Genomic DNA, 1,153,433 nt, shown 5'->3' on the forward strand with positions numbered 1-1,153,433 from the left:
ACATGAAGAAGAGAAGATAGTGGCGGTAAAACGTAGACGAAAACATCTCCCTGGTCCCTTCCCCATCTAGCTTACCTTATCTTCGCAGCATCCGTAGGTTCGTCATCAGGGGTTACAGGGCAGTGCGAGTGAGTCTATTGGTCGCCTGCAGGGACCTCCTCTGGCATCAACCAGTTGACGACCAATAGAGTTGCTCATACGGACATTTAAACTCCTGTTGCCAGAGCTGCTGCGGTACGCGTTAACCCCGTATTAACCCCTTATACAAAACTGGAAAAAACGAAGAAAAAACTAACACGCAGAATGTCCACGAATATTCGCCCGAAGAGAAGACAGGAACGGGCGAAAAACGAGGACAAAGACGAACACAAAGACTTCCCTGGTGCCCAAGTCTAATTTTTGTGAACAAGTCCTAAAATTGATGTTGTAGCTTCCCAAAAAAGCTAGAATTGAAAGTGTTAACCACCATTTGAAATAGTCTAGCTTTCAAAAATATATGTTTGATGGGGAAAATTGAAACGGCTGGATTCAAAGATGTACCAAATAGAACATAGGTGCAGGATGCACAAATGTAAAAATCCCAGGTTTAAAAATGTACACCTCCCAAATGTAACCTTTTAAACCCCAAACAATGCAACACAGGTGCTTAGGTGGTATCACTGTACTCAGGAGATGTTGCTTTACACATATTAGGGTTTCTCCGGTAGGTTTTTCTTGTGTTTAGTGACTAAAATGCCATGTTTGGGACATAACTTGGAATATTGTCATCTGTTCATCCTACCCCAGGTCCTATTTTGGCATCTTTGAAGCCGACCAATATTATTTACCTACATCCAACCACATATTTTTTAAAATTAGACACCCCAGGGTATTTTTAAAATTTTCCATGCATTAATTCTACCACTTTTTTCTAAGTCTGTGGTAGCCATTGTTCTGGTGTTTTTTTCAAAAGCTAGTGGTATAATCAGTGCATGGAACGTGTTAAAATATCGGCATTTAAAATACCCTGGAGTGTCTAGTTTTCAAAAATATATGGTTTGGTAAGGGTAAATTGAATTAGCTCGCTTCAAATGTGGCCTTTTTAGGCCCCAAACAACCCGACAATTTTTTTGCCATTTTGTATTATTTTGTATAGATGTAAAATAGTAGTAGCCCTTCTTGTCTTGAAAAAAATATATAATTTGTGTTGGTACAGTAAATGAAAAGAAAATTAAAGCTAAACACAAACACTGCATAAAAGTTACACCAGCCCTTAAGGGGTTAATTAGTTAGTTATCGACAATTACCATATTTGCTTGATTATAAAATGACCCTGATTATAAGACGACCCCCCAAAATTTGAATATTAATTTAGGAAAAAAAGAAAAAGCCTGGAATATAAGACTACCCTATAGGAAAAAATGTTTTACTAGTAAATATTAAAACATGTAAAATATTTCATATTTAATAAAAACTATGATTAAGAAAAAATGCATTATTTCCTTTTATTTGCCAACCTCTCCCCCAGTTATGCACATCTGCCCTACGGCTTGCTACTCTGCCCCCCAGATATGCCTTATACCCCCATATATGCCACTCTGCCCCCTTATATGCCTTATACCCCCTATATGCCAATCTGCCCCCAGATATGCCTTATACCCCCTATATGCCCTGATATGCCACTCTGCCCACCAGATTTGCCTTATACCCTATATGCTACTCTGCCCTGCAGATATGCCTTACACCCCCTATTTGCCACTCTGCCCCCCCAGATATGTCTTATTCCTCCCTATTTGCCAATCTGCACCCAGATATGCCTTATAAATGCCCCCCCCCCCGACTTACCGATACATCCCTAGACTTGTCCCTAGTGCTCCAGACTCCCTGCTGTCTAGTGGGGGCAGCTGGTTGACATCTGCGCAATGAGCACAGACAACCTTCGCTGCTACCTGGGACTTCCGCCGGGGCTTCTATGACGGAGCACTGGAAGATCACGTTAGAGAAGCCCCGGTGGAAGTGTCGGGTAGCAGCGGAGGTTGTCTGCGCACATCGTGCAGATGTTCACCGGCTGCCATTGAGGAGGATCCAGGTCCCCTGCAGTGCTGTGCGGGATCTGGATCTTAGTCTTGTAGTCAGACCTCTATTTGCTCTGGAAAAAACCTTGTCTTATAATCGAGCAAATACGATAGTTATACGATGTTTATGGTGCTAAGGTCATGTTAAAAAATTTAATTTACTGTTCATTTGTATATTTCTACAAATATTCCAATCTACTTCACTGTCACCTGTCAGTGAATGACATGGGTATTACTATGATGCATGACCTGGAAATATGTTATGGGATATATCCCTATTCTCATGGACCCAGGGATGCAGGGCAGGGGCCCTGCATTGTTTGAGTGGGAGTTTTACAGGGCATTTGTTATGTCATTATAAAGTGTGTATTCTGAGTTGTATGTGATAACTCTTTCCAGGATGATTGCTCAAGGCCCCGTGAAGCTAGGACAGTGCATTTTGGTGCATAGATAGCTTGAGTGTTGAGCTGTTCGGCGACACCATGGGTTTGGGGGGAACTGGTCAAGGTGAGGAGATCGAGCCTATTTTTCCATAGTTTTGGAGGGGTCACCAAGGAGGGGCAGAGGTGGCATTGGTGTGGAGAAGTTTGAGTGGCTTGTTTGTTTTGGAGGGGCTGAGGGCTGTTTCAGCAGAAATGCGTGGTGTTATGAGAGCAGTAATAAGGTATTCTTGTTTTTCTAGTTTGGACCCCCTACATGTAGTCTCAGCTCATGCTGTGGGGTGACAGCTATAATCATTTGTTATGATCACTGACTATAAATCAACTTCAAATACTGATCAGATTGTCTCAAGGAGGGCATCTAAACATCTTGGACGACTGAGTAGTTCGACCTGGTGCAGTGATAGCAGATGGCCCAAAAATAGCAGAGGAAGCAAAAAATAACTCCAATAAGTCCATTACACCTATCTATTTTGAAGCAGTTCTCTAACTTCATGTTTGGCCAAATGTATTTCTGCGTGCTAAATATTTATAACATAAGGATGGTGTTTTGTGGGAAAAAGGTTTAAAATATCAGATTTTATTACGATGCTGGGAAGACTAACTGATGTGATGCAAGTTATCTCAATAGGTTTCTCAAGCCACCAGAAGTTGATCAAATAAAAAAGGATGAATGGCCCGCACAAAAATAAAAACAGAAATATGTGAATCTGAAATGCCAAGAAGCTTTTTGTCTAGCTCCAATGTCAATAAGGAGTACTGCCATGAGAAAACAAACGATAGAAGAGTATTGCATTCTAGTAACAACAGTACAGTTTGTAACATTGACAATCCCCTGGAAGTAAACCCATGTTGTTTTTGATCCTGAAATCCATATGATTTTAGATGTTCAACAATCATATCCTTTAACATAGTTTCCATTAATAACTTTGCTTTTCTGACTACCTGTTCAGTGAACTAACCCGATGTAGCAACACAGAGACCAGCATCAGTGGCCAAGTGTGACCCCTCCACGTGGATGCCTATTTTAAAAGAGTTTAGGAGGCGATCAACAATCACTTTAATGGTGGTTGAAAATCCTCGATAGCGACCAAAATAAAAAAAAAAGTGCACTTTACAAATGTAGCCTTTTGGCCCAAACAACTCAGAGAACATATGCATGGGGATATCACTGTACTTGGGAGATGTTGCTGAACACATATTGGGATGTTGTTTGACAGTGACGTTATAAAGGAGTTATAAATTCACACCTGAATTACAATTAATGTAAAACATTTTTTTTAAAGAATTACTACCTCAAACCCTGGCAAAGGCTGGTGGTAGAATCTTGTGGATGTAAAGGGTTAAAATACCAGCATTTGAAATACCCTGGGGTGTCTAGTTTTCAAAAATATATGGATTAATGGAGTAAATTGAAATTTAAATAACCATGCCTGGTGGTATAATTGTACTCGAGAGGTGTTGCTGAACATATATTAGGATGTTGTTTGACAGTGATGTATACCTGATTTACACCTGAAGTACAATGTATATGAAAAAAAACACACACAAAATAGCACCACAAATTTTGACAAATTGGTGGTAAAATTAGCGCATGGAAAGGGTTAAAATACATCCATTTGAAATACCATGGGGTGTCCAGTTTTCAATAATATATGGTTTGATGGGAGTAAATAGCACTGGTCGGCTTCAGAAATGTCCCAAATAGCACATGGAGCAGAATGACCAGATTTGGAAAAAATGCAAGTGCATTCTATTCTCTTGTGTTTGATTATGTGTGCATGACCTGGCTTTCTTTTACATTCCTTCTGGCTCCTGATTCCCGACTTGTTCCTGACATCGCTGATCTGCATATTCCTGACTCAGGCTTGTCTTATGGTGTACGCTCCTGGATCATGATTCTGCTTTATTTGCTTGGTTATTTCAATAAAGTGTTTTGCACTTTACGTTTTGTGTCCATCTGGTTCCTGATCCCCAACATCCACTCACCTGATCTAGAAACCCATGGGAGGAACATGTGTTTAGTCCCCCAGTGCTTACGATAGAATTGTGTCAATTTGTGGTTCCTCGCATTTCCTTCCTAGGATACATTATATTGTCCTCTTTTGGACCCTACAAAACTCTCTGCCATTTCAGAATGGCCTCAATTCTCAATTCTGGGCAGGGCACTGGACTCACAGCAGGGCACACACCAGGGAGCCCTCAGGCAGGGCACATGTATTCAGGCAAGCCGGGTCAATACCAGGAGATCACAGGAACAAAAGCCAAGATCAAGTTCAGGACAAGCCGGGCCAAAACAGGTACAATTCAAAAGAGAACTGCTATGAACAGCACAGGGACAGGTAGCAGCAAAACAGCAAAGCTGAACAAATCACGATGCAAAGGTCCAGACTAAAGGGCACAGCAGGTATATAAGGGCCAGAGACGTATCTACTGAAAATAGCGCCTATGGCAAGCACTGAAATTGCGCCCCTGTCCAAATATCTAAAACCCATTTACTAGCCCCTGCTGCCCATATATATATAAATATTAGTCCCTGCTGCCGATAGCAGGTATAGATCAACACACAAACCCAGATCAATTGAAATTCACTTGTGATCTCAGCACTGAAGGTATCTATCAAATAAACAGAATCAGACATACAAATCCTGTATTTGCAGGTATACAATGATATATGAAACTTAGCATCGCAGGTATAGATCAGATACATACATGGAAACAGCATTGCAGGTATTAATCAACTGAATAAGACATATTAACCCTGTATTTGCTGGTACCCATAAATAATGTATGGAAACATAGCATAGCACATATGGATCTACAGAATAACACAAAAACCCAGCTTTGCAGTTAAAGATCAATTGGGATTCACATAAAAACACGGCATTAAAGGTATATTTAAAAACCCCTAAATTACAGGCATAGATCACAGGTTGCACACCCCAAAGTCAGCCCTGGCATCCACACTGCCCACATAGAACCCGGCCAGCACCCAGATCACACACATAAGATTTGCAATCTTTGTCCCCAAATAGCCCAGCACAAGTCAACTTTGTCCCCAAACAGTCCTGCCTGTGCCATCTTTGTCTCCAAGGCTTAAACCTCCTCCTAGTGCCATCTTTGCCCTTCCACAATTATACATCTATGATACACAAACACTCTTACAGTCACTCACTAATTCACACAACTCATCCACACATTAACTCATGCTCTCTCTCATTCAGACAACTCATCCACACATTAACTCATGCTCTCCCTCATTCAGACAATTCATCCACATATTAACTCACGCTCTCCCTCATTCAGACAACTCATCCACATATTAACTCATGCTCTCTCTCATTCACTCAATCCATCCACACATTATTTCACACTCTTTACTTATATCTACCCCCTCTCCTTCTCTTATCACTTTCTAACCCCTCTCCTTCCCTTATCACTTTCTAACCCCTCTCCCTCCCTTATCACTTTCTAACCTCCTCCCTCCCTTGCCACGGTCTAACCCCTCTCCCTCCCTTATCACTGCTTCCCCCCCCCCATTTGTAGTTCTCTCACCTTGAGGTCCAGCGAAGGGAGCACTAGGCTTCTGTCTTCTTGCACTGCCTGCTGCTTCACTGCTGCTGAGCGCCGTAATATGACATCATATTACGGTGCTCAGCATGAATGTCATATTTCGGTGCTCAGCAGTGAAGCAGCGGGCACCAGCGAGCGGCTTTTAAACACTGTCTTTTTTTTGTTTGATGCGGGGGAGAACGAGGTGCACCCCTCTCTCTCCTCATCAAAAAAAAGCGTTTAAAAGCCGCTCGCTGGTGCCCGCTGCTTCACTGCTGAGCGCCGAAATATGACATCATATTACGGTGCTCAGCATGAAATGCCGGCGCCAACACCGGCACCGGGAAGGAGGTAGAGGCCTCTCCTCTGCATCAAAAAAAAAGACGGTGTTTGAAAGCCGCTCACTGGCGTCCCCCTTCAAATGGCGCCTATGGCAGGAGCCATAGGTGCCATACCCTAGATACGCCTCTGATAAGGGCAGAGCGACACCCAGGTAATGTGGCACAGCTGATCAGAAATTAGTAATGGGAAGGGTGGCCACTAGTGGCTGCAGAAATGCATGGCAGTAGGTGTAGATATTACATAGTCCAGGCCGGCAGAGTGAAATCCTGACAATTATAGAAAATGTTTCAAGAACTTTTCTAAGATCACCGCTCTTCTTACTGCCATGACAAAGAAGATTGCCAATTGCAAAAACTGGTAAAGATGCAGTTCAGGCCTTTATTTAGTTTAAATGATTCTTTGCCACAGCTCCAGTGTTAATTTATCTAGACGTATCCAAACTCTTTGTGGATGAGGTGGAGGCTTCTGGGCTTCATGGAGGCCCATGAAGTTTGCTCCTCTTTATAACCCCCCCCTGTAGACCTGATATTGCGTTTGCTGATTTGGATTCATGTTTTCTGTTTTTGATCATAGTCTGACTAGTCTCTTGCCTAGTTATTTAGCTACAGATACATCAACCCGTGTACCTTACTGGGCATGGCTGACTACCTGCTCTGTGAACTGACCTCTGGCTTGCATGACTACTAATTTTGTGTATTGAGCCTGGCTGCGTGTGAGGATTAAAATATACGAGGAGTCCGGTATACAGGGAGACGCACCAAAGAAGGTTCTGGGAGCACTGCATATATGATCGTGCCCTAAACTGAAGCAAGCAGAGGTCAGGGGTATCAGAGAATCAGCAATCCGTTAAGCAAGCCAGGGTCAGGGCATCAAGAAATTTATCAGAGTCTGTTACGCAAGTCAGGGTCACGGTATACAGAAATATAGCAGAGTCCGTTAAGCAAGCCAGGGATCAATAACAATAAGAAGAACTATAACACAGGAACACTCAGAGAAAATAAACCCAGGCTGGATGATGTCCCCAGGAGTGCGCACAGCTGACGCCTCCAGACAGCAGAGAAAAAGGGGGCAGGGATTCTGGTGAGTGGCTGCAGGTCGGTTGCTGACACTGTGTTTGACCATCTGTCTTGCACTAACCCCTGGTACCTTGTATTACCTGCCTAGGACTACCACCAATACAGTATGTGACCAGATTTTTTAAATGAAATACAGGGACATTTTTTTTAAAATTTGCAAATGGTGAAAAACTAGTTCATAAGCATATTTTCTTCCAATTATAAATGCAGTGTATTTGGTATGTGTTTATGAAGTGATTGTATGATATTTTCGTTATATATACGGTAATACTTTTGGGATATGACTACAAATGTTTAAAAGAAAAAAACCATTTCAATGCATATTTGGCATTTTATTCTTACCAAAGAATTGTGGTTCAACAACAACAATATAAATTAACAATTCAGAACAGTAAAATATTGCATGGTAACAACTAGACTAGCACCAGGGGGCTCTTTGTCTTCGGCAAAAATAAATCTTTGTATTCCGCGAACATTTGCCCGTTCCTGTCTTCTCTTCGGGCGAATATTCGTGGACATTCTTCGTGTTCGTTTTTTCTGGTTAAGGGGTTAATACGGGGTTAACGCGTACCGCAGCAGTTCTGGCGCCAGGAGTTTAAATGTCCCTATGAGCAACTCTATTGGTCACCAGCAAGGGGCCATTGGTTGATGGCAGACGAGCCCCCTGCTGGTGACCAATAGAGTCGCTCATACGCACATTTAAACTCCTAATGCAGCAACTTATCCGGCAGGGACAGATATTTTGAAAGAATAGATAGGTATTCATTTCATGTTTTACTCTAGAATTCCTATGAACATGATTTTTTTTTCAGGGAAAAATAAGTATATTAATAGTAAATGATTGTCAATGACATTAATTCTGTCGAACTTGCAAACTTTTTTTTTCTATTTATTTTGGGGGGTTTTGTATTAAACCTCTGCGAGGCTTCTGTCTTCAGTGTCTTCGTCGCATTTGTGTAAATGAGTTAGAGAATAAATGAATTAATGTGTGGAAGAATTGTGTGAATGAGTGAAAGAATTAATGAATTTGTGAGAATGCATTAATACATATGTGTAACTAAATTGTGTGGAAGAGGGAGAGAATTAATGATTGTGTGAATTAGTGAGTGACTGTAAAAGCATCTGTGTGTATTATAGATGTAATAATAAGTAAAGTAAAGGAGAGGTATGGCTTAGTGAATGAGGGACAAAGGGACTCTGGGGATGAGTACAGTGGAGAGGACCTCTCAATGTCATAGTAGGGTCAGGAAGAGGGAAGACCACAGTCAGGGTGGGAAATATTTATTTTTTTGGTGATAGCAGAGGGAGTCATTGCATGCTAGGGCGCATGGAGCTGGACCCAAAGAAATGCCTTCCTGGGGTTCAATCTTTTTCAATATTAAATATATTGGCAACAGGGTCTAATATATATATTTATATATATTGGCAGCAGAGGCCAATATTAAAATATATCGACAGCAGTGTCTAATATTAAAGAATGAAAAACAACTGCCAGTTTAGCTGTTAATTTGAAATCATATTTTAATCACTGTCTTTACTTCACAGATTATGTAGTTAAAAATGCATGTCTAACACATATCTAACGTATATATATATATATATATATACACACACACACATATATATAAATATATAGTGTATATGTAGCATTTTAAAATTGCCCCCCCACTTTGGTCCCTGTCCCCCCATGTGCCCCCCCTATATATATGAAAGCTGGAGACGCCACTGATCAATGCCCCCAAACAGCCTGCCTGTGACTCAATTTTACTGGCCTGGTCCAGCCCTTTGTGAATAAACTTGGACTGGTACTGGCGAAGCAGAAACGCAGTGGGTTGAGGTTATGTGATAAAAATTAGGCCGCTCACACAGCCTCAAGACTATCCTACAGGAAAAAAGTTTTACTAGTAAATATTAATTCACATGTTTACTATTTTTTCATACATAATTGAGAAAAATGCATTTCTTGATTTCATTTCATCTGCCCCCGGGCTTGCCACTCTGCCCCCAGATTTGCCTTATACCCCCCCTATTTCCCACTCTGCCTCCCAGATATGCCTTATACCCCTATATGGCACTCTACCCCCCCCCCCCCGACTTACCAATGCATCCCTGGACTCAGGGATGTCTATATGGTGGGCAGATGATGAATGTCTGCATGATGTGCGTAGACAACCTCTGCTGCTACCCGTCATTTCCACCGGGGCTTCTATGACTGAGCACCGGAAGGTCATGTCACGCTGGTGCTCTGTCATAGAAGCCCTAGCGGAAGTGCCAAGTAGCAGCACAGAGAGGAGGATCCAGGTCTCCTGCAGCGTTGCGGGGGATCCTCCTCTCTGGCAGTCGGTGAACATCTGCACGATACACGCATACAACCTCCGCTGCTGCCCAGTACTTCCGCTGGAGCTTCTATGGTGGAGCACCGGAGTTCTCTGTCATAGAAGCTCCAGCGGAGGTTGTCTGTGCATATCGTGCTAGAGAGGATTATCCAGGTCCCCTGCATTTGCTCTGAAAAAAAACCTTGTCCTATATTCGAGCAAATACGGTACTATTTTTGAGCTGGTGGGCTGCTAAACAGTCCCACATGACACATAGGTCCTCTCAAAATAACAATAGAACATTTCAAGTTTGGAAAAGTGAATGGGCATGTTCTATTTTGTGCCTCATAACTTCCAAAAAACCATAAAAATCTACATGGTTGGTATTTTCAGAATCAAGACACTTGCATGAATTGTGGCATTTTGAGCAACTAAACTAGTGTAGGAACAATTATCAATTGACTGTCTGGGCACGTCATACACAAACATCTAGTTAGCGACAATTAACGTGCCAGGACCGTCATGGCTTTAAATAGTTCGCTTTTTGCAACCAAATGGTGTTGCTGTAATGCCTTGATGTCGAGGCATTCAGAAACACGAGATCAGGGGCCATGTCTGGCCCTTCCCCGGGGTGTCAATGTCAGCCATACACTGTATGGCGGTGGATGCCTGTTTTAAAAGAGTTTAATGGTGTTGCTGAAATGCCTTGATAGCGAGACATTTAGCGACACCGAACACCCACCCCAAGACGAGCTGTGATCGATCCGAAGAGCGCCACTGTGAGATTGGCAAAGTTTTCAAGAGGGTCTCTCCAGACCTTCCTGAGAGCTCTGGCTTTCTGGTTGAATACAGGCACTGCATTCACCCATGCAAGTAAATGGAGCCCAGCTTTCTAATCACAACGTGATTAGTAAAATAAATGTAAAAAATAAGAAAATAATAAGGAAAAAAAATAGTAACATGTAAAAATAATTTCCCTGGGAACCTTCCAAAAAATTGAATTGGCCGAGTTCAACAATGTCCCAATTAACACAAGGGGAAGGATGACCACATCTCAAATTTCTAATTTGAAAAATGCACACATCCCAAATGTGGCCTTTTAGCCCACAAACAACCCGACAAAACCATGCATGTGGGGGTATCACTGTACTCGGGAGATGTTGCTAAACACATATAGGGTTGTGTGACAGTGACATATACCAGGAGCTATACATTTATATCTAAAGTATAACATGTGTGGGAAAAATACACAAAAAATTCTACCACAAAGTTTGACAATGACTGGTGAGAGAATTAGTGCATGGAAAGAGTTAAAATACTAGACATACTTGGGGTGTCTAGTTTTTAAAAAAATATATGGTTTGATGGGATAGATTGCATTTACCAGCTTCAAAGATACCCGAAATTGCATATGGGGGAAGAATTACCAGATTTGGAAAAAAAGTTTTTAAATAGCAAAACGCTAGTTATTGCCCCATAACGTGCAGAAAAAAGCAAAAAAAAAAACCATTGGATATTTCTAAACTCATGACAAATAGTAGAATCTATTTAGCAGTTTTTTTCGTTAGCTTTTATAGATGAGTAAAAGATTTTTCAAGTAGAAGTCAGAAAAAATCATTTTTTTCTCCATATTTCACCATATTTTATGCTTTTTTTTATAGTAAATGATATTATACAATCCAAATATTGACATCTAAAGAAAACCCTTCTTGTCCTGAAAAAGAAAACAATATATAACTTGTGCGGGTTCAGTAAATGGGAAAGAAGAAAATTACAGCTAAACACGGGCACTGCAGAAATGTTAAAAGCCATTTTCACGAAGGGTCCAAAAATAAAATCAGCCATTGTAACGAAGGGGTTAATGTATTGTTCATACTGAAAGTGGGACTATAATCTAAAAATTGAATAAAAGGAAAGCAAAATAAAAAATAATAAAAAGGAAAATAATGTAAAAATGCAAGAAATGAACAGGTTTGTAAAACACCATTAGTAAAGAAAGGGTTAATATTGCTTCTTTTCGTAAAGGATTACCATTTAGAATTATTACTTCTCTCTGCGTTTACCATGTGATGTGGGGGAGGAGAATTGACTGCTTGCAAAAAATGACTCAAATGTTGTCAGTTCAATGTTTTCTGGTTGTCAATCTGCTCGGATTACAGAGACGTGCCTGGTTTTGCAAACACCTAGTGCGCAGTCGCCTATTTATAATCAGTAGATAGAGGAATGGCTTCAGCGGTGTAGCGGCGATTGTGTTTGCACTCTCCCAACTATTTTTCGTTTTCAGTTTAGGATTTACAAATGTGTTAATCTCACGTGTTTAATTGTATTTCCATTTATAATAACATTGCTTGCATTTTACTGTGGCATCTCGATAGGACTATAAACCATTTAACCGGCCTTGAAGTATAATCTATTCTGTCGATTTATACCTTATTAAGGTTTGGGCGACCGCTTAAATGTGATTCAATTATTGCCCTCCGAGCACCATTATTAGACTTACACGGCTGGTAGTTTTTAGATACAACCCGCAATTATTGTAGGATCGTTATTATTCGCATATCGTCCGTATGTTTTAGCGTGCTTGCTGACAGTTTATAGCAAGGGGATGCATTTATTGCGGATTTATGAATGGCACTGATATGGAGGAAATACCGTTTCAGAAAGTCAAAACCAGACGGAAGAAATGCCGTTGTTCCCCAATTTCCCGTTTGGATACAATCGCATGCGAAGACGAGTTCGACTGCAAAGAGCTGGAGTCCCTGTTTCAAAATTACAACCTGAAATTGGAACAGACTTCGACCTTGAAAGCACTCGTAATTTTGATCATCACGACAGCGAGTTTGGCGATGGTAGAATTGATGTTTGCGCCTAGCTTGACCATATCCAAAGGCTCGAATCCAGCGCACTGTCTAATATTCATTTCCCTCTTTGTAGTCACCAATGTCAAGTATCTGCAGGTTACCCAACTCAAGCAGATCGTTAAACTCACCTTACTCTTTAGTTTTACTTTCGCTTTTCTCTGCTGTCCTTTCTCTTTGGGAGCCTACGGCTTGGAATCCCCTACTTCTTCAGAACACGGAATGTGGCAACTTATGTTGGTGATATTTGTTTGTTATGCCCTACTCCCCGTTAGGACGTTATTGGCCATTGTATTTGGTTCTATGGTCTCCGTTTCACATATCATCGTTACGGCCACTTCTATAACCCTTGGAAGGCAGATGCTTTGGAAAACGGTAAGATGGATTTAATTACGTAATGTTTTATTTTATAATCAGCACAGGTTTTTTATATATAGGATAGACCAAGAAGTTTGCAAACCACTTTTTTATGTTATTGAATATTTCAATTTAGCACCACAGCACAAAAGAAATACAGTTGTACGTGGTGGTTTTGTAGCTTTTGTTGTGAAACCCGATGTTAATGTCCTTCTCATCAGTACACAACGCTCCTGGGACTTTTTCCCCCATTTACTTCAGTTTAGCCACTATAGCCTGTACTACTACTTTGTTGTTCTAATAAACTGTTTCATTCAAGCCTTAGGGGAATACCCTTTGCCCCTCATCCATCCAGTTTTACCCTTTTTCAGTCTACTATTGTCCTCACCGTTTTCCTCCATCCCCACTAATCTCCCTCAGGGTTATTAAATATTTTTTTTTAAAACGCCCTCCCCCCAATAAACTGTATGGCATTCCTCATTCTAATTCATTGATAACACATGGTCACATAATTATACATTTAGTTACAACAATACACAATGTACACTGAGTTTGTATGGCACAGTACTCCATATTGAATCCACTCGCTCCTCCACTTTGCCCTTGCTTAATCTGTAACCCATTCCATGCAGCCCAGGTGGTTTATAAAAAAAGCCCCCTGCTTGCGACCAATAGAGTCTCTCGAACTTTGAAAATCCTGGTGCCGAAACTTGGCCTGGGGAGACCACTGGTTTCCCCGCTCCAGAAGTTAAAGGTCCGCACGGGCGACAATTAGAGTCGCTCGTACGGACCTTTAACTCTTGGAGTTCCGCCTTTTAGATGTTAAAGGTCCTTAACAACTGACGGCGAAACTACGGATTTCTGCCTCTGTTAACCCCTGAGATGCTGCGTACATAAGGTAGGCTAGATGAGGAAGGGACCAGGGAGATTACTAAACGAAGATGAATTAAATGCAGGGTTGTATACAGCAATGTAGTTTAGCATTAAAAAAACTTGGGTTTATTTAATACTAGATAATAAAGCCTGCGGTACTGCAGACACAGTGGATGGGATGAGAATCCTTAAATATCAAAAAATGTTCATGATTAAATACGTATTGGGACAAATATATTCCAACCTTACTTAACCTCTTCATAACAATGGACGTGCAGGGCATGTCAAGGAAAAACATCCCGTTGGCGACAATTGACATGCTTGGCAGAAAACTTACACCCAAACAGTGTTGCTGTAATGCCTCGATGTCGAGGATCTGCAGCCAGGGCCTTGTGTGGCCTGTCCCCTGACCATCAACGTCTGCCATATATAATGGTGAAATGCCTTGAGGCATTCAGCAACACCGAAAACCTACCCCAGGACACACTGCGCCTCGGGCAATATGGTGGTGTCCTTTAACCAGGGCCGGACTGGGACTGAAAAGCAGCCCTGGAAAAATTTGGAGACCAGCCCCATATAGTTTATCTCACGGTGAAGCTCTTATACCCACACGCACCCCTTATACACATCCGAGTCACACTATTCGCCATTCTTTTTATCTCATTATTTGTATTAAAATGCCAGAAAGCAAAAGTGTTAAAAGGCCCTAATAAATGAAATACATTACACAGAATGCGAACATTTTTAGATGAAAGAGTTCCATTTTATTCAGTGGAACAAAACACTGATCACATTATTCTTCACGATATTCTGGTAAGAAACTTTTATTTCTTTATTAATTCATGTAGACTATTTTTTTCCATATTTAATAAAAGCTATGATTGAGACATGTTTGGTTTTTATTTCCTTTCATTTGACAACGAGTTGTGCACCTCTGCCCCCAGGCTTGCCACTCTGCCCCCCTGATATGCCTTCTAACCCCCTATATGCCACTCTGCCTCCAGAAATGCCTTATACCCCCTATATGCCACTCTGTCCCATGATATGCCTTCTAACCCCCTATATGCCACTCTGCCATATAGGGGGTTAAAAGGCATATCATGGGACAGAATGGCATATAGTGGGTATAAGGCATTCCTGGAGGCAGAGTGGCATGAAGGGGGTTAAAAGGCATATCATGGGGCACTCTGCCTCCAGAAAAGCCTTATGCCCCCCTATATGCCACTCTGCCTCCCTGATATGCTTTATACCCTCCTATATGCCACTCTGCCCCATAATATGCCTTTTAATCCCCGATATGCCACTCTGCCTCCAGAAATGCCTTTTACTCCCCATATGCCACTCTGCCTCCCTGATATGCCTCAACCCTCCTATATGCCCCTCTGCCCCATGATATGCCTTTTAACCCCCTTTTTGCCACTCCACCTCCAGATATGCCTTTTGACCCCCTATATGTCACTGCATCCAGAAATGCCTTATACCCCTATATGCCACTCTGTCCCATGATATGCCTTCTAACCCCCTATATGCCACTCTGCCATATAGGGGGTTAAAAGGCATATCATGGGACAGAGTGGCATATAGGGGGTATAAGGCATTTCTGGAGGCAGAGTGGCATAAAGGGGGTGAAAAGGCATATCATGGGGCACTCTGCCTCCAGAAAAGCCTTATACCCCCCTATATGCCACTCTGCCTCCCTGATATGCCTCAACCCTCCTATATGCCACTCTGTCCCATGATATGCCTTCTAACCCCCTATATGCCACTCTGCCATATAGGAGGTTAAAAGGCATATCATGGGACATTTTTGTTTACTTTATATGGGAAGCCGATCCAGCTTGCCATATTAAATAAAAAATAATATATGCCACTCTGCCCCATGATATGCCTTCTAACCCCCTATATGCCACTCTGTCATATAGGGGGTTAAAAGGCATATCATGGGACAGAGTGGCATATAGGGGGGTATAAGGCATTTCTGGAGGCAGAGTGGCATAAAGGGGGTTAAAAGGCATATCATGGGGCACTCTGCCTACAGAAAAGCCTTATGCCCCCTATATGCCACTCCGCCTCCCCAATATGCTTTATACCCTCCTATATGCCCCTCTGCCCCATGACATCCCTTTTAACTCCCTTTATGCCACTCTGCCTCCAGATATGCCGTTGACCCCCTATATGTCACTCTGCATCCAGAAATGCCTTATACCCCTATATGCCACTCTGGCATATAGGGGGTTAAAAGGCATATCATGGGACAGAGTGGCATATAGGGGGGTATAAGGCATTTCTGGAGGCAGAGTGGCATGAAGGGGGTGAAAAGGCATATCATGGGGCACTCTGCCTCCAGAAAAGCCTCATACCCCCCTATATGCCACTCTGCCTCCCTGATATGCCTCAACCCTCCTATATGCCACTCTGTCCCATGATATGCCTTCTAACCCCCTATATGCCACTCTGCCATATAGGAGGTTAAAAGGCATATCATGGGACATTTTTGTTTACTTTATATGGCAAGCCGATCCAGCTTGCCATATTAAATAAAAAATAATATATGCCACTCTGCCCCATGATATGCCTTCTAACCCCCTATATGCCACTCTGTCATATAGGGGGTTAAAAGGCATATCATGGGACAGAGTGGCATATAGGGGGTATAAGGCATTTCTGGAGGCAGAGTGGCATGAAGGGGGTTAAAAGGCATATCATGGGGCACTCTGCCTCCAGAAAAGCCTTATGCCCCCTATATGCCACTCTGCCTCCCCGATATGCTTTATACCCTCCTATATGCTCCTCTGCCCCATGATATACCTTTTAACCCCCTTTATGCCACTCTGCCTCCAGATATGCCTTTTGACCCCCTATATGTCACTCTGCATCCAGGGGCGTAGGAACCGGGGGGGACGGGGGGGACAGATCCCCCCCAGGAAATCATGCGGGGGGGACCGATAATAGAGAAATCCCCCCCAGGGCTGTGTGAGGTAAGTGCCCTCGGTGCACAGCTGCCCGATCAGCAGCTGCAGCGTGCAGGACTGGTTGGGGAGATCACGGATTTCCCTAACCAGTCCAACATTAAGGGCACACTTACCGGTGTGATCTCTGTCACTGAGCACCGGGCGATGGGATATGACGTTTATATCCCAGCCCCGGCGCTCAACATAAACAGCTGTGCGCAGCAGCACTGCACTAGAGCGGCAAACCACCAGAAGGGAAGGAGGAAGAGAAAGCAGAAAGGAAGAAGAGAAAGGTAAGAGATGTGCAAAACGAGGGGGGGGGTCTGATGTGCAAAACGAGGGGGGGTCTGATGTGCAAAACGAGGGGGGGTCTGATGTGCAAAACGAGGGGGGGTCTGATGTGCAAAACGAGGGGGGGGTCTGATGTGCAAAACGAGGGGGGGGGGTCTGATGTGCAAAACGGGGGGGGGTCTGATGTGCAAAACGAGGGGGGGTCTGATGTGCAAAACGAGGGGGGGCTGATGTGCAAAACGAGGGGGGGCTGATGTGCAAAACGAGGGGGGGGCTGATGTGCAAAACGAGGGGGGGTCTGGTGGTAGATATGTGTGTGTGCATATATATATGGTGAGGCATGTATACGGGCAATGTCTATGAATGTGTATGGGCACTTGGGCAGGCATATGTGTGTGTGTGTATAGGGCAGGTGTGTATATGTGTGTATATGTGTGTGTATGGGCACGCGCATATAAGGGCAGTGTATGTGCATATGTGTGTATGGGCAGTGTATATGTGTACGTCTGTATGGGCAGTGTATATGTGTACGTGTGTATGGGCAGTGTATATGTGTACGTCTGTATAGGCAGTGTATATGTGTACGTGTGTATGGGCAGTGTATATGTGTACGTGTGTATGGGCAGTGTGTATGGGCAGTGTATATTTGTATGTGTGTATGGGCAGTGTATATGTGTATGTGTGCATGGGCAGTGTATATGTGTACGTGTGTATGGGCAGTGTATATGTTTACGTGTGTACGGGCAGTGTATATGTGTACGTGTGTATGGGCAGTGTATGTGTGTATGGGCAGTGTATATGGGTACGTCTGTATGGGCAGTGTATATGGGTACGTGTGTATGGGCAGTGTATATGTGTACGTCTGTATGGGCAGTGTGTATATGTGTATGGGCAGTGTATATGTGTACGTCTGTATGGGCAGTGTATATGTGTGTATATTAGGAGTGTATTTGTCTTATAGTGTATACGTCTGTGTAAGTATGTTCAAGGGCAGTGTATATTTATGGGGAGGCATGTGTGTGTGAGCAGTTTATGTATGCTTGGGCAGGCGTGTAAAAGGGTAGTGCATATGTGTGAGTACTGGCAAGTGTGTATGTGCAGGCAACTGCAGCGTATATGTGTGTTTTTGTGGGCAGGCATGCGTAAGAGCAGTGCATATGTGTGTGTGTATGAGCAGGCATGTCGTACCTAAAGGGAAGAGAATGATTCCCTGTAACACATGTTTAACTCAGGGGTGCCTAGGGTTAAATCCAGGCCTATTTCTGGTTAAAATGAGTGTGTGTGTCACTGTATGTAGCATTTGGACACAAGAGAATATTGCGGGGTGCTACTTGGTCTAGGGCATCATTAATACAAAGCGCCACGTGTTAAATCTAGGGGTAGGCAGAGTAAGTGAAGGATGTGTTTGAATGTGTGTCTGGGTGTGATAGCGTATGTTTGTGGGTATGTTATTGTGCACATCTGTTTTCAGGTGTGTTATGGTGGGCATGTGTCTAGGTATATTAGGGTGGGAATCTTTTTGGGTGTATTATTGTGTGTGTGTGTATGTTAGTGTGTGCATGTGTGTGTATGTTATTCAAGTGTTTAAGTGTATGGATATGTTCCTGTGTGCATGACGTGTTAGGAGTCTTAGATGGTTCCTTCAATACATCATAGTAGTCTCTGTGGCCGTGTCCAGTGCGGTCCATCTGTGGTTGTAAGATTTTTCTGTTTCTGTGGGAATTTTCTCCCATTCATCTAGTAGAACGTTTTATGAGCTGAAGGTGATAAACCAAGACATTTTGGACAGCACTATGCTTCTAACTTTCTGGGAACAGTTTTGGGGAAGGTCTGTGCCCCAGTCTACAAAACAAGGTCCATAAATGCATGGTTACAAAAATTCCCCACAGAAACTCTCCAAAATCTTGTGGAAATCGTTCCCAGAAGAGCGGAAGCCGTTATAGCGCCAAAGGGGGACCAACTACATATTTATCTCTATGTATTTATAATGCAATGTCATAAAAGTCCCTGTTGGTGAAATGGTCAGGTATACCCTACCAGTAAAAATGCTATCCCCCCCAGATTTTTAGGGGTTCCTACGCCCATGTCTGCATCCAGAAATGCCTTATACCCCTATATGCAACTCTGGCATTTAGGGGGTTAAAAGGCATATCATGGGACAGAGTGGCATATAGGGGGATATAAGGCATTTCTGGAGGCAGAGTGGCATATAGGGGGGCACACTTACATACACACACATGCCGATTTTTTTTTTTGTTTTTAACAAATACAAAAAACATTATACAGTACAAAAAATACATTATTTTACTCACCTTCTACTTCTCTTGACTTCCTGGTAGCTGCACACCGTTCTCCTCTATGCTGACAGCCAGGATGCCACTGACCTGACATCCGGTGCTGCAGCAGTCTGAGTGCGAGGGGGCGGAGCTTCCACCTCACGCTGCTCCCATCACTATGCAGCCATCAGACTGCTGGGAATGTAATCTAAACGGCCGGTGCGTGCTGATGCCACCGGCCGGAGCTACTTTAACACTTTTTTTTATTATTTATATGGTAAACTGGATCGGCTTGCCATATAAAGTAAAAAAAAAAAGTATTAAAGCAGAGGCGGCCGGCGGCATCAGCACGCATCGGCCGTTCAGATTACATTCCCAGCAATCTGATGGCCGCATAGTGATGGGAGCAGCGTGAGGGGTGAAAGGTCAGTGCGAGGGGGCGGAGCTTTCACCCCTCACACTGCTCCCATCACTAGACGGCCATCGCACACGGCTGCTGGGTGCTGATGCCGGCCGGCCGCATCAGCACCCAGCGGCCGCTTTGATTAGATTTCGGGCAGCCTGGGGGGCAGCTCAGCGGCTGTCTATATGGTAAGTCTGCCGGCCGCCCAGCCCACGTACCTTCCGGCCCACCGGGAAATTTCCCGGTATCCCGGTGGACCAGTCCGGCCCTGCCTTTAACCCCTTAGTGACAATGGCTGTTTTAACATTTCTGCAATGCTTGTATTTATGTATAATTTTCTTCTTTCTCATTTACTGTACCCGCACAAGTTATTTATAGTTGCAATGCCTGCCAACAATTGCAACAGCGTTGCTACGGACACCCTTTGCCCCACCACGTCGCTCTTTTGAGGGTACATTAAGCACGTGAAGTTACAGAGAGGGAGTTCGTTCGGGAACCCTGGTCTGATCTGTAGGACCAGGGTTTACCCAGCCGTGTCTCTGGAGATCTGGCCCGGCTACAGTGCGGACTGTTCTTGGGGATGTTTCTGAGACAGGGTCCTGACATCGTATCCCGTCACTTTTGGAACGTAACATCTTCAGACCCTGAGTTCTCCATTGGTACCCTGGGATTGACGTCGCTCCCTTGCATAACCCCCCCCCCGAGATAGTGACTCTTTGGCCATTGCTGGCCATACAACTGTATGGCAGCACTGGTCTGTCTGGTGGTTGATGGGATTATACTGTGCTGTAGAAGTCTGCATTGGGAGGCGGGTCCCACGGGACCCGCCAAAAAACTTGCGGGCGCGGGCGGTCTTTCTGGGGCTGTGGGTGGGAGCGGGCAGGATTGGCCACAAATGTGGCGGGAGCAGAACACCCACATTGCGGGAGCGGGATTCAATACAGCGGGAGCGGGATTAAAAAAGCAGTCCCGCGCAGGGCTCTACTGTGCTGTCCCCTATAGAGAGTTCTGTTTTACCCCTACACTAAATCTCGGCTAGTGCTTGGGGGAATATCAAGAATTAATCCCTTGAGCAATTAAGCTTTCAGCGGCAAGAAAGATCTCTATGGCGGAGCTACTCAGTCCATCACAAAGGGCTTTCTTTAGATGCCATTATTTTGAAAGTATAAAATATAGTGCCAAATTTAGAAAAAATGACTTTTTCTCACTTTTCTTTGGAAAATCTTTTACTCATCTACAAAAGCTAATGAAAAAACCTGCTAAATAGAGTCTACTATTTGCCCTGAGATTAGACATGCTCAATGTTTTTATGGTGTTTTTTTTATTTTTTTATTTTTTTTAGGGCAATAAGTATAGTAGCGTTTTGCCTTTTTTAAAATCATTATTTTCTCCAAATCTGGTCATTCTATTTGGGACATCTTTGAAGCCAGCCATTTCAATTTACCCCATCAAACCATATATGTTTGAAAACCAGACACCGCAGGATATTTAAAATGCTGGTGGTATTTTTTTGTGTGCTTTTTGTTTCACACACATTCAGGTATGCATTTACTGCTCCTGATATACAGTATCTCACAAAAGTGAGTACACCCCTCACATTTTTGTAAATATTTTATTATATCTTTTCATGTAACAACACTGAAGAAATAACACTCTGCTACAATGTAAAGTAGTGAATGTAGTGAGCGTATAACAGTGTACATTTGCTGTTCCCTTAACAATAACTCAACACACAGCCATTAACGTCTAAACCTTGGCAACAAAAGTGAGTACACCCCCAAGTGGAAATGCCCAAATTGGGCCCAATTAGCAATTTTCCCTCCCCAGTGTCCTATGACTCGTTACTGTTACAAGGTCTCGGGTGTAAATGGGGAGCTGGTGTGTAAAATGTGGTGTTATCGTTCTCACACTCTCTCATACTGGTCACTGGACGTTGAACATGGCACCTCTTGGCAAAGATCTCTCTGAGGATCTGAATAAAATACTTGTTGCTCTACATAAAGATGGCCTAGGCTATAAGAAGATTGCCAAGACCCTGAAACTGAGCTGCAGCACAGTGGGCAAGACCATACAGCGGTTTCACAGGACAGGTTCCACTCAGAACAGTGCATGTGGTCAGCATCATATCCAGAGGTTGTCTTTGGTAAATAGATGTATGAGTGCTGCCAGCATTGCATTGAGGTTGAAGAGGTGGGGGGGGGGCAAGCCTGTCAGTACTCAGACCATAATATCAGAAAGAGGGGCGCATAAACGTGGAAAAAAATAAAAACACAATAGTGTAGTACAATCAAATATAGTGATGTGATGAATAATATATTGCACTCACAAAGGTGATAAGTAAAGAAGGCCCATCAGATGGAAGATAATCTTCTTGAAGTCTGGAAAGCAAAAAAGGAAACCAATGGTGCAGTATTACAAAGCTTATGTTTAATATAAAGAAGCTCGTAAACTCACAAGAATGTTGGCATAACCGATAATGTTATGCTAAAAGGCTCAATATAAAATGTCTAACGAAAGAAAGTGGTAGTCCAAATCTCCAACGAAAGATAATAGTAGCAGCAGTCTCAACGCGTTTCGTAGCGATACGACCTCTACTTCCGGCATTTATAGGTGTCTCATTAACGTCCTCACGGATGCTTGCGTTGTAATCGCGTCATCACGCAGTGCCATGTTAGCATGATCGCCTTCGTATCATCGGGAATCGCGGCTGCATCCACCCGGTCGCATACATAAAGATCGCGTCATCGCGTATGCTGACGCGAATACGTACGCGTCATCCCGTCGTCCGTACTGGTCTCTGCGTCCAATGATGCGTTAAATAAAGTTCATTCAAATGAAGGTAGGGGGATAATCAAATAAATTATATGTTCTTCTCTCCCCACAAATAGGACTCGGACATGAAAAAAGAACAGCCCCCGGACATGAAAAAAGAACAGCCCCCCGGACAAGGGCAAATATAATCAATAAAAATATATATACAACCTAAATATATATGTCTAGACTATTATTGGAATAGATGTATATACCAATGTATAAATAATATAAGGAAGGAAAAAAGAGGTATCTATAAAAAAATACCATAGAAAGAATACCATAAAGAGTTATCCCTAGAAGGAAGAAGAAAGAAGGTCTAACATACTGTGGTGAATTGAAAATATAAATAGATATAAATAAATATCAAAAATAATAGATATATATAAAAAATGATAATATACACTATTTATACATATTATATTATCCATACATTTATATACACTGTACTTATACACACATTTATATATTTACACTTAATTTTCAATACATTTTTTTTTATTTTGTATATATTTATATATTCATATCTATATATCTACATATCTCTTATCATTTTTTATTTATATCTATTATTTTTGATATTTATTTATATCTATTTATATTTCCAATTCACCACAGTATGTTAGACCTTCTTTCTCCTTCCTTCTACCTTCATTTGAATGAACTTTATTTAACACATCATTGGACGCAGAGACCAGTACGGACGACGGGATGACGCGTACGTATTCGCGAAAGCCGAAAGCCTCCCGGGAGCTCTTGAGTAAATCTGCAGAACTAACAGAGTGGCAAGAGCAGATCTGGGAGAAGTAAATAATTCAGACACACACAAGGTGTTCATTTTCAGTAACTTCTCAATTTATTCATTGTTGCGAGCAGGTTTAAATACTGTTTCAGGGAGACTGATAAATTTTTCTTTGTGAATGATTTTGTAACAATCCGCATATAGTGCAGGGGCGTCCAACCTGCGGCCCTCCAGCTGCTGCAGAACTACATCTCCCATACTACTCAGCCAGCCCCTTAGCTGAAAGAGAATTGTGGGAGATGTAGTCCTGCAGCAGCTGGAGGACCGCAGGTTGGACAGCCCTGATATAGTGGGTACAACTAATCCACATCAAATATAGACTAAGGTCAAAAGTTCTTATTTACATAAGAGTGAATATCATCCTAGCATACGGACAAGTAAACATGTTATCTCGTTACTTAAGGATGAGAAAGAAATCATTAACAAGACTTGTCTACGTTGGCAAAAGATGTATATTTAATACAAAATGGTGTTCATCTAAATACCATATTTACAATCCCTCCTTTTATCACAACGTGATAACTTTACTTGCTTTCATCATATTGAATGCATAATATCATCAAATTTAACTTTGGTCGATCCACGCTTGACTTGAAATGTGTTACTATTGCTGTATATTTCAGTCCAGGTGGTAAGGCCAAATACCTGTGTGGCCATAACAATAGCCACAACTATGATAGCCGTCCCACTGATTGTTCAAGAGTCTCTTATCCCTTTCTGTCATGGTTTGACATGGTTCGAGAAGCATGAATCCATGATGATGACTCTTCTGTAAGGACAGCAGTTCTTGTTACAGCCAATATGGTGGTCCAGAGACTTGTTGGTTTTCGTCAACTGCTTTACGACCACTCTGTCTCCAGGCTTGTGTGTCGGTTGACCTGAAGGTAAAGGAAGAGACAGAGAAACATCACCATAGACACCATTCAATTTCTCTATCAAAAGTGTAAACAGAATAGGTAGCTCAACAATATAGAGGGTAGGACCAAATGAGAACTGGTATTGAGATAAGGTTGTGTACCTTCCTTTACAACCTAAAGCAAATGAGTGTAGTGTTTTCTGTATGTAGTATTTAACATGGAGAGCAGGAGCCAGCACTACTTGATAGTAGTTATACAGAGCAGTTCTTTATTCAGCTCAGATCCAAAACATAACATTCAAACTGTCAACTGAACTCAAACTTAAAATGGCCACTGACCATAGAGTTCCCCACAAACCGTCCAGAGTGTCCTTTCTTAAAGCAACAGTAGACTACATCTCCCAAACTATTTTCAAATCCCCCCTTTTAAACATACATTACTGAACAGTAAAGAAACTATAAAAATGAAGCTAAATATACTTTATCCTATAACATAATCTTTCAGTCTCTCGGGAGGGCGTATTACTCTTCCAGATCGGGATGTTTTGCAAGCAGCTTCTGTAGACTCTAGAGGGACTTGGTCTCCATCTGAACCTGGCACTTCAGCCTCCAAGTCTGTATCGTGTGTGATTGTCGACTCTGCTCTACAAGTACCTGTGGCTCTGAGTGGTCTTGATCATATGTATTATCCATCCTGAGATGACGCCGGTTTCTCCTGTACTTTCTGCCATCCGGTGTTTCAATTACATAAGATCTTGGCTCAGGACCAACAAATAATATCTTTGCAGGCTGCCAACCAACTGATGTCTCCATACGCACTGCATCCCCTTTTTGGAAGGCTGGTAGTAACTTGGCGCCATGATCATACTAAACTTTCTGCCTGCGCTGAATGTCTCTCGATCCCCGGTGTGCATTCTTTGGAATCTGGGGCTTTAATGCAGCAGCCACAACAGGTAACTTGGTTCGAAGAGTCCGACCCATTAAGAGCTGTGCGGGGGAATAGGCCATTCCAGTGATTGGAGTGTTGCCTAGCTCTAAAAGCCCAATATGAGGATCCACCCCCGATTCCCATGTCTTTTGGAGCATGAGTTTAATAGTTTTTACTGTCCTTTCTGCTAGTCCATTAGATTGTGGGTACCCAGGACTAGAGTGAGTAAACTTTATCCCCCATGCTGCAGCAAATGCCTTCATCTCGGCACTGGCAAAGGGTACATGATCACTGATTACTTCTGTTGGGATGCCATGTCTAGCAAAGGTGGCTTTCAGTTTGCCAATAACGGTTGATGACTTATCAGACATCTTTAACACTTCAGGGTATTTGGAAAAATAGTCCAGTATCACAAGGAAAGAGCACCCTTTCCAATCAAAAATGTCTATTGCCAGTTTTTGCCAAGGAAGATGAGGAATTTTGTGCGAGAGTAATAGCTCTTTTTGGTTCCCAGGTAGATAACTAGCACAAATCTTGCAGGTCTCTACCATTTGATGAATGTCCTTGGACATGCTGGGCCAGAATAGGATCATCTGAGCCCGCATTTTGGTTTTCTGTATACCTTGATGGCACTCGTGCAGACTCTGCGAGCATTCTGAGGAACCACAATCTTTTCACCAAGCAAAAGGAGATCATCCTCCTTGCGCAGCAAGTGCTTAAATTGCGAAAATGGCTGCAGACTTGGATGAAGTTGCCTTTTTCTTTGTGGCCAACCATGATATAGAAGATGTTTAATTTCCGATAAGCATTTATCTTCTGCTGTGGCCTTCTGTAAATAAGATAACATCTCAGTCCCAATAGTTTCTGATGCTGAAAGTGTATAAATTACCTTTTCTTCAGATAACATATCCTTTGGTGTCAGCAATAAGCATGTCACGCCCAGCAGTGTAAGAAATCACCAGGTCATATCTCTGCAGTTGTAAGAGCGTTCTTTGGAGTCTTGCTGGCGCTTTGCTTAGTGGTTTAGTAAGTATAGCTTCAAGAGGCTTATGGTCAGACTGCACTGTAATAGTTTTGCCAAATATGAACTGATTGAACTTTTTAGTAGCGTAAACAATTGTCCTTTTCCTTGGTTAAATGTCTTATCTCTCAGTATTGCCCCAATAAATAAAGTCTCAACTGTTTTTACTATCTCACCCTTCTGGCTCCTGGATTTACAGCATTTTGCAAAGTGATTATTTTTGTTGCATGTGTAACAAACACACCCAAATGCTGGGCATCTTTGAGGTGGGTGAACCCTGCCACACTTAGGGCACACATTCTGTTGATGCTCAGCCCTTGTAGCACAGTGAGGTTTGTACTTGCTGCCTCTAGTAGCCTCTGCTGGCTTAGAGAGAGTAGATTTGTACTCCAATGAGTGAATAGGCTGGTAAGCGCATGCTGACATGTTTGCAGCCATAACTTGAACCTGGGCTTTTGTGGCTTCAGCAGCCTGACACATCTCTACTGCCTTTTGAAGTGTGAGGTCAGTCTCTCTGAGCAGACATTCTTTAAGTCTGGCATCAGTAACACTAAAAACCAATTTGTCTCTTAACATGTCATCAAGTATAGTCCCAAATTCACAGTCTCTTGCCTTCACTCTTAGTTCTGTCATATATCTTTCAATACCTTGCCCCTCCAGATGTGGATGTGTCCAAAATTGGTGTCGCTCAAACACAACATTTTTCTTTGGATTACAGTGGTCCCTGAACAACTTCAGCACTGAATTTAAGGTTCTTTCAACAGGCAAGGCTGATTCCAGTGTGTTGTAAACCTCTTGTCCTTCCCCACCCACAACATGTAGGGCTATGGCAATCTGAGTCTTCTGCTCCTTCTTATAAAGTTCAACTGCCTCAGCATAAATTAAAAATCTCTGCTCCCATCTCCTCCAGTTTTCACTCACATTTCCTGTGAACTGCAGAGGGTCTGGTGGTTTGAAAAACTCCATGCTGATGCTGTATAAGCTATAAATAAAGTCCTTGTAGCAATATCCTCAGGCAAGTGACTTTTTCACTTCTGACACCATGTAGTGTTTTCTGTATGTAGTATTTAACATGGAGAGCAGGAGCCAGCACTACTTGATAGTAGTTATACAGAGCAGTTCTTTATTCAGCTCAGATCCAAAACATAACATTCAAACTGTCAACTGAACTCAAACTTAAAATGGCCACTGACCATAGAGTTCCTCACAAACAGTCCAGAGTGTCCTTTCTTAAAGCAACAGTATACCACAATGAGTATTAAAACTATTACTATTCTCTAATAAGGTCCCTGAATGGTATGTTAGAATACAGCTGGTGTTGTGTGTGTTTGTGTGGTGATATAGAATGTTTAAAAGTATCCAATCAGTAAAACTGTGTGTAGTGGTTTAGAAATATTAAAACAAATACAAAAAATGGGGCGTGTTCTCGATGGCGATCTGAGCGGACGCAAGGTGAAGGAGCTCCGCGCTTACCCAGCCTAATAGCATTCCATCCACATCCATCAGTGGCTGTTTTAGCAGTGTTGCCTCACCCAGACTGCTACACGCACATGTCGGGTCACCGCACGAAAAAATCTGTGAAAATGCCGAACTTTTTTGAGCCGAAACTCCGCAAGAAACATTCCTCTCGCACGTCGGGCCTACCTCGGAGGACTCTGACGCTTCCACAGGCCCAGCCTTATCCTCCCGCTCCAGGCCTCCAACACCATCGGATACCCAACAGGACAACTTGGATCAAGACATACACGCACTCACCTCACACATGATGAAATCGCTCCTCCGTGAAATGCGGGAGCAGCTCCGCCAAGACTTCCAAGACATTGCTAACTCCATCCGCCGTGACCTGGATGGCCTGGGGGATCGCACAGACCACCTGGAGAGGCGCATGGAAGAATTCGCGGATGCCCACAACCCCTCGTGGATGACCATACAGCTCTTAAATCGGAGCTCGCACACCTCCAGACGAAGGTGATGGACCTGGAGGACCGTTCCCGACGGAACAATATACGCCTGCGGAGCATTCCAGAGGAGATAGGCCAAGAGGCCTTACAAGATTTCGTCACAGACCTCTTCAAACATCTCCTGGGTGAAGGTAATAACGCCGACATACGCCTAGACAGACTGTATCGCGCCGCTAGGCCCAAAGCACTTTCACTGAAATCCCCCAGGGACGTTCTGACTAGGGTGCATTTCTATGATACCAAAGAAAAGATTATGCAAGCAGCCAGACGTAAACCTGACCTGCCTCCTCGCTTTCAGAACATCATGTTACTTACCGACCTCTCCCAACTTACCCTCCAGCGACGCCGCTCCTTTGCACCGTTGACGAGCCTCTTGCGATCCCACCAGATCTCCTACAGATGGGGTTACCCCATCCGCCTCATCGTCGTCAGAGATGGCAACACGTCTATCCTACACACCCTGGAGGACGGCACCGCCAGATGCCGTGAAGGACAAAGCCTCCCCGCAGAAAAAACTGAAAAGGGACTGGTCCACAAAAACCTGATGGACTGCACTGCTCTCCAGGACGGTAACCCATTGACTCACACATGTTGGGCTACCCACTGTTGCCTAGGCCTAGAACGGTTCGGCTGCAATTTGGGACCTTTTTTTTTTTTTTTCTGTTTGATCTCTGATATGTTTATTTTTTCTGCACCACATACACACTTTTGCCTTTCTCGGGCACCCCCGAGTTATACCCGTCTTATTATGTGCACTCAGCGCTTCTATGCTTTAGCTCTGGCCCACAGAGGTCCGTGACCTTTCTCGCCCCACTCAGGGGCTCTAGTTTATTTCCCTTAACGGGGCATTACTCACTGGCACTACAAACGCCAACACATACTCTTCCCTCTCCACGACATTCACTCACACATGCTCTCTACTCATACTTCCACCTTGCCTCCACATACAGCCAAGCTCAGTTTATTTCTGGCTGCGCGGACTCCCCCTAAACGAGTCTCTACCACCTACACCTCTCCACCCCCCGGTGCTATCTACCTCTTTAGCGCACTTTCTCAATCCCATGTTTGGGCAATATGTCCTAGTTCTCCATTTTTCTTGTTTTATACACTTTTTCTTTATGTTTTTCGTCAGTGATGTATTTATTTGGATTGTTTTACATTATTACGCTGCCGTGCCTTGTCTGGTCGGGTGTGGTCGCCCATGCGGTGCTCCCTTGCATTCCATGTTGGAGGCTTAGCCCCCCTTCGGGTCCTTCCTCCTATATAATTTTCCACGCCACATTCCCATGGCTGAATTAATCATACTTTCCATCAACGCCAAGGGTCTTAATACGCCCCAGAAGAGGCACTCTCTAGGGACTGAAGCCAAGTCCCATAAAGCTAATATCGTTTGTGTTCAAGAGACACACTTTAAAAAGTCTAGCACGATTAACTTGTTTTCCAAGCGTTTCACCTGGCAGTATCACTCCATGGCTGCTACCAAAAGGGCGGGTGTCTCGCTCCTCTTTTCCAATGCCTTGTCATTTTCTCTGATACGTAAATGCCCCGACCCGCAGGGACGCTACCTCATATTGGTGTGTGACATTAATTCCATCCGCTATACCGTAGCCTCCTTTTATGCTCCCAATACCTCCCAAACACAATTTTTTGGCTCGTTTTTGTCAAAATTAGATGCCCTAAAGCAAGGCCAGGTAATCTTATGTGGGGACTTGAACGCCGCCCTACACTCCCAACTGGACAGCTCCACCTACAGAGACTCCACACACGCCTCCCGAACCCACACACTCGCCTCCACTATGTCCTCTTTATTACACTCTCACCAACTATTTGATGCCTGGAGGGTCCTACATCCCTCTGAACGCGACTACACGTTTCAGAACGCGTACTACCGCACCTTCTTACCTATTTTAGGGCCTCATCTCCTATCACTCTTCCGTTCCTTTATGTCGTCAGGTACCATCCCTCCCGAGAATCTCAGGGCTCACGTCGTCACCTTAGCTAAGCCGGGTAAACCACCCACTATATGCCCCAATTTTCACCCCATCTCGCTCCTCAATACCGACCTCAAAATCTATGCGAAAATATTGGGCGAACAGGCTGGCCCCCCTACTGCCTTCCCTTCTTCACCCAGACCAGGTCGGCTTTGTTTTAGGTCGCCAACCCTCCGACAACACCCGCAAATTTATAAATTCCCTTTGGGACGCAGCCAAACATAAACGCCCCAGCCTCTTTATCTCCTTCGATGCCGAAAAGGCGTTCGACAGGCTCCACTGGAGGTTCTTGTCGCGCGTTCTTCATAAATTTAATTTCCCCCCTCTATTTATACAGGCGATCCTGGCACTCTACACGTTTCCCACAGCTCCTCCCCGTTCCCCATCACTAACGCCACGCGTCAGGGTTGCCCCTTATCCCCTTACTATAGCCTTACTATACACGCTTGCACTTGAAGCATTAGCGGCAAACATACGTTCGGATCCCTTAATATCTGGCTTCCCTTTACCCAACGGCAACACTAGCAAGCTCGGGTTATTCGCGGATGACATCCTGGCATCGGTTACTTCCCCGGAACGGTCCTCTTCTCCCAACTCTCCCGCTATTCCAAGGTCTCCTTTCACACCATCAACATATCCAAAACGCAGGCAATGTGTCTCCATCTGGACCCGGGTTGCAAGGCCAGTCTATCCTCCGCTTACAAGTTCGTGTGGAGGTCTTCCTACCTCTCCTATCTGGGCATTCGATTGCCCAAATCACTACACGACCTGAACGCCTTTAATATAGTGCGGGTGTGGGACTCTGTGAGACGTGATATTGTCAGGTGGAGGGGTTTTGAACTCTCTTGGCTGGGCAGGGTGAATGCCTTGAAAATGACAGCTCTCCCTAAATTGCTATATGTGTTTCGGACGATTCTAGTTAAACCCCCTCGTGGCCTCTTACACTCTATTCAAAAATTATTTGTTTCTTTCACGTGTGTCAGAAGTAGATCCAGAGTAGCGAACAGTTCCCGCTTTGTGCCTCGTTTACAAGGTGGCCTGGGTGTACCCCACATAGAATACTACCACGAAGCTTGCATACTAGCGCAGACACTCCCGTTTCTCTCGCCCCCCGACTTGGACGTCTCAGGAAAATAGCGTTATTTCCCTCTCACGATTGACCAACTTTTGTGGCTACGCCGCAATAAGCGCCCGCACCTCCCACCCCTGCCCCCTGACGACTAGGCACGCCATTGACACATGGGATAGGGCAGCTAAGCATTTTCCCTCCCTACACCGCCTTACTCACATCTCCCCTTTACGGATTTTGGAAGTACTCATTCCGGATCTAACAATCTCCCATTGGGTTCGCCCTGGCCTCTACATGTTAGGCGACCTCTTTATGAACGGGGTATTGCTCCCCTTTTCGTATCTCATTTCCACGCACGACATTCCAAGACATGATTTTTTTAAATACCTCCAAATCCGCCATCTGCTCAGCTCGCTGCCTTCTCCTGTGTGTCACTCCTCCCCGTTCCTCCACCAACTGACTGCCCTACACGAGTCGGCTCCCAGGTTCCAGGGAGTTACTTCCATCTGGTACTCCCTGTTGATTGCCCGCTTCTCTGCCCGCAAACTGCCTCATATGCTAGCCTGAGAAAGGGAGCTGCACACAGAGTTTCCATTGGAATCCTGGTTGGAGGTGGAGGAGGCGATGCGGGGGGTCACCCACTGCACTAACCATATAGAGCTCCAGAAGAAGCTCAGCTGTCTCTGGTACCTCACCCCGGTTCGTCTCTGCCACATGTGGCCCAATCAATCTAGACTCTGCTGGAGGGGTTGCGGGCACACGGGCTCCATTCTTCACATATGGTGGAGCTGTCCAGTACTGACACCGCTTTGGAGGGAAATATTTGCTCTGTTACGCCGCATTTTTCACTGCCCTTTTGACTTTCTTCCGGAATTAGCCCTGCTCCACAAATTCCCCGACCCCTTTCTCCACCCGACTCGCAAACTCCTCATACATATTCTCTTAGCCACTAAATTTTGCATTGCCAAACAATGTTTCTCCTGCCCACGGGTTATTTCACGGTCCTACCTGGGTAAATGCCTCGTGTACAAACTCGATGTGTAACGGCTTTCTTTCTTTAAACCATGTTGCTCACAGTGCCATAGTACTGTCCTGCGTGACGGTTGTTATTTGCTAACTGTGCTAATCTGTTGTCATCTTCCTGTACCACGGCTCCGACGAATAAAAAACTTTTAAATAAAAAAAAAAAAAAAAATACAAAAAATAGGGTCAGCTGCAGGGCCCTTGCAGCTAGACTCTAAAATAAATTGCATAAAATAACTTTCCTATAAGATCTATAAGGGTATCTCGTTATGATAAAATAGGTATAAAATGGGGAGGAAAAAAACAAAACAAAAAAAATGGTTATTAAAATAACACAATATGCTCAAGGCAGTTGATTATAACATCAAGAAATAATGTCTCTCGTGTGAAATATGTACAAATTGTTGGTTTCTATAAATATATCAAAGACCGAGTGGATGACAACAGGCCCGGACTGGCCATCGGGCACACCGGGCATTTGCCCGGTGGGCCGGGCCACGGCAGGGCCGCACTGACTTAGGGGCTGATGGAGCTACAGCTCCAGGCCCCTACCCTACCTACGGCCGCATTAACGCAGGGCATAAGGGGCACCTGCCCCTTAAGCCCGCCGCAACTGCGACCGGGTCCGCCACTCTAAGGGGCCGGGAAGTCCCCACCAAGGCCGGCCTTACGGGTCTGCGGCCGCACAGGGTTTAAATTAAAACATCGTAGTTTTTTTTTTTCAACTTTATTTAACATCCTACATGTTAAATAAAGTTAAAAAAAACTTTATTTAACATGGAGGATGTTAAATAAAGTTGAAAAAAACCCCCCGATGTTTCAATTTAAACCCTGTGCGGCCGCAGACCTCTAAGGCCGGCACTGGTGGGGGCTTCCCGGCCCCTTAGGGCAGGGCCGACCTTTGGGGTGTGCGACCGCATAGGGCGCCACACTCCAGGGGGGGGGCGGCGGCGGTGGTGGGGGGCGGTCCGCACCGGGTGCCGCTCATCAGGGGGTGCCAACTTGCGGCACCCGGCACTCCTCCAGAGACGGACAGTAATGTCCGCCGCTGGAGGAGCAGGCTCGCAAGGGAGCGGTATCGGAGGTCTTTAACAGACCTCCGGTTCCCTTGAGTGATTTTAAGCCGGGTTCAACCCGGCTTAAAATCACTCAAGGGAGCCGGGGGTCTGTTAAAGACCTCCGATACCGCTCCCTTGTGATCCGTGCGGCAACAGCTGCTGTGCGCCGGGGTTTGCTGTCAGATCCCGGCGCACAGCACTGAAGCCGCGCCCACCGCTGTCCGTGCCCTCTGACCCGGAAGAAGACAGAGAAGACAGAAGAACTGAAGAAGTAGAAAAGAAGCTGAAAGAAGAAAAGAAAGGTAGGCAACCATTAAGTGAGAGTGGATTGGTGTATATGTGTGGATTGGTGTATATGTGTGGATTGGTGTATGTGTGTGGATTGGTATGTGTGTGGATTGGTATGTGTGTGTGGATTGGTATGTGTGTGTGGATTGGTATGTGTGTGTGGATTGGTATGTGTGTGTGGATTGGTATGTGTGTGTGGATTGGTATGTGTGTGGATTGGTGTATGTGTGGATTGGTATGTGTGTGGATTGGTGTATGTGTGGATTAGTGTATGTGTGGATTGGTATGTGTGTGGATTGGTGTATGTGTGTGGATTGGTATGTGTGTGGCTTAGTATATATGTGTGGATTGGTATATATGTGTGGATTGGTATATATGTGTGGATTGGTATATATGTGTGGATTGGTGTATGTGTCTGGATGAGTATGTGTCTGGATGAGTATGTGTCTGGATGAGTATGTGTCTGGATGAGTATGTGTGTGAGAGTGATGGGTGTTATGCTGTACCATTTCCAATGTCTTTTTCATGATCTAATTATGCTCTAAAAGTACATCATAACTCCCATCACTCTATACTGTTCCATACAGTGGCAGAGCTGGGAGGCAGAGGCCTTGCACCCCCACCGCAGGACTCCTGAAAGGTAAGTGAACTTCAAAGAGGGAGAGGGTAGATAGTTAGGAGGGGGTAGTTGCGGCGGGCTTAAGGGGCTCTGCGTTAATGCGGCCATATAGGACCAGTCAGTCCGGTCCTGACTGGGCCTATTTTAAGGTGGGGGCCTGGAGCTGCAGCTCCATCAGCCCCTAATTCAATCCTGCCCTGTCACAGGCGCGGTCGCAGTTGCTGCTTGCTCCGGCAACAAGGTAAGTAGGGTGAGGGAGGGGGGTGCAGTGAGAAGGGGCAGAGGGGGGTTAGATAGTGAGAAAGGGGGAGAGGGGATAGATAGAGGTGGTACATATTGAGAAGTGGGGAAGGGGGTTACATAGTGAAAAGGGGCAGATAAGATGAAGAGAGGGGGTAGTGTGAATGCGTATGAGAATGAATGAATAAATGTGTGGATGAATTGTGTGAATGCGTATGACAATTAATGAATTCATGTGAGGATGAATTGTGTGAATGATTTGTGAGACTGCATTAATGAATGTGTTAATGATTTGTGTGAATTATTAAATGCAAAGATGGTACATGAAGGGTGGGCTTTAACAAGAAATAAATAAATATGGGCTGCTCAGGCTTAAATGCCCGGGCCTATTTTTTGTCCCAGTCCGGGCCTGGATGACAATAATATTGCTGTTTGTTATGTAAAGTACTTCAAATATTATGATTTTTCGGGAGATTTTTCCCGCGGAGCTCTCACACTTACCCTGTAGGCTTCATCGACCGTGCCTAGCCGCTGCCGAGTTAACGGATTGCTGGCAGTTGTGGACGCAGGGAGGGAGAGGTCTGCTGAGTAGGTTAATGGAGGTCCTTGGTGTCAGCAGTGTTATCCTCGTGCATGATGGGCACAGCATTAGAAGATCGGTGAGAGGTGCACAGCACCGTATTTAATTCTCCCGAAAAATCATAATAAAGACAAACAGTATCTAAAAACATTTTCATAGAAAGGATCGCTAAGGAAGTCTTCACAGAAGACACACCGAACACTGATAAGTGTTATCACCTACAAACTGTGAATAATATGAAATACTCTTTTTCCACAGAGGACTATATTTGAAGTACTTTACATACAAACAGCAATATTATTGTGTCATCCACTCGGTCTTTGATATATTTATAGAGACCAACAATTTGTACATATTTCACACGAGATACATTATCTCTTGATGTTATAATCAACTGCCTTGAGCATATTGTGTTATTTTAATAACCATTTTTTTTTGTTTTGTTGTTTTTTTCCCTCCCCATTTTATACCTATTTTATCATAACGAGATACCCTTATAGATCTTATAGGAAAGTTATTTTATGCAATTTATTTTAGAGTCTAGCGGCAAGGGCCCTGCAGCTGACCCTATTTTTTGTATTTATTTTTTGTATTTGTTTTAATAAATGTATCTGTTTCTAAACCACTACACACAGTTTTTTTTTTTTTACTGATTTTACTGATTGGATACTTTTAAACATTCTATATCATCACACACACAACACCAGCTGTATTCTAACATACCATTCAGGGACCTTATTAGAGAACAGTAATAGATTTTATACTCAATTTCTCTATCAAATGTTGTACATAACCTTCCTGCATCTGTCCTATGTCCCCAGACTCCACTGGGCAATACTTACCATTAGCCCAGGGTGTTGGGAACGGCCTCCCCATTAACACTTCATAAGGTGCTAGTTTGGTGGTGCTGATCTCTTTACATAATATTTTAGCTACTGTTTTCGCATTCTCATTGGTGGTAGGGAACGCTTCCACCCATTTACTGAATTGATCCACAATTACCAGAAGGTACTTAAAACTCCCTGCTGCAGTGGGCATATGTGTAAAATCAATCTGTAGTTGTTTCATAGGACCTGTAGGTGGGAACAAGTACTCATGCTTAGCTCAGGGCTTGACAAATTTGTTGTGAATCTAGGCGCCAGGTAAAAAAGTTAGGAGCCAGGATTTTTTTAAACTAACAGTTCGTCAGGAGGGATCTGATCATCATCAGCCCACTTACTAAACTCACAGCGTTTGACCTGGAAGCACCCTGGACTTTCAGGTCAGTGCTGTTTGTTTTTTTTTTTTAATACATTTTTTTTCATTTTTTAACTCTTTCGATGCTGATGTTCCATTGGAATTGGCATATCTGGAATTGGATGTACCCCTGCAATGCCACAAATGTGTCATACACAATTGTGGCATTGAAGGGGTTAACGCTGCACTGTCGCTCTCATGGAGTGATCAGGCAGCAGGGGGGTGTTGGGGCTGGTCTCCACACTCATGGCGAGACCAAAGAACCCTCTCACCCTGTCCCTGAAGCTGCCTCTGGCAGCTGGGAAGCAATTGCTGGTCTATAGACCAGCCACTACAGGGGGGAGTCTATGATGACTGCTGTAGGCTTCTATGCCTACAGGAATCATCAAAGGGCTTGTGGGGGCTCGTTTTTTGCTGTTGCTGGTCTGCCTGGGCTTCCAGGCAGACCACCGGCAGCAGAGCCCCTTACAAAACGGGAGTTAACCGCTAAAACGCCGCGATCGCGGCATTGAAGGGGTTAACGCTGCACTGTCGCTCTCAGGGAGCGTTCAGGCAGCGGGGGGGGGGGGGTTGGGTCTGGTCTCCACACTCATGTGGAGACCGAAGAACCCTCTCCCCTGTCCCTGAAGCTGCCTCTGGCAGCTGGGACTCAATTGCTGGTCTATGGACCAGCCATTGCAGAGGGAGTCTCTTTGATGACTGCTGTAGGCTTCCATACCTACAGGAGTCATCAAAGGGCTTGTGGTGGCTCGTTTTTGCTGTTGCTGGTCTGCCTGGGCTTCCAGGCAGACCACCAGCAGCAAAGCCCCCAAAACGGGAATTAACCCCTAAATGCCACGATCACGGCATTGAAGGGGTTAACGCTGCGCTGTCGCTCCCATGGAGCGATCACGCAGCTGGGGGGGGGTTGGGTGAGGTCCCCAGACTTGTGTGGGGACCCAATCAACACACAAACCCCTTCACTGAGGCTGTCTGTGGCAGCTGAAAACACGAGTGCTGCTTTTCCAGCAACCGCGTTTTCAGCCTACAGGATCACTCCGTGGGAGTGATCTCAGGCTCAGGGGCGGGCTCGGAGTGGCTGTGCTGTCTGCCCAGACTTCTGGGCAGACAGCAGCAGCGCCCCCATGTGGTGACTCAGCCTCTTACATCCACAATTTTTTCTGGATGTAAGAGGCTGACAAAACCTAGGCGCCAGGACAAAATTCTCTGTCGCCATGGCGACCTGGCGCCTGGGATTTGTCGAGCCCTGGCTTAGCTGGTCTAATGCCTTGTGTATTATTCCTAATACATATAAGACATCAAGATAGTTGCTGTTATATTACTTGAGATAAATCTCTTATTACAAAAAATTTTTCAATCGATTCTTGTGTTGCTTTTTTTCCTCTGTGGCCAAACCCGTGAAAGTGTGATATTAATATATCTACTTCTACTTTCTTTTCTCCACAAATTCTTATCATCTTGACTCAATCCTTGTTCGTGCCAGTATTGTATATCCTGTGGATCAGCTATTTTCTGTAAGATTTTAACGTCATAGTCTGGAGTGAAGAATGTCATAACCATTTGTAATTGCGTGTCTATCGTTGTGTGATAGTCGGGGAACATTATCTGTTGTGCTGCTTGCTTTACACATTAATCTGCAAAATTATTACCCTGTGCTTCTTCCGTATTAGTTACTGCACGACCTTTACATTTTACCACGGCTATTTTTCGAAGCAGCATCAGGGCTTCAAGTAAATCATTAACAAAGTCAGCATGCAAAATCCTCTTTCCATCTGCACTCACAAACCCTCTGTTCTTCCAAATTACACCAAAATCATGTTGTACTCCAAATGCATATCTGGAATCTGTATAAATAGTGACATCCTGCCCTTTAAATATTCTGCACACCTGTGTTAGGGCCACAAGTTCTGTGGCCTGTGCACACACAAAAGGTAGTGCACCTGAGCACCATATCTTGTCTAGGGGTGAAACAACTGAAAATCCTATAAATACACACCATCTGCAGGTTTGTAGCATGACCCATCCACAAACACTACATTCCCCTCCTTAAGGGGTTTACTTGACAAGTCAGCCCTTACTGATGTGGCTGTCTGTATGTTCTGTAAACAATCCTGTTCAAAGTCGTTATCCTCAGCTTTATATAGCAACATTTTACTAAGGGCCTGGGCAGGGCCCGTGTGTGGTGAGTGATATTTGATAGTGAGATTGTCAGTAGAATATTCTCATAGCCTGTTCATCTTTGCGCTGTCATATGTTGAGTGGTAAGATTCTTTAACACGCGTATAACTTGGTGTGATGTATGTAAAATGAGAGCAACGATAGGTTGTACTCCCTCAACCATCATTACGCATGCAGCCACTTGTCTTAAACATGCCGGAAAACCTTGCACAATCTCTGGTAGCTTTTTGCTAGATGGACTCCAGACCCTTTAGAGAACTCTGGCTCCACTTGCAGGTTGAATACAGGTACTGCATTCAACCATGCAAGTCAATGGAGCCCAGCTTTCTTATCACAGTGTTACTATCCCGGCTCCGGACGCCGCCGGGAGTGTCACCATCCCGGCTCTGGACGCCGCCGGGAGGAGGACTGGCCGCGGTTCCCGAACGCCGGCCGTTCGGGACGGCGGGCGGTCCTCCGCTCGCGGCACAGGGATTAGTAGCGGGCGAAGGGTTGTCCGCGGGTCTCGGGAGAACATCTCCCCGTGCAGCGGACGATCCTGCGCCCGAGGTATAGTGACACAGGGAAGATTCTGCTTGTGTACTTACCCGTCCTCCGGTCGTCGGTCCGCCTCCCGGGCACGCTGCACGTTGCAGGAGAAGTGATGGACGGCTGGGGGGCGTGGTTTTGGTTCTGGTCCGGGAGGAGCTTGTGGAATGGCGCCAGTTTTAATAGCCGGCTGTGCCTTTCACAAGCACCCTGTTGTGGTCTTACAGTTTCGGATACTTCCGATACTTTGAGACTTTAATTCAAGAGCACATTGCACTTTATTGCTGCAAATAAATCTTTTTGCAATACATATCCTGTCTCCCCATCTGCATTTCGCTATTTGTATGGATCAGAAAACGGTTCAAACGTAAACAACGGAGGAGATACAACTTGGGAGAGAAATCCCACAACGCTTGTCTAGTTTGAGCAAGCTGTTTTGCTCAACCTTACCCTCCATTTGAAAACGGTTGGATGCCAATTCCACTTAATTGAGGATATAAGTATTGTTTTCAATTATATTTCTGGTGGATTATACACTGTGTGTCACAATTTTGGTGAATTTTATATCTTTAAATTGTGTTTTTTTTTTTTCCTTTTTTGCGCGACACTTTATATATTTATTTATTTTTTGGGTATTATTTTTTGGGGTTTAGTGCTCGCAGCATCCACTTATTCTTTTGAGTAGTATTTACATTTTTTTTAGCTATATATACTTGTATACTTTAGCGCTTGATCACTATATAAATTATCTGTAGTTTAGTTTTATTCCCTCACTAGTGAAAGCTGCTTTGTTAAATTAACACTTTAAAATGTCCATCTACCGCAACAGTTTGAACTTTAATTGGGACTCCACAACAATTAACTCTACCTCAGGAGAATATAGACCCGCCTCTGAAGATATAGAGGGGATTTTTAGGGATTTAGACAGGCTATTCATTAAGGAAATTAAATATAAATGGGAAATTGCCACCCTTGAGAAATATCTACAAGAGAAAATCACTCCAAGAGGATTACGTATTATGAAACTCCCAACTATGGAATTGGACAATATAAATTTCCTAAATGAGTGGCATTCAATTGCAGATAGGTGCACAATGGATTGGATGAAATTAGTAATTTGTTTACGTAAGGAAACCTTAATTAAAATAGACCAAGAAATATCTAGTATTAGGGAGAAACTACAACCTTTCTTTAATTCTAATGACTATAAAGAATTGTCTGATAAGTGCACCAGAGACCTAGATAAAATAGATAAAGAAGTCAAGAGCATGAAACATAAAAAATATATGAGAGATAAGGAAGACTATGACAACAATAGGATTAGGACCTATGCTAAAAAGAACAGTTCCAGACCACCCAGAGATTATCAATCTGATTGGAGAAGAAAAAATAGATCATATATAGAGAGAACAGATAATCAAGATCAATTTACCCTGGTGACTAGGAATAAAAGGAATTATAATAATCGGGACAATGGTAGAAATTTACATAAAACTGGAGAGCAGAGGACACCGAACCATTATAGTAACCCTAAAAACCATACTAAGAATTACAATAAGAATTACACTACTCACAGACCAGATAATCCAAACACAATCCCAATCACAAATCGCTTTGAAGCCCTGGCCAATTATGGCGAAAATAAAAAAGATAACGGAGACAACTCCGTTCCTTTTTTAGGAGTTGCACCAGAAAGAGGCCAATGGTGGAATACCACCCCGACACCACTCTCAAAAAGGGGGAGAACACCAGAGGACGAGGGTGCCATGGGGGGAAGAAGTTATGGAGAAGGAAAAAGAGGACGCCTGTGGAACCAATAGGTTTATTTAACCTATCCACATATGTCCTCTCACAAGATGAGATCCAGACTTTTGAACAGAGGTCTGAAGTTTGCCCCAAATAGGTGATTTAACCCCTTCAATACATACAGAAATTCTCAAGACGTTTAACCTTAAAAAAATACTTCTTGAACAATCCCATAGTACACATGAATACACCAATTTATGAAGAAATTAAACATACAACATTAACTAAGAAATCTAATTTTTATCCAGTGTACTATAAATCATCAGCGATAGACATATTTGAAAAGTCAGTTATGGAGGAGATTGAGAATTTATCTAAAAAGAAATATCATTATTCCACTAACAATTTAACTCCAGGTGAAACCCTTGCGCTAAAAAATCTTAGACTAAATAGAGAATTAGTGATTAAACCGGCCGACAAAGGAGGGGGTTTGGTATTACTGGATAAAGAAAAATATTTTGCTGAATGTTACAAACAGCTAAATGACACCTCGGTTTATAAGAGACTTAATAAGAACCCCACTATCGAAATGAAAAAAAGCTTAACTCATATCTTGGACCAAGGAAAAATGCAAGGCATCTTAACGAATAAGGAATATAATTTTTTAAATGTAACATATCCTCGTATTCCAACTTTGTATGTATTACCCAAAATACATAAAGATTTAATAAATCCCCCTGGTCGACCGATAGTGTCTGGAATAGGCTCACTTTCTGCAAATTTATCCAAATATATAGACATATGCTTACAACCCATGGTGATAAAAACAAAGTCCTATTTGAAAGACACCATGAGTTTATTGAATTTATTAAGGGAGATAGAATGGAAAGACAATTATTTATTGGTCGCTTGTGATGTATCTTCTCTATATACGAATATTGACCATAACAAAGGGTGTGAGGCAGTGGAATTTTTCTTGAATTTGGAAATGTCTATTCCAAAAATTCAGGGAGAATTCATAATTTCAGCAATAAAATGGATACTTCATAACAATTATTTTATATTTGAAGAAGTTTTCTTTTTGCAACAACGTGGGACGGCGATGGGCACTCGCTTTGCCCCCAGTTATGCAAATTTATTTATGGCTTTTTGGGAAGAACATTTTGTTTTCTCACCACAAAACTGGAAGACAAACCTGATTGCCTATCGCCGCTATATAGACGATATGTTTTTTATCTGGTCAGGGACAACTGAGGACCTGAATTTATTTTTGACTCACCTCAACAATAACAATTGGGGGATTAACCTTACTACCGAATATAGCGCCTCTGAAATCTCTTTTTTAGACCTTTCAATCTACATCCATAATCTACAACTCTACACTAAAACGCACTTTAAAAAAGTGGATGTTAATAGTTATGTGTTATACAACAGTGGACACTACAGTCCCTGGTTAACCGGTATCCCAAAAGGAGAATTTACAAGAGTTAGACGCAATTGTACAGATGAGGAAGTCTTTCAAGAGCAGGCCAATAAAATAAAAAGTGATTGGAAACGAGCAAATGGACCCCGGTGGGAGGGTGATGATGTAAGACGCCAGAGGGGCGGTGTCCGGAGTTCGCGGGCAAACTGAGAGAGGTCTTGCTTGCTGGGATGGTGCTGGGATTAGACAGGCTATTCATTAAGGAAATTAAATATAAATGGGAAATTGCCACCCTTGAGAAATATCTACAAGAGAAAATCACTCCAAGAGGATTACGTATTATGAAACTCCCAACTATGGAATTGGACAATATAAATTTCCTAAATGCATTCAATTGCAGATAGGTGCACAATGGATTGGATGAAATTAATAATTTGTTTACGTAAGGAAACCTTAATTAAAATAGACCAAGAAATATCTAGTATTAGGGAGAAACTACAACCTTTCTTTAATTCTAATGACTATAAAGAATTGTCTGATAAGTGCACCAGAGACCTAGATAAAATAGATAAAGAAGTCAAGAGCATGAAACATAAAAAATATATGAGAGATAAGGAAGACTATGACAACAATAGGATTAGGACCTATGCTAAAAAGAACAGAGGGGCGGTGTCCGGAGTTCGCGGGCAAACTGAGAGAGGTCTTGCTTGCTGGGATGGTGTCCGACGCCAGAGGTTGGCGTTTACCGTACGGTGCCGAGGTGCTGTTGTGCTGACGCCCCGTTGCGGTGATATGTCGGCCGGAGTTCTGAGCTGGTGCGGTGGTGCGGTAATGCGGTAGTGCTGCTGTGTGGTCTCCGGTTTGGTGCTTTTCGGTCCGGTGCTGTTGCCTGGGGTTTTCCTGCTGACTTGCTTCTTCCCGCGTCAGAACTTCAATCAAATTCAATATTCTTTTTATTCGACGAGACGGAATGTAAAAGCAATACGCAGTGAGTCTATTCAAACCTGTTGGTTTTGGAGGTGGATTTATTATTTTCGGCTGCATTTAATCTCTCGCACTATTGCACTTTATGTGCTCGAAGATTTACAGAACATATATAATCGGACATTTTAAAAAATTGAGAGGCAGCTAGGGAAGAATATAAATGATGCACCTTATATTTCAGTATTAGCACTTGCACTTTATCCGGCCAAAGAATGTTTGGAAAGCACTATAGTTTGCACTTTATCAACTGGAAGAGTGCAATATATATATGAATGGACACTTCAAAGATCGAGAGGCAGCTAAAGTAAAACTGTGATAAGAACAGAAGAATACAAATGACGCACTTTTTTTTTTTTTCTTTTCTTCTCTTCTCTGCACTATAGCCAGCACTTTATCTTCTATGAAGATCACAATATATATATGAACTGACATTGTGAAGGCTGTGTGGCAGTTAAAGCAAAAACTCATTTTGAAATTATGGCGCCAATATAAATTTCCATGGAAAAACATATCTGTTGCACTTCATCTCCATGCACTATAAATTGTACTTTACTTGTTTGAAGTCTATAGTTGCTAATCTGAATTCTCAAGGAATAATATATATGCAGCACTTTATAATTTTGCACCATAATCTGCACCTTACTTATTGGAAGACCACAGAATATAGAAAACCGGTCATTTTTAAGATCAAAAGGCAGCTAAAGAAGAATATACATATTGCACTTTACTTTTTTTTTTTATTTTTTTTTTTCCGCACCATAATTCGCACTTTAACTTTTTGAAGAGTATTCCTAGAGTACTACAGTTGGTACTTTATCAGTTTGAAACGTATAATATATATATAATTGGACATTTTTAAAATAAATATATAACAAGACACAGAAGAATATATATGATGCACTATATTTTTTCCCTGCACTTTACTGTCTGAAGTTTACAGTACATATAGAAATTGCTACGTTGAAGACTGAGTGGCAGATAAAGCAAATTCATTAAAATTAAGAAGTTAAGATAAATTTCAGGAAAAATACGTCGGACACTTAAACTTGAATAAGGAGGAGGAGCGAGGAGAAGGAAAGGAAAGAATCATGTCTCAAAAAAAAAACAGCTGAAGAAAAGAGGAGAGAGAGGAATGTGGAAGCTAAAAAAGATAGAAAAACAGCATCCATATTTTCCCCCAATCTTGGCAAGAAATCACAGCAAAACACAAATACAGATGATTCAATTTCAGCTACTTCTATTTCATTATTGGAAGATTCAGCAGACTATTCAGAAATATCTTCCCAGGAAAAATCTACTAAAATTACGAAAAAACAAGAAGTATTTTCACACTCTAAAATGCAGCAATGTATACAACTATGTGCTGATCAACAATTAATTCTAATCAAACAAGAATTACAGAATCACTATGAAGATATATCAAAAAAGATTACCCTTATTGGGGATAGAATGAACTCAATAGAAAATAAAGTCGAAACGATGGATTTGATATTAAATGATACGATCAAAAAGCTAAGAAATTCAGAAGAAAAAATATCAAAATTGGAATCATATATAACAACGATGGAAGATATGAATCGACACAAAAATATTCGTTTTAGGGGACTAATGGATCAATCTACTTCTCCTGATCCGATGCCTCAGCTAAAATTATTGTTTCAAGATATGGGCATTGACAACCTTCAGGAAATATCTTTAATAAAAAGAGCATACAGAGTTGCTAAACCACCACAAATTGCTCCAGAATCCCCACGAGATGTAATAATTCGGTTCTCTACAATAGACGCACGACAGAAAATACTTCAAGAAGCAAGAAAATATAAGACCGAGGATCCCAGATATAAAAAATTAATCTTTTTACAAGATATATCACGACATACGAGACAAATTCGCTCTCAATACAGCTCTATTACTCAAAATCTACGTGAGAAACAATTAAGATATAAATGGGACCAATTATCCAATTTAGTAGTAACTTATGAAAATCGAGCAATAATATTTAAATCTTCAGAAGATGCTCAAAAGTGGTGGGACTCTGTAAAGAAGAATTACTGAATGATCTGTTAATATCCAATGTTTAATAGAGGAGTAAAATACATACATAGTTACCTATGCACTTACCTATGCACTTATTCAGCACTTTAGTAATTTAAGGTTTGACGCCCGTATAGAACTGTGTAAGCACAAGCACTTTACTGCATTACAGATATATAGAGGTCAATTAGAGTTATAATAGATATTGGTTGTAAGCACTTTTAGCATTGTTAGTTTATCCTATTGATAAAATAGGTAATGCACTTTTATAGCACTTTATCAAATATAGTCGGGCGTCTAAAATAGAATTTGGTAAAACAGAATTTGGTATATATATATGCTGAGATTATATTCTATAAAGCACTTTACTAGAAACTTATTATAACGTATTCTAACTTTTTGGGAATTTTTTTTTTTTTTGTCCCTTTTGATTAAATTAGAAATGCACTTACTCAGCACTTTAGTAATTTATGGTGTGTCGTCCGTATAGAACTGTACAAGCACAAGTACTTTATTGCATAACAGATATATAGAAGTCAATTAGAGCTATAATAGATATCGGTTGTAAGCACTTTTAGCACTGTTAGTTTATTCTATTGACAAAATTGATGATGCACTTTTATAGTACTTTATCAAATATAGTAGGCCGTCTAAAATAGAATTTGGTAAAATAGAATTTGGTATATATATATGCTGAGATTATACTTTTTAAAGCATTTTATTAGAAATGTATTATAATGTATTTCAACTTTTTGGGATGTACTTCTTTTTTTTTCTTTTTTTTTTCTCTCCCCCCTCTCTCTTGCTTTCCTTTCATAATTCTTCTATGTTCTTTCTTTCTTCTTCTAAATTTACTTAATATAAATAGCAAGATATAAAGTTAGATATAATTCCCCCGAACTCCTTAAGGGGCCCTTCCTAATGTAAACCTCAAGAAGTGAGACTTCACGTTATGAGGTACAGTTTGTTTGGTCCTGGTAGAGGGGATGGACCACACCAACTCCTTACAAATTTGGAGTTGGGTATCAACAGAAAGAGGTTATGTATCTTCCTCTTTCCTTTTAATCTTTTTTCTTTTTTGTCTGTTTTTTCTATTTTCATTTTTTATTTGTATCTATTTTTAATTTATATGAGCCGAGGGTATAAGAATATAATGCTAAAAAAATGGTACGATTTTTTTCCTTAAACACTCAAGGTTTAAATAGTCCTCAAAAAAGATCTACATTATTAAAAATTCTAAAAAAAGAAAAAATTTATCTATGTTTCGTACAGGAGACACATTGATTAAGCATACTAGATGTTCCTATCAAGAGTAAACAGATTTCTAAAATTATCGCCTCTTCTCTTCAACATAAAAAGAAAAGAGGAGTTGCCATAATTGTTACTTCCAATATAAGTTTTGAAATCTTGTACCAAGATATTGACTCCGAAGCTAGATATATAATTATTGTATGTAAAATAGAAGATCAGGTATACACTTTAATTAATTTATATGCTCCAAATACAGGCACTATTAAATTCATTGAAGAAGTATTTTCAAAAGCCGAAAAATATATACAAGGTACTCTTATTATGGCAAGAGATTTCAATGGAATTCCAAATATGGAAATGGATAAGATTACAAGAAAAGATGCAATGCAAGATCAGAGATTAGAAAGATCGGCAAACAGATTAACAAATTTTTTTTTAAAAAATAATCTCTATGATATTTGGAGGGTATTACACCCAACTCAAAAAGAATATACGCATTTTTCCATACCACATGCCTCATATGCGCGTATAGACTTGCTGATAGGAAACTGCCCTCTAATATATAACACAAAAAAGGTCCTGATTAAAGATATTATTTGGTCAGACCATAATGCGATCATATGTGAAATTAATTCTACTCGTTCAGAGAAAATTCTTAAAGATTGGCGAATTAATAACTCTATTTTGGAACAACAACAACATATACAAGCGTCACAGAAATTAATAAAACTTTATTTTCTGGAAAATGATGACAGATTGATATCTCGTTCTACCTTATGGTGTGCTTTCAAAAGTGTAATCCGTGGATACCTTATTAAAATAGCTAAATTAGAAAATAAAAGAAGAGGTCCAGATCTATCTACATTATATATAAATTTCTACGATCTCACTAAATTAAATCAACTATCTCCAACTAAAATTCGATCTATTAAAATTCAGCAATTAAAAGGAAAAATAAGAGATCTTGAATTTGAAGAAATCGGGAAAAATCTTGAGAAATTAAAACAGCGTTGGTATTTCAAAAATAATAGAGTAGATAAAGCAATGACAAATAGGCTTAAAAAAAAACAATCTAATAATCGTATTTATAAAATTATAGTAGGAAATGAAATATTTACATCTCCGAAAGAGATCGGACAGGCTTTTAATAAATATTATTCGGCTTTATATAACTTGAATAATAATTCTAGTTTGGGACAAATTAAAAAATATTTGGCTACTGTACTTACTCCAAAGTTGACAAAAGAACAACTAATAAAATTAAATAAACCTATAGTGGAGTCAGAAGTTATTAAAATTATATATAAGATTAAGAATAATAAAAGTCCTGGTGCAGATGGATTTAGCGGCCTTTTCTATAAAAAATTTAAGGGAGAGATAGGAGTATACTTATCAGCTTTATTCAATGAGTTAATGAAAGAAGAAAATGCGTCGGCAGAACTATTGAGAGCCAATATTATACCTATACATAAACAAAATAAAAGACCTGAAGATATCACTAATTATAGACCTATCTCCTTGATCAATGAAGATATGAAAATATTTGCAGGTATATTGGCAGAAAGACTAAAACAGGTTATCACATTTTTAATATATTCTGATCAGATAGGATTTGTTCCTAATAGAATTATGTATGACAATGTGAGACGTATTATTGATATTATAGATCTGGCAAATATTGAACAAAGACAAATGGGAATAGTAGCATTAGACGCAGAGAAAGCGTTTGACCGCATTAATTGGAAATTTATGTTTCAATCCTTACATACTTTTGGGTTTGAGGGCAGTTTCCTATCGGCAATTAAAGCACTTTATTCTAACCCCACAGCCAGAATAGTTGGTCAAGACATTAAGTCTGATTGGTTTCATATTAACAATGGCACCCGACAAGGTTGCCCTTTATCTCCAATGCTCTATATTTTAACGATAGAGATCTTGGCAATTATAATAAGATCTAATGAAAAAATAAAGGGCCCAATGATGAAACAAGATGACTTTAAAATCTGTCTTTATGCGGACGACATCTTATTAACATTAGAGGATGTGGAACCTTCTATAAGAGAATTGATGAAAATTATAAATAAATATGCAGAATTTACTAACTATAAATTAAATATAGAAAAATCAGAAATTCTTTATCTAAATGTTACAAGATCTGTTAAACAAACAATCCATAGGGAATTCAAATTTAAAGAGGTAACACAAGAACTGAAATATCTAGGTTTAAAACTGACCTCTAATGTCCAGAACATGATGGAAAGGAACTCTCTTTCCTGTATCAAAGAAACTAACTCTTTATTGAAGACCTGGAAGAATACAATGTATTCTTGGGTTGGAAAGATAAATATAATAAATGCTTATATCCTTCCTAAATGGAAAAATGGTACAGGATGGAGCAATTTTTATTTGGTTTTGATAATTTAGACACGATTATATGGGACTCTCAATCTAAATTAAAAATGAGGACCTCAATAGGCCATAGTACAGTTTGCAAAGAAATCATACAAGAATGGTATAAAATTAAGAAAAATTTTGGCTTAAAAGATAAAATTCTAGATGTTGTTAGATTAGAGGTTATGGAGCTTAATTTACAAGATATATCTTTATCAAGATGGAAAAAAGCGGGGATTAGAAATATCAAGGATATTCTGTTTAACAACCATATTAAAAATTTTTCTCAAATTACTCAACAATTTCATTTACCCTCTATTGAGATTTTTACTTACTTAAGAATAAAAAATTTTCTGAGACATACTCTTTATAATGCAGATCCAGAAATTCATCTAAAATTAGGTCGCATATTTAATGGAACAGAATGTAAGAAAATACTAACTAAAACTTATGAAGTATTACAGAAATTAGACGAAATAGATAGCGAAAATATTATCTCTAGATGGGCAAAAGATCTACAAATACCGATCTTAAAATAAAATTGGCATAATGCAATCTCTGTTACACATAATATCATCCATTCAATATCGATAAGAGAGCATTATTTTAAGTTGTTATACTATTGGTATCTTCGGTAAGATTAAGTTCAATGTTTCCTGGGACATCTAATATCTGTTGGAGATGCACTAAAGATAAAGGCAGCTATATACATATTTGGTGGTCTTGTAATATAGTAAGCCAGCTGTGGGATATGATTTTTGATTTACTTACAGAATTAACCAATCGTAAAATAACGAAATCCTCTGATTATGCACTTCTCTATATATTTCCTGTAGAAACATCTTTGGAATTGAAAATCCTTCTAACTCATGCTATGGCGGCAGCTAAAGTAATAATTGCTAGGAATTGGAAAAGTAATCAAACTTTTTCTATTACTCAATATAAAAATCAATTATTATTCCAATTACAAATGGAAAAAAGTTTAGGTTGGTTGGGTCAGAATTATCACAGAAGAAAATCAATATATGAGGACTGGATTTCAAAAATCAACCAAATCTACAATATATTATAAATAGTATACCCTCGGCTCTCTTCTCTCTTTCTTTTTTTTTTTTTTTTTTTTTTTATGTGATATTGGACGATCAAAGAGAATGTAAAAAAAATGTGATATATTTAATGTATTATATGATTGTGCAATATCCCCTATTTCCCTTTTTCCTTTTTGTATCCTTTTATTCCTTTAAAAACAAAATAAATAAATATTTGAATAAAAAAAAAAATAAAAAGTGATTTTTTACAAAAAGGTTACCCAAACGATTTATTAGAAAAAACTCTGGAAGAGATATTCAAAATAGAACAAAAGGACCTATTGCAACCAAGAACAGGACAGGCGAACAATAGGGAGGATATACCTCTAGTCTTGAATTATGACAAATGTCATCAGGACCTTAAAAGAATAATTATACGACATTGGCCTCTTTTATTAAAAGATGAGGATTTACGACAACTACTCCCAGAAAAACCTAAAGTAACCTTCAGAGGTGCACCCAATCTAGGTTGCGAATTAACATCTAGTTACACACGGGCAGAGAATAAAAACAACAAAGACAATCAACATTTTTTAAATGATAAAAAATGCTTTTTTAGATGTGGCCACTGTACAACCTGCAAAAGTACCGGTACTAGAAGCAATGCTGCAGTCAGTAGTTTTAAATCTAACATTACTGGAAAAGAATACGATATTAAACACAAGATAACATGCCATACAAAATGAGTCATCTATCTATTACAGTGCCCCTGCAATCTACAATATATAGGAAGAACTATTCGTCCATTACATAAGAGATTGGACGAGCATGTTAGGGCGATTAAAACAGGAAAAGATAATCACTCCGTACCGTCACACTTTAGAGAGTTCCATGGTAGTGATCCAAAATGCTTAACCTTTATGGGGATTCAAATAGTTAGAAGGGACTGGAGAGGGGGTGATTACGAGAAGAAAATAGGCCAGATAGAAATGCAATGGGTCTATAACCTTAAAACCCTAGCCCCAAAAGGTTTGAATCAGGATTTTGATTTGTTTAATTTTTTCAGTTGATTTAGGATTTTTAACATCATAAATATTAATATTAGTGTTATATTTAATAAAACTAATTATTTCATAATTAATTTAATATACTTTTATATATTTTTTAAAATGTTAATAAAATGTTTTTATCTACTTTTCTATATATTTTTATTGGTGGCAACAATGATGGGTATCTATTTGTGCATTTTAAGATTATTTAAAATTATTTAAAATATTTATAATACTTTAAATTAATCTGAAATACTCTATCTGCTATACAATTGTTATCTGTATGATAGTATTTAATATGCACTTTAGATTTAACTCTATGCTCTTTGAACAAATTTTATTTAAACTCTTTTAAAACCAGTCTTCTAAAATCATTATATATGAATTAATATGATTACGTTTTTAATATTTATATTTATATTATATATGATGTACTTGATATCGGATTCCCGTGTCTTTTTTGGAACAAACTACCGTATTTGCTCGATTATAAGACGACCCCGATTATAAGACGACCCCCCAAAATCAAAATATTAATTTAGGAAAAAAACAAAAAGCCTGAATATAAGACGACCCTATAGGAAAAAAGTTTTACCAGTAAATATTAATTCATGTAAATATATTTTTTAAATTTCCTTTTATTTGCCAACCTGCCCCCCCCCAGTTATGCCACTCTGCCCCCAGAAATGCTTTATACCCCCCCTATTTGCCACTCTGCCCCATGATATGCCTTATACCCCTATATGCCACTCTGGCATATAGGGGGTTAAAAGGCATATCATGGGGCTGAGTGGCATATAGGGGGTTAAAATGCATTTCTGGAGGTATATATATGCATATCATGGGGCTGAGTGGCATATAGGGGGTTAAAATGCATTTCTGGAGGTCCAGAAATGCATTTTAACCCCCTATATGCCACTCAGCCCATGATATGCCTTTTAACCCAGCATGTACTGGCTGCCTTGGCTTGATAGGAGTGTGATTGCTGCTAACAGCAATCACACTCCTATCAAGCCAAGGCAGCCAGTACATGCTGGAACCTGGGGATGATAGTAGTGGGATTACAGCCTCCCTATGCCATGCTACAACCCCCACCCCCCTTACACATCCATGCTATCACACACAAACACACATTCACAAACATTTAAATACTCATTCATTCCATTAATCACACATACTTCACACATTAATCACACATACTTACCCAAAAACCCTCCCCCACCCCCTTACCTGAACTGCAGATCTCTCACTCGAAGACTTCTGCAGGGGACCGGCTGTACCAGCAACTTCTCTGGCCCCGCCCCCAGAGGAGGGAGGGGGAGATAGAGTTCTGTGAGGAAGCTACAAGCTTCCTGTCCTCCTGCTTCTAACGGAAGAGACGCTGCTCGCGACCGGTAAGCAGCATGGCCCCAGCCATTTTTTTTGGGTCTGATTAGAAGACGACCCCGATTATAGGACGAGGGGTATTTTTCAGAGCATTTGCTCTGGAAAAAACCTCGTCTTATAATCGAGCAAATACGGTACTTTCTAATTGTTGTTTCACTTAAGAGTCTGTGATATGGACTTGGCTACACCTGTGATACATCCTAACGAGTTGCAGGAATGGACACAATTTGAATGGAATCAGTTATTTAAGGGAGGTGGAGTTTGAGCAACATCACACTACTGAAGAAGCCTGCTGATAGGGCGAAACGCGTTTAGGTGTTTGACGTTATACCCGGGAGCTGTTTCTCGCCGGTTGGAGCTACAAAGAGGACTCCGATACTTTGAGACTTTAATTCAAGAGCACATTGCACTTTATTGCTGCAAATAAATCTTTTTGCAATACATATCCTGTCTCCCCATCTGCATTTCGCTATTTGTATGGATCAGAAAACGGTTCAAACGTAAACAACGGAGGAGATACAACTTGGGAGAGAAATCCCACAACGCTTGTATAGTTTGAGCAAGCTGTTTTGCTCAACCTTACCCTCCATTTGAAAACGGTTGGATGCCAATTCCACTTAATTGAGGATATAAGTATTGTTTTCAATTATATTTCTGGTGGATTATACACTGTGTGTGTCACAATTTTGGTGAATTTTATATCTTTAAATTGTGTTTTTTTTTTGTTTTGGTTTTTTTTTTTTTTTGCGCGACCCTTTATATATTTACAGTTTTGTGTATACGGCTCGTGCTATCTAGTTTCCTGGTTTGACCTTTGGCTTGCCTGATTCTCCCTTGCACTACGATTTGGTACCTTCGCTTGTGACTTCTGGTTTTGACCCCTGGCTCGTCCGACTATCCGCTCCGTGCATCTGACCACTGGCTTGGCTGACTACCCGCTCTGTGTATCTGACCCCTGGCTCTGCTGACTACCCGCATTGTGCTCCTGTCTCGTGCTGCGCCTTGCCGCGGCTGCTGCCGCTCAGAACCTCCTCAGAATCTCCAGCTGGTGGGAGGTTGTCCACTGTTGGGATCGTCTAAGTCCTGGACTGCTGCTGCCGGGAACTCCCCTCTCAGTAGCGGTAGTTTGGGCAGAAGAACTTCTGCGGGGACGACCTTCCTTAATAGTCCAGCGAAACAGTGACACACAGTGTGATTAGAAAAAATAAGTTAAAAAATAAAATTAATAATAATTTGAAAAAATAGTTAAAAAAAAACAGTAAAATGTAAAAATAATTTCCCACTGATGTCACTATCAGGGGAACCTTCAAGTTAAAAAAAAAATAATTTTTTTTTTCAAAAAGGCAAAAATATATAAAATACATATTTAAAAAATATATTTTTGTGTGCAAGTCCTAAAATTAGCACATTAGCTTAAATCAATTCTCGCATGGAAAGAGTTAAAATACTGGCATATTAAATGTCCATGGGGTGTCTACTTTTAAAAAATGTATGATTTGATGGGGTAAATTGAATTGGCCGGGTTCAACAATGTCCCAATTAACACGGGGGGGGGGGGAAGGATGGCCACACATCTAATTTCCAATTAAAAAAATGCACACGTCCCAAAGGTGGCCTTTTAGTTCCCCCAAAAAATTACAAACCCATGCATGTGGGGTATCACTGTACTCAGGAGATGTTGCTGAACACATATTGGGGTGTCGTGTGACAGTAGCATATACCAGGAGCTGTCAATTCATACATAAAATAGGTGTGTGGGGGAAAAATACACACAAAAAAATACTACTGCAAACTTGAAAAAATGCTGGTGGTAAAATACCCTGGGGTGTCTAGTTTTCAAAAATATATGGTTTTATTGGGCACACTGAAATGGCCTGGCTCAAAGATGTACCAAATAGGGCATGGGCAGTGGATCCCCAAATGCCAAAGTTCAACATTGAAAAATGTGGCCCTTATCCCCCAAACATCCAGGCAAAATCATTCATGTGAGGTATCGCTGTACTCAGGAGATGTTGCTGAACAAATATTGCGGTGTTTTATGACGGTGACATATACCAGAACATGTTTATTCCCACCTGAAGTAAAATGTGTGTGAAAAAACAAATGCAAAAAAATTACTACCACAAAGCATGGAAAGAGTTAGAATACTAGCATTTGAAATACTCTGGGGTGTCTAGTTTTCAAAAATATATCATTTGTTGGTTTAAATGACATTGGCCGGCATCAAAGATACCCGAAATGGCACATGGGGGGAAGAATTACCAGATTTGGAAAAAATGGCTTTGAAATAGCAAAACGCTACCTGTACTTATTGCCCCATAATGTGTAGAAAAAAGCAAAAAAACATGAAAACATTGGGTATTTCTAAACTCAGGACAACTAGTAGAATCTATTGAGCGGGTTTTTTCATTGCCTTTTATAGATGAGTAAAAGATTTTTCAACTAAAAGTTAGAAAAGTTTTTCTAAATTTTTTACCATATTTTATACTTTTTTTTTTTGAAATTAAAAGTTTTTATTATTCATCGGAAAACGGGTTACAAAGAAGGAGTCGCGCAGGACCCAAGACAAATAACATCCGACACACAGCACGGAACTTGTAACAGTCGGACCGCACGGCGATCTACAAGACAGATCATAAAATAGCAAGTAAAATAATGCGCAAAGGAACGACAGTTCACATCAGTCGGACTCATAACAGAAACCGATACCGATGAAGATTTTTCAGTTTTACTCAAAACATACAAGAACCATAACGTGGAAGCAACAAGACCACCTGCAATACAGTGTGACATAAATGGCGTATGATGAGTGGAGATGTATAGCGCAAGTGATCACAAAAGCAAAATAAATATAACATAAATAAACCAAAACAAAAACGAATCAGTGATACATCAGACGGCCGAGGCCGCAGAACAGCGGGCACAAAAATAGCATGCGACATCCTACCAAAACAACAGAGTGCCGGCCGGGTGTGGTCGAAGGCAAGCGATTAACAATAATCAGAGAGGACCTGGCTAGCAAGCCAGGGAGTCCAGACTTTCAAGTATAGATGAGACGTGCAAGACGAGTCATGGGACATTTTCTCCAAGACCCTATGCCTCTCAGTGGTGGAAACTATTTCATCGACGGTAGGAGGGAGAGGCGCTTTCCAGTGTCTGGCAATGCATAATTTAGTGGCAAGGAGAATGTGTATGAGAAGCTTACGTGTCGAGGAGGGGATAGGGTCGGGGAACACATGTAGTAAAGCAAATTCCGGAGAAAAATCAAAAGGGCAGTGAAAAATGCGGCGGAGCAGGGCAAATATCTCCAACCAAAGCGGCTTCAGAACTGGACAGCTCCACCATATATGGAGCATAGAACCAGATTGGCCACAGCCCCTCCAGCAAAGTTTGGATTGGGTTGGCCACATGCGAGAAAGACGAGCCGGGGTGAGATACCAGCGACAACTGAGCTTCTTTTGGAGCTCTATGTGATTGGTGCAATGGGTGACCCCCCGCATCGCCTCCTCCGCCTCCAGCCATGTATCTAGTGGGAATTCCTTTCCCAGCTCCCTCTCCCAGGCAAGCATATGAGGCAGCTTATGGGCAGAGAAACGGGACAGCAACACCGAGTACCAAATAGAGATACCCCCTGGAAACCTGGGAGCTGAGCCGCATAAGGAGGCCACCTGGCGGAGGAGCGGGGTAGAGTGACACACCGGCGAGGGCAAGGAGCCCAGGAGATGACGGACCTGAAGGTAGCGAAAGAAGTCGTGATGTGGAATATTGTGTGTAGATGTGAAGTGTGAAAAAGGGCGCAGAGTCCCGTCCTCGAAGAGATCCCCCAGTAAGGAGAGACCTGGGCGAACCCAATGGGAAATAGAAAAATCAGGAATGAGCAACTCCAAAACCCGTAAGGGAGCAATACGTGTAAGGCGATGTAGAGTAGGGAAACGTTTGGCCACCTTATCCCATATGTCAATAGTGTGCCTAGTAGTCGGGGGCAGAGGCAGAAGGCGCGGGCGTCTAGAGCGGGGCAGCCACAGGAGCTGGTCAACAGTAAGAGGAGAAATAACATTATTTTCTTGAGCCGTCCAAATAGGAGGGCGGATGGGCGAAAGAAAAGGGAGAGTTTGCGCCAGAACGCAAGCCTCATGATAAGATTCTATATGGGGAACACCCAAACCCCCCTGCAGCCGAGGCACAAACCGGGTACGATTCGCCACTCTAGACCTGCTTCTGATACACGTGAAGGAAACAAAAAATTTCTGAATAGAACCTAAGAGCCCCCGCGGGGGTCTAACCGGGACCGTCCGAAACACATATAACAGTTTCGGGAGGGCTGTCATTTTTAAGGCGTTAACCCTACCCAACCAAGAGAGCTCATAGCCCCGCCACCTAACGATGTCTCGCCTCACCGAGTCCCATACCCTCACAATGTTTAAGGTGTTTATATCGTGAAGTGACTTGGGCAATCGAATACCCAAGTAGGAGAGATGGGACGTCCTCCACTCAAATTTATAGATAGAGGAGAGACGAGCCCTACAACCCGGGTCCAGATGGAGACACATCGCCTGCGTTTTAGAGATGTTAATAGAATGATAAGAAACAGCAGAATAGCGAGAGAATTGAGCGAAAAGAGCAGGGAGAGAGCGCTCCGGGGAGGTAACCGACGCCAGAATGTCATCCGCGAATAGTCCAAGCTTGCTCTCATTTCCGTTGGGCAAGGGAAACCCAGAAATCATAGGATCCGCGCGTATGTTAGCCGCTAAGGGTTCAAGCGCGAGCGTATAGAGTAAGGGGGAAAGGGGGCAACCCTGACGGGTGCCATTCGCGATGGAAAACGGGGAGGAAAGAAAACCCATCATGGAAATGCAAGCAGTGGGAGACGCATAGAGCGCCAGGACCCCCTGTATAAAGGGGGGGGGGAAATTAAATTTATGAAGAACTCTCGACAAAAACACCCAGTGAAGTCTGTCGAACGCCTTTTCGGCGTCGAAAGAAATAAAAAGGCTGGGGCATTTACGCTTAGCTGCGTCCCAAAGGGAATTCAGAAACTTGCGAGTATTGTCGGAGGGCTGACGGCCCAAAACAAAGCCTACCTGATCAGGGTGGAGAAGGGAGGGTAGGAGCGGGGCAAGTCTATTCGCCAATATTTTCGCATAAATTTTCAGGTCGGTATTAAGAAGAGAAATGGGACGAAAGTTAGGACATACCGTGGGCGGCTTACCGGGTTTGGGCAAAGTGACTACATGCGCTCTAAGATTCTCAGAGGGGACGACGCCAGATGACATAAAGGAGCGGAAAAGAGAAAGCAGATGAGGTCCTAAAGTAGGTAAGAAAGAACGATAATATGCTGCAGTGAATCCATCCGGACCCGGGGCCGAGCCCTTTTTAAGATGACAGATGGCCCTCTCAATCTCCCTCAACTCTATTGGCGCGGCAAGTGACTCAGAAAGTTCAGGCGCGAGGGTAGGTAAGTGTGTAGACTCCAGATAGGTGGTAATGTCTGTGAGTGAGGGTTGAGAAATGGTGGTGTCGCGATGCAAGTTGTATAATTTGGAGTAATAAGCAGCGAAAACCTCTACCATCTGCGAAGGATTACGAATCTCACGACCCCCACTATCAATAATGTGAGAGGGACGGGATAGAGACACAGTTTGTTTAAGTTTTCTGGCCAGAAGGGAGTCAGCTTTATTGCCTTTCGCGTAGAACTTTTGTTTTAATTTCAACAGCATGTATGCTGTGGAACGGGCATTGATTTCCGCTAATTGGGATTTAATGTGTTTGATTTTGCGCAACAGGGAGTCAGATGGATGGCGTTTGTGGAGAGTTTCCGAGTCATAAAGTTGCAACAGCAGGGAGGATTTATCCGCCAAGTGTTGCTTCTTAAGGTGAGAAGCCAAACTGATAAGCCTGCCACGTATAACCGCCTTATGAGCGTTCCACACTGTCTCTGCAGAGAGATCAGGGGAAGAGTTGTCGTGAAAGTAATCAGTGAGATGCGCTTGAATTTGCTCTCTATGTGCGGGAGTCAACAACAAACTGTCGTTAAGGCGCCAACTGCCTCTGCCCGAGACCGGATAGGAGAGTGCAAGGGTAAGTATAACCGGGGCATGGTCGGACCAAGAGATGGACCCTATGGAGCACGATTTGGCCGATTGCAAAGTAAATTTGTCCAGAAAAAAGTAGTCTATACGGGAGTATGAAGTGTGTGGTGCAGAAAAATATGTGTAATCTCGCTCGGAAGGGTGTAGGACCCTCCAAGCGTCGAACAGTTGATTGGAGTGTAGCAAAGAGGACAACGTGGAGCCAAGCGTGCGTGTGCGAGAAGTGTGTGTGGAGGACCTATGAGTGGAGCTGTCCAGCTCGGGGTATAAAGTCGCGTTCAAATCACCACATAAGATGACCTGACCCTGCCGTAGGGTATCCAATTTAGATAAAAACGAACTAAAAAATTGAGTGTGGGAGGTGTTGGGGGCATAAAAAGAGGCTATAGTGTAGCGAACGGAATTAATGTCGCAAACCAAAATGAGGAAGCGTCCCTGCGGGTCAGGGCATTTACGTATCAAAGAAAATGAAAGGGCATTAGAAAAGAGGAGCGAGACTCCCGCCTTTTTAGAGGTGGCCGTGGAGTGATACTGCCATGGAAAGCGTTTGGAAAATAAATTAATCTTGCTGGACTTTTTAAAGTGGGTTTCTTGAATACAAACAATATTGGCTCTGTGTGACTTGACCTCAGACCACAAGGAGTTGCGTTTCTGAGGAGTATTAAGGCCCTTGGCGTTAATGGACAGGAGAACTAGATCAGCCATTTATATAACAATAAATAAAAAAAAAAGGGAAAAGAAAAGGGAAGAAGGACCCGCAGGGGAGCCAGTCCCCAAAGTGGAGTGAGTGGAGACAACGCATGAGCAACCACACCCGACCCGGCAGGACACGAGAATAAAAAGACATAATAAAATGTATCGGAGGAGCATCACTGATTACAAACAAAAAGAAAAGTACATATAAGGAACACAAACAATGGAGAACCAGGGCGGAATGCCCAAACATACTACGCAAAGAGCGTGCTAAAGATGTAAATAGCACTTGGGGGGCGAGAAAGAGTGAGTGAGAAGGACTCATCCGGCGGGAGACCGCGCAGCCTAAAAAAATGCGTGACAGCATCACGCGGCTGTAGATGAGGGCCCGAGAAAAATGTGTGTGTAAATAAAGAAAATAGAAAAGATAAATAACGTATGAAAATAAAAGTAATGTATGAAATAAGGTGTATGGTGCAGTGCAACGTATCCCTAGCGAGGGACAATATCTAAAGCCCGCGAATGGGCTAAGCCAAAACTTGTGAGGGGCTCTGACCCAAATGCAGCCGGCGTAGCCGAAGTCATGGGAGAAAATGGAGTGCAATTATGTAATGCGCTCTTGGTGTGTAAACAATAAAACTTAAATAAGGCGTAAATAAAAACGACGGCGGAAATAAAAACGACGGCGGAAAAAGGCGGCGAGACATAAGTAGAAAAATGAAAAAAAAAAAAAAAAAAAATAAATAGAAAGTCCCTGTGTAGCATGCAAAATGTAGGCGACAGTCAAAGGCCCAATAGGCAAAAATGTACTGGTTACCATCCTGCAGACAAATGAAGGTCGTCAAGTCTTCGTGGACCAGTCCCTCTTCAATTTCTTCTGCGGGGAGACCTTGTCTTTCGTAGCGGAAGAAGGCAGCGGCGCAGGATCAGCAGCCGAGTCGAGACCCCATTTATGCAGGAGAGCCATGCCGTCCTCCGGGGTGAGGATAGAAGATGCGGAGCCATCCCTGATAACAATAAGCCTTATGGGGTAGCCCCATCTATAGGGGATATTGTGCGATCTCAGGAGGCTCGTCACCGGAGCGAAGGAACGACGTCGCTGGAGGGTAAGTTGAGAGAGGTCGGTTAAAAGCATGATGTTCTGGAAACGAGGAGGGAGATCAGGCTTGCGCCTGGCCGCTTGCATGATTTTTTCCTTGATGTCGTAAAAATGCACCCTAGTCAGAACGTCCCTAGGGGATTTTAAGGATAGGGCCTTGGGCCGCGCGGTACGATGTAATCGGTCGAGACGTATGTCAACGTTGTTACCTTCCCCCAGGAGATGCTTGAAAAGGTCAATCACGAAATCTTGCAGGGCCTCCTGGCCCATATCCTCCGGAATGCCCCGCAGGCGTATGTTGTTGCGCCGGGAGCGATCCTCCAGGTCCATCACTTTCTCCCTGAGATGCATCACCTCAGATTTGAGTGCAGTATGGTCATCCGCGAGGGTGTTGTGTGCGTCAGCGAACTCCTCCATGCGCCTCTCTAGATGATCTGTGCGATCCCCCAGGCCATCCAGGTCGCGACGGATAGAATTAGCGATATCTTGAAAGTCTTGGCGGAGCTGTTCCCGCATTTCGCGTAACAGAGACTTCATAGTGTGTGAGGTGAGTGCGTGCGTGTCTTGACCCGGGTCATCTCTTTGAATGTCGGATGGGGAGGGAGGCCGAGAGCGGGAAGACAAGGCAGGGCCTGTAGAAGTATCAGAGTCTTCCTCCTGGTCACGTGGTAGGCCCGACGTGCGAGATGAGTGCTTTTTCCGGCCCTTCGGCTCAAAAAAGTTTGGCATTTTCGCAGATTTCTTCGTGCGAGGACCCGACATAGACAATAAGCAGACGGGAGGAGGCAAAACGGCGAAAACAGCCACCGATGGATGCGGATAAAATGCTGGTAAGGCTAGTTAAACGCGGAGCTCCCGCACCCTGCGTCCGTTCAGTTCGCCATCCAGACCACGCCCCCATTTTATACTTTTTTAACAGTAAATAATATGATACAATCAAAACAATGTCATTTAAAGAAAGCCCTTCTTGTCCTGGAAAAAAACAATATATAACTTGTGTGGGTTCAGTAAACGGGAAAGAAGAAAATTACAGCTAAACACGAGCAGCGTAGAAATGTTAAAACAGCCATTGTCCTGAAGGGTACAAAAAGTAAAATCAGCTTTTGTCACGAAGGGGTTAAAAGCTTGTTCAGCATGCAGAGTCCATTGCAGCATATCTGGCTGTGCATGTAATGTCATTTGTCGAAGGATATTATCCCAGTGTGAACAATTCGGGATTCATTGGCGACAGTACGTGACTATCCCTAGGAATGAAAGCAAGGCTGCTTTGGTCTTCAGGTTTAGGGTAATTGACAATCACTTTTACCCTTTCTGGTGACAACAATCTTTCACGTGGCCGAAGAAGGAATCCTAGATACTTGACAGACTGCTGCGCAATCTGAATCTTGTGAGGTGAGACTTTATGTCCTGTAGCAGCAAGATAATTCAATAAGTCTTTGGTATCTGTGATACAATTGGATTCTGTAGTACTGCAAAGCAACAAATCGTCCTCATACTGTAGCAAAACAGAGCCACGGGGCGGGTGCCAGGCCATCCGGGTTTGTCTGACTACTGTGGAATAGGCGGTAGGGGAGTCACAATAACCTTGTAGTAATCTAGTCCACGTATACTGACTCCCTTTATACGTGAACGGAAACAGAGGCCTTGTGTTCGGGTGTACCGGTATGCTAAAGAATACGTGGTTTAGATCAATAACCTTGTGGAGTTAACTGTGGCATTTGTCTAGATCGCATGTGTGTTGCAACTGGTGTATCCTGTGAGGTGACTAAGGCAGGTATTTTCCCTCCACCAACACTTACATCTACATCTAACAATGATTTTGAGGAATCAAAGTCAGATTGTGGTGCTTCTGAACCCTGTGGTTCAGGCACCAATGGAATAGGTTGTATGATTACGGGTGTTCCTGGTGAACCAATTACTGGGGTCTGGACATGTGTTTGGGGACATATGATAAGCCACTGCTGAAAGAATTTGTGGGTCTAAACTTGGATACAAATTAGTGGACTGTTTGTATGGGGGTGAGAATACCTCATTATCGGGAATATTAAATACAGTACACTCGTTATTTTTAGGTTGATCAGATTCCTTATGCTTAAATTCTATTGGACAAATTTTGAGCCATACAGAAGCACACTTGGACATATAATCCATGTCCCAAATAGGATCTGGTCCATAACCGGTCCATTCAGGGTCTCCTAAACACAATCCTCTCATAAACATCATATGCTGTGGTTTAAAAGAACCCTCATTCGGAAAAGGGCTGTCAGAATTCATTGCCCTAGTCCACTGTGCCAGCAAATCAGTAAATGGAACAACATCATAATCCTCTGTGCATTTTAAAACATAACTTTGGGGTGTGTTTGCTATAGGATCAAATTTACGTTTTACCACCAACAAATTAGATTTGGTAACTATGACAGTCATACTTTTGCACTTTTTTCCATCCCTTTTTAAATCCTTACTTAATGACGTACCCATAACAAAATATAACAAATAATACACACAAACAAAAAGCGAGAAAAATGCTGCAGCAAGCAAAAAGGTTAAGGAAGCAAAGAAGCAATTGTTTTAAGCTTTTCATCCTGCAAATCAATACCGTTAGTTATTGACCTCGTTCGGTTCCGCAGATTTATGTTTATACTTATAATATACTTTAACCCTATATATGCCAGGGACTCTAACCCTGTATAACACCAGGGACTCTAACCCTGTATACACCAGTGAGACTCTAACTCAGTGCCACAATACTTTCTTCTCAGAGGAAAACAAAACTATAATTTGAGAATAGATACAGAGATACCAGGAGTCATATGGACAAAATATCACGTACTCACCCTTCTGACACCAGTTGAAAATGTTTAGCCCCTCCTCTTATGGGGGACACCTCTCTTGAGCCTCCCAGGAGCTCTTGAGTAAATCTGCAGAACCTTCAGAGTGGCAAGAGCAGATCTGGGAGAAGTAAATACTGTATTTGCTCAAATAGGTCTGACTATGAGAAGACTAATAGTGTAGCCGGGGCAGCATGTAGACAATTTACGCTGCAGCCAGAAGGAGGTGTGGCTAGCAGCGGGGGTTGTCTGCGTCCATCGCGCAGACCTTCCCCGGCTGTCAGAGATCAGAGTGCGGGGAATTCTTTCTGACAGTCGGGGAAGGTCTGCATCTACACGCTGCCCTGGCTACAAGACAGGGGACTCAGAAGCACCGGTAAGGGGGGGGGTGGGGGAGTGTTAAATGGGGGGAATAAGGCATTTCTGCAGGCAGAGTGCTCTATGAAATGCCTTTTAACCCCCTTAATGCCACTTTGCCTCCAGAAATGCCTTTTTAACTCTCTAAACGCCACTCTGCCTCCTGAAATGCCCTATACCTCCCTATATGTCACTCTGCCCCATAATATGCCTTTAAACCCCCTAAATGCCAGAGTGGCATATAGGGGTATAAGGTATTTCTGGAGGCAGAGTGGCACATAGGGGGTCAAAAGGCCTATCATGAATTACATGAATTAACATTTACTGGTAAAACTTTTTTCCTATAGGGTCGTCTTATATTCAGGCTTTTTTTTTTCCCTAAATTAATATTCAGATTTGGAGGGTCGTCTTATAATCAGGGTCATCTTATAATCGAGCAAATACGGTGATTCAGACACACACAAGGTGTTTGTTCTCAGTCACTTCTCAATTTATTCATTGTTGCGCGCAGGTTTAAATACTGTTTCAAGGAGACTGCTACAAAACCATTCACAAAGAAAAATGTAACACTCAGCATATAGTGGGTACAACTAATCCACATCATATATAGACTAAGGTCAAAGGTTCTTATTTACACAAGAGTAAATATCGTCCTAGCATACGGACAAGTAAACATGTTATCTCGTTACTTAAGGATGAGAACGAAATCATTAACAAGACTTGTCTAGTTGGCAAAAGTGTATATAACAAGATGTATATGTAACCCTTTTTCCTTTCCCTTGGAAAATAGGGTCAGGATCAGCAACAATCCCTGTTGCTTCTTGGCGCTGATATGGCTCCAGAGCCTCCGCAATGAGTGAGGGAGATTGGGACATATTTGAATTCTGCATTCAGTGCCTCCACTCAGTGATTTATTTAGATACAGGAAATAACTGATAAACAAATTAAACCTATTTTACTGTAGTATAGGGGAACAGATGCATACAATAAGTGTTCACAGGAAATAAAGATTTGTCCTGAGAGTGGCAGTTCACACTAACTGTGTGTTCAACCCAGTGCCAAAATACACACACATTATATATATATATATATATATATATATATATATATATATATATACTGAAAAAATACAGAAACCCAATAGCCCACCCAAAGCTGGATAATTGCCCACCCAGGAGCTACCAGGGCACATTGGGGCCCTGGTAGATATACAGCAATATCCTTGTGTAATGAGGATGTTACTTCCCTGGTCTGATGTCCTCAGATGGAGCCTGGATACAGTCCTTGCTAACTGCAGGAAGGCTTGAGAGCAGATTCTCTGTAGAGATGAATTTGCTGGAAGACCTTAAGCTGCAGCTCTGGTTTGTATCAAGCAACCTCTTGGCAAAACAGATCAGGATTTGGTCCTGCACTTGCTAGCAATGTTCCATCTAATTTTTCTTAGTTGGCGTGCGCAGAAAATTTCTCTTGTGCAAAAATTTTCACAGAGCAAAAATTTTGTGCGCACAATATCCGCGCCACATAAAGTTTTCAAATTTTTTTATTTTTTTTGGGAAAAACTGTTGTGCGCAGAATTTTTGGACGTGTGCGCTCTCTAAAAAAGCTATGTGCGCGCGCACAAGTGCACAGCTTAGAGGGAACACTGCTTGCTAGTTAGTCACTCGGTCTTGCTGGATGGGGAATAGGCCTTAACTCATCCCAAATTGGCGTCTCTTCTTCCCCGTCAGGTTCTGCTCCTTCTGGATAGTTCTCAGAGGCTAGAGCCACACCCACAAAAAGTGAAGTATAGTGTCCTCAGAAGTCCAATTATTGTAAATAGCATTCACATATTATAAAAGGGAAAAAAAAACAATAAAAATAATGGGCTACATATATTTAATACAAAATGGTGTTCATCTAAATTCCATATTTACACTTACCTACAGTCAAGCATGGTGGTGGGAGTGTCATGGTCTGGGCCTGCATGAGTGCTGCCGGCACCGGGGATCTACAGTTCATTGAGGGAACCATGAATGCCATCATGCAGTGTGACATACTAAAGCAGAGCATGATCCCCTTCCTTTCAGGGACTGGGCCACAGGGCAGTATTCCACCATAACGACCACAAACACACAATTGGCGTCTCTTCTTCCTTCCAAGACTACTACTGCCTTGCTAAAGAAGCTGAGGGTAAAGGTGATGGACTGGCCAATCACGTCTCCAAACCTAAACCCTATTGAGCATCCGCGGGGCATCCTCAAACGGAAGGTGGGGGGAGTCCAAGGTCTCTAACATCCACCTGCTCCCTGATGTCGTCATGGAGGAGTGGAAGAGGACTCCAGTGGCAACCTGTGAAGCTCTGGTGAACTCCATGCCCAAGAGGGTTAAGGCAGTGCTGGAAAATAATGGTTGCCATACAAAATATTGACACTTTGCGCCCAATTTGGACATTTCCACTTAGGGGAGTACTCCCTTTTGTTGCCAAGGTTTAGACATTAATGGCTGTGTGTTGAGTTATTTTAAGTCTGTGCCCATGTCCTATTTTGGCCAATTCGATTTACCCCATGGGCATATAACATGCTGGTGTTATAACTTTTTAATTTTAGGACTTGCTTGTGAGGCTTCCTTGGATCCTGCAAAGCTGCAGATATTAAACAGCAACCCGTACATGTACAGGTTTTGTCACCAATGCAGTGCATCATGACCCCGTACATGTACGTGCTTTTTCGTGAAGGGGTTAAGGTACGAACAAGAGAGGGTAAGATTTGAACCACGGATGCCATGAGCATGAAAGGTTTGTAGAAGGAGAGGGTCGTCCGCTCTATCAAAGGTGATAGGAGATGTGGAAATACAGGTTCGAAGGGGCAGATGTTGAGGTGGGAGGACGGGATAACTTCAGAAATTTAGGGGTGACTGGACTGAAGCAGTTGAGGGTGGCTTGTGACACCAGGTACCCTACGATAGACATCATGGGGAAGGATGTTATCCCTGATGGTGTCAATTTTGTTTTCAAAGTAGGTGGCAATCTCTTGGACAGATACGTTGGAAGGTGATGAAGCTGCTGGGGGACAGAGAAGGGAGTTGAATGTGAGAGCACAGACTTTTAGGTTTATGGGAAAGGGAGGAGGTTGGAGCTGGAGGGCCGATGTATAAGTTTGTAATGTGCAAAGTCTTCAGGTGAGCGGGACCTCCTCCATAGTTTCACATTTTTCCTTTTTTTCCCCTTACCAATGAATTAATTATATTATTGGTTGATGTGAAAGTGTTTGTGTAATTATTACCATGTTAATTTATGTTTTTTGGGCTCCCTTCACAACCACTGCTGACAGGAGCTCCATTGTGCATTTGCAGGGTGTGATGGGAAATATTCATCATAAAATAAATCTGCCAAAAAATGCAACCACAATTGTGATTAAAGGGGCCTGTTTAGTGCAGTTACTGTAATTAAATATTTTCAACTCTTGTTAGGGCAATGTGTCAGGGTTGCTTGCTGGGCGTAGCACAGGAAGCAGATAGGAAAGTCCAGGCAACAGTACAAAGGGGCAAATCCAAAGAGAGAAGTCGGGGTCACGGGTCAAAGGTCGAGGCAGGTGGCTAACGTTCAGAGACAGGTTAACAATGCAAGGGTCAGGATACAGGTACTCAGAGCAGGTAACACACAGGTACGCATCTTAACAAGTAAGCACTGTGTGTGGGGACTGCTGGGATCATATAGGGTTAGTGGTAATATGTCCCACGCCCCAATCTAACATCCCTCCAATCCCCTATAGCAAGAAGCAAGGTAGAGGCAGAGTAATCCACCTCCCCTCATTCCCCCTAGCGTCTTCTATGGAGCCGCCACAGTCACTGATGTGAGGCCACACCTCCTCCCCATGCGGCGGTGGCCTGCCACTCTGCGCTCGTGCCGTGAAGGAGACGCTGCCTTCTTTGCGGCGGAGTGGATGCCGGCGGTCCCGGACATCAGGACGGCACAGAGGAACTCTGGACCGGGTAGGAGGAGGCCCCTGTGCCTGACACAATGTTATATGTTGTGCCTATGACTCCATTTTTGCTTTCAGAAAAAAAAAAAACGGGCTTTTTAAATTTTGAAACAAAATGCGTTGTCCATGGCCACATAAGGATTGTGTTCCTTACCTTCTCTGCTGACTTGGACCGCTTCTGCATCTCACGGCTTTTCTTCTCTAGCATCCTCTTTATCTCCTCCTGTCTTCTGTCTTTGTCCAAAGACATAACCTCCTAGTAAACTTCCACAAAAGTGTCAGCGATTCATCTGGAAGCTCTGCCATTTCGTGGAAGTACACAGGAGATTTTCTTCTTGATAAATGGCAGAGCTTCCGGAGCTACTCTAATCTGGAAAGAGTATGTCACTGGTGGCTCTGCCATTTTTTAAGAAGATCACTGGAGGTCATCTTAGGGCACAATGGTGGCTCTCTAGAGCGCACCCTCCCTTCATCAGTTCACCTGGAGGTCATGGCCACGGACATGAGGTCAAAGAAAGAAGATAAAAGACAGAAAAAAAATGAAGATGAAAAAGATGCTAGAGAAGAAGCGGAGCTTCAAGACACGGAAGCAGTCAGTGAAGGTAGGGAGACATTCAGAGGGGGAGAAAGTGAAAGAGTGTTCAAGAACATAAATGAGAGTGTGGGTGTGAATGAGCTCATGGAATTTGAACAAAAAATCTGTTTTTTTTTAATGCTTTTCGTTCGATTCGTGAGGGCCTTGCCTTATTTTCGGGGATTCATACGAATTGACTAAATATGCAAATATCTTTACCGATCGTAATGCACAAGTCCCATTCACTTCCAATCCTCACCCGCTGGGGTCATTTCTCAGGCTCCTTGTTTAAGTGTCAGGGGTTTGCATGTTTGTACAACATTCTTCCAATTAATCAAGCCAAAAATGCAATGCAGAGGATGGCGGTGCATGATGTGAGACGCGCACGGTGGGAGGTGCGTTAGAGGACGGCACGTAACGGCGAGGAGACGTGACTACGTGACTACGCAGCGGCTACGGCTACCGCACCACGAGGAGGAGATGGAGTGACCGCAAACGGCTGTCTTGCGGCATGGGTTCACCGCTTTACTCCTGGTTCCCCGGTGCCCCGATCTATAGAGGTTGGTGGAAGTTGGCGGAGGTTGGTGGTGGTTGGCGGAGGTCGGTGGAAGCTGGCGGAAGTTGGTGGAAGCTGGCGGAGGTCGGTGGAGGTTGGCGGAGGTCAGTGGAGATACCCTGTCAGTTAAAATGATACTGCTGGTGATATTATCGCGGGAAACCGTGTATTAAATGCTCAAGCCGCCTCAGTGATTCCAGCCAATCTTTACGGCATTATATTTTATCATTGGCAAAGACTACCATGCCACGGAGCTTTTGAGAGGGGAAAGAAAAGAGGAAAAGCAGTACTACACAAATTGATAATAACAACTACTAAGAAACTGACAACAACGGTATTTGGACACTTGAAAACGCAAGCATTAGCTTCTATTTGGGGTTTCTCCCTTTTTTATGGGACTGAGTCTCTCCATATGCATACCTAACATTTCGTTGTTAAGCATTCAATGATTGTAATATGAAAATGCTTTAATATATCTCTCTTCTCAACATAAAGCTGAAGAAAATTGATTTTTATAATATGGACGATATAAAGCTTTCAGTTATTGCTCTATGAATGATACCATATTAGTATTGCGTTGATATAATTCTCCCATAAACATCCTCAGTATAAAAATGGGAATCCTGATTTAACATAATACAATTAGGACGAGAGAATTAAGCAAATCAAGATTATCCCTGTTTCTTTTTTTTTTTTTTTTTTTTTTTTTTTTTGAGAACTTTTAGCATAACAAATTAATGTTGGGAAAACTTTGCATATTTCAATTTTAAGGGCATATAATACTTTGTCCTCTTGTGTTAATAATCATCATGGCCTCCAAAAGGGAAGAATCAAAATATAAGAAAAGGGAAAAACGTGAACTGGATCAAACGAAAGAAAAAAAGATCTCTACATTATTTTCTCCTCAGTGTCAAAAAAAAAAACGGAGGAATCTTTATATTTCTCAGATGTAAAAATAGACGAATCAGGAAGACAATCCATAAGTCCTAGCACTCAGATGACGCAACACATCACTAAAGACTACCTCCAACAATGTATGGAGAAACAGCTTAATCAATTTAAAGAGGAATTAATAAAAATAAATAATGAATGGAAAATTGAATTTAGAAAAATGGAAGAAAGCCTTAAGTTAAACGAGCAAAAATATGAATTTTTAGAATTTGAGATAAAATCTATAAAAGAGGACTGTATCCTGAAAGAAAGTAAAATACGGACACTAGAGCAAAAAATAATAGACTTTGAAGACAGATCACGGAGGAAAAACCTCAGAGTCAGAGGTATATCTGAAGAAATAAAACTAGATGACATGAGACCATTCTTGAAAGATCTTTTTAGGGATATGGGCATTTTTGATGTAGAAAAAGAAGATATAATTGAAAATGTTCATAGAATCACTAAACCAAAATCTATTGTGGATACAAAACCAAGAGACATAATTATCCGTTTCTCCTCCTTTTATACACGACAGAGAATTTTGAGGGCCTCAAATGCGTATACACCCAAAATAGATAAGTTTCAACATCTCATTTTTTTCCAAGATCTTTCATCTGACACTAGACAGAGGAGAAGAGGATTTAAGGATATAACCAAGACTCTGCGGGACAGGAACAAAAATTATTCATGGGGATTCCCAGTTAAGCTGATAATAAGAACTGGCAAACAAGTGACTATTCTATCTACAGTTGAAGAGGCCAGAAAATGGCTAAATGAGAACCCTCCCTCTTGAGCAATATGATGGAAATAGAATTTGCGATAGCCGAATTGTAACTTTGAAAATTTTTTTTTTTTTTTTTTTCAAATGGTGCACACACTATATACACATAATAAATATATAATATATATATATCACATATAACACGCATACTATGTTATATAATATTGATTTTACTAGTCAATTTTGAGAATTACTTTCACAATTCACAATACATGATCTAAGTTATAAGGCACTCTTAAAGCGTATAAGAAAAGGCATCATATGAAGCCCTTTCACTATCAAGACACTTGACACTTTCTAATATCTACACAGGGCTAAATTTATCTATTCTTACATATACATTTTTTTTTTTATTTAATAAATATCTAACATATACATCACATACAACATGTATACACGTATATTATGTTATAATATATCGATTTTACTAGATTTTGAGAATTTTTCTACAAAACATGATATATGTTATAAGACACTTAAAGCACTACACAACGTTTTTCTACTAAGACACTAGATATATTTTAATATTTACACATAGGGTTATTATCTATCTATTTATTTATCTATTTTTTTTTTTTTCTCTCGCCGTCACGTGCCGATCCTCGCTCTTCTTATGGTGATACTGTGATGACAGAGTTACAAGGGAGTTTTCTCTGTTTAATGAACAGTATTTTGGGATCCATAACTATTGTTGAAAGAATGGAATTGAATGTGTGTGCTAGGAAACTCTTCTATGTGAGCTCGAATATTTTACAACGAAAATATTACATAGCTAATGAAAGAATCAATTAGATTTGCTACATTAAATGTTCAGGGTTTGAATTTACCACAAAAAAGACTCCTCCTATTTGATTATATGAATAAGCAGCACATTGATGTGTGTGCAATTCAAGAAACTCACTTGCTGAATGGGGACATTAATAGACTGAATAATAAAAAATATACAGTAAAAGAATATTCCTCATTATTAGATAAAAAGAAACGAGGCGTGGCTATTATAATTTCTAATAAAATTAGAACAGAGATATTATATGTACAGAAAGATAATAGTGCTAGATATGTTTTTTTTGTGGGTAAATTGGAGGATAAATTATACTCTATATTAAACATATATGCCCCTAATTCAAAGCAAATTCATTTTGTTAATAGCATTCTACAAAAGGTTGAAAAATATATTCAGGGAACTTTTATATGCATGGGAGATTTTAATTGTGTTATTGATCCAGATATGGATAAAAAAATGATTACAAAATCTAGTCAGAATAATAATCAGTCTGCCCTCTCGAAAGCATTTAGAGAGACCCTGGGAAAATATAAATTATATGATACATGGAGAACCCTAAGGCCAGCTGAAATAGATTATACCTTTTTCTCGCATCGACACAAATCTTTTTCAAGAATAGACTTAATATTGACTAAAGCAGAGACCGTGAAAGAATGTAAAAATATTCTAATTAATAATGTAGCTTGGTCAGATCATGATTCAGTCACTCTTGAAATGATAAAGAAATATAAATATGAGCCTAGACCTTGGAGATTGGATAACTCTCTATTGGCAAGAAAATATATTTGTGAACATCTCTTTTTAAAGACTGAACAATTTTTTCAAGAAAATCTGACAGACGATATAACTTTAGGAAATGTATGGGGTGCATATAAGTGTGTCATGAGAGGTTTATTAATTGGAAAAGCTACTTCTATTAGAAACAATGGTAAAAGAAAAAACTTGTCAGAATTATATATTTCATTGAGCAACTTGAAAAGTAAGTGCATAGAACAACCCAATGATATATTAGTTGCAAATATGCTACAAATTAAAAAAGATATTGAAGAAATTCTTGTTTCTAAAGCAAATTATAACCTAATTAAAATGAAACAAAAATTTTACTATGTTGGTAATAGAGCTGATAAACTACTTTCTAACCAATTAAAAAACGAAATTTAAAAGCTCGTATATTTAAAATCAAAGCCGGAAATAATTATCTGTATAATCCGAAAGAGATAGGAAAGGCTTTTGGTGAATTCTACTCAACATTATATAACATTCCTGATCAAGAGCAAGATAAGGAAATTATTAAGAAATATTTATCAGATTACCTAAAATTTCAAAAGAACAGGCGATACAGCTGGATAAGCCATTTACAGAGGACGAGGTCTGGAAGGCAATAAAAGTATCAAAATTAAATAAAGCCCCCGGACCAGACGGCTTTACAGCATTATTCTATAAAAAACTTATTAAACTACTATCACCCCAACTAACAAATATATATAATTATATTAAAAACACTAAGAATTTCCCTAATGGAATGCTAGAGGCCTTTATCCTTCCAATACCAAAACCTGGTAAAGATGGCACAGAAGTGGCTAATTATAGACCGATCTCATTAATTAATGTGGATACTAAAATATACTCAGCCATTTTAGCTGATCGACTAAAGGTAATTTGCCCCCAATTAATTCATAAAGACCAGACAGGTTTTATTAAAGGAAGACAGTCTAACGATAACACTCGCAAAATAATCGATTTAGTGGAATATGTATCCTCATACAATATTCCCTCTCTATTCTTGGCCCTTGATGCCGAAAAGGCATTTGATAGAGTAAATTGGATTTTTCTTGAAGAATCTCTGCGAAGCTATGGACTAGGAGAAGGGTTTATTGACTCTGTATTAACACTATATACAAACCCGACCGCAAGGGTAATAGGCCAGGGTTTCGGCTCAGAATGGTTCAACATAAGTAATGGTACTAGACAAGGCTGCCCGCTAGCACCACTATTATATATACTAACTATAGAATCATTGGCATCCAGGATCAGGAATAATGTTAATATAAAGGGAATTAAGATAGGAGACTTAGAAAATAAGATGAGTCTATATGCAGATGACGTTATGATATATTTATACGATCCAGTTCAGTCTTTAAACGCATTAACTAAAGAAATATCCTATTTTAGCAAACTATCTAACTATAAGTTAAATACAAGGAAGTCACAAGCTGTGACAGTATGCATCTCAGATTCGATAAGAGAAAATTTGGAAAAAGCCTATGATTTTCTATGGGATAAGGATAAGATTGACTATTTAGGCATCACTATACCACTCAAGATATCAAATATAATTGAAACTAATTACAACAAATTGCGAGTGGAATTGTCAAAACAAATGTTAGCATGGAAGGGACTTTTTGTGTCTTGGCTAGGCAGAATAAATATCGTAAAATCATATATAATCCCCAAATGGCTCTATATGTTAAGAATGATCCCTATTAAGCTCCCTGAACATTGGATACAAGCATTTCAAAAAAATATAGAGAAATTTATTTGGGTAGATAAGAAACCTAGAATTCCCAGGAAAATCTTATATGCAAATAAAATCAAGGGGGGTCTAAATGTGCCCTCCTTAGGGAGATATGCACAGGCTAGCTTACTTATGCATACATTAAAGATTCAATATAAACATAGTACCAACGAAGACTGGTTTCGCATTGAGCAGGAATTAATAGGAATGCCTAATTTAGAATGTCTATTATGGATGCACCACGACAGATTTCATAAAATCTTAGAAATTCTTCCCATTTCTCTTAAAAGTTCAATGATATTTTGGTATTCTTTAAAACATCGAATAGGGCTGAGAAATAGAATAATTTCATCAGCACCGTTAGAGACACTACAGAATAACATCCCATCTTTGAATTTAAAGAAATAGTATAATTTTAGAAATAAAAGAATTAAAGATATATTGAATGTTAATGAGATGCAACCATTTAATCAAATCATAGAGGAGTTTAACTTAACAAATACTGAGTCCTTTACATTAGTAAGGATTAAGTATTATTTAAATAAACATTTATACGTAGAGGACCCAATTATACAGATTAATGATATGTTTTCGCGTGAGATTGTTAAGAAATGTTTGAAGAGATGTTATGTCATAATAGAAGAATTGAATACTCCACTATGTACCGTATTGGCTCGGATATAGGCCGCCCCCGTATATAAGTTTTTTTTCTTTAAAAAAGCACCAAAAAAAACATGCTGCCACTCTGTCCCCCCCCCGAGATATGCTGCCACTGTCCTCCCTCCCCGATATACGCTGCCACTGTCCTCCCTCCCCGAGATATGCTACCACTGTCCTCCCTCCCCGAGATAGGCTGCCACTGTCCTCCCTCCCCGAGATATGCTGTCACTGTCCTCCCTCCCCGAGATACGCTGCCACTGTCCTCCCTCCCCGAGATACGCTGCCGCTGTCCTCCCTCCCCGCGATACGCTGCCGCTGTCCTCCCTCCCCGCGATACGCTGCCGCTGTCCTCCCTCCCCGCGATACGCTGCCGCTGTCCTCCCTCCCCGCGATACGCTGCCGCTGTCCTCCCTCCCCGCGATACGCTGCCGCTGTCCTCCTCTGCCCCCCCTCCTCGACTTACCGGAGCAGACTCCCGGGTGTCTTGCGGGGCCGGCGAGGGACATCTACGCAATACGCGTATGCAACTTCCGGTACCGGTACCGGAAGTTGCATGCGCGTATTGCGTAGATGTCTCCCACCGGCCCCGCAAGACACCCGGGAGTCTGCTCCGGTAAGTCGGGGGTGGGCAGAGGTAAAACGCTTAAACAACCTCCCGTGCCGGCACCCCCCCCGTGGGAAGTGCTGGCAGGGGAGGCTGTCTGAGCGTATCGGGGAGAAGGATGCAGGTCCCCTGCACCGCTGCGGGGGATCTGTATCTTAACCCCGCTGCCTGCCCGGCGCCCGGGACTGCATGTCCCGGGCGTCGGGCGCTAGACCCCGAATATAGGCCGCACCCCCACTTTCAAAACTTAAAGTGGGGGAAAAAAGTGCGGCCTATATTCGAGCCAATACGGTATTAAAGCATGGAATTCCTGGCAAACTGATCTGAATATACAGGTAGATCAAAAACAATTGATAAATAGTGCAATAGAAATAAACAAAGTCTCTCATTGTCTTAATATGTCAGAATTACATCTTAAAATTATGCTTCGATGGTATCTGATTCCAGCTAGATTAGACAAAGATTAAACAATACTCATCTCCAATATGTTGGCGACGTAATTTAGTACATGGAACATTCAGATATATTTGGTGGGACTGTGAAAAAATCATACAAACTTGGTATGAATTGTTTATGCTAATCTCTGATCTTATTAAAAAAGACATTCCACCTTCACCAGAAAAAGCATTACTCCATTTGAATTTGACTAACATATCCTTTAACCAAAGAGCATTAGTTATACAGGGCTGTTTAGCTATGAAGATAATCATAGCAAGAAACTGGCAACAAACAACAAATATTACTGTAAAACAGGTGGTTAATCAATTAAAATTCCAATGCTTAATGGAACATGGATATCATCAAGCGCACCAGAGCTTATATAAATTCAATCTAATTTGGAAACCCTGGATAGATATATATCCAATCAGCTATAGTAATAACTTATAACAAACTAACTTGAGATTTGAGCTCTTTAGTATGTGTGGATGAGGTATGAATGAATTGTTTATGTTATGTTGTGCTAGATTATGAGATAATAAGTGAGGTATCTCGATCTAGCTAAATTATGTATTATTCAATGCTAATGCTGTCTAAAGTATCTTACTATTTGTATTACTGTTTTGTATGTATGTTTTAGCAATAAATAAAAAAAAAAAAAAAATGCAATGCAGAAATGTATAGCTCATTCTATGTAACTATATTGTAGGATACTAACTAAGTACCTGGATTCAACCAGCAAGTGGAGCCAGAGTTCTCTAGAGGGTCTGGAGACCATCTAGCGAACTTTTTCAACGTAAGATTTTTTTTTAACAGGGCGCCCGTCATCCGGAGTGGTCACAGCCCGTACTGGGGTGAGTGTTTGGTTTTGCTAAATGCCTCGTGATCGTTTTTATGGCGGATGTTGACTCCCGGGGAGGGGCCAGACACGGCCCCTAGTGCCGATCGCGGTGTTGCTGAATGCCTCGAGGTTGATATAGGCTGCACCCTTAAAGTTTGGTGCCGTTTTAAAGAAAAAAATATTTTTAACCCTTTCGCCGCTAAGCCATTTCCCACCCTGGTGCTAAGGCCATTTTGAGCATTTTGCTGCAGCTCACATTTAGAAGTAAATTTCTTGGGAATAAACTATACAAACCATTTTTTTTTCAGCACACCCAGCAGATTCCAAATATACCATTTTTATATGTGTATGTCTCATTAGGTTTGCAAAATAATGCCAAAAATGGGAAAAAAGTGTATTTTTTCACTTCCGGCTCAATAAAAACTAGTTTGTAATTTTATTTTTCTAAACTCTAATATCAAAACCTGTGTTGCTAAATATTTGTAATTTGTAACCGGTCTAAAATAAACAAATTGAGAACAGTAGACTTTAGCTTTAGCTGCCTGAGATGTTAAAATATACCAACAAAACTATATATTTTTAGAAACTACACCCCCAGCTGCAGCAAATGAGGTCTTATTTGTCTTTGTATCACAAATCTGACATGCACAACAAAAAAGTGAATACCACACTTTAAAGATTGAAAGCGACAAGTTCATTTATGTCTTGCGCACTCCAGTCTTGTGCTACTAATACTTGCAGCCCCTCATTTGATGCGCCAAGGGATGTAGTTTCTGGGAAGTTAAATTAGGGTGCATAAAGTACACATTTCAAGAAACTACACCCCATGTAGCTTCAAATGAGGGGCTACATGTATTTCTAAGACAAAAGTTGAGTGTACAAATAATGATGGAATATGTCGCTTTGGCTAGAAAATGTTTTTTCTAACCATAGCGACATGTTCATTTGTGTCTTGAATATTCCAGGTTTGTACTAGAAACACATGCAGCCCCTCATTTGATGCGCCAAGGGGTGTAGTTTTTGCAAATGTGTACTTTTTGTGCCATAATGTAACTTCCTGCGTGAGCAGTAATTCCACATCAAGGCTTCAACCCTAATTACTGACCATTCACTCGCAGAAGCAGACATCATACTTTCCATACATTCACTCACAGAGCAAACACCATTCTTTCCCTTTACAATCCCAAAGAAATTATGGTAAAGGGAGAAAAAAAAAATCACTTTTACAGCAAAAATACGTTTTGCAGTAAATATGCAAGGAGCTCCAGGGATGAGATGGTTACTCATCTACCACACAGGCTAAATGGCTGATTTTAATAATATTTGCAGTTCGTTTACAGTTAATTAGGATTTCAAAAATTGCCTCCCTCTACCATTGGCTAAATTTAACCCCATGATCAAAGGGATCATGGGATTAAAATGTAGTATCGGCCATTTTTAAAAAGGGAATGTGACTTTTCATAGCTATATATATGATCACTGTGGTAACATTTGGCTACCACAGTGATCATTTAGCTAGAATACATGAAACTAGTTTAATTTTACATAATTTAATTTGGGGGCGTCTCTAGGCAATTTTGATCTGCCTTTAGAGACCCCCAAATCATTTTTTTACTTTTTTTTTTTTTTTTTTTTTTTACATTTTTACCTTTTTAACTTAATATTTTGTATTCGTCTTTTACAAGCCTTGTGGAAAGGTGAGGCGATTACCTTTCCAACGGTATATGTTGGGGTGTGTAACTGCTTAGATGCCTGAGATACAGGCATCTAAGCAGCATGCCCCCATACCTCTTTAACTGACAAATGTCAGTTGTTAATAAAGTTGTCAGATGACATCATCGCGTCATTGCGCGATGACGTCATCGCTGGAGGACAAAGTCCCAGCGATGCCTGTGAGGATATAGGACAGATCGAGGCAGTCACTGCTGAGGACGTAGTGGTTACGTCCTTAGCACCTGAAGCCCACTTGTGAGGACGTAACCATTACGTCCTTAGCAGTGAAAGGGTTAAAGAAAAAATACATTAGTAGAATGCTAAAACATTATTTTATCTAATAAACAGACCTTTCAGTTTGTTACAGTTGCTCTGTTTTTTACATAGTTTTTGAAAGGTTGTGTTTTATGAGGTTATATATGGGGTTTCTCGATTTTTCTTCCAAGGGTCCTTTAGTGTTCATCATACATTCAAGGTTACCATATCCAAAATTGATAACAAGGTGAACCCCCACCGCTGGGACAGGGGGTCGCCCTTACTGATAACAGGTGCAGCTCAACATATAAATCCATTATCTCTATATACGTTTCTTTTGTTGCACAGCAATACTAAACGTATACAAAAGCTCCCTGGATTAAGGAATGTATTTATACCTTCTATACCTCAAAATCCAGGGGCGTAGCAATTATTTTGAGTAATTCCCTCCACTATGCATTTCACTCACAATTTGTTGACTCAAAGGCATATATATATATATATATATACCGTATTTGCTCGATTATAAAACGACCCTAATTATTAGACGACCGCCCAAAATTTGAATATTAATTTAGGAAAAAAAGAAAAGACTACCCAATAAGAAAAGTTTAACTAGTAAATATTAATTCACCTGTAAACTATTTTTTCATATTTAATAAAGACTATGATGCAATTTTTGTTTTCTTTCCTTTTATTTTCCAACCTGCCCCCAGTTATGCGCATATGCCCCCCAAAAATGGCTTATACCCCCATATATGCCAGTCTGCCTCCCTGATATTCCTTTTAACCCCCCATATGCAACTCTTACCCTCCCCTGACTTACCAGTACATCCCTAGACTTGCCCCCCATGCTTCAGGTTCCTTGGTGTCTAGTGGGGGGAGCCGGTGGAGGTCTGCGCGATGCGCGGGCTTCTATGAATGAGCACTGGAGGGTCATGTGACACCGGGACTCCATCATAGAAGCCACGGCAGAAGTGCCGGCAGCAGCGGAGGTTGTCTGCGTGCATCATACAGACGTTCCACCGGCTGCCAGAGAGGCGGATCCAGGTCACCTGGTGTCTAGTGGGGGCAGCCGGTGGAGGTCTGCGTGATGCGCGCAGACAACCTCCGTTGCTACTGCCGGCACTTCCGCCGGGGCTTCTGTGAATGAGCACTGGAAGGTCATGTGACACCGAGACTCCATCAGAAGTACCGGCAGTAGCGGAGGTTGTCTGCGTGCATCACTGAGCGGAGGTTGTCTGGGGATCACTTAGACATAGGTTTAGACCTTTTGCGCAGTGCTGAGATGCCAGAATTGACACCCTTACAGAGGGAAACCCTTAACAGATAAGTAAGTCCCCTGGCCCAGATGTTTATAAAACAGAGTTCTTTAAAATCATCTTACATTACGCCCCATTTGGTAGACCAATTTAATGTTGTATTATTAGGGTATACACAATTTGGTTCTATGACACAAGGCTAAAGCCTTGTGTCATAGAACCAAATTGTTCTTGTTCTTGTTCTATTAAACCATGAGCTAGTTACTTCTTAAAGATCCATTACCTTACTTAACCAGGATCTTAAGATCTTGGCAACACTTATGGCAAATAGGTTACAGTCTTTTATGGCTAGTGTTGTACACCTGGCCCAGAGGGGGTTTCTCCTGATGTACGGGCTACTATTGCGCCAACATGTCTACTGAGGCCTTCCTTATTAATGCAATGTGAAAAGGAAAGAGTGATGCTCAGCGCTTAAAATGAAAATGCCAGATATCTGGTGTAATGACACAACTTAAACAAGTATAATACCTTGGTGCTGCAGAACCAACACACTGACCACAAGCGTGTAAAGGATAATACACAAAACAAAGAAATAAAGTGCTGCGCAAAATTTACAAACGACACCACAATATGTGCGGAAATTAAATAATACTTAAATTCATTAAAATGGATTCTTCAATAGGTTCCTCTGTTGGGAACCCCATAGAGCCCCTTCTGGGGAATGGAGTTTCTTCTTTGTACCGGTATACCAGAAAAGACCGGAGGAGAAAGAGTTAAACAAGTAGTAGCTTTAATATAAATAAAAAAATATAGTATCTTACATATAAGAATACTTTAATGCTCCCGTGGGAAGGACCGGAATAATGCTGTGTTGTAGCAGAAACAGCTTGGTTCTCTCAGGATTCCTCTGTGTCCACTTCCTCAATGGGCGTATTCAGCACAACGCGTTTCACCAATCGGCTTCCTCAGGTGCATAGTCTCTCCACCTCCAGTCTTCCCATTTATAGAGCCATTAACCTCTTATCTACCAATCACTTGATTAATTGAGTCCATTAACCCCTTCTTTACAAAATCACTCAATTACCATAAAAATATAGTTAATAGATAAAACACATAAAAACACATAAAAAATACCAGTGTTCTAAATGAGGTAATCACATATGAAATAGCCACAAATATATCATACAGATCTTTTGACGCAAATAATTACATATGTTCATAAAGTGCTGCATAACGTGCAAAAGGTTAATTATAGCAGAATACTGGTGTTGCAATGGTAAATTTAAAGTGCAAACTGCTTCAAAGTCTGTCTGTTTATACACATCACCTGCATACACATAGCAGCATAAAACTTTGCTCCTCGTTTTATCACAATAAAATACTGAGTCACGAATAAACACATCTAACTAATACAGCATTGGTGACTAACTAAAAATACTGTGTAATTGAGTATATCAAAGAATATGTAAATATTCTGGGATAAAATTCCTGCAGAAAAAGGAAAGAATGGAGAAGGCAGTATCAGAGCTCAAAAAATCATAAAAAATTAAACAAATCAAAATCTTGGTTGAGTCCAAATGGATGTAATGTTTTTAATTGGTAGACCCACCTCATCTCCTCCTGACCTATCCTTCTAATAAAATCACCTCCCCTCCAGTTTCTAGTGACGGCATAGATTCCCATGAAATTTAGGTCTCTAGGATTGCGTTGATGGTAGCTGCCAAAGTGAGCAGACACACTGTGTTCACCAATTCGAACATGTAATGGTCTAATGGTGCGGCCTACATACTGTAGTCCACACTTACAACTCAATGTGTAAATAACATTTTTCGTATGGCAGGTAATAATTGTTTTTATAGAGAATTCTTTATTGGTTCTAAAGGATTTGACCAGGAATTCTGGTTTATTATATTGTAAGCTGGTGCTAGTGCATGCTAAGCATGTACCACACCTATATTAATTATATATTAATTTTATATTAATGCAATGTAGATCACTTCTTGGGCTTGATGTGGCGAATGTATTTGATAAAGTGGCTTGGCTGCACTTGATAAGCGTAAATGGTTTGGATTCGAAAACCCTTAGGATGGAAAGGGGACTGTGACAGGGGTGCCTGCTGTCTCCTCTGCTCCTTAACATTTTGAATGGACCCTCTGATACGGGCATTGTATACCAGTATGGCTTTCGAAAGTTGGCCCTAAGGTTATTAAGATCTCGGCTTCTGATGATGATCTGTTGCTTCGTATAACCAACCGTTCAACCAGCCCTTTATCCTCACAACTATACTATAAAAATACTAGAAAATACTATAAAAAAAATAAAAATCCCTCTCCCTGAATTTCACGGGTCCAGTAGCCCTCCTAAAAATAATAAGCTTTTAAGATTGTTATAGCAGTTGCATGGATTGCCTCTTCTGTATTCTCTAAATGTATGTGGAGAAATAAAAATGCATTGGACTGTCAAAATTACAGTACTCAATCTCTCCTAGGCCTAAATTTGCCTAATATCAAATATTATAACATCGCAGCATTACAGGCCAGTAAGTCTTACATCTGTAGTGGGGAAGTTAATGGAAACTATGTTAAAGGATATGATTGTTGAACATCCTAAGTCACATTGGTTTCAAAATCAAAACCAACACGTTTTTGCCTTAGAAAGATTTTTTGATTGGGTGACTATAATAACTGGTGGTGCAGTTGACATTGCGTATCTAGATTTCAGTAAGGCTTTTGACACTGTCCCACAGCTAGGACGTCTAGTCATGTGTATAGCTCCTCCTCCAGTAGCATCAGCTCGCACATTCACACTATGCGTTTCGCCATGTGGCTTCTTCCAGGTGCTTGGCAAACGCCTCCATCCCAAAGGGTCCACACACGATTTAAAAGATCAGTGGTCTGTTCTGAAAAGTGTGAGTGTATAGTATCTGGATTTTAATATACACATACTGTATATTTGATACTCTTATTGTTTGTATTTTTTTATATGCTATATGCACTGCTGAACTACAACTGAATTCCTTTTACTGCATTTTATTTATGCGTCCATAAGGTGCAATTTTCTAGCTCACTCCACCACTTTGTTCTATGCTTGTTACTTTCTCTAGACTGAGACACTGGAGGTATGTGGTGCTGCTCAGTTAAGACTTGTCATTGTGTGGATATTCTTTTGAAATTAAATAATTACTGGAATTTCTCCTCTTTTCTCCATGTTGGTCGCTTTGGGAAACCTGCACACAGTAACACATTTGAGAAACTTATATACAATTGGAGACAGGTCATCACAGTATATCGGTAAATCGCGTAGAGCTCTACACACTGCCCAGACTAAGCACCGGGGACTCTGAAGTACCGGTAAGTGTCTAGGGGGGTGAGACAGGAGGATCCAGGTCCCCTGCATTGCTGTGGGGGATCTGGATCTTAGTCTCATAGCAACGGATCAAGAAAGTTTGAGAACTCAAGAATCCAATATTTAAAGGAAAAATATTCCCGCTAATCTTTATTGGATACATTCACTTATTTTTTAGTGTACAGAACAAGACCTTGGTGTTTTTCAGCATGTTTAAAATATTTTGGTTGATTCCGATAATTTAAAAGTTATTTGTTCTTAAGTACACCCTTTTTCTGTTATATTTATGTTAAAGTGGGGATGTGACTGACCAATGACCTTACATAGTTGATGTGGGTTAAGAATGACCTGACCAATCCTTTCTCATTGTAACAGGAACTATTATGTCTACCAGGATCTTTCTTGGCTGCCGTTGTCGCCTCTCTGGGGAAAAAGAGTACTACCGGTAACTGCACACCAGTCTGGGTGTAAGGGAACATACTTTGTTGGTACTGGGCATGGTTTATATAACCACTTTATCAAGGGAAGGAAAATTGACATACATGAGAAACAGGAAAAGGATTAACATAACTATCACACAACATGCCGTATTTGCTCGATTATAAGACGAGGTTTTTTTCAGAGCAAATGCTCTGAAAAATACCCCTCGTCTTATAATCGGGGTCGTCTTATAATCAGACCTCAACTAGTTCTGACTATGAGACGACTAAGATCCAGATCCCCCGCAGCTGCAGGGGACCTGGATCCTCCTGTCTCCCCCGCCCCAATTACCGGTACTTCTGAGTCCCCGGTGTGTAGCTGGGGCAGCGTGTAGATGTCTACGCGATTCGCGTAGACAACTTCCGCTGCATCAGGAAGGAGGTGTGGCTAGCAGCGGGGGTTGTCTGCATCGATTGCGCTAGACCTTCCCCCGGCTGTCAGAGATCAGAGTTCCCCGCGCCGGTCCAGGTGCCGGTGCCTCCTTCCGGCTGCAGCGTAAGTGCGTGGGATCTACACGCTGCCCCGGCTACATGACAGGGAAGTCAGAAGCACCGGTAAGTTTGGGGGGGGGCGGGGGAGTGTTAAATGGCGGGCATAAGGCATTTCTGGAGGCAGAGTGCTCTGTGAAATGCCTTTTAACCCCCTTAATGCCACTCTGCCTCCAGAAATGCCTTTTTAACCCTCTATACGCCACTCTGCCTCCTGAATGCCTTATACTTCCCTATATGCCACTCTTCCCCATAATATGCCTTTTAACCCTCAAAATGGCAGAGTGGCATATAGGGGTATAAGGCATTTCTGGAGGCAGAGTGGCACATAGGGTTAAAAGGCATATCATGGGGCACAGTGGCATATAGGGGGTATAAGGCATTTCTGGGGCAGATGTGCATAACTGGGGGGCAGGTTGGAAAATGGAAGGAAATAAAACCAAAATATTTTTCTCAATCATAGCTTTTATTAAAAAAATAGTTTAGATGAATTAACATTTACTGGTAAAGCAAATACGGTAATAGCAAGGGATTACACAGACAGCATAGGCACCAGACATATCTCACCCCACATACAACAAATGCAAATGTACAATAGAGGTTACAGAATTAGGGAAGTGACAGTTAAACAGAGACTAGAGGGTGATGCTTTCTTAACCCACATAGAAATGGAAACAAGGGTATATATACAAAATGTTACAATGCAAATGAATGTAAAATTACAGTCCCCAAAATCTTCCCCAAATCAGGGTCCAACATACATTACATTTCTCCCTCCCAAAAATACCATACAAAACAAGTTTAAGAGTGAACTATGAAGTGGCTGTCCTTTCTTGTACCCTTCTGGGATATCTTGGGGACTACCCCAAGTAAAGGGTGAGTCCACATGTGGACCTCCTTGCTCTCTCTGGAATACTAACCAGGACCATCATGCAGGGGAAATTTGTCTCAGTTCTGGACTGCCTCCCGGGCACAATCAGGCAGGTATAATGATGGAGAGCTAAAACATGAGACCCTCCTGAGCAGTGACACACCATAGTGAAATGCTGATTCCAGACACGGACCTCCTTGCTCTCTTGTGTCTAGTGGGATACCATCCGGACCCCACTGACGAATCTCATGAAGGTCGAAACGTACATCTGCAGCTGTTGGTTCCCTCATGCAGGGAGAATTTGCCTCACATTTCAGTTCTAGACTACCCTTGAGGGAGAATTGTAAATGAGTTTTTATTAATTTTATAAGATAGAAATACACACGAGAGATGGGGAGGGGAACAAAGGGAAGGAAGGAATTGGCCAAGAAAACAAAAGGATGGGGGGGGCGATATACAGAAAACATACAGTAAACAGTAAATTCCTGTCGCAGCAGGATAATACTTGTTACAGAAAATATGGACAATAATACAGCAAAATTCCCAGTCAACTTAACTCATCAGGGCCTGTGGCAAAGGGTCTGCCAAGTAGCGCAACCAGTAAAACCAAGTCGGTCTATGCTTGTCATCCTGGTTAGTAGACCTGGCCACCAAATCCTCTAGACAATGCACATTTTCCACTCTCATGACCCATTCTCGCAGCGAAGGTGGGGTTGCTGTACCCCAGTGAAGGGGAATTAATGCTTTGGCATCATTTAACAGATGCTGAACCACCGATTTCTTATAGGTGAATACCGATAGAGAAGTGTGAAAAGGAGGAGGAGAATCCGTGATATGTCGCAAAGTATCATGTACAGCCTTCCAAAACGGGACAATATGTAGACAGTTCGACCAGATATGAAGACTGGACCCTCCTGCAACCCACACCTCCAACAGACATCAGGGCACATGGCATGAAGACGCGAAGGAGTGCAATACCACATTGAGAGGAACTTGTATGACAACTCCTGAGTTTTAGTGCTAATGGAGCACCCATGTGTCAGCAAAAAGATCTTTTCCCAGTCTGCTCTAGACAACGACACATTAAGTACCTGTTTCCACTTACCCACATATGCGGGCAGGGGATCTTCTGAATCATGAATAAGGACCTGGTACAACAGAGAAATACCATGTGACGGGAGAACATCTCTCAGATGTAACAATTCAAAAGAAGGCCCCCGGAGAAGATTATGTCATTGTGGAATGGATCTAATGCACCCCTCAACTGCAGATACTGAAGAGTCAGAAGCGCCGACGGGGTGGCAGTGCCAAAAAGGACAGACGAAGGGAGGATCTTAGATCAAGCCCTAAAATCTTTTTGAATTGCAGCAAGAATGGGGGGGAGTTGAATCGATACAAAAGCGCCACATCCTCTGTTAGCCAAATACCTAAATGTTTCAACTTTTGCGCACACCACCTAAAAGGAAACGAGAATGCTAATGAATCAGCCTCAGCGCGGGAGAGTAATATTTAAAATTTCTGATTTCCCGAAATCTTCATATTAGAATGTCGGCCATGCACATGAAACTCCCAAAGAAGTACTGGCAATAACACCCTAGGGCTAGTGAGAGTAAATAACTATTGTTTTATGATGCAAGGCTCCACTCACTACCCCCTTGATATCTGGATTCGCCCTAACAGCTCCCAAGAAATGCTCTAGAGATCAAAAAAGCAGGGGAGATAAGGGACAACCCTACCTAGTGCCATTTGTTATGGGGAATGAATACACAAGCACATCATTAATCCGAATCCTGAGAACAGCGAACGTCCGATCAAATAGCCCCGGAACACGTCCGCTTGATCAGATGGATGAGGTTAATTGCACGAATGGTCCCATCCCTGCACCCTCGACCCGGTACAAACCCCGACTGATCCGGATGTATCAAGTCAAGAAGCAACTGACCCATCCGCAAAGTGAGGATTTTGGAAAAAAATTCAGATCAACGTTTAACAACGAGATGGGCCTATAGTTCCTGCAAAGCTCCACATCCCTCCCTTTGGGATCACAGAGATTATGGCAGCTAACGTGTGTGGGTGGGAGACAGCCCCCTCCAAAATGGAGTTAAGGACCCAGGACGTCGAAAAACTTTTATAGTAGGCCGGGGATAAACCGTCAGGCACTTCCCAGTCTTAGTGTAAGGCACTTATCTCGGAACCCAAGTCCCCCGGCGACATCCTCCTTTTCTCTCCTGCAGGGATGCCGCTGCCGCCGCAGCTCGCCTCATGAATATTTAAAAGGCGGACCGCCTCCTGGATTCTGCCGCGTCGCTATGGTGACGGAAGACGCGGTTACGCTGATTGATGCTCGGGAAAGCCCCCCCGGGATATTTAAAGCTGTCTCATCCCTATACCTGTACTCAGTTGTATTGTGACTTTCTTTGTGAATGTTCCTGCTCCTTAGCGTTCCTCTGAGTCTCTCCTGTGTTTCTTATATTTTCCGTTACCTGACCCCGGCCTATTCTACGGCTACTCATGATCTCTGGCACCCTGACCTGGCTTATACGACCACCCGTGACTTCTGGCTTCCTGACCCCGGCTTGGCTTATACGACCACCCGTGACCTCTGGCTTCCTGACCCCGGCTTGCTCATACGACCACCCGTGACCTCTGCCTTCCCTACCCCGGCTTGCTCATACGACTACCCGTGCTTACTGTTACCCCACAAGAGTGTCCTGTTATCATCCCTAGGCCTCCCGGTGTGTGTTCCGTGTCAAGCAAGTGTGTTCATTCCTGCAACTTGGATTCCTTCCGGTAAGACATACTGTCACTGATCGCCGCTCGCGGACGTGGGGTTCTCAATCTCTCGGTTCCCGGTACCGGAGGACGGGCTACCGTCCGCGGTAACCGGGAGTTCGAGATCCCTCCCCGGAGCTCCGTTGCCGGCGGCCGTAATATCCGCCGTCGGCACGGAACTCGAGGGATTGAGTCTGAGATCCCCCCGGCCTCCATACTTACCTACTCCTCTGGCGGCTACCGCAGGAACTCTGGGGGCGCGGCTATGCCGCGTGGCTGGCATCGGAGTGGTGACGGACGGCTGGTGCTGAGGGCTCGGCCATGACGTCAGCTTGGAGGCGGGGTTTGAGGTTGGCGCCGGCTTTAAAAAGCCAGAAATCCGTTTCTCCTGCACCCTGTTGTGGTCCTAAACCTCGTATATTGCTGTACTCCAGACCTTCGTTATTTTGACCCTCGGCCTGCCTGTTTACACTTTTGGATTGCGTTTCTGTACCTCTGCTCGGTGACTTGTGTACCAGTTTGGCTCGTCTGACTACCCGCTCCGTGTCTCGACTCCTGGCTTGTGTGACTTCCAGCTCTGTGTACCAGTTTGGCTCGTCCGGAGATTCCTTCACCTGTTTACTCAGTACCTATATCTACCTGCCCGTACTAGGCCTCCTTACTGTTGGGATCCTCTAAGTCCTGGTTCTCTGTCACTTGGGGCTTCTCCCTTTGTATCAGGGGACTGGGCAGAATAACTCCTGCGGTAAGTGCCATTGTGCCAACAGTAGACTCCTCATAATTGCTAAGGGTCGATTTTCTAGGGGGGCGTTGCTGGCGCTTGCCGAACATGGCCGCATGAGCTTTTAACCGCCATTTGGGTGCTTCAACCAATAATGGGCAAGACACACAAGTCGTCCTCGACGCCTAAACCTTCTGGGCACCGGGAGAAACCTCTGTCGAGAGACGGAGACGCCACATGCTAAAATGGCGTCGCCGCCACCGAGCCCTCACAGTGTCTGCTCGGATTCACCCTTTTTAGCGGGCTCCATCGCACCATCACTACCACATGATCAAGCCTGGCAGGATGCCATCAAAGACTTGCCTATTAAGAAAGAAATGGCAGGACTTATCCACACGGCCTTGTCTGGCCTTCGAGAAGACCTGAAAGACATAAAGCACAACATCACACACCTGGGTGACCGCGTGGTCTCCCTTGAAGATGAACACACAAAGATCTCCTCTACGGTGGATGGCCTGGCTGACCAATGTGCATCTCAACAAGGTATGATCACTCGCCTTCTCCGTCAGGTTGAGGATCTCGACAACCGAGGCCGTAGGTCCAATCTGAGGATCCGAGGCCTACCTGAAACCATCCTTGCCGCCGACTTACCCTCCACTCTCCAGGCTTTGTTCAATACAGTCCTCGACATGCTGGAAGATACCCCCATCATTTTCGATAGAGCGCTGCGCCCACGGGGCCCTGAAGATATGCCGCCGAGGGGTGTCATTTGTTGTCTCCACGAGTAGCGGGTGAAGGACCAGATCATGCGGCAGTGCCGCACTAAAAAAAGGACATTGTCTTCCAAGGTGAGAAAATTTATGTTTTCCAGGACCTCTCACCGATCACCCTACAGACCAGACGGCTTCTCCGTCCTCTCACCACAGCCTTACGAGAAGCGGGAATCCCATACCAGTGGGGGTTCCCATTTTCTTTAATTGCTCGGTAAGGTACCGGCACCACTATACTACGACAACCCACTGACCTTCAGGAGTTTCCGACTGAGCTTAATCTGCCACCGGCCTCCTTCCCGGACTGGGCAAGCTCTTTAACTTCTACGGTACGGTTGACCAATTCCCCTGGCATTTGGTCCCAACTGCCTCAACACAAGCTCCACTCTAAGCGCCCAACTAAGGTGCCTTCGCAATGAGGTGTCCTGTGATAGCCTTCCACGGAGATGACTGCGATCTGTTCACTTGTCGAAGACCTGATGCACCCCCCGGGGACCCTGTGACCCCACTTTCCCGGTATGAAACGGTACCTTCAGATGATGTTCTCCGCCCGCATCCCGTGGACCTGGCTCGTACTTCATGTTTGTTATTCCGGCGTTATCGACAATTCTCCGGTATACGTCTCCTGGGTTCGTGCCTCGCCTTTCCTGTGACTGCCTCTCTCCGGTGCACAACACACACCTTCCCCGTGCGGGACCCTTGTCAGCCTTATTTTCGCCGCCCGCAGCTTCCAGACAACGGGACTTACGTGAGCTACATTTACTCGGTGTATCTGATTTTTTTCCTTTTTATTTCTTTTACACCTTACTTTCAATGTAGTTTTACTATATATATATATATATATGTTTTGACTCATATTTTGGGAGCCGCAACATGATGCCACGTCTGCGCCAACACGCTATTGCGGCCTATGCTTCTCCCTGAGGCTGTTATCCGTATTATCTACGGGTTTGACCTGGAGGAGGTGTTATGTTGTGTTTTGTGCTGCCTTATTTTATCTCACCTCCCTTTGTTCTATTGTGGTTTTTTTTTGGTCCCCCGGGCCTTCGATTGTGACCTGTACACAATGCATGCTTAGCTACATCTCCTGGTTCTCCGTACGTTTGTTCCCCCGGATCCTACCAGATGGAGCCCTGAGGGCTTCTCCTATTTGGTAAATGTCCAGTTCCCTGGTTGATGCTTTGGCATCTTGTTCTCAATTGTTTTCTGAGATTTTACGTTTGTTTTTTTCATTTTGTACTTGATTTCCTATGTATACCCAGGGAATGTATTTCTGTACCTGCCATGCCATTCACTGCAGCAATTTTCTCTATTGCTTTAATACATGACACTTGAACCTATTAAGTTGATCTCATTGAATGCCAGGGGGCTGAACATATCGCATATACTAAAATAAATCGAGTAAAACGACTCCTTCACGTAGCTCAACTCATTGATGTTTGGAGGACGCTCCACCCTGGTGACAGGGATTATACTCACCATTCGCCTTTGCACAACAGCTACACGCGTATCGACAGCTTCTTTATTTCGCACCACCACGTTCCCACACTTCACTCTTCTTCAATTGGCCCTTCCATATTCAGTGACCACTCTCCGGTCTATATGTCCTTGAAACTTACCTCTTTCCCACTTCGGCCCTGGATATGGCGACTTAACGAAAACATCCTGTCTAACCCTACTTATGCCTTGGATATTTCTGAACTTCTCGACAACTATTTCAAAGATAATTACACCCCAGATGTTCCGGTCCCGACGGTGTGGGAAGCCCATAAGGCTGTGGTTAGGGGGAAATTTATCCAAATTGGCTCCCTCATTAAAAAGCTTGCGCTGGCTGAAACGCTGGACCTGATTAAACAAATATCAGCCCTTGAACGCTCACATAAACTCACTAGAGACCCGGCAGTTCTGTCCCAATTGGAGGCTCTTCTAACCTCTTTGGCGACATGGACGAACGCCCGACAAACCGGGGAGACTGTTGGCTAGAGCCCGCCGATCCCAAAAGGCTGCTAACTTTATCCCCCGTATTATCAATGCTAAGGGCAAACCCTTGTGTTCCACCCCTCATATTGCGGAATGTTTCCGCGCTTTCTACCAAAAGCTTTATGCCCTGCCCTCTGTCCGGGACACATGCCCTGATTACACTCACACGCTGGATTCCTACCTTGATAAATTCTTGCCAAAAACCTTGACGCCATCAGATATAGGCTCCTTAAACTCCCCTATCCTCTTAGAGGAAATCGTGGAAGCGGTCAAGACAACCCAACAAGGCAAAAGCCCTGGCCCGGATGGTCTCACAATCGCATACTATAAGAAATGTCTCCCCTTACTAGGCCCACAACTCGTTAAGGTGTTCAATGCACTGACGTCCGGAGCGCACTTTACCTCACAAACTAACATGGCCCACATTTCTGTAATTTTGAAACCAGGAAAGGATCCCGAGTCCTGTGGTAGTTATCGCCCCATCTCCCTCCTCAATTCGGATGTAAAGCTGTTGGCAAAAATTCTCGCAAATAGACTAAAACCCTTAATCCCCCATCTTATCCATGTGGACCAAGTGGGCTTCATCCCGGGCAGGGAGGCTAGGGACAATACTATTAGGGTCCTTGATCTTTTGGACTTCGTTAACCGTTCCTCCCTGCTGATGGCACTGGTCTCCTAGGATGCGGAGAAGGCGTTTGATAGGGTGGCCTGGCCCTATGTATTCCGTCTCTTGGAGAAATTGGGTCTTGGACATCATTTTCTGACATGGATCAGGGCCATGTACCACGAACCAAAGGCCTATATTAAGGTTAACGGACTTCTTTCGGGTCCGGTCACCCTGTCGAACGGGACTCGGCAGGGCTGTCCCCACTCCTGTTTATTTTGGGCTTGGAGCCGCTAGCAGCTGCGCTCCGTGCTAACCCACTGGTGACTGGGATCTCTGTAGCTAACGTCCATCACAAAGTAGCCCTCTATGCTGATGATATGCTATGTTTTGTCACCAAGCCCATGTCCTCCCTGCCCAATTTGTTGTCGGAACTTGCTGTGTTTGGCCGCCTGTCGAATTATAAAATTAATGTTCAAAAGTCGGAAGTTTTATGTACTAATATGCTACCGGCTGAGGTAACGGAACTTGGCCGTAAATTCCCGTTTTGTATCTGTGACAAATCCTTAACTTACCTGGGCCTTAAAATATCTTCTGGCCCCTCCAAGCTGCTCTCCCTTAACCACCTCCCCCTCCTCGCTTCTGTTTCGGTGGACCTCCTCAGGTGGGCGTATATTCATATTTCCTGGTTTGGCAGGATCGCGCTTTTGAAGATGAACATCCTTCTGCGGTTCTTGTACATATTTCAGTTCTTGCCGATCTTTGTTCCTAAGCTATTTTTTAGAAAATGCCATCGGGTTTTTGCGTCCTATGTACGGTCTGCGAGGGTGCCGAGGCTAGCACGATCCCACCTCATTTGCCCTAAGCTAATGGGTGTTTCTGACCTGGAGCTCTATTGGAAGGCCGGCCACCTGCGGAGGATCGTGGAATGGACTATTGGAGTCCCGAAGCAGTGGTTGGCGATAGAAGAAGTCCTTTTAGATTGGCCCCTCAATATCTTCCCTTGGGTATCCACCCCGAGACTTCGCACACACCTGGGGAAACTCACTACGGTATCACCTATGTACGGTGTTAGCAGACACGTTATGAAAGGGGGTGTTGTATCCTCTGCCCCTTGTCCCCTGCTTCCCCTCGTCCCCAACCTGGACTTCCCTCCGGGCTGGACATCACAGCGCTCGCTGCCCCTTCGATCCCTCTCGCGAGCGCCTCTACGCTTCCATCATGTGTTCTCAGGTACCCTTACCATCACTCCAGAGGTTGTTTTTTCCTCTACTACTATTACTCAGGCCCAGCGCTTCTTTCTGCACCAGCTGAAACATTTTGCCTCCTCTATCACCCAGACTCCCCTTTTGACTAGACAGCTCTCTGCCTTTGAATCTTTGTGCACTCTACCGACCGAACCCTCACATCTCCTCTCGACGCTGTACCCTCTGTTGCTGGACTCTGTCTCCACTACTAAACCCTTTTTCATTGGTTTGTGGGAGAGGGATCTTGGTATTTCCCCATCTCCGCAGGAATGGGATAAGGTGTTCCTGGCCATCGACAAGGGATCTCTCTCAAGCAAACTGCAAGAATGCTCGTATAAGATCCTAACGCGCTAGGACAAGGTTCCCGCAGATCTACATAGATTTATCCCCTCTATCCCAGATACTTGCTGGCGATGTGGGGCCAGTGGGGGCACCCTGTACCACCTGTGGTGGGCGTGCCCTACGATTCAAACCTTTTGGAGTACTGTCTGAAGGGTCTTAGAGTTAGTCTGTGCTCCCGATATTCAATTCACTCCTGCGACAATGCTATTACACATGAACCCCCTCCTCCATGCAGCCTATAAACGATCTCTGACGATCCATTTAATTAATGCTGCGAAATCGAATATCCCCCGGTTTTGGAAGTCTCTTGCAGGCCTGGCTCCAGAAAATTATGTTCACAGCCCAAATGGAAGATTTAATCTGGTCCGCTAGAGGCAAGGGTCATCAGAACGATCTCCGCTGGTTTTGGTGGCATTCGTTTGTTGCGTCTCCTGACTTCCGACTAATTTTTGGGACTCCCAACAGCTCACCCTAGATGAAACTCTCTCCCCTTTGTCTCATTGCGATGGGTTCATCATGCATTCTAACGCTTCACACACGCATACACACGAAAGATGATGGCATGGTACTTCCACATTTATGTCTTACTCTCTTATTTTATTATGTTTTCCTCCATTAGCGTATATTCTCTGTGGGTAGTTTTCTTTGTTAGTTTTCCATTACTGTCGATGGAGCGTTTCTGTTTCTCCGTTGATCTCCGTGATACACCGACCCAGCTTTGATTCATGAGCTGTTTGATGTAAACTAATTGTTAAGAGCTGTCAGCGCTCTATGTCATTACTGTACTTCGGCTCTTGCCATGTAATGCTTGTACCATCTCATCTTATTTATATTGTCACATTTGGATGTACTCTGTATGTGTCCTTGCTCATGTAGAGTCACATACTGAGCCAAAAAACGGCATATATCCAACCCGCGAACATCAGCAGGACCAGGTTGGTCCTGAGTGGGGGAACGGTTATACAGATCTGAGTAAAAGGTGACAAATTCCGTGGCAATGTCCAAAGGAAAATGTTATGTGACACCATCCGAACGACGTATTTTAGGGATATAATGACTGTTACCATGTTCATGATCAATGGCTTTAAGCCTGTCATAGTGCCTCTGGGCTTGATCATGAAGGATAGCAGCAAGTTCCCCACGAAGCGCAGTAAGGCGAACAAAGTCGCTATCTTGTTGGGTATCTTTGTGGACCCACTCCAGACCCACTATTTGTGTGTATCCTCTCTTTCTATCAGTGCCCAATTTAATTTAATAAGCTGACCCCTTACCACACACTTAAGAGCATCCCAAACCGTGGGAATGGGGATATTGGGCAACAAGTTGGCCAAGATGTAATCACGGAGGGTGTCCGCCACTGCATACGATACAAGGGCATATACAAGGGCTCATAATAGACACTCATTTAACCATCATGCACTTTGAGTGGGGTGAGTGAGAGGAGATGTGAACGACAATGTAAGGGGAGCATGATCAGACCACGTTATGGGACTATACTTGGCATCCACCAAGGACGACGATAATGCAGAACAAAGAGGCAATCTATGCGGGAGTACCGCTTGTAAGGAGAAAAAACTAAAATCCCTGTCCGTAGGTTGTAAGGCTCTTGAACAATCTACTAACTGCTCTGTCGCCAGTAGGGCCTGCACTCTCTTCAAGACCGACAAGGGGATCTGGGAAGAACCCATGGACGAGTCCAATCCTGGATTAAGCGCAACATTTAGGTCTCCCCCAAAAATCAAAAAGCCCTCCTGAAACTCCTGCAGCTTCCGTAACGTTTTTGTCAGCCGTACATGCTGTTTGAGATTGGGAACATACACGTTGCCTGGCAGTACCTACACGTTTGCTATCTTCCCCTTCACAAAAAGGAATCTGCCCTCAGGGTCAACTAGTTGAGCAACATCACTGAGAGGAAAGTATCTAGAGAACAGCACTGCAACTCCCCTTGACTTAGACTCCGGATTGTTACCTCACTAAGAGTCTGGAAAATCTTGATGGAGAATTGGATATTTTTCCTCTGTAATTGCACAGAGAGGCTCAAGAGTGAGGACTCACTGAAGCGGCTGTCTGTTCTTGTTGATCATCTCAAACTTGTTTTGTTATTCCCCATCAAAATAGACCTGATGACAGATCATCTTAATGTACATCTGGTCTGTTGATGTCCTCAGTGTAAATTTACTTTCTGTGAACTATAAATTCTTAGAAAGGCATTATCTTAGAGCTGAGACAAATCTCGTAGATACAAAGGAACAGCCCTCACATCAAATTATATCTCTATCCATGCAGATACATGTTTGACTAAATTGTAACACAGGCTTGCATGGAAGAATTACTAAAAGGCAGTTTCACCTTTGAGCAGTGGCCCAGTGCAAGGAACACGAGAGATGTTTCACAATGTACTAACCATTTGGAGACCCAAAAGAATTACTTGTCGCTGGTATCAAACTCCAGCAAGACTATTTAAAATCCCTACTACTTTGAAACTGTTTTCAATGTTTTTTAACCTAATAAATTGCATTTTTTTTGCTCACTGATTAATAGCAATAATCTTATTTGATCATCATCCATATCACTAACACCATACACTAACTGGAACCTAGCTCTAACATATAACCTCACCTAACAATATAACTACTCTACTGTAACCTCACCTTACAATATCCCCCAACCCCCAATCTAACCACTAGATATAATCACTTATATAATTAATTATTTGCATGCTAGTTCATTTTGAGACACCAAAAAACATTGCTTCCAAAAAATGAGAGATACCAAAAAATATTTAAAACATTTTATCAGGTACTGGTCTGGGAGCGTAAGGCAGGGGCGCATGGGAACAAGACTTAACAAAACGCAAAACTTGTGGCCAACAGTAGAGCCCTGCGCGGGATTACTTTTTTAATCCCGCTCCCGCGGTTTTTAATCCAGCTCCCGCCCGCTCCCGCAATGTGGGTGTTCCGCTCCCGCCCGCTCTCGCCACTTTTGTGGCTAATCCCGCCCTCTCCCGCCACATTTGTGGCCAATCAGTCCCGCGCGGCTGCCCTCGAGTTGTTCCCTCACGGCGTCTCTTCTCTTGCTCCGCCCAGGAACAAGGCAGAGTCACAGGAAGTGACGTCACATCACGTGACTCCGTTTTGTTCCTGGGCGGGGCAAGCTAGGAGACACTGTAAGGGAGCAGCAAGAAGGCAGCCTTGCGGGACTGCGCGGGATTACCGGGACCCGCAGGTACAGTGCCTGACCGCCCGCTCCCGCCCGCAGCCCCAGCAAGACCGCCCGCGCCCAGGATCCAAACATAGTGTAACAACTTGTGAGAGAAACAAAGTTGTCTTATAGGGAATTTCATGCAAAGTTAAAAAGACAGAGCAATGAGTTATGATGTTGTGATGTAATAGAAGGGAAAACAAAGGTTTGTTTTCAATCTTTAGGTTTTCAGTTTGAAGGGGCATTTTATTTGGATAAATGCCTTACAGTGTGTTGTGCTATTTCTTGTTTTTATTTTGAAGCTTTTCCATCTTTCTTACACTGGTCAGTTCATTATTTTAATGTTTTTATATTCATTGGTAAAACAGATAGTAGTGATTGCTTGACATTGCTCAATTAATATTTTTAGGTTATCAATATAGTTTGGGATTCCATTAACGTGTGAAAAAACAGTATCAATATCATAACAATTACTAGGTGATACAATTCAAATGATGTTTAACCCCTTCACCTCTGGAGAGCATGATAATGGGGAAATGAAATGATGTGTAGAATAACAGTAAAACAAAGCCATTTGTTACTACACCATAAGTTGTTTTTGGGCAAGATTAGCACATTCTATTTGTCTACTCCAGAGAGTTCATACATGGAAGGGAAGAAAATTCAACACAGGCCATTTGGGAGTACCAGTATTACACCATTATGAGAAATAAAGTATGTGAATGCTTATTACGTGAAATAGGTTGTGTTTCACCTCCTCTTTACAAAGCCAATAGAAATATTGTGCTTATGATGTATTATCAAGTATATACATAACATTTACAAGCTTTAATTTCATTATAAACATTTAAAGCTTTAGAAGGTAACAAAAATTGATGTTTCTCTTATATGCAACAGTACCAAATTCATACATTGCATTACATTTTTAAATATTTTCTTTGTTTACAGCTGCTGGCAAATGCAATCCTTTTTGTTAGTGTAAATTTGTCTGGGGTTTTTGTGCGGATTTTAACTGAAAGAGCGCAAAGAAAGGCCTTCCTTCAGGCTAGAAATTGCATAGAGGAAAGACTCAGGTTGGAAGATGAAAACGAAAAACAGGTCAGTTTTGCTTTATTGTTCAATTAAAAATATTTATATAACTGGCTTGGTATTTAACTTTAATGTACTGTGCAATAGGGAAACTGCATGCTCAAATAATATTGCGGCCTTCCACAAACAAGAAAGGCAGCTAAAAGAAGTGTAGCCACTCTGGTTCATGAAGTACTCCCCTGGGTAAAACAAGTCTCAAGAGAACTGTACTACAATGAAGCAACACACCAGTGAGGATCCAAAGGAACAAAAATTTTATTGAAATTGGGCAGGGTTTATAAATCCACATTGCCTGGAGAATTGGAGTTAAAAATACGATACAGGAATGTTGAATACCTACCAGTGGTAAGATTGGTAAAGAAGTCTACAATTAAATGTAGAATAGACAGTGAGACATTATTATAACACATGCAAATTGAAACAAGGCAGTGAAAAATAAAATACTACAATTTAATCCTTCCAGGTGAATGTTAATTTGAAGTCCCAATAATATTCTTACAATGGGGGTCCTGCATGTGTTACATGGTTTTATCAGGGGGAGAGACACTCATTAACGGGGCTATGGTATAAAATAACCAACACGGTGATAACTTTTTTCTTTGGCGTTCTTCATCAACATCATCCACAGTCTTGCATTCCCGAGTTGGTTCAGGTGTGTCAGAATCTCTCTGCAAAAGATGAGTCATTTGTTAGTTTCATATTAGTACAGGAGATGCTAGGCATCCATCCTGTCAGTGCTCCAGTTCGTGGCTTGGCCTGTCTATGAGGTATCGTCTACCAGTGTAGCAGGAACCAGGGTCTATTGCAGGGGCGTCCAACCGGCGGCCCTCCAGCTGCTGCAGGACTACATCTCCCGTCCTCCTCAGCCAGCGCCTTAGCTGAAATAGCATTATGGGAGATGTAGTCCTGCAACAGCTGGAGGGCCGCAGGTTGGACGCCCCTGGTCTATTGGGATGTTCCTGGCCATTGTTGCAGCCTTCCTCAATTGCCAGCTACAAGATGGATAGCCTCTCTGGTTCTCTTGTTACAAGGGTCCGATTTGCTTAATAGCTTTTTTTTAGAGCTACTTTGATATACTACACCATAATTTTTTTTTCCTTTTCTTTTATATATGAGCCTTTTGGATACTTTGTGTGGAAGGGTATCTTTGTACATATTATTTTTGTGTTGCATATATAATTTTATTCACTTATTATTTGGGTACGCAGACACTTGTGGGGTTTTGATTATATTTTCATGCCAGCTCACTCAGACATATAGCTTGCAAGTGCAACCACACATCACATCCCCACATGAACAGAGACCCCAAGTCTCCTGGAAATGCAGTTTAATCCTGCCTCCCTGATGTATGCAACAAACAAACATAAAAAACAATTTGACAGAACATGAACCATTTGGCCCATCTAGTATGGGCATTTTTCTTTATGAAAGGGATTCAAACCCCTATCAGTACTTCATCTGTTCCCATAGTTATAATACCTCTATGTTTATCCCACGCCTGTTTTAAATGTCCTTACTGTATTAGCATCCACCACTTCTGCTGGGAGCCTGTTCTATTTATATACCATCCACTCAGTAAAGTAGAACATCCTTACATTAGCTCTAAGACCTCTAGGTTTAGACTATGAACTCTTGTTCTTACATTGCGTTTCCTTTCAAATAGGCTTGCCTATTTCCCTTTAACCCCTTAACGCCCAATGACAGCCCTGGCCCGCCATTTCATTAAATAAGCTTAGAAAGTGATCTACGATTACTTTCTTCTCTTAAATGGTTTTGTTGCTGATCAGCATCAGGCGCCATGTGTGGCCCCTCCCCGGGGAGTCAACATGCGCCATACACTGTATGGCGACGGACACCCGTTTTAAAAGAGTTTAGGAGCAGATCAACGATAGCAAGGCATTCAGGGACACCAAAAACTCACCCCAGGACGTGCTGTGACCGTAACCGGCACTGCAAGTGATTTTGCCACTCGCAAGATAGCGGCGCGTCCATTAAAAAAATAACAATGCTGGAAAAGTTCACTACAGGGACTCCAGGCCCTCTTGAGAACTCTGGCTCCACTTGCAGGTTGAATACAGGTACTGCATTCAACCATGCAAGTCAATGGAACCCAGCTTTCTACTCAATTTCTAAAAAAATAAAATAATAAAATGGAAAAAATAGCTAAAAAAAGTGGTAACATTTAAAAATAGTCATGCAGTGATGTCACCATCAGAGAAACCATCCAGTTCCAGCAAAATATAAAAAAAAGGTTTATTATTATGAGGAAGTGCTAATATTAGCGCTGTATTTTTCCAAAAATCTTGACATGGAACAGTAAAAGTATTTCAAATACCCAAGGGGTGTCTAATTTAAAAAAAGAATGGGTTGCTGGGGTAAATTGGAGTGGCCGGGTCCAAAGATAGGGCATAGGCACAAACTGACCAAAATGTGGAAAAATAGCACACTTCACAAATGTGGCCTTTTAGCCCGCAAACATCAGACACTCGTGAGATGTTGCTGAACACATATTGGGGTGTTGTTTGATATTGACTTATACCTAGAGCTATAAATTTATACCTGAAGTACAATTACAAAAAAATACAAAAAAACATTACCACCACAAACTTTGGAAAAAGATGGTGTTAGAGTCTCATGCATGGAAAGGGTTAAAATACCAGCATTTGACATACATTGGGGTGTCTACTTTTCAAAAATATATGGTTTGATGGGGTAAATTGCATTGGCCGGCATAGATACCCGAAATAGCACATGGGGCGGAATGACCAGATTTATACCAGGGTATTTCTAAACTCAGGACAAATAGTAGAATCTATTTAGCAGTTTTTTTCATTAGCTTTTTTGGATGAGTAAAATATTTTTCAAATAAAAGTGAGAAAAAGGTTTTTTTTTTTGTAATTTTTCATCATATTTTATTATTTGTTGTAGGAAATTAGATGATATGAAGAAAGCCCTTCTTGTCTTGAAAAAAAACAATATAAAACTTGTGTGGGTAGACTACATGGGTGAGGAGAAAATGTCATCTAAACTCGATCACCGCAAAAGTTGTAAAATAGCCTTGGTCCCAAGGGGTACAAAAAGTAAAAAACAGCCTGGTCATTAAGGGGTTAAGCATTTAAATGTTTATATTGCATCTCCCCTCCCTCTTTTTTCCTCCAAGCTATACATTAGTCTTTCTTGTTATTTTCTATCTTGCAAATCACCTACCATGTCTTAGCCCTCCTCTTCAATGTGTCAATACATTTCTTGACATGGGAGCTCCAGAACTGCATGCAATACTCTAGGTGAGGCCTGACCAGAGATCTATAAAGTGGCAGAACCCACCTCTGTCTTCTCAACACTAGTTCCTCTCGGAATACACCCAACACCTTGCTTCCTTTTTCCAACACTTAATGACATTTTCTGCTTCAGAAATAAGTACTTAACTACCGTATTTGCTCGATTATAAGACGACCCTGATTATAAGACGACCCCCCCAATCTGAATATTAATTTAGGAAAAAAAGAAAAAGCCTTAATATAAGACGACCCTATAGGAAAAAAGTTTTACCAGTAAATGTTAATTCATGTAAATGATTTTTTTAAATAAAAGCTATGATTGAGAAAAATATTTTGGTTTTATTTCCTTCTATTTTCCAACCTGCCCCCCCCAGTTATGCACATCTGCCCCAGAAATGCCTTATACCCCCTATATGCCACTGTGCCCCATGATATGCCTTCCCCCCCTATGTGCCACTCTGCCTCCAGAAATGCCTTATACCCCTATATGCCACTCTGGCATTAAGGGGGTTAAAAGGCATATTATGGGGCAAAGTGGCATATAGGGAGGTTTAAGGCATTTCAGGAGGCAGAGTGGCGTATAGAGCGTTAAAAAGGCATTTCTGGAGGCAGAGTGGCATTAAGGGGGTTAAAAGGCATTTCATAGAACACTCTGCCTCCAGAAATGCCTTATGCCCCCATTTAACACTCCCTTGCCCCCTCAAAACTTACCGGTGCTTCTGACTCCCCTGTCATGCAACCGGGGCAGCGTGTAGATGTCTACGCGATTCGCGTAGACAACTTACGCTGCAGCCGGAAGGAGGTGTGGCTAGCAGCAGGGGTTGTCTGCGTCCATCGCGCAGACCTTCCCCGACTGCTGGTGCGGGGAACTCTGATCTCTGACAGCCGGGGAAGGTCTGCGCGATGGACGCAGACAACCCCTGCTGCTAGCCACACCTAGTTGCGAATTGCGTAGACATTTACAGGCTGCCCCGGCTGCACACCGGTAAGTGGGGGGGGGGGGGAGACAGGAGGATCCAGGTCCCCTCCAGCTGTGGGGGATCTGGATCTTAGTTGTCTCATAGTTAGACCTATTTGAGGTCTGATTATAAGACGACCCCGAGCAAATACGGTACTTATTCTTTGTCACTGGCAGAACAGTGTCCCCAGTGCTATATTCTGCCTTGGGTTTTTTTTTACCTCTCAAGTACCTTTTTTTACATTTATCAAAATTAAACTGCAGCTGCCTTTTCTTTAGAAACCATTATTTTTATTATATCATCTAATTTAATATAAAAATGTTTTATATAATATTTTTTTTTTAAAAAAAGGTACTTTTTCTCACTTTTATTTAAAAAATCCTTTACGCATCTTCAAAAACTAATGAAAAAACCTGCTAAATAGATTCTAATATGTATCCTGAGTTTAGAAATATCTGTTTTTAATTTGTTTTTTGCACTGTATATGGTACTAGGTACAAGTAGGATAGTGCTAATTCAAAACTATTTTTTTCAAATATGATCATAGTGCCCCCTGTCCTATTTGGGACTTATTTGAAGACAGCCACTTCAATTTACCCCATCAAACCATATATGTTTGAAAACTAGACCACCCAGTGTATTTCAAATGCTAGTATTTTAACTCTTTCCATGCACTAATTATACCTAGTGGGGGGGGCGATCCGCACCGGGTGCCGCTCATCAGGGGGGTGCCAACTTGCCGGCACCCGGCACCCCTCAAGAGACGGACAGTAATGTCCGCCGCTGGAGGAGCAGGTTCGCAAGGGAGCGGTATCGGAGGTCTTTAACAGACCTCCGGCTCCCTTGAGTGATCTTAAGCCGGTTCAAGGGAACCGGCTTAAAATCACTCAAGGGAGCCGGAGGTCTGTTAAAGACCTCCGATACTGCTCCCTTGCGATCCGCGCGGCAACTGCTGCTGTGCGCCGGGGTTTGTTGTCAGATCCCGGCGCACAACACTGAAGCCGCGCCCAACGCTGTCCGTGCCCTCTGAACACGGAAGAAGACAGAAGAAGCGGAGCGAAGAGGAAGAAAAGTAGCTGACTGCTGTAAGAAGAAAAGAGGAAAGGTAGAAAATCATTCAGTGAGAGTGACAGTGAGAGTGGATTGGTATGTGTGGATTGGTAAGTGTGGATTGGTATGTGTGGAATCTGTGGATTGGTAAGTGTGGATTGGTAAGTGTGGAATCTGTGAATTGGTATGTGTGGATTGGTATGTGTGGATTGGTAAGTGTGGATTGGTAAGTGTGGATTGGTAAATGTGTGAGAGTGATGGGTGTTATGCTGTACCATTTCCAATGTCTTTTTCATTATATAATTATGCTCTAAGGTACATGATAACTCCCATCACTCTATACTGTTCCATACAGTGGCAGAGCTGGGAGACAGAGGCCTTGCACCCCCACCACAGGACTCCTGAAAGGTAAGTGAACTTTAAAGGGGGAAAGGGTAGATAGTTAGGAGGGGGTAGATAGGGAGAAGGGAGTGAGACGGGGGGGATAGGGGGTAGAGGGGGAGAAGGGAGTGAGAAGGGGTAGATAGGGCAGAAGGGGGTGAGAATGGGTAGATAAGGAGAAAGGAGGGTAGCAAGAATATTGAAATAAAGAGTCAGAATGAGAGAGAGAAAATTAATGGATTAATGTGTGGATGAATTGTGTGAATGAGTGAGAGAATTAATGAATTTGTGAGAATGCATCAATGAATATGTGTAAATATTTGTGTGAAAGAATAAATGATTGTGTGAATTAATTGTGTGAATGAAAGTGAATTAGTGAGTGACTGTAAAAGTGTTTGTGTTAATCATAGGTGTATAGTTGATTTGTCAAAAAGGCAAAGATGGTATAAGCAGGGTGTTTATGGGACAAAAATGGCACAGTCAGGGTGTTTATGGGACAAAGATGGCACAGGTAGCGTGTTTATGGGAAGATGGCGTACACTCGGCTGTTTGGGAACAATGCTGACTCATGCTGGGCTGTTTGGGGGCAAAGATGGCACGTGCAATCTGTGATATATGCCTGTAATTTAGGGGGTTTTATCTATACCTTTTATTGCTGAGTTTTTTGTGATTTCTAGTTGATCTATACCTGCAATGCTGTTTCCGTACATTATTATTGTATATCTGCAAATACGGGATTTGTACGTCTGATTCTATGCCTCCAGTGCTGAGTTCACATGTGAACAATGATAATAACAATATTAATATATATATATATATATGATTGCTAACAGCAGTCACACTCCTATCATGCCCAGGCAACCAGTACATGCTAGAACCTGGGTATGCATGAGCATGATAGCTGTTAACAATTATATATATATATATATATATATATATATATATATATATATATTATTGCTATTTTGTTTTTTTGTCCAATTTTGATGTGTTACTTACTTTTAATAAAAGTGTGAGATTTTTTTTATGGTGTGGGGGGGTCATTTTCGGTTTTGGCCAAGTAAATGCTGAATTTTTGGTTTTGGTCCAGAATTTTCATTTTGGTACATCCCTACTAAGCCAGACACTGAAGTGGTAGGCCTATACCACATCAATGTTTGGCTTAGTATATAGTGATAGGGGTTATGCTGCACTATTGTCAATGTCTGGCTCAGTGTATAGTGATGGGGATTACACTGTACCACTGTCAATGTCTGCCTCAGTATAAAGTGATAGGTGATATGATGAACCACTGTCATTGTCTGCCTCAGTATATAGTGATAGGTGTTATGCTCTACCCCGTGAATGTCTGCCTCAGTATATAGTGATAGGTGTAATGCTGTACCCGTCAATGTCTGCCTCAGTATATAGTGATAGGGGTTATGCTGTACCCTCGTCAATGTCTGCCTCAGTATATAATGATAGGTGTAATGCTGTACCCCCGTCAATGTCTGCCTCAGTATATAGTGATAGGTGTTATGCTGTACCACCTTCAATGTCTGTGCCAGTATATAACGATAGCAGCTATGCAGTTTTAAAGTGTGTGTGTGTGTGGGGGTGCCACATACAGGATCCGCCCCAGGTGCCAAATACTCTAGGTACGCCCTTGATACCACCTTCTTTTGTCAGACTTTATAGTCATTTTTTGCATTTGTTTTCACACACATTTTACTTTAGGTATGAATTTACAGCTCCTGGTATATGTCACCATCAAACAACACCGTTCTAAGCCATGATACCTGCCTCTTATCCTTATCCAGATGGCATGTCATGGAAAAAAGTTCAGTTTACAACCAATGACATGCCTGGCACATCATGGCATTAAATAAGTTTAGAAAACGATCAACGGTCACTTTCTTCACTCAAATGTTTTTTCAGCAACATCAAAATCTGCTCCAGGAACCCTGTGTGGCCCCTCTTCAACGTCTGCCATTTTCATTATAAAAGAGCTTGTAAGAGCAACATAAAAGAGTTAAAGTACTAGCATTTTAAATACCTTGGGGTGTCTAGTCTTCAAAAAATATATGGTTTGAATTAGGCAGCTTCAAAGATTTCCCAAATAGGACATGGAGGCAGGGTTACTACATGTCAAAGTTCCAAGCTGAAAAATGCGCACTTCCCAAACAACCTGACAAACCCCAAAACGCACGCATGGGTGGTATCACTGTATTTGGGAGATGATACTGAAAACATATTGGGTGTTTGGAAATGACATATACCAGGAGCTGCAAATCTTTCTGCTCACCACCACACTCTTAGGAGTGTCAATCCGAACACAACCCCGGAGACGGGTGCTAGGGACCCACGGTGCCTTTCCAAAGTACACAAAAAATCTGTATAGAATCTATTTTTCCTTTTTCATTGTTATTCACTTCACCTATCAGTGGTCATAATGTTATGGCTGATCGGTGTATATACATTGTACCTCATTAAAGCCTGAGGGCTAGATGGTAGATATTAGCAAATGTGAAATGTATTACTATGTGTTACTGTTTTTTTTTTATCCTGTATCATGTATTTGAATCTACTTTACTTTTTCTTTTTTTTACCTCTTTTTAAGGAGCGGCTTCTAATGAGCCTTTTACCACGAAATGTTGCTATGGAGATGAAAGAAGATTTCTTAAAACCACCAGAAAGAATTTTTCATAAGATTTACATACAGAGGCATGACAATGTGAGGTATGTTTTTATGTTTTAATGCAACGGTAACACTTAAATTTGATTTGAGTATATAAGTTACAGCATTTTTGTTTCATTTTTTCTCTAATTCAAGAGTTCCTTAAATATTCTGGCACACCTGTCATTAAGTTTTTTTTATTTGTTTTTTTTATTACAATGTACAATACAGTTTATTTTTAATTGTAAATTGTAGTCAGTTGTAACCCCTTACTCGACTGACAACTCAACTTGTGAATAGACCCAATGGACTCGTTACCATAGTCCAGCAGGCCACACTGCCCAAATTTTTCAGGACCTGAAAGTGTCATTATGCAATTCCATAAGTTTAGTATACCGAACGACCTTAATCGTATGAGCTTTTGTTGGCACCACTGAATGTTTTCAGGACCATGCAATTGTAAGCTTGTAACGGCTAAAAAAACATCCTCCTGAATTTTACAAATCAAAAGGATATTTTTTAGTCGTTAAGCTTACAATTGCATGGTCGTGGAAACATGCAGAGGCGCCGACAAAAGCTCATATTGATTAAGGTGGGTCAAGATAATAAAGTAATGGTATTAATTTCATAATAACATGGTTAAACCTAACAGTGCCATCACCAGAGAGAGAGCTATACCTCGTTCTATGGCAAATCTCTCAGATATATTATTTCTTCCTCACAGCAGTCGTTTTTTTTATACCAACCTTACCAAATGTGTAGCGTTGTTAGTTGACACAGAGCGTCCAACAAAGCAGGTAGATAACTGGTTACATCTTATCAGGTTTAGTGGGATAATGGTACCATAATAATAGGGCCAGCTTATTTCCACATCACTCACATCTGGAAACCTTAGCTAATTTAAATGCAGCCTTGTCCCATTATTTTAGAGATATTCTTGGGTATTCTTCCCATTCGACCATATACGGTTGTTCAGGAGGTATCCACTATATATCCCAGAATAAAAAGTTGTGATCGCTCAAAATGAGCTTGCACATAGCAGTTCCCCTTGTTACTGTATTACCTGGAACACTGCATTTTCTTTTATGGCTTCAAAAGACATGAACTGAGATTCCAAAAGTCAAAATATATCTTTATTGATGGCAGGCCAAAGTAAGGCCTTTTTAATGTATATCAGCAAAAGAGGTGCTAGAAAAGTATGTATATTTTTAGCGACGGGGAGGTATAATTACTGTAGAAAATCCTTTTCGCCCCTGAAAGGCTGGGATATTTTCAACAATTTTTGCATCCTTTTGTTTCAGTGGAAAACTATACATTGTTTCGTTGTTTTTTTTAAACAATTCAGTCTAAAGCTGATTTCAGGAGAATTTTGCATCAAGATAATTTAGTAGAAAATTGCATGGTAACACTGGTGTAAAGTGTCAAAATACATAAAATACAACAAAATGATGGATTTCCTGAGAGCTCACATCAAGGGCAGTAACACAAGTATAGGTTTGTCTTTTTATTAACACAAGTCACAAACAAAAGTGTTCAACTATAGGCCACACAAGATTATAGGTCGCACCCTAAAAGTTTGGTGCTATTTTAAAGAAAAAATATTTTTTAAGAAAAAATACACATTAGTGGAATGGTAAAACAGTATTTTATCTAATGAACAGGAATATATGTATTTTAACATTTATGGTATTTATTATGCAGTCAGTATAGGTTATATACAAACAGAAATTTGGAAAACAATAGACATGTTAAGGTCCCCCCTTAATTCATAATGCACCTCCCCCCTTAATTCATATGCCCCTCTGCCCCCCTGAAATGCCCCCCCAGATATGCCACTCTGCCCCCATATATGCCACTCTGCCTCCCTAGATATGCCGGGGCTTCGCAACGCTTCAAAGGTGTAGCACCGGAAGGTTATGTCACGCAGGTGCTCCGTTATAGAAGCCCCAGTGGCAGCAGCGGCTGTTGTCTACACGAATCGTGCAGATGTCCACTGTCTGCCGGAGAGGAAGATCCAGGTCCCCTGGTTTATGATTTATGGCAGATTTTTTAAAATGTTTTGTGGGATTCCATTTGGGCTGAACTTCCCCAGACTATACCCTTCAAAGACAAAAAAATTATTTGATCTGCTGCTGATTTTGTACATTTGCCCACTGACAAAGACATGATCAGTCTATAATTTTAATGGTAGGTTTATTTGAACAGTGAGAGACGGAATAACAACAAAAAAAAATCAATTTCAAATAAGTTATAAATCGATCCACTATCAATCAGCAAGATGTCTGGCTGAAATTAGGAGCACTCTCTTAACCCCTTAACGCCCAATGACGGCATGTCATTTCATTAAACGGTGTTGCTGTAATGCCTCGCAAGATGGCGGCGCGTCCTTTAAAAAAAAAAAAAAAAAAGTTGAGAAGACCATCTCCAGACCATCTTGAGAACTCTGGCTCAACTTGCAGGTGGAATACAGGTACTGCATTCAATAATGCAAGTCAATGGAGCCCAGCTTTCTAATCACAATGTGATTAGTAAAATATTTAAATATGGAAAATACCACAAAAAATGTGGTAATATTTTAAAATAATTATGCAGTGATGTCCTCATCAGAAGAACCATCCAGTTCCAGTAAAATGTAAAAATAACATCCAAAAAGAATAAATAAAATAAATGCTAAAATTAGCGCTGTATCTTCCCAAAAATCTGTAAAAGCATTTCAAATACCTAAGGGGTGTCTAATTTTAAAAAAATGAATGGGTTGACGGGGTAAATTGGACTGGCTGGGTTCAAAGATAGGGCATAGGGACAGACTGACCAAAATGGGGGGGGGGGCGCACTACCCAATTGTGGCACACCCATGCATGGGTGGTATCACTGTACTCGGGAGATGTTGCTGAACACTTATTGGGGTGTTGTTTGATAGTGACCTATACCTAGAGCTATAAATTTATACCTGAAGTACACTTTGTGTGAAAAAAATTTGGCGAAGGCTGGTAGTAGAACTAGTGCATGGAAAGGGTTAAAATACCAGCATTTGAAATACCTTGAGGTGTCTAGTTTTCAAAAATATATGGTTTGATGGGGTGAACTGTATTTACCGGCTTCAAAGATACCCAAAATAGCACATGGGGCGGAATGACAAGATTTGAAATAAAATTGGTTTTGAAATAGCAAAACACTACTTGTACTTATTGCCCAATAACTTGTAGAAAAAAAATAATTGGGTATTTCTAAACTCAGGACAAATAGTAGAATCTATTTAGCAGGTTTTTTTCATTAGCTTTGTTGGATGAGTAAAAGATTTTTCAAATAAAAGTGAGGAAAAGTTTCTTTTTTTTAATTTTCCATCATATTTTATTTTTTTTTATAGGAAATTAGATGATATGCTCAAAATAATGGTATATGAAGAAAGTCCTTCTTATCCTGAAAAAACCCAATATATAACTTGTGTGGGTATACTAAATGGGTGAGGAGAAAATGACATCTAAACACGAGCACCGCAAAAGTGTTAAAACGGCCTTGGTCGCAAAGGGTACAAAAAGTAAAAAACAGACTGGTCCTTAAGAGGGAGTGCTCCTAATCTCAGCTTGTTAACTGTATAAAAGACACCTGTTGACAGAAGCAATCAATCAGATTCCAAACTCTCCACCATGGACAAGACCAAAGAGCTGTCCAAGGATGTCAGAGACAAGATTGTAGACCTACACAAGGCTGGAATGGGCTATAAGACCATCGCCAAGCAGCTTGGTGAGAAGGTGACAACACTTGGTGCGATTATTCGCAAATGGAAGAAACACAACATAACTGTTAATTTCCCTTGGTCAGGGGCTCCATGCAAGATCTCACCTCATGGAGTTACAATAATCATGAGAACGGTGAGGAATAAGCCCAGAACTACACGGGAGGATCTTGTCAATGATCTCAAGGCAGCTGGGACCATAGTCACCAAGAAAACAATTGGTAACACACTACGCTGTGAAGGACTGAAATCTTGCAGCGCACGCAATGTTCCCCTGCTCAAGAAAGCACATGCACAGGCCCGTCTGAAGTTTGTCAATGAACATCTAAATGATTCAGAGGAGAACTAGGTGAAAATGTTGTGGTCAGATGAGACCAAAATCGAGCTATTTGGTATCAACTCAATTCGCCGTGTTTGAAGGTGGAGGAATGCTGCCTATGACCCCAAGAACACCATCCGCACTGTCAAGCATGGAGGTGAAAACATTATGCTTTGGGGGTGTTTTTTTAGGACAATTTTACCCCATCAAAGGGATGATGGATGGGGCCATGTAATCTTGGGTGAAGACCTCCTTCCCTCAGCCATTGCATTGCAAATGGGTCGTGGACAGGTATTCCAGCATGACAATGACCCAAAACACATGGCCAAGGCAACAGGAAGAAGCACATTAAGGTCCTGGAGTGGCTTCATATGATCACTAGATTTAAATAAAAGACATATTTTCAAAATCAGTGCCAATATTTCACAATCTCTGCCAGCATATGCAAACTTTTGAGCACAACCGTATAATACTGAGTTATATTTTACATCACGTTTATAGATATAGCAGGGATTTTTTACCACCCCGAGCCCGCCCCTGAGCCTTTGCTCACTCCCACGGAGCGATTCTGTAGGCTCAAAATGCAATCGCCAGGCAAGCGGCAATCGTGTTTTCAGCTGCCAGGCAGCTTCAGGGAAGGGGGTTGATTTGTTGATTGGGTCCCCACACAAGGCGGCCTGATTGCTCCATAAGAGCGTCAGTGCAGCGTTAACCCCTTCCATGGTGCATTTTAGGGGTTAATACCAATTTTGTACGGGGCTCTGCAGCCAAAAAGAGCTCCCACAAACCCTTTTGATCACTCCTACAGGAGTGATCAAAGAGACTCCTCCCTGCAATCGCCGGTTTACTGGCGATTGTGTCCCAGCTGCCAGAGGCAGCTTCAGGGACAGGGAGAAAGGATTCTTCAGTCTCCAACCCTCCCCTTCAATTAAGAGCGATCATGGAGTGTTAACCCCCTCAATGCCACGGTTTTGTATGACCCCATTGCAGCATTGCAGGGGTTAATATCAGTCCCCACAAGCTTGTGGGGACTAAATATCAGTCAATGCTATGCTCCAATGGAGCATCAGCATTAAAAGAGTTTAAAAAAAAATAATTAAAAAAATAGCCTGGAAGTCCAGGGTGCTTCAAGGTCAAATGCTGTGAGTTTAGTAACTTTAGCAGTTAAAAACTGGTGCAGAACCAAAGTGGGCTGATGATGATGATCAGATCACTCCTGGCCAATAGGAGTGATCTGATCATTATGGCAGCCCCTGGATGACCCTGCCTTCGAAAGAGAGAGCAGTCATCTAGGGTAATTATGAAAAACCCAACAAATTATTAATAAAAAAAATACATAATTATTAACTGATCACTTGTCAGTGACATTTTAAGTCACTGATTATTGATCGGTCTCCCTGATCAATGTCAGTGGCCTAAACTTGTCTGATAAAAAAAATATTTACAAAAAGTTTAAAAATTGAAATGCACACGTTCCAGTTTTGACTCCACAATGTCTGAGAAACATGACTTATCTATGCATGTGGGGTATCGCTGTACTCGGGGGTTGTTACTGAACAGGCATCAAGACCTATTTTGTTCTTTCACACATCCACTCAGAAAAATAAACATGGTGAAACCGCAAAGTGGATGTGAAAAAATGTTTTCTTTTTTTGTTTGAAAGGCGGTGGAAGGCGGTGTGGAATCAGCTGCATGGGACAGGCCAATTTGCCCCTAACTAGATTCCCTGAGCTGTCTAGGTTTGGGAAATATATAGTTTTAAGGGTTTAAAATGAAATATGGGATCTCTACGTGTCTCAGACGAGACCTGGACCCGACAAACTGATCTGCCAAAATTCCATGTTTGAAATCTGAAATGCGCATGTTCCAATTTTGAACCTGTAGTGCCAAAGAGACATAGCCTACTTATGCATATGGGGTATTCCAGTACTCGGGGGGGTGTTTCTAACTACAAATCACAAGTTGTTTCAGTAATTTCATGTACCTAGAAAAAAAATACTGAAATACTGCTTGGATAGTATTTTGTTAAAAATGGGAAAAAAAAGAAAATATATACTTTTGTTTAGCAGATTTTCTTTTTCTGGCCGCTATTGGGGCGCAACTCCCCGCATACCACATTTAAAAAAAATCTTGTTTAGAAACAGCGATGCGCGTCATTCATATTTAACCCTGTAAGTGCCAAAATAAATGAAAATACCAGGCATATGAGGTGTTTCCAAAAACAATACAAATACCTTAATACACTTTTGGGGCTTTTTTTCCATTTGCACTGGTTATATATAGTTTTTATAGGTAAAACTGTGAAAATATTTCCTTTTTTGTACCTTTCCCCACATTTTTAGATATTTTTCATACTAAATGATGATTTATATCTAAAATTATTATTTCAAAAGAAAGCCCTACTTGTGCTGAAAAAAAACAATATATAATGTGTGGGGGTGCACTTAATGAGTTAGTGGGCAAATTAGAGTTGAATAAAGTCATAGCAAAAGCACAAACACACTCTGATCCTTTTAGTGCAAGCATGGTAAAAAATTTTTTTTAAAAAATGGTCCTGAATGGGTTAAAGACTGAAGATAAAACTGAAAGGGAAGATAATAATAAAGAGATAGAAAATAAAGAGTAAGAAGTGGTCAGCATAGAAGGTAGGGAATCATTTAGAGAGCATGAACAAGAGTGTGAAAGAGTGAGTGACAGTGTGAAAGTGAGTGTGCTGAATTAAAAATGGCCCCGAAATTTCAGCCAAACCCAATGGGCAGGGAACATAATTCGTTGTCAGAAAACCTTTTCCTACAGTAACCCCTTCAGTTACTTATAAACAAATTCACTTCTTGAATTCTTGATTGTACTGTACATATCAGGACATAATAACAATCATCTGTTCCTTAGCAGGTATACAAATTGGTTAAATGCAACCTCTGATGCACAGCAAAACACATCGAGAAGCCACGTGCTTTCATTGAAATTAAGATGCTAAGTAGCAGACATGTGCTGCTAATCAGGTGTGTGTAAACACAGTGCCAAGAAAAGACATCAGCAGTGATCAGCAATTGTTGCTGCCCTTAATCTAGGAAGGGTTATAAGGCAATTTCCAAATAATTTAACCCCTTCGCGACCTTTGCCGGTTCAGGACCGTCATGACATGAAGGTCGCTAAATGACCTTTGACGGTCCTGAACCGTCATAAAATTAAATAAGCTTAGAAAGTGATCAACGATCACTTTCTTCGCTTAAACGGCGTTACTGTAATGCCTCGATGTCGAGGCATTCAGTAACGCCGAGATCGGCATCGGGGGCCATGTCTGGCCCCTCCCCGGGGCGTCAACGGCCGCCATACATTGTATGGCGGCGGACGCCCGTTTTAAAAGCGTTTAGGAGGCGATCGTCTTAAACTTAAATGGTGTCGCTGGAATGCCTCGATCAGGAGGCATCCAGTGACACCAAACACTTACCTTTGGATGGGCTGTGACCGCTCCGGAGAGCGGTCACAGCCGCCGCTGCCGGTGACCTTCGCCATCAAGCAAGATGGCGGCGGCCCGGGAAAATAAACAATAAAGATGAAAGAGTTAGCTAGACGGTCTCCAGACCCTCTAGAGAACTCTGGCTCCACTTGCAGGTTGAATACAGGTACTGCATTCAACCATGCAAGTCAATGGAACCCAGCTTTCTAATCACTATGTGATTAGTAAAATATTCAAAAAAAAATAAAAAATAATAAAAAATGGAAAAAAAAAGTGCTAACATTTAAAAATAATTATGCAGTGATGTCACTAGATGAACCATCCAGTACATTGCAAAATGTGTAAAAAAAATATAAAAAAAGTATTAAAAAAATAAAATAAAATAAAAAAATAAAGTTTATTATTTTGAGCAAGTGCTAAAATTTCTCAAAAATCTCAACAAAGAGTTAAAATAAAAGCACTTCAAATACCCAAGGGGTGTCTAATATATAAAAAAAATGGCTGATGGGGTAAATTGGAGTGGCCAAGCTCAAAGATAGGGCATAGGTACAGACTGACCAAAATGGAGAAAAAAAGCGCACTTCCCAAATGTGGCATTTTAAATCTCAAACAACCCGACAAACCCATGCATGTCGGGTATCACTGCACTCAGGAGATGTTCCTGAACACATATTGGGGGGGTGGTTTGACAGTGACATATACCAGAACCTGTATATCTATAACTAAAGTACAATTTGTGTGAAAAAAAAATAAAAAAAAAATACTATTACAAAGTTTGACAAAGTGTAGTTGTATAATTGGTGCATGGAAAGGGTTAAAATAACAGCATTTGGAATACCCTGGGGTGTCTAGTTTTCAAAAATATATGGTTTGAATGGGTTAAATTGAGTTAACCCGCTTCAAAGATATTCCAAAGAGGAGATGGAGGCAGAATGACCAAATGACCACCTGGATTACGCATGCCCCAAAAGTAGCCTTTTACCAGCCAAACAATCTGACAAACCCATGCATGTGGGGTATCGCTGTACTCAGGAGATGTTCCTGAACACATATTGGGGGGTTGTTTGACAGTGACATATACCAGAACCTGTATATCTATAACTAAAGTACAATTTGTGTGAAAAAAAAATAAAAAAAAATACTATTACAAAGTTTGACAAAGTGTAGTTCTATAATTGGTGCATGGAAAGGGTTAAAATAACAGCATTTGGAATACCCTGGGGTGTCTAGTTTTCAAAAATATATGGTTTGAATGGGTTAAATTGAGTTAACCCGCTTCAAAGATATTCCAAAGAGGAGATGGAGGCAGAATGACCAAATGACCACTTGGATTACGCATGCCCCAAAAGTAGCCTTTTACCAGCCAAACAATCTGACAAACCCATGCATGTGGTGTATCGCTGTACTCAGGAGATGTTCCTGAACACATATTGGGGGGTTGTTTTACAGTGACATATACCAGAACCTGTATATCTATAACTAAAGTACAATTTGTGTGAAAAAAAAATAAAAAAATTACTATTACAAAGTTTGACAAAGTGTAGTTCTATAATTGGTGCATGGAAAGGGTTAAAATAACAGCATTTGGAATAAATTGAGTTAACTGGCTTCAAAGATCTTCCAAAGAGGAGATGGAGGCAGACTGACCAGATTTGTTAAAAAAGATTTGGAAATCATAAAACGCTGCTTGTACTTATTGCCCTATAACTTACAAAAAACAGCAAAAAAAACATAAAAACATTGGGTATTTCTAAACTCAGGACAAGTAGTAGAATCTATTTAGCTAGTTTTTTTACTTGCTTTTTTAGGTGAGTAAAAGATTTTTCAAATAAAAGTCATAAAATGTGTTTTTTTCAATTTTTCACCATGTTTTTTTTATTTTTTTTATAGTAAATAAGATGATACGATCAAAATAATGGTATCCGAAGAAAGCCCATCTTGTCCTGAAAAAAACAATATATAACTTATGTGGGTACACTAAATGGGTGAGGAGAAAATTACAGCTGAACACAAGCACCACAAAAGTGTCAAAACAGCTGCGGTCCCACAGGGTACAAAACGAAAAATGAGCCCGGTCCTTAAGGGGTTAAAGTCTATCATTCTACAGCAAGAAAGGTTTTTCAAAAGTGGAAAACATTCAAAACCGTTGCAAATCTTCCCTGGAGTAGACATTTCAGCAAATTCACCCTAAGGTCAGATTGTGCAAAGCTCAGAGAAACTGCAAAACAATCAAGAGTTGCATCTCAGTCCTCAGTTAGCATGTTACATGTTAAAGTAACAGTTTGTTTGGAACGGTTGCCAGGAGAAAGCATCTTCTCTCTAAAAAGAACATGGCAGCACGGCTTATGTTTGCAAAGCTGCATGTAAACAAGACTTCGGGAACAATGTCCCTGAATGAAATGCTGTGGCAGGACCTGAAAGGAGCTGTGTATAAACAAATGCCTGCAAACCTCAAGGCAACGTTGTAAAAAAGAGTTGGCCAAAATTCTCCACAATGAGAATAATAAAGTGATACAGAAAACGATTATTTCAAGTTATTGCTGTGGAGGTTTCCACAAGCTATTGAATCATAATGTACTTAGTTTTTCACACATGGCATCTCCATTTTGGCTTTATTTTTGTTGAATACATCATGGCACAATGTAATATGTCATGTGTTTAGACCTGCTAAGGAACAGATGATTCTTATTATTTCCTGATAATATGCTGTTAAAGCATAGAATTAAAATCTATGGTGTCCCAAGGCAATGCACACAAAAAACCCTCAATAATATGGGAAACATTGGAAACTTTCTACAAACTTAACCCCTTAAGGACAATACTGTTTCTTACTCGTAGTATATTGTGGGACAATGGCTCTTTTAACATTTTTCAGTGTTGCTGTTTAGCTGTGATTTTCTTCTTTCTCATTTCATGCTCCCACACATATTATATATTGTTTTTTTCAAGACAAACAGGGCTTTAGATACCATTATTTTTATCATATCATCTAATTAACTATACATTTTTTTATAAAATATGGTGATTTTTTTGTTAAAAATTACTTTTTCTCACTTTTTAAACAAACTTTTACTCATCTGCAAAAACTAAAGAAAAAACCTGCTAAATAGATTTTACTACTTGTCCTGAGTTTAGAAATACCCAATGTTTTTATGTTTTTTTTTTTTTTGCTTTTTTCTGCACGTTATGGGGCAATAAGTACCAGGAGTGTTTTGCTATTTCAAAACCATTTTTCCCCCAAAGCTGGTCATTCTGCCCCATGTGCTATTTCGGGTATCTTTGAAGCCGGCCAATGAAATTTACCCCATCAAACCATATATTGTTAAAAACTAGACACCCCAAGGTATTTCAAATGCTGGTATTTTAACCATTTCCATGCTCTAGTTCTACCATCAGCCTTTGTCAAACTTTATGGTAGTAACTTTTTTTTGTATACTGAGAGAAAAAGCGTTCCAAACAAGCCCTTCTATTATAAAATTTCTTTATTATACAAAAATATAAAAACACATACAGCACTCAAATATTGAACAAGAAAGTCTCATGGAAACAAATCCGAGCATGTGAAGGTACTGTAATTGCATATATAAAGTGACCTATGTGCATACCTACAATAGTATAAATAAGAATAAGGTGCTATCACATCAATTACTCACTATGGAGTGCACCTGTATCCATTATAACATGTTATTACTTTGCAAAATCACATATATACACGAGTAATCAAATAATCATTATTAGATATGACCATAAAATGCTCTAGTGCTTACCCATATTGTAAATATGACCTCCACTTCCCCTACGCCGTTTCGGTTCTCCTTTATCAAGGGGAAGTTTTTATATTTTTGTATAATAAAGAAATATATTTTATAATAGAAGGGCTTGTTTGGAACTCTTTTTCTCTCAGTATACAATTTAAGATGAGTTTCCCTAGATTTAAGATATGATCCTAATACACACCAAGGAGTTTATATGATGAAATTATATATGAGAGGTGTTTTGGGATTCTTTTGTGTTATAGTAACTTTTTTTGTATTTTTTTCACACACGTTGTACTTTAGGTATAAATATACCGCTCCTGGCATATGTCCGTGGCAAACACCCCAATATGTGTTCTGTAACATCTCCTGAGCGCAGTGATTGCCCACATGCATGGGTTTGTTGGCTTATTTGGAGGTAAAAGGCCATCTTTGCGAGGTGTGTATTTTTTGCCCATTTAGACATCTGGTCCTACTTCCCCCATGTCTGTGAACTCATTTTTTTCTATTGTTGATGCCATCCTGTGAATGACGGCAACGTCATTTACACGATGGCACTTGTGGTTGCTCTTCAGAGCAATCACAAGGCTATCGGGGTAGGGGGGTTGTGTTGCTACATGCCTCGATATCTACGCATGTCAGCAACACAGTTTATGCTTAGGACGTGATTCTGATCGCTTCCTAAGCTGTTTTAGCCAGACATCGCCGCGATCACAGCGGCGGCGGCCATTTTTCTTGCAGGGCTTTCCTTCCCGGATGCACGGTCAGCCTCACTTGTGAGGCTTCCGTGGATGCTGCAAAGCCACCGATCGTGGCGATGCCGCTATTTAACGCTTTGTCGTTAAGGGGTTAATATACACTATATGCCAAGTTGGGAAACATGACATAAACAGGACATCCACTTCACATTCTGCATTACTGAATTTGTATATAAGAAAGGACATACTATAGAAGGTTTCTCATATGAGAGAATTTTGAGGTAATACCGTTAAGGTCATCAGAAGGCACACTACAATACACCATAGAACCAATAAATGGTTAATTGCAACATTATTTACAACCAATAGGTGGTGCTTTAGCAAACAGCAGTAAAAGTGAATTCTGCATTGTCACAAGGTTGAAACACAATCATTAACTGAAACAGAAACAGATGGTTGAGGATCAGTCAAACTGGGTGAAAAACAGCCAAACTCCCTAACAAGGCGAGGTTGCTGAAGTCATCGCTTCTCTGCCTTTTGGCTAAGATCAAGCGAGTACCTGTGAGAGAGGGAAAGCTTGGTCCTCTGGCCTTAAGGCTGGGTATGGCATTAGAGAGAGTGTCCCCTAGCATGGATCCGCTGAGGCACTCGGCATTCAGATGTGTGTGTGGGGGGTACACTTTTTTATCACTTTGCATGGGTTGATAAGCATGTTGTCTTCACCTTGGATCCCCTCATGATGCACCTTTTATACACCCACTCTTGAATCGCCCCGGCCACTGGCTGGTGATGAAGGGTAAATTTTTTGACTTACCAGCCATTGGCTGGGGCCTGTGATACCTTAACTGGCACTTATTTTGGCACCGACGCTTTTCAGTTTTTTTCGGATTCAGAGCACGTTTGAGTCAGGTCAAAGCTGAGCCCCTGAAGACTCAGTCCAGTTTTGGTGGGGGGAGTGGTGTGTGCCTTCTGGCCTTAGAAAGTTTTTTTCATATGGCAGTACGAGAAGACTTCAGTGGATCTCCTCTCGGGGAGACCCTAGAAGATCCGGCTCACCCAAGGCTTCTACCTGGGTAGGAAGGAAGGGCCTGCATACCCCTTCAGAATATCCCGACGGGGCTGCATATCCCTTTGAAGATTGGGGACCGGCTCCACTGTGTATCACCGTATCACCTTCTTCACATTTGATCAACGCACGGTAGTGGAAGACGGAAGATCATGACCTCGGGCTCTCAAAAAAAAACAAAAAATCAACCCCCCCCCAAAAAAAACAGTCATGCACCATGGCACGACTGAGGACAGCATCTAGACAGAAGGTCTCTCACAGTCAGCCAGGGGTTTAAAGATGTTCTGTCTAAGGTCTTTTGAAGAAACATAAAGAAATGTTAAGGACCCTATACTTGATGACCAAACATATTCATGCTAAAACACTTGCTAACACACTTATAGGTACACATATATGCCAATACACACTTTCAGATACACACTCATGGTAACACATTCACCTTCACATACACACTCATGGTAACACACTCACCTACACATGCACATTCATGCTAACACACACTTAGAGGAATTGTATGTGTAAGTGTGTGTTAGCAGGAGTGTGTTCCTATAACACACTTACACCTACATATTCCTGCTATCACGTATATTTACACAAACATACTCATGCTAACACTCACACATTCACACTCATGCTAACATACATACCCACTCCCTACCTAATTCACCAACTTTGGAGTTTCAAATGTTTTTGCACAAAACTAGCTATAAACAACATGCCTTTCTATTATTCCTTACACCAACATGTCTTCATCACACTAGTAACCTTTTCACATCTCTTTCATCCACTCCACCCCATATGTATGTTGGTGTGAAAGCTGTGATGAGCATGCCTTGTACCCCGGCTGGGTATGCCCGTCGGTTCTGTGATGCTTCCTGCCGGGATCGAAAGGGTTATACCGCCGCCAGCTCTATACTAGCGAGGCAGCGTTCAGGAACTGGCCCGGTGTTCCTCCAATCGTAGCCCCGCAGCTCGACAAGGCGCAGCTACAGGCAGTGCAGAGATTGTCCTGAGAAGACATGTCCAGGGAAAGAACACACTTTATTGGGGAAACACCTGCTTATATACAGGTTAGGTGTGAGAAAGACCATAAATCATGTCCACATCTTCCCGCCCTACCCAGACAGTCCGGCACCACATTCAGGCCACCGGGCCCCGCAATGCCTGTACCACCTTAAACCGACATTTTCAGGGTGATCCCGAAGGAGAGGCGGCAATTCCGGGTACCGATGGACAGCTCGAGGTCCTGATGATATCTTGTCTAAAAAGTGAAGTGATTGGTCGAAGAGACCCGGAGCGGCAGCAGTTCAATGTTTCCCCTGGACGGACCGCGAGGTAGCCAGAGTGTGTGCGATAACTGGGCTGGCTGCTCTCTACTCTCATGGCAGCCTCAGCGGCCGGAAATCTGCAGGAGGCTCCTTCTCAGAACCACCCCTGGTCGCACCCCCACCACCCGTGGGGTATCTCTATATGATAGTGCTGTGGTCGGGCCGATGGTGTCTATACAGGGTTAAACGTCAGTGGGCAGGGCATGTGGCACATGGATAGGGTAGGATATGAGGGAGAACAAAGGACACACAAACGCCACATATATGGGGAAAATACATAAGTCAACAATAACTAATATATGAGCACGTTTTAACCCTGGGTGGTCACAATAACTACTACAGACTGCACCGATTAACCCGGGGCTGTCACAAAAGCCTGCCGCTAAAGGTAATATCTTAGATATATGAATGTAGACATACACCATACCATACATTGATATAAACAAATCATGAACAGGTTCAAGCCACTAAAACATATAAATATCTAAATCAATGCGTGCAAAACAATGTTAACAACCTAATGGAAGGTGGATAGCAATTTGTAAACATATTCTACCAATGATGTGCACATAAGGCAATGCTTAAGCTGTGAAGCATTTACGGTATAAAACAACATTACCCAATGTTAGACCTTAAAATCTAAAAAAATATTATCTTTATATATATTAACCATTGTGCCTTTGGAGGGTGGCGGCACGGTCACATAGTAGCGGTCCCCGGTGGCGTCTCCAGCTTTCCTATTTATGGGGGCACATAGGGGGAACGGGGACCAAAGTAGGAGGGGCAATTATAAAACGCTATATATATATATATATATATATATATATTTATATATATATATATATATATATATATATGCGTTAGAAATCTATTTTTAACTACATAATATGTACTTATCTCTTTGAAGTAAAGGCCTTGATTGAAATATGATTTCAAAATAGCTGAACCGACAGTTATTTTTCATTCTTTTATATTAGACCCTACTGCTAATATATACTAATATTATAGCCTGTTGCCGATACATATAAGCATTAGACCCTACTGCTAAAATATATAAATATTAGACCCTCCTGCCGATATATACAAATATTAGACCCTGCTTCCGATATATATAAATATTAGACCCTGCTGCCGATATATATAAATATTAGACCCTGCTGCCAATATATATTACTATTACATCATGCTGACAATATATATAAATATGAGACCCTGCTTCCGATATATATTAATATTAGACCCCGCTGCCATTATATATTAATATTATACCCTGCTGCCGATATAAATATATAAATATTAGCGCCTGCAGCCAATATATATAAATATTAGCCCCTGTTGCCAATATATATAAATATTAGCCCCTGTTGCAAATATATATAATTATTAGCCCCTGCAGCCAATATATATTAATATTAGCCCCTGCTGCCGATATATATAAATATTAGCCCCTGCTGCCGATATACCGTATTTGCTCGATTATAAGACGACCCCCCCAAATCTGAATATTAACTTAGGAAAAAAAAGAAAAAGCCTGAATAAAAGACGACCCTAAAGGAAAAAAAGTTTTACCAGTAAATGTTAATTCATGTAAACTATTTTTTTTTAATAAAAGCTATGATTGAGAAAAATATTTTTTTTGTTTTTATTTCCTTGTATTTTCCAACCTGTCCCCCAGTTACGAACATCTGCCCCCAGGCTTGCCACACCAATATGGCACTGTGGCCCATGATATGCCTTTTAACCCTCTATATGCCACTGTGCTCCATGGTATGCCTTTTGACCCCCTATGTGCTACTCTGCCTCCAGAAATGCCTTATACCCCTATATGCCACTCTGGCAATTAGGGGGTCAAAAGGCATATTATGGGGCAGAGTGGCATATAGGGAGGTATAAGGCATTTCAGGAGGCAGAGTGCTCTATTAAATGCCCCCTTAACGCCACTCTGCCTCCTGAAATGCCTTATAGCTCCCTATATGCCACTCTGACCCATAATATGCCTTTTAACCCCCTAAGTGCCAGAGTGGCATATAGGGGTATAAGGCATTCCAGAAATGCCCTATGCCCCCATTTAACACACACACACACACTTACCGGTGCTTCCAATTTCCTACTGTATTGCCGGGGCAGCGGGTTGACGTCTCCTTCCGCTGCAGCCGGAAGGAGGTGGAGTTGGCAGCGGGGGTTTGTCTGTGTCCATCGCGCATACCTTCCCCGGCTGTCAGCGATCAGAGTTCCCCGCACCGGTCAACCCGCTGCCCCGGCAATACAGCAGGAAGCACCGGTAAATGTGTGTGTGTGGGGGGGGTGTTAAATGGGGGGGGGACAGGAGGATCCAGGTACCCTGCAGCGGTGCGGGGGATCTGGATCTTAGTCTCATAATCAGACCTCTATTTTAGGTCTGATTAGAAGACGACCCCGATTAGAAGACGAGGGGTATTTTTCAGAGCATTTGCTCTGAAAAAAACCTCATCTTATAATCGAGCAAATACGGTATATCAACATTAGACCCTGCTGCCAATATATATTATTAGTCCCTGCTGACCATATATATTAATATTATCCCCTGCTGACAATATGTATTAATATTAGACCCTGCTGCCAATATATATATATATATAAATATTAGACCCTGCTGCCAATATAAATTAATAGTAGCCCCTGCTGCCAATATATATATTATTAGCCCCTGCTGCCAGTATATATAAATATTTGCCCCTGCTGCCAATATATATATAAATATTAGACCCTGTTGCCAATATGTTTTATAGTAAAAAAAATTGGACCTTACCTAAGCATTTCCTTGATTTCCTAAGTATTTCCAGCAATACGCTCCCTAGCATGCAATCACTCCCTCTGCTACCACACCAAAGCCAAAAAATATTTGCCACACTGCAGATCAGGAGAAGACTGTGAGAGTCAGTAGTCTTCCCTCCTGACCGCACCGTGACATTGAGAGGTCCTCTCCCCCGTAATCGTCCCCAGAGTCCCTTTGTCCCCTCATTTACTAAACTTTACCTCTCTTTTACTTACTCCCTGTAGCTCAGGTATAGATCAAATAAACAACACGTGCAACTAAACCCTGTATTTGCAGGTATACATAAATAATGTATGGAAACATAGCATAGCAGGTAAAGATTAACAGAATAAGACAAAAACCTAGTTTTGCAGTTATAGATCAATTGGAATTCACATAAAAACTCAGCATTAAAGGTTTAGAAAACCCCCCTAAATTACAGGCATAGATCACAAGTCGCACACTCCAAAGCCAGCCTGGCATCCACATTGGCCACATAGAACCTGACCAGCATCCAAATTACACACACATAGGACGTGCCATCTTTGTCCCCATACAGCCCAGCATGAGTCAACATTGTCCCCAAACAGCCGAGCGTACGCCATCTTTGTCCCATAAACACTTTGATTCACCTATGATTCACACAAACACTTTTACAATCACTCACTAATTCATTTTCATTCACACAATCATTTATTCTTTCACTCTTTCACACAAATTATTTACACATATTCATTAATGCATTCTCACAAATTCATTACTTCTCTCACTCATTCACACAATTCATCCGCACAATTTATTCTCTCACTCATTCACACAATTCATCCACACATTAATTCATTTATTCTTTCACTCATTCACACAATGCATCCACACATTAATCCATTCACTCTCTCTCATTCTGACTCTTTATTTCAATATTCTTGCTACACTCCCTTCTCACTATCTACCCCCCCATCCCTCCCTTCTCACTATCTACCCCCCCATCCCTCCCTTCTCACTATCTACCCCCCCATCCCTCCCTTCTCACTATCTACCCCCATCCCTCCCTTCTCACTATCTACCCCCCCTATCCCTCCCTTTTCACTATCTACCCCCCCTATCCCTCCCTTCTCACTATCTACCCCCCTCTCTCTGCATAATGTACCAGATCTTGGACAGAATCTGAAACTGTGTGGGGATCAAGATGTTCCAATTTTTAGCCACAGAAAGACGTGCAGCAGCACATATCCTGTGAATGAGTTTATTTATAGAAGAATAAAATTGTGGGTTAGGGTGGTTCTTACTAAGCAGTGCAGTCCATGGACACAGTTCCACCCGCGTTTCTAATATCTCACTTAGCAGATGGAAAACCCAATTCCACATCTCCACTCCAGGGGGCATGTCCACCACATGTGGATATAAGTGCCTCGGCCCCCACATCCTCTTGTGCATCTATCACTCGCCCCAAGAAAAATCTTGGCCACTCTAGAGGGGTGTAGGTACCACCTGCCTATGACCTTATAAGCCCCCTCCTTAACAAGTGTGTTTGCTGGTAGTTTGAAAGTGTTAGTGTAAATCTCTGACCAGTGTTCCGAAAGGGTGTCTCCCAAGTCCGTCAACTGACGGTGTGGAGGGACACAGGGAAAAGCATAGCTGATAAGGTATGAGTAAAGCAGTGAGATAGCGCCCGACCTTTTGTGGCCAGCACAACAAAGGCACTCAAAGGGGGTCATTTTCACCATCGAGTGAGTATGTTTATGTGTGGACAAAAGCGACTTAAATTGCATAAAATGGAAAACTTCCTCTTGTGGCATCTGTAAAGTGTCTGTAAGAGTGCGTAATGTGTGCATTTGACCCCTAAGATATTAATGTCCAACTTTTGTTATTCCCCGCGCCCTCCACCACCTGAATGCAGTTCGGTCTAAGCAGGCCGGGAAGTCCGGATTACGAATTAGTGGTGAGAGGGTGAAAGGCGTATTTTGTAGCCTAGGCTTCAGTCTGAGGTGCTCCCAGATAAATAAGGAAAAGGACAGGGTAGGATTCTTCTTACATGATGGCCGCGCGCTCCTCCCCAATCAGCATATATCAGAGATATCTGGCTACAATCACACCCCCCCTCAAATGACACCCATGGCGGCACCAACGCACCCAGGTGCACCTGTGCCAGCTGGGCCAATTGAGCTGCATGAAAATATGTAAGTAAATGTGGCACCCCCAACCCCTCGGAAAAGGTAAAGAATCTTTGGTAAGAAAGTCATTTTAACGCTGTACATCCTACCTAACATATATAAATTATAGAACATCCACCTGTGCAGGCCCCCCTTTAACTGTTGTATCATTGGTTGATAATTAGCCCTAAAAGGTCCGACAATTGGGCCGTGATAAACACCCCCAGTTATTGGAGCCGAAAGGTTTGCCATTTGAAATCAAAGTTAAGCTCGATCAATTTAACCGTGTGATGGGGTAAGGAAAGGTTAAGGGCCTCGCACTTAGAACTGTTAATTTTATAACCTGAGAAAGACGAAAATTGGGACAGGAGAGCGTACAAATTTGGAATAGACACCAGGGGGGATGTGAGAGGCAGAAGGATATCATCAGCAAAGAGGCTTGCCTTATATTGAGACCCCCCCTAACCTCTATCCCCCCTAATTTCCGTGTTGAGTTGCATGGCAGCCGCCAAGGTTTCTATGTGTCGATATTGTCAATGTGTCGATATTGTTTATAGTAAAGTGCTGTAAACTCATCATGGCCTTGGGCCTTGGCACACTTTAAGGAGCTGATTGCTAAACCAATCTCCTCCTGAGTAATTTCCGCAGACAATGCTGACACTGTCTCAATTGGGAGAACCGGTAAATTAGAGTCCCTTAGAAATGTATGTGTACGCGTATTGTGGGATGTGTGGGAAACTTTGTGACCATCATAGAGGTCAGTGTAATAAGCCGCAAATTGTGCACAGATAGCGCCAGGATGTGAGGTCACCTTCCATTGAAAGGTATGTATCTGTTATATGAAATGTGACTGTGTGGAATGTCTATGTTGTCTAGCTAACATCGTATCAGGCTTATTGCCCTTTAAAAAAAAAATTTTGGTTTGTCCAATGAATAGCTTTCAGGACCTAACTGGAGAGAAACAGGTTAAACTCCCCCATTTTTAGTGACTTTTTAACAGAATTTGCCAATTTTGTGAGATCATAAGAATCTAACAAAGGAAAACAGACAGATTAATTTTGCCATTACAACCCAGTTTGGCCCTCTTTAGTGAAGTAAAGAGGTAAGAGATTGCATGTAGGAGGATACATATAAATAATTATTAAGCAGAAGTAGCCAAATAAACTCTGGGTGATGGTGTCATTGATGGTTATGGATGTGATTCATGGGTCCGACAGCCTGTGGGTTTTTTCATTACTTTTTTTACTCTGGCTGATCATTATTTACAAGAGGATGGGACAACAAAGAAACAAAGAATCTGTCAGCAAATAAGAACCATGCACCTATCTAGTCTGCCCAATTTCTTAATACTTTCCTTAGCTCCTAGACTTATATTATATCTAGGATAGCCTTATGTCTATCCCATGCATTAACTGGATTAACATCCATCACTTCTGCTGGAAGGCTATTCCATGCATCCACCACCCTATTAGTAAAGTAATATTTCCCGATATTGCTTTTAAACCTTTGCTCCTCTAATTTAAGACATATGTTTTTACTAATGTTGTGGTTGTTTTTCTTCTTTCAAATATACTGTTCTCCTTTATCGTGTTGATTCCTTTTATGTATTTAAATGTTTGTGTCACAAACTCCTTGTAACGTCTTTCCTCCAAACTATATATGTTAAGATCACTTAACCTTTCCTGCTAAGTTTATCCTGCAACCCATGAACCAGTTTAGTAGCCCTTCTCTGAACCGTCTCCTAAGTATTAATATCCTTTTGGAGATATGGTCTCCCGTACTGTATACAATACTCCAAGTGAGGTCTCACCATTGCTATTTACAGTGGCATGAGTGTTTCCCTCTTTCTAGTGCTAATACCTCTCCCTATATAACCAAGCATTCTGCTACCATTTCCTGCTGCTATTTTACATTTTCTACCTATCTTTGTATCTTCTGAAATAATTACCCCTAAAAGTGCATTAGCTTGCCACAGCTCTGTCCATTTTTATAGTTTACATAAATAATTTGCTTATCCCTCCAGGAACACCAACCTTTTTTAAAACCTGTGTCATTATGGCAAAAGACATACCTTATCACCAAGACCTTCTGCAGTGACATTAATAAAAATATTAAAGATAATGAGTCCAAGTACAGCTCTATTAGGTATCCTACTGACCTACAAGATCCTACATGACCTTGGTTAATCAATAAGATTACGATATTTTTATGTAGTAATTAATAGAATGGTGGTGGCGCCAAAACGTACACGAAGACGCACAAAACATCGTTGTGTTCGTCTTCGCTTTCGCCTGCCAATTTTTCAAAGAAGAGGAAGACAAAGATTGAGTGAGCTGATCTTCATTTGTCCAATCAGCTCATTCTTGTGACATCATGCCGAGGGCTCGTCCAAAGTCTGTGCTGCTTTTTAAAAAAATAAGAAACCGCCTTTATAAGAGCAGAGCTTGCATGAGATCAATTCATTTTCGTTTTGACTGCTTCTGCAACAATGCTGTGCTGCATCCGAGCGTTACAGAGAGAAATTGTTCTGTGTGCGACTGGTAATCCTCAGCCTGCCATTTCTCACATTGTACTCTTACTGAAGTAGGTTTTTTTTCAGTGCTTCTGGGTCAGTTGTTTAATGCTGTTGAACTGACAGTTTGCAGCCCAGGTCAAGGTGCCCTTGACCTGGGCTGGCAGTGCCTACTGCCTGCCGTGTCTTCCCTTAGTTTTTAAAAAAGCATTTTTAACTAGATTTTGTAATTTCAGGACAGTCAGTCAATAATTTAGTTATTTAAGCTGAACTGTTTGAATTATTAATTAAATAATATAATTTATAAATTTAATAGCACTACTACTATAATATAATATATAATAATAATATTGTCATATAGTATATTAGTGTAGGCAACTACAAGTGTGTAATATAAAATCATTAATATTTAATAATATTATTATAATTTATTTTAGCTAGCTAAATTAGCTATATTATTGTCACCAACCTGGATCAGCGGAGGAGAGGGAGACCACCCCCTGCCAGCCTGCAGCCACAGCAGCCTCCACGGAGGAGAGGGAGACCGCCCTCTGCCAGCCTGCAGTCACAGCAGCCTCCACGGAGGAGAGGGAGACCTCCCTCTGTTAGCCAGCAGCCACAGCAGCCTCCAAGGAGGAGAGGGAGACCCCCTTCTGCTAGCTACCAGCCACAGCAACCTCCACGGAGCAGAGGAAGACCTCCATCTACCTCCACACGCCCTCTGGTGGTTAGACCCAGAACCGCAGGCACCTATACTTATAGGCTACGGTCTAGCCACACTCAAGATGGCTGCCGGATTCCACCAATCAGGAAGTGACATCAGCCTGTTCAAATTTTGGTGCCAATTGCTCCAATTGGTGCCTAGTCACTTCCTCTTCCTTTATAAACTCCCAGTGGACATTCAGACCTTGCCCTCTGGTGGTCATACCTATTCCTATAGTGTTACTCCTCAGTGCGCATTCTGGTTCATGTTTTCTGTTATTGACCCTGGCTTGTTATTCGTTTCTCCTGACCTCTGGATTCCTGGCCTCGGCTTGTCATTCGTATTTTGTGATCTCTGGTACCCCGACCTCGGCTTGAACCTGACATTATCCGTACCTTGTGTCCTACCTGCAACACTGTCTCCTACCTCGCTGTGCGAGGGGCCATAATGAGACGGGCATCAGTAGGACAGCAGGGTTCCTGCGAGGGTTGCCTAGATGAGATGGACCAACGTTTGGATCAGTTCGCCCAAGCGCTCCAGACCCTGTTACAGCGCTCTGATCCAGCTCTCTAAGTGACACAATCCTCCACAGCCTCAGCTCCTGTGCAGACGGTTCATGTACCTCTACATCTACCTCCACCAGCTCGTTACGGAGGTGATCCTGCCGCTTGTCGTGGGTTCTTGAACCAATGCGAGATCCACTTCGAACTGTCTCCTTATGCATTCCCTACCAACCGGGCCAAGGTGTGATATGTTATCTCTTTACTCTCGGACAAAGCCTTTGCTTGGGTAGTTCATTCCTACACTGAATTTGTGGTCTCACTACGCTCAGTATTTGATCTTCCTGGGAGGCTTTCTGAGACTCTAAAAGATGAAATCGCGGCTAGAGACTTACCTGTCGAGTTGGAGAATATGATAGCGTATGTTTCCCAAATCGATCTCCGACTGCGCGACAGACAAGCATAGAGGGAGGAGATGAGGAACAGAGAGAGACCCAGGCGACCCAATATAAGTCTAGCTCCACATTTCATTCCCCCGGCTGTTTTAACTATGAGCCCTGAAGAACCTATGCAAGTGGGGGCTACCAGACTTTCTGAGCAAGAAAGAAACCGTAGGAGACAGGAGGGTCTCTGTATGTATTGTGGCCAGACTGGACATCTTGTGAGAAATTGCCCCAAGAAGCCGGAAAACGCCCGCACCTAAGCAAGCTGAGGGGACCAGTTTCCCGCATGACAGTTCCTGTTCGTCTATCCTGGTCCTCCGGTCACATCTCTACTGAGGCCTTTCTAGATTCCGGAGTGGCGGGTAACTTCATAGACGCTACCTTTTGCCAACAAGCCGGCATTCCTACTGAACCACAAGCGGTTCCCCTCATCGTAGAAGCCATTGATGGGAGACTCCTTCAACCGTCTACTGTGACCCATTCTACGTCACCACTAACGCTAACTGTCGGGCTCCTACACGAGGAAAAGCTGTCTTTCCACGTCATCCATTCCCACACAATATCACTCCTTCTGGGGTTTTCGTGGTTACAGTCTCATAACCCCACCATAGACATGGAGTTCCAGACAGATCACAGCATGGGATAAGGATTGTGTCAAGCATTGCCACAGACCGATCCGCCTCGCCTCCAGTGTTGCTGCCTGAACAATTCCAACAGTTCGCAGACGTCTTCGACAAGAAGGAGGAGAGATTACCACCACACAGGCCATATGATTGTCCTTTCGACTTATTACCCGGCACTATGCCTCCTCGTGGGTGTGTCTACCCACTATCCATTCCTGAGACACGAGCTATGGAGTCTTATATCGAGGAGAACCTTAAACGAGGCTTTATTCAGCGATCTACATCACCTGCAGGGGCAGGCTTCTTCTTCGTACAGAAAAAGGATTGGGACCTACGCCCCTGTATATATTATCGAGGTCTCAACAAGATCACTCAACGTAATACATACCCGATACCTCTGATCACCGAACTTTTTACCAAGTTGGACCTGCGAAGGGGCGTACAACCTCGTCAGGATTCGACCCGGTGATGAGTGGAAGACCGCCTTCAACACTCGGTCCGGCCTTTACAAGTATACCGTTATGCCCTTCCGACTATGTAATGCCCCGGCAGTCTTCCAGGAGTTCATTAATGATTGTCTTCGAGATTTCCTTCCACAGTTCATAGTGGTATACCTGATATACTCGATTGCGACTTCATGGACTTTACGCTAAGTTAGAAAAATGCTCCTTCGAGGTATGCAAAGTGACGTTCCTAGGGTATGTCATAACCCCAGAGGGGTTCGAGATGGACCCGACTAAGGTCTAAGTGATCAAGGAATGGCCTCAACCGATAGGGCTGAAACCTCTTCAACGCTTCCTGGGGTTTGCCAACTACTATCGGAAATTAATTCGAGATTACTCTAAGATCGTTGCACCGCTCACGGCCCTTACCAAGAAGGGTTCCAACACACAATCTTGGACACTTGAGGCGATTCAAGCCTTCACTCGCCTTAAAGACAAGTTCATCACTGCTCCAGTACTCAGACATCCCGACCCACAGCAACCCTTCGTGTTGGAGGTTGGCGCATCTGAGATTGGGGTAGGAGCAGTACTATCCCAAAGAGCCTCCTACAGTGGCCCGTTGCACCCTTGCGGGTACTTTTCTAAACGATTCACACCAGCTGAAAGGAACTATGCCGTGGGTAACAAGGAACTACTAGCAGTTATTTTCACCTTGGAGGAGTGGCGTCATCTGCTCGAGGGGGTTCATGTGCCCACTACGATATTGACTGATCATAAGAACTTACAATATATCGGGTCCGCTAAGTGCCTTAACCCTCGTCAAGCTAGATGGGCGCTTTTTCTGTCTCGATTCCCTTTCGTAATTACTTACAGACCTGGGACAAAGAACGTCAAAGCTGACGCTTTGCAGGGGATCCTTCTCTCTGGCAGCCGGTGAACATTTGCGTAACCTCTGCTGCTGCTGGCTGGGGCTTCTATGGTGGAGCACCAGAAGGTCATGTCACGCCATGTCAGATGTCCACCGGCTGCCAGAGAGGAGGATCCAGGTCTCCTGCAACACTATGGGGGATCTGGAACTTAGTCTTGTAGTCAGGCCTCTATTTGAGAACCGGGTTCCAGAATCTATCGTTCCATCAGGCAAACCCGTGGCACCTGTACAGCTCCGCTGTATAACTCCCCAGATTGACCAACTCTCAGGCATGCAGAATGGAGCTCCTTCAGCCTTACCTGCGGGCAAACTATATGTACAGTTAGAGCTGAGAACGGAGGTTCTGAGTCTTTGCCATGGTTCTAAGACGTCTGGTCATCCCGGAACAGCCCGTACGAAAGAGCTGGTCTCCCAAACCTTCTGGTGGCCAGATTGGAGCAAGTGCACCACAGAATACGTCAAAGCGTGTACAGCTTGTGCTGCTAATAAGGCTTGCAGACGACCACCTGCCGGTCTGCTTCAACCTCTTCCTCGTCCCTCTGCTCCATGGACTCATCTGGCAATGGACTTTATTGTTGATTTACCCAGTTCCCGGGGTCACACCATGATCCTTATGATTATGGACCGCTTCTCCAAGATGGGCCACATGGTACCACTGAGGAAACTCCCTAATGCTGCAGTCCTATCCAAGTTTTTTATTCGGGAGGTGATACGCTTACATGGGTTACCTACAGAGATTGTGTCTGACCGTGGAACGCAATTTGTGGCACGTTTTTGGCAGGAGTTTACCAGGGCTCTCGGTATCAACCTTGCTTTCTCCTCCGTATATCATCCCCAGACTAATGGGGCTGCTGAGCAAGCTAATCAGCACCTCGAACAGTTCCTACGTTTATTCGTGAACGATCATCAGGATGACTGGGTTGATCTGCATGTAATAATAGGAGTCCACTGGGGTTTCTCCCTTCTACTGCTTCTACGGTCTGCATCCATAGGTGTTTCCTAGCTCTCTCCCTACATCCTCGGTTCCAGCCCTCGATGCACGTCTTGCCTCTCTCCACTCCACCTGGTTATCTGTTCAAGCTGCACTGGAACGTGCTGCTCTGCGCCAGAAGCGCTATGCTGACAGAAGACGCTCGCCACACCCTACCTACTCTCCAGGCGACAGGGTGTGGTTGTCCACTAGGTACCTGAGGCTTAGAGTTCCTACCATGAAGTTGGCGCCGCGCTTCATCGGTCATTTTTCAATTGTCCGACGTGTCAATGCTGTGGCTGAAAGGGTCTTCCACATCTCCCTACTCAAACCACTCGTGTGTAATCGATACACCGTGCGTCATCCCGCTTTCCCCATGACCCCAGTGGAGCAGGAGGGGGAACGCGTTGCCCAGGCCACCCTTGACTCCAGGAGACAACAAGGGATTCTCCAGTACCTTGTCCATTGGAGGGGAAATGGGCCTGAAGAACTCTCCCGGGTTCCTGCAGCACGGCTCAATGCACCTTATTTGATTCGGTACTTCCACTCACGGAGGCCAGCATGTCCTGGCGAAGGTCACCCTGGGGTCGCCCCTTTAAGGGGGGGTACTGTCACCAACCTGGATCAGCGGCCGCTGGTACGAAGGAGAGGGAGACCACCTTCTGCCAGTCTCCAGCCACAGCGGCCTCCACTGAGAAGAGGGAGACCACTCTCTGCCAGCCTGCAGCCACAGCAGCTTCCACGAAGGAGAGGGAGACCGCCCTCTGCCAGCCTGCAGCCACAGCAGCCTCCACAGAGGAGAGGGAGAACGCCCTCTGCCAGCCTGCAGCCACAGCAGCCTCCACGGAGGAGAGGGAGACCTCCCTCTGTCAGCCAGCAGCCACAGCAGCCTCCAAGGTAGAGAGGGAGACCCCCTTCTGCTAGCTACAAGCCACAGCAACTTCCACGGAGGAGAGTAAGACCTCCATCTACCTCCGCACGCCCTCTGGTGGTTAGACCCAGAACCGCAGGCACCTATACTTATAGGCTACGGTCTAGCCACACTCAAGATGGCTGCCGGATTCCACCAAACAGGAAGTGACATCAGCCTGTTCAAATTTTGGCGCCAATTGCTCCAATTGGTGCCTAGTCACTTCCTCTTCCTTTATAAACTCCCAGTGGACATTCAGACCTTGGCCTCTGATGGTCGTAACCTATTCCTATAGTGTTACTCCTCAGTGCGCATTCTGGTTCTTGTTTTCTGTTATTGACCCTGGCTTGTTATTCGTTTCTCCTGACCTCTGGATTCCTGACCTCGGCTTGTCATTCGTATTTCGTGATCTCTGGTACCCCGACCTCGGCTTGAATCTGACCTTGTACTTATCCGTACCTTGTGTCCTACCTGCACCACTGTCTCCTACCTCGCTGTGCGTGACAATTATATTAGCTTATTGTGCTTGAGATATTCTGTCAGGTAGAAGAATTAATTTATCCCACATAAAGATTAACCACTCCACTACTACCCTTAAGCTTAAGCTAAAAGTTAATAATTCATTTGATTATTAATTATATTAATATAATAAATCCCTAATAATTAATTAATTACTTAGTTAATAATTTAGTTAATACATTTTAATTTTAAAGTTAAGCTAATTTTACTAGTACTGGTGCTGTAGTGCTTTAGATTGTGCTTTGTGTTAGCAACAGCAAGGGACAAAGTAATTTTTTCTTCTTAATATTATTAATGAATAGTTTTATTAATTTTAATTTCATTTGTTTTGCTCACCTCAGTCCATCAGTGAAGTGAACTTGTTGGGCTAGTGAGTCCAGCTGCATAAGTGCTGTGTGTTTTTTTTGTTCAGCAAGCAGTGAAGTAGGGCTGCAACTAACGATTATTTTGATAATCGATTAGTTGGCCGATTATTTTTTTGATTAATCGGATAAAAAATGCAATTTTTTTTAAATTTAAAATCATGTAATAAAAAACGTACAATTTACACTTTCATCTCTTTATTGCAATGGCCTCTCTCTATTCACCTTCTTATTTTACTGACATAATAATAAAAGCTACAAGAACCCAAACACACGGTTTCTCAAACTAGGTTTTAATACAAAGTTATTAGTAAATATTAATTCATATGCTAACTATTTTTCATATTTAATAAAAACTATGAGAAAAAAGCCTTGTTTATATTTTCTTTTATTTACCAAACTGCCTCCAGTTATGCACATCTGACCCCCAGCTTGCCACTCTGCCCCCATATATGCCTTATACCTCTTATATGCCAGATGCCACTGTGCCCTCGATATGCCTTATACTCCTTATATGCCAGTGATATGCAACTGAGACCCCTGATATACCTTTTACCCCCAGACATGTTTTATGCCTCCCTGATATGCCTAATATCGATATGCCTTATACCCCCTATATGCCCTGAAATTCATAATACCCCCCATACACCACTATAACTCACCCATACACCACTCTGGCTCCTCCCCCTCCCATACACAACTCTGGCTCCTCCCCCTCTCATACTCCACTCTGGCCCCTTCACCTCCCATACTCCACTCTGGCTCCTCCCCTCTCCCATACTCCACTCTGCCTCCTCCCCCTCCCATACACCACTTTGGCTCCTCCCCCTCCCATACTCCACTCTGCCTCCTCCCCCCTCCCATACTCCACTCTGCCTCCTGTCAGCAACGGAGGTTCAGAGGACACCAGGGAGCCGGGTAGAGAGGCAGAGTGGCGTATGGGAGGGGGAGGAGCCAGAGTGGTGTATGGGAGGGTGGCTCCCATACACCCCTCTGACTCCCCCCCCCTCCCATACACCGCTCTGCCTCTCTACCCGGCTCCGTTGCTGACAAGCACTTTCACTGCAGCTTCATAGAAGCCTCAGCGTAAGTGAAGGGCAGTAACGGAGGCTGTCTGTGCAATGCAGACCCCCACCAGCTGACAGAGAGGATGATTATCTGTCAGCCGGTGGGGGTCCGCGATGCGCACAGACAGCCTCCGTTACTGCCCTTCACTTATGCTGAGGCTTCTATGAAGCTGCAGTGAAAGTGCCTGTCAGTAACGGAGGTTCAAAGCACCAGGGAGTCGGGAGAGAGGCAGAGGGGTGTATGGGAGGGGGAGGAGGCAGAGCAGTGTATGGGAGGGGGAGGAGGCAGAGCAGTGTATGGGAGGGGGAGGAGGCAGAGCAGTGTATGGGAGGGGGGAGAGAGACGGAAGTGAGAGACCGGCCGACAGTGAGGGGAATCCAGGTCCCCTGCAGCATTGCGGGGGATCTGGATTCTGGTGTTATAATCCGATCTCTGTTTGAGGTCGGATTATAGAAGGAGAGGATTTGACTAATCGATAATGAAAATCGTAGATATCGATTTTCATTATCGATTATTATCGGTTTTATCGATTAGTTGTTTCAGCCCTACAGTGAAGCTAACTGTTTTGCTGTTAAATTTTATTTTCTTATTTTTTTTCAAGAAAGATTGACTGTGTGACGACAACTGTAGTAAGCAAAACTTCAAGGTAGCTGTTTTACTAGTAAAAAAGAAAATAATTATTGCAAATTTTTGCCCCCCAGTTATGCACATCTGCCCCAGAAATGCCTTATACCCCCTATATGCCACTGTGCCCCATGATATGCCTTTTAACCCTCTAAATGCCACTGTGCCCCATGATATGCCTTTTAACCCTATATGCCACTGTGCCCCATGATATGCCTTTTGACCCCCTATGTGCCACTCTGCCTCCAGAAATGCCTTATACCCCTATATGCCACTCTGGCATTTAGAGGGTTAAAAGGCATATTATGGGGAAGAGTGGCATATAGGGAGGATTAAGGCATGCAGGAGGCAGAGTGGCGTATAGAGGGTTAAAAAGGCATTTCTGGAGGCAGAGTGGCATTAAGGGGGTTAAAAGGCATTTCACAGAGCACTCTGCCTTCAGAAATGCCTTATGCTCCCCATTTAACACTCCCCCGCCCCCCCAAACTTACCGGTGCTTCTGACTTCCCTGTCATGTAGCCGGGGCAGCGTGTAGATCCCACGCACTTCTGCAGCAGCCGGAAGCAGGCGTGGCTAGCAGCGGGGGTTGTCTGCGTCCATCGCGCAGACCTTCCCCGACTGTCAGAGACCAGAGTTCCCCGCACCGGTGCGGGGAACTCTGATCTTTGATAGCCGGGGAAGGTATGCGCGATGGACGCAGACAACCCCCGGTACTAGCCACACCTCCTTCCTGCTGCAGCGGAGGTTGTCTACGCGAATCACGTAGACATCTACCATGCTGCCCCAGCTACAGCTCAGAAGTACCGGTAAGTGGGGCGGGGGGGGGACAGGAGGATCCAGGTCCCCTGCAGCTGCGGGGGATCTGGATCTTAGTCGTCTCATAGTCAGACCTATTTGAGGTCTGATTATAAGACGACCCCGAATATAAGACGAGGGGTAGTTTTCAGAGCATTTGCTCTGAAAAAAACCTTGTCTTAAAATCGAGCAAATACAGTAATATACTGATATAAACTCCCTTTAGCTTAGTGGGCTCGAGAGTGTCTGCCCTTGCCTAGACCATAATGCCCTCCCTTTACGGGTAGCAACCACTTTGCCTCCAACATATGGAGCCTCATTAGCACACAGCATGCACATTACTGCTTGCGCACATTTTTGGAGGATAATACCACTGTAGGCACATGGAGCGATAGTAAGGGTGGAGCTGGGGCAGAAAGGCACAGGTTTATACATCCTTTCTACTCCATCCTCAGGTTATGGATGAGCAGCACACATTTAGACAGCACTTAGGATGATACTGGTGCAGCGGTGGCAATGGGAGTGGTGGTGGTGACTGACGCGGCAGCAAATACGCTGTAAGCAGTTAGAGATGGCGAGTTTGTGTTGCACTGCCAGTGTAGGCTGTCGAAACTAATCAAAAAGTGCCAAAGGTTCATGGGCATGTTCCCACATTGTGAAGGCAAGCCTGCAACCGAGGGAGATGCAGGGTAAGCCGGGTCTACTCCAACAACATCTTCATTCGGACCTAGTCACCAGCTGGAATGCACCCTGGACATGATGGAGCAGTAGCGGGTGTCCAGCCCATTGGGCAGAAGGCAATGGGCAGTAATAGGGCAGGTGGTTGTGGTCCTGATGTCATTCAGGGATGTGACTGAGAATTTAAACCAGGGCACTGCTGCTATGGGCCAGGTCACCCCCCTACTAACTTATAATATACAAAAAATGCATGATTTCCTGAAACAAAATTAGGTGTTTCCAGGCGACAGATCACATGTGGATCAGAAGGCTGACAGGTTGCATGTAATCCATCATGGACACCTAGAGTATATACTGACCCTTAAAAATATTTTAAAACTTGTCTGTAGGGTATGTAAGATGTACCACAAAAGGGAAATGCTAAGAGAAGGAGGGACGCAGGAGTCGGAAATGAAAATTCTCAGCAGCAGTGACAGTACTGTAGTGGAGTCCACATGTCCAATTCCCAATCCTTTGCACCAATGCAGAGCAGCAGCACTAGATCACCTGAAACAGCAGCATATCTGGCCTTTGCTTAGTGGTCCAGCAGTTGATTTCATCCCCAGGCAACCTACATAATCTCCAAAGAACACAGCTGCCCCTGTACCTGCTGGAGCAGATGGTTTTAGTGAAAGTTAATCTCCCCAAATTAGGTTACCCAATTTTCAGATTGAGTGAGGTTCTAGTGTTCCTGTTGTGTCTCCTTGCATAGTCTGGGGGATCAGTTTTTTTAATTTTGTATATACTGGGGAAATTCAGTCCTGCACCAAGTGGCTGGATTTGTCTTTCTAACAGTGCCAGCCCAGGCCCAGTGTCCTACTTCTGCTCCTCTATCTTCTTCCTTACTCTTTTTTTTCTATATTGTGAAATACAGTCTATATGGGCTAATGTGTATCTGTCTTCCAGTGTCTACCATGTACCTTGCTGTACTTCTGTGGCTCCATCGCATTGCCTTCTTCTTATTTTTCATTTGTAATACGATATTTGCTCGATTATAAGACGACCCCCCCAAAATCTGAATATTAATTTAGGAAAAAGAGAAAAAGCCCGAATATAAGACAACCCTATAGGAAATAGGTTTTACTAGTAAATATTAATTCATGTAAACTATTTTTTCATATTTAATAAAAGCTATGACTGAGAATTTTTTTGTTTTGTTTTTATTTCCTTTTATTTGCCAACCTGCCCCCCAGTTATGCACATCTGCCCCCAGGCTTGCCACTCTGCCTCCCTGAGATGCCTTTACCCCCCTATATGCCACTCTGCCTCCCTGATATGCCTTATACCCCCTTTATGCCACTTTGCCTCCAGAAATGCCTTTTAACCCCTTATATGTCCCTTATATAGGTTAAAAGGCTTATCATGGGGCACTCTGCCTCCAGAAAAGCCTTATGCCACCCATACAACCCCCCCCCCCCGATTTACCAGTGCTTCTGACTCCCTGGTGTCTGGTGGGGGCAGCAGGTGTTCGCCGGTGCTGCGTCATAGAAGCTACGGCGGAAGTACAAGCAGTAGAGGGGGTTGTCTGCGTTCATCGAGCGGACGTTCGCCGGCTGGCAACCGGGGAAGGTATGCGCGATGCATGTAGACAACCTCCGCTGCTGCCGATTCATTTGATCCCCTATCAATCAGCAAGATGTTTGGCTCCCAGGTGTCTTTTATACAGGTAACGAGCTGAGATTAGGAGCACACTCTTAAAGGGAGTGCCCTAATCTCAGTTTGTTATCTGTATTAAAGACACCTGTCCACAGAAGCAATCAGATTCCAAACTCTCCACCATGCCAAAGATTAAAGAGCTGTCCAAGGATGTTAGGGACAAGATTGTAGACCTACACAATCCTGGAATGGGCTACAAGACCATTGCCATGCAGCTTGGTGAAAAGGTGACCACAGTTGGTGCTATTATTCGCAAATGGAAGAAACACAAAATTACCGTATATTCCGGCGTATAAGACGACTGGGCGTATAAGACGACCCCCAACTTTTCCAGTTCAAATATAGAGTTTGGACTATACTCGCCGTATAAGACTACCCCTCTACCCAGCATACAACAACCAGCCAATCACGGCAAGCGATGTACCTTACCGGTGATTGGCTGGTTGTTATACAGACATATACATACATACACTGCCCTTACACACACACACACACACATATATATATATCTACACATACTAACATACACCTGTCAATACATACACATTTATACACTGCCCTCACCACACACCCCTGCCTTTACACACACACGTGTATATATATATATATATATATATACAGACACACACACACACATGTATATATACATACACACACACACACATATGTGTATATATATATATATATATATATATATATATATTGTGGCAAAGTAATGGACTCTGTGTACATAAGTGGCAGATTGGAACGCTCATTATTCCCAGCATGGGGAGGGTTAATTGCTGGAGGTCAGCAAGGTGGAGCCAATTAACCTGAACTCAGGTGCTTAAAGGGGCGGCCGTTAGAGGCATTAGATGTCTGGGAGTAGGGTGAGAGGCAGGCAAGCCAGAGGCCCTCAGACTGTATCAAAAGGATTTGTTTTTGCTTTGGTTTATTTACACTATGAAGTGCATTGCTGTGGACTGTACAATTCTGCAATAAACCACATCTTGCTTTTATTCTGCTGGTGTTCGGAGTTTCTTGTTTTGATCGAGCCATCCTGCCACAAGTGGTGTCAGAAGTGGGATATTGCTGTTTGAACCCTGTATCAACATGGAGGATGTTTTAAAGGCCCTCCTGCATGCTACTACAGTGCAACAGGAAACCAACCGGCTGATAACTGCTCAGATGGGAGCTATGATGGAAGCACAGCAAGAGGACAGGATTGTCCTAAAAGAGATTGTACAGCAACTCTCAAAAACTACCACAGATGAACAGAGCAGCAGTCCAAAACCTATCCATGCAAGTCAGTATCTGCAAAAGATGACGCCGCAAGATGATGTGGAGGCCTATCTAACAGCTTTTGAGCGGACTGCCATCAGAGAGCAATGGCCTCGCACTCAATGGGCTGGTATAGTTGCACCTTTTTTGCTTGGTGAAGCTCAAAAAGCCTATTTTGACCTAGAGGAAGAGGCGGCTGCTAGTTATGATATTCTTAAAGCAGAGATTCTTGCAAGGACTGGCGTGACTCCAGTGATCCGTGCCCAACGGTTCTATAATTGGAAATACCAGGAACAGAAGGCACCAAGATCACAAATGTTTGATTTGATTCATCTGGCCAGGAGATGGTTAAAACCAGAGAGTTCAACGCCTGCTCAAATAATTGAGACCTTGGTTTTGGATCGTTTTTTGCGAGGATTACCCCAAGGCCTACGAGAGTGGGCAGGGCAGGGAAGCCCTACCACTTATGATGCAATGGTGGCACTGGTTGAACAATATACAGCAGTGAGAGAGTTAAAATCTACATCACAGACTAAAATGCAACACAACCAAAGACTGCTCACAAGCTCAAGGCCCTGGAACTATGGGAAAAATCAAGTTGTGATCCGAACTGGAGGCCCTGAAGTTTCTCCGGATGGAAACCAGGACTATAAACTAGACTTGTGCATTCGTCTTCGGGCGAACATGAAAACGAGCACGAAGAGGCCGTTTTTTTGTTCGTTCCGAAGGAACGTAGAACAGAATACAGTGCCGGCAAACCGTAGGCGAAGACGAAGACTCACAATCACGAAGAATCGAAGATTCTTCGTGATCGTCTTCGTTTTTGCCGCGCAACCGCCAAAATTTCAAACAGGAGTGAGCTGATCCTCGTCTGTCCAATCAGCTCACTCTTGTGACGTAACGCTAAGGGTCTCGTCCAATGCCTGTGCTGCTGTTTTTTGAATTCTGAAGGCGCCTTTATAAGACCAGAGCTTGCCTGAGAGATCCATTCATTTTTCGCTGTGACTGCTTTGGCAACACTGCTGTGCTGCATCCGAGCGTTACAGAGAGAGATTGTTCTGTTCTGTGTGAGACTGGTAAGCCTTTCTCACAGTGTACTTCATCCTCACTTCAGTGCTACTTAATATAATTAATTTAATAATAATAATTTGATTAATTTAATTTTTTTAAAATTAATTTGTCATCAACTTTAGTGTAAGTGCTGTTGAGTTGACAGTGCACCCAGTGCCTCAGTGGCACTGGGGTGCCCTTGCCCTGGGCTGGCACTAGTGCCTATTGCCTGTCCTGCTTAAATAAATTAAATAGAATTTATAAATTACAATTTAATAGAATCTATAATTTAATAGTTCATTATAATATTATATATATATATATATTTGTCAGTCATATATATATATATACTATAGTATACTAGTGTAGAGTGTACTGTAGACATTCATCTACTAGTGTCTAATTTAAAATCAGTAATATTAATTAATATAATTAATAATTGAATTCATTATAAAATATATATATTTGTCAGTTATAGTTAGTAATAGTATACTAGTGTAGAGTGTACTGTAGACATTCAGAACATCTACTAGTGTCTAATCTAAAATCAGTAATATCAATAATTCTCTAATTCTTTCTTATCTTAATAGTTAATTAAATTAGCTATAAATAAAAGTAATAATATTAATTAATTACTACTAGCGTATAGTTCAGCTAATCTTATTAGTACTGGTGCTGCAGCTCTATAGTTTGTGCTTTGTTTTAGCAACAGTAAGAGACCAAGTCAATTTTTCTTAATTAATCTTTCATTTTATTTCATTTGTTTTGCTCACCTCAGTCCATCAGTGAAGTGAACTTGTTGGGCTAGTGAGTGCAGCCGCATAAGTGCTGTGTTTTTTTTTGATCAGCAAGCAGTGACGTTAACTGTTTTGCAAAGATTTTCTCATTTATTTTACATTTTATTTCAATTTTATTAAAAGTACCCTTAGTGTTTTGCTCACCTCAGTCCATCAGTGAAGTGAACTTGTTGGGCTAGTGAGTGCAGCAAGCAGTGAAGATAACTGTTTTGCTGTGACATTTTATTTTATTTCTAATTCTTTTCAAGAAAAATTGACTGTGACGAGCTGTACTAAGCAAAGCTTCAAGCTACTAGCTGTAGTACTAAAATAATTCTAATCTTCTTTAATCTTAATCTATAATATATTATAAATAATAATATTCTAATTCATAATCTATAATATAAGTAATTCTAATTCTAAATTCTAATTCATAATCTATATTCTTCTATCTATAATACATAATATATAAGTAAATTAGTTCTAATCTATTAATATTATATAACTTAATATTAATTAATAAATCATATACTGAATCTGATTTAACCTCACTTTAGCTTAGTGGGTTTGAGAGCGTCTGCCTAGAGGTAGACTTATAGTAAGGAAATATAGCTTTAGGCTAGCATAGTGGTAGGCTAAGCTCTTAGGCCCGTGTAAATTCAAATTAAAAATAAAATACTGCTAGTTATTAAATAGTTAATCTTGAGTTAATAATTTAAATAACTTTAGGATTTTGGCAGATTGCACACAGCACAGTGCAGTAGTGCATAGTTTTACTTTTTAAGCAGTAGCACTGAAGAGAACTTCCTCTAATTTTTTTGTCTTTAATTCGTTTTTCCTTTTTTTTATTTTTATTTTTTTATTTTTTTTTTATAGTTTTTTAAACACTACACTACACTACACTACACTACACACACAACACAAAATTTGAAATGGATCCTCCTTTTGGGACTAAGGAGGGACAAGCTCCATCTACCACCACCACCACCACCACCACCACCACCACCAGCACCACCACCAGCACCACCACCAGCTCTAAGATGCAGCCTTTGCGTCAGTCTAGTCGGCCAAGTAGGCCAAGCTCTCGCTTATCATTTGGGGAAGCATTGCTTGAAGGATCATCAAGTAAAGGAAAGGCACCAAAAGCAGGCAGTAGTAGTGCGGCTAGGCCCACAAGCTCTATGGTTTTTTACGGAAAGCCTAAAGCACCAGAAGCACGTTCAAAGTTAAAGGGTAGCACAAGTAGTACCAGCCCAGTGACTAAAAAGAAGTGCCTTTTGCCCCAAGCAGCATCTTCCCCATCCACCAGCAGCATGCAAGGTACCAAGCAGAGCCAAATTAGCAGCAAGACTCAGAGGGGTCCCAAACCAAAGCGATCTCATTCCTTTGTAGGGAAAACCACCACCACCACCCCCACCTCTACCGCCTCTACCACCACTAGTGCTGCGCCTACTGTTCCCACTGGTACCGCCACGCCATGTCCTCCTAGTACCTCTAGCAAGCCACCAAGTCCTTACAAAATTTTTGTAAAGACAGTTAGAGAGAGGGCTACACATAGTGGAACTCCACCTAGCGAGGTAGCAGAGGAGCCTGAGACTGAGAGGCCAAGTGCAGAGTCTATTCTTCCTGCTCGCACTACTACTAGTCACGAGTCTCACGACGATATCAGTCTTAGCTCCAGCCTAGCAGGAATTCCATTCGATCTGGCTAATGAAGAGCTAGACTATGAGCCAGAGGAAGTAGAGGAGATGAGTGGTCAGGAATCAGATTCCTCAGGGAGCAGTGTCCAAATGACTAGTGCACAATTTTCCCCTGAGCCTCCACCTTCTCCGCTACGATCATCACCATCACCACCACCAGCAGCAGCAGCAAAACCTAGCAAATCTAAAGCAATTAGCAGTCCCACTATGGCCAGTACTGTTACCACCAGTCCCACCACCACTAGTTCTGCCTCTGTTCATCCACCCCGAGCAGTAAGAGCAGCACCCAAGGCACACTCCAAGGCTATGCGCGCCCCAATTTGGGAGCACTTTGAAAATGTTGAAGAAGGGCGCTATGGAAAGTGCAAACATTGTGGGAAGCTAATAAGCAGAGGGAAAGTGTCTGGCCATTTTACCAGTGCTAGCATGAAGCATCACCTCAGCACTCAACACAACGCTGTGCTATTGGGGAAAGATGCAGAGGTAAAACTTAGTGCAGGCAGCATAGCTGGTGGCCGTGGAAAAACCCCAACAGCTTCTTCTTCTGAGCCAATAGCAGCAGCAGCAGCAGCAGCAACTAGTGCTGGCAGCCAGAGACCAAGGCAGGTTGGAGCACTGCATGTCCAGCCCACCCTGGAACAATTTGTGGCATTCCAATCCAAAAGGTCAATGCCCAAACAGCAGGCCAATAAAGTAACGCGACTGATTGGTCAGTTCATTGCTGTTGGAGGGGCATCCTTCTCTATGATCGAAGGGGAGCCTTTCAAACAATTGATGGCGGCTGTGGCTCCACAATATACAGTTCCGTCACGTTCCACTTTCAGCAGGAACATTGTCCCCTCATTGTATCGGTCCTGTGTTGCAGCAGTGAAAGAGGAGCTTTCCAAGGCTGCTGGTCAGTCTGTTCATTTCACTACAGATTTGTGGAGTGCACCTAGCGGCCAGCATGCCTTTCTTTCTTTGACAGCACACTGGTGGCAGCCCGGTGTGTCTAAGGAAGCTGCTGCAGCAGGCTACCGATCTTTCCTTCTCCATGCAGAAGTGATGGATGAAAAGCACACTTCCCAAAACATTCTGCATGCGATGAGGAAAATGTTTAGCCTTTGGGTGGGAGCAGAGGCGGGCACCAATGTTGAAGTTGGTTTTGTGGTAACTGACGGAGGTGCCAATATGGTGAAAGCGCTGCGAGATGGTCATATTGTTGGTGTGCGCTGTGCAGCCCACATCATCCATCTTGTAGTGAAGGCAGCAATGTCAGAAGGAACTAATGTGGCAGCAGTAGTTCTGTCCCGCTGCAGAAAGATCGCTGGGCACTTTCACCATAGTGTTAAGGCTAGCCAACTTTTGAGGGAAGAGCAAGAGAGGTCAGGTCTTCCCGTACACTGCCTACGTCAGGATGTCAGTACACGGTGGAACTCCACGTTAGACATGCTAGAGAGGATTTTGGAGCAGCAGAGGGCAATCCATAATCTTGCCTCAGAGCACAATATTGGGATTACCTCTCCATTGAATAGGGAGGATTGGACAGTGATCGCCCAGCTAGTGGCAGTCCTTAAACCATTCAGGGATGCCACAGAAAATTTAAGCTCAAACACTGCCAGTCTGGCCCAGGTAATCCCAGTGTTCTCCCATCTAGGCAGCAAGATGGATGTGTTCCTTGGAAACCGTGAGGCTGTTCAAGGTGGCACTCTACATCCTGACGTAGCAGCCATAGTCAGGAAGCTGAAGGATCTGCTAAAAGTACACCTTCGCAAGCGAATGGAAGAGAGTCCCGAAATGATGCTAGCGTGCCTTTGTGATCCAAGAATTAAGGGAAAGCTAGCTTTGAAATTCAATGTTCTCAGTAGCTACCGGGAGCAATTGGTCAACAAGGTGCGTGACTGGCAGCGTAAAATGGGAATGCTGTCCGAGGAGGGTGAGGTGCAGGAGGAGGAAGAGATGATGTGGTCTGCTACCCCTAGCAGCAGCATCAGCAGCAGTGCCACAAGCAGCACAACACAGCTGAGTGGAGCAGCTGCGTTTTGGGAAGAGGCACTTGGCAGTATAGTTGGACCATCTGACAGAGCTAGCAGCAGAAAGGAGAGTAGTGCTGCTGAAATGGTCAAACTTTACCTCTGTGAAGTTCCTTCTGCTCCTAATGTTGATCCTCTTAGCTACTGGGATGAAAAGAAGAGTGTGTGGCCTGCACTCTCATGGGTTGCGCAGCAGCTTCTATCATGTCCGCCAACCACTGTTCAAAGTGAGCGCGTGTTTTCTATGACTGGAAACATACTGAGTCCACAGCGCTCACGCATGGCACCTCATCTGATGGAGCAGATTGCCTTTCTTAAATTCAATCTGCCCAAATTGGGTTACCCAGCTCTTAGCTTGGAAAGTTAAATTTTTTCTCTCTAATGTTTAAGGTAGTTTCTCCCCCTGGTTGCACTTGCTGCGGTGTGGCAATGCCTGCTACCTCCGCTGGTGTAGCCAATTTACGCTAGGGCCTAGTGTCTGAGCTCTGTAAGTCCGCTCCCAAACGCCTAGGACTGACAGTCTTTGGATGCTTTGCCCTGGGGTGAAACAGGTGAGTGGGTCGTCAATTGCCCACTCATTCACCTTTTTCCGTTTCCAACGCTGCTGCTGGTGGTGGTGCCAGTATCTTTTGCCAGTTCGCTTCCTGGCTGAAATCATGCCTCAGATGTCCCTAATGGAAAGGGTAGTTTCTCCCCCCTGGTTGCACTTGCTGCGGTGTGGCAACGCCTGCTACCTCCGCCGGTGTAGCCAGCTTACGCTAGGGCCTTGTGTCTGAGTTCTGTAGGTCTGCTCCCAAACGCCAAGGACTGACAGTGCTTGGATGCTTTGCCCTGGGGTGAAACAGGTGAGCGGGTCGTCAATTGCCCACTCATTCGCCTTTCCCAATTCTGCTGCTGCTGCTGGTGGTGCCAGTGTCTCTCTTCAATGCCAGTTCGCTTCCTGGCTAGTGTCATGCCTCGAATGTCCCTGATGGTAAGGGTAGTTTCTCCCCCCTGGTTGCACTTGCTGCGGTGTGGCAACGCCTGCTACCTCCGCCGGTGTAGCCAGCTTACGCTAGGGCCTTGTGTCTGAGTTCTGTAGGTCTGCTCCCAAATGCCAAGGACTGACAGTGCTTGGATGCTTTGCCCTGGGGTGAAACAGGTGAGCGGGTCGTCAATTGCCCACTCATTCGCCTTTCCCAATTCTGCTGCTGCTGCTGGTGGTGCCAGTGTCTCTCTTCAATGCCAGTTCGCTTCCTGGCTAGTGTCATGCCTCGAATGTCCCTGATGGTAAGGGTAGTTTCTCCCCCCTGGTTGCACTTGCTGCGGTGTGGCAACGCCTGCTACCTCCGCCGGTGTAGCCAGCTTACGCTAGGGCCTTGTGTCTGAGTTCTGTAGGTCTGCTCCCAAACGCCAAGGACTGACAGTGCTTGGATGCTTTGCCCTGGGGTGAAACAGGTGAGCGGGTCGTCAATTGCCCACTCATTCGCCTTTTCCAATGCTGCTGCTGCTGGTGGTGGTGCCAGTGTCTCTCTTCAATGCCAGTTCGCTTCCTGGCTAGTGTCATGCCTTAAATGTCCCTAATGGAGAGGGTAGTTTCTCCCCCCTGGTTGCACTTGCTGCGGTGTGGCAACGCCTGCTACCTCCGCCAATGTAGCCAGCTTACGCTAGGGCCTTGTGTCTGAGTTCTGGAAGTCCGCTCCCAAACGCCAAGGACTGACAGTTTTTGGATGCTTTGCCCTGGGGTGAAACAGGTGAGCGGGTCGTCAATTGCCCACTCATTCGCCTTTTCCAATGCTGCTGCTGCTGCTGCTGGTGGTGGTGCCAGTGTCTCTTCTCTGCCAGTTCGCTTCCTGGCTAGTGTCATGCCTCAAATGTCCCTTATGGTAAGGGCAGTTTCTCCCCCCTGGTTGCACTTGCTGCGGTGTGGCAACGCCTGCTACCTCCGCCAATGTAGCCAGCTTACGCTAGGGCCTTGTGTCTGAGTTCTGGAAGTCCGCTCCCAAACGCCAAGGACTGACAGTTTTTGGATGCTTTGCCCTGGGGTGAAACAGGTGAGCGGGTCGTCAATTGCCCACTCATTCGCCTTTTCCAATGCTGCTGCTGCTGCTGCTGGTGGTGGTGCCAGTGTCTCTTCTCTGCCAGTTCGCTTCCTGGCTAGTGTCATGCCTCAAATGTCCCTTATGGTAAGGGCAGTTTCTCCCCCCTGGTTGCACTTGCTGCGGTGTGGCAACGCCTGCTACCTCCGCCAATGTAGCCAGCTTACGCTAGGGCCTTGTGTCTGAGTTCTGGAAGTCCGCTCCCAAACGCCAAGGACTGACAGTCTTTGGATGCTTTGCCCTGGGGTGAAACAGGTGAGCGGGTCGTCAATTGCCCACTCATTTGCCTTTTCCAATGCTGCTGCTGCTGCTGCTGCTGCTGGTGGTGCCAGCATCTCTTCTCTGCCAGTTCGCTTCCTGGCTAGTGTCATGCCTTAAATGTCCCTTATGGTAAGGGCAGTTTCTCCCCCCTGGTTGCACTTGCTGCGGTGTGGCAACGCCTGCTACCTCCGCCAATGTAGCCAGCTTACGCTAGGGCCTTGTGTCTGAGTTCTGGAAGTCCGCTCCCAAACGCCAAGGACTGACAGTCTTTGGATGCTTTGCCCTGGGGTGAAACAGGTGAGCGGGTCGTCAATTGCCCACTCATTTGCCTTTTCCAATGCTGCTGCTGCTGCTGCTGCTGCTGGTGGTGCCAGCATCTCTTCTCTGCCAGTTCGCTTCCTGGCTAGTGTCATGCCTTAAATGTCCCTTATGGTAAGGGCAGTTTCTCCCCCCTGGTTGCACTTGCTGCGGTGTGGCAACGCCTGCTACCTCCGCCAATGTAGCCAGCTTACGCTAGGGCCTTGTGTCTGAGCTCTGGAAGTCCGCTCCCAAACGCCAAGGACTGACAGTGTTTGGATGCTTTGCTCTGGGGTGAAACAGGTGAGTGGGTCGCCAATTGCCCACTCATTCGCCTTTCCCAATTCTGCTGCTGCTGCTGGTGGTGGTGCCAGTGTCTCTTCGATGCCAGTTCGCTTCCTGGCTAGTGTCATGAATCAAATGTCCCTAATGGTAAGGGCAGTTTCTCCCCCCTGGCTGCCTCTGTCTGCGGTGTGGCAACGCCTGCTACCTCCGCCGGAGTGGCCAGCTTACGCTAGGGCCTAGTGTCTGAGCTCTGGAAGTCTGCTGCCAAACGTCTAAGACTGACAGTGTTTGGGTGCTTTGCCCTGGGGTGAAACAGGTGAGTGGGTCGCCAATTGCCCACTCATTCGCCTTTCCCATTTTTCAATGCTGCTGCTGGTGGTGGTGGTGGTGCCAGCATCTCTTCTCTGCCAGTTCGCTTCCTGGCTAGAGTCATGCCCAAAATGTCCCTAGTGGTAAGGGCAGTTTCTCCCCTCTGGCTGCGTCTGTTTGCGGTGTGGCAACGCCTGCTACCTCCGCCGGAGTGGCCAGCTTACGCTAGGGCCTTGTGTCTGAGCTCTGGAAGTCTGCTGCCAAACGTCTAAGACTGACAGTGTTTGGATGCTTTGCTCTGGGGTGAAACAGGTGAGTGGGTCGCCAATTGCCCACTCATTCGCCTTTCCCAATTCTGCTGCTGCTGCTGGTGGTGGTGCCAGTGTCTCTTCGATGCCAGTTCGCTTCCTGGCTAGTGTCATGAATCAAATGTCCCTAATGGTAAGGGCAGTTTCTCCCCCCTGGCTGCCTCTGTCTGCGGTGTGGCAACGCCTGCTACCTCCGCCGGAGTGGCCAGCTTACGCTAGGGCCTAGTGTCTGAGCTCTGGAAGTCTGCTGCCAAACGTCTAAGACTGACAGTGTTTGGGTGCTTTGCCCTGGGGTGAAACAGGTGAGTGGGTCGCCAATTGCCCACTCATTCGCCTTTCCCATTTTTCAATGCTGCTGCTGGTGGTGGTGGTGGTGCCAGCATCTCTTCTCTGCCAGTTCGCTTCCTGGCTAGAGTCATGCCCAAAATGTCCCTAGTGGTAAGGGCAGTTTCTCCCCTCTGGCTGCGTCTGTTTGCGGTGTGGCAACGCCTGCTACCTCCGCCGGAGTGGCCAGCTTACGCTAGGGCCTTGTGTCTGAGCTCTGGAAGTCTGCTGCCAAACGTCTAAGACTGACAGTGTTTGGGTGCTTTGCCCTGGGGTGAAACAGGTGAGTGGGTCGCCAATTGCCCACTCATTCGCCTTTCCCAATTCTGCTGCTGCTGCTGGTGGTGGTGCCAGTGTCTCTTCGATGCCAGTTCGCTTCCTGGCTAGTGTCATGAATCAAATGTCCCTAATGGTAAGGGCAGTTTCTCCCCCCTGGCTGCCTCTGTCTGCGGTGTGGCAACGCCTGCTACCTCCGCCGGAGTGGCCAGCCTTCGCTAGGGCCTTGTGTCTGAGCTCTGGAAGTCTGCTGCCAAACGTTTAAGACTGACAGTGTTTGGGTGCTTTGCCCTGGGGTGAAACAGGTGAGTGGGTCGCCAATTGCCCACTCATTCGCCTTTTCAATGCTGCTGCTGGTGGTGGTGCCAGCATCTCTTCTCTGCCAGTTCGCTTCCTGGCTAGAGTCATGCCCAAAATGTCCCTAGTGGTAAGGGCAGTTTCTCCCCTCTGGCTGCGTCTGTTTGCGGTGTGGCAACGCCTGCTACCTCCGCCGGAGTGGCCAGCTTACGCTAGGGCCTTGTGTCTGAGCTCTGGAAGTCTGCTGCCAAACGTCTAAGACTGACAGTGTTTGGGTGCTTTGCCCTGGGGTGAAACAGGTGAGTGGGTCGCCAATTGCCCACTCATTCGCCTTTCCCAATTCTGCTGCTGCTGCTGGTGGTGGTGCCAGTGTCTCTTCGATGCCAGTTCGCTTCCTGGCTAGTGTCATGAATCAAATGTCCCTAATGGTAAGGGCAGTTTCTCCCCCCTGGCTGCCTCTGTCTGCGGTGTGGCAACGCCTGCTACCTCCGCCGGAGTGGCCAGCTTACGCTAGGGCCTTGTGTCTGAGCTCTGGAAGTCTGCTGCCAAACGTTTAAGACTGACAGTGTTTGGGTGCTTTGCCCTGGGGTGAAACAGGTGAGTGGGTCGCCAATTGCCCACTCATTCGCCTTTTCAATGCTGCTGCTGGTGGTGGTGCCAGCATCTCTTCTCTGCCAGTTCGCTTCCTGGCTAGAGTCATGCCCAAAATGTCCCTAATGGTAAGGGCAGTTTCTCCCCCCTGGCTGCCTCTGTTTGCGGTGTGGCAACGCCTGCTACCTCCGCCGGAGTGGCCAGCTTACGCTAGGGCCTTGTGTCTGAGCTCTGGAAGTCTGCTGCCAAACGTCTAAGACTGACAGTGTTTGGGTGCTTTGCCCTGGGGTGAAACAGGTGAGTGGGTCGCCAATTGCCCACTCATTCGCCTTTTCAATGCTGCTGCTGGTGGTGGTGCCAGCATCTCTTCTCTGCCAGTTCGCTTCCTGGCTAGTGTCATGCCTCAAATGTCCCTAATTGTAAGGGCAGTTTCTCCCCCCTGGCTGCCTCTGTCTGCGGTGTGGCAACGCCTGCTACCTCCGCCGGAGTGGCCAGCTTACGCTAGGGCCTTGTGTCTGAGCTCTGGAAGTCTGCTGCCAAACGTCTAAGACTGACAGTGTTTGGGTGCTTTGCCCTGGGGTGAAACAGGTGAGCGGGTCGCCAATTGCCCTCTCATTCGCCTTTCCAATTTATCAATGCTGCTGGTGGTGGTGGTGGTGGTGGTGGTGCCAGCATCTCTTCTCTGCCAGTTCGCTTCCTGGCTAGAGTCATGCCCAAAATGTCCCTAATTGTAAGGGCAGTTTCTCCCCCCTGGCTGCCTCTGTCTGCGGTGTGGCAACGCCTGCTACCTCCGCCGGAGTGGCCAGCTTACGCTAGGGCCTTGTGTCTGAGCTCTGGAAGTCTGCTGCCAAACGTCTAAGACTGACAGTGTTTGGGTGCTTTGCCCTGGGGTGAAACAGGTGAGCGGGTCGCCAATTGCCCTCTCATTCGCCTTTCCAATTTTTCAATGCTGCTGGTGGTGGTGGTGGTGGTGGTGGTGCCAGCATCTCTTCTCTGCCAGTTCGCTTCCTGGCTAGAGTCATGCCCAAAATGTCCCTAATTGTAAGGGCAGTTTCTCCCCCCTGGCTGCCTCTGTCTGCGGTGTGGCAACGCCTGCTACCTCCGCCGGAGTGGCCAGCTTACGCTAGGGCCTTGTGTCTGAGCTCTGGAAGTCTGCTGCCAAACGTCTAAGACTGACAGTGTTTGGGTGCTTTGCCCTGGGGTGAAACAGGTGAGCGGGTCGCCAATTGCCCTCTCATTCGCCTTTCCAATTTTTCAATGCTGCTGGTGGTGGTGGTGGTGGTGGTGGTGCCAGCATCTCTTCTCTGCCAGTTCGCTTCCTGGCTAGAGTCATGCCCAAAATGTCCCTAATTGTAAGGGCAGTTTCTCCCCCCTGGCTGCCTCTGTCTGTGGTGTGGCAACGCCTGCTACCTCCGCCGGAGTGGCCAGCTTACGCTAGGGCCTTGTGTCTGAGCTCTGGAAGTCTGCTGCCAAACGTCTAAGACTGACAGTGTTTGGGTGCTTTGCCCTGGGGTGAAACAGGTGAGTGGGTCGCCAATTGCCCACTCATTCGCCTTTTCAATGCTGCTGCTGGTGGTGGTGCCAGCATCTCTTCTCTGCCAGTTCGCTTCCTGGCTAGAGTCATGCCCAAAATGTCCCTAATGGTAAGGGCAGTTTCTCCCCCCTGGCTGCCTCTGTTTGCGGTGTGGCAACGCCTGCTACCTCCGCCGGAGTGGCCAGCTTACGCTAGGGCCTTGTGTCTGAGCTCTGGAAGTCTGCTGCCAAACGTCTAAGACTGACAGTGTTTGGGTGCTTTGCCCTGGGGTGAAACAGGTGAGTGGGTCGCCAATTGCCCACTCATTCGCCTTTTCAATGCTGCTGCTGGTGGTGGTGCCAGCATCTCTTCTCTGCCAGTTCGCTTCCTGGCTAGAGTCATGCCCAAAATGTCCCTAATGGTAAGGGCAGTTTCTCCCCCCTGGCTGCCTCTGTTTGCGGTGTGGCAACGCCTGCTACCTCCGCCGGAGTGGCCAGCTTACGCTAGGGCCTTGTGTCTGAGCTCTGGAAGTCTGCTGCCAAACGTCTAAGACTGACAGTGTTTGGGTGCTTTGCCCTGGGGTGAAACAGGTGAGCGGGTCGCCAATTGCCCACTCATTTGCCTTTCCCATTTCCTTTTCCATTTCATTATTTTCCTTCTGATACACAACCAACCAAACATAACACACACAATAACACATATAACACATATAACACACAGTGACATCACACATAACACACATACACACACACTTACAATGCACAAAACACAAGGACCTTTTCCTTGTTATTTGCCCTGGCCTTCACTCACTAATAGCATTACATTAACACTATAACTCACACTTCACCCTATAACATTTTTCCATCCACATACCTGCCAACAGACCCAACTTTTTCAGGGACAGTCCTGCTTTTTTCCAGTCCTGTCCCATCTAATTTAGCTAAACTAGGTATGCAAAATGCAAATACACATAGGTAGTTATAGCTCGGTAGGTAACGCTACTATAAACATTTAATAAATATAATCAAGTACTAAATAATAAATCTAACTTTAAAATACATTTAAATAAACCCCTATTTTTTTTTTTAAAAAAAAACATTAAAATTAAATTATTATTATTTAGACATAATCCATCTTTAACCAAACCAGTGCACTGCTACTAATCTTAAACATAACCGTACATTAACCCTAAGCTATTTTTTAGTTCTTGTCCAACATTTTTCCATCAGCATACCTGCCAACACACCCAAGATTTTGGTGGACAGTCCTGCTATTTTCCAGTCCTGTCCAATAAGTAAGTTGGGTTGTTGCAAAGTATGCCATTGTAAATAGGTAGCAAATGTTAGGCATGTAAAGTGGTCCAAAATCAATTTAAAAATGTAAAATATTCCCTATTCTTTTATTAAACATCTATGGACAGTACACCTCGGTATGTGTGTGCAACTCTATTGGTCGTTTCGGCAGGGGGCTCGCCTGCCATCAACGAATGAAGTGCATTCTGCAGTTCTGCAATTCACTCGTTGATGCCAGACCAGCCCCCTGCCGAAACGACCAATAGAGCTGCACACACGTACCTTCACGGCAGCTGCTGCTGCTGTGATGTGTTATTAACCCCGTATTAACCCCTGCTAGGCAACCAGGAGGAAAACGAAGATTAAACGAGCACGAAGAATGTCCGCGAATATTCGCCCGAAGAGAAGACAGGAACGGGCGAATATTCGCGGAATACGAAGATTTTTTTTTCCCCGAAGACGAGCACGAAGACGAACACGAAGAGCCCCCTGGTGCCCAAGTCTACTATAAACCCTCAAAGGGATGGCAAACCAGGAAACCTCCAGTTACTTGCTTTGAGTGTGGGGAGCTAGGTCACATAAAAGCTATGTGTCCTCATTTGCAGGAACCTATGGAATGTGGGTATAATGCTATAAATGACTTTTGTGGACTAATCTGTTTGGTTGGGAAACAGACCGAAAAATGTGTGTTTGATAAATCTGTTTTGTTAAATGGGAAGGAAACCGTAGCGCTTGTGGACTCTGGGAGCGATATTTCCTTAGTGACAAGCAGTCTCATTCAACCGTCTCAGTTGCTCCCAGGTAAGAAGGTTGGGATACTCTGTGTACATGGCTGTACTGTATCATACCCTACTACCTCTGTAAACATAGGCTATGGGGGCCAAACATTTTCAGTAGTGGCTGCAGTGGTACCTAAATTACCCCATCCCCTTATTCTTGGACGTAATTTCCCGGCGTTTCAAAGCCTGATTCAAAACCCGTGGGAGTCTGTAGAGGAGAACCCGTTTTGTGTTTTCCCATTGGTACACCCAGATTTGTTTTGTAAAAGGCGCAAGACAAGACGTGAGAGAAGGGAAGATAAGCATAGGGGTACTGGGGACTTACAAATGGCTTTGATAAATGAAGGTGTGACCTTACAAGATCCGAGCACTAGTTCCAACCCTTCAACCGAAATACTGGTTGAACCCCAGGGCCAAACCCGAGAACAGCCTACTATTGTGGATTTGGACATTGGTTTAAATCAGTTTAGAAGGGAACAAGTCAATGATTTAACATTGCAAAATGCCCGTAACCAAATTGTAGAAGTTAATGGGACCATGGTCGATGGACAATCCAGAGACAGGTATCCTCATTTCATTCTTAGAAATGACCTACTTTATAGAGTGATCAGAGAGGAGGGGCAAGAACTTGAACAGCTCTTAGTACCAAGGTCCTTCAGGAGAAAGGTGTTGGAATTGGCCCATTCTCATTTGTTTGGGGGACATTTGGGGGTAGAAAAAACTCAGGAAAGGGTTTTAAGGCGATTTTTTTGGCCTGGGGTATATGAAGAGGTAAAGCGGTACTGTGCCTCATGCCCAGACTGCCAGCTAGCGACCCCAAAACCTCGTCTAAGAGCACCCCTAATCCCATTGCCAATTATTGAAACCCCTTTTGAGCGAATTGCTATGGATTTGGTGGGACCAATAGAAAAATCGGCTAAGGGTAATCAATATATTCTGGTCATATTGGATTATGCTACACGCTACCCAGAAGCTATTCCCCTCCGCAATACTGCCTCCAAAACCATAGCGAAAGAATTGCTTCAAGTATTTTCTCGGGTAGGGTTACCAAAAGAAATTTTAACTGACCAAGGTACCCCTTTTATGTCCCGACTAATGAAGGAGTTGTGTCATTTGCTACAAATAAAAGCTTTGAGGACATCTGTGTACCATCCTCAAACAGATGGGTTAGTTGAAAGATTCAATAGAAGATAATAATAGTGATCAGGCGTAATAAAAGATAATAATAGTGATCAGGCGAATAGATGTGGTTATTGTACCACATGTAAAGACACACACTCTAGAAATGGGGAGGTAACTACCAATTTTATATCTAGTGTTACAAATAAACAATATAAAATTAAACATTTAATAACATGCCATACCAAGGGGGTTATATATTTATTGCAATGCCCATGCGGCTTACAATACATTGGTAGAACGATTCGCCCGCTACACAAAAGATTAGATGAACACGTAAGAGGAATAAAAACAAATAAAACTAATCATCCTGTGCCAGTACATTTCTCCAGATATCACAATAGTGATCCAAAATGCCTTACATATATAGGAATAGAAATTGTCAAAAAAGACTGGAGAGGGGGTGATTACGTGAAAAAAATAGGACAGATAGAAATGAAGTGGGTTTTTGATCTTAAAACCTTAAACCCTAAAGGTTTAAATCAGGATTTTGATTTATTTAATTTTTTAGATTAAAATATAACACAATATTTCTTGCTTTTTCTAATTTATATATATCTTCTTCTTCTTCTGTAGGATCCGTATTGATACATTTATACTTTTATAATTATATTTATATTTTTGTAACTGTATTTATATATTTTATATCCATAGTTATAAAAATCTTTTATGGATACATGTTGTGGAATATGATTCCTATATGATATACAGTGGATGGTTTATATTTTATATTTAATATTGTTCTATTTATCCATATATATGTATATTTGTATTTTATGTTGTATTTTTGTATTTTGATATTATAGATATTTATATTTATATATTTAATTGTATTACTATCGACCTTATGTACATATATATACTATATATGCACATACTATGAAATAGGGGTCTAAAGAAATTATAATATTGCACTTTAAGATCAGTAAATATCTAAATTTTAATTATTTAAGAAGTTAGCAAGGTGGAATTAATTCCACATCATATATATGTTTTTTGTATCAATATATGGATGTATTTTTGACTGACTGTCTAATTCATCACATATTATATAAATTCACTATGTACATTATTCTTATCTGGTCCAATTTAACCTGGTATAACACAATAAGAGCCAATTAACACGTCACAGAGAGATAGCTAATGCTTGATACAATGTAACAAGAACCAATTAACACGTCACAGAGACTGGAAACAAAGTAACGAGAGACAATCAATACACCGTACGAGAGATCGAGTATTTAAGGAGGGAGGAGAGAACCAACCAACACGTCACTGAGGAAGCCCGATTGGGTGAAACGCGTTTGCGTGTTGGATTGCGTTGGATTACGCTGGATTACGTCATTGCGCTAAACCTGAAAACTGTTTGTTTTGGAAAGGAACGGAGAACTTCAGACGCGCTACAGACTGTTATTTTAAATGTGAGCATGCTGCACTTTTTTTAATATTAAATATATATTTATACTTCACCTCCCTGCCTGCTCTATCTCCCGTATCGACCCGACCCGCATTTGCTGCCGTGTGGACGGTATAACACCCGAAACGATAATTCGGAGAGGGCGTCCCGGAACAACTTGTTCGGCGGGAACGGAGTCGAAGCTCCTTTACTAGAGAACCTGATAAGTCAGAGCAAACTCATTGCTCATTTTCATGTGAGTGAAAGATCATACGAAAGATTCACTTGATTTTTATATATTTACGGAAAGCACTATGATTTTTTCTTTTCTCTTTATTTTCACATACTGCAACATACTCTGATACCACGGATGGAAACTGGAAAACTAATATAAGTATTGTTTTTCGTTTATTTGATACTATATTATTTATATATTTATATTGTCACAATTGTAATAAGCGCAACACTTTACTATATTTTGAAAGATTCAATAGGACCCTGAAACACATGTTAAGTAAAGTGGTTGATAGAGATGGGAAAAATTGGGACACTCTCCTACCGTACTTACTATTTGCTATTCGGGAGGTTCCCCAATCTTCTGTAGGGTTTTCACCTTTTGAGCTCCTTTATGGTAGGCATCCAAGAGGTTTATTAGATATAGCGAAGGAGGAGTGGGAAGAACAAACGGTACCAGGACAGAATGTCATTCAGTATGTGGAGCAACTCAAGGGGCGCATTACACAAATTTCTCCTATAGTCAGACAATATCTGGAGGAAGCTCAAAGAAGCCAACAGGTTATTTACAACCGCCAGGCTGCAGTACGTTCTTTCCAACCTGGGGACCGAGTTATGGTCCTTGTTCCCACTGCCGAAAGCAAACTCTTGTCTCATTGGCAGGGCCCATATGAGATTATTGAACAAGTAGGCCCTGTAAACTATAAAGTTCGACAGCCTGATCGCAGGAAAGTCGAACAGATTTACCATATAAACCTGCTAAAACCCTGGAAGGATAGAGAAAGTAGTTTGGTTGCTATAGATAAATCCCCAGACCCAGATGTTAAAATATCTGCTGATCTCACCCCTGAACAGCAGAAGGAAGTTAAAGAAATGATATCAAGACATAAAGATGTCTTTTCTAGTATTCCTGGCAGAACTAGTGAAATCTGCCATGATATTATCACAGAACCAGGAGTTACAGTAAAAGTAAAGCCCTATAGAGTTCCCGAGGCAAAAAGGAGTGCAATACAAACAGAAGTAGCAAAAATGTTAGAACTGGGAGTCATTGAGGAATCACATAGCCAATGGTCTAGCCCCATAGTTCTAGTACCTAAGCCAGATGGGGCAGTTCGTTTTTGCAATGATTTTAGAAAACTTAATGAATGCTCTAAATTTGATGCCTATCCTATGCCTCGGGTTGATGAACTCATTGAGAAACTGGCACAGGCCAGATTCCTAAGTGTATTAGACCTTACAAAGGGTTATTGGCAGATCCCATTGACAGAAACTGCTAAAGAGAAAACTGCATTTGTGACCCCTGAAGGCCTGTACCAATATACAGTTTTGCCATTTGGGCTTCATGGAGCCCCAGCAACCTTTCAGAGGTTAATGAATAAACTTCTAAGACCTCACTCCAATTATGCTTCTGCATACTTAGATGATGTAGTCGTCTATAGCCGAGACTGGGACTCCCATTTGGGAAAGGTAGAAGCGGTTTTAAATAGTATTCGGAAAGCTGGTCTTACTGCTAATCCTGCCAAATGTTCTATTGGCTGTATGGAAGCCAAATATCTTGGTTATACTGTAGGGAGAGGACTGGTAAAACCTCAATTCACTAAGGCTGAGGCTATTGAACATTGGCCACGCCCTCTAAGAAAGAAACAGGTCAAAGCTTTCCTAGGAATAGTTGGCTATTATAGACGCTTCATACCCCACTTTGCCACTCGAGCTGCACCTCTCACTGATTTGATTAAAGCAAAGGCACCAGATACAGTGAGATGGAATGATGATGCAGAAAAAGCTTTTGCAGACTTGCGTACAGCTTTATGCAGGCACCCTGTTTTAGTAGCCCCGGATTTTAAGGAACATTTCTTTTTGCAAACGGATGCTTCTGATGTGGGCCTGGGGGCGGTATTATCTCAAATGATAGCAGAGGAAGAACATCCTGTGTTGTTTTTAAGTCGTAAGTTGTTGCCAAGGGAGCAGAAGTATGCTTCTGTAGAGAAGGAATGTTTGGCCATTAAGTGGGCAACTGAAACATTAAAATATTATTTGTTGGGCAGATCTTTTACCCTCATCACTGACCATGCTCCACTACAATGGATGCAGAACAACAAAGACAAGAATACTAAAGTCACACGTTGGTTCCTCTCTATGCAACAGTTCAAATTTGTTGTGAAGCATAGGGCTGGGCTATTGCATGCCAACGCAGATGCATTGTCTAGGGTGCACAGTTTCTTGTCGAAGGCCGCTTCACACACCTGTGTTAAGCTGAGGGGGAGGGTATGTGGCAAAGTAATGGACTCTGTGTACATAAGTGGCAGATTGGAACGCTCATTATTCCCAGCATGGGGAGGGTTAATTGCTGGAGGTCAGCAAGGTGGAGCCAATTAACCTGAACTCAGGTGCTTAAAGGGGCGGCCGTTAGAGGCATTAGATGTCTGGGAGTAGGGTGAGAGGCAGGCAAGCCAGAGGCCCTCAGACTGTATCAAAAGGATTTGTTTTTGCTTTGGTTTATTTACACTATGAAGTGCATTGCTGTGGACTGTACAATTCTGCAATAAACCACATCTTGCTTTTATTCTGCTGGTGTTCGGAGTTTCTTGTTTTGATCGAGCCATCCTGCCACAATATATACACACACACATGTATATATATACACATACACACACACGTATATATATATATATATATATATATATATATATATATATATATATATATATACACACACACACATGTATATACCGTATATATACACACATGTATGTATGTATATATATATATATATATATATATATATATATATATACATATATATATATACACCAGCTTACAAACACACAAACACACTGACCATCTCACACCAACATACATGCACTGCACTCACACCCCTTTCTCCCCATCTCTTACCTTTCTCATCTTCTATCTTCTTTCTTCCATCCAGTCGTGGGAGCGCGAGGTCTGTTTACTGCTCCCTCATCACTACGCGCCGGCAATTGATGCCGTTGCCGGGACATGACGTCATCACCGCGCTCGGCATCAATAGCCGGCGCGTAGTGATTAGGGAGCAGGGAAGCCGAGGTCTGAAGTGCCAGACCTCGAGCTCCCTAATGTTGGTTTAGTTAGAGGGAGGTCGTGATCTCCCCAACCAGCCCTGCTGATCAGGGCTAGTTGGGGAGATCACGATCTTGCACCTACCTCGGCGTGGCCCTGAAGACCGGCCCAGGGGAGGCGGCTTCTCCACTCGCCCCTCCCCTAGAGATTTGTGGCTTCGTGGGACTCTCCAGCTGGGTAAGTATTCGGTACTCGGTTAGTACCCGGCGTATAAGACGACCCCCCACTTTTAAGAAGATTTTCTGGGGTTAAAAAGTCGTCTTATCGCCGGAATATACGGTACTGTCAATCTCCCTCGGTCTGGGGCTCCATGCAAGATCTCATCTCGTGGAGTTTTAATGATCATGAGAACGGTGAGGAATCAGCCCAGAACTACACAAGCGGTTCTTGTCAATGATCACAAGGCAGTTGGGACCATAATACAGGAGGGTTTAAAAAGCTTGGTGCACCCAGCTTGGTGCAATTCACTCTCCTTCTTATTGCAGTCAAGAAAACTGCTGGACATCTATTTTGTTAGGTTGGAGGAAACAAAACCCTGTGTTTAGTTAGTGCGCAGAGGAGCAAGGATTTATTTTTGTTTATATTGTATTTTGGTCTTGCTTCTGATTTGAAGAAAATACATATTTCAGTTTTATCTGGATATGGAATTGGCTTTTATATTACCCTAGAAGACAAGTGGTTCTGAAAGATCTCTAACTCCTTGTGCTTTAAAGGATATTTAACATGGAGGATGTTAAATAAAGTTAAAAAAAAACAAAACCCAAAAAACCCCAGATGTTTTAATTTAAGCCCTGTGCGGCCGCACATCCCTAAGGCCGGCCCTGGTGGGGGCTGCCCGGCCCCCTAGAGTGGCGGACCCGGTCGCAGTTGCTGCTTACTCCGGCAACAAGGTAAGTAGGGTGAGGGAAGGGGGTGCAGTGAGAAGGGGCAGAGGGGAGAGAGAGGTTAGATAGTGAGAGGGGGTACATATTGAGAAGTGGGGAAGGGGGTACATAGTGATAAGGGGGAACATAGGGAGAAGGGGCAGATAAGAAGGGGATGGGTAGACGGGGTAGTGTGAATGCGTACGAGAATGAAGGAATAAATGTGTGGATGAATTGTGTGAATGCGTATGAGAATTAATGAATTCATGTGGATGAATTGTTTGAATGATTTGTGAGACTGCATTAATGAATATGTGTTAATGATTTGTGTGAATGAGTGAGTAAGTGTTTGTGTCTATCATGAATGTTTAAGTGATTTGGGGAAATGCGAAGATGGTACATGAAGGGTGGGCTTTAACAATAAATAAATAAAAATGGGCTGCTCAGTCTTAAATGCCCGGACCTATTTTTTGTCCCAGTCTGGGCCTGATGTTCAGTCACAATATCTATTATGTTTTCATTGTTCTGATGTTTTGTAGATGTGTAATTAAAACAATGTAAATGTGTACCATTGTAATATCTCTCTTTTTGTGTTCTGTTTTAGCATTTTATTTGCTGATATTGTTGGATTTACAAGTCTGGCATCCCAGTGTACTGCACAAGAGCTTGTTAAGCTGCTCAATGAATTGTTTGGAAAATTTGATGAACTGGCCACAGTAAGATTATTTCATGTTTTATAGTATCATGTATGTTTTTTTTTTTTTTTTAAAAAAGTGAATATAAAAAGTTTTATATTAATATCAAACCTGGATAACAAATTGATTAATACAAAATATTAGGTTTCTAAGCACTAGATATTTTTTGTAGGAAGGCAGCATGGACAAACCAAACCAAACCAGAGTTTCTATTTTTAGGTCATGAATAGTGGTAGAAATTCTCAAATCTTGGTAGTAGTGGATAAATATGTAATGATAAGAGGAAATAGGAACACGATTTAGTGTAGTATGTTCGTGATTTCTTAAAAATAACAAAAATAAATGCACTTACAATATTTGGAGCTCATAAATCTGCTCCAGTTTGATGTGCTTTGGTAGTATGATCCCCACTGATGGATATGCACTAGTTGGCTTGGTCTGCTATGGAAGAGTCCGGCAATATATGATAAAGCCTATTTCTGGCTCAAAATAGACATTGGAATAACACTTTTAAAAAGGCTGTTATTTTAAGGTGAAGACTTGAGTCATCAGACACTGGGAGGAAACAAAAAAAAACTACATAACAGGAAAAAGGTATGGCATCTTTACTGTTTGAACTTAAGTGCTGCCACATGTAACCCTAGCATTAGAGGTAGGAATTAATAAAACATAATTACAAAATTGCTAGCCCCAAACCCCACAGTTACACTGTTTTAGGTCTTTCTGTAATTGCAAAAGATGGCCCTACTTGGAAAAAAACTACTTGTATGGGTACACCAAAAATTGAAAAGGGTTCAACAAGTACCATATTGGCTCGAATATAAGCTGCATCCGATTATAGGCCGCACCCTAGCTTCAGTCTCTCAATCTGCCCCAACATTGTAAATGAAAATAGCTATATATATATATATATATATATATATTTTTTTTTTCCTCTCTTTACTTTTTTCTGATATGCAGTGATAGGTCTAGATATATATATATATATATATATCTAGACCTATCACTGCATATCAGAAAAAAGTAAAGAGAGGAAAATTACCACCAAGGCCAAGTTGCTGAATTGTTTTCACAGAATAACCAAAATATTCTAATCTTATGCCACAATAATAAAAAACAAAATAATAAAAAACAAAAAACATCTTATGTGTCACTTACCTGAGAAGAAGGGGGGGACTCAAAGCAGCAGACGCTGTGAAGAAGCGGGGGACCGTAAGAAATTATGACAGGGTTATTCTTTTAGGGAATGTGTGAAGAATAAAGCACAAATGCAAGCGTATAGAAAAATGGATATTTATATTGAATTAGGTCATTGTTACAGGTTATAAAACATATACGTACAGAAAACATTTGATAATAATACAAAACAAAAGGGATTCTCAAGCACATTCTTAGGAAACCGCTCTCATCTCACAGACTTCTTCTAGACGCCATCTTGCGCAGCTTCGTTCTGAGTCTCCTGACCCAGAACACTTCTGTTCACTGCGCTCTCTTTTCTAAGACTCTTCTGACTATTGCAGCCCCTAACTAGTCATCAGGGCCGGACTGGCCCACCGGGATACCGGGAAATTTCCCGGTGGGCCGGCAGGTCCGTGGGCTGGGACCAGGGGCGGGCTGGGACCTGAGCGGCCGCTGGGTGCTGATGCGGCCGGCCGGCGCTACTATAATACTTTTTTCTTAATTTAATATGGCAAGCTGGTCCGGCTTGCCATATTAAATTTTAAAAATGTATTACAGCATCACCGGCCGGCCGCATCGGCACCCAGCAGCCGTGTGCGATGGCCGCTTAGTGATGGGAGCAGCGTGAGGGGTGAAAGCTCCGCCCCCTCGCACTGACCTTTCACCCCTCACGCTGCTCCCATCACTATGCAGCCATCAGACTGCTGGGAATGTAATCTGAACGGCCGATGCGTGCTGATGCCGCCGGCCGGCGCTGCTTTAATACTTTTTTTTTTTTACTTTATATGGCAAGCCGATCCAGCTTACCATATAAATAAAAAAAAAGTGTTAAAGTAGCTCCGGCCGGGGGCATCAGCACGCATCGGCCGTTCAGATTACATTCCCAGCAGTCTAATGGCTGCATAGTGATGGGAGCAGCGTGAGGGGTGGAAGCTCCGCCCCCTCGCACTCAGACTGGATGTCAGGTCAGTGACATCCTGTCATTAGAGAGAAGAGATCAGAGGACGGAAGTCAAGAGAAGTAGAAGGTGAGTAAAGTAATGTATTTTTTTGTACAAAATGTATAATATTTTTTTGAATGTGTTAAAAACAAAATAAATCGGCATGTGTGTGTATGTAAGTGTGTCCCCCTATATGCCACTCTGCCTCCAGAAATGCCTTTTACCCCCCTATATGCCACTCTGTCCCATGATATGCCTTTTAACCCCCTATATGCCAGAGTGGCATATATGGGTATAAGACATTTCTGGATGCAGAGTGACATATAGGGGATTAAAAGGCATATGATGGGACAGAGTGGCATATAGGGGAACATAAGGCTTTTTTGGAGGCAGAGTGCCCCATGATATGCCTTTTAACCCCCTTTATGCCACTCTGCCTCCAGAAATGCCTTATACCCATATATGCCACTCTGTCCCATGATATGCCTTCTAACCCCCTATATGCCACTCTGCCATATAGGGGGTTAAAAGGCATATCATGGGACAGAGTGGCATATAGGGGTATAAGGCATTTCTGGATGCAGAGTGACATATAGGAGGTCAAAAGGCATATCTGGAGGTATAGTGGCAAAAAGGGGGTTAAAGGCATATCACGGGGCAGAGGGGCATATAGGAGGGTTGAGGCATATCAGGGAGGCAGAGTGGCATATGGGGGTTAAAAGGCATATCATGGGACAGAGTGGCATATAGGGGGGCATAAGGCTTTTCTGGAGGCAGAGTGCCCCATGATATGCCTTTTAACCCCCTTTATGCCACTCTGCCTCCAGAAATGCCTTATACCCCCTATATGCCACTCTGTCCCATGATATGCCTTTTAACCCCCTATATGGCAGAGTGGCATATAGGAGGTTAGAAGGCATATTATGAGACAGAGTGGCATATAGGGGTATAAGGCATTTCTGGATGCAGAGTGACATAGAGGAGGTCAAAAGGCATATCTGGAGGTATAGTGGCAAAAGGGGGGTTAAAAGGCATATCACGGGGCAGAGTGGCATATAGGAGGGTATAAAGCATATTGGGGAGGCAGAGTGGCATATAGGAGGGCATAAGGCTTTTCAGGAGGCAGAGTGCCCCATGATATGCCTTTTAACCCCCTTTATGCCACTCTGCCTCCAGGAATGCCTTATACCCCCTATATGCCGCTCTGTCCCATGATATGCCTTTTGACCCCTATATGGCAGAGTGGCATACAGGGGGTTAAAAGGCATATCATGGGACAGAGTGGCATATAGGGGGTATAAGGCATTTCTGGAGGCAGAGTGGCATATAGGGGGTTAGAAGGCATATCAGGGGGCAGAGTGGCAAGCCTGGGGGCAGATGTGCATAACTCGGGGGTAGGTTGGCAAATAAAAGGAAAAAAAAAAAAAACATGTCTCAATCATAGCTTTTATTAAATATGAAAAAAATAGTCTACATGAATTAATAAAGAAACAAAAGTTTCTTACCAGAATATCGTGAAGAATAATGTGATCAGTGTTTTGTTCCACTGAACTTTTTCATCTAAAATGTTCGCAGTAGTAAATGTTTTGATCCCATTATGTGTAATGTATTTCATTTATTAGGGTCTTTTAACACTTTTGCTTTCTGGCATTTTAATACAAATAATGAGATAAAAAGAATGGCGAATAGTGTGACTCGGGTGTGTATAAGGGGTGCGTGTGGTTAAAGAGCGCGACCGTGAGATAAACTATATGGGGCTGGTCTCCAAATTTTTCCAGGGCTGCTTTCCAGTCCCAGTCCGGCCCTGCTAGTCATTCCAGAAATCCTTGTACCTCCCAGAAAGTGGTTCACCCGACCCCTCTTTCCAAAGATTTCCTGTATGACCCAATTAGAGATAAACAGTCTATGTGAAAATACACACATCTATGTTAAAAAAACATCTTCTACTTCAGCTGTCTGACCCCCTGGCTGGTATCCCATCTCTGTTGGAGCCTTTGTTCCAAACCCTTTGTAGTGCAAATGACCTTACACATGTGTGTGTTGAAACATAGTATGTTTTCACTGAGACACAAGTGACCTGACAACCACAGATATTTAACATTTAGGGTACTGTGAGGCATAATTTAGACGAATCATAGAGGCACTCACAGTTATAATATTTCAACAATAGTTTGAATTCCTTCAGCCATATCTTTACCCTTCCATTAACCTCACAGAATTGGCAACCATTTGCTTCCACTCCGATCACTCAGGTACCTGTGCCACAACACTGCTCCCACCATAGGTTCCTTTAACCTTCAAATCGCATGCCTTGTTTTAGGCCTCTGCCCACCTTGACATCTGGTGTATTTTTAAACCAACAGCATTCCCTTTGCTGTTCGCTTACACAGTGTATTGAAGAGACCACACAAGAGAGAAACTTGGTTTATTGATGGTGTGTAGTGGTGATGCTAGTGTTTGTGCATGTTTATTGAAACCTGTATAGCTGGAGTGGGTTTGTGTTTCAGCCCTTGAGGGAGTTTGATAATTTGTTAATAGGCCCATGGCTTCTGAAAAATAAAAGATACTCTACACAGAAAGTGTGTATAGTTATCTTGCCCAAATTACTAGTGGTTCTCTTATCATTCTTGTCTCAGCATTAATATCCGGCTTTACAAATGGTCATCTAAAACATTGTAAACATATAAAATACACAAAACATACATAACAGATACTAAAATATTAAGAACATTAATTTTCAACAATCTCTATCAAGATGGAGAGAGAACAAAAAGGAGATTGAATGCTACCATTACATTCACAATGTCAGACTATATGACTTGGCAGCATGCAATCTATATAAAATAAAATCTGAAAAGTGTGTTGCCATTCAGAAATATGAATAAAAATCAGATTGAGGCTATATTAAGTTTGTAACAAAACATTAAAACAAAACAAAAATATATACTGCTGAAGACCAACAATAATGTTACACAATCACATCTCTCCACTGTGATCAAAATATAAATCTCATATTGGCAACAATTCATCTAATCTATGACTTTACAATTATTTAACCCCTTAACGTCCATTGCCGGGTCAGGAACGTCATGCAAAACGGTCACTTAACGACCTATGACGTACCTGACACGTCATCAGACTTAAACAAGCTTAGAAAGTGATCAACGATCACTTTCTAAGCTTAAACGGTGTTGCTGTAATGCCTCGATGTCGAGGCATTCAGCAACACCGAGATCGGCATGATGGGCCATGTCTGGCCCCTCCCCGGGGCGTCAACAGCCGCCATACATTGTATGGCGGCGGACGCCCGTTTTAAAAGCGTTTAGGAGGCGATCAACGATCACCTCCTAAACTTCAATGGTGTCGCTGGAATGCCTCGATCAGGAGGCATCCAGCGACACCAAACACTTACCTCTTGATGGACTGTGACCGCTCCGGAGAGCGGTCACAGCCGCAGCTGCACGCAGTCTTCACCATCCGTAAGATGGCGGCGGCCCGGGAAAAAAAATAATAAAGGTTTAAAAGTTGGCTAGACGGTCTCCAGACCCTCTAGAGAACTCTGGCTCCACTTGCAGGTTGAATACAGGTACTGCATTCAACCATACAAGTCAATGGAGCCCAGCTTTCTAATCACTATGTGATTAGTAAAATATTAAAAAAATAAATAAAAAAATTAAAAAAAAAAAAGGAAAAAAAGAAAAAGCTTAAAAAAACATGGTAACATTTAAAAATTATTATGCTTTAGAGGAACTATCCAGTTCCAGCAAAATGTAAAAAAAAAAGTCCAAAAAGAGTAAAATAAATAAAATAAAAAAATAAAGTTTATTATTATGAGCAAGTGCTAAAATTAGCGCTGTATCTTCCCAAAAATCCTGACGTGGAAAAATTTAAATAAAAAGCATTTCAAATACCCAAGGGGTGTCTACTTTAAAAAAATGAATGGTTTGATGGGGTAAATTGGAGTGGCCGGGCTCAAAGATAGGGCATAGGCACAGACTGACCGAAATGGGGGAAAAAAAAGCGCACTTCCAAAATGTGGCATTTTAACCTCAAACACCAGACAAACCCATACATGTGGGGTATGACTGAACTCGGGAGATGTTCCTGAACACATATTAGGGTGTTGTTTGATAGTGACGTATACCTGGAGCTATAAATTTATACCCAAAGTACAATTTGTGTGAAAAAAATACAAAAAAAAATACTACCACAAAGTGTGGCAAAGGCTGGTGGTAGAATCTGATGCATGGAAAGGGTTAAATACTACCATTTTAAGTACCTTGGGGTGTCTAGTTTTTAAAAATATATGGTTTTATGAGGTAAATTGTAGTGGCCAGGCTCAAAGATAGGGCATAGGCACAGACTGACCAAAATAGGGGAAAAAAAGCGCACTTCCCAAATGTGGCCTTTTATCCCCAAACAGCAGTCAAACCCATGCATGGGTGGTATCACTGTACTCGAGAGATGTTATTGAACACATATTAGGGTGTTGTTTGATAGTGACGTACACCTGGAGCTATAAATGTATACCCAAAGTACAATTTGTGTAAAAAAAAATACCAAAAAAATACTAACACAAAGTGTGGCTGAGGCTGGTGGTAGAATCTCATGCATGGAAAGGGTTAAAATACTAGCATTTGAAATACCTTGGGGTGTCTAGTTTTCAAAGATATATGATTTGATGGGGTAAATTGCATTGGCCGGCTTCAAAGATACCCGAAATGGCACATGGGGGGAGGAATTACCAGATTTGGAAAAAATGGTTTTGAAATAGCAAAACGCTACCTGTACTTAATGCTCCATAACGTGCAGAAAAAAGCAAAAAAACATAAAAACATTGGGTATTTCTAAACTCAGGACAAATAGTAGAATATATTTAGTAGTTTTTTTCATTAGCTTTTTTGGATGAGTAAAAGATTTTTGGGGTAAAAGTCAGAAAATGTGTTTTTTTTTACATTTTTCATCATATTTTATTATTTTTTTTATGGGAAATTAGATAATATGATTAAAACAATGGTATCTGGTAAGAAAGCCCTCCTTGTCCTGAAAAAAACAACATATAATTTGTGTGGGTTCACTAAATGAGTGAAGAGAAAATTACATCTAAACACGAACACCGCAAAAGTGTTAAAACAGCCTCGGTCCCAATGGTACAAAAGGTAAAACACAGCCTGGTCCTTAAGGGGTTAATCCAGCAACAAACATAAAAAATAACAACATATCTGTAGCTGGCAGTGCAGGCGTCCTAAACTAATAAAACAAAAATAATAGGAAATTTGGCCCACCTGACTGTACTAAACGAATTTAGAGGATTAACCTTAAGAAAAATAGATATTAAGGTCCTTTATTAACCCCTTCAGGACCGGGATTTTGATACTAAGGTGGCGCTAAAAGACCGGAGCCGTTTTTGTGTTTTTGCTATGTCTTTCTTCAACTGTAATTTCTCTCTTATCAATTAGTGCATCCACACAAATCCTATATTGTTTTTTTCAGCACAAGTAGGACTTTCATTTGAAATCATATTAAGCTGGGTAGTACATTGTTTTGTTTGAAATAAACTGGAAAAAGTGGGGAAAATGAAAAAAACACATTTTTGTACAGTTTTGTATACATACAAATTGTACACACATTGAAAAATTATCCAAAATATATTCATTAACTTGTCCTGATTTGGAAACCACCCAATATGGCCAGGATTTTCATCTATTTTGACCAGTATAGGGCAAATATTGCAAGGCATACATCATGTTTTTAAAATGTAATTTCAAATTTAAAATTTGGCTTGATAGGCTAATAACTGCAATAGTTGTCACAGATACTGATTATCCCCCCAAAACTATATGTTTATGAACGGTAGAAAAGTCAAGGTGTACAGCTAGGGTCATTTTGACACTTTTCAAACAGGGATTTTATCGCCAATTGCTGCCAAATTCTGAGGTATTATATATATATATATATATATATATATATATATATATATATATATTGCATATGTTGCAATGTTGCTTTAGATTTCATATTATATTTTGTATAGAATATGTGCAACTGCAGAAAAATACACCAAGTTGTGTTCACCAACATCCCCCGGTTCCAACAAGGCCTCACATGTATGGGTCATGCATTTTTTGAGGTAGCTATGAGGGCACAACTGGAACATGCGCATTTTAGTTTTCAAATTTGGAATTTTCAGAAATTGGTTTACTGGGCCCATATCCCACTTAGAACATTTTGGAAGCCCCCCAATTTAAATTACCCCATAAAAGTATATGTTTATGAACAGTAGACAAGTCAAGGTGCTCAACTAGGGTAATTTTGACAGTTTTCAGGCTTGTTAGTGCCACAATAATAGTTTAGGCCACTGACATTGACCAGGGAGACCGATCAATAATCAGTGACTTAAAATGTCACCGACAAGTGATCAGGTAATAATGATGTATTTTTTTTTATTAATATTTTTTTTCCACAATTACCCTAGATGACCCCCCTCTCTTTCTAAGGGTCATCCAGGGGCTGCCATAATGATCAGATCACCCCTATTGGCCAAGAGTGATCTGATCATCATCAGGCGACTTACTAAACTCACAGCATTTGACCTGGAAGCGCCCTGGACTTTCAGGTGAGTGCTGTTATTTTTTTTTGATAATTTTTTTAACTCCATTGGAGCACAGCATTGACTGATATTTAGTCCCCACAAGCTTGTTGTGACAAATGTTAACCCCTGCAATGCCGCAATTGTGTCATACACATTGCGGCATTGAAGGAGTTAGCGCTGCACTGTCGCTCTCATTAAGCGATCAGGCAGCAGGGGAGGGTTGGGGCTGGTCTCCACACTCATGTGGAGACCGAAGAACCCTCTTGCCCGTCCCTGAAGCTGCCTCTGGCAGCTGGGACGCAATTGATGGTCTATAGACCAGCGATTGCACGGAGTCTCTTTGATCACTCCTGTAGGCTTCCATGCCTACAGGAGTGATCAAAGGGCTTGTGGGGGCTCGTTTTTGCTGTTGCTGTTCTGTCTGGGCTTCCAGGCAGACCACCAGCAGCAGAGCCCTGCACAAAACGGGAATTAACCCCTAAAATGCCACAATCGCAGCATTGAAGAGGTTAATGCTGCACTGTCGCTCTCATGGAGCGATCAGGCAGTAGGTGGAAGTTGTGTCAGGTCCCCACACTTGTATGGGGACCCAATCAACACTCAACCTCCTTTCCTGAAGCTGCCTATGGCAGCTGAAAACGCGATTGCAGGTTTTCCTGCAATCGCATTTTCAGCCTACAGAATCACTCCTGGGCAGACAGCAGCGCCCCCGTGATCACCACGATTGTGGCGATGTGGGGGGGGGGTTTTGGGATGATGGTTTTTTGGGGTGACATGTGACCAGGAAGTACCAGGTAGGTCCCGGTCTGGAAGGGGTTAATATTTTGGAAAATGTAAATTTCCTGCAAGAAATCGCACATGTTAATCTCCCGATCTTCTCACAGGTTTGTCTCCTTTCTTTTTTCATTTAGTATCATCTCTTATTTTTCTGAAAACCAAATACTTTAACCCCTTGATGACAATTGCCGGTCCGGACACGTCACTGAAAATCGTGACGATTATGACAATTGACGTGCCAGGACCGGCACGTCTTTAAACGGGTGAAAAAATCGATCCGTGATCGATTTTTTCACTCAAACGGGGTTGCTCTAATGCCTCGACATCGAGGCATTGAGCAACACCAAAAAAACATTCCCGCCCCCCCCGATCGCTCCTAGGAGCAAAAAAAAACATGTTTGAAAGACTGCACGTCTTTCAAACATGGCGGCGCCCGCCGCCGAAAAACGGGTTTAGGAAGCGATCGCGAGTCGCTTCTGTCACACCAACTTGTGTAGTGCATACATGGACTTGATACCTGGTAGAGATGGTATGGCCAATTTCAGTATAAGAGGGGTTAATTTGATTGTACAGGCATGTGGTGCCAAAAGGTCTTGTGAGATAAATTTGTCCTTTGAAGCTCGGACTCCAACCGGGGCCTTCTACGGGGTGTTAGGTCCTGCAGTGGAGCTGCCGTTTTGTCTAGGTTCAAATGTAGACGACCATATGCCTGTATCCCCTCATAGATACTGGATTCTTTGATATGCTAAGTGACCACTAGCAGTCAGGAAAACCATCTCATATCCAGGTCATATCCAACACATATCAATAATAACTCATAGATTCACTATCATACCTCCTTGTGTGCACACCTAGAACGGGGAAAGCGCACCCTACAAAAAGTGTACAAACATGGCGGCGCAACATAAACGGTTTGGAAGGAATTGTGAGGTCTATGATGTTCAGTCATATGTAGCAAGTGTGACATATCTATGGACTTCACAATTTACAATAAATTCATAAATGCATGAATTATTGCTGTGGCGAGCACAGGAGGGACAATAAAATAAAAATTAGTTATGCTGACAGATATGTTTCCACCACACAAGGGGGAGGTCACTTATGGTACACCTTCCCTCCGCTTATACCACCTCTGGGCCGGCTTGGAAACTCGAGATGAACTGGGAAAGAGTATAAAATTAACAAGAGAAGATGGGTCATTGTGCTTACTAGGGGCCAAGATCTAATTTTGAGTAAGTCGCCATCTTTCCTTGCCGGAGCCCTACGGACAGAAAAACTGTTACTTGACCATTCAGTGAGTAGTTAGGTTTTCTGTAATTTTCTCATTTTTATTTTATCTGTTTGGTGTAAATCTGTTTATCATCTTTTTTTGTATGCACTGTGATTTTTTGTATTCATAATAAATATTCCTTTATTAAGTTCTGCCTTTGTCTGGTAAAGACTCACGTTACCTGAGTAGACCGTTTTATTGGTAATTTTAAATCACATAATTATTGTGTTAAAATATACTGTGTGGGTTTTTATAGTCTGATTCATTTGGGGTACCAAGACACTCCATTTCTAAATTGTCTTGGTGGTGGCAGCGTTATTTTGATATTTGTTATATCATTATAGTTAAGTGCGGGTGGTAGTAAGGGTGGATATTTGTATTTTTATCGCTATTTTCGGTCTAGTGCAGACAGATAGTGAATTTTAACCCTTTTACCACCAGAACCAAGTCACGCGCACGCTTGGAGTAGAGTGCGTTCGTGACAAATTGGTGGCAGCGGTGGGATAGTTAAAAAGATTTTCCATCTTTTTCGGTACCAGATTTCAGTGTTGCTGGATTTGCTAGTTAATCCAGACACTAAAAAGAAATTGTCTCTCAATTTCCAAAGGCTGAACTCAGTGCATACTTAGTATATTTACACCTCAACAGTCCCCCCCCCCCTCTTTGTTTTCTTTTCTTTTGCTATCATTTGTTTGGGCCGGTGTGATAAATGGAATACCAAACACAGTCCAAGAGTGCTCTGGAGCAACGTTGTCGTGAACAATGTATTCCCATCCGGGGAAAATCAAAGGACGAATTTATTCAAGCGCTTGTGGACTATGATATGCAACAAGCAGCGCAAAGTGATGCTGCAAACACTCCTGAGGGAGGCATGGTCACACGGGAGATACCTGCAGCTGATGTCGGTGACGTGCCAAGATCTGGAGGTCCCTTGGACTCTTATCTACAAACTGTTTTCAAATACGTGGACTCAACAGATGCAAACCTCAGACTGCAGCTTATCCTTAAATATCAAGAGAGAGAAGCTGCAGAGCGCCAGGCCGAGAGAGAGAGGGAAGCTGCAGAGCGCCAGGCGGCAAGAGAGCATGAACTAAAACTGGCAGAGTTGGAGAGGTTAAGTGCCTCACCTATCAGTGTGGTTTCAAGAGACTATTATGCACCCAAACCACGTGCAGAGAATTTTCCCACGTTGGACAAAGATGGGGATCTGGATGTCTTTCTGCGCAGTTTTGAAAAGGTTTGCCGGCAGTACCAATTACCAAAGGACCAGTGGGCAAAGTACCTCACCCCTGGTCTCAGAGGTCCTGCGCTGGAAGCATTTGCAGAGCTACCAGCAGAATCTGACCAGGACTATGAGGCAATTAAGGCTGCACTGCAGAGACGGTACAACCTTACCCCTGAGGTGTACCGAAAGAAATTCCGGACTTTGCAGAAGCATTCCACCGAGAGCTACACTGCAGTTGTGGGACACCTGACGACGGCGTTCCGGCAGTGGATTAGAGGGCTGGAGATTACAACCTTAGAAAGCTTGGAAGATCTGATCATCAAGGAACAGTTTTTGCAGCTGTGCCCAGCCAATGTACAAGAATGGCTGCTGGACCGGGAGCCCAAAACAGCATGGAAAGCGGGTGAGCTGGCGGATTTCTACACTGCTAACCGAGCACAATCGGACCGGAGCAGAGGTTTTTCTACGGGAGTTAGTGCCATTTCTACGTATCGGGATAGCCGCAGGTGTTTTATTTGTAATAAAGTGGGGCACATTAGCGCAACTTGCCCGGAAAAAAGAAATCCTACGCCATCCACAGGAGCGGGTCACCCGTCAGAATCGCCATCTTCGGTGTTGTTCGTCTCCAGCGCTGAGAACACCCCCAATGTGAATATGCAACCTGTCACTGTGGGAAACAAGGTAACTGTGGGGCTCAGAGACACGGGGGCAGAAGTGACTCTTGTGCGTCCAGAGCTAGTGAGCTCTGAGGACTTTATTCCTGGCAAGACCTTAACAGTGCGGGGAATTGGGGGAGTACGTCATGCAGTGCCAATGGCACGAGTATTTTTGGATTGGGGAGCAGGGAAGGGTGTAAGAGATGTGGGGGTATCAGATAACATTCCTACTAATGTGTTACTGGGTACTGATTTGGGTAGGCTGTTGTCAAAATATATGCCGGAGGATGATACTTTTGATTTATCCAGGTCTTCTAGGGGCCCTACCATAGAAAGGGCAGTGTATAAAAATGTACCAGGGCAGCCTCATGGGGAGAGTGGGCAGAAAGGTTGTGCATGTCTGCCTGTGCTAGAACCCAGAATGTCTGAGGTACCGTGTGGAAGTGTGGAGGTTCTGCATCACTGGGAGGGAGGGCAGAGCGAATCTGTGCCAGAACCAGGGATATATGAGGTGGCGTGTAAGAGTGTGGAGGTTTTGCATCACTGGGAGGGAGGGCAGAGCGAATCTGTGCCAGAACCAGGGGTGTCTGAGGTGCCGTGTAAGAATGTGGAGGTCTTGCATCACTGGGAGGGAGGGCAGAGCAAATCTGTGCCAGAACCAGGGGTGTCTGAGGTGCCAAGTGAGAATGTGGAGGTTTCGCATCACTGGGAGGGAGGGCAGATTGAATCTGTGCCAGAACCAGGAATGTCTGAGGTGTTTTGTGAAAGTGTGAGAGGACCACCCGACTGTGAAGAAGGGCAGAGAACGAGTGAATGTCCGTCTGTGCCAGATCCCAGAATGTTTGAGGTGCTGTTTGAGAATTTGAAGGTTTTGCATCACTGGGAGGGAGGGCAGAGTGACTCTGTGCCAGAACCAGGGATGTTTGAGGTGCTGTGTGAAAATGTGAGGGGGCCACCCTGTGAAGAAGGGCAGAGGGTGAGTGAATGTCCCTCTGTGTCAGGATTAGCTGGTTCCCAGGGTCCTGTATGAATGCATCCTTGGAGTGGAACAGGTGGAGTGACAGATGTTTCAACCATAGCTGTGGTAACCTGGCAGCAGAATAGGGGACAAAGAGAGGGCTTTTGTGCACCTGTGCCTGTATTCTGTGGGACTACGAAGTCAGGACACAAGGGAGAGGGTGAAACTGGTGACCATTCTGTTATCCCTTACGAAGGGCCTTCATGGTTTGGGAAGCCAGGGCGAGACACCCTAGCCACCCATCAAGTAGATTTGTTGGGGCTTGTAGCTATACCGAGCTGCATGGAGAACCAATCTGTTACTAAGGGGATGGACTATGCCCCTGGGTACCCTGAGACCATGGCCTTATCCTGTAACAGAGCAGACAACGTAGCCGATGCTTTGAAAAGTACCTTCTGTAGGGTGGGTTTTCCCAAAGAAATACTTTATCTTAGCCGGAAACTGTTACACAGGGAAAGAGTAGGTAGGCGCAGAGATAAGCTTGTGGCTTAATCTCTGGGCCACCATCTTATTTGGGGGAGGTGTCACACCAACTTGTGTAGTGCATACATGGACTTGATACCTGGTAGAGATGGTATGGCCAATCTCAGTATAAGAGGGGTTAATTTGATTGTACAGGCATGTGGTGCCAAAAGGTCTTGTGAGATAAATTTGTCCTTTGAAGCTCGGACTCCAACCGGGGCCTTCTACGGGGTGTTAGGTCCTGCAGTGGAGCTGCCGTTTTGTCTAGGTTCAAATGTAGACGACCATATGCCTGTATCCCCTCATAGATACTGGATTCTTTGATATGCTAAGTGACCACTAGCAGTCAGGAAAACCATCTCATATCCAGGTCATATCCAACACATATCAATAATAACTCATAGATTCACTATCATACCTCCTTGTGTGCACACCTAGAACGGGGAAAGCGCACCCTACAAAAAGTGTACAAACATGGCGGCGCAACATAAACGGTTTGGAAGGAATTGTGAGGTCTATGATGTTCAGTCATATGTAGCAAGTGTGACATATCTATGGACTTCACAATTTACAATAAATTCATAAATGCATGAATTATTGCTGTGGCGAGCACAGGAGGGACAATAAAATAAAAATTAGTTATGCTGACGGATATGTTTCCACCACACAAGGGGGAGGTCACTTATGGTACACCTTCCCTCCGCTTATACCACCTCTGGGCCGGCTTGGAAACTCGAGATGAACTGGGAAAGAGTATAAAATTAACAAGAGAAGATGGGTCATTGTGCTTACTAGGGGCCAAGATCTAATTTTGAGTAAGTCGCCATCTTTCCTTGCCGGAGCCCTACGGACAGAAAAACTGTTACTTGACCATTCAGTGAGTAGTTAGGTTTTCTGTAATTTTCTCATTTTTATTTTATCTGTTTGGTGTAAATCTGTTTATCATCTTTTTTTGTATGCACTGTGATTTTTTGTATTCATAATAAATATTCCTTTATTAAGTTCTGCCTTTGTCTGGTAAAGACTCACGTTACCTGAGTAGACCGTTTTATTGGTAATTTTAAATCACATAATTATTGTGTTAAAATATACTGTGTGGGTTTTTATAGTCTGATTCATTTGGGGTACCAAGACACTCCATTTCTAAATTGTCTTGGTGGTGGCAGCGTTATTTTGATATTTGTTATATCATTATAGTTAAGTGCGGGTGGTAGTAAGGGTGGATATTTGTATTTTTATCGCTATTTTCGGTCTAGTGCAGACAGATAGTGAATTTTAACCCTTTTACCACCATAACCAAGTCACGCGCACGCTTGGAGTAGAGTGCGTTCGTGACAGCTTCCTTTGCTTAGCTGGTGTTGCTAAGATGCCTCAGTATCGAGGCATCTTTGCAACACCTGTTTAGCAAAGGAAGCGACTCGCGATCGCTTCCTAAATGCTCAACTTACCTTCCCGGTGCCGGTGTCTTCGAAACACACGCGGTGTTTCAAGATGGCGGCGCCCATCAAGCCGGGGGGCGGAGCCTGCTGACATCATCGGGGGGGGGTGTTGCTGGATGTCATGGACATCCAGTGAATAACACCCCTAGTGGTCAGATCACTCATAAGAGTGATCATGATTTGATAAATCAAAGGCAATGTTTTCTAAACATTGCCTTTGATCAGTATTGGATCTGCCCCCCTCCTTCACTTGCTTCTAGTGAGGGAGAGAGACAGATCGGTGTGTTCTGGTATTTCAGGTATTCCCTAATAAAAATATATATATATTGATCCAAAGGCTCTTATAAGAGCCACCCATATAATATTAACCCCTTCATTGCCATTGATCACTGCATAAACAGTGATCTTGCATAGTGGCAATTGTTTTTGGGTTTTTTTTTTTTTTTTACATTTTTTTTCTTTTTTTAGGTTTTTTTACTTTTTTTTAGTTTTTTTTTTATTTTTTATTATAGCCATTAACCCTTTCCTTCCCCACTATTTTTGCTGCAATTCTTACCATGCAGCGGTATACGGCTGAGGAGGCGTATGCCTTTTTGGCCACAGATTCTGAGGCCACTGATACAGCGTCAGATTTTGACGTTGGTCAGTTCACAGATACATCTAGTGATGTATCTGTGGCTGTTAGGACGCCTGCCACACGTAGTCGTGGCAGTGCACCAGAGGCATGGGTAGCGCCTAATAGGTACAAGCCAGCTATCCCTCCTTTTTCTGGAATTCCTGGCATCAATATTGATGTTACAGGATTCACTCCACTGCAATTTGTTTTTTTCTTTGTTCTTGGGAGACATTGTCACACAAACAAACATTTATGCCCAGCAGCACCGTGCTGCTAGCCCTAATTCTTTTTGGGCAAAACAGCCATGGACTCCCATTGACGTGCCAGAATTTCTTAAATTCTGGGCACTCACAATGTTAATGGGCATTATAAAAAAGCCCTCCATCCACTCCTACTGGAGCACCAGCCCCATCTTTAGTACCCCCATTTTTGCCCAAACTATAACTAGGCAAAGGTATGAAATGATTCTTCGTTTCATGCATTTTAGCGACAACAGCCTGTGCCCCCCTAAGGAGGACCCCCAGTTTGATAGGCTGTACAAAATCCGCCCCCTGATTACCCATCTCGCTGCCAGGTTTCCAGAGGTTTATACACCTGGAAAGAATATCTGCGTGGATGAATCCCTAATGAAATATAAAGGAAGGTTGGGATTCAAGCAGTATATTCCTTCCAAGCGCTCCAGGTATGGAGTGAAGGTGTATAAGCTCTGCGAGAGCGAGACAGGATATACTCATGCCTTCCGGGTATACGAGGGTAAGGATAGCTACCTTGACCCTCCAGGTTGCCCAGATCATCTGGGCACCAGTGCCAAGATTGTTTGGGACCTAATATTCCCCCTTATGAACAAAGGCTACCACTTGTATGTAGATAACTTCTATAAAAGCGTCCCTTTGTTCAAGCTGCTGTATTGTTTCGATACGGTAGCTTGCGGTTCTATAAAAAAGAACCGCTTGGGTTTCCCACAACGCCTGGTACGAACCCGGCTAGGAAAGGGGGAGACCTCAGCTCTACGCCAAGAGGAGCTTTTGGCATTGAAGTTCAAGGACAGAAAAGAGGTGTGCATGCTGAGCACCATCCATGATGAAAGAACCGTGGAGGTTTCTGTCCGTGGCAGAGCTGGGGTCACTAGAAAGCCAGTGTGCATCAGGGCCTATAACAAGCACATGGGTGGAGTTGATCTGTCAGATCAACTCCTACAGCCCTACCTCATTATGAGGAAGACAAAGGCCTGGTACAAGAAGGTTGCAATTTATCTAATGCAAATTGCAACCTATAACGCTTTTTTTGCTGCACAAAAAAGCAGACACTGGGCTGAAGCTGTCTTTTTTGCAGTTTCAGCTCGAAGTAATTTCAGGTATCTTGTACCGTGATGCACCTAGTCCCCAAGTAGTGATGGGAACCAACAGAATTGGGGCTACCCATTTTATTTTTAAAATCCCCCCTACAGCAAAGAAGCAGAATCCCCAAAAGAGATGCAGGGTATGCTACAGCAGGGGGCAAAGAAAGGACACCACATTTTACTGTCCAGATTGCCCTGGAAAACCTGCACTCTGTGTCGGTGACTGCTTCAAGCTGTATCACACAGTTTCCTATTTTTAATTTTTTTTTGTTCCTGCTCCATTTTTGTATTTTTTTTTTAATTTTTTGTTGCATTTACTGTTTTTTAGCTTTTATTTGCTCCACCATTTTCAAGCGTTTTTATTTGCACTGTCAAGTGAACCCTGTGTCCATTCCGTGGCATGAGGGACCACTTAAGGTGCTAGATCAAATCCCTTCTTGGAGATAGGCCAGGCTTTCTTGTAACCTGTCCCTACTGATAGTTGGGTACAAGCATTTTTCTTTACCCAGCTGTAAAATTCCTACTGAATTTGAATTGCTCATGTTCCAAATGTGGCCCTTTTGCCCCCAAACAATCTGACAAACCCATTCATGTGGGGTATCAATGTACTCAGGAGATGTTGCTGGAGCTGTAATTTCACACCTGAAGTACAAAGTATGTGAAAAAAACACCAAAAACAATTACTATCCCAAACCTTGACAAAGGTTGGTGGTAGGATTAGTGCATGGAAAGGGTTAAACTATCAGCATCTAAAATACCCTGGGGTGTCTAGTTTTCAAAAATATATGGTTTGGTGGGGTAAATTTAATTTGCTGGCATCAAAGATGCCCCAAATACCACATAGAGACAGAATTACCAGATTCAGAGAAAAATGGTTTTGAATTAGCAAAACGCTACTTGTACTTATTGCCCCATAACGTGTAGAAGAAAGCAAAAAAACATAAAAACATTGGGTATTTCTAAACTCGGGTCAAATAGTAGAATCTATTTAGCAGGTTTTTTCAGTAGTTTTTTATGATGAATAAAAGATTTTTCAAATAAAAGTGAGAAAATGTGTTTTTTTTTTCAATTTTTTCGTCATATTTTATTATTTTTATTATAGGAAATTACATCATATGAAAAAAATTTTGGTGTCTGAAGAAAGCCCTTCTTGTCCTGAAAAAAACAATATATAACTTGTGTGGGTTTAGTAAATGGATTAAGAGAAAATTACAGCTAAACACAAACACCGCAGAAACGATAAAACAGCCATTGTCACGAAGGGTACAAAAAGTAAAATCAGCCTTTGTCACGAAGGGGTTAAACAAATAGATTAGCACCATATTTACAACAACAAATGAACACAAATCTAGAAGAGCACACTAGTTTTCTTCTGATTTAGCTATCTTTTTGTTTCCTAACATTATTTTTATTCTGGACACTTCTGTCTTTATAATGTCCAGTTCCTTCATATATACTGTTACTCAGGGGAGGGCTGGCCGCCTAAGGCCTGGGGGGCAAGTCTAGTCAAGAGGCCCGTTGCGCCACTGAATCAGCCCACTATACATGCCCATCTTTTCCTGATTTTCTAACGCATATTGATATAATGTGATGGGACTGGGAGTAAAAAAAAAAATGATGTTTAATACATTGAAAAACAGCTAATCTTTTTATTATTATTATTATTATTATCTTTTATTTATATAGCGCCAACAGTTTACGCAGCGCTTAATACAATACATAAATTCAAGGGATATGACAAGACAAGAATTGACAGACTAAGACAAACCGATACATTTGGTGGAGAGAGCCCTGCTCGCAAGCTTACAATCTAATCTTTGTAACAAAATAAAATTTAAATATGGAAAAATTGGACCCTTGGGCCCCTGCCTGTAATTATCCCCAGAGTCCCTTTGTCCCTCATTCACTAAGCCACACCTCTGTTTACTTACTCCCGGTAGTTCAGGTATAGATCAAATAAACAACACATGTGAACAGCACGTGCATGTATAGATCAACTGAATAAGAAATACAAACTCTGTATTTGCAGGTATACATAAATAATGTATGCAAACATAGCATAGCAGAATAACACACAAACCCAGCTTTGCAGGTACAGATCAACTGGAAATCACATAACAACTAAGCATTAAAGGTATAGATAGAACCCCCTAAATTACAGGTGTAGATCACAGGATGCACACCCCCAAAGCTAGCCCTGGTGTCCACACTGCCCACATAGAACCTGACCAGCACCAAGATAACATTAACAAATTACAGTCCAGAGTGAGCCAACTTGGTCCCCAAACAGCCCAGGGTGAGCCAATTTTGTCCCCAAACAGCCTGCCCTGACACCAGTACAAGCTCTGCAACACCGACATCCAAACACACACACCAGGACAGGCTCTGCCACACCGACAAACACACCCTTTGGTTTTAATGTATTCCCCCCCCACACCCTTGTGTATTGCCCCATGTGGCTTTGTGCCCACAGCCAGCCCCCTTTGTACATTATGCCCCAACACCCTTGTGTATTGATTTATGTGATGTCCCCAGCCAGCCCCCTCCCTTGTGTATTGATGCCCCCCTTTGCATTGTTAATGACTGACCCATGTAATTTGAACCCAGCCCCCCACCCCCCACCTTTGTGTATTGATTTATGTGGTGCCTCAACCACCCTGTTGTGTACTTATACCCCCTAGCCACCCCCATTTTGCATTTAATTGTTGTCCCAATGCAGTCCCCCCCTTTGAATATGGCTCCCCTTCCGCCTATTACCCCAACTATTTTTTTTATATTTTTAATACTTACGTTTTTGCTGCCATCCTTCACTGCTGCTGTGCTCCAGTGTGCTCTTCTAGCTGTCACGAGGAGCTGTTCCGTGTGACTCCGCCCCCTTGAGCGGCCCATCACATTGATGATGTGACGTGCCGCTCAAGGGGGCGGAGTCACACAGGACACTGGGCGGCACTGTGCAGGCACGCTGGCCGCTTAATGATTTTAAAGCCAGCGTGTCTTACGGCCGCTTAATGATTAACCATTGCAGCCGATGTGGCTGTGACTCTTAAAGCGGTCGTAAGACACGCTGGCCGCTTTAAGAGTCACAGCCACATCGGCTGCAATGGCATTTCGGTGTGCCGGCCAATTCGGCCGGCCTAGCGGGGATGCTGCTGGCGCTGGTGTGGCTGAATCGGCCGCTTAAATGGGCTGCGGCGCGGCCGTTTAATGTAGATTCAGGGCGGCCTGGGGGGCAATTGCCCCCCTGCCCCCCGGCCCAGCCCGCTGCTACTGCTGCTACTTTACACTGAAGCCTATTATTCTCTTTTTCAACTCTTTCTTTCTGTGCCTTAATAACATGGTAGGGAATGCAAAGCTTGATGCAGTCTTCCCTAACACCATTACCTCTTCCCTGAGATCCTCACCTAGTATAATAAAACAACTTTTATCTCCTTGCCTCCAGCTATCAACTATGGGTCTTTCCTGAACATGGTGTCCTTTAGCAGAGCGAGAGTGGCAATTTTTGACAAAATGTCCTACTTTAACACATGCAAAACATCTAACGGCTTCCCTTTTGCCTATGGGTCCTTGACATTTCTGTGGGAGCCTGCTCTGATACAACTGTCTCTGATGCGGGGGGGTTTAATACAGACACAGGCTTTGCAATCATTTTGCAGTGATTTCAGATCATTTTATGATTAGCATTACTTCTCATCTAAACCTTGCCCATCTATTTCATTCACATCATTTTCTAACAGTTTAACTGCAGCCACAACACCATTTCTTTTATGTAGCTGTACATTTAACTTGTTACTTATAGCTGTGCAATGCATATAACCAGCCTCCCTCTTACTGCAAATTGCAAGAGTCCTAATCTCCCCCTCTGCATCCTTCAGCCTCTGAGTAAGCCGCTCATTTGCACTACGTAATTCCTAATTTTCCTGCAAAGTCTGCTGGCTGCTTACACATAAAGCTGCAGCATTCTGTGCAGAAATCTTACACTTCTCAACTTCAATGTTTAAACTTACAACTTTTGGGGTTCCTGTATCCTTGAATCAGACAAGCGTGACCATTTATTTTTCCCTCCTTGTTCTGTCTAGTAGTGGATGCCCCTTCACTAGTTAAATCCTTGCCTGAAAGAGTATGTATATATATATGTGACGGAACCCTTCATCACTGGGACCACTGGAGAGGTTTGACAGCCAGCCTCCTCCCCATTGACTATGGGCCCTGGGCTTGTAACGACTTCTGTGGCTACCCCCAGCAGTATATCATCCCATCACTGGCTGAAGGGATTATCTCTGTCAGACAGACAGGATCTGCAACCAGGGAGTGACCGCCATTGTTTTAATTTAATATCAGCCCCCCCACCCCATGGTGCATTAATGTGTTGTCCCCTTCCCCCAGTTCCACTACTACAGACATTTACCCCGGCCATCCCTGGAACTGGTTTTGGCCAGCAATAGATAGTGGAGGTTGGGACCCTATTGTATTGTTTATCCCGTTACTGCCGCTGTTGTCTCTGGGAGGCAGATTAAGGGGGCGGTTTGTATGCCAATATCTTGTTTTATGTTAATGTGTGTTTTGCTGGATAGAAATAAATCTGTCCTTGTTTGGTTTTACCCTACACTGAGTCTCAGCTAGTGACTGGGGAACCAGGGAAAGGTTGGTGTCCCGGGCTAAGGGAGCACAAGTCAGCGGAGGTAGTCGGTCGGACTAGCCAGCTCCGTGACAATATATTTTTCATTTCTGGGACCTTTTCACAACATTCCTCAATAGGACATTGTTAGATATATTCGTTTGTCTTAAAAATCTAAACTTTTTCAGAACCAAAGAGCACTCAAGACCACAGCTTCTAAGTCTTCTTAAGTAGGTTTATTTGGTAGAAAAAAGTAGTTTTTCGTTGTTAAGCCAGAATACGGAACATACGAACATGTAGGCGGCAAAACGTAGACGAAGACACACAACACCAAAAATCTTCGTGTTCGTCTTAGTCTACTAATCTCCCTGGTCCCTTCCCCATCTAGCCTACCGTATATATGCAGAGTCGCAGGGGTCAACAGAAGCGGAAATCCGTAAGTTTGCTGTCAGGGGTTAAAAGGCCGTGCAAGCGACTCTATTGGTCGCCTGCAGGGGCCTCCTCTGGCATCAACCAATTGGTTGATGCCAGAGGAGGCCCCTGCAGGCGACCAATAGGCTCACTCGCACAACCTTTTTAACTCCTGCTGGCGAACCTACGGATTTCCGCTTCCGTTAACCCCTGCGATGCTGCGTAGATAACGGGAGGTTCGCCGTCAGGGGTTAAAGGGCCGTGGAAGCAACTCTATTGGTCACCTGCAGGGGCCTCCTCTGGCATTAAGAGCCATGATATTGACATGTAAGAGGACCGCGGTATAAATATATCTGGGTAATATAAAAAAATTGAATTCCATGCCCCACGTTAGGTGCCAATTGTGATAGGTTCACACCTTTCCTCCCATGTAATGTCTTAAGAAGAGGTTATTCTCCACCCTAAGTGATAAGTTACCTAATCTCAATTTTATACGTGTGGATAGGGCTCACATTCAATAAATGAAGTCGTGATCACAATTTTAAGAAAGGACTGAGAGTTCAATTATAGTTACTTATTTATTAAAGATCAAGAAATTAAATAAATCCAAAATTAAGCAAAGTGTAACATAGAATGGCTATTAAAGCTTATATGCATGAAAAAAATAAACATACCAGTCAATCTCGATATGAAGTCTAGCTTCAGTCTCTCGATCTCCCCCGACATTGTAAACAAATATATATTATATTATATATATATATATATTATTTCTAGACCTGCGTAACACTAGCTCATAAAACACCTGGACAACCCCAGACAACACTGAGGATCTGTACGGGAAGCCCTGCTCATGGCATAAAGAGGAATGCTTATAGAATTTGCTCGTGGAGACCCTTAACCCCTTCAGGACCGGGTATTTGTCCTGTTTTTGGAAACACCTCATATGCCTGGTATTTTCATTTATTTCGGCACTTGGAAATATGAATGATGTGCATCTCTGTTTCTAAACAAGATTTTTTTTAAATGTGGTATCCTGGAAGTTGCGCCCCAATAGCGGCCAGAAAAAGAAAAACTGCTAAGCAAAAGTATATATTTTTTGAAAGATGACATCCCAAAGTGTTTTACTTGGGGCATTTTAACACTTTTTATTTAACCATTTTAGTGCCAGTCTGCCCTAAGCATTGCACTAAAATTTTATTTTTTTAGTTTTTAACAAACCCATTCAATCCGAACACGGTATTTTTTTTCCCTGGGTATATAAAATGACTGAAACAACTTGTGATTTGTATTTAGAAACACCCCCTGAGTACAGGAATACCCCATATACATGGGTAGAGCATGTCTCTCTGGCACTGCGGGTTCAAAATTGGAACATGCGCATTTCAGTTTTCAAACATGGAATTTTGACATATCAGTTTGTTGGGTCCAGGTCTCATCTGAGGCACGTAGACGTCCCATATTTCATTTTAACCCCCTAAAACTAGACGGCTCAGGGAATCTATTTAGGGGCATATTGGCCTGTCCCATGCAGCTGATTCCACACCGGCACCTTCCAAATTTAGTCTAACAAAAAAAGAAAAACATTTTCACGTCCACTTTGCGGTTTCACCATGATTATTTTTCTGAGTAGATGTGTGAAAAAACAAAATAGGTCTTGATTTGTGTTCAGTAACACCCCCCGAGTACAGCGATACCCCACATGAATAGATAAGTCATGTTTCTCAGACATTGTGGAGACAAAACTGGAACTTGCGCATTTCAATTTTTAAACTTTTTAAAATATTTTTTATCAGATTACTTGTTAGTAGACTTGGGCACCAGGGGGCTCTTCGTGTTCGTCTTCGTGCTCGTCTAAGGCAAAAAGAAAAAACTTTGTATTCCGCGAATATTCGCCTGGTCCTGTCTTCTCTTCGGGCGAATATTCGCGGACATTCTTCGTGTTCGGGTTTTCTTCGTTTTCCCCGGTTAAGGGGTTAAAACGGGGTTAAAGCCGCTCTGGCGCCAGGAGTTTAAATGTCTGTATGAGCAACTCTATTGGTCGTCAGCAGGGGGCTCATCTGCCATTGGTTGATGGCAGACGAGCCCCCTGCTGGCGACCAATAGGGTCGCTCGTACAGACTGTTAAACTCCTGGTGCCGTAATTGTCCGGCAGATCCCGCTGGTCTCCCTGTTCTATCATTTATTAACTGATAGAACAGGGAGACCAGTGGGATCTGCTGGGTAAGTTGCAGCATTGGGATTTTAAAAGTCGGTACGAGCAAGTCTGTTGGTCGCTCGTACAGACTTTTAGGCTCCTGGTGCTGTAACTTACCCGGCACATCCCACTGGTCTCCCTGTTCTATCAGTTAAATGTCCGTACGAGCAACCAATAAAGTCGCTCGTACGGACATTTAACTGATAGAACAGGGAGACCAGTGGGATGTGCCGGGTAAGTTGCAGCATTGGGGTTTTAAAAGTCTGCACGAGCGACTCTGTTGGTCGCTCGTGCAGACTTTTAAAACCCCAATGCTGCAACTTACCCGGCACATCCCACTGGTCTCCCTCCCTGTTCAATTAATTAAATGTCCGTGCGAGCGAACAATAAAGTCGCTCGTACGGACATTTAACTAATTGAACAGGGAGGGACATCAGTGGCATCGGCAGGGTAAGTTGCAGCATTGGGGTTTTAAAACCCCAATGCTGCAACTTACCCTGCAGATGCCACTGGTCTCCCTCCCTGTTCAATTAGTTAGTATGCGCCGGGTTAAATGTCCGTACAAACGACCAATAAAGTCGCTCGTACGGACATTTAACTAATTGAACAGGGAGGGAGATCAGTGGCATCGGCAGGGTAAATTGCAGCATTGGGGTTTTAAAACCCCAATGCTGCAACTTGCCCTGCAGATGCCACTGGTCTTTAACTAATTGAACAGGGAGGGAGACCAGTGGGATCTGCAGGGTAAGTTGCAGCATTGGGGTTTTAAAACCCCAATGCTGCAACTTACCCGGCACATCCCACTGGTCTCCCTCCCTGTTCAATTAATTAAATGTCCGTACGAGCGAACAATAAAGTCGCTCATACGGACATTTAACTAATTGAACAGGGAGGGAGATCAGTGGCATCGGCAGGATAAATTGCAGCATTGGGGTTTTAAAACCCCAATGCTGCAACTTACCCTGCCGATGCCACTAGTCTCCCTCCCTGGTCAATTAGTTAGTATGTGCCGGGTTAAATGTCCGTACGAGCGACTAATAAAGTCGCTCGTACGGACATTTAACTAATTGAACAGGGAGGGAGATCAGTGGCATCGGCAGGGTAAGTTGCAGCATTGGGGTTTTAAAACCTCAATGCTGCAACTTACCCGGCAGATCCCACTGGTCTCCCTCCCTGTTCAATTAGTTAGGGGTTAACTTTGTTTTTTAAAGGGTTAAGGGGCCGTGCAAGTGAGCCTATTGGTCGCTTGCACGGCCCTTTAACCTATGGATTTCCGCTCCCGTTAACCCCTTCGATGCTGTGTTAGATAACGCAGCATCGAAGGGGTTAACGGGAGTGGAACTCCATAGGTTCGCTGTCAGGGGTTACAAAGACCGTGCGAGTGAGCCTATTGGTCACCTGCAGGGTCTTCCTCTGGCATCAACCAATTGGTCCCTGTTGGCGACCAATAGGCTCATTCGCACTGCCCTGTAACCCGTGACGGCGAACTTCCGGGAACTGCCGCGATGCCGCGAAGCCGCGAAGACAAGGTAAGTTAGAAGAGGGGGGGAAGAATGGTAGACGAAGACGAAGACAATCACGAACCTTCGTGGTGTGTGTCTTCATCTTCGCCTACGTTTTACCGCCGCCGTCTTCTCTTCGGCGTGTCTTCAGAACGAACACGAAAACGCACTCTTCGTGTTCGTTTCCATGTTTGCCCGAAGACGAATGCACAAGTCTACTTGTAAGTGACAAGTAGACTTGCGCATTCGTCTTCGGGCGAACATGTAAACGAGCACGAAGAGGCCGTTTTTTTGTTCGTTCCGAAGACACGCCGAAGAGAATACAGTGCTGGCAAAACGTAGGAGAAAACGAAGACTCGCAACCACGAAGAATTCTTCGTGATCGTCTTCGTTTTTGCCGCGCAGCCGCCAAAATTTCAAACAGGAGTGAGCTGATCCTCATATCTCCAATCAGCTCACTCTTGTGACGTCACGCTAAGGGTCTCGTCCAATGCCTGTGCTGCTGTTTTTTGAATTTCTGAAACCGCCTTTATAAGACCAGAGCTTGCCTGAGAAATCCATTCATTTTTCGCTTTGGCAACACTGCTGTGCTGCATCCGAGCGTTACAGAGAGATTGTTCTGTTCTGTGTTAGACTGGTAAGCCTCAGCCTGCCATTTCTCACAGTGTTCTCTTCCTCACTTCAGTTCAACTGAATTAATAATATTTAATAATAATAATTTTATTAATTTAATCATTTTTTTATTTAATTTGTCTGTCATCAACTGTGTAGTGCTGTTGAGTTGACAGTGCACTCAGTGCCTCACTGGCACTGGGGTGCCCTTGCCCTGGGCTGGCACTAGTGCCTACTGCCTGTCCTGCTTAAATAATAGAATTTATAAATAATTTAATAGAATATATTATTAATAATTGAATACATATAAAATTATATATATATATTTGTCAGTTGTATATACTATAGTTAGTATAGTATTAGTAATAGTATACTAGTGTAGAGTGTACTGTAGACATTCAAGACATCTACTAGAGTCTAATCTAAAATCAGTAATATTAATAATTGAATACATTATAAAATTATATATATATTTGTCAGTTATATATACTATAGTTAGTAATAGTATACTAGTGTAGAGTGTACTGTAGACATTCAAGACATCTACTAGTGTCTAATCTAAAATCATTAATATCAATAATTCTATAATTCTTATCTTAATAGTTAATTCAATTAGCTATAAATAAAATTAATAATTACTACTAGTTTATAGTTCAGCTAATCTTATTAGTACTGGTGCTGCAGGTCTATAGTTTGTGCTTTGTTTTAGCAACAGCAAGAGACCAAGTCAATTTTTCTTAATTAATAATATTTCATTTTATTTCATTTGTTTTGCTCACCTCAGTCCATCAGTGAAGTGAACTTGTTGGGCTAGTGAGTGCAGCCGCATAAGTGCTGTGTGTTTCAGCAAGCAGTGAAGCTAACTGTTTTGCTGTGACATTTTATTTTATTTCTAACTTCTTTTCAAGACAAATAGACTGTGTGACGACAACAACTGTACTAAGCAAAGCTTCAAGCTACTAGCTGTAGTACTAAATAATTCTAATCTTTAATCTTCTTAATCTATAATATATTATAATATAAATTCTAATTCATAATCTAAAATATATATAAGTAATTCTTTCTAATTCATAATCTATATTCTATCTATAATCCATAATATAAGTAATTCTAATCTATTAATAATGTAATATTATATATTACTTAACCTCACTTTCGCTTAGTGGGCTTGAGAGCTTCTGCCTAGAGTTAGACTAGAATACTAATATAGCTTTAGGTTTAGCATAGTAGTAGGATAGGCCTGTGTAAATTCAAAGTTTCTTTGACAGCACACTGGTGGCAGCCTGGTGTGCCCAAGGAAGCTGCTGCAGCAGGCTACCGATCATTCCTTCTCCATGCAGAAGTGATGGATGAAAAGCACACTTCCCAAAATATTCTGCATGCGATGAGGAAAATGTTTAGCCTTTGGGTGGGAGCAGAGGCAGGCACCAATGTTGAAGTTGGTTTTGTGGTAACTGACGGAGGTGCCAATATGGTGAAAGCGCTGCAAGATGGTCATATTGTTGGTGTGCGCTGTGCAGCCCACATCATCCATTTTGTAGTGAAGGCAGCAATGTTAGAAGGAACTAATGTGGCAGCAGTAGTTCTGTCCCGTTGCAGAAAGATCGCTGGGCACTTTCACCATAGTGTTAAGGGTAGCCAACTTTTGAGGGAAGAGCAAGAGAGGTCAAGTCTTCCCGTACACTGCCTACCTCAGGATGTCAGTACACGGTGGAACTCCACGTTAGACATGCTGGAGAGGATTTTGGAGCAGCAGAGGGCAATCCATAATCTTGCCTCAGAGCATAATATTGGGATTACATCTCCATTGAATAGGGAGGATTGGACAGTGATCGCCCAGCTAGTGGCAGTCCTTAAACCATTCAGGGATGCCACTGAAAATTTAAGCTCAAACACTGCCAGTTTGGCCCAGGTAATCCCAGTGTTCTCCCATCTAGGCAGCAAGATGGATGTGTTCCTTGAAAACCGTGAGGCTGTTCAAGGTGGCACTCTACATCCTGACGTAGCAGCCATAGTCAGGAAGCTGAAGGATCTGCTAAAAGTACACCTTCGCAAACGCATTGAACAGAGTCCTGAAATGATGCTAGCGTGCCTTTGCGACCCAAGAATTAAGGGAAAGCTAGCTTTGAAATTCAATGTTCTCAGTAGCTACCGGGAGCAATTGGTCAACAAGGTGCGTGACTGGCAGCGTAAAATGGGAATGCTGCCCGAGGAGGGAGAGGTGCAGGAGGAGGAAGAGATTATGTGGTCTGCTACTCCTAGCAGCAGCATCAGCAGCAGTGCCACAAGCATCACAACAACACAGCTGAGTGGAGCAAACTTTACCTCTGTGAAGTTCCTTCTGCACCTAATGTTGATCCTCTTAGCTACTGGGATGAAAAGAAGAGTGTGTGGCCTGCACTCTCATGGGTTGCGCAGCAGCTTCTATCATGTCCGTCAACCACTGTTCAAAGTGAGCGCATGTTTTCTATGACTGGAAACATACTGAGTCCACAGCGCTCACGCATGGCACCTCATCTGATGGAGCAGATTGCCTTTCTTAAATTCAATCTGCCCAAGTTGGGTTACCCAGCTCTTAGCTTGGAAAGTTAATTTTCTTTCTCTAATGTTTAAGGTAGTTTCTCCCCCTGGTTGCACGTGTTTGTGGTGTGGCAACGTCTGCTACCTCCGCCGTTGTAGCCAATTTGCGCAAGGGCCTAGTGTCTGAGTTCTGGAAGTCTGCTCCCAAACGCCATGGACTGACAGACTTTGATGCTTTGCCCTGGGGTGAAAAAGGTGAGCGGGTCGTCAATTGCCCACTCATTCAACTTTCCCAATGCTGCTGCTGGTGGTCGTGGTGCCAGCGTCTCTTCTCTGCCAGTTCGCTTCCTGGCTAGTGTCATGCCTCAAATGTCCAAAATGTTCAAGGTAGTTTCTCCCCCTGGCTGCGTCTGTTTGCGGTGTGGCAACGCCTGCTACCTCCGCCGGTGTAGCCAATTTACGCTAGGGCCTTGTGTCTGAGCTCTGGAAGTCCGCTCCCAAACGCCAAGGACTGACAGTGTTTGGATGCTTTGCCCTGGGGTGAAACAGGTGAGCGGGTCGCCAATTGCCCACTCATTCGCCTTTCCCAATGCTGCTGCTGCTGGTGGTGGTGGTGCCAGCGTCTCTTTTCTCCCAGTTCCCTTCCTGGCTAGTGTCATGCCTCAAATGTCCCTAATGGTAAGGGCAGTTTCTCCCCCCTGGCTGCATCTGTTTGCGGTGTGGCAACGCCTGCTACCTCCGCCGGTGTAGCCAATTTACGCTAGGGCCTTGTGTCTGAGTTCTGGAAGTCCGCTCCCAAACGCCAAGGACTGACAGTGTTTGGATGCTTTGCTCTGGGGTGGAACAGGTGAGCGGGTCGCCAATTGCCCACTCATTCGCCTTTCACAATGCTGCTGCTGGTAGTGGTGGTGCCAGCGTCTCTTTTCTGCCAGTTCGCTTCCTGGCTAGAGTCATGCCCAAAATGTCCCTAATGGTAAGGGCAGTTTCTCCCCCCTGGCTGCGTCTGTATGCGTTGTGGCAACGCCTGCTACCTCCGCCGATGTAGCCAGCTTACGCTAGGGCCTTATGTCTGAGCTCTGGAAGTCCGCTCCCAAACGCCATGGACTGACAGACTTTGATGCTTTGCCCTGGGGTGAAAAAGGTGAGCGGGTCGTCAATTGCCCACTCATTCAACTTTCCCAATGCTGCTGCTGCTGGTGGTGCCAGCGTCTCTTCTCTGCCAGTTCGCTTCCTGGCTAGAGTCATGCCCAAAATGTCCCTAATGGTAAGGGCAGTTTCTCCCCCCTGGCTGCGTCTGTATGCGGTGTGGCAACGCCTGCTACCTCCACCGGTGTAGCCAGCTTACGCTAGGGCCTTGTGTCGGAGCTCTGGAAGTCCGCAGCCAAACGTCTAGGACTGACAGTGTTTGGATGCTTTGCTCTGGGGTGGAACAGGTGAGCGGGTCGGCAATTGCCCACTCATTCGTCTTTTCAATTTTTCAATGCTGGTGGTGGTGGTGGTGCCAGCGTCTCTTCTTTGCCAGTTCGCTTCCTGGCTAGAGCCATGCCCAAAATGTCCCTAATGGTAAGGGTAGTTTCTCCCCCCTGGCTGCGTCTGTTTGCAGTGTGGCAACGCCTGCTACCTCCGCCGGAGTAGCCAGCTTACGCTAGGGCCTAGTGTCTGAGCTCTGGAAGTCCGCTGCCAAACGTCTAGGACTGACAGTTGTTTGGATGCTTTGCCCTGGGGTGAAACAGGTGAGTGGGTCGCCAATTGCCCACTCATTCGCCTTTTCCATTTTTCAATGCTGCTGCTGCTGGTGGTGGTGCCAGCGTCTCTTCTTTGCCAGTTCGCTTCCTGGCTAGAGTCATGCCCAAAATGTCCCTAATGGTAAGGGTAGTTTCTCCCTCCCTGGCTGCGTCTATTTGCGGTGTGGCAACGCCTGCTACCTCCGCCAGAGTAGCCAGTTTACGCTAGGGCCTAGTGTCTGAGCTCTGGAAGTCCGCTGCCAAACGTCTAGGACTGACAGTTGTTTGGATGCTTTGCCCTGGGGTGAAACAGGTGAGCGGGTCGCCAATTGCCCACTCATTCGCCTTTTCCATTTTTCAATGCTGGTGGTGGTGGTGGTGCCAGCGTCTCTTCTTTGCCAGTTCGCTTCCTGGCTAGAGCCATGCCCAAAATGTCCCTAACGGTAAGGGTAGTTTCTCCCCCCTGGCTGCGTCTGTTTGCAGTGTGGCAATGCCTGCTACCTCCACTGGAGTAGCCAGCTTACGCTAGGGCCTAGTGTCTGAGCTCTGGAAGTCCGCTGCCAAACGTCTAGGACTGACAGTTGTTTGGATGCTTTGCCCTGGGGTGAAACAGGTGAGTGGGTCGCCAATTGCCCACTCATTCGCCTTTTCCATTTTTCAATGCTGCTGCTGCTGGTGGTGGTGCCAGCGTCTCTTCTTTGCCAGTTCGCTTCCTGGCTAGAGTCACTCCCAAAATGTCCCTAATGGTAAGGGTAGTTTCTCCCTCCCTGGCTGCGTCTATTTGCGGTGTGGCAACGCCTGCTACCTCCGCCGGAGTAGCCAGTTTACGCTAGGGCCTAGTGTCTGAGCTCTGGAAGTCCGCTGCCAAACGTCTAGGACTGACAGTTGTTTGGATGCTTTGCCCTGGGGTGAAACAGGTGAGTGGGTCGCCAATTACCCACTCATTTGCCTTTTCCATTTCCTTTTCCATTTCCATTTCATTTTTTTCCGTCTGATACACAACCTACCAAACATAACACATACAATAAACCTTACCCGGACAGGTTAAAGGATCTTAACCTATATAGCCTGGAAAAAAGACGGGACAGGGGGGATATGATAGAAACATTTAAATACTTAAAGGGAATCAACAAAGTAAAGGAAGAAAGTTTATTTAAAAGAAGAAATAAAACCACAACAAGAGGACACAAGCATAAACTAGAGGGGCAAAGGTTTAATGGTAACATCAGAAAATATTACTTTACGGAAAGGGCAGTGGACGCATGGAATAGCCTCCCAGTGGAAGTGGTAGATGTTAATACAGTAAAGTCATTTAAGCAAGCATGGGATAGGCATAATGCCAAGCTAGATATAGGATAAGGGCAAGTACTAAAGGAGAGTACTCAGAGGTTGGGCAGACTGGATGGGCCTTCTGGCTCTTATCTGCCGTCACTTTCTATGTTTCTATGTTTCTAATAACACATATAACACAGTGACATAACACATAACACATATAACACATATAACACAGTGACATAACACACACATGTACAATTCACAAATCACAAGGACCTTTCCTCCTGTTGGGGTATAGGGTCATTGACCTTAAATCTATCCCTATATGTATTTGTTCCAATAATGCCATCATACCTAAAGGACAGCACAGAACTTATAGGGATTCTTAAGGACCTTGTATGGACAGAAGATGTGATTTTAGTCACTGCAGATATTGATATTTGATTGATATTTTTCTATTTATATTCTGTTTGTAGTTTTTTTTACATTTTTAATTATGTTGATTCTTTTTGTATTCTTGTACTTTATTTATAATTGTTTCATCATTTTTTTGCTCATAATAAATTATTTAATATTTACATGTCTTTTAGCGCTGTCTTCTTTTTAAAATAATTCATGTCAATATATACAATTAGTGTTACTAATAATAATCAAAATATTACTTACACTATATAACAAAGAGAATATACTGTATATACTGAGTGCCGGAACATATAGACCAGACAAAATTAAGATGTTACCTACTGGATCTATTCGCATTGCTGGGGTTAAAAGAGATCTGAAAAGAGGAGTCAATAGAAAGAGCCCATAGGACCGCTATTCCACCTAACCTTGCTGGTAAACATCCGAGGGACGTGATCTTCAGATTTACGACTTTTTATGTGAAGCAAAAAATTGTTGAGATGTTTAGGAAGACTGAACCAAAGGAGGAGAAATTCTTAAATATTGTACTTCTCCAGGACTTATCATACAATACAAGACAAAAAAGACAAGCCTTTAGAGCAATAACAGACCAGCTGAGGGCAAAAACTATCAAATACACCTGGGGATACCAGGTGATACCCGGTGATCATTAAGATTGCGTGGTCAATATCTTGCCAACGTTGGAAACATCACCAGCATGCGACATTAGACAATAGAAAGAGGATAATGAACTTTAAACGAAAAAGATGGCTTGGATTTAGGCTAGAATGGAGGGAAAGTGAACCAGTGGATGGGGGGGGGATTATACACACATATAGCAGGAGAGGGGCTTTTTTTTTTTTTTCTTGTCTTTCCCTTTAAGGTAGGATTCCACTAATCTGAATGCCACAAAGAGAAGCACATACACTAGACCCCATACACTGGGGTCGTTTTTCTTTTTTATTTATTTATTATTTTTTATATTTATTTTCGTCTTTCCTTTTTTAGGTAGGATTTCACCTACTCGAACATCATAAAGAAATTATACAAATCACAAATGATACACTCAATACACGATTTGGATTTATTCACATATTTATTTTTTATTTATTTTTTTAAATTTATTTTCTTTTTAATTTGTTTTTATTTTATTTTTTTAGGTAGGATTTTACTTTGAACGTTACAAGAAATAAACACAATTGGTGTTCTTCCTGTCTTTCCCCATTTAGGCAGGATTTCACTTGTTTGAACATCACTTTTTTTTATATTCATTTATTTATTCATTCATTTATTTATTTATTTTTCTCCTTTCTTCCCTTTCCTTTCTTAGGTAGGATTTCCCTTGCTTGAATACCATAAGGAAAATTACACACATATTAGCCACAACGCACACTGGATTTTTTTTCCCCCTATGGACAAGATTCACTCGGTCGATAGCCACTAAAGAAAATGTTGCTCTAGATATAAAGATATGATAAAAGGAAAAGAGACATAGCATTTTAACTATAATCCTAACTTATTTATTTATTTATTTTCTTCTTTCTCCCTTCTTATTATTATTCTTCTTAGTCTTCTTATTATCAATTTCATTGATCACAAAGGGTATAGGGAATACTATACAATTTGGATATCTTGATAAGATAATGGAGTTGATTAAAATGGAGGGAATATAAGTCACATTCCTGCAAGAAACACACTGGAGGGAATGAGAATTAAGATATTCTCTAATATTGCTGTGGCCTCCATGAAAGGAAAAAAACATATAGATAAAAATGCTAGATATATTATCCTAATTTGCGAATTAAATAACATACGATACACTTTGGTGAATATATATGCCCCAAATGAAAGGCAGATACGCTTTCTAAAGAAGGTATTAGATAAAATAGAGAAAATAAAACAAGACATGGCAGGAGATTTTAATGGGGTTATGGACAGTGCAATAGACGAGAAATTAAACAGGAGAAGTAGTCAAAAAGAAAACCCTTTATGACTTCCGGGAGGCAGGCCCTTGAGATGGCCGCTTTTTAATCACACTCCTCATCTTCAGCTTAGATCCCTATCCATCTAACCATCTAGACGTGAACTTCCAGTCAATACTCACCGTTTTCTAGACGGCTACTTATCTACTACATGACCTGGCTGTTATTTTTTTATTTTTTTATTTGGAGCTGCAAATTCCACACATTGTGTTGTGGCCCGGGAGTTGAGGCCTCTTTTGACGCTGTAGGCCTGCTGTGGGGATTGCCCTGTCTCGCCCCCACGTTTCCACTGGCACATCTGCCTCATCTATGCGCCGGCACTCACTTACCTGCCTGCTCCGGTCTGTTATAGACTGGCGACACTTGATACCTACCCCACTTCTTTCCGCTGTGCTGCCTGGCTGCCGTGCGCTAGGGGGACTTGGAGCACAAGCGGCGCTCTTGGTTGGAGGTCAACGATCTGGTGCCTTGTTACCTTACCGGCGGTTCCTGTGTTGCCTCGAGCAGGGGAGCCGAGACGCAGCCCGCGCGTTCAGCCCCCTGCTCGTTCCGTTCGCTGGAAGACGCGGTGAGGTCCGTCCGGCCGCTAGACGCGCGCCCCCGTGTGCATCAGAGGATCTAGACGGGACGCGCGTCTCAACGTCATGAGACGTATTCATGCCGCGTCTTAAAGGGGTATTTCTTTTTTCCTCCTCCCCTAATTTAGGGGGTAGGAGGATCCTGGAGGAAGAGGGATATTTAAACCCTCAGTCTGCAAGTACCCCTTGCCTGTGATAGTGCCTTTATTGCCTTCACTAGCGTTCCTGAACCTTATTTGCCTTTTCGTTGCCTGAACTCTGCTTGAACCTGACCACCCGTTGTTTGCCGCCTGCCTTTACCTGAACTCAGCTTGTACTTGACTATCCGTTGACTAATCCGTTGCATTGCTCGTCATCACCGCTTGGGGGCGCCTTTCCTTGTACTGCAGCGTGGATCCACAGCCTGAACCGCCGTTAGTGACAGTATCACAGGCCTGCAATATGGATCCCGCAGACTTGGCAAGGATGTCTAACCGACAAGACAGACAGGATCAAGTTCTAGCCGCTCACGCTTCTCAACTCCAATCCTTGGAACGGAAGTTAGACGATGTTGCAGACCTTCTAAGATCTATGGCCACGAATTTGTCTCCGTCCATCTCGCAAGGGGCATCATCTGATTCTGCTCCTCCTGTTACGGGGCCAAATACTATTGTTCCAGCACCCAAGATGCCACTACCTGACAAATTTTCTGGTGATCCTCAAGAGTGTCGTGGGTTCCTAAATCAGTGCGCCTTACATTTCCGGGCACATCCTCATACTTTCTCCTCTCATTGCAACAGAGTGACTTTTATTATAAACTTATTAAAAGGAGAAGCATTGGCGTGGGCATCACCTCTACTAGAACAGAGCTCACCCATTTTGGAAGACGCGGACGCCTTCATCGCATCATTTCGTGCTGTGTTTGATGCTCCTGGGAGACGTGAAGCTGCTGAATCCAACCTAATGGAACTTCAACAGGGCAGGAGAACTGTGGCCCAGTACGCCGTTGAATTTCGTACTTTAGCGTATGAGACAGACTGGAATGTCAGCGCCCTGAAATCTGCCTTTCGCAGGGGTTTGAACGAATCAATAAAGGATGCACTCACCTACCGTGAAATACCCCACGATCTAGAGAATCTGATCGCTCTATGTCTACGGTTGGAGGCCAGAGGTCAGGAGAGAAAATTTGAACATGAGAGAGAACGCGACCGTAGGCCACGTCAATTTAGGCCTTGGACGCGACATCCCACTCCTGCACCTACGGAACCTGCGGCTGCTGTGGCTGAGCCTATGGAGATCTGTCCTGTGCTTCATTTATCCGTGGAAGAGAAACAACGCCGCAGATCTTTGGGACTATGTTTATATTGCGGACAAAAAGGACATTTGATTTATGCTTGCCCTAGAAAATCGGGAAATGCCAGAACTTAGTGGAGGCCGGAGGTGCTTCACTAAGTGCTACTGTTGCTTCACCTCCTCAGTCACCAAGACTTTTGGTTCCCATCAAGCTGCAGTGGACAGGCCACCAAATGGCCACCCAAGCTTTCATTGATTCGGGTGCGGCTGGAAATTTTATAGACAAGGGTTGGGCCCTGGAACATAGAATTCCCTTACAGCCCAGGACTTAGAAAACCTCTATCACTGCATTAGACGGCTCTCCTCTAGGAACCGGGATTGTGTCCCTCCAAACCGAGGCTATTGGTGCCATCATTGGGATACTCCATTCTGAAGAAATACGATTTGATGTGTTATCCAGTCCTCATATTCCAATCATCCTAGGAATGTCGTGGTTACAACAACATAATCCCAGCATAGACTGGAGAGAAGGACAGATTCTGGCGTGGAGTAAAGAATGTTTAAAGAACTGTTGTAGCACTCCTACTAAATTAAATCTAATGGTCGAAGTACCTGCTCAGGATCCACGCCATCTTGTACCCCCTCAGTATTGGGAGTATTTAGATGTTTTTTCAAAAAGAAAAGCAGAAACCTTACCTCCTCATCGGGCGTATGACTGTACGATACAATTGCTACCTGGCACCAATCCACCTAAGGGACATACATATCCATTATCCCACCCGGAGAATCAAGCCTTGGCCCAGTACATAGAAGAAAGTTTACAGAAAGGGTTCATCAGACCTTCCGCGTCACCAGCAGGAGCAGGCTTCTTTTTTATTTCCAAGAAAGATGGATCCTTGCGTCCATGCATCGATTACAGGGGTTTGAATAAGATAACCATAAAAAATAAGTATCCGCTTCCCCTCATTACAGAACTTTATGATCAGCTGAAAGACGCCACTATTTTCACTAAACTTGATCTGTGAGGGGCCTACAATCTGATTAGAATCCAAGAGGAGGACGAATGGAAGACGGCGTTCAATACGAGATACGGACATTATGAATATCTTGTGATGCCTTTTGGGCTATGCAATGCCTCGGCCGTGTTCCAGAGCTTCGTGAACGATATTTTCCGCGACATGTTGTTATCACATGTTATGGTCTACCTCGATGACATTCTAATTTATTCTAAAGATTTGGAAGAGCATCGGCAACATGTTAGCCAGGTGCTACAAAGATTAAGAGAACATTCCCTATTTGCCAAAGTCGAAAAGTGCAAGTTTGAGTGCGACAAGGTGAAATTTTTGGGATATATTATTTCTGCTGGGCAGCTGGAGATGAATCCTGGCAAGATATTGGCCATCCAAGATTGGGAGGAACCTTCTGACATTAAGGGCATTCAACATTTCGTAGGGTTCGCCAATTATTATCGTCGCTTTATTCAGAATTTTTCCCAGATCATCGCTCCCATAATTGCACTCACTCGGAAGGGGTCGAATCCAAAGTCTTGGACCCCTGAAGCTCGAAATGCTTTTGAAAGATTAAAGTTGGCCTTCACAACAGCCCCTATCCTACAACGTCCCAATCCAGACTTACCGTTTACCCTGTAAGTTGATGCGTCAGAGACTGGGGCTGGGGCCATTCTATCTCAGAGAGACCAAATTTCTAATCGTCTACATCCCTGTTCCTATTTTTCTAAGGCTTTCTCTTCAGCTGAGCAAAATTACGATATAGGGAACCGGGAGTTGCTGGCTATTAAATTAGCGTTAGAGGAATGGCGACATCTGCTTGAGGGGACCGAAATTCCCATTACCATTCTTTTTTTGTCAATTCTCCGTTTATTGAAACATGCACAACAATAAAACACAAGGAGAAAACAGACACATGGAACATTGTGCAAAGATATACAAGATAAGTGTAAAAAATAACACGGCCTAGACGATCCGCAGGCACATACATAGGATACAAATACAGAAGCCTTGAAGGATCGCTTGAGCATCGCATACCGGAGTCGCGCAGGGACCAACAGTACACACGAGGCACAGGAGAGAATCGGGAGAATAAGGTGCGACAATAGAAAACGTTACAATGTATGGAACGTCCAACACATAACAGTAAACAGAAGAAAAAAAACCCCTGGATCTCACCGCTCATAAAAACTGCAAGGAAAAGTCTATCATCACATAGCCCAGCCAAGCAAGGATAACAAAGGCCTCGAGGCAAGAGGGAACAGCGCATTCGTGGAGGCTACACAAAGACAATGGCCAACAGACGTGACGAGGACATAAAGGATAACCAAGAATACCATTTGAGGCCATTTTTGTACTCCCTCCCCTGAGAAGCCGCTACCAGTTCCTCCATCTGATATATAAAATTAACCCTGGAAATCCAGGCCTCAATGGGAGGGGAACCCGGTCTCTTCCAAAACCTGGGGATTACAGATTTTGCAGCCTGAATCAGGTGAATAGTGAGAGACCTTTTATAGGAGCCAAAAGAAACCTGGGTATGGAGGAATAACAGGGATTGGGGCGACGCAACAAAATCTGGGTCAGACACCTCAACAATCACCCTAGCGACAGTCTCCCAGAACGGACGAATGTCCCTACACTCCCACCACAAGTGAAAAAAGGAACCCTCCGCCTCCGCACACCTCCAACACAGGGGAGAGACCTGAGGAAGGTAATGGTGTAGTTCTAGGGGCACTTTGTACCAACGTGACAATAGTTTAAAGGCAGTTTCCTGGATCCTGGAGGAGAGAACACCCTTATGGAGAAGCAGTAAGATCTTATCCCATTCATCATCAGCAAACTGTATAGAGAGGTCCCTCTCCCAGAGGCAGAGGTAGTACGGTTTCGAGGCGCAATGTGCGTCCACCACCAGTGCATACAGGTGGGAAAGCAGATGCGCCGGCTCTTTGGGGAGAACGCATAGCTGCTCAAAATTGGACAAGTCCCTGGTAAGTGAGGCATTAGGGAGGAGAGAGGAGATAAAACGTTTCAAGCGGTGGTGCAGGAAAACTGACCGGAAGGGCCTGATCCACCAAAGCCGTGAGGGGTTTAAACTCAGAACCCTGTAGGAGATGACAGATTCGAACAAGGTCCGTCACCAGTCGAGGGAAAGAACCAACCAAACTACCACGGAGGTCGAGGGGGAGAAGCGGATTGTGTGAAGGGGCAGGAGGGGGCAAGGAGCAGAGGTGAGTAAGCGACGGCACGAAAGGCGACCTATAACGCGCAACGTGGCCGAAATCGTGGGGTGTGGTTGTATCAATAGACGACTTAAACGGTCCGGTAACCATGGAAATATGATGCACTAGGAACGAGTCCTCCAAAGGTATCCACAGCTTCGGAACCCCCAAGGACCACTCCACAACACGGCGAAGGTGGGACGCCAACCAATACCACTCCACGTTAGGGACCCCCAAACCACCCCGGAGCTTGGGCCGGACCAGATACAGAAACGAGAGTCGAGGAGAACGGTCCTCCCAAATGAATTTGCGGAACACTCTATGGCAGGCCTTGAAATACGCTTTGGGGAGGAAAATGGGCAAACACTGCAGAAGGTATAAGAACCTTGGGAGGATATTCATTTTAATTACTCCTATGCGACCAAACCAGGATATATGCGGGACAGCCCACCTGCGAAGGTCGTCACGCACCACCGAGAGTAGGGGGTCGAAATTCAAAGACTTAAGCTGCGAGAGGTCCGCCGAGATCCAGAGACCCAAGTACTTTATGGCCTTATACTGCCAACGAAAGGGAAAGGACCTCGCCAGAGTATCCCGAATAGACGGGGGCAAGTTAATCCCTAAAAGTTCCGATTTTCGCAAGTTAACATAGTTAACATAATTAGAAAGGCCCGAGAAAACCTGGAGCTCCTCAATAACGTGCGGGAGGGAGGTGGAGGGCTGCGTGACCAGCATAAATGGCGAGCTTATGCGTATGGTCAGCAATGCGGATGCCAGAGATGTCATTGTGACCCCGCAGCGCAGAGGCGAGGGGCTCCATAACCAGGACGAACAGCAACGGGGAGAGAGGACAGCCCTGACGGGTACCATTGTGTATGTGGAAACATGAGGACAGGATGCCATTCACTTTAACTTGCGCAGAGGGATTGGAATATAGGGCACTGACAAGGTTGAAAAATTGACCCCGAAGACCAATCGAGGACAGCGTCTGAAACAGAAAGGGCCAGGCCACCCTGTCAAACGCCTTCTCGGCGTCAAGGGACAACAAAACCAGCGGAATGTCGTGGTGGGTTGCATGTCCAATCAGATTAAGTACCCTAATAGTGTTGTCCCTGGCCTCCCTCCCAGGAACAAACCCAACCTGGTCCCTATGGACCAGGGTAGGGACGTATGGGCATAAACGCAACGCCATCACCTTAGCCAGGAGTTTAAGATCTGTATTGATCAGGCAAATGGGACGATAGTTAGAACAGAGATCCGCATCCCTCCCAGGTTTGGGAATAACCACTTTATGAGCCAAATTGGTCTGGGGATCCAGCGGCTGACCCTCCGCTAGAGAGTTCAAGAATTTGGTCATGTGAGGGCCCAACACTGTAAAGAAACGACTGTAATAACCAGTGGTCAGGCCATCTGGACTCGGGCTCTTACCCTTTGGAGAAGCCTTCAGAGAGAAGCTAATCTCCTCACTAGAAATCGGAGAGTTCAGGGACTCAATGACAGAGTCCTCCAAACGTTGAGGGAAATGTTTAGCCAAGTAATCCTGAATAGAGGGGCGGGAGTGCGGATCGGAGGGGGTTGCGGAGGGCAAATTGTAAAGAGCCGAATAAAACTCATGAAAACACTGAGCAATCTCAGAAGACTCATAACACAGGGTGCCCCTACCATTATATAAGAAGGGTATATAAGAAGCGGAAGACTGCGCCCGAAGGGCCCGAGCCAAAAGCTTCCCCGGCTTGTCACCCAATTCATAGAAGTGCTTTCTGGCCAGCAGGAAAGAACGTTTCGTTCTAACATCCAGGAGGGAGGCCAGTTGTGAGCGAAGAGTATGAAGTTGTGGAAGAAGGTCAGGGGACATAGAGGCCTTGTGAGATTGCTCCAACCTATGTATCTGTTTGGTCAATGACAGAACCTCAGCCAACCGCAACTTCTTGAGGGTGGCCCCCAACTGTATAAGATGGCCCCTCATGAGGGCCTTATGTCCCTCCCAAACGGTAGGAAAGGGAATACTATCCGTAACATTATCGGCAAAATAGTGTGTAAGATGGTCGGAGAGGTCCGATAAATGCGTGGGGTTATCTAAGAGATTTTCATTTCAGAGTCCGACGAGAAAAACAATAAAAAATGTCAAAAAGGAAGAATAAAACAAAGTATAAGTTCAGTCACCGTGTGTGTCCTGTGAAAGCGCGTCGTCTCTGCCTCGGTGTCTCTTCTTACGCTGGCGTCGAGGAGACCACGCTTTGGTCGGATCCGAGAGACTCGCCGGCGGTTGGAAAGAGAATTCCTACGCAGGGACATCACATGGTGGGAGGCCAAGCGAATCAGTGAAGTGTGATGTGGGTAGTGCTGCCCCGCCTGACAATGAGGGCGAACGGGAAGCCCCATTGATAGGGGATATTCGCCTCGCGGAGAGCCCGGGTGATCGGCTGCAACGACCGCCGGATTTGAAGAGTCGCAGGAGACAGGTCTTGAAACACCGCAATGGTGCAGGAGTCCCACGTGAAGGTAGGCCGAGAGCGAAAGGCCCGCATGACTTCCTCCTTGAGAGGATAATCCTGGACGCTGCAAATCACATCCCTCGGGGGAAGAGAGCCGGATGGCTTTTGGCGCAGAGCCCTATGGACTCTGTCAAAGCGTACAGGAGAGTCGGCGGCCCTGTTGAGGACTTTGTTAAAAATAGCTGTGAGCGTGGCCGGTAGTTCCTCATGGGCAATCGTCTCCGGGAGGCCGCGAATCCTGAGGTTGTTGCGCCGTCTTCTGTTATCGAGGTCATCAATCTTCCTCGTGAGCTGCTGGATGACCCTCGATTGCTCCCGAAGTTGAGAGGACAACGAGTCCACCGTGTCGAAAACACGAGGTTGGTCCGCTTCCAAGGCCGCAACCCTGTCGCCAACGTGGCGGATGTCCGCCTGTATGGCGGTTAAACTGGAACGGATGCCTTGGGTAGCACGGTCCACGATATCGGCAATGTCTTGCTTGGTGGGTAGTAAGTCAAATTTATCCTGCCAGGTGCTGAGCTGCGGGTCTGGAGAGGACTGTCGAGGGACCGAGACGGCCTCGTCCGCCACATCACTGGCTGTAGAAGATGGCGGCCTAGAACAGGAGTCGTGGGAGTCCTGGTCAGGAGGAGGACGAAAAAAGGAACGCATCGAGGTAAGCGACCCCTTTTCTTTAGACCCCGACGGTTTCGGGGTGCCCGGGACCCTGCCATGCTTGCCCATGCCGGACGAAAACGCGGAAAAAAAGCTAAATTTGGGCCAGGTGCGACGGAGCTCCGAACTCAAGCGTCTATGTTGGTAGCCAGTCAGCCCCCATTACCATTCTTACAGACCATAAAAACTTGGTGTACATAGAAAAGGCCAAAAGACTCAAGCCACGTCAGGCTCGTTGGGCATTATTCCTCACACGGTTTGATTTCACCATTTCCTTTTGGCCGGGTTAAAAAAATACGGAGGCTGATGCGCTGTCCAGAAGACATGAAGCGCCTAATGTGGAAACTTCGGTCGAACCGATAATCCCTCCTACGAAAATAATTGCCACGATACACAGCACTCTCATGTGGCACATCTCTAAATCACAGACACCCCGTCCCAGAGGACATATTCCTCCGCCTGGGAGACTTTATGTGCAACCCCGTTTCCGTAAAGCCGTTTTGTCCTGGGGTCATGCCTCTCCGGTAGCGGGTCACCGAGGAACTCGGAACGTTATATTTCTTCTGCAGAAGAATTTCTGGTGGCCTACTATGATACGTGACATATATGAATTTGTGCAAGCATGTACTATATACGGTCATAATAAAACCCCTCATACCAGACAGGCAGGGTTATTATGTCCGTTGCCTGTTCCAGATCGGCCATGGATTTTGTCACAGACCTTCCTCCTTCTCAAGGCCATACAACTATTTAAGTAGTGGTTGATTTATTCAGCAAACAAGCACATTTTATCGCTTTAGCTAAACTTCCATCTGCTAGTACCTTAGCAGACACCTTCATGAGAGAGATCATAAGACTACATGGAGTTCCGCAAATAATCATTTCGGACAGAGGTTCACAATTTATCTCGAAATTCTGGAGAGTGATGTGTAAACTTATGGGAATCGAGTTGCACTTTTCATCATCCCATCATCCACAATCTAATGGGCAAGCTGAGAGAACTAATCAAGTACTTAAGCAATATCTTAGAATGTACGTCTCTGAGGATCAGTCCGATTGGTCTATACTTTTGCATCTTGCGGAATGGTCCTACAACTGCTCTTCTCACGAATCACTACAGATGTCCCCATTCAAGGCGGTTCACGGTTATGAACCGGCACTCTGGCCTGAAGAAACCAGTACTACGGGGGTACCTGCAGCTGAAGCTCAATTTCAAGTTACGTGACCATTGGGCACTTATTTCGGAACAGTTAAAGCAGACTAAGATTTTGCAGAAGAAAACCGCTGATAAGTCTCGATCCAAAGGGCCGGTGCTCAACCCGGGAGACTTTCCACGAAATATCTTCACCTCCAGCAAGCCGCCAGAACCTTAGGACCTAAATATATTGGTCCATATAAAATTAAAACAAAGATTAATGAAGTTACTTATTCACTAGTTCTACCTAAAACACTGCGCATTAATAATGCGTTTCATATTTCTTTATTAAAACCAGTGATTAGAAATCAATTTTCCTCCACGGTTCATACTCCTGATCCTGTAGTTGTCCAAGGTGAAGAAGAACATGAAGTACAAACCATCTTAGACTCTAGAAAGAAACAGGGGAGACTGCAATACTTTATTAGATGGAAGGGATACGGTCCTGAGGAGAGTTCCTGGGTCCCGTCCTCTGATGTCCATGCTCCAGCCAAGATTCCTTCCTTTCATAGGAAATTCCCACAGAAACCGGCTCCTGGTCGCCAGGATGGCTCTTGTAGACAGGGGGGGTACTGTTACCTTACCGGCGCTTCCTGTGTTGCCTCGAGCAGGGGAGCCGAGACGCAGCCCGCGCGTTCAGCCCCCTGCTCCTTCCGTTCGCGGGAAGACGCGGTGAGGTCCGTCCGGCCGCTAGACGCGCACCCCCGTGTGGATCAGAGGATCTGGACGGGACGCGCGTCTCAACGTCATGAGACGTATTCATGCCGCGTCTTAAAGGGGTATTTCTTTTTTCCTCCTCCCCCTAATTTAGGGGGTAGGAGGATCCTGGAGGTAGAGGGATATTTAAACCCTCAGTCTACAAGTATCCCTTGCCTGTGATAGTGCCTTTTATTGCCTTCACTAGCGTTCCTGAACCTTATTTGCCTTTTCGTTGCCTGAACTCTGCTTGAACCTGACCACCCGTTGTTTGCCGCCTGCCTTTACCTGAACTCAGCTTGTACTTGACTATCCGTTGTTTGCTGCCTGCCCTGACCTCTGCTCATGACCCCGACTATCCGTTGTTTGCTGCCTGTCCTGTCTTTTGCTCGTGACCCCGACTATCAGATTTAACCCTTCCATTCGTCCTCTGCCCGGGTAGGGACTGACCTCCGGCATTAAGTAGTTAAAGGGTTTTAGATAGGTTGGGTGGTTGGGTCTGGGTTTTGGGTCCTTATCGTTTAGTGTTTTTTTTGTTTGCTCTCTAGTTAGTTAGGTACGGGTTCAGGGTGGGTTGTAGTTAGGTTGGGTGGTTGGGCTGGGATTTGCTATCCTGTTGAACACTTCACTTGTTCCTTGATGTTCCTGGGGAGCCTTGCTGCCAAACAATGTAATTTTCCAGACGTGGGACTCCATCTTTAAGGCACAAGATCAGTTTGTTTGCCCACCTCTTCCTGCTTTACTGACTACAGGCTCACGTCTTATGTGGTGTTCTTTGCTGTGACTTTACATTAGTTAGGTAAGGGTTAAGAGTGGGATGAAGTTGGGTGCTTGGGCTGAGATTGGGATTTGATTTTCTTTATCTGTATTATTGTTTTTTGGGGTTTTTTTGGGTTATTATCTGGGAACTAATTTGCTGCATTACCTGATTTTTCAAATATCTGTGCATTTAGGTGTAGAGATATATATGTAGATTTCTCTGCTAGCACACATACCGTTTTCTGTCTCTTCTCTCTGCCTTCTCTTGGTGTCCTTTTCTTTAACTGGCTGGGGACGGGTCATCCTATCCACTGCTCCTCTACCCATGGATAAATTCATGGATCCCCCAACCAAGTCATCCACTAGGCAGGATTAGAGACAAATCTAACACAACCACGAAGATAATTGCTTCATCAGTAGCGCCGGATGTCAGCTCTGTTTCGGAACTTCCGTCCAAAGATCCTTTGACAGCTCAGGATCTCATCACTATAATCTCCCCGCTACTGGATTCCAAATTAGATAAATTGTCAACGTCTATTAATTCTGTTTTAGCAGAACTGGTTTCGCAAAGTCAAAGCGTTACAGCTCTGGAGTCAAGGGATATCGAAGATGAAAGGCTGTCACTGGCCGCCTCAGGAGGCCTTGATCACTACTCTCCAGGAGCAATAAGATGACCTGGAAAACCACAGCCGCTGCAATAATCTCTGGGCTGCCAGAAGAGGTCAAAACTCCAGCACTGCATAATTTGGTTACGGATTGGCTCCCTTAAACCCTGCGGATTGTGTGTTCTCAGGGCCAGCTGGTGATTGAACGAGTCCACCGTGTGGGGCGAGAATCAGCCTCTTCCACCACACACCCTAGGGCTGTGATTTTTCTTGTGCTTAATCTTGGAAAAGCAGAAGTTTATGGTTGTTATATTGGAGGTCTTTCTGTACGCCTCTAATATTTTCACCTTGTCAGTATACTGACAAGGTGAAAATATTAGAGGCGTACAGAAAGACCTCCAATATAACAACCATAAACTTCTGCTTTTCCAAGATTTTTCGGCTGCAGTATCGGCCAAGAGATGTCAATACTCTAGAATCTGCTCTGAGCTACACAACAAAAGGGTAAAGTTTGCTCTCCTTTATCCGGCAAGGCTCAAGATTTTTCACAAAGGAAAGCCTTATTTTTTTGACAATCCAACAGAGGCGTCTGATTTTCTGCGTGGCACTGCTGTACTTTCTACCTCCCAGGTTGGGGATTCTGCAAAGTTTGGGAGCCCCTCCCCTGCCTCTCCCCGCTCTTTGTCTCGCTCATCTGATTTTCTTCTTTCTCATTTCATGCTCCCACACATATTATAAATTGTTTTTTCAGGACAAACAGGGTTTTCTTTAGATACCATTATTTTTATCATATCATCTAATTTACTATAAAACAAATGATAAAATATGGTGATTTTTTTGTTAAAAAATGACCTTTTCTCACTTTTTTTTTAAAAAAAACTTTTACTCATCAGCAAAAACTAAAGAAAAAACCTGCTAAATACATTCTACTATTTGTCCTGAGTTTAGAAATACCCAATGTTTTTATGTTTTTTTGCTTTTTTGTGCACGTTATGGGGCAATAAGTACCAGTAGCATTTTGATATTTCAAAGCCAATTCTTCCCCAAAGCTGGTCATTCTACCCCATGTGCTATTTCGAGTATCTTTAAAGCCGCCAATGCAATTTACCCCATCAAACCATATATTTTTAAGAACTAGACACCCCAAGGTATTTCAAATGCTGGTATTTTAACCATTGCCATGCACTAGTTCTACCATCAGCCTTTCTCAAACTTTGTGGTAGTAAAAACATTTTGTATTTTTTTCACACACATTGTACTTCAGGTATGAATTTACCGCTCCTGGAATATGTCCGTGTCAAACAACACCACAATATGTATTCAGTAATATCTCCTGGGCGCAGTGATACCCCACATGCATGGGTTTGTTGGGAGGTAAAAGGCCACCTTTGTGAGGTGTGTATTTTTTTGCCATTTAGACATCTGGTCAGTCTGTGCCCACGTCCCATATTTGGGAAATCTTTGAAGCCGGCCAATTCAATTTACCCCATCAAATCATACATTTTTGAAAACTAGACACCCTATGGGCAGTTATAATGCCGATATTTTAACTCTTTCCATGCGGGAATTTTTGTGAAGATATAGAAGTGTAGGACTTGCTCATAAAAAAATTATTTTTGTTTATTTTTTTGGTGACAGTGATGAATTTTTACATGTTACCATATTTTTTTAAAAACATTTTTAAACATTTAAAAAAAATTATTGTTATTTTATTTATTTTTTTTACTAATCACACTGATTAGTGAGCTGGGCTCATTCAACCTGCAGGAGGAGCTTGAGAGTTCTCAAGAGGGTCTGGATTGACCATCTGTGAACTCATTCAGTTTTCTAATGTTGACGCCATCTTGAATTAGTAGCAAATTCCACCTTGGATGTCTCTGGGACATCTGCTCGTTCAACTGAGCTGTCCTCCCTGCCTATGTTGGAACACTTTTCTGGAGATGGGTGGAGATATCTCAAATCTCAATCCGATTGACAGACAGTATACCTTCTATTCTCACCCACATGACTCGTTTTCCAGAGTTGGCAAAGTGGGCCAAATAGTGGTTTCAGATCATGCTCCCATTAGGATGGATGTTCGGTTGCACATTTCCTATCAGACTTCTCGTAATTGGCAGTTTCCTAGCTATCTCTACCATTCAGAGGCTTCCAAATCCTTTTTGATTGCGAAGTGGAATGATTTTGTGGATGATAATCATGTCCATTTGGACAACCCAGATTTGTTCTTGGGGGCATCTAAACCTGTCATGAGGGGCCACATTATTGCTTATGTAACAAGGCGCAGGAGGGAGGCTGAGGCACAGTTCACTCAACTAACTAATGACCTTTCCTAGGCGTACGTTGCTCATAAAACTTACGGCAAAGGTTTACAAGGACACTAAATCACTTTACAAGGCTTGGGCTACCGGAAAATGCCTTCTTTTGATGGGGTAACTGATCTGGTAAATTACTGGCAAATCTGGTCAGACACTCTAAATCGGCCCGTCGCCCTATTGTCCAAATTTCCAACGCTGCCCAGGCGGTGGTTTCGGACCCTTACAGTATCACGCAATTATTTGCAGACTATTTTGAGAATTTCTATAAGACATACCCTGCCTATTTGGATATGACCTCTCATATTTTTCAGAGGGTTAACATTCCTAAACTATCTGCAGACGAGAAAAACTTGCTGTACCAATCATGCCCCTGGAAATTTCTGCTGTTTATAAAACTCTCCCTAATGGTAAAACCCCAGGCCCTGATGGCCTTAGTGCTGAATATTATAAACTCTTAATCACATATTTACCAGCGCATCTTGCCGAGATTTATAATTGTTTTCTATCAGGGGGTACCCCCCTACAGAGTTTCTAGAATTATTGTCCTTCCCAAGCCAAATAGAGATCCTGCATTGTTGTCCTCCTATAGGCCTATTTCCTTACTAAATCAAGATTTGAAACTCTTATGGTTAATTATGGCTGCTCGATTACAGCTTATCCTGATGAAGATTATTTCTCCTTCTCAGACAGGCTTTGTGAAGGGTCGTCATTCTACACAGAACGTCAGGAATGTAATTGCGGCGATTACGGCCCCAAATGAATGAATAATAGAAGGTCTATAGTAATTAGTTGTGATGCAGATAAGGCCTTTGATAGGATCTCCTGGTCTTATCTTGTCCATTTTTTAAAATTTCACCATTTTGGTCTTCCATTTATTCAAGCCTTTAGGGCTTTATATCACTCCCCCATGGCACAAGTAACAGTTAATAATATAAATTCCTGTTGGTTTCCTTTGGGAAAGGGTACATAACAGGGTTGTCCGTTGTCCCCACTCTTCATTGATCTGGCAATAGAACCCCAAATACGCATATTTGAGAGTTCTCTGGACTTTAAGGGTATTTCGGTTGGGTCTACTACCTTGAAGATCTGATCCCAGAGCAATATTGCCTCATCTCCTTCGTTTGTTGGAGCAATTTCATAAAGCCTCTGGGTTCCTGGCTAACCAACAAAAAACCGAAGCGCTCCCAATATTTTAGCAGGCTAGGCAGAACTGGGGTAATGACTTCCCATTTCAGTGGACTCCCATTTTCACTTTGAAATATCTGGGCCTTTATATCCCCACCGATCTATCATACCTTTATAAGTTAAACTTTGTCCCACTGCTGCGCCAAATGGAGCACTCCCTTATAACTTGGTTTAAATTCCCTCTTCATTTCTGGGGCGTTGTCGCTTATATAAGATGATTTTGTTCCCAAAACTACTTTATCCGATTCAGATGTTACCCATCTAATTTAATTATGTTACCATAATAAGCTGCTGCGGAAATTTTTGTGGCAAAACAAAAAGGCCAGGATTGCAATGATTAAACTTCAGCAACCAGTTCATACGGGTGGCGTGAACCTGCCAAACCATCTTGATTATAAATTAGGGGATTTGTGAACTTTCCCCTGGAGCAGCAGCTGTCTCCCGATGTGTCCCTGGCCTCCCTCCTGCATCTTCCAAGGTCATCTTCTGTTCTACCACACGTCACAGGCATGGGAGCGTTTATGGGGCCACGTGGGTTTGGAATCTCGATCTTATAGGTTTCTCTCCTTGGTGAGTAATCCCCAGTTCAAGCATGGCAGGGAGGACGCCAGTTTTCGGTGTCTAGCTAGAAGTGGTGGTCGCTTGGTGAACGATTTTTTTAGGTCAAAAAACGGGTAAACTACTTACATTTGAGCAATTATGGTCCAAATTGTCCCCATAGTGTTGCATCCTCTACATTATTTACAGCTCTGTAATTATGTCCATACAATCTCTCATAGTTTATCGTGTAAAAACCTTACTAATGTATTGGATCATTTTACGTTACTATCCTCTCTCCGGGAACTTCATATGGCGACAATCTACAACATTCTTAGGCCCACAATGACATGGGACATACAGGGGGCTGGTGTAGTTTCTTGGAATAATGAATTCCCAGACTGAGATTTAGTCTTTCGAGCATATGTTAGGAATTCCCAGATTTTAGTTTCCAGGAATTATAGTGAAATGTTTCTGAAATTGGCCCTACATAAGACCTATGTCACCCCCAAACTTTGGTTTTCTATAGGCCTTGCTGACAACTCCCGGTGCCCGAAATGTCACTCATCGGGTGCTGATCTTATACATGGCCTATGGTCGTGTGGGTCTATTGCCCCTTCTGGGAAGAGCTGCAGGCTTATATTACTGTTGCCCTGGGTATAAGTTTTCAAAATACGACGGAATGGGATATTCCCATGAAATCTACGCCATAGTTGCCAGTAATTTACCAGGTTGACCTAAAACAGTTCTTTAAGGAAGAGTTATGTAGATAAAAGCCAACATCATTCTGTAGTCTCTGTACCACCCAAAGACACAACCTGCGTTCTGGGTGAGGGTGTCCACTCTGGCCAACACAACAGCAGCTGAAGTGAGTGTTCTTAGGTCATAACCCTCCATTCCTGGTTCATCCATCAACCTGAGACGGTGTCATCAGATGCTGTCCAATGTTTTGGTGTAACTTTGATGCCTTCCTGGTTGTGTTTTTGTATCTACATAGTTACATAGGCTGAAAAAAGACATGCGTCCATCAAGTTCAGCCTTTCCTATATCTGTTAATTTGTTGCTGTTGATCCAAAAGAAGGCAAAAAAACCCGGCTTCGCTCTTTCCAATTTTGCACTAACCAGGGAAAAAAATTCCTTCTTGACCCCAAAATGGCAGTCATATTTCTCCTTGGATCAATAAGCTGTTTCCCCATAATTAAAGATTATATCCCCGAACATTATGTTTTTCCAGGTATCCATCCAGTTGCAGTTTAAACGTCTGTACAGACTCTGATAAAACTACCTCTGCAGGCAGAGAATTCCACATCCTTATTGTCCTTACTGTAAAAAACCCTTTCCTCTGCTTTAGTCTAAATCTCCTTTCTTCCAGTCTAAATGCATGACCACGTGTCCTATGCATAGTCCTGTTTATGAACAGATTTCCACACAATGGTTTGTATTGGCCCCGAATATATTTATATAACGTTATCATATCCCCTCTGAGGCGACGTTTTTCTAAACTAAACAGATTTAAATTAGTTAACCTTTCTTCATAACCATACAGAGGCAAAATTATATCTTTATTCCGCGACTTGATGCCCCTTTTTATACACGACAATAACTTACTGGCCTTAGCAACCGCAGACTGACACTGCACATTGTTGCCTAGTTTGTTGTCTATAACAATTCCCAAATCCTTCTCATTTGTCATTACCCCTAATTCACTACCGTTTAGGGTGTAGGTTGCTTGTGCATTCGCTACCCCGAAGTGCATAACTTTACATTTATCTACATTGAATTTCATCTGCCATTTGAGTGCCCAGTCCCCCAGTCTATCTAGATCCCTCTGCAGCACTGTAATATCCTGCTCGCCCTGTATAACTTTACCTAGTTTTGTGTCATCTGCAAACACAGAAACATGACTTTCAATGCCTACTGCCAGGTCATTTATAAATATGTTGAATATTTTCAACACTTTTGACCAGCTTGAAAAGTTACCATTTATAACAACTCTCTGTTCTCTACCTCTAAGCCAATGTTCTACCCAAGAACAAGAATTTGCATCTAGGCCAATTTCTTTCAGTTTGAATACTAACCTATTGTGTGGAACTGTGTCAAACGCCTTGGCAAAATCCAAGTAGATTACATCCACTGCAACACCCTGATCGACACTTCTACTTACTTCTTCGTAGAATGCAATTAAATTAGTTTGACAGGACCTATGTTTCATAAAACCATGCTGATTTATGCTAATAATACTATTCTTCCCAAGGAATTCTTGAATATTATCCCTAAACAGCCCTTCAAATACTTTCCCAGCAACGGAAGTTAGGCTCACAGGTCTATAATTTCAGGGCACAGAGTTGGAACCCTTTTTGAAAATAGGAACCACATCTGCCTTCCTCCAATCCTTTGGTACAATTCCTGAAAGAAAAGAATCCCGAAAGATTAGAAACAGAGGTTCACTTATTTCCTGACACAGCTCCTTAAGTACTCGTGGGTGAATACCGTCAGGCCCCGGAGCCTTGTTAACATTAATTTTCTTTAGTTGCTGCAGCACCTTGCCCTGGGCCATCCACTCACAGTTTGACTGAAAATTTTGCTCAGTGGTCCTATGTACATCCATTGCCATAGGTTCCTCCATAACATATACTGAGGAAAAATAATTATTTAAAGTTTCTGCTTTTTCTTGGTCCTCCTTAACCAACACTCCCCCTCTCTGTTATTAATGAACCTAAGTTTTCATTGTTTGTTTTTTTAGAATTTATGTACTTTTTTGGGGTTAGTTTTGCTCTCTTTCGCAATCACCCTCTCATTTTCTAGTTTAGCCCATCTAATCACTTTTTTGCATGCTTTATTGGCTTCCTTATATCTTATATAGGATGCCTCTGATTCGTCTGATTTAAATGCTGTAAAAGCCATTTTCTTATTTTTAATTTCCTGCTTAACAACCCCACTAAGCCACATCGGTTTCAATTTGTTTCTTTTATATTTGTTTCCTAGTGGTACATACTGAGAAGTGTACCCTGCTAATATTTGTTTGAAAATACTCAATTTTTCCTCAGTATTTTTATTCCCGAAGAGTTTTTGCCAGTCAATAAGTTGTAAAGCTGCCCTTATCTTATTGAAATTGGCCTTCTTAAAATTATACGTTTTAGTATTCCCCATGGGCAATTTCTTTTTTGAGTTTATTTCAAAAGAGACCATATTGTGATCACTATTACCCAAGTGCTCCCCCACTTGAATGTTAGACACAAGATCAACACTGTTTGTTATCACCAGATCCAAACAAGTATCCTTTCTAGTTGGTGCTTGTACCAGTTGTGACATGAAGGTGTCATTTAACAGGTTCAAAAACCTGGATCCCCTTGCAGAACTACTAGTCTCTCTATCCCAATTTATGTCCGGGTAATTGAAATCTCCAATAACTAACGCGTTACCCAGATGTGCAGCTTTCTCAATTTGTTCTAACAGCTGCTCTTCCTCCTCATTATTAACATTAGGTGGTTTATAACATATCTCAACCAGTAGTTCTTTTCCTTTTTTTTGCCCCAAGTTGATATCTACCCATAAAGCTTTCACAAATCCCTTGTCGCCTTCAAGATGCTTAATATTTGACTTTAGCTCGTTGCTAACATACAAGCATACTCCTCCTCCCTTCCTGCTTTTTCTGTCCTTCCTATATAATGTATAACCTTTTAAGTTATCTGTTTCTTGCCTTGGGTGCATTTTATGGCACCTTATCGGCTCTTTTCTGTGTGAGGTCTGGTATTGAGACACCATGTAGTGAACCTAGTAAGTGATATTTTTTGTGGAGCATGCTCTATCGCTGTTTGTATCACCAGTTTTGTAATACAGTTTTTTTTTATCTCATGTAAGTTTTTAGCCTTCCTCGGTCATATGACTTGTTAGTTGTCTTTGCATTTAGGTTTTGTTCACTGAGGAGAAGTGGTGTCAGGTCTGTGGATCCCCAGTCTCAGTGCAGTACCAAAGGATTACATAAACAGAAGTCAGAACAAAAACATACATGTGATGAATTAATAAAAACACAAAAAATTAAACTCTATGCAGACGATGTATTATTGACTGTTAAAGACCCATTAAACTCATTAAAATAGATCATGGTGCTGATCCATCAATATAGCTCTATCGCCAATTATTAAATATAAATAAATCAACGGCATTATCATTCTGCCTTAATGTAACACAAGAAAGAGAAATTGAGAAAATAGGCTTCGGATGGACTAATGAATCACTTGTTTATCTTGGTGTTAAAATTACAACTACACCAAGTTCATGGATGGAACATAACCTTCTCCCACTGATCAAAGAAATGAATATATCCTTTAAAAAATGGCAAGGTCTTTTTATCTCTAAGTGGGGAAGGATAAATTTAGTGAAAGCATACGCATAAATTAGTGAAATTTACTTATTTTTTCAGGATGATCCCACTGAATATACCTTTATAGTTGGTTGGATTTAATCCAACGTTCTATAAATAGATTCATATGGGGAGCCAGGAAACCTAGATTAAAAACTCAATTTATTACAAAAAAATAAATCCCAAGGCGGACTAAGTGTGCCCTTGATCCAAGAATATTCACAAGCAGCCCTATTAGTATAAGCCTGCATTACACAGAGAAATGAAGCTATACAAGAGCCATGGTATAGGGGAGCGATCCCAAAAAATTATCCTTATAAAGATCTACAAACTCTTTTTTGGATTTCTCCCAAGAGAGTGGCGGAAATAATGGCAACAATAAATAGCTCAGTTTTAAAAGTTTTTTTTAAAAAAAGGCAGGCCTTAAAGATAAGATAACAGGTTTACCGCTTTACATTATAGAAAATGTATTAGATAACATAAATCTAAAAATCTGGAAACAAGGAGGCGTACATAAAATTAAGGATCTGATTGATGGAATTAATATCAAAACTTTTACACTCCCACTTGATGAATCTTATAATTACCTAAGGGTTAAGAGTTTTTTATTAAAATCGATAAATTGGAACCAAAATTCTAAAGTTCAAAAACTCTTATGTGACTTAGTGGAAGGGGAAACATAGAGAAAATTGCTTTCAAAATCTTTAAATCTGATAATGCTACTTAAAAAGGAATACCGTATATTCCGGCGTATAAGACAACTTTTTAACCCCAGAAAATCTTCCCAAAAGACGGGGGTCGTCTTATACGCCGGGTACTAACCGAGTACCGGGTACTTACCGAGCCGGAGAGTCCCACGAAGCCATGAATCTCTAGGGAAGGGGCGAGTACTTTTGTACTTTTGTATAAAATAAAAAAAATAAAATATGAAGCCTATTTTACTAAAATAGCAGGCAACAAATGACATACCGAACATTAAGTATCCGGAAGATACCAGGACATCATATAGATAAGCACCAAACAACAGAATGAACCAGGGGTCGGATAACTCACTTAGACGCTATAGCCTCGGGAAGGGGTGTGACGTAGTTATGTGCACACATACAATCTGGTATTACATTTTAAACAAAATTCGTTGGCTATAAATATGCCAAATTTCGACGCTATGAACCAGGACCAGGCTGTTTTTTTTACTTTTTGTACCCTTTGGGACTGAGATTGTTTTAACACTTTTGCGGGGCTTGTGTTTAGATGTAATTTTCTCCTCATCCATTAAGTGTACCCACACAAGTTATATATTGTTTTTTTCAGGACAAGACGGGCTTTCTTCTATCATATTATCTAATCTCCTATAAAAAAATAAAATATGATGAAAAATCGAAAAAAAAACCCCACTGTTTCTCACTTTTATAAAAAAAAAGATCATCCAAAAGCCCTAACGGAAAAACCTGCTAAATAGATTCTACTATTTGTCCTGAATTTAGAAATACCCAATGTTATGTTTTTTTGCTATTCTCTGCAAGTTATTGGGCAATAAGTACAAGTAGCATTTTGCTATTTTTTCCCAAATTTGGTCATTCTGCCCCATGTGCTATTTCGGGTATCTCAATTCGGGTATCGCAATTTACCCCATCAAACCATATATTTTTGAAAACTAGAAACCTCAAGGTCTTTCAAGTGCTGGTATTTTAACCCTTTGGAGGCTAAAAGGCGACATTTGGGAAGTGGGCTTGTTTTCCCGATTTTGGTCAGTCTGTGCTATGCCCTATCTACATTGTGATTAGAAAGCTGGGTAGAATATGCCATCCAAACCCAGTCTTATTGACTTGTTTCATCTCATGTTCCAACAACGGGACACAGAGGAATGGGTAGCTTCTTTTGTCACTCACAGAAATAGCGCTGCATACCCAAAAATCAGAGGCGTTGGTCATCTCTGCGTAGTGAGCCAGGATGCTCATGAATGAGTTGGAGGCCCATGGATTCAGCAGGGCTACACTGCCACTAACCTGTTGGAAAATAAACAGGTTTAGAGTCACCTTCCAACAATACAATTTTAGTATCACCAGGCCCATCAGAGATTATCTCTCCCTTCTGCCTGTGCTGATCAGTGGACCTTGGTAAAACCCGCACCTTAGACCCTACTTGTATTTCTGGACTTTCATCCCAGGTAACTACAATTTTGTGGGGAACCCAGATTGCAACCTCTCCTAGAACGGTGCCAACAGTCATCCTGCTTTCATCAGTTCTAGTCAATGCTGAACTCCAACATTGTCCATCCATACTCACATTCCCAGTTGTATTCCAACCCTCGCTAGTTTGTCAGTGAGTGTGAGTGTTTTCTCTCTCCCTCTAGGCATACTGTCGGGATCCCCATCCTAACCTTCGCAGAGTAACTCACCTGAGTAACCGCTAGCAGTGGGTACAGGATCCAGCGCCACTTCCCCTGCTTCTTTGATTGTGTCCCGCACAAAGGCGGGACGACCTCTAGCAGCAAGTTTAAAAACTGGCACTGAGTATCACTCAGTACTCAGTTATTGTGCTGTATAAAGCTCTATACCTTATCATGATTTATTCCTGTTGCTGACCTCGGATTTACTTTGGATTTGCTGTCTTCTCCTACCCTGACCCGGGCTAACCCGTATACTGCACTATGCTGATTTCTGTGACCCTGACCCCTGCTAAACGTATACTAGACTACGCTGATTTCTGTGACCCTGACCCCGGCTAATGTGTTCTGGGCTACGCTGTGTTTGGTGAGCCTGACCCTGCCTATACTTCCTTGTCTGGGGTTTATCCTGCATACCAGACTCATTCCCCACACATATTGCCTCCTATTGGAAGGGTTAACTTTTGCCATCCCTCCCTACCACCCGAAAAATCAAAATGGTTGGTTAGTTTGATCAGAAATTAGTTTTTCCCACTGCTTCAGGGAGGCTATCTGTAAATGTCAACCTTAAACTAAAAAATGGATTGTCATTTTTACAAGTAAGCCTATCGTATGGAGATGTATGCTTTAGTGGCTTATTGTTCAGAATCAGTACAGCCTGCGTAATAACTTTATCCCACCCTTTAAATGACATACTTGGGGATAGCCTTCAAATTTATAAAGACACGGAGGCTCATATTATGCATAACTCTTTTTTTTAACCCCTTCATTCCCCTATAGACGTTCCGGGACGTCCAAAAAACGCCCACTAAGAAACCCCTATGGACGTCCCGGTACGTCCAGCCCTTCGTGCAGCGTCAGGGACACATCGTTTGACAGCCTGGACTCCCCCCTGGCAGCAGAAGCCGGCATCTCCGGCTTTCTGCTGGCCGATCTCCTGTAACAGCTTCCGGCATGAAAGCCGGTAAACTGTTACATATGAAAGTGCGCGATCGCGCAGTTGCAAACGCGCGATGGGGCATTCCCTTCCGGGTTGCGTCACTGCTGACGTAACCCGGAAGGTCATCTGAGGACAGGATATCCCCTGCGGGGATATCCTGCCCTCCGATGTAGGGGGATTGCGGGGAGGGGAGTGAGAAACCATCTCTCTCACTCCCCCTCCCGTCCTGAAAGAGAAAAGCAGAAAAAAAAACCGTTAGTCCATTTTAAAAAATATTTAAAAAATCATTAAAATAATAATATAAATAATACTAAAAAAAATTATAATGTGAGCTGTGATGTCATTGTGACATCACTGGCATGTTCAGGAGGTCCCTAGGAGGACCTCTAACCATTACTGTGTAAAAAAAATATATAAAAAATAGAAAAAAAAATTAAAAAAATTAAAATAATTTTTTTTTGTAAAAATATATAAAAAAAGATAAAAAAATTCTTAAAAAAACCTTACTTCCCATTGCCCTAGCATAACATCTAGCCAGTATAACCCTCCTGCCCCCGTTCACAACCCCCAAACCCGTTAAGCCATAGGCATAAAAATTATACAAAATTGTACACCTAATAGTATGCTCCCTGGTGCTGGGAAAGTCCAGAAAATCTATATAAATTAGGTATTTCTGAAATCAGGACACCTGAATTGATAAACTTGGAGGGGATTTTCCATCACTTTACCTAATTTTGTGAGGATTCAGAGGGAAAATGTAAAAAAAAAGTTTATTTTTCTAATCTTCGTTAGTTTTTACTAAATTTCTCATTCTAAATTTTCAGCTAATCATCCAACTATGGTATCAAACGAAAGCTCTATCTCTCCTTGAAAAAACAATATATAGATTACATGGGTACACTATTCACAGGAAAAGAGAATAATCGCTAAACCGACATACCCCAAAAATGACAAAATTGCTCTGGGCTTTAAGGTACCAAAAACCCCTGGGATTGAAGGGGTTAATCCCTCAGCAACAAAGAGAGAAAAATAAAACAGATACAAATAGTAAACTCCTCCCTTCTCCATATCACAGTGTACATCCCAAAACTCCTCCTCTTTTCTTTGCTGCTTCCCTCAGATAAGTACATGTTTTATTTGTGCTCCTCACCATAGAGCATAGTTATTACTTGTTTACACTGTATGTTAAGCACTTTATTTAGTGAATTATTATTTGTACGTTGATGTATTAATTTACTGCTGAAGTTTTCTTTATACATTCTCTATACCCTTTTTCCCTCCTGGGTTGGTTGTGTCCCTTGGAGTTTTTCCTCCCCTTCACCTGGTCACCCTTTTTGGGCCCCAGGCCCCCCTTTTTATTACTAAGCTACCGTTTTTTCTCTATTGCTATTATTTTCCCCGTTTTCAGCCGTCGCGCATGCACAGTTTTTGCCACGGGGGCCATTTTGTTGTAGCCTTCTAGGCATTTTTGAAGTTGTTCCCGCCCCCTATGCCCTCGTTTTGACGCCAAAATGTATCATTTTTACTTGGAACATCTCCCTCTATCACACCAAACTGTACATTTACCTGCCATTTCGGTTTTTCTCTGGCTTGGTGAGTTACTTGCATCACTGACTCCCCACTACTCCCACTAGTTTATACTTCTGTAGCATGTCTCACAGAGATGGTGACCAGACTGGAGCTGCTGCTCCTTCTGATTTTAGCAGCTCTTTGTCCCACAGACTGGACTGTCAGGATGCCCCTACTGACATGAATTCAGAGGAATTTCGTTCCTTGTTTGACAGCACTATGCATGGTTCTGTCTCCCTTGCTGTCCAGTCAGCCATGGGCCGCATGTCCACTAGCCTAGCAGATTCTATAACTTCTGCCATTAGAGCTACCCAGGGACCCAAGCCCGGGATACTACACCAACTGGTGGCCCTCTGGCCCCGAAGTCTGGACCCCCTAAAATGGCTAGTGTTAAATCCAGGTACATGATAACCCCGGCCTCATTAATCCCTGACACGGGCATGGCACGTCATGCATAGGATGGCACGGTCGCACTGCGCAAAAGAGCCCAGTACCGGGCAAAAATGGTACGCACCTGGAAAAAGGCAAGAGCCGAGGCTTTGAATTCGCATTCTGATTCCGACTAAGAGGAGGCTTCTGAAGGGAAAGAGGGCATCGATCAGTCCACCACTGACGATGAACCTATATTTGAAGTCCCACCTATCGGTGAAGGACCTGACCTGGATGCAGACGCTAATGCCCTGTTCGACCCTGATAATCTAATCCACCCCGGAACACGTTGCAAAAAATATAGCTGCCAGGGTTCGCCATCCCCTAGATAACGCAACCCGCAATAAGCTAAAAGCCGAATGCCCCAGACCCACGGTCCCTGCCCTGGCATGCAATACACCTGACGTGGATCCTAAAATGGCCCAATTCCTGACCGGCTGGAGGCCAAAGAAGGGCCTGGAGTTTTCCCTAAGGAATTGCCAGGATAAAGTTCTAGATGTACTGGGCCCTTGTGCCTGTATCTTTGAGATGGTGGAGGAGGCAATTTCTGGAGTGACCCCCCTGGACCTTATGTCCATAAGAGGGTGGATACAGCGGGCCATATGCTTAATAGGCAATGCCAATACGGCCCTAGCCAGTGAAAGGCACAGGGCAATCTGCCTAAGATCGAGCCTAAGCTTGTTAACATGGCCACTTCTGAACCTGGTACCTCAGCTAAAGGCATGCTATTTGGGGACAAGTTCATAAAGGACTTGGGCTCCTTCGTCCAGACATTCACTGCACTGGATAAAGCCCAGGCTAACATGAAGAGTGTGTTTAGCCCGAAGGTTTTTGGAGGGGCCGGCAGAGGTCGGGCCGTCTGGCCGGCCGCTATCACAGGGGTCCAAACCACGGCTCCCAAGGTCCCAATACATCCAGGCAGACCCACCAGGAATACAGGCCCGCAGCTGCCCCATTCTTCCCGCAGAGGAGCCGCCCTTGGCAAAATCGCGGCGCAAGAGGATCATACCAATCCAGACGCCCTTATGGTGAGTACCCATGCACCCCTCTCCCCTCCCAGGGTCGGGGGCAGACTGCGTCACTTTACTCACAATTGGCACAGATTGACTACAGACCCTTGGGTTCTGCAGACTGTAAGGGGATACCAGATAAACTTCTTTACTTCCCCTGTTCAGTCCATATTTCCTCACGCGATTAATTTTTCCCCGTCAGACAGACTGCTAGTCACTCAAGAGGTTCAATCCCTCTTCAACAAAGGGGCGATCGCTCCCATTCCCGTGAAGTCCCCGGTTTCGTAAGCAACCTTTTCATGGTTCCCAAGAAGGGTGGAGGCATCTGGCCCGTCATAAATCTCCGACCCCTGAATGCCTTCATCTCTTACCAACGCTTCAAAATGGAAGGTATTCATTCCCTGAGGGATCTACTACGCACAGGGGATTGGATGGCGAAGTTAGATTTACAGGACGCTTACCTCACCGTCCCAGTGGCTCACTCCAACTGAGAATACCTTCAATTTGTATGGGATAATCGGAAATGGCACTTCACATGCCTGCCATTCGGCCTATCTTCCGCCCCTTGGTGTTTCACCAAACTGTTAAAACCCGTAATCGGCCGTCTGCGTTGGAAAGGAGTGCGTCTAATTATATATTTAGACGACTTATTAATTATGTCTCAGGACAAACACTCCCTAGAACACCACTTATATTGGACCACGAGTCTCCTTCAGGATCTGGGTTTCCTTATGAACTGGGACAAGTCTATCCTGATCCCGTCTCAAAAGATGGAATTCCTAGGCTTCATGATAGACTCGGTGCAAACATCCCTTCACCTCCCGGTAGCCAAGGTCAGGACGATCAAAAAAGAAATCAGGAAGGTCCTCCGTCGACCACTGATTACGATTCGTCATCTTGCACGGGTCATAGGACTTCTGTCCGCCTCCATTCAGGCGATCTTTCCCGGCCCACTTCATTACCGTGCTCTTCAACACATAGATGGCTGGAATGGCAGGGCAATTTTCGGGATGGCCCCAGATTTAGTGATAGACTTGATGCCAGCCTCCTGGGTTGGGGGGCTCAATGCGGAGACCACTCCACGGGAGGGAAATGGTCCAGACAGGAACAGGACCTCCACATAAACTGCTTGGAACTGCTACGGGCGCATTCGCCATTCGCAGTTTCGCACAACATTACTCAAAATGTTCCGTATTGCTACGTATGGACAACGTGTCCGCAGTCAGGTACATCAATCACCTGGGCGGCACAAAGTCTCAAGACCTGACCCACCTCGCGTCAGAGTTCTGGCGTTTCTGTCTGGCCTCCAATATATCGGTACAGAGGCGGATTGGAACTCCCGTTTTCTGCAGGACCCGAGCGATTGGCGCTTACGTCAAGACATTTTTCAATGTCTCTTCACTCTCTGGGGCCCACTAGATCTGGACCTCTTTGCGTCCCGTCTGAACACACAGCGTCCGCATTTCTTCAGTTGGAAGCCGGACCCAGACGCAATAGGCACGGATGCCTTCCTGCAATCTTGGCCAATGGGCAGACACTACGCCTTCCCACCATTCTGCCTCATTCCCCGCACACTGCTGCACCTCTGCAGACACGGATTGGAACTAGTCTTGATCACACCTTGGTGGGATACGCAGCCTTGATTCCCGCCTCTATTGGAAATGGCCATAGATTCCCCACGGTTACTTCCTCACTACCCGGACCTTCTAACGAACATAGACGGACAACCTCATCCGTTGTTAGCTCAGAAGCACCTTTCCCTAATAGCCTGGCTACTCTCCAGGGACCTCGGGTTGTCGCAGACGTTCCGCAGGCAACTCTTGATCTCCTTGAAGGAGCGTGGGTACCTGGTACCAGACAAGTTTATAGAGGTGCCTGTGCCGCGTCTCATGTCTAAAAGAATATGAATCTAGGACTAAAGATTTTCGAGACATCTCTCGTCCTGATCTATTTCTGGCATTACGCAGTCCGCATTTACCTGTTCGACCACCTTCACTAGCTAGATGGGTTAAATGGGTTTTAACTGAGGCAGGGGTTGATACTTCGATATTTGGGCCCCACTCTATCAGGAGTGCTATGGCCTCTAAGGCGTTTACCTCTGGTTGCAGACTTGAAGATTTACTTAAAGCGGCTGACTGGTCTAGGGATTCTACTTTTAAGGAATTTTATTTTAGACCTACTATTCATTTTACATTTTGTTATTGCTCAGCTTTGAAGATGCATAATATGAGCCTCCGTGTCTTTATAAATTCTAAGATTTTACTAGTTACATGACGTAAGGTCATGATTTATAAAGACACGGAGGCGAGTATTATTCCCACCCGATGCCTTAGGGCTTGATTATGATGTATTCTTTTATTTACCCTCCCTTTGGTTAAAGGAGTGTTTATGACTAATAATTTATTATGTTTTACAAGACAGAGGTCGTTTCGTATCCTGTGGTGATACATTTCTGAAGACATAATTTTACCATGTGGTTTTTTCCTTTTTTAGCTTGACAAGTATACATCTAAGAGAATGTTTGGATAAAGTCTCGTTGGGCTTTTTTGTTCGTGGATGATCACGTGGCGGTACTCTGTGTTCCGTTGGAGTTCCTTGGACGAAACTTCTGCTGCTGGATCTATGTTAATGACTGTTGGATATGTTATCTGAGCCATGTCAAAGAAAAGAGGAGGAGTTTTGGGATGTACACTGTGATATGAAGAAGGGAGGAGTTTACTATTTGTATCTGTTTTATTTTTCTCTCTTTGCTGCTGAGGGATTGACCCCTTAAGGACCGGGCTCATTTTTCGTTTTGTACCCTGTGGGACCGAGGCTGTTTTGACACTTTTGTGGTGCTTGTGTTCAGCTGTAATTTTCTCCTCACCCATTTAGTGTAACCACATAAGTTATATATTGTTTTTTTCAGGACAAGATGGGCTTTCTTCAGATACCATTATTTTGATCGTATCATCTTATTTACTATAAAAAAATAAAAAAAACATGGTGAAAAATTGAAAAAAAACACATTTTATGACTTTTATTTGAAAAATCTTTTACTCACCTAAAAAAGCAAGTAAAAAAACTAGCTAAATAGATTCTACTACTTGTCCTGAGTTTAGAAATACCCAATGTTTTTATGTTTTTTTGCTGTTTTTTGTAAGTTATAGGGCAATAAGTACAAGCAGCGTTTTATGATTTCCAAATCTTTTTTAACAAATCTGCTCAGTCTGCCTCCATCTCCTCTTTGGAACATCTTTGAAGCCGGTTAAATCAATTTAACCCCCTCAAACCATATATTTTTGAAAACTAGACACCCCAGGGTATTCCAAATGCTGTTATTTTAACCCTTTCCATGCACCAATTATACAACTACACTTTGTCAAACTTTGTAATAGTAATTTTTTTTATTTTTTTTTCCACACAAATTGTATTTTAGTTATAGATATACAGGTTCTGGTATATGTCACTGTCAAACAACACCCCAATATGTGTTCAGCAACATCTCCTGAGTACAGCGATACCCCACATGCATGGGTTTGTCAGATTGTTTGGCTGGTAAAAGGCTACTTTTGGGGCATGCGTAATTCAGGTGGTCATTTGGTCATTGTGCCTCCCTCTCCTCTTTGGAATATCTTTGAAGCCTGTTAACTCAATTTAACCCATTCAAACCATATATTTTTGAAAACTAGACACCCCAGGGTATTCCAAATGCTGTTATTTTAACCCTTTCCATGCACCAATTATAGAACAAAACTTTGTAATAGTAATTTTTTTTATTTTTTTTTCACACAAATTGTACTTTAGTTATAGATATACAGGTTCTGGTATATGCCACTGTCAAACACCCCCCAATGTGTGTTCAGGAACATCTCCTGAGTGCAGTGATACCTGACATGCATGGGTTTGTCGGGTTGTTTCAGATTTAAAATGCCACATTTGGGAAGTGCGCTTTTTTTCTCCATTTTGGTCAGTCTGTACCTATGCCCTATCTTTGAGCTAGGCCACTCCAATTTACCCCATCAGCCATTTTTTTTATATATTAGACACCCCTTGGGTATTTGAAGTGCTTTTATTTTAAATCTTTGTTGAGATTTTTGAGAAATTTTAGCACTTGCTCAAAATAATAAACTTTATTTTTTTATTTTATTTTTTTAATACTTTTTTTATATTTTTTTTATATTTTTTTACACATTTTGCTGGTACTGGATGGTTCATCTAGTGACATCACTGCATAATTATTTTTAAATGTTAGCACATTTTTTTTATTTTTTTTTCCATTTTTTATTTTTTTTTTTGAATATTTTACTAATCACATAGTGATTAGAAAGCTGGGCTCCATTGACTTGCATGGTTGAATGCAGTACCTGCATTCAACCAGCAAGTGGAGCCAGTTCTCTAGAGGGTCTGGAGACCCTCTAGCGAACTTTTTCGTCTCTATTGTTTTATTTCCCGGGCCGCCGCCATCTTGCTTGATGGCGAAGATCACCGGCAGCGGCGGCTGTGACCGCTCTCCGGAGCGGTCACAGCCCACCTAGAGGTAAGTGTTTGGTGTCGCTGGATGCCTCCTGATCGAGGCATTCCAGCGACACCATTTAAGTTTAGGAGGCGATCGTTGATCGCCTCCTAAACGCTTTTAAAACGGGCGTCCGCCGCCATACAATGTATGGCGGCTGTTGACGCCCCGGGGAGGGGCCAGACATGGCCCCCGATGCCGATCTCGGCCTTGCTGAATGCCTCGACATCGAGGCATTGCAGCAAGGCTGTTTAAGCGAAGAAAGTGATCCTTGATCACTTTCTAAGCTTATTTAATTTTTTGACGGTTCAGGACCGTCAAAGGTCATTTAGTGACCTTCTTGTTATGACGGTCCTGAACCGCCAAAGGTCGCGAAGGGGTTAAAGAAAAGAGTTATGCATAATACTCGCCTCCGTGTCTTTATAAATCATGACCTTATGTCATGTAACTAGTAAAATCTTAGAATTTGCTCTTTTAAAAGCCCATTGCACCTTTCAATCAACACAGAGGCTTGGGGTTGTTAGGGGATGTGGAACATCCAAAAGATAAAAAAAGTGCAGCGCTCCATTTGTAATAACTCTATTAGTAGAGTTAGCAGTTTTGAACATGTCCATTCTTACAAAATAACACCCATCGTGCATAAAGAAAAAAAAAACAGGTATACTTAGATTTAGATCACAAATCACAGGTGATGTCTTAATCTTTTGAGCAACAGCAGCTTGTGGTATTCCACTCAATGTTGTTACATCAGCTCAAGATATACAGGAGGTCAAATGAGGAGGAGGATTTTAAAAGCAAAAATAACAATTTATTAATAGTAAAAGTAAAAAAACGATATGCTTGCAACAAGCAGAGTTCCATGCTTTGCCTGTGTAGTTTGTGCTACTTCTGGGTGGGCGTGTTGCAAATTTGCATAACGTGTTTCACCCAATCAGGCTTCCTCAGATGCATACCAGTCCCTCCTCTTCATTATCCTTATATGCTCTGCTGCATTAGATCTACCAGGTGGAATTCCTTTATGTGCAGCTGATGTTTAAATCCAATATTAGAACACTTTATATAGAAAAGTTTGTTCATATTCAACACTCATATTTAAGTGTCCATAACAATGTCCATATTGCACAGAGAATCAATTAAAAACACACTTAACTATAAAACATTTAAATCATATTATAAGTTAGAAATTGGTTCAGAGACCTATCAAGCACATCCATATAGGGCATGTAGTATTTCTCACATAATAGTAGAATATTTATAAAGATCATGTATAAATAGATATACACTACATAATTTAAAACATATAAAAACATATATAAAAAATATATATATATATAAAATCACATATACATATGTATTAATAATAAATTAGTTTCATATCATGAGGGAATAATTAGTCTAAAAAATTAAATAGATCAAAATCCTGATTCATAGGATGTAGTGTTTGCAATACATAGACCCACTTCATCTCAATCTGACCAACTTTTTTAATAAAATTTCCTCCTTTCCAATTTCTCTGGACTACCTGTATACCCAGTAGCGTACCTAGCGGGGGGCGGGGGGGGCGGTCCGCACCGGGTGCCGCTCATCAGGGGGGTGCCAACTTGCCGGCACCCGGCACCCCTCCAGAGACGGACAGTAATGTCCGCCGCTGGAGGAGCAGGCTCGCAAGAGAGCGGTATCGGAGGTCTTTAACAGACCTCCGGCTCCCTTGAGTGATTTTAAGCCAGTTCCCTTGAACCGGCTTAAAATCACTCAAGGGAGCCGGAGGTCTGTTAAAGACCTCCGATTCTGCTCCCTTGCGATCCGCGCGGCAACTGCTGCTGTGCAGAGGGCACTGTGGGCGCGGCTTCAGTGCCGCCGGGATCTGACAACAAACCCCGGCGGCACTGAAGCCGCGCCCACAGTGCCCTCTGACCCGGAAGAAGACAGAAGAAGAGGAGCGAAGAGGAAGACTGCTGTAAAAAGAAAAGACTGCTGTAAGAAGAAAAGAAGTAGAAAAGAAGGTAGGAAATCATTCATTAAGACTGAGTGACAGTGAGAGTGGATTGGTATGTGTGGAATCTGTGGATTGGTATATGTGTGGATTGGTATATGTGTGGATTAGTATGTGTGGAATCTGTGGATTGGTATGTGTGGAATCTGTGGATTGGTATGTGTGGAATCTGTGGATTGGTATGTGTGGAATCTGTGGATTGGTATGTGTGGTATGTGTGGAATCTGTGGATTGGTATGTGTGGAATCTGTGGATTGGTAAGTGTTGATTGGTAAATGTGTGAGAGTGATGGGTGTTATGCTGTACCATTTCCAATGTCATTATAATTATGCTCTAAAGTACATCATAACTCCCATCACTCTATACTGTTCCGTACAGTGGCAGAGCTGGGAGACAGAGGCCTTGCACCCCCACCGCAGGGTGCTGGTCAGGTTCTATGTGGGCAATGTGGACGCTGGCTTTGAGGTGTGCAATCTGTGATCTATGCCTGTAATTTAGGGTGTTTTATCTATAACTTTAATGCTGAGTTTTTATGTGAATTCCAATTGATCAATACCTGAAAAGCTGGGTTTGTGTGTTAATGTGTTGGTCTATATCTGCTATGCTATGTTTCTATACATTATTTATGTTTACCAGCAAATACAGGATTTGTATGTCTTATTCAGTTGATCAATACCTGGGGTGCTGTTTCCATGTGTTGTTTATTTGATCTATACCTTCAGTGCTGAGTGATTTCCAGTTGATCTATACCTGCAATGCTGGGTTTGTGTGTTCTGTTGATTTATACCTGCAATGCTATGTTTCCATACATTATTTATGTATACCTGTAAATACAGGATATTTATGTCTTATTCAGTTGCGTGTGCTGTTTCCATGTGTTGTTTATTTGATCTATACCTGAACTACAGGGAGTAATTAAAAGAGAGTTGTGGTTTAGTGACGTAGGGGACAAATGGACTTTGGGGATGATTACGGGGAGAGGACCTCCCAATGTCACGGTGCAGTCAGAAGAAGGGAAGGCTGTACTGACTCTCACAGTCTTCCCCTGATCTGCAGTTGAGGGCAGTACAACATAATCCCTATCACTATACATCGATCTAGACATTTACAATAATGCAGCATAACCCCTACCACTATATACTAAGCCAGACACTGAAGTGGTAGGCCTACACCACATCAATGGCTTTGTATATAGTGATATGGGTTATGCTGCATTATTGTAAATGTCAGGCTCAATGTATAGTGATATGGATTACGCTGCCCCACCGTCAATGTGTGCTCAGTATAAAGTGATAGGTGTTATCCTGTATCACCGGCAATGTGGGCCTCAGTATATATTAACAGTTATGTTGTACCACCGTCAGCGCGTGCCTCAGTATATAATGGAAGCAGTTATGTTGTACTACTGTCAGCGCGTGTCTCAGTATATAATGATAGCAGTTGTGCTGCCTCAGTGTATAATGATAGTTATGTTGTACTACTATAAGTGTCTAGCTCAGTATATAAAGATAGCGGTTATGCTGTACCACCATCAATATCTGGCTCAGTTATAGTGATAGGTGTTATGCTGTTCCACTGTAGTATCTGGCTCAGTGTATAGTGATAGGAGTTATGCTGTTTCACTGTAATGTTTGCCTCAATATATAATGAAATTACTTAAGCTGCACCACTGTCAATGTCTGTCTCAGTATAGAGTGATAGGCATTATGCTGTACCACCGTCACTGCCTGGCTCAGTATATAGTGATAGGTGTCATGCTATACCACAGTCAGTGTCTGGTTCATATGGTATATATAATCATGAGTCGACATGGCAACACCACTATATATGCAAATGCTTAAATAAAAAGAGAACAATGTTATGGTGACTCCTGATTATAATATCAGAATTTTTTTTTAGTTTATAGTGTCTTTAGCTGCTTAGCCAGTACTTAATTTGTAATGTTTGTCACTCATTTGTTAGGTCTTCTTAGAAACTTGTTGTGTTTGTTGTTTTTTTTTGGGGGGGGTATTAAAGAAAGCACTATTATATGTTCAGTAAATGTTATTTAAACATATTTATTTTACTTATAAGTTATTAATTTTTTTTTTCAGATTTCTTGTTGTTTACAGTTGACATACAGTTTACAAATTGGTGCAATAAATATTCTTGCCAACATAATTTTGTAGATGTCTTTACATTTGGGGGGGGTGCCACTTACAGGATCCGCCCCGGGTGCCAAATATTCTAGGTACGCCCCTGTGTATACCTATATATTTAAGGTGCTTAGGGTCACTATGGTGACATTCTTTAAAGTGCAGAGTTACAGTGTGATTTGTTTGAGCCCCCCCTTATTGCTCTGACATGTTCATCGATTCTTTTGTGGAGTCGTCTCACCGTTCTTCCAACATATTGGAGTCCACATGGGCACTCCAATAGATAGATAACATTTTTAGTATGGCATGTTATAAAAATTTTTTTTACATCCATCTAATCCCAGAGTCGTGTGCCAATTGTTAGACTAACTGACCAGTGAAATGAGTTCCATTGTCTGTTTGGATTTCCGTTGGCATCCCACATGCAGTGATTAAGAGTTGAAGCATTTTCAGAAATCGAAGCTTGATTAGCACTTTTACAAGGGAGAACTCTCCTCAGCCCAGTATATGTGTCTACCGCAGTACAACAGTACATCAAACCTCCTGTTCCTTTGGGCAGAGGACAGATGTAGTCCATTTGCCAAATTACGTCTGCAGAATTGCCTTTCTTTAAATGACCCCTTAATTGTATGGAAAGGGGCCAGTTTTTTATTTTACTGAGAACAGGGCATGCTTGCTTAGCAGTAGTTACGAGTTGCAAAGTGACAGGAAATCCTCTGGGTCTAGCCCACTCCAGGGTGGCCTTTCCTCGATGTCCTCCAGCTGCATGTGCCCATGTAGCCATTCAAAGTAAGACTGGATCAACAGGTTCACGATTTTGGGTCTTCAGGTTTCTTACTCGAGTCGATTCATCTGCTATCTTATTAGGGTTTTCTTTCCCCAAGTATTTGGTTATATGAGCATCAACATGTCCAAATTGGATTTGTCTTGCCTGTGAGGCTGCCCAGATCTTTTCCCCAAGTTCTACACTTCCCCATACTGGTTTGCCGTGAATAAGCCAATGGTTTTCTCTCCATGTAGTCATCCATGTAGTACATGCTTTGTAAACGACCCAACTGTCGGTGTAAATGAAAAGTTCCTGGGAATCAGTTTCTTCAAGCAAGATGGTTAAAGCAACACACATATTGACTTGAGCCACCTTTACCTTGTTCCTGAATCACCACTTCTCCATCTGGATTGTAATCTACAGTTGTCCAGTGTCTTCCTTTGCGGGTCATCACAGTTGATCCATCTGTAAACCATGCATTTGGTTTCTGACAGTCTTGTAATTCCTCATAATGTAAGGCAGTCTTCATGGGATAAGACTGAAGCACAGGTATCTTGCAGGTATTTGGATGTGACAAGGTTTCGTATGTCACAAGACCATTGAGCATCCTAGTTAAATCCTTCACTTCACCTGCTTGAACTCCACCTCATTCTTGTAGGTACCATTTACACTTCAGAGTTTGACTTTGGCCCATGTCTGCACGTATGGGCACGCACCCAACCTGCAATTGGTAAGTCTGTCTTCACGCAAACTGGGGCCTTTTGGGTTAAAGTCTCTAAATGCTGCAAGGCTGTATAGGCAGCTAATAAGTTCTTCTCCAGGGGCGAGTACCGTTGCTGAGCTCCAGTTAGTTGCTTGGACCAGAACCCAATTGGTACCGCTCGTTCATTTGGCTGCCACAACCCCCATGACATTAAGTTGTTGGTCACCATCACATCAAGTTGAAAAGGGAATCCGGCTTTGATTGGACCAAGACCTTGGTGCTGTAAAACGGCTTCCTTGGCTGCTTTAACGGTGTTTCTTGGTCTATGCCCCAAACAAATGTAGCTTTTTTTGCGTGTAACATTGTATATGGGATGTAGCAAAAGTCCAAGATGAGGTATAAATGACCTCCAATATCCAATGGCACCGAGAAACTTTTGTGCATCTTTCAAAGTCTTTGGCGATGGAGTGTTTTGTATTGTATCCAGTACTGGATCAATCAAAACAGTCAATGCTTGCTCCACTTCCTCTTTATTTCCGGTAACCGTGAGGTCATTGATGTAGTGATTTAGTTGGTTTAAATCTCTGGCAATCAGTCCATGGCATATGGTGGGGGAGTGTAAGTATCCTTGGCGCACCACCTGAAAAGTATATTGACGTCCTTCCCAAGCAAATGCAAATTGGTCTTATGACTCTGGTGCAATGGAAATTGAAAAGAGGGCATTCGCTAGATCAATCACTGCATACCAGTCCCTGGCCTGTTTGGCTATGTTCTCAATAACTGAGACGATATTGGGGACTGTAGCACTCAAGGGCGGTGCCACCCTATAATCTATTGTCATACGCCAAGAACCATCAGTTTTTGTAACAGGAGCATTGAAGGGGCTTATTGCAGGCCGTACTACACCTGTTCTCAACAATTCAGCAATTGTTTCACTGATTTCCTTCTGTCCTCCCAGCAGCCGGTACTGCTTCAGTCTTACCCGGCTACTGGGAGGAGGAATGACCACAGGTGTCCGATTTGCATTTCCTCTCACCACCTCTTATGGCATTGACATAAGAGGGTTTGTGGGGAAAGCCAAACTTAAACACCCCCCCCCCCAATGTGTCTCTATACAGAGCCCTAACAATGTATCTATCCCCAGAATATTGTCAGGTAAATATTAGCCTCAAATCTGGGACCATTGTTACTGGCTAACATGACTGTTTGGATAGCTTTAGTTATTCTACACCCCAGACCCTCTATGCGGACTATGGGGCCTACGAAATGTGAAGGGTTACCCTGAAGCACTGTTACCTCAGCTCTAGTATCAACTAAAGCTAGAACCTTGGCGTGGTATTTTCCCTTTCCCCACCAAACCGTTAAAGGAACATGGGGTCGTCGATCCCCAGCCATAATTGGTAACGTGTTCCATTCCAGGGATTGGCTATCCCATCAGTCCATTACATTTTGTTTTGCAATGGCCTTCAACTCAGCAGTCAAGTACAAGGACTTTGTTTCCCTAGGAGTGGGAACAGGAGGACAAGAATTAGTATCAGGATATTTAACTTTAAATTTAATTGCATAAATTTAAGACTTGTTTCAGTGGGTTGAGCCTTAGAAATAGGAACATCATAGGATCATCAAAAGTAATTAACTTCTCAACTGGTATGGGACCCGTGGATGCAGTGTGTACCTGTATCCTTTTCTTTTTCTTTTCTTAAATGAGTCATTTACAAATGTTCGTACTGGTGCCTTGTTTAGAAAAGCAAGGCACCAGTACGAACATTTGTAAATGACTCATTTATACCAGCCTTCTCAAGATCAGCAATCATCTCTTTCCTAGATATTCTAGTACGTTGCAAAACATTTTTATTCTATTTATGTTTCCCCTTGGAGATTTTACAGGATCCCTTCTGTCTGACTTACTGGCCATAGAGATAACCCTTCTCTGGTTAACATTTTCCTCCGTTTCATATTCCCCCAATTCCGCTAACCTTTGTGTGATCACAAACATCTGCCCATTTTCTACTGTGCCATTTAGCATAGACAATAGGGACCCTCTTTTAGCACTGGGGGCTGTCCTTCGGAACCTAGACCCCATGCTTGCAGTGAACCCCTCTGCATCAGGCCCCTCCCAGTGATCCTTCTCTAAACCTGCTACACAACCCATAATACAGACTTTGGTTTTAACATCTTTGATGGAATTTGGAAAAGGCGTCTCCTAGCGGAAATGGAGAGCTCAGCAACCAGCGCAACAGAGACGTACAGCAGAATCAGGAACATAGAGATGCTCAGAGAATACAGGAACAAAAAGTAGTCGGGGTCACAAGCAGAGGTAAGGGCAGGCAGCAAACGACGTAGGTCAGGAACAAGCCGGAGACAATAAACAAATAGAAATCAGCAAGTGAAAAGCTAGTGAAGGCTTTAAGAAGCGACATGAATATTCATGAGTTTGCCGTCCGCCCATGTGCGAACGGCACTCTTGACGTCGAGACGTGCGCCCCGTCAAGATCCCTTGATCTCTGCGGGGACGCGCGTCAACCAGCAGGACGGACGGAACAAGCAGGGGGCTGGACTGCGTCTCGGCTCTCTTGCCCGCGGGACAACGAAGGAGGTAACAGTGCCACTGTGTATGTGGTTCAATGTCAGTGTGGTGTGGGAAAACTTTTAGTAATGCATGTTTAATGATATCAATTAAACTGAAATTACCTTGAATGTTCCTCACTAACCTCAACACCTGTGTTACCTGTGGATTACTAGTGAGTTGACCAATGCTTACGGCTTTATCAGCATTAAGAATGATCTTATCTGCCCCAGTATCCCACGCACGCAACAACCATTCAGGAATGGTTTCACCATGAGTCTGCTTAAATTTTTGTAATCTCAGTTAGCTCTAGTTGTGAATAACCTTGCACTACCTCATTAATTTCCTCCCGTGCACGTTCATGCATTTCTTCATTACCATCACGGTCCCAGTGTACCCTGCGTTTTCTCTGTTGGGTGATAAGGGGGCGAGCATTGTAGCTATCCACCCTCTCATCATCATCATCATCATCAGAGGAGACATAATAGAATGAATAATCATCAGAGGAGAAGGAAGAAAAGAAAAATTACTTGTGGTCCTCCTGGTATTGTTTAGCAGGGCCGGACTGGCCCACCGGGATACCGGGAAATTTCCTGGTGGGCCGGCCGGTCCGCATGGTCGACCAACATTCAAAGCGGCCGTAAGTGTTGTAAATACACAACACATGGGGCTGCAACGTAAGAGCAAGATTCAAAGCGGCCATTGCGCGGCCGTCAGTCCGCCTCCACCGGCCACTAATGAAATTAAAGCGGCTGGTATGCACGCAACGCGCTGCCCAATAGCCTTGCCGCTGTTCTTCGTCCCATTTCTCCTTGGATCAAGAAGCTCTCAAATATGAATGTTATTCTATTTATATACCTGTATGTCATGACTTTCTCAGAAAGAGTTTTCCTTTATTTAGATCATGCGCATAATCGAGACAAGGCACACAACAAACAAAAGTTGAAGCATTGTCTGATTATATGTTTAGATTACATGGTTTATATAGCATCTTATCTACTTCTAATAGCATGCATCATTCTGATTGGTTACTTTTCAAGCAGGTTACGCCTGTTCAGCTGAATAATTAAGAATGGCCTAGACTTGACCCTTTGCACATATAATAACAGAGTAGACATGTTGGCGCGAACTCGTGCATATATCATAGACTAGACATTTTCTACTTTCTTGTGTCTTTGTCAGCAATAATATTTACGATAACATAAGCATTTTTCTTACATTTCCTTCCTGTTTATCAAAATATTCAATATCAGACTCTTTATCTTCAGTATCGGTCATTAACACTGATAATTCATCTTTCATGTCAATAACGTCATTAATATGTAGAGTCTCAGATACTTTTAATAATTGATCATATTCTTCTTTGTCGATCAGGGAGTACATAGTCTGATTTACAGCTTTATCAATTGTCTTGTTCAAAAGTTCTCGGCAACATGGAATAAAACAGCATCCTTCAAATATCAATACTGCGGCTACTATAGTGATAGTAATTATTCCGGACATTATCATTCCTGACCATCGCCCAAACAATCCTTCTAACCAAGAGGTGAACACATTATGTATTCCTGCATTCTCGGCAAGTTCATTTGATAAGGCTGTCAGTCCTTCAAGGGCTTTGGTGATGCTCCCATCAGGGGCAGTGTTATTTGATATGAAGGTGCAGCATTGGTTCACAAACATCTTGCACACTCCCCCCTGTCCAAGGCCATTCGATTCTGCCAGGCCATAAGGGAGGTCGCTTCCAGTTGCTCATGTATTCCTTTAATAGCATCTCGAGTATAGTTCACAAACCGCTGTTCATTATAATAGATGTAGTTTATCCAGTCCACATTTTTCGCTATTGTACTCCACCAGAAAAGGATTGATTCGAAACCTGCGGCAATTTGGTTTTGGGCTTTGAACTCATTCGGAACTCCTTGTGGTACTCCAATTTCATCATTTGCCTCTTTTACCTTTATTTGTGGCAAACTATAGGGTCTCCCATACATTACTTCAAATGGGGTGAGGCCTTGCTTATTGGGTGTAATACGCATACTCAATTTTACTATTGGTAGGCAAGAAACCCAATTCTTTCCGGTTTCTGCCATGGTCTTTTTTAATTTATTCTTTTGTTCCATTGTTTCTTTCCACCAGCCCTGCTGACTGAGGATGATAGGCGCAATGATTCTTTAATTGTATACCAAATACCTGTGCAAATCTGGAGATTAGTTGATTGATGAAATGAGGCCCATTGTCACTTTATATTATATATGGTATTCCAGATCTAGGAATGATTTCTTTTATCATGACCTTAGCTACTGTATCATCTGCGTGGGCTGTTGGGAATATTTCTACCCATTTAGTTAATGCTTCAATAACTAGACAATATCTCATATTTTCACATTTGTTTAGTTCAATATAATCCATACAAATATGTTGAAACAGATACTCAGGGTTGGGGAACTTCCCAATAGCAGGTTTGAGATTTCCCTGTGGATTATATCGAGCACAGATAAGACAATTAGCACAAAATTTTTTTGAGTAATTTTGGAATCCGAATGTTGTTACATAGAGTAGACATGTTGGCGCGAACTCGTGCATATATCATAGACTAGACATTTTCTACTTCCTTATGTCTTTGTCTATGAAACCTGCGCTCTTCCAGTCTCAGAGGGCGACCTCTTGTTCTTTGGCATATTTCTGTTAATGAACAGGTCACTGAAGAGCTGTCAGGAACCACTTTTTTGCTGCCTGAACCATGGCTTTTTCATACCTGTGGCATTTAAGTCTGCTACCACTAGTGGCCACCCTCCGCCCTCTGGAGCACTCAGAACTCAATTACTGGGATCAGGTGTGCCTTGTTACCTGGGTTGAGCCCTAGCAATACATCCAGCTGGGCCTTGTTACCTGGATTGCCCTGCCTTTATGAACCTGCCCTGCCCTTCAGTCAGGGCCTTTGTATTGAAGTCTATGGACCTTCCTGCTGTGGCTCTGCACCTGTACTGTTCCTGACTCCCTGCTATTGTGTCCTTCCAAGTGGACTCCCTGCTATTGTGTCCTTCCAAGTGGACTCCCTGCTATTGTGTCCTTCCAAGTGGACTCCCTGCTATTGTGTCCTTCCAAGTGGACTCCCTGCTATTGTGTCCTTCCAAGTGGACTCCCTGCTATTGTGTCCTTCCAAGTGGACTCCCTGCTATTGTGTCCTTCCAAGTGGACTCCCTGCTATTGTGTCCTTCCAAGTGGACTCCCTGCTATTGTGTCCTTCCAAGTGGACTCCCTGCTATTGTGTCCTTCCAAGTGGACTCCCTGCTATTGTGTCCTTCCAAGTGGACTCCCTGCTTTTGTGTCCTTCCAAGTGGACTCCCTGCTTTTGTGTCCTTCCAAGTGGACTCCCTGCTTTTGTGTCCTTCCAAGTGGACTCCCTGCTTTTGTGCATTTTGTGTCCTTCCAAGTGGACTCCCTGCTTTTGTGCATTTTGTACCCTTCCAAGCGGGCTCTCTGTCTGTCGTGCCCTTCCAAGCGGGCTCCCTGCCAAAGACTTATTACCTGTATTTATTTTGCCATACATCCGGTTGCTTGCTTAGACTATATTACCCTTATTTGCTGGTCCTGTTATATACATAATATACACTGCTTTACCTGGATTTCTGTTTGTGGTATCTTTGTTTGCATAATCATGCACCGTGGGTTACATACTGAACCCCAAGTTTCCCCTGTGCATGGGCTCCTACCCGATCTGATCACCCGAGTCCTGACAGAATACAAAGGCCATTACAAGGAGTCTGCGGGGGTTACTTTCAGTCATCAAAGTGATAGGAGAATGTTTGCTTGAACTGTGCAAATCATTAATGCAAATCTGGGACTCCAACTCCAATCACTCTCATGAAGACCATTCACCTACATCTGTTACATCACCTGAGAAATCCAACAAGCCTGTTACCAGTTTGAAAAAGGAATCTTCTAGGAAACGTGAACCCCACAACCGAATTGCAACAAAGGCGTGATGATGAGGCTTGCTTTTACTGTGGCAAAAAGGGACACTGGATCACCCAATGTCCTCTGAAACCTCCTAAACCCTCTGTACCAATTGAACAGTCTTTGTCACAATTACAGAGCTCTCCTAAAAGGGGAAGTAGCTTTATTCCCCAGGACAGTGAACCCATGGAGTATATACCGCCCCTGGTGATTCCTAATGCTGATCAAACTCCTGTGGATATCCAGCTGAAGCCTGATGATGATTGTTCTGTGATGGAATGCAGCTTCTGTGATTCTACAGTCTGTGGCAGTGTGGGTTGCTCCCATATGGATGAACTTCCTATTGCTTTCTGTTCAGCCATGATTGCAACTCCTATCACTACTGCCTCAGCAAAGTTTGATACACCAGAGACTACCATAGCCCCTAATATCTCCTCTGGACTGATGGCAAAGATACATGACCCTATTCCATCTCTGAGGAAGAAGGGGCCTTCCATCAGTGCTTCCCATACCACGTCTGCCACTCCAGTTTTGAACCAGTGCAGTTTTGGTACTGCCCCCAGTAGCGCCCTGGGTACAGGGCAGGTATGTGACCCCTGGTACATGGAAAGAGAAAGCACTGAATCATACCTTCTCATCAACTTCTTCAACGTCCAGTCCTACTTTGACCTACGATTGCACCACAGATAACCATTCTTTTGATTGTGTTATTACCTCTAATGGCAATATAATCAGAAATGAAGACCTGGAGATCTGTGAACAAGCTTTACCAAAAAAGAAGAAGAAGAAATCACGTTAAGTACACCCTTCTGCTCAGTTTATTAAAGCATACAGATTTTGTTTAGACTGTTCGCGTTCAGTGACCGCTCCTTGGAGAGGGGGTACTGTCAGGAACCACTTTTTCGCTGCCTGAACCATGGCTTTTTCATACCTGTGGCATTTAAGTCTGCTACCACTAGTGGCCACCCTCCGCCCTCTGGAGCACTCAGAACTCAATTACTGGGATCAGGTGTGCCTTGTTACCTGGGTTGAGCACTAGCAATACATCCAGCTGGGCCTTGTTACCTGGATTGCGCTGCCTTTGTGAACCTGCCCTGCCCTTCAGTCAGGGCCTTTGTATTGAAGTCTATGGACCTTCCTGCTGTGGCTCTGCACCTGTACTGTTCCCGACTCCCTGCTATTGTGTCCTTCCAAGTGGACTCCCTGCTTTTGTGGACTCCCTGCTTTTGTGTCCTTCCAAGTGGACTCCCTGCTTTTGTGCGTTTTGTACCCTTCCAAGCGGGCTCTCTGTCTGTCGTGCCCTTCCAAGCGGGCTCCCTGCCAAAAGACTTATTACCTGTATTTATTTGGCCATACGTCCGGTTACTTGCTTAGACTATATTACCCTTATTTGCTGGTCCTGTTATATACATAATATACACTGCTTTACCTGGATTTCTGTTTGTGGTATCTTTGTTTGCATAATCATGCACCATGGGTTACATACTGAACCCCAAGTATCCCCTGCGCATGGGCCACTACCTGACCTGATCACCCGAGTCCTGACAAGAGCTCTTTATATTGGCCCTGCATATATTTATATAATGTTATCATATCCCCTCTCAGACGCTGTTTTTCTAGCGTATATAATTTTAACTTTTTTAGTCACTCTTCATAACTAGTAGCACCCAATCCCCTTATTAATTTCGTAACCCTCACCATTAAATTAACCCTAAACACCCCATTAAGCATAACTGCCCCCAAATTAACCCTAAACACCTCATTAAGCATAACTGCCCCCAAATTAACCCTAAACACCTCATTAAGCATAACTGCCCCTAAATTAACACTAAAGACCCCATTAAGCATAACTGCCCCTAAAATTATCCCTAAACACCCCACTAAGCATAACTGCCCCTGAATTAACACTAAAGACCCCATCAACCATAAAAATTTATTAGGTAATTTATCTGGAGTACATGCAATTAAATTAGGGGCAGTTATGGTTAATGGAGTATTAAGGGTTAATTTCAGGGGCCGTTATGGTTAATGGGGTCTTTAGGGTTAATTTCAGGGGCCGTTATGGTTAATGGGATCTTTACGGTTAATTTCAGGGGCAGTTATGGTTGATGGGGTATAAGGGTTAATTTTATGCTGATGACTGAGGGTTAATTTAATTAATTTAATAAAGTTAACTGTAGGTGCAGTTATAGGTAAAGGGGGGGGCAAACTCAGGGGAATCTAAATCCTGGGGGCAGTGTGAACATTATTAATGTATTTATTTATAAAAGTATGATATCAGTAATATTCTCTGAATGATTCGAATCTCTGTAAGATTCAGATCCCTGTAAGATTTGAATCATTCGACTCTTCGGATCATTCGACTCTTTGAACGACTCTCTGACTCTATGAGTCATCGTTCCTGTGTGAATTAATGAGCTGTAACCTGACCCCAGAGTCTGTGTCTGAGTGCTCTGCAGATGACTCACAGCTCTAGGATCAGGTTACAGCTGCATGATTCACAGACTGAACCGCTACAAATGAATCGTTCAGTCTAGTGAACCGATTCATCCGGATCACTAAAAAGAACCGGATCAAATGAACGATTCGTTCATGATCCGGACATCACTAGTTTAACCCAGAGAACAATCCATCCCAGTCTATACATTCCACGGTTGACCTTAGCCTGTCAAAGTTTGCCCTTCTGAAATTAAATGTTTTGGTAGAGCAATGACCCATTTGCTTTTTGGAATTAATCTCAAATGAAACCATGTTATGGTCACTATTTCCCAAGTGTTCTCTTACTTAATATTTGAGATAAGTTCCTCATTGTTAGTTATTACCAGATCCAGACAGGCATCCATTCTGGTTGGGGTCTCTACTAATTGCAAGATAAATCGGTCATTAAGCAGGTTCAGAACCTTGCTGCCCTTAGTGGAACAAGTTCCACTATTCCAATCTATATCTGGGTAATTAAAATCTCCCATGATTAAAACTTCATCCCTATTTGCAGCCTTTTCAATTTGAAATAGCAGCTGATCTTCCTCCTCCTTACTAATGTTGGGTGGCTTGTAGCATACACCCACAAATAGTGTGTGACTCTTACTATCTAGGTTAATCTCCCCCCCCACAGCGTCTCCACAGTACTGTCATCATGCACATCTTCCTTAATACTGGGCTTAAGTTAAGGGTTTGCATATAAACAAATCCCTCCCCCTTTTCTATTTACTCTGTCCCTTCTAAAAAGTGAATATCCTTGTAAGTTTACTGACCAGTCATGTGTATCATCCCACCACGTTTCCGTGATACCGATTTAAGTCATTCGTTACTTACCAATATTTCCAGCTTACCCATTTAGCTTGCCAAGCTTCTCACATTTGCCAAGACATTTAAGATACTACCCATTTCTGGTGTAACAGTTGAGAAATAATTCTTGACAGCAGGTTTTGTACTATGCAACACCATATTGTCTGTGCTAACCCCACCAGTGCTCTCACCCCCTTTTCCCAGAGCTAGACCCCCTTCCCAGTCTACTCTAGCTAGCACTTCATTTCTATCTTTATCCTCCCCCCCAGAACCTAGTTTAAAAGATCCTCAATTCCCCTAGCCATCTTCCCCCCTAGTAATAATTATAATAATGATCAGGCGCTAAATATCATACAATATTGTGTGAAAATTATAAATAATGCTGCAAACACTTGAAGTACAACCCCAAAATACCACCAATAACCATAAAAGATAGAAAAGTGTTGCGCCAAAAAACTAGTAAATATTGATAAATATAAATGTGAAAGTGACTATTCATATTTCACCAAAAAAGTGTGGAATAGAGATATAAAACAATACTTATATTTGCTTTTCAATTGCCAGATTAGGTCTCCATCCGTTGTATCAAGGTAATGTGTCAATGTATAAGAACAAAAAACGAAAAACAAGAAATCATAGCGCTTTCCATAAATGTATACAAATCAAACGTTTCCCCTAAGTGATATTGCTCAGTTACATGTGAGTGAGATAAGTTTGCTCTGAGTGGCATATAGGGGTATAAGGCATTTCTGGAGGCAGAGTAGCACATAGGGGGTCAAAAGGCATTTCATGGGGCACAGTGGCATATAGGGTTAAAAGGCATATCATGGTGCACAGTGGCATTTAGAAGGTTAAAAGGCATATCATGGGGCACAGTGGCATATAGGGGGTATAAGGCATTTCTGGGGTAGAGTGGCAAGCCTGGGGGCAGATGTGCATAACTGGGGGGGGTATGTTGGAAAATAAAAGGAAATAAAAACAAAATATTTTTCTCAATCATAGCTTTTATTTAAAAAAAATAGTTTACATGAATTAACATTTACTGGTAAAACTTTTTTCCTATAGGGTCGTCTTATATTCAGGCTTTCTTTTCTTCCTAACTTAATATTCAGGTTTTTTCCTATATGGTCGTCTTATAATCGGGCAAATTCAGTAATACAAAAGGAGGGGGTGGCTGGGGGTAATACACATGGCAGTGGGGGGCATCAACAATAGACAAGTGTGCTTCACATTAACCAATACAAAAGTGTTAGGGGCATCAAGGGGGGGGTAGCTGAGGCATCACATAAATCAATGCTTGGGGGCATTACACAATGGTGTGGGGGAATAAGTGCACAAAGTGGGCAATACACAAGGTTGTGTTGTGAGGGGAAGACAGTAATCAATACTAAAGGGGGCCTGGCTGGGGCATCAATACACAAGGGGATTAACGACAGGGGGAGTTAATGACAAAGCAGTGTAGAACATACATGTTTTATGCTTCAGTGTGGCAGAGGCTCTCCTGGTGTGTGTGTGTCTGGGTGTCGGTGTGCACTGTACTTACTGTAGTAATAAATTGATTTATTTAATGTTTACTTATCCAGAGATAAAATGCCCTCCTGAATTTGTAGTCAATTCAGAGGACAAAACTTTCTAGGCCCAGAAATCAGTGAGAGGAAAAGTAAAGGTATTGTGTTATTTACTCTTCGTTTAATCTGCATATTTTATCACAAAGGATTAATCGCAGAAACTTGAATGGTGGTTGGGCAGGGCCGGACTGGGACTGAAAAGCAGCCCTGGAAAAATCTGGAGACCAGCCCCATATAGTTTATCTCACGGTGAAGCTCTTATACCCACACGCACCCCTTATACACACCCGAATCACACTATGTGCCATTCTTTTTATCTCATTATTTGTATTAAAATGCCAGAAAGCAAAAGTGTTAAAAGGCCCTAATAAATGAAATACATTACACATAATGGGATCAAAACATTTACTACTGCGAACATTTTTAGATGTAAGAGTTCCATTTTATTCAGTGGAACAAAACACTGATCACATTATTCTTCACGATATTCTGGTAAGAAACTTTTATTTCTTTATTAATTCATGTAGACTATTTTTTTCCATATTTAATAAAAGCTTTAATTGAGACATGTTTGGTTTTTATTTCCTTTCATTTGACAACCTACCCCCGAGTTATGCCACTCTGCCTCCAGAAATGCCTTATACCCCCTATATGCCACTCTGTCCCATGATATGCCTTCTAACCCCCTATATGCCACTCTGCAATATAGGGGGTTAAAAGGCATTTCATGGGACAGAGTGGCATATAGTGGGTATAAGGCATTCCTGGAGGCAGAGTGGCATGAAGGGGGTTAAAAGACATATCATGGGGCACTCTGCCTCCAGAAAAGCCTTATGCCCCCCTATATGAAGGATATCATAGCACTAGAAAGGGTGCAGAGGCGGGCTACAAAATTAATAAAAGGAATGGAGCACTATAGTTATGAAGAAAGGTTAACTAATTTAAATCTGTTTAGTTTAGAAAAACGTCGCCTCAGGGGGGATATGATAACGTTATATAAATATATTCGGGGCCAATACAAACCATTGTGTGGAAATCTGTTCATAAACAGGACTATGCATAGGACACGTGGTCATGCATTTAGACTGGAAGAAAGGAGATTTAGACTAAAGCAGAGGAAAGGGTTTTTTACAGTAAGGACAATAAGGATGTGGAATTCTCTGCCTGCAGAGGTAGTTTTATATTAATATTCGGGGATATAATCTTTAATTATGGGGAAACAGCTTATTGATCCAAGGAAAAATCTGACTGCCATTTTGGGGTCAAGAAGGAATTTTTTTCCCTGGTTAGTGCAAAATTGGAAAGAGCGAAGCCGGGGTTTTTTGCCTTCTTTTGGATCAAACAGCAACAAATTAACAGATATAGGAAAGGCTGAACTTGATGGACGCATGTCTTTTTTCAGCCTATGTAACTATGTAACTAAATATGCCACTCTGCCTCCCTAATATGCTTTATACCCTCCTATATGCCACTCTGCCCCATAATATGCCTTTTAATCCCCTATATGCCACTCTGCCTCCAGAAATGCCTTTTACTCCCTATGTCACTCTGCCTCCAGAAATGCCTTATACCCCCCATATGCAACTCTGCCTCCCTGATTTGCCTCAACCCTCCTATATGCCCCTCTGCCACGTGATATGCCTTTTAACCCCCTTTTTGCCACTCCACCTCCAGATATGCCTTTTGACCCCCTATATGTCACTCTGCACCCAGAAATGCCTTATACCCCTATATGCCACTCTGTCGCATGATATGCCTTCTAACCCCCTATATGCCACTCTGCCATATAGGGGGTTAAAAGGCATATCATGGGACAGAGTGGCATATAGGGGGGTATAAGGCATTTCTGGAGGCAGAGTGGCATAAAGGGGGTTAAAAGGCATATCATGGGGCACTCTGCCTACAGAAAAGCCTTATGCCCCCCTATATGCCACTCTGCCTCCCAAATATGCTTTATACCCTCCTATATGCCCCTCTGCCCCATGACATCCCTTTTAACTCCCTTTATGCCACTTTGCCTCCAGATATGCCGTTGACCCCCTATATGTCACTCTGCATCCAGAAATGCCTTATACCCCTATATGCCACTCTGGCATATAGGGGGTAAAAAGGCATATCATGGGACAGAGTGGCACATAGTGGGGTATAAGGCATTTCTGGAGACAGAGTGGCATAAATGGGGTTAAAAGGCATATCATGGGGCACTCTGCCTCCAGAAAAGCCTTATACCCCCTATATGCCACTCTGCCTCCCTGATATGCCTCAACCCTCCTATATGCCACTCTGTCCCATGATATGCCTTCTAACCCCCTATATGCCACTCTGCCATATAGGAGGTTAAAAGGCATATCATGGGACATTTTTGTTTACTTTATATGGCAAGCTGATCCAGGTTGCCATATTAAATAAAAAATAATATATGCCACTCTGTCCCATGATATGCCTTCTAACCCCCTATATGCCACTCTGCCATATATGGGGTTAAAGGCATATCATGGGACAGAGTGGCATATAGTGGGTATAAGGCATTTCTGGAGGCAGAGTGGCATGAAGGGGGTTAAAAGGCATATCATGGGGCACTCTGCCTCCAGAAAAGCCTTATGCCCCCTATATGCCACTCTGCCCCCCCGATATGCTTTATACCCTCCAATATGCTCCTTTGCCCCATGATATACCTTTTAACCCCCTTTATGCCACTCTGCCTCCAGATATGCCTTTTGACCCCCTATATGTCACTCTGCATCCAGAAATGCCTTATACCCCTATATGCAACTCTGGCATATAGGGGGTTAAAAGGCATATCATGGGACAGAGTGGCATATAGGGGGGTATAAGGCATTTCTGGAGGCAGAGTGGCATATAGGGGGACACACACATGCCGATTTTTTTTGTTTTTAACAAATACAAAAAAACATTATACAGTACAAAAATTTATTTTTATTATTTTACTCACCTTCTACTTCTCTTGACTTCCTGGTAGCTGCACACTGTTCTCCTCTATGCTGACAGGATGCCACTGACCTGACATCCGGTGCTGCAGCAGTCTGAGTGCGAGGGGGCAGAGCTTCCACCTCACGCTGCTCCAATCACTATGCAGCCATCAGACTGCTGGGAATGTAATCTAAACGGCCGATGCCGTTAAAAGGCATATCATGGGACAGAGTGGCATATAGGGGGGTATAAGGCATTTCTGGAGGCAGAGTGGCATAAAGGGGGTTAAAAGGCATATCATGGGGCACTCTGCCTACAGAAAAGCCTTATGCCCCCCTATATGCCACTCTGCCTCCCAAATATGCTTTATACCCTCCTATATGCCCCTCTGCCCCATGACATCCCTTTTAACTCCCTTTATGCCACTTTGCCTCCAGATATGCCGTTGACCCCCTATATGTCACTCTGCATCCAGAAATGCCTTATACCCCTATATGCCACTCTGGCATATAGGGGGTAAAAAGGCATATCATGGGACAGAGTGGCACATAGTGGGGTATAAGGCATTTCTGGAGACAGAGTGGCATAAATGGGGTTAAAAGGCATATCATGGGGCACTCTGCCTCCAGAAAAGCCTTATACCCCCTATATGCCACTCTGCCTCCCTGATATGCCTCAACCCTCCTATATGCCACTCTGTCCCATGATATGCCTTCTAACCCCCTATATGCCACTCTGCCATATAGGAGGTTAAAAGGCATATCATGGGACATTTTTGTTTACTTTATATGGCAAGCTGATCCAGGTTGCCATATTAAATAAAAAATAATATATGCCACTCTGTCCCATGATATGCCTTCTAACCCCCTATATGCCACTCTGCCATATATGGGGTTAAAGGCATATCATGGGACAGAGTGGCATATAGTGGGTATAAGGCATTTCTGGAGGCAGAGTGGCATGAAGGGGGTTAAAAGGCATATCATGGGGCACTCTGCCTCCAGAAAAGCCTTATGCCCCCTATATGCCACTCTGCCCCCCCGATATGCTTTATACCCTCCAATATGCTCCTTTGCCCCATGATATACCTTTTAACCCCCTTTATGCCACTCTGCCTCCAGATATGCCTTTTGACCCCCTATATGTCACTCTGCATCCAGAAATGCCTTATACCCCTATATGCAACTCTGGCATATAGGGGGTTAAAAGGCATATCATGGGACAGAGTGGCATATAGGGGGGTATAAGGCATTTCTGGAGGCAGAGTGGCATATAGGGGGACACACACATGCCGATTTTTTTTGTTTTTAACAAATACAAAAAAACATTATACAGTACAAAAATTTATTTTTATTATTTTACTCACCTTCTACTTCTCTTGACTTCCTGGTAGCTGCACACTGTTCTCCTCTATGCTGACAGGATGCCACTGACCTGACATCCGGTGCTGCAGCAGTCTGAGTGCGAGGGGGCAGAGCTTCCACCTCACGCTGCTCCAATCACTATGCAGCCATCAGACTGCTGGGAATGTAATCTAAACGGCCGATGCGTGCTGATGCCGCCGGCTGGAGCTACTTTAACACTTTTTTTTTATTTATATGGTAAGCTGGATTGGCTTGCCATATAAAGTAAAAAAAAAAAAGTATTAAAGCAGAGGCGGCCGGCGGCATCAGCACGCACCGGCCGTTTAGATTACATTCTCGGCAGTCTGATGGCTGCATAGTGATGGGAGCAGCGTGAGGGGTGAAAGGTCAGTGCGAGGGGGCGGAGCTTTCACCCCTCACGCTGCTCCCATCACTAGACGACCATCGCACACGGTTGCTGGGTGCTGATGCCGGCCGGCCGCATCAGCACCCAGCGGCCGCTTTGATTAGATTTCGGGCAGCCTGGGGGTGCCCCTGGCACCGAGGGAGGCGTTCAATGCCATTTGCAGCCGCTCAGCGGCTGTCTTCATGGTTAGTCTGCCGGCCGCCCAGCCCACGGACCTTCCGGCCCACTGGGAAATTTCCCGGTATCCCTGTGGGCCAGTCCGGCCCTGTGGTTGGGATCTTCAGAGTGAAACCCAATTTAGTTGTAAGGACTAATTTATTTGTAGGGCAAATAGTGTGACTCGGGTATGTATAAGGGGTGTATGTGGGTACAAGAGCGCAACCGCGAGATAAACTGTATGGGGCTGGTCTCCAAATGTTTCCAGGGCTGCTTTTCATTCCCAGTCCGGCCCTGTAACAAAGTCATTGTTCTCACCTTTCTGGTAAACCCTTTTAAAGCGACTTTAGTTTGATGATTAGCAGAGTATTAGTTTTGTGTAATTCCTCCTTACGGCATTGTTTCCTTTCCAAACATTCATTTGACCATAACAACTTTTGTTTTACCTCAGCTAATTCATTTTCTTGGGCCTGTCTCTGTACTACCTCATTTTTTAAAGCATGTAAAATAATCCAACCCACTTGTACCGCAGCTCTGCTCTCATGTTTGGGATAGACCTCTAAATCAAGCTTTAGTACCATACCTCCTATCTCTTCCCTAACCTCTCGGTACACAGGTGCACCGTAACAGACTATCTCATCCGCTATAGCATTCCATCTGCCCATAGTGGTAGCTCAATGTGGAACAGTCCCAAATGTGGGTCTTTTATCCCCGATCAATGCACTCAACTTCATCTTAATGAAACTCAGATATACTTAAAATGCAATCAGACAGCAGAATCTCAAGTACAATCAGACGGCAGGACAATCACGCGTGTTTGAAGCGGGCATTATTACTACTAGTATGTATTGTACCACTAACACACACACGGGCTGCACTTATATGTTTTGTGGTACCTTCAAAGTAGGCACATGTATGTGTTTTCACTCATTAGAAAACAATGCAAACTAAAAGTGAAAGTCACAGCACAAATAACTGTTATATTATGTCAAATAACTAACATCTATGCAACACAATTAAATCAGTGTTGCATAGATGTAATAATAACAGATTAATTTGTATGCTTTAAGTTTAGTACTTTTAATACATGAGCAGGCCCGGGCTGGCCATCGGGCACACCAGGCATTTGCCCGGTGGGCCGGGCTGTGGCAGGGCCGGATTGACTTAGGGGCTGATGGAGCATCAGCTTTAGGCCCCTACATTAAAATAGGCCCAGTCAGGAGCGGACTGACTGGGCCTATGCAGCCTCTGACTGGGCCTATGCGGCCTCTAGGGGCACCTGCCCCCTTAGGCCCGCCACTCTAAGGGGCCGGCCTTACGGGTGTGCTGCCCCACCGGGTTTAAATTAAAACATCGGGGTTTTTTTTTTTTTTTTACTTTAACATCCTCCATGTTAAATAAAGTGTTTGTTAACTTTATTTAACATGGAGGATGCTAAATAAAGTAAAATAAAACCCCCGATGTTTTAATTTAAGCCCTGTGCGGCCGCAGACCCCTAAGGCCGGCCCTGGTGGGGGCTTCCCGGCCCCTTAAAGTGGCGGACCCGGTCGCAGTTGCGGCGGGCCTAAGGGGCCCTGCGTCAATGCGGCCGTAGAGGCCGCATAGGCCCAGTCAGTCCGGTCCTGACTGGGCCTTTTTTAAGGTAGGGGCCTGGAGCTGCAGTTCCATCAGCCCCTAAGTCAATCCGGCCCTGCCGCAGTTGCTGCTTGCTCCGGCAACAAGGTAAGTAGGGTGAGGGAGGGGGGTGCAGTGAGAAGGGGCAGAGGGGGTTAGATAGTGAGAAATGGGGAGAGGGGATAGATAGTGAGAGGGGGTACATATTGAGAAGGGGGAACATAGTGAGAAGGGCCAGATAAGATGGGGAGAGGGGGTAGTGTGAATGCGTATGAGAATGAATGAGTAAATGTGTGGATGAATTGTGTGAATGCGCATGACAATTAATGAATTCATGTGTGGATGAATTGCTTGAATGATTTGTGAGACTGCATTAATGAATGTGTTAATGGTTTGTGTGAATGAGTGAGTAAATGCAAAGATAGTACATGAAGGGTGGGCTTTAACAATAAATAAATAAATAAAAATGGGCTGCTCATGCTTAAATGCCCAGGCCTATTTTTTGTCCCAGTCCGGGCCTGTATATGAGTGTATACTCAGGCATGCAAGAAAATCTGTAAGTGCTTACTCTTGTCTAATATAATAATCCTCAATCCGAAGCCTATACTATATTATTATTAATATGACTCCCCCCACAGGATTAACATAACCAAGATTAATGATTTCAAGATCACCGTTAAATCAATAAGTCTCTTGCAGTTGTAAAAAATAACTTGGGAGGCTTACTAAATCATACTGGAAAAAAGTAGTAATTTTATAAAAGAGTTTTTACAAAAAAATAATAAAAGATTACTATTTGTAAATATGGTTATCAGTACTCAATTTCTGGCAAAGTCCTGCCAAGTACGCCAATTGTTGTGGTATAAGATAAAATTGTGCAATGCCGGGTGCAAAAGGGTTACAATAACAAAGATGGCCACTGAAAATGTGCTCTTTTGTTCAGAGTGCCAAGATGACTGCCGAGCAGACGGCACAAGCTAAGATAATAGGACCAAAATGCGTTTGTAAAACACCCTGAAACACTGATTAATTTTGTACAACTATGAAATTAATACTATAAGATGTACCAGGTATTTGGGCAGCAAATATCTTGTATTAACAGTTGACCATTGCCAACTTAACAATCACTCGGTAACCAGCACAGTTAATATTTAATAAGTAATGTTAGTTAATGTAACAAAATATTAATCATTCATATTGTAGCTAAAAAAACATACATGTAAACATTAAATACAATAGTACATGCTCTGTTTAGTAGACTAGCATGGATCTACCTGAGTGATATGAAGTTAAAGTATAAAATATGAGAATTGATCCAATTTCAAATACTTATCCAATCCCAGGCCATCTTATGGTCATGATACTAGAACACGTGAGAAGCAGGAGCGAAAAGCCTGTCATACTTCCTGCAGCTCTAAATTTGGGTCATCCTCTCTCCTCTCCAAAGATGCTATCACTATATACCGTATTTGCTCGATTATAAGACGAGGTTTTTTTCAGAGCAAATGCTCTGAAAAATACCCCTCGTCTTCTAATCGGGGTCGTCTTCTAATCAGACCTCAAATAGAGGTCTGATTAGGAGACTAAAATCCAGATCCCCCGCACCGCTGCAGGGGACCTGGATCCTCCTGTCTCACCCCCCCCCCATCATACAAACACTTACCGGTGCTTCCTGCTGTGTTGCCGGGGCAGCGGGTTGACGTCTATGCGATCCGCGTAGACAACGTCCGCTGCAGCCGGAAGGAGGTGTGGCTAGCAGCGGGGGTTGTCTGCGTCCGTCGCGTAGACCTTCCCCGACTCTCAGAGACCAGAGTTCCCCGCACCGGTGCGGGGAACTCTGATCTCTGACAGCCGGGGAAAGTATACGCGACGGACGCATACAAACCCCCGCTGCCAACTCCACCTCCTTGCGGCTGCAGCGGAAGGCGACGTCAACCCGCTGCCCCGGCTGGAAGCACCGGTAAGAGGGGGGTGAGAGAGGGGGGGGAGAGAGGGGGAGGGGGGGAGAGAGAGAGTGTGTGTGTGTGTGTGTGTGTTAGTTAAATGGGGGTATAGGGTGTGTGTGTGTGTGTGTGTTAAATGGGGGCATAGGGCATTTCTGGAGTGGCGTTAAGGGGGCATTTAATAGAGCACTCTGCCTCCTGAAATGCCTTATACCTCCCTATATGCCATTCTGCCCCATAATATGCCTTTTAACCCCCTAAATGCCAGAGTGGCATATAGGGGTATAAGGCATTTCTGGAGGCAGAGTGCTCTATACAATGCCTTTTAACTCCCTTAATGCCACTCTGCCTCCTGAAATGCCTTATACCTCCCTATATGCCACTCTGTCCCATAATATGCATTTTAACCCCCTAAATGCCAGAATGGGATATAGGGGTATAAGGCATTTCTGGAGGCAGAGTGGCACATAGGGGGTCAAAAGGCATACCATGGGGCACAGTGGCATATAGAGGGTTAAAAGGCATATCATGGGCCACAGTGCCATATTGGGGTGGCAAGCCTGGGGGCAGATGTGCGTAACTGGGGGACAGGATGGAAAATACAAGAAATAAAAACAAAAAAAATATTTTTCTCAATCATAGCTTTTATTAAAAAAATAGTTTACATGAATTAACATTTACTGGTAAAACTTTTTTCCTTTGGGGTCGTCTTATATTCAGGCTTTTTCTTTTTTTCCTAAGTTAATATTCAGATTTTGGGGGGTCGTCTTATAATCAGGGTCGTCTTATAATCGAGCAAATACGGTATCACCTTTTACTTTGCCTATTCTCCCCCTACATTCCTCCCATTCCCTGCCTCCGACCATGCTTTCCCAGAAAAACTGGTTTTGGCCATGCTTACAGGAGTGACCAGATAGAACTGGTCACTACCAGTTTCCAGGACTGTAAAATACAGGAAGTAAGTAAAAGAGTTATGGCTTAGGGAATGAGGGGACAAAGTCATGGTAGGGTCAGAAAGAGGGAAGACTGCACTGACTCTCACAGTCTTCCCCTAATCTGCAGTCATTGTGGCACATATTGTTTTTGGTGCGGGAGCGGAGGGAGTGATTGCATGCTAGGGAGTGTGGAGTGGGGCCCAAGGAAATGCTTTCCTGGGGTCAATTTTTTTTCAATTATATATATATATATGTACACCGTATTGGCTCGAATATAGGCCGCACTCCCCCCCCCCCCACTTTAAGTCTTTAAAATGGGGGTGCGGCCTATATACGGGGTCTGACGCCCGGGACATGCAGTTGTCTAAGCGCATAGCCCGGACAGTCACCGGCTGCGGCGATGCGGGTAAACAGCCTCTGGGTTGTTTACCCGCATCGCCGCAGCCAGTGACCGTCCGCACGATGCGTTTTACCTCTGCCCCCAAGACTTACCGGAGCAGACTCCCGGGTGTCTTGCAGGGCCGGCGGGGGACATCTACGCAATAAGCGTATACAACTTCCGCCGGCCCCGCAAGACACCCGGGAGTCTGCTCCGGTAAGTCGGGGGGGGGCAGAATGGCAGCATATCTCGGGGGGGAGGACAGTGGCAGCATATCTCGGGGGGGGAGACAGAGTAGCAGCATGTTTTTTTTTTTTTTTTGGTGCTTTTTTTAAGAAAAATATTTTTTCTTTAAAAAAAAAAAACACCAAACTTTTATGGTGCGGCCTATATCCGAGCCAATACGGTATGTGTATATATATATATATATATATATATATATATATATATAGGTTGGCAGCAGGGTCTAATATTTATTTATATTGGCAGCAGGGTCTAATATATATACTTTATATATTGGCAGCAAGGTCTAATATTTATATACCCTACGTATATACCCTACGTTATATCCAGGCAACAGTACGAAGGGGCAAATCCAAAGAGAGATGTCTGGGTAACGGTCCAAAGGTAAATCTAGATCCTCCTCCACACTGAGAGTGGAGAGAAGGGAATAATATACACTTACCACAAATAGTTTAGTTTAATCGTTAAGCATTAGTAAGGGTATCCGCTTTTCTCCCCTTTCTTGAAGAGAATGGAAATGAGGAGTGAATAGAGTCACCTATGCAGAGGCGTATCTACTGAAAATAGCGCCTATGGCAAGCACTGAAATTGCGCCCCTGTCCAAATATCTAAAACCCATTTATTAGCCCCTGCTGCCCATATATATATAAATATTAGACCCTGCTGCCGATAGCAGGTATAGCTCAACACATTAACACACAAACCCAGCTTTGCATGTATAGATCAATTGAAATTCACTTGTGATCTCAGCACTTAAGGTATATATCAAATAAACAGAATCAGACATTCAAATCTTGTATTTGCAGGTATACAATAATATATAACACGTAGCATTGCAGGTATAGATCAAATAAAAACATGGAAACAGCATTGCAGATATTAATCAACTGAATATGACATAAAAACCCTGTACTTGCAGGTATTAATAAATAATGTATGGAAACATAGCATAGCAGATATGGATCTACAGAATAACACAAAAACTCAACTTTGCAGGTATAGATCAATTGGAATTCACATAAAAACACGGCATTAAAGGTATATTTAAAAACCCCTAAATTACAGGCATAGATCACAAGTTGCACATCCCAAAGCCAGCCCTGGCGTCCACACTGCCCACATAAAACCTGGCCAGCACCCAGATAACACACATAAGATATACCATCTTTGTCCCCAAATAACCCAGCACAAGTCAACTTTATCCCCAAACAGTCCGGCCTGTGCCATCTTTGTCCCATATACACCCTGCCTGTGCCATCTTGGTCTCCAAGGCTCAAACATTCTGCTAGTGCCATCTTTGCCCTTCCACAATTATACATCTATGATACACACAAACACTTTTACAGTCACTCACTAATTCACACTTTCATTCAGACAATTCATCCACACATTAACTCATGCTCTCCCTCATTCAGACAACTCATCCACATATTAACTCATGCTCTCCCTCATTCAGACAACTCATCCACATATTAACTCATGCTCTCCCTCATTCAGAAAATTCATCCACATATTAAATTGAAAAAACAATAGGTAAAAGTGTACATGCACTACAACACTCTGTGGGAATCCCACTCTCCCACACTTCAACAAGATAAAAGACAGGTATTGGTGGGGCAACCCGGGACATACTAAAACGAATGACAAAATGGAATGCCCATAGACTTTAATGGGGAGGAATGCCCATAGACTATAATGGGGAGGAATGCCCATAGACTATAATGGAAAGGAAAAGAATCATTGATTTTAAAATAAAAGCTTAAGAAATAGCATTTAGATCTTTGGCACACATACTCCCCTAGCACACACATGTGATCTAAAACTCAGATTACGTTGGATTATAGCTGTTTTCTATGGAATGACAGGTGAATGACAGTATTGATGGAATGCCCATAGGATATAATGGGAGAAAAATCAAACCTTTTTTTTAGACAAAACCCTCAGAAAAGTCATATAGATCTTTGGCACATATACTCTCCTAGTACAGATACATGATCTAAAACTCATATTAAGTGGTATTATAGCTGTTTTCTATGGAATGACAGGTGAATGACAGTATTGATGGAATGCCCATAGGATATAATAGGAGAAAAATCAAACCTGTTTTTCAGACAAAACCCTCAGACATATCATATAGATCTTTGTCATGTATACTCCCCTAGTACAGTTATAGGTTACAAACATCATATTAAGTGGAATTATAGCTGTTTTCTATGGAATGACAGGTGAATGACAGTATTGATGGAATGCCCATAGAATATAATAGGAGAAAAATCAAACCTGTTTTTCAGACAAAACCCTCTGAAATATCATATAGATCTTTGGCAAATATATTCCCCTAGTACAGAGACAGGATCTAAAACTCATATTATGTGGGATTACAGCTGTTTTCTATGGAATGACAGGTGAATGACAGTTTTGCGTGAATGTCCATAGGATATAATGGGAGAAAAATCCTTACTTGTTTTTTAGAGAAAACCCTCTGACATATCATATAGATCTTTGGCACATATACTCCCCTTGTACAGAGACAGGATATAAAACTCATATTATGTGGGATTATAGCTGTTTTCTATGGAATGACAGGTGAATGACAGTTTTGATGGAATGCCCATAGGATATAATGGGAGAAAAATGAAACTTGTTTTTTTAGAGAAAACCCTCTGACATATCATATAGATCTTTGTCATGTATACTCCCCTAGTACAGTTATAAGTTCCAAACCTCATATTAAGTGGAATTATAGCTGTTTTCTATGGAATGACAGGTGAATCACAGTATTGATGGATTGCCCATAGGATATAATGGGAGAAAAATCAAACCTGTTTTTCAGACAAAACCCTCAGACATATCATATAGATCTTTGTCATATATACTTCCCTAGTACAGAGACAGGATCTAAAACTCATATTACGTGGGATTATAGCTGTTTTCTATGGAATGACAGGTGAATGACAGTATTGATGGAATGCCCATAGGATATAATGGGAGAAAAATCAAACCTGTTTTTCAGACAAAACCCTCTGAAATATCATATTGATCTTTGGCACATATACTCCCCTAGTACAGAGACAGGATCTAAAACTCATATTATGTGGGATTATAGCTGTTTTCTATGGAATGACAGGTGAATGACAGTTTTGAGTGAATGCCCATAGGATATAATGGGATAAAAATTAAACTTGTTTTTTAGAGAAAACCCGCTGACATATCATATAGATCTTTGGCACGTATACTCCCCTAGTACAGAGACAGGATCTAAAACTCATATTATGTGGGATTATAGCTGTTTTCTATGGAATGACAGGTGAATGACGGTATTGATGGAATGCCCATAGGATATAATGGGAGAAAAATCAAACCTGTTTTTCAGACAAAACCCTCAGACATATCATATAGATCTTTGTCATGTATACTCCCCTAGTACAGTTTTAGGTTCCAAACCTCATATTAAGTGGAATTATAGCTGTTTTCTATGGAATGACAGGTGAATGACAGTATTGATGGAATGCCCATAGAATATTATGGGAGAAAAATCAAACCTGTTTTTCAGACAAAACCCTCTGACATATCATATAGATCTGTGGCACATATACTCCCCTAGTACAGAGACAGGATCTAAAACTCATATTATGTGGGATTATAGCTGTTTTCTATGGAATGACGGGTGAATGACAGTTTTGAGGGAATGCCCATAGGATATAATGGGAGAAAAATGAAACTTGTTTTTTTAGAGAAAACCCTCTGACATATCATATAGATCTTTGTCATGTATACTCCCCTAGTACAGTTATAGGTTCTAAACCTCATATTAAGTGGAATTATAGCTGTGTTCTATGGAATGACAGGTGAATGACAGTATTGATGGAATGCCCATAGGATATAATGGGAGAAAAATCAAACCTGTTTTTCAGACAAAACACTCTGAAATATCATATATATATTTTACAAATATACTCCACTAGTACAGAGACAGGATCTAAAACTCATATCATGTGGGATTATAGCTGTTTTCTATGGAATGACAGGTGAATGACGGTATTGATGGAATGCCCATAGGATATAATGGGAGGAAAATCAAACTTGTTTTTCAGAGAAATCCATCTGACATATCATATAGATTTTTGTCATTTTGAACACTGGTGACACTTGTAATATGTTGGTCACCAGAATGAGGAATCTGCACACACACCAAAGGAACTCTGGTTCTTAACTGTGCCAGGAAGGGCCAGCTCCCCAGTAGATCAAAATAAATAAAGGCTCCTGGCACTCAAGGGTTCCAGCTCAGGCCGATTTATTAAAGGAAGACAGCAACAACGTTTCAACCTTGAGGTTGAACCAATGAGGTCTTTATCAAGTTGATAAAACTGTTATTTTGTTGTATTGAGTCCTCACACAAGTATGCCTTCCACTCTTCTCTGATAAAACATAAGTTTGCCAGTTGGTAACAAGCAGCTGCAATAGACAATATGTCACAATTTTCCTTTGCTCTTTCTTTTTCCTTCATTGAATCTTTTTTTTTAAATTTTATTATAAAGACGTACAAAATACATACATACATACATATAAATATTCCATACAAAGTATAAAATATAAAACTTAATACATTATATTAATAATGCTCCTTATTTCATTTATATTATATCATTACTTTAGAGCATATTATACTTTCAAAGATGTTAAGTTCATTAAGTTATCAATATTTTCCACATCACATTTATTACCATTCAACTCAAATAATTAGAATTGGTATCGTTTATAGTTTTTAAGACATCTACTTATTTTTAAATATAAATATTATTTTTACCGTGAATGTGCATATTTCATCCATGGAGACCAAATTTTTAAAAATTTCTTATATTTAAATATGCTTGTATAAAAACCCTCTTCCATTTTGCACTGATATTGGATCTGGCCAAATACCTCATCACATGATATCATTCCAAACGTCTTCCAATTTCTTGCTATAATTAGCTTGCAAGCTAATAAAAGTTGTATAATCAAATTTTTCTGTACATTATTAAAATTGGACAGTCTCATATGGAGGATGAAATTTATCTGGTAGTTTTTTGGAATTTGGAAATGTTTTAACAGCCGAATAAGCCTAGTTTGGTCCAGCTTAACACATGTCTAAATCAGCATATTGAAATATCCAGCTCTATTCAGAGGCTTAAATTAATCTATCTCAGCTCATTGAATACCATAGACGGAAATACAACCTATTTAGTAAAAAAAACAATAACTGATTTATCTCACATAATTGGATAGAACCCACTATCTCAGTTTATTTTAATTAATAAATATCACTTTAAGCCTCATTAAAACATTTAAACCATTTATCTAATTTACTAGGGCAATGTTTACTTTATTCGGAGTTGCTTCCTATTGCCTGTAAGTATGAGATGGTTTACTTTAGTTAGTGGTGAGAAATGCAGAATTTGCTTTTGCAGCTCAGTTATACTGGTCATATAGCCATATAGCCATAATTGAGTTTGTTATTTCCATCAAATCCTTGGGCCAACTGCCTAAACACTCAACGCCAAAGAAGGATGGGCATGAAATGAATGAACTTGTTGCATGGGATGACTTAACCCCCTGGAACCTGCCACCAACAGATTCAGATAACAAATTGCTAGAAACAGTAAAAGAACAGATTTTGAAAACACTGGATCCCGGACAATGGCTTTGTGATGAAGCTATTGAAGAAGCCATAAGCAACTTCATCTGCCAGAGAAATCTTACAGAAAAGATTTTGATGTGCCCCACCTACATTTACCAAAGTTTGGTGCGAGGAAGAGCAGACATTTTCTACAGCTTCTTGGGGGGAAATGTCGCCTTAAACAAAGACATTTTGTTGGTTCCTTTTAACACGGATTCCTGGGGCTCCGGACAGCACTGGTGTCTTGGTGTTGTCCTTTTTAATACTAAGGAAGTGATAGTCATAGATTCCATGAAGGAAAAAGAAAGAGCAAAAGAAAATTGTGACATATTATTGTCTATTGCAGCTGCTTGTTACCAACTGGCAAACTTATGTTTTATCAGAGAAGAGTGGAAGGCATACTTGTGTGAGGACTCAATTCAACAAAATAACAGTTTTATCAACTTGATAAAGACCTCATTGTAAGGTTGAAACGTTGTTGCTGTCTTCCTTTAATAAATCGGCCTGAGCTGGAACCCTTGAGTGCCTGGAGCCTTTATTTATTTTGATCTACTGGGGAGCTGGCCCTTCCTGGCACAGTTAAGCACCAGAGTTCTTTGGTGTGTGTGCAGATTCCTCATTCTGGTGACCAACATATTACAAGTTTCACCAGTGTTCAAAATGACAAAAATCTATATGATATGTCAGATGGATTTCTCTGAAAAACAAGTTTGATTTTCCTCCCATTATATCCTATGTGCATTCCATCAATACCGTCATTCACCTGTCATTCCATAGAAAACAGCTATAATCCCACATAATATGAGTTCTAGATCCTGTCTCTGTACAAGGGGGGTATATATGCCAAAGATCTATATGATATGTCAGAGGGTTTTCTCTAAAAAACAGGTTTGATTTTTCTCCCATTATATCCTATGGGCATTCCATCAATACCATCATTCACCTGTCATTCCATAGAAAACAGCTATAATTCCACTTAATATGAGGTTTAGAACCTATAACTGTACTAGGGGAGTATACATGACAAAGATCTATATGATATGTCAGAGGGTTTTCTCTAAAAAACAAGTTTGATTTTTCTCCCATTATATGCTATGGGCATTCCCTCAAAACTGTCATTCACCTGTCATTCCATAGAAAACAGCTATAATCCCACATGATATGAGTTTTAGATCCTGTCTCTGTACTAGTGGAGTATATGTGTCAAATATATATATGATATTTCAGAGGGTTTTGTCTGAAAACAGGTTTGATTTTTCTCCCATTATATCCTATGGGCATTCCATCAATACTGTCATTCACCTGTCATTCCATAGAACACAACTATAATTCCACTTAATATGAGGTTTAGAACCTATAACTGTACTAGGGGAGTATACATGACAAAGATCTATATGATATGTCAGAGGGTTTTCTCTAAAAAACAGGTAAGGATTTTTCTCCCATTATATCCTATGGGCATTCACTCAAAACTGTCATTCACCTGTCATTCCATAGAAAACAGCTGTAATCCCACATAATATGAGTTTTAGATCCTGTCTCTGTACTAGGGGAGTATATTTGCCAAAGATCTATATGATATTTAAGACGGTTTTGTCTGAAAAACAGGTTTGATTTTTCTCCCATTATATCCTATGGGCATTCCATCAATACTGTCATTCACCTGTCATTCCATAGAAAACAGCTATAATTCCACTTAATATGAGGTTTGGAACCTATAACTGTACTAGGGGAGTATACATGACAAAGATCTATATGATATGTCTGAGGGTTTTGTCTGAAAAACAGGTTTGATTTTTCTCCCATTATATCCTATGGGCATTCCATCAATACCGTCATTCACCTGTCATTCCATAGAAAACAGCTATAATTCCACTTAATATGAAGTTTGGAACCTATAACTGTACTAGGGGAGTATACATGACAAAGATCTATATGATATGTCAGAGGGTTTTCTCTAAAAAACAAGTTTGATTTTTCTCCCATTATATCCTATGGGCATTCCATCAATACCGTCATTCACCTGTCATTCAATAGAAAACAGCTATAATCCCACATAATATGAGTTTTAGATCCTGTCTCTGTACTAGGGGAGTATATGTGCCAAAGATCTATATGATATTTCAGAGGGTTTTGTCTGAAAAACAGGTTTGATTTTTCTCCCATTATATCCTATGGGCATTCCATCAATACTGCCATTCACCTGTCATTCCATAGAAAACAGCTATAATTCCACTTAATATGAGGTTTGGAACCTATAACTGTACTAGGGGAGTATACATGACAAAGATCTATATGATATGTCAGAGGGTTTTCTCTAAAAAACAAGTTACATTTTTCTCCCATTATATCCTATGGGCATTCCATCAATACTGTCATTCACCTGTCATTCCATAGAAAACCGCTATAATTCCACTTAATATGAGGTTTAGAACCTATAACTGTACTAGGGGAGTATACATGACAAAGATCTATATGATATGTCAGAGGGTTTTCCCTAAAAAAAACAAGTTTCATTTTTCTCCCATTATAGCCTATGGGCATTCCCTCAAAACTGTCATTCACCTGTCATTCCATAGAAAACAGCTATAATCCCACATAATATGAGTTTTAGATCCTGTCTCTGTACTAGGGAAGTATATATGACAAAGATCTATATGATATGTCTGAGGGTTTTGTCTGAAAAACAGGTTTGATTTTTCTCCCATTATATCCTATGGGCATGCCATCAATACTGTGATTCACCTGTCATTCCATAGAAAACAGCTATAATCCCACATAATATGAGTTTTAGATCCTGTCTCTGTACTAGGGGAGTATATGTGCCAAAGATCTATATGATATAACAGAGGGTTTTCTCTAAAAAAACAAGTTTGATTTTTCTCCTATTACATCCTATGGGCATTCCCTCAAAACTGTCATTCACCTGTCATTCCATAGAAAAAAGATATAATCCCACATAATATGAGTTTTTGATCCTGTCTCTGTACTAGGGGAGTATATGTGCCAAAGATCGATATGATATTTCAGAGGGTTTTGTCTGAAAAACAGGTTTGATTTTTCTCCCATTATATCCTATGGGCATTCCATCAATACTGCCATTCACCTGTCATTCCATAGAACACAGCTATAATTCCACTTAATATGAGGTTTGGAACCTATAACTGTACTAGGGGAGTATACATGACAAAGATTTATATGATATGTCAGAGGGTTTTCTCTAAAAAAACAAGTTTAATTTTTCTACCATTATATCCTATGGGCATTCCCTCAAAACTGTCATTCTCCTGTCATTCCATAGAAAACAGCTATTATCCCAAATAATATGAGTTTTAGATCCTGTCTCTGTACTAAGGGAGTATATGTGCCAAAGATCTATATGATATTTCAGAGGGTTTTGTCTGAAAAACAGGTTTGATTTTTCTCCCATTATAGCCTATGGGCATTCCATCAATACTGCCATTCACCTGTCATTCCATAGAACACAGCTATAATTCCACTTAATATGAGGTTTAGAACCTATACCTGTACTAGGGGAGTATACATGACAAAGATCTATATGATATTTCAGAGGGTTTTGTCTGAAAAACAGGTTTGATTTTTCTCCCATTATATCCTATGGGCATTCCATCAATACTGTCATTCACCTGTCATTCCATAGAATACAGCTATAATTCCACTTAATATGAGGTTTGGAACCTATAACTGTACTAGGGGAGTATACATGACAAAGATATATATGATATTTCAGAGGGTTTTGTCTGAAAAACAGGTTTGATTTTTCTCCCATTATATCCATCAATACTGTCATTCACCTGTCATTCCATAGAAAACCACTATAATTCCACTTAATATGAGGTTTAGAACCTATACCTGTACTAAAGGAGTATGTGTGCCAAAGATCTATATGATATGCCAGAGGGTTTTCTCTAAAAAACAAGTTTGATTTTTCTCCCATTATATCCTATGGGCATTCCCTCAAAACTGTCATTCACCTGACATTCCATAGAAAACAGCTATAATTCCACTTAATATGAGGTTTGGAACCTATAACTGTACTAGGGGAGTATACATGACAAAGATCTATATGATATGTCAGAGGGTTTTCTCTAAAAAACAAGTTTGATTTTTCTCCCATTATATCCTATGGGCATTCCCTCAAAACTGTCATTCACCTGTCATTCCATAGAAAACAGCTATAATCACACATAATATGAGTTTTAGATCCTGTCTCTGTACTAGGGGAGTATATGTGCCAAAGATCGATATGATATTTCAGACGGTTTTGTCTGAAAAACAGGTTTGATTTTTCTCCCATTATATCCTATGGGCATTCCATCAATACTGTCATTCACCTGTCATTCCATAGAAAACAGCTATAATTCCACTTAATATGAGGTTTGGAACTTATAACTGTACTAGGGGAGTATACATGACAAAGATCTATATGATATGTCAGAGGGTTTTCTCTAAAAAACAAGTTTGATTTTTCTCCCATTATATCCTATGGCAGGGGTGTCCAAGTTTTTTCTGCAGTGGGCCACTTCATCAGAATTGTATACGTTCGCGGGCCGCACTCATTTTTCACTGTGAGAAAATATGGCCTTTAATAAAATATGCAGATTAAAATAAAGTAAATGACACAAAACCTTTACTTTTCCTCTCACTGATTTCTGGGCCTAGAAAGTTTTGTGACTACAAATTCAGTGACTACAAGTTTTGTGACTACACTCAGGATAATTAAAAATGAAATAGTTCTATTTATTCTAGGGATGCACCAAAATGAAAATTCTGGACCAAAACATTCACGGTTCACTTAGCCAAAACCGAAAATGACCCCCCACCTTTAAAAATAATAATAAAAACAAACATTTTTTATAAAAGTAGGTAACACACCACAATTGGACAAAAAAAATGACCAATATGACTTGGCATGATAGGAGTGTGATTGCTAACAGTAATCACAGTCCCATCATGCCTATTTTCCAGCACTTACACATCCAACCAGTAAATGCTGGAACCTAGGCATGATGGGACTGTGATTTCTGTTAGCAATCACACTCCTATCATGCCAAGTCAGCCAGTACATGCTAGCATAGGGTGGCTGTAAGTGATGTGCAGACCCCATACTGCTGGCAGCATCAATACACAAGGGGGGCAGCTTACTAGGTTTCCTCATGTACTTGCTGACTTGGCATGATAGGAGTGCGATTGCTAACAGCAATCACAGTCCCATCATGCCTAGGTTCCAGCACTTACACATCCATGCTATCACACACACACACTCATTCATATACTCATTCATTCACAGATTCATTCCCTCAATCACGCATACTGATTCAAACACCCTCCCCACCCCCTTACCTGCACTGCAGCTCCTCGATGCCGCTCGCAGACTTCAGCAGGGGGCGCGGCCTCCCTCTGCGTTTTCTGGTAATGCACAGAGGAAGCAGGATGTGATGTGATCTCTGCTGGGTTCCGCTTCCTCTGTGCAGTCCAGAAGACCCTCCCACAGGTAAGTAACAGGGCTCTTGTTGTAGCAGGGCTCGAGGTGCGGACCGCGTAAGATCGGTTGCCCTGGCTGCCGATCTTACGTGGGCCGCACCTCGAGGTCTTTCTATTGGGGGGGTTCCTATGGCCCTGGGGGGGGATTTCTTCATTATCGGTCCCCCCCGCATGAGTTACTGGGGGGGATCTGTCCCCCCCGGTTCCTACGCCCATGGCTATGTACCAAGGTATCCCGTAGGTTTAATGCTCTCTTATATGTAATAGATGGATGATTATGGAGGTAGAGGCGTAATATAGGATCAATTAATAGAACATCCCAATGTTTCATGAGTACTTGCCATACGTCATTAGAGTGTGCGTGAAATTTCGTAATGAATCTCACCTGGTTGTCATTACCACGAGATGGTTTGCTTCTCAGAAGGGAATCTCTATTGGTATGTGTAGCCCTTAGATATGCTCGCTGGATACACTGTTCCTCATATCCCCGTTCACGAAATCTGTTGCTAAGTTCCTGGGCACGCTGTTCAAACATCTCTATGGATCCGACGAATCCGTAAAAATTGACCCGTGGGTATACTTCTAATTAAACTTGTCACTTACAAGTGATCTAAAAAATATGAAAAAAAAAAATAATGTAATTGCGCATGTTCCTTTTTGACTCCACGATATCTGAGAAACAGATATCTGAGAAACATGACTTATCTATGCATGTGGGGTATTGCTGTACTCGGGGGGGGGGGGTGACTGAACACAAATCAAGACCTATTTTGTTCTTACATCCACTCAAAAAAATAAACAAGGTGAAACTGCAAAGTGGATGTGACATTTTTTTTCTTTTTTTTGTTTGGAAGGTGCTAGTGTGGAATCAGCTGCATGGGATAGGCCAATATGCCCCTAACTAGATTCCCTGAGCGTTCTAGTTTTTGGGGTTAAAATGAAATATGGGACATCTACTGTGTCTCAAATGAGACCTGGACCCAACAAACTGATCTGTCAAAATTCTATGTTTGAAAACTGTAATGCGCATGTTCCAATTTTGAACCCGCAGTGCCAAAGAGACATGCCCTACCCCTGCATGGAGTGTTCCTGGACTCGGGGGTTGTTTCTGAATACAAATAACAAGTTAATTTAGTCATTTCACATACTTAGGGAAAAAAATTACTGAAATACTGTGTTTGAATAAAATGGGTTTGTTAAAAAACTGAAAAAAAATGAAATTTTACTGCAACGTTCGGTACAAACTGGCACTGTAATGATTAAATCAAAGGTATTAAAATGCCCCTAGTAAAATACTTTGGGTCGTCAACTTTCAAAAAAATATATATACCTTTGTTTAGTAGTTTTTCTGGCCGCTATTTGGGCGCAATTCCCAGCATACCACATTTTTTACATTTTTTGTTTAGGAACAGCGTTGCGCGTCATTAATATTCAACTTTGTAAGAACCAAAATAAATGTAAATACTAGGAATATGTTGTGTTTCCAAAAACAGGACAAATACCAAAATACACTTTTGGAGTTTTTTCCCCCCATTTGCACTAGTTATATATAGTTTTTATAGGTGAAACTGTGAAAATATATATTTTTTTTCCTAATTTTAGATATTTTCCATACTAAATGATGGTTTATATATATAATATTTCAAAAGAAAGCCCTACTTGTACTGAAAAAAACAATATACAATGTGTGGGAGTGCATTAAATGAGTTAGTGGGCAATCAGAGTTAAATAAAGTCATAGCAAAAGCACACAAACTGTTCTGGTCCTTTAGTGCAAAAATGGTTAAAAAAACTGTCCTGAAGGGGTTAATAATAATAAACATTATGTTCTGTCACCTTCTAATACACATTTTTTGTTCAAGGAAAATCACTGCAGGAGAATAAAGATTCTTGGAGACTGTTATTATTGCGTATCAGGATTAACCCAACCCAAAACAGATCACGCACATTGCTGTGTTGAGATGGGACTTGATATGATTGACACCATAACGTAAGTACCTCCTATGGTTTTTACTGTTTCTTGAATGGTATAGACATATGTTTGTGCATTTAGTATTCTTGTCAAGGTAAATAATTAAATATAATAGTAATGCTTACATTACTACACATACAGTCGTGGCCAAAAGTTTTGAGAATAACAGAAATATTAATTTTCACAAAGTCTGTTGCCTCAGTTTAGGTGATGGCAATTTGCATATGCTCCAGAACGTTATGAAAAGACCTCCTCCGGGTTAGCCCCCACATATTAAGAATTTAAATGTTTTTTTCCATTAGATCTACTCTAAAATAGGCAATATTAACAATCTTTTTCAGGGGGGCTAACCCATAGCCAGCCCCCCTCAACAAAAATTTCAACACAATGTTACTGATTATTAGACTTGTGCATTCGTATTTGGGCGAACATGAAAACGAACACGAAGAGTCCGTTTTTTTGTTCGTTCCGAAGAAACGTAGAACAGTATATAGTGCCGGTAAAACGTAGACGAAGACGCACAAACACGAAGAATCGTAGATTCTTCATGATCGCATTTGTTTTTGAGGAGCAACCGCCAAATTTTCAAACAGGAGTGAGCTGATCCTCGTCAGTCCAATCAGCTCACCCTTGTGACGTCACGCTAAGGGTCTCGTCCAATGCCTGTGCTGCTGTTTTTTTCATTCTGAAACCGCCTTCATAAGACCAGAGCTTGCCTTCATTCATTTTCTCTGTGACTGCTTTGGCAACACTGCTGTGCTGCATCCGAGCATTACAGAGAGAGATTGTTCTGTGTGAGACTGGTAAGCCTCAGCCTGCCATTTCTCACAGTGTACTCTTCTTCACTTCAGTTCTACTGAATTAATAATTTAGTAATTTTTTTTCCCCAATGCTTCTGTCTGTCATCAACTGGGCAGTGCTGTTGAGTTGACATTGGCTCATTGGCACTGGGGTGCCCTTGCCCTGGGCTGACAGTGCCTACTGCCTGCCCTGTCTTTACTTAGATAAATTAAATAATAGAATTTATAAATAATAATTGAATATAATATATAATAATTTAATACATTAATATTATTATATATCTTGTCATATACTATAGTATACAACTACTAGTGTCTAATCTAAAATCATTAATATTTAGTAATATTATAATTCACTTTAGCTAGCTTAATAATTAATTGGCTATAATATATATCTAGCTTAATTTGCTTGAGACAGGCTGTCAGGTAGAAGGGTTAATAATTTATCCCACATAAAGATTAACCAGTCCACTACAACCTTTAAGCTCAATCTAGAATTTGATAATTCATTATTTATTAATTAATAATTAATAACCCCTAATTATTAATAACTTACTTAGTTAATAATTTTATAATTTTATAGTTAAGCTAATCATATTAGTACTGGTGCTGCAGCTCTTTAGTTTGTGCTTTGTTTTAGCAACAGCAAGAGACCAAGTCAATTTTTCTTAATTAATATTTAATTTAATTTCATTTGTTTAGCTCACCTCAGTCCATCAGTGAAGTGAACTTGTTGGGCTAGTGAGTGCAGCCGCATAAGTGCTGTGTTCTTTTTTGTTCAGCAAGCAGTGACGGTAACTGTTTTGCTAAAGATTAATATTTTCTCATTTTACATTTTATTTTTATTAAAAGTACCCTTAGTGTTTCGCTCCATCAGTGAAGTGAACTTGTTGGGCTTGTTGGGCTAGTGAGTGCAGCCGCATAAGTGCTGTGTGTTTTTGTTCAGCAAGCAGTGAAGCTAACTGTTTTGCAGTTACATTTTATTTTCTAATTTATTTTTAAGAAAGATTGACTGTATGTTGACAACTGTACTAAGCAAAGCTTCAAGGTGCTAGCTGTAGTACTATTAAAAAACAAAATAGTTTAGCACATTTTTGTAGAGTAAGCAGAAGTAGGACAACTATATCTGTCTGCTTCTGTATCTGATTTAAACTAAAAGTTGTTTAGCCACATAATATAATTTAATAAATAATTCTAATCTATAATCTATTCTATAACATAATATAATAATTCTAATTCATAATCTATAATATAAGTAATTCTAGTTCATAACCTATATCCCATAATCTATAACATAAGTAATTCTAATTTATAATCTATTAATATTATATAACTTAATATTAATTAATAAATCATATACTGATCTAACCTCACTTAAATTTAGTGGGCTTGAGAGTGTCTGCGTTTGCCTAGAGGTAGACTTGGAATAGTAAGGAAATATAGCTTTAGCATAGTAGTAGGCTAGGCTCTTAGGCCCGTGTAAATTTAAAATAAAAATAAAATACTGGTAGTTAATAGATAATCTTGATTTAGTAATTTAAATAATTTGAGCACTTTGGCAGATTGCACACAACAGCACAGTGCAGTTGTGCATAGTGTTACTTTTTAAGCAGTAGCACTGAAGAGAAATTTCCTCTTTTTTTTCGTCTTTAATTTTTTTTTTTACTTTTTTTTTAAATCCTATTTTTCCTTAATAAATTTATTTTCCCTGTCCCCCTAGTTTTAAACACTACACTACACACACACACAACACAAAATTTGAAATGGATCCGCCTTTTGGGACTAAGGAGGGACAAGCTCCATCTACCACCACCACTTCCACCACCACCACCACCAGTTCTACGATGCAGCCTTTGCGTCAGTCTAGTCGGCCAAGTAGGCCAAGCTTTCGCTTATCGTTTGGGGAAGCATTGTTTGAAGAATCATCAAGTAAAGGAAAGGCACCAAAAGCAGGCAGTAGCGGTGCTGCTAGGCCCACAATCTCTGTTTTTTTTATGGAAAGCCTAAAGTACCAGAAGCAAGTTGAAAGTTAAAGGGTAGCGCAACTAGTACTTCCACTAGCCCAGTGAGTAAAAAAAAAGTGCCTTTTTGCCCCAAGCAGCATCTTCCCCATTCACGAGCAGCATGCAAGGTACCAAGCAGACCAAAATTAGCAGCAAGACTCAGAGGGGTTTTCCCAAAATCTCATTCCTTTGTAGGGAAAACCATCACCACCTCTACCACCACTAGTGCTGCGCCTACTGTTCCCACCGGTACCGCCACGCCATGTCCTCCTAGCACCTCTAGCAAGCCACCAAGTCCTTACAATATTTTTGTAAAGACAGTTAGAGAGAGGGCTACACATAGTGGAATTCCACCTAGCGAGGTACCAGAGGAGACTGAGAGGCCAAGTGCAGAGTTAGGGTCTGTTCTTCCTGCTCGCACTACTAGTCATGATATCAGTCTTAGCTCCAGCCCAGCAGGAATTCCATTTGATCTGGCTAATTGTCACGGACTGGGTCCAAGCAGATGACTGAAAGGGCCCAGCGCGCCCAAAGACTGTGTGCAGGAGTCACAATGCAGTAGTGGAGTTGGACAGGGCTTGGTTGCAGGGTGACCACACTCACCCAGGTGATGAGCACCTAGGGATGTGCAGCCAAACACCAGCGCCCTGATATGGCAGCAGATGAAGTCCAGAACAAAGCGAAATCCTGTAGGCACCCTGGAGCAGGCATGAAACATATCACTAGAATACGTGCAGGATGCTGCAGGCAGGGAGTATGAAAGCTAAGCAAAGGGTATTGCAGAAACATAACAAGCAAGGGACAGGGAGACCAGGCATGAAACATAACCAGACAAGACATACATGTTACAGGGCACTACAGTGAACCAGACAAGGAATAAACATTACTAGACAAGATATACATGATACAGGGCACAACAAAGGACAGGGAACAAGGCAAGGAACACAGAGGAAGGAGTGAAGAGCCGGAACCCTCGGACGCTTCTCCTTTAAGCAAGGATAGGACATATTAACTGGGACATGGGGAGAGGAGAGAGGAACCGGAAAACTCAGATGATTCAAGGAAGAAGGGCAAAGGTACATAAAAGACAAACAAACATAAATACAGGAACTAGCCCAAGACTGATTGATAACAATTGGAGATTCCGTCACATGATATGGCCATAGTATGCTTAACCCACCACTACGCCAAAGTACTCCAATGACGGTGGGTCCTAACGCTAATCCCTGCTGACAGTGGTACGAAACAAACCAAACATGTAAACCAAACATGTAAGCCAAACATGTAAGCCAAACATGTAAGCCAAACATGTAAGCCAAACATGTAAACCAAACACATAGCACTGAGACATACCTCAGACTGAAGACTGAAACAAACAGAACACATAGGTGGGGCACACCTTATAAAGGAAACAGAGCTGAAGCAAAGAGCTGAAACAGAAGCAAGGAATGGAAGAGCAGAACAGAGCAAAAGGAAACCCAGGAATGGATCTAAGCAAAACAGAGAAACTAAAGCAAGACAGATATGCAGCTCCGCAGCCTGGGCAGAACGTGACACTAATGAAGAACTTGACTATGAGCCAGAGGAAGTAGAGGAGATGAGTGGTCAGGAATCAGATTCCTCAGGGAGCAGTGTACAAATGACTAGTGCACAATTTTCCCCTGAGCCTCCAACTTCTCAGCTACGATCATCACCACCAGCAGCAGCAAAACCTACCAAATCTGCTAGAGTTAAAGCAATTAGCAGTCACACTATGGCCAGTACTGGTACCACCCGTGCCACCACCGCTAGTTCTGCCGCTGTTCATCCACCCCGAGCAGTAGAAGCAGCACCCAAGGCATAGTCTAAGGCTCCCCGTGCCCCAATTTGGGAGCACTTTTAAACAGGTCAAACAGCAGGCCAATAAAGTAACCCGACTTATTGGTCAGTTTATTGCTGTTGGAGGGGCATCCTTCTCCATGATTGAAGGGGAGCCTTTCAAACAATTGATGGCGGCTGTGGCTCCACAATACACAGTTCCGTCATTGTATCAGTCCTGTGTTTCAGCAGTGAAAGCGGAGCTTTCCAAGGCTGCTGGTCAGTGTGTTCATTTCACAACAGACTTGTGGAGTGCACCTAGCAGGCAGCATGCCTTTCTTTCTTTGACAGCACACTGGTGGAAGCCCGGTGTGTCTAAGGAAGCTGCTGCAGCAGGCTACCGATCATTCCTTCTCCATGCAGAAGTGATGGATGAAAAGCATACTTCCGAAAATATTCTGCATGCAATGAGGAAAATGTTTAGCCTTTGGGTGGGTGCAGAGGCGGGCACCAATTTTGAAGTTGGTTTTGTGGTAACTGACGGAGGTGCCAATATGGTGAAAGCGCTGCGGGATGATCATATTGTTGGTGTGCGCTGTGCAGCCCACATCATCCATCTTGTAGTCAAGGCAGCAATGTTAGAAGGAACTAATGTAGCAGCAGTAGTTCTGTCACGCTGCAGAAAGATCGCTAGGCACTTTCACCATAGTGTTTAGGCTAACCAACTTTTGAGGGAAGAGCATGAGAGGGCAGGTCTTCCTGTACACTGCCTATGACAGGATGTCATTACGCGGTGGAACTCCACTTTAGAGATGCTGGAGAGGAGCAGCAGAGGGCAATCCATAATATTGGGATTACATCTCCATTGAATAGGGAGGATTGGACAGTGATCGCCCAGCTAGTGGCAGTCCTTAAACCATTCAGGGATGCCACAGAAAATTTAAGCTCAAACATAGAGCCGGCCTTAGGCGTTGTGGCGCCCTGTGCGGACTACTCATCTCTAACCAAACCCGTGCACTGCTACCACTCTTAAACATAACCGTACATTAACCCTAAGCTATTTTTAGTTCCTGTCCCACATTTTTCCATCCGCATACCTGCCAACAGAGCCAACTTTTTCAGGGACAGTCCTGCTTTTTTCCAGTCCTGCCCCGTAAAAGTTAGGTTGTTGAAAAGTATGCCATTGTAAATAGGTAGCAAATGTTAGGCATGTATTTAAAAGTGGTCTAAAATCGATTTTAAGTAAAATCCCTATTCTTCTATGGATGTGTGTGTATGATAAATAAGGCCGAGTTCCTCGGAACGTTTGTCTAGGCCTCAGACAAGACAACTGCTCGGAGGAACTTGGCCCTCAGTTTAGGGCAATGTGTATTATGTACACCTCGGATAGCACCATGAAGGTACGTGTGTGCGACTGTATTGGTCGTTTCGGCAGGGGGCTCGCCTGCCATCAACGAATGAAGTGCATTCTGCAGTTCTGCAATTCATTTGTTGATGCCAGATGAGCCCCCTCCCGGCGACCAATAGAGTCGCACACACGTACCTTCACGGCGCCAAAGCATCTGCTGCTCTGATGTGTCCTTAACCCCCTATTAACCCCTGCTAGGCAACCGGGATAAAACGAGCATGAAGAATGTCCACGAATATTCGCCGGTTCCTGTCTTCTCTTGGGGCGAAAATAGGGTTGTGAATACCGCCTCCTGCCCGATAGATCTAACGAAAAAAACTGTTGATTTTACGGGATCTAATGAATATCTACCAAAAGCCATTTAAAAAAATCCAAATTTCAGTTGAGGGGGGCCAACCCGTATGTTTACCCATCCCCCACACACAAAATAGGATTGTGAATACCGCCTCCTGCGTGATAGATCTATCGAAAAAAAACAGTTGATCTAACGAATATCTACCAAAATCCATTAAAAAAATCCAAATTTCAGTTGAGAGAGGCAGCAATATCTCAGTAATTAGACTAGATCTAACAAAAATGTTGTCTGATCAAACCTGATCTCACATGGAGATAACATAATCAGTAACATTTTGTTGACATTTTTGTTGAGGGGGGGGCTGGCTGCGGGTTAGCCCCCCTCAAAAAGATTGTTAATATTGCCTATTTTAGAGTAGATCTAATGAAAAAAAAACAGTTGATCAAACCTGATCTAACAAATGCAACGATCTTTTGTTAAAATTCTTAATATGGGGGGGGCTAACATGGGGGAGGTTATGAAAAGTGATGAGATGAATTGATCAGTTTCAAAGTCACACTTTGCCATGTAAATGAACTTAATCTCCCCCCCCCAAAAAAAAATTCCATTGCATTTCAGCCCTGCCCTAAAAGAAACAGCTAACATCATGTGAGTGATTCTGTTATGCTGATTGAGTTAGAATAACAGACTGGAATCTTTAACCCCTTAAGGACCAGGCTGTGTTTTACCTTTTGTACCATTGGGACTGAGGCTGTTTTAACACTTTTGCGGCACTTGTGTTTAGATGTAATTTTCTCCTCACTCATTTAGTGAACCCACACAAATTATATATTGTTTTTTTCAGGACAAGAAGGGCTTTCTTCCATAGTTTTGATCATATTATCTAATTTTCCATAAGAAAATAATAAAATATGATGAAAAATGTAAAAAAACCCCCACATTTTCTGACTTTTACCCAAAAACCTACTAAATAGATTCTACTGTTGGTCCTGAGTTACCCAATACCCAATGTTTTTATGTTTTTTTGCTTTTTTCTGCACGTTATGGAGCAATAAGTACAAGTAGCGTTTTGCTATTTCAAAACCATTTTTTCCAAATCTGGTAATTCTTCCCCCCATGTGCCATTTCGGGTAATTTTGATGCCGGCCAACGCAGTTTACCCCATCAAATCATATATTTTTGAAAACTAGACACTCCAGGGTATTTCAAATGCTAGAATTTTAACTCTTTCCATGCACAAATTCTACCACCAGTCTTTGTCAAACTTTGTGGTAGTAATTTATTTTGTGTTTTATTTCAATAAAATTGCGCTTCAGGTATGGATTTACAGCTCTTGATATACGTCACTATCAAACAACACCTCAGTATGTGTTCAGCAACATCTCCCGAGTACAGTGATACCCCCATGCGTGGGTTTGTCGGGTTGTATGGGAGGCAAAATTCCACATTTAGGAAGTGCACATTTTTTTACTTGGACCTTTTCAGGGGCGGGCTGGGCCGGGGGGCAATTGCCCCCCAGGCCACCCGAAATCTAATCTAAACGGCCGCTGGGTGCTGATGCCGGCAGCCGGCGCTACTTTAATACTTTTTTAAAATTTAATATGGCAAGCCAGATCGTCTATTAAATTTTAAAAAAAAGTATTAAAGTAGCGCCGGCCACCGGCATCAGTACCGAGCGGCCGTATGCGAAGGCCGCCAAGTGATGGGAGCAGCGTGAGGGGTGAAAGGTGAGTGCAAGGGGGCGGAGCGTGAGGGGTGAAAGGTGAGTGCAAGGGGGCGGAGCTTTCACCCCTCACGCTGCTCCCATCACTATGCGGCCATCAGACTGCTGGAAAACGAATCTAAACGGCCGTTGCGTGCTGATGCCGCGGGCCGGAGCTACTTTAATACTTTTTTTTTTTCATTTAATAGCCGATTTGGCTTGCCATATTAATTTTTTAAAAAAGTAGCTCCGGCCGGCGGCATCAGCACCCAGCCGCCGCTTAGATCAGTTTTCCAGCAATCTGATGGCCGCATAGTGATGGGAGCAGCGTGAGGGGTGAAAGCTCCGCCCCCTCGCACTCAGACTGCTGGAGCACCGGATGTCGTGTCACTGACATCCTGTATACATAGAAACCAGTCTGTTGCTACCAGGGGATGGAGGTCTAGACGAACCCCCCAAAAGTGGAAGTAGGAGGTTAGTAAACCAACTTATTTTTGTACAAGCTATATAATATTTTTTTTGTATTCGTTAAAATCAAAAAAATAGTTATGTGTGTGTAAGTGTGTCCCCAGTGTCACTTCTGTCCTCAATCAGCCCCCCATGTCATTGCTGTCCCCATTCAGCTCCCCAGTGTCGCCTCTGTCCCCAATCAGCTCCTCCCAGTGTTACCTCTGTCCCCTTTTGACCCCCCATGTCATTGCTGTCCCCATTCAGCTCCCCAGTGTCACCTCTGTTCCCAATCAGCCCCTCCCATTGTCATCTCTGCCCCCAATCAGACCCTCCCAGTGTCACCTCTGTCCCCAATTAGACCCTCCCAGTGTCACCTCTGTCCCCAATTAGACCCTCCCAGTGTCACCTCTGTCCCCCTTCAGCCCCCGTGTCATTGCTGTCCCCATTCAGCTCTTCAGTGTCAGCTCTGTCCCCAATCAGCCCACTTTATGGTATGATCCTGGTAGGGTACTCATATTAGCTTTTGCAATTTTCCTGCTGCTGTGTTCTATACTTCCCATAATCCTCAGCCAGTATCATGGGGGCATTTAACTGGCTGAGCATCAGGGGGACATTAGGTTTTGCTTTTTTTTTAACCATCCTTTGTTGCTATGTATTTACACATTTGAATCATATTTGTATTTTTTAATGAATATGCGTTCAGGAAAAGATGGGCATGTATGGTGGGCTGATTCATGGCACAACGGGCCACTTCACTTGACTTGCCCCCCAGGCCTTAGGCTGCCAGCCCTCCCCTGAACATTGCACACATTGAGACAGGTGTACTTACTTCTCCCATTGGCAAGCATTTTGCCTTGTGTAATTTACAATACTTTACCTTTATGGGAATTGAATGGCTTGTTGGTCCCCCTAGAGGTGGAGATGTTATTACTTACCTTAATCAATGGGAGGTGCACTGGATCTTTAGTTTAGCCACAAGAAAACCCTTGGGGTTAAACTCTTGCTATGTTGTGTTTTGCTTCTTTGATTAAGATGTTTTTTCACCTGTTGCTTTTCTTTTTATGTATTTCTTATTTCTTGTATATATTTTATATTTAGTATATTTTTTCTCTTATTGTGATGGTATTTTATTTATTTCATTTAATATGGGCATATATTTGATATTTTTGTTTCATCTTGAGCTAACGCCTGTTTTATCTAGACTGAAAGGTAAGGGGTGACTTTGAGGTTCTTGCACATTGTGCTTTCAGCTAATATACACTCACTGGCCACTGTATGAGGTACACCTTGCTAGTACTGGGTTACATGATGGCATCACACAGTTACTGCAGATTTGTCGGCTGTACATCCATGATGCGAATCTCCCGTTCCACCACATCCTAAAGGTGCTGTTTTGGATTGAGGTCTGGTGACTATGGGAGTCATTGGAGTACAGTGAACTCATTGTCATGTTCAAGAAACCAGTTTGAGATGATGTGAGCTTTATGACATGGTACATTATCCTGCTGGAAGTAGCCATCAGAAGATGGGTACACTGTGGTCATAAAGGACGTGGTCCGCAACAATACTCAGATAGGCTGTCGCGTATAAACAATGTCCCCCACACCATTACACCACCACACCACCAGCCTGAATTGTTGATACAAGGCAGGATGGATCCATGCTTTTGTGTTGTTTATGCCAAATTTGGACCCTGTCATCTGAATGTCGCAGCTGGAATCGAGACTCATCAGACCAGGCAATGTTCTTCCGATCTTCAATTGTCCAATTTTGGTGAGGCTATGCGAATTGTAGCCTCAGTTTCCTGTTCTTAGCTGACAGGAGTGGCACCCGGTGTGGTCTTCTGCTGCTGTAGCCCATCTGCTTCAAGGTTCGACGTGTTGTGCGTTCAGAGATGGTATTCTGCATACCTTGGTTGTAATGAGTGGTTATTTGAGTTACTGTTGCCTTTCTGTCATCTTGAAACAGCATGCCCTTTCTTCTCATCAACAAGGCTTGTTTGTCCTCACAACTGCCGCTCACTGGATATTTTCTCTTTTTTGGACCATTCTCTGTAAACCCTAGAGATGGTTGTGCGTAAAAATCCCAGTAGATCAGCAGTTTCTGAAATACTCAGACCAGCCTGTCTAGCAACAAAAACCATGCCACGTTCAAAGTCACTTAAATACCCTTTCTTCCCCATTCTGATGCTCGGTTTGAACTTCAGCAAGTTGTCTTGACCATGTCTACATACCTAAATGCATTGAGATGCTGCCATGTGATTGGCTGATTAGCTATTTGTGTTAACAAGCAATTGAACAGGTGTACCTAATAAAGTGGCCAGTGAGTGTATAGTTTTATGAGGTTAAATTGATATTTGGGACCTTTAATGGGCCCAATAAAGTGATCTGTCAAAATTCCAAGTTTGAAAACTGGAGAAAAGTATAGTTAAAATGATACCATTTATTGGCTAACAGAGAGTTTAATTGCGAGCTTTCGAGACCAAGTTGTTAGGTCTCTTCCTAACAACTTGGTCTCGAAAGCTCGCAATTAAACTCTCAGCCAATAAACGGTATCATTTTAACTATACTTTTCTCCTGTTTTCTCAACGGCTAACACGGTACAAAACCTTTTTATAAGTTTGAAAACTGAAACACGTGTTGGGTATTGCTGTACTTGGGGGATTTTACTGAACACAAACGAAGACCTTTTTTGTTCTTTCACATATCCAATTAGAAAAATAAACATGGTGAAACTGCAAAGTGGATGTGAAAAATGTTTTCTTTTTAGACTAACTTTGGAAGACGGTGGTGTGGGATCAGCTGCATTGGACAGGCCAATACGTCCCTAACTAGATTCCCTAGGCTGTATAGTTTTTGGAAATATATATCGTATTTGCTTGATTATAGGACAACCCCCCCAAATTTGAATATTAATTTAGAAAAAAAAGAAAAAGCCTGAAGATAAGACTACCCTCTCCTCTCCAACCTCATTGCATACGCTTGCAAATTTGCTGCAGTAGACAAGGTTTGGACTGACCCATTTGACATTAAAACTATTTCTTTAGTGGAAGCATAGGCAGGGGAGGCCCATTGCACCACTGAATCAGCCCACCGTCCATGCCTAGCTTTTCCCGATTTTCTAACGCATATTGATGTAATGTTATTGGGAGTACACACAAAAAAAAGTCATCATACACAGGAAGCCTGAAGCCACAATTTAGTGCCACTAATCCTTTAAATAAGATTTTCGGATTGAAGCAGAGTAAATAACACGATACCTTTAACTTTTTCTCACTGATTTCTGGGCCTAGAAAGTTTTGTCCTCTCAAGTGACTATAAATTCTGGAGGGTGTTTTATCTCTGGATAAGTAAAAAATATATAGTTACATTTATTCCTACAGTAAATAAAGTGCCAGGAAACAGATGACCAAACACACATACCAGGACAGGCTCTATCACATGGACATCCAAACACATGCACCAGGACAGGCTCTGCCACACCTACACACAAACACACACACACCAGGACAGGCTCCGCCATACACATGCACTAGGACAGGATCTGCCACACTAACGCACAAACAAACACACACCAGAGCAGCCTCTGCCCCACCGACACCCAAACACACACACCAGGACAGGCTTTGCTACACCGACGCCCAAACACACACACACCAGGACAAGTTCTGCCACACCAGCGCCCAAACACACACACCAGGACAGGCTCTGCCACACCGACACCCACACACACACATACCAGGACAGGCTCTGCCACACTGTCAACCAAACACACACACACCAGGACAGGCTCTGCCACACTGACACCTACATCCAGACGGGCTAAGCTACAACAATAAAAAAGTATTTTCCACACTGCTTTGTCATGACCCCCACCCCTTTTGTGTTTTTGCCCCAGCCAGCACTATGTGTATTTATGCCCCCAGCCTGCTGCTCTCTTTAGTATTGATTTATGTAATGGCCCCAGCTGCCCCCCTTGTGTATTGATGCCACCTTCACAGATAAAATGCTGCCCTGCAGTATGGGGATGTGTTTCTCACTATTTGGTTCCGTCTATGAGTATATGCATCCCCCATACTGCAGGGCAGCATTGTATCTGGACTGGTCGGCAATATGTAAAGGTTATATGTGTCCTGGAAAACATAGCCAATGTGGTCACCCTAATGCCCCCACACCCCTGTCTATTGCCCCCAGCTAGCCCCACATTATATATTTATCCCCTTTAGTATTGATTTATATGATGCCCCCAGTCAGCACCCCTTTGGGAATTAATGCCCCCTCCTTTAGTATCATGTCAGCCCTGGCATTTAAGGCGGCCCTGGCGGTAATGTGGCCTCACACTAAAGTGGCTGATGCGACTGCACTACCGATAGGGCTGTCTTAAATGCGGGGCTAAAACCCGCAGCAACCGGGATCGCGGGGGTCGTGATCACTTCCTCAGGGGCCCTGCTGCTTACATGTGTCTCTTGTTTTGGCCGTTTTGTTTAGATTTACCTGATTTTGCCCCTGAGCACAGGCATTGTCATAGGGCAACTCAAGTGCACTCCTCACCTTGTGGTGCTGGCGGGAGCTGCTCTCCTTGCCTCTTGGGAGATACTGCACTGAGGGTCTATCCCAAGTTTGTGTCTTTCCTCTAGATTTAAAAGTTTAAGAAAAAGTACCTTTCTATGGCTGAATTAATATATAAACTTAATTACCTTTATCACTGAACTTAGTGTGTAAAATACATTGCATTTAGAAAATACAAAGTCAATAAACCATGTGTAGAACAAACATGCTTCAGCAATTGCAAATAAATTATAGTGATGACATAGGTTGTGCTATTGCTGGTCACAATTGAGGTACCTGTCCAGTAAAGGGAAAAACCTGCCTTGGGTTATTCGGGTTATGTTTGTCTAATATAAAAATTAGTTTGCTGAAGCATTTAAGTCTGACACACGGTTTTCCACACAATTTTTTCCCTATGCATGTGGCATGTATATGGTTGTTTCTTGATGAAGGTCCAGAATTATGAGATAAAAACATTGCAAGACCTTGTTACCACTTGAATAAAATAAGCTTCTAAACAGATAAGACAATTATTTAAATACATTGAATTTATAAAAAACAGTTATATAGGTTAAACTTATGTTTATTTGTTTTAGGTCTGTGGCAGAAGCAACTGAAGTTGATCTTAATATGAGAGTTGGGTTGCACACTGGCCGTGTTCTTTGTGGTGTTCTGGGACTTCGAAAATGGCAGTATGATGTCTGGTCTAATGACGTCACGTTAGCAAATGTAATGGAAGCTGGTGGATTGCCAGGGTATGTTTAAAATGACTTTTTATATGCAGATATAATACATACTCAGATGCTTGTACTGTATGAGGGCCAGCCTTTATATGACCTATCAAGGAAGTTAGTAAAAGGGTCATTTGGCTATCTTTAAGTGCAGATGAAATACTACATGGTGCCAGAAAGACATCTTCGTCAAAAACAAGATGTCAAATAGATAAATAGAAAAGCGAATATGTACAGTGCTATAACATACACCGAACACTTAAATATTGGAATTAATCTGAATATTCATGTGATTTTAACTGTAAACAAACAATCTATAATGATCTTAGGTAGGATATAGCTAAATAATCATACCTGGGAACTTCTGAGCACCAGCTACCCGGAGCCTTCCCTTGCGGGACGCGGCCAGGACTGCCCACTGACGTCTGCGGGCAGTCCTGTGACATCAGTGGGCGGTCCCGCTGATGTTAGTGGGCTTTCCTAATTATGTTGGGGGCGTTCCCGCTAACATCGCAGGAAATGCCCCCATTTCTTCACCTGGAGTTCCCAGGTATGTAAATAATGCACAAGATATCCAATATTATGATGTATTTTATCTCTTTACTCAAGCAGTAACATATAAGTGAAGATGCAGAATCCATAGCATGATGCTGCCCTGTTCAGACTCCAAACAAATAGCCATCTTACCCCTAGAGCCAGCATCTTGGAGTCAAAAGAGATGAAAGCTCCAACAACAGACTGTGATAGAATAGTATACAAGGAAAATGAGGTATAAGATACAATCCTGTTTATTAATTGCTTTGCAACTAGTCTGGATCCCATCTTGTTGTGGGAGAACAGTAATAAGCAGCACTCATCGTAGAATGAGAGTAAAATACCAAAAAGATCAGGTGAAGGATTAATCATGAGTAGGAGTTTTAGAAAAGTTTTACATTTTAAATCCCAGTGTATTTATGAAATAGTTATTATTGCCCCTTTAGAGACGCTCTAACATTTATGATAATAGAACTTTTACTTGTATAAATTACCACTTACTTACCAGAATTTGGAATGTCTAGAATAATATTTTGAGTAATGTTACCTTGAATAAGTGACAAAAACACCCATTATATTTTTAGAAAGTTCATTCATTTCAGTCAATTGTTAAACTATATACAGTATCTCACAAAAGTGAGTACACCCCTCACATTTTTGTAAATATTTTATTGTATCCTTTCATGTGACAACACTGAAGAAATGACACTCTGCTACAATGTAACGTAGTGAGTGTACAGCCTGTATAACGGTGTAAATTTGCTGCCCCCTCAAAATAACTCAACACACAGCCATTAATGTCTAAACCTTGGCAACAAAAGTGAGTACACCCCTAAGTGGAAATGTCCAAATTGGGCCCAATTAGCCATTTCTCCTCCCCGGTGTCATGTGAATCATTAGTGTTACAAGGTCTCAGGGAGCAGGTGTGTTAAATTTGGTGTTATCGCTCTCACACTGGTAACTGGAAGTTCAACATGGCACCTCATGGCAAAGAACTCTCTGAGGATCTAAAAAAAAGAATTGTTGCTCTTCATAAAGATTGCCAAGACTCTGAAACTGAGCTGCAGCATGGTGGGCAGGACCATACAGCGGTTTCACAGGACAGGTTCCACTCAGAACAGGCCTCGCCATGGTTGACCAAAGAAGTTGAGTGCACATGCTCAGCATCATCCAGAGGTTGTCTTTGGGAAATAGACATATGAGTGCTGCCAGCATTGCTGCAGAGGTTGAAGGGGTGGGGGGGTCAGCCTGTCAGTGCTCAGACCATATGCAGCACACTACATGAAATTGGTCTGCAGGGCTGTTGTCCCAGAAGGAAGCCTCTTCTAAAGATGATGCACAAGAAAGCCCGGAAAGAGTTTGCTGAAGACAAGCAGGCCAAGGACATGGATTACTTGAACCATGTCCTGTGGCCTGATGAGACCAAAATAAACTTATTTGGTTCAGATGGTGTCAAGCGTGGGTGGCGACAACCAGGTGAAGAGTACAAAGACAAGTGTGTCTTGCCTACAATCAAGCATGGTGGTGGGAGTGTCATGGTCTGGGCCTGCATGAGTGCTGCCAGCACTGGGGAGCTACAGTTCATTGAGTGAACCATGAATGCCAACATGTACTGTGACATACTGAAGCAGTAGAGCATTTGTGAGATCAGGCACTGATTTTGGACGAGAAGGTCTGGCTCGTAATCTCCGTTCCAGTTCATCGCAAAGGTGTTCATTGAGGTTGAGGTCAGGGCTGTACGCAGTCCAGTCAAGTTCTTCTACACTAAGCTCATCCAACCATGTCTTTATGGACCTTGATTTATGTACTCAGCCACAGTCAAGCTAAATTAGAAAAGGGCCACCACTCTTAAAGAAGGCAAACAAGGTCTGGTAAGTCTCAAAGCCAGAGTCCTCGATTAAACCAAGGGCACAGTGGCATATAGGGGTATAAGGCATTTCTGGGGCAGAGTGGCAAGCCTGGGAGCAGATGTGCATAACTGGGGGTCAGGTTGGAAAATAAAAGGAAATAAAAACAAAATATTTTTCTCAATCATAGCTTTTATTAAAAAAAATAGTTTACATAGTTTACATGAATTAACCTTTACTAGTAAAACTTTTTTCCTATAGGGTGGTCTTATATTCAGACTTTTTCTTTTTTTCCTAAATTAATATTCAGATTTTGGGGGGTCGTTTTATAATCAGAGTCGTCTTATAATCGAGCAAATACGGTACTATTCATATTTATCAAATATAAATAAATTAGTTTAATATAAATGGAAGTGTCATTCACTTAACTTGTCAAAACATCAAACATTTAACCATAGTAATACTGACCGTTTATATGTCACTTGAACATCTGCACATCAATACTTCACCTCAGTACTTCACTTGAATATCATAGGTAAAAATACTTGAATGGAACATCAATATTGGTTTATTATTTCTAAAAGATATAAGTACACCAGTGGCCAGTGTTCTCATAAACATGAGATTGCTCACACACAATGTTTAACCTCTTCACAACATGTACGGGGTCACGATGTACTGCATTGGTGACAAAGCCCACTGCTATTAATTATCTGCATTGCCACAATTGGCAGCTTTTCAGGATCCACGGAAGCCTCAAAAGTGAATCATAGGAGGAAAGCCCTCCCCCGAAAAAAAAAATGTTGAGGCGGCCGGCTAAATCAGTGCTTAGGAAGTGATCGGTATTCGCTTCCTAAGCATAATATGTTTTGCTCACATGCCTTGATATCGAGGCATGTCAGTAACACAGACATGTACCCCAATCGCCTTGTGATTGCTCCGAAGAGCAACCACAAGCGCCGTCAGTGAATGGCGTTGACGCCATTCACAAGATGGCCGGCGCCAACTGTTAGATCAATGAGTTCACAGAGGGTCTATCTTGCAGGTTGAATGCAGGTACTGCATTCATCCACACAGGTCAATGAAGCCCAGCTCACTAATCACAAATGTGATTAGTAAAATAAAATATTAATAAAAAAATTATAAAAAATATTAAAGAAATTTAAAAAGAAATGGTAACATGTCTAACATAACTGTAAGGGCCGCTCTAAGTCAGGCCCCATTCAGGCTCTGGAGCTGCTCATCTCTGGTTCCCTTGCCTTGCCTCAGTTTCCTTGCCTTGCCTCAGTTCCCATGTTTTGCTGTAATGCGTTCCTGCATTTCCATGTGATCTATCCTGAACCTCTGATTCCTGGATTCCAGTCCTGCTCTTGGCTTCAGCTTATGTTTCCTTTATAAGTTGTGCCCTACCCGTTATGTTTGTCTCAGTCTGCAGTCTCAGGTATGGTTTGATCTCTGTTCTGTGTTTATTTAATGTTTAGTAATTCTGTAGACAGGGTTTAGTGCTAGGACCCACCGGATATTGGAGTACTTTGGCGTAGTGGTGGGCTAAGCATACTATGGCCATATGTCCTAAAGTCCTAGGCTAGACCTGTGTCCATGTGTGTCTGTATTTTGTGTTCCTTTGCCCTCTTTTCCCTGAATCATCTGAGGATTTCGGTTCCTCTCTCCTCTCCCCATGTCCCAGTTAAGATGTCCTATCCTTGCTTAAAGGAGAAGCGTCTGAGGATTCCGGCTCCTCACTCCATCCCTTGTGTTCTTGTTCCCTGTACTTTGTTGTGTCCTGTATCATGTATGTCTTGTTTGGCTATGTTTCTTGCTTGGTCTCCCTGTCACTTGCTTGCTATGTCCCTGCTGTTACTCTGCTTAGCTTCCATACTCCCAGCCTGCAGCACCCTGCACATGATTCTGCACATAGTGCTATGTCTCATGCCTGCTTCAGGGTGCCTACAGGATATCACTTTGTTTTGTTCTGGACAACATCTGTCAGGGCCCTGGTATGTGGCTGCACAACCCTAGGTGCTCAACACCCGGGTGAGTGCAGTCGCCCTGCACCAGGCCCTGTCCATCTCTGCTACTGCGCAATAACTCCTGAACACTATCTTCGGGCGCTCTGGGTCATTACAGTTGTCTTTATGGACTCAGTCCCTGACCATGACTAATATAAATGGGAATGGCATACTCACAATAACCTTAGCTGTGAACCTTGGCTAGGAATTGGAAAAGCAGCTGCTAAATCTGTATTCTTTGTTGACTCTTAGCAGTGAATACTGACTCTGATGCTGGTAGACTTTCACAGTGATCAAGAGTAGGAATTGGAAAAGGAGCTGCTGATTTTTCTTCTATTCTTTGTTCGTCGTTAGAAGTGGATATTGCATCCTCTCTTGGTGGTACATGTTGAGTGGAATTTTCATTTCAAATATCTTTTGAATTTCTTCCAATATTGTAATAAAAGCTGCTGTTTCTTCATTATTGAGGTGGAGCCTGAAAATGTAAATTTTGCTTGGCCAACCATCTGGTTGGCTGAGTGCTGTACGTACCGCAGTCCATAACAGCTGGTGTGCCAAGGTTAGCTTTTAATGAGCTGCTTCCCTCCCTGGCTAGCCCCTTGATTAAAATTCCCTGTTTCCCCTCCCATGTCAGTGTCCCTGCCTCCCCCTGTGTGGATTGCACTTCTAATGATTCCTAGCCAGCAATTTAGCTGGTTGAGCATCATTGTTACTGTAGTCCACTCTAGCTGGTGTGCCAAGGATTAGCTATCATTATGCAGTGTGTGAGTGTATCAAAGTGCTCTATGACAATAAAAGTCAAAGTAATGTATGATGTGTGAGTGTATCACAGACTCCACAGCAATAAATCTTACAATAATGATCAATGTGTAGGGATGTATCACAGACTCCACAGTTGTACATCCAGGGTGGAGCCCCCAGAGCACAAATTATATGAGGGGATGCAATTTAGTTTTTTTTTAAAATACACAGAAGCACTGAACATTTTATGTAAGATGCTGCTTTTTTACCTTTGTTTGTATTAAATAATTTTGCTTACATATTATTGCAACATCATCTTTCTGAGTGACATAGTCCCCGTTCTTCTGTGGAGATGTACAGCTACACTAAGGGTTTCAAGCTGGAGATTATTAAATTAACAGTCAGCTTGCTCATGAAGAAGTGAGTGGCCATTTTCACACATTCACTGAAGCACTGATAGTTTAGATTATATACTACACTATTGTTTTTATTTCGTTTTATTGAGCGCACAACCCACTTTTATCTTGTCATAGTGTGATGGCTGATTGGTGCAATGAAATTGCGTACACACAATGTTTAAACACATTTTCTCTTACTTGTCTTCACTTGAAGAAACTCTAAACTTTAAAACACTTTTGTGTGCAATTTTCCCTTACTCAAGGCTGGACAGGCTGTCACCCTATAAAAAGAAATAGCCAGTCATTACATAAATCCAAAATTATGTAATTTGACTGTTGCAGATTTTTGTGTCATCAGCAAAGAGACATACCTTTCCATCAAGACTTTCTGCAATATCACTAATAAAAATATTAAAGAGAATGGGTCCAAGTACAGATCCCTGAGGTACCCCACTGGTAACAAAACCTTGCTCTGAATATACGCCATTGACTACAACCCTCTGTTTTCTGCCACTCAGCCATTCTCTAATCCAATCAACAACATTGTGATCTAAACTCCTTACTGAAATCCAGATATGCAATGTCTACTGCTCCACCTTGATCAATTACTTCAGTCACCCAATCAAAAAAATCAATAAGATTCATTTGGTAAGATCTTCCCCACTAGATGCAAGACTTACATTTTTGTGAATGGGCACAACAATCGCTAATTTCCAATCCCCAGGGACGACTCCCGTGACCAATGATTCGTTAAATAAATTAGTTAACGGTTTTGCTAGTACACCACCAAGCTCTTTTAATAACTTAGGGTGTATCCCATCAGGCCCCATCGACTTATTTGCCTTTACCTTAGACAACTGAAGTAGAACCTCCGCCTCGGTAAACTCACACATTTCAAATGTCTTTTTTCCTAACTGAGGTCCCATTCCCTCATTTTCATTTGTAAAAACTGAACCTAAATAGTAATTGAGGCAGTCAGCTAGACCTTTATCCTCTTCTACCTATATCCCTTCTTTTGTTTTTAATCTGACTAATCCTTGTTTTACTTTCCCTTTCTCATTTATATATCTAAAAAATGTTTTATCTCCCTTTTTTACTGACAGGGCGATTCTCTCTTCTGCGTGTGATTTGGCAGCTCTTATAACTTTATTTGCTTCTTTCTGCCTAATCTTATAGATCTGTCTGTCTTCCTCACTTTGGGTATTTTTGTTTTTACTAAAGGCTAACTTCTTGTCTTTTATGATTTTGGCCACTTCTGTGTACCACAGCGGTTTCTTTAATTTTATACTCTTACTGACAAGCCTAATACAATTTTCTGTTATCTTCAATAATACAATGTTTAAATATTCCCATTTCTCCTGGACTCCATTCAAATTGCCCCAGTCTGATAATGACTCCTCTACACATTCTCCTTTTAGAAAAGTCAGCTTTTCTAAAATCTAAAACTTTTGTTTTTGTGTGGTGTGACTTAGTCACTGTTCGTATATTAAACCACAAAGACTGATGATCACTAGATCCCAAACTTTCACCTACAGAAATATCTGTTAACAAATCTCCATTGTGAACACTAAATCCAATATGGCCTCCTTTACGTGCTGGCTCCTCAACTACTTGTTTTAAAGATAATCCCAGTAGGGAGCTCAGCATATGTACACTCCGGGCACAACCAGCTACTTTGGTTTTCCAGTTCACATCAGGGAGATTAACCCTTTCAGTCCCAGAGGTTTTTGGTACCTCAAAGCCCGGAGCAATTTTGCCATTTTTGCAGTACGTCGGTGCAGCGATTATTCTCCTTTCCTGCGAATAGTGTACCCATGTAAACTATATATTGTTTTTTCAAGGCGAGATAGAGCTTTCTTTTGATACCATAGTTGGATGATTAGCTGAAAATTTAGGATGAGAAATTTATTAAAAACTAGTGAAAATTAGAAAAAAAACTAATTTTTTAAAATATTTTCCCTCTGAATCCTAACAAAATTAGGTAAAGTGATGAAAAATCCCCTCCAAGTTTATCAATTCAGGTGTCCTGATTTCAGAAATACCTTATTTATATAGATTTTCCAGTGCAGTATGGTTAGAGGTCCTCATAGGGATCTCTTAAACAGGTTATTAACGCCAGTGATACCACAATGACATCACTTAGCTGAAGTTATTGTTTTTTTTAAATTATTTATTGTATTAGTGATTTTTTCACCAACATTTTTTTCAGCATGAGAGAAGAGTGAGAAACATGGTTTCTCACTCTCCTCCCTGCGATCCGCCTGCACCGATCACACTGGACAGACCCTGCAGGGGATATCCTGTCCTCCGATGACCTTCCGGGTGACGTCAGCAATTAAAAAATGTAACAGTTTTCCGGTGTTCGTGCTGGAAGCTGCTACATGGGATCAGGCAGCAGAAAGCCAGCAATGCTGGCTTCTGCTGTCAGGGGGGAGTCCAGACTGTCATTGTGTCCCTGCCGCTGTAAGAAGGGCAGGATGCACCGGTACGTCCATAGGGGGTTCTTGGGATGCGTTTTTTTTTTTGATGTACCGGTACATCCATAGGGGACCGAAGGGGTTAAAGTCACCCATGATTATAACCTCCCCCTTCACTGTCATTTTTAGTAGATTATCTAGTTCTTCTACTTGTCCTGGGGGTCTATAAATCACACCTACAGGAGTTACTTTATGTTCTCCTCCCAACTTGTGTTAAGTTAGATTTTATGTTATTTTTCACATTTGGGGCCACTTTCTTGCCCTTTCTGTTTTTTCTATTTAAAGAGTACCCCGGTATTGATATGTCCCAGTCATTTTTCTCATTATACCATGTCTCAGTAACAGCCACTATATCAACATTCTCAATTACCAGTACTGTTACAACTTTGTGGATCTTATTCACTAAACTGCGAGCTTTTGTAGGCATGACCCTTAACTTGTCATTTAACAATAATGCTGCAATCGCTTTCTGTCCTTGTTTTAGGTGGCAAAATATATGCTTTTCCCTATTAATGTATAGACCCAGCCCCCAGATCCACCCACCTGGTTACTAAGTAAATCGCCTTCCCTTTTTATACTGTCTAGCCCGGTACTTCTTTTTACTCACTGGGCTAGTAGTAGTACTAGTTGTGCTACCTTTTAACTTTGATGGTGGGACTTGTGCTTTCGGCTTTCCGTAAGAAAACATAGCAGCACTACTACTGCCTGCTATTGGTGCATTTCTTTTATTGGATGACATAGATCCTTCAAGCAATGATTCCCCAAATAACAACCAAGTGTCAGGACCCAGGCCAGCAGGTCGGGTAGGAGCCCAATTGCAGGGGATATCTGGTGCTCTTTCTGTACTCTGAGATGCATATCGACAGACAGGTAAGTACAGACGAGATAAGTATCACACCAGGCTGATATATAAGAATATATTTGTATTGCTGAACAGGAACAGTGGAGTAGAAAGTCTTGCTGGACAGACCTGGAACTGAAGGCCCACTGGCATGGCAGATGGCAGGAGCCCCACTGACAGGGAACTGTAGCAAGGACAGGGGGACTGTAGCAAGGACAGGGGAACTGTAGCAAGGACAGGGGAAGTGTAGCAAGGACAGGGGAACTGTAGCAAGGACAGTGGAACTGTAGCAAGGACAGTGGAACTGTAGCAAAGGCAGGGGAACTGTAGCAAAGGCAGGGCACATGGCTTGGAAGCCCTCAGGCAGGGCACACTGCTTGGAAGCCCTCAGGCAGGGCACACAGCTTGGAAGCCCTCAGACAGGGCATACAGCTTGGAAGCCCTCAGGCAGGGCACACAGCTTGAAAGCCCTCAGGCAGGGCACACAGCTTGGAAGAAAATTGGGTAAATCTGGGACACGCCGGGGTCTGGTACACTAATCAGGATCAAGATTAAAGCCAAAGTCATACACGGGAAATTAGAAGAAAGGAGCTATAGCTGCAAATTTTATTAACTATATGCTACAGTACAATAAATACATACTTTAAAATAGGTTAAAGGATATAATGGAACATTTAAAACGATAAAATGAATTAACACATTTTACATAAAATTACAATAGATACATAAAACAGTCTTTGGGACGTTCATGCAAGTAAAATGTTCCACATATAAAGGCACCAAAGTCTCTTTGCGTTCATTTAACCCATGCCTTTACAATCCTTTAAAAAGTGTGTGTACATACCACTTAAAGCCATTTTAAGACGAATGGAAGGGTCTATATAGTCTTTATTAAGCAATAAAATATTCCTTGTCTTCCAAATTGCTTCTTTTACACAATTTATCCTAATCCATAAAACACAGGACTGGTCAGCTGTCGGACAGGTAAAAAGGCCATGTAAAACAACTGTATAGCTTAAAAACCAAAGGCCACAAATCCATTTTAAAAGTGGGCCTGCCTTTTCCCCAAATGTCTTGTGCATAAAAGCAGTTCCAAAATATATGCAACACTGTCTCATCTTGGGTACACTGATCTCTGGGGGAACTTGGCGGTGGCACCAAGACCTCTCCTGTGCTGAAATTTCCTAGTTGGCCAACATCGAGCACTACCTGCCATTCACGATGTCTTTAAGAGTTGGCTACAAAGTGGCGACATACATTCTGCCAAACTCTTCTGGACTCTATTGTGCCACTTGTTCAGTTTGTGCCTTTGATAATATAGCAGCAGTCAACTTCTTTGGATTTGATAAAATATCCGGGCTAAAATCTTGGATGTGATATAATTGTATTGTTTTTTTTCTAAAATTACAGGATTTAAAAAGCACAGGAGAGTTAAGAGACAGCGAGTAAAAGTTATGTTTCCTAAAAATATGACCAGCCGCGTAGCGTAAAAAAGAAGCAAAGGTACATTCTTTTTAAAAGTTTTTAAAACACATAGTAAAAAACTTTATATATAAAATAAGTTTCACATCAGGCATCCCCTTACCACCATTCATGTTTTGTTTGCACACTTTCTCCCTTTTTAGTTTCTCACTTCTGGAGTTCCAGAAAAACATAAAACAAACACGCATACATTTCTTTGCATACAAGTCAGAAGGGGGAAATACCATTCCTAAATACATCATTATTGGTAAGAGTATTGCCTTGATGATTAAAATTCTCCCTTCCATTGTCAGGTTTTGGGTTTCTATAAATCTATTTTGCGGTTAAATTTTTCTAAAACAATATCCCATGATCTTCCGCCATTATTTACATAATCAAAAACCACTCCCAGAATTTCAATATTGGCACCTTGGGTCTGCACAGCAGGAGTCTGATGCCCATCACAATCGGCAAGTCACATTTGTTAAGATTCAAATTAAAACCAGAGGCACATGTAAAATACTCAGTTGTTCTAATAGCTCTTTTCAAGGACTCTGGGGTTGTGCAATATACACTAACGTCATCCATGTAGCCCATAGCCGTCACCTGTACCCCCCCCCGGGATGGGGGCACCCGGATAAACTTTTCCTTTCGTAGAAGGGCTAAAAGGGGTTCAATGGCACAGACAAAAAGAAGGGGGTGAAAGCGGGCATCCCTGCTTCACCCCAGATTTAAGAGAGACTTTGAGTTAAAAAAAGCCTTGATTAAAATTTCGCAAAAAAAAAATAAAAACTTATATAAAACATTAATAAGCTGAATAAAATCATCTGGGAATGCCATTTTCTTTAAAACCATAAAGAGATATTCATGGGATACATGATCAAAAGCTTTTTTTAAATCAAGAGATAAAACGGCCAGTTTTTGTTTACAGTCTTTCTGATACCAGATCAGATCACATATTACATTAAGGTGTTCCCAAATAGCACGTCTTGGGATACCACAGATCTGATCTGGGTGAATAACCGTATCTATTACAGCTTTTGTTCTGTTAGCTAAAAGCTTGGCCATAATTTTATAGTCTGCGTTCAGTAGGGTGATAGGCCTCCAGTTCTCTAAAACTTCTTAAAGCCTTCTTAAAAATTAGAGTAATGATGCCTCTTCTCCAGGCTTCTATAAAGCTTCTATAAAAATATTAATAATATCATCCTTCAAAAGTTCCCAAAAACATGTAAAAAATTTGATAGGGATTCCATCTGCTCCTGGGGACTTACCAGCATAAAAGCTTTTAATTGCATCATGCAATTCGGTTAACGACAGCTTTATGCTGAAACCCGCTTGATCATCAGATCCTAAAACAATAGTTATGGCCCCCAGAGTATCTTTTAAAAAGGAACGATCTATAACGTTCTCATTAAAAAAAGTTTTGGTAAAATTCTTGTGACACTTTTAAAATGCCCGCAATGGAGGGCTGGCCTTCCATCTCTAAAATTAGGTCTCTCTTTTGAGATATTTGTGTAAAAATATCCCCCTTCCTCCGGGCATTAAAAATAATATGTTTACCTTCAAAATCTAAAACCTTTTTAATCTCCTTCTTTAAATTAAAAATCAGTTTGTCAGTACTGCTTACACCAGCCTCTTTCAACTTAAAAAGAGTTTGCAAACGCACATTAAGATCTTTAAAAACTTGTTTGCTCTCTTTTTTCTTCCTCTCGCCAGCAACAATAAAAAAGTTCTTCATCTTGGACTTGATGGTTTCCCACCAGTCCAAAAAATTCTGACTTTGGTCTTTCTGGCGTCGCCACCACCCCAATGAGACCTTTAAAATTATTCTGGATTTGTTCTTCCTCTAGTAATAATAAATTGAGTTTCCACAGACCATTCCTAGATTTATTAGGAATTAAAAAGCTAATTTTTAAAAAAGCTTATAGTCTGAGAATACATTATCTTCTAAAAACATGTCCTGGAGATTAAAACCAGCAGAGGACAACATAAAGTCTATGGGGGAGCTGACCATGTAGATCAAGGGTCAGAGGGTTTTAAATGCCTCCACGCATCTTTTAATTTTAAATTGATAACATTTCTAATCTGGCAAGAAGTTTTCACCCAGTAGGATATAAAATCACCTTCAACTATTAGAGGGGAAGAACCTGTGGCAAAGAAGGAGATATGCTCTAAAATTTCTATTCTTTCATTCTTAACTGGTGAAGCATATACTTTCAAAAGACGCACATTAAAACCTTTAAAAACAACAACATCAATTAAAATTGCTCTCCCGGGAGCAATTTCAATAAAATAATTTAAATGTCATTTGACCCAGACCAGTAAGAGGGCCCCCAAGGTCCAGTCCTTCTTCAAATGTCCATAAAACAGTCCATGATTGCACATTTAGAGTCTGTAAATATGCAAAGCAGCCCTCCTGACAGAGTTCCTCAGCCTCCTCACATTAAGTGAGGCAACAGTGAGATCCAGTGTGAGGTCAAGTGTATTTTATCAGCGGCCCTCTCACCTTCAGAGTCTGAAACTTCTGATATGCTGCTGTAATCCATGATGAAAAAATGATCAGACAGAGAAAGTCCCAGCAACGCCTGCACAGCTCTGTATGCTTCGAGCCACCTTTATATGGAGGTCACGTTCCTCCAAGGTCCAGGAACCCCCCGTAGCCACATCTCCGCAAACCGCCCCCCAACCACACAGGCTTGCGTCTGAATCTAAGACAAAATCTGGGCTTGACCTGAAAATGGCACGGCCGTTCCAGGCCTCCATGTGCATCAACCACCAATGAAGTTCTAACCGAGTCTCGTCTGACAAGGAGATCATTGAGTTGTAGGAGGGCGACACACGGAGGTGCTGCGTCTTCAGACGCTGCAGGGCCCTGTAGTGGAGAGGGCCTGAAAAGATAGCCTGAATGGACGCGGAGAAAAGGCCTATCACTCGGGCAAGACTTCTAAGAGAGACCAGGCCACAGCAAAGTCATTTTTGAATTTCCTTTTTGATGATCAGAACTTTCTCACGCGGCAATCTGAGGAACCAAAACCGACTTGGCCTCGTTTATGACGAAGCCCAAATCCTGAAGGAGACGAACCGTGAGGTAGGTATTGTGACTTAGGGTCTCGATATCCTGAGCCACAAGGAGGATGTCGTCCAAGTAGATAATGGAGCGGATACCGCGCGCCCTTAGGAACTCAATGACCGGCTTCATCAGTTTGGTGAAGCACCATGGAGCGGAACTGAGGCCAAAATGGAGGCAAGTGAATTGCCAGAGATGGCCTTGCCAGCGAAATTGCAGAAACCCCCGATCGTCACAATGAACAGGAACCGCCCTGAGGTCGAGACACGAGAACCAATCGTTCTCCCGGAGAAGGTCTCGGAGGAGATGGATACCTTCCATCTTGAAATGTCGGTACACGACCTACCGATTGAGCGCCGGAGGTTGATGACGGGGCGGAACTCCAACGATTTCTTGAGCACCAAGAAAATGTTGCTGAGAAACTGAGGAGGGGATTCTATGGCACCCTTTTCTAACAGAGAAGAGAGCTCGGAATGAACTAGGGACACTGCGTCACAAGATAACCTGGGAAGTGGCAGGGGAGAGGAAAGTGGGAAGTGGTGGGGGGAGCGTTAACAGTAAGAAGGTTTATGCAAAATACGAAGCCTCCTTTCTTGCCATAAAATTTTGATTATATATGCACCAAGGCTATTATAATCTCTAATTTTATAGCAAGACAGGAGGCTTCATAATTTGCATTTTTAACGCTAAGTCAAGCAAAGGTAGCATGGGGAGCAGGGAGAAAATAAAAGGTATGGAAAGTAGAAGTCCTGAACCTGTCCGCGGAGTGCAGGACGCCCGACTGAGAGGTGCCTAGAGACACAGCACCAGAGACCGCCGCCCCTCTGAACAAATGAGCCCTGAAATTGGGACAATCCCGGCCAGACACAAATGCCAGCGCACCCATCTAGCAATGGTAGGAAAAGATACCAGACGAAAAGGAGAAACATAAGAGAGAAGCAGCTAATGGGAACCCCTCAGATGATGAGAGTCCGTGGACAGAAGATACTGCTGAGAGAAGCGAGCCACACACAAAAGCGGCTGCTCTGGAAAGTATGGGTAGGAGACAGCCAAAGAAATTGATTTGGTGCGACAAGAAAGCGAGAAAACCACCCTCTGCGGAGAGAAAGGAATGACATCAGCATCGAAAGCCTGGGCATCAGAATGCGGCAAAAGCAAACTAAAGCCAGAAGCAAAGCAAGTTTGGCCAAAAGCTGTTTAAGAAAGAGAAGTATTGTTAGGCCAGGATTTCAGAAAATCCAATACCTTCTGGATGTCCCAGAGAGACGAATACCTCGGACCCAGGGGACGAGATAACTGGGCCCTGTGCAAAAGACGGCAGACCAGAGGATGCCTACCCAGGGGAGCACCTGAGACCAGAGCATGAGAAGTGGCGATGGCTGATCTAAGGCATTCAGGATACGGTAACACTTCCCATGGGAGAAAAAGTGAGAGAGAAAGTTAACAGCGATTACAGGGGCCTAGAACGGATCATACTGCCATTCCAGACACCAAGACACCCAGGACCTCCAAGCATAAGCTCATCCGGTGCCTGGTGCAAGGGCGTCTCAGATAAGCATATGAGCATCCTCTGAAAGTTGGAACAAATCTCCAGGTTGCTGGAGAGGCTCCACGCTATTAAGGATGAGGGGGTGAAACTGATGGTCCGGATCCTGAAGAAGGTGCAGGACTGACAGAAGGAGAAGCGGTGTCCTTGAAGGCAGTTCCAGGAGTGACTGGACCCAGGGTAGAGGCAGACAGAGGGGTGTGATGAGAAACACAGATCCGATCATGCAAAGCGCCTGAGGAATCAGAGCGAAGGGGGAAAAGCATAAGCCCCGGATGGAGGCCAAGTCTGTAGGAAGGAGTGCACTGTGGCGCAGTCTGGATCTGGAAGCCAGCTGAAGAAAGTCGCCAGTTGAGTATTCAATCTGGATGCAAAGAGATCAATAGAAAATTGATCCCACCGAGAGTCCAGAAGCTGGAAGAGTCCAGCTTCTAATCACTGGCATCCCTCAAGTGACAGGAAAACCAGTCTGCCACCGTGTTATCAGAGCCCGGAACATATTCTGCTTTCAGTGTGATGTGGTCGGCCAGGCAGAAATCATAGTGATCCTTGGCAAGGACCCTTAGCATACGTGACCGCGTGTCCCCCAGACGGTTGATGTACTGGACCGCCGAGATGTTGCCCATCCAAAGGAGAAGGCAAAAGTTGGAGCAATCCTTGGCCAAGCTCCGAATGGCAAAGGAGGCCGCAATCAGTTCCAGACAATTGATGTGCAATTGTCTCTTCTCCGCTTACCATCGACCACCGGTCACTCCAGAAGGTCTGGAACCCCACAACAGTAAAAGTTGGCCTCATATTCCAGGACTAAGTCGGGAAGGGAGATGAAGATAGCTCGATCATTCCATGCCTCCATGTATTGTAGCCACCCCATGAGCTTTAGCCTCACCTCCGTCGAGAGGGTGATCTGTTGATCATAGGATGGAAACCTGCAAAGGTGGGTCGCTGAAGAGCTCGGTAGTGGAGCGGAGCAGGAATGATTGCTTGGACGGACGAGGAGAGAAGGCCCACAATGTGAGCTAGAATCTGAAGTGGAATCGTCTTGGAGCATAGCACCCTGCGGATCTCCTTCTTGATCGCCTGGGTCTGAAAGAAAGCCATGACAGATTTCATCACCTTGGTAAAGCACCAAGGGGCCGAGCTGAGTCCAAAAGGAAGTGAACTACCGAAGCTGGTTGTGCCAGAAGAATTGAAGAAACCGGCGGAGATCCTGGTGGACAGGGACTGCGAGATAGGCGTCCTTGAGATCCAGACATAAGCGAGTTGCCCTCTAGTAGAAGATGGATGCCTGAGGAGATGGATGCCTTCCACCTGAAGTGACGGCAGGTGACAAAGATGTTGAGGCTTCTGAGATTTATAACGGGTCAAGATTTCCCTGACTTCTTGTGAACCAGGAAGATGTTGCTGACGAAGTGAGGAGGACCCATGACATGGGTTCTATGGCACCCTTTTGGTCCACTATCTCCTGTTGGGGAAGAGAAGCCAGGGGAGAAAAGGAAGGGCACGTTGAACGTGGGAATAGAAACCCAAGGGTCCAGAGACATGAGGGACCAATTGTGGGAAAAGAGAGATAGCCTGCCCGTAACCCGAAGGGGAGAAGAGATTTGAAAACTGGTAACTTATGGTTAGGGGAAACAGAGGGAAACAGAGCCCGGAAGCGGTACCCTGCCTGACGACTGGTAGCCTCTGGTGGCTGAATGGCTGGCGGTCGCTCGGTTAAGAGGGTAAGTTAGCGTTACCCAGCATGATGCTGCAATGCTGAATCCATTCCCTGGCAGGGGAGGCATCCATTTGGGGTATCAGACATGATCGCTTGTTCGGCCATCAGGAACAATTGGGACAATGGCCCAACAATGTCCAGAAGCTTATCCTGGGCTCTTTTGATACCACCTTTGGCCCCTCTCCTGGGGTTCCTGCAGGTTTTGGATTATGTCACCATCGTGGGGTCAAAGTTGGGGGTCTTAACACCTTGTGTGGCAGCTTAGGACCCGGGCATTCTGCCCGAAGTTTGTTCCAGACCTCCCTCTTTACTGGTTTCTAGATCCATTTGACCAGGGAGTTTGAAATCTGGTCGGGCGGAGTCCACTCAGCCTAGCATGGATTCCTTATATTCTCAGGGTCAAAACAGGGTTCACCTATGGCATTGAGGGCACCAGAATCCTCTGGTATTGCAGCAGCTCCGGATGGAGTCATCATATAGAAGCCTGTAGCCTGGGTATTCAAGGCTGTCTCGCCCATCCCGCGAGAGGCAAGGATGTTCGGATTGTCCGAATCTAGGTCAGAGTCAGGAGAATTGCCTCGCCACTCATCTAGGAGTGCGTTGTAGGCGCCTCATCATCCTTCAAAATAGGCAGAGTCACTTAGATGCAAACAAAGGTAAAACATTTAATACGAACAAAAATAGAACAAAAATATTAAAAGTAGATAACAAAAATATAAAATAAGTCTTACAAAACCTTGGAGAGGAATTTAGTTCATGACATCTGTCCTATGCATTCCTGAGGATGGAGGGAGTGTTCGGGACGTGAAGAGTCCGTGGATGGCAAGTACATCTTCCCTCAACCTCTCTTCCCATGCCTCTCCCATGTCTTACAAATGCCTAGCTTATATATGGTTTGGATAATGATGTCAGTCAATTGGTCTTCACCTAATTGGGTGTTCAAACATGCTCACTGTACGTGGTCACTGTACGCATATTGTAATGCCCTTTTACAGTCACAACTATACCATGCATTAACAAGTTACTATCCTATCTATAGAATGCCTGTTCAGCAAATCCTTCATTCCATATTTAACCCCTTGACTGCAACGACGGCATGGTGCCGTCGCTAGCAGTCCCAGTCAGGTGCTAACGACAGCACCATGCCGTCGCTAGCACTATCTTACCTTGATGGAGGTCTGTGGACCCCCATCACCACCTACCCCGGCGATCTGCCCCTCATATTGAAGGGCATTACTGGGACCACCCGATCCGGCCGGTAATGACGCGATGACGTCACCGCGCAACTTTATTGAAAACTGACAATTGTCAGTTAAAGAGGTATGGGGGCATGCTGCTTAGATGCCTGTATCTCAGGCATCTAAGCAGCTACAGACCCTCAACATATACTGTTGCAAAGGTAATCGCCTCACCTTTCCAACGGTATAATGCTTGTGAAAAAAGAATAAAAAATATTAAGTTAAAAAAAAAATGTACAAAAAAAGTAAAAAAAATGATTTGGGGGTCTCTAAAGGCAGATAAATAAAGATCAAAATTGCCTAGAGACCCCCAAATTAAATTATCTAAACATAAACTAGTTTAACTTTAAAAAAAAAAAAAAAAGTATTCTAGCTAAATGATCACTGTGGTAGCCAATGTTACCACAGTGATCATATAGCTATGATAAGTCACATTCCCTTTTTAAAAATGGCCGATACAAAATTTTAACCCCATGATCCCTTTGATCATGGGGTTTGTCACGAACGCACTCTACTCCAAGCGTGCGCGTGACTTGGTTCTGGTTGTAAAAGGGTTAAAATTCACTATCTGTCTGCACTAGACCGAAAATAGTGATAAAAATACAAAGATCCACCCTTACTACCACCCGCACTTAACTATAATGATATAACAAATATCAAAATAATGCTGCCACCACCAAGACAATTTAGAAATGGGGTGCCTTGGTACCCCAAACAGATCAGACTAAAAAAAAACCCACACAATATATTTTCACACAATAATTATGTGATTTCAAATTACCGATAAAATGGTCTAATCAGGTAACGTGAGTCTTTACCAGACAAAGGCAGAACTTAATAAAGGAATATTTATTATGAACAAAAAAATCACAGTGCATACAAAAAAGATGATAAACAGATTTACACCAAACAGATAAAATAAAAAGGAGAAAATTACAGAAAACCTAACTACTCACTGAATGGTCAAGTAACAGTTTTTCTGTCCGTAGGGCTCCGGCAAGGAAAGATGGCAACTTACTCAAAATTAGATCTTGGCCCCTAGTAAGCAGAATGACCAATCTTCTCTGGTTAATTTTATACACTTTCCCAGTTCATCTCGAGTTTCCAAGCCGGCCCAGAGGTGGTAAAAGCGGAGGGAAGGTGTACCATAAGTGACCTCCCCCTTGTGTGGTGGAAACATATCTAATTTTCATTTTATTGTCCCTCCTGTGCTCGCCACAGCAATAATTCATGCATTTATGAATTTATTGTAAATTGTGAAGTCCATATATATGTCACACTTGCTACATATGACTGAACATCATAGACCTCACAATTCCTTCCAAACCGTTTATGTTGCGCCGCCATGTTTGTACTCTTTTTGTAGGGTGCGCTTTCCCCGTTCTAGGTATGCATTTTTTTCTCCCTTTACAATCATTTCTTTGAGATTGTAAGGGGAAAGAATGGTGTGTGCTTCTGTGAGTGAATGTATGGAAAGTATGGTGTGTGCTTCTGCGAGTGAATGGAGAAATGAAAGGCGTGTGAATGGTCAGCAATTAGGGTTGAAGCCTTGACGTGGCATTACTGCTCACGTAAGAAGTTAAATTATGGCACAAAAAGTACATATTTGCAAAAACTACACCCCTTGGTGCATCAAATGAGGAGCTGCATGTGTTTCTAGTACAAACCTGGAGTGCGCAAAACATATTTTCTAGCCAAAGCGACATATTCCATCATTATTTGTGCACTCAACTTTTGTCCTAGAAATACATGTTGCCCCTCATTTGAACCTCCAAGGGGTGTAGTTTCTTGAAATATGTACTTTATGTACCCTAATTTAACTTCCCAGATGTCTAGACCACTTTAACTTCAGATATGGCAGATTGGAGAATCTTGTTAAAAAAATTGTCTTAAAACATTTAGGGGTGATGCCTGCATTTAGACAGCTCTAGACAGCTGGAAAGTTAAATTATGGTACATAAAGTATATATTTTCAGAAACTACACCCCTTGGCGCATCAAATGAGGGGATGCATGTATTCATAGCACAAGACTGTAGTGCGCAAGACATAAATGAACTTGTCGCTTTTAATTAATTTTTTTTTATTTTTAGAAGTGTGATATTCACTTATTTGTTGCGCACGTCAGATTTGTGATACAAATACAACTAAGACCTCATTTGCTGCAGCTGGGGGTGTAGTTTCTAAAAATATACAGTTTTGTTGGCATATTTTAACATCCCGGGCAGCTAGAGCTGTTTAATTGAAGGCAGCCATGCATTAAATTTAAAGATGTCTTTTGTGATAGTCTAATAAATTTAACTTTTAGCTATAAAATATTAGAAAAACACAGTCTACTGTTCTCAATTTCTGTTTATTTTAGACCGGTTACCTACTACAAATATTTAGCAACACAGCTTTTGATATTAGAGTTTAGATAAATAACATTACGAACTAGTTTTTATTGAGTCGGAAGTGAAAAATTACACTTAATTCCCATTTTTGGCTTTGATTTGCAAACCTAATGAGACATGGTATATTTGGAATCTGCTGGGTGTGCTGAAAAAACAATATATGGTTTGTATAGTTTATTCCCAAGAAATTTACTTCTAAACGCGTTTAAACGTGAGATGCACCAAAATGCCGAAAACCAGCTTAGCACCAGGGTGGGAAATGGCTTAGCAGCCAAGGGGTTAAGGTCAAGGAAACCCTTTTCCCTATTATTGAAGCCTATTAATATATCTTAATGATCATTTATTTATGAACAATGATTACATATCTTTGACTATTGCCTATACCAATAATTACATATGGTCCTTTTATATTATTGGGGTTAGAAGAGATGTTAAATGTGTTAGAATCTTTTACTGAAAGCGATGCTAGGGCTTGTTGGAGGGGCAAATCAAAGGAGGCCCTGGCTACATAGAACCATGATGACAGGACTGCCGTTGAAGGCTTGTGGGTCTCGTCTGCCATAGTTAAGCACTACTCGTGGTGGTATTCACAGCAAGAGAGTATGAGCAGAAACCATTTGAAGATGTTGGCACCAGAGATCTGTGAGAGATCAGCAATAAATGTGCAAGGCATGGTATATAAAACCACAAGGTGGTATAGTAGTCCCAGATGTAGTAAAAGTACCACCCAGATGGGGACAGGGACCAACCTTAAGGGAGGGCCACATGTGATAGGCAAAATGTGCCAGCAAGCACCACATGTCTGAAAAAATTTAATATATCGTTGAAATAAATACCGTATTTATCGGCCTATAACTAAAATACGAAGTAGAAATCCTACCAGCGTGATGAATCCTAGAGCTGCACGATTTGCAGCCACGTCTCCCTTACTTCCGGTCCTGGTAATCTAAAAACACTGACAAAAAGAGGCAAGATTCCTGAAAACAAAAATTAGGCCTAAGGAGACCACCTAGAAACTTTAAGAAACAAGGAAAAACAGCCTGAAACGACTGCAAAAAAAGCCAAAAACTGAACAGCAATAGAAAACGAAAGTGAAAGTAAAAACATAATTGCTTAAGAGAGAGACAGAACCTAATGGTTCCATGAGGCACCATGAGGGAGGAGGGCAGAGAAATGGAACGTGGAAAAAATAAAAGGGAAAATAAAGTGGGAGAAGCACAAGAAGAGGGTTTAGGGCCTATAGAGAGGGTCCTAAAAGCAGAGTCTTTGCAGGGAGCAGAGATAAGGAAGTATAGGGAACAAATAGAGGTTATGTAATTCCAATAATAATAATATCAGAAAAATAAAGATAACGAAAATCAATAATAGAAACAATCAATATAGGAAAATTGAATGGACAATTGATCTGACCTGTTGGTGGTAGCAGCAAAGAAGAGGAAGAGGAGTGGCTGTCTTAAGTCCCTGTTTTATGTTGATTGGTTATATATTTTAATTTTCATGTTTGTCTCTTTGCTGCTATTGGTGGTAGAGTAAAGATGTTATGCAAATTATGAAGCCTACTGTCTTGCTATAAAATTAACTCTTTTACCTCAAGCACACTAGGCTAATAAAATACAGCAAATTTAGCTAGCTAAAATGCAACAAATTTAGCTAGCTAAAATGAAGGGAAGATAGTAGGCAAGCAGTAGGCACTAGACTTGGGCCCCGGGGGGGGGGTCTTCATCTTCAGAAAAAAAAAAAAATCTTGGTATTCGCCCGGTCCTGTCTTCTCTTCGGACGAATATTCGTGGACATTTTTCGTGCTTGTTTTGTCTTCGTTTTTCTCCCGGTTTCCTAGCAGGGGTTAAGAAACACAGGGCCGGCCTTTGGGGTGTGCCACACTCCAGGGGGCGCCGCCGCGGGGTCCGCCGCCGCCACGCGGTCCAACGCCACCGTAGCGTACCGCTGCCGCCGCTGGAGAAGCAGGCTCGCAAGGGAGCGGCATCGGAGGTCTTTAACAGACCTCCGGCTCCCTTGAGTGATTTTAAGCCGGTTAAAGGATCCCGGCGCACAACACTGAAGCCGTGCCCACCGCTGTCCGTGCCCTCTGACCCGGAAGAAGACAGAAGAACTGAAGAAGAGGGGTGAAGAGAAGGAAAAGGAGCTGTAAGGAGAAAAGAGGAAAGGTAGGAAAGCATTCAGTGAGAGTGAGAGTGGATTGGTATATGTGTGGATTGGTGTATGTGTGAATTAGTGTATGTGTGGATTAGTGTATGTGTGGATTGGTATATGTGTGGATTAGTATGTGTGGATTAGTATGTGTGGATTAGTATGTGTGTGGATTGGTATATGTGTGGATTGGTATATGTGTGGATTGGTATGTGTGTGGATTGGTATGTGTGTGGATTGGTATGTGTGTGGATTGGTATGTGTGTGGATTGGTAAATGTGGATTGGTATATATGTGTGGATTAGTGTATATGTGTGGATTGGTAACTGTGGATTGGTATATATGTGTGGATTAGTGTATACGTGTGGATTGGTATATGTGTGGATTGGTATACATGTGGATTGGTATACGTGTGGATTGGTATATATGTGTGGATTAGTGTATATGTGTGGATTGGTATGCGTGTGGATTGGTATGCGTGTGGATTGGTATGCGTGTGGATTGGTAAGTGTGTGAGAGTGATGGGTGTTATGCTGTACCATTTCCAATGTCTTTTTCATGATCTAATTATGCTCTAAAAGTACATCATAACTCCCATCATTCTATACTGTTCCATACAGTGGCAGAGCTGGGAGGCAGAGGCCTTGCACTCCCACCGCAGGACTCCTGAAGGGTAAGTGAACTTCAAAGAGGGAAAGGGTAGATAGTTAGGAGGGGGTTGATAGGGAGAAGGGAGTGAGAAGGGGTAGATAGGGCAGAAGAGAGTGAGAAGGGGTAGATAGGGCAATCATACTCCTATCATGCCAAGTCTGCGAGTACATCCTGGAATCTGGGTAGGCCTGGGCATGATAGGAATGTGATTGCTGTTAATTATATATATATATATATATATATATATATATATATATATATATATATATATAATATTGTTATTTAATTGTTTTGTCCTATTTTGGTGTGTTACTTACTTTAAATAAAAGTGTTAGATTTTTTTATGGTGTGTGGGGGGGGTCATATTCGGTTTTGGCCAGGTAAATGCTGCACTTTCGGTTTCAGTCCAGAATTCGTTTCTACTAAGCCAGACAATGAAGTGGTAGGCCTACACCACATCAATGTTTGGCGTAGTATATAGTGATTGGGGTTTTGTTACAAGTTTTGTTACAAGTTTTTATTCCTTTCTTTTTTTGGGATGGGGGGGCGCCAGAGGAGTAGTCCGCACAGGGCGCCAGAACACCTAAGGCCGGCTCTGAAGAAACACATTGGAGCAGCAGCAGCAGACGCTTTGGCGCCATGAAGGTACGTGTGTGCGACTGTATTGGTTGCCAGCAGGGGGCTTGTCAGACGAGCCCCCTGCCGACAACCAATACAGTCGCACACACATACCTTCATGGTGCAATCCGAGGTGTACACAAATACACATTGCCCTAAACTGAGGGCCAAGTTGCTTAGAGCAGTTGTCTGAGACTTAGACAAACGCTCTGAGCAACTTGGCCTTGGAGAAACGGGGCTTATTTATTTATTTATCATACACACATCCATAGATGTTTAATAAAAGAATAGGGATTTTATGTTTTTAATTCGATTTTAGACCACTTTTAAATACATGCCTAACATTTACTACTTATTTACAATGGCATACTTTCCAACAACCCAACTTTTACGGGACAGGACTGGAAAAAAGCTGGGTCTGTTGGCAGGTATGCGGATTGGAAAAACGTGGGAAATGAGCTAAAAAAAGCTTAGGGTTAATGTACGGGTATGTTTAAGAGTAGTAGTAGTGCGCTGGTTTGGTTAAAGATGTATTATGTCTAAATAATAATTTAATTTTAAATTTAATGGGTGTTAAAAAAAAATAAGGGGTTTAATTAATTTTATTATATTTTTAAAGTTATATTTATTTACTTTATTATATTTATTTAATGTTTATAGTTCTACCTACCTAGCTACCTGCATTTGCATACCTAGTTTAGCTAAACCTGATGGGACAGGACTGGAAAAAAGCAGTACTGTCCCAAAAAAGTTGGGTCTGTTGGCAGGTATGCGGATGGAAAAATGTGGTTCTAGGGTGAAGTGTGAGTTATAGCGTTAATTGTAGGCTAGTGTAGAAGTGAAAGCCAGGGCAAATAACAGGAAAGGTCCTTGTGACTTGTGAATTGTACATGTGTGTGTGCGTGTTATGTTTGGTTGGTTGTGTATCAGACGGAAAAAAATGAAATGAAAGATTTGCTGAGAAAAGGTAGATGATTGAAAAATGGAAAAGGTAAATGAGTGGGCAATTGGCGACCCACTCACCTGTTTCACCCTAAAGCAAAGCATCCAAACACTGTCAGTCTATGACGTTTGGCAGCGGACTTCCAGAGCTCAGACACTAGGCCCTAGCGTAAGCTGGTGTTAGAATATTCTTTGTCCTGAATATCTAAACTTCTTATGTGACCAAACAACGATCAAGACCACAGCTATAAAGTCTTCTTAAGCAGGTTTATTCTATAACAAAGTATCAATATACATACAGTACTGGTTGCTTGAAATGGTGGTAACAGGTACTGTAGGCTCAGTATTCTTGGTGAGATGAAGGTGAAAGAGCGTAGAAAGAGACCTTGCCCTTGTAACCATGCATATTTATACCCCTTTACATTTGGTTAGGGTATACATTAAGGAATCCTATTGGAGCAGTCATAGGATACACTGGCATTCTTCCACAGAAGACCCTCTAAGCTACGTCACCTAATTGATAGCATATGTTCCTAACACTCAAGTTGCATTCAGGCCTAAAGTGTGCAGAACAAAATAAAAGTATAAAATGATTTCTTACACTTCCCACTGTTTATGGTTATGTACCATAAATAAATATGTTTGCAGTCTATTCATACAACATTCGTATCACATTCAGTGAGTGCAGGAAGATATGTACACGATAAGAATATTATAAAAAAAAATCTGTAGAAGACTGATGCATCCTATGTCTTAAAGTTTCCCTTAATATGATCTCTCCCTGCTTTATCTTTTCTTGAATACCTAAATACGCTTTGGGTAAATGGGTGTAATAAAACATTGGTGACAGCAGAGCCAACAGAGGATGTTGCCATTATTTCTGTTGATTTAGCAAAGTTTTTCCACCAAGATGTACCTGAAACTATTGACCTAAACACACGACCATTAAAATCATCCACTTCTCTTTTCTGTCCTGATTATGTCTGGGAATCCTTGAGTATCATTAAGTTGGATATGAGTTGGTCGTAGTATCTGTAAATCTTCTTGAATTTGTAAATCATCCTTAGAACAGTCAATCATCAGTATTGTCGCTGTCAGAACTGCTAGAAACAAAAAGGGTTGTCTCTTCTTGAATGTCAGATGTCTTTGCTTTTGTTGGAGTCTGTATCACCCATAGATCTGTTTTGCACACACTAGGGAAAACAAAATATACAATATCAATATTTAGTTATATACAATTTACATTGATCAGAATGAACCCAAAAACATTTTTGTCTGCGTTTGTTACTCATATTATCCAATGGTCGTTGAACTTTTAACATTATCTTGCCCATTGTATCTATGTTATACTGGCCTTCCCAATTTGCCTCCCATGGACCAGTTTCCCTAAACGTTTTTATCATGACCAAAGCCCCCCTTTGAAAAATCTGGAGGTGCCATTTTCTGCATATGGGTTGCTGCAAATGGAAGAAGCTCTGCTAAGTTATCTTGCAGCAATTGTAACCATTTTGTTTTAGTTATAGCATCTTTTTGTGGCGTAGACAAATATGGTTCATGAGGGAAAGCAAGTGGCATTTTTCTACCAGTCATAAGTTCAAATGGTGTTTACTGTGTAGCTGATGATGTTGTACCTCTAATACCCATAAGAACAGCTGGGAGGGCTTCTACCTTTGTCAAGTAACGTCTTTGCAAGTCTTGATTTCAATGTTCTGTTCATATGTTCCACAATACCAGATGATTGTGGGTGATATGGAACATTAAATTGTTGGTCTATTCCCAAAATTGCGCATAAAGACTGCATAACCTTACCAGTGAAATGAGTACCTCGATCAGACTTGAGTATTCTAGGAAAACTCCATCTGCTGAAGATATGAAACCACAAAGCTTGTGCTGTACAAAAAGCATCATCTTTCCTTAATGGTATACATTCTACCCATTTATAAAATACATCTTCTACCACTAAGGCATTTTTTCCTGATGGTAATGGACCTATGAAATCTATTTGCAATGTAGACCATGGACCATCTGCTGGTGCTATGCGTTGCATTGGTGTTTTTTGTCCTTTGGGCCGAGGATTTACCTGTGCACAAATGAGACATGATTGCACTACTTGCTGTACTGTCTCCTTTAGTACTTCTAATAACCTCTTTTGTCCTATATGACCTAGGTTTTCATGATTATGCTGTGTAAAGAAAGTCTTCAAATGTTCAGGTATAACAGGACGTAATTCTCCATTGTGGTCATGACACAAAACCCTGTTCTCATGAACAAATGGAGGTTTCGGATCAACCCGAGAGGCAGCAAGGGATGGATCCTTTGCTTGTTCCTCTGCAAATGAGGGAGACTGCGTACTTGCCTTTTTTACCAATGCTATGACTAGAGGTTCAGTTTGGTATACGGGTTCACCTGTTAAAGCTGCCCGTTTGGCTAACATGTCAGCTGTTTCATTCCCTACACTGTGAAAATCTTTGTCCTTTCTATGTGCTGGCACTTTAACTATGGCATGAAATCCTGGAACTTGATAAGCAAGTTCAAATATAGCTTCAAGTGAATCTTTGTGTGAAGCATCTACAAAGCCTATCGCTATAGATCACTAGGGGGCCTGTACTTTCCTTCTCCTCAATCTCCAATGCAGTATTTAGAGCTTCCACTTCTGTGCGTTGTGCTGAGAAGTGTCCTGGCAATTTATGTTCAATTGAATACCCTCTTTCTGGATACCAAATGGAATATCCTGTGTAATACTTTCCACCTGAACAAAATCTGGACCCATCAACAAATACCTCTGTGACAGAATGACCTGTCATACAAGGCCCAAGGTACTCAGAGATGGCTCCAGTCTGGCTGCCAAACAGGCAGGAACTCCATTGTGTTGACTAATCCCATTAACAGGATTGCTGCCAGGGGAGATTCAGTAGCTAAAGGGGATTAAAGGTTGGGTTGTCTACATGTACCTGTTTATCAATGTTAATTTATGTTAATAAGGTTCTGTGGCTATATCAGTCTATGTTTTACAACAATAAACTGTTCATTCCTGCTGTACTCAATTCAAGGTAGTTGTGTCTACTTATTGGGTACACATAGCAGGGTTCCAAGGTGTGCATGCTGGCTGGTGCTGGAAGTGATTCCGGGGACAACAGGAGGATACATGTGGGTGATCTCTGGGAGTTACTACAGCTCTCTTGGTGAACCCGTTACAACCTCCTTTCTGAAAGTGGAAGGAAGATCATCTTCCAAGTTTACAATACACTCATGTGGTTTACCTTCATATTACATAAGTTGTGGAAGCACATACTTAGCCTTATGATCAACGGTGATTCTTTTAGAAGACAATGCCAACAACCACTGTGAAAGTCTCTGATTTGAAACACCTGGTATTCCCTTTTCAAGTAGAAGTTTCAAAGGTGTATATGGTGTTTGGAGAATGATATCTTTGAACCCCACTATGTGCTCAGATGGCATTACAGCGAAATGCACTCCAACCAAATGCCTTGTACAAACATACAATCCTCTTTCCACTGGGGAAAGAACATTGGAGAAGTACCCTACAATTTTCCATGTTTCTTGTTGCAATTGTAAAAGTACTGCTGAAACAGCCGTCTCAGACGTATGTACTTGAATAGCAAAAGGTGCAGTAGGATGTATGGTAGCTAAAGTAGGTGCCCTTTGCAGATCTTTTTAAGAACTTCAAAAGAATTTTGATGCTCTTCCTGCCCTGGACCAAAACAAGATTCATTATCCTTTAACAGGTCATATAAAGGTTTTGCTTTTTCAGCAAATCCTTCAATGAATTCCCTGGAAAAATTAATCAATCCCAATAACTGTCTTAATGCCTTTAGTGATGTTGGTACTGGAAGTGAAGCAATTGTTTGAATTCTTTCCTGTATTGGCTTTCTATGTCCGGGACCAATATGAACCCCTAAGTATTGTACTTCTGGTTGCATCGGTTTCACCTCACGTGTGTTCAATTTTATCCCAGATTCCTGCAACAGAGAAAATAATTCAGTCAAAAGAATCAAATGTTCTTCTTCAGTTTCAGTTTGCAGAAGCATGTCATCAACATATTGTAGCAAGCATTCTGGTTTAGAAAATTTAGACAAAACATTTGCCAATGCCTGATGAAAAAAGTTGGTGAACTGTGAAATCCTTGGGGTAAAACAGTAAACACGTATTGCTGATTCTGAAAGGTAAAAGCACATTTATACTGACAGCTCTGTGTGAGAGGTACTGAAAAGAAACCATTACTCACATCTAACACAGTAAAGACTTTAGCATTTGCCAGTAGTCGTGACATCATATCTGGAGTATCTGCTACATGTGCTGAAGGTGGTGTGTATTTGTTTAATACTCTCAAATCAATAGTTAATCTCCATGAGTCATCAGTTTTTTTTTGGTTTTTTTTTTAACAGGCCACAAAGGGTTGTTGCATGGACTGTTTGATTTCCTTACCACCCCTCTTTGTTCCAGATCACACTTGCAATTGAATTTATTGCTTCTGGTGGAAACCCTCCAGGTTAGCGACAATACAGATCAGGTCCCTGTATATCAATCATCACATCTTTAAATCTCCCACATTCATTTTTACTTCGCGGCCAAAGTAAAGGACATTTTTGTACTCTCTCTTTAAGACATTGGTTATTACCAGTATCTGGCCATTGTATTTCTGTAGAAATTGCCTCTACTGGACAAACAAATCCCAAATCACTGTATTCTGAAGGATCTATCAACACTGGTTTTCTACCCTTAGCATCTTTCCAAATTGCCTTATTTCCAAGATCAACAATCCAGCCTCTTTTCTGCATTACATCAGTACCAGTAATATTATCAACATCCTTGCAATACCAAATATCAATTTTCGTTTTTATATATCCTGGTATTTCTAAAGGAATATCTGATATTAATGTTGCAGTAGAACCACCTGTTTTGTCAAATCCTATAACAGTACATTTAGGTGCCTCGTGTGATAACGGTAACTTAGCTGTGCTCCTGTGTCAATTAAGAATTCAGTATCATGACCCTTTAGAAGACCACAACCATCTAAATAAACCGGAGCCAAAAATTCAAGTGGACGCGGCGGCAGGGTCGTAGACCGTTATTGTGGAACAAGTAATTTATCCTTACCACTGCATGTGTTATCAACATAACTTTGTCTGTTTTCTAATGTAGCAGCATTATTTGCATTAGCTACAATTTCCCTGACTTCTCTGATGAGCAGTGCATATGGAGATTCTCTCTGTGATGTAGTGCGTACTGGATTACTTCTATCTTTATGACATTGTTTTTTAACCCCTTGATGACAATTGCCAGTCTGGGCACGTCACGGAAAAACATGTCGTTTACGACAATTGACGTGCCAGGACGTGCCAGGACGTGCCGTCTTTAAACGGCGTTGCTGTAATGCCTCGACCTCGAGGCATTCAGCAACGTCACGATCGGCACTAGGGGCCATCTCTGGCCCCTCCCCGGGGCGCCCGTTTTAAAAGCGTTTAGGAGGCGATCAACGATCACCTCCTAAACTTAAATGGTGTCACTGGAATGCCTCGATCAGGAGGCGTCCAGCGACACCAAACACTTACCCCAGGGTGGACTGTGACCGCTCCGGAGAGTGGTCACAGCCGCCACTGCCGGTGATCTTCACCATCGGCAAGATAGCGACCGTCCTGAAAAAAATTAATAAAGACGAAAAAGGTCTCCAGACCCTCTAGAGAACTCTGGCTCCACTTGCAGGTTGAATACAGGTACTGCATTCAACCATGCAAGCCAATGGAGCGCAGCTTTCTAATCACAGTGTGATTAGTAAAAATAAATGAAAAAATTAAATAAAATTAATAATAATTAGAAAAAAATAGTAAAAAGTAAAAATAATCAGGGGAACCTTCAAGTTGAAAAAAAAATGTAAATTTTTTTTTTAAAAAAGGCAAAAAAAAAATATATATATTTTTGTGAGCAAGTCCTAAAATTAGCATATTAGCTTAAAACAATTCTCGCATGGAAAGAGTTAAAATACTGGCATATTAAATGCCCATGGGGTGTCTACTTTAAAAAAATGATTTGATGAGGTGAATTGAATTGGCCGGGTTCAACAATGTCCCAATTAACACGGGGGGGGGGGGACGGCCACACATCTAATTTCCAATTAGAAAAATGCACACGTACCAAATGTAGCCTTTTAGTTCCCCCAAAAAATGACAAACCCATGCATGTGGGGTATCACTGTACTCAGGAGATGTTGCTGAACACATATTGGGGTGTCGTGTGACAGCGGCATTTACCAGGAGCTGTAAATTCATACATAACATAGGTGTGTGGGGGGAAAACACACACAAAAGAATATTACTGCAAACTTTGAAAAAATACTGGTGGTAAAATGTGTGCATGCATAGAGTTAAAATACCAGCATTTAAAATACCCTGGGGTGTCTAGTTTTCAAAAATATATGGTTTTGTTGGGCACACTGAAATGGCCCGGCTCAAAGATGTACCAAATAGGGCATGGGCAGTGGATCTCCAAATGCCAAAGTTCAACATTGAAAAATGCGCATGCCCCAAATGTGGCCCTTTTGCCCCCAAACAGCCAGGCAAAATCATTCATGTGAGGTATCGCTGTACTCAGGAGATGTTGCTTAACACATATTGGGGTGTTTTATGATAGTGACATATACCAGAACCTGTTTATTCATACCTGAAGTAAAATGTGTGTGAAAAAACAAATGCAAAAACAATTTACTTCCATAAAGTTTGACAAAGGCTGATGGTAGAATAAGTGCTTGGAATGGGTTAAAATACTAGCATTTGGAATACCCTGGGCTGTCTAGTTTTCAAAAATATATGACTTGATGGGGTAAATTGCATTGGCCGGCTTCAAATATACCCGAAATAGCACATGGGGGAAGAATTACCAGATTTGGAAAAAATGGCTTTGAAATAGCAAAACGCTACCTGTACTTATTGCCCCATAATGTGTAAAAAAAAAAGCAAAAAAACATAAAAACATAAAAACATTGGGTATTTCTAAGCTCAGGACAAATATTAGAATCTATTTAGCAGGTTTTTTCATTACCTTTTATAGATGAGTAAAAGATTTTTCAACTAAAAGTTAGAAACAGTCATTTTTTTCTAAATCTTTCACCATATTTTATACTTTTTTTAATAGTAAATAATATGATACAATCAAAACAATGTCATCTAAAGAAAGCCCTTCTTGTCCTGAAAAAAAAATATCTAATGCGTGTGGGTTCAGTAAACGGGAAAGAAGAAAATTACAGCTAAACACGAGCAGCGCAGAAGCAATTGCTATACTAGTAGGGTCTAAATATTTAAACTTTTTAACAAACACTTGTATCATAGAAGCAGGACATTCCTCATCAGAAATTTTAAAAACTATTCTATATGCCTGCTCAAATCTTAACAAGAAAGAAAATGGATCTTCTGAAATTGTAGGTTTCAGATTTTCTAGTATGTCAAGTGTTGGATTTGCATTTTCAGTTGTAAATTTAATCAACTGCTGAAGTCTCTTTATGTGTTCCCTGAATGATTTCATCATCCTCCACTATAGGATAACTAATTGGAGCTATCAATCTTCTTCTCATGTATGTTGGTAACCAGATCTTAAACAATTGATTTTTCTGTTCATTAGACAAGTTATGCTTGTCTGTATTGGATTCAAATACATTTGCATTACCAAATGCATCCAAATTAGAGTTATACCGTGGTATTTCTTTAAGTAGTTTCATTAATTCACTTTGTATTTGTAATTTTAATTTTGCTGCTTTATTTCTAAGTTTCTTTCTTTGCAGTTCCTGTTCTGAACTGACCTCTGGTTCGTCCTCTATATTTTCTGGTATTAAGCTATGTCTTTGCTTATCTTTCCTTCTGCAAATTTGTAATTAAATTCTTAATTTCTAAACAATCCGACAAATCAGAAATCTCTTCTGTTAATAAGTCACATTTAGGACATTCCTTTTCTATTGCACTACTCTGTGAATTACTTTGACTAACATTATTAGTCAGATCATCACCACCATCAAGTAATGTATTAAAAATCTTAATTTTCATTTTTCAACTTTTGTTTCTCCTTATTCACAGAAAATATCATTTTGTCTATCTTATTATTTGCATCTTCACACTGAAGCCATAAATCATGCCACAAAGTTGAATCACTAGCCGTATAAGGAACAAACGTATATTCAAGTTTTGGTAGGCCTCGTATTACACATTTGTATTATTTGAGCCTGTGACTAGCTTAGCGCACCGACATTTTTTCTTTTCCCTGTTTGCACATATTTGAGGTTGTTGGCTCCTCATCAGTCTGGTTGCAGCTTGCTGTCCAGGGGTTAATAGGGAGGAGGTTTAATTGCACCTCCCCCAACACATTAATAAGGTTTTGGTAGCAGTATAAACTGCTTTGTGTGCCCAATATGTAGGAGGTGAGAGTAGGTTCTCACCCTATTGAGAGTGTGCCTTGACGTGGCGGGTGAGCTTAATTATGCTTTGGCCAATTCATATAACCAAAACCTCTCATTTATATTATGTTTATATATTTGTTGCCAACTTTATTAGGGTAAGAAGCGCAGACAGTTTTTGTTTCTTGTATACATTGTACAGCCAATACACTGTTTCTTGCAGCATGCTTACACCTGTTTGGTAGGCCTCGTATTACACATTTGTATTATTTGAGCCTGTGACTAGCATAGCGCACCGACATTTTTTCTTTTCCCTGTATATTCAAGTTTACTTGCAGAAGACAAAGTATAAATAAAATCCATACTTACCGTAGATCAGTTGCATGCTCAATCTGCTCTCAGTACGATACACGGTTCTGGAATGATCTTTCCTTCTCACCACGTGGTCTGGTAATGGTCTGGTAGTGTCGAAGTACACTTTCTTCTGATCACTGATCTTTTTAGTCAGAGGATTTGATCTCTTCAGACAACTTCAGATCTGCACACCATCCCCCCCTTTGTCAGAAGAGGCAAATTAAAGAAACGTGCAGTAAAGGCTCGCCGTAGAAAACTGACTGGCTCGTCAATTTGTTTATTTGAATTTGAATATTCTTTGTCTTGAATGTCTAAATTTATCCAGTGACCAAACAGCGATCAAGACCACAGCTATAAAGTCTTCTTAAGCAGGTTTATTCTATAACAAAGTATCAATATACATACAGTACTGGTTGCTGGAAATGGTGGTAACAGGTACTGTAGGCTCAGTATTCTTGGTGAGATGAAGGTGAAAGAGCGTAGAAAGAGACCTTGCCCTTGTAACCATGCATATTTATACCCCTTTACATTTGGTTAGGGTATACATTAAGAAATCCTATTGGAGCAGTCATAGGATACACTGGCATTCCACAGAAGACCCTCTAAGCTACGTCACCTAATTGATAACATATGTTCCTAACACTCAAGTTGCATTCAGGCCTAAAATGTGCAGAACAAAATAAAAGTATAAAATGATTTCTTACAGCTGGCTACTCTGGCAGAGGCAGCAGGTGTTTCCACACCGCAAACAGATGCAGCCAGGGGTAAAAAACTACCCTTACCATTAGGGACATTTTGGGCTTGACTCTAGCCAGGAAGCGGACTGGCAGAGCACCACCAGTAGCATTGGAAAAGGTGAATGAGTGAGCAATTGGCGACCCACTCACCTGTTTCACCCCAGGGCAAAGCATCCAAACACTGTCAGCCCTTGACATTTGGGAGCAGACTTCCAGAGCTCAGACACTAGGCCCTGGCGGAAGTAGCAGACGTTGCCCCACCACAAACAGACGCAGCCAGGGGGAGAAACTACCCTTACCATTAGGGACATTTGTGGCATTATTTTAGCCAGGAAGTGAACTGGCAAAAGATGCTGGCACCACCACCAGCAGCATTGGAAAAGGAAAAGGCCGATGAGTAGGCAATTGGCTACCCACTCACCTGTTTCACCCCAGAGCAAAGCATCCAAACACTGTCAGCCCTTGACGTTTGGGAGCGAACTTTCAGAGCTCAGACACAAGGCCCTAGCGTAAGTTGGCTACACTGGCGGAAGAAGCAGACGTTGCCACACCGCAAACAAGCGCAACCAGGGGGAGAAACTACCTTGACCATTAGGGACATTTGATGCATGACTTTAGCCAGGAAGCCAGGACAGACAACATCATCTCTTCCTCCTCCTGCACCTCTCCCTCTTCGGACAGCATTCCCATTTTACGCTGCCAGTCACGCACCTTTTGAAGCAGATTGCCCTCTGCTGCTCCAAAATCCTGTCCAGCATCTCTAAAGTGGAGTTTCACCACGTACTGACATCCTGTCGTATGCAGTGTAAGGGAAGACCTGACCTCTCTTGCTCTTCCCTCAAAAGTTGGCTAGCCTTAACACTATGGTGGAAGTGCCCAGCGATCTTTCTGCAGCATGACAGAACTACTGCTGCTACATTATTTCCTTCTGACATTGCTGCCTTGACTACAAGATGGATGATGTGAGCTGCACAGCGCACACCAACAATATGACCATCTCGCAGCGCTTTCACCATATTTCACCGTCAGTTACCACAAAATCAACTTCAACATTGGTGCCCGCCTCCGCTCCCACCCAAAGGCAAAACATTTTCTTCATTGCATGCAGAATATTTTCAGAAGTGTGCTTTTCATCCATCACGTCTGCATGGAGAAGGAATAATCGGTAGCCTGCTGCAGCAGCTTCCTTAGACACACCGGGCTGCCACCAGTGTGCTGTCAATGAAAGGCATGCTGCCCACTAGGTGCACTCCACAAATCTGTTGTGAAATAAACACACTGACCAGCAGCCTTGGAAAGCTCTGCTTGGTACCTTGCATGCTGCTCGTGCATGTGGAAGATGCTGCTTGGGGCAAAAGGCACTTTTTACTCACTGGGCTAGTAGAATAACTAGTTGTGATACCCTTTAACTTTGAACGTGCTTCTGGTGTTTTAGGCTTTCCGTAAAAAACGATAGCGCTTCTGGGCCTAGCAGCACTACTACTGCCTGCTTTTGGTGCCTTTACTTGATGCTTCAAGCAATGCTTCCCCAAACGATAAGCGAGTGCTTGGCCTACTTGGCCGACTAGACTGATGCATAGGCTGCATCGTAGAAGAACTGGTGGTTGTGGTGGTAGATGGAGCTTGTCCCTCCTTAGTCCCAAAAGGAGGATCTATTTCAAATGTTGTGTTGTGTGTGTAGTGTAGTGTTTAAAACTAGGGGTACAGGAAAAATTTATTAAGAAAAATAGGATTTTAAAAAATAAAATTAAAAATTAAAAGGAAACAAAATAAAAAAAATAAAACAAAACAATTAGAGGAAGTTTCTCTTCAGTGCTACTGCTGAAAAACTATGCACAACTGCACTGTGCTGTTGTGTGCAATCTGCCAAAGTGCTTAAATTATTTTAATTATTAACTAAATATTAACTATTAACTAGCAGTTTTTTATTTTAAATTTACACGGGCCTAAGAGCCTACTACTATGCTAAAGATATATTTCCTTACTAGTCTAAGTCTACCTCTAGGCAAATGCAGACACTCTCAAGCCCACTAAGCTAATGTGAGTATATGATTTATTATTAATTTATATAATATTAATAGATTACAAATTACAATTACTTATTATATTATGGGGTTAAACAACTTTTAGTTTAAATCAGATACAGAAGCAGACAGATATAGTTGTCCTACTTCTGCTTACTCTACAAAAATGTGCTAAATTTTCATTTTTAATAGTACTACAGCTACTTTGAAGCTTTGCTTAGTACAGTTGTCACACAGTCAATCTTTCTTGAAAATAAATTAGAAAAAAGAAAAAAAAACAGTTAGCTTCACTGCTTGCTGAACAAAAACTAGACTTGCGCATTCGTCTTCGGGCGAACATGAAAACGAGCACGAAGAGGCCGTTTTTTTGTTCGTTCCGAAGACACGCCGAAGAGAATACAGTGCCGGCAAAACGTAGGAGAAGACGAAGACTCACAACCACGAAGAATCGAAGATTCTTCGTGATCGTCTTCCTTTTTGCTGCGCAGCCGCCAAAATTTCAAACAGGAGTGAGCTGATCTCGTCTGTCCAATCAGCTCACTCTTGTGACGTCACGCTAAGGGTCTCGTCCAATGCCTGTGCTGCTGATTTTTGAATTCTGAAGGCGCCTTTATAAGACCAGAGCTTGCCTGAGAGATCCATTCATTTTTCGCTGTGACTGCTTTGGCAACACTGCTGTGCTGCATCCGAGCGTTACAGAGAGAGATTGTTCTGTTCTGTGTGAGACTGGTAAGCCTTTCTCACAGTGTACTTCATCCTCACTTCAGTGCTACTTAATATAATTAATAATAATAATTTGATTAATTAAATTTTTTTTATTTAATTTGTCATCAACTGTAGTGTAAGTGCTGTTGAGTTGACAGTGCACCCAGTGCCTTAGTGGCACTGGGGTGCCCTTGCCCTGGGCTGGCACTAGTGCCTATTGCCTGTCCTGCTTAAATAAATTAAATAGAATTTATAAATAATAATTTAATAGAATCTATAATTTAATAGTTCATTATTATATATATATATATTTGTCAGTCATATATATATATATTCTATAGTATACTAGTGTAGCGTGTACTGTAGACATTCATCTACTAGTGTCTAATTTAAAATCAGTAATATTAATTAATATAATTAATAATTGAATTCATTATAAACTTATATATATATTTGTCAGTTATAGTTAGTAATAGTATACTAGTGTAGAGTGTACTGTAGACATTCAAGACATCTACTAGTGTCTAATCTAAAATCAGTAATATCAATAATTCTATAATTCTTTCTTGTCTTAATAGTTAATTAAATTAGCTATAAATAAAAGTAATAATATTAATTAATTACTACTAGCGTATAGTTCAGCTAATCTTATTAGTACTGGTGCTGCAGCTCTATAGTTTGTGCTTTGTTTTAGCAACAGTAAGAGACCAAGTCAATTTTTCTTAATTAATCTTTCATTTTATTTCATTTGTTTTGCTCACCTCAGTCCATCAGTGAAGTGAACTTGTTGGGCTAGTGAGTGCAGCCGCATAAGTGCTGTGTTTTTTTTTGATCAGCAAGCAGTGACGTTAACTGTTTTGCAAAGATTTTCTCATTTATTTTACATTTTATTTCAATTTTATTAAAAGTACCCTTAGTGTTTTGCTCACCTCAGTCCATCAGTGAAGTGAACTTGTTGGGCTAGTGAGTGCAGCAAGCAGTGAAGCTAACTGTTTTGCTGTGACATTTTATTTTATTTCTAATTCTTTTCAAGAAAAATTGACTGTGACGAGCTGTACTAAGCAAAGCTTCAAGCTACTAGCTGTAGTACTAAAATAATTCTAATCTTCTTTAATCTTAATCTATAATATATTATAAATAATAATATTCTAATTCATAATCTATAATATAAGTAATTCTAATTCTAAATTCTAATTCATAATCTATATTCTTCTATCTATAATACATAATATATAAGTAAATTAGTTCTAATCTATTAATATTATATAACTTAATATTAATTAATAAATCATATACTGAATCTGATTTAACCTCACTTTAGCTTAGTGGGTTTGAGAGCGTCTGCCTAGAGGTAGACTTATAGTAAGGAAATATAGCTTTAGGCTAGCATAGTGGTAGGCTAAGCTCTTAGGCCCGTGTAAATTCAAATTAAAAATAAAATACTGCTAGTTATTAAATAGTTAATCTTGAGTTAATAATTTAAATAACTTTAGGATTTTGGCAGATTGCACACAGCACAGTGCAGTAGTGCATAGTTTTACTTTTTAAGCAGTAGCACTGAAGAGAACTTCCTCTAATTTTTTTGTCTTTAATTCGTTTTTCCTTTTTTTTATTTTTATTTTTTTATTTTTTTTTTATAGTTTTTTAAACACTACACTACACTACACTACACTACACTACACACACAACACAAAATTTGAAATGGATCCTCCTTTTGGGACTAAGGAGGGACAAGCTCCATCTACCACCACCACCACCACCACCACCAGCACCACCACCAGCACCACCACCAGCTCTAAGATGCAGCCTTTGCGTCAGTCTAGTCGGCCAAGTAGGCCAAGCTCTCGCTTATCATTTGGGGAAGCATTGCTTGAAGGATCATCAAGTAAAGGAAAGGCACCAAAAGCAGGCAGTAGTAGTGCGGCTAGGCCCACAAGCTCTATGGTTTTTTACGGAAAGCCTAAAGCACCAGAAGCACGTTCAAAGTTAAAGGGTAGCACAAGTAGTACCAGCCCAGTGACTAAAAAGAAGTGCCTTTTGCCCCAAGCAGCATCTTCCCAATCCACCAGCAGCATGCAAGGTACCAAGCAGAGCCAAATTAGCAGCAAGACTCAGAGGGGTCCCAAACCAAAGCGATCTCATTCCTTTGTAGGGAAAACCACCACCACCCCCGCCTCTACCACCACTAGTGCTGCGCCTACTGTTCCCACTGGTACCGCCACGCCATGTCCTCCTAGTACCTCTAGCAAGCCACCAAGTCCTTACAAAATTTTTGTAAAGACAGTTAGAGAGAGGGCTACACATAGTGGAACTCCACCTAGCGAGGTAGCAGAGGAGCCTGAGACTGAGAGGCCAAGTGCAGAGTCTATTCTTCCTGCTCGCACTACTACTAGTCACGAGTCTCACGACGATATCAGTCTTAGCTCCAGCCTAGCAGGAATTCCATTCGATCTGGCTAATGAAGAGCTAGACTATGAGCCAGAGGAAGTAGAGGAGATGAGTGGTCAGGAATCAGATTCCTCAGGGAGCAGTGTCCAAATGACTAGTGCACAATTTTCCCCTGAGCCTCCACCTTCTCCGCTACGATCATCACCATCACCACCACCAGCAGCAGCAGCAAAACCTAGCAAATCTAAAGCAATTAGCAGTCCCACTATGGCCAGTACTGTTACCACCAGTCCCACCACCACTAGTTCTGCCTCTGTTCATCCACCCCGAGCAGTAAGAGCAGCACCCAAGGCACACTCCAAGGCTATGCGCGCCCCAATTTGGGAGCACTTTGAAAATGTTGAAGAAGGGCGCTATGGAAAGTGCAAACATTGTGGGAAGCTAATAAGCAGAGGGAAAGTGTCTGGCCATTTTACCAGTGCTAGCATGAAGCATCACCTCAGCACTCAACACAACGCTGTGCTATTGGGGAAAGATGCAGAGGTAAAACTTAGTGCAGGCAGCATAGCTGGTGGCCGTGGAAAAACCCCAACAGCTTCTTCTTCTGAGCCAATAGCAGCAGCAGCAGCAACTAGTGCTGGCAGCCAGAGACCAAGGCAGGTTGGAGCACTGCATGTCCAGCCCACCCTGGAACAATTTGTGGCATTCCAATCCAAAAGGTCAATGCCCAAACAGCAGGCCAATAAAGTAACGCGACTGATTGGTCAGTTCATTGCTGTTGGAGGGGCATCCTTCTCTATGATCGAAGGGGAGCCTTTCAAACAATTGATGGCGGCTGTGGCTCCACAATATACAGTTCCGTCACGTTCCACTTTCAGCAGGAACATTGTCCCCTCATTGTATCGGTCCTGTGTTGCAGCAGTGAAAGAGGAGCTTTCCAAGGCTGCTGGTCAGTCTGTTCATTTCACTACAGATTTGTGGAGTGCACCTAGCGGCCAGCATGCCTTTCTTTCTTTGACAGCACACTGGTGGCAGCCCGGTGTGTCTAAGGAAGCTGCTGCAGCAGGCTACCGATCTTTCCTTCTCCATGCAGAAGTGATGGATGAAAAGCACACTTCCCAAAACATTCTGCATGCGATGAGGAAAATGTTTAGCCTTTGGGTGGGAGCAGAGGCGGGCACCAATGTTGAAGTTGGTTTTGTGGTAACTGACGGAGGTGCCAATATGGTGAAAGCGCTGCGAGATGGTCATATTGTTGGTGTGCGCTGTGCAGCCCACATCATCCATCTTGTAGTGAAGGCAGCAATGTCAGAAGAAACTAATGTGGCAGCAGTAGTTCTGTCCCGCTGCAGAAAGATCGCTGGGCACTTTCACCATAGTGCTAAGGCTAGCCAACTTTTGAGGGAAGAGCAAGAGAGGTCAGGTCTTCCCGTACACTGCCTACGTCAGGATGTCAGTACACGGTGGAACTCCACGTTAGACATGCTCGAGAGGATTTTGGAGCAGCAGAGGGCAATCCATAATCTTGCCTCAGAGCACAATATTGGGATTACCTCTCCATTGAATAGGGAGGATTGGACAGTGATCGCCCAGCTAGTGGCAGTCCTTAAACCATTCAGGGATGCCACAGAAAATTTAAGCTCAAACACTGCCAGTCTGGCCCAGGTAATCCCAGTGTTCTCCCATCTAGGCAGCAAGATGGATGTGTTCCTTGGAAACCGTGAGGCTGTTCAAGGTGGCACTCTACATCCTGACGTAGCAGCCATAGTCAGGAAGCTGAAGGATCTGCTAAAAGTACACCTTCGCAAACGAATGGAAGAGAGTCCCGAAATGATGCTAGCGTGCCTTTGCGATCCAAGAATTAAGGGAAAGCTGGCTTTGAAATTTAATGTTCTCAGTAGCTACCGGGAGCAATTGGTCAACAAGGTGCGTGACTGGCAGCGTAAAATGGGAATGCTGTCCGAGGAGGGAGAGGTGCAGGAGGAGGAAGAGATGATGTGGTCTGCTACTCCTAGCAGCAGCATCAGCAGCAGTGCCACAAGCAGTACAACACAGCTGAGTGGAGCAGCTGCGTTTTGGGAAGAGGCACTTGGGAGTATAGTTGGACCATCTGACAGAGCTAGCAGCAGAAAGGAGAGTAGTGCTGCTGAAATGGTCAAACTTTACCTCTGTGAAGTTCCTTCTGCGCCTAATGTTGATCCTCTTAGCTACTGGGATGAAAAGAAGAGTGTGTGGCCTGCACTCTCATGGGTTGCGCAGCAGCTACTATCATGTCCGCCAACCACTGTTCAAAGTGAGCGCGTGTTTTCTATGACTGGAAACATACTGAGTCCACAGCGCTCACGCATGGCACCTCATCTGATGGAGCAGATTGCCTTCCTTAAATTCAATCTGCCCAAGTTGGGTTACCCAGCTCTTAGCTTGGAAAGTTAATTTTTGTTATCTGTAATGTTTAAGGTAGTTTCTCCCCCTGGTTGCACGTGTTTGCGGTGTGGCAACGTCTGCTACCTCCGCCGGTGTAGCCAATTTACGCTAGGGCCTAGTGTCTGAGTTCTGGAAGTCCGCTCCCAAACGCCATGGACTGACAGACTTTCATGCTTTGCCCTGGGGTGAAACAGGTGAGCGGGTCGTCAATTGCCCACTCATTCACCTTTTTCCTTTTCCAACGGTGCTGCTGGTGGTGGTGCCAGCATCTTTTGCCAGTTCGCTTCCTGGCTGAAATCATGCCTCAAATGTCCCTAATGGAGAGGGTAGTTTCTCCCCCTGGTTGCACTTGCTGCGGTGTGGCAATGCCTGCTACCTCCGCCGGTGTAGCCAATTTACGCTAGGGCCTAGTGTCTGAGTTCTGGAAGTCTTCTCCCAAACGCCAAGGACTGACAGTCTTTGGATGCTTTGCCCTGGGGTGAAACAGGTGAGCGGGTCGTCAATTGCCCACTCATTTGCCTTTTCCAATGCTGCTGCTGCTGCTGCTGGTGGTGGTGGTGCCAGCGTCTCTTCTCTGCCAGTTCGCTTCCTGGCTAGTGTCATGCCTTAAATGTCCCTAATGGAGAGGGTAGTTTCTCCCCCCTGGTTGCACTTGCTGCGGTGTGGCAATGCCTGCTACCTCCGCCGGTGTAGCCAATTTACGCTAGGGCCTAGTGTCTGAGTTCTGGAAGTCTGCTCCCAAACGCCAAGGACTGACAGTCTTTGGATGCTTTGCCCTGGGGTGAAACAGGTGAGCGGGTCGTCAATTGCCCACTCATTTGCCTTTTCCAATGCTGCTGCTGCTGCTGCTGGTGGTGCCAGCATCTCTTCTCTGCCAGTTCGCTTCCTGGCTAGTGTCATGCCTTAAATGTCCCTAATGGAGAGGGTAGTTTCTCCCCCCTGGTTGCACTTGCTGCGGTGTGGCAACGCCTGCTACCTCCGCCAATGTAGCCAGCTTACGCTAGGGCCTTGTGTCTGAGTTCTGGAAGTCCGCTCCCAAACGCCAAGGACTGACAGTTTTTGGATGCTTTGCCCTGGGGTGAAACAGGTGAGCGGGTCGTCAATTGCCCACTCATTCGCCTTTTCCAATGCTGCTGCTGCTGCTGGTGGTGGTGCCAGTGTCTCTTCTCTGCCAGTTCGCTTCCTGGCTAGTGTCATGCCTTAAATGTCCCTAATGGAGAGGGTAGTTTCTCCCCCCTGGTTGCACTTGCTGCGGTGTGGCAACGCCTGCTACCTCCGCCAATGTAGCCAGCTTACGCTAGGGCCTTGTGTCTGAGTTCTGGAAGTCCGCTCCCAAACGCCAAGGACTGACAGTTTTTGGATGCTTTGCCCTGGGGTGAAACAGGTGAGCGGGTCGTCAATTGCCCACTCATTCGCCTTTTCCAATGCTGCTGCTGCTGCTGCTGGTGGTGGTGCCAGTGTCTCTTCTCTGCCAGTTCGCTTCCTGGCTAGTGTCATGCCTTAAATGTCCCTTATGGTAAGGGCAGTTTCTCCCCCCTGGTTGCACTTGCTGCGGTGTGGCAACGCCTGCTACCTCCGCCAATGTAGCCAGCTTACGCTAGGGCCTTGTGTCTGAGTTCTGGAAGTCCGCTCCCAAACGCCAAGGACTGACAGTGTTTGGATGCTTTGCCCTGGGGTGAAACAGGTGAGCGGGTCGTCAATTGCCCACTCATTTGCCTTTTCCAATGCTGCTGCTGCTGCTGCTGCTGGTGGTGCCAGCATCTCTTCTCTGCCAGTTCGCTTCCTGGCTAGTGTCATGCCTTAAATGTCCCTTATGGTAAGGGCAGTTTCTCCCCCCTGGTTGCACTTGCTGCGGTGTGGCAACGCCTGCTACCTCCGCCAATGTAGCCAGCTTACGCTAGGGCCTTGTGTCTGAGTTCTGGAAGTCCGCTCCCAAACGCCAAGGACTGACAGTGTTTGGATGCTTTGCCCTGGGGTGAAACAGGTGAGCGGGTCGTCAATTGCCCACTCATTTGCCTTTTCCAATGCTGCTGCTGCTGCTGCTGGTGGTGCCAGCATCTCTTCTCTGCCAGTTCGCTTCCTGGCTAGTGTCATGCCTTAAATGTCCCTTATGGTAAGGGCAGTTTCTCCCCCCAGGTTGCACTTGCTGCGGTGTGGCAACGCCTGCTACCTCCGCCAATGTAGCCAGCTTACGCTAGGGCCTTGTGTCTGAGTTCTGGAAGTCGGCCCCCAACGCCAAGGACTGACAGTGTTTGGATGCTTTGCCCTGGGGTGAAACAGGTGAGCGGGTCGTCAATTGCCCACTCATTTGCCTTTTCCAATGCTGCTGCTGCTGCTGCTGCTGTCATGCCTTAAATGTCCCTAATGGAGAGGGTAGTTTCTCCCCCCTGGTTGCACTTGCTGCGGTGTGGCAACGCCTGCTACCTCCGCCAATGTAGCCAGCTTACGCTAGGGCCTTGTGTCTGAGTTCTGGAAGTCCGCTCCCAAACGCCAAGGACTGACAGTTTTTGGATGCTTTGCCCTGGGGTGAAACAGGTGAGCGGGTCGTCAATTGCCCACTCATTCGCCTTTTCCAATGCTGCTGCTGCTGCTGCTGCTGGTGGTGGTGCCAGTGTCTCTTCTCTGCCAGTTCGCTTCCTGGCTAGTGTCATGCCTTAAATGTCCCTAATGGAGAGGGTAGTTTCTCCCCCCTGGTTGCACTTGCTGTGGTGTGGCAACGCCTGCTACCTCCGCCAATGTAGCCAGCTTACGCTAGGGCCTTGTGTCTGAGTTCTGGAAGTCCGCTCCCAAACGCCAAGGACTGACAGTTTTTGGATGCTTTGCCTTGGGGTGAAACAGGTGAGCGGGTCGTCAATTGCCCACTCATTCGCCTTTTCCAATGCTGCTGCTGCTGCTGCTGCTGCTGGTGGTGGTGCCAGTGTCTCTTCTCTGCCAGTTCGCTTCCTGGCTAGTGTCATGCCTTAAATGTCCCTAATGGAGAGGGTAGTTTCTCCCCCCTGGTTGCACTTGCTGCGGTGTGGCAACGCCTGCTACCTCCGCCAATGTAGCCAGCTTACGCTAGGGCCTTGTGTCTGAGTTCTGGAAGTCCGCTCCCAAACGCCAAGGACTGACAGTTTTTGGATGCTTTGCCCTGGGGTGAAACAGGTGAGCGGGTCGTCAATTGCCCACTCATTCGCCTTTTCCAATGCTGCTGCTGCTGCTGCTGCTGCTGGTGGTGGTGCCAGTGTCTCTTCTCTGCCAGTTCGCTTCCTGGCTAGTGTCATGCCTTAAATGTCCCTTATGGTAAGGGCAGTTTCTCCCCCCTGGTTGCACTTGCTGCGGTGTGGCAACGCCTGCTACCTCCGCCAATGTAGCCAGCTTACGCTAGGGCCTTGTGTCTGAGTTCTGGAAGTCCGCTCCCAAACGCCAAGGACTGACAGTGTTTGGATGCTTTGCCCTGGGGTGAAACAGGTGAGCGGGTCGTCAATTGCCCACTCATTTGCCTTTTCCAATGCTGCTGCTGCTGCTGCTGCTGGTGGTGCCAGCATCTCTTCTCTGCCAGTTCGCTTCCTGGCTAGTGTCATGCCTTAAATGTCCCTTATGGTAAGGGCAGTTTCTCCCCCCTGGTTGCACTTGCTGCGGTGTGGCAACGCCTGCTACCTCCGCCAATGTAGCCAGCTTACGCTAGGGCCTTGTGTCTGAGTTCTGGAAGTCGGCCCCCAACGCCAAGGACTGACAGTGTTTGGATGCTTTGCCCTGGGGTGAAACAGGTGAGCGGGTCGTCAATTGCCCACTCATTTGCCTTTTCCAATGCTGCTGCTGCTGCTGCTGGTGGTGCCAGCATCTCTTCTCTGCCAGTTCGCTTCCTGGCTAGTGTCATGCCTTAAATGTCCCTTATGGTAAGGGCAGTTTCTCCCCCCTGGTTGCACTTGCTGCGGTGTGGCAACGCCTGCTACCTCCGCCAATGTAGCCAGCTTACGCTAGGGCCTTGTGTCTGAGTTCTGGAAGTCCGCTCCCAAACGCCAAGGACTGACAGTGTTTGGATGCTTTGCCCTGGGGTGAAACAGGTGAGCGGGTCGTCAATTGCCCACTCATTTGCCTTTTCCAATGCTGCTGCTGCTGCTGCTGGTGGTGCCAGTGTCTCTTCTCTGCCAGTTCGCTTCCTGGCTAGTGTCATGCCTCAAATGTCCCTAATGGTAAGGGCAGTTTCTCCCCCCTGGCTGCCTCTGTCTGCGGTGTGGCAACGCCTGCTACCTCCGCCGGAGTGGCCAGCTTACACTAGGGCCTAGTGTCTGAGCTCTGGAAGTCTGCTGCCAAACGTCTAAGACTGACAGTGTTTGGGTGCTTTGCCCTGGGGTGAAACAGGTGAGTGGGTCGCCAATTGCCCACTCATTCGCCTTTCCCAATTTTGCTGCTGCTGGTGGTGGTGGTGCCAGCATCTCTTCTCTGCCAGTTCACTTCCTGGCTAGTGTCATGCCCAAAATGTCCCTAGTGGTAAGGGCAGTTTCTCCCCTCTGGCTGCGTCTGTTTGCGGTGTGGCAACGCCTGCTACCTCCGCCGGAGTGGCCAGCTTACGCTAGGGCCTAGTGTCTGAGCTCTGGAAGTCTGCTGCCAAACGTCTAAGACTGACAGTGTTTGGGTGCTTTGCCCTGGGGTGAAACAGGTGAGTGGGTCGCCAATTGCCCACTCATTCGCCTTTCCCAATTTTGCTGCTGCTGGTGGTGGTGGTGCCAGCATCTCTTCTCTGCCAGTTCGCTTCCTGGCTAGTGTCATGCCCAAAATGTCCCTAGTGGTAAGGGCAGTTTCTCCCCTCTGGCTGCGTCTGTTTGCGGTGTGGCAACGCCTGCTACCTCCGCCGGAGTGGCCAGCTTACGCTAAGGCCTTGTGTCTGAGCTCTGGAAGTCCGCTGCCAAACGTCTAGGACTGACAGTGTTTGGGTGCTTTGCCCTGGGGTGAAACAGGTGAGTGGGTCCCAATTGCCCACTCATTCGCCTTTCCCAATTCTGCTGCTGCTGCTGCTGCTGGTGGTGCCAGTGTCTCTTCTCTGCCAGTTCGCTTCCTGGCTAGTGTCATGAATCAAATGTCCCTAGTGGTAAGGGCAGTTTCTCCCCCCTGGCTGCCTCTGTCTGCGGTGTGGCAACGCCTGCTACCTCCGCCGGAGTGGCCAGCTTACGCTAGGGCCTTGTGTCTGAGCTCTGGAAGTCCGCTGCCAAACGTCTAGGACTGACAGTGTTTGGGTGCTTTGCCCTGGGGTGAAACAGGTGAGTGGGTCGCCAATTGCCCACTCATTCGCCTTTCCCAATTCTGCTGCTGCTGCTGCTGCTGGTGGTGCCAGTGTCTCTTCTCTGCCAGTTCGCTTCCTGGCTAGTGTCATGAATCAAATGTCCCTAGTGGTAAGGGCAGTTTCTCCCCCCTGGCTGCCTCTGTCTGCGGTGTGGCAACGCCTGCTACCTCCGCCGGAGTGGCCAGCTTACGCTAGGGCCTTGTGTCTGAGCTCTGGAAGTCCGCTGCCAAACGTCTAGGACTGACAGTGTTTGGGTGCTTTGCCCTGGGGTGAAACAGGTGAGTGGGTCGCCAATTGCCCACTCATTCGCCTTTCCCAATTCTGCTGCTGCTGCTGGTGGTGGTGGTGCCAGTGTCTCTTCTCTGCCAGTTCGCTTCCTGGCTAGTGTCATGAATCAAATGTCCCTAATGGTAAGGGCAGTTTCTCCCCCCTGGCTGCCTCTGTCTGCGGTGTGGCAACGCCTGCTACCTCCGCCGGAGTGGCCAGCTTACTCTAGGGCCTTGTGTCTGAGCTCTGGAAGTCCGCTGCCAAACGTCTAGGACTGACAGTGTTTGGGTGCTTTGCCCTGGGGTGAAACAGGTGAGTGGGTCGCCAATTGCCCACTCATTCGCCTTTCCCAATTCTGCTGCTGCTGCTGCTGGTGGTGGTGCCAGTGTCTCTTCTCTGCCAGTTCGCTTCCTGGCTAGTGTCATGAATCAAATGTCCCTAATGGTAAGGGCAGTTTCTCCCCCCTGGCTGCCTCTGTCTGCGGTGTGGCAACGCCTGCTACCTCCGCCGGAGTGGCCAGCTTACGCTAGGGCCTTGTGTCTGAGCTCTGGAAGTCTGCTGCCAAACGTCTAAGACTGACAGTGTTTGGGTGCTTTGCCCTGGGGTGAAACAGGTGAGTGGGTCGCCAATTGCCCACTCATTCGCCTTTCCCATTTTTCAATGCTGCTGCTGGTGGTGGTGGTGGTGCCAGCATCTCTTCTCTGCCATTTCGCTTCCTGGCTAGAGTCATGCCCAAAATGTCCCTAGTGGTAAGGGCAGTTTCTCCCCTCTGGCTGCGTCTGTTTGCGGTGTGGCAACGCCTGCTACCTCCGCCGGAGTGGCCAGCTTACGCTAGGGCCTTGTGTCTGAGCTCTGGAAGTCTGCTGCCAAACGTCTAAGACTGACAGTGTTTGGGTGCTTTGCCCTGGGGTGAAACAGGTGAGTGGGTCGCCAATTGCCCACTCATTCGCCTTTCCCATTTTTCAATGCTGCTGCTGGTGGTGGTGGTGGTGCCAGCATCTCTTCTCTGCCAGTTCGCTTCCTGGCTAGAGTCATGCCCAAAATGTCCCTAGTGGTAAGGGCAGTTTCTCCCCTCTGGCTGCGTCTGTTTGCGGTGTGGCAACGCCTGCTACCTCCGCCGGAGTGGCCAGCTTACGCTAGGGCCTTGAGTCTGAGCTCTGGAAGTCTGCTGCCAAACGTCTAGGACTGACAGTGTTTGGATGCTTTGCTCTGGGGTGAAACAGGTGAGTGGGTCGCCAATTGCCCACTCATTCGCCTTTTCCATTTCCTTTTCCATTTCCATTTCATTATTTTCCTTCTGATACACAACCAACCAACCAAACATAACACACACAATAACACAAATAACACAGTGACATAACACATAACACACATAACACATATAACCCAGTGACAAGTGACAACACACATAACACACATAACACATTCACGTACAATGCACAAATCACAAGGACCTTTCCTCTTGTTATTTGTCCTGGCCTTCATTTCTACACTCACTAGCATTAACGCTATAACTCACACTTCATACTATAACATTTTTCCATCCACATACCTGCCAACAGACCCAACTTTTTCAGGGACAGTCCTGCTTTTTTCCAGTCCTAGCTAAACTAGGTATGCAAATACACGTTGGTAGTTATAGCTCGGTAGGTAGCACTAGTATAAACATTAAATAAATATAATAAAGTACTAAATAATAAATCTAACTTTAAAATACATTTAAATAAACCCCTAATTTTTTTTTAAAAAACCATTAAAATTAAAATTAAATTATTATTTAGACATAATACATCTTTAACCAAAGCAGTGCACTGCTACTAATCTTAAACATAACCGTATATTAACCCTAAGCTATTTTTTAGTTCTTGTCCAACATTTTTCCATCCGCATACCTGCCAACACACCCAAGATTTTGGTGGACAGTCCTGCTTTTTTCCAGTCCTGTCCAGTAAAAGTTGGGTTGTTGCAAAGTATGCCATTGTAAATAGGTAGCAAATGTTAGGCATGTATTACAAGTGGTCCAAAATCAATTTAAAAATGTAAAATAATCCCTATTCTTTTATTAAACATCTATGGATGTGTGATTGTGTATGATAAACGGAGGCCAAGTTCCTTGGAGCATTTGTCTCTAGGTAATTTTGTGTACAGTACACCTCAGTACGTGTGTGCAACTCTATTGGTCGTTTCGGCAGGGGGCTGGCCTGCCATCAACAAATGAAGTGCGTTCTGCAATTCACTAGTTGATGCCAGACCAGCCCCCTGCCGAAACGACCAATAGAGTTGCACACACGTTCCTTCACGGCAGCTGCTGCTGCTGCTCCGATGTGTTGTTAACCCCGTATTAACCCCTGCTAGGCAACCGGGAAGAAAACGAAGATTAAACGAGCACGAAGAATGTCCGCGAATATTCGCCCGAAGAGAAGACAGGAACGGGCGAATATTCGCAGAATACGAAGGTTTTTTTTCCCCCGAAGACGAGCACGAAGACGAACACGAAGAGCCCCCTGGTGCCCAAGTCTAACAAAAACACACAGCGCTTATGCGGCTGCACTCACTAGCCCAACAAGTTCACTTCACTGTCGGACTGAGGTGAGCAAAACACTAGGGTACTTTTAATAAAATAAAATTTAAAATGAGAACATAATCTTTAGCAAAACAGTTACCGCCACTGCTTGCTGAACCAAAAAAAAAAAAAACACAGCACTTATGCGGCTGCACTCACTATCTCAACAAGTTCACTTCACTGATGGACTGAGGTGAGCAAAACATATGCTAGAAGAAAGCACAAACTAAAGAGCTGCAGCACCAGTAGCTTAACTATAACATTAACTAAATTATTAACTAAGTAATTAATAATTAGGGTTTAGGGAGTTCTTATATTAATATAATTAATAAAATTAATTATCAAAGTCTAGATTGAGTTTAAGGGTAGTAGTTTACTGGTTAATCTTTATGTGGGATAAATTATTATTAACCCTTCTACCTGACAGACTGTCTCAAGCAAAATAAGCCAATATATTAATCTAGCTAATTATTAAGCTAGCTAAAATGAATTATAATAATATTATTAAATATTAATGATTTTAGATTACACACTAGTAGTTGTCTACACTAGTATACTATATGGCAATATTATTAATTTATAATTTATTATATATTTATGATTACATTTAAAAATTCTATTTAATTAATAATTCTAACAGTTCAGCTTAAAAACTAAGTGAAGACAGGGCAGGCAGTAGGTCAACTCAACAGCACTACACAGTTGATGACTGAAGCACTGAAGGAAAAAAAAAATACTAAAATTATTAATCCAGTAGAACTGAAGAAGAGTACACTGTGAGAAATGGCAGGCTGTAAACGCTCAGATACAGCACAGCAGTGTTGCCAAAGCAGTCACAGCGAAAATGAGTAGATCTCTCAGGCAAGCTCTGGTCTTATAAAGGTGGTTTCTGAATTCAAAACATTCAAAACAGCAGCACAGACATTGGACGAGACCCTTAGCGTGACGTCACAAGAACGAGCTGATTGGACAGAAGAGGATCAGCTCAATCACTCTGTCTCCTCCTGTTTGAAAATTTGGCGGTTGCGCTGCAAAACCGAACAGTTGTAGTGATGGGAAGTTTGGATCATTAAAGTGAATCGGATCATTTCGATTCGTTCACTGAAATGATCCGATTCATGATCCGGATCTTCGGATCACTCAGTGTGCCTGCACGGAGTTACTGTTTTCCAGTAACTCCGTGCAGGCACACTAACGATTGGCCCCGCCCCTTTTATTATGAATCCTTCCCCCTGCCTCCAGTGATGTCAATGAAGGCAGAGAGTCGTTCAAAGATTCGGATCTTACAGGGATCCGAATCTTACAGGGATCCGGATCACTGTAAGATCCGGATCATTGTAAGATCCGGATCATTGTAAGATCCGGATCTTTGAACGACTCTCTGCCTTCATTGGCATTCTAATCATTAAGAGAATGTCACCATACTGTTATAAATAAATATATTAATAATCACTGCCCCCAGGATTTACATTCCCCTTTACCTGCAACTGCACCTTAAGCTAACTTTATTAAATTAATTAAATTAACCCTCACCATTAAATTAACCCTAATCACCCCATCAACCATGACTGCCCTAAAATTAACCCTTAACACACCATCAACCATGACTGCCCCTAAAATTAACCCTTAATACCCCATTAAGCAGAACTGCCCCAAATTAACCCTAAACACCCCACTAAGCATAACTGCCCCTAAATTAACCCTAAACACCCCGTTAAGCATAACTGCCCCCAAATTAACCCTAAACACCCCATTAAGCATAACTGCCCCCAAATTAACCCTAAACACCCCATTAAGCATAACTGCCCCCAAATTAACACTAAAGACCCCATTAAGCATAACTGCCCCTAAATTATCCTTAAACACCCCATTAAGCATAACTGCCCCCAAATTAACACTAAAGACCCCATCAACCATACCAATTTATTAGGTAATTTATCTGGAGTACATGCAATTAATTTAGGGGTAGTTATGGTTAATGGAGTATTTAGGGTTAATTTCAGGGGCCGTTATGGTTAATGGGGTCTTTAGGGTTAATTTCAGGGGCCGTTATGGTTAATGGGATCTTTACGGTTAATTTCAGGGGCAGTTATGGTTGATGGGGTATAAGGGTTAATTTTATGCTGATGACTGAGGGTTAATTTAATTAATTTAATAAAGTTAACTGTAGGTGCAGTTATAGGTAAAGGGGGGCAAACTCAGGGGAATCTAAATCCTGGGGGCAGTGTGAACATTATTAATGTATTTATTTATAAAAGTATGGTATCAGTAATATTCTCTGAATGATTCGAATCTCTGTAAGATTCGGATCCTTGTAAGATCCGGATCCCTGTAAGATTCGAATCATTCGACTCTTCGGTTCATTCGACTCTTCGGTTCATTCGACTCTTCGGTTCATTCGACTCTTCGGTTCATTCGACTCTTCGGATCATTCGACTCTTTGAACGACTCTCTGACTCTATGAGTCATCGTTCCTATGAGAATTAATGAGCTGTAACCTGACCCCAGAGTGCTCTGCAGATGACTCACAGCTCTAGGATCAGGTTACAGCTGCATGATGATTCACAGACTGAACCGCTACAAACGAATCGTTCAGTCTAGTGAACCGACTCATCCGGATCACTAAAAAGAACCGGATCAAATGAACGATTCGTTCATGATCCGGACATCACTAAACAGTTGACAGTGTGACAGAATGACCTGTCATACAGGGCCCCAAGGTACTCAGAGATGGCTCCAGCCTGGCTGCCAAACAGGCAGGAACTCTATTGTGTAAACTAATCCCATAACAGGATTGCTACCAGGGGGAGATTCAGTAGCTAAAGGGGATTAAAGATTGGGTTGTCTACATGTACCTGTTTATAAATGTTAATTTTTGTTAATAAGGTTCTGTGGCTATATCAGTCTATGTTTTACAATAATAAACTGTTCATTTCTGCTGTACTCAGTTCAAGGTAGTTGTGTCTACTTATTGGGTACACATAGTAGGGTTCCAAGGTGCGCATGCTGGCTGGTGCTGGAAGTGATTCCGGGACAACAGGAGGATACATGTGAGTGATCTCTGGGAGTTACTACAGCTCTCTTGGTGAACCCATTACATTGGCGGCAGTGGCGGGAACCTCCTTGCAAACGTCCCAGCGGAGTACCAGCGGGTATACCAGCAGCAAGCCAAAGATGGTTCCAGCACTACAGGACGTGTTGGTGCACAGCAGAGTCGCGAGTTACATAGGCTCTCAGAGTGGACCAGGGGAATAGTCCTCCCATCCTCCAAGGAATGGTACGTGCTACAACTAGATTGGCGAATGCAGTACCTTGCAGGACTTGGTGGCTGAGTTGGAGAAGTTGCTTTCACTAGAAATGACTGTGCATTGTGGATACCGGGCCCTGTATTGGCAGGCCGCACAGTGGTGTCCAGACCTGAAGGATGACTACCTGCCAGAGGGCGATGACTTTGGCGGCCCAGGATTGATAATGGAAAGCCTACAGGAGGACCAGGAATTTGGGAGCCCATCGAAATATTGGTGCGAGGAGATACGGGAGTTCAGGGAAGGGATTCTCGCAGATGTGCCCCGTGACCTGCCTGACTTGTGGGCTGATTTCAATTATTTGGTTTACCAAGAATGGATCCTGGAGCAGTCCTACCGAGAACTCTTTGACCGTGCTCAGCAGTCTGCCCCAGAGGAGGTGGATCCTGTGAGTATTGTGCCCCCACCAGAAGCACAAACAGCCGAGCAGAGAGCAGCTGGCCTCTGCCCACTCCCTTCCCTCACCCCAGACACTTTGCCCTATTCCCTGCTATATGGCACAGAAACTGACCGAGACCCCCCCTGCATGTCCCAGCCAGATCCCCCAGCTGAACTGCTGGCATCGAGGCAGAGTGCTGCTGGCCTCTGCCCACCCCTTCCACTTGTTCCCAAGCCTGACCGCAGCAACCAAGGAGGGTCCGGTCAGCCAGCCCCAGAGTTAGTGGTGCCCCTAGATTTTACAAATGCAGCTGAAGTGCTACCCTCGGGGCAGAGTGCTGCCAGCCTCTGCCTGCTCCCCTTTGTGACCCCAGCTCCATTGGCTTTACCCCCGCGATATTGCCCAGAGGTGGTGATTTCTATGGATCCTGTATCCCCGGCAGAAGTGTTGGCAATGGGAGAGAAGCAGATCGACATCTCTCCCCAGCAGATGGAGTATACAGAACGGGATGCATGTGGCTTCCCTCCCCTCGCAGTGGATCATACAAACACTTGTACCATGCAGGTGGATTGGACTACGGTCGCCACCTGCAGTCCCCAGTGAGCCCAGAACCCCATATGGAAACGACCCCAGCCTCTCTGTTTTCTCCCCAGCGGCAGAGAGGACTCCAGGGAGAAGGCACATTTGGCCCTTCTTCCCAGCGGCGGTTGCGTTGTTTGGGAGAAGCAGAGTGTGGCTGGGTGAGTACTGCTCTTTTGTTGGATTGTTTTGGGGAGTGCCAATTTGTGGCTGGCAGTGGTGGTCCAGATCTGCAAACTAACTTTGGAGCCAAACCGTGTGGGGTCTTGTCAGACATCGGTCTCCCCCAGAAAAAGGAGATATGTGATGGAGTGAGTGACGGAACTGTCCATCACTGGGGCCCTTGGAGAGGACTGAAAGCAAGCCTGCTACCCACAGATTATGGACCCTGTCTCCCTGCCCTGGCGAGTGGGACTGTTGTCCTCATCTGGGACCCGAACTCTCTAGTCCCTAGATGCACCCCAGTGCTGGTTGGTGGGACAGGTGCCTTTTGCCAGCCCCCTGCATCCACGACTCTAGGAGCGACAGAGCTGTGCTCTCCGACTGAACTTTATGCAGACCCGGTTGGGGTCTGGCCCCAGTTCAGTCCTCTTTTTAAAAGGGGAGATATTTGACAGAATGACCTGTCATACAGGGCCTCAAGGTACTCAGAGATGGCTCCAGCCTGGCTGCCAAACAGGCAGGAACTCTATTGTGTAAACTAATCCCATAACAGGATTGCTACCAGGGGGAGATTCAGTAGCTAAAGGGGATTAAAGGTCGGGTTGTCTACATGTACCTGTTTATCAATGTTAATTTATGTTAATTAAGTTCTGTGGCTATGTGAGTCCATGTTTTACATCAATAAACTGTTCATTCCTGCTGTACTCGGTTCAAAGTAGTTGTGTCTACTTATTGGGTACTGTATTGATTATGGACTGTCCCCATGCATGCGAAATAACATATGACCTACAGGGAGCCTAGTGAGCTCAGTGATGTCGAGTGAGTAAAGATGGCTGCCGCATACTCAATGAGACATGTGCTTTTGAGAAAGGAAGTTGCCTAGTGAGAACTGTGACGTCGAGTGAGTAAAGATGGCTGCCGCATACTCAATGAGACATGTGCTTTTGAGAAAGGAAGTTGCCTAGTGAGAACTGTGACGTCGAGTGAGTAAAGATGGCTGCCGCATACTCAATGAGACATGTGCTTTTAGGAGGAAGTGAGGATCTGTGGGTCACTTCCTTACACAAATAACCACCTGTAGTGACCGCCTCCTAGAAATGACCATTCGGTATTGGCTGGGTTACTCCCGTGGGTGGATACTGGATTTAAGGCTATTTAAGGTTCTACCAGTTAGTTTAGAGGTAGTTTCATGACTGGGTCGGAAGAAGCCAGGTGTCTTATTTGAGGAGCCCATGTACTTCAATTGAATATGCGGCAAGGAACTCTCCTCATTGTTTCAACTTTTATGCTGAGCCATTTATCCCGTGTAAGCTGCTGAGTCTACTAATAGAGCTAAGTATATTTGTATTGTTATTTTTTGTGTGTATAGCTATTATACTGTTTAGTTTTGGTTGTTTCTTATACATGATATATATATATATATATATATATATATATATATATATATATATATATATATATATAGATAGATATGTATATATAGGGTTTCTTCAGCAATGTATGTCTAAAACATTTGATTGATGTTTGTTTATTTTTAGTAAAGGTTTGTTTATACTTTCATTGAGATTTTGCCTTGTCTGTTTATTCAAGATATTCACTGATATTTATGTGATTGACCAGTATACTTATCTATATTTAAATTTGGGTATTTGCATAACTGTATAAATTCACATATTCCCATAACAGGTACACATAGCAGGGTTCCAAGGTGTGCATGCTGGCTGGTGTTGGAAGTGATTCCGGGGACAACAGAAGGATACATGTGGGGGATCTCTGGGAGTTACTACAGCTCTCTTGGTGAACCCATTACAGACAGTTTCACAGAAGCACTGAAAAAAATCCTACTTCAGTAAGAGTACACTGTGAGAAATGGCAGGCTGAGGCTATTACCAGTCTCACACAGAACAATCTCTCTTCTCTGTAATGCTCTGATGCAGCACAGCAGTGTTGCAAAAGCAGTCACAGTGAAAATGAATAGATCTCATGCAAGCTCTGCTCTTATTTAAAAAAATGCAGCACAGACATTGGACAAGCCCTCAGCATGATGTCACAAGAGTGAGCTGATTGGACAAATGAAGATCAGCTCACTTAATCAATGTCCCTCCTCTTTGAAAAATTGGCGGGCATGTCACGAAAACAACGATGAACACGAAGAAACGAAGAATCTTTGTTTTGTGCATTTTCATCTTCGTGTACGTTTGTGTGAACTGGCAAGAACCGGCTGAATCATAAAACTGGATGTGTGTTATAGTGAGTATGAGTGAGTCTGTGTAATTTTGGGTATTTACATATGTTGTATGTTGGAGGGGGGGTTAAGGGGGCAAAGGCGGCACAGACCAGTTGTGTGTGTGTGTGGGGGGGTATTTTCGCACCAGGGCCCCGTGCTTTCTAGTTATGCCCCCTACCGTTCCCACTTGTGTCTGGGAACCAGTCACCATGCTCTTTGCTCCGGTTGCTGTTTCTGGCGGTTGCTGTTGTGGCTTTGTTGTTAATGCACACTTCCCAAATGTCCCTTTGCCCCTGAAGCAAAGTTGCACTGTGGTCTCTATGTAGGTGGTGATTCATACCAGAATTGGTATGATGTCCTAGCACCTTAATTACTTATGCAAGGTAATATTGGTACTTTTTTTTCTCATAACAGTACTTGTGAAGCTGGCAGTGGTGATGTGCCAGTGCATGTAGGGCAGCCAGTGGCACAGACCCGCTGCTTCGTCAGAGTGGAAAGGGTAACATATATAACAGAGAAATTGTTGGAAGATGTGTCGCTTGACTCCTCCTCTGGCACAATAATCCAGATGATCAACATTGTCCACCTCCACTTCTGCAGAAGGCTGAGTAAGACCCAATTCTGCTGCTCAGGTTGACTTTTACCTTTTCTTACTCGTTTTCTTGAAGCCCAAACAGAGATCTGCTGCTATCATGTGACAGTGACTTGTCCATCTTTGGTCTGGGGTGTTAGAAACATTCCAGTGGTTGTGGCGGTACTGGTATTTGTTTTAGTCTGTGCTTAACCCCTTAATGACCAATGGCGGGCCAGGCATGTCACGCAAAAACTGTCAGTTAATGACCAATGATGTACCCGGCAGGTCATTGTATTAAACAATGTCGAGGCATTAAGCAACACAGAGCATTCGGCATCAGGGGCCATGTCTGGTCCCTCCTCAGGGCGTCAACGTATGCCATACACTGTATAACAGCAGACGCCAATTTTTAGAAGATTTTAACGATCGCCTCCTAAGCTTCAATGGTGTCACTGAAATGCCTCGATAGCGAGGCGTTCAATGACACTGAACACCATCACAGGAAGCACTGTGACCACTCTGGAGAGGCATTCAGCCATGTCTGGCCCCTCCAGAGAACGCCACAACTGCCACTGAGAGATTTTGCCACTTGCAAGATGGAGGTGCATCCAAGTTTCCAAGAGGGTCTCTCCAAACCCTCTTGAGAACCCTGGCTCCCCTTTCAAGTTGAATACAGGTACTGTATTTAACCATGCAAGTCAGTGAAGCCCAGCTTTCTAATCACAATGTGATTAGCAAAATATAAAAAATATGAAAAAAAATGAATAGCTAAAAAAAATAACTAAATATAATAACATTAACAATAATAATGCAGTAATGTCACCATCAGAGGAACCATTCTGTTTCAGCAAAATGTAAAAAAAAAACCTCCAAAAAAAATACAAAATAAAGTTTATTATTATGAGCAAGTGCTAAAAATTAGCACTGTATCTTCCCAAAAATTATATCATGGAAAGAGTTAATAAAAGCATTTCAAATACCCAAGGGGTGTCTACTAAAAAAAAAAAAAAAAAAAAAAAAAGGAATGGTTTAATGGGGTAAATTGGAGCAGTCTAGTTCAAAGAAAGCACACTTCCTAAATGTGGCCTTTTAGCCCCCAAGCAACCAGACAAACCCATGCATGTGTGGTATCACTGTACGCAAGAGATGTTGCTGAACACATTTTGGGGTGTTTGACAGTGACATATACCCGGAGCTGTAAATTAACACCTGAATTACAATTTGTGCAAAATATACAAAAAAATGGAAAAAAGTTACTACCACAAATTTTGACAAAGGCTTGTGGTAAAATTAGTGCATGGAAAGGGTTAAAATACCACTATTTTAAATACCTTGGGGTGTCTAGTTTTCAAAAATATATGGTTTGATGGGGTAAATTGAACTAGCCGGCTTCAAAGATGGCCCACTTGGGACATGGGGGCAGTAGGACCAGATGTTAAAGTTCCACTTAAAAAAAATGCACACTTACCAAATGTGTCATTTTACCTCCCAAACAACCCAACAAACCACATGTACTCGGGAGATGCTGCTGAACACATACTGGGGTGTTTTTTTAATTTTCAAAAATACATGGTTTGGTGAAGTAAATTGCATTGGCCAGCTTCAAAGATACCTTAAATAACACATGGGGCATAATGACCAGATTTGGGAAAAAATTGTTTTGAAATAGCATAACGCTACTTGTACTTATTGCCCAATAACATGCATAAAAAAACAAGCAAATAAAAACACAGAAAAACATTGTTTTTTTTTTATAGTAAATTAGATGATATGATATATAATATCATATAATAGTATCGCAAGAAAAATTACTGCTAAACTCCGGAAGTACCGGCACCGGGAGTCTTCTCTGGTGGGTCTTGGGGGCAGAGATAAAACGCATCATGCGGACGTTCACCGGCTGCGGCGATGCGCGTAAACAACTTCCGCTGCCGGCACATCTGCACGATGTGCTTTAACAATCTCCTTTGCGGGGACTCCCCTCGTGGGAATTCCCGGCAAGGGAGATTGTTAAAGCACATGTTGTTTACACACGCATCGATGCAGCCGGTGAACATCTGCGCGATACGCTTAGATAATCTCCCGTGTCGGCACTCCCCCCGTGGAAAGCGCCGGCAGGGGAGGCTGTCTGAGTGTATCAGAGAGTAGGATACGGGTCCCCTGCACCGCTGCGGGGGATCTGTATCCTAACCCTGCTGCCTGCCCGACGCCTGGAACTGCATGTCCCGGCCGTCGGGCGCTAGATCCCGAATATAGGCCACACCCCCACTTAAAGTGTTGGGGGGGTGCGGCCTATATTCGGGGCAATACGGTATATAACTGGAAACAATGGAAACAATAATATACATTTAATACAAGTAAAAAACAGGTAATCTGCTTTAACAAAAACATTTTTTTAAATATTGAAAAAATAGGACCCCAGAAAGCATTTCCTTGGGCCCCACTCCACGCTCCCTAGCATGCAATCACTGACTGTGAGAGTTAGTGCAGTTTTCTCACCCTGACCATGACTTTGAGAGGTCCTCTCCCCTGCAATCATTCCCAGTCCCTTTGTCCCTCATTCACTAAGCCATACCTCTCCTTTCCTTCCTCCCTGTGAACTATAGATCAAACACATATCAACAGCACTTGCATGTATAGATCACATACAAACCCTATATTTGCAGGTAAGGAAACATAGCATAGCAGGTATAGATCAACAGAATCAGAATCAAGATGATATCACATGAAATGCTGCAGCCAGAAGAAGGTGCGGTCAGCAGCGGGGGTTGTCTGCGTCTAAGGCGCAGACCTTTTCCCGGCTGTCAGGAGAGTTCCCTGCACCGCTGCGGGGAATTCTCTGACAGTCGGAGGGTGTATGCGGGATGGACACAGACAACCTCCGCTGCTAACTGCACCTCCTTCCGGCTGCAGCGGAAGTTGTCTACGCGAATCGCGTAGACGTCTACCCGCTGCCCGGACAACACACCGGGGAGTCAGAAGCACTGGTAAGTTTTGGGGGGGTTGTTAAGTGGGGGGCATAAGGCATTTCTGTAGGCAGAGATATTCATTTTAACCCCCTTTATGCCACTCTGCCTCCAGAAATGCCTTATACCTCCCTATATGCCACTCTGCCCCATAATATGCCTTTTAACCCCCTAAATACCAGAGTGGCATATAGGGGTATAAGGCATTTCTGGAGGCAGGGTGGCACATAAGGGGTCAAAAGGCATATCATGGGGCACAGTGGCATTTAGAGGGTTAAAAGGCATATCATGGGGCACAGTATCATATAGGGGGCATAAGGCATTTCTAGGGCAGAGTGGCAAGCCTGGGGGCAGATGTGCATAACTGGGGGGCAGGTTGGAAAATAAAAGGAAATAAAAACAAAAAAATATATTTTTCTCAATCATAGCTTTTATTTAAAAAAAATAGTTTACATGAATTAACATTTACTAGTAAAACCTTTTTTTCCTATATGTTCGTCTTATATTCAGGGTTTTTCTTTTTTCCTAAATTAATTTTCAGATTTTGGGGGGTCGTCTTAGAATTGAGCAGATACCGTAATTAACCTTTCTTCATAACTAAAGTGTTCCATTCCTTGTATTAATTTTATAGCCCGCCTCTCCACTTTTTCCAGTGCTATAATATCCTTCTTTAGAATAGGTGCCCAAAATTGCACAGCATATTCAAGGTGTGGTCTTACCATTGGTTTATAATGGGGAAAAATTATATTTTTATTCCGCGAATTGATGCCCCTTTTTATACATAACAAAAGGGCCTTAGCAACTGCTGACTGACATTGCACATTGTTTCCTAGATTGTTGTCTATAACAATTCCCAATTCTTTCTCATTTGTTATCTCTTATTCAATACCATAACAGATATGGTACAGCATGGTACAGCCCAAAGAACGAGTTCAGGCGTACGGTATGCAGTAGCGGAGTCACAGGATAGGGCCTGGTGCAGAGCGACTGCACTCACCCGGGTGTCGAGCATTGTGCAGCGGTTGCAGGGTTGTGCAGCCACATACCAGCGCCCTGATATAGCAGCGGATGTTGTCCAGAACGAAGATAAATCCTGCAGGCACCCTGGAACAAGCATGAGACATAGCACTAGACTCATGTGTGGGATGCTGCAGGCTGGGAGTGTAGAAGCTAAGCAGAGTAATAGCTGAAACATAGCGAGCAAGAGATAGGGAGACCAGGCAAGAAACATAACAGACAAGGTATACCTGATACAGGGCACTACGTGGAACAAGACAAGGAATACTCAAGATCATACATGGACAGGACACCCCACAGGTTACATCACAGCCTGACACACATTCAAACAAGAACTAGCCTAGGACTATATGATAACTATTGGCGATTCCACCACATTTTATGTCCATATCCAATGACAGTGGGTCCTAACGCTAATCCCTGATTAGAGGTACGAAACAAACCAAACAAGAAAACACATAGCAATGAGACATACCTTTAGACTGCAGACTGAGACAAACAGAACACATGGATGGGGCACACCTTATAAAGGAAACAGAACTGAAGCAAAGAGCAGAACTAGAAGCAAGGAATGGCAGATCAGAGCAGAGCATAAGGAAATCCAGGAACAGATTGAAGCAAAACAGACAAACTATAGCAAGATTGAGATATGCAGCTCCACAGCCTGGGTAGAACGTGACAGTCCTCTATAATATCTTACAATATTTTTACTGTATTTTTACTGTGGAAATTTAAAGATATAGCACCCCAAAAATCAGCCTGGTACTTAGCAACTGGTATTTTTCAACATTCTACATTGGATTAAAAAAATTCTCCCATTGGACCAACACAGTTACACTGCACATATCTCACACACACAACCCTCTATTATATCTTACAATATGGTGTAATTGTACTGTGGAAATGTAAAGATATATTGTCCCAAATATCAGCCCAGTAGTTAGAAACAGGATTTTCAACATTCTGCATGGGTTTAACAAATATTCCCCGATTGGACCAATACAGTTAAACTGCACATATCTCATGCACACCCCCTGTATAATATCTTACATCTTAATATCATAGGGTTTAAAAAAAAGTCCCCCTTTGGACCAATACAGTTACACTGCACATATCTCACACACACAACCCTCTATTATATCTTACAATATGGTGTAATTTTACTGTGGACATTTAAAGATATAGCACCCAAAATATCAGTCGACCAGTTAGCAACTGGCATTTTACAGCATTCTACATGGGATTAAAAAAATCCCCCCATTGGACTAATACAGTTACACTGCACATATCTCACACACACACACAGACACACACACACCCCTCTCTATAATATCTTACAATATGGTGGAATTTTACTGTGGAAATTGAAAGATATATCACGCCAAATATCAGCCCAGTATTTAGCAACTGGCATTTTTCAACATTCTACATAGGGTTAATAAAAATTCCCCCATCGTACCAATATATTTACACTGCACATATCTCACGCACACATCCCTCTATAATATCTTACAATATAGTGTGATTTAAAGATATAGTGCCTCAAATATCAGCCTCATACTTAGCAACTGGCATTTTTCAATATTCTACATGGGGTTACAAGTTCTTCCATAGGACCAATATATATATACGCTGCACATATCTCACACAATATAATATCTTACAATATAGTGTGATTTTACTGTGAAAATTTCATGATATAGTGCCCCAAATATCAGCTCAGTAGTTAGCATCTGACATTTTTCAACATTCTATATGGGGTTACAAAAAACTGCTCCATTGGACCAATATATTTCTACTGCACATATCTCACATACAACTCCCTCTATAATCTCATACAATATGGTGTGATTTTACTGTGGAAATTTACCGATATAGCACCGCAAATATCAGCTCAGTAGTTAGTAGTTGAATTTTTCAACATTCTACATGGGGTCAAGAAATTCCCCCATTCGACCAATATATTTACACTGCACTATGTCACAAACACACCCCTCTATAATATCTTACAATATGGTGAGGTTTTAGTGTGGAAATGTTAAGGCCCCAAATATCAGGCCAGAAGTTAGTAATTGGCATTTTTCAACACTCTAAATGGGATATAAAAAATTCCCCCATTTGACCAATATGGTTACGGTTACCCTGCACATATCTCACACCCCTCCCCCTCTATAATATCTTAGAATATGGTGTGGAAATTTAAAGATATAGCGCCCCAAATATGTGCAGTGTAACTGTATTGGTCCAGTGGGGGGAATTTTGTTTAACCCCTGGGCTGATATTTGGGGCACTATATCTTTAAATTTCCACAGTAAAATCACCCCATATTGTAGGATATTATAGAGGGGGCTGTGTGTGAGAAACGTGCAGTGTAAAAATATTGGTCCAATGGGGGAATTCCGCTTAACCCCATATAGAATGTTGAAAAATGCCAGTTGCCATCTACTGGGCTGATATTTTTTATTTTTATTTTTTATTTTATTTAAATATTTTGTACTTTATGTTCTCAGATTTAGAATACATCGGTAGGGTATTACAATGTCAAAAAAAGGAAGAAAATAAATTCTTGAATGGAATTATAAGCAATTAAACACTTATTCAAAACGAACAACGCGTCCATTCATTATTATGTTCCGTTCTACCGTAAGATATATAATTATTTAAGAATTTTATAAACAGAAAACAGTAGACTGCTACCTGAACCGAATAAGAGAAAAAAAAGCAGAGAATGAATTACAGTGTATTATCTAATATAAGCTGTAAATGTGGCATAGCATTCATCCAACAGGCAGTCATACATGGGAGACAATGAGAAGCATCTAGGAGCTAGCTAAAGTAGATCATAGTATAGTATAGTATAATGTCCGCCCAGGGGGAAAAAAAAAAAAAAAAGGGAAGGGAAGTAAAAAATTAAACCTCAGGTAGAGAATTTCAAATATTTTCTGGATCAGTGTCTCGAAAGTGTTTCCAGGGTAGCCAGATATTGTCGAATTTAGAAAGCTTGTTGATTTTAATATAGTATCCTCTTTCCATTAAGTACTGATGATTAGTTTGGTTAATAACTGATCCCCAGTCAAATAGGCCTGCCTGTCTCCAGTTTCTAGCTATGCATATTTTTGCGGCCATAAGTACATGGATAATTAAAATTCTATGGTTTAAATGATATTTCTCAAGTCCCAAATGGAAAAGAAACATCTGTGGGTCTAGTTGGTCCTGAAAGTGGAGAAGTGAGCCAAGTAGTTGCAAAAGGTTATATCTTAAATTTAGTAGTTGCGGGCACTCCCACCAGATATGGGCAAATGTGCCCATATGGGAGAGACAACGAAACATCTGTTTGAATGTGTACTACTGATTTTATTGAGTCTAGTTGGAACCAGGTACCATCTATAAATTGTCTTAATATAAGTCTCTATTAAATTTATTGAGTGAACGTGCTTTCTTGTGAGAACCAAGGCCTGATGCCATTGATCCAAGGAAAACTCGAAACCTAGCTCACTTTGCCACATCAGGATTGGTGAGTCTTTCTCATCTTTTTGCATAATTAATAAAAGTTTAGATGAACTTGAGATTTGTTTCTTTTTTTTGTGAGTTGTTAGCCAATGTTCTACTTCCAGATTCCTATCAATTCCCACCTGATTAATAAGATTTTTAATCCTCAAAAAAGAGAATAATTCAGATGGTGGTAGAGAAAAAGATTTGCATATCTGGGGAAAGGGCACAATGGTATCTTGGTTTAACAAGTTACCAATGCAGGAAATACCGCATCCTTGCCATCTGGTCAGGTCTATATCTCTAATAAAGTAACGAATAGCCTCAATTGGGGTAGAGGGCATAAGAGATCTTTTTATCCCCATACTTCGTTTGAGTTTAAGCAATGTTTTAAGTGTGTCATATATTATGGGATTCAAGATTTTTATGTCTTTCAATCGAAGTGTGTCAGCCCAGAAGAGAAGATATAGTTCCTCGTGGCCCATGTCTAATTCCTCTATGTATAACCATCTTGGGGAATTATTAGATTTTTTTATCCCAAGCCAAATAATGGGTCAACATTGTAGCATCATGAAGTTTGTTAATACTCGGGTAGGATATTCCCCCTTTGGTTTCTTAGTTAAGATGTTATTTGTTATCCTTGGTCTTTTCTGCTGCCAAATAAAAATGGTCGATGGTTTGCTGAATACATTTCAAGATAGAGGGGTGAACTCTCAAAGGGATTGTTCTAAAAAAATAGAGAATTTTAGGAATTAAGTATCCATTTATTATATGAGTTCGGCCAAGCCAAGAGATTTCTAGATTTTTCCACCTTGAGAGCTGTGCTTTTATTTTATCAATTAGTTTTTTGTAATTACAATTAATAAGCAAAGGAAGTTCCTTTGTAATATAAATTCCGAGATAGTCTATAGTTTGGGAATTCCAATCGAGTGAACACAGAGACCCAAGCTCAATTATTTCGTCTTGCGTAAAACAAGTCGTGATGAGTTGCGTTTTGCCAAGATTAATTTTGTAGTTAGAAATTAAACCATATTTATCTAATATTTTAAAAAGTGCAGGAAGAGAAGAATCTAAGTTTGTCATTGACAAAATAACGTCATCTGCATAAAGAGAGATTTTAAAAGACTCTGAGTTAATTTGTATGCCAAATATATCGGACGATTGTCTCACTAATTCCGCAAGAGGCTCTATACTAAGGATCTAAAGTAAAGGGGCTAGTGGGCATCCTTGGCGGGTTCCGTTCCTTATAGGGAACCAATCTGAGTCCAGTAAGTGACCGACCACTTTAGCAGTTGGATTAGTGTAGAGGTTCATGATGTAATTTTTTAATGTTCCTACGATACCATAGTTTATGAGCACCGCTTCTAAGTATCTCCAGTTAACCCGATCAAAGGCTTTTTCGGCGTCAAGCGCCAAAAAAGCGGGTTTCATTCGAAGAGTATTAGCCTTATGTATAAGGTTTAAAATCTTACAGGTATTGTCCGTAGGACTTCTGCCTTCCACAAATCCTGTCTGATCCTTATTAATGATATGTGGTATCACTTGTTTTAGTCTCTGAGCTCAAATTTTAGAATAAATCTTGATATCTAAATTAATTAGAGAGATAGGTCTATAGTTAAGTGTTGAGCTTGGGTCCTTGCCTTCCTTGGGGATTGGGGTTATTGCCGCTTGAAGAAGTTCTGCCGGTAGTTGTGCCTTTAAAGAAAAAGAGGAAAATACTCGCAGTAATAGCGGGGCAATCATATGCTGTAGTGATGTATAAAAAAGAGAAGAAAATCAGTCTGGGCCAGGAGCCCTGCCTAATTTCATTTCTTTTATAGACTTATTGATTTCTAATAATGAAAAGGGTTGGTTTACAAATTGTGTTTGTGAAGTCGAAATTTTTGGAAGCTTTAAATTCTGTAAAAATTTGTTTATTTCCAGGTCCGACTGTGAGACCTCAGGAAGATTATATAAGGTTTTATAATAATTAGCAAAAGCATTAGATATAGCTTTAGGGGTAAGAAAATGATTATTTCCAACTATAATTTTTTTTTATAGTTTCAGTTTTTTGTTTAGCTTTAAGTTTGTTAGATAATATTTTTCCTACCCTATTGCTAGAATAGTACCATTTCTGGCGTAGTTGTAAAAGCATCCAGTTGATTTTTTCCTGTTCTTTAGTTTTCCTTTAATTTCCCTGTCCCTGATATTTTTATTAATTCTCTCTAACTCGGCTAATTTTATGTGAAGTTCTGTCAACGTAGAGCCCCTCCATTTCTTCTCTCTAGAGCCTATTCTTATCAATACGCCTCTCATGTATGCCTTAAAAGCGCACCAAAGAGTAGGATCTGATACTTCCCCATTTGTCATTTGTCATTTGTCTGACAAAATTGTTTAGCCTCCTGTAACAATTCATCTGAAATTGTTGTATTTCTAAGTAAGGATTCGTTTAGTCTCCATTTATTTCTTGTTTTATAGTCGGGATTGTTAGTTATATCTAATAAAACTGGCGCGTGGTCCGACCAAGTAATATTTCCTATCTTGGAGTCCTTCACCATTTTCAGAGAATTTGCTTTTGTCAAAAAAAAGTCAATTCGCGAATACGTTTGGTGCATATTTGAAAAAAAGGTGTAATCTCTCTCTAATGGGTGAATAGTACGCCAGCAATCAAACAAAGAATTTCTTAATAAAAAATCTTGAACCCCATAAGATGTATTTGTATGTTTATTAATGTGATGCTTAAAATGACTACGGTCTAACTTGGGATCCTGAACAGAATTGAAATCCCCACCTAATAAGAGGGTACCTATCTGAAGGGAGTCTATTTTAGTAATAAGATTGTCCAAGAAACAAACCGAAATCCTGTTTGGGGCATAGACATTAACTAGTGTAAACGTAATGTCGTTAATTTTAACTATTAATATCAGGAAACGTCCATTGGGATCTGCCTCCTCATTTAAAAAGTCTATTTTAAGTTGTTTGGAAAAAATTATTGCCACTCTCCTTTTCTTTTTTACACCTATTAAATTGGCCGCATAAATATAGGGGTATTTTTTAAATTTCCATAAGGAGGTAGGTGGTTTAATCCAGTGGGTTTCTTGGATAAAAGCAAGATAATTATTATTATCTTGTAACGATTTAAATAAAGCACTTCTTTTTTGCGTAGAATTCAGTCACTGGGCGTTTAGGGTAAAGACCCTAATGGTCATAGAAAGTGGTATGTTGCCCCTGATGTTTCTCTCCTCCCTCTTTCATATTTCAATTTTACAAAACAATAATCGCATAAATTCATCTTCTCTAGAGTTCAAGCGAACTAATTATGTTGCTGACCCTAAAAGTTCCTGTTTCCACCACAGGAGTTATGTAGGGAGGAAGGGAGAGAGAGGAGGTAATTAAATATTAAGGAGAGAAAAAAAAAAAAATTGGTCTACCTAAATTCAGACTATATAGACAAGTAAAGCATAATATTCAAGTTACATCATAGCATCTCCTCAGTATAACATTCTGAATGCACGTAAGGTCCGGTCAAGACTTAATATTCAGATTGTATCGTGAAGCACCTCACAGTGTACCATTCAAAGAACTCAATACATAACATACGGTTTCTTAATGACGTGCTAAGTTCACACTATGTAATCAAGTCAAGGCGTGATATTCAAATTGCGTCATAGCATCACCACAATATAACATTCTAGATGAACACATGGTCAAGTCGGGACATAATATTCAGATTGTATCATACCACATCTCACAGTATGCCATTCAGTAAGGACAACCCCTTGAGCTTTGTATTCAATAGTAATAGTCGAAACTGACCTGACGTGATGACGTGACGGACGGACGTCCACACGCTCTGGTGTGAGTAGGGAGGGGGGAGAGGAGGAGGAGGACGCTGGCTGCAACTTTAGCAGCTTCCCCGCGTCTTTGAAGTTTGAAGTTTGAAGCTCCCATCCTCCGCCGGCATTGCTGAGCATTACTGAGCCGGAACAGCGAACGAGCGGCTGCATCACACGCATAAGCTGTAAGCTGTAAGCTGCAAGCTGCCGTACGAGACCGGGTAAGGCTCCTGAAACGTGTAGCCTAACCACTTTACGACGCCTGAACTGAACCGGCCAAATTGCTCGGGAATACCCACAGAATCTTGTGGAATGTTCGCTCTGCCTGAAGAGCTTCCGGAGGAGAGAACAAACTCTCTTTTTACAGAAAGCTTACTAGACCAGTTTTGATGTGACACGCTGTGGTGAGCTTTAGTTCTTCTTCCTTAAAGCTGTTAATGCTTATGAATTTCAAGTTTTGTGCTCATAAATAAGGTATCTTGGAAACTCAAATATAAACTCAAATATAAATATATTCTACACAAACTTAAGCCTTAAAACAAGGACACGTGAGGACTTATGATTCGCAGATTTATTTAAGTAGCAGCCTATACATTATATTATATATATACATATTTTTTTTTTTTTGAAGAATCTATCCTAAAGAAAATGCCTCCCAAAAAGGATAAAGACAAAGAAAAAGAGAAACTAGAAAGGAGCAAACCAATAAATATTTTTTGCTCTCCCAAATTACTTCCATACTCTACTGACCATAGACGATCAATATCAGGCGCCTGTAAGTAATATGGAGCTAACACATTCAGACTCACCTATTCCCCCCCCACACTGAGACACAGCAGCAGATTTCACAGGATTTTATTAGAGACTTGATGGAGGGGTTCTATAAAAAAATTAAACAGGATCTGGTGGATAACCTTGCCCAGATCAGAACCGAGGTCTCTCAAGCTGCTGAAGTCCTAGTGAAGCATGACAAAATCATTACAAGCTTACAAGATGATAACAAAACTTTACATAACATAAATGCGGTCCTTACAAAAAAAAGTTAAGGAACTTGAAGTAAAAATTTCAGATATAGAAGACAGGTCTCGAAGAAAAAATATGAGGCTAAGAGGCATTCCGGATGCATTACAAAATCAGGCTCTGGAACACTTTTTGCAAAAAAATTTTTTGACCTTTATTTCATCAGAGGAATTGGGCCTACATCCATTCGAACGATTCCATAGGCTGCGTAAACCTAAAGCCCAAGCCCAAGAAGCCTCCTATCCAGCAGATGTTATTGTAAGGTTTTCAAGTTTCTATCTTAAAAATCGCATCACACAGGAACTCAGAAAAGATAAACCAAGAATGGATCAATTTAAAGAAATTCAAGTTTTTCAAGATCTCTCTGTCACGGGGTCAGGGAGAGAGGAAGGATCCTACTATGCAGATAAGCACTGTAGAGAAGTCCAGTATACAGTCCGTAATCAAAAGGGCAAAGGCAGGCAGCGAGGTCAAACGTGTCCAAGGTCGAGGCAGGCAGAATAGGAGCAAAACGGGTAAACAGATCCGAGGTCGTAGGCAGGTAGCGAGAATCGTAGTCAAAAACAGGCAAAGGTCGGTACACAAGGAATTCAAGATAATATAACGCAATCAGCACACCCAAAAAGTATTACACTTTGAACGGGTGAAGACAGGAGAGAAAAGTGGCGTTTAAATAGGTGAGTGATTGCAAACAGCTGTGTAGCGTACGCTACGTACGTTGCGTACGTCGCGTACGCTGCACAGGCTGAGTACACTGCATAGATTGCGTACGTTGCGTAGATTGCGTACGCTGCGTAGATTGCGTACGCCGCGTACGCAGTGTACGCAGCGGTACGCCCGATGCGGACCTGCGCCGCGTCATAACCGCGTCCCCTTCGGTACGCGAGGGAGACGCACCGACGCGCCCACGGCAAGCAGACGCGGTCCCAGCAGAGGTGGAAGATGCGGGACCGCGACACCGCCGTGTGCGCACGGCGGGAACCGCAGCGATGGAGGAGTCGGGACCAGGCGAGGCAGCCCTGGCGTCAGAGGTAGGTACAGCGGCGCGCGTGACAGTACCCCCCCCTCCAGGAGCGCGTCCCGAGCGAGACGGAGCCGGACGAAGAGGGTGGAGCGCATGAAACCGAGCGACACGAAGGGGAGCATGAACGAAGCGAGCGGGCACCCACGTCCGTTCCTCAGGGCCGTACCCCTTCCAAGCCACGAGATACTGAAGGCCGTTACGAACCCTACGTGAATCAAGGATTCTGTCGACGACGTATTCCTCATGACCATGGACGGCAAGCGGGGCTGGAGGCTTGAATGGAACGGTAAACTGATTGGATACATAGGGTTTCAGCAGGGAGACGTGGAAGGACCGCGGAATCCGCATGGTAGGTGGCAAGGCAAGGGACACCGTCACGTCGTTGAGCTTGGCACGAACGCGGAAAGGCCCAATAAAACGAGGCCCCAAGGTCCGGGAAGGTTGCCGCAAACGGATGTGTCGCGTAGATAACCAGACACGGTCGCCCACTTGATAGTCCGGAGGTGGAGTCCTCTTCGCATCAGCAAAGCGTTTATAGCGAAGTTGGGCTTTCAGGAGAACCTCCCGGAGTTTCTTCCAGTGAGCGTCCATGTCAGATACACGTTTGTCTACCGCCGGTACCATGGAGGAGGAACGAGAAGACGGAGGAGGCAGTATGACAGGGTGATAGCCCAGGGCAGCAAAAAACGGGGTACATCCAATGGACTCATGCAGAGAGCCATTATAGGTCATCTCTGCGAGTGGCAGGAGAGACGACCAATTGTCCTGACTGTCGTTGCTGAACATTCGTAGGTATTGTTTGAGTGTTTGGTTAGTCTTTTCGGTTTGTCCATTGGTCTGCGGATGATATGCAGTCGATAAGTGGAGCTGTATTCCGAGCCTTTGGCAGAGGTGTCTCCAATAGCAGGATATGAATTGTGTACCGCGATCGGACACCATGTGGAGCGGAAGACCGTGAAGACGGACGATGTGATTGAGAAAAACATCGGCAAGTTGTGAAGAGGATGGCAGGCGTGGTAAGGCGACGAAATGAGCTTGCTTAGAAAAACGGTCGACGACCACCAAGACAGTCGTGTTACCCTGTGATTTGGGGAGATCCACGATGAAGTCCATTGATACATGTGTCCAGGGAGCCGTGGGAACGGGAAGAGGATGCAGGAGACCTTGAGGTTGACTCCGAGAGGTCTTCTGGCATGCACAGGTGTGACAGGCGGCCAGATATGTTCGGACGTCTCTGGTGAGTGATGGCCACCAGAATGACCTGCGGATGCGGTATTCTGTCTTCCGGGACCCAGAATGACCAGCGAGGAAGGACTTATGTCCCCAGTGAAGAACATCCGTACGAAGACCGGGAGGAACGTAGAGACGCCCCGGAGGAGGACGTTCAGAAGACGGGATGGCCCTTTGGGACATACGGATCCTGCTCATCGTGCGTATGGACAGACTGGCAACAAGACGTGTGGATGGAATGATGGGTTCGTTGATGTGCTGATCCCTGTGGTTATCGTGTTGTCTAGAGAGGGCATCAGCTTTGATGTTTTTGGAGCCTGGTCTGTAGGTGATATAGTAATTGAACCGGTTGAAAAATAGCGACCACCGTGCTTGTCGAGGGCTTAATCTCTTGGCGTTCTCGATATACAGCAGGTTCTTGTGGTCTGTTAGGATAATCACGGGTTGTTCTGTACCCTCTAGAAGGTGGCGCCACTCCTCAAGTGCCATTTTGATGGCTAGGAGTTCACGGTTACCAACGTCGTAATTCCGTTCGGCTGCGGAGAAACCCTTAGAAAAGAAGGCACAGGGATGATATTTTGTGGTTAGATCATGACGTTGCGATAGGACAGCCCCTGCTCCGGTTTCGGATGCATCTACTTCCAGGAGAAACTGTTTGGTAGGATCCGGCCGACGTAACAGGGGAGCTGAGACAAAGGCTTGTTTTAGCCGTTCGAACGCCTGTCGGGCGTGTGTGGACCACTGAGACGGATCGGCTCCTTTTTTCGTCAAGGCGGTAATAGGCGCTGCTATGGTAGCGTAGTTTCTGATGAATCGCCTGTAATAATTTGCAAAGCCCAGGAACCTTTGGACGGCTTTGAGTGTTCTAGGGAGGGGCCAGGCTGTGATGGCCTCGAGTTTGGCAGGATCCATGTGAAGCCCTTCGGAGGAGACGATATAGCCAAGGAAGGGCAGACGTGTCTTCTCGAATATGCATTTTTCAGCCTTGGCATACAACCCGTTCTCCCTTAGCCTTTGTAGAACAGCTCGTAGGTGGTGTCGATGTTTCTCGAGTGTTGGAGAATAAATGAGAATTTCGTCCAAGTACACGATGACATGAGATAAGAGCATGTCCCTGAAGACGTCATTTATGAAGGACTGAAATACTGCAGGAGCGTTGCATAACCCGAAGGGCATGACTTTATATTCATAGTGCCCGAAGCGGGTGTTGAAGGCCGTCTTCCATTCATCCCCGGACTTGATACGGATCAGATTGTAAGCACCCCTGAGGTCTAGCTTAGTGAAGTATTTGGCTCCTTTCAGGAGGTCGTAGATCTCCGTGATGAGAGGAAGCGGGTACCGGTTCTTTATGGTGATACGGTTTAACCCCCTATAATCGATGCATGGCCGTAGGGAACCTTCTTTCTTGGCCACGAAGAAAAATCCAGCTCCAGCAGGAGAAGAGGATGGGCGGATGAAGCCTTTGTCCAGGCTTTCTTGGATATATCGTTCCAGAGCTTTGTTCTCCGGTTCGGAGAGGGGATAAGTACGTCCCCGTGGCGGATCGGTTCCAGGCAACAGATCGATAGCACAATCGTAGGAACGGTGTGGTGGTAGCCTCTCCGCATCTTTTTTGGAGAATACATCCAGATAATCCCAGTAGTGTTTAGGTACTATGGTCTTGGGATCTGTGGGTGTGATCTCGAGAACGAGATTGAGTCGTCGACAAGGCATGACACAGGACTCTTGACAGTAGTTGCTCCACGCTAGTATGTCTCCTTTTACCCAATCGATGTGTGGGTTGTGCTGTCGCAGCCAGGGATGTCCCAAGATTAGAGGGGCATGAGGAGACTTGATTATCTCAAACGTGAGCTGTTCCTGGTGGGTTACCCCTACCAGTAGGGTCAGAGGTACGGTTTCCTGTGTCACGAGTCCTGATCCCAGAAGTGAGCCATCAACGGAATCTATGAATGCGCGGGTGGCTACAACGTGTTCCTCCCAACGGATGGAGACGGGCACCGTCAGGCGTGTAGTGGGAGGAGAAGAAAAAGGACGTGTGCTTAGGTTGCCTTCTCCGGTGCAACCTAAGCGTTGTCTTTTACTGGTTTGCTGGGACAGGAGGACAACAGGTGATCAGCTCGGCCGCAGTATAGACAGAGCCCCTGTGTCCGTCTGTGTTTCTTTTCGGCCTCAGTGAGGTGGCGCACTGTCCCTATTTCCATGGGTTCGTCGACCACGAAGGAGGAAGATGTGGCAGCCGAAGGCCTTGTGTAGCCGGAGGCGAGCGGTACTGGTCTTTTCCCACGGGAGTGTTCGTTCGCCCTTTCTTGGATACGTTTATCCACTCTGAGACATAGGGCTATGAGATCCTCAAGATCCGCAGGGGTATCATGGAAGACGAGGGCGTCTTTGATCTTCTCATTGAGGCCTCGTCGGAAGGCTGCTTTGAGAGCGCCCTCTTCCCAGTTGGTTTCATGGGCCAGGGTGCGGAATTCCACCGTATACTGAGCCAAGGTTTTGCGGCCTTGTTGGATGTCAAGCAGTGAAGACTCCGCTGTTTCTTTACGACCTGGCGCATCGAAAACAGTCCGTACGGCTTCCATGAAAGCGGGGCAGTCCTCGAGGAGATAGGAATCTTGCTCCACGAGAGGAGAAGCCCACAGTAAGGCATCACCTTTGAGCAGCGAAATGATGAACGAGACCCTCTTGGAGGATGTCTGGAACGCCTGGGGGTGATTTCGGAAGTGGAGCATGCATTGATTAAGGAAGCCACGGCATTCCTTCGGATCTCCAGAATATTTGTCTGGCAGAGGGAGCCTGGCAACAGCACCTGTGTCCTCGTGATGAGCGTCTCTGTGATGGGGTGTTCCCACAGTTGGGAGAGACGTCAAAGAACGCAACAAGTCCGTCATGGCATCCACCTTCTGTTCCAGGGACTGTAGCTGGGTGGCCTGCGCCGCCAGACGCTGGTCCTGTAGGTCTTGGCGGGCTTGCAACCGCGCCATATCCGCGGGATCCATGTTATGACCCGTTCAAAACTGTCACGGGGTCAGGGAGAGAGGAAGGATCCTACTATGCAGATAAGCACTGTAGAGAAGTCCAGTATACAGTCCGTAATCAAAAGGGCAAAGGCAGGCAGCGAGGTCAAACGTGTCCGAGGTCGAGGCAGGCAGAATAGGAGCAAAACGGGTAAACAGATCCGAGGTCGTAGGCAGGTAGCGAGAATCGTAGTCAAAAACAGGCAAAGGTCGGTACACAAGGAATTCAAGATAATATAACGCAATCAGCACACCCAAAAAGTATTACACTTTGAACGGGTGAAGACAGGAGAGAAAAGTGGCGTTTAAATAGGTGAGTGATTGCAAACAGCTGTGTAGCGTACGCTACGTACGTTGCGTACGTCGCGTACGCTGCACAGGCTGAGTACACTGCATAGATTGCGTACGTTGTGTAGATTGCGTACGCTGCGTAGATTGCGTACGCCGCGTACGCAGTGTACGCAGCGGTACGCCCGATGCGGACCTGCGCCGCGTCATAACCGCGTCCCCTTCGGTACGCGAGGGAGACGCACCGACGCGCCCACGGCAAGCAGACGCGGTCCCAGCAGAGGTGGAAGATGCGGGACTGCGACACCGCCGTGTGCGCACGGCGGGAACCGCAGCGATGGAGGAGTCGGGACCAGGCGAGGCAGCCCTGGCGTCAGAGGTAGGTACAGCGGCGCGCGTGACACTCTCTCAAGCGACAAGAACTGCCAGGAAATCCTTCCAAGAACTCACACAAATTCTTAGGAAAAAATCAATACGCTACAGATGGGGATTTCCAATAGCATTAAATATTTATTATGAAGATAATGTATACCAACTCAAGGATCAGGCTTCCCTCAGAGAAAAGATGCTCCACTGGGGATTATTAGAAAGCTAAACAGAGATCATTTAATTTTTTATTTTACTACACATATCTATTACATACAGCTTTTGTTTTGTTTGTCTTTTTTTTTGTTTTTTTTTGTTTTATCTACTTAACTCTTAACATTTTCAACTAATTTTTATAATCTTTATACCTCACAATTTAGACCTTGAGTCGTTATATCTGAGTAAGGGACTCACTTATAATCCTTTTTTTTTTTTTTTCTTCTTCTCTATATATCTATACATGTCTTGTTTCCCACATAATACACGACTGTGAATGTTCAAATGATTTTTTACACTTCATTTATTTTTACACACATTTAACTAAATAGGTAACTATCTAACGTCTCACTATGGCATATATATATTATATTACATTTAAAGTTTTTTTTTATACACCTATAAGGGGAGCAACAAATATACACTTATAAACCTCCACACCCACACTCATCTCTTATTTCACATAATTCATGACACTTAATTATTATTATTATATAAATATTTTTATTTTTTTATTACACATTTTTTACATAATTTCAACTAGTTTTTCACTTCACTTAGTTAACACATATATACATTTATACTTACATAATAATAATTTTTTTTTTTTTTTTTTTTTACACTTTTCAATTGTCTGTTATTCTATGTGTCCTCTCTTCCTTCTAGAATATTGGTATACCTACGTTACGCTGAGTTGAGGAGTCATGTGATATTTCGAACTTCTTTATCGTTACAAACGTATTAATGTGTGATTTTTTTCAAGCATTGATGCATTAAGTACCTGATTGCCTGTTATTACCTAAACTGAAAAATACAACATTAAGCTTTGACTTGTTTAGATACAGGCCACCAGGCATATTTTGTCACACATATTATTGTTAAATCAAATTTTCTTTTTTTTTTAAAAAAATATCTATATATATACTCTTTGTTTAGTATAACTTGAGTATACAGATTGGATCTAAGCATCCCACTATGAGCTTCTGTAAGACAGTAGTAGGATCTTACTCTTGTACAACCGTATATGGGTAATCGTCCCCAGCACAGAATATATTGATAGAAATTAGTTAATTTTGGGTAGATTAAAGGGGTCCCAAAAGCTATACTTAGAGACGATTCGGAACGTATTATGTTGAAACTTACGAATCTGGTTAGCTCTCGATATGCGTGATTTTTTATAAATATTTTTTTTTTCTACTATTACTGGGCTGATATTTGGGGCGCTTTATCTTTAAATTTCCACAGTAAAAACACACCATATTGTAAGATAGTATAAAGGGGGATGTGTGTATGAGATATGTGCAGTGTAACTGTATTGGTCCAATGTGGGAATTTTTTTTTAACCTTGTGTAGAATGTTGAAAAATGCCAGTTGCTGATATTTGGGGCACTATATCTTTAAATTTTCACAGTAAAATCACACCACATTGTATTATGCTATAGAGAGGTATGTGCGTGAGATATGTGCAGTGTAACTATAGTGGTCCAATGGGGGAATTTTGATTAACCTCATGTAGAATGTTGAAAAATGTCAGTTGCCAACTACTGGACTGAAATTTGGGCTGCTAAAGCTTTAAATTTCCACAGTAAAAACACACCATATTGTAAGATATTATAGAGGGGTGCATGTGAGAGATATGTGCAGTTTAAATATATTGGTCGAATGTAGGAATGAACCCCATGTAGAATTTTTAAAAATGCCAGTGTAATGGTATGGTGAGGTAGGACCCCAGATGGCGGAGTGGGCCAGGCCAAACAGGAACCAGAAAGTCAGAGAACCAACCGGGTCAGACAGGTAATCAGGATAAGCCAAATCAGAATCCAGAGACGAGGTCAACAAGCCGAATCAATACCAGACGAGCAGGAATCAGGACCCGAATCAGGATACAGGAACGAGATCAACAAGCCAAGTCAAACCGGAGCAGTCAGTCACAATCTAATGCGCAAGCAAATAGCAAAAATACACCAACCAAGGGTGATCCAGAAGAGGAATTCTGGGTTAAATAGGGAGAGGAGGAGGCGTGTCCTGCATGAAGAGGTCATCCGAGGTTATAAAGGCATGTTACAAATGTAACGTGCAATATTAAGCGCTGTGGTACCTGTTTGCCGCGTGGTCGGCCATGCAGTGAAGACGCTGACCGGGTAGCGGTGGTACTCGCTGCCCGGGAAGCCGCCTGAGGAGGATGCGTCGCGGGAGCAGCCATGGAGCGGGACCGGAGAGGCAGGTAAGCCCTTACAGCCAGTTGCTATTTGGGGCGTTATATATTTACATTTCCACAGTGAAATCTTTCCATATTGTAAAATATTACAAAGAGGGGTATATGTGACACTACTGCATGTTTAACCCCTTAACGACCTTTGCCGACTCAGGACCGTCACAGAAAAACGGTCACTTAACGACCTTTGACGGTCCTGAACCATCAAAAAAATTAAATAAGCTTAGAAAGTGATCAACGATCACTTTCTTCGCTTAAACGGCGTTGCTGTAATGCCTTGACATCGAGGCATTCAGTAACACCGAGATCGGCATCAGGGGCCATGTCTGGCCCCTCCCCGGGGCGTCAACATCCGCAGACACCAAACACTTACCCCAGGGCGGGCTGTGACCACTCCGGAAAGCGGTCACAGCCGCCACTACCGGTGATCTTCACCATCCGGTAAAAAAAATAATGAAGTTGAAAAAGTTTGCTAGACAGTCTCCAAACCCTCTAGAGAACTCTGGCTCCACTTGCAGGTTGAATACAGGTACTGCTACCAAATGTGCTAACATTTAAAAATAATTATGCAGTGATGTCACCAGAGGAACCATCCAGTACCAGCAAAATGTGTAAAAAAAATAAATAAATAAAAAAAAAAAAAAAAAAAAAATAAAGTTTATTATTTTGAGCAAGTGCTAAAATTTCTAAAAAAAATCTCAACATACAAAGAGTTAAAATAAAAGCACTTCAAATAACCAAGGGGTGTCTAAAAAATGGCTTGATGGGGTAAATTGGAGTGGCCGGGCTCAAAGATAGGGCATAGGTACAGATTGACCAAAATAGAGAAAAAAAGCGCACTTCCCAAATGTGGAATTTTAAATCTCAAACAACCCGACAAACCCATGCATGTGGGGTATCACTGCACTCGGGAGATGTTGCTGAACACACATTGGGGGGTTGTTTGATAGTGACGCATACCAAGAGCTATGAATTCATTCCTGAAGTACAATTTGTGTGGAAAAAAAGCCAGGTGGTAGAATCTCATGCATAAAAGGGTTAAAATACCAGCATTGGAAATACTTTGTGGTGTCTAGTTTTCAAAAATATATGGTTTGATGGGGTAAATTGAAGTAGTCGGCTTCAAATATGTTCCAAAGAGGATATAGAGGCAGAAAGACCAAATGACTACCTGAATTACGCATGTCCCCAAAGTAGCCTTTTGCCAGCCAAACAATCTGACAAACCTATGCATGTGGGGTATCACCATACTCAGGAGATGTTGCTGAACACATATTGGAGTGTTGTTTGACAGTGACATATACCAGGACCTTTATATTTATAACTAAATTACAATTTGTGTGAAAAAAATAAATAATTACTATTACAAAGTTTGACAAAGTGTGGTTGTATAATAAGTGCATGGAAAGGGTTAAAATACCAGCATTTGAAATACCCTGGGGTGTTCCAAAGAGGAGATTTAGGCAGAAGATGTTCCAAAGAGAAGATGGAGGCAGAATTACCAGATTTGGAAAAAAAGTTTGGAAATCATAAAAAGCTACTTATACTTATTGCCCAATAACGTACAAAAAACAGCAAAAAGCATAAAAACATTGGGTATTTCTAAACTCAGGACAAATAGTAGAATCTATTTAGCTAGTCTTTTTACTTCCTTTTGTAGGTGAGTAAAAGATTTTTCAAAGAAAAGTCATAAAAGGCGGTTTTTTTTCAAATTTTCACCATGTTTTATTATTTTTTTTATAGTAAATAAGGTGATATGATCAAAACATATGGTATCTGAAGAAAGCCCATCTTGCCCTGAAAAAAATAATATATAACATGTGTGGGTACACTAAATGGATGAGGAGAAAATTACAGCTGAACACAAGCACCGCAAAAGTGTTAAAGCATCCTCGGTCCCACAGGGTACTAAAAGAAAAAATGAGCCCGGGCCTTAAGGGGTTAATATATTGGTCCAATGTGGGATTTTTGGTATGTATGAAGAAATGTTAGAATAGCATATCTATTTAATACCTCCCCCGGGTTAGCCCCCCATATTAAAAATGTTAACAAAAGATCATTCCATTTGTTAGATCTTTGTTAGATCAGGTTAGATCAACAGGTTTTTTTTGTTAGATCTACTATAAAATATATCTACTCAAAAAACATTTCAACAAGCTTTGAATTTTGTCTGATCAAAGCTGATCTAACTCGGAGCTATCATAATCAATAGATTATGATAGCTCTGAGTTAGATCAGCTTTGATCAGACAACATTTTTTTTAGATCTAGTCTAATTACTGAGATATGGCATATTTAATGAGAAGGGGCTGGGCCCCCCCCCCTCAACTGAAATTTTAACTTTTTTATTGATTTTGGTAGTTATTCGTTAGATCCGGTAAGATGAACAGTTTATTTTATTAGATCTATCACGCAGGAGGCGGTATTCACAATCCTATTTTGTATGTGGAGTATGAGAATACATACGGGTTGGCTCCCCTCAACTGAAATTTAGATTTTTTTAAATGGATTTTGGTAGATATTCATGAGATCCGGTAAAATCAACTGTTTTTTTCGTTAGATCTATCATGCAGGAAGTGGTATTCACATTCCTATTTTGTGTGTGAGGGATGGGAATACATACGGGTTGGCCTCCCTCAACTGAAATTTGGAATTTTATTTTCTTTTTTTTCTTTTAATTTTTGTTTTTATTGTTTTCATAATACATAAAGACAAATTAGATAACAAGTGAATAAAAACAACAACAACAAAAAAAGAATCACAAATAAGGGGTCATAATGTCATCCTTAAATATTAGGTATGTAATGCATAATTTAATATAACTTCTTGATTTTATATTTCATTTAAAGTTTTACATACATGAATTTCTATACTTCAGATATCTAAATTTGTACATGTATCAAACCAAATCATCCCAGATAAATAATAAAGTTAAGTACATAATTAGACAGATTAAGACGGAAATATGTGTTGATTGTTATTTTAATCATATATTCTTTACTTTAATAATCCAGTCCTCGTATATAATTGTTTTTCTTTTCTGTTGTGGACTAATCCAGTAAAAACCACTCTCCATCTGTAATTGAAATAACACCTGATTTTTTAATTGTGAATATGAGAATGGTTTACTTTCTTTCCAATTTCTTGCAATCAACAATTTCGTAGCTGCAAATATATGAATAATTATTGTTTTTTTTTAAATGGTAATTCAGATGGGAATATGTGGAGAGGAGCAATTTATAATGTTTTATTGATCTTAATGTTACCTATATTTTCTAGGAGCTCAAAGGCAGACCTCCAAAGAGGCCTTACTTCTGTACACGTCCACCATATATGTTTGTAGTCTCCCTTTTCCTGATTGCATCGCCAACATCTGTCTGAAGAATTTGAAAACATAGATTTTATTTTTGTCGGAGTTAGATACCATTGATTAATTAGTTTGAAGTAGTTCTCTCTAATTGTTATGGAATTAATTAAATTATATGTAGTATTTATTGCTTTTTACCAATCTGTCTCTGTTATTTGTCTCGTTCAGTGGCGTCTCCAGCTTTCATATTTAGGGGGGGGCACATTATAAAAAGTAGGGGCGCCAATTATAAAACGGTACATATACACTATATATATTAGGGCTGCAACTAACGATTATTTTAATAATCGATTAGTTGGCCGATTATTTTGTCGATTAATCGATTAATCGGATAAAAAAATACATTATTTTAAATTGAAGAAAAATTGCAATAAAAAACATACAATTTACACTTTCATCTCTTTATTGCAATGGCCTCTCTCTATTCACCTTCTTATTTTACTGACATAATAATAAAAGCTACAAGAACCCAAACACGGTGTTTCTCAAACTAGGTTTTAATACAAAGTTATTAGTAAATATTAATTCATATGTTAACTATTTTTCATATTTAATAAAAACTGAGAAAAAAGCCTTGTTTAAATTTTTTTATTTACCAAACTGCCCCCAGTTATGCACATCTGACCCCCAGCTTGCCACTCTGCCCCATATATGCCTTATACCTCTTATATGCCAGATTCCACTGTGCCCCCTGATATGCCACTGTGCCCCCTGATATGCCTTATACTCCTTATATGCCAGTGATATGCAACTGAGCCCCCTGATATACCTTTTACCCCCAGATTTGTTTTATGCCCCCCTGATATGCCTAATATCGATATGTCTTATACCCCCTATATGCCCTAAAAATTCATAATACCCCCCATACACCACTATAACTCACCCATACACCACTCTGGCTCCTCCCCCTCCCATACAGCACTCTGGCTCCTCCCCCTCCCATACACCACTCTGCCTCCTCCCCCGCCCACACATCACTTTGGCTCCTCCCCTCCCATACATCACTTTGCCTCCTCCCCCTCCCATATACCAATCTGCCTCCTCCCCTCCCATACATCACTTTGGCTCCTCCCCCTCCCATACACCACTCTGGCTCCTCCCCCCTCTCATACTCCACTCTGGCTCCTCCCATACTCCACTCTGCCTCTTCCCCCTCCCATACATCACGTTGGCTCCTCCCCCTCCCATACATCACTTTGCCTCCTCCCCCCTCCCATACTCCACTCTGGCTCCTCCCCCCTCCCATACTCCACCCTGGCTCCTCCCATACTCCACTCTGCCTCCTCCCCTCCCATACATCACGTTGGCTCCTCCCCCTCCCATACATCACTTTGCCTCCTGTGAACCTCCGTTTCTGACAAGACACCAGGGAGCCGGGTAGAGAGGCAGTGGCGTATGAGAGGGGGAGGAGCCAGAGTGGTGTATTGGAGGGTGGCTCCCATACACCCCTCTGACTCCTCCCTCCTCCCATACACCGCTCTGCCTCTCTACCCGGCTCCGTTACTGAAGGCACTTTCACTGCAGCTTCATAGAAGCCACAGTGTAAGTGAAGGGCAGTAACGGAGTCTGTCTGTGCGATGCAGACCCTCACCGGCTGTCAGAGAGGATGATTCTCTGTCAGCCGGTGGGGGTCTGCATCGCACAGACAGACTCCGTTACTCACCTTCACTTACACTGAGGCTTCTATGAAGCTGCAGGGAAAGTGCCTGTCAGTAACGGTGCCGGGTAGAGAGGCAGAGTGATGTATGGGAGGGGGGAGGAGGCAGATGGGAGGGGGAGAGAGAAGGAAGTGAGAGACCGGCCGACAGTGAGGGGAATCCAGGTCCCTTGCAGCGTAGCGGGGGATCTGGATTCCGGTGTTATAATCCGATCTCTGTTTGAGGTCAGATTATATAAGGAGAGGAGTTTTTCAGAGCATTTGCTCTGAAAAAAACCTCTTTTTATAATCGATAAAAATCGATTATTATCGATTTTATCGATTAGTTGTTTCAGCCCTAATATATATATATATATATATATATATATATATATATATATATATATACACACACATTAGACGTGCATTTTTAACTGCATAATATGCACTTATCTCTTTGAAGTTAGCCCCTGCTGACAATATATATAAATATTAGACCCTGCTGCCGATATATAGAAATATTACACCCTGCTTCTGATATATATTAATTTTTTTTTATTATTATTTATTTTTTTTTATTTTTTTTTCTCTTCTTTGGAAGCCCGAGGTGCGTGCTCCTTTGGTGCCGCATTCTGTGCACAAGGCAGCAGAAGCCAGACTACGATACCGAGTTCCCTCACGGAGAACTCGGACAAATTCCAACCCCCCCCATGGGAGGGTCGGATCTTGAGTCTCACCCCGAAGAGTGAGACTCCTTGCTGGCCTTCTTGAAGAGAGGAAGGGGCCAGAAGGCTCCCAATCCTCCTCCAGCAAAGTCCAGACTTCACTGCCTCCTAAAAAGAAAAACAGTGTCCAAAAACGTGGTTACAAAACGTGTGCCATAGAGTAGTGGGGGCCAAGCCGTGAATTTCAAAACCGTGAATCAAAAGGGGAGTAAATTAATTGGCACTCGTGTAAAACGAAGTGAATTATATAAATTAAAGAAAAATAATTTAAGGACAAGCCATTTCTGGCCTGCCGGATTCAAAAATAATTCTCAACCCCAAGACCTGATGGTACATGGGGACGAGTAGTGCTGGAAGGCCGCCAGTGAAAACGTGCGCTCACCGTGTGCAGTGGCGTGCAATACCACACACAGTGACTCCGGCATTTCTGCCGGGGCAATTTCACCTCGTGTTCCATTGCTTTCCCGAACCCTAAGGCCAGAGGATCAGTGCCATCCCTCCCCACCACAAGAGAGACTACACTTGATCTTAGCCAAAAGGCCGAGAAGCGATATATATTAATATTAACCCCTGCTGGGGATATATGTTGATATTAGCCCCTGCTGCGGATATATACTTATATTATACCCTGCTGCTGATATACATAAAAATTATACCCTGCTGCTGATATATATAAATATTTGACCCTGCTACCAGTATATATTAATATTAGCCCCTACTGCCAATATATATTTTTAGTCCCTGCAGCCAATATATATAATTAGCCCCTGCAGCCAATACCCCTACTGCCGATATATATATAAATACTAGACCCTGCTGCCAATATGAATATAAATACTAGACCCTGCTGCCAATATATGTTAAAATTAGCTCCTGCTGCCAATATATATTAATATTAGCCCCTGCTGCTGGTATATATTAATATTGGACCCTGCTGCCGATATATATTAATATTAGACCCTGCTGCCGATATATATAGTATTCGTCCCTGCTTCCTATATATATTAATATTAGCCCCTGCAGCCAATATATATATTAATATTAGACCCTGTTGCCAATATATAAATATTAGCCCCTGCTGCCAAAACATATATAAATATTCGCCCCTGCTGCCAATATATTTTATAGTGAAAAAATTGGACCCTATCCAAGCATTTCCTTGGGCCTCGCTCAACGCTTCCTTGCATGCAATCACTCCCTCCGCTACCACAACAAAAAAAAGAAATATTTCCCACACTGACTGCAGATCAGGGAAAGACCGTGAGAGTCAGTCCTGCACCGTGACATTGAGAGGTCCTCTCCCCTGTAATCATCCCCAGAGTCCCTTTATCCCCTCATTCACTAAACCATACCGCTCTTTTACTTACACCCTGTAGTTCAGGTATAGATCAAATAAACAACACATGGAAACAGCACATGCAACTAAATGAGATATAAAAAAACAACTTGTATTTGCAGGTATACATAAATAATGTATGGAAACATAGCATTGCAGTTATAAACCAACAGAAAACACAAACCCAGCATTGCAGGTATAGATCAACTGGAAATCACATGTACACTCAGCACTGAAGGTATAGATCAAATAAACAACACATGGAAACAGCACTCCAGGTATTGATCAACTGAATAAGACATACAAATCCTATATTTGCAGGTAAACATAAATAATGTATGGAAATATAGCCGATACAGATGAACAGAATGACACAAAACCCAGCTTTGCAGGTATATATCAATTGGAAATTACATATAAACTCTGCATTAAAGGTATAGATAAAACACCCTAAATTACAGGCATAGATCACTGGTCACACACCCCAAAGCCAGCCCTGGTGTCCACACTGCCCACATAAAACCCGACCAGCACCCAAATTACATATTGTGTCAACTTTGTCCCCAAACAGCTGAACGTACACCAAGTTTGTTCCATAAACACCTCTCCCTCCTAATCTATCCTATCTACCCCCTCTCCCTCCCAATCTATCCTATCTACCCCCTCTCCCTCCCAATCTATCATATCTACCCCCTCTCCCTCCCTATCTACCACCTCTGCCTCCCTATATACCTATTCTCCCTCCCAATCTATCCTATGTACCCCCCCTCTCCCTCCCAATCTATCCTATCTACCCCCTCTCCCTCCCAATCTATCCCATCTACCCCCTCTCCCTCCCTATCTATTCCATATACCCCCTCTCCCTCCCAATCTATCCCATCTACCCCCATCTCCCTCCCTATCTATCATATCTATCCCATCTACCCCCTCTCCCTCCCAATCTATCCTATCTATCCCCTCTCCCTCCCAATCTATACCTATCAACCCCTTCTCACTTCCTATCTACCTCTTCTGAATCTCTAACCCCCTCCTAACTTTCTACCCCCCCTTTGAAGTTCACTTACCTTGGGCTTGTCCAGCCGTGAGATCGCGAGGTCTCTGTATCCCTGGTTCTGCAGTGTGCGCGGCTTCACTGCCGGGCGCCGGATATGACGACATATACCGGCGCTCGGCTTGAAATGCCGGCACTGCGACCAAGGCAGAGGCCTCGCGGTCACGGAGAAGAGTGAGAGGCGCCGAACGGTTGCTGAGAACTTAATCCTCAGCGACCGCTCGGCGCCTCCCTTTCTCTCCTCCAGGTCTATTAAAAAAAAAGCCGGCGTTTCAATTGGGGGGCACACCGGGGGGCACAGCATGATGTTGGGGGGGCCATGGCCCCCTCTGGTCAGTGGTATCGGCAGGGGGGGGCCAGAGGGGGCCATGGCCCCCCCAACATCATGCGTAGAACGTTAGGAGGGGGTTAGAGAGTCAGAAGAGGTAGATAGGAAGTGAGAAGGGGTAGATAGGTATAGATTGGCAGGGAGAGGGGATACATAGGATAGATTGGGAGGGAGAGGGGGTAGATGGGATAGATATGATAGATAGGGAGGGAGATGGGGGTAGATGGGATAGATTGGGAGGGAGAGGGGGTAGATGGGATAGATAGGGAGGGAGAGGGGGTAGATGGGATAGATTGGGAGGGAGAGGGGGTAGATAGGATAGATTGGGAGGGAGAGGGGGGTACATAGGATAGATTGGGAGGGAGAGTAGGTATATAGGGAGGCAGAGGTGGTAGATAGGGAGGGAGAGGCGGTAGATAGAATAGATTGAGAGGGAGAGGGGGTAGATAGGATAGATTGGGAGGGAGAGGGGGTAGATAGGATAGATTAGGAGGGAGAGGTGTTTATGGGACAAACTTGGCGTACGTTCAGCTGTTTGGGGACAAAGTTGACACAATATGTAATTTGGGTGCTGGTCGGGTTTTATGTGGGCAGTGTGGACACCAGGGCTGGCTTTGGGGTGTGTGACCAGTGATCTATGCCTGTAATTTAGGTATTTTTATCTATACCTTTAATGCAGAGTTTATATGTAATTTCCAATTGATATATACCTGCAAAGCTGGGTTTTGTGTCATTCTGTTCATCTGTACTGGCCATATTTCCATACATTATTTATGTTTACCTGCAAATTTGCATGTCTTATTCAGTTGATCAATACCTGGAGTGCTGTTTCCATGTGTTGTTTATTTGATCTATACCTTCAGTGCTGAGTGTGCATGTGATTTCCAGTTGATCTATACCTGCAATGCTGGGTTTGTGTGTTCTGTTGGTTTATAACTGCAATGCTATGTTTCCATACATTATTTATGTATACCTGCAAATACAAGTTTTTTTTTATATCTCATTTAGTTGCATGTGCTGTTTCCATGTGTTGTTTATTTGATCTACACCTGAACTACAGGGTGTAAGTAAAAGAGCGGTATGGTTTAGTGAATGAGGGGATAAAGGGACTCTGGGGATGATTACAGGGGAGAGGACCTCTCAATGTCACGGTGCAGAACTGACTCTCACGGTCTTTCCCTGATCTGCAGTCAGTGTGGGAAATATTTCTTTTTTTTTGTTGTGGTAGCGGAGGGAGTGATTGCATGCAAGGAAGCGTTGAGCGGGGCCCAAGGAAATGCTTGGATAGGGTCCAATTTTTTCACTATAAAATATATTGGCAGCAGGGGCAAATATTTATATATGTTTTGGCAGCAGGGGCTAATATTTATATATTGGCAACAGGGTCTAATATTAATATATATATTGGCTGCAGGGGCTAATATTAATATATATAGGAAGCAGGGACCAATACTATATATATCGGCAGCAGGGTCTAATATTAATATATATCGGCAGCAGGGTCCAATATTAATATATACCAGCACCAGGGGCTAATATTAATATATATCGGCAGCAGGGGCTAATATATATTGGCAGCAGGAGCTAATATTAACATATATTGGCAGCAGGAGCTAATATTAACATATATTGGCAGCAGGGTCTAGTATTTATATTCATATTGGCAGCAGGGTCTAGTATTTATATATATATCGGCAGCAGGGGTTAATATTAATATATATTGGCTGCAGGGGCTAATTATATATATTGGCTGCAGGGACTAATAATATATATTGGCAGTAGGGGCTAATATTAATATATACTGGTAGCAGGGTCAAATATTTATATATATCAGCAGCAGGGTATAATTTTTATGTATATCAGCAGCAGGGTATAATACAGTGATGGGCAACCTTTTTGGCGCGGTGTGTCAAAAATCGGCAAAAAATCGAGCATAACTCACGTGGTGTGTCACTTCGACAAAAAAACATAATTTTGCGCAATTTATAGTTTAAACTACAAAAATGTATAATTGCAATATATAATTGTATTTAATAAACCAAAAACAAATTATTTAACATACCTGCTTAGTAACTACTTACCTTTCAGGAGTCCTGCGGTGGGGGTGCAAGGCCTCTGTCTCCCAGCTCTGCCACTGTATGGAACAGTATAGCGTGATGGGAGTTATGATGTACTTTAGAGCATAATTATATAATGAAAAATACATTGGAAATGGTACAGCATAACACCCATCACTCTCACACACTTACCAATCCGCATTTACCAATCCACACATACCAATCCACACGCATAACAATCCACACGCATACCAATCCACACATATATACCAATCCACACACATACCAATCCACACACATACCAATCCACACACATACACCAATCCACACACATACACCAATCCACACACATACCAATCCACACACATACACCAATCCACACACATACCAATCCACACACATACACCAATCCACACACATACCAATCCACACACATACCAATCCACACACATACACCAATCCACACACATACACCAATCCACACACATACCAATCCACACACACATACCAATCCACACACACATACCAATCCACACACACATACCAATCCACACATATACCAATCCACACACATACACCAATCCACACACATACACCAATCCACACACATACCAATCCACACACATACACCAATCCACACACATACACCAATCCACACACATACACCAATCCACACACACATACCAATCCACACACACATACCAATCCACACACATACACCAATCCACACACACATACCAATACACACACACATACCAATCCACACACATACCAATCCACACACATACCAATCCACACACATACCAATCCACACACATACACCAATCCACACACATACACCAATCCACACACACATACCAATCCACACATATACCAATCTACACATATACCAATCCACACATATACCAATCCACACACATACACCAATCCACACACATACCAATCCACACACATACACCAATCCACACACATACCAATCCACACACATACACCAATCCACACACATACCAATCCACACACATACACCAATCCACACACATACACCAATCCACACACATACACCAATCCACACACACATACCAATCCACACACACATACCAATCCACACACATACCAATCCACACATATACCAATCCACACATATACACCAATCCACACACATACACCAATCCACACACATACCAATCCACACACATACCAATCCACACACATAGACCAATCCACACACATACCAATCCAAACACATACACCAATCCAAACACATACACCAATCCACACACATACCAATCCACACACATACCAATCCACACACATACCAATCCACACACATACACCAATCCACACACATACCAATCCACACACATACACCAATCCACACATATACACCAATCCACTCTCACTGTATGCTTTCCTACCTTTCCTCTTTTCTCCTTACAGCTCCTTTTCCTGCTCTTCGCTCCTCTTCTTCTTCAGTTCTTCTGTCTTCTTCCGAGGGCACGGGGTTCAGAGGGCACGGACAGCGGTGGGCGCGGCTTCAGTGTTGTGCGCCGGGATCTGACAACAAACCCCGGCGCACAACAGCTGTTGCCGCGCGGATCGCAAGGGAGCGGTATCGGAGGTCTTTAACAGACCTCCGGCTCCCTTGAGTCATTTTAAGGCGGGTTCAAGGGAGATCCTTGAACCGGCTTAAAATCACTCAAGGGAGCCGGTGGTCTGTTAAAGACCTCCGATACCGCTCCCTTGCGAGCCTGCTCCTCCAGCGGCGGACATTACTGTCCGTCTCTGGAGGGGTGCCGGCAAGTTGGCACCCCCCTGATGAGCGGCACCGGGTGCGGACCGCTCCCCCCCCGCTAGGTACGCTACTGCACGTCCTGCCCCCCCCCGTTCCTCCAGCACAGATTCTTTCATCCTCGGCGGCCGTGCAGGAGCCGAGGATGAATCGCAGGAAATCCTGCGCGTGTCACCACAAATGGCTACGCGTGTCATAGGTTCGCCATCACTGGTATAATATAAGTATATATCCACAGCAGGGGCTAATATCAACATATATCCCCAGCAGGGGTTAATATTAATATATATCAGAAGCAGGGTGTAATATTTCTATATATCGGCAGCAGGGTCTAATATTTATATATATTATCAGCAGGGGCTAACTTCAAAGAGATAAGTGCATATTATGTAGTTAAAAATGCACGTCTAACGTGTGTGTGTGTGTGTGTGTGTATATATATATATATATATATATATGTATATGTACCGTTTTATAATTGGCCCCCCTACTTTGGTCCCTGGCCCCCCATGTGCCCCCCCTAAATATGAAAGCTGGAGACGCCACTGCCTCTGGCCCCCCCCTGCCGACGCCACTGGTCTCGTTGTATCTCTATTCCATTTGGTTAGAATTAAAGTTGATGGGCTCTCGTCCATTTTATTAATTACTTCAAACGATTTAGACATTACTTTTTTTATGTCTTCATTATTAAATACATTTTGAAGTTTACAATGGAGTTCTTTGTCCACTTTGTATCTTGCTTGTATTATAAAAGATTTTACTCTCAGATAATTAAATATTTCTGAACTGGGTAGATTAAACTCCCTAGACATCTGGTCAAAAAATTTTATATTATCTTCGAGTAAAATATCATTTAATTCTATAATTCCCGCAGTTTTCCATGTTCTTAACTTTATATTAGAGATAATGAGTTCTATAGTATCCAATTTCGTATTGTCTATGACCTTATTAGTTAAATTCAATTTTTTTCTTAATCTTTTTCCATTCTCGTAAAGTATCCTTTATTATATTATGTATATCTTTATATTTTGCTTCTAATTTTATCTGAGGTTGCCACATACATGTTGTTAAATTAATCTTAGCCATAGATCTTTCTATTTTAAACCATGGTTGATTAATGTTCATTTGACATTGTAAATTATATAGATGTAATAGTATACACGGGTCTTATACACTTTTGGCTCTAGGATAATTCAATCCACCTCAATTTATTTTTTTTGCCAGATTTTTTATACTGATTCTCATTTTCCTTCCATTATTAATAAATTTATTAAAACTAGCTTGTAACATGTGGATCCAAGAGCTTGGTATTTTTAGTGGAATATGTCTAAAGAAATACGTCCATTTAGGAAGTATATATGCATTGATCGCATTAATTCTACCTATTCAAGATAATTGTATATTTTGCCATTCTTTTAATAGATAATTTGTTTCTTTTAGTAGAGGCAAAAAATTCTGTTCAACTATATCTTCTACTTTTGGTGCTATTTTTAGACCCAAGTAATTGAGATCTTGCTGTTTCCAACTAAATTTATATTCTTGTTGAATTATTTGTTTAGTTTGTATTGATACATTTAATGGAAGAATTTAGATTTTTCTATATTTAAATTTGAAATATTTGAGTATTTATTAATCGTTTCCATCAGGGCCCTAATTGATTTTTCAGGTTCTTCTATAGTTAAAAGAATGTCATCTGCATATAGACATATTTTAAGTTCTTCCTGTAGAAAATGGAAGCCTTTTATCTTATCATTTTTTCGTATAGCAATTGCTAAAATCTCCATAGTTATTATATATAATAGAGGAGAAAGGGGGCAGCCCTGCCGAGTTCCATTTGTCAAATGAAACCAATCTGCTTTAATATTTTGTCCAATTGTCCTCGCCGTAGAATTTAAGTATAAAGATTTAATTGCTGAAGTAAATAAGCCATCAATTCCAAAGGCCCGAATAGAATGGAACATAAAATCCCAATTCACCCGGTCAATAATACGTCTAAAATTATTATATGTTTGTCTATTCGGAATAAAACCTATTTGATCTAAATGAATTATACCCGTTATTACTTGCTTCAGCCTATTCGCTAATGTTGTCGCGTACATTTTCATATCTTCATTAATAAGAGAAATAGGTCTATAATTTCTTATATCTTCTGAACTTTTCTTAGGTTTAAGTATGGGTAATATATTTGCTCTTAATAGTTCTTCTGGAGCTTCTCCCTTTCTGCCTATTTCATTAAACATTGCTGTTAAAAGCTTAGTTATATTCTTTTTAAATATTTTATAAAATTCTCCACTGAAACCGTTGGGACTCGGACTTTTTTGATTTTTAAGATTTTCAATAGCCTTTATTTCCACTTTTTCCTCTATTGGTTTATTTAGTTCTGTGGATTTCCTAGGAATAGGTAAATCAATTAGAATTTTTTTAATTTCTTCTGGATGTATATCAGTCTTTAAATTATAGAGAGATGCATAATATTGGTTAAACATACTTCCAATTCCTTCTGGAGTCATATATACTTTATTATCTTCCACTATTTTATAAATACGGTCAGTTAATATTTTATCAACTCTATTATTTTTATGATACCAATACTGTTTTAATCTTTCTAAATTTTTATTTATTTTTTTCTGTTTCTAATTAATTTATTCTTTTTTTGAGTAGAGTTATTTTGTTAGATCTGAATTTAGTCGGAGATTTTTTATTTATCATGTCAAGTTCATATAAATTTATATATAAAGTAAAAAGATCAGAGCCTCTTCTTCTATTCTCCAGACTGCCTAATTTGATCAAATGGCCTCGAATTACACTCTTATAGACACACCACAATGTAGAGATACATTTTCATTGTCATTTTCTTGAAAATATAAATTAGTATTAGTTTCTAAATTTTCTAAGTGTGTTTGTTGTTTCAATAAATTAAGATTTAATCTCCATTCTCTTTGTATAATTTGATTATTTTTTGAAAAGGTTTCCCAAATGATAGCATTGTGATTTAACCATATTATATTTTTAATTAGGACTATCTTAACACGGTCCACTAAAAATGTATTTCCCAGCGTCTATCCGTGCATATGACGCATGCGGTGCAGAGAAGTGTGTAAACTCCCTGAGACAGGAATTAAAGACTCTCCAAATATCAAAAAGTTGATTTTTTTTTATAAAATTTGTCAATAGTCTAGCAGATCTAATTATTTCTTTCCCAGCTAATTCCCCTCTTTTTAGCATCTTATCCATTGAAATATCAGGAATGCAATTGAAGTCTCCCGCCATTACCAAATTTGCCCTTAGCAAATCGTTCAATTCTGTTAAAAAAATTTTCTAGAAAGTTTACTGAGTTAGCATTTGGAGCATATAAATTAACTATATTATATATTTCATTTTGTATCTTACAAATTACTATTATAAATCTAGCTTCTGGATCCATCTCTTGATATATTATGTCAACTTTTATTCTATTAGTAAATATCACGGCTACTCCTCTTTTTTTTCCCTGTCATAGAGGAAAATAAAACTTTAATTACCATATTTGCTCGATTATAAAACGAGGTTTTTTTCAGAGCAAATGCTCGGAAAAATACCCCTCATCTTCTAATCGGGGTCGTCTTATAATCAGACCTGGATCCTTCTGGAGACACCCTCCCATTTAACACTCCCCCACCCCACACACACTTACCGGTGCTTCCAATTTCCTGCTGTATACCGGGGCAGCGGGTTGACGTCCACGCGATCCGCGTAGACAATTTACGCTGCAGCCGGAACGAGGTGTGGCTAGCAGCGGGGGTTGTCTGCGTCCATCGCGCAGACCTTCCCCGGCTGTCAGAGATCAGAGTTCTCTTGTGGTCCGTCCGATATACTGGATGCCACAACTACATTCCAAGAGGTAGATAACATTCTTAGATCCACAGAATGTTATCTACCTCTTGGAATGTAGTTGTGGCATCCAGTATATCGGACGGACCACAAGAGAACTGAAAGTTAGAGGCCTCGAACACCTTGGGGGTATACGCAATAACAGCTTGAAACACAGTGTTCCCAAACACTGTAACACCTGTAAGGATTTTTCCTTGGCTGATTTCAGGGTGATTGGAATAGATCTAGTGGCACCCCGTTGGAGAGGTGGAGATTTGAAACAGGTGCTGGCAAAGAAAGAGACGGAATGGATCTTCAAAGTTCAGACACATAAAAGAGGGGGTCTAAATATTGATCTTGATATTCTTGCGTTTATTAATGAATAAAAAAAAAATTCATATTGTGGCACTTTAACATATGAATTTATAAGCTTTGAATTTGCACGTTGCACCTTTGGTTTTGGTTTTTTCACATTTATTCATTTGAAATCAAATATGGACTATTAATTTTTGATAATGAACTGTCCAGTGTACAAAAAAATAATGCACCTTATATGAGAAAATAATGCACTTTAAATTGATTGCACTTTATAAACAAAATAAATATAATGCACTTTATAAATATGTATTGTTGAATCTCTACACTTATTACTTACCTGAATCTCTACATTTATTACTTACCTGGTACTTGTATCGATCATCCTCCCCCTTTTAATGTTAATATTGTCTATAATATATTAATCCTCCTTTTTACTCTTGATTTTAGGTATGTATATTTAAAATGACAAATGAAGCATGTTTCTGATTTTAATCTTTTTTATTCTGAATATCACATATGTGGGATGCTAAAGGGAAATATGTCCGTGTTTGTGCCTTGGGAGCGTTCCGTGTCGGGACCTGTGAGCAAGCCGCTGTGTCCTTCTTCATTCAACTCGAAAGTGTATTTTGTTTGTTTGCCGTGCACGGCAACCGCAACGGCGAATGAAGGCATCCACGGACATCTACAGGGATTGACGTGATGACGCGCATCAACGTGATGACGCCGCCAGGACTCGCGCATTGACGTGATGACGCCGCCAGGACTCGTTCCTCTACGCACACAACGTCGTGACGTACTCGGAAGCACCCATATAATACGGACTACGGACTTTTTGAACGGTTAATTCATTTTGTTTTTCAGTTGATTTTATTTCGTTTGGTTTATTGTCTCCTGAAGAAGCCGACGTACTATCGGGGAAACGCGTCGAGACCAATAAAATTTGATACTTTACAGCTGTCTACCGGAGTATCCTATGTATCTGGCATATATCTTTGAGTTGTGCCATTTCTTTTATGTAAGTGCAATTTTGATTTATTCCATTGCGGCTTAAAGATACTGCACCATTGTGGTTCTCCTTGGTTTTACAGCTTCCAAGATTTTAATATTCAAGTATATCCAGTCCGCTTTGATGAGCTTCATATATCCAGCCCTTTTGTGAGTGGATCTTACACTTCATTTAATTATTATTTGATTTACATATTACACTATTGGTATTTATTTTTGTTCCCCCATGTATATGCGCTCCATTGTTTGCTGATATGCAAATATGGTATATATTTATTCTTAATTTGACTATCCATAAATTTAAGCCAATGGGTCTCTGGAAGTAAACAAATATCAATTTCATCTTTTTTTAAGAGTTTAACTAATGTAAATCGCTTTTGAGGACTGTTTAATCCTTGTACGTTTAATGATAGAAAACGTACCATCTTAATCTGAATCTTATTTTCATCAACATGAAATTTTGATTTTTTTTTAATTTATTTTAGTATATATTCGTTAGATCCGGTAAGATCAACTGTTTATTTCGTTAGATCTATCACGCGGGAGTGGATATTCACAATCCCATTTTGTGTGTGGGGGGGGATAGGTTTTATTTCTCTATATGCTGTATTTCCTATCTTTTAGCTATGTATATCGTTTCCAGGGCCGGCCTTAGGTGTTCAGGCGCCCTGTGCAGGCCACCCCCGAATTCCATGGAACAGAGGTAGAGCTCAGCAGGGCAAAAATTCCAAATTTCATGGGGGGGGCAACCCATATGTATGCCCATTCCTGCACACAAAATAGAATTGTGGATACCACCTCCTGCATGATATATCTAATGAAAAAAACTGTTGATTTTACTGGATTATTATTATTTATTGTTTTATATAGCGCCATCAAATTCCATGGCGCTGTACAATGGGTAGACAGGACATAACAAGTAGCATGTAATATAACAAGTTGACTAACAGGTGAGGAGTGCCCTGCTCAAACGAGTTTACAATCTAGAGGTAATTGTCATGATCCTACCCAGGCTGTGGAGCTGCATATCTCTCTTGTTTCAGTTTCCCTGTTTTGCTTCGATCCATTCCTGGATTTCCTTTTGCTCTGTTCTGATCTTCCATTCCTTGCTTCTGCTTCAGCTCTGTTTCCTTTATAAGGTGTGCCCCTCCCGTGTGTTCTGTTTGTCTCAGTCTACAGTCTAAGGTATGTCTCAGTGCTATGTGTTTGGATTACATGTTTGGTTTGTTTCGTACCACTGTCAGCAGGGATTAGCGTTAGGACCCACCGTCATTGGAGTACTTTGGCGTAGTGGTGGGCTAAGCATACTATGGCCATATGATGTGACGGAATCTCCAATTGTTATCTCATAGTTCTAGGCTAGTTCCTGTGTTCATGTTTGTCTGTCTCTTATGTTTCTTGCCTGGTCTCCCTATCCCTTGCTTGTCATGTTTCAGCCATATTCTCTGCTTAGCTTCCACACTCCCAGCCTGCAGCATCCCGCACATGAGTCTTGTGCTATGTCTCATGCCTGTTCCAGGGTGCCTGCAGGATTTACCTTCATTCTGGTCTATATCCGCTGCTATATTAGGGCGCTGGTATCTGGCTGCACAACCCTAGATGCTCAACACCTGGGTGAGCGCCGTTTGTCCCGCACCAGGCCCTGTCCTGAGACTCCGCTACTGCATACTGAACTCCTGAACTCCATCTTCGGGCGCGGTGGGTCATTACAGTCGTCCGTATGGACCCAGTTCCCTGACAGTAATTTTCTTCTTTCCTGTTTACTGAACCGACACAAGTTATATGTTCGTTTTTTTCAGGACAAAAAGGGTTTTCTTTAGATGTAGTTATTTTGATTGTATAATATAATTTGCTATAAAAAAAAGTATAAAATACGGTGAAAAAAGACTTTTCTGAAGAATATCTACCAAAATCAATAAAAAAAAAAATCAAAATTCCAGTTATTCGATTAGATCTAACAAAAATGTTGTCTGATCAAACCTAACGTGGAGCTATCATAATCAATAACAGTTTGTTGAAATTTTTGTTGGGGGGGGCAGGTTATGGGTTAGCCCCCCCTGAAAAAGATTGTTAATATTGCATATTTTATAGTAGATCTAACGAAAAAAAACAGTTGATCTAATCTGATCTAACAAAGATCTAACAAATGGAATGATCTTTTGTTAAAATTCTTAATATGGGGGGCTTACCCTGGGGAGGTCTATTTAATTCCTCTTTCATTGGTGATTATTATGCATGTATTTTGGTTTATAAACTATATGCATGGTCTCATCCATTGAGTGAAAGTGTCATCTTCGGACCTGTTAACTCCTGCCTGTCCACACAGGGGCACGCAGTCATGCGTTACAACACCTGTGGAGCAATGTTACCACAATGTAAAACTGCACAGCACTGGTATTTCTCAACTTCTTAGAACAGGGCATTGCTAAAACTTAATGTCCTCAATGCGATGCTTAGTTCTCCTTTTATATAGATTGACATTCATACACACATATTCAGATCACACAAAATGGAATGTGCTTGCAAAATGGCATCCATTGGCCCCTACAGTCCTTAACCCCTTCATGACAATGGCTGATTTTATTTTTTGTACCCTTTGTGACAATCGCTGTTTTAACATTTCTGGGGTGCTCATGTTTAGCTGTAATTTTCTTCTTTCCTGTTTACTGAACCCACAAAAGTTATATATTGTTTTTTTTTCAGGACAAGAAGGGTTTTCTTTAGATGTAGTTATTTTGATTGTATCATATAATTTGCTATAAAAAAAAAAGTATAAAATACGGTAAAAAAGGACTTTTTCTGACTTTTACTTGAAAAATCTTTTACTCATCTATAAAAGCTATTTATCCTAAGTTTAGAAATACCCAATGTTTTTATCTTTTTTTCTGCACATTATGGGGCAAAAACTACAAGTAGCGTTTTGCTATTTCAAAACCATTTTTTTTCCAAATCTGGTAATTCTTCCCCCATGTGCCATTTCGGGTATCTTTGAAGCTGGCCAATGCAATTTACCCCATCAAACCATATATTTTTAAAGACTAGACACCCCAGGGTATTTCAGATGCTAGTATTTTAACTCTTTTTTAATTCTACCACCTGCCTTTGTCAAAGTTTGCAGTAGTATTTTTGATGTGTATTTTTCCCACACACGTTGTACTTTAGGTATGAATTTACAGGTCCTAATATATGCCACTTTCACACAACACCCCAATATGTATTCAGCAACATCTCCCGAGTACAGTGATACCACCCATGCATGGGGCATAAGGGCTGTATTTGGGGCATGTGCATTTTTCAATGTTGAACTTTGACCTTTAGCGATCCACTGCCCATGGTACAGCTTTGAGCCTGGCCAATTCGGTGTGGCCTTTAAAACCATATATTTTTGAAAACTCCACCCCAGGGTATTTAAAATGCTGGTACTTTAACTCTTTGCATGCTCACATTTTACCAACAGCCTTTGTCAAGTTTACAGTAGTATTTTTTTGTGTGTATTTTTCCCACACACGTTGTACTTTAGGTATCAATTTACAGGTCCAAGTATATGTCAGTGTCATACAACACCCCAATATGTGTTCAGCAATATCTACCAGTGATACCCCAGATTATAGGCCGCACTACCACTTTAAGTGGGGGGGAAAGTGCGGCCTATAATAGGGTAATTAAGAAACGGTTTGCGCAAACTGGCAATAACTGGCTGAATCCCACAACTGCTAAAAAGCCACATTTGAGACATGTGCATTTTTCAAATTGGAAATTTGACATCCTTCCCTGTGTGTTAATTGGGACATTATTGAACCCAGCCAATTCAATTTACCCAATCAAATTATTCATTTGACGACCCATGGGCATTTAATATGCCAGTGTTTTAACTCTTTCCATGTGAGAAAATAAAGCACTAATTTTAGGACTTGCTCATAAAAATATTTATATATATACCGTATTTGCTTGATTATAAGACAAGGTTTTTTTATAATCAGACCTCAAATAGAAGTCTGACTAAAAGACTAAGATCCTGATCCCCCGCAGCGCTGCGGGAGACTCGGATCCTCCTCTCTGACAGGCGGTGGAGGTCTGCGTGAGGTGCGCAGACAATCTCCGCTGCTGCCGTCACTTCTGCAGTGGTTTCTATGACAGACCGTCTGTCACATGGACGGAAGTAATACAGCAAAAAGTCCACTAGGGGGCGCTCGTGTGTTCCATTCAATGAAAAATAAAACAGAGAAAAAATATATAGTGTAGGAGTAAAACAGTGTGTTATGCCCTGCGTATCACAGATTTCCCACTCACAGTGTGTTGATGGGGTTCAGTACGTCATAGAGATGGCCTTGGGGTCCATATACAGGGATATATACTGAGGAAACAAACCAGAAAAGAATCCAATAGTGTATTATGTATATAGCGCTAGATACGCAACAAGTGGAGATATACTTACACTTAAATAAGTGTCAAGATGCCCTTAATTTCTGGCGATGATCTGGTCACATCCGTATTTAAGTCATTAAGGTTGATTATTCCTACCATTCACTATCCTATTCCCTATACTGGTTTTTCTCACCTTTTTTACACATATCTCTTTACCTCTCCACGAGACCTCCAGTTATAGTGGAATAGATACACTACAGTTAGGTGCTTTCATCACATTATACCCAATTATCACCCATAGGATGGATTCTTTCCTCACATCAAGAGAAGAAAGGAATAGAAAATTAGATAATATTTTCTCGCAAGAACGCAAAGACACTATCCCTGACACTAATCTCTTCATCAATCTAGAAAGACTCATGGAAAAAGAGATCAAAACGTGGTGGGAAATCACGTTCATTAAGCAATATATTAAAAATAAAACCATACCGAGAGGCTTGAGAATTCAAAAAACTCCAGCCTTTGGTCATGATGACCAAGAGTTTATGCACAAATGGCACGACACGTTAGATGAGTGTTCTTATAAATTGATGGAACTTATTGTAGCACAGCAAAAAGAACAACTAAAACATATAGAGCAAGACATACGTACACTTGAAGACGACATAAGAATTAAGGTTGACTCAACCAATGCCAAGTCTCACAGGGCTAATATAGAAAGAAAACTAAATAGAATAGAAGAAGAGATCATTTATAACAAAAAGAGAAAGTTCTTCAGAGACAAGAACGACATGCAGAATGGAATTCACCCACCCAGGACCATTAATAATCAACACTACTTGCCCCATAGGAACCAATGGGGTAGACCTATACACAATCACACTCACCCACATAATAGGAACACCCGACATGAATACATCAGAACGCATTCTAATTCATCTACACATCCCAGATCACAACAAGAATATAGCTATATTGGTCCCACTTCACCTTCACGACCTAGGTTACCACATACGGACTATAAGTCCGCTCCTACCACTTCTGCACCCTTACCACAAGACGACACCTTTAAAAGAATAAATAGGAATATTGAACAAGAGCAGACTTTTTTAGACAGGGAGCCATCCCGAAAGGGTGGCACAAAGAGGAAAGAAACCCCCCCACGAAGGGAAGAGATAGAATTAAGAAATCGGTACATCCCTCTAGAGCAGAGTCCATGGAAGAAAAGAAAATACCAAAAAGAACAAGAGGTCAGAGGGGCAGAGGAAAGGAGAGTGAACACCAGCAGATACTAATACCTGAGGAGGAAGGGATCATAAACATATCCCAGATACAATTAAAACAAAACGAAATTCGTCTCCTCAGAAAAGGTTTAAAATTTGCCCGGCAAAAGGACCCAACCAGTTTGAACTTTTTTTAGACACGCAGAAATATCTTAGAAAACTCACCATTAAGAGATTCTTCTGCAAATCAGAAAAATCCACAGAAACATCCGTTGAACTTATAGACAACACAAATAATCAAGCTCAAACTAAGTTTATACATACAGATCTCAAACCCAGATCGAGATTTTTTCCATACAACGAAAAGAGTGATCACATAGGCGTGTTCACTGATTTAATTCTGAGGGATATAGAAAAACTAAACCCTAAACACAAATCATTTAATTTAAGCAAGGAGGAACAACTAGCTATACGCACTATTAAAGAAAGATATGATATAGTTGTAAAACAAGCGGACAAAGGGGGGGCCATAGTGGTCATGGACAGAACATATTACATCAAAGAGGCAAACAGAATATTAGGGGATACAACCACATATAAAATACTTAACCAAGACCCAACAAAAGATTTTAGTGCTGTATTGTATGCCATACTAGAGAAGGGTCTAAATTCTGAGGTTCTGAATAAGAAAGAACATTCTTATTTAAAGGCAGAACATCCTAAAATCCCGGTGTTCTACTTCCTACCGAAGATACACAAGGACCTTAAGGAACCTCCCGGGAGACCCATAATTAGTGGTTTAGATTCCCTCACCTGCAACACGTCCGAATATGTGGATTATTTTTTACAAAAATATGTTCCCAACACTCCATCTTTCCTAAAAGATACTACACATCTACTGAACACTTTAAAGGACATACAGTGGTCTCCTGGGTGGCTATGGGCCACCATGGATGTTTCCTCACTTTACACGGTCATAGACCATACACAAGGAATTGAAGCAATCAACAACACACTTTCTAGGGATAGAGATATGGATCCCAGAGAAAAATCATTCATCCTGGAATGCATAGAACACATCCTCAAATATAACTATTTTTGGTTTGAGGACACATTTTATTTACAATTATGCGGTACAGCAATGGGCACCAGGTTTGCACCCAGCTACGCCAATTTATTTGTAGCAGAGTGGGAAGATCAATCGGTTTGGAACAACAATCCATACGGTGCAGACCTGGTGCTCTGGAAAAGATACATTGACGATATCTTGATCATCTGGAAGGGGACAGAGGACAGATTACAAGGATTCATAAAACATATAAATGACAATAACTTCAATCTCAAATTCACTTCCAACATCCAGACCACCCAAATTGAATTTCTGGATGTAGAACTATTCATAGAAAATAATCAAATTTTATCTAGAAATTACACTAAGCCCACAGACAGAAATGGTTATATCCACTATACCAGTTGCCACCACCCACAGTGGCTGAACAATATCCCTAAGGGCCAGTTTACACGAATTAGGAGAAACTGCTCAAAAGATGACGATTTCATGAAAAAAGCAGACGAAATAACAAAAATGTTCATTGATAAAAAATATCCCATAGAAAACTTAAAGAGCAGCCTATTACAAGTCCAGGGAATAAATAGAGAACACCACCTTGACCCCAAAAACAAGAAACCAGACCTAAAGAAAGATTATAGCTTTTCCTTTTTCACAAAATATAATACCCACGCCAATCAGATAAAAAGAATATTTAATAAACATTGGCATGTATTAAAAAATGATGAGATTTTGGGGACAGTCCTACCAGATAAGCCACAAATCATCTTTAAGAAAACAGGTTCCCTAAAAACCATGCTTGCACCCAGTGTACTCTCTAAACCAAAGCCAGATACATCTTCATATACGTTTCTAGGGGCCAAACCTAACGGTTTCCATAAATGTGGCCACTGTAAAATGTGTGGCCCACTACCCAGAAAGACCGAACACTTTACCGGACACAAAACAGGTTTAACGTATACCATCAAACACTTTATCAATTGTTCCACCAAAAATGTCATATATTTGCTCCAGTGCGGCTGTGGCTTGCAGTACGTGGGAATGACAACAAGACCACTAAAAGAGAGAATTTTAGAATATCTGGGCAACATCAGAAATAAAAATCTCAAACACAGTGTCCCAAGACACTGGAACGCTTGCCCTCTTTTTTCACAGGACACATTTAAAATCATAGGCATAGACTGGGTGCCCAAGAATTGGAGGGGAGGCAATACAACGGAGAACCTCATTAAAATAGAGACAGAGTGGATATTTAAATTAAAAACCTTCAAAAGTGGGGGATTAAATATGGAGTTAGATATCCTAGCTCACATCTAGACGTTTTTTTTTTAATTTTTTTTTTTTCCCCATACACCACAGCATACAAATAATCACGAACCTCTTCAAAGAGTATTTTATTGGTTTTATTAACGTTCATCATGGATGTATTCACAGAATATAGATCATATTATAACATAACAATAGAATCAGCTATTCATTTATTTGCATTATTCCATTTTATTACACTCGTTTAAAAGATTTTCCCACCAACATGATTTGGATGATTATACAATAAGATATTCATTTCATTTCTATTTAACCTTACTTTACTTGATTTTCTATTTATCTACAAAAAAATTTATGATCCACATGATTCACATTATCAGCAGCCCCTCAAGCTGTTCCACTCCTGCACTGCCGATAGGATTTATATTTGCATATCCAGTACTCTGGCTGTAACCCCTGAAAGAGTTCTTCTGCCCACGTCCTCTGGAAGCCATAAATGTTGTCAGACATTCTTGCAGACCCCCTCCCCTCCTCCCCCCGTCCCTGATTTATACACCGGCAAGCAGGCCAGGGAGAATACACATTCCACACGGTGACGGCTCTTTCCGTTTCACTTCTTGTTCTGATAAATCTGCCCTGTCTTCTAGTGACCTTCTAACCTAAAAGAACGAAAAAATCTATTAGTATGATTGAGACAAACATTATTTTCACTTACCTAAATTTTATGGTGAAACGAAACCTCCGACCGGGACATCTGTTATGCTGAAGACAGTGACCTCTACAGGCAGACAAATGAATGGAATCCGGAAGCAATTACTGGACTGACGTCAGACGCCACAACAGATGGTGCTGCACATTTAAAAAGACCTCCACATACGAGAAGAAAATACTCCTGATGAAGACGCACACGGCGAAACGCGTAGAGTGACTTTTTTAAGGACTTTTATGATATATTTTTTATTTGTATCAGCATTTTTATTTGTACCAGTACTTTTTATGTTATTTTAAAAAACTTTTTATAGCTGCAGCTGATATGGATCCAGCTGGCTGCTAATTAAGAATAAATATTTCTTTTTACATACCTTCTATGTGGATAGTGGCGGTTTCTATACACCACACACACATTGGTATCCAACTATTGGACCCCTCAAACCAGAAGAATATACGGATGTGACCAGATCATCGCCAGAAATTACGGGCATCTTGACACTTATTTAAGTGTAAGTATATCTCCACTTGTTGCGTATCTAGCGCTATATACATAATACACTATTGGATTATTTTCTGGTTTGTTTCCTCAGTATATATCCCTGTATATGGACCCCAAGGCCATCTCTATGACGCACTGAACCCCATCAACACACTGTGAGTGGGAAATCTGCGATACGCAGGGCATAACACACTGTTTTACTCCTACACTATATATTTTTTCTCAGTTTTATTTTTCATTGAATGGAACACACGAGCGCCCCCTAGTGGACTTTTTGCTGTATTACTTCAACACCCGGAGAGTGTTGCTTAAGGGTTGCAGCTGTGGTTCCAGATACACAAGGAAAGTCATTAAGGTTGATTATTCCTACCATTCACTATCCTATTCCCTATACTGGTTTTTCTCACCTTTTTTACACATGGACGGAAGTGCCGGCAGCAGCAGTGGAGTTTGTCTTTGCACATTGCACTACGGTGGCAGACGGTGGAGGTCTGTGTGATCTGAAGCATGGGGAGAAGTCTAAGGATGCACTGGTAAGTCGGGGGAGGGTAAGAGTGGCATATAGAGTGTTAAAAAGAATATCAGGGAGGCAGACTGGCATATAGGGGTTAAAAGGAATATCAGGGAGGCAGAATGGCTAATTGGGGGTCAAGAGGCATATCTGTGAGGCAGAGTGGCATATAGGGGGTATATGGCATATCTGGGGGCAGAGTGGCAAATAGGGGATCAAGAGGCATATCTGGGAGGAAGAGTGGCATATAGGGGGTATAAGGTATATCTGGCGGCAAAGTGGTATATCAGGGAGGCAGTGTGGCATATAAGGGGGTATAAGGCATTTCTGGGGGCAGATGTGCATAACTGGGGGCAGGTTGGCAAATAAAAGGAAATAAAAACAAAAAATACATTTTTCTCAATCATAGTTTTTATTAAATATGAAAAAATAGTTTACATATGAATTCATATTTACTAGTAAAACTTTGTTCTTATAGGGTAGTCTTATATTCAGGCTTTTTATATATATATATATATATATATATATATATATATATATATATATATATATACCGTATTTGCTCGATTATAAGACGAGGTTTTTTCCAGAGCAAATGCTCTGAAAAATACCCCTCGTCTTATAATCAGGGTCATCTTATAATCAGACTTCAAATAGGTCTGATTATGAGACTAAGATCCAGATCCCCTGCAGCGATGCAGGGGACCTGGATCCTCCTGTGTTAACCCCCCCAATTTACCGTTGCTTCTGAGTCCCCGGTGCTTAGCCCGGGCTGCGTGTAGAGCTCTACGCTGCCCGGACTAAGCACTGGGGACTCAGAAGCACCGGTAAGTTGGAGGGGGGGGAATAACACAGGAGGATGCAGGGGATCTGGATCCTCCTGTGTTATGCCCCCCCCCTCCAACTTACCGGTGCTTCTGAGTCCCCGGTGCTTAGATGTGCTTACATGCTGCCCGGACTAAGCACTGGGGGGCTCAGATGCAGGGGACCTGGATCCTCCTGTGTTATGCGCCCCCCCCAACTCAGAAGCACCGGTACGTTTGGAGGAGGGAAGAGTGGTGTTAAATGGGGGGTGTAAGGCATTTCTGGAGGCAGAGTGGCAAGCCTGGGGGCAGATGTGCATAACTGCATAAAACAAAATATTTTTCTCAATCATAGCTTTTATTAACAAACAATTGTTCACATAGTTTACATGAACTAACATTTACTGGTAAAACTTTTTTCCTACAGGGTCGTCTTATATTCAGGCTTTTTCTTTTTTTCATAAGTTAATATTCAGATTTTGGGGGGTCGTCTTATAATCAGGGTCGAGCAAATACGGTATATATATATTTTTTTTTTTTTGCCTTTTCTTTTTTTAAACATTTCCTGAAACTGGAAGGTTCCCCTGATGGTAACATCAGTGGGAAATAATTTTTACATGTTGCCATTTTAAAAAAAAAATTGTGATTAGAAAGCTGGGCTCCATTGAGTTGCATGGTTGAATGCAGTACCTGTATTCAACCTGCAAGGGGAGCCAGAGTTCTCAGGAGGGTCCTGAGAACTCTTTTCAACTCCTTTATTTTTGGGGTTGGTGTTCGGTGTCGCTGAATGCCTCACTATCGAGTCAATTACAGTGACAGCATTGAAGTTTAGGAGACGATTGTTGATCTCCTCCTAAACTCTTTTAAAATGGAGAGGGGCCAGACATAGCCCCTGATGCCGATCTTGGTGTTGCTGAATGCCTGGAGGCATAGAGGCATTACAGCAACACTGTTTGGGTGCAGAAAGTGAACGTAGATCGCTTTTTTCACCTGTTTTAAATCATGACCGTTAATTAACGTTAATTAACAATAACGTTTGTGTAAATACAAATGGACAAGTCTAATAAGCAGAGGTAAATGGAAAAAAAGTGGAATACTTGTAGGTGATAGATGAGAGATGACAAATTAGTTCTTGTTGGTGAGTATGAGATGAGTATCAATTTCTTCGTAAGCCCCTTTTAGTGACAATTAGGAAATTAGCACTTATATGGGAAGCAGCACGCAGATGAAAAGTGGCCTATGCCTCCAAACTCAGTTAAGATATAATGGATGGCTGCTGGTATGTACCATCTGATTAATTACCCCACAATAAAACTACAGACACATGTGGGAGAGGGGAAAATATCTAACAGGCTACTAATAATTGGTTAGCCTTATAGAGGTGGCACATGCATTATTAAAGCCATCAACCTCTATTTAGGTCAATACCACTTAAACCCATTTTTTTGCTAAGGTATATAGATCACTATTTTAATGGTCTATAGTGTTTGTGCATCACTGTATATATTTATTACCTTTTTTTTTTTTACTTGAATATACTTACACTAGTATTCGGAACCTTTCTTTTGATATTCAGGGTTTATGATATTCATTTGTATTATGCTTTAATTAAAGGTTATTTCCCTTTCCAGCACTAGTGCTGGAAGTGACTGTCACATGTGCTGTTGTTTTTCCATGTGCGCTGTCCTTGCAAAAGGAAGCCCAAGCTAAGAGAGTGATATACCTTTTCTGTTTTACTATTTTTTGGTTTCAATACCGTTTGACAGTCCATTGGCAGATACCCATCTGGTTACCCATAACGCCCTTGTCACGGACCAGGAGATCAGGTCTAATAGGAGCCCAGGTGCAGGGGATACGAGGGGCTCTGTCTGTACCCACGATGCATGATGGCTTGGGGTTGTTACAGACAGGTGCAGGAAATAAATCACAGACAGAAGATGCTGATAATAGTTGTATTGCAGATGATGGTACAACATATAAACAAGGAAAGTCTCTTGGCTGGAAGCCCTCTGGATGGGGCACACACGGCTGGAAGCCCTCTGGATGGGGCACACATGGCTAGAAGCCCTCTGGATGGGGCACACACGGCTAGAAGCCCTCTGGATGGCGCACACACGACTAGAAGCCCTCTGGATGGCGCACACACGACTAGAAGCCCTCTGGATGGCGCACACACGACAGGTAAGCCCACTTGCAGGGCACTCAGCTTTGGAGTCCACTTGTGGGTCGCTGGCCGTAACTCAGGAACCGATCAGGAACCGATCCAGGCAGTCCTAAAACGTTAATGTCAAGGCCCAGACTGAAGGGCTGGGCAGGTTTATAAAGGCTGTGATAACCAGGAAACCAGGACATGGCAATCAGGTCTGAGTGCAGCTGGACATGATAAGCACTCAGAGTGGTTCAGAGTGACAAGGGTGGCCACTAGTGGTCGGTAATGAAAATGAGCAGCACAAAGTTTAAACAAGTCCAGACAGCGAAGGGTGAAACGTTACAGCCCTATCCGGACACATGATGTCAGGATATGTTTCAAGCACACAAGACGCCAAAATATGTCAAGATGCTGAAACGGTGTTCTCTGATAGTGACCTATACTTACCTGACAGCATAAATTATAACATGTCCACACGGCTTAAAAACCTAACCCGTTGATGCAAACAACAGAAATGACTAAGCTGGGATATAGCAACACTTGAAAATGATATCAAATAGGGCCTCCTACCCAGGGGACTACGGGTGCAAAAACAGGAAGCATCAAAAATTTAAAAGAGACAAAATTATTTTGCTACAGGTAGAGTGTGTAGAAGGTTTGTGAGGAAACAGAAATATGACTCTGACCAAAACTCAACCTCAGAATATGAGTCAAGCGGATCTGAACTAGAAACCTTTGAAGGACCCGACAGTGACAACCCACATATGACCACAAGGAGCATTCTAAGGAAAGTGGTGGATTTTTTACCCCAACCCGAATGAAACCCCCACTCCATTCATGACAAGGGGGAAAAGGGGCAACAGACGAAACCGCAGAAGACGATACTGAGCACAGGAGATAAGCAGATAATTAATCTCTCGAAACTAACACTGACGAATGACCATACAACTTGTCAGAATTGCTATAATGAATGTGCTGTCTATTTCTGTTCAGCTGTGTATTGTTATGCTATTACCCTGCCTCCCTTCCCTGAAGCCTAGACCACTCACATCTGACCTAATGAACAGGCTTTATATCCCTGCCTCCCAATAACAGGGGTGTGAGTTCATTAAGTTCTTTGGAGCCACAGTTCATACCAGACTCTGGATCTGTCTATTGGATTTACCAAACATTCCGCTTGTGTCATTTGTGAACTGTGTTTCTATCACTGTGTTCTTACATTCCTGCGCTCTGGACTCCAACATCCAGTTAAGGGCTGCAATATGATGAGCCTGACACAACTCTCCTGCGAAAAGGCTTGTCATTTGTCCCTACCCCTACATTCAATTCCTTCACCTGGATTAAAGACATCAATCTTTTTGCCAGGAAGCTAGCCCTGCATACATTTCATAGATTACAGACTGAACAAAAAGCAAAATGCGCAGGACTACACATGTCTCATGATCTTGACCGATCTCTTTGAAAATAGCAGCCTACCTGAACCTCTCACTAATTTTAAAAAAAGAAGCAAGTTCACACCCCACATTGGTGACTATAGGAATATCTCCATATTTGTGGAGATGGTCTGCAAAGACATTGAAAAGATCTAACCACGATGATTCACACGCCAAATGAAAACTATTGTGGAGAAAGCATTTGACAATAACATAATCACCAAAAAAGAAAAGGAATACATATGGAACCTGACACTGACTACACCCACCATCTATGGACTCCCAAAAGTACAAAATAAATCATGGTTTTCACTGAAGAGCTCCAAGAATACACAGAATCCATAATCCTATGGAAATGATACATCGATGATGTGCTAATAATGTGCTAATAATATTGTTTCATATTATTAGCACATCGATGATGTGCTAATAATATGAAACAATACAGAGGAGAAGTTCAGAGATTGTGTGTCCCAATTAAATCAGAATGATGAAAACCTAAGATTTACACTGGAAATTGGGATACCCGTGCTCAACTTCCTGGATCTCACACTTACCATCAAACAAGACGGTCATACCACTCTCTTTAGAAAGTCCACTGTCGCGAACAGTTTGCGACGCTGGGATAGTCACCACCCCATGCCTTTGAAAAAGGGTATTCCCGTAGGGCAGTACCTACGATCGAGGTATAACTGCACTGATCTCAATGACTTTAAAATTAAGGCAAAAACGTTAAGAGAGTGGTTCAAACAAAAAGGATATCCCAACTGGTGCCTCAAAGCCGCTTACTCAAGGGCCCTCACTTCAGAAAGGAATGAGATCCTGTTGGAAAATAAGAAAAAGGACAAAGAGAAGCTTATCAGATGTATAGGTTCCTTTGACTCAGGATGAGAGGCCGTAATCTATGAACAGATACCGGCCCCTCCTCACCCAGGATCATCACCTCAAAGAAGTACTACCCATTAGAGCCAGCACAACGGCTAGAAAAGGCAAAAACATTAAAGACCACCTGGTCACAAGCCACTTCATGACTACTAGAGCACCTAACACCTGGCTAAATAAATGCACGGTAGGGAGCTACCAATGCAGACATTTTGTAGCATGCAAGTACATCCTTAATAATTATTTTTTAATTGCCGCACGAAGGGGGTTGTATACCTGATTATGTGTGACTGTGGATCCAGATACGTAGGCAAAACCTTTAGGATGTTTAAAGCCTGCATCATGGAACATATCAACTCAGTGAAATACTCCATGGACACCCCCATCTCAAGGCATTTAAAAGCGTATCATGAAGGAAAGGCTCAGTCCTTATGTTTTTGAGGGCTACAATGTGTGAAACAAGGTCAGAGAAAAGGGAACTGGGATAAATGAAAAGAGAGGTCTATTTGATATATAAATTGAGGGCACTGAGCCCACAAGGGCTTAATTAAGGATTTACCTATTCTCCTGGACTAAATAGGTTACTGGAAACGGAAAAGTGATGAAAACCAGTGTACAAGGAGTTAAAAGGAAAAAATTATTTTCTATACTTTACTTTCTCCTATTTACCGGATACCCAGCTGCAGCCCGTAAACAACATGTATGTGGGTAGTGTGTACCGTGCATCACAAACCAACTACCACCTAAACCCCACCAATTAACAACACAGAGACTGAAGTTGGATAAAACAGGCCACAGCATATTTTATTAAGAATAACCACAAACACTGTGTTGGCCTAAACACCATAAACCAATAAACATAAATACACAATAAACCACACAATAAATACTAAATACAAATATACAAATATACATAACACATAATACATTCAAACATAGCCAACACAGGAACTGAATTAACCCCGTCCTTGCCGGCCGCTCACCACTGTACAATCCAGACCACAGGTACTCACCTCCCCCCTCGTCCAAACAAAAATGACAGCTACCTTCCGCTGTCCCACAACTAATGCTAACCACCAGCCGACCATAAGCTCGGTGGGCACGTCCAATAACATTGACAGCTAACTTCCGCTGTCCCAGAACTAATGCTAACCACCAGCCGACCATAAGCTCGGTGGGCACGTCCAATAAAAAACACCAGAGGTTAGGGGAGGATTGAGCCTTCCTTCACACCAGCATCCAAACTCCATCACTTACCAAAACCAGACCGGCAAGGACACACAAACCGCCAGCTGTGACAAAAGAAAGAAAGTTAGTACACAAAAAATAGGGAGGGAGGGTGGGAAGCAGGTAAGTCTGTTGACTGTCTCTGGAAAAATGACAGTGACCGGGGTCACCCAGAGGGCACCCTTTATCCCCTAGTGACTCCCGCCCCTACATTTACATACCCCAATCAAAAACACACATCCCCTAAGCATGCACTCACCCACACACATACATGCTCCCTGTCCATTTAGCTACGCTGATTCCCAGGAGCCTCTCTCCTGGTGTTGGAAAATATAGAAAGGATCCACTAGGGGGCGCTCGTGTATACTGGTTCGAAGAATGGGAAAATAATAGTGTAGTAGTAAACACAAGAGGTCTAGGATGGAGTCGCTAGTACACTCACAGTGTTTAAATGCTGATCAGGCCTTATATCAGTCAATAGTCAGGCAGAGTGCTCTGTGAAATGCCTTTTAACCCCCTTAATGCCACTCTGCCTCCAGAAATGCCTTTTTATCCCTCTATACGCCACTCTGCCTCCTGAATGCCTTAATCCTCCCTATATGCCACTCTTCCCCATAATATGCCTTTTAACCCTCTAAATGCCAGAGTGGCATATAGGGGTATAAGGCATTTCTGGAGGCAGAGTGGCACATAGGGGGTCAAAAGGCATATCATGGGGCACAGTGGCATATAGGGTTAAAAGGCATATCATGGGGCACAGTGGCATTTAGAGGGTTAAAAGGCATTTCATGGGGCACAGTGGCATATAGGGGGTATAAGGCATTTCTGGGGCAGATGTGCATAACTGGGGGCAGGTTGGAAAATCATAGCTTTTATTAAAAAAAAATAGCTTAGATGAATTAACATTTACTGATAAAACTTTTTTCCTATAGGGTCGTCTTATTTTCAGGCTTTTTCTTTTTTTCCTAAATTAATATTCAGATTTGGGGGGTTGTCTTATAATCAGGGTCATCTTATAATCGAGCAAATACGGTAATACACCAAAGTGTATATAAAGGTAAAAATTAAATTTATTCAGGGCACCTGCCCCAATAAAATGAAATAAATAGTACTAAAACAAAGGTACTATATCTTTATGTTGTATTACCTCGAACGGAGATAGGAGGCAATATCTTGCTATCTTATCTGTCTAAACAGTTTAAATGTTTAAACCGTGATATACCCTACCCTACCTTATTTTACCTTATTTTACACCATACGACCCCTCGTATATATATGACGAACGGTGTTTTTTTTCCCCTCGATCCCTCAGTTCCCCTATACGTCCGATGTGGGATGCATCACTGCACCACATGTATAGAAAATATAATACACATCTCGATGGCTAATACAATACGGTCATTCATTCTCTTTTCCCCACGTACCTTGGAGGAAGAAGAAGGCGATCACTTGGTGATGACGGATTGACGTCAGACGCACGGACGCCGATAATCCAAGATGGCGCCGCACACAAATAAAAGAACCACGAACATACATAGAAGATACTCCTGAAGAAGCTGCTTTTCCAGGCGAAACGCGTTGAGAAAGAGCTCATTTTATTCATATGGACTTTTATCACTTACTTTTTAAAGATATAGTACCTTTGTTTTAGTACTATTTATTTCATTTTATTGGGGCAGGTGCCCTGAATAAATTTCATTTTTACCTTTATATACACTTTGGTGTATTATCACTCGGCATACACCAATACTTGCAAAAATACCGGGATTTCGGAAGAAGGAGTGGGGAAACATCGCGGAGAGGCATCGAGACTCTACAGGCGCTATACACCCTTGCCAACTATACCTCACACACGGACCCGGAAGTATTGACTGATATAAGGCCTGATCAGCATTTAAACACTGTGAGTGTACTAGCGACTCCATCCTAGACCTCTTGTGTTTACTACTACACTATTATTTTCTTTCTTGTTTTATTTTTGCTCCCATTCTTCGAACCGGTATACACGAGCGTTACTGACAACCTATACTTTATTAATATGTAAATATGTACAGTTTATTATTACTTATTATTTACTCTTTTACTACCTCACTTTAGCTTTGCTAATAACATTAGCACCTTCCTTCCCTTAAATCCCATTTATACGGGCCAATATAGCCCTCACTGGCTTATAACTAACTAACAGGCATCTGAAGGTATCAGCACTCCACCATACTTTGTATAGTACCCAATACTTCTAATCTAGCAGTTAATATTCAGCAAGTCAAATAATACCTTTCCCTGTTGGAATACCACAAACTGTCATACAGACAGAGGCGTATCTAAGGTATGACACCTATGGCTCGTTCCATAGGCGCCATTTGAAAGGGAGGCACCAGTGAGCAGCGTCTTTTTTTATTTTTTGATGCGGAGGAGAGAGAGGGGCGCTTAGCAACCGCTTGGCGCCCCTCATTCTCCTCCACAAGGCCTCTACCTCCCGTCCCTGCTGAGCGCCGGAATATGACATCATATTTCGGAGCTCAGCAGTGAAGCAGCGGGCACCAGCGAGCGTCTTTTAAACGCTGTCTTTTTTTTTTTAATGCGGAGGAGAGAGAGGGGCTCCTAGCAACCGCTCGGCACCCCTCGTTCTCCTCCACGAGGCCTCTGCCTCTGTCGTGGTGCCGGCATTTCATGCTGAGCGCCGGAATATGATGTCAAATCAAAACAAAAGCCTTGCTCTTGTGATTTGATTTTCCTGTTATGCCTGTGACAAAATAAAACAGGCCCAGCCTTTTTATTTTACCCTCCTCGTGTCTGAGCCGTCTCTGCAGCCTGAAAGACTGTGTGTAAGTAAAGATTCCCGGACAAGAGTACCAAAGTGAAGGGGTATTGTGTCACAATATATATATATATATATATATATAAATATTAGACCCTGCTGCCGATATATATTTATTAGCCCCTGTTGCCAATATATATAAATATTAGCCCCTGCAGCCAGTATATTTTAACACCTGCAGCCAATATATATTGATATTAGCCCCTGCTGCTGATATATATTATTAGCCCCTGCTTCCAATATATATATAAGTATTAGCCCCTGCTGCCGATATATATTATTAACCCCGGCTGCCAATATATATATTAATATTAGACCCTGCTGCCAATATATATTAATATTACCCTGTTGCCAATCTATTTTATAGTGGAAAAAATTGACCCTACCCAAGCATTTGCTTGGGCCCCGCTTCACGCTCCCTAGCATGCAATCACTCCCTTTGCTACCACACCAAAAAATATTTGCCACACTGACTGCACCGTGACATTGAGAGGTCCTCTCCCCCGTAATCATCCCCAGAGTCCTTTTGTACCCTCATTCACTGAACCATACATCTCTTTTACTTACTCCCTGTAGTTCAGGTGTAGATCAAATAAACAACACATGAAAACAGCACATGCAACTGAATAAGACATAAAAACCCTGTATTTGCAGGTATACATAAATAATGTATGGAAACATAGCATTGCAGGTATAGATCAACAGAACACACAAACCCAGCATTGCAGGTATAGATCAACTGGAAGTCACATGTAAACTTAGCACTGAAGGTATAGATCAAATAAACAACACATGGAAACAGCACTCCAGGTATTGATCAACTGAATAAGACATACAAATCCTGTATTTGCAGGTAAACATAAATAATGTATGGAAACATAGCATAGCAGATATGGATCAACAAAATAACACAAAACCCCAGCTTTACAGGTATAGATCAATTGGAATTCACATAAAAAACTCAGCATTAAAGGTATAGATAAACCCCCCTAAATTACAAGATCACAGGTTGTACACCCCAAAGCCAGCCCTGGCATCCACATTGGCCACATAGAACCTGACCAGTACCCAAATTACACACACATAGGATGTGCCATCTTTGTCCCCAAACAGCCCAGCATGAGTCAACATTGTCCCCAAACAGCGCCATCTTTGTCCCATAAACATGCTACCTGTGCCATCTTTGTCCCATAAATACCCTGCCTGTGCCATCTTGGCCCTCAGTGCTTAAACACCCAGATTATACCATCTTTGCCTTTTCACAAATCAATTATACACCTATGATTCACACAAACACTTTAACAGTCACTCACTAATTCACTTTCCCCGCAGAGGAGAGTGAGAGAGGCGCCGACCGGTTGCTGAAAACCCCCTCTGGCAGCCTTGCCGATGCCATTGTGGGCACGCTTACTTTTGGATCACGATTTAGCACTTAGCTGCACTGGCCATATCGTGCCAAGGAGGTAGTTAGTTCTTGCTTTTGATATTCAGGGTTTACGATATTCATTTGTACCCTTTAATTGTATGCTTTAATTTAAGAGTTATTCCCCTTTCCAGCACTAGTGCTGGAAGTGCTGCTCTTTTTCCACGTGCCCGAGCTAGGAGAGTACTATACCTTTTCTATTTTACAAATAATTCAATATGGACAAATCAGGACCAGTGGCGTCGCTACAGGGGGGCAATTGCCCCCCCCCCAGGTTATTCCTTGACCCCCCTGTTGCCCCCCTGCCGAATTTGGAACCACCCAACGGATTGCCCAGGACAGTCCCGCAATGGGAGTGGGGGTAGAAAGTGATAAGGAAGGGAGAGAGTGGGGGTAGAAATTGATAAGGAAGGGAGTGGGGGTACATAGTGAGAAAGAGGGTAGTAAGAATATTGAATTGAAGTAAAGTGTGAATGAGTGAGATGCATTGTCTGAATGAGGGAGAGCATGAGTTAATATGTGGATGAATTGTCTGAATGAGGGAGAGCATGAGTTAATGTGTGGATGAATTGTCGGAATGAGGGAGAGTATGAGTTAATGTGTTTGTGTGTATCATAGACGTATAATTGTGGAAGGGCAAAGATGGCACTAGCAGGAGGTTTGAGCCTTGGGGACCAAGATGGCACAGGCAGGGTGTATACGGGACAAAGATGGCACAGGCCAGGCTGTTTGGGGACAAAGCTGACTTGTGCTGGGTTACTTGGGGACAAAGATGGCAAATCTTATGTGTGTTGTCTGGGTGCTGGTCAGGTTCTATGTGGGCAGTGTGGACGCCAGGGCTGACTTTGGGGTGTGCAACCTGTGATCTGTGCCTGTAATTCAGGGGGTTTTAAATATACCTTTAATGCCGAGTTTTTATGTGAATTCCAATTGATCTGTGCAAAGCTGGGTTTGTGTGTTATTCTGTAGATCCATATCTACTATGCTATGTTTCCATACATTATTTATGTATACCTGCAAATACAGGGTTTGTTTGTCTTGTTCAGTTGATTAATACCTGCAATGCTGTTTCCATGTATTTATTTGATACCTGCAATGCTACGTTTCGTATATTATTTTTGTATACCTGCAAATACAGGATTTGTATGTCTGATTCTGTTTATTTGATATATATATACCTTCAGTGCTGAGATCACAAGTGAATTTCAGTCGATCTATACATGCAAAGCTGGGTTTGTGTATATATATATATATATATATATATATATATATATATCTATCAGCAGCAGGATCTAATATTTATATATATCGGCAGCAGGGTCTAATATTAGGCCCTGAAATTATGTAGTGGAAAAGTTAAGGTATTGTGTTTACTCTATAATATTTATTTCCATGGTTAGTCGTACTAAATTGTGGCTTCCCATGTTGAATGATCAAGTATTGTATTGTCCAATAACAAAAGTATCATTCCATAGCACATTATGTATGTTTTTTCAGTGGTATGATTTAACGGTGTAAATTATTAATGCCCCCCCAGTTTTACTGTGGTATCTTGTGTGCCCCCCTATATATTGTTTCTAGAGTCGCCACTGCAAAGGACACACAAAAGGAATGATTCTGATGTGAATAAAGTGGAATGCCTACATAATCAATTAAGCTGGACAGCCAGCAATGATGTATATGATAAGCAGATGTAAATGCAAAAAAGTGGAAAACCTGTAGATTAGTTTATCATAGGAGTATCAGCAGTCCCTTTGCAAACATGTTTAGTGGCATTTAGGAAATTGGCACTTAAATGTATTTTGTAGGTACCTAGTACGTGCGAGAGAATACATGATCCTCTCTCATGATCCTCTCTGCTGTGAGGAAATGCATTTTTGGGTATGCGGAAATGCATTATTAAATACATGATTTATTTGTTTAGGAATCATCCACAAAGAAACCTAAGCTACTGCTCACAATTTTGCACTGGTACATGCTAGCTATTTATTGAGTAAATCAAATCACCTGCCTCAAATCCAGGTAATTATGTGCTCTGAATTCCATATCAAGCAATATAATGAAGTGCTCATATGTTGTAGTGTGAGAAAAAAAAAAGTGTGAATCAGTGTACTGTATACTTATTCATTTGTTATTCATCAAATATTTTAATGTTATTTTTTTTCTATTGTTTTAGGAAAGTTCACATAACAAAGTCCACCTTACACTGCCTAAATGGGGATTATGAAGTTGAACCAGGCTATGGCCATGAAAGAAATAGTTTCTTGAAAAAACATAACATTGAAACATTTTTTATTGTGCCATCCCATCGAAGGAAGGTATGTTTAATGTATAGAAATTCTTTATTGGATGTTTATAAATGAAACTACTGGGGCCACAGCAGTCACAACTGCGACTGGACCCACCTCTCTAGGGGCCCTGGGAGACCCCTGCAACCACTTGTTTCTGTCTCCCTCCGTACCACTTGTTCAGAAAGGGCCATTCCAACTTGGGCCGTTCCTCCAGGAGAGGTAAGGAGGTGCAGGCAGGAGGGAGGGGGTATGTATGTTTGTATGCACGTGAGCATGGAAACATAAAAACATAGAAAGTGACTGCAGATAAAAACCATTCGGCCCATCTAGTCTGCCCAACCTCTGAATGCTTTTCTTAGTCCCTGGCCTTATCTCATATCTAGCTTAGCCTTATGCCTATCCAATGCTTACTTAAACACCTTTACTGTATTAATCTCTGCCACTTCTGTTGGAAGGGTATGCCATGTATCCATTATGTTTTCAGTAAAGTAATATTTCCTGATATTACTTGAAAAAGTTTTCCCCTCTAGCTTAAGACTTTGTCCTTGTTGTTGCGGTAGTATTTCTTCTTTTAAATAAACTCTCTTACTTTATCATGTTGATTCTCTTTTTAGCCTATAATACATGAACCATTTTAGTAGCCATTCTCTTAACTTTTTCCAAAGTATCTATAAACTTCTGCATATATGGTCTCCAATACTGTACACAATACTCCAATATGGACTTAATATAGCCTTTCGGCCCACCCCAATCATGCTGTGCTGCTAGTTCCAAGTGCCCAGCAAAGAACACAAATGTAAATTGCTTTTCCCATGTTCCCATTTGCATGCTGTAAGATCAGCTAACCTACATAACTGTATACAGCACTGTATTTTATGCTCAAGTTGATAAATAGTTTTTGCATGACAGGAGCACTTAAGTCAGGGAATGGGAAATTGTGAATACTAGCAGAATGGAGGGACATTGAGGCAGGGCCGGCCCAAGAAAAAATGCCGCCTTGTACTTACCTTTCAGCAGTCCTGCGGCGAGTCTCCCTGTTTGGTCTCAGTGCCGGCTTGTAATGCTGAGCGCCGGAAATGAGGTAATCTTCCGGCACTTAGCATTACAAGCCGGCACCCCTTCAAAAGTGCCGCCTGAAACGGTTGCCCCACTCGGCTCCATTGTTGGGCCGGCCCGGCATTGAGGACAAGAGCAGGATCATAAATATTTGCATATCTCAGTCTCAGGTGTAGCGTTGTGCATTTGATTTTGGATTAGCCACTTCAAATGTAAGGCTAATTGGGAGAAAATAACTTTTAAGCACATGCCTATTAGACCCAAAAGACTGTAATTCTGTTGTCAGACCCCACTGCCTCTTCATCAGTTTCCTGCTGCATATCTCCGTGGTCATGTAGTAGGCCTCAACTATGATCATGTAGCTATATTGGAGCTAGCAGTGATGGTTGATGCTATCACTACTCTTACCCCAAAACTTACCACATTATCACAGTGCTTACAAGACATACAAGACAATAAAGCTGCTTTGTAAGCGGAGCTCCGTGGACTACAAGCTGTTCTGGTGCCACCCCTAGCAGTCCTTCAACCACCACCCAACTGCAACTGCTACACAGAAAACCACAAATCAAGCTACCAGACTGTTTTTTTTTTAAGTTCCTTTATCCCCTGCCGTGAACTGTTAATTGTTTTGAAACCCAGAATATATCCCAAAGACTTTGTAAAGTTTATATGGCTATTTCCTTGTTATCAGGGGCACCTGTGTCCTGGGCACACTATGTGTTGCACACTAACAAGCCAGTTCTTGACTCAAGGGCTGAATTCTACCAAGCTTTTTCCAGTCCAGCATCCATCTCCTGTGACACTTGTTCCAGTTTGATTCTGCCAGTAGAGGACATTAAGGTTCAATTCTGCATGGCAGATCTGCTCCTTACTATTGTCCATGGCTACACTGGTCAATGGAACAATTAACATTTTCCCCTAACTCTCTAGTCCATAGCCCCACGTCTGAGATTGTGAGGGGAACGACCTGTACCTCGACTGGGTACACTCGCCAAATGTTTCCTCCTTCTGCCCATAGTCACCAGGAATACAAAACTTGGATCACCAAGTGGAAATAGCGTTGTAGACAGCAGGAAATAGAGCCTCGCAGAAACCTCAGTGGCACTGTAACATAGCATTACATTGCTTTGCTGTCCTGACAAGGACAGCACCAAGGCGTACCCCGTTTTTTTTATTGAAGCCCCAAGTTCAGTGACTTTGCTGTGAAAAAAAGAAAGAAGTGATAAGTGACAATGTGCCATAAGGCCCCTTCCCTCCTTGGCCATAAGGCTTGCTGGCCGGATCTTCTTGGTCCCTCCCCGCAAGGGTTGGGACCAGTGGCGACTCTAGAAACAATATATAGGGGGGGCACACAAGATACCACAGTCAAACTGGGGGGGGGGGGCATTAATAATTTCCAATAATTAATAATATATTAGCCCCTGCTGCCCATATATATATATATTAATATTAGTCCCTGCTGCCGATATATATATAAATATTAGACCCTGCTGCCGATAGCAGGTATAGAGCAACACATTAACACACAAACCCAGCTTTGCATGTATAGATCTCAGCACTGAAGGTATATATCAAATAAACAGAATCAGACATAGAAATCCTGTATTTGCAGGTATACAATAATAATATATGAAACATAGCATTGCAGGTATAGATCAAATAAATACATGGAAACAGCACTGCAGGTATTAATCAACTGAACAAGACATACAAACCCTGTATTTGCAGGTATACATAAATAATGTATGGAAACATAGCATAGCAGATATGGATTTACAGAATAACACACAAACCCAGCTTTGCAGGTACAGATCAATTGGAATTCACATAAAAACACGGCATTAAAGGTATATTTAAAACTCCCTAAATTACAGGCATAGATCACAGGTTGCACACCTCAAAGCCAGCCCTGGCGTCCACACTGCCCACATTGAACCTGACCAGCAGCCAGATTACACGCATAAGATTTGCCATCTTTGTCCCCAAATGGCCTGCTTGCAGTCCCCCTGCTCAACCTCCTATTCGCTGTTTTGTCATCGTCCGGGATGACATCCTTTTTTCAACACACATAATCCATTTGTTCTATACTATGTGCTGGTTTTTGTTATGGTTTGTTATTTATTTTATTTGTCCCAGGGGTTCAGTGGTCCTGCAGTTCTCTGCGCTGAGTTCTCGTCCGCCTACAAGTGTCCAGTGGTAAATTGGTCTCTTTAAATATTAGAGGCCTTAATAAACCTCAGCAACGCTTTAAACTTCTTGCGTTTTTACATGCTTCTAAGTCACAGGTGGCCTTCTTGCAGGAAACTCATTATAATGCCAATAGGGAATTCCCACTTTTAAATAGACACTTCACACAATCATTTCTCTCTAGCTCTCCTTCCTCCAAGACAAAGGGGGTAGTCATCCTCATACATAAGTCGGTTTGATTTCAACTATTGGAGACATGGAAGGATGTCGAGGGTCGTGCTATTTTTGTTAAGGGGTATGTGGGTTCCCAAAAAATCACTCTAGCAAATATATACGCACCCAATAGCAACCACGCTCGTTTTTTCATTTCCATCCTGAATAGGTTGGCTGACTTCCAGGAGGGTATCACCATTTTAGGTGGCGACTTTAATATGGTTTTTGACCCTAGGGTCGATACCTCTTCGGGGGGAGTTCTCACATTCCCTTCTCCGCGATACGGAAAGTACTTAAATGTTTGAAACTGAACCAATTAATGGACGCATGGAGAACTCTTAATCCAGATGGGAGGGACTATACATATTTTTCCCCCAGTCACTGTAGATATTCTCGTATTGACACCTTTTTCATCTCCCATTTCCACTTGTCAGTCCTGCATTCGGCTAAAATAGGGATAACTTCTCTTAGCGACCATGCCCCAGTCTTTTTGACACTCAAGCTCACTGATATGCCTAAAACCAACTGGCATTGGAGACTGAATGAAAATTTGCTGAGTAATCCTCATCATATCTCCCAATTGTCGTCCCATATCACTCGCTACTTCGAGGATAATATTACACCTGATGTCCCCATCCCTGTAGTCTGGGAGGCACATAAGGCTGTTATACGGGGTCACCTTATGAAGTTGGGTGCATCCATTAAGCGAATGAATTCGGCTACTATTCTGGAGCTTACACAACAAATAGCTTGCTTAAAGACCAGACATAAATTAACCTTGCTCCCCTCTCTTCAACTTGAGCTTACAGCCCTTCTGACTCGTTTGGCTTCCCTTCTTGATACTAGGACAAAGCGCAACTTTTTGCTGGTGCGGCGACAATTTTATGAGTTTGGTGATAAGCCGGGCAGGCTTTTGGCGAGGCCTTTGAGAGCAAAAAGGGCACAAGTGTTCATTGCTCGCATTAGGGACCATACCAATCAGCTTCACTTCCACTCAGACAAGATAGCTGAATGCTTTAGACAGTATTATATGTCCTTATACAACCTGCCTCGCCCGGGGGCTCCTCACTCTGACCCGGATGCAGCTACCGTTGACTATTTATCAAAATTTATTACCCAAATTTTGCCGTCCGACGCTTGGGAGCTCTTGGATAGCCCCATTTCCCTGGCCGAGGTTGCTGCAGCTGTTAAAAATTCCCCAGCGGGCAAAAGCCCTGGCCCGGATGGCTTTACGATCATGTATTATAAAAAATGCCTTCCCGTCCTGGGCCCACAGTTGGTTACTTACTTCAATGCTATTGCCCAGGGCTTTAAATTTGACCCACACTCGTTAACCGCACATATCGTGGTTCTTCCTAAGCCCGATAAGAATCTTGACTTGTGTAGCAGTTTTCGCCCCATATTCCTGATCAATGTTGATTTGAAATTGTTCTCAAACATCCTGGCGAATCGCCTCCAACCTTTCCTTCCCTTTCTCATACACTCTGATCAGGTGGGGTTTGTCCTTCGGCGGGAGGCGAGGGACAACACCATCAAAGTCATCAACATTATCTCCCATGCGCATAAATACAAGCTCCCGGTGGTCCTTGCCTCTAAGGACGCTGAAAAGGCGTTTGACCGCGTAACCTGGCCCTTCTTGTTCAGGGTGTTAGATAAAATTGGCATTGGCAATTCTTACTTGACGTGTATCAAAGCTCTGTATGATGCCCCGACTGCGCAAGTGGCCCTCAATGGGCTATTGTCTGACAAGTTTACCCTTTCGAATGGCACAAGGCAAGGCTGCCCCCCTTTTGTTTCTACTAGTTTTAAAACCCTTTGCTAACGCTGTCCGGGCGCATCCAGATATTGTGGGGGTGCAGATAGGTTCAAGATCTCATGCGTTGTCGATGTTTGCGGATGATATTCTTTTAACTCTTTCCAACCCTGTCCGTTCTATCTCAGCAGTTCTGTCGGAGCTCGACAGATTTCAGGCTCTATCGAACTACAAAATGAATCTTTCGAAATCGGAAATCATGGGTTTCCACCTCCCGCAGCTCATTGCCCAGCAGATTCGCGATAGGTTTCCTTTTAAGTGGAAAGACGATTGTATTAAATATCTCGGCGTAATGATTCCCTCTGACCTTTCCAAGTTATACACTTTGAATTTTGCACCCTTATTAAGCACTTTGGAGTCTGACCTCCATAAATGGGCCTTCCCTCATATCTCTTGGTTTGGGAGAATGAGGGTTACTAATATGAACCTCCTGCCCCGCTTTCTGTATTTATTCCAAACCCTGCCTATCAAGCTTCCACGGTCCTTTTTCTGGCGTTGCCATAGGGCCTTTCTACGTTATATTTGGAGAGGTAAGCCTTCGCGTTTATCATTTTCCTACTTGACCAGGCAGAAGCTGCAGGGGGGCATGGGCCTCCCGAGCTTGGAACTCTACTGGAAGGCGGCCCATTTGCGCCGCATTGTAGAGTGGTCTGTTTTCCCCGCTAAGCAGTGGATATCGTTGGAGGAAACCTTTTTGACATGTCCAATTAGTGCGTTACCATGGTTCCGCGATCCATTGAGGTGTGTTTCGTACTCTGCTCTCATTGTCCCCACCGTGAGAGTCTTTCGGACTGTTTTGAAGGACGGCTTGCTTTCTGGGCTCCCTGGCCCATTGCTCCCTCTGGAGGGGAACAGGACTTCCCGCCGGGTCATTCCCTGGGCGGCTTGAAAGCCTTCTTTCCTCCTCAGGTGCGCCTTCTTCGCTTATGCCATGTAGTTAGTGGACGCGAGATTAAACCCTTGGGGGCGTTAGTTGGTCAGGGTTCTCTTACTTTTTCGCTCCAGTTTCTTTACCACCAACTTAGGCACTTTATCTTGTCCTCTGGGGCCTTGACGCTTGCTGATAGGCCGCTTACGCCTCTGGAGAGGTATTATCTCGAGCAGACCTATCCCTGGACCTATCCCTGGACCCTGGGAATGATATGTTTTTGTTATGTTATATTTTCCTGTGCGATCTGTCCCATTTCTGCCTATGGGACAGATGTGATTACTCCTTTGTAGAGTCTGACCTGGCCATGTTTCTGTCCTTCATATAGCTCATGCGCTCTGTGAAGTGCCGTTAACTATTCATCTCACATACGTACCACCAATACAGAGAGGGGAGTTTAATTATTTCACTGCTTCCTCGACTGCTACCTCTCAGCTTTACGTTGCGATATTGTTACTGGTCTCTACCCGTCTGGGGCGGCTACCGTTATACGCCTTTCCCCTCCAGGTCTATAAGTGTTGATGCTGTACCTTGTGCGATGGATGTGTGTCTGGTTTGCATATGTCACTTTTGCCAGTGATACGAGCTTCACTCTGACCACGTTGCATATTTAGCTTGTACGCCGATGTGGCTACTCTTGGTCTACCATAATATCACTGTTATGTTTCTACCTGTATCAACACCACTGTGTAATGCGTTATTTAGACATATGTCCAACCGTATTGGATGTTCATTGTTATTTCTGTATATGACACGCTGTATTGTGTTTATCTTCCCAAACATGCAATAAACAGAGAATTGAAGAAAAAAAATCTTCGTCCCCAAATAACCCAGCACAAGTCAACTTTGTCCCCAAACAGTCCGGCCTGTGCCATATTTGTTCCATATACACCCTCCCTGTGCCATCTTGGTCCCCAAGGCTCAAACCTCCTGCTAGTGCCATCTTTGCCCTTCCACAATTATACATCTATGATACACATAAACACTTTTACAGTCACTCACTAATTCACACTTTCATTCAGACAATTCATCCACACATTAACTCATGCTCTCCCTCATTCAGACAATTCATCCACACATTAACTCATGCTCTCCCTCATTCAGACAACTCATGTTCTCCTTCATTCAGACAATTCATCCACACATTAACTCATACTCTCCCTCATTCAGACAATTCATCCACACATTAACTCACGCTCTCCCTCATTCAGACAATTCATCCACACATTAACTCATGCTCTCCCTCATTCAGACAATTCATCTAACTCATTCACACTTGCGGCCAGAGAACAAGGCTTCCGTCTTCCTGGTATGCCGCGGCGCCCGCTGCTTCACTGCTGGGTGCCGGATATGACGTCATATACCGGCGCTCAGCATGAAACGCCGGCACCACGATGGAGGTAGGGGCCTAGTGGAGGAGACTGAGGGGGGCAGAGCGGTTGCTAGGCACCCCTCTCTCTCCTCCGCGTCAAAAAAAAAACGTTTGAGGCTGCCCGGGACTTAAAGTCCCATTGCGGGACTGTCCTGGGCAATCCGTTGGGTGGCCCCCCCTTGCCCCCCTGTAGCGACGCCACTGGTTGGGACCATTGTAATAATCATTAGAGGAGGGGGGGCTGCTCAGAAGAGCTACCTAACTCTCCTCCTCACCAGAAATGCTGGAGCTTTTTAGGGGACCCGACTCCACCATGGCTATCCAGTGCTGTGTCCAAATTGTGTCCTGTGTCGTCTTCTGATTGTGTCAATAAAATCAAAGTGCAAAAAATGAAAAAACACGTGCTCACTTGATCTTAGCCAAAAGGCTGAGAACCAAGGCTTACCCCAATAGCAAGACAGAACTCATATTGAGGTAAAACAAGAACTGTTTTATTTATACCAAAAACTAAATGTGGTGAGGGTGCCAGTGCCTGTGATTCAAAGTCGATGATAATTAGTTTGAATAAGAGTGAATAATATATAATAAATACTCTCCTTCCAGGTTTACTCTCACAGCTGCAGCCCTAGAATAACACTAGTGTAGCAGAACCAAAAACAGACTGCAACAGAAAGATAATTGGGTACTTGTAGCCACTCAATACAACTGCACCCTAGACATGATGAAGCAGGATCCCGGAGAAGCTGTGGGCTCTTTAAGCCATGTCCTTTGAGCAGAAAATTGTGGTGTCTAGCCAATTGGGCTGAGGGGAATGAGCATTAATGGGACAGGTAGTGGCGGTCCTGAAGCCAATCAAAATTATGACTGATAATTTAATCCCAATCTCTGCTACTTTGGTCATCCCCTTATTTACCCACCTGATACAGAAAACGACGTTCTAAAATGCAGTGAGGTCGTACCAGGCTACCGATTATAGTTGGAAGTTGAAACACTGATCAGGGATCTAATAGAGGAGCTGACAGTTCCCATGCCAGCCTAGGGTAAAGCAAATTGATCCTAAAAATAATTTTAAAACTATCTGACATGTTTGTTTGTATGGTACGTGACAAGCACAAAAAGGGCATGCTCAGTGAAGAAGAGATGCAGGAGTTTAAAATGGAAATTCCCAGCGGCAGTAGCACCACCCAGATGACCAATTTCGAAACACTTGTACCTTTGTGTACTCTTGTGCCTTTGATTCTTGGGATCGGTACCACACAAGTCAGACTAGCGCCTCTAAAATAGTCAAAGACTACCCTGAAAGCTACCTCCAGCCACTGACCCTCTAAATTATTGTGGGCAGAAAGCTAAAATCTGTCCAGAACTCTCCCTAGTGGACCAGCAGCCACTTTCGTGCCGATCTACCAGTGCCCAAAGCAAGAGGGTTTTCTCTGTGATGAGCAACGTTTTCAGCCCTGAGAGAACACAGGCCTATTCACACTTAGTAAAGCAGTTTGCTTTTTTGAATGTCAGTCTGCCCAAATTAGTTTAAATATTGAGTGCAATGCAACCTGAGTGAGGTTCTAGTGCAGCTGCTATATTATTACCAAGAATTGTCCAAGTTTTGGGGAAATTAATTCTAGATCTGTCTGCCTGCCAGTGCCTACTTGTCATAAATCTACTTACCCTCTCCCCGGGTCCATCGTCGGCAGGACCCGGCGTCGGGTTTCCTCTCCCCCTCTGCTCGCCAACACAGATGTGAGCAGAGGCTTTGTGCAGGCATGCCCCCTCTGCTGCCGGCAGAGGCCAGCAGGGAGGAGGACGGGCTCTTAGGTTGCTATGATGACACGTCTCCTTCCTGCTGCTGATAGACGTCGGCAATGAAGGAGTCATGGCAACACGTCTCTCAGTGTGACGTCAATTTGGTGCCAAATTCAAATAATAAAAGCTCATTTTACCCAGTAGTTAGTGCTCAGGTATCAGCTGGATTTTGCCTCTATACCGTTCCTATCCCTATCTACCCCTGTACCAGACCTCCTTTCGTGATTTTGACCAACATACCTTGCAGCCTGCCCCGACCATTTGCTTGTGACCTAACTTCGATATTTGGATTTTCCTTTTGTACCTCGCTCGGACTCTGTGTGTGCGAGTAGCCATTTGCTAATAGGAACCACCAGTTCTCTAGCTCACGGGTCAGCCTTGATACTACTAGGGTGATCACATGCCCCGGGCATTGAAACGCCATTTTTTTTTACACAGAGGAGAGGGGCGCCGAGTGCTCGCTCAATAAGTTTTCAACAACGCTTGGCGCTCCTCAGTCTCCTCCACAAGGCCTCTTGCTCAGAACAACGAGACAGAGGCCTCACGCTCCCACCGCAAGACTTCGGATAGTGATAAAGGGGGGAGAGGGCAAAGATAGTGAGAAAAGGGGGAAGAGGGGTTAGATGGTGAGAAAGAGGGTAGTAAAAATATTGGAATAAAGAGTGAGAATAAGTGACTGAATGAATTAGTGTGTGGATGAATTGTGTGAATGCGTGAGAGAATTAATGAATTAATGTGTGGATGAATTATCTGAATGAGTGAGAGTATGAATTAATGTGTGGATGAATTATCTGAATGAGGTAGAGTATGAATTAATGTGTGGTTGAATTGTCTGAATGAAGTAGAGTATGAGTTAATGTGTGGATGATTTGTTTGAATGGGTGAGAGAATAAATGATTGTGTGAATTATGTGATTGAAAGTGTGAATTAGTGAGTGACTGTAAAGGTGTTTGTGTGTATCATAGATGTATAATCGATTTGTGGAAAGGCAAAGATGGCACAAGCAGGGTGTTTGAGCCTTGGGGACCAAGATGGCACAGGCAGGGTGTTTATGGGACATAGATGGCATAGGCCGGGTTGTTTGGGGACAACGTTGACTCATGCTGAGCTGTTTGGGGACAAAGATTGCAAGTCCTATGTGTGTTATCTGGGTTCTGGTCAGGTTCTATGTGGGCAGTGTGAACACCATGGCTGGCTTTGGGTTGTGCAACCTGTGATCTATGCATGTAATTTAGGGGGTTTTATCTATACCTTTAATGCTGAGTTTTTATGCAAATTCCAATTGATCTTTACCGGCAAAGCTGGGTTTTTGCGTTGTTTTGTTGATCCATATCTGCTATGCTATGTTTCCATACATTACTTATGTATACCTGAAAATACAGGGTTTGTATGTCTTATTCAGTTGATCAATACCTGTAATGCTGTTTTGATGTGATCTATACCTACAATGTTGGGCTTGTGTGTTCTGTTGATCTGTACCTGCAATGCTATGTCTCCATACATTATTATTGTATACTTGCAAATACAGGATTTATGTCTGATTCTATGCCTTCGGTGCTGAGTTCACATGTGAATTTCAATTGATCTATAAATTCAAAGCTGGGTTTGTGTGTTAATGTGTTGATCTATACCTGCTGTGCTATTTTATATATATATATATATATATATATATATATTTATATATGTGCTGTATTGGCTCAGATATAGGCCGCACCCGAATATAGGCCACACCCTAAAAGTTAGGTGCTTTTTTAAAGAAAAAAAATTCTTAGTAAAAAAAAAAAACACTTAGTGCAACAGATATGCTGCCACTCTGCCCCCGCGAGATATGCTGCCACTCTGCCCTACCCAGACATGCTGCCACTCTGCCCTCCCCAGATATGCTGCCACACTCTGCCCCTCCGAGATATGTTGCCACTCTAACCCCCCCGAGATATGCACTCTGCCCCCGAGATGTGACCCCCCCCGAGATATGCTGCCACTCTATCCCCCCCTGAGATATGCTGCCACTCTGCCCCCAAGTGGTCCCCCCTAGACTTACCGGTGCAAACTCCCCGTGGTCTTGCAGGGCCAGCGGGGGACAGCTACGCAGTACGCGTATTCAACTTCCGGTGCTGGCACTTCCGCCGTTGGAAGTGCCGGCAACGAAGATTGTTAGCGTACATCGCGCAGACGTTTAACGGCTGCAGCGATGCAAGCGTTAACAACCTCTCGCTGCTGGCACGTCTGCACGATGTGCTTTAACAATCTCCCTTGCCGGGAATTCCCACGGGGGGAGTCCCGGCAAGGGAGATTGTTAAAGCACATCGTGCAGATGTGCCGCAGCGGGGGCTGTTTACGCACATCGCCGCTGCCGGTGAACGTCTCCACGATGCGCTTAGACAACCTTCCGTGCCGGCACTCCCCCCATTGAAAGTGCTGGCAGGGGAGGCTGTCTCAGCGTATCGGAGAGTAGGATGCAGGTCCCCTGCACCGCTGCGGGGGATCTGTATCCTAACCCTGCTGCCTGCCCGGCGCCCGGAACTGCATGTCCCGGGCATCGGGTGCTAGACCCCGAATATAGGCCACACCCCCACTTTAAAGACTTAAAATGGGGGAAAAAAGTGCGGCCTACATTCGAGCCAATACGGTATACCTGTAAATATAAAGTTTGTATGTCTTATTCAGTTGATCTATACATGCAAGTGCTGTGTTAAGTGTTGGTGATTTGATCTAAACCTTTTTTTGTGCTTCTATTGAAAAAAAGGGATCAGATACAAAGTCCTGAATAGCGATAGGGATTTATTGCAGTGGGAGATAAGTGTGAAGAACCATCTCTGATCTTCACTGTTATTATTATTATTATTATTATTATGTTTATTTGTAAGCTGTTTGAATGTGGCTGCAGCTCCGGCCTTCAAAGAGACGATCCTATAATCTGGCTGGGGCTCTTTATCAGACAGCACAGCCCTGTCTGCCCAGACGGCACCCGCACTACAGGTGGGGGAACCCATTGTATCCCTTAATCCCCTCACCTGATACATCCCCTGTATACCGTTGGGATTTGTGAGGGGATGTGGCTGATGGGATTTGTGAGGGGATGTGGCTGATGGGATTTGTGAGGGGATGTGGCTGATGGGATTTGTGATGGGATGTGGCTGATAGGATTGGGAGTTGGGTTCGGTGCACAGTGAATGGAGATTGTATATTAATTCTGTGTGTTTGTAATAAAGAGAGTTCTGTTTTTAACCTCAAAGCATGATTGAGGGAAGTGCTGGTCTGTGACTGCTTTCTTCGGACAGCCACAGCGTGTCCGCTTACTGGGAGAGGGAAGGAGCCGACGGGCGGATGTGTCCAGTCTGGGGCACAGGACGATCCGTCACAATAAGCATGGGTTACTGGGTTACTGTATGCAGTCAGGCAGCATAACTTTCTTGACAACAGTTGTATTTGATATTTACATTTCTGTTTTTTTTTCTGCTAGATATTACCAGGATTGATCTTGTCTGACATAAAGCCAGCCAAAAGGATGAAATTTAAGACTGTCTGTTATCTATTAGTTCAACTCATGCATTGCCGTAAGATGTTCAAAGCTGAAATCCCTTTCTCAAATGTAATGACCTGTGAGGACGATGACAAGGTATATCTATTGGCATATTTATTGATAAATCAGTATTTAATTGTTCCATGGATGCTTGTTTAAGGGAAAAGTTAGCCACAATACATACATGGTTAGAATTACATATTATTGAATTTATACATTAAAATGACTACATTTTTCAACTCAGATTCAGAGACATTTGTTCACTAACATATGCTACCACATTTAATCACACGAATAGGGCATGTTGATTATTATAGTATACAGTGTTTTGGATAAATATAAACATGATAGGTTATGATATGACAGAACCTATGTTCTGTTATTACGTCGAGCTCCGCCACGGACTATATTTTTTTAAATGATGTAATGGCTGATTGGTATATATCTTCATAGGCGTACAGAGGCCCTTTCTCAGCAGCCATCACTTTGGCTCAAATGGCACATTGTATTAGCTTATCCAAGTAACAGTTTAAAAGGCTAATTGATCATTAGAAAATCATTTTGCAATTATGTCAGCACAGCCTGAAATTTCCTTGTTTTCCTGATATATATATATATATAGAAAGTGAGAGAACTACAACTAAATTCCACACTTGCAGTTTTATATCCCTATGGTTAAAAGTGCTTATTTTACTAATTTCAATTCCTTGTTTACATTGAAATGCAGAGGAGAGCGCTACGAACAGCCTCTGAAAAACTCGGAAATCGGTCATCTTTTTCAGCTACTGTCACGCACAATAATCCTGGAACCAGAGTAAATCGTTACATTAGCCGTTTAATTGAAGCTCGGCAAACTGATTCAGAGATGTCACAGTTGACTTTCATAAGTTTAAAATATAAACAGATCGAACGGGATGAGAAAGTAAGACTTTTTTTCTACAAACAGAGTAAAGATTATTAGTGTGTGTGTTTGCTATTTATCTCGGAAAAAAATTATACCAGGGGGGCTAAGGATCAATTTAAGACCTAAATTTAATCTAATGGATACAGAGTCCCATAGTGTTATACTTTTCCTTCAAACTTATTTAACTAATTAGGGAGAAAGAACAAAAGAGACTTATTCAAATAAATAATGATATTGACAATGAATTACAACAAATTGAACAATTTAACTCTGAATGCAATTCAATGAAATGGAGGATAGACTTAAACAGAAGATGGATTATTTTAAGAACTAAATCATTCAGAGAAAACAAACAAAATTGGATATTTAAAAGAACAAGATCCATTTATTAACAAGATTGAGTGACATATTGTGTACTGACACTGATGATTCTAAGTATTGAGTCCCAAGCAAGAGTGAGGAAAAAAACATTTGTATTCCACAAATATTCGCCCGTTACCATGTTTGTTTCGGGCATGGGTGAATACGGGGTTAATACAGTAACAGTGTCAGGGTCCCGGTTCGCAGTGCTTACCGGGGGTGCCCGCTCGTCCATAGCGGCAGGTCTTGCGTCGCGTCTGGGGCCTCCTCCTATAGACACGTGCGCGCTCAAAGACGGCAGGGAACGCGCCCGAGCAATTTAAAAACTGAGCACTGAGATTAATTCAGTGCTCAGTTATTGTGCCGTTTGGACCTTCGTGCCTTACTTATGTTCCTTGTTGCTCTCCGTGTACCAGACCCGGCTATCCTTATCGTGTGTTGCTCTCCCGTGCACCAGACCCGGCTATCCTTATCATGGTGTTGCTCTCCCGTGTACCAGACCCAGCTATCCTTATAGTGGTGTTGCTCTCCCATGTACCTGGAACCAGAGTAAATCATTACATTAGCCGTTTAATTGAAGCTCGACAAACTGATTCGGAGATGTCACAGTTGACTTTCATAAGTTTAAAATATAAACAGATATGTGTTCCCCGTCAAAGACAACGGGGAATGCGCCCGAGCAATTTAAAAACTGAGCACTGAGATTAATTCAGTGCTCAGTTATTGTGCCGTTTGGACCTTCGTGCCTTACTCCTTATGTTCCTTGTTGCTCTCCGTGTACCAGACCCGGCTATCCTGACAGTGTGTGTTGCTCTCCCGTGCACCAGACCTGGCTATCCTTATCGTGTGTTGCTCTCCCGTGTACCAGACCCGGCTATCCTTATTGTGGTGTTGCTCTCCCGTGTACCAGACCCGGCTACCCTTATTGTGGTGTTGCTCTCCCATGTACCTGGAACCAGAGTAAATCGTTACATTAGCCGTTTAATTGAAGCTTGGCAAACTGATTCTGAGATGTCACAGTTGATAGCCAGTGTGTGTTGCTCTCCCGTGTACCAGACCCAGCTATCCTTATCGTGGTGTTGCTCTCCCACGTACCAGACCCGGCTATCCTTATCGTGGTGTTGCTCTCCCGTGTACCAGACCTGGCTATCCTTATCGTGATGTTGCTCTCCCGTGTACCAGACCCGGCTATCCTTATCGTGGTGTTGCTCTCTCGTGTATCAGACTCGGCTCCTGTACTCCAGTCTTCTACCTGCATATCTGTCATGCCCCATCCAGGCTGCGGAGCTGCATATCCCTGGTTTTCCCTTTTTCGCTAAAATCCGTTCCTGGATTTGCTTGTGTTCTGTTCTGTGCTTCTGATTCCTTGATTCCAGTTCTGCTCTATGCTTCAGCTCCTGTTTCCTTTATAAGGTGTGCCCCCCCCCGTTTTGTTATGTTTGTCTCAGTCTGAAGTCGAAAGGTATGTCCTTCTCTGTTCTGTGTATAGATTCAATGTTCAGTTTCAGCTTTAGTTATTCAGTAGGCAGAGTAGGTTCCTCTCTCCTTTCCCCATGTCCCCGTTAAGATTTCCTATCCTTGCTTAAAGGAGAAGCATCTGAGGATCTCGGCTCCTTACTCCATCCCGTGTTCCTTGCCTTGTTCCCTGTCCTTTGTTGTGTTCTGTACCATGTTTCTGGTTATGTTTCTTGCTCGGTTTCCCTGTTCCTTGCTCTGTCCCCCTTGCTTGCTCTGTTCCCCTTGCTCGCTATGTTTCAGCTGTTACTCTGCTTAGCTTCCATACTCCCAGCCTGCAGCATTGTGCACATGATTCTAGTGCTCATGCCTGCTCCAGGGTGCCTGCAGAACATCACTTTGTTTTGTTCTGGACAACATCCGCTGCTATGTCTGGAGAGTGGTATGTGGCTGCACAACCCTAGGTGCTCAACATCCGTGTGAGTGCATTCGCTCTGCACCAGGTCCTGTGGCTCCGTGTTTGCATGCTGAACTCCTGCATTTCTCCATCTTTGGGAGCTCTGGGTCATAACAGTTGTCTGTATGGACCAGTTCCTCCTAGGGCCCCTTACAAACAGTTAGCAGCAGACCTTTAGCTCCTGGCGTGATCCTACTACTTTAGGTAGGCTAGAGGCAGTGACTTGTATGGGGGGTAAGGAACCAGGGAAATTAGCTAGGAGATATTTACAAAGACGAACACGAAGAAATGAAGATTCTTCATGTTGTCCTTTTTCGTATTTGTGTATGTTTACCCGCTGCCATATTAGTTTATTTGTGTTCATTTTCATGTTCTCCCGAATACAACTGCACAAGTTTCCTTTAGGCCCCAGAAGACTCTGCTGCCATCTTGGCCCTGCGCATGAGCAAAAGTTCTGGATCTTTTGTTTGTCACACGGTCTCATTCTTGTTGAATAAGTAAGACCAAAGTATCCACAGCTCTGGCTATTGTTTTTATAGAGTTACCTTATAGACAGTATACATATCTCATTTAGAAGGTGCTTTTAATAGAAATGCACCCCCCCACTAACCATGAGGTCAGTTTTTTTTATTCTCCATTGACTATGTGGTCTTCTATTATTGTCAGATATGGTTAACAATTATTCCCAATTAAATAACTCTTGTCATCCTCAGTACAATTTATTGTGATGTTGTCTGTTGGATATAGATTAGACTTGGGCACCAGGGGGCTCTTCGTGTTCATCTTCGTGCTCGTCTTCGGGAAAAAAACCAATCTTCGTATTACGCAAATATTCGCCCGTTCCCGTCTTCTCTTCGGGCAAATATTCGTGGGCATTCTTTGTGCTCGTTTTATCTTCGTTTTCTCCCGGTTGCCTAGCAGGGTTTAATACGGGGTTAAGAACACATCGGAGCAGCACCAGCAGATGCTTTGGCGCCATGACGGTACGTGTGTGCGACTCTATTGGTCGCCGGCAGGGGGCTCGTCTGGCATCAACGAATGAATTGCAGAACTGCAATACAGTCGCACACACGTACCTTCATGGTGCTATCCGAGGTGTACACAATATACATTGCCCTAAACTGAGGGCCAAGTTCCTCCGAGCAGTTGTCTTGCCTGAGACCTAGACAAACGCTCCGAGGAACTTGGCCTTATTTATCATACACACACATCCATAGATGTTTAATAAAAGAATAGGGATTTTACATTTTTAAATCGATTTTAGACCACTTTTAAATACATGCCTAACATTTGCTACCTATTTACAATGTGTCAGGGTCCTACCTCAATCCCCCGGTGGCAGCAGAGGTCTCCACCCGATGGTGGAGTCGCAGGACGTCCGGGACTTCGTCCGCGTACCACGCGGCTCCGTTGTAGGCAGCGAATGCCGCACAGGAGAAACGCCACACGTGGAGTGATGGCGGGGAGGCGTGGCCTGTGCCTCCAATAATGAGAAAGTCCTGGCTAGGGGCGGGATGAGTAGTGATTGACATATTGAGGAGGGATGGGTCTCTGTTATTGGTGGGGAGGAGCTGATTTCTAGAGGGCTATTTAAACCCACAGCACCTATGCCTCATTACTTGATTGTTCAAGTCCCTGCATATCTGTTTGCTGATACCTGTTTGAACCTGTTTGCTGATTCCCCTTTTTGGATTTACTGGACTTTTGACCTCGGCTTGTTTATGGACTTTGATATACTTCTCCTATCCTTGACCTCGGCTTGTTTATGGACTTTGATATACTTTTCCTACCCTTGACCTCAGGATTGCTACACGGTACCGTTTATGCCTTTTACTATTGAGTGGAATAAACTTGCTGATATTCCTTATATAGCCTGTTTGCCTCTATTGCATATCTGGTGTCTCACTGCGCTACGCTCCAAACCCTGCATACCTCACACAATGGCATACTTTCCAACAACCCAACTTTTACGGGGCAGGACTGGAAAAAAGCAGGATTGTCCCTAAAAAAGTTGGGTCTGTTGGCAAGTATGCGGATGGAAAAATGTTATAGGGTGAAGTGTGAGTTATAGCGTTAATGCTTGTGAGTGTAGAAGTGAAGGCCAGGGCAAATAACAGGAGGAAAGGTCCTCGTGATTTGTGAATTGTACGTGTGTGTTATGTGTTATGTCACTGTGTTATATGTGTTATGTGTGTGTTATGTTTGGTTGGTTGCGTATCATACGGAAAGAAATGAAATGGAAATGGAAAAGGCGAATGAGTGGGCAAATGGCGACCCACCCACCTGTTTCACCCCAGGGCCACACACTCTTCTTTTCATCCCAGTAGCTAAGAGGATCAACATTAGGCACAGAAGGAACTTCACAGAGGTAAAGTTTGACCATTTCAGCAGTGCTACTCTCCTTTCTGCTGCTAGCTCTGTCAGATGGTCCAACTATACTCCCAAGTGCCTCTTCCCAAAACGCAGCTGCTCCACTCACCTGTGTTATGCTGTTTGTGGCACTGCTGCTGATGCTGCTGCTAGGAGTAGCAGACAACATAATCTCTTCCTCCTCCTGCACCTCTCCCTCCTTGGACAGCATTCCCATTTTACGCTGCCAGTCACGCACCTTTTGAACCAATTGCTCCCGGTAGCTACTGAGAACATTGAATTTCATTGTTAGCTTTCCCTTAATCCTTGGATCGCAAAGGCATGCTAGCATGCGTTTGCGAAGGCATACTTTTAGCAGATCCTTTAGCTTCCTGACTATGGTTGCTACATCAGGATGTAGAGTGCCACCTTGAAAAGCCTCACGGTTTTCAAGGAACACATCCATCTTGCTGCCTAGATGGGAGAACACTGGGATTATCTGGGCCAGGCTGGCAGTGTTTGATCTTAAATTTTCTGTGGCATCCCTGAATGGTTTAAGGACTGCCACTAGCTGGGCGATCACTGTCCAATCATTCCTATTCAATGGAGATGTAATCCCAATATTATGCTCTGAGGCAAGATTGCCCTCTGCTGCTCCAAAATCCTCTCCAGCATCTCTAAAGTGGAGTTCCACCGCGTACTGACATCCTGTCATAGGCAGTGTACGGGAAGACCTGCCCTCTCTTGCTCTTCCCTCAAAAGTTGGCTAGCCTTAACACTATTGTGAAAGTGCCCAGCGATCTTTCTGCAGTGTGACAGAACTACTGCTGCTACATCAGTTCCTTCTGACATAGCTTCCTTGACTACAAGATGGCTGGTGTGAGCTGCACAGCGCACACCAACAATATGACCATCTCGCAGCGCTTTCACCATATTGGCACCTCCGTCAGTTACCACAAAACCAACTTCAACATTGGTGCCCGCCTCTGCTCCAACTCAAAGGCTAAACATTTTCCTCATTGCATGCAGAATATTTTCGGAAGTGTGCTTTTCATCCATCACTTCTGCATGAAGAAGCAATGAACTGACCAATAAGTCGGGTTACTTTATTGGCCTGCTGTTTGGGCATTGACTTCTTGGAGTGGAATGCCCCAAATTCTTCCAGGGTGGGCTGGACATGCAGTGCTCCAACCTGCCTTGGTCTCTGGCTGCCAGCAATAGGTGTTGCTGCTATTGGCTCAGAAGCAGCTGTTGGGGTTTTTCCACTCTCTCTGGAGATAGTACTAGTTGTTGTAGTACCACGGCCACCAGCTATGCTGCCTGCACTATGTTTTCCTTGTGCATCTTTCCCCAATAGCACAGCAATGTGTTGAGTGCTGAGGTGATGCTTCATGCTAGCACTGGTAAAATGCCCAGACACTTTCCCTCTGCTTATTAGCTTCTCACAATGTTTGCACTTTCCATATCGCCCTTCTTCGACATTTTCAAAGTGCTCCCAAATTGGGGCGCGGATAGCCTTGGACTGTGCCTTGGGTGCTGCTTCTATTGCCCTGGGTGGATGAACAGTGGCAGAACTAGTGGTGGTGGCACTGGTGGTACCAGTACTGGCCATAGTGGGACTGCTAATTGCTATTACTCTAGCAGATTTGGTGATGATCGTAGCGGAGAAGGTGGAGTCTCAGGGAAAAAATTGCGCACTAGTCATTTGTACACTGCTCCCTGAGGAATCTGATTTCTGACCACTTATCTCCTCTACTTCCTCTGGCTCATAGTTCTTCATTAGCCAGATCAAATGGAATTCCTGCTAGGCTGGAGCTAAGACTGATATCATGACTAGTAGTGCGAGCAGGAAGAACAGACCCTAACTCTGCACTTGGCCTTGTTTTGCTTAGTACAGTTGTCGACGCACAGTCAATCTTTCTTAAAAAGATTAGAAAATAAAATGTAACAGCAAAACAGTTAGCTTCACTGCTTGCTCAACAAAAACACACAGCACTTATGCGGCTGCACTCACTAGCCCAACAAGTTCACTTCACTGATGGACTGAGGTGAGCAAAACAAATGAAATTAAATTAAATACTAATTAAGAAAAATTGACTTGGTCTCTTGCTGCTGCTAACACAAAGCACAAACTAAAGAGCTGCAGCACCAGTACTAATAAGATTAGCTTAACTATAAAAGTATTAAATTATTAACTAAGTAAGTTATTAATAATTAGGGTTTATTAATTATTATTAATAAAATGAATTATCAAATTCTAGATTGATCTTAAAGGTAGTAGTGGACTGGTTAATCTTTATGTGGGATAAATTATTAACCCTTCTACCTGACAGACTGTCTCAAGCAAAATAAGCTAGTAATATATTATAGCTTCTATTATAGATTCTTCGTGTTTGTGCGTCTTCGTCTACGTTTTACCGGCACTGTATTCTGTTCTACGTTTCTTCAGAACGAACAAAAAACACTGACTCTTCGTGTTCGTTTTCATGTTCGCCCGAAGACGAATGCTCAAGTCTAATATAGATCATCTTAAAAAACATATCCATTATAACATGCAAACAATGTTGTATATCCAAAAGTATACCAATGTATTGCTTCAAAAACAACCAAAATGTGTTATGAGGATGTCAATGCCTATAAACAATGTTATGTATCCAAAAGTCATGTGACTTCTGCGATCGGTACAGTCATGCGATCACTGTGTTGACAATAACCAGGTTATTGTGAGTTTTTTTCCACCCTCAAAGATTTCAGTTTGTTTTGCTATTGAATTGTTCACGTTATAGGTCACATTAAAGGTGGAAAAAGTTCTGACATGATTTATCTTTGTCTTATTCTTTAACATCACAAGAACCTTGCATTTTAACAGTGTTTTTTTTTTAATTATTATTATTTTTTTTTTAATAACAAAACATCTTAATAGAACCCACAAACATAAAACAAAAAGGGAGGAAAGAGAAAAAAAACCAAATAAATAAATACAATTAAAATACAAATTAAATAATAAAAAAATAATAATAATAAAGTGTGGTCTAGGGGGAATTTGGTTGAATGCTTCTTTCTTTTATAGTTATTTTTATATGGTTCACAATATTATTCTTTTAATATCCTTTTACATTACGGGTTTGGTTTACTTTCTTATTTCTTCTTTTATTCTCTTATATAGGTTATCTTGTTCAGTGTTATTCTTTAACCAATTATCTATTACTTTTTCCATTATTAGTTGCGAGATAACCAGGTGCTTAATCATTTCCCAATCAGGGATAGTTATAGTATTCCAGTTCCTGGCAATGGTTTGTAGAGATGCCATTATTATGTGTGTTACTATCTTATCTTGTTCGTATGTTAATTTAGGCCATTTCATTTGCGTTAACACCACTTCTGGTAGCATATCATTTTTCTTCACTGTTTTATATATATATATACTCTAAAACATTATGCCACATTGGTTTTATCCTGTCACATGTCCACCATATATGTAAATAGTATCCTTCTGATTTCTGACATCTCCAGCAGTTTGAAGATCGACAGGGGAATATTTGAACTAATTTTTTAGGTGTAAGATACCATCAATTTCTCATTTTATAGAAGGTTTCTAAAATATTTAAACAATGTATATGTTTCTTTATTCTATTCATAGGTCTTATCCAATCTAACTGAGTTATTTCTTGGTCGCTTTCTCTGTTCCATAACCAGATAGCTGGAGTTGTAATATTTACTTTAAGACTTGAAATCATCTCTTCATATTGGGAAAAGGGAATAGATGATTCATCTATTAATGTTATTAGTTTTTTTCATAGGTTCTGTGTATTCTTTAGGTAGTGAGGCTTCAATATACCCTTTTATTCTCAGATAAGTGAATATTTATTTATCCTTCAGGGAATATTCCCTTTTTAATTGTGTAAATTATTTACACTTATTATCTGTTATTATATTATAATTCCTTTCTTTTCCCAATTCTGTACCTCCAACTCGTCTATATTCAGATTTAGTATTTTTATTGGAGGAATTATTTTATTTTGTAGCTTTAGATGGGATTTTAATTTATTCCAGTACTTCAGACTGTGAGAGATTACTAGACTATCCACTTTCAACTGTTTTCCCCTTCTTACCCAAAGAAGATTATTTATTTCTATTGTCTTTGAAAGAACTGATTCAATTTTGTACCAATCTTCTCTAGTTATATTTATGTTATATAATTTAATCAGTCTTGTTAGGCAGTTTATATTGTGATATTTTTTTGATATTAGGCACTCCCATACCTCCTTTATTTATTGATTTTGATAAAGTTTCTAAGCCAATCCTAGGTTTTTTTACCTGTCCATATATTTTTAGTAAATGTAGATTGAATCATCCTAAACCACAGGCTGGGAAAATTTAGAGGAATCATCCTGAAGAGGGAGAGCCACTTTGGCAGTATATATGCTTTTATTTAATTAATTCTGCCGCTCCAGGACACCTCTATCTGTCTTAAATCTTTTAATTGTTTGTTAATTTCTTAAGGGCAAAACATTGGCTTCCACAATTTGTTCTTGATTTGGGGTAATGTTGATGCCCAGATAGTTCAAACCATCAGGAGACCAAATAAATTTATATTTTGCCTGTAAATTTTCCAAAACTGATTCCTGAATATTAATGGCCAACTGATTTGTCTATGTTTAATTTATAATTAGAGACTTTCCCGTAATACTGTAGAACTTTCATCAGTTCATCTGTCGGTAAAGAGCTTTCTGGGGATCCTAATGTTTATATCGTATCATCAGCGTATAGTGCGATCTTCATTTGTCTTTCCTCTACTGGTAATCCCTTTTATTTTATCATTAAATCTAATTTTCTGGGCTAATGATTCTGTAGACAGTACATAGACATGTAGACTTTTTATATCCACTGTAGAACCCCTTACTGCCCAGACTCAGTTGGCACAAGTGAGACCTGCTTTTACCCTTTTTTAATAAAGGCTACCACCTCTGGGTGGATAATTGATATAGAAATCCAGATTTTTTCCTGATTATAAGACGACCCCCCAAAATCTGAATATTAACTTAGGAAAAAAAGAAAAAGCCTGAATATAAGACGAACCTATAGGGAAAAAAAAGTTTTACTAGTAAATGTTAATTCATGTAAACTATTTTACATGTAAACGTGGCGTGGTGCCCAATTAAATGCTTGCGTAGGGTCCAATTTTATCAATAAAAAATGTGTTGGCAGCATGGTCTAATATTTATATGTATTGTCAGGAGGGTCTAATATTTATATATATATTGTCAGCAGGGGCTAATATTAATATATATTGGCAGCAAGGGCTAATAGTAATATACCGTATATCGATTATAAGACGACCCCCCAAAATCTAAATATTAATTTAGGAAAAAAAGAAAAACCCTGAATATAAGACGACCCCAAAGGAAAAAAGTTTTACCAGTAAATGTTAATTCATGTAAACTATTTTTTTTAATAAAAGCTATGATTGAGAAAAATATTTTTTTTGTTTTTATTTCTTGTATTTTCCAACCTGTCCCCCAGTTACACACATCTGCCCCCAGGCTTGCCACTCCAATATGCCACTGTGGCCCATGATATGCCTTTTGACCCCCTATGTGCCACTCTGCCTCCAGAAATGCCTTATACCCCTATATGCCACTCTGGCATTTAGGTGGTTAAAAGGCATATTATGGGGCAGAGTGCCATGTAGGGAGGTATAAGGCATTTCAGGAGGCAGAGTGCTCTATTAAATGCCCCATTAATGCCACTCCAGAAATGCCCTATGCCCCCATTTAACACACACACACCCTATACCCCCATTTAGCTAACACACACACACACACACACTCTCTCTCTCTCTCTCACCCCTCTCTCTCCCCTCTCAGCCCTCTCTTACCGGTGCTTCCAGCCGGGGCAGCGGGTTGACGTCGCCTTCCGCAGCCGGAAGGAGGTGGAGTTGGCAGCGGGGGTTTGTATGCGTCCGTCGCGTATACTTTCCCCAGCTGTCAGAGATCAGGGAAGGTCTACGCGACGGACGCAGACAACCCCCGCTGCTAGCCACACCTCCTTCCGGCTGCAGCGGACGTTGTCTATGCGAATCGCGTCGACGTCAACCCACTGCCCCAGCAACACAGCAGGAAGCACCGGTAAGTGTGTGTATGATGGGGGGGGTGAGACAGGAGGATCCAGGTCCCCTGCAGAGGTCTGATTAGAAGACGACCCCGATTAAAAGACGAGGGGTATTTTTCAGAGCATTTGCTCTGAAAAAAACCTCGTCTTATAATCGAGCAAATACGGTATTTCTTTTTGACACCCAAGTGTGTGGCACAGTCAGAAAAAAACAAGAAAGGTTTCCCCAAGTAATTTGTAAACATCAAACAAAAGCACGGGACAACAAGTACCTTATGCAATGAAGAAATTAAACAAGGAAATATAGGAAGTGGTGGGAGATAAGAATCATTAGGCCCATTCAGCTTGCCCAACCTCTGAGTACTTTCCTTAATACCTGGCCTTATCATATCTAGCTTGGCCTCATGCCTATCCCATGCTTGCTTAAATGTCTTTACTGTATTAATATCTACTACTTCTGCTGGAAGGCTTTTCCATGTGTCCACTTCCCTGATGTTACCTTTAAACCTTGGCCCCTCTGGCTTATGACTATGTCCTCTTGTTGTGGTAGTATTTCTCCTTTTAAATAAACTCTCTTCATCTATCTTGCTGATTCTCTTTAAGTATTTAAATGTTTCTATCATATACTCCCCCTGTCATGTCTTTCTTCCAGGCTATATATGTTAAGATCCTTTAACCTGTCCTGGTAAGTTTTATCCTGTAATCCATGAACCATTTTAGTAGCTCTCTCTGAACTTTCTCCAACATATCTATATCCTTCTGGAGATATGGTCTCCAGTACTGTGCACAATACTCCAAATTAGGTCTCACCAGTGATCTGTACAACGGCATGAACACTTTCTACTGCTAATACCTCTCGCTATACAACCAAGCATTCTGCTAGCATTACCTGCTGCTCTATTACATTGTCTACCTAACTTTAAATCCTCCCTAATTACCCCTAAATCCCTTTCCTTGATGGTATCAAATATTCTATACTCTGTACTTGGGTTTTTATGCCCTAGATGCATTACTTTGCATTTATCCACATTAACTGCCAGTTGCCACAGATCTGACCATTTTTATAGTTTTTGTATCATCAGCAAAAAGTTATACCTTGCCATCAAGACCTTCTGCAATATCACTAATAAAAATATTAAAGAGTACAGATCGGACGGACTTTTAACTGGTGCAGCAGGGAGACCAGGATTTTAAAAGTCTGTACGAGCGACCCATAGTCGCTCGTACAGACTTTTAAAATCCTGGTGCTGTAACTTGGCCGGGAGAGACCACTGGTCTCCCTGCTGCAACAGCTAAAAGTCCGTACAAGCGACTTTATTGGTCGTTTGTACGGACTTTTAACTGTTGCAGCAGGGAGACCAGTGGTCAGGTTGCACCTTAAGGAGTTAAGGGGCCATGCGAGTGAGCCTATTGGTCTCTTGCACGGCCCTTTAACCTAGGCGAGTGAGCCTATTTGTCACCTGCAGGGTCTTCCTCTGGCATTAAGACCCTGCAGGTGGCCAATAGGCTCACTCACACTGCCCTTTAACCCCTGACAGCGAACCTTACGGATTTCCGCTTCCGTCAATTCCCGCGATCCCGCGAAGATAAGGTAGGCTAGATGGGGAAGGGACCAGGGAATTTAGTAGACGAAGACAAAGCTGATCACGAAGATTCTTCGTGTTGTGTGTCTTAGTCTACGTTTTACCACCACTTTCTTCTCTTCTTCATGTCATCGGAACGAACACGAAAACGCACTCTTCGTGTTTGTTTATATGTTAGCCCAAAGACGAATGTACATATATATATATTGTGACAGTGTGAATCCCAGGGAGATGATTAGCATGGCATCTGAGTACAGCTGCTATGCAGATTATACATATGGGTCCCTGGGGTGGAGCAATTGGAGAGCAGGGTGGGCCAATGCTCCATTCCCCCATTCTGTGGAAACTCCATGCCGGGTTTTCCAGGAGGCAAGAAATCTGCAGGATCCGGTCCGGGATTTCTATGAGGCCGGCGTCAGGCCCAGGTGCTGGGCATTAAAAACCCCTGGAGCCTGATACTCAGGGAGACTGTTTGGGGAAGAGGAAGTTCCCTGTGCTCCCAGGGCAAGGCCCTGAAGAAGACAATCCCTGAGCCAAGTGAGGCAATACCTCCCTGGACATTTTGTGTGTTGTCCGGGGGAGGTTTTCCAGAGCCTGGCGTAGCTGGGTCTGGCTGGGAGGTTGAGGTAGTGGGTTGATTAGGCTGGTCAGTTTAGACCAGCATAGTTAAGTTAGAGAGGGCTCCAATTGGGAGCTAGGTTTTATTTTTATGATTTGGTTTTGGGGTTTAAGCGGTTAAAATAAAGTGCTGTTTTGTTCAAAGCTGCTGTTCCTGACTCTGATTGCCCTAGAGGACTGTGCTTAGGACCCCTAAAAGTGACCTATTACAATTCTTTGCACACCCCCTTGCAGTGTTCTCCCTTTTACGCTGCTTTAGGGTAGTCCCGTAGTCCTACCTCCTCCTTCCTCGTCCCGTGGTGGCGGTGAGTGCACAGTTGGCTAAAGCTCAGGCTCGGGGCAAAACAGCTGTCGACAAAAAACCCCCTCCTCTGCCCAGTTATAAAGCCGGTGACTATGTGTGGTTATCGACCAAGAACATATCCCTTCGTCAACCCTGTAGGTCTCTGGGCCGTGCACACATCCTCTCAGTGTACTGTGCGCGCCATGTACACAAAGGGAAGTACGCGTCGACACGGCGCGCTCACGGCGGACACATGAAGATATGCGAGCCGCCGTGGTACGCCCACGACACATCAATGAGCGAGCCGCCACGACGAGTCGGCGGCACTCGCAGCGTTATGAGCGAGCTGCCGCGAATTGTTCGCGGGACTCGACTATCCCAGCATCTGCCGGTGTGGCACACCCGTGACGCGCGAGCACACTCAGATGCCGTTGTTTGTGTATCACGTTTGTGCTGTGCTACGCTACCGTCTCTGCATAGTGGGTGCATCATCCGTGTTGTCCTTGGTCCCGCATAACAATGAGAAACAACAAGATTGCTTGGGATTGGGAACACTACTCTCAGTCTTGCTGCTAAACTTGTTCTGCTTGGTACCTTGCATGCTGCTAGTGGATGAGGAAGATGCTGATGGGGGCAATAGGCACTTTTTACTTTTTACTCACTGGGCTAGTAGTAGTACTAGTTGTGCTACCCTTTAACTTTTAAGGTGCTTCTGGTGCTTTCGGCTTTCCGTAAGAAACAGAGCTGGTGGGCCTAGAAGCACTACTACTGCCTGCTATTGGTGCCTTTCCTTTAGTGGATGACATAGATCCTTCAAGCAATGATTCCCCAAATAACAACCGAGAGCTTGGTCTACTTGCCTGACTAGACTGACGCAAAGGCTGCATCGTAGAAGAACTTAGATGGAGTCTGTCCCTTCCCTTCTTTTCTTGGTCCCAAAAGGAGGATCCATTTCAAATTTTATGTTGTGTGTGTGTGTTGTGTTTAAAAGTAGAGGACCCGGGAAAATGGCTTAATAAAAAAAATATGATTTAAAAAAAAAAAGAAAGAAAAGAAAAAAAAATGGAAACCCAAAAAAATTTGAGGATGTTTCTCTTCAGCTCTACTGATGAAAAACTATGCATAACTGCACTGTACTATTGTGTGCAGTCTGCCAAAGTGCTCAAGTTATTAAACAATTGGTTAACTAAAGCCACTAAATGGTGTTATTAACTCAAGTTTAACTATCAGTATTTTATATTTTAAATTTACAAGGGCCTAAGAGCCTACAACTATGCTAAAGCTATATTTCCTTCCTATTCTAAGTCTACCTCTAGGCAAGGGCAGATGCTCTCAAGCCCACTAAGCTAAAGTGAGGTTATCAATATGTTATATTAATTATTAATTTATATTATTTATTCATATAATCTTAATAGATTATAAATTATAATTAATTATATTATGGGGTTAAACAACTTTACCTTTAAATCAGATACAGAAGCAGATATAGTTGTACTAATTCTGCTAAGTCTACAAAAATTTGCTACATTATTTTCTTTCTTACTAGTACTACAGCTATCAAGCTGCACGGGCCCAATGGCAGGGTAGACGGCAGGAACAATACAGGGTCAGGTACAGGGCCAGAGCAAAGTAGTGATGGGAAGTTCGGATCATTAAAGTGAATCGGATCATTAAAGTGAATCGGATCATTTCGATTCGTTCACTGAAATGATCCGATTCATGATCCGAATCTTCGGATCACTCAGTGTGACTCACAGGAGTTACTGTTTTCCAGTAACTCCGTGCAGGCACACTAACGATTGGCCCCGCCCCTTTCATTATGAATCCTCCCCCTGCCTCCAGTGATGTCAATGAAGGCAGAGAGTCGTTCAAAGATTCGGATCTTACCGGGATCCAAATCTTACAGTGATCCGGATCACTGTAAGATCCGGATCTTTGAACGACTCTCTGCCTTCATTGGGATTTGAATCCGTCAGATAATATTACCATACTGTTATAAACCCTTCGTGACAAAGGCTGATTCTATTTTTTGTACCCTTCGTGACAATGGCTGTTTTATCGTTTCTGCGGTGTTTGTGTTTAGCTGTAATTTTCTCTTAACCCATTTACTAAACCCACACAAGTTATATATTGTTTTTTTCAGGACAAGAAGGGCTTTCTTCAGACACCATAATTTTTTATATATGATGTAATTTCCTATAAGAAAAATAATAAAATATGACGAAAAATTGAAAAAAAACACATTTTCTCACTTTTATTTGAAAAATCTTTTATTCATCATAAAAAACTACTGAAAAAACCTGCTAAATAGATTCTACTATTTGTCCCGAGTTTAGAAATACCCAATGTTTTTATGTTTTTTTGCTTTCTTCTACACGTTATGGGGCAATAAGTACAAGTAGCGTTTTGCTAATTCAAAACCATTTTTCTCTGAATCTGGTAATTCTGTCTCCATGTGGTATTTGGGGCATCTTTGAAGCCAGCAAATTAAATTTACCCCACCAAACCATATATTTTTGAAAACTAGACACCCCAGGGTATTTTAGATGCTGATAGTTTAACCCTTTCCATGCGCTAATCCTACCACCAACCCTTGTCAAAGTTTGTGATAGTAATTGTTTTTGCTGTTTTTTTCACATACTTTGTACTTCAGTTGTGAAATTACAGCTCCTGGTATGCTGTTGCTGTCACACAACACCCCGATATGTGTTCAGCAACATCTCCTGAGTACATTGATACCCCACATGCATGGGTTTGTCAGATTGTTTGGGGCCAAAAGGGCCACATTTGGAACATGCCTCCTCAGCCGTATACTGCTGCATGGTAACAATTGCAGCAAAAATAGTGGGGAAGGAAAGGGTTAATGGCTCTAATAAAAAAAAATTAAAAAAAACCTAAAAAAATGTAAAAAAAAAAAAAAAGTAAAAAAAAATGTAAAAAAAAAAAATAACCCCTATGCCACTATGCAAGATCACTGTTTATGCAGTGATCAATGGCAATGAAGGGGTTAATATTAAATGGGTGGCTCTTATAAGAGCCTTTGGATCAATATATATATATATATATATATATATATATATTATTGAAAATACCTGAAATAGCATAAAACACACTGATCTGTCTCTCTCCCTCACTAGAAGCAAGTGAAGGAGGGAGGCAGATCCAAAACTGATCAAAGGCAATGTTTAGAAAACATTGCCTTTGATTTAGGAAATCATGATCACTCTTATGAGTGATCTGACCACTAGGGGTGTTATTCACTGGATGTCCATGACATCCAGCAACACCCCCCCCGATGATGATAGCAGGCTCTGCCCCCCGGCTTGATGGGCGCCGCCATCTTGAAACACCGCGTGTGTTTCGAAGACGCCGGCACCGGGAAGGTAAGTTGAGCATTTAGGAAGCGATCGCGAGTCGCTTCCTTTGCTAAACAGGTGTTGCAAAGATGCCTCGATACTGCAGCGATCGCTTCCTAAACCCGTTTTTCGGCGGCGGGCGCCGCCATGTTTGAAAGACGTGCAGTCTTTCAAACATGTTTTTTTATTTGCTCCTAGGAGCGATCGGGGGGGGGCGGGAATGTTTTGTTTGGTGTTGCTCAATGCCTCGATGTCGAGGCATTAGAGCAACACCGTTTGAGTGAAAAAATCGATCACGGATCGATTTTTTCACCCGTTTAAAGACGTGCCGGTCCTGGCACGTCAATTGTCATAATCGTCACGATTTTCGGTGACGTGCCCGGACCGGCAATTGTCATCAAGGGGTTAATAATCACTGCCCCCAGGATTTACATTCCCCTTTACCTGCAACTGCACCTTAAGCTAACTTTATTAAATTAATTAAATTAACCCTCACCATTAAATTAACCCTAAACACCCCATCAACCATGTCTGCCCCTAAAATTAACCCTTAACACCCCATCAACCATGGCTGCCCCTAAAATTAACCCTTAACACCCCATTAAGCATAACTGCCCCCAAATTAACCCTAAACACCCCATTAAGCATAACTACCCCCAAATTAACACTAAAGACCCCATTAAACATAACTGCCCCAAAATTAACACTAAAGACCCCATTAAGCATAACTGCCCCTAAATTAACCCTAAACACCCCATTAAGCATAGCTGCCCCCAAATTAACCCTAAACACCTCATTAAGCATAACTGCCCCCAAATTAACCCTAAACACCTCATTAAGCATAACTGCCCCTAAATTAACACTAAAGACCCCATTAAGCATAACTGCCCCTAAATTAACCCTAAACACCCCATTAAGCATAACTGCCCCTAAATTAACACTAAAGACCCCATCAACCATACCAATTTATTAGGTAATTTATCTGGAGTACATGCAATTAATTTAGGGGCAATTATGGTTAATGGAGTATTTAGAGTTAATTTCAGGGGCCGTTATGGTTAATGGGGTCTTAAGGGTTAATTTCTGGGGCTGTTATGGTTAATGGGATCTTTACAGTTAATTTCAGGGGCAGTTATGGTTGATGGGGTATAAGGGTTAATTTTATGCTGATGACTGAGGGTTAATTTAATTAATTTAATAAAGTTAACTGTAGGTGCAGTTAGAGGTAAAGGGGGGCAAACTCAGGGGAATCTAAATCCTGGGGGCAGTGTGAACATTATTAATGTATTTTGTACCATATAAAAGTATGGTATCAGTAATATTCTCTGTAAGAGCCGGATCCCTGTAAGATTCGAATCATTTGAATCATTGAATCATTCGAGTCTTCGGATCATTCGACTCTTCGGATCATTCGAATCATTGAACGAGTCTCTGACTCTATGAGTCATCGTTCCTCTGTGAATTAATGAGCTGTAACCTGACCCCAGAGTCTGTGTCTGAGTGCTCTGCAGATGACTCACAGCTCTAGGATCAGGTTACAGCTGAATGATTCACAGACTGAACCGCTACAAATGAATCCTTCAGTCAACTGAACCGATTCATCCGGATCACTAAAAAGAACCGGATCAAACGAAGGATTCGTTCATGATCCGGACATCACTAGAGCAAAGCGGTTCAAACACATTAATACAAAGGCCCTGACTGTTTGATATAACAAAAGTAATATCTAAACATTAATTTCCTTTGTGACCAAGGCTGTTTTAACACTTTTGCGGTGCTTGTGTTTAGCTGTAATTATCTCTTCACCCATTTAGTTTACTCACACTAGTTATATATTTTTTTTTTCAGGACAAGAAAAGCTTTCTTCAGATACCATTTTTGATCATATCATCTAATTTCCTATAAGAAAAAAAAATAAAATATGAACAATTTAAAAAAAGAAAAGTTTTTCTCTTGGGAAGAACATAAGGATCGAGTAGGAAAGTATTTGCTTATGAGGGCAGAGGAGGAGCAGTGTTATGGAGGGCCCTTTATGTTAGTACCAGGATTTTAAATTTAATTCTAAAGGTAACAGGGAGCCAGTGGAGGGTTTCACAGGGTGGGGAAGCAGAAGTGGGGTATGCAAGGAAGATAAGCCTAGCAGCAGCATTTAGGACATGACTGAGGTAGTGTCAATGAGTCACCCTCTTTTCCCCCCCAAATGAATACACAAACACCAAGTAAATAATATAATGTTTTATATGTCAACTATGGAAAATTTTGGCCACGGCGCAGTCCACTTTACGCTTTCCACACCGTGACACAGGTATAAATAACTTTTTATTTATAGTAAAATGAACATTATTTGAAAACACAACATATAATATGGCGATGCACGTGCCGCACCACCTGACCCACTTGTGACACGTGCAAGCCTTAAATATAACAAGTGTTAGCAAAATCTAAATTGTAACCCTAAATTGTAACCCTAAATTGTAAACATGACTTACATAACTGTAAACTACCGACCCGGCTGGCACAGGCGTAAAACCGTAGAGAACACCGGCGTCCCCTGCACGGCAGCCATTGTCACGGCTGGATTCACAAAGGCACAAGCCCAAGGAGTGTCCTGCACTTGATAACCAACCGCCAAAGCCAGGGAATGCGACCACCTTGCACCTCACTGGGCCCCCACCACAGACAACCCATGCTCCAAACCAGACTGGATGTTAAGCAGCCAAATGTCCAGACCAACATCAGACAAATGGGTACCATCCGGCCGAAACAAACCCACGGGGTCCCCCTCCAACTCAACATGCTTAACTATGACACCAACCCGAAAAGAAATAAAATGGGAAATAGTCTTATTAACTTGTTTGCAAGCCCTATCTATCACCCGGTCCCAACGCAGACCCCGGAAACCGAGCCATCGCACCACCACCTTAGACGGGTCGAAACCGAGCTGTTTTCCAGCGGGACGAACAGCAGCCCTTCGCGCCGCCCAATAAACAAATGAGTTCCCCAGGATCCACATGAGAAACTGTCCTGAACCTAAAAGAAAATGAAAACTACAACAGAAATCACAACAAGTGAAGGCGAACATAAGAACGGAACCTAGACGACTCCCACCGCCCAATCCGCATAATGATGTCCTGGTGAAGACCCCACCGAGCCGCCTCAGTAGCGGCCCCAATGCGAAAAGAATAGGCACCCTCCACGTCAGGTCGGATCCCTAAGAAGGCCTGAGCTGCCGCGACAGGACAGACCGGGCTACCCGGAATAGCCTGATGACAAAACGGCCCCTACCCGACTGGTCTGTCTTGGAACGACCAATCCTAACCTGAACTACGCTCTCCCCCAACAACATGTCCGAAAACTGAAGACCACCATGAACCCTCTTATTAGGACTAACCAGTTCACCCACACGGAAAGCACCAAAAAAGGCAAACGGAAAGGCCTAAAGGAACAAATAAAATTCCTCCCTTGACCGACAAACGGACTCAGAAACCATGACCAAGTCAACATATGATATAGGCCGGCGAGAGTCCCGAACCCGAGACCTCCTACGAAAACCCTGTAACGCCTGACGCACCAAGAAACCCTTGGTAAGATCCTGCTCCCCCGACACCTTAAAGTGAAAGGCCAAAGCCGCCATCCTGCGGTCCAAACCAGAAACAGAAACACCCGAAGTGAAAAGATGCCCAATGAACCGCAACAAAACCTCACTCTTGGCCACGGGACCCGAAGGAGAACCCGCCAAAATACAAAATTCCCCCCAGTCAACCCAGACCTTAGCGTAGAAGTCCCGAGTAGCCGGTGAGCTCAACAAGAGCTGCCCAGATCCGGCTCTCCCAGCCGCCACATCCACGAGGGAAACCGGACGCCCACCTCGTCTGCCTTCGGAGCCAGCCAAAAAAATCGCTCCCACTGTGAACGAGCATCGGCAACACTGTTATCAACACCCGGAACATGAACAGCTCGAAAACACATGTTAAGCTACAAACAACGAAGTACCAAACGCCGCAAAAGCCGAAGCGGAATGGAAGAGGAGGTAAGGGAGTTCACCGCCTGAACCACGGAAAGATTGTCACACCAAAAATGGACCTGCTGATTAGCCAAAAGGTCCCACCAAATCTCCACCGCCACTAAAATAGGAAATTGTGCGCACATAATTTTGGCTCTGGGAAAATTTTTGCACAAGAGAAATTTTCTGCGCACGCCACCTAGGAAAAATTAGATGGAACATTGGTGGGCTCCCATAGTGACCCCCACCCCTAAGCACACTAGGATGACACACTCCTATCATTGCTAGCTCAGGGCCGTTAATCAAACATTGACTGACAGCCCCCAAAACAGGAAAAAGGGAGGGGGGAGAGGGCTGCCTGCCATCCCCTCAGTCATGCGCCCCTCTTGCTCCATTCTCTCGCCTGGGGCTTTCTGACTAGAGGAGAGAGTTGGAATGCCAACCAGAAGAGTGTTGCAGTAGTCAAGACGGCAAATAAGTGAATGAGTCAGAGTTTTTGTGGATTCTTGGGTGAGCAATGGGCGGATCCGAGAGATGTTTTTTAGGTGCAAGTGGCAGGATCTGGTGAGGGACTGGATGTGAGGGATGAAGGAGAGGTTCGAGTCAAGGATGGACCCCAAGGCATCGGGCCTGGTTAGTAGGAGAGATAGTTGTATTGTTAATGGTGATAGAGAATTTGGGTAGTTGAATGGAGATGGAAGGAGGGAAGATAATGAGTTCAGTTTTAGAAAGATTAAGTTTAACCCCTTCAGGACCGGGTTTTTGTTACTACGTTTGTGCTAAAAGACCAGAGCAGTTTTTGTGTTTTTGCTATGTCTTTCTTCAACAGTAAATGCTGTTTCTCTTGAAATAATATATTATAAACCATCATTAAGTATGAAAAATATCTAAAAATGTGGGGGAAATTAGGAAGAAAAGGAAATATTTGGTGGGATGAGTGAGGACGTAGTACGCGGCACGCGTCACACTATGCGTGCAACGTAACCACGCCCGCGGCTAGTGCCGGCTAATGGAGACGCATCGAGTACTGAACGCTACTATCTACCGTGAACGGGAGAACTCGACGGACTCGATCGACCCGATGGTTAGAAACAACGCACAAGAGTGCCTCTGCGTTTCTGCGGATCGTGACGGATCTGAGCGCTGTCTTCGTGGTGCATTTTCTCCCTCCTACTACTTCCCCTAAAAGTGCGGACTCTGGCTTCTCATGCTGGGCAGGACACCTCGACTTCCAAGAGTCTCTAAAGCCGTCTTCACGCCACTGAAAACTCAGAAGTATGGACCCTCTGTACACGTGGCCCACTTATCAAGATAAGTGATTTCACTGATTTTTTCTTTCTATTTATTGATCTATTCGGAACTTTATTATTTGATTGATTTTGGTCTTGGTACAATATAGCCGTCTACAAAGCTAATACGCGATTATATGGATAAATATTACTTATTGAAGATATTATTGAAGATATTTTGAAGACTAAGGGCTGTATAAATATACAAACTAATAAAGCTGAGAAGGAAAATTAATATTTTTGAAAAGAGGGGACGGATTGTAGACTGGAGGGAGGACAGAGAAGGAGTGGAAAGCCTTTCACACACAGTACAAAGGAGAAATAAAGAAGAAATATAACCGATAATATATCTAAAAAGTACTGGATAAGGTGAAACAAACAATTAAGGAAACGAAACGAAAAGGCGGGTAAAGATATAATTGATATAATGCCGCCCAAAAAAGAAAAAGATCGAGAAAAGGAAAGAGAAAAGGATAGGAGGATAAGTTTGGACAAATCTAAAGTCTTGACGACATTCTATTCTCCTAAATCCTTAACATCCACTGCTATCCATACATCTAAACGCCCTCCAAAGGACTCCTTGGATGCTTCAGCTGACCTCTCCCTGGACATTTGTCCAGACACTATACAATCTGACATAACTTATTCTACCAAAATTGAAAACATAAATGATTTATATTTAAAACTTACGGCAGAAATGAAATCCAACACAGTTTCTCTGAAACAGGATATTGCTTCCATTCTGGCCACACTCACTTCTCAGGCAAATTCTATTCAGTCATTACAGCTTGAATTGGGTACTGCTAGAAAAGAGACTAAAGTTTTGAAGGATAAAATTCAATCTATGGAAATGAAGCTTACGTACTTGGAGGACAGATCAAGGCGTAAAAATCTTAGGATTAGAGGGATCTCTGAAAATATTATTAACCTAGAAGAATATCTAAATGGTTTGGCATCCATTTTTACAAAACAAGATTGTTTGGTCATTCAACCATTTGAAAATTTCCACAGGATTCCGAAGCCGAAAGATTTGAACACTGAGACCCCCAGAGATGTAATGGTCCGCTTTAATAATATGCACTTTAAGATCCTCTTTATAAAAGAATTTAATAAAGGCAAGACACAAATGGATCAATACAGGGAATTGAGACTGCTCCCAGACTTCTCCATAGCGACACGTAACTTCAGGCAACAATTTTCTATAGGTGTCAAGAAACTCCGTGACCTGAATATAAGATATAAATGGGGTTCCCCCTCTAAACTGATCGTGTTTAAAGAGGGTGGACCGCATATAATTAATAATCCTCACGAACTTGACGACCTTTTAACCACTTTAATTTCAACTGAACGGCATTAATGCTCTGAGTAGCAAACTTATTTACACAATTTATATGCATCATGTGGTTTTTTTTTTTTTTTTTTTTTAATATCTATTTATTTATTTATCTATTTATTAATTTATTTATTTATCTATCTATTTTTTATCATTTTTTTTTTTTTTTTTCATTATCAATTTTTTTTTTTTTTTTTTTTCCCCTATAACGTGCAATTACTGCACCTATATGTATTGAACACCAATTGATTCGCACTAAGACACTTTATTCGTGGAAATGGTATTTTAGTTTTGTTTAATTAACACATATTTAATTAATATTACTAAGAATTAAAATTTTATTTGCTCAGATATTCTATATTAACATATTAAGCGATTTTGCACATCAATTCATGTCGAACAGAAATTATGTATTTACTTATTTATAATTTATTTACACATAATCAGTTAACTAGATATATTGAGCAAGTACTGTACTCACACACATTGAATATTAATGGTTTTTGCACTAATGTCACTTTACTTGTGGAAATTGCACTTTTCTGCTAGTTGAAAAGCACATATTTATGAAATAGACCTCTTTTTAAATAGGTATTTAGTATCCTCACATTATGTGATTTGCACACTAACTTAAGAAGAATGGGAATATTTATTTATTTATATATTTATTATCTTTTTCTCTGGAACTTGCTACTACTATATTATGTGATTTTGCACATTACTTATGTACAACGGAAATATTTATTTATTTAAATCTCTATCTATTATGGATTAGTTATATTGTGCAAATATTGCATTTATATATATTGAACAATATCTGATTGCACTATAGTTATTTTATTAACGAAAAAGGCCCTTTTTTTTTTTTTTTTTTTTTTACACATTAATTTACGTACAATGGAAATATTTATTTATTTAAACTTTCTACCTATTATGGATTAGATATATTGTGCAAATATTGCACTTATATACACTGAACAACATCTGATTTGCACTTTAGTTACTTTATTCATGAAAAAGGCACTTTGTTTTTTCTTTTTTTTTTTTTTTTTTTTTAATTATTAATTTTTAATTTTTTTTTAATTATTATCAGCATTTTATTTTGCACACTGATTTAAGATGAATGGGAACTAAATAACTATTTATCTATCTATTTCCTATCTTATTTATTATTATTTTTTTTTTTTTTATTTATCTATCTATTTCCTATCTTATTTATTATTATTTTTTTTTTTTTTTTTAGTAATATAATATTTGACTAATTAGTGCTACAGGACTTAATTAGATGAATGTATATGTTTGGATATTAATTGTTCTGCACTAAAGTCACTTTATCTATAGGCACTTTATTATAGGTTGGAGTAGTATATATTTACTACCACGAAATAGATTTCACACATGAAATGGAATGGAATTATTTATTTCATTATTTCTATATACATATATATAATTTTTTTTTTTTAATTTGTTTACTTTATTCTATATAACCTCATGTTTGCGATGTCTCCACTCGTCGGCACTTACGCATGAATATAGCCCGATACAATAAATGGGGCAACAAATGCATGAATCATTTTCATGTGTAACTTGTATGGATGTAAATGTATTGTTTTTGATTTTTTTTGTATGTTTATGTTTATGTTTTGGCGGTAGACCAGATCTAGGGGGGGAGAAGGAGGGAGTAATAGTATTTAATATACATGACACTTAAATTAGCATCTATTAATTGCCAAGGATTAAATTCTCCATATAAGAGAGGCTTTTTATATGATATGTTAACTCGAGAGCAAGTGGATATATGTTTAGTCCAAGAAACTCATTGGAAGACGGATGACTTTCATTGTTGGAAATATAAGAGATTTCCCATTATTGCCCAAGCTAGTTTAACTGGGACAAAAAAAAGAGGTGTCGCAATTTTGATAAATCAAAAAATTAAATTTGAACAGCTATATCTGGAAAATGATCATGAGGCAAGATACATTATTCTTCTTTGTAAATTGAACGATGTATTACATACACTCGTTAACATATATGCTCCTAATGTATACACAGTAAAATTTCTGGAAAAGATCTTAGACAGAGTTCAAAATATTACAAAAGGTTTTTTATTGATAGGCGGAGACATGAATTGTATTTCAGATGTTAAACTAGATAAAAGCTTTTCTTATGGCTCGCATCCAAATTCAACTTTGAAATCTTTGGCTAGAGCTTTTTCTCTTTGTCTTGCTCGAAACAAATTATATGACATTTGGAGGGCACAGAATCCATCTGTGAAGGAGTTTACTTATTATTCTGCTGTACACCATTCTTATTCAAGAATTGACATGTTTCTGACTGATATTAAGTCTATTGAACGTTGTGATTCTTCTAGTATTGGAAACCTATCTTGGTCAGATCACGCACCTATTTTTATAAAAATTAAAAATAATGAAGACTTTAACACAAGATCTAATTGGAGATTAAACGAAACTCTTTTGTCCTCCCGAGATTTTAGCGAACAACTTCGAAGGCTAGCTACAGAATTTATGGAGATGAATGACAATGGTACGGTCTCAGATGCGACCTTATGGTGCGCTTTTAAAAGCACTATGAGGGGTCACCTTATAAAACAAGGTGCATATATTAAGAAATTGAAAGGGGCTACTCTTACTGACCTCTATATTAAATTAGCACAGTTAGAGGCTGTTAATAAATTAAACCCTTCAGTTCAGATTTACGATGAAATTAAGGAGATCCAAGTTAAGATTAATGAAAGATTAACGGAGAAGATTAACAGAAATTTAACATCTCTGAAACAAGAGTGGTATTATAGCAGCAATAAAGCTAGCAAACACCTAACGAATAAAATTAAAAATAAAAACGTCAAAAATAAAATAAATAAGATAGTATCAAATGGGAAAACATTTTTAACTCCAAAATTAATTAGTGAAGTCTTCAAAGAGTATTACAACACACTATATAATCTACCAGTATTAACGAAAGATAAAATGCAAATGAATTGCTTTCTTAACACTCTTGACTTACCAAAAATCTCTGAGATAAATCTACAAAAATTAAATTTACCGATTAATTTATCTGAGATAAGTAAAATTATAAAAAAATCTACCCTCGCATAAAGCTCCAGGCCCAGATGGATTCTCGTCTCATTTTTTTCAAAGTTTGGAATCTATTGTTTCTCCTTTATTACTAAGACTATTTAATGGAACATCTTTAGGGAATAATTTTCCATCTGAGATGTTACAGACTATAATCACACCTATTCCGAAAAGCGGGAAAGATCCAACTAAAGTGACGAACTATCGTCCGATATCACTGATAAATTTAGATATTAAAATATTCTCTAAAATTTTGGCTGATAGACTTAGTTCCGTTATGGGTGAGTTAATTCACCCAGACCAAACAGGATTCCTCCTGGGTAGAAGCGGGGAAGACAACACGCGTAGAATACTAAACTTAATTCATGAGATACATTTAAATAAAACGCCTGCCATCTTTTTAGCGCTCGACGCCGAAAAGGCGTTTGATCGCGTGAGTTGGCCTTTCTTAGAACAAACACTAATTACCTTTGGTTTGACTGGTCAATTTCTAACTTTCACCATGGCACTTTATAAGAATTTATATGCAAAAATCTCAGGACCCAACTTAAACTCTACGAGTTTTCCTATTAACAACGGAACAAGACAAGGGTGCCCTTTAGCACCCTTACTATATGTTCTCTCAATAGAGCCCCTTGCGACATTAATACGTCGATCGAATAAAATCATAGGAATAAATACTGGTCCGTACGAGCATAAAATTTCTTTATATGCTGATGATATTTTACTTACCTTAGCCTCACCTGAAAACTCACTTCCGGATGTTCTGAATTGTATTAATAAATATACATTGTACTCTAATTACAAATTAAATCTAGATAAATCACAAATTATTGAGTTCAATATGGAACAATCTCGATTTCAGCATCTTATGAATAAATCTGCAATATTTTGGAATCAAAAATATATTGACTATTTGGGTATTAAAATATATCAGAATCTTTCTGCTATCAAAACTAATAATTACTCGATCCTTCTAGACTCCTTTAAAAATCAATTTTCTCAATGGAGGAACCTAGAAATCTCTTGGATGGGCAGACTTAATATTCTAAAGTCATATATTTTACCAAAACTGATTTATCTATTTAGAACCATCCCTTTATCAGTCTCACTGAAAACTCTAAAACAATTTGAAACAATGTTCTCATCATATGTATGGATGGGTAAAAAATCTAGAATTTCACGTTCCATTCTTAACAGAAACCTTTCAAGTTCTGGACTTAATTTCCCCAATTTGCGTATCCTACACCAAATTTGTTTATTTAACCATTTTATAGCCTGGGATATAAAACGGAATTCGGAACTACCTTGGTACAACTATGAGAGGTGGAATTGTCAAAATCTAGACCCATTCCTTTTATATTGGTTTAATAAAAAAGATATACATAGACTAAACACTCTTAGTCCAATTGTTTCTAACATATTAAGTAACATGATTATTTTTAAGGAAAAATTTGGTAATACGGAACTCTGTTCGCTATCATCTCCGTTGATAGCGGTACAACATATGATAAAGGACATAGATTTAAAATCCTGGTCTCTCCAGGGTATTGATACAATTTCAGACATAAGCACTTTTTCCCATTTGGTTTCATTTAACGAAATTCAATTTAAGTATAACATACCAAGTAAAGAATTATTTTCTTATTTAAGAATTAGAAATTTTATTAAAAATAATCCATTAACTTCTCCGACTAGTTTAGATAGGTTCATAAATGCTCACCACAAAAAAAACTTAATTACGAGATTAAGAAATCTGTTGGTTCAAGAGCAAGTGTTAGATAAACCAAACACTATTCTGAAATGGGAAAGAGATCTGGGCGTCTCCTATTCTCTTGATATATGGTGCGACTCTTGGAATAAAGTAAGAAAAGCAATACATTGTATAAATCTCCAAGAACAGTACTATAAACTCCTTCACAGATGGTACTATGTGCCAACCTTACTACATAAAATGCATAATACTACTTCCAACATATGCTGGAGATGCAAACTAGAACTGGGCTCAACGATACACATTTGGTGGGAGTGTGATAAGCTATTAAATCTTAGATCTGAAATTGTCTTACTTTTTAAGAGTTTATTTGATATAGACATGGTCTTGAATCCGCAAATTTTTCTTTTCCATATTGATCTTCCTTGGAAAAACAAACCGAAACTGTACTTGGCTATTAATGTCTTGGCAGCAGCCAAAATCTGTATAGCTCGACTATGGAAATTAGATCAGTCACCACTTTGGCCCCAAGTTATAGCCCAAATAAATTACCAGTATACAATGGAGAAGTATTTCTATCGAATACATAATAATATTAAATATTATGAAGCTATTTGGTCTCCATGGAAAAGATGGCTTTCTGGAAACGGTTATACATATCACACTATTATATAACCTTGGCAATGCTAATTAACTTACTATGCTAATATACATATACTATTAATACCTCCCTCTCTTCTCTCCCCCCTAGCCGATATGGTAAACAACTTGGTCTCGATACTGCCTTGTATTTGAATGTTTTAATTTTACCTTTTTTGTACTGTTTTGTATATTATCAGGATGAATGTTTGTATGTTAATGTCTTTTTATTCTCTGTTATAAAATAAAAAAAAAAAAAAAAAAAAAAGAAAAGGAAATATTTTTTTCACCTATAAAAACTTATATATAACCAGTGCAAATGGGGGGAAAAACCCTCCAAAAGTGTATTTGGGTATTTGTCCTGTTTTTGTAAACACCTCATATGCTTAGTATTTTCATTTATTTTGGCACTTACAGGGTTAAATATGAATGACGTGCATTGCTGTTTCTAAACAATTTTTGAAAGATGACATCCCAAAGTATTTTACTTGGGGCATTTTAACACTTTTTATTTAACCATTTTAGTGCCAGTCTGTCCTAAACATTGCAGTAAAATGTCATTTTTTTCATTTTTAACAAACCCCTTCTATCCGAACACAGCATTTCAGTATTTTTTTCCGTGGGTACATAAAATGACTGAAACAACTTTGTATTTGTATTTAGAAACACCCCCTGAGTACAGGAATACCCCATATACATGGGTACAGTATGTGTCTTTGGCCCTGCGGGTTCAAAATTGGAAAATGCGCATTTCCGTTTTCAAACATGGAATTTTGACAGATCAGTTTGTTGGGTCCAGGTCTCATCTGAGACACGTAGACGTCCCATATTTCAGTTTAACCCCTAAAACTATATATTTCCTAAGACAAGACGGCTCAGGGAATCTAGTGAGGGGCACATTGACCTATCCCATGCAACTGATTCCACGCTGGCACCTTCCAAATTTAGTCTAACAAAAAAAAAAAAAAAATTCACATCCACTTTGCGGTTTTACCATGATTATTTTTAATAGAGTAGATGTGTGAAAAAACAAAATAGGTCTTGTTCAGTAACACCCCCTGAGTACAGCGATACCCGACACGTATAGATAAGCCATGTTTCTCAGTCAAAACTGGAACGTGCGCATTTCAATTTTTAAACATTTTAAAATATTTTTTTATCAGATTACTTGTAAGTGCCAAGTTTAAGCCGCTGACATTGATCAGGGAGACCGATCAATAATCAGTGACTTAAAATGTCACTGACAAGTGATCAGTTAATAATTATGTATTTTTTTAACTAATAATTTGTGTTTTTTTCATAATTATCCTAGATGACCCCTCTCTTTTTGTAGGGCAAGGTCATCCAGGGGCTCCCATAATGACCAGATCACCATCAGCCCACTTTGGTTCTGTAGCAGTTATTATGGGATGAGTGGAGAGAGTAGTGGTGAGTGGTGTAGGAGGGGGTTGTAAAGAAGAAAGGTCTTGTCTAATAGTCTGAATCTTGTCTTTGAAGTCGGTAGCAAGATCTTGGGCAGTGAGAGAGGTTTGTGGTGTGGGTATGGAGGGACAGAGAAGGGAGTTGAAGGTAGAAAAAAGGCTTTGCGGGTTGGAAGAAAGGAAAGAAATGAGAGTGGAAAAGAAGTGCTGTTTAGCGAGAGAGAGGGCAGAGTTGTAGGTGTGAAGCAAGAATTTATAGTGAGTAAAGTCTTTACTGGATTTGGGTTTTCTGAAGAAGTGTTCAGCCGTGTGGCAGCACTTCTGCAGAAACCGTGTGGTTTTGGTATGCAACGGTTGGCATTTCAATTGTTGGGGGTAACATTTAAATGGAGCTAGGCTTTGAGGGCTTTTAGCTAAATTTTGCAAGTTTGCCTGGGCTTCAGTTGTTGTTGAGAAGATGGAGGACTCTTTTACTCATCCAAAAAAAGCTGATGAAAGAGTTTAGAAATATCCAATGCTGGAGGTGGAGGGGAGATGATGTTAGACGCTGACTGGGTGGAGCATCCAGTTGAAGGAGATGCTGTCGTCGAGGTTATGATTATCGTGACTTCCAGGCCTGATTAATCTCATGATCCAGTTGGTGACCCTGGTGAGAGTTAACTTTGGTGCGGGAGTACCGGAACTTCAATCCCGGTCATGTTATCTGGAGAACTCCGCCTTCCCCCTGTCGGGAGTAGATGGCGGGGGTTTATTGATTTTGAGAGGAGAAAGAAAAAAAAAACGGAGAAGATCACCCACCCCCCCGAGCTAGTAGAGAAAATGTAAAAAGGGGATTTGGGATTAACTCTATGGCACATGCACTTTAACCAAACCGCACTGAAAACATTGGAAGATAAGTACTATGAATCATGTATTATTGGAACTATGAAATGAATTTTTGAAGATATATTTATTTTGATACTGGACATATGATTGATATTTATTGGAAACTGTTCGAAGGCCTATTGTTGAAGAGGCTGAAATAAGGGAATTTAACAATGAATTGGATGCATCATGCACTTTAAATTATATTGAAAATCATGGTGATATACATACTAGGCATCATTATTATTAAATTATGCTATTAAAGTTATTAAATTATGAATCATGATTAATTGAATTTTATGGAATTATTTTTTGAAGATACTACTATATTTTTTATGGACATAATATGATTGATACGCTGAAGGTTTAACACTGATACTATCATTATTGGTTTCACTCACATCAATACAGTGAAGGGGCCTTCTGAGGAATAGTCTGAATAGAATGCAATGAATGGTTAAAACTCTCTCCCCCTATACCCGATAGCCTATTTTTTTTTATTATTTATATCGTCTTACAAATTAATTGATATAGGCTTAAATTTACACTGGTTCTACTGGTCTCTATTTATTATTTTCAATCATGCTCTAAATTTTGGATGAATTCTTTACAATTGATATACTTAATGATTTATTTATTTATTTAAATAATTTAATTAATTTACCATTTAATTTATGTACTTGAATAATAATTGAAATAATTTATTCACTATCTATATTGACTCTTCCTCCTATATTATGATTTTAAATTTTCACCCTAATTCTATAGAATCATAAGGGATTATCTCTAATTGATAATGTCTAACAAAAAGGAAATAGACCAAAAATCACTCACTAGGAAAGAAAAAGAGATGGGGAAAGATAAAAAGAAAAAAATACAATTGATCTCTAAAAATTAGAGAAAAATCGACAACATATTCTCTTCTCAATCTCAGAAACTATTGGATGTAACAGCAACGTCTATTCAGCAAGATATAAGCATGGATTTGGAGGAAATTGACATTACGCATCTTCGTTCGGATACCTCAGGTGATTTGGAGCAACCAGAAATTTCTCAAACTCATCTACAAAAAGCCCTAAGTTCTCAAATGGACTTAATAAGGAAAGCACTGTCGTCTACCTTTCTGATAGAAATAAGGTCAGACATCAAACAAGTAAGAGAGAGACTTACATCAGAAGAAAAAATAGCGGCACTAGATTGAGGCTTTGGAACAAAGATCAATTGATAATGAGAACCGGGCTCGAAGAAAGAACATTAGAATAAGAGGAATAGATGAAAAAAATCACTCAAGATAAAATGCTGGAATTTCTACTAAGCTTGATCAACAGTATGGAAATACAACTAAAGATAAGGTCCCGTAAGCAACACCTGATGTAAACGTCGAACATGGAAATGTCTTGGAATCCACTTAGGCTGCAGGAAGACGAGAAATAGTAAGAGATCTATGGGTTAATTCCAGTGAACTAGACAAAACATACGGCATCGGCAATGAAAAAATAAAATGTACAATGAAAAAAATTAAAACCAAATACAGTAAAGGGCGCAATATAAACCAGAGAGATAACAAAGTAGATCTCACAAACCACTCACCCAATACTTACCCTAACTAGAAAAACCATCGGGTGGGAGAGAGTATAACTATGCGAAGGGTGGGAAGCAATACTCGCCTCCGTGTCTTTTCGTCATGTAAATAGCAAAATCATGTAATTGTATGACAAGACTTGGAGGCTCCTATTGCAAGTTTAAAGCTGATCAATAATCGGGGAGAACAGATTAGATGAAGGTTTGAAATAAAATTCTTTAAATGTAGAATGTCTGGACCAATCTGCCGCTCTCATTAAATCTTTCAAACGGCCACCGAAATTAATGACTTTTGTTGCCACCACACTCCTAGAGGAATGAGCCCCCAAACAGAGGTGTCCACCCCAGCAAGCCCCATAATGCGTTTTAACCATCGGGCCAAAGTTGTTGAAGACACAGGCCCGAATGGTGCTTTGAACGAAATAAAAAGATTAGGGTGAGATGGAGACCTTAACTTCACCGTGCGAGCTTCATACTCCCGAAGACAAGCCACTGGACATAATGACAAATTAGATGGGAAAGCAGGGTAAGAAATAGATTTGATCAACGTTTTAGTCCTTCTGGATATGTTAAATGTAACCCCGTCCGGGTCGAAGGAACGATTGTCAAAATCCAAAGCACGAACGTCAGCTACTCGTTTGCACGAGATCAAACATAGTAATGTAACTAGTTTGGCCGATAAGTCCTTCAGGGAAAGGTCCTCATTCTGAGGCCATGCCTCCAGGAGACATCCCAGGTAGTTGAATATCGAGGACGAGGAGGCCTGCTAAATCGAACTCCCTTCAGTAATCGGCAAGCCAAAGGATGTTTTCCGATCGGGCAACCATTCAGGCCTCCATGAGAAGCTGAAATCGCAGATCTGTAAACGTTAACGGTTCTGTAGGCTCTACCGTCCTCAAAGAGAGAGGAGCTCTGCATTCAAAGGTGCATTCAAAATGAAACTGGAGCACTGCATTCAAAGGTGCTGAAGCGGGATCCAAGTCCCTAGCCACGCACCAATGAGACCAAACTCTCCAGGCGGATCCGTAAGCCTTCCTGGTTCCCGAAGCCCAAGATTCTGCCAAAAGTCGGTTAGTCGTGTCCGATACGCCGTGGATTGACCAAGGTCCCCGGAAATCAGCCATGCTACCAGGTGCAGTGATCCATCCTGGACCAATGGATGGGGATGACCTTCTGGATTCCGTAGAAGAAAAGGTGACGTTGGTAACAACCTGGGATTGTCTATCGACATTTCCAACAGCAGAGGAAACCACGGTTGTGATCTCCATAGTGGTGTAACTGAACACCTTGACGTCTGACTTGAAGTAAGGTTCGAGGAATCATGGAAAAGGGCTGAAACGCATAATGGATGTTTCCTGTCCAATCCTGTGCAAACGCATCCACTGCCAAGGTTTCTGGGTCCGGGCGCCAGCTGAAGAACCTTGGGAGCTGTGTGTTGAGTCTGTACATAAAGGGCCCCAAAGAGAAGAAATAGAAAGGAACACCGTCGGATCCAATCTCCAGTCGCTGTAGTCCCGTAGGTGTCGTGAATTCCAATCGGCTACAACGTTGTGTAGTCCCGGTAAGTACTCCGCCTGGATTGTAATGTTCTTGTGTAGACAGTAGTTCCAAAAATCTAGCGCCAGATTCGCAAGTGCCTTGGATTGGGTACCCCCCAAGTGGTTGATGTATCGAACTGCAGAGATATTGTCCATCCTGAGTCTGATACATACATTGGCGTGGTCTTTTGAAAAATTGCGAACTGCAAATGATCCTGCCAGGAGTTCCAGACAATTGATATGAAGTCTAGCTTCCTCTGGAGACCATCTGCCTCCCGTGAATCCCTCGCAATGAGCACCCCAACCATGTAGGCTGGCATCCGAGTCTATGGTGAACTCCGGTTGAGGACCTATGATGACTCTGCCGTTCCACGCTTCCAGATTTTTTATCCACCAACGCAACTCGTCTCGTGTTTCTGTGTCCAAGGAAATGAGATCCGCATAAGATGCTCCTTCGCGGAGATGAGCTATCTTCAGACGTTGAAGGGCTCGATAGTGGAGAGGGGCTGGAAAGATGCTGTTAACAATCCCACGATCCTGGCAAGGAAACGAATAGAGATGAATGGGCGGTTGAGAGCCCGGGTCAGTTCCTTGCGAATAGCACGAATCTTGGTAGAGGGCAGACTGAGGGCTGGTTCATCTTGTGGGCTGGTTCCATACATGATTTCTCCTTGTTTATGAGGAAACCCAAATCCAATAGAAGTGAAATCGTCAACTGAAGGTGTGACAACAACGTCTGTTGGTCCTGGGCCATGATCAAGAGATCGTCCAGGTAGATGATAAGCCTCACTCCTTGAATGCGAAGCCAAGCCACCACTGGACGAAGTAGCTTGGTGAAGCACCACGGAGCTGATGAGAGCCCAAATGGAAGACATGTAAAACGCCATTTCCGTGCCTTCCAAAAGAACTGGAGAAGGTCTTGCGACTCTTCTGCCATGGGCACTATGAGATATGTGTCTTGTAAATCCAACTTTACCATCCAATCGTTTGGTAAAAGCAAGTCCCGAAGGAGATGGATTCCTTCCATCTTGAAGTGCCTGTAGCGAACTAACGCATTTAGTGACCTGAGGTTGATCACTGGACCAAAGCTGCCTCCTTTTTTTTGAACCAGGAATATGTTGCTGACATAACCTGGAGACTCTGCTCTGGCAAGTTCTATAGCACCTTTTCCCCATAAATTCGTCAACTCTTTTTCTATCAAAATCTGGTCTTGATGGGAGAATACAATAGGAGTTAGAAGAACCGTCTGGCATGGCAAATCTATCAACTCTATCTTGTAACCCTGAACACAGTCAAGGACCCATACGTCTGCCGTGAGATTTTTCCAAGCAGGGAAAAAATGACGAAGACGACCTCCCACCTGAAGACGGGAAGAAGGGGTGATTATATGTGTACCCACCATATGGACGTCTCTGTGCTCTTCCCGATCCTTGTGAACGCCAAGGTCTGGCTCTTGAAGGGAAAAACGGTGAAGGCTGTCTGTATTGCTGTCCATCCTGCTCAGAGGGAACTGAGTGAAAGAGCCTCTGGAAGTTCGTGATGAAGTTCTGGCCGGCCAGACGGCCCCTGAATCTGCCGGCCCTGGTGGAAACCCGATTGTCAAAAACACGTCTCATAGACGATTGGGCCTTGTCTAATGCGGTAAAAGCACCGACAAATTTCCCAAGCTCTTTGATGAAGGAGTCTCCAAATAAGAGACCCTGAGCATCCTTGCCTGATTCTATTAGTGCGAGGTTGACCAACTTAGGTTCCACCTTTAAAAGAATGGCTTTACGCCTTTCTATGCAAAATGAAGTGTTGACATTGCCCGCAATACATATCGCCCTCTGGATCCAACCTAAGAGGGTATCCGGGTCAACCGCTTCACCCTTCTCTTTGGCATTAGCCGCCAGTTCAAATAATTTGGCCAAAGGACCAAAGATATCCAGGTGTTTGTCTTGACAAGACTTGAGGGCCACCTCTAAGCCCTTTCTGGGGTTCTACCCTGATTTTGACAAATATTGGACCATTTTAGGATCCACAACAGGAGTCTCACAGACTTTGTTAGGCACGATAGGTCGCGGGCATTCAGCCCGGAGCTTGTGTCTTGCGGTTTTACCGAGTGGTCGCCTGACCCATTTTTCAAGGTATTGGGCGATATGATCCAGCGGTACCCATTCAGCTGATATAGGGTGATGGGGATCCTCCGGGTCGAAAAGAGATTCGCCCTGGGGGTCCAGAATGCCCTCCGTGGCCGGGGATATATGATAGACCTTCTGGTCCCTAGCTTGGGGGAACCTAGTCCCGAGGAATGTAAAGGTTCCTCATCCAAATCCTCATCTGAGGTCGAGGATACATCCGACACTGACCAGACCTCCTCTGCGGAGTCAAGCTCCGAATCGGAATCGTCGGTGAGTGTCTTTGCGCACTTCCACCGCCGCGCCCGTTCTGCCTGGCGTGGATAGGCTCTTTTGCGTGCTGGAATCACGCCATCTTGGGCGGCATGCACATCGCCAGTCTTACTAGTTCTGGAGGTCGGAGGGTTAATGTGTTTACGTTTAGCTAGCGCCTTTCTAGGTGCGGTCAATGTGGTTGGGGCTGAGGTATGTGGGCCAGATGGTAGATTAGAGGCAATATAATGCTCTCCCTGATGACAGGATTTTAAGGCCTGAGAAATAGAATGAGATAAAGTGGAAGTCATGGAACCCATGGCTGCCAAAATGGCCTCTGACACAGACTTTTGAAAGTCCATGTGGTGTCCTGACCTTGAAGAGGATTCACCTCCTTCCATACCCATAGCAGGGTACTTACCGACTCATTATGCAACATACTGTTTTATTTTATATATTATTATATATTGCGATATATTCGGGAAAAAAATTTCCTCACGATTACCTTGATAATCACTTTTGATTAATATTATATATATATATATATATATATTACATACTGATTCATTTTTACATTTTGTATATTTTCACAAATTGTCATATCTTGCAGAACCTCACTGAAATACAGCACAATTTTTTGATAATGCTAAATTTTATATTATCCTTTTGGATTTGCTAATATTAGAAATCACCATTCTATACACTCAAAACATTAAAGTACATTGAGTGCATCAATTCACCACAGAGCCCCATAGCAATAAAACGTTCACGTATGTACAGAGTGTATGAATGTATCACAGAGCTCAATAGTAATAAAACTCAGTATTGTGGTGCAGAGTGCATCACGGAGCTCTACTACTGTAAAAGTGACTGTGTGTGTGAAGTTATGTTGAATGACTGTGCATTGTGTGGCTGATTGTGATGTGTGTGGGGGTGATAGCTGTTGTGCCTGAGTGGGTTAAAGGGCATTTCTAGAGGCAGAGTGGCATATAGGGGGGGTATAAGGCATTTCTGGAGGCAGAGTGGCATAAAGGGGGTTAAAAGGCATGTCATGGGGCACTTTGCCTCCAGAAAAGCCTTATGCCCCCCATATAACATCCACCCCCGACCTACCACTGCTCCGTGGTGTCTGGTAGGGAGAGTGGGTGGAGGCCGGCCTTCATGAAATTAAAGGGGCCGGCGTGCACGCACCGTGCTGCCCAATGGCCGTGCCTCAGCTCTTCGTCCCACCCCTTTTAAACCCAAAAAAACAATAATTAATCATCTTGTAAAGAATAAAATCAAAGTAGGAATTATTCAGGAAACCCATTGGACATATCAATTTGCACAGAAACTTTCTTTTAGAAAATATCCCGTGATAGAACATGCCTCATTAGAACATCAAAAAAGAGAGGAGTTGCTATATTGATTGCTAGGGAAATAAAGTATGAGAAGATGCGTATCCATCAGGACAAGGAGGGCCAATATTTACTTTTGGTTTGTAGATTAAATGATAGGACATATTCAATATTAAACATTTATGCCCCTTATAAAAACAGGTATCTTTTTTGAATGGGCTTATGAAGAAAATTCAAGTATGTCCAGGGTATTTTAATTTTGGCAGGAGAATTTAATAGCTGACCCAGTCATGGATAAAATGACTTTAGGATATAAAAAAGAGATATGACATCTTATGGTTTGGCAAGATCCTTCAAAGAATTTATAGGGAAATATAGACATGACATGATTTGTGGCGGACTTTAGAAGATCGAGATTATACATATTACTCTGTCACCATTCATTCTCCAGGATAGATATGATCCTAGTTAACGTTTTGTCAATTAGAGAATGCAGGGAAATTATGGATAAAGCAGATCCCGTGGTCTGATCATGATTCAATTATGTTACATTACATTACATTTATTTATAAAGCGCCGGCAGCAGGGGCATACCTAGAGTATTTGACACCCGGGGTGGATCCTGTAAGTGACACCCCCCCAAATGTAAAGACATCTACAAAATTATGTTGACAAGAATATTTATTGCACCAATTTGTAAACTGTATGTCAACTGGAAACAACAAGAAATCTGAAAAAAATAAATTAATAACTTCTTATAAGTAAAATTCTTGTCTTGTCATATCCCTTGAATTTATGTATTGTATTGTATTAAGCGCTGCGTAAACTGTTGGCATGATATGTAGCACTAGAATTATGTGCAGGATGCTGCAGGCTGGGAGTTGGGAAGCTAAGCAGAGTACAGGAGAAACAGAAACGTAGCAAGCAAGGGGGACAGAGCGAGCAAGCAAGAAACATAACCAGACAAGACATACATGATACAGGGCACAACACAGGACAGGGAACAAGGCAAGGAACACAGGGGATGGAGTGAGGAGCCAGAATCCTCAGACGCTTCTCCTTTAAGCAAGATAGGACATATTAACTGGGACATGGGGAGAGGAGAGAGGAACCAAACTCCTCAGATGCTTCAGGGTAGGAGGCCAAAGGTACACAAAATACAGACACACATGGATACAGGACTAGCCTAGGACTATGTGATAATAATTGGAGATTCCGTCACACCATATGGCCATAGTATGCTTAGCCCACCACTACGCCAAAGTACTCCAATTCTCGGTGGGTCCTAACGCTAAACCCTGCTTACAGAGGTACTAAACAAACCAAAATGTGAAAGCCACACATATCAGAAAGACATACCTTTAGACTGCTGACTGAGACAAACAGAACACATGGGTGGGGCACACCTTATAAAGGAAACAGAGCTAACGCAAAGAGCAAGACTGGAGTCAAGGAATCAGAGGTACAGGAGAGAGCATAGAGAAATCCAGGAATGGATTACTGCAAAGGGAGGACCATAGCAAGTACTGGGGAAACTGTAGCAAGAACTAGGAACACTATAGCAAGAATTAGGAACACTGTAGCAAGGACTAGAGAAACTAAAGACATTCAGCTCTGCAGCCCGGATGGGGCCTGGAATTTCTAATAAACCCCCCCCCCAAAAAAAAAAAAAAAAAAACAAACACAGGTCCAAAGTGACCACTCTATTTTGCAAAGGGAAATGGATTTACATCCTGTTCATTCGAGCCTTCATTTCTGCAAACTGATCAAAGCTAATCTTTATTGCATTTTCATGTTCAATTGAAAGATTGGCAAGATTTGTCAACCTTGTCTCATGGAACGGAATAAATTTTTTATCAATTTTAATTTTGAAAAACTTCTTTCACATGAAGCAATGGATACACAGAGAGTCAAAAAGAATCTTAGACACAGTGACAAGTTTGGCAGAGATTCACAAAAATCCCATTTCACAATGAACTCTAGGAACTGCAATGTTGTCCATTTCTTTGCTTCTTCAAAGCTCATCTCGGCAGCTTCCAAATGCCTCCGAAGGCGTTCAATTTCCACATAGATGTCTTCGTCTGAAAATTCGTCAAAAATTTCACTCAATTTGGAAGATCCTTTTCTGTTGTAATAGCCAAAGAGTTTGGCTGAATAATCCCAAAGATTGAAAGGATTTTTTCCATTATCTTAGAATGAATTTTCAACTCCTGATGAAACCTATCACGGCACTCAAACATAGCTCTTTTAATTTCCTCTGGCAATGTGAGACTAGCATCTTTTGCCTTCTCGTCTGGCATTGTTTTCCTGAGCTTTAGTCTCCCTCTTCTCTCCATAGAAATGTTCATTTCCTCACACATTTTAGGTGCATAACAAATGGCCCTCTCCACAATTTCATTTCTTTGATCTGCAAGAAACAATTTCAGAGTTTGTAGCTTCACAGCGAGGATTTCAAGGGCTGAAGTCAGTTTTTCAAAATTTGCCCTCACAGGTTTCACAGCATCATAATGATCACTCCATCTTGTCTGGGAAAGTCTTTTCACTGTCATGCCTACATTCTCCATCAGCAGTTCACAACGATGAGTGGAAAATGAAAAGAAGGAATACACTCTCTCCAATGTTCCAAAAAAAATCACGCAGGAATCAACACTTTGCACATGGCACAAACAAAGCCTTTGGATTAATCTATTTTATCTTTGCCTGAACACCACCATGAATTCCTGCCATAGTTGCAGCATTGTCGTATCCTTGACCACGGCAAAGGCTTATGTCCATTCCATCTTTCTCCAGATGTTTTAGGATATTTTCTGTGAGGTCAGCAGCAGTTTCTCCAGCAATAGGGAAGAAGCCCAAGAAAGATTGCTTTACTTCAACATGGCCACCTTCAATGTGGACATATCTAATCACCTCACACATCTGATTTTGCTGTCAAAAAGAATCCCAAAGTACTTTGCGTTCTTGATGTCCACCACTATTTTCACGTGACTCCCCAGAAGACAAATTAATTTGTTCTGAATTTTTGGAGAAAAATAGGAGTACATTCTCTTCCCAGATACAATATAATGTTTAAGTCTTATGAAATGTTCCTTTAAAGTTGGATCATAATTTGAGAGCAAGCCTACAAATTCCAGGAAGTTTCCTTTGTTTGCTGATGCGATGGTTTCTCTATGACCACGAAAAGGTAGATTCTGGCGAGCCAGAAACAAAGTTACATCCAAGAGGCGATGCAAAATATCCCTCCATGTCTTTTTCATTTTGCCCACAGTTGTTTGATGGCCTTGATCAATGCATTTATGTAGCTTCAATCCTGCTCTCATGGTCTTCCATTCCTCCAAGCATGTAAGATACAGTTCAGAAGCCCCATGATCACAGCCTTGGGTTCAGTTTCCACCACACTTGAAACCCAGTGACAAAACTGGAAGTTCTGATTGTCTCTTCATTAAGAGCAAAAAGTCTGCAGCAAAAACAAAACAAACTTTATTTTGAAGGAGAGTACACCAGCCACATTATAAGAACTTTTCCACCATTTGGCAGAGCCTTATAGAACCATGCTGTGGTCAGCTGTCGACTCGTCCCTTTTGATTTCTCTTCTTGCCTTTGAACTACACTGAAAGGCCCATCCCTTTTTTGGAAATGCACACTTCCCCTTTTAATGAGGTCCACTCTTAAGTCATCTGGAACTGGGAGTGGCCAAGCAGCAACATCAGAATAAACTGATAGTCTACCGGTCTCCTCTTCCTGTTCTTCCTCTTCTTCCTGTTTTTCCTCTTCTTCTTCCTCTTCAACAAAGTCTTTCTGGTGCAAACGTTTGCTAGCATCTCCCTCCTCCTCCTCCTCTTCTTCTTCCTGTTCTTCCTCTTCTTCTTCCTCTCCAAAAAAGTCTTCCTGGTGCAAACTTTTGCTGGCCTCTCCCTCCAATTCTTGTACTTTTTTAATATAAACCTTGAGAAGATACTTCTGGTGTTTCCCCGTTGGATTCACTAGATTGAATGTCTTCAGTACGTTCTCCTACTTCGGTAGATGTTGAGGGTACCACATGTTTTAAAATTGATCCAGACATTGCCTCAACTGACTTTTCTCTTGCCTTCTTCATTTTTCGTTGCTGAAACCCACTTGGTCGATTTCTCTTCATACTGGTATTTTCTGAAAAAAAAAATCATAATATATTTCTGTTGTAAGGTCAGTCAAGGGGATCTGTCCTATATTTCTCCTACATAGATTCATTTTAACTGATAAAGTTTCTAAGAAGACCTAACACGAGTGACAAAAATTACAAATTAACTACTAAGCAGCTAAAGACACTATAAACTAAAAAAACATTGTTCTCTTTTCATTTAAGCATTTGCATGTATAGTGGCGTTGCCATGTCTACTCATGATTATATATACCATATGAACCAGACACTGACTGTGGTATAGCATGACACCTATCACTATACACTGAGCCACACAGTGACGGTGGTACAGCATACTGCCTATCACTCTATACTGAGACAGACATTAACAGTGGTGCAGCTTAACTAATTTCATTTTATATTGAGGCAAACATTACAGTGAAACAGCATAACTCCTATCACTATACACTGAGCCAGATATTGATTGTGGTACAGCATAACCACTATCTTTATATACCGAGCTAGACACTTACAGTAGTACAGCATTACTATCATTATACCCTGAGGCAGACATTGACAGTTATGCAGCACAACGCGTTGACAGTGGTACAACATAACTGTTATCATTATATACTGAGGCACGCACTGACGGTGGTACAACATAACTGTTGTATCTGCAGTTCAGGTAAGGGGGTGGGGGAGGGTTTGTGAGGAAGTATGTGTGTTTAATGGAATGAATGAATATTTAAATGTTTGTGAATGAGTGTGGTTGCTGTTAGCAGTTATATATATATATATATATATATATATATATATATATATAACAACACATCGGAGCAGCAGCAGCAGCTGCCGTGAAGGAACGTGTGTGCAACTCTATTGGTCGTTTCGGCAGGGGGCTGGTCTGGCATCAACGAGTGAATTGCAGAACGCACTTCATTCGTTGATGGCAGGCCAGCCCCCTGCCGAAACGACCAATAGAGTTGCACACACGTACTGAGGTGTACTGTACACAAAATGACCTAGAGACAAATGCTCCAAGGAACTTGGCCTCCGTTTATCATACACAATCACACATCCATAGATGTTTAATAAAAGAATAGGGATTATTTTACATTTTTAAATTGATTTTGGACCACTTGTAATACATGCCTAACATTTGCAACTATTTACAATGGCATACTTTGCAACAACCCAACTTTTACTGGACAGGACTGGAAAAAAGCAGGACTGTCCACCAAAATCTTGGGTGTGTTGGCAGGTATGCGGATGGAAAAATGTTGGACAAGAACTAAAAAATAGCTTAGGGTTAATGTACGGTTATGTTTAAGATTAGTAGCAGTGCACTGGTTTGGTTAAAGATGTATTATGTCTAAATAATAATTTAATTTTAATTTTAATGGGTTTTAAAAAGAAATTAGGGGTTTACTTAAATGTATTTTAAAGTTAGATTTATTATTTAGTACTTTATTATATTTATTTAATGTTTATACTAGTGCTACCTACCGAGCTATAACTACCAACGTGTATTTGCATACCTAGTTTAGCTAAATTAGATGGGACAGGGCTGGAAAAAAGCAGGACTGTCCCTGAAAAAGTTGGGTCTGTTGGCAGGTATGTGGATGGAAAAATGTTATAGTATGAAGTGTGAGTTATAGTGTTAATGCTAGTGAGTGTAGAAGTGAAGGCCAGGACAAATAACAAGAAGAAAGGTCCTTGTGATTTGTGCATTGTACGTGTATGTTTTATGTGTGTTATGTGTTATGTCACTGTATTATTTGTGTTATTGTGTGTGTTATGTTTGGTTGGTTGGTTGTGTATCAGAAGGAAAATAATGAAATGGAAATGGAAAAGGAAATGGAAAAGGCGAATGAGTGGGCAATTGACGACCCGCTCACCTGTTCCACCCCAGAGCAAAGCATCCAAACACTGTCAGTCCTTGGTGTTTGGGAGCAGACTTCCAGAGCTCAGACACAAGGCCCTAGCGTAAATTGGCTACACCGGCGGAGGTAGCAGGCATTGCCACACCGCAGCAAGTGCAACCAGGGGGAGAAACTACCTTAAACATTACAGAGAAAAAAAATTAACTTTCCAAGCTAAGAGCTGGGTAACCCAACTTGGGCAGATTGAATTTAAGAAAGGCAATCTGCTCCATCAGATGAGGTGCCATGCGTGAGCGCTGTGGACTCAGTATGTTTCCAGTCATAGAAAACACGCGCTCACTTTGAACAGTGGTTGGCGGACATGATAGTAGCTGCTGCGCAACCCATGAGAGTGCAGGCCACACACTCTTCTTTTCATCCCAGTAGCTAAGAGGATCAACATTAGGCGCAGAAGGAACTTCACAGAGGTAAAGTTTGACCATTTCAGCAGCACTACTCTCCTTTCTGCTGCTAGCTGTCATACCTACCTGTCCGGCTGGGGTCCCTCGGCGTTCCTCGCGCACGTCCTCCTCGTGTGTTGCCGTGCGTGCGGCGCGCACACGAGGGGGCGTGCGTGTTGGACAGGCACGCCTCCCTGCCACAGACAGTCCTGATCGGGCTGCCGCAGCCTGTCAGCGGCGATCTAAAAGACGATCCGCCGCTGCAGGCTCGCGGCACCCGACCAGTGCCTCTTCTGCCTGGGTGGCGCCGCCGCGTCGTTCGCGGCGGCAGCACAGGCAGAGAGGACATTGTGGTTAGCCGCCACGGACATGTCGGCGGCGATCGAGTGTCCGATCGCCGCTGCCTGTCCACGGTGGCTGTCACTTTCCGCTCCTGCCTGTGTGCGCTGCCGCGTTGCTCGCGGCGGCAGCACAGGCAGAGAGGGCTTTTGTGGTTAGCCGCTGCGGGCATGTCGGCGGCGATCGTGTGTCCGATCGCCGCTGCATGTCCACGGTGGCTGTCTTCTTTTCTCTCCTGCCTTGTGGCGCCTCCACGTCATTCGCGGAGGTACCACAGGCAGGAGGGTTTGTTTTTTCTAGTTGCCATCGCGACGACGCATCTCTTGCGTCGGTCGCGATGACGTCATCGTACCTTCTTTCCCGCCATTGGTCCTATTTAAACTTCCTGCTCCTGTGTTTCCTTGCCCGTTCAACGAGTCCATGTTAATGTTCTCTGGGTGCTCTTGTTTATTGATTGATCTCCACGTGTACCAGACCTCGGCTTTGTTATTTGATCTTGATCCTGTGCTGCCCGTCCCGACCTCGGCTTTGTTATTTGACCTTGATCCTGTGCTGCCCGTCCCGACCTCGGCTTTGTCATTTGACCCTGATCCTGTGCTGCCTGCCCCGACCTCGGCTATTGTATTGACCACGCTCCTGTGCTGCCTGTCTCGATCCCGGCTTGTTTTTCGGAGATATTTCTGCATCGTGGGTCCACCATCTGTGGTGCCTGATCCGGCGTAACACTAGCTCTGTCGGATGGTCCAACTATGCCTCTTCCCAAAACGCAGCTGCTCCACTCAGCTGTGTTGTGCTGCTTGTGGCACTGCTGCTAATGCTGCTGCCAGGAGTAGCAGACCACATCATCTCTTCCTCCTCCTGCACCTCTCCCTCCTCGGACAGCATTCCCATTTTACGCTGCCAGTCACGCACCTTGTTGACCAATTGCTCCCGGTAGCTACTGAGAACATTAAATTTCAAAGCTAGCTTTCCCTTAATTCTTGGATCACAAAGGCACGCTAGCATCATTTCGGGACTCTCTTCCATTCGTTTGCGAAGGTGTACTTTTAGCAGATCCTTCAGCTTCCTGACTATGGCTGCTATGTCAGGATGTAGAGTGCCACCTTGAACAGCCTCACGGTTTCCAAGGAACACATCCATCTTGCTGCCTAGATGGGAGAACACTGGGATTACCTGGGCCAGACTGGCAGTGTTTGAGCTTAAATTTTCTGTGGCATCCCTGAATGGTTTAAGGACTGCCACTAGCCAGGCGATCACTGTCCAATCCTCCCTATTCAATGGAGAAGTAATCCCAATATTGTGCTCTGAGGCAAGATTATGGATTGCCCTCTGCTGCTCCAAAATCCTCTCCAGCATGTCTAACGTGGAGTTCCACCGTGTACTGACATCCTGACGTAGGCAGTGTACGGGAAGACCTGACCTCTCTTGCTCTTCCCTCAAAAGTTGGCTAGCCTTAACACTATGGTGAAAGTGCCCAGCGATCTTTCTGCAGCGGGACAGAACTACTGCTGCCACATTAGTTCCTTCTGACATTGCTGCCTTCACTACAAGATGGATGATGTGGGCTGCACAGCGCACACCAACAATATGACCATCTCGCAGCGCTTTCACCATATTGGCACCTCCGTCAGTTACCACAAAACCAACTTCAACATTGGTGCCCGCCTCTGCTCCCACCCAAAGGCTGAACATTTTCCTCATTGCATGCAGAATATTTTGGGAAGTGTGCTTTTCATCCATCACTTCTGCATGGAGAAGGAAAGATCGGTAGCCTGCTGCAGCAGCTTCCTTAGACACACCGGGCTGCCACCAGTGTGCTGTCAAAGAAAGAAAGGCATGCTGGCCGCTAGGTGCACTCCACAAATCTGTAGTGAAATGAACAGACTGACCAGCAGCCTTGGAAAGCTCCTCTTTCACTGCTGCAACACAGGACCGATACAACGAGGGGACAATGTTCCTGCTGAAAGTGGAACGAGACGGAACTGTATATTGTGGAGCCACAGCCGCCATCAATTGTTTGAAAGGCTCCCCTTCGATCATAGAGAAGGATGCCCCTCCAACAGCAATGAACTGACCAATCAGTCGCGTTACTTTATTGGCCTGCTGTTTGGGCATTGACCTTTTGGATTGGAATGCCACAAATTGTTCCAGGGTGGGCTGGACATGCAGTGCTCCAACCTGCGTTGGTCTCTGGCTGCCAGCACTAGCTGCTGCTGCTGCTATTGGCTCAGAAGAAGAAGCTGTTGGGGTTTTTCCACGGCCACCAGCTATGCTGCCTGCACTAAGTTTTACTTCTGCATCTTTCCCCAATAGCACAGCGTTGTGTTGAGTGCTGAGGTGATGCTTCATGCTAGCACTGGTAAAATGGCCAGACACTTTCCCTCTGCTTATTAGCTTCCCACAATGTTTGCACTTTCCATAGCGCCCTTCTTCAACATTTTCAAAGTGCTCCCAAATTGGGGCACGCATAGCCTTGGAGTGTGCCTTGGGTGCTGCTCCTACTGCTCGGGGTGGATGAACAGAGGCAGAACTAGTGGTGGTGGGACTGGTGGTAACAGTACTGGCCATAGTGGGACTGCTAATTGCTTTAGATTTGCTAGGTTTTGCTGCTGCTGCTGCTGCTGGTGGTGGTGGTGATGGTGATGATCGTAGCGGAGAAGGTGGAGGCTCAGGGGAAAATTGGACACTGCTCCCTGAGGAATCTGATTCCTGACCACTCATCTCCTCTACTTCCTCTGGCTCATAGTCTAGCTCTTCATTAGCCAGATCGAATGAAATTCCTGCTAGGCTGGAGCTAAGACTGATATCGTCGTGAGACTCGTGACTAGTAGTAGTGCGAGCAGGAAGAATAGACTCTGCACTTGGCCTCTCAGTCTCAGGCTCCTCTGCTACCTCGCTAGGTGGAGTTCCACTATGTGCAGCCCTCTCTCTAACTGTCTTTACAAAAATTTTGTAAGGACTTGGTGGCTTGCTAGAGGTACTAGGAGGACATGGCGTGGCGGTACCAGTGGGAACAGTAGGTGCAGCACTAGTGGTGGTAGAGGCGGTAGAGGTGGGGGGGTGGTGGTGGTGGTGGTTTTTCCTACAAGGGAATGAGATCGCTTTGGTTTGGGACCCCTCTGAGTCTTGCTGCTAATTTGGCTCTGCTTGGTACCTTGCATGCTGCTTGTGGATGGGGAAGATGCTGCTTGGGGCAAAAGGCACTTCTTTTTACTCACTGGGCTGGTACTACTTGTGCTACCCTTTAACTTTGAACGTGCTTCTGGTGCTTTAGGCTTTCCGTAAAAAAAAACCATAGAGCTTGTGGGCCTAGCCGCACTACTACTGCCTGCTTTTGGTGCCTTTCCTTTACTTGATGATCCTTCAAGCAATGCTTCCCCAAATGATAAGCGAGAGCTTGGCCTACTTGGCCGACTAGACTGACGCAAAGGCTGCATCTTAGAACTGGTGGTGGTGCTGGTGGTGGTGCTGGTGGTGGTGCTGGTGGTGGTGCTGGTGGTGGTAGATGGAGCTTGTCCCTCCTTAGTCCCAAAAGGAGGATCCATTTCAAATTTTGTGTTGTGTGTGTAGTGTAGTGTAGCGTTTAAAAAAAACTATAAAAAAAAAAAAAAAAAAAGGAAAAACGAATTAAAGACAAAAAAATTAGAGGAAGTTCTCTTCAGTGCTACTGCTTAAAAAGTAAAACTATGCACTACTGCACTGTGCTGTTGTGTGCAATCTGCCAAAGTGCTAAAGTTATTTAAATTATTAACAACTTATTATTTAATAACTAGCAGTATTTTATTTTTAATTTGAATTTACACGGGCCTAAGAGCTTAGCCTACTACTATGCTAGCCTAAAGCTATATTTCCTTACTATAAGTCTACCTCTAGGCAGACGCTCTCAAACCCACTAAGCTAAAGTGAGGTTAAATCAGATTCAGTATATGATTTATTAATTAATATTAAGTTATATAATATTAATAGATTAGAAATAATTTACTTATATATTATGTATTATAGATAGAAGAATATAGATTATGAATTAGAATTTAGAATTAGAATTACTTATATTATAGATTATGAATTAGAATTTATATTGTTATATATTTATAATATATTATAGATTAAGATTAAAGAAGATTAGAATTATTTTAGTACTACAGCTAGTTGCTTGAAGCTTTGCTTAGTACAGCTCGTCACAGTCAATTTTTCTTGAAAAGAATTAGAAATAAAATAAAATGTCACAGCAAAACAGTTAGCTTCACTGCTTGCTGCACTCACTAGCCCAACAAGTTCACTTCACTGATGGACTGAGGTGAGCAAAACAAATGAAATAAAATGAAAGATTAATTAAGAAAAATTGACTTGGTCTCTTACTGTTGCTAAAACAAAGCACAAACTATAGAGCTGCAGCACCAGTACGAATAAGATTAGCTGAACTATACGCTAGTAGTAATTAATTAATATTATTACTTTTATTTATAGCTAATTTAATTAACTATTAAGATAAGAAAGAATTATAGAATTATTGATATTACTGATTTTAGATTAGACACTAGTAGATGTCTTGAATGTATACAGTACACTCTACACTAGTATACTATTACTAACTATAACTGATAAAAAGGTTTTGTACCGTGTTAGCCGTTGAGAAAACAGGAGAAAAGTATAGTTAAAATGATACCATTTATTGGCTAACACAGAGTTTGATTGCGAGCTTTCGAGACCAAGTATAGATAAAACCCTAAATTGTAGGCATAAATCACAGGTTGCACAACCCAAAGCCAGCCCTGGCGTCCACACCGCCCACATAGAACCTGGGCAGCACCCAAATTACACACATATGACATGCCACCTTTGTCCCCAAACAGCCTGTCCTATGCCATATTTGTCCCATAAACACCCTGCCTGTGCTATCTTGGTGCTCAAGGCTCAAACACCCTGCTTGTGCCATTGTTGCCTTTTTACAAATCAAGTACACATCTATGATACATACAAATACTTTTACAGTCACTCACTAATTCACATAATTCATTCACACAATCATTTATTCTCTCACTCATTCACACAATTCATCCACACATTAATTCATTTTCTCACTCATTCTCACTCTTATTTATTTCAATACTCGTACTACCCCTTGTAACCCCCTTTATGCCACTCTGCCTCCAGAAATGCCTTATACCTCCCTATATGCCACTATGCCCCATGATATGCCTTTTAACCCCCAAAATACCAGAGTGGCATATAGGGGTATAAGGCATTTCTGGAGGCACAGTGGCATTTAGAGGGTTAAAAGGAATATCATGGAGCACAGTGTCATATAGGGGGTATAAGGCATTTCTGGGGCAGAGTGGCAAGCCTGGGGGCAGATGTGCATAACTGGGGGGCAGGTTGGAAAATAAAAGGAAATAACAAAAAAAATAATTTTCTCAATCATAGCTTTTATTTAAAAAAAAAATTGTTTACATGAATTAACATTTACTAGTAAAACTTTTTTTTCCCTATAGGTTCGTCTTATATTCAGGCCTTTTCTTTTTTTCCTAAATTAATATTCAGATTTTGGGGGGTCGTCTTAGAATCAGGGTCATCTTATAATTGAGCAAATACGGTAACTAAAAAGTCAATTGATTAATTATTATTTAATAAGTCCAAAAATATAATCACAAAATTTAAGCAAAAATTGTACTATTTAGGAAACCGTCCAAATAAATTTCTCAACAATTATTATTAAGAACACCTAATTCAAGAATTCATAAAATTATATATATATAAAGAGAAAACCTGTATCTCACCAAATCAAATAGGGGAAGCTTTTTGTTCATTCTATGTGGACCTATATAATCTTCCAGATAATAGACATAAACAAGACTTAATAAAAAAATATCTACAATCCACTAAAATATGTAAATTATCGAAAGACCAATCTGAACTTTTAGACCTCCCAATAAACGAATGTGAAGAGTCTATAGCAATAAAGCCGCTGAAACGAGGCAAGGCCTGATGGATACATAGCTGAATTTTACTAAGTTTTAAGTTACATAGTTACATAGTTCATAAGGTTGAAAAAAGACCTAAGTCCATCAAGTTCAACTCTTCTACCTAACCTTCCTGTTCTTGATCCAAAAGAAGGCAAAAAAACCCTAATTAAGCGACTTCGAATTCTGCCATCAGGGGAAAAAAGATCCTTTTTGACTCCAAGAGGCAATCGGATTTCTCCTTGGATCAAGAAGCTCTAAAATATTAATATTATTCTATTTATAGCCTTAGTTCATCCTTGACTCCTTACCTGCAAAACATGTTTAACGAAATAAAGAATTGGAGGAAATTTTCTCAAGAGATGCTACAAGCATCTTGACCTTGGTATCGTCAACGACGACCCCATTCCCAATGAGACAATAGACACCATGTTAATTAAAACTTTTATTTATTCGACTTTGGATAAATTTGGCCACGGTCAATAATTACATAAAATTTCTCCCAACCGTGACACTCATTAAACGTAATCATTAATCACAATTAACCATACATTAACCACGCCTTTGGTAACAGCCAAGCGTATTAATATGTATACATATACGGCTGGTAAGGGCGTAACCATTCCAAGTCACTTGTAGAGGCTGCCAGCGTCCAAAGCCCAGCAGCCACCCGTCAACCAACGCATCACCTGAGCAATGCGCCCAGGGAGTGTTCTGTACTTCCGCCCTTAGGCTTGTGCACCACGAGTACAACCATACCTTAGACAGTTGCCTCAAGCACCTCCAAAAACCTCCAAAGCCCGCTCAATCCCTGACTGAATAGCCAGATTCCATAGATCCAGACCCACTTCCGACAGGTGGACCCCGTCATCACGAAAAAGGCCCGACACCTCTCCCTCCAAATCAACATGTTTGACCACCAAACCCCCCTGAAACAACATGAAACGAGAAATGGTCTTATTCAACTGCAGCCTAGCTCTCTCAATGCCTTTCTGGGAATTCGCACCCCTCCAAAAACATCTAGCGACAACATGTGACCAAACAAAAATCGTATGAGGATACACATCCCACAGTAGCCGAAGATCTGCTTTAATATTACTCACTAGCACCTGCAACGGGACATAACACAAATCATTCCCCCAACGTGCAACATGACGACATGGGGGACCCCATGCACCTGGGCGTGACGAGACAACTCCCGGGAAACCCTATCCCAACACATACCTCTGAATCCAAGCCATCGGACAGCAACCTTGTCCCTACCGAAACCAAGCTGCCGCCTGGACGGTCGAACCAACGCCTTTCTCTCCGCCCAGTATACATACGAATGCCCCAAAATCCAAACCTCGCGTCTGACAACACCTAAAAGACAAAAAACTAAATAATTGAAGTCAAAACAAACAAACCTACGCAAGCAAAAAACCATCTCGAGGAAGTAAATGGGGCCTAATATAGGACCTAAATCTAGCAGATTCCCAACGACCAATTCTCTTTATCAGCTCGTTGCTCAACCCTCAAAATCCGTCACTGACAGGCCCAATGACTGTAAAACACACTTAAATATGGAAGTAAATTGAAAACGTGATAAAGCAGATCCGTCGGCATGCACCAACAAAGAAGATGGGCCGGCAGGCCTTACAGTGCAATAGTCCCGTAAACAGGTAACCGGGCAAACCGGGCTACCAGAACATGCCATAAGCTCCACATACAGACCTTTACCTGCCGTATCAGTTTTGGAACGCCTAATCAAAATGCTAACCACCCTTCCGAGGGAAACTACGTCGCCAGCCTGGATACCACCCTGAATACCCCTGGAAGGACTGACTAGTTCCCCAATCCGAAATGCGCCAAAAAATGCCAACGAAAAGGCGCAGCGAAAAAGCACTGTCTCAAATGCAGATGAACAAATATCCGTAAGCTTACCCATCAAATCCACCAACAACGCATACGACACCAGGCGTCTGGAATCCACTACCCTGGGGCCCTTTTTGAACCCCCTAAGCGCCTGCCTTACTGAAAAAGCTTTTGTCACATCTGGAACACCCGTCTCTTTAAACATAAATGACAAGGCCGCCAAACGACGATCTAAACCAGACACCGATACCTTGTGGCTGAAAAGATACCCAACGGACCATGAGAGAACCTCAGCCCTGTTCACCTCCCCGTCTGCTTCCTTGGCCAGACACTCAAAACTCCTGCCATGTTCTGTCGTAAAACTCCCTCGTGGAAGGAACCAAAGATCGTAACCGAACCTGTTCAGCCATCATTCTGCCAGCGTCCACATCCAGTCTGGAAACTGCTTGCCCTCGCGGGCCACCTGCGGCGCCAGCTGGAAAAACCTGTCCCACTGTGAACGAGACAAATCGTCAGCCACACCATTGTCAACCCCCATCACATGAATCGCCCTAAAACATATATTCAGCTGCAGGCAACGCAGAACCAACAAACGTAACAACTTCAGAACAGGCAAGGAGGGGGACGAAATATTGTTCACGGCATGAACTACGGACAAATTGTCACACCAAAACTTTACATGCTTGTTAGCGAGTTGCTCACCCCATAATTCTAAAGCCACCAAGATCGGAAAGAGCTCTAAAAATGTCAATTTTCTAGTCAAACCTTTATCCGCCCAACCCCGCGGCCAGTGACGCGCACACCATTCGCCCCTAAAATAGGCGCCGAAACCAAAAGCACCAGAAGCATTAGTCCATAACTCTAGCTCCGCACTAGAAACCGGAGGGGCAATCCACAAAGATCGGCCGTTGTAGTCACAAAGAAAATTGTCCCAAACCCTCAAATCTCCTTTCAACGCCGTGGTAAGCCTGACGAAATGATGGGGAGCCCTAACCCCAGCCGTAGCCATAGACAGACGCCGCAAGAAAACCCTACCCATGGGCATGATACGGCATGCGAAGTTGAGCTTCCCAATTAAGGAAACGCATGTGACTAACTTATCCAATGGCAACCGACACACCATCTCCTCCGAATCGAATTCAATTCCCAAAAAACGTAAACGCGTACAAGGGGACACCGTCTTGTCAGGGGCCAAAGGTATCCCAAAATCCCTAGAAACCTGCTTAACGGCCGCCAGTAAAGCGCCGCAGCGAGATGACGAAGGAGTTCCAATACATTGAAAATCGTCAAGATAGTGAATGACAGACGGCAGACCTGAAACCTCCCGTACAACCCACTCCACGAACGAACTGAACACTTCAAAATATTTACATGATATGGAGCATCCCATTGGGAGGCATTTATCCACGAAAAATTGTCCATTCCATTCACACCCAAGCAAGTGGAAACAGTCCTGGTGAACCGGTAATAAGCGGAAAGCTGCCTCCACATCAGTTTTGGCCATCAAGGCCCCTTTGCCAAAAGATCGCACCCACCCCATAGCCTGGTCAAACGAGGTATAAGACACAGTGCTCAAATCTGGGTCAATCCCGTCATTTACTGACTGACCCCTGGGGTAACACAGGTGGTGTATGAGCCGCAATTTACCCGGCTCCTTCTTGGGCACGACGCCCAAAGGGGACAATCTCAAATAAGGCAAAGGGCAATCCTGGAAAGGACCCTCCATCCTACCCAATTCCACCTCCTTATTCAACTTAGCCGTTACTACATCAGGAAAAGACAAAGCAGAGCGCAAGTTGCGAAAAACAACATTAGAAACACCGTCCTTGAAAGGAATCTTAAAACCATCCCTTAAACCAGAGAGCAAAAGGCAAGCCGCCTCCTGATCATGATATCTATTCAGCCACGGTACCATCCTCTCTACTAGCACCGGAGTCGCTCCCTTTTGACCCAGTTTACCCTTTACCTTTCTTTTGTTTCTTAAAGCACTTTGTAAATGGGTGTGACCCGTTACACCCAGAGCACTCATGCTTAAATCTGCACACGGATCCCCACTTACACAACCCCTCATTGTATTTCCAACAATAACCTTTGTGCATGCCGGCCGATGAGCCAGAACTAGAACTGTCACCGGCCACTGATGGAAAGGGCTGAGATTGACTGTGGCCAGGTGTCATAACTCTAAGCCACAAGGAAATCTTTGTGATCCCATCTCAAACCCTTCTTGAATGCCATCCGCTGTCTAAACTGTTCGTCATAGCGAAGCCATGACTGACCACCATAGACCCCGTACGCCTCACCTATGCTATCTAGACCTGGGCACCAGGGGGCTCTTCGTGCTCGTCTTCGGGGGGAAAAAAATCTTCGTATTCCACGAATATTCGCCTGTTCCTGTCTTCTCTTCGGGCGAATATTCGTGGACATTCTTCACGTTCGGTTTTTCTTTGTTTTTTCCGGTTAAGGGGTTAATACGGGGTTAACGCGTACCGCAGCAGCTCTGGCGCCAGGAGTTTAAATGTCTGTATGAGCAACTGTATTGGTCGTCAGCAGGGGGCTCGTCTGCCAATGGTTGATTGCAGACGAGCCCCCTGCTGGCGACCAATAGGGTCACTCGTACAGACTGTTAAACTCCTGGTGCCGTAACTTGTCCGGCAGATGCCATTGGTCTCCCTGTTCTATCAGTTAAATGTCCGTACGAACGACCAATAAAGTCGCTCGTACGGACATTTAACTGATAGAACAGGGAGACCAGTGGGATCTGCAGGGTAAGTTGCAGCATTGGGGTTTTAAAAGTCTTACGAGCGACTCTGTTGGCCGCTCGTACAGACTTTTAGGCTGCTGGTGCTGTAACTTACCCTGCAGATCCCACTGGTCTCCCTGTTCTATCAGTTAAATGTCCATGGAAAAAACTGGAAAAACCTCCCCATATCCTGGATGGGAAGCATTAATATCATTAAATCATATACTTCCTGCTTGGTTATATAAATTTAGAATGATCCCGGAGAATGGCTTGGTCAAGTACATCTAAATTAATGTTTTATATGGCGTGATAAACATCCTCGACTTAAAAAGAAACACTCTTTATGCTTAAGAATCGGGGCGGACTGGGTCTTCCAAATCTGAGTAACTATTGGCAATCATCTATGATAATGCATATATATAAAATGCAATTAATTCAATCTAAAGAATGTGAATTGTATATAATAGAACAAACTATTTTGAGTTTTACAGATTTGGAAATAATCCTTTGGTTACAGAAACAGGAGTTAACAAAATATTTGAGAGACTCAAAAGGTTCAGTCATGATTAAAATTTTACCTTTCTGGCAGAGACTTAAAAGAAAGATGGGTATCAATGACTTAATCATTAAGAAGGCTCTGAAAGAACTCCTAAATAAAAACATCTTGGATATTAAATTAACTGAATGGAAACAAGCAGGTATTAATAGGATAGAAGATATAACGAATGATGATAGAATTAGCGATTTCCGCTCACTACGCTGTGAATACAGTCTCTCCCACAAGGAAATATTTAATTATATAAGGGTGAAACATTATCTATTATTTATAAAGATATTTGATAATCAGGTTAAAAAGAAAGTCCTTAAACTTTGTATTGATTTCATTTTAGAATTAGAGGAATTTAAACCTCCATCTGCTCTGAAAAATGGGAGGAAGATTTAAATGAACTCTATACTTTTTGGAGAAGATAGAGTCAGGTTGTGACGAATGGTTCCGCATAGACTCCATAAAATAAATCCCACAATACAAAATGTCTGTTGGAGATGTGAAGAAAATGATAGCTCATGGCTGCATATATGGTGGTCATGTAGCAAAATAACTGAAGGTTGGGAAATAGTTTTTGAGACAATTTCTTTTGTAGAAAAACAGATATCTTTATCACCACGTAGAGCATTATTACTCCAAAACTGGGAGATGATTTCAATAAAAGAGAAAAAAGTTGTCAATCAAGTAATATTAGCAATGTTAACAGTGATTGCTAGAAAATGGAAACAAAACACAGTAATCTCCTGGGAACATATTAAAAATCAAATAAGCCAGAGAACCATGCCCCATGCCGCTACCTGGTCATGGGGAACACTCTGGGACAGTGACCTCGGCTTCTCCCAGGACACTTGGGGAACCAGGGATCGCTTCGGGGACTAGACCCAGTGCATTTATTAGGTCACCGGAAGGACCCAGGAAAGTATGCAGCCCCTTTGACGTCCTTACTAGTTGAGGGGCCGGTACCTCTCTCAGGTCACAGGTACTCTCAGGGGTGCAAAGCAGGGCCAGGTGGCTCTGCGGGAAGGGAGACACAGCCAAGGGCACCCCGAACCTGCTTATCACCTGCTGTAGGGCGATTAAAAGCATTGCACAGAGAACTGCTGGATATCTCGCAAATTACCCATTCCAAAAAGGAACTAATGTTTCGAAGTGGGCACAAGAAATAGCACAACCCACTGGCAACAGACAAAAAGCAGCCTCTATATCCACCTTCACCATCAGGGAAGCACACCCTGCATCCCTCACTAATTTAACTGCATTGTGAAAAGAGGCGTAAGACACCCTACACAACTGCCTGTCAATTCCATTATTAACTGACTTTCCTTTACGGAAAGACAGATGACGGATCAGCCAATATTTTCCAGCCTCTCTTTTAGGCACCACTCCAAGAGGAGAAACAACCAGATCATCAATAGGGAAATCATCAAAAGGGCCAACTATATGACCCAACTCCACTTCCTTTTTGATCTTGTCAGTCACCACCTGTGGGTGCTGTAAGGCTGACTTTAAATTTTTAGCAATAAAACCCTTCACCTCACTATTACAAGGAATCCTGAAACCAAAACCAAAACCTTCAAGCAAACAGCTGTCGCCCACCTATCCTCATACCTATGGAGCCACAGCACCATCTCTTCCACCCTCACTGGGAATGGGCCCTTGACCTGCAGTACCTGGTTTAGCACTTTTGGCTTTTTTGACGCACCTGGTGAAAGGATGTAATCCTGAGCACCGGAGCACTCATGCCTGTATTTACATGGACTACCCCAGAGGCAGTTTCCCTCATTGAATTGCCAGCAAAACCCCTTTTTGTTGGCAATGCCCTCCTTATGAAACCCTGTGTTGGTACGAAAGGAATGATTCGTACCCCGCATTGGGGTCATTACTTTTAGCCTCAGAGCAATATTCTTCTGGACCCACCTGATAGAAGCCCTCATCATACCTAAACGACCCAACGCCACAATTCCGACATGCCTCACTTATACACTCAAAATAACAAAACAAAGCTGAACAATTTCCAGGATTCCTCTCTCCAATAATGCTAGCCAGTATAGCAAAGGCCTGTAGCCAGTTACTAAATGTCCTGGGAATAAGGCGATAACGCCTCTTCTCATCATCTTCCTTTTGCAACCTTGGAGGCCCTATCTAAATTACATTTCTCTAACGGCAGCAATGTAAACAAATCAACAAACTCACCCCTCCAAATTTTCTCGCAAACCTTTGTTTCAAGTGAGTCCCCAAAGAACCTTCATAACAGACAAACTTCATCATTAGCCAAATCAGAAACCCATGCTGCCTCTCTACCTTCAACTACACCCACGTCCCTGGGGGTTCACCCTGACCACTATTAAGCTGAACTGCCGGTACACCTTGAGCTTGCACGCTAGCCACCTCAGACACACCACCAGCACCGTAACCACTCGAAATAGCAGGCCCTTCAGGACGATGCATAAGAGGGGGCCTAACCCTCACACTTCTGCACCAAATCCTTCAACCCGGACAACAAACCCAAATGTAAACCTAATAAGTCACCGGCAAAGCCTTATGCAAGCCAAGCTGCCCAACATCGGCACCCCCTGCACATACATCTGACATACCACTGACAACAGGAGCAGTAGAAGGCAAAGAATGAAGGAGGGAAGAACTCCATAAACACTCACCAGACTGCGGTAAAGGGCCACTGCCAGTCACGGGTCCTGCCGCTGTCAGACATCCAGAAGAAATGTCTCTTGCCTGAGCCTGAGGCCACACAAGCTGCCAAACCAGGGACAGACTGCTGATCCCTTTCATTCAGATGCTGCTCTTCAGACACACCTCTCACATTGCCAGGATGCTTGTTCAGCCTCTGCAGACGTCTGCCACCCTACTGCTCCACCCAGACGACGCAACAGGCACTCCGCCAGGCTGAAGAGAAGGAGGCATCACATCTTCTTCCAGCCAGTCCTGGTCCATCACTGAAGCTGCAAGAGAAATTATACTGTGGGGAGAATAAAGAGATAGATCTCTCGAGAGATCAGGAGCAGCAGAATCCCGGGTGACTTCATCACATCGCGGCCGAACGCCTCCTGCAGGACCTTGAATTCCTCCTTCTACTTCCGGCATCTGCAGACTTCAATACCGCATTGCAATGCTGGGACACGGCACAGGATCACCATCTGGACTCTCTTGTATAAGCTGTCCTCTAAGGATTGAATTGGGATTTTTTTCACAATAACTACAGATGATAAAAATAATATACAAACAAGTACATACTTTAAACCTACTGACTCTACTGGCTATATAAACAAAAAATGGGAACACTAAAGGACCAGTTTACTCACCTAAGCTGATAGGAACGAGGTGAGGAACCCAGTAGGCAGACTGTCTTCCATGACTGCGGGAAGGTTTAGAAGATAAGGTAAAACCAGAAACAGTCCAAAGGTCAGGGCGGGAGAGAGCAGGGAAGTCTGAATACAAGCCAAAGGTCCGGTTAGGAGAAGACAGGATCAACGAAGTACAAAGCCAAGGGTCAATACCAGGAGTCAGAATCAGGGAGCGTAAACTAAATAGCTCTGTATGGAACACTAACTGAGCACTGAGTGAAGCTCAGTGCCAGTTTTTAAATCCTCCACTAGATGTCGCCCCACCTCCCTGCGTGGTGGCGTTGACGTGCGTTCCCAGGCTACGTCTTGCAAGAAGCTAGAAAACGCAGGAGGGGGCGCGCACGCGCGCCTAGACACAGTTGCTAATTCTTGGAGGACGGAGGTTGCGGCGGTGTGGGAGCTAGTACCCGCTATCGGCGGGTACTCAGGTGAGTTGCTACGGCGAGGATTCTTTCTGCCTCGCCATGGACCCTGACAGTACCCCCTCTGAGGCCTTCTGACTGTAGCGAGACCGGAGTGACCAGGATGGCGGTGGTGGAAGTCTGAGATTAACTCTGGAGCATGAATGTCCCTGGCGGGTTCCCATGAATCTTCCTCCGGACCGTACCCTTTCCAGCAAATGAGGTATTGTACACAACCCCTGTGATGCCGAAAATCCGGTATGTTTTCAACCTCATATTCTTCGACGTCATTAACTAGGACGGGAGCCGTAGGATTAGGGCACCGACCAGGATAAGGGTTGGCGATCCATGGTTTAAGGAGGGAAACGCGGAATACTGGGTGAATAGTCATGGTGCTAGGTAAGTGGAGCTCCACTGCCACGGGAGAAATGAGACGGGAAATAAGAAAGGGTCCTATGAATTTTGGGCTCAATTTCTTGGTGGGGCAATCCAGCCGAAGATGTTTAGTAGATAGCCAAACCTTGTCGCCAGGTTTAAACGTGGGAGCATCAGAACGGTGACGATCAACAAAAAACTTGTGTCTTAGTTGGGTCCTTCTGAGTGTCTCTCGCAACATATTGTAGGTAGAAATCAGTCTACTAATGTGTTCAGAAACTGACGGTACTTCACACGAAACTGGGGAACCTGGGAGCATGATGGGTGATAACCATAGTTGGCGTAGAAGGGAGACGTATTAATTGATTGGCGGAGATGATTATTGTAAGCAAATACAGCCAAAGGTAAGTAGCTATCCCAATCATCCTGTAGATATGTAGTGAAGCAGCGTAAGTATTGTTCAAGTGTCTGATTCATACGTTCTGTCTGCCCACTGCTCTGTGGATGAAAGGCCGTAGAGAGTGATCGTTGAACATGCAATTGCGTACAGAAGGCCCTCCAAAACCGATGTCACTCCTCCGGCTCCTGATGCCGCCGGGAGGAGGACCGGCCGTGGTTCACGAACGCCGGACGTTCGGGGCGGCACATGTGGTATTACCGGGAGGAGGGTTGGCCGCAGGTCCCGGGAAGCCATCTCCCCGGGCAGCGGACAACCCTCCGCCCGAGGTTGTTGTCGGGGAGGGGCTTGTGATATGGCGCCAGATTTAAAAAGCCGGTTGTGCCTCTCACAGACACCCTGTTGTGGTCTTTACAGTTTGTGAAATTCTGCTCTTGCTATCCCTTTTCGTGTTTTGACCTTTGGCTTGCCTGACACTCCTTTTGCTCTACGATTTGGTACCTTTGCCTGTGACTTCGGTTTATTGACCCGGCTCGTCTGACTACCCGCTTAGTGAATCTGACCCCTGGCTCTTCTGACTACCCGCTCTGTGAATCTGACCCCTGGCTCGTCTGACTTCCTGCATTGTGTTCCTGTTACGTGCTGCGCCTTGCTGCTTCTGCTCAGAGCCTATCTCCAGCTGGTGGGAGGTTGTCCACTGTTGGGATCATCTAAGTCCTGGACTGCTGTTGCCGGGATCACCCCTCTCAGCAGCAGTAGTTTGGGCAGAAGAACTTCTGCGGTGAAGACCTCCCTTAGAGTCCAGCGTTATAGCGACAACTGAGAGGTGAACCGAGAGCCGCGGTCCGAGATTATGTTAGTTGGTAGGCCGCGTAGGCGGAATATCTCTCGGACGGAAAGACCATCTCGTGGGCGGAAGGAAGGTGGTTGATAGGAATAAAATGAGCCATTTTGGTAAAGTGGTCAACCACTACCATTATAGTAGATTGATTATGAGATGGAGGTACATCCGTAATAAAATCCATCGTAACGTCAGTCCAGGATTAAGCAGGTAACAGAAGGGGTTGAAGTAGCCCAGCCGGTCTGTTGTGAGTATTCTTGGAGCGGGCACAAGTAACACATGACGATACGAAAGTTGCCACGTCTTTCCTTATCTCAGGCCACTAAAAAGAACGTTGGATAAGTTCAAGTGTTTGTTTAACCCCTCCATGACCCGCCGCTGGTGTATCATGAAAAGATTGTAGAGTCAGAAGGCGATCCTCTGGTGGAACGAAAATCAAGTCGTTATGGTAATAATAGCCATTATGATAGCATAAACTGGGGTTGTCAGGTGGACAAGTCTTTTTAGAATGTCTGTGCCCCGAATCCCATACCGAGACGGTCCCCGTCAGGAAGTGAGAAGGTGAGAGGATTGTATCATGTCAGATGAGGTTGACGAGGTTGCTTCGTACATCCGAGACATAACATCAGCCTTGGTGTTACGGGAGCCAGGACGGTAGGTAATGTGTAATGGGAATCTGGTAAAAAATAACGACCATCGTGCCAAGCGGGGTTGTAGTCGTCTAGCAGTAAGTAAATATTCAAGGTTTTTTTGAATAGGACAGGACAGTGGTAGGATGTAGGGTGCCTTCCAGGAGGTGTCGCCATTCTTCAAGGGCTAATTTTATGGCTAATAACTCTCGTTCACCTATGCAGTAGTTTCTCTCCGCAGGAGTGAGCGTTCTGGAGAAGAAGGCCACAGGATGGAGTTGATTATCAGAATCCTGTCTCTGTGAGAGGACAGCGCCTACCGCAGTATCCAATGCGTCGACTTCGAGCGTATATGGTTTTTGGGGAACAAGAAGTTGGAGGATGGGAGCGGAGGCAAATTTATTTTTTAGATAGTTGAATGCTCTCTGAGCCGCTGTCACGTTTGCAATACGGCAGAGTTTCCTCCCTGCAAAAATTTGAAAGGCGTCTCCTGGCGGACATGGAGAGCCCGGCAAAGGTGAAGTGCTTACTGAGGGTTTAAATATCCCTCTCAATATCAGGATCCTCCTACCCACCTAATTAGGGGGAGGAGGCAAAAAGATAAATGTCACTTTAAATATTTAAGATATTTATGAATATTTATGAGTTGAGGTGCGCGCCGCATCAGGATCCATTGATCTCTGCGGGGACGCTCGTCTATCCGTGGACCGGACCTGGCGGTGGTTCCCGCCAACGGAACGAGCAGGGGGCTGGACCCGCGGGACGACGGAGGAGGTAACAGCCTCCTCAGTCCACAGGAATCTTTTTTTCTTAGAGGTAAGGTTAGTAATGGGTTGAATTATTTTGGAAAAATCATGTATAAATTTACGGTAAAAGTTAGCAAAACCGACGAACCGCTGTACTGCTTTATGATCTACAGGTGTGGGCCAGTTGAGAATAGCTGTCACTTTCTTAGGATCCATTTCAGTGCTAGTTGGGGATAGGATATATCCCAGAAATTCTACTCTTTGTACTTCGAATAAACATTTTTCAAGCTTGACGTACAGATTGTTTTTTCTTAGACGTTCTAGCACTTGACTTACATGCACGCGATGTTCTTCCAAGGTTGAGGAAAAAATTAAAATATCATCCAGATACACGATGACGAAGTGGTCTAGGATATCATGAAACACCTCATTAACAAAATGCTGGAAAGTGGCTGAAGCATTACATAAGCCAAATGGCATGACGAGGTATTCAAAATGTCCATATCGACATCGAAAAGCTGTTTTCCACTCGTTGCCACTACGGATTCTAACCAGATTATAAGCTCCACGCAGGTCAAGTTTGGTGAAGATCTTAGCAGATCGGACATGTTCAAGTGGCTCTGGGATAAGTGGTAATGGTTAACGGTTCTTAATTGTAAAATTATTCAGTTCACAGCAATCAATACAAGGCCTCAGCCCCCATCCTTCTTATGAACGAAGAAGATACTGGCCCCAGCAGGAGAAGTAGAAGGCCGAATGAATCATTTGGCCAAATTCTCTTTAATATAGTCCTTAAGGGTGGTGAGTTCAGGTTTGGAGAGGGGATAAACGGACCAAAGGGAATAGCGGCACCAGGTAGGAGGTCAATAGGACAATCATAAGGTCTGGAAGGGGGTAACTTGTCCGCACTTTTCTTTTCTAAGACATCTCTGAATTGACTGTAAGGAGGAGGAATCTCCCAGAGCGAGATGGTCTGAGTGAGACAGAGGGATTCAGGCTTGAGGCAGTTGATAGTACAGAAGGAAGACGAAAACTGCAGTACTCCTGTCTCCCAATTGATGAGGGGATTGTGTCTTCTAAGCCATGGTAGGCCTAAAATGAGAGGTGATACAGGAGAGGGAACGACATCAAACCAGATGGTTTCAATATGGCCATTCCCTATTATAAGAGTTAGTGGAACGGTTTCCCTAGTAATAGGACCAGTCTTAAGGGGGCTTCCGTCCACCAGTTGAATAGCCACCGGGTTCTTCTTAAGACATGAGGGAATCCTCAGGGCGTGCAGTGTGTCACAATCAATGAAATTCCCGCTTGCTCCTGAGTCCACCATAGCTGAAAAGTGTGTGGAATCTTTAGTCCACTGCAATGAGACAGAAACAGACAGGTGAGGAGACAAGCAGGGGCGTCTTCTGGAAAGCGTGTGTAGTAGAGGAGTAGGATCCTTACCCTGGTTATAGTGGGCACAGGCTCTACATTTTTGATACCGGTGGCCTGCTTTGCCACAGTACATGCATAGATTCAAAGTTTTACGACGCTGTCTCTCTTCAGTTGAGAGCGGGCCTTGTACAATACCTATTTGCATAGTTTCTTCATTGGAAGAAGTTGCTGGGGTTCTTTGTGGATTACTTGCTGGAGTCCAGCTGGAGCTGGAGGTCTGGCATTCAGACCGTCTTTCAAGTAGTCTCCTGTCGATCTGCGTTACCAGGCGTATGAATTCCTCTAAAGATGAAGGAATCGAAGTTCGTGAAAGTTCGTCTTTGACGGCCTCAGACAAGCCCCAGAGAAATTGGTCATGAAGGGCTGGCTCATTCCAATTAGACTCCAGAGCCAGGCGCCCGAATTCTGTGACATATTCCTCCACGGAACGCAGGCCTTGTTTTAGGGTACGTAGGGTGGTTGCCGCAGAGGAGACCCTGTAGGGATCTTCATAGAGAGAGTCTAATACCTCCTGAAAGGATCACCAAGAGTCCAATAAACTGTTGTTGCTATGCAGTAGATGATGTGCCCAGAGTTGGGGTTCTCCCGAGAGCAAGGAGATGACTGTGTGAACTTTAATATAGTCTGTAGAATAGGTTCGAGGTCTCAGGCGAAACAGGATCTCACAGGAGGTTATGAACGTACGGTACTTGCTCCGATCCCCAGCGAAACGTTCAGGTAAAGGAACCTGAGGTTCTAAAGCTGACGCACCTTCCATAACAGGTGAGGTGGCAGCGGGTGGAACAGCAGGTGCTTGGTCAGTAGAGACGTTTTGTTGCATTTGAAGGTGGTGTACCTGTTGTCGCAGATGATGTTGTTCAGCCTGGATCTCCTGCAGCATGTGTTGAAAATTAGACAATTGTTGGGTAAGGGCAGCAATCGTGTATGCCAATCCTGCAGGTTCCATTTTGGGCTCAGTTATTATGTCAAGCTGATAGGAACGAGGTGAGGAACACAGTATGCAGACTATCTTCCAGGAGCTACGGGAAGGTTTAGAAGATAAGGCAAAACTATCGGCGGGTACTCTCTCTGGCTCGCCGCGGACCCTGACAACAGCACAACTTGGCCTAGGGAGACCATGGCCCTGATCCATGGGCAGGGCCCGAGCGGCAGCTGTTGAAAGCTTCCTGGGACAGTCTGTGATGCAACCGGCAGAGGAAACATAGCCGCGGCTCTTGAACCATGCTGAGGATGATAATAGAAACCAGGGTTCCACGGTGGGTAGCCTTTCTGTAACCACCCCTGCTGTACCCCACCAAGTATCCAACATCAAAAGTCAGTGGGCATTTCTGCAGGTCCTAGCTGCTAACCGGTTCCAGGGAAAATCACAGCTAAGACCCAGTCAGGCGCAGGGCAAGCAAAGTAGGGAACCAATGGGACAAACAGGGAAAATTGATAATCCTGAAAGGTCAGGGAGAACAAGGGGGGTGATAATACTCCTTTTGGGGAAGGTACAACAGGGAGAAAACAAATCTAAATGAGGGTTAAAGTCTGCAGCCCTGTGTCTGTGACATTAATACTTCCAGAATATGAAGAAGCTGGGTAACACAGTGGCAGGTTTTGTAGCATAACAGCCAGGACAGGCAAGCTCTGTGGGTTAAGAAAGGGACAAGGTTGAGAAAAACTAACAGACTGCATGAGAAACTCTGAAAGAAAAGGAAGCCAAATAACAATGAAAGACTTAGGAGTGAGGGAGATGGAAGGGAGCTAAAAAGCAGTAACCTACAATAACCAATAATAAAGATATCTGTGAGAATCAACTACAGAGGAGTGATGCCTTTTTCCGTAAACTGAGATCTGTGTTCAGAATGTTTTACATTCATGCTTACTGCAATTACTGGCAGAATAATGGAACATCTTAGGAGGGCAACATAAAATTAGACTTGTGCATTCATATTTGGGCAAACATGAAAATGAACACGAAGGTTGCGTTTTCATTGTTCAGCCCAAATAACGGACATATGAACATGGCTGTGACAAAACGTATATGAAGACGAAGACACACAACTTTGAGTTCGTTTTCTAATCTCCCTGGTCCCTTCCCCATCTAGCCTACCTTATCTACGCAGCATCGCAGGGGTTAACAGGAGTGAAAATTCATAGGTTCACCGTCAGGAGTTAAAGGGCCGTGCGAGTGAGTCTATTGGTCACCTGCAGGGGCCTCCTCGGGCATCAACCAACTGGTTGAAAACAGGAGCAGAAATCTGTAGGTTTGACGTCAGGAATTGAACTTGGAGGGAGGAGACAGGCCAAGTTCCCTGTCAGGAGTTAATGGGCCGTGCTAGCGACTCTATTGGTCACCTGCAGGGGCCTCCTCTGGCAGAGAAGGCCCATGCAGGGGACCAATAGGCTTACTTGCACGGCCCTTTAAGTCCTGACAGCGCAACTTGGCGTGGGGAGCCCATGGTCTCTCCGCTCCAAGAGTTAAAGGGTCGTACGAGCGACTCTATTTGTTGTCCATAAAGACCTTTAACTCTTGGAGCCAAGTTGCGGCATCAGGATTTTAAAGTCTGTACGAGCTACTCTATTGGTCACCGACAGGGGGCTCATCTGCCATCAACCAAGGGCAGAGGAGCTCCCTGCCAGCGACCAATAGAGTCGCTCGTACAGACCTTAAACTCTTGGAGCGGGGAGACCAATGGTCTCACCAGGCCAAGTTCCACGTCAGGAGTTAAAGGGCCATGTGATCGACTCTTTTGGTCGCCTGCAGGGGCCCTGCCAGCGACTAATAGAGTCGTTCTTATGGCTCTTTAACTCCTGACGGCGAACTTACAGATTTCCACTTCCGTTAACCCCTGCGATGCTGTGTAGATAGTGGGAGTGGAAATCCGTAGGTTCGCCATCAGGAGTTTAAGACCTTTAACTTTTGCAGGCGGGAGACACGCCAAGTTCCCCATCAGTTAAAGTTAAAGGTTCGTGCAAGCGACTCTATTGGTCGCCTGCAGGGGCCTCCTCTGGCATCAACCAATAGGCTAACTCGCACAGCCATTTAACTCCTGACGGCGCAACTTGGCCTGGGGAGACCATGGTCCGAACCGAACACAGGAACGGGTGAATATTCGTGGAATTTGAAGACTTTTTCCCCCACGAAGACGAACACGAAGAGTTGGCTGGCTCCCAAGTCTAGTTTAAATAAACTTCCTAATTCAGGCAACGCCTTTTACTTTTCCCTTAGTTACCAAATGAACCAGTTAACCAAATGTAATTGCTAAATGGGTTCATTGTAGACACACACGCAGATTACTGCCAGCCCTGTTTAATCTATCAATTATATATTATTTATTGCTTTATATAGCACCATTAAATTCTGCAGCGATGTACAATGGGTAGACAGGACATAACAAATAGCATGTAATCTAGAGGGAGTTAGGGTTTATTACACAATTGGTAAAAATGCCATTGTTAGGGATGGACCAGACACACTAGTATAATTATTGCAGGAGGGGGGCTATGAATGGTGAGCTAAAGGAATATGGGAGGATGTTAATGTGCAATGTTGTAAGCGTCCTTAAAGAAGTGGGATTTTTTGAAGGATCGAAGGATGGATAGGACGGGGAATGGCATTCCAGAGGATAGAGGAAGCTCTTGATAATTACAAAGCCATAGGACTCAAAGGGGTGTCAACTGGGATGTTGAAGTCCCCAAGGATGACAGAAGGAACATCAGAGGAGAGGATTACAGGACCCATCTTGCAAAGTAAATTAGGCTAAAGGGTCTCAAAAAGCAGCACATGATGAGAAATTCAAGAAGAGATAAGAAATAAAGTCATTGACATTTATCAATCTGAAAAGGGTGACAAAGCCATTTTCAAGACCCTAGGATTCAAGTGAACCATGGTTAGAGCCATAATCTACAAATGGAAAGAACTTGGAACAGTGATGAACCTTTCCAGGAGGGGATGACCTACCAAAATTCCTCCAAGAGCACATCAATGACTCACCTGGGAGGTCAAAAAAGAAGCCAGGCATGTTTTATGTAAAGAGCTGCATGCCTCACTTGCCTAAGGTCAGTCCTATTGGCCTCTGAGAAGATGGTAGGTCTGGTGGAGGTGTTACGATTTTTATGGATTTTTGCATTCTGTTAGATAAGTTGGATGAAATGCGAGGTTTACTTTCATAGGTAAGGTCTGCAAAGAAGGCAACTAAATTGCAATCTCTGCTAGGTAAACTTGCATTCACCAGTAGGGTAATGGCAATGGGCAGGGTGTTTAGTAGTTTATTGGCCATGGTGACTTCAGGTGTGAGGTACCCTTACCACTATATCCGTTTGGATTTGGACCATGAATCATATTTGGGTGGAATTTTTGGAGCAAAATAATGGTCATTGTCATTGTGGTTGCATGATGCAGTTTCTAAGAGCGGAACTGGATTGATGTATTCTGTTGTATCTGGTATGGAGTATTATTTTAAAGATCCTGTTTTAGTGATGAAAAAACATGGGTAAGGGCAGCCGTTACCAAAACACAACATTTTTGGAGTTATTTTCGATTGTCATAGCAGTTGAGGTCTGGGAGTGCAAGTTATAAGGCAGATATGTCCTCCTTGTGCGATTATATGAGTATAGTCAATGCAATCCATAATAATACTGCTTCCTCTTTGCCAGTTTTGTGTGGGAGCAGGGTGTGTATGTGCCAGGGCGTCGGTTGTGCCGTTGCTCTTTCTCTCAGACAGTTGGAGTGGTTTCAAGCAATAGCACTGGAGGCAGATATGGAAGGAGGGGAAGTGCTGGATAGGATTGGACAACTGGTCACGGTTAAGTGTGGGTTGATCTTACACTTGTGCATTCGTACTCGGGCGAACATGAAAACAAACACGAAGGGTGTGTTTTCGTTGTTCAGCCCAAATACCGAAGAAACTAACATGGTGGCCACAAAACGTACACGAAGATGCACAACACAAAGAATCTTTGTGTTTGTCTTTGTTAGTATCCCCCAACTAATCTCCCTGGTCCCTTCCCCTTCTAGCCTACCTTGTCTACACAGCATCACAGGGGTTAACGGGAGCGGAAATTCGTAGGATCTTGCAAGGAATCAATTGGTTGATGCTAGAGAAGGCCCCTGCCAGCGACCAATAGAATCACTCTTATGGACTTTTAAAATCCTGGCGCCGAAAAAAATGCCGCCAGCAGTTAAAGGTCTGTACGAGCTACTCTATTGGTCATTCTTACAGACCTTTAACTCCTGGAGCAAGTCCATACGAGCGACTCGATTGGTCACCGGCAGGGGGCTCGTCTGACATCAATTAATGAAGAGCTGCTGCACTTCGTTGGTTGATGGTAGAGGAGGCTCCTGGCTCGTAGGGACCTTTAAAATCCTGGCACGAAAGCTGCTGCTGGTACATGTTAACCCCGTAAGAAAAAAAACCAGGAAGAATATAAACGAATATTCGCTCGCACCGAACACAGGAACAGGCGAATGGTTCAGGAACATCAGTATCATCACAATTTGGCGTATTTTATGTTGCATTTTATTGCCTCAAGAATGTTTTTTTTGCAGCACAGGCAGTCAAGGATTGTTGAAAGGGTTTGAATAATAAATAAACTGAAAATGAGACGGAAGGGAATACGTTTTAGGGGGTTTTGTATTATGATGAGATCTGCTGGTGCAGAATTGACCAGAATTGTTTTTATTTCAATTGTTACAGGTGTCTCCATATAATTTATGTGGCTTCTTGGCCATTCTTTTGTTTATTGGGCCACTTGACCACTCACAGCTCATCCACAAGGCTGGCAACTAAGATTGTTTATTTACCAACAGCATTCTGTATCTAAGGTCAGATGTTTTAGGGGTCTGCTTTGTCAGCAGGTCTTCAAGGAGGCTGTCCATTGTTCTGTCCTTGATAGGCTCACATCCTATTAAATAAATAACACCGTGAAAAATAAAACCAAAAATACGTGCTCTTATGGTGAACAGTAAAATAAAAAGTGATACTTCCCTGATTTGGACCGCAGCACCCAAACAACACTCTCCTCCAAGTGTTAAAATATGAAACCAACGAAATTTAGATGGGGCGCAGGTACATATAAAAGGGAAAAAATAATAATACAATATAGTGTAGATGATTTGTTCAATGTGCAACTTAAGTAATATAATGCACTCACAAATTAAAGAAGTGAATCCAACCCATCAATAGGACTGTATATAATCTTTAATGTTCTTCTTGAGAAAATCTAAAAAACAAACTTCAATGGTGCAGTATTCCAAAATCAAATGTAGAGAAATGGAAAAAAATGCACTCACAATTGTATATGCACTACAGGTGCATATATAGGCGTAGAAAGTCCACCAGAATGTGGGGTATATCGAACTCCAATTGAAAATCGACGCGTTTCACCCGTAGGCTTCTTCAGGAAAATCAATTGAAGAATATGTCCGTAAAAATTCAATATAAAATCAGCAGTCCGTAAGTGTTTTCGTCTTCTTCATCTGTTCTTTTATATCCACTTCCGCATATCGCCGTTTGTTGACCTTTCCCCTTTGATGTCATCACGTTTTTTCAATGTTGTCATCACGTTTGTTTGTCTTCTCATTCATTAATAAAGTTTATGTAAAGCAAAAACGGAAGACCATTTCGCCTGTATCCGGGGAGATCTTTGAACTCCATTTATCAGTCGCCAGTGGACTCGGTCTCGGAAAAATCATGGATATGTTAGAAACGGATTCAAAGAATATATTAAAAACGGACTAAAAGAATATAAAAGGAAGAAACGAAGGTCGAAATGGAAGATAAGCCGGAGAGAGAACGAAGAGCGAACGGAGAAAGAACAAGCGTGCCCGCCCTATATGTTAATTGTGTATGTATTGTATCGTGCGATTCAAGTGTATGCAAATCAAGACTGAAAATAATGTGACTGGTAATATCTTTTACCGAGAGAAATATATTATTTTAATTAAACCAAAAACGATATATTATTTCTGCTTCGTATTAAATAAAAACATATGTATTTATTCCGTAAGTGATTCTCATATGGGTGTGTTATATTATATTCCTTTGTGTAACGTGCATATTTTTAAATGAATGTATTTTAGCTGTGTCCACAATAAATTAATTAACCAGTGGTGTATCTATCATTATCTCAGGTGCATGTGTAGTGAGTGAACGGATGGATAAATGTTTATGCGTTAATAAACAAATGATAAGTGATGCGTGTCTGTGTGTGCAGTGTATTCATGAATGAATGTATATCCATTATATCCTTAAATGAATGAATTCGTCGTTCTAAAATAATTAAATAATAAGCAAGTGATTTTCATTTTTACGTGTAAAGTGAATGTGTGTGTGTGTGGATGTGTGCGGTGTCTAAATGAATAAATATATATTCCTAATGCCCCTTAATTAAATCAGTAATTTGCATTAACTGTATGTGTGTGTTCATTCAATATCTAAGATAGCTTAAATAATTTAAAAAGTTTAAAACATCTAAAAGGAGTTAATCCACTCTTATATTGTACAGTTATATGATAAGATTTGAAAAATATGAAAAATACTATTTTTTTAGAGTCACTATTTTTTTAGAGTCATTATTTTAGAGTCACTATTATTATTTTTCAGTGCTATTTTGGCACTGTTTTTTATATACACCAATTCCACTTACATATACCAACAGGCAGTCAACAATTTCATCTTATCATATAACTGTACAATATAAGAGTGGATTAACTCCTTTTAGATGTTTTAAACTTTTTAAATTATTTAAGCTATCTTAGATATTGAATGAACACACACATACAGTTAATGCAAATTACTGATTTAATTAAGGGGCATTAGGAATATATATTTATTCATTTAGACACCGCACACATCCACACACACACACATTCACTTTACACGTAAAAATGAAAATCACTTGCTTATTATTTAATTATTTTAGAACGACGAATTCATTCATTTAAGGATATAATGGATATACATTCATTCATGAATACACTGCACACACAGACACGCATCACTTATCATTTGTTTATTAACGCATAAACATTTATCCATCCGTTCACTCACTACACATGCACCTGAGATAATGATAGATACACCACTGGTTAATTAATTTATTGTGGACACAGCTAAAATACATTCATTTAAAAATATGCACGTTACACAAAGGAATATAATATAACACACCCATATGAGAATCACTTACGGAATAAATACATATGTTTTTATTTAATACGAAGCAGAAATAATATATCGTTTTTGGTTTAATTAAAATAATATATTTCTCTCGGTAAAAGATATTACCAGTCACATTATTTTCAGTCTTGATTTGCATACACTTGAATCGCACGATACAATACATACACAATTAACATATAGGGCGGGCACGCTTGTTCTTTCTCCGTTCGCTCTTCGTTCTCTCTCCGGCTTATCTTCCATTTCGACCTTCGTTTCTTCCTTTTATATTCTTTTAGTCCGTTTTTAATATATTCTTTGAATCCGTTTCTAACATATCCATGATTTTTCCGAGACCGAGTCCACTGGCGACTGATAAATGGAGTTCAAAGATCTCCCCGGATACAGGCGAAATGGTCTTCCGTTTTTGCTTTACATAAACTTTATTAATGAATGAGAAGACAAACAAACGTGATGACAACATTGAAAAAACGTGATGACATCAAAGGGGAAAGGTCAACAAACGGCGATATGCGGAAGTGGATATAAAAGAACAGATGAAGAAGACGAAAACACTTACGGACTGCTGATTTTATATTGAATTTTTACGGACATATTCTTCAATTGATTTTCCTGAAGAAGCCTACGGGTGAAACGCGTCGATTTTCAATTGGAGTTCGATATACCCCACATTCTGGTGGACTTTCTACGCCTATATATGCACCTGTAGTGCATATACAATTGTGAGTGCATTTTTTTCCATTTCTCTACATTTGATTTTGGAATACTGCACCATTGAAGTTTGTTTTTTAGATTTTCTCAAGAAGAACATTAAAGATTATATACAGTCCTATTGATGGGTTGGATTCACTTCTTTAATTTGTGAGTGCATTATATTACTTAAGTTGCACATTGAACAAATCATCTACACTATATTGTATTATTATTTTTTCCCTTTTATATGTACCTGCGCCCCATCTAAATTTCGTTGGTTTCACATCCTATTAATACATATCGGGGGAAATGATCTGGAGGGTCGTCAAGCTGGCCTGGCACTGGGAGCAAAGGACAGCTACACTTGGTCTGGTGCATTGGTTTTGTTAAGTGAGGGCTATTTTTTTATGGTTAGGTCTGTCATTTGGGGGTGGGGGACTAACCCCACCTAGTCGTGGCCCTTGAGCCAAATGAAGGGGAACTGTTCTTACTCACCATGTTGGTAAGAATGCTGTCAGTGGTATTTGGCAGAATAGCCATGATGAGTCGTTTACTTGTGTTTTAAATTTAGATTTGTTGCAGATTTACTATAAGTAGTGCGACCAATTCAAAATCCATTCGTCTGTGTCTTTGCTTCGGCAAAGGGCTTGGTGGAAATATTATGAACCATATGTACTGTGCATAACCTGACCAGTGTAGAGAGGCATTTCTGTTATTTAGAGGAGCAAAGGTGGGGGCAAGTTTGGACAGGTAGGGGATGGAGCTTTAGGACAGGTTATTTAAGCTATTTATTTAAGTGTTGTGAGGGTCTTGACTCTCTTTTTTTCCATCAGCAAGCAGTTGAATAGGTTAGGTCTTATGAATTTTTTTTATTCACATTTTTGCATTTCAGTGGGTAAGGAGCAGGCGCTGGGGAAGACAGCCTCTGTGTTTCTAAAGGTGAGGGCATAGACACATTGCTTACTGATAAACCTTCTCCTCACTCCTCTCAACTTTCCAGTTTATTCTGTGTTGTTAAAAAAGCAAGAACCAATTATTGATATCTTGATATTATTTTAATCTATATTTGTCACAGGTTTACAATAAACCAATTCAAACTCCATCCCTCGGTCAATGTGTCTTTATTTCAATAAAAGGGTTGGTGCAAAATTGGCGCCGAATGGCTGCATGATAAGTGTCCAAATGCAGTATGCAGTATTTTGAAATGTGGCTAAATAGTTACAAATGTGAAAAAAAAAATTAAAATTTCAGGTTCGGAAATGGTAGTGGGCGCATTCTGAATTTTGGCCTGTAGTTTCCATAAATCCAAAGAAAACCTATGCATGTGGGTCATTTATATAATCTAGACGTTTGGCTGGATTTCTTTCTTTTTGGATGCTATAACGCATAACCTGTGCAAAAAAATCACAAGCAACACAAAAGTGAAAAAAAGCACAGGAAACCATTATTATGGTTAATTTTGGCAGTGATTGCCTGAAAAGTAAATGCTCCTAGTGAAAAGGGTCTTCTTTCCAAACATGATATACCTTTATAGCTTTTTGTATGATATTCTTGTTATAGACCCAGCATAGTAAATACAAAAAACAGGTTTGAAACAGCAATGTACACCTTCTAATATTTGCCCCTATAATTGTCAGAAATGTATGGAAATTCTACACAAATTAGGTATTTTCAATTTTTTTTTCTTGATTTAACTAACTAGTGAATCCTTACTTTGGAAAATCTAGTTTTTTTTAAATATGTTTTATACTGAATGTTGGAATACACATGTTTTACAAAGAATGCCCTTTTGGTCAATATATAGTTGTCAGGGGCATGGCAGGAGTAGGTAAATATAGCGGAGTCCGGTATGCAGGACACAGAAACCAGAGTGAGGTATGAAGAAGGCAAGGCCCAAAAAGCGGAGTCGGTAGCAAGCCAGGTCAGGTACACAGGAATCACGGTAAGCATAAGCAGCGTCAGGGAATAGCCGGGTCTGGTACACAGGTAATCACTAGACTTGGGCACCAGGGGGCTCTTCGTGTTCGTCTTCGTGCTCGTCTTCGGCAAAAAAAAAAACTTCGTATTCCGCGAATATTCGCCTGGTCCTGTCTTCTCTTCGGGCGAATATTCGCGGACATTCTTCGTGTTCGGGTTTTCTTCGTTTTCCCCGGTTAAGGGGTTAAAACGGGGTTAAAGCCGCTCTGGCGCCAGGAGTTTAAATGTCCGTATGAGCAACTCTATTGGTCGTCAGCAGGGGGCTCATCTGCCATTGGTTGATGGCAGACGAGCCCCCTGCTGGCGACCAATAGGGTCGCTCGTACAGACTGTTAAACTCCTGGTGCCGTAATTGTCCGGCAGATCCCGCTGGTCTCCCTGTTCTATCATTTATTAACTGATAGAACAGGGAGACCAGTGGGATCTGCCGGGTAAGTTGCAGCATTGGGATTTTAAAAGTCTGTACGAGCGACTCTGTTGGTCGCTCGTACAGACTTTTAGGCTCCTGGTGCTGTAACTTACCCGGCACATCCCACTGGTCTCCCTGTTCTATCAGTTAAATGTCCGTACGAGGGACCAATAAAGTCGCTCGTACGGACATTTAACTGATAGAACAGGGAGACCAGTGGGATGTGCCGGGTAAGTTGCAGCATTGGGGTTTTAAAAGTCTGCACGAGCGACTCTGTTGGTCGCTCGTGCAGACTTTTAAAACCCCAATGCTGCAACTTACCCGGCACATCCCACTGGTCTCCTTCCCTGTTCAATTAATTAAATGTCCGTACGAGCGAACAATAAAGTCGCTCGTACGGACATTTAACTAATTGAACAGGGAGGGAGATCAGTGGCATCGGCAGGGTAAATTGCAGCATTGGGGTTTTAAAACCCCAATGCTGCAACTTACCCGGCACATCCCACTGGTCTCCCTCCCTGTTCAATTAATTAAATGTCCGCACGAGCGAACAATAAAGTCGCTCGTACGGACATTTAACTAATTGAACAGGGAGGGAGATCAGTGGCATCGGCAGGGTAAATTGCAGCATTGGGGTTTTAAAACCCCAATGCTGCAACTTACCCGGCACATCCCACTGGTCTCCCTCCCTGTTCAATTAATTAAATGTCCGTACGAGCGAACAATAAAGTCGCTCGTACGGACATTTAACTAATTGAACAGGGAGGGAGATCAGTGGCATCGGCAGGGTAAGTCGCAGCATTGGGGTTTTAAAACCTCAATGCTGCAACTTACCCGGCAGATCCCACTGGTCTCCCTCCCTGTTCAATTAGTTAGGGGTTAACTTTGTTTTTTAAAGGGTTAAGGGGCCGTGCAAGTGAGCCTATTGGTCGCTTGCACGGCCCTTTAACCTATGGATTTCCGCTCCCGTTAACCCCTTCGATGCTGTGTTAGATAACGCAGCATCGAAGGGGTTAACGGGAGTGGAAATCCATAGGTTCGCTGTCAGGGGTTACAAAGACCGTGCGAGTGAGCCTATTGGTCACCTGCAGGGTCTTCCTCTGGCATCAACCAATTGGTTGATGCCAGAGGAGGTCCCTGTAGGCGACCAATAGGCTCATTCGCACTGCCCTGTAACCCGTGACGGCGAACCTGCGGATTTCCACTTCCGGGAACTGCCGCGATGCCGCGAAGACAAGGTAAGTTAGAAGAGGGGGGGAAGAATGGTAGACAAAGACGAAGACAATCACGAAGATCTTCGTGGTGTGTGTCTTCGTCTACGTTTTACCGCCGCCGTCTTCTCTTCGGCGTGTCTTTGGAACGAACACGAAAACGCACTCTTCGTGTTCGTTTCCAAGTTCGCCCGAAGACGAATGCACAAGTCTAGTAATCACGGTGAACATAAGCAGCGTCAGGGAATAGCTGGGCCTGGTACACAGGTAATCAGTGAGCATACAAGCAGAGTCAAGGAATAGCTGGGTCTGGTACACAGGGATCACAGGGAAGCACAAGATATGGATAGGTAGCACAACAACTGAGCACTGAGCATAGCTCAGTGCTCGGTTTTGAACTTGCCGCCTGAAGAACACCACGCCCCTCTGCATGACGTCATTGAAACGCGTTCCCCGCCGTTTCTGAGCGGGATGCATAAAGTTGAGCGCCCTCTGCTGCTATCACGAGGGATGCAGAGGAGACGAGGGATGCAGAGGGATGCAGAGGTCCTTCCGACCGGAGTTGCCGTGCTGGACCCGGGACCCGCGAGCAGCGGGTACTCCGGTGAGTCGCTGTGTCGGGGTCTGGAGAACGGACCATGACAATAGTTTGTGCGGTTATATTGTCGATGGAAAAAGGGAATCATGTCTGAATTAGCATATGGTAAATATGGCTCCTCATTAGGGTATGAAACCCCACATTCTTCTGCCAATGTTTGTCTATGGAGATGACATGCTGCCAAGTTAAAATCTATTTAGTTAATAGTGGCAAAAATATCCCAATAATTTCTTACCTGTCAACAAGAAATGACACACAGGTGTATGGTGGCACTTTCCTTTCCGTACATTGTGTTGTCTGCATAATATATTCTGGAAGGCTCTATTACATGGTCATTTGAATAAAGAAAAAGATAAGAAAAAAATGAAAAATTAGGGTACTCATTCACAGAAAGGACAGCAGATATGTGGAACAGCCCTCCAACTAAAGGGCTGTATGGGATAGACATGAGCTAGGTTTTCACAGTAGGACAAAAATAGGAGGACTTGAGAGGCCACGTGATTCGTATCTATGCTTTTAAAATACAATAAAACTGGAAATGATCCATACAGGTTTTATAAAATGTCTCTAGAGACCTTGTTATGATACAATAATTGAAATCTATGCAACAAATGAGTTTATGGTCTATTATACTAATATCTCAAACATTCTATGTTCTTAAAAAAAACTAATTATAGCCGTACACAATGGTATTAGTAAGTGTCTCATTTTGTCTTCTTTTTCTTGTTTTTGGCAGTATCACAATATTCACGATGAATACTTCACCAATGCAGTTGCCCTTTCCTTAATTTTAGTGGCCTTATGTGGACTTGTTTATCTACTAATTTTTCCACGGTAAGAAATGTTTCCACTGTGTATATTGGGATTAATTCAATGATCCAGGTGAACTTTAGTCATAATCAGGAAATACAGAACATTTTTCTGTGTGCAGATGTGCTGATTAATTTAATGCTCCTCCCTACATGCAAATATTCACATAAGAATCCTTTCTTTTAAAGAATTTATTTTTTAAATTAACAACTCAATTTACAGAAGTTTAATAATCCCCAAATATCCTTTCAAGTAGATTATTGAATAAGACAATGCCTCCTGTAATGCAATTGTTATGTGTACACCTCAATTTTAAAATACATTTTGTCTTATTCTTTTTTTAAAAAAAAGTTTGTCTCAAATGAATTAGTCTTTTCAAAAAATAAGTAACGGTTCAATATTAACTAAAGCTAGATAAATCAAACCAAGTTTCATTAAAATATAATTAGACATGATTTTCATTATTATATAAAAATCAACTTGATTTTCATGTTTATTGAAACCCTTCTATTGTCATTTAGATCCATGGCTCAGTGATTAGGAGCTCTTTAGTGGTTTTTAGTTTTAAAGCATTGCACTTTTCAACATGTCAAGAGCTGTATATTTATTAATATATGGAATAATGTAATCTGGACACCTAAACCAAATCTATATCATACTGTCTCCCACAACACATTAGAATCTATCAGCCTTTAGACTGTTGTAACACCACCCAGTCCTGTTAATGTAATGTTTCTATTGATATATGCCTGCCATTGTATTAATAATGTATGTTATTGTATTTTGTCACTGTTATAATGTATTAATGTAAACCTGTTGGCAGTTGTGTCACACACCCAGTAATTGTCTCCTGTACCCCTACGAGTCTTCCTGGTGCCTATTTGACCACATACATTCACCCATTCAAATAGTAGACACCTTTTTCATTGGTCATCCTGTCTCACCTGTCCAGGTTTAAATCTGTTGGCCACTTTGAAGTGACACTCATCTGTCACGTTTGACCCCTGATTGTCCATGGATAACAACAAATATACATATTCACATACTGCATGTTTACCCAGAGTCACCTTTGTCAGCTCCTTAAAAACCCTTTGTTTTCCACCAACAAAGAGTCACCCATTCTTTTACGTCCTGACTTGTGTTAAAATATTGTTTGCAAGCAGGGCCAGACTGGGACTGAAAAGCAGCCCTGGAAAAATTTGGAGACCAGCCCCATATAGTTTATCTCACGGTGAAGCTCTTATACCCACACGCACCCCTTATACACACCCGAGTCACACTATGTGCCATTATTTTTATCTCATTATTTGTATTAAAATGCCAGAAAGCAAAAGTGTTAAAAGGCCCTAATAAATGAAATACATTACACATAATGGGATCAAAACATTTACTACTGCGAACATTTTTAGATGAAAGAGTTCCATTTTATTCAGTGGAACAAAACACTGATCACATTATTCTTCACGATATTCTGGTAAGAAACTTTTATTTCTTTGTTAATTCATGTAGACTATTTTTTTCCATATTTAATAAAAGCTATGATTGAGACATGTTTGGTTTTTATTTCCTTTCATTTGACAACCTACCCCCGAGTTATGCACCTCTGCCCCCAGGCTTGCCACTCTGCCCCCTGATATGCCTTCTAACCCCCTATATGCCACTCTGCCTCCAGAAATGCCTTATACCCCCTATATGCCACTCTGTCCCATGATATGCCTTCTAACCCCCTATATGCCACTCTGCCATATAGGGGGTTAAAAGGCATATCATGGGACAGAGTGGCATATAGTGGGTATAAGGCATTCATGGAGGCAGAGTAGCATGAAGGGGGTTAAAAGGCATATCATGGGGCACTCTGCCTCCAGAAAAGCCTTATGCCCCCTATATGTCACTCTGCCTCCCTGATATGCTTTATACCCTCCTATATGCCCCTCTGCCCCATAATATGCCTTTTAATCCCCTATATGCCACTCTGCCTCCAGAAATGCCTTTTACTCCCTATGTCACTCTGCCTCCAGAAATGCCTTATACCCCCCATATGCCACTCTGCCTCCCTGATATGCCTCAACCCTCCTATATGCCCCTCTGCCCCGTGATATGCCTTTAACCCCCTTTTTGCCACTCCACCTCCAGATATGCCTTTTGACCCCCTATATGTCACTCTGCATCCAGAAATGCCTTATACCCTATATGCCACTCTGTCCCATGATATGCCTTCTAACCCCCTATGTGCCACTCTGCCATATAGGGTGTTAAAAGGCATATCATGGGACATAGTGGCATATAGGGGGTTATAAGGCATTTCTGGAGGCAGAGTGGCATAAAGGGGGTTAAAAGGCATATCATGGGGCACTCTGCCTCCAGAAAAGCCTTATGCCCCCTATATGCCACTCTGCCTCCCCAATATGCTTTATACCCTCCTATATGCCCCTCTGCCCCATGACATCCCTTTTAACTCCCTTTATGCCACTCTGCCTCCAGATATGCAGTTGACCCCCTATATGTCACTCTGCATCCAGAAATGCCTTATACCCCTATATGCCACTCTGGCATATAGGGGGTTAAAAGGCATATCATGGGACAGAGTGGCATATAGGGGGGGTATAAGGCATTTCTGGAGGCAGAGTGGCATAAAGGGGGTGAAAAGGCATATCATGGGGCACTCTGCCTCCAGAAAAGCCTTATACCCCCCCTATATGCCACTCTACCTCCCTGATATGCCTCAACCCTACTATATGCCACTCTGTCCCATGATATGCCTTCTAACCCCCTATATGCCCCTCTGCCCCATGACATCCCTTTTAACTCCCTTTATGCCACTCTGCCTCCAGATATGCCGTTGACCCCCTATATGTCACTCTGCATCCAGAAATGCCTTATACCCCTATATGCCACTCTGGCATATAGGGGGTTAAAAGGCATATCATGGGACAGAGTGGCATATAGGGGGTATAAGGCATTTCTGGAGGCAGAGTGGCATGAAGGGGGTTAAAAGGCATATCATGGGGCACTCTGCCTCCAGAAAAGCCTTATGCCCCCTATATGCCACTCTGCCTCCCCGATATGCTTTATACCCTCCTATATGCTCCTCTGCCCCATGATATACCTTTTAACCCCCTTTATGCCACTCTGCCTCCAGATATGCCTTTTGACCCCCTATATGTCACTCTGCATCCAGAAATGCCTTATACCCCTATATGCAACTCTGGCATATAGGGGGTTAAAAGGCATATCATGGGACAGAGTGGCATATAGGGGGGTATAAGGCATTTCTGGAGGCAGAGGGGCATATAGGGGGACACACTTACATTCACACACATGCCGATTTTTTTGTTTTTAACAAATACAAAAAACACACAGTACAAAAAATACATTATTTTACTCACCTTCTACTTCTCTTGACTTCCTGGTAGCTGCACACCTGTTCTCCTCTATGCTGACAGCCAGGATGCCACTGACCTGACATCCGGTGCTGCAGCAGTCTGAGCGCGAGGGGGCGGAGCTTCCACCTCACGCTGCTCCCATCACTATGCAGCCATCAGACTGCTGGGAATGTAATCTAAACGGCCGGTGCGTGCTGATGCCGCCGGCCGGAGCTACTTTAACACTTTTTTTTTTATTTATATGGTAAGCTGGATCGGCTCGCCATATAAAGTAAAAAAAAAGTATTAAAGCTGAGGTGGCCGGCGGCATCAGCACGCATCGGCCGTTCAGATTACATTCCCAGCAATCTGACGGCCGCATAGTGATGGAGCAACGTGAGGGGTGAAAGGTCAGTGCGAGGGGGCGGAGCTTTCACCCCTCACACTGCTCCCATCACTAGACGGCCATCGCACACGGCTGCTGGGTGCTGATGCCGGCCGGCCGCATCAGCACCCAGCGGCCGCTTTGATTAAATTTCGGGCAGCCTGGGGGGCAGCTCAGCGGCTGTCTTCATGGCCGCCCAGCCCACGGACCTTCCGGCCCACCGGGAAATTTCCCGGTATCCCGGTGGGCCAGTCCGGCCCTGTTTGCAAGACTTTTCCCCAGAGGAGCACATTTACTCTGGGACACAGAGAAGCTACCCACTAACTGTAGCCAGCTAATACTATGAAGAAGGCATCAGCAGTGCCAGAAACCTCCTGGTGTTCCCCTGATACCTGTTGAAAGGTCAATGGATAAAGCATGAGCAGCACCAGATGTGCTACAAACCATCTCTGCTATATATTCTCACATTCATTACAGCAAAACATTTTAATTCACCTGACATTATGTCACATTGATTAAATATTATCTAGATGCTGAAAGCAAAACTTGTGGACACTCCCTATTGTTTGCAGCTCTTGATTTGTGCAATGTATAAACTAAAATGGCCTTAGAGCAGTCAGAGATACCTGACAGACACCATAATTGAACAATTCCAGGAAATTGAGCCAAAATTTAGTAGAAAAAATATGAGAGAATTAAACAGTATAAATTAAACAGTAGAGAATATTAATTGTTAAAAAAATGAATGTAAAAATGTAATGTAAATTCTCATAAGGCCGGTACAGTTGGAGTCTTAAATACACTAGAATATCATTGAAATTCACAAATATCCTGAAAATCACAACTCATTAGTCAACATGCTAGGCTGCAAAATTAGAAACATATCCCAGTGAGTTTACTTTTATGAGCTGAAAAATGAATTGTGACATGAACATGCTATTCCATGTATGCAAACTGATCCTATATCAAATCAGTAGTATTACAATGGGTTCTTATCCTAAATCAACTCTTGCAAGATGTTGATGTGATGGTTATAATTTGCTTATTTGCTAAAAGAGGAGAGGGATATTAAAAACGTTATTGGTATATATATATATATATAATAACAGTTATGGTGGGCATTGCTAAACACTAATCTACAAACACCAGACAAGCTAGAAGGCTTGTTTTTTCCCTCAGAAATCTCATGGTGCTGCCACAACCGCAAGGGATTCTGGGTAGGCACATGCAAACAAGGTCAACAATGATCACCCTTTGCCTCTATATCCACTTTATAAATGGATCCCTTGAAAGTAAATGCCCGCTGTACAAGACAGCCTTTAAACAAAACTCGGGAAAGAGGTGCAGTAGCCAGATCACCACTCATGGACAGCGGTTTCGTCCTTAATGGGAATCGTCAGCATGAGGTTGTGATACTTGCTTAATACTTGAGGGTTGGGGAGCACAAGGAATACCAATTACAAAAATTATTGTGGGTAAAGGTGATGGAAAACCCTTCCACTTAAAATTAAGGGGGTAGTAGAAGCATTGCTAAACACTAATCTACACCAAACACCAGACACCAGAAGGCTTGTTCTTTTCCCCTCTCTCATGGTGCTGCCACACCAACAAGGGATTCTGGGTAGGTAATCATTGTTGACCTTGTTTGCATGTAATGGAGAGAAAAAAGGGAGACAGGGAGAAAAGAGAAATGAGACACAAACAAGCAAATGATAATGGAAAGGCAGTGCGAGAAGAGATAGAGAAAAGAGAGATATCAGAAAGAGAGAGAGAAATAGAGATGGCAAGAGAAGAAAGAGAATGAGAGAGACAGGAAAGAGCAGAAGGTGAAGAGAGGGAGATGAAAGTAAGAGGGAGAGAAGAATGGGAACAGAAAAGAATGGTGAGACAGAGGGAGTAGAGATAGACAGAGAAAGGAGAGAGAAAATAAAGAGAGGAAGAAAGAAAAATGTACACATCATATCATATAAATATATATATACATATAAAAAAATAAAAAGATTCTTCAGGCCTTCATAGAAAGAATAAATATTTTATTTCAATGAGTAAAAGTCAATGTTTCTTCCTTCCTCAGGACATATTATAGAAGTTCCATTCAAGTAAAGATCTAATTAATACTAGAACATCCAATGTGCTTGAACCCTCCCCCCAAACACACCCCTAATATTACATATCCATAATTAATGCGTCACACTTATAATTCGTAATACCTCTACAAAGGGGTATAATGGTTAATGACTATTAGTAATCAACATTTAACATTGTCAATTTGAGGGTGATCTATTCAGTGATGTTAACCCTTTTATGTTATTTGATATACCAAAATGTCACAATCACAGTATCTGCCCCAATGGTATGTAACCAAACTTCAAAGGGTAAATTAAATAAGTAGACTTGCAACAATATCATGTTAACTATCACAGTGTGGTTCAAGAAACTGAAACACTTTCATTGAGACCAAATGGCCATTTAGTATTAAGGTTTTTTTTATCCAAAATGTTTCTCTCTATGTAAGAGCAAGTGTGTTCTGTCACCTCCACTTCTCAGGGGAGGTACATTTCCTATCCCCAAAAATTGCAATATCTACTTTTATCATGTTGCTACATGTAGGCTACACAGCCTGGGCATTTGACGCAGCCAGGTTTGCCTTTAAATAGCTGAGGTAAATAGCATTTCACTGGATCTGCTGTAGATAGATGACCTTTTGAGATTTTGTCCTCTTTGAAGTTAATCATAAGAGGATTAGAAAAATAAGGTGATAATGTTTTGCCAGAGGCTAATATCTTTCAATATTGAATAGTATCTCTAATATGTTTAGAGCCAGTTGTGCATTGTATTGCACAATTAATGCCATCAGACATCCTTGTAGAACCTGGGTAACCCTGTAAAAGAAAATGTTGCAATTGATTATTCTGTATTCTCCCAATTGGTGATACGCCTCTTGGCTATATTGACTGTAGTGCATAACCACTCTGCCCCCACCTTTGTCTGCAGGATAAATAATGATGGTTGGATCAGCCATTAGAATATTAAAGCATTTTGTGGCATTTAATATTTTTACTGCCACTTTCTCCACCTCCGAACCCAATACCGTATTTGCTCGATTATAAGACAAGGTTTTTTTCAGAGCAAATGCTCTGAAAAATACCCCTCGTCTTATAATCGAGGTCGTCTTCTAATTAGACCTCAAAAAAATGTCTGCTGGGGCCAGCCTGCTTACCGGTGCTTTGGTCCCGAGCATAGTCTCTTCTATTAGCAGCAGGAAGCTAGCAGAGTGTCACATAATTCTGCCTCCCCCTCCTTCCTCTGGGGGCGGGGTCAGAGAAGTTGCTTGCACAGCCGGGCCCCTGCAGAAGTCTGCGAGTGGGAGATCTGCAGTTCAGGTAAGGGGGTGGGGGGTTTGAGCGTGTGTGTATGTGTGATTAATGGAATGAATGAGTATTTAAATGTTTGTGAATGAGTGTGTGTGTGATAGCATGGATGTGTAGGGGGGGTGGTAGCATGGCATAGGGAGGCTGTACTCAAACTCCTATCATCCCCAGGTTCCAGCATGTACTGGCTGCCTTGGCTTGATAGGAGTTTGATTGCTGTTAGCAGATTATATATATATATATATATATATATATATATATATATCTCCAGAAATGCCTTTTAACCCCCTTTATTCCACTGTGGCATATAGGGGGTTAAAAGGCATATCATGGGGCAGAGTGGCATATAGGAGGGCATAAGACATTTCTGGAGGCAGAGTGGCATATAGAGGGTTAAAAGACACATCATGGGGCAGAGTGGCAAATAAAGGGGCATTAAGGCATTTCTGGGGGCAGAGTGGCAGCCTTGGGGGCAGATGTGCATAACTGGGGGGGGCAGGTTGGCAAATAAAAGGAAATAAAAAATATATATTTTTTTCAATCATAGCTTTTATTAAATATGAAAAAAATGTTTACATGAATTAATATTTACCAGTAAAACTTTTTTCCTATAGGGTAGTCTTATATTCAGGCTTTTTGTTTTTTTCCTAAATTAATATTTAGATTTTGGGGGGTCGTCTTATAATCAGGGTCATCTTCTAATCGAGCAAATACGGTATATGACCAATAAAAACGGTTAATGGCATTACTCATAACTTGTGGGTCAAATGTACTTTTAAACCAAAAATTTGTATGAGGAGTCTGCAATTAAGTTTATAGATATCCACATCCCAACTAAATTGATTATGATCTACTGTAGGTGCAAAAGTTAATCTCTTTGCTGATAGCATTAGGGTGCTAGAAAATAGATTAAAAACAGGAATTACTTCCTCGGCGGGTGCCTGACACACTTACTCTGTGGGCATTGTCGATATTGCCCTCATGGCTTTGAGTCTGCTCTAAAAAAAACTTTCACTCTGAAGAGTGCCCATCACACTCTCCTTTTGTCCAGCGATATCAGTGTTGGAGCCCAAATCAACTGAACTCACATTGATGACTATTGCGCAGAATCCACTTTTCATCATCAAGTTTTTGCATTTATTTTGTTGTGGGGGTGTCACGAACTGGGTCCATAGAGATGACTGTAGTGACCCAGAGCGCCCAAAGATGGAGTTATTGCGCAGTAGCAGAGTAGGACAGGGCCTGGTGCAGGGCGATGATGAGCACCTAGGGTTGTGCAGCCACATATCAGCACCCTGACATAGCAGTGGATGTAGTCCAGAACAAAACAAAGTGATATCCTGCAGGCACCCTGGAGCAGGCATGAGACATAGCACTAGAATCATGTGCAGGGTGCTGCAGACTGGGAGTATGGACGCTAAGTAGAGTAACAGGAGAAACATAGCAAGCAAGGGGGACAGAGCAAACAAGGGGGACAGAGCAAACAAGGGGGACAGAGCGAGCAAGGGACAGGGAGACCAAGCAAGAAACACAACCAGACAATACATACATGGTACAGGACACAACAAAGGACAAGGAACAAGGAAAGGAACACAGGGGATGGAGTAAGGAGCCGAGATCCTTAGACGCTTCTCTTTTAAGCAAGGATAGGAAATCTTAATGGGACACGGGGAGAGGAGAGGGGAACCGAGATCCTGAGATGATTCAGGGAATAGAGGGCAAAGGCACATAAGAGACAGACAAACATGAATACATGAACTAGCCTAAGACTATGAAAACAATTGGGGATTCCGTCACATCATATGCTTAGCCTACCACTACGCCAAAACACTCGGTTGGTCATAACGCTAAAACCTGCTTACTGAATCACTAATAAGCTGAAACCAAACATTGAATCGAAACACAAAACCAAGAAGGACATACGTTTAGACTGCTGACTGAGACAAACAGAACAAATGGGTGGGGCACACCTTATAAAGGAAACAGAGCTGAAGTAAAGAGCAGAACTAGAATCAAGGAATCAAAAGAACAGAACAGAGCATATGGAAATCCAGGAATGGATTACAGCAAAGGGGAAACTCTAGCGAGACGGGGGAAACTCTAGCGAGACGGGGGAAACTCTAGCGAGACAGGGGAAACTCTAGCGAGACGGGGGAAACAAGAGAAAAGCAGCTCCGCAGCCTCAATGGAGCCTGACATTTTCCCCCTCCGAATGAGCGGCCTCCGGATGCGAATAGAAACATCAACAGAATGATGGTCCACTCTCTGACGGGAGCACTGTGCAAGTCAACCCAGGAACCAGCATCTTCAGGATTACGGAATCTCTTCAGGAGAGTCCTTTGGCGACCAGCAATACCGCATTGCTGGCTGGATTCACCATGTACGGATTCCCTGGTCATAGTGAAGGTTCTTTCCACCATATGGAGACTTCCAGACAGGAACACGCTGGGATGGATGCGGAAATAAAAAACGATGGAACTGTGGCATTGCCTGGGGGAATCTCTCGAAGCCACCTTAAAGAGCGACCACTGGCAACCAGCACTACCACTTTGCTGGCTGGAGTCACTACGTACGGATTCCCTGGTCATGGTGAAAGTCCACTCAATAGCAGGGGCTGGAAATCAGGAACGCTGCTTAGCAGACCGACCTCCTCCAAGACAGGAATCAGGTTAACTGAACAGGGATGAGGAAGCAGACCCAGGTCCAGAAACAGGTATACTTCATAACAGGCAGGAAGAGCTGACAGAATACTGGAATCAGAACGGAAAAGCAAAGTCCAGGCAGAAATGGCTGACGAGCCGAAAGCTCTGCAGTCTTCACTCTGCAAACTCCCGGCCTTTTGCCTGTGACCATATGTCAGGAACCGGGTCCATACAGACGACTGTAATGACCCAGAGCGCCCAAAGATGGTGTTCATGAGTGATTGCGCAGTAGCAGAGTAAGAGAGGGCCTGGTGCGGGGCGACTGCACTCACCCAGGATGATGAGCACCTAGGGTTATGCAGCCACATACCAGCACCCTGACAAAGCAGCAGATGTTGTCCAGAACAAAACAAAGTGATATCCTACAGGCACCCTGGTGCAGGCATGAGACATAGCACTAGAATCATGTGCAGGATGCTGCAGGCTGGGAGTATGGAAGCTAAGCAGAATAACAGGAGAAACATAGCAAGCAAGGGACAGGGAGACCAAGCAAGAAACATAACCAGACAATACATACATGGCACAGGACACAACAAAGGACAGGGAACAAGGCAAGAAACACAGGGAATGGAGTAAGGAGCCGAGATCCTCAGACGCTTCTCCTTTAAGCAAGGATAGGAAATCTCAATGGGATATGGGGAGAGGAGAGAAGAACTGAGATCCTGAGATGATTCAGGGAATAGAGGGCAAAGGCACATAAGAGACAGACAAACATGAATACAGACTAACAGGGACCCAAGCCAAACAAATGCAAAGGCCCAGTCTGAAGGGCAGAGCAGGTATATAAGGGCAGGGCTAAATTCAGGTAACGTGGTTTAGCTGTCCCATGTAATTAGAAAGGAGTGCTCCTAAGAGGGAAGGGTGGCCACTAGTGGCTGCAGGTAGACATGAGCATGAATAATTATCGCATGGTCCCTGACAGGATAAATTGGTCGAGTTAGGATGAGCTGTAGAAGTTGTTGGTCATTCAGATGACAGGATGAGAGTATTATGAAGAAAGGCTGTATGCTTCTCGAATGCAGTGGGTTGGAAGTTGGAAGAGGTAATAATGGTACAAGAAGTCTGGAGAGGAACAAACTCAGTCTTGGACATGTTGAGCTTCAGGTAATGCAACACCATCCATGATGGAATTCCAGAAAGACAGTCGGTGAGGCGAATTAAAAGAGAGGGTGAAAGGTCATGTATTGATCCCTCTGCCTCCATTTACAGCCTTTACAAAAACTGTTCATCTCAATGCTGACAGATCCAAAGACTCTGTCACAACCAGGAATGGACACAAACCAAACTCTAATAAACAAACGAAATAAACAAACTATAATGCATAATCATGAGCAAGGATAACGCTAGACCAGAATAACCAGCATAAAGTGAGAAATAATAAACTTACAAATAAAAAGAAAAATAGGATTGAAATTGGAGTCAAAGGGTTAACTAAAAAAAAAAAATACAAAAACATATAGTGCAAACTGATAGAAGATTGTTGTTAAAAAATAAATAAAGGGGACACTCAGACCAGTACTTCACGGGATGTTGACCTAGTGACGCACATACGTAGGTTGAGGGTGTATCTAGGGCTACCTACCTCTTATGGACTGCATAGTGTGCTACAATATATGCCGTGATTGCTTGGCATGAATATTACTTAATTTAATATGCAAATTAAAAACGATAAGCCTGAGAAATTAGACAGAATGGACAAAGGGGAAAAGAATCAGGAATATTAAGTCTAAAAAAACGCAATCAATTAGCACTTTCTATTCCCCTCATAGCCAATTAAGCCTCTCTGACTCACCTGATAAATCTCTGCTTGATCACTGTTCTGGTCAAATGGATTTTACCCAACCATCTTATATATCTCATAAAGATTTATCAGCAGCTTTATTCGAAAATTAAATCTGATTTGGAAAATAATCTGAGAGAGTATAAAGAAGAGATCCTTACTCTAAAGTTAACAATGCTTTCTCACACTCAAGAGATTTCTACACTTCAATCAATAATCAGGGATTTAAAAACACAAAATGATAATCTAAATATATAGATCAAAAAAATGGATCATAAATTAGCAGATTTTGGGGGGGCATGGCTAGCATTCAATCGAGGTGCACGTGTAACTGCTGAGCTCCGAGGCTTTCCTATATTTTCGCTGATTTACGGCTATCTACTCCGACCATGGGCAAGCACTTGAGGACCGTGGCTACTCCTAAACCTACAGGGGTCAAGGACAAACATTCTGGCACCTCCGTCTGGTCTTTTTTTCAAAGTTTCTCCGAATCGGAGCAAAGAGGCCTACCTGGCAAGATGGCGTCGTCCCCTCCAAGTCCATGCAGCACTCGCTCTGGCTCCCCATCTGTGGCCGAGTCAGAAACTCTGCCGCTCTCACAAGTGGATCCGGCTTGGCGGGAGGCAATGAAAGACCTGCCTACCAAGGCAGAGAAGTCGGACACTATCGGGCGTACGAGAAGACCTGCAAGAGATTAAGAAGAATCTTACACAACTGGGGGACCGCATATCAGCATTGGAGGAAGACAAAGATAAAGTACAGGTCACGATGGATGAAATCTCCGGTACTGTCTCACAACAACAAGACACTATCACACGACTCCTGAGACAGATGGAGGACCTCGATAATAGAGGGCGTAGGTCTAACCTCCGCGTCCGGGGCCTCCCAGAGTCTATCCCTACTGCGGACATAATATCCACTCTCACGTCCCTTTTCAACAGGATTCTGGACAGACCTGAGGATTCCTCGATTGCTCTCGATCGCGCTCATAGAGCGCTTAGGCCCTGAGGCCCTGACACACAACCTCCACGTGACATAGTTTGCTGCCTTCATGAATACCGCACAAAGGAATTAATTCTACAAAAATGCAGATCGAAAGTACCTATTCTCCATGAGGGACATACCATCTCCATTTTTCAAGATCTCTCCACTATTACGTTAAAGAGTAGGAGGATGCTGCGCCCACTCACCATGATGTTAAGGGAGGCTTCAATCCCATATCAGTGGGGATTCCCCTTCTCCTTGATTGCAAGAAAAGGCACACAAGCAGTGATTTTACGTCATTCTACAGACTTACCTGAATTTCTGCAATCCTTGGGACTTCCTCCTCTGGAGTTACCGGAATGGTCGTCTTCAATTCCTCCATTTCATCGATTCCGAAAGCCGGCTGGTCATCTCTTCCACAGCGTCGCCATCATCGAGAGGGATCAATAACACCGCTACTGAGACCGGCTGAGTACCTTTGCCTTCTTCCGTAGTTTACATCACATCTCTGCTGCCTACAGATTTGCCCACTAACTTTTTTACACTGGGCCATACCATGTTCTTTTCTCGACTTTTTTGTTGGCACCAATTCACACACGATTTCTGTACATTTTTTTATTTTATGCTCCTATTGATGTGGTACTTCCTTTCCATACACACATATGCTGCTCTACACCCAGTTATACATATATGCTGGTATACATTCACCCTTATGCAGATATGGCCCTTTTTATTACACACCCTCCACACACTTCACACCCAAGGAAGCCTCTCTGAGTGCACGTCACTCCTTCAGTTAGTACATCTCCTTTTTCTTGAATTTTGTTTAAATTTTCTTTAAATTTCATGGTACCTCTTTTACGTTCTCACATGTTTTCACTACACTGCTACAGATACCCCCAGAGCCTACCACTCAGCGTTCCTTTGGTCTCTGTCCTGTGATCTGTGCCCAGTTTTATGGTCACAATGCTCATTTGTTGATGCCATGGCATCCAGCTCTTGTTATTTTAATGAGAGTATGTTTCATTTTTTTTGTTCTGTTTCTTGCTCCGATAGCATTGTCTACTCCTGCTGTTATTGATATTCATCTTACCTTGTCGTTGCACCCATACGATCCTGCCAGTTGCCACCAACATGATGCTCAAGATCCTATTAAATTGATTTCCCTTAATATCAGGGGTCTCAATAAACCCGAATAGAGATCCAAACTATTTGCAGAACTTCAACGTACTAAATTTAAAATAGCTTTTATACAAGAAACACATTTTAAGGCCACTAGGGAACCCAAATTAACTAATAAACAAGTTATCTCCTCTTTTACTTCTAGTAACTCAGAAGCCAAATCACGAGGAGTGGCTATTCTTCTCCATAGACATTTGCCCTTTCGTAAATTGGATAGCTGGCAGGACTTGGAGGGCAGATGTCTTTTTATCAAAGAGTTTTTAGGCACCCATAAAGTCACCTTGGCCAACGTGTATGCCCCTAATCGCCATCAATCTCGATACCTCACAGTGATCTTGAAAAAAATTTATGTAATTCCAAGAGGATATGACTATTTTAGGGAGTAACTTTAACATGACTTTTGATCCCACACTTGATAACCCTACTGGTACCTCTTCTGTTCCCCATACACAGATAAACCGGGTCAAGCGGCTAATGCATTTGGCACAACTTATAGATGTTTGGAGGATGCAACACCCCACATCCAGAGACTACACGTTTTACTCTGCCTTACATGACACGTAAAGACACTTTTTTCCTTACACACCACCACCTCCCTACACTCCATACTTCTTCCATTGGCCCTGGCGTCCTGAGTGATCACGTGCCGGTCTTCATGACCATCAAACTTGCTTTGTTTCCCATTAGACCCTGTGTTTAAATGAAAACATTCTCTCAGACCCCGCACTCTCCTCAGACGTTGCTGAGAATTTACATTTATACTTTATAGAAAATATAACCCGGGGATACCCTTACCCACTCTGTGGGAAGCTCATAAAGCGGTTGTTAGGGAAAAATGTATACAAATTGGTTCTCATCTCAAGAAGCTAGCGTTAGCAAATACTCTTGATTCAAAAATCAAAAAGATAACGAAATTGGAGAGAATGCATAAATCTCAATGTAACCCCTCTATTTTGACACAATTAGACACCCTTCAATCCCAATTAGCCACTATCACAAATAGGCATCTTAAACGCCAATATCTTCTAACGAAACAACACTTTTATGAATACGGGGACAAATCAGGTAAACTGCTGGCCAGAGCCCTCAGAGCACAAAACGCAAATCACTTTATAGTGCAAATTCGCAATGATAGAGGCAGGCATGTATCCTCAACTCCTGATATAGCGGAATGCTTCCGCAAGTACTACCAGGGACTATACAACTTACCATCAGTGCAGGAGGCCCTTCCCAACTATATACAGGTCTTAGACGCATATTTAGACAAACATCTTCCACGCCCTTTGGGACCCGAGGAATCAGAACTTATTAACGCTCCCATTACACTTCAGGAGGTTGGAGATGCCGTAAAATCCACTCAACAAGGCAAATGCCCAGGGCCAGATGGCTTACTATTGCATATTACAAGAAATTTCTCCCTATTTTGGGCCCACACCTGGTGAATATGTTTAACTCCCTGACGTCGGGTTCTCATTTCGACCCGCAGTCCAACTCGGCCCATATTTATTTAATATTGAAACCAGACAAACCCTCTGATATTTGTGGCAGCTACAGCCCTATTTCTTTACTCAACACAGATATTAAACTACTGGCCAAAATTCTAACCCTAAGATTGTCACCATATATTCCGCGTTTTATACACAGGGATCAGGTGGGCTTTGTACCCGACAGGGAGGCTAGGGACAACACCACCAAGGTCATCAATCTTATCAATTACTATACACATATGCACCTTCCTCTTACCCTGACCTCGCTAGATGCAGAAAAGGCCTTCGACAGGGTGGCCTGGCTTTACCTCTTTCGGGTATTGGAGAGACTGAGACAAGGACAACACTTTTTTAGTTGGATTGGGGCTCTGTATCACAACCATACAGCAATGATCAAAGTCAATGGGCTCTTATCTCAACAGGTCACCCTGTCAAACGGCACTAGACAGGGTTGCCCACTGTCACTGCTCCTTTTGGTGCTGGGGATGGAGCTAAATCCTCCATTATGGGCATTCCTGTTGCTGGGGTTCAGCATAAATTGGCAATTTACGCGGATGATATGCTGTGTATTAATTCCAATCCGCTATAATCCCTCTCCCACATGCTTGTAGAATTGCAAACCTTTGGCAAACTCTCCAATTATAAGATAAACCTTCCTAAATCTGAATTACTATGTTGCAACAAATTCCCGTTCAGAGTGTGCACCCAAGCTATATCTTACCTGGGTCTCCAGATACCAATAGACCTCTCCCTTCTCTTTTCATTGAACCCTGCCCCTTTACTGTCTCTGCCGATCTACGGAGGTGGGACTATAACCATGTTTCATGGTTTGGTTGGGTAGCCGTAATAAAAATGAATATTCTCCCTAGATTTTTATATTTGTTCCAAACTCTACCCATTTTTATCCCTCGTTCATTTTTCAAGAATTGTCATCAGTTCTTTCGGTCCTATGTCTGGTGCTCCAGGTCTCCTAGACTATCCCACTCACATTTAATTAGACCTAAATCAAAAGGTGGATTAGGGTTACCGGACCTAGAGAAATACTGGCAGGTGGCACATCTCCGTAGAGTTGTGGAATGGTCTATATCGGTTCCCAAACAGTGTTTGGAAATTGAGGAGGCCTTTGTGGGCTTACCACGTCATTGTCTCCCTTGATTACCCGATTTCAGGAAACACATAAACATTAAAACTTAAGTCACTATTGCCTCTACTTTGAGGGTTTTTGGGAAAATACTGAAAGAGGGTGTTTTAACCTCAAATCCGAGCCCCCTCTATCCTATTATACCCAATCCCAATTTACCCCTTAGTATGACGGTTAACCGCTCTGCACTTAAACCCTCTCTCCCATGGAAGTTGGTCCGTTTTCACTCTATGTTTATAGGTGACACTCATCTCAGCAGTGACCTTTTATGGCAAACCATCCCTTACATTTTATAGCTTCAATTCCCAAGACTCCCTCCCGTTTAGACCATTATCCAAATTTGAATCTCTGTGCTCTACTAGCTCAGAGACTCCACACTTGTTCTCAGCCTTATATGCTCTCCTTCTGGAATCCGCTTCCACGTCAAAACCCTACTTTCTGAGCATGTGGGAGGGGATCTCTCTATTTCACCAACACCCCAGGAGTGGGACAGAGTATTGTTTGCTACCCACAGGGGCTCCATCTCTAGCAGGATTCAGGAATGCTCATACAAGCTTTTGACAGACTTGAAGGTGGTGGAATGGGTAGGTGGTATGGACTTATCTTTCAGGCCCGAGGCTGTCTTATTACACCTCAAACTCTCTACAGCAACACACTTATAAGAGATCACTCACAATTCACGCGACACTTCTAGGATAGGTAGGTACACCAGACGGTACTTATTTTGGGATTCTGTTCTGTATGTATATTTTCTGAATTTTATTTGTGATATATTTCATTACTACATGAACCGACATTTTGATTCTGTTCTGGAGTGATTGCTTTCTGAGCTTTTGGGTTTGTTTGTTTCTAGTTGATTTTGTTTATTTTGACTCAGTTTGACCCCGCAAGGCTCAAATCTCACCGTCCAGCTGCGCATGCTGGGCTTGTCATGCTGAGTCTCACATTGATGTACATTTTAGGGATTCATGTAACACTATCTGTTTTGACGTCTCTGTGACATCTGGATGTATCTGTTATTTGCTTTGAAAAGACGAGTGTATTGAGTCATATTTTGACTCCATCTCGTCATGCAAGGCTTAACCTCACCATATGGCTGCACATGTTAATCTATGTATTCTCTCTGATTGTCGATATACTACGGGGTTTGTCCTGTGGAATCTCCCGTTCATGTACATCCTACTGTCTCATGTGCCATTGACTGTATACACTTCTCTACAACATCTGGATTTTGTATCTTTGCATTGTTCATGCATTTTACCCTGCTCAATAAACGGAGAATTGAGAAAAAATAGTAGATTTGGGGGACAGATCCAGAAGGAAAAATCTGAAAATTGGAGGCGTTTCAGAAGAAATTCTAAATCTAGAACAGTATATTAAAGATCTTTTGGCTACATATATAGATCCTAAACTTCGGTTCACTATCAATTGAGAAGGTTCACAGACTTCCTAGACCATTTAACTCTACACAAAAAGATATTAACAGAGACATTATAGTCACTTTCGCTAATCTCTGGATAAAAGATCTGTTTTTTAAAGAATGGAGGAAGAACCCACAGAAAAATAAAAAGATTGCATCTTGCACCTTTGCGGACCTTTCATGGATTCCCCATAAAAATTCGGGTTACCTATAAAGAAAAAGTTCATATTTGCTATGACCCGGAACAGCTCAAAATTAAATTGAATAATTGGGGTTTGACAAAATGAAATTCTCGACAAAAATATTAGAATATGTTGAAGAAGTTTATTTGTCACAAAGATTTTTTTTTCTTTTGTCACTAATTTTTGCCTTATTCTATATGAGATGCTTCAGGTGGGAGTTGTTGACACATGGATTTGTATGATTTATAATCTAATTTAAGTGCACAATATTTTTATAAGCGCTGTAAAATAATGGTTACTATTGGTTTTAAGCGAATATAAAGACTCTCTATATGTTATATGTCAATTGTTAGGGATTTTATGTAGCTATTGTTTGATGTTAAGCCCTACGGACCCCCTTTTGTGACTCATGCGGACCTTTGCCTAGCCATGTTAAGTGATTATTTGACATGACTTTATGAACAACTTTCTTATGACCCTTAAATTAGTAACAATTAATACACAATGGTTAAACTCACAATATAAAAGATCATTTTTATATGATCTTTTGATAAATGAAAATATTGATATAGTATTCATCCAAGAATCCCATTGGAAACAACAACAAGCCCCTTTATGGAAATATCGTAGATATCCGCATATATATACATCTTCTCTAATCGGGAAAAAGAAAAGAGGGGTCGCCATTCTTATATCACAAAAAATTAAATCTGAATACATTTTACACAAATCAGATAGAGAGGGCAGACGGATAATCTTAATTTGTAAGATAAATGATATACGTTTATGGCGCTTTATGCCCCTTCAGAACAGAGGCATATCTAAGGTATGGCACCTATGGCTCGTGCCATAGGCGCCTTTCGAAAGAGGGGCGCCAGTGAGCGGCGTCTTTTTTTATTTTTTGATGCGGAGGAGAGAGAGGGGCGCCTAGCAACCGCTCGGCGCCCCTCATTCTCCTCCACGAAGCCTCTACCTCCCGTCCCGGCATTTCATGCTGAGCGCCGGAATATGACATCATATTTCGGCACTCAGCAGTGAAGCAGCGGGCACAGAGAGCGTCTTTTACATGCTGTCTTTCTTTTTTTTTTTATGCGGAGGAGAGAGAGGGGTGCCTCCTCCACGAGGCCTCTGCCTCCGTTGCGTTGCCAGCATGACGCCATATTTCGGCGCTCAGCAGTGAAGCAGCGGGCACCGCAGCAGAGCAGGAAGACAGAAGTCTTGTGCTCCCGTCACTGGACCTAAAGGTGAGAGAAGTACAAAGGGGGAGAGGGTAGATAGTGAGTAGGGGGAGGGAGAGGGGTTAGAAAGTGATAATGGAATGAGGGAGAGCATGAGCTAATATGTGGTTGAATTGTCTGAATGAGGGAGAGCATGAATTAATGTGTGGATGAATTGTCTGAATGAGGGAGTGCATGAGTTAATATGTGGATGTATTGTCTGAATGAGGGAGAGCATGAATTATCTGAATGAGGGAGAGCATGAGTTCATGTGTGGATGAATTGTCTGAATGAGGGAGAGCATGAGTTAATGTGTGGATGAATTGTCTGAATGAAAGTGTGAATTAGTAATTGCGGAAGGGCAAAGATGGCACTAGCAGGAGGTTTGAGCCTTGGGGACCAAGATGGCACAGGCAGGGTGTATATGGGAATAGAATGGCACAGGCCGGACTGTTTGGGGACAAAGTTGACTTGTGCTGGGTTATTTGGGGACAAAGATGGCAAATCTTATGCGTGTAATCTGGCTGCTGGTCAGGTTCTATGTGGGCAGTGTGGACGCCAGGGCTGGCTTTGGGGTGTGCAACCTGTGATCTATGCCTGTAATTTAGGGGTTTTTAAATATACCTTTAATGCCGTGTTTTTATGTGAATTTCAATTGATCTATACATGCAAAGCTGGGTTTGTGTGTTAATGTGTTGATCTATACCTGCTATCGGCAGCAGGGTCTAATATTTATATATATATGGGCAGCAGGGGCTAATAAATGGGTTTTAGATATTTGGACATGGGGCGCAATTTCAGTGCTTTCCATAGGCGCTATTTTCAGTAGATACGCCTCTGCTTCAGAATCAGTGTCTAAATTTATTAATGACTCAATGGAAGCCTTAGAAAAAATTGCAAAAGGTCTTGTTATTATAGGGGGGGGACCTAAACTGTATTCAAGATTATAATTTAGACCGGAAATCATTAAAGAAAACAGAATCATATGATAATCGACTAAGGAAAAGAGCAGAAACCTTTACAATATCTTTATCAAAACATAACCTATATGACGTCTGGCGAACGCTCCATCTAGGAGAGTCAGACTATACCTTTTATTCAGCTCCACATGGGTCATATTCACATATAGATTGTTTCTTTATGTCAGGATTAACTCTGGATAGATGTTCCTCCTTGAAGATAGGCAATATCACCTGGTCAGATCATGCACCGGTTTTTATTCAGATCTTAGATAAACCAAATTGTAGGAGGCGATTGAATTGGTGCCTAGATGAACAAATATTAAAATCAGATGAGGATAAGAAAGAGTTATGTCATTTAGCGAAGCAATTTTTAGAAATTAATGACACAGGAGAGACCTCAACGAGTACCTTATGGTGCGCAATGAAATGTTTCCTCAGAGGCCATCTAATCAAAAAATCCAGGGGGAGAACTTTGACAGATTTACACATCGCTATAGCAGAAAGGGATAATCCTAATAAAACTAAAACTGCCACAATAAATTCTATTAGATCAGAAATAACTGCAAAGCTACAAGCCAAAGCGAATGTGATTTTGTCCCGTTTAAAACAAAAATGGTATTGCAGTAATAACAGTATATGTCGGGATCTAACTAATAAGCTTAAAGCTCAAAATCAACACTATAGAATTAAACAAATTAACTTAAATTATAAAATTTGTTTATCACCATCTCAGAAAAGAGAGGCATTCAAAACCTATTACGAATCACTTTATAACCTAGAAGATCTGAACAATTCTGAAACACAAATATTCTTCTATTTAGAGAAATTGGCTCTTCCTAAAACAACACCTGACCAATTGGAATCTTTAAATCAGCCCCTTTCTATTACTGAGATTACAAAAGTAATAAAAACTTTGATTCCTGGGAAAGCATCAGGGCCCGACGGATTCTCAGCGTTATTTTATAGAATTTTTGATTCTATAATATTACCAATTCTTAAAAGATTACCGTATATTCCGGCGTATAAGACGACCCCCAACTTTTCCAGTTCAAATATAGAGTTTGGACTATACTCGCCGTATAAGACTACCCCTCTACCCAGTACAACAACCAGCCAATCACGGCAAGCGATGTACCTTACCGATGATTGGCTGGTTGTTATACAGACATATACATACATACACTGCCCTTACACACACACACACACATACATATATATATATATATCTACACATACTAAGATACGCCTGTCCGTACATACACATTTATACACTGCCCTCACCACACACCCCTGCCTTTACACACACACACGTATATATAATATATATATATATATATCTATTTATATCTATATATATATATATATATATATATATATATATATATATATGGGATATATATATATATATATATATATATATATCATATATATATATGATATAGATATATATATATATATATATATATATATATATATACAATGGGGCAAAAAAGTATTTAGTCAGCCACCAATTGCGCACGTTCTCCCACTTACAAAGATGAGAGAGGCCTGTAATTTTCACCATAGGTACACTTCAACTATGAGAGACAGAATGAGACAACAAAGTCCATAAATCATATTGTCTGATTTTTAAAGAATTTATTTGCAAATTATGGTGGAAAATAAGTATTTTGCAAGAATTATTTTGCAAGAATTTATTTGCAAATTATGGTGGAAAATAAGAATATACGGTATATGATGAAGTAGGGGACTATGGAGTCTTTCCATCTGAAATGCTAGAGGCCTCTATAACCCCAATATTGAAATCAGGGAAAGACCCAACAGTAGTTACTATTATAGACCATTTTCCCTTATAAATTTAGATGTTAAAATCTTTTCTAAAATATTAGCTGAAAGACTCAAAAAGATTATCCCAAACCTTATCCATTCAGATTAAACAGGTTTTATCTCAGGCAGATCAGATGAGGACAATACTCGCAGAATCTTTAATATATTAGAAGAAATTCATCATAGGAAAATCCCTTCAGCCTTACTAGCATTAGATGCAGAAAAGGCTTTTGACAGAGTTAACTGGAAATTTATGAAAGCAACTCTCCATGCATTTGGTTTAAGTGAATCATTTATAAGGCTTATTATGGCACTATACTCTTCTCCCACTGCTAGGATAAAAGGATTAGCAATTGACTCAAAACTCTTCAAAACGGTACCCATTGATTTATGCTTTAACTATGGAACCTTTAGTGGTGTCCATTAGGAATCCACAGGAGATACATGGCATAGAAATAGGTTCTCGGGAACATACAATAACACTATATGCAGATGATGTACTTTTATCGTTATCTCTTACAGAATCCTTGTATCCCTCACTTTTAGAAGAAATAAACAAGTTTTCACGTATTTCTAATTCAAAAATAAAATTAGCAAAGACACAAGCAATAACTTTAAATCTGAACGAAATGCAGCAACAATCCCTCACAACGGAAAATAATGCAATCAAAATTCAGAGTATAGTGGAATATTTAGGTATCAAAATTTGTAAAAATCTTCCTGACATTTCTTTAAATTTTGGGTCCTTGTTAGATTAGATAAAGTGTCAAACCTCTAAATGGAAAAAAAAATAGAATTATCATGGCTGGGGCGAATTAACATTCTTAAAGCCTATCTAATACCAAAAATATTGTATCTGTTTAGATAAATACCTTTATAAGGTCCCTAAACTCATATTGAAGGGTTTTGATAAGCTGTTTGCAACATTTGTATGGGCAGCAAAAAAAAATAGGAAAACAGTAAAGACTTCAAGTACCGGTACAAATAACTGTATCTTAAAAATTGCTACATAGAAAATATTACATGGGAAATAGCTGACAATTTAAGACATATATAACTTAAGACATAGAACCTATAAAAAGTATATGTCCTATTATAAATAATCTTAATTATAGAAATATAAAAAAATTAGACTTGGGCACCAGGGGGCTCTTCGTGTTCGTCTTCGTACTCGTCTTCGGAGAAAAAAAAAACTTTGTATTCCGCGAATATTCGCCCGTTCCTGTCTTCTTTTCTGGCGAATATTCTTGGACATTCTTCGTGCTCGTTTCATCTTTGTTTTCTCCAGGCTGCGTAGCAGGGATTAATACGGGGTTAAGAACACATCGGAGCAGCAGCAACAGCAGCAGATGCGTTCGCGCCGTGAAGGTACGTGTGTGCGACTCTATTGGTCGCCGGAAGGGGGCTGGTCTGGCATCAACAAATAAATTGCAGAACTGCAGAATGCATCTCATTCGTTGATGGCAGGCGAGCCCCCTGCCGAAACGACCAGTAGAGTTGCACACACGTACCGAGGTGTACTGTACACAATACACATTGCCCGAAACTGAGGGCCAAGTTCCTCCGAGCAGTTGTCTTGTCTGAGACCTAGACAAATGCTCCAAGGAACTTGGCCTCCTTTTTATCATACACAGTCACACATCCATAGATGTTTAACCCCTTCCGTACTGGGACGTACCTGGTACTTCCTGGTTAACAGTCACCGGTAGACCGGGACGTACCAGGTACGTCTCCTCCAAAAAACGCCCCCACATCACCACAATCGCGGTGATCGTGGGGGCGCTGCTGCTGGTGTCTGCCCAGGACTCCTGGGCAGACAGCACAGCCTGTCTAAACCCGCCCCCAAGCCTACGATCACTCCCACGGAGTGATTTTGTAGGCAGAAACAGCGATTGCAGAAAAATCTGCAATCGCGGTTTCAGCTGCCACAGGCAGCTTCAGGGAATGGGGGGGGTGTTGAATGGGTCCCCACACAAGTGTGGGGACCTGATCCAACACCCCCCTGCTGCCTGATCGCTCCATGAGAGCGACAGTGCAGCGTTAACCCCTTCAATGCCGCGATTGCGGCATTGAATGGCGCGATCGCGGCATTGAAGGGGTTAATTGCCGTTTTGTAGGGGGCTCTGCTGCTGGTGGTCTGCCTGGAAGCCCAGGCAGACCAGCAACAGCAAAAACGAGCCCCCAGAAGTCCTCTGATCAGTCCTGTAGGACTGATCAGAGAGACTCCTCCCCTACAATCTCCAGTCTATTGGAGATTGTGTCCCAGCTGCCAGAGGCAGCTTCAGGGACAGGGAGACAGGGTTCTTTGGTCTCCACATGAGTGTGGAGACCAGCCCCCCCACCCTTGCTCAGTTAACCCCTACCCCCCCTCTTCCTCAATTAACCCCTTCAATGCTGCGATTGTGTATGACCCCCCATCGCAGCATTGCAGGGGTTAATATTAGTCCCCACAAGCTTGTGGGGACTAAATATCAGTCAATGCTGTGCTTCAATGGAGCATCAGCATTGAAAGAGTTAAAAAAAATAAAAAAATAATAATAATAAAGAAAAATAAAAAAAATTAAAAAATAAATAAATAAATTAATAAAATAATAATAATAAAAAAAAAATAACAGCACTGACCTGAAAGTCCAGGGTGCTTCCAGGTCAAATGCTGGGCTGGGCTGGGCTGATCAGATCGCTCCTAGCCAATAGGAGTGATCGGATCATTATGGCAGCCCATGGATGACCCTGCTCTACAAAGAGAGAGGGGTCATCTAGGTTAATTATGAAAAAACACAAATTATTAATAAATAAAAAAATCATAATTATTACCTGATCACTTGTCGGTGACATTTTAAGTCGCTGATTATTGATCGGTCTCCCTGATTGATGTCAGCGGCCTAAACCTGTCACTTACAAGTAATCTGATTAAAAAAATATTTAAAAAAATGTAAATGCACATGTTCCAGTTTTGCCCTCATAGCTTCCTCAAAAAATGCATGAACCATGCATGTGAGGCCTTGTTGGAATCATGGGATGTTGGTGAACAAAATGTGGTGTTTTCTTCCACTGTTGCACTTATGCTGTGCAAGAAATTTAGTGCAACATTGAAATGTATGCGTTAAAAATGCAATAAAATAATTTCCCTGTGAAGTTTGGCAGACATCAGTGAAGAAATGGCTGGCTGAAAACTGTCAAAACTACCCTAGTTGAACACCTTGACTCGTCTACTGTTCATAAATATATACTTTTATGGGGTAATTTACAGTGGGGGGCTTCCAAAATGTCCCAAATGGGATATGGGCCCAGGAAACCAATTTCTGAAAATTCCAAATTTGAAAACTAAAATGCACATGTTCCAGTTTTGCCCTCATAGCTTCCTCAAAAAATGCATGAACCATGCATGTGAGGCCTTGTTGGAACCGGGGGATGTTGGTGAACACAATTTGGTGTTTTTTTCTGCAGTTGCACATATTCTATACAAAATATAATATAAAATCTAAAGCAACATTGCAACATATGCAAAAAAAAACAAAAAAATATAAAAATACCTCAAAATTTGGCAGCAATTGGCGATAAAATCCCTGTTTGAAAAGTGTCAAAATGACCCTAGTTGTACACCTTGACTTATCTACTGTTCATAAACATATAATTTTGGGGGGATAATCAGTATCTGTGACAACTATTGCAGTTATTAGTCTACCATGCCAAATTTGAAAAAAATTACATTTCAAAAACGTAATGCATGCCTTGCAATATTTGCCCTATACTGGTCAAAATAGATAAAAATCCTGGCCATGTTGGGTGGTTTCCAAATCAGGACAACTTAATGAATATATTTGGGATAATTTTTTCCCATTGGTTCAATGTGTGTACAATTTGTATGTATACAAAACTGTAAAAAAAATGCTTTTTTTTCATTTTTTCCCCACTTTTTCCAGTTTATTTCAAACAAAACAATGTACTACCCAGCTTAATATGGTTTCAAATGAAAGCCCTACTTGTGCTGAAAAAAACAATATATGATTTGTGTGGGTGCACCAATTGATAAGAGAGAAATTACAGTTGAAGAAAGACATGGCAAAAACACAAAAACGGCTCTGGTCCTTTAGCGACACGTTAGTATCAAAATCCCGGTCCTGAAGGGGTTAATAAAAGAATAGGGATTATTTTACATTTTTAAATTGATTTTGGACCACTTGTAATACATGCATAACATTTGCTACCTATTTATAATGGCATACTTTGCAACAACCCAACTTTTACTGGACAGGACTGGAAAAAAGCAGGACTGTCCACGAAAATGTTGGGTGTGCTGGCAGGTATGCGAATGGAAAAATGTTGGACAAGAACTAAAAAATAGCTTAGGGTTAATGTACGATTATTTTTAAGATTATTAGCAGTGCACTGTTTTGGTTAAAGATATATTATGTCTAAATAATAATTTAATTTTAATTTTAATGGGTTTATTTAAATTTTATTTTAAAGTTATATTTATTATTATTTACTTTATTATATTTATTTAATGTTGTAGTGCTACCCTACCCAGCTATACCTATGTGTACTAGCATACCTAGTTTAGCTAAATTTGATGGGACAGGAAAAAAGCAGGACTGTCCCTGAAAAAGTTGGGTCTGTTGGCAGGTATGTGAATGGAAAAATGTTATAGGGTGAAGCGTGCGTTATAGCGTTAATGCTAGTGAGTGTAGAAGTGAAGTCCAGGGCAAATAACAGGAGGAAAGGTCCTTGTGATTTGTGAATAGTACATGTGTGTGTTATGTGTTATGTCACTGTGTTATATGTGTTATGTGTTATGTCATTGTGTTATATGTGTTATTGTGTGTGTTATGTTTGGTAGGTTGTGTATCAGACGGAAAAAAATGAAATGGAAATGGAAAAGGAAATGGAAAAGGCGAATGAGTGGACAATTGGTGACCCACTCAACTGTTTCACCCCAGGGCAAAGCATCCAAACAACTCCTAGATGTGTGGCAGCGGACTTCCAGAGCTCAGACGCAAGGCCCTAGCGTAAGCTGGCTACTCCGGCACAGATAGCAGGCGTTGCCACACCACAAACAGACGCAGCCAGGGGGGAGAAACTGCCCTTACCATTAGGGACATTTGAGGCATGACACTAGCCAGGAAGGGAACTGGCATTGAAGAGACGCTGGCACCACCACCAGCAGCAGCAGAAGCAGCATTGGGAAAGTTGAATGAGTGGGCAATTGACGACCCGCTCACCTGTTTCACCCCAGGGCAAAGCATGAAAGTCTGTCAGTCCATGGCGTTTGGGAGCGGACTTCCAGAACTCAGACACCAGGCCCTAGCGTAAATTGGCTACTCCGGCGGAGGTAGGAGGTAGCAGGCGTTGCCACACCGCAAACAGACGCAGCCAGGGGGGGGGGAGAAACTGCCCTTACCATTAGGAACATTTGAGGCATGACACTAGCCAGGAAGGGAACTGGCATTGAAGAGACGCTGGCACCACCACCAGCAGCAGCATTGGGAAAGGCGAATGAGTGGGCAATTGGCGACCCGCTCACCTGTTTCACCCCAGGGCAAAGCATCCAAACAACTGTCAGTCCATGGCGTTTGGGAGCCGACTTACAGAACTCAGACACTAGGCCCAAGAGTAAATTGGCTACACCGGCGGAGGTAGCAGGCGTTGCTACACCACAAACAGACGCAGCCAGGGGGCAGAAACTACCCTTACCATTAGGGACATTTGAGGCATGACACTAGCCAGGAAGGGAACTGGCAGAGAAGAGACGCTGTCACCACCACCAGCAGCAGCATTGGGAAAGGCGAATGAGTGGGCAATTGACGACCCGCTCACTTGTTTCACCCCAGGGCAAAGCATCCAAACAACTGTCAGTCCATGGCGTTTGGGAGCGGACTTACAGAACTCAGACACTAGGCGGAGGTACTAGCGTAAATTGGCTACACCGGCGGAGGTAGCAGACGTTGCCACACCGCAAACACGTGCAACTAGGGGGAGAAACTACCTTGAACATTTTGGACATTTGAGACATGACACTAGTCAGGAAGCGAACTGGCAGAAAAGAGACGCTGGCACCACCACCAGCTGCAGCAGCAGCAGCATTGGGAAAGTTGAATGAGTGGGCAATTGACGACCCGCTCACCTGTTTCACCCCAGGGCAAAGCATGAAAGTCTGTCAGTCCATGGCGTTTGGGAGCGGACTTCCAGAACTCAGACACCAGGCCCTAGCGTAAATTGGCTACACCGGCGGAGGTAGCAGACGTTGCCACACCGCAAACAGACGCAGCCAGGGGGAGAAACTACCTTGAACATTAGAGAAAGAAAATTAACTTTCCAAGCTAAGAGCTGGGTAAACCAACCTGGGCAGATTGAATTTAAGAAAGGCAATCTGCTCCATCAGATGAGGTGCCATGCGTGAGCGCTGTGGACTCAGTATGCTTCCAGTCATAGAAAACATGTGCTCACTTTGAACAGTGGTTGGCGGACATGATAGAAGCTGCTGCGCAACCCATGAGAGTACAGGCCACACACTCTTCTTTTCATCCCACTAGCTAAGAAGATCAACATTAGGTGCAGAAGGAACTTCACAGAGGTAAAGTTTGACCATTTCAGCAGCACTTCTCTCCTTTCTGCTGCTAGCTCTGTCAGATGGTCCAACTATACTCCCAAGTGCCTCTTCCCAAAACGCAGCTGCTCCACTGAGCTGTGTTGTGATGCTTGTGGCACTGCTGCTGATGCTGCTGCTAGGAATAGCAGACCACATAATCTCTTCCTCCTCCTGCACCTCTCCCTCCTCGGACAGTATTCCCATTTTACGCTGCCAGTCACGCACCTTGTTGACCAATTGCTCCCGGTAGCTACTGAGAACAGTGAATTTCAAAGCTAGCTTTCCCTTAATTCTTGGATCGCAAAGGCACGCTAGCATCATTTCGGGACTCTCTTCCATGCGTTTGCGAAGGTGTACTTTTAGCAGATCCTTCAGCTTCATGACTATGGCTGCTACGTCAGGATGTAGAGTGCCACCTTGAACAGCCTCACAGTTTTCAAGGAACACATCCATCTTGCTGCCTAGATGGGAGAACACTGGGATTACCTGGGCCAGTCTGGCAGTGTTTGAGTTTAAATTTTCAGTGGCATCCCTGAATGGTTTAAGGACTGCTACTAGCTGGACGATCACTGTCCAATCCTCCCTATTCAATGGAGATGTAATCCCAATATTATGCTCTGAGGCAAGATTATGGATTGCCCTCTGCTGCTCCAAAATCCTCTCCAGCATGTCTAACGTGGAGTTTCACCATGTACTGACAACTTTTGAGGGAAGAGCAAGAGAGGTCAGGAGACCTCTCTTGCTCTTCCCTCAAAAGTTGTCTAGCCTTAACACTATGGTGAAAGTGCCCAGCGATCTTTCTGCACCGGGACAGAACTACTGCTGCTACATTAGTTCCTTCTGACATTGCTGCCTTGACTACAAGATGGATGATGTGGGCTGCACAGCGCACACCAACAATATGACCATCTCGCAGCGCTTTCACCATATTTGCACCTCCGTCAGTTACCACAAAACCAACTTCAGCATTGGTGCCTGCCTCTGCTCCCACCCAAAGGCTAAACATTTTCCTCATCGCATGCAGAATATTTTGGGAAGTGTGCTTTTCATCCATCACTTCTGCATGGAAAAGGAATGATCGGTAGCCTGCTGCAGCAGCTTCCTTGGGCACATGGGCTGCCACCAGTGTGCTGTCAAAGAAAGAAAGGCATGCTGCCCACTAGGTGCACTCCACAAATCTGTGAAATGAACACACTGACCAGCAGCCTTGGAAAGCTCCTCTTTCACTGCTGAAACACAGGACCGATACAATGAGGGGACAATGTTCCTGCTGAAAGTGGAACGTGACGGAACTGTATATTGTGGAGCCACAGCCGCCATCAATTGTTTGAAAGGCTCCCCTTCAATCATAGAGAAGGATGCCCCTCCAACAGCAATGAACTGACCAATAAGTCGCGTTACTTTATTGGCCTGCTGTTTGGACATTGACCTTTTTGATTGGAATGCCACAAATTGTTCCAGGGTGGGCTGGACATGCCGTGGTCTCTGGCTGCCAGCACTAGCTGCTGCTGCTGCTGCTATTGGCTCAGAAGCAGCTGTTGGGGTTTTTCCACGGCCACCAGCTATGCTGCCTGCAATAAGTTTTACTTCTGCATCTTTCCCCAATAGCTTTGGTTTGGGAAAACCCCTCTGAGTCTTGTTGCTAATTTGGCTCTGCTTGGTACCTTGCATGCTGCTTGTGGATGGGGAAGATGCTGCTTGGGGCAAAAGGCACTTCTTTTTACTCACTGGGCTAGTAGAAGTACTAGTTGTGCTACCCTTTTACTTTGAACGTGCTTCTGGTGCTTTAGGCTTTCCGTAAAAAACCATAGAGCTTGTGGGCCTAGCCGCACTACTACTGCCTGCTTTTGATGCCTTTCCTTTACTTGATGATCCTTCAAGCAATGCTTCCCCAAATAATAAGCGAGAGCTTGGCCTACTTGACCGACTAGACTGAAGCAAAGGCTGCATCTTAGAACTGGTGGTGGTGGTGGTAGATGGAGCTTGTCCCTCCTTAGTCCCAAAAGGAGGATCCATTTCAAATTTTGTGTTGTGTGTGTAGTGTAGTGTTTAAAAAAACTTTAAAAAAACTTAAAAACTTAAAAAAATAAATAAATAAAAAAAGGGGGATAAAAAAATTAAAGACTTTGAATTTACACGGGCCTAAGAGCCTCACCTACTACTATGCTAAACCTAAAGCTATATTTCTTTTTTTTTTATTTTTTTTTATTTTATAAACATAAAATGCAGGTTAATACATAACAATTTAAATTCTAATCGTCTTAGCAGCTTAATATCAAAATTATTATACTTATAAGAAATAGACAATATCTCTTCTGCATATAATGGACAACAAAAATATTACATCACATAGACATACAAAACTTACAGTTGATTCTATCTGTCTTTACTAGATTTAATTAGAAGAGCTCAGAGTGTGATTTTAAGGAGTAATCTTAAGTAGCTAATTTTCAATTTATGGATCTAATTTGCCATCAATCACAAGGTCTATCCATTCCTCCCATGATTTATACCTTTCAGGATTCCAAAAAGATTGAACTAATATTCCTTTTTCCATACGGAATTGATATAATAACTGAGATTTTATTTTGGTCCACAAAATTGGCGCCGAAGATCTCCAATTTCTGGCGATCTCTATTTTAGTTGCCGTTAGTAAATGGAGAAGGAATATTGTATTTTTTTTCTCGTTATTTGGCAGATTTAAATGGAGTAACGCTCTTTCGGGCGTTAATTTCCAATGTTTCACAAAAACATGGGCTAATTTGTATGAAATCTGTTGCCAAAGTTTTCGTATTGGGTTACAATTCCACCAAATGTGGACCATATCTCCCCTATCTGCACCACAACGCCAACAATTTGGGAGATTGGTAGGGAACATTTTTGCTAAAGCAAAAGGGACCAAATACCACCTGTTCATAATTTTAAATTGTAACTCATTTAAATTTAAACAATGTATATTTTTATAAGTGGTATTTAACGCTTTGTTCCAATCTTCAGTTTTGATTTTAATATCTAAATCTCTCTCCCATTTTGCTAGTGCTGGAGAAATACATTCTTTTTTACATAGCCTAATCAGGTTTAGGGCTTTTGTCAGTTGTTTCCTGCTATCCTCTCCTTCTACTACTTGTTTAAATAGGTTATAGACTGTTAAATTCCTATTTTGAGGTAAGGAGTCTAAAGATAGCTCTTAACCCTTAAATACCTGAAACAGTCCTCTATTGGGAGATTAAATTCTTGTTGGAGTTGATTAAAGGTCTTAAGTGTATCTCCCTGCATAAGATCTCTTATTGATATTATGCCCTTTTGTTTCCAACTGGATAGCTTTAAATTTTCATTCGAGTGTTCTATTATAGATAGTGGGAGACTAGTTATTATCAGATTTGCAAGTCCAAGTTTGGCTTTAACCCAATGCCAATTTCTTACAAGATGTTGAAGAGCTAGGCTGATTCCTGAATCGGTATATTCAATAGCTTTCGTAGAGGAGATCCAGAATAAAGACTGTATTTCTTTATGAGGGTATTTCTTTGGAAATTCTTCTCTATACCATAATTCCTGTTGCGCTTTATTATTTTGTGTCTGCATCGCATGTGTAAACAAGGCCGCTAGAGCATATTCTCTCACTAGGGGGAGTCCTAAGCCACCTTTATTCTTCTTTTTAGCCATTATTTGCTGTTTTAACCTAGGTTTTTTTGATCCCCATATGAACTTGTTAATATGTTGCTGAATTAGGTCTAACCAGCTTGCAGGAACCATATGCGGGATCATCCTGAATATATATAAGAATTTAGGCAAAATATATGAATTAGTTACATTTAGTCTGCCCCACCAGGAAATAAAAAGTCCTCGCCAATTCTTAAAAGAAACATTCATGTCTTTAATTAAAGGAAGGAGATTAATCTCCATCCAAAGTTTTGGCGTTTTATTAATTTTTATTCCTAAATAGGTTAGAGAGTCTTCGGCCCATTTAAAACCCAATGATTCAATTTGTTGTTTTTGAGTATTATCAAGGTTATAGGCAAGGGCAATCGATTTGTCAATATTTAATTTGTAATTAGATACAAAGCTGTACTGGTCTATCCAATTCATAATACGAATAACTGATGTTATTGGGTCTTTAACCGTCAATAATATGTCATCTGCGTATAATTTTATTTTTTGTGTACCCTCTTTTCCACATCCCTTGATGCTTTGGTCTGCTCTAATATCCCTTGCGAGTGGCTCCAAGGATAAAACATAAAGGAGTGGGGAAAGAGGGCAACCTTGGCGTGTGCCATTAGTAAAGGGAAACCATGACGATTTAATACCCGGACCTACCACTTTACCCGTGGGTTTATTATATAAAGCCATAATTGCCTGATGGATTCTTCCATAAAACCCAAAAGCCTTGAGTGTTTCGGCCATAAACCTCCAGCTGACCCTGTCGAAGGCTTTCTCAGCGTCTAACGACAGGGTCAGTTGGGGTATGGTTGTAGTCGGGTTCTTTTCAAAAATACCCGCTAAGGTTCTCACATGACTAACCGCTGATCGTCCCTTGATGAAACCAACTTGATCCACATGTATTAATTGTGGGAGGACTACGCTCAATCTTTTCGCAAGTATTCCAGCATAAATCTTAGCGTCTAGATTGAGAAGTGATATGGGCCTATAGCTAGTTAGTTCTTCTGGGTTCTTATTTGTTTTTAAAATTGGAATTATATTTCCACGAAGCAGTTCTTCTGGTAAAGCACCTTTTTCTATACATTCATTAAAGACTCTTACTAGATAAGGCGAAATTTCCTCTATAAAGGTATTATAAAAACTGGCATCAAAGCCATCTGGCCCTGGAGATTTATTTTGTTTTAACCCTCTTATTTCATTCTGGATCTCCTCTAGAGCGATATTATTGTTTAGGCTAACTAAAGATTCTTTAGAAAGTTTAGGGAAAGATCTATTTGAAAAATAATCCTGTAAATCTGACTCTGCTGTATTATCTGGTAGGTTATATAAAGTCCTAAAAGAATTATTAAATACTTGGCCTATTTCATCTGGGGCCATATAGGTCTTACCATTATGTATTATTTTAGAGATGTTTTTCTTTTCTCTCTTTTTCCTTAACTGATTCGTTAACATTTTATCAGCTTTATTTCCTTTATAATATCTTTTGGACTTTAATGCCATTAGTGCTTTATTAGTCTGTTCAATAAGCTTAATGTTTATCTTCATCCTTAAAACCTCAATTTTCTCTGTGTTACTTTTAGATGGAGTCTGTTTATTAATTATATTTAACTGAAATAAGGAAATGTACAAATCAGAAAGTTTATCTTGTGCTTTTCTTTTAGTCTCTGCACCTAATTTAATGAAGTGCCCCCTCGTCACTGCTTTATAGGTGCACCAAAGATTTGATGCGGACATTTCTTGCACATCATTTTCTGCGAAAAAAAGTTGTGTTAATCTTTTTATATGATTAATATCTGCCGGTTTCTTTATCAAATTATGATTTAGTCTCCAGTCATTACTTAATTTCTCTCCTCCTTGTTCTATATCCATAGTAATGAGATTATGATCTGACCATGTAATATCATGTATTTTAACATTTTTCACTTTGGATACTAAACTGCAGTCTCCCACAATTAAATCTATTCTTGAATATGCCAAATGTGTCTTTGAAAAACATGTATAATCTCTCTCTGTTGTGTGAAAAATTCTCCATACATCGTAGAGAGAGTGTTTTTTTAGTAATGCTTGCAAACGACGTGCTTGAGAAAGAATATTACGGTCAGTAGTCAATCTTTTACATGTCATTTTGTCTAACTGAGGGTCTAAAACACAATTAAAATCCCCCATCCAAATCAGCGGGCCCTGTTTTATTTTTAACGTTTTTTCCAAGAGTTTTGTTAAATAGGTTACTGAACCATTATTAGGTGCATAAACGTTAAGCAAAGTAAAAATCTTATTATTTATTTCAGCAATAATTATAATAAACCGACCATCTGGATCTAGTTCTTCATATTTGAATTTTACTTCTAGGTCTTTAGAAAATAATATAGCCACTCCTCTTTTTTTTTGTAATTTCAATGAGGCTTGTAAACATACTGAAAATCTTTGGTTACATACATTAATTTTATCGATTGTTCGCCAATGAGTCTCTTGTAAAAAGCAGACATTTATCCTATCTTTCCATAATTTATGAAATAATAAAGCCCTTTTTTGAGGAGAATTAAGGCCTTGGGCATTAATTGTGGCAAATTTAATCAGACCCATCTCATCCTCCAAATCACACGTCGAGTTTATCATATATAGGGAAGATTTAGAATCAACATAAAAATAAACGTTAACATACATAACAAAAAAAACATATACATGCAGGTAGGGTATCACCAGATAACTCTGCCTGCTTCCACAATCGATCCCCATATTATTATTGTGGAATAGTTTTGCCATCAATCAATGGCAGTGTGAAGCCCAGAGCAGATTCCCAAATGGGAAGAGGAAAGGAAAAAAAAAAAAAAAAAAAAAAAAAAGTGTTCTATAATTAATGTGTATATTTGTGCTATATAGCCGTGAATAATATCACCTAAATTGTGTAAAAATATTTAGTGATTGGTACAAGAAGGAGGTAGAAGAAAAAAAAAAAAAAAAAAAAAAGTGTTCTATGATTAATGTGTGAAATTATGTGATTCCTATTAATTAGGAGTTATTAAGTCTAATATAAGAAATAAAAGTGTTGTAAATCTCATAGAGTGAGTTTCTGTTTCTTCCATCTTTGATCAATCAACGCATAATGTGTAAAAGCAACAAAAAAAAAAAAAAAAAGTGTTCTATGATTAATGTGTAAGATTATGTGATTCCTAATTATTAAATCTAATATAAGAAATAAAAGTGTTTTAGATCTCATGGAGTGAGTTAATATCTTCATATATCCTGAGTGGTGATATATTATTGTGAAATTTATGTCCCTAAAGTGTTTCTGATTCTTCCATCTTGATCATTCAACGCATAATGTGTAAAAAAACAAAAAAAAAAAAAAAAACAAAAAAAAAAACAAAAAAAAAAAACCTAAACTCCCCCCCCACCTCAGATCTAATTTGAAGTAGTTCCCCCCCCCACCTCAGATCTAATTTGAAGTAGTTCTTTGTATATTATGGTCTTGTAGCCAATTTGTCAAGGTCTCAGGCGTTTCAAAGGTCCATGTTTTAAACTCATAAGTCAAAATAATTTTCACCGGAAAAGTCCATCTATACCGGATTCCATTTTGTCTTAGGATTTCAGTTGATTGCGCAAATTGCCGTCTTTTCATTCGAGTATAATATGATAAATCCGGAAACATTTTTATTTTATTAAATTGTTCTTGCGGTGTTACTTCTCTATAAGCTCTCAAAATTTTTTCTTTTATATTTAAATCTCTGCAATGAATAAGGACATCCCGGGGAATCTCTGAAGATAAATTAGCTGCTTTTGCTGTCCTATAGCAGCGTTCCCATATAGAAGCATGTTCTTCTTGTATTATTCCAATACTTGCTAAGTATTCTTTAAGGTATTTTTCCAAATTTTCTTTAGAGGTCGATTCTGTGATCCCCCTTATTCTTAGATTCCGATTTCTTGAGTGATCTTCTAAGTCTGCCAGTTTTTGCTCTAATATTTGAAGTTTTGTGTTATTTAGTTTGATGTTATCTTGATGATAATAATCAAACTAATGTTATCTCCGTTGAGGTTACGCCGGCGGTAAAAGCCGCGGTGGCATATACTGACGTATACCGCCAGGAAATTGGCGTCTCTGGAGGCCTGACATGCTCTGAAGGCCTGAGGGGCTGTTTAAAGAGCTTTGCTTTGATTGATGGCGGCCCCCAGAGAGATGAAAAGCTACTGACACTCGGAGGTGACGGCTTAATATATATATTCAATGCTGAAAAATGCTGAAAATAGAATGAGAAAGACGCTGATGGTCTCTCAAGAGATAATTTGTGCATCAAATCAAACACAGCCGGATATTTGACTGCTGCTGACTGTTGACTGCTGATTGCTGAGGCGATACATTTTTCCAGATAAGTTTTTTTTTTTTTTTTCTTTTTTCTCAATTATTTGCTCAACATTATATGGCAGTATAACTAACCGGATATATACATATACAAAATTTTTTTTTTTTTTTCCTTTGATACACACTTTTGCAAATTTATTTTATGAATTTGGTCTTTAAGTCCCATTGAGAAGACACTTCTAATATAAACCTATATGCTCAAACTGCAAGACTGTTTAAGATTATACTTACTACACGGGAGTACAACCTACGGATATATGTGCATATATATGTGCATATTAAATCCGCTGATACTCATTTTGTCATATATTTCTTCGAATTTTGTATCAGGAGGATTTTCTAATCTAAACTTATATGCTCCAATTCTTTTTATGAATTTGGTTTTTGTGTCATACCAAAAAGACACTTTAATATAAATCTATATGTACTTTAAGCTTGTTCAAGGATAAAGTCACCATGTGGCAGTAACACAATTATACGGACTTTTAGAATAAGTAAATCCTTTTTTTTTTTTTTTTTTTTTTCCACACCACTATTCATATATTTTTGTCTATCTATACGGATATAAGTACATATTCTTCAGTCCTATTGTTATAAATACTCAGGACCACAAGAGTGTGTTGCTCTCCTTGTAATTAACAAGTTCTGTAATATTTCATTATACATTAATTAAATCTTGAAGCTACGGAAATTAAAGTATAATAGATTCTTTTTTTCCAAGAAGAAATAACAATGGCAACAAAAAGAGTAACTGAAAAAGCTTCGAAGCGAGAAAAGAGAGACGAAAAGAAGGATAGATCAGATAAAAGATTGTCTTTCTTCTCTCCCCAAACCTCTAAACCTGAAATGGAGAGACAAGATTTAGACCCCCTGCTGAATAGATCCAGTTCGGGAGAAGAGGAACAACTTATTAGAAGTTCATCAGCTGTAGATCTTACATTTCAAATTCAAGAACAGCTGAAAATAGCGCTTGACACACAATTCGAAAGAATAAAGCAAGAAATTCACATACAGATTTCAGATCTGAAAATCGATCTTCTAGCGGTGGCTACTCGCGTAAAATCTAATGAAGAAAAAATTGAAAATCTAATTATGATGGACCTAAAGCTATATTTCTTAGTATTCTAGTCTAACTCTAGGCAGACGCTCTCAAGCCCACTAAGCTAAAGTGAGGTTAAATTATATATAATATTATATGATTAATAGATTAGAATTACTTAAATTATGGATTATAGATAGAATATAGATTATGAATTAGAAAGAATTACTTATATATATTATAGATTATGAATTAGAATTTATTATATTATGTTATATAATAATTAATAATATAATAATTAATATTAGAATAATTACTTATGGATTATAGATAGAAGAATATAGATTATTAATTAGAATTTAGAATTACTTATATTATACTTATACTAATATTATATTACTTATATTATAGATTATGAATTAGATATATTATGTTATATAATATATTATAGATTTATATATCTATATATAGATTTATTATAGATTAAGATTAAAGATTAGAATTATTTTAGTACTACAGCTAGTAGCTTGAAGCTTTGCTTAGTACAGTTGTTGTCGTCACACAGTCTAAAAGAAATTAGAAATAAAATAAAATGTCACAGCAAAACAGTTAGCTTTACTGCTTGCTGAAACACACAGCACTTATGCGGCTGCACTCACTAGCCCAACAAGTTCACTTCACTGGTGGACTGAGGTGAGCAAAACACTAAGGGTACTTTTAATAAAATTAAAATGAAATGTAAAATAAATGAGAAAATCTTTGCAAAACAGATAACGTCACTGCTTGCTGATCAAAAAAGAACACAGCACTTATGCGGCTGCACTCACTAGCCCAACAAGTTCACTTCACTGATGGACTGAGGTGAGCAAAACAAATGAAATAAAATGAAATATTATTAATTAAGAAAAATTGACTTGGTCTCTTGCTGTTGCTAAAACAAAGTACAAACTAAAGAGTTGCAGCACCAGTACTAATAAGATTAGCTAAACTATAAGCTAGTAGTAATTAATTATTAATTTTATTTATAGCTAATTAACTATTAAGAATTATAGAATTATTGATATTACTGAATGATTTTAGATTAGACACTAGTAGATGTCTTGAATCTCTACAGTACACTCTACACTAGTATACTATTATTACTAACTATAGTATATATAACTGACAAATATATATATAATTTTATAATGTATTCAATTATTAATTAATATTACTGATTTTAGATTAGACACTAGTAGATGTCTTGAATGTCTACAGTACACTCTACACTAGTATACTATTACTAATACTATACTAACTATAATATATATAACTGACAAATATATATATAATTTTATATGTATTCCTGACTCTGATTGCCCTAGAGGACTGTGCTTAAGACCCCTAACTGTGACATTTATGGCACTCATGCTACAGGGTTTGTCACAGGGAGTCTGTAATTGACCTCGGCTTGATCTTGACCTTGAACTTATCCGTTCCTTGTGTCCTACCTGCATCAGTGTCTCCAACCTCGCTGTGCGTGACAGTAACGCACCAAAATTGGACAAAAATACAATAACAATATCAGTCTATATATGATTGTTAACAGCAATCACACTCATATCATGCCCAGGCAACCAGTACATGTTGGAATGTGTGTGTGCTGTTAACAATCATATTTATATATATATATATTAATATTGTTATTTAATTTGTACAATTTTGGTGTGTTACTTTTTTTTAAATTGTATTTTATTTTTAAAGATGTGGGTTAATTTTCGGTTTCGGTTTTGATCCAGAATTTTCATTTTGGTGCATCCCTAGAATAAATAGAACTATTTAATTTTTACGTATCCAGAGAGAAAATAAAAGAGTGATTTAATACAATAATAAATATACAAGACAGTGTTAAAATATATTCAGCGGTCCTACATATCTGAAGATAGAGCTGTTTGTTAAAATAATTGTAATTTACCCAGCTGCCTCACAAATAAAATGATTTTTTTGACATCCATACTAGATAAAAAAAAGCATATCTCTCATAGATTGGGCACCCTGCTTGTGTATAAAGATGTGACATCAGCTGTCACCCATTGCATGTTGCCAATCTATGTTCTCCAAGATTTTTAGAATATCAGCAGTATCTTTAATATAAGTGTGACGGAGACCCATACTCGGACTGAGCAGCTCAGTCGTAGAAATCCTCCTTGCTGTGAATACGCAATTGCTCGAAGGAATAACCCATTGATGACTGGTGGGTAATTCCAATGGGGGTTCACAATATATAAATTTGAAAAATGAAATGTACATTTACAACGTAATGTACAGGTTAAAATAAATTTCCCTAAATTAACCCTAAAGGCCCCATCAACAATAACTGTCCCTAAAATAACCCTAAACAGCCCATCAACCATAACTGCCCCCAAATTAACCCTAAACAGCCCATCAACCATAACAGCCCCTAAATTAACCCTAAACAGCCCATCAACCATAACTGCCCTTTAATTAACCCCCACCTCCCCTAACTTTCAACAGCCCAAATATTAATCCTATATTTACTGGTAGATGAGTTGCTGAGCAGTGTGGACATTATAAGGAAAGGGGCAGGGCCAATCGTTAGTGTGACTGCAGGAAGGGACTGGGAAGCAGAAAGTTGTTAGCCCCGCCTAAGTGTGTTGGCTGGGAGCTGCCAGCTGGGAGCTCCTCCCCGTTCGCACAGCTTTTACTGTGCAAACAGGGTTCAAATGGGCGGCTCAGCCGGCATTTTAGCAAGTGCAGCAGCAATTGAGCCAAATAGGGTCTTTCTTCTATCGTACGTGCTATATCAGGGGACAGGAGGCTTCATGGCACGTGAACCCCAAAGAGTTTTGATGAAATCTTTTTCCTTTTGCGCTTAGGGGTTCACGTGTGCATGTGCTCCTATGGAGGAGCCTCCACTGCCCCAAGCACTAGCCGAGACTTAGTAAAACAAAACTCAGTTTATTGAAGACAGCACAGATATTTCTACACAACACATGATAGGATTAGGGGTATAATCTCATCAACCACTAGACAGCCCGGTGCCGCATATAGTTCTATGGCCAGTAATGCCCACCCAAAAGAGTCATTATTTCGGGGTGATCTCAAGGGAGAGTCCGAATATGTTATGGTCCAAAAAGTGATGTTGGGACCCTGAGTGACAGTGTCAGAAACTTGCCCACAAATAGTCTGCACAGTAGCCGGGCCAGAGTTCCATAGACGCGACTGGGTAAACCCTGGTCCTAACGATCGGTAATAAAACCTGGGTTCCCAAACAAGCTCCCTCTCTGTAACTACCACAGAGTGTTGCCCACCATAAGCTTAAGTGCTTAACCTTAAAAGAGCGACGTGGTGGGACAAAGGGTGTCCGTAGCAACGCAATTCCAATTGTCTGCAGGCTTTGCCGTGGGTACTAACCGCCTGTTACCTTGCCGGCGGATCCGCTGTGTCCTCGAGCAGGGGAGCCGAGACGCAGCTCGCGCAGGCAGCCCCCGACTCGTCCCGCTCGTGGGAAACACGGTGAGGTCCGTCCTGCCGCTGGACGCGCACCCCCGCGTGAATCGAGAGATCTAGACGGCTATAGCGCGAACGGCTATCTCATGAATATTCATGACGGGTCTTAAAGGGACCTTTATCTTTTTTCCTCCCCCCCTTAATTAGGTGGGTAGGAGGATCTAGGAGTGGAGGAATATTTAAACTCTCAGTTTACAGCTATCCCTTGCCTGTGATAGTGCCTTTCCTGCATTATTGGGGACCCCTGGTTGCTGATACTTCTTCCAGGAATCTGCGTAGCTCCTCATCACCTCTTGGGGGCGCCTTTCCTTGTACTGCAGCGTGGATCCTCAGCCTAACACCGCCCCACAGTTCCATGAATTTGCGGCTAGCTCCCAGTCAGGCGCATCAAGCTTTCCTGGCTTGTAGAGCCCTCATTGCTGGCTAGTTCATGGGAGTCTGGTTCCGTGAGACCAGACAGGGTTTCCCGTTCACGCTGTGACCCCCAATGAGCACAGGGTTACGTAGAAGTACGTTTAATGGTCCCTGTACTTTATAATAGTTCAAAGGGGAGAATACTAGTAATTTCAGCGGCACCTCCTTATAAGCAAAGAGGCAGGTATCTCTCCCAGTCTGACTAAGTGTATATAAACGCCCCAATCATGCTTTTGAATGTGCCATTGAAACATTTGTAGAGACTATTGTTCTGGGGCGGCTTGGACCCCACACAACACAATTTGTTGTAGGAGATCCAAGACAAAGTGAGCACCACAGTTGAGAAGATCTCCCCCGGGAAACATACACATAATCCAGCAATGGATTAGAATGACATTGCTTTAGGGTAACAGGTAGCATAATCAACCACTGTAAGAATATAATGTTTCCCTAATCGGCTGGGTTTGGCTAAGGGGCCAATAATGCCTACAGCAAGAAGGGCTCCTGAATGATGGGTAATAGATGTAAAGGCATTGGGGATCTCCACTTTTACCAACTCACTGACGGGTATCACAGGATCTGCAAAAATTTTTAACATCTCCTGTGACCCCGGTAGGGTCAAGGTACCACTAGTTGTTTTTCTCTAACTAGGGTTGTACAGGGTTTGGGCTCTCTATTACAGAATACTACATAGTTACATGGTTACATAGTTACATAGGCAGAAAAAAGACATGCGTCCATCAAGTTCAGCCTTTCCTATATCTGTTAATTTGTTGCTGTTTGATCCAAAAGAAGGCAAAAAACCCCGGCTTCGCTCTTTCCAATTTTGCACTAACCAGGGAAAAAAATTCCTTCTTGACCCCAAAATGGCAGTCAGATTTCTCCTTGGATCAATAAGCTGTTTCCCCATAATTAAAGATTATATCCCCGAATATTATGTTTTTCCAGGTATCCATCCAGTTGCAGTTTAAACGTCTGTACAGACTCTGATAAAACTACCTCTGCAGGCAGAGAATTCCACATCCTTATTGTCCTTACTGTAAAAAACCCTTTCCTCTGCTTTAGTCTAAATCTCCTTTCTTCCAGTCTAAATGCATGACCACGTGTCCTATGCATAGTCCTGTTTATGAACAGATTTCCACACAATGGTTTGTATTGGCCCCGAATATATTTATATAACGCTATCATATCCCCTCTGAGGCGACGTTTTTCTAAACTAAACAGATTTAAATTAGTTAACCTTTCTTCATAATTTTGTGCTCCATTCCTTTTATTAATTTTGTAGCCCGCCTCTGCACCCTTTCTAGTGCTATGATATCCTTCTTTAGAAAAGGTGCCCAAAATTGCACAGCATACTCAAGGTGCGGCCTTACCATTGATTTATACAGAGGCAAAATTATATCTTTATTCCGCGACTTGATGCCCCTTTTTATACACGACAATACCTTACTGGCCTTAGCAACCGCAGACTGACACTGCACATTGTTGCCTAGTTTGTTGTCTATAACAATTCCCAAATCCTTCTCATTTGTCATTACCCCTAATTCACTACCGTTTAGGGTGTAGGTTGCTTGTGCATTCGCTACCCCGAAGTGCATAACTTTACATTTATCTACATTGAATTTCATCTGCCATTTGAGTGCCCAGTCCCCCAGTCTATCTAGATCCCTCTGCAGCACAGTAATATCCTGCTCGCCCTGTATAACTTTACCTAGTTTTGTGTCATCTGCAAACACAGAAACATGACTTTCAATGCCTCCTGCCAGGTCATTTATAAATATGTTGAATAAAATTGGTCCCAGAACAGAACCCTGAGGGACACCACTTACCACTTTTGACCAGCTTGAAAATTTACCATTTATAACAACTCTCTGTTCTCTACCTCTAAGCCAATGTTCTACCCAAGAACAAGAATTTGCATCTAGGCCAATTTCTTTCAGTTTGAATACTAACCTATTGTGTGGAACCGTGTCAAACGCCTTGGCAAAATCCAAGTAGATTACATCCACTGCAACACCCTGATCTACACTTCTACTACTTCTTCGTAGAATGCAATTAAATTAGTTTGACATGACCTATGTTTCATAAAACCATGCTGATTTATGCTAATAATACTATTCTTCCCAAGGAATTCTTGAATATTATCCCTAAACAGCACTTCAAATACTTTCCCTCCAACGGAAGTTAGGCTCACAGGTCTATAATTTCCGGGCACAGAGTTGGAACCCTTTTTGAAAATAGGAACCACATCTGCCTTCCTCCAATCCTCTGGTACAATTCCTGAAAGAAAAGAATCCCGAAAGATTAGAAACAGAGGTTCACTTATTTCCTGACACAGCTCCTTAAGTACTCGTGGGTGAATACCTTTAGTTGCTGCAGCACCTTGTCCTGGGCCATCCACTCACAGTTTGACTGAAAATTTTTCTCAGTGGTCCTATGTATCTCCATTGCCATAGGTTCCTCCATAACATATACTGAGGAAAAATACTTATTTAAAGTTTCTGCTTTTTTCTGGTCCTCCTTAACCAACACTCCCCCTCTCTGTTATTAATGAACCTACGTTTTCATTCTTCGTTTTTTTAGAATTTATGTACTTAAAGAATTTTTTGGGGTTAGTTTTGCTCTCTTTGGCAATCACCCTCTCATTTTCTAGTTTAGCCCATCTAATCACTTTTTTGCATGCTTTATTGGCTTCCTTATATCTTATATAGGATGCCTCTGATTCGTCTGATTTAAATGCTGTAAAAGCCATTTTCTTATTTTTAATTTCCTGCTTAACGACCCCACTAAGCCACATCGGTTTCAATTTGTTTCTTTTATATTTGTTTCCTAGTGGTACATACTGAGAAGTGTACCCTGCTAATATTTGTTTGAAAATACTCAATTTTTCCTCAGTATTTTTATCCCTGAAGAGTTTTTGCCAGTCAATAAGTTGTAAAGCTGCCCTTATCTTATTGAAATTGGCCTTCTTAAAATTATACGTTTTAGTATTCCCCATGGGCAATTTCTTTTTTGAGTTTATTTCAAAAGAGACCATATTGTGATCACTATTACCCAAGTGCTCCCCCACTTGAATGTTAGACACAAGATCAACACTGTTTGTTATCACCAGATCCAAACAAGTATCCTTTCTAGTTGGTGCTTGTACCAGTTGTGACATGAAGGTGTCATTTAACAGGTTCAAAAACCTGGATCCCCTTGCAGAACTACTAGTCTCTCTATCCCAGTTTATGTCCGGGTAATTAAAATCTCCAATAATTAACGCGTTACCCAGATGTGCAGCTTTCTCAATTTGTTCTAACAGCTGCTCTTCCTCATCATTATTAACATTAGGTGGTTTATAACATATCCCAACCAGTAGTTCTTTTCCTTTTTTTTGCCCCAAGTTGATATCTACCCATAAAGCTTCCACAAATCCCTTGTCGCCTTCAAGATGCTTAATATTTGACTTTAGCTCGTTGCTAACATACAAGCATACTCCTCCTCCCTTCCTGCTTTTTCTGTCCTTCCTATATAATGTATAACCTTTTAAGTTAACTGCCCAGTCATGGCTCTCATCCCACCATGTTTCTGTTATGCCTATTATATCATATTGGTTAGTGTATGCTATTGCCTCTGGTTCTCCCATTTTGTTATTTAGGCTCCTTGCATTAGCAAGCATACATTTAATATTACCCTGAGTCTCTTGAATTTTATGAGAATTTTTATTAATACATACCTCCTCTGTTCTGATCTTGCCCCTCCCCCATCTCCACCCCCTTGTTCTGATCTGAAGCCCCACTCCTTTCTGCACTATCTCCATTTTCAAGATCTCTGTGTCCCTCCCCCCCTACCACTAGTTTAAAAACTCCTCCAGCCTTCTAGCCATCCTCTCCCCTAGCACAACAGACCCTCTTCCGTTTAGGTGCAATCCATCACCGCTATAAAGATTGTACCCAAGCGCAAAATCAGCCCAGTGCTCTAGAAAGCCAAAACCCTCCTTCCTACACCATGACTTTAGCCACGCATTTACCTCCCTGATCTCCCGCTGCCTTTCTACTGTTGAGCGTGGCACATGTAATATTTCTGAAAATACTACCTTGGAGGTCCTTTTCTTCAATTTATCTCTTAATTCCCTGAAATCATTCTTTAGGACCTTCCATTTTCCACTGACTTTGTCATTGGTACCAATATGGACCATGACAGCCGGGTCTTCCCCAGCCCCTCCCAATAATCCATCCACTCTGTCAGCAACATGCCGGACCCGAGCACCCGGGAGACAGCAAACTGTCCGGTTGATCTTATCAGAGTGGCAGATTACCCTATCTACTCTCTTAATAATAGAGTCCCCTACCACCACAACCTGTCTAGCCTTTCCTACGCTCTCAACCCCACTCATACTAGAGGGGTTGTTCCCTCGGCTGTTAGAAGGAACAGCTTCCTCCAGTATAGCTACTCCTTAGCTGATGCACCCAACATCTTCACTCAAGCGGGCAAATCTGTTAGGCTGCACAAGGTCAGGACTAGCTAAACCTTTCCTCTTTCCTCCCCTTCTACCACCACGTGTAACTGTGACCCAGCTACATGCCTGTTCCCCAGCTGACTTGTCTCCTCCCTCTTCACTACCTGCACCCACTAAACTCTGCTCAGTGAGCAGCAGACTCCTTTCAAGATTGTCTATCTCTCTCAAAGTTGCAATTTGCTTCTCCAGATCTCTAATATGAGATTCCAGAGAAGCCACTTGCTCACACCTGCCACAGAGGTATGGACCCTGGACGGATTACTCCAGGAATGCATACATGAAACAAGATGTGCATTGAGTCAGATCATCAATCTTGCTAACTCCCATAACATACTCATAATCAAGTATAAGAAATAAATAAATAAATAAATGAGAACCTACAAAATAACAGTTAAACAAGAACACCCGTCAAAATAAACAGTTAAAAGTAAAAATATAAAGCAGTATAAATACAGTACCTTGTGGAACCCCTGTTTCTCTTTCCAACTCCTGTTTCTTTTTAACTCCTACTTAAAATAGCCTACTTGAAAAAGAGACTATCTCAATGCAGAAGACAACTTAAGTGAGCAAGCTCTGTGAGTTACTTGGGGCTTTATATAGATAACCCCACACAGGTGAAGCTAGGTAACCACTCCCCTCAATTAACTGAGCTGCAGCACACAAGAAAAAAACACCAAAAATAAAGCACCCAAAACAGATGACTGAGTAATTGAATGCAACCAAATAAAGCTTTTTCCACCAGTTGTACTCCTCCAAGGGAACTCCTGTTTCTTTTTAACTCCTACTTAAAATAGCCTACTTGAAAAAGAGACTATCTCAATGCAGAAGCAACTCAAGTCCATCTTTCCATTGCACCCTCTCCATGTTCTCCCTTCTGTCCCCAGAATCTGCTCAGGCCCAGAGAGAGGACAAGGATGGACCACTAGCTACCTGTGTCAGCAGGTTGAGGCCACATTAAAAGCAAACAGTCACGGTAAGGACAGTCAGAAGGCAGCGAACTCACCATAGGAGGGTCTCCGGCTGGCTCAGATATGGGTAGATTGCCTCTCCCTCTGGTCTGGCTGCAAGTTTATTTCTCACTGAGACTATATATTGGCTAACCAACATTCCCAGATCATTTCCCAATAATACATCCGCAGGTAATCCATCCATTACTCCCACAATGACAGTCCCTAGTTCTGTCACCAATACAGGTGGACCTTGGCAGTGGGGAGAGTATGGTAAGCACCACCAGCTGTGCCAATAGTAACCCCCAGAAATAACATGTTATTTGGCATTTAAGTTGGACCAAGGTGATAGTGGTGCCAGAGTCTCTCAGTCCTCTAAAGGGCCACCTGCCCACATTAACAACTTGAATATGTCTGTAGGCCTCATAGACTTAATCACTGAAGAAAATTTGCCGTATGATTTGTCTTGTAAAACTGTGACAACAGCAGACCCAGGACATTGGGCTTTGATGTGTCCAAGTCCTTTGTAGCATTGTATTTTTTGGGAGACTTGCCAAGGAGTAAAAGAAGCCGTTTGTTTGAGAAAAGGTGATGTGTTCATTGATTTAGGTCTGATGTTTCCAGCTGGTGCTCTGCCCCAAGACTGGAAATTATTCCCTGTGGGATGCACCACAGCTAGCGCCATGGCGCAAGGCTGTCTGGTCAGTGGCTCTGTTGGTGGGTTATGTTGGAGAACCTGCATACAAATACCTCAATTAGCTTCACTGAGGGTAACAGGTTTCCTATCCCTTACCCGGATCCAAATGTTCTCATGAATTGCTCAATTAATATCAGCTGTTTCAGTTTGTCAAAGTCCTGGATATCTGCCATTATGGGCAGTTACCTTGCAGCAGGGGAACTCAGTAAGCCTCTCAGATCTGATAAACCTGGCACTGTTTTTCAGTGTCCTGTAGAAAAGTGTCAATGTCCTCTTTAGTTTCATCAAAGGGCTAGAAGCTAGAAACTTTTCCTCCAAGGTGATAGGCCTATCATGTACAGCCAGAACCTCCTTCATCTGGAAATCAAACTCTGTTTGTGGGGTAGCCAAAGGGGCCATGTTGACTTGTTCCCCATTCATGTTGTTCAGGTCCCTCTCCTCTCTCTCATTTCAAACATATCATGCCCTAACCATGCTACCCTCTCTCTACAACTCCACCCTCACCTCTGCTCTTGACAATGTAGCCCCAACCTCTACTCGGTCCTCACGATTCTCAGGTTTCCAAACCTGGCACATAACAGTAACCCGACACCTACAATGCCATTCTCGCACTGCTGAAGGTAGCGTACAAATGTATGCCATGCTCCTACTGTTCTGTTTTCACCCTTGCCAAGCAAGCCCGCTTCCCCTCCCTTTCTGCCACCTACTTCAATAATAAGATTGAAGCTCTCAGATATGAAATCTCAGCACGTAACCAATTCTCTCCTGTCACAGAAGATAAGGTTCATGCCTTTATGTGATCCATTCTCACCTTATCTACCTCAGTTCCTACACCCAAAAGGGGGCTGTGATCACAGTGGTCACATCCCACAAAATTATACGTTCTGTGACACAACAAAGCCCTACTTTTTCCTGTCACCTTGATCTTGTATTAAACAGAAAGAGAGCAAAAGAGGAGAATTTGAGTGTCACTAAGCGATTATTCAATTCTTACAGTTTATTATTTTTGCATTAATTTCATTATGTATGATATTTTTTTTTAGAATTTGATTATTTTATTTTTTTGTTTGATCTTTATTTAATTGCCTTTTTTTGTTCTTTATTTGTCTCTGTTTTTTCCCTTCTCCTTGGGTGTATGTTTTGGGAGGGTGGTGGAAGAAAAATCTAAAAAAAGCTAAAAAAAACCTAAAAAAATAAAACAATCTAAATAAAAATAAAAAAAATGTTAGAAGTAGTTTAGGTACCCTTCCCTCAAATATTCAGTTAGAATTAGTTTGCGTTAGGAGTTCGGTTTTTTTTTATAATGAAGAAGCAGTGTCAGACTATAACGCAGGTCAGTTTTCGCATGTCAGTGTCACAGTTCCTCTGGTGGTGATAGTGAGGTATTGGTTTCCCCAAACTGGACCTCACCAATCATCTCACATTTTACTACCACGTCTTGCATAAAGGTGGATGTGGCAGGTTTTACCCTGGTCCAATATCTATACCTCTTTCTTTAGGAAGATATTCTTATTGTGATAGTCTCCAAGACTAATATTTATACAGAGCATTATCTTGCAGCCCACCCAACTTGCAGCTTCTCCAAGCAGCAAAACTGGTATCCAACGGATGCCATTGAGCTCTGTTGATTGTCTGCCTTTACCCTTTGCATGGGTATAACCAAAAACACCACTATACACTCCTACTATCCCCATATCCCCCCATACAATGTCCACGTTTCATTATGAAATGCTGTTACGTTTCCTGCATTTCAGTGAAACATAACATTTCAGTGCCCCCCAAAAGGTTTTTATATACCCACTTTCAGGACAGGTTTGCAGAGGTGTAAAAAAACCCAAAAACCTCACAATAACCTGGTTGCATAAGTGTGCACACCCTTAAACTAATACTTTGTTACAGCACCTTTTGATTTTATTACATCAATCAGTCTTTTTGGGTAGGAGTCTATTAGCATGGCACATCTTGACATGACAATATTTGGCCACTCTTCTTTGCAAAAGCGCTCCAAATCTGTCAGATTGTGAGGACATCTCCTGTGCACAGCCCTCTTCAGATCACCTCACAGATGTACAATTGGATTCAGGTCTGGGCTCTGGCTGGGCCATTCCAAAATGTTAATCTTCTTCTGGTGAAGCCATGCTTTTGTGGATTTGGATGTGTGCTTTAGGTTGTTGTCATGCTGAAAGGTGAACTTCCTCTTCAGCTTCCTAACGGATGCCTGAAGGTTTTGTGACAAAATTGCCTGGTATTTGGAGCTGTTAGATTATTCTTTGTCTTGAATAGCTAAACTTCTCCAGTGAACAAACAGCAATCAAGACCACAGTTTCAAAGTCTTGTTAAGCAGGTTTATTCAATAACAAAGTAATATACATACAGTACTGATTGATGAACAGATGGTGGTCATAGGTACTGTAGGCTCAGTATTCTTGGTGAGATGAAGGTGAAAGAGAGGAGAAAGAGACCTTGCCTGTGTAACCAAAATTATTTATTCCCCTTTACATTCAGTTAGGGTATAAGCTGGAGCAGTCATAGGATACACCAACATTCCAGAGAAAAGCTACGTCACGTGTTTAAAAACATATGTTCCTGGCACTCAAATTGCATTCAGGCCTAATGTGTGTTGAACATAATAAAAGTATAAAAATGATTTCTTACAGGAACTGTTCCTAATTCCCTCCAACCTGACTAAGGCCCTTGCTGAAGAAAAACAGTCCCAAAGCACGATGCTGCCACCACCATGCTTCACTGTGGGTGTGGTGTTCTTTGGGGGATGTGCAGTGTTGTTTTTGCGCCAAACACCTTTTGGAATTATGGCCAAAAAGTTCAACCTTGGTTTCATCAGTCCATAGCACATTTTCCCACATGCTTTTGGGGGATGTTTGTTTTTGCAAACTTCAGCTGGGCTTGGATGTTTTTTTTTGTAGTAAAAGGCTTCCATCTTGCCACCCCATAGCCCATTCATATGAAGAATACAGGAGATTGTTGTCACATGTAGCAGTACTTGGCAGAAATTTGATTGCTTCATCAACAGCAACTGCCGATTTGTAACCTCTATCTCGACATAACCTTATTTAACATCTTATAAATGATTGTAAAAATAACACTTTAATAATAACTTCTGTATAAATACTATACAGTCTTCTGTACACCTGTGTACAAACAGCTGAGGGTTCCTAACCTAAACACAGACAATGGATTCACACTACCCCTTCCGCCGGATACCACAATCGCCCAAGCGACCACGGGTCGGATAGGGAAGCTCCACCTTAACGCTTTGCTTAATCCTGTACAGGGAGGGCATTAACTCTAACCTCTAACCAAAACCATCAACTCGCCACTCCCATTATCCTTCAAACTTCTCCAGGGAACACCTCCACCAACAGCAAAGAAAACAGATCCTGCAAAAACGAAAAAAGAGAGGGAAAGGGGGAAGAAAACACCAGCCAACATGGAAACACACAGCCAAAAAACAAAAGGGGAGGGCGAGCGGTAAACTGCTCCTGTGGTGTTCAGTAATTGCCCCCTGCACGTGCGCTTAGAGGGGCTTTATAGCCCTGTCCCCTTCCCCCTACAGTCATGTTCCTTGTGACTTCCTCCCTCGTTCCCTGTGCATTCTCTCCTTGTGCTAACCCTTGCTGGGTTAACCCTTTCCTGCCCCAATACCATGTGCACCGTCCTGTAGTGCTGGCAGGGTCATGTTCCCCTTACGCCTATGACTCCAGGGTTTCTGCCTTGGAGGTCTACTATTGTAAATGGACAGGCAGGACGAGGGAATTGTTTTGAGACCCTGTGGTAGTCCCCAAATTCAGACAATTGACCCATAAAATCAAATGGTCAAAATTTCACATTTGAAAGATGAAAAGTGCATGTCCCCTAGAGGACCTAATAACTGCAGAATAGCATGGAACAGGCATATACTGGGGCACTGATGTACTGGGGATACAGCAGAATGCAAAATAGGGGGTGGGGTTGTGGCCTCAGCACCTACCAGTTAAATTTGAATTTGGGGACTGCCACGGGGTCCCCAAACACATATGGGCCCCCGTCAAATGGTCAAAATGTGTTCCTTTGAATATATAACTACCAAAATTACATGAAAATCCTAGGCATGTGGGGTATTTCAAATCTCAAGGAAAATACATTAATGTTATGTTTAGCTGCACTAGTTTTCTATTAATTATGTTGAACAATACTGGAAAACAAAACATGTTTTTCATCCATTTGTCCATTTCAATGAGAGTAAGAAAAAGAAAGCCCTATCTTATCTATATATAATATGTGGGGATTCATTTAGGAAGCAAGAGTGCAATTTTGTTTGAACACATAGATAAAGTAGGAAAATGGCTCCTGTCCTAAACAAACATTAAAGCAAAGAAGCCCATTGTCCTTAAGGGGTTAATATTAATTAAGGGAATGTTTTCAAACTTGTCAGCTGTTGTTCAAGTGTGATCTGTACTTGGATGAAACTTGTATAATATTTCCTGAGGAAGGCTGCATTTTGGATCTGAAACGTTGGCTTTTACTCATTGAACTTCCATGGTTATGCTACCCTTTTAATAAATGGCTTAATGAGGGGCAGGACTATTCACATACAGGAGCAAGGTAAGCCACACAAGCTTAAAAGTTTAAATCTATATGGGAGCGAGAGTAAAAATTGTGTGGAGATTGCTCCTGCAACCTAGAAGCAGAGTATGGTGAACTGGAGAGTTCCCAGGTATGGATATCATATCCCAGTGCTCTGCAGTAGAGATGGAAGTCATGGAAGGGAAAGGCTGGGGGCCAGGCCTAGGGCAAAGCCAAAGGTCACCTTGCCCTAATTCAACAATTTAGTTAGCAAAATGCATTAACAGGTTCCTGGAAATAGCACAAATAAAAATGGTATCTCATATTTTGAAATAGTTGTTTTATGATTGGATTGTTTTTATTACAAAATAACTTGCTTAATGAGGCAGTCTAAGGTCCCTGGCACCCCTACAATATTAGAATGCATTTTAAAGTACATTCTTTGGAGCTTTAGTTGAAATTTAGAATGTGGTTTCTGAGGAAGGAGAATATGTCATCATAAGAGGTGAAACAGTCCTTCCTTAATAAAAAAAAACTGTGGCAAAATGTGCTGATTTTCCTGGTAGCTTAAGTAAGTTGTATATTTATTAATTTATTTTTTAATTTTCAGAACCACTTTAGTTCTTGTTCTCCTAGTATTCTGCATATGCTTCCTGGTTGCCTGTATTATGTATCTACACGTCACAAGAGTACAGGTAAATATATTACTTTTTCAAGCAAATATGTACATGATTATATGTGATGCTTAATATAAATATATGTCTTACATTTCTTACATTACAACACTTCAACAATTTTCCCTAAAGGACTTACAGCTAGTTAGCTACACTTTAAAATGTCAACTGGATTTCAATCAGCTCTGGTAGGGATGCTGATGTACTTGTGATAGATGCTGTTAAATGGCACAAGACAAGGGCACTTGGCTAATCTTGATCACATTCTCAGATTCTGCCTGAAATCAGTGCTTAGAAAATTATATAATACAGCTAACATCAGACCAGGATTTGAATGACTCCTTCAGTAAAAGGCTCCAAATCCTGAGCCGGAATGGCCACTTGGGTCAACGTAAAGCATCTGAAAATGTGGTGGTCAGAAAGCCTCTCTAGAAATGACCTGGGTAGGAATACTCAAATCAAACTTATCCTAGCAGGAATAGTCAACATCTTTCTCTGAGATGTTCACATTTTGACAATTCATATTTTTCATTGCAACTCGAATGAACATGAGTTGAGAATATTTCAGAATTTGACGGCTAAGATTAGTTTCACGTTCAAGCTCTCAATATTCATCTGTTAAGTCACAAGCAGGCACTGTGAACTGAGTAGACCCGAAGGCAACATGCCCATAACCAACCACACATGCGCCTGGAAAAGCACCTCTTAGAATCCACTCTGGAAAAGGCACAGGTCATGCTGGCCAGGTGCCTGACAGAAATTGTTTTACTTATGTACATATCTAATATATATAATAGCCTTGTCACTGTGGGAATTGTAGGTCACTTTGTGCAAATTTGAAACTAAATGTAAGGACCAATCAGTGCATACGCTAGCTTCCAGTGTTTCAATTTGTGGCCCTCGAGCTGTTAGAGTTAATGTAATGATGGTGTAGCTGAGTGCTCTCACACTAAAAGGAGATTTAACTGCTTGGGGTCCAGGGGTGTACCTAGAGTATTTGGTGACCGGGACAGATCCTGTATGTGGCACCCCCCCCATACATCTGTAAACTGTATGTCAACTGGAAAAATAAATGAACTTAACATATTGGCATATATGGGAACTCTCCGGGTTTGTAGAAGCTGCTGTTTCTTCATTATTGAGGCTGAGCCTAAAAAAATGTACACTTTTAAATAATTACTATTGACTGAACTGTTAATGCTATTAATATTTATCAAATATAAATAAATTAGTCTAATATAAATGGGAATGGCATACTCAATTGTGATTCATATATATATTGCATTTGCACCACTTAACCTGTCAAAACATCAAACATTTAACCATAGTAATACTGTCAGTTAATGTCACTTGAACATCTGCACATAAATACTTCAACTCAGTACTTTATTGATGAATGAAACATCAATATTGGTTTATCATTTCTAAAAGATATACGTACACCAGTGGCCAGTGTAGTCATAAACATGAGATTGCGCACACACACACTTTGTTTAAACACATTTTCTCTTACTTGTGTCTTCCCTTGGAGTGCTGTGCCATTCTCCCTTGCTCACTTCCTCCAGGCTGGATACGCTCTCACTGTATGAAAAATAAAACTAGTCATTACATAAATCCCAAATGTATCACTATCATCAAGAATAATTTCTTTAAATAATGTAATTAAAGCGGCTTTTGCATCATTATGCCTAACAATTTTAGATTTTCAAATAATTACTGTTGCATGTAATTCTAATATTATTACTATTAGTCTATTTGTCAAATATAAAAGGACTAATATAAATGGGAAATGGCATACTCACAATAACGTTAGCTGTGAACGGGAAAAGGAGCTGCTGAACCTTCAACTATTCTTTGCTGACTCTTATCAGTGAATACTGACTATGTTGCTGGTAGACTTTCACAGTGATCGAAAGTAGGAATGGGAAAAGGAGCTGCTGAACCTTCAACTATTCTTTGCTGACTCTTAGCAGTGAATACTGACTCTGTTGGTGGTAGACTTTCACAGTGATCGAAAGTAGGAATGGGAAAAGGAGCTGCTGAACCTTCAACTATTATTTGCTGACTCTTAGCAGCCAATACTGACTCTGTTACTAGTAGACTTTCACAGTGATCGAAAGTAGGAATGGGAAAAGGAACTGCTGAACCTTCAACTATTCTTTGCTGACTCTTAGCAGCGAATACTGACTCTGTTGCTGGTAGACTTTCACAGTGATCGAAAGTAGGGATGGGAAAAGGAGCTGCTGAACCTTCAACTATTCTTTGCTGACTCTTAGCAGTGAAAACTGACTCTGTTGCTGGTAGACTTTCACAGTGATCGAAAGTAGGAATGGGAAAAGAAGCTGCTGAACCTTCAACTATTCTTTGCTGACTCTTAGAAGTGTATATTGACTAGAGTAACCAGTTCAGACCTTTCATAGTGAAAAAAACATGATTAGTAAATTTAAATGGCTTTACTTAAAATACTTCCATATAGCCAATTGATTATCATCATGCACTTGTTTTGTGTTTTTTTCAGCTGTGTGTTTTTTCGCAGCCATTTTCGAACTGAAGGATTGGGGTCCCAGGAGTCAAATGGGAGGCCAATCATATTAATTGTCGTTAAATTTGCGATATTATGAACCATCAGGCGGCTTCTTTTTTCTGAGCATATAATATTCATTATAAAAAATCCTCTTTTTTCCTCTGCAGAACTAGCAGCAACGGTATTAACAATATTTTTGGCCCTTTGTACGGTACTTGGGATCCTATGATGTTGATTTTGTAGTATATTTTCTACATAGACACGGAAGTCATTGATGTCAATTTCATAATGAAACCGCTTGTTGAATTCACACGGTTTTTCTTCTGCAGCTTTCCAAGTAACAACAACTTCTTCAATATTCCATGGATCTGGGTCAATGGTGTTTACAATTTCTTGAATTGTAAGATCATTATTTTCTGCTTTATTTCCAAATTTTAAGTGATCATTGTACATCAACCTGGCTTTCATGTTATAGACGACCTCGTGGAAGAATACAGGATGACCTATGTCCCATGTTTCCACTAACTACTGATAACACCAATTTGTTTGAATACTAAGCACAAGGTTTGTCTGGATACATCATCCTGACCTTCTTCGCTATTAGTTGTATAAATATGTTTACTAATAAGGGCATAGAACTATTTTATGTATTATGATTGGTTTAGGATAGGGTGTTATTTCCGGTATGATTTTATAAATATATCCATAATGCGTCATAATAAACAGAAATCTTATTATACAAACACTTTTGTCTGTGTGTGTGATTTCTCACTGGTTGATCAGGATACAATTGGAACCCCAAGGTATAGAAGTACTCGGAAGTTCTCCGACAACTGCTTCAAGTAATTTTTGACGAGTTAGATTGCAATATTGTTGATTCTCAACAAAACTAATATCTTTAAATGCATCAGACTGTATTGTGGGTTCAACTTTCTTTTCAAAGTTTCCATGACTTTCATGGAGCAATTCAAATGCCTTAATTGTTCTTTTTATTAATTTCTCAGCTCTTATAAAATCGAGATCTCTTTTTTGAAGGATATTGGATAGAAGGGACATTTCTTACAATATACCTATCATTAATGCAAGATCATCGAGAAAGAATCTGTTGCGGAGACGGGAGGCCATTCCTGAAAATTGCTTACGTGCAGAAAAATACTGATACAAAGCAGGATAAGCCCTCCATACAGCAAGTGTTGATCTTAAACTACAAGCAGCCCATCTTGGCCCTAAAACTCTTCCAATCTTTGTAATTTCAAGTCCGAGTTCTCCTGAAATTTTGAGCAGCTCCATTTGATTTTTGTTTGATTGGTGAAATAGTATATATTTTATCAATTAAAATTTTGAAGTGATTCACTTGTTTTACTTGAGTGATGGCATCATCTAAAACAAGTTGCAGATGGTGATTTAAGCAATGCCGAATAATGATGTCTGGAATTTTTTTTTAAGCCTGGTGCTTACCCCTGACTTGCAGCCCAGCATTACACTTGCTCCATCAGAGCAAAATGCAACCAAATGTTTTGTCAAGTAGCACTTATCAAATCCAACATCACACAGACTTTTTAACAAACTTCCAACTCTACCTTCCAACTCCATTAAATCCACAAAAATTGTTGGTGAAAGTTGAGAATCTTCAACTTTTATGAAAATTATCAGCACAGGTTTACTAGCTATCATTGAAGCTTCGTCAACAATGACACTAATTTTAAGTTGCTTTTTGATTATTTTAGAAAATATATTCTTAATTTCACTTGCAATGTGCTCGACTATTTTAATAGCAGTTTTCCGAGAGTGCAGCCCCACTCCCATATCCAACCCATTTTTTACTTGAAGTTTGATCTCATCTTCAATATCAGAAAATGGCCTATTTCTTTTTGCCATACTGTAAATGGTATTAACCCCTTCAGGACCGGGATTTTGATACTAACGTGTCGCTAAAGGACCAGAGCCGTTTTTGTGTTTTTGCCATGTCTTTCTTCAACTGTAATTTCTCTCTTATCAATTGGTGCACCCACACAAATCATATATTGTTTTTTTCAGCACAAGTAGGGCTTTCATTTGAAACCATATTAAGCTGGGTAGTACATTGTTTTGTTTGAAATAAACTGGAAAAAGTGGGGAAAAAATGAAAAAAAAGCATTTTTTTACAGTTTTGTATACATACAAATTGTACACACATTGAACCAATGGGAAAAAATTATCCCAAATATATTCATTAAGTTGTCCTGATTTGGAAACCACCCAACATGGCCAGGATTTTTATCTATTTTGACCAGTATAGGGCAAATATTGCAAGGCATGCATTACGTTTTTGAAATGTAATTTTTTTCAAATTTGGCATGGTAGTCTAATAACTGCAATAGTTGTCACAGATACTGATTATCCCCCCAAAATTATATGTTTATGAACAGTAGATAAGTCAAGGTGTACAACTAGGGTCATTTTGACACTTTTCAAACAGGGATTTTATCGCCAATTGCTGCCAAATTTTGAGGTATTTTTTTGTTTTTTTTGCATATGTTGCAATGTTGCTTTAGATTTTATATTATATTTTGTATAGAATATGTGCAACTGCAGAAAAAAACACCAAATTGTGTTCACCAACATCCCCCGGTTCCAACAAGGCCTCACATGCATGGTTCATGCATTTTTTGAGGAAGCTATGAGGGCAAAACTGGAACATGTGCATTTTAGTTTTCAAATTTGGAATTTTCAGAAATTGGTTTCCTGGGCCCATATCCCATTTGGGACATTTTGGAAGCCCCCCACTGTAAATTACCCCATAAAAGTATATATTTATGAACAGTAGACGAGTCAAGGTGTTCAACTGGGGTAGTTTTGACAGTTTTCAGCCAGCCATTTCTTCACTGATGTCTGCCAAACTTCACAGGGAAATTATTTTATTGCATTTTTAACGCATACATTTCAATGTTGCACTAAATTTCTTGCACAGCATAAGTGCAACAGTGGAAGAAAACACCACATTTTGTTCACCAACATCCCATGATTCCAACAAGGCCTCACATGCATGGTTCATGCATTTTTTGAGGAAGCTATGAGGGCAAAACTGGAACATGTGCATTTACATTTTTTTCAATATTTTTTTTATCAGATTACTTGTAAGTGACAGGTTTAGGCCGCTGACATCAATCAGGGAGACCGATCAATAATCAGCGACTTAAAATGTCACCGACAAGTGATCAGGTAATAATTATGATTTTTTTATTTATTAATAATTTGTGTTTTTTCATAATTAACCTAGATGACCCCTCTCTCTTTGTAGAGCAGGGTCATCCATGGGCTGCCATAATGATCCGATCACTCCTATTGGCTAGGAGCGATCTGATCAGCCCAGCCCAGCATTTGACCTGGAAGCACCCTGGACTTTCAGGTCAGTGCTGTTATTTTTTTATTATTATTATTATTTTATTAATTTATTTATTTATTTATTTAATTTTTTTTATTTTTCTTTATTATTATTATTTTTTATTTTTTTTTAACTCTTTCAATGCTGATGCTCCATTGAAGCACAGCATTGACTGATATTTAGTCCCCACAAGCTTGTGGGGACTAATATTAACACCTGCAATGCTGCGATGGGGGGTCATACACAATCGCAGCATTGAAGGGGTTAATTGAGGAAGAGGGGGGGTAGGGGTTAACTGAGCAAGGGGGGGTGGGGGGGGCTGGTCTCCACACTCATGTGGAGACCAAAGAACCCTGTCTCCCTGTCCCTGAAGCTGCCTCTGGCAGCTGGGACACAATCTCCAATAGACTGGAGATTGTAGGGGAGGAATCTCTCTGATCAGTCCTACAGGACTGATCAGAGGACTTCTGGGGGGTCGTTTTTGCTGTTGCTGGTCTGCCTGGGCTTCCAGGCAGACCACCAGCAGCAGAGCCCCCTACAAAACGGCAATTAACCCCTTCAATGCCGCCATCGCGGCATTGAATGCCGCGATCGCGGCATTGAAGGGGTTAACGCTGCACTGACGCTCTCATGTGTGGGGACCTGATCCAACACCCCCCCCCCATTCCCTGAAGCTGCCTGTGGCAGCTGAAACCGCGATTGCAGATTTTTCTGCAATCGCTGTTTCTGCCTACAAAATCACTCCGTGGGAGTGATCGTAGGCTTGGGGGCGGGTTTAGACAGGCTGTGCTGTCTGCCCAGGAGTCCTGGGCAGACACCAGCAGCAGCGCCCCCACGATCACCGCGATTGTGGTGATGTGGGGGCGTTTTTTGGAGGAGACGTACCTGGTACGTCCCCGTCTACTGGTGACTGTTAACCAGGAAGTACCAGGTACGTCCCGGTACGGAAGGGGTTAAAGACTTTACATGTAGAGCTCATATATTTTTGGTTAATTGTATCTATGCTTTTAGCAATTACATCATCAGTATGACCTTTTAGTTGAGCCACACAGAAACAGTGTGCCTTAGATGAAAAGTGTTCATTCATTTTTTTTCTGAGAGAAGCTTGCTGGACGGCTTTCTTTTTCCTGATGCTTCAACACAAAAACCTTTCCATTCCTTGGATACATGAGCTCCTTTCATATGTATGGAATCAAATCTTGCACAGTTATCACAATCCAGTTTCGAATGGCCAAACCATCATACTTTTTTTGAAATTCCTTGACCTGCTTAATATTCTAGCAATCAGGAGGAGCAACTGTATTTGACGTGGATATTTCATCATCATCTCTTGGTGGTAAAGGTTCACTGCAATCTTCAATAATTGAAAATGGAGCTGCAAACTCTTCATCTTCTCTTTGTCTCTTCTTAGATGTGGATACATCATAGTCTCTTGGCGTTACAGGTTTACTGCAATCTTTATTACAGATTGAAAATACAGCAGATGAATCTTTATCTGTTCTTTGCGGACTCTTAGCGGTTGATGTTGATGCTGCTGCTGGTAGACTTTCACATTGATCAAGAGTAGGAAATGGAAGAGGAGCTGCTGAATTTTCTTCTATTATTTGTTCATAGTTAGAAGTGGATATTGCATCCTCTCTTGGTGGTACATGTTCAGTGGAATCTTCTTTTGAAATATCCGATCTTTTGAATTTCTTCAAATATTGTAACATTCACTGAAGCACTGATATTATAGATTATATACTAAACTATTATTGTTTTTATTATTTCATAACCTGAGTAATACTCATTAAAAAGGTGCCATATTATTTATTAGCCTTTTAAAAGCGTGAGCGCACAACCCACTCATTGTGATGGCTGATTGGTGTTTTATCTATGTCTGTGTGTGCACATACAGCGTTTTAAAATTGCCCCTCCTAATTTTGTCCCTGTGCCCAACTGTGCCCCCCTAAGCGACCAGCATAGTCATAAACATGAGATTGCACACACACGGTGTTTAAACACATTTTCTCTTACTTGTGTCTTCACTTGAAGAAACTCTAAGCTTTGTTTACCTTTGTCCGCAATTTTCCCTTCCTCAAGGATGGACATGCTGTCACTGTATTAAAAAAATAGCCAGTCATTACATAAATTCAAAATGTGTAAGTCACTTTATGTAACGTTTCGCCCTTCACTGTCTGGAACTCTTTACACTCTGTGCTGCTCATTTTCTTTGCCAACCACTAGTGGCCGTCTGACTAACATTTCCAACTGCAACTTATTTCCTGGATTACACAGCCTTTATAAAAGAGTGGCATATAGGGATGTATAAGGCATATATGGGGGCATATAGGGGGTTAAAAGGCACATTCGAGAGGCAGAGTGGCAAATAGGGGGGTCAAAAGGCATATCTGGAGGGCAGAGTGGCATATAGGTGGGATAACGCATATCTGGGGGGGCAGATTGGCAAATAAAAGGAAATAACAAAAAATACATTTTTCTCAATTTTTCGCAATCATAGTTTTTATTAAATATGAAAAAAAGTTTACATGTGAATATTTACTAGAAACACTTTTTTTCCAAAATTAATATTCAAATTTTGGGGGGTCGTCTTATAATTGAGCCAATTTAAAGCCCTGAGCATAGTATATCATTGTCTATACCAGTGATGGCGAACGCGTGGCACGCGTGCCGCTGTTGGCACGCCGAGCCGTCTCTGTGGGCACGCCGTGACTACAGTCATACACTGTAGTCACGGCGTCGGCTCCCGCGCAGGGCCAGCCTTTGGGGTGTGCGACCTGTGCGACCGCACAGGGCGCCACACTCCAGGGGGTGCCGCCGCGGGGTCCGGCGCCGCCGCTCATCAGCTTGCGGCACCCGGCACCCCTCCAGAGACGGACAGTAATGTCCGCCGCTGGAGGAGCAGGCTCGCAAGGGAGCGGTATCGAAGGTCTTTAACAGATCTCCGGCTCCCTTGAGTGATTTTAAGCCGGGTTGAACCCGGCTTAAAATCACTCAAAGGAGCCGGAGGTCTGTTAAAGACAGGTCTGTTAAAGACCTCAGATACCGCTCCCTTGTGATCCGCGCGGCAACAGCTGCTGTGCGCTGGGGTTTGTTGTCAGATCCCGGCGCACAGCACTGAAGCCGCGCCCACCGCTGTCCGTGCCCTCTGACCCGGAAGAAGACAGAGAAGACAGAAGAACTGAAGAAGAAGAGCGAAGAGGAGGAAAAGAAGCTGAAAGAAGAAAGGAAAGGTAGGAAAGCATTAAGTGAGAGTGGATTGGTATGTGTGTGGATTAGTATATATGTGTGGATGGGTATATGTGTGGATTAGTATATATGTGTGGATTGGTATATGTGTGGATTAGTATATATGTGTGGTTTGGTGTATATGTGTGGATTGGTGTATATGTGTGGATTTTGTATATGTGTGGATTAGTATATATGTGTGGATTGGTATATATGTGTGGTTTGGTGTATATGTGTGGATTAGTATATATGTGTGGATTGGTGTATATGTGTGGATTGGTGTATATGTGTGGATTAGTATATATGTGTGGATTGGTATATATGTGTGGTTTGGTATATATGTGTGGTTTGGTATATATGTGTGGATTAGTATATATGTGTGGATTAGTATATTTGTGTGGATTGGTGTATATGTGTGGATTGGTGTATATGTGTGGATTAGTATATATGTGTGGATTGGTATATATGTGTGGATTAGTATATATGTGTGGTTTGGTATATATGTGTGGTTTGGTGTATATGTGTGGTTTGGTATATATGTGTGGATTGGTATATATGTGTGGTTTGGTATATATGTGTGGATTGGTATATATGTGTGGATTAGTATATATGTGTGGATTGGTGTATATGTGTGGATTAGTATATATGTGTGATTTGGTGTATATGTGTGGATGAGTATGTGTGTGGATGAGTATGTGTGTGGATGAGTATGTGTGTGGATTGGTAAGTGTGTGAGAGTGATGGGTGTTATGCTGTACCATTTCCAATGTCTTTTTCATGATCTAATTATGCTCTAAAAGTACATCATAACTCCCATCACTCTATAATGTTCCATACAGTGGCAGATCTGGGAGGCAGAGGCCTTGCACCCCCACCGCAGGACTCCTGAAAGGTAAGTGAAATTCAAAGAGGGAGAGGGTAGATAGTTAGGAGGGGGTAGATAGGGAGAAGGGAGTGAGACAGGGGAAAGGGGGTAGATAGGGAGAAAGGAGTGAGAAGGGGTAGATAGGGGAGAAGGGAGGGAGAAGGGGTAGATAGGACAGAAGGGAGTGAGAAGGGGTAGATAGGGCAATCATACTCCTATCATGCCAAGTCTGCGAGTACATCCTGGAATCTGGATATGCCTGGGCATGATAGGAATGTGATTGCTGTTCCGGCGCTCAGCTGTGAAGCGCGCACCACGGGAAGACGGACGCCTCCCGCTCCCACCGCAGATATTGGAAAGAGCTAATACTTAATTCTCTGTTGTTATTATTTAAGCTCAATAGTTTGCATCTCTTGTTTCCCACAGTCCTCTGAAATGTCCCCTGGGTCCCACTGCCTTTCCTAAAATAATCTTTCTATTAATATGTTATATTGATGCATACTGTTGTGTATAGTCATTTTGTACCGAAAAAACGTCCTCTCCATGTTTAATATGCAGTGTTGGCACTTTGAGGTCTGCAACTTGTTTTGATGCACAAAAATGGGCACTCAGGCCCAAAAACGTTCGCCATCACTGGTCTATACAGTAAATCATAGTTGGGTATTTATTCACGATATTGAATGTCACCATAACTGAGTCAGTGTAATAAATATATTTCAAATATCCAACTATGGATAATATAGACAATGAGGACTTCAAAATGGCTGCAGCAACATCACACTGACAAAATGGAACCTTGTATTTAATGCCAGCAGAAAACCAAATCACTAACAAACCCAAGTAGGCTATGAAGGCTAGCATTGCCACAAAATTGGTGTTATAAATAAGTAAAAAGTAAGAGAGCATGGATGTGTAATTGTGTGTGTGAGAGATCATGTAAGTGGTGTGAGATGGAGTGTGTGTCGGAATGAACGTGCACGTGTGTGTTAGTGAGTTATTTTATATAAATCGCTACTGGGATAGCTGTCTCTGTTGTGACCAGCCATCCAGTTATAATTGTGGACTAAATCACAGATCTCATATTCAAACTCTCACTGTAAATCTGGCAGTTAGCACCACACCAAATATCACATAGTGTATGGCTGATAGTGCTGATGCGCAGACCAACACAGCACTGCAGATGCAGAGATGGGGAAGTGAGGGGAGAATTATGTTTGCATGAATATGAAGGGGGCATGCTAAGGGAAGGGTATGAAGATGATGCTGAAACAATGTTGAGTGGAAATGAAGAGGATGATGGGAGGTTATGTAATGACAATGGAGGGGAATGATTTCAGCGAAATTTGGTGTGATAATGGTAGGGGTGGGAGATGATGATGGAGAGGAATATTGTGATGATGGGGGGTATGAATATATTGTGTGGAGATTGGAAATTATAACACCTTACACATATACAGTATTTGCTCAATTATAAGACAAGGTTTTTTTCAGAGCAAATGCTCTGAAAAATACCCCTCGTCTTATAATCGGTCAGACCTCAAATAGAGGTCTGACTATGAGACTAAGATTCAGATCTCCCGCACAGCTGCAGGTGACCTGGATCCATCTGTCTTATACCCCCCATTTAACACTCACCCCCCACACACACACACACTTACCGGTGCTTCCGACTCCCTGCTGTGTAGCCGGGGCAGCGGGTTCACGTCGACGCGATTCGCGTAGGCAACGTCTGCTGCAGCCGGACGGAGGTGCGGTTAGCAGCGGGGGTTGTGTGCGTCCATCGCAGAGACCTTTACCGACTGGCAGAGAGAATTCCCTGAACTCTGATCTCTGACGCCGGTGCGGGGAACTATGATGTCTGACAGTCGGGGAAGGTCTGCGCAATGGACGCAGACAACCCCCGCTTCTAACCGCACTTCCTTCCGGCTGTAGCGGACGTTGCCTACGCGAATCGCGTAGACGACTACACGCTGCCCCGGCTACACAGCAGGGAGTGGGAAGCACCGGTAAGTGTGTGTGTGTATGTGTGTGTTAAATGGGGGCATAGGACATTTCTGTAGGCAGAGTGCTCTATGAAATGCCTTTTAACCCCCCTAATGCCCATCTGCCTCCAGAAATGTCTTTTAACCCTATATATGCCACTCTGCCTCCTGAAATGCCTTATACCTCCCTATATGCCACTCTGCCCCATAATATGCCTTTTAATCCCCTAAATGCATATAAGGCATTTCTGGAGGTAGAGTGGGACATAGGGGGTCAAAAGGCATATCATGGGGCACAGTGGCATATAGAGGGTTAAAAGGCATATCATGGGGCACAGTGGCATTTAGAAGGTTAAAACGCATATCATGGGCCACAGTGCCATATAGGAGTGGCAAGCCTGGGGGCACATGTTCATAACTGGGGGGCAGGTTGGAAAATAAAAGAAAATCAAAACAAAAAAAAATATTTTTCTCAATCATAGCTTTTATTAAAAAAAATAGTTTACATAGTTTACATGAATTAACATTGACAAGTAAAACTTTTTTCCTATAGGGTCGTCTTATATTCAGGCCTTTTCTTTTTTTCCTAAATTAATATTCAGATTTTGGGGGGTCGTCTTATAATCAGGGTCATCTTATAATCGAGCAAATACGGTATATATATGTATCAATATATAGTAATCACTGGCATAACTACAGGGGTCGCAGCAGTCCCTGCCACCCCTTATTCCTTTCTCCTCGTACAGGTTCAGAATTGTTTAGAAAGGTCCCTTCCAACCTGGACTACACCAAAAGGAAGGGCCCTTTCTAAACTATTTTGAACTGGTACCGAGAGACAGGAACGTATCAGGATGTCACGTGACGCTGCAATGAAACAGAGGCTGCTAGCATAGTATACAAGAGTTAAGTGGGGGTGGGAGGGCGGTAGGATGTATGTATATGTGTTTGTATACATGTATGGATGTGAGCATGGATGTGTAATTGTGTGTGTGTGCATGTGTGTGAGCACAGCTGTGTAATTGTGTGTGTGTGAGCACGGATGTGTAATTGTGTATGTGTGTGAGCACGGATCTGTAATTGTGTGTGTGTGAGCATGGATGTGTAATTGTGTGTGAGCACGGATGTGTAATTGTGTGTGTGTGAGCACGGATGTGTAATTGTAAGTGGGGGCAGGTGGGAGGTAGGATGTATGTATTGGTGTTTGCATACAGGTATGGATGTGAGCAGGGATGTGTAATTGTGTGTGTATGAGCATAGATGTGTAATTGTCTTTGTGTGTATGTGTGTGAGCATGTATGCATACGTGGGGTGAGATGTGTGTGTAACTTGTGTGTTTACATATGTGTGCCAGAGTGTATGTTGGAAGAAACGTAGAAAGTGACGGCAGATAAAAACCATTAGGCCCATCCAGTCTTCCCAACCTCTGAGTACTTTCCTTAGTACCTGCCCTTATCCTATATCTAGCTTGGCCTTATGCCTATCCCATGCTTAAATGTCTTTACTGTATTAACATCTACCACTTCTGCTGGAAGGCTATTCCATGCATCCATTACACTTTCCATAAAGTAATATTTCCTGATGTTACCTTTAAACCTTTGCCCCTCTAGCTTATGACTATGTCCTCTTGTTGTGGTAGTATTTCTCCTTTTAAATAAACTATCTTCCTTTATGTTGTTGATTCCCTTTAAGTATTTAAATGTTTCTATCATATCCCCCCTGTCATGTCTTTCTTCCAAGCTGTATATGTTAAGATCCTTTAACCTGTCCTGGTAAGGTTTATCCTGTAATCCATGGACCATTTTAGTAGCCCTTCTCTGAATTCTCTCCAACATATCTATATCCTTCTGGAGATACGGTCTCCAGTAAGGTACACAATACTCCAAGTGAGGTCTCACCAGTGATCTGTACAACGGCATGAGCACTTCCGTCTTTCTACTGCTAATACCTCTCGCTATACAACTGCTAATACCTTTCGCTAAGGAGGTGGCAAGGGGCAAAGAACAAACAGACAAGTTGTTGAAGTTAGGGGCCACGGGACATTTTCCCACGAGGGCCCTGTGGCTTCTACTTACTCCCCTGATAGTAATGAGATACATTCTATACCATGTATGTTAGACTCGCTATGCACTAACTTACTATTAACCGCACTGTATCATATGTATGTCTAGTTAAATGTCTGCTAAAGAGGGCTATGCTATAACACCTATATGCATAATGAAGATTATAGTACACAACCTCTAGAGCGCCTAAGGTTACTTTACTGTCCCATTGAACTCATGCAAAACACTTGCCCAGGCCTCGACCAGCACAAAATGTGAATTAGTCATTATTTTAGCACTACAACTCAGAGACGAAAATCAGAAACAGAGCTAAACAAAGTATGATCTGAAAACAATAGGGTAAATCCTAGAAATAATTAATTAATAATGTTTAATTATTGATGGAATATTAACCTTTTTTTATTATTTCAGTGTTTTCCAGGGTGCCTAACAATACAAATTCGAACATTTATATATATATTCATAGTCACTTTAATTTACTCTGTGGCCCAAGGATGTGTGGTGAGTAAATACAATCATTAAACTAAAATTAGTACTGAATAAAATAGTAGTATATTTAAACTTTATGGAATTGCCATTGTCCACTATGACAAAACATTGATTCTTTATAGATAAACAGATACTGGTTCTTGAAGTTGCTATCAAATATTTAATTACAAATATTGATGTGCAAATATATATATTTTTTTAAAATAGAGGTAAAAATAGATTTAAAAAAATACAGTGAGCTCAGTGATGTCACAGTGATGGCATGTGTGAGAGATCACTAAGGAACCTCTATCCATATTGCTCTGAAAACAGTGCAAAAAAATTATAATGAAATAAAAGCCTGACATACCATTGCCCTAGCACTATATGTAAAAAGTAGACTTGGGTGCCGGCAAAGTCTTTGGGTTCATCTTATATATTTAGTCGTTGTATTCTACGAATATTTAAATGTTCCTGTGTTCGTTTTGGGCGAATATTCGTATACGTTATTCATGTTCGTTTCCATCTTTGTTTTCTCCCGGGTTCCTAGCAGGGGTTAACAACCACATTGTAGCAGCAGCAGCTTTGGCGCCATGATTTAAAGGTCCGTTTGTGCTCGCCTGGCATCAACCAATGAAGTGCAGATGCCTCACAAGGGCATACTTACTTACCAAAGTTGACAGGATACAAACAACGAGACTGTAGGGAAATTTGGAACCCTTGAAAGGAATTTGTTAGAAGAAAGAGGGCCAAAAAACTCCAAATATTATCTTAGGGTTATAGGGTAAAGTGTAAGTTATAGTGCAGGGGTGTCCAAGTTTTTTCTGTATGTGTGCGTCGGCCGCACTCATTTTTCACTGAGAGAAAATATGGCCTTTTAGCTTTATAATGCATATTAATACAGGGTTAATTTGGTGATAAAGAAAAAAGCAGTGGAATTTTTTTTATCAACTTTTATAACACACACACACGCTCTGCCACACTGAAACACTAAACACACACCAGGACAGGCTCTGCCACACCGACACCCAAACACACACACCAGGACAGGCTCTGTCACACGACACCCAAACACACACACCAGGACAGGCTCTACCACACCGACAGCCAAACACACACACCAGGACAGGCTCGCCACACCGACACTTAAACACACACACACCAGGACAGGCCCTGCCACACCAACACCCAAACACACACACACCAGGAGAGGCTCCGCCACACTGACACCCAAACACACACAGGGCAGGTACTAAATCCAAACGGACGAAAAAAAAACCTCCTAATTAAGCTACTTCGAATTCTGCCATCAGGGGAAAAATTCCTTCGTGACTCCAAAAGGCAATCCAATTTCTCCTTGGATCAAGAAGCTCTAAAATATTAATTCTATTTATATCCCTGCGTGTCATGCCTTTCTAAGAAAATATCGACACCCCATTTGAAGGCATCTAATGTATTGGATAACACCACCTCCCTAGGCAGTCAATTCCATACTGTCCTTACTGTAAAGAATCCCTTTCTTTGTCGTCTATGAAATCTCTGCTCTTCCAGTCTCTGAACAGTCTTGTTCTTTGCACATTTCTGTTAATTAACAGGTCACCGAAGAGCGCTTTATATTGGCCCTGCATATATTTATATAATGTTTTCATATCCCCTCTAAGACGACATTTTTTCAGTGTATATAATTTTAACTTTTTTAGTTAAGGTAACTAGTATCTCTCAATCCCTTATTAATTTTGTAGCCCTCCTTTGCACTTTTTCTAGTTTTGCACTTTTTTCTAAGGAACTGTACCGTATACTCAAGGTGAGGTCTTACCATTGACCTGTAAAGAGGTCTATATCTAGCTCTATCTATATCTGGGTAATTAAAATCTCCCAGGATTAAAACTTAATTCCTATTCGCAGCCTTTTCAATTTGAAATAGCAGCTGATCTTCCCCTTCATTACTAATGTTTGGTGGCTTGTAGCATACACCTACAAGTAATGTGCAACTCAGGGGGGCGTGGCCGGCTACAGAGGAAGATGGCAGCATAAGCTCTTGGCTCCGTGAACCCTCTCCGTGTTCTTTCGAACAAAGTGTGTTTTTCGGCAAGATGGGCAAGACAAATAGGGCTCCTGGTACCCCCAAACCCTCGGGGAGTATTTACAAGGAAATTTGGATCAAGACTCCAGGGACTCCTTTCACAAAATGGCGCCTTCTCCCACCGGATCCAGCAGTGATTGTCCAGAGGAACCCCTCCCGGATACTAGAGATCATCCTTCACTGCAAGATACCCTTCGTCTTTTACCTACGAAGGAGGAGATGATTCCTTTAATCGAGAAAGCCACTTAAGGGATCCGCGACACTCTGTCTGCGCTTAGAACCGATGTACAACAGCTTGGAGACCGCGTGGCCTCTGTCGAGGAAGACACAGCCAAAGTGACGGATACCGTTGAAACCCTTTCCTCACAACTGGCTGATCACTCTAATATCTTCCGTCTGATGGCCAGAAAATTGGAGGACCTGGATAATAGGGGGCGACGGAATAATTTACGAATCCGGGGAATCCCCGAGGATGTCCTGCCGCCTGACATCACATCTACCCTACATACTATCTTTAATGGCCTCCTACGGCGCCCCGTGGACACGCCGATTAAATTCGACAGGGCCCACAGAGCCTTAAAGCCGCGGGGAGACACTACGAATCCTCCAAGGGATATTATATGTAGACTGCACGACTACCCTGTGAAGGAGGGCATCCTACGGGCCTGTAGGTCGCAGGGGGACATTTCCTGAAATGATCACAACATCGCCATCTTCTCTGATTTGTCGCCCACTACTCTTCAAGCGCGCCGTATGCTGAAGCCTTTGACGGCGGCTCTTCGGGAAGCCTCCATCCCCTACCAGTGGGGGTTTCCGTTTTCCTTGTCTGTCCATAAGGACAACAAAATTTTTGCTATCCGTCAAGCCTCTGATGTCCCGTCTTTCCTTGCTATATTTTGTTTCTAGCCCTCTGCTCCGATGTCTACCACCAATCTTAAGTGTACTTCTCTGAATGTCAGAGGATTGAATAAACCCCAACAGAGATCTAAGCTGCTTTACGTTTTACGTTCCTTCAAAACCTATATTGCATTCCTCCAGGAAACCCATTTTCTCCACACTAGAGAATTTAAACTTACCGACAGATATTTCCATACGGCCTACTTTGCTAGCTCCCAGTCCTCCAAGACTAAAGGGGTAGCTATATTGCTCCATAAAAATTTGCCATTTAAACTGCTAGATGTGTGGAGGGATCCTGACGGTAGAGGTATTCTAGTTAAGGGCTTTCTTGGTCTACACAAGGTCACCCTAGCAACGGTCTATGCCCCTAATAGGGATCAGACCTCTTTTTTAGTGAAATTCCTGTCATAAAGCGGTCATCCGAGGCCACCTTATCCAACTTGGGGCTAAGCTTAAACGCCTCGACCATCTGTCTTTAATATCTCTGACCCGCCAGATAGCTGAGCTAGAATTACAACACAAATTTTCCCTTTCCAATAGTCTTCTTGAACAGCTCACGGCCCTTCGCGCCCGACTCTCTTCTTTATTAGACTCTAGGGTTAAAAGGAACTTCCTTCTTACCAAGTGCCATTTTTACGAACTTGGCAATAAGCCAGGTAAGCTTCTGGCGCGGGCGCTTAGGGCAAAGAGGTTAACTACTCATATCCCTCAGATTAGGGATGCTAAAGGTAAACTCCATGTCCTTACAAAGGACATCGGCCACTGTTTTTCTACTTATTATAAAAGCCTTTATAATTTAGATGGGGGTGGAGTCCCTGACGAACCAACGCTTTCCCGTATGGTTGATTATTTACGTAAGAATCTCAAAACCCGAATCCCCGTGGGGGATAGAACGAGTCTTAATTCCCCCCATTCACTTGGAGGAAATAGAGAGAGCAATCAAATCCATGTCCAAGGGAAAGAGCCCTGGCCCTGACGGCTTCACATTGCTATATTACAGTAAATTTCTCTCAATTCTTGGCCCCCATATGGTGACTCTTTTTAACTCCCTGGCTACAGGTACACATTTAGATCCCCAGTCCAACACCGCCCATATCACAGTTATTCCCAAGCCTGGGAAAGATCCCGAAATTTGTAGCAACTACCGCCCAATATCACTCATTAATACTGATCTCAAAATTTTAGCAAAAGTTCTTGCCTCCAGGCTTAACCCCCTCCTCCCCAGACTAATTCATAATGACCAAGTGGGCTTCGTGCCAGGCAGGGAGGCGAGGGACAACACTCTGAAGGTGATCAATCTCATGGCGATAGCTCAGTCCCGTCGAACCCCTTTTCTCTTAGTCTCAATGGACACTGAAAAGGCCTTCGACAGGGTTTCTTGGGTGTTTTTGTTTAAGGTCCTGGAGACACTGAATGTCGGCCCTAGATTTCTGCAGCAAATTAGGACTCTGTACACTTCTCCCTCCGCTTATGTGCGGATTAATGGTACCCTCTCTGACAGATTTGCCCTGGCCAATGGCACACGACAGGGTTGCCCACTGTCCCTTTTACTCTTCCTCCTCATCCTTGAACCTCTGGCTAACGCTATACGGGCCAACCCGCGTATCACGGGTGTTTCGGTAGCCGGGACCGAGTACAAACTCTCTATATACGCTGATGACATGCTTTGCATGATAACAAACCCCCTGACCTCACTCTCGCAGGTCATAGCCGACCTCCAACACTTTCATACTTTTTCCTATTATAAAATCAATCTTACGAAATCCGAAATTTTGGGGTCACACATCTCCGCCACTACCAAATCACACATACAGACCATTCATCCCTTCCGGTGGGCTGACACTTACCTTACTTACCTTGGGGTTCGTATCCCAGTCGACCTTTCCACGCTGGTAGAAGCCAATTTTGTCCCACTTTTATCATCTATCTCGTCAGACCTCAAAAATTGGTCTTTTTCTCACATCTCATGGTTCGGCCGAGTGGGTGTTCTAAAAATGAACATTCTCCCCCGCTTTTTATATTTAGTTCAGACCCTACCTGTTTATCTTCCCAAATCCTTTCTGAAACAATGGATTAGGACCTTCATATATATATATTTTATATATGTAAAGTGGTGGTGGTGGCACTGGTAACTGTGCAAGTGCAAACAGGAGTACTGGCCATAGAAATGCTAGTGGACTGCTGATTTTTTGAATTCTACCAGATATGGTAGGTTTTGCTGTTGGTGGTGATGATGATAGTAGTGGAGTGCCTTTCCTTTACTTGATGACATAGATCCTTCAAACAATGATTCCCCAAATGATAACAGAGACCTTGACCTACTTGTCCGACTAGGCTGCATCGTAGAAGAACTGGTGGTGGAGGTAGATGGAGCCTGTCCCTCCTTTTCTTAGTCCCAAAAGGAGGATCCATTTCATTTTGTATGTGTAGTGTTTAAAGCTAGAGAGACAGGGAAAATAGCTTTATAAAGAAAAATAGAGATAGTTTCTCTTCAGTGCTGAAAAACTATGCACAACTGCACTGTGCTGTTGTGTACAGTCTGCCAACCTGCTCAAGTTATTTAAAAATTGGTTAACTAAAGCCACTAAATGGTCTTATTAACTCAAATATAATACACTAACTAGTAAAACTACTAGCACTATTTTATTTTTTTAAATTTACACGGGCCTAAGAGTCTACCTCTAGGCAAGGCCAGACGCTCTCAAGCCCACTAAGCTAAATTGAGGTTATATTATATTATTTATTAATTCATATTATTAATTTATATAATATTAATAGATTATAAATTATAATTAATTATTATATTATGGGGTTAAACAACTTTTCTTTTTTCCTAGTACTACAGCTACCTTAAAGCTTTGCTTACTACAGTTGTCGTCACAGTCAATCTTTCTTGAAAAGAAATTAGAAAATAAAATGTAACAGCAAAACAGTTAGCTTCACTGCTTGCTGAACAAAAAACACACGGCACTTTTGCAGCTGGACTCACTAGCCCAACAAGTTCACTTCACTCATGGACTGAGGTGAGCAAAACACTAAGGGGTTTTTAATAAAATAAAATAAAAAATGAGAAAATAATATTTAGCAAAACAGTTACCCTCACTGCTTGCTGAACAAAAAAACACGCAGCACTTATGTGGCTGGACTCACTAGCCCAACAAGTTCACTTCACTGATGGGCTGAGGTGAGCAAAACAAATGAAATAATTAAAATTAATAAAATGAATTAATAATATTAAGAAGAAAATTTGACTTTGTCTCTAGGTGTTGCTAACACAAAGCACAAACTAAAGCACTGCAGCTCCAGTACTAGTAAATTTATCTTAACTTTAAAATTAAAATGTATCTACTAAATTATTAACTAAGTAAGTTAATTAAAACTAAGTAAAATTAATTATCAACTTCTAGTTTAAGATTAAAGGTAATAGTGGACTGGTTAATCTTTATGTGGGATAAATTAACTCTTATATCTGGCAGAATGTCTCAAGCAAAATAAGATAATATAATATAGCTAATCAGAGCCGGCCTTAGGTGTTCTGGCGCCCTGTGCGGACTACTCCTCTGGCGCCCCCCCATCCCAAAAAAAGAAAGGAATAAAAACTTGTAACAAAACCCCAATCACTATATACTACGCCAAACATTGATGTTGTGTAGGCCTACCACTTCACTGTCTGGCTTAGTAGTAGGGATGCACCGAAACGATTTCTGGACTGAAACCGAAAGTGCAGCATTTACCTGGCCAAAACCGAATATGACCCCCCCACACCATAAAAAAATCTAACACTTTTATTTAAAGTAAGTAACACACCAAAATAGGACAAAACAATTAAATAACAATATTATATATATATATATATATATATATATATATATATATATATATATATATATATATATATATGATTAACAGCAATCACATTCCTATCATGCCCAGGCATACCCAGATTCCAGGATGTACTCGCAGACTTGGCATGATAGGAGTATGATTGCCCTATCTACCCCTTCTCACTCCCTTCTCCCTATCTACCCCCTTTCCCCTGCCTCACTCCCTTCTCCCTATCTACCCCCTCCTAACTATCTACCCTTTCCCTCTTTGAAGTTCACTTACCTTTCAGGAGTCCTGCGGTGGGGGTGCAAGACCTCTGCCTCCCAGCTCTGCCACTGTATGGAACAGTATAGCGTGATGGGAGTTATGATGTACTTTTAGAGCATAATTAGAACATGAAAAAGACATTGGAAATGGTACAGCATAACACCCATCACTCTCACACACTTACCAATCCACACATATACTAATCCACACATATACCAATCCACACATACACCAATCCACACGTATACCAATCCACACACATACCAATCCACACGTATACCAATCCACACGTATACCAACCCACACGTATACCAATCCACACGTATACCAATCCACACGGATACCAACCCACACGTATACCAATCCACACGTATACCAATCCACACGTATACCAATCCACACACATACCAATCCACACATATACCAATCCACACATATACACTAATCCACACATATATACCAATCCACACACATACCAATCCACACGTATACCAATCCACACATATACCAATCCACACATATACCAATCCACACATATACAAATCCACACATATACAAATCCACACATATATACCAATCCACACACATATATACCAATCCACACACATATATACCAATCCACACATATATACCAATCCACACACATATATACCAATCCACACACATATATGCCAATCCACACACATATATACCAATCCACACACATATATACCAATCCACACACATATATACCAATCCACACATATATACCAATCCACACACATATATACCAATCCACACATATATACCAATCCACACACATATATACCAATCCACACACATATATACCAATCCACACACATATATACCAATCCACACATATATACCAATCCACACACATATATACCAATCCACACACATATATACCAATCCACACACATATATACCAATCCACGCACATATATACCAATCCACACATATACTCATGCACACATATACCAATCCACACATACTAATCCACACATACCAATCCACTCTCACTGAATGCTTTCCTACCTTTCCTCTTTTCTCCTTACAGCTTCTTTTCCTCCTCTTCTTCAGTTCTTCTGTCCTCTCTGTCTTCTTCCGGGTCAGAGGGCACGGACAGCTGTGGGCGCGGCTTCAGTGCTGTGCGCCGGGATCTCACAACAAACCCCGGCGCACAGCAGCTGTTGCCGTGCGGATCACAAGGGAGCGATATCGGAGGTCTTTAACAGACCTCCGGCTCCCTTGAGCGATTTTAAGCCGGGTTCAAGGGAGATCCTTGAACCGGCTTAAAATCACTCAAGGGAGTCGGAGGTCTGTTAAAGACCTCCGATACCGCTCCCTTGCGAGCCTGCTCCTCCAGCGGCGGACATTACTGTCCGTCTCTGGAGGGGTGCCGGGTGCCCCCCTGATGAGCGGCACCCGGTGCGGACCGCCCCCCCCCCCGCTGGGTACGCTACTGGCGGCGGCGGACCCCGCGGCGGCGCCCCCTGGATTGTGGCGCCCTGTGCGGTCGCACAGGTCGCACACCCCAAAGGCCGGCCCTGTAGCTAATTTAGCTAGCTAAAATAAATTATTATTATTTATTGTTTTATAATTGTTTACCCAGTAAGGAAGGAGATTAAAATGCAGCAGCAGAGACCCCCCACACCAATTTTAGAAAACTCAAAGTAAGAAAGACCTGGTAAGGTTTATCCTGTAATCCATGAAGCATTTTAGTAGACCTTCTCTGAACTTTATCCAACATATCTATATCCTTCTGGAGATACGGTCTCCAGTACTGTACACAATACTCCAAGTGAGGTCTCACCAGTGATCTGTACAACGGCATGAACACTTCCCTCTTTCTACTGCTAAAACCTCTTGCTATACAACCAAGCATTCTGCTAGCATCTACTGTATTGTCTACCTACCTTTAAATCCTCAAAAATAATTACCCCTAAATCCCTTTCCTCGCACGTTGAGGTTAGGATAGTATCTGTCAGGGTCCACTCTCTGCTGCCTGAACCATGGCTGAATTATACTTCAGGCTAATACTTCTGTTACCACTAGTGGCCACCCTCCTCCCTCTGAAGGGATCAGAACCTGATTATCAGGTACAGCTGCGCCTCATGAACTGTGTGAAGCCCTGCCTTTAAAAGACCTGCCTTGCCCTTCAGTCAGGGCCTTGGCATTGAAGTAGAGGACTGCATTGGGAGGCGGGTCCCACGGGATCCGCCAAAAAGCTTGCGGGCGCGGGCAGTCTTGCTGGGGCTGTGGGCAGGAGCGGGCGGTCAGGCACTGTACCTGCGGGTCCCGGTAATGCCGCGCAGTCCCGCAAGGCTGCCTTCTCGCTGCTCCATTACAGTGTCTCATATCTTGCTTAGCCCAGGAACTGCGCCTGAACCTGGACCTGGACCTGTACCTGTGCCTGAACCTGCCAGTGGGCTTACCTGCCAGTGGGCCTGCACCCGAACCTGTACCTGAACCTGCCTGTGGGCTTACCTGTACCTGAGCCTGAACCTGTACCTGTGCCTGAACCTGCCAGTGGGCTTACCTGCCAGTGGGCCTGCACCCGAGCCTGTACCTGTACCTGCACCCAAGCCTGTACCTGTACCTGTACCTGCACCCGAGCCTGTACCTGTACCTGCACCCGAGCCTGTACCTGTACCTGCCTCAGCTCCCGTCTCTCTCTGCCTCAGCTCCCGTCTCTCTCTGCCTCAGCTCCTGTCTCTCTGCCTTTCCAGTTCTGCTACTCTGTCTGTACCTATCTCTCTGTTACCATGCATAAAGGGGTACAGACAGAATACCCCGTATCCCCTGCACATGGACTCCTACCCGACCTGCTCGCCCAGGTCCTGACAGTATCACATATTCTTTTTTTTTTTTTTTTTTTTTTTTTTTAGAGTTTTATTACATATAAAATTTGACCATTACAAACATATAACAAAACATAATCTTCCATTTCTGTATCTCAAGAGTAGAATATTACAAGAGGAAATAGAAAAGATATCTAACATACAACATACTCATACAAATGACAGTAAATTGAAGTTATCGTAATCTAATATTATAATATAATATTATAATCAGAGTTGCGGGAGGGAGGAAGAGAGATCAACATTAATTTACTAATAGTAAAATTAATAATAATAATAGTAAATTGCCAGGGTAAAGAAAATAGAAGGAGTCTCAGTTATGTTAAGTCAGTCTCCCGGATCATATTTTGCCAAGGAAGCCAAATTGCCTCATAGTTTTGGATGTTACTATATATCCTATAAAATTGTTTTTCCATTTTACATTGATAGTTTACTTGGGTAATTACTTGGGGCCATGACGGTACTTGTTCCATTTTCCAATTTCTTGCAATACCGATTTTAATAGCATAGTATCACATATTCTATACTCTTCCCTTGGATTTTTATGCCCTAGATGCATTACTTTGCATTTATTCACATTAAATGCCAGTTGCCACAGCTCTGACCATGTTTCCAGTTTACGTGAATCAGCAAATAGACAGTCTGCAATATCACTAATAAAAATATTAAAGAGAATGGTCCAAGTACAGATCCCTGAGGTATCCCACGGGTAACAAGACCTTGCTCTGAATATACGCCATTGACTACAACCCTCTGTTTTCTGTCACTCAGCAAATCTACTGCACCACCTTGATCAAGTACTTTAGTCACCCAATCAAAAAAATCAGTAAGATTTGTTTGGCATGATCTTTCTGAGGTAAACCCATGTTGTTTTTGAAACACATGTGACTTGAGATGTTCAACAATCCCCAACTACAGATGTAAGACTAACTGGCCTGTAGTTGCCAGACTCCTCCCTACTGCCTTTTTGGGGAATTGGCACAACATTTGCTAATTTCCAATCCCCTGGGAAGACTCCCATTACCAATGATTAGTTAAATAAATCAGTTAACGGTTTTGCTAGTACACCACCAAGCTCTTTTAATAACATGGGGTGTATTCCACCAGGCCCCATTGACTTATTTGTCTTTACCTTAGGCAACTGAAGTAGAATCTCCACCTCGATAAACTCACATATTTCAACGACTCCTTTTTTCCTAACTGAGATCCCATTCCATCATTTTAATTTGTAAAAACTGAACAGAAATATTCATTGAGGCAGTCAGCTAGACATTTATCCTCTTATACATACATTCCTTTTGTTTTTAATCTTACTAATCTTTGTTTTACTTTCCTTTTCTCATTTCTCATTTATAGATCTAAAAAATGCGTTATCTCCCTTTTTTTACTGACAGGGCAATTCGCTCTTCTGCATGTGATTTGGCAGCTCTTATAACTTTATTTGCTTCTTTCTGCCTAATTTTATAGATCTGTCTATCTTCCTCACTTTGGGTATTTTTGTATCTATTAAAGGCTAACTTCTTGTCTTTTATGATTTTGGCCACCTTTGCAGAGTACTTTTTTACTCTTACTGATCAGCCCAAATACAATTTTCTGTTATCTTCAATAATGCAACTTTTAAATAATCAAATTTCTGGACTCCATTTAAGTTGCCCCAGTCTGATAATGACTCCTCTACACACATTCTCATTATAGAAAAGTCAGTTTTTCTAAATCTAAAACTTTTGTTTTTGTGTGGTGCAGGATTTAAAAAATATAAAAGAACTAATCCCCAGAAGAGTAAGGGAGGACATAGAGCAGCAGCAGTAGAACTTCAATCACTTTCAATATTGAGTGCTAGGTAACTCAATTTAGTGCAGTTGGAGTTGTGCTCTATAGAGATTTGAGTATGTTGACAGCCACAGAGAAATCCCTTTCCTTTGGTGACTTGGTGAGTAGGCATGAGAGGATCTGCTGGGCAACAAATGAGAGGCCTGACTAGAGGGTTGGTAGAAGGAGGTATTGTCAGTTCTTTAAGATAGGCTGTGACCATTTCAGATATGCTAGTATAATTTTGGGGAAGCTTGTATGGTAGTCGTGAACATGCCCGGACTGGGACAAAAAATAGGCCCAGGCATTTAAGCCTGAGCAGCCCATTTTTATTTATTTATTTATTGTTAAAGCCCATCCTTCATGTACCATCTTTGCATTTACTCACTCATTCACACAAATCATTAACACATTCATTAAAGCAGTCTCACAAATCATTCAAGCAATTCATCCACACATGAATTCATTCATTGTCATATGCATTACACAATTCATCCACACATTTATTCATTCATTCTCATATGCATTTATACTACCCCCTCTCCCCATCTTATCTGCCCCTTCTCACTATGTACCCCCTTTTCACTATGTACCCCCTTCCTCACATATACCCCCTCTCACTATCTATCCCCTCTACCCATTTCTAACTATCTAACCCCCCTCTGCCCCTTCTCACTGCACACCCCTCCCTCACCCTACTTACCTTGTTGTTCCGACAAGCAGCAACTGCAGGGCCGGATTGACTTAGGGGCTGATGAAGCTGCAGCTCCAGGCCCCTACCTTAAAATAGGCCCAGTCAGGATCAGACTGACTGGGCCTATGCGGCCTCTACGGCCGCATTAACGCAGGGCCCCTTAAGCCCGCCGCAACTGCGACTGGGTCCGCCACTCTAAGGGGCCAGGAAGCCCCCACCAGGGCCGGCCTTAGGGGTCTGCGGCCGCACAGGGCTTAAATTAAAACATCGGGGGGGTTTTTTAACTTTATTTAACATCCTCCATATTGAATAAAGTTAACAAAAACTTTATTTAACATGGAGGATGTTAAATAAAGTAAAAAAAAAACAAACAACAAAAAAACCCCGATGTTTTAATTTAAACCCTGTGCGGCCGCACCCCCGTAAGGCGGCCCTGGTGGGGGCTTCCCGGCCCCTTAGGGTGGCGGACCCGGTCGCAGTTTCGGCCGGCTTATGGGGCAGGTGCAGCTTATGCCCTGCGTTAATGCGGCCGTAGAGGCCGCATAGGCCCAGTCAGTCCGGTCCTGACTGGGCATATTTTAAGGTAGGGGCCTGGAGCTGCAGCTCCATCAGGCCCTAAGTCAATGCGGCCCGGCCCACCGGGCAAATGCCCGGTGTGCCCGATGGCCAGTCCGGGCCTGGTCGTGAACATTTCAAGGGCCTCTGACCAAATCGTTGCTGCTTCATTGGGTCTAGTGCTGTTGCTCTGCATGGGTGTAATGTATTGGCAATTTAACCCATGCCTGGCTCTACTATCCTTGAAAATAATTTTTGAATTTTCTTAACTTCTCGATTTTCTCAATATTTTTAGAATTTAGTATAAACACACTTGACATATATATATATATATAAAGCACTTTCAAAAGACGGTCAGCACTCCAGGTCTTTAAATTAACAATTTCTCTTTATTCAAAGTCAAGTCGACGTTTCAGTCATTACTGACTTTCCTCAGGACAGGCTTGGGGAATTTGGAATGGTGTGCAATGGACTTTGTAAGTAAATAAATATATACCGTATATAACGTATAAGACTACCCTAGTGGCAACCCTGGGGGCAGATGTGCATAACTGGGGGGGCAGGTTGGCAAATAAAAGGAAATAAAAATATATATATTTTTCTCAATCATAGCTTTTATTAAATATGAAAAAATTGTATACATGAATTAACATTTACGGGTAAAACTTTTTTCCTATAGGGTCGTCTTATATCCAGGCTTTTTCTTATTTTCCTAAATTAATATTAAGATTTGGGGGGTCGTCTTATAATCGAGCAAATACGATATATATATATCTTATTATTGTATGTAAGGTAGTGATAACGGTATACACGATAGGTAAGGTACAGTAAAATATTCTTATGTAGATAAGATATGTAACATGTTATATTTAAGTATACTATACCATATTTGACTTACGCAATATTAATATAGCAGGGAAATCGAAGATTATAAATGTATGTTGATCCGGCAAAGCCTGTGCTGCCTCTCCGAATTCTGTAAAAATCCATCAACCTCCCCTTTTGAGCTACTAAATTATTTGATTGACTAGGAAGGTTGTCAGTTGATTAATATGCTGTATTTGCATTACCCGGGTTATGATCTCCTCTCATGGGTTACTTTGGTAGAGTGCAAGACAGCTACAAGACACTTTGGTCACAAAATCCTTGTCCACAAGTGCTTTGTCTCCTACCCTCAGTAAGGATGTGCATAAAGGCTGTCTGAGCACACCTCAGGCTGTTCATTTGCATCATCACAGGCTCTGAGAGCCTATATCAACTAGCAATATTTTGCACTGTTTTGCAGTCTGTTTAGTTAGGCAAGTGAGGGCAAATTGACAGCACTTGTGGTAAAGAACAGCACTGCAAACGCTGCCATTGTGGTGGAAATTCGTGCGGAGATGCGGACAAAGATAGCAGAGTAAAGCTAGAAAATAAAGGGAGAAGATAGAAGACAGAAGATGTGGAAGTTGTAGGCAGAAGCCGTCACCAGAGAAGGTAGGGAAACAGAGAGAATGAGAGAGAGTGAATGAGAGTATGAAAAAGTGTGAGTGAATGTCAGCCTCTGAATTTCAGACAAAAATTTGGAGCTTTTTGCTTTGTTATCACCAGATTCACAGTCTGGAATTACCAGAATTCAGAAAATTTGCTAAATGTACGAATCCGAATGCACAAGTATAATATACACTACAGCTTTTCTAATCCATCCCACCCCGTTACATTTTTCAACTCTCATCTCATCAGTCTGTAACAGCTACTAATAAGTCCTTTTGTAATTGTAAAATTTTTATTATTATTATTCTATTATTCCTCATTGATAAATAATAGACTTGTGCATTCGTCTTCGGGCGAACATGAAAACATGTTGGTTCCGAAGAAACGTAGAACAGAACACAGTGCCGGTAAAACAAAGACGAAGACGCACAAACACGAAGAATCAAAGATCGTCTTCGTTTTCGCGGCGCAACCGCCAAATTTTCAAACAGGAGTGAGCTGATCCTCGTCTGTCCAATCAGCTCGCTCTTGTGACGTCACGCTAAGGGTCTCGTCCAATGCCTGTGCTGCTGTTTTTTTAATTCTGAAACCGCCTTTATAAGACCAGAGCTTGCCTGAGAGAGCCATTCATTTTCGCTGTGACTGCTTTGGCAACACTGCTGTGCTCCACCTGAACGTTACAGAGAGAGATTGTTCTGTGTGAGACTGGTAAGCCTCAGCCTACCATTTACTTGTGTACTTGTAACGGGTTCACCAAGAGAGCTGTAGTAACTCCCAGAGATCACCCACATGTATCCTCCTCTTGTCCCCGTAATCACTTCCAGCACCAGCCAGCATGCGCACCTTGGAACACTGCTATGTGTACCCAATAAGTAGACACACAACTACCTTGAATTGAGTATAGCAGGAATGAACAGTTTATTGTTGTAAACATAGACTCATATAGCCACAGAACTTTAACATAAATCAACATTGATAAACAGGTACATGTAGACAACCCAACCTTTAATCCCCTTTAGCTACTGAATATCCCCCTGGTAGCCATCCTGTTAATGGGATTAGTTTACACAATGGAGTTCCTGCCTGTTTGGCAGCCAGGCTGGAGCCATCTCTGAGTACCTTGGGCTCCTGTATGACAGGTCATTCTGTCACAGTACTCTTCTTCACTTCAGTTCTACTGAATTAATAATTTAGTATTTTTTAATTGAATTTTTTTTCCAATGCTTCTGTCTGTGTAGTGCTGTTGAGTTGACAGTGCACACAGTGCCTCACTGGCACTGGGGTGCCCTTGCCCTGGGCTGGCAGTGCCTACTGCCTGCCCTGTCTTCACTTAGATAAATTAAATAAATAATAGAATTTATAAATAATAATTTAATATAATATATAATTATTTAATACATTAATATTATTATATATATATATATTGTCATATAATATAGTATACTAGTGTAGAGTGTAGACAGCTACTAGTGTCTAATCTAAAATCATTAATATTTAGTAATAATATTATTATAATTCATTTTAGCTAGCTTAATAATTAATTAGCTATAATATAGTACTAGCTTATTTTGCTTGAGACAGTCTGTCAGGTAGAAGGGTTAATAATGTATCCCACATAAAGATTGACCAGTCCACTACTACCTTTAAGATCAATCTAGAATTTGATAATTCATTTTATTATTAATAATAATTAATAAACCCTAATTATTAATAACTTACTTAATCATTTAATAATTTTATAGTTCAGCTAATCTTATTAGTACTGGTGCAGCTCTTTGTTTGTGCTTTGTTTTAGCACCAGCAAGAGACCAAGTCAATTTTTCTTAATGAATATTTAATATCATTTCATTTGTTTTGCTCACCTCAGTCCATCAGTGAAGTGAACTTGTTGGGCTAGTGAGTGCAGCCGCATAAGTGCTGTGTTCTTTTTTGTTCAGCAAGCAGTGACGGTAACTGTTTTGCTAAAGATTTATATTTTCTCATTTTACATTTTATTTTAATAAAAGTACCCTTAGTGTTTTGCTCACCTCAGTCCATCAGTGAAGTGAACTTTTATTTTTACATTTTATTTTCTAATTTCTTTTCAAGAAAGATTGACTGTGTGACGACAACTGTACTAAGCAAAGCTTCAAGGTACTAGCTGTAGTACTATAAAAAAAACAAAATAATTTAGCAAATATTTGTAGAGTAAGCAGAAGTAGGACAACTATATCTGTCTGCTTCTGTATCTGATTTAAACTAAAAGTTGTTTAACCCCATAATATAATTTAATAAATAATTTTAATCCAAAATCTATAATCTATAATATAAAGTAATTCTAATTTATAATCTATTAATATTATATAACTGTCACGTACAAGTAGTTAGGAGACACCGTGGTCAGGTAGGACTCCAGGACAGAACAGGTCAAACAAACCTCGGTCAGGTTTCCGGAGAGCAGGATAGTCATATAACGTAGCCGAGGTCAGGATACAGGAAAACAGGATAAACGTAAATGTAGCCAAGGTCAGGATACAGGAAAACAACGAAGTCAGACGAGCCGGGGTCATACACGAGAATACAGGAACAAAAACGCTATCTGGGTACTAGCACAGGGCATAGACAACCATCAGAAGGCAAGGTGAAACTGGTCTGAGGGGTTTAAATGGGGAACCGCGGAGGAAGTCTGAATCTCCCATCAGCCCCTCATGACATCACTTCCGGTGTCTGTGACTCGCGGCCATCTTGTGGATGGCGTAATCTCCCTTCATAAATTCCTGCAGTATGCGAGTTCGCCACTAGAGCAGCAGCAGGACGCCATGTACCAGGAGGTCTGCCTCTCCTGCGCGGCACTTCAGAGGAAGGCAGTGGAGGGGGAGTCTCCCTCTCCTGCGTGGCGGCTGCTGCGGCGACGTGGGAACTGAGGACGGGTAAGTAACAATAATTTAATATTAATTAATAAATCATATATCTAACCTCACTTTAGCTTAGTGGGCTTGAGAGCGTCTGCGTTTGCCTAGAGGTAGACTTAGAATAGTAAGGAAATATAGCTTTAGCATAGCAGTAGGCATAGCAGTAGGCTATTTTTATTTTAAATTTACCCGTGTAAATTTAAAATAAAAATAAGATACTGCTAGTTAATAGTTAATCTTGAGTTAATAATTTAAATAACTTGAGCACTTTGGCAGATTGCACACAACAGCACAGTGCAGTTGTGCATAGTTTTACTTTTTCAGCAGTAGCACTGAAGAGAAACATCCTCTAATTTTTTTGTCTTTCATTTTTTATCAGTTTAAATCCTATTTTTCCTTAATACATTTATTTTCTCTGTCCCCCTAGTTTTAAACACTATACTACACACACAAAACACAAAATTTCAAATGGATCCTCCATTTGGGACTAAGGAGGGACAAGCTCCATCTACCACCACCACCACTACCAGTTCTACGATGCAGCCTTTGCGTCAGTCTAGTCGGCCAAGTAGGCCAAGCTCTCGCTTATCGTTTGGGGAAGCATTGCTTGAAGGATCATCAAGTAAAGGAAAGGCACCAAAAGCAGGCAGTAGTAGTGCTGCTAGGCCCACAAGCTCTATGTTTTTTTACGAAAAGCCTAAAGCACCAGAAGCACGTTCAAAGTTAAAGGGTAGCACAACTAGTACTTCTACTAGCTCAGTGAGTAAAAAGAAGTGCCTTTTGCCCCAAGCAGCATCTTCCCCATCCACGAGCACCATGCAAGGTACCAAGCAGAGCAAAATTAGCAGCAAGACTCAGAGGGGTTTTCCCAAACCAAAGCGATCTCATTCCTTCGTAGGGAAAACCACCACCATCTCTACCACCACTAGTGCTGCACCTACTGTTCCCACCGGTACCGCCACGCCATGTCCTCCTAGCACCTCTAGCAAGCCACCAAGTCCTTACAATATTTTTGTAAAGACAGTTAGAGAGAGAGCTACACATAGTGGAACTCCACCTAGCGAGGTACCAGAGGAGCCTGAGACTGAGAGGCCAAGTGTAGAGTTAGGGTCTGTTCTTCCTGCTCGCACTACTAGTCATGATATCAGTCTTAGCTCCAGCCTAGCAGGAATTCCATTTGATCTGAGCCTCCACCTTCTCCGCTACGATCATCACCACCATCAGCAGCAAAACCTACCAAATCCGCTAGACTTAAAGCAATTAGCAGTCCCACTATGGCCAGTACTGGTACCACCAGTGCCACCACCAATACTGTAACTGTGCCAATAAGACCAACCACTAGTTCTGCCGCTGTTCATCCACCCCGAGCAGTAGAAGCAGCACCCAAGGCACAGTCCAAGGCTCTCCACGCCCCAATTTGGGAGCACTTTGAAAATGCCGAAGAAGGGCGCTATGGAAAGTGCAAACATTGTGAGAAGCTAATAAGCAGAGGGAAAGTGTCAGGGCATTTTACCAGTGCTAGCATGAAGCATCACCTCAGCACTCAACACATCGCTGTGCTATTGGGGAAAGATGCACAAGAAAAACGTAGTGCAGGCAGCATAGCTGGTGGCCGTGGTACTAAAACAACTAGTACCATCTCCAGAGAGAGTGGAAAAACCCTAACAGCTGCTTCTGGGCCAATAGCAGCAACACCTAGTGCTGGCAGCCAGAGACCAAGGCAGCTTGGAGCACTGCATGTCCAGCCCACCCTGGAAGAGTTTGGGGCATTCCACTCCAAGAGGTCAATGCCCAAACAGCAGGCCAATAAAGTAACCCGACTTATTGGTCAGTTCATTGCTGTTGGAGGGGCATCCTTCTCCATGATTGAAGGGGAGCCTTTCAAACAAGTGATGGCGGCTGTGGCTCCACAATACACAGTTCTGTCACGTTTCACTTTCAGTAGGAACATTGTCCCCTCATTGTATCGGTCTTGTGTTTCAGCAGTGAAAGTGGAGCTTTCCAAGGCTGCTGATCAGTGTGTTCATTTCACAACAGATTTGTGGAGGTCACCTAGCGGGCAGCATGCCTTTCTTTCAGCACACTGGTGGCAGCCCAGTGTGTCTAAGGAAGCTGCTGCAGCAGGCTACCGATCATTCCTTCTCCATGCAGAAGTGATGGATGAAAAGCACACTTCCCAAAATATTCTGCATGCAATGAGGAAAATGTTTAACCTTTGGCGGAACACCAATGTTGAAGTTGATTTTGTGGTAACTGATGGAGGTGCCAATATGGTGAAAGCGCTGCGAGATGGTCATATTGTTGGTGTGTGCTGTGCAGCCCATCTTGTAGTCAAGGCAGTAATGTCAGAAGGAACTAATGTAGCAGCAGTAGTTCTGTCACGCTGCAGAAAGATCGCTGGGCACTTTCACCATAGTGTTAAGGCTAGTCAACTTTTGAGGGAAGAGCAACGGAGGGCATGTCTTCCCGTACACTGCCTTTAGAGAGGCTGGAGAGGATTTTGGAGCAGCAGAGGGCAATCCATAATCTTGCCGCAGAGCATAATATTGGGATTACATCTCCATTGAATAGGGAGGATTGGACAGTGATCGCCCAGCTAGTGGCAGTCCTTAAACCATTCAGGGATGCCACAGAAAATTTAAGATCAAACACTGCCAATCTGGCCTAGGTAATCCCAGTGTTCTCCCATCTAGGCAGCAAGATGGATGTGTTCCTTGAAAACCGTGAGGCTGTTCAAGGTGGCACTCTACATCCTGACGTATCAACAATAGTCAGGAAGCTGAAGGATCTGCTAAAAGTACGCCTTCGCAAACGCATGGAAGAAAGTCCCAAAATGATGCTAGCGATCCAAGGATTAAGGGAAAGCTGGCAATGATATTCAATGTTCTCAGTAGCTACCGGGAGCAATTGGTTCAAAAGGTGCGTGACTGGCAGCGTAAAATGGGAATGCTGTCCGAGGAGGGAGAGGTGCAGGAGGAGGAAGAGATGATGTTGTCTGCTACTCCTAGCAGCAGCATCAGCAGCAGTGCCACAAGCAGCACAACACAGCTGAGTGGAGCAGCTACATTTTGGGAAGAGGAACTTGGGAGTATAGTTGGACCATCCGACAGAGCTAGCAGCAGAAAGGAGAGTAGTGCTGCTGAAATGGTCAAACTTTACCTCTGTGAAGTTCCTTCTGCGCCTAATGTTGATCCTCTTAGCTACTGGGATGAAAAGAAGAGTGTGTGGCCTGCACTTTCATGGGTTGTGCAGCAGCTACTATCATGTCCGCCAACTACTGTTCAAAGTGAGCACGTGTTTTCTATGACTGGAAACATACTGAGTCCACAGCGCTCACGCATGACACCTCATCTGATGGAGCAGATTGCCTTTCTTAAATTCAATCTGCCCAAGTTGGGTTACCCAACTCTTACCTTGGAAAGTTAATTTCCCCTAATGGTAAGGGTCATCAATTGCCCACTCATTCACCTTTTTCCATTTCCAACGCTGCTGGTGGTGGTGCCAGCATCTTTTGCCAGTTCGCTTCCTGGCTGAAATCATGCCTCAAAAGTCCCTAATGTTCAAGGTAGCTTCTCCCCCTGGTTGCACTTGTTTGTGGTGTGGCAACGCCTGCTACCTCCGCTGGTGTAGCCAATTTACGCTAGGGCCTTGTGTCTGAGTTCTGGAAGTCCGCTGCCAAACGTCTAGGACTGACAGTGTTTGGATGCTTTGCCCTAGAGTGAAACAGGTGAGTGGATCGCCAATTGCCCACTCATTCGCCTTTTCCGTTTTTCAATGCTGGTGGTGGTGGTCATGCCAGCGTCTCTTCTCTGCCAGTTTGCTTCCTGGCTAGAGTCATGCCCAAAATGTCCCTAATGGTAAGGGTAGTTTCTCCCCCCTGGCTGCGCCTGTTAGAGGTGTGGCAACGCCTGCTACCTCCGCCGGAGTAGCCAGCTTACGCTAGGGCCTAGTGTCTGAGCTCTGGAAGTCCGCTGCCAAACGTTCTAGGACTGACAGTGTTTGGATGCTTTGCCCTGGGGTGAAACAGGTGAGTGGGTCGCCAATTGCCCACTCTTGTGCCTTTTCCATTTTTCAATGCTGGTGGTGGTGCCAGCGTCTCTTCTCTGCCAGTTCGCTTCCTGGCTAGAGTCATGCCCAAAATGTCCCCCCTGGCTGCCTCTGTTTGCGGTGTGGCAACGGCTGCTACCTCCAACGGAGTGGCCAGCTTACGCTAGGGCCTAGTGTCAGAGCTCTGGAAGTCCGCTGCCAAACGTCAAGGACTGACAGTGTTTGGATGCTTTGCCCTGGGGTGAAACAGGTGAGTGGGTCGCCAATTGCCCACTCATTCGCCTTTTCCATTTCATTTTTTTCCGTCTGATACACAACCTACCAAACATAACACATAACACATATAACACATTGACATAACACATAACACACACACGTACAATTCACAAATCACAAGAGCCTTTCCTCCTGTTATTTCACCTGGCCTTCACTTCTACACTCACTAGCATTAACGCTATAACTCACACTTCACCCTATAACATTTTTCCATCCGCATACCTGCCAACAGACCCAACTTTTTCAGGAACAGTCCTGCTTTTTTCCTGTTGTGAATATTGAATATGTGCCTTCAGCTTCTCAGCGGATATTTTTATGTTAACCCTGAGTGTCCTTTTCTGTGTGACTCTATGTGCAATGAAAGGTTAAGATTGGACAGGTGGTTGGCTATTTCTTGCTCCTAGTAAGTTAAAAGAAACTGACCAAGTCTATTCAAGGACCACAATGAGGGGGGTCAGAAGTGATTGATCATCTCAGCTGCGAACATGGTCTTTGACATAAACTGACCATAATAGGATGAATGGTTTTCTGTATCTTTCTGTATGTATATTTCAGGACACTTGCTACGTAGACAGATCTTAGCACGTAGCTGTCTTGTTTGTAAAGGTATATAAGACGTGTTGTTTTCATTGAGAGAGAGTAGTCTGGCTGATGACACTCTACCTCTACCATTAGTGGCATGCAGCAGCCGCAGGATCCTAAGTAAAGATAGCTTGCAGATAGCTGTGTGAGTCTGTGTATGTAAATTTGTGCTTTTTAAGTAAGAAGTAATAAAACAGTTCACCGACCTCAAAGTATTTACATAGTAAAATAGAATCATAGTAATTAAAAATTATTCTATACTCGCCTCCTGTCTTTATTAAAATTCCAATTATTCTGACTGGGAGGGCCACAAGGGAGTGACAAGAAGCAGAACTACTCGAGAGGACTAGAGATGCTGGACCATCCGAGGGATTATGGAAAACGGAGGAAACGCATATGCTCCCGACTGTGGGTTTAGACTCATATATTGGAGGAGGGCTCAGTATCGGGGTGATCTGCCCCACAAAGTTTGTGGTCGCGGCAGTGGGTTTTTATGTCAGGGTGTCATGGTGTTATCTCTTGCTGGCTTCTGTTCTGTGACCCTGGATGACCCTCTGTTCTATGAGTTTCCTTATCTATTTGGCACAGTGATCTGTACATGTTGACGCCTGATGCCTAAGTCACAAGTTATATAACTATACTTAGCTAATTAACCTTGTCATGACCAGGCCCATGAGTCATATAATGAAAATGCATTACACTTAAATATTCGGTATATATAATATATGCAGTACAAGTCTAGTCACTTGTTTTCCCTGCCATTGACTTATACAGAAGGTAAATTATATTTTCCTCACACGAGTCAATAGCCCTTTTATATATATATGACAATACTTTACTATTCCTGACTGACGGTCTACAATTATTCCTTAATCCCCCTCATTTTATAATCTACCTAACACAACCCCATTAAAGCTGACACATGACTTTGAATATTCATCACAAGATAATTAATAAAGACATTAATTAAAAATAGTGAGTCTATGTGTCCTGCAGCTCGACCAAGGTGGCTGCACGTTGAGTTGCTCCTGACTCTCCCGAAGAGAAAAAAGCTTCTTTAAGCGGCTGAACTTACCTTTGGTGTCCAGACAACACGAAAAAAGATGCCTAAACACCCACCGAAAGAGACATGGGAGGAAACAGTCCTCCCAACCAAGGGCTTCTGGAAGCCCGGAGACAGGTGATGAAGATTTGGACTCACCCTGCACTAAAAAAGGCATTGTGGGCCTTTCGGATCTTCTGAAATCGGTCAAGAAAGACCTCCACCGCGATATTAAAGTCCGGGTTTGGCGGCCCTCACGAAAGAAGTCCGGGATCTCGCGCCACAGACCTAGAACACAACCACGTGGTGTTGGCAGAGGAACAGCAAGCCGCGAGAGCAGACCTGGAGATGATGATGGCAAAGTACAGGGGATTTCAGGAACAGATGGAGGACCTGGACAATAGATCGCGGAGATGCAACATTATGGTACTTAACGTGCCAGAATTGACACCCCTGCCAGACTTTATCGAGCGCTATTTGCGCCTACTCCTCCCGGAGGCCTCGGCTGAGATGAGCTGCATCGTTCCCTCAGACCCCGGCCAGGGCCAACAGAAACCCCCCGGGACATAATCCTCAAATGCCACCATTATAAAACAAAAGAGGCAATCTTTCGAGCGATACGTAAGGAGACACCATTAATGGATGGGATCACACCTCAGCTATATGCTGATATTGCCCCGTCGACGCTGCAAAAACGCAAGGTGCTCAAGCCCATAATGGAGCTTCTCTGCTCCGAAGGAATCAAATTCAGGTGGGGATTCCAGTTTCGCCTCATTGCCCGCCACAATGATTTCCAACACATAATGCCTCCCTCTGATGGCCCGGACTTTCTGAGACACCTGGGAATCCTAGCTACGCAAGAAGTAATCAACCTGCGGAATCTGATGGATCCCCGGCCTCACCACGTCCCCGATGCTCTTCATTCTCCGTCGCATGACTCCGCATCTGTGAACCGCTACCCTGATGACTTCGATCCGCTCCCTAGTACCTGAGGGGACTGAATGTTTTCATGGACATGTTTGGATTTTTGTTCATGTTTTTACCCTCAGTCCTTAGAGAAGAAGCTTTCATAAATCATTTAACTGGAGGGTTATTGTCCATTATTTTGGTGGTGGTGGCATTTCCCTTCCCAATAAGGGAGCTTATCCCACAAACCATTTAGTTTGTGTATCTTTTTTTCTGCTAATATACGTAGAGATCATTGGCTAAGTTGCTGGCATGGCACCGTAGGCTGATCCCCATTACCTACATCTTTGGGTCTTCTCCCTTCCGACCATCCCCATCACTCCCGCTCCTTCCCTGTCTGAGCTCCTAGTGTATTGCTTTATGTCATTCTTCCTCAATTTCTTTTTTGTTCTTCTTTTTTATACACTCTCTCCACATGCAAACGTCTCAAGATCTCTCCCAGCGCCGCTGTCCCAGGTTTTGCGGAGCCCGATGGAGCCAGAGGCGTCTCCGGGGGTCCACGCTGAAGGTAATTACCCATAACACGCATGGTCTTAATTATCCACACAAACGCCTTAAGGCCATTAAAAACTATGTAGCACTTCACGCAGACATAGTCCTCTTGCAGGAAACCCACTTTAAACATAATCATACCCCAAAGTACTGGGGTAAACACTACCCTCACCATTTTCACACCACTTACCAAACAAAACGCAACGGGGTCATAATCCTATTACATAGAAGGCTTGACTTCCAACTCATCTCTCAGGTCAGGAACTCTGAAGGCAGATATCTAAAGTTGAGAGGTAACTTATTCGGCAGCGATGTGTGTATCCTAAATGTTTACGCACCCTCTCCTAACCTCACCGGTTTTTACTCCCAATTAGAAGGACGGCTGGATGTTCCGCAATCCACGTCACTTATCGTGGGGGGAGACTTTAAGGTGACTCTCGACCTATACTTAGATAGATCTGATTTTACTCCCGACTTTACTCTCCTCCGCCATTCACAAAATAACCTGGTCAGATCATGGGGTAGTGTCCCAACCTGGTCGGTTGGGACACTGTGGCAGGCACATAAGGCGGTTATCTGCGGAAACCTTATTAGACTGGCCTCCAACAAAAAGAAAGAGAGACTCCACAAAGAGCAGCTACTACACTCTGAAATTCATGACCTTGAACGCAGACTACAGATGACCAAACGACCCTTCGCTCCTTGATAACCAAAAAAGGGGAGTTTAATCTGATTCTCTCCACTGAGGTCCTGAAAGCCATCCACTGGACGAATCAAATTTTTTTTTGAGAAGGGCAATAAGCCTGATACCATGTTAGCTAAGCGCCTTAGACATGCCACGAAGTCTCATTCCATACGACAGATACACACTTCTCAAGGGGGGCCGACCTCACACCCCGACGACATATGTGCACAGTTTACTGCTTATTACACTGACCTCTATGATGGCCATAGTTTCTTACACACCCCACAACACTACATGCACACAGACATTCTTACAGGACTCCCACTTGCCGACCCTCTCTCCTGCGGAAATCACCCGGGAGGAGGTTGATCTAGTCATTAGCTCCTTAGAGGGCACTAAAGCCCCAGGCCTCGACAGGTTTATGTTACAGACACATTGTGACCCCATACATTCTTTTATGTCGGGCTCCGTGATGCCCCCGGAGATGCGTTCGGCTAAAATAATAGTTATCCCCAAAGACGGCAAAGATGCTTCTTACCGACCTATGTCCCTCATCAATACAGACATAAAACTCTATGCCAAAATCTTAGCACTACGAATAGCGCCCTGCCTGCCGCGGTTGATTCATCCAGACAAGGTGGGTTTTGTACTGGGTAGGGAAGGTCCTGACAACATTCGACGAACCCTGGGTGTCGTACACACACGTGTACGACACCCAGGGTTCGTCGAATGTTGTCAGGATCTATTCCCGGTTAGCCTGGGAATATATGTGGGCGACGCTTAGGACATTTGGCTTTGCTGATGCTATATTGACTGCCATACAGAGCTTATACTCCTCCCCAGTGCGGTGGTGGACACTAGAGGGGCTTTTTTTAAAAAATTGGAACATGCCGGCCCCCTCTCGGCTTCGGATTCTGTCCAAAATCTGGCACATTATGCATATGGAGAAACGTACAGCTTACATACACAACACTACTGACACATTCCAAAAGGTGTGGACCCCCTGGATGACTTCTGACTATGTTGATTGGACCACTGGGAGAGCCGACATTCTGTAAGATACCTTGATAACTTTACATCTTTCAATTAAAAGCGAACACGCTTTTCCCTCTTCCCCTGTCCTCCTCCTTATCTCCCCCTTCCTTAATCTGTGTCAATCTTCTTACCTACAGGGGTCCTCGGGGGCGGGTTTGTTTCACTAGTGGGTGGTGGGCGGACATATGGCTTCCATGGCTGACACTAAGCTCCCCCGTTAGTAGGTGGTTTCTTTCTCTATGCCACAACGTCAACATTTACTATTATTTTAGTTCTTCATACATTGTGTAGGGGACCTTTTGCCTTCGATCAGGTGTAACTTTGCGGTGGGACCGTTACATACAGACCGGACCACTTCCTTTGTTTAACAATTTTATGTCCTGGCTCATGCGGCATGGGGTTTTGGCCTACGAGGATCAGATACCGTTCGATGGGACCTCCTTCCGACTGCCGAGTCAATACTATACCATCCTTTTGTAAGGAACTGGGTCCATACAGATGACTGTAATGACCCAGCGCGCCCAAAGATGGAGTTCAGGAGTTACGCATGCAGTAGCGGAGTTGGACAGGGCCTTGTGCAGGGCGACCGCACTGACCCGGGTGTTGACCACCTAGGGTTGTGCAGCCACATACCAGCACCCTGACATAGCAGCGGATGTAGTCCAGAACAGAGCAGAACGAAACTTGGATGGATGTGGAAATCCAAACAAAACTTGGATCTGACAAAACAAACAAAACTTAGAAATATCCTGCAGGCACCCTGGAACAGGCATGAAACATAGCACTGGAATCATGTGCAGGATGGTGCAGGCTGGGAGTATGGAAGCTAAGCAGAGTATCAATAGAAACGTAGAAAGCAAGGGCAGAGCAAGGAGAAAGGAGGACAGAGCAAGGAACAGGGAGCCCGAGCAAGGAACATAACCATACAAGACATACATGATACAGGGCACAACAAAGGACAGGGAACAAAGCAAGGAACACAGGGGAAGGAGTGAGGAGCCAGAAACCTCGGACGCTTCTCCTTTAAGCAAGGATAGGACTACTTAACTGGGACATGGGGAGAGGAGAGAGGAACCGAAATCCTCAGATGATACAGGGAAGGAGGGCAAAGGTACATAAGAGACAGACAAACATGAATACAGGAACTAGCCTAGGACTATGAGATAACAATTGGAGATTCCGTCACATCTTATTGCCATAGTATGCTTAGCCCACCACTACGCCAAAGTACTCCAATGACGGTGGGTCCTAACGCTAAGCCCTGCATACGAAAGTACTGATACACTAAACATTGAATCCAAACACAGAACCGAGAAGGACATACCTTTAGACTACAGACTGAGACAAGCAGAACAAACGGGTGGGACACACCTTATAAAGGAAACAGAGCTGAAGCAAAGAGCTGAAGCAGAAGCAAGGAATGGAAGATCAGAACAGAGCAAAAGGAAATCCAGGAATGGATCGAAGCAAAACAGGGAAACTGAAGCAAGAGCGAGATATGCAGCTCCACAGCCTGGGTAGGACGTGACACCTTTAATCATATATATATATATATGATCACCATGTTTCTTCCACCATGTGAGTTAAGCCTTGGGTGACATGCTTTATGTGAGGTATGCAGGGTTTGGAGCGTAGCGCTGTGAGACACCAGATATGCAATAGACGCAAACAGGCAATATAAGGAATATCAGCAAGTTTATTCCACTGAATAGTAAAAGGCATAAACGGTACCCTGTAGCAATCCTGAGGTCAAGGGTAGGAGAAGTATATCAAAGTCCATAAACAAGCCAAGGTCAAGGGTAGGAGAAGTATGTCAAAGTCCATAAACAAGCCGAGGTCAAAAGTCCAGTAAATCCAAAAAGGGGAATCAGCAAACAGGTTCAAACCGGTTCAAACAAGTTCAAACAGGTTCAAACAGGTAACAGCAAACAGGTATGCAGGGACTTGAACAATCAAGTAATGAGGCATAGGTGCTGTGGGTTTAAATAGCCCTCTAGAAATCAGCTCCAATAACAGAGACCCATCACTCCTCAATATGTCCAATGGAGTAGTGATTGTCAATCACTATTCGTCCCGCCCCTAGCCAGGACTTTCTCATTATTGGCGGCGCAGGCCACGCCTCCCCGCCATCACTCCACGTGTGGCGTTTCTCCTGTGCGGCATTCGCGATGTCCCACGACTCCTCCATCAGGTGGAGACCTCTGCTGCCGCCGGGGGATTGAGGTAGGACTTTATTTTACCTCATTTCTTATGTGGCTGTCAGCATTATGTATTCTCTCTGATGTTACGGTCTTTGTACCATTACTTGTTGTACACAATCTTGAAAAAAAAATGAAAAGTCACGACAGATATCACCTACTTTTTAAACATAAAAAAGTGAGTCTACAGACAGAACCCTAAGAAATACAGAAACTCCATGTACCATTTTTGTGCAGTTGGGGACTTTTCAGAATCAAAAAATCTAACAAATCACATCTACTGATAGACCCTTATCTCTATTTTTACTCACCTCTTAATGTAGTTTATGAACTTAGTCCGACATGACCTGTCTATGTCTTCTTTTCCAGAGCTCCCCTCCTTGTCTTGCCTATGCTTGTTCTTCACTTCTCCTGTCTTCTGTATTCTTCTTTTTTTGGTTTCCTTCTCCCCACTATACGCCCAGTTAACACTTCTCTGTCTCCATGGATCCTTCTACGTTACTCTCAACTCTTACTACCACGAAAGGGCAGAGCCATGGTGAACCTCATGGTTAACCGAGCGGGTCTGGGAGAAACAGACCAAGAAATAAGACAGAACAAGAAGAGGAAAGGGAATACGGGAAGATGGGGGACAGTGAAGCGGTTGGTGGAGAAGGTAGAGGGACACTGGGAGAGAGTTAAAAAAAAAAAAAGGAAATGCAAAAAAATATTCGCCAGTCTCTGCTTTATTTTCGTTTGTTTCATTGGGATCCCTCCTCATTTTCCAGCGTTTGTATGAATGCACAAATCTATGGTTTACCCTGTCATAGTATTGATTAATTGATTTATATAAAAAATCTAATCTATTGGTTGTTACAAACCTTTAAGTGTAAGCTATAGGAGCCAAATATATATAAGATACATTTGCTGTGGTTCGGCAGAACATTTTTTATGTGTATTTTTACTTAATGGCATTCATTATTTATTAATACATAGTTTTTTTAACTACCAGTTTTTTTATTTGAAATTTGAAGCCACTCTTCTTTGTTTTTAGCTTGGATGCATACCCTGGATATGGAGTACAAATAATAGGACTTCGATTGTAATAATTTCTTCTAAAGGAAAGAATAAAACTATGGATGAACATCCATGTGATGAAACTCATTATGCTTTCTTATCCTGCATAGTGAGCACTTTAACACTGGCAATCTTTTTACGGATTTCTTCACTGACAAAGAATATCTTACTTCTTTTTGCTACAATTTTATACATATTCATATTGGAGCTCAGTGGATATAGGACATCTATGGGGTAAGCGTTACCATTTTTTAACATGAATACATAACATTTAACCTATTTTTTGTTTTTAGATTTCAAGAAGTAAAGTTTAATAAGGTATATAAATGCATCTTGATATGCATCCTAAAAATTTCAAATGTAAAGGTGTCTTTTGATTGATTTTGGAAATTGCTAATTATTATTTTCCTTATTTTCTTGTGTGTTTATAACCAAGTATCATGGTTTTTTCTTACATTCAGAAAGTCGGTTTATGGTAATATTTCCTACATGAGACAAATATGAGAAAATCTAGGTCACCGTAGCCCCAATATATGGCAGACATTGACACCTTGGCCCCTGCTGCCAATATCATGCCTCGACATTGAGGCATTACAGCAACACTGTTTGGGTGGAGAAAGTGATCGTAGGTCGTGTTCTACACCTGTTTAACATCATGTCAATTGTCGCCAACATGATGTTTTTCTGTGACATGCCTGGCAAGTCCGTTGTTCTGAAGGGGTTTCACGTTGTTGAATATGCGTTCCTTTACTTCCTACTAACCCTGGAGTTTCCAAATCAGATTAAGACACTGAAATCTCCATAGTAGTCTTATTAAGCACAATTTCTACTGTATTCACAGCTATTAAAACTCATTCTATTACATCTCATTTTATTTCAAAATCGTGTTATTTCTACCGAACGATGAATATGTCTTTTCATATTTTGTAAATACTTCGTACATTGTGAAAATATAGATGACGTTTTCCACTCCTTCAGTCCTGGGGGTTTTCATAACCAAAAGAGCAAAATATTTTTTGTCATTTTTACCATATGTTTGTTAAATCATGATTCCTCTTTCACATATTTCACAAACACGCAGAAATTATACATCATTTTGTTCAGGAGAAATGGGGCTGCCTTTTAAAATAAAAGTACATAAAACATAAAATTTATAGTGATTATACAAACAAAAATGTAATCTTTGCAATCTTACTCAAATTGGTTTCTATACTATAAGCTCCACAGCTGAACAATTCATGTTCCTCAAAATCTCCTGATGTTACGGTCATATCCCAGTCATATTGGGGATCTCATACATTTTTATGCCACTGAAGTCATGGTGATATCACTGAGCCCCCAATCATTTATTTATCTTTTTATTTAATTTATAATTCATTTTTTCAGCCTAATTTTTTAAAAATATTTTTTCCATCTCCTCCTCCTTATCTGTTTGTGCTGATTCAACCAGCAGGGCTCCATAGCCTTGCATTGAAGATTACAATCAGCAAGCAGAGACCAGTGGCGTCGGCGGGGGGGGCCAGAGGGGGCCATGGCCCCCCTACATCATGCTGTGCCCCCCCGTGTGCCCCCCCAATTGAAACGCCGTCTTTTTTTTTTTTTAATAGACGCGGAGGAGAGAGAGAGGCGCCGAACGATCGCTGAGGAATACGTTTTCAGAAACCGTTCGGCGCCTCTCACTCTTCTCCACGAGGCCTCTGCCTTGGTCGCAGTGCCGGCATTTCAAGTTGAGCTACGGTATATGAAGTCATATCCGGTGCTCAACAGTGAAGCCGCGTACACTGCGGCAGAGACAGGGACTTCGCGATCGCACCGCTGGACTTCTACAAGCCCAAGGTAAGTGAACTTCGAAGGGGGGAGAGGGAAGAAAGTTAGGAGGGGGTTAGAGAGTGAGAAGAGGTAGATTGGGAGGGAGAGGGGATAGACAGGATAGATTGGGAGGGAGAGGGGATAGATAGGATAGATTGGGAGGGAGAGAGGATTGATAGGATTGATTGGGAGGGAGAGGGGATAGATAGGATAGATTGGGAGGGAGAGGGGATAGATAGGATAGATTGGGATGGAGAGGGGATATATAGGATTGATTGGGAGGGAGAGAGGATAGTTGGGATAGATTGGGAGGGAGAGGGGATAGATTTGGAGTGAGAGGGGATAGATAGGATTGATTGGGAGGGAGAGGGGATTGATAGGATTGATTGGGAGGGAGAGGGGATAGATTGGATAGATTGAGAGGGAGAGGGGATAGATAGGATAGATTGGGAGGGAGAGGGGATAGATAGGATTGATTGGGAGAGAGAGGGGATAGATAGGATAGATTGGGAGGGAGAGGGGATAGATTGGGAGGGAGAGGGGATAGATAGGATTGATTGGGAGGGAGAGGGGATAGATAGGATAGATTGGGAGGGAGAGGGGGTAGATAGGATAGATTGGGAAGGAGAGGGGGTAGATAGGATTGATTAGGAGGAAGAGGGGATAGATAGGATAGATTGGGAGGGAGAGGGGATAGATAGGATTGATTGGGAGGGAGAGGGGGTAGATAGGATAGATTGGGAGGGAGAGGGGGTAGATAGGAAGGGAGAGGTGGTAGATAGGATAGATAAGGAGGGAGAGGTGGTAGGGAGAGAGGGAGAGGTGGTAGGGAGGGAGAGGGGCTAATATGTATTGGCAGCAGGAACTAATATTAACATATATTGGCAGCAGGGGCTAATATTAATATTTATTAGCAGCAGGGTCTAGTATTTATATTCATATTGGCAGCAGGGTCTATTATTTATATATATATCGGCAGCAGGGGCTAATATTAATATATATTGGCTGCAGGGGCTAATTATATATATTGGCTGCAGGGGCTAATTATATATATTGGCTGCAGGGACTAATAATATATATTGGCAGTAGGGGCTAATATTAATATATATCGGCAGCAGGGTATAATTTTTATGTATATCGGCAGCAGGGTATCATATAAGTATATATACAGCAGGGGCTAATATCAATATATATCCACAGCAGGGGTTAATATTAATAGATATAGGAAGCAGGGTGTAATATTTCTATATATCGGCAGCAGGGTCTAATATTTATACATATTGTCAGCAGGGGCTAATATTAACGAATGAAAAATTTCAATCACAGTCTTTACTATTATGTAGTTAAAAATGCACGTCTAACGTGTGTATGTATATGTATATATATATATATATATATATGTGCCGTTTTATATTTGGCCCCCCTACTTTGGTCCCTGGCCCCCATGTGCCCCCCTAAATATGAAAGCTGGAGACGCCACTGGCAGAGACGCAATAGGATAAGTCTGTAGGAAGAAAGTGCGGGGCCGGCCTGACAATGGAGCCAAGTGGGGCAACCCCTCCAGGCGGCACTTTTGCACTTTTTTTTTATTAAGCCGAGAAGAGAGAGAGAAAGGGCGCAGAGTGGTTTTCGCTTACCAAGTTGTCGGTACCCGCTCGGCGCCCCTCTCTCTCTCCTCTGCGAGCCCTCTAGCTCGGTCTCGGTGCCGGCTTGTAATGTTGAGCGCCGGAAGATGACGTCAGCATTACAAGCCGGCACCGAGACCGAGCAGGGAGACTCACCGCAGGACTGCTGAAAGATAAGTACGAGGGGGGGGCGGCAGGGAGAGGAAGGGTAGATAATGGGGGGAGCGGCAGGGAGAGGAAGGGTAGATAATGGGGGGGCGGTATTTTAAACTTCGCTCCAGGCGGCATTTTGTCTTGGGCCGGCCCTGAGAAAGTGGTGCTGGTTTCTGCGGACAGGGGAGATGTCTCTGCCGCTGCAACAATGTCAGGATGTCTCAGTTCTTCCTGATGGTTGTGGTAGATTTTAGTCCCAAGGATAGGGAGGACTTATACTGTTTAAATACAAAATGACAATATATTTAAAATACAAATAATACAATAAGTATTAAATACAAATTTAGTTAAAAATTGTATATACTGATTGCAGATGACCTACCGTATTTCATCTGAAAATACGGATGAAAGATTTTGTTAGATTGTTAGATGTAATGCCTAAATTATGTAGCTTTTACTACTAGTGATTGGATATAGTGTTATTTAAATTTTTTCCATTTTTTTATTATTTCTTTATATTTTCTTATCACATTGGGATTAGAAAGCTGGGCTACATTGATTTGCATGGTTGAATGCAGTACCTGTATTCAACCTGCAATAGGAACCAGATTTCTTAGGAGGGTCTAGAGAGACCGGTCCTCATGAAAACTTGTTTATTTTTTTAAAGGACACCACCATCTTGCAAGAGGCAAAATCTCTTGCAGTGGAGCTTGTGATCAATCTCCAGAGTGGTCACAGTGGATCGGGGGTGGGTGTTAGGTGTTGCTGAATGCCTTGCTATCAAGGAATTTCAGCGACACCATTAAAGCGATCATTGATCACCTCTGTTAGATATTCTTTGTCTTAAATATCTAAACTTCTTATCAAAATGTATAGAACTGATGAGAGTAAGTGAGGGAGATACACCTTCCATTTTGGTAAAAGAAAGATGGGAAAAAGATCTAAGTATTATAATTTCAACAGATCAATGGCTGAATATGTATAGACAACTCTTCCCTAGAATTCATGACCTTTCATTACTAGAGATCCACTTTAAAGTCGTTAATAAATGGTATAGGGTCCCCACCAAAATTACTCGTATGTTTACATCTTGCTCAAATATCTGTTGGCGATGCGGGCAGGCGGAGGGAACCTACCTGCATATATGGTGGACATGTCCAATAGTGTCTAAATTTTGGGCAGACATTCTAGTTTTTTTGAAAACTGTTGACGATATAAATATGCCGAACTTACCTTCATCTTTTATATTCCATCAAGGTTGGCCCTCGATGTCTCCGTCTCAACTAAACTTAACGATACACACATGTTTGGCAGCTAAGAGATGTATCGCTAGGGAATGGAAACAAGCTAGACATTTTGTTTGGTCTCATTTTGAGAAACAACTGATTTATCAAATAACTATGGAAAGGGAGATTTCTCAAATGCTTCATATATCCTTAAAAAAATTCGTAATTGGGACACTTGCCTCCAAAAAATCAATCGACTACGCCCTTAAATGGACTAAAATCCCTTCTCAACTCTGGTACTTATAAGTAATCCTCGCCTTTGCCCCAGCTCCATCTCGTCAAAATTTTTATTTGTTCCACTATTCATTTTCTTTGTTTGTTTGTTGGTTATATAGCTGATACGGTGAAGATTAATTGAATGATTCTCTTCACTTTTGTTCTTCACCACTTGCTATGGTTATTGACAGACTGTATATAACATTGAATCTTTTTTAATTGTCCAACACAGAGGTTGTTTCTCTGTGCTGGTATTTGTCATTTTTTCTACCTTTGTCAAATAAAAAAAAAAAAAAAATCTAAACTTTTCCAGTGACCAAACAGCAATCAAGACCACAGCTTCTAAGTCTTCTTAAGTAGATTTATTCCGTAACAAAGTAATAAACATACATTACTGATTGATGAACAGGTGGTGGTCATAGGTATTGTAGGCTCAGTATTCTTGGTGAAATGAAGGAGAAAGAAGGAAAGAAAGAAAGAAAGAAAGAAAGAAAGAAAGAAAGAAAGAAAGAAAGAAAGAAAGAAAGAAAGAAAGACATACCCTTGGAGCCATGAGTATGTATACCCCTTTACCTTCAGTTAGGGTATAAGTTACTATATATATATGGGCAATATGTGAATTTAAGGAATCCTATTGGAGCAGTCATAGGAGACACTGGCATTCCACAGAAGACCCTCTAAGCTATGTCACATAATTGATAACATATGTTCCTAGCACTCAAGTTGCATTCAGACCTAAAGTGTGAAGAACAGAACAAAAGTATAACAATGATTTACTACAACCTCCTAAACTCTTTTAAAATGGCTGTCCGCCACCATGCAGTTTATGGTGGACATTGATGTCCCGGGATGGGGTCACACATGGTACCCCTGATGCTGACCCCTGAAAGCAGGCCCTTGGAGCCATGAGTATGTATACCCCTATACCTTCAGTTAGGGTATAAGTTACTATATAGATGAGCAATATGTGAATTTAAGGAATCCTATTGGAGCAGTCATAGGAGACACTGGCATTCCACAGAAGACCCTCTAAGCTATGTCACATAATTGATAACATATGTTCCTAGCACTCAAGTTGCATTCAGGCCTAAAGTGTGAAGAACAGAACAAAAGTATAACAATGATTTGCTACAACCTCCTAAACTCTTTTAAAATGGCTGTCCGCCACCATGCAGTTTATGGTGGACATTGATGTCCCGGGATGGGGTCACACATGGTACCCCTGATGCTGATCTCAATGTTTCTGAATGCTTTGACATTTAGGCATTAAAGCAGCATTGTTTAAGCAGAGCTTGTTTAATGCCATGGCGTACCAGGCACGTCATTGGTGGTTAAGTAACTGCTTTTGTCTGTTGTGGCTGGCACGTCTCTGGTTGTTAGGGGTTAAGATAAGGAGAGAAAGAAAAGTGAGCCAAAACAGACAAATGAATGACTAATAAGTTGGGATGGAGTGTCCACCTAACCAAGGGGTTTAAGCCTCCAGACAATGACAAGGAGCCAGGCCTTTTTAATTCTGTCTGCATTGTAAAGGCAGGGCTGCACAGGTGGGTCATGGAGGCTAATAACTTGGGTTTAAAAAACACTGCAGTTTTGGACCTTGCATAGAAGCCAGGGCGAGAAGTCTCCAGGTTGGGAGTGGATGTGACCTGGTGGGGTCCCAATAGAAAACTTATTGAAGTAAGTTTTACAGCATCCTAAGAAGTGTTATTATTTTATTTGCTGATTATTGACAAGCAGTGAGTCTCTATTGTTAAAATACTGTTTATTTGGCTGCAGAGTGAAACACAAATCTAATATATGCACACTAACTCTCCATCTCTCCCATATTTAGTGAAGCCTCCACATCCTATTCACCCCAGAGGGTCAAGGGTGGAATATATTTTTCTATTTCAAATGTGAACACATGTGTGGTTTTCGGAATAATAATACATGTATATGGTTTTTTAAATAAAAGAAATAACTAAAGTTATAGGAAAGATATAATGTAAAGTTACTTCTATTGTTCTATGACTTCTTAATACTGGCCATATCTAATGTGTTTCAAAGTCATGCTAACATTTGTATATATAACATATTTTTTCAGTTTCTGATAATAAATGCTTTCTTTTCTTTTTTTCTATCCTAAAGAAAATCCCTTTATATCCAAGGATATGAACCGATCATTTCCTTTTTGTTGTTTTCTTGTGCTTTGGCACTACACTCCAGGCAGGTGGATCTAAAGTTACGGTTAGACTTCCTCTGGGCTACTCAGGTAAGAAAACCAATTCTATTCAGCAAATTAATACACAGAAGTAAGACCTTTTTGCCATGTTTCTATGTTCCTTGCACATCTTATAATATTGTGGAATGAAAGGTTTATCGTACAAATCTAAACTGTACATACTGTAATAAACATTGAGGCTGCTCCACATATCCATCACCCCTTCAGTTAAGTCTTTATTACATTTACTAACCAAATCTCAGGGGTTCTGTGGACCTCCAGCTCCTGGGCTGTTTAGGACATTGATAAGCAGTTTTGTAGCACAGATGGCACAGACAAACTGTTTAAGGGCAATAATAAGCTGTTGGAGAAAATTATGGCACAGGCCAGCTGTTTGGAGCAAAGATGGCACAGGAGGAAAGCTGTTTTTGGGACAAAGATGGTAAGGAGTTTTGGGGCAAATATTACACAGGCATTCTGTTTAGGGGCAAATATGGCACTGATAAGGTGTTTTGGGGGCAAAGAGGGCACTCACCAGTGTTCCCTCTCACCAGTGTTCCCTCTAAGCTGTGCGCTTGTGCGCGCGCACATAGCTTTCAGAGGGAGCGCACACGAACAAAAATTGTGTGCACAACCAGTAGCGTACCAAAGGGGGGGGGGTCCGCTACCGGTTGTGTGCACAGCACCTCTCCAGAGACGGACAGTAATGTCCGCCTCTAGTGGAGCAAGCTCGGTTGGGGAGATCAAGGATCTCCCTCCAACCGGCTTAAAATCAATCAATGGAGCGGGAGGTCTGTTAATACAGACCTCCGATCCTGCTTCCTTGCGATGCGCGCGGCAACTAATGCTGTGCGTCGGGATTTGATGTCAGATCCCGGCGCACAGCACTGAAGCCACGCCACCAGGGCCGGCCTTAGGGGTGTGCGACCGCCCAGGACTTAAAACATCGGGGTTTTTTTTGTTTGTTTTTAAAAACTTTATTTAACATCATTCATGTTAAATAAAGTTTAAAAAAAAAACAATAAAAGAAACGATGCTTTAATCTAAGCCCCTTACTCTCCGTGACTCCGGCAACAAGGTAAGTGGGGGGGGGTGTAGTTTGAAGGGGCATGGGGGGTGTAGTTTGAAGGGGCATAGGGGGGATGTAGTTTGAAGGGGCAGAGGGGGGGTAGTTTGAAGGGGCAGAGGGGAGGGGTAGTTTGAGGGGGGTTAGTTTGAAGGGGCAGAGAGGGGGGGTTGTGAGGGGGGGCGCCAGAGGAGTAGTCCGCACAGGGCGCCACAACTCCTAAGGCCGGCTCTGACGCCCACCGTCTTTACTGTACCAGAAGGAGAGGACATAGAAGAGGAAGAAGGAAGAGGAGGTAACAGAGACAGAGAAAAGGTAGGAAAACATTCTGTGAGAGTGAATTAATAAGTGTGTGAGAGTGATGGGTGTTATGCTGTAGTGTGTGTGTGTGATAGCATGGATGTGTAAGTGTGTGTGGGGGGGATAGCATGGCATAGGGAGGCTGTAATCATATTCCTATCATGCTCAGGTTCCAGCATGTACTGGCTGCCTGGGCATGATAGGAGTGAGATTGCTGGTAGCAATTATATATTTTTTTATTCAATTTTGGTGTGTTAAAAGTAGGTAACACACCAAAATTGGACACAATTGTTGTTGATTTTTTTGTCTAATTTTGTTTTTACTTTTAATAAAAGTGTTTTTTTTTGTTTTTGTTTTTAAATGTGTGAGGGGGTCATTTTCAGTTTCAGTCAAGTGAATGCTAAATTTTCAGGTCCAGAGTTTTCATTTCGGTGCATCCCTATATAGATTAGATATATATAGTATATGTATATATATATATATAGTATATATATATGTATATATATAGTGTGTATATATATATATATATGTATATATATATATATATATATGTATATATATATATAGTGTGTGTGTGTGTGTGTGTGTGTGTGTGTGTGTGTGTGTGTGTATATATATATATATACTAGGCCAGACACTAAAGTGGTAGGCCTACACCACATCAATGTTTGGCTTAGTATATAGTGATTGGGGTTATGCTGCATTATTGTCAATGTCTGGCTTGTACCACGGTCAGTGTGTGCCTCAGTATATAGTGATAGATGTTCTGCTGTACCACCGGCAATGTTTGCCTCAGTATATAATGATAGCAGTTATGCTGTAACACCGTCAATGTCTGCCTCAGTATATAGTGATAGGTGTTATGTTGTACCACCGTCAATGTCTGCCTTAATAAATAATGATAACAGTTATGCTGTACCCCGTCAATGTTTGCCTAACGATAGAAGCTATGTAGTTTTAAAGTGTGTGTGGGTCCCACGTACAGGATCCGCCCCAGGTGCCAAATACTCTAGGTACGCCCCTGCGCACAACAGTTTTTCCCAAATTTGTTTTTATCCTTTATGCGGCCTGGAGCCTCCGCTAGTGATTCGCTCATAATTTACTTATGCAGTGAGAATTTCACCTTTAAAAAACATTACAGTAAGTAATACTGTTGTGTAACTAATACTACATTATCACACTATAATGTAGTGTTATTAACCATGAGCGAGCTGTACCAAAAATATAGAATAACAATTTAAATGTAACGTTTGCAGAAGCATATTGTGCGCACAAAATTTTGGCTCTGGGAAAATTTTTGCACAAGAGAAATTTTCTGTGCACACCACCTAAGAAAAATTAGAGGGAACATTGCTCACAACTATTTGAGGGCAAAGCTGGCACTGTGGATGGCCATTCCACATATACACCACCCCTTCAGTAAAGTCAAATCTTCCTTACATTAAGTCCGGACTGGGAATGAAAAGCAGCCCTGGAACAGCCCTAATGAACAGTAATACATGTATTTTAACATTTTTGGTATGTATTATGCAGTTAGTCAGCATATGTTACATACAAACAGAAATGTGGAAACCAATAGCCATTTTAAGGTCCCCCCTTAATTCATAATGCACCTTACTTATAGATATGCCCCTCTGCTCCCCTGAAATGCCACTCTGCCTCCTGATACGCCACTCTGACCCCCAGATATGCCACTCTGCCCCGCATATATGCTTTATGCCCCCTAGAAATACCACTCTGCCTCCTGATATGCCACTCCCCCCACACACATGACTTACCAATGCATCCCCAAACTCCCTGGTGTCTAGCAGGGCTAAATGAGAAAGAAAAAAAGAAAAAACACCTGACTGGCGCCCGGAACGGCATGTCCCGGGCTTCAGGCGATACAAATTGTGCAACCCTGTGCTAAACTCCAATTATAGGCCACACCCCTACTTTAAAGACTGCCACACCAACACTCAAACACACGCTCAAGGACAGGTTCTACCACACCAACACCCAAACACACACATCTGGACAGGCTAAGCTACAACAAAGCAAAAAACATTTTTCTACAATGCTTTGTCATTAACCCCTCTTTTATATTTTTGTCCCTTGTGTAATAATGCCCCAGGCAGGCCCCCCTTTAGTATTAATTAGTGTTTCCTCCCCCCACACAAACTTGTGTACGTTTATCCCCCCACACACTGGTGTATTGATTTATGTGATGCCCCCCCAGCCAGACCCCCCTTAGTATTGATTTATGGATTTTCTAAAAATTCTGTCAGCTCGTGGGCAATGTTCCCTCTAATTTTTCTTAGGTGGTGTGCGCAGAAAATTTCTCTTGTGCAAAAATTTTCCCAGAGCCAAAATTTTGTGCGCACAATATGCTTCTGCAAATGTTAAATTTAAATTGTTATTCTATATTTTCCGTGCAGCTCTTTCATAGTTAATAACACATTATAGTGTGATAATATAGTATTAGTTACACAACAGTATTACTTACTGTAATGTTTTTTTTAAAGGTGAAAGTCTCAATGCATAAGTAAATTATGAGCGAATCACAAGCAGAGGCTCCGGACCGCATAAAAAATAAAAAACTGTTGTGCGCAGGGGCGTACCTAGAGTATATGGCACCCTCTCACACACACTTTAAAACTGCATAGCTTCTATCGTTAGGCAAACATTGACAGGGGTACAGCATAACTGTTATCATTATATACTAAGGCAGACATTGACGGTGGTATAACATAACTGTTATCATTATATACTGAGGCAGACATTGACGGTGTTACAGCATAACTGCTGTCATTTTATTTTATTTTTTTTATATTTAATTTTATTTGCGTTTTAAAAATAAGTACAGAGAATTCGATTGTATCTTTGACAAGCGAATTTTACAAAGACACAGAAAAAAATACATACAAATTAACAAAATTAAAATTTCCGTTGGATCACGAACCTTATTTTCAATACACTTTCTTTTATGGTCCCCGTATCACCAGGGTTTATTATACCTATTGATTAAGTTCATTATTAAGTTATTGATTAAGTTGCTTGAAATTGTTTAATATTAATCTAATTTGCCCTTTTGTAATTGGTCTACCCAGCCGTTCCAGAAGAGATATTTTTCTCTACGAAAGATTGGGTAGGTGTCACGTACAAGTAGTTAGGAGACACCGTGGTCAGGTAGGACTCCAGGACAGAACAGGTCAAACAAGCCGAGGTCAGGTTTCTGGAGAGCAGGATAGTCATATAACGTAGCCGAGGTCAGGATTCAGGAAAACAGGATAAACGTAAACGTAGCCGAGGTCAGGAATCAGGAACACAACGAAGTCAGACAAGCCGGGATCATACACGAGAATACAGGAACCAAAACGCTATCTGGGTGCTAGCACAAGGCATAGACGACCATCAGAAGGCAAGGTGAAACTGGTCTGAGGGGTTTAAATGGAGAACCGCAGAGGAAGTCTGAATCTCCCATCAGCCCCTCATGACATCACTTCCGGTGTCTGTGACTCGCGGCCATCTTGTGGATGGCGTAATCTCCCTTCATAAATTCCTCTAGTATGCGAGTTCGCCACTAGAGGTCGCGCATGCGCAGCAGCAGGACGCCGTGTACCAGGAGGTCTGCCTCTCCTGCGCGGCACTTCAGAGGAAGGCAGCGGAAGCGGCCTTGCGGTGGAGGGGGGTCTCCCTCTCCCTCGTGGCGGCTGCTGCGGAGGTGGCCGTGCGGTGGAGGGGGGTCTCCCTCTCCTTCGTGGCGGCTGCTGCGGAGGTGGCCGTGCAGTGGAGGGGGGTCTCCCTCTCCCTCTTGTCGGCTGCTGCGGAGGTGGCCGTGCGGTGGAGGGGGGTCTCCCTCTCCCTCTTGTCGGCTGCTGCGGAGGTGGCCGTGCGGTGGAGGGGGGTCTCCCTCTCCCTCGTGCCGGCTGCTGCGGAGGTGGCCGTGCGGTGGAGGGGGGTCTCCCTCTCCTGCGTGGCGGCTGCTGCGGCGACGTGGGAACCGAGGACGGGTAAGTAACAGTATCCCCCCTCAAAAGGGCGCCCTCAGGGCGACCACCAGGACGCGACGGGTGTCTAGCGTGGAATGCACGTATCAATCTTGGCACAGCAAGGCGTGCCGCTGGTATCCAGGAACGCTCCTCGGGACCGAGACCTCTCCACTGCACCAGGTATTGTAGGCTGCCTTGCTGCCGCCGGGAATCGAGAATGACCCGCGGAGTGCGTCTCTCGGAAGCCCTCTGGGCAGTCTCAGTCGTAGAACGTTCGCCTCGGGTAAACTGGTTACAGACCAAAGGTTTCAGCAAGGAGGTGTGAAATACTCTAGGAATGCGAAGAGTCCTGGGCAGCGAGAGTTCATAGGCCACTGGGTTGATCCGACGCAGAACCGGAAAGGGTCCAATAAACCTCGGAGCCAATTTCATGGAGGGAACCCGGAGTCTCAGGAACCGCGTAGATAGCCACACCCTATCGCCAGGCCGATACGATGGGTTGGGTGAACGCCTCTTGTTGGCCTGACTTTGTTGAAGCTGGGCAGCGCGTTCCAGTGCAGAATGGACAGAAGCCCAGGTGGCACGGATAGAAGCAAGTCTTCCCTCCAGGTCCGGAACAGGCGATACTGGTACTGTATCCGGAAGAGACTGTGGGTGAAGACCATACAGACAGAAAAATGGAGAGATTCCGGTGGACTCCTGGAGCGTGTTGTTCCTGGCAAACTCCGCGAACGGCAGTAGATCGACCCAGTCATCCTGGTGGTCATTAATGAAGAGACGCAGGTATTGCTCTAGATGTTGATTAGCCCTCTCAACCAGACCGTTCGTTTGAGGGTGATAAGCCGAGGAGAAGGCTAAGGTGATGCCCAAGGATCTCGTGAATTCGCGCCAGAATCTTGCTATGAATTGCGTCCCCCTGTCTGACACAATTTCCGAAGGCACTCCGTGGAGCCGCACAATCTCCCGGATAAAAATGTCTGCCAAGGTGGAGGCGCTGGGCAATTTCCGTAGCGGAACAAAGTGAGCCATCTTTGAGAACCGGTCAACCACTACAAGAATCACGGTATGTCCCCTGGACGAAGGCAACTCGACAATAAAATCCATGGCCACATGAGTCCAGGGGACAGAGGGACAAGGCAGAGGCCGAAGGAGTCCAGCAGGCCGAGTGCGAGAGGACTTGTTAGCTGCACACCTGGTACACGATTGGATGAAAGCCGTAACATCCCTGCCCCAGTGAGGCCACCAAAAAGTCCGAGAAAGTAAGTCCTTGGTGCGCGCCACTCCCGCATGTCCCGAGGTTCTGGCGCCATGGAGTGTGCGAAGGATAGGCACCCGCAAACTGGGAGGGACGTACAGTTTCCCTGGAGGCCTGGAATCCGGAGCTTGACCCTGAGAGCGAGTGATGCGATCCAGGAGAGGTGCATAACCTCGTAATTGAATGGCTGCCACGACCTTGGTAGAAGGGACAATCGGTTCAGGCTCCCTGCTCTCCTCCTCTGGTCGTACATGCATGCGGGACAAAGCGTCAGCCTTAGTGTTCTTTGATCCGGGACGGTACGTCAGCACAAAGGGAAAGCGGGAGAGGAAGAGCGCCCATCTAGCTTGACGTGGATTGAGACACTTGGCAGATTCCATGTATTGGAGGTTCTTATGATCGGTCAGGATCAAGGTAGGTACCGAAGCCCCCTCCAAAAGGTGACGCCACTCCTCCAGGGCCAGAATAACCGCCAACAGCTCCTTATTGCCGATATCATAATTCCTTTCGGCTGTGGAGAAGTGTCTGGAGAAAAAGCCGCAAGGATGTAGTGGACCACTGTACGAAGCACGTTGCGAGAGCACCGCTCCAACCCCGGATTCGGAAGCATCCACCTCGAGGACAAACGGCAGAAGAGGATTGGGATGCCGTAACACCGGAGCCGTCGTGAATTTCTCTTTGAGAAGGGTGAACGCAGAAACGGCCTCGGAAGACCACTCGGAGACATTGGCCCCTTTCTTGGTCAAGTCCGTAAGCGGTGCAACAATCCTTGAGTAGTTACGGATGAAGCGCCTGTAGTAATTGGCAAACCCCAGGAAACGTTTAAGAGCCTTGAGACCCATTGGGCGTGGCCAGTCTTTGATCGCCAGTACTTTAGATGGATCCATGTCGAACCTCTCAGGAGTGATGATGTACCCCAAGAAAGTCACTTTACGGGTCTCAAAGACGCACTTGTCTAATTTAGCAAACAGTCCGTGTCGTCGAAGACAACTCAGTACTAGACGAACTTGTTCGCGATGGGTGGACAAGTCTGCAGAGTAGATCAGAATGTCGTCCAGATAGACAACGACAAACTGCTGGAGAAAGTCCCGGAGACAGTCGTTAATAAACTCCTGAAACACCGCCGGGGCATTGCACAGGCCGAACGGCATAACCAGGTACTCATAGTGTCCGGACCGTGTGTTGAATGCTGTCCTCCATTCATGGCCGGCACGGATACGGACCAAGTTGTAGGCCCCACGAAGATCCAACTTGGTAAAGATCTGGGCCCCACGTAACCTATCAAAGAGTTCGGAGATGAGGGGAATAGGATACGAATTGCGTCTCGTAATTCTATTCAGGCCCCTATAGTCGATACATGGCCTCAACTCCCCGTTCTTCTTCTTGACAAAAAAAAACCCAGCGCCAGCCGGGGAGGTAGACCGACGGATGAAACCCCGCTTCAGATTCTCCTCTATGTATGTCTCCATGGCCTTAGTCTCAGGAACAGACAAGGGGTAGACTCGGCCTCTGGGTGGCATGGTACCCGGAAGGAGATCAATAGGACAATCGTAAGGTCTGTGCGGGGGCAACTTTTCAGCCTCCTTCTTGTCAAACACATCAGCAAAGTCTCGGTATTGACTGGGAAGGGCTGTCGCGACGATCTCCGACGTAGTAGACACCATGGCCAGCCTGATGGGTTCGGTGCAGTGCTCCCCACAGGTATGACTCCAAGAAGTGATCTCTCCTGTCGTCCAATTGATGGTAGGATTGTGTGTCTGCAACCACGGAAACCCCAAAACGACTGGAGTAGAGGGAGAGCAGATAACCAGGAACTGAAGTCTCTCATTGTGAAGCATGCCTACGGAGAGTGTCACAGGTGTAGTAGTCTGAGTAACCTGAGCCGGGTGAAGCGGTCTGCCATCAATGGCCTCAAGTCTGACAGGCGTGTCTTTAGGCATGGTGGGAATGAGCTGCTGTACACAAAAACGGGCATCGATAAAGTTCTCTGCAGCTCCCGAGTCCAAAAAAGCCTCTGTGCAAACGGATCCCTCAGGCCAGGATACTCGAATCGGCACCGTCATCCGAGTGCCGCTAGAAACAGAGGACAGACGCAGCATACCCAAAGCAGGTCCTCTCTCACGTGCTCTCAAACTGTCCCGTTGCACCTGACGCTCGCGGAGACGAAGGTCGATCTGAGTTACGTAAGAAATTACAGAATCCAGATCAGAGGGAAGATCTCGAGCAGCGATCTCATCCTTTAAAGTCTCTGATAATCCATTCAGAAAAGCTGCAATAAGTGCCTCACCAGTCCAGTTCACCTCCGCCATAAGGGTGCGACATTCAATAGCATAGTCCATCAGAGGACGCTCCCCTTGACGAATGTTAAACAGAGAGGAAGAAGCGGTAGACCTCCTGCCTGGCACGTCGAATACAGAGCGTAGTGCAGAGACAAATTCCGAGTAGGAGCAAACTACTGGAGTACTCCTCTCCCATAAAGGAGATGCCCATGCCAGAGCCTTGTCGGTGAGGAGCGAAATAATGTACCCAACCTTGGCCCGGTCAGAAGCAAAGGCATAAGGTGAAAGTTCGAAATGTATTTCGCACTGATTCAGGAACCCCCGACAAGCAGCAGGATCTCCTCCGTAACGTTGTGGTGGTGGAAGATTCATAGGAACATGAACCACAGGAACTGGAGTCGGAGAAGGAACCGGTGGGGGCGCTACTGCTGGAGCGTGCATCTGTAGTCCGGGATCAGTGCGCTGAAGAAGCGTCTGGAGTGCCTGGGCAAACTGATCCAGACGATGATCCATCTCATCTAGACGATCCTCACAGGAACCTTGAAGTCCCACCGAAGCGGGTCTCATGATGGCCTTCTGATTCTGTCACGTACAAGTAGTTAGGAGACACCGTGGTCAGGTAGGACTCCAGGACAGAACAGGTCAAACAAGCCGAGGTCAGGTTTCCGGAGAGCAGGATAGTCATATAACGTAGCCGAGGTCAGGATTCAGGAAAACAGGATAAACGTAGCCGAGGTCAGGAATCAGGAACACAACGAAGTCAGACAAGCCGGGATCATACACGAGAATACAGGAACCAAAACGCTATCTGGGTGCTAGCACAAGGCATAGACGACCATCAGAAGGCAAGGTGAAACTGGTCTGAGGGGTTTAAATGGAGAACCGCAGAGGAAGTCTGAATCTCCCATCAGCCCCTCATGACATCACTTCCGGTGTCTGTGACTCGCGGCCATCTTGTGGATGGCGTAATCTCCCTTCATAAATTCCTCTAGTATGCGAGTTCGCCACTAGAGGTCGCGCATGCGCAGCAGCAGGACGCCGTGTACCAGGAGGTCTGCCTCTCCTGCGCGGCACTTCAGAGGAAGGCAGCGGAAGCGGCCTTGCGGTGGAGGGGGGTCTCCCTCTCCCTCGTGGCGGCTGCTGCGGAGGTGGCCGTGCGGTGGAGGGGGGTCTCCCTCTCCTTCGTGGCGGCTGCTGCGGAGGTGGCCGTGCAGTGGAGGGGGGTCTCCCTCTCCCTCTTGTCGGCTGCTGCGGAGGTGGCCGTGCGGTGGAGGGGGGTCTCCCTCTCCCTCTTGTCGGCTGCTGCGGAGGTGGCCGTGCGGTGGAGGGGGGTCTCCCTCTCCCTCGTGCCGGCTGCTGCGGAGGTGGCCGTGCGGTGGAGGGGGGTCTCCCTCTCCTGCGTGGCGGCTGCTGCGGCGACGTGGGAACCGAGGACGGGTAAGTAACAGTAGGTTGCAATTCCCCTCTCCATTTGGCATTGGTAAATTAATTGCGCTTTAACTTTAGTCCAGGTAATCCCTTCAGCCTTTTTCCAGTTCCTTGCCACTTCCATTTTTGTAGCTGTTAATAAATGGAGGAGGAATCTCAAATCATTCTTGTTTGTGTTAGGGAGATTTAAGTGTAACAAAGCCTGATCTGGAGTCAGGCTCCATTTTTGTCCAAAAATTATTTGCAAACGGGAAGATATAAAATTCCAAAATTTCTTGTTAACTATACAATTCCACCACATATGTAGCTCATCACCCTTTGATTCCCCACACCTCCAGCAATTGGGTATGGCATTATGGTACATTTTAGCTAGTAGTGATGGAACTCTGTACCATCTATTCATCAATTTAAACCAGGAATGTCCAAACTTTTTTCGAAGAGTGCCAGATTTGATGAAGTGAACATGTGCGAGGGCCGACCATTTTGCCTGACATTTTTTGAACCATTAAAATTACCGTATTTGCTCGATTATAAGACGACCCTGATTATAAGACGACCCCCCAAAATCTAAATATTAATTTAGGAAAAAAACAAAAAGCCTGAATATAAGACTACCCTATAGGAAAAAAAGTTTTACTGGTAAATATTAATTCATGTAAACATTTTTTTCATATTTAATAAAAGCTATGATTGAGAAAAATATATATTTTTTTATTTCCTTTTATTTGCCAACCTGCCCCCCCCAGTTATGCACATCTGCCCCCAAGGTTGCCACTCTGCCCTCAGAAATGCCTTAATCCCCCTTTATTTGCCACTCTGCCCCATGATGTGCCTTTTAACCCTCTATATGCCACTCTGCCTCCAGAAATGTCTTATGCCCTCCTATATGCCACTCTGCCTCATGATATGCCTTTTAACCCCCTATATGCCAGAGTGGCATATAGGGGGTTAAAAGGCATTTCTGGAGGTATATATATATATATATATATATATATATATATATATATGTATATATGCAATCAAACTCCTATCAAGCCAAGGCAGCCAGTACATGCTGGAACCTGGGGATGATAGGAGTTTGAGTACAGCCTCCCTATGCCATGCTACCACCCCCCCTACACATCCATGCTATCACACACACACTCATTCACAAACATTTAAATACTCATTCATTCCATTAATCACACATACACACACGCTCAAACCCCCCACCCCCTTACCTGAACTGCAGATCTCCCACTCGCAGACTTCTGCAGGGGCCCGGCTGTGCGAGCAACTTCTCTGGCCCCACCCCCAGAGGAAGGAGGGGGAGGCAGAATTATGTGACACTCTGCTAGCTTCCTGCTGCTAATAGAAGAGACGCTGCTCGGGACCAAAGCACCGGTAAGCAGCCTGGCCCCAGCAGACATTTTTTTGAGGTCTAATTAGAAGACAACCTCGATTATAAGACGAGGGGTATTTTTCAGCGCATTTGCTCTGAAAAAAACCTCGTCTTATAATCGAGCAAATACGGTAAATGCAAATTAACTATTTTATGCAAAGTTTATTGAAAACAGCATACTTTTCATTTTGTGACTTGGATGACAAATCTAAACAGGTGTTAAATCACTCTTGCCTTTAATATCAAAAAACAGGAAGCTGAAATATGCCAGGAACATTGTAAAGTACATTACACAAAGTAATAAAGCTTGTGAACAGGAACATAACACCAAGTATACAGGTTTATAAAGGGTGGAACTCCACCCCCTACCTGCTGCAATCAGTCTCTGCTGGTGTCCAGGGCTCAGTCTGGAAACCTGAACAACCGCGGAGACCAAGAACAACCATGTCCGTCTCCCCGGCAACCACAGATGCCAGGGAAGCGGTCTGCTGAGTGTGGGGGCCAGTCTTCCTCCTGGTTCGTCTCCCCGGCGTCTGTGGCCGCCAGGGAGACGATCCATGGGTTGCAGGGAATGGTCCCCTATTAGACACGTCTCCACGGCGTCTTCGATCGCCGTGGAGACGTGATACCGAGTGCCAGGATCGCCCCCTCGCTTCAGCTGTCTCCCCGGTATCCTTGATTGCCGGGAGACGGGACGCCGAGTGTGGGGGCCGGCTCTCCTGCTGACATATCTCCCCGGGCAGGCGGGCGGCCGGCCGCGCGATGCACGACACCTTCCCCTACAACTTCTTCATTAGACGCCTGTGTGTGCCGGCGCAGGGAGAAGGAAAGCCCAAATCTAGCAACGTCCGAGATCGCAAGATTTGGGCTTTCCTTCTCCCTGCGTCGGCACACACAGCCACAAGGGCGACCATCTGATGAAGAAATTGTAGGGGAGGGTTAGATTTCAGCCCTCGTCTACAGTAACTTTAAACAGCGTTTATGTTTGACTGTAGACGAGGGTTGAAATCTAACCCTCCCCTACACAATTTCTTCATCAGATGCCCTTGTGGTTGTGTGTGCCGGCGCAGGGAGAAGGAAAGCCCATATCTCACGATCTCGGACGTCGTGAGATTTGGGCTTTCCTTCTCCCTGCGTCGGCACACACAGCCACAAGGGCGACCATCTGATGAAGAAATTGTAGGGGAGGGTTAGATTTCAGCCCTCGTCTACAGTAACTTTAAACAGCGTTTATGTTTGACTGTAGACGAGGGTTGAAATCTAACCCTCCCCTACACAATTTCTTCATCAGATGCCCTTGTGGTTGTGTGTGCCGGCGCAGGGAGAAGGAAAGCCCATATCTCACGATCTCGGACGTCGTGAGATTTGGGCTTTCCTTCTCCCTGCGTCGGCACACACAGCCACAAGGGCGACCATCTGATGAAGAAATTGTAGGGGAGGGTTAGATTTCAGCCCTCGTCTACAGTAACTTTAAACAGCGTTTATGTTTGACTGTAGACGAGGGTTGAAATCTAACCCTCCCCTACACAATTTCTTCATCAGATGCCCTTGTGGTTGTGTGTGCCGGCGCAGGGAGAAGGAAAGCCCATATCTCACGATCTCGGACGTCGCGAGATTTGGGCTTTCCTTCTCCCTGCGCCGGCTGATGACGCCAAGTCCCGCGACGAGAGATCCCAGGAGTTCTGAGTAGAGCTCGGGGACTCACTGGGGGGCCGTAAGTTCCATATTTGGGCAACTTAGCTGTGGGGCCGTATCAGTCCGGAACTTTGGACATGCCTGATTTAAACTGTAGCTCATTAAGATTCAAACAATGAACATGTTTCAAAGTAAGTTTCAAAGTGTAATTCCAATATTCTGGTTCTATAACACAGTTTAAATCTTTTTCCCATTTCTTTAAAGCTGGAGGGAGGGGAGTTTTTTTATATGAATTAATTATACCCTAGGATTTAGTAGTCATTTTATTATATTCATTGGATTTTAATATTTTTGTGAAAAGAAGAATAGAACTGTTTTTATTATCAAAGCAAATGTTTTTACTTAGAAAAGTTTTAATCCTTAAGTATTTAAAACATTCCCCCTGGGATAGAGCGTATTGTGTTTGTAAAGTCGGAAAACTTTTAATGATCTGGTCCTCATATAGGTCTGAGATCTTTAGTATACTAGCATGTTTCCATGATGTCAGGGTTATGTCTTGAATTAGATTTTCAATTATGATCAATGGTAGGGACATAATCATTTTATCTTCAAATCCCATTTTCTTATTTATCCGGGTTCACACCCTTAATAAATGTACCAAAATTAAGTTATTACAAGTCTTAACGTATTCAATGCTTTTATTTTTGGGCAGCCAAAAAAGTGTTTGTAGATCTTTGAATGGGGTATTATTTATCAATTCTAAGTCACACCAGGATTCTTGTTGTGCATTATCAAATAAGGTCATTAATATGTGAGTAAATTGCGCAGCCAAAGCATAATCCTTAATAATTGGGAAACCCAAACCTCCCTCATGTAACGTTTTTGCTAATAATTGAGAGGTTTTTTTGAGGCCCAAATAAATTTTATAAATGCTTGTTGTATTAATTCTAACCAAGCATCAGGGACAGAGAATGGTATTAATCTAAAAATATATATTAATTTTGGTAATAAATATATTTTGGCAGCATTTAGCCTTCCCATCCATGAGATGTATAGTTTTTGCCAATTTTTAAATGATTGATTCATTTCTTTTATAGTCTTTAGCCCAAGAAAAGCCAAATTTTTCTAACTGTGTCTTCTGAATTTTCTTAAGAAATAAAGGTAAAGCAAGCGTTTTTGCGACGTTTAATTTATAATTCGACAGTTGGCTATATTGGTTAATTAATGCCATAAGGCCCTCTGTTGATCTTACTGGATCCTGAATTGTTATTAGGATGTCATCCGCATATAGTTTTATTTTATGGGTCTCATCTCCCCCACACCCTTTAATTTGCCGGCTAGATCTAATCTCCCTAGCAAGGGGTTCTAACGAAATAATATATAAAAGGGGGGAAAGTGGGCAACCCTGTCGGGTACCATTAGTTAACAAAAACCAAGAAGACATGTATCCCCAACTGACTCTGTCGAAGGCTTTCTTCGCATCCAATGAGTCAGTTGGGGAACTCCCTTCCGCCTTGAGTATTCCAATAGATCAGCAAGAACTCTTATATGCTGTTATTTTATACTGAGGCAAACATTGACGGTGGTACAGCATAACTGCTATCATTATATACTGAGGCAAACATTGATGGTGGTACAGCATAACTGCTATCATTATATACTGAGGCAAACATTGACGGTGGTACAGCATAACTACTATCATTATATACTGAGGCAAACATTGCCAGAGGTACGACATAACTTCTATCATTATATACTGAGGCAAACATTGATGGTGGTACAGTAGAACACCTATCACTATATACTGAGGCACGCACTGACGGTGGTATAGCATAACACCTATCACTATATACAGAGGCACACATTGACCGTGGTACAGCATAACACCTATCACTATACATTGAGCCAGACATTGACAATAATCCAATCACTATATACTAAGCCAAACATTGATGTGGTATATGCCTACCACTTTAGTGTCTGGCCTAATATATAGTTGGGATGCACCAAAATGAAAATTCTGGACCTGAAAATTCAGCATTCACTTGACCGAAACAGAAAATGACCCCCCACCTTTAAAAACAAAAACAAAAAAAAAAACACTTTTAATAAAAGTAAGTAACACACCAAAATTAGACAAAAAAATCAATAACAATATTAATATATATATGATTAACAGCAATCACACTCCTACCATGCCCAGGTTCTAGCATGTACTGGTTGCCTGGGCATGACAGAAGTGTGATTGCTGTTAGCAATCATATATATATATATGAATATTGTTATAGAATTTTTCTGTCCAATTTTGGTGTGTTACTTGCTTTTAATAAAAGTGCGGGTAACACACCAAAATTGGACAAAAAATGGATGCTGCAAAGCCGCCGATCACGGCGAAAACAGTGATCCAGCTGTTTAACGGCAGCTCGTACATATACAGGCTTTGTCGTTAAGGGGTTAAAAGATAATCTCTTTTTTTATCTAGTTTTAAAAGATTTTCGTTGAGCCTCCATTATAGTTTAATCTTATAGTGAACATTATTTAGACCAAGTGATCGGACCTATTTTTGTTTTACTTATTTTTTCTAAAGTTGGTACTGAAACTAAGAAATAGTCTATTCTACTGTATAATTGATGAACCTGGGAAAAAAAAAGGTGTAATCTCGTTCTTCCGAATTAAATACCTGCCAGCTATTGTATAACAAATTCTTATCAATAAAATTCTGGAAACCGGAGGGATTTTTCCCTGAATGTTGAATAGATTTCAGTGAATTTCTATCAAGCTTATAGTCAATAATGCAATTAAAATCTCTACCTATTATAAGTCTTCCCATCTGGATTTGTTCAAGTCTGTTTGTTAGTTGCTCTAAGAATTCCAGGGGGGATTTATTGGGAGTGTAGATGTTTACTATTGAGTATGTTATATCATTTATCTTGATCTATGATTATTTTATATCTCCCGTTCTTGTTACTTTCTTCATGAATAAGTTCAAACCTTAGTTTATTAGAAATAATTAAGGCTACACCCTTTTTTTTCCCTCTGGCCTTCCAGATTAGCATAAAATATTTTTGAGAAAAGGCCCATTTTAACCATTTTTTCTCAGGCTTGTATTGAATCATTAAATTGTAAGGTTGAATTAACATAATTTATAATCAAGGATGTTGTAAATCCCCATCTGTATGCAATTTGATTTTCCCTCAAGATTTTAGTCAAGTCCTGGAACTCTCTCCTTGCTTGTCTTGTAGCGGTTGAAAGGTCTGCAAAATGTTTTATTCCTAGGGTCTTCTAGCTCTTGTCTTCGCCTTGCTTCCTTAGAAATATTTTGTTAAATATGATAGCTTGAGAAACGGACTATAACATTTCGGGGAAGACTTTCCGATGACATCTTTCAAAAGGAAAGTCCCCTAATATCTGCTGCGGGATTAGATTTAGGAACATTTTTTCACGAATTCCTCAAGTTGATCATTTGATATTTGCTCTGGAATGCCCCTTAGTCTAAGATTGTTCCGTCTGGATCGATCTCCCAAATCAATTGTTTTTGATTCCAGATTTTTAATTCTATTTCCCATTTCCAAATTGGAGGATTTCAGAGTATTTTGTTCTTCCTGTAATTGTTGTATCGTATTGGCCTGTGAGTTAACATTCTCTATTAGAGTAACCATTTCCTCTCTTATCGATTTCATGTTATCCTTTAGATCTGACTTTATTTTAGAGCAGGGGTGTCCAAGTTTTTTCTGCACTGGGCCACTTCATCAGAATTGTATATGTGCGTGGGCCGCACTTATTTTTCACTGTGAGAAAATATGGCCTTTAATAAAATATCCAGATTAAAATAAAGTAAATGACACAAAACCTTTACTTTTCCTCTCACTGATTTCTGGGCCTAGAAAGTGTTGTGACTACAAATTCAGGATAATTAAAAATGAAATAGTTCTATTTATTCTAGGGATGCACCAAAATGAAAATTCTGGACCAAAACATTCACGGTTCACTTAGCCAAAACCAAAAATGACCCCTCACCTTTAAAAATAATAATAAAAACTCACATTTTTAATAAAAGTAGGTAACACACCACAATTGGACAAAAAAAATTGCAATATGACTTGGCATGATAGGAGTGTGATTGCTAACAGCAATCACACTCCTATCACACCCAGGCAACCAGTAAATGTTGGTACCTAGGCATGATGGGACTGTGCTTGCTGTGAGCAATCACACTCCTATCATGCCAAGTCAGCCAGTACATGCTGGTACAGGGTGGCTGTAAGTGATGTGCAGACCCCATACTGTTGGCAGCATCAATACACAAGGGGGGCAGCTAGCTAGGTTTCAGCAAGTACTGGCTGACTTGGCATGATAAGAGTGTGATTGCTAACAACAATCACAGTCCCGTTCTGGACCAAAACATTCACGGTTCACTTAGCCAAAACCAAAAATGACCCCTCACCTTTAAAAATAATAATAAAAACTCACATTTTTAATAAAAGTAGGTAACACACCACAATTGGACAAAAAAAATTGCAATATGACTTGGCATGATAGGAGTGTGATTGCTAACAGCAATCACACTCCTATCACACCCAGGCAACCAGTAAATGTTGGTACCTAGGCATGATGGGACTGTGCTTGCTGTGAGCAATCACACTCCTATCATGCCAAGTCAGCCAGTACATGCTGGTACAGGGTGGCTGTAAGTGATGTGTAGACCCCATACTGCTGGCAGCATCAATACACAAGGGGGGCAGCAGGCCGTTCGGGAAGGCAGGCAGTCCTCCGCTCGCCGCACAGGGGCTAGTAGCGGGCGGAGGGTTGGCCGCGGTTCCCAGGAGAACATCTCCCCGGGCAGCGGACAATCCTCCGCCCGAGGTATGCGTGGGGGGAAATTCAGCTCCGGGAACAACAGTTCCTGGAGCCTGAGTACTTACCCGTCCTCCAGTCGTCGGTCTGCCTCCCGGGCTAGCGCTTGTCTGGGGATAGATTGACGGCTGGGGGGCGTGGTCTTTGTTCTGGTCCGGGAGGGGCTTGTGATTGGTCACCAGTTTTAAAAGCCGGCTGTGCCTTTCACAGGCACCCTGTTGTGGTCTTTCAAGTCTATTGAATTCTGCGCGTTACCAGTTTTGTGTTTTGACCTTTGGCTTGCCTGACTCCCCTTTTGCGCTACGATTTTGTACCTTCGCCTGTGACTTCTGGTTTTGATTCAGTTTGGCTCGTCTGAGTACCCGCTCCGTGAATCTGACCCCTGGCTCGGCTGACTACCCGCTCTGTGTATCGGACCCCTGGCTTGGCTGACTACCCGCTCTGTGTATCGGACCCCTGGCTTGGCTGACTACCCGCTCTGTGTATCTGACCCCTGGCTTGGCTGACTACCCGCATTGTGCTCCTGTCTCGTGCTGCGCCTTGCCGCTGCTGCCGCTCAGTACCTATCTCCAGCTGGTGGGAGGTTGTCCACTGTTGGGATCATCTAAGTCCTGGGCTGCTGTTGCCGGGAACTCCTCTCTCAGTAGCAGTAGTTTGGGCAGAAGAACTTCTGCGGGGACGACCTTCCTTAATACTCCAGCGTAACAGTGACAATAAGTGAGTCCGTGGGGCAAATTTTATTTTGAGTTTCTAAGTCATAGAGTTTGATAAGCAGCTCAGTACGGGAATTGGTGGCTTGCTTTTTGACATGTGCAGCTAGACTGATGAGGCGCCCTCGAAGAACCGCCTTATGAGCGCTCCAGAGAATCTCGATAGAGACTTCCGGGGATTGGTTTTCTTGAAAATATTGGGCGAGATGAGATTGAATTTGGGTTTTGTGGGCATCGGAATGCAAAAGTGAGTCATTCAGTCTCCAGGAGCCCCTACCCGCAATTGGATGGTCCAATTTGATAGTTAGTATAAGAGGGGCATGGTCAGACCAGGTAATAGTTCCAATATGGCACGATAGGAGTGATTGTAAGGAGAATTTATCTAACAAAAAATAATCTATGCGAGAGTATGATCTGTGAGGGGCAGAAAAGAAGGTGTAATCTTTGTCCAATGGGTGGAGGACGCACCAAGAGTCAAACAATTGATGGGAATGGAGAAGGGAGGTTAAGTCCAGGCCAAGTCTCCGAGTGCGTTTAGAGTGAGTGGACGTGGGGGTCGTCAAGTTGTCAAGGGGAGGGTATAAGGTAGCATTGAGGTCACCGCATAGGAGCAGTTTACGTTGATCGAGTTTCTCCAACAAGGATCGAAAGAAACAGAGTTGGTCAGTGTTGGGAGCGTAAAAGGCCGTAAGGGTGTATGTTAAGGAGTTGATGATGCAAGTCAGAATGAAGTACCTGCCCTGCGGGTCCACTAGTTTACGTATCAGAGTGAACAAAAGGCGATTGGAAATAAAAATAGAGACACCCACAGTTTTTGTGGGGGCCATCGAATGGAACTGTGTAGGGAATAATTTGGAGTAGATGCGTGGGTTGTGAGTCTTTTTAAGGTGGGTTTCCTGGGCACAAATGATATCTGCTTTGGAGGATTTAGCTTCCCCCCATAGGAGGTGACGTTTATGGGGGGAGTTGAGGCCCTTAACATTCAAGGACAAAATGGTGAGCTTAGCCATAAGGGCCAAAGGGGGAAAAAATGTGAGAAAAGGGCGAGAAGGCGAAGAGCTCGGGACCCACAGGGAAGCAGCCAGGAACTAAAAAGTCCCCTAAAGGGGGGAGCCGCACCTGGCCAGGAACTGTACGTCTGAAACAAAAACCATGAGTAGAACTAAAACAACAACTTTTATAAAAACAAGTGGTCACAAGAGGGACCATGTGTGACAGATGGTGTGCTAACGCAGTAAATAGCACCGTGGGGCGGCACAGGGTGCTAACGCCATACTCGGGAATAATGCATAGCCGCAGCATTGCCATAGTGGGTGCAGCCATCAATACTCCCCGACATTACATCAAACAGTAGGCAAAATACAGGAAATGAATCCAAAAATAAATAAATAAAGAAAAAGGGGAGGTGGAATTACGGAGGGAAGGGAGAGAGGATGAGTGAGTGGATGAATAAAAACACAATGACATAAGACAATAAAATAAAATAAAATGTCCAACTTAGCTGTAGAGGATTGAATGCCGGGAAGAGGTACAGGACCTACAAATGGCAAACAGAAGGTGTAGAGTTCAACGAACGTCCCAGTGGAGGGAGAGTCCGAGATGTCGCCTTGAGGTGAAGGGTCCAACTGCGAAGAAAACGGCGTGGACAAAATCGGCAAGTATAGGTGGGTGCCGGACGATCTGCGATGTATATCCAAGGGAGCGGGAGATGAACCCCATCTTGATAGGTTGCAGAAGAAAAAAAAAGGGTTTCAAAAGGTAATAGTAAAAATAACTGGTCGATGTAATAGGGAGTGCGTCTGTAGACGTTCAAGGTTTCAGGACAGGTGTCCAAACTTTGCAGAGCTTCCTCGGAGGAGAGGTGTGTTTGTGCGTGATGGTAGTTTGCGTGGATTCGAGGGACTGCTCTGGGGAAAGGTCCCAGGATTGAAGTAGGTTAAGGCCCTCCTCAGGCAAAGAAATGGTGAACGTAGAACCACTCCTGGTGACAATAAGACGAACAGGGTATCCCCAGCGATATGAGATTTGGTGAGTGCGAAGGAAATCGGAGCGAAGAGACGTCGACGTTGGAGCGAGAGGTAGGTAAGTAGGAGGATATTACGGAACCGGTAAGGCAGATTCGGTTTGCGGCGAGCAGCCTGCATGATACGGTCCTTAAGGTCAAAAAAGTGGACCCTAGTGACTACATCTCTGGGCAGATTGGATTGCACAGATTTCGGACGGGCCACCCGATGGAGAAGGTTTAACCTGATTTCGGGCGCAGGTTCCTCCTGAAGTAGAGCCTGGGATAGATCTTGGATGAACGCCAGCAGGTCCGCCGTGGTGATTTCCTCAGGGATACCCCGGAGACGTATATTGTTGTGGCGTGAGCGGTCTTCTAGGTCCATGACCTTAGTGCGAAGCAATTCCAAATCAGCTTGTAGAGAAATATGACCATCTGCAAGGGTATTATGGGCCTCTGAAAATTCATCCATTTTTCTCTCAATATGGTCAGTGCGCTCATCCAAATCATCCACATCTCGGCGGAGAGAGGAGGCGATGTCCTGCAGGTCTTGCTTGATCTGTTCTCGCATTTCTTGCAGGAGAGATTTGAGGACGCGTGAGGTAAGTCGATGGTCATCTTGTTCATCTGGCATGGTCTGTGTAATGTGTGTGGACGGGGGGTCAGACCGTGAAGGCGAGTGTAGGCCCGCGGAGACATCATCGTCATCGTTGGGCGCACGTGGTAGGTCTGAGGCCTTGGGAGGATGTTTCTTACAGGCCTTCGACTCAAAAAAGTTCAGCATCGCAATCGATTTACGGGAGCGAGAGCCAGCCATGTATCGGGAAACTTTCCGTGATGGAAAAAAGGCAGAAGACGCTGCGGATGAATGCAGATAGCGGGCAAGAGATCTCTCGAGCGGCGGAGCTTGCACCAAGAACGTCTGCTCAGAACGCCATGCAGACCACGCCCCCCAAAATGCCTTTTAACCCCTATGTGCCACTCTGCCTCCTGAAATGCCTTATACCTCCTTATATGTCACTCTGCCCCATAATATGCCTTTTAACCCCCTAAATGCCAGAGTGGCATATAGGGGTATAAGGCATTTCTGGAGCAGAGTGGCAAGCCTTTGGGCAGATGTGCATAACTGGGGCAGGTTGGAAAATAAAAGGAAATAAAAACAAAAACATTTTTTTTTCTCAATCATAGCTTTTATTTTAAAAAAAAATAGTTTACTTAGTTTACAAGAATTAACATCTGCTCGTAAAACCTAGAGGGTCATCTTATATTCAGGCTTTTCCTTTTTTTCCTAAATTAATATTCAGCTTTTGGGGGGTCATCTTATAATCAGGGTCATCTTATAATCAAGCAAATACGGTACATTTCCTCTGCTCCAGAGACCAGTGCTTCACACCCCTCCAGATGGTGCTTGGGATTTTGCATTGTGATCTTCAGCTTGTATGCAGCTGCTCGGCCATGGAAAAATATCTGAAGAAGCTCCAACTTGCAGTGCTTGTGCTTCTGGAGGCAGTTTGGAATTCTTAGTGAGTTATGGTACAGCGAACAGGTGATTTTTACGCACTATGAACGTGGCAGCCTTTCTCTGTGATTGTGTGTGTTCTATAGCTTCATGGCTGAGCTGTGTTGCTCTTAGGCTACAATGGACTGGGGCAGATCTAGAAGGGCAGAAATGATTCGTGGCAAAGGTGGAATGTTTAAAGTGACTGAGCTCTTGATTAGGACTCATTCTACTGCTAATGTTTGTGTATGGAGACAGCATGCCTATGTGCTTGATTTTCTACACCTGTTAGCAATGGGTATGGCTGACACAACTAAATGCAATAATTAGGAGGGGTGTCCACATAATTTTGGTCATATGATTGCCTCTAGGGACCAGGGCTAAGTTAGAAAGGTACAATTGTGTGAAAAAGAAAGTACACACTCTTTGAATTCTATAGTTTTATATATCAGGACATAATAACAATCATCTGTTCCTTAGGAGGTCTGGAAATTAGGTAAATGCAACCTCAGATGAATAACATATGTCATATTACACTGTGTAATGATTTTTTCAACAAAAATAAAGCCAAAATGAAACAAAATTTGTTGTCCAAAAATGAAGCAAAATTTTGTCTGAATCGTTTTTGACCCATTTGCACACCTCCAAACTGTGAAGGTCATACAATGTGGGATGTTAATTTCAGAGACTTCTTATCTACTAACATCTAAATTTAATTGATAATTAACCAGGTATTAAATCAAGTTAAAATGTTTGCTTTTCCCATTATATTAATTTGAGAAAGATTAATATGATATAGTATGTCAGAGATAAAATATAACTATTTCTTATATATATTAAAACGGTGGGTGTGGTCCTAGGATAATAGCTCCTGAATTTTGAATATGTGATCAAATACGGGTCTGCTGAGCATTAGGATGACCCGTGGTTAAGGACGCATGGGCCCAGGACATAACGTGTTCCCTGTCCCGCTCCGGCACAAACAGAGTGTCCATGGGCCATTTACTGTGGACAGGAGCTTTAGACGGGGCCGAGAGAATACGGGAGACCAACGGAGAAAATAGGTGAGTGGTGACGGAGGCAATAATCTGAGAAGGAGGAATAATAGGCTCAGGTTCAGACTTGGAGTCCCGGTCGGAGACAAACTGCATGGATAACGCATCTGCTTTGACATTTCTTGATCTGAAATGACAAACAGAAATCTGGAGAGGAATAACGACCACCTGGCCTGCCTAGGGTTCAGTCATTTAGTGTGACTAAGATACTCCAGGTTCTTGTGGTCGGTCAAAATTGTGATAGGATTTCTTGCCCCTTCCAGAAGGTGTCTCCACTCCTGAAGAGCCATAACAATACCCAAAAGTTCGCTGTTACCTACATCATAATTCATCTCAGCAGGAGAAAATTTTTTTGAGAAAAAGGCGCACGGATGAAGCCGTGGATAGAAGCCCAAGGTAGAAGTAAAGCCCAATTGTCCTGGTGATCATTAATAAAAAGACGTAAAAATTGTTCAAGAGTCCTTCCTCTGAGATAGGACTGCGCCAACTCCAACCTCGGAGGCATCAACCTCCACAATAAAAGGCTTAGAGGCATCTGGATGTCGCAATACCGGGGCAGAAGCAAAGGCCTTCTTAAGGTGGGCAAAGGCCTGGATAGCCTCTCTTGACCAAATCTTGCAGTCAGCCCCCTTCTTAGTCATGTTGGTGAGAGGAACTACAATCTTAGAAAAGTTCTGGATACATTTCCTGTAATAGTTCGCAAAACCTAAAAACCGTTGAAGGGGACGTAAATACCCAGAGAGGCACAGAAGGTCCTCCAAAACAGAGCTGTAAATTGCACCCCCCCCGATCAGACACAACCTGGAATGGGAGACCATGGAGACGAACGACATGATTAATAAACACAGGGACTAACTCCGGGGCCGAGGGCAACTTGGGGAGGGGAACAAAATGAGCCATCTTGGAAAATTGGTCCACTACCACCCAAATAACGGTGAAGCCCTGGGAAGGGGGAAGATCAACAATAAAATCCATAGCTAAATGTGACCACGGGCGGGAGGGTACGGGTAAGAGTTGTAGTAACCCCGAGGGTTTGGCATGAGAGGTTTTAGCAGTAGCACACACAGTACACGCGGCGACAAAATCAAGACAGTCGATTTGCATGGAAGGCCACCAGAACTGTCTACGAAGGAACCTAAGGGTCCGCTGAGCATTAGGATGACCCGTGGTTAAGGACGCATGGGCCCAGGACATAACATGTTTCCTGTTGAGGCCAATCTGAATCCGCCGCAAGATTGGTAGGATCCATTTCAAAGCCTGATGCAGAAATGATGAAACCCAGGAAGGTGACTCGGGGAACCTCGAACTGGCACTTCTCAAGTTTGGCGTAGAGACGATGCTGGCGCAGGCGCTGTAGGACGATACGAACGTGAAGGCGATGAGACTGTATATCAGAGGAATGAATAAGGATATCATCTAAATAGACGATAACAAACTGAAGGGAGATATCGCGGAATATGTCATTAACAAACTCCTGGAACACAGCGGGAGCATTGCATAGCCCAAAGGGCATGACCGTATATTCATAGTGACCCATACGTGTGTTAAAGGCCGTCTTCCATTCATCGCCTTTACGTATCCGAACCAAATTGTACGCTCCCCTGAGATCCAGTTTCGTGAAAACAGTGGAACCCTGCAAACGGTCAAACAATTCCGGAATGAGGGGCAACGGGTATTTGTTTTTGACCGTGATACGATTTTAGCCCCGGTAGTCAATACAAGGTCTTAAGCCCCCATCCTTCTTTTCCACAAAGAAAAATCCGGCACCGGCTGGAGAGGTAGATTTTCGGATGAATCCTCTTTCTAAATTATCTTTAATGTACTCTTCCAGTGCTTGAGACTCGGGCAACGATAATGAATAAATACGACCTCGAGGTGGAAGTGTCCCGGGCAAAAGTTCGATAGGACAGTCGTAAGGTCTGTGGGGAGGTAAAACCTCCGCTTGTTTTTTGTCGAACACGTCCTTAAATTCTGAATATGCCAGGGGTATCGGCAAGGTGGAAACGGAACGAATGGGGGTGGTGGTAGAAAAACATTGTTGAGAACAGTCTGGACCCCAACCTAGGATGTCTCCAGTGGACCACTTAAAGGAAGTCCTAGAACAATGGGGCAGGAAGGGGATGAAATGATATGGAAGGAAATAGTTTCACGATGGAACAGTCCCACAGACAGAAGCAACGGAGACGTCTGGTGCGTGATGAAGGAGGGTTGCAAGGGTCGGCCGTCTATGGCCGAGACGGCAATAGGAGGGTGTACTTGGACGAGAGGTATCTTCTGGAGGAGAGCAAAGGATTTATCAATAAATGAACCAGCGGCCCCAGAGTCGATCATAGCGGAGGCAGAAACTTTTCTTCCGTCCCATTCCAGTGAAGCAGGAACAAGCAAATTGTTACAAAATGTAGGAGCTGTACAAAGCTCACCCGGACAATGCTCCTTTACTTGGTCCGGGTGCGAGCGTTTCCCGGTTTACTGGGACAAGTGCGAACAAAATGGCCCTTAAGGCCACAGTAAAAACAAAGTCCCTCTGATCTACGGCGAGATCTTTCCATGGTGGATAGTCTGGTGGCTCCTAACTGCATAGGTTCTTCAGGGCACTCTGAGGACATAGAGGGATTCGAAGGAGAGAGGGAGCTTACTTGATGAGTAAAACTGCGTTCACGTTTCATAGCCTTTTGCAACAAACGTTCTCGGATCCGATTATCCAGCTTGAGTGTCAAGGAGACAAATTCATCCAACTCAGCAGGATGATCCCGGGTAGAAAGTTCGTCTTTAAGCCGTTCCGATAAGCCATCATAGAAGGCCGCGATAAGAGCTTCGTCGGACCAATTAACCTCAGCTGCAAGGGTCTTAAACTCAATAGCATATTCAGCGACCGAACGGGAGCCCTGGATGGTATGAAGCAGAGACAAGGACGCCGAAGCAGCTTTACCCGGGGTGTCGAAGGTCTTCCGGAAGGTTGAAATGAAGGCAGAGCAGTTATACACGAGAGGAGAGTCCCTCTCCCACAAGGGAGAAGCCCAGGCTAGGGCCTTGCCAGATAACAAGGAAATCAGGTATCCCACTTTGGCTCTTTCCGAAGGAAACAAATGAGGAGTAAGTTCGAATTGAATGGAGCACTGGTTAAGAAAGCCGCGGCAGGAATCCGGTTCTCCGGACACTTATCACTAACATTAAACGACTCGGCCTAAGCCTTGCCGAACTCAACGCACTTCTTCTCTGTTACTAAGACTTAAACAACGCTTCTATGCCAAAGGCAATAAAGTGGACACGCTTTTAGCTAGGAAACTGCGCCAAGTTTTAGCAACCTCCAGACCTCAATATGTCCATGATAAGGATGGACGCAAAATCTCTGATCCTTCCCGTATCGTCGAGATTTTTGCAGACTTTTATACCCACCTTTATAATCTCTGACATGACACCGCGACACACCACCGTTCCTCCTCTGACATTGATTCGTACCTTTCCTCGGTTGTCCTCCCTTCTATTTCCCCCGATGTAGCGAACTGCATTAACGCCCCCATAGAACTTAAGGAAATTGAGAAGGCTGCGGCTCAACTTCGCAAGGGTTCTGCTCCTGGTCCTGGCGGCTACACCGCCTCCTACTACCAGACTTTCTTACCCATGGCCCGTTCATGCTTACGCTTTTTCGTTCCTATATGTCCTCTGGCCCTATCCCTTCTGAAAACCTCCGCGCCCATGTCATCACCATACCCAAACCGGGCAAGCCTACTGATAATTGCTCTATCATCCCATTTCCCTCCTCAATAACGATTTAAAAATTCATGCTAAAGTTCTTGCGAACAGATTGAATCCCCTCCTACCCTCTCTCTTGCATGCCGACCAGGTGGGATTTGTCTTGGGCAGACAACCTTCCGACAACACACTCAAATTCATTAATGTTATCTGGGATGCAAACAGACGTAAAATACCCCATCAATTGGGGGGGCACACGGTGGGGCACAGCATGATGAAGCCCCATCTGCCCCTTCCTGCCTACGCCACTGCTCCTAGGTACATTAGCTCCATCAGGACTGGGTTTTTTCATGTTTGCACTAAAGGACCAGAGCAGTTTTTGTGCTTTTGCTATGACTTTATTCAACTCTGATTGCCCACTAAGTCATGTTTCTCAGATATTGTGGAGTCAAAAACTAGAACAAGCGCATTTCAATTTTTAATCTCTTGTAAGTAACAAGTTTAGACCACTGATATTGATCAAGGAGACCGATCAATAACCAGTGACTTAAAATGTCACTGACAAGTGATCAGGTAATATTTATGTATTTTTTTATTAATAATTTGTGGGGGGGGGGGTTATTATTACCCTAGATGACCCCTATCTCTTTCTAGGGCAGGGTCATCCAAGGGCTGCCATAATGAACAGATCACTCCCATAGGCCAGGAGTGATCTGATCATCATCAGCCCACTTTTGATTGGTTCTACAGCAGTTTTGATTGGATTTTGAGCCTACAGAATCGCTTCGTGGGAGTAATCAAAGGCTCGGGGGTGGGCTCGGGGAGCTGTGCTGTCTGCTTAGACACTTGGGCAGACAGCAGTGCCCCCGTGATCTCCACGATTGAATCGATTATTTGTTTTGGATGACATACCTGGTATATTATGGAACCGCTTGTTAATCAAAGAAAAACTCACAAAACATCCCATGCAGGCTTCATATACCTGTACAGGCTACATATACCACCTAAAAGGCAGTGAGTGGGACCATCCGTAATAATAAAACTTAAATTTAATACTAAATACGAAAAAGTAAAAATTCATATTTATTTTATAAGACAAAAATACAAAAAAAAATCTCAATAAGATCATGGTCGTATTTGGTGTTCTGAATTCTTTGGTTTTACAAATCAGGACATAATAATATTGTAATAATAATCATCTGTTCCTAAGCAGGTCTAAAATTAGGTAAATGCAGCCTCAGATGAACAACACATGACATATTACACAGTGCCATGATTTATTCAACAAAAATAAAGCCAAAATGGAGAAGCCATGTGTGAAAAACTAAATACACCCTTACTTCTTCCAAAGGAATTAAGATGCTAAGTAGCAAACAAGTGACCACCACTATAAAAGGAGCATTCAGGTGTGTGTTAACACAATGTCGAGAATGAAATACATTAGCAATGATTTTAGAGAAGCAATTTTTGCTGGTCATCAATATGGGAAGGGTTGTAAGGCCATTTCCAATGAGAAACTGCAAAAGACCCAAGAGTTATATTTCAGACTACGGGTCTCAGTTCTGATGTTAAATGTTAAAGTTCATGACTGTACAATTAAAAAAAGCCTGAACAAGTATGGTGTGGTGGTTGTATCAATGACAAGGAAGTTCTAGCAGCTAAGATGGTATGCTTCTCTGAAGAAGTGGGTTTTTAGATGTTTCTTGAATGTCTGGAGGGAGGGTGAAGGCTGAAGGTTCCTTGGGAGTAGATTCCAGGGATATGGGGCAGCTCGAGTGAAATCTTGTAGACAGGAAAAGGAAGAGATGAGGAGGTGAGGAGGAGAGCCTTAGCCCATGGGAAGAACGTAGGGATCGAGTAGGAGAATATTTGCTAATGAGGTCAGAAACGTATGGAGGAACAGTATTATGGATGGCCTTATATGTCAGTGTGACTATATGGATACCTGGAGCAGCCTCTCCCCTAGGATGTATCGTCCAGAAGGGAGCGTTGCTGAGACCGAGGTCAAGTCAGTGACTATATCTCCCCAGGATGCTGGTCTCAGTAGGGGAAATTTCTGGAGCGAGGCTGAAGGGTCAGTAGTCAGTAGCAGGTTGGACCTGAGCTGGGGTAGACACTGGTAGGGAGGCAAGTATTGATCCCTCTGCCTCCAAGCATAGCCTTTACAGAGGCTGCCAAATGTTAAGCTCAATGCTGACAGATCCGAAGACTCTGCTGCAAACCTCCCCAGAAATGGACACACACCAAACACTTGGGGAAGACTTTTTTGTTTATTGCAAGGCAGACAAGGTTATATAGGAAAACAAGGGGTGGGTAAAACACTACAAACAACCAAGTACTTTGTATACAAAAGGAAAGTTAACATAAGGAAATTAACACAGGCATTTAATTAATACAATACAATAGATAATGGCAGTGCAGACAGGAAGCAGCACCAATAAACATAAAGGGATTATACAAGGAAGGAACTTTTAAACACATGAATTACATCCTGGGATACAATAGTTCAACACCACAACATCACCTCAAGATAATGGCAGTGCAGACAGGAAGCAGCACCAATAAACATAAAGGGATTATACAAAGATGGAACATCAGTTTGAAAATACAAAATACACATTAACCCTTGTATGCCCACAAGTCTCAGATGGCTGCCATCACAGTCAGTACCAGGATTTTAAATTTAATTCTAAAGGTAATTGGGAGCCAGTGGAGGGTTTCACAGAGGGGAGGGGCAGAAGAGGAGCGACATGCAAGGAAGATAAGCCTAGCAGCGGCATTTAGGATAGACTGTAGAGGAGAGAGTCGAGACAGTGGAGTGCCAATCAGAAGAGTGTTGCAGTAGTCAAGACGGGAAATGATAAGTGAATGAACCAGAGTTTTTGTGGATTCTTGGGTGAGGAATGAGCGGATACGAGAGATGTTTTTAGGTGCAAGCGGCAGGATCTGGCGAGGGACTGAATGTGAGGGATGAAGGAAAGATTAGAGTCAAGGATGACCCCAAGGCATCGGACCTGGTTAGTAGGAGAGACAGTCGAGTTGTTAATGGTGATAGAGAATTAGGGATTAATCTAGCCTTGGTGCAGTATTAATCTAAATTTTATTAAAGACAGGAGGCGAGTATTTTGCATTAAACCTTCTTTACTGTTAACCTCCAGCAGTTAACAGAAAATAGTAAAAACAACCAATAGGAACACAGGAACAGTCTATAAAAGCCTGCACATCTTGAAACTCCTCCTCTTTCTTTGCGAAGAAGCTGAAACGACAGCAACAACATCCCGGAAGAAAACTCAGGAACACAAGAACAACGTGGAAATGGACCACCGCAACACCAGCACCTCAAATGACCGGAGGACGACCTGGAAAGACAAAGAACGTGACAGTACCTTATATGCATTTGGGAATTGTTATAGACAACAAACTAGGCAACAATGTGCAGTGTCAGTCTGCGGTTGCTAAGGCCAGTAAGGTATTGTCGTGTATAAAAAGGGGCATCAAGTCGCGGAATAAAGATATAATTTTGCCTCTGTATAAATCAATGGTAAGGCCGCACCTTGAGTATGCTGTGCAATTTTGGGCACCTTTTCTAAAGAAGGATATCATAGCACTAGAAAGGGTGCAGAGGGGGGCTACAAAATTAATAAAAGGAATGGAGCACTATAGTTATGAAGAAAGGTTAACTAATTTAAATCTGTTTAGTTTAGAAAAACGTTGCCTCAGAGGGGATATGATAACGTTATATAAATATATTCGGGGCCAATACAAACCATTGTGTGGAAATCTGTTCATAAACAGGACTATGCATAGGACACGTGGTCATGCATTTAGACTGGAAGAAAGGAGATTTAGACTAAAGCAGAGGAAAGGGTTTTTTACAGTAAGGACAATAAGGATGTGGAATTCTCTGCCTGCAGAGGTAGTTTTATCAGAGTCTGTACAGACGTTTAAACTGCAACTGGATGGATACCTGGAAAAACATAATATTCGGGGATATAATCTTTAATTATGGGGAAACAGCTTATTGATCCAAGGAGAAATCTGACTGCCATTTTGGGGTCAAGAAGGAATTTTTTTCCCTGGTTAGTGCAAAATTGGAAAGAGCGAAGCCGGGGTTTTTTGCCTTCTTTTGGATCAAACAGCAACAAATTAACAGATATAGGAAAGGCTGAACTTGATGGACGCATGTCTTTTTTCAGCCTGTGTAACTATGTAACTATGTAACTATGCAACCATATGCCGAGCAGGACAGAAAAATCAACAGGTACAGTAACAGGAACAACAAGCCAACTACAGACCCCCCAAACAAATGGAACCGAATCCAAATCAAAGAAGGGGGGGAAAGAAACAACAGTAAGGTAGGGAAAATACTCGCCTCCTGTCTTTAATAAAATTTAGATTAATACTGCACCAAGGCTAGATTAATCCCTAAGTTTATAGCAAGACAGGAGGCTTCGTATTTTGCAGTTTTAACGCCCCTAAACTAACGTCAAAGCGGCGTGAGCCGGGGCCCGAAAATAAAAAGTCCGGAAAGTAGATTCCCTGGACCAATCCGCCACTGATAAAAGGTCCGAAAGGGAACAGCCCGCTGACAACGCCGCGGAGGCGGCCGCGCCGCAGACCGAATGCGCCCTATGCTGGCCAAAAGGAGAATCCAACAAATCCACCTGGAGACCGTAGGAACAGAGACAGGCCGAAAAGGACGCACGTAGGAGATGAAGAGCGGAAGGTGAAGACCGAAACTGAACCGACCTGGCTAGATAAGTCTGGACACAACGAGCCAAAGGCGTGGCCGATCGGGGAAATAAGGATAAGAAACAGATGTAGAATTGGATTTAGTTCTACGAAAGACAGAGATCGAGACGCCATGGGGAGAAAACGCAAAAGAGGATACATCAAAGGCACGAACATCAGACACCTGTCGAAAAGAGACAAGACACAAAAGAAGAGCAGTCTTGGCGGAGAGCTGGCGGAAGGACAAGCCATCGTTGTCCGGCCAATCCTCCAAGAAACGGAGCACCCGGGAGACATCCCAAAAGGACTCATAACGAGCCCTCGGGGGCCTGGAAAGACGAACACCCCGGAGGAGACGGCGGACTGTCGGATCCTTACCACCACCCAGGCCCTGCACCGGAACATGAGCAGCCGAAATGGCAGAGCGGAACAAAATAATTGTGCGATAGGACCTACCCAGGGAAAAAAGATGGGCCAAAAAATTAAGAACCACCGTCACAGGTGCCGTAAGGGGATCAAGGTGTCGAACCAGACACCAGCGACTCCAGGCATTCCAAGCCTAAAGGTAAGATCTCCTGGTGCCCGGGGCCCAGGATCCCCAGAGCAGGTCTCGAGCCGACTCCGATAAGCCCGGCACATGCCAGGATCCCCCGAAACCGACCAAGCCACCAGAGTCAAACGATCCTGGAGGATGAGAGAGTGAGGGTTTTCCTCCGGATCCCGAAGCAGATCCCAGGTTGAGGGAAGGATCAGGGGATCCACGCACGATAGCTCCAGAAGCAGTGGGAACCACGGCTGAGTCCTCCACAGGGGCGCTATCAAGAGGATCGAAACACCATGACGACTAACGGAATGGAGAGTCCGGAGGATCATGTTGAATAGGGGAAAAGCATAAGCTCACCGGAGTGGCCACGGCTGCAGGAAGGCATCCACCGCCGAGGACAGCGGATCCGGGAGCCAACTGAAGAACACGTCTGTCTGACGATTCGCCCTGGACGCGAACAGATCCAGATGGAGTGGACCGCGACAAAGGTGGAGAGAGTGGAACACGCTCGGAAGAAGATGATGCCAGTCGCTCACATCCTTCCAATGCCGGTAGAACAATCGGCCACGAGATTCTCCTTGCCAGGCAGATATTCCGCGCGTATGGACAAGTGGTTGTCCAGGCAGAACTGATAAAGCTCCTTGGTGAACTCTGTGAGAAGCCTGGATCTCAAGCCCCCCAGCCTGTTGATGTAGTGGGCGGCAGAGACGTTGTCCATGCGCAGCACCAGAGAACAATGAGTGACGCCCTTCAGGAAACTGCAAACCGCGAACGAGCCAGGTCCAAGCAATTGATATAGAGATCGCGTTCCTCCGAGGTCCATGGACCCCCGGTAGCCACGTCTCCGCAAACGCCCCCCCCCAACCAGACAGGCTTGCATCGGAGTCTAGGACAAAATCTGGGCTTGACCCGAAAATGGCACGGCCGTTCCAAGCGTCCATGTGGACCAACCACCAATGGAGTTCCAACTGAGCCTTGTCTGACAAAGAGATCATCACGTCGTAGGAGGCCGACTCGCGAAGATGTCGCGTCTTCAGACGCTGGGGGGCCCTGTAGTGGAGCGGGGGCCAGGGAAGATGGCCTGAATGGATGCCGAGAGCAGGCCAATTACTCTGGCGAGGTTTCGGAGTGAAACCAGGCCGCCACGAAGGAGCTTGCGAATCTCCTTCTTTATGACCAGGACTTTGTCGCGAGGGAGCCTGAGGACCGCCGCCACAGAGTCCACCGAGAAACCGAGAAATTGAACGGTTTGCGTCGGGACCAAGACCGACGTGGCCTCGTTGATAACGAAACCCAAATCCTGAAGCAAATGTACCGCGAGGTAAGTATCGCGACGAAGGGACTCGACGTCCTGAGCCATGAGGAGGATGTCATTTAAGTAAACGATGGAGTGAATCCCGCGAGCCCGAAGGAACTCCATGACCGGCTTCAGAAGCTTGGTGAAGCACCATGGAGCGGAGCTGAGGCCGAATGGGAGGCAAGTGAACTGCCAGAGGTGGCCCTGGCAGCAAAATTGTAGAAACCTCCGATCGTCGTAATGGACTGGGACAGTGAGGTAAGCATCCTTGAGGTCGAGGAGTGAGAACCAGTCATTCTCCCTGAGTAGATCGCGGAGGAGATGTATACCCTCCATTTTGAAATGACGATACACGACGTATCTGTTGAGAGACCGAAGGTTGATGATGGGGTGGAACTCCCCCGATTTCTTGCGCACCAAGAAAATATTCCTGAGAAAACAAGGAGGGGAGTGTGCCCTTTCTATGGCACCCTTCTCCAGTAGGGAAGAGAGCTCGGTATGGACCAGGGAGGCAGCGTCGCGAGATAACCTGGGGAGTGGAGGTGGAAAACCCTGACGAGGAGTGGAAAGGAACTCCAGTCGGAAACCCTCTACAGTTTGAAGGACCCAGGGATCGGACGTAAGGCGAGACCAGACATGGAAAAAATGGGCGAGACGACCCACGACAGGAATATAAGGAAAAATAGGAACCAGTCTTACCTGAGCCTGATCTTCCTCTGGTGGACGTGTAGCCTCTGCCTCTGGAGCCACCTCTGGAGAATGGAATCCGAAACTGGGAACGGTAGGCGGTGGAGGTGTCCGGAAAACGGGGTCTAGACCCAAATGAGGCCGTTCTGCTGGTGGCACGACCCCTCTGCCGGCCAGCTCTGGGGGAAAAACGATTTCCTGTACGAAAGACACGTCTCATGTTGGTCTGGGCCTTGGTGAGAGAGGTGAACAGATTGACGTGTTGACTGAGGTCTTTGATGAACTTTTCGCCGAAGAGTAAACCCTTGGCGTCAGCGCCCAGTTCCTTGGGGGCCAATTCGGCCAGTTTGGCATGCAGCTTAAATAAAGCCACCTTACGTCGTTCTGACGATATAGCACAATTGGCATTTCCCAGTAAACATAAAGCTCTCTGAGTTCAGTCACGGACCAGCTGGGGATCCAGCCGTTGGTGATGGCTTCGTCAGCCATTTGGAAGACCTGAGTCAAGGGGCCCGAGACGTCTAAAAGTTTATCTTGTGCCGAGCGCAAGCCCAGCTCAATGCCCTTGCGAGGGTCTTTCCCATTTTTAGAAGATCGAGGTCCCGTGCAGCACTGCAGGGGATTTGGATTTTAGTGCACGACGTGCGCAACCTCCTCTACTTCACCTCGCTGCCACTTCCACCTGCCCCACCAGGGGTTAATATATCAACAGAAGAAAAACAGGACAAATAAGCAGCACTGGGTAAGTATTATCTTTATTTTTATGCTCATTTGTTTCTTCTGTTGATATATTAACCCCTGGTGTGGCAGGTAGAATTTTTTCGGGATCTATTAATTATGTGCATTCTTTAATTTGTGTCTTTTATTTTTTGATGTCTGTAATATTTGATTTATTGCTTATATTGTTCATATATTTATATTGTATTGTGTATTTTTTTTGTCTATTTATTAAAGCATATATTTTTATTTTTAGCGATGTCAGTTTGTCTTATATCGGGGGGGCATAAGACGTATCAGAGGGCACAGTGGCATAAAGGGGCTATAAGGCATATCAGGGGCACAGTGGCATAAAGGGGCTATAAGGTGTATCAGGGGGCACAGTGGCATAAAGGGGCTATAAGGCGTATCAGGGGGCACAGTGGCATAAAGGGGCTATAAGGCGTATCAGGGGGCACAGTGGCATAAAGGGGCTGTAAGGCATATCAGGGGGCACAGTGGCATAAAGGGGTTATAAGGCATATCAGGGGGCACAGTGGCATAAAGGGGCTATAAGGCATATCAGGGGGAACAGTGGCATAAAGGGGCTATAAGGCATATCAGGGGGCACAGCGGCATAAAGGGGCTATAAGGCGTATCAGGGGGCACAGTGGCATGAAGGAGCTATAAGGCATATCAGGGTCGCACAGTGGTGTCTCAAAGGCATATAGGGGTAAAAGGCATATCAGGGGGCATGGTGGCATATCAGGGGTAAAATGCGGCATGGTGACATATCAAGGGTAAAATACATATCAGGGGGCATGGTGGCATATCAAGGGTAAAAGGCATATAGGGGCTATAAGGCATATCAGGGGGCACAGTGGCATATCGGGGGTATAAGGCATATCGGGGCACAGTGGCATATATGCGGCTATAAGGCATATCAGGGGGCACAGTGGCAAATAGCGGGGTATAAGGCATATTAGGGGCCAGAGTGGCATATCAGTGGCATATAGGGGGCTATAAGGCATATCAGGAGGGGTATAAGGCATATCAGGGGACAGAGTGGCATATAGGAGGTATAAGGGGGCACAGTGGCATCTCTGACATATAGGAGGGTATAAGGTATATATAGGGGCAGAGTAGCATATAGGGGGTATAAGGCAAACTGGGGGTGAGATGTGCATTACTGGGCAAAAATAGTTTACTGGTAAAGCTTTTTTTGGTATTTTTTGGGTTCTTGTTAAAATATAGCTTTAATTATTATGTCAGTAAAATAAGAAGGCAAATTGTGAAATGCCATTGTAAATTATACGTTTTTATTTTAAATAAATGAAAAATTTGCATGCTGTTTTTTTTTACCCGATTAATCGATTAATCGAAAAAATAATCGCCCAACTAATCGATTATGAAAATAATCGTTAGTTGCAGCCCTAATTCGTATTCAGGCCAACATGAAAATGAAGGGTTCGTTTTCGTTGTTCAGCCCAAATACCGAACAAACGAACATGGCAGCAGACTCACAACACAAAGAAACTTCATGTTAGTCTTCGTTTACTAATCTCCTTGGTCCCTTCCCCATCTAGCCTACCTTACCTTATGTACGCAGCATTGCAGGGGTTAACGTGAGGTCCGTAGGTTCGCCCCCATGGTCTCCCCGCTCCAAGAGTTAAAGGTCCGTACAAGCGACTTTATTGGTCGCTCCTAGGGACCTTTAACTCTTGGAGCGCCCCAGCCATGTTGGGGCACCACGATTTTAAAAGTCTGTACGAGCGACTCTATTGGTTGCCAGCAGGGGGCTCATCTGCCATCAACCAATGAAGTGCAGGTGCACTTCATTGGTTGATAGCAGAGGAGCTCCCTGCCAACCAATTGTTGATTCCAAAAGTCCAACCAATTGGTTGATGCCAGAGGAAGCCCCTGCAGGTGACCAATAGAGTCGCTCACACGGCCCTTTAACTTCTGACGGTGGAACTTGGCCTGGGGAGACCATGCTCTCCCCTCTCCAGGAGTTAAAGGTCCGTACAAACGACTTTATTGATCGCTCGTACGGACCTTTAACTCTTGGAGCACCCCGGCCATGTTGCGGCACCACGATTTTAAAAGTCTGTACAAGCGACTCTATTGGTCACCAGCAGGGGGCTCATCTGCCATCAACCAATGAAGTGCAGGTGCACTTTATTGGTTGATGGCAGAGGAGGCCCCTGCCGGCGACCAATAGAGTTGCTTGTACGGACCTTTAAAATCCTGTCGCGAAATCTGCTGCGTAGTGTGTACTGCGTTAACCCCGTTTCTACCTCTTCTACCCCTTCTACAAAAAATGGCAAATAACAAAGAAAGAATGTACACAAAATATTCGCTCAAACCGAACACAAGAAGAGGCGAATATTCGTGGAATATGAAGATTTTTTTTTGCCGCGAAGACGAACAAGAAGAGTTGGCCAAGTCTAGTAATTATACCATATTTACCTGAATATAGGCCGCACCCCCCCACTTTAAGTATTTAAAGTGGGGGTGCGGCCTATAATCAGGGTTTGGCACAGGGATGTGCAATTCGGATCGCCCTACGCCCGGGACATGCAATTCCGGGCAGGTGTTTTTTTTTTCTTTTTCATTTAGCCCTGCTGCGGGAAAGCCACAGGGTTAGGATCCAGATCCCCCGCAGCGCTGCAGGGGACCTGGATCCTACTCTCCAGCAGCCAGTGGACATCTGCGAGATGCGCGTAGACAGCCTCTTCTGCTGGCACTTCCGCCGGGGCTTCTACGGTGGAGCACTGGTGTAACATAGCCTTCCGATGCTCCACCATAAGGGCCCCGACATTGTTAAATCGGGGGGGGGCATATCTAGGGAGCATAAGGCATATCTGTGTGGGGCAGAGTGGCATATCTGGGTGGGGCAGAGTGGCATTTCTAGGGGGCAGAATGGCATATCTGGGGGGCAGAGGGGAATATCTATAAGTAAGGTGCATAATGAATTAAGGGGGGGCTTAAAATGGCTATTGATTTTCCAAATTTCTGTTTATATATAACATATGCTGAATAACTGCATAACAGATACCAAAAATGTTAAAATACATGTATTCCTGTGTATTAGGTAAAATACTGTTTTACCATTCCACTAATGTTTCTTTTTTCTTTAAAATAGCACCAAACGTTTAGGTGTGCGGCCTATAATCGTGTGCGGCCTATATTCGAGCCAATACAGTATTTATTAATTTGATTTGGATATAACTAGGGCTGCAACTAACGATTATTTTCATAATCGATTAGTTGGACGATTATTTTTTTCGGTTAATCGATTTATCGGGTAAAAAAAACCAACATGCTAATTTTTCGTTTATTTAAAATAAAAACTTATAATTTACAATGGCATTTCACAATTTGCCTTCTTATTTTACTGACATAATAATTAAAGCTATATTTTAACAAGAACCCCAAAAATACCAAAAAAAGCTTTACCAGTAAGCTATTTTTGCCCAGTTATGCACATCTCACCCCCAGCTTGCCTTATACCCCCTATATGCTACTCTGCCCCTATATATGCCTTATACCCTCCTATATGTCAGAGATGCCACTGTGCCCCCTTATACCTCCTATATGCCACTCTGTCCCATGATATGCCTTTTACCCCTCCTGCTATGCCTTATAGCCCCTATATGCTACTGATATGCCACTCTGGCCCCTAATATGCCTTATACCCCCCTATTTGCCACTGTGCCCCCTGATATGCCTTATAGCCACATATATGCCACTGTGCCCTGATATGCCTTATACCCCCGATATGCCACTGTGCCTCCCTGATATGCCTTATAGCCCCCTATATGCCTTTTACCCTTGATATGCCACCATGCCCCCTGATATGCATTTTACCCTTGATATGCCACCAGGCCCCCTGATATGCCTTTTACCCCAATATGCCTTTGAGACGCCACTGTGCCCCCTGATATGCCTTATAGCTCCTTCATGCCACTATGCCCCCTGAAACGCCTTATAGCCCCTTTATGCAAGTGTGCCCCCTGATACGCCTTATAACCCCTTTATGCCACTGTGCCTCCTGATATGCCTTATAGCCCCTTTATGCCACTGTGCCCCCTGATATGCCTTATAGCCCCTTTATGCCACTGTGCCCCTTGATATGCCTTATAGCCCCTTTATGGCACTGTGCCCCTTTATACGCCTTATAGCCCCTTTATGCCATTGTGCCCCCTGATACGTCTTATGCCCCCCTCGATATAAGACAAACTGACATCGCTAAAAAATAAAAATATAAGCTTTAATAAATAGACAAAAAAAATACACAATACAATATAAATATATGGACAAAAATAAAAAAACACAAATTAAAGAATGCACATAATTAATAGATCCCGAAAAAATTCTACCTGCCCCACCAGGGGTTAATATATCAACAGAAGAAACAAATGAGCATAAAAATAAAGATAATACTTACCCAGTGCTGCTTACTTGTCCTGTTTTTCTTCTGTTGATATATTAACCCCTGGTGGGGCAGGTGGAAGTAGCAGTGAGGTGAAGTAGAGGAGGTTGCGCACATCGCGCACTAAAATCCAAATCCCCTGCAGTGCTGCACGGGACCTCGATCTTCTCTGGCAGCCGGTAGGGGTCTGTGCGATGCGCGCAGACAGCCGCTTCTCCCCTCCGCTTCCGTTGCTGGTTCCATGATGGAAGCCGCACCGGAAGGTCACGTGACGCCGGGTTCAGTAATAGAAGCCCCAGCGGAAGTGGAGGGGAGAAGCGGAAGGGGAGGGGTGATGCGGAGGATGCCTGTGCGTTTTGCACAGACCCTCACCGGGTGGCAGAGAGGATCCAGGTCTCCTGCAGCTTTGCGGGGGGGTCTGGATTCTAGAGTTATAATCCGATCTCTATTTGAGGTCGGATTATAGAAGGAGGGGAGTTTATAAATCGATAAAAATCTATTCAACTAATCGATTATGAAAATCGTTGACAACGATTTTCATAATCGATTATTATCGATTTTATCGATTCGTTGTTGCAGCCCTAATACGAATGCAGAAGTCTAATACCGTATTTCCTCATGTTTAAGATGCACCTTTTTTGAAAAAATTTGGGGTGTAAAAACAGGGTGCGTCTTATACAGTGGTTGTATTTTTTTTTTCCGCTTACCTCTGCATTGCTCAGCAGCGTCTCTTGTTCTGTCGGGGAGACACAGGAATCCAGTGGAGTCACGTGAATGTACATCACATCATATGACTCCGCTTCGTTCCTGCTCCCCTGGGCAGGACAAGAGAAGTTCACTCAGAGTTCGAGCAATGCAGAGGAAAACAAAGTCTGTGAGCGGCACTGGAAGATCTGCAGTTCAGGTAAGGGTGGGCGAGGGCGCGTGAATGAGGGAATTAATGAATATGTGTGTGTGATAGCATGGATGTGTAAGTAGGGGGGCAGGGCACAGGGAGGCTGATGTGGATGTGTTGGCTGCTTGTGCATGATAGGAGTGTGATTGCTATATTAAATATACATGATTGCCAACAGCAATAACACTCCTATCATGCCCATGCAATACCCAGATTCCAGCACGGCTAACATCACACTCATCCTGGAAACTGGGCATGATAGAAGTGTTATTTTCGGGCCCCAAAATTAAGGTGCGTCTTATACATGGGGAAATACGTGTAATTACCCAAACCTAGTGCATCAGTCTTTTGAGCCCCGGACTCCAAGGTCTATAATGGTTTATGATCCATGTTTCTAGAAATATATGTTAATATCAAAATCTACTTCTGAGAGTGAATATATAAATAGTATGGAATCATTAGGTTCCATGGTAAGATTGACCTCTCTACTTGGCAAAATGCCAGAATGAATGCTCAGATTAGAGCATACTTCCATTATGCTTAATTACATTGTTTGAAATCTCAAATTCAATTACAATTCTAATTTCAAAACATCTGATTGCATATCTATTTGAGATGAATTAACATAATCCAATTGAGATTTGTTTTCTAATGTATCCGACTGAGTCTCAATTGTCATTGTCAGAATTGGCACCTGACCTCTTTGTTGCCAGAGGATATTATTGGATTTCTTACTCGCAAAAAAACTTTTTTACGGTAAATTCATTTATTCTCATTATCTCTGTCTTCCTGAAACCAGATCTGTGCTGCTGGGAGTTTTAATTTCAAACTTCTGTGTCTCTCCTTCACTGACCATGCACCCTATGGAGAACACCCTCTAAATGTTAAAATTATTATTTTTAAGGGTGAACTTGCTCTTACATACACAGATTGCATATGCAGTCCTTTGTGTTGAAAAGTAAATGCAAAGCACCTGTCCCTAATAGAAGTCTCACATGTACTCTTAAACATGAGAGACTTCCCCCATAGAAGGGAAGGCAGTCCCATTACAGAAAAGTATTTTTAGCAATCATGTTATATGAAGTTTGTATCCAGGTATGCATTGAAAATGTAAATTCAACTAGGACTGACTTATGTCACAATATTATCTATAAAAATCATGTTTCAAATTCCATGCTATTTAAAATTAAAAATTCATTTAAATTGATCTAGGACTGTATAATGAATATACTGAAATTTAATTCCTCATTGAACTGTAATATTCCTTCATGGTATCCCACTTTTTGTGTCTGATTTAGGTATATATAAATTGCAAGAAATTTTAATTTGCATTTTTTTTATTTTGGAAATACAGGCTGAAGAAGAAAGAGATGACATGGAGCGAGTAAAACTGGACAATAAGAGAATTCTCTTTAACCTTCTGCCTGCACATGTTGCACAGCACTTTCTCATGTCTAACCCAAGGAATATGGTAAATTTAAGCAGCATGATATTTAAGACTCTTTTATTTTATTCGCATACATGTATTGATTGAAAAAAATGTAGTACTTGAGGTTTGAAACAAAGAAGATGCTAGTAATCAGAACAACCAAACATTCCTCCAACAGAGCCATCTGTACCAGACAGCAAATATGGACAGCTTCCCAGAGCCCAGACATCCCAAGGATCCCACACACAGATGCCATTTTCCTAGCCTTTGTCTTTCAAATAGTCATCTGAGTCCTTTGTGTAATTGTATGATTAGAATAGAATTGGAATTAATTCCACCTTGTTTCAGGCAAAAAAGTACATAATGCCCAAGTGGGTTCATTTATTTTGTATCGTACCCGGTACATCATAACAAAAGAACACCCCTATGTTGCCACAATCGTAGCAGACCAGCACAGCCACTCCAACTTCCTCTGGCCTATAATGTATCCCGAGGGGCCAGCTGGATCATAAGCAAGGGTAAAAAATTAAAAAAAAAAACAACACAATGTTGGTCTCACTGGGTTCATTCCTTTGCCCAACAGTTCAGCAATCTTGCTTAGAGTGACTGCATGTATCATGCGTATTAGAACAGTGGCTTAGAGACAGAGAACAGAGTTGGTCAAAGTGGTAAGTGGTGTCCCTCAGGGTTCTGTTCGGGGACCAATTTTATTCAGCATATTTATAAATGACCTGGCAATAGGCGTGAAAGTTATGTTTCTGTGTTTGCAGATGACACTAAACTAGGTAAAGTAATACAGATATTACAGTGCTGCAAAGGGATCTAGATAGACTGGGGGACTAGGCACACAAATGGCAGATGAAATTCAATGTCAGTCAGCAGTTGCTAAGGCCAGTAAGGTATTGTCGTGTTTAAAAAGGGGCATCAATTCGCGGGATAAAAATATAATTTTGCCTCTGTATAAATCAAGGGTAAAGCCGCACCTTGAAATGCTGTGCAATTTTGGGCACCTATTCTAAAGAAGGATATCATAGCACTAGAAAGGGTGCAGAGGCGGGCTACAAAATTAATAAAAGCAATGGAGCACTATAGTTATGAAGAAAGGTTAACTAATTTAAATCTGTTTAGTTTAGAAAAACGGCGCCTCAGAGGGGATGTAATAGCATTATATAAATATATTCGGGGCCAATACAAACCATTGTGTGGAAATCTGTTCATAAACAGGACTATGCATAGGACACGTGGTCATGCGTTTAGACTGGAAGAAAGGAGATTTAGTCTAAAGCAGAGGAAAGGGTTTTTTACAGTAAGGACAATAAAGATGTGGAATTCTCTGCCTGCAGAGGTAGTTTTATCAGAGTCTGTACAGACGTTTAAACTGCAACTGGATGGATACTTGGAAAAACATAATATTCGGGGATATAATCATTAATTATGGGGAAACGGCTTATTGCTCCAAGGAGAAATCAGAGTGCCATTTTGGGGTCAAGAAGGAATTTTTTCCCTGGTTTGTGCAAAATTGGAAAGAGCCAAACTGGGGTTTTTTTGCCTTCTTTTGTCTTCTTTGTGAGAATCCACTGAACTAAGATCAAAAGTTCTTAAATTAAAATGGTTTCCAATATTGTCTTTGTGGCACACCACAATATTTAGGGGTAAAACATTATATGTTTTCTTATTTAATTTGTGAAAATATGAGGCTTTGCTTGTACTATAAGTGTGTTACTGAAACACAATTCCGGAACAGTATTTCATGAAATGACAGTGCCCTGGCCTAATAATTGAACAATATTTTTTTTACTTATTTATTATTAGTTGTACATTTCACCCCACCCCTGTAGGTTGCGCTAGTAGTACACTTACACTGCTTGTAATATGGAGGATGAGCCTTGGTCTGAGCTGAGTCTAACACTAACACTGTTGCCAACATTTCTAGCTCACCTATTTTTGGCTTCTACTGAGTTAAATGGTGTAAAAAAAAAAAAAAACTGAAAGTCTCTCCTTTTTTTACTGTCAACTGTTTTGGCTAAGTCTATCTATCACTTATTCTGTACCCTCTTGGACAAAGTCCCTTCCCACCTACCCTGCTGAAAGAGCACCAAAACTGACACACAAATGAATCCTAATGAGTATTCGAAGGTTGAATTTATTTTTTTTTTGTTTTGTTTAGGGATATGTATAAATGTTAAAATTTGGGAATTACATGTCCATCAAATTGTTGAAAATCATGGATACATTGTATAAACTCGGGTAGGGACTATGTATTAGACTTGGGCGTTCGTCTTCGGGGGAAAAAATCTCCGTATTTTACAAATATTCTTTGTATAATAGAAAAATATACGTTTTCTACCAGGATCGGCTTGCCATATTACATTTAAAAAAGAAAGTATTAAAGTAGCGCCGGCTGGCCGCATCAGCACCCAGCGGCCGTGTGCAATGGCCGCCTAGAGATGGGAGCAGCGTGAGGGGTGAAAGCTCCGCCCCCTCGCACGGACCTTTCAACCCTCACGCTGCTCCTATCACTATGCGGCCATCAGATTGCTGGAAATCTAATCTAAATGGCCGATGCGTGCTGATGCCGCCGGCTGGAGCTACTTTAATACTTTATTTATTTATTTTTAATATGGCAAGCCTATCCGGCATATTAAATAAATAAAAAAAGGATTAAAGTAGCTCTGGCCGGCGGCATCAGCACGCATCGGCCAGTTAGATTTACATTTCCAGCAATCTGATGGCCGCCTAGTGATGATGAGACTGAGAGCAGGGGGAGGGGTGAAAGCTCCGCCCCTCACATTCAGACTGCTGGAGCACCGGATGTCATGTCAGTGACATCCTGTCAGCAGAGAGAACAGTGTGCAGCTACCAGAGGACGGAGGACAAGATGAAAAAGCCAAAGTGGAAGAAATAGAAGGTCAGTAAACTAATTTATTGTTTGAACAAACTGTATAATATTTTTTGTATTTTTTAAAAACCAAAACAATCGGTATGTGTGTGTATGTAAGTGTGTCTGTGGGGGACAAACAACATAATGCTTTTTTAAATTATTATTTTTAAATGATTAAACAACAAAAAAAAATCTCTGTGCCTGTATGTGTTCACAAGTTCAGCTCCCCAGTGCAACCTCTGTCCCCTTTCAGCCCTCCATGTAATCTCTGTCCCCAATGAGCCCCTCCCAGTGTCACCCCTGTCCCCATTCAGCTCCCCAGTGTCACCCCTGTCCCCATTCAGCTCCCCAGTGTCACCCTGTCCCCATTCAGCTCCCCAGTGTCACCCTGTCCCCATTCAGCTCCCCAGTATCACCTCTGTCCCCATTCAGGAGGCAGAGTGCCCCGTGATGTGCCTTTTAACCCCCTTTATGCCACTCTTTCTCCAGAAATGCCTTTTAACCCCCTATATGCCAGAGTGGCGTATAGGGGTATAAGGCATTTCTGGAGGCAGAGGGGCATATAGGGGGTTAAAAGGCATATCAGGGGGCAGAGTGGCAAGCCTGGGGCAGATGTGCATAACTGGGGGGGGCAGTTTGGCAAATAAAAGGAAATAACATTTCCAGCAATCTGATGGCCGCCTAGTGATGATGAGACTGAGAGCAGGGGGAGGGGTGAAAGCTCCGCCCCTCACATTCAGACTGCTGGAGCACCGGATGTCATGTCAGTGACATCCTGTCAGCAGAGAGAACAGTGTGCAGCTACCAGAGGACGGAGGACAAGATGAAAAAGCCAAAGTGGAAGAAATAGAAGGTCAGTAAACTAATTTATTGTTTGAACAAACTGTATAATATTTTTTGTATTTTTTAAAAACCAAAACAATCGGTATGTGTGTGTATGTAAGTGTGTCTGTGGGGGACAAACAACATAATGCTTTTTTAAATTATTATTTTTAAATGATTAAACAACAAAAAAAAATCTCTGTGCCTGTATGTGTTCACAAGTTCAGCTCCCCAGTGCAACCTCTGTCCCCTTTCAGCCCTCCATGTAATCTCTGTCCCCAATGAGCCCCTCCCAGTGTCACCCCTGTCCCCATTCAGCTCCCCAGTGTCACCCCTGTCCCCATTCAGCTCCCCAGTGTCACCCTGTCCCCATTCAGCTCCCCAGTATCACCTCTGTCCCCATTCAGGAGGCAGAGTGCCCCGTGATGTGCCTTTTAACCCCCTTTATGCCACTCTGTCTCCAGAAATGCCTTTTAACCCCCTATATGCCAGAGTGGCGTATAGGGGTATAAGGCATTTCTGGAGGCAGAGGGGCATATAGGGGGTTAAAAGGCATATCAGGGGGCAGAGTGGCAAGCCTGGGGCAGATGTGCATAACTGGGGGGGGCAGATTGGCAAATAAAAGGAAATAAAAACAAAAACAAAAATGTAGCCTGAGAAGGGGGGAGAGGGGGTAGATGGTGTGAGAGGAGGGTAGATTGGGTTGGGGGGGGCCCTTAACAGATTCTCGCACCGGGGCCCTGAGGCTTCTAGTTACGCCCCTGCTGCCACCAGTGTGCTGTCAAGGAAAGAAAGGCATGCTGACCACTAGGTGCACTCCACAAATCTGTTGTGAAATGTACACATTGACCAGCAGCCTTGGAAAGCTCCTCTTTCACTGCTGAAACACAGGACCGATACAGATGGACCGATACAGGGCTACACATAGGTGGAGTTCCACTATGTGTAGCCCTCTCTCTAACTGTCTTTACAAAAATATTGGGATATAAGGATATATAAGGACTTGGTGGCTTGCTAGAGGTGGTGCTAGGAGGAAATGGTGTGGCGGTACCGGTGGGAACAGCAGGCGCAGCACTAGTGGTGGTAGAGGTGGTAATCTTGGGAGGCGGATTTTTGGTTTGGGAACACCACTCTCAGTCTTGCTGCTAATTTTGCTCTGCTTGGTACCTTGCATGCTGCTCCTGGATGGGGAAGATGCTGCTTGCGGCAAAAGGCACTTCTTTTTACTCACTGGGCTAGTAGCGGTACTAGTTGTGCTACCCTTTAACTTTGAACATGCTTCTGGTGCTTTAGGCTTTCCGTAAGAAACATAGAGCTGTTGGGCCTATCAGCACTACTACTGCCTGCTATTGGTGGATTTCCTTTACTTGATGACATAGATCCTTCAAGAAATGATTCCCCATACGATAAGCAAGAGCTTGGCCTACTTATCCGACTAGACTGACGCAAAGGCTGCATCGTAGAAGAACTGGTGGTGGTGGTAGATGGAGCCTGTCCCTCCTTTTCTTAGTCCCAAAAGGAGGATCCATTTCAACTTTTGTGTTGCGTGTGTAGTGTTTAAAACTAGAGGGACAGGGAAAATAACTTTATAAAGAAAAATAGGATTAGAAAAAGAAAAAAATGTAAACCCCAAAATATTTGAGGAAGTTTCTCTTAAGTGCTACTGCTGAAAAACTATGCGCAACTGCACTGTGCTCAAGTTATTTAAATATTAGTTAACTAAAGACACTAAATGATGTTATTAACTCAAGTTTAACTATAATACACTAACTAGTAAAACTACTAGCAGTATTTTATTTTTATTTGAAATTACCACAGGCCTAAGAGCCTACTACTATGCTAAAGCTATATTTCCTTACTATTCTAAGTCTACCTCTAGGGAAAGGCAGACACTCTCAAGCCCACTAAGCTAAAGTGAGGTTATATCAGTATATTATTTAATTAATATTATTAATTTATATAATTTAACCGTATTTGCTCGATTATAAGACAAGGTTTTTTTTTACCCCTCATCTTATAATCGGCGTCGTCTTATAATCAGACCTCAAATAGCACTGCTGGGGACCTGGATCCTCCTGTCTGGTAAACCCCCCCCAAACTTACCGTTAGGTTGAGCCCTAGTCAATACATCCATCTGGGCCTTGTTACCTGGATTACCCTGCCTTTATGAACCTGCCCTGCCCTTCAGTCAGGGCCTTTCTATTGAAGTCTGTGGACCCTTCTGCTGTGGCTCTGCACCTGTACCATTCCTGGTTACCTGATTTGTGTTCTGATCAAGTGGATTCCCTGCTTTGTGTCCTGATCAAGTGGATACCCTGCTTTGTGTCCTGCTCAAGTGGATACCCTGCTTTGTGTCCTGCTCAAGTGGATACCCTGCTTTGTGTCCTTCCAAGTGGATTCCCTGCTTTGTGTCCTTCCAAGTGGATTCCCTGCTTTGTGTCCTTCCAAGTGGATTCCCTGCTTTGTGTCCTTCCAAGTGGATTCCCTGCCTTTCTTGCCCTTCCAAGTGGGCTCTGTGCCTTTTGTGCCCTTCCAAGTGGGCTCTGTGCCTTTCGTGCCCTTCCAAGCGGGCTCTGTGCCTTAAGAAAAATTGACTTGGTCTCTTGCTGCTGCTAAAACAAAGCACAAAATAAAGAGCTGCAGCACAAGTACTAGTAAATTATTAACTAAGTAAGTAATAATTAGGGTTTTTTTTAAATTAATATAATTAATAATAAAATTAATTATCAACTTCTAGCTTAAGGTTAGTAGTGGACTGGTTAATCTTTATGTGGGATAAATTAACTCTTCTACCTGACAGACTGTCTCAAGCAAAATAAGCTAATATATTATAATATAGCTAATTAATTATTAAGCTAGCTAAAATGAATTATAATACCGTATTTGCTCGATTATAAGACGAGGTTTTTTTCAGAGCAAATGCTCTGAAAAATACCCCTCGTCTTATAATCGGGGTCGTCTTCTAATCAGACCTCAAATAGAGGTCTGATTAGGAGACTAAGATCCAGATCCCCCGCACCGCTGCAGGGGACCTGGATCCTCCTGTCGTCGCCCCCCCACACACACACACACACTTACCGGTGCTTCCGGAGGTGAAGTTGGCAGCGGGGGTTTGTATGCGTCCGTCGCAAATACCTTCCCCGACTGTCAGAGATCAGAGTTCCAGAGTTCCTGATCTCTGACAGCCGGGGAAGGTATTTGCGACGGACGCATACAAACCCCCGCTGCCAACTCCACCTCCTTCCGGCTGCCGCGGAATGAGACGTCAACCCGCTGCCCCGGCAATACAGCAGGAAATTGGAAGCACCGGTAAGTAAGTAAGTGTGTGTGTGTGTGTGTGTGTGTGTGTGTGTGTGTAGGGCATTTCTGGAATGCCTTACACCCCTATATGCCACTCTGGCACTTAGGGGGTTAAAAGGCATATTATGGGGCAGAGTGGCATATAGGGAGGTATAAGGCATTTCAGGAGGCAGAGTGGCGTTAAGGGGGCATTTAATAGTGCACTCTGCCTCCTGAAATGCCTTATACCTCCCTATATGCCACTCTGCCCCATAATATGCCTTTTAACCCCCTAAATGCCAGAGTGGCATATAGGGGTATAAGGCATTTCTGGAGGCAGAGTGCTCTATATAATGCCTTTTAACTCCCTTAATGCCACTCTGCCTCCTGGAATGCCTTATACCTCCCTATATGCCACTCTGCCCCATAATATGCATTTTAACCCCCTAAATGCCAGAATGGGATATAGGGGTATAAGGCATTTCTGGAGGCAGAGTGGCACATAGGGGGTCAAAAGGCATACCATGGGGCACAGTGGCATATAGAGGGTTAAAAGGCATATCATGGGCCACAGTGCCATATTGGTGTGGCAAACCTGGGGGCAGATGTGCGTAACTGGGGGACAGGTTGGAAAATACAAGAAATAAAAACAAAAAAAAAATATTTTTCTCAATCATAGCTTTTATTAAAAAAAATAGTTTACATGAATTAACATTTACTGGTAAAACTTTTTTCCTTTAGGGTCGTCTTATATTCAGGCTTTTTCTTTTTTCCTAAGTTAATATTCAGATTTTGGGGGGTCGTCTTATAATCAGGGTCGTCTTATAATCGAGCAAATACGGTAATATTATTAAATATTAATGATTTTATATTACACACTAGTAGTCGTCTACACTAGTATACTATATGACAATATTATTATTTATTATTTATTATTATTATATAAATTTCAAAAACTAAGGGAAGACAGGGCAGGCAGTAGGCACTGCCAGCCCAGGGCAAGGGCACCCCAGGTCCAGTGAGGCACTGTGTGCAAACTGTCAACTCAACAGCAATACACAGTTGACAGACAGAAGCACTTAAAACTAAAGAAGTACACTGTGAGAAATGTCAGACTGAGGCTTACCAGTCTCACACAGAACAATCTCTCTCTGTAATGCTCGTATTTAGCGCAGCAGTGTTGCCAAAGCAGTCACAGTGAAAATGAATAGATCTCATGCAAGCTCTGCTCTTATAAAGGCAGTTTCTGAATTAAAAAAAAAAAGCAGTACAGGCATTGAACGAGACCCTCAGCATGATGTCACAAGAGCAAGCTGATTGGACAAACGAGGATCAGCTCACTCAATCTGTGTCCTCCTCCCAGAGGCGTATATAGGGTATGGCAGCCGTGGCACATGCCATGGGCGCCATCTCAAGGGGGGGCGCCGGTGAGCGGCTTTTAAATGCGTTTTTTTTTTTTTGATGCGGAGGACAGAGAGGGGCGCCTAACAACCGCTCGGCGCCCCTCATTCTCCTCCACGAGCCCTCTACCCCTGTCCCGGTGCCGGCATTTCATGCAGAGCACCGCAATATGCCGGCATATTGCGGCGCTCAGCATGAAATGCCTGCACCAGCGAGCGGCTTTTAAACACTGATGCGGAGGAGAGAGAGGGGCGCCTAGCAACCGCTCGGCGCCCCTCGTTCTCCCCCGCATCAGTGTTTAAAAGCCGCTCGCTGGTGCCCGCTGCTTCACTGCTGGGCGCCGAAATATGACGTCATATTACGGCGCTCAGCAGTGAAGCAGCGGGCACCAGCGAGCGGTGCAGGAAGACAGCAGCATCGTGCTCCCGTCGCTGGACTTCAAGGTGAGAGGGGGGGGATGTAGGGGGGAGGGTATATAGTGGGTGGGGGGGTATATAGTGGGTAGGGGGAGGGGGTTAAAAAGTGAAAAAGGGAGGGGGTTAAAAAGTGATAAGGGAGGGAGAGGGGGTTAAAAAGTGATAAGGGAGGGAGAGGGGGTAGAAAGTGATAGGGGAGGGAGAGGGGGGTAGAAAGTGATAGGGGAGGGAGAGGGGGTAGAAAGTGATAAGGGAGGGAGAGGGGGTAGATATAAGTAAAGAGTGTGCATTAATGTGTGGATGCATTGAGTGAATGAGAGAGAGCATGAGTTAATATGTGAATGTATTGTCTGAATGAGGGAGAGCATGAGTTAATGTGTGGATGAGTTGTCTGAATGAGGGAGAGCATGAGTTAATGTGTGGATGCATTGAGAGCATGAGTTAATGTGTGGATGAATTGTCTAAATGAGGGAGAGCATGAGTTAATGTGTTGATACATTGAGTAAATGAGGGAGCGCATGAGTTAATGTGTGGATGAATTGTCTGAATGAGGGAGAGCATGAGTTAATGTGTGGATGCATTGAGTGAATGAGGGAGAACATGAGTTAATGTGTGGATGAGTTGTCTGAATGAAAGTGTGAATTAGTGAGTGACTGTAAAAGTGTCTGTGTATCATAGATGTATAATTGTGGAAGGGCAAAGATGGCACTAGCAGGAGGTTTGAGCCTTGGGGACCAAGATGGCACAGGCAGGGTGTATGTGGGACAAAGATGGCACTGGCCGGACTGTTTGGGGACAAAGTTGACTTGTGCTGGGCTATTTGGGGACAAAGATTGCAAATCTTATGTGTATAATCTGGGTGCTGGCCAGGTTCTATGTGGACAGTGTGGACGCCAGGGCTGGCTTTGTGGTGTGCAACCTGTGATCTATGCCTGTAATTTAGGGGGTTTTAAATATACCTTTAATGCCGTGTTTTTATGTGAATTCCAATTGATCTTTACCTGCAAAGCTGGGTTTTTGTGTTATTCTGTAGATCCATATCTGCTATGCTATGTTTCCATACATTATTTATGTGTACCTGCAAATACAGGGTTAATATGTCTTATTCAGTTGATCTATACCTGCGATGCTACGTTTCATATATTTATTGTATACCTGCAAATACAGGATTTGTATGTCTGATTCTGTTTATTTGATATATACCTTCAGTGCTGAGATCACAAGTGAATTTCAATTGATCTGAGTTTGTGTGTTGATCTATACCCGCTATCGGCAGCAGGGACTAATATTTATATTTATATTTATATATATATATATATATATATATATATATATATATTAGGGCTGCAACTAACGATTATTTTAATAATCGATTAGTTGGCCGATTATTTTTTCGATTAATCGGATAAAAAATGCAATTTTTTAAATTTAAAATAATGTAATAAAAAACGTACAATTTACACTTTCATCTCTTTATGGCAATGGCCTCTCTCTATTCACCTTCTTATTTTACTGACATAATAATAAAAGCTACAAGAACCCAAACACGGTGTTTCTCAAACTAGGTTTTAATACAAAGTGATTAGTAAATATTAATTCATATGTTAACTATTTTTCATATTTAATAAAAACTATGAGGAAAAAAAGCCTTGTTTAAATTTTTTTTATTTACCAAACTGCCCCCGGTTATGCACATCAGACCCCCAGCTTGCCACTCTGCCCCCATATATGCCTTATACCTCTTATATGCCAGATTCCACTGTGCCCCCTGATATGCCACTGTGCCCCTGATATGCCTTATACTCCTTATATGCCAGTGATATGCAACTGAGCCCCCTGATATACCTTTTACTCCCAGATGTTTTATGACCCCTGATATGCCTAATATCGATATGCCTTATACCCCCTATATGCCCTGAAATTCATAATACCCCCCATACACCACTTTAACTCTCCCATACACCACTCTGGCTCCCCCCCATATACCACTCTGCCTCCTCCCCCTCCCATACACCACTCTGGCTCCTCTCCCTCCCATACTCCACTCTGCCTCCTCCCCCCTCCCATACACCACTCTGGCTCCTCCCCCTCCCATACATCACTTTGGCTCCTCCCCTCCCATACATCACTTTGTCTCCTCCCCCTCCCATACACCACTTTGCCTCCTCCCCCCTCCCATACTTCACTCTGCCTCCTCCCATACTCCACTCTGCCTCCCCCCCATACACCACTCTGGCTCCTCCCCTCTCCCATACAACTCTGGCCCCTCCCCCTCCTATACTCCACTCTGCCTCCTCCCCCTCCCATACTGCAGGGCAGGGCAGCATTTTATCTGGGCTGTCAGCAATATGTAAAAATTATATGTGTCCTGGAAAACATGGCTAATTTGGTCACCCTAATGAGGGTTTTTTTCCATTGGAGTTTTTTCTTTTTCCATTTGCACTGGTTATACACTCGTCACTTTATTAGGTACACCTGTTCAATTGTTTGTTAACACAAGTAGATAATCAGCCAATCACATGGCAGCAACTCAATGCATTTAGGCATGTAGAAGTAGTCAAGACAACTTGCTGAAGTTCATGAACGGGGCATGGTTGTTGATGCTAGAGTATTTCAGAAACTACTGATCTACTGGGATTTTCCTGCACAACCATCGCTAGGGTTTACATATAATGGTCCAAAAAAGAGAAAATATCCAGTGAGCGGCAATTGTGTGGATGAAAATGCCTTGTTGATGTCAGAGGTCAGAAGAGAATGGCAAACTGGTTCGAGATGACAGAACAATAACTCAAATAACCACTTGTTACTACCAAGGTATGCAGAATACCATCTCCGAACGCACAGCACGTCGAACCTTGAAGCAGATGGGCTACAGCAGCAGAAGACCATGTCGGTTGCCACTACTGTCAGCTAAGAACAGGTAACTGAAGCTACAATTTGCACAGGCTCACCAAAATTGGACAGTGAAAGACTGGAAGAACATTGCCTGGTCTGATGAGTCCTGATTCCAGTTGCGACATTCAGATGGCAGGGTCAAAATTTGGCGTAAACATCACGAAAGCATGGATCCACCCTGCCTTGTATCAACCGTTCAGGCTGGTGGTGTAAGGGACATTTTCTTGGCACACTTTGAGCCCCTTAGTACCAATTGAGCATTGTTTAAATGCAACAGCCTATCTGAGTATTGTTGCTGACCATGTCCATCCCTTTATGACCACAGTGTACCCATCTTCTGAGGGCTACTTCCAGCAGGATAATGCACCATGTCACAAAGGTCACATCATCTCAAACTGGTTTCTTGAACATGACAATTAGTTCACTGTACTCCAATGGCCTCCACAGTCACCAGATCTCAAGCCAACAGAGCACCTTTGGGTAAATCAATGTTTATTGAATTATTCAAATATTAGGGGGTACAAAAAGGAAAATGGGAGGCGATGAAAGAAAGGAAGGAAGGAAGGAAGGAGGGGGAGGATAAAGGTCCAAAAATAATAAAGCAAAGATAACAAGACATTCTGCATACTATGTCCAATTGTCTCTGGGAAATAGTCATATGAGTGCTGCCAGCATTGCTGCAGAGGTTGAAGGGGTGGGGGGCCAGCCTGTCAGTGCTCAGACCATACACCACACACTGGATTAAAACTGGTCTGCATGGCTGTCGTCCCAGAAGGAAGCCTCTTCTAAAGATGATGCATAAGAAAGCCCGCAAACAGTTTGTTGACATGGATTACTAGAACCATGTCCTGTGGTCCGATGAGACCAAGAAAAACTTATTTGGTTCAGATGGTGTCAAGCATGTGTGGTGGCAACCAGGTGAGGAGTACAAAGATAAGTGTGTCTTGCCCACAGTCAAGCATGGTGGTGGCAGTGTCATGGTATGGGCCTGCATGAGTGCTGCCGGCACTGGGGAGCTACAGTTCATTGAGGGAATCATGAATGCCAACATGTACTATGACATACTGAAGCAGAGCATGATCCCCTCCCTTCAGAGACTGGGCCGCAGGGCAGTATTCCAACATAATAACGACCCCAAACACAAGACGACCACTGCCTTGCTAAAGAAGCTGAGGGTAAAGGTGGTGGACTAGCCAAGCATGTCTCCAGACCTAAACCCTATTGAGCATCTGTGGGGCATCCTCAAACGGAAGGTGGGGGGAGCGCAGGGTCTCTAACATCCACCAGCTCTGTGATGTCGTCATGGAGGAGTGAAAGAGGACTCCAGTGACAACCTGTGAAACTCTGGTGAACTCCATGCCCAAGAGGGTTAAGGCAGTGCTGGGGGCGCAGCCAATTCTCACGGCTGGAGCCGTGAGTCAGAGGGACGTCTTAGGGCACGCCCCTGATGGCAAGAAGTTTGTGTTGTAGCTGAGTCTTTCTTAGCGTCTCCCTCAGCATATCATACGTTTTAGTAAGGTTGATGATTTGTTCAGAAACTGAAGGAACATCACATGGTATGGGGGAATCTGGGAGCATGGAAGGATGATATCCGTAGTTGGCATAAAAAGGAGACATGTTGATGGAGAAATGAATGTGATTATTGTAGGCGAATTCAGCCAAAGGTACAGCACCTACAGCGGTGTCAGAAGCATCGACCTCGAGTGTGTATGGTCTCTGTGGAACAGGTAGTTGAAGGATAGGAGCCGAGGCAAATTTCTCTTTCAAGTAGTCAAAGGCCTTTTGGGCCGACTTAGTCCAAATAAATCTTTGTTTTTTAGAAGAAAGGATGGTGATAGGTTGTATAGTTCGTGAGAAATTGCGAATTAATTTGCGATAAAAGTTTGTGAAGCCGACGAACCCTTGTATTCCTTTATGGTCTGTAGGAGCTGGCCAGTTGAGAATTGCCGTAACCTTTTTGGGATCCATCTCTATACTGGTTGGAGACAGGATATATCCCAGGAACTCTATTCTCTGTACTTCGAACATGCATTTCTCCAATTTGACATATAGTCCGTGCATCCTCAGACGGGCCAGAACTTGGCACACATGTACACGACTCCTCTCCGAGGACGGTGAGAATACTAATATGTCATCCAGATACACAATAACAAAATGGTCTAGAATATCATGGAATACATCATTGATGAAATGCTGGAAGGTGGCTGGAGCATTGCACAGGCCGAACGGCATAACGAGATATTAAAAATGTCCATAACGACACCGAAAAGCTGTTTTCCACTCGTCGTCTTTGCGTATCCTCACCAGATTATAAACCCTGCGTAGGTTTGGTAAAATATTTAGCAGATCGTACATGTTCTAGTAGTTCTGGGATGAGTGGCAATGGATAGCGGTTCTTAATTGTGACGTTGTTTAGCTCCCAGTAGTCTATGCATGGGCGCAAGCCCCCATCTTTTTTATGAACAAAAACGTCGACGTCGATAAAATTCCCGCTGGCTGCTGACTCCACCATGGCTGTGAGACGGGCTGTACCTTTAGTCCACTGCAAAGACACGGAGATAGACAGATGAGGCGATAGGTAAGGATGTCTTTTGGAACTGGTATGAAGCAAAACGATCGGTTCCTTACCCTTGGTATGACGGGCACGGAGTCTGCAGTCTTTGAATAGATGGCCTGGTTTGCCACAATACATGCAGAGGTTCAAGGCTCTACGACGCTCTCTCTCTTCAGTCGAGAGGGGGCCTCGAACAATACCTATCTGCAAGGGTTCTTCTGTAGGAGGAGAAGGGACCCGGGATGATTCTGCGCTGGTGTCCAACTGGAACTGGTGGCCTGGCGTTCAGATCGCCTCTCTTGTAGTCTTCTGTCAATCTGGGTAACCAGGCGTACAAATTATTCTAAGGATGGTGGGATAGAGGTGCGTGCAAGTTCATCTTTGATAGCCTCTGACAAACCCCAGCGGAACTGGTCATGTAGTGCAGGTTCGTTCCAGTCTGATTCTAGAGCTAGGCGTCTGAACTCCGAGATGTATTCCTCCACTGGCTGCCGACCCTGCTTTAATGCTCGCAATGTAGCTGAGGAGGCCCTGTTAGGATCGTCATAGAGGGAATCCAAAACTGTTGGTTGAATTAATGGTCGAATTCTCCTCAGAAAAAGTTTTTTTCCCTTTATTTAGATTATGCGCATAATCGAGACAAGGCACACAACACACAAAAGTCGAAGCGTTGTCTAATTACATATTTGGATTACATGGTTTATATAACTTCTTATACTTCTTATCTGCTTCTAATAGCATGCATCATTCTGATTGGTTACTTTTTAAGCAGGTTACGCCTCTTAGTAGATATGTTGGCGCAACTCGTCATATATCATAGACTAGACATTTTCTATTGTCTTTGTCAGCAATAATATTTATGATAACATAAGCATTTTTCTAACATTTCCCTCCTTTTTATCAAAATATTATTCAATATCAGACTCTTCATCTTCAGTATCGGTCATTAACACTGATTTCATCTTTCATGTCAGCAACGTCATTAATATGTAGAGTCTCAGATACTTTTAATAATTGATCACATTCTTCTTTGTCGATCCGGAGTACATAGTCTGATTTACAGCTTTATCAATTGTCTTATTGTCCTCGGCAACATGGAATAAAACAGCATCCTCCGAATATCAATACTGCAGCTACTATAGTGATAGTAATTATTCCGGATATTATCATTCCCGACCATCGCCCGAATCATCCTTCTAACCAAGAGGTGAACACATTATATATTCCTGCATTCTCGACAAGTTCATTTGATAAGGATGTTAGATGTTATCGAGGGCTTTGGGGATGCTCTCATCAGGGGCGGTGTTATTTGGTATGAAGGTGCAGCATTGGTTCCTGGACATCTTGCACACGCCCCCTTTCTCGGCCAATAGCATGTCCAAAGCCATTCGATTCTGCCAGGCCATAAGGGAGGTCGCATCCAGTTGCTTATATATTCCTTTAATAGCATCTCGAGTATAATTCACAAACCGCTGTTGATTATAACAGATGTAGTTTATCCAGTCCACATTTTTTTGCTATTGTACTCCGCCAGAAAAGAATTGATTCGAAACCTGCAGCAATTTGGTTTCGGACTTTGAACTCATTTGGAACTCTTCGTGGTACTCCAATTTCATCAATATATATTCGATCATCAAACAATCCTTGTGGTTGTATTGGTCGCCTTTTCCTTGACTTTGGCTCCTTCTGTGAAGTTAACAGGTTTATAGGTACAAAGAGTTGTATTATCATTTTCCTTTTCCTCTTGGATGGATGAAAGGTCTTATTTTCCGGTCTCCACACAACCACCAAATATCTGCTTTCATCTGGGTTGGCTGTCGCAGTCCTGTGGGAAAAGTCTCGACACATAGTGAATTAGACAAATCTTTATACTCAAAATAGCTGCTATTACCCTGAAGTTCCATACAGGTGTAATCCCCCCCATATATTTGCACTGTTGGAGGTAATTGGGGTCTCTTAACCTTGGGAAACAACAAGTCTAATATATGACAAGTTCCATTTCCAGGTGGGGTATAAGTCTTATCAAACAGCTTTATTATGCAGTCAAATCCAACTGGATCATTCTCTTTTGTTAATGGAAATGGCAACGTAGCCACCTGCGGACGGGCTTCTGCGCAGACTATACAATTCTCTTTGTTTAGACTCTTTACAGTAAATCGAAGCCATTTCAACCAAACGTTATCTCCATGAAATCCTGCTTCCAGGGCAATCTGATCAATAGAACTCAAACTGGTATACGGAATTACCCCTGTCTCAATTTCCTCGATATATCTTTCTTCCTGGATCTGAAACTTTTTTTCTGCTTGGACCTTATTTTCTGGAAAAGACAAAAAGAAAATTCCCTGCGGGTCTCTATTGGAAACCCACACACCTATAGTATATAGTCTCTCATCTGTCTTCATAGGTTCCTTTAAAGTAAATAACAATTTATTACAATTATTAAAGGTTTTACATTCAGATTGTAATCTTTTACAGATTTTGATTTTACTCGCTCTTGCCCTGGGCATATCATATCCCCAATTTCGACTAGCTGTTGTCCACATAGCATAATCCCAACCAAGACATGATATTATACTTCGTTCTCCAGGGGGCTTTTCGGGCATCCAGTATATATATATATATATATATATATATATATATATATACACATTGGCCTTAGCATAGTTTATTGCTTGCCCAATATTTTTACAATGAATCAATTTACACAGATCAATGACAATGGAAATATCTCCTGTTAATGAAAAAGTCAGATTTTGTGCTTTGGTATTTTCCCATTTGGTCACCTTCTTGTTCTCATTCCACTCAGCATTTTTAATTAAAAAAGGAATAGCATCAGTCACTACCCAATAAACTATGAGCAGGCACCACCCCTTCATCCTACCTGGCCGTCAACTCAGGGTTTGGGGAATGGATTTCTTCACTGGCTTGAGACGAGTCCAACCTATCGTCTGGACCCCCCTTTGTACCCAGACTTAATGAGTGACTACCAGCAAGTGGTGTTACCTTCTTACAGTGCGACTGATGTATCCAACAACTCCTCTCAGCTATTTTACACGCAGTGGGGGTGGTTAGTAGTACTTGGTACGGTCCTTCCCACCTCGGTGATGACCAATTCTTTCGTTTGATTATCCTTATTAGTACCCAATCTCCAACACTCAATTTCTCAGGAATTGGCTCTTGTGTTTCTGGAAGAGAATTAACAGTTTTTATTGATCAGGTGTTCAACATTTTTGCCATATAATCTGCTAGGGCTAATTCCCTTTCATCATTTGCCTCTTTTACCTTTATCTGTGGCAAACTATAGGGTCTCCCATACATTATTTCAAATGGGGTGAGACCTTGCTTGTTGGGCGTAATACGCATACTCAATTTTACCAAAGGTAGACAAGAAACCCAATTCTTCCCGGTTTCTGGCATGGTCTTTTTTAATTTATTCTTTACTGTTCTATTGTTTCTTTCTATCAACCCTGCTGACTGAGGATGATAGGCGCAATGTATACCAAATACTTGTGCAAATCTGGAGATTAGTTGATTGACAAAATGAGGCCCATTGTCACTATATAGTCTTTCTTGTATTCCATATCTAGGAATGATTTATTTTATCATGACCTTAGCTACTGTATCTGCATCTGCGTGGGCTGTTGGGAATATTTCTACCCATTTAGTTAATGCATCAACAATAACTAGACAATATCTCATATTTTCACATTTTTTTAGTTCAATATAATCCATGCAAATATGTTGAAACGGATACTCTGGGTTGGGGAACTTCCCAATAGCAGGTTTGAGATTTCCCTGTGGATTATATCGATCACAGATAAAACAATTAGCACAAAATTTGTTTGAATTTTGAAATCCGAATATTGCAAACACCTTATCTATAATGGCTACCATCACTCCTGTTGAGACATGGCTCAGCCCATGACTCAAGAAGGCTGCATAGCGAAATAATGATTTCGGCAATATTGGTTTGTTGTTAATATAAAAATTTTTGTTACATAGAGTCGCTTGTTTAGACTGCCAATATCGTTTTTCAGACATAGGCGCAGCCTGGTGCATATCATACAAAACCTGGTGATCAATTTGTATTTCATTAGTGATTATGGCAAAGATCTCTTGAGCAATTCTTTTCGCTTCTATATCTGCACGGTTATTGCCTAATGCTACAGGATCTTTGCTGTTGGTATGAGCTGCACACTTTATTACAGCTACTTCTTTTGGTAGATTTATAACCATTAATAGGTCCTTAACCCCTTCAGGACCGGGATTTTTAAGCTAGGGTGTCGCTAAAGGACCGGAGCCGTTTTTGTGTTTTTGCCATGTCTTGCTTCAACTGTAATTTCTCTCTTATCAATTGGTGCACCCACACAAATCATATATTGTTTTTTTCAGCACAAGTAGGGCTTTCATTTGAAACGATATTAAGCTGGGTAGTACATTGTTTTATTTGAAATAAACTGGAAAAAGTGGGGGAAAAATGAAAAAAACGCATTTTTTTACAGTTTTGTATACATACAAATTGTACACACATTGGGAAAAAATTATCCCAAATATATTCATTAACTTTTCCTGATTTGGAAACCACCCAACATGGCCAGGATTTTTATCTATTTTGACCAGTATAGGGCAAATATTGCAAGGCATGCATTACGTTTTTGAAATGTAATTTTTTTCAAATTTGGCATGGTAGTCTAATAACTGCAATAGTTGTCACAGATACTGATTATCCCCCCAAAATTATATGTTTATGAACAGTAGATAAGTCAAGGTGTACAACTAGGGTCATTTTTACACTTTTCAAACAGGGATTTTATCGCCATTTGCTGCCAAATTTTGAGGTATTTTTATATTTTTTTTATTTTTTTTTGCATATGTTGCAATGTTGCTTTAGATTTTATATTATATTTTGTATAGAATATGTGCAACTGCAGAAGAAAATTGTGTTCACCAACATCCCCCGGTTCCAACAAGGCCTCACATGCATGGTTCATGCAATTTTTGAGGAAGCTATGAGGGCAAAACTGGAACATGCGCATTTTCGTTTTCACATTTGGAATTTTCAGAAATTGGTTTCCTGGGCCCATATCCCATTTGGGACATTTTGGAAGCCCCCCACTGTAAATTACCCCATAAAAGTATATATTTATGAACAGTAGACAAGTCAAGGTGTTCAACTAGGGTAGTTTTCAGCTAGCCATTTATTCACTGATGTCTGCCAAACTCCACAGGGAAATTATTTTATTGCGTTTTTAACGCATACATTTCAATGTTGCACTGAATTTCTTGCACACCATAAGTGCAACAGTGGAAGAAAGCACCACATTTTGTTCACCAACAAAACAGTCCAACAAGGCCTCACATGCATGGTTCATGCATTTTTTGAGGAAGCTATGAGGGCAAAACTGGAACATGTGCATTTACATTTTTTTAAATATTTTTTTTCATCAGATTACTTGTAAGTGACAGGTTTAGGCCGCTGACATCATCAGGGAGACCGATCAATAATCAGCGACTTAAAATGTCACCGACAAGTGATCAGGTAATAATTATGATTTTTTCATTTATTAATAATTTGTGTTTTTTCATAATTACCCTAGATGACCCCTCTCTCTTTGTAGAGCAGGGTCATCCGTGGGCTGCCATAATGATCCGATCACTCCTATTGGCCACTCTGATCAGCCCAGCATTTGACCTGGAAGCACCCTGGACTTTCAGGTCAGTGCTGTTATTTCTTTTTTTTATTATTATTATTATTTTATTAATTTTTTTTAATTAATTTATTTTTTAATTTTTTTTTTATTATTATTATTTTTTACATTTTGTTTTTTAACTCTTTCAATGCTGATGCTCCATTGAAGCACAGCATTGACTGATATTTAGTCCCCACAAGCTTGTGGGGACTAATATTAACCCCTGCAATGCTGCGATGGGGGTCATACACAATCGCAGCATTGAAGGGGCTAATTGAGGAAGAGGGGGGTAGGGGTTAACCGAGGAAGGGTGGGGGTGGGGGAGCTGGTCTCCACACTCATGTGGAGACCAAAGAACCCTGTCTCCCTGTCCCTGAAGCTGCCTCTGGCAGCTGGGACACAATCTCCAACAGACTGGAGATTGTATGGGAGGAGTCTCTCTGATCAGTCCTACAGGACTGATCAGAGGACTTCTGGGGGCTAGTTTTTGCTGTTGCTGGTCTGCCTGGGTTTCCAGGCAGACCACCAGCAGCAGAGCCCCCTACAAAACGGGAATTAACCCCTTCAATGCCGCGATTGCGGCATTGAAGGGGTTAACGCTGCACTGACGCTCTCATGGAGCGATCAGGCAGCAGGGGGGTGTTGGATCAGGTCCCCACACTTGTGTGGGGACCCATTCAACACCCCCCCCTTCCGTGAAGCTGCCTGTGGCTGTCGGTATAGATATTTACCCGTTTGTCTACTGCCCATTTGCATGCCTCTATGAGAGCCGCTAACTCAGCCGCCTGGGCTAAAAAATGATTAGATAATTTACCTGCCTTGATTACTTCAGCATTGTATTCAATGTTTCCTTTATCCCTTTTCCACGAGTGACTAATCTCACATCGCAACACCATATCTCCCACAGACTTCCACTGATCAGTTTGCTGTTTACACACAAAAGTGTGGTCATTCAGGGGGGTTAATATACAAGATAATGCCCCTTGTTCTTTGTCTGTCCAGTAAAAGTATTTTGTCTGTATTACGGTATTTCATTCGTCTTTTAAGTGTGATTCATAGTACTCGTCTCCTCCTGCTGTTCTCTTAACATACATTGTACAATGTCTTATGTACAAGTTCCAAAACCTATATTATATTTCCCTTATTTTCAGTAAAATCTATGTTCAAGACATAATAGTAAAGGTCATGCCGTCCTTGATAGTTATTTCTTTTTTTCCACTGTAACATCAAACTTGTCTCCCACGGGTGCAATGTGTACTCCCAACTCTCTAATTAGATCTCTTCCCATGAGATTTTTACAGGACATACCTCAGATAATATTACACTGGCAGTAATTATGTTTCCAGACTCTGGATGTTGTATTTGAAGGGGGACAGATAAACTTTCGGTATGTGTCCTCCCAGGGCCGGCCGAAGACTTAACGCCGCCTGGGGCGAAGTTTAAAACGCCGCCCCACCCCCCCGCCGACGCCGGGGGGGGCGAAGTTTAAAACGACGCCGGGGGGGGCATTTTAAACTTCGCCGACGCCATAATCTACGATCCCCCTCCCTGCTCTGCCACGGTGCCGGCTTGTAATGCTGAGCGCTGGAAATTGACGTCACTTCCGGCGCTCTGCATTACAAGCCGGCACCGGGACCGAACAGGGAGACTCGCCGCAGAGGAGAGAGAGAGAGGGGCGCCGAGCGGGTAAGCGAAAAGCACTCGGTGCCCCTCTCTCTCTCTCTCTCCTCCGCTTCAAACAAAAAAAAAGCGCTTCAATTGCCCCAGTCTGCACCATTATAGGGCCGGCCCTGTGTCCTCCCATTTACTCCCTTTATGTGAATTTAACCAGTCCCTTTCTGTATGCCAGTGCAGGTGGGATAATTCAATAGGGTTCGCGAAGCCCCTGAATCAACCAAAAATATTACACATTTGTTATTAACAATTAAATCAATTTCAGACAAGTTTGACAATAACAACATATCATGAACATTACAGAAACCTAATGTTTCTTTTTCTTGTATTAGTCATTGCTCTGGGGAGTTCTGCTTTCTCTTGTCTGGTTCGGGACACTCTTTTACTTAATAACCTTCTTTTCCACAATTATAACATCCATGTGACCGTCTATCATCTCAGCCTCTTCTACCTCGGTACGACCGTCTGCTCTTGCCATAATTTCAAAATTTCTCACTTTTTCTTTTATTATTTCTCAGACTGCTTAGTATATTCTAACACATCATTCAACCACGCAGTACGGAGATTAACCTTATGTTTACTGACATACGCATTTATCTCTTTTAATTGCTACTCATAAGCAAAATTTGGATCTGGATCGGGAGGTGGGGTTAAACCACCATAGATATCAAAGACTTTTTTCAGTCGATAAAAATATTGATCCACATCCTCCCTATCCTTCTGCGTACATCTATTTATCTCCGTCCAATTTGTTCTATGAGCCCATCTGGTCGTACAAGCAGTTATAAAGATATTTAATCGATTATTTAAATCAAGACTGTCCCATAGAAGTGGGCTTCTTGGATTTAGATTTATAAAGACACGGAGGCTCCCATTATGCTTATCTCTTTTCTTTATTCCCTCAGCAGCAAAGAAAGAGAAAATGTTAACAAACACAAAAAATGTAGATGTACAAATACACCAATCACAACATATATATCCATAGACAATGAGGGACCTCCAAGGATATCCCTCCTCCTATATACTCGTCTACATCCTGAACAGCTTCCTCTTTTCTTTGCTGCTCCCTCAGAGATAAGTATTCATGATTTGTTCTGTCATTGCCGATCGGTTTTTACATTTTTGTCTTCCTCCCTCCGCCCCCGTTCGTCCGGGGCGGGTGGGCTGTGTTATTTCCCATTTACTGTACCCTTTTTTGTGTGATTTCGGCGGTTTTTAAGCTCCGTTTTACGTCCTTACCTTTGGTGTTTTCCTCCGTCTGCCGCTCTGCTTCGTCTCTCTGCGGCCTCCCGGTTTTCTCCCTTCAGGTTTCGCGCATGCGCGTCGTACGTCTGACGCGCGGCGGCCATTTTTGTTCAGGTAAGTTCTTGTTTCTTCTTGCCAGGTCGTTACGCACCGCGGTTTCGTGTCGCGGCGGCCATTTTCTGACAGTTCCACGTTGTTCTGTCTCTCCCTTCACTTTGCCTTAGTGCTTTTTGCCGGGAATACTCTCGTTTTGCATCGTTCAGGTTGGTTATCGATTGCACTATGTTTCCTTGTAAGCCTACTGCTCCTGCTGAGCTGCCAATGACTTCTGGTCAGCGCTCTTCTGACTCACATGATGAGGGTCCCGGCCCTAATGAATCTCAAGGGGATGCTTTTAATTCTGAGGAGTTTCATTCACTCCTTGATGCTACTATGGCCAGATCTGTTAATCAGGCCTTGCAATCTGCTATGGATGTTATGTCTTCCAATATTACTCAGTCTATTGCTTCAGCATTTAAGGCTGTGCAGTTCCCTGTTATGTCCCATAGCCCTGGTGTTACTGGCCTTGATAATACTGAGGTTCCTGTAGGGAGTAAGGCCTCTTCAAAGTCCCATCATACAGCTCCCCTAAAGTCCTCCAAAATTACAAAGACAGACAAGGTACGCCCTGTCACTGAGGACGTGGTTGCACCACGTAAGAGAGCCCACCATCGGGCAAAATCGATGCGCAGGTGGAAAAAGGCTAAATCCTTTTCCGATTCGTCCGACTCTGAGTCGGCTTCTGAGGAGGCATCTAATTATTCTGAACAAGCTGATCTTTCCTCTTATGAGGATACTGCTCATGAAGAGGGGGAACAATCTGTTCCTGACCGCCCTGCTGTTGACGGGGATACCCTTGTGGACCCCCGGGGCGAGCCCCTTTTTGATCCAGACGACCTGCAGAACCCTAGGTCAGCGGAGTGGTTCCCGTCTCCACACGTCGCTCAGTACGTGGCCTCCAGAGTGCGTAAACCTCTGGATAAGGCGGCTCGTAATAAGCTGCGGGCTGAATGCCCTAGGCCGTCCGTACCGGACGACGCCTGTGCCACACCCGAGGTGGATCCTAAGATCGCCCAATTTTTGGGGAAAACAGGCTGGAAGTCCAAGAAAGGCCTTGAGTTTTCCCTCAGAAACTGTCAGGATAAAATCCTGGATATCTTGGGTCCGACTACTAGGGCCTTCGAAATGGTGGAGGCTGCTCTATCCGACAACGCCCCGGTAGATCTCATGGAGCTGCGTGGCTGGATTCAGCGCATTATCTGCCTTGTCGGCAATGCCAATACTGCGGTGGCGTCAGAGAGACGCAAGGCGATCTTGCTTAAGATTGAACCAAAATTGGTCAACATGGCAGTATCTGAGCCTGGCCCACAGGCAAAAGGTTTACTTTTTGGCGATTCCTTCGTCAAGGATTTGGGATCTTTTGTTCATACCTTCACGGCTTTGGACAAAGCGCAGTCCAATATGCGCAAGGTGTTTAGAGGGAAGGTTTTTGGAGGGGCCAGTAGACACAGGGGCCGTCTACCAGGCCGTGTTTCCAGAGGATCATATACCGGTCCTCGAGGCCCCACACTCTCCAGAGCGCATTTCCAGGAACACAAGCCGACGTCTTCGTCCTTCTTTCTCCAACGCCCGCGACCGTGGCAGAACAGAGGTGCTAGAGGAGCATACCAAGGCCGACGCCCTTACGGTAAGTGCAAACCTAACCTTTTTACCTCCCGTGTTTCAGGTCGGGGGCAGACTGCGTTTCTTCTTCAATGCCTGGAAGGCACTAACGACAGATCCTTGGATCCTCGATACGGTACGGGGATATCACATCGATTTTGTTCAGACCCCGGTTCAATATCAGCTGCCCAAGGTGATACAATTTTCAGAGGCGGACAGGGCTCTGGTTTCCACGGAGGTCCAGGCGCTGTTTGCCAAACAGGCCATAACCCCTATCTCGGACACGTCTCCAGGTTTCCTGAGCAATTTGTTTCTGGTGGCCAAAAAGGGCGGCGGTGTTCGTCCGGTTATCAACCTTCGCCCTCTGAATGCCTTTGTAGCCTATCAGCATTTCAAAATGGAGGGCATTCATTGTCTCAGGCACCTGCTGCAGGTAGGCGATTGGATGGTCAAGCTCGACCTCCAAGACGCGTATCTGACGGTCCCCGTGGCCGTGGAACACCAGGATTTCCTTCATTTTCGGTGGGACTCTCAGAAGTGGAAATTGACGAGCCTACCGTTCGGCCTGTCGTCGGCACCCTGGTGCTTCACAAAACTTCTGAAGCCGGTGGTGGGCAAGTTGCGAGAGCAAGGTGTGCGTCTCATCATCTATTTAGACGACTTGCTCATTATGTCGCAAGACGTAGACACTCTCACGATTCATTTGTCATGGACCACGACCCTCCTGCAAAACCTGGGTTTTCTGCTCAATTGGAAAAAGTCGGATCTCACGCCCTCTCGGTCGATGGAGTTCCTGGGTTTCCTAATCGACTCGGTTCACGGGTCCATGCACCTCCCAGCTACCAAGGTGAAGTCGATCAAGAAGGAGATCAAGAGGATCTTGAGACAGCCGGCTATCTCCATTCGATGTCTGGCGAGGATGATAGGGACGTTGTCGGCATCCATCCAAGCGATTTTTCCTGGACCTCTACATTACCGGGCGCTTCAACGGCTGAAGAATCGCTCGTTGCTCCAAGGCCTCTCTTACGATGCGGTCGTTCCGGTCGATTGCGAGGCGAAGGAGGAACTCTCTTGGTGGTTGACTCACATAGATGCTTGGAACGGGAGAGCGATATTCGGAGCTACCCCCGACATCGTCATAGAGTCGGATGCCAGCCTGGACGGTTGGGGAGCGAGGTGCGGTCATTCCTCCACAGGGGGCAAATGGTCGCTGCAAGAGAAGCAGCTACATATAAATTGCCTGGAACTTCTGGCAGGGTCTTTCGCCATTCGGAGTTTTTTGCGAGATTCCTTAAACTGCTCCGTGCTTCTTCGACAACGTATCGGCGGTCAGATACATCAACCATTTGGGTGGGACAAGATCCCAGGCACTGTCGGGTCTGGCCAAGGAGTTTTGGCATTTTTGCCTGGCGCACAATATCTCTGTCCAGGCGGAACATATTCCGGGCCTGAGCAATTCTGTAGCGGACTGGAACTCGCGCCATCTCAAGGATTCCGGCGATTGGCGGCTGCTCCATTCGGTGTTCTGCCGAATATCCGACCTCTGGGGTCGGTTCGAGATAGACCTGTTTGCCTCGCGGCTGAACACTCACCTTCCCAGATTTTTCAGTTGGAGGCCGGATCCGGAGGCTTTGGCATCCGATGCTTTTCTGCAGGATTGGTCGTTCCGCAGGAGTTTCGCCTTCCCTCCATTTTGCCTTCTGGCACGTACGTTTCTTCATCTTCGGCGGTGCAACACTCTTCTAGTGCTCATTGCTCCTCTGTGGGCCACTCAACCGTGGTTCCCTACTCTGCTGGGCATGTTGGTGGATATCCCGCGCATGCTTCCCTCCAGTTTGGATCTGGTGGTGGATTGGGAGGGGTCTCCTCATCCTCTCCTTTGTCAGGGTCTACTACCCTTGCTAGCTTGGAAGGTTTCCGGGGACCCTGGTATGTCCAGGGAGTTTCGAGATCGACTCAGGAACTCTTGGAGGGAGCTTGGGCTCCAGGGACAAGGCGAGCTTACTGTCATGCCTGGAATGTGTGGGAACGTTGGTGCGTGGGACGCTGTGTGGATCCCGTTTCGGCTTCTGTGACAGTGGTGTTACGTTTTCTCACTGAATTGTTTGACGGTGGTTTGGCTTACCGCACCATTAACGTTTATTGGTCCGCGATCTCCGCGGGACACGTTGGTGTTGCTGGGGTGCCGTTGGGGAAACTGACTGTTATTTGTCGTCTTCTTAAGGGCATTAGGTTGTCTCGCCCTCCTCGTCCTCGTTATTCAGGTTTATGGGACGTTAACATTGTTCTTCGGTTTTTGGTTGCATGGCCTGATAACGCTCTGTTGTCCCTGCAACAGTTATCTGCCAAATTGGTCATGCTGTTTTGTCTTGTGTCTTGCAAACGCGTGTCTGATGTTCGGGCATTGGATATTTCGTCCAGGTCCTTTACCCCAGAGGGTGTTCGGTTTGACGTTTCGAGGCGTACCAAGACATCTCTTACCTCGGTTTTCTACCCTTCTTTTCCTCATCACATTCGTTTGTGCCCCGTGGAGTGCCTTCGGGCGTATGAGGAACGGACTGCTCCTTTTAGGGACGTCTCCCGTCCTGAACTGTTTTTGTCGTTTCGCAGGCCTCACTTGCCTGTGTCTACGGCCACTCTGGCCCGGTGGGTCAAATGGTTGTTGGACTCTGCTGGAGTTGATACTTCCATTTTTGGCCCCCATTCTACTAGGGGGGCCATGGCATCTAAGGTTGCGTTCCTGGGCTGCCGGCTGGAGGATCTCCTCAAGGCGGCGGATTGGTCCAGGGAATCTACGTTCAGGGAATTTTATTTTAAACCTTTGACTCATTTTTCTGATACTGTCATTGCACAGCTTTAAACTAGCATAATGGGAGCCTCCGTGTCTTTATAAATTGCCAGATTTTACTATTTTATGACGTAAAGTCATGATTTATAAAGACACGGAGGCGAGCATTATTCCCACCCTGATTCGTTGTTTTTCTTCTTTTTGTTTCTCGGGATCTGGTTTGTATTCCCACCCGTTTTTTCTTTTATTATGTGTTATGTATTGTTTTTTATTATTATTATTATTATTGTTTTGTTACTATTATTTTTGTTATTTTTATTGTGATATTACATTTTATTGTTTATATGGTTGGCGTTCTGTCACTTGGCCGTGTGAGTGTAGTGCTGATGATTGTTTGTTTGGCTCAGTCGACTGATTTTCTTTTTCTTTCAGCTTGAGGATTCCTGCTATCTGAGTTTCCGGTTGGTTTCCTGTTTTTCCGTCCGCATGGTGGTTGCCGTGCCGATTTCGGAGGTTTTTCTTCGGAGTTTCCAGTTTGTGGTTCGACTGTTTTTCTCCTGCTCTTCGGTTCCGTTCAAAGAAAAGAGGAAGCTGTTCAGGATGTAGACGAGTATATAGGAGGAGGGATATCCTTGGAGGTCCCTCATTGGCTATGGATATATATGTTGTGATTGGTGTATTTGTACATCTACATTTTTTGTGTTTGTTAACATTTTCTCTTTCTTTGCTGCTGAGGGAATAAAGAAAAGAGATAAGCATAATGCTCGCCTCCGTGTCTTTATAAATCATGACTTTACGTCATAAAATAGTAAAATCTGGCAATTATCGTACCCATTCCAGTTCCGTTCTACTGAACTCCAATCTGACTTGAAAACTCTGACACGCTCTCTCTATTTCTTCACCATTTAATTGATAACTGTTACAGAGCCCTCATATATCCTCCCCAAACTGTCGAGGATCCTCTTTTGGACTTTTTACATGTTCAGTAGTTTTTTTAATATCTTTCTCTGTTTATGTTCTATTCACCTACATGGTTAACGGATATATTTGACCTTGACTGCTCCTAAAGGAGGCGCGTTACTTATATTGTTACTTTAAGCATATTAATTTGAACATAAAATAAAACAAGAAGATATATATCGTAAAAATTACAGAAAAATAAAATATGTGTTAATTATAAATTCTAGCATTTAAAATATTAAATTAATTCTGAAAGAAGCATCTGAATAAAAGCATTAGAATAAAAAGATAAAAAAGCTTTTCTAATGTCGACTCTACATATAATTTATGATCGATCACAGATAACAGACAAGACATACATTTAACAGATTCTGGAACCAGCTGGAAACATGGTATAGAATTTGGAATGTTATAATTTAGTCACTACGTAGTTTCTTTTAAATCCACCACTCCGAGTCTAGACTCTACTGGGATGGTCCAGCCATCCGAAACCTGAGGGATCCGCCCTCAATTTTAAGTGCACTATACCTGAACAATGTGAATTTATGCTTAAACATTTTCTAGATTGAGTTTATACATAAACTGTTTGTGGGGGCGTGGCTTGGACGGCAATGGACTAAGTCGCATGGTGGTGGAGCTCCTCCAACATTCCTGTACAACTGCTGATCATATACTGTTTTCCACGACTTACCTGTGAATTTTTATACTCCACGTCTCGGCAATGTCTACGGGTAAGACAAAATCGTCTTCTCGCAATATTCCTACCTTTTTCGAGTCCAAATCGAAGAGAAAGACGCCTTCACACGCTTTGCAGGCCATACAAGATGGCGATGAAGATTCTGAGGCCTCACAAGGCCCTGATGTCGGCTTTACTTCTGGCTCTCCATCTCTGTCGATCGACGATCCTGATAATCAAGCCATTACCATAACAGCTATGAAATCTTTGCTGGATGACATGCGGCTGAAGTTTAAACAAGATATGGCGGACGCGCTCTCTGATATTCAGAAGGACCTCCATGAACTTGGTGGACGCACCGCCCATCTTGAGGAAAAGATGGAGGAATTTTCCACCGCACACAACACCGTGGTGGATTCCTGCAACTCCCTACAAGCTGAAGTTGATTCTCTTCGCTTGAAACTTAGCGACTTAGAAGACCGCTCCCGCCGCAATAACCTGCGTATCCGCGACATTTCTGAGGACATCGCTTCGGAAGAACTACTTACCTTCGTTACCACGATGAATCGGTCCATTTTGGAACTCCCATTGACGGAGGAGATCAAGATAGATCGCATACACCAACTCCCTCGACCCAAAACGCCTCAAGGTACCCCGCCAAGAGATGTTATCATGCGCATTCATTTTTATGAACTCAAAGACAAGCTCATGCAGAAGGTGAAGCATAAACATGATCTTCCTGGGCGTTATCGTGACCTTCAATTTTTTCAGGATCTCTCTCAATACACCTTACCACAGCGCAAGGCTTTCTCCAACATCACTGCCGTGCTGAGGGCGCATAAGATTCTCTACAGATGGGGTTTTCCTACCCGTCTCCTCATCAATGGGGACGGCGTTACACATTCACTCAAGACACCTGCTGACGGACTTCAACCGCTTGCGGATTGGTACTTACCTGACTCCCTGCCGCCGTCGGACCCTAATCGAGCCCATCTTCCTCTTCATCAATCTCCCCTCAAGAGGCTTGTTAATGAATGGGAGACTGTACCTTCGAAGCGTTCCTCTAACCGCCCATGATCCATTTTGCCTCGTTATTTTACATGTTATGGCCGAGGGGCTAGAGCTACTCAGCAGCACCTTTCACCTCTTCCACTAAGGGAATTTTTTTCTCTTCTCCGTGGTCTCCGTTCCCTCGCATTGATGGTTTTGTCTGCTCTGCTGGGGGATACATCTTACACCTGGCACCACCTCCACCATTCGTGTTTCGGGACAGTCTCTGCTGATCGAGTTCCAGCGGACTCTGCTTCTCACTCCTCAATGTTTACAGACCTGACACAGACCTGACACCAATGTTACGGCGTGACACCTTTCTCTGTGACTCCTCTGGACATTAACTCTACGTTCTCCTGCTCATATTACGCGGTCCACGTACCTAACGGATTTGGACTCCCGCTGTACCCTGGTGGTGAGATCTGGCACCTTTTGCTACACGGTTTCTTGTTTACCTATGTGTATATGTGTTTTGTATTCTCTCCCCGGCTGAGATGGTATTGTATTTTTGTTTGGCGGTTCTTTTATCGATATGCATATTTCTCCTGCCCTTTTTCTTTCTCCCTTACTTTTTCACTCACACATTTTTTTTTTTTAAATACATCTCTATTCGGTTTTGTTTTAGTTTTTATTTTTTTCTGGGAACGGTTTCTTTGATTTTAGACTATTGTGCTGCATGTCAAGTTTTGGCTACCACTGTAATGCTTCTGATTTACACATTCTGGGAAGTAATATATGTACCACATGGCTTTCTTGTGGATTGGGCGCGGCTCCCCTTGTTATTCATTGCTGGATGTGGATTCCTGGGGGTCTCTGTTGATTCTACCTCATTATGTCGGGTCCTGCCTGTTCGAGTTTATATTCCTTACATCATTCATTTCATGATGCCTTCTTTTCTTTTTCCATATGGCGTCCCTTAATTTCTTAACGTGAATGGCCTTAATACTCCCCATAAACCGAGACTGCTTTATTCTGAGGCCAAGAAAAAGCGTGCTCAGATATTATGTGTGCAGGAAACCCATTTTAAACAATTAGACCCCAAAAATTTTTATGTGAGAGACTTCCCTTGGCATTTTCACTCCATGGCAAAATCCTGTAAGGCGGGAGTTTCTATTTTCATTTCTAAACAACTGTCTTTTCAACTTGTTAAAAAGACAGCGGACCCCCAGGGTAGATTTTTGATTCTTAATTGTGTTGTTAACTCCGTTGATTATACTTTGGTTTCCTTCTATGCACCTAACACGTCACAATCCCACTTCCTTAAAAAACTATTGACCAAAGTTGATTCTCTTAAAAAAGGCCGCCTTATCCTGTGCGGTGATCTTAACGCTTTCCTTAACCCCCTATTAGATACCTCCTCGACCCCTACTGGCACTTATGGTAGACAGATGAAAAATCTTGCTCACAACCTCTCTGCTTCCTTGCACTCATTCCAAATTTTTGATGCGTGGCGTCTTCACCACCCCTCTGAGAGAGATTATTCTTTCTTTTCCGCTCCACATCAGTCCTACAGTAGAATAGATTGTATTCTGGTTGATAAATTTACGTTACAAGCGATCCGGGACTGCTCTATCGGCATCATTGATTGGTCTGACCATGCCCCTCTTCACTTGTCATTGCGCGTGGTTCACCCTTTCCAAGGCAAAGGCTCCTGGCGCCTTAATAATTCTTTACTCACAGATGACTCCATCGCGTCACAAATCTCTTCACACCTAGATATGTTTTTTCAAGAGAATCAGGGCTCTGTTCCCTCGGTTGAAACCTTATGGAATGCTCATAAGGCAGTAATTAGGGGTCGGTTTATTAGTATAGCTTCCCATCTTAAGAAACAGAGAGAGCAGGAGGATAACAAGGAGGCTCTCCTCCTTCGCCTTTATGATTTAGAGACCCTCGATAAACAGGCCCCCTCCTCTCACCATTCTGCTGAAATTGGACGTATAAAACTTAAATTGGCTGAAATTCAATCTCGCCATACGGCGCAAATGTTGTTGAAAATTCGCCAGCGTTTTTATTCTAAAGGGAATAAGGCCGATACTATGTTAGCAAACAAACTTAGACATTTCTCAACCCTGGCGCGTCCCTCCTCCCTCCGCTCGGCTAGAGGGTTAATTTTGCAGAATCCTGAGTTTGCTGACTATTATTCTTCTCTGTACAATCTTTCCAAAGATGCTTCCACTCCTCAACCTACCCTTGACTCGATTAACGCATACCTGCATTCCATCTCTCTACCTACTCTTACAGAGGATATGAGACTTAGTTTGGATGCGCCCATCGATTTAGAGGAAATTCAGGCCGTTACGCGTCAATTAAAGAAAAACTCTGCTCCCGGTCCGGATGGCCTGACTGGTTATTATTATAAACTTTTCTTCCCGATCCTAGGCCCTCACCTCCTTTCTCTTTTCCAATCCTTTATGTCCAAGGGTTGTATTCCGACAGAGAATCTACACGCACATATTGTCACACTTCCCAAACCAGGCAAGACCCCCGACAGTTTTGCCAATTTCAGGCCCATTTCTTTGTTAAACAATGATGTTAAGATTTATGCTAAACTACTAGCCAATAGACTCTCCTTAATACTCCCCTCTCTCTTACATTCTGATCAAGTAGGCTTTGTTAGGCATAGACAAGCAGTAGACAATACTCGCAAATTTATTAACCTTACTTGGGAGGCTACCCATCACAGAACCCCGTGTCTTTTTATCTCATTCGATACGGAAAAAGCCTTTGACAGGCTTCATTGGCAGTTTCTTTCGCTGGTCCTTGAGAAATTCGCTTTCTCGCCCTCCTTGATAAGGTCCATTATGGCCCTCTATCCAATTCTCTGGTTTTCTGTCCTCTCCGTTTCTGATCTCTAACGGGACGCGCCAGGGTTGTCCGCTTTCCCCTCTGCTGTATGTCTTTGCTCTGGAGTCTTTGGCCCAGCGCATTCATTCTGATCCCCTGATTCATGGTTTCCCCAGTCCTGTAGGTGGCGACTCCGTCCTTGGGTTGTTTGCGGATGACGTTTTGGCAGCTATTACTAAACCTGCCATTTCTTTACCGGCACTATTAGACCAATTTACTCGCTATTCTGCGGTCTCTTACCACAAACTTAATATAAACAAAACGCAAGCAATGGCTTTTAATTTACCTGCCCACCTGTCTGCCTCTCTTCAAGCCTCGTATGATTTTGAATGGAGGCGAGACTACCTATCTTATTTAGGTATCAAGCTTCCTAAAACCTTGTCTAAGCTCCATGATTTTAATGTTATTCCGCTATGGAAGCACATACTAAACACGATCCAAGGGTGGCGCACATTTGACTTTTCTTGACTTGGACGCATTGCATCTATAAAAATGATGGTCCTCCCTAAACTGTTATACGTCTTTAGAGCAGTCCCGGTCGCCATCCCTCATAGATTTCTCCTTCAAATCCAAAAGATGCTCATCGACTTTATCAAGGGTGGTCTCGGATCTCTAGGCAGGCTTTCTTCTCCCCTAGATTAAGGGGGGGTATGGGCGCCCCTGACATTGTAGCTTATTACAGAGCCACTGTTCTCTCGCAGGCGGTTGCCTTCCACTACCGTACGGAGGTCCCCCGCTGGGTTGTACTGGAAATATCCTACCTTTACCCGCATTCCGTCTCCCAACTCTTATGGCTTCCCAAACGATATCATCCACCCTTCCCTGTTCTCCCTCCCACCACACTCTGCACGTTCCATATTTGGTCCCAGGTTGCCAGGTCTGTTCCTTCCCTGCACCATATCACTAGGGCTACTCCACTTACCTCGCTGGAATTGCTAATTCCGGATTTACATCTTGGCCCCTGGGGCACTGTTCCTCCTTTGAGACTCAGAGACCTTTTTGACCAAGGCTCCCTACGTCCCTTTTCTGATCACACATGTTCCCCTCTTGCTCCTCCCTATGTTGGAAGGGTTGCCAATCCGAGGGTACACTGTTGCATGTTTGGTGGTCGTGTCCACCGATACTCGAGGTTTGGATAAAGATATTCCGGTTTCTGGAGGCCTCACTGCAGGTCTCCCTTCCTCCCTCCCCACAAATTGCATTGTTACACATGTTCCCTGACTACTTGCCTGCTCCTACTAGAAAACTAATTATACACTTTTTTCTAGCTGTTAAATTGCTTATTGCCCGCCTTTGGAAATCAACGGAGGTTCCCCGCTTGCCCTCTATTCGTTTTCATTTGGAACGTATCCACATTTTGGAAAAACTTTCCTACCGCAATGACCAATTAATGCCTCTCTATGACAAAATCTGGTCTCCTTGGCCCGAAATGAGTACTGACGCATTTTGGGAGGGTTGATTTTTGCCTTGTTATTGGTCATCTGTTCTGTGCGGGAGTCATGCCCAATCTCGTTCTCGATCTCTGTCGCCGTTCTTCCCATATATGTCATGAGCCTAATCATTGGGTCATTCCTCTTACCATTACGTCGGGTAGTTTCGTTTTTTATGTAGGAGGGCTTTGACATGTCCTACTGACCGTTCCCAGATCTTGCGATCGTTACCGTTTTTTTTTTAGTTTAGGTGTTCCTTTCGGGCACTATGTTGCCCTGGTTTGACCTTTTATTGGCGCTTTATACATATCATTTACATTGTATGTTGGGGTTTTTTTTTTTTAAGTATGAAGGTGCCTATTGTTTTATACGGTCTGCCTTAATGTATCTCCTGTGGTCATTGTTACTGCGATTATCTGTATTTCGGGAATTGTTCCTGGGAGATATATCTCTTTTCATTTCCTCCGTGTGTGCGGACTGTATTCCTGTTATTTTTACATTTGTTCTCAATACTTGTCACTGCACTATTTGTCAATTGTGCCTTTGCATAAAACGAAAAATAATAAAAATTTTAAAAATAAAAAAAACACTTGGAATTTTCTTTCTGCTTGGCTGGATTGGCACATACGCTACCCAAAAGTTTTATAAGTTAGCCTTAAACCTTAAAGTATTAAAATGCAGCACTGGAAATAAAGTGTATCAAAATACATAAACTGTTTGTCTCCTTTCAGTGGTTTCTTCTTTATCCACAAGAAAACACTCTCATCCATTTGTTTCTTTCCCTTACTGTGGGATTTCCCCATGATACAATCTCACCGCAAAACAGAAAACAAGGAAAATCTTTCGGTATTTATAAGATACCACGTCTGGACAGAGTGAAACAAAGGACCTCGGTATTTATAAGATACCGCTTCTAGACAGAGTGAAATAAAGAGCCCTTGGTATTTATAAGATACCATTCTTAGACAGTAGAGGTAGGAAAATCACTCTCACAGCGAAGTTGTTCACTTGCAATCCCAGCACTTGATCACAGAGGGCTTCTCACAAATGCCGGGGGGCGTATTAACAACAACCTTATTAACTGTTCATTCGCCGTAAAGGACTCCTGAACAGTCATTCACACAGATTCATTCAGACAAGATTTGTGACATGGGTTGGTATAGCTGTCCCTGGACCATAAGAGCTCTTCTCTTTAAGGTCTTGTGATACTCTTTCACAATAATACAAGCCACAACCAATCCCAACAGTATTATCACAATTACAAACAACAATTCGCTATCACAAAAATAATGACTAACTACCTGTGCACATTTCTTCTGATCAGCCTCATATTACTCCAAGTAATATTTCTCATTATCGAATGCATACGCAGTTATTTATTTCAGTAGTCCCTGACAGACTTTGACCTCTTATAATATTTCCCAGAAATATTATTCTACTTACATTTCTGAAGAGAAGACCGTACTAAATCTTCGGGAGGACGCTGCCAGTTTCAGCAATCTTAGCTGGAAGACTTTTATTACCTCAGATGCAGATTCTTGAGGTGCGGTTCCTCAGGACCGTCGTCCCTGTCTCCGGTCAGGACCTCCTCACACGGGGCACCAAAATGTTGGTTGAATTAATGGTCGAATTCTCCTCAGAAAAAGTTTTTTTTCCTTTATTTAGATTATGCACATAATCGAGACAAGGCACACAACACACAAAAGTCGAAGTGTTGTCTAATTACATATTTGGATTACATGGTTTATATAACTTCTTATACTTCTTATCTGCTTTTAATAGCATGCATCATTCTGATTGGTTACTTTTTAAGCAGGTTACGCCTCTTAGTAGATATGTTGGCGCAACTCGTCATATATCATAGACTAGACATTTTCTATTGTCTGTGTCAGCAATAACATTTATGATAACATAAGCATTTTTCTAACAAAAGCCTCACGAAAGGAACGCCAAGAGTCCAATATTGAACTATTGCTGTGCAATAGGTGATGCGCCCAAAGTTGAGGTTCACCGGATAACAGCGATATGACCGTGTGTACCTTGATGTAATCTGTAGGATCTCACATGAAGTCACAAAAGCACGATATATACTCTGATCTCCCGAAAATCGTTCTGGTAGAGGAATCTGTGGCTCAAGAGCAGTGGCGCCTTCAACAACTGGAGGTGCTATAGCAAGTGGATTAGCAGGAGCTTGTTCGGGAGGTGCATTTTGTTGTACCTGAAGGTGGAGTACCTAGTTTAGTTGTGGGGCAAGTTAATTTAAGGTGTTTGGTAGAGAGCCAGACCTTCTCTCCAGGTTTGGGATTCTTTTCTATGATGATCTGCAAACACTTTGTAGTAACGTTGGGCATTGAGTAGAGTGGAACGGAGTAACCGGAAGGTCTTGGACAGTTGAGTGACGTGGTCAGTGACAGAAGGTACGGTACTGTGAGTGGGTGCACCGGGTAACATAGTTGGATGGTATCCATAGTTAGCAAAAAAAGGTGACATCTTGATGGAGCGGTGTAGGTGTTATTGTAGGCGAACACCGCAAGGGGCAAGTAGGAACTCCAGTCATCTTGTAAGTATGTAGTATAACATCTGAGGTATTGTTCCAGCGTTTGGTTCGTGCGTTCTGTTTGGCTGTTGCTTTGAGGATGGTATGCCGATGACAGGAAACGATGTACATGGAGCTGTTCACAGAACGCCTTCCAGAACCGCAAAGTGAACTGAGACCCTCTGTCAGACACAAGTGATTCAGGTAATTCGTGTAAACGAAAAATGTTCCAGATAAATAGAGTGGCAGTCTCTGTGGCAGATGGGAGATGATTATGCGGAATGAAGTGAGCCATCTTGGTAAATCTGTCCACAACTACCAATAAGGTAGTAAAGCGATCACTAAAGCGAGGTTGGTAGATCCGTGACGAAATCCAAGGAGATATCCGTCCATGGTCTAGCCGGGGCTGGAAGGGGTTGAAGAAGACCTGCTGGACGTTGAGGCACCCCCTTAGAATGGGCAAAAGTGTTGCATGAAGAAACGTACTTAGTCACGTTGTCTTTCAGAGTGGGCCATCAGAAGGATCGTTTTTTTAAGTCCAGAGTGTGATGAATACCCCCGTGGCCTGCAACAGGTGAATCATGGTGGGCTTGTAGGATTTGGAGACGGGCCGCAGGAGGTACGTATACCCGGTCTTGGTGATAATAAAACCCATGTCGTTCCTGTAATCCCGGGATCTTGGAGGAGTCAGCGTATGTGGAGTATCTCCGAACTGACTCCCAAATGGAGTGGGTCAAAGCAAGGAAGTGTGTGGGAGCCAAGACGGTATCTTGATCTGGAGGGGATACGGGTGCCCTATTGAACATACGTGAAAGGGAATCAGCCTTAGTGTTGCGGGAACCTGGGCGATACGTGATGTGCAGCTGAAATCGGGTAAAGAACAGTGCCCACCTGGCCAGGCGAGGTTCTTATTCTAGGTTCTTATGGTCGGTACAGACCGTGACAGGGTGTAATGCACCCTCCAGATGGTGCCTCCATTCTTCTAAGGCCAGCTTAATGGTCCGAGAGAAATAAGCCACAGGGTGCAGTTGACCATCAGTCTCCTGCCTTTGCGATAGCACTGCACCTACCGCGGTGTCAGAAGCGTCTACTTCGAGGGTAAATGGGTTGCGGGGATTAGGTAGCTGGAGGATAGGAGCAGAGACGAATTTGTCTTTTAAAAACTGGAAAGTCTTTTGAGCGACCTCTGTCCAGACGAACTTGTTGCGTGTAGATGTGAGAGCTGAGAGAGGCTGTATGTGCTTTGAAAAATCTCTGATAAACTTTCGATAATAATTAGCGAAGCCAATGAATCGTTGCACCCCCTTCCGGTCAGTGGGTGGCGGCCAATTAAGAATAGCTTCCACTTTTTTGGGATCCATCTGGATGTTAGTTGGAGACAAAATATACCCCAAGAACGCGATGCTTTGGACCTCGAACATACACTTTTCAAGTTTCGCATAAAGTCCGTTAGCTCGCAATCTAGCGAGTACTTGGTTAACATGTGTCCAATGGAGCTCTAGAGACGGAGAAAAGATTAAGATATCGTCTAAATACACCACGACAGAGTGATCCAAGATGTCACAGAAGACATCGTTGATAAAATGTTGGAATGTGGCAGGGGCGTTGCACAGCCCAAATGGCATCACTAGATACTCATAATGACCGTAGCGACATCGGAACGCTGTCTTCCATTCATCTCCTTTGCGGATCCTCATTAGGTTATAAGCTCCCCGTAAATCAATCTTGGTGAAGTAATTAGCAGAACGAGCATGTTCGAGTAGTTCAGGGATCAACGGAAGGGGATATTGATTTTTTACAGTAATGTTGTTAAGTTCTCTATAATCAATGCAGGGTCGTAGGCCTCCGTCTTTTTTGTGTACGAAGAAGATGCCTGCATGTCACGAACCGAGGACACAGATAGATAAGGAGCCCAGGTGCAGGGGATACGAGGGGCTCTGTCTGTACCCCACAATGCATGACGGCCTGGGGTTGTTACAGACAGGCGCAGGAATGAACCACAGACAGAAGATCAGGTTTAAGAGCTGTATTGCATGTGATGGTACAACAATAATTGAACAAGGAATGTCACTTGGCAGGAAGCCCTCTTGCGGAGCACACGGCAGATAAGCTCCCTTGCGGGGCACACGGCAGATAAGCTCCCTTGCGGGGCACACGGCAGATAAGCCCTCTTGCGGGGCACACGGCAGACAAGCCCTCTTGCGGGGCACACGGCAGACAAGCCCTCTTGCGGGGCACACGGCAGATAAGCCCTCTTGCGGGGCACACGGCAGACAAGCCCTCTTGCGGGGCACATGGCAGACAAGCCCTCTTGCGGGGCACACGGCAGACAAGCCCTCTTGCGGGGCACACGGCAGACAAGCCCTCTTGCGGGGCACACGGCAGACAAGCCCTCTTGCGGGGCACACGGCAGACAAGCTCCCTTGCGGGGCACACGGCAGACAAGCTCCCTTGCGGGGCACACGGCAGACAAGCTCCCTTGCGGGGCACACGGCAGATAAGCTCCCTTGCGGGGCACACGGCAGATAAGCCCTCTTGCGGGGCACACGGCAGATAAGCCCTCTTGCGGGGCACACGGCAGACAAGCCCTCTTGCGGGGCACACGGCAGACAAGCCCTCTTGCGGGGCACATGGCAGACAAGCCCTCTTTCGGGGCACACGGCTGGCCGCAACTCAGGAACATGGCAGGTTGCCCACTTGCAGGGCACACGGCAGGTTGCCCACTTACAGGGTACTCGACTTTGGAGTCCACTTACTGGGGCGCTGGCCGCAACTCAGGAACATGGCAGGTTGCCCACTTGCAGGGTACTCTACTTGGGAGTCCACTTAGTGGGGCGCAGGCTGCAACTCAGGAACAGGGCAGGTACTGGAACAGGGCAGGTACTGGAACAGGGCAGGTACTGGAACAGGGCAGGTACTGGAACAGGGCAGGTACTGGAACAGGGCAGGTACTGGAACAGGGCAGGTACTGGAACAGGGCAGGTACTGGAACAGGGCAGGTACTGGAACAGGGCAGGTACTGGAGCAAGGCAGGTTCTGGAGCAAGGCAGGTTCTGGAGCAAGGCAGGTTCTGGAGCAAGGCAGGTTCTGGAGCAAGGCAGGTTCTGGAGCAAGGCAGGTTCTGGAGCAAGGCAGGTTCTGGAGCAAGGCAGGTTCTGGAGCAAGGCAGGTTCTGGAACCACTCAGGAATCAAACAGGTAGTCCTTTGACTTCAATGTCAAGGCCCAGACTGCAGGGCTGGGCAGGCTTATAAAGGCTGTGATAATCAGGTAAGCAACTGCAGCTGGACCTGATAATTGGTTTGAGTGGTTCTGAAATGCAAAGGCGGCCACTAGTGGCTGGAAACATGAAATGAGCAACGTAAAATATAAACAAGTCCGGTCAGCGCATGGGGAAACGTGACACTGCAGCGGCTGGAGATGTGGAGTGACGCATGAAGCCTCTAGGGAGATTGTCGTCGACGTATTCCTTTAAGGTAGTCAATTCAGGTTTGGATAATGGGTAGATTCCGCCGAACGGAATGGGTGCCCCAGGATAAAGTTCAATGGGGCAGTCGTACGGCCTGGAAGGTGGAAGTTTCTCAGCGGCCTTCTTTTCAAAGACCTCCGCGTACTGTCTGTATTGGTCGGGTAAAACGGTAGTGGTATGGGTAAGACAGACCTGTCACAGGCAGGGCTATCAGCCGAGCCGTGACGTGGGAGTACGGGCGTAACAAGGGTCAAACGCCAACCAGACTTCCGGCGCGTTTGGTCACTTTCCCCGCAGGGCACCAAGCAACCACCACCAACCCCAACCAGTCACCCCAAAACTCGTAGTGTAAAACACACTGCCACCACCAAGAACTTTAAAAACCGGGCGTCTTAGGTTACCCAAAAACAATCAGACTGAGATAACTACACAATCCCCAAACTGATATTTATATAGCTAACCGCTTAGTAACGTGACATAGCTATATGTATACAAAAGGCTTCTAGGCTGAATTCGGTTAGAGAACAAAGACAGAACTGATTAAAAATGTTTAATCTGAGCATAAAATGGGTCACAGTGCTATTATACAAAAATGCATGTAAAAAGAGACATAGACTTAAATACCTTATTTGCTAGATTATAAGACGAGGTTTTTTCAGAGCAAATGCTCTGAAAAATACCCCTCGTCTTATAATCGAGGTCGTCTTCTAATTAGACCTCAAAAAAATGTCTGCTGGGGCCAGGCTGCTTACCGTTGCTTTGGTCCCTAGCAGCGTCTCTTCTATTAGCAGCAGGAGGGTAGCAAAGTCTCACATAATTCTGCCTCCCCCTCCTTCCTCTGGGGGCGGGGCCAGAGAAGTTGCTTGCACAGCCGGGCCCCTGCAGAAGTCTGCGAGTGGGAGATCTGCAGTTCAGGTAAGGGGGTGGGGGGTTTGAGTGTGTGTGTGTATGTGTGATTAATGGAATGAATGAGTATTTAAATGTTTGTGAATGAGTGTGTGTGTGATAGCATGGATGTGTAAGGGGGGGGGGGTAGCATGGCATAGGGAGGCTGTACTCAAACTCCTATCATCCCCAGGTTCCAGCATGTACTGGCTGCCTTGGCTTGATAGGAGTTTGACTGCTGTTAGCAGTTATATATATATACCTCCAGAAATGCCTTTTAACCCCCTATATGCCACTCTGTCATATAGGGGGTTAAAAGGCATATCATGGGGCAGAGTGGCATATAGGAGGGCATAAGACATTTCTGGAGGCAGAGTGGCATATAGAGGGTTAAAAGGCACATCATGGGAAAGAGTGGCAAATAAAGGGGGATTAAGGCATTTCTGGGGGCAGAGTGGCAACCTTGGGGGCAGATGTGCATAACGGGGGGGGCAGGTTGGCAAATAAAAGGAAATAAAAATATATATTTTTCTCAATCATAGCTTTTATTAAATATGAAAAAATTGTTTACATGAATTAATATTTACTAGTAAAACTTTTTTTTCCTATAGGGTAGTCTAATATTCAGGCTTTTTGTTTTTTTCCTAAATTAATATTTAGATTTTGGAGGGTTGTCTTATAATCGGGGTTGTCTTATAATCGAGCAAATACGGTAGTACAAAACAGTGTAAAATAAAAGGGATAAAACAGAGTATTATACCATACTTCCTTGGAGCCTTGATGTTGTCTCTGTGATGGTAAAAACAGGCTCTCCTCCATTACCAATTGCCCACCTTTTTATCCCCCCCAAGACCGCCCTTTTCCTGTTACCTGAGCAAGGGGATGGGAGTAGGGGGTTCAGAACTATGACCTTCTGAAGGCGGGGTTATATCTTCTCAACTTTAGTCTGGGATCACAAAATATGTAATGTGACGCCGGCCGAGCTTGGCATAATTATGACACCAGGATCATCATAATTCTCTGGTCCTAGTGATCATTTTCATACCAAACTCCACACCTGTATCAGTTGGCACAAGGACACGTTCGCATAACACTTGAAATGGTCATGCCTGCATGGCGTGTTTGGTCTCCCTGAAACCAGCACATCACAGGTATAAGGATGCAATGTACGATAGGGCCCAAAAGTTATGTACCCATCATATTTTGGACATTATGCATTTAATAATTTTACCCTGTGTCTATTGATACCCTGTCTCCACACCCCAGGGAGATGTAGCCAGGATGTCTGGCCCTTCAGGCTAGATTTCCACTTGGTTTTTTTTTTGCTAAAAACGCCCATAAAAACGCCAATAGCGCCACCTGGCGTTTTTTTAGTGAAAAACGGCTGCAGCCAGATGTTAGCTGTTCTTCAATAGGAAATCGCAAAATGCCATTTCCACTTGGCGTTTTTCTGTTTGGCGTTTTTTCAGTCCTCTTTGGCGTTTTTCTGCTTTTTTGGGCTCTGTGGCAGTTTTTCAAAATCGCAGCATGTTGACACTCTGGCGTTTTTTGCAAGAAATCTTGGCGTTTTTCTCCAATAGAAGTTTATGGGAGAGAAAAAACGCCATGAAAAAGCCATGTGGGTTTATTGCCTTGGCGTTTTTTATGGCGTTTTTTCCACAGTTACAATGCAGAGGATGGACCCAGTATCTGTGTGTCCTACGAGAAATAGGCTGAAAACAAACAGTTTCACACAAAACAAAGTCCTGGACTGGTTCATATTGAATTTTACACCATTTGGAACAAACATGCCATTACAAACAAACAAACATCAACTGGATCCTGCGTGCCAAAAGCAACAGCAAACAATTTGCACCATCATTTGGGGCCAATCTTCCCAGAGGAGCAGACATTCGAAATAAAGCATGCCTTACAAACCACAGAAAAGAGACAAAAGGGTCTACCAAGTAAATGACATCAGGAGAGGGCAGATACTTGCCATTTATCCTAATCCCTTTTAGCTGGGTGAAACTTCTAACGTGTAAAGGCTGGAAAAACTGCCTAAGGTCAAAAAAAGCAATTTCCACAGAAAGGCTAAAACGCCAGAAAAAACTGCAGAAAAAACACCAAAACGCAGGTAAACGCAGTGGCAGTTTTCTTGGCAGTTTTCCTGGCGTTTTTCATCAAGAAAAAAACGCCGGACAAAAACCCAAGTGGAAACCTAGCCTCACTCTTCCACAGGCATACCTTCCTGTCCCCGGTGACAATACCCAGCATGGGGTAATCAAGTTTTATTTTGGGTTCTGGCTCCAAAAGGAAAGGTGTGAACAAATGTTACTGGATTTAGCATCAGTCAAATCCCTTAACCCATTCAGTGCCAAGCCCCAGTTACTCATGCTGTGACATGACACCTCCCCCTTTAAGATGGTGGACAGAGGGATTCAGCTACAGGCTAGTAGATCTGTCCAACATTAACCCTCTTTTCCCCCCTGACGAGACAGGCCATCTGCATTTCCATGTAGGCTGCCTTTTTTGTGTTGAACAGAGAAATTATACTGTTGTAGTATAAGACTCTAGCGAAGCAGCTTGCCATTGTTACCTGACACTCTGTCTAGCCAATGTAACGGGTTGTGATCAGTTATGACAGTAAAATCTCGGCCGTACAGATATGGCTGCAATTTCTGCAAAGCCCATACCACAGCTAGACACTCCTTCTCTATTACTGCATATGCCACTTCCCTTGGTAACAGCTTCCTACTAAGATAAAGTATTGGGTGTTCTTCTCCTTTGGCGTTTACCTGACTGAGCACAGCTCCCAGCCCAAAATTAGAAGCATCGGTCTGTACCACAAACCTCCTACTAAAATCAGGGGCCTGGAGGACTGGAGAGTTAGATAATGCTTTCTTTAGGGCCATGAAAGCTTTTTCACAGTCCTCAGTCCACGTAATTTGCTTTGATACCCTCTTCTCGGTCAAGTCTGTGAGGGGTTTGGCTATCTCACTGTAGTCTGGGACAAATCTGCGATAATACCCCGCTGTCCCCAAAAATGACATGACCTGTTTCTTAGTCTTAGGGACTGGCCAGGCCGTAAAGGACTCCACCTTACTGGGTTCAGGGCATATGGACCCCCCTCCTACTCTGTGTCCCAGATACTGCACCTCTGTCATGCCTATCTGACACTTTTCTGATTTTATGGTGAGCCCTGCCACTCTTATTTTCTCTACCACCTTGCGCAAATGAACCAGGTGCTCCTCCCAGGTTTTGCTGAATGTCACGTACCTATACCCCGAAACTCAGAACGCCGCAACTTCACCCAGAGTGATACGAAATGGGAAGGCCCAAATGGAACACCAAAGGCCGAAGAGGTATTGAGCAGCCAGAAGGCAGGGTATAGGCATATAAATAAAGGCAGTCTCTGAGGAGTAGATGGCTGTAGCGTAGACAGTGGAGGAAGCACTGGAACTGCAAAACGGAGTGTAGAAATCAAGCCAGGATTCGGTACATGGAGGAGTTAATCAGACAAGCCAGGGTTCGGTACACAGAGGAGTTAATCAGACAAGCCAGGATTCGGTACACGGAGGGGTTAATCAAACAAGCCAGGATTCGGTACACAGAGGAGTAAATCAGACAAGCCAGGATTCGGTACACGGAGGAGTAAATCAGACAAGCCAGGATTCGGTACACGGAGGAGTAATCAGAGTAGGAGCAAATAACAGCACTTCAGACTCGAAGACCACACAAGGGTAAAGTGCAGCAGACCAGCAGGCCTTTTAATTTAGGAGCCCCACCAAGCCACACCCCCGGAACTGCACTGGAGGTTGCTCAGGCAGCAACACCCCCAGTCATCTCCCAGCCTGGGCACGCCCCCTCCTATGACTCACACGCAGGTTGCTAGGAGATATGTGGCTAGACGCAGCTACACTAGTTTTGCTGCTGTGCCGCAAATGCGAGGAACGGCGCACGGACAAGGCTTCTCCGGGGAGGTAAGTTGTGACACTGAATACAGCAATGTCATCTAAGTATGCCACAGCATATTCCTCGTGACCTTCCAACAACTGATTAACCAACCGCTGAAAAGCTGGGGCATTTTTCATCCCAAAAGGCATCACGCTGAACTCATACAACCCAAAGGGAGTAATAAAAGCCGACCGCTCCTGGGCTACTGGGGTCATAGGGATTTGCCAGTACCCTCGGCTCAAGTCCATGATAGTTAAATACTGGGCACCTGCTAGCTGATCAAGCAGTTCATCTATCCTGGGCATGGGGTAAGCATCAAAGGTGGTTACTGCATTTAACCTTCTGTAATTTACACAAAACCTGGTGGATTTATCTTTCTTAGGAACCAGCACTACAGGGGAAGCCCAGGGGCTTTTTGACTTCCTAATTACCCCCAGCCCTAACATGTCTTCAATCTCCTTCTGGATGTGGGCCTTTACCTCTGGGGATACCCGGTAGGGTACCTGTCTTAGAGGTGTTTGGTCCCCAGTGTCTACATGGTGGGTGGCTAGTGTGGTTCGTCCTGGCTTCCCGGTAAATGTGTCACTAAAGCAGCTTAACATCTGATTTAGCTGCCTCTTCTGTTCAACTGAGAGCTCTGGATTGATCTTTGCATCATGTAGGGATCCTTCACCTTTGGCTTCCTGTACCAGGTCCAGCAAAGGATCATTACCTAGTTCTTCCTCTGGTGCAGTGCATACACTCTGTACCAAATTCTCTGGGTCATAATAGGCCTTTAACATGTTAATATGGTACTGCCTCTGCCTCTCACCTTTCTCATCAAGGGCTACTACATAGGTGGTGGGGTCTAAATGCTGTAAAATGAGGAAAGGGCCATCCCAGGCAGCCTGCAACTTATTTTGCCTGATGGGGTTCAGAACCATTACCTTTTGACCCACCTCGTAGACCCGGTCCCTAGCAGTGCGATCATACCAATATTTCTGCCTAGACTGCGCTGCTGTAAGATTATCATGTACTAGTCCTGTCAATGTCTGCATCCTGTCTCTAAACTTTAGAACATATTCCACTACAGAAGTCTCTGGGGTATGTAGCCTCCCTTCCCATTCTTCCCTAACCAAATCTAGGGGTCCCCGCACTCTACGGCCATACAGTAATTCAAAGGGTGAGAAACCTGTGGACTCCTGTGGTACCTCCCTGTAAGCAAATAGCAAATGGGGTAAATACTTCTCCCAGTCCCGGCCCTGTGATTCTACAAACGTTTTGAGCATCTGTTTCAGGGTCCCGTTAAACCTCTCACAGAGACCATTTGTTTGGGGATGGTATGGGCTTGCTACCAAGTGCTGTACATTCTCTTTCTTATAGAGACTTTGCATCAGGTTAGACATAAACTGCGGAACTTGATCAGTGAGCATTTCTTTAGGGAAACCCACCCTGCAAAATATACTGAGCAAAGCATCAGCTACCTTATCTGCCCTGACTGCTGGGTATAGCTAACGGTCCCACAATATCTACGGCCACTCTTTCAAAAGGCACAGTTATGATGGGCAGGGGCACTAGGGGAACACGAGTAACATCTCCAGATTTACCCACTCTTTGACAAACATGACAAGACCGGCAGTAATTCGCAACTGCAGTGCCCATACCAGGCCAGTAGAAATTGTGGGCCAACCTGGATTTTGTCTTGGCCACCCCCAGATGTCCGGCCAAGGGTGTTTCATGGGCTAACCTCAGCAGCTCGCTCCTGAACCGCATAGGAACAACTAGCTGCCTTTCTCCCTCCCTGGGTCTCCGCTTGTCAATGGGTAGGGGCTGCCAGTATAAAATATTGTTATCCCAAAATACCCGGTGCCTATCTGTGTCAACAACTGGTTGTTCACCGCGATATCTCAAATCTTCTAGGGAGGGGTCACTGTGCAGAGCTTCCAGGAAATCCTTATTGCCTTCTTCCCACCTTGCTGCACCATGGAGTACAGCTCCCTCTGGCAGAGCCTCAAGGGGTGGGGTCCCCCCTCCATCTGCCCGCAGGTCAGACAGATCAACCCTTCCATCACCATCCTCCTCGTTGGCTAACGCTGCAGCCCTGGCGCTCTGCTGACGTGTTACCACTGCTACTAGTGGTACACATCCCTGGCGCTCGCACTCCTCCTCCCCCTTACTCACAGACATCCCAGTCTTACAGAATTTTGACCCAGGCACATCACCCTCATCCATATTCCTTTCCAGTTGCACACAAAACCCTCTCACTAACCCGTCTCTACTAGGTTCGGTCATTTTGAATTCATTGTATGCACGTTTTACAACACACCCCATCTCATACGTGGAAGGCATTACTGGTTCAGTTATAGGTAGGGATTTATCTATCTCCGGCTCTCCCTCCCAGCAACCACATTTCACAGTGTCCCCCAAAGTTTCACACAGTACCTTAGGTGAAGCAGGGCTGTCACTCATCCCTTCTGACTCGCAAGCAGTGTCCTCTGGAGCATAGTGACAGAGCATCCGGCCCAAATCATTCCCCAACAGAACATTAACAGGGATATCCTCTGAAACACCCACTTCCCGCAAACCTTTCCCCGCACCCCAATCCAGGTACACATGTGCCATGGGCACAGCAGGGCGCACACCCCCAATTCCTTTGATGGACATGGTTCTTCCATGGATTATGTCCTCCGTATTCACCACTTCAGGGCGCACCAAGGTGAATGAAGCTCCAGAATCTCTCAGTCCCATGGTCACCCGGTCACCCACAGTTACACTCTGCAGGTTATCCTCCTTTCTCCCCACAGGCCCACCCACAAGCAAAACTGATGGTGCCCCTTCAGGGGCGCTCCCACCCCCACGAGCAGGTTGGGGTGGATTTCTAGTGGGGCAATTAAAGCTCAGATGCCCAATCTGGTTGCATTGAAAACAACGGCAGGCATGTGACTCACCAGACATAGCCCTTACCCCATTGGCAGTTGGTGGTGAAGTCCTCACTGCTGATCTTGTGGACGATGATGAAACTGTAGCCCCTCTCCAGGTGGAAGTACCAGCTGACGCAACTCCACGCCTAGATGCACGAATGTCGGCGTAGTCATCTGCCAGCTCTGCGACATCCCTATCTGTTTTCGGCTTTCTTTCTAAAATCCATTCTCGTACATCAGGGCTCCGGGTCTGTAAGAACTGTTCTAGGACCATTAAGTCATTAACGGCTTCATAGGTAGTAACTTGTACTCCGGTAACCCATTGCTTGTACGCGGTTTCCAATTGTGCAACATATAGAATGCAGCTGGGTGACGCACTCTGCTGCATGCTCTTAAACTTTTTCCTGTAAGCCTCAGGAGTAAGGTTAAACGTTTTTTGCAAGGCAGATTTGATAGCCTCATAATTTATCAGTCTTTTATAAGGCCTCATAAGGCCTCATAATTTATCAGTCTTTTATAAGGCTTTTCCTTTCAGTTGTGGGGTTAAATACCTCCCCCACTGGTCTGAGGGCAGTTGGTGCTGCCTGCACACTTTTTCAAAACTTTTTAAGAATACATCCAAATCAGTCCCTTCTTCCAGGGAGGGAAAATCATCCTTGCGGAGCCTACGTGTGCTGGGATCTGATGCATTACTGTTCAGTGAGGACTGAACAGTGTACTGCAGCTTGGCCATTTCCAGCTCATGTCTCCTTTGTGCCTCTCTTTCTGCTTGCCGTTCCGCAGCTTCTCTTTCTGCCAGCCTTTCTTGTCTTTCTGATGCCTGCTGTTGAATCATCACCTGCATGGCCTCCCGAGGATTTGAAGCCATCAGTTGCTGAAATAAATCCGTTGCGCAAATGTCCATAGCACTTTGACGGGTACAACCACTAGGCATTCCAATGAGCGCTCCTGCAGTAGTAGGGAGCTCTGTCACGCTTTCGGTGTCCGTCTCTGGCTGGACAGTGTGCCAGTGTGTCAGTCTCCATAAGGCCAGCAATAAGTTGTTCCTTGCTTTTGCCAAAAGTTTGTAAATCCCTTGCTTGGCACATCAATTCCAGAGCCTCTTTAGGTTGTTTGCGATAGGCCTCCATATTCGGAAATGGTATAGAGAAAGAAAAACAAGAGTAGGGAGGGGAAACTGTTTTGTATTTTGTATGTCTTTTTAAATCAGCACTGAGCACTGAGGATGTCTGGCCCTTCACTCTTCCACAGGCATACCTTCCTGTCCCAGGTGACAATACCCAGCATGGGGTAATCAAGTTTTATTTTGGGTTCTGGCTCCAAAAGGAAAGGTGTGAACAAATGTTACTGGACTTAGCATCAGTCAAATCCCTTAACCCATTCAGTGCCAAGCCCCAGTTACTCATGCCGTGGCATGACAAGACCGTAGTAAGCTGTAAACAGTTCTGGATACAATGATGTGAGGTGAATCGAAGAATCCCCGTCTCCCAGTTGATGGAGGGATTGTGTAGGCGCAGCCACGAGAGACCGAGAATAAGTGGAGAAATAGGAGATGGAACAACGTCAAAGCGGAGAGTCTCCACATGTTTGTCGCCAATCTTGAGGTGCAGGGTACAGGTCTCTTGGATGATAGGCCCAGTCTTCAGGGGGCTACCGTCCACGAGCAGGATGGAAATAGGGTGTCTCTTACGATGTGTAGGAATGGAGAGGGACTGTACATACTTTTGATCAATGAAGTTGCCACTTGCTCCGGAGTCAATCAACGCAGAAAGGTTAGTGGAGCCCTTCCTCCACTGCAAAGACACGGAGAGGGATAGGTGAGATGGGGTACTTGACATAGGATCAGAGCGAATGTGCAGGTGTGCTATAAGTAGCTTACCCTTGTTGGAGCGGGGCCGGGCTCTACAGTCCTGGAACGCGTGGCCGTCTTTGCCGCAATAGAGACAAAGTCCTAAGGTACGACGACGCTCTTTTTCTGCTGCGGATAAGGGCCCTCGAACAATCCCAATCTGCATTGGTTCTTCTTGAGGTAGAGACGGCAGGGAAGTTGACGAGGATTTGACCGGTGTCCAGGAGGGAGAGGTGTACAGCCGTTCTTTACTTCTCTCACGGAGTCGGCGATCAATCTGGGTGGCTAGGGTAATAAGTTCTTCCAAGCCTATGGGAATGGTGGTACGAGCAAGTTCATCCTTCATGGCTTCCGAAAGTCCCCAACGGAACTGATCATGAAGGGCTGCCTCATTCCAGGAAGAATCAAGAGCCAAACGCCTGAATTCCGTGATGTAATCTTAAACCTGCCGTTTCCCTTGTTTAAGTGCTCTTAAGGAGGTAGTAGCAGAGGCAGTGGCGACTCTAGAAACAATATATAGGGGGGGCACACAAGATACCACAGTCAAACTGGGGGGGGGGCATTCATATTTTCCAAAAGTAATGTGCTATGGAATTATACTTTTGTTATTGGGCTAAAATAATACTTGATCATTCAACATGGGAAGCCTGAAGCCACAATTGAGTGCGACTAATCCTTGAAATAAATATTATAACACAATAAATAACTTTTCCACTAAATGATTTCAGGGCCTTGAACGTTTTGTCCCCTGAAGTCACTACAACTTCAGGAGGACATTTTATCTCTGGATAAATATAAATTAAATAATTCCTACTGTAAGTTAAGTGCCAGGAAACATATGACCAAACACACACACCAACACAGGCTCTGTCACACCAACACCCAGACACACACATCAGGACAGGCTCTGCCACACCGACAACCAAACACACACACACACCAGGACAGGCTCTGCCACACAGACACCCACACACATCAGGACAGGCTCTGCCACACCCACATCCAAACACACACACCAGGACAGGCTCTGACACACTGACACCCAAACACACACCCTAGGACAGGCTCTGCCACACTGACAACTGAACACACACACCAGGACAGGCTCTGCCACACCAACACCCAAACACACACCAGGACAGGCTCTGCCACACCAACACCTATACACACACCCGAGGACAGGCTCTGCTACACTGATAACCAAAAACACACAAACAGCAGCCCAAGTAAGATCGGTTGCCCTGGCTGCCGATCTTACGTGGGCCGCACCCTCTCTCTCCTCCACATTAAAAAAATAAATAAAAATAATTAAAAAAAAAAAGACGGGATTTAAAGTCGCATTGCGACTTTATTCCAATTTCGGCAGGGGGGCAACAGGGGGGGCAAGGATTAACCTAGAGGGGGCAATTGCCCCCCCTTGCCCCCCTGTAGCGACGCCACTGAGCAGAGGAGGTACGGAAGGGATAATCATAGAGAGCATCCAACGCTTGGCGAAATGATGACCATGAGTCCAGGAGAGGGCTGCGGGAGTGGATGAGATTGTGGGCCCATGCCTGTGGTTCATCAGACAGGAGGGCAATGACAGTATGGACCCGAATGTAATCAGTGGGATAAATTCTGGGTTTAAGTGTAAAAAGAATCTGGCAAGCGATGATAAATGCACGATATTTGGTGCGGTCGCCTGTGAAGCGTTCAGGAAACTCTGAACATAAGATATCTACTTACGCAGATGATATGCTATGTTTCCTCCTAAACCAAATTGATTTGTTCCCTCAATTAGTTAAGGAACTAAAGGACTTTCAAGCTCTCTCCAGTTATAAAATTAATCTCCAAAAATCAGATATAATGGGGCTTAATATTGACATCTCACTCAAAAATCACCCTATTGATTCCTTCTCCTTTAAATGGAAAACAGATAACATTAAATATTTAGGTCTATCTATTTCCCCTAATCTTCCCTATCGGGCCAACATAATTTTTTTCAGATTTCTTAAAGCAATAGCACAGGATCTAAAAAGGTGGTCGTTTCCACACTTATCTTGGTTTGGCAGAATGGGTGTTCTCAAAATGAACATCCTTCCCAGATTATTGTACCCCATTCAGACCCTCCCCATATTTTTGCCTAAAGTTTTCTTTAAAGCATGTCAGCGATTATTCACTGGCTACATATGGGGAGGTAGAACCCCTAGACTTTCTTACTCTCACTTAACGAGACCAAAATCACATGGAGGTATAGGCCTTCCTAGCATTGAGCTCTATTGGACAGCTTCTCATATAGTAGAATGGTCTCTATTCTCTAATAAACAATGGGTTCACATAGAGAACTCCTTCTTTAGCCACCATATTGCTACAATACCCTGGGTCTCAGAACAATTCCGGACCCCGCTCGTGCCCTGTTATCCTACCGTTGCCCCCACACTAAAGGTTCTTAAGAGAGTAAGGGCCGCCATGTCCTTTCACACACTAGCCCTCTTCTGCCTATATTGCACAACCCTGCTTTTACTCCAGGTACTACAACCGCACAGGTGTCTGCCATGCTCCCACCTGCTATTACAGTACTCAGGCTACACCATGTTCTGCAAAATTTAGGCCTAAAATCGTTGCGAGATCTCTATCAAATTTGCCCAATACCTAAACATTTAAATTATTTTTATTTACAATTGAAACATTTTGTTTCTGGGTTGCTGAAGGATTCCCGTGTGCTGCGCCCTCTCATATCATTTGAGAAACTCTGACACAGAAAGAGGGACCCCTCATCTTCTGTCTCTCTTATATAACATACACATTTCCAGCAAAACACAAGAACTAGCCTTTAAGTTACTTACCAGGTGGTACAGAATCCCAGCAGAATTACCACGTTTCCTCACAATGTTGGAGATGTGAATTAAACACTGGCACATATATTCATATCTGATTGGACTGTCCCTTGGTACGTACTTTCTGGTCGAAGGTTCCGGCGGTTATTAGGGAGGTATGTGACCCTGAATTTCAGTTAACGCCCCAATTGGTTCTTTTGCAGGCCTCTCCTGTTCCCATTGGGTGATACAAGCATTCCTTTACTTTACATTTCCTTAACGCGGCCAGGGCTGTAATCCCACAATTTTGGAGGACTCAATCTGTCCCCCCGATCCAGGCCTGGCTGCAGAAGTTAAATTTTACATATGATATGGAACACCTTGTCATGATCTCTAAATGGAAGGCACATACACATGATTTGCGGTGGTTCCACTGGAAGGAATTCCTCTTTTCCCCTAAATTCAAGGCCATAGTGGCCTTTGAGGCTCCAGTATTATTATCTTATTGATTTACTAAACAATGCTGTTCCTGTAATTGGATCTTTGCGTGGTCATCTCCTTTTACGGTCAATTTTACACATTTGTTTTTTTACGGCTGTCACCGCTCACTGAGTAGTTTTGGTTTTTTATCATTTATATCCACTTTTCTGTCAGTACATATACTCGGACTGAACACTTGTACCTAATACCGGTTATTTCTAGGTCTTCACTGACCTTTTCATCTCCTGTAAATTTACTTGAATTTACTTGCTGTGCAATTTTGGGCACCTATTCTAAAGAAGGATATCATAGCACTAGAAAGGGTGCAGAGGCGGGCTACAAAATTAATTAAAAGGAATGGAGCACTTTAGTTATGAAGAAAGGTTAACTAATTTAAATCTGTTTAGTTTAGAGAAACGTCACCTCAAAGGGGATATGATAACATTATATAAATATATTCGGGGCCAATACAAACCATTGTGTTTGGAAATCTGTTCATAAACAGGACTATGCGTAGGACACGTGGTCATGCGTTCAGATTGGAAGAAAGCAGATTTAGACTAAAGCAGAGGAAAGGGTTTTTTACAGTAAGGACAATAAGGATGTGGAATTCTCTGCCTGCAGAGGTAGTTTTATCGGAGTCTGTACAGACGTTTAAACTGCAACTGGATGGATACCCGGAAAAACAGAATATTCAGTCATATAATCTTTAATTATGGGGAAACAGCTTATTGATCCAAGGAGAAATCTGACTGCCAAGAATGAATTTTTTTCCCCGGTTAGTGCAAAATTGGAAAGAGCGAAACCGGGGTTTTTTTTGCCTTCTTTTGGATCAACAGCAACAAATTAACAGATATAGGAAAGGCTGAACTTGATGGACGCATGTCTTTTTTCAGCCTATGTAACTATGTGGCTCTGTTTAGAACAGCCCCGGAGGGAAAGAATTGGACAGAGGGGCCACATGAATGTAGTGCGGACGAGGTACCCATGGTCAAGCCTGTTTAAGGGGTTAAGGCATGACTAAGCGGAAATTTTGGCACTGAAAGTGTTAAGTATTGGTGGCACGTGCAGGGCCAGAAGGGAGGGGGTAATTACCCTCCCTGGGGGGTATATAAGGAAGGGTCGTGGCCTATAGGGGCAATCATTTTAAAGAAAATTTTCCCGCCCATCCCTCTCCTAATTTTGGCATTTTGCCGGGTACTCTGGTTTTTAAGCTGGTACGGTGCAGGAGTTAACCATCTAGGTATGGTTACTTGTGGTGCACAGAGGTGTAAGTGCAGGACACTCCAGGGGCATGCGCCCCTGTGAATCGTATGGTCATGTGACTGCCGCGCTAGGGGACGCCAGCAGTTTCAGCAGGGATATAGGTGGTTACGCCCATACGAGCAGGTTACTTATTTGGTTATTAATTTGGTTATTAAGTGGTTATTAAATGGTTACAATTGGTTATGTTTGCTTTCATTTTACAATAAATTATTGATATATATTGTGTCAAATTGGTTGTGTTAATAATATTTGACACTTTGTAACATATTACTAAAGGTTGAGTGTTGCGGTGCTGAAGTTATTTTAAGTCCGCACCACGGACAAATAATTCCATATCTGAAGTTTAATAAAATTTTTGAAATAAAGAAGCGTCTCTTGTTTTATTTGTAAAAGAGGTACCGAAACTGGACGCTACTTCATTCATGTCAATATTAATACGCACCTATACCTTATTTTGTCAAATATACGCTCCTTACCTGTCTTTATTGTGGTTCATACTTCAATAAAGAATACAGAATTGATAAAAAAAAGTCAAAGGGAGCAGGGGACTTGGGAAAGTCGAGATATGTCCCTTAACTAAATGTTTATTCCAGACTTGTAGAGTGGGTAAAATAGTTGGATGTTTAGGAAATGTGGTGTAGATGCATGATTTAGAAAGTATGCAATAACATTGGTAGGATGTGGCAGGTAAAGACATTCTATTTTTACCCATTGTTTAGGGACCGCTGTAGTCCATTCAATGATATGTCTCAAATGTGAGGCAATCCAGTACAGTTCCAGATTTGGAAGGGCCCATCCCACCTTTATGTCTGGGTCTGACCAGGTGTGGGCATGACAATCTAGGGGTCTTGCCAAACCACACTTATATTCAAGTTTACTTGCAGAAGACAAAGTATTAATAAAATCATACAATGGGGCAAAAAAGTATTTAGTCAGCCACCAATTGTGCAAGTTCTCCCACTTACAAAGATGAGAGAGGCCTGTAATTTTCACCATAGGTACACTTCAACAGATCACCTCTGTTAGATATTCTTTGTCTTAAATATCTAAACTTTTCCAGTGACCAAACAGCAATCAAGACCACAGCTTCTAAGTCTTCTAAAGTAGGTATATTCAGTAACAAAGTAATATACCGTATTTGCTCAATTATAAGACAAGGTTTTTTCCAGAGCAAATCCTCTGAAAATTACCCCTCGTCTTATAATCGGCGGCGTCTTATAATCAGACCTCAACTAGGTCTGACCATGAGACTAAGATCCAGATCCCCCGCAGTGATGCAGGGGACCTGGATCCTCCCGTCCCCCGTCTCCACTTACCAGTACTTCTGAGTCTCCAGTGCTTAGTCCGGACAGAGTGTAGAGCTCTACGCGATTCGCGTAGACAACTTCCGCTGCAGCCGGGAGGAGGTGCGGTTAGCAGCGGGGGTTGTCTGCGTCCATCGTTCAGACCTTCCCCGGCTGTCAGAGATCAGAAGTCCCCATGCTTGACAAAGGCCCTGTTTGGCCGAAACGTTGCTTTTGTTTGTTCTCGCCTAATAAAGTGTCCTAGAGACTGGAAGCTGTTTAGAGTGCTGGGATTCCTTTTCTTTGTTTGTATGCTTCAAGAGGGTTTATGCTGTCCGTTTTTTCCTGCTAGCACCCAGCTTCCTGGGAGTTGAGTGCAGAACCATTTTTTCTTTTTTACTCCTTCAAGATCCAGCTGGGTTTCTCTGGAATCCCAGAACCACAACTCATAGTCACTTCCAAAATTGCCATCTTCCTTGACAATCTTCCACAATAATCCAGGGCCATCAAAACCCGATCAGTAAAGCCCTCTCCCTCTGGATCACAGCAGTGCTGCACACCACCACAGCACTCTATATCGGTCATCCAGGTCAACCTCCGTATGAACCAGCCACTCCAGACCGGGGCACCTTTCCCAGGAGATATATTTAAGATCCTACCTGATTATTACCAGCCACACTACCTCCTTTTCCTCAAGAAATCTGGCTGTATATCAGATCTTGGTACAAATACTGGCCATAGAGGTCTCTGTCCTGTAAATCCTGACCCAATGGAGAGTAAAACACAGCATAAAACCCAATCTAAAAATGCAGTTACTCTAAATCTGTGTCCGAGCTCCACAGTCTTTAGAGTCTCTGGTAATTAGGGATTAAAACAGCCTTGGTGTAGAATTAATCTAAATTTGATTAAAGACAGGAGGTGAGTATTTTGCATAACCTTCTTTATTGATTAACTCCAGCAGCAACGGAGTTAACAACAAACAATAAGAAACAACCAATCAGAAACAATTATAGTCTATATCAATCTCAGCAAACTGTAGCTCCTCCTCTTTCTTTGTGGAGATGCCGAACAGGAACAGAACGAGAACGGAACAGGATCCTTCGGAAAGGGAAGGAAAACATCAGGCGAACTGGTAAACAGAGCAGGCATAAATAAAAGAACAATTGCAAACATAATAAAAGGGGAAAACCAGCCCCACAAGAAAGAAACAAGAAATTGCACACGCGAAACACTGACAACAACAAAAACACGACTACAAGGGCAGGGAAGAAAGATGAAAAAAGGGGGGGGGGAATACTCGCCTCCTGTCTTTAATAAAATTTAGATTAATTCTACACCAAGGCTAGATTAATCCCTAATTTTATAGCAAGACAGGAGGCTTCATATTTTGCATTTTTAACGCCCCGAAAGAAGAGAAAAAGCCGCGTGCGCATTGGGACGAAAGTAAATGGTGCGGAACGTGGATTCCCGAGACCAGTCCTCTGCCACCATAACTTCCGACAGGGAACATCCCGGGGAAAATGCAGCCAACGCCGCAGCGCCCCTTACCCCAAAGGAGTCGTCGATGCCAGCGAGACTAAGGATCCACCGGATCCACCTAGCAAAGGTAGGTGAAGAAACCGGTTTAAAAGGGCGAACATAGGATATTAACAAAGGACCAGAAGGTGAGGGGCGAAAAGGACGAGAAACGGAAAGATAGGACTGAACGCAGTTAGCAACACAAAGATGCGGTCGATCCGGGAAATAAGGATAAGAGACGGAGAAAGAATGAGACTTAGTCCGCTGCCTGACAGAAACCAAGACGCCCTCCGGGGAAAAGGAAAAAGAGTTCACGTCAAACGCACGGACGCCCATCACCCATCTGAAAGACACAAGGCATAGGAGAAGCGCCGTTTTAGCAGAGAGCTGCCGGAAGGACAGACGGTCATTATCCGGCCAACCCTCCAGAAAGTCGAGAACTCGAGTAGACGCCCCAAAAGGCGGTGTAACGAGCCGAAGGGCGATGCGAAGCGCGAATGCCGCAGAGGAGATGGCAAACCGATGGGTCCTTGCCGACCCCAAGACCATGCAACGGAACATGAGCCGCAGAGATGGCTGAGCGAAACAGGTTGACGGGCAAAGAAATTCAACACCACAACTAGAGGTGCCGTAAAGGGATCGTGGCGTTGCGCCACACAACAGCAACACCAAACACCCCAAGCCTGGAGATAAGACCTCCTGGTGCCAGGAGCCCAGGATCCCCAGAGTAGGTCTTGAGCTGTTGCAGATAAGCCTGACTCCAGGAACCTCTGAAACAGTCCAGGCCACGAGAAGCAATCGGTCCTGGAGAACGAGGGTTATGAGGGTTCCCCTCGGGATCCAGAAGCAGGTCCCATGACCTGGGAAGAATCAGAGGATCCTCGCATGACATCTCCAACAACAGGGGAAACCAAGGTAAAGACCGCCAAAGCGGAGTCACCAACACAATCGTCACCCCCTGCCTGCCGAGGGTGTGGAGAGTCCTGAGGATCATGGCAAAGGGAGGAAAAGCGTAGGCTCCCTGGGGAGGCCAAGTCTGCAGAAACGCGTCCACTGCTAGGGAGAGGGGATCCAGCAGCCAGCTGAAGAATGCGTCGGTCTGCCTGTTGGCCTGGGACGCGAAGAGGTCTAAGTGGAGAGGACCGCGAGAGAGATGAAGGGAGAGAAACACCATGAGAAGGAGACGCCAGTCGCTCGCATCCCTCCAGTGGCGAGAGAACCAATCCTCCACCTGATTGTCCTTGCCAGGAAGGTACTCCGCCCGTATGGACAGATGGTTGTCCAGGCAGTATTGGTAAAGGTTCTTGGTAAGCTCCGTAAGGAGACCTGGGGCCCCCAAGGTGGTTGATATAATGCACCGTGGACACGTTGTCCATGCGAAGGACAAGGGAACAGTGGAAAACGTTGTTCGTGAAGCTTTGCACCGCGAAAGTCCCGGTCATCAACTCCAGGCAATTGATGTGTAAATCGCGCTCCTCCTGTTTTATAATAGTAATACATACAATATAACAATATGAGAATATTGTGCAGTAGGTGTGTACTTAAATCCTGTTCACCTCTGGCCTTAAACAGAGTGAGAAAAGACCCACAATTCCCCAGACAAGGCTCAAGACTGATGTGATCGCTGCAGGGGGGTCGCAGGGAGGAGAGTGAGTAACCACTCTTAGACATATTTATCTTGAGGTGGTGAGAGGCCAGGAAGAGATGCCAGATAGGCAGCTGCTGATCTGAGAGAGGACAGATGCAAAGAGATTTGGGGTAGAGGACCCAGGACAGAACCTTGAGGTAATGCAACAGACAGAGGCATTGAAGAGGAGGAGTCGCCAGCAAAAGACACAGAGAAGGATCTGTTGGAAAGATACGAGTTAATCCAGGAGAGAGCAGTGTCACAGAGACCAAGGGAGCTGAGAGTCTGTAGGAGTAGGGAGTGGTTGACTGTGTCAAAAGCAGCAGAGTGGTCACGTAAGATTAGGATAGAGTAGTGGTCATTGTTTCTAGCAGATAGAAGGTCGTTTGTGACCTTGGTGAGAGCAGTTTCAGTTGAGTGCTGTGGGTGGAAACCAGATTGCAGGGGGTCGAGCAGGGAGTTTGAGGACAGAAAGTGGGTTAGACGGTTTAGATGTTATTGGAAGTAGTGATATGGGGCGGTAGTTAGCAGGGGAATTTGGATCAAGGCAGGGCTTCTTGAGGATAGAAATGACCTGTGCATGTTTGAATGGGGATGGGAATATACCAGTGGAGAGTGAGGAGTTGAAGATGTGAGTGAGGGCAGGAGTAAGGCCAGAGGAGAGTGATGGAATTAGGTATGACGGGATGGGGTCAAGAGGGCATGTAGTAAGGTGTGAGGAAGACAGTAGAGCGTGAACTTTGTCCACTGTGGTTGGGTGGAAGAAGCGGAGAGAGGCAGAGAGGTTAGTCGCGGAAGGAGGAGGAACGTGGTGACCATGCAGTAGAATGCGGATGGATTGTGTTTTATTTTGGGCGGTAAAGGCAGATAAGGGAGGTGGTGTGGGTGGGGTGAGGAGAGAGTGGAAGCTGGAGAAAAGTAATTTGGGGTTGGAGGAAAGAGATGAAATGAGAGTAGAAAAGTATCTTTGTTTAGCTGGCTGAAGGGCAGATGTGTAAGCATGGAGGATGAACTTGTAGTGGTTGCAGTCAGCTTTGAGCGAGATCTCCTCTAGACACACTCAGCAGTGCGGGAGCATTTTTGTAAATAGCGCGTCTGCTTTGAGTGCCAGGGCTAAAGCTGATGACGTGGAGCTTTGCGAAGATAGAGTGTTGTTATAGTGTGCTGTGACAAGGTCGGGGCAGGTTATAGTAGAAGTCTGGGAAATGCCAAGTTGAATTAGATTAGAAAATTGGAGAGAATCAACATCACGCAGATTTCTACAGGTGCGGGGGCGAGGAGGAGGGGAAGTAGGTTTAGGTGTTAGTGTAAGATTGTAGGTGAGGAGATGGTGATCGGAAATGGGGAAGGGGCGGACAGGTGAACTCTGATATGGAGCAGAGATTAGAAAATACTAGGTCAATACAGTGTCCATCATGGTGAGAAGAGGATAGAGATGATCGTAGGAGACCAAAGGAGGATGTGAGAGAAAGAAGTTTAGAGGCAGCAGGGGAGGGTGGGTTATCGATGGGGATATTGAAATCACTGAGGATTATGGTTGAGATGTTCGGAGAGAGAAAGTGGGACAGCCAGGCAGAAAAGTTATCCAGGAACTATGAGGTAGGTCCAGGAGGGCGATAAATGACTGCCACTCTGAGAGAGGGAGAGGGGAAAACAGGTATATGGAGTGAACTTCAATGGAGGAGAATGACAGAGAGGGGAGGGGAGGCAGGTGATGAAAGGAGCAGGAGGGGACAGCAGTATTCCAACTATATACTTTTATGGGGTATTTAGAATTAAGGGGGTTACTAAGCAGGCCCAAATGAGACATAGAAAAAATTAGAGTTGCAATCCCATCATACCTAATGTAAAAATTAAACGGCTATGTTCCCTATAAGTGCTGGGAAAGTATGGAAATTCTATATAAATTAGGTATTTCTGAAATCAAGACACCTGAGTTGATATATTTAGAGGGGATTTTCCTTCACGTTACCTAATTTTGTAAGGATTCAAAGTTGAAAATATATTAAAAAAATAGGGTTTTTTCTCATTTTCGCTAGTTTTTACTAAATTTCTCTTCCTAAATTTTGAGCTAATTATCTAAGAAAGCCCTCTCTCAATCAATATATAGTACACAATATGGGCACACTTTTCGCAGGAAAGGTGAATAATGGCTGAACCGACATACTGTAAAAATGCCAAAAAAACATCCTAAATGCTTATCGAGCCCAAATAAAACCCAACTGAGCTGAATGAAATTTAATTGAACAGCCATCGTCCAGATAAAAAAGGAGCATTTATCAGCATATATTCTGCACAATGCGTGTATCATATATCGTATACATAATTATATAACAATATAATGGACGACATGGCGGGGAGGAGGAAGACTAAATGAAGTTTTCTTTTCCTTTTGGAAATGTTAATGCCTGCATTTGTGTGAATCTGCATACGCTAAAATATTCCCACTTAAGCTTGCTTTATGTTTTAAACAGGAGGATAAGGAGATACTTAACTCCCAAATTCACTGATTAATGGAAGTATTAGCTGATGTTCTTTGGAGATTCCATTTTTCCTTTTTTTCCCCCAAGGTGGTTTTTGCTAAAATTTGTTTTTGTGCAAGCTGAAAAATTAAGCTTAATGGGGTGGGCGTGGTTTGCGCGCAAAGGGAATGCATGCTTAGATTCAGAGCTCCGAGGAATTTTTGCCTTTACGTTATTTTTTGGGTGTCCTATTTTCAAGATGTGCAAACATTCTAAAACCCCATCTTCTACCAAACCTCCCGGTGCAATGGAAAACTTCCCAGCACTTCTGTTCGCAAATTTTTTAAACATGTTGCAGATACTGACCAGAGAGAAGTTGTCACGTTTCACCATGCGCTAGCTGGACTTGTTCAAACTTTGTTATTCATTTCACGTTTCCAGCCACTAGTGGCCGCCCTTGCCATTCAGAACCTCTCAGACTAATTATCAGGTCCAGCTGCAGTGGCTTACCTGATCAAGTCAGCCTTTATAAACCTGCCCAGCCCTGCAGTCTGGGCCTTGACATTAATGTTTGAGGACTACCTGTTTGGTACCTGCCTTGCTCCAGTACCTGCCTTGCTCCAGTACCTGCCTTGCTCCAGTACCTGCCTTGCTCCAGTACCTGCCTTGCTCCAGTACCTGCCTTGCTCCAGTACCTGCCTTGCTCCAGTACCTGCCTTGCTCCAGTACCTGCCTTGCTCCAGTACCTGCCTTGCTCCAGTACCTGCCTTGCTCCAGTACCTGCCTTGCTCCAGTACCTGCCGTGCGCCCCGCAAGTGGGCTTATCTGCCGTGCGCCCCGCAAGTGGGCTTATCTGCCGTGCGCCCCGCAAGTGGGCTTATCTGCCGTGCGCCCCGCAAGTGGGCTTATCTGCCGTGCGCCCCGCAAGTGGGCTTATCTGCCGTGCGCCCCGCAAGTGGGCTTATCTGCCGTGCGCCCCGCAAGTGGGCTTATCTGCCGTGCGCCCCGCAAGTGGGCTTATCTGCCGTGCGCCCCGCAAGTGGGCTTATCTGCCGTGCGCCCCGCAAGTGGGCTTATCTGCCGTGCGCCCCGCAAGTGGGCTTATCTGCCGTGCGCCCCGCAAGTGGGCTTATCTGCCGTGCGCCCCGCAAGTGGGCTTATCTGCCGTGCGCCCAGCAAGTGGGCTTATCTGCCGTGCGCCCAGCAAGTGGTCTTATCTGCCGTGCGCCCCGCAAGAGGGCTTATCTGCCGTGCGCCCCGCAAGAGGGCTTATCTGCCGTGCGCCCCGCAAGAGGGCTTATCTGCCGTGCGCCCCGCAAGAGGGCTTATCTGCCGTGCGCCCCGCAAGAGGGCTTATCTGCCGTGCGCCCCGCAAGAGGGCTTATCTGCCGTGTGCCCCGCAAGAGGGCTTCCTGCCAAGTAACTTCCATTGCATATATATTGTTGTACCATCGTATTCAATACAACTCTTAATCCTGATCTGTTGTCTGTGGGTTATTCCTGCGCCTGTCTGTAACAACCCCAGACCATAATGCATCGTGGGGTACAGACAGAGCCCCTCGTATCCCCTGCACCTGGCCTCCTTATCAACCTGTGTTCTCATCTCGTGACAGAAGTGCCTTCCAAGATGGCGTCGGCTCCTTCCAGCCCGTGAAGCGTCCGCTCTGGCTCGTCTTCCATCGCGGATTCATATGTTCCACCTCCCTCACAACCTACCTTGATAGGATGTGGTCAAGGATCTCCCCACGAAAGCTGAGATTCTGTTTCACACTGCGCTCTCCGGCATCCAGGATGACCTGCAGGATATCAAAGAGGACCTGCATCAGCTGGGGGACCACGATGGACGGCCTCTAAAACTCCACGATGGACGGCCTCTAAAACTCCAACGCTCTGCATAAGGATACAATTATCCAGCTCTACAGGCAGATGGAAGACCTTGATAATAGAGGTCGACGTTCCAACCTCCGGGTCCGTGGACTCCCCGAAACGATCCCCAATGCAGACATAGTCTCCACGCTGACAGCCCTATTTAATGGGATTTTGGAAAGACCGGCAGACTTCCCTATTATTTTGGACCGTGCTCACCGAGCCCTGAGACCCCGAGGCCCCAACACGCAGCCTCCCCGGAAACCATTTGCTGCTTTCAGGACTATCGCGCTAAGGAACAAATTCTACAGAAATGTAGATTCAAGGCTTCCATTCTCTATGTGGGGCATGATATCAGCATTTTTCAAGACCTTTCCCCCATCACGCTACAGAACCAGAGGCGTCTGCGCCCACTGACCGTGGCATTAAGAGAGGCGGCAATTCCTTACCAGTGGGGGTTCTCTTTTTTCCTGATTGCAAGGTGGTGCTTTGTCAGCCGGCAGACTTACCTGATTTCCTGGACACTTTGGGACTCCCTCCACTGAAGATCCCGGACTGGACATCCATGCTACTCTTCGCTCCCAAACCATCCTACCGAGCGGTTGAAAGGTCTTCACTACCGCAACGTCGTCCTCATCACCAACGAGCCACCAGGAACAGAGACGAAGAGAATTGATCGCTCCACTCTTCGCCTGCGGACTTTCAACCGCTTATGCATCTGAGAGAGACATCCTCCATAACAAGACCTTTTTATGTTTTTCTTATTGGCCGCTTCCTCTATGCCTGGGTCCTGAAGATTTGGCCCTCTGGTATAGTATATACAGTGCCATCTCTTTCCTTTTCTATTTCCTTTTATTTAATAACCACTATGTTGTCTCTCTCTTCCGACATGTATATTTGCTATTCTTTTATTGTATGGTTCTTATGTTATCATTTTTACATGGTGCTCTCCACCCCTCCTAGAGCTTGCCATCCAGGGGTCTCCGGGTCTCTGGCTTTTGGCGGTTGTCCAGTCCTTTGGACATGGAGCTCTCTGGTTGATGCCTTGGCATCTTGTTCTTATTGCTGTAATAGGAGTATATTTTGTTTTTTTGTTTTCTGTTTGGTTTCATGTTTATTTGAATAAGTTTGCTCACATCTCCATTGTATTTTGTCAAGCCTTGCCGTCACTCCTTCCAAGTTCTGCCAGTCATCCCCAAAATGGCTCTTGACTCTGTCAAATTAATCTCCCTAAATGTTAGGGGTTTAAACAAACCCGAGCAGAGGTCTAAAGTATTCGCTGAACTCCAAAGCACTAAAGTGCAAATAGCCTTCCTTCAGGAAACACATTTTCGGGCTACTAAAGAACCCAAGCATCCCAATAAGAAATTCATGACATCCTTCACCTCCAGCAACCCAGAGGCCAAGACTAAGGGCGTAGCCATCCTCCTGCATAAACGCTTACCTTTTCATACCCTGGACAGCTGGCAGGACATGGAGGGCAGGTGTATTTTTGTCAAATGGTTCCTGGGCCCTCATAAAATTATATTAGCAGACATATATGCCCCTAACCGTCACCAATCTCGATTTCTCACTACTGTCCTAAATAAATTAATGGACTTTCAGGACGGCATTACCATACTTGGGGGCGACTTTAACATGACCCTTAACCCTTCCCTTGATAATTCGGCTGGCACTTCCCATGTCCCCTTTACTCAGATAAATCGAGTGAAACGACTCTTACATGTGGCCCAACTCATCGATGCTTGGAGAACACAACACCCTACTGAAAAAGACTATACATACTATTCCCCTGCTACACCTGTATCGACTCCTTTTTCCTCTCTCATCAGCATCTCCCCTTCCTACGTTTGTCCTCTATTGGTCCGAGTATTCTCAGTGACCATGCCCCGGTATTCATGCCTCACCCACAAACAGACTGTGGATGTGGCGTCTGAATGAAAGTGTTCTATCTGACCCCACGCTTTCCTCGGAGGTGGCAGATCTTCTGAAAAGCTATTTTCGGGAGAATCTCACACCTGAAGTTACTCTTCCCACGGTGGGAAGCACACAAAACTGTTGTTAGGGGCAAATTTATACAAATAGGCTCATGCCTTAAACAACTTGCCCTTGCAACAACGCTTGACCTGATAAAATGCATATCGGAATTAGAACACCTACAGAAACGTACTAGGGACACAGCCACATTGATGCAATTAAATGCTCTACGTTCCGTCTAGCTACACTCATTAATAGCCACCTTAAGCGCCAATTCCTCCTTACTAAAAAGCACTTCTTTGAGTGTGGTGACAAACCTGGCAAATTGTTAGCCAGGGCCCTCCAAGCCCAAAGGGCCACCCAATTTATTTTACTCTCTTCAACATTTGTGCTGCAGCCTCCTGCAGTTCTAACTCCACTTTTATAAGCCATTATAGGCTAAATTTAAGACGTTCGGAAGAAACTGCCTTTGGACGGTCTGTTCTGAATGTCGTTCAGCCGGAAGACCCTCCCTCATAGGTAATCTTCTAGCTACTTCCCCTCTTGTGCTGCCAGTTAGGACGTAAGGGAATCGTTAATTTCTAATGATAATTTGTTTTCCCTTAGTCCTAACGGCAGCACACTAATATCCCTCCCTCTTATATTTTTTTTTATTATTCTTGTTATAGCACACTGTGGTTAGGGGTGGAGTTCCCTTTTATAGGGGGTAATGGGGGTTAATTGCTTATTTAATTGTGTAAATCATTAATTTTCCACCTGTCCTAATTGTTCACAGGGGCAGTAATACCCCCTCTTGTGCTGCCGTTAGGACTAAGGGAAAACAAATTATCGTTAGAAATTAACGATTCTTCTGATATACTCCATTGACTACAATCCTCTGTTGTCAGTCACTGTCAGGATGTGGGGATCGGTGCACAAATGCATTAAAATTAACTTTTTTTCTCTCTAACCAAAACGACTTACATAAATGTATTATTTCTTTCACAGGATCTCTATTATCAGTCCTATTCGCAAGTTGGTGTTATGTTTGCTTCCATTCCAAATTTTAATGATTTTTACATCGAACTTGATGGCAATAACATGGGAGTGGAATGTTTACGGCTTTTAAATGAAATAATTGCTGACTTTGATGAGGTAAGACTTTCTTACATTATTCTCTTATATTTTAGTTAAAACATAACAACCAAGAGTATCAGTTTTAATTTCAAACATTTTATGATAATCAGAAAATATTGTTGCAGTAACAGAACTAATAAAATTGCTTCTTAACCTTCATAAATATCTTTTTATGACCCTGTTATGACATAATGCTTTCGTTTCACAAAGTTGAATGGCCAATGTAAGAAATTATTTCCATGCTTTCCTATACATATACACAGTTTAGACCTGAATGCAACCTGAGTGCTAGGAACATGTGTTTTGAAGCATGTAAAGTACATGTTACAATATCTTCTGATGTATGTTTAAGTTCATTCTGGCTGTCCCTGATTTTAGAGATATATGAGGTGGCCCGTCTAGCTCTCAAAGCTCTGGACAAGAGCTTACCAGGTTTGTTTCCTAGTTTGTAAAAATGTTTCTGGGTCAATAAGAAGTTTCTCTTCAGTCGAGCGTTAGGGTCTTCAATTAGCTGAGTGTTTCAGTTCATAATGTGAGTTTATGTGAGTGTTCCACTCTAGCTATTTGCTGCAAACTGTTTAATATTTCAGCATTATCCTGAAAATAATTATCTAAATGAGAAGACAGACCCAACTGATGGATAGGGGCATGATTACTCCAAGAAGCTATACTGATTTCTGTCCTATACAGTAGGTGTAAGTGGAAATGTGAGATAAAAAAGTTGTCAATTCTAGTATAGCGTTTATGAACTGGGGAAAAGAAGGAGTAATCCCCCGTTGTAGGGTATTCTACCCACCAGGCATTCGCAAGTTGAGTGTTAAGTTAAGAGTTAAGTAAGGGATATGAGAGGTACCAGTGGAGCAGTCTAATTTGGGGTCCATGGCTGTGACGGAATCCTCCATCACTGGAGCCACTGGAAAAGCCTGACAGCCAGCCTCCCTCTATTGACTATGGGCCCTGACTTTGTAGACTTCTGTGGCTATCCCCAGCAGGATATCATCTCATAATTTGCTGAGGGGATTATCCCTGGCAGACAGCCAGGATCTGTAACCAGGGAGTGGCCTCCATTGTTTTACTTTAATATCACACCCCCTTCCCCCTAGTTCCACCACGACATTTACCCTGGCCAAACCTTGGAACTGATTTCGGCCAGTAATAGATAGTGGAGATTGGGACCCCATTGTATTGTTAATCTCTTTACTGACCCTGTTGTCTCTGGGAGGCAGATTAAGGGGGCGGTTTGTATCCCAATATCTTGTTTTATGTTATGTGGTTTTTGCTGGCTATATCCAGCCCTGTGTGTGAAAAATAAAGCCGTCTTCGTTTTGGCTATACCTGTCGGGATCCCCAGCCGAGACCATGACAGAGTTACTCACCCAAGTACCTGCTAGCCGCGGGTACCGGGTCCTATGACACTGCTTCGGCTCCCTCTTCATCTTCTGGCCATATGGCCAGCTCTGAGCGCGCGTGTTCTCTCTATCCATCCCCAAATGGAGGCGAGGGAGAACGTGTGTGTCTATGACATCACGCACAGGGGCGGAGCACCCCCTGGCGGCAGATTTAAAAACTGGCAGTGAGTACTACTCAGTACTCCATTACTGTGCCTAATAGAGCTTTTCCTTGTGTTGCTATTGATTCCTATTATTGACCCCGGATTATCCTTTGACTACGCTGCCTTCTGTAACCATGACCTTGGCTATTGTTGATCGGACTACGCTGCCTTGTGTGACCCTGAACTCGGCTATTGTATTTTGGACTACACTGCCTCCGGTGTCCCAGACCCTGGCTACGTTATTGGATTTCGCTGTATTTAGTGAATAAGACCCTGCCTTCACCTTCTGCTAGCCGGAGCTAAGAAGTTCCCAGGTATGCATACGAATGGTCCAAAATGATTCCTAAAATTCACATATTGCCTATATATATATATATATATATATATATATATATATATATATATATATATTAGTAAGAACTTATACCATAACTTTTACAGAAAAGGAGTATAAAAACTCATGGTTAGAAGGGAAAGCTCTCTTTTCTTCTCTCTCTCTTCCATCTTTTGAAGAATACAGAGCCTACAGCACCTACAACCAACATCTGTCTTCAATTAGTGCTGTATGTAAACTGCTTTGTTATAACAAATAAACCTATTCAATTTAACCCCTTCAATCCCAGGGGTTTTTGGTACCTCAAAGCCTGGAGCAATTTTGCCATTTCTGCGCTATGTCGGTTCAGAGATGATTCTCTTTTCCTGTGAATGGTGTACCCATGTAAACTATATATTGTTTTTTCAAGGAGAGATAGAGCTTTCTTTTGATACCATAGTTGGATGATTAGCTGAAAATTTAGAATGAGAAATTTAGTAAAAACTTTTTTAATTTTCCCTCTGAATCCTCACAAAATTAGGTAAAGTAATGGAAAATCCCCTCCAAGTTTATCAATTCAAGTGTCCTGATTTCAGAAATACCTAATTTATATAGATTTTCCATACTTTCCCAGCACCAGGGAGCATACTATAAGGTGTAAATTTTTTGTATAATTTTTATGCCTATGGCTTAACGGGTTTGGGGGTTGTGAACGGGGGCAGGAGGGTTATACTGGCTAGATGTTATGCAAGGGCAATGGGATGTAAGGTTTTTTTTAATTTTTTTTTGTATTATCTTTTTTATATTTTTTTATTTTTTTTTATTTTATTTTTTTTGTTATTTATTTGCATTTTTTATATTTTTTTTTACACACAAATGGTTGGAGGTCCTTTTTAGGGACCTCCTGAACATGCCAGGGGATATCTTGTCCTCCCATGAACTTCCGGGTTACATCAGCAGTGACGCAACCCGGAACGGAATGCCCGATCGCGCAGTTTGAAACGTAACAGCTTTCCGGCTTTCATGCCGGGAGCTGTTACAGCAGATCGGACAGCAGAAAGCCGGCGATGCCGGCTTCTGCTGTCAGTGGGGAATCCAGGGTGTCAAACTGCCTGATCTCCCGTGCAGTGGCATGGATGTGTCCCTGACGCTGCACGAAGGGCTAGACGTACCGGTACGTCCATAGGGGCTTTTTTACTAGGTGTTTTTTGGACGTCCCGGTACGTCCATAGGGGATTGAAGGGGTTAAGAAGACTTGGAAGCTGTGGTATTGATTGTTCTTTGGTCACAGATACGTTTAGATATTTAAGACAAACAAATATCAAACAGTCCATTAAGTTAAAGGGACAATCATGCCATTGTATGCACTTAAATACATATGATAGCTGAGAGGTCCCTTTATATGCCTTTGCAAATGCATGGGATATTCTCCAGAATTTCCACATATGCTTATTTCCTTTTTTACAACTTCTCTGCTAGATGTGATGCAGGACTTTGCACATTTAGTGACATGTCGTATACTTACAGCTTCAGCGCTTGTTCAGCAAGGGTTGAGGGGGTCTTCTCAGTAAGTGGTTCCATTGATTTCCAATCTGCAGCCATTCTGTGGCAAGAACTGTTGGATGACAGATGATGCAGGGTGCTGCTGCAGATTTCACTGAAAGGGAAGTAATTATTTTTCAGGTTTAACCCCTTAATGACAAAGCCTGTACATGTACGGGCTTGCAGTGCAATGTGAGAACAGCAAAGCCCGTACATGTACGGGCTGCTGTTAAACAGCTGCATTTAAATTATGTTTTATTGAAATAAATTATTTAGAACTATAAAAATATTGTATATCACAGTGTATATAATTACTATTACCGTATTTGCTCGATTATAAGACGAGGTTTTTTTAAGAGCAAATGCTCTGAAAAATACCCCTTGTCTTCTAATCGGGGTTGTCTTCTAATCAGACCTCAAATAGAGGTCTGATTATGAGACTAAGATCCAGATCCCTCGCACCGCTGCAGGGGACCTGGATCCTCCTGTCTCCCCCTTCCCATTTAACACCCCACCACACACACTTACCGGTGCTTCCTGCTGTATTGCCAGGGCAGCGGGTTGACGTCTACGCGATCCGCGTAGACAACGTCCGCTGCAGCCGGAAGGAGGTGTGGCTAGCAGCGGGGGTTGTCTGCGTCCGTCGCACATACCTTCCCCGACTGTCAGAGATCAGAGTTCCCCGCACCGGTGCCGCACCGGTGCCGCACCGGTGCAGGGAACTCTGATCTCTGACAGCCGGGGAAGGTATACGCGATGGACACAAACAAACCCCCGCTGCCAACTCCACCTCCTTCCGGCTGCAGCGGAAGGAGACGTCAACCCGCTGCCCCGGCAATACAGCAGGAAATTGGAAGCACCGGTAAGTGTGTGTGTGTTTGTTAAATGGGGGCATAGGGCATTTCTGGAATGCCTTATACCCCTATATGCCACTCTGGCACTTAGGGGGTTAAAAGGCATATTATGGGGCAGAGTGGCATATAGGGAGGTATAGGGCATTTCAGGAGGCAGAGTAGAGTTAAGGGGGCATTTAATAGAGCACTCTGCCTCCTGAAATGCCTTATACCTCCCTATATGCCACTCTTCCCCATAATATGCCTTTTAACCCCCTAAGTGCCAGAGTGGCATATAGGGGTATAAGGCATTTCTGGAGGCAGAGTGCTCTATACAATGCCTTTTAACTCCCTTAATGCCACTCTGCCTCCTGGAATGCCTTATACCTCCCTATATGCCACTCTGCCTCATAATATGCATTTTACCCCCTAAATGCCAGAATGGGATATAGGGGTATAAGGCATTTCTGGAGGCAGAGTGGCACATAGGGGGTCAAAAGGGATATCATGGGCCACAGTGCCATATTGGTGTGGCAAGCCTGGGGGCAGATGTGCGTAACTGGGGGACAGGTTGGAAAATACAAGGAAATAAAAACAAAAAAAAAATATTTTTCTCAATCATAGCTTTTATTAAAAAAAATAGTTTACATGAATTAACATTTACTGGTAAAACTTTTTCCCTTTAGGGTCGTCTTATATTCAGGCTTTTTCTTTTTTTCCTAAGTTAATATTCAGATTTTGGGGGGTCGTCTTATAATCAGGGTCATCTTATAATCGAGCAAATACGGTAATATACGAAAAGTGTATCACACACGTTCATTCCTCCTCTACTCCCTCTGTCTTTCTGGCTCTAGATGCCGAGAAGGCATTTGATAGAGTAAGCTGGAATTTTCTGAGTGCCACCTTGGACGCTGTTGGGATCACTGGCCTTTTCAAAAAAAGCACAATGGCCCTATATACTAAACCAAGCGCTAAGGTGACAGGACCCTCTCTTAATTCTACCATTTTTTATATTAACAACGGCACCCGACAGGGTTGCCCGCTGGCTCCTTTACTTTATGCTTTATCAATCGAGCCTTTAGCTATACTGATTAGAGCAACACATGAAATTAAAGGGATTAAATTTAAGGAGCAGTCTTCTAAAATAACTCTATATGCAGACTATATTATTCTCACTTTGACTGATCTGGAGGTATCTGTCCCTGCAGTCCCGTCGGCTGTTCAAGAGTGTAGTACTCCGATTAAAAAATAAACCTTCCTAAGACACAGGTAATGACCGCTTATCTTTCTCCTCGGCAAAAGCTTTTCATTTCTGACCGTTATCATTTTGACTATTCAAATGATTGGGAGAACTGCCATGGAATCAGACCCCATTGTATTGTTAATCTCTTTACTGACCCTGTTGTCTCTGGGAGGCAGATTAAGGGGGCGGTTTGTATCCCAATATCTTGTTTTATGTTATGTGGTTTTTGCTGGCTATATCCAGCCCTGTGTGTGAAAAATAAAGCCGTCTTCGTTTTGGCTATACCTGTCGGGATCCCCAGCCGAGACCATGACAGAGTTACTCACCCAAGTACCTGCTAGCCGCGGGTACCGGGTCCTATGACACTGCTTCGGCTCCCTCTTCATCTTCTGGCCATATGGCCAGCTCTGAGCGCGCGTGTTCTCTCTATCCATCCCCAAATGGAGGCGAGGGAGAACGTGTGTGTCTATGACATCACGCACAGGGGCGGAGCACCCCCTGGCGGCAGATTTAAAAACTGGCAGTGAGTACTACTCAGTACTCCATTACTGTGCCTAATAGAGCTTTTCCTTGTGTTGCTATTGATTCCTATTATTGACCCCGGATTATCCTTTGACTACGCTGCCTTCTGTAACCATGACCTTGGCTATTGTTGATCGGACTACGCTGCCTTGTGTGACCCTGAACTCGGCTATTGTATTTTGGACTACACTGCCTCCGGTGTCCCAGACCCTGGCTACGTTATTGGATTTCGCTGTATTTAGTGAATAAGACCCTGCCTTCACCTTCTGCTAGCCGGAGCTAAGAAGTTCCCAGGTATGCATACGAATGGTCCAAAATGATTCCTAAAATTCACATATTGCCTATATATATATATATATATATATATATATATATATATATATATATATATATATATATATATATATATATATATATATATATATTAGTAAGAACTTATACCATAACTTTTACAGAAAAGGAGTATAAAAACTCATGGTTAGAAGGGAAAGCTCTCTTTTCTTCTCTCTCTCTTCCATCTTTTGAAGAATACAGAGCCTACAGCACCTACAACCAACATCTGTCTTCAATTAGTGCTGTATGTAAACTGCTTTGTTATAACAAATAAACCTATTCAATTTAACCCCTTCAATCCCAGGGGTTTTTGGTACCTCAAAGCCTGGAGCAATTTTGCCATTTCTGCGCTATGTCGGTTCAGAGATGATTCTCTTTTCCTGTGAATGGTGTACCCATGTAAACTATATATTGTTTTTTCAAGGAGAGATAGAGCTTTCTTTTGATACCATAGTTGGATGATTAGCTGAAAATTTAGAATGAGAAATTTAGTAAAAACTTTTTTAATTTTCCCTCTGAATCCTCACAAAATTAGGTAAAGTAATGGAAAATCCCCTCCAAGTTTATCAATTCAAGTGTCCTGATTTCAGAAATACCTAATTTATATAGATTTTCCATACTTTCCCAGCACCAGGGAGCATACTATAAGGTGTAAATTTTTTGTATAATTTTTATGCCTATGGCTTAACGGGTTTGGGGGTTGTGAACGGGGGCAGGAGGGTTATACTGGCTAGATGTTATGCAAGGGCAATGGGATGTAAGGTTTTTTTTAATTTTTTTTTGTATTATCTTTTTTATATTTTTTTATTTTTTTTTATTTTATTTTTTTTGTTATTTATTTGCATTTTTTATATTTTTTTTTACACACAAATGGTTGGAGGTCCTTTTTAGGGACCTCCTGAACATGCCAGGGGATATCTTGTCCTCCCATGAACTTCCGGGTTACATCAGCAGTGACGCAACCCGGAACGGAATGCCCGATCGCGCAGTTTGAAACGTAACAGCTTTCCGGCTTTCATGCCGGGAGCTGTTACAGCAGATCGGACAGCAGAAAGCCGGCGATGCCGGCTTCTGCTGTCAGTGGGGAATCCAGGGTGTCAAACTGCCTGATCTCCCGTGCAGTGGCATGGATGTGTCCCTGACGCTGCACGAAGGGCTAGACGTACCGGTACGTCCATAGGGGCTTTTTTACTAGGTGTTTTTTGGACGTCCCGGTACGTCCATAGGGGATTGAAGGGGTTAAGAAGACTTGGAAGCTGTGGTATTGATTGTTCTTTGGTCACAGATACGTTTAGATATTTAAGACAAACAAATATCAAACAGTCCATTAAGTTAAAGGGACAATCATGCCATTGTATGCACTTAAATACATATGATAGCTGAGAGGTCCCTTTATATGCCTTTGCAAATGCATGGGATATTCTCCAGAATTTCCACATATGCTTATTTCCTTTTTTACAACTTCTCTGCTAGATGTGATGCAGGACTTTGCACATTTAGTGACATGTCGTATACTTACAGCTTCAGCGCTTGTTCAGCAAGGGTTGAGGGGGTCTTCTCAGTAAGTGGTTCCATTGATTTCCAATCTGCAGCCATTCTGTGGCAAGAACTGTTGGATGACAGATGATGCAGGGTGCTGCTGCAGATTTCACTGAAAGGGAAGTAATTATTTTTCAGGTTTAACCCCTTAATGACAAAGCCTGTACATGTACGGGCTTGCAGTGCAATGTGAGAACAGCAAAGCCCGTACATGTACGGGCTGCTGTTAAACAGCTGCATTTAAATTATGTTTTATTGAAATAAATTATTTAGAACTATAAAAATATTGTATATCACAGTGTATATAATTACTATTACCGTATTTGCTCGATTATAAGACGAGGTTTTTTTAAGAGCAAATGCTCTGAAAAATACCCCTTGTCTTCTAATCGGGGTTGTCTTCTAATCAGACCTCAAATAGAGGTCTGATTATGAGACTAAGATCCAGATCCCTCGCACCGCTGCAGGGGACCTGGATCCTCCTGTCTCCCCCTTCCCATTTAACACCCCACCACACACACTTACCGGTGCTTCCTGCTGTATTGCCAGGGCAGCGGGTTGACGTCTACGCGATCCGCGTAGACAACGTCCGCTGCAGCCGGAAGGAGGTGTGGCTAGCAGCGGGGGTTGTCTGCGTCCGTCGCACATACCTTCCCCGACTGTCAGAGATCAGAGTTCCCCGCACCGGTGCCGCACCGGTGCCGCACCGGTGCAGGGAACTCTGATCTCTGACAGCCGGGGAAGGTATACGCGATGGACACAAACAAACCCCCGCTGCCAACTCCACCTCCTTCCGGCTGCAGCGGAAGGAGACGTCAACCCGCTGCCCCGGCAATACAGCAGGAAATTGGAAGCACCGGTAAGTGTGTGTGTGTTTGTTAAATGGGGGCATAGGGCATTTCTGGAATGCCTTATACCCCTATATGCCACTCTGGCACTTAGGGGGTTAAAAGGCATATTATGGGGCAGAGTGGCATATAGGGAGGTATAGGGCATTTCAGGAGGCAGAGTAGAGTTAAGGGGGCATTTAATAGAGCACTCTGCCTCCTGAAATGCCTTATACCTCCCTATATGCCACTCTTCCCCATAATATGCCTTTTAACCCCCTAAGTGCCAGAGTGGCATATAGGGGTATAAGGCATTTCTGGAGGCAGAGTGCTCTATACAATGCCTTTTAACTCCCTTAATGCCACTCTGCCTCCTGGAATGCCTTATACCTCCCTATATGCCACTCTGCCTCATAATATGCATTTTACCCCCTAAATGCCAGAATGGGATATAGGGGTATAAGGCATTTCTGGAGGCAGAGTGGCACATAGGGGGTCAAAAGGGATATCATGGGCCACAGTGCCATATTGGTGTGGCAAGCCTGGGGGCAGATGTGCGTAACTGGGGGACAGGTTGGAAAATACAAGGAAATAAAAACAAAAAAAAAATATTTTTCTCAATCATAGCTTTTATTAAAAAAAATAGTTTACATGAATTAACATTTACTGGTAAAACTTTTTCCCTTTAGGGTCGTCTTATATTCAGGCTTTTTCTTTTTTTCCTAAGTTAATATTCAGATTTTGGGGGGTCGTCTTATAATCAGGGTCATCTTATAATCGAGCAAATACGGTAATATACGAAAAGTGTATCACACACGTTCATTCCTCCTCTACTCCCTCTGTCTTTCTGGCTCTAGATGCCGAGAAGGCATTTGATAGAGTAAGCTGGAATTTTCTGAGTGCCACCTTGGACGCTGTTGGGATCACTGGCCTTTTCAAAAAAAGCACAATGGCCCTATATACTAAACCAAGCGCTAAGGTGACAGGACCCTCTCTTAATTCTACCATTTTTTATATTAACAACGGCACCCGACAGGGTTGCCCGCTGGCTCCTTTACTTTATGCTTTATCAATCGAGCCTTTAGCTATACTGATTAGAGCAACACATGAAATTAAAGGGATTAAATTTAAGGAGCAGTCTTCTAAAATAACTCTATATGCAGACTATATTATTCTCACTTTGACTGATCTGGAGGTATCTGTCCCTGCAGTCCCGTCGGCTGTTCAAGAGTGTAGTACTCCGATTAAAAAATAAACCTTCCTAAGACACAGGTAATGACCGCTTATCTTTCTCCTCGGCAAAAGCTTTTCATTTCTGACCGTTATCATTTTGACTATTCAAATGATTGGGAGAACTGCCATGGAATCAGACTGACATTTAACTTAATGAATCTAGTCCACATTAATTTTGAAATCCTGATGAAAGATCTTCTCCTCCAAATCGAAGAAATGAAGTCGCTGGAATTTTCCTGGCTAGGAAGAATTAATTTGTTAAAATCTTACTTCATTCCAAAAATCTTATATTTGTTTAGGACTATACCACTTCGAGTTTCTGGGCCTATTCTGGATAAATTCTCGAAACAGTTTTTCTCATTTGTTTGGAAAAATGGTAAATCTAGAATTAGTCAGAAAACGATAACAAGGAGCTATAGATCCCTCGGGCTGGGTTTTCCAGCAATGTTCATGCACGTATTGCACTGTGATATTAAAAAAGATAAAAATCTTGGATGGTTGAATTGCGAACGCATCCAGACAAACCAGCATGAACTATTTAATTTGTTTTGGCTTAGTCCAGCTATTTTGAGACAACTAAACTTTAAGAACCTAATTATAATTGACGCAATAAAAACAAGTTATACGTTTAGGGCAATGCAAGGCTTAGAAGCAGAGTTCACTTACTTACTATATTCAGAATATTGATTTAACAGGCTGGATGCAAAATAATATCTTGACACTTGGGGATTTGAAATTGGATGACTCGTTTTTGAGCTTTATGGATCTTCGGGGCAGGTTCTTACTCTCAGATAACGAGTTATTCTCATACTTTAGAGTGAGGCACTTTCTGAGATCCAGGGTGGTCCACCCACCATCAGAACTTGACATATTTATTAAAAAACAGTGTAAAACAAATTTAATTTCTAGGATATCACAATACCTTGATATACATAAAAACGATATACTACCTCTGTCAATAGAGAAATGGCAAAGTGATTGCGAGATTACTTTTCCTATGGAAAGCTGGTCTAATGTATGGTTATAGGTAATGAAGGCAGTTCATTCAGTTAATCTTCAAGAAATGTTTTATAAATTACTGCATAGATGGTATCTAGTTCCCTCCCGCCTAAACAGATTCTCTAATTTGACCTCTAACTTATGCTGGAGATGTGGAAATGAGGAAGGAACACAAGTTCATATCTAGTGGGCATGCAGTAAATTAGCCGATAATAAATTAGAAGCTAACAATCTTCTTTCCTATATATTAAAAACTAAAGTCTCGCTGCATTCATATACCTGGCTTTTTCATTTGGATTTACTCTCCTCATGTATCATGTAAATTATTAGCAATTAATATCTTACTTGCTATAAAAATGTGTATGGCTAGAGCCTGGCGAAATGAGGATGCTCCAACGTGGGCCGAGGTTATTAACCAAATCACGTTCCAAGCAAACATGTAATGATATTATTTCTCTTTAAATCAGAATCTTGTGAAGTACAATGATACCTGGTCCTCTTGGCACAAATATATTCAGTCTACCTACCCCTTATAGGTTTACTTCAATTTAATCCTTGGGTTTTTTAGCCTTACTTATTTTATACTTACCTAGCAAACAAATTTGGAAAAATACCCCAATAGGATCGCTGTTATGGTGACCTTCCCATATTGCTGATCTTAACCTCTGGGGACCTCCTTCGCTGCCGCCGATGGATGTATGTGTTTTGTAATGTTCTTACAAATACAGCCCTCAAGGCCCTAACTTAACGCTGCATTGTATATTCAAATGCTACCGTAACTACTCGTTAGGGACATGTGAATACCTAATCCTTAGGCTCAGATTTGTAGAGATTAATTTAGTCGATGGTCTTAATTTATGGCTGTTACTAACATTGCTCAATCTATGTATAACTGTATATGTTTGTATATACGTTCCAAGAATAGCTGGCAGCACTCGTGGGACTTGATTTCAAATAAATCTCAAGAAGCTCTGTTTTACAAGTCAACGTTTCAGTCTTTTATTTTCAGACTTTCGTCCGGACATAACAGAGAGATAACGTGTCTAACATTTATACTATGTGTAATTACAAATAATTATAAGGAGAACTTACCGCACCTGTAGTGTTCAAGATCACCGGACTCGGCATGTATCGCAATACTCGTATAGTCAGAGTGCCAGTCAGAGAATTAACTAGATAGTCAGCGTTATATACGTATATATGTATATGTTTGTATTTATTACAGTTGTGTATGTTTAAATTTGAATACAAAAAAGTAAAAAAAAGATTTGCAAGTCTTTATTTTTACAGTCATCATCAGCGATAGGATTTAGCAGTAGGATGTTCTAGATTTTTAGACTTATAGAGACTTATAGAATAACCAGTAATAAAATCCTAATTGGGAAATTCTTGACTCCAGTGTATCCTGTCTTTATTAAAATTACAATTATTTAGGCACTAAGGCTAGAATAATTTAGAATTTTAAGGCAAGACAGGAGGCTTCGTATTTTGCAGTTTAAAGGCCGAAGACAACAGGCGAAAATAGATGGTACGAGAGGTGGAAGCACCAGACCAATCTGCCGCCCGCAAAATATCACCCAGCGCACCACCATCCACCAAGGCCCCGGAGGCTGCGGCACCCCTAACTGAATGAGCCCCAAAAGAGCCCGTCAAGAATGGAAGCCAATGGATCCACCTGGCTAACGTAGGAACAGAAACTTGCCGAAAACTTGGCTTGACATACAAGATCAAAAGTTGAGAAGAAGGCCTAACCACCTCTGTATGCGCCAAATACGTGCGAACACACCTGGCGACAAATAGTTTAGGATCAAATACGGATAGGACACAGAAAGGGACGTAGTCCTCCTATGGACACGGAAAATAACCCCTCGGGGAAAAAGATAGCATGAGCATTGAAAGCCCTCACATCAGAGACTCTCCGAAACGATAAAAGGCATAAAAGCAGTGAAAGTTTAGTCAACAGCTGTTTTAAAGACAAACACTCATCGTCTGGAAGAAGTCCAGAACCACTGCGACATCCCACAAGGAATCATAGCGAGCAGCCGGAGGATGAGACAAGCAGATGCCCTTCAACAACCGACAAAGCAAGGGAGATCTCTCTGCATCGACTCACCTGCGCAACCTTAATAGCCAAAGAGATCGCCCAACGAAAAACGTTAATGGTTCGATACCTCTTATCCTTTCTAAAAAGGTCAGCCAAAAAATTGAGGATGAGCGTTACAGGGGCCAAATGGGGATCCACTTTTTGTCCCACACACCAAGCAGACCAGCTTCTCACAGCTGACTGGTAAGACTTCCTGGAGCCCAGGACTCCCTGAGCAAGGACTGAGCGGTCTCCGATAAACCTGAGAAATTGTCCAAGCCACCAGCAACGATCGACCCCCCCCGCCAATATGCAGGGATGAGCCTGCCCGTCTGGGTCCGAAAGGATAGATGGAAAAGAAGGAAAGGCCTGGGAATCCTGGATTGACATCTCAAGCAGCACCAGGAACCATGGCCGTGCATGCAAGAGCATAGTTACTAGAACCAGGGACCCTCCAGCTCGCTGAAGGTAGTGAATTACCCTTAGATGTCTGTGAAGCCTCCAGTGACTTACCTCCCTCCAGTGCCTTGAAAATTAGTGCGCCATGAGTTTCTCCACCCCCTGAAGATATTCGACCTGCAGGGTGATGTTGTGATCCAGACAGAACTTGAAAATGTCCTTCGTCAGTTCTGTGAGGCGTTGAGAGCGGGTGCCCCCCAAGCGATTGATGTACCGCACCGCGAGACCTTGTCCATCCGGAGGAGAACACAGCAATTGGACTGGTCCTTCGAAAGGCTCTTGATTGCAAAGGTTCCTGCAATCAGTTCCAAGCAATTTATGTGAAGGGAACTCCCTTTCAACGTCCACCAGTCGCCTCCATGAGGGAAGCTGCTCCCCAGCATGCTGGCGTCGGACTCCAGGACAAAATCTGGTTTGGAACCGAAGATTGCACGCCTGTTCCAAGCTTACTTCTGGGGTAAGGCGGACCGGCTGATCATACAATGGCAACCTGCGTTGATGTCGAGCCTTAAGGGAGTAAAGTACAAGGTAGTGTAGAGGACCTGGGAAGATCGCCTGAATGGAAGACGCAAGGAGACCACCACACGCGCGGGTAAGTGGAGGGAGCAGGGGGCAGATCTCCTGAAATCTGAACCATGAAATCTGTCTGACCCCGAAGGGTTTCCCGACAGCTGGAAAAAAGAAGGATATTGTCAAGATAAATAATACATCGGATACCTAGAGATCAGAAGAAAGCCATCACTGGCTTTAGGAGCTTTGTGACAAACCAGGAGGCAGAACTGAGACCAAATGGGAGCGATTTGAATTGCCATACTTTACTGCCCCAGCGGAATTGAAGAAAATGTCCTTGAGGTCCACCTGGTGAACGAATCTCCCTCCGACATAAGGTCCCGCAGAAGATGGATACCCCCCATTCTCGCCGGAACGTTTCCGGACCTGGTGTGGCAGGGAGACGAAATCGATCCGATACCCACGCACCGTCTGGAAGACCCAGGGGTCTGAAGTAATCCAAACCTAGTTGTGGAAAAAATACTCGCCCCCTGTCTTTATTAAAATTACCGTATTTGCTTGATTATAAGATGAGGTTTTTTTCAGAGCAAATGCTCTGAAAAATACCCCTCGTCTTGTAATCAGGGTCGTCTTCTAATCAGACCTCAAATGAGGTCTGAGTATTAGACTAAGATCCAGATCCCCCGCATCGCTGCAGGGGACCTGGATCCTCCTGTGCGGTAACCTCAGCTGCTGCCGGCGTCTATCACCGAGCGCCGGCGAAAGTGCCGGCAGCAGCCGAGGTTGCATACGCGCATACCTACCTACTCCCGGGATAGCCCGCCCACTGCGGGGAAGCAGAGCCGGTTGGGGAGATTGCTGCAGGACCGGGACCCGGCAGCACTGTGCCGTCCCAAAGCAGATCCGGTAGACCTCTTCAATTTTCTGGAGGAGGCGGGGCCTAGCGGGGTCACACAGAGTCATGCTGTAATCCCGTGGGAGCTGCAGCAAGCGCCTGCTGAGGCATCGCGGTGAGTGAAGTGCCTGAGTGGGTATATTAGTGTCTGGGTAGGTAGGTAAGTGTCTGGGTGGGAAGTGTCTCAGTAGGTAGGTAAGTGTCTCAGTGGGTAGGTAAGTGTCTGGGTGGGTATGTAAGTGTCCCCCTATATGCCACTCTGTCCCATGATATTCCTTTTAACCCCCTATATGCCAGAGTGGCATATAGGGGGTTAAAAGGCATAACATGGGGCAGAGTGGCATATAGGAGGGTATAAGGCATGCCTGGGGGCAGATGTGCATAACTGGCAGCAGATGAGCATAACTGGGGGCAGCTTGGTAAATTAAAGGAAATTAAAAAAAAAAAAAAAATAGACATGAATTATTATTTACTGGTAAAACTTTTTTCCGATAGGGTCGTCTTATAGTCAGACTTTTTCTTTTTTTTCCTAAATTAATATTCAGATTTTGGGGGGTCGTCTTATAATCAGAGTTGTCTTATAATTGAGCAAATACGGTACAATTATTTAGGCACCAAGGCTAGAATAATTTAGAATGAATCTCCATTAATTAATATTAATTAATATTAATATGCACTTCATTCCTAGCTTGTCTAGTTATTGTTTCAATATTAATTGATTCAGTGAGATCATTAATGTTAAAAAGTTGATGGTTGCTTATTTTTCAATACAGTATCTTAGAATGACCTTTGGTTTTCTCCATAAATGGTTAAACTTTTTTTGTTTAGCAGTTCATCAACCTTACAAAACAACTTACCATGTTTGACAGGTTTATGGATACTTCTCAGCATTTGGTTACGTTTCTAGCTAGGCAGAAATCTGACAAAACTGGTTTGAACATACTTCAATCGGTTTATGAACAGATTTCCACACAATGGTTTGTATTGGCCCCAAATATATTTATATAATGCTATCATATCCCCTCTGAGGCGCCGTTTTTCTAAACTAAACAGATTTAAATTTGTTAACCTTTCTTCATAACTAAAGCGCTCCATTCCTTTTATTAATTTTGTAGCCCGCCTCTGCACCCTTTCTAGTGCTATGATATCCTTCTTTAGAATAGGTGCCCAAAATTGCACAGCATATTCAAGGATTGGCCTTACCATTGATTTATACAGAGGCAACATTATATTTTTATCCTGCGAATCGATGCCCCTTTTTATACACGACAATACCTTACTGGCCTTAGCAACTGCTGACTGACATTGCACATTGTTGCCTAGTTTATTTCTCATTTGTTGTTATCCCTAATTCACTAACATTTAGGGTATTTCATAAAACCATGCTGATTTTTGCTAATAATACTGTTCCTCCCAATGAATTCCTGAATATTATCCCTTAATAAGCCTTCAAATACTTTCCAACCACAGAAGTTAAGCTCACAGGTCTATAATTCCTGGGCACAGAGTTTGAACCCCTTTTGAATATAGGAACCACATCTGCCTTCCTCCAATCCTCTGGTAGAATTCCTGAAAGAAAAGAATCCCGGAAGATTAGAAACAGAGGTTCACTTATTTCCTGACTAAGCTCCTTAAGTACACGTGGGTGAATACTGTCAGGCCCCTGAGCTTTTTTTACATTAACTTTCGTTAGTTGCTGCAGCACCTTGTCCTGAGCCATCCAGTCACAGTTTGATTCACATTGAATTTTTTTTAGTAGTCTTATGTATATCCATTGCCATAGGTTCCTCCTTACTGTGGAAAAATAGTTTTTAGTGAACCTACACTTTATGTACTTAAAGATTTTTGGGGGGCTAGTTTTGTTCTCTTTGGCGATCACTCTCATTTTCTAGTTTAGCCCATCTAATCACCTTTTTGCATGCTTTATTGGCTTCCTTTTTTCTTATAAAGGATGCCTCTGATTTGTCTGATTTAAATGTAGTAAAAGCCATTTTCTTATTTTGTAATTTTCTGGTTTACTTCCCCACTAAGCCACATTGGTTTCAATTTGTTTCTTTTATATTTATTACCTAGTGGTACATACTGAGAAGTGTACCTTGCTAATATTTTTTAGAAAATTCTCAATTTTCTCTTAGTGTTTTTATCCCTAAAGAGTTTATGCCAGTCAATACGTTTTTTTTTTAATTACCGTATTGGCTCGGATATAGGCCGCACCCGAATATAGGCGGCACCCTAAAAAAAAAAAAAACATCAACAGCCTCCGCTGCCGGCACGTCTGCGCGATGCGCTTAGACAATCTCCCGTGCTGACAGTCCCGCCGTGGGAAGTGCTGGCAGGGGAGGTCTGAGCACATCCAAGAGTAGGATACAGGTCCCCTGCACCGCTGCGGGGATCTGTATCCTAACCCCGCTGCCTACCCGGCGCTAGACCCCGAATATACGCCGCACCCCCACTTTAAAGACTTAAAGTGGGGGGAAAAAGTGCGGCCTATATTCGAGCCAATACGGTATATGTTTTAGTATTCCCCATGGGCAATTTCTTTTTTGAGATTATTTCAAAAGACACCATATTGTGATCACTATTACCCAAGTGCTCCCCCACTTGAATGTTAGACAAAAGATCAACATTGTTTGTTATCACCAGATCCAGACAAGAATCCTTTCTAGTTGGTGCTTGTACCAGTTGTGACATGAAGGTGTCATTTAACAAGTTTAAAAACCTGAATCCCCTTGCAGAACTACTAGTCCCTCTATCCCAATTTATATCCGGGTAATTAAAATCGCCAATAATTAACGTATTACCCAGATGTGCAGCTTTCTCAGTTTGCTCTAACAGCTGTTCTTCCTCATCATTATTAACATTAGGTGGTTTATAACATATCCCAACCAGTAGTTCATTTCCTTTTACCAATCTTTGCTCATTACCAACAGTGGTATGAAATAAACAGCCATCTATATATGCACGTGATAGTGGTCAACAATATTCCTTGTCATACGCCTAGACCTCCAGGGTCAATTTTAATTACCAAATGGAGGATCTGGTGGCCGCGTCTCAAGGGCGTGAATATAAGAATGGCCTCAAATGGCTCCCTTGGGTGTCTTTTATGACTTCGACTGGCCTTTTAGACTGCGGGCGGTCTCCCCAAGCGTTAACGAGCAGGGTTACCCCGGCGGCTACACCCGCCTCTAATACTGACCACTAATTATATTGTGTGACTGACATTCTACTTATAGTTCTGCTGCATTGTACAACTTTTCAACGGCTTTACTGTGCAGTGACATGGTTTTCCTTTTTGTTGTTCTCGTTTCATACACTGTAATGCTATATGTCGCTACATTGTATTCTCTGGACTTTCCATTATGCCTTTTCCGCCGACAATGGCGTTCACGCGACTCTGGTATGTGGTAATAACACGATCCTCTTATATACCCGACTTTGTCTATTCTACTGTTTGACACTGTGGATCGCTTTTGCCGCTTTTATCTGTATTGTAGAACTCATTGCACACTGTACATCAAGACCTTGTCATCTATGTGTTTTACGGTTGTGCATGTCTCAACAAACGGAGAATTGACAAACAATATTCCTTGTCATAAACTCTTTAAGGGGAAAGCAATGGTTCCTCTAGGAAATCATCTCTGGTGGTAGAGCTAGGGCAGTACAATCATGTAGATTGCTAATCCCAGGGCAGGGGAGGGCTGACAGCCTAAAGCCTGGGGGGCTGTGAAAAAAAGCAAACAACGAATGGAACACCTAACGAAAAGATCCATGAGGAGCACATATTACTCTGCATTACCTTTCCCCGTTCCTGAAGCTTTCTCTCCGGCTGCTTGCATACTGTGCGGGCAGCCTTGAGTTCACTGCGGGGTCGTTAAAGTGCCCTTCCAAACCTGGATCGCTTCATTTTACAATTTTGAATTGGTATAAGGAGACAGAAATGAGGTATCGCAGGGCTGTCACCAGGCCCTATAGAGGCACAGGCCCCATCGCAGCGATCCCTGTAGTTATGCCAGTGAATTTCAGCCACTCTCTTTTTTTTGTCTGTGAATCGAAATGTCACTTAAAGACTTCAGTGGCTGGAAGCAAGTTTCACGTTTCCTTTTTGTGCTGTCTAAGAAGATGTAGTTTTGGGGATCTGGATATCCACTGTGACTCTAATGGGTACTTTATTTCACTGGTTCGCTTTCTTTACTTCATAATGAAGCACTGCACATCATCGCCTCTTTCATGGGGAGTAATAAACCTGTAAAAAGCTGTGCCCACCCATTCCACTTCTGATGGGAAGGAGTGGTTAAATGAAATATCTACCCTTTGGAGATTTAAATGCCCCATTAGGAGGGACAGACCCCATCCATGCCCTGGGGATGGGAGTTTAAGTTAAAAAAAAAAACATGAGCCCCCTTTACTTCTAAGTCTGCCTGGTAGGGAGTGAGGTCCATTTAAGCACGCTTTGGGTGACACAAGGGTTGATAGCAAAAATTACTCTAACTTTCACTGCTTAAAAGTAAAAACCCTCAATAAGGGTGTTTTGTGAATAATACATTGTTTTATTGAAGGAAAAAATCAAAAAAGAAAGAACTGTAAGCCTTATACATTATATAATTACATGTATACATTATATAATTACATGTATTGAGACTAAGAGTGCCATAATTGTTGCTTTGGTACAGCTAATGGAAAAAGAGTACTACAGAGACATTGAAAAAATCAAGACAATTGGGAGTACTTACATGGGCGCTATAGGACTTGTGCCAACAACAGGAACTAAGGTAAGGTCTGAAATACGTTGTCTTGTAATACTACAATTCAAAAGTATACTTACTATTAAAATAACAATACGATTACCATACTGGTAACTTTCTTGGACATATAGCTAGTTCATTGATAAACGGCTACTCATCAGAATGTAACTTATGGTTCTTTGTTCATTTCTGTTAACAGGTCACTGGAGAGCTCTTTATATTGGCCATGCACATACTTAGACAGTTTTGTAATATCCCCTCTACCACGCTGTCTAGCATATATACAATAGATACAATTTTTTTTAGTTTCTCTTCATAACTAAGATCTTCAAATCCTCTTATTAATTTTTTGGCCCACCTTTGCGCCTTTTCTAATTCCATAATTTCTTTTTTCTGGCAATTTTTATATTTTTATTGCATATATATATATATATATATATATATATATATATATATATATATATATATATATATATATATATATATATATATATATATATATATATATAGACCTGAAGCACAGTAAAAACTATTACACCTGTTGATTTAAGAAACTGTATTTTTTTTTTCTTCAAATTACTATTTATTAAATTGCATACAAAAAAGACAAGATAAATATACATGTATAGAAAAATAGACAGGATGTGGATAAGCCTACGGCAGTCACGGACTGTGACCTGCTCCCTCCTCAACACCAGGCGGTTCCTGGCAAACCATAGAGCGTCCTTTACACAGCACATGAGGCGCCAAGCGTCGTCAATGGCGCTCTCGGTGTGTGTTCCTGGAAAAAGTCCGTTTTCCTGGAAAAAGTACAGAGTGGTAAGACAGGTACTTTCTCTCGATAGTCTTTGAGATCCAGCTCCAGGGCTCTGAACAAAGCCTGTGCAAACGGGCACTGCCAGAATAAGTGAAGGGAATTCTCCTCCTCCACAATGCACTGTGGGCAGCCCCCTGGCATGCATAAATGTCCTTAGGGGGAGGCCTCCCTGAATGGCTATCCATGCAATGTCTTTATGCCTGTTGGTTAGCCTGCTCGACGACACGTTAGCCCAGACAGTCTTGGCTGTGGCGTCAGGGAGCCCTGGGATGTTCTCGATAGTGTCTTTGGCTCTGATGAGCTTGTGGATCACACGGGGTAACCACAGGTCTGGTATAACTCCCTCCAGTTGGTGCTCCCTTACAAAACCCACGTCCGAGTAGAACCAGGGCATAGTCCAATTGTAAGGGACGGAGCTGTCCCACTTTTCCCACTTGAGCTGCCTCCACAGGGGCAGTAGGAAGAAGCGAGACATGGAGTTACCAGCAGAGCCTTTCACTACGTCTCTGAGAGTCCTGCGCACGCAGTTGCACACAAAGAAGGCCCTCAGCATGGTAGGGATGTCAGGCACTCCTTTGCCTCCCTTGCCAGGTTCCTTGTACATCGCTGCGCGCTTTACTCTGTCCATTTTGGAGCCCCAGATGAAATGGAAAACCGCTCGGTTGATGGCTCGGTGAATGGTGACCAGCAAGGGCCAGGCCTGAGCCACGTACTGCAGCAAGGGAAGAATCTCGTTGCGCAGCACCAGCACTTTCCCTTCGATGGTGAGGTCTCTGAGGCGCCACAGCCCAAATTTCTGCTTTACTTTATTGAGTCTCTCCTCCTAGCTTTTCAGGGCCGCGCCATCTCTGCCGAACCACACTCCCAGGATCTTTAGGAAGTCGTTTTTGATGGGAAACAGGATCGGCTCAGAAGTCAGGTCCCACTGCCCAAACAGCATGGTCTCCGACTTCCCGCAGTTGACCTTTGCTCCTGAAGCTCGGCTGAAGTCCTCGCATGTCTGGACGAGAACTCTCACCGACCGGCGATCTGCGCAGAAGATGGTCACGTCGTCCATGTAGAGCGAGCACTTTATCTCCTTCTTGTCTCTGCCTGGCGCGGTGATCCCTCTGATCTCTGGATTCCGTCTAATGCACTCGGCGAAGACTGAATAATAAAAAATATACAGTAAAAGAATATTCTTCTTTATTACATAAAAAGAAACGAGTCGTGGCCATTATAATTTCTAATAAAATTAGATCTGAGATATTATATACACAGAAGGATAATAGTGCCAGATACACCTTTATCGTTTGTAAATTGGAGGATAGACTATACTCAATACTAAATATATATATGCCCCTAATTCAAAGCAAATTCATTTTCTTAATGGCACCTTACAGAGGATCGAAAAATCAAAGAAATATAAATATGAGCCTAGATCTTGGAGATTGGGAAATTTTTTATTGGCAAGAAAAGGTATTTGTGAACACCTCTCCTTAAAAACTGAACAATATTTTCAAGAAAATCTGACAGAAGATGTAACTCTAGGAAATGTATGGGGAGCATATAAGTGCGTAATGAGAGGACTCTTAATTGAAAAAGCCGCTTTTATTAGAAACAATGGTAAAAAAAAAAACTTGTCAGAATTATATATTTCATTGAGTAATTTAAAAAGAAAGTGTATAGAACAGCCCAATGATATATCTATTGCTAACATGATACAAACTAAAAAAGATATTGAAGAAATTCTTATTTCTAAAGCGAACTACAATCTAATTAAAATGAAACAAAAATTCTACTATGTTGGTAATAGAGTGGATAAACTACTCTCCAATCAATTAAAAAAACGAAATTTAAAAGCTCGCATATTTAAAATTAAAGATGGAAATAATTACTTATACAGCCCGAAAGAGATAGGAAAGGCCTTTGGTGAATTTTATTCAACCCTATATAATATTTCCGACCAACAGCAGGATAGGGAAATTATTAAGAAATATTTATTAGATTCTAAATTACCTAAAATTTCAAAAGAACATGTGATACCGTTGGACAAACCTTTCACAGAGGATGAGGTCTGGAAGGCGATAAAATCATCAAAATTAAATAAGGCCCCCGGACCAGATGGCTTTACAGCGTTATTCTATAAAAAGTTTATTAAATTATCTCCCCAATTAACAAATATATTTAATAATATCAAAAACAGCAATAATTTTCCTAATGGTATGTTAGAGGCCTCTATCCTCCCAATTCCAAAACCCGGTAAAGATGACACAGAAATAGACCGATTTCCTTAGTCAATGTGGATACATTGGATTCAGTTCCCCGCTAGCACCATTGCTATATGTACTTACTATGGAACCCTTGGCATCCAGGATCAGGAACAATGGTAATATAAAGGGAATCAAGATCGGAGACATAGAAAACAAGATTAGTTTATGTGCAGATGACGTTATGATAAATTTATATGACCCAGTTTTTTCTTTAAATGCATTAATGGGAGAAATATCTTACTTTAGTAAATTATCTAACTATAAGCTAAACACAAGAAAGACACAAGCAGTGATGTTATGTATCCCAGATTCGATAAGAAAAAATTTGGAAGAAGTCTATGATTTTTCATGGGAAATGAATAAGATTGATTATTTAGGCATTATTATCCCACTTAAGATATCTAACATCATTGAAATTAATTATAATAAATTGCGAGTGGAATTGTTAAAACAAATTTCAGCATAGAAGGGACTTTTTGTGTCTTGGCTAGGCAGAATAAATATCATAAAATCATATATATAATCCCCAAATGGCTTTATATGTTAAGAATGATCCCTATTAAGCTCCCGGAATATTGGATACAAACATTTCAAAAAAATAGAGAGAAATTTATTTGGGTAGATAGGAAACCTAGAATTTCCAGGAAAATCTTATATGCAAATAAAATCAAGGGGGGTCTAAACGTGCCCTCTTTGGGGAGATACGTACAGGCCAGTCTACTTTTGCATACATTAAAGATTCAATATAAACATAGTACCAACGAAGATTGGTTTCGCATAGAACAAGAACTAATAGGATTGCCTAATTTAGAATGTCTATTATGGATGCATCATGATAGATTTCATAAAATTTCGGAATCTCTTCCCATTTCTCTTAAAAGTTCAGTGATATTTTGGTATTCTTTTAAACATCGAATAGGGATGAGAAATAAAATTATTCCATCAGCGCCGTTAGAAACATTACAGAATAATATCTCTTTTTTGAATTTAAGGAAATGGAATAACTTTAGAAATACCGTGTTTCCCCGAAAGTAAGACAGTGTCTTACTTTCTTTTTATCCCTAAAAGCCCCACTATGTCTTACTTTCGGGGTATGTCTTATATTGGGAAAAAATTGAGAGTGATGGGAGTTATGATGTACTTTTAGAGCATAATTAGATCATGAAAAAGACATTGGAAATGGTACAGCATAACACCCATCACTCTCACACACTTACCAATCAACACACCTACCAATCCACACGTATACCAATCCACACACATATACACAAATCCACACACGTATACACAAATCCACACACATATACACCAATCCACACACATATACACCAATCCACACACATATACACCAATCCACACACATATACACCAATCCACACACATACACCAATCCACTCTCACTTAATTCTTTCCTACCTTTCCTTTCTTCTTTCAGCTTCTTTTCCTCCTCTTCGCTCCTCTTCTTCAGTTCTGTCTTCTTCCTGGTTCAGAGGGCACGGACAGCGGTGGGCGCGGCTTCAGTGTTGTGCGCCGGGATCTGACAAGAAACCCCGGCGCACAACAGCTGTTGCCGCGCAGATCACAAGGGAGCGGTATCGGAGGTCATTAACAGACCTCCGGCTCCCTTGAGTGATTTTAAGCCGGGTTGAACCCGGCTTAAAATCACTCAAGGGAGCCGGAGGTCTGTTAAAGACCTCCGATACCGCTCCCTTGCGAGCCTGCTCCTCCAGCGGCGGACATTACTGTCCGTCTCTGGAGGGGTGCCGGGTGCCGCAGGTTGGCACCCCCTGGAGTGTGGCGCCCTGTGCGGTCGCACACCCCAAAGGTCGGCCCTGCTCTAAGGGGCCGGCCTTAGGGGTCTGCGGCCGCACAGGGTTTAAATAAAAACATCGGGGGTTTTTTTCAACTTTATTTAACATCCTCCATGTTAAATAAAGTTAAAAAAACTTTATTTAACATGGAGGATGTTAAATAAAGTTAAAAAAAAACCCCGATGTTTTAATTTAAATCCTGTGCGGCCGCAGACACGTAAGGCCGGCCTTGGTGGGGACTTCCCGGCCCCTTAGAGTGGCGGACCCGGCAAATCCCCCGTGTTTCCCCGAAAGTAAGACATATGTCTTACTTTCGGGGTACGGCTTATATTAGCCGACCCCTCTGAAACCCCCGATACGTCTTACTATCGGGGGTGTCTTACTATCGGGGAAACACGGTAAAAGCATTAAAGATATATTGAATGTAAATGAGATGAAACCATTTAATCAAATTCTCGAGGAGTTCAACTTAACAAACATTGAGTCCTTCACTTTAGTAAGGATTAAGTATTATTTAAGTAAACATCTATACGTAGAGGACTCAATCATACAGCTTAACCCCTTCAGGACCGGGATTTTTAAGCTAGGGTGTTGCTAAAGGACCGGAGCCGTTTTTGTGTTTTTGCCATGTCTTTCTTCAACTGTAATTTCTCTCTTATCAATTGGTGCACCCACACAAATCATATATTGTTTTTTTCAGCACAAGTAGGGCTTTCATTTGAAACCATATTAAGCTGGGTAGTACATTGTTTTATTTGAAATAAACTGGAAAAAGTGGGGAAAAAATGAAAAAAACGCATTTTTTTACAGATTTGTATACATACAAATTGTACACACATTGAACCAATGGGAAAAAAATTATCCCAAATATATTCATTAACTTGTCCTGATTTGGAAACCACCCAACATGGCCAGGATTTTTATCTATTTTGACCAGTATAAGGCAAATATTGCAAGGCATGCATCACGTTTTTGAAATGTAAGTTTTTTCAAATTTGGCATGGTAGTCTAATAACTGCAATAGTTGTCACAGATACTGATTATCCCCCCAAAATTATATGTTTATGAACAGTAGATAAGTCAAGGTGTACAACTAGGGTCATTTTGACACTTTTCAAACAGGGATTTTATCGCCAATTGCTGCCAAATTTTGAGGTATTTTTATATTTTTTTGGTTTTTTTGCATATGTTGCAATGTTGCTTTAGATTTTATATTATATTTTGTATAGAATATGTGCAACTGCAGAAAAAAACACCAAATTCTGTTCACCAACATCCCCCGGTTCCAACAAGGCCTCACATGCATGGTTCATGCAATTTTTGAGGAAGCTATGAGGGCAAAACTGGAACATGCGCATTTTCGTTTTCACATTTGGATTTTTCAGAAATTGGTTTCCTGGGCCCATATCCCATTTGGGACATTTTGGAAGCCCCCCAATGTAAATTACCCCATAAAAGTATATATTTATGAACAGTAGACAAGTCAAGGTGTTCAACTAGGGTAGTTTTGACAGTTTTCAGCTAGCCATTTCTTCAGTGATGTCTGCCAAACTTCACAGGGAAATAATTTTATTGCGTTTTTAACGCATACATTTCAATGTTGCACTGAATTTCTTGCACATCATAAGTGCAACAGTGGAAGAAAACACATTTTGTTCACCAACATCCCATGAGTCCAACAAGGCCTCACATGCATGGTTCATGCATTTTTTGAGGAAGCTATGAGGGCAAAACTGGAACATGTGCATTTACATTTTTTTTAATATTTTTTTTCATCAGATTACTTGTAAGTGACAGGTTTAGGCCGCTGACATCAATCAGGGAGACCGATCAATAATCAGCGACTTAAAATGTCACCGACAAGTGATCAGGTAATAATTATGATATTTTCATTTATTAATAATTTGTGTTTTTTCATAATTACCCTAGATGACCCCTCTCTCTTTGTAGAGCAGGGTCATCCGTGGGCTGCCATAATGATCCGATCACTCCTATTGGCCAGGAGCGATCTGATCAGCCCAGCATTTGACCTGGAAGCACCCTGGACTTTCAGGTCAGTGCTGTTATTTTTTTTATTATTATTATTATTTTATTAATTTTTTTTATTAATTGTTTTTAATTATTATTATTTTTTTTTTTACATTTTTTTTTAACTCTTTCAATGCTGATGCTCCATTGGAGCACAGCATTGACTGATATTTAGTCCCCACAAGCTTGTGGGGACTAATATTAACCCCTGCAATGCTGCGATGGGGGTCATACACAATCGCAGCATTGAAGGGGTTAATTGAGGAAGAGGGGGGTAGGGGTTAACTGAGGAAGGGTGGGGGGGCTGGTCTCCACACTCATGTGGAGACCAAAGAACCCTGTCTCCCTGTCCCTGAAGCTGCCTCTGGCAGCTGGGGGACACAATCTCCAACAGACTGGAGATTGTAGGGGAGGAATCTCTCTGATCAGTCCTACAGGTTTTGAAATGGCAAAACGCTACCTGTAATTATTGCCCCATAACGTGCAGAAAAAAAGCAAAAAAACATAAAAACATTGGGTATTTCTAAACTCAGGACAAATAGTAGAATCTATTTAGCAGGTTTTTTCATTAGTTTTTGCAGATGAGTAAACGTTTTCTGTTTAAAATCCCCATATTTTATCATTTTTTTAAAGTAAATTAGATGATATGGTAAAATGAATGGTATCTAAAGAAAGCCCTGTTTGTCCTGGAAAAAACAATATATAATATGTGTGGAAGCACAAAATGAGAAAGAAGAAAATCACAGCTAAACAGTAACACTGAAAAACGTTAAAAGAGCCATTGTCCCGCAATATACTACGAGTAAAAACCCCTATTGTCCTTAAGGGGTTAAAAAAGATATCCCACCATCTCCAGAAGAAGCACTACTCCACCTGAATTTGGTTAATATATCTTTTAACCAAAGAGCCTTGGTAATACAGGGTTGTTTGGCTATGAAGATAATTATAGCAAGAAATTGGCAACAAACAATAAATATTAACTTAGAGAAGGTGATTAACCCCTTAACCCCTTAAGGACCGGGCTCATTTTTCGTTTTGTACCCTGTGGGACCGCAGCTGTTTTGACACTTTTGTGGTGCTTGTGTTCAGCTGTAATTTTCTCCTCACCCATTTAGTGTACCCACATAAGTTATATATTGTTTTTTTCAGGACAAGATGGGCTTTCTTCAGATACCATTATTTTGATTGTATCATCTTATTTACTATAAAAAAAAATAAAAAAAACATGGTGAAAAATTGAAAAAAACACATTTTATGACTTTTATTTGAAAAATCTTTTACTCACCTAAAAAAGCAAGTAAAAAAACTAGCTAAATAGATTCTACTACTTGTCCTGAGTTTAGAAATACCCAATGTTTTTATGTTTTTTTGCTGTTTTTTTGTAAGTTATAGGGCAATAAGTACAAGCAGTGTTTTATGATTTCCAAATCTTTTTTAACAAATCTGGTCAGTCTGCCTCCATCTCCTCTTTGGAAGATCTTTGAAGCCAGTTAACTCAAGTTAACCCCCTCAAACCATATATTTTTGAAAACTAGACACCCCAGGGTATTCCAAATGCTGTTATTTTAACCCTTTCCATGCACCAGTTATAGAACTACACTTTGTCAAACTTTGTAATAGTAATTTTTTTTATTTTTTTTTCACACAAATTGTACTTTAGTTATAGATATACAGGTCCTGGTATATGTCACTGTCAAACAACCCCCCAATATGTGTTCAGGAACATCTCCTGAGTACAGCGATACCCCACATGCATGGGTTTGTCAGATTGTTTGGCTGGTAAAAGGCTACTTTTGGGGCATGTGTAATCCAGGTGGTCATTTGGTCATTCTGCCTCCATCTCCTCTTTGGAATATCTTTGAAGCGGGTTAACTCAATTTAACCCATTCAAACCATATATTTTTGAAAACTAGACACCCCAGGGTATTCCAAATGCTGTTATTTTAACCCTTTCCATGCACCAATTATAGAACTACACTTTGTCAAACTTTGTAATAGTATTTTTTTTTTTTTTCACACAAATTGTACTTTAGTTATAGATATACAGGTTCTGGTATATGCCACTGTCAAACAACACCCCAATATGTGTTCAGGAACATCTCCTGAGTGCAGTGATACCCGACATGCATGGGCTTCTCGGGTTGTTTGAGATTTAAAATGCCACATTTGGGAAGTGCGCTTTTTTTCTCCATTTTGGTCAGTCTGTACCTATGCCCTATCTTTGAGCTCGGCCACTCCAATTTACCCCATCAGCCATTTTCTTTATATATTAGACACCCCTTGGGTATTTGAAGTGCTTTTATTTTAAAGCTTTGTTGAGATTTTTGAGAAATTTTAGCACTTGCTCAAAATAATAAACTTAATTTTTTTATTTTATTTTTTTAATACTTTTTTTATATTTTTTTTACACATTTTGCTGGTACTGGATGGTTCATCTAGTGACATCACTGCATAATTATTTTTAAATGTTAGCACATTTTTTTTTATTTATTTTTTATTTTTTTTGAATATTTTACTAATCACATAGTGATTAGAAAGCTGGGTTCCATTGACTTGCTTGGTTGAATGCAGTACCTGTATTCAACCTGCAAGTGGAGCCAGAGTTCTCTAGAGGGTCTGGAGACCGTCTAGCAAACTCTTTCATCTTTATTGTTTTTTTTCCCGGGCCGCCGCCATCTTGCTGATGGCGAAGAACACTGGCAGCTGCAGCTGTGACCGGAGCGGTCACAGCCCATCCAAAGGTAAGTGTTTGGTGTCGCTGGATGCCTCCTGATCGAGGCATTCCAGCGACACCATTTAAGTTTAGGAGGCGATCGTTGATCGCCTCCTAAACGCTTTTAAAACGGGCGTCCGCCGCCATACAATGTATGGCGGCTGTTGACGCCCCGGGGAGGGGCCAGGCATGGCCCCCGATGCCGATCTCGGCGTTACTGAATGCCTCGACATCGAGGCATTACAGTAACGCCATTTAAGCGAAGAAAGTGATGATTGATCACTTTCTAAGCTTATTTAATTTTATGACGGTTCAGGAACGTCAAAGGTCATTTAATAAACAGGTTCTGGTATATGTCACTATCATAAAACACCCCAATATGTGTTTAGCAACATCTCCTGAGTACAGCGATACCTCACATGAATGATTTTGCCTTGCTGTTTGGGGGCAAAAGGGCCACATTTGAGGCATGCGCATTTTCAATGTTGAACTTTGGCGTTTGGCGATCAGCTGCCCATGCCCTATTTGGTACATCTTTGAGCCGGGCCATTTCAGTATGCCCAATAAAGCCATATATTTTTGAAAACTAGACACCCCAGGGTATTTTAAGTGCTAGTATTTTAACTCTTTCCATGCACCATATCTACCACCAGTCTTTGTCAAACTTTGTGGTAGTTATTTTTTTGCATTTGTTTTTTCACACACATTTTACTTCAGGTATGAATTAAAAGGTTCTCGTATATGTCACTATCACAAAACAACCCAATATGTGTTCGGCAACATCTCCTGAGTACAGCGATACCTCACATGAATGATTTTTCCTGGCTGTTTGGGGGCAAAAGGACCACATTTGGGGCATGCGCATTTTTCAATGTTGAACTTCGGCATTTGGAGATCCACTGCCCATGCCCTATTTGGTACATCTTGGAGCCGGGCCATTTCAGTGTGCCCAATAAAGCCATATATTTTTAAAACTAGACACCCCAAAAATACACACAAAAAATACTACTGCAAACTTTGAAAAAATTCTGGTGGTAAAATGTGTGCATGCAAAGAGTTAAAATACCAGCAGTAAAAATATTAAATGCTGGTATTTTAACTCTTTGCATGCACACATTTTACCACCAGAATTTTTTCAAAGTTTGCAGTAGTATTTTTTTGTGTGTATTTTTCCCCCACACACCTACTTTATGTATGAATTTACAGCTCCTGGTTTATGCCGCTGTCACACGACACCCCAATATGTGTTCAGCAACATCTCCTGAGCGCAGTGATACCCCACATGCATGGGTTTGTCATTTTTTGGGGGAACTAAAAGGCCACATTTGGTACGTGTGCATTTTTCCAATTGGAAATTAGATGTGTGGCCATCCTTCCCCCCGTGTTATTTGGGACATTGTTGAACCCGGCCAATTCAATTTACCCCATCAACTCATACATTTTTTAAAAGTAGACACCCCATGGGCATTTAATATGCCAGTATTTTAACTCTTTCCATGCAAGAATTGTTTTAAGCTAATATGCCAATTTTAGGACTTGCTCACAAAAATATATTTTTTATATATACCGTATTTGCTCGATTATAAGACGACCCCCCAAAATCAAAATATTAATTTAGGAAAAAAACAAAAAGCCTGAATATAAGACTACCCTATAGGAAAAAAAGTTTTACTAGTAAATATTAATTCATGTAAACTATTTTTCATATTTAATAAAAGCTATGATTGAGAAAAATATATATTTTTTATTTCCTTTTATTTGCCAACCTGCCCCCCCAGTTATGCACATCTGCTAAACTGTTATGCACATATGAAAACTATTTTTCATATTTAATAAAAGCTATGATTGAGAAAAATATATATTTTTTATTTCCTTTTATTTGCCAACCTGCCCCCCCAGTTATGCACATCTGCCCCCAGGCTTGCCACTCTGCCCCCAGAAATGCCTTATACCCCCCTATTTGCCACTCTGCCCCATGATGTGCCTTTTAACCCTCTATATTCCACTCTGCCTCCAGAAATATCTTATATCCTCCTATATGCCACTATGCCCCATGATATGCCTTTTAACCCCCTATATGCCCCTCTGCCCCATGATATGCCTTATACCCCTAGATGCCACTCTGGCATATAGGGGGTTAAAAGGCATATCATGGGGCTGAGTGGCATATAGGGGGTTAAAATGCATTTCTGGAGGTATATATATATATATATATATATTTATATATATATATATATAAATCAAAAACAAAATCCTTGCTCTTATGAGAGCTAAGTTAACAGAGTTCATGTAGTAACAGCACTCAGTAATTAAGCAGCTCTCTCCCTGCTCTCAGGGAGCCAAATGACCTCCCTCTGCTCAGATCAGGAGGCTATTTAGCTGCCTCTCCCATTAATTAGTGACTGCAGGTGAGAACCATACCTGGGAACTCTCCGGGTTTGACCCGGAGATCTCTGGGTAAAACACCGCTTCTCTGGTCAACAGCCGAATCCTCCGTCCTGCTCCCCGCCCATTTCCCCTTTAAATGGGGTTGTTTACCGCAATGTCAGCGGGAAAGCCTGCCAACGTCAGTGGCCAGACGTGCAGACAGCGGGGTGTGCATCCATTTCCCAGTGTCGTCCTCCACGGGCTGGGAGCGGGGTTCGTGGGCGACAGGGTAGCAGGAACGCTGAGGTGGGGGGTGGAGCTGCAGTATGCTGCTCCTATGCCACCCCCCTCAGCAGACTGTGGGGAAAGAGACAGAGTGGGTGGGACAGAGGGTTTTATAGCAGGAGGAGCTTCCAGCACCGGCTCCCTCATCTAACATTAGGAGGGGTTGTACAGTGGGTGGGTCTGCAGGCCTGAGATCCCTATAAAACACCTGAACACCATCATGTCGGTGCTCAGATATTCTGAGATGTTCTGTGCACTACAGAGTATCCTCAGTTCTGTGCTTCTGTCACCGCTGTGACCTAGCTACCTTATCTCTACCTTGCTTATTTGATTGCTCCCTGAACTTGGCCTTGGATTACCTACTGACCTTGCTTGTTGATTGCTGCCTGAACTTGACCTCGGATAACCTACTGATCTTGATTATTGCATTGCTTTTCCAGTCACCCCTGCATAGCCCAAGCTCCTCCTCCTTTCACACCACAGGTACAAAACGGTGCCTGTCAATGTATATATATATATATATATATGTATATATATATATATATATATATATATATATATATATATATATATATATATATATATATATATATATATATATATATATATGTGCATGTGCAAGGTGCGATGTGCATTGGTGGATATTATGTGTCTGGGTCGATAACTATATATGATAAGTACAGTATCTCACAAAAGTGAGTACACCCTTCACATTTTTGTAAATATTTGATGATACCTTTTCATGTGACAGCACTGAAGAAATTACACTCTGCTACAATGTAAAGTAGTGAGTGTACAGTCTGTATAACAGTGTAAATTTGCTGTTCCCTTAAAAATAACTCAACACACAGCCATTTATGTCTAAACCTTGGAAACAAAAGTGAGTACACCCCTAAGTGGAAATGTCCAAATTGGGCCCAAGTGTAAATATTTTGTGTGGCCATCATTATTTTCCAGCACTACCTTAACCCTCTTGGGCATGGAGATCACCAGAGCTCTTCCACTCCTCCATAACGACATCACGGAGCTGGTGGATGTTAGAGACCTTGCGCTCTCCCACCTCCCGTTTGAGGATGCCCCACAGATGCTCAATAGGGTTTAGGTCTGGAGACATGCTTGGCCAGTCCACCACCTTTACCCTCAGCTTCTTTAGCAAGGCAATGGTCGTCTTGGAGGTGTGTTTGGGGTCGTTATCATGTTGGAATACTGCTATGCAGCCCAGTCTCCGAAGGGAGGGGATCATGCTCTTCAGTATGTCACAGTACATGTTGGTTGAACAATGAACTGTAGCTCCCCAGTGCCGGCAGCACTCATGCAGGCCCAGACCATGACACTTCCACCACCATGTTTGACTGTAGGCAAGACACACTTATCTTTGTACTCCTCACCTGGTTGCTGCCACACACGCTTGACACCATGTAAACTAAATAAGTTTATCTTGGTCTCATCTTGTAACACTAACGAGTCACATGACCCCCGGGTAGGGGAAATGGCTAATTCGGCCCAATTTAGACATTTCCATTTAGGGGTGTACTCACTTTTGTTGCCAAGGTTTAGAATTTAATGTCTGTGTGTTAAGTTATTTTGAAGGGAACAGCAAATTTACACAGTTATACAGGCTGTACACTCACTACTTTACATTGTAGCAGAGTGTCATTTCTTCAGTGTTGTCACATGAAAATATATAATAAAATATTTACAAAAAAATGTGAGGGGTGTATATATGCTCATGCATATTGCATTTATATGTTGTGGGGTTTTTTTTCTCTTAGGGCCATATCCATACCTGGGAACTCTCGGGGTTTGACCCGTAGATTGCCGGGCGAAGCACTGGTTCTCCGAGTCAAGACCCTAATCCTCCGGGTTGCGGGAGCGGGTTTTGACACGCCCCGCTCTCCGCCCATTTTCACTTAAAATGGGTGTGTTTTCCACTGACGTCGGGGGGACCTCCCACTGACATCAGGGAACCTCCCATTGACGTCACGGGACTGCCCGCTGACGGCAGTGGGCAGTCCTGGCCACGTCCCGCAAGGGAAGGCTCCGGGTAGCCGGAGCCCAGAAGTTCCCAGGTATGCCCATATCCTCTTTTTGTGAATAATGTATGCAGTCTTAATAGCCAAATATACTGAATTATATGACACAAACCTTTTATAGCATCTAATGAGTTAAAACATTTTTCGCAACTTAGTTTGAGACACGGAGAATGATAAAAAGGACATGATTCTGAGAAATATACAATTATTACTATGTATGTTCGTAAAGTTATCACTTTGTCTGTTATAATTAATAACATGGTTAATTCCCTTAATTCTTTTGTGACAATGGCTGCATTTATTTTTTGTACTCTTCGTGACAATTTCTGTGCTGTTCGAGTTTAGCTGTAATTTTCTTCTCCCTCACTTACTGAACCCAGACAAGATTATATATATTTTTGACAACCAGACATCCCTGAGTATTTCAGATACTGGAATTTTGACCTGTTCTTTGCACTTTTTTCGCACACATTGTAATTCAGGTGTAAATTTATAGCTCTTGGTATATGTCACTGAACATCCCACCTCATGAAGAGTGTCAATCAAGTCATCCGAGGAGTTAGACCAGTCCTTATCATTAAGTCTTCTGATCTGGGCATGTATAAAGTGTCTAATATATCGTATATTTAGTGTCGTCCACTATCTAGTCTGAAGCCTGTCTATAGAGGGCTGCCAGATTGTAATTTCTGAAATTGGGAATATTCAAGCCACCTTGATGACCAGTCTTTTGTAGCTTAAGTAAGACAATTTATGGCCATTTATTATTCCATAGAAAACCTGTAATTGTCTTACATAGTTACATAGTACATAAGGTTGAAAAAAGACCTACGTCCATCAAGTTCAATACTTCTACCTAACCTTCCTATTCTTGATCCAAAAGAAGGCAAAAAACCCTAATTAAGCTACTTCATATTCTGCCATCACGGGAAAAAATTCCTTCTTGACTCCAAGAGGCAATCGGATTTCTCCTTGGATCAAGAAGCTCTAAAATATTAATTCTGGGGGGCGTGGCCAACTGAGCTCCAAGATGGACGCGTGAGTTCTGAGCTCCGTGTACCCTCACTTTCTAATCCCACCGTTCAGGTCATTTAATCGAGGATGGGCAAGCCTAACAGGTCCGCGGCAACGCCGAGGTCGCAGGGGGCTAAGGACAAGCAACCACTCACCTCGGTGCGTTCCTATTTTCACGGGGCCATCGACCATGACTCGCGGGACTCGTTCCCTAGGCCTCTCTCCGCTCCCGGTAGCCCGCAGAGTGGCGTATCTGAGGACATAGGTCCGGCTCTCCCACCCGGGGACCGTTCTACCCCTCCTCTGGACTCACCTTGGCAAGAGGCTCTTAAACACCTGCCGTCAAAAGCAGATCTCATGGAGGTCGTCGACCGTGCGACACGTGGTATCCATGATGTGCTCACTGAGATCAAGTCGGATGTGAAGCACATTGGCGACCGGGTGGCCTCGCTTGAAACGGACACAACCAAGATCTCTTCCACGGTTGATCTTCTGTCTGCACAGCTCCAGGATCAGGCGAGTACTATTGTTGGTCTTACTCGACGCCTCGACGACATAGATAATAGAGGCCGCAGAAATAATTTGAGAGTACGGGGTGTCCCTGAGACTGTGGAGCTACCTGACATTATTCCCACTCTGTGCAAGATTTTTAACACCGTTGGACACTGATATCAAATTTGACCGGGCTCACAGGGCCCTTTGACCGCGATCGGATGATACACAACCGCCTCGTGACATCATTTGCCGACTGCATGACTTCCCTGTCAAGGAATCCATCTTGGCACGCTATCGGCCAACGAATTCCGTCTCCTGGGAAGGCCATAAGATTTTGATTTTTCCTGACCTCTCGCCGCAAACGCTGCAGTTTCGGCGTCATTTACGTCCCGTTACTGACCTGCTCCGTCGCTCGGCGACTCCGTATCAGTGGGGTTTTCCTGCGGCTCTGCTGGTTCGGAGGGATGGCCGTACCTTCTCCATTCGGCAGGCGTCCGATGTGCCGGACTTTCTTGATCGTCTGGACCTTCCTCAGGTGCAGGTAGAGGATTGGGAGTACAGCTTTTCAGCGCCACCACGCTTGTCGGATCCTGCCCGGGCCTGGACTCCGGGCCCCCAGCGACGTAAGCGTCAGCGCCATCAGAAGGCTCCGTCGCCGGCTTGAAGGACCTCTTTTTCATCGCTCCTTCGTTGGAGCTTCCAGTTCTCTCTGATGGTTTCTGCCTCGTTGCTGTCGGCGTTGCCTGGACTTGGACTATCTCCGCGTCGCTTCGTTTTTTTTTATTATTTCTATAGACTTACCTTATTCCGACGTTTTGCTTTTCCGTCTCGTACCGTATCCGTTTCGTCCGTTTCGTCCGTTTCGCTCCTGATGCTGCACCCCTGTGAGGGTATTTTGCGTCTCATGTTGCCGTGGAGGTCTTTTTGTCCTCACCGTATTGGTGCCCTCTTTCCCTTTTTTTTTTATTTGATTTTTATTTGTTTTGTTTACCTTTTTATTTTATTCCTTTCTTTTGCTTTGTTTTCATGATTGTGTTCTGTTGTACATATGTCTCCCTATACACTTTAGTGCCGTTGGGCCATATTGCTGGTCCTTCATGCTTCCGTCATGTATGTATTGCCCCCTACTTGCGGTTGCAGTACTCTGCTCGCACCACACTACACTATGATCTTTTTTTTTTTTTTTTTTTTTTGTTTCTTTTTCTCCTCGGTTCCCCTGTTCGGTGGTTCTCCTAACCTCCTATTATATTTTCATGAGGGTATCTGCTCTGAATGTGTGTTGTTTCTTTTTATTATGATTTCTCTTGGTTTATTTGTTGGCCACCGCTGCCCTGCCGGAGCCTGCCGTCCCCGGGCGTCTTGCCTGGTGGTCCTGGTCTTGGATCGTCTTTTCGATCTACTGGCTCATTCTTCAATGCGATTGCATTTGACGATTGCTTCGTCTTGGTTTGGTTATTTGTTATTTTGTTTCTGTTTTCTCCTCACCCTTTTTTTGTTGAGCGGTCTCGACGTCATTACTGAGGGGTCCCTGCCATTCTCTCCATGTCTCCTGAGTTGATACGTTTTACTTCTCTCAATGTTAGGGGGCTCAATAAGCCGCAGCAGCGCTCCAAATTGTTATGTCTTACGCTCCCTAAAAACTAAGAACGCTTATATTCAAGAAACGCATTTTCTGGCCTCCAAACAGTTTAAATTGTCTGATAGATATTTCCACTCGGTCTACTTCGCCAGTAGCCCGGACTCCAAAACTAAAGGAGTCGCTATTTTGATTCACAAAAACATTCCCTTTAAGGAGCTGGAGGTATGGCGGGACCCTGAGGGACGCTGTCTGTTTATTAAATGTTTTATTGGTCAACAAAAGGTCACCTTGGCTAACCTCTATGCCCCAAACCAGAATCAAGCTGCGTTCATAGTTCGAGTTTTAACTAAGTTGTCTGCCTTTCAGGAGGGCCTCACCGTCCTGGGGGGCGACTTAAATATGGTCCTAAATCCTGCCATGGATTGCTCTGCCTCGACTTCTCACATTTCCTTTTCTAGCATTAATAAGGTTAAGAGGCATTTGCACCTTGGTCAGTTGGTGGACGTGTGGAGGGCGCAGCATCCCCGGGATCGTGACTATACTTACTTTTCTGCTCTTCATAAACGCTACACCAGAATTGATATGTTTTTTCTTTCCCACCATCACCTGTCCCTTCTTTTTAAGACAGACATTGGTGTCCAATCCTTAAGTGATCATGTCTGTCTTTCCCTCTCCATCCCCAGCCTGCCTACGAGACTCTGGTCTTGGCGCCTGAATGACAACCTTCTGGGGAATCCTCAGGATGTTGCGGACCTGTCCGGTCAAATTCGTGCCTACTTCCAGGAAAACATCTCCCCTGACACCCCCTTCCCTACTGTGTGGGAGGCCCATAAAGCGGTTATTCGGGGCCACCTGATCAAATTGGGTTCTCGGAACAAGAGGTTGGAATTGGCTTCTATTTTAAGTCTTAACCAGCGCATTGCCCAATTGGAGCTGCGCCATAAGCGCTCTGGTGATGACGCTCTCCTTCTCCAATTGCAGGCACTTCGCGATCACCTGGCTACCCTTTTAAATGATAAAGTTAAGCGTAACTTCCTGCTTCTGAGGAAGCACTTTTTTGAGCTAGGGGATAAGCCCGGTAAGTCCCTGGCCAGGGCTCTTCGACATAAACGCTCGGCCACGTATATACCTAAAATACGTGACGCGCAGGGGACCCTCCATTACCATTCTGAGCGAATCGCTCAATGTTTTCAATCCTTTTATCAAAAGTTGTACAACCTGCCGTCCTCTTCGGACAGCTCCGTTCGGGATGCTATAGATGCATATTTATCCAAATATCAGAGGCTCCGTATCTCCAGGGACGATAGGGCGGCATTGGACGCCCCTATTACCTTGGAGGAGCTGGATCAGGCCCTGAAGCTCCTGCCGCGGGGCAAATGCCCGGGACCGGATGGTTTCTCCCCGGTCTATTACCGCAAATTCTTCCCTGTATTTGGGCCCGCATTTGTTGAAGCTCTTTGAGGTTCTGTCTGTTGGATCTCCTTTACACCCTTCTTCCAACACTGCTGTGATCACTGTGGTCCCCAAGCCCGGTAGGGATAATGAATGTTGTGGCAGCTATCGGCCGATTTCGCTCATAAATACTGATCTGAAGCTGCTGGCCAAGATACTTGCGCTTCGGCTCCAGCCCCTGATCCCCTCCCTTGTCCACCTTAACCAGGTGGGCTTTGTTCCTGGCAGGGAGGCACGGGATAATACGATTCGTCTACTTAATCTCATGGCGTACTCTCAATACCATAAAACTCCCTCTGTTTTGTTATCTATGGACGCGGAAAAGGCCTTTGACAGGGTGGCCTGGCCCTTCCTATTTGCGGTGCTGGCTAAGGTGGGTCTTGGATCCGTTTACTTGTCCCTCGTTGGGTCCCTGTACACCAATCCGTCGGCCCAGGTTAGAGTGAATGGTGTCCTATCGGGCCGGGTCACCCTGTCGAATGGCACCCGTCAGAGATGCCCCCTATCCCCTTTATTGTTTATTTTGTCCATGGAGCCGTTGCTTACTGCTATACGTCTTAACCCCAACATCTTGGGCTTGCGGATGGGGGACGTTGATCATAAAGTTCTGGCCTATGCAGATGACGTGCTCTGCTTCTTACAAGATCCACTTAGGTCCATTTCCCACCTGCTTGCTGAATTGCGCGCATTCCAGACCCTTTCTAATTATAAGATAAACCTTCAAAAGTCTGACGTCCTGGGTCTTAATGTAGACGAATCGCTCCGTGCCCGCTGTTCTTCTTCCTTCCCCTTTCATTGGCGTTCTGATCATATTAAATATCTTGGTCTTCTTCTTTCCCCTGACCTTTCCGACCTCGCCTCCCTTAATTTCATCAGACTCCTCCGCTCCATTGAGTCCGACTTGAAAAGGGGGGGTTGTTCCCCCATCTCTCCTGGTTTGGTCGAATGGGGGTCCTTAAAATGAATGTCCTCCCTAGGTTACTCTATCCCATCCAGACCCTCCCCATTTTCTTGCCGAGGTCGTTCTTTAGGGCCTGTCAGAGGCTTTTTACTGGATATGTTTGGAGGGGAAAGGCCCCTAGGCTCTCTTATTCTCATCTGACTAGACCGAAGTTGTCGGGTGGTGTGGGGCTCCCGAACATTGAGCTTTATTGGATGGCCTCCCATCTTCGGCGGCTTGTAGAGTGGTCCATCTTTGCGCCTAAACTCTGGGTTGTTATGGAGCATTCGATCTTTGCCCAACATATCTCAGTTGTCCCTTGGGTTCCTGAGCCGTCTCGCCACCTGCTTATCCCACGTCACCCTACCGTCTCGCCTACCTTGAGGGTTCTTAAGAGAGTCCTATCCAGGGGTCATCTCCTTACTCATCCTGGTCCCCTCACGCCTGTCTCGCATAACCCGGCTTTTGTCCCGGGTCTGTCTCTGGCACGCTTGGGGGCATTGTTGCCTGCCGGGTCGTCTGTACTCCGGCTGCATCATGTCCTCGCGGGTTCCTCTTTGCGCCTGCTCCCTGACCTTTGTAAACTCCGTCCTGTTCCTAAGCACTTTAATTTTTTTTTTGTCCAACTTAGGCATTTTGTTTCAGGCTTGCTCCGCGATCCCCGGGTGCTGCGTCCTCTCACGACCTTTGAATCTCTGTGTGATGTTGGCAAGGAGTCCCCTCATCTTTTGCCTCTTTTGTATGCTGCCCTGCTGGACACCACTTGTAAGACCAAACCGTATTACTATAGCTTCTGGGAGAGTGAGTTGGGGCTTCAGTTTTCGGATCAGGAGTGGGGCAACATTGCTTACCTTACACACAAGGGGTCCATTTCTAGCAAGACGCAAGAACTGGCGTTTAAGATACTCACCAGGTGGTACAGGGTCCCTGTGGACCTTCATAAGTTCATGCCTCAGGTTTCTGCGTTGTGCTGGCGCTGCGAGTCGTCTGCGGGTTCCTATGTTCATATTTGGTGGGACTGTCCCCTGGTACGCCCGTTCTGGTCTGTGGTGTTTGCGGTTATTAAAGAGGTTTGTGACCCGGACTACCAGTTGACGCCTCAGCTGGTTCTCTTACAGGCCCCTCCCATCCCGATTGGTCGCTATAAGCGTTCCTTGACCCTACACTTTTTGAACGCAGCCAGGGCCCTGATTCCTCAGCTCTGGAGATCACATTCCACGCCTCCGATTAGGCTGTGGTTGCAGAAGGTGAACTTTCTTTGCCATATGGAGTCCCTGGTTATGGCTTCTAAGGGTTTGTCGCATAAGCATGAACTGCGCTGGTTTCATTGGAAGACCTTCCTCCGGTCTCCGAGGTTCCCTGCCATAGTGGGTGTGGATGCCCCGCCGTCTCTCTGAGTGTTCTGCTCTCCCTACTCTGCATAGGCCCACTCTCCTGCACCTTTGATTACTTACCCCCTATTGTTTTTGATTTTTTCCTTTCATTTTTGTCATTATTATCGATGCCGCTCACGTTTTGTCGTTTGTTTGATTGTTCTGATCAATGCCTCACATTTTGTGTTTTTACACGCTGAGGCGGTGTGCACTCGAATATTGCCAGTACCTACTCGATTCTCATAGGCCTTTGCATACACTGCTCTTGTTTTCTTAATTGAACCGCATATTGTACTACTTACCTGGTGTCACTCTGTCGTTAAGGTTACGGTACTTTGTACTGCATGCCTTTTTGCCTATGACCTTCTGCTATGGTTTCAAATCATGTTTTGTATATCTGGGTATGTCTGTACCTGTGTTCCTCGTATGTTCATTCACTTTGTGACTGTGTACCATTGTGGTTCTCTTTGCAATAAACGGAATTGATAAAAAAAAAAAATATATATATTAATTCTATTTATAGAATATGTCATGCCTTTCTAAAAAAAATATCCAGACCCCTTCCTTTGTCATCTATGAAATCTCTACTCTTCCAGTCTCAGAGGGTGACCTCTTGTTCTTTGTATATTTCTGTTAGTGAACAGGTCACCATTTTTCTAGTGTATATAATAACTTTTTTAGTCTCTCTTTAAAACTAGTATCTCCCAATCCCCTTATTAATTTTGTAGCCCTCCTTTGTACTTTTTCTAGTTCTATAATTTCCTTTTTAAGGACCCGTGCCCAGAATTGTACCTCATATTCCAGGTGAGGTCTTACCATTGACCTGTAAAGAGACAAGATGATATCCTCCTCCAGTGAATCAATACCTCTTTTTATGCATGCCAAAACCTTATTGGCCCTTGCAGCTGCTTGCTGGCATTGCGCACTGTTGTCTACCATTATTCCTAAATCCTTTTCATTGGTAGTTTTCCCCAAGGATATTCCATTTATAGAATAGAATTATATATATATATATATATATATATATATATATATATTATGAAATATATAATTTTTATTATTTTTACCGTAATGTATAACTTTGCATTTGTCTATGTTGAACCTCACCTGCCACTGGCACACCCAGTCCCCAACTGTGTCTAAATCCTCCTGCAAAGAAGAAACATCCAGATTAGTCTGAATTACTCTGCCTAATTTTTTGATCAGCAAAAACTGTGACATGACTCTCAATGCAGCTTGAGAGATCATTTGTAAATAAATTAAAAAGAAGAGAACCCAGGACAGACCCCCGAGGCACCCCACTTAATACCTGCGTACAGGTATTTAGCCAATTTAGCCAATTTCCGATCCAAATACAGACATTTGCCCTTAAGCCTATTACTGTTAATTTGTAGAGTAGCCTTGTATGTGGAACTGTATCAAATGCCTTAGCAAAGTCCAGATAAATCACACCTATAGCCACACCCAGATCTATATTTTTACTAACTTCTTCATAGAATGGTAACAGGTTAGTTTGACAAGACCTGTCTTTCACAAATCCATTTTGACTTCTACTTATTGGATTATGGATCAAGATATGTTCTTGAATGTATACCTTTAGCAACCCTTCAAATAATCTCCTCACTACCGATGTTAAGCTTAGTGGCCAGTAATTGCCCGGTTGAGATTTTGATCCCTTTTTAAATATGGGCACAACATCTGCCTTGTGCCAATCTAATGGAACTATGCCTTAACTGAAAGACTCCCCAAAGATCAGTAATAATGGTTGGGCCAGAATTAGGCTTAGCTCCTTAAGTACCCTTGGGTGTATACCTTCTGGTCCAGGGGCCTCGTCTACCTTAACTTTTTCCTGTGTTAGCCAATCCCATGTTTGCTGTAATGGTTCCTTAAAATTAGCCAACAGGGGCTCTGTAATTGGTTCTTCCTTATAAACCAAGAAGAAAGTAGAAGTGTAGATCAGGGGGTTGCAGTGGATGTAATGTACTTGCATTTTGCCAAGCCGTTTGACACGGTTCCACACAATAGGTTAGTATTCAAACTTGTTCTTGTTCTTGGGTAGAACATTGGCTTAGAGATAGAGTACAGAGAGTTGTTATAAATGGTAAATTTTCAAGCTGGTCAAAAGTGGTAAGTGGTGTCCCTCAGGGTTCTGTTCTGGGACCAATTTTATTCAACATATTTATAAATGACCTGGCAATAGGCGTTGAAAGTCATATTTCTGTGTTTGCCGATGACACTAAACTAGGTAAAGTAATAAAGTGCGAGCAGGATTTTACAGTGCTGCAGAGCGATCTAGATAGACCAGGGGACTGGGCACACAAATGGCAGATGAAATTCAATGTAGATAAATGTAGTTATGCACTTTGGGGTAGGGAATGCACAAGCAACCTACACCCTAAACGGTAGTGAATTAGGAGTAGCGACAAATGAGAAGGATTTGGGAATTGTTATAGGCAACAATGTGCAATGTCAGTCTGCGGTTGCTAGGCCAGTAAGGTATTGTCGTGTATAAAAAGGGGCATCAAGTCGCAGGATAAAAATATAATTTTGCCTCTGTATAAATCAATGGTAAGGCCGCACCTTGAATATGCTGTGCAATTTTGGGCACCTATTCTAAAGAAGCACAGGACACATGGTCATGCGTTTAGACTGGAAGAAAGGAGATTTAGTCTAAAGCAGAGGAAAGGGTTTTTTACAGTAAGGACAATAAGGATGTGGAATTCTTGCCTGCAGAGGTAGTTTTATCGGGGTCTGTACAGACGTTTAAACAGCAACTGGATGGATACTTGGAAAAACATAATATTCGGGGATATAATCTTTAATTACGGGGAAACGGCTTAATGATCCAAGGAGATAGCTGACTGCCTTTTTAGGGTCAAGAAGAATTTTTTCCCCTGGTTATTGCAAAATTAGAAAGAGCCAAACTGGGGTTTTTTGCCTTCATTTGGATAAACAGCAACAAATTAACAGATATAGGAAAGGCTGAACTTGATGGACGCATGTCTTTTTTCAGCCTATATAACTATGTAACTATATAACTATGTAATAAACAGAAGAAAGAAAATGTGGCTGACAAGCTTCCAACACACCGTAGTTATGACCAGAGGCGTATATAGGGTATGGCAGCCATGGCACGTGCCATGGGCGCCATCTCAAGGGGGGCACCGGTGAGCCGCTTTTAAATGCTGTTTTTTTATTTTTTTTTTTATGCGGGGGAGAGAGAGGGGCACCTAGCAACCGCTCGGCGCCCCTCATTCTCCTCCACCAGCCCTCTACCCCTGTCCCGGTGCCGGCATTTCATGCAGAGCGCCGCAATATGCCGGCATATTGCGGCGCTCAGCATGAAATGCCGGCACCAGCGAGCGGCTTTTAAACACTGATGCGGAGGAGAGAGAGGGGCGCCTAGCAACCGATCGGCGCCCCTCGTTCTCCCCCGCATCAAAAAAAAGAAGACAGCGTTTAAAAGCCGCTCGCTGGTGCCCGCTGCTACACTGCTGGGCGCCGAAATATGACGTCATATTACGGCGCTCAGCAGTGAAGCAGCGGGCACCAGCGAGCGGTGCAGGAAGACAGCAGCATCGTGCTCCCGTCGCTGGGCTTCAAGGTGAGAGGGGGGGGAGGATATATAGTGGGTAGGGAGGAGGATATATAGTGGGTAGGGGGGAAGGTATATAGTGGGTAGGGGGGAGGGTATATAGTGGGTAGGGGGGAGGATATATAGTGGGTGGGGGGAGAGGGTATATAGTGGGTGGGGGGGAGAGGGTATATGGTGGGTGGGGGTGAGAGGGTATATAGTGGGTGGGGGGGAGAGGGTATATAGTGGGTGGGGGGGATAGGGTATATAGTGGGTGGGGGGGAGAGGGTATATAGTGGGTGGGGGGAGAGGGTATATAGTGGGTAAGGGCGGGAGGATATATAGGGGGAGGGAGAGGGGTTAGAAAGTGATAAGGGAGGGAGAGGGGGTTTAAAAGTGATAAGGGAGGGAGAGGGCGGTAGACAGTGATAAGGGAGGGAGAGGGGGTAGAAAGTGATAGGGGAGGGAGAGGGGGTAGAAAGTGATAGGGGAGGGAGAGGGGGGTAGAAAGTGATAGGGGAGGGAGAGGGGGGTAGAAAGTGATAAGGGAGGGAGAGGGGGTAGATATAAGTAAAGAGTGTGCATTAATGTGTGGATGCATTGAGTGAATGAGAGAGAGCATGAGTTAATATGTGAATGTATTGTCTGAATGAGGGAGAGCATGAGTAAATGTGTGGATGAATGTCTGAATGAGGGAGAGCATGAGTTAATGTGTGGATGCATTGAGAGCATGAGTTAATGTGTGGATGAATTGTCTGAATGAGGGAGAGCATGAGTTAATGTGTTGATGCATTGAGTGAATGAGGGAGAGCATGAGTTAATGTGTGGATGAATTGTCTGAATGAGGGAGATCATGAGTTAATGTGTGGATGAGTTGTCTGAATTAAAGTGTGAATTAGTGAGTGACTGTAAAAGTGTTTGTGTATCATAGATGTATAATTGTGGAAGGGCAAAGATGGCACTAGCAGGAGGTTTGAGCCTTGGGGACCAAGATGGCACAGGCAGGGTGTATATGGGACAAAGAAAAAAATGTGTGTTATCTGGGTGCTGGTCAGGTTCTATGTGGGCAGTGTGGACGCCAGGGCTGGCTTTGGGGTGTGCAACCTGTGATCTATGCCTGTAATTTAGGGGGTTTTAAATAGACTTGGGCACCAGGGGGCTCTTCGTGTTCGTCTTCGTGCTCGTCTTCGGCAAAAAAAAAAACTTTGTATTCCGCGAATATTCGCCTGGTCCTGTCTTCTCTTCGGGCGAATATTTGCGGACATTCTTCGTCTTCGGGTTTTCTTCGTTTTCCCCGGTTAAGGGGTTAATACGGGGTTAAAGCCGCTCTGGCGCCAGGAGTTTAAATGTCCGTATGAGCAACTCTATGGGTCGTCAGCAGGGGGCTCGTCTGCCATTGGTTGATGGCAGACGAGCCCCCTGCTGGCGACCAATAGGGTCGCTCGTACAGACTGTTATACTCCTGGTGCCGTAATTGTCCGGCAGATCCCGCTGGTCTCCCTGTTCTATCATTTATTAACTGATAGAACAGGGAGACCAGTGGGATCTGCCGGGTAAGTTGCAGCATTGGGATTTTAAAAGTCTGTACGAGCGACTCTGTTGGTCGCTCGTACAGACTTTTAGGCTCCTGGTGCTGTAACTTACCCGGCACATCCCACTGGTCTCCCTGTTCTATCAGTTAAATGTCCGTACGAGCGACCAATAAAGTCGTTCGTACGGACATTTAACTGATAGAACAGGGAGACCAGTGGGATGTGCCGGGTAAATTGCAGCATTGGGGTTTTAAAAGTCTGCACGAGCGACTCTGTTGGTCGCTCGTGCAGACTTTTAAAACCCCAATGCTACCACTTACCCGGCACATCCCACTGGTCTCCCTCCCTGTTCAATTAATTAAATGTCCGTACGAGCGAACAATAAAGTCGCTCGTATGGACATGTAACTAATTGAACAGGGAGGGAGACCAGTGGCATCGGCAGGGTAAGTTGCAGCATTGAGGTTTTAAAACCCCAATGCTGCAACTTGCCCTGCCGATGCCACTGGTCTTTAACTTATTGAACAGGGAGGGAGACAGGGAGACCGATGCCCCTGGTCTCCCTCCCTGTTCAATTAGTTAGTCTGTGCCGGGTTAAATGTCCGTACGAGCGACCAATAAAGTCGCTCGTACGGACATTTAACTAATTGAACAGGGAGGGTGACCAGTGGTATCGGCAGGGTAAGTTGCAGCATTGGGGTTTTAAAACCCCAATGCTGCAACTTACCCTGCCGATGCCACTGGTCTCCCTCCCTGTTCAATTAGTTAGGGGTTAACTTTTTATTTTAAGGGTTAAAGCGCTGTGCAAGTGAGCCTATTGGTCGCTTGCACGGCCCTTTAACCTATGGATTTCCGCTCCCGTTAACCCCTTCGATGCTGTGTTACAAAGACCATGTAAGTGAGCCTATTGGTCACCTGCAGGGTCTTCCTCTGGCATCAACCAATTGGTTGATGCCAGAGGAGGTCCCTGTAGGCGACCAATAGGCTCATTCGCACTGCCCTGTAACCCGTGACGGCGAACCTGCGGATTTCCACTTCCGGGAACTGCCGCGATGCCGCAAAGCCGCGAAGACAAGACAAGACAAGGTAAGATAGAAGGGGGGGAATGGTAGACGAAGACAATCACGAAGATCTTCGTGGTGTGTGTCTTCGTCTTCGCCTACGTTTTACCGCCGCCGTCTTCTCTTCGGCGTGTCTTCGGAACGAACACGAAAACGCACTCTTCGTGTTCGTTTCCATGTTCGCCCGAAGACGAATGCACAAGTCTAGTTTTAAAAATACCTTTAATGCCGTGTTTTTATGTGAATTCCAATTGATCTTTACCTGCAAAGCTGGGTTTTTGTGTTATTCTGTAGATCCATATCTGCTATGCTATGTTTCCATACATTATTTATGTGTACCTGCAAATACAGGGTTAATATGTCTTATTCAGTTGATCTATACCTGCGATGCTACGTTTCATATATTTATTGTATACCTGCAAATACAGGACTTGTATGTCTGATTCTGTTTATTTGATATATACCTTCAGTGCTGAGATCACAAGTGAATTTCAATTGATCTGGGTTTGTGTGTTGATCTATACACGCTATCGGCAGCAGGGACTAATATTTATATATATATAGATATATGGGCAGCAGGGGCTGGTAAATGGGTTTTAGATATTTGGACAGGGGCGCAATTTCTGTGCTTGCCATAGGCGCTATTTTCAGTAGATACGCCTCTGGTTATGACTGCCCTATCGACCTGCTCCCTGGAGCACCTATACCGTATGGGTGCATATACCCTCTCTCTGGACCTGAACTGCGAGTCCTGAAGGAATACATAGATGACGCCCTCAAAAAAAGATTCATACGACCATCCACGTCTCCTGCTGGAGCAGGACTGTTTTTTTGTCGGACAGAAAGACGGGGGGGGGGCTACGTCCCTGTCATAAATCAAGTAGCGTTCCCACACTGAAACGCTGCCTCGTATTTTCTCTGCTCATTCCTGGCTCTCTGACACAGCAGCAAGCAGGGCCTCCGCAGCCACAGCCGGAGGTTAGCAGAACGGAGGGGGCGCTTGCTCATCTGTTGTCATGGAGACGCGTCTCTCTCTAGTTGCCGGCAGACTCCAGCTGTACGCAGGACACGCTCCAGCGTTGCCATAGCAACACGTTCCAAACCCTGACGTAATTTTGGCGCTAAATTAGAACATATTTAGATGCTTCAGTCCCAGTAACCTTTGCTGAAGTATCAGTTGAAGTTGGATTCCTATACTGAAGCGTTCTCTGTTTGTGGACCCTTTGTGTACCAGACCCTATTTACGTTTACTCCGACTACTGACTATTCCCAGCCTGCCTTCAACCCTTGCTTTGTATTTTGACTCTGCTCGTGCCCCATTGTACCACACCTGGATTCTCTCGTGTGGATTGGTTTCTGCTACTAGGAACCCTCTCGCTTACAGCTCGCATATTCATCGTGACAGTATACTTCAGCCATTACCATGGTTCTTGCAGGACTCCAAGCCATGCTTTCAGATATGAACCAAAAGATGGAGAAGCTGGCCCAAATGATGATGGACATGCAAGCTCAATATGGCAATCTTCATAATGAAGTAGCTGACTAAAGAACCAAGCAGCTGCTCCTATTAACCCTTCTTCACCACCGCCTCCCTCCGTTGCAGCACTAGAGTCAGGACTTTCGTTTGAACCACACGTTCCTTTATGTCACGAACCGGGTCCATACAGACGACTGTAAAGACCCAGAGCGCCCAAAGATTGTGTGCAGGAGTTACGGTGCAGTAGCGAAGTTGGACAGGGCCTGGTTCAGGGTGACAGCACTGAGAGGTTTAGGACAGAACATACAGAAATTCAGAAATGGACAACAGCAAGACAGGGAAACAAAAGACATGCAGCTTCACAGCCTGGGAAGAGCGTGACACTTTACCAACAAAATTCACCGAAGACAGTAAGACCTTCCGTGGGTTTATTACGAATTGCGAACTCATGTTTTCTGTTAAACCACGTACTTATAATTCTGACTCAGTGAAGATCCGTTCGATGAGTCTGTTAATGGAGCGTGAACCTGCAAATTGGGCACATTGTTTATTATCTTCAGATGATTCTGTTATTCATATTCAATTACACCTCCTTTGTCGCTGCTTTGTCCTCCTTGTACGATGACCCGCACCACCACTCCTCGGCATGTTCAGCAATCCGAACCTTATCACAAGGCTGCCGTCCAGTAGAGGAGTACATTACGGAATTCCGATGTCTCGTTATGTATACTAAATCGAACAATTACGCCCTCACTGACCAATTTTGCCTAGGCCTTTCAGATGCTATTCATGATGAGTTGGCACACGACCAAATTCCTGATACACTTGAACCTCTCATGTCTTTGGCTCTGTTTATTGATCGACGATTACGAGAACGTAGGGCAGAGAGACATCGTCCCTGACTCTCACATGGAGAGCACCTACGGCTCGTCCACATGATCCTGCTCCTACGCTTTTGCTTCTACCGGAGGTGGAACCTATGCAGATCGGGCTAGCCAGACCTTCACTGTCCATACAAGAAAAGAACAGACGTAGGGACAATAACTTATACCTATATTGTGGAGCTGATTCCCATCTCCTGGCGGCCTGCCCTATCTGCCCTAAAACACCAAGGGGTGAGTCCAGAAATAGATCCTATTGTATTTCGTCCGTACTTTTGGAAACAGCTACTTACCTAACTGTTCCTCTGCATTTACAGTGGGGACCTCATCAACTTCATCTCCAAGCCATCATCGATTCTGGGGCAAGCAGCAATATAATTGACAAAAAATACCTTGCCATACAGAATTTACCTACCTCTTCTAAGAAACATGAGGTATTTATTCAAACCATCGATGGCTCACCTGTGTCTTCCGGACCCATGGATTTAGAGGTTCCACTCACCTGTTCTATAGGGAATGGACATACTGAAAAAAATAACCTTTGACGTCATCAATTCCCCTTTATTTCCATTAATCCTGGGTTTGCCCTGGCTCAAGAAACATGAGGCCGTCATTCATTGGACTACAGGACAAGTCACATTTTCATCTCCATTCTGCATCCGCCATTGCCTGAGTACTGCACATATTACTCTTACTCAGGATGTGTTTGACGAAAAAGGAGTTGACTGTCTTCCGCCACACCGATCGTACGATTGTCCTATAGACCTCATACCTGGATCTGAAATTCCTTACGGCCGTATATACCCCTTGTCAGAATCAAGGACCTAAAAATCTACTTCACCCTATAGCATTTTATTCTCGCAAACTATCACCGTCTGAAAGGAGTTACGACATAGGCGTTCGGGAATTACTATCAATAAAGAGTGCACTAGAAGAATGGAGACATCATCTCTATGGATCACGTCATCCGTTTGTTATCTTTACTGACCACCGCAATCTGGAATACCTTCAACGAGCCAAAAGACTACGTCCTCATCAGGCACGATGGTCTCTCTTTTTTACACGATTTAATTTTCACATAACTTACAGACCAGGAAGTGAAAATGGCAAGGCTGATGCTTTATCTCGCCAATATGTCAATGAAAACATTTTTGGTCACCAAGAAAGGTTTTATTAGCTCCCTGCGGGACTATTTTCAATTCAGAACTCATCGTCCTACAGTCCAACCTTTTGTGAAAGACGCTCTCCGTATCTGCCATGACGCTCTGTTGGCAGGGCACTCAGGAATCTCAGGAACACTCAGTTTGCTTTGTCGTTGTTTCTGGTGGCCTAACATGGTGATGAATGTAAAAGAATATGTGAACTCATGCCAATAAACAAAACTTCACACCAACACCCTCTGGGATTTTTACAAATTATTCCCACTCCTCAATTGCCATGCTCTTCTGTATCAATGGACTTTATAGTGGAATTACCCTTATCTAACGGACATAATACCATCATGGTTGTTGTAGACAGACTGACCAAAATGGCGCATTTCGTACAACTCAAACAACTTCCTTCAGCAACTGTGATGGCTGACATATTCATAAAAGAAATTGTTCATTTACATGGAATCCCTCTTCAAATACTAACTGACCGGGGTTCTCAATTCACTTAAAAATTCTGGAAGTCATTCTTGGTAATCATTGGTAACCATTCGTGGTTATCACCCTCAAATAACTGGAGAGTTGTGTTCCCAAAGAGGAGTTGCCCAGGCCAGAGCCCTGTCAGTGAGTAGGGAGATGACATACCCCACACGGGCTCTGTCGGAAGGAAACAAGTAGGGAGACATCTCGAAGTGAATGGAGAACTGATTGAGGAATCCACGACAGGTAGCAGGATCTCCTCCATATCTGGGAGGAGGAGGTAAACGGAGGGTATGAAGACCTGGGTCAGCAGGCGGTGGAACAGCAACAGGTGCAGCAGCGGGCACAGGAGGAGGACCACGTGCTGGATCAGTCCTCGCCAGGAGGGTTTGCAAAGCCTGAGCAAACTGGTCCATGCGATGATCCAGACTTTCAATACGGGCTTCACAGGTAGACATCTTCTGGCCAATCTCCGCGGGGTCCATGGTGACCCTTGGTACTGTAATGGTTTGGTGAGGTAGGACCCCAGATGGCGGAGTTAGCCAGGCCAAACAGGAACCAGAAAGTCAGAGAACCAACCGGGTCAGACAGGTAATCAGGATAAGCCAAATCAGAATCCAGAGACGAGGTCAACAAGCCGAATCAATACCAGACGAGCAGGAATCAGGAGCCGAATCAGGAGACAGGAACGAGGTCAACAAGCCAAGTCAAACCGGAGCAGTAGTCACAATCAATGCGCAAGCAAATAGCAAAATACACCAACCAAGGGTGATCCAGAAGAGGAAGTCCAGGTTTAAATAGGGAGAGGAGGAGGAGTGTCCTGCATGAAGAGATCACCCGAGGTTATAAAAGCATGTTTCAAATGTAACGTGCAATATTAACACGTTTTGACCACACGGTGGCGCTGTGGTACCTGTTTGCCGCGTGGTCGGCCATGCGGTGAAGACGCCGACTGGGTAGCGGTGGTACTCGCTGCCCGGGAAGCCGCCTGAGGAAGCGTCGCGGGAGCAGCCATGGAGCGGGGCAGGAGAGGCAGGTAAGTCCTTACAGTACCCCCCCCTCGAGAACCGCCCGAAGAGCGACCAGGACCCCCACTGTGTTTCCGGGGGTACCAGACATGAAAGTGACGAACCAGACGAGAAGCGTGGACTTCAGAGGCGGGCACCCAGGGTCTTTCCTCCGGTCCATATCCCTTCCAGTGTACAAGGTATTGGAGGGTACCCCGGAAGAAGCGTGAATCCAGGATGGAACGGATCTCATAATCATCCATGGAGGAGACTGAAACAGGACCAGGACTGGCCAGCGTCCGGGAAAAACGGTTAAATATCACCGGCTTCAGGAGGGAAACGTGAAATGTACGAGGAATAAGGAGGTTGCGAGGCAAGTCCAGTTCATAGGTAACAGGGTTGATACGACAGCGGACGGAATAAGGTCCAATAAAGCAAGGAGCCAATTTTTTGGAGGGAGTACGTAGGCGTATATGTCGGGTTGATAGCCAGACTTTGTCCCCGGGCATGTAAGTGGGGGCTGGTAATCGTCTGCGATCATAGTACTTCTTTTGAGCGATGAGAGGGAGGTAGCTCCACTATGAAGTCCATGGCGATGTGGGTCCAGGGACGACTGGGTACTGGAAGGGGCAATAGCAGACCGGAAGGGGGAGTCCTGGGGGTCTTGGTCGTAGCACAAGTGTGGCAAGATTTAAGGAAGTCTGCAACGTCCTGTCTCCAGGAGGGCCACCAAAAACTTTGGCCCAGAGCCTGACAGGTGCGCCGGAGACCAAGGCAAACTTTGTGGTGTGGTGCAACTGGAGTATCTTCTCACGGTATACAGGGGGCACGAACAACTTGTCAGAAGGGGTCTGGGCTGGAGCAGTGGGTTGACTGGCTTGAATTCGTTGCAGAAGGGGAGAGGAAACGGCAAGAGTGACAGCAGAGATGATACGGTTAGTGGGTACGATGGGTTCTGGGTCAGGTTTCTCCTCTGAGGCAGTACAGAACATACGTGATAAAGCGTCGGCCTTGGTATTCTTGGACCCCGGACGATAGGAGATTATGTCATTGAAGCGGGATAAGAAAAGGGACCATCGTGCTTGTCGAGGTATTAGTCGCTTGGCATCGCCAATATACTGGAGGTTCTTGTGATCCGTGAGGATGGTTACAGGAATACGGGAGCCCTCCAGAAGGTGACGCCATTCAGAAAGGGCGAGAATCACTGCCAGTAGTTCACGATTGCCTATGTCATAGTTCCTCTCTGCAGGAGAGAATCGTTTAGAGAAGAAGCCACAGGGGTGTGGAGGCCCTTCGTATGTTTTGCGTTGGGACAATACTGCTCCGGCCCCGATTTCCGAAGCATCTACTTCGATTACGAAGGGTTGAGATACATCAGGATGTATGAGGATCGGAGCGGACACAAACAGGGTCTTTAGTGTATGGAACGCTTGGACTGCAGCGGTAGGCCAGTTATGGCAGTCAGCTCCCTTCTTGGTGAGATCGGTCAAAGGAGCTACCACTTTGGAAAAGTCCCGGATGAATCGGCGATAATAATTGGCAAAGCCGAGAAATCTCTGTAGGGCTTTAAGTCCCTGTGGTTGAGGCCATTGCAGAATGGACTGGCGCTTGTCAGGATCCATCTCGGACCCTATACCGCTAATGACGTAACCTAAGAAGGATACACGGTTGACTTCAAATTCACATTTCTCTAGTTTTGCGTACAACCGGTTTTCACGAAGACGTGTCAGGACCTTCTTTACGTGAGTTCGATGTGAAAGCAGGTCAGGTGAATGGATTAGAATGTCATCAAGGTAGATGACAACGAATTGGTGCAGATAATCCAGAAAACAGTCATTTACAAAGTCCTGAAAAACAGCCGGGGCGTTACAGAGCCCGAATGGCATTACTGTATATTCATAATGACCAGAGCGGGTGTTAAAAGCTGTCTTCCACTCGTCGTTCTGACGGATACGAATGAGGTTGTACGCACCCCGTAGATCTAATTTCGTGAAAACTTTTGAGCCTTTGAGACGGTCAAACAACTCAGAGATGAGTGGCAAAGGGTAAGTGTTTTTTATGGTGATTCGATTAAGACCTCGATAGTCGATGCACGGACGTAGACCTCCATCCTTCTTGGAAACAAAGAAAAATCCCGCGCCCGCGGGAGACGTGGAGCGGCGGATAAAGCCTTTTAGGAGATTTTCACGGATATAGGTCTCCATAGCTTCGGTTTCAGCCGGGGATAACGGATACACCCTACCCCGTGGGGGTACGGTGCCAGGAAGCAGGTCGATGGGACAATCGTAAGGACGGTGTGGGGGCAAGGAGTCAGCTTCCTTTTTGTCGAATACATCAGCAAAGGTCTGATATTGTGGAGGTAAGATGGTGGTACCTAAGGAGGCAACCTTCAATACACAGGGTTGAGGTGAAACGCAAGTGGTACACCGCCAGGAGGTGATCTCACGGGTGGACCAATTGATGTCTGGGTTGTGTAGCTGCAGCCAACACTATGTGAGCAACCGGAGAAGATATTACATGTAGAACCACAGTCTCTTTATGGAGATCCTCTATTTGGAGACGAAGCGGTGTAGTGTCATGGGTCACCGCTGCAGGTAGGAGAGGCCGCCCATCGATTGCCTCCACAAAAACTGGAGAGGCTTTCTCCTGCAAGGGAATGTTGTGGAGCCTGCAGAAGTCGCGGTCGATAAAGTTTCCGGCGGCCCCAGAGTCAATAAGGGCTGGGGCTAGAATGGTTCTCTCCTGGACATAAACATACACGATGTCCTGTCGTGGGGGAAAACAGCAGGAAGGCCTAGAGGAGACTCCCCAATCCTCCTTAGGCCCTGTAGTTTCCCGGCTTCACGGGGCAGGAACGCACGTAATGACCTTGTTTGCCACAGTACATACAGAGGTCCTGTTGGCGCCGGAGGGATCTCTCCTCCTCGGAGAGATGTGTGGAGCCGATCTGCATGGGCTCTTCAGGCGGAAGAGAAGCAGAGTCAGAAGCAGCCAGACGTGGCGCAAAACACACTGGAGCCCTCCTTTGGCGATCTCGCTGTACCTGGCGTTCCCGGAGGCGTAGATCAATGTGGCCAATGTAGGCGATGAGTTCTTCCAAGTCCGTGGGCAGGTCTCGGGCTACTACTTCATCTTTCAGGCGGTCAGACAGGCCATTAGTGAAGGCAGCAACCAAGGCGTCGTTGTTCCATGCCACTTCTGCAGCCAGGGTAAGGAATTCAATGGCATAGTCCGATAAACTGCGTGTACCCTGACGCAGTGAGAAGAGACTTGACGAGGCAATATGGCCGCGACCTGGCCTGTCAAACACATGACGGAAAGTGGTTACAAAGTCATTATAATTGTTGACCACTGGAGAGTTGTGTTCCCAAAGAGGAGTTGCCCAGCCAACTGTCCCTGTCAGTGAGTAGGGAGATGACATACCCCACACGGGCTCTGTCGGAAGGAAACAAGTAGGGAGACATCTCGAAGTGAATGGAGCACTGAGTGTCAGGGTCCACGAAGAAACCCACAACGCAGTGACTCACCTGAGTACCCGCTGACTGCGGGTACCAGCTCCCACGCCGCTGCTCTCACTGCTCCTGCCACAGTGCCGGTCTCAAAGAGCGAGCGCGCATGCTCCCACCTCTCCTTATTCACTCCTCAATGGAGAGGGCGGGGAACACACACCACCGTCAGCACGTTCAGGGGGAAGGGCGACCTCTGGTGGTAGCTTTAAAAATGAGCACTGAGAATCATTCAGTGCTCAGTTATTGTGCTGTTAAGAGCTACATTGTTGTTCTCTCCTGAGCCCTGTTATTAACCCTTTGGCTTTTGATACCGACTACGCTGCTATCTCCTACCCTGAACCTTTGGCTTGTTACCGACTACCTGCTATCTCCTACCCTGAACCTTTGGCTTGTTACTGACTACGCTGCTGTCTCCTATCCTGACCCTCTGGCTATTGTTACCGGCTACGCTGCTAAACCTTTGGTTTGATCTGGACTTTGCTGGGTTTTCCTGCATATCGGGTTCCTCACCTTGATCCTGACACTGAGTGAGGAATCCACGACAGGTAGCAGGATCTCCTCCATATCTGGGAGGAGGAGGTAAACGGAGGGTATGAAGACCTGGGTCAGCAGGCGGTGGAACAGCAAAAGGTGCAGCAGCGGGCACAGGAGGAGGACCACGTGCTGGATCAGTCCTCGCCAGGAGGGTTTGCAAAGCCTGAGCAAACTGGTCCATGCGATGATCCAGACTTTCAATACGGGCTTCACAGGTAGACATCTTCTGGCCAATCTCCGCGGGGTCCATGGTGACCCTTGGTACTGTAATGGTTTGGTGAGGTAGGACCCCAGATGGCGGAGTTAGTCCAACCGGGTCAGACAGGTAATCAGGATAAGCCAAATCAGAATCCAGAGACGAGGTCAACAAGCCGAATCAATACCAGATGAGCAGGAATCAGGAGCCGATTCAGGAACGAGGTCAACACGCCAAGTCAAACCGGAGCAGTAGTCACAATCAATGCGCAAGCAAATACACCAACCAAGGGTGATCCAGAAGAGGAAGTCCGGGTTTAAATAGGGAGAGGAGGAGGCGTGTCCTGCATGAAGAGGTCACCCGAGGTTATAAAAGCATGTTACAAATGTAACATGCAATATTAACACGTTTTGACCACACGGTGGCGCTGTGGTACCTGTTTGCCGCGTGGTCGGCCATGCGGTGAAGACGCCGACCGGGTAGCGGTGGTACTCGCTGCCCGGGAAGCCGCCTGAGGAAGCGTCGCGGGAGCAGCCATGGAGCGGGGCAGGAGAGGCAGGTAAGTCCTTACACACGCTGCCCCAGCTACACACCGGGGAATCAGAAGTACTGGTAAGTGGGGCGCGGGGGGCGGGGAGACAGGAGGATCCAGGTCCCCTGCAGCTGCCGGGGATCTGGATCTTAGTCGTCTCATAGTCAGACCTATTTGAGGTCTGATTTTAAGACGACCCCGATTATAAGACGAGGGGTATTTTTCAGAGCATTTGCTCTGAAAAAAACCTTGTCTTATAATCGGTAATATTAAGAACGCATCTACACAAGAAACTCAGTTCTTTTTGTTATACGGTTACCATTCTCCTGATTTACCCATTTCCATATCCCCAGTAATGGTGCCCGAAGCGGCAAAAAGAGTACGGATAATACAAAAAGCTTTACGAATGGCAAAACAAAATCTGACTCAATAACGATATAAGGGTCAGGCAGATAAACATAGACGTAATGGTCCTGATTATCAACCCGGGTATAAAGTATGGCTATCTACCCAAAATATGAAATTAGTTTTACCTTCTCTAAGTTAGGACCCCGGTTTATTGGTCCATATGCCATCACTCACCGTATTAATCCTGTCAATTATCAGCATGTGTTACCACCATCTGTCAAAGTCCATCCGGTATTCCATACCTCACTACTTAAACCAGTTATTATCAATAGACTGGCCACACGTTCTCCCTTACCTCCTCCACCCATCATTGTTGAAGGACTCCCGAATATATTGTTCAAGACATTTTGGATTCCCGCCTCAGAGGAGGTTGTTTGTATTATTTAATAGATTGGGAGGGTTACGGACCCGCAGACCGTTCCTGGGAACCGGCCTCTGTGTTCACGCAACCAAGTGAAGACTTTTTTCCTGTTGGAGACGATGTTCTTCAAGCGTCTCAGAATACTGAGACGCTTGAAGAACATCGTCTCCAACAGGAGAAAAGTCCTCATTTGGTTGCGTGAACACAGCCTGTATGCAAAGCTCGAGAAATGTACATTTGAGACGACCATAGTATACTTCCTCGGATTCCTCCCAAAGGACTGCAGATGGATGACAAGAAAATAAGAGCGAGTGGTCCTGTCCTACCAATAAGAAAGAGGTACAGCGCTTCCTTGGGTTTGCGAACTTTTATCGTAAGTTCATACTGGACTTCTCCAAGATAGTCCAGCCATTCACCACATTAACCAAGAAGGAAGGTTGGTTTGTGTGGTCACTGCAAGCCCAAAACACCTCGACCTCTTGAAATTCTTGTGTTTCCTGATCCAGCAAAACCATACGTCTTAGAAGTAGATGCCTCTGAATCCGCCATCGGGGCCATACTGTCCCAAAGACAAGGTGCTCTGGATATCCTACTCCCGGTTGCCTTCTTCTCCAAGAAGCTAACTCCCTCTGAAAGAAACTGAGATGTAAGAGACAGAGAGTTGCTTGTCCTGAAATCGGCTCTGGAGGAGTGGAGGCACCACTTGGAGGGTGCTGCTCATCCAATTCTGGTCTATACAGATCACCGGAATTTGGAATACCTACACCAAGCGATTGAAGCCCAGACAGGCTCTTTGGGCATTGCTCTTCAGCCATTTCCGTTTCAAAATAACTTACCGTCCTGGTTTGAAGAATGGCAAATTAGATGCTCTTTCACGCAAAACAGACTCCAAGAAGTACGCTCCTTCAGAGCCGTCATTTCCTACCAACCTCACAATCAGTATGGGAGAGGCTCCAGTTTTACGGCACACCTGAGAAAGCTCCCACCACTCCACGGCTCACACGCCGCAATGGTCTTCTCTTTTTTCATGGGAAGGTCTTCGTACCACCTCCTGTTCGTCCTGAGATTCTACGGCTCCACCACGTGACTGGGCATGGTGGAACCAAGAAGACCAAATGCTTGTTCTGGTGGCCAGCACTGCGTGAATATGTTACAGCAAACGTGTCCGCCTGTCAACTGTGTGCTAGCACTAAATCCTCTCCACAACACCCAGTTGAGCTCTTACACCCTCTTCCAGTCCCCAAACAACCGTCGACTGACTTGGCTATGGACTTCGTTGAGTTGCTTGCTTCACAAGGTTACACCACTATCCTGGTGGTGGTGGACCGTTTCTTCAAGATGGCCCACTTCATACCAGCCAAGGGCTTACCCACTTCAACGGAGACTGCCAACTTGTTCCTAAGAGAAGTATTCCGTTTTCATGGGCTTCCCAACACCATCATGTCCGATCGAGGCTTTCCGTCAAGGACTCCGTATACAGCCCTCCTGTAATCAAATACTTGAACAGTACCTGCGCTGCTACGTAACGTACCTGCAGGATTACTGGTACCAGTTGCTGCCTACCGCCGAGTATGCATACAACAACCAAACAGAGAGGTCCACTGGGTATTCTCCATTTTACTCCAACTACGGTTTCCATCCTTCCTCGTTACCTTATTCTCCTGTATCGGACTCCGGCGGCTCCTTCAGTCGTTTTGTTTCATTGAACGCAATCTCATCAGGGCACAAAAAGGGTATAAAACCTACTCACCAGCTCCCTGCTATCAACCAGGAGACAAAGTCTGGATTTCTACCTCTCACTTATGCCTGTCCTGTCCCACCAAGAGACTCGGTTCCCGGTTCCTGGGACCTTTTTCTGTCATTACTATGGTTGGTTCCGCGGCAGTTCGTCTCCAACTGCCTCAGACCTTTCATCTGAGTTTCACGTGTCCTTAGTCAAACCATGGGTTCCTCCTACTCATCCCTCTCCGGATCCTGTACCTCCTCAACCCATTGAGGTGGCTGGCGAAACGGAATACGAGGTCCAACACATTCTTGACTCCTGGATCTGACGCGGCCGTCTTGAATACCTCATCCACTGGAAGGGGTACGGGGTGGCGGATCGTTCCTCGGAACCAGTGGACAATATACTCGCTCCAAAAACATATATAGGTGACCGCGCCCCTCACACCAAGTGAGTATAAATAATGCAAATGATACCAATTCAATGTAGCTTCAAGGAAATCCGAGCAGTATGTAAAATTCAATCATAAAACAAAGAGAAAAGAAAAAAACATAGTGTAATTCATCAAAATAGTTGTGTGTATATATCTAAATGGACCCTTACGTTTGGTGGGGCTTATTCAAGCCCATAAACCGCGTAGGGGGGTAAGCGGGAGGGATTGTTCGTCTCCCGAATAAATTTCAGTCTCCACCGTAGAATTATTCAAAACTTCGTGATCTCGGAAGAAGAGCGAGAAATCGAGGTAACTACTCCCAAATTCTTCAAAGCACAGATCCGGAGGCGAGGGTGAGATAAAGATGAATACTTTAATATATAAAATAAATAAATAATCGGACTAGCGGCAGTTTTCAAAATCACGGCGTCCCACGTTCATCCACTGCTGCACAACCAAGCGTATATCCGCTGTGGTAAAGTGTATGGGAAAGTGGTTGATGGGATATATATCTCACCTGGTTTCCTCAGCCAGGCACGGTAGCTAACCCAGGAGCCCTCAGGTGCGGCTTCCTAAGCTCATTACTGGGGAGGAAGCCTTAAAAGAGAGGGCTGTTATGTTTGAGGGGAGAGGAGAAATTGAATGAAGGAGCAGCTACAGCCAGCGCTGCAGCCCACCAGGCATGAAGCTTTACCCCATGCAAAACTTGTTACTTTGCTTTGCGCCAGACCTTAGGCTGCTAGAGAGGTATCCTGCTGTTTAGTTAGAGCCGGACAGGCTTATAGTTTGTTTTGTTTACAAGGTGCTCTGTGACTACAACATCTAAATAAACACGCTTTTACGTTTGAAACCTGTGTGAAACTGTCATTGCCGCCCCATGCGTGACCTGTCCCCTACAATTGGTGGAGAATGCGGGCACAGTTGTGCTAGGAGCAACGGCAGGACAAAACACAGCATCTGAATTTTGTGGACATTTAAAGGGCCGGAAGCATATGTCCTGAGTGAAGGCTGCAGCACTGTAAGGCCCATCCGGCACAATGGAGGAAGTGATAAAGCAGCTGATACAGGCTAGCCTGAGACATGAGCAGGCCTTGGAACAGCAACGGAAGTTTCATGCAGAGGCTTTTCACGCCCAGCAACATGCGCAACAGCAGACTATGGCCCAACAACATGACCCTTGCACTGCCCATACCCAGGCGGTTCCCCATTTCTCAAACCCGAAATAAGAGACAGACACCAGCAGGATTGGATTTAGAAAAGGCCGAGACATTTATTTAACAAATGTCTCGACATAACTTTATTTAACATCTTATAAATTATTGTAAAAACACTTTAATAATAACTTCTGTATAAATACTATACAGTCTTCTGTACACCTGTGTACAAACAGCTGAGGGTTCCCAACCTAAACACAAAACAATGGCTTCACACTACCCCTTCCGCCGGATACCACAATCGCCCAAGCGACCGCGGGTCGGATAGGGGAGCTCCACCTTAACGCTTTGGTTAATCCTGTACAGGGAGGGCATTAACTCTAACCTCTAACCAAAACCATCAACTTGCCACTCCCATTATCATTCAAACTTCTCCAGGGAACTCCTCCGCCACAGCAAAGAAAACGGATCCTGCAAAAAGAAAGAGGGAAAGGGGGAAAGAAAAAACACACAAAGCCAAAACAAAAACACAAAGCAAAAGACAAAAAGAGGGAGGGCGGGCGGGAAACTGCTCCTGTGGTGTTCAGTAATTGCCCCTTGCACGTGTGCTTAGAGGGGCTTTATAGCCCTGTCCCCTTCCCCCTACAGTCACGTTCCTTGTGACTTCCCCCTCGTTCCCTGTGCATTCTCACCTCGTGCTAACCCTTGCTGAGTTAACCCTTTCCTGCCCTAATACCATGTGCACCGTCCTGTAGTGCTGGCAGGGTCATGTTCCCCTTACGCCTATGACTCCAGGGTTTCTGGAAACTAATCGCCTGTTAATGGAGCAGATTGCTGCGCTCAGAGAGACTGTTGTGGCTCAGCCCCAACAAGTGGAGGCAAGCCCCCTTGAGACTGTTAACGTGAGGAGGGCCGTTCAGCGGGGCTTACAAAAAATGACACCCGACGACGACGTTGAGGCTTACCTCACCGTATTTGAGAGAGTGGCGGAGAGAGAGAAACTGCCAGTTGCAGAGTGGGCAGAAGTGATTGCACCCTTCCTGACTGGTGAACCGCAAAAGGCCTACTATGACCTCGGGGAGCAGGATGTCCGGGACTTTACAAAACTAAAAATGGAGATCCTTGCTCGCCTGGGTGTTATGCCCGCTGTTCGGGCCAAGAGAGTCCACTGTTGGAAATACACCATGGACAAGCCTGCCAGGTCCCAGATATATGATCTGATTCATCTTGTACGCAAGTGGCTGGAACCAGAATCCACTACACCAGCCCAGATTGTGGAAAAGGTGGTAGTGGACCACTACCTCCGCGCCCTCCCGGCGGAGCTACAACGGTGGGTTCGGCATGGAGACCCCAGAACTGCTGAGCAGCTTGTCAACATGGTGGAAAGGTTCATAGCAACCGAGGACTTCCTCCGTGAGGTCCCTGCGGCACCAACACCTTCCAAGACTGTCAGACCTGTGACATCTTTGGGTAAGAGAGTTCCAGCTGGAGGTGTATGGAAAAATGTGAGAGAGAGCAGGGCTCTAGAGTTTGGGCAAGGGCAAAAGACTGATCCTGAACCCCTGGGACCCCACAATCCTAGAAAGGGCTCCCTACTAAGGAGGCCAGGGACCCCCCAGTGCTGGAGGTGCCATGAGTGGGGACACATAGCCGCCTATTGCCCTCTTAACTCAGAGCCCATGGCTAGTCGGCGTAAGTCCCTGTTTGCAGAACCTGTTTGTGCAGCCATTCCAGAATCAGAGACTGAGCCGCATTTTTGTATGGTGAAGATAAGTGACTGCTCCGTGAAGGCACTTTTGGACTCGAGTAGCCTGGTGACTTTGGTTCGGGCCGGCCTTGTGACTATGGACTACGTGCCGAACAAGCACATAAGAGTGCTATGCATCCACGAGGATATTGTAGCTTACCCTGTGGCCCCCATTAAGTTGGTGACCCCATCTGGAACTGTGACCTACGAAGTCGGAGTTGTAAAGAGACTTATGCATGCGGTTATATTAGGCCGCGATTTCCCCTTGTTCTGGGAGTTGTGGAGAAGGGGGAACGTTTCTGCAGCTGGGGAACAAACTCCGGCAGAGTCTGTACCCCTCCCTGTAAATAATGGGTCAGGTGAGACGGCCATTGGGAACAATGATACCAGTAAGGGGCATGATGAAAAGGATGTAGGCCCACCTGAAATGTATAGTGAAGATTCTTTCCCCTTGCAGGTGTTAGCTGGGGAGGAAGAAGAAGAAACTTCCCTACCCGGCCAACAGGTCTTAGTTACATAGTTACATAGTTACATAGGCTGAAAAAAGACATGCGTCCATCAAGTTCAGCCTTTCCTATATCTGTTAATTTGTTGCTGTTTGATCCAAAAGAAGGCAAAAAACCCCGGCTTCGCTCTTTCCAATTTTGCACTAACCAGGGAAAAAAATTCCTTCTTGACCCCAAAATGGCAGTCAGATTTCTCCTTGGATCAATAAGCTGTTTCCCCATAATTAAAGATTATATCCCCGAATATTATGTTTTTCCAGGTATCCATCCAGTTGCAGTTTAAACGTCTGTACGTCTGATAAAACTACCTCTGCAGGCAGAGAATTCCACATCCTTATTGTCCTTACTGTAAAAAACCCTTTCCTCTGCTTTAGTCTAAATCTCCTTTCTTCCAGTCTAAATGCATGACCACGTGTCCTATGCATAGTCCTGTTTATGAACAGATTTCCACACAATGGTTTGTATTGGCCCCGAATATATTTATATAACGTTATCATATCCCCTGAGGCGACGTTTTTCTAAACTAAACAGATTTAAATTAGTTAACCTTTCTTCATAACTATAGTGCTCCATTCCTTTTATTAATTTTGTAGCCCGCCTCTGCACCCTTTCTAGTGCTATCATATCCTTCTTTAGAAAAGGTGCCCAAAATTGCACAGCATACTCAAGGTGCGGCCTTACCATTGATTTATACAGAGGCAAAATTATATCTTTATTCTGCGACTTGATGCCCTTTTTTATACACGACAATACCTTACTGGCCTTAGCAACCGCAGACTGACACTGCACATTGTTGCCTAGTTTGATGTCTATAACAATTCCCAAATCCTTCTCATTTGTCATTACCCCTAATTCACTACCGTTTAGAGTGTAGGTTGCTTGTGCATTCGCTACCCCGAAGTGCATAACTTTACATTTATCTACATTGAATTTCATCTGCCATTTGAGTGCCCAGTCCCCCAGTCTATCTAGATCCCTCTGCAGCACAGTAATATCCTGCTCGCCCTGTATAACCTTACCTTGTTTTGTGTCATCTGCAAACACAGAAACATGACTTTCAATGCCTCCTGCCAGGTCATTTATTAATATGTTGAATAAAATTGGTCCCAGAACAGAACTCTGAGGGACACCACTTACCACTTTTGACCAGCTTGAAAATTTACCATTTATAACAACTCTCTGTTCTCTACCTCTAAGCCAATGTTCTACCCAAGAACAAGAATTTGCATCTAGGCCAATTTCTTTCAGTGTGAATACTAACCTATTGTGTGGAACCGTGTCAAATGTTCATTCTTCGTTTTTTTAGAATTTATGTACTTAAAGAATTTTTTGGGGTTAGTTTTGCTCTCTTTGGCAATCACCCTCTAGTTTAGCCCATCTAATCACTTTTTTGCATGCTTTATTGGCTTCCTTATATCTTATATAGGATGCCTCTGATTCGTCTGATTTAAATGCTGTAAAAGCCATTTTCTTATTTTTAATTTCCTGCTTAACGACCCCACTAAGCCACATCGGTTTCAATTTGTTTCTTTTATATTTGTTTCCTAGTGGTACATACTGAGAAGTGTACCCTGCTAATATTTGTTTGAAAATACTCCATTTTTCCTCAGTATTTTTATCCCTGAAGAGTTTTTGCCAGTCAATAAGTTGTAAAGCTGCCCTTATCTTATTGAAATTGGCCTTCTTAAAATTATACGTTTTAGTATTTCCCATGGGCAATTTCTTTTTTGAGTTTATTTCAAAAGAGACCATATTGTGATCACTATTACCCAAGTGCTCCCCCTCTTGAATGTTAGACACAAGATCAACATTGTTTGTTATCACCAGATCCAAACAAGTATCCTTTCTAGTTGGTGCTTGTACCAGTTGTGACATGAAGGTGTCATTTAACAGGTTCAAAAACCTGGATCCCCTTGCAGAACTACTAGTCTCTCTATCCCAATTTATGTCCGGGTAATTAAAATCTCCAATAATTAACGCGTTACCCAGATGTGCAGCTTTCTCAATTTGTTCTAACAGCTGCTCTTCCTCATCATTATTAACATTAGGTGGTTTATAACATATCCCAACCAGTAGTTCTTTTCCTTTTTTTTGCCCCAAGTTGATATCTACCCATAAAGCTTCCACAAATCCCTTGTCGCCTTCAAGATGCTTAATATTTGACTTTAGCTCGTTGCTAACATACAAGCATACTCCTCCTCCCTTCCTGCTTTTTCTGTCCTTCCTATATAATGTATAATCTTTTAAGTTAACTGCCCAGTCATGGCTCTCATCCCACCATGTTTCTGTTATGCCTATTATATCATATTGGTTAGTGTATGCTATTGCCTCTAGTTCTCCCATTTTGTTATTTAGGCTCCTTGCATTAGCAAGCATACATTTAATATTACCCTGAGTCTCTTGAATTTTATGATAATTTTTATTAATACATACCTCCTCTGTTCTGATCTTGCCCCTCCCCCATCTCCACCCCCCTTGTTCTGATCTGAAGCCCCACTCCTGCACTATCTCCATTTTCAAGATCTCTGTGTCCCTCCCCCCTACCACTAGTTTAAAAACTCCTCCAGCCTTCTAGCCATCCTCTCCCCTAGCACAACAGACTCTCTTCCGTTTAGGTGCAATCCATCACCGCTATAAAGATTGTACCCAAGCGCAAAATCAGCCGAGTGCTCTAGAAAGCCAAAACCCTCCTTCCTACACCATGACTTTAGCCACGCATTTACCTCCCTGATCTCCCGCTGCGTTTCTACTGTTGCGTGTGGCACAGGTAATATTTCTGAAAATACTACCTTGGAGGTCCTTTTCTTCAATTTATCTCCTAATTCCCTGAAATCATTCTTTAGGACCTTCCATTTTCCACTGACTTTGTCATTGGTACCAATATGGACCATGACAGCCGGGTCTTCCCCAGCCCCTCCCAATAATCCATCCACTCTGTCAGCAACATGCCGGACCCGAGCACCCGGGAGACAGCAAACTGTCCGGTTGAGCTTATCAGAGCGGCAGATTACCCTATCTACTCTCTTAATAATAGAGTCCCCTACCACCACAACCTGTCTAGCCTTTCCTACGCTCTCAACCCCACTCATACTAGAGGGGCTGTTCCCTCGGCTGTTAGAAGGAACAGCTTCCTCCAGTATAGCTACTCCTGAGCTGAAGCACCCAACATCTTCACTCAAGCGGGCAAATCTGTTAGGCTGCACAAGGTCAGGACTAGCTAAACCTTTCCTCTTTCCTCCCCCTCTACCACCACGTGTAACTGTGACCCAGCTACATGCCTGTTCCCCAGCTGCCTTATCTCCTCCCTCTTCACTACCTGCACCCACTAAACTCTGCTCAGTGAGCAGCAGACTCCTTTCAAGATTGTCTATCTCTCTCAAAGTTGCAATTTGCTTCTCCAGATCTCTAATATGAGATTCCAGAGAAGCCACTTGCTCACACCTGCCACAGAGGTATGGACCCTGGACGGATTCATCCAGGAATGCATACATGAAACAAGATGTGCATTGAGTCAGATCATCAAGTATAAGAAAAAAATAAAATAAATGAGAACCTACAAAATAACAGTTAACAAGAACACCCGTCAAAATAAACAGTTAAAAGTAAAAATATAAAGCAGTATAAATACAGTACCTTGTGGAACCCCTGTTTCTCTTTCCAACTCCTGTTTCTTTTTAACTCCTACTTAAAATAGCCTACTTGAAAAAGAGATTATCTCAATGCAGAAGCAACTCAAGTGAGCCTTCTGCATTGATTTAGAAATGTCTCGGGGTAACTTCGAGACCGAGCAAGTGAGAGACCCCACTCTGGGAACTGCACGGGCAAATGTCACGGTAGTAAATGGGGTACCACAGGAACCCGAAGCTGACCAGAAATTTCCGCATTTTGCTATGAATGGGGATCTAGTGTACCGGGTCACCAAAGTTAACAAGGAAATTGTGGAACAGCTTCTGGTGCCAAAACCATACCGACACCTGGTGCTGGAATAGCCCATAACCATGTGTTTGGGGGGCACTTGGGGACTAATAAAACACAAGAGAGGGTCCTCCAAAGGTTTTATTGGCCTGGGGTATATGAAGAAGTAAAAAGGTATTGTGAGTCATGCCCCACATGCTAGAAGAGTGCCCCAACACCACACTTCCGTAGCCCCTTGATGCCACTTCCCATCATTGAAGTACCATTTGAGAGAGTTGCCATGGATTTGGTAGGGCCCATTGTCAAATCTGCTAGGGGACACCAATACATTTTGGTTGTCTTGGATTATGCTACCCGGTACCCAGAGGCGGTACCCTTAAGAAACATGGCCTCCAAAAATATTGCTAGGGAGTTGTTTTACTTGTTCTCTCGCACGGGGATCCCTAAAGAAATTCTTACTGACCAGGGTACGCCCTTTATGTCACGGGTCATGAAAGACCTGTGTAAGTTGTTTAAAATCACTCACCTCCGTACCTCAGTGTACCACCCTCAAACAGACGGGTTAGTGGAGAGGTTTAACAAAACCCTAAAGCATATGCTAAAAAAGGTGGTAGAAAGGGATGGTCGGGATTGGGACTGTCTTTTACCCTACCTCATGTTCTCTATCCGGGAGGTGCCCCAAGCGTCTACAGGGTTTTCCCCCTTTGAGTTAGTCTATGGCCGACATCCACGGGGTTTGTTAGATATTGCCAAAGAAACTTGGGAGACCGAGGCCACCCCATATAAGAGTGTTATTGAACATGTGGCTCAGATGCAGGAGCGAATAGCGACGGTGATGCCTATAGTTAAAACGCATCTGCAAAGAGCGCAGGAGGCCCAGAGCAGAATTTATAACAGATCTGCCAGGTTGAGGGCCTTTAATCCTGGGGACAGGGTCCTGGTTTTAGTGCCCACCGTCGAAAGTAAGTTTTTAGCCAAGTGGCAGGGTCCCTATGAGGTTGTAGAGAAGATGAGTGAGGTGAACTACAAGGTCCATCAACCGGGCAGGAGAAAACCCTTCCAGGTTTACCATGTAACCTGATCAAGCCGTGGAAAGAGCGGGAGTCTTTGGGGGCGACCCAGGCAGGGGTCAAAGAAGTGGGGCAACCAGTTCCCCCAGTAACAATAGGAGAGGCACTGTCGGTGCCCCAGAAGCAGGAGGTGAGGGAGTTCCTGCAGGAAAACAGACGCAAGTTTTCGGACCTACCTGGCCGTACCCACCTCATAAAACACCATATTAAAACTGAGCCTCACAGTAAAGTGAACCTGAAGCCATACAGGATACCAGAAGCCCATAGAGAGGCGGTATCCACGGAGGTCAGGCGCATGCTTGAATTAGGTGTTATTGAGGAATCTACTAGTGAATGGTCAAGCCCCATAGTGCTAATCCCAAAGCCCAACGGGACGTGGAGGTTCTGTAATGACTTCAGGAGATTAAATGAGGTCTCAAAGTTTGATGCGTACCCCATGCCCCGAGTGGATGAACTGGTTGAGAGGCTTGGGAAGGCAAGGTACATTAAAACACTTGACCTTACAAAGGGCTATTGGCAGATACCGTTAACTAAGGAGGCTAAAGAGAAGACTGCCTTTTCCACTCCAGAGGGCCTGTTCCAGTATGTTGTGATGCCATTTGGGTTATATGGGGCCCCTGCTACCTTCCAAAGGCTGATGGATCTGATTTTGAGACCACATCGTGATTATGCCGCTGCTTACCTGGACGATGTGGTAATTTTTTCGTCTGACTGGAAAAGTCACCTCTGTAAGGTACAGGGCGTGTTAGACTCCATTAGTGATGCAGGCCTAACCATAAACCCTGAAAAATGTGCAGTGGGTCTGGAGGAAGCAAGATACCTGGGTTATATCATTGTAGGGGACAGGTCACGCATGGGGCGGCAATGACAGTTTCACACAGGTTTCAAACGTAAAAGCGTGTTTATTTAGATGTTGTAGTCACAGAGCACCTTGTAAACAAAACAAACTATAAGCCTGTCCGGCTCTAACTAAACAGCAGGATACCTCTCTAGCAGCCTAAGGTCTGGCGCAAAGCAAAGTAACAAGTTTTGCATGGGGTAAAGCTTCATGCCTGGTGGGCTGCAGCGCTGGCTGTAGCTGCTCCTTCATTCAGTTTCTCCTCTCCCTTCAAACATAACAGCCCTCTCTTTTAAGGCTTCCTCCCCAGTAATGAGCTTAGGAAGCCGCACCTGAGGGCTCCTGGGTTAGGTACCGTGCCTGGCTGAGGAAACCAGGTGAGATATATATCCCATCAACCACTCTCCCATACACTTTACCACACCGCAAATAAAAGTCACGTCCTCCTTCTCCTCTGTCACAACGTGCAACGTACGACGCGTTTCGTGCTATACTTCCTCAGGTACGTTGGTAGATCCCTTTCTGTGCTCCTTTATAGCCGTCTTTAATTGATTAGATCAATGGTAAATTGTCCACATAGATTTGTCAATTGTCCATAATTGGGTTCTTCATTATAATTAAAATATATGCATTTAATAAATTAATTAAACAGGATCACAATATAGAATCATATTAAAATAGTCCTTAGATATATTTAAAACAATCCTTAATTATATTTGAAACAGTTCTTAATTGTATTTTAGAATGTAGGTCTTTATCATGAATACTATAAGGGAATAAATTAGTTAATATACATTATCATAAGTAGTAAATCTATAAGATAACAACTATATAATAGATCATATGTAAATATACAGAATAAAAATATAAATGAATAAATATTTGCGTAATTCGCATGTGTGGTATAAAATTATTATCACCATCCACATTAATTGACCATGTAGTTAGGGGGCTACAACACGGGAATCCGTGTTTAGCCATGTTGGGTATTCTTTATTCAGCTTCCCTCATCTGAAGCCTGTCATTACCATACCTGACCTAACCAACAGGCTTTATAAAGTACCATATGTACTCGATTATAAGACGACCCCCCAAATCTGAATATTAATTTAGGAAAAAAAGAAAAAGCCTGAATATAAGACGACCCAATAGGAAAAAAGTTTTACCAGTAAATGTTAATTCATCTAAACTATTTTTTTTAATAAAAGCTATGATTGAGAAAAATATTTTGGTTTTATTTCCTTCTATTTTCCAACCTGCCCCCCAGTTATGCACATCTGCCCCAAAAATGCCTTATACCCCCTATATGCCACTGTGCCCCATGATATGCTTTTTAACCCTCTTAATGCCACCGTGCCCCATGATATGCCTTTTAACCCTATATGCCACTGTGCCCCATGATATGCCTTTTGACCCCCTATGTGCCACTCTGCCTCCAGAAATGCCTTATACACCTATATGCCACTCTGGCATTTAGAGGATTAAAAGGCATATTATGGGGAAGAGTGGCATATAGAGAGGTTTAAGGCATTCAGGAGGCAGAGTGGCGTATAGAGGGTTAAAAAGGCATTTCTGGAGGCAGAGTGGCATTAAGGGGGTTAAAAGGCATTTCACAGAGCACTCTGCCTCCAAAAATGCCTTATGCCCCCCATTTAACACTCCCCGCCCCCCAAAACTTACCGGTGCTTTTGACTTCCCTGTCATGTAGCCGGGGCAGCGTGTAGATCCCACGCACTTACGCTGCAGCCGGATGGAGGCGTGGCTAGCAGCGGAGGTTGTCTGCGTCCATCGCGCAGACCTTCCCCGACTGTCAGAGATCGGTACCGGTGCGGGGAATTCTGATCTCTGACAGCCGGGGAAGGTCTGCGCGATGGACGCACACAACCCCTGCTGCTAGCCACACCTTCTGCAGCGGAAGTTGTCTCCACGAATCGCGTAGACATCTACACGCTGCCCCAGCTACACACCGGGGACTAAGAAGTACCGGTAAGTGGGGCGGGGGGAGACAGGAGGATTCAGGTCCCCTGCAGCTGCTGGGGATCTGGATCTTAGTCGTCTTATAGTCAGACCTATTTGAGGTCTGATTATAAGACGACCCCGATTATAAGACGAAGGGGTATTTTTCAGAGCATTTGCTCTGAAAAAAACCTCGTCTTATAATCGAGCAAATACGGTAATATTAAGAACGCATTTACACAAGAAACCCAGTTATTTTTGTTATACGGTTACCATCCTCCTGATTTACCCATTTCCATAATCCCAGTAATGGTGCCCGAAGCGGCAAAAAGACTACGGATAATACAAAAAGCATTACGAATGGCAAAACAAAATCTGACTCAATAACGAACACAATAAAACCTCGTCTTATAATCGAGCAAACCCAACCCAGGAAAACATTAGCCTTTACATCAAAAACTAGTGGGAAGGGGGGGCGTGGCCAAACGACGGAGGAGAGCGGACGCATGGCGGGTTAGCTGCGCTCAAACGGGGTGTTTAAGCGGCTAAACGCAGCTGTGGAGAGGCTCTAAAGCTCCACTATACCTTGCCAACGGTGCGGAGAGGTGATCATGGCATCTCAGAAGCCCAAACGAGGGCAGGACAAGCCAGCACACTTCTTTTCCCTGCAAGTTGGGAAACATGGCATGCCGACCCAAGATGGCGGTGCCCACCGCTCTGCATCTCAGTCTCACGACCGTAGCTCAGACAGTGAAGGGGATGAGGCGGGGACCCCTGTAACGATGAGAGGCATGCAACAGCTGCTCAAGAATTCTGTAAATTCTTACTTGCTGACCTTATGAATGCTGTTAAGGAGATTAGGAGGGATGTGCAAGAGCTGGGAGAGAGAACTGCTCATGTGGAACAAAAAATTGAAGAATTTTGCACAAGCCATAATAATTAGATTGATAAATATAGTGCCATTGAAGATGACCATACCCCACTCCTCTTAAAAGTGGCAGATTTAGAAGATTGTTCCCGCAGAAATAATATATGGCTTAGAGGTATTGCTGAATCAATACAACCGTCTGACCTGGACCTCTTACTTTAAAGCTCCCTCTCACGCATGCAGCTTTGGATTTCACAATCGACCGCTGCCACAGGTTGCCCAAACCTTGTGACCTCCCTGCCTCAGTCCCTAGAGATGCAATTGTCCGGCTGCACTTTTTTAAAACAAAGGAAGCCATAATGGGGCTGTGAGACAGAAACAGAAAATTCCGGAGGAGTTTCAGCACATCACTTTGTTTGCTGATCTCTCTGCATACACGCTTGCCAGGAGAAGAAGCTTCAAACCGATCATGGAATCTCTACAGAAGAATAAAATCCCTTACAGGTGGGGTTACCCCACGAAATTATTGGTTACTATCGATGGTGCTACAATTCAAAATCCTTCTGACCGTCACAAGAAGCTGCATGCCTGGGGTGTGCTCCTCCCGCATGACATGTCCATCCCACCAGCCATGAAAACGCCTGGTCAAGATGCGGCGCGAATGGGCCCCATAGGACACCCACCTTGCCCTTTTTCTTGCTGCCAGGCGTTGCTGCACCTCACGGATGACCGTTTACAGGACTTCTGCTGCAACAACTGGTCCCTCTAGTAAACCTGATTAGACTGGGACAGTTCTTCTATTATGCGATTGTGAGCTACTTTCTGTACTAAGCGGGTGGGCACAGGGTTTACAAAGCTTTTGTTACCTTTTCACCTTGTACCTCTACCACTGCGTCCATTATATTACTTACACCCTGCTTGCTACTGGGGTTGTAGAACGACGGATGCACTCTTAGTGCTCGTCTCTTATGGGTTACCACGTTCCGGGGCTGGTGCCCTGTTCTCCGGTGAAGGGGGCTGTATGGAGAACACATAGGTGGCTATCACCTGCTTTAGTTTGGTTGTTCTGGTTTTTCTTGTTTTTTTGTTTTCTATGTTCTGTTCTACACGGTGCCTGCGGTTATGCCCAGCTCACAGCTCCTATTCTTATGTTTATACCACGCATAATTCGCTGTCCATTCCATGTTAATTATTATGGCTCCGGAAATTCTTAAGGTTATCTATATGAATGTAAAAGGCCTAAATAGCCATCATAAGCGTCATCTAGCGCTATCTGAGGCCTGCAAGGCCCGTGCCGCTGTCGTATGCCTGCAGGAAACTCACTTCTCACATATCCACCCGCCGACCTTTTCTTCTTGACAATACCCTACACACTACTCAGCCATGGCCTCTACTAAAACGAAGGGGTATCGATCCTTATCGATAAAGATTGGCCCTTTGAATTGATTAAAAAGGTTTCAGACTCACAAGTCCTTTATTGTGGGACGCTTGAATCAACAGGTTGTTACCGTGGTGTGTATATATGCGCCTAATGCTGACCAACTCCCATTCCTATCAATGTGCTTTGAGAAATTTGAGAAAGGTCCAAAAGGGTCGCATATTGGTCTGTGGGGACTTTAACCTCCCTTTAGACCCGGTGTGAGATGCATCCTCTTCAGCTCCCAGGGCCCGAGGTGCACCCCTACGTTGATTATGTTCAGGTTTTCAGGACCTTTTGTTACAATACGGGTTATATGACTCTTGGCGCATCCTGCATGGTACAGAGAGGGATTACACGTTCTTTTCTGAGGCCCATAATAGTTATTCCAGGATCGATTTTATATTTGTCGATAAACTCACTTTGCAAGATGTCCAATCGGTCGGTCGGACCACGCTCCGATGTTCGTGGACTTGCCCTCGGTGGCAGTGGTTAGGGGGTATGGAACATGGCGTTTAAAGGAATCTTTGCTTAATGACAAGGAACTTGTCTCCAACCTCGTCACTGTGACTAAGGATTTTTTCGCTATTAATTATACCCCTGAGGTAGACGTTCCGACGGTTTGGTCTGCTTACAAGGCGTTTATTCGGGGCCATTTCATACAACATACCTCCCGGCTTAGGCGTTTGCACAGGACGACTAACCTCTCATTATTGCGTACGTTGACTTCTCTGGAACTCCAGCATAAGGCCAACCCCAACCCTGTTTCTGCACAGGCACTGCACAAGGCTTGCTCGGAACTACGGGCGCATCTTTTACAACACACTGCTTTTAACTTGCGGAAATCTAGACAGCTATTTTACCGTAAAAGTAACAAGGCTGATACTCTGCTGGCTCGCAAACTCCGCGCCAAAACAGCACAATCCGCAATATCCTATGTTCTAAACAAATCAGGACACAAGGTTGCTAATTCAAAAGCCATAGTAGAGGAATTTGCTGCTTATTACCACGCGCTTTATAACCTTAATCAGGATGCTGATACGCACCAACCCAGGGGAGAAGAAATTGGTAACTTCTTAGATACCCATGGGGTGCGCCATTTGGTGGAGGCCCAACAAAATCTCTTATCACAGCCGATAACGTTAGATGAGATTCAAACTGCAATTAAAGCGCTCAAAGCTGGCAATGCCCCAGGTCCTGAAGGCTCGTCTAATATCTTTTTTAAGAGCCTTCGTCCACATTTAGAGCCTCACCATAACTGCTTATTTAACTTTATTTTTTCTCATGGCACTGTACGAGCCGTGCTTTTAGACGCCCATATTATAACGATTCCCAAACCGGGCAAATCACCAACAAAATGCGAAAACTTTCGGCCAATTTCTTTACTTAATTCCAACATTAAATTGTATTCAAAAATATAAGCGAACTGGTTAAATCAAGTCAAGTAGGCGAAGACGAAGACACACACCACGAAGATCTTCGTGATCGTCTTCCTCTTCGTCTACCACTCTCACCGGTTCCTTCCCCTTCTAACTTACCTTATCTTCGCGGCAGTTCGCGGCAGTTCACGGAGGAGGTCCCTGTAGGCGACCAATAGGCTCATTCGCACTGCCCTGTAACCCATGACAGCGAACCTGCGGATTTCCGCTTCCATGAACTGCCGCGATGCCGCGAAGATAAGGTAAGTTAGAAGGGGAAGGAACCGGGGAGAGTGGTAGACGAAGACGATCACGAAGATCTTCGTGGTGTGTGTCTTCGTCTTCGCCTACGTTTTACCGCCGCTGTCTTCTCTTCGGCGTGTCTTCGGAACGAACACGAAAACGCACTCTTCGTGTTCGTTTTCATGTTCGCCCGAAGACGAATGCACAAGTCTAGTATATAGTAGACTTGGGCACCAGGGGGCTCTTCGTGTTCGTCTTCGTTCTCGTCTTCGGGGGGGGGGAATCTTCGGATTCCACGAATATTCACCTGTTCCTGTCTTCTTTTCGGGCGAATATAGGTGGACATTGTTCGTGCTCGTTTCATCTTCGTTTTCAACCGGCTGCGTAGCAGGGGTTAATACGGGGGTTAAGAACACATCGGCGCAGCAGCAGCAGATGCGTTCGCACCGTGAAGGTACGTGTGTGCGACTCTATTGGTCACCGGAAGGGAGCTGGTCTGGCATCAACAAATTAATTGCAGAACTGCAGAATGCACTTCATTCGTTGATGGCAGGTGAGCCCCCTGCTGAAACGACCAATAGAGTTGCACACACGTACCTTCATGGTGCTATCCGAGGTGTACACAATACACATTGCCCGAAACTGAGGGCCAAGTTCCTCCGAGCAGTTGTCTTGTCTGAGACCTAGACAAATGCTCCAAGGAACTTGGCCTCCTTTTTATCATACACAGTCACACATCCATAGATGTTTAATAAAAGAATAGGGATTATATTACATTTTTAAATCGATTTTGGACCACTTTTAAATACATGCCTAACATTTGCTACCTATTTATAATTGTATACTTTGCAACAACCCAACTTTTACTAGACAGGACTGGAAAAAATCAGGACTGTCCACGAAAATGTTGGGTGTGTTGGCAGGTATGCGAATGGAAAAATGTTGGACAAGAACTAAAAAATAGCTTAGGGTTAATGTACGGTTATGTTTAAGATTATTAGCAGTGCACTGTTTTGGTTAAAGATGTATTATGTCTAAATAAAAATGTAATTTTAATTTTAATGGGTGTTAAAAAAAAAAATAGGGGTTTATTTAATTTTATTTTAATGTTTTATTTATTATTATTTACTTTATTATATTTATTTAATGTTGTAGTGCTACCCTACCCAGCTATACCTACCTACGTGCACTAGCATACCTAGTTTAGCTAAATTTGATGGGACAGGACTGGAAAAAAGCAGGACTGTCCACGAAAATTTTGGGTGTGTTGGCAGGTATGCGAATGGAAAAAATGTGGGACAAGAACTAAAAATAGCTTAGGGTTAATGTATGGTTATGTTTAAGAGTATTAGCAGTGCACTGTTTTGGTTAAAGATGTATTATCTCTAAATAATAATTTAATTTTAATTAGTTTATTTAATTTTATTTTAAAGTTATATTTATTATTTACTTTATTATATTTATTTAATGTTGTAGTGCTACCCTACCCAGCTATACCTATGTGCACTAGCATACCTAGTTTAGCTAAATTTGATGGGACAGGAAAAAAGCAGGACTGTCCCTGAAAAAGTTGGGTCTGTTGGCAGGTATGTGGATGGAAAAATGTTATAGGGTGAAGTGTGAGTTATTGCGTTAATGCTAGTGAGTGTAGAAATGAAGGCCAGGGCAAATAACAGGAGGAAAGGTCCTTGTGAATTGTACGTGTGTGTGTTATGTGTGTTATGTGTTATGTCACTGTGTTATATGTGTTTTTCTTTCCCTCTGGGTGAGAAATGATCCCATCAGCACTAACAGCTTCACATCCCGAATGTTGTGTCCAGGCTGACAGAAATGTTCTCCAACAGGTGTATCTATTTTTTTCTGGTTGATTGTATGTCCGTGGGAATGAAACCGTTTGTGCAAGGCTTGGCCTGTTTCCCCCCACATACAATGAACAACTGGAACCAAACACAGAGGATAAAAAATATTTACAGCAGTACTACGAAAGACTCCAAAAAGCGCTCATCAACATAAGGAAGAATAAATTACAGAGATTAAGACTAATTTCGGGATTTTCAACCTTTTCACTTACACACCAAACAGGGATGTACTGTCTGTACTCTCTAAAGGTCTATTATTGTGCCCAACAAGACCTCTGGACAAAATAACCCTGTGCAGTGATATGGAGGAATTCTTCCGAAAACTTAGACTCAAGGAATTCTTTCATGACAAAACGGACAATGAAACCAGTGACACTATGAAAAGATACAACCAATTGACTACAAAGAAATCCACTTGGACTCCGAAACCAGGATATAACCCTACACTTGACCGATATTTAGAGAGCTTTAGACACAGAGTCAACTCGGAAATATTAGAGAAACAAACCAAACAAACTGCCAACTTAACTACGAAGGAACAGAAGGCCATTAGATCACTTAAGAACAATCAAGACATTACAATTAAACCAGCAGACAAGGGAGGTGCTGTGGTTATTATGGACACTGAGGATTACATAAAAGAAGCACACAGACAACTCTCTGATGACAGACACTATGTCCAACTTCAGGAGGACCCCACAATCACCTGCACCAAAACACTCAAGAAAACCATAAAATAACTGTCAACCAACATCAGGCAACAGGTGGAAGGTTTGGTGCCAACTGACCCCAAAGTGGGCTCCTTCTACATGCTCCCCAAAATACACAAAGAGGGAAACCCCGGAAGACCCATAATTTCAGGGTCTTACAGAAAACATCTCTGGCTGGCACAGTTCCTGATTGCACCATTCTTGCTACCATGGATGTAGAATCCCTCTACACCAACATTCCCCATTGTGATAGTATAGCAGCTTGCCGCAAATACCTAGAACAGGAGAACCTAGGAATGGAACCCATAACACAACTAATACAGTTTATCCTCAACCACAACTACTTCACATTTGGACAGGACTTTTATCTCCAGAAAATGGGGACCACTATGGGCACACGAATGGCTCCACAATATGCTCAATGTTCATGGCCAAACTAGAGGAGGACTACATCTCCACCTGCCACACCAAACCACTGGCATATCTTCACTACATAGACGATATACTAATCGTCTGGACTGGTAGCTAAGAGGAACTCCTCAGATTTCATGAAGACTATAATGCCTTTTATCCTAACATAAACCTGAAACTGAGCTACTCCCGCACTAACTTCCAATTCCTAGACACTACCATCTACATTAAGAACAAGTCCATTCAGACTTTACTCTACCGCAAACCAACAGATAGACCAACCTATCTGAAACACAACAGCTTCCATCCCAGACATACCAAAAATCAATCATATACAGTCAAGCCATTAGATATAACCACATCTGTTCGGATCCTATGGACTGGGATAAACACCTCCAGAATCTCAGGAAGGAATTCATCAACCATGGGTACAGTACTCCCAAATACAGAAAGCCATCAAAATCCCCAGAGAAAACCTCCTGAGATACCAGCAGCCACAAAAAAGAGATTGAGTACCATTAGTGGTAACCTACAATCCACAAATGGAAGCCCTGCGCAAGATCTCAAAGGAATTACAAGAACTCTTGCACACTGATGAAAGACTTCGGACAATATTCCCACATCCCCCACTGCTTTCATTCAAACAGCCCCCCAATCTCAAACAATGGATAGTGAAGAGCACCCTTCACAGGCAAACAGCAAATGGTACCTCTCCCTGCCAACAAAAGAGATGCGAGAACTGTGCATACATCCTTCCCACAGATGAAGTACAGATACCAGGCTCTCACTTACACCACAAAATCAATGGCTGCTTTAGGTGCAAATCATCTATCAACCAGAAAAAAATAGATACACGTGTTGGAGAACATTTCTGTCAGCCTGGACACAACATTCGGGATGAGAAGCTGTTAATACTGATGGGATTGTTCCGCACCCAGAGAGAGAGAAAAATATGGGAGGTCAAACTAATCTGCCATTTTAATACCCTACTCACTGGCCTCAATAGAGACAGAGAATTCATCTCCCATTATAACATTACAAACCATTAATCCTCTCACAATCCGGATTAACTACAAACAATTTATTCCTGCAAACATTTGACACCTTCGTGGATCTGGCATCTGTCAAATGGTTTTATGGCCCCTCTAACCAGCAAAAGATGCTCTGACTGAACCTTATCTGTCTATTAGATCTCTGCTAGTCTGGCTAATTTACTGCTGAGCAAATTCCCCAATACCTCTGTGTTTATTTTAAGCTTTTGTTAATGTGTGAATTGTGATTTTGTATTTAGAAAATTCTGTTTTAGCTTCATTAATGACTGAGGAAGGGACCTAACAACTTGGTCTCAAAAGCTTGCAATTAAACTCTGTTAGCCATTAAATGGTATCATTTTAACTATACTTTTCTCCTGTTCTTATTTAATAAAACCTATGATTGAGAAAAATGCATTTTCTGTTTTTATCTTCTTTTACTTGTCAACCTGCCCCAGTTATGCACATCTGCCCCCCAGATATGCCTTATACCCCCTTATATGCCACACTGCCACCAGATATGCCTTATACCCCCTTATATGCCACTCTGCTGCCAGATATGCCTTATACTCCCTATTTGCCACTTGATATTCCTTTTAATCCCAGTCGGTCCTGTTGTGTCCAGATAATGGTTGAAGATTGTGTTGAAGTCCCCTCCTAATACAAAAGTAGCAGAAATAAAAACATTTAGTATTTCAAATAAAGACATAAAAAAAGATTATTTGGTGCGTCATAAGCTTTAGTCAAAGGGGCAGATCCCTTTGATCCCAGCGCATACCAGGGTTGGCTGCTAGGGCATGATGGAATTGTTTGTCATATCACCACTAAGCCCATCCTCCATACACCTTATACACCATCCAGATACCATCCACTTAATCAAACAATGCAGAGCGCTTCTCTGGTGCTTTTCCCCCTATCACACTTGTTAAGATGGATAAATCTCGGTTTCCTGCAGTGCCTGCACTTTTTCTCCTCTCCTTTTCCTCTTTCTTATTCCCCTTTTTTGTGTCCGACTATTCCTCCAGAGGGTAAAGAAAACTGCTCCACAAATTCCCCCTTTCCTAGGACTCCCTCTGTTTTCACACATTCTCACAACCCTGGGTTGCCAAGATCCGTTTTAATTATTGTTTTGTGGTTCTTGTTTTCTCTTTTTGTATCCCCAGTGTATCACATGCCTTTTTGCCTGAACGGGTCCTGGACATAATCAGTGGCGTCTCCAGCTTTCATATTTATGGGGGGCACATGGGGGGACAGGGACCAAAGTAGGGGGGCAATTATAAAATGCTATAGATATATATATATATATATATACTGTATATAGGTTAGACATCCATTTTTAGCTACATAATATGTATTTATGTCTTTGAAGTAAAGACCTTGATTGAAATATGATTTCAAAATAACAGCTGAACTGGCAGTTATTTTTCATTCTTTAATATTAGACCCTACTGCTAATACATACTAATAATACCCTGCTGCCTAAATATATATATATATATATATATATATATATATATATATATATATATATATATATATATATATATATATATATATATATATATATATATAAATTAGACCCTGCAGCCAATATTTATAAATATTAGCCCCTGTTGCCAATATATATATAAATATTAGCTCCGGCTGCCAATATATTTATATAATAGCCCCTGCTGCCAATATATATATATATATATATATATATATATATATATATATATATATATATATATATATATATAAAGCACTTTCAAAATATGGTCAGCACTCCAGGTCTTTAAATTAACAATTTCTCTTTATTCAAAGTCAAGTCGACGTTTCAGTCATTGCTGACTTTCCCCACGTCCTGGTCTCCAGGTCTTTTTATTTAAAGACCTGGAGTGCTGACCATCTTTTGAAAGTGCTTTATATGGAAACTGCTTGGGAAATTTGGAATTTCACCAGGCTTGGGAAATTTGGAATGGTGTGCAATGGACTTATATATATAAATATATATATATATATATTTACCTGCTGCCAATATATATTGTGACAGAAAGTAGGGGATGATAATGGAGGGAGTGTATATATCCCCTTATATTTTGCAGGGTGGTTACCCACAATAGTTTCTACTAGCCCCAGGGAGGTGTCTTGTTATTAATGGAATTATTCATGTCTGGTATTTGTGTAGTTTGGGTCCCTGGGGTGGAGCACTTGGAGAGTAGGGCGGGCCAGTGCGCCACTCCACATTTTGTGAGCAGCCGAAGACCCTCAGGTGGGAATCCAGTCCGGAGATTCCTGGATACTCACCTAAGCACTCACGAGAGAGAGAGAGAGAGAGAGAGAGAGAGAGAACAAAGTGAAGGGGTATTGTGTCACAATATATATAAAAATATGCCCCTGCTGTCAATATATATATAAATATTATACCCTGTTGTCAATATATTTTATAGTGAAACAATTGTACCCTATGCAAGCATTTCCTTGAGCCCCGCTCCGCGCTCCCTAGCATGCAATCACTCCCTCCGCTGCCACACCAAAAAAAGAAATATTTGCTGTCTGGGCCGGGCATCGATATGTTAATGTGATTTTGCCCCTTTCATTGTTAAGGCTGTGTGTGTCCCAATAAACTGTTCTTCACCTGGACATTAGTCTCGTCTAATGCTTCAGGGGCTTGCTATATCACTCATATCACTTTGCAGGACAATTACAGCACCGTATTTGGCTACGTTTCGGCGGGCTATAGTGCAACTACATATAGAATACAGAGCCAGTTCCTGATCCCTTCCTCGCAGTATTGTCTGGCGCTGGAAGTGGTTAACCCTTGCATTTCCGGGAGGAAGCAAAGAACGGCTGACGGGTGTACCCTGTCAGGGTACAGGGCGTCCCGTCACACACATTAACAATGTCCAAATATTAGCAATGATAGGGAGGATCAGCTTTCACTGCAAATTTAAAAGGCTGAGATTTCCCAGTGGACTGGCCGGTCTGCACAGAGCCTCTGCCAGCCACCTAATGAAATTAAAGCATGCCCAGTGCCTCAGTAACAGTAATAGGTAATAGCTAACAATGCAGAGCTTATGTCAAACATTTTTTTATAGAAGGGCCAACTTTGACAGGCTAATTTATTTAATTTAACAGGCTTTTATTGATTACATTCACTGGGATGGATTGTTTTCTAGACAGAACACAGAAGACGAGTTAAATTCCTTAAAGAACACATTACAGAATTATACACATCAATCTATATCTTTGGGAAACAAATGCAAATTAAAACAATGTGGCTTACTAAGACATCAAATAAAAAAACAAGAAATGGCATTCAGATATAATAAAAATGTACAGAGAGGCCAAAAAAGCCTGCGAAAAAGGAGATTAAAATTCTTTGCTCTATGAAATGGGAAATTTGGTTAGTGAAGACAGAGAAAAGGCAAAATGTTTAGTGCATTTTTTTCTTCTTTTATGTAACCATTACCACAAACATGAGATTGTCTGACACATGGAAAAGTACTTACACTGCAATTAAACCCTCTTAAGGTTGAAAGGGCTCCAGGGCCAGATGATATACACCCAAGGGTATTTACAGAGTTAAGCTTAATTCTTGACAGACCACTAGTTTTGATTTTTGGGGATTCTTTCAGTTCGGGTATAGTGCAAATAGACTGGCATAAAGCAGATGTGGTGCCCAAATGTAGGAAGGGATCAAAATCTCAGTCACTACATGCTTGTGAGCTTGACATCTGTAGTGAGAAAATTATGTGAGGGGTTGCTAAAGGCATATATTCAAGATTACATCTTGCATCAGCATATTATTAAAAGTCACCATGGGTCTTGTGAAAGATAGATGTTGTCAAACCAACCTCATTTTGGTGACAGTAGTCAGTGGAGCCCAGCTTTCTAATCACAATGTGATTAGTAAAGTAAAAAAAAAAAGAAAATAAATACATTTGAAAAAAAATAAAACAAATTGGTAATACCGTATTTGCTTGATTATAAGACGACCCTGATTATAAGACGACCCCCCAAAATCTGAATATTAATTTATGAAAAAAAGAAAAAGCCTGAACATAAGACGACCCTATAGGAAAAAAGTTTTACCAGTAAATGTTAATTCATGTAAACTATGTGAACAATTGTTTGTTAATGAAAGCTACGATTAAGAAAAATATTTTGTTTTTATTTCCTTTTTTTTTGCACATCTGCCCCCAGGCTTGCCACTCTGCCCCAGAAATGCCTTATACCCCATATATATGCCACTGTGCCCCATGATATGCCTTTTAACCCTCTAAATGCCACTGTGCCCCATGATATGCCTTTTGACCCCCTATGTGCCACTCTGCCTCCAGAAATGCTTTATACCCCTATATGCCACTCTGGCATTTAGAGGGTTAAAAGGCATATTATGGGGCAGAGTGGCATATAGAGGGTTAAAAGGCATTTCTGGAGGCAGAGTGGCATTAAGGGGGTTAAAAGGCATTTCACAGAGCACTCTGCCTCCAGAAATGCCTTATGCCCCCCATTTAACACTCCCCCGCTTACTCCAAACTTACTGGTGCTTCTGCACGCTGCCCGGACTAAGCACCGGGGACTCAGAAGCACCGGTAAATTGACGCGGGGGCATAGCACTGGAGGATCCAGGTCCCCTGCATCTGAATCCCCGGTGCTTAGTCCAGGCAGCGTGTAGAGCTCTACGCAAATCGCGTAGAGCTCTACACGCTGCCCGGACTAAGCACCGGGGACTCAGAAGCACCGGTAAGTTGGGAGGGGGGGCATAACACAGGAGGATCCAGGTCCCCTGCATCGCTGCAGGGGATCTGGATCTTAGTCTCATAGTCAGACCTATTTGAGGTCTGATTATAAGACGACCCCCATTATAAGACGAGGGGTATTTTTCAGAACATATGCTGTTACACAGTTAGTATTCTCATTATTGTAGATGGGAATTACATAGTTTATTCTTTAATCCATTTACTATGGATTTCTCTATGGTTAGCTGCCATCTTCTGGCCCTTTTTGGTAATGCACTTATCACACATTTCCTTTGCACGTAAACCCCACCCCTGCTCTCTAGTGAGGCACTTCCTGTATCATAGCTGCTTGTATCTGCCACATGTAACAGGGACACATGTATTCTTCATGCTAAGCTAGGAAAGCATCATCTTTTGACCGCATAATACTGAAATCCATTCATTCTGCTGTATTCAGTTGCTTGTTGTACAGAATAAACCAGCTCTTGGATGAAAACCGGTATTGGTGAGTTCAGCTATCTGACAAGGATTGTCCGCAGTGGTTATATCTACTTATTCAGGCCAGGCATAGAGGTCTTACAAGGGATAGATCGCTATCACAACAATCGGAGTCAGAATAGAACATTTGCTCTGGAAAAAACCTTGTCTTATAATCGAGCAAATACGGTATGTGAAAATAATAAAGAAAGCCCTTCTTGTCCTGAAAAAGCCAATACATAACTTGTGTGTGTTCATTAAATGAGAGAGAAGAAAATTACAGCTAAACACGAGCACCGCAGAAATGTTAAAACAGCCATTGTCACGAATTACAAAAAATACATTGCTCAGAGATTGCTTGATATATACTGCAACAATGGAAGGACATAATTGATAATATAATGCCTAATTATTTTGTTATTTATTAGAAAGTGACATATGCAAATTCACATTTTTGGTTCATTTTTGACCCATTCATTTTGGGACAATGAATTCCGTTTTCCTGCCCGTTTGTTTCAGACAAAAATCGGGCCCATTTTAATTTCAGGAAGATGCCCTTACTTACTTACTCTCACTGACTCTTTCGCACCCTCTTGGACTCACACCCTCTCACACAAAGTTATCTTAGGAGAAAATGTTGGAGCTTCTGGTGACGTCCTCTCGCCGATCCACCAAGTAGGGGGAGAGGACATCACAGGAAGGTCCGCCATTTTTCCTAGCTTTTTTGCTTTCTTTTTAATGCATTTCATGGGGGTCTGGCCTCCTTTCCTGAGATTTGTACAAGTTGACAAAATCTGCAAAATTCACTTAATTTTGCATTTGTACAAATCCAAATGCACAAGTCTAGTAAATATACTAGGCACAGTAGACCCTTTATGCCATTTCTTTCTCTAAAACAACATAAACAAAATTTTTATGTATAAACAACATAAAACACTATTATAAAATAAGTTTCCTTGTCTTTGTAAATGCTCAGTTGCTGTCAATAAAAGCATTAACTGACTATTAAGGTCTTGAATTAGAACAAAAGACATAATTAGTGATGGTGTACAAACATTTTGACGAGGAGTTACAAATATCTAAGCTCATAATAACTAACATATGACCTTTTATTTAGTGTACTCAAAATGTACTCAATTTCGGGAAGTGGTAACATTTTTGTACACAGTAGTCTACTAAGCTGGTTTTATAGTTTTCTCCTTCAAATAAAATATTTATTCATTAGAAACGACAAGGTATATTTATTTTGTTAAAGTGTGATGTACATGGGATAATGGTGTGCTTAACATTACTAAATTTCACAGGCTACCTACCATTCTGTTTTGAAATGTTTGTTTTTCTATTTACAGGTGAAAAAAACAATTTATTGCCATTTAAGTACACTGGCGGATTTTGCAATAGAAATGTTTGACGTTCTTGATGAAATCAACTATCAGTCTTATAATGACTTTGTCCTGAGAGTAGGTGAGAGAATTTTGTACAACTTTTTCAAATAGAACAAACTTTAAGACAATAAATATGTCCAATACTGTTACACTTTTTTCTTATCTATCAGCAAAACTTACCATTACTTACATTCATGGATCTGGCTAGTAAGACTGACTGCCTCCGCTGACTTGTGCTCCCTTAGCCTGGAAGAACACACTATTTCCCCGCTTTCCAAGTTACTAGCCAAGACTCAGTGTACAGTATAAAATTAAGAAAGCTTTATTGTACACGGGCACGGATATATACCGTATTTGCTCAATTATAAGATTTTTTTTTTCAGAGCAAATGCTCTGTGAGAGTATGAATTAATGTGTGGATGAATTTGTGAGAATGCATTCATGAATATGTGTAAATGATTTTTGTGAATGAGTGAGAATAAATGATTGTGTGAATGAATTATGTGAATGAAAGTATGAATTAGTGAGTGACTGTAAAATTATTTGTATGTGTATGTCAGGTACTTACCCTAGCCAGCGTTCCCACGCTGAAACGCTGCCTCGTGCTGCCTCTTCTCATCCCCTGCTCAGCAGCGAGCAGGCTCTCTCCAGCGACACTCTCCCACAGCTGCAGCCATAGGTTAGCAGGAGTGAGGGGGCGCTCACTCACTTGTTGCCATGGAGACGTGTCTCTCTCAAGTTGCCGGTAGACACCAGCTGTACATAGGACGCGCTCCAGAGTTGCCATAGCAACGCGTTTCATACGCTATTGTCATTTTGGCGCCAAATTTGAAAGTATTTAAATGCTTCACTCCCAGTAACCTTTGCTGAAATATCAGTTGAAGTTGGATTCCTATACTGAAGCGTTCTCTGTTTTTTGACCCTTTGTGTATCAGACCCTATTTACGTTACTCTGACTATTGACTACTTGCAGCCTGCCTTTAACCCTTGCTTTGCATCTTGACTCTGCCTCGTGTGGATTGGTTTCTGCTATTAGGAACCCTCTCGCTTAACAGCTCGCTTATTGATCGTGATAGTATACTTCAGCCATTACTATGGTTCCTGCAGGCCTCCAAGCCACACTCTCAGACATAAACCAAAAGATGGAAAAGCTGACCCAAATGATGATGGACATGCAAGCTCAATATGGCAATCTTCATAATGAAGCAGCTGCTCCTATTAACCCTTCTCCACCACCTGCTCCCTCCGTTGCGGCATTAGAGTCAGGACCACACGTTTCGTTATCATCCAAATTCATTGGAGACCGTAAGACCTTCCGTGGGTTTATTACGAATTGAGAGCTCATGTTTTCTGGTAAACCATAATTCTGACTCAGTGAAGATGGATGATTCTGTTGATGAAGGGTGAACCGGCAAATTGGGCACATCGTTTATTATCGTCAGATGATCCTGTTATTCATAATTACAACTGCTTTGTCGCTGCTTTGTCCCCTTTATACAATGACCCGCATCACCACACTCCTCAGCATATTTAGCTATGAGAAGCTTATCACAAGGCCGCCGTCCAGTAGAAGAGTACATTACAGAGTTCCGATGAATCGCTACTGATACCAAATGGAACAAATACGCCCTCACTGACCAATTTCGTCTAGGTCTTTCAGATGCTATTCGTGATGAGTTGGCACACGGCCAAATTCCCGATAAGCGTGAACCTCTCATGTCTTTGGCTCTGTCTACTGATCAGAGACTGCGAGAACGTAGGGCAGAGAGACATCGTCCCTGGACTCCTGCATAGAGAGCACCTACGGCTCGTCCACATGATCCGCCTCCTACGCACTCACTTTTGCCAAAGGCTGAACCTATGCAAATCAGGCTAGCCAGATGGTCACTGTCCTTACAAGAAAAGAACAGACGCAGGAACCATAACTTATGCCTATATTGTGGAGCAGATTCCCATCTCCTGCCTGCCTGCCCTATCTGCCCTAAAACACCAAGGGGTGAGTCCAGAAATAGATCCTATTGTATTTTGTCCGTACTTTTGGAGACAGCTACTCACCTATCTGCCAAGCCATCATCGATTCCGGGGCAAGCAGGAATATAATTGACAAAGAATACCTTTCTATGCAGAATATACCTACTTCTTCTAAGAAACATGAGATATTTATTCAAACCATCGATGGCTCACCTGTGTCTTCCGGACCCGTGGAATTAGAGACTGTTCCACTCACCTGTTCTAATGGACATACTGAAAAAATAACATTTGACGTCATCAATTCCTCTTTATTTCCACTAATCCTGGGTTTTCCCTGGCTCAAGAAACATGATCCCGGCATTCATTGGACCACGGGACTAGTCACATTTTCATCCCCATTCTGCACCTGCCATTGCCTGAGTGTTGCACATATTACTCTTCAAACATCTCCTGCTGTAGCCAGAACCTCCATCCCCGGTATACCGTCATGCTATATGGAGTTCCAGGATGTGTTTGACGAAAAAGAAGTTGACTGTCTCCCGCCACACCGATCGTACGATTATCCTGTAGACCTCATAACTCTCTAAAACGATCTAAAATTCCTTACGGCCCTATATACCCCTTGTCGGAATCAGAACTTAAAGTACTACGAGACTACCTTGACAAACATCTGGCCAAAGGTTTTACTAGTCCGTCCACCTCTCCAGCCTGGGCAGAGATATTCTTTGTAGGAAAGAAGGATGGGGGTTTAAGGCCCTGTGTGGACTATAGAGAACTAAACGCAATTACCGTAAAAAATCGATGCCCTCTTCATCTCATCCCTGAATTATTTGAACGTTTAAAACAAGCCTCTATATTCACCAAAGTTGACCTTCGAGAAGCATATAACCTTGTACGAATTAAAGATGGACATGAGTGGAAGACCGCATTCCGCACTCGTTATGGACACTTTGAATATTTAGTAATGCCCTACGGACTATGCCCTATCCGTATGCCCTACGGATTTTGTAGTGCTCCAGCTACCTTTCAAAACTTCGTCAACGATATTTTCCGGGATCTATTAGATACATTCAGGGCTGGCCTTAGGGGCGTGCGACCTGTGCGACCGCACCGCAACAGCGGGAAGACGGACACCTTGCACTCCCACCGCAGGACTCCAGGAATAAAATGCTATAGGGTGAAGTAGATTTTTAGGTCCTTGTCTTTGAAAAAGGATAGCACCCACCACTACTGTATAGGCATCTACTTTCACAATGAAAGGCAGATCAGGATTAGGATGCATTAGTATAGGAGCAGAGGTAAACCTTTGTTTAAGAGTGGTGAAAGCCTCCTCGGCCTCCATACTCCATAAGAATTTGGTAGTCTTGGAGGTAAGGGTAGTGAGAGGAAGGACGATCTTGGAAAAATTACGGACGAACCGCCTATAAAAGTTAGCGAATCCAATGAATCGTTGTACATCTTTACGTGAGTGAGGCTGTGGCCATTGTTCAATGGCCTTTACTATGGTTGTGTGCATGTCAATGCCTTTGGTCTAAATACAAAATCCCCAAAAGTCTATATGATTTGTTTCAAATTGGCATTTTTCCAATTTGGCAAACAAACGATGGGTACGGAGACATGTAAGAACCTGGCGTACATGGCTGCGGTGCTCTTGAAGGGTAGATGAAAAGATCAATATATCATCTAGACATACAACCATAAATGTATCCAGAGCCGGCCTTAAGTGTTCTGGCGCCCTGTGAGGACTACTCCTCTGGTGCCAAAAAAAAAGAAAGGAAAAAATCTTGTAACAAACAACTAGCTTTCATTAAAGACAGTTTATGTGCAAGTGCAAACAAGTACAGTAATATAAAACTGGAAACAATGGAAACAATAATATACATTAAATACAATGAAAAAACAGCTAATCTGCTGTAACAATTTTTTTTTAAAAAATATTGAAAAAATTGGACCACAGAAAGCATATCCTTGGGCCCTGCTCCACGCTCCCTAGCATGCAATCACTCCCTCCACTACCACACCAAAAAAAATTGCCACACTGATTGCAGATTAGGGGAAGACTGTAATATCCCCTCTCCCCTTCTCATCGCCTCCCCCCTCTGCCCCTTCTCACTATCTACCACCTCTGCCCCTTCTCACTGCCTTCCCCCCGCTGCCCTTCTCACTATCTACCACCTCTGCCCCTTCTCACCGCCCCACTATTTACCCCCTCTCCCTACTTCTCATTATCCTTACTTAACTTATTGCCGAGTCCTGCGGTGGGAGCGCAAGGCGTCCGTCTTCCCACTCTATCGCAGTGCGCACTTCACAGCTGAGCGCCGGGAATATGACAGCATATTCTGGCGCTCAGCATGAAACGCCGGCACCTCGACGGAGTCACGGAGAGCGAGAGGCGCCGAACGGTTGCTGAAAACTTCACAAGCGATTGCTCGGAGCCCCTTCCCAGGACTTAAATTAAAACATCGTTTTTTGTTTCTTTTTACTTTATTTAACATCCTCCATGTTAAATAAAGTTAAAAAGACAAACAAACAAAAAAAACGATGTTTTAATTTAAGTCCCGGGCAGGGGTGCCGAGCGGTCGTTTGTGAAGTTTTCAGCAACCGCTCAGCGCCTCTCACTCTCCGTGACTCCGTCGAGGTGCCGGCGTTTCATGCTGAGCGCCGGAATATGATGTCATATTCCGGCGCTCAGCTGTGAAACGCGCACCGCGTCAGAGCGGGAAGACGGGCGCCTTGCGCTCCCACCGCATGACTCCGGCAAGTCGGCAACACGGTAAGTAAGGGAGAGGGGGTAAATAGTGGGGCAGTGAGAAGGGGCAGAGGGGGTACATAGTGAGAAGGGGCCGCGGGGGAAGGCAGTGAGAAGGGGAGAGGGGATAGATAGTGAGAAAGGGAGAGTGGGTACATATTGAGAAGTAGGAAAGGGGTACATAGTGAGAAAGGGGGGGAGGCAGTGAGAAGAGGAACATAGTGAGAAGGGGCAGATAATAAGAAGGGGAGGGGTAGATAGGGAGAGGGGTAGTGTGAATGCGTATGAGAATGAATGAATTAATGTGTGGATGAATTGTGTGAATGCGTACGAGAATGAATGAATTAATGTGTGGATGAATTGCTTGAATGATTTGTGAGACTGCATTATTGAATGTGTGTAAATGATTTGTGTGAATGCGTGAGTAACTGTTTAAATGTTTGTGTCTATCATGAATGTTTAAGTGATTTGGGGAAATGCAAACATGCCACATGAAGGGTGGGCTGTTTGCTGATAAAGATGTCTTACACTGGGCTGTTAGGGGACAAAGTTGGCTCAGGCTGGGCTGTAATATGTGTGTAATATGGGTGCTGATCAGGTTCTATGTGGGCGATGTGGACACCAGGGCTGGCTTTGGCTTGTGCAACTTGTGATCTATGCCTGTAATTTAGGGGGTTATCTATACCTTTAATGCTGAGTTTCCAATTGAATAATGTGAATTCCAATTGATTTATACCTGCAAATCTGGGTTTGTGTTATTCTGTTGATCTGTATCTGGTACGCTCTGTTTTCATACATTATTATTGTATACCTACAAATAGAGGGTTTGTATATCTGATTGTGTTTATTTGATCTATACCTTCAACGCTGAGTTAACATGTGATTTTCAATTGATCTATACCTGCAAAGCTTGGTTTTGTGTTGATTCTGTTGATCTATACCTGCTATGCTATGTTTCCATACATCATTTATGCATACCTGCAAATATATGGTTTGTATTAGACTTGCGTATTCGTCTTCGGGCGAACATGGAAACGAGCACGAAGAGGCCGTTTTTTTGTTCGTTCCGAAGACACGCCGAAGAGAATACAGTGCCGGCAAAACGTAGGCAAAGACGAAGACTCACAACCACAAAGAATCGAAGATTCTTCGTGATCGTCTTCGTTTTTGCCGCGCAACCGCCAAAATTTCAAACAGGAGTGAGCTGATCCTCGTCTGTCCAATCAGCTCGCTCATGTGACGTCACGCTAAGGTTCTCATCCAATGCCTGTGCTGCTGTTTTTTTAATTCTGAAACCGCCTTTATAAGACCAGAGCTTGCCTGAGATCCATTCATTTTTTGCTGTGACTGCTTTGGCAACACTGCTGTGCTGCATCCGAGTGTCACAGAGAGAGATAGTTCTGTTCTGTGTTAGACTGGTAAGCCTCAGTCTGCCATTTCTTACAGTGTACTGTGTTCAGTTCTACTGAATTAATAATTTTATTAATTTAGTCATTTTTTTATTTTATTTTTTTTCAGTGCTTTTGTCTGTCATCAACTGTGTAGTGCTGTTGAGTTGACAGTGTACCCAGTGCCTCACTGGCACTGGGGTGCCCTTGCCCTGGGCTGGCACTAGTGCCTACTGCCTGTCCTGTCTTCAGTTAGATAAATTAAATAATAGAATTTATAAATAATTTAATAGAATATATAATAATTGAATACATTATAAAATTATATATATATTTGTCAGTTATATATATATATATATATATATATATATATACTATAGTTAGTTAGTATACTAGTGTAGAGTGTACTGTAGACATTCAAGACATCTACTAGTGCAGGGGCGTCCAACATGCGGCCCCTGTGACCTTGAGGTGCGGCCCGCGTGAGATTGGCAGCCAAGATCACAAGCCCTGCTGCTTACTTGTGGGAGGGTCTATTCTCTGCTTCAGTGCTGCCTCCTCTGTGGGGAGAACGAGGGAGGCCGCGCCCCCTGCTGAAGGCTGTGAGCGGCATCGAGAGCTGTAGTGAAGGTAAGGTGGTGGGGAGGTTGTTTGAATGAGTACGCCTGTGAGGGAATGAATCTGTGAATTAATGAATTTGTGTGTGTGTGATAGCATGGATGTGTAAGTGCTGGAACCTAGGCATGATGTGACTGTGATTGCTGTTAGCAATCACACTCCTATCATGCTAAGTCAGCCAGTACATGCTGAAACCTGGCTAGCTGCCCCCTTGTGTATTGATGCTACCAGCAGTATGGGGTCTGCACTTACAGCCACCCTGTACCAACATGTACTGGCTGACTTGGCATGATAGGAGTGTGATTGCTAACAGCTACCAGCAATCTAACAGCAATCACAGTCCCATTATGCCTAGGTTCCAGCATTTACTGGTTGTCTGGGTATAAAAAGAGTGTGTTTGCTGTTAGCAATCACACTCCTATCATGCCAAGTCAGCCAGTATATGCTGAAACCTGGCTAGCTGCCCCCCTTGTGTTTTGATGCTGCCAGCAGTATGGGGTCTGCACTTACAGCCACCCTGTACCAGCATGTACTGGCTGACTTGGGATGATAGGAGTGTGATTGCTAACAGCAATCTGCTAGTAGCAATCACAGTCCCATCATGCCTAGGTTCCAGCATTTACTGGTTGTCTGGGTATAAAAAGAGTGTGTTTGCTGTTAGCAATCACACTCCTATCATGTCAAGTCATATTGTTTATTTTTTTTTCCAATTGTGGTGTGTTACTTTTAATAAAAGTGTGGTTAACCCTAAAATTGGACAAAAAATACAATACCCAGCCAACCAGTACATGCTGGAATCTGGGTATGCCTGAGATTGCTGTTAACTATCATAATATATCATTTTTTTTGTACAATTTTGGTGTGTAAATTACTTTTATTAAAAGTGTGCAGGGGGGGTAATTTTCAGTTTTGGCTAAGTGAACCCTGAATTTTCAGTTTTGGTCCAGACTTTTTAAATTTTAATGTCGGTGTATCCCTAAAATAAATAGAACTATTTCATTTTAACTTATCCAGAATCCTGAATTTGTAGTCACAAAACTTCCTAGGCCCAGAAATCAGTGAGAGGAAAAGTAAAGGTTTTGTGTAATTTACTTTATTTTAATCTGCGTATTTTATTAAAGGCCATATTTTCTCACAGTGAAAAATGAGTGCGGCCCTCGCACGTATACAATTCTGATGAAGTGGCCCACTGCAGAAAACACTTGGACGCCCCTGTACTAGTGTCTAATCTAAAATCAGTAATATTATATGTGACAGAAGCCTCCATCACTGGGGCCACTGGAGAAGCCTGACTGCCAGCCTCCTCCCTATTGACTATGGGCCCTGGGTTTGTAAAGGTTTCTGTGGCTACCCCCAGCAGTATCATCTCATCACTGTTTGAGGGGATTATCTCCAGCAGACAGCCAGAATCTGCCACCAGGGTGAGGCCTCCATTGTTTCAGTTTAATGTTGTATAAATCAGACCCCCCCACCTATTGTATTGTTAATCCCGTTACTGCCCCTGTTGTCTCTGGGAGGCAGATTAAGGGGGCGGTTTGTGTCCCAATATCTTGTTTTATGTAAATATGTGTTTTGCTGGATATATCCAGCTCTGTGTGTCCAAAATAAATCAGTCTTCGTTTGGTTTTACCCTACACTGAGTCTCGACTAGTGACTGGGGAACAGGAGAAAGTGTGTTGTCCCAGGCTAAGGGAGCACAAGTAAGCTGAGGTAGTCGGTCGGACTAGCCAGCTCTGTGACATTGGTGGCAGCGGTGGGATGCTTCCTTGCAAACGGGACATCCAAACCACCACTGGGATTGATCACTCTGCGGGCAGAGAAGGAGCGATGCCAGGATTCTCAGCTCTGGAAGAGGAGTTCAGATGGCGTGTGCAGGAGGCATGTACAAAGTTTGGTGGAACTGTTTCGGCAGAGGATGAGCTGCTGTGGAGGGATTGTATTCGTCGGCATCTCTGGTTGGAGGCTCTTCAATGGGAACAGGACTACCAGGGTAAGAACCTCGTAACTTTTAAGGAAAGGTTCTGGCTCCAGCGGAGGATGCTGATGTCGTTTTTGGGGAAGCAGCCCAAAGAGGAGTGGGTGTCTGAGCTGGAGGTGCTGGTCCAGAAAGAGGTGAGGTTGGACGATGGCTATCGGGCTCTGCGGTGGTACGCAGCACAGCTGTGTCCAGGTCTGGAGTGCACAGAGCCCACGGAGGGCTATGACTTTGGCGGCCTGGGATTAATATGGGACAGTCTCCACAAGGATCCGGACTTCGGCAGTACAGCGAAGTGGCGGATTGAGGACATCCAGGATCTCAGAGAGTTGGATCTCCTTGCTGCACTCAGACTGGGAGTTGATCTAGATTATTTAGTTGCACGGGAATGGGAACTGGAGAAGGCATATAAAAAACTGTTTGACCGCGTTCAACAGAATGCCCCAGTGTCCAGGGATTTTATTGATTATTCATCCGAGGATGTTGACCCGGGAGGGGTGAATGAGACTGGGGTCTCCACCTCTGAGGCACAGGGATACTGGAGCTGTGCGACTGTGCTTCACAACCGGATCCAGAGACTGGTGATTTCTTCGATTTTATGTCTGAGTATGTTAGCCCAAGAGGGGTGGATAACACTGTGGTCTCCACACCTGAGTCCTCAGAATGCTGGGCAGCCTGCCCAGATCCCTTAGCCCCAGCTGAAGAGCTGGCAACAGGGCAGAGCGCTGCTGGCTTCTGCCCCACACCTGCAATGACTACAGGGATCCAGGGAGATGCGGCAGTCGGCCCATCTCCCCAGCGGCAGCTCACGTGTCCGGGAGCGGAGGAACTTGTTTTTCCTCCCCAGCGGCAGTGGGAGGAACTGAGAGATGTGACAGCCGGTCCATCTTCCCAGTGGCAGCTCACCAGCCCGGGAGCGGAAGAACCGGCCCTCCCTCCCCAGCGGCAGGCCGACCCACAAGATGCCCTAACCCCAGCTGAAGTGCTGGCAACCGGGCAGAGCATCGCTGGCCTCTGCCCAGCACCTACCAAAGCTGCAGGAATTCAGGGAGATACAGCAACTAGTACTTCTACTAGCCCAGTGAGTAAAAAGAAGTGCCTTTTGCCCCAAGCAGCATCTTCCCCATCCACATGCAAGGTACCAAGCAGAGCCAAATTAGCAGCAAGACGAGCAAGCAGCAAAAAGAGGGGTTTTCCCAAACCAAAGCAATCTCATTCTTTCGTAGGGTGGCCGTGGTACTACAACAACAACTAGTACCATCTCCAGAGAGAGTGGAAAAACCCCAACAGCTGCTTCTGAGCCAATAGCAGCAGCAGCTAGTGCTGGCAGCCAGAGACCAAGGCAGGTTGGAGCACTGCATGTCCAGCCCACCCTGGAACAATTTGTGGCATTCCAATCCAAAAGGTCAGTGTCCAAACAGCAGGCCAATAAAGTAACGCAACTTATTGGTCAGTTCATTGCTGTTGGAGGGGCATCCTTCCCCATGATTGAAGGGGAGCCTTTCAAACAATTGATGGCGGCTGTGGCTCCACAATATACAGTTCTGTCACATTGCACTTTCAGAAGGAACATTGTCCCCTTATTGTATCGGTCCTGTGTTTCAGCAGTGAAAAAGGAGCTTTCCAAGGCTGCTGGTCAGTCTCTTCATTTCACAACAGATTTGTGGAGTGCACCTAGTGGGCAGCATGCCTTTCTTTCTTTGACAGCATACTGGTGGCAGCCCGGTGTGCCCAAGGAAGCTGCTGCAGCAGGCTACCGATCATTCCTTCTCCATGCAGAAGTGATATATATTCTGCATGCAATGAGGAAAATGTTTAGCCTTTGGGTGGGAGCAGAGGCAGGCACCAATGTTGAAGTTGGTTTTGTGGTAACTGACGGAGGTGCCAATATGGTGAAAGCGCTGTGAGATGGTCATATTGTTGGTGTGCGCTGTGCAGCCCACATCATCCATCTTCTAGTGAAGCCAGCAATGTCAGTAGGAACTAATGTGGCAGCAGTAGTTCTGTCCCGCTGCAGAAAGATCGCTGGGCACTTTCACCATAGTGTTAAGGCTAGCCAACTTTTGAGGGAAGAGCAAGAGAGGTCAGGTCTTCCCGTACACTGCCTACGACAGGATGTCAGTACGTGGTGGAACTCCACTTTAGACTTTAGGATTTTGGAGCAGCAGAGGGCAATCCATAATCTTGCCTCAGAGCATAATACTGGGATTACATCTCCATTGAATAGGGACAGTGATCGTCCAGCTAGTGGCAGTCCTTAAACCATTCAGGAATGCCACTGAAAATTTAGGCTCAAACACTGCCAGTCTGGCCCAGGTAATCCCAGTGTTCTCCCATCTAGGCAGCAGTTCCTTGAAAACCGTGAGGCTGTTCAAGGTGGCACTCTACATCCTGAAGGATCTGCTAAAAGTACACCTTCGCAAATGCGAAAAATCTTCGTATTCCGCGAATATTCGCCCGTTCCTGTCTTCTTTTCGGCCAAATATTCGTGGACATTCTTCGTGCTCGTTTCATCTTAGTTTTCCTCCCGGCTGCGTAGCAGGGGTTAATACGGGGTTAAGAACACATCGGAGCAGCAGCAGATGCGTTCGCGCCGCGAAGGTACGTGTGTGCAACTCTATTGGTCGCCGGAAGGGGGCTGGTCTGGCATCAACAAATGAATTGCAGAACTGCAGAATGCACTTCATTCGCTGATGGCAGGCGAGCCCCATGCCGAAGCGACCAATAGAGTTGCACACACGTACCGAGGTGTACTGTACACAATACACATTGACCGAAACTGAGGGCCAAGTTCCTCCGAGCAGTTGTCTTGTCTGAGACCTAGACAAATGCTCCATAGATGTTTAATAAAAGAATAGGGATTATTTTACATTTTTAAATCGATTTTGGACCACTTTTAATACATGCCTAACATTTGCTACCTATTTATAATGGCATACTTTGCAACAACCCAACTTTTTACTGGACAGGACTGGAAAAAAGCAGGACTGTCCACGAAAATGTTGGGTGTGTTGGCAGGTATGTGAATGGAAAAATGTTGGACAAGAACTAAAAAATAGCTTAGGGTTAATGTACGGTTATGTTTAAGATTATTAGCAGTGCACTGTTTTGGTTAAAGATGTATTATGTCTAAATAAAAATTTAATTTTAATTTTAATGGGTGTTAAAAAAAAAATAGGGGTTTATTTAATTTTATTTTAATGTTTTATTTATTATTATTTACTTTATTATATTTATTTAATGTTGTAGTGCTACCCTACCCAGCTATACCTACCTACGTGCACTAGCATACCTAGTTTAGCTAAATTTGATGGGACAGGACTGGAAAAAAGCAGGACTGTCCACGAAAATGTTGGGTGTGTTGGCAGGTATGCGAATGGAAAAAATGTGGGACAAGAACTAAAAATAGCTTAGGGTTAATGTATGGTTATGTTTAAGAGTATTAGCAGTGCACTGTTTTGGTTAAAGATGTATTATCTCTAAATAATAATTTAATTTTAATTAGTTTATTTAATTTTATTTTAAAGTTATATTTATTATTTACTTTATTATATTTATTTAATGTTGTAGTGCTACCCTACCCAGCTATACCTATGTGCACTAGCATACCTAGTTTAGCTAAATTTGATGGGACAGGAAAAAAGCAGGACTGTCCCTGAAAAAGTTGGGTCTGTTGGCAGGTATGTGGGTGGAAAAATGTCATAGGGTGAAGTGTGAGTTATAGCGTTAATGCTAGTGAGTGTAGAAGTGAAGGCCAGGGCAAATAACAGGAGGAAAGGTCCTTGTGATTTGTGAATTGTACGTGTGTTATGTGTGTTATGTGTTATGTTTGGTAGGTTGTGTATCAGACGGAAAAAATGAAATGGAAATGGAAAAGGCGAATGAGTAGGCAATTGGCGACCCACTCACCTGTTTCACCCGAGAGCAAAGCATCCAAAGACTGTCAGTCCTTGACGTTTGGGAGCGGACTTCCAGAGCTCAGACACTAGGCCCTAGCATAAACTGGCTACACCGGCGGAGGTAGCAGGCGTTGCCACACCGCAAACAGACGCAGCCAGGGGGGAGAAACTACCCTTACCATTAGGGACATTTGAGGCATGACACTAGCCAGGAAGCGAACTGGCACAGAAGAGACGCTGGCACCACCACCAGCAGCAGCAGCATTGGGAAAGGCGAATGAGTGGGCAATTAGCGACCCGCTCACTTGTTTCACCCCAGAGCAAAGCATCCAAACACTGTCGGTCCTTGGCGTTTGGGAGCAGACTTCCAGAGCTCAGACACAAGGCCCTAGCGTAAGCTGGCTACACCGGCGGAGGTAGCAGGCGTTCCTTTTGCCAGGAAGCGAACTGGCAAAAGATGCTGGCACCACCACCACCACCAGCAGCAGCAGCATTGGGAAAGGCGAATGAGTGGGCAATTGACGACCCGGTCACCTGTATATGTGTTTGATCTATAGTTCACAGGGAGGAAGGAAAGGAGAGGTATGGCTTAGTGAATAAGAGACAAAGGGACTAGGAATGATTGCAGGGAAGAGGACCTCTCAAAGTCATGGTCAGGGAGAGAAGGAGGTGGGACTGCACTGACTACTACAGTCTTCCCCTAATCTGCAGTCAGTGTGGCAATTTTTTTTTTGGTGTGGTAGTGGAGGGAGTGATTGCATGCTAGGGAGAGTGGAGCAGGGCCCAATGATATGCTTTCTGGGGTCCAATTTTTTCAATATTAAAAAAAAAAATGTTTTCTTTACAGCAAATTAGCTGTTTTTTTCATTGTATTTAATTTATATTATTGTTTCCAGTTATATATTACTGTACTTGTTTGCACTTGCACATAAACTATCTTTAATGAAAGCTAGATGTTTGTTACAAGATTTTTTTTCCTTTCTTTTTTTTTTTTGGGCACCAGAGGAGTAGTCCGCACAGGGCGCCAGAACATTTAAGGCCAGCTCTGGATACATTTATGGTTGTCTTTCTAGATGATATATTGATCTTTTCATCTACCCTTCAAGAGCACCGCAGCCATGTACACCAGGTTCTTACATGTTGCTGTACCCATCGTTTGTTTACCAAATTAGAAAAATGCCAGTTTGAAACAAATCATATAGACTTTTTGGGATTTTGTATTTCGTCCAAAGCCATTGACATGGACGCAACCATAGTAAAGGCCATTGAACAATGGCCACAGCCTCACTCACGTAAAGATGTACAACGATTCATTGGATTCGCTAACTTTTATAGGCGTTTCATCTGTAATTTTTCCAAGATCGTCCTTCCTTACCTCCAAGACTACCAAATTCTTATGGAGTATGGAGGCTGAGGAGGCTTTTAAACAAAGATTTACCTCTGCTCCTATACTAGTGCATCCTAATTCTGATCTGCCTTTCATTGTGGAAGTAGACGCCTCTACAGTAGTGGTGGGTGCTATCCTTTCTCAAAGACAAGGACCTAAAAATCTACTTCACCCTATAGCATTTTATTCTCGCAAACTATCACTGTCTGAAAGGAATTACGACATAGGCGATCGCGAATTGCTATCACTAAAGTGTGCACTAGAAGAATGGAGACATCATCTTGAGGGATCACAACATCCGTTTGTTATCTTTACCGACCACCGTCATCTGGAATATCTTCAACGAACCAAAAGGCTACGTCCTCGTCAGGCGCGATGGTCTCTTTTTTTTTTACCCAATTTAATTTTCACATAACTTACAGACCGGGAAGTAAAAATTTCAAGGCTGACGCTTTATCTCGCCAATATGTCAATGAACCTTATGACCTCAACGCCACACAACCAGATAATTCCACTGAAACATTTTTTGGTCACCAAAAAGGTTTTATAAGCTCCCTGTAGGACTATTTCCAATTCAGAACTCATCGTCCTACGGTCCAAGCTTTGGAGAGAAGAAGAGGACTCTTTTATCATCAAAATAGACTAGTAATACCTCCACCTTTTGTGAAAGACGCTCTCCGTATCTGCCATGATGCTCCGTTGGCAGGGCACCCAGGAATATCAGGAACACTCAGCTTGCTTCGCCATCGGTTCTGGAGGCCGTAAATGGTGACGAATGTAACAGAATATGTGAACTCATGCCAAGTTTGCGCAAGAAACAAAACTTCACACCAACGCCCTCCGGGATTTTTACAAATTATTCTCACTCCTCAATCTCCATGGTCTTCTGTGTCAATGGACTAGAATATAAGATGTACCCTTATCTAACGGACATAATACTATCATGGTTGTTGTAGACAGACTGACCAAAATGGCGCATTTCATACCACTCAAACAACTTCCTTCAGCAACTGAGACATCTAAAATATTCATAAAATAAATTGTTCGGTTACATGGAGTCCCTCTTCAAATACTAACTGACCGGGTTCTCAATTTACTTCAAAATTCTGGAAGTCTTGAAAATTGAACCGGCCTTTCACCCTAAACTAATGGTCAAACTGAGCAAATAAACCAAAGTTTATAACAAAAATTCGATGTTTCACGTCTTACTTTCAGTGGGATTGGTCCTCCTTGCTACCTGTGGCAGAATTTGCACATAATAATGTTAAGAACGCATCTACACAAGAAACTCCATTCTTTTTGCTATACGGTTATCATCCACCTGATTTACCCATATCCATAACTTCAGTAATGGTGCCCGAGGCAGCGAAAAGAGTAAGGACAATACAAAATGGCAAAGCAAAATCTGACAATCGCTCAACAATGATACAAAGGTCAGGCAGATAAGCATAGACGTAATGATTACCAACCAGGGGATAAAGTATGGCTTTACTCGAAATATAAGATTAGCCGTACCCTCTCTGAAGTTAGGACCCTGATTTATTGGTCCATATGCTATCACCCACCGTATTAATCCTGTCACCTATCGGCTTGCGTTACCACCATCTCTCAAAGTCCATCCAGTATTCCATACCTCACTACTTAAACCAGTTATTTTTAATCGGCTGGCTACAAGCTCTCCCTTACTTCCTCCACCCGGACATCCCGAATATGTTGTTCAAGACATTTTGGATTCCTGCCTCAGGGAAGGACGTTTGTATTATTTAATAGATTGGGAAGGTTACGGACCTGCAGACCGTTCCTGGGAACCGGCCTCTTTAGTACATGCACCTACTCTGGTTTGGTGGTTTCACAGGAATCACCCCTCTAAACCTGGTCCTATCGGTTCCCGTTCGGGAGGGGGTACTGTCATAAATCAGGTACTTACCCTAGCCAGCGTTCCCACACTGAAACACTGCTTCATGCTGCCTCTTCTCATCCAGTGACATGCCCCCGCAGCTGCAGCAGGAGGGAGGGGGCGCTCACTCACTTGTTGCCATGGAGATGCGTCTCTAGTTGCCGGCAGACACCAGCTGTACGTAGGACGCGCTCCAATGTTGCCATAGGAACACGTTTCATATGCTGATGTCATTTTGGCGCCAAATTTCAATGCTTCACTCCCAGTAACCTTTGCTGAAGTATCAGTTGAAGTTGGATTCCTATACTGAAGTGTTCTCTGTGTTTTGACATTTTTGAAATTTAACCCTTTCCTCGTATCTTGACTCTGTCTCTGATTGTCCCCGTTGTACCTTGCCTGGATTTCCTTGTGTGGATTGGTTTCTGCTATTAACAGCTCGCTTATTGATCGTGACATAGTTACATAGTTACATAGGCTGAAAAAAGACATGCGTCCATCAAGTTCAGCCTTTCCTATATCTGTTAATTCGTTGCTGTTCCAAAAGAAGGCAACAAACCCCAGTTTGGCTCTTTCCAATTTTGCACTAACCAGGGAAAAAATTCCTTCTTGGCCCCAAAATGGCAGTCAGATTTCTCCTTGGATCAATAAGCCGTTTCCCCATAATTAAAGATTATATCCCTGAATATTATGTTTTTCTAAGTATCCATCCAGTTGTAGTTTAAACGTCTGTACAGACTCAGATAAAACTACCTCGGCAGGCAGAGAATTCCACATCCTTATTGTCCTTACTATAAAAAACCCTTTCCTCTGCCTTAGACTAGATCTCCTTTCTTTCAGTCTAAACGCGTGACCACGTGTCCTATGCATAGTCCTGTTTATGAACAGATTTCCACACAATAGTTTGTATTGGCCCCGAATATTTTTAAATAATGCTATCATATCCCCTCTGAGGCACCGTTTTTCTAAACTAAACAGATTTAAATTTGTTAACCTTTCTTCATAAGCATAGTGCTCCATTCCTTTTATTAATTTTGTAGCCCGCCTCTGCACCCTTTCTAGTGCTATGATATCCTTCTTTAGAATAGGTGCCCAAAATTGCACAGCATATTTAAGGTGCGGCCTTACTATTGATTTATACAGAGGCAACATTATATCTTTATCCCGCAAATTGATGCACCTTTTTATACACGACAATACCTTACTGGCCTTAGCAACTGCTGACTGACATTGCACATTGTTGCCTAGTTTGTTGTCTATAACAATTCCCAAATCCTTCTCATTTGTCGATACCCCTAATTAGGGTGTAGGTTGCTTGTGCGTTCCGTACCACGAAGTGCATAACTTTACATTTATCTGCATTGAATTTCATCTGTCATTTGTGTGCCCAGTCCCCCAGTCTATCTAGATCCCTCTGCAGCACTGTAATATCCTACTCGCACTACCTAGTTTAGTGTCATCTACAAACACAGAAACATAACTTTCAACACCTACTGCCAGGTCATTTATAAATATGTTGAATAAAATTGGTCTCAGAACAGAACCCTGAGGGACACCACTTACCACTTTTGACCAGCTTGAAAATTTACCATTTATAACAACTTTCTGTTCTCTATCTCTAAGCCAATGTTCTACCCAAGCACAAGAATTTACATCTGGACCAATTTCCTTCAGTTTGAATACTAACCTATTGTGTGGAACCGTGTCAAATGCCTTGGCAAAATCCAAGTAAATTACATCCACTGCAACACCTTGATCTAGACTTCTACTTACTTCTTTGTAGAATGCAATTAAATCAGTTTGACAGGACCTATGTTTCATAAAACCATGCTGATTTTTGCTAATAATACTGTTCTTCCCAATGAATTCTTAAATATTATCCCTAAACAGTCCTTCAAATACTCTCCCAACCACAGAAGTTAAGCTCACAGGTCTATAATTTCCAGGCACAGAGTTTGAACCCTTTTTGAAAATAGGAACCACATCTGCCTTCCTCCAATCCTCTGGTAAGAAAAGAATCCCGAAAGATTAGAAACAGAGGTCCACTTATTTTCTGACTCAGCTCCTTATGTACTCGTGGGTGAATACCGTCAGGTCCAGGAGCTTTGCTAACATTAATTTTCTTTAGTTGCTGCAGCACCTTGTCCTGAGCCATCCAATCACAGTTTGACTGAAAACATTTTTTCAGTAGTCCTATATCCATTGCCATAGGTTCCTCCTTAATATATACTGAGGAAAAATAGTCATTTAAAGTTTCTGCTTTTTCCTGGTCCTCCTTAACTAGCACTCCCCTCTCTGTTTTTAATGAACCTACATTTTCATTGTTTCATGTTTTTTTACAATTTATGTACTTAAAGAATTTTTTGGGGTTAGTTTTGCTCTCTTTGGCAATCACCCTCTCATTTTCTAGTTTAGCCCATCTAATCACCTCTTTGCATGCTTTATTGGCTTCCTTATATCTTACATAGGATGCCTCTGATTCGTCTGATTTAAATGCTGTAAAAGCCATTTTCTTATTTTTAATTTTCTGCTTAACGTCCCCACTAAGCCACATCGGTTTCAATTTGTTTCTTTTATATTTGTTTTCTAGTGGTACATACTGAGAAGTGTACCTTGCTAATATTTGTTTGAAAATACTCAATTTTTCCTCAGTGTTTTTATCCCTGAAGAGTTTATGCCAGTCAATAAGTTGTAAAGCTGCCCTTATCTTATTGAAATTGGCCTTCTTAAAATTATATGTTTTAGTATTCCCCGTGGGCAATTTCTTTTTTGAGTTTATTTCAAAAGAGACCATATTGTGATCACTATTACCCAAGTGCTCACCCACTTGAATGTTAGACACAAGATCAAGATTGTTTGTTATCACCAGATCCAGACAAGTATCCTTTCTAGTTGGTGCTTGTACCAGTTGTGACATGAAGGTGTCATTTAACAGGTTCAAAAACCTCAATTCCCTTGCAGAACTACTAGTCCCTCTATCCCAATTTATGTCCAGGTAATTAAAATTTCCAATAATTAACGTGTTACCCAGAGGTGCAGCTTTCTCAACTTGCTCCAATAGCTGCTCTTCCTCATCATTATTAACATTAGGTGGTTTATAACATATCCCAACCAGTAGTTCATTTCCTTTTTTTTGCCCCAAGTTGATATCTACCCATAAAGCTTCCACATTTCCCTTGTCGCATTCAAGATGCTTAATATTTGACTTTAGCTCCTTGTTAACATACAAGCATACTCTTCCTCCTTTCCTGCTTTTTCTATCCCTCCTATATAACATATAACCTTTTAAGTTAACTGCCCAGTCATGGGTCTCATCCCACCATGTTTCTGCTATGTCTATTATGTCATATTGCTTAGTGTATGCTATTGCCTCTAGTTCTCCCATTTTGTTATTTAGGCTCCTTGCATTAGCAAGCATACATTTAATGTTACCCTGAGTCTCTTGAATGTTATGAGAATTTTTATTAAAACATACCTCCTCTGTTCTGATCTTGCCCCTCCCCCCATCTCCACCCCCCTTGTTCTGATCTGAAGCCCCCTCCTTACTGTGCTATCTCCATTGACAGTATCATATATGTATCATATATGTGTAATTGATTTGTAGAAAGGCAACAATGGCACAAGCAGACTGTTTATGAGACAAAGATGGCACAGGACAGGCCGCTTGGGACAAGGTTGACTAATGCTGGGCTGTTTGGGGAAAAAGATGGCAATTCCTATGTGTGTAATTTTGGTGCTGTTCAGGTTCTATGTTGGCAGTGTGGATGCCAAGACTGGCTTTGGGGTGTACAACCTGTGATTTATGCCTGCAATTTAGGGTTTTATCTATACCTTTAATGCCGAGTTTTTATGTGAACTCCAATTGATCTATACCTGCAAAGCTGGGGTTGTGTGTTATTCTATTGACCCATATCTGCTATGCTATGTTTCCATACATTATTTATGTATACCTGCAAAATATAGGGTTTGTATGTCTTATTCAGTTAATCAATACCTGCAGTGCTGTTTCATGTGTTTATTTGAGAGGACCTCAATGTCAAGCTAGGGTCAGAAGGAGGGAAGACTACACTGACTCTTACAGTCTTCCCCTAATCTGCAGTCAGTGTGGCAATTTTTGGGGGGCAGGAGCGGAGGGAGTGATTGCATGCTAGTGAGCGTGGTGCGGGGCTCAAGGAAATGTTTGTGTAGGGTCCAATTTTTTTAATATAAAATGTGTTGGCAGCAGGGTCTAATATTGATGTATATCCTCAGCAAGGTCTAATATTTATATATATATATCGGTAGCAGGGTCTAATAATATATCGGCAACAGGGGCTTAAATTAAAGAATGAAAACTGCCAGTTCAGCTGTTATTTTGAAATCATATTTCAATCACGGTCTTTACTTCAAAGAGATAAGTACATATTATGTCTAACACATAAGATATATATATATATATATATATATATATATTGTGACAAAAGCTGTAGTAAAGTGATAGATGGCAGCAGGCCCGGACTGGGACAAAAAATAGTCCCGGGCATTTAAGCCTGAGCAGCCCATATTTATTTATTTATTGTTAAAGCCCACCCTTCATGTACCATCTTTGCATTTAATCATTCACACAAATCATTAACACATTCGTTAATGCAGTCTTACAAATCATTCAAGCAATCCATCCTCACATGAATTCATTAATTGTCATACGCATTCACACAATTCATCCACACATTTATTCATTCATTCTCATACGCATTCACACTACCCCCTCTCATGATCTTATCTGCCCCTTCTCACTATGTTCCCCCTTTTCACTATGTAACCCCCTTCCCCACTTCTCAATATGTACCGCCTCTATCTATCCCCTCTCCCCCTTTCTCACTACTTAACCCCCCTCTGCCCCTTCTCACTGCAGCCCCCACCCTCACCCTACTTACCTTGTTGCCAGAGTAAGCAGCAACTGCGACCGCGCCTGTGGCAGGGCAGGAATGACTTAGGGGCTGATGGAGCTGCAGCTCCAGGCTCCTACCTTAAAATAGGCCCAGTCAGGACCGGACTGACTGGGCCTATATGGCCGCATTAACGCAGAGCCCCTTAAGCCCGCTGCAACTGCAACCGGGTCCGCCACTCTAAGGCAGAAGCGGCCTTAGGTGTTCTGGCGCCCTGTGCGGACTACTCCTCTGGTGCCCCCCATCCCAAAAAAAGAAAGGAATAAAAACTTGTAACAAAACTCCCCTTTCTCACTATCTATCCCCCTGTATCACTATCTACCACCTCTGCCTCTTCTCACTGTTATCATTATATACTGAGGCAGACATTGACGGTGGTACAGCAAAATACTTATCACTATATACTGAGGCAGAAATTGACGGTGGTACAGCATAACACCTACCACTATATACTGAGGCAGACAATGACGGTGGTACAGCATTACACCTATCACTATATACTGAGGCACACATTGACAGTGGTACAGCGTAATCCCTATCACTATACATTGAGCCAGACATTGACAATAGTGCAGCATAACCCCAATCACTATATACTATGCCAAACATTGATGTGGTGTAGGCCTACCACTTCATTGTCTGGCTTAGTAGTAGGGATGCACCGAAACGAATTCTGGACTGAAACCGAAAATGCAGCATTTACCTGTCCGAAACCGAATATGATCTCCCCACACCATAAAAAAATCTAACACTTTTATTTAAAGTAAGTAACACACCAAAATAATACAAAACAATTAAAAAACAATATTATATGTATATATATATGAGTGTTAACAGCAATCACATTCCTATCATGCCCAGGCATACCCAGATTCCAGGATGTACTCGCAGACTTGGCATGATAGGAGTATGATTGCCCTATCTACCCCTTCTCACTCCCTTCTGCTCCATCTACCCCTTCTCACTCCCTTCTCCCCTATCTACCCCTTCTCACTCCCTTCTCCCTATCTACCCCCTTTCCCCTGTCTCACTCCCTTCTCCATATCTACCCCCTCCTAACTATCTACCCTCTCCCTCTTTGAAGTTCACTTACCTTTCAGGAGTCCTGGGGTGGGGGTGCAAGGCCTCTGCCTCCCAGCTCTGCCACTGTATGGAACAGTATAGAGTGATGGGAGTTATGATGTACTTTTAGAGCATAATTAGATCATGAAAAAGACATTGGAAATGGTACAGTATAACACCCATCACTCTCACACACTTACCAATCCACACATAAATACCAATCAACACGTATACCAATCCACACGTATACCAATCCACACACATATACCAATCCACACGTATACCAATCCACACGTATACCAATCCACACGTATACCAATCCACACGTATACCAATCCACACATATATACCAATCCACACATATATACCAATCCACACATACACCAATCCACACATACACACTGATCCACACATATATACTAATCCACACATATACACCAATCCACACATATACACCAATCCACACATATACACCAATCCACACATACACACCAATCCACACATATATACCAATCCACACATATATACCAATCCACACATATATACCAATCCACACATATATACCAATCCACACATATATACCAATCCACTCTCACTGAATATTTTCCTACCTTTCCTCTTTTCTCCTTACAGCTCCTTTTCCTCCTCTTCGCTCCTCTTCTTCAGTTCTTCTGTCTTCTCTGTCTTCTTCCGGTTCAGAGGGCACGGACAGCGGTGGGCGCGGCTTCAGTGTTGTGCGCCGGGATCTGACAACAAACCCGGTTTGAACCCGGCTTAAAATCACTCAAGGGAACCGGAGGTCTGTTAAAGACCTCCGATACCGCTCCCTTGCGAGCCTGCTCCTCCAGCGGCGGACATTACTGTCCGTCTCTGGAGGGGTGCCGGGTGCCGCAGGTTGGCACCCCCTGATGGGCGGCACCCGGTGCGGACCGCCCCCCGCCCCCTAGAGTGTGACGCCCTGTGCGGTCGCACACCCCAAAGGCCGGTCCTGCTCTAAGGGGCCGGGAAGCCCCCCCACCAGGGCCGGCCTTAGGGGTCTGCGGCCGCACAGGGTTTAAATTAAAACATCGGGGGTTTTTTTCAACTTTATTTAACATCCTCCATGTTAAATAAAGTTAAAAAAAACTTTATTTAACATGGAGGATGTTAAATAAAGTTAAAAAAAACCCTGATGTTTTAATTTAAACCCTGTGCGGCCGCAGACCCGTAAGGCCGGCCTTGGTGGGGACTTCCCGGCCCCTTAGAGTGGCGGACCCGGTCGCAGTTGCGGCGGGCTTAAGGGGCAGGTGCCCCTTATGCCCTGCGTTAATGCGGCCGTAGGTAGGGTAGGGGCCTGGAGCTGCAGCTCCATCAGCCCCTAATTCAATGCGGCCCTGCCGTGGCCCGGCCCACCAGGCAAATGCCCGGTGTGCCCGATGGCCAGTCCGGGCCTGGATGGCAGGTATATTAGACCAGCCTTGATCAATAGTAGCCTGCTTTAACCCCTTCAGGACCGGGACGTACCTGGTACTTCCTGGTTACTGGTCACCGGTAGACCGGGATGTACCAGGTACGTCTCCTCCAAAAAACGCCCCCCACATCACCACGATCGCGGTGATCGTGGAGGCGCTGCTGCTGCTGTCTGCCCAGGAGTCCTGGGCAGACAGCACAGCCTCTCTAAACCCCCCCCCCAAGCCTGAGATCACTCCCACGGAGTGATTTTGTAGGCGAAACAGCGATTGCAGAAAAATCTGCAATCGCGGTTTCAGCTGCCACAGGCAGCTTCAGGGAAGGGAAGGGGGGGTGTTGAAAGGGTCCCCACACAAGTGTGGGGGCCTGATCCAACACTCCCCTGCTGCTTGAGAGCGTCAGTGCAGCGTCAGTGCAGCATTAACCCCTTCAATGCCGCAATCGTGGCATTGAAGGGGTTAATTCCCGTTTTGTAGGGGGCTCTGCTGCTGGTGGTCTGCCTGGAAACCCAGGCAGACCAGCAACAGCAAAAACGAGCCCCCAGAAGTCCTCTGATCAGTCCTGTAGGACTGATCAGAGAGACTCCTCCCCTACAATCTCCAGTCTGTTGGAGATTGTGTCCCAGCTGCCAGAGGCAGCTTCAGGGACAGGGAGACAGGGTTCTTTGGTCTCCACATGAGTGTGGAGACCAGACCCCCCACCCACACCCTTCCTCAGTTAACCCCTACCCCCCTCTTCCTCAATTAACCCCTTCAATGCTGCGATTGTGTATGACCCCCATCGCAGCATTGCAGGGGTTAATATTAGTCCCCACAAGCTTGTGGTGACTAAATATCAGTCAATGCTGTGCTTCAATGGAGCATCAGCATTGAAAGAGTTAAAAAAATGTAAATAATAATAATAAAAAAAATAAAAAATAAGTTAATTAAAAAAATTAATAAAATAATAATAATTAAAAAAAAAAATAACAGCACTACCCTGAAAGTCCAGGGTGCTTCCAGGTCAAATGCTGGGCTGATCAGATCGCTCCTGGCCAATAGGAGTGATCGGATCATTATGGCAGCCCACGGATGACCCTGCTCTACAAAGAGAGAGGGGTCATCTAGGGTAATTATGAAAAAACACAAATTATTAATAAATGAAAAAATCATAATTATTACCTGATCACTTGTCGGTGACATTTTAAGTCGCTGATTATTGATAGGTCTCCCTGATTGATGTCAGCGGCCTAAACCTGTCACTTACAAGTAATCTGATGAAAAAAAATATTAAAAAAAATGTAAATGCACATGTTCCAGTTTTGCCCTCATAGCTTCCTCAAAAAATGCATGAACCATGCATGTGAGGCCTTGTTGGACTCATGGGATGTTGGTGAACAAAATGTGGTGCTTTCTTCCACTGTTGCACTTATGGTGTGCAAGAAATTCAGTGCAACATTGAAATGTATGCGTTAGAAACGCAATAAAATAATTTCCCTGTGAAGTTTGGCAGACATCAGTGTTGAACACCTTGACTTGTCTACTGTTCATAAATATATACTTTTATGGGGTAATTTACAGTAGGGGGCTTCCAAAATGTCCCAAATGGGATATGGGCCCAGGAAACAAATTTCTGAAAATTCCAAATGTGAAAACGAAAATGCGCATGTTCCAGTTTTGCCCTCATAGCTTCCTCAAAAATTGCATGAACCATGCATGTGAGGCCTTGTTGGAACCGGGGGATGTTGGTGAACACAATTTGGTGTTTTTTTCTGCAGTTGCACATATTCTATACAAAATATAATATAAAATCTAAAGCAACATTGCAACATATGCAAAAAAAAAATAAAAATACCTCAAAATTTGGCAGCAATTGGCGATAAAATCCCTGTTTGAAAAGTGTCAAAATGACCCTAGTTGTACACCTTGACTTATCTACTGTTCATAAACATATAGTTTTGGGGGGATAATCAGTATCTGTGACAACTATTGCAGTTATTAGACTACCATGCCAAATTTGAAAAAAATTACATTTCAAAAACGTAATGCATGCCTTGCAATATTTTCCCTATACTGGTCAAAATAGATAAAAATCCTGGCCATGTTGGGTGGTTTCCAAATCAGGACAAGTTAATGAATATATTTGGGATAATTTTTTCCCATTGGTTCAATGTGTGTACAATTTGTATGTATTCAAAACTGTAAAAAAATTCGTTTTTTTCATTTTTTCCCCACTTTTTCCAGTTTATTTCAAATAAATGTACTACCCAGCTTAATATGGTTTCAAATGAAAGCCCTACTTGTGCTGAAAAAAACAATATATGATTTGTGTGGGTGCACCAATTGATAAGAGAGAAATTACAGTTGAAGAAAGACATGGCAAAAACACAAAAACGGCTCCGGTCCTTTAGCGACACCCTAGCTTAAAAATCCCGGTCCTGAAGGGGTTAAAATATGTCCCAGGGAAAGATGTTTGTTTACAAACTGCACTACTGGCAGTTTGCAAAACATGGTAAGGGTCCCTGGGGCGGAGCATCTGGAAGAGCAGGGTGGGCCAGTGCTCCAACAGCATTAATTGCAGTTTTGATCCAGTCCAGAGCCTGCATTCTGGACAGGAGCTCCACAGGTGTGGACTAAGTAGCAGCTCACCTGTAGCTGATTAATTAGCAGGCAGAAGGTAAAAGGGATTGAGCCTGATTCAGAGCTGATGAACTGAGGGGTGGTTTCTCTCTGCAAAGCCGTATTGATGGTAACTTATGACCTGTTTTGTCCTAAGCAAGTGCTAAAGCAAAGACTGTTATTCTACTTATAACTGCTGCTGTTTATTCCTCTAAAATAAACATTGAAGCTGAGCTGGATGTGTCCTGGACTTCATTTACCCTAGAAGACTGTGGTTACAGCCAAGATCCTTGAAAAAAATCCCAAGGAAAAGGGAGGCCTGTCACAATATATATATATATATATATATATATATATATATACACACACACGTGTGTGTGTAATCTCATGCGCTTCATAGTGTGTCCCTGAATGGCAGAAATAAAATATGGGAAAAAAAATACTTAGAGGGCGATCAAATAAAGCCCCCTAAGCTCAGTCAGTGTTGCTGAGGTGCCTCGATATAGAGGCATTCAGCAACAGAAAAAAAGTCAGTGGCTATGTTTGATCTCTCCTATAAGCCTTTCAAATGCCGCCTCTAACAAGATGACGGCACCCAGTCAAAATTCCAGGGTTTCTCCAGACCCTCTCACAGATACTGCAGCCAACTATGCTGGTCACACTAATCAAACACTCCAATAAGTGTTTAGCAACATCTCCTGAGTTGTTTTGCTGGTAAAAGGCCACATTTGGGACATGCGCAATGCATTAGTGTTTTCAACTTGGAATCTTGCATGTGATCATTCTACTCCCATTTCCTATTTGGGACATCTTTGAAGATGGCCAGTTCAGTTTATCCTAGGGTATTTCAAGTGCTAGTATTTTAACTCTTTTCATGCAAACATCCACCAGCCTTTTTCAATGTTTGTAGTAGGTTTGTCTGGTTGTTTTGGAAGGTGCATATTTTTCAATGTTGAACTTTGACATCTGGTCAGTTTGCACCTATGCCATATTTTGGACATCTTTGAAACTGGCCAATTCAATTTACCCCATAAAACCATATATTTTTGAAACCTAGACACCACAGGGTATTTCAAATGCTGGTATTTTAACTCTTTACATGCCAGGATTTTTGGGAAGATACAGGGTCAATTTTAGGACTTGCTCATAAAAATCTATTTTTTGGATATGTTTTCTTTGAACTGGATGATGCCCCTTATGATGTCATGGTGAGATCACTGGAATCTTGCATGTACCAGGAGCTGTAAATGCATACCTAAATAACTAACAAATATGGTGCAGCATAACTCCTCTCATTGTATACTGAGCGAAACATTGATGGTGGTACAGCATAACCCCTATAACTGTATGCTAAGCCAGACATTGACGTGGTAGGCCTCTGCTCCTAAAACAGCCTGCCTGTGCCATCGCTGCCCCAAAGCAGCCTGTTCCACCTCTGCCCCTTTTGCAGCCTACCTGTGCCACCGCTGCCCCTTTTGTAGCCTGCCCTTGCCAACTCTGCCCCTGAAGCAGCCTGCCCGCACCAACCCTGCCCCTGAAGCAGCCTGCCCGCACCAACCCTGCCCCTGAAGCAGCCTGCCTGTGCCAACCCTGCCCCTGAAGCAACCTGCCTGCGCCAACCCTGCCCCTGAAGCAACCTGCCTGCGCCAACCCTGCCCCTGAAACAGCCTGCCCGTGCCAACTCTGCCCCTGAAACAGCCTGGCTGTGCCACCTCTGAAGCTGCCTGCCCCTAAAGACTGACTCAATTCATTCATTCACCCATTCATTCTCCCACACCTCCTTACCTTTATAGCAGATTTCACTGGTCCAAAGGTCTGCATAGAATCACTGGGGCCACGCAGACATCAAAATGGCCTGACGGCCACCTAACGTGGGCCTGCAGTTTCCTGCTCTGGTGCCCACTCGCTGCGTGAGGAAACCCATTCCCCGCCCAGGGGGAGAAGGAACCTGGGTGGGAAAAGAGTTTTCTATCACACTGTGCAAGCGCCACGGTGGTAAGCTGTGAGCCCACATTTGGCGGCCGTCACGGCACCCCCTGATGGTATGCTACTGATGCTACTTTGTAAAAAAAAAAAAAAAAAAATAATCACAACGTTGAGTATTTCTAAACTCAGGTTACTTAGCAAGTTACCTAGCAGGATTGTTCATTAGCTTTTGTAGAGATGGTTAAAGATTTTGTATGATTTGATGGGGTAAATTGAATTGGCCTGCTTCAAATATGCCCCAAATAACACATGGGGGCAGGATGACCACATGTCAAAATTTAATTTTAAAAAAAGCACACCTCCCAAATGTTGCCTTTTAGTCTCCAAGCAACCCAACAAACCCATGGGTGATATCACTGTACTCAGGAGATGTTGTTGTACATGTGTTGGCGTGTTGTTTGGAAGTGACATACACTGATCAGCCAAAACGTTATGATCAGCTGCCTAATATTGTGTGGTTCCCTTTTCGCCGCCATAACAAAAGGCGTGGGCTCTACTAGACCTTTGAAGGTATGCGGTGGTATCTGGCACCAAGACGTTAGCAGTCTTTAAGTCCTGTTTTACTCTATTGGTTGCCAGCAGGGGGCTCATCTGCCATCAACCAATGACGTGCAGGTGCACTTCATTTGTTGATGCTAGAGGAGGCCCCTGCCCACGACCAATTAAGTCGTTCTTATGGCCCTTTAACTCCCGACTGCAAACCTACTGCAATCCGTAGGTTTGCCGTCAGGTGTTAAAGGCATTTAACTCTTGGAGCGGGGAGACAGACCATGTTCCCCGTTAGACTTACTCGTACGGCCCTTTAACTCCTGACGGCGGAGCTTTGCCTGGGGAGACCAAGAGTTAAAGGTCCGTACAAGCGACTCTATTGGTACGGACCTTTAACTCTTGAAGCGGCGGTCTCCCCCAGCCAAGTTGTGTCACCAAGATTGTAAGTCCGTACGAGCAACTCTTTTGGTCGCCAGCAGGCGACCAATAGAGTTGCTCATACGGACCTTAAAAATCCTGCCGCCAAAGCTTCTGCGTAGTGCGTACCGCAATAAATTAAACCCTTCAACAAAAAACGGCAAAAAACGAAGAAATAAAAAACAAACACAAAGAATGTACACGAATATTCACCCGAACACAGGAACGGGCAAATGTTTGTGGAATACGAAGTTTTTTCCCCCACGAAGACTAACATGAAGAGTTGGCTGGCGCCCAAGTCTAGTTTAAACCCCTATCAGTCTTTGGTCAGGTCCTATAGTGAGGAAAGCTTTATGTCATGATTGTTTAAATTCCCTTACTGTATTAGCCTCCACCACTGTTGCCGGGACACTGTTTTTATTTATCTACTACTCTCTTAGTAAAGTAAAACTTCCTTACGTTACAGTGTAACCCTGATCCTCTAGACCAGCGGTTCTCAACCTGTGGGTCGTGACCCCTTTGGGGGTCGAACGACCCTTTCACACGGGTCGCCTAAGACCATCGGAAAACACATATTTCACAATATATAATTACATAATTTTATGGTTGGGGGTCACCACAACAGAAGGAACTGTATTAAAGGGTTGCGGCATTAGGAAGGTTGAAAACCACTGCTCTAGACGATGACCTCTTGTTCTAACATTGCTCCTCCTTTCAAATAAGCTTGCCTCCTGTACTTTGTTAAATCCCTTTAAGTATTTAAATGTTTCTATTGCACCCCCTCTCTCTTTTTTCCCTCCAAGCTATACATATTAAGATCCTTTAACTTTTCTTAATATCTGTCCTGCAAACCACTTTGAAAGTCTCCTATGAACTCTTTCCAATCTTTCTGGGTATGCCTTGGGATTTTTACATGCAAGTGCATTATTTTACATTTACTAATGTTAAACAGCAGCTGCCACATTCTCGATCATTCTGTCAGGGACCGGGTCCATACAGACGACTGTAATGACCCAGACCGCCCAAAGATGGTGTTCAGGAGATATTGTGCAGTAGCGCAGTTGGACAGGGCCTAGTTCAGGGCGACTGCACTCTCTAGGGTGTTGGGCACCTAGGGTTGTGCAGACACATACCAGGGCCCTGACATAGCGCTGTTGTCCAGAACAAAACAAAATGATATCCTGCAAGCACCCTGGAGCAGGCACGAGACATAGCTCAACAGAGTCATGCGCAGAATGCTGCAGGCTGGGAGCAGGGAAGCTAAGCAGAGTAACAACAGAAACATTAGCAGACCAACTTCCTCCAAAGCATGGATCAGCATATCTCACCGGGAATGAGGAAGCTGCCCCTTGCCAACTCTCCTCCGTAACAAGGATCAGCATATCCGAACGAGAATGAGGAAGCTGTCTCTAGTGGATTTTCGGGTTTAGCTGAAGGTACTCTCGTAGTAGGGGAACCCAGGCAGACCAGAAGAAGAGACCACCGGATGACCGGAACACTGTTTAGCAGACCGACCTCCTTCAAGGCAGGAATCAGGTTAACTGAACAGGGATGAGGAAGCTGACTCTTGAAGACCAGGTCCAGAAACAGGCACGAAGAGCTGACAAGCTGAAAGGACACTGGGACCAGCACAACTCAGAAGCAGACTCCGGACAGGAACAGCAGACGAGCTGAAAGCACTGCAGTCTCCACTCTGCAAACTCCTGGCCTTTCTGCCTATGGCCATATGTCATGGACTGGGTCCATACAGAGGATTGGAATGACCCAGAGCGCCCAAAGATGTTGTTCAGCAGATATTGAGCAGTAGCGGAGTTGGACAGGGCCTGGTTCAGGACGACTGCACTCTCCAGGCTGTTGAGCACCTAGGGTTGTGCGGCCACATACCAGGGCCCTGACATCGCAGCCCTGTTGTCCAGAACAAGCACCCTGGAGCAGGCATGAGACATAGCTCAACAGGAAAATGTGGAGAACGCTGCAGGCTGGGAGTAGGTAAGCTAAGCAGGGTAACAGCAGAAACATAGCAAGCAAAGGGGACAGAGCAAGGAATAGGGAGACTGAGAAAGGAACAGGGAGACCGAGCAAGAAACATAGCCAGACAAGGATTTCATGGACACAACAAAGGACAGGGAACAATAAACACAAGTTTATTACAACGCTTCTCCTTTAAGCAAGGATAGGATATCTTAAACTGGGACATGGGGATGCTTCAGGGAAAAGAGGGCAAAGGCACATAAAAGACTGACACACATAAATACAGGACTATATAATAACAATTGGAGATTTAGTCACATCTTATGGCCATAGAATGCTAAGCCCACCACTATGCCAAAGTACTCCAATATTCGGTGGGTCCTAGAGCTAAATCCTGCCCACTGAACTACTAATAAGCTGAAACTAGAACAGAGAAGGACATACCTTTAGACTGCAGACTGAGATGGGTGGGGCACACCTTATAAAGAAAACACAAGCTGAAGCAAGGGCAACTGGAATCAAAGAATCAGAAGTTCAGGAGAGAGCATAAGGAAATCCAGGAATGGATTGTAGTGAGACAGGCGAACTGTGGTGAAACAGGGGAATGCAGAGATATGCAGCTCCACAGCCTGGATGGGGCGTGACACATTCTTCTAATTTACTTAAGTCATTCGCCATTTGAGTTGTTCCAACCGGAATGTCTACCCTGTTGCAGACCTTTGTATCATCTGCAAAAAGACATATACCATTAAGATCTTCTCTAATATTATTAATAAAAATATTAAAAAGTACAGGTCCCAATACTGATCCCTGAGGTACCCCATGGTTCAAATTATCCATTGAACTAATCCATTCAACAAATTAGAATCTAAACTGGTCTTCATTAGGGATGCACCAAAATGGAAATTCTGAACCGAAAAGTCAGCATTTACTTGGCCGAAGCCGAAATTGAAAAACGATTGTTAACAACCATCATGCTCTAGCATGTACTGGTTGTCTGGGCATGATAAAAGTGTGATTGCTGTTAGCAATCATATATATTATAGCAATCACACTCCTATCATGCACAAGCAGCCAATACATGCTGAAACCTGGCTAGCTGCCTCCATTGATGCTGCCAGCAGTATGGGGTCTGCACATCACTTACAGCTTCCCTATGCCATGCTCTCCATCCTCCCACTCACAAATCCATGCTATCACACACACTCATTCATTAACTCATTCACAAGCATTAATTCATTCATTCCCTCAATCGTGCATACTCTTCATACACCCTCCCCCACCCCCTTACCTGAACTGCAGGGGCCCTGCTGCTTCCCTCTGTGTTGCTTGCACTCTGTGCAAACAACTTCTCTTGTCCCGCACAAGAGAAGCAGGAATGGAGCAGAGTCATGTGGCGTGCAGTCACGTGACTCCACTGGGTTCCTGCTTCCCCGTGCGGTACAAAAGATACTGCTTGCACAAGGTGAGCAGCAAGGCAATATCAGCAAACGATTATTTTTGGCATTTTGCTGATAATGCCTGTGACAGAATGACCTGTCATACAAGGCCTCAAGGTACTCAGAGCCTGGCTGTCAAACTAAAATAGCACAGGCAGGAACTCCATTGTTTAATTAATCCCATCAATAAGATTGCTGCCAGGGGATTAAAGGTTGGGTTGAATACATGTATCTGTTAATTTATGTTAATGCAGTACTGTGGATATATGAGTCTATGTTTTACAATAATAAACTGTTCATTCCTGCTGTACTCAATTCAAGGTAGTTGTGTCTACTTATTGGGTACACATAGCAGGGTTCCAAGGTGTGCATGCTGACTGGTGCTGGAAGTGTTTTCGAGGACAACAGGAGGATAGATGTGGGTGATCTCGGGGAGTTACAACAGCTCTCTTGGTGAACCTGTTACGAATCCCTTTAAATCTGTGTCCGAGCTCCACAGTCTTTAGAGTCTCTGGTACTTGGGGAAACGTGGCAATCTGTACCAGGGGAAGTAGTAGTCCTAATGGACCCCCTGTACCCACCTCCCCAAAAACACCTTCCAAAGCCAGGGTCCATAGTCTGTAGGAAGGAGGCTGGCCACTAAAACATAGGTCCGAAGGAGCAAGTCCACCAAGGTAGGAAGAAAAGAAGGAGATGAGCAAGGGGAGAGAGATAAAAAAAAAGGAATAGGAATGGGAAATACAGGGAAAGGGGGCAGAGAGAGAGACAGAGAATGATAAATATTTGTATATTTGGGCAAATGCAATGTGCATGCTGGTATGCTGCAACCATATGGCAGAATTGTAATAGGACTGCACACAGTGATAGGGTTTCCCTGACTGTTGTAGAGGAGAACACCACAGGGGAACCGTCTACTTTAGAGAGGTACCCTATATGGGAACCTTTTGATTGTTGTGCTGCAAAACAAGTGATGTCACCAGTTACATCTCAGTTGCTAATAGAGATGTCTGTAGTCATAGATGACCCTAAAGTGGATCTCTGTACAATGAGCACTGCTCTCTAATAGAAAGCAATGTATAAAATAAATAATTAAAACAATATATAGAAGTATACAAAAAATACACTTTGCTTCTAGTTTTTAGGAAACAAAATATGGGGTCAGATAAACTAACTTGGGGTATACTGCTGGACATAAAATAGTGGGTTTTTTGTGCAGTCGCTTATTTTCTGGACAAGAAATGGAAAACTACATGCAATGTTTGTCTGAAAATTACAAAAAAACAAACAAAAACAAAAGTGCTCACTGTCACGGTCCCGGGTCCCGGCCGGTACCGGCAAGAGTTTGCCAGTACACGGCAAACTCCGGGATCCGAGAATGCAGCCCGGGATCCCGGAGTTTGCCGTGTACTGGCAAACTCTTGCCGGTACAGGCCGATGCCTGTGAACGCCGGGTTCCGAGGTCGCGGGTCACGGTCTCGGTTCCCGGCAAACACAGGCAAGCCGATGCCTATGAACGCCGGACTCCGAGGTCGTGTGACACTGACTCGGATCCCGGCAGACACAGGCAAGCCGATGCCTGTGAACGCCGGGCGCCGAGGTCTAGTGTCACTGACACGGATCTCGGCAGACACAGGCAGGCGGATGCCTGTGGTCCACCGAGATCCGGGGCATATAGGGCTTCCTCCGGGGATCATCCTTCCACGCTGCAGCAGCCTGCCTGCAGCAGTGGAGATCCCCGGAGTCGGTGACTTACCTCTACTCGGTCTCTTCGCGGCAGGAGCGTTTCGTTGCCACGCAACTGGAGGCGTGGTTTGGATGGCCGTCTAGAGCTTCTGCGGTGACGTCATCTTAGGGGCGAGGTTAGGTTCTGGCGCCAGATTTAAAAGTCAGGAAGTTCTCTAGCCAGTCACCCTGTTGTGGTCTTTATGCTCGGTTGTGTTTTGAGTTACTTCCAGCTAATTTTTGACCCTTTGCTTGCCTGACCTCTCTTTGCCTGCTGATTTTGTACTGTGTTTGTCTGACTACCCTCTTTGGATCTCGACCACGGCTTACCTGACTACCCTCTCTGGATCTCGACCACGGCTTACCTGACTACCCTCTCTGGATCTCGACCACGGCTTACCTGACTACCCTCTCTGGATCTCGACCACGGCTTATTGTGTTCCTGTGTCCGTATCCTGCCTCGGCTTTCCAGTCTTTGCTAAGTCTTACACCTTGTACTGCCAACTCCGTATCTTCTACCTATACCTACCTTATCTGGCCTCCTTGCTGTTGGGATCATCTAAATCCTGGGGTGCTGCTGCCAGGGGCTCCTCCTTTGGTCGTAGTATTCCAGGTGGAATAACTTCCGCGGTAAGTGCCAGTATAAGGGAGGTCGTGACACTCACAACATTTAGAAGAGATTGGAGATAAAATGGTTGCCTGAAAAGTGTTAAAATGACCCTAAAGAAATACCCTGGGTTGTCTTCTTTTCAGTAACATATACTTCTGTAGGTTGGTTCTGATATATGTGACTTATACCGAAGTTAGAATCTAAACATGCTAAATTTGAATATAATCTAAAAAAATGGGTGTAAATCCTGGCCACATAGGGTTGGTTCCAAATCAGGACAGTTTAATTAATTTATTCTAGGTATTTTTTCCTGTTGGCTGTAGCTGTAATTTACATGTATATAAGACTGCAAAAAAGGGTTTTTTAGAAAAAATATTTTAGATTTTTTTCCATACAAAATGACGCCTTACATTAATGAATATGTGTCAGGGTCCATCCAGACTGCAGAGCTTCATATCTCTGTTTTTCCCTACCTTGCCTCACTTCCTATGTTTTTAAGTAATCCATTCCTGGATTTCCGTATGTTCTGTCCTGAACCTCTGATTCCTTGATTCCAGTCTTGCTGTTTGCTTCAGCTCTGTTTCCTTTATAAGGTGTGCCCCACCTGTTTGTTATGTTTGTCTCAGTCTGCAGTCTAAAGGTATGTCCTTGGTTTTGTGTTTAGATTCAATGTTTGGTTTCATCTTATTAGTAGTTCAGTAAGCAGGATTTAGGATTAGGACCCACCGAATATTGGAGTACTTTGGCGTAGTGGTGGGCTAAGCATACTATGGCCATATGATGTGGCGAAATCTCCAATTGTTATCTTATAGTCCCAGGCTAGTCCTGTATCCATGTGCGTCTGTATTTTGTGTACCTTTTCCCTCCTTTCCATGAATCATCTGAGGATTTCGGTTCCTCTCTCCTCTCCCCATGTCCCATTTAAGTTGTCCTATCCTTGCTTAAAGGAGAAGCGTCCGAAGATTCCAGCTCCTCACTCCTTCCCCTGTGTTCCTCGCCTTGTTCCCTGTCCTTTGTTGTGCCCTGTATCATGTATGTCTTGTCTGGTTATGTTCCTTGCTCGGTCTCCCTGTTCCTTGCTCTGTCCTCCTTGTGCTTGCTACGTTTCTGTTGATACTCTGCTTAGCTTCCATTCTCCCAGCCTGCAGCATCCTGCACATGATTCTAGTGCCCCCTGCTCCAGGGGGCCTGCAGGATATCTCCAAGTTCTGCTCTGTTCTGTCATCATCCGCTGCTATGTCAGGGCGCTAGTATGTGGCTGCACAACCCTAGATGCCCACCGGGAGAGTGCTGTCGCCCTGCATCAGGCCCTTTCCAACTCCGCTAATGCACTGTAACTCCTGCACACAATCTTTGGGCACTCTGGGTCATTACAGTCGTCTGTATGGACCCGGTTCGTGACAATATGGCTTAAAAAAAAAAAGAGTAAGAGGGACAAACAGTTAAACGGAGACATAGCAAAAACATGAAAATTACACACACAATTTTTCATCTTCCTTTATTTCCATCTACGTTTTGCAAAATCAGCTTTGTATGATATTTAAGGATAAGGTGGAAAAAGCATACCTGGTGACATAATTAATACCTACAGTATCATATGATACAAATATGAGGCTTTATCTTTTTAGTAACAAGTATTTTTTTAATATATATTTTATTCAAGTATTACAAAATGTTTTCCAGGTATAAATGTTGGCCCTGTAGTGGCAGGAGTCATTGGCGCCCGGCGACCACAATATGATATTTGGGGGAATACAGTGAACGTTGCTAGCAGAATGGACAGCACAGGCGTACAGGGTAAAATTCAGGTAATATCCATTATGTTTATATACCTTTAATTTTTAAACCACCTTTTCACTATCTTTTATTCTACTTGTATTTGTGCCTTTATTAAAAGGAGGATTATACGCACTATAAAAAATAATATGTGTTGGTTTATTTGCATAGATGTTACTTTTGTAGGTTAAAGGGATATTATAGAAAAGTATTAATGCATTTGGAATTAACCATTTCAGTCATATGTGACATGTGATTAGGAAAGTGGGTTCCAGGAACCAACCACATATCTCATACAATTTACTCTGTAGGCTCAGGAGCTGACTTACCTCCCCAAATAAAGTTTCAAAGACAAAGGGGACAAAGATGGCATAGACCACCTGTTTGGGGACAAAGATGACACTGACAAGCTGTTTCAGGGCAAATATGACACTGGGGTCTAATTACAGATGGTAGTTATTTTTTTATTTGAAGCATGTGTTAACCACCATGCTACCACGAGAGACCAGTGGGAGACTAGTGACTCTGCCAGTAAGGGCTCCAGCCACCTCTAATTGGCGGTCCTGTAGTATTGGAATCACACGCATGGGATGACTGCGACTGAACTTTTTTCTTTTAGAAAAAACAGAGGGAAACTTTGTCTCTTTGACCCGCCTTGTAAGTGTAATAGTTGTACCCCCCTGATGGCAGCCCTGTGTAAAAGAGCATGAGAGAGTGAATTAATTAATCAAATTATAGCTTAATTGATGTGGGTTTGGGTGGAGGGGGCAGCATTTCATCCAGCACAATGTCTTGGACTGGCGCCTGACTGATGCCCCACTTCCCTCAATACATTTTTTCATACAATAAATAAAACAAAAAAATGATGAGGTAGATAAGAGTTGCATTCCTAAAAAAGTGCAAAAACTTGCTATACTTGTGGACATATACCGTATTTGCTCAATTGTAAGATGACCCCCCAAAATTTGAATATTAATTTAAGAAAAAAGTTTTACTAGTAAATATTAATTCACATGTAAACTATTTTTTCATTGAGAACATTTTTTTTGTTTTTATTCCCTTTTCTCTGCCAACCTGCCCCCCCCAGTTATGCACATCTGCCCCACGGCTTGCTACTCTGCCCCCCCCAGATACGCCTTATACCCCCCTATATGCCACTCTGCCTCCCTGATATGCCTTATGCCTGCCTATATGCCAATCTGTCTCCCAGAAATGCCTTTTAACCCCTATATGCCACTCAGCCCCCCAGATATGCCTTTTAACCCCTGTTATGCCACTCTGCCCCAGATATGCCTTATACCTGCCTATATACCACTCTGCCTCCATGATATGCCTTTTAACCCCCTATATGCCACTCTGCCTACAGGAATGCCTTATATCCCCCCATATGCCACTCTGCCCCCCCAACTTACCAGTGCATCCCCAGACACTTCCTCGCACTTCAGACTCCCTGGTGTCCAGTGGCAGTTGGCGCAATGCGCATAGACAACCTCTGCTGCCCGTTAGTTCTTCCAGGTCTTCTATGACAGAGCAACGGCGTGATGTGACCTTCCGGTGCTCAGTCATAGAAGCCCCTAGAGGAAGTGTCAGCAGCAGTGGGGGTTACCAGAGAGTAGGATCCAGGTCCCCGGCAGCACTGAGGGGGATCTGGATCTTAGTCTTATAGTCAGACCTCTATTTGAGGTCTGATTATAAGATGGCCTCAAATATAAGACAAGAGGTATTTTTCAGAGTATTTGCGGTATATTTTCTACATAATTTTTTTGGTTTTCGCCTGATTTGAAACCATTAAATTTACCTTTGGAGTCTTTTAAGAAAGGGAGTGTGTGTGACAAAGATCAAAGGGATTTGTCTGAAAAACATGTTTAATTATATCCTAAGAACATTCACTCAATGCTGTTATTTACCTGCCATTCCTTAGAAAACAGCTATAATTCTGCTTAGTCTAAGTTATAGAACCTGTGACTGTACTAGGGGAGTATGTGTGACAAAGATCTATGTGATATATCAGAGGGTTGTGTCTGAAAAACATGTTTGTTTTTTCTCCCATTACATCCTCTAGTCATTTACCTTTTTTCCCTAGAAAACAGATATAATTCCACTTAATCTGACTGTTACAACCTTTGTCTGTACTAGGAGAGTATGTGTAACAAAGATCTATATGAAATGTCTTAAGTTTGTATTTAAAAATTATTTTTTATTCTCCCTTCCATTATAGTCTATGGGCATTCCTTCCCTATTATAGTCTATGAGCATTCCATTTTGTAATTTGTTTTAGCATGTCCCATTGGCACAGATTGAAAGGTGTGGCGTTGAAAGGAATTAAATGGAAAAAATAAATAGCTCACTTTAACCTATTGCGTTTTAGTCACTAGTGAACCTTCCAGGAGGAAATTGCTGTAGCTGTATGTTGAATTTCTGGTAAAGGTTAACCAAAGGATTGAATAATTTGCCCAGAGAAAAAGTATACAAACAGAAGAAAGAATGCCATCAGTTCCAACAAATTACGCAGCGCTGTAAAATTTAAATGGGGCATTTAACACATACATAACAAATATAGAAAAATACATATAGATACACGCGCGTTGAGAACCCTGCCGTAAGATTGTCAAATAACCTTATGGTATTTTGACACAAAGTTCCTGGCAGGAATAGTGTGCCCTGCTTGTGAGTTTACAATTAAAAGGAGTAATATGTGTAATTGAAACAAAGTGAGCGGTGAAAAGAGGGAGTAGTAGCTTTATTATATCAGTCAGTAGTTTCAGGATGCAAAAGAGGATGTATAAATAAAAGTAACAAGGGAGTGGGTGGGTGATTTGCAGATGGCTTGGGATGTTTCAGGAAAGCTACAAGAAGGGAAAGAGAGAGCGAGAAATAAGAAAACAAGTTTAAAGTAAAAAGTGGAGGAAATATGTGCAGGGGGACAAATGTGCAAAAAAGTAAATGGCAAATACCTTGCTGTTTGTTATTGTTATACCTGGAATGTAGAACACTGCCTTCTTCCATAATCTCTCACTTCAATTAGTGGCACCACTTCTGTGATGACATACACACACAGGATGTATATTCCTGTATTCCTGTCGGTGAGAATTAAGCTGATTATTTTTGAACTCTTACTGAATAAAGTAAAGTATTTAAATACTACCCTCCTATGTTAAGCTGACAAGAACAGTGGCGACGAGGATGGGATCCATAAAAGACAGGGCCGGATTAAGAGCATCACGGGTCTGGTGCTGAGGACTTTGCTGAGCATTTTTATGGAAAAAATAAAATAGACAGAATCTTAACTCCTCAACATCCATGTGTACTGAATAAAGCACACTGATCCTTTTTAATAAGACATGCAGATTAAAATAGAGTAAATAACATAATACATTTACTTTTCCTCTGATTTCTGGGCCTAGAAAGTTTTGTCCTCTGAAGTGACTACAAATTCTGGAGGGTGTTTTATCTCTGGATAAGTAAAAATGAAATCAGGGAACCTTAATAACAACAATAAATTTTATTAAATCTATATACACTCTGTATCTTGATATACAAATGGTATATAATATTAGGTATTCCAGTCGATCATATGGTGAGAAATACTTAAATACTGTGGTGAATGGTAATTATACTTTAATGATCAGCAGAATTAAAATCACACACCAGTTTTAACAGATTGCAGTAAAATAAATAATAATACTTAGCTTCGGTAGGTGGTCAGCTTACAGAGATGATGAAGAAACCCAGCAAAACAATATCAAGTGGAACTCCGTTGGTCATAACGACTACTTCATGAAACGTGGGAAGGATTCTGGTCTATAACCCAGGGCGCTTACAGACAGGTGAAGCCCTCTGGATCCAGGCACCGTCAGGCCCTGGATTGAAGTTCCACTAGCACATGGTGTATGGACAATTGCCGGTTCTGGCATGTCATGCACTAACATCAGGTTAGTGACAATTGACGTGCCAGGACCGTCATGTCTTTAAACGTCAATCTACGTTCGCTTTTTGCACCCAACCGGGTTGCTGTAATTCAGCAACGCCACGATCGGCACCAGTTCAGTTTAGGGGGGGGGGGTATGACGTTGGATGTTACGTGCTCCGTGAGTTGAGGCCTGGGGCTCTCAGAATGTGAACAACCCGCTTCATTGGATTTCTCTCCACATCACTAAACTTCCACTTGCCTTCCGGATTTATTTGGTGTTTGCTGGACTATCGGGTGCGTTTTTTACGCTTCATTGCTTTGTCCTCTTCCATGATTGATTTTGCTACATATCCTCGCCTGTAGCCGCCTGTTGAATTGTTTGCCTGCACTCCGTCTTTTAACTGCTACCTCCCACCTGTCTATCACTCACACGCTGCCAGTAATAACCCTGTGAGTTGTGGATGTACTTCTCACCTTCCCGTATCCCAGTCAGCTGTGTCACAGGATCGACCTCTCTGCTTTCTCTGTTATCTTTGTCTTATACTCCTTGCGTCCACATCCCATGGCTTTGGTTCGGTGAACCAGAACCTGGAAAGCGGCTTGGAAGCCTGACAGGGGAGCGTCTAAAGCAGAGTCAGCTGGATGACATTGCGTGAGAGGCCTGGATGAGGAGAGGTGACTTAATGGCGGCCTCTGGAGATTTCTGAGAGGAGCTCTACAGATAGAAAGCTGGAGGAAGAGAGCAATGGGCAAAATCAAGCAGAGGGGAGATAAGAAGAAAAAAAAAAAGAAACTAAATAAGAAGCATCTCCACTTGTTCCAGGACACTCTATGAAGCCTCACATAAAAAGAAATAAGTTGTTGGGATGATGCACGAGATGTTGGACTCCAGATAAGTGAACCTTTTCTTTTATACCATTAGAGAATTTTTTTTTTTTTTTTTGTCAAGAAATCTGTTCTATAATAATATTTCTAAAATGCTCTTGGAAACACAAACTTAAAAAGATAGGAGAAGCTAACCCTATCAAATTATTAGAAGTACATGAACCGGGCCTTAAATAAAAATGGCAAGTAAGAGAGATCAGAGGGTGGGACAGAAAAAAAGAAAAAAACTGAAAGAACTTGAAGAGAAAGAAAAGAAGAATGGAAAATCTTTAACTACCTTTTTTTCACCCACACCACAAAGTAAAAAATTGGACTCCTCAATTCTAGTCAGCCCCCAGATAGAAATGAGTTCAAACAAACAATTGGAATCTACTGATTCACAGATAGACCCCTCACTAGAATCTACACAGTCAAACATAACACCAGAGTATTTAAAAATGTGTCTGGAGAACCAGCTCCAGCTAATTAAAATGAAATGCAGATGAATTCAGAAAAAAACTAATTCTATTATATCACAATTGGATATTAAAATCCAAGATATAGAACTGAAAATTGATAATATACATTTTGCATACGGGAAAATACAAGACCAACAATTAGAGATAAATAGCAAAGTTAGAGAATTGTAAAATAGAATTACAGATTTAGAGAATCAACTCAGGAGGAATAATCTGAGATTCAGACATATACCAGAGACAGTTGGTCCATCAGAACTGGGGGGCTTTTTACTGGAATACATCAAATCGATGGATTGCTCAATTTCAACAGAGGATGACTTTATTGAGAGTTCTTACAGATTACAAAAACCTGGTTACATTGCTAAGGATTTACCAAGGGATATAATGGTCGCTTTTAAATCTTATAGGATCAAATCCCAATTTACACAATTAAACAGGAAGAAAAATCCAGCAGATGACAAATTTAAAGACATAAGAGTATATCCAGATCTTGCTTATAACACTAGACGAATACGAAAAAAATATTCTCCCTTTACAGATCTATTATGGAAAAATGGTATAAAATTTAGATGGGGCCTTACTAAGTTGATTATTGTTTTGGAGGAAGGACAAAGAAATACTTTTAATTCCATAGAAAATCTGGCAAAATGGATGAAACAAACCCATGGACTATCTCCTGGAAATGGATGAAATAATACTATGGAATACTCAATTGTAATTTTTTGTTTTTTTTAGATGGCGGATATGAATTAAGCCTAACATGGGGTCATAAAGAAAGAGGTTTTTTTTATTATTTTTTTTTATTTTTTATTTATTTATTTTTCTTTTCTCTCTTATACATTTTGGAAATATAGGAACTTTTATTATGAATGAATACGGAATGATTTCAGGGTTTTTTTTTTCGTTTTTTTTTCCCCCAGTATATATGGGTTATATAGAACTGAGCTATACTAATTATAAGATTGCACTTTTTTATGTTATGATCTGATGTAATTTTTTTATACCATGATATAAACACAGGTATATAATAGATTTATAAATTATAACACCTATAGATTTGGGAAATATAGATATTCCTTTATTTAATACTCACTATGAGAAACTCAATTAATATGGATACAGTCAAAGCACATATATATATTTATTTATTATTACTTTTTTTTCTCTCTCACCCTTAAGACATATGGGTTATATAAAATAGTACTATATTAATACTATAAGATGTCATTTTATGATCACTTGAATTGGGGGAGGAGCGATGACATAGCACGCAAACATGCACGCGCGCGGCGTCCTGGAGCCCTGAGCGCGAGAACCCAGAGCCTTCCCTCCGACTGTTTCCCTTGAAAGTGTGTCTGCTGCACGAGACTAGAGAGAAGGAGCGGGCCGGATGAGATCAGACGCTGTCCCACAGAGGAAGAAGTTATACGAAACTAAGACCAAAGGTTTCATGAAGCACGGACCTTGGATGTCCCAGATCAGTCCAGATAAGTTTATGAATTTACTCTACATTTACATGATTATCTGTGTGCTCGAGCAACTAAATGGCTACATATTCTCTACAATGCACTGTTATTAACATATGAAAGAACAAGCTATAAACTCTATATAGAAGTCTTCTTAAGAAGGTTCACTTATTACAAAGAGAGAATACCTCACTACTATACATGCATATATGAAAGAACACTGTATAAAACTTAACCTCAAGTGCTCCTAAGAAACAATTTTTGTCCTCTAAGAGAGAGGTAAAAAGGGAATAAAAGAGCCACAGGAGTTAAGATATCCCTTAGGAGTACACCTAAGAAAAATAAATAAAGAGGAAAAAAATAAATAAATAAAGTGTACCTTAATGATGGCGTCAAAAAAAGTGGCTGAAAAATCCTCAAAAAGAGAAAAAAGAGAGGATAGGAAAGATAGACCGGATAAAAGATTATCTTTCTTCTCTCCCCAAACTTCTAAACCTGAAAAAGAAAGACTAGACCCAGATGTAGTAATGAACAGATCAAGCTCGGGTGAAGATGAACAACACATAATGAGCCTATCTCTCTCAGACCCTATACCGCAAATTCAGGAGTACTTGAACACTGCACTTGATAAACAATTTGAAAGCACAAAACAAGAAATACACCTACAGATTCAAGATCTAAGAACTGATCTGTTAGCGGTCGCCACTAGAGTTAAAGTAAATTAAGAGAAAATAGAAAGTTTAATAATGATGGACTTAATACACCAGGACAATATTAAACAGAATAATATTAAACTTGACATTATGGAACAAAAATCTCTAAAGATCACTTGGAAAAACACCTAAAAGAATATCTATCCAACATTGGAATACATCAAGAAGAACAGACGCCACTATGGGAACGGTGTCATAGGACGGTGAAACCATTAAACTTACCTCTGGAGACTCCGCGAGATGTCCTGATCTGCTGTACAGATTCGCGCACAAAAGAAAAAATATTGAGAGCACACAGAGAAGCAACACCACAAGAACCATTTTTTTTTTTTTTTTCGTACACCAATACATCAAACCGAATTATTTTATGTCTAAAAAGATGATGATGAATTAGATGAGACAAGTATCATCTAATATACCCAAATTCTGGATATTATTATCCAAAATGGAATTATTGTACTAAACACAGACTTTAGTTATAAATATAGCAATATATGAAAGTAAAGAAATTAACGCTTGCTAAAATAAGAACACACAGCTTGGTAGTATTAGGCCTTACATATTAAAATACTGGCAAAAAATTGGCAGGATGAGACATGTATCACTTAACACTTTTAAAATGTGGATATTACTATATAATAATAGAATTATCATGCGGAATATAGATTTTCGATATAAATAAAGCCGTACACGGAAGAATGGAAATTAAGGCCCACTAATTTAAGAATACACAGTTTTTGTAGTATTCCAACACAAGTATTAAACTACACGAGTCACAATATAGTAGGAGGAGATAAGTACCACTTAATACACTTAAGCTGTGGACACTATTTAATTAATATGAACCTATAACGTTTAATATAGACTTTACATATAATTAAAGTAATAAACGCAAGAAAGGAAATTAAAGTCTCTTAATAATAAAATTACACAGGTTTTTTATTTATTTTTTATTTATTTTTTTTAAATATTAAATCACGTTAATATGCATGAGATAAGCACTACTTAATACATTTGTATTCTGGATAGTAATACAGAAATATGGAAGTACTATAATAACTATAATAGACATATACAGATCTTAGACTTGATGTTAAAGAAATTAAAGGTTACTATACACAGACATGCGCTATGAGGTTATACTAATTCTCTTTTTTTTTTTTCTTTTTTTTTTTTTGCTGTTTTCCAGCTCAGGGCTCCAAATTGCCACTTGAGAGATGGCAAATATTTTCTGCAATATAGGGGGTGATTGTAGAAGTAGGCAGTGCTACTTGGTGTTGCACGACCTACAAATATATGTTTTTTATGTGTTGTTTGATTATTGTATTTTTAAATATGTTGATTCCAAGTCTTTACAATCCAAGTTCTATATGAGGTGTGATAGAAAGATCGAGAAGCAGAATTCTAATGGGACTGATTAGATTTGGTACGATAAATACACAAGGGCTTAATTCCCCCAAAAGAGATTCCTAGTTCTCCAGAGATCATGGAAAGATAAGATAAATGTTGTTTTTTTGCAAGAGACACATTGGCGAACAATAGATAAAATCAATATGAAAAATCAGAGTTATCCTTTATGTGTAGAAGCATCTTTGAAAACAAAAAAAAAGGGGAGTAGCAATTTTATTCTCTAAAGATCTAAATGTAAAATTTAAACACGTAGAAACAGTCCCAGATGGTCGATTTATCATAGCTGTAGTCGAGATAAATAATAAGATATTAACATTACTTAACATATATTGCACCTAACAGCTCCACTGTAACTTATTTAACAAAAACAAGGCCCTCTAATATGGATGGGAGATTTTAATTGTGTATTGGATCCCCATATGGATAAAAGGACGTTTAAAGGTCCAAATATACATCGAAGTATTATTCTGCAAGCACATAGATTTCAATCTTTATTAAATAAACATACTTTATACAATATTTGGCGCATATTACACACAACAAGAGACTTTACTTGCTTTTCAAAATCACATTGTGCTTATTCCCGAATAGACTTAATCTTGGGAGATATTGGTCTGGTATCAAAAGTTAAAAATACCAAAATCCATGACATTACTTGGTCAGATCATAATTTTCAAATCAGAAAATTAACTACTGACTGGAGATTGAACCACAATTTAATAAGGAAAAATATAGATATTGAATACATAAAAAAATAACTCAATTTTTCTTTACAGAAAATGATGTAGAGAGAATGTCCGCATCAGCAGAAATCAAATTGTCTGATCTGTACATAATTTTATTTCAGTTAAACAAAATTAATAAGAAGACTCTATCAAAAATAACTACCGAGAAAACTGAAATTATAAAGACTAAGATAAATACAAAACTTATGGAACAGACTAATAAGGTATTGATGGCATTAAACTCTAAAAGTTATTATAAGGGAAATAAAGCAGATAAAATGCTTCCGAACCAGCTAAAAAAGAAGAGAAAAAAGAAACATCTCTAAAATACTATATAAAGGTAGAACTCGTATGGACCCGAATGAAATAGGCCAAGCATTTAATGAATCCTACAAAGAGTTATATAATCTACCGGATAACGTAACAGAGACAGATATACAAGATTACTTTTTAAAGAGATCCTTTCCTAAGAGAAGGTTTAAATAGTAAAATTACCCTGGAGGAGGTCCAGAACAGAATTCGAGAGCTAAAACAAAATAAATCCCCACGCCCTGATGGCTTTGATTCAAGTTTTTATAAGAAATTTGTAGAGGAACTTTCCCCTTACTTGGTAAGAGCATTTAATGAAAGCATAGATAGAGGAGCCCTCCCAGAAGAACTCTTAAGAGGCAATATAACACCAATATTAAAATTAAATAAAAACCCAGAAGAAATAACCAGCTACAGACCGATATCTCTTCTTAACCTAGACGCCAAGATTTACGCCGGAATACTCGCCCAAAGGTTGAGTGTAGTGCTCCCACAACTAATCCATACAGGCCAAGTAGGCTTCATTAAGAACCGGTCAGCTGTTAGTCATATAAGAGCATTAGCGGGAATCTTTGAGGAGAATAATAAAAACAAGCCACAACTGACCCTCTCGTTAGATGCCGAGAAGGCTTTCGATAGGGTCAGTTGGAGGTTTATGGCAGAACTATTGAAAGCCTTTGGATTCCAAGGACGAATACATCACGCAATAATGGCCTTATATACCAAACCAATGGGCAGAGTGGTAGGCCCCCGAATTAAATCAAATTGGTTCTCCCTTTCGAATGGCACTCGTCAGGGATGCCCCCTATCCCCATTGTTATATGTTCTATCTTTAGAACCTCTTCCCAGAGACATCAGGGCTGATCAGAACGTAAAGGGATGCGGAAAAGAGGGAACACAAAAAATTATATGCAGACGATGTGCTATTGACAGTTACGGACCCACTAAATTCTGTAAAACATATCATTAAATGGATAGATCACTACAGCTTGGTGTCGAATTATAAATTGAATATTGATAAATCGGTTGCTCTACCCTATAATCTCGATATTATACAAAGACATAAAATTGAGACAATGGGATTTAAATGGGCTAAAGATAATTTTACCTATTAGGGGATAAGAATTAACTCTACACCAAAATCTTGGATGGAAATTAACCTTCTCCCCTTAATTAGAGATATGAATGTCTCCTTTAAAAACTGGAGAGGACTATTTATCTCTTGGTGGGGGAGAATAAACATGGTCAACTTATTTACCCTGCCTAAATTTATATACATTTTTAGGATGATTCCTTATATGGTCCCGCCTAGCTGGCTAGAACTAATCCAATGATATATCAACAAATTTATATGGGGGGCTAAAAACCAAGGCTGAAACTTCAAAGTATTATAAAAAATAGAAAACAAGGTGGACTGGGCCCCTGATAAGAGAATATGCACAAGCGGCCTTGTTTACGCAAGCCATTTTAACACAAACAAATAATGCAACGCAAGAAATTTGGTACAAAGGGGAACTATTGAGAAATAATTCACATAGGGATTTACAACATCTGTTCTGGATCTCCAGGAAAGCTATTGAACCGATAGAATCGGAACCAGTCTAGCACTGCAACACATAGTGAGAAACTGGCATTGAATTAAATCTAAATTGGGACTAGACGGATTGATATTAACAAGCCTCCCCATTTCCAATTTGGAATATATGAATGAAAACCTAAATTTATACATTTGGAAACAAAGAGGCATACATAAAATAAAAGATCTAATGGAGAGGGACACATTGAAGACATTTCACCAACTTCAAGTTGAATTTAATCTCCCAATAGGGGAATGCTTTAGATATTTAAGGGTAAAAAGTTTTTTTTCCAAAAAAACCTACAGCAGAATTGGAATACTCAAGTTTATAATTTATTTAAACAGTTAGTGGAAGGAGAACAATATAGAAAGTTATTGACAAAATCATTAAAATTGATTAAGTTATGTAGAACTGAATACACCATTTCTGCATTAGCAAAATGGGAGAGGGATTTAAATATCATAATAAATATTGAAGATTGGAATAGAGCATTAAATATAACGTATAAAACCATACATTGCTTAAATTTGAACGAACTTCAATTCAAACTTATGGACAGGTGGTACTTAGTTCCCTCTGTATTGGCAAAAATGCTCCCCAATAATCTCTCAAACTGCTGGAGATGTGGTGCAGAAAAAGGAGATATGCTCCACATATGGCAAAGGGTCTCACACAGATTAGTAGATAAATTTGGACCTCATTGGGAACTAACTCCCAAAAGAGCATTACTCCATTTAAATTTACCTAATAACGAAAGAAAAGATAATTCCTTTAACACTAACTGACCGCAATAAAAATGGTGGTCGCCAGAAATTGGAAATCTGCAGAGCTAATTCCATGGGCTAAAATAAAATCCCAGTTAATATATCAATGTAACATGGAAAAGGGAATCCTGACACAAACCTAATACCTACATTTTTTGGGAAGATAGGATAAAATTTGTGGTTGAGGGTAATTTAGATCCTTGAAAAGAGAAGAATACCCGTTAGATAAACTTAAAATCACACACACAGAACACGGATAAGAAGGGAGTAAAGACTAATGGTATCTAATGGAATCTTTGTTAGTTTGTATGTTTTGTAATGTAATCTGTGTTTTGTTTATGTATATATACCGTATTGGCTCGGATATAGCCCTGTATATAGGCCGCACCCTAAAAGTTTGGTGCTTTTTTAAAGAAAAAGTTTTTTTCTTTGAAAAAGCACCAAAGAAACATGCTGCCACTCTGTCCCCCCCCCGAGATATGCTGCCACTGTCCTCCCTCCCCGAGATATGCTACCACTGTCCTCCCTCCCCGAGATATGCTACCACTGCCCCCCCGAGATATGCTGCCACTGTCCTCCCTCCCCGAGATATGCTACCACTGTCCTCCTCCTCCCCGAGATATGCTACCACTGTCCTCCCTCCCCGAGATATGCTACCACTGTCCTCCCTCCCCGAGACATGCTGCCACTGGCCTCCCTCCCCGAGATATGCTGCCACTGTCCTCCTCTGCCCCCCCGACTTACCGGAGCAGACTCCCGGGTGTCTTGCGGGGCCAGCAGGGGACATCTACGCAATACGCGTATACAACTTCCGGTGCCGGATGTCCCCGCAAGACACCCGGGAGTCTGCTACGGTAAGTCCGGGGGGGCAGAGGTAAAACGCATCGTGCGGACGGTTTTTTTTTTGTTTTTTTGTTTTAGGACATATAGATCAGATAAAATAGAATTATGTATCTATTTTTATGATTTGATGTCACTTATACTAAGTTTTACATTTACTAAGGATAATAATAGATTTATAATTTATTTATTATTATTTATTTATTTTCCCTCCACGTTTAAAGAAGCCCCAATATCAACTCATGAGTGTAAGAATGCACTCTCAAATTTTCAAGTGGATGGGGATTTCCACATCAATAGTGGCTCTTTGGAAATTTGTAAGAGCCATGTTAGAATATCTATATCTTATGTTTTGTTGTCGAGTAATTGGTGTGTGTATATGTTGGCTGTTTTATGGAAAATTATTTACTATGGTAAATGAGCACTATGATGAAAAGGGGGTATTATAGCTTTATAGAAATTTGTGTAACACTTTAAGATATGTTGAAAATGAAATGGGTGTTTTCGGCGAAATAGAGGTGGTTTTGAAATATCTTAGAGAATGGTCAGATATATGACATCAAATGTTAGGGGATTGAATTCCCCCTTTAAAAGATCAATATTTGTTGATTTATTAAAAAAGGAAAATATAGATATTAGTTTCATACAAGAAACACATTGGAAGAAAAAACAAGATAGAAATATGAAATTTCTGGGATATTCTGGGAATCAAAAAAAGGGGAGTGGCAATTTTGATTTCAGATGATTTAGACTTTGATATAAAATATGTCTATGAAGATCCTGAAGCTAGGATTATTATATTGGTTTGTGAAGTTAACCATTTAGTTTATACTTTAGTAAACATATATGCTCCCAATAAAAATATTGAGTAGACAATTAAAAGAAGGGGGCATTGGAGCAGTTGAATTAAAAAAATATCATGATTCTAATATGATAATACATCTAAGTAAGTGGATAATGTCAGAGAAAAAAAACAAATCATGGTATCTAATGGAGAAAGAAAACAGGAGAAAGTTAGACCCAGAAATCTTTCTTTGGCTACAACCATCAAAACACCATGATTGGTTTAAACTGGAAGAAAATTTGGTAATTAATAGTCTTCTAAAATTCTGGAATAAATTAAGGAGAAAAGGCAAAAATAAAGATAAAATCCCCAAGTATTGCTCTGTCGCTATTTTACAGACCGATATTGAGAATATAGACGTTAAAGAATGGCAAAGCTTAAATTAGAATTAGAATCGCTAAAATAAAGGATTTATTAGATGGAAATAAAATAAAACCTTTTGCATCTCTTAAACTTGAATTTAATCTACAGTCTAGAGATAGTTTTAAATATTTACAAATTAAAAGCTTTCTGTCAGATCATCTTATGCCAGACTCTGAAATAGAAAGAACTGGTGTAAATGTAATATATAATAAAAATAAGAACTTAAATCTAATTATGGAATCAAACCTGATAAATAATTCTCAGAAGATAGAATTTCGTAAATACTTGGAAAAATGGGAGAGTGATATAGCAGGTGAAATTCAGCATAAGGACTGGTTTGGAATAAAATAAAAAATTAAAAAATATGTACACTGTTTAAATCTATTGGAGTTACAATTTAAAATTATTTATAGGTGGCATCTAGTTCCCACAGATGTTTCAAAAATGTTTCCTTTAACTTCATCGAAATGTTGGAGATGTAATGCTAGCCTAGGCACATACTTACATATCTGATGGGATTGCCCATACCTACAACCTACCGAGGTTTTTTCTAGAGCAAAATACCCCTCGTCTTATAATCGAGGTCGTCTTCTAATCAGACCTCAAAAAAAATTCTGCTGGTGCCATGCTGCTTACCGGTGCTTTGGTCACGAGCAGCGTCTCTGCTATTAGCAGCAGGAGAACAGGAAGCTAGCAAAGTCCTCACATAACTCTACCTCCCCCCTCCTTCCTCTGGGGGCGGGGCCAGAGAAGTTGCTCGCACAGCCGGGCCTCTGCAGAAGTCTTCGAGTGAGAGATCTGCAGTTCAGGTAAGGGGGTGGGGGAGGGTTTTTGTGATTAATGTGTGAAGTATGTGTGATTAATGGAATGAATGAGTATTTAAATGTTTGTGAATGAGTGTGTGTGTGATAGCATGGATGTGTAAGGGGGGTGGTGGTGGTAGCATGGCATAGGGAGGCTGTAATCCCACTACTATCATCCCCAGGTTCCAGCATGTACTGGCTGCCTTGGCTTGATAGGAGTGTGATTGCTGTTAACAGTTATATATATATATATATATATATATATATATATATATATATACCTCCAGAAATGCATTTTATCCCCCTATATGCCACTCAGCCCCATGATATGCCTTTTAACCCCCTATATGCCACTATAAGGCATATCATGGGGCAGAGGGGCATATAGGGGGTTAAAAGGCATATCATGGGACAGAGTGGCAAATAGGGGGGTATAAGGCTTTTCTGGGGGCAGAGTGGCAAGTCTGGGGGCAGATGTGCATAACTGGGGGGGCAGGTTGGCAAATAAAAGGAAATAAAAAAATATATATTTTTCTCAATCATAGCTTTTATTAAATATGAAAAAATAGTTTACAGGAATTAATATTTACTACTTTTCCTATGGGGTAGTCTTATATTCAGGCTTTTTGTTTTTTCCCTAAATTAATATTCGTCTTATAATCGAGCAAATACAGTATTTGGAATATGATCTTTGAGACCTTTAGAGCAATAGGTATTGAGAATATTGAAAGAAGACCGGAAACAATACTTCTCCACCTAGCATGGCCGAAATTAAAACCACCCATCTTCTTTCTTGGTATACATGCCTGTTTGGCAATAAAATATTTGATTGTAAAAAATTGGAAATCACAAAATATACCTACTTGGATTCAGTTTGAAAACCAATTGCTTTATCAAATTGAAATGGAAAGAAATCGAAACAAAATAGCATAAGAAGGCTTTAAAATCTGGGAAGTAATATCGGGGGGGGGAGTCAAGAGTAATATCTAAACCAAACAATATGTGACGCCTCTATATCTGCTGAGAGCTATCCCTCCTTTTCAAGTACCGATTTTCAAGTACCGATTTGATTAACGTGATCAAGCATTTATTAAGATAATGAATATTTTTAATGTTTGACTGTTTGTATAGATTGTTATGTTGTGAAAGTCTTTGTCCTTTTTCTATTTTTATATGTTTAATAACATGTTAATTCCATGTGTGGTCTGACTAGTCACTTGTACAGTGGTAGAATTATTTCCTTGTCGTGGGCATCTATGCCCCTTTTGATGCACCCCATGATTTTATTTGCCTTAGCAGCAGCTGCCTGACACTGGTTGCTACAGGTAAATTTACTGTTAACTAAAACTCCTAAGTCCTTTTCCATGTCAGTCGTCCCCAGTGCTTTCCCAGTGCAGCCTGGATTTTTCTTCCCCATGTGCATAACCTTACATTTATCTGTGTTGAACCTCATCTGCCACATCCCAGCCCAAGTCTCCAACCTATGCAGATCCATTTGTAATCGTGCAGTGTCCTCTATTGTGTTAACCACGTTACAGAGCTTCGTATCGTCTGCAAAGATTGATACTTTACTATACAATCCCTCTACAAGGTGATTAATAAATATATTAAAAAGAATAGGACCCAAAACTGACCCCTGTGGTACCCCACTAGTAACAGTCACCCACTCAGAGTATGTACCATTAATAACCACCCTCTGTTTCCTATCACTGAGCCAGTTACTTACCCACATACACACATTCTCCCCCAGCCCAAGCATTCTCATTTTATGTACCAGCCTTTTATGTGGCACCGTATCAAATGCTTTGGAAAAATCAAGATATACGACATCCAGCGAATCACCCCGATCCAGTCTTGAGCTCACCTCCTCATAAAAGCTGATCAGGTTAGTTTGACAGGACCGATCTCTTGTAAACCCATGCTGATATGGAGTCATACATTTATTTTCATTGAGATACTCCAAAATAGCATCTCTTAGGAAACCCTCAAACAGTTTACCCACAACAGAAGTTAAACTAACAGTCCTATAATTCCCCGGGTCACTTTTTGTCCCCTTTTTGAATATTGGCACAACATTTGCTATGCGCCAGTCCTGGGGAACAGACCCTGTCACTATAGAGTCCTTGAATACACCAGGACAGATTCTGCCACACTGACACCCAAATGTATACACCAGGACAGATTCTGCCACACCGACACCCAAACAAACACACCAGCACAGGCTCTGCCACATCGACACCCAAACACACACACCACACCAACACACAGACGAGGACAGGCTCTGCCACACCGACACCAAATCACACACACCAGGACAGGCTTTGCCACACTGACACACACATCTGAACGGGATAAGCTACAACAATTAAAAAAAAGTATTTTCCATATTGCTTTGTCGTTTTTGTTTTTTGCCCCCTTGTGTATCACCCCCAGCCACCACTGCACAGTCTTGTGATGTGACGTAAATGCACATGACTGCTGGGTTCCTGCTTCCCCTGGGCTGTACAAAAGATGCTGTTTGCACAGTGTGTACGAGCCACGCACAAGTAAGCGACAGGGTCTTGCAGGTTGCTACAGGGCTTTGCCCCGCATTAAAGACAGCCCTTATGTTAAATTGAGCATCGGAGATACTCCAAAATAGCATCTCTTAGGAAACCCTCAAACAGTTTACCCACAACAGAAGTTAAACTAACAGTCCTATAATTCCCCGGGTCACTTTTTGTCCCCTTTTTGAATATTGGCACAACATTTGCTATGCGCCAGTCCTGGGGAACAGAACCCTCCGTCACTGGGGCCCCTGGAGAGGCCTGAGAGCCAGCCTCCTCCTTACCGACTATGGGCCCAGACTTGTAGAGACCTCTGTGTGTGGATACAGGGGGTCAGTTTTCTCCAGGTACATGTTTTACTACTCAGAGTCTCAAAAATGTAATGTCAGCTTGACATCCTGTTGTAGGAAGAAGGCTGATTGTCCTTGCATCGGGTGCATTGTTGATTTTAAAGGGTCAAGTGTTTCCCCTGTTATTGTTTGAGTTAGCCCTTGTCTTAAGACGCCTTGTAGGTGTGACTAGGTGTCACTGCTGCAAACCTAATTATCAATTACACAACAGGTAGCTGTTAATCTGTGAGCTCCTGTCCTAGCCATTGTCTGTCTCAAGCCAATTATATGTCTATCATCATTCCATGTCTACGTCCCCAACTAATGTAATTATTTATGTCTCATGTCATTCTGTCCTTCCCCGGATATTGTGTTGCAGGATTTGATCTAATTACTTCCTTCCTGACATGGTAATTAGTAGACTTGTGCATTCGTCTTCAGGCGAACATGAAAACGAACACGAAGAGTGCGTTTTCCTGTTCGTTCCGAAGAAACGTAGAAGAGAAGATAGCGTAGGATCAAACGAGGATCAGCTCACTCAATCTGTCTCCTCCTCCTCCTCTTTGAAAGTTTGGCAGGTGCGCCGCTAAAACGTAGGCGATTCTTCGTGATCGTCTTTCGTTTTCAAACATGCTCACTAAGGTCTTTTACATGTCTAAACCCTATTTTAGATGGTCACTGTAAGCATACTGTAATGCCCTTTTACAGTCACAACTATACCACGCATTAACAAGTTACTATCCTATCTATAAGAATGCAAAAAAACAGAATGTTGCAGAATCTTGTAATACCTTTTTTTATTGGACTAACAGTATTTAAAATAATAGACGAGCTTTCGGGAGTCCTCCCTTTATCAAGTCAAAAGCATTTCTGACCAAGCAAGTGAAAAACACAGTTTAAAACTGACCAGTACATGTTCTGATACAGGGTTAAAACAGGGGTTAAAACAACAAGGTAGAGAATTTGCAGACAAAAAAACTAAGAGGGTTGTAAATAGTGGCATATACTGCACAGATAAGGCTAGGGGGGGAGCCAGGGTAAGCCTGTCGGAGAGAGAGAAAAAAAAAGGCACAGGTTATAGGAAGTTTTGATAGTGTGCTAAGAAGCTCAAATCTACATTAAGTCCTCTGTTTTTACAATCATAAAAATGTATCATTTTGGCTTTAAATGTCTTTCTTTCTTGGGTGTTTTTGAAATGACCTCTCAGTGTTTTGATTTTAAGGTCATGTATGGAGTGACCTGTTTGGGTAAAGTGGTGCCCAACTGGAGTGCAAAAGTTTTCTTCATCATGATGGTTGATGGAGTATCTGTGCAGATTCATCCTTTTATTAAGTTGTTGGCAGGTTTCACCGATGTAACACCCTATAGTACATTTGGTGCATTGAATCATATATACAACATTTTGTGAAGTGCATGAGTATGAGCCTTTAATATTGTATGTCTTGTTGTTGTGGGTGGCTGTGTTGCAGGTACAGATGTGTTGGCATCTAGCTTTGTTGCATGGTTTGCTTCCATTATCTGTGTGTGTTGTTTCAGTATGTAGTTTGCTACTCACCAGCTTTTGTTTGATATTAGCTGGTTGTCTGAAGGCCAAGATGGGGGGTTCAGGGAAAATTTATTTTAAAACCTCATCCTCTGCTAGCATTGGCTGCAGATCCTTGATGATTTTTCGGATTTCTTCTAGGGCAGGATTGTATGTGGCTACTAAAGGTATGCATGAGGATGTTTGTTTGTCTGTGTATTGTAACAGGTGTTCACGTGGTGTTTGTAGAGCAGAGTTAATTTTCTTATTGATGATCCTAGGTTTTAGATGCATGTCTCTGTCATCAGTGTTGGAGCAGATGCGGTGGTACCTGGTGGCTTGGCTATGGATGATGCCTTGCTTTGTATGGGATGGATGGAGAAGTCCATTTTGAGTTTGATGGGTGAAATGTATTAAATGCGTTATGGAACTTTCTGAGGTTTTCTTTTCCGTCCAGACAATGAAAATATCATCAATGTAGCGATGATATTTGTAGGGTTTGTAAAGTTGTGTTTCCAAGAATCGTTGTTCCAGGTCAGCCATAAATAGATTGGCATATTGTGGTGCCATTCTCGTCCCCATGGCAGTGTCCATGGTTTGCAGATATATATTGTTGTTAAAACTGAAGTAGTTGTGTGTGAGGAGAGCAGGCCTCAATTCCATCTTCGTGTGGGATGTTGGTATATAGAGATTCCACATCCATGGTTACAAGTATGGAATTGGCAGGCAAGTTTGTAATTTGACTGAGTTTGTTAAGGAAGTCAGTGGTGTCTTGTATGAAGCTCTTAGTGTTTTTAACAAAGGGTTTTAAAATATTTTCCACTAAGCCTGAAATTGGTTCGGTTAGTGTGTACATACCTGTTATTATAGGTCTGCCTGGGTTCCCTGGTTTGTGGATTTTCGGAAGCATGTAGAATGTCCCTATGTTGGGATTGGTGGGTATGAACGTTTCCAATCCTTTTTGCTGTTCCTCTGGGACAGATCTGATCAGCTTCCTCAGTTTGGTAGTGTATTCCTCGGTGGGGTCTTTGATCAGTTTCTTATAGTATGTGCTGTCTGATAATTGTCTGTTTCCCTCTTCTTTGTAATCTTGGGTGTTCATAATAACAACTGCTCCTCCCTTGTCCGCTGGTTTGATTGTGATGGTTTGATTATTCCTTAGATCCTTGATTGCATCTCTTTCTATTGGTGAGAGATTAGCTCTATTTTTAATATGGTGCTGCTTTGTGACTAAGGATGCAGTTCTTAGCCGGAAACTTTCAATGTAACTGTCCAATTTGCTGTTGCGTCCTGGTGCTGGAGTGAATTGAGAGTTCTTTTTCTTGATATTGTAATGTAGTGTTGTGGTAGTTTTTTCTTTATCATGAAAGAACTCTTTTAATCGTAGTCTCCTAAAAAATTCTTCCAGGTCTGAGTACAGTTCAATGTCATCTAATGTTGTACTTGGACAAAATGATAGTCCTTTGGAGAGGACAGATATCTCAGGTGTGGACAGTTCGTAATCTGAAATATTTATAATTCCTGAGCTGTTTGTGTTGTAGTCCGAGTTAGTAGTGAGACCGTCGGCTGTTTCAGGTGCTCTGGGTGCTTTAGTGGTGATCCTGGTCTCTCCCTCTGTTTGGCGTTTGCTGACATTTTGGGAAAGCCTGTTAAGTTTGTTGTTTTTCTTCATTGTTGTTTTTTGTTTTGCGTTGAGATATTGCATTTATTTTCCCACTTTTTCAGTTGTGTGTATGTTCATTCCCCGTAGTTTCTGAAGCAGGGATTGTTTTTCATTTTGAATGCTTGTTTTTTTCTTATATAGTAGGTGGATAAGGTGTTTCCTAAGTTTCTCACTGGTGCGTTTGCAGAGGTTTTCAGCATATTGTGAGTTATGCGTTGTAGCGACTGGATTTTTGATCCTCAGTCCATTGGGGGTGAGCCTTCTTTTCTTGCAGTGAGATAAGAAGTATATGTCACTGTTAAGCTGTGTTAACTTTGTGGTGATCTTGAAGAATTTCTTTGTTAAACAGCTATATGTGGTATCTTCCATAGTTCTGTAGTTTGGGGTAGCCCAGTGTATAAGAATGCAAAAAATCAAAATGTTGCAGAAACTTGTAATACCTTTTTTATTGGACTAACAGTATTTAAAAAAATAGACAAGCTTTCGGGAGTCCTCCCTTTATCAGGTCAAAATCATTTCTGACCTGGTCAGTTTTAAACTGTGTTTTTCACTTGGTTGTTTTTTTTATTATTATTTATTTATTTATTTATTTCCCCCCATCCTTCCATCACACGCCGCTCTTGACTCTACCCGCTCGACCCCCGTTCTCTTCTCTGCTGTTATGTGGGTCGAGTGCCCGTGCAGGGATTCCCCTTGTCAGGCTGCTCCGTTCCTGGCGCCTCTATACGCCGGTGGTTGCGCTCATTTAGCACTTAAGGGCACTCTCCGGCCGTTCTCTCGCGTCCTTCGTTGCAGCGCTGACGTCAGCAACCTTTGAGGCACCTCGCTCCCTTTCTTAGGCGTGCTACTTAAGACATGTGTCTGTCAAGGGTCTACTGATGTTATTTTGTTGCTATGCGGGCGATTGTCGGGGGGTGGGTTGTCAGGGTGACATTTTTCTGATGTGTACCAACTTGGATGTCACGGTTTTTGCTCCCCTCCCTTTTCTTTTTTGTAGCCCACGTATTTGAAAAATTTCAATAAACATTGATTTACCCTAAATTTAATTTTTATACCTAGGTAATCTAATGTATCAGTATTCCAATCTACATTTATATATGATCTCATTAGTGCGGCTTGTTCTTTAGTTTGGTTGATAGAGATAATCTGAGTTTTGTTTATATTTAATTTATAATTAGAAAGTTTACCGTATCTCTCTATTGCTTCCAACACATATTTTATAGATTTATCCGGGTTTGGTAATGTTAAAATAATATTGTCTGCAAAGAGTGTGATCTTAAATTCATGTTGTCTTATTTTAATGCCTGTTATCCTAAAATCTGTCTATTAAATTCGCTAGGTATACCGAAGATCTCTAAAGTTTCAGACAAAAATTTCCAGTCCACTCGGTCGAAAGCTTTTTCTGCATCTAATGCGAGAAAAGCTGTATATGTTGGTCTTTTATTTACTATATCCATTTTAGAATAAATTTTGATATCTATGTTTATTAATGAGTGTTGTGGTCATGGCCTGTTTTATGCAAAATTTTGCTAATATTTAAATACTCAATTTAGACAAAACACATCTAACAATACAACAATAAATTTGATTCAGGAATACAGTTAAATTATGTAAAGACGAATACCAACAGATGTTATGATATATAATGATATACTTTATTAATACCTCTAGCTGTAAAAACAATATATCGAAAAAAGGTTACCATAACAAAGTTACAGACAGTCAACAATTATATTCTAATAACATTGTAATAACATGTACTTAACTTCAGAGAGTATCAGCATATCAAATGACTCCTTTGGTGTTCAGTTTCCAAAATGGCTCTAGATATCAGGATCATATAGAAGACTTTAAAGGATTCTTTCAGTAGTTGTTTTCTAATTCTTAGTTACAATACTAGGCACTAAACTAGTCCTAGCTTCTTGGCGCTTAACTAGCCCAAGATGGAAGAGCAGCTTTCTATTTCATACTTTTCTCTGGCAAACTTTCACAGCTCCCTTAGCTTCTGCCATGCTGCTTCCTTCCTGTCCTTCCAGGCTCCTCTCCTCCTCCCCCTTCTTCCTGGAGTTTCTGATATCCCATTGTTCTTGGTATAGCCCACATGGCTTTTCATGTAGGTAGCCATTATCTATGGTCTTAGATAAACAATAGATGTACACAATAGTACACTCTCTAGTGCTACCTGGGGGTAGAGGTAATGCACTTCTTAAACAATAGAAGTATAAACAATAGAACTAATTGATGTTGTAATATATGCCACAGTTAGGGGAGTGGTTTATCCAAAGGGAGATACAGATGTTGCGTTTGTGACTTGAATCACTAATAATGGACGACGCAATCCATGTCCACAACATTCCACCTCTTGATTCACATCATATAGCAAGGATACATAAATGTATCTCTCCAGAAAATAATCCCCCCACTATGGCACTCATTTCACAGATATGTACATACAAACATATAAAAAACATAACAGTTATAATAACTCTAAATGTTATTCCCAAAAAATTGTCCAACTGAATCTTTCTCTCGTGTGACACTCCTCTTGATCTTGATCCTGTCAAGACAGCAATTCCAATAAAATCCCTGGAAGTGGAACTTCATGCTCCCTGCTGCGTGAAGTGTCTTATCCTCAATAGAATCTCTTAAAAAGGACACCAATCTGCTAGAGAGAAAATAAGACACGGTGAAGCTTATCATTGCACTACAAATCATGCACAACAGTACATTTGCTGACTTCCTGACTAAAGCCTAGTAACCTCCATTAATATCATCTTCCTATAATAGCATTATCCCTCGGTCATCCTTATACTACCAGGGCTGATTTGGATATCCAAACGGATTTCTAATCCAATTCAGTTCCCGGGGTTCTGAAAACAATACAAACCCCTTCCACAAACAAACATCAATGTTTCATTTCTTTACATCAACCCCTCATGTTTCATACTCTGACATCCTCTTCAACCCAAATTCCCACACTATAATATTTTGTAGTCAGTACTTTACTAAAGAATAATGGTTGCAAACCCATTCCCACTCTCTATCACTACTGGGGACAGTACTCGAATGAGCTCTCCTAAAAACTCTTTGCACCACTCTACCATCCTAGTAGCTTTAGGTGATAGGCAAGGGACCACTATATGCTTAGTGGTAATTGGATAATACAAAAATCCATATATGCATAAGTTCATCTCTTTTGGTTCTTCCTTGAATTCTTTAACAGTGTCTTCTTGCTGGGTCCACTACAAGTCACAACTCTTCTGGCAATTCAATCCACCTCTAGGTCTCCACAGCTGAACTGCCTAAATCTGCCAATCTTTTTCTTTAGGGCTACTTTGTGCAGCCACCCTCTTCAGCCATTCTCTTTCTCCGAGTAAATTCACATGTTCTGTGAGCCGTTTTTTAACAGGTTTGCAGCTGCAGGAGTACGGAATTACAATGTACTCTGTGACTGGCAATCTTGCTCGATGTTTCTTCTTTGTATCTTCATAATCCGCCACTGTTAATTGTTCTTGCATTATGCTCAAATATACTCAGTCCACTGTGTGTTGATGCACTACCTGTATGTATACAATTTCTTCTTCCAGGCAGAGCCAACTTGTTTGTTCACCACTGGTGCAATGAGAATTAAAAAGAGAGCATTCGCTTATTCAATCCCAGCCTGCCACGTGTCTGCCTGTTTACATATCTGCATTGACTTAGTCTGAACCGCAGCACTCGCTGATGGTGCTGCTGCATCCACATCCAGATCGTCAGCATTCAACCCAGAGTCATCTGACTTTTAAAACAGGCAAGACAAATGTTTTAATAGAGCTGTCAGCTGGTCGAATATCTACCTCTTTTCTGTCCTCCAGGCTGTCGGTTCTGCACATGGCAAACCGGCATGGCTGAGGAAGAAACATTTACAGGTTTTACATGTTCCCTTAAGTGGTTTTTACTAGGGACGCACGAAAACAAACACCCCTCACTAATAGTTTCCCTACTGTCCCGTTTCAAATGATTAACCCCTGACTTCTGACTTGCAAATTTGTAAAGAGTTAAAACACCTGCAGGGACTTCAATTGTCAAAGAGCTGTCCTGCAACACCTCTTTAGTTCCTGTCCCTCTTATCCATACCCCATTCTGTTTCCTTGCCTTATCCCTCCCCCCAGCAACCTTTTGGCACCAATCTCTAGTGGATACTGTTGCCACATTTACCACTGGAAGCACACCATCTTCTAATAATGGGGAGGTCATGGCCCTGTTAACCGTCCTGCCATCTTTATCATTAGGTAGGGGTGGCTCTTCTAAATTTACATTGGTATGTATGTTTAAATGTGGATAAGTCTTTGTCAGTGAACCGCTAATACTACAAGGGTTGTAAGCAACTTTGTGTACCTGCCTAAGCCTTCTCACTACCGATTTCCACTTTTTAAACCTCTCTGCGGTAGGAATACCATTTATCTCTTCTCTGGGTACACCATTCTATAATAAGTCATGACACATTTGCCTTCTAGTCATCCTACTCGGATTCCCATCCGACTTTTGCGTCGAAAACTACACTCTAGCCTTTTCTGCTGTATAAACACTCTTAGTCTCTTTGGTTTCCATGTTTAACTCTTCTATCTCAGCCAATAGGGTGGTTACATGGTGTATTTTTCTATTGTTTCTCATTCCATAGATAGCAGGGGAACTTTTAGATCTGGCGGTGCAGTCTTTAGAAGCTTTGACCGCATGCTAGCTGTAAAATCCTCCATATCAGGGCCTTCCCAATTACCCTTGTTCAATCCTGCAACACAACCCTTACATGATTTATGGCATCTTTAATTGTTACCCATGGGGTCGATGGCTCAATATCTGAGTGTGATGGATAAACTTGTAATAAAGCATGGCGAACCATGTCTACCAATGAAAAGTTCCCCCTAATCTCTCTCACCCTCCGTAATGCCTGCATGAGCTGCAGATTCAGTGTCAGCTGCCCCATTCTTATGGCTTCTCTTGCACTCAACAGCACACCGTCAGCTCCTCCATCCCACATGCATAGTAACCACTCGCCCACATTTTCACCCACTTGTTATGTGTCTTAGACAGCTCCATGAGCTCCATATGTGTGTAACTCTTTACCACTTCCTTCATCTCATCACGTGCACCATTTCTCCAACCATGCTCCCTATTTTGGACGAAGTGTATTCTCCTTTTCTGCTGTTGTATAATGATAGGACAAGCCTGTCGCCGGTCCAGTTCATTATCATCTTCAGAAAAGGACACATACGCATCATCGGATGACCGGAGAGTCTCTGCAGGATCCCATGTGGGATCTGCAACCATTGCTCGCACCTTACTTACAGGCTCTAGTTTTCTACATCTCTGCAACCTCCTGCACTTGATCTTGCTTACCATTAACTTAGTACATTTCTCTTCTAGAGCAGCCACATGGCATGCATTACTACGCATACATTCTTTGGTCATAACTAAAGAATCCTTGACTTCCTGCAACTCTTTCTTTAATGCTTAATTTCTCTGCACCTCGCAGCTAAGGGCCTGCACAACTATCCAGCCTGTGGTGGCAGCGGCTTTCCGCTCTTTCTTGGAGTAAACTCTTAGATCTAAACATAACGCCTGCGCACCAAGTTTAGTACCAGCATCAGGATAGACTGGAGCTGCATATTTTATCAGTTCCTCAGCAATGGCTTTCCAACTACTAAATTCTGCCCATACAGGAATTGTTCCATATTTTGATCTTTCTTGCCCTGCTACAGCTGCTTTCTGTTTGAGTGTTGTGAACATCTTTACACACTATTACAAGTGAGTTCTCTGCACTAGACTCTGTACTGTAATATAGGGGTTATGCACTAGAATTTAAACACACAAACACATGGGGAAAGAAAAAATGTCGGTGCGTTAAGCTAGTCACAGGCTCAAATACAAATGTATAATACGAGGCCTACCAAACAGGTGTAAGCATGCTGCAAGAAACAGTGTATTGGCTGTACAATGTATACAAAAAACAAAAACTGTCTGCGCTTCTTACCCTAATAAAGTTGGCAACAAATATATAAACATAATATAAATGAGAGGTTTTGGTTATATGAATTGGCCAAAGCATAATTAAGCTCACCCGCCACGTCAAGGCACACTCTCAATAGGGTGAGAACCTACTCTCACCTCCTACGTAGTGGACACACAAAGCAGTTTATACTGCTACCAAAACCTTATTAATGTTTTGGGGGAGGTGCAATTAAACCTCCTCCCTATTAACCCCTGGACAGCAAGCTGCAACCAGACTGATGAGGAGCCAACAACCTCAAATATGTGCAAACAGGGAAAAGAAAAAATGTCGGTGCGCTAAGCTAGTCACAGGCTCAAATACAAATGTATAATACGAGGCCTACCAAACAGGTGTAAGCATGCTGCAAGAAACAGTGTATTGGCTGTACAATGTATACAAAAAAAAAAAAAACTGTCTGCGCTTCTTACCCTAATAAAGTTGGCAACAAATATATAAACATAATATAAATGAGAGGTTTTGGTTATATGAATTAATATTAATAATATTAATAAATATGAGTTAATAGGGAGGAGGTTTAATTGCACCTCCCCCAACACATTAATAAGGTTTTGGTAGCAGTATAAACTGCTTTGTGTGTCCACTAAGTAGGAGGTGAGAGTAGGTTCTCACCCTATTGAGAGTGTGCCTTGACGTGGCGGGTGAGCTTAATTATGCTTTGGCCAATTCATATAACCAAAACCTCTCATTTATATTATGTTTATATATTTGTTGCCAACTTTATTAGGGTAAGAAGCGCAGACAGTTTTTGTTTTTTGTACACAAACACATGTCTTTAGAGCACTAGAGTGTAAACATACAAATCTGTAACTTTATGCGATAAATGCAGAGTAAATACACGATATTCTCATTAATAATCTTTACTGTATCCTGCCGACTACGCCAATTGTTGTGGTCGTGGCCTGTTTTATGCAAAATTATGCTAATATTTAAATACACAATTTAGACAAAACACATCTAACAATACAACAATACATTTGATTCAGGAATACAGTTAAATTATGTGAAGACGAATACCAACAGATGTTATGATATATAATGATATACTTTATTAATACCTCTAGCGGTAAAAACAATATATCGAAAAAGGTAACCATAACAAAGTTACAGACAGTCAACAATTATATTCTAATAACATTGTAATAACATATGTACTTAACTTCAGAGAGTATCAGCATATCAAATGACTCCTTTGGTGTTTAGTTTCCAAAATGGCTCTAGATACCAGGATCATATAGAAGACTTTAAAATATTCTTTCAGTAGTTGTTTTCTAATTCTTAGTTACAATACTAGGCACTAAACTAGACCTAGCTTCTTGGCGCTTAACTAGCCCAAGATGGAAGAGCAGCTTTCTATTTCATACTTTTCTCTGGCAAACTTCCACAGCTCCCTTAGCTTCTGCCATGCTGCTTCCTTCCTGTCCTTCCAGTCTCCTCTCCTCCTCCCCCTTCTTCCTGGAGTTCCTGATATCCCATTGTTCTTGGTATAGCCCACATGGCTTTTCATGTAGGTAGCCATTATCTATGGTCTTAGATAAACAATAGATGTACACATCACTCACTCTCTAGTGCTACCTGGTGGTAGAGGTAATGCACTTCTTAAACAATAGAAGTATCAACAACTAATTGATATTGTAATATATGCCACAGTTAGGGGAGTGGTTTATCCAAAGGGAGATACAGATGTTGCGTCTGTGACGTGAATCACTAATAATGGACGACGCAATCCATGTCCACAACAATGAGATAGGTCTATAATTTGATACGTTACTTGGGTCTTTATTGGGTTTCAATATTGCTAATAGCATTTTGGGGGGAAAATCTGAACCGTCTGTGATTTCTCTAAAAGACTTAAGTAATAATGGTATGATTATCTCTTTAAATGATAGGTAAAATGTCGTCGTATACCCGTCAGGTCCTGGAGCTTTTTTCCTTTCTAGTTTTTCTATAGCTATTTTAATTTCATCCTTAGATATTGGGGCTATTAATGCTTCAAAATCTTGTTCTTTTAACTTCGGTAGGTTGAGAGATTGCAAGTATCTTCTGATTTCAATTTGTGATTTTGGAGGGCCTTCTAGATTATATAATGCTTTATAGTAATTCTCGAAACATTTAGCAATTTGTGTAGGATTTAAATAGGTTTAATTTCCGACTATAATCTTTTTTTATCGTATTCTTTTTCCTTTCATATTTTAATTTATTAGTTAAATATTTGCCTACTCGATTGCTACCGTAATACCATCTTTGTTTCATTTTTAAGAGTCCCCTCTCCACTCTCTCTTCCAGTCTTGCGTTGATTTCTGTTCTTATTTTATTACGTTCTAGTGTATTTGTTATAGTAAGATTATCTTTATTCAATCTTTCTTTTTTAGCTAAATCAATATATAAATCAGCTAAGCTTTGGCCCAATTTCCTCTTAATGTTAGAAGCTATTTTTATTAGGCATCCTCTCATATAACATTTGAACGCATTCCATAATGTAAAATTTTTTACCTCCCCATTGTTATTTATTTCAATAAACATATTAGCTTGTTTCTTCTAATCAGTTCCTCTAATATTTCTGTGTTGTTTAACACTGAATCATCTAATCTCCATCTCCAGTGTGATCTATAATTTTGATTATTCTTAAATTTAATGAAAATAGGTGCGTGATCTGACCAGGTGATTTGCCCTATATTTGCACTTATTATCGATTTCAAATTATCCGGTTCTGTTAGTATATAGTCAATTCTGGAGTAGGATCTATGTGGCTGTGAAAAAAAGCTAAAGTCTATTTCATTAGGGTGTAAGATTCTCCAGGTGTCGTACAATAAGTTATTTTCCATAAAGGTACGTATATTTCTTGCTTCTGTTTTTATGTGAGGATCTAATATTGATGTTATAGATATTTTTTAATCCTTTTTCGGATCTACAATACAGTTAAAATCGCCCCCCATATATAATATTCCTTTTTTTGTTTGTTGTACTCTAGTAAAGAGATTTTTCACGAACTTAGAAGGGTTCTTATTGGGTGCGTATATATTCACCAATGTGTATAGTATATCGTTAATTTTACAAATTAATATTTGTGATCTACCTTGTTTGTCATCTTCATGATATATTAATTCAAATTTAACTTTATTAGTGATTATAATTGCAGTTCCTCTTTTTTATTATTCCCTTCTAAATTTGAGTAATATATTTCTGGGTATAATCTATATTTCCACAATTTTTGGGGATTTGTTATCCAATGTGTTTCCTGAATCATTGCGATATCAACTTTTTCCTGCAACAGCAAATTAAATAAATGATTCCTTTTTTGAGGGGAATTTAATCCTTGAGGCTTATATCAGAGAAGTATCCATAATTCTCTTTTCTTATAGATTTTTGGAGATACCTTACTGTTCATTCCTTTTATATTACTAAAAACATTCATATCATTCATTCTACATATAAACACATAAATTCCAATTTTAAGAATCTCTTTCTCAAAGTTCATCCTGTTTAAATACAGGGATTGCCTGGCGAGGGGGTATGATACATATTGTCTACAGTATTCTATTTAATAATCCCGCTCCTGTCTCTCCATCCATGTCCTGCTACCCCGGAATCTCTGTCAGAGGCACCCTTCTTTTTCCCTTTCTTGCTGAATATTACGTATTCCTACTGACTAAGCCAAAATGTTTTGCCCAATCAATGAGGATACGTAATGACAGCACAACACACAGCAATTTGATCAAGCAAAACTTTAATAACTCTTACTTATATGTATGTATATTTATGTGTGTAAAAAGAGTTAAGCAATCAATCAATATCACGGCAACAGTGTCAAATGTCAATACAGTAATACATCACCGAGCCAAGTAGTTATTACTCCTCTAGCTGATTAACTCGCAACTCAGCAGGGACTGGGACATCTCTCAGAAAAGTCTTTTCGAAGACCCACTTGTCTCGGATGCAAGGATACCTGGATCCGTCCTGATGCTCACAGAGTCTGAATGGAATGGAGGGGGCCTTGACAGGGATCTTCAGAGTCATGTTTTTGCTGGGTTATACACTCACTCAGGGGCGTACCTAGAGTATTTGGCACCCAGGGCGGATCCTGTAAGTGGCACCCCCACACACACACTTTAAAACTGCATAGCTTCTACCGTTATATACCGGCGCAGACACTGAAGGTGGTACAGCATTACTGTTATCATTATATACTGAGGCAGACATTGACGGTGGTACAGCATAACACTTATCACTATATACTGAGACAGAAATTGACGGTGGTACAGCATAACACCTACCACTGTATACTGAGGCAGACAATGACGGTGGTACAGCATAACACCTATCACTATATACTGAGGCACACATTGACGGTGGTACAGCGTAATCTCTATCACTATACATTGAGCCAGACATTGACAATAGTGCAGCATAACCCCAATCACTTTATACTAAGCCAAACATTGATGTGGTAGTAGGGATGCACCAAAATGAATTCTGGACTGAAACCGAAAATGTAGCATTTACCTAGCCGCAACTGAAAATGACCCCCCCACACACACACACTATAAAAAAATCTAACACTTTTATTTAAAGTAAGTAACACACCAAAATAGGACAAAACAATTAAATTATATATATATATATATATATACCGTATTGGCTCGGATATAGGCCGCCCCCGTATATAGGCCGCACCCTAAAAGTTTGGTGCTTTTTTAAAGAAAAAGTTTTTTTTCTTTAAAAAAGCACCAAAAAAAACATGCTGCCACTCTGTCCCCCCCCGAGATATGCTGCCACTGTCCTCCCTCCCCGAGATACGCTGCCGCTGTCCTCCCTCCCCGCGATACGCTGCCGCTGTCCTCCCTCCCCGAGATACGCTGCCGCTGTCCTCCCTCCCCGCGATACGCTGCCGCTGTCCTCCCTCCCCGAGTTACGCTGCCGCTGTCCTCCCTCCCCGAGTTACGCTGCCGCTGTCCTCCCTCCCCGCGATACGCTGCCGCTGTCCTCCCTCCCCGAGATACGCTGCCGCTGTCCTCCCTCCCCGACATACGCTGCCGCTGTCCTCCCTCCCCGACATACGCTGCCGCTGTCCTCCTCTGCCCCCCCTCCTCGACTTACCGGAGCAGACTCCCGGGTGTCTTGCGGGGCCGGCGAGGGACATCTACGCAATACGCGTATGCAACTTCCGGTACCGGAAGTTGCATGCGCGTATTGCGTAGATGTCTCCCGCCGGCCCCGCAAGACACCCGGGAGTCTGCTCCGGTAAGTCGGGGGTGGGCAGAGGTAAAACGCTTAGATAACCTCCCGTGCCGGCACCCCCCCCCCCCCGTGGGAAGTGCTGGCAGGGGAGGCTGTCTGAGCGTATCGGGGAGTAGGATACGGGTCCCCTGCACCGCTGCGGGGGATCTGTATCTTAACCCCGCTGCCTGCCCGGCGCCCGGACTGCATGTCCCGGGCGTCGGGCGCTAGACACCGAATATAGGCCGCACCCCCACTTTAAAAACTTAAAGTGGGGGAAAAAAGTGCGGCCTATATTCGAGCCAATACGGTATATATATATATATATATATATATATATATATATATATAATTGTTAACAGCAATCACATTCAGGCATTCCCAGATTTCAGGAGGCACTCGCAGACTTGGCATGATAGGAGTATGATTGCCCTATCTACCCCTTCTCACTATCTACCCCCTATCCCCCATCTCACTCCCTTCTCCCTATCTACCTCCTTATAACTACCTCCTTATAACTATCTACCCTCTCCCTCTTTGAAGTTCACTTACCTTTCAGGAGTCCTGCGGTGGGGGTGCAAGGCCTCTGTCTCCCAGCTCTGCCACTGTATGGAACAGTATAGAGTGATGGGAGTTATGATGTACTTTAGAGCATAATTATATAATGAAAAATACATTGGAAATGGTACAGCATAACACCCATCACTCTCACACACATACCAATCCAAACATTTACCAATCCAAACATTTACCAATCCATACATTTACCAATCCACACATTTACCAATCCACACATTTACCAATCCACACACTTACCAATCCACACACATATACCAATCCACACACATATACCAATCCACACACATATACCAATCCACGCACATATACCAATCCACGCACATACCAGTCCACACACATACCAATCCACACACATACCAATCCACACATATACCAATCCACACACATACCAATCCACACACACACCAATCCACACACATACCAATCAACACATATACTAATCCACACATGGTGGGCGCGGCTTCAGTGACAACAAACCCCGGCGCACAGCAGCTGTTGCCGCGCGGATCGCAAGGGAGCGGTATCGGAGGTCTTTAACAGACCTCCGGCTCTCTTGAGTGATTTTAAGCCGGGTTCAAGGGAGATCCTTGAACGGGCTTAAAATCACTCAAGGGAGCCGGAGGTCTGTTAAAGACCTCCGGATACCGCTCCCTTGCGAGCCTGCTCCTCCAGCGACGGACATTACTGTCCGTCTCTGGAGGGGTGCCGGGTGCCGGCAAGTTGGCACCCCCCTGATCAGCGGTGCCCGGTGCGGACTGCCCCCCCCCCGCTAGGTACGCTACTGCACTCACTGGCCACTTTATTAGGTACACCTTGCTAGTACCTGGTTGGACCCCCTTTTGCCTTCAGAACTGCCTCCATTCTTCATGACATACTTTCTACAAGGGGCTAGACATACTCAGAGATCTGGGCCCATATGGACTGTAATGCATTTTAATTATATGACTCCTGAGCCAGGTCATGACAGGGTTAATTAGCTAAGTATATAACTTGTAACTTAGGCATCAGACATCAACATGTACAGATCGCTGTGCCGAATAGATAAGGAAACTCACAATGACATAAGAACAGCATGGCGAACGACCTCTGTTTAAAGTGCCTGTCCAGCACCATAAGTTAGAGGGCCAGCCACTTAGAGATAACACCATGACGTAAAGACACTCACCCCTTGAAGATTCTGGAAAGTCCCCACGACGGCTATAAAAACCCACTGCCACCACCACAAACTTTGAAACCTCACCTCCGGCGTTTACAAGAACATACACGCAGTGACGTCCACAGGGGGGCCCCTTTGTTGGTCTGCTAATTATTAAGAATAATAAAAAAACAAAGACAGACAACCGAATGATTTTGAAAGGCCACAGCTTTATATAACCTCCTTTGTAACCTCCAAGCTTAACGCCCCAACCGCCCGTTTACAAATCTTCACACCATGGAGGTTACCCCACATGACAACCATATGACTTAACCAACTGTTCCACGTCACGCGGGAACTCACATGAACTCGTTTGAATGCCAACCACGAGCCGTAAACCGCAATAGTACGTGGTGTGAGCACATCGGCCCCCTCATTCCCTTGAGACCCTGCCCGTGGGATGGCCTTAACCCCAGCTGAAGCCATCGCCAACCTCCTACAAAAACCCCTGCCCATCGGGATAATGCGACATGCAAAATTGTACTTTCCTAACAACAACTGGAGTTGTTTTCAAGTAGCTTTCTTAGCAGAACGAAAATGACTAACCCAAAGACGTAAATCCACAACTTTATCCATAGGCAGCTGGAACGTCATGGACACAGAGTCAATCTCTATTCCCAAAAACTTCAAACTAGTAACCGGGCCCTCCGTTTTGTAGGGCGCCAAGGGCATCCCAAAATGCTGCATGACGCTCTGTAATGTAGCCAGAACCATAGCACAGACTTGGGAACACCAGACTCCTCCCTAACCACCCAATCAAGAAAACAACTAAAACAGGAAATTGAACATCCATAGGCAAACACATGTGGACAAAATATTCACCGCCCCACAAACAACCCAACAGGTGAAAGAAATCCGGATGAACCGGCAGTAGCCGGAAAGCCGATTCCACGTCTCTTTTAACCAACAAAGCCTCTTTACCGTAATGCCGTACCCAATGCAAAGCAGAATCAAACGAGGTGTAAGAGACCCTACATAATTCCTTTTCGATGCCGTCATTCACCGACACACCTTTTGGAAAGGATAGGTGATGAATCAACCGGAATTTACCCGGTTCCTTCATGGGCACAACACCCAAAGGAGAAACCCTAAGGTTGACCAGAGGAGGACTAGGAAAAGGACCTGCCATGCGACCCAACGCAACCTCTTTAGCCAACTTCTCCCTAACCACCTCTGGGTATGACAACGCAGATTTCAAATTTTTTGTAACACTGATTGCCCCTCCATCCTGAAACGGTATGTAAAATCCCACAGAAAACCCTGATTCGAGCAGTGCTGCAGCCACCCTATCAGGATATCTAGATAACCATGTATACAAAAAACAAAAACTGTCTGCGCTTCTTACCCTAATAAAGTTGGCAACAAATATATAAACATAATATAAATGAGAGGTTTTGGTTATATGAATTGGCCAAAGCATATTTAAGCTCACCCGCCACGTCAAGGCACACTCTCAATAGAGTGAGAACCTACTCCCACCTCCTACATAGTGGGCACACAAAGCAGTTTATACTGTTACCAAAACCTTATTAATGTGTTGGGGGAGGTGCAATTAAACCTCCTCCCTATTAACCCCTGGACAGCAAGCTGCAACCAGACTGATGAGGAGCCAACAACCTCAAATAGCGCACCGACACTTTTTCTTTTCCCTATCTAGATAACCATGGCAGCATCTCACTTACTCTCACCGGAGTCGTCCCCTTTTGCCCCAGCACCGGACCCTTTACCTCCCTTTGCCTTTTTAAAACATTTCGACAATGGGTGGGAACCTGAGCACTCAGAACATTCATGCTTACATCTGCAGCTGGTACACTTACACTGTCCCTCATTAAACTGCCAGCAATAGCAGTCTTTGAAACCTGCCGACGCGGAATTGCTGGCTCCGCCGGCAGGGCCTAAAAAGGGCTGCCGCACAGGAGCCGTAACCTTGAGCCACAATGCAATGTCCTTATGATCCCATCTAATTGACGAACGCACCGCCTTTCCCTGACAAAACTGTTCACCATACCTGAGCCAAGCCAGGCTGCCATAGACCCTGTGCGCCTCCCCAATGCTATCCATATAACAAAACAGTTGGGAGTGGTCAGAAGCTTTCTCCCCAATAACGCTCGCCAGAACGGCAAACACCTGCAAACAAACCTGAAAAGTTCTAGATATCAGGCGATACCTGCGCTTTTCCTCATCCTCTTTCTTCTTGTTGTCAGCCGTAGACAACCTATCCATGTTAAAATGCTTCAACGGCGATACAGTAAATATATCCGCATATTCCCCCATCCAAATTTTATCTTTTACCTCCTGTTTTAAGTGAGCCCCCAAAGGACCTTCAAAATATACGTATACTTCCCCCTTAGCCATATCAGACAAACGTGGCTGATCCGCCCCTTCAGCTACCTTCTCACCACCAGAAACAGGTAAGGCGCCCTTAGCGGAACGCACACCAGAACAATCCTTCCCCCCTACCTCAGTACCCAAAGAAGCACTATTTGAAGCAGATACCCCACCGCCAGATGTGGCCCCACTCTCCCATACAGCAGTCAGCTTTGCATGCGCAGCCCCAGAAGTAGCAGCAGCAGGGAACTTCTGAAGCAATGAAGTGAAAGCATGTCAGGATTGGGCTGGGAGCGTAAGAGCAGAGGATAGTCCAAAGCGGTATCAGTAAACAAGCAATAGGTCAAGGGCAGGCGGCGACCAGAATAAACGGTAGTCCAGGCAAGGGCCTGCACCTGACGACTACTCCGGACTGAGCCTCACTGGGACCCGAGTTCTTCGTGCCCTGGGAGCCCTCTGCTGCACCGTCACCGATGTCTGCGCCGTACTGGCCTCCTGCTGTGACTATCCACCGGTCAGCTGCTCCAGTTGCTCCTCCAGCCACGAAGTCCCGAGCTGCATAGCCGACTCCTGGACATCAGCACCTCCAACTCGGACATGCCAGCAAAAAAGGTAGGGAAAAATCTCCTGCCAAAATCTTTGCAAAAATCAAAAATCTCCTGTACTGCCTCTCCCTTGTGTCCATGCACGACAAGGCAGAGTTACTACTTAAAGGGGCATTAACCCCACGCCCCCCTAAGCCCTGACCTATCCAAAATGATCATGCACCCCAACATGATTCAACAACCAACAACATGATCCTGATCATGCGGCCCCTCCTCTGAATTCTATCTGTCCGGGGCCCACTTTAATGAATATGTGTAAACAATTTGTGAAAGAGTGAAAGAATAAATGATTGTGTGAACGAAAGTGAATTAGTGAGTGACTGTAAAAGTGTTTCAGTGAATCATAGGTGTATAATTGATCTGTCAAAAAGGCAAAGATGGTATAAGCAGGGTGTTTAAGCATTGGGACAAAGATGGCACAGGTAGCGTGTTTATGGGACAAAGATGGCATATGCTCGGCTGTTTGGGGACAATGTTGACTCATTCTGGGCTGTTTGGGGAAAAAGAAGGCACGTCCCTATGTGTGTGTGATTTGGGTGCTGGTCAGGTTCTATGTGGGCAGTGTGGATGCCAGTGCTGGCTTTGGGGTGTGCAACCTGTGGTTTAGGGGGTTTTATCTATACCTTTTAATGCTGAGTTTTTACGTGAATTCCAATTGATCTATACCTGCAAAGCTGAGTTTTTGTGTTATTCTGTAGATCCATATCTGCTATGCTATGTTTCCATACATTATATATGTTTACCTGCAAATACAGGATTTGTATGTCTTATTCAGTTCATCAATACCTGGAGTGCTGATTCCAAGTGTTGTTTATTTGATCTATACCTTGCTATGCTATGCTCGGCTGTTTGGGGGCAATGTTGACTCATTCTGGGCTGTTTGGGGAAAAAGAAGGCACGTTCTATGTGTGTGTGATTTGGGTGCTGGTCAGGTTCTATGTGGGCAGTGTGGATGCCAGTGCTGGCTTTGGAGTGTGCAACCTGTGGTCTAAGCCTGTAATTTAGGGGGTTTTATCTATACCTTTTAATGCTGAGTTTACATGTGATTTCCAGTTGATCTATACCTGCAATGCTGGGTTTGTGTGTTCTGTTGCTTTATACCTGCAATACTATGTTTCCATACATTATTTATGTATACCTGCAAATACAGGGTTTTTATATCTTATTCAGTTGCACGTGCTGTTTATTTGATCTATACCTGAACTACAGGGAGTAAGTAAAAGAGAGGTGTGGTTTAGTGAATGAGGGGACAAAGGGACTCTCACAGTCTTCCACTGATCTGCAGTCAGTGTGGCAATTTTTTTTTTTTTGGTATGGTAGCAGAGGGAGTGATTGCATGCTAGGGAGCGTGGAGCCGGGCCTAAGAAAATGCTTGGGTAGGGTCCAATTTTTTCACTATAAAATATATTGGCAACAGGGTCTAATATTTATATATATATATATATATATATATATATATATATTGGCAGCAGGGGCAAATATTTATCTAATATTTATATATACTGGCAGTAGAATATAATATATATATCTAATATTAGCAGCAGGGTATAATGTAGCCCACCTACTTTGGTCCCTGTGCCCCCCCTAAATATGAAAGCTGGAGACGCCACTGCATACACGGGCAGCCCATGACAGGGGTAGCCTCGACTCTCAGGCTATGTCATCCCCAATTAACCCCCCAATAAAACACAGACACCAAATGTGGGATGAAAAGAGGCCACAGCCGATTTCTTAAGGACCAACCGGCGCCGAACCGTAAACATCACCTTATGGGAGGGCATCCCATGATGCCCCTCCCACACCCGAAGTTCCAGCAACACGCCCAGCCAGGAACCTCCCACCGACACTTTAACACCAGTGGCAATAACCACATAGCACCCCCCGGCAACCTGGCAAGCTACCGCCCCCCGGCTGTGACAAAATCCTAAAACAAAACAAAGAAAATATTAGTAGACAAGGTCACATAATAACATGAAACATCACAAAATAAAAGGAGGGAGGGTGGGACAAACACACCGGGTAAGTTGGCACAACAAAAAGCCCAGAACCCCCTTATTCCCCAACCTTATATAACCCCTTCACTTCCTCCCCCTCCCCACTGAACTTTCTTTGACCAATTATCTGAATTTGATGGGGAGCATACCTCCTGGAGTTCCTGGACTGAACGATTAGAACAGTACTTCTGTAAAAATGCCATTCCCCTTGAAAGGCAAGTAGCTGTATTTCTGATAACAGTGGGTGCTAAAGCACATTACACTAGAAAGAGACCTTCTGTTTCCTAAGAAATCTCAAGAAAAACACTGATGGAGCTCCTATAACTATCAGAGAATCGCTTCCAGCCTAAACCAGCAATCAGGGGAAGGCTATGAAGACATGTCTTTTTGCATACGCACGTATGACCATCAGAGGGCAAGGTTTGTCCTCTGAGGGTTTATAAAGGATGAGGTGACTAGGCACCAATTGGAGCTTTTGGCACAGAAAAGTCCGATGTCACTTCCTGTTTGGTGGAATCCGGCAGCCATCTTGAGTGTGGCTAGACCGTAGCCTATAAGTATAGGAGCCTGCAGTTCTTGGTCTCACCATACAGACGACTGTAAAGACCCAGAGCGCCCAAAGATTGTGTTCAGGAGTTTCGGTGCAGTAGCGGAGTTGGACAGCACTTTCCCGGTACACATACCAGCGCCCTGACATAGCAGCGGATGATGACAGAACTTGTAGATATCCGGCAGGCACCCTGGAACAGGCATGAGACATAGCACTGGAATCATGTGCAGGATGCTGTAGGCTGGAAGTAGGGAAACTAAGCAGAGTATATAGCAGAAACATAACAAGCAAGGGACAGGGAGACCAAGCAAGAACCATAACCAGACAAGATACAGGGCACATCAGGGAACAAGACAAGGAATACTCAAGATCTGACATGAACAGGACAGGACACCCCTCTACCGGGGGTTACAGGACAGGACACCCCTCTACCGGGGTTACAGGAAAAGACACCCCTCTACCGGAGGTTATAGGAGAGGACACCCCTCTACTGGGGGTTCAAGACAGGACACCCCTCTACCTCTATACAGGACAGGACAACAAAGCACAGAGCGGACAAGACTGGCCAGGCAACACATGAATACACAGAAACCACAGGACCAAACAGGACTAGCCTAGGACTACAAGATAACTGTTGGAGATTCCGTCACATCTTATGGCCATAGTATGCTTAGCCCACCACTACGCCAAAGTACTCCAACGCTTAACGCTACAGCGTGCATACGGAAGTACTAATAAACTGAACATTGAATCTACACACAAAACCAAGAAGGATATACCTTTAGACTGCTGACAGACAAACAGAACACATGGATGGGGCACACCTTATAAAGGAAAGAGAGCTGAGGCAAAGAGCAAGACTGGAATCAAGGGATGGAAGATCAGAAAAGAGCATACGGAAATCCAGGAATGGATTAAAGCAAAACAGAGAAACTGAAGCAAGACACATATGCAGCTCCGCGGTCAAAATGGCTGCCACGATTCAGACGACGCACATGCGTCTGATGATTCTGCTGTACGGAATAAGGAGATCTCGAGTTCCACACAGCCCCTTCTTAAAGAAGACAGGCTTTTGATTAGGAACACTATTTAAACCCCCTGTGGACATTCCAACAGTGCCTGTGATATTGCCTAGTGCATTTTGGCTAGCGTGAGTTTGTACCTGTTTAACCCGTTGTTGAACCCAGCCTTTTCTTGACCAGAATTTACCCTGTTTAACCGTTGCTGAACATGGCTTGTCTTGACCACGATTTACCTGTTTAACCATTGCTGAACCTGGCTTGTCTTGACTACGATTCATCTGTGAAACCCGTAGCTGAACCCTGCTCCTCCTGGCATCCAGGTACCTGCTTTTGGATCTACCTAGTGCATCAGATCCCCTCGGTGTGACATATATAGCTTTGAAGAAAGATTTGACAGAGAGGATATGATAGAAACATTTAATACGATAAAGGAGAAGAGTATATTTAAAAGAAGAAAAACGACCACAACAAGAGGACGTAATTTCAATCTATCGGGAAATATTACTTTACTGAGAGGGTAGTAGATTCATGGAATAGCCTTCCGACAGAAGTGTTAGAAGTTAATTCAGTGAACACGTTTAAGCATGTATGGGATAGGCACAAAGCTATTCTAGATATAAAATGTTTTAAGAAATGGGACAGACTAGATGGTTCTTATCTGCCGACACATTCTACGTTTGTGTTAAACAGCCATTAACATGATAAAGTGCTGTATGGTTGATACCACCGGCTCTGGTCAGGGCTCACAAACAATTCCTTGTGCTAAATTATTCCGGGTTGGCACCTTTATAGTGCTTACTTTTATAGCCTAGCATGAGCTCCTCCTTCTCATGAGCCACTCAAGACTTTAGGACCAAAATATAAAGAACTCCAACCTGTATTCTATATTTTAATGCATTTATTATATGCAGTAAAGCAATCTTTTTACCTATTCTTACTGACAGGGCAGTTATTGAATATGCACTTATCTCCATGATAATGAGGATTTTTATCTAGTCTCAAATAACCTAAACCCTGTGTCTGTATCACACTACTGTTTCATACTCCAAAAAGCAGACGTTTTGTGACTGCTAACTACCAGCACATTTCTTGAATGTGCGTATATATGTAAATACCACTCATATTACCTAGTCTTCAAAATATAATTCCTGCATTATGTATATATTGATGCCTTTCCCATGCTCAGTCATGTAGCCCTTTCATCAATGCTTAAATCCATGGTGATTTCTTTCATGTCTCTTTGTGCTTAACTGGTCCCTTTAAAATAAGAATAATGGCCTATTTCTTGGATGATCATCATGGACCTGCCATCCATTAGAGCCACAATCATACCACAATGGCAAATAATCCTGTTTAAAGTTAACAGATTCACATGCATTTATTTATTTTATACAGTCTTGATGTTGTGAATATAATATAATTCTATTTTATTTTATTCTTAAGGTAACTGAGGATGTTCATCGAATACTGAAGAGGTGCAATTATGAATTTGTTTGTCGTGGCAAAGTTAGTGTCAAAGGAAAAGGAGAAATGTTAACATATTTTCTTGAAGGAAAAGTTGATGGAATAAACTCACAAACCCGATCTTTAAATTTGGAAAGAAAAATGTATCCATATGGAAGACTAAACATTCAAACTAAATTGGGAAGTAGTTGTCCATCGGTAGCCAGCTTAACTTTCAAAACCCATGAAATCCCAACAATGCATAATCTTGCATCTGTGCCAGCATGTAAAGCGGTATAATACACAATATAACAAAATCTATGTGTGCATTGTTGTTTATTGCCTGTTCTTTGGGAATCCTTCATAGTATGATTTATGAGACACAAAAACAAAATTCACTCAAAGAAACATTTGGCATTTGTATTAGCATTTTTATTTCATTGTAGACAATGAGGGAAAATAGAGCATTGAGTCACCCCTGGGAGTTTCTGTGTGTCTTTCCCACCACAAAGCCTGACATATTGGAGCCAGAAGAGTTGTGCAGTGTCATTGGCTCACTGGCCTAAAATAGACAGTAACCTCTGATAATGTTACATAGTTACATAGTTATATAGGCTGAAAAAAGACATGGGTCCATCAAGTTCAGCCTTTCCTATATGGGTTAATTTATTGCTGTTGATCCAAAAGAAGGCAAAAAAACCCTCAGTTTGGCTCTTTCCAATTTTGCACTAACCAGGGAAAAAATTCCTTCTTGACCCCCAAATGGCAGTCAGATTTCTCCTTGGATCAATAAGCTGTGTCCCCATAATTAAAGATTATATTCCCAAATATTATGTTTTTCCAAGTATCCATCCAGTTGCTGTTTAAACGTCTGTACAGACTCAGATAAAACTACCTCTCCAGGCAGAGAATTCTACATCGTTATTGTCCTTACTGTAGAATACCCTCTCTTTAGACTAAATCTCCTTTCTTCCAGTCTAAACTCATGACCACGTGTCCTGTGCATAGTCCTGTTTATGAACAGATTTCCACACAATGGTTTGTATTGCATTTCAGAAGAAAAATAAAATCATGAAAGAAAGCTAACAGTATTATTCCGCAGTAAAAACTGGGGAGAAATACATTTTCTGAATTAAAAAAGTGACAAAGTATAACAAAATTAGATAATCCAATTCAGTTAAAGCATGTCATAATGGCATTATACATAACTTAGTGTTACATGTTCTTACACAAATATGCAGACAGCAATATATAGTTTGTCAAGCAAAATGGCCAACTCATTTATTCTTATTAACACATTCTATTGGCTAAACTAAACCAAACGGTGAAACCGTGTGAGCTATAGTTTCATTAGTTTTTGAGTGTATTTAGTCAGTTTCTGTGTCTATATGAGCTTGTTTCTATGATAAGGACTGGCTTTGGAATTTCACCACTTGTGAAAAAAACCAGTCAATAAGTTACAAATGCTGTTTGCTAGTTGGAGATTTGTCAAGGTAAGACACCTTGCTGTAAACATTCCTGAAATTTACACTTAGCCTAAACCAATAGGCAGTAGTAAAACTGACTCAATTGCATACATACTGGTTAGCAGTCATACATTCCCTTTCTACATTGGTGTTGTCAAAATGCTGCCATTTTGGGGTCAAGAAGGAATTTTCTAGCAATACTAAAACTGACTCAGTTGCATACAGACTGGCGAGCAGTCATACATTCCCATTGGAGAGTGTTGGAGAGTGTTAGAGACCGGTTAATAGTTAATATTTTTCTCCTTTTTCTATAAATTGTCACATTGTAGTTTTTGAAGGTTCTAACACTTGAATACAGAGCACAAATTGGTGTTTTCCCATCATATCAAGAAACAGGTCAGATTTTTGATAAATGTGTTGTGTTATTTTATGTTTGCATGGAATATACAATTATGTAAATGCCTTTTCAAACTACTGCAATATTTACCAATGTTATCCATTTATATTTGTATTATGTATCTGCATTTTATTATAAAAAGTAAAAGCAGTTTCAAATTACTGACTTGTCTATATATATATATATATATATATATATATATAATAAAGATACAACACTACATCTCACCTTTTATTGAATAAATAGGCTTGTAGATTCTCATTATTATATAAATAACCAAAAGAAGTTTTTCTTACTTATACATTTCCCTCCGCTAATATTGGCACCCTTGGTAAATATGAGCAAAGCATGCTGTGAAAAATTGTCTTTATTGTTTATCCCTTTGATATATTCTAAAAAAACACTCTACTCTCATGGATACCAAACAATTGCAAACACAACACAGGTTTATCCATAAAGAAAATTGTTTATTGGCACCCTTTGGGGTGAACTGAAAAGTCCACCTCAAGTATTGATAGTAGTGAAGACAGTTAATAATGGGGCCTATATGTTACCTATTATTTATATCCCTGTGAAACAGGAAGTCATGATTGAACAATTTGCTGTTCCTAGTCACCCAGGTGTACTAAAGAATGCAAAATATCAATGGGACTATACTCAAAATATACTTTTCTCATATGGGGTGCCAATAGCAGACTATTTTTCTTTATTTTTTGGGAAAAGACAATTTTTCACAGCATTATTTGCCCATATTTACATTATTGGTGGAGGGCACTGTATATATATATATACATATATATATGAGCCATTGAATTATATGCGATTCCAAAGAGGTTATTTCACATAAATGTGTGCAATATTAAATAGCTTTGTTCTTGCATCTAATGTGCAGACTCAGATTAAGTTGTTATATCATAACATCTAAATTACAATAGGAGAAGAATTGAGTTTTTCAATTGTGATTATCCCTCAAGAAGGTGCCATGTAGTCTGATATTGTCACAAAGGACCAATCATGATAATATAATGAAACTGTTTATGTCTTTAGTTCATTTCATTTTAGTTTAACCATAGCTTGGTTAATTTTGACTCTTTTCTTAAATCATATTTGCACATGCCCTGCTTAATCTTTTAGTCTGCCTGTGCATAGAACAGAAGAAGTAGCCATAATGTTAACACCCTTTGTATTCAGAAATGTTTTTTTTCTTTTTTAATTTTGAGCACAATAAAAGCCATTTTTTAGCATTTTGCCCTGTTTTAATATAGATAATAAGATAACTTGTAGATGTTTATTTTAAATGTTTGCCTGAAGGAAGCTGAGATTGTATGAGAGTGTGTGGTATGCATCCCTCCCAAAATATTGTTAAGTATTAAGGATTCCACCCTACTAGCCCGGACCATACAATAATTATTTGCTGTCATGTGTGTCTGCACACACTAGTGGCCGCTCTTCCCTCTCTGGAGCACCCGTTATTGATTGCTTGGGACAGCTGAGCCTGATTACCTGAGTGGAACCCTGCCTATATAAGTCTGCCCTGGGATATATACCAAATCCTATTCTTATACCAAATCCTATTCTTATACTGTGGGGGTAGCCATGATTCCCCAAAAATAAAGAGAAAAACAAGAAATCATTCCCTAATCCAATATACCGTATTTGCTTGATTATAAGACGACCCTGATTATAAGACGACGAGGATCTGCAGGGGACCTGGATCCTCCTGTCGCCCCGCCCCACTTACCGGTGCTTCTGACCTGACTGTCAGAGATCAGAGTGCCGCACCAGGTCCCCTGCAGCTGCGTGGGGATCTGGATCTTAGTCGTCTCATAGTCAGACCTATTTGAGGTCTGATTATAAGACGACCCCGATTATAAGACGAGGGGTATTTTTCAGAGCATTTGCTCTGAAAAAAACCTTGTCTTATAATCGAGCAAATACAGTAATTAAAAACTGAAATCCTAATAGGCTTTGCAAAATGGAAGCCACAACATGTCCATATATGGTATTTGAATGACAATGAGAATAGCTTAAATAGCTTAAATGATACAAATACCTATATTATTCCTGATAGGAATCCCTTTTTTTAAGGAACTAAAGTGCATCCTTAAGAACATTGTTGCCCGCACAACTAATATTAACAATGGGTTTGAATGAATTTTAACAGAAAGAAAGAAAATTGTGATATTGTGCGCTTTAGTGGTATTTCTGATCAATAAAAATAAATACAAATTTTGAGTGGTTTACTTTTTTCAATATTCCAGATACTTTATGTACTGACCAGAAACGGGAAATGAATTCAAATAACTTATGCAGTCACAGTTTATTGGAGTGGCTTCAACTCTGATGTCCCCAATAAGATCATCAAGTTCAGGGCAAACAAATAATAATCAGCACGCAAAGTAGTATACAAAAATGTTAATAAGATTCTCCAGTATACACGGGGTTAACTTAAATACATCAATAGGAACTTTCAAAAGAATAATAAAATAAAATAAATAAAAGTCCAAAATAAGTTACAATCGCCTTTTATGTTACATATCTTGCTTACTACAGAGCTTCGACCAGGCATGTCAAGGGATTGCAATGATCCTCTTTAAATGTCCTGTGAAAATGACACTTTTTTCTGTTTGTATTCATTGGTTGTATGATTGAGGGAAACACATGCATATTCAGTGCTGCTGGTGATAGAAATAGGCACTAAGTAATTCACAATATATTCGCTTTCTAATTAATTTTTACTGTTTACCAAAAGTACAGTAGATAATTACTGAGCACTTTGTCACCAAATACAGTGGATATAAAAAGTCTACACATCCCTGTTAATATGCCAGGTTCTTGTGATGTTAAAGAATGAGACAAAGATAAATCATGTCAGAACTTTTTCCATATCTCTCAGACTTCAAGGACATCTCCTGTGCACAGCCCTCTACAGATCACCCCACAGATGTTCAATCGGACTCAGGTCTGGGCTCTGGCTGGTCCATTCCAAAACATTAAACTTTTTCATGCTTTTGTGAATTTGGGTGTGTGCCTTGGGTCGTTGTCGTGCTGAAAGGTGAACTCCCTCGTCATCTTCAGCTTCCTAATGGATGCCGGAAGGCAGTACTTGACAGAAATTTCTGCACTTCCTTTAATGTTGCAGTAGGCCTCTTGTAAGCTTCCCTGACCAGTTTTCTTCTCGTCTGTTCATCAATTTTGGAGTCTTCACTGTGTCCCATGGTATATCTAATGCTTTGGAAATTATTTTGTACCCTTCTTCTGACTGATATCTTTCAACAATGAGATCCCTCTGATGCTTTGGAAGCTCTCTGCGGACCATGGCTTTTGCTCTAAGATGCAACTAAGCAAATGTCAGGTAAATCCTACTCAGGGCTGGCCTTTGGGGTGTGCGACCTGTGCGACTGCACAGGGCGCCACACTCCAGGGGTTGCCGCGGTGGGGTCCGACACCACCGCGGGGTCCGACGCCGCCGCCGTAGAGTAACGCTGCCGCCAGTAGCGTACCTAGCGGAAGGGGGGGGTCCGCACCAGGTGCCGCTCATCAGGGGGGCACCTGGCACCCCTCCAGAGACGGACAGTAATGTCCGCCGCTGGAGGAGCAGGCTCGCAAGGGAGCGGTATCGGAGGTCTTTAACAGACCTCCGGCTTCCTTGAGTGATTTTAGGCCGGTTCAAGGATCTCCCTTGAACCCGGCTTAAAATCACTCAAGGGAGCCGGAGGTCTGTTAAAGACCTCCGATACCGCTCCCTTGTGATCCGCGCGGCAACAGCTGCTGTGCGCCGGGGTTTGTTGTTAGATCCCGGCGCACAACACTGAAGCCGTGCCCACCGCTGTCCGTGCGCTCTGACCCGGAACAAGACAGAAGACAGAAGAACTGAAGAAGAGGAGCGAAGAGAAGGAAAAGGAGCTGTAAGGAGAAAAGAGGAAAGGTAGGAAAGCATTCAGTGAGAGTGGGAGTGGATTGGTGGATGTGTGGATTGGTATGTGTGTGGATTAGTGTATGTGTGGATTGGTATATGTGTGGATTGGTAAATGTGTGGATTGGTATATGTGTGGATTGGTATATGTGTGTGGATTAGTGTATATGTGTGGATTGGTATATATGTGTGTGGATTAGTGTATATGTGTGGATTGGTATATATGTGTGGATTAGTGTATACGTGTGGATTGGTATACTTGTGGATTGGTATGCGTGTGGATTGGTACCAAATCCTATTCGTGTGGATTGGTAAGTGTGTGAGAGTTATGGGTGTTATGCTGTACCATTTCCAATGTCTTTTTCATGATCTAATTATGCTCTAAAAGTATATCATAACTCCCATCACTCTATACCGTTCCATACAGTGGCAGAGCTGGGAGGCAGAGGCCTTGCACCCCCACCGCAGGACTCCTGAAAGGTAAGTGAACTTCAAAGAGGGAAAGGGTAGATAGTTAGATGGGGGTAGATAGGGAGAAGGGAGTGAGAAGGGGTAGATAGGGCAGAAGGGAGTGAGAAGGGGTAGATAGGGCAATCATACTCCTATCATGCCAAGTCTGCGAGTACATCCTGGAATCTGGGTATGCCTGGACATGATAGGAATGTGATTGCTGTTAATCATATATATATATATATATATATATATATATATAATATTGTTATTTAATTGTTCTGTCCTATTTTGGTGTGTTACTTACTTTAAATAAAAGTGTTAGATTTTTTTATGGTGTGGGGGGGTTATATTTGGTTTTGGCCAGGTAAATGCTGCACTTTCGGTTTCAGTCCAGAATTTGTTTCGGTGCATCCCTACTACTAAGCCAGACAATGAAGTGGTAGGCCTACACCACATCATTGTTTGGTGTAGTATATAGTGATTGGGGTTTTGTTACAAGTTTTGTTACAAGTTTTTATTCCTTTCTTTTTATGGGATGGGGGGGCGCCAGAGGAGTAGTCCGCACAGGGCGCCAGAACACCTAAGGCCGGCTCTGATCCTACTAGAACAGCTGAACTTTATTTGTGATTAATTAGAGTCACTTTAAATGATGGAAGGTGTGTAATGACTAGACTTGGGCACCAGGGGGCTCTTCGTGTTCGTCTTCGTGCTCGTCTTCGGGGGAAAAAAAACCTTCGTATTCCGCGAATATTCGCCCGTTCCTGTCTTCTCTTCGGGCGAATATTCGCGGACATTCTTCGTGCTCGTTTAATCTTCGTTTCCTTCCCGGTTGCCTAGCAGGGGTTAATACGGGGTTAACAACACATCGGAGCAGCAGCAGCTGCCGTGAAGGAACGTGTGTGCAACTCTATTGGTCGTTTCGGCAGGGGGCTGGTCTGGCATCAACTAGTGAATTGCAGAAAGCACTTCATTTGTTGATGGCAGGCCAGCCCCCTGCCGAAACGACCAATAGAGTTGCACACACGTACTGAGGTGTACTGTACACAAAATGACCTAGAGACAAATGCTCCAAGGAACTTGGCCTCCGTTTATCATACACAATCACATGTATGTCTAAATAATAATTTAATTTTAATTTTAATGGTTTTTAAAAAAAAATTAGGGGTTTATTTAAATGTATTTTAAAGTTAGATTTATTATTTAGTACTTTATTATATTTATTTAATGTTTATACTAGTGCTACCTACCGAGCTATAACTACCAACATGTATTTGCATACCTAGTTTAGCTAAATTAGATGGGACAGGACTGGAAAAAAGCAGGACTGTCCCTGAAAAAGTTGGGTCTGTTGGCAGGTATGTGGATGGAAAAATGTTATAGTATGAAGTGTGAGTTATAGCGTTAATGCTAGTGAGTGTAGAAATGAAGGCCAGGACAAATAACAAGAGGAAAGGTCCTTGTGATTTGTGCATTGTACGTGTATGTGTTATGTGTGTTATGTGTGTTGTCACTTGTCACTGTGTTATATGTGTTATGTGTGTTATGTGTTATGTCACTGTGTTATTTGTGTTATTGTGTGTGTTATGTTTGGTTGGTTGGTTGTGATACACAATGATAGGAAAATAATGAAATGGAAATGGAAAAGGAAATTGAAAAGGCGAATGAGTGGGCAATTGGCGACCCACTCACCTGTTTCACCCCAGAGCAAAGCATCCAAACACTGTCAGTCCTAGACGTTTGGCAGCGGACTTCCAGAGCTCAGACACAAGGCCCTAGCGTAAGCTGGCCACTCCGGCGGAGGTAGCAGGCGTTGCCACACCGCAAACAGACGCAGCCAGAGGGGAGAAACTGCCCTTACCACTAGGGACATTTTGGACATGACTCTAGCCAGGAAGCGAACTGGCAGAGAAGAGATGCTGGCACCACCACCACCAGCAGCAGCATTGAAAAATGGGAAAGGCGAATGAGTGGGCAATTGGCGACCCACTCACCTGTTTCACCCCAGGGCAAAGCACCCAAACACTGTCAGTCCTAGACGTTTGGCAGCGGACTTCCAGAGCTCAGACACAAGGCCCTAGCGTAAGCTGGCCACTCCGGCGGAGGTAGCAGGTGTTGCCACACCGCAGACAGAGGCAGCCAGGGGGGAGAAACTGCCCTTACCATTAGGGACATTTGATTCATGACACTAGCCAGGAAGCGAACTGGCATCGAAGAGACACTGGCACCACCACCAGCAGCAGCAGCAGCAGAATTGGGAAAGGCGAATGAGTGGGCAATTGGCGACCCACTCACCTGTTTCACCCCAGGGCAAAGCACCCAAACACTGTCAGTCTTAGACGTTTGGCAGCAGACTTCCAGAGCTCAGACACTAGGCCCTAGCGTAAGCTGGCCACTCCGGCGGAGGTAGCAGGCGTTGCCACACCGCAGACAGAGGCAGCCAGGGGGGAGAATCTGCCCTTACCAATAAGGACATTTGATTCATGACACTAGCCAGGAAGCGAACTGGCAGAGAAGAGACACTGGCACCACCACCAGCAGCAGCAGCAGCAGAATTGGGAAAGGCGAATGAGTGGGCAATTGGCGACCCACTCACCTGTTTCACCCCAGGGCAAAGCACCCAAACACTGTCAGTCTTAGACGTTTGGCAGCAGACTTCCAGAGCTCAGACACTAGGCCCTAGCGTAAGCTGGCCACTCCGGCGGAGGTAGCAGGCGTTGCCACACCGCAGACAGAGGCAGCCAGGGGGGAGAAACTGCTCTTACCATTAAGGACATTTGATTCATGACACTAGCCAGGAAGCGAACTGGCAGAGAAGAGACACTGGCACCACCACCAGCAGCAGCAGCAGCAGCAGAATTGGGAAAGGCGAATGAGTGGGCAATTGGCGACCCACTCACCTGTTTCACCCCAGGGCAAAGCACCCAAACACTGTCAGTCTTAGACGTTTGGCAGCAGACTTCCAGAGCTCAGACACTAGGCCCTAGCGTAAGCTGGCCACTCCGGCGGAGGTAGCAGGCGTTGCCACACCGCAGACAGAGGCAGCCAGGGGGGAGAAACTGCCCTTACCATTAGGGACATTTGATTCATGACACTAGCCAGGAAGCGAACTGGCATCGAAGAGACACTGGCACCACCACCAGCAGCAGCAGCAGAATTGGGAAAGGCGAATGAGTGGGCAATTGGCGACCCACTCACCTGTTTCACCCCAGGGCAAAGCACCCAAACACTGTCAGTCTTAGACGTTTGGCAGCAGACTTCCAGAGCTCAGACACAAGGCCCTAGCGTAAGCTGGCCACTCCGGCGGAGGTAGCAGGCGTTGCCACACCGCAAACAGACGCAGCCAGAGGGGAGAAACTGCCCTTACCACTAGGGACATTTTGGGCATGACTCTAGCCAGGAAGCGAACTGGCAGAGAAGAGATGCTGGCACCACCACCACCAGCAGCAGCATTGAAAAATGGGAAAGGCGAATGAGTGGGCAATTGGCGACCCACTCACCTGTTTCACCCCAGGGCAAAGCACCCAAACACTGTCAGTCCTAGACGTTTGGCAGCGGACTTCCAGAGCTCAGACACTAGGCCCTAGCGTAAGCTGGCCACTCCGGCGGAGGTAGCAGGCGTTGCCACACCGCAGACAGAGGCAGCCAGGGGGGAGAAACTGCCCTTACCATTAAGGACATTTGATTCATGACACTAGCCAGGAAGCGAACTGGCAGAGAAGAGACACTGGCACCACCACCAGCAGCAGCAGCAGCAGAATTGGGAAAGGCGAATTAGTGGGCAATTGGCGACCCACTCACCTGTTTCACCCCAGGGCAAAGCACCCAAACACTGTCAGTCTTAGACGTTTGGCAGCAGACTTCCAGAGCTCAGACACTAGGCCCTAGCGTAAGCTGGCCACTCCGGCGGAGGTAGCAGGCGTTGCCACACCGCAGACAGAGGCAGCCAGGGGGGAGAAACTGCCCTTACCATCAGGGACATTTGATTCATGACACTAGCCAGGAAGCGAACTGGCATCGAAGAGACACTGGCACCACCACCAGCAGCAGCAGCAGAATTGGGAAAGGCGAATGAGTGGGCAATTGGCGACCCACTCACCTGTTTCACCCCAGGGCAAAGCACCCAAACACTGTCAGTCTTAGACGTTTGGCAGCAGACTTCCAGAGCTCAGACACAAGGCCCTAGCGTAAGCTGGCCACTCCGGCGGAGGTAGCAGGCGTTGCCACACCGCAAACAGACGCAGCCAGAGGGGAGAAACTGCCCTTACCACTAGGGACATTTTGGGCATGACTCTAGCCAGGAAGCGAACTGGCAGAGAAGAGATGCTGGCACCACCACCACCAGCAGCAGCATTGAAAAATGGGAAAGGCGAATGAGTGGGCAATTGGCGACCCACTCACCTGTTTCACCCCAGGGCAAAGCACCCAAACACTGTCAGTCTTAGACGTTTGGCAGCAGACTTCCAGAGCTCAGACACTAGGCCCTAGCGTAAGCTGGCCACTCCGGCGGAGGTAGCAGGCGTTGCCACACCGCAGACAGAGGCAGCCAGGGGGGAGAAACTGCCCTTACCATTAGGGACATTTAAGGCATGACACTAGCCAGGAAGCGAACTGGCAGAGAAGAGACGCTGGCACCACCACCACCAGCAGCAGCAGCATTGGAAAAGGCAAATGAGTGGGCAATTGACGACCCGCTCACCTGTTTCACCCCAGGGCCAAGCATCCAAAAACTGTCAGTCCTTTGCGTTTGGGAGCGGACTTCCAGAACTCAGACACTAGGCCCTAGCGTAAGCTGGCTACATTGGCGGAGGTAGCAGGCGTTGCCACACCGCAGCAAGTGCAACCAGGGGGGAGAAACTGCCCTTACCATAAGGGACATTTGAGGCATGACACTAGCCAGGAAGCGAACTGGCAGAGAAGAGACACTGGCACCACCACCAGCAGCAGCAGCAGCATTGGAAAAGGCGAATGAGTGGGCAATTGACGACCCGCTCACCTGTTTCACCCCAGGGCAAAGCATCCAAAAACTGTCAGTCCTTGGCGTTTGGGAGCGGACTTCCAGAACTCAGACACAAGGCCCTAGCGTAAGCTGGCTACATTGGCGGAGGTAGCAGGCGTTGCCACACCGCAGCAAGTGCAACCAGGGGGGAGAAACTGCCCTTACCATAAGGGACATTTAAGGCATAACACTAGCCAGGAAGCGAACTGGCAGAGAAGAGACACTGGCACCACCACCACCAGCAGCAGCAGCATTGGAAAAGGCAAATGAGTGGGCAATTGACGACCCGCTCACCTGTTTCACCCCAGGGCAAAGCATCCAAAAACTGTCAGTCCTTGGCGTTTGGGAGCGGACTTCCAGAACTCAGACACTAGGCCCTAGCGTAAGCTGGCTACATTGGCGGAGGTAGCAGGCGTTGCCACACCGCAGCAAGTGCAACCAGGGGGGAGAAACTGCCCTTACCATAAGGGACATTTGAGGCATGACACTAGCCAGGAAGCGAACTGGCAGAGAAGAGACACTGGCACCACCACCAGCAGCAGCAGCAGCAGCATTGGAAAAGGCGAATGAGTGGGCAATTGACGACCCGCTCACCTGTTTCACCCCAGGGCAAAGCATCCAAAGACTGTCAGTCCTTGGCGTTTGGGAGCGGACTTCCAGAACTCAGACACAAGGCCCTAGCGTAAGCTGGCTACATTGGCGGAGGTAGCAGGCGTTGCCACACCGCAGCAAGTGCAACCAGGGGGGAGAAACTACCTTCTCCATTAGGGACATTTAAGGCATGACACTAGCCAGGAAGCGAACTGGCAGAGAAGAGACGCTGGCACCACCACCACCAGCAGCAGCAGCATTGGAAAAGGCGAATGAGTGGGCAATTGACGACCCGCTCACCTGTTTCACCCCAGGGCAAAGCATCCAAACACTGTCAGTCCTTGGCGTTTGGGAGCGGACTTCCAGAACTCAGACACAAGGCCCTAGCGTAAGCTGGCTACATTGGCGGAGGTAGCAGGCGTTGCCACACCGCAGCAAGTGCAACCAGGGGGGAGAAACTACCCTCTCCATTAGGGACATTTAAGGCATGACACTAGCCAGGAAGCGAACTGGCAGAGAAGAGACGCTGGCACCACCACCAGCAGCAGCATTGGAAAAGGCGAATGAGTGGGTAATTGACGACCCGCTCACCTGTTTCACCCCAGGGCAAAGCATCCAAACACTGTCAGTCCTTGGCGTTTGGGAGCGGACTTCCAGAACTCAGACACAAGGCCCTAGCGTAAGCTGGCTACATTGGCGGAGGTAGCAGGCATTGCCACACCGCAGCAAGTGCAACCAGGGGGGAGAAACTACCCTCTCCATTAGGGACATTTAAGGCATGACACTAGCCAGGAAGCGAACTGGCAGAGAAGAGACGCTGGCACCACCACCAGCAGCAGCAGCAGCATTGGAAAAGGCGAATGAGTGGGCAATTGACGACCCGCTCACCTGTTTCGCCCCAGGGCAAAGCATCCAAACACTGTCAGTCCTTGGCGTTTGGGAGCGGACTTCCAGAACTCAGACACAAGGCCCTAGCGTAAGCTGGCTACATTGGCGGAGGTAGCAGGCGTTGCCACACCGCAGCAAGTGCAACCAGGGGGGAGAAACTACCCTCTCCATTAGGGACATTTGAGGCATGATTTCAGCCAGGAAGCGAACTGGCAAAAGATGCTGGCACCACCACCAGCAGCACCGTTGGAAAAGGAGAAAGGTGAATGAGTGGGCAATTGACGACCCGCTCACCTGTTTCACCCCAGGGCAAAGCATGAAAGTCTGTCAGTCCATGGCGTTTGGGAGCGGACTTCCAGAACTCAGACACTAGGCCCTAGCGTAAATTGGCTACACCGGCGGAGGTAGCAGACGTTGCCACACCGCAAACACGTGCAACCAGGGGGAGAAACTACCTTAAACATTACAGATAACAAAAATTAACTTTCCAAGCTAAGAGCTGGGTAACCCAACTTGGGCAGATTGAATTTAAGGAAGGCAATCTGCTCCATCAGATGAGGTGCCATGCGTGAGCGCTGTGGACTCAGTATGTTTCCAGTCATAGAAAACACGCGCTCACTTTGAACAGTGGTTGGCGGACATGATAGTAGCTGCTGCGCAACCCATGAGAGTGCAGGCCACACACTCTTCTTTTCATCCCAGTAGCTAAGAGGATCAACATTAGGCGCAGAAGGAACTTCACAGAGGTAAAGTTTGACCATTTCAGCAGCACTACTCTCCTTTCTGCTGCTAGCTCTGTCAGATGGTCCAACTATACTCCCAAGTGCCTCTTCCCAAAACGCAGCTGCTCCACTCAGCTGTGTTGTACTGCTTGTGGCACTGCTGCTGATGCTGCTGCTAGGAGTAGCAGACCACATCATCTCTTCCTCCTCCTGCACCTCTCCCTCCTCGGACAGCATTCCCATTTTACGCTGCCAGTCACGCACCTTGTTGACCAATTGCTCCCGGTAGCTACTGAGAACATTAAATTTCAAAGCCAGCTTTCCCTTAATTCTTGGATCGCAAAGGCACGCTAGCATCATTTCGGGACTCTCTTCCATTCGTTTGCGAAGGTGTACTTTTAGCCGATCCTTCAGCTTCCTGACTATGGCTGCCTCGTCAGGATGTAGAGTGCCACCTTGAACAGCCTCACGGTTTCCAAGGAACACATCCATCTTGCTGCCTAGATGGGAGAACACTGGGATTACCTGGGCCAGACTGGCAGTGTTTGAGCTTAAATTTTCTGTGGCATCCCTGAATGGTTTAAGGACTGCCACTAGCTGGGCGATCACTGTCCAATCCTCCCTATTCAATGGAGAGGTAATCCCAATATTGTGCTCTGAGGCAAGATTATGGATTGCCCTCTGCTGCTCCAAAATCCTCTCGAGCATGTCTAACGTGGAGTTCCACCATGTACTGACATCCTGACGTAGGCAGTGTACGGGAAGACCTGACCTCTCTTGCTCTTCCCTCAAAAGTTGGCTAGCCTTAACACTATGGTGAAAGTGCCCAGCGATCTTTCTGCAGCGGGACAGAACTACTGCTGCCACATTAGTTCCTTCTGACATTGCTGCCTTCACTACAAGATGGATGATGTGGGCTGCACAGCGCACACCAACAATATGACCATCTCGCAGCGCTTTCACCATATTGGCACCTCCGTCAGTTACCACAAAACCAACTTCAACATTGGTGCCCGCCTCTGCTCCCACCCAAAGGCTAAACATTTTCCTCATCGCATGCAGAATGTTTTGGGAAGTGTGCTTTTCATCCATCACTTCTGCATGGAGAAGGAAAGATCGGTAGCCTGCTGCAGCAGCTTCCTTAGACACACCGGGCTGCCACCAGTGTGCTGTCAAAGAAAGAAAGGCATGCTGGCCGCTAGGTGCACTCCACAAATCTGTAGTGAAATGAACAGACTGACCAGCAGCCTTGGAAAGCTCCTCTTTCACTGCTGCAACACAGGACCGATACAATGAGGGGACAATGTTCCTGCTGAAAGTGGAACGTGACGGAACTGTATATTGTGGAGCCACAGCCGCCATCAATTGTTTGAAAGGCTCCCCTTCGATCATAGAGAAGGATGCCCCTCCAACAGCAATGAACTGACCAATCAGTCGCGTTACTTTATTGGCCTGCTGTTTGGGCATTGACCTTTTGGATTGGAATGCCACAAATTGTTCCAGGGTGGGCTGGACATGCAGTGCTCCAACCTGCCTTGGTCTCTGGCTGCCAGCACTAGTTGCTGCTGCTGCTGCTGCTGCTGCTATTGGCTCAGAAGAAGAAGCTGTTGGGGTTTTTCCACGGCCACCAGCTATGCTGCCTGCACTAAGTTTTACCTCTGCATCTTTCCCCAATAGCACAGCGTTGTGTTGAGTGCTGAGGTGATGCTTCATGCTAGCACTGGTAAAATGGCCAGACACTTTCCCTCTGCTTATTAGCTTCCCACAATGTTTGCACTTTCCATAGCGCCCTTCTTCAACATTTTCAAAGTGCTCCCAAATTGGGGCGCGCATAGCCTTGGAGTGTGCCTTGGGTGCTGCTCTTACTGCTCGGGGTGGATGAACAGAGGCAGAACTAGTGGTGGTGGGACTGGTGGTAACAGTACTGGCCATAGTGCGACTGCTAATTGCTTTAGATTTGCTAGGTTTTGCTGCTGCTGCTGGTGGTGGTGATGGTGATGATCGTAGCGGAGAAGGTGGAGGCTCAGGGGAAAATTGTGCACTAGTCAGTTGGACACTGCTCCCTGAGGAATCTGATTCCTGACCACTCATCTCCTCTACTTCCTCTGGCTCATAGTCTAGCTCTTCATTAGCCAGATCGAATGGAATTCCTGCTAGGCTGGAGCTAAGACTGATATCGTCGTGAGACTCGTGACTAGTAGTAGTGCGAGCAGGAAGAATAGACTCTGCACTTGACCTCTCAGTCTCAGGCTCCTCTGCTACCTCGCTAGGTGGAGTTCCACTATGTGTAGCCCTCTCTCTAACTGTCTTTACAAAAATTTTGTAAGGACTTGGTGGCTTGCTAGAGGTACTAGGAGGACATGGCGTGGCGGTACCAGTGGGAACAGTAGGCGCAGCACTAGTGGTGGTAGAGGCGGTAGAGGTGGGGGTGGTGGTGGTGGTTTTCCCTACAAAGGAATGAGATCGCTTTGGTTTGGGACCCCTCTGAGTCTTGCTGCTAATTTGGCTCTGCTTGGTACCTTGCATGCTGCTGGTGGATGGGGAAGATGCTGCTTGGGGCAAAAGGCACTTCTTTTTAGTCACTGGGCTGGTACTACTTGTGCTACCCTTTAACTTTGAACGTGCTTCTGGTGCTTTAGGCTTTCCGCAAAAAACCATAGAGCTTGTGGGCCTAGCTGCACTACTACTGCCTGCTTTTGGTGCCTTTCCTTTACTTGATGATCCTTCAAGCAATGCTTCCCCAAATGATAAGCGAGAGCTTGGCCTACTTGGCCGACTAGACTGACGCAAAGGCTGCATCTTAGAACTGGTGGTGGTGCTGGTGGTGGTGGTGGTGGTAGATGGAGCTTGTCCCTCCTTAGTCCCAAAAGGAGGATCCATTTCAAATTTTGTGTTGTGTGTGTGTAGTGTAGTGTAGTGAAGTGTAGTGTAGTGTTTAAAAAAACTATAAAAAAAAAATAAAGAAATAAAAATAAAAAAAAGGAAAAACGAATTAAAGACAAAAAAATTAGAGGAAGTTCTCTTCAGTGCTACTGCTTAAAAAGTAAAACTATGCACTACTGCACTGTGCTGTGTGCAATCTGCTAAAATCCTAAAGTTATTTAAATTATTAACTCAAGATTAACTATTTAATAACTAGCAGTATTTTATTTTTAATTTGAATTTACACGGGCCTAAGAGCTTAGCCTACTACTATGCTAGCCTAAAGCTATATTTCCTTACTATAAGTCTACCTCTAGGCAGACGCTCTCAAACCCACTAAGCTAAAGTGAGGTTAAATCAGATTCAGTATATGATTTATTAATTAATATTAAGTTATATAATATCAATAGATTAGAACTAATTTACTTATATATTATGTATTATAGATAGAAGAATATAGATTATGAATTAGAATTTAGAATTAGAATTACTTATATTATAGATTATGAATTAGAATATTATTATTTATAATATATTATAGATTAAGATTAAAGAAGATTAGAATTATTTTAGTACTACAGCTAGTAGCTTGAAGCTTTGCTTAGTACAGCTCGTCACAGTCAATTTTTCTTGAAAAGAATTAGAAATAAAATAAAATGTCACAGCAAAACAGTTAGCTTCACTGCTTGCTGCACTCACTAGCCCAACAAGTTCACTTCACTGATGGACTGAGGTGAGCAAAACACTAAGGGTACTTTTAATAAAATTGAAATAAAATGTAAAATAAATGAGAAAATCTTTGCAAAACAGTTAACGTCACTGCTTGCTGATCAAAAAAAAACACAGCACTTATGCGGCTGCACTCACTAGCCCAACAAGTTCACTTCACTGATGGACTGAGGTGAGCAAAACAAATGAAATAAAATGAAAGATTAATTAAGAAAAATTGACTTGGTCTCTTACTGTTGCTAAAACAAAGCACAAACTATAGAGCTGCAGCACCAGTACTAATAAGATTAGCTGAACTATACGCTAGTAGTAATTAATTAATATTATTACTTTTATTTATAGCTAATTTAATTAACTATTAAGACAAGAAAGAATTATAGAATTATTGATATTACTGATTTTAGATTAGACACTAGTAGATGTCTTGAATGTCTACAGTACACTCTACACTAGTATACTATTACTAACTATAACTGACAAATATATATATAAGTTTATAATGAATTCAATTATTAATTATATTAATTAATATTACTGATTTTAAATTAGACACTAGTAGATGAATGTCTACAGTACACGCTACACTAGTATACTATAGAATATATATATATATGACTGACAAATATATATATATATATAATAAATGAACTATTAAATTATAGATTCTATTAAATTATAATTTATAAATTCTATTTAATTTATTTAAGCAGGACAGGCAATAGGCACTAGTGCCAGCCCAGGGCAAGGGCACCCCAGTGCCACTGAGGCACTGGGTGCACTGTCAACTCAACAGCACTTAAACTACAGTTGATGACAAATTAAATAAAAAAAATTAAATTAATCAAATTATTATTATTATTAATTATATTAAGTAGCACTGAAGTGAGGATGAAGTACACTGTGAGAAATGGCAGGCTAAGGCTTACCAGTCTCACACAGAACAGAACAATCTCTCTGTAACGCTCGGATGCAGCACAGCAGTGTTGCCAAAGCAGTCACAGCGAAAAATGAATGGATCTCTCAGGCAAGCTCTGGTCTTATAAAGGCGCCTTCAGAATTCAAAAAACAGCAGCACAGGCATTGGACGAGACCCTTAGCGTGACGTCACAAGAGTGAGCTGATTGGACAGACGAGATCAGCTCACTCCTGTTTGAAATTTTGGCGGCTGCGCGGCAAAAACGAAGACGATCACGAAGAATCTTCGATTCTTCGTGGTTGTGAGTCTTCGTCTTCTCCTACGTTTTGCCGGCACTGTATTCTCTTCGGCGTGTCTTCGGAACGAACAAAAAAACGGCCTCTTCGTGCTCGTTTTCATGTTCGCCCGAAGACGAATGCGCAAGTCTAGTAATGACTTCTATTTAGCATGAGTGTGAATGTGATTGGTTAATTCTGAACACAGCCCCAGTTATAAGAGGGTGTGCAGCACAAGTTGTGAGTTTTTTTCCCTCAAAGATTTCAGTTTATTTTGCAATTGAATTGTTCACGTTATAGGTCACATTAAATGTGGAAAAAGTTCTGACATGATCTATTTTTGACTTTTTATATCCACTGTATACGTTATATGACCAAGCGTATGCGAACACCTGGCTGTCGCATAAAGCTTTGATTCCAAAGCCATAGACATTACCCCATCAACTTCCTTGCTGCTTTAACAGCCTCTACTTTTTGGGAAGGCTTTCCACTACATTTTGGAGTGTGTCCCTGGGAATTTCTTCTCATGCTTTACATCTCTCCACCCGATGCTTGCTATGCAAGGATCGTGATCTTCAGGTATTGTGCACAGTGTTTGTGCTGATGTTGCTTCCCATGCATGTGGGGTATCACTGTGCTCAGGTGATGTTACTGGGGTGTTGTTTGGCAGTGACATATACTAGGAGCAGTATATTCATACCTGAAGTACATCGACGGAGGCGTACTTGAGAGAAAACTCTTCAGCCGGCATGAAGGAATTAATGCTGGGGCACTATGGCCCTTTTGCCATATCTTGGGAAAGCAGAATATTCACTTCATCTGGGTCCGATAAGGCCGACCTGAGGTTCGGGCATTCCCAAGACTCCTGGGGCATGGCCACCACTTCTGTATGGAAACCATACGCTAAGCCCTGAACCAGAAAATTCACTAAATCGGGGGAGGGATGGAACTGCAACTTACTCAAAAGGCCCTCCATATTGATCGGGGATAGTCATTGTTTAGGGAACATGGTCTGGGGGTGGACCCTATGACATTTTGTGCAAATATGGAAAAGCCTGAAATGGCAACCAGTGGAGTTGAAATTGTTGCATATCTGGGACTACCCAATTTATCGTGAGTTTTGGAAAGAATCGGCCTCGGACAGGAGGGGGCGGATGAAGCGGCCGAGCTAGTGGAGGGGGGCTGTCGGTAGCTGGACAAAAGTTTGCTGCGTGGGCTGTAGGTAGGGGTTTTGAGATCTGGGAAATGTCTGCAAAACAATTCCGTGTCTACTCGACTGCAGTCAGTAACGTAATTAAACTGGGCAAGCGCTGCAGCTGGTTTAGCGGAAAATGTATGACCCCCATATTTATAACCTAATTCCACCACTTTATATAAATACTGGTCTAGCTCTTCCCTTCTGGACGGGAACACTGAACACAAGACATCCCTATAAATGCTAAAGGCCAGGACAAATTCCGGGACAAATAACTTTTCGGCCAGTCTGGGGTCTTTAGCTTTAAGCACTACTGAAACTTCGCCGCAGGAAAAGGCTTTATTCCCCTCCGGGTCATGGGAGTTTATGAGAAGGGAGACAAAGTTAACGTATTTCCCTTCCAGGATATCCTTCCTAAGATTACCCTGGATAAAAAGGGCAGGGGAAATCGAAGGAGAAAAGCCAGATGACATACCTGACCCCGAGGTCCCAGCAGCGGGTGGTCCTGAGCTAGTCATGGCCTGAATGGGGGGAAGGAGGTGCGGCACAGTTGCAGCAGGCTGGGTTTCTAAATTGGTTAGCCTCTCTTGAATTGACGAGACTGATGCCACCAGTGAGGTAAGCATATCTCTCATATGGGCCAAGTCCACTGAAGTGGACTGCTGCGGGCTAGATCTAGGAGGAGGAGACTAGGGAGTTGAAAACAGTAAGCGGAAAAGTTCCACTTTTATAGTGCAGGTCGAGAATGGAATGCCTCTCCTAGTTAATTTGGACGTCAATTTTGGAATTGTCCATGCTCGGAGGGAAGGAGAGGCGGCAACGTCTGACCCTGGCGCAGGTGAGCAAGGCATGGAAGACCTATCCTCTTGATCAGATTGGAGCGACATTCCATGAATACATGGAAAGGAACCTCATTAGATCCCACACGCCCCAGAAACTAACTTCTAGCTAATCGGGCTCTGCGATAGAGCGGGACGAAAACGTAGGGGGAGGCCTAGCTAACTACCCGTGAGGCACAAACTACTAGCTCGAGGGGCGTAACCTCCAAATGAGGAGGGGAGATTGCCTCGGGGTGGGGAGGTGGGCAACTGGCTAATGTTAGGCAGTCTACCTTGGCGGTGACGTAACAAGATCTTGAAAGCCTAACTCGCTAAACGTGATCCCAAGGATACAACCCTCGCCTAATTACCATATCCTTTGAATCTAGCAGAGGAGTCTGGGCTTCAACAACTGTAACCGACCCGTGGATAGTCTACATTTGTTTATTGTAAGTAAAATAGGTAAGAAAAAAACAGCATACCTCCTCCAATAGCCACACAAGGGGAGAAAAAAACAGTACCTTGGTCCCCTTGGTGAATGCTTGGGGGGTGCCTAGGTAACGGAAACCTACCGCTGAAAGTACTTGGGAACCTAAAGCTAATACATATACACAAACCACGTGACCTGGGAAACTTGACCAAAATGAATCACGTAACAAAGACAACGAGGGGTTAATGCCCCACATTTGTAACCCTACATTACCCTGGCCACCAGAAACCCCTTCTACATACATAACATGCTGAAAACAGAAACCAGCATAGTGGAAGTGTTTCCACTATGCTGGTTTCTGTTTTCAGCATGTTATGTATGTAGAAGGGGTTCTCTCCAGGTCACTCGCTATGCTGCAACTTTTCCGTGGGTTGTTTGATGTGTATCAAACAACCAACGGAAAAGTTGCAGCATAGCGAGTGACCTGGAGAGAACCCTGTAGGGATCATATACACAAAGCCCACGCGCATGTCTGAGCCCGGAAAAGGCCACCGGCAGTTGAACAAAGGATGTGGTTGCCAAAGCAACCTATCAGTAAATGAACCTTCTCTGCCGCATGCAGAATTGTATATAAAACATATACCTTCCGTACAACCACCCACTGATTAACCATAAGCTCACAAAATACATGTGAATGTCGGCAAGAAATCTGACGACACCAGTTCAATGAGTTGAGTAAGCAAGAGCTTCTTTGTTCAAGTGCGCACAGGGGAGAGTCCAGTTCGCAGACTTCTCTCTCCCTCCTTAATTTTCTAACAATATATAGGCAAAGATGCGCAAACGGTTATTAGCATATTGCCTAGCCATCTGTTGGTATATTTACTTTAATTTGCTGACACACACGGTTTAAAGAGGTCAAGAAAAAGAATACATCCCCCCAAGACATGTGAAATCTTTATTTACAGAAGGTCAAGAAAGGGACAACTTGTCCTTTGTCGTGGCGGACTCTGATTCTTTTGCAACAAGGCACTTAGAGCAAAGAAAACACACGAAAACATACCATACGTACACATTCTTCCAAGACACAAACAAGACATAAGTAAACTAAGAAATGAGGTAGACAGGTGATCTTATCTGATATCAGCAGAATAAGCAATGAGGTAAAGAGATCTTTGTGCTGACATCCACAATTAGCAAAATTCTTCAACTTCCACATGCACAACACCAGATGAAAAGACACGAAATCAGACTGGTCGATAGTAAAAAAGAGGGAGCTACCCAGGGGCGCACCTAGAGTATTTGGCACCTGGGGCGGATCCTGTATGTGCCCCCCCCAAACACTTTAAAACTGCATAGCTTCTATTGTTATATACTGGCGCAGACATTGGAGGTGGTACAGAATTACTGTTATCATTATATACTGAGGCAGACATTGACGGTGATACAGCATAACACCTACCACTATATACTGAGGCGGACATTGATGGGGGTACAGCATAACACCTATCACTATATACTGAGGCCGACATTGACGGGGGTACAGCATAACACCTAACACTATATACTGTGGCAGACATTGACGGTGGCACAGCGTAATCCCTATCACTATACATTGAGCCAGACACTGATAATAGTGCAGCATAACTCCTATATACTAACCCAAACATTGATGTGGTGTAGGCCTACCACTTCATTTTCTGTCTTAGGGATGCACCGAAACGAAAATTCTAGACTGAAACTGAAAATCCAGCATTTACCTGTCCGAAACCAAATATGACCCCCCACCATAAAAAAATCTCACTTTTATTTAACGTAAGTAACACAGCAAAATAGGACAAAAAATGCAATAACAATATTTATTATATATACCGGTATATATATATATATATATATATACCGTATTGGCCCGAATATAGGCCGCACTTTTTTCCCCCACTTTAAGACTTTAAAGTGGGGGTGCGGCCTATATTCGTGGTCTAGCGCCCGACGCCCGGGACATGCAGTCCCGGGCGCCGGGCAGGCAGCGGGGTTAGGATACAGATCCCCCGCAGCGGTGCAGGGGACCTGCATCCTACTGTCTGATACGCTCAGACAGCCTCCCCTGCCGGCACTTCCCACGGGGGGGGAGTACCGGCACGGGAGGTTGTCTAAGCGCATCGCACGGACGTTCACCGGCAGCGGCGATGCGCCGTTGCCGGTGAACGTCCACACGATGCATTTTAACCCCCCCCCCCGACTTACCAGGGCAGGCTCCCGGGTGTCTTGCAGGGCCGGCGGAAGACACCTACGCAATACGCGTATACAACTTCCGGTGCCGGTACTTCCGCTGAGTGCCGGCGCCGGGAGTTGTATACACGATGTGCATAGATGTCCCCCTCCGGCCCCGTAAGACACCCGGGAGTCTACTCTGGTAAGTTGGGGGGAGGACAGAGTAGCAGCATATCTCGGGTGGGGGGACAGAGTGGCAGCATATCTCGGGGGGGGAGAGGACAGAGTGGCAGCGTATCTCGAGGGGGGGGAGGACAGAGTGGCAGCGTATCTCGAGGGGGGGAGGACAGAGTGGCAGCATATCTCGGGGGGGGAGGACAGAGTGGCAGCGTATCTCGAGGGGGGGGGAGGACAGAGTGGCAGCGTATCTCGAGGGGGGGAGGACAGAGTGGCAGCGTATCTCGAGGGGGGGGAGGACAGAGTGGCAGCGTATCTCGAGGGGGGGAGGACAGAGTGGCAGCATATCTCGGGGGGGACAGAGTGGCAGCATGTCTTTTGGTGCTTTTTTAAAGAAAAAAACTTTTTCTTTAAAAAAGCACCAAACTTTTAGGGTGCGGCCTATATACGGGGGCGGCCTATATCCGAGCCAATACGGTATATATTGTGACAGAAAGAAGGGGATGATAATGGAAGGAGTGTATATATCCCCTTATATTTTGCAGGGTGGTTACCCACAATAGTTTCTACTAGCCCCAGGGAGATGTCTTGTTAATAATGGAATTATTCATGTCTGGTATTTGTGGAGCACTTGGAGAGTAGGGCGGGCCAGTGCTCCACGCCACATTTTGTGAGCAGCCGAAGACCAGCAGGTGGGAATCCAGTCTGGAGATTCCTGGATACTCTGCTAAGCACTCACCTGTTTCCACTAATTAATGGGAGAGGCAGTTAAGTAGTCTCCTGATCTCAGAGCAAGAGAGATCTCCTTGAGAGAGAGAGAGAGAGAGCGAGAGAGCGAGAGAGCTGCCAAAATACTGAGTGCTGCCAAAATACTGAGTGCTGCCAATATTGCATATAAACCGTTATTTTTGTTCGTTGGGAACGGATAAGCCGTCCAACTGCAGTTAGGTTGGAGAACCTTGTATTAGTTAGTGCTCACAAGAGCAAGGCTTTTTGTTTTTATTTATTTATTTTTTGTTATGCCTGTGGTGAAAAATAAAAACAGGCCCAGCCTTTTATTTTATCCTCCTCGTGTCTGAGCCGTCTCTGCAGATTGATAGACTGTGTGTGAGTAAAGATTCCCGGACAGAGTACCAAGTGAAGGGGTATTGTGTCACAATATATATATATATATATATATATATATATATATATATATATATATATATATATATATATATATATGATTGTTAACAGCAATCACACTCCTATCATGCCCAGGCATACCCAGATTCCAGCATGTACTAGCTGACTTGGCATGAGTGTGATTGCTGTTAGCAATTATATATATATATATATATATATATATTGTTATTATTGAACTCAGCACTGGAGGCATAGAATCAGGTATACAATAATAATTAATGGAAACATAGCAAGAAATAAAACTACAGGCATAGATGATAGGTTGCACAACTCAAAGCCAGCTCTGGCGTCCACACTGCCCACATAGAACCTGACCAGCACCCAGATTACACACATAGGATTTACCATCTTTGTCCCCAAACAGCCCAGCATGAGTCAACTTTGTCCCCAAACAGCCCGGCCTGTGCCATTGTCAGACCTGGCGGGGACCACCTACCTCGCTGCGGGGTCCGTCGCCCCGGACCGCGATCCCCGTCGGCCAACCTCCTCGCGACGTGGCCGCACGGTCCCAGGACCGCGCGCCACGCCGAGTCTCGGGTCCCACGTCGCGGGAACCGTCAGGTCTACTCCTGCCCGCGGACCTCGTGGCAGGCCGCGCTCCCGGCCTCGCGGTCTGCGTGTACGGAGTGCTCTCTGAGAGGAGGGGGCGGGGCTTAGCTCTGTTGATGCAACCTCCCTCTCCACAGCCACCAGAGGGAGGGGGAGGAGGTAGACACTGCTCTATCTCCCTCCACTCAGGTGTAGCAGCAGGGTGGGGAATAGGAACTTAGTGTGGGAGGGGATCAGGTGCTAGGGGGTGGATATCTCATTACCTGCCCCTATATAATCCCCAGAAGCCTTAACACCAATGCTTCTTTGTTAAGCTTCAGTGTTGCGTATAACCTCTCTGTATTACTTGAATCCCTGGTATCCTGACTATTTGGCTTTCGTCCCACGTTTATGCTATCTGCTGCCTGCCTTGACCTTTGGACCGTGACCCCGACTCTTCTCTTGGATTTGCCCCTCTTTGTACTATGTGCTGGACTTTGTGTAGTGGTGCCTGCGCCACGCTCCGCACCCCCCACACCTGACAAAACAAAGAAGCCAATATGGAGCCTGCAGGCGCTGCTGATGCACTCCACACCCTGACCCAGCAGATTGCGGCTATGGCCCAGAACATGATGGACCTTGTTGTGGTTGTGGCCTGATTCTAACTTTAAATTATTTAATTAAGGTAATCAGGGAACCTTAATAACAACAATAAAATTTATTTAATCTATATACACTCTGTATCTTGATATACAAATGGTATATAATATGAGGTATTCCAGTCGATCATATGGTGAGAAATACTTAAATACTGTGGTGAATGGTAATTATACTTTAATGATCAGCAGAATTAAAATCACACACCAGTCTTAACAGATTGCAATTACATAACAATAATACTTAGCTTCAGTAGATGGTCAGCTTACAGAGATGATGAAGAAACCCAGCAAAACAATATCAAGTTGTTGTGGACATGGATTGCGTCGTCCATTATTAGTGATTGACGTCACAGACGCAACATCTGTATCTCCCTTTGGATAAACCACTCCCCTAACTGTGGCATATATTACAATATTAATTAGTTCTATTGTTTTAGAAGTGCATTACCTCTACCACCAGGTAGCACTAGAGAGTGAGTGATGATGTGTACATCTATTGTTTATCTAAGACCATAGATAATGGCTACCTACATGAAAAGCCATGTGGGCTATACCAGGAACAATGGGATATCAGGAACTCCAGGAAGACGGGGGAGGAGCAGAGGAGACTGGAAGGACAAGAAGGAAGCAGCATGGCAGAAGCTAAGGGAGCTGTGAAAGTTTGCCAGAGAAAAGTATGAAATAGAAAGCTGCTCTTCCATCTTGGGCTAGTTAAGCGCCAAGAAGCTAGGACTAGTTTAGTGCCTAGTATTGTAACTAAGAATTAGAAAACAACTACTGAAAGAATCCTTTAAAGTCTATATGATCCTGGTAACTAGAGCCATTTTGGAAACTGAACACCAAAGGAGTCATTTGGTATGCTGATACTCTCTGAAGTTAAGTACATATGTTATTACAATGTTATTAGAATATAATTGTTGACTGTCTGTAACTTTGTTATGGTAACCTTTTTCGATATATTGTTTTTACCGCTAGAGGTATTAATAAAGTATATCATTATATATCATAACATCTGTTGGTATTCGTCTTTACATAATTTAACTGTATTCCTGAATCAAATTTATTGTTGTATTGTTAGATGTGTTTTATTTAAATTGTGTATTTAAATATTAGCATAATTTTGCATAAAACAGGCCACGACCACAACAATTGGCGTAGTCGGCAGGATACAGTCAAGATTATTAATGAGAATACCGTGTATTTACTGTGCATTTATCGCATAAAGTTACAGATTTGTATGTTTACGCTCTAGTGCTCTAAAGCTATGTGTTTGTGTTTAAACTCTAGTGCATAACCCCTATATTACAGTACAGAGTCTAGTGCATAGAACTCGCTTGTAATAGTGTGTATAGATGTTCAGAACACTCAAACAGAAAGCAGCTGTAGCAGGGCAAGAAAGATCAAAATATGGAACAATTCCTGTATGGGCAGAATTTGGTAGTTGGAAAGCCATTGCTGAGGAACTGATAAAATATGCAGCTCCAGTCTATCCTGATGCTGGTACTGAACTTGGTGCGCAGGCGTTATGTTTAGATCTAGGAGTTTACTCCAAGAAAGAGCGGAAAGCCGCTGCCACCACAGGCTGTATACCGTATATTCCGGCGTATAAGACGACGTTTTAACCCCAAAAAATCTTCTTAAAAGTGGGGGGTCGTCTTCTACGCCGGGTACTTACCAAGCCGGAGGTTCCCACGAAGCCACCAATCTCTCTAATCACTACGCGCCGGCTATTGATGCCGAGCGCAGGGATGCCGTCATGTCCCGGCGCCCGCATCAATTGCCGGCGCGTAGTGATGAGGGAGCAGGGAAGCCCGAGGTCTGGCACTTGAGACCTCGGCTTCCCTGCTCTCTAATCACTAGGCGCCGGCTATTGATGCCGAGCGCAGGGATGACGTCATGTCCCGGCGCCCGGCATCAATAGCCGGCGCGTAGTGATTAGAGAGCAGGGAAGCCGAGGTCTGAAGTTCCAGACCTCGCGCTCCCACAACTGGATGGAAGAAAGAAGACAGAAGATAAGGTAAGAGATGGGGAGAAAGGGACAAAGGGGGGAGAAATATATACACACACACACACACACACACACACACACACACACACACACACACACACACACACACACACACACACACACACACACTGGTGTGTAAATATATATATATATACTGGTGTGTGTGTATATATATATATATAATATACTGGTGTGTGTGTATATATATATATATATATATATATATACATATACATATGCAGGGGTGTGTGGTGAGGGCAGTGTATAAATGTGTATGTATGGACAGGCATATGTGTAGATATATATATAGATATATATATAATATATGTGTGTGTGTGTGTGTGTGTGTGTGTAAGGGCAGTGCATGTATGTATATGTCAGCAAATCAACCAGCAAATCACCGGTAAGGTACATCGCTTGCCGTGATTGGCTGGTTGTTGTATACTGGGTAGAGGGTAGTCTTATACGGCGAGTATAGTCCAAACTCTATATTTGGACTGTAAAAGTTGGGGGTCGTCTTATACGCCCAGTCGTCTTATACGCCGGCATATACGGTAGTTGTGCAGGCCCTTAGCCGCGAGGTGCAGAGAAATGAAGCATTGAAGACAGAGTTGCAGGAAGTCAAAGATTCTTTAGTTATGACCAAAGAATGTATGCGTAGTAATGCATGCCATGTGGCTGCTCTAAAAGAGAAATGTACTAATTTAGTGGTAAGCAAGATCAAGTGCAGGAGGTTGCAGAGATGTAGAAAACTAGAGCCTGTAAGTAAGGTGCGAGCAATGGTTGCAGATCCCACATGGGATCCTGCAGAGACTCTCCGGTCATCCGATGATGCGTATGTGTCCTTTTCTGAAGATGATAATGAACTGGACCGGCGACAGGCTTGTCCTATCATTATACAACAGCAGAAAAGGAGAATACACTGCGATCAAGATAGGGAGCATGGTTGGAGAAATGGTGCACATGATGAGATAAAGGAAGTGGTAAAGAGTTACACACATATGGAGCTCATTGAGCTGGCTAAGACACATAAACAGCAAGTGGGTGAAAATGTGGGCGAGTGGTTACTACGCATGTGGGATGGAGGAGCTGACAGTGTGCTGTTGAGTGCAAGAGAAGCCATAACAATGGGGCAGCTGACACTGAATCTGTAGCTCATGCATGACTGAGGTAGCGCCAATGCGACGCCCTCTTTACCCCCCTTCCCGAAATAAATACACAAACACAAAATAAATAATATAATGCTTTATTATAGTCAACTATGGAAAAATAAGGCCACGGTGCAGTCCGCTTTACGCCTTCCACACCGTGACACAGATATAAATAACTTTATTCATAGTAAAATGAACGTTATTTGTAAACACATATAACATAGTATATAATATAGCAATGCACGTGCCGCACCACCCGACTTACTTATGACACGTGCAAGCCTTAAAACTAACAACTGTAAACCAAATATAAAGGCTACAAATCGTAACCCTAAATTGTAAACAACCGAACCGGCTGGCACAGGCGTAAAACGTAGAGACCACCGGCGTCCCCTGCACGGCAGCCATTGTCACGGCTAGGATTCACCAAGGCACAAGCCCAAGGAGTGTCCTGCACTTAGGCCGAGGGCCTGTGCACCACGGGTCAAACCACACCTAAGGTGGTTAACCCTTGCGCTATGCCAGCTTGATAACCAACCGCCAAGAACAGAAAAAGAGAGGGGTGGGAGGGAGGGAAAGCTTTCCTGGTCAATCGAAAAAGTGACCTAAACGGGGTGGGCTCCCATATATATAGTGGCCCCCACCCCTAAGCACAGAAGGTGATGCACACCTATCAATCGCCAGCTCTGGGCCGTCAATCAACGTTGCCCGCCGGCCCCCCTAGCTGACTCAGCAAATTTAGTGAAAAACAGGAAAACGGGAGGGGGAGAGGGCTGCCTGTCGTCCCCTCAGTCATGCGCCCTTCTTGCTCCATGCTCTCGCCTGGGGCTTTCTGGTATTACGGATGGTGAGAGAGATTAGGGGGAACTTTTCATTGGTAGACATGGTTTGCCATGCTTTATTACAAGTTTATCCATCACACTCAGATATTGAGCCACCGACCCCATGGGTAACAATTAAAGATGCCATAAATCATGTAAGGATTATGGGTTGTGTTGCAGGATTGAACAAGGGTAATTGGGAAGGCCCTGATATGGAGGATTTTACAGCTAGCATGCGGTCAAAGCTTCTAAAGACTGCACCGCCAGATCTAAAAGTTCCCCTGCTATCTCTGCTCTATGGAATGGGAAACAATAGAAAAATACACCATGTAACCACACTATTGGCTGAGATAGACGAGTTAAACATGGAAACCAAGGAGACTAAGAGTGTTTATACAGCAGAAAAGGCTAGAGTGCAATTTTCAGCACAAAAGTCGGATGGGAATCCGAGTAGGATGTCCAGAAGGCAAATGTGGCATGACTTATTACAGAATGGTGTACCCAGAGATAAATGGTAGGTTAGGATAAATGGTATTCCTACTGCAGAGATGTTTAAAAAGTGGAAATCGGTAGTGAGAAGGCTTAGGCAGGTACACAAAGTTGCTTACAACCCTTGTAGTATTAGTGGGTCACTGACAAAGACTTCTCCACATTTAAACATACATACCAATGTACATTTAGAAGAGCCACCCCTACCTAATGATAAAGATGACAGGAAGATTAACAGGGCCATGACCTCCCCATTATTACAAGATGATGCACTTCCAGTGCTACATGTGGCAACAGTATCCACTAGAGATCGGTACCAACAGGTTGCTGGGGGGAGAGATAAGGCAAGGAAACTTTGCCGTAGACAAAGCATCATCTTTCCTGACAGACAACAGTTCTACCCACTTAGAAAATACATCTACCACAACCAATGCATACCTGGGACCTATGTAGTCAATCTGCAATGTAGACCACGGACCGTCTACAGGTGCAATTCTTAGAAGTGGAGGCTTTTGTCCTTTAGGCCTAGGGTTTACTTGAGCACAAATGAGACATGACTGAACAACATTTTGTACAGAGTCCTCCATTTTGTCCCAATAAAACTTCTCTTTGAGGATTTCCAGCAACTTTTGCTGACCCACATGACCTAAGCTTTCATGATTATAGCGGGTGAATTCCATCTGCAAGTGTTTAGGCACAACTGGAAGTAAATTACCTTGCATCTCATAACACACCACTCCATTTTCACAAACAAAGGGAGGTGTTATTTTATTCTCACATTCTACAATGAACAGATCTTTCATCTGTTCATCGATGAATGAAGGCAGATTTGCTTACTTACTCATTACTGGTAGTACTTCCAAAGGTCCTAGTTCCATCACTATCTCTCCTATCAAAGCTGCTTCCTTTGCTAGAGAATCTGCTTTCTCATTTCCCAAAGCTCAATCACTAGTTCCTCTGCTATGGCCTGGTACCTTGACAATAGCATATCGGTTAGGATTTTTAGAAGCAAGCTCAAAGATAGTCTGCAATGTATCAACATGACTTAAGATTTTGTTAGATGAATCCACAAAACCCCATTTTTCCACACTGTTAGTGGACGTACGACATATGAACTATCGCTATTGATTACCAAAGGATCATTGTTTTCTTTCAATCAATTTTCAATACTTTATTAACAGCTTCAATTTCTGCTCTCTGGGCAGAAGAATGTCCTGGTAGTCTATGCTGAATAGCTCGACCTTTCTTTGGAAAACAAATGGCATATCCTGTATAATATTGTCCTTTCAAGCAAAATCTAGAACCATCTACAAATACTGGTTCATCAGTTTCCTCTGCTTCTTTCCTAAAAAGAGATGGATAATCCCCCTCGCTCATGTGATTCGCCCTCGCTCATGCATTAGTCTGCATTAGCACATATTTAGCTTTATGATCCACTTCAATCTTTTTTGGTGAGAAAGACAACAACCAATGTGCAAATCTTTGACACTCTTTGTGGCACTTTGGGATACTTTTTTCAAGAAGCAATTTCAAAGTGGAGTGAGGAGTCTGCAGAATTAGTTTGTTGAACCCAACAATATGTTCAGTCGTCTTAACTGTTTACAGTTAAGGCGACTGAACATATTGTTGGGTTCAACAAACTCATTTTGCACACGTTTCAAACCCTTTTTCCACAGGTGAAAGGAGTTTGGAAAAATAGCCGGCTATTCTCCTTTCTTTTCCCTGTAGCTGCAGTAAAACTGCCGAGACAGCCGTCTCTGAGGTATGAACTTGTAAAGCAAATGGCTTAGATGGATACACAGTTGTCAAAGCCGGTGCTCTCTGTAAATCAAGTTTTAGTTGTTCAAACGCTTTCTGCTGCTCATCTTCCCATGGACCAAATGAATTGTCATCATCGGTACTTTTTAGTAAGTCATATAAGGGTTTAGCTTTTTCAGCAAAGCCTCTAGAAAAAAAAAGTCCCAGGAATTGTCTTAAAGCTTTGAAAGTTGTAGGTACAGGCAATGCCTTGAGAATTTTGATAACACTTTTGCCAATGCCTGATGAAACAGACTAGGTGACATGTGCGCCCCCTGTGGTAATCTGCAAAATACATATTGCTCATTCATAAAGGTAAACGCAAATTTGTATTGACAACTCCTCTCTATCTGAATACTGAAAAAAACGTTACTGATATCCAGTACCGAGAAAACCTTTGCCTTAGCATTCAATTGAGACATGATGTCAGGGGTATCTGCTACAATTGGCGCCACATTTGGGGTACATTTATTAAACGTACGCAAGTCTAGACGCATTCTATAAGAATTGTATTGCTTCTTAACTGCCCATAATGGATAATTTGTCACTGAATTTGATTTGCGTATGACGCCTTGCGTATGACGCCTAGTTCTTCAATAATTTTGGACAAAGGCTCAATTGAATCTAGAGGCAATCTGTACTGTTTCTGAGCTATGGGATCTGTTCCTTCCACTTTGACAACAGCATCTTTCATTGCCCCTACCTCATTCTTAGACTGAGCCCATAACGAGGGATGTTTCTGCACAATTTCTACAAGAGTCAAGTCATCATAATCCATTTCTGGCCAATTTCAATTAAATTGATGACGGCCACTATACTATAATCACTTGGATCTATTACTACAGGCCCTTTAAGGTTATTACTTCTCCAAATCACTTGATTCCCTAAATCAATGACCCAACCTCTTTCTCTCATTACATCAGCCCCTAAAATGTTTTCTGAGCTAGGACAATGCCAGATATCAATGTCAGTACACAAATAGCCAGGAATCTCAAACAAAACACCAGTAACCAAAGTTGCTGAAGTATTACCACTAAAACCTACAATCATGCAAACAGGTGAGTTAGATGTTATAGGTAATGCTTGGTTAGGCACACTTAATTGAACTCCTTTATCAATTAAGAATGTAATCTCTTTTCCCTGTAATATTCCTTTGACTTATGGTCTGCCACAGTTGTCAGTTGACACCGGAGCTACATAGGTCAACTTACAGAGTGATTGATTCTTATCTAGTCACTGAGAGGGTGTCAGACCCCCCTGACATTATTTCCTGTTACATTAATAGCAGTGCTATTCGTTGTGAGCTCTCGCACCTGTCTTATTAGTGGAGTGTATAGGGAAGTTGAATTATACTGTTCACCAGTAGTTGGGGCTGTTGGCACCAGAATTTTGTGTTTTGTGTCTGGGGACAAAATTTCTAGTTTTAAGAAATTGTCTACAGTACCACTTCAAATGTCCTTTCTTATCACAAAGGTAACAACTGACATTTGGTCTACTTATTCTTTGGTTAGTAGTATCAACGTGTTTCGAATTAGTAGGATTAGTGAAGCGGGAGGGGGGTAGATAGTGAGAAGAGAGGGGGTAGATGAGAAGGGGTAGAAAAGGGAGAAAGGTAGATGAGTGAGAGAATGAATGAATGTGTGGATGAATTGTCTGAATGAGGGAGACAATTAATGAGTTTGTGAGAATGCATTAATGAATGTGTAAATTTGTGTGAATGAGAGAGAATAAATGATTTTGTGAATTAATTATGTGAATGAAAGTGTGAATTAGTGAGTGACTGTTAAAGTGTTTGTGTGTATGATGTATAATTGATTTGTGGAATGGCAAAGATGGCACAAGCAGGATGTTTGAGCCTTGGGGACCAAGATGACACAGGCAGGGTGTTTATGGGACAAAGATGGCTGTCAGGTGGGGGAGGGTGCGGAGGCACCACTACACAAAGTCCAGCACGCAGTACAAAGAGGGGAAAATCCAAGAGAAGAGTCAGGGTCACGGTCCAAAGGTCAAGGCATGCAGCAGATAGCATAAACGTGGGACGAAACCCAAATAGTCAGGATACCAGGGATTCAAGTAATACAGAGAGGTTATACGCAACACTGAAGCTTAACAAAGAAGCATTGGTGTAAAGGCTTGTGGGGATTATATAGGGGCAGGTAATGAGATATCCACCCCCTAGCACCTGATCCCCTCCCACACTAAGTGCCTATTCCCCACCCTGCTGCTACACCTGAGTGGAGGGAGATAGAGCAGTGTCTACCTCGTCCCCCTCCCTCTGGTGGCTGTGGAGAGGGAGGTTGCATCAACAGGGCTAAGTCCCGCCCCCTCCTCTCCGAGAGCGCTGCGCGTGCGCGGCACTCCGTGCACGGCACTCCGTGCACGCAGACCGCGAGGCCGTGATCGGGAGGTCCGCGGGCAGGAGTAGACGCGGGACCCGAGACTCGGCGTCCTGGGACCGTGCGGCCACGTCGTGAGGAGGTCGGCCGATGCGGATCGCGGTCCAGGGCGACGGACCCCGCAGCGAGGTAGGTGGTCCCCGCCGGGTCTGACATACCCCCCCCGTACGAGCGACCCCCGGGCACGACGGGGAACGGGAAGACCTGGATGGGTGCGATGGAAGGATCGGATCTTAGCAGGGGCGTGAATGTTGGCATGGGGTTCCCATGACCGTTCCTCTGGGACGAATCCCCTCCAAAGTATCGAGGTACTCGAAACGACCCCTGCGAATGCCTGAGTCCAGGATGCTTTCCACCTCGTATTCATTGTCGTCGTCCACCAGGACCGGAGGAGGAGGAGGGGTGCTTCCACAGGCGTCCCTGGGAGGGACCCATTTCTTCACCAACGATATGTGGAACGTGGGATGAAGACCCCAGGAGGCAGGGAGCTGGAGCCTGACTGCAGCTTGACCGACCAAAGCGGTGACGAGGAAGGGTCCTAGATAGGTGGGACCCAATTTCTTGGAGGGTGTCCGCATGGGTATGTATTTGGAGGAGAGCCACACCTTGTCGCCCACTTGAAGAGGGGCATGTGGCTGGTGGTGCATTTCGAACTGTTTCTTGTGGTGTGCTTGGGCTTTCTGCAGCGCGGCTCTGAGGACTGGGATGGTTTGTTGTAGGCGCTGGATAAGGTCCCGGGCTGGAGGGACCCCCTCGGTGGATGGGAGGTCGAAGAGAAAGGACCCTTACAGAACGCCTTCCAGAATCGGGACGTGAACTGGGTACCGCGGTCCGACAACACGGTGTGGGGAGTCCCGTGCAGTCTGTAGATGGATTGCAAAAACAGGTCGGCCGTCTTGGCCGCGGTGGGTAACGCAGTGGTGGGGACGAAATGTGCCATTTTCGTGAGACGATCCACCACCACCATGACTGTGTTGTGGCCTTGTGAGGGTGGTAGGTCCACAACGAAATCAACGGTGATGTCTTGCCATGGTTGCTCGGGGATGGCGAGGGGTTGCAGGAGGCCGGCTGTTTTGGTGGTGGGTTTCTTGGATCGTGCACACACGGAGCATGAGTGGACGTACTGCTCGATGTCTTTCGACATAGTCGGCCACCAGAAGTATCTTTGGGCGAGGTCCCGGGTCTGATGGTGTCCTCCATGACCGGAGGAAGGAAGGTCATGGACCGCGCGGAGTACTGCGCGCCTCTCCGGGAGGGGTACATACACCAACCCATCTTTCAGGAACAGGCCCTGAGAGGCCCTGCAAGTCTCTGGTTCGGAGCGAAGGGTTCGGCTGTGTCTGCGGAGGTCATCCATGAGGGACGTCTGTATGCCCAAGAAGTGTGCTGACTGCAGGATACTGTCTTGTGACGAGACGGGTTCCTCCACCGGGTCGTGTAACCTGGATAGGACGTCGGCCTTGGCGTTCTTGGTCCCGGGTCTGTAGGTGATATGGAGTTGAAAGCGAGTGAAAAACAACGCCCATCTGGCTTGCCGAGGGAAGAGTCTCTTAGCTGTACGAAGGTATTCCAAGTTGCGATGATCGGTGAACACTGTGATGGGGTACTGTGCTCCCTCCAGCAGGTGCCGCCACTCCTCCAAGGCCATCTTGATGGCCAGGAGTTCCCGGTCCCCCACGTTGTAGTTGCTCTCAGCTGGGGAAAGTCGTTTGGAGAAGTAGGAGGATGGAGTAGGTCTTGTGCTCCGTGGCGCTGTGAGAGAACGGCCCCCACAGCGGATTCCGACACATCTACCTCCAACCAGTAGGCCTTCAGAGGATCTGGGAGTACGAGGATGGGGGCTGTGGTGAACTGCTGTTTCAGCATGTCGAACGCCTTTTGTGCGGGTGGTGTCCACCGAAAAGTGGTGTGTTTCTTGGTCAGACTGGTGATGAGGAGGACCAGGTGAGAGAACCCCTTGATGAACCGCCTGTAGAAGTTGGGGAAACCGATGAACCTTTGCACTGCCTTGACAGAGTTCGGGATAGGCCATTGCTGGATCGCCAACACCTTCCTTGGGTCCATCTCTATCTTCCCAGGGGTGATAATGAACCCCAGGAACTCCACCCTGGTGGTTTCGAAGGTGCACTTGGACAGCTTGGCATATAGGTGATTCTGGTGGAGCCGAGTCAGTACTAGTGCTTTCGGTGTTCTGTGAGTGAGGATGAGTAGACGAGGATGTCGTCCAAGTAGACCACAACACATGAGTCCAGCACGTCCCGGAAAATGTCATTCAGGAAACGCTGAAACGTGGCTGGTGATTTACAGAGACCAAACGGCATGACCCTGTACTCGTAATGTCCGTATCGGGTATGAAAAGCCGTCTTCCATTCGTCCCCTTTCCGGATGCGAACCAGGTTGTAGGCACCAAGGAGATCAATCTTGGAGTACACTTGCGCCCCCCGAAGGCGGTCCATGAGTTCGGGAATCAAAGGCAGGGGGTACTTGTTTTTTATGGTTATGTGGTTCAATTCCCTGTAATCGACGCAAGGTCGAAGTCCTCCGACTTTTTTTCCTGATGAAGAAGATCCCGGCGCCGGCTGGGGAAGTGGAAGGTCGGATGAAGCCTTTCCGCAGGTTGTCCTCGATGTACTCCTTGAGGATCTTGAGTTCGGGTTCCGAGAGGGGAAAGATACGACCGAACGGTATGGGAGCCCCCAGGAGGAGATCTATCGGACAGTCATAGGGTCTGTGTGGTGGAAGACGTTCGGCTTCCTTAGGGTTGAAAACGGAGGCAAAACAACAGTATGGGGCTGGTAGCGTAGGAGCCCCAGCAGAAGGAGTCGACGAAGACTCGAGAAGAGAGAGTGTAGCACCCGCAATACAGTGTTGTAAACAAAAGGCCGAACCAAACGTGACTTTTCCTGACGACCACTTTATTGCAGGATCATGTTTACAGAGCCAGGGAAGACCCAGGATGAGTGGGTACGTGGGGGTGTGTACAAGGTTGAGGACCATTGTCTCGTGATGTGCCGTTCCGACGGTAAGGCGAAGAGGGATGGTCTCGGTGGTAACCGGTCCGGATGATATCGGTCTCCCGTCCACCAGTCTTACTTCGAGGGGTTGGTCCCGGAGACGTGTGGGGGTGTGTAGGCGGTGTGCTAGGTCAGTGTCCAGAAAGCTTTCGCTGGCCCCGGAATCCAGGATGGCGCGTAGGGGTACAGACTTATCGCCCCACTGCAACAACACCAGAAGGGAGAGGTGAGAGGCCGCACCGTTGAGACATAGAGAGGTACGTAAAGACGTGGCCTTACCTCGAGGCGGTGCTAGTGGGCATACACGAACCAGGTGCCCCGGCTTCCTGCAATACATGGACAGGTTCTCGTTCCTCCGTTTGGTTCTTTCGGTTGTCGACAGGGGTCCTCTTGCCACACCGATTTGCATGGGTTCAACGGCATCAGAAGAGGAAGGACCCGGAGTCGCAGTCAGAGGACGGTTGGTGAAGACAGGACGAGAGAGAGGTTGAGGACCCCACTCTATGCGACGTTCCCGGAGACGGAAATCCAGTTGAGTGACGGCGTGGATCATGGCCTCCAGAGTGGCCGGGGGGTCTACCCGGGCTAATTCGTCCGGAACTGATGAAGCAGAGCAGGTTCATTCCACCGTGTCTCTGTGGCCAGACTCCAGAACTCGGAAATGTAGTCCTCCACCGGCTTGCGTCCTTGCCTGAGGTTATGGAGGAGGTTCTCAGCAGTCCCCCTTCTAAGCCATTCTAAGCCGTCCATGGCCTGGGGGAACAGTACCCAAGTCTCTAAGGCAGGGTGTTGCGTGAGCAACAGGTGATGGGCCCAGATCATGGGTCCATTGGACAGGAGGGAGATCGCCGAACGCACCTTTACAAAGTCCATAGCGTACGTGCGGGGCTTTAACGCAAACAACAGTTCACACGAGGTCACGAACGCCTGGTACTTGGTGCGGTCACCGTCAAAGACAGCAGGCAAACGAACAGGGGGTTCAGGGTGGGCCCCAGCCCCTTCCGCCACCGGTTCCCCAATGGGTACGGGAAGACCGTAACCGGGTAGCTCGTCCTTTCCTTTTCTTCTCTGATGTAGCACCAGAAGGTCATGTCGGCACTCAGTCATAGAAGCCCCAGAGGAAGTGTTGGCAGTAACGGAGGTTTCCAGAGGGGAGGATCCAGGTCCCCTGCAGCGCTGTGGGGGATCTGGTTCGTAGTCTTATAGTCAGACCTCTATTTGAGGTCTGATTATAAGATGACCTTGTCGAGTGGTATTTTTCCAAGCATTTGCTCTGAAAAAAACATTTTCTTACATTCGAGCAAATACGGAAATAATCGACGACTGAGAGTGGTATAAGGTGTTCGACAAGGATTACACTGATTGAGACCCATTATAAATAATAACTGGTATATGGTTCCCTCTAAGTCAGTTAAAATCTCCCACACTGAGAATAACATATGTTTGAGATATAAAGACAAAGAGGGAATCTGCTTACATATGTGGTGGGAATGTTTTAAGGTTGCTCTACTATGGAAGATGGTAATCAAACTAATAAAAAATATAAAATCTGTCGATAGATCTGAAACCAGAAATATGTATTTTACATTTAAAGCTGCAAAATATGAGTAAACAATAGAGTTTAATAACCATGCATAATCTTATTGCTGCTAAAATAATCATACAAGACAATGGAAGTGTGATTCAGGTTTTATATGGCCACAATTAAAATATCAACCCCTTTTGCAAATGAAAATGGCGTAAGTAAAATTAATAAAGTGTGATAAATAAATGTGATCAAATATATAACAAATAACAATGTTAAGGGGAATCAGAGGCCCCAGTGGAGTCATAATCGGTTGGCTGTGTTTTAATGGTTGTTTTTCTAATTTTTCTTCAGGGTACTGAAGATTTTATTGTACTTTGGTGTCATGTAACCCCTGGAATTAGTATATACCTATATGTCTTTTTTGTAATTGTCTGCCCCAAAAAATTAAAAGGGAGAAAGAAAAAAAGAAATCCCATGTTTGAGAACTGTAATTGAACCTGCAGTGCCAAAAAAACATGCCCTACCCATGCATGGGGTACTCCTGTCTGTGCTTGGGGTGGTTTTTGAATACAAATCACAAGTTGTTTCAGTAATTTCACATGCCCAGGGAAATAAATCTACTGTGTATATATATATATATATATATATATATATATATATATATATATATATATATATGTTTGTTAAAAATGTAAAAAATACTGTAATGTTTAGAACAGATTGGCATTAAAATTGTCAAATAAAAAGTGTTACAATTCCCATAGTAAAATATTTTGGGATGTCAACTTTCAAAAGATATATACTTTAGTTTAGCAGTTTTTGTACAGCCCTGCTGCCTAAATACGCACAGGTCAGCAATAGAGTTCAATGTAAAGTTGAAAAGTTCATGAGTGCTTCCTTAAAATACAAATTCTGCTTGGTTATATAACTTTGAAAATGCTAGGTGCGCTCGCGCTGTTAAGTGATTTGCCGCGGAAAAGGCGGAAATTAGCACTATAAATAGAAGGGGCAGAAGGGGTTCTAGTCATGCCGCAAGGCGAACTGCTGGCCAATTTTACTTACCTTTTAAAGCGGGTGAATCTGTGGCTGTGCAGGACAGCTGCTGGCGAAATGGAACTGCTGCTTGAGAAACTGCCACCCTTCCCCCCCATAAGGAATGCAAAAAATAAAAATAAAAAAAGTTTGTATTTGTTATGTATTTTTATTCGGGTTAAAGTTATCCTCTATACAGGGGATGAACCAGTCAATTGGTGGTTAGCCGTCTGGCTTTAGGGGCGGTCGGCTTGGTGTAAATGTTTTGTTTATTGATATATTGAGTCAGTAGCGTACCTAGCGGGGGGGCAGGGGGGCGGTCCACACCGGGTGCCGCTCATCAGGGGGGTGCCAACTTGCCGGCACCTGGCACCCCTCCAGAGACGGACAGTAATGTCCGGCGCTGGAGGAGAAGGCTCGCAAGGGAGCGGTATCGGAGGTCTTTAACAGACCTCCGGCTCCCTTGAGTGATTTTAAGCCGGAACTGTCCGCCTCTGGAGGGGTGCCGGGTGCCGGCAAGTTGGCACCCCCCTGATGAGCGGCACCCGGTGTCCTACGCATAGTCCTGTTTACGGATAGGTTTCCAGACAATGGTTTGTATTGGCCACAAATATATTTATGTAATGCAATACAGACTATAGATTTAAATGTGTTGACCTTTCTTCATAACTAAAGTGTTCCATTAATTTTATTAATTTTGTAGCCCGCCTCTGCACCCTCTCCAGTGCTATTACATCCTTCTTTAGAATAGGTGGCCAAAATTGCACATGTTCAAGTTGTGATTTATAAAGAGGCAAAATTATATTACCTTAGCCTTAGCAACTGCTGACTGACATTGCACATTGCCTCAGGAGAGGCGGCTGAACACTTGTCTATAACAATTCCCAAATCCTTCTCATTTGTTGTTTTCTATAATTCATTACCATTTCAGGTGTAAGTTGCTTGTGCATTCCTTACCCCAAAGTGCATAACTTTGCATTTTTCTACATTAAATTTTCCCAAGAATGCACACCTCTAAAACGCAGCCTTTTTAGCAGGATGACCAGATGTCAAAATTCCAAACTGAAAAATGTGCATGTCCCAAATGAGGCCATTTAGACCCTAAACAACTGAGCAACCCTATGCATGGGTGGTATCACTGTACTCAGGACATGTTGCTAAACACATATTGATATGTTGTTTGGCAGTGACACATACCAGGAGCTGTAAATTTATACCTGAAGCACAACAAGTGTACTTAACTTTTTTATAAGTGTTTTCATGAGCTTTTTTAGGTGAGTAAAATACTTTGCAAATAGTACGTTTTATCTTATTTACGCTAGGGCCTAGTGTCTGAGCTCTGGAAGTCCGCTGCCAAACTTCAAGGACTGGCAGTGTTTGGGTGCTTTGCCCTGGGGTGAAACAGGTGAGCGGGTCGCCAATTGCCCACTCATTCACCTTTTCCATTTTTCAATAATCTACTTTTTCTCAGCAAATCATTCATTTCATTTTTTTCCCTCTGATACACAACCAACCAAACATAACACACACACACACACATGTACAATTTACAAATCACAAGGACCTTTTATCCTGTTATTTTCCCTGGCCTTCAGTTCTACACTCACTAGCATTAACGCTATAACTCAATAACTCACACTTCACCCTATAACATTTTTCCATCCACATACCTGCCAACAGACCCAACTTTTTCAGGGACAGTCCTGCTTTTTTCCAGTCCTGTCCCATCAAATTTAGCTAAACTAGGTATGCAAATGCAGGTGGGTATAGCTAAGTAGGTAACACTATAAACATTAAATAAATATAATAAAGTAAATAATAAATATAACTTTAAAATGAAATATAATAAAATTAATTAAACCCCTACATTTTTTTTAACACTCATTAAAATTAAAATTAAATTTAGACATAATACATCTTTAACCAAACCAGTGCACTGCTACTACTCTTAAACATAACCGTACATTAACCCTAAGCTATTTTTAGCTCCTGTCCCACATCTTTCCATCCGCATATCTGCCAACAGACCCAACTTTTTCAGGGACAGTCCTGCTTTTTTCAAGTCCTGTCCCGTAAAAGTTGGGTTGTTGGAAAGTATGCCATTGTAAATAGGTAGCAAATGTTAGGCATGTATTTAAAAGTGGTCTAATAATCAATTTAAAAATGTAAAATCCCTATTCTTTTATTAAACATCTATGGATGTGTGTGTATGATAAATAAATAAGCCCCATTTCTCCCAGACCAAGTTCCTCGGAGCATTTGTCTGGGTCTCAGACAAGACAGAGGAACTTGGTCCTCAGTTTAGGGCAATATGTGTTATAATATGTAAGCCTCGGATAGCAATATGAAGGTACGTGTGTGCGACTGTATTGGTGGTTTCGGCAGGGGGCTATTGATGCCAGACGAGCCCCGTGCCGGCGACCAATAGAGTCGCACACGCGTACCTTCATGGCGCCAAAGCATCTGCTGCTGCTTCGATGTGTTCTTTACCCCGTATTAACCCCTGCTAGGCAACTGGGAGAAAACGAAGATAAAACATGCACGAAGAATGTCCACGAATATTCGCCTGAAGAGAAGTCAGGAACAGGCGAATATTCGCAGAATACGAAGATTTTTTTTCCCCCCGAAGACGAGCACGAAGGCGAACACGAACCCTGGTTCCCAAGTCTAATTCAAAGAAGGTTTGGAGAATTTGAAAGAAAAAAAAAATTGGTAAAAAAGTAAGGTCCGGGGTCTAGATAGTTTCAAGTTTTGATCCAAATCCTGTATTGCATGTAGCTTCCATATACTGCTTCCCACAACATTACTTTATGTTGGTTGTTATTTGGACAAAAACAATGGAGGTATTGCTCAAGGGTTTGATTTGTGCGTTCTGTTTGTCCATTGCTCTGGGGATGAAAGGCTGTAGAGAGAGAGCGATGTATGTGAAGCTCATCACAAAAGTCTTTCCAAAACCTTGACGTAAATTGAGTCCCTCTGCTTTCCGGTATTCCAGGTAATCAGAAGACCTCTTTTACAAACAACACCACTGTTTCGTCTGCTGTAGGTAAGTGTGTAGTGGGGATAAAATGAGCCATCTTCGTCGATCTATCAACTACGACCATAAGCGTGGTGTGTTGGTTTGATGATGGTAAATCTGTTATAAAATCCACGGATATATCAGTCCATGGCTTTACGGGAACAGGCAGAGGACACAGGAAGACCTGCAGGTTTGATATGGGAGTTCTTTGCTCTGGCACATATTGTACAAGAGATTATGAACTGTCGCACATCCTCTTGAAGCGTAGGCCACCAGAACTGTCTACGTATAAGGTCCATAGTTTGAGTGATACCTCCATGCCCAGCTGCAGGAGTGTCATGGAACTGTTGTAACACATGAATGCGGACCCCATAGAGCAAATCGTTGTGGTAGTAGAACTCTCCGTTATGGTGCAGATGCGGAAATTCAGAGGGATCCATGTCTGCACAATGCTGGCGGACGATGTTCCACAACGATTGTGTGATTGTCAAGAAGTGACCTGCTTTCAATACAGTGTCTTCAACTTGTGGATGTGCAGTAGGTATTTCAAACATGCGTGAGAGTGAGTCAGGTTTGGTGTTACTGGAACCAGGTCTGTAAGTTATATGAAGCCGGAATCGAGAGAAGAATAAAGAACATCTGGCGAGCCTGGCTTGTAGTCACGTGGCAGTTCTGAAGTATTCCATATTTTTATGGTCGGTGTAAACGGTTAAGGGATGAAGTGCACCTTCCAACAAATGTCGCCACTCTTCTAAGGCCATCTTCATGGCCAGCATCTCTTTTTCTCCCACACCATAATTTCTTTCAGCAGGGTTCAGAGTTCTGGAGAAGAAGGCGATTGGGTGAAGTTGGTTGTCGGTGTCATCCCTTTGGGACAGGATAGCTTCCACAGCAGAATCAGAGGCGTCCACCTCAAGTACATTGGGCCTTTGTGGCACAGGAAGGAAACGTTCTTTAAGGAAGTCAAATGCTCTCTGTGCAGCTTCTGACCAACAAAGCTTCTTTTTAATAGGTTGAATAACCCTTGAAAAGTTCCTAATAAACTTCCGATAGAAGTTAGCAAATCCCACAAATCTTTGCACACCTTTGCTGTCTGTGGGAGGTGGCCATTGTAGGATGGTAGCTATTTTTTTCGGATCCATCATTACCTACTTAGTAGGTGTCAGGATAAAGCCCAGGAACTCCACCGATTGAGTCTCAAACACATATTTCTCTGGTTTAGCGTATAACCCATTTAGTCGTAGTCGCATCAATACTTTAGACACATGTTCTCTGTGAAGAAGAGGAGTATATCAGGATATCACCACGAATTGATCCAACATGTCTCTAAAAATGTCATTCATAAAGTGTTGAAAAGTGGCTGTGCATTACATAAGCCGTATGGCATCACCATATACTCGAAGTGCCCATATCGGGATCTGAATGCTGTTTTCCACTCATGACCTTCTTTGATACGAACCAGATTGTATGCCCCTCTTAAATCAATCTTTGTAAATACTGATGCTGAGCGAACGCATTCCATCAATTCCTGTATTAAGGGGTATCTTGTTCAATTCTCTGTAATCCACCCAAGGCCTTAATCTTTCTTTGGTATGAAGAATATACCTGCTCCAGCAGGAGATGTGGAGGGTCGTATAAACCCTTTGGCAAGGTTTTCATCTATGTATTCTTTGAGGGTGATGAGTTCTGGTACCGACATAGGATAAATTCTACCAAATGGAATAGATGCACCAAGGAATAATTCTATGGGACAGTCATATTCTCTGTGCGGTGGAAGACGGTTTGCTCCTTTTTTCTTGAACATGTCGGATAATTCGCTGTAATGAGATGGAATCTTGGGAACCAGCAGAGAACTGTAATCGTGAGCCACATTAATAGACATAGAGGAGTTGTGATAAACAGAACCACATCAAACACAATGTACTCAATATGATCGGGAGAAATACACATGCTTAAGGGTATAGTCTCTTGGGTGATAGGGCCTGTCTTCAGAGGGCTTCCTTCTACTAGTTGTATGGATATCGGAGTGGGTTTCTTCTGGGTGGTGATTCCGAGGTGTTGAATGAGTTTGGCATCCAATATATTGCTGCTGCCCCTGAATCAATCATAGCTGCCAAGGTAAGGGTTCTTTCCTTCCACTGTAAGGATATGGAAAGGGACAGATGGTTTGAGAAATGTGCGGGTATTTTGCTTGTATATGGAGAAAACAGGGGTTTGAGCTTACCCTTTGTAGAACATGCTTTGGTTCTACATTCTACATAATGGCCCTTGTTGCCACAGTAGAGACACAGATCAAGGTTTGTACGACGTTCTTTTTCAGCTGTGGATAGAGGACCTTTGATGAGGCCCAATTGCATGGGTTTCTCAGGAGGTTCTTTAGGACTTGTCTTTGTGGGTGGTCGCAGGGTAGACCACGCAGAAGGAGTTGTTAGCCGTTCGGCTTTTCTTTCACGTAGTCTCCTATCAATTTGGATGGAGAGCCTGGCAAATTCATCCAGGGAATTCTGAATGTCGGTGTGAGCCAATTCGTCTCTGATGTTTTCTGATAACCCCAACCGGAATTGATCATGTAATGCTGATTAAATCCATGGAAACACGTCTGAATTCTGCTATATAAGCCCATGTCTCCAATATTGGACTGTTGCTATGCACTAGATGGTGAGCCCAGAGCTGGGGTTCTTCTGCCAATAGAGAAATGACCGTGTGAATTTTAATATAGTCTGAAGTGTACGTTCTTGGTTTCAGATTAAACATTATTTGACATGATGTCATGAACGTGTTGTATTTCTTGCGGTCACCAGCGAATCTTTCAGGCATAGGTATCTTGGTTCAGGGGCAGATGATCCCTGAAAAAACATATTTTCTTGACTCATAGAGGGAGCCTGAAACTGATCACCTGGAACATTAGGATTAGATTGTAGGTGATGTATCTGTTGTCTGAGCTGATTTTGACCTGTGTGAACATCTTGCAAGGACTGATTAAATGTAGCCATCTGTTGGGTAAGTGCTGCAACAGCTTCACCCAATCCTGCGGGTTCCATACTGGCTCGGTTATTATGTCACAATGATCTTGAGAAATACAAGTGAGGAACACAGTATGCAGCAATGGCACTGGAATACTGTAGGAATCGTCAGACAAGCTGGGTCAGGAGTGGAGAAGGCAGCAAAGTCAGGAACAAGCACAATTTCAGCAACCGAGAGACTAGTCAGGTAAGTATACTGCAATAGGAAATGCTCAGTCAGAACAATAACCGAGTACTGAATGGAAGTCGGTGCTCAGCTTTTGAATCTGCCGCTTTTCCCAAGCTTCGCCCCCCAACGGATGACTTAACGCTAGCTACGTTAAGTTGCCTCTAGGGAGGCATACTATAAGAGAAGGGGCGTGGTTCGTCCCCGCGCGTACCGCCCATCACTTGCGACGGGGATACCGTGGAGGACATGCCACGGGTGCCTGCTGGATGCTGGCACCCCGAAGCGAGGTCCTGGGACGGACGACCAAGGAGCTGCGGGGGAGGTAAGGTTCGAGATGCTAGACGCGGGTACTGGGGTGAGGCACTTCCATATACTGCTTCCCACAACATTACTTTTATGTTGGTTGTTATTTGGGGTGCTGAAGGTATGATTTAACCCCTTCAGGACCGACGTTTGCATACTGCGTCTTCCCTTGAAGACCGCAGTTTTTTTTAAAATATTTAAATTCAGTGCTCGTGATTCATTTCAAAGGGATCACGTGCACGGAATTGAGCGGGAGTGGCTGCTACTGATCGCTGGGGGTGATCCCAGCGTTCATAGCGACGCTGGATCGCGCATTATCGATGACGTACCTGGTATGTCCCGGTCTGCCGGTGACCTTTGACCAGGAAGTACTGGGTACGTCCCGGTCTTGACGCAGGTTTGGAGAATTTGAAACAAACAAAAAAAAATGGCCTACCACATTATATCCGGTACAAGCGCCGACGCCATCTTGTGACGCACCTCACCAACTGTCTAACCCGCCTACCACGTTATATTCGATGCAGGCGCCAGCGCCATCTTTATTAGCTGACAACGCCCTATATCCAAGCCTGCCTCCTCCACCATTACCTCCTATGCCTACTCCCACAGTGTCACTGTACCCAGTAGTTAATCCGGACGGTACGTTTGTATTACCTACCCCAATTGTGGCACCCAAACATATGGTTCCAATTATGGTAATGGGAAATGGTGATGAAACAGGAAAGGAAAATATATCTACCAGTGCCATGCCTCCGACCCAACACCATGTTGATGAAGGCATACTACTCCAGGGAGGGAAAACACTAGAAAGCCCCTCCGTCGGCTGTTGCACACCAGTGTACCGCTCCAATTATGATGATGGAAGATGGGGCAGAGGGGGGGAGATAGACACTACCATAGGTGCAGAAGCAGCTCCAACCCAATCCACCACCGATGAGGGTATGGTGCTCAAAAAGGGGAAAAAGTTATCAGGACCAAGACCAACAGGTAAACCCCAAGCATCCCCCAACTCTCACTGCTGCAGAAATAGATACACCTACTGACCCATCAGATGGAGAAGACTCAGATGGAGGGGAATCCCCTAGTGTATACCAGTCCGATCCAGGTCAACTCGTGCGGTCCTCTCCAGGCCCTCGCCGCCGTTCACGTCAATCTAATCCTGAACAGCCTTCAAGCACGTCTGCCGCTCAGCCACATTTATCCATGGGAAGTACTAATCCCAACAACCTTTTTTCTCCACAATTCGCTGAGATAATGTCTGCAGCTATTGCACTATAGCTGCAGACATTATCTCAGCGAATTGTGGAGAAAAAAGCTACCCGGCTCGCCACTGAAAGTTCTTCCCCCCGAGATGGCCTCTCCTCAACGGAGCCACGCTCCAAATATGTAGCATTCAACCCGCAGCAATTATACACTATTGTTAAAGATCTCCCAGAGCCTGATACACACCCAATGCCATTTTATCTGAAGATTTCTCAAGCCTGGACAACCTATGGATGTACTTGGTCTGATCTTGTTAGCATTGTCCAAGCCAAAACAGGAGATTATGCAGGTCTCATTCTAGATCATATACGAGACCCATCTTTTCCACCCTGTGATCCCCGATCTACTGACTCTGGTCAACTGTTTATCAAACAACTAGAGATTGCCAAAGACGGACTGTCCGAGCAAACAAGATATAACCCAAGAGTAAGGGGAGTCAGTGGAGAAATTTTCCCACAGAATCAAGCAGCATTTTCGTGATCTGGGTTTCTCCTTCCAAGAAATGGCACATATTCGAATGTTGGGTCGTGCCTTTGTAGACGGTCTACGCCCTGATCTTAATAAAGTACTTACCACCTGCCGACCTGTGTGGAGATCAATGGACCTTGAAGTCCTTATACAAGTTGCAAAGGATTGGAATCGGGAAATAGCAAACGAAAATCCTCCTTTGTGGCAGTAATGACCGGAGCCGATGCCACTAATGAATCCACGGACGGACAACGACAACCTTGTAAATGTTATGGACGCGGGAAAGTCGGACACATAAAAAGGGTGTGTCGTAGTCGCCATCTGTGGGCCGCTTACCAGGCCCAGAACCAGAACCAGAGCACTCCTCCTCCTCTTCCTCCTCAGCAATAGGAAATAGGCAAGCAAATGGAGGAGGGGGACTCTATTTGCATGGCCGTCTCCGCCCCTCCTTCCGGCCCTTCCCCTAAGATCACTCTCGATGTAGCCGGAAAACCTTGCTTATTTCTTGTTGACACTGGCGCTGCCTGTAGCGTACTTTGTGAGACGGATGCACACCCATCTTGGCTATATGATATACAACTCCCCTGCAGCGGATTGGAAGGGGTAGTTCAACACAATCCACTTACCCGCCCATTGCCCGTCACTAGCTCCTCTATTCATCTGCCTTCATCTACTCTGGCTCAATTTGTAGTCAGCCCTACTTGCCCGTTCAATCTTCTGGGAGCGGATTTTCCAAGCTAATATCACCTTCACGGACAATGGAACTGTCACTCTCAATACTGTTCTCGCCCCTGAAGAAACCTGTATGCTTATGGCAGTAATACACGACCCACCTCAAGATGATCCTCCTGATTTTCTGAACAGATTGCTTGACAATCTTCCATCTACCTTGTGGGCTACTGGACCTATGGACATTGGACGTCTCAACGTCCCACCAGTACAAGTTGTGCTTAAGGATCCTAATGTCCCAATATCCTCTATCCGTGGCCCAACAAGATGCAATAATACCGACCACTTCTCCTTGCAATACTCCGCTATATCCAGTAAACTTTTCTGGGTCTCATCTCATACTGCCGCCCATGGATTCCTGATGCTTCAATTCTAATGCAACCTCTATACGACTGTATTCCTCGAGAACTTACAGCATCCAGAGGATGGTACAAGATCTAAGCGCTGTCAACGAAGCTATGGTTCTTGATGCCCCTATCGTGCCAAATCCACATACTCTTTTGTCCAGTATTCCTCCTACTTGATTGATTTGGCAAATGCCTTCTTTTCCATTCCACTGCATCCTTCGTGCCAATATCTTTTTGCATTCACTCACGCTGGTCGACAGTATACCTGGACTGTGATGCCTCAAGGAGCTCAAAACAGTCCATCCAGTTCCTCCTGGCAGGAAGCTCCCCCGGAAGTTGAACTCCTGCAATACGTGGATGACCTGCTTCTCTGTACTCCATGTGTCAAGAAACCACCCTTGATCTACTCTACTTTCTAGATCTACTCTACTTATGTCTTCAAAAAGTTGTTTTTCTGGGACTCCATGGGCAGATGGGACCCAGTAAAGTTTGCAATTGGTGCGGAGTTTCCAGTGGGGTTAGTTCTTGGATAGCCTTTTTCCGTGCCATAGTAAGATGTTTGCGGCCTTTGGTAATAACCAAAGGCCGCAAACATCTTACTATGGCACGGAAAAAGGCTATCCAAGAACTAACCCCACTGGAAACTCCGCACAAATTGCAAACTTTTCTGGGTCTCATCTCATACTGCCGCCCATGGATTCCTGATGCTTCAGCTCTAATGCAACCTCTATATTCCTCGAGAACTTCCAGCAATTTTCTGTCTCACCCAAGAAGCACTGGAGTCCTTTTACACTTTCCAACAGATGATTGCCTCATCTCCAGCTTTAGGAATTCCGAACTATTCTCTTCTGTTCCGCCTATATGTAATGGAACGACAGGGCCACGGCCAAAGGTGTTCTCACCCAGATGCACGGTGGTCGACATCGTCCTCTCGGATTTTACTCCAAACGTCTGAATCCAGTTGCTCGTGCTGCACCCTCCTGTGTGAGAGCAATCCATGCTGCCAGCTGTCTTCTAGACGTCACTTCAGACATCGTTCTTGGACACCCTTTGACGATTCTAGCTCCACATGATATTTCAGCTATTTTGCAACAAACCCAACCCAGACATCTCACTGCCCAACGTCATCTCCGACTCCAAAGGAGTCTTCTTCTGCTTGACAATGTCTCCATCCAACGATGCAATGTCCTTAATCCCGCTGCCCTCCTTCCGCTTCCAAGGGGGGAGTATACTGATATTCCATCTACGGATTTTATTGATCTATCCACAGAAGATTTTCCAGATGTACTAACCGAAGACGACCCACATGATTGTCTGACCATGATGCAAGCGGAAGTCGGTTCGCCTCCGAACATACAGGATACCCCACTCTCGAACCCAGAATGGACCCTATTTGTGGCTCCAGAAATGCTGATGACAAGGGTCGCTTCCATATGGGAATGGCAGTCACGACTGACACCACAGTACTATGTGCAAAAGCTCTACGACCAGATCAGTCGGCCCAGGAGGCCGAACTAGCTGCCCTCACTGAGGCCTGCATTATGGCTAAAGATTCTACCGTGAATATCTATACGGATTCCAGGTACGCCTTTGGAGTTGTACATGATTTTGGAAAGCAAGAGACTATATCACCGCAGCAGGAACCCCGATCAAGAACGGGAAAGCAGTTGAAGCTTTGATGACTGCGGCCCTACTCCCGAAACAAGTTGCAGTGATCAAAATCAAGGCGCATTCAAGAGCTGATACTATGGAAGCCAAAGGAAATGCCCTAGCAGACAGTGCAGCTAAACAAGCAGCTCTTAACGAAGATTCAATCCCTCTAATGATGGTGACCAAGGAAGCACCAATGGAATTAAACTGCAATATCCTAATTTGGTTACAGCAACAAGCTTCGGTCAAAGAACACGATCAATGGATACAAGAAGGAGCGTCTAAAGATGAGCGGGGAACCTGGGCCAGAGACCAATATCTTTGCTTACCCCGGACACTATATGCTTTAGTCGCATCGTTAGCCCATGGAACAACACACTGGTCCAAAAACATTATGAAGGAAATCATCGACAAAATCTGCATTGCACCAGGAATCACTTCAATACTAGCACGCACCACCGAATCCTGTTTAATATGTGCCCAATGCAACACCGGAAGGGCGGAACCAACTCCGTCCAAATGTTTACCGAAAGCACAATATCCTTTCCAACGGATACAAATCGACCATACTCAAATGCAAATGTGTCAAACTTTTCAATATGTACTGGTAGTAGTAGATGTGTTCTCTGGATGGCTGGAAGCTTACCCAGTACGAAATCAAACCACACCCACTACTGCAAAGAAACTTATTCAAGAACTCATTTGCCGCTTCGGGGTCCCTGAGAAAGTGACCAAGGGCCTGCATTTACTGCGAATATCACCCAAGAAGTGTGGAAATCTATAGGTTCACATCTCGCCTTCCACACTCTCTACAGACCCCAGAGTAGTGGGAAAGTGGAAATGGCATACTCAAATCAAAAATGTTGAAAATGACTCGAGAGACTGGTCTAAATTGGGTACAATGCCTACCCATCGTGCTTTTTGCTATCAGACACACGCCAAAGGCGTCGCATAAGCTCACTCCACATGAGATACTTTTCGGAAGTAGTCCCCGGCTGGGACAGTACTTCCCATAGCAGTTGCAAATGAATTATGAAACAATGGCAAAATATGTTATTGCTTTGACTACTCAGTTATCTAATATACATGCCCAAGTTTTCTCTTCTATTCCAGATCCCAATACCCTCGAAGGTACCCATTCCCTATTGCCTGGTGAGTGGGTGGTCCCGAAGATTCTCTCTGGAACCGCGATTCGAGGGCCCTCATCAAGTGCTGCTAACAACTCCTACCTCAGTAAAAGTTGAAGGAAAGCCCACATGGATACACGCATCGCACTGCAAGAGAGTCAAAGAATACGATCCTCCAGCAATTGACTCCTAAAATGCATATCCTTTGCAAAGGGATGGGCATCCTATTGCTATTGTTCACATTGCAGTACACATGGGGAAAAATGATCATAGAAAGAGGGCCCACGGGCTCTAAGGCTCAAGCTATCAGTCACAAGGGGGGGCGAGTAACCATTACAAGAGATGCTCAACAAGATCCCCCTACTTTTTGGTACAATTCCAGTAGCACTTCAGTGGCCACATTCTCATTTCAACATTGCCATATTATAGACTGTGTTTCTAGACGTGTCAACAGGATATTTTACCGGGATAGAGACCCAGAATGGGATCAGTACCTATAATTTCGATCCCGGGTATTGTCATACTGAATATGATGGCGTTGAGTGTATTGGGTACATATGCTATGTTGGAGAACAATGGGGAGAAAACTGTGGGTATTGGGGCTCTGTTATAACCAATTCGGGTATAGAGTGGGGATATAAGCCCCCAGAAGCCCTGAGCCTCAAAGATCAGTATGGTAAATCCTTACTTCAGAATGGAAAGAGCCACAGAATAAACCCTTCAAAACCAGCGGCTCCATCCAATCCTCTGGCTCCTAATTCTGGCCCATCCATCCGACGCATGGTAACTATTGCAAACCCTACTTACGATGATACTGTAGCCATAGAAACCGGATATAACGATCATAATCTATGGCTCAAATGGATGAAGTATTCTGCCACCACGCACAATAAGTCCAATTGTTATCAGTGCGGCAGGGCCCGTCCACATCTTGGAACGGTACCTCTACAGTTGCCCTATCAATCACTATTATGCCTACTGAGTCTTTATACCAATACCAGTAGTAAACTCACCGAATGTGAAAAATGGAAAATTGAATATCCTTTATTAATTAAAACACAGTAGGGACTGGTAAATTTCTTGGTAATTTCTCAGACGGCAGCTGTATCGAATACAGTAACTTGACCGGTTCCCCCACACAAAATCAAGTATATTCTCTGGGAGATATCTATTGGTTATGCGGGGACATGAAACTGCGCACCAGGTTAGAAGGCAGTTGGACTGGTGAATGTGCGCTAGCCAAAGCTATAATGCCCCTGCTCATATTGTCGGAAAAATCAGAAACTCTTGAACCCCAATCCACTCTATCCCGTAAAAGGCGCAGTGCATCGAAGACCCCCGAAGTTTCGACCCTTATGTATATATAGACGCGATAGGAGTCCCTAGAGGGGTCCCACATGAGTACAAGGCCCGGGATCAAGTGGCTGCTGGTTTCAAATCTATTTGGCCAATTATTACTGTGAATAAAAATGTTGACTGGATTAACTATATCTATTATAACCAGCAGAGATTTGTCAACTATACCCGAGATGCGCTCCAAGGACTTTCTGATCAATTGGAGGCCGCTACCCAGATGATTTTTCAGAATCGCATGGCATTAGACATGATCTTTGCAGAAAAAGGCGGAATCTGTCAAATAATTGGAGACACTTGTTGTACTTTCATTCCAGTTAATACAGGCCCCGACAGAAAAGTGACCGTGGCTATTAAAAAGTTAAATTCTCTAGGAGACGAATTAAAGCGCAACTCCAGAATCGATCATCCATGGGCTGAATGGTTTGGATGGCTCAAAGGATGGAAACAAGCCCTGGTCCAGCTGGGAATAATGTTACTGATTATTGTGATTATTGTTGCTTTTATGCTTTTATCTGTAGTCCCTTACCTTCGACGTCTATGCGATAAAATGCTTGCGAGACCATTAATGCTTATGTACGATGACACGGTGCCAAGTCTTGCACCTTCTTATGAAACACCATTCAGTTCCATAGTTCCCCCTGACGGTAATCCCCGCCCCATATAGATCTGAGGAGCATGTCCAAGACCTGAAACCAGGATTTTATCCAGTAGGGATAATTTGTCGCCACTGCAGGTGAAGAGGATGCGGGACCATGTCTTCTAGGATCTGTCACGATTAGGGATAGTCAAACCATCATATATTCAAGGGAGGGACTGTTATGGAATCAGAATATATCAGCAAGACACGCTTATTGTTCAGATGAATATATGCTGGCTTCGACCAATATAAAGGGAGACACAAGTAGCATTGCTTTCAGTTTGCCATATATCAACTTCCTCAATTATACGGTTGACGTAAATGATGCTAAAATGATCTTCTATGCACCTGGCTGCCAAATGACGCTATATAATTTGCATATAATGGTTGCTTGCTCTCAGCCCCCACCACGTATAAACTTACACAACTTTCTGCCTCTTTCCGCATAGTTTCAGAATTAACCAATTAATGAGATTTACGTAATCTGAAGCCCCTCTTTCCAGGCACTATATAACATAAAAATAATAAAGCAGAGTAATTTTGGACCTGACCCAGTGTGTGTTGTGTGTCTTATTTCTCTCTCAGTACACGCACATTTATATTCAACTAATTTGGAGCAGTTCAAAAATTGAAGAAAGGCTTTATTGAGAAAGCATCCAAAACACTTCCACATACTGCATCCCACAACATTACTTTTATGTTGGTTGTTATTTGGAGTGCTGAAGGTATGATTTAAAGCAGGCTTGGTGAATTAGAAACAAAAAAGTTTTTTTTTTTTGCAAAAAACTAAGGTCTTAGGTGTAGACAGCTTCATGTTTTCATCCAAATACTGTATTGCTTGTAGCTTCCACATACTGCATTCCACAACATTACTTTTATGTTGGTTGTTGTATGGGCTGCTGAAGGCATGATTTAAAGCAGTTTTGGTGAATTAGAAACAAAAAAAGTTTTTTTGCAAAAAAGTATGGTGCTAAGTGTAGATAGCTTCATGTTTCATCCAAATACTGTATTGCTTGTAGCTTCCACATACTGCATCCCACAACATTACTTTCATGTTGGTTGTTGAATGGGCTGCTGAAGGCATGATTTAAAGCTGTTTTGGTGAATAAGAAACAAAAAAAAGTTTTTTTGCAAAAAAGTATTGTGCTAGGTCTAGATAGCTTCATGTGTTCATCCAAATACTGTATTGCGTGTAGCTTCCACATACTGCATCCCACAACATTACTTTTATGTTGGTTGTTATTTGGGCTGCTGAAGGCATAATTTAAAGCAGTTTTGGTGAATTAGAAACAAAAAAGTTTTTTTGCAAAAATGTATGGTGCTAAGTGTAGATAGCTTCATGTTTTCATCCAAATACTGTATTGCTTGTAGGTTCCACATACTGTCCATCTGGTAAGGCACCGGGTCCTGATGGTTTTTCTGCTCTATACTATCACAAATTTAAAAATATCTTATTGCCACATTTAATGAAATTGTTTAACGAACATTGGAAAAATGGCTATATTCCTGATGAATCCCTTTGTGCCCAAATTTCTACTTTACCTAAACCCGGGAAGGAACCTCATAGGTGTTCCAATTTTAGGCCCATTTCTCTAATTAATAATGACACCAAATTATACTCGAAAATATTAGCTAATCGTATCTCAAATTTATTGCCTCTGCTTGTTCATAACGATCAAGTAGGTTTTATTCCCAGACGTCAAGCAACAGACAATACGAGACGTTTTATTAATTTGATCTCATATCTTCAAAAATCTAAACACCCCTCTTTATTTTTATCACTCGATGCTGAAAAGGCATTTGATAGGGTCCATTGGGGATATTTGGAAGATGTTTTGACTCGGTTTGGGTTCCCAGCTGCTTTGAGAAAAGCTATTTTTTGCTTTGTATCAGAAGCCTACTGCAAAAGTTCTGGTCTCTGGAGTTTTGTCCGACTTATTCTCTTTATCCAATGGGACTAGGCAGGGTTGCCCTTTGTCACCTTTACTTTTTGCTTTAGCTATCTATAGCCTTCATGCCTTCAACAGCCCATACAACAACCAACATGAAAGTAATGTTGTGGGATGCAGTATGTGGATGAAAACATGAAGCTATCTACACCTAGGTTCTAACCTTTGGCTGAGGCAATAAGAGTTGATAGTAATATTCAGGGTGTTACAATAGATGGAGATACTCACAAATTGGGTTTATTTGCAGACGATGTAATTCTTACGTTAAGTCTATGGGTCATTTATTTTCTCTTCTTAGAGAATTTCGTGAAGTGTCCTTTTATAAAATTAATGATACCAAAACACAGGCATTATCATTTTAAAGAGGAATGATTTGACTGCTCTTAAAAGATCGTATGACTTTAACAGGAGGAAGACCTTTATTTCCTATTTAGGCATTAATTTATGTAAAAATTTAACACATATGTATGCTTACAATTTAAAGACTTTTTGGCCCTCTTTGCTACTGGATCTTGAGAGGTGGGACAATCTTGAGATTTCATGGTTGGGTAGAATACACTCCATTAAGATGGTTATTCTCCCTAAGATTTTGTATTTTTTAAGAGCCATACCTTTAAGTGTGCCTATTTCTTTTTTTGATTCGGTGCGTTCTGCGCTCATAAAGTTTATCTGGAGGAAGAAGCCTAGCAGAGTCAAATTTACCACTTTGACTAATTCTAGAGACAATTTCGGATTGGGGGTGCCAGATTTTAGGAATTATTATTATGCATCGAATGCTTCTAGCGCTTTCAAATTTAATTTGGACAGGGATTGGCCTAGATGGCTTATTATGGAAATTAATAAACTAAAACCTTTTTGTATAAAAGATGTTTTATGGGTTTCACATTCTAATCGGCCCAAGTTTACAAAAATGTACCCCTCAACTAAATTGGCTATACTCTCTTGGGATAGATTATTTAATAAATTACCAGGTTCTATAACTTGGTCCAGGGCGATGTCACTTGGTTCCTTGAGATATGTTCTTCCAGACCTAGATATAGATTACTGGAATGGCAAACATATTTTTTCTATTAATGATTTCTTTAAGAATAATTCGGCTCTATCATTTACAAAATTACAAAAAAAATATACCGTATTTGCTCGATTATAAGACGAGGTTTTTTTCAGAGCAAATGCTCTGAAAAATACCCCTCGTCTTATAATCGGGGTCGTCTTCTAATCAGACCTAAAATAGAGGTCTGATTAGGAGACTAAGATCCAGATCCCCCGCACCGCTGCAGGGGACCTGGATCCTCCTGTCGTCGCCCCCCCCCCACACACACACACTTACCGGTGCTTCCGGAGGTGAAGTTGGCAGCGGGGGTTTGTATGCGTCCGTCGCAAATACCTTCCCCGACTGTCAGAGATCAGAGTTCCAGAGTTCCTGATCTCTGACAGCCGGGGAAGGTATTTGCGACGGACGCATACAAACCCCCGCTGCCAACTCCACCTCCTTCCGGCTGCCGCGGAATGAGACGTCAACCCGCTGCCCCGGCAATACACCAGGAAATTGGAAGCACCGGTAAGTAAGTAAGTGTGTGTGTGTGTGTGTGTGTGTGTGTAGGGCATTTCTGGAATGCCTTACACCCCTATATGCCACTCTGGCACTTAGGGGGTTAAAAGGCATATTATGGGGCAGAGTGGCATATAGGGAGGTATAAGGCATTTCAGGAGGCAGAGTGGCGTTAAGGGGGCATTTAATAGTGCACTCTGCCTCCTGAAATGCCTTATACCTCCCTATATGCCACTCTGCCCCATAATATGCCTTTTAACCCCCTAAATGCCAGAGTGGCATATAGGGGTATAAGGCATTTCTGGAGGCAGAGTGCTCTATATAATGCCTTTTAACTCCCTTAATGCCACTCTGCCTCCTGGAATGCCTTATACCTCCCTATATGCCACTCTGCCCCATAATATGCATTTTAACCCCCTAAATGCCAGAATGGGATATAGGGGTATAAGGCATTTCTGGAGGCAGAGTGGCACATAGGGGGTCAAAAGGCATACCATGGGACACAGTGGCATATAGAGGGTTAAAAGGCATATCATGGGCCACAGTGCCATATTGGTGTGGCAAGCCTGGGGGCAGATGTGCGTAACTGGGGGACAGGTTGGAAAATACAATAGAAAATATAAAAGAAATAAAAACAAAAAAAAAATATTTTTCTCAATCATAGCTTTTATTAAAAAAATAGTTTACATGAATTAACATTTACTGGTAAAACTTTTTTCCTTTAGGGTCGTCTTATATTCAGGCTTTTTCTTTTTTTCCTAAGTTAATATTCAGATTTTGGGGGGTCGTCTTATAATCAGGGTCGTCTTATAATCGAGCAAATACGGTAATTTAGATGCTGACAGGCAATGTGATTATGACTTCATTCTTCAAATTATTCAAGAACGATTTAATATATCTGATTTTGATGTGGATCAGTCTCATTTAGCTTTGACTGATATAGAGACAGTTTATATTAATGCCCCGGACCTGACAGGTACTATCTCATTGTGTTACTCTTCCCTCTCCTCGAAGGTTTCAGAAAAACTTAAATTTTTATCGGCCTGGGAAGAGGAATTAGGTAAAACATACGATCTAGCTGTCTGGAATGATGTGTTCTCGCGACTAAGGGGCATAACACAATGCGCACAACATTTTGAAAATCATTTTAAGATAATATACAGATGGTACCTGACCCCGGAAAGGCTTTTTCGCATGAAGATGACTACAAGTTTTAAATGTTGGAGAGGCTGTAATGGCCCAGGTAATCTCCTTCATATTTTTTGGGATTGTCCATTAGTTAAACCTATCTGGGACTCTTTATTACCAATAATTAAGCTTATAAATAGCGAGATTGAGGTACTTGGGCCAGAACTATGTATTTTTAAACATTTTCCGTCTGATTTGCCTAATTTTAGGCAAATCAGACGGAAAATGTTTAAAAATACATAGATAAAAGATAAGATCATCATAGGTCATTTGCTGATTGCAGCTTCTATCCTTATCCCTAAGTATTGGAAAACAGGAGTTGTTCCGACTATAAAAGAAATCTTGTATATGACTTTGGAGAATAAATCTTATGAATCTTCCATTAGGCCACCCTCAGCTTTTAAAACACAACTTTTATTTTTTTTGGGACACCTGGGAAGAGAAAATTAGAAAGAAATTTTTACTTTAGTTTATCTTTTTTGTTCCTTTAGATTATTATTTTTTTAATGTTACATTTCTGCACGCTTCTTCTTAATCTTTCATCCATATGTATTTTTTTTTTATATGGCGAGATAACTTTGGTTAAAGTGAAGACAGAGACTTCCGGATTGAAGATTTTAATAATTTACATTTCCATTTTACCCCCCTGTTTTTCCCCCCCTTGTTTTTTTTTTCTCTTTCGAGTGATAATTGTTGTAACTACTATTTCCCAATTCTATGGTTTCAATTTGAATTATTATTGTACACTGTATATTGTATGTGCGATACTGTTTGACAGTCTCATATGTTTGATGTTATAGTTACAATTACTTTTGTTTTGTATTTTATAAAACTGTAATAAAAATTATTTGAAAAGTATGTGGAAGCTACAAGCAATACAGTATTTGGATGAAAACATGAAGCTATCTACTTTTCAAATAATGAAGCTATCTACACCTAGCACCATACTTTTTTGCAAAAAAACTTTTTTTTGTTTCTAATTCACCAAAAATGCTTTAAATCATGCCTTCAGCAGCCCAAATAACAACCAACATAAAAGTAATGTTGTGGGGTGCAGTATGTGGAAGCTACGGGGGGCGTGGCTTGACCATCGAGTGAGATGTCAGCATAGTGCGAGAGCTCTGTGAGGATTTGGGCTTTTTTCATTAAAAAAACAGCATTCAACTGTGGACACGTTCCAGAATCGAACTACTATTGGACTGATTGGAAGATGCAAAAGCAGAAGTCTTCAACCAAAACTTTAGGTGCCTCGAAACCTGGGGAAAAGCTTGTGATTGAAGACACTGAATCCCCACGTAAGAAACAGGCTAAGATGGGTGAGGAGTTTGAGAGATCAGGTATGACTGTTACGGAACCTCGATTAATTAAGCTGCTTACGGATCTCAGGAATGGGATTCGTGATGATTTGATGAAAGAGATTTCCGTTATTAAGAAGGATATAAACGAACTGGACATTCGAGTGGATCGTACTGAACAGGCTCTTGGTCTGCAGAGGAACTCACATTTAGAGTTAGAAAAGCGTGTGGATCTGCTTGAACACCAACTCGAGCTAAGTAAACTAAAAATTGCTGATTTGGAAGATCGTAGTAGGCGCAATAATATACGGATCAGAAATATACCTGAATCCATACAAAATCAAGATCTAGGTGCATATGTTAAAAAAATTATTGGCTCGGTTCTGAAAAATCGTGCTGAACCAGAGATTTTGATTGACCGATGCCATCGGCTGCCGAAGTCCAACCGAGCTCCTAAGGAGGCTGCAAGGGACACTATAGCACGATTACATTTCTTCCATGTTAAGGATGAGTTCCTGACTGCTGTGAGAACGGGTGCTAATCTCTGTGAGGAGTATACACACCTCAAATTCTTTCAAGATTTTTCTGCTTCCACTATGTCACGAAGAAAAGATTTTCAATTTCTTACAAGGGAATTACAAGCTCTGAATATCCGATACAGATGGGGATTCCCTGTTAAAGTTTTATTTAGGCATGACGGTCAGAACTATGTTATAACATAAAAGAGGAAGAGGGAAAGGATTTTTTACAAATATTTTCGCCAAGACATCACGAATCTAAGGGACAAAGATTTGATCGCAGAATGCATACCAAAATTGCAGAAGCTGCAGCTATATTGGATGAAGAAGCCATTATTGCGGAGTAATAGGTTTGATTTATTGATATGTGCTCTATACATATAGACTGTTTTTTTTTTCCGTGTTTTTCTATTTTTTGTTTTCTTTTTGCAAGTTGATGGCACTGACTGGGCGTGCCACACCTATTTCAAATCTCTGGAATTTCCCTATTCCTCTATTGTTCTCAGGAGTAAACAACCGGAACTTCTTTGTTAAATAAACATTGCAGTATCTCTGCAGGAGCATGGATATGTTGTTAAGAAACACTGCTACAAGGACACCGCCCAGCTATTGTTTTAAAACTATCCATATATTTTTGAGATCTTTTTTAACTGTCTTAATTCGAACTGGCTACTTGTTGATAATGTTTCTTTTTTATTATTTATTTATTTCCATTTTTATTTGTTTTCTTTTGTTTCTATTTTTTTCTTATATGTGTGGGTCTTTAATAGATTTCTTTTATTTTTTATTTTTTTTCATTCGTTTTTATGCAACGTTATTAATTATTACATTATCCCTGTCCTCACTGTTCTCTCGCTACCCACCCAACAGTAAGGCCTTTTTTTTTACCATCAATGGAGAGGAGTATATTTTTCATTTCTTTTTACTCCTCTCTTTGGGCCTATTTTTTTATCTTTGGTATATATTTTATTTGTTCCAAATAAGGAAGGGAATCGTTTCTTTTTTAGTTTTGTTGTTTTTCCCCTACCCATTTGTAATCAATGGAAGCTCTTGTCTGATACTTCTTATTTTGTTTCTTTTGGTTCTCTCGCTGTGCGTGCTTGTACCTCCTTTGCACCTTTCATGTTTTTAAAATTTGATGTGTTAGGCCCAATCCCTTTATTTTGTGTTTTAGCCATTTACAGTCTTGTGTTCATTTTTGATGTTCCTTATAATCAATGGTATTGAAAATAATGTCCTTTAATGTTAAGGGCTTGGGCTCTTTTCATAAAAGAAGGCTGTTGTTGAAGGAGGCTAGGGAGAAGCGTGTAGATGTTTTGTGCATACAGGAGTCCCACTTTATAAATGATTTTAATCCCCACATTTTTGCTAGGTATTATCCCATTCAATTTCATTCTAAGTTTTCTTCAAAGGCTAGGGGAACTTCTATTTTTTTTAACAAATCATTGGCTATCAAGACTTTGACAACTATTATTGATCCTGACGGTAGATATGTGTTATGGGTGGGTAAAGTGAATAACGTGGATTATTCCATTTTCAATGTATATTTTCCAACGAGTTCCCAATTTCAATATTTGAAAAACGTTATGCAAACAGCTCTTGATGAATGTAGGGGGAGAGTGATTGTTTGTGGTGATACTAATTTCGTATTGGACCCTGAAAGTGATGTCTCAAGGGAGGACTCCTCTCCCAATTCAAATTCTTATATGTCCACTGCAAAGAGGTGCTCCAAATTGTTGCAATCCAGATGTTACTATGATGTGTGGCGTCTCCTACATCCTAATGAAAGAGATTATACTTTTTACTCAGCTGGCCACAATATGTACTCTCGTATCGATCGCTTTCTAGTGCCTGAAAATATGTTAGCTTTTATTAAGAAAGCTGAAATTTTAGATTTTAAATGGTCAGATCATGCTCCTATTACTTTGGGTATTCATGAAACAATACCACATATCCCTTATAGACATTGGTGACTGAATGATTTCATTTTGAAAAACATAGATGAAAAAATCTTGGCTGAAAAAACGTTATCTTCATATTTTGAAGAAAACATTACTGAAGATATTCCATATTCTACTATTTGGAATGCTCATAAGGCAGTGTTAAGAGGCCATTTTATTCAGAGAAATTCTTATATTAGGAAAACATCGTCTGCAAATGTTAAAACTTTGGAGAAAGAATTATATAATTTAAATTTAGCAAATAAGTTAGGCCCTTCTTTCTCTGTTTCAGCTTTAATTAAAGACGTGAAAACAAAATTGGATAAACTTAATTTGGAAAAGACTGCTAAAACTTTACGATCTTTAAAAATGTCATTTTACTCAAAGGGTGATAAAGCCTCTAATTTATTAGCGAATAAATTAAAACAAAAAACTATACAATCTAGAATAGTTTATATATTGGATGATTCTGGCCAGAAAATTTTACATCCTAGGGACATTTCTAATTCTTTTGCTGCATATTATAAGTCACTTTATAACCTTAAAGATTCCCCTCTGGAAACGCAACCAACTTCTGCTAAATAACTGAATTTTTGGATAAAATTAATCTCCCTAGAATCCCTGATTTTCATGTTGAATTTCTTGAGTCGGACATTTCTTTGGAGGAGGTGCTTCAAGCTATTAAAGATACTTCATCTGGTAAGGCACCGGGTCCTGATGGTTTTTCTGCTCTATACTATCACAAATTTAAAAATATCTTATTGCCACATTTAACGAAATTGTTTAACGAATATTGGAAAAATGGCTATATTCCTGATGAATCCCTTTGTGCCCAAATTTCTACTTTACCTAAACCCGGGAAGGAACCTGATAGGTGTTCCAATTTTAGGCCCATTTCTCTAATTAATAATGACACCAAATTATACTCGAAAATATTAGCTAATCGTATCTCAAATTTATTGCCTCTGCTTGTTCATAACGATCAAGTAGGTTTTATTCCCAGACGTCAAGCAACAGACAATACGAGACGTTTTATTAATTTGATCTCATATATTCAAAAATCTAAACACCCCTCTTTATTTTTATCACTCGATGCTGAAAAGGCATTTGATAGGGTCCATTGGGGATATTTGGAAGATGTTTTGATTCGGTTTGGGTTCCCAGCTGCTTTGAGAAAAGCTATTTTTGCTTTGTATCAGAAGCCTACTGCAAAAGTGCTGGCCTCTGGAGTTTTGTCCGACTCATTCTCGTTATCCAATGGGACTAGGCAGGGTTGCCCTTTGTCACCTTTACTTTTTGCTTTAGCTATTGAACCTTTGGCTGAGGCAATTAGAGTTGATAGTAATATTCAGGGTGTTACAATAGATGGAGATACTCACAAATTGGGTTTATTTGCAGACGATGTAATTCTTACGTTAAGTCTATGGGTCATTTATTTTCTCTTCTTAGAGAATTTCGTGAAGTGTCCTTTTATAAAATTAATGATAGCAAAACACAGGCATTACCATTCCATATAAAGAGGAATGATTTGACTGCTCTTAAAAGATCGTATGACTTTGACTGGAGGAAGACCTTTATTTCCTATTTAGGCATTAATTTATGTAAAAATTTAAAACATATGTATGCTTACAATTTAAAGACTTTTTGGCCCTCTTTGCTACTGGATCTTGAGAGGTGGGACAATCTTGAGATTTCATGGTTGGGTAGAATACACTCCATTAAGATGGTTATTCTCCCTAAGATTTTGTATTTTTTAAGAGCCATACCTTTAAGTGTGCCTATTTCTTTTTTTGATTCGGTGCGTTCTGCGCTCATAAAGTTTATCTGGAGGAAGAAGCCTAGCAGAGTCAAATTTACCACTTTGACTAATTCTAGAGACAATTTCGGATTGGGGGTGCCAGATTTTAGGAATTATTATTATGCATCGAATGCTTCTAGCGCTTTCAAATTTAATTTGGACAGGGATTGGCCTAGATGGCTTATTATGGAAATTAATAAACTAAAACCTTTTTGTATAAAAGATGTTTTATGGGTTTCACATTCTAATCGGCCCAAGTTTACAAAAATGTACCCCTCAACTAAATTGGCTATACTCTCTTGGGATAGATTATTTAATAAATTACCAGGTTCTATAACTTGGTCCAGGGCGATGTCACTTGGTTCCTTGAGATATGTTCTTCCAGACCTAGATATAGATTACTGGAATGGCAAACATATTTTTTCTATTAATGATTTCTTTAAGAATAATTCGGCTCTATCATTTACAAAATTACAAAAAAAATATAATTTAGATGCTGACAGGCAATGTGATTATGACTTCATTCTTCAAATTATTCAAGAACGATTTAATATATCTGATTTTGATGTGGATCAGTCTCATTTAGCTTTGACTGATATAGAGACAGTTTATATTAATGCCCCGGACCTGACAGGTACTATCTCATTGTGTTACTCTTCCCTCTCCTCGAAGGTTTCAGAAAAACTTAAATTTTTATCGGCCTGGGAAGAGGAATTAGGTAAAACATACGATCTAGCTGTCTGGAATGATGTGTTCTCGCGACTAAGGGGCATAACACAATGCGCACAACATTTTGAAAATCATTTTAAGATAATATACAGATGGTACCTGACCCCGGAAAGGCTTTTTCGCATGAAGATGACTACAAGTTTTAAATGTTGGAGAGGCTGTAATGGCCCAGGTAATCTCCTTCATATTTTTTGGGATTGTCCATTAGTTAAACCTATCTGGGACTCTTTATTACCAATAATTAAGCTTATAAATAGCGAGATTGAGGTACTTGGGCCAGAACTATGTATTTTTAAACATTTTCCGTCTGATTTGCCTAATTTTAGGCAAATCAGACGGAAAATGTTTAAAAATACATAGATAAAAGATAAGATCATCATAGGTCATTTGCTGATTGCAGCTTCTATCCTTATCCCTAAGTATTGGAAAACAGGAGTTGTTCCGACTATAAAAGAAATCTTGTATATGACTTTGGAGAATAAATCTTATGAATCTTCCATTAGGCCACCCTCAGCTTTTAAAACACAACTTTTATTTTTTTTGGGACACCTGGGAAGAGAAAATTAGAAAGAAATTTTTACTTTAGTTTATCTTTTTTGTTCCTTTAGATTATTATTTTTTTAATGTTACATTTCTGCACGCTTCTTCTTAATCTTTCATCCATATGTATTTTTTTTTTATATGGCGAGATAACTTTGGTTAAAGTGAAGACAGAGACTTCCGGATTGAAGATTTTAATAATTTACATTTCCATTTTACCCCCCTGTTTTTCCCCCCCTTGTTTTTTTTTTTTTCTCTTTCGAGTGATAATTGTTGTAACTACTATTTCCCAATTCTATGGTTTCAATTTGAATTATTATTGTACACTGTATATTGTATGTGCGATACTGTTTGACAGTCTCATATGTTTGATGTTATAGTTACATTTACTTTTGTTTTGTATTTTATAAAACTGTAATAAAAATTATTTGAAAAGTATGTGGAAGCTACAAGCAATACAGTATTTGGATGAAAACATGAAGCTATCTACTTTTCAAAAAATGAAGCTATCTACACCTAGCACCATACTTTTTTGCAAAAAAACTTTTTTTTGTTTCTAATTCACCAAAACTGCTTTAAATCATGCCTTCAGCAGCCCAAATAACAACCAACATAAAAGTAATGTTGTGGGGTGCAGTATGTGGAAGCTACGGGGGGCGTGGCTTGACCATCGAGTGAGATGTCAGCATAGTGCGAGAGCTCTGTGAGGATTTGGGCTTTTTTCATTAAAAAAACAGCATTCAACTGTGGACCCGTTCCAGAATCGAACTACTATTGGACTGATTGGAAGATGCAAAAGCAGAAGTTTTCAACCAAAACTTCGGGTGCCTCGAAACCTGGGGAAAAGCTTGTGATTGAAGACACTGAATCCCCACGTAAGAAACAGGCTAAGATGGGTGAGGAGTTTGAGAGATCAGGTATGACTGTTACGGAACCTCGATTAATTAAGCTGCTTACGGATCTCAGGAATGGGATTCGTGATGATTTGATGAAAGAGATTTCCGTTATTAAGAAGGATATAAACGAACTGGACATTCGAGTGGATCGTACTGAACAGGCTCTTGGTCTGCAGAGGAACTCACATTTAGAGTTAGAAAAGCGTGTGGATCTGCTTGAACACCAACTCGAGCTAAGTAAACTAAAAATTGCTGATTTGGAAGATCGTAGTAGGCGCAATAATATACGGATCAGAAATATACCTGAATCCATACAAAATCAAGATCTAGGTGCATATGTTAAAAAAATTATTGGCTCGGTTCTGAAAAATCGTGCTGAACCAGAGATTTTGATTGACCGATGCCATCGGCTGCCGAAGTCCAACCGAGCTCCTAAGGAGGCTGCAAGGGACACTATAGCACGATTACATTTCTTCCATGTTAAGGATGAGTTCCTGACTGCTGTGAGAACGGGTGCTAATCTCTGTGAGGAGTATACACACCTCAAATTCTTTCAAGATTTTTCTGCTTCCACTATGTCACGAAGAAAAGATTTTCAATTTCTTACAAGGGAATTACAAGCTCTGAATATCCGATACAGATGGGGATTCCCTGTTAAAGTTTTATTTAGGCATGACGGTCAGAACTATGTTATAACATAAAAGAGGAAGAGGGAAAGGATTTTTTACAAATATTTTCGCCAAGACATCACGAATCTAAGGGACAAAGATTTGATCGCAGAATGCATACCAAAATTGCAGAAGCTGCAGCTATATTGGATGAAGAAGCCATTATTGCGGAGTAATAGGTTTGATTTATTGATATGTGCTCTATACATATAGACTGTTTTTTTTTTCCGTGTTTTTCTATTTTTTGTTTTCTTTTTGCAAGTTGATGGCACTGACTGGGCGTGCCACACCTATTTCAAATCTCTGGAATTTCCCTATTCCTCTATTGTTCTCAGGAGTAAACAACCGGAACTTCTTTGTTAAATAAACATTGCAGTATCTCTGCAGGAGCATGGATATGTTGTTAAGAAACACTGCTACAAGGACACCGCCCAGCTATTGTTTTAAAACTATCCATATATTTTTGAGATCTTTTTTAACTGTCTTAATTCGAACTGGCTACTTGTTGATAATGTTTCTTTTTTATTATTTATTTATTTCCATTTTTATTTGTTTTCTTTTGTTTCTATTTTTTTCTTATATGTGTGGGTCTTTAATAGATTTCTTTTATTTTTTATTTTTTTTCATTCGTTTTTATGCAACGTTATTAATTATTACATTATCCCTGTCCTCACTGTTCTCTCGCTACCCACCCAACAGTAAGGCCTTTTTTTTTACCATCAATGGAGAGGAGTATATTTTTCATTTCTTTTTACTCCTCTCTTTGGGCCTATTTTTTTATCTTTGGTATATATTTTATTTGTTCCAAATAAGGAAGGGAATCGTTTCTTTTTTAGTTTTGTTGTTTTTCCCCTACCCATTTGTAATCAATGGAAGCTCTTGTCTGATACTTCTTATTTTGTTTCTTTTGGTTCTCTCGCTGTGCGTGCTTGTACCTCCTTTGCACCTTTCATGTTTTTAAAATTTGATGTGTTAGGCCCAATCCCTTTATTTTGTGTTTTAGCCATTTACAGTCTTGTGTTCATTTTTGATGTTCCTTATAATCAATGGTATTGAAAATAATGTCCTTTAATGTTAAGGGCTTGGGCTCTTTTCATAAAAGAAGGCTGTTGTTGAAGGAGGCTAGGGAGAAGCGTGTAGATGTTTTGTGCATACAGGAGTCCCACTTTATAAATGATTTTAATCCCCACATTTTTGCTAGGTATTATCCCATTCAATTTCATTCTAAGTTTTCTTCAAAGGCTAGGGGAACTTCTATTTTTTTTAACAAATCATTGGCTATCAAGACTTTGACAACTATTATTGATCCTGACGGTAGATATGTGTTATGGGTGGGTAAAGTGAATAACGTGGATTATTCCATTTTCAATGTATATTTTCCAACGAGTTCCCAATTTCAATATTTGAAAAACGTTATGCAAACAGCTCTTGATGAATGTAGGGGGAGAGTGATTGTTTGTGGTGATACTAATTTCGTATTGGACCCTGAAAGTGATGTCTCAAGGGAGGACTCCTCTCCCAATTCAAATTCTTATATGTCCACTGCAAAGAGGTGCTCCAAATTGTTGCAATCCAGATGTTACTATGATGTGTGGCGTCTCCTACATCCTAATGAAAGAGATTATACTTTTTACTCAGCTGGCCACAATATGTACTCTCGTATCGATCGCTTTCTAGTGCCTGAAAATATGTTAGCTTTTATTAAGAAAGCTGAAATTTTAGATTTTAAATGGTCAGATCATGCTCCTATTACTTTGGGTATTCATGAAACAATACCACATATCCCTTATAGACATTGGTGACTGAATGATTTCATTTTGAAAAACATAGATGAAAAAATCTTGGCTGAAAAAACGTTATCTTCATATTTTGAAGAAAACATTACTGAAGATATTCCATATTCTACTATTTGGAATGCTCATAAGGCAGTGTTAAGAGGCCATTTTATTCAGAGAAATTCTTATATTAGGAAAACATCGTCTGCAAATGTTAAAACTTTGGAGAAAGAATTATATAATTTAAATTTAGCAAATAAGTTAGGCCCTTCTTTCTCTGTTTCAGCTTTAATTAAAGACGTGAAAACAAAATTGGATAAACTTAATTTGGAAAAGACTGCTAAAACTTTACGATCTTTAAAAATGTCATTTTACTCAAAGGGTGATAAAGCCTCTAATTTATTAGCGAATAAATTAAAACAAAAAACTATACAATCTAGAATAGTTTATATATTGGATGATTCTGGCCAGAAAATTTTACATCCTAGGGACATTTCTAATTCTTTTGCTGCATATTATAAGTCACTTTATAACCTTAAAGATTCCCCTCTGGAAACGCAACCAACTTCTGCTAAATAACTGAATTTTTGGATAAAATTAATCTCCCTAGAATCCCTGATTTTCATGTTGAATTTCTTGAGTCGGACATTTCTTTGGAGGAGGTGCTTCAAGCTATTAAAAATACTTCATCTGGTAAGGCACCGGGTCCTGATGGTTTTTCTGCTCTATACTATCACAAATTTAAAAATATCTTATTGCCACATTTAACGAAATTGTTTAACGAATATTGGAAAAATGGCTATATTCCTGATGAATCCCTTTGTGCCCAAATTTCTACTTTACCTAAACCCGGGAAGGAACCTGATAGGTGTTCCAATTTTAGGCCCATTTCTCTAATTAATAATGACACCAAATTATACTCGAAAATATTAGCTAATCGTATCTCAAATTTATTGCCTCTGCTTGTTCATAACGATCAAGTAGGTTTTATTCCCAGACGTCAAGCAACAGACAATACGAGACGTTTTATTAATTTGATCTCATATATTCAAAAATCTAAACACCCCTCTTTATTTTTATCACTCGATGCTGAAAAGGCATTTGATAGGGTCCATTGGGGATATTTGGAAGATGTTTTGATTCAGTTTGGGTTCCCAGCTGCTTTGAGAAAAGCTATTTTTGCTTTGTATCAGAAGCCTACTGCAAAAGTGCTGGCCTCTGGAGTTTTGTCCGACTCATTCTCGTTATCCAATGGGACTAGGCAGGGTTGCCCTTTGTCACCTTTACTTTTTGCTTTAGCTATTGAACCTTTGGCTGAGGCAATTAGAGTTGATAGTAATATTCAGGGTGTTACAATAGATGGAGATACTCACAAATTGGGTTTATTTGCAGACGATGTAATTCTTACGTTAAGTCTATGGGTCATTTATTTTCTCTTCTTAGAGAATTTCGTGAAGTGTCCTTTTATAAAATTAATGATAGCAAAACACAGGCATTACCATTCCATATAAAGAGGAATGATTTGACTGCTCTTAAAAGATCGTATGACTTTGACTGGAGGAAGACCTTTATTTCCTATTTAGGCATTAATTTATGTAAAAATTTAAAACATATGTATGCTTACAATTTAAAGACTTTTTGGCCCTCTTTGCTACTGGATCTTGAGAGGTGGGACAATCTTGAGATTTCATGGTTGGGTAGAATACACTCCATTAAGATGGTTATTCTCCCTAAGATTTTGTATTTTTTAAGAGCCATACCTTTAAGTGTGCCTATTTCTTTTTTTGATTCGGTGCGTTCTGCGCTCATAAAGTTTATCTGGAGGAAGAAGCCTAGCAGAGTCAAATTTACCACTTTGACTAATTCTAGAGACAATTTCGGATTGGGGGTGCCAGATTTTAGGAATTATTATTATTCATCGAATGCTTCTAGCGCTTTCAAATTTAATTTAGACAGGGATTGGCCTAGATGGCTTATTATGGAAATTAATAAACTAAAACCTTTTTGTATAAAAGATGTTTTATGGGTTTCACATTCTAATCGGCCCAAGTTTACAAAAATGTACCCCTCAACTAAATTGGCTATACTGTCTTGGGATAGATTATTTAATAAATTACCAGGTTCTATAACTTGGTCCAGGGCGATGTCACTTGGTTCCTTGAGATATGTTCTTCCAGACCTAGATATAGATTACTGGAATGGCAAACATATTTTTTCTATTAATGATTTCTTTAAGAATAATTCGGCTCTATCATTTACAAAATTACAAAAAAAATATAATTTAGATGCTGACAGGCAATGTGATTATGACTTCATTCTTCAAATTATTCAAGAACGATTTAATATATCTGATTTTGATGTGGATCAGTCTCATTTAGCTTTGACTGATATAGAGACAGTTTATATTAATGCCCCGGACCTGACAGGTACTATCTCATTGTGTTACTCTTCCCTCTCCTCGAAGGTTTCAGAAAAACTTAAATTTTTATCGGCCTGGGAAGAGGAATTAGGTAAAACATACGATCTAGCTGTCTGGAATGATGTGTTCTCGGGACTAAGGGGCATAACACAATGCGCACAACATTTTGAAAATCATTTTAAGATAATATACAGATACCTGACCCCGGAAAGGCTTTTTCGCATGAAGATGACTACAAGTTTTAAATGTTGGAGAGGCTGTAATGGCCCAGGTAATCTCCTTCATATTTTTTGGGATTGTCCATTAGTTAAATCTGGGACTCTTTATTACCAATAATTAAGCTTATAAATAGCGAGATTGAGGTACTTGGGCCAGAACTATGTATTTTTAAACATTTTCCATCTGATTTGCCTAATTTTAGGCAAATCAGACGGAAAATGTTTAAAAATACATAGATAAAAGATAAGATCATCATAGGTCATTTGCTGATTGCAGCTACTATCCTTATCCCTAAGTATTGGAAAACAGGAGTTGTTCCGACTATAAAAGAAATCTTGTATATGACTTTGGAGAATAAATCTTATGAATCTTCCATTAGGCCACCCTCAGCTTTTAAAACACAACTTTTATTTTTTTTGGGACACCTGGGAAGAGAAAATTAGAAAGAAATTTTTACTTTAGTTTATCTTTTTTGTTCCTTTAGATTATTATTTTTTTAATGTTACATTTCTGCACGCTTCTTCTTAATCTTTCATCCATATGTATTTTTTTTTTATATGGCGAGATAACTTTGGTTAAAGTGAAGACAGAGACTTCCGGATTGAAGATTTTAATAATTTACATTTCCATTTTACCCCCCTGTTTTTCCCCCCCTTGTTTTTTTTTTTCTCTTTCGAGTGATAATTGTTGTAACTACTATTTCCCAATTCTATGGTTTCAATTTGAATTATTATTGTACACTGTATATTGTATGTGCGATACTGTTTGACAGTCTCATATGTTTGATGTTATAGTTACATTTACTTTTGTTTTGTATTTTATAAAACTGTAAAAAAAATTATTTGAAAAGTATGTGGAAGCTACACGCAATACAGTATTTGGATGAAAACATGAAGCTATCTACACTTAGAACCATACTTTTTTTGCAAAAAAACTTTTTTTGTTTCTTATTCACCAAAACTGCTTTAAATCATGCCTTCAGCAGCCCAAATATTAACCAACATAAAAGTAATGTTGTGGGGTGCAGTATGTGGAAGCTACAAGCACTACAGTATTTGGATGAAAACATGAAGCTAGTTACACTTAGCACCATACTTTTTTGCAAAAAAACTTTTTTTGTTTCTAATTCACCAAAACTGCTTTAAATCATGCCTTCAGCAGCCCAAATAACAACCAACATAAAAGTAATGTTGTGGGGTGCAGTATGTGGAAGCTACAAGCAATACAGTATTTGGATGAAAACATGAAGCTATCTACACTTAACACCATACTTTTTTGCAAAAAAACTTTTTTTGTTTCTAATTCACCAAAACTGCTTAAATCATGCCTTCAGCAGCCCAAATAACAACCAACATAAAAGTAATGTTGTGGGGTGCAGTATGTGGAAGCTACAAGCAATACAGTATTTGGATGAAAACATGAAGCTATCTACTTTTCAAATGATTAAGCTATCTACACTTAGCGCCATACTTTTTTGCAAAAAAACTTTTTTTGTTTCTAATTCACCAAAACTGCTTTAAATCATGCCTTCAGCAGCCCAAATAACAACCAACATAAAAGTAATGTTGTGGGATGCAGTATGTGGTAGCTACACGCAATACAGTATTTGGATGAAAACATGAAGCTATCTACACCTAGCACCATACTTTTTTGCAAAAAAACTTTTTTTGTTTCTAATTCACCAAAACTGCTTTAAATCATGCCTTCAGCAGCCCAAATAACAACAAACATAAAAGTAATGTTGTGGGGTGCAGTATGTGGAAGCTACAAGCAATACAGTATTTGGATGAAAACATGAAGCTAGTTACACTTAGCACCATACTTTTTTGCAAAAAAACTTTTTTTGTTTCTAATTCACCAAAACTGCTTTAAATCATGCCTTCAGCAGCCCAAATAACAACCAACATAAAATTAATGTTGTGGGATGCAGTATGTGGAAGCTACAAGCAATACAGTATTTAGATGAAAACATGAAGCTATCTACACGTAGCACTTTTGCAAAAAAACTTTTTTGTTTCTTTTTTTTTTTAATTCCTTTTTATTTTTTTTTATAACAAAAAAGATAAAAGATACATAACAAACAAGTAAATAAAGAACAGGAGACAAAACACAAAAAGGCATACAGTATTACATCGACATTTACATACAGTTGCATAGTAATTTCTTATGATAAAATTAACTGTTTACATCTCTGTAGGTTATTATAACTCATGAACCTAAGTTGAGTCATTAATGCCTGAGTTATATCGACATAATACAGTACTTAATTTAAAATGCTGCCTGGGTCCTAGGGGCGAGCGTTCACAGACATATCCCAGTTTTATTATCTCTCAGTATTATATTACGGTCAACACCATTCAGGTTCTGCATTATTACTCATAGCAGGGGGGGTGGGGGGTGGGGAAATTAGATAAATAGGAAAACGCATATAGGACCGGTAAAATAAATTAATCTAGAGCTTTCTCCAGTTGTTTTAGCCAAAAATCCCATGTAGCAGATTTCTTTATAGAATAGAAATAAGATTTATATAGTTGTCTCTCCATTTTGATCTGGAATTTCAATTGCGTAATAACCGCATTCCAACATATAGCAGTATCTTGTTTCCATTGCCGGGCTATTGTTATTTTTACAGCAATAAAACAATGGATAATTAGTTGTTTTTCTTTCAGGCTACAATTTGGCCATTCTAGATGTAATAAAGCGGATGCCGGAGATCTATTAATAGTTTTTGTTGTTAGAGTATACACTAAATCAAATATCTTAGTCCATATTTTCTTTATTCCCTGACAGCTCCACCATATGTGGAGAAAACTGCCCTTTTCTAGTCTACAACGCAATTAGGGTACATCTTGTATATTCTCGTTGGAACCAGATACCACCTATTCAAAATTTTGAATTGTGTTTCTGCCAAGGATAAAGAATGAATTGATAAGGTGACATCAAATAAAGATTTTTGCCAGTTTTCGAGGTCAATTTCTATGTTTAGTTCTCTTTCCCAAATATCCACAATCGATGGTTTTCTTGCTACTAGAGTATGGATAGAGTTGATTATGTCTCTACTTTTAGATAACACTCTATCCACATAATTACCTGAAAAGATCCTTTTAATATTGGGCATAAGACCCTGATTGACTATTATTATCTCTTTCTGTATAAAGTTTTTAATCCTCAAATATTTAAAATATATCTGAATTATTTAAATGGTATTCTTGTATTAATTGTGGAAACGATTTAGGTCCTAATATAGTCAAAAGTTGATCAAATGACTCTATACCTTTGTTTCTCCAATCGTCTAAGTTTATATTTGGAATAAAATATTCTGCGGATTTAAGTTTTGAAGTAGTTGGGATTCCTTTCTGAAGGTTTAAGGATCTCTTAATTGTTATCCAAGTCGGGAGTATTTGGCTCATTATCATGTTTTGTTTTCTTATCTTTAGGATGTCTTCAGCAGTTAAGGGATGCCATATAATACCCGCCAGGTACTTATTACTGCCTACCTCTGACTCTATGTCATACCATCCTTCATTAATAGAGTCTTCTAATTGTAATCTATAAATGTGTACTAACATATTTGCTAAAAAGATATTTTTAATGATAGGAAGACCCAAACCTCCATATTTGGGTTTTCGAGCCAATATGGTGGATTTCAGTCTTGGTTTTTTTGCCTTCCAGACAAAACCCTCAAAACTCCTCTGGATTAAACTTAACCAGGCATCAGGCACGGTTGACATTGAAAACAGATATGACCACTTTGGAACGATATACGAATTTAGGATGTTAATTCTACCCCACCATGAAAATTCCTTGTTTCTCCATTCTCTCAACCTTAAGTTTGTTTGCTTCAATAAACGGATAAAGTTGGTTTCTAAGATTGTTGTCATTGTTTTTGTTATATATATAAGTATTCGAAGTCTGATTTAACCCAAACAAAATCAAAATTACTTTGGATTCGATCTTTTACTTTACTATCCATCTTTACTTCTAAAATTGAAGTTTTATTTGTATTCATCTTATAATTTGAGACCGAACTATATGATTCAAATTCTTCCATTAAGTAAATTAAAGAAAATTGTGAGTTGGTAATTGAAATTAATATATCATCAGCATATAGATTGATCTATAAGTCTCGAGATCTTGTAGGGAAACCATAGATATTGGCATTACTTCTAATAGCAATAGCTAATGGCTCCACTGATAAAATATATAACAAGGGGGATAAAGGGCAGCCCTGTCTAGTACCGTTCTTTAGCGCAAACCACTTAGCACATATATTAGGTCCCACTGTTCTAGCTGTTGGGTTTGCGTAGAGGACCATAATTGCCGAGTATATCCACCCCGTAATTCCAAACTTAATCAAAGTGCTCCTCATAAAATCCCATCCAATGCGATCGAAAGCTTTCTCTGCATCAACTGACATAATAATAGTTGGAATATCCTTCTTTTCTGCTTGATCTAAAATGTTAATTATTCTTCTGATATGATTACAGGACGATCTTCCGGGGATGAAGCCAACTTGATCCTGATTAATTATGGTATTAAGAATCAATTTTAGTCTGTTGGCAAGTATAGAGGAGTATAATTTTACGTCAACGTTTATAAGCGAAATAGGTCTGTAATTAGCAGGATCTGTAGGATCTTTTCCTTCTTTAAGGATAGGGAGGATATTAGCTCTAGTCATTTCAACCGGCATTGTACCTTTAGCAACAATGGAATTGAAAGTGAGCATCAAAGGGTCAAGTAATTGCGGGCTAAAACTCTTAAAGAATAAATTTGTGAAACCATCCGGGCCAGGGGTTTTATATTTATTTAACCTAGAGATCACTAATCTAATTTCAGATTTGGTTATTTCTTTATTTAATACAGCTCTCTGATCTTCAGAAATCTGGGGTAAATTTATTTTAGAAAAATAATGTTCAATATCCTTTTGTGATACCATATTACCCAAGTTGTATAGTTTTCCATAGTAGTAATTAAATTGGTTTCCAATTGCTTCAGGTGTGAGGTAGGTCTCTTTATTTATCACAAGCTTATTTATTCGGTTATTGGATTTTATTTTCCTTAATCTTTTTGTCATCATTTTATCTACCCTATTACTACAACAGTAAAATTTGGTTTTTAATTTTTCCATAACTTGAACTGTATTCTCCATTAACTTTTCATTAATTTGTGTTTGGATCTCTTTAAGTTTTTCTACTTTATCCTTAGAAGGAAATTTTTTATTTTCTAAAGTATACTGGTTGTATAATATATATAATTCCCTGAGGTTCCTCCCTTGGCTCTTCCTAGATTTAAATTTTAATTTTATTAAAAGCCCTCTTAAGAAGGCTTTAAATGTGCACCAGTTATTTTCTGGAGAAGTATCTTTAGGGTTATTTTCTTTAAAAAATAAATTTATTGATTCTGCTAGGTGCTTAATATTTTCTTTATTATATAATATAGAGTCATCTAGTTTCCACGTCGTTCTAGCTTTCTCAATTGTATTATTTTTGAGTTCTGCAACTAAGATATTATGGTCTGACCAAGTATTGTTTCTTATTTCTATTTTTTGTATTCGACCTATCAGAGAAGAACAGCATAGAATATAATCAATCCGTGAATATGATAAGTGCACATTAGAGAAATGTGTATAATCTCTTTCTAGTGGATGGTATACTCGCCAAGTATCCAAGAGATCAAAATTAGCTATTGTATTTTGGAACATCCTCGCACGAGACTTAATTATTTTGTCGCTTATCCTCTCCTTATTGGTTTTAGTGTTTAATTCGATATCTAGAACACAATTAAAATCTCCTGCAATAATACAGTTTCCTGTCTTGACTAGTTCAACTTGTTCTAAGATCTTATTTAATAGACATATTGGAGATATATTGGGTAGATATACATTTACTAAAGTATACCAATCCTCATCTATCTTACATATTACTATTATATATCTTCCTTCGGAATCATGGAATTCATATTTAATGTCAACTTGAAGAGAAGAAGAGAAGACTATTGCTACCCCACTCTTCTTCTTTGATTCATTAGAAGCATGAATCAAAACCGGATATTTCGCACCCCCCCACTTAATTCTATCTAGTCTCCTCCAATGAGTCTCCTGTAAGAATCCAACATCCACCTGCTCTTTACACATATAGTTATAAACAATTGAGCGCTTAAATGGGGAATTTAAACCCTGCGTGTTGACCGAACAAATCTTAATCATCTAGGTAATAAAGGAACGCTAGTCCCAACCCCAGGCAGCAAAAGAACAAAAACAATACACGAAACAATATATCCTTTATCAGAAGCTATGAGCCGTCCAAAGAGCTTGGGTAGCGCACATCTAGGTGATAGAGAAACACTAATCTCAGCCCCAAACAGTAGGAAAAAAGAAAAAAAACACAAGACTATGCATCCATTGACAGAAATTATGGGCCGTCTGAGAGACTTAGGTGGCACATGTCTCCCTCTACTATCCCACATGCAATTCTCCAAAAAAAAATGTGTCCACAATAGATTTCGTATAAAAGTTCAACACACTTTGCTCATGACGTCGATAATATCTAAAAAAGGATAGAAGATTTAAGAATAGAGCGTCCAGCTCAACATACAACCCCAAACACAACCCATGGGAACCTTAGAAACCCCACTTAGGTTCCCTCGCAAGGGAGGTCTCCAAACAAGCATACCTCCTATGTCTAATTTAAGACATATAGTAGGGATCGGAGCACTCGCTAGTACTAGATTTAAAAAAAAAAAAAAAGTCGTAATTGTCCTTAGTATTCAGACTTTCTTGGTGACGTTAGGTATTACACCGAAAAAAGTCTTTATATCAGAGTTAAACACTTATAGGATTTAGTTGTACCCCTCAGTAATATTAGGTTATATCCCAATAATATCTTTATATCAGAGTTAAGCATTTATAAAATATAATTTTATAGTGGATTCGTGTTCCCTTATACTAAGTGATTCATTGCAAAGAAAAAAAAGAAACAAATCCATGGTTGTCCTCAGTACTCTAACTTTCTTAGTAATATTATATAGTACCCCAATAGATATCTTTAAATCAATAAGATATGGTTGTGCACCTTATTTAGCAAACCATTCCCTTAGTGCCTCTAGTGGTAGGGGGAGTGGCCACTTTGTAATATTAATATACGAGAAAAAAAAAAAAATCCGTGGTTATCCTTAGTGATCAAACTTTCTTAGTGATATTAAATATTACACCAGTTAATATCTTTAAATCAGAGTTAAACATTTATAAAATATATTTGTGCACCTTATTTTAGTTATCCATTTCTTTAGTGCTTCTAGTAATAAGAGAATGGCCAATTTGTCGTGAATTCCTAATTCCTACTAAACTAATTGTAGGAAAAGGGAAAAAAAAAAAAAAAAAAAACCCGTGATTATCCTCAGTGATCAAACTTTCTTAGTGATATTAAATATTACACCAGTTAGTAACTTTAAATCAGAGTTAAACATTTTTAGAGTGTATTTGTGCACCTTGTTTTAGTTATCCATTCCTTTAGTGCTTCCAGTAATAGAAGAATGGCCAATTTATGGTGAATACCCAATTCCTACTAGACTAAATATAGGAACTAGGGAAAAAAAAAAAAAAAAAAAATTTTTAACGTTTGTTAAATACATTGATGCCCTTCATGTAATCAGCCTTTCGCCTAGTGCCTCAAGTGGTAAAACAATAAGCAGTTTTGTGATATTCCCATTGAACTAAGTAATTCCTTTTAAAAAGGAAAAGAAAAAAAAAAAAAAAAAAAAAACATTAAACTTTGCCATAAATCTTATTACGGCTTTGCGACAATATTTAAAGATTTACAGCAATCATCCAATTTGATTGGAGAGTCAAAAAGTCTTACTTGACCTTCCCACCAGAGTCTGACGTTTGATGAACTAGACCAGCTGTATTTGATGTTGTTTTGTCTTAAGGTAGAAAGCAGTGTAGAAAACTCTCTTCTCCAGCTTCGGGTTTGATACGACAGGTCTTGATATATTTGAATGTTCTGATATGTCCCGTCTTTCAAGTTAGAGTTCCTCTTAGCTCTTAAAACTTGCTCTTTGAAGTGAAAAGATGAGAAAGAGGCTATAACATCTCGAGCAACTGTTTCAGGTAGCCCATTTGGGAGTCTGAGTCTGTGAATTGTATCCATATTTGCAGCAATATTTTCTATTTGCACCACCAAGACTTGAAAAAAGTCTAATAAGAAAGATTTAAGTTGATCTTGAGACACTGACTCTGGGATATTGCGGAAGCGAAGATTTGTTCTTCTTGATCTATCTTCCAAGTCCCTAAGTTTTAGTTCAATTTTATCCACTCTTTGGGAAACATTTGTAGTAGTTTCTTTCAAATTCGAGTAGTTCCAATCTAAGTTTGAAATTTTAGATTCCACGGATGCAATTTTATTGGCCAACTCACTTGTTTCTTGTTTAATTTCTATAGAGCCCTTAGAGATTTCCTTTTTAATTTCTTCAAAATGGGCGAGCATGAAATCTTGGGACACAGATGATGTAGGACTAAGGCTACTGCGAGGTTGGAGATCTTGAGAATCATCCCATTGTGAAAGTGCCGAGACATTTAGATTTTTTCTTTAATTCTCTCTTGAGAGGGAGAAAAGAATTCTGCCACTGATCCAATTTGTTTTTCTTTTTTCTCCTTTTTATCTCTTTTAAGTTTCTCTTTAGGTAGGTCTCTAGTCGGATTTCTTTTAGATGCCATATTATATGAAGGTAATATAACCACAGTCAATATATTGTCGGTATTTTAACCAAAAAAAAAAAAAAAAAAAAAAAACTTTACTTGTTTCTTGTTTCCAAGGCTTTGGGTCTTATCCTATTTATATTTTTCTTTTTCTTATTTTTCTCTAGCATACAGACATCAATTATATTGTCTGTATTGTCTGTATATTATTCGTTCCCCTGCACAGCCAGGTCACAGAGCAATCTTACTCCCTCCTCCTCCAACTTAAATATATCTTCCCCCGTCCACTTCAATCATTCAGCACACTACCGTAAGTGTAAGAGGAAGACACCTCCTCAGCGTTTGCCTCCGTGACCAAACAGCAGGAACTGCAGATTTATTCAGCTCCCCGGTAGCTCCCCGGTGGCCAAGCCGACCCAGCAAAATGTCGCGGACCGTATTGCAGGATACCGCACAATAATGCAGAAAAAGCCGTGGTACCGTAAAGCCGGCCGCGGTATCTCTTCTCCGTCCACTCGGCAGCGGTGTCTCAGTCCACGCGGCTCACTTCTGCCGGGATCTCTGGGTCCTGAGGTCAGTCTATTCAGCTCCCTTCCGACCCGTCTTCCTGCTTAGCGAGTGCGCCTCCCCACCTCCTATGACGTGCGCGTCATCACGTCATCACGTCTCTCCCAGCCATATGGCAATTCGGGCTCTTTTTTTGTTTCTAATTCACCAAAACTGCTTTAAATCATGCCTTCAGCAGCCCAAATAACAACCAACATAAAAGTAATGTTGTGGGGTGCAGTATGTGGAAGCTACAAGCAATACAGTATTTGGATGAAAACATGAAGCTATCTACACCTAGGACCATACTTTTTTGCAAAAAAACTTTTTTGTTTCTAATTCACCAAAACTGCTTTAAATCATGCCTTCAGCGGCCCAAATAACAACCAACATAAAAGTAATGTTGTGGGGTGCAGTATGTGGAAGCTACAAGCAATACAGTATTTGGATGAAAACATGAAGCTAGTTACACTTAGCACCATACTTTTTTGCAAAAAAACTTTTTTTGTTTCTAATTCACCAAAACTGCTTTAAATCATGCCTTCAGCAGCCCAAATAACAACCAACATAAAAGTAATGTTGTGGGGTGCAGTATGTGGAAGCTACAAGCAATACAGTATTTAGATGAAAACATGAAGCTATCTACTTTTCAAATAATGAAGCTATCTACACCTAGCACCATACTTTTTTGCAAAAAAAACTTTTTTTGTTTCTAATTCACCAAAACTGCTTTGAACCATGCCTTCAGCAGCCCAAATAACAACCAACATAAAAGTAATGTTGTGGGATGCAGTATGTGGAAGCTACAAGCAATACAGTATTTGGATGAAAACATGAAGCTATCTACACCTAGCACCATACTTTTTTGCAAAAAAAACTTTTTTTGTTTCTAATTCACCAAAACCGCTTTAAATCATGCCTTCAGCAGCCCAAATAACAACCAACATAAAAGTAATGTTGTGGGGTGCAGTATGTGGAAGCTACAAGCAATACAGTATTTGGATGAAAACATGAAGCTAGTTACACTTAGCACCATACTTTTTTGCAAAAAACTTTTTTTGTTTCTAATTCACCAGAACTGCTTTAAATCATGCCTTCAGCAGCCCAAATAACAACCAACATAAAAGTAATGTTGTGGGGTGCAGTATGTGGAAGCTACAAGCAATACAGTATTTGGATGAAAACATGAAGCTATCTACACTTAGCACCATACTTTTTTTGCAAAAAAACTTTTTTTGTTTCTAATTCACCAAAACTGCTTTAAATCATGCCTTCAGCAGCCCAAATAATAACAAACATAAAAGTAATGTTGTGGGGTGCAGTATGTGGAAGCTACAAGCAATACAGTATTTGGATGAAAACATGAAGCTATCTACACTTAGCACCATACTTTTTTGCAAAAAAACTTTTTTTGTTTCTAATTCACCAAAACTGCTTTAAATCATGCCTTCAGCAGCCCAAATAACAACCAACATAAAAGTAATGTTGTGGGGTGCAGTATGTGGAAGCTACATACAATACAGTGTTTGGATGAAAACATGAAGCTATCTACACCTAGGAACATACTTTTTTGCAAAAAAACTTTTTTTGTTTCTAATTCACCAAAACTGCTTTAAATCATGCCTTCAGCAGCCCAAATAACAACCAACATAAAAGTAATGTTGTGGGATGCAGTATGTGGAAGCTACAAGCAATAGAGTATTTGGATGAAAACATGAAGCTATCTACACCTAGCACCATGGTTTTTTGCAAAAAACTTTTTTTGTTTCTAATTCACCAAAACTGCTTTAAATCATGCCTTCAGCAGCCCAAATAACAACAAACATAAAAGTAATGTTGTGGGGTGCAGTATGTGGAAGCTACAAGCAATACAGTATTTGGATGAAAACATGAAGCTAGTTACACTTAGCACCATACTTTTTTGCAAAAAAACTTTTTTTGTTTCTAATTCACCAAAACTGCTTTAAATCATGCCTTCAGCAGCCCAAATAACAACCAACATAAAAGTTTAGTCCAAACACTTCTTAAAGAGCTTTCTGTGATTAGAGTATTCACTGAAGGAGCTTCAATTTACTGAAAACAGTGTCTTTTTCTAAGTGGGCTCCTGGGTAGACTCCCTGAAAGTAGCTCTTAACCTTGTAACGCACAGAACTGCTGGAACACAGTCAAGATGTGATGGTCCAACTCGGCTGTGAACAAGAGATTCTCCAGGGTGACCATGTACTGATTTATGATCTGGTGATGCTGAAGGAAAATCTGCTGAAGTCTTTGTATACAGTTCTTATACCATGTGGAAGCTACAAGCAATACAGTATTTGGATGAAAACATGAAGCTAGTTACACTTAGCACCATACTTTTTTGCAAAAAAACTTTTTTTGTTTCTAATTCACCAAAACTGCTTTAAATCATGCCTTCAGCAGCCCAAATAACAACCAACATAAAAGTAATGTTGTGGGGTGCAGTATGTGGAAGCTACAAGCAATACAGTATTTGGATGAAAACATGAAGCTAGTTACACTTAGCACCATACTTTTTTGCAAAAAAACTTTTTTTGTTTCTAATTCACCAAAACTGCTTTAAAGTAATGTTGTGGGGTGCAGTATGTGGAAGCTACAAGCAATACAGTATTTGGATGAAAACATGAAGCTATCTACACCTAGCACCATAGTTTTTTGCAAAAAAACTTTTTTTGTTTCTAATTCACCAAAACTGCTTTAAATCATGCCTTCAGCAGCCCAAATAACAACAAACATAAAAGTAATGTTGTGGGATGCAGTATGTGGAAGCTACAAGCAATACAGTATTTGGATGAAAACATGAAGCTAGTTACACTTAGCACCATATTTTTTTGCAAAAAAACTTTTTTTGTTTCTAATTCACCAAAACTGCTTTAAATCATGCCTTCAGCAGCCCAAATAACAACCAACATAAAAGTAATGTTGTGGGGTGCAGTATGTGGAAGCTACAAGCAATAAAGTATTTGGATGAAAACGTGAAGCTAGTTACACTTAGCACCATACTTTTTTTTTTTTTTTTTTTTATTTCAAATGTTTATTTGAGATTTTTTTAAACAAAATAAGGGATAACAGAAGAGAAATAAGGAAGGGGGACATGCCATAATTCATAAATACAAATATTTTTCAGCAGCAGTATCAATACTTATTATCAAACAAGCAATTATGTCTAATAATCTAGCAATGAAAACAAAAAAGAAAAAGAAAAAAAAAAAAAAAAAAAAAGAGAAAGAGAAAGATGCCGGGGGTGTTATAATTATTGTAGGTATGCTTAAACATTATTTAGTTTTGAAATCCAGTCCTCATAAATTACTACTCTTCTAAGGTGAGTCTGACTAACCCATCCTAGCCCTTTTTCCATTTGTAGTTGGTATAATAATTGTTTCTTCAGTTGCGACCATTGAAAGAAATGATTATGTTTCCAAAACCTGGCAATCAAAATTTTAGCTGCCGAAAAAGAGTGTATTAATAAAATTTTATTATCAATTGAAAGAGGGGATGGAAATAGATGAAGAAGAGCAACATCAGGGGACTTATTTATCTTATCTACTGCCAATTTTGTAAGAAGATCAAAGACCATGTCCCACAGCTGACTGACCACCCCACATGACCACCATATATGTATGTAATCGCCTTTTTCCCTATTTCATCTCCAACATATCTCTGATGCTCCAGGGAACATTAGGCATAACTTAGACGGATTCCAATACCAGTAATTTAGAACTTTAAAATAATTTTCTCTAATTGAAATAGAATGTATAATATTATGAGTTAAAGATATTGCATTTTGCCAATTTTTCTTTGTAATCTGTGTCCGTGTCGCTTTAGACCATTTAGAAATGGTGTTAGAGTGGTCTACTCCGTCTATCTTTTCTATTACCTCATGTATCTTTGTCAAAATTTTCTTGGATTCTTTTCGGTTGAAAATGTGGCCTAATTTTGAATGAATGTTTGCATCATTGTTATAAAGTGCATATCTAAGGAAATTTTTTATCCTTAAATAGGGAAAAACTTCTGTAGATGGTAAACAGAATTGGTCGACTAATTGATCATATGGTTTTACAAGATTATCAATCAGAATATCCTTAAGATTTTCAATGCCCGACCTTTTCCATTTTAACAGAGATATATCTGCTAAATTAAGTTCTACAATATCTAGCTGCGCTGTATCCAGAATTTTGTCTTTAAGCCCCAGTTTTTTCTTGATTTTAAACCATTCCTTTATGGTATCTTTAATTATAATATTATTTATTGTGTGGGTCTTTATCTTAAACTTAGATTGAAATTCCCACACACAAGATGATAAATTCCTAATTCCAGAAAGGTGTTGCTCGATCTTAAACCATGGTTGGTTCCTATTAGATTCTAATTGTAAATTGTATATATGTATTACCATACATGCCTCGTATGCGCGCACAATCCTAGGATAGCTCAAACCCCCTTTATTCATTTTTTGTGATAGGAGCTTAATTCCCAATCTTGATTTTCTACCGTTGTTAATAAATCCATTAAAAGAGGTTTGTATCAAACTCAGCCATGGGGCTGGCATTTTTAGAGGAAAATGTCTGAAGATGTAAGTCCATTTAGGTAGAATATAAGAATTTATTACATTTATTCTGCCAACCCATGATAATATATTATTTTTCCAATTTTTCAGCAGGTAATTGGTCTCTTGAAAACAGGAGAGAAAGTTTCTTTCCATCATATCCTGTACTTTCGCTGTTATTTTGAGACCTAAGTAAGTGAACTCTTGTACTACGCCTTTAAGTTTAAATTCCTGTAGTATTGATTGTTTAATTTGAGCACAAGTATTTATGAAAAGAATTTCTGATTTTCCTATATTAAGTTTATAATTGGAAATTTCTGAATATTTATTTATAATTATCATTAGTTCTCTAATAGACTTTGATGGATTTTCTGTTGTAAGGAGAACATCATCTGCATATAGGCACATTTTTAATTCTTCTTGTCCTAATGTAATGCCTTTAATTTTTTCATTTTCCCTTATTATAATTGCTAGAATCTCCATGGTTAATATATACAACATTGGGGATAATGGACATCCCTGTCGTGTTCCATTATTAATGTGAAACCATTCAGATTTAATATCATGTGCTACAATCCTAGCCGTAGGGTTTGAATATAAGGCCTTTATTGATGACAGGAAATTGCCCCCCATTCCATATGACTGCAAGGTCTGGAACATAAAGTTCCAATTAATACGATCGAACGCTTTTTCTGCGTCTAGCGCTAACAAACAGATCTGTCTTTTTTCAACATTAGCAAGATCTATAGTATCGATTATGCGTCTAATATTGTTATAGGCAAGTCTATTGGGGACAAATCCTATTTGATCAGGATGTATTAATAAAGAAATTACTTGCTTCAGTCTCTCTGCTAGAATTCCTGCGAATAGTTTCATATCTTCATTGATAAGTGAAATCGGCCTATAATTAATTATCTCTTCTGGTGTTTTATTTTGTTTTAGTATGGGTATGATATTGGCTCTTAGCAATTCTTCTGGAGCATGGCCTTTATCCATTAATTCATTGAATAAAGCAGTTAAGTATGTAACAGTCTCACAGTTGAATTTTTTATAGAAAAGGCCACTAAATCCATCCGGGCCTGGACTTTTGCCGTTTTTAATCTTATGTATAATCTTTAACACTTCAGATTCTTCTATAGGTTTATTTAATTGAGACAGTTGGACCTCATTCAATTTAGGTATGGGCAGAGTTTTTAAATATTTTATAATTTCCTCCTGTTGGGTTTTATTATTTATATTATATAAGGAGGCGTAATATTGATTAAATGCCCGTCCTATACTTTCTGGAGAAGTACATATGCTGTTATTTTCAATAATTTTATAGATACGGTTTTTAGCTTGTTTTTTCTTAAGCCTATTGGTTAGCGATTTATCCACTCTATTATTCTTAAAATACCACTGTTGTTTTAATTTTTCTAGATTTGTACTAATCTTATTGAATTCCATGTCTCTTATTTTTCTTTTTAATTGCTGGATCTTAGTAGATCTAAATTTTGTTGGGGATATTTTATTCAGTTTAGTGAGGTCATATAGATTTATATAGAGAGTAGGTAACTCTGGACCTCTTTTTCTATTTTCTATTTTTCCAATTTTGATTAAATATCCTCGAATAACACTTTTAAAAGCACACCAGAGAGTTACACGAGATATCGATTCATCATCATTCTCCTGAAAATAGAGTTTGATTAGTTTCCGTAGGGATTCTACATGTTGATGCTTATCTAGTATCATATTATTTATTCTCCAATCTCGTGGGACTTTCTTGGAATAGTTAGATAATGTCTCACAGATAATAGCGTTATGATCTGACCATATTATATCTTTAATCAAGATTTTTTTTATTTTGTTCACTAGGGAGCAATTTCCTAACATCAGATCTATGCGCGCATACGAGGCATGAGGCGCGGAAAAATGGGTAAATTCTTTAGCAGTTGGGTTAAACACTCTCCAGGTGTCATATAGATTGTTTTTTTAAAAAAAATTAGTCAGGCTTTTAGCCGTTCTTTCTAGTCTCTTATCGAGAGTTTCTCCCCTTCTTAGGATTTTATCCATATTAATATCGGGAATTAGATTAAAATCTCCCGCCATAATTAGGGTTCCACAGATATATCTTTCTGCTTTTTTGAAAAGGTTTTCTATGAATCTCATTGAACCAGTGTTGGGGGCATATAAGTTAATTAAAGTATATAGTTGGTCCTCTATTTTGCATACAATTATCACATATCTAGCTTCTACATCAGTATCTTGATATAAAATTTCATATTTTATGTCAGTAGAAATAATTATAGCGACACCTCTCTTTTTTTTATATTGTAAAGAGGAAGCAATTGTATATGATATATTTTTACTTTTTAAAGGAACATTACAAGAATTAGACCAATGCGTTTCTTGTAGGAAACATATATCGATTTTTTCCTTTTTTATTAATTTGAGTAATAAAGATCTTTTTTGAGGACTGTTCAACCCTTGAGCATTTAACGAGATAAAACGTACCATATTTTTCGTTTTGAAAATTTAAACCCCCGGCTAAAGAAAAGTAGACAGTACAAAAAAAAAGAAAGAAAGCAGAAGAAACGAAAAAAGTAATAAAAATGGAAGAGGACAGAATATGTCCTATTACCTAAGCCAACCCGTACAGAAATTTGATTTGCATTATACGATCCTTCCCCTCTACCTGGATCGAAATGACTGTACCTCATGTTGTGTGCTACCACTGTATGAGGTTAACATTGTGCGAGGCCCCCATTGAGGAGTTCGCGGGCTTTATTTATAATGATTATAACCCAAAAAAAAAAAAAAAAATATATATAAATAAATAAATACAAAAAAAAAAAAAAAAAAAAGAATTGCATTGCATGCATGTTACATTGGACCAACTTTTTAATCTTGCTAAAGTGCAAAGACAAAAATATTTAAAGTGCATAAAGTGTTCTTAAATACTTTAAGTGCTGATTATATTAGTACATTAATTCTACTTATTCTTTTCCATAAATAATTATTAAAGTGCACTATGTTTTCTCCATCATTAACTGTAATAAGAATACCTAAAGTGCATATAGTGTAACTTCATTAATGCAAAAAAAAGATAAATAAATAAATAAAAAATAAATTAAAAAAAATATATAAAAAAAAAAATATATATATATAAAAAAATAAAAATAAATAAATAAATAATTAAAATACAAGTGCATATTACATTAGCTTGCCGTAATTGATAAAGTACATTATATGATCTCAATCATTAACTGATAAAATTGCCTAAAGTGCATACAGTGTAATTTCATTTTTGCCAATAATTAATAAATCGATTCTTAAAAATAAATAAATAAATAACAAAAAAAAAAAAAAAAACTACAAGTGGATATTGCATTGGCTCGCCGTAATTAATAAAGTGCATTATATGATCTCAATCATTAACTGATAAAAGTGCCTAAAGTGCATACAGTGTAATTTCATTTTTACCAATAATTAATAAATCAATTCTGAACAATAAATAAATAATAAAAGAAAGAAAAATAAAAACTACCAGAGCATATTGCATTGGCTCACCATAATTGATAAAGTGCATTATATGATCTCAGTCATTACCTGATAAGAATGCCTAAAGTGCATACAATGTAATTTCATTTTGACCAATAATTAATCAATTTTTAAAATAAAATAAAAAAAAAAAAAAAAAAGAGAGAAAAAAACCTGCAAGTGCATATTACATTGGCTCACCGTAATTAATAAAGTGCATTATATGATCACAATCATTAACTGAAAAAATGCCTAAAGTGCATATGGTGTAATTTCATTTTTACCAATAATTAGTAAATCAGTTCTAAAACTAATAAAAAAAAAAAAAAAAAAACGCAAGTGGATATTACATTGGCTCGCCATAATTAATAGAGTGCATTATATGATCTCAATCATTAACTAATCAAAATGCCTAAAGTGCATACAGTGTAATTTCATTTTTACCAATGATTAATCAATTCTTAAAATAAAAAAAAAAAAAAAAAAAAAAGAAAAACCTGCAAGTGCATATTACATTAGCTCACCATAATTAATAAAGTACATTATATAATCACAATCATTAACTGATAAAAATGCCTAAAGTGCATACGGTGTAATTTCATTTTTACCAATAATTAATAAATCAGTTCTTAAAATAATAAAAAAAAAAAAAAAATAATAAATAAATAAACCGCAAGTGCATATTACATTGGCTCGCCGTAATTAATAAAGTGCATTATATGATCTCAATCATTAACTAATCAAAATACCTAAAGTTCATACAGTATAATTTCATTTTTTCCAATAATTGTTCAATCAGTTCTTAAAATAGTAAGAAAAAAAAAAAAAAAATATATGGCAAAAAAAAAAAAAAATTGGGTCAATTATTTCTATTTGTAGTTTCCCACCAGTTTTGAGCTTTTTTAATTGAGTCCAAAGGGATTACTCGGTTATCATAGTATACTAATAAATTGGAGGCCAGATCCCATTTGTATTTAATTTGTTTTTCACGAAGAATTTTAGTGAAATCCTTATAATGCGACCGTAGCTGTCGTGTTTTCCTTGATAAATCTTGCAAAAAGATTAGGTTTTTAAATCTGGCATCTTCTGATGTGTATGATCTTGCTGCTTGATATACTTTTTGTCGTATTTGAAACGTGGAGAATCGTAGCATTACGTCTCTAGGAGTATCTGAAGGGATTGAGGAGGTTTCATAATTCTGTATGCTCTTTTTATACATGCCTCTTCTTGAGGTTTGTCGATACCCATGTCTTGCAGAAGGGACATGAGTAGTGGGATAAGGTCTAATGGCTTGGATTGTTAAGGAGAGGCCCCTGATATTTTTACGGCGGATAGAGTCTTCCATATAAGTAATTTGTTCTTCCAACTTTAATATTTTTTCTTCAGCCGTTGTTAATTTGTCTGTCATCTCTTTTAGGTCAAATTCTATTTTATCCACTTTGGTTTCTACCAGACACACACGTTCACCAATGGAAGAGATCTTTTTGGATATTTCTTCGTAATAATTTTGTAATTCTTGTTTTATCATCAATAATTGATGATCTGCACATGATTGAATGCACTGTTGCATTTTCAATTGTGAAAACGAATCATCCGATTTTTTAGAAGCTTTGAGAATTCTTTCTTGTGAAGTAGTTTCAGCATAATCTTCTGGATCTTCTATTATGGAGGTTATTGTAGCCGAAATTGAATCGTCAGCATTTGCATGTGAATATTTGTTATGTATAGTTGGTGAGAATATTGATGCAGTTTTTCTTTCTTTTTTTGCTTCAATGCTCTTTTCTTTCCTTTTTTCATCAGTATTCCTTCTTTGAGCCATGTTTTGATCCCTTCAGACAAAATCCTCTCCCTCTCTCTTTCGGGGTTCTTTCCTTTTCTTACTCCTTTACTTTCCCCTTTTTCCTTCCCTCTTCCTCTCCTTTCTGTGAGTTTGTTTCTTAATAAATCTGCCAAATCTTTGCCAGTTTCTTTTTTGTTTAGATCTCTCACTCCACAAGCGCCCCTTCCTCTTTATATTCCTCTATTATGTTTGTAAATCATAGCAATACATTGATTAAGTTAGCTTCTACCAAAGCTGTAATATAAGCTATATACCAACAATTTCGAACAGTACTCAAGCAATATTCAGAGATAAGCCGTGCATTTAGTGTGTTATTCTTAGAGACTCACTGCGTCCGGGACCCGAGAACCGCTCCTTTGAATTCTCCAGAGAGAGTTGTATATAATTTTGGCGGGATGGTCTATGACCTTCGGGCTGTGTTATCACCAGATGGAGTCCATAGAACATAAATTTCGTACTGCTGACTTCTTATAATCGTCCTTGAGTGAAGCTTTTTCAGGCAGTGTACAGATCGCTGTATCCGTGCCAAAGTCAAGGGTCTGAAGGCGTTCGTGTTGGAGTGCGAGGTGAGGGGGCAGCTGAGGAGGGAGTAGATCATCAATTTCAGTTACGTCGCAGTTAATCTCTCAGTCTGAGCAATTCTATGGTTCAGAACAACCGAGACATGTACTGGAGGACCACATCAATCTTAATTTGCCCGCGAACTCCAGGCGCCGCCCCTCTGGCGTCTTACATCATCACGGCCCACAGATTTAGCACCATACTTTTTTGCAAAAAAAACTTTTTTTGTTTCTAATTCACCAAAACTGCTTTAAATCATTCCTTCAGCAGCCCAAATAACAACCAACATAAAAGTAATGTTGTGGGGTGCAGTATGTGGAAGCTACAAGCAATACAGTATTTGGATGAAAACATGAAGCTATCTACACCTAGCACCATAGTTTTTTGCAAAAAAACTTTTTTTGTTTCTAATTCACCAAAACTGCTTTAACCCCTTAAGGACCGGGCTCATTTTTCGTTTTCTACCCTGTGGGACCGAGGCTGTTTTGACACTTTTGTGGTGCTTGTGTTCAGGTGTAATTTTCTCCTCACCCATTTAGTGTACCCACATAAGTTATATATTGTTTTTTTCAGGACAAGATGGGCTTTCTTCAGATACCATTATTTTGATCGTATCATCTTATTTACTATAAAAAAAATAAAAAAAACATGGTGAAAAATTGAAAAAAAAGACATTTTATGACTTTTATTTGAAAAATATTTTACTCACCTAAAAAAGCAAGTAAAAAAACTAGCTAAATAGATTCTACTACTTGTCCTGAGTTTAGAGATACCCAATGTTTTTATGTTTTTTTGCTGTTTTTTGTACGTTATAGGGCAATAAGTACAAGCAGCGTTTTATGATTTCCAAATCTTTTTTAACAAATCTGGTCAGTCTGCCTCCATCTCCTCTTTGGAACATCTTTGAAGCCGGTTAACTCAATTTAACCCATTCAAACCATATATTTTTGAAAACTAGACACCCCAGGGTATTCCAAATGCTGTAATTTTAACCCTTTCCATGCACCAATTATACAACTACACTTTGTCAAACTTTGTAATAGTAATTTTTTTTATTTTTTTTTCCACACAAATTGTACTTTAGTTATAGATATACAGGTTCTGGTATATGCCACTGTCTAACAACACCCCAATGTGTGTTCAGGAACATCTCCTGAGTACAGCGATACCCCACATGCATGGGTTTGTCAGATTGTTTGGCTGGTAAAAGGCTACTTTTGGGGCATGCGTAATTCAGGTGGTCATTTGGTCATTCTGCCTCCATCTCCTCTTTGGAATATCTTTGAAGCCGGTTAACTAAATTTAACCCATTCAAACCATATATTTTGGAAAACTAGACACCCCAGGGTATTCCGAATGCTGTTATTTTAACCCTTTCCATGCACCAATTATAGAACTACACTTTGTCAAACTTTGTAATAGTAATTTTTTTCACACAAATTGTACTTTAGTTATAGATATACAGGTTCTGGTATATGTCACTGTCAAACAACCCCCCAATATGTGTTCAGGAACATCTCCTGAGTGCAGTGATACCCGACATGCATGGGTTTGTCGGGTTGTTTCAGATTTAAAATGCCACATTTGGGAAGTGCGCTTTTTTTCTCCATTTTGGTCAGTCTGTACCTATGCCCTATCTGTGAGCTAGGCCACTCCAATTTACCCCATCAGCCATTTTTTTTATATATTAGACACCCCTTGGGTATTTGAAGTGCTTTTATTTTAACTCTTTGAGATTTTTGAGAAATTTTAGCACTTGCTCAAAATAATAAACTTTATTTTTTTATTTTTTTTATTTTTTTAATACTTTTTTATATTTTTTTACACATTTTGCTGGTACTGGATGGTTCATCTAGTGACATCACTGCATAATTATTTTTAAATGTTAGCACATTTTTTTTTTTTTTTTTTTGAATATTTTACTAATCACATAGTGATTAGAAAGCTGGGCTCCATTGACTTGCATGGTTGAATGCAGTACCTGTATTCAACCAGCAAGTGGAGCCAGTTCTCTAGAGGGTCTGGAGACCCTCTAGCGAACTTTTTCGTCTCTCTTGTTTTATTTCCCGGGCCGCCGCCATCTTACTTGATGGCGAAGATCACCGGCAGCTGCGGCTGTGACCGCTCTCCGGAGCGGTCACAGCCCACCTAAAGGTAAGTGTTTGGTGTCGCTGGATGCCTCCTGATCGAGGCATTCCAGCGACACCATTTAAGTTTAGGAGGCGATCGTTGATCGCCTCCTAAACGCTTTTAAAACGGGCGTCCGCCGCCATACAATGTATGGCGGCTGTTGACGCCCCGGGGAGGGGCCAGACATGGCCCCCGATGCCGATCTCGGCCTTGCTGAATGCCTCGACATCGAGGCATTGCAGCAAGGCCGTTTAAGCGAAGAAAGTGATCCTTGATCACTTTCTAAGCTTATTTAACTTTTTGACGGTTCAGGACCGTCAAAGGTCATTTAGTGACCTTCTTGTCATGACGGTCCTGAACCGGCAAAGGTCGCGAAGGGGTTAAATCATGCCTTCAGCAGCCCAAATAACAACAAACATAAAAGTAATGTTGTGGGATGCAGTATGTGGAAGCTACAAGCAATACAGTATTTGGATGAAAACATGAAGCTAGTTACACTTAGCACCATACTTTTTTGCAAAAAAACTTTTTTTGTTTCTAATTCACCAAAACTGCTTTAAATCATGCCTTCAGCAGCCCAAATAACAACCAACATAAAAGTAATGTTGTGGGATGCAGTATGTGGAAGCTACAAGCAATACAGTATTTGGATGAAAACATGAAGCTATCTACTTTTCAAATAATGAAGCTATCTACACCTAGCACCATACTTTTTTGCAAAAAAACTTTTTTTTGTTTCTAATTCACCAAAACTGCTTTAAATCATGCCTTTAGCAGCCCAAATAACAACCAACATAAAAGTAATGTTGTGGGGTGCAGTATGTGGAAGCTACAAGCAATATAGTATTTGGATGAAAACATGAAGCTATCTACTTTTCACATAATGAAGCTATCTACACCTAGCACCATACTTTTTTGCAAAAAAACTTTTTTTGTTTCTAATTCACCAAAACTGCTTTAAATCATGCCTTCAGCAGCCCAAATAACAACCAACATAAAAGTAATGTTGTGGGATGCAGTATGTGGAAGCTACAAGCAATACAGTATTTGGATGAAAACATGAAGCTATCTACTTTTCAAATAATGAAGCTATCTACACCTAGCACCATACTTTTTTGCAAAAAAACTTTTTTTGTTTCTAATTCACCAAAACTGCTTTAAATCATGCCTTCAGCAGCACAAATAACAACCAACAGAAAAGTAATGTTGTGGGATGCAGTATGTGGAAGCTTCACGCAATACAGTATTTGGATGAAAACATGAAGCTATCTACACCTAGCACCATACGTTTTTGCAAAAAAACCTTTTTTTGTTTCTAATTCACCAAAACTGCTTTAAATCATGCCTTCAGCAGCCCAAATAACAACCAACATAAAAGTAATGTTGTGGGATGCAGTATGTGGAAGCTACAAGCAATACAGTATTTGGATGAAAACATGAAGCTATCTACTTTTCAAATAATGAAGCTATCTACACCTAGCACCATACTTTTTTGCAAAAAAACTTTTTTTGTTTCTAATTCACCAAAACTGCTTTAAATCATGCCTTCAGCAGCCCAAATAACAACCAACATAAAAGTAATGTTGTGGGGTGCAGTATGTGGAAGCTACAAGCAATACAGTATTTGGATGAAAACATGAAGCTATCTACACCTAGCACCATAGTTTTTTGCAAAAAAACTTTTTTTGTTTCTAATTCACCAAAACTGCTTTAAATCATGCCTTCAGCAGCCCAAATAACAACAAACATAAAAGTAATGTTGTGGGGTGCAGTATGTGGAAGCTACAAGCAATACAGTATTTGGATGAAAACATGAAGCTATCTACACTTAGCACCATACTTTTTTGCAAAAAAACTTTTTTTGTTTCTAATTCACGAAAACTGCTTTAAATCATGCCTTCAGCAGCCCAAATAACAACCAACATAAAAGTAATGTTGTGGGATGCAGTATGTGGAAGCTTCACGCAATACAGTATTTGGATGAAAACATGAAGCTATCTACACCTAGCACCATACTTTTTTGCAAAAAAACTTTTTTTGTTTCTAATTCACCAAAACTGCTTTAAATCATGCCTTCAGCAGCACAAATAACAACCAACAGAAAAGTAATGTTGTGGGATGCAGTATGTGGAAGCTTCACGCAATACAGTATTTGGATGAAAACATGAAGCTATCTACACCTAGCACCATACGTTTTTGCAAAAAAACCTTTTTTTGTTTCTAATTCACCAAAACTGCTTTAAATCATGCCTTCAGCAGCCCAAATAACAACCAACATAAAAGTAATGTTGTGGGATGCAGTATGTGGAAGCTACAAGCAATACAGTATTTGGATGAAAACATGAAGCTATCTACTTTTCAAATAATGAAGCTATCTACACCTAGCACCATACTTTTTTGCAAAAAAACTTTTTTTGTTTCTAATTCACCAAAACTGCTTTAAATCATGCCTTCAGCAGCCCAAATAACAACCAACATAAAAGTAATGTTGTGGGATGCAGTATGTGGAAGCTTCACGCAATACAGTATTTGGATAAAAACATGAAGCTATCTACACCTAGCACCATACGTTTTTGCAAAAAAACCTTTTTTTGTTTCTAATTCACCAAAACTGCTTTAAAACATGCCTTCAGCAGCCCAAATAACAACCAACATAAAAGTAATGTTGTGGGGTGCAGTATGTGGAAGCTACAAGCAATACAGTATTTGGATGAAAACATGAAGCTAGTTACACTTAGCACCATACTTTTTTGCAAAAAAACTTTTTTTGTTTCTAATTCACCAAAACTGCTTTAAATCATGCCTTCAGCAGCCCAAATAACAACAAACATAAAAGTAATGTTGTGGGGTGCAGTATGTGGAAGCTACAAGCAATACAGTATTTGGATGAAAACATGAAGCTATCTACTTTTCAAATAATGAAGCTATCTACACCTAGCACCATACTTTTTTGCAAAAAAACTTTTTTTGTTTCTAATTCACCAAAACTGCTTTAAATCATGCCTTCAGCAGCCCAAATAACAACCAACATAAAAGTAATGTTGTGGGGTGCAGTATGTGGAAGCTACAAGCAATACAGTATTTGGATGAAAACATGAAAACATGAAGCTAGTTACACTTAGCACCATACTTTTTTGCAAAAAAACTTTTTTTGTTTCTAATTCACCAAAACTGCTTTAAATCATGCCTTCAGCAGCCCAAATAACAACCAACATAAAAGTAATGTTGTGGGGTGCAGTATGTGGAAGCTACAAGCAATACAGTATTTGGATGAAAACATGAAGCTAGTTACACTTAGCACCATACTTTTTTGCAAAAAAACTTTTTTTGTTTCTAATTCACCAAAACTGCTTTAAATCATGCCTTCAGCAGCCCAAATAACAACCAACATAAAACTAATGTTGTGGGATGCAGTATGTGGAAGCTACAAGCAATACAGTATTTGGATGAAAACATGAAGCTATCTACACCTAGCACCATGGTTTTTTGCAAAAAAACTTTTTTTGTTTCTAATTCACCAAAACTGCTTTAAATCATGCCTTCAGCAGCCCAAATGACAACAAACATAAAAGTAATGTTGTGGGGTGCAGTATGTGGAAGCTACAAGCAATACAGTATTTGGATGAAAACATGAAGATATCTACTTTTCAAATAATGAAGCTATCTACACCTAGCACCATACTTTTTTGCAAAAAAAATTTTTTTGTTTCTAATTCACCAAAACTGCTTTAAATCATGCCTTCAGCAGCCGAAATAACAACCAACATAAAAGTAATGTTGTGGGGTGCAGTATGTGGAAGCTACAAGCAATACAGTATTTGGATGAAAACATGAAGCTAGTTACACTTAGCACCATACTTTTTTGCAAAAAAACTTTTTTTGTTTCTAATTCACCAAAACTGCTTTAAATCATGCCTTCAGCAGCCCAAATAACAACCAACATAAAAGTAATGTTGTGGGGTGCAGTATGTGGAAGCTACAAGCAATACAGTATTTGGATGAAAACATGAAGCTATCTACACCTAGCACCATAGTTTTTTGCAAAAAAACTTTTTTTGTTTCTAATTCACCAAAACTGCTTTAAATCATGCCGTCAGCAGCCCAAATAACAACAAACATAAAAGTAATGTTGTGGGATGCAGTATGTGGAAGCTACAAGCAATACAGTATTTGGATGAAAACATGAAGCTAGTTACACTGAGCACCATACTTTTTTGCAAAATAACTTTTTTTGTTTCTAATTCACCAAAACTGCTTTAAATCATGCCTTCAGCAGCCCAAATAACAACCAACATAAAAGTAATGTTGTGGGGTGCAGTATGTGGAAGCTACAAGCAATACAGTATTTGGATGAAAACATGAAGCTAGTTACACTTAGCACCATGGTTTTTTGCAAAAAAACTTTTTTTGTTTCTAATTCACCAAAACTGCTTTAAATCATGCCTTCAGCAGCCCAAATAACAACCAACATAAAAGTAATGTTGTGGGGTGCAGTATGTGGAAGCTACAAGCAATACAGTATTTGGATGAAAACATGAAGCTAGTTACACTTAGCACCATACTTTTTTGCAAAAAAACTTTTTTTGTTTCTAATTCACCAAAACTGCTTTAAATCATGCCTTCAGCAGCCCAAATAACAACCAACATAAAAGTAATGTTGTGTGGTGCAGTATGTGGAAGCTACATACAATACAGTGTTTGGATGAAAACATGAAGCTATCTACACCTAGGACCATACTTTTTTGCAAAAAAACTTTTTTTGTTTCTAATTCACCAAAACTGCTTTAAATCATGCCTTCAGCAGCCCAAATTACAACCAACATAAAAGTAATGTTGTGGGATGCAGTATGTGGAAGCTACACGCAATACAGTATTTGGATGAAAACATGAAGCTATCTACTTTTCAAATAATGAAGCTATCTACACCGAGCACCATACTTTTTTGAAAAAAAACTTTTTTTGTTTCTAATTCACCAAAACTGCTTTAAATCATGCCTTCAGCAGCCCAAATAACAACCAACATAAAAGTAATGTTGTGGGGTGCAGTATGTGGAAGCTACAAGCAATACAGTATTTGGATGAAAACATGAAGCTAGTTACACTTAGCACCATACTTTTTTGCAAAAAAACTTTTTTTGTTTCTAATTCACCAAAACTGCTTTAAATCATGCCTTCAGCAGCCCAAATAACAACCAACATAAAAGTAATGTTGTGGGGTGCAGTATGTGGAAGCTACAAGCAATACAGTATTTGGATGAAAACATGAAGCTAGTTACACCTAGCACCATACTTTTTTGCAAAAAAACTTTTTTTGTTTCTAATTCACCAAAACTGCTTTAAATCATGCCTTCAGCAGCCCAAATAACAACCAACATAAAAGTAATGTTGTGGGGTGCAGTATGTGGAAGCTACAAGCAATACAGTATTTGGATGAAAACATGAAGCTATCTATACCTAGCACCATACTTTTTTGCAAAAAAACTTTTTTTGTTTCTAATTCACCAAAACTGCTTTAAATCATGCCTTCAGCAGCCCAAATAACAACCAACATAAAAGTAATGTTGTGGGGTGCAGTATGTGGAAGCTACACGCAATACAGTATTTGGATGAAAACATGAAGCTATCTACACCTAGCACCATACTTTTTTGCAAAAAAACTTTTTTTGTTTCTAATTCACCAAAACTGCTTTAAATCATGCCTTCAGCAGCCCAAATAACAACCAACATAAAAGTAATGTTGTGGGGTGCAGTATGTGGAAGCTACAAGCAATACAGTATTTGGATGAAAACATGAAGCTAGTTACACTTAGCACCATACTTTTTTGCAAAAAAACTTTTTTTTGTTTCTAATTCACCAAAACTGCTTTAAATCATGCCTTCAGCAGCCCAAATAACAACCAACATAAAAGTAATGTTGTGGGGTGCAGTATGTGGAAGCTACAAGCAATACAGTATTTGGATGAAAACATGAAGCTAGTTACACTTAGCACCACACTTTTTTGCAAAAAAACTTTTTTTGTTTCTAATTCACCAAAACTGCTTTAAATCATGCCTTCAGCAGCCCAAATAACAACCAACATAAAAGTAATGTTGTGGGGTGCAGTATGTGGAAGCTACAAGCAATACAGTATTTGGATGAAAACATGAAGCTAGTTACACCTAGCACCATACTTTTTTGCAAAAAAATTTTTTTTGTTTCTAATTCACCAAAACTGCTTTAAATCATGCCTTCAGCAGCCCAAATAACAACCAACATAAAAAGTAATGTTGTGGGATGCAGTATGTGGAAGCTACACGCAATACAGTATTTGGATGAAAACATGAAGCTATCTAAACCTAGCACCATACTTTTTTGCAAAAAAACTTTTTTTGTTTCTAATTCACCAAAACTGCTTTAAATCATGCCTTCAGCAGCCCAAATAACAACCAACATAAAAGTAATGTTGTGGGATGCAGTATGTGGAAGCTACACGCAATACAGTATTTGGTTGAAAACATGAAGCTATCTACACCTAGCACCATACTTTTTTGCAAAAAAACTTTTTTTGTTTCTAATTCACCAAAACTGCTTTAAATCATGCCTTTAGCTGCCCAAATAACAACCAACATTAAAGTAATGTTGTCGGGTGCAGTATGTGGAAGCTACAAGCAATACAGTATTTGGATTAAAACATGAAGCTATCTACTTTTCAAATGATGAAGCTATCTACACCTAGCACCATACTTTTTTGCAAAAAAACTTTTTTTGTTTCTAATTCACCAAAACTGCTTTAAATCATGCCTTCAGCAGCCCAAATAACAACCAACATAAAAGTAATGTTGTGGGGTGCAGTATGTGGAAGCTACAAGCAATACAGTATTTGGATTAAAACATGAAGCTATCTACTTTTCAAATGATGAAACTATCTACACTTAGCACCATACTTTTTTGCAAAAAAACTTTTTTTGTTTCTAATTCACCAAAACTGCTTTCAATCATGCCTTCAGCAGCCCAAATAACAACCAACATAAAAGTAATGTTGTGGGGTGCAGTATGTGGAAGCTACAAGCAATACAGTATTTGGATGAAAACATGAAGCTAGTAACACTTAGCACCATACTTTTTTGCAAAAAAACTTTTTTTGTTTCTAATTCACCAAAACTGCTTTAAATCATGCCATCAGCAGCCCAAATAATAACCAACATAAAAGTAATGTTGTGGGATGCAGTATGTGGAAGCTACAAGCAATACAGTATTTGGATGAAAACATGAAGCTGTCTACACCTAGCACCATACTTTTTTGCAAAAAAACTTTTTTTGTTTCTAATTCACCAAAACTGCTTTAAATCATGACTTCAGCAGCCCAAATAACAACCAACATAAAAAGTAATGTTGTGGGATGCAGTATGTGGAAGCTACACGCAATACAGTATTTGGTTGAAAACATGAAGCTATCTACACATAGCACCATACTTTTTTGCAAAAAAACTTTTTTTGTTTCTAATTCACCAAAACTGCTTTAAATCATTCCTTCAGCAGCCCAAATAACAACCAACATAAAAGTAATGTTGTGGGATGCAGTATGTGGAAGCCACACACAATACAGTATTTGGATGAAAACATGAAGCTATCTACACCTAGCACCATACTTTTTTGCAAAAAAACTTTTTTTGTTTCTAATTCACCAAAACTGCTTTAAATCATGCCTTCAGCAGCCCAAATAACAACCAACATAAAAGTAATGTTGTGGGATGCAGTATGTGGAAGCTACAAGCAATACAGTATTTGGATGAAAACATGAAGCTGTCTACACCTAGCACCATACTTTTTTGCCAAAAAACTTTTTTTGTTTCTAATTCACCAAAACTGCTTTAAATCATGCCTTCAGCAGCCCAAATAACAACCAACATAAAAGTAATGTTGTGGGGTGCAGTATGTGGAAGCTACAAGCAATACAGTATTTGGATGAAAACATGAAAACATGAAGCTAGTTACACTTAGCACCATACTTTTTTGCAAAAAAACTTTTTTTGTTTCTAATTCACCAAAACTGCTTTAAATCATGCCTTCAGCAGCCCAAATAACAACCAACATAAAAGTAATGTTGTGGGGTGCAGTATGTGGAAGCTACAAGCAATACAGTATGTGGATGAAAACATGAAGCTAGTTACACTTAGCACCATACTTTTTTGCAAAAAAACTTTTTTTGTTTCTAATTCACCAAAACTGCTTTAAATCATGCCTTCAGCAGCCCAAATAACAACCAACATAAAAGTAATGTTGTGGGGTGCAGTATGTGGAAGCTACAAGCAATACAGTATTTGGATGAAAACATGAAGCTATCTACACCTAGCACCATACTTTTTTGCAAAAAAACTTTTTTTGTTTCTAATTCACCAAAACTGCTTTAAATCATGCCTACAGCAGCCCAAATAACAACCAACATAAAAGTAATGTTGTGGGGTGCAGTATGTGGAAGCTACAAGCAATACAGTATTTGGATGAAAACATGAAGCTAGTTACACTTAGCACCATACTTTTTTGCCAAAAAACTTTTTTTGTTTCTAATTCACCAAAACTGCTTTAAATCATGCCTTCAGCAGCCCAAATAACAACCAACATAAACGTAATGTTGTGGGATGCAGTATGTGGAAGCTACAAGCAATACAGTATGTGGATGAAAACATGAAGCTATCTACTTTTCAAATAATGAAGCTATCTACACCTAGCACCATACTTTTTTGCAAAAAAACTTTTTTTGTTTCTACTTCACCAAAACTGCTTTAAATCATGCCTTCAGCAGCCCAAATAACAACCAACATAAAAGTAATGGTGTGGGGTGCAGTATGTGGAAGCTACACGCAATACAGTATTTGGATGAAAACATGAAAACATGAAGCTAGTTACACTTAGCACCATACTTTTTTGCAAAAAAACTTTTTTTGTTTCTAATTCACCAAAACTGCTTTAAATCATGCCTTCAGCAGCCCAAATAACAACCAACATAAAAGTAATGTTGTGGGGTGCAGTATGTGGAAGCTACAAGCAATACAGTATTTGGATGAAAACATGAAGCTATCTACACCTAGCACCATGGTTTTTTGCAAAAAAACTTTTTTTGTTTCTAATTCACCAAAACTGCTTTAAATCATGCCTTCAGCAGCCCAAATGACAACAAACATAAAAGTAATGTTGTGGGGTGCAGTATGTGGAAGCTACAAGCAATACAGTATTTGGATGAAAACATGAAGATATCTACTTTTCAAATAATGAAGCTATCTACACCTAGCACCATACTTTTTTGCAAAAAAACTTTTTTTGTTTCTAATTCACCAAAACTGCTTTAAATCATGCCTTCAGCAGCCCAAATAACAACCAACATAAAAGTAATGTTGTGGGGTGCAGTATGTGGAAGCTACAAGCAATACAGTATTTGGATGAAAACATGAAGATATCTACTTTTCAAATAATGAAGCTATCTACACCTAGCACCATACTTTTTTGCAAAAAAAATTTTTTTGTTTCTAATTCACCAAAACTGCTTTAAATCATGCCTTCAGCAGCCGAAATAACAACCAACATAAAAGTAATGTTGTGGGGTGCAGTATGTGGAAGCTACAAGCAATACAGTATTTGGATGAAAACATGAAGATATCTACTTTTCAAATAATGAAGCTATCTACACCTAGCACCATAGTTTTTTGCAAAAAAACTTTTTTTGTTTCTAATTCACCAAAACTGCTTTAAATCATGCCGTCAGCAGCCCAAATAACAACAAACATAAAAGTAATGTTGTGGGATGCAGTATGTGGAAGCTACAAGCAATACAGTATTTGGATGAAAACATGAAGCTATCTACTTTTCAAATAATGAAGCTATCTACACCGAGCACCATACTTTTTTGAAAAAAAACTTTTTTTGTTTCGAATTCACCAAAACTGCTTTAAATCATGCCTTCAGCAGCCCAAATAACAACCAACATAAAAGTAATGTTGTGGGGTGCAGTATGTGGAAGCTACAAGCAATACAGTATTTGGATGAAAACATGAAGCTAGTTACACTTAGCACCATACTTTTTTGCAAAAAAACTTTTTTTGTTTCTAATTCACCAAAACTGCTTTAAATCATGCCTTCAGCAGCCCAAATAACAACCAACATAAAAGTAATGTTGTGGGGTGCAGTATGTGGAAGCTACAAGCAATACAGTATTTGGATGAAAACATGAAGCTATCTATACCTAGCACCATACTTTTTTGCAAAAAAACTTTTTTTGTTTCTAATTCACCAAAACTGCTTTAAATCATGCCTTCAGCAGCCCAAATAACAACCAACATAAAAGTAATGTTGTGGGGTGCAGTATGTGGAAGCTACAAGCAATACAGTATTTGGATGAAAACATGAAGCTGTCTACACCTAGCACCATACTTTTTTGCCAAAAAACTTTTTTTGTTTCTAATTCACCAAAACTGCTTTAAATCATGCCTTTAGCTGCCCAAATAACAACCAACATTAAAGTAATGTTGTGGGGTGCAGTATGTGGAAGCTACAAGCAATACAGTATTTGGATTAAAACATGAAGCTATCTACTTTTCAAATGATGAAGCTATCTACACCTAGCACCATACTTTTTTGCAAAAAAACTTTTTTTGTTTCTAATTCACCAAAACTGCTTTAAATCATGCCTTCAGCAGCCCAAATAACAACCAACATAAAAGTAATGTTGTGGGGTGCAGTATGTGGAAGCTACAAGCAATACAGTATTTGGATGAAAACATGAAGCTAGTTACACTTAGCACCATACTTTTTTGCAAAAAAACTTTTTTTGTTTCTAATTCACCAAAACTGCTTTAAATCATGCCTTCAGCAGCCCAAATAACAACCAACATAAAAGTAATGTTGTGGGGTGCAGTATGTGGAAGCTACAAGCAATACAGTATTTGGATGAAAACATGAAGCTAGTTACACTTAGCACCATACTTTTTTGCAAAAAAACTTTTTTTGTTTCTAATTCACCAAAACTGCTTTAAATCATGCCTTCAGCAGCCCAAATAACAACCAACATAAAAAGTAATGTTGTGGGATGCAGTATGTGGAAGCTACACGCAATACAGTATTTGGATGAAAACATGAAGCTATCTACACCTAGCACCATACTTTTTTGCAAAAAAACTTTTTTTGTTTCTAATTCACCAAAACTGCTTTAAATCATGCCTTCAGCAGCCCAAATAACAACCAACATAAAAGTAATGTTGTGGGATGCAGTATGTGGAAGCTACACGCAATACAGTATTTGGTTGAAAACATGAAGCTATCTACACCTAGCACCATACTTTTTTGCAAAAAAACTTTTTTTGTTTCTAATTCACCAAAACTGCTTTAAATCATGCCTTCAGCAGCCCAAATAACAACCAACATAAAAGTAATGTTGTGGGATGCAGTATGTGGAAGCTACACGCAATACAGTATTTGGATGAAAACATGAAGCTATCTACACCTAGCACCATACTTTTTTGCAAAAAAACTTTTTTTGTTTCTAATTCACCAAAACTGCTTTAAATCATGCCTTCAGCAGCCCAAATAACAACCAACATAAAAGTAATGTTGTGGGATGCAGTATGTGGAAGCTACACACAATACAGTATTTGGATGAAAACATGAAGCTATCTATACCTAGCACCATACTTTTTTGCAAAAAAACTTTTTTTGTTTCTAATTCACCAAAACTGCTTTAAATCATGCCTTCAGCAGCCCAAATAACAACCAACATAAAAGTAATGTTGTGGGATGCAGTATGTGGAAGCTACAAGCAATACAGTATTTGGATGAAAACATGAAGCTATCTACACCTAGCACCATACTTTTTTGCAAAAAAACTTTTTTTGTTTCTAATTCACCAAAACTGCTTTAAATCATGCCTTTAGCTGCCCAAATAACAACCAACATTAAAGTAATGTTGTGGGATGCAGTATGTGGAAGCTACAAGCAATACAGTATTTGGATGAAAACATGAAGCTATCTACACCTAGCACCATACTTTTTTGCAAAAAAACTTTTTTTGTTTCTAATTCACCAAAACTGCTTTAAATCATGCCTTTAGCTGCCCAAATAACAACCAACATTAAAGTAATGTTGTGGGGTGCAGTATGTGGAAGCTACAAGCAATACAGTATTTGGATTAAAACATGAAGCTATCTACTTTTCAAATGATGAAGCTATCTACACCTAGCACCATACTTTTTTGCAAAAAAACTTTTTTTGTTTCTAATTCACCAAAACTGCTTTAAATCATGCCTTCAGCAGCCCAAATAACAACCAACATAAAAGTAATGTTGTGGGGTGCAGTATGTGGAAGCTACAAGCAATACAGTATTTGGATGAAAACATGAAGCTAGTTACACTTAGCACCATACTTTTTTGCAAAAAAACTTTTTTTGTTTCTAATTCACCAAAACTGCTTTAAATCATGCCTTCAGCAGCCCAAATAACAACCAACATAAAAGTAATGTTGTGGGGTGCAGTATGTGGAAGCTACAAGCAATACAGTATTTGGATGAAAACATGAAGCTAGTTACACCTAGCACCATACTTTTTTGCAAAAAAACTTTTTTTGTTTCTAATTCACCAAAACTGCTTTAAATCATGCCTTCAGCAGCCCAAATAACAACCAACATAAAAGTAATGTTGTGGGATGCAGTATGTGGAAGCTACACGCAATACAGTATTTGGATGAAAACATGAAGCTATCTACACCTAGCACCATACTTTTTTGCAAAAAACTTTTTTTGTTTCTAATTCACCAAAACTGCTTTAAATCATGCCTTCAGCAGCCCAAATAACAACCAACATAAAAGTAATGTTGTGGGGTGCAGTATGTGGAAGCTACAAGCAATACAGTATTTGGATGAAAACATGAAGCTAGTTACACTTAGCACCATACTTTTTTGCAAAAAAACTTTTTTTGTTTCTAATTCACCAAAACTGCTTTAAATCATGCCTTCAGCAGCCCAAATAACAACCAACATAAAAGTAATGTTGTGGGGTGCAGTATGTGGAAGCTACAAGCAATACAGTATTTGGATGAAAACATGAAGCTAGTTACACTTGGCACCATACTTTTTTGCAAACAAACTTTTTTTTGTTTCTAATTCACCAAAACTGCTTTAAATCATGCCTTCAGCAGCCCAAATAACAACCAACATAAAAGTAATGTTGTGGGGTGCAGTATGTGGAAGCTACAAGCAATACAGTATTTGGATGAAAACATGAAGCTAGTTACACTTAGCACCATACTTTTTTGCAAAAAAACTTTTTTTGTTTCTAATTCACCAAAACTGCTTTAAATCATGCCTTCGGCAGCCCAAATAACAACCAACATAAAAGTAATGTTGTGGGGTGCAGTATGTGGAAGCTACAAGCAATACAGTATTTGGATGAAAACATGAAGCTAGTTACACCTAGCACCATACTTTTTTGCAAAAAAACTTTTTTTGTTTCTAATTCACCAAAACTGCTTTAAATCATGCCTTCAGCAGCCCAAATAACAACCAACATAAAAAGTAATGTTGTGGGATGCAGTATGTGGAAGCTACACGCAATACAGTGTTTGGATGAAAACATGAAGCTATCTACACCTAGCACCATACTTTTTTGCAAAAAACTTTTTTTGTTTCTAATTCACCAAAACTGCTTTAAATCATGCCTTCAGCAGCCCAAATAACAACCAACATAAAAGTAATGTTGTGGGATGCAGTATGTGGAAGCTACGGGGGCGTGGCTTGACCATCGAGTGAGATGGCAGCATAGTGCAAGAGCTCTGTGAGGATTTGGGCTTTTTTCATTAAAAAAAACAGCATTCAACTGTGGACCCGTTCCAGAATCGAACTACTATTGGACTGATTGGAAGATGCAAAAGCAGAAGTTTTCAACCAAAACTTCGGGTGCCTCGAAACCTGTGGAAAAGCTCGTGATTGAAGACACTGAGTCCCCACGTAAGAAACAGGCTAAGATGGGTGAGGAGTTTGAGAAATCAGGTATGACTGTTACGGAACCTCGATTAATTAAGCTGCTTACGGATCTCAGGAATGGGATTCGTGATGATTTGATGAAAGAGATTTCCGTTGTTAAGAAGGATATAAACGAACTGGACATTCGTGTGGATCGTACTGAACAGGCTCTTGGTCTGCAGAGGAACACACATTTAGAGTTAGAAAAGCGTGTGGATCTGCTTGAACACCAACTCGAGCTAAGTAAACTAAAAATTGCTGATTTGGAAGATCGTAGTAGGCGCAATAATATACGGATCAGAAATATACCTGAATCCATACAAAATCAAGATCTAGGCGCAATATGTTAAAAAAATTATTGGCTCAGTTCTGAAAAATCGTGCTGAACCAGAGATTTTGATTGACCGATGCCATCGGCTGCCGAAGTCCAACCGAGCTCCTAAGGAGGCTGCAAGGGACACTATAGCACGATTACATTTCTTCCATGTTAAGGATGAGTTCCTGACTGCTGTGAGAACGGGTGCTAATCTCTGTGAGGAGTATACAAACCTCAAATTCTTTCAAGATTTTTCTGCTTCCACTATGTCACGAAGAAAAGATTTTCAATTTCTTACAAGGGAATTACAAGCTCTGAATATCCGATACAGATGGGGATTCCCTGTTAAAGTTTTATTTAGGCATGATGGTCAGAACTATGTTATAACATCACCGGAAGAGGGAAAGGATTTTTTACAAATATTTTCGCCAAGACGTCACGAATCTAAGGGACAAAGATTTGATCGCAGAATGCATACCAAAATTGCAGAAGCTGCAGCTATATTGGATGAAGGAGCCATTATTGCGGAGTAATAGGTTTGATTTATTGATATGTGCTCTATACATATAGACATTGATTTTTTTTCCGTGTTTTTCTATTTTTTGTTTTCTTTTTGCAAGTTGATGGCGCTGACTGGGCGTGCCACACCTATTTCAAATCTCTGGAATTTCCTTATTCCTCTATTGTTCTCAGGAGTAAACAACCGGAACTTCTTTGTTAAATAAACATTGCAGTATCTCTGCAGGAGCATGGATATGTTGTTAAGAAACACTGCTACAGGGACACCGCCAAGCTATTGTTTTAAAACTATCCATATATTTTTGAGGTCTTTTTTTAACTGTCTTAATTCGAACTGGCTACTTGTTGATAATGTTTCTTTTTTATTATTTATTTCCATTTTTATTTGTTTTCTTTTGTTTCTATTTTTTTTCTTATATGTGTGGGTCTTTAATAGATTTCTTTTATTTTTTATTTTTTTCATTCGTTTTTATGCAACGTTATTAATTATTACATTATCCCTGTCCTCACTGTTCTCTCGCTACCACCCCAACAGTAAGGCCTTTTTTTTTTACCATCAATGGAGAGGAGTATATTTTTAATTTCTTTTTACTCCTCTCTTTGGGCCTATTTTTTTATCTTTGGTATATATTTTATTTGTTCCAAATTTAGTTGGTTCCCCATTAGGAAGGGAATCATTTCTTTTTTAGTTTTGTTGTTTTTCCCCTACCCATTTGTAATCAATGGAAGCTCTTGTGTGATACTTCTTATTTTGTTTCTTTTGGTTCTCTCGCTGTGCGTGCTTGTACCTCCTTTACAATACCCTTTCATGTTTTTAAAATTTGATGTGTTAGGCCCAATCCCTTTATTTTGTGTTTTAGCCATTCACAGTCTTGTGTTCATTTTTGATGTTCCTTATAATCAATGGTATTGAAAATAATGTCCTTTAATGTTAAGGGATTGGGCTCTTTTCATAAAAGAAGGCTGTTGTTGAAGGAGGCTAGGGAGAAGCGTGTAGATGTTTTGTGCATACAGGAGTCCCACTTTAAAAATGATTTTAATCCCCACATTTTTGCTAGGTATTATCCCATTCAATTTCATTCTAAGTTTTCTTCAAAGGCTAGGGGAACTTCTATTTTTTTTAACAAATCATTGGCTATCAAGACTTTGACAACTATTATTGATCCTGACGGTAGTTATGGGTGGGTAAAGTGAATAACGTAGATTATTCCATTTTCAACGTTTATTTTCCAACGAGTTCCCAATTTCAATATTTGAAAAACGTTATGCAAACAGCTCTTGATGAATGTAGGGGGAGAGTGATTGTTTGTGGTGATACTAATTTCGTATTGGACCCTGAAAGTGATGTCTCGAGGGAGGAATCCTCTTCCAATTCAAATTCTTATATGTCCACTGCAAAGAGGTGCTCCAAATTGTTGCAATCCAAATGTTACTATGATGTGTGGCGTCTCCTACATCCTAATGAAAGAGATTATACTTTTTACTCAGCTGGCCACAATATGTACTCTCGTATCGATCGCTTTCTAGTGCCTGAAAATATGTTAGCTTTCATTGAGAAAGCTGAAATTTTAGATTTTAAATGGTCGGATCATGCTCCTATTACTCTGGGTATTCATGAAACAATACCACATGTTCCTTATAGACCTTGGAGACTGAATGATTTCATTTTGAATAACATAGATGAAAAAATCTTGGCTGAAAAAACGTTATCTTCATATTTTGAAGAAAACATTACTGAAGATATTCCATATTCTACTATTTGGAATGCTCATAAGGCTGTGTTAAGAGGACATTTTATTCAGAGAAATTCTTATATTAGGAAAACATTGTCTGCAAATGTTAAAACTTTGGAGAAAGAATTATATAATTTAAATTTAGCAAATATAACTTATTTGCTAAATTTAAATTATATAATTCTTTCTCCAAAGTTTTAACATTTGCAGACAATGTTTTCCTAATATAAGAATTATATTCTTTCTCTGTTTCAGCTTTAATTAAAGACGTGAAAACAAAATTGGATAAACTTAATTTGGAAAAGACTGCTAAAACTTTACGATCTTTAAAAATGTCATTTTACTCAAAGGGTAATAAAGCCTCTAATTTATTAGCGAATAAATTAAAACAAAAAACTATACAATCTAGAATAGCTTATATATTGGATGATTCTGGCCAGAAAATTTTACATCCTAGGGACATATCTAATTCTTTTGCTGCATATTATAAGTCACTTTATAACCTTAAAGATTCCCCTCTGGAAACGCAACCAACCTCTGCTAAAATAACTGAATTTTTGGATAAAACTAATCTCCCTAGAATCCCTGATTTTCATGTTGAATTTCTTGAGTCGGACATTTCTTTGGAGGAGGTGCTTCAAGCTATTAAAGATACTCCATCTGGTAAGGCACGGTCCTGATGGTTTTTCTGCTCTATACTATCACAAATTTAAAAATATCTTATTGCCACATTTAACGAAATTGTTTAACGAATATTGGAAAAATGGCTATATTCCTGATGAATCCCTTTGTGCCCAAATTTCTACTCTACCTAAACCCGGGAAGGCCCATTTCTCTAATTAATAATGACACCAAATTATACTCGAAAATATTAGCTAATCATATCTCAAATTTATTGCCTCTGCTTGTTCATAATGATCAAGTAGGTTTTATTCCCAGACGTCAAGGAACAGACAATACGAGACGTTTTATTAATTTGATCTCATATATTCAAAAATCTAAACACCCCTCTTTATTTTTATCACTCGATGCTGAAAAGGCATTTGATAGGGTCCATTGGGGATATTTGGAAGATGTTTTGATTCGGTTTGGGTTCCCAGCTGCTTTGAGAAAAGCTATTTTTGCTTTGTATCAGAAGCCTACTGCAAGAGTTTTGTCCGACTCATTCTCGTTATCCAATGGGACTAGGCAGGGTTGCCCTTTGTCACCTTTACTTTTTGCTTTAGCTATTGAGCCTTTGACTGAGGCAATAAGAGTTGATAGTAATATTCAGGGTGTTACAATAGATGGAGATACTCACAAATTGGGTTTATTTGCAGACGATGTAATTCTTACGTTAAGTGATCCAGCTACTTCTATGGGTCATTTATTTTCTCTTCTTAGAGAATTTCGTGAAGTGTCCTTTTATAAAATTAATGATAGCAAAACACAGGCATTACCATTCCATATAAAGAGGAATGATTTGACTGCTCTTAAAAGATCGTATTACTTTGACTGGAGGAAGAGCTTTATTTCCTATTTAGGCATTAATTTATGTAAAAATTTAAAACATATGTATGCTTACAATTTAAAGACTTTTTGGCCCTCTTTGCTACTGGATCTTGAGAGGTGGGACAATCTTGAGATTTCATGGTTGGGTAGAATACACTCCATTAAGATGGTTATTCTCCCTAAGATTTTGTATTTTTTAAGAGCCATACCTTTAAGTGTGCCTATTTCTTTTTTTGATTCGGTGCGTTCTGCCCTCATAAAGTTTATATGGAGGAAGAAGCCTAGCAGAGTCAAATTTACCACTTTGACTAATTCTAGAGACAATTTCCGATTGGGGGTGCCAGATTTTAGGAATTATTATTATGCATCGAATGCGTCTAGCGCTTTCAAATTTAATTTGGACAGGGATTGGCCTAGATGGCTTATTATGGAAATTAATAAACTAAAACCTTTTTGTATAAAAGATGTTTTATGGGTTTCACATTCTAATCGGCCCAGGTTTACAAATATGTACCCCTCAACTAAATTGGCTATACTCTCTTGGGATAGATTATTTAATAAACTACCAGGATCTATTACTTGGTCCAGGGCGATGTCACTTGGTTCCTTGAGATATGTTCTTCCAGACCTAGATATAGATTACTGGAATGGCAAACATATTTTTTCTATTAATGATTTCTTTAAGAATAATTCGGCTCTATCATTTCCAAAATTACAAAAAAAATATAATTTAGATGCTGACAGGCAATGTGATTATGACTTCATTCTTCAAATTATTCAAGAACGATTTAATATATCTGATTTTGATGTGGATCAGTCTCATTTAGCTTTGACTGATATAGAGACAGTTTATATTAATGCCCCGGACCTGACAGGTACTATCTCATTGTGTTACTCTTCCCTCTCCTCGAAGGTTTCAGAAAAACTTAAATTTTTATCGGCCTGGGAAGAAGAATTAGGTAAAACATACGATCTAGCTGTCTGGAATGATGTGTTCTCGGGACTAAGGGGCATAACACAATGCGCACAACATTTTGAAAATCATTTTAAGCTAATATACAGATGGTACCTGACCCCGGAAAGGCTTTTTCGCATGAAGATGACTACAAGTTTTAAATGTTGGAGAGGCTGTAATGGCCCATGTAATCTCCTTCATATTTTTTGGGATTGTCCATTAATTAAACCTATGTGGGACTCTTTATTACCAATAATTAGGCTTATAAATAGCGAGATTGAGGTACTTGGGCCAGAACTATGTATTTTTAAACATTTTCCGTCTGATTTGCCTAAAATAGATAAGATCATCATAGGTCATTTGCTGATTGCAGCTACTATCCTTATCCCTAAGTATTGGAAAACAGGAGTTGTTCCGACTATAAAAGAAATCTTGTATATGACTTTGGAGAATAAATCTTATGAATCTTCCATTAGGCCACCCTCAGCTTTTAAAACACAACTTTTATTTTTTTGGGACACCTGGGAAGAGAAAATTAGAAAGAAATTTTTACTTTAGTTTATCTTTTTTGTTACTTTAAATTATTATTTTTTTAATTTTACATTTCTGCACGCTTCTTCTTAATCTTTCATCAATATGTATTTTTTTTATATGGCGAGATAACTTTGGTTAAAGTGAAGACAGAGACTTCCGGATTGAAGATTTTAATAATTTACATTTCCATTTTACCCCCCTGTTTTTTCCCCCCTTGTTTTTTTTTTCTCTCTTTCGAGTGATAATTGTTGTGACTACTATTTCCCAATTCTATGGTTTCAATTTGAATTATTATTGTACACTGTATATTGTATGTGCGATACTGTTTGACAGTCTCATCTGTTTGATGTTATAATTACATTTACTTTTGTTTTGTATTTTATAAAACTGTAATAAAAAATATTTGAAAAGTATGTGGAAGCTACAAGCAATACAGTATTTGGATGAAAACATGAAGCTATCTACACCTAGCACCATACTTTTTTGCAAAAAAACTTTTTTTGTTTCTAATTCACCAAAACTGCTTTAAATCATGCCTTTAGCTGCCCAAATAACAACCAACATTAAAGTAATGTTGTGGGGTGCAGTATGTGGAAGCTACAAGCAATACAGTATTTGGATTAAAACATGAAGCTATCTACTTTTCAAATGATGAAGCTATCTACACCTAGCACCATACTTTTTTGCAAAAAAACTTTTTTTGTTTCTAATTCACCAAAACTGCTTTAAATCATGCCTTCAGCAGCCCAAATAACAACCAACATAAAAGTAATGTTGTGGGGTGCAGTATGTGGAAGCTACAAGCAATACAGTATTTGGATGAAAACATGAAGCTAGTTACACTTAGCACCATACTTTTTTGCAAAAAACTTTTTTTGTTTCTAATTCACCAAAACTGCTTTAAATCATGCCTTCAGCAGCCCAAATAACAACCAACATAAAAGTAATGTTGTGGGGTGCAGTATGTGGAAGCTACAAGCAATACAGTATTTGGATGAAAACATGAAGCTAGTTACACCTAGCACCATACTTTTTTGCAAAAAACTTTTTTTGTTTCTAATTCACCAAAACTGCTTTAAATCATGCCTTCAGCAGCCCAAATAACAACCAACATAAAAAGTAATGTTGTGGGATGCAGTATGTGGAAGCTACACGCAATACAGTATTTGGATGAAAACATGAAGCTATCTACACCTAGCACCATACTTTTTTGCAAAAAAACTTTTTTTCTTTCTAATTCACCAAAACTGCTTTAAATCATGCCTTCAGCAGCCCAAATAACAACCAACATAAAAGTAATGTTGTGGGGTGCAGTATGTGGAAGCTACAAGCAATACAGTATTTGGATGAAAACATGAAGCTAGTTACACTTAGCACCATACTTTTTTGCAAAAAACTTTTTTTGTTTCTAATTCACCAAAACTGCTTTAAATCATGCCTTCAGCAGCCCAAATAACAACCAACATAAAAGTAATGTTGTGGGGTGCAGTATGTGGAAGCTACAAGCAATACAGTATTTGGATGAAAACATGAAGCTAGTTACACCTAGCACCATACTTTTTTGCAAAAAACTTTTTTTGTTTCTAATTCACCAAAACTGCTTTAAATCATGCCTTCAGCAGCCCAAATAACAACCAACATAAAAAGTAATGTTGTGGGATGCAGTATGTGGAAGCTACACGCAATACAGTATTTGGATGAAAACATGAAGCTATCTACACCTAGCACCATACTTTTTTGCAAAAAAACTTTTTTTCTTTCTAATTCACCAAAACTGCTTTAAATCATGCCTTCAGCAGCCCAAATAACAACCAACATAAAAGTAATGTTGTGGGATGCAGTATGTGGAAGCTACACGCAATACAGTATTTGGTTGAAAACATGAAGCTATCTACACCTAGCACCATACTTTTTTGCAAAAAAACTTTTTTTGTTTCTAATTCACCAAAACTGCTTTAAATCATGCCTTCAGCAGCCCAAATAACAACCAACATAAAAGTAATGTTGTGGGATGCAGTATGTGGAAGCTACACGCAATACAGTATTTGGATGAAAACATGAAGCTATCTACACCTAGCACCATACTTTTTTGCAAAAAAACTTTTTTTGTTTCTAATTCACCAAAACTGCTTTAAATCATGCCTTCAGCAGCCCAAATAACAACCAACATAAAAGTAATGTTGTGGGATGCAGTATGTGGAAGCTACAAGCAATACAGTATTTGGATGAAAACATGAAGCTATCTACACCTAGCACCATACTTTTTTGCAAAAAAACTTTTTTTGTTTCTAATTCACCAAAACTGCTTTAAATCATGCCTTCAGCAGCCCAAATAACAACCAACATAAAAGTAATGTTGTGGGATGCAGTATGTGGAAGCAACGGGGGCGTGGCTTGACCATCGAGTGAGATGGCAGCATAGTGCAAGAGCTCTGTGAGGATTTGGGCTTTTTTCATTAAAAAAAACAGCATTCAACTGTGGACCCGTTCCAGAATCGAACTACTATTGGACTGATTGGAAGATGCAAAAGCAGAAGTTTTCAACCAAAACTTCGGGTGCCTCGAAACCTGTGGAAAAGCTCGTGATTGAAGACACTGAGTCCCCACGTAAGAAACAGGCTAAGATGGGTGAGGAGTTTGAGAAATCAGGTATGACTGTTACGGAACCTCGATTAATTAAGCTGCTTACGGATCTCAGGAATGGGATTCGTGATGATTTGATGAAAGAGATTTCCGTTGTTAAGAAGGATATAAACGAACTGGACATTCGTGTGGATCGTACTGAACAGGCTCTTGGTCTGCAGAGGAACACACATTTAGAGTTAGAAAAGCGTGTGGATCTGCTTGAACACCAACTCGAGCTAAGTAAACTAAAAATTGCTGATTTGGAAGATCGTAGTAGGCGCAATAATATACGGATCAGAAATATACCTGAATCCATACAAAATCAAGATCTAGGCGCATATGTTAAAAAAATTATTGGCTCAGTTCTGAAAAATCGTGCTGAACCAGAGATTTTGATTGACCGATGCCATCGGCTGCCGAAGTCCAACCGAGCTCCTAGGGAGGCTGCAAGGGACACTATAGCACGATTACATTTCTTCCATGTTAAGGATGAGTTCCTGACTGCTGTGAGAACGGGTGCTAATCTCTGTGAGGAGTATACAAACCTCAAATTCTTTCAAGATTTTTCTGCTTCCACTATGTCACGAAGAAAAGATTTTCAATTTCTTACAAGGGAATTACAAGCTCTGAATATCCGATACAGATGGGGATTCCCTGTTAAAGTTTTATTTAGGCATGATGGTCAGAACTATGTTATAACATCACCGGAAGAGGGAAAGGATTTTTTACAAATATTTTCGCCAAGACGTCACGAATCTAAGGGACAAAGATTTGATCGCAGAATGCATACCAAAATTGCAGAAGCTGCAGCTATATTGGATGAAGGAGCCATTATTGCGGAGTAATAGGTTTGATTTATTGATATGTGCTCTATACATATAGACATTGATTTTTTTTCCGTGTTTTTCTATTTTTTGTTTTCTTTTTGCAAGTTGATGGCGCTGACTGGGCGTGCCACACCTATTTCAAATCTCTGGAATTTCCTTATTCCTCTATTGTTCTCAGGAGTAAACAACCGGAACTTCTTTGTTAAATAAACATTGCAGTATCTCTGCAGGAGCATGGATATGTTGTTAAGAAACACTGCTACAGGGACACCGCCAAGCTATTGTTTTAAAACTATCCATATATTTTTGAGGTCTTTTTTTAACTGTCTTAATTCGAACTGGCTACTTGTTGATAATGTTTCTTTTTTATTATTTATTTCCATTTTTATTTGTTTTCTTTTGTTTCTATTTTTTTTCTTATATGTGTGGGTCTTTAATAGATTTCTTTTATTTTTTATTTTTTTCATTCGTTTTTATGCAACGTTATTAATTATTACATTATCCCTGTCCTCACTGTTCTCTCGCTACCACCCCAACAGTAAGGCCTTTTTTTTTACCATCAATGGAGAGGAGTATATTTTTAATTTCTTTTTACTCCTCTCTTTGGGCCTATTTTTTTATCTTTGGTATATATTTTATTTGTTCCAAATTTAGTTGGTTCCCCATTAGGAAGGGAATCATTTCTTTTTTAGTTTTGTTGTTTTTCCCCTACCCATTTGTAATCAATGGAAGCTCTTGTGTGATACTTCTTATTTTGTTTCTTTTGGTTCTCTCGCTGTGCGTGCTTGTACCTCCTTTACAATACCCTTTCAGGTTTTTAAAATTTGATGTGTTAGGCCCAATCCCTTTATTTTGTGTTTTAGCCATTCACAGTCTTGTGTTCATTTTTGATGTTCCTTATAATCAATGGTATTGAAAATAATGTCCTTTAATGTTAAGGGATTGGGCTCTTTTCATAAAAGAAGGCTGTTGTTGAAGGAGGCTAGGGAGAAGCGTGTAGATGTTTTGTGCATACAGGAGTCCCACTTTAAAAATGATTTTAATCCCCACATTTTTGCTAGGTATTATCCCATTCAATTTCATTCTAAGTTTTCTTCAAAGGCTAGGGGAACTTCTATTTTTTTTAACAAATCATTGGCTATCAAGACTTTGACAACTATTATTGATCCTGACGGTAGATATGTGTTATGGGTGGGTAAAGTGAATAACGTAGATTATTCCATTTTCAACGTTTATTTTCCAACGAGTTCCCAATTTCAATATTTGAAAAACGTTATGCAAACAGCTCTTGATGAATGTAGGGGGAGAGTGATTGTTTGTGGTGATACTAATTTCGTATTGGACCCTGAAAGTGATGTCTCGAGGGAGGAATCCTCTTCCAATTCAAATTCTTATATGTCCACTGCAAAGAGGTGCTCCAAATTGTTGCAATCCAAATGTTACTATGATGTGTGGCGTCTCCTACATCCTAATGAAAGAGATTATACTTTTTACTCAGCTGGCCACAATATGTACTCTCGTATCGATCGCTTTCTAGTGCCTGAAAATATGTTAGCTTTCATTGAGAAAGCTGAAATTTTAGATTTTAAATGGTCGGATCATGCTCCTATTACTCTGGGTATTCATGAAACAATACCACATGTTCCTTATAGACCTTGGAGACTGAATGATTTCATTTTGAATAACATAGATGAAAAAATCTTGGCTGAAAAAACGCTATCTTCATATTTTGAAGAAAACATTACTGAAGATATTCCATATTCTACTATTTGGAATGCTCATAAGGCTGTGTTAAGAGGACATTTTATTCAGAGAAATTCTTATATTAGGAAAACATCGTCTGCAAATGTTAAAACTTTGGAGAAAGAATTATATAATTTAAATTTAGCAAATAAGTTAGGCCCTTCTTTCTCTGTTTCAGCTTTAATTAAAGACGTGAAAACAAAATTGGATAAACTTAATTTGGAAAAGACTGCTAAAACTTTACGATCTTTAAAAATGTCATTTTACTCAAAGGGTAATAAAGCCTCTAATTTATTAGCGAATAAATGAAAACAAAAAACTATACAATCTAGAATAGCTTATATATTGGATGATTCTGGCCAGAAAATTTTACATCCTAGGGACATATCTAATTCTTTTGCTGCATATTATAAGTCACTTTATAACCTTAAAGATTCCCCTCTGGAAACGCAACCAACCTCTGCTAAAATAACTGAATTTTTGGATAAAACTAATCTCCCTAGAATCCCTGATTTTCATGTTGAATTTCTTGAGTCGGACATTTCTTTGGAGGAGGTGCTTCAAGCTATTAAAGATACTCCATCTGGTAAGGCACCGGGTCCTGATGGTTTTTCTGCTCTATACTATCACAAATTTAAAAATATCTTATTGCCACATTTAACGAAATTGTTTAACGAATATTGGAAAAATGGCTATATTCCTGATGAATCCCTTTGTGCCCAAATTTCTACTTTACCTAAACCCGGGAAGGAACCTGATAGGTGTTCCAACTTTAGGCCCATTTCTCTAATTAATAATGACACCAAATTATACTCGAAAATATTAGCTAATCGTATCTCAAATTTATTGCCTCTGCTTGTTCATAATGATCAAGTAGGTTTTATTCCCAGACGTCAAGCAACAGACAATACGAGACGTTTTATTAATTTGATCTCATATATTCAAAAATCTAAACACCCCTCTTTATTTTTATCACTCGATGCTGAAAAGGCATTTGATAGGGTCCATTGGGGATATTTGGAAGATGTTTTGATTCGGTTTGGGTTCCCAGCTGCTTTGAGAAAAGCTATTTTTGCTTTGTATCAGAAGCCTACTGCAAAAGTGCTGGCCTCTGGAGTTTTGTCCGACTCATTCTCGTTATCCAATGGGACTAGGCAGGGTTGCCCTTTGTCACCTTTACTTTTTGCTTTAGCTATTGAGCCTTTGACTGAGGCAATAAGAGTTGATAGTAATATTCAGGGTGTTACAATAGATGGAGATACTCACAAATTGGGTTTATTTGCCGACGATGTAATTCTTACGTTAAGTGATCCAGCTACTTCTATGGGTCATTTATTTTCTCTTCTTAGAGAATTTCGTGAAGTGTCCTTTTATAAAATTAATGATAGCAAAACACAGGCATTACCATTCCATATAAAGAGGAATGATTTGACTGCTCTTAAAAGATCGTATTACTTTGACTGGAGGAAGAGCTTTATTTCCTATTTAGGCATTAATTTATGTAAAAATTTAAAACATATGTATGCTTACAATTTAAAGACTTTTTGGCCCTCTTTGCTACTGGATCTTGAGAGGTGGGACAATCTTGAGATTTCATGGTTGGGTAGAATACACTCCATTAAGATGGCTATTCTCCCTAAGATTTTGTATTTTTTAAGAGCCATACCTTTAAGTGTGCCTATTTCTTTTTTTGATTCGGTGCGTTCTGCCCTCATAAAGTTTATATGGAGGAAGAAGCCTAGCAGAGTCAAATTTACCACTTTGACTAATTCTAGAGACAATTTCCGATTGGGGGTGCCAGATTTTAGGAATTATTATTATGCATCGAATGCGTCTAGCGCTTTCAAATTTAATTTGGACAGGGATTGGCCTAGATGGCTTATTATGGAAATTAATAAACTAAAACCTTTTTGTATAAAAGATGTTTTATGGGTTTCACATTCTAATCGGCCCAGGTTTACAAATATGTACCCCTCAACTAAATTGGCTATACTCTCTTGGGATAGATTATTTAATAAACTACCAGGATCTATTACTTGGTCCAGGGCAATGTCACTTGGTTCCTTGAGATATGTTCTTCCAGACCTAGATATAGATTACTGGAATGGCAAACATATTTTTTCTATTAATGATTTCTTTAAGAATAATTCGGCTCTATCATTTCCAAAATTACAAAAAAATATAATTTAGATGCTGACAGGCAATGTGATTATGACTTCATTCTTCAAATTATTCAAGAACGATTTAATATATCTGATTTTGATGTGGATCAGTCTCATTTAGCTTTGACTGATATAGAGACAGTTTATATTAATGCCCCGGACCTGACAGGTACTATCTCATTGTGTTACTCTTCCCTCTCCTCGAATGTTTCAGAAAAACTTAAATTTTTATCGGCCTGGGAAGAAGAATTAGGTAAAACATACAATCTAGCTGTCTGGAATGATGTGTTCTCGGGACTAAGGGGCATAACACAATGCGCACAACATTTTGAAAATCATTTTAAGCTAATATACAGATGGTACCTGACCCCGGAAAGGCTTTTTCGCATGAAGATGACTACAAGTTTTAAATGTTGGAGAGGCTGTAATGGCCCATGTAATCTCCTTCATATTTTTTGGGATTGTCCATTAATTAAACCTATGTGGGACTCTTTATTACCAATAATTAGGCTTATAAATAGCGAGATTGAGGTACTTGGGCCAGAACTATGTATTTTTAAACATTTTCCGTCTGATTTGCCTAAAATAGATAAGATCATCATAGGTCATTTGCTGATTGCAGCTACTATCCTTATCCCTAAGTATTGGAAAACAGGAGTTGTTCCGACTATAAAAGAAATCTTGTATATGACTTTGGAGAATAAATCTTATGAATCTTCCATTAGGCCACCCTCAGCTTTTAAAACACAACTTTTATTTTTTTGGGACACCTGGGAAGAGAAAATTAGAAAGAAATTTTTACTTTAGTTTATCTTTTTTGTTCCTTTAAATTATTATTTTTTTAATTTTACATTTCTGCACGCTTCTTCTTAATCTTTCATCAATATGTATTTTTTTTATATGGCGAGATAACTTTGGTTAAAGTGAAGACAGAGACTTCCGGATTGAAGATTTTAATAATTTACATTTCCATTTTACCCCCCTGTTTTCCCCCCCCTTGTTTTTTTTTTCTCTCTTTCGAGTGATAATTGTTGTGACTACTATTTCCCAATTCTATGGTTTCAATTTGAATTATTATTGTACACTGTATATTGTATGTGCTGTTTGATGTTATAATTACATTTACTTTTGTTTTGTATTTTATAAAACTGTAATAAAAAATATTTGAAAAGTATGTGGAAGCTACAAGCAATACAGTATTTGGATGAAAACATGAAGCTATCTACACCTAGCACCATACTTTTTTGCAAAAAAACTTTTTTTGTTTCTAATTCACCAAAACTGCTTTAAATCATGCCTTTAGCTGCCCAAATAACAACCAACATTAAAGTAATGTTGTGGGGTGCAGTATGTGGAAGCTACAAGCAATACAGTATTTGGATTAAAACATGAAGCTATCTACTTTTCAAATGATGAAGCTATCTACACCTAGCACCATACTTTTTTGCAAAAAAACTTTTTTTGTTTCTAATTCACCAAAACTGCTTTAAATCATGCCTTCAGCAGCCCAAATAACAACCAACATAAAAGTAATGTTGTGGGGTGCAGTATGTGGAAGCTACAAGCAATACAGTATTTGGATGAAAACATGAAGCTAGTAACACTTAGCACCATACTTTTTTGCAAAAAAACTTTTTTTGTTTCTAATTCACCAAAACTGCTTTAAATCATGCCTTCAGCAGCCCAAATAACAACCAACATAAAAGTAATGTTGTGGGGTGCAGTATGTGGAAGCTACAAGCAATACAGTATTTGGTTGAAAACATGAAGCTATCTACACCTAGCACCATACTTTTTTGCAAAAAACTTTTTTTGTTTCTAATTCACCAAAACTGCTTTAAATCATGCCTTCAGCAGCCCAAATAACAACCAACATAAAAGTAATGTTGTGGGATGCAGTATGTGGAAGCTACAAGCAATACAGTATTTGGATGAAAACATGAAGCTATCTACACCTAGCACCATACTTTTTTGCAAAAAAACTTTTTTTGTTTCTAATTCACCAAAACTGCTTTAAATCATGCCTTCAGCAGCCCAAATAACAACCAACATAAAAGTAATGTTGTGGGGTGCAGTATGTGGAAGCTACAAGCAATACAGTATTTGGATGAAAACATGAAGCTAGTAACACTTAGCACCATACTTTTTTGCAAAAAAACTTTTTTTGTTTCTAATTCACCAAAACTGCTTTAAATCATGCCTTCAGCAGCCCAAATAACAACCAACATAAAAGTAATGTTGTGGGATGCAGTATGTGGAAGCTACAAGCAATACAGTATTTGGATGAAAACATGAAGCTATCTACACCTAGCACCATACTTTTTTGCAAAAAAACTTTTTTTGTTTCTAATTCACCAAAACTGCTTTAAATCATGCCTTCAGCAGCCCAAATAACAACCAACATAAAAGTAATGTTGTGGGGTGCAGTATGTGGAAGCTACAAGCAATACAGTATTTGGATGAAAACATGAAGCTAGTTACACCTAGCACCATACTTTTTTGCAAAAAAACTTTTTTTGTTTCTAATTCACCAAAACTGCTTTAAATCATGCCTTCAGCAGCCCAAATAACAACCAACATAAAAAGTAATGTTGTGAGATGCAGTATGTGGAAGCTACACGCAATACAGTATTTGGATGAAAACATGAAGCTATCTACACCTAGCACCATACTTTTTTGCAAAAAAACTTTTTTTGTTTCTAATTCACCAAAACTGCTTTAAATCATGCCTTCAGCAGCCCAAATAACAACCAACATAAAAGTAATGTTGTGGGATGCAGTATGTGGAAGCTACACACAATACAGTATTTGGATGAAAACGAAGCTATCTACACCTAGCACCATACTTTTTTGCAAAAAAACTTTTTTTGTTTCTAATTCACCAAAACTGCTTTAAATCATGCCTTCAGCAGCCCAAATAACAACCAACATAAAAGTAATGTTGTGGGATGCAGTATGTGGAAGCTACAAGCAATACAGTATTTGGATGAAAACATGAAGCTATCTACACCTAGCACCATACTTTTTTGCCAAAAAACTTTTTTTGTTTCTAATTCACCAAAACTGCTTTAAATCATGCCTTTCGCTGCCCAAATAACAACCAACATTAAAGTAATGTTGTGGGGTGCAGTATGTGGAAGCTACAAGCAATACAGTATTTGGATTAAAACATGAAGCTATCTACTTTTCAAATGATGAAGCTATCTACACCTAGCACCATACTTTTTTGCAAAAAAACTTTTTTTGTTTCTAATTCACCAAAACTGCTTTAAATCATGCCTTCAGCAGCCCAAATAACAACCAACATAAAAGTAATGTTGTGGGGTGCAGTATGTGGAAGCTACAAGCAATACAGTATTTGGATGAAAACATGAAGCTAGTTACACTTAGCACCATACTTTTTTGCAAAAAAACTTTTTTTGTTTCTAATTCACCAAAACTGCTTTAAATCATGCCTTCAGCAGCCCAAATAACAACCAACATAAAAGTAATGTTGTGGGGTGCAGTATGTGGAAGCTACAAGCAATACAGTATTTGGATGAAAACATGAAGCTAGTTACACTTAGCACCATACTTTTTTGCAAAAAAACTTTTTTTTGTTTCTAATTCACCAAAACTGCTTTAAATCATGCCTTCAGCAGCCCAAATAACAACCAACATAAAAGTAATGTTGTGGGATGCAGTATGTGGAAGCTACACGCAATACAGTATTTGGATGAAAACATGAAGCTATCTACACCTAGCACCATACTTTTTTGCAAAAAAACTTTTTTTGTTTCTAATTCACCAAAACTGCTTTAAATCATGCCTTCAGCAGCCCAAATAACAACCAACATAAAAGTAATGTTGTGGGGTGCAGTATGTGGAAGCTACAAGCAATACAGTATTTGGATGAAAACATGAAGCTAGTTACACTTAGCACCATACTTTTTTGCAAAAAAACTTTTTTTGTTTCTAATTCACCAAAACTGCTTTAAATCATGCCTTCAGCAGCCCAAATAACAACCAACATAAAAGTAATGTTGTGGGGTGCAGTATGTGGAAGCTACAAGCAATACAGTATTTGGATGAAAACATGAAGCTAGTTACACTTAGCACCATACTTTTTTGCAAAAAAACTTTTTTTGTTTCTAATTCACCAAAACTGCTTTAAATCATGCCTTCAGCAGCCCAAATAACAACCAACATAAAAGTAATGTTGTGGGGTGCAGTATGTGGAAGCTACAAGCAATACAGTATTTGGATGAAAACATGAAGCTAGTTACACCTAGCACCATACTTTTTTGCAAAAAAACTTTTTTTGTTTCTAATTCACCAAAACTGCTTTAAATCATGCCTTCAGCAGCCCAAATAACAACCAACATAAAAGTAATGTTGTGGGGTGCAGTATGTGGAAGCTACAAGCAATACAGTATTTGGATTAAAACATGAAGCTATCTACTTTTCAAATGATGAAGCTATCTACACCTAGCACCATACTTTTTTGCAAAAAAACTTTTTTTGTTTCTAATTCACCAAAACTGCTTTAAATCATGCCTTCAGCAGCCCAAATAACAACCAACATAAAAGTAATGTTGTGGGGTGCAGTATGTGGAAGCTACAAGCAATACAGTATTTGGATGAAAACATGAAGCTAGTTACACTTAGCACCATACTTTTTTGCAAAAAAAACTTTTTTTGTTTCTAATTCACCAAAACTGCTTTAAATCATGCCTTCAGCAGCCCAAATAACAACCAACATAAAAGTAATGTTGTGGGATGCAGTATGTGGAAGCTACACGCAATACAGTATTTGGATGAAAACATGAAGCTAGTTACACTTAGCACCATACTTTTTTGCAAAAAAACTTTTTTTGTTTCTAATTCACCAAAACTGCTTTAAATCATGCCTTCAGCAGCCCAAATAACAACCAACATAAAAGTAATGTTGTGGGATGCAGTATGTGGAAGCTACACGCAATACAGTATTTGGATGAAAACATGAAGCTATCTACACCTAGCACCATACTTTTTTGCAAAAAAACTTTTTTTGTTTCTAATTCACCAAAACTGCTTTAAATCATGCCTTCAGCAGCCCAAATAACAACCAACATAAAAGTAATGTTGTGGGGTGCAGTATGTGGAAGCTACACACAATACAGTATTTGGATGAAAACATGAAGCTATCTACACCTAGCACCATACTTTTTTGCAAAAAAACTTTTTTTGTTTCTAATTCACCAAAACTGCTTTAAATCATGCCTTTAGCTGCCCAAATAACAACCAACATTAAAGTAATGTTGTGGGGTGCAGTATGTGGAAGCTACAAGCAATACAGTATTTGGATTAAAACATGAAGCTATCTACTTTTCAAATGATGAAGCTATCTACACCTAGCACCATACTTTTTTGCAAAAAACTTTTTTTGTTTCTAATTCACCAAAACTGCTTTAAATCATGCCTTCAGCAGCCCAAATAACAACCAACATAAAAGTAATGTTGTGGGGTGCAGTATGTGGAAGCTACAAGCAATACAGTATTTGGATGAAAACATGAAGCTATCTACACCTAGCACCATACTTTTTTGCAAAAAAACTTTTTTTGTTTCTAATTCACCAAAACTGCTTTAAATCATGCCTTCAGCAGCCCAAATAACAACCAACATTAAAGTAATGTTGTGGGGTGCAGTATGTGGAAGCTACAAGCAATACAGTATTTGGATGAAAACATGAAGCTAGTTACACTTAGCACCATACTTTTTTGCAAAAAAACTTTTTTTGTTTCTAATTCACCAAAACTGCTTTAAATCATGCCTTCAGCAGCCCAAATAACAACCAACATAAAAGTAATGTTGTGGGGTGCAGTATGTGGAAGCTACAAGCAATACAGTATTTGGATGAAAACATGAAGCTAGTTACACTTAGCACCATACTTTTTTGCAAAAAAACTTTTTTTGTTTCTAATTCACCAAAACTGCTTTAAATCATGCCTTCAGCAGCCCAAATAACAACCAACATAAAAGTAATGTTGTGGGATGCAGTATGTGGAAGCTACACGCAATACAGTATTTGGTTGAAAACATGAAGCTATCTACACCTAGCACCATACTTTTTTGCAAAAAAACTTTTTTTGTTTCTAATTCACCAAAACTGCTTTAAATCATGCCTTCAGCAGCCCAAATAACAACCAACATAAAAAGTAATGTTGTGGGATGCAGTATGTGGAAGCTACACGCAATACAGTGTTTGGATGAAAACATGAAGCTATCTACACCTAGCACCATACTTTTTTGCAAAAAACTTTTTTTGTTTCTAATTCACCAAAACTGCTTTAAATCATGCCTTCAGCAGCCCAAATAACAACCAACATAAAAGTAATGTTGTGGGATGCAGTTTGTGGAAGCTACGGGGGCGTGGCTTGACCATCGAGTGAGATGGCAGCATAGTGCAAGAGCTCTGTGAGGATTTGGGCTTTTTTCATTAAAAAAAACAGCATTCAACTGTGGACCCGTTCCAGAATCGAACTACTATTGGACTGATTGGAAGATGCAAAAGCAGAAGTTTTCAACCAAAACTTCGGGTGCCTCGAAACCTGTGGAAAAGCTCGTGATTGAAGACACTGAGTCCCCACGTAAGAAACAGGCTAAGATGGGTGAGGAGTTTGAGAAATCAGGTATGACTGTTACGGAACCTCGATTAATTAAGCTGCTTACGGATCTCAGGAATGGGATTCGTGATGATTTGATGAAAGAGATTTCCGTTGTTAAGAAGGATATAAACGAACTGGACATTCGTGTGGATCGCACTGAACAGGCTCTTGGTCTGCAGAGGAACACACATTTAGAGTTAGAAAAGCGTGTGGATCTGCTTGAACACCAACTCGAGCTAAGTAAACTGAAAATTGCTGATTTGGAAGATCGTAGTAGGCGCAATAATATACGGATCAGAAATATACCTGAATCCATACAAAATCAAGATCTAGGCGCATATGTTAAAAAAATTATTGGCTCAGTTCTGAAAAATCGTGCTGAACCAGAGATTTTGATTGACCGATGCCATCGGCTGCCGAAGTCCAACCGAGCTCCTAGGGAGGCTGCAAGGGACACTATAGCACGATTACATTTCTTCCATGTTAAGGATGAGTTCCTGACTGCTGTGAGAACGGGTGCTAATCTCTGTGAGGAGTATACAAACCTCAAATTCTTTCAAGATTTTTCTGCTTCCACTATGTCACGAAGAAAAGATTTTCAATTTCTTACAAGGGAATTACAAGCTCTGAATATCCGATACAGATGGGGATTCCCTGTTAAAGTTTTATTTAGGCATGATGGTCAGAACTATGTTATAACATCACCGGAAGAGGGAAAGGATTTTTTACAAATATTTTCGCCAAGACGTCACGAATCTAAGGGACAAAGATTTGATCGCAGAATGCATACCAAAATTGCAGAAGCTGCAGCTATATTGGATGAAGGAGCCATTATTGCGGAGTAATAGGTTTGATTTATTGATATGTGCTCTATACATATAGACATTGATTTTTTTTCCGTGTTTTTCTATTTTTTGTTTTCTTTTTGCAAGTTGATGGCGCTGACTGGGCGTGCCACACCTATTTCAAATCTCTGGAATTTCCTTATTCCTCTATTGTTCTCAGGAGTAAACAACCGGAACTTCTTTGTTAAATAAACATTGCAGTATCTCTGCAGGAGCATGGATATGTTGTTAAGAAACACTGCTACAGGGACACCGCCAAGCTATTGTTTTAAAACTATCCATATATTTTTGAGGTCTTTTTTTAACTGTCTTAATTCGAACTGGCTACTTGTTGATAATGTTTCTTTTTTATTATTTATTTCCATTTTTATTTGTTTTCTTTTGTTTCTATTTTTTTTCTTATATGTGTGGGTCTTTAATAGATTTCTTTTATTTTTTATTTTTTTCATTCGTTTTTATGCAACGTTATTAATTATTACATTATCCCTGTCCTCACTGTTCTCTCGCTACCACCCCAACAGTAAGGCCTTTTTTTTTACCATCAATGGAGAGGAGTATATTTTTAATTTCTTTTTACTCCTCTCTTTGGGCCTATTTTTTTATCTTTGGTATATATTTTATTTGTTCCAAATTTAGTTGGTTCCCCATTAGGAAGGGAATCATTTCTTTTTTAGTTTTGTTGTTTTTCCCCTACCCATTTGTAATCAATGGAAGCTCTTGTGTGATACTTCTTATTTTGTTTCTTTTGGTTCTCTCGCTGTGCGTGCTTGTACCTCCTTTACAATACCCTTTCAGGTTTTTAAAATTTGATGTGTTAGGCCCAATCCCTTTATTTTGTGTTTTAGCCATTCACAGTCTTGTGTTCATTTTTGATGTTCCTTATAATCAATGGTATTGAAAATAATGTCCTTTAATGTTAAGGGATTGGGCTCTTTTCATAAAAGAAGGCTGTTGTTGAAGGAGGCTAGGGAGAAGCGTGTAGATGTTTTGTGCATACAGGAGTCCCACTTTAAAAATGATTTTAATCCCCACATTTTTGCTAGGTATTATCCCATTCAATTTCATTCTAAGTTTTCTTCAAAGGCTAGGGGAACTTCTATTTTTTTTAACAAATCATTGGCTATCAAGACTTTGACAACTATTATTGATCCTGACGGTAGATATGTGTTATGGGTGGGTAAAGTGAATAACGTAGATTATTCCATTTTCAACGTTTATTTTCCAACGAGTTCCCAATTTCAATATTTGAAAAACGTTATGCAAACAGCTCTTGATGAATGTAGGGGGAGAGTGATTGTTTGTGGTGATACTAATTTCGTATTGGACCCTGAAAGTGATGTCTCGAGGGAGGAATCCTCTTCCAATTCAAATTCTTATATGTCCACTGCAAAGAGGTGCTCCAAATTGTTGCAATCCAAATGTTACTATGATGTGTGGCGTCTCCTACATCCTAATGAAAGAGATTATACTTTTTACTCAGCTGGCCACAATATGTACTCTCGTATCGATCGCTTTCTAGTGCCTGAAAATATGTTAGCTTTCATTGAGAAAGCTGAAATTTTAGATTTTAAATGGTCGGATCATGCTCCTATTACTCTGGGTATTCATGAAACAATACCACATGTTCCTTATAGACCTTGGAGACTGAATGATTTCATTTTGAATAACATAGATGAAAAAATCTTGGCTGAAAAAACGTTATCTTCATATTTTGAAGAAAACATTACTGAAGATATTCCATATTCTACTATTTGGAATGCTCATAAGGCTGTGTTAAGAGGACATTTTATTCAGAGAAATTCTTATATTAGGAAAACATCGTCTGCAAATGTTAAAACTTTGGAGAAAGAATTATATAATTTAAATTTAGCAAATAAGTTAGGCCCTTCTTTCTCTGTTTCAGCTTTAATTAAAGACGTGAAAACAAAATTGGATAAACTTAATTCGGAAAAGACTGCTAAAACTTTACGATCTTTAAAAATGTCATTTTACTCAAAGGGTAATAAAGCCTCTAATTTATTAGCGAATAAATTAAAACAAAAAACTATACAATCTAGAATAGCTTATATATTGGATGATTCTGGCCAGAAAATTTTACATCCTAGGGACATATCTAATTCTTTTGCTGCATATTATAAGTCACTTTATAACCTTAAAGATTCCCCTCTGGAAACGCAACCAACCTCTGCTAAAATAACTGAATTTTTGGATAAAACTAATCTCCCTAGAATCCCTGATTTTCATGTTGAATTTCTTGAGTCGGACATTTCTTTGGAGGAGGTGCTTCAAGCTATTAAAGATACTCCATCTGGTAAGGCACCGGGTCCTGATGGTTTTTCTGCTCTATACTATCACAAATTTAAAAATATCTTATTGCCACATTTAACGAAATTGTTTAACGAATATTGGAAAAATGGCTATATTCCTGATGAATCCCTGTGTGCCCAAATTTCTACTCTACCTAAACCCGGGAAGGAACCTGATAGGTGTTCCAATTTTAGGCCCATTTCCCTAATTAATAATGACACCAAATTATACTCGAAAATATTAGCTAATCGTATCTCAAATTTATTGCCTCTGCTTGTTCATAATGATCAAGTAGGTTTTATTCCCAGACGTCAAGCAACAGACAATACGAGACGTTTTATTAATTTGATCTCATATATTCAAAAATCTAAACACCCCTCTTTATTTTTATCACTCGATGCTGAAAAGGCATTTGATAGGGTCCATTGGGGATATTTGGAAGATGTTTTGATTCGGTTTGGGTTCCCAGCTGCTTTGAGAAAAGCTATTTTTGCTTTGTATCAGAAGCCTACTGCAAAAGTGCTGGCCTCTGGAGTTTTGTCCGACTCATTCTCGTTATCCAATGGGACTAGGCAGGGTTGCCCTTTGTCACCTTTACTTTTTGCTTTAGCTATTGAGCCTTTGACTGAGGCAATAAGAGTTGATAGTAATATTCAGGGTGTTACAATAGATGGAGATACTCACAAATTGGGTTTATTTGCAGACGATGTAATTCTTACGTTAAGTGATCCAGCTACTTCTATGGGTCATTTATTTTCTCTTCTTAGAGAATTTCGTGAAGTGTCCTTTTATAAAATTAATGATAGCAAAACACAGGCATTACCATTCCATATAAAGAGGAATGATTTGACTGCTCTTAAAAGATCGTATTACTTTGACTGGAGGAAGAGCTTTATTTCCTATTTAGGCATTAATTTATGTAAAAATTTAAAACATATGTATGCTTACAATTTAAAGACTTTTTGGCCCTCTTTGCTACTGGATCTTGAGAGGTGGGACAATCTTGAGATTTCATGGTTGGGTAGAATACACTCCATTAAGATGGTTATTCTCCCTAAGATTTTGTATTTTTTAAGAGCCATACCTTTAAGTGTGCCTATTTCTTTTTTTGATTCGGTGCATTCTGCCCTCATAAAGTTTATATGGAGGAAGAAGCCTAGCAGAGTCAAATTTACCACTTTGACTAATTCTAGAGACAATTTCCGATTGGGGGTGCCAGATTTTAGGAATTATTATTATGCATCGAATGCGTCTAGCGCTTTCAAATTTAATTTGGACAGGGATTGGCCTAGATGGCTTATTATGGAAATTAATAAACTAAAACCTTTTTGTATAAAAGATGTTTTATGGGTTTCACATTCTAATCGGCCCAGGTTTACAAATATGTACCCCTCAACTAAATTGGCTATACTCTCTTGGGATAGATTATTTAATAAACTACCAGGATCTATTACTTGGTCCAGGGCGATGTCACTTGGTTCCTTGAGATATGTTCTTCCAGACCTAGATATAGATTACTGGAATGGCAAACATATTTTTTCTATTAATGATTTCTTTAAGAATAATTCGGCTCTATCATTTCCAAAATTACAAAAAAATATAATTTAGATGCTGACAGGCAATGTGATTATGACTTCATTCTTCAAATTATTCAAGAACGATTTAATATATCTGATTTTGATGTGGATCAGTCTCATTTAGCTTTGACTGATATAGAGACAGTTTATATTAATGCCCCGGACCTGACAGGTACTATCTCATTGTGTTACTCTTCCCTCTCCTCGAAGGTTTCAGAAAAACTTAAATTTTTATCGGCCTGGGAAGAAGAATTAGGTAAAACATACGATCTAGCTGTCTGGAATGATGTGTTCTCGGGACTAAGGGGCATAACACAATGCGCACAACATTTTGAAAATCATTTTAAGCTAATATACAGATGGTACCTGACCCCGGAAAGGCTTTTTCGCATGAAGATGACTACAAGTTTTAAATGTTGGAGAGGCTGTAATGGCCCATGTAATCTCCTTCATATTTTTTGGGATTGTCCATTAATTAAACCTATGTGGGACTCTTTATTACCAATAATTAGGCTTATAAATAGCGAGATTGAGGTACTTGGGCCAGAACTATGTATTTTTAAACATTTTCCATCTGATTTGCCTAAAATAGATAAGATCATCATAGGTCATTTGCTGATTGCAGCTACTATCCTTATCCCTAAGTATTGGAAAACAGGAGTTGTTCCGACTATAAAAGAAATCTTGTATATGACTTTGGAGAATAAATCTTATGAATCTTCCATTAGGCCACCCTCAGCTTTTAAAACACAACTTTTATTTTTTTGGGACACCTGGGAAGAGAAAATTAGAAAGAAATTTTTACTTTAGTTTATCTTTTTTGTTCCTTTAAATTATTATTTTTTTAATTTTACATTTCTGCACGCTTCTTCTTAATCTTTCATCAATATGTATTTTTTTTATATGGCGAGATAACTTTGGTTAAAGTGAAGACAGAGACTTCCGGATTGAAGATTTTAATAATTTACATTTCCATTTTACCCCCCTGTTTTTTCCCCCCTTGTTTTTTTTTTCTCTCTTTCGAGTGATAATTGTTGTGACTACTATTTCCCAATTCTATGGTTTCAATTTGAATTATTATTGTACACTGTATATTGTATGTGCTGTTTGATGTTATAATTACATTTACTTTTGTTTTGTATTTTATAAAACTGTAATAAAAAATATTTGAAAAGTATGTGGAAGCTACAAGCAATACAGTATTTGGATGAAAACATGAAGCTATCTACACCTAGCACCATACTTTTTTGCAAAAAAACTTTTTTTGTTTCTAATTCACCAAAACTGCTTTAAATCATGCCTTTAGCTGCCCAAATAACAACCAACATTAAAGTAATGTTGTGGGGTGCAGTATGTGGAAGCTACAAGCAATACAGTATTTGGATGAAAACATGAAGCTAGTTACACTTAGCACCATACTTTTTTGCAAAAAAACTTTTTTTGTTTCTAATTCACCAAAACTGCTTTAAATCATGCCTTTAGCTGCCCAAATAACAACCAACATTAAAGTAATGTTGTGGGGTGCAGTAAGTGGAAGCTACAAGCAATACAGTATTTGGATTAAAACATGAAGCTATCTACTTTTCAAATGATGAAGCTATCTACACCTAGCACCATACTTTTTTGCAAAAAAACTTTTTTTGTTTCTAATTCACCAAAACTGCTTTAAATCATGCCTTCAGCAGCCCAAATAACAACCAACATAAAAGTAATGTTGTGGGGTGCAGTATGTGGAAGCTACAAGCAATACAGTATTTGGATGAAAACATGAAGCTAGTAACACTTAGCACCATACTTTTTTGCAAAAAAACTTTTTTTGTTTCTAATTCACCAAAACTGCTTTAAATCATGCCTTTAGCAGCCCAAATAACAACCAACATTAAAGTAATGTTGTGGGGTGCAGTATGTGGAAGCTACAAGCAATACAGTATTTGGATGAAAACATGAAGCTAGTTACAATTAGCACCATACTTTTTTGCAAAAAAACTTTTTTTGTTTCTAATTCACCAAAACTGCTTTAAATCATGCCTTTAGCTGTCCAAATAACAACCAACATTAAAGTAATGTTGTGGGGTGCAGTATGTGGAAGCTACAAGCAATACAGTATTTGGATTAAAACATGAAGCTATCTACTTTTCAAATGATGAAGCTATCTACACCTAGCACCATACTTTTTTGCAAAAAAACTTTTTTTGTTTCTAATTCACCAAAACTGCTTTAAATCATGCCTTCAGCAGCCCAAATAACAACCAACATAAAAGTAATGTTGTGGGGTGCAGTATGTGGAAGCTACACGCAATACAGTATTTGGATGAAAACATGAAGCTAGTTACACTTAGCACCATACTTTTTTGCAAAAAAACTTTTTTTGTTTCTAATTCACCAAAACTGCTTTAAATCATGCCTTCAGCAGCCCAAATAACAACCAACATAAAAGTAATGTTGTGGGGTGCAGTATGTGGAAGCTACAAGCAATACAGTATTTGGATGAAAACATGAAGCTAGTTACACTTAGCACCATACTTTTTTGCAAAAAAACTTTTTTTGTTTCTAATTCACCAAAACTGCTTTAAATCATGCCTTCAGCAGCCCAAATAACAACCAACATAAAAAGTAATGTTGTGGGATGCAGTATGTGGAAGCTACACGCAATACAGTATTTGGATGAAAACATGAAGCTATCTACACCTAGCACCATACTTTTTTGCAAAAAAACTTTTTTTGTTTCTAATTCACCAAAACTGCTTTAAATCATGCCTTCAGCAGCCCAAATAACAACCAACATAAAAGTAATGTTGTGGGATGCAGTATGTGGAAGCTACACGCAATACAGTATTTGGTTGAAAACATGAAGCTATCTACACCTAGCACCATACTTTTTTGCAAAAAAACTTTTTTTGTTTCTAATTCACCAAAACTGCTTTAAATCATGCCTTCAGCAGCCCAAATAACAACCAACATAAAAGTAATGTTGTGGGATGCAGTATGTGGAAGCTACACGCAATACAGTATTTGGATGAAAACATGAAGCTATCTACACCTAGCACCATACTTTTTTGCAAAAAAACTTTTTTTGTTTCTAATTCACCAAAACTGCTTTAAATCATGCCTTCAGCAGCCCAAATAACAACCAACATAAAAGTAATGTTGTGGGGTGCAGTATGTGGAAGCTACAAGCAATACAGTATTTGGATTAAAACATGAAGCTATCTACTTTTCACATGATGAAGCTATCTACACCTAGCACCATACTTTTTTGCAAAAAAACTTTTTTTGTTTCTAATTCACCAAAACTGCTTTAAATCATGCCTTCAGCAGCCCAAATAACAACCAACATAAAAGTAATGTTGTGGGGTGCAGTATGTGGAAGCTACAAGCAATACAGTATTTGGATGAAAACATGAAGCTAGTTACACTTAGCACCATACTTTTTTGCAAAAAACTTTTTTTGTTTCTAATTCACCAAAACTGCTTTAAATCATGCCTTCAGCAGCCCAAATAACAACCAACATAAAAGTAATGTTGTGGGGTGTAGTATGTGGAAGCTACAAGCAATACAGTATTTGGATGAAAACATGAAGCTAGTTACACTTAGCACCATACTTTTTTGCAAAAAAACTTTTTTTGTTTCTAATTCACCAAAACTGCTTTAAATCATGCCTTCAGCAGCCCAAATAACAACCAACATAAAAAGTAATGTTGTGGGATGCAGTATGTGGAAGCTACGGGGGCGTGGCTTGACCATCGAGTGAGATGGCAGCATAGTGCAAGAGCTCTGTGAGGATTTGGGCTTTTTTCATTAAAAAAACAGCATTCAACTGTGGACCCGTTCCAGAATCGAACTACTATTGGACTGATTGGAAGATGCAAAAGCAGAAGTTTTCAACCAAAACTTCGGGTGCCTCGAAACCTGTGGAAAAGCTCGTGATTGAAGACACTGAGTCCCCACGTAAGAAACAGGCTAAGATGGGTGAGGAGTTTGAGAGATCAGGTATGACTGTTACGGAACCTCGATTAATTAAGCTGCTTACGGATCTCAGGAATGGGATTCGTGATGATTTGATGAAAGAGATTTCCGTTATTAAGAAGGATATAAACGAACTGGACATTCGTGTGGATCGTACTGAACAGGCTCTTGGTCTGCAGAGGAACTCACATTTAGAGTTAGAAAAGCGTGTGGATCTGCTTGAACACCAACTCGAGCTAAGTAAACTAAAAATTGCTGATTTGGAAGATCGTAGTAGGCGCAATAATATACGGATCAGAAATATACCTGAATCCATACAAAATCAAGATCTAGGCGCATATGTTAAAAAAATTATTGGCTCAGTTCTGAAAAATCGTGCTGAACCAGAGATTTTGATTGACCGATGCCATCGGCTGCCGAAGTCCAACCGAGCTCCTAAGGAGGCTGCAAGGGACACTATAGCACGATTGCATTTCTTCCATGTTAAGGATGAGTTCCTGACTGCTGTGAGAACGGGTGCTAATCTCTGTGAGGAGTATACAAACCTCAAATTCTTTCAAGATTTTTCTGCTTCCACTATGTCACGAAGAAAAGATTTTCAATTTCTTACAAGGGAATTACAAGCTCTGAATATCCGATACAGATGGGGATTCCCTGTTAAAGTTTTATTTAGGCATGATGGTCAGAACTATGTTATAACATCACCGGAAGAGGGAAAGGATTTTTTACAAATATTTTCGCCAAGACGTCACGAATCTAAGGGACAAAGATTTGATCGCAGAATGCATACCAAAATTGCAGAAGCTGCAGCTATATTGGATGAAGGAGCCATTATTGCGGAGTAATAGGTTTGATTTATTGATATGTGCTCTATACATATAGACATTGATTTTTTTTCCGTGTTTTTCTATTTTTTGTTTTCTTTTTGCAAGTTGATGGCGCTGACTGGGCGTGCCACACCTATTTCAAATCTCTGGAATTTCCTTATTCCTCTATTGTTCTCAGGAGTAAACAACCGGAACTTCTTTGTTAAATAAACATTGCAGTATCTCTGCAGGAGCATGGATATGTTGTTAAGAAACACTGCTACAGGGACACCGCCCAGCTATTGTTTTAAAACTATCCATATATTTTTGAGGTCTTTTTTTAACTGTCTTAATTCGACCTGGCTACTTGTTGATAATGTTTCTTTTTTATTATTTATTTCCATTTTTATTTGTTTTCTTTTGTTTCTATTTTTTTTCTTATATGTGTGGGTCTTTAATAGATTTCTTTTATTTTTTATTTTTTTCATTCGTTTTTATGCAACGTTATTAATTATTACATTATCCCTGTCCTCACTGTTCTCTCGCTACCACCCCAACAGTAAGGCCTTTTTTTTTACCATCAATGGAGAGGAGTATATTTTTAATTTCTTTTTACTCCTCTCTTTGGGCCTATTTTTTTTATCTTTGGTATATATTTTATTTGTTCCAAATTTAGTTGGTTCCCCATTAGGAAGGGAATCATTTCTTTTTTAGTTTTGTTGTTTTTCCCCTACCCATTTGTAATCAATGGAAGCTCTTGTGTGATACTTCTTATTTTGTTTCTTTTGGTTCTCTCGCTGTGCGTGCTTGTACCTCCTTTACAATACCCTTTCATGTTTTTAAAATTTGATGTGTTAGGCCCAATCCCTTTATTTTTGTGTTTTAGCCATTCACAGTCTTGTGTTCATTTTTGATGTTCCTTATAATCAATGGTATTGAAAATAATGTCCTTTAATGTTAAGGGATTGGGCTCTTTTCATAAAAGAAGGCTGTTGTTGAAGGAGGCTAGGGAGAAGCGTGTAGATGTTTTGTGCATACAGGAGTCCCACTTTAAAAATGATTTTACTCCCCACATTTTTGCTAGGTATTATCCCATTCAATTTCATTCTAAGTTTTCTTCAAAGGCTAGGGGAACGTCTATTTTTTTTAACAAATCATTGGCTATCAAGACTTTGGCAACTATTATTGATCCTGACGGTAGATATGTGTTATGGGTGGGTAAAGTGAATAACGTAGATTATTCCATTTTCAACGTTTATTTTCCAACGAGTTCCCAATTTCAATATTTGAAAACCATTATGCAAACAGCTCTTGATGAATGTAGGGGGAGAGTGATTGTTTGTGGTGATACTAATTTCGTATTGGACCCTGAAAGTGATGTCTCGAGGGAGGACTCCTCTCCCAATTCAAATTCTTATATGTCCACTGCAAAGAGGTGCTCCAAATTGTTGCAATCCAAATGTTACTATGATGTGTGGCGTCTCCTACATCCTGATGAAAGAGATTATACTTTTTACTCAGCTGGCCACAATATGTACTCTCGTATCGATCGCTTTCTAGTGCCTGAAAATATGTTAGCTTTCATTGAGAAAGCTGAAATTTTAGATTTTAAATGGTCAGATCATGCTCCTATTACTCTGGGTATTCATGAAACAATACCACATGTTCCTTATAGACCTTGGAGACTGAATGATTTCATTTTGAATAACATAGATGAAAAAATCTTGGCTGAAAAAACGTTATCTTCATATTTTGAAGAAAACATTACTGAAGATATTCCATATTCTACTATTTGGAATGCTCATAAGGCTGTGTTAAGAGGACATTTTATTCAGAGAAATTCTTATATTAGGAAAACATCGTCTGCAAATGTTAAAACTTTGGAGAAAGAATTATATAATTTAAATTTAGCAAATAAGTTAGGCCCTTCTTTCTCTGTTTCAGCTTTAATTAAAGACGTGAAAACAAAATTGGATAAACTTAATTTGGAAAAGACTGCTAAAACTTTACGATCTTTAAAAATGTCATTTTACTCAAAGGGTAATAAAGCCTCTAATTTATTAGCGAATAAATTAAAACAAAAAACTATACAATCTAGAATAGCTTATATATTGGATGATTCTGGCCAGAAAATTTTGCATCCTAGGGACATATCTAATTCTTTTGCTGCATATTATAAGTCACTTTATAACCTTAAAGATTCCCCTCTGGAAACGCAACCAACCTCTGCTAACATAACTGAATTTTTGGATAAAACTAATCTCCCTAGAATCCCTGATTTTTATGTTGAATTTCTTGAGTCGGACATTTCTTTGGAGGAGGTGCTTCAAGCTATTAAAGATACTCCATCTGGTAAGGCACCGGGTCCTGATGGTTTTTCTGCTCTATACTATCACAAATTTAAAAATATCTTATTGCCACATTTAACGAAATTGTTTAACGAATATTGGAAAAATGGCTATATTCCTGATGAATCCCTTTGTGCCCAAATTTCTACTTTACTTAAACCCGGGAAGGAACCTGATAGGTGTTCCAATTTTAGGCCCATTTCTCTAATTAATAATGACACCAAATTATACTCGAAAATATTAGCTAATCGTATCTCAAATTTATTGCCTCTGCTTGTTCATAATGATCAAGTAGGTTTTATTCCCAGACGTCAAGCAACAGACAATACGAGACGTTTTATTAATTTGATCTCATATATTCAAAAATCTAAACACCCCTCTTTATTTTTATCACTCGATGCTGAAAAGGCATTTGATAGGGTCCATTGGGGATATTTGGAAGATGTTTTGATTCGGTTTGGGTTCCCAGCTGCTTTGAGAAAAGCTATTTTTGCTTTGTATCAGAAGCCTACTGCAAAAGTGCTGGCCTCTGGAGTTTTGTCCGACTCATTCTCGTTATCCAATGGGACTAGGCAGGGTTGCCCTTTGTCACCTTTACTTTTTGCTTTAGCTATTGAGCCTTTGGCTGAGGCAATAAGAGTTGATAGTAATATTCAGGGTGTTACAATAGATGGAGATACTCACAAATTGGGTTTATTTGCAGACGATGTAATTCTTACGTTAAGTGATCCAGCTACTTCTATGGGTCATTTATTTTCTCTTCTTAGAGAATTTCGTGAAGTGTCCTTTTATAAAATTAATGATAGCAAAACACAGGCATTACCATTCCATATAAAGAGGAATGATTTGACTGCTCTTAAAAGATCGTATGACTTTGACTGGAGGAAGAGCTTTATTTCCTATTTAGGCATTAATTTATGTAAAAATTTAAAACATATGTATGCTTACAATTTAAAGACTTTTTGGCCCTCTTTGCTACTGGATCTTGAGAGGTGGGACAATCTTGAGATTTCATGGTTGGGTAGAATACACTCCATTAAGATGGTTATTCTCCCTAAGATTTTGTATTTTTTAAGAGCCATACCTTTAAGTGTGCCTATTTCTTTTTTTGATTCGGTGCGTTCTGCCCTCATAAAGTTTATATGGAGGAAGAAGCCTAGCAGAGTCAAATTTACCACTTTGACTAATTCTAGAGACAATTTCGGATTGGGGGTGCCAGATTTTAGGAATTATTATTATGCATCGAATGCGTCTAGCACTTTCAAATTTAATTTGGACAGGGATTGGCCTAGATGGCTTATTATGGAAATTAATAAACTAAAACCTTTTTGTATAAAAGATGTTTTATGGGTTTCACATTCTAATCGGCCCAGGTTTACAAAAATGTACCCCTCAACTAAATTGGCTATACTCTCTTGGGATAGATTATTTAATAAACTACCAGGATCTATTACTTGGTCCAGGGCGATGTCACTTGGTTCCTTGAGATATGTTCTTCCAGACCTAGATATAGATTACTGGAATGGCAAACATATTTTTTCTATTAATGATTTCTTTAAGAATAATTCGGCTCTATCATTTCCAAAATTACAAAAAAAATATAATTTAGATGCTGACAGGCAATGTGATTATGACTTCATTCTTCAAATTATTCAAGAACGATTTAATATATCTGATTTTGATGTGGATCAGTCTCATTTAGCTTTGACTGATATAGAGACAGTTTATATTAATGCCCCGGACCTGACAGGTACTATCTCATTGTGTTACTCTTCCCTCTCCTCGAAGGTTTCAGAAAAACTTAAATTTTTATCGGCCTGGGAAGAGGAATTAGGTAAAACATACGATCTAGCTGTCTGGAATGATGTGTTCTCGGGACTAAGGGGCATAACACAATGCGCACAACATTTTGAAAATCATTTTAAGATAATATACAGATGGTACCTGACCCCGGAAAGGCTTTTTCGCATGAAGATGACTACAAGTTTTAAATGTTGGAGAGGCTGTAATGGCCCAGGTAATCTCCTTCATATTTTTTGGGATTGTCCATTAATTAAACCTATGTGGGACTCTTTATTACCAATAATTAGGCTTATAAATAGCGAGATTGAGGTACTTGGGCCAGAACTATGTATTTTTAAACATTTTCCGTCTGATTTGCCTAAAATAGATAAGATCATCATAGGTCATTTGCTGATTGCAGCTACTATCCTTATCCCTAAGTATTGGAAAACAGGAGTTGTTCCGACTATAAAAGAAATCTTGTATATGACTTTGGAGAATAAATCTTATGAATCTTCCATTAGGCCACCCTCAGCTTTTAAAACACAACTTTTATTTTTTTGGGACACCTGGGAAGAGAAAATTAGAAAGAAATTTTTACTTTAGTTTATCTTTTTTGTTCCTTTAAATTATTATTTTTTTTATTTTACATTTCTGCACGCTTCTTCTTAATCTTTCATCCATATGTATTTTTTTTAAATGGCGAGATAACTTTGGTTAAAGTGAAGACAGAGACTTCCGGATTGAAGATTTTAATAATTTCCATTTCCATTTTACCCCCCTGTTTTTTCCCCCCTTGTTTTTTTTTTCTCTCTCTTTCGAGTGATAATTGTTGTAACTACTATTTCCCAATTCTATGGTTTCAATTTGAATTATTATTGTACACTGTATATTGTATGTGCGATACTGTTTGACAGTCTCATCTGTTTGATGTTATAATTACATTTACTTTTGTTTTGTATTTTATAAAACTGTAATAAAAAATATTTGAAAAGTATGTGGAAGCTACACGCAATACAGTATTTGGATGAAAACATGAAGCTATCTACACCTAGCACCATACTTTTTTGCAAAAAAACTTTTTTTGTTTCTAATTCACCAAAACTGCTTTAAATCATGCCTTCAGCAGCCCAAATAACAACCAACATAAAAGTAATGTTGTTGGATGCAGTATGTGGAAGCTACACGCAATACAGTATTTGGTTGAAAACATGAAGCTATCTACACCTAGCACCATACTTTTTTGCAAAAAAACTTTTTTTGTTTCTAATTCACCAAAACTGCTTTAAATCATGCCTTCAGCAGCCCAAATAACAACCAACATAAAAGTAATGTTGTGGGATGCAGTATGTGGAAGCTACACGCAATACAGTATTTGGATGAAAACATGAAGCTATCTACACCTAGCACCATACTTTTTTGCAAAAAAACTTTTTTTGTTTCTAATTCACCAAAACTGCTTTAAATCATGCCTTCAGCAGCCCAAATAACAACCAACATAAAAGTAATGTTGTGGGATGCAGTATGTGGAAGCTACACACAATACAGTATTTGGATGAAAACATGAAGCTATCTACACCTAGCACCATACTTTTTTGCAAAAAAACTTTTTTTGTTTCTAATTCACCAAAACTGCTTTAAATCATGCCTTCAGCAGCCCAAATAACAACCAACATAAAAGTAATGTTGTGGGATGCAGTATGTGGAAGCTACACACAATACAGTATTTGGATGAAAACATGAAGCTATCTACACCTAGCACCATACTTTTTTGCAAAAAAACTTTTTTTGTTTCTAATTCACCAAAACTGCTTTAAATCATGCCTTCAGCAGCCCAAATAACAACCAACATAAAAGTAATGTTGTGGGATGCAGTATGTGGAAGCTACAAGCAATACAGTATTTGGATGAAAACATGAAGCTATCTACACCTAGCACCATACTTTTTTGCAAAAAAACTTTTTTTGTTTCTAATTCACCAAAACTGCTTTAAATCATGCCTTTAGCTGCCCAAATAACAACCAACATAAAAGTAATGTTGTGGGGTGCAGTATGTGGAAGCTACACGCAATACAGTATTTGGATGAAAACATGAAGCTAGTTACACTTAGCACCATACATTTTTTGCAAAAAAACTTTTTTTGTTTCTAATTCACCAAAACTGCTTTAAATCATGCCTTCAGCAGCCCAAATAACAACCAACATAAAAGTAATGTTGTGGGATGCAGTATGTGGAAGCTACAAGCAATACAGTATTTGGATGAAAACATGAAGCTAGTTACACTTAGCACCATACTTTTTTGCAAAAAAACTTTTTTTGTTTCTAATTCACCAAAACTGCTTTAAATCATGCCTTCAGCAGCCCAAATAACAACCAACATAAAAGTAATGTTGTGGGGTGCAGTATGTGGAAGCTACAAGCAATACAGTATTTGGATGAAAACATGAAGCTAGTTACACCTAGCACCATACTTTTTTGCAAAAAAACTTTTTTTGTTTCTAATTCACCAAAACTGCTTTAAATCATGCCTTCAGCAGCCCAAATAACAACCAACATAAAAAGTAATGTTGTGGGATGCAGTATGTGGAAGCTACACGCAATACAGTATTTGAATGAAAACATGAAGCTATCTACACCTAGCACCATACTTTTTTGCAAAAAAACTTTTTTTGTTTCTATTTCACCAAAACTGCTTTAAATCATGCCTTCAGCAGCCCAAATAACAACCAACATAAAAGTAATGTTGTGGGGTGCAGTATGTGGAAGCTACAAGCAATACAGTATTTGGATGAAAACATGAAGCTAGTTACACTTAGCACCATACTTTTTTGCAAAAAAACTTTTTTTGTTTCTAATTCACCAAAACTGCTTTAAATCATGCCTTCAGCAGCCCAAATAACAACCAACATAAAAAGTAATGTTGTGGGATGCAGTATGTGGAAGCTACACGCAATACAGTATTTGGATGAAAACATGAAGCTATCTACACCTAGCACCATACTTTTTTGCAAAAAAACTTTTTTTGTTTCTAATTCACCAAAACTGCTTTAAATCATGCCTTCAGCAGCCCAAATAACAACCAACATAAAAGTAATGTTGTGGGATGCAGTATGTGGAAGCTACAAGCAATACAGTATTTGGTTGAAAACATGAAGCTAGTTACACTTAGCACCATACTTTTTTGCAAAAAAACTTTTTTTGTTTCTAATTCACCAAAACTGCTTTAAATCATGCCTTCAGCAGCCCAAATAACAACCAACATAAAAGTAATGTTGTGGGATGCAGTATGTGGAAGCTACAAGCAATACAGTATTTGGATGAAAACATGAAGCTATCTACACCTAGCACCATACTTTTTTGCAAAAAAACTTTTTTTGTTTCTAATTCACCAAAACTGCTTTAAATCATGCCTTTAGCTGCCCAAATAACAACCAACATTAAAGTAATGTTGTGGGGTGCAGTATGTGGAAGCTACAAGCAATACAGTATTTGGATTAAAACATGAAGCTATCTATTTTCAAATGATGAAGCTATCTACACCTAGCACCATACTTTTTTGCAAAAAAACTTTTTTGTTTCTAATTCACCAAAACTGCTTTAAATCATGCCTTCAGCAGCCCAAATAACAACCAACATAAAAGTAATGTTGTGGGGTGCAGTATGTGGAAGCTACAAGCAATACAGTATTTGGATTAAAACATGAAGCTATCTACTTTTCACATGATGAAGCTATCTACACCTAGCACCATACTTTTTTGCAAAAAAACTTTTTTTGTTTCTAATTCACCAAAACTGCTTTAAATCATGCCTTCAGCAGCCCAAATAACAACCAACATAAAAGTAATGTTGTGGGGTGCAGTATGTGGAAGCTACAAGCAATACAGTATTTGGATGAAAACATGAAGCTAGTTACACTTAGCACCATACTTTTTTGCAAAAAACTTTTTTTGTTTCTAATTCACCAAAACTGCTTTAAATCATGCCTTCAGCAGCCCAAATAACAACCAACATAAAAGTAATGTTGTGGGGTGCAGTATGTGGAAGCTACAAGCAATACAGTATTTGGATGAAAACATGAAGCTAGTTACACTTAGCACCATACTTTTTTGCAAAAAAACTTTTTTTGTTTCTAATTCACCAAAACTGCTTGAAATCATGCCTTCAGCAGCCCAAATAACAACCAACATAAAAAGTAATGTTGTGGGATGCAGTATGTGGAAGCTACACGCAATACAGTATTTGGATGAAAACATGAAGCTATCTACACCTAGCACCATACTTTTTTGCAAAAAAACTTTTTTTGTTTCTAATTCACCAAAACTGCTTTAAATCATGCCTTCAGCAGCCCAAATAACAACCAACATAAAAGTAATGTTGTGGGGTGCAGTATGTGGAAGCTACAAGCAATACAGTATTTGGATTAAAACATGAAGCTATCTACTTTTCAAATGATGAAGCTATCTACACCTAGCACCATACTTTTTTGCAAAAAAACTTTTTTTGTTTCTAATTCACCAAAACTGCTTTAAATCATGCCTTCAGCAGCCCAAATAACAACCAACATAAAAGTAATGTTGTGGGGTGCAGTATGTGGAAGCTACAAGCAATACAGTATTTGGATGAAAACATGAAGCTAGTTACACTTAGCACCATACTTTTTTGCAAAAAACCTTTTTTGTTTCTAATTCACCAAAACTGCTTTAAATCATGCCTTCAGCAGCCCAAATAACAACCAACATAAAAGTAATGTTGTGGGGTGCAGTATGTGGAAGCTACAAGCAATACAGTATTTGGATGAAAACATGAAGCAAGTTACACTTAGCACCATACTTTTTTGCAAAAAAACTTTTTTTGTTTCTAATTCACCAAAACTGCTTTAAATCATGCCTTCAGCAGCCCAAATAACAACCAACATAAAAGTAATGTTGTGGGATGCAGTATGTGGAAGCTACACGCAATACAGTATTTGGATGAAAACATGAAGCTATCTACACCTAGCACCATACTTTTTTGCAAAAAAACTTTTTTTGTTTCTAATTCACCAAAACTGCTTTAAATCATGCCTTCAGCAGCCCAAATAACAACCAACATAAAAGTAATGTTGTGGGGTGCAGTATGTGGAAGCTACAAGCAGTACAGTATTTGGATGAAAACATGAAGCTAGTTACACTTAGCACCATACTTTTTTGCAAAAAAACTTTTTTTGTTTCTAATTCACCAAAACTGCTTTAAATCATGCCTTTAGCAGCCCAAATAACAACCAACATTAAAGTAATGTTGTGGGGTGCAGTATGTGGAAGCTACAAGCAATACAGTATTTGGATGAAAACATGAAGCTAGTTACACTCTTAGCACCATACTTTTTTGCAAAAAAACTTTTTTTTCTTTCTAATTCACCAAAACTGCTTTAAATCATGCCTTCAGCAGCCCAAATAACAACCAACATAAAAGTAATGTTGTGGGGTGCAGTATGTGGAAGCTACGATTGGGGGTGCCAGATTTTAGGAATTATTATTATGCATCGAATGCGTCTAGCGCTTTCAAATTTAATTTGGACAGGGATTGGCCTAGATGGCTGATTATGGAAATTAATAAACTAAAACCTTTTTGTATAAAAGATGTTTCATGGGTTTCACATTCTAATCGGCCCAGGTTTACAAAAATGTACCCCTCAACTAAATTGGCTATACTCTCTTGGGATAGATTATTTAATAAACTACCAGGATCTATTACTTGGTCCAGGGCGATGTCACTTGGTTCCTTGAGATATGTTCTTCCAGACCTAGATATAGATTACTGGAATGGCAAACATATTTTTTCTATTAATGATTTCTTTAAGAATAATTCGGCTCTATCATTTACAAAATTACAAAAAAAATATAATTTAGATGCTGACAGGCAATGTGATTATGACTTCATTCTTCAAATTATTCAATAACGATTTAATATATCTGATTTTGATGTGGATCAGTCTCATTTAGCTTTGACTGATATAGAGACAGTTTATATTAATGCCCCGGACCTGACAGGTACTATCTCATTGTGTTACTCTTCCCTCTCCTCAAAGGTTTCAGAAAAACTTAAATTTTTATCGGCCTGGGAAGAGGAATTAGGTAAAACATACGATCTAGCTGTCTGGAATGATGTGTTCTCGGGACTAAGGGGCATAACACAATGCGCACAACATTTTGAAAATCATTTTAAGATAATATACAGATGGTACCTGACCCCGGAAAGGCTTTTTCGCATGAAGATGACTACAAGTTTTAAATGTTGGAGAGGCTGTAATGGCCCAGGTAATCTCCTTCATATTTTTTGGGATTGTCCATTAATTAAACCTATGTGGGACTCTTTATTACCAATAATTAGACTTATAAATAGCGAGATTGAGGTACTTGGGCCAGAACTATGTATTTTTAAACATTTTCCGTCTGATTTGCCTAAAATAGATAAGATCATCATAGGTCATTTGCTGATTGCTGCTACTATCCTTATCCCTAAGTATTGGAAAACAGGAGTTGTTCCGACTATAAAAGAAATCTTATATATGACTTTGGAGAATAAATCTTATGAATCTTCCATTAGGCCACCCTCAGCTTTTAAACACACAACTTTTATTTTTTTGGGACACCTGGGAAGAGAAAATTAGAAAGAAATTTTTACTTTAGTTTATCTTTTTTGTTCCTTTAGATTATTATTTTTTCAATTTTGCATTTCTGCACGCTTCTTCTTAATCTTTCATCCATATGTATTTTTTTTATATGGCGAGATAACTTTGGTTAAAGTGAAGACAGAGACTTCCGGATTGAAGATTTTAATAATTTACATTTCCATTTTACCCCCCTGTTTTTTCCCCCCTTGTTTTTTTTTCTCTTTCGAGTGATAATTGTTGTAACTACTATTTCCCAATTCTATGGTTTCAATTTGAATTATTATTGTACACTGTATATTGTATGTGCGATACTGTTTGACAGTCTCATCTGTTTGATGTTATAATTACATTTACTTTTGTTTTGTATTTTATAAAACTGTAATAAAAAATATTTGAAAAGTATGTGGAAGCTACAAGCAATACAGTATTTGGATGAAAACATGAAGCTAGTTACACTTAGCACCATACTTTTTTGCAAAAAAACTTTTTTTGTTTCTAATTCACCAAAACTGCTTTAAATCATGCCTTCAGCAGCCCAAATAACAACCAACATAAAAGTAATGTTGTGGGGTGCAGTATGTGGAAGCTACAAGCAATACAGTATTTGGATGAAAACATGAAGCTAGTTACACTTAGCACCATACTTTTTTGCAAAAAAACTTTTTTTGTTTCTAATTCACCAAAACTGCTTTAAATCATGCCTTCAGCAGCCCAAATAACAACCAACATAAAAGTAATGTTGTGGGGTGCAGTATGTGGAAGCTACAAGCAATACAGTATTTGGATGAAAACATGAAGCTAGTTACACTCTTAGCACCATACTTTTTTGCAAAAAAACTTTTTTTTCTTTCTAATTCACCAAAACTGCTTTAAATCATGCCTTCAGCAGCCCAAATAACAACCAACATAAAAGTAATGTTGTGGGGTGCAGTATGTGGAAGCTACGATTGGGGGTGCCAGATTTTAGGAATTATTATTATGCATCGAATGCGTCTAGCGCTTTCAAATTTAATTTGGACAGGGATTGGCCTAGATGGCTGATTATGGAAATTAATAAACTAAAACCTTTTTGTATAAAAGATGTTTCATGGGTTTCACATTCTAATCGGCCCAGGTTTACAAAAATGTACCCCTCAACTAAATTGGCTATACTCTCTTGGGATAGATTATTTAATAAACTACCAGGATCTATTACTTGGTCCAGGGCGATGTCACTTGGTTCCTTGAGATATGTTCTTCCAGACCTAGATATAGATTACTGGAATGGCAAACATATTTTTTCTATTAATGATTTCTTTAAGAATAATTCGGCTCTATCATTTACAAAATTACAAAAAAAATATAATTTAGATGCTGACAGGCAATGTGATTATGACTTCATTCTTCAAATTATTCAAGAACGATTTAATATATCTGATTTTGATGTGGATCAGTCTCATTTAGCTTTGACTGATATAGAGACAGTTTATATTAATGCCCCGGACCTGACAGGTACTATCTCATTGTGTTACTCTTCCCTCTCCTCAAAGGTTTCAGAAAAACTTAAATTTTTATCGGCCTGGGAAGAGGAATTAGGTAAAACATACGATCTAGCTGTCTGGAATGATGTGTTCTCGGGACTAAGGGGCATAACACAATGCGCACAACATTTTGAAAATCATTTTAAGATAATATACAGATGGTACCTGACCCCGGAAAGGCTTTTTCGCATGAAGATGACTACAAGTTTTAAATGTTGGAGAGGCTGTAATGGCCCAGGTAATCTCCTTCATATTTTTTGGGATTGTCCATTAATTAAACCTATGTGGGACTCTTTATTACCAATAATTAGACTTATAAATAGCGAGATTGAGGTACTTGGGCCAGAACTATGTATTTTTAAACATTTTCCGTCTGATTTGCCTAAAATAGATAAGATCATCATAGGTCATTTGCTGATTGCAGCTACTATCCTTATCCCTAAGTATTGGAAAACAGGAGTTGTTCCGACTATAAAAGAAATCTTATATATGACTTTGGAGAATAAATCTTATGAATCTTCCATTAGGCCACCCTCAGCTTTTAAACACACAACTTTTATTTTTTTGGGACACCTGGGAAGAGAAAATTAGAAAGAAATTTTTACTTTAGTTTATCTTTTTTGTTCCTTTAGATTATTATTTTTTCAATTTTGCATTTCTGCACGCTTCTTCTTAATCTTTCATCCATATGTATTTTTTTTATATGGCGAGATAACTTTGGTTAAAGTGAAGACAGAGACTTCCGGATTGAAGATTTTAATAATTTACATTTCCATTTTACCCCCCTGTTTTTTCCCCCCTTGTTTTTTTTTCTCTTTCGAGTGATAATTGTTGTAACTACTATTTCCCAATTCTATGGTTTCAATTTGAATTATTATTGTACACTGTATATTGTATGTGCGATACTGTTTGACAGTCTCATCTGTTTGATGTTATAATTACATTTACTTTTGTTTTGTATTTTATAAAACTGTAATAAAAAATATTTGAAAAGTATGTGGAAGCTACAAGCAATACAGTATTTGGATGAAAACATGAAGCTAGTTACACTTAGCACCATACTTTTTTGCAAAAAAACTTTTTTTGTTTCTAATTCACCAAAACTGCTTTAAATCATGCCTTCAGCAGCCCAAATAACAACCAACATAAAAGTAATGTTGTGGGGTGCATTATGTGGAAGCTACAAGCAATACAGTATTTGGATGAAAACATGAAGCTAGTTACACTTAGCACCATACTTTTTTGCAAAAAAACTTTTTTTGTTTCTAATTCACCAAAACTGCTTTAAATCATGCCTTCAGCAGCCCAAATAACAACCAACATAAAAGTAATGTTGTGGGGTGCAGTATGTGGAAGCTACAAGCAATACAGTATTTGGATGAAAACATGAAGCTAGTTACACCTAGCACCATACTTTTTTGCAAAAAAACTTTTTTTGTTTCTAATTCACCAAAACTGCTTTAAATCATGCCTTCAGCAGCCCAAATAACAACCAACATAAAAAGTAATGTTGTGGGATGCAGTATGTGGAAGCTACACGCAATACAGTATTTGAATGAAAACATGAAGCTATCTACACCTAGCACCATACTTTTTTGCAAAAAACTTTTTTTGTTTCTAATTCACCAAAACTGCTTTAAATCATGCCTTCAGCAGCCCAAATAACAACCAACATAAAAGTAATGTTGTGGGGTGCAGTATGTGGAAGCTACAAGCAATACAGTATTTGGATTAAAACATGAAGCTATCTACTTTTCAAATGATGAAGCTATCTACACCTAGCACCATACTTTTTTGCAAAAAAACTTTTTTTGTTTCTAATTCACCAAAACTGCTTTAAATCATGCCTTCAGCAGCCCAAATAACAACCAACATAAAAGTAATGTTGTGGGGTGCAGTATGTGGAAGCTACAAGCAATACAGTATTTGGATGAAAACATGAAGCTAGTTACACCTAGCACCATACTTTTTTGCAAAAAAACTTTTTTTGTTTCTAATTCACCAAAACTGCTTTAAATCATGCCTTCAGCAGCCCAAATAACAACCAACATAAAAGTAATGTTGTGGAATGCAGTATGTGGAAGCTACACGCAATACAGTATTTGGTTGAAAACATGAAGCTATCTACACATAGCACCATACTTTTTTGCAAAAAAACTTTTTTTGTTTCTAATTCACCAAAACTGCTTTAAATCATGCCTTCAGCAGCCCAAATAACAACCAACATAAAAGTAATGTTGTGGGATGCAGTATGTGGAAGCCACACACAATACAGTATTTGGATGAAAACATGAAGCTATCTACACCTAGCACCATACTTTTTTGCAAAAAAACTTTTTTTGTTTCTAATTCACCAAAACTGCTTTAAATCATGCCTTCAGCAGCCCAAATAACAACCAACATAAAAGTAATGTTGTGGGATGCAGTATGTGGAAGCTACAAGCAATACAGTATTTGGATGAAAACATGAAGCTGTCTACACCTAGCACCATACTTTTTTGCCAAAAAACTTTTTTTGTTTCTAATTCACCAAAACTGCTTTAAATCATGCCTTTAGCTGCCCAAATAACAACCAACATTAAAGTAATGTTGTGGGGTGCAGTATGTGGAAGCTACAAGCAATACAGTATTTGGATTAAAACATGAAGCTATCTACTTTTCAAATGATGAAGCTATCTACACCTAGCACCATACTTTTTTGCAAAAAAACTTTTTTTGTTTCTAATTCACCAAAACTGCTTTAAATCATGCCTTCAGCAGCCCAAATAACAACCAACATAAAAGTAATGTTGTGGGGTGCAGTATGTGGAAGCTACAAGCAATACAGTATTTGGATGAAAACATGAAGCTATCTACACCTAGCACCATACTTTTTTGCAAAAAAACTTTTTTTGTTTCTAATTCACCAAAACTGCTTTAAATCATGCCTTCAGCAGCCCAAATTACAACCAACATAAAAGTAATGTTGTGGGGTGCAGTATGTGGAAGCTACAAGCAATACAGTATTTGGATGAAAACATGAAGCTAGTAACACCTAGCACCATACTTTTTTGCAAAAAAACTTTTTTGTTTCTAATTCACCAAAACTGCTTTAAATCATGCCTTTAGCTGCCCAAATAACAACCAACATTAAAGTAATGTTGTGGGGTGCAGTATGTGGAAGCTACAAGCAATACAGTATTTGGATTAAAACATGAAGCTATCTACTTTTCAAATGATGAAGCTATCTACACCTAGCACCATACTTTTTTGCAAAAAAACTTTTTTTGTTTCTAATTCACCAAAACTGCTTTAAATCATGCCTTCAGCAGCCCAAATAACAACCAACATAAAAGTAATGTTGTGGGGTGCAGTATGTGGAAGCTACAAGCAATACAGTATTTGGATGAAAACATGAAGCTAGTTACACTTAGCACCATACTTTTTTGCAAAAAAACTTTTTTTGTTTCTAATTCACCAAAACTGCTTTAAATCATGCCTTCAGCAGCCCAAATAACAACCAACATAACAGTAATGTTGTGGGATGCAGTATGTGGAAGCTACACGCAATACAGTATTTGGATGAAAACATGAAGCTATCTACACCTAGCACCATACTTTTTTGCAAAAAAACTTTTTTTGTTTCTAATTCACCAAAACTGCTTTAAATCATGCCTTCAGCAGCCCAAATAACAACCAACATAAAAGTAATGTTGTGGGATGCAGTATGTGGAAGCTACACGCAATACAGTATTTGGTTGAAAACATGAAGCTATCTACACCTAGCACCATACTTTTTTGCAAAAAAACTTTTTTTGTTTCTAATTCACCAAAACTGCTTTAAATCATGCCTTCAGCAGCCCAAATAACAACCAACATAAAAGTAATGTTGTGGGATGCAGTATGTGGAAGCTACAAGCAATACAGTATTTGGATGAAAACATGAAGCTATCTACACCTAGCACCATACTTTTTTGCAAAAAAACTTTTTTTGTTTCTAATTCACCAAAACTGCTTTAAATCATGCCTTTAGCTGCCCAAATAACAACCAACATTAAAGTAATGTTGTGGGGTGCAGTATGTGGAAGCTACAAGCAATACAGTATTTGGATTAAAACATGAAGCTATCTACTTTTCAAATGATGAAGCTATCTACACCTAGCACCATACTTTTTTGCAAAAAAACTTTTTTTGTTTCTAATTCACCAAAACTGCTTTAAATCATGCCTTCAGCAGCCCAAATAACAACCAACATAAAAGTAATGTTGTGGAATGCAGTATGTGGAAGCTACACGCAATACAGTATTTGGTTGAAAACATGAAGCTATCTACACATAGCACCATACTTTTTTGCAAAAAAACTTTTTTTGTTTCTAATTCACCAAAACTGCTTTAAATCATGCCTTCAGCAGCCCAAATAACAACCAACATAAAAGTAATGTTGTGGGATGCAGTATGTGGAAGCCACACACAATACAGTATTTGGATGAAAACATGAAGCTATCTACACCTAGCACCATACTTTTTTGCAAAAAAACTTTTTTTGTTTCTAATTCACCAAAACTGCTTTAAATCATGCCTTCAGCAGCCCAAATAACAACCAACATAAAAGTAATGTTGTGGGATGCAGTATGTGGAAGCTACAAGCAATACAGTATTTGGATGAAAACATGAAGCTGTCTACACCTAGCACCATACTTTTTTGCCAAAAAACTTTTTTTGTTTCTAATTCACCAAAACTGCTTTAAATCATGCCTTTAGCTGCCCAAATAACAACCAACATTAAAGTAATGTTGTGGGGTGCAGTATGTGGAAGCTACAAGCAATACAGTATTTGGATTAAAACATGAAGCTATCTACTTTTCAAATGATGAAGCTATCTACACCTAGCACCATACTTTTTTGCAAAAAAACTTTTTTTGTTTCTAATTCACCAAAACTGCTTTAAATCATGCCTTCAGCAGCCCAAATAACAACCAACATAAAAGTAATGTTGTGGGGTGCAGTATGTGGAAGCTACAAGCAATACAGTATTTGGATGAAAACATGAAGCTATCTACACCTAGCACCATACTTTTTTGCAAAAAAACTTTTTTTGTTTCTAATTCACCAAAACTGCTTTAAATCATGCCTTCAACAGCCCAAATTACAACCAACATAAAAGTAATGTTGTGGGGTGCAGTATGTGGAAGCTACAAGCAATACAGTATTTGGATGAAAACATGAAGCTAGTAACACCTAGCACCATACTTTTTTGCAAAAAAACTTTTTTGTTTCTAATTCACCAAAACTGCTTTAAATCATGCCTTTAGCTGCCCAAATAACAACCAACATTAAAGTAATGTTGTGGGGTGCAGTATGTGGAAGCTACAAGCAATACAGTATTTGGATTAAAACATGAAGCTATCTACTTTTCAAATGATGAAGCTATCTACACCTAGCACCATACTTTTTTGCAAAAAAACTTTTTTTGTTTCTAATTCACCAAAACTGCTTTAAATCATGCCTTCAGCAGCCCAAATAACAACCAACATAAAAGTAATGTTGTGGGGTGCAGTATGTGGAAGCTACAAGCAATACAGTATTTGGATGAAAACATGAAGCTAGTTACACTTAGCACCATACTTTTTTGCAAAAAAACTTTTTTTGTTTCTAATTCACCAAAACTGCTTTAAATCATGCCTTCAGCAGCCCAAATAACAACCAACATAACAGTAATGTTGTGGGATGCAGTATGTGGAAGCTACACGCAATACAGTATTTGGATGAAAACATGAAGCTATCTACACCTAGCACCATACTTTTTTGCAAAAAAACTTTTTTTGTTTCTAATTCACCAAAACTGCTTTAAATCATGCCTTCAGCAGCCCAAATAACAACCAACATAAAAGTAATGTTGTGGGATGCAGTATGTGGAAGCTACACGCAATACAGTATTTGGTTGAAAACATGAAGCTATCTACACCTAGCACCATACTTTTTTGCAAAAAAACTTTTTTTGTTTCTAATTCACCAAAACTGCTTTAAATCATGCCTTCAGCAGCCCAAATAACAACCAACATAAAAGTAATGTTGTGGGATGCAGTATGTGGAAGCTACAAGCAATACAGTATTTGGATGAAAACATGAAGCTATCTACACCTAGCACCATACTTTTTTGCAAAAAAACTTTTTTTGTTTCTAATTCACCAAAACTGCTTTAAATCATGCCTTTAGCTGCCCAAATAACAACCAACATTAAAGTAATGTTGTGGGGTGCAGTATGTGGAAGCTACAAGCAATACAGTATTTGGATTAAAACATGAAGCTATCTACTTTTCAAATGATGAAGCTATCTACACCTAGCACCATACTTTTTTGCAAAAAAACTTTTTTTGTTTCTAATTCACCAAAACTGCTTTAAATCATGCATTCAGCAGCCCAAATAACAACCAACATAAAAGTAATGTTGTGGGGTGCAGTATGTGGAAGCTACAAGCAATACAGTATTTGGATGAAAACATGAAGCTAGTTACACTTAGCACCATACTTTTTTGCAAAAAAACTTTTTTTGTTTCTAATTCACCAAAACTGCTTTAAATCATGCCTTCAGCAGCCCAAATAACAACCAACATAAAAGTAATGTTGTGGGGTGCAGTATGTGGAAGCTACAAGCAATACAGTATTTGGATGAAAACATGAAGCTAGTTACACTTAGCACCATACTTTTTTGCAAAAAAACGTTCTTTGTTTCTAATTCACCAAAACTGCTTTAAATCATGCCTTCAGCAGCCCAAATAACAACCAACATAAAAGTAATGTTGTGGGATGCAATATGTGGAAGCTACAAGCAATACAGTATTTGGATGAAAACATGAAGCTAGTAACACTTAGCACCATACTTTTTTGCAAAAAAACTTTTTTTGTTTCTAATTCACCAAAACTGCTTTAAATCATGCCTTCAGCAGCCCAAATAACAACCAACATAAAAGTAATGTTGTGGGGTGCAGTATGTGGAAGCTACAAGCAATACAGTATTTGGATGAAAACATGAAGCTAGTTACACTTAGCACCATACTTTTTTGCAAAAAAACTTTTTTTGTTTCTAATTCACCAAAACTGCTTTAAATCATGCCTTTAGCAGCCCAAATAACAACCAACATTAAAGTAATGTTGTGGGGTGCAGTATGTGGAAGCTACAAGCAATACAGTATTTGGATGAAAACATGAAGCTAGTTACACTCTTAGCACCATACTTTTTTGCAAAAAAACTTTTTTTTGTTTCTAATTCACCAAAACTGCTTTAAATCATGCCTTCAGCAGCCCAAATAACAACCAACATAAAAGTAATGTTGTGGGGTGCAGTATGTGGAAGCTACAAGCAATACAGTATTTGGATTAAAACATGAAGCTATCTACTTTTCAAATGATGAAGCTATCTACACCTAGCACCATACTTTTTTGCAAAAAAACTTCTTTGTTTCTAATTCACCAAAACTGCTTTAAATCATGCCTTTAGCTGCCCAAATAACAACCAACATAAAAGTAATGTTGTGGGGTGCAGTATGTGGAAGCTACAAGCAATACAGTATTTGGATGAAAACATGAAGCTAGTAACACTTAGCACCATACTTTTTTGCAAAAAAACTTTTTTTGTTTCTAATTCACCAAAACTGCTTTAAATCATGCCTTCAGCAGCCCAAATAACAACCAACATAAAAGTAATGTTGTGGGATGCAGTATGTGGAAGCTACACACAATACAGTATTTGGATGAAAACATGAAGCTATCTACACCTAGCACCATACTTTTTTGCAAAAAAACTTTTTTTGTTTCTAATTCACCAAAACTGCTTTAAATCATGCCTTCAGCAGCCCAAATAACAACCAACATAAAAGTAATGTTGTGGGATGCAGTATGTGGAAGCTACAAGCAATACAGTATTTGGATGAACACATGAAGCTATCTACACCTAGCACCATACTTTTTTGCAAAAAAACTTTTTTTGTTTCTAATTCACCAAAACTGCTTTAAATCATGCCTTTAGCTGCCCAAATAACAACCAACATTAAAGTAATGTTGTGGGGTGCAGTATGTGGAAGCTACAAGCAATACAGTATTTGGATGAAAACATGAAGCTAGTTACACTTAGCACCATACTTTTTTGCAAAAAAACTTTTTTTGTTTCTAATTCACCAAAACTGCTTTAAATCATGCCTTCAGCAGCCCAAATAACAACCAACATAAAAGTGATGTTGTGGGGTGCAGTATGTGGAAGCTACAAGCAATACAGTATTTGGATGAAAACATGAAGCAAGTTACACTTAGCACCATACTTTTTTGGAAAAAAACTTTTTTTGTTTCTAATTCACCAAAACTGCTTTAAATCATGCCTTCAGCAGCCCAAATAACAACCAACATAAAAGTAATGTTGTGGGATGCAGTATGTGGAAGCTACACGCAATACAGTATTTGGATGAAAACATGAAGCTATCTTCACCTAGCACCATACTTTTTTGCAAAAAACTTTTTTTGTTTCTAATTCACCAAAACTGCTTTAAATCATGCCTTCAGCAGCCCAAATAACAACCAACATAAAAGTAATGTTGTGGGGTGCAGTATGTGGAAGCTACAAGCAATACAGTATTTGGATGAAAACATGAAGCTATCTACACCTAGCACCATACTTTTTTGCAAAAAAACTTTTTTTGTTTCTAATTCACCAAAACTGCTTTAAATCATGCCTTCAGCAGCCCAAATAACAACCAACATAAAAGTAATGTTGTGGGGTGCAGTATGTGGAAGCTACAAGCAATACAGTATTTGGATGAAAACATGAAGCTAGTAACACTTAGCACCATACTTTTTTGCAAAAAAACTTTTTTTGTTTCTAATTCACCAAAACTGCTTTAAATCATGCCTTCAGCAGCCCAAATAACAACCAACATAAAAGTAATGTTGTGGGATGCAGTATGTGGAAGCTACAAGCAATACAGTATTTGGATGAAAACATGAAGCTAGTTACACTTAGCACCATACTTTTTTGCAAAAAAACTTTTTTTGTTTCTAATTCACCAAAACTGCTTTAAATCATGCCTTCAGCAGCCCAAATAACAACCAACATAAAAGTAATGTTGTGGGGTGCAGTATGTGGAAGCTACAAGCAATACAGTATTTGGATGAAAACATGAAGCAAGTTACACTTAGCACCATACTTTTTTGCAAAAAAACTTTTTTTGTTTCTAATTCACCAAACTGCTTTAAATCATGCCTTCAGCAGCCCAAATAACAACCAACATAAAAGTAATGTTGTGGGATGCAGTATGTGGAAGCTACACGCAATACAGTATTTGGATGAAAACATGAAGCTATCTACACCTAGCACCATACTTTTTTGCAAAATCTTTTTTTGTTTCTAATTCACCAAAACTGCTTTAAATCATGCCTTCAGCAGCCCAAATAACAACCAACATAAAAGTAATGTTGTGGGATGCAGTATGTGGAAGCTACACACAATACAGTATTTGGATGAAAACATGAAGCTATCTACACCTAGCACCATACTTTTTTGCAAAAAAACTTTTTTTGTTTCTAATTCCCCAAAACTGCTTTAAATCATGCCTTTAGCTGCCCAAATAACAACCAACATTAAAGTAATGTTGTGGGGTGCAGTATGTGGAAGCTACAAGCAATACAGTATTTGGATTAAAACATGAAGCTATCTACTTTTCAAATGATGAAGCTATCTACACCTAGCACCATACTTTTTTGCAAAAAAACTTTTTTTGTTTCTAATTCACCAAAACTGCTTTAAATCATGCCTTCAGCAGCCCAAATAACAACCAACATAAAAGTAATGTTGTGGGGTGCAGTATGTGGAAGCTACAAGCAATACAGTATTTGGATGAAAACATGAAGCTAGTTACACTTAGCACCATACTTTTTTGCAAAAAAACTTTTTTTGTTTCTAATTCACCAAAACTGCTTTAAATCATGCCTTCAGCAGCCCAAATAACAACCAACATAAAAGTAATGTTGTGGGGTGCATTATGTGGAAGCTACAAGCAATACAGTATTTGGATGAAAACATGAAGCTAGTTACACTTAGCACCATACTTTTTTGCAAAAAAACTTTTTTTGTTTCTAATTCACCAAAACTGCTTTAAATCATGCCTTCAGCAGCCCAAATAACAACCAACATAAAAGTAATGTTGTGGGGTGCATTATGTGGAAGCTACAAGCAATACAGTATTTGGATGAAAACATGAAGCTAGTTACACTTAGCACCATACTTTTTTGCAAAAAACTTTTTTTGTTTCTAATTCACCAAAACTGCTTTAAATCATGCCTTCAGCAGCCCAAATAACAACCAACATAAAAGTAATGTTGTGGGATGCAGTATGTGGAAGCTACAAGCAATACAGTATTTGGATGAAAACATGAAGCTATCTACACCTAGCACCATACTTTTTTGCAAAAAAACTTTTTTTGTTTCTAATTCACCAAAACTGCTTTAAATCATGCCTTCAGCAGCCCAAATAACAACCAACATAAAAGTAATGTTGTGGGGTGCAGTATGTGGAAGCTACAAGCAATACAGTATTTGGATGAAAACATGAAGCTAGTAACACTTAGCACCATACTTTTTTGCAAAAAAACTTTTTTTGTTTCTAATTCACCAAAACTGCTTTAAATCATGCCTTCAGCAGCCCAAATAACAACCAACATAAAAGTAATGTTGTGGGATGCAGTATGTGGAAGCTACACACAATACAGTATTTGGATGAAAACATGAAGCTATCTACACCTAGCACCATACTTTTTTGCAAAAAAACTTTTTTTGTTTCTAATTCACCAAAACTGCTTTAAATCATGCCTTCAGCAGCCCAAATAACAACCAACATAAAAGTAATGTTGTGGGATGCAGTATGTGGAAGCTACAAGCAATACAGTATTTGGATGAACACATGAAGCTATCTACACCTAGCACCATACTTTTTTGCAAAAAAACTTTTTTTGTTTCTAATTCACCAAAACTGCTTTAAATCATGCCTTTAGCTGCCCAAATAACAACCAACATTAAAGTAATGTTGTGGGGTGCAGTATGTGGAAGCTACAAGCAATACAGTATTTGGATTAAAACATGAAGCTATCTACTTTTCAAATGATGAAGCTATCTACACCTAGCACCATACTTTTTTGCAAAAAAACTTTTTTTGTTTCTAATTCACCAAAACTGCTTTAAATCATGCCTTCAGCAGCCCAAATAACAACCAACATAAAAGTAATGTTGTGGGGTGCAGTATGTGGAAGCTACAAGCAATACAGTATTTGGATGAAAACATGAAGCTAGTAACACTTAGCACCATACTTTTTTGCAAAAAAACTTTTTTTGTTTCTAATTCACCAAAACTGCTTTAAATCATGCCTTCAGCAGCCCAAATAACAACCAACATAAAAGTAATGTTGTGGGATGCAGTATGTGGAAGCTACACGCAATACAGTATTTGGATGAAAACATGAAGCTATCTACACCTAGCACCATACTTTTTTGCAAAAAACTTTTTTTGTTTCTAATTCACCAAAACTGCTTTAAATCATGCCTTCAGCAGCCCAAATAACAACCAACATAAAAGTAATGTTGGACGAGCAGGTCGGGGCCGTGATGATGTAAGACGCCAGAGGGGCGGCGCCTGGAGTTCGCGGGCAAACTAAGATTGATGTGGTCCTCCAGTACATGTCTCGGTTGTTCTGAACCATAGAATTGCTCAGACTGAGAGATTAACTGCGACGTAACTGAAATTGATGATCTACTCCCTCCTCAGCTGCCCCCTTACCTCGCACTCCAACACGAACGCCTTCAGACCCTTGACTTTGGCACGGATACAGCGATCTGTACACTGCCTGAAAAAGCTTCACTCAAGGACGATTATAAGAAGTCAGCAGTACGAAATTTATGTTCTATGGACTCCATCTGGTGATAACACAGCCCGAAGGTCATAGACCATCCCGCCAAAATTATATACAACTCTCTCTGGAGAATTCAAAGGAGCGGTTCTCGGGTCCCGGACGCAGTGAGTCTCTAAGAATAACACACTAAATGCACGGCTTATCTCTGAATATTGCTTGAGTACTGTTCGAAATTGTTGGTATATAGCTTATATTACAGCTTTGGTAGGAGCTAACTTAATCAATGTATTGCTATGATTTACAAACATAATAGAGGAATATAAAGAGGAAGGGGCGCTTGTGGAGTGAGAGATCTAAACAAAAAAGAAACTGGCAAAGATTTGGCAGATTTATTAAGAAACAAACTCACAGAAAGGAGAGGAAGAGGGAAGGAAAAAGGGAGAGAGGGAGAGGATTTTGTCTGAAGGGATCAAAACATGGCTCAAAGAAGGAATACTGATGAAAAAAGGAAAGAAAAGAGCATTGAAGCAAAAAAAGAAAGAAAAACTGCATCAATATTCTCACCAACTATACATAACAAATATTTACATGCAAATGCTGACGATTCAATTTCGGCTACAATAACCTCCATAATAGAAGATCCAGAAGATTATGCTGAAACTACTTCACAAGAAAGAATTCTTAAAGCTTCTAAAAAATCGGATGATTCGTTTTCACAATTGAAAATGCAACAGTGCATTCAATCATGTGCAGATCATCAATTATTGATGATAAAACAAGAATTACAAAATTATTACGAAGAAATATCCAAAAAGATCTCTTCCATTGGTGAACGTGTGTGTCTGGTAGAAACCAAAGTGGATAAAATAGAATTTGACCTAAAAGAGATGACAGACAAATTAACAACGGCTGAAGAAAAAATATTAAAGTTGGAAGAACAAATTACTTATATGGAAGACTCTATCCGCCGTAAAAATATCCGAATCAGGGGCCTCCCAGAACAATCCAAGCCATTAGACCTTATCCCACTACTCATGTCCCTTCTACAAGACATGGGTATCGACAAACCTCAAGAAGAGGCATGTATAAAAAGAGCATACAGAATTATGAAACCTCCTCAAATCCCTTCAGATACTCCTAGAGACGTAATGCTACGATTCTCCACGTTTCAAATACGACAAAAAGTATATCAAGCAGCAAGATCATACACATCAGAAGATGCCAGATTTAAAAACCTAATCTTTTTGCAAGATTTATCCAGGAAAACACGACAGCTACGGTCGCATTATAAAGATTTCACTAAAATTCTTCGTGAAAAACAAATTAAATACAAATGGGATCTGGCCTCCAATTTATTAGTATACAATGATAACCGAGTAATCCCTTTGGACTCAATTAAAAAAGCTCAAAACTGGTGGGAAACTACAAATAGAAATAATTGACCCAATTTTTTTTTTTTTTTTTGCCATATTTTTTTTTTTTTTTTATTTTTTTTTTTTTTTATTATTATTTTAAGAACTGATTGAATAATTATTGGAAAAAATGAAATTATACTGTATGAACTTTAGGTATTTTGATTAGTTAATGATTGAGATCATATAATGCACTTTATTAATTACGGCGAGCCAATGTAATATGCACTTGCGGTTTATTTATTTATTTATTTTTATTTTATTATTTTAAGAACTGATTTATTAATTATTGGTAAAAATGAAATTACACCGTATGCACTTTAGGCGTTTTTATCAGTTAATGATTGTGATTATATAATGTACTTTATTAATTATGGTGAGTTAATGTAATATGCACTTGCAGGTTTTTTTTTTATTTTTTTTTATTTTAAGAATTGATTAATCATTGGTAAAAATGAAATTACACTGTACGCACTTTAGGCATTTTGATTAGTTAATGATTGAGATCATATAATGCACTCTATTAATTATGGCGAGCCAATGTAATATCCACTTGCGTTTTTTTTTTTTTTTTTTTTTTATTAGTTTAAGAACTGATTTACTAATTATTGGTAAAAATGAAATTACACCATATGCACTTTAGGCATTTTTTCAGTTAATGATTGTGATCATATAATGCACTTTATTAATTACGGTGAGCCAATGTAATATGCACTTGCAGGTTTTTTTCTTTCTTTTTTTTTTTTTTTTTTTTTTTTTTTTTTTTCTTTTATTTTAAAAATTGATTAATTATTGGTAAAAATGAAATTACATTGTATGCACTTTAGGCATTCTTATCAGGTAATGATTGAGATCATATAATGCACTTTATCAATTATGGTGAGCTAATGCAATATGCTCTGGTAGTTTTTATTTTTCTTTCTTTTATTATTTATTTATTGTTCAGAATTGATTTATTAATTATTGGTAAAAATGAAATTACACTGTATGCACTTTAGGCACTTTTATCAGTTAACGATTGAGATCATATAATGCACTTTATTAATTACGGCAAGCCAATGTAATATCCACTTGTAGTTTTTTTTTTTTTTTTTTTTTTTTTTTTTTTTTTTTTTTGTTATTTATTTATTTATTTTTAAGAATCGATTTATTAATTATTGGCAAAAATGAAATTACACTGTATGCACTTTAGGCAATTTTATCAGTTAATGATTGAGATCATATAATGCACTTTATCAATTACGGCAAGCTAATGTAATATGCATTTGTATTTTAATTATTTATTTATTTATTTATTTATTTTTATTTTTTTATATATATATATATTTTTTTTTTTATATATATATTTTTTTTTTTTTTTTTTTTTTATTATTATTTATTTTTTATTTATTTATTTATCTTTTTTTGCATTAATGAAGTTACACTATATGCACTTTAGGTATTCTTATTACAGTTAATGATGGAGAAAACATAGTGCACTTTAATAATTATTTATGGAAAAGAATAAGTAGAATTAATGTACTAATATAATCAGCAATTAAAGTATTTAAGAACACTTTATGCACTTTAAATATTTTTGTCTTTGCACTTTAGCAAGATGAAAAAGTTGGTCCAATGTAACATGCATGCAATGCAATTCTTTTTTTTTTTTTTTTTTTTTTTTTTTTTTGTATTTATTTATTTATAAATTATTATTTTTTTTTTGTTTGTTTTTTTTTTTGGGTTATAATCATTATAAATAAAGCCCGCGAACTCCTCAATGGGGGCCTCGCACAATGTTAACCTCATACAGTGGTAGCACACAACATGAGGTACAGTCATTTCGATCCAGGTAGAGGGGAAGGATCGTATAATGCCAATCAAATTTCTGTACGGGTTGGCTTAGGTAATAGGACATATTCTGTCCTCTTCCATTTTTATTATTTTTTTCGTTTCTTCTGCTTTCTTTCTTTTTTTTTGTACTGTCTACTCTTCTTTAGCCGGGGGTTTAAATTTTCAAAACGAAAAATATGGTACGTTTTATCTCGTTAAATGCTCAAGGGTTGAACAGTCCTCAAAAAAGATCTTTATTACTCAAATTAATAAAAAAGGAAAAAATCGATATATGTTTCCTACAAGAAACGCATTGGTCTAATTCTTGTAATGTTCCTTTAAAAAGTAAAAATATATCATATACAATTGCTTCCTCTTTACAATATAAAAAAAAGAGAGGTGTCGCTATAATTATTTCTACTGACATAAAATATGAAATTTTATATCAAGATACTGATGTAGAAGCTAGATATGTGATAATTGTATGCAAAATAGAGGACCAACTATATACTTTAATTAACTTATATGCCCCCAACACTGGTTCAATGAGATTCATAGAAAACCTTTTCAAAAAAGCAGAGAGATATATCTGTGGAACCCTAATTATGGCGGGAGATTTTAATCTAATTCCCGATATTAATATGGATAAAATCCTAAGAAGGGGAGAAACTCTCGATAAGAGACTAGAAAGAACGGCTAAAAGCCTGACTAATTTTTTTAAAAAAAACAATCTATATGACACCTGGAGAGTGTTTAACCCAACTGCCAAAGAATTTACCCATTTTTCCGCGCCTCATGCCTCGTATGCGCGCATAGATCTGATGTTAGGAAATTGCTCCCTAGTGAACAAAATAAAAAAAATCTTGATTAAAGATATAATATGGTCAGATCATAACGCTATTATCTGTGAGACATTATCTAACTATTCCAAGAAAGTCCCACGAGATTGGAGAATAAATAATATGATACTAGATAAGCATCAACATGTAGAATCCCTACGGAAACTAATCAAACTCTATTTTCAGGAGAATGATGATGAATCGATATCTCGTGCAACTCTCTGGTGTGCTTTTAAAAGTGTTATTCGAGGATATTTAATCAAAATTGGAAAAATAGAAAATAGAAAAAGAGGTCCAGAGTTACCTACTCTCTATATAAATCTATATGACCTCACTAAACTGAATAAAATATCCCCAACAAAATTTAGATCTACTAAGATCCAGCAATTAAAAAGAAAAATAAGAGACTTGGAATTCAATAAGATTAGTACAAATCTAGAAAAATTAAAACAACAGTGGTATTTTAAGAATAATAGAGTGGATAAATCGCTAACCAATAGGCTTAAGAAAAAACAAGCTAAAAACCGTATCTATAAAATTATTGAAAATAACAGCATATGTACTTCTCCAGAAAGTATAGGACGGGCATTTAATCAATATTACGCCTCCTTATATAATATAAATAATAAAACCCAACAGGAGGAAATTATAAAATATTTAAAAACTCTGCCCATACCTAAATTGAATGAGGTCCAACTGTCTCAATTAAATAAACCTATAGAAGAATCTGAAGTGTTAAAGATTATACATAAGATTAAAAACGGCAAAAGTCCAGGCCCGGATGGATTTAGTGGCCTTTTCTATAAAAAATTCAACTGTGAGACTGTTACATATTTAACTGCTTTATTCAATGAATTAATGGATAAAGGCAATGCTCCAGAAGAATTGCTAAGAGCCAATATCATACCCATACTAAAACAAAATAAAACACCAGAAGAGATAATTAATTATAGGCCGATTTCACTTATCAATGAAGATATGAAACTATTCGCAGGAATTCTAGCAGAGAGACTGAAGCAAGTAATTTCTTTATTAATACATCCTGATCAAATAGGATTTGTCCCCAATAGACTTGCCTATAACAATATTAGACGCATAATCGATACTATAGATCTTGCTAATGTTGAAAAAAGACAGATCTGTTTGTTAGCGCTAGACGCAGAAAAAGCGTTCGATCGCATTAATTGGAACTTTATGTTCCAGACCTTGCAGTCATATGGAATGGGGGGCAATTTCCTGTCATCAATAAAGGCCTTATATTCAAACCCTACGGCTAGGATTGTAGCACATGATATTAAATCTGAATGGTTTCACATTAATAATGGAACACGACAGGGATGTCCATTATCCCCAATGTTGTATATATTAACCATGGAGATTCTAGCAATTATAATAAGGGAAAATGAAAAAATTAAAGGCATTACATTAGGACAAGAAGAATTAAAAATGTGCCTATATGCAGATGATGTTCTCCTTACAATAGAAAATCCATCAAAGTCTATTAGAGAACTAATGATAATTATAAATAAATATTCAGAAATTTCCAATTATAAACTTAATATAGGAAAATCAGAAATTCTTTTCATAAATACTTGTGCTCAAATTAAACAATCAATACTACAGGAATTTAAACTTAAAGGCGTAGTACAAGAGTTCACTTATTTAGGTCTCAAAATAACAGCGAAAGTACAGGATATGATGGAAAGAAACTTTCTCTCCTGTTTTCAAGAGACCAATTACCTGCTGAAAAATTGGAAAAATAATATATTATCATGGGTTGGCAGAATAAATGTAATAAATTCTTATATTCTACCTAAATGGACTTACATCTTCAGACATTTTCCTCTAAAAATGCCAGCCCCATGGCTGAGTTTGATACAAACCTCTTTTAATGGATTTATTAACAACGGTAGAAAATCAAGATTGGGAATTAAGCTCCTATCACAAAAAATGAATAAAGGGGGTTTGAGCTATCCTAGGATTGTGCGCGCATACGAGGCATGTATGGTAATACATATATACAATTTACAATTAGAATCTAATAGGAACCAACCATGGTTTAAGATCGAGCAACACCTTTCTGGAATTAGGAATTTATCATCTTGTGTGTGGGAATTTCAATCTAAGTTTAAGATAAAGACCCACACAATAAATAATATTATAATTAAAGATACCATAAAGGAATGGTTTAAAATCAAGAAAAAACTGGGGCTTAAAGACAAAATTCTGGATACAGCGCAGCTAGATATTGTAGAACTTAATTTAGCAGATATATCTCTGTTAAAATGGAAAAGGTCGGGCATTGAAAATCTTAAGGATATTCTGATTGATAATCTTGTAAAACCATATGATCAATTAGTCGACCAATTCTGTTTACCATCTACAGAAGTTTTTCCCTATTTAAGGATAAAAAATTTCCTTAGATATGCACTTTATAACAATGATGCAAACATTCATTCAAAATTAGGCCACATTTTCAATCGAAAAGAATCCAAGAAAATTTTGACAAAGATACATGAGGTAATAGAAAAGATAGACGGAGTAGACCACTCTAACACCATTTCTAAATGGTCTAAAGCGACACGGACACAGATTACAAAGAAAAATTGGCAAAATGCAATATCTTTAACTCATAATATTATACATTCTATTTCAATTAGAGAAAATTACTTTAAAGTTCTAAATTACTGGTATTGGATTCCGTCTAAGTTATGCCTAATGTTCCCTGGAGCATCAGAGATATGTTGGAGATGCAATAGGGAAAAAGGCGATTACATACATATATGGTGGTCATGTGGGGTGGTCAGTCAGCTGTGGGACATGGTCTTTGATCTTCTTACAAAATTGGCAGTAGATAAGATAAATAAGTCCCCTGATGTTGCTCTTCTTCATCTATTTCCATCCCCTCTTTCAATTGATAATAAAATTTTATTAATACACTCTTTTTCGGCAGCTAAAATTTTGATTGCCAGGTTTTGGAAACATAATCATTTCTTTCAATGGTCGCAACTGAAGAAACAATTATTATACCAACTACAAATGGAAAAAGGGCTAGGATGGGTTAGTCAGACTCACCTTAGAAGAGTAGTAATTTATGAGGACTGGATTTCAAAACTAAATAATGTTTAAGCATACCTACAATAATTATAACACCCCCGGCTTCTTTCTCTTTTTTTTTTTTTTTTTTTTTTTTTTTTTTTCTTTTTCTTTTTTGTTCTCTTTGCTAGATTATTAGACATAATTGCTTGTTTGATAATAAGTATTGATACTGCTGCTGAAAAATATTTGTATTTATGAATTATGGCATGTCCCCCTTCCTTATTTCTCTTCTGTCATCCCTTATTTTGTTTAAAAAAATCTTAAATAAACATTTGAAATAAAAAAAAAAAAAAAAAAAAAAAAAAGTAATGTTGTGGGGTGCAGTATGTGGAAGCTACAAGCAATACAGTATTTGGATGAAAACATGAAGCTATCTACACCTAGCACCATACTTTTTTGCAAAAAAACTTTTTTTGTTTCTAATTCACCAAAACTGCTTTAAATCATGCCTTCAGCAGCCCAAATAACAACCAACATAAAAGTAATGTTGTGGGGTGCAGTATGTGGAAGCTACAAGCAATACAGTATTTGGATGAAAACATGAAGCTAGTTACACCTAGCACCATACTTTTTTGCAAAAAAACTTTTTTTGTTTCTAATTCACCAAAACTGCTTTAAATCATGCCTTCAGCAGCCCAAATAACAACCAACATAAAAGTAATGTTGTGGGATGCAGTATGTGGAAGCTACACGCAATACAGTATTTGGATGAAAACATGAAGCTATCTACACCTAGCACCATACTTTTTTGCAAAAAAACTTTTTTTGTTTCTAATTCACCAAAACTGCTTTAAATCATGCCTTCAGCAGCCCAAATAACAACCAACATAAAAGTAATGTTGTGGGATGCAGTATGTGGAAGCTACACGCAATACAGTATTTGGATGAAAACATGAAGCTATCTACACCTAGCACCATACTTTTTTGCAAAAAACTTTTTTTGTTTCTAATTCACCAAAACTGCTTTAAATCATGCCTTCAGCAGCCCAAATAACAACCAACATAAAAGTAATGTTGTGGGGTGCAGTATGTGGAAGCTACAAGCAATACAGTATTTGGATGAAAACATGAAGCTATCTACACCTAGCACCATACTTTTTTGCAAAAAAACTTTTTTTGTTTCTAATTCACCAAAACTGCTTTAAATCATGCCTTCAGCAGCCCAAATAACAACCAACATAAAAGTAATGTTGTGGGGTGCAGTATGTGGAAGCTACAAGCAATACAGTATTTGGATGAAAACATGAAGCTAGTTACACCTAGCACCATACTTTTTTGCAAAAAAACTTTTTTTGTTTCTAATTCACCAAAACTGCTTTAAATCATGCCTTCAGCAGCCCAAATAACAACCAACATAAAAGTAATGTTGTGGGATGCAGTATGTGGAAGCTACACGCAATACAGTATTTGGATGAAAACATGAAGCTATCTACACCTAGCACCATACTTTTTTGCAAAAAAACTTTTTTTGTTTCTAATTCACCAAAACTGCTTTAAATCATGCCTTTAGCTGCCCAAATAACAACCAACATTAAAGTAATGTTGTGGGGTGCAGTATGTGGAAGCTACAAGCAATACAGTATTTGGATTAAAACATGAAGCTAGTTACACTTAGCACCATACTTTTTTGCAAAAAAACTTTTTTTGTTTCTAATTCACCAAAACTGCTTTAAATCATGCCTTCAGCAGCCCAAATAACAACCAACATAAAAGTAATGTTGTGGGGTGCAGTATGTGGAAGCTACAAGCAATACAGTATTTGGATGAAAACATGAAGCTAGTTACACTTAGCACCATACTTTTTTGCAAAAAAACTTTTTTTGTTTCTAATTCACCAAAACTGCTTTAAATCATGCCTTCAGCAGTCCAAATAACAACCAACATAAAAGTAATGTTGTGGGGTGCAGTATGTGGAAGCTACAAGCAATACAGTATTTGGATGAAAACATGAAGCTATCTACACCTAGCACCATACTTTTTTGCAAAAAAACTTTTTTTGTTTCTACTTCACCAAAACTGCTTTAAATCATGCCTTCAGCAGCCCAAATAACAACCAACATAAAAGTAATGTTGTGGGGTGCAGTATGTGGAAGCTACAAGCAATACAGTATTTGGATGAAAACATGAAGCTAGTTACACCTAGCACCATACTTTTTTGGAAAAAAACTTTTTTTGTTTCTAATTCACCAAAACTGCTTTAAATCATGCCTTCAGCAGCCCAAATAACAACCAACATAAAAGTAATGTTGTGGGATGCAGTATGTGGAAGCTACACGCAATACAGTATTTGGATGAAAACATGAAGCTATCTACACCTAGCACCATACTTTTTTGCAAAAAAACTTTTTTTGTTTCTAATTCACCAAAACTGCTTTAAATCATGCCTTTAGCTGCCCAAATAACAACCAACATTAAAGTAATGTTGTGGGGTGCAGTATGTGGAAGCTACAAGCAATACAGTATTTGGATTAAAACATGAAGCTATCTACTTTTCAAATGATGAAGCTATCTACACCTAGCACCATACTTTTTTGCAAAAAAACTTTTTTTGTTTCTAATTCACCAAAACTGCTTTAAATCATGCCTTCAGCAGCCCAAATAACAACCAACATAAAAGTAATGTTGTGGGGTGCAGTATGTGGAAGCTACAAGCAATACAGTATTTGGATGAAAACATGAAGCTAGTAACACTTAGCACCATACTTTTTTGCAAAAAAACTTTTTTTGTTTCTAATTCACCAAAACTGCTTTAAATCATGCCTTCAGCAGCCCAAATAACAACCAACATAAAAGTAATGTTGTGGGGTGCAGTATGTGGAAGCTACAAGCAATACAGTATTTGGATGAAAACATGAAGCTAGTTACACTTAGCACCATACTTTTTTGCAAAAAAACTTTTTTTGTTTCTAATTCACCAAAACTGCTTTAAATCATGCCTTTAGCAGCCCAAATAACAACCAACATTAAAGTAATGTTGTGGGGTGCAGTATGTGGAAGCTACAAGCAATACAGTATTTGGATGAAAACATGAAGCTAGTTACACTCTTAGCACCATACTTTTTTGCAAAAAAACTTTTTTTTGTTTCTAATTCACCAAAACTGCTTTAAATCATGCCTTCAGCAGCCCAAATAACAACCAACATAAAAGTAATGTTGTGGGATGCAGTATGTGGAAGCTACAAGCAATACAGTATTTGGATGAAAACATGAAGCTATCTACACCTAGCACCATACTTTTTTGCAAAAAAACTTTTTTTGTTTCTAATTCACCAAAACTGCTTTAAATCATGCCTTTAGCTGCCCAAATAACAACCAACATTAAAGTAATGTTGTGGGGTGCAGTATGTGGAAGCTACAAGCAATACAGTATTTGGATGAAAACATGAAGCTAGTTACACTTAGCACCATACTTTTTTGCAAAAAAACTTTTTTTGTTTCTAATTCACCAAAACTGCTTTAAATCATGCCTTCAGCAGCCCAAATAACAACCAACATAAAAGTAATGTTGTGGGGTGCAGTATGTGGAAGCTACAAGCAATACAGTATTTGGATGAAAACATGAAGCTAGTTACACTTAGCACCATACTTTTTTGCAAAAAAACTTTTTTTGTTTCTAATTCACCAAAACTGCTTTAAATCATGCCTTCAGCAGCCCAAATAACAACCAACATAAAAGTAATGTTGTGGGGTGCAGTATGTGGAAGCTACAAGCAATACAGTATTTGGATGAAAACATGAAGCTAGTTACACCTAGCACCATACTTTTTTGCAAAAAAACTTTTTTTGTTTCTAATTCACCAAAACTGCTTTAAATCATGCCTTCAGCAGCCCAAATAACAACCAACATAAAAGTAATGTTGTGGGATGCAGTATGTGGAAGCTACAAGCAATACAGTATTTGGATGAAAACATGAAGCTAGTAACACTTAGCACCATACTTTTTTGCAAAAAAACTTTTTTTGTTTCTAATTCACCAAAACTGCTTTAAATCATGCCTTCAGCAGCCCAAATAACAACCAACATAAAAGTAATGTTGTGGGGTGCAGTATGTGGAAGCTACAAGCAATACAGTATTTGGATGAAAACATGAAGCTAGTTACACTTAGCACCATACTTTTTTGCAAAAAAAACTTTTTTGTTTCTAATTCACCAAAACTGCTTTAAATCATGCCTTTAGCAGCCCAAATAACAACCAACATTAAAGTAATGTTGTGGGGTGCAGTATGTGGAAGCTACAAGCAATACAGTATTTGGATGAAAACATGAAGCTAGTTACACTCTTAGCACCATACTTTTTTGCAAAAAAACTTTTTTTTGTTTCTAATTCACCAAAACTGCTTTAAATCATGCCTTCAGCAGCCCAAATAACAACCAACATAAAAGTAATGTTGTGGGGTGCAGTATGTGGAAGCTACAAGCAATACAGTATTTGGATGAAAACATGAAGCTAGTTACACTTAGCACCATACTTTTTTGCAAAAAAACTTTTTTTGTTTCTAATTCACCAAAACTGCTTTAAATCATGCCTTCAGCAGCCCAAATAACAACCAACATAAAAGTAATGTTGTGGGGTGCAGTATGTGGAAGCTACAAGCAATACAGTATTTGGATGAAAACATGAAGCTATCTACACCTAGCACCATACTTTTTTGCAAAAAAACTTTTTTTGTTTCTAATTCACCAAAACTGCTTTAAATCATGCCTTCAGCAGCCCAAATAACAACCAACATAAAAGTAATGTTGTGGGGTGCAGTATGTGGAAGCTACAAGCAATACAGTATTTGGATGAAAACATGAAGCTAGTTACACCTAGCACCATACTTTTTTCCAAAAAACCTTTTTTTGTTTCTAATTCACCAAAACTGCTTTAAATCATGCCTTCAGCAGCCCAAATAACAACCAACATAAAAGTAATGTTGTGGGATGCAGTATGTGGAAGCTACACGCAATACAGTATTTGGATGAAAACATGAAGCTATCTACACCTAGCACCATACTTTTTTGCAAAAAAACTTTTTTTGTTTCTAATTCACCAAAACTGCTTTAAATCATGCCTTTAGCTGCCCAAATAACAACCAACATTAAAGTAATGTTGTGGGGTGCAGTATGTGGAAGCTACAAGCAATACAGTATTTGGATTAAAACATGAAGCTATCTACTTTTCAAATGATGAAGCTATCTACACCTAGCACCATACTTTTTTGCAAAAAACTTTTTTTGTTTCTAATTCACCAAAACTGCTTTAAATCATGCTTTCAGCAGCCCAAATAACAACCAACATTAAAGTAATGTTGTGGGATGCAGTATGTGGAAGCTACAAGCAATACAGTATTTGGATGAAAACATGAAGCTATCTACACCTAGCACCATACTTTTTTGCAAAAAAACTTTTTTTGTTTCTAATTCACCAAAACTGCTTTAAATCATGCCTTCAGCAGCCCAAATAACAACCAACATAAAAAGTAATGTTGTGGGATGCAGTATGTGGAAGCTACACGCAATACAGTATTTGGATGAAAACATGAAGCTATCTACACCTAGCACCATACTTTTTTGCAAAAATACTTTTTTTGTTTCTAATTCACCAAAACTGCTTTAAATCATGCCTTTAGCTGCCCAAATAACAACCAACATTAAAGTAATGTTGTGGGGTGCAGTATGTGGAAGCTACAAGCAATACAGTATTTGGATTAAAACATGAAGCTATCTACTTTTCAAATGATGAAGCTATCTACACCTAGCACCATACTTTTTTGCAAAAAAACTTTTTTTGTTTCTAATTCACCAAAACTGCTTTAAATCATGCCTTCAGCAGCCCAAATAACAACCAACATAAAAGTAATGTTGTGGGGTGCAGTATGTGGAAGCTACAAGCAATACAGTATTTGGATGAAAACATGAAGCTAGTTACACCTAGCACCATACTTTTTTGCAAAAAACCTTTTTTTGTTTCTAATTCACCAAAACTGCTTTAAATCATGCCTTCAGCAGCCCAAATAACAACCAACATAAAAGTAATGTTGTGGGATGCAGTATGTGGAAGCTACACGCAATACAGTATTTGGATGAAAACATGAAGCTATCTACACCTAGCACCATACTTTTTTGCAAAAAAACTTTTTTTGTTTCTAATTCACCAAAACTGCTTTAAATCATGCCTTTAGCTGCCCAAATAACAACCAACATTAAAGTAATGTTGTGGGGTGCAGTATGTGGAAGCTACAAGCAATACAGTATTTGGATTAAAACATGAAGCTATCTACTTTTCAAATGATGAAGCTATCTACACCTAGAACCATACTTTTTTGCAAAAAAACTTTTTTTGTTTCTAATTCACCAAAACTGCTTTAAATCATGCCTTCAGCAGCCCAAATAACAACCAACATAAAAGTAATGTTGTGGGATGCAGTATGTGGAAGCTACAAGCAATACAGTATTTGGATGAAAACATGAAGCTATCTACACCTAGCACCATACTTTTTTGCAAAAAAACTTTTTTTGTTTCTAATTCACCAAAACTGCTTTAAATCATGCCTTCAGCAGCCCAAATAACAACCAACATAAAAGTAATGTTGTGGGGTGCAGTATGTGGAAGCTACAAGCAATACAGTATTTGGATGAAAACATGAAGCTAGTTACACTTAGCACCATACTTTTTTGCAAAAAAACTTTTTTTGTTTCTAATTCACCAAAACTGCTTTAAATCATGCCTTCAGCAGCCCAAATAACAACCAACATAAAAGTAATGTTGTGGGATGCAGTATGTGGAAGCTACACGCAATACAGTATTTGGATGAAAACATGAAGCTATCTACACCTAGCACCATACTTTTTTGCAAAAAAACTTTTTTTGTTTCTAATTCACCAAAACTGCTTTAAATCATGCCTTTAGCTGCCCAAATAACAACCAACATTAAAGTAATGTTGTGGGATGCAGTATGTGGAAGCTACAAGCAATACAGTATTTGGATTAAAACATGAAGCTATCTACTTTTCAAATGATGAAGCTATCTACACCTAGCACCATACTTTTTTGCAAAAAAACTTTTTTTGTTTCTAATTCACCAAAACTGCTTTAAATCATGCCTTCAGCAGCCCAAATAACAACCAACATAAAAGTAATGTTGTGGGGTGCAGTATGTGGAAGCTACAAGCAATACAGTATTTGAATGAAAACATGAAGCAAGTTACACTTAGCACCATACTTTTTTGCAAAAAAACTTTTTTTGTTTCTAATTCACCAAAACTGCTTTAAATCATGCCATCAGCAGCCCAAATAACAACCAACATAAAAGTAATGTTGTGGGATGCAGTATGTGGAAGCTACACGCAATACAGTATTTGGATGAAAACATGAAGCTATCTACACCTAGCACCATACTTTTTTGCAAAAAACTTTTTTTCTTTCTAATTCACCAAAACTGCTTTAAATCATGCCTTCAGCAGCCCAAATAACAACCAACATAAAAGTAATGTTGTGGGGTGCAGTATGTGGAAGCTACAAGCAATACAGTATTTGGATGAAAACATGAAGCTAGTTACACTTAGCACCATACTTTTTTGCAAAAAAACTTTTTTTGTTTCTAATTCACCAAAACTGCTTTAAATCATGCCTTCAGCAGCCCAAATAACAACCAACATTAAAGTAATGTTGTGGGATGCAGTATGTGGAAGCTACAAGCAATACAGTATTTGGATGAAAACATGAAGCTATCTACACCTAGCACCATACTTTTTTGCAAAAAAACTTTTTTTGTTTCTAATTCACCAAAACTGCTTTAAATCATGCCTTCAGCAGCCCAAATAACAACCAACATAAAAGTAATGTTGTGGGGTGCAGTATGTGGAAGCTACAAGCAATACAGTATTTGGATGAAAACATGAAGCTAGTTACACCTAGCACCATACTTTTTTGCAAAAAAACTTTTTTTGTTTCTAATTCACCAAAACTGCTTTAAATCATGCCTTCAGCAGCCCAAATAACAACCAACATAAAAAGTAATGTTGTGGGATGCAGTATGTGGAAGCTACACGCAATACAGTATTTGGATGAAAACATGAAGCTATCTACACCTAGCACCATACTTTTTTGCAAAAAAACTTTTTTTGTTTCTAATTCACCAAAACTGCTTTAAATCATGCCTTCAGCAGCCCAAATAACAACCAACATAAAAGTAATGTTGTGGGATGCAGTATGTGGAAGCTACAAGCAATACAGTATTTGGATGAAAACATGAAGCTATCTACACCTAGCACCATACTTTTTTGCAAAAAAACTTTTTTTGTTTCTAATTCACCAAAACTGCTTTAAATCATGCCTTTAGCTGCCCAAATAACAACCAACATTAAAGTAATGTTGTGGGGTGCAGTATGTGGAAGCTACAAGCAATACAGTATTTGGATTAAAACATGAAGCTATCTACTTTTCAAATGATGAAGCTATCTACACCTAGCACCATACTTTTTTGCAAAAAAACTTTTTTTGTTTCTAATTCACCAAAACTGCTTTAAATCATGCCTTCAGCAGCCCAAATAACAACCAACATAAAAGTAATGTTGTGGGATGCAGTATGTGGAAGCTACACGCAATACAGTATTTGGATGAAAACATGAAGCTATCTACACCTAGCACCATACTTTTTTGCAAAAAAACTTTTTTTGTTTCTAATTCACCAAAACTGCTTTAAATCATGCCTTCAGCAGCCCAAATAACAACCAACATAAAAGTAATGTTGTGGGATGCAGTATGTGGAAGCTACACACAATACAGTATTTGGATGAAAACATGAAGCTATCTACACCTAGCACCATACTTTTTTGCAAAAAAACTTTTTTTGTTTGTAATTCACCAAAACTGCTTTAAATCATGCCTTTAGCTGCCCAAATAACAACCAACATTAAAGTAATGTTGTGGGGTGCAGTATGTGGAAGCTACAAGCAATACAGTATTTTTATTAAAACATGAAGCTATCTTCTTTTCAAATGATGAAGCTATCTACACCTAGCACCATACTTTTTTGCAAAAAAACTTTTTTTGTTTCTAATTCACCAAAACTGCTTTAAATCATGCCTTCAGCAGCCCAAATAACAACCAACATAAAAGTAATGTTGTGGGATGCAGTATGTGGAAGCTACAAGCAATACAGTATTTGGATGAAAACATGAAGCTAGTTACACTTAGCACCATACTTTTTTGCAAAAAAACTTTTTTTGTTTCTAATTCACCAAAACTGCTTTAAATCATGCCTTTAGCTGCCCAAATAACAACCAACATTAAAGTAATGTTGTGGGGTGCAGTATGTGGAAGCTACAAGCAATACAGTATTTGGATGAAAACATGAAGCTAGTTACACTTAGCACCATACTTTTTTGCAAAAAAACTTTTTTTGTTTCTAATTCACCAAAACTGCTTTAAATCATGCCTTCAGCAGCCCAAATAACAACCAACATAAAAGTAATGTTGTGGGGTGCAGTATGTGGAAGCTACAAGCAATACAGTATTTGGATGAAAACATGAAGCTAGTTACACTTAGCACCATACTTTTTTGCAAAAAAACTTTTTTGTTTCTAATTCACCAAAACTGCTTTAAATCATGCCTTCAGCAGCCCAAATAACAACCAACATGAAAGTAATGTTGTGGGGTGCAGTATGTGGAAGCTACAAGCAATACAGTATTTGGATGAAAACATGAAGCTAGTTACACCTAGCACCATACTTTTTTGCAAAAAACTTTTTTTGTTTCTAATTCACCAAAACTGCTTAAAATCATGCCTTCAGCAGCCCAAATAACAACCAACATAAAAAGTAATGTTGTGGGGTGCAGTATGTGGAAGCTACAAGCAATACAGTATTTGGATGAAAACATGAAGCTAGTTACACTTAGCACCATACTTTTTTGCAAAAAAACTTTTTTTGTTTCTAATTCACCAAAACTGCTTTAAATCATGCCTTCAGCAGCCCAAATAACAACCAACATAAAAGTAATGTTGTGGGATGCAGTATGTGGAAGCTACAAGCAATACAGTATTTGGATGAAAACATGAAGCTAGTAACACTTAGCACCATACTTTTTTGCAAAAAAACTTTTTTTGTTTCTAATTCACCAAAACTGCTTTAAATCATGCCTTCAGCAGCCCAAATAACAACCAACATAAAAGTAATGTTGTGGGGTGCAGTATGTGGAAGCTACAAGCAATACAGTATTTGGATGAAAACATGAAGCTATCTACACCTAGCACCATACTTTTTTGCAAAAAAACTTTTTTTGTTTCTAATTCACCAAAACTGCTTTAAATCATGCCTTCAGCAGCCCAAATAACAACCAACATAAAAGTAATGTTGTGGGATGCAGTATGTGGAAGCTACACGCAATACAGTATTTGGATGAAAACATGAAGCTATCTACACCTAGCACCATACTTTTTTGCAAAAAAACTTTTTTTGTTTCTAATTCACCAAAACTGCTTTAAATCATGCCTTCAGCAGCCCAAATAACAACCAACATAAAAGTAATGTTGTGGGGTGCAGTATGTGGAAGCTACAAGCAATACAGTATTTGGATGAAAACATGAAGCTAGTTACACTTAGCACCATACTATTTTGCAAAAAAACTTTTTTTGTTTCTAATTCACCAAAACTGCTTTAAATCATGCCTTCAGCAGCCCAAATAACAACCAACATAAAAGTAATGTTGTGGGGTGCAGTATGTGGAAGCTACAAGCAATACAGTATTTGGATGAAAACATGAAGCAAGTTACACTTAGCACCATACTTTTTTGCAAAAAAACTTTTTTTGTTTCTAATTCACCAAAACTGCTTTAAATCATGCCTTCAGCAGCCCAAATAACAACCAACATAAAAGTAATGTTGTGGGATGCAGTATGTGGAAGCTACACGCAATACAGTATTTGGATGAAAACATGAAGCTATCTACACCTAGCACCATACTTTTTTGCAAAAAACTTTTTTTGTTTCTAATTCACCGAAACTGCTTTAAATCATGCCTTCAGCAGCCCAAATAACAACCAACATAAAAGTAATGTTGTGGGGTGCAGTATGTGGAAGCTACAAGCAATACAGTATTTGGATGAAAACATGAAGCTAGTTACACTTAGCACCATACTTTTTTGCAAAAAAACTTTTTTTGTTTCTAATTCACCAAAACTGCTTTAAATCATGCCTTCAGCAGCCCAAATAACAACCAACATAAAAGTAATGTTGTGGGGTGCAGTATGTGGAAGCTACAAGCAATACAGTATTTGGATGAAAACATGAAGCTAGTTACACTTAGCACCATACTTTTTTGCAAAAAAACTTTTTTTGTTTCTAATTCACCAAAACTGCTTTAAATCATGCCTTCAGCAGCCCAAATAACAACCAACATAAAAAGTAATGTTGTGGGGTGCAGTATGTGGAAGCTACAAGCAATACAGTATTTGGATGAAAACATGAAGCTAGTTACACTTAGCACCATACTTTTTTGCAAAAAAACTTTTTTTGTTTCTAATTCACCAAAACTGCTTTAAATCATGCCTTCAGCAGCCCAAATAACAACCAACATAAAAGTAATGTTGTGGGATGCAGTATGTGGAAGCTACAAGCAATACAGTATTTGGATGAAAACATGAAGCTAGTAACACTTAGCACCATACTTTTTTGCAAAAAAACTTTTTTTGTTTCTAATTCACCAAAACTGCTTTAAATCATGCCTTCAGCAGCCCAAATAACAACCAACATAAAAGTAATGTTGTGGGGTGCAGTATGTGGAAGCTACAAGCAATACAGTATTTGGATGAAAACATGAAGCTAGTTACACTTAGCACCATACTTTTTTGCAAAAAAACTTTTTTTGTTTCTAATTCACCAAAACTGCTTTAAATCATGCCTTTAGCAGCCCAAATAACAACCAACATTAAAGTAATGTTGTGGGGTGCAGTATGTGGAAGCTACAAGCAATACAGTATTTGGATGAAAACATGAAGCTAGTTACACTCTTAGCACCATACTTTTTTGCAAAAAAACTTTTTTTTGTTTCTAATTCACCAAAACTGCTTTAAATCATGCCTTCAGCAGCCCAAATAACAACCAACATAAAAGTAATGTTGTGGGATGCAGTATGTGGAAGCTACAAGCAATACAGTATTTGGATGAAAACATGAAGCTAGTTACACTTAGCACCATACTTTTTTGCAAAAAAACTTTTTTTGTTTCTAATTCACCAAAACTGCTTTAAATCATGCCTTTAGCTGCCCAAATAACAACCAACATTAAAGTAATGTTGTGGGGTGCAGTATGTGGAAGCTACAAGCAATACAGTATTTGGATGAAAACATGAAGCTAGTTACACTTAGCACCATACTTTTTTGCAAAAAAACTTTTTTTGTTTCTAATTCACCAAAACTGCTTTAAATCATGCCTTCAGCAGCCCAAATAACAACCAACATAAAAGTAATGTTGTGGGGTGCAGTATGTGGAAGCTACAAGCAATACAGTATTTGGATGAAAACATGAAGCTAGTTACACTTAGCACCATACTTTTTTGCAAAAAAACTTTTTTTGTTTCTAATTCACCAAAACTGCTTTAAATCATGCCTTCAGCAGCCCAAATAACAACCAACATAAAAGTAATGTTGTGGGATGCAGTATGTGGAAGCTACAAGCAATACAGTATTTGGATGAAAACATGAAGCTAGTAACACTTAGCACCATACTTTTTTGCAAAAAAACTTTTTTTGTTTCTAATTCACCAAAACTGCTTTAAATCATGCCTTCAGCAGCCAAAATAACAACCAACATAAAAGTAATGTTGTGGGGTGCAGTATGTGGAAGCTACAAGCAATACAGTATTTGGATGAAAACATGAAGCTAGTTACACTTAGCACCATACTTTTTTGCAAAAAAACTTTTTTGGTTTCTAATTCACAAAAACTGCTTTAAATCATGCCTTCAGCAGCCCAAATAACAACCAACATAAAAGTAATGTTGTGGGATGCAGTATGTGGAAGCTACACGCAATACAGTATTTGGATGAAAACATGAAGCTATCTACACCTAGCACCATACTTTTTTGCAAAAAAACTTTTTTTGTTTCTAATTCACCAAAACTGCTTTAAATCATGCCTTCAGCAGCCCAAATAACAACCAACATAAAAGTAATGTTGTGGGGTGCAGTATGTGGAAGAAGCTACAAGCAATACAGTATTTGGATGAAAACATGAAGCTAGTTACACTTAGCACCATACTTTTTTGCAAAAAAACTTTTTTTGTTTCTAATTCACCAAAACTGCTTTAAATCATGCCTTTAGCAGCCCAAATAACAACCAACATGAAAGTAATGTTGTGGGGTGCAGTATGTGGAAGCTACAAGCAATACAGTATTTGGATGAAAACATGAAGCTAGTTACACTCTTAGCACCATACTTTTTTGCAAAAAAACTTTTTTTTGTTTCTAATTCACCAAAACTGCTTTAAATCATGCCTTCAGCAGCCCAAATAACAACCAACATAAAAGTAATGTTGTGGGGTGCAGTATGTGGAAGCTACAAGCAATACAGTATTTGGATGAAAACATGAAGCTAGTTACACTTAGCACCATACTTTTTTGCAAAAAAACTTTTTTTGTTTCTAATTCACCAAAACTGCTTTAAATCATGCCTTCAGCAGCCCAAATAACAACCAACATAAAAGTAATGTTGTGGGGTGCAGTATGTGGAAGCTACAAGCAATACAGTATTTGGATGAAAACATGAAGCTAGTTACACTTAGCACCATACTTTTTTGCAAAAAAACTTTTTTTGTTTCTAATTCACCAAAACTGCTTTAAATCATGCCTTCAGCAGCCCAAATAACAACCAACATAAAAGTAATGTTGTGGGATGCAGTATGTGGAAGCTACAAGCAATACAGTATTTGGATGAAAACATGAAGCTATCTACACCTAGCACCATACTTTTTTGCAAAAACACTTTTTTTGTTTCTAATTCACCAAAACTGCTTTAAATCATGCCTTCAGCAGCCCAAATAACAACCAACATAAAAGTAATGTTGTGGGATGCAGTATGTGGAAGCTACACACAATACAGTATTTGGATGAAAACATGAAGCTATCTACACCTAGCACCATACTTTTTTGCAAAAAAACTTTTTTTGTTTCTAATTCACCAAAACTGCTTTAAATCATGCCTTCAGCAGCCCAAATAACAACCAACATAAAAGTAATGTTGTGGGGTGCAGTATGTGGAAGCTACAAGCAATACAGTATTTGGATGAAAACATGAAGCTATCTACACCTAGCACCATACTTTTTTGCAAAAAAACTTTTTTTGTTTCTAATTCACCAAAACTGCTTTAAATCATGCCTTCAGCAGCCCAAATAACAACCAACATAAAAGTAATGTTGTGGGGTGCATTATCTGGAAGCTACAAGCAATACAGTATTTGGATGAAAACATGAAGCTAGTTACACTTAGCACCATACTTTTTTGCAAAAAAACTTTTTTTGTTTCTAATTCACCAAAACTGCTTTAAATCATGCCTTCAGCAGCCCAAATAACAACCAACATAAAAGTAATGTTGTGGGATGCAGTATGTGGAAGCTACACGCAATACAGTATTTGGATGAAAACATGAAGCTATCTACACCTAGCACCATACTTTTTTGCAAAAAAACTTTTTTTGTTTCTAATTCACCAAAACTGCTTTAAATCATGCCTTCAGCAGCCCAAATAACAACCAACATAAAAGTAATGTTGTGGGATGCAGTATGTGGAAGCTACACACAATACAGTATTTGGATGAAAACATGAAGCTAGTTACACTTAGCACCATACTTTTTTGCAAAAAAACTTTTTTTGTTTCTAATTCACCAAAACTGCTTTAAATCATGCCTTCAGCAGCCCAAATAACAACCAACATAAAAAGTAATGTTGTGGGATGCAGTATGTGGAAGCTGCACGCAATACAGTATTTGGATGAAAACATGAAGCTATCTACACCTAGCACCATACTTTTTTGCAAAAAAACTTTTTTTGTTTCTAATTCACCAAAACTGCTTTAAATCATGCCTTCAGCAGCCCAAATAACAACCAACATAAAAGTAATGTTGTGGGATGCAGTATGTGGAAGCTACACGCAATACAGTATTTGGTTGAAAACATGAAGCTATCTACACCTAGCACCATACTTTTTTGCAAAAAAAACTTTTTTTGTTTCTAATTCACCAAAACTGCTTTAAATCATGCCTTCAGCAGCCCAAATAACAACCAACATAAAAGTAATGTTGTGGGATGCAGTATGTGGAAGCTACACGCAATACAGTATTTGGATGAAAACATGAAGCTATCTACACCTAGCACCATACTTTTTTGCAAAAAACTTTTTTTGTTTCTAATTCACCAAAACTGCTTTAAATCATGCCTTCAGCAGCCCAAATAACAACCAACATAAAAGTAATGTTGTGGGATGCAGTATGTGGAAGCTACACACAATACAGTATTTGGATGAAAACATGAAGCTATCTACACCTAGCACCATACTTTTTTGCAAAAAAACTTTTTTTGTTTCTAATTCACCAAAACTGCTTTAAATCATGCCTTTAGCTGCCCAAATAACAACCAACATAAAAGTAATGTTGTGGGGTGCAGTATGTGGAAGCTACAAGCAATACAGTATTTGGATGAAAACATGAAGCTAGTTACACTTAGCACCATACTTTTTTGCAAAAAAACTTTTTTTGTTTCTAATTCACCAAAACTGCTTTAAATCATGCCTTCAGCAGCCCAAATAACAACCAACATAAAAGTAATGTTGTGGGGTGCAGTATGTGGAAGCTACAAGCAATACAGTATTTGGATGAAAACATGAAGCTAGTTACACTTAGCACCATACTTTTTTGCAAAAAAACTTTTTTTGTTTCTAATTCACCAAAACTGCTTTAAATCATGCCTTCAGCAGCCCAAATAACAACCAACATAAAAGTAATGTTGTGGGGTGCAGTATGTGGAAGCTACAAGCAATACAGTATTTGGATGAAAACATGAAGCTATCTACACCTAGCACCATACTTTTTTGCAAAAAACCTTTTTTTGTTTCTAATTCACCAAAACTGCTTTAAATCATGCCTTCAGCAGCCCAAATAACAACCAACATAAAAAGTAATGTTGTGGGATGCAGTATGTGGAAGCTACATGCAATACAGTATTTGAATGAAAACATGAAGCTATCTACACCTAGCACCATACTTTTTTGCAAAAAACTTTTTTTGTTTCTAATTCACCAAAACTGCTTTAAATCATGCCTTCAGCAGCCCAAATAACAACCAACATAAAAGTAATGTTGTGGGGTGCAGTATGTGGAAGCTACAAGCAATACAGTATTTGGATGAAAACATGAAGCTATCTACTTTTCAAATGATGAAGCTATCTACACCTAGCACCATACTTTTTTGCAAAAAAACTTTTTTTGTTTCTAATTCACCAAAACTGCTTTAAATCATGCCTTTAGCTGCCCAAATAACAACCAACATTAAAGTAATGTTGTAGGGTGCAGTATGTGGAAGCTACAAGCAATACAGTATTTGGATTAAAACATAAAGCTATCTACTTTTCAAATGATGAAGCTATCTACACCTAGCACCATACTTTTTTGCAAAAAAACTTTTTTTGTTTCTAATTCACCAAAACTGCTTTAAATCATGCCTTTAGCTGCCCAAATAACAACCAACATTAAAGTAATGTTGTGGGGTGCAGTATGTGGAAGCTACAAGCAATACAGTATTTGGATTAAAACATGAAGCTATCTACTTTTCAAATGATGAAGCTATCTACACCTAGCACCATACTTTTTTGCAAAAAAACTTTTTTTGTTTCTAATTCACCAAAACTGCTTTAAATCATGCCTTCAGCAGCCCAAATAACAACCAACATAAAAGTAATGTTGTGGGGTGCAGTATGTGGAAGCTACAAGCAATACAGTATTTGGATGAAAACATGAAGCTAGTTACACTTAGCACCATACTTTTTTGCAAAAAAACTTTTTTTGTTTCTAATTCACCAAAACTGCTTTAAATCATGCCTTCAGCAGCCCAAATAACAACCAACATAAAAGTAATGTTGTGGGATGCAGTATGTGGAAGCTACAAGCAAAACAGTATTTGGATGAAAACATGAAGCTATCTACACCTAGCACCATACTTTTTTGCAAAAAAACTTTTTTTGTTTCTAATTCACCAAAACTGCTTTAAATCATGCCTTCAGCAGCCCAAATAGCAACCAACATAAAAGTAATGTTGTGGGGTGCAGTATGTGGAAGCTACAAGCAATACAGTATTTGGATGAAAACATGAAGCTAGTAACACTTAGCACCATACTTTTTTGCAAAAAAACTTTTTTTGTTTCTAATTCACCAAAACTGCTTTAAATCATGCCTTCAGCAGCCCAAATAACAACCAACATAAAAGTAATGTTGTGGGATGCAGTATGTGGAAGCTACACACAATACAGTATTTGGATGAAAACATGAAGCTATCTACACCTAGCACCATACTTTTTTGCAAAAAAACTTTTTTTGTTTCTAATTCACCAAAACTGCTTTAAATCATGCCTTCAGCAGCCCAAATAACAACCAACATAAAAGTAATGTTGTGGGATGCAGTATGTGGAAGCTACAAGCAATACAGTATTTGGATGAAAACATGAAGCTATCTACACCTAGCACCATACTTTTTTGCAAAAAAACTTTTTTTGTTTCTAATTCACCAAAACTGCTTTAAATCATGCCTTTAGCTGCCCAAATAACAACCAACATTAAAGTAATGTTGTGGGGTGCAGTATGTGGAAGCTACAAGCAATACAGTATTTGGATTAAAACATGAAGCTATCTACTTTTCAAATGATGAAGCTATCTACACCTAGCACCATACTTTTTTGCAAAAAAACTTTTTTTGTTTCTAATTCACCAAAACTGCTTTAAATCATGCCTTCAGCAGCCCAAATAACAACCAACATAAAAGTAATGTTGTGGGGTGCAGTATGTGGAAGCTACAAGCAATACAGTATTTGGATGAAAACATGAAGCTAGTTACACTTAGCACCATACTTTTTTGCAAAAAAACTTTTTTTGTTTCTAATTCACCAAAACTGCTTTAAATCATGCCTTTAGCAGCCCAAATAACAACCAACATAAAAGTAATGTTGTGGGGTGCAGTATGTGGAAGCTACAAGCAATACAGTATTTGGATTAAAACATGAAGCTATCTACTTTTCAAATGATGAAGCTATCTACACCTAGCACCATACTTTTTTGCAAAAAAACTTTTTTTGTTTCTAATTCACCAAAACTGCTTTAAATCATGCCTTCAGCAGCCCAAATAACAACCAACATAAAAAGTAATGTTGTGGGATGCAGTATGTGGAAGCTACACGCAATACAGTATTTGGATGAAAACATGAAGCTATCTACACCTAGCACCATACTTTTTTGCAAAAAAACTTTTTTTGTTTCTAATTCACCAAAACTGCTTTAAATCATGCCTTTAGCTGCCCAAATAACAACCAACATTAAAGTAATGTTGTGGGGTGCAGTATGTGGAAGCTACAAGCAATACAGTATTTGGATGAAAACATGAAGCTAGTTACACTTAGCACCATACTTTTTTGCAAAAAAACTTTTTTTGTTTCTAATTCACCAAAACTGCTTTAAATCATGCCTTCAGCAGCCCAAATAACAACCAACATAAAAGTAATGTTGTGGGGTGCAGTATGTGGAAGCTACAAGCAATACAGTATTTGGATGAAAACATGAAGCTATCTACACCTAGCACCATACTTTTTTGCAAAAAAACTTTTTTTGTTTCTAATTCACCAAAACTGCTTTAAATCATGCCTTCAGCAGCCCAAATAACAACCAACATAAAAGTAATGTTGTGGGGTGCAGTATGTGGAAGCTACAAGCAATACAGTATTTGGATGAAAACATGAAGCTAGTTACACTTAGCACCATACTTTTTTGCAAAAAAACTTTTTTTGTTTCTAATTCACCAAAACTGCTTTAAATCATGCCTTCAGCAGCCCAAATAACAACCAACATAAAAGTAATGTTGTGGGATGCAGTATGTGGAAGCTACACGCAATACAGTATTTGGATGAAAACATGAAGCTATCTACACCTAGCACCATACTTTTTTGCAAAAAAACTTTTTTTGTTTCTAATTCACCAAAACTGCTTTAAATCATGCCTTCAGCAGCCCAAATAACAACCAACATAAAAGTAATGTTGTGGGATGCAGTATGTGGAAGCTACAAGCAATACAGTATTTGGATGAAAACATGAAGCTATCTACACCTAGCACCATACTTTTTTGCAAAAAAACTTTTTTTGTTTCTAATTCACCAAAACTGCTTTAAATCATGCCTTCAGCAGCCCAAATAACAACCAACATAAAAGTAATGTTGTGGGGTGCAGTATGTGGAAGCTACAAGCAATACAGTATTTGGATGAAAACATGAAGCTAGTAACACTTAGCACCATACTTTTGTGCAAAAAAACTTTTTTTGTTTCTAATTCACCAAAACTGCTTTAAATCATGCCTTCAGCAGCCCAAATAACAACCAACATAAAAGTAATGTTGTGGGATGCAGTATGTGGAAGCTACACACAATACAGTATTTGGATGAAAACATGAAGCTATCTACACCTAGCACCATACTTTTTTGCAAAAAAACTTTTTTTGTTTCTAATTCACCAAAACTGCTTTAAATCATGCCTTCAGCAGCCCAAATAACAACCAACATAAAAGTAATGTTGTGGGGTGCAGTATGTGGAAGCTACATGCAATACAGTATTTGGATGAAAACATGAAGCTATCTACACCTAGCACCATACTTTTTTGCAAAAAAACTTTTTTTGTTTCTAATTCACCAAAACTGCTTTAAATCATGCCTTCAGCAGCCCAAATAACAACCAACATAAAAGTAATGTTGTGGGGTGCAGTATGTGGAAGCTACAAGCAATACAGTATTTGGATGAAAACATGAAGCTAGTTACACTTAGCACCATACTTTTTTGCAAAAAACTTTTTTTGTTTCTAATTCACCAAAACTGCTTTAAATCATGCCTTCAGCAGCCCAAATAACAACCAACATAAAAGTAATGTTGTGGGATGCAGTATGTGGAAGCTACACGCAATACAGTATTTGGATGAAAACATGAAGCTATCTACACCTAGCACCATACTTTTTTGCAAAAAAACTTTTTTTGTTTCTAATTCACCAAAACTGCTTTAAATCATGCCTTCAGTAGCCCAAATAACAACCAACATAAAAGTAATGTTGTGGGATGCAGTATGTGGAAGCTACACACAATACAGTATTTGGATGAAAACATGAAGCTATCTACACCTAGCACCATACTTTTTTGCAAAAAAACTTTTTTTGTTTCTAATTCACCAAAACTGCTTTAAATCATGCCTTTAGCTGCCCAAATAACAACCAACATTAAAGTAATGTTGTGGGGTGCAGTATGTGGAAGCTACAAGCAATACAGTATTTGGATTAAAACATGAAGCTATCTACTTTTCAAATGATGAAGCTACCTACACCTAGCACCATACTTTTTTGCAAAAAAACTTTTTTTGTTTCTAATTCACCAAAACTGCTTTAAATCATGCCAACAGCAGCCCAAATAACAACCAACATAAAAGTAATGTTGTGGGGTGCAGTATGTGGAAGCTACAAGCAATACAGTATTTGGATGAAAACATGAAGCTAGTTACACTTAGCACCATACTTTTTTGCAAAAAAACTTTTTTTGTTTCTAATTCACCAAAACTGCTTTAAATCATGCCTTTAGCAGCCCAAATAACAACCAACATTAAAGTAATGTTGTGGGATGCAGTATGTGGAAGCTACAAGCAATACAGTATTTGGATGAAAACATGAACCTAGTTACACTTAGCACCATACTTTTTTGCAAAAAAACTTTTTTTGTTTCTAATTCACCAAAACTGCTTTAAATCATGCCTTCAGCAGCCCAAATAACAACCAACATAAAAAGTAATGTTGTGGGATGCAGTATGTGGAAGCTACACGCAATACAGTATTTGGATGAAAACATGAAGCTTTCTACACCTAGCACCATACTTTTTTGCAAAAAAAATTTTTTTGTTTCTAATTCACCAAAACTGCTTTAAATCATGCCTTCAGCAGCCCAAATAACAACCAACATAAAAGTAATGTTGTGGTATGCAGTATGTGGAAGCTACAAGCAATACAGTATTTGGATGAAAACATGAAGCTATCTACACCTAGCACCATACTTTTTTGCAAAAAAACTTTTTTTGTTTCTAATTCACCAAAACTGCTTTAAATCATGCCTTTAGCTGCCCAAATAACAACCAACATTAAAGTAATGTTGTGGGGTGCAGTATGTGGAAGCTACAAGCAATACAGTATTTGGATTAAAACATGAAGCTATCTACTTTTCAAATGATGAAGCTATCTACACCTAGCACCATACTTTTTTGCAAAAAAACTTTTTTTGTTTCTAATTCACCAAAACTGCTTTAAATCATGCCTTCAGCAGCCCAAATAACAACCAACATAAAAAGTAATGTTGTGGGATGCAGTATGTGGAAGCTACACGCAATACAGTATTTGGATGAAAACATGAAGCTATCTACACCTAGCACCATACTTTTTTGCAAAAAAACTTTTTTTGTTTCTAATTCACCAAAACTGCTTTAAATCATGCCTTTAGCTGCCCAAATAACAACCAACATTAAAGTAATGTTGTGGGGTGCAGTATGTGGAAGCTACAAGCAATACAGTATTTGGATGAAAACATGAAGCTAGTTACACTTAGCACCATACTTTTTTGCAAAAAAACTTTTTTTGTTTCTAATTCACCAAAACTGCTTTAAATCATGCCTTCAGCAGCCCAAATAACAACCAACATAAAAAGTAATGTTGTGGGATGCAGTATGTGGAAGCTACACGCAATACAGTATTTGGATGAAAACATGAAGCTATCTACACCTAGCACCATACTTTTTTGCAAAAAAACTTTTTTTGTTTCTAATTCACCAAAACTGCTTTAAATCATGCCTTCAGCAGCCCAAATAACAACCAACATAAAAGTAATGTTGTGGGATGCAGTATGTGGAAGCTACAAGCAATACAGTATTTGGATGAAAACATGAAGCTATCTACACCTAGCACCATACTTTTTTGCAAAAAAACTTTTTTTGTTTCTAATTCACCAAAACTGCTTTAAATCATGCCTTTAGCTGCCCAAATAACAACCAACATTAAAGTAATGTTGTGGGGTGCAGTATGTGGAAGCTACAAGCAATACAGTATTTGGATTAAAACATGAAGCTATCTACTTTTCAAATGATGAAGCTATCTACACCTAGCACCATACTTTTTTGCAAAAAAACTTTTTTTGTTTCTAATTCACCAAAACTGCTTTAAATCATGCCTTCAGCAGCCCAAATAACAACCAACATAAAAGTAATGTTGTGGGATGCAGTATGTGGAAGCTACAAGCAATACAGTATTTGGATGAAAACATGAAGCTATCTACACCTAGCACCATACTTTTTTGCAAAAAAACTTTTTTTGTTTCTAATTCACCAAAACTGCTTTAAATCATGCCTTTAGCTGCCCAAATAACAACCAACATTAAAGTAATGTTGTGGGGTGCAGTATGTGGAAGCTACAAGCAATACAGTATTTGGATGAAAACATGAAGCTAGTTACACCTAGCACCATACTTTTTTGCAAAAAAACTTTTTTTGTTTCTAATTCACCAAAACTGCTTTAAATCATGCCTTCAGCAGCCCAAATAACAACCAACATAAAAGTAATGTTGTGGGGTGCAGTATGTGGAAGCTACAAGCAATACAGTATTTGGATGAAAACATGAAGCTAGTTACACTTAGCACCATACTTTTTTGCAAAAAAACTTTTTTTGTTTCTAATTCACCAAAACTGCTTTAAATCATGCCTTCAGAAGCCCAAATAACAACCAACATAAAAGTAATGTTGTGGGATGCAGTATGTGGAAGCTGCACGCAATACAGTATTTGGATGAAAACATGAAGCTATCTACACCTAGCACCATACTTTTTTGCAAAAAAACTTTTTTTGTTTCTAATTCACCAAAACTGCTTTAAATCATGCCTTCAGCAGCCCAAATAACAACCAACATAAAAGTAATGTTGTGGGATGCAGTATGTGGAAGCTACACACAATACAGTATTTGGATGAAAACATGAAGCTATCTACACCTAGCACCATACTTTTTTGCAAAAAAACTTTTTTCGTTTCTAATTCACCAAAACTGCTTTAAATCATGCCTTTAGCTGCCCAAATAACAACCAACATTAAAGTAATGTTGTGGGGTGCAGTATGTGGAAGCTACAAGCAATACAGTATTTGGATGAAAACATGAAGCTATCTACACCTAGCACCATACTTTTTTGCAAAAAAACTTTTTTTGTTTCTAATTCACCAAAACTGCTTTAAATCATGCCTTCAGCAGCCCAAATAACAACCAACATAAAAGTAATGTTGTGGGATGCAGTATGTGGAAGCTACACACAATACAGTATTTGGATGAAAACATGAAGCTATCTACACCTAGCACCATACTTTTTTGCAAAAAAACTTTTTTTGTTTCTAATTCACCAAAACTGCTTTAAATCATGCCTTTAGCTGCCCAAATAACAACCAACATTAAAGTAATGTTGTGGGGTGCAGTATGTGGAAGCTACAAGCAATACAGTATTTGGATTAAAACATGAAGCTATCTACTTTTCAAATGATGAAGCTATCTACACCTAGCACCATACTTTTTTGCAAAAAAACTTTTTTTGTTTCTAATTCACCAAAACTGCTTTAAATCATGCCTTCAGCAGCCCAAATAACAACCAACATAAAAGTAATGTTGTGGGGTGCAGTATGTGGAAGCTACAAGCAATACAGTATTTGGATGAAAACATGAAGCTAGTAACACTTAGCACCATACTTTTTTGCAAAAAAACTTTTTTTGTTTCTAATTCACCAAAACTGCTTTAAATCATGCCTTCAGCAGCCCAAATAACAACCAACATAAAAGTAATGTTGTGGGATGCAGTATGTGGAAGCTACACACAATACAGTATTTGGATGAAAACATGAAGCTATCTACACCTAGCACCATACTTTTTTGCAAAAAAACTTTTTTTGTTTCTAATTCACCAAAACTGCTTTAAATCATGCCTTCAGCAGTCCAAATAACAACCAACATAAAAGTAATGTTGTGGGATGCAGTATGTGGAAGCTACAAGCAATAAAGTATTTGGATGAAAACATGAAGCTATCTACACCTAGCACCATACTTTTTTGCAAAAAAACTTTTTTTGTTTCTAATTCACCAAAACTGCTTTAAATCATGCCTTTAGCTGCCCAAATAACAACCAACATTAAAGTAATGTTGTGGGGTGCAGTATGTGGAAGCTACAAGCAATACAGTATTTGGATTAAAACATGAAGCTATCTACTTTTCAAATGATGAAGCTTATCTTTCTAGCACCATACTTTTTTGCAAAAAAACTTTTTTTGTTTCTAATTCACCAAAACTGCTTTAAATCATGCCTTCAGCAGCCCAAATAACAACCAACATAAAAGTAATGTTGTGGGATGCAGTATGTGGAAGCTACACGCAATACAGTATTTGGTTGAAAACATGAAGCTATCTACACCTAGCACCATACTTTTTTGCAAAAAAATTTTTTTTGTTTCTAATTCACCAAAACTGCTTTAAATCATGCCTTCAGCAGCCCAAATAACAACCAACATAAAAGTAATGTTGTGGGATGCAGTATGTGGAAGCTACACACAATACAGTATTTGGATGAAAACATGAAGCTATCTACACCTAGCACCATACTTTTTTGCAAAAAAACTTTTTTTGTTTCTAATTCACCAAAACTGCTTTAAATCATGCCTTTAGCTGCCCAAATAACAACCAACATTAAAGTAATGTTGTGGGGTGCAGTATGTGGAAGCTACGGGGCGTGGCTTGACCATCGAGTGAGATGGCAGCATAGTGCAAGAGCTCTGTGAGGATTTGGGCTTTTTTCATTAAAAAAACAGCATTCAACTTTGGACCCGTTCCAGAATCGAACTACTATTGGACTGATTGGAAGATGCAAAAGCAGAAGTTTTCAACCAAAACTTCGGGTGCCTCGAAACCTGTGGAAAAGCTTGTGATTGAAGACACTGAGTCCCCACGTAAGAAACAGGCTAAGATGGGTGAGGAATTTGAGAGATCAGGTATGACTGTTACGGAACCTCGATTAATTAAGCTGCTTACGGATCTCAGGAATGGGATTCGTGATGATTTGATGAAAGAGATTTCCGTTATTAAGAAGGATATAAACGAACTGGACATTCGTGTGGATCGTACTGAACAGGCTCTTGGTCTGCAGAGGAACTCACATTTAGAGTTAGAAAAGCGTGTGGATCTGCTTGAACACCAACTCGAGCTAAGTAAACTAAAAATTGCTGATTTGGAAGATCGTAGTAGGCGCAATAATATACGGATCAGAAATATACCTGAATCCATACAAATCAAGATCTAGGCGCATATGTTAAAAAAATTATTGGCTCAGTTCTGAAAAATCGTGCTGAACCAGAGATTTTGATTGACCGATGCCATCGGCTGCCGAAGTCCAACCAAGCTCCTAAGGAGGCTGCAAGGGACACTATAGCACGATTACATTTCTTCCATGTTAAGGATGAGTTCCTGACTGCTGTGAGAACGGGTGCTAATCTCTGTGAGGAGTATACAAACCTCAAATTCTTTCAAGATTTTTCTGCTTCCACTATGTCACGAAGAAAAGATTTTCAATTTCTTACAAGGGAATTACAAGCTCTGAATATCCGATACAGATGGGGATTCCCTGTTAAAGTTTTATTTAGGCATGATGGTCAGAACTATGTTATAACATCACCGGAAGAGGGAAAGGATTTTTTACAAATATTTTCGCCAAGACGTCACGAATCTAAGGGACAAAGATTTGATCGCAGAATGCATACCAAAATTGCAGAAGCTGCAGCTATATTGGATGAAGAAGCCATTATTGCGGAGTAATAGGTTTGATTTATTGATATGTGCTCTATATATATAGACATTGATTTTTTTTTCCGTGTTTTTCTATTTTTTGTTTTCTTTTTGCAAGTTGATGGCGCTGACTGGGCGTGCCACACCTATTTCAAATCTCTGGAATTTCCCTATTCCTCTATTGTTCTCAGGAGTAAACAACCGGAACTTCTTTGTTAAATAAACATTGCAGTATCTCTGCAGGAGCATAGATATGTTGTTAAGAAACACTGCTACAGGGACACCGCCCAGCTATTGTTTTAAAACTATCCATATATTTTTGAGGTCTTTTTTAACTGTCTTAATTCGAACTGGCTACTTGTTGATAATGTTTCTTTTTTATTATTTATTTCCATTTTTATTTGTTTTCTTTTGTTTCTATTTTTTTCTTATATGTGTGGGTCTTTAATAGATTTCTTTTATTTTTTATTTTTTTCATTCGTTTTTATGCAACGTTATTAATTATTACATTATCCCTGTCCTCACTGTTCTCTCGCTACCACCCCAACAGTAAGGCCTTTTTTTTTTACCATCAATGGAGAGGAGTATATTTTTAATTTCTTTTTACTCCTCTCTTTGGGCCTATTTTTTTATCTTTGGTTTATATTTTATTTGTTCCAAATTTAGTTGGTTCCCCATTAGGAAGGGAATCATTTCTTTTTTAGTTTTGTTGTTCTTCCCCTACCCATTTGTAATCAATGGAAGCTCTTGTGTGATACTTCTTATTTTGTTTCTTTTGGTTCTCTCGCTGCGCGTGCTTGTACCTCCTTTACAATACCCTTTCATGTTTTTAAAATTTGATGTGTTAGGCCCAATCCCTTTATTTTGTGTTTTAGCCATTTACAGTCTTGTGTTCATTTTTGATGTTCCTTATAATCAATGGTATTGAAAATAATGTCCTTTAATGTTAAGGGATTGGGCTCTTTTCATAAAAGAAGGCTGTTGTTGAAGGAGGCTAGGGAGAAGCGTGTAGATGTTTTGTGCATACAGGAGTCCCACTTTAAAAATGATTTTAATCCCCACATTTTTGCTAGGTATTATCCCATTCAATTTCATTCTAAGTTTTCTTCAAAGGCTAGGGGAACTTCTATTTTTTTTAACAAATCATTGGCTATCAAGACTTTGACAACTATTATTGATCCTGACGGTAGATACGTGTTATGGGTGGGTAAAGTGAATAACGTAGATTATTCAATTTTCAATGTTTATTTTCCAACGAGTTCCCAATTTCAATATTTGAAAAACGTTATGCAAACAGCTCTTGATGAATGTAGGGGGAGAGTGATTGTTTGTGGTGATACTAATTTCGTATTGGACCCTGAAAGTGATGTCTCGAGGGAGGAATCCTCTCCCAATTCAAATTCTTATATGTCCACTGCAAAGAGGTGCTCCAAATTGTTGCAATCCAAATGTTACTATGATGTGTGGCGTCTCCTACATCCTAATGAAAGAGATTATACTTTTTACTCAGCTGGCCACAATATGTACTCTCGTATCGATCGCTTTCTAGTGCCTGAAAATATGTTAGCTTTCATTGAGAAAGCTGAAATTTTAGATTTTAAATGGTCAGATCATGCTCCTATTACTTTGGGTATTCATGAAACAATACCACATGTTCCTTATAGACCTTGGAGACCGAATGATTTCATTTTGAATAACATAGATGAAAAAATCTTGGCTGAAAAAACGTTATCTTCATATTTTGAAGAAAACATTACTGAAGATATTCCATATTCTACTATTTGGAATGCTCATAAGGCTGTGTTAAGAGGACATTTTATTCAGAGAAATTCTTATATTAGGAAAACATCGTCTGCAAATGTTAAAACTTTGGAGAAAGAATTATATAATTTAAATTTAGCAAATAAGTTAGGCCCTTCTTTCTCTGTTTCAGCTTTAATTAAAGACGTGAAAACAAAATTGGATAAACTTAATTTGGAAAAGAGTGCTAAAACTTTACGATCTTTAAAAATGTCATTTTACTCAAAGGGTAATAAAGCCTCTAATTTATTAGCGAATAAATTAAAACAAAAAACTATACAATCTAGAATACCTTATATATTGGATGATTCTGGCCAGAAAATTTTACATCCTAGGGACATATCTAATTCTTTTGCTGCATATTATAAGTCACTTTATAACCTTAAAGATTCCCCTCTGGAAACGCAACCAACCTCTGCTAAAATAACTGAATTTTTGGATAAAACTAATCTCCCTAGAATCCCTGATTTTCATGTTGAATTTCTTGAGTCGGACATTTCTTTGGAGGAGGTGCTTCAAGCAATTAAAGATACTCCATCTGGTAAGGCACCGGGTCCTGATGGTTTTTCTGCTCTATACTATCACAAATTTAAAAATATCTTATTGCCACATTTAACGAAATTGTTTAACGAATATTGGAAAAATGGCTATATTCCTGATGAATCCCTTTGTGCCCAAATTTCTACTTTACCTAAACCCGGGAAGGAACCTGATAGGTGTTCCAATTTTAGGCCCATTTCTCTAATTAATAATGACACCAAATTATACTCGAAAATATTAGCTAATCGTATCTCAAGTTTATTGCCTCTGCTTGTTCATAACGATCAAGTAGGTTTTATTCCCAGACGTCAAGCAACAGACAATACGAGACGTTTTATTAATTTGATCTCATATATTCAAAAATCTAAACACCCCTCTTTATTTTTATCACTCGATGCTGAAAAGGCATTTGATAGGGTCCATTGGGGATATTTGGAAGATGTTTTGATTCGGTTTGGGTTCCCAGCTGCTTTGAGAAAAGCTATTTTTGCTTTGTATCAGAAGCCTACTGCAAAAGTGCTGGCCTCTGGAGTTTTGTCCGACTCATTCTCGTTATCCAATGGGACTAGGCAGGGTTGCCCTTTGTCACCTTTACTTTTTGCTTTAGCTATTGAGCCTTTGGCTGAGGCAATAAGAGTTGATAGTAATATTCAGGGTGTTACAATAGATGGAGATACTCACAAATTGGGTTTATTTGCAGACGATGTAATTCTTACGTTAAGTGATCCAGCTACTTCTATGGGTCATTTATTTTCTCTTCTTAGAGAATTTCGTGAAGTGTCCTTTTATAAAATTAATGATAGCAAAACACAGGCATTACCATTCCATATAAAGAGGAATGATTTGACTGCTCTTAAAAGATCGTATGACTTTGACTGGAGGAAGAGCTTTATTTCCTATTTAGGCATTAATTTATGTAAAAATTTAAAACATATGTATGCTTACAATTTAAAGACTTTTTGGCCCTCTTTGCTACTGGATCTTGAGAGGTGGGACAATCTTGAGATTTCATGGTTGGGTAGAATACACTCCATTAAGATGGTTATTCTCCCTAAGATTTTGTATTTTTTAAGAGCCATACCTTTAAGTGTGCCTATTTCTTTTTTTGATTCGGTGCGTTCTGCCCTCATAAAGTTTATATGGAGGAAGAAGCCTAGCAGAGTCAAATTTACCACTTTGACTAATTCTAGAGACAATTTCGGATTGGGGGTGCCAGATTTTAGGAATTATTATTATGCATCGAATGCGTCTAGCGCTTTCAAATTTAATTTGGACAGGGATTGGCCTAGATGGCTGATTATGGAAATTAATAAACTAAAACCTTTTTGTATAAAAGATGTTTTATGGGTTTCACATTCTAATCGGCCCAGGTTTACAAAAATGTACCCCTCAACTAAATTGGCTATACTCTCTTGGGATAGATTATTTAATAAACTACCAGGATCTATTACTTGGTCCAGGGCGATGTCACTTGGTTCCTTGAGATATGTTCTTCCAGACCTAGATATAGATTACTGGAATGGCAAACATATTTTTTCTATTAATGATTTCTTTAAGAATAATTTGGCTCTATCATTTACAAAATTACAAAAAAAAATATAATTTAGATGCTGACAGGCAATGTGATTATGACTTCATTCTTCAAATTATTCAAGAACGATTTAATATATCTGATTTTGATGTGGATCAGTCTCATTTAGCTTTGACTGATATAGAGACAGTTTATATTAATGCCCCGGACCTGACAGGTACTATCTCATTGTGTTACTCTTCCCTCTCCTCAAAGGTTTCAGAAAAACTTAAATTTTTATTGGCCTGGGAAGAGGAATTAGGTAAAACATACGATCTAGCTGTCTGGAATGATGTGTTCTCGGGACTAAGGGGCATAACACAATGCGCACAACATTTTGAAAATCATTTTAAGATAATATACAGATGGTACCTGACCCCGGAAAGGCTTTTTCGCATGAAGATGACTACAAGTTTTAAATGTTGGAGAGGCTGTAATGGCCCAGGTAATCTCCTTCATATTTTTTGGGATTGTCCATTAATTAAACCTATGTGGGACTCTTTATTACCCATAATTAGACTTATAAATAGCGAGATTGAGGAACTTGGGCCAGAACTATGTATTTTTAAACATTTTCCGTCTGATTTGCCTAAAATAGATAAGATCATCATAGGTCATTTGCTGATTGCAGCTACTATCCTTATCCCTAAGTATTGGAAAACAGGAGTTGTTCCGACTATAAAAGAAATCTTATATATGACTTTGGAGAATAAATCTTATGAATCTTCCATTAGGCCACCCTCAGCTTTTAAAACACAACTTTTATTTTTTTGGGACACCTGGGAAGAGAAAATTAGAAAGAAATTTTTACTTTAGTTTATCTTTTTTGTTCCTTTAGATTATTATTTTTTCAATTTTGCATTTCTGCACGCTTCTTCTTAATCTTTCATCCATATGTATTTTTTTTATATGGCGAGATAACTTTGGTTAAAGTGAAGACAGAGACTTCCGGGTTGAAGATTTTAATAATTTACATTTCCATTTTACCCCCCTGTTTTTTCCCCCCTTGTTTTTTTTTTCTCTTTCGAGTGATAATTGTTGTAACTACTATTTCCCAATTCTATGGTTTCAATTTGAATTATTATTGTACACTGTATATTGTATGTGCGATACTGTTTGACAGTCTCATCTGTTTGATGTTATAATTACATTTACTTTTGTTTTGTATTTTATAAAACTGTAATAAAAAATATTTGAAAAGTATGTGGAAGCTACAAGCAATACAGTATTTGGATGAAAACATGAAGCTATCTACACCTAGCACCATACTTTTTTGCAAAAAAACTTTTTTGTTTCTAATTCACCAAAACTGCTTTAAATCATGCCTTTAGCTGCCCAAATAACAACCAACATAAAAGTAATGTGGGGTGCAGTATGTGGAAGCTACAAGCAATACAGTATTTGGATGAAAACATGAAGCTAGTTACACTTAGCACCATACTTTTTTGCAAAAAAACTTTTTTTGTTTCTAATTCACCAAAACTGCTTTAAATCATGCCTTCAGCAGCCCAAATAACAACCAACATAAAAGTAATGTTGTGGGGTGCAGTATGTGGAAGCTACACACAATACAGTATTTGGATGAAAACATGAAGCTATCTACACCTAGCACCATACTTTTTTGCAAAGAAACTTTTTTTGTTTCTAATTCACCAAAACTGCTTTAAATCATGCCTTCAGCAGCCCAAATAACAACCAACATAAAAGTAATGTTGTGGGATGCAGTATGTGGAAGCTACAAGCAATACAGTATTTGGATGAAAACATGAAGCTATCTACACCTAGCACCATACTTTTTTGCAAAAAAACTTTTTTTGTTTCTAATTCACCAAAACTGCTTTAAATCATGCCTTTAGCTGCCCAAATAACAACCAACATTAAAGTAATGTTGTGGGGTGCAGTATGTGGAAGCTACAAGCAATACAGTATTTGGATTAAAACATGAAGCTATCTACTTTTCAAATGATGAAGCTATCTACACCTAGCACCATACTTTTTTGCAAAAAAACTTTTTTTGTTTCTAATTCACCAAAACTGCTTTAAATCATGCCTTTAGCTGCCCAAATAACAACCAACATTAAAGTAATGTTGTGGGGTGCAGTATGTGGAAGCTACAAGCAATACAGTATTTGGATTAAAACATGAAGCTATCTACTTTTCAAATGATGAAGCTATCTACACCTAGCACCATACTTTTTTGCAAAAAACCTTTTTTGTTTCTAATTCACCAAAACAACAACCAACATAAAAGTAATGTTGTGGGGTGCAGTATGTGGAAGCTACAAGCAATACAGTATTTGGATGAAAACATGAAGCTAGTAACACTTAGCACCATACTTTTTTGCAAAAAAACTTTTTTTGTTTCTAATTCACCAAAACTGCTTTAAATCATGCCTTCAGCAGCCCAAATAACAACCAACATAAAAGTAATGTTGTGGGGTGCAGTATGTGGAAGCTACAAGCAATACAGTATTTGGATGAAAACATGAAGCAAGTTACACTTAGCACCATACTTTTTTGCAAAAAAACTTTTTTTGTTTCTAATTCACCAAAACTGCTTTAAATCATGCCTTCAGCAGCCCAAATAACAACCAACATAAAAAGTAATGTTGTGGGATGCAGTATGTGGAAGCTACACGCAATACAGTATTTGAATGAAAACATGAAGCTATCTACACCTAGCACCATACTTTTTTGCAAAAAAACTTTTTTTGTTTCTAATTCACCAAAACTGCTTTAAATCATGCCTTCAGCAGCCCAAATAACAACCAACATAAAAGTAATGTTGTGGGGTGCAGTATGTGGAAGCTACAAGCAATACAGTATTTGGATGAAAACATGAAGCTAGTTACACTTAGCACCATACTTTTTTGCAAAAAACCTTTTTTGTTTCTAATTCACCAAAACAACAACCAACATAAAAGTAATGTTGTGGGGTGCAGTATGTGGAAGCTACAAGCAATACAGTATTTGGATGAAAACATGAAGCTAGTAACACTTAGCACCATACTTTTTTGCAAAAAAACTTTTTTTGTTTCTAATTCACCAAAACTGCTTTAAATCATGCCTTCAGCAGCCCAAATAACAACCAACATAAAAGTAATGTTGTGGGGTGCAGTATGTGGAAGCTACAAGCAATACAGTATTTGGATGAATACATGAAGCTAGTTACACTTAGCACCATACTTTTTTGCAAAAAAACTTTTTTTGTTTCTAATTCACCAAAACTGCTTTAAATCATGCCTTCAGCAGCCCAAATAACAACCAACATAAAAGTAATGTTGTGGGATGCAGTATGTGGAAGCTACACGCAATACAGTATTTGGATGAAAACATGAAGCTATCTACACCTAGCACCATACTTTTTTGCAAAAAACTTTTTTTGTTTCTAATTCACCAAAACTGCTTTAAATCATGCCTTCAGCAGCCCAAATAACAACCAACATAAAAGTAATGTTGTGGGATGCAGTATGTGGAAGCTACAAGCAATACAGTATTTGGATGAAAACATGAAGCTAGTAACACTTAGCACCATACTTTTTTGCAAAAAAAACTTTTTTTGTTTCTAATTCACCAAAACTGCTTTAAACCATGCCTTCAGCAGCCCAAATAACAACCAACATAAAAGTAATGTTGTGGGATGCAGTATGTGGAAGCTACACACAATACAGTATTTGGATGAAAACATGAAGCTATCTACACCCAGCACCATACTTTTTTGCAAAAAAACTTTTTTTGTTTCTAATTCACCAAAACTGCTTTAAATCATGCCTTCAGCAGCCCAAATAACAACCAACATAAAAGTAATGTTGTGGGGTGCAGTATGTGGAAGCTACAAGCAATACAGTATTTGGATGAAAACATGAAGCTAGTTACACTTAGCACCATACTTTTTTGCAAAAAAACTTTTTTTGTTTCTAATTCACCAAAACTGCTTTAAATCATGCCTTCAGCAGCCCAAATAACAACCAACATAAAAGTAATGTTGTGGGGTGCAGTATGTGGAAGCTACAAGCAATACAGTATTTGGATGAAAACATGAAGCTAGTTACACCTAGCACCATACTTTTTTGCAAAAAACTTTTTTTGTTTCTAATTCACCAAAACTGCTTTAAATCATGCCTTCAGCAGCCCAAATAACAACCAACATAAAAGTAATGTTGTGGGGTGCAGTATGTGGAAGCTACAAGCAATACAGTATTTGGATGAAAACATGAAGCTAGTTACACTTAGCACCATACTTTTTTGCAAAAAAACTTTTTTTGTTTCTAATTCACCAAAACTGCTTTAAATCATGCCTTCAGCAGCCCAAATAACAACCAACATAAAAGTAATGTTGTGGGATGCAGTATGTGGAAGCTACAAGCAATACAGTATTTGGATGAAAACATGAAGCTAGTAACACTTAGCACCATACTTTTTTGCAAAAAAACTTTTTTTGTTTCTAATTCACCAAAACTGCTTTAAATCATGCCTTCAGCAGCCCAAATAACAACCAACATAAAAGTAATGTTGTGGGGTGCAGTATGTGGAAGAAGCTACAAGCAATACAGTATTTGGATGAAAACATGAAGCTAGTTACACTTAGCACCATACTTTTTTGCAAAAAAACTTTTTTTGTTTCTAATTCACCAAAACTGCTTTAAATCATGCCTTTAGCAGCCCAAATAACAACCAACATGAAAGTAATGTTGTGGGGTGCAGTATGTGGAAGCTACAAGCAATACAGTATTTGGATGAAAACATGAAGCTAGTTACACTCTTAGCACCATACTTTTTTGCAAAAAAACTTTTTTTTGTTTCTAATTCACCAAAACTGCTTTAAATCATGCCTTCAGCAGCCCAAATAACAACCAACATAAAAGTAATGTTGTGGGATGCAGTATGTGGAAGCTACAAGCAATACAGTATTTGGATGAAAACATGAAGCTATCTACACCTAGCACCATACTTTTTTGCAAAAAAACTTTTTTTGTTTCTAATTCACCAAAACTGCTTTAAATCATGCCTTTAGCTGCCCAAATAACAACCAACATTAAAGTGATGTTGTGGGGTGCAGTATGTGGAAGCTACAAGCAATACAGTATTTGGATGAAAACATGAAGCTAGTTACACTTAGCACCATACTTTTTTGCAAAAAAACTTTTTTTGTTTCTAATTCACCAAAACTGCTTTAAATCATGCCTTCAGCAGCCCAAATAACAACCAACATAAAAGTAATGTTGTGGGGTGCAGCATGTGGAAGCTACAAGCAATACAGTATTTGGATGAAAACATGAAGCTAGTTACACTTAGCACCATACTTTTTTGCAAAAAAACTTTTTTTGTTTCTAATTCACCAAAACTGCTTTAAATCATGCCTTCAGCAGCCCAAATAACAACCAACATAAAAGTAATGTTGTGGGGTGCAGTATGTGGAAGCTACAAGCAATACAGTATTTGGACGAAAACATGAAGCTAGTTACACTTAGCACCATACTTTTTTGCAAAAAAACTTTTTTTGTTTCTAATTCACCAAAACTGCTTTAAATCATGCCTTCAGCAGCCCAAATAACAACCAACATAAAAGTAATGTTGTGGGATGCAGTATGTGGAAGCTACACGCAATACAGTATTTGGATGAAAACATGAAGCTATCTACACCTAGCACCATACTTTTTTGCAAAAAAACTTTTTTTGTTTCTAATTCACCAAAACTGCTTTAAATCATGCCTTTAGCTGCCCAAATAACAACCAACATTAAAGTAATGTTGTGGGGTGCAGTATGTGGAAGCTACAAGCAATACAGTATTTGGATTAAAACATGAAGCTATCTACTTTTCAAATGATGAAGCTATCTACACCTAGCACCATACTTTTTTGCAAAAAAACTTTTTTTGTTTCTAATTCACCAAAACTGCTTTAAATCATGCCTTCAGCAGCCCAAATAACAACCAACATAAAAGTAATGTTGTGGGGTGCAGTATGTGGAAGCTACAAGCAATACAGTATTTGGATGAAAACATGAAGCTAGTTACACTGAGCACCATACTTTTTTGCAAAAAAACTTTTTTTGTTTCTAATTCACCAAAACTGCTTTAAATCATGCCTTCAGCAGCCCAAATAACAACCAACATAAAAGTAATGTTGTGGGGTGCATTATGTGGAAGCTACAAGCAATACAGTATTTGGATGAAAACATGAAGCTAGTTACACTTAGCACCATACTTTTTTGCAAAAAAACTTTTTTTGTTTCTAATTCACCAAAACTGCTTTAAATCATGCCTTCAGCAGCCCAAATAACAACCAACATAAAAGTAATGTTGTGGGGTGCAGTATGTGGAAGCTACAAGCAATACAGTATTTGGATGAAAACATGAAGCTAGTTACACTTAGCACCATACTTTTTTGCAAAAAAACTTTTTTTGTTTCTAATTCACCAAAACTGCTTTAAATCATGCCTTCAGCAGCCCAAATAACAACCAACATAAAAGTAATGTTGTGGGATGCAGTATGTGGAAGCTACAAGCAATACAGTATTTGGATGAAAACATGAAGCTAGTAACACTTAGCACCATACTTTTTTGCAAAAAAACTTTTTTTGTTTCTAATTCACCAAAACTGCTTTAAATCATGCCTTCAGCAGCCCAAATAACAACCAACATAAAAGTAATGTTGTGGGGTGCAGTATGTGGAAGCTACAAGCAATACAGTATTTGGATGAAAACATGAAGCTAGTTACACTTAGCACCATACTTTTTTGCAAAAAAACTTTTTTTGTTTCTAATTCACCAAAACTGCTTTAAATCATGCCTTTAGCAGCCCAAATAACAACCAACATGAAAGTAATGTTGTGGGGTGCAGTATGTGGAAGCTACAAGCAATACAGTATTTGGATGAAAACATGAAGCTAGTTACACTCTTAGCACCATACTTTTTTGCAAAAAAACTTTTTTTTGTTTCTAATTCACCAAAACTGCTTTAAATCATGCCTTCAGCAGCCCAAATAACAACCAACATAAAAGTAATGTTGTGGGGTGCAGTATGTGGAAGCTACAAGCAATACAGTATTTGGATGAAAACATGAAGCTAGTTACACTTAGCACCATACTTTTTTGCAAAAAAACTTTTTTTGTTTCTAATTCACCAAAACTGCTTTAAATCATGCCTTCAGCAGCCCAAATAACAACCAACATAAAAGTAATGTTGTGGGGTGCAGTATGTGGAAGCTACAAGCAATACAGTATTTGGATGAAAACATGAAGCTAGTTACACTTAGCACCATACTTTTTTTGCAAAAAAACTTTTTTTGTTTCTAATTCACCAAAACTGCTTTAAATCATGCCTTCAGCAGCCCAAATAACAACCAACATAAAAGTAATGTTGTGGGGTGCAGTATGTGGAAGCTACAAGCAATACAGTATTTGGATGAAAACATGAAGCTATCTACACCTAGCACCATACTTTTTTGCAAAAAAAATTTTTTTGTTTCTAATTCACCAAAACTGCTTTAAATCATGCCTTCAGCAGCCCAAATAACAACCAACATAAAAGTAATGTTGTGGGGTGCAGTATGTGGAAGCTACAAGCAATACTGTATTTGGATGAAAACATGAAGCTAGTTACACCTAGCACCATACTTTTTTGCAAAAAAACTTTTTTTGTTTCTAATTCACCAAAACTGCTTTAAATCATGCCTTCAGCAGCCCAAATAACAACCAACATAAAAGTAATGTTGTGGGATGCAGTATGTGGAAGCTACACGCAATACAGTATTTGGATGAAAACATGAAGCTATCTACACCTAGCACCATACTTTTTTGCAAAAAAACTTTTTTTGTTTCTAATTCACCAAAACTGCTTTAAATCATGCCTTTAGCTGCCCAAATAACAACCAACATTAAAGTAATGTTGTGGGGTGCAGTATGTGGAAGCTACAAGCAATACAGTATTTGGATTAAAACATGAAGCTATCTACTTTTCAAATGATGAAGCTATCTACACCTAGCACCATACTTTTTTGCAAAAAAACTTTTTTTGTTTCTAATTCACCAAAACTGCTTTAAATCATGCCTTCAGCAGCCCAAATAACAACCAACATAAAAGTAATGTTGTGGGGTGCAGTATGTGGAAGCTACAAGCAATACAGTATTTGGATGAAAACATGAAGCTAGTTACACCTAGCACCATACTTTTTTGCAAAAAAACTTTTTTTGTTTCTAATTCACCAAAACTGCTTTAAATCATGCCTTCAGCAGCCCAAATAACAACCAACATAAAAGTAATGTTGTGGGATGCAGTATGTGGAAGCTACAAGCAATACAGTATTTGGATGAAAACATGAAGCTATCTACACCTAGCACCATACTTTTTTGCAAAAAAACCTTTTTTGTTTCTAATTCACCAAAACTGCTTTAAATCATGCCTTCAGCAGCCCAAATAACAACCAACATAAAAGTAATGTTGTGGGATGCAGTATGTGGAAGCTACAAGCAATACAGTATTTGGATTAAAACATGAAGCTATCTACTTTTCAAATGATGAAGCTATCTACACCTAGCACCATACTTTTTTGCAAAAAAACTTTTTTTGTTTCTAATTCACCAAAACTGCTTTAAATCATGCCTTCAGCAGCCCAAATAACAACCAACATAAAAGTAATGTTGTGGGATGCAGTATGTGGAAGCTACAAGCAATACAGTATTTGGATGAAAACATGAAGCTATCTACACCTAGCACCATACTTTTTTGCAAAAAAACTTTTTTTGTTTCTAATTCACCAAAACTGCTTTAAATCATGCCTTCAGCAGCCCAAATAACAACCAACATAAAAGTAATGTTGTGGGGTGCAGTATGTGGAAGCTACAAGCAATACAGTATTTGGATGAAAACATGAAGCTAGTAACACTTAGCACCATACTTTTTTGCAAAAAAACTTTTTTTGTTTCTAATTCACCAAAACTGCTTTAAATCATGCCTTCAGCAGCCCAAATAACAACCAACATAAAAGTAATGTTGTGGGATGCAGTATGTGGAAGCTACACACAATACAGTATTTGGATGAAAACATGAAGCTATCTACACCTAGCACCATACTTTTTTGCAAAAAAACTTTTTTTGTTTCTAATTCACCAAAACTGCTTTAAATCATGCCTTCAGCAGCCCAAATAACAACCAACATAAAAGTAATGTTGTGGGATGCAGTATGTGGAAGCTACAAGCAATACAGTATTTGGATGAAAACATGAAGCTATCTACACCTAGCACCATACTTTTTTGCAAAAAAACTTTTTTTGTTTCTAATTCACCAAAACTGCTTTAAATCATGCCTTCAGCAGCCCAAATAACAACCAACATAAAAGTATTGTTGTGGGGTGCATTATGTGGAAGCTACAAGCAATACAGTATTTGGATGAAAACATGAAGCTAGTTACACTTAGCACCATACTTTTTTGCAAAAAAACTTTTTTTGTTTCTAATTCACCAAAACTGCTTTAAATCATGCCTTCAGCAGCCCAAATAACAACCAACATAAAAGTAATGTTGTGGGGTGCATTATGTGGAAGCTACAAGCAATACAGTATTTGGATGAAAACATGAAGCTAGTTACACTTAGCACCATACTTTTTTGCAAAAAAACTTTTTTTGTTTCTAATTCACCAAAACTGCTTTAAATCATGCCTTCAGCAGCCCAAATAACAACCAACATAAAAGTAATGTTGTGGGGTGCAGTATGTGGAAGCTACAAGCAATACAGTATTTGGATGAAAACATGAAGCTAGTAACACTTAGCACCATACTTTTTTGCAAAAAAACTTTTTTTGTTTCTAATTCACCAAAACTGCTTTAAATCATGCCTTCAGCAGCCCAAATAACAACCAACATAAAAGTAATGTTGTGGGATGCAGTATGTGGAAGCTACACACAATACAGTATTTGGATGAAAACATGAAGCTATCTACACCTAGCACCATACTTTTTTGCAAAAAAACTTTTTTTGTTTCTAATTCACCAAAACTGCTTTAAATCATGCCTTCAGCAGCCCAAATAACAACCAACATAAAAGTAATGTTGTGGGATGCAGTATGTGGAAGCTACAAGCAATACAGTATTTGGATGAAAACATGAAGCTAGTTACACCTAGCACCATACTTTTTTGCAAAAAAACTTTTTTTGTTTCTAATTCACCAAAACTGCTTTAAATCATGCCTTTAGCTGCCCAAATAACAACCAACATTAAAGTAATGTTGTGGGGTGCAGTATGTGGAAGCTACAAGCAATACAGTATTTGGATGAAAACATGAAGCTAGTTACACTTAGCACCATACTTTTTTGCAAAAAACTTTTTTTGTTTCTAATTCACCAAAACTGCTTTAAATCATGCCTTCAGCAGCCCAAATAACAACCAACATAAAAGTAATGTTGTGGGGTGCAGTATGTGGAAGCTACAAGCAATACAGTATTTGGATGAAAACATGAAGCTAGTTACACCTAGCACCATACTTTTTTGCAAAAAACTTTTTTTGTTTCTAATTCACCAAAACTGCTTTAAATCATGCCTTCAGCAGCCCAAATAACAACCAACATAAAAGTAATGTTGTGGGGTGCAGTATGTGGAAGCTACAAGCAATACAGTATTTGGATGAAAACATGAAGCTAGTTACACCTAGCACCATACTTTTTTGCAAAAAAACTTTTTTTGTTTCTAATTCACCAAAACTGCTTTAAATCATGCCTTCAGCAGCCCAAATAACAACCAACACAAAAAGTAATGTTGTGGGATGCAGTATGTGGAAGCTACACGCAATACAGTATTTGAATGAAAACATGAAGCTATCTACACCTAGCACCATACTTTTTTGCAAAAAAAATTTTTTTGTTTCTAATTCACCAAAACTGCTTTAAATCATGCCTTCAGCAGCCCAAATAACAACCAACATAAAAGTAATGTTGTGGGGTGCAGTATGTGGAAGCTACAAGCAATACAGAATTTGGATGAAAACATGAAGCTAGTTACACCTAGCACCATACTTTTTTGCAAAAAAACTTTTTTTGTTTCTAATTCACCAAAACTGCTTTAAATCATGCCTTCAGCAGCCCAAATAACAACCAACATAAAAGTAATGTTGTGGGATGCAGTATGTGGAAGCTACAAGCAATACAGTATTTGGATGAAAACATGAAGCTATCTACACCTAGCACCATACTTTTTTGCAAAAAAACTTTTTTTGTTTCTAATTCACCAAAACAACAACCAACATAAAAGTAATGTTGTGGGGTGCAGTATGTGGAAGCTACAAGCAATACAGTATTTGGATTAAAACATGAAGCTAGTTACACTTAGCACCATACTTTTTTGCAAAAAACCTTTTTTGTTTCTAATTCACCAAAACAACAACCAACATAAAAGTAATGTTGTGGGGTGCAGTATGTGGAAGCTACAAGCAATACAGTATTTGGATGAAAACATGAAGCTAGTAACACTTAGCACCATACTTTTTTGCAAAAAAACGTTTTTTGTTTCTAATTCACCAAAACTGCTTTAAATCATGCCTTCAGCAGCCCAAATAACAACCAACATAAAAGTAATGTTGTGGGATGCAGTATGTGGAAGCTACAAGCAATACAGTATTTGGATGAAAACATGAAGCTAGTAACACTTAGCACCATACTTTTTTGCAAAAAAACTTTTTTTGTTTCTAATTCACCAAAACTGCTTTAAATCATGCCTTCAGCAGCCCAAATAACAACCAACATAAAAGTAATGTTGTGGGGTGCAGTATGTGGAAGCTACAAGCAATACAGTATTTGGATGAAAACATGAAGCTATCTACACCTAGCACCATACTTTTTTGCAAAAAAACTTTTTTTGTTTCTAATTCACCAAAACTGCTTTAAATCATGCCTTCAGCAGCCCAAATAACAACCAACATAAAAGTAATGTTGTGGGGTGCAGTATGTGGAAGCTACAAGCAATACAGTATTTGGATGAAAACATGAAGCTAGTTACACTTAGCACCATACTTTTTTGCAAAAAAACTTTTTTTGTTTCTAATTCACCAAAACTGCTTTAAATCATGCCTTCAGCAGCCCAAATAACAACCAACATAAAAGTAATGTTGTGGGATGCAGTATGTGGAAGCTACACGCAATACAGTATTTGGATGAAAACATGAAGCTATCTACACCTAGCACCATACTTTTTTGCAAAAAAACTTTTTTTGTTTCTAATTCACCAAAACTGCTTTAAATCATGCCTTCAGCAGCCCAAATAACATCCAACATAAAAGTAATGTTGTGGGATGCAGTATGTGGAAGCTACACACAATACAGTATTTGGATGAAAACATGAAGCTATCTACACCTAGCACCATACTTTTTTGCAAAAAAACTTTTTTTGTTTCTAATTCACCAAAACTGCTTTAAATCATGCCTTTAGCTGCCCAAATAACAACCAACATTAAAGTAATGTTGTGGGATGCAGTATGTGGAAGCTACACGCAATACAGTATTTGGATGAAAACATGAAGCTATCTACACCTAGCACCATACTTTTTTGCAAAAAAACTTTTTTTGTTTCTAATTCACCAAAACTGCTTTAAATCATGCCTTCAGCAGCCCAAATAACAACCAACATAAAAGTAATGTTGTGGGATGCAGTATGTGGAAGCTACACACAATACAGTATTTGGATGAAAACATGAAGCTATCTACACCTAGCACCATACTTTTTTGCAAAAAAACTTTTTTCGTTTCTAATTCACCAAAACTGCTTTAAATCATGCCTTCAGCAGCCCAAATAACAACCAACATAAAAGTAATGTTGTGGGGTGCAGTATGTGGAAGCTACAAGCAATACAGTATTTGGATGAAAACATGAAGCTAGTTACACTTAGCACCAGGGCCGGCCTTTGGGGTGTGCGACCTGTTTGACCGCACAGGGCGCCACACTACAGGGGGCGCCGCCGCCGCCGCCGGGTCCTCCCCCGCCGCCGTCGCCGCGGGGTCCTCCGCCGCCGCTGCCGCCGCCGCGGGGTCCTCCTCCGCTGCCGCCCCCTCTGCACCTAAATGAAAACGTTGTTTTTTTTGTTGTTGGTTTTTTTAACTTTATTTAATAACCTCCATGTTAAATAAAGTTTTTTTTAACTTTATTTAACATGGAGGATGTTAAATAAAGTTAAAAAAACCAACAACAAAAAAAACAACGTTTTCATTTAGGTGCAGCGGGGGCGGCGGAGGTGGAGGACCCCGCGGCGGCGGCAGCGGAGGAGGACCCCGCGGCGGCGGCGGCGGCGGTGGCAGCGGAGGACCCCGCGGCGGCGGCGGCAGCAGCGGCGGCGGTGGAGGACCCGGCGGCGGCGCCCCCTGGAGTGTGGCGCCCTGTGCGGTTTGAAGGGGCAGAGGGGGGGTAGTTTGAAGGGGCAGAGGGGGGGTAGTTTGAAGGGGCAGAGGGGGGTAGTTTGAAGGGGCAGAGGGGGGGTAGTTTGAAGGGGCAGAGGGGAGTAGTTTGAAGGGGCAGGGGGGGTAGTTTGATGGGGCAGAGGGGGGGTAGTGAGGGGGGGCGCCAGAGGAGTAGTTCGCACAGGGCGCCGGAACACCTAAGGCCGGCTCTGCTTAGCACCATACTTTTTTGCAAAAAACCTTTTTTGTTTCTAATTCACCAAAACAACAACCAACATAAAAGTAATGTTGTGGGGTGCAGTATGTGGAAGCTACAAGCAATACAGTATTTGGATGAAAACATGAAGCTAGTAACACTTAGCACCATACTTTTTTGCAAAAAAACTTTTTTTGTTTCTAATTCACCAAAACTGCTTTAAATCATGCCTTCAGCAGCCCAAATAACAACCAACATAAAAGTAATGCTGTGGGGTGCAGTATGTGGAAGCTACAAGCAATACAGTATTTGGATGAAAACATGAAGCAAGTTACACTTAGCACCATACTTTTTTGCAAAAAAACTTTTTTTGTTTCTAATTCACCAAAACTGCTTTAAATCATGCCTTCAGCAGCCCAAATAACAACCAACATAAAAAGTAATGTTGTGGGATGCAGTATGTGGAAGCTACACGCAATACAGTATTTGAATGAAAACATGAAGCTATCTACACCTAGCACCATACTTTTTTGCAAAAAAACTTTTTTTGTTTCTAATTCACCAAAACTGCTTTAAATCATGCCTTCAGCAGCCCAAATAACAACCAACATAAAAGTAATGTTGTGGGATGCAGTATGTGGAAGCTACACACAATACAGTATTTGGATGAAAACATGAAGCTATCTACACCTAGCACCATACTTTTTTGCAAAAAAACTTTTTTTGTTTCTAATTCACCAAAACTGCTTTAAATCATGCCTTCAGCAGCCCAAATAACAACCAACATAAAAGTAATGTTGTGGGATGCAGTATGTGGAAGCTACAAGCAATACAGTATTTGGATGAAAACATGAAGCTATCTACACCTAGCACCATACTTTTTTGCAAAAAAACTTTTTTTGTTTCTAATTCACCAAAACTGCTTTAAATCATGCCTTCAGCAGCCCAAATAACAACCAACATAAAAGTAATGTTGTGGGGTGCAGTATGTGGAAGCTACAAGCAATACAGTATTTGGATGAAAACATGAAGCTAGTTACACTTAGCACCATACTTTTTTGCAAAAAAACTTTTTTTGTTTCTAATTCACCAAAACTGCTTTAAATCATGCCTTCAGCAGCCCAAATAACAACCATCATAAAAGTAATGTTGTGGGGTGCAGTATGTGGAAGCTACAAGCAATACAGTATTTGGATGAAAACATGAAGCTAGTTACACTTAGCACCATACTTTTTTGCAAAAAAACTTTTTTTTGTTTCTAATTCACCAAAACTGCTTTAAATCATGCCTTCAGCAGCCCAAATAACAACCAACATAAAAGTAATGTTGTGGGGTGCAGTATGTGGAAGCTACAAGCAATACAGTATTTGGATGAAAACATGAAGCTAGTTACACTTAGCACCATACTTTTTTGCAAAAAAACTTTTTTTGTTTCTAATTCACCAAAACTGCTTTAAATCATGCCTTCAGCAGCCCAAATAACAACCAACATAAAAGTAATGTTGTGGGGTGCAGTATGTGGAAGCTACAAGCAATACAGTATTTGGATGAAAACATGAAGCTATCTACACCTAGCACCATACTTTTTTGCAAAAAAACTTTTTTTGTTTCTAATTCACCAAAACTGCTTTAAATCATGCCTTCAGCAGCCCAAATAACAACCAACATAAAAGTAATGTTGTGGGGTGAAGTATGTGGAAGCTACAAGCAATACAGTATTTGGATGAAAACATGAAGCTAGTTCCACTTAGCACCATACTTTTTTGCAAAAAACCTTTTTTGTTTCTAATTCACCAAAACAACAACCAACATAAAAGTAATGTTGTGGGGTGCAGTATGTGGAAGCTACAAGCAATACAGTATTTGGATGAAAACATGAAGCTAGTAACACTTAGCACCATACTTTTTTGCAAAAAAACTTTTTTTGTTTCTAATTCACCAAAACTGCTTTAAATCATGCCTTCAGCAGCCCAAATAACAACCAACATAAAAGTAATGTTGTGGGGTGCAGTATGTGGAAGCTACAAGCAATACAGTATTTGGATGAAAACATGAAGCTAGTTACACTTAGCACCATACTTTTTTGCAAAAAAACTTTTTTTGTTTCTAATTCACCAAAACTGCTTTAAATCATGCCTTCAGCAGCCCAAATAACAACCAACATAAAAGTAATGTTGTGGGATGCAGTATGTGGAAGCTACACGCAATACAGTATTTGGATGAAAACATGAAGCTATCTACACCTAGCACCATACTTTTTTGCAAAAAAACTTTTTTTGTTTCTAATTCACCAAAACTGCTTTAAATCATGCCTTCAGCAGCCCAAATAACAACCAACATAAAAGTAATGTTGTGGGATGCAGTATGTGGAAGCTACACGCAATACAGTATTTGGATGAAAACATGAAGCTATCTACACCTAGCACCATACTTTTTTGCAAAAAAACTTTTTTTGTTTCTAATTCACCAAAACTGCTTTAAATCATGCCTTCAGCAGCCCAAATAACAACCAACATAAAAGTAATGTTGTGGGATGCAGTATGTGGAAGCTACAAGCAATACAGTATTTGGATGAAAACATGAAGCTAGTAACACTTAGCACCATACTTTTTTGCAAAAAAACTTTTTTTGTTTCTAATTCACCAAAACTGCTTTAAATCATGCCTTCAGCAGCCCAAATAACAACCAACATAAAAGTAATGTTGTGGGGTGCAGTATGTGGAAGCTACAAGCAATACAGTATTTGGATGAAAACATGAAGCAAGTTACACTTAGCACCATACTTTTTTGCAAAAAAACTTTTTTTGTTTCTAATTCACCAAAACTGCTTTAAATCATGCCTTCAGCAGCCCAAATAACAACCAACATAAAAAGTAATGTTGTGGGATGCAGTATGTGGAAGCTACACGCAATACAGTATTTGAATGAAAACATGAAGCTATCTACACCTAGCACCATACTTTTTTGCAAAAAAACTTTTTTTGTTTCTAATTCACCAAAACTGCTTTAAATCATGCCTTCAGAAGCCCAAATAACAACCAACATAAAAGTAATGTTGTGGGGTGCAGTATGTGGAAGCTACAAGCAATACAGTATTTGGATGAAAACATGAAGCTAGTTACACTTAGCACCATACTTTTTTGCAAAAAAACTTTTTTTGTTTCTAATTCACCAAAACTGCTTTAAAACATGCCTTCAGCAGCCCAAATAACAACCAACATAAAAGTAATGTTGTGGGATGCAGTATGTGGAAGCTACAAGCAATACAGTATTTGGATGAAAACATGAAGCTAGTAACACTTAGCACCATACTTTTTTGCAAAAAAACTTTTTTGTTTCTAATTCACCAAAACTGCTTTAAATCATGCCTTCAGCAGCCCAAATAACAACCAACATAAAAGTAATGTTGTGGGGTGCAGTATGTGGAAGCTACAAGCAATACAGTATTTGGATGAAAACATGAAGCTAGTAACACTTAGCACCATACTTTTTTGCAAAAAAACTTTTTTTGTTTCTAATTCACCTAAACGGCTTTAAATCATGCCTTCAGCAGCCCAAATAACAACCAACATAAAAGTAATGTTGTGGGATGCAGTATGTGGAAGCTACACGCAATACAGTATTTGGATGAAAACATGAAGCTATCTACACCTAGCACCATACTTTTTTGCAAAAAAACTTTTTTTGTTTCTAATTCACCAAAACTGCTTTAAATCATGCCTTTAGCTGCCCAAATAACAACCAACATTAAAGTAATGTTGTGGGGTGCAGTATGTGGAAGCTACAAGCAATACAGTATTTGGATTAAAACATGAAGCTATCTACTTTTCAAATGATGAAGCTATCTACACCTAGCACCATACTTTTTTGCAAAAAAACTTTTTTTGTTTCTAATTCACCAAAACTGCTTTAAATCATGCCTTCAGCAGCCCAAATAACAACCAACATAAAAGTAATGTTGTGGGGTGCAGTATGTGGAAGCTACAAGCAATACAGTATTTGGATGAAAACATGAAGCTAGTTACACTTAGCACCATACTTTTTTGCAAAAAAACTTTTTTTGTTTCTAATTCACCAAAACTGCTTTAAATCATGCCTTCAGCAGCCCAAATAACAACCAACATAAAAGTAATGTTGTGGGATGCAGTATGTGGAAGCTACACGCAATACAGTATTTGGATGAAAACATGAAGCTATCTACACCTAGCACCATACTTTTTTGCAAAAAAACTTTTTTTGTTTCTAATTCACCAAAACTGCTTTAAATCATGCCTTCAGCAGCCCAAATAACAACCAACATAAAAGTAATGTTGTGGGATGCAGTATGTGGAAGCTACACGCAATACAGTATTTGGATGAAAACATGAAGCACACCTAGCACCATACTTTTTTGCAAAAAAACTTTTTTTGTTTCTAATTCACCAAAACTGCTTTAAATCATGCCTTCAGCAGCCCAAATAACAACCAACATAAAAGTAATGTTGTGGGGTGCAGTATGTGGAAGCTACAAGCAATACAGTATTTGGATGAAAACATGAAGCTAGTTACACTTAGCACCATACTTTTTTGCAAAAAAACTTTTTTTGTTTCTAATTCACCAAAACTGCTTTAAATCATGCCTTCAGCAGCCCAAATAACAACCAACATAAAAGTAATGTTGTGGGGTGCAGTATGTGGAAGCTACAAGCAATACAGTATTTGGATGAAAACATGAAGCTAGTTACACCTAGCACCATACTTTTTTGCAAAAAAACTTTTTTTGTTTCTAATTCACCAAAACTGCTTTAAATCATGCCTTCAGCAGCCCAAATAACAACCAACATAAAAGTAATGTTGTGGGATGCAGTATGTGGAAGCTACAAGCAATACAGTATTTGGATGAAAACATGAAGCTAGTTACACTTAGCACCATACTTTTTTGCAAAAAAACTTTTTTTGTTTCTAATTCACCAAAACTGCTTTAAATCATGCCTTCAGCAGCCCAAATAACAACCAACATAAAAGTAATGTTGTGGGGTGCAGTATGTGGAAGCTACAAGCAATACAGTATTTGGATGAAAACATGAAGCTAGTTACACTTAGCACCATACTTTTATGCAAAAAAACTTTTTTTGTTTCTAATTCACCAAAACTGCTTTAAATCATGCCTTCAGCAGCCCAAATAACAACCAACATAAAAGTAATGTTGTGGGATGCAGTATGTGGAAGCTACACACAATACAGTATTTGGATGAAAATATGAAGCTATCTACACCTAGCACCATACTTTTTTGCAAAAAAACTTTTTTTGTTTCTAATTCACCAAAACTGCTTTAAATCATGCCTTTAGCTGCCCAAATAACAACCAACATTAAAGTAATGTTGTGGGGTGCAGTATGTGGAAGCTACAAGCAATACAGTATTTGGATTAAAACATGAAGCTATCTGCTTTTCAAATGATGAAGCTATCTACACCTAGCACCATACTTTTTTGCAAAAAAACTTTTTTTGTTTCTAATTCACCAAAACTGCTTTAAATCATGCCTTCAGCAGCCCAAATAACAACCAACATAAAAGTAATGTTGTGGGATGCAGTATGTGGAAGCTACACGCAATACAGTATTTGGATGAAAACATGAAGCTATCTACACCTAGCACCATACTTTTTTGCAAAAAACTTTTTTTGTTTCTAATTCACCAAAACTGCTTTAAATCATGCCTTCAGCAGCCCAAATAACAACCAACATAAAAGTAATGTTGTGGGATGCAGTATGTGGAAGCTACAAGCAATACAGTATTTGGATGAAAACATGAAGCTAGTAACACTTAGCACCATACTTTTTTGCAAAAAAACTTTTTTTGTTTCTAATTCACCAAAACTGCTTTAAATCATGCCTTCAGCAGCCCAAATAACAACCAACATAAAAGTAATGTTGTGGGATGCAGTATGTGGAAGCTACACACAATACAGTATTTGGATGAAAACATGAAGCTATCTACACCTAGCACCATACTTTTTTGCAAAAAAACTTTTTTTGTTTCTAATTCACCAAAACTGCTTTAAATCATGCCTTCAGCAGCCCAAATAACAACCAACATAAAAGTAATGTTGTGGGATGCAGTATGTGGAAGCTACAAGCAATACAGTATTTGGATGAAAACATGAAGCTAGTTACACTTAGCACCATACTTTTTTGCAAAAAAACTTTTTTTGTTTCTAATTCACCAAAACTGCTTTAACCCCTTCCGTACCGGGACGTACCTGGTACTTCCTGGTTAACAGTCACCGGTAGACCGGGACGTACCAGGTACGTCTCCTCCAAAAAACGCCCCCACATCACCACAATCGCGGTGATCGCGGGGGCGCTCCTGCTGCCGTCTGCCCAGGAGTCCTGGGCAGACAGCACAGCCTGTCTAAGCCCTCCCCCAAGCCTACGATCACTCCCACGGAGTGATTCTCTAGGCAGAAACAGCGATTGCAGAAAAATCTGCAATCGCTGTTTCAGCTGCCACAGGCAGCTTCAGGGAAGGGGTGGGGGTGTTGAATGGGTCCCCACACAAGTGTGGGGGCCTGATCCAACACCCCCCTGCTGCCTGATCGCTCCATGAGAGCATCAGTGCAGCGTTAACCCCTTCAATGCCGCGATCGCTGCATTCAATGCCGCGATCGCGGCATTGAAGGGGTTAATTCCCGTTTTTTAGGGGGTTCTGCTACTGGTGGTCTGCCTGGAAGCCCAGGCAGACCTCCAGCAGCAAAAACGAACCCCCAGAAGTCCTCTGATCAGCCCTGTAGGGCTGATCAGAGAGACTCCTCTCCCACAATCTCCAGTCCACTGGAGATTGTGTCCCAGCTGCCAGAGGCAGCTTCAGGGACAGGGAGACAGGGCTCTTTGGTCTCCACATTAGTGTGGAGACCAGCCCCCCCACCCCCACCCCCCATAGTTAACCCCTACCCCCCCTCTTCCTCAATTAACCCCTTCAATGCTGCGATTGTTTATGACCCCCATCGCAGCATTGCAGGGGTTAATATTAGTCCCCACAAGCTTGTGGGGACTAAATATCAATCAATGCTGTGCTTCAATGGAGCATCAGCATTGAAAGAGTTAAAAAAAAAAAAAATTAAAAAATAATTTTTTTAAAAAAAATACTAATAAAATAATAAATAAAAAAATAATAAAAAAATAATAAAAATAATAATAAAAAAAATACCAGCACTGACCTGAAAGTCCAGGGTGCTTCCAGGTCAAATGCTGGGCTGATCAGATCGCTCCTGGCCAATAGGAGTGATCGGATCATTATGGCAGCCCACGGATGACCCTGTTCTACAAAGAGAGAGGGGTCATCTAGGGTAATTATGAAAAAACACAAATTATTAATAAATGAAATAATCATAATTATTACCTGATCACTTGTCGGTGACATTTTAAGTCGCTGATTATTGATCGGTCTCCCTGATTGATGTCAGCGGCCTAAACCTGTCACTTACAAGCAATCTGATAAAAAAAATATTTCAAAAAATGTAAATGCACATGTTCCAGTTTTGCCCTCATAGCTTCCTCACAAAATGCATGAACCATGCATGTGAGGTCTTGTTGGAATCAGGGGATCTTGGTGAACAAAATGTGGTGTTTTCTTCCACTGTTGCACTTATGGTGTGCAAGAAATTCAGTGCAACATTGAAATGTATGCGTTAAAAACGCAATAAAATAATTTCCCTGTGAAGTTTGGCAGAAACGAGTGAAGAAATGGCTAGCTGAAAACTGTCAAAACTACCCTAGTTGAACACCTTGACTTGTCTACTGTTCATAAATATATACTTTTATGGGGTAATTTACAGCGGGGGGCTTCCAAAATGTCCCAAATGGGATATGGGCCCGGTAAACCAATTTCTGAAAATTCCAAATGTGAAAACGAAAATGCGCATGTTCCAGTTTTGCCCTCATAGCTTCCTCAAAAAATGCATGAACCATGCATGTGAGGCCTTGTTGGAACCGGGGGATGTTGGTGAACACAATTTGGTGTTTTTTTCTGCAGTTGCACAAATTCTATACAAAATATAATATAAAATCTAAAGCAACATTGCAACATATGCAAAAAAACCCAAAAAATATAAAAATACCTCAAAATTTGGCAGCAACTGGCGATAAAATCCCTGTTTGAAAAGTGTCAAAATGACCCTAGTTGTACACCTTGACTTATCTACTTTTCATAAACATATAATTTTGGGGGGATAATCAGTATCTGTGACAACTATTGCAGTTATTAGACTACCATGCCAAATTTGCAAAAAATTACATTTCAAAAACACGATGCATGCCTAGCAATATTTGCCCTATACTGGTCAAAATAGATAAAAATCCTGGCCATGTTGGGTGGTTTCCAAATCAGGACAACTCAATGAATATATTTGGGATAATTTTTTCCCATTGGTTCAATGTGTGTACAATTTGTATGTATACAAAACTGTAAAAAAATGCGTTTTTTTCATTTTTTCACCACTTTTTCCAGTTTATTTCAAACAAAACAATGTACTACCCAGCTTAATATGGTTTCAAATGAAAGCCCTACTTGTCCTAAAAAAAACAATATATGATTTGTGTGGGTGCACCAATTAATAAGAGAGAAATTACAGTTGAAGAAAGACATGGCAAAAACACAAAAACGGCTCCGGTCCTTTAGCGACACGTTAGTATCAAAATCCCGGTCCTGAAGGGGTTAAATCATGCCTTCAGCAGCCCAAATAACAACCAACATAAAAGTAATGTTGTGGGGTGCAGTATGTGGAAGCTACAAGCAATACAGTATTTGGATGAAAACATGAAGCTAGTTACACTTAGCACCATACTTTTTTGCAAAAAAACTTTTTTTGTTTCTAATTCACCAAAACTGCTTTAAATCATGCCTTCAGCAGCCCAAATAACAACCAACATAAAAGTAATGTTGTGGGATGCAGTATGTGGAAGCTACAAGCAATACAGTATTTGGATGAAAACATGAAGCTAGTAACACTTAGCACCATACTTTTTTGCAAAAAAACTTTTTTTGTTTCTAATTCACCAAAACTCCTTTAAATCATGCCTTCAGCAGCCCAAATAACAACCAACATAAAAGTAATGTTGTGGGATGCAGTATGTGGAAGCTACAAGCAATACAGTATTTGGATGAAAACATGAAGCTAGTAACACTTAGCACCATACTTTTTTGCAAAAAAAACTTTTTTTGTTTCTAATTCACCAAAACTGCTTTAAATCATGCCTTCAGCAGCCCAAATAACAACCAACATAAAAGTAATGTTGTGGGGTGCAGTATGTGGAAGCTACAAGCAATACAGTATTTGGATGAAAACATGAAGCTAGTTACACTTAGCACCATACTTTTTTGGAAAAAAACTTTTTTTGTTTCTAATTCACCAAAACTGCTTTAAATCATGCCTTTAGCAGCCCAAATAACAACCAACATTAAAGTAATGTTGTGGGGTGCAGTATGTGGAAGCTACAAGCAATACAGTATTTGGATGAAAACATGAAGCTAGTTACACTCTTAGCACCATACTTTTTTGCAAAAAAACTTTTTTTGTTTCTAATTCACCAAAACTGCTTTAAATCATGCCTTCAGCAGCCCAAATAACAACCAACATAAAAGTAATGTTGTGGGGTGCAGTATGTGGAAGCTACAAGCAATACAGTATTTGGATGAAAACATGAAGCTAGTTACACTTAGCACCATACTTTTTTGCAAAAAAACTTTTTTTGTTTCTAATTCACCAAAACTGCTTTAAATCATGCCTTCAGCAGCCCAAATAACAACCAACATAAAAGTAATGTTGTGGGGTGCAGTATGTGGAAGCTACACGCAATACAGTATTTGGATGAAAACATGAAGCTATCTACACCTAGCACCATACTTTTTTGCAAAAAAACTTTTTTTGTTTCTAATTCACCAAAACTGCTTTAAATCATGCCTTCAGCAGCCCAAATAACAACCAACATAAAAGTAATGTTGTGGGATGCAGTATGTGGAAGCTACACACAATACAGTATTTGGATGAAAACATGAAGCTATCTACACCTAGCACCATACTTTTTTGCAAAAAAACTTTTTTTGTTTCTAATTCACCAAAACTGCTTTAAATAATGCCTTTAGCTGCCCAAATAACAACCAACATTAAAGTAATGTTGTGGGGTGCAGTATGTGGAAGCTACAAGCAATACAGTATTTGGATTAAAACATGAAGCTATCTACTTTTCAAATGATGAAGCTATCTACACCTAGCACCATACTTTTTTGCAAAAAAACTTTTTTTGTTTCTAATTCACCAAAACTGCTTTAAATCATGCCTTCAGCAGCCCAAATAACAACCAACATAAAAGTAATGTTGTGGGGTGCAGTATGTGGAAGCTACAAGCAATACAGTATTTGGATGAAAACATGAAGCTAGTTACACTTAGCACCATACTTTTTTGCAAAAAAACTTTTTTGGTTTCTAATTCACCAAAACTGCTTTAAATCATGCCTTCAGCAGCCCAAATAACAACCAACATAAAAGTAATGTTGTGGGGTGCATTATGTGGAAGCTACAAGCAATACAGTATTTGGATGAAAACATGAAGCTAGTTACACTTAGCACCATACTTTTTTGCAAAAAAACTTTTTTTGTTTCTAATTCACCAAAACTGCTTTAAATCATGCCTTCAGCAGCCCAAATAACAACCAACATAAAAGTAATGTTGTGGGATGCAGTATGTGGAAGCTACACGCAATACAGTATTTGGATGAAAACATGAAGCTATCTACACCTAGCACCATCCTTTTTTGCAAAAAACTTTTTTTGTTTCTAATTCACCAAAACTGCTTTAAATCATGCCTTCAGCAGCCCAAATAACAACCAACATAAAAGTAATGTTGTGGGATGCAGTATGTGGAAGCTACAAGCAATACAGTATTTGTATGAAAACATGAAGCTATCTACACCTAGCACCATACTTTTTTGCAAAAAAACTTTTTTTGTTTCTAATTCACCAAAACTGCTTTAAATCATGCCTTCAGCAGCCCAAATAACAACCAACATAAAAGTAATGTTGTGGGGTGCAGTATGTGGAAGCTACAAGCAATACAGTATTTGGATGAAAACATGAAGCTATTAACACTTAGCACCATACTTTTTTGCAAAAAAACTTTTTTTGTTTCTAATTCACCAAAACTGCTTTAAATCATGCCTTCAGCAGCCCAAATAACAACCAACATAAAAGAAATGTTGTGGGGTGCAGTATGTGGAAGCTACAAGCAATACAGTATTTGGATGAAAACATGAAGCTATCTACACCTAGCACCATACTTTTTTTGCAAAAAAACATTTTTTGTTTCTAATTCACCAAAACTGCTTTAAATCATGCCTTCAGCAGCCCAAATAACAACCAACATAAAAGTAATGTTGTGGGGTGCAGTATGTGGAAGCTACAAGCAATACAGTATTTGGATGAAAACATGAAGCTAGTTACACTTAGCACCATACTTTTTTGCAAAAAAACTTTTTTTGTTTCTAATTCACCAAAACTGCTTTAAATCATGCCTTCAGCAGCCCAAATAACAACCAACATAAAAGTAATGTTGTGGGATGCAGTATGTGGAAGCTACACGCAATACAGTATTTGGATGAAAACGAAGCTATCTACACCTAGCACCATACTTTTTTGCAAAAAAACTTTTTTTGTTTCTAATTCACCAAAACTGCTTTAAATCATGCCTTCAGCAGCCCAAATAACAACCAACATAAAAGTAATGTTGTGGGATGCAGTATGTGGAAGCTACACACAATACAGTATTTGGATGAAAACATGAAGCTATCTACACCTAGCACCATACTTTTTTGCAAAAAAACTTTTTTTGTTTCTAATTCACCAAAACTGCTTTAAATCATGCCTTTAGCTGCCCAAATAACAACCAACATTAAAGTAATGTTGTGGGGTGCAGTATGTGGAAGCTACAAGCAATACAGTATTTGGATTAAAACATGAAGCTATCTACTTTTCAAATGATGAAGCTATCTACACCTAGCACCATACTTTTTTGCAAAAAAAACTTTTTTTGTTTCTAATTCACCAAAACTGCTTTAAATCATGCCTTCAGCAGCCCAAATAACAACCAACATAAAAGTAATGTTGTGGGGTGCAGTATGTGGAAGCTACAAGCAATACAGTATTTGGATGAAAACATGAAGCTAGTTACACTTAGCACCATACTTTTTTGCAAAAAAACTTTTTTGGTTTCTAATTCACCAAAACTGCTTTAAATCATGCCTTCAGCAGCCCAAATAACAACCAACATAAAAGTAATGTTGTGGGGTGCATTATGTGGAAGCTACAAGCAATACAGTATTTGGATGAAAACATGAAGCTAGTTACACTTAGCACCATACTTTTTTGCAAAAAAACTTTTTTTGTTTCTAATTCACCAAAACTGCTTTAAATCATGCCTTCAGCAGCCCAAATAACAACCAACATAAAAGTAATGTTGTGGGATGCAGTATGTGGAAGCTACACGCAATACAGTATTTGGATGAAAACATGAAGCTATCTACACCTAGCACCATCCTTTTTTGCAAAAAACTTTTTTTGTTTCTAATTCACCAAAACTGCTTTAAATCATGCCTTCAGCAGCCCAAATAACAACCAACATAAAAGTAATGTTGTGGGATGCAGTATGTGGAAGCTACAAGCAATACAGTATTTGTATGAAAACATGAAGCTATCTACACCTAGCACCATACTTTTTTGCAAAAAAACTTTTTTTGTTTCTAATTCACCAAAACTGCTTTAAATCATGCCTTCAGCAGCCCAAATAACAACCAACATAAAAGTAATGTTGTGGGGTGCAGTATGTGGAAGCTACAAGCAATACAGTATTTGGATGAAAACATGAAGCTATTAACACTTAGCACCATACTTTTTTGCAAAAAAACTTTTTTTGTTTCTAATTCACCAAAACTGCTTTAAATCATGCCTTCAGAAGCCCAAATAACAACCAACATAAAAGTAATGTTGTGGGATGCAGTATGTGGAAGCTACACACAATACAGTATTTGGATGAAAACATGAAGCTATCTACACCTAGCACCATACTTTTTTGCAAAAAAACTTTTTTTGTTTCTAATTCACCAAAACTGCTTTAAATCATGCCTTCAGCAGCCCAAATAACAACCAACATAAAAGTAATGTTGTGGGATGCAGTATGTGGAAGCTACAAGCAATACAGTATTTGGATGAAAACATGAAGCTATCTACACCTAGCACCATACTTTTTTTTGCAAAAAAACTTTTTTTGTTTCTAATTCACCAAAACTGCTTTAAATCATGCCTTTAGCTGCCCAAATAACAACCAACATTAAAGTAATGTTGTGGGGTGCAGTATGTGGAAGCTACAAGCAATACAGTATTTGGATTAAAACATGAAGCTATCTACTTTTCAAATGATGAAGCTATCTACACCTAGCACCATACTTTTTTGCAAAAAACTTTTTTTGTTTCTAATTCACCAAAACTGCTTTAAATCATGCCTTCAGAAGCCCAAATAACAACCAACATAAAAGTAATGTTGTGGGGTGCAGTATGTGGAAGCTACAAGCAATACAGTATTTGGATGAAAACATGAAGCTAGTTACACTTAGCACCATACTTTTTTGCAAAAAAACTTTTTTTGTTTCTAATTCACCAAAACTGCTTTAAATCATGCCTTCAGCAGCCCAAATAACAACCAACATAAAAAGTAATGTTGTGGGATGCAGTATGTGGAAGCTACACGCAATACAGTATTTGGATGAAAACATGAAGCTATCTACACCTAGCACCATACTTTTTTGCAAAAAAACTTTTTTTGTTTCTAATTCACCAAAACTGCTTTAAATCATGCCTTTAGCTGCCCAAATAACAACCAACATTAAAGTAATGTTGTGGGGTGCAGTATGTGGAAGCTACAAGCAATACAGTATTTGGATGAAAACATGAAGCTAGTTACACTTAGCACCATACTTTTTTGCAAAAAAACTTTTTTTGTTTCTAATTCACCAAAACTGCTTTAAATCATGCCTTCAGCAGCCCAAATAACAACCAACATAAAAGTAATGTTGTGGGGTGCATTATGTGGAAGCTACAAGCAATACAGTATTTGGATGAAAACATGAAGCTAGTTACACTTAGCACCATACTTTTTTGCAAAAAAACTTTTTTTGTTTCTAATTCACCAAAACTGCTTTAAATCATGCCTTCAGCAGCCCAAATAACAACCAACATAAAAGTAATGTTGTGGGGTGCATTATGTGGAAGCTACAAGCAATACAGTATTTGGATGAAAACATGAAGCTAGTTACACTTAGCACCATACTTTTTTGCAAAAAACTTTTTTTGTTTCTAATTCACCAAAACTGCTTTAAATCATGCCTTCAGCAGCCCAAATAACAACCAACATAAAAGTAATGTTGTGGGATGCAGTATGTGGAAGCTACAAGCAATACAGTATTTGGATGAAAACATGAAGCTATCTACACCTAGCACCATACTTTTTTGCAAAAAAACTTTTTTTGTTTCTAATTCACCAAAACTGCTTTAAATCATGCCTTCAGCAGCCCAAATAACAACCAACATAAAAGTAATGTTGTGGGGTGCAGTATGTGGAAGCTACAAGCAATACAGTATTTGGATGAAAACATGAAGCTAGTTACACTTAGCACCATACTTTTTTGCAAAAAAACTTTTTTTGTTTCTAATTCACCAAAACTGCTTTAAATCATGCCTTCAGCAGCCCAAATAACAACCAACATAAAAGTAATGTTGTGGGGTGCATTATGTGGAAGCTACAAGCAATACAGTATTTGGATGAAAACATGAAGCTAGTTACACTTAGCACCATACTTTTTTGCAAAAAAACTTTTTTTGTTTCTAATTCACCAAAACTGCTTTAAATCATGCCTTCAGCAGCCCAAATAACAACCAACATAAAAGTAATGTTGTGGGATGCAGTATGTGGAAGCTACACGCAATACAGTATTTGGATGAAAACATGAAGCTATCTACACCTAGCACCATACTTTTTTGCAAAAAAACTTTTTTTGTTTCTAATTCACCAAAACTGCTTTAAATCATGCCTTTAGCTGCCCAACTAACAACCAACATTAAAGTAATGTTGTGGGGTGCAGTATGTGGAAGCTACAAGCAATACAGTATTTGGATTAAAACATGAAGCTATCTACTTTTCAAATGATGAAGCTATCTACACCTAGCACCATACTTTTTTGCAAAAAAACTTTTTTTGTTTCTAATTCACCAAAACTGCTTTAAATCATGCCTTCAGCAGCCCAAATAACAACCAACATAAAAGTAATGTTGTGGGGTGCAGTATGTGGAAGCTACAAGCAATACAGTATTTGGATGAAAACATGAAGCTAGTTACACTTAGCACCATACTTTTTTGCAAAAAAACTTTTTTGTTTCTAATTCACCAAAACTGCTTTAAATCATGCCTTCAGCAGCCCAAATAACAACCAACATAAAAGTGATGTTGTGGGGTGCAGTATGTGGAAGCTACAAGCAATACAGTATTTGGATGAAAACATGAAGCTATCTACACCTAGCACCATACTTTTTTGCAAAAAAACTTTTTTTGTTTCTAATTCACCAAAACTGCTTTAAATCATGCCTTTAGCTGCCCAAATAACAACCAACATTAAAGTAATGTTGTGGGGTGCAGTATGTGGAAGCTACAAGCAATACAGTATTTGGATTAAAACATGAAGCTATCTACTTTTCAAATGATGAAGCTATCTACACCTAGCACCATACTTTTTTGCAAAAAAACTTTTTTTGTTTCTAATTCACCAAAACTGCTTTAAATCATGCCTTCAGCAGCCCAAATAACAACCAACATAAAAGTAATGTTGTGGGGTGCAGTATGTGGAAGCTACAAGCAATACAGTATATGGATGAAAACATGAAGCTAGTTACACTTAGCACCATACTTTTTTGCAAAAAAACTTTTTTTGTTTCTAATTCACCAAAACTGCTTTAAATCATGCCTTCAGCAGCCCAAATAACAACCAACATAAAAGTAATGTTGTGGGGTGCAGTATGTGGAAGCTACAAGCAATACAGTATTTGGATGAAAACATGAAGCTAGTTACACTTAGCACCATACTTTTTTGCAAAAAAACTTTTTTTGTTTCTAATTCACCAAAACTGCTTTAAATCATGCCTTCAGCAGCCCAAATAACAACGAACATAAAAGTAATGTTGTGGGGTGCATTATGTGGAAGCTACAAGCAATACAGTATTTGGATGAAAACATGAAGCTAGTTACACTTAGCACCATACTTTTTTGCAAAAAAACTTTTTTTGTTTCTAATTCACCAAAACTGCTTTAAATCATGCCTTCAGCAGCCCAAATAACAACCAACATAAAAGTAATGTTGTGGGATGCAGTATGTGGAAGCTACACGCAATACAGTATTTGGATGAAAATATGAAGCTATCTACACCTAGCACCATACTTTTTTGAAAAAAAACTTTTTTTGTTTCTAATTCACCAAAACTGCTTTAAATCATGCCTTCAGCAGCCCAAATAACAACCAACATAAAAGTAATGTTGTGGGGTGCAGTATGTGGAAGCTACAAGCAATACAGTATTTGGATGAAAACATGAAGCTAGTAACACTTAGCACCATACTTTTTTGCAAAAAAACTTTTTTTGTTTCTAATTCACCAAAACTGCTTTAAATCATGCCTTCAGCAGCCCAAATAACAACCAACATAAAAGTAATGTTGTGGGATGCAGTATGTGGAAGCTACACACAATACAGTATTTGGATGAAAACATGAAGCTATCTACACCTAGCACCATACTTTTTTGCAAAAAAACTTTTTTTGTTTCTAATTCACCAAAACTGCTTTAAATCATGCCTTCAGCAGCCCAAATAACAACCAACATAAAAGTAATGTTGTGGGATGCAGTATGTGGAAGCTACAAGCAATACAGTATTTGGATGAACACATGAAGCTATCTACACCTAGCACCATACTTTTTTGCAAAAAAACTTTTTTTGTTTCTAATTCACCAAAACTGCTTTAAATCATGCCTTTAGCTGCCCAAATAACAACCAACATTAAAGTAATGTTGTGGGGTGCAGTATGTGGAAGCTACAAGCAATACAGTATTTGGATTAAAACATGAAGCTATCTACTTTTCAAATGATGAAGCTATCTACACCTAGCACCATACTTTTTTGCAAAAAAACTTTTTTTGTTTCTAATTCACCAAAACTGCTTTAAATCATGCCTTCAGCAGCCCAAATAACAACCAACATAAAAGTAATGTTGTGGGGTGCAGTATGTGGAAGCTACAAGCAATACAGTATTTGGATGAAAACATGAAGCTAGTAACACTTAGCACCATACTTTTTTGCAAAAAAACTTTTTTTGTTTCTAATTCACCAAAACTGCTTTAAATCATGCCTTCAGCAGCCCAAATAACAACCAACATAAAAGTAATGTTGTGGGATGCAGTATGTGGAAGCTACACGCAATACAGTATTTGGATGAAAACATGAAGCTATCTACACCTAGCACCATACTTTTTTGCAAAAAACTTTTTTTGTTTCTAATTCACCAAAACTGCTTTAAATCATGCCTTCAGCAGCCCAAATAACAACCAACATAAAAGTAATGTTGTGGGGTGCAGTATGTGGAAGCTACAAGCAATACAGTATTTGGATGAAAACATGAAGCTATCTACACCTAGCACCATACTTTTTTGCAAAAAAACTTTTTTTGTTTCTAATTCACCAAAACTGCTTTAAATCATGCCTTCAGCAGCCCAAATAACAACCAACATAAAAGTAATGTTGTGGGGTGCAGTATGTGGAAGCTACAAGCAATACAGTATTTGGATGAAAACATGAAGCTAGTTACACCTAGCACCATACTTTTTTGCAAAAAAACTTTTTTTGTTTCTAATTCACCAAAACTGCTTTAAATCATGCCTTCAGCAGCCCAAATAACAACCAACATAAAAGTAATGTTGTGGGATGCAGTATGTGGAAGCTACACGCAATACAGTATTTGGATGAAAACATGAAGCTATCTACACCTAGCACCATACTTTTTTGCAAAAAAACTTTTTTTGTTTCTAATTCACCAAAACTGCTTTAAATCATGCCTTTAGCTGCCCAAATAACAACCAACATTAAAGTAATGTTGTGGGGTGCAGTATGTGGAAGCTACAAGCAATACAGTATTTGGATTAAAACATGAAGCTAGTTACACTTAGCACCATACTTTTTTGCAAAAAAACTTTTTTTGTTTCTAATTCACCAAAACTGCTTTAAATCATGCCTTCAGCAGCCCAAATAACAACCAACATAAAAGTAATGTTGTGGGGTGCAGTATGTGGAAGCTACAAGCAATACAGTATTTGGATGAAAACATGAAGCTAGTTACACTTAGCACCATACTTTTTTGCAAAAAAACTTTTTTTGTTTCTAATTCACCAAAACTGCTTTAAATCATGCCTTCAGCAGTCCAAATAACAACCAACATAAAAGTAATGTTGTGGGGTGCAGTATGTGGAAGCTACAAGCAATACAGTATTTGGATGAAAACATGAAGCTATCTACACCTAGCACCATACTTTTTTGCAAAAAAACTTTTTTTGTTTCTACTTCACCAAAACTGCTTTAAATCATGCCTTCAGCAGCCCAAATAACAACCAACATAAAAGTAATGTTGTGGGGTGCAGTATGTGGAAGCTACAAGCAATACAGTATTTGGATGAAAACATGAAGCTAGTTACACCTAGCACCATACTTTTTTGGAAAAAAACTTTTTTTGTTTCTAATTCACCAAAACTGCTTTAAATCATGCCTTCAGCAGCCCAAATAACAACCAACATAAAAGTAATGTTGTGGGATGCAGTATGTGGAAGCTACACGCAATACAGTATTTGGATGAAAACATGAAGCTATCTACACCTAGCACCATACTTTTTTGCAAAAAAACTTTTTTTGTTTCTAATTCACCAAAACTGCTTTAAATCATGCCTTTAGCTGCCCAAATAACAACCAACATTAAAGTAATGTTGTGGGGTGCAGTATGTGGAAGCTACAAGCAATACAGTATTTGGATTAAAACATGAAGCTATCTACTTTTCAAATGATGAAGCTATCTACACCTAGCACCATACTTTTTTGCAAAAAAACTTTTTTTGTTTCTAATTCACCAAAACTGCTTTAAATCATGCCTTCAGCAGCCCAAATAACAACCAACATAAAAGTAATGTTGTGGGGTGCAGTATGTGGAAGCTACAAGCAATACAGTATTTGGATGAAAACATGAAGCTAGTAACACTTAGCACCATACTTTTTTGCAAAAAAACTTTTTTTGTTTCTAATTCACCAAAACTGCTTTAAATCATGCCTTCAGCAGCCCAAATAACAACCAACATAAAAGTAATGTTGTGGGGTGCAGTATGTGGAAGCTACAAGCAATACAGTATTTGGATGAAAACATGAAGCTAGTTACACTTAGCACCATACTTTTTTGCAAAAAAACTTTTTTTGTTTCTAATTCACCAAAACTGCTTTAAATCATGCCTTTAGCAGCCCAAATAACAACCAACATTAAAGTAATGTTGTGGGGTGCAGTATGTGGAAGCTACAAGCAATACAGTATTTGGATGAAAACATGAAGCTAGTTACACTCTTAGCACCATACTTTTTTGCAAAAAAACTTTTTTTTGTTTCTAATTCACCAAAACTGCTTTAAATCATGCCTTCAGCAGCCCAAATAACAACCAACATAAAAGTAATGTTGTGGGATGCAGTATGTGGAAGCTACAAGCAATACAGTATTTGGATGAAAACATGAAGCTATCTACACCTAGCACCATACTTTTTTGCAAAAAAACTTTTTTTGTTTCTAATTCACCAAAACTGCTTTAAATCATGCCTTTAGCTGCCCAAATAACAACCAACATTAAAGTAATGTTGTGGGGTGCAGTATGTGGAAGCTACAAGCAATACAGTATTTGGATGAAAACATGAAGCTAGTTACACTTAGCACCATACTTTTTTGCAAAAAAACTTTTTTTGTTTCTAATTCACCAAAACTGCTTTAAATCATGCCTTCAGCAGCCCAAATAACAACCAACATAAAAGTAATGTTGTGGGGTGCAGTATGTGGAAGCTACAAGCAATACAGTATTTGGATGAAAACATGAAGCTAGTTACACTTAGCACCATACTTTTTTGCAAAAAAACTTTTTTTGTTTCTAATTCACCAAAACTGCTTTAAATCATGCCTTCAGCAGCCCAAATAACAACCAACATAAAAGTAATGTTGTGGGGTGCAGTATGTGGAAGCTACAAGCAATACAGTATTTGGATGAAAACATGAAGCTAGTTACACCTAGCACCATACTTTTTTGCAAAAAAACTTTTTTTGTTTCTAATTCACCAAAACTGCTTTAAATCATGCCTTCAGCAGCCCAAATAACAACCAACATAAAAGTAATGTTGTGGGATGCAGTATGTGGAAGCTACAAGCAATACAGTATTTGGATGAAAACATGAAGCTAGTAACACTTAGCACCATACTTTTTTGCAAAAAAATTTTTTTTGTTTCTAATTCACCAAAACTGCTTTAAATCATGCCTTCAGCAGCCCAAATAACAACCAACATAAAAGTAATGTTGTGGGGTGCAGTATGTGGAAGCTACAAGCAATACAGTATTTGGATGAAAACATGAAGCTAGTTACACTTAGCACCATACTTTTTTGCAAAAAAAACTTTTTTTGTTTCTAATTCACCAAAACTGCTTTAAATCATGCCTTTAGCAGCCCAAATAACAACCAACATTAAAGTAATGTTGTGGGGTGCAGTATGTGGAAGCTACAAGCAATACAGTATTTGGATGAAAACATGAAGCTAGTTACACTCTTAGCACCATACTTTTTTGCAAAAAAACTTTTTTTTGTTTCTAATTCACCAAAACTGCTTTAAATCATGCCTTCAGCAGCCCAAATAACAACCAACATAAAAGTAATGTTGTGGGGTGCAGTATGTGGAAGCTACAAGCAATACAGTATTTGGATGAAAACATGAAGCTAGTTACACTTAGCACCATACTTTTTTGCAAAAAAACTTTTTTTGTTTCTAATTCACCAAAACTGCTTTAAATCATGCCTTCAGCAGCCCAAATAACAACCAACATAAAAGTAATGTTGTGGGGTGCAGTATGTGGAAGCTACAAGCAATACAGTATTTGGATGAACACATGAAGCTAGTTACACTTAGCACCATACTTTTTTGCAAAAAAACTTTTTTTGTTTCTAATTCACCAAAACTGCTTTAAATCATGCCTTCAGCAGCACAAATAACAACCAACATAAAAGTAATGTTGTGGGGTGCAGTATGTGGAAGCTACAAGCAATACAGTATTTGGATGAAAACATGAAGCTATCTACACCTAGCACCATACTTTTTTGCAAAAAAACTTTTTTTGTTTCTAATTCACCAAAACTGCTTTAAATCATGCCTTCAGCAGCCCAAATAACAGCCAACATAAAAGTAATGTTGTGGGGTGCAGTATGTGGAAGCTACAAGCAATACAGTATTTGGATGAAAACATGAAGCTAGTTACACTTAGCACCATACTTTTTTGCAAAAAAACTTTTTTTGTTTCTAATTCACCAAAACTGCTTTAAATCATGCCTTCAGCAGCCCAAATAACAACCAACATAAAAGTAATGTTGTGGGATGCAGTATGTGGAAGCTACACGCAATACAGTATTTGGATGAAAACATGAAGCTATCTACACCTAGCACCATACTTTTTTGCAAAAAAACTTTTTTTGTTTCTAATTCACCAAAACTGCTTTAAATCATGCCTTCAGCAGCCCAAATAACAACCAACATAAAAGTAATGTTGTGGGATGCAGTATGTGGAAGCTACACACAATACAGTATTTGGATGAAAACATGAAGCTATCTACACCTAGCACCATACTTTTTTGCAAAAAAACTTTTTTTGTTTGTAATTCACCAAAACTGCTTTAAATCATGCCTTTAGCTGCCCAAATAACAACCAACATTAAAGTAATGTTGTGGGGTGCAGTATGTGGAAGCTACAAGCAATACAGTATTTTTATTAAAACATGAAGCTATCTTCTTTTCAAATGATGAAGCTATCTACACCTAGCTCCATACTTTTTTGCAAAAAACTTTTTTTGTTTCTAATTCACCAAAACTGCTTAAAATCATGCCTTCAGCAGCCCAAATAACAACCAACATAAAAAGTAATGTTGTGGGGTGCAGTATGTGGAAGCTACAAGCAATACAGTATTTGGATGAAAACATGAAGCTAGTTACACTTAGCACCATACTTTTTTGCAAAAAAACTTTTTTTGTTTCTAATTCACCAAAACTGCTTTAAATCATGCCTTCAGCAGCCCAAATAACAACCAACATAAAAGTAATGTTGTGGGATGCAGTATGTGGAAGCTACAAGCAATACAGTATTTGGATGAAAACATGAAGCTAGTAACACTTAGCACCATACTTTTTTGCAAAAAAACTTTTTTTGTTTCTAATTCACCAAAACTGCTTTAAATCATGCCTTCAGCAGCCCAAATAACAACCAACATAAAAGTAATGTTGTGGGGTGCAGTATGTGGAAGCTACAAGCAATACAGTATTTGGATGAAAACATGAAGCAAGTTACACTTAGCACCATACTTTTTTGCAAAAAAACTTTTTTTGTTTCTAATTCACCAAAACTGCTTTAAATCATGCCTTCAGCAGCCCAAATAACAACCAACATAAAAGTAATGTTGTGGGATGCAGTATGTGGAAGCTACACGCAATACAGTATTTGGATGAAAACATGAAGCTATCTACACCTAGCACCATACTTTTTTGCAAAAAACTTTTTTTGTTTCTAATTCACCGAAACTGCTTTAAATCATGCCTTCAGCAGCCCAAATAACAACCAACATAAAAGTAATGTTGTGGGGTGCAGTATGTGGAAGCTACAAGCAATACAGTATTTGGATGAAAACATGAAGCTAGTTACACTTAGCACCATACTTTTTTGCAAAAAAACTTTTTTTGTTTCTAATTCACCAAAACTGCTTTAAATCATGCCTTCAGCAGCCCAAATAACAACCAACATAAAAGTAATGTTGTGGGGTGCAGTATGTGGAAGCTACAAGCAATACAGTATTTGGATGAAAACATGAAGCTAGTTACACTTAGCACCATACTTTTTTGCAAAAAAACTTTTTTTGTTTCTAATTCACCAAAACTGCTTTAAATCATGCCTTCAGCAGCCCAAATAACAACCAACATAAAAAGTAATGTTGTGGGGTGCAGTATGTGGAAGCTACAAGCAATACAGTATTTGGATGAAAACATGAAGCTAGTTACACTTAGCACCATACTTTTTTGCAAAAAAACTTTTTTTGTTTCTAATTCACCAAAACTGCTTTAAATCATGCCTTCAGCAGCCCAAATAACAACCAACATAAAAGTAATGTTGTGGGATGCAGTATGTGGAAGCTACAAGCAATACAGTATTTGGATGAAAACATGAAGCTAGTAACACTTAGCACCATACTTTTTTGCAAAAAAACTTTTTTTGTTTCTAATTCACCAAAACTGCTTTAAATCATGCCTTTAGCAGCCCAAATAACAACCAACATTAAAGTAATGTTGTGGGGTGCAGTATGTGGAAGCTACAAGCAATACAGTATTTGGATGAAAACATGAAGCTAGTTACACTCTTAGCACCATACTTTTTTGCAAAAAAACTTTTTTTTGTTTCTAATTCACCAAAACTGCTTTAAATCATGCCTTCAGCAGCCCAAATAACAACCAACATAAAAGTAATGTTGTGGGATGCAGTATGTGGAAGCTACAAGCAATACAGTATTTGGATGAAAACATGAAGCTAGTTACACTTAGCACCATACTTTTTTGCAAAAAAACTTTTTTTGTTTCTAATTCACCAAAACTGCTTTAAATCATGCCTTTAGCTGCCCAAATAACAACCAACATTAAAGTAATGTTGTGGGGTGCAGTATGTGGAAGCTACAAGCAATACAGTATTTGGATGAAAACATGAAGCTAGTTACACTTAGCACCATACTTTTTTGCAAAAAAACTTTTTTTGTTTCTAATTCACCAAAACTGCTTTAAATCATGCCTTCAGCAGCCCAAATAACAACCAACATAAAAGTAATGTTGTGGGGTGCAGTATGTGGAAGCTACAAGCAATACAGTATTTGGATGAAAACATGAAGCTAGTTACACTTAGCACCATACTTTTTTGCAAAAAAACTTTTTTTGTTTCTAATTCACCAAAACTGCTTTAAATCATGCCTTCAGCAGCCCAAATAACAACCAACATAAAAGTAATGTTGTGGGATGCAGTATGTGGAAGCTACAAGCAATACAGTATTTGGATGAAAACATGAAGCTAGTAACACTTAGCACCATACTTTTTTGCAAAAAAACTTTTTTTGTTTCTAATTCACCAAAACTGCTTTAAATCATGCCTTCAGCAGCCAAAATAACAACCAACATAAAAGTAATGTTGTGGGGTGCAGTATGTGGAAGCTACAAGCAATACAGTATTTGGATGAAAACATGAAGCTAGTTACACTTAGCACCATACTTTTTTGCAAAAAAACTTTTTTTGTTTCTAATTCACAAAAACTGCTTTAAATCATGCCTTCAGCAGCCCAAATAACAACCAACATAAAAGTAATGTTGTGGGATGCAGTATGTGGAAGCTACACGCAATACAGTATTTGGATGAAAACATGAAGCTATCTACACCTAGCACCATACTTTTTTGCAAAAAAACTTTTTTTGTTTCTAATTCACCAAAACTGCTTTAAATCATGCCTTCAGCAGCCCAAATAACAACCAACATAAAAGTAATGTTGTGGGGTGCAGTATGTGGAAGAAGCTACAAGCAATACAGTATTTGGATGAAAACATGAAGCTAGTTACACTTAGCACCATACTTTTTTGCAAAAAAACTTTTTTTGTTTCTAATTCACCAAAACTGCTTTAAATCATGCCTTTAGCAGCCCAAATAACAACCAACATGAAAGTAATGTTGTGGGGTGCAGTATGTGGAAGCTACAAGCAATACAGTATTTGGATGAAAACATGAAGCTAGTTACACTCTTAGCACCATACTTTTTTGCAAAAAAACTTTTTTTTGTTTCTAATTCACCAAAACTGCTTTAAATCATGCCTTCAGCAGCCCAAATAACAACCAACATAAAAGTAATGTTGTGGGGTGCAGTATGTGGAAGCTACAAGCAATACAGTATTTGGATGAAAACATGAAGCTAGTTACACTTAGCACCATACTTTTTTGCAAAAAAACTTTTTTTGTTTCTAATTCACCAAAACTGCTTTAAATCATGCCTTCAGCAGCCCAAATAACAACCAACATAAAAGTAATGTTGTGGGGTGCAGTATGTGGAAGCTACAAGCAATACAGTATTTGGATGAAAACATGAAGCTAGTTACACTTAGCACCATACTTTTTTGCAAAAAAACTTTTTTTGTTTCTAATTCACCAAAACTGCTTTAAATCATGCCTTCAGCAGCCCAAATAACAACCAACATAAAAGTAATGTTGTGGGATGCAGTATGTGGAAGCTACAAGCAATACAGTATTTGGATGAAAACATGAAGCTATCTACACCTAGCACCATACTTTTTTGCAAAAACACTTTTTTTGTTTCTAATTCACCAAAACTGCTTTAAATCATGCCTTCAGCAGCCCAAATAACAACCAACATAAAAGTAATGTTGTGGGATGCAGTATGTGGAAGCTACACACAATACAGTATTTGGATGAAAACATGAAGCTATCTACACCTAGCACCATACTTTTTTGCAAAAAAACTTTTTTTGTTTCTAATTCACCAAAACTGCTTTAAATCATGCCTTCAGCAGCCCAAATAACAACCAACATAAAAGTAATGTTGTGGGGTGCAGTATGTGGAAGCTACAAGCAATACAGTATTTGGATGAAAACATGAAGCTATCTACACCTAGCACCATACTTTTTTGCAAAAAAACTTTTTTTGTTTCTAATTCACCAAAACTGCTTTAAATCATGCCTTCAGCAGCCCAAATAACAACCAACATAAAAGTAATGTTGTGGGGTGCATTATGTGGAAGCTACAAGCAATACAGTATTTGGATGAAAACATGAAGCTAGTTACACTTAGCACCATACTTTTTTGCAAAAAAACTTTTTTTGTTTCTAATTCACCAAAACTGCTTTAAATCATGCCTTCAGCAGCCCAAATAACAACCAACATAAAAGTAATGTTGTGGGATGCAGTATGTGGAAGCTACACGCAATACAGTATTTGGATGAAAACATGAAGCTATCTACACCTAGCACCATACTTTTTTGCAAAAAAACTTTTTTTGTTTCTAATTCACCAAAACTGCTTTAAATCATGCCTTCAGCAGCCCAAATAACAACCAACATAAAAGTAATGTTGTGGGATGCAGTATGTGGAAGCTACACACAATACAGTATTTGGATGAAAACATGAAGCTAGTTACACTTAGCACCATACTTTTTTGCAAAAAAACTTTTTTTGTTTCTAATTCACCAAAACTGCTTTAAATCATGCCTTCAGCAGCCCAAATAACAACCAACATAAAAAGTAATGTTGTGGGATGCAGTATGTGGAAGCTGCACGCAATACAGTATTTGGATGAAAACATGAAGCTATCTACACCTAGCACCATACTTTTTTGCAAAAAAACTTTTTTTGTTTCTAATTCACCAAAACTGCTTTAAATCATGCCTTCAGCAGCCCAAATAACAACCAACATAAAAGTAATGTTGTGGGATGCAGTATGTGGAAGCTACACGCAATACAGTATTTGGTTGAAAACATGAAGCTATCTACACCTAGCACCATACTTTTTTGCAAAAAAAACTTTTTTTGTTTCTAATTCACCAAAACTGCTTTAAATCATGCCTTCAGCAGCCCAAATAACAACCAACATAAAAGTAATGTTGTGGGATGCAGTATGTGGAAGCTACACGCAATACAGTATTTGGATGAAAACATGAAGCTATCTACACCTAGCACCATACTTTTTTGCAAAAAACTTTTTTTGTTTCTAATTCACCAAAACTGCTTTAAATCATGCCTTCAGCAGCCCAAATAACAACCAACATAAAAGTAATGTTGTGGGATGCAGTATGTGGAAGCTACACACAATACAGTATTTGGATGAAAACATGAAGCTATCTACACCTAGCACCATACTTTTTTGCAAAAAAACTTTTTTTGTTTCTAATTCACCAAAACTGCTTTAAATCATGCCTTTAGCTGCCCAAATAACAACCAACATAAAAGTAATGTTGTGGGGTGCAGTATGTGGAAGCTACAAGCAATACAGTATTTGGATGAAAACATGAAGCTAGTTACACTTAGCACCATACTTTTTTGCAAAAAAACTTTTTTTGTTTCTAATTCACCAAAACTGCTTTAAATCATGCCTTCAGCAGCCCAAATAACAACCAACATAAAAGTAATGTTGTGGGGTGCAGTATGTGGAAGCTACAAGCAATACAGTATTTGGATGAAAACATGAAGCTAGTTACACTTAGCACCATACTTTTTTGCAAAAAAACTTTTTTTGTTTCTAATTCACCAAAACTGCTTTAAATCATGCCTTCAGCAGCCCAAATAACAACCAACATAAAAGTAATGTTGTGGGGTGCAGTATGTGGAAGCTACAAGCAATACAGTATTTGGATGAAAACATGAAGCTATCTACACCTAGCACCATACTTTTTTGCAAAAAACCTTTTTTTGTTTCTAATTCACCAAAACTGCTTTAAATCATGCCTTCAGCAGCCCAAATAACAACCAACATAAAAAGTAATGTTGTGGGATGCAGTATGTGGAAGCTACATGCAATACAGTATTTGAATGAAAACATGAAGCTATCTACACCTAGCACCATACTTTTTTGCAAAAAACTTTTTTTGTTTCTAATTCACAAAAACTGCTTTAAATCATGCCTTCAGCAGCCCAAATAACAACCAACATAAAAGTAATGTTGTGGGGTGCAGTATGTGGAAGCTACAAGCAATACAGTATTTGGATGAAAACATGAAGCTATCTACTTTTCAAATGATGAAGCTATCTACACCTAGCACCATACTTTTTTGCAAAAAAACTTTTTTTGTTTCTAATTCACCAAAACTGCTTTAAATCATGCCTTTAGCTGCCCAAATAACAACCAACATTAAAGTAATGTTGTAGGGTGCAGTATGTGGAAGCTACAAGCAATACAGTATTTGGATTAAAACATGAAGCTATCTACTTTTCAAATGATGAAGCTATCTACACCTAGCACCATACTTTTTTGCAAAAAAACTTTTTTTGTTTCTAATTCACCAAAACTGCTTTAAATCATGCCTTTAGCTGCCCAAATAACAACCAACATTAAAGTAATGTTGTGGGGTGCAGTATGTGGAAGCTACAAGCAATACAGTATTTGGATTAAAACATGAAGCTATCTACTTTTCAAATGATGAAGCTATCTACACCTAGCACCATACTTTTTTGCAAAAAAACTTTTTTTGTTTCTAATTCACCAAAACTGCTTTAAATCATGCCTTCAGCAGCCCAAATAACAACCAACATAAAAGTAATGTTGTGGGGTGCAGTATGTGGAAGCTACAAGCAATACAGTATTTGGATGAAAACATGAAGCTAGTTACACTTAGCACCATACTTTTTTGCAAAAAAACTTTTTTTGTTTCTAATTCACCAAAACTGCTTTAAATCATGCCTTCAGCAGCCCAAATAACAACCAACATAAAAGTAATGTTGTGGGATGCAGTATGTGGAAGCTACAAGCAAAACAGTATTTGGATGAAAACATGAAGCTATCTACACCTAGCACCATACTTTTTTGCAAAAAAACTTTTTTTGTTTCTAATTCACCAAAACTGCTTTAAATCATGCCTTCAGCAGCCCAAATAGCAACCAACATAAAAGTAATGTTGTGGGGTGCAGTATGTGGAAGCTACAAGCAATACAGTATTTGGATGAAAACATGAAGCTAGTAACACTTAGCACCATACTTTTTTGCAAAAAAACTTTTTTTGTTTCTAATTCACCAAAACTGCTTTAAATCATGCCTTCAGCAGCCCAAATAACAACCAACATAAAAGTAATGTTGTGGGATGCAGTATGTGGAAGCTACACACAATACAGTATTTGGATGAAAACATGAAGCTATCTACACCTAGCACCATACTTTTTTGCAAAAAAACTTTTTTTGTTTCTAATTCACCAAAACTGCTTTAAATCATGCCTTCAGCAGCCCAAATAACAACCAACATAAAAGTAATGTTGTGGGATGCAGTATGTGGAAGCTACAAGCAATACAGTATTTGGATGAAAACATGAAGCTATCTACACCTAGCACCATACTTTTTTGCAAAAAAACTTTTTTTGTTTCTAATTCACCAAAACTGCTTTAAATCATGCCTTTAGCTGCCCAAATAACAACCAACATTAAAGTAATGTTGTGGGGTGCAGTATGTGGAAGCTACAAGCAATACAGTATTTGGATTAAAACATGAAGCTATCTACTTTTCAAATGATGAAGCTATCTACACCTAGCACCATACTTTTTTGCAAAAAAACTTTTTTTGTTTCTAATTCACCAAAACTGCTTTAAATCATGCCTTCAGCAGCCCAAATAACAACCAACATAAAAGTAATGTTGTGGGGTGCAGTATGTGGAAGCTACAAGCAATACAGTATTTGGATGAAAACATGAAGCTAGTTACACTTAGCACCATACTTTTTTGCAAAAAAACTTTTTTTGTTTCTAATTCACCAAAACTGCTTTAAATCATGCCTTTAGCAGCCCAAATAACAACCAACATAAAAGTAATGTTGTGGGGTGCAGTATGTGGAAGCTACAAGCAATACAGTATTTGGATTAAAACATGAAGCTATCTACTTTTCAAATGATGAAGCTATCTACACCTAGCACCATACTTTTTTGCAAAAAAACTTTTTTTGTTTCTAATTCACCAAAACTGCTTTAAATCATGCCTTCAGCAGCCCAAATAACAACCAACATAAAAAGTAATGTTGTGGGATGCAGTATGTGGAAGCTACACGCAATACAGTATTTGGATGAAAACATGAAGCTATCTACACCTAGCACCATACTTTTTTGCAAAAAAACTTTTTTTGTTTCTAATTCACCAAAACTGCTTTAAATCATGCCTTTAGCTGCCCAAATAACAACCAACATTAAAGTAATGTTGTGGGGTGCAGTATGTGGAAGCTACAAGCAATACAGTATTTGGATGAAAACATGAAGCTAGTTACACTTAGCACCATACTTTTTTGCAAAAAAACTTTTTTTGTTTCTAATTCACCAAAACTGCTTTAAATCATGCCTTCAGCAGCCCAAATAACAACCAACATAAAAGTAATGTTGTGGGGTGCAGTATGTGGAAGCTACAAGCAATACAGTATTTGGATGAAAACATGAAGCTATCTACACCTAGCACCATACTTTTTTGCAAAAAAACTTTTTTTGTTTCTAATTCACCAAAACTGCTTTAAATCATGCCTTCAGCAGCCCAAATAACAACCAACATAAAAGTAATGTTGTGGGGTGCAGTATGTGGAAGCTACAAGCAATACAGTATTTGGATGAAAACATGAAGCTAGTTACACTTAGCACCATACTTTTTTGCAAAAAAACTTTTTTTGTTTCTAATTCACCAAAACTGCTTTAAATCATGCCTTCAGCAGCCCAAATAACAACCAACATAAAAGTAATGTTGTGGGATGCAGTATGTGGAAGCTACACGCAATACAGTATTTGGATGAAAACATGAAGCTATCTACACCTAGCACCATACTTTTTTGCAAAAAAACTTTTTTTGTTTCTAATTCACCAAAACTGCTTTAAATCATGCCTTCAGCAGCCCAAATAACAACCAACATAAAAGTAATGTTGTGGGATGCAGTATGTGGAAGCTACAAGCAATACAGTATTTGGATGAAAACATGAAGCTATCTACACCTAGCACCATACTTTTTTGCAAAAAAACTTTTTTTGTTTCTAATTCACCAAAACTGCTTTAAATCATGCCTTCAGCAGCCCAAATAACAACCAACATAAAAGTAATGTTGTGGGGTGCAGTATGTGGAAGCTACAAGCAATACAGTATTTGGATGAAAACATGAAGCTAGTAACACTTAGCACCATACTTTTTTGCAAAAAAACTTTTTTTGTTTCTAATTCACCAAAACTGCTTTAAATCATGCCTTCAGCAGCCCAAATAACAACCAACATAAAAGTAATGTTGTGGGATGCAGTATGTGGAAGCTACACACAATACAGTATTTGGATGAAAACATGAAGCTATCTACACCTAGCACCATACTTTTTTGCAAAAAAACTTTTTTTGTTTCTAATTCACCAAAACTGCTTTAAATCATGCCTTCAGCAGCCCAAATAACAACCAACATAAAAGTAATGTTGTGGGGTGCAGTATGTGGAAGCTACATGCAATACAGTATTTGGATGAAAACATGAAGCTATCTACACCTAGCACCATACTTTTTTGCAAAAAAACTTTTTTTGTTTCTAATTCACCAAAACTGCTTTAAATCATGCCTTCAGCAGCCCAAATAACAACCAACATAAAAGTAATGTTGTGGGGTGCAGTATGTGGAAGCTACAAGCAATACAGTATTTGGATGAAAACATGAAGCTAGTTACACTTAGCACCATACTTTTTTGCAAAAAAACTTTTTTTGTTTCTAATTCACCAAAACTGCTTTAAATCATGCCTTCAGCAGCCCAAATAACAACCAACATAAAAGTAATGTTGTGGGATGCAGTATGTGGAAGCTACACGCAATACAGTATTTGGATGAAAACATGAAGCTATCTACACCTAGCACCATACTTTTTTGCAAAAAAACTTTTTTTGTTTCTAATTCACCAAAACTGCTTTAAATCATGCCTTCAGTAGCCCAAATAACAACCAACATAAAAGTAATGTTGTGGGATGCAGTATGTGGAAGCTACACACAATACAGTATTTGGATGAAAACATGAAGCTATCTACACCTAGCACCATACTTTTTTGCAAAAAAACTTTTTTTGTTTCTAATTCACCAAAACTGCTTTAAATCATGCCTTTAGCTGCCCAAATAACAACCAACATTAAAGTAATGTTGTGGGGTGCAGTATGTGGAAGCTACAAGCAATACAGTATTTGGATTAAAACATGAAGCTATCTACTTTTCAAATGATGAAGCTACCTACACCTAGCACCATACTTTTTTGCAAAAAAACTTTTTTTGTTTCTAATTCACCAAAACTGCTTTAAATCATGCCAACAGCAGCCCAAATAACAACCAACATAAAAGTAATGTTGTGGGGTGCAGTATGTGGAAGCTACAAGCAATACAGTATTTGGATGAAAACATGAAGCTAGTTACACTTAGCACCATACTTTTTTGCAAAAAAACTTTTTTTGTTTCTAATTCACCAAAACTGCTTTAAATCATGCCTTTAGCAGCCCAAATAACAACCAACATTAAAGTAATGTTGTGGGATGCAGTATGTGGAAGCTACAAGCAATACAGTATTTGGATGAAAACATGAACCTAGTTACACTTAGCACCATACTTTTTTGCAAAAAAACTTTTTTTGTTTCTAATTCACCAAAACTGCTTTAAATCATGCCTTCAGCAGCCCAAATAACAACCAACATAAAAAGTAATGTTGTGGGATGCAGTATGTGGAAGCTACACGCAATACAGTATTTGGATGAAAACATGAAGCTTTCTACACCTAGCACCATACTTTTTTGCAAAAAAAATTTTTTTGTTTCTAATTCACCAAAACTGCTTTAAATCATGCCTTCAGCAGCCCAAATAACAACCAACATAAAAGTAATGTTGTGGTATGCAGTATGTGGAAGCTACAAGCAATACAGTATTTGGATGAAAACATGAAGCTATCTACACCTAGCACCATACTTTTTTGCAAAAAAACTTTTTTTGTTTCTAATTCACCAAAACTGCTTTAAATCATGCCTTCAGCAGCCCAAATAACAACCAACATAAAAGTAATGTTGTGGGGTGCAGTATGTGGAAGCTACAAGCAATACAGTATTTGGATGAAAACATGAAGCTAGTTACACTTAGCACCATACTTTTTTGCAAAAAAACTTTTTTTGTTTCTAATTCACCAAAACTGCTTTAAATCATGCCTTTAGCAGCCCAAATAACAACCAACATAAAAGTAATGTTGTGGGGTGCAGTATGTGGAAGCTACAAGCAATACAGTATTTGGATTAAAACATGAAGCTATCTACTTTTCAAATGATGAAGCTATCTACACCTAGCACCATACTTTTTTGCAAAAAAACTTTTTTTGTTTCTAATTCACCAAAACTGCTTTAAATCATGCCTTCAGCAGCCCAAATAACAACCAACATAAAAAGTAATGTTGTGGGATGCAGTATGTGGAAGCTACACGCAATACAGTATTTGGATGAAAACATGAAGCTATCTACACCTAGCACCATACTTTTTTGCAAAAAAACTTTTTTTGTTTCTAATTCACCAAAACTGCTTTAAATCATGCCTTTAGCTGCCCAAATAACAACCAACATTAAAGTAATGTTGTGGGGTGCAGTATGTGGAAGCTACAAGCAATACAGTATTTGGATGAAAACATGAAGCTAGTTACACTTAGCACCATACTTTTTTGCAAAAAAACTTTTTTTGTTTCTAATTCACCAAAACTGCTTTAAATCATGCCTTCAGCAGCCCAAATAACAACCAACATAAAAGTAATGTTGTGGGGTGCAGTATGTGGAAGCTACAAGCAATACAGTATTTGGATGAAAACATGAAGCTATCTACACCTAGCACCATACTTTTTTGCAAAAAAACTTTTTTTGTTTCTAATTCACCAAAACTGCTTTAAATCATGCCTTCAGCAGCCCAAATAACAACCAACATAAAAGTAATGTTGTGGGGTGCAGTATGTGGAAGCTACAAGCAATACAGTATTTGGATGAAAACATGAAGCTAGTTACACTTAGCACCATACTTTTTTGCAAAAAAACTTTTTTTGTTTCTAATTCACCAAAACTGCTTTAAATCATGCCTTCAGCAGCCCAAATAACAACCAACATAAAAGTAATGTTGTGGGATGCAGTATGTGGAAGCTACACGCAATACAGTATTTGGATGAAAACATGAAGCTATCTACACCTAGCACCATACTTTTTTGCAAAAAAACTTTTTTTGTTTCTAATTCACCAAAACTGCTTTAAATCATGCCTTCAGCAGCCCAAATAACAACCAACATAAAAGTAATGTTGTGGGATGCAGTATGTGGAAGCTACAAGCAATACAGTATTTGGATGAAAACATGAAGCTATCTACACCTAGCACCATACTTTTTTGCAAAAAAACTTTTTTTGTTTCTAATTCACCAAAACTGCTTTAAATCATGCCTTCAGCAGCCCAAATAACAACCAACATAAAAGTAATGTTGTGGGGTGCAGTATGTGGAAGCTACAAGCAATACAGTATTTGGATGAAAACATGAAGCTAGTAACACTTAGCACCATACTTTTTTGCAAAAAAACTTTTTTTGTTTCTAATTCACCAAAACTGCTTTAAATCATGCCTTCAGCAGCCCAAATAACAACCAACATAAAAGTAATGTTGTGGGATGCAGTATGTGGAAGCTACACACAATACAGTATTTGGATGAAAACATGAAGCTATCTACACCTAGCACCATACTTTTTTGCAAAAAAACTTTTTTTGTTTCTAATTCACCAAAACTGCTTTAAATCATGCCTTCAGCAGCCCAAATAACAACCAACATAAAAGTAATGTTGTGGGGTGCAGTATGTGGAAGCTACATGCAATACAGTATTTGGATGAAAACATGAAGCTATCTACACCTAGCACCATACTTTTTTGCAAAAAAACTTTTTTTGTTTCTAATTCACCAAAACTGCTTTAAATCATGCCTTCAGCAGCCCAAATAACAACCAACATAAAAGTAATGTTGTGGGGTGCAGTATGTGGAAGCTACAAGCAATACAGTATTTGGATGAAAACATGAAGCTAGTTACACTTAGCACCATACTTTTTTGCAAAAAAACTTTTTTTGTTTCTAATTCACCAAAACTGCTTTAAATCATGCCTTCAGCAGCCCAAATAACAACCAACATAAAAGTAATGTTGTGGGATGCAGTATGTGGAAGCTACACGCAATACAGTATTTGGATGAAAACATGAAGCTATCTACACCTAGCACCATACTTTTTTGCAAAAAAACTTTTTTTGTTTCTAATTCACCAAAACTGCTTTAAATCATGCCTTCAGTAGCCCAAATAACAACCAACATAAAAGTAATGTTGTGGGATGCAGTATGTGGAAGCTACACACAATACAGTATTTGGATGAAAACATGAAGCTATCTACACCTAGCACCATACTTTTTTGCAAAAAAACTTTTTTTGTTTCTAATTCACCAAAACTGCTTTAAATCATGCCTTTAGCTGCCCAAATAACAACCAACATTAAAGTAATGTTGTGGGGTGCAGTATGTGGAAGCTACAAGCAATACAGTATTTGGATTAAAACATGAAGCTATCTACTTTTCAAATGATGAAGCTACCTACACCTAGCACCATACTTTTTTGCAAAAAAACTTTTTTTGTTTCTAATTCACCAAAACTGCTTTAAATCATGCCAACAGCAGCCCAAATAACAACCAACATAAAAGTAATGTTGTGGGGTGCAGTATGTGGAAGCTACAAGCAATACAGTATTTGGATGAAAACATGAAGCTAGTTACACTTAGCACCATACTTTTTTGCAAAAAAACTTTTTTTGTTTCTAATTCACCAAAACTGCTTTAAATCATGCCTTTAGCAGCCCAAATAACAACCAACATTAAAGTAATGTTGTGGGATGCAGTATGTGGAAGCTACAAGCAATACAGTATTTGGATGAAAACATGAACCTAGTTACACTTAGCACCATACTTTTTTGCAAAAAAACTTTTTTTGTTTCTAATTCACCAAAACTGCTTTAAATCATGCCTTCAGCAGCCCAAATAACAACCAACATAAAAAGTAATGTTGTGGGATGCAGTATGTGGAAGCTACACGCAATACAGTATTTGGATGAAAACATGAAGCTTTCTACACCTAGCACCATACTTTTTTGCAAAAAAAATTTTTTTGTTTCTAATTCACCAAAACTGCTTTAAATCATGCCTTCAGCAGCCCAAATAACAACCAACATAAAAGTAATGTTGTGGTATGCAGTATGTGGAAGCTACAAGCAATACAGTATTTGGATGAAAACATGAAGCTATCTACACCTAGCACCATACTTTTTTGCAAAAAAACTTTTTTTGTTTCTAATTCACCAAAACTGCTTTAAATCATGCCTTTAGCTGCCCAAATAACAACCAACATTAAAGTAATGTTGTGGGGTGCAGTATGTGGAAGCTACAAGCAATACAGTATTTGGATTAAAACATGAAGCTATCTACTTTTCAAATGATGAAGCTATCTACACCTAGCACCATACTTTTTTGCAAAAAAACTTTTTTTGTTTCTAATTCACCAAAACTGCTTTAAATCATGCCTTCAGCAGCCCAAATAACAACCAACATAAAAAGTAATGTTGTGGGATGCAGTATGTGGAAGCTACACGCAATACAGTATTTGGATGAAAACATGAAGCTATCTACACCTAGCACCATACTTTTTTGCAAAAAAACTTTTTTTGTTTCTAATTCACCAAAACTGCTTTAAATCATGCCTTTAGCTGCCCAAATAACAACCAACATTAAAGTAATGTTGTGGGGTGCAGTATGTGGAAGCTACAAGCAATACAGTATTTGGATGAAAACATGAAGCTAGTTACACTTAGCACCATACTTTTTTGCAAAAAAACTTTTTTTGTTTCTAATTCACCAAAACTGCTTTAAATCATGCCTTCAGCAGCCCAAATAACAACCAACATAAAAAGTAATGTTGTGGGATGCAGTATGTGGAAGCTACACGCAATACAGTATTTGGATGAAAACATGAAGCTATCTACACCTAGCACCATACTTTTTTGCAAAAAAACTTTTTTTGTTTCTAATTCACCAAAACTGCTTTAAATCATGCCTTCAGCAGCCCAAATAACAACCAACATAAAAGTAATGTTGTGGGATGCAGTATGTGGAAGCTACAAGCAATACAGTATTTGGATGAAAACATGAAGCTATCTACACCTAGCACCATACTTTTTTGCAAAAAAACTTTTTTTGTTTCTAATTCACCAAAACTGCTTTAAATCATGCCTTTAGCTGCCCAAATAACAACCAACATTAAAGTAATGTTGTGGGGTGCAGTATGTGGAAGCTACAAGCAATACAGTATTTGGATTAAAACATGAAGCTATCTACTTTTCAAATGATGAAGCTATCTACACCTAGCACCATACTTTTTTGCAAAAAAACTTTTTTTGTTTCTAATTCACCAAAACTGCTTTAAATCATGCCTTCAGCAGCCCAAATAACAACCAACATAAAAGTAATGTTGTGGGATGCAGTATGTGGAAGCTACAAGCAATACAGTATTTGGATGAAAACATGAAGCTATCTACACCTAGCACCATACTTTTTTGCAAAAAAACTTTTTTTGTTTCTAATTCACCAAAACTGCTTTAAATCATGCCTTTAGCTGCCCAAATAACAACCAACATTAAAGTAATGTTGTGGGGTGCAGTATGTGGAAGCTACAAGCAATACAGTATTTGGATGAAAACATGAAGCTAGTTACACTTAGCACCATACTTTTTTGCAAAAAAACTTTTTTTGTTTCTAATTCACCAAAACTGCTTTAAATCATGCCTTCAGCAGCCCAAATAACAACCAACATAAAAGTAATGTTGTGGGGTGCAGTATGTGGAAGCTACAAGCAATACAGTATTTGGATGAAAACATGAAGCTATCTACACCTAGCACCATACTTTTTTGCAAAAAAACTTTTTTTGTTTCTAATTCACCAAAACTGCTTTAAATCATGCCTTCAGCAGCCCAAATAACAACCAACATAAAAGTAATGTTGTGGGGTGCAGTATGTGGAAGCTACAAGCAATACAGTATTTGGATGAAAACATGAAGCTAGTTACACTTAGCACCATACTTTTTTGCAAAAAAACTTTTTTTGTTTCTAATTCACCAAAACTGCTTTAAATCATGCCTTCAGAAGCCCAAATAACAACCAACATAAAAGTAATGTTGTGGGATGCAGTATGTGGAAGCTGCACGCAATACAGTATTTGGATGAAAACATGAAGCTATCTACACCTAGCACCATACTTTTTTGCAAAAAAACTTTTTTTGTTTCTAATTCACCAAAACTGCTTTAAATCATGCCTTCAGCAGCCCAAATAACAACCAACATAAAAGTAATGTTGTGGGATGCAGTATGTGGAAGCTACACACAATACAGTATTTGGATGAAAACATGAAGCTATCTACACCTAGCACCATACTTTTTTGCAAAAAAACTTTTTTCGTTTCTAATTCACCAAAACTGCTTTAAATCATGCCTTTAGCTGCCCAAATAACAACCAACATTAAAGTAATGTTGTGGGGTGCAGTATGTGGAAGCTACAAGCAATACAGTATTTGGATGAAAACATGAAGCTATCTACACCTAGCACCATACTTTTTTGCAAAAAAACTTTTTTTGTTTCTAATTCACCAAAACTGCTTTAAATCATGCCTTCAGCAGCCCAAATAACAACCAACATAAAAGTAATGTTGTGGGATGCAGTATGTGGAAGCTACACACAATACAGTATTTGGATGAAAACATGAAGCTATCTACACCTAGCACCATACTTTTTTGCAAAAAAACTTTTTTTGTTTCTAATTCACCAAAACTGCTTTAAATCATGCCTTTAGCTGCCCAAATAACAACCAACATTAAAGTAATGTTGTGGGGTGCAGTATGTGGAAGCTACAAGCAATACAGTATTTGGATTAAAACATGAAGCTATCTACTTTTCAAATGATGAAGCTATCTACACCTAGCACCATACTTTTTTGCAAAAAAACTTTTTTTGTTTCTAATTCACCAAAACTGCTTTAAATCATGCCTTCAGCAGCCCAAATAACAACCAACATAAAAGTAATGTTGTGGGGTGCAGTATGTGGAAGCTACAAGCAATACAGTATTTGGATGAAAACATGAAGCTAGTAACACTTAGCACCATACTTTTTTGCAAAAAAACTTTTTTTGTTTCTAATTCACCAAAACTGCTTTAAATCATGCCTTCAGCAGCCCAAATAACAACCAACATAAAAGTAATGTTGTGGGATGCAGTATGTGGAAGCTACACACAATACAGTATTTGGATGAAAACATGAAGCTATCTACACCTAGCACCATACTTTTTTGCAAAAAAACTTTTTTTGTTTCTAATTCACCAAAACTGCTTTAAATCATGCCTTCAGCAGTCCAAATAACAACCAACATAAAAGTAATGTTGTGGGATGCAGTATGTGGAAGCTACAAGCAATAAAGTATTTGGATGAAAACATGAAGCTATCTACACCTAGCACCATACTTTTTTGCAAAAAAACTTTTTTTGTTTCTAATTCACCAAAACTGCTTTAAATCATGCCTTTAGCTGCCCAAATAACAACCAACATTAAAGTAATGTTGTGGGGTGCAGTATGTGGAAGCTACAAGCAATACAGTATTTAGATTAAAACATGAAGCTATCTACTTTTCAAATGATGAAGCTTATCTTTCTAGCACCATACTTTTTTGCAAAAAAACTTTTTTTGTTTCTAATTCACCAAAACTGCTTTAAATCATGCCTTCAGCAGCCCAAATAACAACCAACATAAAAGTAATGTTGTGGGATGCAGTATGTGGAAGCTACACGCAATACAGTATTTGGTTGAAAACATGAAGCTATCTACACCTAGCACCATACTTTTTTGCAAAAAAAATTTTTTTGTTTCTAATTCACCAAAACTGCTTTAAATCATGCCTTCAGCAGCCCAAATAACAACCAACATAAAAGTAATGTTGTGGGATGCAGTATGTGGAAGCTACACACAATACAGTATTTGGATGAAAACATGAAGCTATCTACACCTAGCACCATACTTTTTTGCAAAAAAACTTTTTTTGTTTCTAATTCACCAAAACTGCTTTAAATCATGCCTTTAGCTGCCCAAATAACAACCAACATTAAAGTAATGTTGTGGGGTGCAGTATGTGGAAGCTACGGGGCGTGGCTTGACCATCGAGTGAGATGGCAGCATAGTGCAAGAGCTCTGTGAGGATTTGGGCTTTTTTCATTAAAAAAACAGCATTCAACTTTGGACCCGTTCCAGAATCGAACTACTATTGGACTGATTGGAAGATGCAAAAGCAGAAGTTTTCAACCAAAACTTCGGGTGCCTCGAAACCTGTGGAAAAGCTTGTGATTGAAGACACTGAGTCCCCACGTAAGAAACAGGCTAAGATGGGTGAGGAATTTGAGAGATCAGGTATGACTGTTACGGAACCTCGATTAATTAAGCTGCTTACGGATCTCAGGAATGGGATTCGTGATGATTTGATGAAAGAGATTTCCGTTATTAAGAAGGATATAAACGAACTGGACATTCGTGTGGATCGTACTGAACAGGCTCTTGGTCTGCAGAGGAACTCACATTTAGAGTTAGAAAAGCGTGTGGATCTGCTTGAACACCAACTCGAGCTAAGTAAACTAAAAATTGCTGATTTGGAAGATCGTAGTAGGCGCAATAATATACGGATCAGAAATATACCTGAATCCATACAAATCAAGATCTAGGCGCATATGTTAAAAAAATTATTGGCTCAGTTCTGAAAAATCGTGCTGAACCAGAGATTTTGATTGACCGATGCCATCGGCTGCCGAAGTCCAACCAAGCTCCTAAGGAGGCTGCAAGGGACACTATAGCACGATTACATTTCTTCCATGTTAAGGATGAGTTCCTGACTGCTGTGAGAACGGGTGCTAATCTCTGTGAGGAGTATACAAACCTCAAATTCTTTCAAGATTTTTCTGCTTCCACTATGTCACGAAGAAAAGATTTTCAATTTCTTACAAGGGAATTACAAGCTCTGAATATCCGATACAGATGGGGATTCCCTGTTAAAGTTTTATTTAGGCATGATGGTCAGAACTATGTTATAACATCACCGGAAGAGGGAAAGGATTTTTTACAAATATTTTCGCCAAGACGTCACGAATCTAAGGGACAAAGATTTGATCGCAGAATGCATACCAAAATTGCAGAAGCTGCAGCTATATTGGATGAAGAAGCCATTATTGCGGAGTAATAGGTTTGATTTATTGATATGTGCTCTATATATATAGACATTGATTTTTTTTTCCGTGTTTTTCTATTTTTTGTTTTCTTTTTGCAAGTTGATGGCGCTGACTGGGCGTGCCACACCTATTTCAAATCTCTGGAATTTCCCTATTCCTCTATTGTTCTCAGGAGTAAACAACCGGAACTTCTTTGTTAAATAAACATTGCAGTATCTCTGCAGGAGCATAGATATGTTGTTAAGAAACACTGCTACAGGGACACCGCCCAGCTATTGTTTTAAAACTATCCATATATTTTTGAGGTCTTTTTTAACTGTCTTAATTCGAACTGGCTACTTGTTGATAATGTTTCTTTTTTATTATTTATTTCCATTTTTATTTGTTTTCTTTTGTTTCTATTTTTTTCTTATATGTGTGGGTCTTTAATAGATTTCTTTTATTTTTTATTTTTTTCATTCGTTTTTATGCAACGTTATTAATTATTACATTATCCCTGTCCTCACTGTTCTCTCGCTACCACCCCAACAGTAAGGCCTTTTTTTTTTACCATCAATGGAGAGGAGTATATTTTTAATTTCTTTTTACTCCTCTCTTTGGGCCTATTTTTTTATCTTTGGTTTATATTTTATTTGTTCCAAATTTAGTTGGTTCCCCATTAGGAAGGGAATCATTTCTTTTTTAGTTTTGTTGTTCTTCCCCTACCCATTTGTAATCAATGGAAGCTCTTGTGTGATACTTCTTATTTTGTTTCTTTTGGTTCTCTCGCTGCGCGTGCTTGTACCTCCTTTACAATACCCTTTCATGTTTTTAAAATTTGATGTGTTAGGCCCAATCCCTTTATTTTGTGTTTTAGCCATTTACAGTCTTGTGTTCATTTTTGATGTTCCTTATAATCAATGGTATTGAAAATAATGTCCTTTAATGTTAAGGGATTGGGCTCTTTTCATAAAAGAAGGCTGTTGTTGAAGGAGGCTAGGGAGAAGCGTGTAGATGTTTTGTGCATACAGGAGTCCCACTTTAAAAATGATTTTAATCCCCACATTTTTGCTAGGTATTATCCCATTCAATTTCATTCTAAGTTTTCTTCAAAGGCTAGGGGAACTTCTATTTTTTTTAACAAATCATTGGCTATCAAGACTTTGACAACTATTATTGATCCTGACGGTAGATATGTGTTATGGGTGGGTAAAGTGAATAACGTAGATTATTCAATTTTCAATGTTTATTTTCCAACGAGTTCCCAATTTCAATATTTGAAAAACGTTATGCAAACAGCTCTTGATGAATGTAGGGGGAGAGTGATTGTTTGTGGTGATACTAATTTCGTATTGGACCCTGAAAGTGATGTCTCGAGGGAGGAATCCTCTCCCAATTCAAATTCTTATATGTCCACTGCAAAGAGGTGCTCCAAATTGTTGCAATCCAAATGTTACTATGATGTGTGGCGTCTCCTACATCCTAATGAAAGAGATTATACTTTTTACTCAGCTGGCCACAATATGTACTCTCGTATCGATCGCTTTCTAGTGCCTGAAAATATGTTAGCTTTCATTGAGAAAGCTGAAATTTTAGATTTTAAATGGTCAGATCATGCTCCTATTACTTTGGGTATTCATGAAACAATACCACATGTTCCTTATAGACCTTGGAGACTGAATGATTTCATTTTGAATAACATAGATGAAAAAATCTTGGCTGAAAAAACGTTATCTTCATATTTTGAAGAAAACATTACTGAAGATATTCCATATTCTACTATTTGGAATGCTCATAAGGCTGTGTTAAGAGGACATTTTATTCAGAGAAATTCTTATATTAGGAAAACATCGTCTGCAAATGTTAAAACTTTGGAGAAAGAATTATATAATTTAAATTTAGCAAATAAGTTAGGCCCTTCTTTCTCTGTTTCAGCTTTAATTAAAGACGTGAAAACAAAATTGGATAAACTTAATTTGGAAAAGAGTGCTAAAACTTTACGATCTTTAAAAATGTCATTTTACTCAAAGGGTAATAAAGCCTCTAATTTATTAGCGAATAAATTAAAACAAAAAACTATACAATCTAGAATACCTTATATATTGGATGATTCTGGCCAGAAAATTTTACATCCTAGGGACATATCTAATTCTTTTGCTGCATATTATAAGTCACTTTATAACCTTAAAGATTCCCCTCTGGAAACGCAACCAACCTCTGCTAAAATAACTGAATTTTTGGATAAAACTAATCTCCCTAGAATCCCTGATTTTCATGTTGAATTTCTTGAGTCGGACATTTCTTTGGAGGAGGTGCTTCAAGCTATTAAAGATACTCCATCTGGTAAGGCACCGGGTCCTGATGGTTTTTCTGCTCTATACTATCACAAATTTAAAAATATCTTATTGCCACATTTAACGAAATTGTTTAACGAATATTGGAAAAATGGCTATATTCCTGATGAATCCCTTTGTGCCCAAATTTCTACTTTACCTAAACCCGGGAAGGAACCTGATAGGTGTTCCAATTTTAGGCCCATTTCTCTAATTAATAATGACACCAAATTATACTCGAAAATATTAGCTAATCGTATCTCAAGTTTATTGCCTCTGCTTGTTCATAACGATCAAGTAGGTTTTATTCCCAGACGTCAAGCAACAGACAATACGAGACGTTTTATTAATTTGATCTCATATATTCAAAAATCTAAACACCCCTCTTTATTTTTATCCCTCGATGCTGAAAAGGCATTTGATAGGGTCCATTGGGGATATTTGGAAGATGTTTTGATTCGGTTTGGGTTCCCAGCTGCTTTGAGAAAAGCTATTTTTGCTTTGTATCAGAAGCCTACTGCAAAAGTGCTGGCCTCTGGAGTTTTGTCCGACTCATTCTCGTTATCCAATGGGACTAGGCAGGGTTGCCCTTTGTCACCTTTACTTTTTGCTTTAGCTATTGAGCCTTTGGCTGAGGCAATAAGAGTTGATAGTAATATTCAGGGTGTTACAATAGATGGAGATACTCACAAATTGGGTTTATTTGCAGACGATGTAATTCTTACGTTAAGTGATCCAGCTACTTCTATGGGTCATTTATTTTCTCTTCTTAGAGAATTTCGTGAAGTGTCCTTTTATAAAATTAATGATAGCAAAACACAGGCATTACCATTCCATATAAAGAGGAATGATTTGACTGCTCTTAAAAGATCGTATGACTTTGACTGGAGGAAGAGCTTTATTTCCTATTTAGGCATTAATTTATGTAAAAATTTAAAACATATGTATGCTTACAATTTAAAGACTTTTTGGCCCTCTTTGCTACTGGATCTTGAGAGGTGGGACAATCTTGAGATTTCATGGTTGGGTAGAATACACTCCATTAAGATGGTTATTCTCCCTAAGATTTTGTATTTTTTAAGAGCCATACCTTTAAGTGTGCCTATTTCTTTTTTTGATTCGGTGCGTTCTGCCCTCATAAAGTTTATATGGAGGAAGAAGCCTAGCAGAGTCAAATTTACCACTTTGACTAATTCTAGAGACAATTTCGGATTGGGGGTGCCAGATTTTAGGAATTATTATTATGCATCGAATGCGTCTAGCGCTTTCAAATTTAATTTGGACAGGGATTGGCCTAGATGGCTTATTATGGAAATTAATAAACTAAAACCTTTTTGTATAAAAGATGTTTTATGGGTTTCACATTCTAATCGGCCCAGGTTTACAAAAATGTACCCCTCAACTAAATTGGCTATACTCTCTTGGGATAGATTATTTAATAAACTACCAGGATCTATTACTTGGTCCAGGGCGATGTCACTTGGTTCCTTGAGATATGTTCTTCCAGACCTAGATATAGATTACTGGAATGGCAAACATATTTTTTCTATTAATGATTTCTTTAAGAATAATTCGGCTCTATCATTTACAAAATTACAAAAAAAATATAATTTAGATGCTGACAGGCAATGTGATTATGACTTCATTCTTCAAATTATTCAAGAACGATTTAATATATCTGATTTTGATGTGGATCAGTCTCATTTAGCTTTGACTGATATAGAGACAGTTTATATTAATGCCCCGGACCTGACAGGTACTATCTCATTGTGTTACTCTTCCCTCTCCTCGAAGGTTTCAGAAAAACTTAAATTTTTATCGGCCTGGGAAGAGGAATTAGGTAAAACATACGATCTAGCTGTCTGGAATGATGTGTTCTCGGGACTAAGGGGCATAACACAATGCGCACAACATTTTGAAAATCATTTTAAGATAATATACAGATGGTACCTGACCCCGGAAAGGCTTTTTCGCATGAAGATGACTACAAGTTTTAAATGTTGGAGAGGCTGTAATGGCCCAGGTAATCTCCTTCATATTTTTTGGGATTGTCCATTAATTAAACCTATGTGGGACTCTTTATTACCAATAATTAGGCTTATAAATAGCGAGATTGAGGTACTTGGGCCAGAACTATGTATTTTTAAACATTTTCCGTCTGATTTGCCTAAAATAGATAAGATCATCATAGGTCATTTGCTGATTGCAGCTACTATCCTTATCCCTAAGTATTGGAAAACAGGAGTTGTTCCGACTATAAAAGAAATCTTGTATATGACTTTGGAGAATAAATCTTATGAATCTTCCATTAGGCCACCCTCAGCTTTTAAAACACAACTTTTATTTTTTTGGGACACCTGGGAAGAGAAAATTAGAAAGAAATTTTTACTTTAGTTTATCTTTTTTGTTCCTTTAAATTATTATTTTTTTAATTTTACATTTCTGCACGCTTCTTCTTAATCTTTCATCCATATGTATTTTTTTTATGTGGCGAGATAACTTTGGTTAAAGTGAAGACAGAGACTTCCGGATTGAAGATTTTAATAATTTCCATTTCCATTTTACCCCCCTGTTTTTTCCCCCCTTGTTTTTTTTTTCTCTTTTTCGAGTGATAATTGTTGTAACTACTATTTCCCAATTCTATGGTTTCAATTTGAATTATTATTGTACACTGTATATTGTATGTGCGATACTGTTTGACAGTCTCATCTGTTTGATGTTATAATTACATTTACTTTTGTTTTGTATTTTCTAAAACTGTAATAAAAAATATTTGAAAAGTATGTGGAAGCTACAAGCAATACAGTATTTGGATGAAAACATGAAGCTAGTTACACTTAGCACCATACTTTTTTGCAAAAAAACTTTTTTTGTTTCTAATTCACCAAAACTGCTTTAAATCATGCCTTTAGCAGCCCAAATAACAACCAACATTAAAGTAATGTTGTGGGGTGCAGTATGTGGAAGCTACAAGCAATACAGTATTTGGATGAAAACATGAAGCTAGTTACACTCTTAGCACCATACTTTTTTGCAAAAAAACTTTTTTTTGTTTCTAATTCACCAAAACTGCTTTAAATCATGCCTTCAGCAGCCCAAATAACAACCAACATAAAAGTAATGTTGTGGGGTGCAGTATGTGGAAGCTACAAGCAATACAGTATTTGGATGAACACATGAAGCTAGTTACACTTAGCACCATACTTTTTTGCAAAAAAACTTTTTTTGTTTCTAATTCACCAAAACTGCTTTAAATCATGCCTTCAGCAGCCCAAATAACAACCAACATAAAAGTAATGTTGTGGGGTGCAGTATGTGGAAGCTACAAGCAATACAGTATTTGGATGAAAACATGAAGCTATCTACACCTAGCACCATACTTTTTTGCAAAAAAAATTTTTTGTTTCTAATTCACCAAAACTGCTTTAAATCATGCCTTCAGCAGCCCAAATAACAACCAACATAAAAGTAATGTTGTGGGATGCAGTATGTGGAAGCTACACACAATACAGTATTTGGATGAAAACATGAAGCTATCTACACCTAGCACCATACTTTTTTGCAAAAAAACTTTTTTTGTTTCTAATTCACCAAAACTGCTTTAAATCATGCCTTTAGCTGCCCAAATAACAACCAACATTAAAGTAATGTTGTGGGGTGCAGTATGTGGAAGCTACGGGGCGTGGCTTGACCATCGAGTGAGATGGCAGCATAGTGCAAGAGCTCTGTGAGGATTTGGGCTTTTTTCATTAAAAAAACAGCATTCAACTTTGGACCCGTTCCAGAATCGAACTACTATTGGACTGATTGGAAGATGCAAAAGCAGAAGTTTTCAACCAAAACTTCGGGTGCCTCGAAACCTGTGGAAAAGCTTGTGATTGAAGACACTGAGTCCCCACGTAAGAAACAGGCTAAGATGGGTGAGGAATTTGAGAGATCAGGTATGACTGTTACGGAACCTCGATTAATTAAGCTGCTTACGGATCTCAGGAATGGGATTCGTGATGATTTGATGAAAGAGATTTCCGTTATTAAGAAGGATATAAACGAACTGGACATTCGTGTGGATCGTACTGAACAGGCTCTTGGTCTGCAGAGGAACTCACATTTAGAGTTAGAAAAGCGTGTGGATCTGCTTGAACACCAACTCGAGCTAAGTAAACTAAAAATTGCTGATTTGGAAGATCGTAGTAGGCGCAATAATATACGGATCAGAAATATACCTGAATCCATACAAATCAAGATCTAGGCGCATATGTTAAAAAAATTATTGGCTCAGTTCTGAAAAATCGTGCTGAACCAGAGATTTTGATTGACCGATGCCATCGGCTGCCGAAGTCCAACCAAGCTCCTAAGGAGGCTGCAAGGGACACTATAGCACGATTACATTTCTTCCATGTTAAGGATGAGTTCCTGACTGCTGTGAGAACGGGTGCTAATCTCTGTGAGGAGTATACAAACCTCAAATTCTTTCAAGATTTTTCTGCTTCCACTATGTCACGAAGAAAAGATTTTCAATTTCTTACAAGGGAATTACAAGCTCTGAATATCCGATACAGATGGGGATTCCCTGTTAAAGTTTTATTTAGGCATGATGGTCAGAACTATGTTATAACATCACCGGAAGAGGGAAAGGATTTTTTACAAATATTTTCGCCAAGACGTCACGAATCTAAGGGACAAAGATTTGATCGCAGAATGCATACCAAAATTGCAGAAGCTGCAGCTATATTGGATGAAGAAGCCATTATTGCGGAGTAATAGGTTTGATTTATTGATATGTGCTCTATATATATAGACATTGATTTTTTTTTCCGTGTTTTTCTATTTTTTGTTTTCTTTTTGCAAGTTGATGGCGCTGACTGGGCGTGCCACACCTATTTCAAATCTCTGGAATTTCCCTATTCCTCTATTGTTCTCAGGAGTAAACAACCGGAACTTCTTTGTTAAATAAACATTGCAGTATCTCTGCAGGAGCATAGATATGTTGTTAAGAAACACTGCTACAGGGACACCGCCCAGCTATTGTTTTAAAACTATCCATATATTTTTGAGGTCTTTTTTAACTGTCTTAATTCGAACTGGCTACTTGTTGATAATGTTTCTTTTTTATTATTTATTTCCATTTTTATTTGTTTTCTTTTGTTTCTATTTTTTTCTTATATGTGTGGGTCTTTAATAGATTTCTTTTATTTTTTATTTTTTTCATTCGTTTTTATGCAACGTTATTAATTATTACATTATCCCTGTCCTCACTGTTCTCTCGCTACCACCCCAACAGTAAGGCCTTTTTTTTTTACCATCAATGGAGAGGAGTATATTTTTAATTTCTTTTTACTCCTCTCTTTGGGCCTATTTTTTTATCTTTGGTTTATATTTTATTTGTTCCAAATTTAGTTGGTTCCCCATTAGGAAGGGAATCATTTCTTTTTTAGTTTTGTTGTTCTTCCCCTACCCATTTGTAATCAATGGAAGCTCTTGTGTGATACTTCTTATTTTGTTTCTTTTGGTTCTCTCGCTGCGCGTGCTTGTACCTCCTTTACAATACCCTTTCATGTTTTTAAAATTTGATGTGTTAGGCCCAATCCCTTTATTTTGTGTTTTAGCCATTTACAGTCTTGTGTTCATTTTTGATGTTCCTTATAATCAATGGTATTGAAAATAATGTCCTTTAATGTTAAGGGATTGGGCTCTTTTCATAAAAGAAGGCTGTTGTTGAAGGAGGCTAGGGAGAAGCGTGTAGATGTTTTGTGCATACAGGAGTCCCACTTTAAAAATGATTTTAATCCCCACATTTTTGCTAGGTATTATCCCATTCAATTTCATTCTAAGTTTTCTTCAAAGGCTAGGGGAACTTCTATTTTTTTTAACAAATCATTGGCTATCAAGACTTTGACAACTATTATTGATCCTGACGGTAGATATGTGTTATGGGTGGGTAAAGTGAATAACGTAGATTATTCAATTTTCAATGTTTATTTTCCAACGAGTTCCCAATTTCAATATTTGAAAAACGTTATGCAAACAGCTCTTGATGAATGTAGGGGGAGAGTGATTGTTTGTGGTGATACTAATTTCGTATTGGACCCTGAAAGTGATGTCTCGAGGGAGGAATCCTCTCCCAATTCAAATTCTTATATGTCCACTGCAAAGAGGTGCTCCAAATTGTTGCAATCCAAATGTTACTATGATGTGTGGCGTCTCCTACATCCTAATGAAAGAGATTATACTTTTTACTCAGCTGGCCACAATATGTACTCTCGTATCGATCGCTTTCTAGTGCCTGAAAATATGTTAGCTTTCATTGAGAAAGCTGAAATTTTAGATTTTAAATGGTCAGATCATGCTCCTATTACTTTGGGTATTCATGAAACAATACCACATGTTCCTTATAGACCTTGGAGACTGAATGATTTCATTTTGAATAACATAGATGAAAAAATCTTGGCTGAAAAAACGTTATCTTCATATTTTGAAGAAAACATTACTGAAGATATTCCATATTCTACTATTTGGAATGCTCATAAGGCTGTGTTAAGAGGACATTTTATTCAGAGAAATTCTTATATTAGGAAAACATCGTCTGCAAATGTTAAAACTTTGGAGAAAGAATTATATAATTTAAATTTAGCAAATAAGTTAGGCCCTTCTTTCTCTGTTTCAGCTTTAATTAAAGACGTGAAAACAAAATTGGATAAACTTAATTTGGAAAAGAGTGCTAAAACTTTACGATCTTTAAAAATGTCATTTTACTCAAAGGGTAATAAAGCCTCTAATTTATTAGCGAATAAATTAAAACAAAAAACTATACAATCTAGAATACCTTATATATTGGATGATTCTGGCCAGAAAATTTTACATCCTAGGGACATATCTAATTCTTTTGCTGCATATTATAAGTCACTTTATAACCTTAAAGATTCCCCTCTGGAAACGCAACCAACCTCTGCTAAAATAACTGAATTTTTGGATAAAACTAATCTCCCTAGAATCCCTGATTTTCATGTTGAATTTCTTGAGTCGGACATTTCTTTGGAGGAGGTGCTTCAAGCAATTAAAGATACTCCATCTGGTAAGGCACCGGGTCCTGATGGTTTTTCTGCTCTATACTATCACAAATTTAAAAATATCTTATTGCCACATTTAACGAAATTGTTTAACGAATATTGGAAAAATGGCTATATTCCTGATGAATCCCTTTGTGCCCAAATTTCTACTTTACCTAAACCCGGGAAGGAACCTGATAGGTGTTCCAATTTTAGGCCCATTTCTCTAATTAATAATGACACCAAATTATACTCGAAAATATTAGCTAATCGTATCTCAAGTTTATTGCCTCTGCTTGTTCATAACGATCAAGTAGGTTTTATTCCCAGACGTCAAGCAACAGACAATACGAGACGTTTTATTAATTTGATCTCATATATTCAAAAATCTAAACACCCCTCTTTATTTTTATCACTCGATGCTGAAAAGGCATTTGATAGGGTCCATTGGGGATATTTGGAAGATGTTTTGATTCGGTTTGGGTTCCCAGCTGCTTTGAGAAAAGCTATTTTTGCTTTGTATCAGAAGCCTACTGCAAAAGTGCTGGCCTCTGGAGTTTTGTCCGACTCATTCTCGTTATCCAATGGGACTAGGCAGGGTTGCCCTTTGTCACCTTTACTTTTTGCTTTAGCTATTGAGCCTTTGGCTGAGGCAATAAGAGTTGATAGTAATATTCAGGGTGTTACAATAGATGGAGATACTCACAAATTGGGTTTATTTGCAGACGATGTAATTCTTACGTTAAGTGATCCAGCTACTTCTATGGGTCATTTATTTTCTCTTCTTAGAGAATTTCGTGAAGTGTCCTTTTATAAAATTAATGATAGCAAAACACAGGCATTACCATTCCATATAAAGAGGAATGATTTGACTGCTCTTAAAAGATCGTATGACTTTGACTGGAGGAAGAGCTTTATTTCCTATTTAGGCATTAATTTATGTAAAAATTTAAAACATATGTATGCTTACAATTTAAAGACTTTTTGGCCCTCTTTGCTACTGGATCTTGAGAGGTGGGACAATCTTGAGATTTCATGGTTGGGTAGAATACACTCCATTAAGATGGTTATTCTCCCTAAGATTTTGTATTTTTTAAGAGCCATACCTTTAAGTGTGCCTATTTCTTTTTTTGATTCGGTGCGTTCTGCCCTCATAAAGTTTATATGGAGGAAGAAGCCTAGCAGAGTCAAATTTACCACTTTGACTAATTCTAGAGACAATTTCGGATTGGGGGTGCCAGATTTTAGGAATTATTATTATGCATCGAATGCGTCTAGCGCTTTCAAATTTAATTTGGACAGGGATTGGCCTAGATGGCTGATTATGGAAATTAATAAACTAAAACCTTTTTGTATAAAAGATGTTTTATGGGTTTCACATTCTAATCGGCCCAGGTTTACAAAAATGTACCCCTCAACTAAATTGGCTATACTCTCTTGGGATAGATTATTTAATAAACTACCAGGATCTATTACTTGGTCCAGGGCGATGTCACTTGGTTCCTTGAGATATGTTCTTCCAGACCTAGATATAGATTACTGGAATGGCAAACATATTTTTTCTATTAATGATTTCTTTAAGAATAATTTGGCTCTATCATTTACAAAATTACAAAAAAAAATATAATTTAGATGCTGACAGGCAATGTGATTATGACTTCATTCTTCAAATTATTCAAGAACGATTTAATATATCTGATTTTGATGTGGATCAGTCTCATTTAGCTTTGACTGATATAGAGACAGTTTATATTAATGCCCCGGACCTGACAGGTACTATCTCATTGTGTTACTCTTCCCTCTCCTCAAAGGTTTCAGAAAAACTTAAATTTTTATTGGCCTGGGAAGAGGAATTAGGTAAAACATACGATCTAGCTGTCTGGAATGATGTGTTCTCGGGACTAAGGGGCATAACACAATGCGCACAACATTTTGAAAATCATTTTAAGATAATATACAGATGGTACCTGACCCCGGAAAGGCTTTTTCGCATGAAGATGACTACAAGTTTTAAATGTTGGAGAGGCTGTAATGGCCCAGGTAATCTCCTTCATATTTTTTGGGATTGTCCATTAATTAAACCTATGTGGGACTCTTTATTACCCATAATTAGACTTATAAATAGCGAGATTGAGGAACTTGGGCCAGAACTATGTATTTTTAAACATTTTCCGTCTGATTTGCCTAAAATAGATAAGATCATCATAGGTCATTTGCTGATTGCAGCTACTATCCTTATCCCTAAGTATTGGAAAACAGGAGTTGTTCCGACTATAAAAGAAATCTTATATATGACTTTGGAGAATAAATCTTATGAATCTTCCATTAGGCCACCCTCAGCTTTTAAAACACAACTTTTATTTTTTTGGGACACCTGGGAAGAGAAAATTAGAAAGAAATTTTTACTTTAGTTTATCTTTTTTGTTCCTTTAGATTATTATTTTTTCAATTTTGCATTTCTGCACGCTTCTTCTTAATCTTTCATCCATATGTATTTTTTTTATATGGCGAGATAACTTTGGTTAAAGTGAAGACAGAGACTTCCGGGTTGAAGATTTTAATAATTTACATTTCCATTTTACCCCCCTGTTTTTTCCCCCCTTGTTTTTTTTTTCTCTTTCGAGTGATAATTGTTGTAACTACTATTTCCCAATTCTATGGTTTCAATTTGAATTATTATTGTACACTGTATATTGTATGTGCGATACTGTTTGACAGTCTCATCTGTTTGATGTTATAATTACATTTACTTTTGTTTTGTATTTTATAAAACTGTAATAAAAAATATTTGAAAAGTATGTGGAAGCTACAAGCAATACAGTATTTGGATGAAAACATGAAGCTATCTACACCTAGCACCATACTTTTTTGCAAAAAAACTTTTTTGTTTCTAATTCACCAAAACTGCTTTAAATCATGCCTTTAGCTGCCCAAATAACAACCAACATAAAAGTAATGTGGGGTGCAGTATGTGGAAGCTACAAGCAATACAGTATTTGGATGAAAACATGAAGCTAGTTACACTTAGCACCATACTTTTTTGCAAAAAAACTTTTTTTGTTTCTAATTCACCAAAACTGCTTTAAATCATGCCTTCAGCAGCCCAAATAACAACCAACATAAAAGTAATGTTGTGGGGTGCAGTATGTGGAAGCTACACACAATACAGTATTTGGATGAAAACATGAAGCTATCTACACCTAGCACCATACTTTTTTGCAAAGAAACTTTTTTTGTTTCTAATTCACCAAAACTGCTTTAAATCATGCCTTCAGCAGCCCAAATAACAACCAACATAAAAGTAATGTTGTGGGATGCAGTATGTGGAAGCTACAAGCAATACAGTATTTGGATGAAAACATGAAGCTATCTACACCTAGCACCATACTTTTTTGCAAAAAAACTTTTTTTGTTTCTAATTCACCAAAACTGCTTTAAATCATGCCTTTAGCTGCCCAAATAACAACCAACATTAAAGTAATGTTGTGGGGTGCAGTATGTGGAAGCTACAAGCAATACAGTATTTGGATTAAAACATGAAGCTATCTACTTTTCAAATGATGAAGCTATCTACACCTAGCACCATACTTTTTTGCAAAAAAACTTTTTTTGTTTCTAATTCACCAAAACTGCTTTAAATCATGCCTTTAGCTGCCCAAATAACAACCAACATTAAAGTAATGTTGTGGGGTGCAGTATGTGGAAGCTACAAGCAATACAGTATTTGGATTAAAACATGAAGCTATCTACTTTTCAAATGATGAAGCTATCTACACCTAGCACCATACTTTTTTGCAAAAAACCTTTTTTGTTTCTAATTCACCAAAACAACAACCAACATAAAAGTAATGTTGTGGGGTGCAGTATGTGGAAGCTACAAGCAATACAGTATTTGGATGAAAACATGAAGCTAGTAACACTTAGCACCATACTTTTTTGCAAAAAAACTTTTTTTGTTTCTAATTCACCAAAACTGCTTTAAATCATGCCTTCAGCAGCCCAAATAACAACCAACATAAAAGTAATGTTGTGGGGTGCAGTATGTGGAAGCTACAAGCAATACAGTATTTGGATGAAAACATGAAGCTAGTTACACTTAGCACCATACTTTTTTGCAAAAAACCTTTTTTGTTTCTAATTCACCAAAACAACAACCAACATAAAAGTAATGTTGTGGGGTGCAGTATGTGGAAGCTACAAGCAATACAGTATTTGGATGAAAACATGAAGCTAGTAACACTTAGCACCATACTTTTTTGCAAAAAAACTTTTTTTGTTTCTAATTCACCAAAACTGCTTTAAATCATGCCTTCAGCAGCCCAAATAACAACCAACATAAAAGTAATGTTGTGGGGTGCAGTATGTGGAAGCTACAAGCAATACAGTATTTGGATGAATACATGAAGCTAGTTACACTTAGCACCATACTTTTTTGCAAAAAAACTTTTTTTGTTTCTAATTCACCAAAACTGCTTTAAATCATGCCTTCAGCAGCCCAAATAACAACCAACATAAAAGTAATGTTGTGGGATGCAGTATGTGGAAGCTACACGCAATACAGTATTTGGATGAAAACATGAAGCTATCTACACCTAGCACCATACTTTTTTGCAAAAAACTTTTTTTGTTTCTAATTCACCAAAACTGCTTTAAATCATGCCTTCAGCAGCCCAAATAACAACCAACATAAAAGTAATGTTGTGGGATGCAGTATGTGGAAGCTACAAGCAATACAGTATTTGGATGAAAACATGAAGCTAGTAACACTTAGCACCATACTTTTTTGCAAAAAAAACTTTTTTTGTTTCTAATTCACCAAAACTGCTTTAAACCATGCCTTCAGCAGCCCAAATAACAACCAACATAAAAGTAATGTTGTGGGATGCAGTATGTGGAAGCTACACACAATACAGTATTTGGATGAAAACATGAAGCTATCTACACCCAGCACCATACTTTTTTGCAAAAAAACTTTTTTTGTTTCTAATTCACCAAAACTGCTTTAAATCATGCCTTCAGCAGCCCAAATAACAACCAACATAAAAGTAATGTTGTGGGGTGCAGTATGTGGAAGCTACAAGCAATACAGTATTTGGATGAAAACATGAAGCTAGTTACACTTAGCACCATACTTTTTTGCAAAAAAACTTTTTTTGTTTCTAATTCACCAAAACTGCTTTAAATCATGCCTTCAGCAGCCCAAATAACAACCAACATAAAAGTAATGTTGTGGGGTGCAGTATGTGGAAGCTACAAGCAATACAGTATTTGGATGAAAACATGAAGCTAGTTACACCTAGCACCATACTTTTTTGCAAAAAACTTTTTTTGTTTCTAATTCACCAAAACTGCTTTAAATCATGCCTTCAGCAGCCCAAATAACAACCAACATAAAAGTAATGTTGTGGGGTGCAGTATGTGGAAGCTACAAGCAATACAGTATTTGGATGAAAACATGAAGCTAGTTACACTTAGCACCATACTTTTTTGCAAAAAAACTTTTTTTGTTTCTAATTCACCAAAACTGCTTTAAATCATGCCTTCAGCAGCCCAAATAACAACCAACATAAAAGTAATGTTGTGGGATGCAGTATGTGGAAGCTACAAGCAATACAGTATTTGGATGAAAACATGAAGCTAGTAACACTTAGCACCATACTTTTTTGCAAAAAAACTTTTTTTGTTTCTAATTCACCAAAACTGCTTTAAATCATGCCTTCAGCAGCCCAAATAACAACCAACATAAAAGTAATGTTGTGGGGTGCAGTATGTGGAAGAAGCTACAAGCAATACAGTATTTGGATGAAAACATGAAGCTAGTTACACTTAGCACCATACTTTTTTGCAAAAAAACTTTTTTTGTTTCTAATTCACCAAAACTGCTTTAAATCATGCCTTTAGCAGCCCAAATAACAACCAACATGAAAGTAATGTTGTGGGGTGCAGTATGTGGAAGCTACAAGCAATACAGTATTTGGATGAAAACATGAAGCTAGTTACACTCTTAGCACCATACTTTTTTGCAAAAAAACTTTTTTTTGTTTCTAATTCACCAAAACTGCTTTAAATCATGCCTTCAGCAGCCCAAATAACAACCAACATAAAAGTAATGTTGTGGGATGCAGTATGTGGAAGCTACAAGCAATACAGTATTTGGATGAAAACATGAAGCTATCTACACCTAACACCATACTTTTTTGCAAAAAAACTTTTTTTGTTTCTAATTCACCAAAACTGCTTTAAATCATGCCTTTAGCTGCCCAAATAACAACCAACATTAAAGTGATGTTGTGGGGTGCAGTATGTGGAAGCTACAAGCAATACAGTATTTGGATGAAAACATGAAGCTAGTTACACTTAGCACCATACTTTTTTGCAAAAAAACTTTTTTTGTTTCTAATTCACCAAAACTGCTTTAAATCATGCCTTCAGCAGCCCAAATAACAACCAACATAAAAGTAATGTTGTGGGGTGCAGCATGTGGAAGCTACAAGCAATACAGTATTTGGATGAAAACATGAAGCTAGTTACACTTAGCACCATACTTTTTTGCAAAAAAACTTTTTTTGTTTCTAATTCACCAAAACTGCTTTAAATCATGCCTTCAGCAGCCCAAATAACAACCAACATAAAAGTAATGTTGTGGGGTGCAGTATGTGGAAGCTACAAGCAATACAGTATTTGGACGAAAACATGAAGCTAGTTACACTTAGCACCATACTTTTTTGCAAAAAAACTTTTTTTGTTTCTAATTCACCAAAACTGCTTTAAATCATGCCTTCAGCAGCCCAAATAACAACCAACATAAAAGTAATGTTGTGGGATGCAGTATGTGGAAGCTACACGCAATACAGTATTTGGATGAAAACATGAAGCTATCTACACCTAGCACCATACTTTTTTGCAAAAAAACTTTTTTTGTTTCTAATTCACCAAAACTGCTTTAAATCATGCCTTTAGCTGCCCAAATAACAACCAACATTAAAGTAATGTTGTGGGGTGCAGTATGTGGAAGCTACAAGCAATACAGTATTTGGATTAAAACATGAAGCTATCTACTTTTCAAATGATGAAGCTATCTACACCTAGCACCATACTTTTTTGCAAAAAAACTTTTTTTGTTTCTAATTCACCAAAACTGCTTTAAATCATGCCTTCAGCAGCCCAAATAACAACCAACATAAAAGTAATGTTGTGGGGTGCAGTATGTGGAAGCTACAAGCAATACAGTATTTGGATGAAAACATGAAGCTAGTTACACTGAGCACCATACTTTTTTGCAAAAAAACTTTTTTTGTTTCTAATTCACCAAAACTGCTTTAAATCATGCCTTCAGCAGCCCAAATAACAACCAACATAAAAGTAATGTTGTGGGGTGCATTATGTGGAAGCTACAAGCAATACAGTATTTGGATGAAAACATGAAGCTAGTTACACTTAGCACCATACTTTTTTGCAAAAAAACTTTTTTTGTTTCTAATTCACCAAAACTGCTTTAAATCATGCCTTCAGCAGCCCAAATAACAACCAACATAAAAGTAATGTTGTGGGGTGCAGTATGTGGAAGCTACAAGCAATACAGTATTTGGATGAAAACATGAAGCTAGTTACACTTAGCACCATACTTTTTTGCAAAAAAACTTTTTTTGTTTCTAATTCACCAAAACTGCTTTAAATCATGCCTTCAGCAGCCCAAATAACAACCAACATAAAAGTAATGTTGTGGGATGCAGTATGTGGAAGCTACAAGCAATACAGTATTTGGATGAAAACATGAAGCTAGTAACACTTAGCACCATACTTTTTTGCAAAAAAACTTTTTTTGTTTCTAATTCACCAAAACTGCTTTAAATCATGCCTTCAGCAGCCCAAATAACAACCAACATAAAAGTAATGTTGTGGGGTGCAGTATGTGGAAGCTACAAGCAATACAGTATTTGGATGAAAACATGAAGCTAGTTACACTTAGCACCATACTTTTTTGCAAAAAAACTTTTTTTGTTTCTAATTCACCAAAACTGCTTTAAATCATGCCTTTAGCAGCCCAAATAACAACCAACATGAAAGTAATGTTGTGGGGTGCAGTATGTGGAAGCTACAAGCAATACAGTATTTGGATGAAAACATGAAGCTAGTTACACCTAGCACCATACTTTTTTGCAAAAAAACTTTTTTTGTTTCTAATTCACCAAAACTGCTTTAAATCATGCCTTCAGCAGCCCAAATAACAACCAACATAAAAGTAATGTTGTGGGATGCAGTATGTGGAAGCTACACGCAATACAGTATTTGGATGAAAACATGAAGCTATCTACACCTAGCACCATACTTTTTTGCAAAAAAACTTTTTTTGTTTCTAATTCACCAAAACTGCTTTAAATCATGCCTTTAGCTGCCCAAATAACAACCAACATTAAAGTAATGTTGTGGGGTGCAGTATGTGGAAGCTACAAGCAATACAGTATTTGGATTAAAACATGAAGCTATCTACTTTTCAAATGATGAAGCTATCTACACCTAGCACCATACTTTTTTGCAAAAAAACTTTTTTTGTTTCTAATTCACCAAAACTGCTTTAAATCATGCCTTCAGCAGCCCAAATAACAACCAACATAAAAGTAATGTTGTGGGGTGCAGTATGTGGAAGCTACAAGCAATACAGTATTTGGATGAAAACATGAAGCTAGTTACACCTAGCACCATACTTTTTTGCAAAAAAACTTTTTTTGTTTCTAATTCACCAAAACTGCTTTAAATCATGCCTTCAGCAGCCCAAATAACAACCAACATAAAAAGTAATGTTGTGGGATGCAGTATGTGGAAGCTACACGCAATACAGTATTTGGATGAAAACATGAAGCTATCTACACCTAGCACCATACTTTTTTGCAAAAAAACTTTTTTTGTTTCTAATTCACCAAAACTGCTTTAAATCATGCCTTTAGCTGCCCAAATAACAACCAACATTAAAGTAATGTTGTGGGGTGCAGTATGTGGAAGCTACAAGCAATACAGTATTTGGATTAAAACATGAAGCTATCTACTTTTCAAATGATGAAGCTATCTACACCTAGCACCATACTTTTTTGCAAAAAAACTTTTTTTGTTTCTAATTCACCAAAACTGCTTTAAATCATGCCTTCAGCAGCCCAAATAACAACCAACATAAAAGTAATGTTGTGGGGTGCAGTATGTGGAAGCTACAAGCAATACAGTATTTGGATGAAAACATGAAGCTAGTTACACTGAGCACCATACTTTTTTGCAAAAAAACTTTTTTTGTTTCTAATTCACCAAAACTGCTTTAAATCATGCCTTCAGCAGCCCAAATAACAACCAACATAAAAGTAATGTTGTGGGGTGCATTATGTGGAAGCTACAAGCAATACAGTATTTGGATGAAAACATGAAGCTAGTTACACTTAGCACCATACTTTTTTGCAAAAAAACTTTTTTTGTTTCTAATTCACCAAAACTGCTTTAAATCATGCCTTCAGCAGCCCAAATAACAACCAACATAAAAGTAATGTTGTGGGATGCAGTATGTGGAAGCTACACGCAATACAGTATTTGGATGAAAACATGAAGCTATCTACTTTTCAAATGATGAAGCTATCTACACCTAGCACCATACTTTTTTGCAAAAAAACTTTTTTTGTTTCTAATTCACCAAAACTGCTTTAAATCATGCCTTCAGCAGCCCAAATAACAACCAACATAAAAGTAATGTTGTGGGATGCAGTATGTGGAAGCTACAAGCAATACAGTATTTGGATGAAAACATGAAGCTAGTTACACTTAGCACCATACTTTTTTGCAAAAAAACTTTTTTTGTTTCTAATTCACCAAAACTGCTTTAAATCATGCCTTTAGCTGCCCAAATAACAACCAACATTAAAGTAATGTTGTGGGGTGCAGTATGTGGAAGCTACGGGGCGTGGCTTGACCATCGAGTGAGATGGCAGCATAGTGCAAGAGCTCTGTGAGGATTTGGGCTTTTTTCATTAAAAAAACAGCATTCAACTTTGGACCCGTTCCAGAATCGAACTACTATTGGACTGATTGGAAGATGCAAAAGCAGAAGTTTTCAACCAAAACTTCGGGTGCCTCGAAACCTGTGGAAAAGCTTGTGATTGAAGACACTGAGTCCCCACGTAAGAAACAGGCTAAGATGGGTGAGGAATTTGAGAGATCAGGTATGACTGTTACGGAACCTCGATTAATTAAGCTGCTTACGGATCTCAGGAATGGGATTCGTGATGATTTGATGAAAGAGATTTCCGTTATTAAGAAGGATATAAACGAACTGGACATTCGTGTGGATCGTACTGAACAGGCTCTTGGTCTGCAGAGGAACTCACATTTAGAGTTAGAAAAGCGTGTGGATCTGCTTGAACACCAACTCGAGCTAAGTAAACTAAAAATTGCTGATTTGGAAGATCGTAGTAGGCGCAATAATATACGGATCAGAAATATACCTGAATCCATACAAAATCAAGATCTAGGCGCATATGTTAAAAAAATTATTGGCTCAGTTCTGAAAAATCGTGCTGAACCAGAGATTTTGATTGACCGATGCCATCGGCTGCCGAAGTCCAACCGAGCTCCTAAGGAGGCTGCAAGGGACACTATAGCACGATTACATTTCTTCCATGTTAAGGATGAGTTCCTGACTGCTGTGAGAACGGGTGCTAATCTCTGTGAGGAGTATACAAACCTCAAATTCTTTCAAGATTTTTCTGCTTCCACTATGTCACGAAGAAAAGATTTTCAATTTCTTACAAGGGAATTACAAGCTCTGAATATCCGATACAGATGGGGATTCCCTGTTAAAGTTTTATTTAGGCATGATGGTCAGAACTATGTTATAACATCACCGGAAGAGGGAAAGGATTTTTTACAAATATTTTCGCCAAGACGTCACGAATCTAAGGGACAAAGATTTGATCGCAGAATGCATACCAAAATTGCAGAAGCTGCAGCTATATTGGATGAAGGAGCCATTATTGCGGAGTAATAGGTTTGATTTATTGATATGTGCTCTATACATATAGACATTGATTTTTTTTCCGTGTTTTTCTATTTTTTGTTTTCTTTTTGCAAGTTGATGGCGCTGACTGGGCGTGCCACACCTATTTCAAATCTCTGGAATTTCCTTATTCCTCTATTGTTCTCAGGAGTAAACAACCGGAACTTCTTTGTTAAATAAACATTGCAGTATCTCTGCAGGAGCATGGATATGTTGTTAAGAAACACTGCTACAGGGACACCGCCCAGCTATTGTTTTAAAACTATCCATATATTTTTGAGGTCTTTTTTTAACTGTCTTAATTCGAACTGGCTACTTGTTGATAATGTTTCTTTTTTATTATTTATTTCCATTTTTATTTGTTTTCTTTTGTTTCTATTTTTTTCTTATATGTGTGGGTCTTTAATAGATTTCTTTTATTTTTTATTTTTTTCATTCGTTTTTATGCAACGTTATTAATTATTACATTATCCCTGTCCTCACTGTTCTCTCGCTACCACCCCAACAGTAAGGCCTTTTTTTTTTACCATCAATGGAGAGGAGTATATTTTTAATTTCTTTTTACTCCTCTCTTTGGGCCTATTTTTTTATCTTTGGTATATATTTTATTTGTTCCAAATTTAGTTGGTTCCCCATTAGGAAGGGAATCATTTCTTTTTTAGTTTTGTTGTTTTTCCCCTACCCATTTGTAATCAATGGAAGCTCTTGTGTGATACTTCTTATTTTGTTTCTTTTGGTTCTCTCGCTGTGCGTGCTTGTACCTCCTTTACAATACCCTTTCATGTTTTTAAAATTTGATGTGTTAGGCCCAATCCCTTTATTTTGTGTTTTAGCCATTCACAGTCTTGTGTTCATTTTTGATGTTCCTTATAATCAATGGTATTGAAAATAATGTCCTTTAATGTTAATGGATTGGGCTCTTTTCATAAAAGAAGGCTGTTGTTGAAGGAGGCTAGGGAGAAGCGTGTAGATGTTTTGTGCATACAGGAGTCCCACTTTAAAAATGATTTTAATCCCCACATTTTTGCTAGGTATTATCCCATTCAATTTCATTCTAAGTTTTCTTCAAAGGCTAGGGGAACTTCTATTTTTTTTAACAAATCATTGGCTATCAAGACTTTGGCAACTATTATTGATCCTGACGGTAGATATGTGTTATGGGTGGGTAAAGTGAATAACGTAGATTATTCCATTTTCAACGTTTATTTTCCAACGAGTTCCCAATTTCAATATTTGAAAACCGTTATGCAAACAGCTCTTGATGAATGTAGGGGGAGAGTGATTGTTTGTGGTGATACTAATTTCGTATTGGACCCTGAAAGTGATGTCTCGAGGGAGGAATCCTCTTCCAATTCAAATTCTTATATGTCCACTGCAAAGAGGTGCTCCAAATTGTTGCAATCCAAATGTTACTATGATGTGTGGCGTCTCCTACATCCTAATGAAAGAGATTATACTTTTTACTCAGCTGGCCACAATATGTACTCTCGTATCGATCGCTTTCTAGTGCCTGAAAATATGTTAGCTTTCATTGTGAAAGCTGAAATTTTAGATTTTAAATGGTCAGATCATGCTCCTATTACTCTGGGTATTCATGAAACAATACCACATGTTCCTTATAGACCTTGGAGACTGAATGATTTCATTTTGAATAACATAGATGAAAAAATCTTGGCTGAAAAAACGTTATCTTCATATTTTGAAGAAAACATTACTGAAGATATTCCATATTCTACTATTTGGAATGCTCATAAGGCTGTGTTAAGAGGACATTTTATTCAGAGAAATTCTTATATTAGGAAAACATCGTCTGCAAATGTTAAAACTTTGGAGAAAGAATTATATAATTTAAATTTAGCAAATAAGTTAGGCCCTTCTTTCTCTGTTTCAGCTTTAATTAAAGACGTGAAAACAAAATTGGATAAACTTAATTTGGAAAAGAGTGCTAAAACTTTACGATCTTTAAAAATGTCATTTTACTCAAAGGGTAATAAAGCCTCTAATTTATTAGCGAATAAATTAAAACAAAAAACTATACAATCTAGAATACCTTATATATTGGATGATTCTGGCCAGAAAATTTTACATCCTAGGGACATATCTAATTCTTTTGCTGCATATTATAAGTCACTTTATAACCTTAAAGATTCCCCTCTGGAAACGCAACCAACCTCTGCTAAAATAACTGAATTTTTGGATAAAACTAATCTCCCTAGAATCCCTGATTTTCATGTTGAATTTCTTGAGTCGGACATTTCTTTGGAGGAGGTGCTTCGAGCTATTAAAGATACTCCATCTGGTAAGGCACCGGGTCCTGATGGTTTTTCTGCTCTATACTATCACAAATTTAAAAATATCTTATTGCCACATTTAACGAAATTGTTTAACGAATATTGGAAAAATGGCTATATTCCTGATGAATCCCTTTGTGCCCAAATTTCTACTTTACCTAAACCCGGGAAGGAACCTGATAGGTGTTCCAATTTTAGGCCCATTTCTCTAATTAATAATGACACCAAATTATACTCGAAAATATTAGCTAATCGTATCTCAAGTTTATTGCCTCTGCTTGTTCATAACGATCAAGTAGGTTTTATTCCCAGACGTCAAGCAACAGACAATACGAGACGTTTTATTAATTTGATCTCATATATTCAAAAATCTAAACACCCCTCTTTATTTTTATCACTCGATGCTGAAAAGGCATTTGATAGGGTCCATTGGGGATATTTGGAAGATGTTTTGATTCGGTTTGGGTTCCCAGCTGCTTTGAGAAAAGCTATTTTTGCTTTGTATCAGAAGCCTACTGCAAAAGTGCTGGCCTCTGGAGTTTTGTCCGACTCATTCTCGTTATCCAATGGGACTAGGCAGGGTTGCCCTTTGTCACCTTTACTTTTTGCTTTAGCTATTGAGCCTTTGGCTGAGGCAATAAGAGTTGATAGTAATATTCAGGGTGTTACAATAGATGGAGATACTCACAAATTGGGTTTATTTGCAGACGATGTAATTCTTACGTTAAGTGATCCAGCTACTTCTATGGGTCATTTATTTTCTCTTCTTAGAGAATTTCGTGAAGTGTCCTTTTATAAAATTAATGATAGCAAAACACAGGCATTACCATTCCATATAAAGAGGAATGATTTGACTGCTCTTAAAAGATCGTATGACTTTGACTGGAGGAAGAGCTTTATTTCCTATTTAGGCATTAATTTATGTAAAAATTTAAAACATATGTATGCTTACAATTCAAAGACTTTTTGGCCCTCTTTGCTACTGGATCTTGAGAGGTGGGACAATCTTGAGATTTCATGGTTGGGTAGAATACACTCCATTAAGATGGTTATTCTCCCTAAGATTTTGTATTTTTTAAGAGCCATACCTTTAAGTGTGCCTATTTCTTTTTTTGATTCGGTGCGTTCTGCCCTCATAAAGTTTATATGGAGGAAGAAGCCTAGCAGAGTCAAATTTACCACTTTGACTAATTCTAGAGACAATTTCGGATTGGGGGTGCCAGATTTTAGGAATTATTATTATGCATCGAATGCGTCTAGCGCTTTCAAATTTAATTTGGACAGGGATTGGCCTAGATGGCTGATTATGGAAATTAATAAACTAAAACCTTTTTGTATAAAATATGTTTTATGGGTTTCACATTCTAATCGGCCCAGGTTTACAAAAATGTACCCCTCAACTAAATTGGCTATACTCTCTTGGGATAGATTATTTAATAAACTACCAGGATCTATTACTTGGTCCAGGGCGATGTCACTTGGTTCCTTGAGATATGTTCTTCCAGACCTAGATATAGATTACTGGAATGGCAAACATATTTTTTCTATTAATGATTTCTTTAAGAATAATTCGGCTCTATCATTTACAAAATTACAAAAAAAATATAATTTAGATGCTGACAGGCAATGTGATTATGACTTCATTCTTCAAATTATTCAAGAACGATTTAATATATCTGATTTTGATGTGGATCAGTCTCATTTAGCTTTGACTGATATAGAGACAGTTTATATTAATGCCCCGGACCTGATAGGTACTATCTCATTGTGTTACTCTTCCCTCTCCTCAAAGGTTTCAGAAAAACTTAAATTTTTATCGGCCTGGGAAGAGGAATTAGGTAAAACATACGATCTAGCTGTCTGGAATGATGTGTTCTCGGGACTAAGGGGCATAACACAATGCGCACAACATTTTGAAAATCATTTTAAGATAATATACAGATGGTACCTGACCCCGGAAAGGCTTTTTCGCATGAAGATGACTACAAGTTTTAAATGTTGGAGAGGCTGTAATGGCCCAGGTAATCTCCTTCATATTTTTTGGAATTGTCCATTAATTAAACCTATGTGGGACTCTTTATTACCAATAATTAGACTTATAAATAGCGAGATTGAGGTACTTGGGCCAGAACTATGTATTTTTAAACATTTTCCGTCTGATTTGCCTAAAATAGATAAGATCATCATAGGTCATTTGCTGATTGCAGCTACTATCCTTATCCCTAAGTATTGGAAAACAGGAGTTGTTCCGACTATAAAAGAAATCTTATATATGACTTTGGAGAATAAATCTTATGAATCTTCCATTAGGCCACCCTCAGCTTTTAACACACAACTTTTATTTTTTTGGGACACCTGGGAAGAGAAAATTAGAAAGAAATTTTTACTTTAGTTTATCTTTTTTGTTCCTTTAGATTATTATTTTTTCAATTTTGCATTTCTGCACGCTTCTTCTTAATCTTTCATCCATATGTATTTTTTTTATATGGCGAGATAACTTTGGTTAAAGTGAAGACAGAGACTTCCGGATTGAAGATTTTAATAATTTACATTTCCATTTTACCCCCCTGTTTTTTCCCCCCTTGTTTTTTTTTTCTCTTTCGAGTGATAATTGTTGTAACTACTATTTCCCAATTCTATGGTTTCAATTTGAATTATTATTGTACACTGTATATTGTATGTGCGATACTGTTTGACAGTCTCATCTGTTTGATGTTATAATTACATTTACTTTTGTTTTGTATTTTATAAAACTGTAATAAAAAATATTTGAAAAGTATGTGGAAGCTACAAGCAATACAGTATTTGGATGAAAACATGAAGCTAGTTACACTTAGCACCATACTTTTTTGCAAAAAAACTTTTTTTGTTTCTAATTCACCAAAACTGCTTTAAATCATGCCTTCAGCAGCCCAAATAACAACCAACATAAAAGTAATGTTGTGGGGTGCAGTATGTGGAAGCTACAAGCAATACAGTATTTGGATGAAAACATGAAGCAAGTTACACTTAGCACCATACTTTTTTGCAAAAAAACTTTTTTTGTTTCTAATTCACCAAAACTGCTTTAAATCATGCCTTCAGCAGCCCAAATAACAACCAACATAAAAGTAATGTTGTGGGATGCAGTATGTGGAAGCTACACGCAATACAGTATTTGGATGAAAACATGAAGCTAGTTACACTTAGCACCATACTTTTTTGCAAAAAAACTTTTTTTGTTTCTAATTCACCAAAACTGCTTTAAATCATGCCTTCAGCAGCCCAAATAACAACCAACATTAAAGTAATGTTGTGGGATGCAGTATGTGGAAGCTACAAGCAATACAGTATTTGGATGAAAACATGAAGCTATCTACACCTAGCACCATACTTTTTTGCAAAAAAACTTTTTTTGTTTCTAATTCACCAAAACTGCTTTAAATCATGCCTTCAGCAGCCCAAATAACAACCAACATAAAAGTAATGTTGTGGGGTGCAGTATGTGGAAGCTACAAGCAATACAGTATTTGGATGAAAACATGAAGCTAGTTACACCTAGCACCATACTTTTTTGCAAAAAAACTTTTTTTGTTTCTAATTCACCAAAACTGCTTTAAATCATGCCTTCAGCAGCCCAAATAACAACCAACATAAAAAGTAATGTTGTGGGATGCAGTATGTGGAAGCTACACGCAATACAGTATTTGGATGAAAACATGAAGCTATCTACACCTAGCACCATACTTTTTTGCAAAAAAACTTTTTTTGTTTCTAATTCACCAAAACTGCTTTAAATCATGCCTTCAGCAGCCCAAATAACAACCAACATAAAAGTAATGTTGTGGGGTGCAGTATGTGGAAGCTACAAGCAATACAGTATTTGGATGAAAACATGAAGCTAGTTACACCTAGCACCATACTTTTTTGCAAAAAACTTTTTTTGTTTCTAATTCACCAAAACTGCTTTAAATCATGCCTTCAGCAGCCCAAATAACAACCAACATAAAAAGTAATGTTGTGGGATGCAGTATGTGGAAGCTACATGCAATACAGTATTTGGATGAAAACATGAAGCTAGTTACACTTAGCACCATACTTTTTTGCAAAAAAACTTTTTTTTGTTTCTAATTCACCAAAACTGCTTTAAATCATGCCTTCAGCAGCCCAAATAACAACCAACATAAAAGTAATGTTGTGGGGTGCAGTATGTGGAAGCTACAAGCAATACAGTATTTGGATGAAAACATGAAGCTAGTTACACTTAGCACCATACTTTTTTGCAAAAAACTTTTTTTGTTTCTAATTCACCAAAACTGCTTTAAATCATGCCTTCAGCAGCCCAAATAACAACCATCATAAAAGTAATGTTGTGGGGTGCAGTATGTGGAAGCTACAAGCAATACAGTATTTGGATGAAAACATGAAGCTAGTTACACTTAGCACCATACTTTTTTGCAAAAAAACTTTTTTTGTTTCTAATTCACCAAAACTGCTTTAAATCATGCCTTCAGCAGCCCAAATAACAACCAACATAAAAGTAATGTTGTGGGGTGCAGTATGTGGAAGCTACAAGCAATACAGTATTTGGATGAAAACATGAAGCTAGTTACACTTAGCACCATACTTTTTTGCAAAAAAACTTTTTTTTGTTTCTAATTCACCAAAACTGCTTTAAATCATGCCTTCAGCAGCCCAAATAACAACCAACATAAAAGTAATGTTGTGGGGTGCAGTATGTGGAAGCTACAAGCAATACAGTATTTGGATGAAAACATGAAGCTAGTTACACTTAGCACCATACTTTTTTGCAAAAAAACTTTTTTTGTTTCTAATTCACCAAAACTGCTTTAAATCATGCCTTCAGCAGCCCAAATAACAACCAACATAAAAGTAATGTTGTGGGGTGCAGTATGTGGAAGCTACAAGCAATACAGTATTTGGATGAAAACATGAAGCTAGTTACACCTAGCACCATACTTTTTTGCAAAAAAACTTTTTTTGTTTCTAATTCACCAAAACTGCTTTAAATCATGCCTTCAGCAGCCCAAATAACAACCAACACAAAAAGTAATGTTGTGGGATGCAGTATGTGGAAGCTACACGCAATACAGTATTTGAATGAAAACATGAAGCTATCTACACCTAGCACCATACTTTTTTGCAAAAAAAATTTTTTTGTTTCTAATTCACCAAAACTGCTTTAAATCATGCCTTCAGCAGCCCAAATAACAACCAACATAAAAGTAATGTTGTGGGGTGCAGTATGTGGAAGCTACAAGCAATACAGAATTTGGATGAAAACATGAAGCTAGTTACACCTAGCACCATACTTTTTTGCAAAAAAACTTTTTTTGTTTCTAATTCACCAAAACTGCTTTAAATCATGCCTTCAGCAGCCCAAATAACAACCAACATAAAAGTAATGTTGTGGGATGCAGTATGTGGAAGCTACAAGCAATACAGTATTTGGATGAAAACATGAAGCTATCTACACCTAGCACCATACTTTTTTGCAAAAAAACTTTTTTTGTTTCTAATTCACCAAAACAACAACCAACATAAAAGTAATGTTGTGGGGTGCAGTATGTGGAAGCTACAAGCAATACAGTATTTGGATTAAAACATGAAGCTAGTTACACTTAGCACCATACTTTTTTGCAAAAAACCTTTTTTGTTTCTAATTCACCAAAACAACAACCAACATAAAAGTAATGTTGTGGGGTGCAGTATGTGGAAGCTACAAGCAATACAGTATTTGGATGAAAACATGAAGCTAGTAACACTTAGCACCATACTTTTTTGCAAAAAAACTTTTTTTGTTTCTAATTCACCAAAACTGCTTTAAATCATGCCTTCAGCAGCCCAAATAACAACCAACATAAAAGTAATGTTGTGGGATGCAGTATGTGGAAGCTACAAGCAATACAGTATTTGGATGAAAACATGAAGCTAGTAACACTTAGCACCATACTTTTTTGCAAAAAAACTTTTTTTGTTTCTAATTCACCAAAACTGCTTTAAATCATGCCTTCAGCAGCCCAAATAACAACCAACATAAAAGTAATGTTGTGGGGTGCAGTATGTGGAAGCTACAAGCAATACAGTATTTGGATGAAAACATGAAGCTATCTACACCTAGCACCATACTTTTTTGCAAAAAAACTTTTTTTGTTTCTAATTCACCAAAACTGCTTTAAATCATGCCTTCAGCAGCCCAAATAACAACCAACATAAAAGTAATGTTGTGGGGTGCAGTATGTGGAAGCTACAAGCAATACAGTATTTGGATGAAAACATGAAGCTAGTTACACTTAGCACCATACTTTTTTGCAAAAAAACTTTTTTTGTTTCTAATTCACCAAAACTGCTTTAAATCATGCCTTCAGCAGCCCAAATAACAACCAACATAAAAGTAATGTTGTGGGATGCAGTATGTGGAAGCTACACGCAATACAGTATTTGGATGAAAACATGAAGCTATCTACACCTAGCACCATACTTTTTTGCAAAAAAACTTTTTTTGTTTCTAATTCACCAAAACTGCTTTAAATCATGCCTTCAGCAGCCCAAATAACATCCAACATAAAAGTAATGTTGTGGGATGCAGTATGTGGAAGCTACACACAATACAGTATTTGGATGAAAACATGAAGCTATCTACACCTAGCACCATACTTTTTTGCAAAAAAACTTTTTTTGTTTCTAATTCACCAAAACTGCTTTAAATCATGCCTTTAGCTGCCCAAATAACAACCAACATTAAAGTAATGTTGTGGGATGCAGTATGTGGAAGCTACACGCAATACAGTATTTGGATGAAAACATGAAGCTATCTACACCTAGCACCATACTTTTTTGCAAAAAAACTTTTTTTGTTTCTAATTCACCAAAACTGCTTTAAATCATGCCTTCAGCAGCCCAAATAACAACCAACATAAAAGTAATGTTGTGGGATGCAGTATGTGGAAGCTACACACAATACAGTATTTGGATGAAAACATGAAGCTATCTACACCTAGCACCATACTTTTTTGCAAAAAAACTTTTTTCGTTTCTAATTCACCAAAACTGCTTTAAATCATGCCTTCAGCAGCCCAAATAACAACCAACATAAAAGTAATGTTGTGGGGTGCAGTATGTGGAAGCTACAAGCAATACAGTATTTGGATGAAAACATGAAGCTATCTACACCTAGCACCATACTTTTTTGCAAAAAAACTTTTTTTGTTTCTAATTCACCAAAACTGCTTTAAATCATGCCTTCAGCAGCCCAAATAACAACCAACATAAAAGTAATGTTGTGGGGTGAAGTATGTGGAAGCTACAAGCAATACAGTATTTGGATGAAAACATGAAGCTAGTTCCACTTAGCACCATACTTTTTTGCAAAAAACCTTTTTTGTTTCTAATTCACCAAAACAACAACCAACATAAAAGTAATGTTGTGGGGTGCAGTATGTGGAAGCTACAAGCAATACAGTATTTGGATGAAAACATGAAGCTAGTAACACTTAGCACCATACTTTTTTGCAAAAAAACTTTTTTTGTTTCTAATTCACCAAAACTGCTTTAAATCATGCCTTCAGCAGCCCAAATAACAACCAACATAAAAGTAATGTTGTGGGGTGCAGTATGTGGAAGCTACAAGCAATACAGTATTTGGATGAAAACATGAAGCTAGTTACACTTAGCACCATACTTTTTTGCAAAAAAACTTTTTTTGTTTCTAATTCACCAAAACTGCTTTAAATCATGCCTTCAGCAGCCCAAATAACAACCAACATAAAAGTAATGTTGTGGGATGCAGTATGTGGAAGCTACACGCAATACAGTATTTGGATGAAAACATGAAGCTATCTACACCTAGCACCATACTTTTTTGCAAAAAAACTTTTTTTGTTTCTAATTCACCAAAACTGCTTTAAATCATGCCTTCAGCAGCCCAAATAACAACCAACATAAAAGTAATGTTGTGGGATGCAGTATGTGGAAGCTACACGCAATACAGTATTTGGATGAAAACATGAAGCTATCTACACCAAGCACCATACTTTTTTGCAAAAAAACTTTTTTTGTTTCTAATTCACCAAAACTGCTTTAAATCATGCCTTCAGCAGCCCAAATAACAACCAACATAAAAGTAATGTTGTGGGATGCAGTATGTGGAAGCTACAAGCAATACAGTATTTGGATGAAAACATGAAGCTAGTAACACTTAGCACCATACTTTTTTGCAAAAAAACTTTTTTTGTTTCTAATTCACCAAAACTGCTTTAAATCATGCCTTCAGCAGCCCAAATAACAACCAACATAAAAGTAATGTTGTGGGGTGCAGTATGTGGAAGCTACAAGCAATACAGTATTTGGATGAAAACATGAAGCAAGTTACACTTAGCACCATACTTTTTTGCAAAAAAACTTTTTTTGTTTCTAATTCACCAAAACTGCTTTAAATCATGCCTTCAGCAGCCCAAATAACAACCAACATAAAAAGTAATGTTGTGGGATGCAGTATGTGGAAGCTACACGCAATACAGTATTTGAATGAAAACATGAAGCTATCTACACCTAGCACCATACTTTTTTGCAAAAAAACTTTTTTTGTTTCTAATTCACCAAAACTGCTTTAAATCATGCCTTCAGAAGCCCAAATAACAACCAACATAAAAGTAATGTTGTGGGGTGCAGTATGTGGAAGCTACAAGCAATACAGTATTTGGATGAAAACATGAAGCTAGTTACACTTAGCACCATACTTTTTTGCAAAAAAACTTTTTTTGTTTCTAATTCACCAAAACTGCTTTAAAACATGCCTTCAGCAGCCCAAATAACAACCAACATAAAAGTAATGTTGTGGGATGCAGTATGTGGAAGCTACAAGCAATACAGTATTTGGATGAAAACATGAAGCTAGTAACACTTAGCACCATACTTTTTTGCAAAAAAACTTTTTTGTTTCTAATTCACCAAAACTGCTTTAAATCATGCCTTCAGCAGCCCAAATAACAACCAACATAAAAGTAATGTTGTGGGGTGCAGTATGTGGAAGCTACAAGCAATACAGTATTTGGATGAAAACATGAAGCTAGTAACACTTAGCACCATACTTTTTTGCAAAAAAACTTTTTTTGTTTCTAATTCACCTAAACGGCTTTAAATCATGCCTTCAGCAGCCCAAATAACAACCAACATAAAAGTAATGTTGTGGGATGCAGTATGTGGAAGCTACACGCAATACAGTATTTGGATGAAAACATGAAGCTATCTACACCTAGCACCATACTTTTTTGCAAAAAAACTTTTTTTGTTTCTAATTCACCAAAACTGCTTTAAATCATGCCTTTAGCTGCCCAAATAACAACCAACATTAAAGTAATGTTGTGGGGTGCAGTATGTGGAAGCTACAAGCAATACAGTATTTGGATTAAAACATGAAGCTATCTACTTTTCAAATGATGAAGCTATCTACACCTAGCACCATACTTTTTTGCAAAAAAACTTTTTTTGTTTCTAATTCACCAAAACTGCTTTAAATCATGCCTTCAGCAGCCCAAATAACAACCAACATAAAAGTAATGTTGTGGGGTGCAGTATGTGGAAGCTACAAGCAATACAGTATTTGGATGAAAACATGAAGCTAGTTACACTTAGCACCATACTTTTTTGCAAAAAAACTTTTTTTGTTTCTAATTCACCAAAACTGCTTTAAATCATGCCTTCAGCAGCCCAAATAACAACCAACATAAAAGTAATGTTGTGGGATGCAGTATGTGGAAGCTACACGCAATACAGTATTTGGATGAAAACATGAAGCTATCTACACCTAGCACCATACTTTTTTGCAAAAAAACTTTTTTTGTTTCTAATTCACCAAAACTGCTTTAAATCATGCCTTCAGCAGCCCAAATAACAACCAACATAAAAGTAATGTTGTGGGATGCAGTATGTGGAAGCTACACGCAATACAGTATTTGGATGAAAACATGAAGCTATCTACACCTAGCACCATACTTTTTTGCAAAAAAACTTTTTTTGTTTCTAATTCACCAAAACTGCTTTAAATCATGCCTTCAGCAGCCCAAATAACAACCAACATAAAAGTAATGTTGTGGGGTGCAGTATGTGGAAGCTACAAGCAATACAGTATTTGGATGAAAACATGAAGCTAGTTACACTTAGCACCATACTTTTTTGCAAAAAAACTTTTTTTGTTTCTAATTCACCAAAACTGCTTTAAATCATGCCTTCAGCAGCCCAAATAACAACCAACATAAAAGTAATGTTGTGGGGTGCAGTATGTGGAAGCTACAAGCAATACAGTATTTGGATGAAAACATGAAGCTAGTTACACCTAGCACCATACTTTTTTGCAAAAAAACTTTTTTTGTTTCTAATTCACCAAAACTGCTTTAAATCATGCCTTCAGCAGCCCAAATAACAACCAACATAAAAGTAATGTTGTGGGATGCAGTATGTGGAAGCTACAAGCAATACAGTATTTGGATGAAAACATGAAGCTAGTTACACTTAGCACCATACTTTTTTGCAAAAAAACTTTTTTTGTTTCTAATTCACCAAAACTGCTTTAAATCATGCCTTCAGCAGCCCAAATAACAACCAACATAAAAGTAATGTTGTGGGGTGCAGTATGTGGAAGCTACAAGCAATACAGTATTTGGATGAAAACATGAAGCTAGTTACACTTAGCACCATACTTTTATGCAAAAAAACTTTTTTTGTTTCTAATTCACCAAAACTGCTTTAAATCATGCCTTCAGCAGCCCAAATAACAACCAACATAAAAGTAATGTTGTGGGATGCAGTATGTGGAAGCTACACACAATACAGTATTTGGATGAAAATATGAAGCTATCTACACCTAGCACCATACTTTTTTGCAAAAAAACTTTTTTTGTTTCTAATTCACCAAAACTGCTTTAAATCATGCCTTTAGCTGCCCAAATAACAACCAACATTAAAGTAATGTTGTGGGGTGCAGTATGTGGAAGCTACAAGCAATACAGTATTTGGATTAAAACATGAAGCTATCTGCTTTTCAAATGATGAAGCTATCTACACCTAGCACCATACTTTTTTGCAAAAAAACTTTTTTTGTTTCTAATTCACCAAAACTGCTTTAAATCATGCCTTCAGCAGCCCAAATAACAACCAACATAAAAGTAATGTTGTGGGATGCAGTATGTGGAAGCTACACGCAATACAGTATTTGGATGAAAACATGAAGCTATCTACACCTAGCACCATACTTTTTTGCAAAAAACTTTTTTTGTTTCTAATTCACCAAAACTGCTTTAAATCATGCCTTCAGCAGCCCAAATAACAACCAACATAAAAGTAATGTTGTGGGATGCAGTATGTGGAAGCTACAAGCAATACAGTATTTGGATGAAAACATGAAGCTAGTAACACTTAGCACCATACTTTTTTGCAAAAAAACTTTTTTTGTTTCTAATTCACCAAAACTGCTTTAAATCATGCCTTCAGCAGCCCAAATAACAACCAACATAAAAGTAATGTTGTGGGATGCAGTATGTGGAAGCTACACACAATACAGTATTTGGATGAAAACATGAAGCTATCTACACCTAGCACCATACTTTTTTGCAAAAAAACTTTTTTTGTTTCTAATTCACCAAAACTGCTTTAAATCATGCCTTCAGCAGCCCAAATAACAACCAACATAAAAGTAATGTTGTGGGATGCAGTATGTGGAAGCTACAAGCAATACAGTATTTGGATGAAAACATGAAGCTAGTTACACTTAGCACCATACTTTTTTGCAAAAAAACTTTTTTTGTTTCTAATTCACCAAAACTGCTTTAAATCATGCCTTCAGCAGCCCAAATAACAACCAACATAAAAGTAATGTTGTGGGGTGCAGTATGTGGAAGCTACAA

At 41.4% G+C, this 1,153,433-nt stretch overlaps 1 protein-coding gene, 2 long non-coding RNA genes, 1 other non-coding gene and 1 pseudogene across 4 annotated transcripts; 3 read left to right on the forward strand and 2 right to left on the reverse strand.

The window, feature by feature from the left end:
* Positions 1-12,230: 12,230 nt before the first annotated feature.
* On the forward strand, positions 12,231-866,882 carry ADCY1 (adenylate cyclase 1). Its single transcript, XM_053467783.1, has 21 exons — positions 12,231-13,012; positions 96,980-97,129; positions 105,388-105,506; positions 161,307-161,418; positions 266,823-266,950; positions 280,531-280,689; positions 398,319-398,460; positions 411,266-411,421; positions 412,053-412,247; positions 489,833-489,930; positions 542,793-542,877; positions 557,291-557,380; positions 587,059-587,315; positions 592,593-592,615; positions 594,318-594,421; positions 636,137-636,253; positions 702,353-702,499; positions 722,035-722,133; positions 787,814-787,928; positions 824,084-824,208; positions 866,283-866,882. The coding sequence occupies exons 1-21, from the start codon at positions 12,404-12,406 to the stop codon at positions 866,580-866,582; spliced, it is 3,330 nt and encodes a 1,109-aa protein (XP_053323758.1). The 5' UTR covers positions 12,231-12,403; the 3' UTR covers positions 866,583-866,882.
* LOC128498560 (small nucleolar RNA SNORA35) lies at positions 179,274-179,403 on the forward strand. Its single transcript, XR_008354775.1, has one exon. It is a non-coding gene; the product is annotated as a small nucleolar RNA SNORA35 (small nucleolar RNA).
* Positions 179,993-180,214, reverse strand: LOC128497625 (uncharacterized). Its single transcript, XR_008354336.1, has 2 exons — positions 180,134-180,214; positions 179,993-180,056 (listed from the first exon to the last, which is right to left on the reverse strand). It is a non-coding gene; the product is annotated as an uncharacterized LOC128497625 (long non-coding RNA).
* LOC128498564 (uncharacterized) lies at positions 364,403-364,582 on the reverse strand (annotated as a pseudogene).
* A 216,689-nt stretch (positions 866,883-1,083,571) lies between the features above and the next one.
* Positions 1,083,572-1,084,468, forward strand: LOC128497300 (uncharacterized). Its single transcript, XR_008354292.1, has 2 exons — positions 1,083,572-1,083,645; positions 1,084,076-1,084,468. It is a non-coding gene; the product is annotated as an uncharacterized LOC128497300 (long non-coding RNA).
* The last annotated feature ends 68,965 nt before the right edge of the window (positions 1,084,469-1,153,433 follow it).

Source organism: Spea bombifrons, chromosome 5 (genome assembly GCF_027358695.1).
Source record: "Spea bombifrons isolate aSpeBom1 chromosome 5, aSpeBom1.2.pri, whole genome shotgun sequence".
Classification (NCBI taxonomy): domain Eukaryota; kingdom Metazoa; phylum Chordata; class Amphibia; order Anura; family Pelobatidae; genus Spea; species Spea bombifrons.

Excerpts from the sequence above, each read along its gene's own strand:
- ADCY1 (XM_053467783.1), top strand. The coding sequence starts at position 12,404 with ATGAATGGCACTGATATGGAGGAAATACCGTTTCAGAAAGTCAAAACC. Across the intron at positions 411,422-412,052 it reads CCTGTGAGGACGATGACAAG|AGGAGAGCGCTACGAACAGC; the intron begins GTATATCTATTG and ends ATTGAAATGCAG. Across the intron at positions 592,616-594,317 it reads TTGTAGGCTCAGTATTCTTG|GATATGAACCGATCATTTCC; the intron begins GTGAAATGAAGG and ends TTTATATCCAAG.